The 1,146,583-nt window shown below is 45.0% G+C and overlaps 18 protein-coding genes, 6 long non-coding RNA genes and 2 pseudogenes across 73 annotated transcripts in view; 12 read left to right on the top strand and 14 right to left on the bottom strand.

The window, feature by feature from the left end:
- Positions 1–7,969: 7,969 nt before the first annotated feature.
- On the bottom strand, positions 7,970–21,753 carry GRK1 (G protein-coupled receptor kinase 1). Its single transcript, XM_036456440.2, has 7 exons — positions 20,483–21,753; positions 18,385–18,512; positions 14,962–15,119; positions 13,985–14,068; positions 11,567–11,691; positions 9,757–9,958; positions 7,970–8,522 (listed from the first exon to the last, which is right to left on the bottom strand). The coding sequence occupies exons 1-7, from the start codon at positions 21,179–21,181 to the stop codon at positions 8,224–8,226; spliced, it is 1,695 nt and encodes a 564-aa protein (XP_036312333.1). The 5' UTR covers positions 21,182–21,753; the 3' UTR covers positions 7,970–8,223.
- An 8,014-nt stretch (positions 21,754–29,767) lies between these two features.
- On the top strand, positions 29,768–37,480 carry ATP4B (ATPase H+/K+ transporting subunit beta). Its single transcript, XM_036457133.2, has 7 exons — positions 29,768–29,930; positions 30,439–30,567; positions 33,329–33,442; positions 33,542–33,741; positions 34,858–34,914; positions 36,685–36,783; positions 37,319–37,480. The coding sequence occupies exons 1-7, from the start codon at positions 29,819–29,821 to the stop codon at positions 37,478–37,480; spliced, it is 873 nt and encodes a 290-aa protein (XP_036313026.1). The 5' UTR covers positions 29,768–29,818.
- A 1,733-nt stretch (positions 37,481–39,213) lies between these two features.
- On the bottom strand, positions 39,214–85,150 carry TFDP1 (transcription factor Dp-1). 5 transcript variants are annotated; one of them, XM_036456442.2, is made up of 12 exons: positions 85,097–85,150; positions 83,945–84,019; positions 62,174–62,240; positions 54,301–54,410; positions 50,223–50,344; positions 48,652–48,817; positions 48,114–48,257; positions 47,324–47,392; positions 45,076–45,227; positions 44,180–44,346; positions 43,436–43,514; positions 39,214–40,527 (listed from the first exon to the last, which is right to left on the bottom strand). In XM_036456442.2, exons 2-12 carry the CDS (start codon positions 83,954–83,956, stop codon positions 40,383–40,385), a joined length of 1,233 nt encoding a protein of 410 aa, XP_036312335.1. In that variant the 5' UTR covers positions 83,957–84,019; positions 85,097–85,150; the 3' UTR covers positions 39,214–40,382. The 5 variants fall into 5 exon arrangements, with proteins under 5 accessions (XP_036312335.1, XP_036312334.1, XP_036312336.1 ...); XM_036456441.2 differs by having other exon boundaries at positions 84,942–85,127; XM_036456443.2 differs by lacking the exon at positions 85,097–85,150 and adding an exon at positions 84,777–84,913.
- A 16,672-nt stretch (positions 85,151–101,822) lies between these two features.
- On the bottom strand, positions 101,823–143,734 carry TMCO3 (transmembrane and coiled-coil domains 3). Of its 9 annotated transcripts, none has more exons than XM_036455271.2 (13): positions 143,487–143,732; positions 135,516–136,039; positions 134,530–134,709; positions 132,357–132,548; positions 130,755–130,883; positions 127,502–127,594; positions 123,305–123,491; positions 121,119–121,239; positions 113,147–113,342; positions 106,820–106,970; positions 105,651–105,730; positions 104,557–104,706; positions 101,823–102,480 (listed from the first exon to the last, which is right to left on the bottom strand). In XM_036455271.2, exons 2-13 carry the CDS (start codon positions 135,957–135,959, stop codon positions 102,367–102,369), a joined length of 2,037 nt encoding a protein of 678 aa, XP_036311164.1. In that variant the 5' UTR covers positions 135,960–136,039; positions 143,487–143,732; the 3' UTR covers positions 101,823–102,366. The 9 variants fall into 9 exon arrangements, with proteins under 9 accessions (XP_036311164.1, XP_036311170.1, XP_036311168.1 ...); XM_036455277.2 differs by having other exon boundaries at positions 135,684–136,039; XM_036455275.2 differs by having other exon boundaries at positions 121,119–121,236; positions 143,487–143,731.
- Positions 143,735–143,902: 168 nt separating this feature from the next.
- DCUN1D2 (defective in cullin neddylation 1 domain containing 2) lies at positions 143,903–171,787 on the top strand. Its single transcript, XM_036455280.2, is given in 9 exon segments — positions 143,903–144,080; positions 144,082–144,135; positions 144,137–144,157; positions 150,845–151,061; positions 154,196–154,364; positions 159,091–159,221; positions 166,618–166,700; positions 168,716–168,812; positions 169,851–171,787. Coding segments are annotated over 9 exon segments (993 nt in total). The 5' UTR covers positions 143,903–143,939; the 3' UTR covers positions 169,931–171,787.
- A 1,672-nt stretch (positions 171,788–173,459) lies between these two features.
- On the top strand, positions 173,460–217,592 carry ADPRHL1 (ADP-ribosylhydrolase like 1). Of its 4 annotated transcripts, XM_045588810.1 has the most exons (8): positions 173,460–174,206; positions 179,826–179,990; positions 186,783–186,908; positions 193,034–193,174; positions 196,534–196,661; positions 197,375–197,507; positions 198,785–198,938; positions 212,779–217,592. In XM_045588810.1, exons 1-8 carry the CDS (start codon positions 173,993–173,995, stop codon positions 216,707–216,709), a joined length of 4,992 nt encoding a protein of 1,663 aa, XP_045444766.1. In that variant the 5' UTR covers positions 173,460–173,992; the 3' UTR covers positions 216,710–217,592. The 4 variants fall into 4 exon arrangements, with proteins under 4 accessions (XP_045444766.1, XP_045444768.1, XP_036311172.1 ...); XM_045588812.1 differs by lacking the exon at positions 198,785–198,938 and having other exon boundaries at positions 173,484–174,206; positions 212,779–212,974; XM_036455279.2 differs by lacking the exon at positions 212,779–217,592 and having other exon boundaries at positions 173,488–174,206; positions 198,785–199,812.
- Positions 217,593–219,353: 1,761 nt separating this feature from the next.
- On the top strand, positions 219,354–220,750 carry LOC118729825. Its single transcript, XR_004991277.2, has 2 exons — positions 219,354–219,976; positions 220,212–220,750. It is a non-coding gene; the product is annotated as an uncharacterized LOC118729825 (long non-coding RNA).
- A 23,805-nt stretch (positions 220,751–244,555) lies between these two features.
- Positions 244,556–277,785, top strand: GRTP1 (growth hormone regulated TBC protein 1). 2 transcript variants are annotated; one of them, XM_045588809.1, is made up of 8 exons: positions 244,556–244,724; positions 245,142–245,293; positions 252,840–252,998; positions 259,096–259,220; positions 262,655–262,751; positions 273,171–273,343; positions 273,418–273,602; positions 277,246–277,785. In XM_045588809.1, exons 1-8 carry the CDS (start codon positions 244,678–244,680, stop codon positions 277,433–277,435), a joined length of 1,128 nt encoding a protein of 375 aa, XP_045444765.1. In that variant the 5' UTR covers positions 244,556–244,677; the 3' UTR covers positions 277,436–277,785. The 2 variants fall into 2 exon arrangements, with proteins under 2 accessions (XP_045444765.1, XP_036313230.1); XM_036457337.2 differs by having other exon boundaries at positions 244,562–244,724; positions 273,418–273,603; positions 277,269–277,785.
- LOC118729826 lies at positions 264,875–268,785 on the bottom strand. The gene is made up of 3 exons (XR_004991278.2): positions 268,752–268,785; positions 268,571–268,707; positions 264,875–265,267 (listed from the first exon to the last, which is right to left on the bottom strand). It is a non-coding gene; the product is annotated as an uncharacterized LOC118729826 (long non-coding RNA).
- A 2,100-nt stretch (positions 277,786–279,885) lies between the features above and the next one.
- LAMP1 (lysosomal associated membrane protein 1) lies at positions 279,886–302,348 on the bottom strand. 2 transcript variants are annotated; one of them, XM_036457334.2, is made up of 9 exons: positions 302,096–302,348; positions 296,352–296,476; positions 294,313–294,529; positions 294,048–294,206; positions 285,744–286,042; positions 282,559–282,684; positions 281,609–281,675; positions 281,370–281,540; positions 279,886–280,843 (listed from the first exon to the last, which is right to left on the bottom strand). In XM_036457334.2, the coding sequence occupies exons 1-9, from the start codon at positions 302,145–302,147 to the stop codon at positions 280,704–280,706; spliced, it is 1,356 nt and encodes a 451-aa protein (XP_036313227.1). In that variant the 5' UTR covers positions 302,148–302,348; the 3' UTR covers positions 279,886–280,703. The 2 variants fall into 2 exon arrangements, with proteins under 2 accessions (XP_036313227.1, XP_036313228.1); XM_036457335.2 differs by having other exon boundaries at positions 296,352–296,473.
- Positions 302,349–318,428: 16,080 nt separating this feature from the next.
- On the bottom strand, positions 318,429–389,643 carry CUL4A (cullin 4A). Of its 7 annotated transcripts, none has more exons than XM_036457325.2 (20): positions 389,341–389,643; positions 388,208–388,323; positions 373,163–373,266; positions 370,398–370,467; positions 369,083–369,156; positions 365,721–365,883; positions 365,059–365,148; positions 363,124–363,206; positions 360,662–360,729; positions 357,712–357,830; positions 353,942–354,134; positions 349,808–349,912; positions 349,376–349,486; positions 349,184–349,269; positions 348,727–348,834; positions 340,702–340,815; positions 335,354–335,459; positions 334,990–335,162; positions 333,106–333,258; positions 330,161–331,255 (listed from the first exon to the last, which is right to left on the bottom strand). In XM_036457325.2, the coding sequence occupies exons 1-20, from the start codon at positions 389,495–389,497 to the stop codon at positions 331,160–331,162; spliced, it is 2,289 nt and encodes a 762-aa protein (XP_036313218.1). In that variant the 5' UTR covers positions 389,498–389,643; the 3' UTR covers positions 330,161–331,159. The 7 variants fall into 7 exon arrangements, 5 of the variants coding, with proteins under 5 accessions (XP_045444762.1, XP_045444763.1, XP_036313218.1 ...); XR_004991275.2 differs by lacking the exon at positions 330,161–331,255 and adding an exon at positions 334,522–334,667 and having other exon boundaries at positions 333,173–333,258; XM_036457328.2 differs by lacking the exon at positions 340,702–340,815.
- LOC118731007 lies at positions 380,297–380,386 on the top strand (annotated as a pseudogene).
- A 71-nt stretch (positions 389,644–389,714) lies between the features above and the next one.
- On the top strand, positions 389,715–415,666 carry PCID2 (PCI domain containing 2). Of its 5 annotated transcripts, XM_045588804.1 has the most exons (16): positions 389,715–390,146; positions 394,910–394,944; positions 397,023–397,112; positions 398,869–398,942; positions 400,022–400,087; positions 401,111–401,152; positions 402,449–402,503; positions 406,953–407,056; positions 409,637–409,712; positions 410,434–410,575; positions 411,967–412,067; positions 413,072–413,145; positions 413,295–413,420; positions 414,559–414,682; positions 415,214–415,327; positions 415,521–415,666. In XM_045588804.1, exons 1-15 carry the CDS (start codon positions 389,999–390,001, stop codon positions 415,301–415,303), a joined length of 1,347 nt encoding a protein of 448 aa, XP_045444760.1. In that variant the 5' UTR covers positions 389,715–389,998; the 3' UTR covers positions 415,304–415,327; positions 415,521–415,666. The 5 variants fall into 5 exon arrangements, with proteins under 5 accessions (XP_045444760.1, XP_036313223.1, XP_036313225.1 ...); XM_036457330.2 differs by having other exon boundaries at positions 389,728–390,146; positions 415,214–415,666; XM_036457332.2 differs by lacking the exon at positions 394,910–394,944 and having other exon boundaries at positions 389,959–390,146; positions 415,214–415,666.
- A 5,414-nt stretch (positions 415,667–421,080) lies between these two features.
- On the bottom strand, positions 421,081–429,845 carry PROZ (protein Z, vitamin K dependent plasma glycoprotein). The gene is made up of 8 exons (XM_036457245.2): positions 429,691–429,845; positions 429,166–429,329; positions 426,825–426,849; positions 426,123–426,236; positions 425,025–425,156; positions 423,988–424,073; positions 422,470–422,587; positions 421,081–421,649 (listed from the first exon to the last, which is right to left on the bottom strand). Exons 1-8 carry the CDS (start codon positions 429,749–429,751, stop codon positions 421,135–421,137), a joined length of 1,215 nt encoding a protein of 404 aa, XP_036313138.1. The 5' UTR covers positions 429,752–429,845; the 3' UTR covers positions 421,081–421,134.
- A 4,689-nt stretch (positions 429,846–434,534) lies between these two features.
- F10 (coagulation factor X) lies at positions 434,535–454,249 on the bottom strand. Its single transcript, XM_036457243.2, has 8 exons — positions 454,090–454,249; positions 451,148–451,308; positions 445,220–445,244; positions 443,967–444,080; positions 442,260–442,391; positions 439,877–440,178; positions 436,826–436,943; positions 434,535–435,242 (listed from the first exon to the last, which is right to left on the bottom strand). Exons 1-8 carry the CDS (start codon positions 454,157–454,159, stop codon positions 434,647–434,649), a joined length of 1,518 nt encoding a protein of 505 aa, XP_036313136.1. The 5' UTR covers positions 454,160–454,249; the 3' UTR covers positions 434,535–434,646.
- Positions 454,250–458,276: 4,027 nt separating this feature from the next.
- On the bottom strand, positions 458,277–469,819 carry F7 (coagulation factor VII). 3 transcript variants are annotated; one of them, XM_045588800.1, is made up of 8 exons: positions 469,686–469,819; positions 466,989–467,152; positions 465,565–465,586; positions 465,373–465,486; positions 463,458–463,619; positions 462,402–462,511; positions 459,649–459,772; positions 458,277–459,037 (listed from the first exon to the last, which is right to left on the bottom strand). In XM_045588800.1, exons 1-8 carry the CDS (start codon positions 469,765–469,767, stop codon positions 458,442–458,444), a joined length of 1,374 nt encoding a protein of 457 aa, XP_045444756.1. In that variant the 5' UTR covers positions 469,768–469,819; the 3' UTR covers positions 458,277–458,441. The 3 variants fall into 3 exon arrangements, with proteins under 3 accessions (XP_045444756.1, XP_045444757.1, XP_045444758.1); XM_045588801.1 differs by having other exon boundaries at positions 465,565–465,589; positions 466,992–467,152; XM_045588802.1 differs by having other exon boundaries at positions 463,458–463,598; positions 465,565–465,589; positions 466,992–467,152.
- A 2,463-nt stretch (positions 469,820–472,282) lies between these two features.
- MCF2L (MCF.2 cell line derived transforming sequence like) lies at positions 472,283–656,937 on the bottom strand. 11 transcript variants are annotated; one of them, XR_006742985.1, is made up of 33 exons: positions 591,890–592,039; positions 530,662–530,745; positions 529,143–529,257; positions 512,514–512,604; positions 504,693–504,812; positions 502,454–502,570; positions 501,743–501,892; positions 500,671–500,795; positions 498,811–498,925; positions 494,559–494,678; positions 494,106–494,297; positions 493,432–493,623; positions 492,665–492,824; positions 491,761–491,834; positions 491,440–491,516; positions 489,834–489,900; positions 488,500–488,615; positions 486,762–486,831; positions 485,430–485,522; positions 485,250–485,342; positions 484,238–484,363; positions 483,055–483,276; positions 482,745–482,837; positions 481,377–481,455; positions 481,132–481,198; positions 480,229–480,347; positions 479,825–479,917; positions 478,662–478,736; positions 475,054–475,175; positions 474,726–474,838; positions 474,185–474,288; positions 473,675–474,050; positions 472,283–473,635 (listed from the first exon to the last, which is right to left on the bottom strand). XR_006742985.1 is itself a non-coding variant. In XM_036457221.2 (33 exons), the coding sequence occupies exons 2-33, from the start codon at positions 648,316–648,318 to the stop codon at positions 473,965–473,967; spliced, it is 3,633 nt and encodes a 1,210-aa protein (XP_036313114.1). In that variant the 5' UTR covers positions 648,319–648,322; positions 656,833–656,937; the 3' UTR covers positions 472,283–473,964. The 11 variants fall into 11 exon arrangements, 10 of the variants coding, with proteins under 10 accessions (XP_036313114.1, XP_045444751.1, XP_036313117.2 ...); XM_036457221.2 differs by lacking the exon at positions 591,890–592,039 and adding exons at positions 648,156–648,322; positions 656,833–656,937 and having other exon boundaries at positions 472,283–474,050; XM_045588795.1 differs by having other exon boundaries at positions 472,283–473,888; positions 591,890–592,040.
- An 8,676-nt stretch (positions 656,938–665,613) lies between these two features.
- Positions 665,614–799,850, bottom strand: ATP11A (ATPase phospholipid transporting 11A). Of its 9 annotated transcripts, none has more exons than XM_036457236.2 (31): positions 799,475–799,850; positions 738,761–738,883; positions 729,922–730,011; positions 728,995–729,075; positions 725,260–725,367; positions 719,897–720,025; positions 716,934–717,037; positions 716,386–716,436; positions 711,676–711,740; positions 710,569–710,650; positions 709,112–709,262; positions 707,458–707,655; positions 705,646–705,819; positions 704,273–704,439; positions 702,478–702,549; positions 700,860–700,933; positions 696,875–696,978; positions 693,873–694,054; positions 692,524–692,775; positions 690,807–690,981; positions 688,622–688,724; positions 688,227–688,372; positions 687,625–687,684; positions 686,686–686,813; positions 685,636–685,771; positions 685,118–685,141; positions 679,515–679,580; positions 677,898–678,001; positions 674,453–674,618; positions 670,227–670,330; positions 668,613–668,753 (listed from the first exon to the last, which is right to left on the bottom strand). In XM_036457236.2, the coding sequence occupies exons 1-30, from the start codon at positions 799,511–799,513 to the stop codon at positions 670,238–670,240; spliced, it is 3,447 nt and encodes a 1,148-aa protein (XP_036313129.1). In that variant the 5' UTR covers positions 799,514–799,850; the 3' UTR covers positions 668,613–668,753; positions 670,227–670,237. The 9 variants fall into 9 exon arrangements, with proteins under 9 accessions (XP_036313125.1, XP_036313126.1, XP_036313127.1 ...); XM_036457239.2 differs by lacking the exon at positions 670,227–670,330 and adding an exon at positions 672,760–672,846 and having other exon boundaries at positions 668,622–668,753; XM_036457238.2 differs by lacking the exon at positions 668,613–668,753 and adding an exon at positions 669,700–670,147.
- LOC123653276 lies at positions 693,002–693,866 on the bottom strand. Its single transcript, XR_006742987.1, has 2 exons — positions 693,413–693,866; positions 693,002–693,159 (listed from the first exon to the last, which is right to left on the bottom strand). It is a non-coding gene; the product is annotated as an uncharacterized LOC123653276 (long non-coding RNA).
- LOC123653274 (translation initiation factor IF-2-like) lies at positions 799,582–801,245 on the top strand. Its single transcript, XM_045588799.1, has 2 exons — positions 799,582–800,300; positions 800,932–801,245. The coding sequence occupies exons 1-2, from the start codon at positions 799,582–799,584 to the stop codon at positions 800,960–800,962; spliced, it is 750 nt and encodes a 249-aa protein (XP_045444755.1). The 3' UTR covers positions 800,963–801,245.
- A 96-nt stretch (positions 801,246–801,341) lies between these two features.
- On the top strand, positions 801,342–802,781 carry LOC123653275. The gene is made up of 2 exons (XR_006742986.1): positions 801,342–801,755; positions 801,808–802,781. It is a non-coding gene; the product is annotated as an uncharacterized LOC123653275 (long non-coding RNA).
- Positions 802,782–838,771: 35,990 nt separating this feature from the next.
- LOC118729217 lies at positions 838,772–839,440 on the top strand (annotated as a pseudogene).
- A 34,867-nt stretch (positions 839,441–874,307) lies between these two features.
- TUBGCP3 (tubulin gamma complex associated protein 3) lies at positions 874,308–961,532 on the top strand. Of its 3 annotated transcripts, none has more exons than XM_036456104.2 (22): positions 874,308–874,601; positions 885,233–885,340; positions 890,111–890,178; positions 894,025–894,102; positions 894,975–895,144; positions 897,263–897,435; positions 899,530–899,648; positions 900,732–900,857; positions 904,678–904,746; positions 905,091–905,223; positions 906,575–906,741; positions 926,826–926,936; positions 927,516–927,624; positions 930,491–930,680; positions 932,977–933,112; positions 934,194–934,262; positions 938,529–938,664; positions 956,572–956,660; positions 956,790–956,921; positions 957,983–958,123; positions 958,584–958,700; positions 960,407–961,532. In XM_036456104.2, exons 1-22 carry the CDS (start codon positions 874,526–874,528, stop codon positions 960,563–960,565), a joined length of 2,676 nt encoding a protein of 891 aa, XP_036311997.1. In that variant the 5' UTR covers positions 874,308–874,525; the 3' UTR covers positions 960,566–961,532. The 3 variants fall into 3 exon arrangements, with proteins under 3 accessions (XP_036311997.1, XP_036311996.1, XP_036311998.1); XM_036456103.2 differs by having other exon boundaries at positions 894,975–895,189; XM_036456105.2 differs by lacking the exon at positions 934,194–934,262 and having other exon boundaries at positions 894,975–895,189.
- Positions 961,533–963,391: 1,859 nt separating this feature from the next.
- On the top strand, positions 963,392–964,909 carry LOC118729436. The gene is made up of 2 exons (XR_004991235.2): positions 963,392–963,648; positions 963,888–964,909. It is a non-coding gene; the product is annotated as an uncharacterized LOC118729436 (long non-coding RNA).
- A 20,161-nt stretch (positions 964,910–985,070) lies between these two features.
- LOC118730386 (sperm acrosome-associated protein 7) lies at positions 985,071–1,002,435 on the bottom strand. Its single transcript, XM_036458334.1, has 6 exons — positions 1,002,324–1,002,435; positions 995,946–996,047; positions 994,995–995,087; positions 990,955–991,002; positions 986,420–986,500; positions 985,071–985,183 (listed from the first exon to the last, which is right to left on the bottom strand). Exons 1-6 carry the CDS (start codon positions 1,002,433–1,002,435, stop codon positions 985,071–985,073), a joined length of 549 nt encoding a protein of 182 aa, XP_036314227.1.
- A 143,540-nt stretch (positions 1,002,436–1,145,975) lies between these two features.
- The window catches only part of LOC123653273, a 10,202-nt gene continuing 9,594 nt past the window's right edge, over positions 1,145,976–1,146,583 (bottom strand). The window contains exon 3 of the long non-coding RNA XR_006742984.1: positions 1,145,976–1,146,111. This is a non-coding gene — a long non-coding RNA (uncharacterized LOC123653273). The remainder of the gene's footprint in view (positions 1,146,112–1,146,583) is intronic.

The raw sequence follows: 1,146,583 nt of genomic DNA, 5'->3' as shown, positions 1-1,146,583 counted from the left end.
AGGTTCGATTCTGGCCAAGGGCATGTACTTTGGTTGCGGGCGCATCCCCAGTGGGGGGTGTGCAAGAGGCAGCTGATCTATGTTTCTAACTCTCTATCCCTCTCTTCCTCAGGGAGGGAGGGAGGGAGGGAGGGAGGGAGGGAGGGAGGGAGGAAGGAAGGAAGGAAGGAAGGAAGGAAGGAAGGAAGGAAGGAAGGAAGGAAGGAAGGAAGGAAGGAAGGAAGGAAGGAAGGAAGGAAGGAAGGAAGGAAGGAATCAGACCCTCCAGCTGGGACGCCAGGGTGCCAGGAGCCGGAGACAGACCCAGGGTGGAGCACACTTGTGGATTTCCGGCCTGTGTGCCCACCCCTGGGGCCAGGAGAAGTAAATTCAGAAGTGAGTGGTTGTCATGGAGACGCCCACTTGTCCGGATTGAATAACTGGTAACATTTTAAGATGAAGAAACTGAGGCTCCAGGTAAGTAGCCCAAGGCCACACAGCTGGTGAGCAGCAGAGCCCCGAGACCCAGGCAGGCCATCCCAGCTCACGCCCACCCCCCTGGGCACAGCCTGTTCCAGAAGCGAAAGGGGCTCCCAAAGGCTTACTGAAAATATGTTTTTAAAATGTGTGTATCGCCAGGAATGATATCCTTTTCCAACGAATACATTTGTCACAGAAAATCTCAGATGCAAACTTGAAGGAGCAAGGTTTTGAAAATGTGTTTTGGGCTAATGAGCCACAAATCTCACTCTAAAGGGCAGGTGTAAGTGCGCCCCAAAAGTTCAGTGGCCCCACCTCACCTACATCCCCTCATCCCCCAACAATCTCAGGATCATTCCCCTTTCACAGGTGAGGAAACGGAGGGTTCAGGGGGTTAACTGGTGTGACCAAGAGCAGATCCAGAATTACGACAAAGCCTGCGAGTTTAATTATCGGGAGGGACATCAGTTAGAATTTACTCCTTAGAACCCCTCCCTGCCCCACGTGTGTGAGGTGCGTTGCTGCCAGTTATACCAGTTGACAGCTGGTATCGCACACTGCCTCGGGCCGACACAGAGACTGAACTCTGCAAGGAGCAGTAGTCTGGGACCAGGTTATTTTTAAAATGTAATGTAATTTAGCTCTTACAAAGGCAATTATGAGAAGAGGAGGAAATCTGTCTTATACTAGTCTGAGGATAATCAGAGGAACTGAACAAATTATTATTGACATGAAGAAAACCTATTAACACAGTTATGATAAATGTCTGCTGTCCTCCCTAATACCAAACTCCTCCTGCTTAGAGTAAATGTTTAAAATACCCTACAGTGGCCAAAACCGGTTTGGCTCAGTGGATAGAGCATCGGCCTGTGGACTGAAAGGTCCCGGGTTCGATTCCAGTCAAGGGCATGTATCTTAGTTGCGGTCATATCCCCAGTAGGGGGTATGCAAGAGGCAGCTGATCGATGATTCTCTTTCATTGATGTTTCTAACTCTCCATCCTTCTCTCTTCCTCTCTGTAAAAAAAAAATCAATAAAATATATATATTTTTTAATAAAATAAAATACCCTACAGTGTCTGACCTTGGCTGCCCTTACATGAACACAGGTCCCACCAGCCCCAGAAACAACAGTCTCCTCAGAGGATCTCACCCGGAGGCACTTGTCCAATAGGAATGAGGGTGGGACCACCCTGTGCCTACTCTTGTGCACCTACTATGTCTCGCACTGTGATTGCCACTGTTCAAATGCTGCCTTCTTTAAGCCATGCAGTATTATACCCATTTCATGGGTGAAGAAACTGAGGCAAGGAGAACTTAAATAATTTTTCCAAAGTCAAGTAGCTGGTCAATGACAGAAACAAGATATAAAATAGGTCAGTATATTATAATTTCAAAGCATAATTATATCTTCCTAATGGGAAAGAATGTTTTAATATACCTGACTACAGACTTTTAGTTTAATTTTTAATTTATGCAATCAACATGTATTTACTGCATTTCCTCTATATGCAACATACTAAAAGAGCTGCAAAGATGAATCATACAGACATACCCTTTAAGAAATTCATAAATAAAAGTGAGAAATGGAGGAAACAATGTACTACCTGTATATATTGTATAAAAGGCTAATATGCTGTCTGTCTAGGTAATGATGTCACATAGCAATACCCAACTTCCTCTCCCTGGCAACTAGCCTCCTTGCAGTTTCTTCAGCCCAGGAGCATGGCTTGCTTTATAACCAGGTGGAAACATTTTGCACTGTAACCAAATGTCTGTGAAGTGTTTTCCAGTGCCTCATCTCATTTGATCTTCACATAAGTCCTGTAGTAGGTGGATAGGAGACTCAGTGGAATCCTACTTTCTTTTCATAGCCAGAAAATGAAGATTTAGAAAGCTTAGAAACTTGACCTGACTGAAACAAAGTAAGAAATGGTGGACCTTGAAAATGACTTTAGGTTTTCTCATTGTGCAAAATATAGCCAAACACTGCTGCAGTTAAATATTTCACACTTTGTTCTCCCTGCATGATCTACAATAATAATCTGCTTCATGTTGATATTTACTGCTGTATTGCTGACAATTACCTAAAAGAGAAGTTGGGGTGCTTCACTGGACTGGAAAAAGTTTAGCTAAATCAGAAAGCAGGTTTAATTAAGCAAGTTAATTAAACTTATATATATAAGTTGACTTGTGCATGCATGATACATACAAAGCTCTCACTGGCACCAATCACACGCATATGTTTCCATCTGTCATTGTCAATTGTGAATTTAGTTGACACTTCTATTATAGAGAAAGGGTGAATAGTGATAGTAAAATATTTCTTCTAATTAATTTTCTTTCAATGTGCATGAATTAACGCACCAGGCCACTAGCTATACTATAAAGCAGACAGTGATGATAGTATCTGTGAGTGCAATTACCTTATGAGAACACTACCAGCATCCCCCTGGGCATGGCCCTGCATGTGCAGAGACCAAAGGCCTTTCTGGTGACCAGCACAGTGATCCTCAACCTTGCCTCCCACTGGCTTGGTGCTCAGGACACTTCAACCAGAACCTCTGGAGGTGGGGAGCACTTGAGGTTCCTGAGTGGGTCCGTGATCAGCCAGGACTGGAAACCACTGTGTTCAGGACCGATAGGATGCTAAGGGAGAGAAGTGGAGGATAAGTGGTTCCAGGAAGAGGCGGTGTTTGTTTCAGACCTGGAGGATGGAGTTGGGGAGGGGCAGCGGTGGGTGGGGGGGTGGGAGACTCTGGAGCAAAGCTGAGTCAGAGAGGTGGAAAATCCCATTAAATCTCACAATTCTGGGCCATAGGTCTCCTTGCATCCTGCTCACACCTGGTGGTATACTTTTCCCCGATGAAGGCCAGCGTGACCTGCTAATGCCCCTGGAGACCCCTCCAGCATGGAAGAGCTGATAGGAGAGGCTAGTTCCAACCCAGACTAATCTTCCCGAATCCCAGGTCAGTTCATTGTCTTTGTGGGCCCTACACAATCATGTCAATGCGCACACACACACACACACATACACACACATTAGGTTGGCCCCAGTTCCAGCCTAGACAGTGCTATGTCACAGTGGCAGATGAAGGATAGGGTGGGGAAGGAGGTATATCCGGCCATTAGTCTTCACCAGTTGCCCCCTGTCTGCCCCTGAGCCCAGGCTGCTGTGGCCAGATGCCTCTGCATCCTCCCTGCCAGGTGAGAGGGTGGGGTCTGGGTGACCCTGTGCCCACCGCCCAGTCCTATTGCAGAAATGCTGGCCTGGAAGCAGGGCACTGACACTCTGGGCTCTGACTGACCACTCCCCTCCCCCTCTGTCACTGCCCTCAGGTGTCTGGGTTTAGGCTTTCTAGAAGCCACAGCTTCCTCCCTACAGCCATGAATGTCACAGGCTCCAGCTTGAAGTGGGGGCAGAAGTAGAAAAAAATTTAGAACTCAGGATGTTTTAAAAAAAAAAAAACAACAACAACATAGGATCAACTACCCAAGAAGGGGATACACACAGACCTTCTCAGTTGCCCCGGCCACTGCCGAGGCAGAAGCTGGCCAGGACAGCTGACAGAGAGCCAGGGAAGGGCCTTCCCACACAGTAAGAACGAAAAGCTTTGCCCCTTTTGGATAAAAGCAGGTGTGAGGGGTTGGTGGGCAGGGATGGCCGCAACACTTACTCAGTTCTATTATGAAAATAAGTTCACCGAGAGCAGGGACTTGTGCCCTTTGGTCCCATGCTTCAAACCCTGTCCAGCTCATGGCAGGCACTCAATAAAAGTACACCGAAGGAAGACTGAATACACCGGATTCCCAAACACCACTTAGCACCTGCTCCCTGTTAGGTCGGGCCACATCCTGGGCACCTCGGCCCTCTCCCACCTGCAGCCTCACCTCCTCAGCCCCACCGGCTGGAGAACTCGTTGGAAGAGCCATCACTTCCGTTCGACTGATGGGAAAACTTGTTTATTTGAGCAGAGAGGGGTCAATGGGTTCTCACAACAAGGACATGGGCTCTACCAAGAGAGGAATGAACCCCAAGGCCACCTTTGTCAGCCACAGGCATAGTTTGGTCCATCCGGTTTGTTCCAGAGCCACGGGCCACGTGGTCCCTGGGCAGGTTCGAGTCATCACGGGAGTGTGTGTGTGTACACAGCCCGACCCTGGGCTCTCAAGGGTTAGTGGACCGCAGAGAACAGAACACGACTCCTTCCTGTAACCAAATAGCCCCGAGAGGATGCTCATTATTCTGATGAATAATGCAGACAAGCAACGAGAGAAGCGACAGGTGGCTCCCGCTGGTCTGTCCGCGCAGATGAGGTGGGTGAGGCAGCAGAGACGAGACGGGAGATGTTCTCAGAGACGTACATTTTTTTAAATTAAAAACACTCTCGGGCTTTGCTAGAAGGCTTTGTAACCATGATCTCCAGGATCCAGATCGCTCTAATGAGCCCAAGCAGGAAGGTTTCACTGTCCAAGACATCTCATGTTGCAAGTCAGACCTCCCATGACTCCTCGGAGCAAGAGTGCCTTCCTGGTCTTGGATTTGCAATCACAGGCTTGCCCAGTGTCTCCTGTTTTAGCCCAACAACTGCCAAGGGCACGTCTCAGCAGCCCAGTGGTTGCCCTGTTGGAAGGAGAGAACCAGGCCCCCTGCAGACTCACCCCCCTTACCTACAGGCAGATTGAATACTGTGCCCAGGAGGGACAGATGCCCCAAGCTTCCCCGGAACCACAGAGATAGGACAGGAACCGGGACGATGAGTGCTCTCACCCAGCCCGGGGAGGGGAGAGAGGGAAGGTCTGAAGGCAGGCTACAGTGCTCCACACGTGTTTCCATAAAACCCCACCCCATGCATTCGCCCTTAATAACCTGTATCCCCTGGCCTAGCCCATTGGTCTCCCAAGTGAGAAGGTTGAACGTGAAAGAACATTTTTCTACTGTAACTGGGGGACTGAGGTTTGATTTTTATACAATCAAATCAAGCCCTCTTATCTTCATTTTAAATTGTTGGGCATTGCCTCAGTGTCTATCTTTTTCATTTTTCAATTTGATGTTTTCAAATTGAGTTTTTTTTCTCCTTCAAAATTGTTCTATCAGCTGGCACAATGCCTGCAATATGTGTTTTGCTTCCCATTGAGGCCCACTGTGTGTCTGAACCCTCACCAGAGGGGAGGACCCTGCTATGAGATAAAGGTGTGCCCAGCCTATCTTTTCTTTTTCTTTCTTTCTTTCTTTCTTTTTTTTTTTTTTATTGTTGACACTATTACAGATGCTCCCCAGTGCTTAGCCTTTCTAAGGCTCAGTCTGGCTGAGCTTATGTTAGGTAATTATATCTATAAAATTCATGTTAGGCAGAAGCATGGTCACCTCTGGGCAGGGGAGCAGCAGGGAGGGGGCACAGGGCTGGGAGGGGTGCCTGTAGGGTCCTGGTTCTTGCACCTCTGGGGTGTCTCTAGGTGTCAGTATCGTCATTGACTGGGCATCCAGAATTCGTTTTCTCTATGTGAAATTTTGTTTTAAACATGTGTATTTTTGTTTTTAAATATATTTGTATTGATTTCAGAGAGGAAGGGAGAGGGAGAGAGAGATAGAAACATCAATGATGAGAGAGAATTATTGATCAGCTGCCTCCTGCACGCCCCACTCTGAGGATTGAGCCAGCACCCAGGCATTGGGCCTGACTGGGAATCAAATCATGACCTCCTGGTTGACAGGTTGATGCTCAACCACTGAACCACACCGGCTGGGCTTAAAAGTTTTTTAAAAATAAAGTGACTTTTGATTGCCTATGTGTGAATACAAGGGGCCAACCTGAGCTTGTGGGGGTGGGGAACAGAAAAAGAACACACCCGAACAGACTCAGAGACACAGCTAAAGTCACAAATAAGTTGCTTTTTGTCATTATAACCCAACAGACCTGTGTTCAATGCAATAACTAACTACTTGTTCATAGGTTAAGTCACAGGCATGCCAGATTTAGCCAAAAATCAATGAACAATGTCTTAGTGTATGTCCTCTGCAATAATTTGAGACATACACTTAAAAAATGACTTGTTATTTGTCTGAAGTTCAAATGTAACCGGCTGTGTTTTATCTAACCATAAGATAAAGGCCGAAAGGTCCTTGCTGGTAAATCTAGTACAACAGCAGGATTCCCACCATCAGGCACCGTGGGCCCCAGACAGCAGGTGGGGATGGTGGCCAGAGGGGTCAAGGGTCAGCCCTCCACCCCCACCACTGAGGCTGCTTAAATCACCCTTCAGGGCCATGGGTACCTAGTTCAGAATAAATGTCTTCAGAAAAATCATAAATGGGTCTTTCTTGCACCAGAATGTAGTGAAGTGAAATTTATAGCCATTACCTTATCCGAATGTACTAGACCAGTCTCAGAAAGGGTACAGTGATTTGTCCTGCCAACAGCTCAGTGTCCCTCTGTCCCCGGATCCCCCATCTTGGGCCTGCCCAGGGAAATGTACCAGGTGGTCATTTCAGATCACAGACCAGAAAGTACTAGATGCATCCTATGACTCTACACACCACACCACAGCCAGGAGAGAAGGACGGTTCTGGTAGGGTTTATTTCACCAGTCTCAGGGTGCTGTAAAGTCTTCCTGTGCAGAAGGTAACTCTAAGGAACACACTTGAAATGCCTCTAGAGAACTAGAGATTCTAAACCTAGCAATCATCTGGACCACACACACCTGCATACGGCTTGAGTCATCTTTCCTACACAGGCTCTAGGCCAGTGGTTCTCAACCTTTCTAATGTCATGACCCTTTAATACAGTTCCTCATGTTGTGGTGGCCCCCAACCGTAAAATTATTTTCGTTGCTACTTCATAACTTGAATTGTAATGTAAATATTTTGTTTTCCAATGGTCTTAGGCTCTACAGCAGTGGTTCTCAACCTGTGGGTCGCAACAAACAGGTTGAGAACCGCTAGCAGGGTTTCCTTAGACCATCAGAAAACACAGATATTTACATTACGATTCATAACAGTAGCAAAATTGCAGGTATGAAGTAGCAACAAAAAAAATTATGATTGGGGGCCACCACATCATGAGGAACTGTATTAAAGGGTCGTGGCATTAGAAAGGTTTAGAACCACTGCTCTAGAGCAAAAAGGAGGTAGTTGGGTCCCAGTTTTGGCCAGCAACCCTCCAAAGCCATGGATTGTCAAGATCCACTCCTTTCCTGAGGGTCAGGGGTGCTGAGGGCATGACCCCAGGGTCCTGCCAGTGACCAGGTGGCAGGAGGAACAGGAGCTGGTGTGAAGGAGGACCAGTCCAGGCCTCTCTGACGGTGCCCCAAAGCCCAAGAGCTGTGGTTTGCCACCCTCTGGACCAACCAAGAGAGGGCCTCCACCAAGGATGGGGCTCTTGGAAGTTGCAGTTAAGGTGCCAGGAAACCCAAACTGAGAGTCCTCTCCTCTGAGCAGCCATCTGCCCAGCTGCTCAACACTGCCGCCAACATGCATGTCCATCCGTGAGCCTGGACAGCTCTGTATTCTCGCTGCACTCTGTCCAGGAGCCATGGTTGTATCTTTTTTTAGTGGAATGGGGCAAAAGAAGTGGGCTATTTACAAGCTAGAGCTCCTGACCCTGGGCCTGGAGTCTAGTGGCTCTGTGCCTCCTTCTCCTGCCCCTGCTGTGAGCAGCTCGGCCACACAGGCAGGAGCTGCCTGTCACCACACGAGGGCTCCACTGACTGACAAAGGTCTATTCAGCCCTGCCAGCTGTGGAGAGAGTTCCCTTTTCCTCCAGGTCTAGGAAACCAGGCACATTCCTGACTTGGAGGAGGGAGCAGCTTCCTCCACGGTGATCCCCTTCATGTCATTGGGCATCTGCCCGTCAGCACGCCACACATTCAGCTCCCCAAAGATGCCCGTCTCAATCATCTCCTCCTGCCAGGGGATGGAGCAGTTGCCGGTGGCAAATTCCTGGAAGAACTCTGTATCTGCTTTGTCAAAGAACACACCTTTGACTGTGGAAAAGGCCCCTACGTCCTGGATGTTCTTGGCATAGACAGTTCTGGAGTCTGGGATGAAGGGGGGCATCAGCATCCCTGTCGGAAGACGGAAAACACAGGTGTGAAATGGCTCAGGGAGCAGGGCCATGGTCTGGCTGCTGCCTCCCTGGAGGGGTGTCTGAGTTGCTAACAAATCAGCGCAACTGAGAGGGTCCTGGGTGTCCCCCACAGAGCCCCGACATGAAGGACAGTGTGTTCTTGCCTGGCATGGTCTCCTCCCCTCCTCACCGTAGACCCCCTACTGGTGCCCTCAAGCCAGCCTCCCCTGCAGGTCAGACACCTGGAACCCAACACGCTCAAAGATGAGTTTCTCATCCTTCCAAAGCCAGCTTTTCTCTCAAACCTGCTCAGGGGGCGATTCCCCAGTCACCAGACACAGAACTTTAGTCGCCCAGGACTGACCCTGCCTCCCTCTCACTTATCACCCGCTCCCTCCTTTCAGCTCATGGATGGGCTGCCAGACCATTGCAGTGACCTGAGGAGTAACTCTGGCTCAACTACTCCAGGTTCTAATCGCTCAAAGCTGCGTGTCCTCACCCCAGCTTCGGCTGGTCTGAACCGCTCTCCTGGTGAGCCCCCTTCAGATCAGCCAGGACTCACCTCTGTTCTGATCCTTTCCTGCAAAGGAATTTCTTGACTACTCACTGTTCTCGGGTTCCTGCCATCTAGTCACATGTTTACATTCTCTGGCTGTAAATTCTGGACATGTGATTGTGTCCTACACTTTTCCCTCACAGACACATGCACACAAGCACACACATACATACATACATACATGCACACATAGAGACACATACATGCACGCACACACACAAGAGCCTGCACATGACACCTGGTAACAAATGTTGGTTGAAGGAATGAATTTCTCCCAAACAGACAGATTGAGCTATCCTGCCTTGGTGTGGATCATGGGTTCTATGAAAGAACAGGGTATGAAAATGCAAAACAGCAGGCTTGGATCAAAGGCCAGCCAGTATATTCCCTAGATATTACATTCAACCTTTTCCATACTCCAGAAGGTGTCCTAAAAGGCCTAACCCATTAACACACAGTCCTGGGTGCATGGGGGATGAATAGAGTACTAGACGGTGGTAGTTTTCCTAGGGGGCTGGAGGGTAGCTATTGGAAAAGCATCAACCAGGTGTCCTTGCTCTGCTGACATTGAGCTAAGCCTAGATGATGACTATAGGATGGGTCAGGCAAGCAAGAGTCATCTAACAGGCCTACCCCCCTCTCCCCCAACCCAGATCCAAAGGTATGCCAACAGTACCAGCCTCGAGCTGTCTCCAATTAATGTCTTTAAAGAGGGGGTTAACTCGGAGCCCATCACAAGTCCCATCTCTAAACCCCAGGCGCTTCTCCGGGTCCTTCTCCAGCAGTGCCTCACAGAAGTCCTTGCTGGTCTGGCTGAACTTGTCAGTGTACTTGACCGCCTCTGAGAGGATCCTCTGCTTGAGCTCCTTGTTCTCCACCTGCATGGTGGAACACACATCATGTTAAACCCCTGCCAAGCCCACTAACATCGTCAGAGCTGGCCCCTCAGGCTCCAGGAGACTGGCCAGCCCCTGTTGGTGTCTGGGCAGGGCTAGCACTCCTCTCAGAAAGAGGCCGGCCCCTCCTTCACACCGAGGCAGAGGTGATGGGAATACCTAAGTGCATTCTCCTTCTCAGCATAGAATGGCTCAACATCCCCAGTGAAAGGAGTGGAACCCTAAAGGTACTGGTCAAAGTTGGGGTGCAGTACAGTTTAAGGAGTTCTGGTGGACATATTATATATAATCACTTATTAGCTATTCGAGAAAAAAAGAATGAGAAGGAACAATAAGTCAACTTCATAGAACTGGTAGAGAAGTCTTCTAACAATAGAAACATTTCATCTTGTTTTGAATCCGCTTTATCAAATATAAATACACATACCACAAAGCTCCATCTTCAGTGACGTGAGGGAAGGGTTTTGATCAACAGCTAGATACTTCACCACCATCACCCCAAAATTCCCCTGTGCCCTCTGCAGCCCACCTTCACCTTGACCTCAGGCAAACACAGACCCATTTCTTCTCACAATAGAATAGATATGCCTTTCCTAAAATTTTCTAGAAATGACACCATTTAATTAACAAGTTTGAGGCCCGTTCATGCTGTGTGTGTATTTAGGTTCCTTCCTTCATGTCACTATGGAGACAGGAACTGAAAGACATGCTTGATTCACTTTGGGCATCTCATAAAAGCCCATCACGTTTATTAACACACAGCAAATAGGGAGTGTGCTTGGGGCTGTGGGTCAGTGAGAGCTCTGAGATGGGAGCTGGGAGCTTCTATTGTGGCCCCACCATTGGTCTTACTCTGCTCTTCCAAGCTGTTGGAAGTCAGGAGAGAGAACTGGTGACTAGAGGTCAAGGTGGAGCTGCAGAGACACAGAGGGGCTGGTGTGTTAGTCATGGGAGCACTCTTTGCTCTTAGAAGATGGGGGACAGGATTGGGGCCTGGGACGGACACTCTAGGTCCAGGCAGAAGACAAGAATGGGCGTGACCTCCATACTAAATGAGGTGGGTGGGTACAGGTACCATGTCTAAAGACTGCCATTCACACCAGGCTCCCAGTGGTGCCTCCACATTCCCGGTTTATGGAGATGCATGGGGCAGAGGAGTGTGGGAGGCCAGGGATCAGTGCGCAGCATGGGATGTCCACTTTCCTCCAAGACATTAAAAAAAAAAACTGCTGTGCTATACCTGAAGCAGGTCATGTGGTTTCTTAGCATCATGGGAGGGGGGCTCTTAGTATTCATCTACAGGGAAGAGGACAAAGGCCATCAAAGGAACCAGGCCAGCTCCAGGGGAAGGGTGTGAGTGCTGCTCACAGGGGAAGGCTTGGGAAAGCTTAGGCACCTCTCATCCTGAGCTACGTGAGATGGAGTCACTGTGTCTCTTCTCTCCTGCCCATGAAGGACCTTCCATGAAAAGCATTATGCTCAAGATTTAAGCAGCTCCGCACCAGGTGAGCTGCAGCAACACCTCCTCCTATGACACCCACCCAACAAGGAGAGTCAACCCCAGGACAGCTGCAGAGGACCACCTCCTACCTTCTCTCCCCGGGCTCGGAAGGGTCCTCTGGCCGCAATCATCTCATACAGCGTCACCCCCAGGGCAAAGTAATCCACAGAAAAGTCGTACTCCTCACCCCGCAGAAGTTCTGGGGCCATGAAACCTGCCAGGCAAGAGCACAGTGTGGACTCAGAGACGCAGCTGCACAGAGCCAGTGGTGAGCACAGAGCTGATGCTCCCATGGGCGCCTGGTGACGTCTGTGGTGTGGCTGCCCTGTGCGCTGTGGGGTGCTGAGCAGCACCCCTGGATTCCATCCACTATTTAGCATGCCCTCCCCAGTTGTGACAACCAAAAATGTCTCCAGACATTGCCGAGTGTCTCCTAGGAGCAAATTGCCTCTGGTCGAAACCACTGCTCTATACACATGGTGTGAAGCTTCATCTCCCCTTAGATCCACCATGACAGTCAGAGCCATGGTTCTTGCCTCTCAGGCACCAGTGTGTGACCTCGGGAGCTATCTCTGTGTGTGGTTGTGAGGGTAGCAAAGGCAGGCACCTGAAATGGCATGTTCTTGGTTACGGGCACATCCCCAGTAGGGGGTGTGCAGGAGGCAGCTGATCAATGTTTCTCTTTCGTCGATGTTTCTAACTCTCTGTCCCGCTCCCTTCTTCTCTGTAAAAAATCAATAAAATACATATATTTTTTAATCAATAAAATATATTTTTAAAAATAAAAACAAATAAATAAATAAATAAATAAAAGGGAGATGTTCTTGGCAACACCAGCCAAGCCACTGTGATTGCAGAATCATTTCTTCCCAAAAAGGTTACAGGAGTCAAATTCCAAAGAACCTCCTGGTCCTGAAGACACCTTTATAAATTCCGCTTATCGAGGAGTTACATGATAATCCAGACTGCTCAGACTTTGTAAAAAAGATATGTTCAACCAATCACAACTTCTAGATTTAAAATGGGGTCCTAGAGACGGGCCAATCAGACCACAGGGATGCTGTCATCTCCTGTGAGAAATAACTCAGTGGCATCTCTAGTCTGTTCCACCCAACTCAGTCCCAAACGATGCATCCTTTTCAATCCTTGGGTTCTTACATGACGCCTGGGCAAAGAGCCAGCAAATACCTGTTGTATGAATGAATAAATAAGTTAATGAATAAATACTACTTAGTTACTAATTCCTCCACATATTGACTCATTCCCTGTTCCTGGCTGGAAACTCATTGAGGACAGAGATCATACCTTATAGCTCTTAGAGAGTATCCCACTGGCAGGCACAGCCCTCTTCATGGTCAATTGCAGAGGCTCAGAGGCTCAGAGGCTCTAGCCCTCAGTGGAGCCTAGGGTTCGTGCAGAGGGGCTGAAGAAGAAGGATCCAGAAGGCAGCCCCCTGTGGCTTTGCTGAAGGCCCCAGCCTTATAAGTTACCCTAACATCTACTGAGACCGGTTTGGCTCAATGGATAGAGCGTCGGCTTGGGGACTGAAGGGTCCCGGGTTCAATTCCGGTCAAGGGCATGTACCTTGGTTGCGGGCATATCCCCAGTAGGGGGTGTGCAAGAGGCAACTGATCAATGACTCTCTCGCATCGATGTTTCTAACTCTCTATCTCTCTCCCTTCCTCTCTGTACAAAATCAATAAAATATATTTTTTTAAAAAATAATAAGTTACCCTAACATCAGTATCTGCTGCCACCCTTCACCTGAGCCCAATTGCTCAGAGCCATGCTTGAATGCACTGGTTAGGGGAGCCACCCCCCTGGAAAGCTTCATCCCTTCTGTTCAAAGAACAGCTGTAGCTCCGTGGCCACAGCAAAGCCTATGGGGCCCTCTGGTGGCTGGCAGGGTCCTCTCACTCGGCACAAACAAGGTCAGGCTATATCCTGGAGGTCAAACTACTTCAAATCCTGGCTCTGGAGTTTTCTGGGCTTTCTCCTAACAATCTGAATCACCCTGGAATGCGTGAGTAGTGTTTCCACTCACTTGCTCATGCCAGGAATGGAATGTCATAGACTTGGGCTGAGGATCTAGAAATTCAAGAGTAGATCTTTCCCTCAATAAAGCCACAGATGAGGACAGACACTGTGGTGACAGGTACAAACACCAAAAAAAGCCCAAACCCCAAAGATTTGAAGGATTCTGTGACACAAACAAGAAAGCCATCAAAGGTGGAAGCTTTCAGTACAGAGGGCACAGCACATTAAAACCAATCATGGTTCTTCAGGCAGGAGGGCTCCTCCTTGCAGTGGGCCCCAGCTCCTGCTGCAGGGGTGCAGTCCCACTAGCCAGTCCTTCTGGTTTCACTCTTTGCTCTGGGGATGAGGGAGCCGCTGCCCTACAAACCCCCAGCCCTCACCGTGCCACCTACCCCAAGCCATGGGGACGCCAGGGGCTTCACCCCTTCTCTTGAGAGACACTGCTCCCATCCTTGCTCTCAGGCTCTTACCTGGGGTCCCTGCATAGCCCTTGGTCTTGGTCTGCCCTTCCTTCAGCTCTACGGCCAGCCCAAGGTCGGAGATTCGGATATTCCCTGGAAAGTAAACATGGGCTGAGGTCATGTGTGGCGCCACAGAACAAAGGCACCTGGTGTTCCTGGAGCCCACAGGAGCCAAGAGCCAGCCTCTGCACACATGCATACACGCGCACAAATGCTCATGCACATGTGCACACATAAATGTATCTGCAAACACACGTGCTCACACCTACTTACACATACACACACACTCATGAACAGGTGCAGACACGCACACATGCGCATTCACACACTCACATGCACACTCCAGGGGGGTGTCATGAAGCCTAAGCACCCAGGTGTCTTTGTCCCAGTTAAACCACAGAGGAATGGAAGGGTCCCATCAGCGCCTGCAACCTGAATTCGGAGCATAACCCACCCAAGTTCTGTTTCCTCCTCTGTCTTCTCTTCCAAGCTCTGTAGCAACAGCCTTTGGGAATGCCCATGCATTTGTGTGACTCGGTGACAGAAAGGGAGGTAAATCTAAAGGGATATACGCAAAGGAAGCCTAAATCTCTATGTTTCTTTTCTGGTAAGAATCCCAATTTGACAGAGAAGGCAGAAAGAAAAGAGTGACAGAGTGAGGATTGGGCCATAAAATCTTCACTATTTACCAAGAGTTCCACACACTATAGACACTCTGGCTTAGCTCCCTGTAACACTGGGTGCCGCATTAGGCACCAAATTTCATCCAAGTCCACCCAAAATCTCCATCTGGAGACAATGCCATTCGGTTGCAAAATAGCTAAAGGAACAGTCAACAACCTTAAGAAATGTCTTGGTGCCACTTAAAGCTCTGACGAGCATATGTCAAAACCAGCCCCTACCCCCTACAGATGATCCAATGGGCCACAGAGTCCAGCTGGCAAGGGGAGGCCAGGAGAGGAGGCCAGATGGGGCGGCTGCCTCACCTTCGTCATCCAGCAGCACGTTCTCAGGTTTGAGGTCTCGGTAGACGATGCCTCGCTGGTGCAGGTGCTCCAGGCCGCTGAGGATCTGGGCCGCGTAGAAGACGGCACGTGGCTGCTGGAAGCCAGGGTTCTCCTCGTCCACATTGTAGATGTGGTACCTGGAGGCAGACTATGCGGAGGCCTGTGCTTTTCTGGCACGGCCACAAGAGCGTGAAGATGGTTGGGGTGGAAGTAACATCTTGGGAAAACAGGGAGGGCCTCAGAACCCTATGCTGTGTCCGTAAAGCATCTGGTCATTTTGGAGCCTCAGTATTTAGCCTGAAGAGCCTGTGGCAACATTAGGGCCCCTGGCAGCTGGTGCCCACGCCCTCAAGATCTTTCCCACAGGTGTTATGGGGGAAATGAGGCAGCAAAGTTCAGTCCTCTCGCCTCCCAGCTCTGGCCTGCAGGGCCATTCTACTACCACCAAGCGAACAAGTAAGGGCAGAAGGGGGCATAGGAAGTCTGCATGAGCAGCCTGAGTTACCCAAATATAAGCAGTCAATACAGAGTCATGTAAGCCTGTCGGCTATTTCACCCAACCCGGACATGCAGACTCCTGGCTAGGCCTGCAGCAGGACCCTCTCCCAACCTCAATCCCCTGTAACTGTCCTTCCTCATGTTTTCCACTGCCTCACTTTGCACAGGGGCAAAATATAACAAATAAAAGGAAATAAATTACACTAGATAGCAACCAGGGAGAATAGAGGCAGATCAGGAAACATTAAATATATATATATATATATATATATATATATATATATATATATATATGGAGAGAGAGAGAGAGAGAGAGAGAGAGAGAGAGAGAGAGAGAGAGAAACCCTAAAATCAGCCTGAGAATGAGACAACTGGAATCCTAATATATAAAAACCCTGGGTCTGTTATATCCACAACAACTGGGAGGCTCAACCAACCAGAAGTCAGTCCCACAGTCAGTGATGGGTTGCCATGGTGACCCAGCACTGACTGCTATGGCTCCAAGTACAGTGACCCAGCACTGACTGCTGAGGGGGTTATGAATCAGGCCCGGAGACAGGCCTAAAGATAGAAGCAGCGTCTGATCCGTAGCCTCTGTGGCAGCTGTTGATCAGCACTTGCCTCTCTCTTTCTTTCCAGCCTGGTCAGCAGCAGCACCTCTATTTCTCTCCAGGCCTCTACCAGGGCTGCTAATCAGCCCTGCCTTTCTGATCAGACCCTGTTGATAGACCCAGAAATGCTGATTGGCATAGAAACCAACCAATTAGAAACAAATCTGGGTCAACTGTGAGGAGCCAATGACTGCCTAAGAGGTGGAGCTTTTGATGCTGACTAGCATAGAAACCTACCAATCAGAACCAAATTGGCCAGCAGAGGAGGGCAGTTAGAGGCGAGATTAGGCCTGCAGAGGAGGGCAGTTAGGGGTGATCAGGCAGGCAGAGGCAATTAGGCACAATAAGATCAGCAGAGAAGGGCAGTTGAGGGAGAGATCAGACTGGCAGAGGACAGTTGGGGCGATCAGGCCAGCAGGGGACAGCAGTTGGGGGTGAGATCAGGCCAGCAGGGGAGGGCAGTTGGGGGGGGACCAGGCCTGCAGAGGAGGGGAGTTGGGGTGATCAGGCCAGCAGAGGAGTGGTTAGGGGGAGATCAGCCAGCAGACAGAGGCAGTTAGGCAGGCAAGCAGTTAGGAGCTAGTGGTCCCAGATTATGAGAGGGATGTCCCAGATTGGAGAGGGTGCAGGCCAGGCTGAGGGACACCCCCCCCCTTCAAGAATTTCATGCACCAGTCTTCCAGTCTATAGATATAAAATCTTAAGGGTCCTTTACAACAGAATGACTAGAATGACTAGAATGACCAGTTGCTATGATGTACACTGATCACCAGGGGGCAGATGCTCAATGAAGGAGCTGCCCCCAGCCCGCATGCTCCAATCACCAAGCAGCAGTCCCTGATTGACCTGCCATGGTCAGTCTGCCAGCCAAACTCCTGGTCCTTCCCCCCAGCTGGCAGATCCCAATCGCCCTATTGGAGCTGGGCCCTAGGCTGGGACAGGGAACCAGGGTGGTGGCAGTGGATGCAGGCTGTAAGGGAAGGAAAAAGTGGGGATGCTGGGAAGCAGGACACCTGATTGGTCCTGACCACTGGCCAGGCTTAGGGACCCCACCTATGCACGAATTTCGTGCACTGGGCTTTTAGTATATTATAATGTTGTGTAGTATGGTACAGTGTAATGCAATGTACTAGAGTATAATATAATATAGTACAATCCAGTGCAGTATGGAATGGTATAATATAGTATAGTATAGTATAGTATAGTACAGTACAGTATAGAATAGTATATCGATAGTATAGTATATGGTATAGTATAATGTTGTAGAGTGCAGTGTAGTGTACTAAGGTGTAGTGTGGTGTAATATACAGTAGCATAATGTAGAATGTAGTACAGTACAGTATCATGATCATTTCTACCCTAAGTCATGTTATTTGTGCTTCCTAGGCCCCTCTGCTCCCCTTCTGTGTGACCTTACAGGAGTTACTTAGTCAAGGACTCAGAACCCTCATCAGGAAAATGGGGCCAACTAACTTACTTGGCAGAGTTCAGGGGAGATGAACCAAATGGGAGAATGCAAATAACAGCAACAGCCATGCCCCCTTGTGTGTAAGCAACTGTGACCCTCTTAGTGCCTCACACGCACCAGCCTCCTCTCCACAGCCTTTGAACACCGGTGTCATTGTTATACCCAATTCACAGACCAGCACACTGAAGCAAGAGCTGTCAGGTCGCCCAGCTAACAAGTGGGTCTTTCCCCCTCTGAGAGCCAGTGACCTGATTTCCCCTGGGAGCCCAGGACCGGGCCGTCGGATCCCTGGCAAATCAGGCACCGTGCATTGCTGCCACCCGGTTCTCTCTGCCGATGACAAGCAAAGCAATCGTTCCCAAAGTTGGCCACATCGTGTTTCCAGCTCTGCCGCCATCCCCAAAAGCGGGTCATTGATGAAGATCATCTCCATTTACCAGTCTTTTCCATACAAGGCCCTCAACTCCCCTGAGGTTCCCACTACCCCTTTACTCACCCGCCCCAACTAGCACTCAGCCCACAGTTCCCCGTGCTGCCCACCCTACTAACCACCTCCCATCCACACAAACCGGAGGACTAGAGCGCCGTAGCCCCACACCCTCACGAGGTTCCTGAATTTCACATGGGACTGAGGACACATCATTTTGAGTATCAGCAAGCGGAAGGCAGAAAAGAGTGGATTTTGATGGGGCATTTCCTCAGATGTCACCGCTGCCTTAGCAGTGAGAAGCGGCCTCATTGGCCCCAGAAGTCCCCTCCCTAAGCTGAGCCACTCCAGCCCTCCCAGCCCCCAGCTCCCACACGGGAGAGAGGAATCCTACTTACCTTAAGTCGCCTCCATTCATGATGGTCATCACCAGGCAGAGGTCAGTTTTGGTTTCAAACGCATAGGCCAGAGAGACTATGAACCTGCTGTGTACTTTCGACAGAATCTTCTTCTCTACCATAGCACCCTGAAAAGCAAGATGTCCAAAAAACAACCCGGGTTAGGCGGGAAAGTGGCGTCGCCATAAAAGACAAGGTTCTGCAAACCAGAAAGCACTCCGACAACATAGGCGCAGAGTTGCAGATACATTTTAAAAGTGTTTTTGCAAATTCAGATGTGCAAATGAGTCAGACAGAGCACTTTCCTGCAGCCTCCAGTAAGGGGCACTCCAGACAATGCATCTTAAACATGTCAGGTGGGGGGTCCAGCTCAGTCCCTGGCTGCCTATTCATTGCTGACTTTCCTTCCTGTCCTTTCTTTTATATATTTGTACTTTTTTTATTTCAGAGAGGAAGGAAGAGGGGGAGAGAGATAGAAACATCAATAATGAGAGAGAATCATGGATCAGCTGCCTCCTGCATGCCCCCAACTGGGGATTGAGCCTGCAGCCCAGGCATGTGCTCTGACCAGGAATCGAACCATGACCTCCTGGTTCACAAGTCGGCGTTCAACCACTGAGCCACGCCAGCCAGGCCCCGCCCTTTCTTACATCTAACCAGTCATCCTGCCAAACTCTCAGCGCCTTTCCTCCTGGCCAGACCTCTGGCAGCGGATAGTGAGGTCTCAGCCATCCTGCACCTCTGTTCATGTTCTACCTTTATTGGAAACCTCGTGGTGTCCATTGAACATGGTTTTTAAAGTTGTGTTTGGAATCCCTTTCGGAAGGAGGAGTGTGTGGTGTTGGGAGAGGCCCCTTTCTGTCCATGTGGCCTGAGAAGACCTTGGGTTGACTTCACTTCATGCTATGTTCAGGAGCGTCCTGACCGTGGGTGAGAAGAGCCTGTAGCGCTCTCATTGCTGGATTAAAATTACAGGCAGACAACCAAGAGGGAGGGATAACAGCTTCCCCACAAAGTCTCACCATCCAGGAACCCTGGGAGGGGTGCTCTGTGGAGGCTGCTGAGCACCCCGAGAAGCTGCATTCCCCCCACCCCTCATTGGACTGTGCAGCAGGAAAGAAACAACAAACCGTGCAGGACAGAGTGTGGGGCTGAGGGATGAGCTCCTAAGACCTAAGCAGCTTTCGCTGATCCTGCCCAAATGGGCTCTGACTCCAGCTGGAGAGAGCGGACCCCACTCAGAGCCTCCACTCCGTCCCCGTCCCTGGGACACTGCCCTCGGGGAGCAGCCTGCCCCCAGCGTCACAGGCAGGCTCGGCCTCACATAAAAGACAGCCCCCGGCCCTCTCCATTCCCCGTGCATGCGCCATCACAGCCAAAGCCGGGGCTTGGGAACGCTCCAGAGAGTCCGCATACAGACTGGAGGACAGTCCCAGACGGCCTCCCCAGCAGGGCCGCTGTGCTTGGTGGTGCTGGTGGAAACCAAGGGCAACAGGACGTGGCGCGTCACCCACACCAACAGATGCCACGACCGCTCTCCAAGATGGGACATCAGCCAAAACTGGTTTGGCTCAGTGGATAGAGCGTCAGCCTGCGGACTGAAAGGTCCCGGGTTTGGGGATTCCGGTCAAGGGCATGTACCTTGGTTGCGGGCACACCCCCAGTTGGGGATGTGCAAGAGGCAGCTGACCGATGTTTCTCTCTCATCGGTGTTTCTAACTCTCTCTCTCCCTTCCTCTCTGTACAAAATCAATAAAATATATTTTTTTTTTAAAAGGAGCAGCTGGACACACCGTGCCCCGGGCCGGAGACCGCAGGGGCCACACGCCGCCTCCTCTGCCACTCCCCTCCAGGCCGGGCGCACGGCCGCTGGCACCGGCCGCTGGCACGGCACAGCTGGGGCTGACTCAGGTCAAGGAGACGCAGGTGAACTAGAAACCGGCCATGGCTGCACGACGGGAGGGGTTCGGTGTCCAAACAGTAAGGTGAGCCAGCCGCCTGAGCCCCCGAGGGGCCTCCCAGCCCAGGGACCCCACCCCACCCGCCCATCTGCCAGACCCAAGAGGTGCCCTCCACCGTGCCTGGCCGCGCTGCCCACCTGGTACCCCTTCCTCTTCTTCAGCCTCTTCTTGTTCAGCCTCTTGCACGCGTACATCTTGCCCGTCGCCTTCATCTGGCAGGCCGACACCTCCCCGAAGCCCCCTTTCCCCAGCACCCGGAAGTCCAGGAACCAGTCCTCGCCCGTGGGCTGCGCCTCCAGCCACTTCCACTGCAGGAACCGCTGGAAGTGCAGGCTGCCCAGGAACTCCTGGAACGGGGCCTGGCTCAGGTGGGCCAGCGTGGCCTGCAGCAGGGGCTGGAAGAGCCCATCCCCGCTCGCCACCGGCCCCTCCCGGGCCTTGGCTGCCGTCCCCTCGTCCAGGAAGCCGCAGAAGAGCTTGGCCTGGGGGTCCAGGTACTCCGCCAGGATGGCCCGGGCCTTCTGCGGCCGCAGGTCACCGTCGATCGTGTCGTAATCCTCGATGTCCTTCCAGAGCTCCAGGGCCGGCACGTGCCTCCCGTCGGCCTTCAGGAACTGCTGGAAGAGCCGCTTGCCGATGGGCTGCTCCGAGCACACGCTCTGGAACCGCAGGTCCAGGCTGGCCCCGAGGGCCTGGCACTTGGAGAGCGGGGGCAGCTTGAGCTTGGCCCGGTACTTCTTGTCCCGGGAGGGCGGGCCGCTGCTCCCATCGAAGCTGCCCCGGGCGGTGATGAAGGCAGAGTTGGCCACCACCGTCTCCAAGGACCCGAAATCCATCCTGGCGGCGCCCACCTCCTGCCACTCAGGCGCCGGGGGCCATGAGCGAGGCCTTGGCGCCGATGCCCAGTGCGGGCCTGACCCGCTGCCCTTGGGCCTGTGCCCGGTCCCGGCTGCAGGGACAGGAGGTGTCCCGGTACAGGGATGACTGGGGGCCACACCAGGAGTCCCCGGGAGCCCAGCTGACACAGCTCAGGATAAATCCCAGCCCGGGGTTATGGGGGATGCTCTTGGGGTGGGGCAGCAAGCAGGTGCCAGAAAAAGACAATCCCCTAAGCCGCTCCCAGGAAGATTAGACGGCCAGCCGGCCGGGCTCCTTCCGCAGAAGCCAGCTGTCTTGGCAAACCCCAGGACACCCCAGAGATCCCGTCTTTCTAAGCCGCCTCTGCAGCCCTCTGGCCTCAGCAGCCAGGAGGCCGCCCATTGGTTTCCTTGCTGAGACAGGAGGCCGGACTCAAGGGAGAGGGGCCCCAGGAGAAACTTTAATGTAGGAGGATGCCTGGTTTCTTTCCCGGGCAGATTTTATTTCTATCTTAAAGAAAAATAGCCAGGGAGAAGAAAACCTGCTGAAGTGGGAATTGAGAGAGAGAGAAAGAGAGAGAGAGAGAGGGGAAAAAAACAAACAAAACCCACAGGGCACAGCATTCTGCGTATCCCCTGAGACCACTGGCCCTGAGGAACCGGCCAGTCTGAGAGCTGACTTGTCCTGTCCTGACCTGAGCCTGAGAGGGCGGTGCTCCCGTGTCACATTGTTGGCTCAGACATAGATACCCCGGCACTTGCTGAGAGGACAGCTCTATATCAGTTCCTTCCCCTCGCTTGGGGTTGCCTGCAAAACCAAAATGCCAAGAGGAGTATGGAGTTTCCTCAAAAAACTGAGAATGGAACTCCCACTCCTAGGAGTATATCCTAAGAAGCTATTGATAGAAACACCAATCAAAAAGGATATATGGCCGAAGCTGGTTTGGCTCAGTGGTAGAGTGTCGGTCTGCAGACTGAAAGGTCCCAGGTTCGATTCCGGTCAGGGGCATGTACGTTGGTTGCGGGCACATCCTCAGTACAGGGTGTGCAAGAGGCAGCTGGTCAATGTTTCTCTCTCATCAACGTTTCTAGCTCTCTATCTCTCTCCCTTCCTCTCTGTAAAAAAATCAATAAAATATATATTTTTTTAAAAAAAGGATATATGCACCCCTATGTTCATAGAAGCACAATATACAATAGCTAGGATTTGGAAACAGCCTAGGTGCCCGTCAGCAGATGATTGGATCAAAAAACTATTGTACATCTACACAATGGAATACTATGCTGCCATAAAAAAGAAGGGATTCTTATCATTTGCAGCAATCTGGATGGAATTGGAGAACATCATGCTGAGTGAAATAAGTCAGTCAATGAAAGAGAAACACCACATGACCTCACTCATTTATGGATAATAAAGAACATTATAAACTGATGAACCAAAAGATAGATACAGAGACAGTCAAATTTCAGGGGGGAGGGGAGGGAGATCTGGGGAGATAATAGATCAACAGAAGGACTTGTATACATGCATATAAGTACAACCAATGGACACAAAACTCTGGGGAGGGAGGGCATGTATGGGAGTGGGGGAGAGGGGATTGGCAAGCTATGTACACATATAATACCTTAATTTAAAAAAATGCCAAGAGGAGCTTTCAGGTGAGATTAGGACAAGGAAACAGAAGAGGTGTGCACGTGCACACACACACACACCTGCAAGCTACACCCAGTGCTGAGGCCCCACACAGGAGTGAGAGAGGCCAAGGACACACCTGGGGCTCAGCTGAGGGATACCTAGGACACACCTGGCATTCACCCAGGGCACATCTGGGGCACACCTGACAGGCACCTTGGGCACACCTGGGACACGTCTGGGGAGGCCAGGACCAACAAAAATGTTGGTTTCATAATGCTGCAGCCTTATCTGTCTATTCTACCACACAGTGGGTGCTCAGCAAATGTTTGGGAAAAAGTGTCAAGGAAGTGAGGAGGAGGCTGGTTGTAGTTTAAAGAGGAGAGGAAATGAAGGGTTTCAGAGACGAAGAAAGCCATAGCCAGGTGAGGTGGGGACCTGTGCATGATGGGAGAAGAGTGTCTGAGGGCAGTGAGATTCTGCCAGAGGGTGTGGGGCAGGCGGGACCCTCTGAGGCAGCTGGAGAGGTGGAAATGAGGACTCGATGGCTGTGCAGCCAGTCTTCCTGCCTCCCTGCCTCTCAACCAAGCGGGCTGTGGATCCAGCCCAGCCACTTATATTTTGTGAACCTTAGAACAATCTTTCTAACCTCGTCCTGACTACACCATCAGAGTCCAAATGGGACATGCATCCCCTGCCAGCGTTCCCCCTGTGTCTTGGGTCAGGGCTTCCACACGGCACCAAGCAAACTGCCTGGGTAACTTGTGAAATAAAGGTTCTGCCTCCACGGCTCCCACTGGTGCTACCACTGCCCATCAGGACCCACCATGAGAAGCCAGGCCCATCCAGCTAATCCAGAGCAACAATCTGGGGAAGGAGAAGCAGTGGTTAAACAAAGCTTAATGCTTCTCTTGAACTTGGCTCTCTAAGAGAGGTCCAGTATGTGGCATTTCCTGAACTGGTGTGATTCTGGAACCTCCCTCTTTATTTAAATTGCACTTCTTATTTGACAATAATTGTAGATTCATATGCAGTTAGAAGAAAGGATCAAGAGAGATCCCCTGATTGGATTAACAATTCTCAGGGGGGAAAGGTTCTGAAGGGTGCGGGAAGAGATTGGACAAAAATCTTACACCTATGGATGAAAATAGGGGTGGGGATAAGGGCATGAGGTGGAGTTGGGAATCAGGTGGAAGGGAGCTATGGGGGAGGAGGGAGGAAATAGGAACACCTATAATAATCTGAACAATAAAGATTTATTATTTTTTTTTACAGTGACATCACCACCGACCGGAGTAAAACCCCTGGATTGGGAGAAATTCGCTCTCTCTTCGGCCATGCTGCCGGCGTGAGTGGGACAGAGCCCATGCTAGCATGGAAAAAGCTCTTTTGTTTATTGCATCGGACTCGGCTCCCTGGTGGTCCTTGGGGATCACGAAGTCTGGGCGTAACACTTTCCTCTGAAGTTTGATGGTTTGATCCATGCTTCTTTGTCTCTGGATCTGTTTTGTTCATCAGTTTATGTTGTTCATTATATTCCACAAATGAGTGGGGGGGGGGGGGGGGGAGATGTATTACTTTTTTTTTTTTTTTTTTTTTTTGAGAGAGAGAGAGAGAGAGAGAGAGAGAGAGAGAGAGAGAGAGAGAGAGAGAGATCCCCTGAACCCTTCCCTCGGTTTCTCCCAACAGTAACGTCTCCCCACACCAAAGCACGAGATCACAGCCAGGATACTGACCCTGACACAGGCACCACAGAACACTTTGTCCCCACAAGGATCCCAATGTCGCCCATGTGTAGACACACACCCCCTCCTCCCCCCGCCCACACTCTCCTGAACCTCTGGCAACCACTCATCTGTTCTCCATCATTTCAAGAACGTTCCATAAATGGAATCATCTAGTACATAACCTTTGGGGGTTGGCTCTTTATACTCAGCATAATCCTCTGGAGATTCACCCAGTGTGTTGTGAGCACAGACAGTGTTATTGCTCAATTCTGTGGTGCCGATGGACCACCATTGGTCTGACCATTCACTTGTTAAAGGGCATCTGGGTTGTTTCAGTTTGGGGCTAACATGAATAAAGCAGCTCTAAGCATTCATGTACATATTTTTGTGTAAATTTCCCTTTCTTTGAGATTAATGCCCAAGAGTGCAGTTCTTGAGTTATATGGTAACTAATTGCATGTTTGGTTTTTCTAAGAAACAGGTAAACTTTCTTCAGATTGGCTGTACCATTTTACATTCCTACCAACTACATGAGTTATACAGCTTCTCAGCATCCTCCCCAGCTTTCGGTGTTGTCACTATTTTTTATTTTAGTTACTCTGATAGGCATGTAGTATTATTTCGTTGCGGTTTTAATTTGCGTTTCCCTCGTGGCCAGTAATATTGAACATCTTTCCATGTGTTTACTTGACATCTGTTTGGTGAGCTGTCTCTTCATGTCGTTTTACCATGTTCTAACCGAATTGTTTGCTTGTTTACTGTTGAGTTTTGAGTGTTGTTTACCTATCTTAGATCCTTTGTTGGACTTGCGGTTTTCAAATGCTTCTTTCCAATTTTTGCTTGTCTTTTCATTCATGTTACAAGGGCTTTCATAGAACAAAAGCTTTCTTTATGTCGTTGAGGTGCAATCTATTTTTCCTTTTCTGAATTGTGCTTTTGGTGTCAAGTCTAAGAACTCCTCATGTTTATTTTTCCATCTTCTCCCAAATTCAACCTTCCCATTCAAAAGGTTTTATACTTTTACTTTTAAATCCATGATCAATTTTAAGTTAATTCTTCTACAACATGTGAGACTTCGGTCAAGGTTCATTTTTTGCCAGTAGTTGTTCAATTGCTCCAGCTTCTCCTGTTGAAAAGGTTGTCTCTGCCTCATTGAATTGTTTGTGCAGCTCAAAAATCAGTTGGGCATATTAGTGTGGTTCTGTTTCTGGGCTTCCTAATCTGTTCCATTGGTCTCCGTGTCTATCCATCCACCAATACCTCACCATCTTGATTGCTGTGGCTATTTCTGTCTATATTTATGAAGAATATTGTTCTGTAACTTTATATTTTTGTGCGTGCTGTTTTTATCTGATTTTGGCATAAGAGTAATACATGTCTTATAAATCAATTGGGAAATGTTTCCTTCTCTTCTATTTTCTAGAAGACATGGTATATAACTTGTAATTCTTCATTAAATGTTTGGTAGAATTTTTCAGTGAATTGGTATGTTTTCAATTATGAAATCAAGTTCCTTGCTAGTTATATGGCTATTCAAATTATCTATTTTGAATTGAATTAGTTATGTGTATTGAAGACATGGTCCATTTCATCTAAGTTGTCGAGTTTATAATTGTAGAGTTGTATATAGTACTCCCTTATTATCTTTTTGAACTCTTCGGGGTCTGTAGTGATATCTCATTTCATTTCTGGTATTGGTTATTTATGTTTTCTCTCGTGCAATAGTGCTGTTGATTTTATTGGTCTTTTGAAAGATCCAGTTCTTTGTAGTTTTACTGATTTTCTCTTTTGTTTTTAATTTCACTGGTTTCTGCTCTTATCTTTTATTTCTTTCTCCTGTGTGTTTTCCTCCCTCTTTTTTTCTAGGTTTTTTAAGTGAAAACTTAAGTTTATTGATTTGAGACTTTTCCTCTTTTCTAATATATTAATTCATTGCTATAAATTTTCCTGTGAACACTGCTATTGCATTCATTCAGCCCCATGTATTTCTTGAAATTTCTCTCAAGGCTTCCTTTTTTACTCATATATTACTTAGAAGTATATTGTTTAGTTTTCACATTTGGAGAGTTTTCTGTTATCTTTCTGTTATTAATTTCTAGTTTGATTCCACTGAGATTGTAGAACACATTCTACATTATTTTATTTATTTTCAAATTTGTTAAACTTTGTTTTATGGCCTAGGATATGGTCTATCTTGGCAAATGTTCAATGAACACATAAAGAGAAAGTATATTCTGTTGTGATTGGGTGGATTATTCTACTAAGACCAACAACATTCTGATGGTTGATGATGTCATTGAGCTCTTCTATATCTGTGCTGATTTCCTATTCAGTTGTTCTGTCAATTGTTGCGAGAGGAATGTTGAAGTCTCTAACTAAAATTGTGGATTTGCGTATTTTTCCTTTCAATTCTATCAGTGTACACATTTTTTTAGCTCTCTTGTTTGGTGCATATACATTTAGGAATGCTGTATCTTCTTAGGGGAATGGACATTTATTATCATTCAATGTCTGTCTCTTGGTTTTGTGTATGTTTAATTTTGAGAAGTTTAATTATGATGCTTCTTGATGTAGATTTCAGAGGTCATGGTTATCTGTTCACTCAGCTTCTTGAATCTGTAAGTTTATGTCTTTTGCCAAATTTTAGGGAATTTTCAGTCATTGTTTGAGTAGTTTTCAGCCTTGCCCTCTTACTTCTCTCCTTCCAGAACTCTGATGACATTGATGTCAGATTTTTATTACAGTTCCCCCTATTCCTGAGGCTCTGTGCATTTTTGTTCAAGTTTACATTCTCCCCATTGTTCAAATCAGGTAGTTTCTACTGCATTTTCCTTCCATGTTTCTATTGGTTTTTCTTTCCTCTGCCCCCGCCCCCCCCTTCTGCTGTGGAACCCATTCTTTGAGCTTTTTATTTTGGTTAATGTATTTTTCCATCTAAAATTTTCACTTGTTTTATTCTTTCCTTAAACTTTTTATTTGCTCAGGCTTTCTATTTTTTTTCATTTGTTTCAAGCATGTTCATAATTGCCCCCTGAAGCTGTTTTATTATAGGTGCTTTAAAATCTGTCAGGTAATTCCAACATTTCTGTCACTTCGATATTGGCATTCAACGATTTTCTTATTTTAATTCATTCTAAAATCTTCCTGGTTCTTGGTTTGATTATCAATTGAAATGTGACGTTTTCCTATTAGTTACTCCTTCAGTGTTAGCTGGCTGTTTCTGTCTCTAGTCAATCGGTAGAAGGGAGTTGGGCTCCACCTCTTTACTGCCATGTGCGGGTAGATGGCTAGGCTTCCCACATGGGAATCTGGGGGTGTGCTCCCCACTTGGTCTGGAGCCCACTCGTTGGGACATCTGCCCTATACTTTCAGAGCATGCGATGGAAAAGCACCCTCTACCAGCGTCCCTCTCCCTTCCTGTCCTCCCTTTAGGCACGTATCCAGAAAAGGTCATTTTGATGTGTGTGCTATTCAGCACGTGCTTTCCTGTTTTGGAGAATTCAAAGACTAAGTGGGGAAGACTAGTTCAAAGAATTCTAAGAAAGTATTCATATTTTGCTCATTTCAAGAGCACCTCTATACTTCGCAGGCAAGGGCAGCATTTATTCCGTGCTGCACTCGGAGTCCCAGACCCCTCAGGTGTGGACAATTATAAAATTAGGAGTCCTAGCTAAAACAGTGCAATTCCTTCTGAATTTTAGGGTGCTCGTTCTTCTGACAAACTCTAAATCATCCCTGAGGAAACAAGCCAAATAATGGCTATCGGGTTTTCATTATTTTTCTTCCAAAAGAAATCTTCTAATTTGGCTACCTGGGTCCCTTAGAAGGAAAATTTACTTATTTTTTTCAAATATATTTTTATTGATTTCAGAGAGGAAGGAAGAGGGAGAGATAGAAACATCCATGATGAGAGAGAATAATGGATCGGCTTGCCTCCTACAAGCCCCCACTGGGGATCGAGCCCATAACCCAGGCATGTGCCCTTGACCCGAATTGAATCTGGGACCTTTCAGTTTGCAGAAGGGTGCTCTATCCACTGAGCCAAACCAGCTAGGGCAACAGGAAAATGTACATGTGACAGCAGATGAAATTCCAGATTTTTTAGTATAATAGCCCTTATTTTAACTGGATTTTAATGGAAATGCTTGTAGAAAAACCTTTGTGGCACCTGATTCTTGCCTGACATTGCCCTTTCAACCTAACTACAGAGATGATGCCCCAGTGAGTAGCTGGCATGGCTCCAGCTATGTATCTACCCACCAAGGTCTCTGGGCCAGTGGCTCTGGTCACAAATCAAGATTAATCTGGGAGGCTCTCAGTAGCTCAGGTCACCTGGCCGTTGGGTTCATACAGAAACATGGGGGTGAGACAAGCATCAGGAGTTTTCAAGGTGCTCCAGCGGACTCCAAAGTGCCACCCGGCAAAGTGTCTCCCACTCGGACATCACTGGGGTCCTGCAGCCTAGCTCCTAGGCCCTCTGGGTCCTCAATGGCTTAGAATCAGCATTTCAATTAGCTCCTGGGGTGTGGTTTGCATTCAGTTTTAAAAAATATCTCTAGATTGTATGGCTGTAAATTCCCCATGAACACACAAAGTCCTAAAAAACCCCAGTCCCCTCAACATAGCCTCAGGGGACATCATCCTCAGGCTAAAACGAGCATCAGGGGCAAAGGGAGGGGACGGGACCTGGGAGCCTGCTGAACCCTCTCCTCTGGAACAACACTTCTAGCCTCCGTCACACTCTGGCCTTTTCACAATGTCAGCACCTGAAGCCACTCATAGAGCCCCAGCGATTGCAATACGATGGCATGGGTCACCCACTGCCCATCATCTCAGACCTGAGAGTGTCCGAGCGGCCTGAGGGGCAGGTCCAGGCCTGTCTTGTGCTGACCTTACATCTTTCCTCCTGGAGGGAGGGAGAGAATGGGGCCCCAGCTGAACAAGTGGCTGTTCAGGGAAGTATTTCTCCTTAGTCATTATAACAAAGTTAAGGCCAAGGGCATCCCAGGAGGAGGGGGCGGCCCTGACGTGCCCGGGGGAGAGGTGGAGGGCACCTGATCTGATAGCAGGGAACTGCAGAGTGCAAGGAGCCACTGGTGTTTGGACAGCGAGGCCTGATAACGCCGCTGGGCGCTCTCCCTGGAGCCCGCCCCCGGGCACGGGCACCGCTGACCTCTGAAGGAGACTATAAAACCCGGGGAGGGCTTTCTCCTCTCAGTCTGCTCTGCAGGAGGGGGAGCCCCAGGAGCAGGGAGGATGGCGGCGCTGCACGAGAAGAAGTCGTGCAGCCAGAGGATGGAGGAGTTCCAGCGCTACTGCTGGAACCCGGACACGGGGCAGATGCTGGGCCGGACCCTGTCCCGCTGGGGTAAGTGTCTGGCCAGGCCGGGCAAGGAGGGGCAGCTCTGAGAGGAATGACAGAGGACCACACCAGCAGCAGCCCGGGGTGGGGGTCTAGGCTCCCGGGACCCAGGCCCTGCCCCAGCTTCTAGCCAGGCCTCACCTTCCTCACCAGGGGACCCCAGAGGCCCATTTCGGCTCTTCTGCCCCCTGGCAACCAGGCACCCACACGGTGGGAACATCTGAGGATTGACTGGCCCCCAAGTTTCAGGCTTAGATTTGAGAATAGCAGTTTGTAGATATTATTCCTAAACTTGACGCAGTTTTTAAAGAGACTTTGAAGTCAAGGGGTATGGGGTTTCTCTGAAGCGACGAGGATGTTCTAGAACTAGAGGTGACGCTTGCACAGCGTCACGTGTAGATGCACCGAACACCCCTGAGACGGTTTTCCCCCTAAGACGGTGGAAGTGGTGGGGTTCCCTGTGGGTCCGCGCGCGATGACGTGTCAGCGGCGCCTGCCCGGCCTCTGCCCACAGTGTGGATCAGCCTCTACTACGTGGCCTTCTACGTGGTGATGACCGGCCTCTTCGCCCTCTGCATCTACTCGCTGATGTGCACGCTCGACCCGTACACGCCCGACTACCAAGACCGGCTAAAGTCGCCAGGTAACGAGGGGGTGCGGGGGCGATGCCGGAGCCCGCACATCAGGACCCCACGCAGGTCCGGGCGATCGCAGTCCTGGAGGTGCTCAGTCAGAGCACTAACCCCCGGGGAACGAAGCCCCAGGGGCACCCAGCAGGGGCCTCTGTCCCTCCCATCCGCAGCCACAGGGCTTTGAGCGGTACACCTGGTGTGGGCAGCCCCTGGCTTCTTTTGATGAGGAGGAGGACTCCAGATTATAAAGTCTGACTTCGGATTTAGTTGTAATTATGAAAACAGAGGTTTTTGTGATCGCGTCTTTATACCACTTGCTTTGTATGGGTCTGCATGCACAGCAGGCATTACTGGGAGGAGATGCAAAACACGGCTCCTAGCGAGATCTGAATGAAGGGTTTGGGGAGGTTAAAAGGCTTTGTTTCCACTTTGAGTCTGGCAGTACTTTAATCCAGAAGAGCAATTCAATCCGGATCTCAGAGTCTTCTCCAAGTGCAGTCCGTCTACCGTCCTCTGGGGTGAATGTGGGCTGAGCCGCCCTCTCCTGACTCGGCACCACATGGGTCATTGGTGACAAGACTCAAGGGCCCCAGACAGTGAGGTGTCACCTCCACAGTCCTGGCGAAGGTGATTTGAACCAAGACTTCCAGCCCATTAACCAAAGGTGTTTAAAAAAAAAAAAAAAAAAAAAAAAAAAAAAAAAAAACATAAAGGAAAGGGAGGGAGGAGAAAGGATGAAGCATACAGTAACTCAGAATGTTCATCGCTCGCACATCCCTACACTTTCTAAAGAAGATAACACCCCAGGAACATCCAGCAGCAGCACACAGGAAAAGAAAATGCAAAAGTGTTTTTAAGAGACGCTGCCTCAGATGGTCTCCTGCTGGTGAGCTTAGCGGGTCCAGCCCTCCCGCTGGGATCTTCGGTGAATCTGTCCATAAATAACAACACCAAAGTGCTTTGTTGGGTGTCAAATTTTAGAATCAACCAAAAGATGAAGAATAGAGGTTTTCATTATCATTTCAGAGCAGAAAGTCCTATGTTACAAACTTGAGAACATAACCATAATATCATCTGTTCAAAACCCTGAGGCTGGAAGGCAGGAGCTGTGTCCCCTTGGTCACGGGGAGGACGGGTTTGGAACGGGCAACAGCTGCCAGTGAAGCTGATGAACACGTTACGTGAGAACCAAAGGGCACGTGAGAACCAGAGGGCACACTCAGAGGGGGGAGGGGAGAGCTTTCTTCTGTTTTAGACCCGTGGTCGGCAAACTGCGGCTCTTGAGCCACATGCGGCTCTTTGGCCCCTTGAGTGTGGCTCTTCCACAAAACATCACGACCTGGGCGAGTCTATTTTGAAGAAGTGGCGTGAGAAGAAGTATAATTTTTAAAAATTTGGCTCTCAAAAGAAACTTCAATTGTCGTACTGTTGATATTGGGCTCTGCTAACTAATGAGTTTGCTGACCACTGTTTTAGGCCTTTCTGAAGATTTTTATTTTACATCATGTATAGCTGTTACTTTCAGAACAGCCATAAACCAATAACAACCCTAGCTTACTTTTTTTTTTTAATCCTCACCCAAGGATTTTTTCCATTGATTTCTAGAGAGTGGAGGGAAGGGGGAGAAAGGGAGCAACACATCGATTGGCTGCCTCCCGCACAGGCCCTGCTGGGGCTGGGGAACCTGCCACCAACATACGTGCCCTTGACCGGGAATCAAACCCAAGACCCTTTAGTCCACAGGCCAACACTCTAACCACTGAGCAACCGGCCAGAGCTAACTTACTTATTTTAAAAGTCACCTGTACAATCAGGGAACTGGTTAAATAAGTCATAAAACACTCACACAACAAAGCATGATGTGGTATTTGTGAAAGAGAGGGGCAGCTGATCTGAAATGCCAGGGAAACGTGATTACAACTGGTGTCGGCAGAGGAAGAGAGGAGCGTGGCGTGTGGAAAACCGGCTCCCGTTTATGTGAAGAAACACGTGATATCTTTGTTTCCACAGAAACAAGAACGTTTCCTAAGGATGCACATTAGGCTTGAGATGGAGAAAACTAGGGACTGGCACTTCAACTTCCTGCAATTGTTCACTGTTATTTTTACAGTTAATGTTGTTAGAATGCATTCGTGTTTAATCAACACCAGTGGAGATCCTGCAAATATGCAAATACAACTTCAGTAAGAAACCCAGTCGAGCCCTAATGGGTTTGGCTCAGTGGATAGAGCGTCGGCCTGTGAACTGAAGGGTCCCGGGTTCGATTCCGGTCAAGGGCATGTACCTTGGTTGTGGGCACATCACCAGTAGGGGATGTGCAGGAGGCAGCTCATCGATGTTTCTCATCAATGTTTCTAACTATCTTTCTCCCTTCCTTTCTGTAAAAAAAAAAAAAAAAAAAAAAAAAAATCAATAAAATATATATATTTTTTTAAAGCCAGTTGGGCCTGGACGAGTTGTCACCTGCAACGAGTGTGGCCCCCTCAGTGGCACGGGTGCAGGCCTTCAGCAGCACCACACCCTGCACCCAGACAGGCTCATTCCTCCGCGCCGCTCCCAGGCTGGGGGGCAGGGTCCTCACTGAGCAGCTAGCGCAGAGGACACCTGACCATGAATGGCCGCCTGGCCTGGCTGCCCTTGAAGATCTGGGCCCTGTTGGTCCCGCTGTGTCCCACCCGAGACAGCTCTGCACACCACTCCCCAGCTCCGCAGCCACCAGCCTGGATGTGATGAACATTTGGGGAAACGGTAAGTGTCAGGCTCTCTTTGCAGGGGTGACTTTGAGGCCAGATGTCTACGGGGAGAAAGGCCTGGACATTTCCTACAATGTCTCTGACAGCAGGACCTGGACGAACCTGGTGCACACCCTCCACGACTTCCTGGAAGGTAAGGTTTAAAACGCTTCCTTCCCTAAGAAAATTTCTCTAACTGCCCCAGGGGGGCTGCACTGGAGAGACACACCGTCTGAGGCGTCTGTGCTGGCAGGCTACTCGCCAGCCGCCCAGGAGGACAACATCAACTGCACCTCAAACAAGGTGTTCATCCAAGAAAGCTTCGGGGCCCCAAACCACACCAAGTTCTCCTGCAAGTTCACCGCAGACATGCTGCAGAACTGCTCGGGCCTGCAGGACCCCAACTTCGGCTTTGAGGAAGGAAAGCCGTGTTTCATCATTAAGATGAACAGGGTGAGTACAAAAGGGTTGGAGGCCAGAGGTCCAGGATGAGGTCCAGGATTGCTCTGGGGTGGAGGGTCAGTGCTCAGCGCACAGAGCTCAACAGGGTTTGATCAGACGGCCCCAGCTGCCCCTTCCGTTTCTGCACCTTCATTCAGCACACGCTCGTTACATTGGTTCCTAAGCTGAGTATTTCTCTCCGATACAAGGAAAACAACCCATTCAAGCACAGCATCTACTTGGTGCTCTGTGGTGACAGACACCGAGCAGCAGAGCACAGGGCTCTTCAGGGTGGCCAGGTGCGCACATCGAGAAAGATGCAGGACCATGTACAGGCGCTGGGAGGGCACCTGGGAACCATCCAGAGCAGAGGCTTCTAACCTGAGCCAGGGACCAGACAAACCAAGGGCCAGGCGCCGAGGGAAGCAGACCGAGTGGAGCCAACTCGAGCAAACACAGGAGGGCACGGCCCACCTGGACGGGGAGTGTGCGGAGACCCAAGGAGGGGTAGGACCTGGCTGGGTGAGGGAGGGAGGGACACAGCTCCATGCTGCCAGCAGCTGAGGCCTGGGGCCAGGGATTCTGAGCATCTCCCTGGGCCCAGAGGAAGCCACCCATCTGCACAGTGCACGTGCCCCGGGTCCTAGTGGGGGTCTCTTCAAAGCTGCCTGGCAGGTGTGATGGCAGCTCACACTCATGTGCACACAGGGGCAGGTGTGGGGGGGAGAAGGCAGGTGCCACAGGAGGCCTGCGCACAAGTGGGCACCCAAAAGCCAGGCCTGCAGGAGCTGAGAAAGGCCCAGATGGGAGAAGCACAGATGGGCGGATGGGGAGCTTCCTCACAGGAGGATACTGTACCCGGATTCAGGGCAGCATGGAGGGTCTGGGAATGGCAGTGAAGGCTCAGTCCTCTGGTCCATGTCTGCCACCTGCCCGAGGCCAAGACTACAGCCTGGGGCAGGGCTTCTGGCTTTGAAGAAGTTGGTGACACCCGCTGGGGGTGATCAGAACAGGAACCACCCACCACCTCTAGCCCCTTCTCAGTGCCCTGGGGGAGCCCCGCTCAGGCGGGTCTCCCTGCGCCCAGCTCAGACGAGCATGAGGCCACATGGACACTTTCCCTTCCAGATCGTCAGGTTTCTCCCCAGCAACACAACGGCCCCCCGGGTGGACTGCGCCTTCCTGGTGAGTGTGGCCTCCGTGGCCATCCCGCTTTTGCTAGAAAACCCGTGGGAATAACTTAACTGGTTTTCCCTAGGAATATCTCAGTCGTCAGCCTAATAAACCGGACACGCAAATTGCACGAATCATTGTTTAAAGTAGTTTTATTACAGGGGATAAAAACCTAGTAAGAGAAAAACGTGTTATTGTTTTGATTCAAAAAGCACCTGGGACAGTATATTACTAACACACTTCAAAACGTTTGGTGGCAACTTGGAGAAACTAAAGCACTTCTACTACTTTTTTTTTTTTTTTTTTTTTTTGGCACTTCTATTGTTTTGTCCTTTTTTATTGGCTTATTTACAAAAACATGCCAGACTACTAGCAGCTATCGTTGTCAAGCGTATGTCTATTTGGTGTTCAGAGTTGGCATTAATTTATTCCAGGTTTTCTCAAAACTAGTTTTTATGTACAACACACACACACAAAAAAAACTAAATGTGGCCCTGGCCAGTGTACTCAGTGGTTAGAGCATTGGCTTGAGCACTGAAGGGCCCAGGGTTCACTTCCCAGTCAAAGAGCATATACCTGGGTTACAGATTCGATCCCCAGCCTCAGTTGGGACACGTGTGGGAGGCTACCAATTGATGTGTCTCACATCGATGTTTCCCTCTCTCTCTCTGCCCCATCCGTCCCTTCCACTCTAAGAATCAATGGTAAAAATATCCTCCAGCGAGGATTAACAAAACAAACAAAAAACCAAAGTCCTAAATTTGCCTTCACTGAACCTTTCCCAAAGCTTGTTTCCACCGCTGTGCCTGCAACCAAAGGCTCCTGCTCTGAGTATTTGGGAATTCAGCAGAAACACCACACCCCTCAAGCCTGTGATGTCTCCGTGAGGCTCGGGGTCATCTTGTTTTTCTTTTTTTTTTTTTTTTAGTTATTTCAACCACACCTGTGTAGGCTGACTTGAGTTTTTTTTTTTTTTAATATATATTTTTATTGATTTCAGAGAGGAAGGAAGTGGGAGAGATAGAAACATCAGTGCTCAGAGAGAATCACTGATTGGCTGCCTCCTACATGCCCCCTACTGGGGATCGAGCCCGCAACCCAGGCATGGGCCCTGACTGGGAATTGAACTGTGACCTCCTGGTTCAGAGGTCAACACTCAACCGCTGAGCCATGCCAGCTGGGCTGACTTGAGATTTTAATGAACACCAGGGTGGCCTTCCTCTGTTCTCTGAGAGGCTCAAGCTACCCATCAGGCAAATCACTCACTCTGAAAGCAGATCCTGGTCCCAGAAAGCCACGCAAACGCTTAGCCAGGGCTGGCAAACAGCCCCTACAGTCTCATCTGCTTGCATCCCATGTGCAGATAAACAAGCATTCTGGGCTCCATGCACCTTGGTTCTCCTACAAGAACTTAAAGTGGTAAACATACAATTTGATAAGTCACCAGGGGGTTCGCCACTAACAAATACACCCCCAAAGGGAGCCCAGTACTGATTATAGAGATTAGATCATTTATGCTTATTACACAACAAAGTGTTTATGTGGCCCCTTGCATAGTGCACACACACACACTCAGCATGCACATGCCACACATGATATGCAGACATACATGTGCATACACGTGCATATGCAGATGCTCAGAGGCATGCACGGACAAAGACGCACAGACATGGCACCTGCATGCACACATACAGACTGGCACTCAGACATGCTGACACACATACATGTGCACCCAGGCACCCAGATCCTGCCTTGCTCAGGCAGTGGCCTCTCCTCCTCCAGGACCAGCCCAAGGACATCCAGCCCCTGCAGGTGGAGTACTACCCGCCCAACGGCACCTTCAGTCTACACTACTTCCCTTACTACGGGAACAAGGCGCAGGTAAGTGCTTCACGCTCCGCCTACAACAGCTACTGGATCATCTCAAATTCAGCAACGATTGGCAAAAGGAAAGCCCTAAGTATCTTACCTATAAAAACGAAATAAGGCATTACTGAGCCCATCCTGACCGTTTACCACTCTCTGGCTGTTTCCCAGACGCACGTGCTCCTAACTACCTGAAAATACATTACGTATTCTCGCGTGAAATATAAATATTAAATCTAATGGTTTGTTTTCGACAGCCTCCAAGTCCTTTTAGACAACTGCATATCCATTTTAAAGCACCTCCTCTCAATCTCTAGCTTTTTCCTGGTGTTTACATTAATTTTCACCAAATCTAATTGGAAGTTGAATTGGTCACTGTTACGGTCTGTCCTCTCCAGAGCAAGTCTCGTCTCTGAGTGGGTAGGCAGTGACCCCGGAGAACTCCAGGGCCTGGGGCGGAGCCTATGTGGGCTCTCAGACAGAGAGCACGTGAGCACTCAGCCCAGGCTCCTGACTCTCGCCCCCCACACCCCCGATGCTTCCGTTTCAGCCACACTACAGCAACCCACTGGTGGCCGCAAAGCTCCTCAATGTCCCCGGGAACACAGAAGTGGTCATCGTGTGCAAGATCCTGGCAGAACACGTGACGTACGACAACCCCCACGACCCTTTCGAAGGGAAGGTGGAATTCAAGCTTAAAATTGAGAACTAAAGGACCCCGGAGGCCGGCCTTAACCTGCACAGTAGCTCGCAGACCTCCACCCTCCATGGGGCTGCCCGCCGTCTCCGCACCAATCCGGCCCTCAGGTGTCCCGAACGCCAAGACTAAGGCAGCTCTGAGACACCAGACAGGCACCTGTACGACAAGCACTTCACGTCAGAATCAACTATGTCTTACCAAGTCTTTATTATTTCTTAGATAGGATTTGTAGCTCCGATAAAAATGCTGGGTTACTGTGGTAATCCTAAGGCAGAAGCTATCTAACAAGACCCTAAGTAATTTATCTCTTTCTATACAGACATCACTTTGCTTACTATAACTTATTTTTTCTTTAAGTCAATGAACTACCACCCATGTTAATATAAAGACTATTGGTATGTTTAATATAAAACATGACATGATAATGTACATCCTGGATGCTTGCTTCAAAAAAATACAGTTTCTAAATTATAAAAATAAATATATTAAAAAGTCATTCTTACTCTATATAAAACAGTCATGTGTTTCCTGATAATGGGAAAGGGGGGTAATCAACTAAAAATATCAAACACCACTTTTTTTTTAAATCCACTTTTTGAAATTTCCATTTCAAGTCAGGGAAATCACAAAACCATGTTACAGAGGGACGGACGCCTGAGGGCAGGCACAGATTCAGGTCGTATGAACCAGAGGTAATTACAACCAGTTAACCTTCCCTTCACCGCACAAGTCCTTCCTCCAACACCTGGAACTCGCGTGAAGTCTGCAGCTCTAAGGCCTTTCGAAAAAGCTGAACTGGGAACATTCTGTGTGAATAAAGCTGCTCTCACCAAGCGCCGCCCACTTTCCACCCAAACCACAGCACGAGGCTGCGGCCCTCTTCCCACGGGAGTATCAGACACGTCGCCACAGACAGCTGCACCCAGGACCGGACAGGGAGACCTGTCAGGTGAAACCCAGTCACAAACACAGTGTTTGACGAGAGGATCAAAACCCTGTGAGTATTCTGGAAGGCCAACTGAGTCGTTATTTGTGGGGCAGCGCTACTACTGAAACATTAGCAAGTGTTCTTCACTGCTTACACGACCAGTGAAGACTTTCTGAGCCAAGCTGGCCGGAGTGGCCCGTGTGGTTGAGCATCGAACCATAAACCAGGAGGAGGTCTCTGTTAGATTCACGGTCAGGGCACATGCCCGGGTTGCAGGCCTGATCCCCAGTAGGAGTGTGAAAGAGGCAGCCGGCCAATAATTCTCTCTCATCGTTGATGTTTTTCTCTTTCCTCCTCTCTGAAATCAATAAAAACATATTAAAAAAAAAAAAAATGCTTGAGCCATCTCAGAAATGTCACATAAGAGGTTAGAGGTCAGGTCCCCTCAGATATGTCATGATAATGTAACATTGAAGGTCAGAGTCCGATCTCTTTTCTTACCTTACCATCTTCTTTTTTCTGAAAGTCACCCCGTAAAATACACCTCAACTGTGAGGATTCAGGAGAAAGGCAAGAAACACTCTCTCTCCCCACCACTTGCCGCAGGAGAGGGGCTGCTCTGGTCTGTGCCACGGTGGCATCTTTCTCGGGGCCACGCCATGCCTCCGAAAGCTGCAGGACAAGCTGAGGGGCCCGTGGTGGGGTCCCAGGCCCCTACTCCTGGGCCTGGCAACTTCTCCTCACTCCAGCGAAAAGCAAGACTAACATGATAAAATAACTTCTAAACAGTAATCCTGAATTAGAGAAACACAGCTTGTTTAAAATGCCCATGCGCGTTTTATTAATAAAAACTAACAGTGCCAAGTTAAACAAGTCAAACAATTAAAGTCTCTTTATATTCCATAAAATATTACAGAAAAGTTTATTTGTGTTTCAATAAAAAGACTATTGTTTTAGAACAGGCAGCTAACAGCAACTGTGCAGTTAATGGTTCTTTGTGGATAAATTTTAAAAGAAGCTACTGCCTGTCCTGAAATTCCTTTTTCTTTTTATAAAAAAAGAACTATTAAAAATGATTGACAAATTTTGAGTTAAAAAACTGTTAAAACATTCTCTATATTTAATTTCAACTTTGTAATAGATTACAGGAAGATGCTCATGAAACAAATACAACATTTGTTTCAGTACATGTCTTTAAATGACAGACTTATAAGTATGTAAACAACTATATAATAAAAAGTTTCCAAATGCTGCCTGTAAGAAATCAGGCAAATTTTACCATAAGCAAAAAACCATCCCAAGATTTCCAGAGTTCTCACAGCTGCACCAGCACGGCAGAAAACTACCAAACCAAACACACACAAACACAAATGAACAACTTCGAATGCCTGCTTCACCGTGGACAAAAAAAAGAAAAAGAAAAAAAAAGAAAGGGAAAGTATATGGAATCACACAGTCAATATAATTTAAGGGGAAATACGTAAAAATAGGCTTTGTGGTGCTCAATGCTGGAAAGCAGCTCCGCCATTTGCTTGGTTCTGCGGACGCCGCAGACGGTCACAAACGGGAGCTCGGCATGGAGCCGCACGCTCCGCCGGGGGGTGGCGCCCCGCACAGCACGCGGCAAGTAAGTGGCCTTCGGGGCGGCCTCGACGGGAGGATGGCATTTTTCGTTGATGTAGATGGAAGCACATCTTCTTCAGCAAACTCAGCAAGAATTGTTAAGGGGCAAAAAAGGAACTCCAAATTTAAAAAAAAAGAAAGAAAAAAAAAGAAAAATGAAAACACAAAATCCTACGAAAAGCCCTGCAGAAAACAGCCCTCGCTTGCTTATCAGAGGTGCTTGCTTATCAGAGGTGCACGTCAAATGCAATAGCTTACCAATATCTTCTTGGGAGGAAGCCAAAAAGAAACAGGAAAGCCCACATTAAGAAAAGTTTCTCTTTCCTAAACATGCTTTCCTGAAGCTGAACGTGAGCAGACGCATCAGTCTTCCTCGTCGTTTTCGTACTCCTCGTCGTCGTCCTCGTCCTCCCCGACGTAGGACACGGGAGTCTCCACCCGGGACCCGCTGTACTGAGACCCACTGGAGCTCGTGGCCAGCATCCCGTCCGCACCATTGGTCAGGTCACTGCAAGGACAGGAAACGACACAGGGCCGTCAGTGGCCCGTATCCGCCTTCCGCGCCAAAGACAGGCATGCATCTCAGGGAGGCTTGGGTAGTTTCAGTGCTACAAACGGAAGCAGCAAGTTTCACACATCCACGACACCGAGGCCCACACTGTTACTGGTTCCACCCCTTTCACACCCTCTCCCACCCAACCACGTCCACTTGAATATAACCAAGACGACAAGGGGAAATGGACAAGGCCACGATACTGCATCTTCCTCCCCCAACTATCGTTACATCAGAAACAGGGTCCCAAAGTGATAAACTGAAAAGCCATTAGATCCTCTTTCCAGTCCTTTGCCTTAGGAACTGCTTAATTTCCAGGAAGGATGGCACGGGACCCTCCAAAGCAAGGCTACCTGGACAGCAGCATGTGGCAGCATGTCCATTGTGTGTTGTGTACCTGTGATGGAAGGTGTGTTCATGTATATGCACGTATCTATGCATGCATGTGTAAATCACAGCCCTAGGCCCCATCCTCAGCTCCTCTGGTGTCCACAGAGAGCCCAGGGAGCTCAGCTAGGACAGGGAACTCTCATGCAGACACTCTCTCTGAAACCTATACTCCAGAAAGGTTCCGAGGACCTCCAGCCTTCTACAGTTTTGTGAAATGGCATTTGCTGCCCTAGCCGGTTTGGATAAGTGGATAGAACATTGGCCTGCCGACTGAAGGGTCCCAGGTTGGACTCTGGTCAAGGGCACATGCCCAGGTTGTGGGCTCGATCCCCAGTAGGGGGTGTGCAGGAGGCAACCGATCTCTCCCTCTCTCTCTCTTTCTCTCTCTCTCTCTCTCTCTCTCTCTCTCTCTCTCTCTCTCTCTCTCTCTCTGTCTCTCTCCCCTTCCTTTCTGAAATCAATAAAAATATATTTAAAATGGCATTTGCTGAAAGTCAGTGGAGCTGGCCCTGGGCCAGGACCTAGAGGGAGCAGCTGGGCTGCACAACCTTCCACATGGTCCTTGGTGAGGGGTAGAAGGGTCTGCATTATGCTCCTGGGAGCCTCAACCAGGAACATGTGAAAATCTGGTGTCACAGCTAAGGGGTGCGGGTATTGGCATTTGAAGCCAAAGATGCTACCAAACAGCCCCAAGGCACAGAGGGCACCCACAACAAAGAGCTGTCTGGCCCAAAATGTCAACAGTGCCACAAACTTTGCTTATTATGCTTTTATTATTATAGATATGTTAATACCTTTCACTGGTATTTATTAAGCTGTACAATAAAAACTATTAAACACTGCACCCTTTAACGAAGTAATTCCACATCTGGAAAATCCAGCCTAGCAAAACAAGTCAGGAGGGGTGGAAAATTGAGCCATAAAGCTGCTCATTGCAGCTTTTCTTTAACTGGAAACCACCTAAATATGCAACAACAGAAAGCAGATCAGTAAATTACCCTGCCTTCATAAAATAGTGTATTATGCTACCATTAACGCAGGCTTTTCTTCTGAAATGGCAATGGCTTTGTGGCCCTCGTAAAAAGTGACATGAGTCTCTGAAAAGTTCATCAATAAGATGAAATTTCATGAAGATGAAAAGTTTAGAAAACACCCAAATTCCACCTGGAAATAACCAATGTTTAGCATTTTACAGGCTGACCCCTACATACACACACAGCAGGGGAGTGAGAACCAAACACTGAGCTGCCCTCCGTCAAAACCGGACGCCCTGGGAAGGACTCTGCCTCCTCACAAAGCCTTCAGCAGATCCATGACTAGCCCATCGCCAGTCCCCACCTCCCGGCTGGCTGGCCTGCAGCGCCTGGAACCTTCCCCAGAGCTGACCCGGAGCCTCGCACCCTTGCCGCTTATGCCCGCCTCCCTCAGGGCCACCTGTGGCCTCGTCTGTGCCACCCAGAAACCCAGAGGGCCCTGTTCAAAGGCTGTGGAGCACTGCATCAAAGGCATGGCACGCTGCGGAATACTGGCTCAACCCCATTTCTGTTGAACCTCCAAGCTGCTAATTTATCATATATTTTAAGAAATTAAACATTTATGCCGAAGCCGGTTTGGCTCAGTGGTAGAGTGTCGTCGGTCTGCGGACTGAAAGGTCCCGGGTTCGATTCCGGCAAGGGCATGTACCTTGGTTGCGAGCACATCCCCAGTACGGGGTGTGCAAGAGGCAGCTGGTCGATGTTTTTCTCTCATCGACGTTTCTAGCTCTCTATCTCTCTCCCTTCTTCTCTGTAAAATATCAATAAAAAATATATTTTAAAAAAAAGAAATTAAACATTAGTACTTAGGATTAATATAAAGTAAGATGTATAATGTATCATCTTATATATACAACATCATTATATACAACATAAGAGTTAATAAACCCATCTTTATCTTTAAAATACTAAGAGAAATGCTTAGGATGACAATTCTCTGTGGATCTGCCAGTCAAAAGGATAAATACACACGGATTTAAATCACAAAGCTTCATTAACAGAAAAAATACAACAGTAGAAGGGTAAAGAGAAAAAAAGCCGAGAAGAAAATTATAAACGTACACTGAGACTTCAAGTGTGTTAAAACAGGGAAGAAATGACAGAGAAATACTGTCACTTAGGCTGCAGCAGTGGGGCTCAGGGGGTGTCTGCCCCCCACTACGCTGTGTGTGACTTTTTAGGATGAAGAAACCAGTGAGAAAGCTTCCTTCCACTCGTCGGAGAAGCTATGGATGTGTGACATGCCCTTGGGTGGGAGAGAGGCACTGACACTGCTTCCAGGGCTCAGGTCCCACTGTCTTCACAGCGAGCCCAATGCTGAACAGCTGAGGAATTGAGGTTGTTTATATGAAAGCCGGGGAGCTTCCCGTTGTCAGGTGACAAGGTGCCCCCGCCCCGCCCCCCGCCCACCGAACCTGCCCAGAAGTGCGGCCAGTCACCTGGCAGAGAGCCTTGTGCCGTTAGAGGTTGATACTGCTGACGCGAGGAATACACTGCCGAGGGGTCCCTGAGCCATTTCTGAAACGAGAGGGAAGACAGAGCAAACGTCATGAAGCAGAGACCACAAGAAACAGGTACTGATGCTGAAGCAAGAGGGCCTGGACACCTCTGACCTGCCCAGCCTTTCCTGCGCCGTGCCACCTGCGGGAAGCAGCCCCGCTCTCCCAGGGCGTGACCACGGGGCCAGTCCTCTGTAAGGAGGCTCGGAAGTCCTTACTTTCCGTGTAGTCACCAATGACGACAAAGCTATTCCACTGAAACTTCATGTCGTCATACAGCAGAAAGCAGGAACTGAGAGGGAAGACTGACATCTGCTTACTTTGCTGCAGTGACCAATCAATACCTCCAGAGACATGTCCACCCCTATTAGACAACTCAAAGAATTTCCATCTCTTCCTTTTTGGTGACCTACCTGGAAGGTGAAGTCATGGCTCATCACCTTTAATGATATAAGCTGCATGGCAAAATCCACAAAATGCCACTTGGGAATTCCCAGCGGGGAGGGGCCCGCCAGATGGCTGTCTTGCCGATCACGCCCATTCCTGCAGTCCCCAAGACCCTCTCACGCCCCCACTTGTCCTTGCTCCTGGTGCTGCACACCTGAGCCATCCTCAGTAGAATGAGGATGAGCCACTGTCCTCACTCAGGCCACTCGGCCACCACAGACACCAGGACCGACTGACCTGTCACGTAGGGTTCCAGTGCTTTCGGCACCAAGCTTCTTGCCATTTTCAGGTCTTCAGCAGAGCAGCTTCCGGACTCCAGCCCATAGGCCATCCCCATGCGCTTCAGCACTTCTATGTCGTCATGGATTTCAAACGTGTTGTCAAAATTGAATAGATACTCGAATCTGGAAAAGAAAGTCCCTGTTAGAAAAGTGCCAACTTCAAGACGGAGTTGAACCATTCTTGGTTCAGGGACTATGACCATTCCTCAGGTGCCCTTTCATCTGGCATCTTTTACAAAATCTGTCAACTAAGAAACAATGACCAGAGAGACTCAGGCAGCATAGCTAACCACCATCCACACTCTGCAAGCACATCCACAGCTCTGCCTGCCTGCCTGCCCCACAAGACCAGCAGTGAGCACCCTCTACTGGTTGTGCTGTGTCTGAACAGCTGTCCTAAAAACAATCCTATCAGCTGCGATTTGCTTTCCTTCTAAAAGAGAAATGCCTGCCCAGTCATGGTGGCTCAGTGTCTGAGCGTCGACCTAGGAACCACAAGGACACAGTTGTATTTTCGGTCAGGACACATGACCAGGTTGCAGGCTTGATCCCCAGCAGAACCATGCAGGAGGCAGCCAATCAATGATTCTCTCTGATCATTGAGGTTTCCGTCTCTCTCCCCCTCTCCCTTCCTCTCTGAAATCAATAAAAAATATGTATTTAAAAATAAGAGAGAGATACCTAATCAGGGAAAAGAGAAGCAAATTTCTAAATTAAAATGCTAAAAATATTATATTTAATAATAATATACTTATATAAATAAATTGACCAGCTGTTAACACCACTGACCGTGGCATTCTTTACTTCTGACCCCAGCTGAGACATGGGGCCAACAGACAACCTACTACCTACTTGTCATTAGAAATGCTGCAGTCGATGACGGTTTTCTTGCTGGTGTTCACAATGATGAAAGGCAAGTGGATGACAGAGTTGGGCGGAGGTGGCCGGTTAGCCTGCTGCTCTGCCTGGCGGTTTCTCTGCACCAGATTCTTGAAGGCAATTTGCTAAAAAAAAAAAAAAAAAAAAAAAAAAAAAGCAATAAACACATGATTCATATCAGTCACCACCAAACCTAACAGCTTCTCCCTAGGCATCCTCAAAAACCCTGCCTGGGCACCACAAGACAGCAAGAGGGTCTGGGCTCATCTCTGGAGATTACAGAAAACAACTGAGGGGCTGAAGGCCTCAGTGAGCTGCCCAGCAAAGAAATGCATCCTAAAAAACCAAATCCCCCGAGAACTGGACTGCTGAGACCCACACAAACACCATTTAGACAGAAATACCCTCGCAGAGAAAGATGAGGAGAAACACATCCATTCTGGAGGTTATGGTCCTCCTACCCCTGACTGGAAAGGGCTCTGCGAGTGCCCATGCCTGTCCCATCCACGCGTCACAGCCTTAGAAGGCAGACATTCAGTTGTGGATCTGTAACCTCCTGAGAAAGCAGAAAGGCTCGATGGACCTGCTGGTAAAGGGTGTCCCCTCTGGGGACATGGGTCCTCATTTGAGGCCTAAAGCCAGAAAGCCAGGGCCTCAGGCCCTGAAATGACGTTTACCTTCGATAATTTTCTTGCTGTTAATGTAAAGCCAGGAGGATTCCCTCCCCCACCAGCCAGCGTTCTGCAGAGTTGCCCAGCAATGGGACCAGGGGCTCCAGGCTTAGTGGGAGAGAGGCAGCGAATTGGATTTTTTTTTAAATAGCTATGATGTGCTATGGATGCAGAAAAAAGAAAACAATTCATTCTAGAGGGAGCAACTGAATGGAAGAACTTGGAAGTCCAGAGAGGCCACTGCCTGGAGCAACCTCCTGTCCCAGCAAAATCTGTGACCATTTATTTGCTCCTCCACTCCCCGAGTCCTCTCTGCCCCACATCCTTGGCTGTGACCACTTCTCCTGTCAAAGAACCCCCTCAGGTGGTCCCCTATATAGAGGGTTCTAGACACTTCTTTTAAGGGCAATGGAGTAACCCAGAGTACAGTAAGGCATTCCTGTGCTGAGCGTGCCTGGCCTGGCGAGACACATACCCTTTGCAGTGGACGTTAGGCTCGCTGGACGCTGGGGCAGATGTACCAAGCCCCACAGAGACCCCTCCTGGACTTTTCCCATGTTCTGAGATCTCCAATCTCAGCTGCTAGGCCTGCCCTCAGACCCGACCCCCATCCCCAAGGGTCTCACCACCACAGCTTCTAACACCCCTGACCCTCTGGTTTCTGGATACATGCTCCTTAGGCTCCACAGCGGCCTCCAACCTGACCACAGGGTCCATGGCTTTGCTGCCCTTGTGGTCCACAAATATCTCAATAAATTGCTGCTAAGCCATCCTTTCCTTTACTGACCAATTACCACTTCTGCTGGCTTCTGGCCCTCATGCCACAGGCAGCAACCCCAGCACTGCTGCCTTTCTCCCACTTAGACCCACTGCCTCAGTCTAAGGACCAGCCAGTCCCCTACACATGTGTTTGAGTATTTGCTTCTATCTCAGAACATGCATCCTTAGGACCCTACAGGGGCGAGGCTGATGCTCAGGGATATCTCTGTAGGCCCAGGAGATGCCAACACAGCTCACTGTCCGCCTGCAGGAAATGGACACATTGACACCTGTTCTCTGACCATCTTTGCTGACCTCTGACCAGTAAACTGCCAAGACCCACCTCAGGCTCACTCTGTATCTCACACCCCTGGTCTGGGGTCTGGTACTCAGAGCACACGTTACACACACCCCAGGGAATCTGTACATGCTCCCTTCCTGAGGGGCTATCACTCCTGCCATTTGGACACTCTGTGACAAGTGATGCACTCACTCAAGGCCACACTCACACATGCATGCATGCTCATACATGTGATCTTACATGCTTGCATACTCACAAGAATGCACACTTGCACACACTAACGCTCACACAATCTGTGGCCACTCACAGGCCCATGTTCATGAGCGTTCATATCAACGACACACTCACTGGATGAGCCCAGTGAGTATTTATGAAACTCACATCCAAAACCTCAAAGTAGAGATTTTATTCACCATGTAGGAATAGAATGAATTGCAAGTTACTAAAGACATTACAATTACCTTGCCTCCAAAGATAAGCCTTTCATTACCTGTAGAATAAGTTCTTGAAGTTGAGACTGTTTCTGTTTTATTCTTTCAAGTCTTCTTTGTCTCTCTACCTTCAAAAACAAACCACCAATACGAGAAGTCATCGCAATTGGTTTAATACAGCAGAGTTTAAAGCCCGTGTCAACACAATGTCACCCACGCAGGCTCTTCAAGAAAATGTTCGCCCTGAACCTAATGATGGAAAGCAGACCAATCTAGACCATGGCACATGAGACAAGAGAGAGGCAACTTTTTCTTCAATCCAAAATCTGCATGTTTTTCTCCTGTCTTCTCTCACTTTCTGCATATAGCTACAGTATATTTTTAAAATCTGGGCCCTGACAGGATAGCTCAGTTGGTTAAAGCGTTATCCCTATACACCAAGGTTTCAGGTTTGATCCCCAGTCAGGGCACATACAAAAATCAACCCATGAGTATGTAAGTAATTGCAACAACAAATTGGTGTTTTTATCTCTCTCTCAACTCAATATATAATTTTTTTAATTATTAAAAATCCCAAAAGTTAGGATTCATAACTGACCTACACTAGAGTCCACTGCCCTCACTTGTCTGACCACCGCCCCACCCTCAGTGAGGGTTTGCAGAGCCCAACACAGACGGGACAGCCCACCAACGTCAGAGACCCTGGGAAACTAGGAAAAACCTGTCCGCCTGGTCCAGGCCAGGCAGAGAGCATAAGACCCTTAGCAGCACCAGGGCTGCAAACAAAAACACCTGCTTTGGAGGCATGATTCTCCCCAGACACATGAACACAAAAGGTTAGCTGTGTACCTCTAAATTCTGACATTCCTGAGCTGAGTTGGTGGGCAGACCAATCCATTTGATTTCCTTCTTCTCCTTGGAGATGATGTTCATGGCCATCAGCACATTTAAGGCATCGTAGACTCGCCGTCTTATGTTCTTCTGATCATAAGCCTGGGGAAGGTGAAGCAGTTTTCCACCCGATCCAGGACAGCTCACAGATCAACGTTAAACGTTAGACCCTGAACTCAAGGAAGTGCACTGTCAATCTGCTGTGTGTCATACAAACCCACTGCAGCAGCCGGCACCACTCCTAACCCCTCCTCACTGAGCCAGCCGGGCCAGGCCAGAGGGCATTTCTGCTGGGGGAGGTCGCCCGGCAGGCAGAGCCAGAACCACACACAAAATCACTGAGGGATAACGGGGCATCATATCTGCAAATGGGCCAGAAAAAACTCCTCTGTACTGTTCTCGGACCTCTCTGTACGTCTGAAGTTGTCTCCAATAACAACACAGTGGGCCTTCCAGTAACTCCTGGCCTCCCCATACCCACACCACACGTACTTACGGATTCGTTTGGTAAGATGTGATTATCGGCGGCACTGAACTCTGCGACCAGCTCGTCGGCCACCTCGTTGTAGGACGTGGTTCCCTTCCTCTGCACTTTCTCACAGACCTTCATGGAGAAGTGCCTCAGGCCCTTACCGTTCTTCTCTCCTTTCCTGTTGCGTTTCCTTCAAAAATACAAAGGAGAAGTGATGCCCTTAGCATTCTTAGAGGCAGCCTTGAATTAAGACACGTTTACCTAAAAGGGTTAACAACCTACACAAGGGCCCGAGTCCTGCAGGTGCTGCAGTTCATGCCACAGACCAAGGGGAACCTGGCCCCGTCTCCAGAGAGTACCCTTGGCACCACCAATGGGTGTCCAATGTTTCCCTTCTTCAGAGGCCAGACCTCACGTCTCAGGGAAAACGGGGCAGACACCCATAAGGATGGGACCCAGTATATATCTGATGGGTATCAATACACTAAACATTGCTTCTTAAAACAATGTCGATCAACATCAGGGATTATGAAAATTTTACTGCAAATTTAGGACTTTTTAGGGAAAATTTAAGCTAACAGACAAGGGGAATGCTGAAGTGTGCTTCAGATTAGGAGTGAACCCAAATGTCTGAACTCTAAGTCACCACATCAAGGAAAATGGTGGTTCTGAGTTTCTAACTGGATGAATTTGGGGACTGATGATTTTTGCTTGAGAACCAAAACGGATATGATTTTATAGCTTTGTCTCTGTTAGTTTTTAAAGAAAGTTGCAAAGTTGACCTTCTAATAAAACTGTTCTCAAATTGGTCTGCTTTAGTGGAAGAAAGGATCAAAGTGACGGTGTGGTGGGGCTGTCCGATGGACGAGCGCCATGAAAAGGCAGTTCCATGTGGCGGCAGCGGGTGAAGCTGCTGTGAGCCCACCACTTTACGCATCATTCCCTGAAAGCTACTTTCCAGTGTAGACAACGGCAAGTGTCAGGGTTACCACTGTGCTGAAAGGTCAGCTCCCTCCTCTTCTTCCCCCCAAAGCTGACCACACCTTATAGTGCAGCAAAGCCATCACCCCAAAACTACAGGGGAGCAGCTCTCCCGCCCATCACAGTATAACCGTCATCCCAAAACTACTGGGGGCAGCTCTCCCGCCCATCACAGTATAACCGTCACCCCGAAACTACTGGGGGCATCTCTCCCGCCCTCCACATTATAACCATCACCCCGAAACTACTGGGGCAGCTCTCCCACCCTCCACATTATAACCATCACCCCGAAACTACTGGGGGCAGCTCTCCCGCCCATCACAGTATAACCGTCACCCCAAAACTACTGGGGGCAGCTCTCCCGCCCTCCACAACATAACCATCACCCCGAAACTACAGGGGGGGCAGCTCTTCTGCTCTTTACAGTATAACCATCACCCCAAAACTACAGGGGAGCGGCTCTCCCGCAGCCTGACCTTCTTTACGAGGAAACGCGTGCCTTGACTACACATCCCTTTTGGGCACACATTGGACATTTAAAATCCTCTGGCATGACGGTCAGCCCCTACGGCCACAGAGAGCTAAGGGTTTACAATTCTAGGCAATGTGCTCACCCGGCAGACCAAGGTGAGGGGTCTGAAGGCTGGTTCTGTGAGACAAAGTGAGTGTTAGGGGTGTGTGGGCTTCCTACCACGATAGTGTTTGGCGCTGCAGGTCTCTGAGGCGTACCAATTACCTACAGTCAAAAGAGACAATTCAGAACACAATCAGAAATCTCCCACATATGACGCTGCCATTTTATCATTTCTCATTACCTACAGCCGCTGCAGAATGGCAATGACCACAGATATCAGAAAGAACAATGACAATGTGAGTAACCCAACAGACGACCCTTTGAACGACGACGATATGGCCACACTATTCTGAACGTGTCTTTATTCCCCTTCGTCAACCTCAGGCATCTTCTCCAGTTACACAACAGCAGCAGGAAACGTCAGGCAGCACAAACAAGCCAGCAGACAGCGTGCACCTCCGGGCAGGTGCATTTAACCGCGGGGTGTAAATCACATACCCCAGGTACAGGATTCTGGGAGGACTCAGCACATTTCTATTATTCCTTTTGTCCTCTTTTACTTCCCTTTTAATGATATAGATGAGGATAAAAATCTATTCTTCAGAGGCACTAAAAGGAGGCCAAAACCCAGAAAACAGCTCTCAGAAGAAAAGGAACACAGGGCGACTCTGGTGCCCCGTTAGCTTGTTCATCCCAATGGTAGTTTTCTGGGGGGATCCCAGGCACCCCAAAGAGCACTGGGCAGGGGAAAGGGAAATGATCAGCATTGGGAACAAAGGCAAGGGGTCTCAATGCCCACAGAATAGCCTGAGACAAGCCCTTGTCTTGGGGTGCCCAGGCCGACATGCCCCTCATCGGCTGTCTGAGCACCCAATACCCATCTCTTCACCAAAAGAAGGGAAACCTTGCTTTATCTTTTAACAAGCACTTAGAACGTTGGTCCTTTCAATTAATATTCAAATATTAACATGGGGAACATACAGACATTGTATAGCCAAGTAAAATTCCAACTTTTCTGGCAAATACTGTACAAACTCATTTATAATATGTGGAATCTAAAAGAATAAACAAACAAACAAACAAAAAAGCACACTCAAGCTCAGAGGTGGAGGCTGGGGGAAGAGGGATGGGCAAAATGAGTGGAAGGGGTCACAAGGTACAAACTTCCAGCTATAAAATAAAAGTCACGGGGTAATGCACAGCACAGTTAATAATGCTGCATTGCATATCTGAACGATGCTAACAGATCTTGAAAGCTCTCATTACAAGAAAAAAATTTACAAATGACGACCAATATATACTTATTATGGTGATCATTTCATAGTTTATATAAATATCAATTCGTTATGTTGTACCCCTGAAACTAATATACTGTTGTAAGCCAATTATAGCTCAATAAGTGAAATCTAATTTCAATTTCTTCAAAGATACTGTTGTCTGACTCTCTCTAAACTGATAAACGAGCCCGGAAATCATTGAGAAACACTTTCTGAGTTACTACTCCAAAGCAAAGTGCCTCAGCGACCTGGTGTCATTAAACTTGTTAACCTCAGGCACCGAATGCTAGCACAGCCTCACCCCAGGGCAGAGGGTGCGCTGTGGCCTTAGGGACTTGCTGTGGCTGCCGCCTGGCTATTTTAAGCTGGACGCTCCTTCTAGTCCCCTTCTTAGCGGGATAAGTGTGTTACCTGCAGTGGCCCCGGGACAGCTGACCCGGCACTTTGTAAATTATCCATAAGCCCAGGTCACCTGTCAATGTTAATGATCCACAAAACATGGAGAGAAAAACAGCTCAGGTGAGTGTCACTCTTTTAATTCACATTTCCAATGATGAGCGCTTCATCACAGTGTTTTTTCAAACTGTAGATCACCCTCACTCAAAAGCCACAGAGTCAAATAAATCAGTGAATTTTCTGAAAAATTAAACAGGATAGAGAAGATAACAAATCTCCCCCGAGAGGAGGAATGCCTTGTGACACTTTTGTTTCTGTTAAATAGGTACGTGCATTTACCATTTATGGGCACTGGGTCCCGGTGAGAATGCACACCTGCTAAGGCTCGTGGCCCAGTTTGGGAAACATGGAGACCTGTCACTCACAGCACTTACCCAGCACATTTTCCTGGACCCAGCTGATTACATTCTCGGGAGAGTAGATTTAGGGTGCCAGCACACTCCATGTGGGCGGGCCTCACGTGCTGCAGCTCTGCTCAGAAGAGGGCTACCTAACTTCAGGGTCAGTGCCCCACCGGACACTCGGGCTGAGCCCAGAGACCAATGCCCTCCCTACTGTCCTCTCCCTACCCTGCATCTCTTCCTCAGACCAATTAGTCTGCAATGAGAACAGAAAGCCAGAAGGCCAGGCACACAGCAAGGGCTCGATAGCTGCTCACTGTGAGAGGCAAGCAAGGAGGGCCCCTCACACACACTGGCATCGCCCACTTCCTCATGGAGGAGTGCAGGGCAGCAGCACCTGCAGGTTTCCTCTCTTTGCTTTTTTATTTTCACTGTTTTACATGTAGATTTTGCCCTATGGGGAACACCTCCACCTGGGCTGTGAGCTGAACACCCAGACCACCGGTTAGGGGTTGTGGAAAGACCTAACAAGCCTCAGGGTACATTTTCACTCCCATGAAGTTCAACGAAGTCTCACCTCTCATGTCAGAATCAGCCAGTCCTCTTTGTTTTTAATTCCTTGGTACATATAAAGTTTTGAGAGACATTTGCAATGCGTAGGCTTTCACAGTCCTGGGATTTTGCAAAGGATAAATGACTACTACTAGCTCCACCCAAAATAGCTTGATTCAAATCAGTGAGTTAACTTTTGGACTGACAAAGTTTACGGTGCACCAACAGAAAATCTCTCCGTATGTTTCTTCCCAACTATTTACACTTAATAAAAATCAGACTGTTGCCCTGGCTGGTCTGGCTCTCAGTGAACAGAGCGTTGGCCTGTGGACTGAAGGGTCCCAGGTTCGATTCTAGTCAAGTACACATTTCTGGGTTGCGGGCTCAATCCCTAGTAGGCAGCATGTAGGAGGCAGCAGATCAATGATTTTCTCTCATAATTGATGTTTCTATCTCTCTCCCTCTCCCTCTCTAAAACCAATAAAAATATATATATATTTTAAAAATAGAACTGTTCCTATAATTAATGAGGTACTCCCAGCTAAATTCTGCTATAATACACAGTATTTTAAAATTTTAATTAAAACATAAATTGGAATATTAGCTTATATCAAAAAGATATTTACTGAAAAACTATGATGTGCCAAATGTGGTCTACATACTATTTGTTTTGGAAAAAAAAAAGAATCAGAGCCATTTTGCTAAGCAAACGTGGCCAAATTTTATTGAGGGACTAAGTGACAGTCATCCCCCATAGGGAAATGGGGGCCTGGGATGTGAACAAGCTCGGGTGGGTGGTAACACCCTTCTCTTCTCATGGGGGCGCATGGCCCAGGAGTAGGAATGACTTCAGCCTAACCAGAGTCACGGCGGGAAGAGGGGGGAACCGTTTGCTTGGAGAGGAGCAGAGTGGGCAACATGGGGTGGGGGGCCCACACAGTTCTGGGAGAGCAGATCCACCTCTGGCCCCTCCCGTAGAACTGGCAGGGGCGAGGACACACCTGTCACACAGTAGCACCCTGATAGCCTGAATTGACCTAACCCCACATGACCTGAACACGGACACCACCCTCGTTTCCCTGGCAGGTAACATCCGCCCCAAGGAGCGCCAGAGCCAAGGTGCAGCCAGCCCCCATACAGCTCCATGCCGCTCTGCCTGAGCTCTCCGTGGCACACCTAAGAAACCTGCAGGGCAGACGCAGGACCCGCAGGGAGCACGTAGTGACAGGAGAAGCTGCCTGGCCTGGGCTGAGTCCCACCGTCCGCGCACGCGCACAGAGGGGAAGGCCAGCCAGGAGCAGAGCACAGAAGCAGGGGAGACCACCTACGCTCTAACCACAGGCTCCTGCGATCTCTGAGGGAGGCGACCGTGCCAGCACTGCGAGCATTCAACAGGAAGCTGCGAAAGCAAACCTCACACTCCAAACTCCAAGCGGGAACCTAAGGATCACTGTCCCGAACCCACAAGCCCACCCTACCTGGGGCCCCTTACCACTTGCTGTGTAATGTTGACATTGGATGACTGTCCGAACGTTTTTGGCAAGAGCTGCTTCCCAAGCGTGTTTACTGTGGAGGGGTGAACAGCTACTAAGGACACAACACCTGCAACGCAAGGAAGTGAGAGGTGAGTTCTTTGCTGAATTGAGGCTAATGGTGAGTTTCAGGTCCATGATGCTTCTAATTAGAAAGTCCTTCCCCACTTTTACCATTTTAGATCTATGGACAATAACATACACCTTTACCAGGCTTAATTATCAATTTAAGGAGGCTGTATGGACACAATGGCTTGCTCGCCCTACAATGAGCCCCTCTCTGGGGCCGGGACTCCAGTGCCCACAGGCTTTATCACCAACTTGCCCCAAATCCGTTAGCCCATCCACAGAATGTTCTGGTGGGACTACAGGCTGTAGAGATAACAGCTCTTAAAAAGGCTCTAATTCTACGACAATCACAGAACAGAACACGCTCGGTGAGAGCTAAGCTGACTTCCGGGCCTTTACCACAGAGAAGAGGAGAAGCTCCTGTTCTGGTCATGCCTCGAGACCCTTCTGGTTTCCCTAACACAGAGCAGTCGGGAGCCACCTATCCTCTCGGGGTTTGAAGTGGTGGTTTTGCAACCAGGCCTCACACAGGGATCAACATGACATTTTCCTTCATTTCCACCCAGGTCAGCATCATGACGACCTCCAAATAACTAGTGAGGCATCCATCGTCTTCGATGTAGCCTGGCCTAAAGCTTCACTGAGAACAGACCTCTTCAAAATTTAATAACCAATGAATTTTGCTGCTACTAGAAACACATTAATTTCTTTTTAATAACTGAAACTGACCAGGTGGCTAACATGAATATCTAACCAACAGAAACATATTTACCTATCTGCTTTGAATTTTTTATTTTCCTCTGCAGGGTGGGGCAAAAGTAGGTCTACAGTTGTGAGTACACGAAACACAGAGTTTGCTCCTGTATTATTATTAAGTACTAGAGGCCCAGTGCACGGATTCCTGCATCGGTGGGGTCCCTAGCACTGATGCACAATTGGAGCCGGGGAGGAATCACAGGAGGGCTTCAGGGCGTGTCCAGCCTGTCTCACCCAGTCCCAATGGGGCCTACCGGTTGGAGCATCTGCCCCTGGTGGTTAGTGCATGTCATAGCTACCAAACAGTTGAAACCGTGGAACAGTCACTTAGACTTTTTTATATATAGACTAGAGATCCAATGCACAAAAATTTGTATACTGGAGGTGGTCCCTCAGTCCAGCCTGCCCCCTTTCACAGTCTGGGAGACCTCAAGGGGTGTCCTATTGCTGACTTAGGCCTGCTCCTCTGCAGGAGGCAACCGGGCCGATCAAGGGAAGGCACCGCCCCCTCACCCCACTGCTGCTGCCACTGCCAGCCACTGCAGCTGCTGCCCCTCCTCAGCCCTTGCAACCACTGCAGCTTTGTCTGGAAGACGCCCAGTCTATCCAGTCTAATTAGCATATGCTTTTATTAGTATAGATTACATTATTTTCCATTCAAACAACTGTATGGAATTTTTAACAAAAGCAAACATTTTGACTATTGATTTAGATACGTAAAAATATTTCAAAAGACAAAAATAGTTATTCTATTTTACACTGAGATTTAAAATACAGACAATTAAATATATTACTTTTCAGATTCACACATAAAGATTAATAACGAATAAGTTTCTGAAATACTAAACTGATTCATTGAAAAAGGTAACATTAGTTTTGTTTTAATATGCAAGTGATGATCTAATTTTTAGTGATTTGAAGAAAGAAAAGAGACTGCAATCACTGCCAACACCAGCAGCTCAGGCAGTGCTTATCACATCACTGTTTTAAAGCTTAACTTTGTACATCAAACTTACGGAAGTCAACACATCAATAGGCAGGACCAGGCAGTCACCTTCTAGTGCTAGACCTGGTCCAGCCACATCTGCCACCCACTTACACGGCACAACACACACCACCCCAGAACCATGGTTACTGTAGGGAAACGAGGAGTACTCTGGGGGGTTCAGGACAATGGCAGAGCTTCGAGGCAGGCTTGATCCCCATTGTGGGGTGTGCAGGAGGCAGCTGATCAATGATTCTCTCTCATCATTGATGTTTCTCTCTTTCTCTCTCCTTCTCCTGGCCTCTCTGAAATCAATAAAAATATATATTTTTTAAAAAGAAAATACATGGTCTGATTGCTATAACCATTAAAAGAAAAAGAACTCTAAAAATACTATATAAGCATATTTTTGTAATTAGTAATCATATTCTATTATTATATACTGTATAGGTTTTTAAGATAAATTATGAAAGCATATGGTTTAGTGTTTTCTTGGGAATAATTTTAACCAAACATCTTTAAGTTTTGGAATCTAATGTTTTAAGAGTTATTACTTTGCCCACCATGCTACAAATATTAACATGACTAGACCGTGGCGACCCTGTATGCCGTACCTTCACTGCCTGGCCCTGGATCAGCCACAAAAGCCTTCTTCTCAGCTCTCGAGCACCGAGGAGGAGCATCCTTCCTGGGCGATCCCCGCAGCCACACCTGACCCACGCAGACATGCTGCTCACCAGCCAGCCAGGAAAAGCAGGGAGAAATGGCTCTGCAGGGGCCCCTCCGTGGATCCAAGCTGAGGTGTGCCACGGCCCAAGGGCTGCGCTCTGGCTGCATCAGCTGGGTCAGCCCAGAACCCGCATCCCAGGTGACTGCCATGCCGCCTCACTGTGTAGCAGCCCTTCTGCTCCCTGGACAGCACTTAACTGAAAAACGGTCATCACCTCATGCCCAGGAGCAAGGCTTACAGGGCAGGATGTCACTACCGTGCTGTAAATGTCCTTTGGGTTACAACTCAGGACAGGAGGCGAGAACAGGCCGATGCCTCTGTCCCACGTTCCCCGGAAGGCAGCCGTCTGAGGGGCTAACCAAAAGTTCCGCCACTCCCTCCCACAACAGGGCTCCCCTCCCAACCACTACAGAGACCAGTTTGAACTTACCCACCGTGTACGAGTGTGTGCAAGTGTGTGTGTGCGTATGCATGCATTTGGGAGGGTACAGTTAACACATCTCAAGAATTACAAAATAACACTCAGGTTTCAGCCACACATCACTGGCAAATTTTCATTTTCCTACCTCAGAACCCCAAAGCTGGAAAACAGTACTGAAGCAGGGAAAATGACATTCGTCCCAGGAGAATGCCTGCTCACCAGTTAGACAAGGACAACGATACAGGAAGCAGTGTTCCAGGTTAAAGCAAGAGCACATGGAGATGGGCCCTACCTCCGGGGAGCTGAAGACAGGGACCTACACATGTCTAGCCTAAGGGGCCTTAGAGCTCTTCAGGAAAAAGACAGGTTTATGTCACGAATCAATCAATAGGCATTAGAGCTCCCCACTAATAAGGGGGCAGGTAACAAAAGGTAGCATTAGAAACTGACAGAATAGCCCAGCTCCCACAAACTGAAGTCACACACAGCACAAAGGGGATCACCACACAAGCACTGTGTGCTTGGACAATGGGTGCAGAAAAGTGTTCCCAAAATAGTAAGTTTGCACTTTCACAAACATTTACCCATCTAACTGTACTCTCAGGCACAGCTGGGGTTTTTCTTAGTGAGCACATATTATCTGGATAATAAATAAATTTTCAGTTTGAAAAGGCGAGAAGCGTGATGAAGTGCAAACAGAGATCCAGAGTACAGGAAAAAGGGCACACTTGAGCTGTGGTCCAAGGTCAGGTCTGTGCAGGGGAAGGGAAGGGCAGGGCGCAGCCTGGCAGGAAGGGTTGTGTGGGCACCTGGGTGGTGGGGGCAGGCTGCCTATGCACCACCACTGTTTGGCTGGAAGAAAAGATCCAAGCAAGAACCATGAGAAACAAAGTGAGACGATCAGCCGAGCTTGGAACTCATCCAGGTCGAGGTGCAGGGTAGGGGCAGGGCCTCGGGTGACAGGCACAGCACCCTCCACAGACTCCTTCCAAAAGCGTGAGGCCACAGGCACATGAAGTCGAAAACACTGACGACATCACACATTAGTGAGGATGCGGAGCAACTGGAAACAAAACAATGCAGCCATATATACGTTTGCTGTTTGACCCAGTTTCCACTCCTAAGCGTCTGCCCAAATCACAAAGACAAATGTGCGAGCAAAGACTCCCAGTGTTACAGCCGTGAGCAAACAATCGGAAGCAACCCAGGTGGCTGCCACAACTAAAACTGCACACAGAACTGACTGTCTAAACCTCTGCACCGGGACCCTTGTCTTCAGGGCCTGTGGAGGCAAAGGCTGTGAGGTCGGTGCGTTTTTCTGTGGGAAGTAAAGTTTTGAGTCTGGCAGGGTGTAATGGTCAACTTTATGTGTTAGTTTGCCACGGCACTTACTAGTCCCCAGTTATCCAATCGAACACCAGCCTAGGGGCTGTCTGGAAGCTCTTTGTGGAAGTGGTGAGATCAACAAACGGAGACTTTAAGTAAACAATCTAACCAGCCGAGAGCCTTGAGAGCAAAACCTGAGGTTTCCCTGAGAAGGAGTTCTGCCTTGAGACTGCAGCCCCAGCTCCTGCCTGCTTCCAGGCTGCAGGCCTGCCTTGCCCATTTCAAACTGCCAGGCCCACAGCACACAGGCTGATGATTCCTTGAAACAAACCTCCTTCATATACAGGACATGTTTTCCACCAAGTCTGCCTCTCGAGAGAACTCTGGCTGGCACAGGGGTCTGGAAACACAGCAGCTCTAAGAAAAGGAGTGATCCAGGAGCAGGGCGGGCAGGGAGGCCGAGACTGGGAGTGGTGTGAGAATGAGAACCTCAATGGGGCAGGAGTGGCAGGGCCCAGAGCAGGGGCACAGTAGAATCCAGGTGCAAGGAAGTGAGCCAAAGCCAGAACTCCAATAGGAGCAGACGAGGAGGGAACTGGATGCTGGGTCTGGCCTCATCTGAGGATGTTCTTAGCCGAGGGCAGCGAGGTTCCCAGGAAGTGGCGGTAATCAGGCGCTGGCCTGCTCCTGAATTCCCGGTGGGTGGGTGGGTGGGCGTGAGAACAATGGTGAACTAGTCCCACAGTACAAGGTGCAGGGCAGGAGGCGAGGCCAGTCCCTGCCTCTGGATGCCCCAGCCTCTCCTCTCTCCTGGCTGGGCCACAGCCTTCTCCTCAGGACCATCCCATCCTTATTACCAAAACCTGCACAGTGAGAACCAGCCCCTGCTCCTTCACAATCACTCAGAGAGACTGGTTCTCCAGGACATGCTGCTGACCACTCCCCTGGGCTCTGGGCCTTGCTCACTGTGACCCCACGCCTTTGCCAACTGCCCCCTGGGAAGAGCCCATAGTGACCACTGAATCAAATGACACCCCAATGTGTTGCTCACTGGGGTCTTCAAGCTCAAAATAAAATACTAATAAATAACCCAAAGTGAACAGTCCAAGTTAGTACAACACTGCTTAAAACCATCCTTAAGCTCATGAACCAGAAGCAAAAGGCATTACGCTGCTGCTATTACGTATAATGAATTTTTCACTCACGCAATCTATGAATGCCAGAAATTAGCCTTCACAACGTATCAAGATTAAAAAAAGTGTGCCAACACTGTCAGTGCACAAGGGTGACGGCCAGACGGCCTGGTCCTACTCTCTCCACATCTAAGCACCACTGACCAGAACAGCATGAACAGACAAATAGCTCTGTTGTTAAAACTGATCTCTGGAAGGAGCAGGAGAAACATGGCGGCTCGCGGAGAGTTGCAGAGCAGGGCTGTGGAGACGCCACCATGTGCCTTCTCACTAACGCCCTGCTGTGAGGTAGAAGAGACAGGGGCCTTGGGAGAAAGAAGGAACCTGGCCTCCTGGAGGCTGCACTGGTCCCAGGACTGACTCTGGACTCCACCACCCACGGGGCAACCAGACGAGACTGGTCAGGAGGAGGAGCGAGGCCTGGGCATGCGGTCAGGGGACTCCCAATGTCCGAGCAGCATCGTCAAGGCGAGTGGGATGAGTGAGGCCGAAAACATGAGCTGAAGAACACACAGGGTAAGATGAGGGGGCTGCAAAGAAGCTAGACCATGCCCAAGGGAGACATGTAGTATTTTCAATGTTGCAGGGAGCCAACAGCAACATATTTTAGCAGAGTCAAGAAACCATTATTTTTCCAATCCTTCCAATTCAATTCCTTGGCTCACAATTAAGCTCAATAGGAAAGGAAAAGGAGACAGCCAATGATTGGTCATAAGTAAGCTTACTTGGAGAGAAATTCAAAATAAACACCAGAATGAAAGGCTTCCATCATTTCCAAGGGAGCAAAGTTTGTGGATCCCCCCTCCCCCCATTATTATTCCTACTCATCACTTTAATAGAAAATGCCTCAAATTTCTAAAAAAATTTAAATGTTCAATTACGTACACTGAATTTTTCACTCACGCAATCTATGAATGCCAGAAATTAGCCTTCACAACGTATCAAGATAAAAAAAAGTGTGCCAACACTGAATCCCTCCGTGTGCTCTCCATCCTCAGACAGAGGAGAAAAGAGTGCAGGGCACGCCCATGGCATTCCACCAGTGAAACCAGGAGAGCAGGCATGAGCCGAGGCCTGGAGTAAGAGATCAGTGAAGCCCTGGACAGAGTGCAGGCCAAGGGCATGGGCACCAGCATAAAGCCGTGTGCACGAGCCTCCATGGGCATCTGAAGGTTAAGTCCCGATGCAACCGAGGGGGCAGACTTGCTCAGTGACACAGGGACCTAGCTTTCCGGGAGAGGGAAATGAATGGGGCAGGAGATGGCTGGGTTCCTGTCCAGTGCTCCCCAATAATGGATGGACAGACGTGAAGGGGCTGGGACACAGCAGGAAGACCGAATGAGGGCCCCGCACCAGTTTCAAGGCTATAGTAGGCATCAAAAGATCACTTATTAGGCAGGGCCTCATTGTTAGAGTAAAAAGATAATCTTAGGTATGACAGTCATTAGAAAAAGCAGAAAGAAGTAATCCGCAAACAGAACCTAAGCCCTAACACTGCACAAGGCCTCTGGGCCCAGCCTGGCTGACCCAGACAGTGGACTTGACAGCTGGAGCCACACACCTGGACTCCATTCACCCCTGCAAGCAAAACCTCCTTAAGACAAACCAGGCTCTCCCTCGGGTCTGCTCTGAGCAATAGTATAATGAGCTGCACCAAAATGGGCTTGCTCGAACTTGATATCAAAGCTCCACACCAACGCAGCTTTACAATCAGCCAAGCATCACACATCAGCGCTTCAAAGGCACATATCTTTGACGTGGATCCAGTAATTCCACGGCTACGACTTTACCTGAGGAAGCACCCAGCATGTTCTCAGAGGGAAACTGCAAATTGAGGGGCCGCTGGGAAGGCGTGGCTTTAACCGATCCTCCCTGAATTCTAGTGATGGAGAGCAACCCTGAACCCCAGAGAACGAACGAGGATACATGGACGTGAATTCTTGCTCACACTCTGAAGTGTGCCCCGCACCGTGAGCCCTCAGATTGGAGCTTCTGTCCGTCTGCTTCAGGGCTGGCCGCAGAGCAAAGGCCTGGAGAGCACACCCCCAGTCCAGGCCCTGAGGTGGACAGAACACAGGTGTCCTGTATTTTCTTCCTTACACTTTTCCACATTTCCTAAATTTTTGCCAATGGTATGCGACTTACAAACCAAAATAAACTCAGCCACTGATGTGTGTGTGCAGGGTGTGTGTGTGTCTGAATGACTTCTGAATGCTACTCCTCCCAGTCCATGCCGGGGGCTCCAAGGTGGGTTTCCACAGCTGACAAGGGCTTTCATGTAGAGAAATTCACAAATACAGCAAACTTCACACATTTATCAACAAACTCACATTTCCAGAGTAGGAGCCCTTACCTTTTCCAGGACTAAGGTTCTGGTCTATGAAGACCTTTAGTTCCCCGTTGGCTTCAATTAGACCGGCCTGAGAAAACAACAACAGTCATAATAAATACAACAGCTACTAGAGCGACAAGGCTGGTTTTTAACACACCATCCCTGTCAGAGGGTGGTATAAGTAGCATCAACACAATACAGTGTATACATGGTATGTTGTGGAACTGTGCACCTGAAACCTGTATAATTTTATTAACACAATAAATTCAAAGAAAAGGGAGGGGGGGAAAAGAAGGCAAAATGGTCACCACTATGCAAAGAACTGCAGAAAGCCCTGGAGGGAAACACCCATGTCCACAAGTGGCTGCCTTAGCCCATGAGTTACTTACTTAATTAGCAAAAGAAGGTCATTTGAAGATTTTACTCTTTAAAGCTTAGCCCTTGGGACAGTAATGAAGTGATGTTTTTATTATTAAATGGCACATGTATTTTAAGTGGTAATGTCTAAGGCTGGCAAAGGCGTATTGCAGGTGGACGTGAACGTTCATTTGACTATCTTGAAAGCAACCTGGTGATTCGGCCTGAGAACTGAACAAGGGCCTTCGAGTTGGTCAGAGCCTCAAAATGAAACAAAACAAAAAAATGAAAAGTGCTTCTTTTCATGACCTGGGTAGTCACTGAATGTACTTTTGAAGCAAACCTTAACAGCTGCATGTAGCTTTGGTTCTTTTGTTTTTTCTATGAGGGAACATTTATTAAAGCTGGGGACAGTGAAACAAGGACGGGCCTAGCATAGAAGCAGCAACAGGGGAGCCTAGGCTGCGCTGCCTTAGCTCTCTGGGAAGTCAGAGAAAGGAGGGCAAAATCAGAGGACTAGGCTGGGACAAGCTGCTGCTGCCCATTGATCCCCTGTTTACAAGTCTTGTGGGGTCCCTTAGAGTTTAGGAGATGCATGCCTTGGGGGGAGGGGGGTTGGCGTGGTGGTCGCGCTCCCCAGAGGGAATGTGTGGATTGAAATGTCTTTATGTAATATGACTGACTGCAAAGTGTCAAAGACAAATAGTTATGACCAAAATAATTTATTTAGGTTTCCTGATCTTAGACAAACACAACACTTTACAAGTCCTTTCTGGAAGGAGCAAGAACCTTGGGAATATATGAACTACAGTGGCATCTGGTCAGCCAGGTAGCAGGTTGCTAGAACAAAGCAGAATTGTTTCCAACAACTGAGCAGTTAAAGATATTACAGCGAGAGAGTGAAATAAGCCAATCAATGAAAGAGAAACACCACATGACCTCACTCATTTGTGGATAATAAAGAGCATTATAAACTGATGAACCAAAAGATAGATATAGAGACAGTAAAGCAACAAGCAGATTGTCAAATTACAGCGGGGAGGGGAGGAGGATCTGGGGGAGATAATAGATCAACCGAAGGACTTGTATACATGCATATAAGTACAACCGATGGACATAAAACTATGGGGAGGGAGGGGCTATGGGGGAGGGAGGGAGGGGGGCAAAAAAAAATCATTAAAATATGTAAAAAAAAATAAATAAATAAATTAAAAAAAAAAAAAAAAAAAAAAAAAAAAAAGATATTACAGCGAGAAATACCAGAACAGGACAGGTCCACATATGACTAGCTTCCACATACGACTAACCTAAACCAGTTCCAATACAGTTTCATCCTACTCTTAAATGCCAAGAGATACAGCACAAGAGATTTTCCCAAATAACACCTGAAACCAAGCCTCTCCCCACCCCCTCACCCCAGCCACCAAGAGACTCCTTCTGATTTGCTCTTTATGAAGGTGACACAAATTATTTGTGGACTTGAAGACCAACCCCAACCAGACACACACTCTGCTTGCTCCAGGCCGTGTGTGGGAACAGACAGCATCCTCAGACAGTTGTGTGTCCACCCATCCGAAGGTGCACAGCTCCTCCGGGACTTCTCTCTTTGAGAACAACAACAACTGGTGCAGGGGAGACCTTGTAGCACTCACATCGCTGGGCCAAGCCCCGCCTCCACCCTTTAAGCACACTATACTAGACTCACTTACGACATTGTGGAATTCAGGAAAAAAGTTGATCTCTCGCAAACCCACACAAACTAACTCAGGACCAGCGTCATCACCCAAAACCTACCCAGAATCACAGCTTCAGCCTTCATAATGGTGCTTCTCTAAAACACCACCCCCTTCGTGGAGTATAAACTCCAAAGGAAAACTGAAAACCTAACCAAGACCTCACTGGTGAAGTGTGATAGGAATCAAGTAAGTATAATAGGGAATTAGTCATCTTTCCTGAAAGGAAAAAAAAAAAAAAAAAAAAAACCTCCCTATTGATTTGATTCATGTGTGGTCAAATTTAAGACAACCCACTGAGCCGAAACCAGTTTGGCTCAGTGGACAGAGTGTTGGTCTGCGGACTGAAGGGTCCTGGGTTCGATTCCGGTCAAGAGCATGTTTTTTGGTTGCAGCACATCACCAGTAGGGGGGTGTGCAAGAGGCAGCTGGTCGATGTTTCTCTCTCATCGACATTTCTAGCTCTCTATCCCTCTCCCTTCCTCTCTGTGGAAAATCAATAAAATATATTAAAAAAAAAAAAAAAGACAACCCACTGAGTCCGATACCTGGCCTGTCACCTGCAGAGAGGACTGCCCACTCCCCTGCTCTGCTTCATTCCCAGGACACCCTCTCACCGGTCCCCCTGCCTGGGTGATTCTGAGGTCCAAGCCTCCACTGTCACTACCTGCAGACCAGGGACAGCAGCACCAGCCATACCTCAACCCAGAGCGTCTACAAGAATCACAGCATGACATGCAAACCTTTAAAAACCCACACACAGGTGACCAATCATCCTGGTCTTCCCGGACCAAGCAAGTTCTGAGGGCTCCTGGGGTGCTGGTCTGCCGGTGCTCAAAGCAGGAAGGGCCCAGGCCAGCTGCAAAGTTGTCTCTGTGGATAGAAATGCCTTCAAAAACCTGCCCACTGGTGACAGTGCTGGTGTAAGCAAGGTTTATGAGATCCTGTGGCAAACCCGCCGTGGACTCAGAGTCGCCACTCTCCTTGGTATGGAGCCCGCATGCCTGGACCGCACCCCGACCTGCTCAGTGTCCCCTCTCAGCACCCCAGGACTCTAGGGCATTAGGCGTGTGGGCAGGGAACGAGGCCTGACCTGTTTCATCTCCACTCTTTCTTCTGACAGTAGGACAGTCCAAGGCCATGCAATATGCCACACCATTGGGAACACCATGACCAGCATGAGCACATACTGAAATGAATCCTATGACAGCCCTCCTTGGGACTTTCCAACATGAAGTCACTCCGACAGGTTTACAGTTAGTGCTAAACTTCAATCACACAACCACAGACGCTGAATTAACAAAAATATTAGTTACCCATTAGTTTTCTTCCTTACACTTTGTAGCCCAGAGCTATGACCTGCATGTACTTGATTATAAGCATCATAACAGGTTGTCTTTTGGTGTGTGTTTTTTTAAGGCATTACTGAAATTGTAATTAATTTTAAGATAAGTGCATTGGACTTATTTTCCTACAAAATCCTTATACTTAAGATGCCGCCCTGGCCAGTGTTTCTAAGGGGTTAGAGTAGGGGTGTCGAACTCAATCAGAGAAGGGGCCAAAATCTAAAATCCAGCCTAAATCGCGGGCCGAATGGTTTACTGAACAGTCATAAACTGTCATTGTGATGGAAACGCAGCGGAGTGCAGTGATGACAGCGCGGTGCGGGCCACATTGCAAGGCCTGGCGGGACGGATTTGGCCCGCGGACCTTGTGTTTGACACATGTGGGTTAGAGCACTGGTCCATGCAACTAAGGGTCAAAGGTTCAATTCCTGGTCAAGGGCATATACCTGAGTTGCAGGTTCAATCCCCAGTCCCAGATAGGGTGAATGTGAGAGGCAACCAAGAGATGTGTCTCTGTCAAACTGCTAAATATATTAACATACAAACCAACAGCAAAGGTACTCTTTTGCCATAACTGTAGTTTTTCTTAGTTTCTATAATTAGCCTATTTATTATACTCATATTTAATGAAAATAAAAGTTGATTTCCTTATATTAGCTAATATTTACAGTAGCAATAACAAAGATTTTAAAAATAGTGGCAATAACAGTAAAACGTATTACCAAGACATAATGCTGCTAGAAAGAGCTGAACCAATTAAAAATGAAAACTAAAAAATTGAATACGATTATTTTAGTTAATTTAGAACCTTACTTGTGCTTCCATGTTCCAGGCTTTAGAAATGCAAACCAATCTAACCTGGGACAGCCCAAACAAGGGTGCTGATGACCACACCGCTTAACAAGTGGCCCAGGTGAGGACAGCCCTAACCCACAGGCCAACTCCCCACCACCAGCCACACTCTGAATCCCCTCACTGGTCTCCTCCTTCCTGTCCTCCCTCTTTCTAAAACACGCTCAGCCTGACTGTCTCTCATCACCCTAGGACAGTGGTCGGCAAACCTCGGCTCTTGAGCTACATGCGGCTCTTTAGTCCCTTGAGTGTTCTAATGCCACTTCTTCAAAATAGATTCACCCAGGCTGAAAACGGACTTCTGCTCATGGGCCACGGAGTTTCTATTGCACTGTACAGATGCGCCCACACGTGGTATTTTGTGGAAGAGCCACACTCAAGAGGCCAAAGAACCACATGTGGCTCACAAGCCGTGGTTTGCCGACCACCGCCCTAGGATAACATACAAAGTCTTCAGCAAGACAGAGACCCCGAGACCAGGGACCGCCTGCCCGCCCACACCCCTTTAGAAGGCTGCCAGAGAGATAAAGTCTCACTACCAGACAGCAAGGCACAGCTCAGGGCGAGGAGGTGGAGGGAGATGGTCTGAGCTGGTTGCTTACTTTACCTGGAAAGGGAGAGGGCAGGGACAGTCAGCTGCTGGTGAGAGACCAGCAGGGCTGGACGCTGCCCAGGAGAACCAAGTGCCCTCTTGGCATCCTCAGTTCTCACCGCCCTCCTCCAGGTGCAGCCCCCATGCTTCCTACTACTTCCTGACTCTATGCACTTCTTAATTTACTATGCAGGCTACTAATTAGTTACTCCTGCCACTATACTAGAAGACCTCTAAGAGCAGATGTTTGTATGGAAAGAAAGCCCTACAGTAGGGGTGTCGAACTCAATCAGAGAAGGGGCCAAAATCTAAAATCCAGCCTAAATCGCGGGCCGAATGGTTTACTGAACTGTCATAAACTGTCATTGTGATGGAAACGCAGCGGAGTGCAGTGATGACAGCATGGTGCGGGCCACATTGCAAGGCCTGGCGGGACGGATTTGGCCCGAGGGCCTTGTGTTTGACACATGTGCCCTACAGCAAAGACCCCAAAGCTCAGACTGAAGGGGTCAAACAGCCCAGAGGAGAGGCTGGCCCTCGAAGGGCCTCACAGGCAGCATTTTGGGCCTGAGGGCAGTGGTTCCCACCTTTTTATGGCCATGCCCCACCTAAGCACCTCTAAAATCCTGAGCTCCTCCTCCCAATTATTCAAAAAGTGAATTCATATTCATGTGGAGGAAGCCTAAAAGGCCATTAACCTGGTCTACACAAGCTTCCAAAGAACACGGCATCCGTGATAGAGAAAAATAAAAGAACGAAAGGACAGCTGAAATACTGAGGAAGAAAATCACTAAGAAATTGTTATAAAAAATAATAGTAATATGAAGGGATATGAAAATACAGCAAATAAAGTTTAAAAACATATAATAAAGAATGGAAATGCATAAATGTCACTATATATTTATATACCGTATACGAGGCCCCTAGAACCCTAAGGAATGCAAAAAAGTCACTGTTAATAACTCATTCTCGAATTGCCCCCCTTAAAAATCAAACAGCCCCCCCTGTGGGGCATGTGCCCCACGCTGGGAACCACTGGCCTAGGGTCATCTGGTGGCTGAATCTGCAAAGGCCAGGTTAGATCTCAAAGACCAAGACTTCTGGCTTACTGGCTTCTCTCTCTTTCCCTTTGTCAGAGAGAGCGAGAGACAGAGAGACAAGGGGGGGGGGGCGCTGTCTCTTGTCTCTCCCTGGCTCACTCAGTCCCCTAGATAATGGTAACTTGCCCCATGGAGGGGCCAACGTGCCCAGAAACAGAGTGAACCCCAGCCAAGAACCTTCAAGGGACGGAATCCTACAACAACCAGGCAAGTGAGTGACGTAGTCACCACCCCACCCCCAACACTCAGGGTACACCACCTTTGGGTGTTGAGCTGGGGGCCCAGTGCAGCTAGAGCCAGACTCCTGACCCACAGAAACCGCAGGGTAACAATGTCGAAGCTCAAGGTTGCCACATGTTGGGTAACTGTTACAGAACCGACAAAGGAGAGTGGTAAGGTGCTGGAGACCACGCAGCTATCTCTCCTGAGCTGTTCATGTGCTGGCCTGTTTCCCATGTCAGCCACCTGCTGTGTGCTTGTCTTTGCTACGGAAAGAACATCATAGTGAGATTACAAAACAATGAGATATGAAGCACTATGCAAAAAAAAAAAAAATTGAGTTAGAGCCCAGCTGGTGTGGCTCAGTGGTTGAGTATCGACACATGGACCAAAAGGTTGCCGGCTCCATTCTAGGTCAGGGCACGTGCACGAGTTTGCCAGCTTGATACCCAGTAGGGGGTGTGCAGGAGGCAGCCGATGGATGTTTCTCTCTCATTGATGTTTCTATCTCTCTAATCTCACACCCTTCCTCTCTCTCTAAAAATCAATAAAAACATCTTTTAAAAAACTAAGAAGCATGGTTCATCACATAAAAAATAGATTCCAAGTAAATAAAAGAATAAAGTGGGAAAAATAAAGCTAGGATCTGGCAAATAGCCAACAGGAGCTTAAGATCAAGGTTCTTGCTGAAAATAATACAAAATAAATTAATATAAATATATTTAAATCTGTGTGGCAAGATCAGAGCACTCCTAGGACAGGGAAGGGGGGGCACAGGGAAGCGAAAAATCAATGCCTCTAGCCAGCACCACCACCTGGAAGACACCATTATGAGAGTCCACCACACAAGGATATTTACCACAGTTCTGCTTACCATAAAGGCAAGCTGCAGGAAACAACCTAAATGCCCACCGGTAGGTTCAAATAAATGAGGGCACATCCAAAACAAAATGCCATGTTAGATCTTGATGCATGTGAGATCTTGATAAATGGAGAAATGCAAACACTAGCTATCTGGCAATGCTAATGAATTACTGTTTGTCTTGAGTATGTGTAAGCGCTTTTATCTTTAAGAGATACATACTAGAATATTTAATGAAATGGCATCAAGTTTGTCCTTGGCTTCACAATCACCTGGCTGGGGTGGAGAAGCATGGACGGACAAGAGAGGGCTGTGAAATGAGGTGGTAACAGGGATGCAGAGGTCACCACCAGTTCGTTTGTTTTTTTAATTATCCATTTATGCTTACCCACATGAAAAAGCCTAGGACAACTTGTGGAACAAAATAGCAGGAAACAGAATGTGAGTTCATTTATGTGAATTTTGTATAGTATATGTGTATGTTTAAACACACACACACACATCTAAGGTGTTAGTCCCCAAAATCATCACCAAAAGGTAATAAAAGTAGCCCTGGACTATGATTTTTCTGATACAATTTGAATTTCTAAATAAACCCTATAGGTGCTCGAATAATGACATCTGACTCAACATCATTTTGTTATAACATTGGCGAGATGCCATAAAAACGTTAACTCTTGTGTATATCAACTGGCCTTTGGTAAAACTGGTTTCATTATACGTCCATTTCACTTAAAAGTTGCAGAACCTCTTGGCAACATTAAGTGAGGACTTGGTGTATTTTTGTAATTAAAGCATAAAACTATTGTCATCTTCTAACAAAAGATACAGTCGCAAGGATAACAAAATCTGAGGATGATGAGGGAGATGAGGATGGAGGCAGAAAGCCATGGACCAGAGTTCAGGACCCCACGGAGCATCCATGGAAAAGTAACCAAGGTGACAGCGAGAGACAATGGAGCAGAGCGCATGACCACAGAGCTGGCCCTGAGGCACAGGCCTGCAGAGTCAGCTGGGGAGCAGAAAAGCAACCAAGTGGAGAAAAAATGACCAGCAAGTGCCAATCCTTCCCTCACAAGAAACCCGTGTCCATCAGTAAAGGGAAGGGGAAGAGGTAGGAGTTAAATTGACCAACTCCAGCAGACTCTGAGGAAAGAAAAAGGAACAGGTGTGGTAGATGGGGTGGGGAGGGGGGCAGAGAGGGTGGATTTGCTTTTGGCGCCAGGAACAGGGGTTGAAACTGCCAGCTTTTCTGAAATTCAAGTGAGACCCTGAGTTCTCTGCCAGGGGCCGTGACATCAGCAATTAACACGTTACAATTTTTCTTCCTCTCCATGATAAGCAAAATTGGGACTCAAATGAACAGCGTAGGTTAAATCCCGTTGTTACTTTTTCTTTTCGTTGGATTCGGAGTTCTCCAGTCTCTTCCGGCTCTGAAGTGCTAAGATTCTTCAGTTCCTCTGCAGTAGCGCCTCCATCGGCCTCCTGCCTCCGCCACCACAGCCCACCTCTTCAGAGTGAAATATAAATTAGCATTTCCATCCCACTCCTGCCGGCCAAGCTGGACCTGAAGGTCAGTCAAATGCTGAATCGCTTAAACTATTATCTTCCACTCCACTCCAAAATGCACAGCGCAGGAACTGCCGCCTGCTCAAGCCAAGCTGTGCCGTTCTATTTCTCACTGAATTCAGTATCTCACTCCCCAATTACAATCCTTCCTAGAAAGAAGCAGACTGAGCCACAGCATCTGCTCTTCTAATCCATAATCCGCCTCCGTCAGTCATCTTAACTCTTGCTTTTCGGCCAGAAAAATATTAAACTTATTCTAGAACAGGCCCAAATGTAAACCTGCCTGGAAGAACACATAACGGGGTTGCAGAACCACTTTTTCACTATTTGTTTATGTCCTGCTTTCTGATGTTTGTGGCAGATTTGCACTCGGTTGCTCTGGAAAGCACCTGGGTTGCGTTCTCTCGCCTGCTGCGTGGTAGAGACTGTTCAGCAGGACCTGATGGGGACACACAACAGCGGGCTAGGATCTGATTTGTCAGGAAGTTGCACCCTATTATTTCTTGGGTGTTTTTTTTATGACGACGTCTGAACCAATGAGCCGCTGCACTGAGTGCTTCTCTTAAACAAAGCCTGTACTGTGTTTAACTGCCCCAGGCCCGCCCTCCTCCTAGCCTCAGTCCCTAAAGGGGAAGCCATGGGTGTCAGAGGTGCTGCCAATCCAACCCTATTCCCCAGGGTGAGTCCCCGCTGCCCACCACCCACAGGATTCCTCTACCCCAGCCACAGCAGCTGCAGGTGGGATGGGCAGAGAAGTCTGCCTACAGAAAGACTGCAGCAGAGGCAGGGAGCAGAGCCAAAACAGGCCACGTGGCCCCAGCACTCAGTGAACCAGTGTCCTCTTCGTGGCCTGTGGGTTCCCGGACCCCACCTCTGATGGCCTGCCTACTTCACTCACGAGTTCAGGTCCTAACAAGGAGCCGAACCCCTCGATCGCACTAGGAGTGAGGTCTACCCCCAGAGCTCTGATTAGACCAACTACGCATGGCCAAGAAGCAGGTGTCAGAGGCCCAGGCCTGTGACGACCTCCAAATTTCCTCAAAGCCTCACGATTTATTCTTCAGAGTCCACCTGAGAGCTGCCGGGGCCAGGCCGCGCAGTGGTGCGTTTGGTCCTTTAATCTTTGCTTCCCTGAGAGAAGGGTACGCCTGTTACCTCATTTTATAGACGAGTCGCCAAGCCCGGGAGAAGAGTCTGCCTGAGGTCACACCACCGGAAACTGCAGAGCTGGAACTCAGAACCAGGCAGCGTAGGTCCACGCGCAACCACTGCCGTGGTCCTCAAGCAGAAATAGTTTCCAGGAGGACACCCACGACCCTGCAGCTCCCCATGCACTCGGCACGGAGGCCCGGGGTGTCCCCTGAGAGTAACACAGCAGGCGGCAGAGACCTTTTCTGCTCATCTAACATACTGAATTTATCAGCTAATTTTAAAAGTAACAAGCCACTAATCTGACTCCTCCACTGGAAAATCTAAATTGCAGCATGCTTTTTTCCTTTTACAACAAACCTAACTCTCTTTTTAACAAAAACCAAGTCACCCAAGGCTAGGAGTTTGAACAGGGACCAGTGGTCCTCCACAACTCCCACGGAGACCCCAGAAGCCTGCAAGGTGTGAGGCTGCACGGGGTCCGGGTAGGTAGATGGCAAGAACAGCACACCGCCACCACCGGCCCTTTCCCTTCCCAGGGGGAGGCAGGGTTTCCAGGACCAGGGCCCACACCTGCCCATTGCTCACTCCGACAAAGGCCTGTGAGGTGGGCGGAAAGGGCCACCATCACTGCAGGAGAGGTCGGGCCTACAGTCACCACAGAAACCCACCTCCACACCAACCGGCTCTTATCCTTTCCACCCCAAAGTCGGACTTGGTCGTGCAGCTCCCAGAGGAGCCTCTTTACAGTTTGTCAGGAAAAAGAAGGGGTTACATGCGTGGGAGGAAGGCGTCTCTACAGTCCCCACTTCCGGCCTGGAAATGCTCTGCAACACCTAAGTGTACAGACAGGATTTCTCCAGAGTTACAAAACCCCATGAGAGTGTTTCATTTTGTGACTTCCCTCCTACTCAAGCTGTGTGCGTGCGTGCGTGTGTGTGTGTGTGTGTGTGTGTGTGTGTATGTGTGTGAGTGTGTGTTGGGGGAGGGGCACCTAGCTCATGGCATCATAAAAGGAGAATGAAACACCCAAATATTCCATAGCCATCTTAACTCACAGGCTACACATTTGGATAATAGTAAGGCAAACCTTTATCTTTTATGCTGCACATCATTTCAAACAAGGTATCTAAATTTAAAAAACAACAGGTTTTCAAAAGAACTGCTAAAGTTATAATAACCTCAAAAAATAAATAATGTCTTTATCTGGGTTAATCTAAAAGCTCACCAGGTCAAAGACAAGTGTGGCTTTATAACTGACCCTCAAGCTCAGCTATGAGACAAAGTTAGAGGTTGAACATACATCTCTCCCTCCTCATCCTTCTTCCCTTCTCTGCAAAACAGGATTTGGGGCCTATCAATATAGGTGGCGTAAGATATTTTCACTCAAACCCTGATTTTTCTGAAAAGCAAAAGAAACAACAGAAAAATAAGACCCATACTAGGTACTCCAAATCATTAATACTTTTAAACAAAGGAAGTAAGATATTATGCAACAGCCAAAAAGATCTGATGTGCTATACTTGTACTGTGCTGTAATCATTTACCCAAGAAGATACAAGAATGCACAGGACTACTGTGAACTCGGGCCTCAGAATCTTGATAATTACACTGAATAATGATAAACAAATATATACTAATCACTCAAGTGAAGAAAAAAATATTAAAATTACCCCTAAATACTATCTGTATTTAATGTTAAAATCCAAGGTTTACACTGAGGTGATTTTATACTTATGACTCTCACTATAAGACAAAAGCAAACTAATGTAAACATTTTGCCGTGAAATGAAGATGAAAACTTTAATACCCTTAATGTATAAAAAGTGGATGCAAATCAACATGAAATAAACCTGAATAAAGAAAATGAGCAGAGTGTATGTTCATCCATTCACAGTGAAACACTGTTTTAAAAGGAAAACATTCAACTTCTAAATAAAAAAAAATGCAAGCTAAAACAAAATGCCATTTAATATTTCACCTATCCAATGAAGCAAATTTGTGGGTTTTTTTAATTATCATCTTATCAAATTCAATGTTGAAAAGAGAAGGTTAAAATGGGATTCACCTACAATCTGATGGAAGTAAAAACTGGTACAGTAATTTTGGAAAGTAATCTGATAGTCTCTCAAAGATACAGTGCATGTATGTGTTGCATCACACATGTCCTCACACACCCACATCCATCCATGCACACTCGTGCCTATCCAGGCACGGCCATAAACATCCACACAGAATTATACTCCCAATAATTTATCCTAAGATATCATCATGGATCTGGGCAAATGTGAAATTTAACTGGAAAACACTGACATCCCCAACACTGGGAACTGAGGAACTGAGGTACATCAGCATGGAGTAAGGTTTGTCAAACAACTTGATATTCTCCACTCTCTTATAAGAAGCTGATGGCTTTCAGGACTCTCAGGTAACCCACACACCTGTGCTCCAGAAAGTTCAGCAGCGTGCTATCCAACAGTCAGGTGTGCTCATTTCTAAAAGTCCCTTTATGCCCCTTGTACGTTATTAAAAGCCTGGGGCAAACAAGTAAGTGTTGGTCAGAATGTGGAGAAAAGGGAACCCTTGTGCAGACTGGCACAGCCACTGTGGAAAGCAGTATGAAGTTACCACAAAAAAAATTAAAAATGGAGCCCAGCCGGTGTTGCTAGTGATTGAGCGTCGGCCTATGAACCAGGAGGTGACGGTTGAATTCCAAGTCAGGGCACATGGATTGTAGCCTCAATCCCCAGTAGAGGGCATGTAACAGGCAGCCAATCAATGATTCTCATCATAGATGTTTCTCTCTCCCTTCCTCTCTGAAACCAATAAAAATATTTATTTTTAATTAAAAGTGGAGCTGTCTATGCCCCAGTAATTCCACTTCTGGGAATATATCCAAAGAAACCCAAAACACTAATTCGAAAGAATATATGCACCCTATGTTCACTGCAGCATTATTTACAATAGCTAAGATTTGGAAGCAGCCCGTGTCTATCAGTAGGTGAGAGGATAACAGCTGTGGTCCATTTACACAATGGAATACTTCTCAGCCATAAAAAAGGAAATCTTGCCCTTTGCGATGTTATATAAGGGGACACCGGGGTGCAGGGTTCATGGATGAACCTGGAGAAATTTATGCTAATGAAATGAGCCAGTCAGAGAAAGCTAACACCATATGATTTCACTCATGTGTGTAATCTAAAGAATAAAATGATCTAAAAAGCAAAACAGAGCAGACTTATAGAGAACAGGCTAGACTGACAGCTCTAGGCAGAGGGGGGCAGGAGGTGGGGCTTGGTGGGGGGACTGAGCAAAAAAGAGAAAAAAATTCATGGACACAGACAACAGTGTGGTGATTGCTGAAGGGATAGGGGTAGGAGGAAATGGAGGAGGATAAAGGGGGAATCAATGGTGATGAACAGAGACTTGACTTTGAGTGGTGAACTCAGTACAGTATACAGATGTGTTGTGGAACTGTGCACCTGAAACCTGTGTAATTTCATTAACCAGCATAACGCCAATAAATCCAGGAAAAGGGGGGGAAAAAGTCTGGGGAAAATGTCAAATAATCTAAAAGGTTGTTCAGTGTCTTTATATCTTTTATGTTCTCCATCCATTTTACAGAGATCAGAACTGGATAGTATGAGTACGGTTTATGTAAGAGACTCAGCAAGAATGGACCCATCACTTAGAAAGGACTTTCACTCTAGACCAGTGGTTCTAACCTTTCTAATGCCACGACCCTTTCATACAGTTCCTCATGTTGTGGTGACCCCCAACCATAAATTATTTTTGTTGCTATAATTTTGCTAGTTATGACTCGTAATGTAAAATATCTGTGTTTACGTAATGTAAATATCTGTGTTTTCCAATGGTCTTAGGCGACCCTGCTAGCGGTTCTCAACCTGTGGGTCGCGCGGCATTAGAAAGCTTGAGAACCACTGCTCTACAGGCAAAAGAGTGGGGAGGGAGTGAATACACATTTGTTTGAATTTAAAATGTGTAAAGGCATGCATCATTTTTATCATTTCCCATTTTAACTCACTTTTTCAAGAACTGACCATCTATAATTTCCCCAACATGTCAAATCAACGTACAGCTGCTAAAAATAACGCGGTTAAAAAAAAGTGACTGACTTGGAGAAATACGATAGATTAAAGAGAAAAGGAAGAATAAATAGAACATACAGTACATTTACATCTTTGTAAAACATGCCTTTATTTTATATGACTAAATAAAAACCCAACAGGAACATTACTACAAAATACCAACAATTCATCTCAGATACTGGCTGGTGATATTTTTTTCTTCTTTTTACTTTCCCGAAACTCTCTAAGTTTTATACAATTAACATTACTTTTATAAACAGAAGAAATATTACTTGAACTGTTTCAGTACCTCAAACTCTTTACTCATGGAAATTCTGCTAAATGTGCATTCCAATGATTGTGACAGAAAAGCTTGCTGGTGTGACAGGACTGCCATTCATTAAAAACAAAACTCACGGTTTATGCTGAGCTGCCCCACAGAACAACCTGGGAATGACGAGTTTCTCTGCAGAATGAACCATGGAGGCGGCTAGCACACCCGTCACCTGTCACCTGGGAGGTGGAGCACAGGACAGAGCTGAGCTGGGGGTGGGAGGGAGGGGGGCTGTGGAGACAGTCGGGCTCTGGAAACTGTCTGGTTTTCTGACTTACAGGCCATTACCTTCTTGGTTCTTTGCCTAGCAGAGATCTTCACCGGCTCCTTGTCTTAGACCTTTGGGATGTGACGTTATGTAAGGGACACCAGGGTGCACAGTTCAAGCGTGTGTGTTAAAAGATGCTGCATTTTAGAACCTGAGGATGCAGAGCGGTTTCATTCATCCCATCCAACAAGCATTCCCTTCAAAACTGGGTCGTGCGAAAACCGATTTTGATGAACAGGGTCCTAAGTTCAAACAAGAGACCCTGACAAGAAGAGGTAAACACAACTCTTCATTCTGGAGGTTCCACGTCACCTGTGGTAGATCTGAACAGCACCCACAAACTGCAACTGAAAGCCAGCCAGCCTCCAAATACAAGTCCTCACGCAGAGTTGAGTCTGCAGGAGTAGCGGACAGTCAGCAGGGATTTACAGACGGCCGACTCCCTTCCAGGCCAGGTGCCATGCAGACACAGCAGCCATATTATTTGTGGCCGATCCCCTAATAATGGTAATCATTTCAGTTAGGAGGTGCCTGAGGGCCAGTCCCTCCTGCGGTTCAGCCAAGGCCAACACCCCACATCCCAGATGACATGCATTCCAGAGATCTGGTGCCCTCAGCAAGGATCCGAAGGGTCATGACAGGTGCAGGCCGTGTGCCATCTCTGACCCATCCCTGGCCGCTCTTCCCTAGAAATCCAGCCCCTCCTAAACAGTATGAAAATGCAGGCAAGAGAAGCCAGGGGTCAATGACAAATGAGAGTTTTCTAATTGTTCTAACTGAAAAATAATATAATGTATTAAGTACCGAGAGAGAAGGGCTCTTTGAAAAGGCGATTATGTGAGGAAAACATCATCTAAGAGTTACAGTGCAAGTCAGGCTATGCATCAATAACACAGGCAAGTTTCCCAATTGTTTCACAACCAACTGTGAAGATAATTTTTTTACACAGCAGAAGGACAAAGCTAAACAAAAAAAGCTGATTATATGAGGGGGAAAAGATATCCCTTTTATTTTTTGAGTTTTATACCAGGTGTGTGCATAATACCTCTTTTAAAGCAAGATGTTTCAGGGCGACACTTTTAATTAAGCTCTATCTTTCTGCTGTTTAATACCATCTCAGAGTTCTCCATTTTCATTCCACGTAAAAAAAAAAAAAAAATTAACTCTGAAACATGAAAACCCTGTTGCAAAAACAAGCATACCATCGTGGATTTCTCCTCCATTTAAACCTGAGTGACCCCCTTCTTCATCTCAAATGTGAAGTTGTTGCTTTACGAGGGCAAGCAGAAGAAAAGGCGGTACTAGATGACTGAAGTAGTGTCCGTTCCCAGAACTCACTGCATCAAAGACTGGCGGAAACAGCAGGTTATTGCCATGCCAGGTTTATTTCTTCAGCCCTGAATTTCATCACCGAGGTCTAGGTCTGTAAAACGACACTCAGGACATGTATTTTTAGATGAGCTCATTAGTCTCCTATTGGTATTAAACCAGGCCTCATTATAGCATCCCTCTAAAGCTTAGATAGGATGCCTTTTTCTCTGGTCTCCAGCTCTCAATAATACAATTTAGGGATTTTTTTATTTTATTTTTTCCAAAACATAAGAGGACTCACAGGGCAGCTTTTAAAACGGTGGCCCATCACTCTAGCTGGTTTGGCTCAGTGGATAGGGTCGGCCTGTGGACTCAAGGGTCCCGGGTTTGATTCTGGTCAAGGGCACATGCCCAGGTTACGAGCTCCATCCCCAGTAGGGAGTGTGCAAGAGGCAGACAATCAATGATTCTCTCTCATCATTGATGTTTCTATCTCTCTCTACCTCTCCCTTCTTCTCTGAAACCAATAAAAATATATTTTAAAAAAACCTGAGGCCCATGGACTAAAAACCTACATGGAGCTGCCCCAGTACTGCCCCCACCCCAAGATCAGGCTGGCATTTCGGTTGTCTTCCTCCCTCAGGAGGGCCTTTGGCCAAGTGCTCAGGGGTAGTGGCCTGGGGTCTGGGTCAGGACTCACTGGGCACATTAGGCTGTCGCTCTGCTCTCACACCTGCAATGTGGAGGGGCGGGCCCCGGAATACCCACCACAGTCTGAACCTGCCACTCAACATCTCTTGGCAAAAGCACCCTTATAATTTAAAAAAATCAACTACCTAGCTCTCTGCTCTTTACAAACCTTCATGATACTGGACAAAGATGCGAATGCAATCTTTCCAGTAGGGATGGAGGTGACACTGTTCCTTCTCCTCCTCCTTCCCGGGGCCGTGAGGAACTTCTGAAACTGGAAGCTGGGGACACAGGCTCTGCCTGTGACCTTGAGAAAGTACTTGAACCACACTCCCTCACTCACTGCCCCTTCTAGCTCCAGTTCTAAAAGAACTATTGCTGCTATGCAGGTCCTTTATCTTGTAACTAGTTTTCCAAATACTGACAGCATCAAACTGCTCATGGGGACCTACCGATTGGAAAAAGATGGTGGGGAAGGGGGGCAGCCCAGGCAACACACGAACAGTCATGTCAGATGCCTTCCACTTTCTACTTCACACAACTGCAGCCTTTAATACGAAGATCTAACAATTATAATATTTATATTTCCTTTAAAGTTTACTGTTACCTTAGACGCTTTCCTCAGTGTTGAAAATGTAATTGCATTCTTTTTTTTTTAATATATATTTTTTATTGATTTCTTACAGAGAGGGAGAGAGATAGAGTTAGAAACATCGATGAGAGAGAAACATCAATCAGCTGCCTCCTGCACACCCCCCACTGCGGCTGCACCCGCAACCAAGGTACATGCCCTTAACTGGAATCGAACCTGGGACTTTTCAGTCCACAGGCTAACACTCTATCCACTGAGCCAAACCGGTTTCTGCTGTAATGCATTCTTAACAAGGCAAACATTGCCAATCATGACCTGTGCTCATGGGAACTGTGGTTGGCACAAAATAAAATTCACAGACATCTAATTTCATAAATCAATACACAATAAACTACATTTTTCACCTATCAGGGCGACAAGACCCCATGATGGAGAGAACAGGCCCATGGCTTCAGGAAAATAGGTCCACACAGTTCCAGTTACTGGAAAGCATGCTGCCATGTCCTTTGACCTGCCATGATTCTCTCTACAGGAACTGAGAAAAAACATCCAAGATGTACATCTAAGGATAGTCCCTGAGCTTCAGGTGTGAGAACAAGAGACAGCCTGCATGTGGCCAGTGAGTCCCAAAACACACACACACACACACCACACACACACGGCCACGGGATCCTGTGATGGCAATGGTGGAAGACCCCAGAGAAGTTTAATGACCAATCAGTATTCTTTTCTAGGCTGCACTAACCCCCACCAGGATGTTGGCAAATACAAGGAGAAGTGGCCCTCAGGTGTCTCAAGACTTGGGAAGGGACCACTGTCACTGTGTAGGCCAGTCCCCTCAGCAAGGAAATTCTTGCCCCAAATACCAATAGCAACCAATCTCTCTCTTACATTAAATTTCTGGGGTGCACTTTTGCGCAGGGCCAGACCTACCCCCAAAATTGTTGCTAGTGGTCAATTTTGAGTGCCCACGCTTGGGGCCTTCATAACTTCCACAAAGTGTTTCCTCCTCTGCTGCCTCCTCCTCCACACCGCGTAGGAATAGTGAATCTGTACTTTACCATAGGAATTCTCCACTTCAAGCATATAACTTAATTCAAGTAAGCATATGTTGAAGGCAAGAGTGAAGGCTCTGGTAACCCGGGGCCTGCTCTCAGCTTTGCTTCTCAGGCCAGGCGGCTGCGACTGGCAGGAGTGGGCGTCTCGGGTCCTCGAGCAGCCTGGGCGTCCACCCTCTCGCCACACCTCCCCAGGCACCATCTCTCACCTCTGTGTGACCAGAGCAAAACCAGAGAAGCAGGACAGACGGATTCACCATGAGGACGCCTAGCGGCAGCCCACTCATTCCTGCCATTTTAAACACACATCCTAGCACACCTCCCGCGGAAGAGACACACTTCTGAAATGAAATGTTAACCACTGATCACCAAGGAATCAGACTCATTTTCCTATATTTCTGGGAAATGTGGGGTTTTTCTAAACCACATGTGTCAAACACAAGGCCCGCGGGCCAAATCCGTCCCGCCAGGCCTTGCAATGTGGCCCTCACCGCGCTGTCATCACTGCACTCCGCTGCGTTTCCATCACAGTGACAGTTTATGACTGTTCAGTAAACCATTCGGCCCGCGATTTAGGCTGGATTTTAGATTTTGGCCCCTTCTCTGATTGAGTTCGACACCCCTATTCTAAACAAAGGAATTACAGTGTTTTGTCTAAATATCTTTTTAAAGAACACACAAATATTTGTGTTCTTGAAACAGAAGACATAAGGTTTACAGTTGGTGCTAGAGTACAATAGGGGAGCCCCACTTCCATGCTCTTCCCAACCCCCCCCCCACCACACACACACACACACACCACCTTAGCTCTCTTCCTCATCCTCTGATTTCAGTGAAAAGGGCACTGCTTTCCTGAGAGGCCCCCAACACCGGGCCCCGCCACTCTGCTGTATCCCACAACCGACAAGCTTCGTGAGCAGCTCGCTGTTGGACACGAGCACTCAACAAACGGCAGCACTGGGTGCGTGAACAGAGGAGCGCAGGTTACCATCGCTTCAGGTGTTTCCACCTCTATCCCCCCCAGCCCAGCACTGAGGCAGACGGACATGCACAGGAACCAGGGCGCCAGGCTCCCGTAGAAGTCTCATCGGAGGTGCGTCTACAACACGACAGGTGAAAAGCTCCAAGTCTTTCCAGAAGACCAGTTGGCACCAGGCCCCTTAGACCAAAGACACTGCTCGGCAGGTTAACCTGCAACAGTCATCGTGCCCAGACAACCCCCCATGCTGCCCCCTGACCTGCTGCCCCTCTGCAGGTCCTGCCAGCCCAGCCCACTTCCTCTCCCCCTCAAAGGTGGCTCCTGTCCGGCCCATGCCCACCACTCCTTCCCATCCAGTCAATGAGCTCACTCCTGCCCAGCCATTTCCCTGGCTACATCCCTAAAGCCTGCCGGTCGCCCTGGACCTCCACTGGACATAGGAAGCTGCCACACCATTGTTTCCTCATCCTGCTCACCAAATTCTGACAGGCTGACCCCTCAAGAGTCTCCTAAGTTTGTCCTCCTCTGTGACCCCCAAAACCTAACTCCAGCCCCCTCTAGTCTCCCTGGACCCCAACAGCCTCCCATGGAGCCCCCAGAGTTCTGCAAACCTGGGGTCCTAGCCACCCCCTTCATCCCAAAAGGCTCGGCTCTCACCTGGGATTCTGGGCTTTGATCTTATACCTAAGAGAAACTGCAACACCGCTGCTTAATTAAGTGAACTACTTCTCCTTTCCCCTGCAACACGGTTGCCAAAGTCATCTTTCCAAACTCAAATGCCACGCGCCTATTTAAAAAAGTAAGGTTAACTAGAGAAAAGGCCTAAGAAAAGTAAACGCCCTTACCTGACCACAGTCTCCATTTCCAGCGTGGTCCACCAGCCCCGGTGGAACCTGGCTGCAGCCACTCCTGGCATCACCCAGCTCTCGGGACAAGAAGGCCACTTCCCCTCTGTTTCTCCCCCACGCTGTTTCTCCAGCTGAACTACACACCCCATTATCACCATCACGGAGCCCACGGTCAAACAGCTCCAAGGCAACCACCCCGCAGCCCAGCCATTAGGCAGCCCTCCGCCGCCGCACTTCCCAAGGGCTGCTTCTCCAACAGCGAGTGAAAGTCAGGAAAGGCTGCTGATGAGCCTTTCTCCCTGCACCCAGAGGCCAACAAGGCAGCAAAGACAGCCCCTCAGACAAGGAGTCTCCCCTCTCCTCTGGTCTTTAACTTAAAAAAAGCACAGGTAAAAATGGGTTCCCTGAAACACACAAGCCCAGAACTGCACGCACTCCTACAGAGGCACGGGGGTCCAGCAGTACCTTCTTAAAGATGCCTCCTTAACCTGCTCCTGGGCACATACTAACCTAGCCTGCCTCTCTGGGGAATACGTTGACAAATGCAATTAGAGATGATAAAAATCAAGCTAACGTGATACACGGATTACGACTTCAACTTGAAACATTAGCACAGTGTTTCCCAAAGTGTGGTGCCCGTACCCCCAGGGTACGGGAAGAGTTTGGTGGGGGTATGCATTGCACCGGAGTTTGGTGGGGATATGCACTGCACCGTGCTTAGCTGCGCCTAATTCTATGTTCTCATGAGTACGAGAGGTACTCAGCGTTATGGAAATTATAGAAGGGGTACACACATGTCAAAAGTTTGGGAAACACTGCATTAGCGCACAGGATGCAATTGTGTGTTCATACACGCTCTCCGCCAAATCAAACCCAGTGCTGGAAGACAGGAGCCCAACGTGAGAGCATGCCCAGCAGTCGGTGAGAGCAGGGGGCGCTCTCCATCGGACTTCTCAGAGACCATGGAAACCTCTGAAATGATGAAAAGGCATAATGCCTATGATTGGTCCCACAGATATGGACACATTTACTTCCTCTAGCTGTGTTTCAAGTGGATGTAGAGTACCTGAGCTGTATTTCCACCTCTGTGCAATAAATAAGTAAATAAACAAACAGCCTCTTCTCCCTAACGTGTACAGGACAATGCATTCTAAGAAACACTAACGGATAGAACTAGGGTTTCAGTGACTTTAGCTGACTATATTACAAAGTATAGTAAAAACTACCTAACCAATGAAACAGACTATGTGTTTAGACCTAAAGCCTATTTCTTGGAAGAAGTTTAAAAAAAACCCATTCAATACATTCTATTGTTTCAGGACAAACACAAAGCAAATTTTCTACATTTCATTCATCACCAAAATCCATTTTTTTCTGAGGAAAAAATGTGGCCAAAACAAGGTGAGTTTTAAATGGCAGAAAGAACTTTGTTGATAAAAGCTGAATTAACTTCCTGCCCTCTGCACAAAGCAGGTGCACAGGGGCATTCTGCACACGACCAGCCCTCACTGAATTCAGGGTGGTCTTCAACAAAGACATTCAAAATTCTGAGTTAACGCAGTCTGAAAAGATGAAGGAAAAGTCAGATGATATCATTTCAGCCTCACGCAACATCTGTCGTTGGTGCCAAGACTGCAAAACCCAGGTGTAGAAGCAAATCACGCATACCTCTGTAAAAGCTATTAAGAGTTATTTCATCTTTTTCACTTTTATCCTGTATTACGTGCTTTAAGTCTGGTAATAAACAGCCCTGCAGTTTGCGTTGTCATTCTTAAATAAAGTGGGAAAACCACAAAGAAAGGAGGCAAATATCTGTGTATGTAAAAACCAAGCAAATATACTCACATCTTTTGCCATGTTACCAGATCCGTGAAATCAATGCTATCAATGTTCACCCTCCAGAGAAGAAAGATGATTTTTCTGGTAAGAAAGAAAAAACAGAAATGCGTAAGCATGAGAAAAGAAGTTAATAAAATATCAACATTTTCCCCAGTGCCATCACCAACCATCCTGATTGCCTCTGCAGGTAACAGGCACTTTCCTTTCTAAACCCACACTCCATCCTCCAAGGGCAGCTGGGAAAGAAAGAAAAAAAAAAAAACAACAACCCACATCTGAGATTTTGAAAAGTCATCTAAATGAACGAAAATGCAGCCAACACCAAGATGCCCGGCCCCGCTCCCTGCAGACCCCCGTCCTCCTCGACGCCCACACAAAGGCTCCGGCGCGGCACCCGGTCGGGCCTGGGACACAGCCTGCGCCCGCGCACCCAGGGCGCAGCGGGGGACCCCTTGCCAAACGCCTGGAAGCAGCCCCTCTGGCCCTGCGCAAAAGCGCACCCCGGGAGCGCCCGGGCCCCGCCGGCTCGATCCCCTCGCCCGCTCGGCCGGCCGGTAACTCTGACAGGTGGGCTTCCGGGGTCCGGCCTCCGGCCTGTCACTAGGCCGCGGCCGCCTCGCCGCGAGCGTCTCCCGCGCGCGCCGGAACCGGCAGTCGAACAGGCCAAGTCGGGGTCAGCGCCGCCCCCACGCGCCCCGGACCCCCAGACCTTGTGCGCCGGGCCGACCCCAACCCCCGCCGGGTGCAGACGCCGGCGCTGCTGCTCCGCCAGAAGGCCACCTGCAGGCCCCGCCGGGGGGGACCCGGGACCCCCCCCCCGACCCCACAGCCGGGTCACCTGGGAACCCCCGACGGTGGCGCCCAGAACTGGGGGGGCAGGAGGCGGGAGAACCCGGAGAGGCGCGCACACGCGGCGGGGAAGGGGGACGGGAACCTGTAGGCGCCCCGCGTGTTCGCGCCCCTCCCGGGACCCCGGCCCGCTCCGGCCCCCTGCCCGCCGCACCTGGCTGACGGTCAGCGCGCGGACACGCGGGGGCAGACGCGAGGGCGCGGGAACGGACACGCGGGCGCGGACACGCGGACACGGACACGCGGGCGGTCCCGGCGCGCACTCCGGCCCGGGGTCCTGCCCTGCAAGGCGCCGGGCGCGGGGCTCACCCTGCCGAGCGGGCGTCGGGCGGCGTGACGTGCGCGGCGCGGTGACGTGGGCGTCGGCCCGGCTCCGGCAGCGCGCCTGCGCGCGTTTTCGCGCCTTCGGCGCCCTCCTCCTCCTCCTCCTCCCGCCGGGAGGCCCGCGCTTGGCTCGGAGGGGGGGGGATGGGCTGCGCGTGCGCGTCTGTGTGCGCGCGCGCGGGGCGGAGATGGAGACCCAGGGACTGGCGCCGGGATGCGCGGTTGCGCGCGCGCGCGGGGGTGAGGAGCCAGTGGGGTGTGCACGTGTGCGCACACGGAGGACAGGGGCCGGGGATGTGTGCACCTGTGCGCACATGGAGGACGGGGGCCCAGGTCGCGTGTGCATTTGTGCGCACACGGGGCAGCGTGTGTGTACACTTGTGCGCACATGGGAAACGGATGAGAGTGGATGCACACGTAGGAAAGGAGCCACGGATGTGTGCACCTATGAGTATGCACACATGGATGAGAGCGGGAGGATGTCTGTGTGTGCGCATGTGTAAGTGCACAGAGAGGAAAGGGGCCAGCTGTGTGTGTCCCTGTGCACGTGGGTATACTTGCTAAAGTGTGTGCACATGGGAAGAAAAAGGTTTGATTTTTTAGCCAGGGGAGTTTATGTGCACACATGGAGGAGGGGGCCGGTGTTCCCACCTGTAGGTGTGCGCACTTGGGGGAGGAAGGGAGACTGGGTGTGTGGACACGTGCAGGTTGGGTGCACGCAGGAGTGTATGTGTACTTGAGAAAGGCAAGCGGGCTGGGATGTGCCCATGGGCATGTTTGGTTGAGTTCCGTGTATGTGCACGAGAAGAAGAGGAGGGCGCACGTGAGTTCAGATGCTAGGAGGAGGCCGGGAGTGTGCGCACGCAGCTTGTAAGGCCCTGCCCACCTGGCGCTCTCCTCTCCCGGTCTAGCCCTCAACCTCTACACCCACGCACCGCTTCCGCGCAGATTACCCGCGTCCTCCTGGAGAAGAGTGCTGGGAAGGGAAACCAAGCAGCCAGTTTGCTCCTTAACTTTTTGGAGGGGCTGGTGACCTAGAAGAAGGTGGGTGGGTCCTGGGAATCCAAAGTTCAGGGCTGTATCAGGGGTGCTGTGCTGAAAGTTCAGGCTCAATGAACGTTTCAGAGGACAAGCACAGAGCAAAGGCCTCTGCGCAGTATGGGCAACACGTTGCTGCATTACACCCCACCTACCCCCGTTTCACAATTTAACCATTTTATGCTGATCACACCCACTCCTGCTTCTCTTATGCACCATTTAAATTGTTAACGTCTAAATTAGTATTGGTTTCTTGAAGACAGCAAAAATCTTCACGTTCTTCCTGCTGAACAACGTACAATGGACACTTAGCGAAACATGGGTGGTGGCATGATATGGGGTGAATAAAAAGCTCACAGAGGGCTGTCTGGCCAGCGTGGCTCAGTGATTAAGCATGAACCTATGAACCAGGAAATCTCCGTTCAATTTCCAGTGAGGGCACATGCCCAGGTTTCGAGACTCAATCCCCAGTGTCGTGTACGAGGAGGCAGCCAATCAATGGTTCTCTCTCATCATTGATGTTTCTATCTCTCTTCCTTCATCTCTGAAATCAATAAAAGTATTTAATAAAGAAGAAAAGCTTACAGAGGGGGAAAGTCCTACACATCCTAACTCCTTATTTCTCTGCTGGTGAAATATATGCAGCTCTTCACCTATTAGCAGGTCCGATGACCCCCATGATATCTGAACCTATATTCCTTCGTTTTGTTCCTCAAGTAGTCATATCTTCCTAGATCCATTTTCTTTCATGGGAATTCCTTGTTGTTGTTTTTTTTACTTTATTTGAATATTCTCCCCCAGATAACAGCCAGAAGACCTCCTCTAAGCCCTTGGACCTAAATGCACAGGATAGCAAGCTGGGGCTCAGAGTTAGGAAGAAATGGAGGATCAGAGTACAGAATCTTAAACCTCTCCCTACAGTTTCAAGATTCCAGTATCTTGACAATGTTTACACTGGGTAACTACCTCGAATATTTTTTTTTAATCTGCACAAAAATCACCATAGTGAAATATTCTGAACTCTAAAGAGCTATTGAGAGGCAGAGAGGGAGAGAGAGAGAGCACGCTATTGCAACAATGGAAACTCACTGAGACTGATTTGCTTGGGAAAAGCGTTAAAAAAAAAAATTGTTCCTTTTTGGCCTCTCAATAGTAAAATATCCCGCAATGTCCAGTTTTTGTGTTAAAAGGTAACAGTTCCCTCTAAATTATTTGATTGAAGATTCGAATATTTTAGACACTGCCTTGTCTTGAAATCTCTAGACTAGATTGTGGAAATGCAATTTCTTGATGAGTAATAGTCCCATAACTCCAAGTATTTATCTTTCCATCTCCAATCTATATCTGTGGGGAGGTTATACCCAGAGCATGACTTAGTGATGCTTTCGTTTGGGTATTGACTTGATCCACTTCCTCGTAGTTAGCATTCAGCCCATATTATTGTCCAGGATACCATGTGAAAATGATTCTGTTCCTGGTTTTATCAAAAGAAAGTGATCAGTCCTTCCCAGGAAAAGTCTTCAGATCCCAAGAGCTCTCCCTCTTTGTGTGTCAGTTGTGTTCAGCCTCAGAGCCCATCCAGATTCTTATCCCCAGCCCCTTAAACTGTCCTTTAAAGAAAGAATGAAAATGTTCTAATTCCTTGGGAATTTTTATTCTAAATCTGTTCGTTAAATGTCCAATTTGTCTTTGGTTCCCTCCTGAACGCTGGTCTCTTCTCCAGCCATTTTCTGTTTTCCACCTTCTAGGGTCACCACAGCCATGGTGTCATTAGAGGTGGGAGGACAGGGAGGGCAACTAGGGCTCATGGAACTTACCAGAGGGGAGGAATGTTCCTGGATATAGACAAGTGTCATTTTCTCTGTCTTTGGTGAACTATAAACAAAGGCATCTTTAGAAAGCTTTGTGTGTGTCATAAAATATAAGCAAATCTGTACTTGCTTAACCTCAAAAGATAAAGCCCCTGCCGAGACCGGTTTGGCTCAGTGGATAGAGCGTCGGCCTGCGGACTGAGAGGTCCCGGGTTCAATTCTGGTCAAGGGCATGTACCCTGGTTGCGGGCACATCCCCAGTAGGGGGTGTGCCAGAGGTGGCTGATTGATGTTTCTCTCCCATGGATGTTTCTGACTCTATCTGTCTCTCCCCCTTCCTCTCAGTAAAAAATCAATTAAAAAAATATATTTAAAAAAAAAAAAAGAAAAAAAAGATAAAGCCCCTGGTCCTCTCTCCAGAAAGACCACGGCTTCTAAGCCCCATCTACAGAGAAATTCTGCAGCCCCGACCCCACCACCTAGACCAGGAAGACATCTTTATTTCTCTCTTACTTTCCCTTTCATCATGAGTCCTTTTGAAAATTTCCTGTCAAATCCAAAGTCCTCTTGGAAGACTGTCTAGCCCTTGACCCTCTTGCATTATTATGCTTTTAATATCATGTGTTAAAGACTTGCACAATCATTTACAAGCTTCACCTAGTCCTTTGGAAAGCACCACTTGGATCTAACAAATTGTAGATCACTCAAAATACTCTAAATTTCTTTTACAAGTCTTGTCTGCTACTTAGAGACACACACACACACACACACACACACATATATATATATATATATTACTGATTTTTTTTTTCAGAGAGGAGAGGGATTGAGAGTTAGAAATATCAATAAGAGAGAAACATCTATCAGCTGCCTCCTGCACGCCCCCTACTGGGAATGTGCCCTAAACCAAGGTACATGCCCTTGACTGGAATCGAACCTGGGACCTTTCAGTGAAGGCCAACGCTCTATCCACTGAGCCAAACCGGTTAGGGCTACTTAGACACTTCTTATTTGCTTTTTATCTGAAATGTTCTCTGGATTTTGCAAAGAAATCCCTTTCATTCCTTTGCCATTTAACTCCGCAGTTCTAAGGTGTTCCTTCTATGTGATTTCACATTGTTGTGGCTAAAATGACATCAAGATGGTTTTCTATGGAATCCTACAACATAAGGTTGAAAGATCCCTGTTTTCCTTATATCATTTCCTTCCTCAGTTGAATCCATTGGCCATCAGCCCGGAGTAAAAGCAGGACCAGGAGCCTATTGCCCAAGGATAAGAAGTGACTTGATCTACAACCTACTGCCTTTGGTCACTTCTCTGCTACCTGTCCACTCATTTACAGATTCAGAAGAACTTAGAGCTCACCTCAAGCTGAAATGAAAGAAAGTCAGATGATCTTGGATAAGTAAATACCTCTCTGAGGCTCAAATTCCTTTAGTAGCTTTTTTTTGGTTTTGTTTTGAGAAACAAGTAGATAAAACTGTTCTTTGATTCAAAGATAAAGCACAATTTCAAAAGCTAAAAGAATTTATCTTTCCTGAATTCCTTACCTGGGAAACATTTTTGAGCTCCAACTATGCGCCAGATAGTAGTCTGAGGGCTGATATTGTGCAGATTAATAAGATAGAGATTGCTCAGAGTCAAACAAGGGAGACAGTTGGACATACAAATGACATAAGGAGACAAGACTCTATTCATAACCTGGAATGGGAACTGTGGTAGCATAGGACCGGGAACAACTATTTTCCCCTGCAGGCAGAGAAACATTTCTCTCAGCCCTGAAGACTGGAAGAACAAGGTGCTGGTCAGTTCCAGTCAGGACCCTCTGCCAGACTTGGCAGATGGCCACCTTCTCTTTGTACCCTCATGTGGTGGAGAGAGCAAGTTAGCTCTCTGGCCTCTGATACAGGCACTAATCCCACTCACAGGGCTCCATCCTCATGGCCTAACCTCCAAAGACTACCTGTATGTGAAGAAAAACAAATGTCACTTTATTCTAAGGTCTCAGCCAGTGCCCCTGTAACCAGAGAAAAACAGAAGTTGAACATGTGTACCTCATGTATACATGGGGAATATCCAGGGAAAAGGGAGTAACTCTCAGGGGTTTAAGCTAGGCTTAAAAATCATTTTCAGACCTAACTGGTTTGGGTCAGTAGATAGAGCATCAGCCTTCGGACTCAAGGATTCCCAGGTTCGATTTCTGTCAAGGCCATGTACCTTGGTTGCGGGGGACATCCCCAGGAGGGGGATTTGCAGGAGGCAGTTGGTCGATGTTTCTCTCTCATCAATGTTTCTAATTCTCTATCCCTCCCCCTTTCTCTCTGTAAAAAAATTAATATAAAAATGTGTTTTAAAAAATCATCTTCAGCTAATAAGAAAGATGATGGGGAGGTGACCTGGAAGGGTAGGTAAACTAGAGTAAGTTTTTTTTTTTTTTTTAATATATTTTATTGATTTTTTTACAGAGAGGAAGGGAGAGAGATACAGAGTAGAGTTAGAAATATCGATGAGAGAGTCATTGATCAGCTGCCTCTTGCACACCCCCTACTGGGGATGTTCCTGCAACCAAGGTACATGCCCTTGACTGGAATTGAACCTGGGACCTTTCAGTCAGCAGGCTGATGCTCTATCCACTGAGCCAAACCGGTTTCGGCTAGAGTAAGTTTTGTTATGCAGATTTAAAGTCCCAGCCTTTTCCATTGATAAAAATTCTTTGGTTTAGTCATCTACCTCCTGATAAGGAGAGAGAGACACCTTGGCAAATGGAGATTTCCTTTAATAATTATAAATTTCATTTACAAAAGGGTAATTTAAACTCTGTTTTTAGAGTTTCTCCTGCCTCTCAAAATAATCCCATGCCAAAGAGGCACTGTTCTGGGGTGGCATATTCTGCTCTCCTTCATGCCACATTGGGAATTAGATTTTAACTTGTGAATTTTGAGGGGCTGCAAGCATTCAGACCATAATAGTCCCATTGGCTTACCCGGGAGCCACACCTGGCTCTAAGGCAAGGGTGGGGAACGCCCAGCCTGCAGGCCATATGTGGCCTGCAAAATCATTTGGTCTGGCGCTGCCAAGCCATCTGGGGTGAGTTAATAAATGTTTGGCCAAGCTGAAAACAGTTTGGCTCAGTGGACAGAGTGTCGGCCTGCGGACTGAAAGGTCCCAGGTTCGATTCCCGTCAAGGGCACACCCCCAGTAGGGGGTGTGCAAGAGGCAGATGATTGATGATTCTCTCTCATCAATGTTTCTGGCTCTCTGTCCCTCTCTGTGTGAAAAATCAATAAAATAAAATAAAATAAAATAAAATAAAATAAAATAAAATAAAATAAAATAATAAAATAAAAAAAAATAAATGTCTGGCCAAATATAGCAGGCTAATTTTTAAGTTGATAAATTTGTATGGCTTGCAAACGATGTTATAAATATCCAAATGTCCCTTGGCAGGAAAAAAAAGGTTCCCTACCCCTGCTTTAAGAGATGCTAGAAATGTACATTTCCTGGTGCTACAGCTACTTAAGCATTTAAAGGTCTACAAAAGAAAGGGGCAGAGAGCACCTATTGGAAGACATTTTCCAAATGACAAGGAGATAGTTCCGTTTCAGAGGAACAGGTCCCATGGCAGTAGGGAGAAGAGATCAGAGAGAGATACGATCTGAGACAGGACATTAGTTGGAAGGTGAGGAGTCAGGAAGCCTGTTGACCCTGGCCAGCACAAACTGGGAAGGGCACTCAGGATCAGGGGTTGGCTGAGGTCTGGGCTCAGAAGCAACGCCAGCAAGGGCTGTGGAAGCTATGCTCACCAACGACGAGAGCTGGCTGGGGCAGCGGTACTAAAGCACAAACAGTGCCTAGATGCAGGAATGGCTCTCAAATGGGCCTGACTGGAGTTACTATTCCAGAGTCTAAGTCATGTCAGGGAGGCTTGGAATGGGTGAGATCCTTCTTATTCTCTAACTTCTGGGTCTTTCAGGGCAGGGGTGGCATCTGCCCCAAACCAATATTTAATGAGGGCAGATTCCCTAAATATAAGGAGTTTGCTTCGGATACCAATGTTATCATGTAAATCAGTGAGTTATATATACAAGATGCTTTAACAACCCAAATTAATTAGGAGTCTTTATTACGCCAGAGGGAGATGTCTCCCAAATTTCTGAGCAAAAAACATGGAGGAAGCTTCCCCTATTTATACCTTTCCAGCCCTTTGTCTGCAAATTTTACAAAGAGCTCTGTGTTATTTTTTCAGGCAGCTTGTGACCTTGAGCATAAACACCTGGCATGCGGATATGGGAGTATTATCAGTATCAGCCCCTTAGATGGCTAGCCTGCAAGGTCAGACAGCTAAGTTTATGTTCTCTATTAGTCAAGCTAAAAAGCAAAGTGATTTTTCAGAATAAGGGACCGTCTAAAAATAACAAGAGTTGACTTACAGAACAAGGGACACTCTAGGAAAATAGCAGAGAATGTCCAACAGCAGTTTCAAACAGCAGTTTGCAAAGGAGGGATTATTATCCTTCACCAACAGCCTCCAAAAGGCAAGCTTTTATTATAGAGAGCTTTACTCAGAGACCTGAGGATCTGTAACATATGGTGGTAGGGAAGAGCAGGGGTCATACCCAAGAGCCCAAATCTGCAGGAGTTGGAATGGATGGTCCTGAGCTGGGACAAGGAAGAGTCGGGTGTGGGCAGGCTGAGCAGCTGGGGCAAAGAGTGTGGGACAGGGGTAGTTTGGGAAAAGCATTTCTGACCATTGGGTTCCAGGCTGAAGAGGAATATGAAAGTGAGACATCAATAAACTGTTCAAAGTGCAAGAGTGATGCTTGTACAAGCTCAGGGTTAAGATGTGGCGTTGGCAGCCTATAGAAGCTGGGCTGCTCTGGGAGTGAGAGTCACAAGGAGAGAGCACAGAGAGGGGGAAAGGTGAAGACTGAAGACAGAACTCCACAGCTCAGTGCTAACTTTGTTCTGAGAGGAAGACAGAGACCCCCAGGAAAGAACGCTGGGCTTTTATTTCGGTTGCTGCCCCATCCCATCCATTCCCTGTACGGCTCTGTCCTTCCCTCTACCCTGTCCCTGACCTCTGCATCCCTCTCCCACGCTGTCCATTTGGATTCAGCCAATCAGAGTCATCAGGAAGAGGAAGAGGCCCTTGAGGTATATTACCCTCTTCCTACCTGACCACACTGGGCAATGTTTGCATCCCTCTCTATCTGCTGCTCCTGTCAGGGGAACCCCCTCTTCCAAAACTCTAGCTCTCCTCAGGTCAGTAAGCTGTGCTTCCTGCCCGGGCTCCCCGGACTTGATGTGAGCAAAAGGCTGCCTGGCGATGCTCCTCAGCTCGTACAGGAGTCATCAACCCTGCTGACATCTCTAGCCTAATGCTCCCACCCACCTCTATTCACAGAACCTCTGTTCTCCACTCCTGCCAGGGCCATGTCTGATTCAAACTCTAAACGTAAAAAGTGGTCGCTAATGACATGGATCAATTGATTTACAGAACCAAGAAAGGGTATGTTTCCAAAAAGAGGGAGTGATCAACAGTGTCAAAGGTTAAGGTATGGAGACATGCTGTGCGCCCGCATGCACGCGCGCGCAGAGGTCGCAGCCGGAGAGGAGGAGAGTGCTGGGTGCTGCCTGGCGTTCCCTAGCAGGAAGGAAATAGAACCCCCAGCCTGGGCTGAACCCCCGAACCGGCAGTGCTGAGCCCCAGTTATGGGCCAGACCCTGGGGACCCAGGCTCTGGCAGGGGGAGACGGGGCTGTGAGGCGGAATCCCAGGGGAGCAGCGAAAAGCAGGGCCCCCGGAGTGGCGTGCACATTGCGCGCAGAGGACTGAATGTTGACTCTGATACTGGATTACCCTAGCCAGAAGAAACAAAGCCTCCGGCGGCGCTGAGCCTCAGTCCGGACTGCTCTGAACCCCAGCTCTAGGCCAATCCCTGGGGACCCAAGCTCAAGCAGAGGGAGACGGGGCTGTGAGGTGGAGTCCTGGGAGAGCGGCGAAAGGCCAAGCCCCCCGAAGTCGCGCACATTGCCTGCAAGGGAAGGAATGTTGACTCTGATGCGGGATTGCCCTGGAGGGAAGGAAACAGGAGCCCCGGCCATGTTGGGCCCCAGCTTCAACTGCTCTGAACCCCAGTCCTAGGCCAGACCCTGGGACCCAGGCTCAGGCAGGGGGAGACGGGGCTGTGAGGCGGAATCCCAGGGGAGCGGCGAAAAGCGGAGCCCCCAGAGTCGCGCACACTGCGCACAGAGGACAGTCTGTTGACTCTGATCCTAGACTCCCCTAGCGGGAAGGAGAAAAAAAAGCTCCAGACTGGAGGAACGCGACAAGGAGCAGGAGCCCCTGCCAGACACCGGCCAGCCAGGCACCAGCAAGGAGCCGGGCAACGGGGCCCCCGGGAAGGGTGGGGTGCCCCTGAGCCCTCGACCGCTGAGCGCGGGCAACGGAGCTAAGGCCGGGGGCTGCTTCCTGGGCGGTGCCGACTCCGGCAACAGGCTGAAGCAGCGCAGGAGCCCGCGGAGAACAAAGGGGTGCCACAGGCCAACCTGCTGAGCTCCCAGGACAAGGAGGAAGAAACCAAAGAAGTTCTCAATGTGAAGAAATCAAGTGAGAGCAAACGATAGTAAAATTACTTAAGAAAGAATACAAAGAAGATCTTGAAAAAATCAAAGACTAAGTCAGAACTCAACTCACCAGCCAACATTGCAACATAAATGCATTTCTTTTTAAAATGACAGAATGTTGGAACAGCGGCGGCCAGGCCTAGAGTGGCCAGGCACAAGGCAGTGGCAGCCGGGCCCGGAGCAGCAGAGGCCAGGCCCCAGAGCAGCAGCAGCCAGAACCAGAGCATCAACAGCCAGCACTGGAGCAGCCAGACCTGGGGCAGTGGCAGCCAGGCCTGAGGCAGAGGCAGCCAAGCCCAGGGTGGCCAGTCCAGGAACACCCAGACCCGGAGTGGCCGGGCCCGGAGAAGCCGGGCCCAGAGCAGCCAGGTTGGGAGCAGCCAGGCCCAGAACAGCAGTAGCCAAGCCCGGAGCATCCAGGCCGGGAGCGGCCAGACTCGGAGAGGCCGGGCCTGGGGCAGCCGGGCCCAGAGCAGCCGGGTTGGGTGCGGCCAGGCCCGGAGCAGCAGCTGCCAGGCTGGGAGCGGCCAGGCTCGGAGCAGCCGGGTCTGGTGCGGCCAGGCCCGGAGCAGCGGCTGCCAGGCTGGGAGCGGCCAGGCCCGGAGCAGCCGGGTCTGGTGTGGCCAGGCCCGGAGCAGCAGCTGCCAAGTCCAGAGCAACTAGGTCGGGAGCGGCAGTTACCAGACCCGGAGCAGCTGGTTGTGGAACAAACCAGAGCAACAGAGGCCTGGCCCGGAGCAGCCAGGCCCGGAACAGCTCGATCCTCGCCTGCCCCTGCCCCACGGCTGCCTCTCAGACATGGCTGGAAACTTTTGTGGGAACTTGAGGGTCTGCTGAATCAAGTGATGAAGGCTTAGATCTGGATGTGTTGAGTTAGTATAGTGCTGGGGTATTGATCTGTGAGTGCCTTGGGTGGGGCCTGGATGAGGCTGGTTGACCTATTTGGAAATGTCTTTTGTGTGAAATGTATCATTGGGCATGTGGAGGTATTATTGATATGAGAAAATGCTAAGTAACTGATTTACTATCTGAAAAGGGATTTACTATCGGGGAAAGGGAGGGAGGAAGAGACTGAACATAAAATGTGCACCAATGGTTGAGGACAATGGGGAATGGGGAGGGGGCGGAGGGTGGGGTGGGAACCTGGTGGAGGGGGGAAGAAATGAGGAACCTTTGTAATAATATGAACAATAAAGATTGATTTAAAAAATAAATAAATAAATAAATAAATAAATAAAAAGAAAAAAGAGTAGCTTTACAGTTGTAAATGTAATGAAAACCCAAAATGATTTTTCCATACAAGCAACTGTAAACCTATTTTTGCCCTACCTTGTATATTAATCTTGCTAAGATATCCTGAAAACTTGCTATTATTATTAGTCTCAGAGGGTTTTATTTGGCAGTTCTGTTGGATTTTCTTCATGCATAATCATGTAATCTGCAAACAATGATACTTTTATTTCCTTCTTATCAATTTAGTACCCGTTTTTAAAAATATATTTTATTGATTTTTCACAGAGAGGAAGGGAGAAATAGAGAGAGTCAGAAACATCGATGAGAGAGAAACATCAATCAGTTGCCTCCTGTACATCCCCCACCGAAGATTTGCCCGCAATCAAGGTACATGCCTCTGATGGGAATTGAACCCCAGACCCTTGAGTCCACAGGCCGACATTCTATCCACTGAGCCAAACCGGTGTCCTTTTTAAAAATTTAAATTCTTTATTATTGAAAGTATTACGTATGTCCTCTTTTCCCCCATTGACCTCTCCCGTGTCATTCTCCCCCTCCCCCAGCACATGTCCCGCCCCCCCTCCTGTTTGTGTTTTTGGTTATGCTAATATGCATGCTTTATTTCCTTTTTTTTTTTCTTTTTTTTTTTTTTGTCTTATTACATTAGCTTTGACTTCCAGCATAATGATGAAAAGGTTGAAAAGGAGTGGTGAGAGAGGACATTTTTGCCTTGTGGCTGATCCTAACAAGAAAGCTATGAGTTTCTCATCATTAGGTACAATGTTTGCTATATATTTTTGTAGTTGTTCTTTATTAAGTTGAGCAAATTCTCTTCTGTCACTAGTTTGCTGAGTTTTTTTTAAAATCATGAACAAGTGTTGAATTTTAGAAAATGCTTTTTTCTGTGTCTATTGAAATGCTACTGTGATTTTTCTTCTGTAAAAGTTGTAGCTTTTAATACAATTTCTTCCTCGAATGTTTGGTAGAATTCACCGGTGAACCAATATGAGCCTCGTGCTTTCTGTTATACGAAGTTATTTATTATTGATTCTGTTTTACATATAGGCTTACTAGGAATACCTATTCCTTCTGAGTGAGCTTTGGCAGATTGCATCTGTTATGTCACACCCAGTTTATGGGCAGTGATGCTCTCAGTTAGAAATGGGAGGCACACCCTTGAGGCCATATGACTCATAATAAGCCCACAGGAACATTTTTCTCACCGGGGCCAATATTGAGGCTGAACTGACCCTTGTGTCTTATTATGGTCACAGGATACAGTTCAGCAATAATCATTAGGAAATTTTGAGAAACAAGAGTTCTTACAATCCCTGGAATGTACATGGCATATGCAAGATCCACACAGCAAGGTCACAGGTAGAGAGCATGAATCTGGGGCTCTTTCCTAGGTTCCCAGGGTGGGGTGTGAGCCCAGGGGTCAGAGGCAACCCCCATGCTGTTTGGTGGGGCAACAGGGGTACACCGTATGAACTGTGAGCAATGACAGTGCAGAAGTATCTTGACATTTGTGCTGTCGGCCAAGGGCTGGACGTCAGAGTGATATCCAAGGAGTTCTAGGGAGCAGGATGTCCCAAGTCCGAGGTATCAGAGCAGCCACCCATTTGCAGAACCCGTTCACTCTGTCTCTCCCCTTGAGCCCCTTCACCTGCCTGCTTCTGGAATACCTGCCACTGCTTGTCTTCTTCTTCTTCTTTTTTTTTTAATTAAAAAAAATATATATTATTATTGATTTTTTTTACAGAGATGAAGGGAGAGGGATAGAAACCTAGAAACATCAGTGAGAGAGAAACATGGACCAGCTGCCTCTTGCATACCCACTACTGGGGATGTGCCCACAACCAAGGTGCATGCCCTTGACCGGAATCGAACCTGCGACCTTTCAGTCCACAGACCGACGCTCTATCCACTGAGCCAAACCGGTTCGGGCACTGCTTGTCTTCTTGAAGAGCCATCTGCACCTGCCTGGTGGGGTCTGCCCTCATGGTGCTCACACCTGGCTTCACACACATCCCTGCTGGTGGGCCTGAGTCTGTCTCATCTTCTTCACCTCTCCTGGATTCTGACACACCTCAATTGGTGTTTTAAAATATTTTTTATTGATTTTTTTTTTTTTTTCCCAGAGAGAGGGGCTGCCTCCTGCACGCCCCTTACCAAGGATGGAGCTACAACTTAGGCATGTGTCCCAACAGGGAATCAAACCGGCAATCTTTCGGTGCACTGAGGACACCCAACCTGGCCACACCAGCCAAGGCTGGACTGTTTTCAATGCAGGAAATGTGTCCGAAGCAGAGGTAGCTGTCACCTCCATGCTCTGTCTCTGGAGAACTCTCACCGCCAGGGGATGTGTCCCACCGCACTGCTGCTGTCTTCACTGTCACACTACGGATTAGCACTCAGAGGAAGACTCGGCTCAAGGGGCCCCTTCAGGCCCTCTGCTCTGTTCACTTCTCTCACCTGCTGCCCTGACACAGCAGAGCTGCACCCCTGCAGTGCCATGGCTCTTCTCAGGCCATGTGTTGTCGGCAACGCCCTTCCCACTGACTTCCACACTGACCTCTGACCACTGCAAGTCCAGCCCATAGGCCTCTCCCAGGAGGCCTTGAAGACCACAGTCAGCATTTAACGCCTCCTGCCTGCTCCCTGGCTCTCCCGGTCTACCCGGTTTTGGCTTCTGAGCAGGTCCCTTTTGCTCCATTCATCTATGAGTCTGCTACACCAGATCACGGGTTCCTAGAGGCAGTAACTCTCCTCTTCGCTTCTACACACCCCTCCCCTGTTTTGTGCATAAGCAACGATGCGTTAACGTTTGATTTTATATCTGCTCCTTAAATAAATCAGGCAAGCCGAAGCCGGTTTGGCTCAGTGGATAGAGCGTCAGTCTGCAGACTGAAAGGTCCCAGGTTCGATTCCGGTCAAGGGCATGTACCTTGGTTGCGGGCAGTTCCCCAGTAGGGAGTGTGCAAGAGGCAGCTGATTGATGATTCTCTCTCATCTATGTTTCTAACTCTCTAACCCTCTTTCTTCCTCTCTGTAAAAAAAATTAATAAAATAAATTTTTTAAAAATAAAAAAAAAATAAATCAGGCAAGTTTCTTTCCTGACCTCCCATGAAAGATTTGCTCTAATAGCTGCTACTCCCACCTTAATCTTCTACTGTTAAGTAGGTAGCTACCTGGTATTTGACATTCTCCTCTTTGATTCCTTTAGGCCTGAGTAAAGTTCCATAACACGTGGAGTGCGATGCTCCAAGCTGTGTGAACCGGGGGAGCTGACTTGCTGCGAGCCTGCTCTCCGCACCCTCAGCATAGCTTTAGACACCACAGGAGGGGATGGCCCTGCCGTCAGAAGTGTAGGAGATGGAATTCTGACCCATGAGACAAGGAACACCACAGGTGGATGCTGACAGGTTGCAGCACGTGTGACAAGTGTGGGGACTTGCCACAGGAGAGCTGGAGCATGCAGTGGTTGTGGAGGTTTCAGGTTAGCGCTCCAGGTAACCTGATGACCTGACGACCCAGATGAAGGGCTTGGGGGACATCTGACAAAGGCACTCGCGGTCAGCTAATACTGCTCAGTTTTTGTTGGTATTAAGGCTGATACACCCTTCTCCCATCTGTCTTTAGAATTCCCAGGGCTGGAAGTTCAATTCTCCAAGCATGTCAGTCTCATAGGAATGGAATCAAACCTCTAGACACGATTTTAAATTCAAGATGATGATGTCACCACCGAGCTGGTCAGCAAGCACACGTTTCCTTTGGCAGACATATCTACAATAGGATTCACTCTACACACTTGTCACACACACACACACACACACACACACACACACACACAGGAAATGCTAGAGAAGCCAGGCCTGTGGAGGGTTGGGGAGGGCAGGGGATGGTTCGGTTTGGTTCAATGTTGGTACCTGAGAGGCAGGTGGTCTGCAGCTCCCAGGTGCAGGGGTTTGAAGGGATGGAGACGAATTCCCTGAGCCTTCTGCAAGTCTGGACGAAAAGGGGAGTCAGGATGGGACTGAGAGAGGGCTTTGTGAGTTCAGTATGGGGTAGACTGAAGCAAATTTATAGATGCAGAAGACACAGCTGTGCAGGTGAAGACAGGTGAGTAAAAGGTAAAGAATCCAAGTCCTGGGCTGGCAGAGGGTGGGCCCAGGTAGGTATTGAGGAAGGAGGGTGGGCCCTGGTGGGAGTGAAGGTAGAGCTGTCCATGGCTTCATGGTGACCTGATGACTTAGGACTCTCCAAGGAGCATTCTCCACAGGCAGAGTCTTCTAAAGGCATTCCCTCTTGTCATTACGTGTATATCTTTATTTATTTACTAGAGGCCCAGTGCATGAAATTTGTGCAAGGGGGGGGGGGGTGCCCCTCAGTGCAGCCTGCACCCTCTCCAATCTGGGACACCTTGAGGGATGTCCAACTGCCTGTTTAGTCCTGGGATCAGAACACCATAAATCTTTTATGGGAGGTCAGGACAGATACTTGCCTCAACAGGCAGTCAGACATCCCTCTCACAATCCTGGACTGTTGGCTCTCAACTGCTTGCTTGCCTGCCTGCCAGCCTGATCACCCCCTAACCACTCTCTTGCCAGCCTGTTCCCCTGCTGGCCTGGTTGCCCCTAACTGCCTTCCCCTGCCAGCCTGGTTTCCCTTAACTGCCCTCCCCTGCCAGCTTAGTTACTTCCAACTGCCCTCCCCTGCAGGTCTGGTCCCCCCCAAACTGCCCTCCCCTGCAGGCCTGGTCCCCCCAACTGTCCTCTCCTATAGACCTGATCGCCCCCAATTGCCCTCCCTTCCTGCCCAACTGTCCTCCCCTGCTGCCCATCTTGTGTCCACATGGGAGCAGCCATCTTGTGTGTTGGAGTGATGGTCAATTTGCATACCACTCTTTTATTAGATATATTTTTAGTATATTTTTATTTATTTCAGAGAGGAAGGAAGAGGGATATAGAAACATCAGTGATGAGAGGATCATGATCAGTTGTTTCCTGCACTCCCCACACAGGAGATCGAGCCACAACCAGGGCATGTGCCCTGACTGGGAATTGAACTGTGACCTCCTGGTTTATAGGTCACCATTCAACCACAGCCATGCTGGCCGAGCAGTGTGCATCTTTATTTACTTCATTTTCAGAGTGATGTGAACTCTATTCTTTGTTGAAAACTTGATGTAAGCACATCAAATGGGTTTCATTCAGTTCAACAAAAAATGAACTTCTGGCTCTGTTGGGGTGCTGGCGATACAAAACAAAAGGTATCTCAGAAGCCGTCAGCGTGTTCCAGCTTGCTGGATGGAATAAGGTAGTGTTACAGATGGGATAGGAAGGCCTCAGCATCATCACATGAGGGCCAAGCCAGGATGCCTAGCACACTGCTGTGTATACACCCGATGACTCAAAGGGAATGGGCAGGACCATCTGTATAATTTAGAAATGAATATGACCAATGCTATTTTCTAAAAATAAACACGTTTGTATCATTTCTCCATGGACTTACTTCAGACTAGATGCAATTTATTTCATTTTAAAGTGTTTTAATTTATATTACTGCAATCCATAATTTATATCTGCAATACATAATTCCACCTAACATTCTGTCCAAGTATTTTGGTCAAATATTTAGGCTCTTAAAGCCAATATTTATAGGGAAACTGTAGTTTAATGTAACCCCTAGGAAAATCTTTATAAGGATCAGTTTGTCATCCATGTGGTTTTCTAAAATGGGGCACATAATCACCAAAATACACTTTTAAAATTGAAAGTTAAAACTTAGGTTTTGCAAATAGCACTACATTAATTTGGCCTCTTGAAGAGTAGTGTGGTAATATTCAAATCACAATAACAACAAATTGATAAAGATTAGTAAAACACAAAAATCTTATTAAAATAATTTTCAATAAGTTTCAATTAGTTATATTTTGATCATAAAGGATCTTTATTAAAGAATCCCCAAACCAAATATTTTAAAAGAATTATATAACCTAATAAAAACTGACATGAAAGTGTTTTATTTAAAATTGTTATAATAAAAAAACAAACACATTTCATTTTAGAAAACATAGGCTTTAAGGATTAAAAGCAACTTTTCAAACACATTGCCAGAATTAAAACGTCACATCACAGAAATGTTTTAATAACAAATACTGACCAACAGATTACAACACCGAAGTTGTACAATAAATAAAAAAGCTTTCTAATTTTTTTTTTTACCAAGGTATTATGAACTGATAAAATAACAATAGAAAGTTAACATTAATTTCCGAAAAAAAGGCACATCCAGGCAAAATAGTCAAGGCGACTTATAAAATGCAGCGTAATGTTTATATTGTGCATGATCAATTGAACGCAATAAATTACTCTGGAAGATTCTAAAATATGGCAGCAATAGATTGGAAAGCTGGGCAAATAAGACACCCCACTCCTTAGTAGCATATTTTGCTCCCCAAAGTGCAGTCACAGAACTGTCTAAGTATCAGGCTTCCCTGCACACAGGCTTCGCTTTGCAAAGCTGCTGATCGTCTTGATGCCCTCAGAGACTTGAACGCCGGTCTGGTCGTGGCGCGCACTTTGTGATTGCAGCTCTCCACAGCACCGGGGCCAGCAAGAGGCTGAGCGTGGTCACGCTCAGGATCAGGAGGTACACCTGCAACAGGTAAAGCTGAGCGTCATCTCAGGATTAAGAGGTGCACCCGTGCTGAAACCGGTTTGGTTCAGTGGATAGAGTGTCGGTCTGCGGACTGAAGGGTCCCAGGTTCGATTCCAGTCAGGGGCATGTACATTGGTTGTGGGCACATCCCTGGTGTGGGGTGTGCAGGAGGCAGCTGGTCGATGTCTCTCTCTCATTGATGTTTCTAGCTCTCTATCTCTCTCCTCTCCCTTCCTCTCTGTAAAAAAATCAATAAAATATATTTTTTTAAAAAAAGAGGTGCACCCGTAACAGGTAAGTCTATGTCCAACTCAAACCACAGGTACACTCTCAGGTACACCCCTATACAGACACAGGTGCCTCGACATTTGGATGTGAGGCGGACAGTGGTCGGCAAACTGCGGCTCACGAGCCACATGCAGCTTTCGAGCCACGGTTTGCCACTCTGCTGACTGACTTGGCCTACCCCTGACCTAGACTCTCGATTCCAATAATTACAGGCTGTTATTATTCCTTGTGATGAAGTCCCTGAGCATCAGTGGAAACTAGTCCGGGCGATGTATCACTGGTGCACACCCTGGAGTCTGTGCAATCGTAGTCACCAGTTGCCACCTGGGCTCACTAGGCCGCCAGACTGGCCCCTTGGGCAGCACTCAGAGTGAGGGTACAGCCTCAGGGCAGCTCTCAGATGGAGCTCAGCATAGATTCCATTTTCCTGCAATTGTTTGGAGTGCGATTTACTTTCCTCACACGTGTGGACATAAGGAGGCAACCACTTAATTTTGAATCCTTACCAGCATTTCATGTGAACCAATTAGAACTTTTATATTCATCCAGTCCACATTTATTAGGGAGCAGGTGTGCAGGTCCAAACACCCACAGTGTCACTTGGCTGGGTGGACTTGACCGACACCATCACAACTCAGAGAGGGACGCTGTCAGGAGAGGCAGTCAGGAGTCCCCCTTTGCCCTGAGGAGGGGAATGAGAGCAGGGCAAACCCCCTCAGGCCCAGAATTTCAACTGTGCTGACACAGACATCAAAAGGGGCAAAGAGTGACACCTAGATTGCAGAAGAGGGCTATAGAATAAAAAATGATTATAAATAGAAGTTACTATTAGGAACTTATGTGTCTGCAAATTCATGACTTAAAAACATCCTGAAGTTAACTGTTTCTACCTATTTATTGAAGAGAACAAAAACAGCTGATTTTCACAGTCTACATGGTATGCAGTTTTCCAGCCCAGCACACATGTGATTTCTTAGTGAGCTAGCAGTTCAAAAGCAGGGAATTCAAATTCCTATACTATTACCCAACATTTTATACATTCAACAACAACAAAACTCCCTTTGATCTCCATCTTGTTTTCACTGAAACAGTAATGCTCTACTTTTAGTTATGAAATGCTTTCTTTTTTCTTTTTTTTAAATATATTTTATTGATTTTTTTACAGAGAGGAAGGGAGAGAGATAGTTAGAAATGTCGATGAGAGAGAAACATCGACCAGCTGCCTCTTGCACATCCCCTACTAGGGATGTGCCCGCAACCAACGTACATGCCCTTGACCGGAATCAAACCTGGGACCTTTCAGTCCGCTGAGCCAAACCGGTTTCGGCTATGAAATGCTTTCTATAGTTACAGCATCAATTTGCCCTTAGCTCACTCAGGGCTAATACTCAACTCAGTTATCTGGGCCTGGAAGCATATTCAGGTTTTAAACATTAAACTTTTAACACAGGGAAGCACAGAGTGCAGCGTATTTACCCATGGGATTGGGAGTCCTTTTTTCATTTTAGAGCCACACCACACCACCCATCACAAAAAAAAACCCAAAATCTCCTTCTTATCAAATGTAGTGACAATCATGGATCATCAAATAATACTTATCTACTTCTAGTTCACAGCCAGTTAAAAAAAGGACAAATGATAGAGGTGGAAAATGCAGAGGGAAAATACGTGCAAACTCACCTGCGCACACACGATGCTCACACATCAGCAAGAGGGGAGTCTAACCGGACACTGACGAAGCACCTGCCTGATCGGAACACTTACAGGAAGTGGGTGGAGACTCACCTCCCGAGAAATGATGCCGGCTCTGCGCGCTCTGCTCCCCAGGACAAAGGAGAACTCGCTGACTTGGGCCAGCCCCGCGGCCACGATCCACTTGATGTACTGGCTGGTTTTCGGCAAGAGGAGAGACAAGACCAGAGCTGCCAGAACAAACTGCGAGAGGGCCCGTGTTATTGCTTCATCAGAGCCCTGGCGGCAAGCCTCCAGGACATGGAGGACACAAATGCCGGGGCAGCCCTCGGATAACACACAGAGGCACTTCCATGCTGAAGGCACCAAATAAGCACAAAATGTCTGAAATAAAACCACACAGAACACCAAGGCCAAATCCAGGGCTTGGGTTCATTTGCAGAAAACAAAACCTCCCCAGCCCCCAGAACTAAATGAACAGCATTAGATGTTATACAGCGTTCCAATGGAAATTTTATTTTTAATAAAAGAGAATGTATTTCTCTCATGTAAGCAATCTCCAGAGGGGTAAGCAGCCTGGAGCCAATAGGGCAGCTAGACAATCATCGGGGATTCTGGCTCCTTCCAGTGGAAATATTTTAAGTCAATTTCTATAACCCAGAAAGCCAGATAGCTACAGAGCAGGTCAGGACATTAAGAGTTAATAGAGGCAACGATTTGTAGTCTTGGAGGACAGACACAGGAGAGTGGTGAAATAATTCTTGTGACCAGGAAGATGTATATCTGCAGGCATCACAAGAGCAGGTTCTATGGTTCTTCAGACTCATTTAAGATTAAAGTCAAATTCTAGTGCAAGGACTTCTCTGGAAGAGAGCTATTTCTCCCATTCCAGCTTTCTAACTCAGAGTTTTAAACATACTCAGTTCTGAACAAACAAAGGAAGACAAACCCAAACCACCTGTATCCTAACCCAGACCTGTCCCCAGGCGGTGGGGTAGCAGGAGGGGGAGGAGGGGCGTCTCACTGACGTTGTTCCAGGTAAGTGGCCCTGCTGGGGGCTCACAGACTCGGCATCCATCGCTGTGGGCAGGCACTCAGGCCCAGGAGGAAGTATGTGTGCTGTGTGACAGGCAAACCCCAAGACAACCAGAATTTTACCAATCACCAATGACTGAGAGGCTCCGTACCTTCATGATCACCACTGCCAACGTGAGGACCATCAGGATGGTGAGCTCGTACACCACGAAAGTGGGAAACACGTGGAGGCCTGTGAGGAAGAAGACGGGCACGGGATCACACAGCCGGTCTCCGAACAAATTCACACCAGTTTCTCACTGATAAACCTATTCACTCTCAAACTCCTCAGATATGTTTCAGTAGAAGGAAGAATTCTTGTAAGCACCGTCCTGTTGTGCTGTCTGTTTAAGCGCTCTTCAAGCATTTGCCGTGGATGGCTCCTGGGCCCCCACAGAGTCCCTCACCGGCCCGATCACTAGTGGGGTGCTCAGCACAGGCCAGATGGCAGAGGCCTTTGCTCTGAGGGTGGAGGCTGCTCACGCCCCTGACTTCTGCCGTGAGCAGGGCCCTGTGCGGAGAGGAACGCTGACACCAAACAACTGGAACCAGTGCTTAGTGACATGAACAAAGCAGAGTGAGCTGAAGCCCATGTTACAATGTCTTTGCCACACAGAACTGTGACAGGAGAGCTAGCAAGTTATGCTACAATTTTTCCACTCAAAGCCACTCATTCTTGCAACAAATACCAAGTACATACCTGGAATAGCACAAAAGTAAACAGTACAGGCTCTGGGCTAAAATCCCGGATCTACCACTAACCAACTGTAGGTGCCGGTATGCCTCTTAACCTCTCTCTGCTTCAGCTTCCTCGAGTGTAGTTGTGGATTTGGGCAGTGAGTGAACACAGCATGACAGGTAAAGCAGGTGCCCATGTTTATAAACAATTGTTCTCACGGTCACTGTGAACATACACCAGGTCACAGATATGAAAGTGAGCAAGGGTCCAGAGCTGCAGGGTGCTAGGTAACACTGATATGTGACACCTGCCTCAGGGCACCTTCAAATTGGGATTCTTGATTATTAAGAGCCATGCTTTGTAACATAACCATTGTACATATTTTTGCTTTGGTTATTCACACTCAATACATATTCACCTCTTTGGAGTGATGGATTGTGGGACTCCCCTACTGTGACAGGGCACAGGCCAGGCTGTTCTCCGCCCCCCACCCCCCCAAATTTCATGCACTGGGCCACTAGTAAATATATAGAGATTATAGAGGTAATCTGCAAGTGTTTAACAAACACAATTTAAACATTCTGATGTAAAGCAGAAAATTACCTATGGATGCAAAGAAAATGATAGCCAGGAAGTCGCGAATCGGCTCGATGTAAGACACAATCTCCTCGGTGACCATGTGGCCTTGGGAAGAGATGAGCGCTCCGGCCAGAAAGCAGCCCAGCTCCATGGAGACATCCAGCAGCTCTGTGACCTGGGGAAGAGGGAAAGACCACGTCACACACACAGTGCCACCAGTTACCACCGGCTTCTACCAAAGTAGGATTCACACCCAAAGACAGCCTACACCCAAAGACAGCCTTGTTAGGTCTAGCAGAACCATCACAATAAAGCTGTGAAAATCAAATCTCGCTGTACATCTGTGAGATCCCCAGTGGTGCCTCTGTGGGGATGACCCAGAGAGACGACATGAGAAAGCTAACATGAGTTGAATTAACCATACAGGGAGAAAAAATTAATTTAAAACATTTAAAACAATTCACGTAGATAGCTGTGAAATTTTTGAATTAGAGTATTTTCCAAATTTTATTAAATATTTGTGATACATTTTCTTTACCTTGAATCAAGGAAGAGCTTTACTCTGGCTTAAAAAAAATGTATTATAGCCCTAGCCAGTTTGGCTCAGTGGATAGAGCATTGGTCCTCGAACTGAAGGGTCCCAGGTTCAATTCCAGTCAAGGGCACGAACCTTGCTCACAGGCTTGATCCCTGGCCCTGGTCGATGTCTCTCAAAGCAATGTCTCTCTCTTTCCTTCCTACTCTCTAAAAATCAATGGAGGATTAACAGCACAAAAGTATTATTGTCCTGGCCAACGTGGCTCATTTGGTTGGGGCATCATCTCACGCACCAGAAGGTTGGGGTTGGATTCCCAGCCAGGGTACATACCTAGGTTGCAGGTTTGATTCCTGGGTCCATATAGGAGACTACTGATCAATGTGTCTCTCTCATATCGATGTTTCTTTTCTCTTCCTCTCTCTCATTTTTTTCTTCTCTCAATTCAATAAAAAAATTTAGAAAAATGTGTTGTATAAAAAACTATTCCCATCGCCAACTTAAACTGCTTAGAGAAAGCAGACATAGCTAATATACAATTATCTGGAGATGGCAGGAAACCAGAGGGAAGCACCAGCGAATCTAGACATGAGTAGATTCAATGCCACATTCAGACAGAATAGTTATGGATCCTTAGGCTTCTACCTGTATAGTTCTGTTAAATGAACAGTTTCAGACTTCTTTGTGTGACATCACTGATGCAAAACAACTAGCAAGATGCCTTTTTAATTTGAGACAGTAAAACTATAGGCAATAGCAGCATCAGCCACAAAAGGAAAAAATGAACTTTGGAAGAAATACCATTTACAATAACATCAAAACTCATCAAACACCTTGGAATAAATAAAAGAAGTGCACAACTACCGCACCAAACACTCAGATGTCACTGAGAAATGCAGATGAGGGCCTCGGTAAACAGAGGGTGTGTGCCACACTCAAGAGGGAAAAGGTCACTTTCCCTCAGCTGGCCTATGGGCTCACTGGAATCACAACAAAACCTCTCGTGTGTGCAAAGTGACAAGTTGAATCTAAAAACGTACATGGACACTGGAAAGACCACAAATACAGGGTGAAAATAAAGTAGGTTTACAGTTGTGAGTATGAAAAATAGTTTATTCTTGCATTATTAATCATGATATTATTTTCCATACGAACAACTGTAAACCTCCTTTTGCCCACCCTGCAGAGCCAAGACAACCCTGATGGAGAAGGAAGCTGGGGCTACACTGCCAGCGGTAAGGGCAGGCATGCTGGCCCAGGGCGCAGAGTGCCGGTCAGAAACACACACACACAAGCACTCACACAGCCTCTTGGGTTTTGACAAGGTGACCCTGCACAACGTGGGGGCGGGGTCTTTCAGCACACAGTGTGGGGAAAAGCACGTGAAAAAACCAATTCCACTTCCTTCTATCACGTGTTACTCTCACCTCCAGATGTGACAGGTCTAAACAAGATAAGTAAAGCAGTAACACTTCTAGAGGACAAAGGGAGTATCTTTGTGATCCAGGGGTAGGAAAAGGTCTTTTTTAAAAAATCCTCACCCAAGGATATTTTCCCCATTCACTTTTAATATATTTTTTATTTATTTTTTAACAGAGAGAAAGGGAGAGAGATAGAGAGCTAGAAATGTCGATGAGAGAGAAACATTGACCAGCTGCCTCCTGCACACCCCCCACCAGGGATGTGCCCACAACCAAGGTACACGCCCTTGACCGGAATCGAACCTGGGACCCTTCAGTCCACAGACCGACGCTCTACCACTGAGCCAAACCGGCTTCAGCCCCATTCACTTTTAGAGAGCGGAAAGGAGGAAGAAGGAGAGAGGGAGAAAAGGAGGGAGGAAAAGAGGGAGAAGAGGGGAGGGGATGGATTGAGAAACATTGACGTGAGAGACACACATGGATTGGTTACCTCTCACACAAGCCCCAACTGGGGCTGGGGATTGACCTTGCAGCCGAGGTTATGTGCCCTTGACCTGGGATCGAACCTGAAACCCACAGGTCTAACCACTGAGGTAAACTGGCCATGGCTAGGCAAAGGTCTTTTGCATAGAATATAAAAATTGCTAACCGTAAAAAAAAAATGGATAACTTGATTTCATTAAAATTAAGAACTGTTTTTCATCAAAAAGGCCATTTAGCAAGTGAAAAGGAAAGTCACAAACAGGGAAACAGTAGGAAAAATATATCTGACATAGAATATTATTCATTATAAAATGGAACAAAGTACTAAAACATGCTATAGCATGGATGAACCTTTGAAACATGCAAAGTAAAATAAGCCAGATAGAAAAGACCACATATTATATGATCCCGTTTATATAAGATGTCCAGAAGAGGCAAATCGAACGAAAAGAAAGTAAATAAATGGTTACTAGGGGGTGGGGAACAGACAGAATTGTGAGGTAAGGGGTTTCTTTGGGGTGATAGAAATTTGTTCTGAAATTGGATAGTGGTGATGGTTGCACAGTGTTGTGAATATGCTAAAAACCACTGAACTGTACACTTTAAACCAGTAAATAAAAAAATTTGTCAAAATTTTGGCAGGACATATAAGAAACTCCTACAAATGAGTAAGAAAATAACCAACCCAATAGAGAAATAACCTTAAGACTCTACTAGGCGCATCCCCAAGGAGGATGTCCATCTGGCTAATATGCATTTGGTAATGAGAATCAAAACCCTGATGAGATACTACCATCTAGAAGAATGGTTAAAATTGCAAAGACTGCCAAGACTGGTTTGGCTCAATGGATAGAGCGTCGGCTTGGGGACTGAAGGGACCCGGGTTCGATTCCGGTCAAGGGCATGTACCTTGGTTGCGGGCATATCCCCAGTAGGGGGTGTGCAAGAGGCAGCTGATCGATGACTCTTTCTCATCGATGTTTCTAACTCTCTATCTCTCTCCCTTCCTCTCTGTACAAAATCAATAAAATATATTAAAAAAAAAAATTGCAAAGACTAACAGAAAACACAAGTGTTGGTGAGGATACTAAGAAACTGAACCCTAACACAACTCTGGTAAGGGTATAAACCAGTATAACTACTTGGGGAAAACTAGCATGGAAAATTACTAAAGATAAACACATGTATACTCTACAACCCAGCGACTCCACTCCTAGACATATATTCATCAGAAGTGAAATCACATGTCCAACAAAGAACACATATGAGAATATACAGCAGCTTTATTCATAAACAGCCCTAAATGGAAACAAACCATACTAGCTAACAACAGAAAGGATGAACTGTGAAATATATGATGGAATATCATGCAGCAGTAAATGAGGAGTCTCACAGAGAATAAATACCTAATATGCAAAATATTCAACACCATGCCTGGCAACTATAGCAGTTGCTCAGTAATTATAGTCAAATGAAGAAAACAAAACAAACACTAAGAACCAATGGCTGAGGAAACAGTAAGGAAGTCATCCAGGTAAGACAAATGTGCTGGATGCTATTTTCAAAGAGAAAAATATTCTGGAATGGATAAACCAATGTAAAAAAAATTTCACAAGTCATATACTTGAGCAGCTTTCAGCAGAAGTAAATCATAGTCTTCTCACAAGATTACGAAATACTAGCAGGCAAATTATATATAAGAAAGTAATTTTTGCTAATTTCCTCTTTAAAATTAAACTTTTTATTTTGAGATAATCATAGATTTCAAGTGCAGTTTCCCTAATGGCAATATCTTAACAAATCATAGCACTAGGTCACAGCCAGGATACTGATGAGACACAGTGAAGAGAGGTAGAACGTTCTGTCCCCATGAGGATCAATCCCACCCACACTCCTTCCTTAATACCTGGCAACCAGCAATCTTCCCTCCGTTCTGAAATTTTGTCGTCATAAATCTCACACAAATGGAATCATACATTATGCAACCTTTGGGGTTGGCTTTTCTCATCCAACACAATTCTCTGGTAAATCATGTACCAATAGTTTTAAAACCGGGTAGTCTTCCTTGATGTGGATGGACCATAGTGACCATAGCTGGTTGAAACATTCACCTGCTGAAGGACACCTGGGCAGTTGCTGTAAACATCAGCATGTACATTTCTGTGTGAACCTAGTCTTTATTTCTCTGGGATACAGGCCAAGGAGAGTAAATGCTGGTAGTCTAGTGATGCCATTAGTACTTAAGCCACTTAGGAGGGGTCTCCCAGCATTTCCCCCATTCTCATGTGATGCTTGTCCTTTAAATAAAAAGAAGGCTGCCTCCAAAACAAACCTTTTGTTTAAAAAAATATATATATATATATATATATTTTTTTTTTTTAAAATAAATATATTTTATTGATTTTGTACAGAGAGGAAGGGAGAGAGATAGTTAGAAACATCAATGAGAGAGAGTCATTGATCAGCTGCCTCTTGCACACCCCCTACTGGGGATATGCCCGCAACCAAGGTACATGCCCTTGACAGGAATCGAACCCGGGGCCCTTCAGTCCCCAAGCCGACGCTCTATCCATTGAGCCAAACCGGTCCCGGCTAAAAAATATATATTTTATTGATTTTTTTTAACAGGGAGGAAAGGAGAGAGATAGTTAGAAATATCAATCAGCTGCCTCCTGCACATCTCCTACTGGGTGTGCAGGAAGCAGCTGTCTGGAATTATAGTCTTCATTTGACTATAATTACTGAGCATGTACCACAACCAAGGTACATGCCCCTGACCAGAATCAAACTTGGGACCCTTCAGTCTACAGGCCAACGTTCTATCCACTGAGCCAAACTGGGCAGGGCATAAGCCTTTTATTTATAACCTTTCCCATTTATGGCAAAAGAAGTTCTGTTGACTACCTTGTCATTATGGAACAGAACTAAAATTTGTTTTTAAATTGTTAATCTTTTTTTCAGGTACAAAGCTGTTTAAAAGGGCACGAGTGGGGGGGGGGATAAGAGGGGTAGTGGGGGAATAAGGACATATATGTAACACATTAATCAATAAAGAAATTAAAATTTTGAAAAAAGAAACCCTAGAAAAATAGTTTAAGACAAAGTAAGGTATTTGACACTGGTGGCTTTTCATTCTCACAGGTTTGCTTTTTGTTATTTCTCATTTGAAGATACTGTTTATATTGATTTTTTTTTGAGAGAGTGGAAGGGATGAAGAGAAAGAGAGAGAAAGAGAGTGAGAGAGAGAGACAGAGAGACAGAGAGGAAGAGAGAGAGAGAGGAAGAGAGAGATCGGTTGCTTCCTGAACGCACCCTATGGGGCACGGGCTGGTGCTCTAACAGACCAACCAGGGCTAGATGTGTGTGTGTGTGTGTGTGTTTGGCAGAGCAGTGTTTCCCAAACTTTTGACATATGTGTACCCCTTCTATAATTTTCGTAACACTGAGTACCCCTCGTACTTATGAGAACGCAGAATTAGGCGCAGCTAAGCACGGTGCAGTGCATATCCCCACCAAACTCCGGTGCAACGTGTACCCCCACCAAACTCTTCCCATACCCCTGGGGGCACGTGGACCACACTTTGGGAAACACTGGCGTACAGGATGATGCTCCAAGTAACTGAGCCACCCGGCTTGAGTTAGATTTGTTTTTTAATGCAGCACTCCACAAATACTTTTTTTTTTTTTTTTTTTAGCAAAATGCTTAAGATATGAGTTAAAACAGTTAAATAGGTTTAACTCATATTAATATTGATGTGTAGCATGATAACTGTGTATAAAATAAAAAAAATACTAATAAGTGTTTAAATATTTTAACTATTATTAAAATAAAAAGAAACTGATCACAAGCTTTCAGTGACCAGATTATATAAGTCAAATTATCGATACATAAATAACAAATATGAGAATTACCGTTAACATTAAAAAGATGAAAGCCGAGATTCCTAAGATAAGGATTTCTTTGTTCCCTTTGCTTTCCATATGTAGCTTTCGATAATATGGTCCTATAAGGTAAGTCTTTATAACAAGACATAACAGAAAAACAGCAGCCAGCGAAAAAAGAATCTGACCAATCAAAAGCAGTATTCGTAGTATTTCCATGACAATGCTAGGAAAGGAAAAAAAAGAGACAAGTTATTTCACCTCTAAACATATTTTTCTAAAACCCAATAAAATGATCTTCCACTATTTTCTAGCATGTGGTAAAATAAAGGACCCAAATCACATACATTTTTATTTCCAAATATTAAGATAAAATCAATCAATCATATTAATCTCAGCCATTTTTATTTGAATCAATAATGAAGCTCGATTACTTTGCAATCAATTCTTTGAAGCAAATGCATTTTATAGGGTGTAATGATTCTTAACTGACAGCTTGTATATCTCAGCGATAGATAATAAAATTCCTTCTCAGAAAATAACCCCCATTTGAAATTCTTTATAAGGCCATAGTCACCCTGTAATATTACACTGCAGGCTCACATGAGAAGTGTAACTAAAGAATTCCAGTGACTTTCAGCAAAATATTCTCTTATCCCAAGTCAGAATTCTGAATTTTATGTCTATTACTTAGTCATAAAGAAAAGGATTCTGTCCTAAGCTCACAAAAAGGCACTACTGTATATAGGATGTCCCCAAAAATGTCTGCACACTTTGAATAATTATAAAGTTAGTATTTACTAACATTCATTTTCAAAATTTAATGTGATCTATAGAAGTGAATAATTTTTTTTGTCAACACCTGTTTTCAAACTGATGACTCTTTATGTTTCAGGCACTGCTGATAATGTGAAACAATGGAATCACAAGCATTAAGAATACTTAAGTTTGGTATTTGTGTGCCCTCAATTCATCAACTGTTGCCATTTTTTTTTCTTTTGCCATAAACTTTATTTTATGTATCCCCATAAAAATGTCTTGTGGATAAATTTTCTTTGTTCAAAGCTTAGTCTGGCTTTATCTATTATTTCAAATCAGACCTGGAAAGGAGTGAAAATTAAGTGAGTTATCAGCTGTTAAAGTGTATATCCTTTTTTGGGACAGTCTGTGTCCCAAAAAAACGTATACACACTTTGAATAATTATAAAGGCAGTGTTTGTATTTCAACTGCATTTTCAAACTTCCAATAGCATTTTAAAATTAATTTCCTTTGTTCATTTCCTTTGTTTTTCAGCTTAGTATGGCTGAAAAGAAAGAAATATCCACTAAGTTATCAGCTGTCAACATGTGTATATATGTGTTGGGACACCTTGAATTTCTAGCATTTACAATAATAGACATATTTTGGTTTTTTAATTTTTTATTTTTATTTATTGATTTCAGAGAGGGGAAGAGAGATAGAAGAAGAGAGAAACATAAATTAGTTGTTCCAGTTATTTATGCATTCCATTGGTTGATTCTTGTATGTGCCCTGACCCAGGGATGGAACCCAACACCCAACATCTTTTTTTTTATATATATATAATGTATTTTATTGATTTTTTTTTTTAATAGAGAGGAAGGGAGAGGAATACAGAGTTAGAAATATCGATGGGAGAGAAACATTGATCAGCTGCCTCCTGCACACCTCCCACTGGGGATGTGCCTACAACCAACGTACATACATGCCCTTGACCAGAATCGAACTGGGGACCCTTCAGTCCGCAGGCCGACGTTCTATCCACTGAGCCAAACCGGTTAGGGCAGAACCCAACATCTTGACATATCAGGACAACAGCTAACCCACTGAGCTAGGGCTACATATTTTCTGAAACTTGGCCCTCCACCATATTTAGGAAACCATTCAGTCCAAATTTCCGGTTTAGAATGTCTCAATGGAAGAATACAAATTTTATTTTGGTAGTTCCTCCCGCCCCCCTTATTTGTGGCTTCCTTTTATTGGTTTCAGTTACCCACTGTCACCCATGGTCTGAAAATATTATATGGAAAATTCCAAAAACAACAATATAATTCATAAGGTTTATGTGCACTGTTCTGAATAGCATAATGAAATCCCTCACCATCCTGCTCTGTCCCGCATGGTATATGAATCATCTTTATCCAGTGTCTCCACACAGTATACATTACTTGCCTGTTAGTCTCTTAGTAGCTTTCTTGGTGATGAGATCAACTGTTGGGGTATTATAGCCAATGTAACCCTTATTTTACTTAATTATGATCACAAAGTGCAAGAGTAGTGATGCTGGCAATTCAGATATGCCAAACAGTAGCTGTAAAATACTCCCTTTAAGTAAAAAGATATGTATGCATAAAAAAATATATAGTATACATAGGGTTCAACACTATCTGTGCTTTCTGGTATCCACTGAGGGTCTTGACTCGTATCCCACAGATAAGCAGGGACTATTGTACTATGAGAGAATTCATTATAGCAGTCAGGCTTAAAATAGCAGCACGGGACACAAATCTCAAGTTGCACATGATTACTTAGGGGAATCGGAACAGAGCTGGGATGGCAGCAAAGAAGCAAAGTCACTGTGAATGACTCCACGTCTTTGAAGTAGGGGAGCCAGTGTGAGAAGCCAGGGTTTGCAGCCCGGGCAGGAATAGAAATGTGCTCTCTGTGACAGTCTACCTCAAATTCCTGACCAGCCTTCCACGTTACATCAATGATAATATCCCTGCAAAACTGTGATGATACCTTCCTAACTTATCTCGTTCATGCTTCAGAGGCCTAAACAGCATGCTGGGAACATCAATCAGAGGTCCAAAGCTCCTGTGACATTCAGATGAGCCCAGACTCCTTCACCCAGCGGTACCTTCCACTCTCCCTCACCTGCAAAATAGCTTACGCTGGCCTTTGCTGCTGCTGCTGCTTCTTCTTCTTCTTCTTCTTTTTTTTTTTTTTCAATGTCTGTATAGCCAAAGTTATTGCACCAATTGTTACTTTATCAAGACATCACATGTGGTATGACCTTTTTTGGGGAAGTCATTATTATTATTATCTTATTGGTTTCAGAGAAAAAAGGAGAGGGAAAGAGAGATAGAAACATAAGTGATGAGAGAGAATCATTGATTAGCTGTCTCCTGCATGTCCCCCACTGGGAATCTAGCCTGTAACCTGGCATGTGCCCTTGACCAGAATCAAACCTGGGACCCTTCAGTCTGAGGCTGACACTATCCAATGAGGAAACAGCCACGGCCGGCCTTTGCTTCTTGACAAGCCATACTCTCCACAGCTGTGGGACCAGTGCACCCTACTCCACCCCAGGTTCTCCTCGCTGACTGGCTCAGCTGTGTCTTTCAGAGTTCAGCCTCAAAGTCAACTGCTCAGATGCCTGGCCAATCTGAAGTGGTCATCGTTGTTTGCGGACTCATCACCCCATTATAATTCTTTGCATAGCACTTACCTATACTAGTCATTTTCTTGTTGACTATTCACTTATTCATCATTCATTCAGTATCTTCCCCAGACATCATGGCAACTCCCTAAGAGCGGCCATCCTCCCCTGTGCATGGCATGTTACAAGTGTTCTAATCTCAGTCCAGTTTATTTAGCTGATAAAGAGATTGCAGCCACTTTAGAGATTACAGCTACAGCCAGACAAGCACTGTCACCATCCCTATCTTATTGACAAGAAAGTGGAGGCAAAGGCCAAGCCATCACTCCAGGTCATGTGCCAGGTGTCTGGCACCAGGGCCTGTGCTCTTAGTTGCTGCACAGGCTCTGCAATCACCATGTCCAGAGCCTGCATCCAGATCTACCTCCAAACTGTCCAGTAAATGCATGATGGTGCGGATAAAATAGTCAAACAGCTCAGAAAGGTACTATTCTGCATCTTCATTTCTCTGTTTATCAGGTTTTGGCAAAGTTTCTATGCACAAGCCTCACTCTTTTCAAAGTTGAGTCAGCATTCCATCACGTGTCTATGTCATCATTTTCTCAGCCAGGCTCCTGAGCTGCTCTAGGTTCTTGATGTGCTGAATGATGAGCTTCTGGGAGCATATTCATGTGCAACAGTCTGCACTTGACAAACACTGCCAAATGGGCTGACAGGAAGGCTGCTCCAGTTTCCACCCCCAACCAAGACCCAAGTGTGCCATTCTGCAATCCTGCGCATCATCCCACTTCTAAAAGTTTGCAATCTGACAGGTATAAGAGCCATTCCTTTTCCATTGTATGAAGGGAACAGCTTCTATTTACTCATTTCTACATTAGCTGCTTATATTACCTATTTTTCAAATTGGATTATTAAAAAATTCATTAATTTGTAGGAGATTTTGATGAAATAAGGAACTTAACACCCTGTCTTTAATATGTGTACAAACATATTTTTCCCATTTGTCTTTGGCCCACTTACCAAATGAGTATATGTACATAAGCGTGTGTGTATATGTGCACATATGTGTGTGGGTGTTTACATGTATATGTGTGTCTTTAAACAACTTCAATGCAGTAATACTAATCACTTTTCTTGTCCTTTATGGCTTCTAGAATTTGTGTTCTTATTGAAGCAGAAAGGTCCTCCCATCTTCAATATTATAAATTTATCCATACTTTTTTCTAGAACTTCCATGGTTTTGCAAGATTTTAATTCTAATAGGTCAAATCACTTTATTTTTAAAAAGTATTCTTTATCATAGTCTCTGTGCTCTGCTCACTACCCATTAAATATTTGGGGTATAGAAGTTAATTCTTCCCTTTAGGGTGGCTCAGTTGCTTAGAATACTGTCCAATACACAAAAGGTAGGATGTTCAGTTCCCAGACAGGGCACAGACCTAGGTTTCGGGTTCAATACTGTTTGGGCATATATAGGAGGCAAATGATCAATGTTCCTTTCTCACATTGATGTTTCTCTCTCCTCCCCTCTCTCTAAAAATCAATGAACATTTCCTTGGATAAGGATTTACAAAAGATTAATTCTGAATAAAGCCTCCTAAAGAGGCAAAGTTTATATTAACATTAAAACTGACTTTATTTAAATTTTTTACTGTAAATTTTCTCTGGTTATCAAAATTGGAAAAGAGGTTTGTCCCAAATTATATAAGAATGTATGTATAGTAAACAATAAAAGCACCATACTCTATTACTCTACTCATTAATACCTTGTTATATATTTGTAATTCATATATATATATATATATATATATATATATATACACACACACACACACACACACACACACACACATACATATATATATATTTATGGTCTCTTCATGAAGTTTTCTTTATGTAGTTTAAATAATATTGCATATAATTTTAATAGTTTTGAGATATAATTCTCATTCCATACAATTTACCAATTTAAAGTGTACAATTCAATGGTTTCCTAGTATATTCACAAAGTTGTGCAACCACCACCACAATCAATTTTAGAATATATTTCCACCTAAAAAAGAAACCCACTAACTTCCCATTCCTTCTTCCTCTGGCTTGGCAACACCTCATCATCTCCTTTCTGTCCCTATGGATTTACCTATTCTGGATGCTTCATAAAGATTGAATCCTACAATATATGGCCTTTTGCCACTGGCTTCTTTCCCTTAGCATAATGTCTTCAAGCGAAAATGACCTCAATAAATGATCTTTAATAGTTACATATTCCAGCGACTGTTCTAACTGCTTTATGGGATCTTCTCCTGCAGCCCTCACACGGTGCAAGGGATAGGTCCTATTTCCATATTGTCCCATTTTATAGGTGAGAAAAGCTGAAGCCCAGAGAGGTTTGGTAAGTTTCTAAAGCTGGCAAGTGGCTGAGCTAGAACTCTAGGGAGGTCTTGCTCCAGGACATGAGGCTTGACCTCTGGAAATCTCAGTTAAAAGGCATTCATTTTTAACATAGCTGAGTTATCTGAGAGCAGAAAAGAGATCTTAATCATTCTGGGATTCCTGAAACTTACTGTAATATCTGGCAAAGGTAAATACTAAAAAACACAAAATAATTCTAAACAACCCATGTGCAATTAGGTAGGTTTGTCAGTTTGGGTGAAACCTAGCAGGCAATAAACACACATATACAATATCACATCATACTTCAATGGGGGACTGCTTGTTTTAAAAAGTATGATGAATAGGATCTAGATACTCATACTAAATGTCCAGGATACAACTGAAAATCATTTATCACCACAACAATTTAAAAAACTACACCACAACTTGAATGAGAAAAGATAATAAAGATTCCAACATAGAGATGAATCACTGTTAGAAATATCTGACAAAGAATTTAAAGCAGCTATCATACCTATACTAGGCATTTTCTTGAAATAAATGAAAAAAAGAAAATCTCAGAAAAGAAATAGAAGTTAGAAAAAGAAAAGCCAAATGTTAGATAAGCTAAATAGTAGAATGGAGATGATAGAGGATAGAATCAGTGAACTTGAGGACAAATCAAAAGAATTTACTCAGTCGGAACAAAAAATAAATAAACTGGGGTTGAAAAGGAAAAGTCTCAGAGGACTGTGGGACAAAAACAAACAAACAAATCACTGGAGTCCCAGAAGGAGGAAAGCAAATGGAACTAAAAAATTACGTGAGGAAATAATGGCTGAAATTCCTAAATTAGGCAAGACACATAAATCTACAGATTCAAGCAGCTTAGTGAACACCAAATATGATAAATCCAAAAAGAGTTATGGACTGAATATTTGTGTCCCTCCAAATTCATATGTTGAACCCCATTGTGACAGTACTTGGAGGTGGGCCTTTGGGAAGTGATTAGGTTTAGGTGAAGTCATACAGATTAGTACAGAAGAAATAAAGTAAATGAGAAAGATTTTAGCATTTCAAAGTCGTTCTAATAGAAATTTCAAAGTCTACTAATTTTTTACCAATAGTATCATTACTGTAAGAGGTAAAAAAATGTATCCTCTGGAAATATTTAAAGCACAATATTTATATGCATATAGTATATTTGCTTAAACAAATTCAAGTTTATAATCCTAACCCACATGCAACGTACCTTTAAATTGTACAGGGCACCCTATATTTTGCAAGTGTATTTATTTTCTGGCAGGTATTCTTATAATATACTAGAGGCCCGATGCACGAAATTTGTGCATGGGTAAAGTCCATAGGCCTGGCCAGCGATCAAGCCCAATCTGTGGGGTGACTGGTGGCGCCCCCCTCTGGCACCCACCTTGGCTGGCCTAGCACTGCCCCCTCCTCAGTCACTTCCTAGTGCCAGTCACCTCCTTACTGGCTGGGCGATCGGGGGTCAGCACTGGCTCCACCCCTGAATCACTCCATCACCGTTGCCTGTCACCTCCCTCTGTGGGGTGACCAGCAGGGCAATTGGGGGGGGCCCTGATGGCACCTGCCTTGGCTGGTCTGGGGGTAGCTCCTTCATTGAGCATCTGCACATCATAGCAACTGATCATTCCATTGGTCCTTCTGCTGTTTGGTTGATTTGCATATTAGGCTTTTATTATATAGCATTATATGTGCAATCCAACCTACAACTTTTTGAGTAAATTTATTTTTCCCATTTGGCTTTCCCAACCAAAATGAACCTAAGCAAGTACAGTTTGGGTTCTGGTATTATTTTATTAGAAGACTAGGAAGAAGGATCAGGGAAAATGGTAATGAAGATGACAATGACAATGATAATCACTAATGATAGTGTGGACACACATACACACACACCACTATGTTCCAGGCATTTTATATTTTAATTCTTTTAATCCTAACTATTCCATGAAGTAAGTACTGATATTATCCTCACGTTCTATATGAAAAACCTAAGGAAGAGTGAGGTTAAATAACTTGCCCAATCAATGTCCATACATAGAGCTAAGGGTTTGAGTCTAGTTATTCCTGAGCCTGTGCTATACAAGCTCCGAACATATCTCTGGAAAATGTATCAAATAACATTTTTATAAACAAATGATATGAAACCAGAAAAACAAACCATGAAATAAAATAATATAAAAATGTACCTAGAGTATGTACTGGCTCCTGCTTGGATAAGAGTTGGCATGACAGCTATGAATAACCCCAGCTGTACATCCTGCATCACCAGCATTCCAAGCAACACAGCACTATAGTCAAGGTCACCTGTTTACGAAAACAAAACATGAAAAGCAAATCTTTCCAGTATTTTATATTGTCCCAAATCAAAATAAAGTCATCATGCATATTTCCAGAATAATTAAAATAATTTTGATCCTTTAAATGAGAATACAAACTTCAAAATTTCTTTGAGAACAAACACTGTAACATTTTTAAGATTAAAAAATTTTGTAAATAAAATCTCCCAAATATTTCCATGTTACTGCTTAATTATAAAATTACAGAAAAATGACATTATGACAAGATGGCATGGCAAATAATATGATAGGCCTGGATAATCATACCAATTTCACTGTGACCCAGAAACACATGCAGCAGCAGTCTCCACCTCTGATCTTTATTTCTTCCCTAAGCTATTCAAGAGAGACCTGGCCCCATCCTTTTCTGGTCACATGTGCTGAGCAGAGCCTGGTGGCATGGGTCACTTTCCTTTAAACTCACCATCACCACCACACTGAAGATCCCTTCCCTTTGAGAATAATGCAGATTTGGTATAGAAATACTGACTCATGTGGACGGAATAGAAAAGGAGTAACCAGCACTGGCTTAAGGGACTATACAACTTCTCTGGAGAGAAAATGATGCAGCTTTGAGGAATGCAATTCTTCACATAGGCCTCAAAACGTCTCCATTTTCAACCAACAGCTCTTAGCTTTGGAACTTTCTATGTTTTCTTAAAAAAAAAAAAAAAAAAAAGATTAAAAAAAATGGTGTTTTTTCATTTGTGGTTGAATGTTTCAAACATGATTATTTCAAAGACTTTATTAGATTTTTCCACAAATAAAGAGAATTCATATTCTGATAATTGAGTTTGTTAATTGTCTTTTCTAGCCAGTGATGTCTTCATAGGTACTGGTATTATAGTATACTAGAAGCCCGGGGCATGAAAAAGTTTAACTGCACGACAGTGCCACCAAACCACACCTCAGAACGTTCATTCCTAAGTGTCCTACCAGGTCTGACTTCACTATACACAACAATGATTTTGAGATGCGAGCTATCATACACACAGATGATACTAACACCAAAGTATAAGAGGTGAAAGTACCTTTAATTACCAAAGTACCTCATATATTTTATAGAAGAAGGTATCAAACGTACATCAATTCCCAACACTTGCCAGAATCAAAGCAACGTACAATACATCAATCACATTGTTTTTTAGGTTGCATGTAACACCAGTAGTGTAGTCAATAAGCACAGTGAATTAGAATTCTGGAGCTGGGGGATTTCAGGTTGGGTGCAGCACACTAACCCTTTAACTCACCAATTTCACAGTATATTGTTCAATGTAGATTCCTCTCTCTTAAAATGCTCCTCAAACTATTCTCAATTTGTGAGCATATAAAAAGACATTTTTCTTTTCTTTTCTTTCTTTCTTTTTTTTTCTTGAAAGAATAGGAACTGTTTTATTTTATTTTATTTTATTGATTTATGTCCCATTTTTATTTTATTTTATTGATTATGGTCTCACATAATTGTCCTTATTCCACATTCCCATCCCAAACCCCTTCCTAGATATGCCCCCCCTCCCAACCCTCGTTGTCCATGGCCACTGGCTAGGCCCTTATGTATGCACACAAGTCCTTTGGTTGATCTCTTCCCCTTACCCCCATCCTCCCTTACTTTCCCTCTGAGGTTTGAGAGTCTGATCGCTGTTTTTCTTTCTCTGGTTTATGTTGTTCATTATTTCCTCTAGATGTGTGAGATCATGTGATCCATGAAATACCCTTGTAAGAACCTAAATTGAGACAAGCCATAATGGTTATGCTGAGAGGCAAATGAATCGGTCTGTAGTGAGTTCCTTTCTGGGCCAACAGTTCTTTTGAGTCCCAATTTCAATGCCAAATAGTTCCTTAAAAGACATTTTTCTTAATCAAATGGAGGATTGGAGAAGCTGAAATTACAGGGACAATAATTCCTAAGGGAATGTCCATAACTATTAGGAAAACCCCAAGGAGAGAATACGAGTTGTAATTTTTTTCTAACAGACCTTCGGAGTGAATTAAATATGTACTGCTTCAACACATATTTAAAAGAGATCATCACCTACCTTCTTTTTCACCCCGGGCACTGCCCACGAGGAATCTGGATACTAAGGGTGTGCTTGATAAAGACAAACAAGTAGAAATGAAAACGCTCTGAGTGGGTCTGATCTGTAAAAGGTGTCCCCATAGTAAGCCAAATGCAATCATTAATAGTGTCATATAACATGGTCCTTGTAAGGATATCTTCCATACCTTAAAGAGAACACATTTATTTATACATTTTAGTGACGATAGACCATCTCTTGACTAGCATTATGCCGAGCATGTGCATACATACTGTCCAGTAATGGGGCAGGCCTGAAATTCTGCAGTAGATACTTCAGCACAAATCCAACATAGTAATGTTAACACAACAGAGACAGTAAACACTAACTTAAGGCTTCCCCAGGTCTAGAAATTGTTATAGGAACTAAACAAACATGTCTCTGTGTATATACATATGTGCGTGCATATAATTTAATCCTCAGGACACATCTCAGAGGTAGATATCATTGTCTCTCCTATTTCTAGATGAAAACACCAGACCACAGAGGTTAGGTCATTTGACTGGGTCCCATGGAAGACAATGTGAGGACATAAATTCAGGCAGCATATAATCAAACACAAATTGATTAGACACCTCGGTATGCATAACATAATAGAAAATATGAAAGAAATCAAGTTTGATTCTAACCCTTTGGGATTTTCAATCTAGTTGAAGAGACAACATAATAAAAATTGTCTGACATTTATACAAATGTGAATATTACATATTAACAAAAGAAATTAACCCAAAACTCATCCTAGTCTACGTTAAAGGACTTGTTTTGTTCTCCTCACAGCACCCTCCCAATTAAAACTGATTCCCTCACCCAGGCCCTCTGCTCAAAAAACTCATGGATGCCCAGAAGAACGGGCAGGCCGAGACTGGTTTGGCTCAGTGGACAGAGCGTCGGCCTGCGGACTGAAGGGTCCCAAGTTCAATTCCGGTCAAGGGCATGTACACTGGTTGCGGCCACATCCCCAGTAGGGAGTGTGAAGGAGGCAGCTGATCAACTTTTCTCTCTCATCGATGTTTCTAACTCTCTATCCCTCTCTCTTCCTCTCTATAAAAAAATCAATTAAAAAAAAAAAAAAAAAAAAAAACGGGCAGGAGAGGCATGGCTCAGCACAGCTCTGGAACAGTGAAGTTAAAGGCAAACGCTGAGGCCCCACCAGCTGGCCAACCTCGTCTGTGTCTCAACACATCTACTCCCCTTTGGGTGCCCTAGAGCAGTGTTTTTCAACCTTTTTTGGGCAAAGGCACACTTGTTTCATGAAAAAAATCACGAGGCACACCACCATTAGAAAATGTTAAAAAATTTAACTCTGTGCCTATATTGACTATATATAAAGTAATTCTCTTGAATAGGAATCAAATAAACACAAAGAAAGTATTTTATAATTACTTTATTATGAAATATTAAGTAAACAAAATAGTGAAAAATTATAAAATTCTTGTCTTGTCTGCACCTACGGCACACCCAGGCAACATCTCTAGTGTGCCACGGAACAGCGGTTGAAAAACGCTGCCCTAGAGCATGTGAGATTTCCCTTCCCCTGCTCTGGTTCGTGGTCAAAGCAATACTTCTTGCAAAACCAACGACATTTTCTTTGATTTCCTGCTGTGGCCAAACAAGCAGAAGCCAACGCTGGCCCTCATCACAGCCATGACCGGCTGCCAGTCTGCTGGTCCATCTGCTCAGGAAACCAATTACAGGAGCCTCCCAACTCCATAAAGTCCCAACTGGAGGAGACCAAAAGAGGAAACTGAACTGAATGCTCACTGGATTGAGTGCTCAGCCCTCCATGCAGAGCCACATCTATCTCCTACTGTGTGATCTTGGTCCCCCAGGCCCCACTCTCTCCTCCAGAAAGGCACAAGTTACCCTCACAATGGCTGTTCCTCAAAAGTTCATATTTCATGTTCTTGACTTTTTTATATTTGGCAGCGATGTTATCATAAAACAAATCTCTTCCAAATCATTCTTCCTCTTCATGTATATTACAGCTAAGGAGCAATGAAGGACCAGAGCAGTCCCACACAGCCAGCTGCAGCAACTAAGGAGGCTGAGTATGTTGGATTGTAGGGTTCACAGGTATTAGGTAGCCCCTTCTGTACGTAGTGTTAGCCCTCAGTTAGAGTATTCCTGCCCACACAGGACACCTGGAGTTCAGGCTTGAACCTGTCGCTAACTGGCTGTACACCTCAAATAGGTAATAATCTCTCTTCTTTAGTTTCCACATCTGTAGAGAAAAGTGAGACGAAATAATTTCTGAGGTCCAGAGCGAACCTTTGACTTTATTGTCCGGTGTCTTGCTACACCTTGGTCTAAGTTGGGATCTATTTAGCCTGAGGAACAAGGTATGAAGGGAACGACAGAAAATACCCAAGGGAACATCCTTCAGGAACTTCCTGTCCGACATGGCACCCTGCCCTCACAGAAATGCAGGCCCTCAGGCTGCCCACATCTGTAGCTCTAGGTCAGCAAGAGCCCCAGGCCACTCCTCGGACATCAGAGTCTAAGAGCACTAACAAGAACCCTCTCAGCCAAGACCCTGCTCCCTGTGCTTCGGGACCACACACCCAGATGCACACATCAGCCTAAACTGCCCTCTCCAGTTCTTCTTCCTCTTTCTTTTCCCAAGACTTCTGTTCACAACTCACCAAAGGACAGGGATCATGTTGACTGTATACAATGCCTTACACTCAGAAGCTACCAAAGGTCTGGAACATCACACCCAAGAAGTGTTTGTTGAGAGAACAAATAAGAAATAAAGGAGAAGAAAATACAACTCTTGCCGCCATTATTTTATAATCTATTTAAAGATGAAAGCTGGTGAACTATCTATACTAATAAAAGGGTAATATGCTTATTAGACCAGGAGACCTTCCAGACAAAGCCATGGTGGCAGGGCTGAGGCAGAGGTGGTTAGGGGTGATTAGGCCAAGAGGGGAGGGCAGTTGGGGGCGATCAGGCTGACGGGGGTGGAGGGGCAGTTAGGGGAGAGCAGGCTGGCAAGAGGGGGCAGTTGGGGATGAGAAGGCCGGCAGGCAGAGTGGTTAGGGGCAATCAGGCAGATAAGCAGTTAGGAGCCAGCGGTCCCAGATTGCGAGAGGGATGTCCGACTGCCCATTTAGGCCCAATTCCACAGGCAGTGGGCCTAAACCAGCAGTTGGACATCCCCTGAAGGTTCCGAGATTGGAGAGGGTGCAGGCCGGGCTGAGGGACCTCCCCATGCATGAATTTTGTGCACCGGGCCACTAGTTATGATATAAAGTAAGAGAACAGTTTAAGTGAAGTTAGAAGAATGAAGTAAGGCAATGGATGATGACTTACTAATAAATTATTCAACCAATGGTACCAGTGGGTAGAACAAAAAGACAATAGCTTTCCTCAGCAACAAGGAATAAGTCATTTTCAGACTTCCATGTTTTTGAATAGTTTCTAGTCAGACCTTTAAGAGATTTCACCGAAGATCTCAGAGGGCCCTTCCAGCAATTATTATTTAGAAAACCCTATTCAGTAATTTTCTACCATTACAGGAACACCTGGGCAATCAACTCACACAGCAGAAGCACTATCAATTGAGAACGACTACACTAGTCACTTCAGATGCTCTAACATTTTGCCAGTTACTTATATCTGAGAAATAAAAAAAAAAAATGTGTTAATTAATAATGTAGTTGATTAAGAAGATATCAATCTTCTGCAATCCGAGCCCAGGGGCCTAGAAAGGGATAGGATGCCTTCCTGGGGAATGTCAGGTTTCAGGGGTAGCACACGGGGGACTTGGGGACTGGTAAGTGAGGATCCATGTCAGAGCTGAAGGGACATTACAGACCCCAGCTCATAAGACACAAGAACACTGCCCAAAGTCACATGCTCAGTTGCTAGATATTAGCGGGGAGGATAGATGTAGAGGTGGAATACAGAGGATATTTAGGACAGTGCAACTGTTCTGTGTGATACCAGAATCAGAAAATGGACAAATGGAGTTTTTAATAGAAAAAAATGAGGCCAAAGAAAACAAGGTGAAAGAATAACAGGATGAACTAAGGAGACACATGGGAAAAGAGGTCAGCAAAATGATAGCTAAGTCATGAACAAATGTTAATAGTAAATAAACAAAACCATATTATGTTAAATTGGGGGCAATAACATGGATTGATAAATCCTTACCTTTCTCAGCTTTTCTGGGGAAAATTCTAAGCCAACAAGAAAAAGAGTGAAAAACACACCAAATTCTCCTAATGTCTCCACTTGCACAATAGACTAAAAAACAAGAAAATTTTCAAAACATGGAATTTAATATATTTAACACATTAAGTATATTTACCAGAACATCTTATACTAACATAGGGACTATGCCCAAATAAATATATTTTTAAAACAAGTAATTCTTTGAATTTCCTCTATCTGAGATAACCTGGACTTCCAGATTATATTGGGGGTTTTTTCTTTTTTTCTTAATTACCTGGAGGAATTGTTTTATTTTTAAGAACTAGCTCATGAATTCACCTGTTTTAAAGTTCATTAACTGGTAATCTGTTATCTTCATTAGTTCCTTTCTTTAGCTTTTTCTGGGGGATGGGGAGACATTAAACCTGAGTTTCAGGATGAAGTAATTTAGAGTGGTTCACTCTCATTTGGGTTTCAGCATGACTAAGTGTATGAATTTTTTCCTGAGTACCACATTTGGTCACATCCCACAGGTTTTTAAAAATATATATATTTTAGTGATTTTTTACAGAGAGGAAGGGAGAGAGATAGAGAATTAGAAACATCAATCAACTGCTTCTTGCACACCCTGCACTGGGGATGTGCCCGCAATCAAGGTACATGGTCTTGACTGGAATCGAACCTGGGACCCTTCAGTCCACAGGCCGATGCTCTATCCACTGAGCCAAACCAGTTTCAGCACATCCCACAGGTTTTAATATACAGTGTTCTTAGGTTCTATATTTGTTTTGGTCCTTCATTTGCTATTTATTTTTAATATTATTACACTATAGTAGATAATGTTTATATTACTATATTTGGTACTATTTGTATTATGTATTTACATTTGAGATTTTCATTGTTCCATTTTTTTAAATGTTCCCTGAACATCTTATAATAAAGTACAGGCTCTCAAGTATCTGTATGCTGTCCTGATCCCAGTACACTTACTCAATCAGCTATAACATTATGAATCCTGCCCTCTTTATTGGCATCTCTCCTCCTTTCAATTTTTATTTCTTAGTTGTTTTTTCTTTATTGATTAAGGTATTACATATGTGTCCTTATCCCCACATTGTCCTCCCCAACCCCCCACTCATGCCCTCATCCCCATGGTGTCTGTGTCCATTGGTTAGGTTTATATGCATGCATACAAGTCGTTTGGTTGATCTCTCCCCCTTACCTCCACCCTCCCCTACCTTCTCTCTGAGGTTCGACTGTCTGATCGATGCTTCCCTGTCTCTGGTTCTGTTTTTGTTCATCAGTTTATGTTGTTCATTGTATTCCACAAATGAGTGAGATTATGTGATATTTATTTTTCTCTGACTGGCTTATTTTGCTTAGCATAATGCTTTCCAGTTCCATCCATGCTATTGCAAAGGGTATTATTATTTTTTTACAGCAGCATATTATTTTGTTGTATAGATGTACCCGTTTTTTAACCCTATCACCTGCTGATGGCCACTTAGGCTGTTTCCAAATCTTAGCTATGGTAAATTGTGCTGCTATGAACATAAAGGTATATATATATCCTTTTTTATTGATGTTTCTAGTTTCTTGGGATATATTCCTATTAGTGGGATCAAATGGGCATTCCACTTTTAGTCTTTTGAGGAAATTCCATACTGTTCTCCACAGTGGCTACACCAGTCTGCATTCCCATCAGCAGTGCACGAGGGTTCCTTTTCCTCCGCATCCTCGCCAGCACTTTATTTTGACTTAATCTTTATTGTACTCTCCTCCATATTATCTGCAGACCTATATCTTTTAATAGGAAAGTTTATTCTATTTACATTTATTGTTAAAACAGATACTTTTCTTACTTCTTTCATGTCTTCTGATTTTTATGTTTCCTGACTGCTATTTTTAATTTTTTTATTTTCTTCCCTTTTAAAAATTAGGCTGTAACCTACAACTTCAAAGTAACATACTTAAACCTGTACTTCTCAACTTAATAAATGAAAGCTTATCAACTTCCTCCTAGGAAAAGATACCTATTTTAGTAATTATACTTTCTCTTACCCACCTTCCATTTTTGACTCGTGTGCTCTTGCATTTTTATCTTGGACTACTGTAATTACATTATTTTTCCATGGTATAGCTGATTTATTAAGAATTATAATAACCCTAGCCAGCTTGGCTCAGTGGATAGAGAGTCAGCCTGCAGACTGAAGGATCCCAGGTTCGACTCCAGCCAAGGGCACATGCCTGGGTTTCAGGCTCAATGCCCAGTGAAGAGGGGGACGGGGTGGTGCAGGAGGCAGCCGATAAATGATTCTCTCTCATTGATGTTTCTATCTCTCTCTCCTTCTCCCTTCCTCTCTGAAATCAATAAAAATATATTAAAATAAGTAAATAAGTAAAAATAATTAGTCTGGTGTGATTTCTTTGCACCCTCTTCTGCTGTTTTCCAGTCTTGAGTAAATCACAGAGCTCCTTTTGACCCGATACACATGTTAATCAGCAGCGAGGAACTGAGGCTGCAAGTGGAGCATTCCACAACTCTCCCCCATTTGCCTACTCCTATTCTGTCCAACTGGGAAGCATCAGTGAGGTCTGCAAATTCTGTTGCCTATTTTTCACTGTCCTATATTGTTCCTTCTGTGTGGGCTCATAGCACCTATCCTTGGTGCACTCTTTCCATTTTGTCCAAATTGTGCGTATTTAAGTGAGAAATTTTGAAACCCCCAAAATGCTGGGAACCTCCTTACTATAAAAAATGCTGTCAATGTAAGATGATGCTCACTTCAATTTGTTCAGCAAACAGCCTCTAGCAAAAGCAACTTCAGTGCCTCACTCTCTTGGGGTTCTCACAATACCTTACATTTATGATTAATAATTCCTCACTACTTTATCAGTTTTCAATGTACTAAGAATTTTAAAAAATACATTTAATCTTACATTTTTAGTTGCTTTTAATCTCTGAATAATCTAGTCCATCAACTACTAGAAATAGAATCTTTAGAACTAATATAATTTAAAGACATGATCAGGGTTATTTTCGCTAGTCAATTCACCCTTTCCTTAACGAACAAAATTATTTTCTTATGGTATAGAGCTTTCTTATGAAACTTTAAAGGGCATCTTCTTTACTATGATTTGTAAGAAATTGTTATCTTCATTAATTCAAGTTTAAAACTTTTTATGAATGTTTTCATGGATGTTTCTTTTGGACTGTTAAACAAACACTGCAATGGTTAAATTGTGTTCTTACCTTAATACTATTTAGTCCTGAAGGTCCCAGAAGAACACCACAAATAATATAGCCAAACATTGTAGGCAATCCTATTGTTGTGCATAGCCAGCCACAGGGTAAAGACAACATTCCTATGGTAACAATGTCCTAATGCAAGAATAAACAAGAAATACAAAAATTTAAGATAATAGTTGGCAAGAAAGGCTGGTTAATGGAGAAAGTAGGCTGGGATAGTATCATGATTTCACTGAGTGAGAATAAAGGACAGATGATGAAACTAAGGGAAGAAATTTTTTTCTACTACAGTGTACTACGAGAAGTTGAAAACATGCAGAATCTATTCTCGGAATAGACGACATTAACTCCTAATGGTTTAACAATTATAGCAAAATTTGTCTGTTTTGCCTAAATCCTGTAATAGTATTCTAAGAATTCGGAGCACTAGCGCTCTATTTAGTTTTCTCATCTGGGAAATCTTCAGAGCTGGTGTCCTAGTTTAACTACTTACCTTCTCCATTGGTTTTCCCACCACATAAAGTCAATATAACCATCACAGTCGTAAATGTGATGTTATTATGTCAATTAACATAAACTGACTTAGGCAAGAATCATCAGTCGGTGCTACAACTACTGGTGAAAGTTTGACAAGGAGCAGAATAGTTATAGTCTCAAAATATTTCCCCAGAAATTATGTATTACCTTCAAGAGTAACTTATAGTGGAGACCGCACCCATTTAGAGGACACTAATGTGTTCATTTTGCAGACTCAGCCTTCCCAGCTGCTATTCCAGCCACAACCAAAGAAAGCAATACATCTGCTGAATTTTATCTAATGATTCAAGTCTGTTTATATAGGGGTCTGCCCCTCACAGTAGCCCCGATCTTCCTCTCAGCCTGTCTGTGTTGACACCATCTCTAAGAGTAGGTAATTTGCCTGGGTTTCTTTTCCTGTGTCGGGGAGCTCTGCTCGAGACCTGACAGTTCCCTGCCAGCCTTCCCTGAGCAGGCTGAACCATGTCACTCATACCTATTCCCTATTTCTGTCCAAACCCAAACAGTGATCTTGAACCATGATATCATCAACTTCAAGCCTTTACATAATTCTATATTCTCGAATGGTTTCCCTAGAGTTCAGAGGTCTGTACCTAACTCAGTCTGGAATGCCAGTCACGGGTAGGGGAGACAGTTCTCACACTGCAACCCCACTCCCAGTCCAAAGAAAGCCATATGCGATTATTAGCCAAAACTCTGCTTCATAAGAATGTTCTATTTTAGTGAATATCGGTTTTAGATAGCTGAAGCTTTAATCCCATTATATAATTCAAAAAGTCTTCCAAACTCTCCAAAACAGAATTAATTTTCATTTTAAACATTTACAATAAAATACTTCATTCTTTTGGGGGCAGATAAAAAGTTAAAAGTAAATGTTTTAAATCACAGAAAATGTAGGGAATTCTAGTAGGCTCTCTCTACTAGGAAGAAGACTGCATACACTAATATAATGCTCAGAAAATAGAGCTCGATCTTATTTGACATATATACCAGGAGCTGGGAGGGGAGTTGTGGAAATTAAGCCCAGCACACAATTTTGAGAGGAGGGCAAGCAGACAGACAGACTACCTTTATGAAGTGGTGATCGGCACGTGGGATTGTTGAATCTCTGGGCTTGGTCAAAATATACTGGTTGTTCTGGGAGTCAATCAGCATGCTAAGACCTAAGTCATCCTCCACTTCCTGTTTTGTGCGATTTTGCTTGGAGTTGGCCTCTTCTTCCTCCACCCTCAGCACTGCCTCAAAATTGACCCCTTTGACCTGTAAGATTAACCAATATTATGTAATAAAAATCAATAAAGTGTTTTCAAGTTCAATATCTAGAGAATAAATTCTACACAGAAGAATAATAGTTATGTTTTTAGTATTTTGTCAAGTGTGAAGATCAATAAATGTTCATTAGCATTAACTTGAAAATTTTCAATTACAAAAAGTGATTTTAAGGATGGAAGTGTTTAAGATTTCTATTACTTCTAAATATCTACTTTACCGAATTCTGCAGGTGACATTGTGATGTGTAAAAATACAGGGGTAGGCAAAAGTAGGTTTACAGTTGTGAGTACATGAGTTTATTCTTGTATTATCATAATCATAGCCTGCATGACTTTTGCCATATGAACTGTAGACCTACTTTTGCCTGTTCCATAAGTCTTCATCCCCTTTCTTGGCTTATAGCTCCGCAAACACATATAATTCTCTCAGTGATAATGAGTGATGGAAACATCTCTTGTTATAGTTGTGTCCTTGGTTCCTAAAATAGCTCCCGAGCAAGGTGAAAGAAGTATCTAATTATTAAGCACAAGCCCTAGCAACCTTACACGAGTTTATATTTGTGAGGTGCTATTTGGAAAGCCCTTAGGTAACCACAGGACTGGGCTGGTCATCCGAGGAACTGAGCATACGATGAGAGGGTTGACCTTTCAGCCCTATCCAGACCTCCAAGAGGGGAGAGGGTCTGGAGACTGAATTAATCACAAACTTATATAATGAAACGTCCATGAAAATCCTTCAAGAACGAGGTTCAGAGGGCAGGAGAACGCTATACTCTTTCCTCACACCTTGTCCCATGAACCTCTTCTGTCTGGCTCTTCCTGAGTTGTATCCTTTAACTGGCAATCTATATAGTAAGTAAACTGCTTTCCTGAGTTCTGTGAGCTGCTCTAGCAAAGTATGGAACTCATGGAGAAGGGCTGTGGGATCCTCCAAGGTGGCTTGGGCTTGGTGTCTTACATTGAGGAGACAGTCTTGGACTGAGCCCTTATCTGTGGAGTTTATACTAAACCCAGGTAGAGTCAGAACTTGAGAACTGTTTGGTGGGGGAAAAACCCCGATGCCCTTGGAATACAGAAGTGTTTAGGGAGCAGTGATTAGAGGGAACGAGTGTTTTACTTTCAAGGGCATATTCTTTCAAAATTTGATAGCCCTTAAAATGCTTATGAGTTCTCCTCCATCCCATTCCTTTCACTCAATTTTCATTCTGCCACCTTTTTCCTCTGATCTTGTTCTAATTTGTTAGGTTTTTATGTGTACTTTTTTTTTTTTAATTACCTAACCCATTTCTGAGTCCATTCCAAGACTCACAATTTTCTTTCTTTTTTTTTAAAATATATTTTATTGATTTTGTACAGAGAGGAAGGGAGAGAGATAGAGAGTTAGAAACATAGAGGAGAGAGAGTCATCGATCAGCTGCCTATTGCACATCCCCTACTGGGGATATGTCAGCAACCAAGGTACATGCCCTTGACCGGAATCAAACCCGCGACCCTTCCGTCCCCAAGCCGACGCTCTATCCATTGAGCCAAACGGTCTCGGCAAGACTCACAATTTTCAACACTAATCTCATTTATTCTCCCAAAGAATCCTGAACATGTAACAGTGAGCAGTCTAAAATCTTGCTTTTGATATGGAGATCATTTCCTATAAGGAGTTTATTGCTCCCGTGGCCAATCAACATTGAAACCAAACTATCCAGAGCAAGCCTCCTTGAAACCAGTCCCAATCCTCCTGAGAGCACAACTGGGAAACAAAGATGAGCCATTGAGGGGGGACTGACAAAACATGAGGAAATAAAGGATAACTAGTATACCTCTGCAGCACCAAGCCAAATTATTTTTATATTTTAGTTTTCTTTGTTTTCAACCTACACTAAACATATACATGCAAACCATTTCAACAACACATCTTTCAGGAAGTAGCTCAGTCTCAGCAGGCAAAGAAGAACATTTTCTGGAATGTTACTTACTGATTTATTGTCATCAAAAGCATGTTCTTCTATTTCCTCCTCTAAACGATCAGCTGCCTTTCTTACATCTTCAAGAATTTCATCAAGCATGGATAAACTTTTGTTTTGATGTTGCATATTTTTAAGGGCTTCAACTTGATGTTTTTCTGCTGCCAGAAGTTCCACATATTCTGTCTCTTCCTATTCATTTGTAAGAAACAAAAATGGGGTTTATTAAAAAATAAACCAGAAATTCACTTCGATGTAGGTACCTGATCCAACCACACCAACACACTCTATCCAATATTCCTGCTCATAAATGTATAATTCTAGCTCCTGTCAATTAGGGAAAGTCAAGGACCACAATCATATATATTCAGTCCATCACTGAAGGGAACACTGTTATGTGGCATTTGACTGTATTTTTACCCAAAATGCCAAACTTTGGTAAAGAAAGTTTAATAAACCTGTATCTTCTCTACTTTTTAAGCTATGTAATAATACTATAGCCTTTCTATGAAGATGAAATTATATTTTACATATTTTAAGTTTGGCTTAAATGATGGCTATAAGAAATTACATAATAAATATCATATCTGTTACAGTAATGGTATCTTCTCATTTTGAAAGTATCCTTTTAAAATCCTTAAAGAAAGCCAACCTTCACACAGAAAGGAATTCTTGTTAGAAACTCAAAATGTTGACTGCAGTTACAAATACATTTATTTCCACATCAGTTTATGGGATAACTTGAGTAAGTATTTTAATAACCCAAGTATTTCACAATATTAAAAAAGCATGAGAATGACTCCTTCTAGAAGTGATGAAATGTAACTACGCTAAGACATTATGCAAAAGGGATTTTCTCTGGGTGTGATTATCATGAACAGGTGCCCCTAACAGACGACCCCCACTGAAGCTTCAGCCCACTCTGCATTTCCCCTTCCCCTCTACTTCCCAGCTCAGAGTGTGAATGGCTCTTTGGGTAAATGAGTGAGATGGCTAACCTTTATGGCAGCCTCTCTCAAGGCCTCCAGGCGCTGCCGGCTGCTCTCTTTCATGTTCACCACGTCTTTGTAATCTCCCTGCAGGGCTCTTTGGAGCCCATAGATGGCCTGAAAGACGGAATTTTCACTTTCATTCAGCTCTTTTTGAAAGATTTCAAATGTGTGCACCTGGAACAGCTTCTCTTCGTCAGACAGGCCCGCGTCTTTCTCCACCGCTCTGATTGCGTTTTTCAGCTTGTTGAGAACCACGGTCTTCTGGCGAAGAAGCCCGGAGAGCTTTCTGCAGCTGTCTAGGAGCCACTGCTTCCTCTGCGTGGTGGCTGCCCCTTTGCCGCGGTGTAACTTGATGGCGTGTTTCGCTACCCCTTCATGTTCCGCAGCATTTGCTATCAAATGAAGCAATGGGAGCAACATCCAGAAGTAATTTTTTTCCAATACCTTCATGATCCGATTTTAGACGACAGGGCAAGGCAGGCCAAAGATTTCTGCTAAGCTGAGCTTGCATTTTAGATACACATTTTCAGCTGGGGGGAAAAAAAAGATTTATTACCACATCTAGTTGAATGATGATTCATCATTACTGAAATCAGAGTTAAAGTATTAAATAATTATAGCCAGAAAACTATCACTGTTCTGAAAAAAAGTTATTTTTTCCTATATTAATATTAACATCTGAACTATTTATTGCACTGAGGTTAAGTTCAAATACTGAATGCTAAAAGGTATGTGCCTTGCCGAAACCAGTTTGGCACAGTGGATAGAGCGTCGACCTGCGGACTGAGGGGTCCCAGGTTCGATTCCAGTCAGGGGCATGTGCATTGGTTGCGGGTACATCCCCAGTGGGGGGTGTGCAGAAGGCGGCTGGTAGATGATTCTCTCTCATTGATGTTTCTAGCTGTCTGTCCCTCTCCCTTCCTCTCTGTGAAAAATCAATAAAAATGTATTTTTAAAAAATAAAATAAAAGGTATGTGCCTGGTAAGAACTGAGACTAGAGATTATGTCTGAATTTAAAGAAAATGTTTTTAAAGAAAAAAACTCGGCCTCATATATCTACTAAGTCTACCAAGCGCAAAAGACAAAACCACTTCTATATAAAAGGCTTCACGTACCAAAGGCCAGACACTTTACAAGTCAGTGAACCACCTGGAAGAAGCATGCTCCAGATCATTCCAGACGTGATATGTTTTGAGGTTCTATTAGCTTGCTTTGCCATATCGTTTGCTTTCCAAAATCAGCTGGAACTTTTGCTAAATTTTCAAAGTCAGTCTATTAAGTGCTAGTGAAATAACAAGGATAGACAATAAAATCTCCAAATATAATCACATCTGGGTCTCCGGGGCTTTATAAAACATTGAAACATTTCCAATCATCCAAATTCAAGCTCCTTCCCCTTAGGAAGGCCTCCAGCAATGAGTATGGTTTTATCTGGCAACTGAAGCACAGACAGGGCCCTGGACACGACAAGGTGAAGGTTTCAGTGCAGGCAGCAGAGGGCGCTGCAGCTGTGGTGTCCAGATTACAGGGCAGGAAAGCTTTATCAAGGAGCCCGAGGCAGCTGTGGCAGCTGCGTCACTAAGAAAAAAATGACCTCAGAGGTCGTAGAATAGACTAAAGGAGGAAGGAGTAACAAATGCAAGAAAGGCCAGTAAGATACACCCTAAAAACTACCCACTTCACCTGGCAACTAGGAGCTCACTGGACACAAGAGCATAGGCCAAAAAAGAAAACAAAACACAACTTTACACAGGAAATAAAACATTCATATACACCATCTAATCATTCTTAATAGTAGCATCCAGTGGATTATCATGCCAAGAATTCTTACTCAACTGTAAAATAAACCAGTATTTCCCCTACCTAGGGATCTGTTTACTAAAATGTTTCTTCATACTTTTTTAAAAAAGTATATATTTTATTAATTTTTTTATAGAGAGGAAGGGAGAGAAATAGAGAGCTAGAAACGTCGATGAGAGAGAGACATCGACCAGCTGCCTCTTGCACACCCCCTACCGGGGATGTGCCCGCAACCAATGTACATGCCCTTGACCGGAATCGAACCTGGGACCTTTCAGTCTGCAGACCGATGCTCTACCACTGAGCCAAACCGGTTTTGGCTGTTTCTTCATACTTTAATTTCTCTGATAATCCTAACGCTAATCAATTTAATGTGGTTTCTCAGGCAAAGCAGATTAAATGCAGCAAATATAAAAGTATGGAATTTCTACAGCTAGAATTCTGACCAAACCCGGAAATGATAGCCAATAGAGAGTGAAGACAAAATCAGCTTAGGAAAAAAAAACACAAGAACTCAGCAAAGACTAGCAGCCTAGGTGACCTGGTGAGAGACGAACTGTTCTATGCACTTCAGCAGATCCTAAAAATACCACCCGTGGAGGCTAGCAGAGCCACCAACGTTCAGAATGACAATGAAAAGTCACCAAAAAAAGGACTATATTCTGGTTAAAAAGTCAGGAGATTATTCAATTTCAATACATTTTTAGATGCTTCAGCTCTTAATGTTACAAGAATTCACTTACCTAGAACAGTTCACTTCTTAAGAAGATAAGTGACAACTTACTGTTTGTTACAGTTTTAATACTCTAAGTAAATGTTCCCACCTTAAAAATAAATAAACGATTAACCAATCACAGTAATACCTACAATACAGTTGATCTGTTAGTTTAATGACTCATTTAATTGCTAAGCTTCTATTGTCCAAAGGGAGAGCAAGAATTGAATCGTTACTTCAGAAGTGTACACTTTAGTATATTTCAGAACCAAGACAGAAATGTCAGATGCTTCATTAATGCCCCCCATCTCCCCACCGAAGTGATTTTTATGGATTTCAAACTTCAGAAAAATAACCCGCTGCACAGTTTGTGTGTGAATGAATATCCCTTTTTCAATTCCCAGTTCCTTCTTTCAACAAGTCCCTGGAATTAAATAACTATTCCTCTACACCATGATACCAGAGGGAGCAATTAATTTTTATGAGAAATGTTTGAGAATTTTAGTTGTAATCAAACTAATATTTCCACTGAACCAAGCTTAAATTATCTACATAAAACTGAAATTTTTTTTAGACCCTTAAAATATGAATCACTCCTTTTTTCATAAACTCATTTTCCCTTAAAACTTGGCTACCAAATCCTATGGACTACTAAATTGTAACATGTTTATTCCTGAGTGAATAGTAAACATTTTTAGCTCCAGTGTTATTTTGTTATTATATTTCATTACTAAAAAGACACGTTTGGGATTTGTTATGTTTTTATAACAAACTAGTGGCCAGGTGCATGAAATTTGTGCATGGGGATGGGTGTGAAAGTGTCCTTCAGCCCAGCCTGTACCCTTTCCAATCTGGGACCCCTCAGGGGGGCATCCCTCTGGAAATCCAAGACTGCTGGTTCCTAACTACTCACCTGCCTGTCTGCCTGATGGCCTCTAACCACTCTGCCTGCTGGCCTTCTCATCCCCAAATGCCCTCCCCCACACCAGCCTGATCACCCCCAACTGCCCTCCCCTCTTAGCCTGATCACCCTTAATTGCCTCTGCCTCGGCCCTATCACCATGGCTTTGTCCAGAAGATCTCCCAGTCTAATTAACATATTACCCTTTTATTAGTATAGATTCTTCAAGTTTCTATATCTTGGAACTACTGATACATACAACCTGGGACAGATCTCAAGCCTGTCACACACACTGCATGATTCCATTTACACAACATTTTTTTTTTTTTTTTTTAAATATATTTTATTGATTTTTTTACAGAGAGGAAGGGAGAGAGATAGAAAGCTAGAAACATCGATGAGAGAGAAACATCGATCAGCTGCCTCTTGCACACTCCCTACCGGGGATGTGCCCGCAACCAAGGTACATGCCCTTGACTGGAATCGAACCCGGGACCTCTCAGTCTCCAGACCGAAGCTCTTCCACTGAGCCAAACTGGTTTCGGCTACACAACATTCTTGAATGACAACCTGTAGAGCTGGAGAACAGATTGTGGTTGTCAGGGAAGGGTGAGAAAATGGTGTGACTATAATAAGGTAGCAGGAGGGACCTGTGGGACAGAAATGTTCTGTATCTTGACAGTGGTGTGGCCACACAAATCTACGCATGTGATAGAATTATACAAATCGTGATGCACAAACACACACACACATGCATAAGATACTGGTGCAATTTGAATAAGGGGGTGGATTATATCAGTGCAATTTCCTGCTTCTGCTAGCTTTGTAAGGAGCTACCATTGGGGAAAACTGGGCAAAAGGTCTACAGGATTTCTCTACGTTATTTTTTACAACTACATGTGAATCTACAATCACCTCAGAAGAGTTTTAAGAATCCTATATAAATGTTTATTTCCCCCCCCCTCTAAATCTTTATTACATGTAATGACCACCTTTCACATTGCAGAGCAAGAAACCAAGCCCATGACACTTTTCTTATCTTTAAAAAGCTAGAAAATGCCCTAAAACAGAGCCAGAGTCATTATTTTCAGGATGACTCAGCTACAGTAAAACCCTAGGTTGCTTTTCACTCAGAGCAATAGAAAAATCAATACTTTGAGCACAACCTCTCCCCCAAAGTTTTCTATTTGAAAAAGTTTCTATTCTAACATTAATTAAAATATATCTCCCCACCCAGCCTGAGTGGCTCAGTTGGTTGAGCATCCATCCTCCTGTGCACTGAAGGGTTGATGGTTCAATTCCTGGTCAGAGCATATATTTGGATTGTGGGTTTGATCCCCAGTTAGGAAGAGTACGGAAGGCAACCGATCAATGTTTCTCTCTCTTCCTTTTTTAAGCATGTCCTCAGGTTAGGATTAAAATAAATAAACACACACACACACACACACACACACACACACACATTTCCCTAACTTACCCAATTTCTAACGAGTTTTGCTTGTTTTTCTACGTGTAGAACAGGTATCTCAAAACTTTTAAATTGATAAGGTTATTTGGTTAAGAAGAAAAATATTTGTAATAAATGTCTAAAGTTATTCAATAAGCCTGCTCAAAAGAACTTCTGATACTTTTAATTCATTGTCATTTTACATTAAAATCCCATTGCTCTTATTCTACAGAAAATTTTTAGCTATTCAGAAATGTCACATACCGTTTATTGGATAAAAAGCTGAAAAGCAAAGCATAATAATGTAATCTCAGATTAGGCTTTTTCAGAACAAAGTCACTAAAGGTAAAGATTTCTCCCACACACCTCTAACCGTGAGCCCCATCTCGACTACAGAGTATGTGAGGGAACTTTCTTCTTCCACATCTGCTGCTCGGGCCCCCAGAGCCCAGAGCCCTAGGGTATGGAGTCCCTTTAGGGACAGGGGAGGCCAGCAGAGGGGAGCAGAAGCAGTTAGTCTTTTTTCAATTCTTTATAATGGGCTAAAACTTGAAAACCTTGTAGCTCTGCTGCCCAGCCTCTGGCTCCTGTGCAGTCACAAGACCCTCCTTCACTTCTCTTCATTGGAACCTTCCAGACCACTCAGATTTCCCAGATCAACTGCTGAAAAAGAGTCTAATTTAGCTGAAACCGGTTTGGCTCAATGGATAGAGCGTCAGCCTGTCCTAACGCCCCCAGTGGGGGATGCAAGAGGCAGCTGGTCAATGTTTCTCTCTCATCGATGTTTCTAACTCTCTATCCCTCTCCCTTCCTCTCTGAAAAAATCAATAAAATATATTAAAAAAAAAAAAAAAGAGTCTGACTTACTCACTGCACAGCACTGTCTGCCTGGCACAGGCCACCTGCAGCCCACAGTTCACAGGACAGCCCAAGCGGGGATGCTAGCCTCACCCACTCAGCTGAACCTGGCCCCAGGGGTGGGGTGCACTGACCTGGTGCTTGGGTTATGTGCAGAAAATTCTGGAGCAAGCACTGTGGGTGTGGCAAGAACAGGGGGTCCAGTACCAGTTATTTAGCTTCCACTGAATATGAAGAATATTTTTATTTCATGGTTTAAAACACATGTGTCAAACACAAGGCCCTCGGGCCAAATCCGTCCCGCCAGGCCTTGCAATGTGGCCCGCACCACGCTGTCATCACTGCACTCCGCTGCGTTTCCATCACAATGACAGTTTATGACTGTTCAGTAAACCATTCGGCCCGAGATTTAGGCTGGATTTTAGATTTTGGCCCCTTCTCTGATTGAGTTCGACACCCCTAGTTTAAAATCAGAATTTCCTCATGATACCACTAACACTTCCAGGTTCAGCAAAAAAACCCAAAAAAACAAAAACAACAACAACAACAAAAAGAAACAGGAACTGAATAGGTAACAAAGGAGGAGCTTGTGGAAAGATCTAGGGAAGACACTCCCCCACACAATCTTCCACAATCTAATTTATAGAGGATTTAACTTTAAAAGCTTATTTTAAAATTTAACAAATTGTCCGAAACCGGTTTGGCTCAGTGGATAGAGCGTCAGCCTGCAGACTGAAAGGTCCCGGGTTCGATTCCGGTCAAGGGCACGTGCCTTGGTTGCGGGTACATCCCCAGTGGGGGGTGTGCAAGAGGCAGCTGGTCGGTGTTTCTCTCTCATCGATGTTTCTAACTCTCTATCCCTCTCAATTCCTCTCTGTGTAAAATCAATAAAATATATTAAAAAATATATATAAAAATAAAATTGAACAAATTGAAGGATGTAAAGTGTATTTATTAAAAAAAAAATAAAGCACCTTAAATAAATAAATAAATAAATAAATAAATAAAAAGTTAAAATAAATAAATAAATAAAGCACTTATCCTGAAAATACAATCTATGGTTATTCATATTGCATTAATAAAAGAACTGGAAAATTAGTTAAGAAAGGGAGAAAGAAAATTCTTAAGGACATTAAAAATCTTTAAGGTGTTTAATTGTTAATTAAACTCTACAAAAATGAAACAGTCCATGGAGTAATCCAATCACTGAGACACTACCTTTTAAAAAAATCAATATTGCAGGAGAAATTTGGAACCCGTAAGATGCTCTGATCCAAAGAATAACCAGAAGAAAAAGAAAAAAAAAGCATAACTATGAAAAGGCTGGGCTATCGTATACCTAGGTCATCATACGATCTAACATCACGTGAACTTCAGAGCGTGTTCCAAAGGGGCGGCGTTTAGAATAGTCATCACGTTAACTCAGGTGCTATCAGGTGAGATGCAAAAAGCATTGAGACCCAGGGCCTGCGAGGGAGGTTGGAGGTCAGCGACCTGCGTCTGCTCTTCCTTTAGAGCCGGGAAAGCGGACGAGGGGGCAGAAGAAGGGAACTGCAGGAGTCCTGGGGAAGGGGGAAGGGACCCATACCACCACCCCTGCACCCCCCTTCCCCCGCTTTCCGGCGCGGGGAGATGCGCTGGGCGCTGAATCCCAGCCCTCGCTGAGTCCCCCCCCCCCCCCACGGCGGGTCCCCCCGTCTTTCCTGGGTGATGGCCCAGAACAGCCAGTTGGCAGGAGGCGTTCGGTCTTCCGTGTGACCCTGCTAGTAGACCCGCTACAGCAACAGGAACCCGATACCCAAGTTAGGATGCAGCCGGCTGAGGGTCTGCAAGCCCACCGGCCCTGGACCTGCTGCCTCGGGCGGCTCCCCCCGCTTTACGCATCAAGACTGCACTTCGCGCCTCGGCCCCATCGCACCCCCGGAACGCAATCCCGGGTCCATCGCCGGGGCCCCGGTCTGCCCGGGCGGCTGTGAGGAAGGCTGGACGAGCCTCCTCTCTCTCCGCAGGCCCCCGCGCAGGAGGCGGAATGAAGAGCGGGGCGCTGGGGGCAGAAAGGCCCTCGTCCGAGGGACCCTCGGAGAGGAGAGGAGAAGAGGGAGAGGAGAGGAGAGGAGGGGAGACCCGCCCCGAGGGGAGCCCTGGGAAGGGAAGACTCCCGGGAGGAGAGACCCAGGGAGGGAGCCCTGAGGGCCCGAACTTCGGGCGGGACCGGAGGCTCCGAGCCTCTCGCCCGAGCCCCATGCGGCGCTCACCTGGATGCTCCGGACGCCGCACATCCTGGGACCGGCTCTCCGGCGCCGGGTGGCGAAGGGTGGTCAGCGACGCGGCTTCCCCGCATCCCTTCGCAGGCGGCGGGGCCGCCTCTGGTGCAGGGACAGGGACCGGGACCGGGTCCGGTCACGGGGACACCCCGAGCCGCCCGATCCCCTCTCACGATCGCCGTCTCCACAGACACGGTCAAGAGGGAGTAGCTGCCCCTTTAAGGGGGTGGGCACCCGTGTCGGCTCCCGGGCGGCGCGGTGCTCGCTGGGATTTGTAGGAAGGATCGGGATCCGGGTACCTTGGGCCTCTGGGTGGCGCAGTGCACGTCGGAAGGGCGGGCCTGAGGACTGTCGGCACCGGGCGCACTAGCACTAAGGAGTCGGAGTTTGGGGCGGAGCGGGCGGGCTGAAGGGGCGAGGCCGGGCCGGACGGCTCCCGGGCGGATGGTGCACGCCGGGAGTTGTAGTTCGGTCCGCGGGACCTGTCACCGCCTCCCCTGTGCGCCTCCCCTGCGCCCCTCCCCGGGCGGGTGTCCAGGGAGCCCGGGAAGAGGAAGGAGCGGCTGGGGCTGGGGCGGAGCGGGAGGGAGGCGGCGGCCGCGGCTCCAGCGCAGACGGCGGGGCCGGCGAGCAGCGGGGAGCGGGGAGCGCCGGGGAGAATGGTAAGTGGCCCGCGGCGTCGCTTTCTCCCCGGCCCCTCCGCACTCCCGGGGCGGGGAGCGGGAGGACGGGATGGGAGAGGGGAGGATCCGGGGTCGGAGGGCCCGGGAGCGCCGGGCTCGAAGGTCACCGGAGCGGCGGGTCGCGGTGCGCCCTCCTGCGCCCTGGGCGCCGCTGGAGCTGGAGGGGCGCGCAGGTGGGAACCGCGGGACCTGGGACGAGACGTGCGCGGTGACCTCGGTGCAGGGATGGGGTTTGATGGGATGGAGGCACCGGGCAAGAGTGGGGGCTCGGACCGGTGCTTCCCCCGAAGCACCAGCAGCCGGGTGACCGAGGAGGGGCGACCTTTCGTGCCTACGCAGCATCCTCTCGGAGGTGAAACGGACAAGACGGAGCCGTTCAGCGTTGCCAGTAATTAATTTGTGGCTGGAGCGTGGAGTTCAGGGTCGACCATGGCGGGGCCTCTCTTGGACGCTGAGTGTAGAGTTTAGGAGATAACGGGAGCCCTAGGAGATTTTTAAAGAAGTGGGGTCGTGTATGATTTGATCATGTTCGTATTTTATTAAAAATAAAAATAAAAAAAAAGCCTTTGGCAAAGAGGATAGGTTGGATCGGTGGTGGTCAGGACTGCGGGGAGACAAGTTAGGAAGTTGTAATAATTTAGAGCAGAAAGAAGTGAGGACTTGAGCCAAAGATTGTCTGTAGGAATAAGGGGGAGGAGAAAAAAGAAGGGGGTGGGGTGGGGGTGGGGAGACTTTTAGGGAACTATTCAGAAAGGGAGAATAAAGGAAACGAAGGACTCAGCAGTTTCTGGCCTTGGGCATCTGAGCAGCTGGTGATATCATTGACCAAAACAGAGAATGTAGAGGGAAGAACTGACTCGTGTGGGAAGACACTATAGTAACGAGGGGAAATAAGAAAGGTCAGACACTATGTTCGTTGGAAATATAGATCTGGAGCTCAGAAAAGACGTTTCAGGAAATGTCCGATTACTTGGGAATGTAGTGGGAACCATGGCAATCGATGGGCTTCATCAGTCATTCAGTAAAAGTCAGTGATTTATGTTTGCGAGGAAGGTGGTGTGCAAAATGTTGGGGATTGGAGGGTGAGCAAGCCAGACATGGGTTTGGTATTCTGACCCACGTCTGGCTAGCAGGGGAGCTGAGCACTAAGCATGCAACTATTTATTACAGTTGGGATAAGTGGTAGGGAGTGGCACAGGTTCCAGGAACCCTTGTGGTGGGGTGGGTGAGTGGTGTCCATTGGCCAGAGTGTGAGCCGAGCTCTCGGATATGAGTGGGCTGCGAGGCACAGCCAGGGGCGTGCGGTCCTCCGGGTGGAAAGAACAGAATAGGTGGTAGGAGATCTGCCCGGCTTCAGCACAAAGAGCCAGGGAAAGGGGATCCAGCAGGAAGCGTGTAAAGGGGACGGGAACCAGATTATGCCGTCTTCCAGGGCACAGGAAGAAAGTGTTAGTCGTGGTCCTAAGGGGACTGGGAGGCCAGTGAGAAGGTTTCAAGCAGGAGAGAACTAGTCCCGGAGGAATGTGCAGTGGGAAGAGTGGAGGCTGAGACAGACCCTCCCGTTGGGAAGATGGGCCAAGAAGGAGGTGAAGACGGTCATGTCAGAAGCAGGAAGTCTGGAGAGAGTGGTCATAGAAACCAAGGGGGGGGGGGTGGTCAGCAGTGCAGCCAGGAGGCACTTGAGGACTTAGGCAGGATGTGCCCCCCTCCCCCGCAGGCAGAGACCACTCTCCCCAGCTCTTAAGGGGAACGAAGGCTTAACTTACAGAAGAGGACTGTGCAACCACTGCCCAGGCTGGAGATCCAAGAGTGTGCAAGGACACACTTGAGTTTACCACCACCCCCAGCCTGAAACAGAGTCTATTTCCCCCCCCATATATTTTATTGATTTTGTACAGAGAGGAAGGGAGAGAGATAGAGAGTTAGAAACATCGATGAGAGAGAGTCATCGATCAGCTGCCTCTTGCACACCCCCTACTGGGGATATGCCCACAACTAAGGAACATGTCCTTGACCGGAATCGAACCCGGGACCTGTTTCAGTCCCCAAGCCGACGCTCTATCCATTGAGCCAAACCGGTTTCGGCATGAAACAGAGTCTAAGTGACCAAGTTTATATAATTAATTTGATCATTATGGTTGCCCTGACAGCCCTTAGTAAGTGGACCCTAAGAGAAAATTTGTTGTATTAAGTGGAAGGGCATTCATTGTAAGAATCACTTTTTTTTTTCTTCATTTTATGTGTGGTTAAAAGTCTTATGTAAATGATTTTTTTTTTACAAGGTCCCAGCTAAAATATTTGAGACTTTTTCCATAGGTTAGAGATTTTATTTGACGTTTCTGCTGGATTATCCAAGTTTTCATTTCAAGAATTTTGTACATTTAATATTCTAAAACAATTGAACATAGAAAATGTCCCCCCCCCCCCCTTAAAAGCTACCATTAGTTTAATTCTCTTGAAAGGATAAGCTCTGGTCCTGCCAGTTTATGGACTTTTGTTAGTTTTACATGGATTTAGTTCTGTTCAAATAGACCAGAGTTTTCTTCTTTCCCCTATAATGAATTCGTTTATGAGGCTTTTTCCTCTAGACAGCTTTATGCCAGTTCCCTTTTTTACAAATTGCAACTTGCAGTTTGCAAATTTAGCATACAATCTTTAGACTTAGCTTAATGATTTTTGTTTTTAATTGCTATTATTTTGTGAAGAAACTTGTAATGGGTAACATCAAATTGTTGCAACTTTAATGACAGTTCCCTTCCTTTTCATTCTAACCAGAGACTTATGGGCTATTCTTAGACCCATGGCTACTGATGTTCATTAATAACTAGTATCTTTATACCACTTAGAGGTACAAGGTTGTAGGATCTGTCTTATGACATAGCAGTCACTTGGAATAAATGGAAGAGGGATCTATTTATTTCTCCTAACTGCAGGTCTACCCATTTTGTGACTTCACATAGTAACATTTCAGACCATTTTGTGGGCCTGGGTTCATATACTCCTGCATCTCTCTTCCAGGGTTTTCAGAAAGCATTCTCCTTTACACGTTGATATAATTTTTTGTTGCATATTAGGAAAGGCTTCAAGAGCTGATTATCAAATAAAGTGCCTTGAGATCAGGCATCATCATATCTTTCAGCTGTCTGTCAACATTTACTTGGTATGGATCTACCAATTATATAAACTGGTTAAATAATTAAGTTACCTGACAGTATGTTGCTCTGTTGATTAATCTAGAAGGTTCCAAGGGTACTACTCTGAATTTTCTTTTGAAGTGGAATCTATATTACATAAAATTAACTATTAAAAAGTACAGAGTTTTAGTTGCATTTAGTACTGTTTAGTACATTCACAGTGTTCTACTACCACCAGCTCTGTATATTTCCAAGCATTTTTATCACCCCCGAGAAAACCTCACATTTATTAACACTCACTCTCCGTTCCCCTCACTCCAGCTCCTAGCAATCACCAGTCTGCTCCATTCAGTCTCTATGGACTTGTCTCTTCTGGATATTTCATAAAAATGGAATTATTCAGTATATGAACTTTTGTGATTGACTTCTTTCACTCAGCATATTTTCAAGGTTCATATACATCATAGCATCAATACTTTATTTCTTTTTATGACTATGCTTCATGGTGTGTATATACTGAAGTTTGTTTTACAACCATGACAAAGTTTTTAAATCTAGCATTGATGGCAATTTTCATAATAAATATATCATGGTTATTTTTAATGGTGTGCCATTTTAAGATTGAACATCTGTTTCTATCTTAAGCTTTCTGAGGTAATGCTTGGCTTTGCCCACCCTCCCTGGGGGAGACTATCATAAAAAGATGCTAGCTTTATTTTTATCAGCTTACTATCAGAACGTATGGGATCTGCCCTAATTTAGATAAATTTGATCTTACCAGAGAATATACCTGCAACTCTTTTTTCTAGTTCTTTCCAAAGGCTCAATTTCAGGAAATAATGTGTAGAATATATATTCCATGTATAAACCCTAGGATATAGATCAAGATTGTAAACTACAGACCACAAGCTAGTTGCCTGTTTTTGTAAATATATATTTTTTAATCTTCACCGGAGGATGTATTTATATTGATGAGAGAGAGAGAGAGAGAGAGAGAGAGAGAGAGAGAGAGAGAGAGAGAGGGAGAGAAAGAACATCTATTGGAATCCAACCCACAACCTTTTGGTGTAGGGAATGATGCTTCAACCAACCGAGCCATCTGGCCTTGGCTGTAAATAAAGTTGTATTGGTACACAGCATGTGCACTTATTTGCATGTTGTATAAGGCTGCTTTCATTGCAATGGAAAAGTTAAGTAGCTGCAATAGAGACAAATCAGCTCCTGATCTTGCTCATCAGTTCTTTTTTTTTTTTTAAGTGCATTTATCTTCATTTTAAAAAATTGATTTCAAAGAGAGGAAAGGAGAGGGAGAGAAGGAAACATCAATGATTAGAAAGAATTATTCATCAGCTGCCTCCTGCATACCCCCTACTGGGGATTGAGTCTGAAACCCAGGCATGTGCTCTGACCAGGAATCAAACCATGACCTCCTGGTTCATGAATTGACACTCAACCACTGAATTACACTAGCCGGGCATCAGTTCTTAATCGAAGTTCCACCATCCCCTATCCTCTGAGGAACCAATAGATGGGCTTAAGTGTTCTATGAAAACCCTGAAATTACATGCAAAACTGCATGCACATGTGTGCACCACATGTACCACATATGTTTTCCTGGAGGAAGTTCTGTGACTTTCATCAGATTCCAAATGGGACCCAACACCCAAAATGACCAACATTGTTCCTAGTAGCCAACTTGTTTATTTTCTGTGTTACCATAGATCAGTTCTCAAATGTTTTAGTCCCATGTCCCCTATACGCTTTAAAAAATTATGGGGACCCCAAAGAGCTTTTGTTTAATGGGGGTTGTATGTGCCATATTAAAAATGGAAATGGAAAGTTTAAAAACATTTATATTCTTAATAATAATAACAATAACAATAAAACCATTATGTATTTGCATTGCATTACCTTTTTGCGAATTATCTTTAATGTCCAGCTTAATAAAAGATAGGTTCTCAAGGGTTCTGCACTCACTCTGTTGTGGTATCACAAGCTATGCAGCCTCGGGAAGCATTAGTGTACACCACTGGGAGTGAGAAGGCCGGAGAGTGGCTTGGAATCGTTATGAAGATGGTTGTGTTGTCATGGATCCTGGGGGTCCTCAGACCACAAGTGGGGAGCAGTGTACTGGACTGCATTGTCTGTGCTCCTGCTGAATTACATGCACTGTGCTCCCTCGGCTTCCGCACGCACAGAGGGTGCCTTAAGAAAAGCTCTGGAAGCCTGCCCTGCTGCTTGCGGTTGGCATTTTGTGAGGAGTCGGCCTGGTACGAAGGGGACACTGCTCACTGCCCTTTCGTGAGCAGCCGCAGGGTTTCAGTGACAGGAGGAGCTGTGTCTCTTCTGGGCCCCCGGTAGGTTTTTCAATCTTATAAAAACAGGTTTTCCAACCAGTCCTCTTTTATTCCCTGCTTTGGCAACCAGGAAGCTTGGAGCTTAATTTCCAGCTCTTGCATAGGGTGTGCATGTCTGTATCGTGTCCTTGGCTTTCTTAGTTTCCTTTTTCCCTCCTATCAGTTTCTTCATCTGTAGCTTGTTTTCCATTTACATGTTTTTGTACGTTATATTCTATTTTGTGTTTCTGTAAACAGTCTCATCTTTTTTAAAACAAGATTGAGTTTAAATTCTCAAGTAAAAATTTCCCCCTTATGAGTAAAGTATTACCATGTAGTAGGTTGAGTCCATTTTGATTTACAGAAATTAGAGTATCATTTTTATTTCTAGTGTCATTTTCATCAAGTTACCTTAGATAAATGGAAACTTTACCATCCTATATCTGGAAGTATTAAGATGTTATTTTGTTTCATTATATACTATATATAGTACAGTTACTTGGCAGTTTTGCTGTTTACTGCCTCACAGCCTCTGCCCTATTTTTCTATTTTATTTCTGTCTCACGTACACAGACATTCTTGCTATTAGTATCACATCCATTTAACTGTAACAAGCTTTTTGTGCCTGCTTTTGGAACTTTCGTAAATTTTTTTCACACTATGCTTAATTGTGTGTGAATGTGTTGATTAATGTGGTTCTGCCGATTTTAAACTGGGAAAAACTTTTTAAAAGATGTTTTCAAACTGGGAAGTCCTCCTCCATCCATCAGAGCCTGAAATTAATTGCCAAAGAGAACAGTTGGGTGGCAATGACATGATCAGGCCTCCTGTGTTATTAAGAGGAATTTACTGAGACTTAGGGGGAAAAATAAGGTGCTTCATGCAAATTGAAGTGGGTAGAGATCAAAATGTGTTTTGTATAAGATACTGATTCTCATAATGTTTTGAAGATTAGACTTTGCCTATCTGCTGCTATATAGATGCTGTCGTTTCAATTTTCAGAAGACTGTGCAGTCTTTTTAACTGATGAAGAACAAGCCTTTGTCTTCCTGTAATTCTGAAGTGAAGTTGAGTCACCCAACAAGAAAAACAAAACAAAACTAAGTCCAGTTAAACTATAGGCCTTAGGAATAGAATGCTGAAACAAACCTCTGGATTGGCTTCATGGGCTTTCCTGCTTCTTTTGCACCCCAAAGCATAAGCTTAAGTCATCTCAGAAGGACAAGGTCCGCCAGTTTATGGCATTTACTCAGGCTGGCGAAAGAACTGCCATCTACTGCTTAACACAGAATGAGTGGAAACTAGACGTGGCCACCGACAACTTCTTCCAGAACCCAGACTCGTTCCACAAGGAATCCATGAAAAACACGGTGGACAAAAAGAAGCTGGAGCAGCTGTATAACAGGTACAAAGGTAAGGGGTGACGGTGACCACAGGGCGGACAGCAAAGAGCTCGCCTCCATCCTAGGGAACAGACGAATGTTGTTTGTTGAATTTCTGATACTGTGTTCAAAAGACCTTCATGATGCTGTTGATACTCAGCTGCAAAATCCAGTTTAAAGGGAACTGTGACTGTTCAGCGATGTAGATCATGGGTGGGATGAGAAGAGAGGAGTCTAAAGACTGATTGGCAGTCAGCTCTCCCTGCTGGGATCACTAGTGGCAGGGGAGCCATCAATGGTATAGTGTCGTGACCAGGTGACTACACCTGTGAATAGAGTGTCTTTCCCCAAGCAGACCATCCAGGCTGAATATTGGTAGTGGAAAGTTGTCTAAAAACAGTACCAAAAATGCCTTGCCAGGCATGGCTCAGTGGTTGAGCATTGACCTATGAACCAGAAGGTCATAGTCTGATCCCAGTCAGGGGACATGCCCGGGTTGTGGACTCGATCCCCAGTGGGGGGTGTATAGGAGGCAGCCAATGAATGATTCTCTCTCATCATGGATGTTTCTATCTCTTTTCTCTTCCCTTCCTCTTTGAAATAAATTAAAATACATATGAAAATAAACAAACAGTACCAAATCATAAAAATAGTTCTGAGGTGTCAGGAAAAGTCATCCATCTCTTAACACAGTTAGCAGTGTTGAAACACTGAAACAACTTCCGTTATTGCATGAGCTTTGGGGAAAGCTCTTACTAAAGAAACCTGTTGGAACTTGGGAACAGTTGTTATTTTTATTGAAAGCAACACCACAAATGGAGCTTTCCATATCAAAATACAGCCATACTGCTCTCTGGCTGGTTCGGTTCAGTGGTCAGAGAGCAGGCCCACACCAAAGGGCCCCAGATTCCATTCCATTCAAGGGCACATACTTCAGTTGTGGGCTCAATCCCTGGCCCCAGTTGGGGCGCATGCTGGAGGCAACCAATTGATGTCTCTTTCAATTTCTCTAAAAATCAATGGGGAAAAAATCCTTGAATGACGATTAACAACAACAACAACAAAAATATAGTCAGTCTGCACAAATAAGTCTGCATTAAAAGAAAAAAAGTCTGCATGTTGAGTGTATACAGATTGAAATCACTCGGCAGGCTTTTAGATTCGTATGAAATGTCACATCTCTGCTGCGATGGGAGAGGCAGCGAGATTCAAGAGTTTACTATGTTGTTTTTTCCCTAGGAGTTTCTAAGGCAAATCCTTTTATTTCCCAAATGTAAAACAAAATAAAACAAAACAAAACAAAACAAAAAACCCCACTAATTTAAGCAAGTATTAACTCAAACAGTATAACTCCTGTGGTTTTAAATTCTTGTTTATTATTTTCATGTTTTACTTTTGATAATACTGTGTGTATATTTTAATCTGTCTAGACGTGAAGAATGGACTGAGAATTGCATTTTTTTTAAAATCTTGGTTCAGAAACATATTCTATGGCTAAAAGAAGATTTGTACTTGTAGTTCTTGAAAAAATGAACATTATTTTTAATTAAGCTTTAGTATGCTTTAAATTTTTTGGCTGTTAATTGTTGAGCTAATTTCGTAAATCAGATGCTATGCATATTTTTAAAATTATTCAAATATGTGCAGCTGCCTTTGAAAAAAATACAGTTATGTAAGTGAAAATTGTCATTTTTCTTTAGTTTAAACTTCATCCCTTCATTTAATATTATTCACATAATTTTAGTTATTTAAAGTAGATATATGATATAATCATTTGGGGTTCTAAAAATAAATATACAGTGTTGTTCAAGGACAAATATAATGTTGGTTATTGCATTAATATATACAATGAATAAGTGCTTCTAAAGTTACTTTAAAATATTCAATATTATTGAATATGACATTTATTAAGATTGCTTATTAGGTGAGAGCATTGTAGACCAGTTTTTCTATTATCCTAAAAATCTATAGTGTTAGGAGCATAGAAATGAAAGAAAGACAAGTGAGAATGTTTTAAAGAACCCTTATCCTGTAAACCCACAACAGCAGTTATTCTGTCACTAATACTTTTGAAATAGTATTACAAGAATAGAGGTGGGTGGAAGGATATTTGTGGTTTCATTCATTTAATCATGCTTTTCGTTTATATATTTAACATGTAATACATAATACTTAAGTGACCAAAATTAAACCTTGTATGACAAAAGTTTATCATTTAAAAAAAAATCTTTATTTAAGTAAAGGAGCTACAAGTTCTGTTTTCACCTTCTAAACCTGGGCGGGGAATGTCCAGACCAAGATCATTTGGTCTGGCCCTGCCAAGGCATTAGGGGTGAGTTAAGGAAATGTTTGACCAAATAGAGCAGGCTAATTTTTAAGTTGATGATTTTGTATGACCCATAAACGATATAAATAAAAAAATGACCCTTGGTAGAAAAAAGGTTCCCTATCCCTGTTCTAACGAACAGAATTAACACATATATTATGATAATATATTATGATATACACAGTCTGTCTGAAATTACTAGATCTAGTTTGATGAGATCTTGCTGGGATTCTTCTTTTAAGAGATTTTACTTTTTGAATTTCTGGTAATTTTTGTTTTTATTCCAAGCTAAGTTTCTTAATTTTATTTATAAACCAGAAATGAAACGTGGGGGAAACCTGAATTTCCAAGCTGTTAAATCTGGATGCATAAACTAAATGATTTTGAAAATAGGTATTGTATAGTAGCATTAGAACTATAGCAAATGAAATCACTTTTAAAAGAAAAGCAGCAATCTTGAGGTGAGGTTGTGATAAAAACTTAAAATATTATGAATAACAATGCAGTATTTTGTAACAATTTGCTGTTGGGCGAACTAAAATTTTATAAACTTAAATTTTATTTTATTTTAAGGAAATTACATTTTTTGTTAATGATGAAATCTTCTCAAAGTCATTTCAATGATTTTTTTTTTTCACTAAAGCCCAGAAACTTAGACTTTAAAAATAGGAGTATTTGCTAGATAAATCATTATTTGTTGCTATCTTTCTCATAGAAAATTACAGTCTGCTGATGTATTTGAAACAAGCTTTCTAAGAACTATGTAGTAGATGTATAATTCTAAATTTCAGTAATACTTTCCAAAATAGTATAACTTTTTTCCTTAATTTTAACCATAGACCCACAAGATGAAAATAAAATTGGAATTGATGGGATTCAACAGTTTTGTGATGATTTAAGCCTAGATCCTGCCAGTATCAGCGTTTTGGTTATAGCATGGAAATTCAGGGCAGCAACTCAATGTGAATTTAGCAAAAAGGAATTTGTAGATGGCATGACCGAGCTTGGGTAAGTAAATTGGTCTCAGTTTAAATTTTTCATAAAGGAAAATACTTTCAACATTAATTCTTTTTCAGTCGGTAAACAATAATTTCATATTAATTTATTTTATTGGTATACCTTATAAAATTCTTATGCAGCTACCCTATATGAAGCCTTTGGTGTCCCTTTAAATTCCAATTTAAGTTTTATTTAATAATCTTTTCTCAGATTAATCCCTTTTGTAACTTATTTTTCTACTTTTTAATTTTCCCCCCCAGTTTTAAATTGACAGTAAGCATCGGAGTGTTTTTGTTTGTTTTCAGCTCTTCAGCTTATTTCATAATACTGTGTACTAAATGTATAGTTTAGTGTGTTGCTATATTAAACACTAATAAAATGTCATTTTTATTTTTGCTTGTAGTATTTCTCTGTTCCACCTACAAGGTTGGGATTAAAGCTTCATTAATAGCTTAAGATGTTTCTCACTTGTCAGATAAATCCAAGAAGTAAATGAAAGCACATAACAAATGTCTTTTAATCATTAAACTTATTGAACTATTTCAGGAGGCCATGTAAAAGCCAACTTGCTTGACTTGCTGATGTTCTGATATTTCAGTGTTGACAATTTAAACTAGCTTTTTTTTTTTTTTTAGCTGCTCAAGGAGCTTGAAAGCCTAAAGTAAACATGTTCTTAAGGCATGTGCTTCAGCATTCCAGTGCAGATGGGGGAATAGAGCATTTGCGTTTTTCCCGTTAAACTGATGAAACTGTAATGTTTGTCAGCCTTATCTGTTTAAATGATAAGCTATACAAGACTTTGATTTGTGGTGTTATCTTACCACATTTCTGGTGGTTTTGTAAAACCAAAAAACAAAAGAGAACATTGGTGCAATAGTGTATTTCTTCATGTTCTTTGCACTAGGAAAGCCTAGATGAATTACTAGTACTTTTAGAATGGAAAACAACCTATTAAAGAAGTATTCCATGAGCATACTATACAATATCTGATCTGTTAAAAATTTCCCCAAAATGAGCCGGAGCCGGTTTGGCTCAGTGGATGGAGCGCCGGCCCGCGGACTGAAGGGTCCCGGGTTCGATTCCGGTCAAGGGCATGTGCCTTGGTTGCGGGCACATCCCCGGTAGGGGGTGTGCAGGAGGCAGCTGGTCGATGATTCTCTCTCATCGATGTTTCTAACTCTCTGTCCCTCTCTCTTCCTCTCTGTAAAAAATCAATAAAATATATTTTAAAAAAAAAAAATTTCCCCAAAATGAGAGATTTGGAAATGAGTGCTTCTTATAGAAACACTTACTGGCATTTCTAAGACAGTGTCTAAAAATGTATTGTACAAGTAAATGTTTTAAATTCTTGCCTGTTATCTTGTTAAGTGTCATAACTTTTAAAACATACTTTAAAGATTTGAGTGTGAATCTTTGCAAAATGTGTTAGATATTTCATGCCCTCTTATAAGGAGCATACACTGTAATTTAAGATTACCAGTTAATGATTGTTAATGGTACTGCTCTCCTCATTTCACAGGGAAGTTAAAGTTGAAAGCATTTTGTAAATATTAAAGTGTTATGTACCAAGCAAAAATATCATTCATGTGTTCAAAAGTGTATTATAAAGACAATCTCAATGCTTTTGCCAGTAGGGATGCAGAAACTGTTGGCTTCCAGTCTAAATATTATAGCACTAAGCTTTAAAATATACTTTGGCTTTTGTGTCTGCTCTGTTTTGTTTTTTCCCCACACTTTTTCCTGGTTGTTAACTGTTGTCTGTGGCTAGAGTACCTGCCTTTAACAGTTCATCTTACATACTTTCATTGGGGGCTTGAGGATTCTTGAGTAGGCTGAGTAAACCTTATGAAGTACCTTGACATCTTTGTAAAAACAAAAAAATCGTCTATGTTGCTCCATTTCTGGGTTCTCTGTTGTATTCCATGGTCTGTTTGTCCTTCACCCAACACCACACAGTTTTGATTTACCTCAAGCTTGAGTTTAACCAGACTACAGGACACAAGGTCAGCAAACAAAAATTGGTATTTCAAAACAATGAATGTAATAATGAAACAAAATAAAACAAATTTTTAAAAATATCATTTCCAGTAGCATCAAAAATACAAAACACCTAGGATAAATCTAATTTATTTATTTAATAAATCTAATTTAACTCACTCAGAGATAGGAAACCTGAATAAATGAAGAAATATACCTCATTTATAGGTTGTAACACTTTTTGTTTGATCCCTAAATTTATCTATACATTTAATATGATCTCTAATAAATAGGAGGTTTATGTGTGTGTAATTTGACAAGTAGATTTCAAATATATATGAATATGCATGGTCGAGATTAGCTAACAATTCTTCAAGAAAAAAAAAGAACAAAGTGAGAAGGTTTGCTCTATCAGCTAGTCAGGACTTCAAACTATAGTAAGACTGTATTGAGTACCAGAATAGATAAATATACCAGTGGAACAGAATGGAGGGCCCAGAAACAAATCCATGTATACAGGTACATTTGATTATGGCAAAGGCAGCACTTTAGGTCGTGGGATAATTGGCATATGGGGGAAAAAAAAATTCATCTGATTCCCTACCTCACACCACACATAAAATGTAATGGAATGTTATATGACAATGGAAATGAACCAACAATCCAAGTGGATTGTAGATCTCCATTTGAAAGGCTAAAGGCAGAAGCCTCTAGAAAATAATGTAGGAGAACAGCTTTATGATTATTCAGTTGGGAAAGTTTTAAAATATCACCAAGTAAACACTATAAAGAAAATGGATAGAGTGTACTATACTAAAAATAACAGCTGATCAAGACACACCATCAAGGCAGTAGACAGGCATCCCATACTCTGAAGTACTTTGAAAATACTTAAAAACCTATAAAACAATAAGGAAAGGATAACCTAATTGAAAATGGGCAACAGACTTGAACAGGCACTTCACAAAAGAGAATTTCCAAATGACCAGTGAAAATACAAGTATGTCCTCAATCTCATTCATTGGGGAAGTACAATTAAAACCGCAATGAAATAGAACCTCCCAACCCACTCTTTAGAGTGGCGAAAATAAGACAGTCACAAATACTAGTGAGAATGTGAGGCAACAGGAACTCTAGTGTACTACTGGTGGAGTGTGAAATGGGGTGATCACGTTGGAAAATTGCTTGACGTTACTTATTAAACTGAACGTGCACAGACCCTGTGAACCCAGCTGTTGTACTCTTGGGTGTGTCTAACATAACACATGTATATCTGAGCCAGGACACATGTACAGAACATTTTAAGCAACATTCTTTGTAACCAGAAAACTAGAAGCAACCAAAATATTTATCATCAGTAGAATATATAAATTATAAAATAGGAATTTAAGCCAAAACCGGTTTGGCTCAGTGAATAGAGCGTTGGTCTGCGGACTGAAAGGTCCCAGGTTTGATTCCAGTCAAGGGCATGTACATTGGTTGCATGCACATCCCCGGTAGGGGTGTGCAGGAGGCAGCTGGTCGATGTTTCTCTCTCAGCAATGCTTCTAGCTCTCTATCCCTTTCCCTTCCTCTCTGTAAAAAATCAATTAAAAATATTAAAATAAAATAGGAATTTAATGGAATGCTATATGACAATGGAAATGAACCAGCCTCAGCCACACTGTCAGTACAAATGAGCCTTACAAACATAATGTTGGCACAGAAAGCCTGAGACAGAATAATACTTACCGTGAGGTCCCATTTAAAAGGTTCAGACGCAGGAATAACTAACACACTGTCAAGGATGCTTGTTGGAGTGATGGGGGCCTAAAGAAGAGCGAGGAAGTGGCCACGTGGAGGAAAGGGGTTGAAATGGGGAAGGACACACAGCCACGCCCCAGGTGCTGCTGCCTGCTGGTTCTTGACTGGCTGTGGGCAGGGCTGGGGGCTGTCATGGACTTGCTGGTCTGGATAGTTCCCGCCCCTCCAGGACTTGCTCAGTTGTCTTTCCTCAGCCCTGCTCTGCTCGGGTGTGTGGGTAAATGAAGTGTTGCTTTTGTTCTCTTCCTTGCTGTGCAATCAAGATAAAAAGGACAAACTGTATGGTTTGCTATTCTAGCTTCCTCTTTACATGCTTTTTAATATCTTAACTGTTATTGACTTTGGAAGGCAAATTCAATTTTAAAACAATAGAGTTGTGTTTCGTTATACTGGGATGTTTTAAATCTAATCCACTGTAGTGCAGAAACCCCGTGATGCAGTAGCTAAAGTGCCACAGGTTTATTTTCCTTCTGTAGGGAACAGTATGGTGCTGGCAGTGTAACTCAGTTCCACGACATCACTGAGGAAGTGGGAGGTGTCACTCTGTCATCTCCGGGCATTGGCCTCTGTGATTGAAGCTGCAGAGTTAAAACGTGTTCCTATTTCAGTTCACACACAGGAGAGCAAGCAGTTTTGTATTTTTCTTTTAATGACAGCTTTAAGACATTATTCACATGCTGTACAATTCACCCATTGACTAGTTTTGGTGTATTCAAAGAACTGTGTGCAATCATCACCATAATCAGTTTTAGAACATTTCAAGGCTTTTTAAAAGGCTTTTTAGCTGGAGAAAGAGGCCCATGAGAATTCCACCTACCCACCCCGCTTTGACTCAAGCCTCAGGCTGCACCACATCACAGTGAAGCTAAGAATTGCTGAGGATTGGGGAGACTGGTCTCCTCCCCTTGACAAAGCACCCTCTTTTTTCCCCCTTCTCCCCCCCCTCTCATCACAGGTGTGACAGCACAGAAAAGCTGAAAACTCTTCTACCAAGACTGGAGCAGGAGCTTAAGGACACTGTGAAGTTTAAGGATTTCTATCAGTTTACTTTTACCTTTGCTAAGAACCCTGGGCAAAAAGGCTTAGGTGAGTATAAAATCCAAATGTGTAAAAAGCCACAACTTGAGACTAAGTGAACCTGATCAACAAGATGTCAGTCCCGCCTGCTGTAATGTTATTATCCCTCTTTGCGTCTTCCGCCCTTTCCATTGATTTGCTCCATGTGCAGGTAGACCGGTTTGTAGTACCATACACTCGAATACCTCAACCAATATTACTCTCAAATTCTGGGTTTGAATTTTAAAATGTGAATGAATTTTCAAATGCTCTATGTTCTCTCATATTGATATCTAGTTGACTAATGAGTTAGAGAGGTCAGTAGTTAATGTCAGCAATGGGCACGTTTGTACTGGCCAGGTGTGTGATCCCGCCTATGGCGTTGCTAAGATTGCCAGGTGACATTAGTCTTGTCCTGGTTTGGAGATTTAAACTAACTTACTTGAAACCGATTCTGATGTGCATTGGATTGCTTTAGTACAGGCCCACCTCATTTTATTATACTTCACAGACACTGTGTTTTTAGTAACATCGAGGCAGGACCCTTCACCAGCAAAGTGATTATGACTCTCTGGGGGCTCAGATGTTGATTAGCATTTTGTAGCAATAAAGTATTTTTAAGCTAAGGTATGTACATTGTTTTGTGGGAGCATACTGCTATTGCACACTTAATAGACTGTAGTGTATTGTAAACGTAAATTTTATGTGCACTGAAAAACCAAACAACTTGTGTTACTCACTTTATTGTGATATTGGCTTTATCGCGGTGGTCTGGAACCGAACCTGCAACACCGTTCAGAGGTGTATGATTTTGTTATAACTTGTGTTATTACCGTGTATGGTGCATTCGGAAATGTGTTAACTTAAAATTTTAATTTTTTGTTTATTTGAAGATTTTATTCTGCTTATTTTCTTTCTTTTTTTTTCCCTTTTCTTTTTTTTGTTAATTCTTACCTGAGGATATGTTTCCCATTGATTTTTAGAAAGAGTGGAAGTGAGGGGGAGAGATTGAGAGAGAGAAACATTGATGTGACAGAGACACGCATAAATTGATTGTTTCTAGTTTGTGCTCAACAGAGGCCAGGGATAGAACCTGAAACCAAGGTATGTGCCTTGACCGGAATCAAACCCAGGACTCTTCAAGGGCCGAATCCAACTGAGCCAAACCGGCCAGGGCTATTCTGCTTATTTGAATTTGTTTGGCCCCTAAGTACTATATAGTTTATTTTTCTCTTTTCTCTTTATAAAAATAAATCTATATTGACCTACATTTTGTGCCTATTATAACAAACTTACTTATGTCTCATTCATTAAAATCTCTTATAAGTTTGGAAGGGAAAATTATATAGAGATTAAGCTGGTATATTGGAAAGTACATTTTTAAGAAAAGTTTTTATAAATAAAAGCATTATTATCAGACTAGTAGTGCTGCGCATGAATTTGTGCACCAGTAGCTCACCCGTAGTTCACTGCTGCCTTCCAGTAGTTCTCCACCTGCTGCCCAGCCCTCTTATAGCTCCCGCTGCTCCCCTCCCCCCATAGCTTGCTGCCCCCTCCTATAGCTCTCCCGCGCCTGCTTGTAGCTCGCTGCCCCACCCTCCGGCTAATCCGTGATCCGGTCATTAGGCTTCATGGTGTAACAACCATTTGCATATTACATCTTTATTATATAGGATGACGAAAATTAGGTAGAAAACCAGAAAGGGACTTGAAAATTCATAGAAAAATCAATTGTAAGCATTTGGTCTCAGGTCCTGATTTTCACTCATGAATGTTTGCAGGTGTGTGTAGTAGACATTCTTACCCTCAGTCTGACATTCTTTCCTTCCTTCTATCAACAGATCCAGGGCAGGTGCAGATTTAGGCAGCAAGCACTTCTGTGTTAGATGAGGAAGATGGACAGGAATGGGGCACTAAGAACTGTTCCTCAGTAGAAAGGGGCACTGAGGACTGTGCTCAGCAGGAAGGGGCACTGAGGACTGTGCTCAGCAGGAAGGAGCACTGAGGACTGTGCTCAGAGCAGGAAGGGGCACTGAGGACTGTGCTCAGAGCAGGAAGGGGCACTGAGGACTGTGCCTTAGCAGGAAGGGGCACTGAGGACTGTGCCTCAGCAGGAAGGGGCACTGAGGACTGTGCTCAGAGCAGGAAGGGGCACTGAGGACTGTGCTCAGAGCAGGAAGGGGCACTGAGGACTGTGCTCAGAGCAGGAAGGGGCACCGAGGACTGTGCTCAGCAGGAAAGTGCACTGAGGACTGTGCTCAGAGCAGGAAGGGGCACTGAGGACTGTGCTCAGAGCAGGAAGGGGCACTGAGGACTGTGCTCAGCAGGAAGGAGCACTGAGGACTGTGCTCAGAGCAGGAAGGGGCACCGAGGACTGTGCTCAGAGCAGGAAGGGGCACTGAGGACTGTGCTCAGAGCAGGAAGGGGCACTGAGGACTGTGCCTCAGCAGGAAGGGGCACTGAGGACTGTGCCTCAGCAGGAAGGGGCACTGAGGACTGTGCTCAGCAGGAAGGGGCACTGAGGACTGTGCTCAGCAGAAAGGGGCACTGAGGACTGTGCTCAGAGCAGGAAGGGGCACTGAGGACTGTGCTCAGAGCAGGAAGGGGCACTGAGGACTGTGCCTCAGCAGGAAGGAGCACTGAGGACTGTGCTCAGCAGGAAGGGGCACTGAGGACTGTGCCTCAGCAGGAAGGGGCACTGAGGACTGTGCCTCAGCAGGAAGGGGCACTGAGGACTGTGCTCAGAGCAGGAAGGGGCACTGAGGACTGTGCCTCAGCAGGAAGGGGCACTGAGGACTGTGCTCAGAGCAGGAAGGGGCACTGAGGACTGTGCTCAGAGCAGGAAGGGGCACTGAGGACTGTGCCTCAGCAGGAAGGAGCACTGAGGACTGTGCTCAGCAGGAAGTGGCACTGAGGACTGTGCTCAGAGCAGGAAGGGGCACAAGACCGTGCTCCACTCTGCACTATCACAACTGGAAGCTTTTGAAAGTCTAATTTAATCAGGGCCTACTACTAATGCCTCATAGTCTTGCCTCCTTGCGGTCCTTCTGGAAGCGTTAGGAAAGCTCTTCTCCAGGTGTACCCCTGTGAGCCACAGAGATCGCAGGGGCTCGTCAGGGCCCGGGCCCACAGTGGCCCCTTAGCTCAGTCAGCTGGCCCAGGCCGGCCTCTGTGAGGGGTGAGGACAGACAAGTCCAGCTTCTGCTTCTCCTGATGCTCAACCGTCAACCTGGTTCCGCCGTGGACTCTTTTCCATTCAGTCTGTGCACTTGGTTATGAAACCACATCCTCACTGATGTCAGGCCAAACTGGAAATCGATAATTTTCTTCCCAAACAAATGTGTCAAAACCCTCTCTTCCTGTGAGATCCCACAATGTGCCTCTTCCTGCTGTATTTCCATTCTACCTGCATCTTGCATTTGATATTATTTGGTTTCAATTTACTTGTTTTATACTATGCATATATATTGTATGAGCATATTACAATTCTAAATCTCCTAAAATGTCCACAGTTCTGTTTTAGCATAAATGACTTCACCTCAAATTTTAAAAGCCACAGACATTGCCAAAGAGCACAGTGATTTCCTCATGCAGTGTTCCCTCATCTGCTTATACCAGGGCTGGAGCCATTTAAAAATGATGTGCTGCTCATTCCCTCCTGGGTGTGGACAGAAGGTTTCTTGCTCTCTCAGAAAGCTGCTGCAGCGTGTGCTGACTGAGGAGGGCATGTTACCTGGTTTGTGTGCAGTCCTGACTGAGGGCATGTCACCTGGTGTGTGTGCAGTCCTGACTGAGGGCATGTCACCTGGTGTGTGTGCAGTCCTGACTGAGGGCATGTCACCTGGTGTGTGTGCAGTCCTGACTGAGGGCATGTCACCTGGTGTGTGTGCAGTGCTGACTGAGGACATGTAACATAGTGTGCAGTCCTGACTGAGGGCATGTCACCTGGTGTGTGTGCAGTGCTGACTGAGGACATGTAACATAGTGTGCAGTCCTGAGGACATGTCACCTGGTGTGTGTGCAGTCCTGACTGAGGGCATGTCACATGGTGTGTGTGCAGTGCTGACTGAGGACATGTAACATAGTGTGCAGTCCTGAGGACATGTCACATGGTGTGTGTGCAGCAGTCCTAACTGAGAACATGGGGAAAATAGCCTCCCTCCCACGTGAGGATTTAAAAATAATAATTCACTAGAGAATTAGAACAGTTACTGATTTTGTTTCTTTGCTCTATGAGGCTAATTAAGAGAATATGCCCCTAGCCGGTTTGGCTCAGTGGACCAAACGATCCCAGGTTCAGTTCCAGTCAAGGGCATGTAACCTTGGTTGCAGGCTCCTCCCCAGCCTGAGCTCTGATCAGGGCGTGTGCAGGAGGCACCCAATCAATGTGTTTCTTTCAAATTATTATTTCTCTCTGTCTTTCCCTTTCCCACTCTCTAAAAATCAGTGGAAAAATATCCTCTGTTGAGGATTAAAAAAGAGAGAGAGAGTATGAAATTGTATTAAGGAAAATAATAGCCTCTTCAGGAAATAATTTAATTATTTGAACATTTCAAATACATTAGAGTCTCTGTTTTAGAAGATTTTGAAGAATTTTTAAAAAAAGAAATAAAGCAAGACAAATACTTTTATGACTACACAACCTAAACAGAACAATTTAATTTATGATTTCCAAATTATATTATATGGTCTGTCCTAACAGATTCAGTATAAATTAAAGAGATTGATACAGGTGTTCCTGTAGTTCCTAGAAAAAGCATGGATGTTAGTGGAAAAGGGTAATAAAAAGGGATTTATCCTTCATTTCCTTCATGTTTGTGTGTCTGATTATGAGTATTGTTTTATTTTTTTAATTTCTTTATTGATTAAGGTATTACATATTTGTCCTCATCCCCCCATTACCTTCCCAAACCCCTCTTATTCCCCCAGCCCCCTGTTGTGCTGGTTAGGCTTGTATGCATGCATACAAGTCCTTTGGTTGATCTCTTACCCTTACCCGCACCCTCCCCTACCTTCCCTTTGAGGTTTGACAGTCTGATCAATGCTTCCCTGTCTCTGGATCTGTTTTTGTTCATCAGTTTATGTTGTTGATTATTTCAAGTATTGTTTTATATATGATTATTCTTTAGCCTATACTTAACTGATAGTCAACATAATAAAGAAGATAATTAAAGCTACTTGATTCTTAGTTTTAATGTAAGAAGCTTAGCATAGTTTATACTGTCTAGAGTCTGGAATTAGTTGGCTTTGGGAAATTGATTTTTTAAAGGAATAGTCCCATGGTTAGCTAATTTTTATATCTGCTCAAAGATTTTTTTTTTCTTTTTTCTTTTTGAGAGAAGGGTAATTTTTATTATCTAATTCTAAATGGAGCATCACAAACATAGATTTAAAATAGTAACACCTTCATCTAAACATTTTCTTACTCAGGAGATGAGACTTTTCAGAGATTATTGGAAAGAATCTAGGTACTATAAAAATTATTTTGATAGCCACTGGAGTAGTTGTTGTTCATGATTTCAGCTCTCGAGTTTTAGCATTTTGAGTTTGTTGTTATCTTGTAAATAGCTAGATAATATTAAACATTTTTACATAGGCAGTACTAAATATTGAAAATGCCTACGTTTACTTTTGGTTGTGTCGTTTACAAACATACAAACCAGGAACTTTATAAGGGATTTCTGGGACCAAACTCATCCAGAGTAACTAGATTAAATGTCTGCCATAAAATTATTTTTCTTTCCTTCCCAGGTTTACCTCCATTTCTCAGTGTGAGACTTTTCATCATTAAGATGAGTTGAGTATAGATTTCAATTAACGTTCTTCCTAAGTGATAAGGATGTAGACTTAGCTGGACAAGACTAACCATCTTAGCATTATACTGCGGGCCCCATAGGTAAGGTTCAGCGAGCCTTTCCATGCTATTGATTCACTGACATTTTCTGACCATTTATTTCTTTCTGATTAAGACTCCAGGATATTTAAGACTGAGAAAGTCTATCATGGACTTCAAACACATAGGAAATATGGGCATGTTATTTCAGGTTGATGGCCGTTCATACACCTCTTTTTAATAATGAGCTATCCTGGAAATCTCAGGTTAGAGCTGTAACTTTAATAATTTTTGTCCAAGTGGGACCAAACAAGATTTAAAAGAAAATCTTTTAGTATTTTGCATTTAAAATGTTACCTTAAATATTTATTCACCTGCTCTTCACATTAGTTTTATCTGACATACATGTAAATATATAATTAGGAAATTATTACATTATAATTCTTCTTTTACTATCTAAAAGTGGTGAGCACTATTCAACATGATTAAAAGTTATCAATTTTTAAGAAGTAAACTTCTTGGCCTCTTTTTGTACTTTCTATGTCAAGCAAATAAAAAGTAAAGATATTAAACTTCTGGTGAGCAGAGAATTAATCTCAATATTCAAAAAACTATGAATTAGGGGTAACATAACACAGTCCTAAAAGCCAGCATTCATATTACATTAAGGTGTCATCTTAAGATTGAGCTCTACAACATAGTATTGCATAGAAGTGGTGAAATGATCACTACTTTCCAATCAAGGGTAAATGAGGTCATTGACTTTGATTAATAACCTTCTAGATTTTTAACTCTATCATACTTACATCAGTGAAAGTGCTTTCCCTAAACCTCTTATTTATCTTAACTATGTCTTAAGGAATTCAAAGTCCTTACAAAGCTTGTATGATTTACTTTGGAATCAGATTCTGTTTTAATTTTTATAGTAGCAAGGCAAGTCAGTTTGAAAAACACTGTCACTTTATTTCTAAAATTGTTTAACTTGTAGTTCATCACTTAGAAAGCACATTGATCTACTTAAAAAAAACACCACCACCATATGCATTAATAGTATCCAGCTTAGCTCAGGTTTAAATGAAGCCCGATGCATATGAAAATGAGAGTCTCCAAAAATTATTGATTAGGGGATAATTATTTACATGTTCAAATAACATAAAATACAGATCCTTTTTTGAAGATATTTGTCTAGAGTTATAAAATTAGATTATAAATTAGATTGACCATAATTTTAAGAACATTTCTGGCCCAGCTGGCATGGCTCAGTGGTTGATCATTGACCTATGAACCAGGAGATCAAGGTTCAATTCCCAGTCAGGGAGCATGCCTGAGTTGAGGGCTCAATCCCTAGTAGGGGCATGCATTCTTATCATTGATGTTTATATCTCTCTCTCCCTCTCCCTTCCTCTCTGATATCAATAAAAAAATATGTACATATTTTTTTTAAAAGAATACTTCTATAAGGATTACACCTCATATTATTCTTGGGTAAGACTACTCTTTTATTTGAATATCAATGTGCTAAGAAGTTATTGTTTTTGTGCAATAGAAAAAGAAATTGGGATTTACTAACTGCTCTTTCTCTCTTCTTGCTAGATTTAGAAATGGCTGTGGCATATTGGAATTTAGTATTATCTGGAAGGTTTAAGTTTTTAGATCTTTGGAACACCTTTTTATTGGTAAGTGCCCTCCTGCTTCTTGCCATGTGAGCCAGTGTGAAGCGGGTCAGCAGGTTGTGTGGCTGTGCATTTTATCTCACCTAAGTATTACACGTGGGCATTGAGGTAAATCAAAGCCCTATGCTAAGATCACCAGGTAGCTGACAGGCTGCCGCATAGTTTAGCCACCTGTGGAGTGTGGCAGCCCCTGAGTTTCAGGCAGGGCTGCTCCAATGCTGATTGCGAAAGTGACTCCTCGGCTGGGGTTTCAGATGCGGGATTGTATCGTCCAGTGGAACCCTGCCACTGTGTGTGGGTTCGTAGTCTGATGCCATTTTAAGATGTATTTTAGGATGCCTAGAAGAGAAGGAGGGCATAGCTGGCCCCTTTAGGAGAGAGTCTATCTATGCTGGAGACAGACATTCCAGTCACGTGGGCCTTCTTAGTGAGGGCTCCTTTCAGTGAGAAACAAGGGAAGTGGGGGTCACTCTGGGCTGTTTGGAGTGTTTGGAGTACAAGGACACTCCAGACTCCAAATCAGACAATGTGTTACCAGATGTGGCCAGCTCTCCCTTGTCAGCTCCATCGGTGATGTGAGAGGAACCTTGACCTGGCTGAGGACACATCCCTCTCCTGAGAACAGTTGAATTTTAAGACCCTCCTTGAAGTAGCATGATGATGCCTACATTCAACTTAACAAGAGGTCACATTTTCTCATTTTGTGGCCAGTAACCTCAGTTGCAGACATTCCCCTGAGAATCTGCACCCATATTTAAAATAAAATAAAATAACTTTTTATATGTTTTTATTGATTTCAGAGAGGAAGGGGGAAAGAGAGAGAAACATCAGCGATGAGAGAGAATCTTTGATCAGCTGCCTTCTGCATACCCCACACTGGGGATCGAGCCCGCAGTCCAGGCATGTGCCCTGACCAGGAACCAAACCATGACCATAGGTCATGCCGGCCACCTCCTCTCACATCTTTTTAACAGCAACACTGGGAACAGCCAAGTGTCCATAAGCAGGAGAGGGGGCAAAAACTGAGTGTAAATGCATAGAATACAACTGAAGAGAATGAAAACGAATCAATCTAGATTTATATGCAATAGGCTGGATACATTTCAAACAGTGTTGGTGAAACAAAAACAAGTTGCAGAAGACTACATAGGATTTGGTAGTAGTTACATAAATGTTTTAAAATGTAAGACAGCCCTAGTTGGTTTGGCTAAGTGGAAAGAGCATCAGCCTGCAGACCGAATGGTCCCGGGTTTGATTCCAGTCAAGGGCACATGCCCGGGTTGTAGGCTCAATCCCCACTAGGGGGCGTGCAGGAGGCAGCCGATCAATGATTCTCATAATTGATGTTTCTCTCCCTCTCCCTTCCTCTCAAATCAATAAAAATATATTATAAAAAAAAAAAAAGTAAAACAAGCATCCAAGTTGTTATGAATACATGTGCATGTACTATATGTACAAAGACAGGCATGAGAATGATAAATGTTAACCAGGGGATGAGTACCTCTGTAAGAAGAAAGCAGGATGAAAGAAGTGCTGGAGTTTCAGGTTTGCCCCTGCAGCTGGCTGGTGAGCCATAGAACATGGTGCTATATTCCTCTCCATATCTGTGGTAGATCTGGAATATAGAATGACGAAGATACTTATAGAAAATTGTCCCGATACACTGCAAAACCTATCTAGTGTATAGAAATTTAATGTATCAAAATACAACTTTCCAATTGCCCTGCATTGTTTCTGAATTGGTCCTGGGTGAGACAAAGAGATTAAAAATGCTACCCTTGTATTTGACTGTAACAGGAGCTTATAATCTTTGTATTTTACATGTTTTGTTTTTAAATAAGTTTACTTTCTATATTTGAGCATCGGTATTATGTAACTCTTAACATTTATCTATTTTTAACTTTTAACAGTTTTCTTATGATGCTTATTCCTCATCCAATTATGCACTGAGATCACTGGTGCATCTGAGAGTTATGGCTCTGTCTTAAGTCTGGTGGTTTTCTTCTCTTCTGTATTAGGAACATCACAAAAGGTCAATCCCAAGGGACACTTGGAACCTGCTTCTGGATTTTGGGAATATGATTGCAGATGACATGTCTAACTATGACGAAGAAGGTACAAGAAGTTGTAGTTGTGCTTTGGGTGATCACCACAAATGCTGATATGTATGTTAAGTTCTCCTGCCCTAGAGCACAGGACGGCGATGGTGACACAGACGCTGGGGTCAGACAAATCAGAGAATAGAGAACAGTGATGGTGTCATAGACATTGGGGTCAGATGAACCTGAGAATAGAGGACAGTGATGATGACACAGACACTGGGGTCAGATAGATCCAGTTGACTCCTGGCTTTACCCCATTGCTGAAATGGAGGTGGTGATGAAAATAATAGTATCCACTTCATTGTATCTTGTAAATCACACACAAGAAAAATAGGGTTTATTTAATCAAGAAGACAGTTCTCTAAAGCATTTAAAATATGGGCATGCAGAGAGCCCCTGGCAGAACCGTAGAACCAGACAGGTGTTTGGAAAAAGCTGTTCCAAGATGTAATCCCATTTGGTGCCTCATGTCTTTAGGCTGGTTAAGCTAATTTGATGAGTCCAGCTTACATTTACCTACATGAACATAACCACACACTTAGTAGCCCCTGCCCCCAACTGGCCCTGGTGCCACTGTTGTCAGCGAGGGCCATGCCTACACGAGCACACCAGGAACTGCCGGCCCAGGTCCGGCTAGAGCAGACGAAGTGGATAACTTCAGCAGTTAAGTGAAGCACAAGCTGTGGAAATTAAAAATCATTTGAGTTTTTTTAACTATAAGTGTTAGATTATGAAAACAGTGCTTTGAATAAAAAATACTGCTTTAGCCGAAGCTGGTTTGGCTCAGTGGATAGAGCGTCGGTTTGCGGACTGAAAGGTCCCTGGTTCGATTCCCGTCAAGGGCATGTACGTTGGTTGCAGGCACATCCCCAGTAGGGGGTGTGCAAGAGGCAGCTGGTCGATGTTTCTCTCTCATTGACGTTTCTAGCTCTCTATCTCTCTCCCTTCCTCTCTGTAAAAAATCAATAAAATATATTTTTTAAAAAAAATTTTTTTTTAAATACTGCTCTAAAATGTACATTTAAAAATATATATTTTTGCTTGTTTTTAGGAGCATGGCCTGTTCTTATAGATGACTTCGTAGAATATGCACGGCCCGTAGTCACAGGTGGCAAACACAGCCCTTTCTAGGCAGAAAATGAACATGGATTAGGATTGTAAAAGGCATTGCCACCGACAAGGAGACATTTTGGTCCGTTTCTGTGCACACGTGTCACTGATTTCAGAAGCCACGGAACTGGAATGACCATCTCACTCTGCCTGAAGGACACGGTGGCGGAGCTTGGACACCGTGGGAGACACTCAGAAGAGAGCTGCTGAGGAATGTCCGCAGAGGGGTCGCATAGCTGTTGCTTTAGGAGATTTCTGCATGATTTTTATATTTATGAACAAAGCACTAGAGCCTGCTAGCAGGACTGCAGAGCATGCCGATAATTCATGATTTCAGGTGAACACCAGCAGTTACCACAGTCCGCTGAATTATATTGTAATTACACTTAAAAAAAGGATTTGTGTCCTTGGTAGGATATTGTATTTTTATAAAGTCAAAGCTAACGTGTGTGCCCAGAAGGAAATGATCTTGTGGAATCTAACATTTTTTTTAAACTTGGTGCCAGGAATTCAAGATTTATATTTTTTGAATTATCGAATATCTAGATTTACCAGATCTATTTTTTTTTTAATTTTCTCTAGATGTTCATCTGAAAATCATTTTATAGTTTTTAATAGCTATTAGTTTCCAAAGCGATGGCACATGTATGCGATAATTCCAGGAAAGTTTTATTTTAAACAGCTTGCAAGTCAGCAGGTCTATTTTACTTCCAATAATGTCATTTGAACTTCCTACGAAGTTTCGTAAAGTATGTTTTCTTAAAGAAATGTATTTTATTACACTTAAAAAGACATTTTTCCATGAAGAATATTTCTTTTATGAGTGAAGAATTATAGATTTAAAAATCAAGTGAGTCTGTTCCTTTCACATACCTGCAATCTCCATAATGTCCTCTCCAGCCCTTCGTATAGTTGTACACATTTGGAAACTAACATACACATTGTCACAAAAAAAAAACCCAAGAACCAAACCAGAAACCTTCATCTCATTGGTGAGCTGCAGTCTTGTCTTCGCCTCACATTGCCCTCCGATTTTTCTGGTGTTTGTGTTGTCAAAGAGGACCGTCCGTGGCACAGGGATAGATGGGCGTTTTGTCTGCAGTTCTGAAAAATCACTGAGTGGATCCTACCTCCTACTTGAGAAGATCTTCCACCAGAGTGTGCCTGCTGCCCGGCCCGCAACCTGGTTTAGGAGAAAGTGAATTGGGGTTATTTCAGGACAGGAAATTCACTCAGATTTCCTGTGAACAGAAGGTGTGCCCAAAATGTGTCATTTTGATTTGACTTCCAAAAGTGTGGTTCACTGTGTTTTAGGAAGTGCCCATGTGCAACACAAGGTTTACTCTATGTGAACTATTTATACTTTTGCATAGAAGTCTTTCAAAGAGGGCAGCAGGCAGTGGAGGATTGGAAAAGGGGCTGAATCCTGGAGACCACAGGCTAAGCTGGGGTCACCCACCCATGATTAGGTGCAGGGCCCAGGTAAGTCACTCCATCTCTCTCCGGCTGCCACTTCCATGTCTGTAAAAGAAAAAGCAAGGCCAGCTCTATCTGTAAGTCTGTGATTCTCAGAGAGCATCTATTTTATATAATGAAAGCTAGCTTTAATAAAAACTTCAACAACATATAAAGCATCCTTCAGGCTTCATGCATTCTTGACATGTTAAGTGTTCTGCTCAGAGACTTATTCTTAAGATTTAAAGTTACATGAGGAAAAAATGTTCTATGGTCTCAGTAGCTATCAAAACATTAGTAATCGGACTGAGGGTCTTCAAAAGATGGTGGGTTTCTTTTTCTCCTATGATATACATTTAAGTCATGCATGCCATGAAAGTGCTGAGAACTTTGGAAACATTAAAAATAAATTATTTTCTCTGGTGTGGTCTACGTTTAATTCTACCCTCGGTTGTTCCAGTACTCACCACTAGATGTCAGCCTCTTGATCAGTCATGGGGTGGCTACCTACAGGAAAGCCACCTCCATAGCCCAGTGACAGGGACATTCCCAACTGTGCCGAGCCTGCCACCCTAGTTAAATGGTCGTGTCCCAACATTGGCAGCTGCAGTCATTTAGATTTTCTTAAGTGTCACATAGTGGCACTTAATATGATTTTCATGTGAACAATTACAGATCTCATACATAACCCAGAATACACTGAAATGCAAGCTATAGATATATTGAAAAGACACAAATTAACCAAATATAATAGGTTTAATTAGCACTATATATTATTAGTGCCTTCCTACAGTGTCTGCCAAGAATTTTTGGAATAGATGTTGCTTTTTTTTTGTCCTGGTGGCATGATACATGGATACATGCCGTTGTGTTACTTTCACTCAGTTTAAGTGTAATATGCTTTAGAGGCACAGCCGATTTTTTTGTTTTGTTTTGTTTTGTTTTGTTTTGTTAGTTGCTCCATCCATACAGTTGGGGCTCAGTAAATGTTGCACAAACAAATCAGTGAACTCATCTCACCTCTTCCTATTTGCTGACATAGGCCACATAGTATGGAGTTCCTTCTAGCAGCTGTGATAAAGGTTTTCATGGCCTCAGAACTGGCAAATGAATCTCACCCCAGGCTAGACCTCTGCCCTCAACAATAAATGTTCCTGCCAATGGTGCTGGTCTACCTGCAGTGGGAGTTGTCTAAAACAGGACTGCTGTCGTCTGTCTGGTCCTGGTGGATAAGAAATCTGCATACCCAGAAACCTAGGGCCATCTGTTCCGGCTTCTAAAGGACTGTTTGCTTCAGGATCTCTCAGAACTGTGGTAGCTGGAATCATGTTCTAGAACCTCATTTTTTAACATGGGCTGTTACCGTGCTATGTGTTCATTTAAGTGCATCCTGGAATCCTCTTATTGTTGGAAGAAATTCCATTTTTAGCAGGTGTGTTTCTGAGGTCCAGGTATGAAACCCTCCCTCTTCTGATATGATGTGCCCAGGTCCTAGGGACGGTCCCAGAGGGGCGGTCACTCTCGAGGGCCTGGGACAGTGAAATGACTGCTTTCCTAACGTCTTGTTTCAAATTAAGAGTCCTGGTTTAGACATCCCATCTACCTCCCCCCCTCTACCACTCTCCCCTCCCCCGGCCTCTTCATATCTTTGAACGTTCTTGAGAATGGACAGAGTGTTTAAGTACCCGCTGCTGATGGCACCATCACAGATGCCATGGCGAGGCTCTGCTCTGTGCCCACATGCATTGCCATCTGAAGCCTGGTGATTTGGAGCCTTTTGTTGAACATTGAATTGTGAGAACACTTTGTGATCTTTCCCACTGGATGGAGCCGGGTGTGCTTTGTCCTATACACTTTGCATTTTCTCAGTGTCCTATCAGAAACTCGTTTTATAATCCAAAAAGTTTCCCCCAAAAAAATGGGATCGTGATGGATGAATCTCACCATTATGCTAAGTCAAAGAAACCAGACACACAAGGCTGCATAATGCGTAACTCTATTTAAAATTCTGGAAAAGGCAAAACTATAGAGACAGAAAGCAGGAAAGTGGATGCCTGGGGATGGGATGCGGGGGAACAGAGGGGGGCAACTGGGACTTGGGGGTAACAGAAGTGTCCTAAAGCTGGTCTGTGGTGTGATGCACAGCAGTGTCCCTTTATATGAGCTCATCAGGCTGTGCCTGGGACATGAGAGTGAATTTCCTGGTGTGTCAATTACACTTTCAAGCATTTAGAAATGAGTGCATTTCTTCAAGGATGGAAGACTCACTGCTGGAAAGTCACTGCCTGTGAGAGAGCGCCTGGAGGTGCTCTGGATGCTGCCTAGATGCTCTAGGTAAGCCGGCAGGCTCCTCTGTTAAAGGGCTAGTGTCTGTCCAGACACTGAAGGAAGCTGACACTTCCACGTGGCTCTTCAGCAGGCGCTGTGAGCTGCGGGGACCAGAGAGGTTTTCTCATTGGTGCCACCTGCAGACAGGAAAGCAGCGCGTGGCCATTTGAGGAGGCTCCTGACAGTGACACAATGGCCAGAAGGGAGGTCAGGGGGGTGGACTGAGGGCCGCCCCCGCCGCGAAGCCACAGAGGCTGGACGTGCTCAGCAGCTGGTGGGCGGGCAGAGGAGCCACTCGCAATGGAGAAGTTTCAGGCTGCGATGCTGCTGGGGAGTGTCGGGGACGCTCTGGGCTACAGAAACGCCCGCAAGGAGAACAGTGCCACTGGCGCAAAGATCCAGGAGGACCTGCAGAAACTCGGGGGCCTGGACCACCTGGTGCTCTCCCCGGAGAAGTGGCCTGTGAGTGACAACACCATCATGCACCTGGCGACGGCCAGGGCACTCACCACAGGTAAGGCTCGGCACTGGCCCCGGCCCCTGCCCCTCAGCGTGTCCGCTGGACCTGAGCTCTTGTGATAAGCACTGGAGCTTTGAAGGCGAAGTGGCCTTTCAGCCGTGGTGTCACCCAATGCCGCTGCTAAAAGTGGCAATTTAATATACACCCGTGTCCCTCTGCAAACCGGGCGTGCCACGGATCCTGTTTCTGGTGCAGTCTTTTGGATGACAATATGATTTTTCCTCTGCTTATCTACAGAGTCGGGGTCTCAGACAATGGCTTTCTATTTGCAAAGTGTTTACTAAGCAGAGCTCTCTGTCTCCAGAATTCAATTCAATTCCATCTGGCTTTAGGGCTTTCCTGGTGAGGGCTCAACTTTTCTTTGAGCAGATAGTAAGCTTTCTTCTGAATTTATTTCAAAAGAATATAAGGTAATACGCCAGTGTTGAAATTTGGACAAATGAAGGTAATATTGTTTGGGGGTTAGTTCTGAATTCCACTAAACTAGGGTTAAAACACCAGCTACCAAAATAGGATTTAGCTTGGCTCGTTGCTTATATATACGGTAAGTATGTCCCTAAGGATATGCTATAAAACTGGTTGAATTTGGGGGAATGTGGAAACAAAGTTTAGTGAAATATTCTTTAAACAACAGGTTGATTTTAGGATCAACAAGTTTTTATATGAATTTCAGATAAGTTTCAGGTGTATAAACGCGTAGCACAATTTTTCTACATGTGATTTGCTCTTTAAAGCCCTGTGTTGTTAGTATGTCGCCGCAAACTTAAAACCTCAGAGCGACTGTTGAGTCAATGAAATCTCAGTTATGAGCTCACCTCACCATTCCCTGGGTCTGCTGTGAGCACGCTCGATTTAGTGTTGTGGTCATTGGACAAGAATGCCATCTACTCTGTGACCGGTTCCTAAATAGCTAGGGGCCGAGAGAAAGCACCGCTGATAAGATAAAGTGTCACCGCGTGTTGAAAACGGGGAAGTGTCTTTCTGAGTCTACGCAGCTGTGGCATCCAAATGGTGCCTGCCTTCTGTTTTCAGAAAGATCCCAGGGGCTTGGTGTGTAACAGTACTCAGTAGCATTCCAGCAACCCAGCGCAACAATGCCCACCCCCGGGCACCTGTTGGAGAGCATGGCTTTCCAAACAAAAGCCTGGCTTGTTTCAGGCGCACGCAGCTGGTCCTTACGCTTAAACTTTGCTTCCTTCATTTGTGTCTGACGGATGCTGTGTGCACACAGTCCATATGTCCTCTCGTGTTTGCCCTCATCTCCATGAGCCCTTCAGTAAGTTTTTGTGAATGGCAGAATCCACAGTGTGTCTCTGTCCTGTGGGGTACCCCTGGGACGGTACCTGGGACGGTACCTGGGACAGGTCAGGGCACCTCTGACCGTAACCTGCTCTCTGAGGTTAAATGGGGTCAAGTCCTGTTGGCAGAAATAGGACCTGACTTACCCTGCACGTGAAATGTATGCAATTAAGAGGGTTGTGAATGTTTGGGACATTGCTTTTAAGGAGGAAGGTGAGTTCACGCTACGTGATCACAGCCAGCGGCCGTGGGAAGTGGGGAGTTGCTGTACATGGCAGCACCCTCTGGCTCGAGAAGTCTGCTGCCTGGAATTGTTCTCCTTCAAAAACCCAAACAAGCATTTTTTTCCCCCAGTTGAAATCCATGTTGAAATTTCATTTACATTTAGTTTTCAAACAGCTCATTTAAAAAACATATTTTTAGCTGAAACCAGTTTGGCTCAGTGGATAGAGCATCGGCCTGCGGACTGAAGGGTCCCCGGTTCAATTCGGGTCAAGGGCATGTACTTTGGTTGCGGGCACATCCCCAGTGGGGGGGTGTGAGAGGCGGCTGATGGATGATTCTCTCTCATCGAAGGAGCAGGAGAGAGAAACATCAATGATGAGAGAGAATCATCAATTGGCTGCTTCCTGCACGTCCCACACGGGGTATATGCCCTGACCGGGAATTGAAGCATGACCTCCTGGTTCATAGGTCGACGCTCACCACTGAGCACACTGGCTGGGCTATTTTCACAGTTTTACAGATGAGGGAACCAATACACAGACAGGTTAAGTAGCCGACACAATGCTACATAGCCCAGTGAGCGTCAGGTCAGGGATTGGAACCCAAGCAACCTGGCTCCAATGCCTAACTTCTCGGTGAAGCTCTGTCCTGACCACCTGAGGCTACCGGACATGCAAATATTTCAAGGATCCCAGTGAACAGTGGTTTTCCAGCATGTTTTCCGAAGACAGGCAGACGTTCACAAAGTGGAACTACATCTTGGCAGACTTACGTTTCGCTAACAAGTGCCTTAAGCCCATAAGCCTTGTAGCCATGTGGTCTGATGAGCCACTGCTGTGCTGGAGCGTGAACGGGATGAGAAAGGTCAGGTGCAGCCTGTGCGATGTCCTGCTTTTGGGTGTGTCTCTAAAAGGGGCAGTGTTGAATTTAAAGCAAATACTGACCAGATATAGGACGTAGCTAATCCTCCACAAGGTAGGTAGGCAACCCAGGATACACAGCTGATGAGCAACGAGCTGCTCCCTTGTGGCCTCACCCAAGGATGGAGGCTCCCCTTGAGCAGCTCTGGAGCATGACACTCCTGGTTCTCTATCACTCACTGGTCAGAAACCCGCTTCCCCTCTCTGAGCTTACTTCTGGAGGTAATACCTTCGTCATAGGTTATGTGAGGATTAAATGGGTCAGCTTAGGTTATATGGGAAGGTGACTCATGGCAATTAATTACTGTCGGTATTTTTACAATGTGTCTAAGGGTCAGCAGCTCCAACGGTCGTGGCCAAGCCAAGTAGCCCTGTCACTGTTGGTGCAGGGAGAATGGGGGAGGGGGGGTGGGCGTCATTTGCCCACTGGGGACGGCAGCAAGTAAGTGCCACCTGTGGGTCTATGACCACCAGGGAAATATGGGGCCTGCACCAAGGAAGAGCAGATGAGGCCTGTCCAGACTCAGCTCCGGATTTCTCTTCCTCCACCAATGTCTCCCCAAGTACAACATGTTGAAAAGTTGTCATTTTTCTTTCCAAGGAACCTGGTATTTGGTATTGTGACTTGTCTTTATGGTGAGATCAGTTACGGATGATGCTATAAGCTGGTTTGTCTTTTAGGAGACTGGGTGGGTAAGAGAGAGAAGAAATGAGTTGAGGATCCATGTTTTCAAAAAGTAGAGGAACTCAGGCAGGGCGTCTGAGGCTCTGCAGCTTTGGGGAAAAAATCTGTTTCTACTTTAAGTTCTAGCCTGAAACCAGCACACGGCTTTTACTTGCCGTTTTGTTTTTAGGGATTATTTTTCCTTAAAAAGGTATGCGATTCCAGAATAAAAAAGAATTATTTGGGAGAACTCTGGAAGGGCCAGGCTTATTAACGCTGGACCTGAGTTAATCCAGAATTGAGTTAATTACGAATGGCTGTCTGTAACTGATAGTGCTGGCTCCAGGGCCTGGACCGATCCCAGTGGCTCACACCTCCAGCCAGGGGTTAATTTTATTCTAGCGGCGTTGTGACCAGCAGAACTCAGTCCTCCCCAGCCAAGGTCTGGCCGCATCCCCTCTGTTCCCTACTCAAGACTGAGTCAATGCCAAGTATCAGAGCTGTGGGCTGGGCCTCCTGGGCCTCCCCTTGCTGTTAAGAGATTGGAGAATGGCAACAAAGGACTCAGAGCCACTCTTTCCCCAGGTCCCACCCCCAACGGGTCACAACTCTAGGAATCGGGGTACCATCTGCCATGGCCACTGCCAGGCCTGAGGCTTTGTCCTGGACCAGGGAGGATTTTGTTTTGCCAAGAGCACTTCTGATATTGCTCGCCCTCTGGGCTGGGCCCTGGCTCTGAGGTGGCCTGATGAGGATCTGGTTGGACCCCGGGAAATGGCCATGGGTTTTCATGTCCTTATTTAGTCTCTCTCCCCCTCCCCCACCAGCCACCAGAGATGGGAAATCCACCCCCACAGACAGGCGGGGCAGTAGCTGGCTCCTGATATCAGCCCACATGCTGTTGTAGCACAGGCGAATTTGTGGAGGCTGTAAGAGACACATGGGCACGGGCACCCCATACCTGCCTGCCACACCTGGCATTGCAACCCATCCACTGACCCCCAGGGCCTGCTCTCCCACGTGACCAACCCTCCGTGCTGTGGGTTAATGTAGTGGCGGAAATGCTCAGGCTTTGCAATCGAAACCCATTTACCAGCCCTGGCCTTGGGCAAGTCACATCACCTCCCAGCACCTTATCTGGAAGAAGAACAGTGTGACCCACGCATATCAAACTCAAAGGCCAAATAAACAAGATTTAAGCTTATGTGGGCTCCAAAGAAACTAAAGCTTCAATTTTCACAGAAACCGTAGGTTTATTTCAATAGAGAAATGCTGAATACAAACAGCTGAAATAAGTGAGTTATCATTAACATAAAATAATAGAACATTTTAATAAAAATTAATTTTTTTTCTTGGACATTAACTTACCAGACACTGAATAAACTGCACAAATTAATAAGCGTAACACAAATAAGCCTATTTTTCTTGTTTTCCAAAAGCGAAATATTTCCTGTTGCGCACACCAAACAAGTCAGTACAAGACTAATGAGGTGGCAATCGACTACTGAAATGTTCGCTGCTAGTACCCCTGTTTCCCCGAAAATAAGACAGTGTCTTATATTAATTTTTTTTCTCCCAAAGTTGCGCTAGGTCTTATTTTCAGGGGATATCTTATCTTTCCATGCGCTAGGTCTTATTTTCCGAGGATGTCTTATTTTCGGGGAAACACGGTATTAGTGGATAGAAATGGTGCGCCTGTGCATAAGACACATAAGGGAAACGAATGCAACCAGATTATAGTAATCAGTCATTATCACATGTTGTAGTTTGTTACTAATAATTATGTATAACAGAAAATTGTAAAAATTAATACAAAATTAATCACAGATTTTCTATTTAAACGTTTCCTACATACTGTTATATTGGCTGGGCTGCATGCGGCCTGTAGACCTCGAGTTTGACATGCTTGGTGTGAAGTAGGAGTCTAACAGGGTCCTGGAGGACAGTATGGGGACATCGAAGGTGACCTGCGGAACAGACAGCAGGCGATCTGTGTGTGCTGGCCCCTCTGTCCTCCTACCCTGTGATCTTCCAGGGTCTGAGGCCACACTGGTTCCCAGAACGCCTTCACGCAGCGGGGTGCAGTTTGGGACAGTGCCTGGGGAGCACTGGCTGCTTCATGGGTGTGAGAAGAAGGGAACTGAAGATGGGAGAGACTCGCTCCCGGTGTGTTCAACGTGGGTCCTACAAACCCCAAGGAACCGGCAGATGTCGGTCTAGCTTTTCCTCATGTGAGTTGTTAGCATATGGGCATCTTGGTTTTTTCTAGGGTCCTGTGTGTAACTGGAATAATAAGCACAACCACAAACTAGGATGTCTGAATTCTGGTGAACTCTAAAGCGAATTATTTGTCTGGGTAGCCCGGACAGTGTGAGATGGGTCACTAAAATCTCCCTCCTCTTCCACCGACTGACTGCCCTTCTATTGTCACTGCTATGTGGGGGTTTACCCGGCAGATGTGTCTCCCACTCACTCTGACTCCCCCGCTTCCCCTTCCTCCCCCAGACTACTGGTGCCTGGATGACCTGTACCGGGAGATGGTAAAGCACTACGTGGAAGTGCTCGAGAAGCTTCCAGAACATCGAGCAGACCCCGCTACCCTTGACGGCTGCTCGGCGCTGAAGCCGGATAACTACCTCCTGGCCTGGCACACGCCTTTCAACGAGAAGGGTGAGGGAAGGCTTGCTTCTGCCTCTAAAGCCTCGAGCTAGAGAACCACCCCAGGCACTGCCATCTGTCTTCCTTCTAGCTGGTCGCCCGGCAGCTTTGTGCGGGTGGAGAGGGATTTGCCAGGATTTGCAGGGCAGCGTGCCGCCTGGGGAGCCAGCTTGCAGCATGGGCGTCTATTTAGAGGACGCCAGCTTCCCCGGCAGTTTTGTCATCCATCCCTGGTTTATTTTAAGAAATATTTGCCACTGGTTTCTCGTTAAGTTTGTAAAAAAAAATTTTTTCTTGCTAAAACATCAAGGAAAGCATACACCACCTGCAGAAATGTCTGACTTCATGAAGATGTCACATGTTTATGGGTGATGTATTTAGGTAGCCACAATCTGCCTCGAGGGTCTCAGCTCCTGGGGTTCTGGACCTGGCCTTCTGGGTTTATATTGAAGGTGGGACCTGGGTTTATACAGAAGGTAGGATGCAATCCTTTACCTTAAAGGATGGCATCCAATCAAATAAAGCCAATTAAAAAGAGAAAAATCAATACATTAAACTTGATGAAACCTCACAGCATTGGACTTATCCGACAAGGATATAAAAAGTTAGGTAGACACTAGGAGGTATAATAAAAGACCTAAATTACACTTCTAGAGAAAAACACTGCAATGTCTGAATTTAAAAACACATTGGTCGAGATGAACAGTTTAGACATTTCAGAGGAAACGATTAGTGAGTTTGAGGAAACTATCCAAATTGGGACAGGCAGAGAAAAAAGAACCTGAAAATAAGAAAAGGACACTTAGTGAGCCATGGCACAACTTAAGCAACCGAACACACCTGAAACTGGAATCCTTTGCAGAGAGAAGGGGAACAAATGAAAAAGATTTGGAAAAACAGTGACCAAATATTTTCAAATTTAATGAAACTGTAAACTCATAGATCCAAGAAACTCAATAAACTCCAAGCAAATACAAAGAGATACGAAGAAAACCACAACCAGGCATATCGTGGTCAAACTGCTCAAAACTGATGAACAAGAGAAAGACGCACATCCTATATACTAGTGTATAGTCAAGGTGAGGACAACAGCAGCAACATAAGAGAGGAGATAATCAAGCAGCATCGTTAAGGTGTGAAAAGAAACAACTTCAACCTAGAATCCTATACCCAGAAAAACTATCTTTCAGAACCAAGCCCTACTGGCCTTTTCCAGGTAAATAAAAGCTGAAGAAATCATCACTACCAGTCACACTGCCAGAATGCTAATGAAGTCACTCAAGCAAAAGAGAACAAAAAACAGTATGGAAATAGGGATCCACACAAAGGCATGGGACTGATGGAAACATTCACCACATGGGTAAATACTTACGATTACTTAACTTGTTATTTCAATTAATTTAAAAGAGAATGGACGTTAACAAGTAATAACAAGGTACTCAAGGTTTATAAATTATGTATAAGCAAACACATGGCCCAACAGCACAAAGGCAGGGAGGAAAGAGATGGAGGTGTGCAGCCTAAGGTTCTTATAGAAGGCGTGAAGTGGTACCAAATCACACGAAGGCAGACTGTTCTAGGTTAAAAATCTAAAACAGCAGTCACCAATCTTTTGGACCTCACAGACCACCAGTGGTCTATGGACCACCGGTTGGCAACTGCTGATCTAGACTATGAGCCCAAAGCAACCACCAAAAGAACAAAATAGTTATAACTAGTGAGCCAACACAAGAGGTGAAATGGAACCATTTTAACAGTATTTGCTGGGGAAGCAGAAATCGCGAGGCCCCTGCCATTCCTTGGCTTGCCCAGTCAGTACCCTTGACCAGGAGACCAGCTGTAGAGCTGTCAGTCAACTCAAATTCTTTTCCTTAATAAGAGAAGTCTTTCTTGTTTGGGCTCACAGGGAATGGCCTGTATTGCTTAGGAGTGAGCATCATATGGCACTCAACCAGCCCCACCAGTACATCTGCCCTGTGGGGAGAGAATGAGGTTTCACCTGCAGAGTGAGGGTGCATGCGGTCCACTGCCCTGCTTTGGCTTCAGGAGGAACCCCCAGTCTGGGAGACACAGCGTGCTACAATTCGGGTCTTGCTGCGTGTCTTCTCCTTTCTGTTCCAACCTAGGCCCATGTGTTGAGTCCTCTTTGGTGACTCTGAACCCATTGACGGCACAGTAGGAGTAGGTCTATAGGCTTTTCCTTGTAGTGGTGACACTGTCTTTACCATCCTCCACACAGTGGTAATCTTTAACTGGGATTGGTAGGGGAATCGTCATAATATTCTTTTTTTTTCTTCTTTTTTAAAAAAATATATTTTATTGATTTTGTACAGAGAGGAAGGGAGAGAGACAGAGAGTTAGAAACATCGATGAGAGAGAGTCATCGATCAGCTGCCTCTTGCACACCTCCACTGGGGATATGCCCGCAACCAAGGTACATGCCCTTGACCATCCCCAAGCCGACGCTCTATCCATTGAGCCAAACCGGTCTCGGCGGAATCATCATAATATTCAATACAAACAAAAAAAAATGCAGAAAAAGAGATAACTTTTCTCTCTTTTCAATATTTCAATATTCAATACAAAAAAATGCAGAAAAAGAGAGAAAAGGGGTACAAATAATAGATGGGGAAAGTTGAAAATAAATAACAAGATGATAGACTTAAACCTAACCATACCACTAATCACATCAAATATAAGTGTTCTTAAGACCCCAAATAAAAGGCAGAGATTCAGAGGGGATAAAGAAGTAAGTCCCAACTCTATTATGCTTATAAAATAATGCACTTTAAATGTAAAGACACACATAGTATAGATGGAAAAAGATATACCATGTAACATTATTTAAAGGAAAGCTGGAGTGATTCTATTAATAATGCATAAAGTAAGTTTTGTAGCAAAGAATATTGTGTGTGGGAGTGGATTTCATCATGACAAATGCATCCATTCATCAGGAAGATGTAACCAACATAAATGCTTATGTACCTAATAACAAACCTTCAAAGTATACAAAGCAAAAAACTAAGAACTGCAGGGAGAAATAGATAAAGCCACAATTATAGGCAGAGATTTTAATGTTAAGGTTTTAAATCAGTGACTTCCATTTTCACCTTAAGGAACTAAAAAAAGAAGAGCAAATTAAACCCAAAGAAAACAGAAGAAAGGAGACAATGAAGATGGGTGAAAATCCATGACCTAGAAAACATAGAAAAACAACAGAGAAACTCCACATAAGCTGATTCTTTTAAGATAAAAAATTGATAATCCTCTAGGCAGATGATCAGGCAAAAACAAAAAGACACAAATGACCAATATCAACAATGAAAAAAGTGACATCACTACAGTTTCTACAGAAATTAAAAGGGGGAAAAAGGAGTTCTCTTCAGATCATATAAAGCTTTCACCATTCACTAAAAGGGGAACAAGGAAATATTATGAAGATTTTTATGCTGGTAAATTTAACAAACTAGATGAAAGGGACACATTCACTTAAAGAGACAAACTACCAAAGGGGACTTGAGAGTAAATAACCACCTAAATTATATTATATCTGTGAAAAACATTACAAAGAAAGCTCCAGATCCACATTCCTCACTGAGGAGTTCTACCAAGCTGCTAAAAAGGAAGTAATACCATGTACACAACTCTTCGAGGAAACTGAAGAAGACAGATACTTCCAAAACTCATTCTTCTGCTCCTCAGAAGAGTCTGTTAAAAGAATGAAAGGCTTCTATATTATACCTGTTTCTGAGATAAAATGAAAAGAAATGCAGTTCTAAACTAAACCTGAAAATGGAGAACCAGCAAATACCCAGCTGCATACAACTTTAATAAATGTGTCTAACTCTATGTTGTGTTCACCTGGAAACATGAATAAAATAAAATTAAGGTTAACAAATGTTTTTATTAATATTTGCAAATTTACAACACAATCTGTTTTAGCTGGATCCATTTTAAGTAATCATTATAAGTACTATATCTTCTTACAACAGCAAATATTGTATAATAAAAGCCTAATATGCAAAAAAAATTTTTTTTTAATGAAAAGCTGCCCAACTGATGTGGCTCAGTGGTTGAGCTTTAACTATGAACCAGGAGGTCATGGTTCAACCCTATCAGGGCACACACCTGGATTGCAGACTCTGTCCCCAGCAGGGGACATGCAGGAGGCAGCTGATCAATGATTCTTTCTCATCGTTGATACCTCTCTCTCTCTCTCTCTCTCTCTCTTCCTTTTCTCTCTGAAATCAATAAAAAAATTTTTTTTAAAGAATGAGAAGGCAAGCCACATATTGGGAAGAAATATTTGCAAAGCATATATCTAACAAAAGATTTCAATCTAGAGTGTATAAAGAAGTCTTTAAAATATCGGGTCTAGTAATAATTAATGTCGTTTTAAAACATTCGTTTAAAATCTTGCTTGGCGTTGACTTGTATTGACATAACCTTCAAACACGTGGTATCTACAGAACGTGTGAAGTGCAATTAACAAGTTTTGCTTGAAAAAGTTTGTGTTTGGTTTGGTTTTTGTTGCAAAACTAGGGCTAAGAAGATGGCGGATGAAGAGCATATTCGGCACTGCATGCTTTACGAGTTCCAATTAGGAAGAAAAGCAAGTGAGGCTGCAAAAAACATCTGTAGTGCTCTTGGTCAAGATGCAGTTAGCGCCAGAAAATGCCAGCGTTGGTTTGAGAAATTTCGTGAGGGAAATTTTTCGTTAGATGACAAGAGTGGTCGAGGCCGTGCGTCCAATTTTGATCAAGAAGCTCTTCAAGCTCTTTTGGTGCAAAATCCTCAAATTACCCAACAAGAGCTTGCGACAACTTTAAATTGTTCACAAAAAACAATTTCCAATCAATTGCGTGCACTTGACAAAGTCCAAAAGTTTGGAAAATGGGTTCCTCATGAGTTGACCGACAACCACCGTAATCAAAGAGTCACAATTTGCAGTTCTCTCCTCTCTCGTCAAAACCGTTTGCTGTTTTTAGAGCAAATTGTTACTGGAGATGAACAATGGGTGCTGTATGTTAATTTGAAAAGGCGGCCTCAATGGTTGGACAAAAATGAGGCTCCGCAGCCCACGCCAAAACCTGACTTGCATGCGAAAAAAGTGATGTTGTGTGTTTGGTGGAATTTTAAAGGAATTCTTCATTATGAACTTTTACCATCTAACCAAACCATTACAAGTGCAGTGTATAGTGCCCAATTGGAAAGGTTAGTCCAAGCTTTAAGAGAAAAAGAACCCGCGCTGATTAATCGGAAGGGCATAATTCTTCACCACAATAACGCACGACTGCACACTGCAAGAATCACTGCTGAAAAACTGCGCCAGTTGGAATGGGAAGTTCTCCCTCAACCTGCATATTCTCCTGATATTGCCCCTTCCGATTACCATTTGTTTCGTTCTTTGCAAAACTTTCTTCTTGGAAAAAAATTTAATAATGAAGAATGCCTCAAAAATGCATTGACCGAATTTTTTGCTTCAAAATCACAAGAATTTTACAACAGAGGGATTAAAATGCTTCCTGAGCATTGGGCACAAGTAGTAGAAAACAACGGCAACTATATTGTTGATTAAATTTTGTTGTATTGTTTAAATAAATTCGACTTTAAAAAGTATTAGAAAACGACATTAATTATTACTAGACCTAATAACAAGAAAGCAAGCAATACAGTACAAACATGGGAGAACTATTTACATGAACACTTCACCAAAGAGGAGATATGGATGGCAAATAAGTGGGTGAAAACACGCTCAACATCCTTAGCCATTACAAAAATGCAAATTCAAACCACAATGAGAAACTACTGCATACCTAAGAGAATGGCTGAGGTTAAAGGTTGACCATAGCAAATGTGGTCAAAGACGTGGAGGAGCTGCTGATGGGATGTAGAATGGGACATCCACTTTGGAAACCTGTTTGTCAGTTTCTAAAAAGTTACATATTCATCTACCATGTGAGCAACATGCTTCACTCGGAGGTAAAGCATATGTCCACATGAAGATCTGGTTATGAATATTCATAGCATCTTATCTGTAATAGCCTCAAACTGGGAACAATCCAAATGTTCATCCACAGGTAATGGATAGATCAGTTGTGGTACATCCATACTGCGGAGTTCTACTCAGTAACAAAAGGGAGCCAGCTATTAATATACATCAGTGGTATATCTCAAAGTAGTTACGCTGAGTGAAAAAAGTCAGGAAAAAAGAGTACACTCTGTATGATCCTGTTTATATAAATTTCTAGAAAATAAAAACTAATTTGTAGTGCCAGATCAGTGGTTGATGGGCATGGCAGGAGGTACAGGGAAAACTTTTGGGGGTGATGGATAAGTTCATTTTTTTAAGGAGCTGGTTTCATGGGTATATGATATGTCAAAAACCATCAACTTGCATACTCCAAATACATGCAGTTGGTTATGTGTCCATTATAACCCATGAAGTTGTTTTTGAAAAGAGGGAATATATGTAATTGAAAGCACACTGTGTACACAATTCTGTCTTCTGCATTGTCCCCAGTAGAAGCACAGTATGAGCACTTTTCCCCATGCCATCAAAAATTCTGTTTTTAATGACTAAATAACATTCCAACACATGGATGCTTTGCAATTTATTCAATCTCTTCTTTGTCAGGCTTTTGGATGATGTGTTTATTTTTCACTCATCCAAATGACACTATCATAAACATGTCATTACATCAATTTTTATGCATTTTTTGAGATTATTTATGAAAACCAGATTGCCTGAAGTGGAATTATTGGAGCAAACGTCTACAATGAGGTATTTCGTGGTCCATGCAGGTTCTGGGTTTGGAGCTGCCACCAAAGCGATGTGCATCGGCATGCGGTACTGGAAGCCCGAGCGGCTGGAGACCCTGATTGAAGTCAGCATCGAGTGCGGCAGGATGACGCACAACCACCCCACAGGTAACACTGGCGTCAGGGCAGGTGCCTGCTGTGTCCTTCTCAGTCCAGCAGTGGACGAGGCAGGAACCTTAGGTGGTGCCATCCACTACTTGGTTTGCTATTTGTTGGCAGACTTGGGTTTTTACATCTTCAGTTCTGCTGAAATTCTGTTTTCAACGTAAAAGAGCTGACACCTGAGATCTGGGTTGGAGTCCTGAGAGCTATTGTTTATGTTCTGCTGTCAGGACAGAAGCCAGCCCAGTCAGCAGGCGTCCTTCGCTGCCACGACCTGCCCCTCCGGGTCCAAGGCCCACTGGACCGAATCACTTAATGTCAGCTGGACCGAGTCACTTAATGACCTGTGCCTGTTTCCTCACCTGCAACAGGAATGATTGTGGGGCTAGGAGGTTTTACTATTCTACTCACTTCATCCTCCACACATGCTCATGGCATGGTGTGCACAGTGGGGCCAGCTGTGTGCTGGGATCCCCCACCACCTGTCCATCACACAGAGGGAGGGCAGGTGGGGCAGCCCCGGAGCCTGACTGTGTGATGTGATTAGAAAGCAATCAGCTTGCGGAAACTGGTTTGGCTCAGTGGATAGAGTGTTGGTCTGTGGACTGAAGGGTCCCGAGTTCGATTCCGGCCAAGGGCATGTACATTGGTTGCGGGCACATCCCTGGTGGAGGGTGTGCAGGAGGCAGCTGGTCGATGTTTCTCTCTCATTGACGTTTCTAGCTTTCTATCCCTCTCCCTTCCTCTCTGTAAAAAGTCAATAAAATATATTTTATAAAAAGAAAGAAAGAAAGCAATCAGCTCCTGGTGAAGAAGAAGGAAGAGGAGGAGGAGGAGGAGGAGGAGGAGGAGGAGGAGGGGAAGAAGAAGAATGGCTTGAAACTCTTGTATGCCCCAGACGCACCCCACAGAAGTCCTGAGGCTGCCAGCTGCTCTCCGGTGACTGTAGTCCTTTTGCAAGGTCACCTTGAAGGGCTATTCCGTGTCTTTCTGGAAAGTACTCTTTCGTGGGTGTGACTGCAGTGGGCGATGTGACCCCTGCTGAGTGGATGTGGCAAAACATGCCAATGCGTTCACCAAAGGCAGTGACAGGCTAAGCCGTAACGTCTACAGATAAGTTTCTTAGACCTTTAAAGTTTACACGGAAAGGCCTATCATTCAGCCAGTTGGCAACATCTGGGATGATTGAAAAGGAGTTAACGCTGGGCATCTGGTAACTAAGTTAAGTAAGTTAAACGTTAAAAAACCTTCACACGTGAAAATGTTGAGCATGTGGAAACAATATGCTGAGTACAAGAATCTGGGTTGACACCCTATTCCCCTTAGAAGGGGAAAGTGGGAGGCTGGAGGATGGCTGTGGGGCCAGGTGGGGGGCCAGCTGCCCGGGGAAGCCACTCTGCAGACAGGTCCCCCCTGGTGGCCGCACCGCGCAGGCCTAGCCCCCCAGGGGTAGGATGTCAGCACAGACTCGGTGCTCAGGGCATTCCAGATCGGGTGGAGGTGAGGGCAGGAGGGGTGGGGTGCCCACCTGGTGTCTGCACCCCCTCTGTTTAAGGGGTCAACCCACCAGTCCCTCCCAAACTGGTTTGAGGACCCTAGGGCTGCAGGCAGGATCTGGGGGACTAGTGACCGGTGGGGGCCCCGGGCTCAGCAGGCCCCTGGAGCTGCAGGGGAGCGCTGAGGGTGCTGTGCCCTGGTGAGAAATGCTGTGATTGAACCCTGGGTTTGAGAACTAGGGAATGAGAGAGGCTGCCACGGAGGTTGGGTGGCATCGGAGACTTGGACCAGGCAGCACTGGGGGGCAGAGCCACGTCTCACAGAGCGAATGCAGGGAGTCAGCCGGTTTGCAGCGCCTGAAACAATTTCTTTTCCAGATAAAACAAAATCTGCCAGGGGAGGCAGGTGGCGGAAGCCAGGCACAGGAAAAATAAAGATACTTTGTAATCTAAGCCACAGATGGGGAGGGGAGGGGAGAGTGTTTGCCACACAAGGCCTTCACCCCAATGTAGCGGGACTCCGCCAAGGTTACCTCTGGACTCCCCTCTGGTGGCCGCACTGCGCAGGCGGGCCATCCAGGGGTAGGATGTCAGCACAGACTCTGTGCTCAGGGCATTCCAGGAGATGGGAGGGACCGCGGGACAAAGAGCAGACACCCAGAGGCACTGGTGCAATGACAGGACCCCTGTCCGCTGGGGATGGAGGAAGGTGGGGGAAAGGTGAAGCCCATCAGAGCAAATGAGGGGCCGTTAACCAAGAGGTCACAGGTAAAGGAGATACAGGCTGTGGGCAGCCCAGGGTTCCATTTTTAGCTCTGCCCTTTCACTGCTGTGTGCCCTCGAGGAAGTTGCTCGCCTTCTCTGTGCTGCAGTAGCCTCCTCACCTGTACAAAGGGCTGCAGCTGCTTCTCACAGGTGTGTGGGGTGATTGTGTATGTACCCCGCTTGTGTGTTCCACTCTCTAGTCAGCACCCCACCTCAGCACCCTCCCCTCCCCCAGCCTTCCAGGGACTGCACAGGCCCCTCTGGACCTCATGCATGGACTCTGGACAAGCCACTGCTCTCCTGTCTCCTCAATCCCAGCTGTCACAGTCCCAGGAGGAAAGAGATGGCACACTCAAACGATTTTCGGGAAGGACTTTGGCAAAGGGACTGTTGACAGGTGTGAGAGCAGGGCAGACAGCCAACCAGGGAGGTTGGCACCCCTGAAACAGAGACCCATCTCAGGTCTCCAGGGAATGGGGTCACATGAATTCACAAGCATAGACAAGTGGACAAGTGGGTGGGGTCACATGATCGACCAGAAGTGGTCACATGGACAAGGGGACAGGGCTGCATGATCAGCCAGAAGTGGGCACATGAACAAGGGGTTGGGGCCACGTGATCATGCAAGAATGGGCATGTGAACAAGGTGGTGGGGACGTGCGTGGGAGAAATCACGTGAGGATACAGGAGGGGCCACGTGAAGACGAAGGGATGCAGCCAGGAGCCTCCAGAAGCTGAAGAGGTAGGAAGGACGCTCCCCTGGACCCTCCCTCCAAGGCAGCTCAGCCCCAGACACCCTGGTTTCAGATTCTGGCCCCAGAACGGGGAAAGCACATGTTCCTGTTGGTTTAGGCCAGTCTGTAGTCATGGGAGCAGCAGCCCCAGAAAGTAGACCCCTCCTTGTGGGGCTTTAACCAGTTCTGGGGACAGCAGAGCCCTGTGCTCTGGCAAGGGAAACCCCTTAGACCTTTCTCTGTAGGCCTCACAGAGAGGTTCATCCCTGTGTCTGTGCTCGGCCCTGCCTCCCTCCTCTAAGGACTCCTCGGCAGTGACAATGCAGTGGGCACAGCAGGCAGGCTGCTTGGTGGGAAGTGCAGGCTACATGGCTCAGGGACTCCTCGCTGCCCTGCTGAGCCCCCAGCTGCAGGATGAGACAGGGTCCTCCCCAGCCCTGTCCTTCCCTCCCTGGCCTTCCCCCTAATGAGTCCAGCCTGGGCCTCTGCTTCTTGGAGCACCTGGGTTGACAGAAGCCAGCATCTGGGTTGTCCTGCACATATTCTAGATGCCAAAACTGAGGCCACTATCCCCAGTCCATGCCTCCCCAACTCATGCCTGCTCACAGGTGGCTCCCCCAGCTGCCAGGAGCAGGTTCCTCCCCAGGCAGCCGGGAGCAAAGGAGGCCAAGGAGGCAGAGGGTCCAGGTGTGGGTTCTGGGCCCCCAACCTCACCCAGCAGATTTCCTGGACCTGGGCTCCCTCACCCTCCCACAGTTGCCAGACCAGGCAGACTGTTTTCTGCCTCCCTGCCTTCGCACATGCAGTTCCCTCCACTGGGATGCCCTACCTCATCCTTCAAATCCCAGCTCGGCTTTCACTCGGCTTCCCTGAGTCGCCTGGGGCTCCCCCTGCATCCTGCACCCACCCCAGTCCCAGCCGCTTTCTGGATGATGCTCTCACGGGGCGGTGAGGTCTTGGGATGCTAGCTTTGCCTTTGTACCCCAGCTCCTGGCACAGACAGGTGCTCAGTAAATCCGGAAGGAAGGGAGGGAGGGAGGGAAGGGAGCAAAGAAACACCTCTCACAGGATTGGAGGGGATCTGGACCGTGAGCGCCTGGCTCGGGGCTGGGCACGGAGCAAAGCCCACTCCCTTCCTGCCGCCTCCGCTCAAGCCTGGGCTCCAGCACCTTCTGCCTCATCCGATTTGGGGCCGGCTCAGGGGCAGTCTCTACACCCACAGGCCTGTGTCTGTTGCCCATTTGGAAGCACGGTAATTACATCAGGATGCAGACGTGCACTTGGCTTCCTAAGGAGCTAGTGTGTTTGGGAGAAAGGCCTCCTCCACTCTCAGAAATCCCGGGACTGTGCAAACTTCAAGGGCCCGAGGGCTGACCTTGAGCAGGAGTTTTCCCACTGAATACTTTCAGGAAACAAAGCTTACCTGACAGCCGTTATGTAAAACAGATGGAAACTAAGCTGCTTGGGTGAAGTGGTGGGTATTGGAGGCACCTGGGAGCCGGGACCAGAGTCCCCTTTTCCTTGTAGCTCTGGTCGGGGAGATGGGGGTTGGGATTGGTCCTGGTGGTGGGTGGGGCAGCCAGGAGAGGGGAGAGCCCTGGGCAGAGTGAGTGGCTGATATTTACTAACTGGTACAGAAGGGCTCAATATTTTCAGAACTGCGTGTTCATGTGGCTGGGCCAACGAACTCATCTTTCACAGCAAGAAGTCAGTCTACACACAAAAAGGGAAATATGTCCTTGGGAAAAATCATAATGACTTCAACCTCTAATGTTCTCAGTTTCTTTCTTTTAATCTTGAAGGGACATTTTAGGGGAAACATTTCTTGTCTAGAGGAAATATTTATATTAATTCAATAATTCTATCAATTTCTCTTTCTTTTTCTTTTGTGAAATTCAAGTAAAATTAAATTTAAAATTGTATCCAAAAAAAGAATCTGGGTTGAGAATTTAAACACCTAAAACATTGGCTAATATGTTACCCAATCTTATTAAAGAAATGTTGTTTTCCATGTTTAATAACGAATTCATTTATGTATTTCTAGAATGATGACTGAAAATGTTTTAAAGGGTTGATTGTACTCAATTAACACTTAAATGTGCTTTCTCCTTCTCAATTAAGTCCACTCTCCTTTACAATTTTTTTGTGTTAATCCATACCAGAGGACATTTTTTTCATTGATTTTTTGTTTGTTTGTTTTTTAGAGAGAGTAGAAGAGAAGGGGAGAGACAGATAGAGAGAAGATCTTTGATGTGAGAAACATCAATTGGTTGCCTTCTGCACTCACCCCAGGCCCTGACTGGGGCAGGGATCAAGCCTGCAACCAAAGTACATGCCTGAATCAAACCCGGGACTCTTTAGTCCTTGAGCCAATGCTCTAACATGTAGCCTAACCAGCTGGGGCTCCTTTTCAATTTTTGAACCACCTTTGACAGCAAGTGTCAGAATTTCTGTTACAGTGTGCATTATCCCAGATGGAAGCTGAAACACTCCATGAGAAAAGGGGGAGAGATGGCAGGACAGTAATTGAACCCTGGGTTTGAGGATGAGATGCTTATCCCCTGCCCTTGAAACGATCCCTAACTGATGCCTCGAGGAGTCGCCAAAGAGCCACCAAGAGTGTCTCAGCAAGATGGCAGTGCCCTGCCCTGGCTGGTTTGGCTCAGTGGACAGAGTGCCGACCTGCAGGCTGAAAGAGTCCCAGGTTCAATTCCAGTCAAGGGCACATGCCTGGGTTGTGGGCTCGATCCTCAGCGGGGGGCGTGCAGGAGGCAGCCGATCGGTGATTCTCTCTTATCATTGATGTTTCTGTGTGTGTGTGTGTCTCTCTCCCTTCCTCTCTGAAATCAATAAGAAAAACAAAAAGATGGCTGTGCCCTTCCTCTGATGGGCACAGTCTTGGTGTGGCCATCACTACAAGCTGGCAAGCACTCGTTTGTGATTAGAATCATCTGCCCCACAAGCCCTTGAAGGATGGGTACTGTGCCTTTTTGTGCTGAGAGGAAACAAAAGGTCATAAAGGTCCAAATGCATGAAGCCACTGCCCATGATCCTACCTCTGTTAGCACACACCCAGCATCCCAGAGCAGGGGCGTGGCTCCGGTGCCATTGTTGTCCTCTCCCCTCCGCCCTGCAGGCTTCCTAGGAGCCCTGTGCACAGCCCTATTCGCATCTTATGCCATACAAGGCAAGCCGCTGGAGCAGTGGGGGAGAGACATGATGAAGACGGTCCCACTGGCTGAAGAATACTGTAAGAAGACCATCCGGCACCTGGCAGGTGAGCCTGGCCTCCTTTCCTGCCGCTGATAAAAAAGGAGGCAGAGTTTGGTCTCAACTCACACTCAGTGCGAATTTGCGCAGACCTGGCTCCCAAAGAGGTCAAGGTCCATTTGCCCCACATGAAACCAAGAGCATCCTGTAGAGTCCATGTGAGCAGGCGGGTCCCACAAAGAAGTCCACGGAGATCCACATAGGTACCAGGAAGAATGGGGTGCATACCGCAGATCCTTGAAGTCTGTGTTTCAATGACATTTTGTTAAATCACCGATGAGGAACTTGAGTCTTGTTGATACCAATTAGCCTACAGTAAAATTGGTTTCCTTAATACATCATTTCTCTTAAAGTCACAGAACCCATTGAAGATGTTAAGTGAGAACTTACTGTACTTAGATTTACTTTTCCAAACTATCCTTAAGTAGCCCATGTCTCAGAGGGGAATGAGAGATGCTCCAAGGACCTAATGGACAGCTGTGCCTAACCCAGGGGACTTAAAGTCTCTCACATGAAAGCCAGACAGAGGTCTGTGCCCGCTGATGACATTCAGTCCCAGGAAGCTCCATCTGTCCCAGTTGACTCATTACATGCTTCACTCTTTTTTGGCCACGAGGACGGTCAACCCAGCCAAACGCAGCCAGCCCAGCGAAGGTCCTCGGGGATCACGGTGCTGCTGGGTTTTGGCCTCTGAGCTCCTCTCAGCTTGCTTTCCTTTCCCCATGGGCCCATGGGATCGGAGGGAGAGCGGGCACAGGACCAGGCAGCCCATGGCTTTCCCCTCGGGCGGCAGACCCACAGAGGGTCACGGGCTGCATGAGGAACACAGACAGCTTCCTGTGGCCTTTGACAGTCTAAAATTGTGGGGGAGAACTTCTAAAGTATCCAATGTGTCCTGGAGGGGAGGGAGATGAAAGGTGTGAATGTAGGAGCAGGGTGGTTGGTTTTTTCAGAAAAGCCTGAGGCTGATGTCCTGAAACACAAAACCAACACATCACTTTACTGCCACCCTCCAAGCCCCAGGAACTATATTCCAGAAGGCCAAGGCGGGAGCTTTACAACAACTTTTGCACTTATTCCTGCCTGGACCCAATGCCGGGAAACACTTCTCCACAAGGTCCCTGTTCCAGTGAGAAATAGGAAGCCTCCATGTTCACAGCAGTCAACGCATCCCTAGGCAGTCATCCTCTATAAGCTTAATTATAGAACACAGGAGGCAACCCCACGCTGTTTATTTTCATCTGGTCTAAGTCATTGTTATCCCTGGTTTCTCTCCCGCCCTGGGGAGATTGGTCTGTGGTCACTGGGTTAGTCATCCCTCCCCCCCCTCCACCGCCCCCTCAAGAAGGTTCACCTTAAACCATCTGAAAGAGGTAAATAACTTGAGCATATTAACCTACACAGTCACTGCATTATTCACATTATATTCATCTATAGATTTCCCCAGACTCTAGTATCAAATGGTCTTCCCCACTGTTTTCTGAAGAGTAAATAGTCAAAGATGTTCCATGAACAGAAACAAGAGGAGTCATTGGTCAGATAATTTTGAGACTTTATTCTTTCTGTTTAACTTTAAATTTGTTTAACTCGGAGTTTTATGAACCTCTATGGCAGAACCCTTTTTCGATTTTATTTTTTTATCTGTCAATCACAGTTAACAGTCAGTATTAGTTTATTTTAGTTTCCGGTGTATCAGCATAGTGGTTAGCTTCCCCCCATAAGTCTAGTACCCACCTGGCCCCATACATAATTATGACAATATTATTGACCATATTCCCTATGTTGTCCTTTACATCCTCATGACTATTTTGTAAGGACTCCTTTATACTTTTTTTCCCCTCCATTCTTCTTAATCCCTTTTTAACAAAATACCTCAAATCATCTAGAAAAATAATGTTCTATAGAGCAGCCCCAGAAAATATTCTGCTAAGTCTAGGACAACATCCATTGGCAGCAAGGACAGCTAGCAAGTAAGTTCCATGCTTTTGTGTTTGAAGATCTACTTCCAAAGGTGACTGGCCATTTGCTTGGGAAGGAGGCTCTGTCTGATCTTGCACCCACACCAGCATGAGCTCTCTGTTAGAAATACAAATAGTCTCTGTGGGGCTAATGGGATTTGTGGATTCTGGTCCTCGTCCTGTTGCTTCTGTCTTTCACTTTTAATCTTATTTCACTGAAATAGACCTTAAATGGGCCTCACCTTTAGTTTTGTAAAACAGAATGTCATCTGGAATGTCATTCCATGACCCACCCCAGGCACCTCCTGCTGTCCCATGGTTAGAAGGGCAGAGGAACACTGCTTTCCTCTGCAGCCCCTGACCACCTAGCCCCTTTCTGGTCAGCCCTCTATTCCCCAGCTTCCCAACCAGAAGCAGACATGGCAGAATCTGTGTTTCCTCTTGAGTCGGTTGATTCCCTCGGGCCTCACTGACCACTTCACCACTCCACTCAGTTGGCATCCTGGGCGTACCACAGAGCTGTGGTTCTGCCTGCTCTCAAGGAGGACAAGGTCAAGTGTGTTAATCCAGCACACTTTGTGGGGGAACGGCGAAGCCCTCATGACTTCCTAGGAGCTCTGAGACTCAGAGAGCCATCTCCTCTCTGCTACCAGCAAGTGTAGCTGCTGCTCCAGCTCATTTCTGATCAACGTCCTCTTCACCAGATGACCTCAGAAAACTTGCTTCACCCCCTCTGGGGTTTAGATGTCGAGCTGGCGGTCATTAAGATAGTAAAACATCCTCTCTCCCTACCTTGTAGGCGGTGTTGAATTAATAAAAATACCCAGGTTCAGAATTTTCAAAGAACCACTTAGAAATATTGCCGTCGCTGTCTAGTTTCAGAAGAGAGTTAAGCAATTCTTTGAATAGCCTTTGTTCCCCATCACCATCTCCCTTGCTTTTGTTTCAGAATAGTTACAAATAGAAGCATGTTGGAATGTCTAGAGCACATGTGTCAAACACAAGGCCCGGCGGGCCAAATTCGTCCCGCCAGGCCTTGCAATGTGGCCCGCACCACTCTGTCATCACTGCACTCCGCTGCGTTTCCATCACAATGACAGTTTATGACTGTTCAGTAAACCATTCGGCCCGCGATTTAGGCCGGATTTTAGATTTTGGCCCCTTCTCTGATTGAGTTTGACACCCCTAGTCTAGAGCCATCGCGAAGGCCAGATGCCAGGTCTCTTCCCGTCCCCTTGTCCCCACCTGGGATAAAGGGCATTGCCCTGTGTCTTCTGTTCCCTCCGGCTCACTGCCCACAAGGTCCTGAGCCCAGCCCCTCTGCTCCGGGCCCCATTCACCCCCGCACCCCGGCCCCCACACCCGGCTGATGGCCATGGCACCCTGACACTCTGTTCTCTGCGTTTAGAGTACCAGGAGCACTGGTTTTACTTTGAAGCTAAATGGCAGTTTTACTTGGAGGAGAGAAAGCTCAGTGAAGACAGCGGCGGTAAAGCCGCCTTCCCTGACCGTTACGACGCAGAGGAGAGGGACAAGGTAAGCCTTGCTGTGTCAGAGATGGGGACCGGGAGCTTCCGGGGTCCCACTGCCCACAGGGGTCCACCTGCACCTGGGCTGTTATTGTAAAGTGACCAGATGTCCCGCTTTTGGTGGGACAGTCCCGATTTTTAACAATTAGTCCCACATCCTGCGGCGTTTTTTAAAAGTCCCGATTTTTAAAATGTCGCGGGACACGAGACAAATGGTTAAAAATCGGGGCTGTCCCGCCAAAAGCGGGATGTCTGGTCACCTTATGTTATTGCCATCTTAGTCCCAAGCAGTACGGACGGGCTGAGGAGACAGGTCCCTGTGGGAGGGATCGTGGAAGATCCTATTGTCCCTTTGCCCTCCTCAAACCCAATGTCACCACAAGCGGCTTCCTGAATGTGGTGTCATAACTCCTGTCACAGCACCCTCCGCCCCTTTGCCCGGCTCTATTTCTCCTCGTGGGCCTTGGGGCTGCCTGACACGCTGTTGTGCTTGTTTATCTGCGAATGTCCATCTCAGAATGGCTGCCGTGTAAGAGCCATGAGGAGTGAGCCTTCCCTGCTCGCTGCCCCTCCCCAGCCCCGGGCAGCGCCTGGCACACGGTGGTACTCCCTCAATGCTCAGTGGGTACACGAACAGCCCACTGGACGGACCCAGGGAGCTCAGGTTCTGACACGGTTCTGCTTTGGGCTCATGCCTCTGACCCCCGGCTCTCTCCTCAGACCTACAAGAAATGGAGCTCAGAAGGCCGAGGCGGGCGGCGGGGCCACGATGCCCCCATGATTGCCTACGACGCTCTCTTAGGAGCTGGGAACAACTGGACGGAGCTCTGCCACCGTGCCATGTTTCACGGAGGTGAGATTTCCTTCTTCGGTGGCCTCGGACTTCCAGGAGGCCAGCACCCATCCCTCTCCCTGTGCATTCTGTCAGGATGTCTGAGGTTTCAGGCGTGAGGGTGCCCCAGACCGTGGGTTCTTCTCTGGGCAGGGCGCTGGGTCCGGCAAACTCGTGCACAGACATCACAGACGGCAGGCAGGTTGCCGCGCTGCCTTGGGTGGCCCTGTGGGTCTGAGCTTAGAGAGACGTAGGGTTCAGGTCGCTGGGGTGCAGGGTCCTGTCCCTCGTGGCTGCTGGTCGAAGAGCATGCAGATTCCACTGGTGCTGGCCGGGCAGCATGCTGACCTCTGCAATCACCATCGTCTTGTCCCTCACCTCTGCAGGCTCTGCAGTCACAGAGAAGTTGCACTTTAGAATCAGGCAGTCCTGGGCTCGAAGGCAGTTCCAGGCCGGTCTCTCTGTGAGGTCAGAGGATTAAACCCAACCTATAGGGCTGTAAGGCAGCTGCGTACACGGTGCCAGGAGTTCCCCCCTGTGCCACTGAGCAGCAGTGATGGTTGCTGCAGTACTGGGAGCCTTGCCTCACTCCCTGGTGCCATTTTCTCCTGTGGGTGTAAAGAGGGTACCTGTGTACATTGCCTCCGGGAGGGCACGGATTCTGTCACTATGAGAGTGGCTGTTGTCAGGCAGAGGGCTGCTCCTGGTACTGAGATGATTGAGAAGTTTGTACTTCCCGGAGGCCAACAGGGCGCTTCTTCGAGAGCCTGGAGGCTCCCACTGGGGGAGGAGGAGCCCAAGAGAGAGTGATGGGAGCCAAGGGCAGCAGGGTGGCCATGAACGTGGGAGAAGGGGACTTTCCAAGGGGCACAGTGACCCACACAACCCAGCACCCCTAGCTGAGAGCAGGGGGGAGGGCACACAGGAGTCTTCGTGAGGGAGCCCACGTAGACTCTGGCCACCTGCAGAGCCTGGAGGGGAGGACTTCCTGGGCGCCCAGCACCCATGACAACGAAGGCATTTGCACACATTGTGCGTTGTCAGGGTGTTTGGAGAGGGACAGAGGGGGAACACCTACCCCCTTAACTGAGCAAAAGCCACCCAGGGCCCAGGGTTCTTCACGAGGGCGGGAGAGGAGACTGAGAAACCCCTGGTGCTGTCTGCTATAGAGCCATCAGCCCAGTAGCATCTCTGAGACAGGTCCTTGCCAAGAGGCCCTGGTTAGCATCAAGTTCTCCGTGGTGTGCCCCTTCCCACTCTGCCCTCGGGATCCCTGAGGACCTGTGTTTCCGTTCCAGGTGAGAGTGGGGCCACGGGGACCATCGCGGGCTGCCTGTTCGGACTACTCCACGGCCTGGGCGCCGTGCCCGTAGGCCTGCACCAGGAGCTGGAGCACAGGGCGGAGCTGCTGCGCCTGGGCGAGGCGCTCCACCGCCTGTCCACGGAGGAGAAGTAAAGCCATCTCCCCTGCCGGGGGCCCTCCCAGCCCCGGGTCCCCGGGGAGCCCACACGCAGCTCCCTCCACTCTCCGCGCGCTGAGAGCCCATGCCCAGTGGACCATGCTTATAAAATACACTATTTGTCCTACAAGAGTATTTTCCTATCCTGGCCCAAACCCAGTGCCTGCTGGAGGTCACACTGCACCTGCTACCCTCAAACCTCCACGTACAGTGGTCACAAATAGCCTCTTGGACAACTGGTGTATTTTATTCTGTTGCACAGCTAATGCTATTGGCTCACTCACTTACACTAACTACAACGGCTCTGCTCAGAAGGGCCTCCTCCACCTGCAGAACCTTCCACCACCGTCTGCATCGAGCCCTTACACATGCTTTCAGCTACTGCCCACTGCTCCCCTGCCCCAGCCGTCCCTCACCGGCGCCTGCTGCGTTTGCATTTCCCCATCAGCACAGTCAGTATGGGTGCCTTCGGGCTGCAGCCAAAAAGCACTGCGTTTAACCCGCCAGCCCACGTTTTTAATCACACTAGATCGTAAAGCCAACCTTTTGGGACAACTAAGTGAGGCAACCAGGCAACCACATTCTCACGCCGGCACCCGCATCCCTCTCCTCCGGGCCTGCAGCTGCCACCCGCGCGTGGGTGAGGCCCACGCTGCAGAGAGGGCCTGTGGCCAGCTCCCCCGGACTTGCTGAAGGAAACAGAGCTGCTCCCTGTGGCCCGTGTTTCTCTCTCTCTCTCTCTCTCTCTCTGAGAATCTTGAAAAAGGAGATAACCTGCTCTTGTTAAAAATAACCTTGGACGCTATCTTTTCCAAGTGGCATCTGGTGTGAATAAAACAGCAGTTGGTGACTGATGTTTAACATGGCGCTTTGGCGGCTTAGCTGGGGCTCTGTCTTGTGGACGGTGACATCTTTTCATTGAACGTTTGCCTCCGAGCACAGCAGAGCCCTCGGGATCCCGGTATTCAGGGATGCTTGCTCGCAGACACTCAGAGGACACTCAGACGTGTAGGTTTCCTGAGGCCACCTGGTCTCCCCCAGGCACCCTGCCTCCCCTCCGGGGCACCCTGGTGTCCTGGGCTGTGGAACAGGAGAGGATAGTTTTCGATAGAATACATCTCTTTCCATTTCTTAGGAAAGAGTGAAGGCCTCCCTCGATGTTGGTGAAAGAGCCTGTGGGCCATTGTCTACCAAGCATATTGCACGGAAGTGTTTTTCACATCAGGTTTCTGAATAACTGAACTAACTTCTGCTGCTACTGATGCTTTTCAGTCAAAAGAGGCAGAAAGGCAGATAGAGTGGGTGAAGGGTTCTCCCATCACTCCAGGGTCAAGCCGGGGTGAGCGGGTGTGCAGAAATTAACTGAGAGTTATCTTCCAGGAAGAGAAACCCAATTAAGGTAAGTTGACACTTTTCCTAGAGGTACATAACTCAGCTGCTTACTGTGTATAAAGGGATATCTGGTTTTAACAGCTTACCTTAAAAGTGGCCCTTTCGACTCTGCTGTGCAACAGAGAAGGTTGAGTGCAAATGGTTTAGGAGGAAGTCACTCGGTCTCCACCTTATTGACAATCAGGAGATTTCAAACCACCCTTAAGAATTAGGGAGTGGCCGTGGCCAGTTTGTTCAGTGATTAGAGCGTTGGCTCGTGGACTGAAGGGTTGTGGGCTTGATTCCTGTCAAGGGCATGTACCACAGTGGTGGGTTCACTCTCTGTCCCTGGTGGGGGCCCATAGGAAAGGCAGCCAGTTGATGTGTCTCTTCCACATCAATGTTTTTCTCTCTCTTCCTCTCCCCTCCCTCGTCCCTCCTTTTCACTCTGAAAATTAATGGGAAAAATATCCCCGGGTGATGACTTTTAGGAAATATAAGAATCAGGGCATGAGTCTATTGATATTTTCAGATTAATTATAAATTAAAACGTATAAGGAAAAAAGTATAAGCATCACAAATGGGTGAAACGGCTTCCCCATTTCATTTTCCTATTACAGGAAAATGCAAAAGTTGAGAAATAAAACAAAACTACCAAAAGTAATAAATACTGCACCTCCTTGAGTTTTTAGAAATTTAACATTTGTTTATTGCATTTTTATGATGAAAGTGGTACACAGGCACAGCTTCAGAAACTCAAATGTCATTAATGGCACATATAGAAAGTAGGATTCTTCCAAACCTCAGCCCGACTCCATCACCAGGCCCCAGAGAAAGCCGCAGGTGATGATGCCTTCCAGAAATCTCCTCTACACAGACAATCGGAGGTTTGTGTGTGTTGCACACACACACACACACACACACACACACACACATGATTACTTTCCACAAGTAAGATTATAGTATTCATAGTGGTTTCCTTTGGATTTGTTCACTTACTGGGTTTTTAAGTATTTTTCAGTATCTATCTATCTATCTATATCTATATCTATATCTATATCTATCTATCTATCTATCTATCTATCTATCTATATATATATATATATATATATATACATGCATGTTGCTTTTTATTCCATTTATTATACATAAGGACCATAATGACCCCTATTGATGTGCAAAAGAGAAGTGGTTGTTTTCATTTTCCAAGGGGCATTTTAAAACACTGCTCATATGTTTACTTCAAAATGTTGATTCCCCATCTCCTCTGGAAAAGAAATTAAATGTAACCAATAGCACAGTAATTTCTTAATTCCAGAATGCATTTTTTTTGCATTTAATACTTCTAAAATTGAGAGGCAGTGTATATTTTACTGTGCCTGAGCATTTAATTGGCAGAGTTTATTTTTTCCCCCCTGAGATTTACAAAGTAACAGCCCTCTGACAATCCATAGCATGTTAGATCCAAGAAGGCTAATGTTAAACACCACATGAAATCACAGCCTGAGAACATAAGATGAGGGGGTATTACCTCTATTCCCAGGTGACAAGTAAGGATGACTCAATGGCAGATGTGTGTCCTGAGATGTGACTGACCACACCGTGTTTTCCTCCTACCCCTACAGCCCACACCCCCTTATTCATGGCCCTATGGCTGACACAGCACAGGGAGGTGAGGTCTGAGCCGGGGACTCTGGGTGGACAAGGGCCGTGGCTGGGAAATGGCCATCAGGAAGGGTTTGCCCTCTGGCGGCACGAGTCCCATGGGCAGGCACACGGCTCCTGTGGCTCCAGTGTTGGAGCAGGCTCCCTGCACTGCTCACAAGTTTTCCGACTTCAGGCTGGTTTTGATGAATTCATGCCCCCAAACTCTTTGGTTTGGGGTTTATATTCCACGGGGTTGGAGCCGGCAGTGAACGGAGAGTGGAAATTTAAATCCAGCCTGTCTGACAACCCAACTCCTACCTCTCAATCTCCGCCTGGCCACCCTAATTCAGCGAGACTTGACCACAGTCCTGAGCCCCCAGGGAGACCCTCAGTGAGTTATGAAACCCCAGCACGCCTAGCAGACAGAACTGGAAAAATCGATCAGATGTCAACTGATGGAACTGCCCAAATTACTGTTCCCTCCAAACATCTGGGTTTGACACACTTCATCCCAAAGCTCCTTCAAGTGGGGATAACTTTTAAGTAACAGTGCAGGCACTGTGACCACTTGAGTAAAGAATCCTTCCCATGTTGACTAATTTTCAGTTTTCAAGTAGAAATAAAGGGTAAGCTCCCACAGAATATTATGGGGGAAATCAACACGGGAAGAAAAATGTCGGCCTTGAGCCTCCCAGTGGGTTCCGGGTGCCCCAGCACTGAACGAGATGGCAAGCCCGAAAATGGGAGCTTGCACACGTGCAGCAGCTCTGGCACCAAGTACTTGACCCCACTTCATCTGCATGGGCACAACTGTAACGGTGCCCAAGCTGCAGGCAAAAAGGTGGGCTCACAGCCCATCACACAGCCCAAGGGCAGCATTTCGGCCTCAACAACCACCCTCATCCAACCACCACCCTCATTTCACCTCACTACCACCCTCATCACCATGGGGACATACCACAGGAGGGTGACTTCTGAGCCCGAAGCTCCCTGGTGTAGACAGCCTCATGTCCCTCACTCCTGAGAAAACCCAGAGTCCTCCCCGGCGCCGGGCCTATGGCGTCAGTGTGTTGCCGGTCCCCAGGGTCACCGCGGACCAGGGCTTATCTGTGCTCTCAGGCCCCTGGAATGCACTTGTCTCCCAAGGCTTTGCTTTCTCCTGTCCATCCTAATTGTTTGTTTTTAAGTACTTCAGACACACAGAAGTTACCAAAATAACTCCAAGAACTCCCATGTTCCCTTCACCCAGCTTCACCAACTGTTAACACTGAGCTACATTTGCCTTATCACTTTATTTCCCTCTCACTAAACACACAGATACACATAGACACACATACAAACACACACACACACACACACACGCAGGTACACACTTACACACACAAAGAGGTGTATCATACAGAAACACACACAAAGGTATATACTTACACAAAGACACACAAATAGAAGTGTACACACACAGACACACACAGAGGTATACACTCACACAGATACACAAAAAGAGTTGTATATACACATACACACACAGATACATACACTGACACAAACAGAGATATACACACACCACACACACACACACACACACACACACACACACACACAGCAGTAGTTGTAAGTATGAGAGGAGTGTTTTAAGAATGCTTGCTCACTTATTAAATCTCAGGGCCTGGAAAAGTATTCAAGACTCAGGGGCCTCAGTCAGCTGGGTTGGACAGGCACCCCTCTGTCCACCACAACCAAGGCCATGCCTGTGAGGTTCAGGTGCATGGCCATGGGGTACCCCAGCCCAGAAGGCCACCCACCAATCTAGCCAGATTTATTTCAAGGAAAACGCAGAGGTTCAGTTCTCTGACTGGTTCATTGGCACAGTTTCACCTGTGAGCTCCGTAGTCGCTAACAAAAAATAGGGAATGATCAACAGATATTGGTTATGGTGCTTTATTAGAAAAATAGTTACTGTTAAAATGAGCTTACAAATTATGATTTGGCCTTACGAGCACACCACTGTAATAGCCACATGGGCTGGCTTTCATCCACCCATCCCAGGCTGCTATCTGGTCCCTGATGAATGATGTGGGTGCCCCAAAATAGGGATCTCCTTCACCCTCCCCCACTCTGATTCAATAACTTTGTTGGGTCCAGACATCCATACTGTCACCCCACGGTTTGGGGTTGGTGGCTGGCACAGCTGGGCCACTGGAAAAGGCTCCACTAGCAGGGGCATCTGAACTAGATTGTGAAGGATGAATAGGAGCTCGTCGGGCATGCTGCTCTTCCAGGCCAGAAGGCTCAGCACTGGCAAAGTCTGGCAATGGGAAAGAGCACAGGCTGGTCAGGTCACAGACGCTCAGGAGGCTGGCAGGCACTCTCGGAACAGAGTGAGGCAGGGGAGGGAGCCCGGAAGAAGGTCCGAGGAGGGTGAGAGGTATCTGCTGCTACTTGAAGCTTCAGGCACACCTGGCAGTGACCTGTGGAGTGAACCAAAGCCTCCAAACAAGGCCCTTCCACAGGCGTTTGCTGAGTGCCTGCGCTGGCCAGGCCTTGCTGACAGCCCCGGAGGAAAGTGGGGAACAAAATGAGTTCCTGCCCACGTGGTGCCCACAGGGGAGCAGACAAAAACATGCATGGTGTATTTGTAATCAGAGAGTTAAAAATGCTCCAGGGATAGTTATGCCGGGGATGTGCCGGAGAGCACTGTGGGTTGTGTGCCCAGAGTGACCTTGGGAGGGGATGTAAGACCCGAGGGCAGACTGCACTAAGCAGAGAGAATAGTTTGGGCAAAGGCCCTGGGGTAAGAATGAGCTGGGAACATTCAAAGGCCAGTGCGGCTGGAGCGTAGTACAAGGTGAGGTCAAAGGGCCAGATGCCTGAGCTCCTGGGCCTGAAGAGCAGGTAGGGCGTCCCTGCAGGGAACGCGGAGCCCAGCTCAGTAATGACTTATGGAAAGAGGTCATGCCGTGCCCTTTCTCTTGTCACAGTCCCAGGATGCCGTCCTGCATCTGACATTCTTCAGATGGTTCATGGGCGAGGCCACCTTGGCAAGGCGGGGCTCACCTAAAAAAGAACTTTATGGTCCTGGTGATGCTCCTATTCCTCGGCCTATAAATCTTAGAAAAGCATCCTGACCTTCTCCGGGAGAGAAGATGCTTCTTAGCTGATCATGACAGCATGTCAGAATGTTTTGAAACTCTACTCGTGGGCTGGTAGAGAAAGCCAGTTGTGATATATACCCGGGGCTCTCCTAGGCAGCTAGGAGCATCTCTGAGACATGGAGTTTTGGGGGGCTGTTCGCTTAGTGGGATGCTGACCAATGTCTTGATAACACAATCAACCTCATAACTGTCTCACAAATGTACGTGTGATGTAGAAGCCCTGAGCTGGCTGGAACAGTGAACTGGCGTGGGATAAGATTTGTCCAGATAAGTCTGGCACCATAAGGACATACGGCAAGTCCAACCGGGTACATGTCATTGTCATCATGCACTGCTGTCCTTCACGGATGCTCAGCATCAAAACCATGGCGTGGAGCCCAAGGAAGCTGGGGTCTGGTCACTGAGATGTGCCACAGGCGGACTAGAGAGGAATGGATAAAACCAGCATCGAGCTTCACGTACTCCCGATTCGCCTCAAAGACAGGAGGCCAACAGGAGTGTGCCATCAGCTGCATTCTTCATCTTTCTATTTGGGCCATGGGACTCAGAACCTGCTGGCAAGGTACACGAATGAGCTCAGACACGGCTGACCCTCGGGGCCGTTATTCAGACATCTGAATGTCCCCGAAGGACGCTGTCAGTGTAACTATTTCAGTTATCTGAATGACTCAACCTGCGAAGCCATAAAGATGATTGAAATGACCAAGTGAGCAAATGACTCCAAGCTGGGAGTCCGCCCGGCAACGTGACTCGGGAGGCCCGGAAGCTTGGTCCCACCCGGCACCAGGCCAGGCTGCTTCTGGGCCCCTCCTGGAAACTGAGTCCTAGACCCAGAGGCTCCGCCGTGGTGTATGGACAGCCGACACTGGTGCAGAATTCTCTGTCGCTGCTGCTGTAACCCTTCCCCATTTGGCTGGGCTCCGCACGTCACAGTCAGCGTGGGAGGCTCGTTGTCAGAAGGGAATGACGATGAGCAGGAGGCCCTCAGCATATTGCTTAGTCACAGGTGTGTTATTCAGTCCATAAAAGCCTACGGAGGACCCTGCATGTGTCAGGCACTGAGCTACGTGTCTCACTCTGTGTGAAGACTCTCATGTAATGTAGCGGAGATAGATGTTAGGTAATTAGGCCAACAATTCGGTATGACTGTGAGAGGGCTGCCAAAGAAACGCTCTCGAGCCTGGCCTGCATGGCTCAGTGGAGCATCGACCCACGAAGCCAGTCCGATTCCCGGTCAGGGCATGCATATGCCTGGCTGCGATCCCCAGTAGGGAACGTGTGGGAGGCAGCTGATCAGTGATTCTCTCTCATCACGGACACTTCTATCTCTCTTTCCCTCTCCCTTCCTCTCGCTGAATTCAATTTAAAAACACACACATATTTTTTGCCCTAGCTGGTTTTGCTCAGTGGTTAGAGTGTAGGCTTGGGGATTGAAGGGTCACGGGTTCAATTCCTATCAAAGGCATGAACCTCAGTTGCAGGCCCAATCTTTGGTAGGGGCCGGTGCGGAAGGTAACCAATTGATGTTCTCTCTGTGTGTCTCTCTCCCTCCCTTCCACTCTCTCTAAAAGTCAATGGGAAAAAACATATCCTTGGGTGAGGATTAACAAAACAAAGCAAAACAAGAGGGGTCCGGGAGGACCTCCTTGAACGGTGGCACTTATGCCAAGACCTGAGCAAGATGAGGACGGTGGAGCTGAGTCTCAGGAAGAAAGAGGAATACTTAGGCAGGGCTGAGCAGCTCAGGCCCAAGAAATGGGAGGAACTGGCACAAAATGAGACTTGGGTCCTGCAGGCCTCGCTGGCAGTTCTCATTCAGTTCTAAAGTCAGAGGCAGCCACTGTCTAGCAGGGGTCTTCAAACTACGGCCCGCGGGCCACATGCGGCCCGCAGAGGAGTCTGATCCGGCCCGCCAGGTTTTTTGGGCAGTGAGCGCAGCCGAGGTGTTACAGTAGGAATTAGTAGTTCATATAGTCCAGCCCTCCAGCTCTCTGAGGGACCATGATCTGGCCCCCACTTTAAAAAGTTTGAGGACGCCTGGACTCTAGAGGCATCCTTTACTGGTGTGATCCAGAGAAAACAGCAGGCGGGAGCGGAGCCAGAGCAAATAGAGGTTTCTGTGTTGTCGGCAAGGGTGGCAGAGACGATTCCTCCATCCTCAGGCCATAGGACTGCAGAGCTCAGCCACGTGTGGGTGTGGGAGCCAAGGATGACTGGTGTTTCTGGGGGCAGCAGGAGCCCTTTGCCAAGGCAGGAAAAACAGGAGGAGGGATTGGGGTGCAGGGAGGTCAGTTCAGCCACGTGTAATGTGCCTGTGAGGCCCCAGATGTCCACCAGGCGCTGAGACCTGGGCAGTACCCAGGGGTGATCCCCATGATGTTCCACGAAGCTGGACACCCGCCTCATCCCAGTTCTGCACTCCATCAGCCCCGTGAACTCCAGCAAGCCGCTGACCATCTCCAGCTTTGAGTTCCCAGATGCAGAAGGGGTGACAACCATCCCTAAGAGACAGCGGGATACAGGGAGGCCTCCAGTGTGAGGAGCAGGAGCGCTCACCAGCAGGCACTGGAAAAGCACAGGGAGTTAGTGGCAGAGCATCATGGTGAGTTCCACTGAGCCAACCCAGAGATGCCCACGGCCCATGTGCCTCTGGGAAAGAAGAAATGCCACCAACCAATCAAGCTACCCACCAGGCCATGATGCCACCGGTCACTACGTTCATTCGTTTCAGAGATGTGAGACATGACAACTCTCAGATCGAGGATGGAGCACCTGCATTGAGCAGGGCTTTCCCCTGCCCCAGCACTCGGCCACAGGGAGCAGCTTCCCCCGATCCCCCTTCCCTATGGCTCCTGGGCCAGGTCTTCTCAGGCTGCCTTTGTGAGATTGGCAGAGATGCATTGAGGACTGTGGAGGAAGCCCCTGAAACGCTTTGGTCTGGACCACTGAGTCCCTGGTGTTGGCTGCTGTTCTCAGGTTAAAGGAGGTCTCAGGGAACTTGGTGCGGCCCTTGGAGAGCTAATCCTATGGGAGAGAGGCCGTCCCGGCCGACCACCCAAGAATTCAGGGCAAGTGAGCAATGTGGCAATGATGCCGGGGCCACAGACAGACAAGGTGTGATGCCAGCCTTCTCAGACACAGCAGGAGGTACCAACGGCTGAAACAGCACAGAACTGGGCTGCTCCTCTGTCTTCCCTGATCCCTGACGCTGGTCCAGGACCTTTTGTGGCCTGGGGGAAGGAGGGGGGTCTTTTCAGTTTCGAGGATACAGCCAGGCACCATCCTGGGTGGGCTAGCCCCTCCTGCCAGTTCTCAGTGAGCATCAGGCCTCTCAACCTCGTTGGTGCTGGTGGGCGGCCGTGTCCCTGGGATTTCTGTGCAGTGGTTACTCCCAGGCCGTGCTGGCTCGCACCGCAGCGTGGATTAAGACTGGGTTCAGATATTGTTCTGTTTTAGGAGCCTAATCCACTGCTTTCATTCTCCAAATCCCCAGTTGTCTGAGGTTAAGAAAGATCTCAGTCTAATCCGGGGGTTCTCAAACTGGGGTTCCCTGGACAGCTGCATCGGCCACTCAGGGAACTTGTTTGAAATGCAAGTTCTTGGCCCTTCAAAGACAGACTGAGTCAGAATTGTGGTGGGGCCGCCCAGCGCTCTGGGTTTTAAGGAGTCTTCTCAGGGCTCTGATGTTTTTGAGGGTCTGAGACATCAGGCACGTTCTGTGTGAACTCACTGCATGGAGGTGAATTTGAGGTGGCCAGGGAGACTACGGAGGCAGAACTCCAAGGTTATGTTTGCCTTGAAATTCTCTGTACTGAAATCCATCCCCCGGCATTGGGTGATCCATGGGCTCACCCAGTGGGTGGGGTCAGATCGCCCGGGAGGACTCATCCTTGTCCGTGAGGTGGGCCATCGAAGGGGAGGGCTGCTGGTGATCAGGACAGTTTTTTTAAAAGGATGTTTGTGTGTGGCTTCTAAAAATAGAACTCTCTATTTTTGGAAAAAATGCATAGAAGGACAAAAAGGAAAACGTGTTAGTGTACTTCCTTTTCATCTGCTTTCCGTGGCTGTGTGTCTGCGCAATTTTTTAACAACACAGTTGGGCCAAAGTCCACATACAGCTTTGCAGCTTGCACTTCTAACTAGCTTTACACCACAAGCACTTTCCTGCACCAGATTATTTTCCTGTAACTATACACGTCATTTAAGCTGCCTGGTGTTAAGACATGTTGGGTATTTCCAATTATTTTTGTATTCTAAAGAGCTGTGAAGACTTTCCCACACACTACGTAATCTCCACTCTACATCCTGATCATGTCCGTGGAGTCCTGGTGAGGGACTTAATCCTATGGGGACGGTGTCACGGCTATAATTCCGGGTGCAACTTGACAAAATACTGTTTGAAGAGGCTGAAGGTGGTTCTCCCCACCAGGAAGGACACTCTGGGTAGTTGGCAGGTGCACCCCTGGATGCCAGACCTCAAGAAAAGCCGCTCAGCCTGGATGCTGAGAAACCTGGTCATAGATCATTAAAGTGAGAGATAGGCACAGACCCAGAAAGAGAATATAAATTCTTTATGCTTACTTTCCCTCCCATATATTCAAGTTATGATATTGTCCATTATAAACACATTAAATACCTTTCACATGCAAAGTCATTTTCAAAATGTCAACTAGCCAAAGCTGCTGGGAGTACATTAGGTCAGAAATGATCGCTCTTGAGGAAGAAACCAAGATGGCGGCATAGGGTAGACACCCGAATGCAGCCTACCACAACAAATTTGAATTTAGAACTGAAAAACAGGGGAGGCATTGCCCTGAAGCGCCAGACAGCTGGCTGAGAGGAGGCTCTGCCATCTGGGAAGGAGAGAGAAGGCACGCTGAACCTCAGGAACTGTGAAGGTACGGAGAACTGTGTGTGCGAAAAGGCGCTGGCTTAATCCCGGTGCGTAGAGGAAGGGCCGGACCGAGATTGCTGCTGGCTTACTCCCTGCACGCAGAGAGGGCGGGCTGGGCTGAGTTCGCTACTGGCTTACTCCTGGCGCGGAGAGGGCGAACAGCTAACGTGGCTGGCTTTCTTGTCCGAGAGGAAAACAGAATCAGCCTATTGCTCTGATAAACGGCCCCAGACCGGGAGAGGCCAGACTGTCAGGCAATGGGCAGAGATCTCTTGGAGGTGTGTGAAGCCAGAGGCCATTACTGCGGGACTTGGGGAGGAGCCGAAGGGAAAACAAAGTTTGTCTGCACCAACCCGAGACTCCGCCCTACCTGTGGCTGAGCACAGAAGCTCTCCCAGAGGCTGGCTTTCTCTAAGGAGGGACTTGCAGGAATCCAAAGCTTGTCTGCGCCTTTACCAAAGAGGTGCATGCGTGCACACGCACCTGCAACCAATCTTCCAAAACTCTCCACGAACAGGACTTTTCTAAGGTGAGACTGACAAGGAACCAAAGATTGTCTGCGCCACCCCAAGACCCCGCCCTATTCAAGCAGAGTACGGAAACCCTCCTAGCTGAGACACTGCTGATCCTCACAGCCAATTGGCTTGGAGATCAACGCTTCCCAGTGATACCAACAATAAGCAAGGCTTAACAACAAGACTGCACACACAGCCCACAAAGGGCTACACCAAGACTGTCCACCGCAGGTAACTGGGAAGGCTGTGCTACTGGGCTCTATCAGAACACCTAGCACACAAAGCTATTCCATCAAATCAGGGAAACAACTAAAATGCAGACAAGAAGAAGGACACAAAGGAAGGAGATGGAGGAAAAGAAAAGATTGGACATTGAGTTCAAAACTACAGTTATAAGGTTATTCAACAATATCCTAAAAAAGGCCGATAAAATAAATGAGACCTATAAGGATATGAAAAGGGAGCAACTAGAAATAATAAGGGATCAACAAGAAATGAAGAAAACATTGTCTGAAATAAAAAATATTATATAAAGTCCTAAAAACAGACTGGAAGATCGCAAGAATCAAGACAAAGATTTAGAACACAAAGAGCCAGAGGACACTCCTCTGCAGAAGGGAGAAGATAAGAGAATCCAGAAAGTTGAAGATAGTGTAAGAAACCTCTGGGACAATTTCAAGCAAACCAACATCAGAATTATGGGGATTCCAGAAGAGAGAGAGCAAGATACCGAAAGAGTACTAGAAGAAATAGTGACAGAAAACTTCCCCCACCTGGGGAAAGAAATAGACTTACAAGTCCAGGAAGCCCGCAGAACCCCAAACAAAAGGAATCCAAGGAGGACCACACCAAGACATATCATAATTAAAATTCCAAGAGCAAAAGACAAAGAGAGAATATTAAAAGCAGCAAGAGAAAAGCAGGTAGTGACCTATAAAGGAGCACCCATAAGATTGTCAGCTGATTTCTCAACAGAAACCATACAGGCCAGACGGGAATGGCAAGAAATATTCAAGGTGATGAATAGCAAGAACCTACAGCCAAAAATAATCTATCCAACAAAGCTATCACTCAGAATCAAAGGACAGATAAAGAGCTTCACAAATAAAAAAAAGCTAAAAGAGTTCATCACCACCAAACCAGAATTATATGAATTGCTGAAGGAGGTTATTTAGGAAGAGGAAGAAGATAAAGATAAAAATTATGATCAACAAATACGTAGCTATCAACAAGTGAATCTAAAAACCAAGGGAATTTAAAAATCTGATGAACAATATTAACTGGTGAATATAATAGAATCAGAGGTATGAAAGGGGAGAAGACACGATTCTCAGGGAAAAGGGGAGTGGGGGTGCGGGAAGAGACTGAACAAAAACTGTGCACCTATGGATGAGGACAATGGGGGATGGGGAAAGGACAGAGGGTGGGGTGGGAACCTGGTGAAGGGGAGCAATTGAGGGGGGGAAGAGGATCACATTTGTAATAATCTGAACAATAAAGATTTATTAAAAATAAAATAAAAAATAAAATTAAAATCCATGCTGTCTAAAAAAAAAATAATAAAAAGAAAGAAAGAAATGATCGCTCTTTCACAGAAAAGGGAACAGCAACCCAGGGAGACCCTGACATCTCTGAGCTGTGGGCAGAGATGCACTAGAATACAAGCCTCTTGCCTCCCACTCTTCCATTATTTCCCCTGGGACCCCTGGGGATTTAAAATGGGGTTGTGGTCCAGCTGGTGTGGCTCAGCCATTGAGTGTCAACCTATGAACCAGGAGGTCATGGTTTGATTCCCAGTCAGGGCTCAATCCCCAGTATGGGGTGTGCAAGAGGCAGCCAATCAATAATTCTCTCTCATCATTGGTTTTTCTATATCTCTCTCCCTCTCCCTTCCTCTCTAAAATCAATAAAAATATATTTTTAAAAATTTTTTTAAAATATATTTTATTGATTTTCCACAGAGAGGAAGGAGGAGGGATAGAGAGCTAGAAACGTCGATGAGAGAGAAACATCGACCAGCTGCCTCTTGCACAACCCATACTGGGGATGTGCCTGCAACCAATGTACATGCCCTTGACCGGAATCGAACAGAATCGAACCTGGCACCTTTCAGTCCGCAGACCAACACTCTATCCACTGAGCCAAACTGGTTTTGGCTTAAAATTTTTTTTAATAAAAAAGAAATGTTCTATGGAGTCACCTTGGAAAAAAATGATAATATCTGTGATGATTGTGTGTGTGTTTCCCCTGCAGCCCCAAGAGTGCCAAGATCTGCAGCAGTAACATACCTGTGGATGCCCAAGCCCTGAAGAAGAAGCTCAGCAAGGCGACCTGCAACCCCGCGGTCTGTGCCATCCTCAGAAGCCTGCTGCTCTACGTCACCTGCCGTGGGGACGGGCCCCAGGCACTGCCTCCCGCCAAGAGGGCAGAGCGCGGAGACAGCCAGGGGGGCCGGAAGCCGGAACCCCAAGACGCCAACCGGCGGCCCACGCGTTTCCAGCTCCTGCAGGCCAAGTTCATGGGCCCTGGCCGGGAGCCCTGGCTCAACAAGACCCGGGAGGTGGGCAGGCTGATCATCAAGGACAAGCAAGGCCCCGGCAGGAGCGTGGTGGCCGCCACCATCAACAAGCTCCTGGAGAAGACCAGGGAGGGGGCCGGCAGTTCCGCGAGGGGCCAGGAGCCCCTCTGCGGCGGCGATAAGCCCCGGTGGGGCCTGCCCGCCGGGAGGAACACCGTGAAAAACATCCTGAAGAAGTTCCTGGCCGCGGAGGAGAAGGAGGCGGAGGAGAAGAGGCTCCGTGAGCAGCCTCCCGCGCAGCAGCCCAGAGCCGCCCGGGGCCTCCTGCCCAAGATCGTGGGCAGAAAGGGCTCGGTCCTGGCCAAGCTGCGGGAGAGGTTCGAGCAGAGCGGGGGCCTCTGCTCGGAGGCCGGCGTGCTGCCGCTCCGCACGGAGGAGCGGAAGAAGAAGAACCTCCAGAGGAAGAAGATGCACCGGCTGGAGGCCCGCGTGCTCTGCACGGCCACCGTGGCCAGTTCCTGCCTCCGGATGCCCCCCACCCGCTTCCTGGCCTGCTCGGCCGAGCCCGTGCCAGCCTTCAGCATCGCCGCCGTGGTCTGCGGCCCCCGGAGCTGGCTGTCCCACTGCGCCAAGATCAGACACTCGGAGCTGAGGCGCATGCCCCCAAAGGACACCGGCAGGCCCCCCGATGCGGGGGAGAGGGTGCCTGATGGGAACCAAACACCAGCAGAGGAACTGCTGGCTGGGAGGTCCCCACAGGCCTTGGCAGGGCAAGCCATGGCTGCCAGCGTGCAAGCAGCCGCCCTGAGGGCAGGGCCTGAGAGCCTCCCTGAGCCTGTCCCCTCGCCCGCCTCCCCGAGCCGGGAAGCCCCTCCTGGCCTGGAACCCAAGCTCTCCTGGCTCACACCAGCCAGCCCAGGGCACGCCAGCGTGTCAGGAGGTGATAGGACGGAGGGCCCCCCAGCAGGAATCACCTCAGATGACACCCAGGGGGCAGAGGGGCCCAGGGCAGGCCCCCGCCCTGCGCCCCCAGCGGAGATGGCCGAGGAGGCCCCGCAGGTGGACCTCATGGTTTGCAGCTCAGAGGACGAACTGACGGAAAGAGTCATTTCAGACTCAGAGCAAGACCCTCTCTTCGCCGTCCAGGAGACTTTTCCGGAACAGCCAGCCCCAGGGCAGATCCCGCCGCTCAGCGTGCCGACCGCCCAGGCTGCCTGGCGCACCCAGCGGGCCTGCGAGCCTCCGCAGATCACCGTGCGGCTCCCGGTGGTCCACGAGATGCCGCTGCCTCCCGCGGCGCTGCAGGCGGCAGCGGGTCAGGCAGGCCCACCTTCTCCGGTGCCGGGAGGGGAGGGCGAGGTTGGACAGGCACCCGCGCTCCTTCCCACCACGACAGGGAGGAAAAGCCCCGAGGTGGCCCCGGTGGGAGCCAGCCAGCCTGCGGGGACACGCGGGGGACTCAGCACCCTTTCTTGGCGGGACTCCTGGGCAGACCTGGCTCTCCCACCCCTAAGGGGTGCTGCCGGCACTGACGGGGACACCCCAGAGGCAGCTCCAACGCTGAAACCTCCGACGAGTCCTGCCGGAGGAAAGGAAGACTGTGGGAGTTCAAACCAACTCAAGGACCACACGTGTATTTCAGGACAGGAAGTTCCTGAGCTCAGGAACGAGAAGCATCCGCTGCCGGAATCAGGGGAAATGCCAGTCCCTGACGAGGGCAACCCAGCCCATCCCTCCACAGCTCCGGGGAATCGTCCAAGGGGGAACGGCCGCTCTGCCCTGTGTGGTCAGCAAGTGCCACCTCCCCATGAGGGAGACTCGACGGATGCCCCAACTCTGCTGGCGGCACCGGCCGAGGGCTGGGCCAGGTCTGAGCAGATGACCACCGTGGGTCAGAACGTCCTGCGTGAGCAGGCAGAACACAGGGGGCCACCACTGACTGAGTCCACTCAGCCGCTGCTGATGGCCGACAGGGGCGCCAGCCAGGACGTTGGTGAGAACAGGCCAACCTCCTTACATGAAGGCCCCACACCAAGAACCAAAGCCCCCGGGCGAGGGGCAGCCACAGGGGTCACCGAGAGTCACACAGCGCCAGCACCAGGGAACACCGTGGACCCCGAAATCAGGTCTCCTGAACCGAGGAGCCCTGAGCACAAGAGAGAATCTGGCTCCTCACCAACAGGTCACAGTCTTGTAGCAGAGGATCGCGGTCATGCCCCCAACAGCCACCTCTGCTTGGCACCAGGAGGGCCCTGGAAGGTGCCCATCGGCAGAGCCGCAGAGGGCCACGGCTGCAGAGACTCAGGGCAGCGCCTGCCCGAGACCTCGGAATCACTGACCGCGCTCCCACAGACGGCTGCGAGCCCCCCATTCACGCCTGACGAACCTGGCTTGGGGGTTTCAAAGGAATGGGCAGCCAACAAAGGGAATGCCCCGGCAGGAAGCGGAAACACTGCGGCTGCTCAAGCAGGTCCTCGGGGGAATAACACGAAGTCTGCGGTTCCACCCTCGCATCGCCCCGCACCGCAGGGAGGTGGCGTAGAGGGGCCTCCGCGCCACGGTTTGGACGGGCCTCCGGCGCCTTCTGAGGGGCAGCGGGCCGGGGATGAGGAGCACGTCGTGTCTGAAAAACGGCTTCCTCTGGCTGCTGGGGTTTCCCCTCCGCTCCCCTCAGTGCCACCGACAGGAGCAGAAGCGGGGCCCCAGACGTGTCCCAGCCTCCAGGCACACCTGCCGCCTGCATCCCGCACACAAGCTGGTGTCCTGCTGGACAGAGAGGTCAGAGAGGGGCCAGGGTCGCAGGCAGGCCTGGGGGGTGGAGAGGAGGGAGTCTCAGGGCCTGTGGGGCCGAAGGGTCCTGGTCAGAAGGGAGTTGTTCCTTTGGACCCAGGGAAAATCAAGGTTGGAGAGAGGACAGGGCCACAGGCAGGCCTGGGGGGTGGGGAGGAGGGGGTGTCAGCGCCTGTGGGGCTGAAGGGTCCTGGTCAGAAGGGAGTCCCTCCTCCAAACCAGAAGACTCCCGTGTGTGGCTCTGAAGAGGCGCAGACACAGCCCCAGGACGACGTGGTGGGCAGTGACAGGGCGACCCCTGATGTGGAGACCCCTTGCCGACACATTGAGAAAGGTCCAGATCGCCCCCCAGGGCACTGGGTGCAGGCCGTCGAGGACCCCTCAGGGCAACACGGTGTCCACACTGAGGAGCGGCAGGGGCGCCCGGCACAGGCCCAGGCCGGCAGGATGGCACCCCACCACTCGGTGCAGCCCACAGGCAACTCATTGGCTGTGGTGCCTGCACCTACCACAGGTGCACGTGGGCAGTCCCCGAGGCCAGCCCCCACGGGTGGCCAGGGGCCACCTGGAGTGCCACAGGAGGCGGGAGAACACCGTCTGCAGGCGGCCCAGAGCCAGACACCTACCCGACCCGAGCCAGTGCAAGGCTCTGCTGCAGTGCCCACGCCCAAGGCTGGGGGCGGCCAGACGCCCGGCGCCCCAGCCCAGGAGGGGCCCCCAGAAGTCTCCTGGGCAGGAAGGAGCGCACTGGACCGCGAGCATCAGAGGAGGTTTGCAAAGTACAAAGCCCAAAGCTTCGGTGACCAGAGGTCCTTTGACTTGTCCTTTAGAGCCAAAGTTATCAAGGCCAACGACACGTTCGAACTTCCAAAGTGAAGTGCGCCCCCTACCCCCACGCCCATAGGGACCACTGGCACGTCTGAGGCCTCCGTTTCCGCTCCTCCCTCAGGCTTCCCAAGGAGCTTTGAACGGCCCCCTGGAGAGTGGTTTCCTTTCACTCTCACAGTAACCGGCCCCACAGCTACAGACGTGTTGCCTGCACGTGCTGTCCTGCTCCGTGTTCTCAGTGAACGTGAGCTTCCGGGAGCTGTGCACAGCGAGGACGAGGGAAGTGCCTGGCACACCTGGCCTCTGTGCCCTGTGGGTCTGTTTCCTCATGTCACTTGAGGCATCTCTACTTGGAGTTCGTCCAAGCACACACTTCTACCTTTCCACAGAGCCGTGCTGCTTTTGGCACTTTAAGGTTTGGTGCTGGACTTGGCGTGTGTCTGTCCTAGCTGCTCTCACTGGGGGGCTCCGCCAGCTTCGGCCTTTGGGGGCACCGTCTCCTTGCAGGTCATCGGCAGGCCTGGATGTGGAGGGCCTCAGACACAGCCAGTGTGTGTGACGACGTGGGCAGGAGAGTCGCACACAGAGCGCCTTGAACGAGGGGCCGTGACTCCAACGCAGACACCTGTCCTGACACATTCTGGGATGAGGGCTAAGAGCTTTGGTTTGTCTCAGCTTCTCCCCGAGGGAAGCTGATCTATCTTTACCTTCTTGATGACGGTCGGGAAGGTGGAGTGAGGACACCGGGATCCAGGCTCTGGCACATCCTGTTCCTGCCCCTGGGCTCTGCTGGGCCGGAGCAGAACCAATCCTGGGAAATACTCGAGTCAAATTACAGAGGAAGATGAGGATGCAGAGTGGTCAGAAGATCGTTTTCAGCACCGAGCTTCCAGGTGCACGAGTCCAAGGAAGCTTTTGTTTAGAAACCTCTGTGATGTCACACCATCTCTATCTTTCAGTCAACACAGCAGCCTCCTGGGGTCCCAGATTGGAGAGGTGCAGGCGGGGCTGAGGGAGACACACACACACACACACACACACACACACACACACACGGTGCACAAATTTGGTGCACCGGGCCTCGAAACAATATAAGGACTGAAATAAAAATCACCCATAAAATCACGTTACCTTAAGAGGATTTTTGGAACTACCTTGGACTGTTTTTTCTCCCGACTTTTCCCTCGGCTATTTTTTCTAGAACACAGATGCACGAGGAGCCACATCGTGTGTCCAGTTTTAAGACTGAATGTTACAGGGAATGCACTCTCAGGGGCCGCAGAGTGTCTCTGAAACCTAACGCGTGTGTGTCTCAGGTTCTGTGGACACACGTGGGCCCCGGGTTTTCGGCAGAAGCTGACGCTGTGAGTCCTCCCTGCCCAGCACACTCTTGTGGATGCTATTCTCTTGCAGAAGATGGATTTCTGTGTTTTAAAGACTTCTTGATGTTTGCTGCCTTTGCCGCTGAGCGATTTTCTAGACTTTTCTTCCTGGAGAAGCTTCCTTGATGTGTGCTACAACCTCCTTTTATTTTCTGACTTGAATGTTCATTTACAGGAGGGTTTTCTATTTTATTTTGTTGTTGTTGTCGTCGTCAATCCTCACCTGAGGATATTTTTTCCATTGATTTTTAAAGAGATTAGAAATGAGGGAAGGATAAAGGGAAGGAGGGAGGAGGGACAGAGAGAGAGAGAGAGAGAGGAAAGAGAGAGAGAGAGAGAAGACATCAATTGGTTGCCTCCCCCATGCACCCAGACTGGGACTGGGGACTGAACCTGCAACCCAGTATGTGCCCTTGACCGGAAAGTGAACCTGAGACCCTTCAGTGGGCGGACGGATGCTCTAACCACTGAGCACACTGGCCAGGGCAAGAAGGGTTTTTTTTTAATTTAAGCTTTGGTTGGGTGCTTGGGAAGAGCTGGGTTTGTCAGTTTTCACCCTGTCCATGGTGAGGTCCAGGTCGCTATGACATCTCCTCTCAGGACGGGTCAGCCAGATGTGACGGATGTGCATGGTGGCCAAAGCAGCACTGAGCTCAGTGAGGCTAAGCAGGAAGTGTGAGGTCCGTGCACACAGCTCATTTCCTGGCAGCCTCTTCTCTCTAATCAGGCAATTAATTTAAAATCAGGCTGATTAGAGGCTCCCTGGGAGCTGATGGCGGACTAGGGTGCTGGTCCCCCTCTGCCACCCCTCAGAGGGCTGCTTGGGTTGCTCCTATGTACAGCAGGGCCAGTGCCCTGAGTTTAACCAGGAGGGGGCGGTGCCCCGGGTTTAACCAGAAGGGGATGTGCCTGGTTTGCTAGCCGTTAGCAGCAGGAGGCGGTGTGCGAGACAGTTACCTACATGGGTGGCGCAGCCCCGTGTCTAGTGTCTAGGCATCTGGATGAGGATCCCAACCTCTGTGTTGGGGAGCCTTGGGGAGACTGCCTTTTACTTCCACTTGGCATTGAGGGCTGGCCATGCACCTCCATCTCTGGTGCCATTCCACCTCCACTGGGCCGTTGGGTGCCCATTGTCTCAAAGAGCACAGGCTGCCGAGACCCAAGGTGTCCCCACCCGAGGAAGGCTGCATTTAGACCTGGGTTCAGCTTCTTGGAGCTGCAAATCCAAGAGGCTCATGAGACAAATAAATGCTCAGGGTCCCCGCAGAGCCTCACCGATGCTGGGGCTTTTTTCCAGTCCCATGGCCCACGCCTGCTCACACCCAGCCAGGGGCGTCTCCGCTAGAGCGGGGAAGGTGACTTCCGCCAACACACCTGGTGGGGCACCATCTTATTTATTTCCTTTCTTTACTTGTCCTTTGTTCCACAAAGGATTTAAAGCAGTGTTTGGCAAAGAACTTGATGACTGACAGAGGAGATAAAAATATTTTATTTACTGGGTGTTCCCTTTTTAAAATAAGAAGCAGTGGAGTTTTGACGCTATTTTTAAATAGCCAGAAAGCCCATTGGAGAATGGACTGAGCGGTGTCGTTTTAAGTGGTGGGGGGAAAAAACGATCAGAATCTCCTCCTGGGCTGCGGCTCCTCAGAAGTCGTACACCGAGTTCCTCTGGACAGCTGGCAGGCCCTGGGCGAGGCCCTGATCCGGCCAGCGGGAGGGGCCTGGTCTGCTTTCACCAAATACGGTTGCAGGTTAAGGCTGCCCTCCGTGCCACTGCTGGAGGCACTACGTGGGAAAGAACCAAGAGTGGTTTTTTCATCAGGACTTCCTGGTGGTCCGTGCGCATTCACAATGCACATGAAGTACGAGTTTACAGTGCAGACGTGACGGCCGTTTCGGCCAAAGAAAGACCCGGGAGGCCTCCTGGGTTGAAGTGATTATTATTTTTTTTAATATATTTTATTGATTTTTTTACAGAGAGGAGGAGAGAGGGATAAAGAGCTAGAAACATCGATGAGAAAGAATCATCGACCAGCTGCCTCTTGCACCTCCGCTACTGGGGATGTGCCCGAAAACAATGTACATGCTCTTTACCGGAATCGAACCCGGGACCTTTCAGTCTGCAGGCCGATGCTCTATCCACTGAGCCACACCGGTCTCGGCTGAAGTGATTATTGCAGAAGGGTGAAGGGCATCTTAAATGAAACCCACAGGACACATCTGTGAACTTTTCAGCTCACCCACTTGATTTTGCACATCTGAGCAGCTTGTCAACTGACACCTCACTTCAGATTTTACAGCTTCTTCTGCTGTTTACAGACTCCTGTGTGAGCCACGCCTGTGGTGTGTGCCTGCAGGGGAGGGGTGGCACCCAGAGGAGACTCCCATGATGAAGAATCAGAGTATTTTAGACGCTCCATCCGAAATGTCACTGTTTAGAATTTTACGAATTCGGCACCACTTCCTTATTTTTTATTTTTTATTTTTAAACAAGGGCATCTTTGCCATTTGAGTTACAATCGTTTCATTATTGAATTATGGATTAACCCGCAGCTCAACATCGTTCTTTGTTTTATTCTCTTTTTATACAAATTCTAAAATGGATTCATTAGAAGAAGAAAAAAAATACCAAATATAGTTTGTTGTATTCTCTTTTGAATTTTTACTAACTTTTATCCAGCTGGAAATAATATCAATAAAAGAAAATGAAGTACATCTCCCATTCCAGAGGTCTTTCTTGCCTCGTTGAGGAACTGCCTGAAGGAGGAGGGATTTCATGTCAGAAAGCAGCTGGGGGGCCAGGGGCGAGCCCTGGAGCGCTGACCACAGTGTGGGGAGATTTGGTCAGCAAAGGGAGGCCCCAGACTTAAGAGAAGAATCTCTGTGGGCAAGTTAAGTAAAAACAAGCAGGACTCCCAGGACACCCCTGCAGCCAGGAGAGAATAAACAAGCCTGCTCCCCAGGCCAGGCCAAGTGGAAGCGGAGCTCAGGTGCCAGCCAAGCCGCCCCGCCCCGCCCCGGGGAGATGGCCGGAACAGACTCCACAGAGAGGATCATGGGAGGCCAGGGGTCAGGGGACAGTAATTCGAGCTCCACTTCCCTCCAGGACCTTCAGAAAAACTGCTGTGCCCTGAGCGGGGCCTGGGAGTTCATCCATGGTGGGGAGCACGAAGGCTGTCCAACCTGGTCAGGGGGTTCCCATAACCCCCGCCTCGGGGTGAGCCTGTGCCGCTGCCCTCCCCAGGGCAAGTTGGCCCGAGGGGTTACTGAGTGCTGCTCTGGAAGAGGGTTTGGGAAGACCAAGGTCCTGAAATGTTCCTTAGCATCAGGAGCTACCTGAGATGAGATCACCCAGTCCCCTCTCCTCCTGCTGGGGACGGATTTTGGATAAGGACCAGCAACGGGCCCACGGCTAATTCATTTCTCTGAGGACAGAGAACTGATTCGGCTGGGGTCCGTAGCCCCTGGCTGGTGGGCAGGATTCAGTCCAAGGTCAGGAAGGTACTGGACACTCAATTTGTGAATCTTCTTAAACCTGTGGAAGTTCTGGGAACCTTCCCTAAAAGAACAAAGGGACCTACAAGAAAACTGCTTTGATACTCAAGGCATTTCTGTTGTTTTTTCCACTCAAATAATTCTCCCATTCTCTGAGACACCAGCTGGGTGTTCTACTATTCGATTCAATTCTGACACCATCTGCCCGAGGTGGGTGCTCAGCCCCAATTGCAGCCCCAGGTTTCCACATGTCTGTCCAACCTGGTTTGATCATTTGCTGTAGCAGCTCCCAGAACTCAGAGAATTGCTATTAGCAGTTTAGTGTAAAGGGTATTATAAAGTTCCAAATGAACAGGCGGATGGAGGTCCATAGAGCCTGGTGGGGCAGGCAGGGGGAGAAGATGGGGCCTGTGGTGCAGGAGCTTCTGTCCCGGTGGAGTTGGGGTGTGCCACCCTCCACACATGACTATTCAGCCCAGAAGTTCTCCAAACCCATGGCTCAGTGGATAGAGCATTGGCCTGCGGACTCAAGGGTCCCAGGTTCGATTCTGGTCGATGGCATGTACCTTGGTTGTAGGCACATCCCCAGTAGGGAGTGTGAAGGAGGCAGCTGATAGACTTTTCCCTCTCATCGATGTTTCTAACTTTCTATCCATCTCCCTTCCTCTCTGTAAAAAAAAAAACAAAACCAAAAAACAGAATGGGGGCTTAGGGTATTTGGCAAGTGCTAATTGGTGGTTCAGAGCTCAGGAATGTCTGGCCGCAGGTGAGGTTTACGTCTGTCCATCAACTGAAGGAAGGGAGGATCTATCAACAACAAAATATATATATATTTTAAAGTTCTCCAAACCCAGTCGTTTAAAGTTTTTATGAAGGTCCCATTAGGTAGGCATGATTGATTAAATCATTGGCCATTGGTGATGAATTTAATTTCCAGTGCCCTGTCCCCCTGCCTTTCCCCAGAGCTAGTGTGGGGCTAAAAGTTCAAACCCTCTAATCACGTAGTCAGTCTCCCAGGCAACCAGCCTCCCTCCTCCCAGGGTAACCTGGTTGGCATAAACTCAAGTAGGGTTGAAAGGGGTTATTATGAATAACAAAAGATGCCCTCCTCACCCCAACACTCATGAAATACCCAAGGTTTTAGGAGCTCTGAGCCAGGAACTGGGGACAAAGACCAAATGCCTATTTCTCATTAATTATGTTGGGGAGGAAAAATTATCCTCTACTTTTCAAGGTTCTTCTGGCTGGACCAATAATCAAATTAACATGAGACAGGTTAGCAGGAAAACACATTAAAGTTTAATAACGTGCATGCCTCCTGTATCCACGGGAGACACCCTGGGAAATTGGCGTTAGCAATCACCTTAAACACCACCTTCAGCCACAGACAAAAGACGTTGACGGTGCAGATTCTGTTACCGTTGGTGACCAGGAAAAATATAATATACAAGGTAAGCTGGTTATGCAGATTGAAAAGTCCAAGCCTTCTCCTTTGATAGTGAAGTTAGGCCTGGTTCACCCTTACAGACGGAGGTTTCCCTGACAAATGTAACTGTCCTTTACAAAGCATCCCTTCTTCTTGGTTTTCGCAGCTTCTCCCTCATCTGCTCTTTTTTTTTTTTTTAATTAACCATCCTAAAATAATCAATATCTCAAAGAGGCATATTTTGGGGTAGCAAACTCTGCTCCCCTTCAGTCACAATACTACAGGGCCACAGGTTAGTGTTGTCCTGATGTACAGAGAGGGAACTACCTTATTATTTTTCTACATTTCCCAGTCCCCCTCAGGCAAATCCTGGCTCCTTTGCACAGGTCAAACCCCCCAGTGGCTCACAGGCCTTCTTACACTCCCACCCACGAACCTTTGGCTACTTCATACCACTTGCTGCCTCTCCTTCTGCTGACATTTGCTGGAGCGGATTCGGCTCCAATAGCAGGGCCACAGCAACACCCAATAGAACACACATGCAGACAGGGCCTAAATCAGGATAGGCTGCTGGGCCTAAGCACGCAAGGATGGAATAGGACACTGGGCTGGCAAACCGGCAAACCTTCTCCCCCATCTTCCCCCGCCCTGCCCCATTTTTTTTTTTTTTTTTTCAAGGAAACATTAACACTCATTACTTTGGAGAATGCGCTGAGACAGGCATTTCTAATGGGTCCCAAATTGGTGCCGCCCTTTGTAAAGCGATATGGTAATCAGTATCCGGAGCCTCTGGAGAGTGTGGATCCTTAGCCCAGTAACTCTGCCTTTTTAGGGATCTCATTAAAGACGCTTTTTTTTTTTTCCTTTTCCATAGAAATGTAAGATATTATTCAAAACAGAGACAAGCATGACCTAAATGTCTTCCCCCCATAGAGATGGATTAAATGAATTATTGCATAATCTACTTAGTAAGATATATGCAGTCACCTAAAATCATGCTTAAAAATCATTTTGGGAAATGGATAATAGTTTACCATTTAATGTTTTTAAAAATATTTTTATTGATTTCAGAGAAAGGGAGAGGGAGATGAATAATGAGAATTATTAATTGGCTGTCTCCTGCACGCCCCCTACTGGGGATTGAGCCTGCAACTGGGGCATGTGCCTTGACCAGAATCAAACCCAGGACCCTTCAGTTCCCAGAACAACACTCTATTGAGCCAAACCGGGTAGGGCTGTGTGTGTGTGTGTGTATGTGTGTATACATATATATATATATATATATACATACATATGTGTGTGTGTATATATATATATATATATATATATATATATTTAAAATTCAATACAAAAACAGTAGATCTACACATGTAAACTACATGTAAAGGTGTTGTAGGCGGCGGGAATGTCACCAGGTGTCTGACTTGTGGGGTCACACCAAACCTGGCTTCAGCAACCTTGGTGCTTAGGTTCTGGCTAGGAAATAATTCAGAGCTAAGACCCAGACTATAAGAGAACATTTATTTGGTAAATCACAGAAGTAGAAGACGTAATGAGCTTAGGAAACAAGTTATGAAGGCAAAGGAGTGGGAAGCTAAGGGTAACGGTCTGGTGGGGGGGAAGGGAAAGGCACTGTGCTCCGGGAGGGGGAGCTCACTGGGTCCTCGGTACTTAAGGCTCTCAGGGCGGAGATTTTAGGGAAGGTCCCAGGGGAAGATCTTAAAAGAATAGTCAGCAGTTTTCCAGGTGTGTCTTTTCAGGGTTGTGGTCTCCATTGATTGATTGGCCGGCACCAGGGTCATTATTTAATGCAGTTGGTCCTGAAAGTCAGCCTTGGCTTAGCTTATCTGGTTTTATTGCTTTTCTGGGCCTGGAGCTGAAATATAATACAACTGAAGCCTAGATATTATCTCTAGGGTGGAAAGGTCAGGGGGTCTAAGCCTTAGGACCCGAGATAGGAAGCTAGGGGAGGAAAAGTCACCCTGGGGACGAGGTCCCACCCTACAATTGTCCTTTTCCGCCCAGGTGACCTCTGTACCTGGCTCACCGTCCTTTCTCTGTTTATGTGTGTCTAACTGCCTATCAAAAGGAGAAGAAAACAAAACAAAAAAATTAATAAACAGAAAAGCAGATATTGGATATTGTGGGTGGTGAATCTACTGGTACTTTCTTTCTCTTGTCTTTGTATTTGTCACTGTTTTCCAAGTTAATTTAAATGTAGGGAGACATTTTATGACCAGAAATTTAGTCCCTTTGTTTTCAAGTGTCCCGGGACCCAGGTTAGCGCTGCATGCGTAACCCAGCGCCTCTGTTACAGCTGTGTGACTTTGCCCAAGTCAGCGGACTTCCAGATCTTGGCTTCCCCGCTTCTTCGTTGGGGTAGTAACCAGTCCTGCCCGTCAGGTTCCGGATGGTCATGTGGTCACTGGGTCCAGGGCTTGTCAAGTGGGGTCTGTGATAGCATGAAGGCACCTTAGACAGAAGGTGGGTCCAGCTGGACTTTCTAGCCCTGTCCTGGCCCACACTCCTGAGGTGGGGTGTCCTGTGCCTTCACCCATGCTCCGTGCCCACTCTTCCAGGGGACGCATGGGGGCAGTTCAGGGACAGGACTAATGGCGGTCATCGCCCACAGGCCCTTCAGCCAGGACCTCCTTCCTCAGAAACCCTAGTTCTGGAAATGACAGAGCCACAGCGGGCTCCATGGCCACCAGAGGGCACTGTGGGCTCCTGTGAGCCCAGTCCTGAGATCTGGAGCCGATGGGGTTTTCCAGACCCAGGCTAGAAAGGAGTGAGTGCATGGGGGTCGGAGCACATGAGCCCGACACCGCTTGGGTGACCCCTGCTTTCAGCGGTGTACCCCGAGAGGGCCCGTTCACGTGGCTCGGCACGGGCACACGCGTTCCTACAGCCCTTCCTGGACCCGCACCCTGCCTGCACGAGGGGTCCAGCCTCGGGGGCTTTCTCCTTCCCTTGGGATTCCAGGAAGGTGCAGTGGCTGTGGGACCAGGATGGAGCCCTGTAGCCAGCTGCTGGCTTTGAGCCCTGTCTTGCCACAGACGGGCTACTTGGCCGCGGGGAAAGTTCCTTGTGTCTGCATAAGTGTGTCCATGTGGGGGGTGTATCTGAGTTGGGGGGTGGGGGGGGAGACTCTTATGGGTTCATGCTCCTCAGCTCCTCAGCTTCCTTTCCACTGAGATAGGAATTGTAGCCTCTGCCCTGTGGGGCTGTGTGAGCACCAGGCTCCGTGCATTCAGCTCTGGGCACTGCCTGGCACAGCGTGGCTGTTACCGTTATCACAGCAGAGTGGGGGCCTCCGTGGCTCTGACCAGGCGTGGTCACTCGGGAGGTGCCCGTCCAGGCTCAGCACTTCCTCCCTGTGGAGGACGGGCGCACCTGGCACTGGCCTGGCACACCTGAGCTGACCCGTGGGCCCCTCTGTGGGACACCCTCCTGCCTCTGCCCTGTGGCTCCTGACCCTGGCAGGTGTCGGTTACAGGGAGTTTGCTATGGGAGCAGGACCGTAACCTTACCTCCTTTGTCCTGCCCTCCTGTCTGTGAGACGGTCACAGGGGCCAGATGACTCAGTCAGCATCCCCGAGGCTCAGAGATAAACAGGGTCACATGGCAGGAGGCATCGCCGAGGTCAGGGACACACAGGACTGGTGGCGCCCTCCCAGCAGGAGTCAGTCGCTGCTGCTCCTCTGGGTGAGCGAATGCAGGCGTGTGCCATCGGTGCTCTCCGCTGAGGACACACTCACAAATCCTACCCCTCGTGTTACCTCCTGTGACGCCAGCTCTTAGGTTCTCCCACTCTCTCTCCAGGAAACCTTAGCACCGTGGGCCTTCACTTCCCCTGAATCCTGTCAGCTCTCTCTAACCTAGGAGCCAGTTAATGTTTCTTCTCCACCCCTTTTCTGAGAAAAACACGCCCTTTCGGAGGGCAATCCACTCTACGTCTCAAGCTTCTGACTAGGAAAATTCAATAGGTTTATGCTGATATGCTATTTTTATTTATTTATTTTAAAAAATATTTTTATTGATTTTAGAGAAGAGAGAGGGAGAGAGAGAGAGAGAGACAGAAACATCAATGATGAGTGAGAATCATTGGTTGACTGCCTCCTGCACGTCCCACTCTGGAGATCAAGCCCACAACCGGGCATGTGCCCTGACCAGGAATCAAACCGTGATCTCCTGGTTCATAGGTTGATGCTCAGCCACTGAGCCACACCGACCGGGCCTGATATTCTCTTTCTGGATATGCTTTTCTTTTCCATGGCTTTGGCAAATGGAGGTTAAACTGGTCTGTTTTGGCATGCTCTGGTGGAGCCCTTTCCTTCCGACTTTCTCCAAAATTGAAGACTGACCTCTCAGAGATGTAGGACCGTCACCATTTCCTTCTCTACAAAGTGATTTCTTCTCACTGTGCCCTGACCCACCCAGCCAGAGACGTGTCCAGTAGGCTCAAAGAGGAAAATAGAATCAACCGAAATTAAGTCTGTAGAAAGGTTCTGTGGGCTACAAAACTATTTGAAACCACCCTGCACCACAGTGTAGATGGATCTTGAGGACCTAATGTTAAGATAAGTAAGCCAGCCGAAGCCAGTTTGGCTCAGTGGTAGAGCACCAGTCTGCGGACTGAAAGGTCCCAGGTTCAATTCCGGTCAGGGGCATGTATCGATACTTTGGTTGCGGGCACATCCCCGGTAGGGGGTGTGCAAGAGGCAGCTGGTCGGTGTTTCTCTCTCATCGACATTTCTAGCTCTCTGTCTCTCTCCCTTCCTCTCTGTAAAAAATCAATAGAATATATATATATATAAAAAAAAAAAAAGATAAGTAAGCCAGCCCTAGCTCAGTGGATAGAGCATTGCCCTGTGGACTGAAGGGTCCTGGGTTCGATTCCAGTCAAAGGTTGCGAGTTTGATTCCCAGGGTGGGCGTGCAGGAGGCAGCTGATCAATGATTCTCTCTCATCCTGGGTATTTCAATCTCTTTTTCCCTCTCCTTTCCTCTTTCTGAAATTAATAAAAATATGTTGTTGTTTTTTTAAAAAAAGATAAATAAGCCAGACACAAAGGGATAAATACTGTGTCCCGCTCATGATGTCTCTGGAGTAGTAAAATTTGCAGAGACAGCTGAAACCGGTTTGGCTCAGCGGTAGAGCGTCAGTCTGCGGACTGAAAAGTCCCAGGTTCGATTCCGGTCAAGTGCATGTACATTGGTTGCGGGCACATCCCCGGTAGGGGGTGTACAGGAGGCAGCTGGTTGATGTTTCTCTCTCTTTGATGTTTCTGGCTCTCTCTTTCCCTTCCTCTCTGTAAAAAATCAATAAAATATATATATATATTTTTTTAAATTGCAGAGACAGAAAGTAGAGTGGTAAGTGTCATAAGCTGGAAGAGGGGGCGATGGGAGTTGTTTGGTGGGTGCGGAGTTTTAGTTTGGGAAGAGGAGAGAGTTTTGGAAATGCACGGCGGTGATGGTGTCCCAGCAATGCACATATGCTTAATGGCACTGAACTGTGCACTTAAACATGGTCGCAGCGGTCTATGGTATGTTATGTTAAGTGTAATTTACCACAATTTCGCAGTGGGGGAGTGGTCACTACGTGGGCCTGGCAGGAGGGGGTGCATCCAGGTTGGAGGGCTGGAGGGATGGCCCCTGACAGAAGAGGGGGAGCGGAGGCCACCAGCAGGTCCCTTTCCTGGCTGGCTGTGCTTGGGAACAGCTGGGTGCCCCCATGTGTTAAGATGCAGCCCAGCCTGGAGGTGGTTGTTGAGAAATGTCAACAAGTCTCTAAAAATAAACATCCTCCTGAACTTCAGCCACTCTAGACTGTTTGTTCAATTTTTTTCTTCTTCCAAGCAGTGCCTCCAAGCAAATCCTGGGAAAATAAGCACATTTACTTTTTAATTGATTTGGTTTCTTTGGGTCGTTGTGAACCATTTGCTTGACTGTTTACTTAAGGAATGGGAAGTGTACAAAATTAGCTTTATACTCCTTTTTTTCCCAGGCTGTTCGCCACGGTTTCAATTTATGTGAATCCTCGAAGGAATCTGAGAAAATCGTTAGGATGTTTTGTAGAAAACTTTAAAAACATGAAAAGCAAGCTCCTCACTTTGTCTGGTTGAACTTTTTTTTTTTTTTTAATATATTTTATTGATTTTGTACAGAGAGGAAGGGAGAGAGATAGAGAGCTAGAAACATCGATGAGAGAGAGAGTCATCGACCAGCTGCCTCTTGCACACCCCCTACTGGGGATGTGCCCGCAACCAAGGTACATGCCCTTGACCGGGATCGAACCCGGGACCTTTCAGTCCCCAAGCTGACGCTCTATCCATTGAGCTAAACCGGTCTCGGCTGGTTGAACTTTTTATGACACCTTTGTTCCCAAGATTATGGAGATGATTTTATTTCATTTTTCTAAAAAAAAGAAAAGAAAAGAAAAAAAAGCTCAAAGGGGAAAAAAGATATACCTGACTGTTAATGAAGCTGAAGCTCATGAAAATCAAACACCAGCTGCAGAAAAGCTGGTAAATACGAGGCTAACAGTATCCCACCTCTTACCGTGAGACATACACTCATCTTTGGGTTACATGGAATTGGCAGAGGTGGAACCTTTAGTGAGAAATCGCCACCAAATACTAATTACTCTTGATATAAAAGCAATAGTGGATCCAGCCAGTGTGGCTCAGTGGTTGAGCATCGACCCATGAACCAAGAGGTCACCAGTTCGATTTTGATTCCTGTTAGGGCTCATGCCTGACCCTCCAGTGGGAGGTGGAGTGGGGGTGTGTGTGCAGGAGGCAGCCAATCAATGATGTTTCTCTTTCACCAATGTTCCTATCTCTATCTCTCTCCCTTCCTCTCTCTCTAAAAAAATCAATAAAAACATACTTAAAAAAAAAAAAACATAGTGAAAGATGGAAACTATAATGATTACACACATGGCACCAATACAGTCAAGCCCTGTGCTGACCCGTTTTTAACTTTGATTAACGGCGACATTATAGGATGCATTCAGAGATGCCCACATCCAGGCAAAATGTCATAAAATTTAGGACATATCGTCTTTTATGGAGTGGAGCAAGTGAATTCTTCCAGGACAGCGGCCCTTGCTCCTGGTTGCAGGCTTTCCCGGGAGCTTGGCTGTGGTCTAAGCTGTTTTGAACACTGTGGGGGTGATGGGGTCTCTGCACCCAGGACTCATGCTTCTTTCCACAGTGTGACGTCTTTGCTGGAAGCAGCCTGTCAGCCAGGCCACCTCTCCTAGCCCCCTTGGCTTCCCGGTCCTGTAACAAATGCTCCCAAGTAGGACATGAGAGAAGTCATACATGTCACAGCTGCAACGGCATGGACCGGAAGTGGGTGTGCACTCTCTCCATGCACTACCCCACACCTCGGGACAGTGGAGCCTGCAGATGGAAGGCTGCCCAGCAGACACTCCCTCTGTGAGCAAGACACAGACATCTATCTGCTCAAGGTGTGAAAACACATCAAAGGGAGTTTGTTCCGGAAGCTGGATTCTAAGGGATATAAGTGGATTTCTGATCACCAGTACTGTATTTGTTGATGACCCATTCACGGCAACCAAAGAACCGTGGCTGATTTAGAGGGACTGATCTGCTGGATGGTGAAGTTTTCTTTAAAAGGAAGTTCTTGTGCTGAGGCTCCAGAGAAAGCTACCAGGCCCTGAAATACACACACTTGAGTAATCAACTCTGTCAAGAGAAATCCACTGGCCAACTTGGTGCAGAACACTGAGAATGCATTCCCTCTCTCTTTCTCTCTCTCTCTCTCTCTCTCTCTCTCTCTCTCTCTCTCTCTCTCTCTCTCTCTCTCTCATAACTAATTGTTCCAGCACAGTCTTTCTTTCTATCAGTCAAGTTTTCATATATTCTTGGGTTTGTTTCTGGAATCTCTATTTGGCTCCATGGATGTTCTGAATTGAATAGAATCCCCCAACAATCCATATCTACCCCTAACTTCATATTGTGGCCTTTTTTGGAAATAGAGTCTTTGCATATTTAATTAGTTCATATGAAAAAATGCTGGATTAGGGTGGTCCCTAAATCCAAGGACCGGTGTCCTTATAAGAAGAGCCATTTAAAGGGAAGAAGTCTGTGGGGGCCACAGAGGGAGAGGTTGGAGTGATGTATCCACAAGCCAAGGAATTCCAGAAGCAGGAAGAGGCAGGAGGACCTTCCCCTACAGGTTTCAGAAGGAGCACGGCCCTGCCAACACCTTGATGTTGGACATTTTTTCACAGTAGCTTCCAGAACTGTGAAAAAATGGATTTATGTTGTCTAAGCCACCAAGTCTGTGGTTATTTGGTTAGGACAGTCACAGGGAACACATCCGTTTGGTCAGTCTGTCTATCCTAGTGAAAATGCCACACTGCCTGAATTACTATATGTAATTACTACAAGTCTGGATATCCGATTGGGATGCTCTCTTTCACTTGTCTCTTCTTCAGTATTATGCCAGTTCTGTGTAGCCCTTTATTCTGCATAGATGCAGGCCTATGGATAAAGCACCGCAGTTCATATTTTCATATTTTAAAAAATGGAGGTAAAATGTATATGCAGTGAATTGCACAGATCTCAAGTGCACAATCTAATGAGTTTTGACACACATAACACATCGAGGTCAGGCATTTTCCTTGGCCCAGAAAGTTCCCTTTGACATCGCTTCCAACCCTCTTAGCAGCTGCTGTTCCAATTCAATCACTACAGGTTAGACTCATTATTCTTGAACATCATACAAATGAATTATACTCTATATACTCCTTTGGGTCGGGCTCTTTTACTCAGCATGGTATCGTTAATTTTGAATTTTATTTGGGTACATTGAGTGGAATTCATCCAACAACATTTATTCTTGGTCTTAGAGGTGGTAGGAAGGATGGGCTTTGGTTACTGAGTGAATGTGGGTTGAGGACTCAAGAGAGGCTCTGACATTATGTGAAATGAGGGCCCATTAGAAAGAGTGTATGTGTGGGTGCACATGTCCCAGCCCACAGGTTGAGAACCACTAGCAGAGTCGCCTAAGACCATCGGAAAACACAGATATTTACATTATGATTCATTAATTACAAAATTACAGTTATTGTGGGATCCCTTATCACGTCCCACGTGGTTCGGTGTTCCTGTTCAGGGTTCCGTGTTCTGGAGAAGGCCACACTCAAATGAAAAGAGTTAATTTGGGAAAATGGGGGGCCAGGCGGGAGTCCACCTCTAGGGGGAGGACTACCATTGCTCTGGCTTTCCTATCCCTTTTATTGAGGCTATGGGAAGCACCCACATCCTTTAGGCAGGAAATTCCAGTAATAGACAATCGGCAAGAATTTACATATGATTAACAGGTGAAAGTTGCTTCAGCCACCAATGTCTCAGCTAAACAATGAGTTAATAGCTCCAACCATTCAGAGCGGTTAAGGTTGGCCAGCCTTCCGGATTCCCTTTTCACATTTACCTACTAGTGATAATATTTCCGGCAAGTTATGAAGTAGCAGCGAAAATAATTTTATGATTGGGAGTCACCACACCATGAGGAACTGTATTGAAAGGTCAAGGCATTAGGAAGGTTGAGGACCACTGGGACTCTAGGCAGAGGCCTCACTCTCCGGGATGGGGGCAGTGCATGGGAATCACCGTAGAGAAATTTTAACCAATCCCAAGCCTGCACCTCAGCCTAACGAAAGTAACAACCAAATCACCTCCTAGGCCAGAAAACCTCTCCACCAAGGTAGGCGAGAAAGAAACGGTTGTGTTATTGAATGAGCAAGAAGCCTGAATATGGTGCTCATTACAGGCAGCCCAACAGGAGATGGTGAAGACAGAAAGAATCCCACCCTTTTGTGATGTGAGGCCCACACCACCCACAGTGTAATTGTCGGTTGTCTTTTTCCAAAGGAGAAATGAAACTCCTGCCTTTTGACCAGAGGAAGTTGCATTGTGCAGACAAGCTCCTGGGCTAAGGTTCTCCAGACAGGGGCCCCTCTTCCACATTCACAGTTCAAAAACAGGGCTGCATACCCAAGAAAGACACCCTGAGACGCAAGCCTATCTGAAGGCCGCCCCGGGTTTCAGAAGGTTTTACCTGCATCTCAAAGACGGAGGGAGCATGCATGGTGATGAGTTTTCTAAAGAAAATGTTGAGAAGGAGGTGGGAGTTATCGCTCCGTTTTTTGAAACTAGGGACACTTTTATATTTTTAAATATCTTTTTATTGATTTCAGAGAGGAGAGGAAAGGGAGATATATAGATAGAAACATCCATGATGAGAGAATCATTGATCCCCACACTGGGGGTGGAGCCGGCAACCCAGGCATGTGCCCTGACCAGGGATCAAACTGTGACCTCCTGGTTCATCGGTTAACACTCAACCACTGAGCCACACTGGGCATTAGGGACATTTTTTAAATTAAAATTATTGTTTAGGTTTGCATTTACCTTGACAGTAATCACAATGGCCTTGTATCGATTTGTTTGGCTGACTGATCACACACAGAAATCCCTCAGAAGTTTGTGCTCTTAGGTTTGAAGAATAAGATTTTGACATGACGCTAATTCCAAATTCAAATACTTATTTTAAAATTCATATTCTGATGATTGGGTTCCTAGTCTAGATGTTTGATAATTACCATATTTTCCGGCATATAAGATGACTTTTGAAATGTAAAAAAGCCTGCTCAGATTGGCCAGAGTCAGAGAGGCATTCTATTAAAAAAAGAACTGGTGTTGCCTCGGAAGTGGGGGATAGTCTTATACAGCGAATATAGGCCTAAACCTATGTTTTAACTGTAAAATTAGGGGGGGGTCGTCTTATACCCCGGAAAATGCGGTAGCTCTGTGTATTCAAAGCATTCCCCACTGGCCTTAAAGGGCCCTGCACCTCACTGCTTCCTAACCTAGTAAGTCCCAATACCTCTTCACCTGAAACCCCGGGATAAGTACCAGAGTGAGACCTCCTCTGCATCCGAGGCAAAGGGTGCTGCCAGCTTTTCTAGAGTGACGGAGAGGCAGGTCGGTGCTCAGATTGCTAGAAAACGTCAAAATAAAAAAGCTGAGAAACAAAGGACATCGTTGTGTTTCCCAACAAATGACCTCTTAAGGAAAAACTCTCAAGGAAAAAAGATCTGACCTCTTATTTAAAGAAATCTGGGTCACCATGTCCCACATGCCTTCAGGAAAGGATTGCCAGCTGAGATACAGAATGCCAGTCAAATTGGAAGCGCAGGCGCACATGAATACTTTGCTGGTATAAGTATGTCCCATACTGGGTGCCCTGTATGTGTATTTTTATTTACTAAATCTGTCAGCCCTCTTTTAGAAGGAAGTGAAGTGGGTTTCTCCGGGTGTGTAACTTTCATGTCATGAATCTGGAACATTTTTTTAAAACATATTTTTTAAAATACGTATTTTTATTGATTTCAGAGAGGAAAGGAGAAGGAGAGAGAGATAGAAACATCAATGATGAGAGAGAATCATTGATCAGCTGCCTCTTACATGCCCCCTACTGGGGATTGAGCCCCCCGTCTCGGGCCTGCGCTATTGACCAGAATCGAACCCAGGACCCTTCAGTCTTCAGGTCTACGTTCTATCCACTGAGCCAAACCAACTAGGGCTGGAACTTTTTTTTTTTTTTTTTTTTTTTTTTTTTTTGCCTTAATTGCCAAAGTTAAGAGCATCATTCTTTTTCAACAGTAGAAATATTTTTCAATGTGACTGCATTTGGAGATAGGGCCTTTCAAGGGGTGATCAAGCTAAAATGAGGTCATTAGGGCAGGTCCTAATCCCATATGACTGGTAGGTGAGTAGGACAGACATGCACAGAAGAAAGACCATATGAGGACACAGGGAGAGGCTGCTGTCTGCAAGCCGAGGAGCGAGGCCTCAGGAGAAACCAACCCTGTCAATGCCCTGACTTCAGGTTTCTGGTCTCCAGGACTGTGAGAAAGTAAACCCCAGTTGTTCAAGCACCCCAGGCTGTGGCACTTTGTTAGGGTGGCCTGAGCTGAATAATACAAAACGAAAACTTGGGGGTTCAATATGAAAGGAAGAAGAGGAGAAAAGATGGTGGAGACCAACACAGTGTCCGCAGAGTGACACCTGTTGTCCTTCTGCCTTTCCTGAGGACTTGTCTGTCAGGGGCGCAGGTTGAGGTAGAAGCCTACTTCCCAGGTCTCTGCAGGGCAGGCTGCCACCGGCCATTAAGGCTTGACAAGCAACACTTCCTGGGTGAGGCCTCCGTGACCTGCACGGAGGGAAGTGCCTGCTCCCTCTCATAAATTATAGTGTCTTGTACAAAATAAACTTTATTAGGGTGGTTCCATAATGTCATGCACCACAATATATATTTTTTTTAATGTTCGTTTTAGCCCTAGCCAGTTTGGCTCAGTGGACAGTGTCAGCCCATGGACTGAAGGATTCCAGGTTTGATTCTGGTCAAGGGCACATATTGTTGATTGCAGGCTTGATCCCCTTGCAGGAGGCAATCAATTGATGTGTCTCTCTCACATCGATGTTTCTCTCTGTGTGTGTCTCTTACCCTCCCTTTCATGCTCTCTAAAAATCAATGGAAAAGTATTCTTGGGTGATGACTAACAAACAAATGTTCATTTTACCTTATAAAAATAAACCTTACTTATGAGTAACACTCATAAAATTGCCTCGGGAACCTAAGTATAAGCTTCCTATAATGCTCAGAACCTACAAAATACCTCACATTAGAATCTGTATCGAAAGAACAAGGGAACCAAAACAAACTGTAAGAGTCTGGTTTATTAACTATACTCAAAATCCATCTCCTTGCTTTTTAATCATGCCTCTTATTTGCACAGCTCTCCCTAGCTGTAAACTACTGGGGCATAGCAGAGAGCAAGAAGACTTTGGACCTGCCATCTCCCTAAACCTGTTTTTCTTCTTTAAAGGTCTTCAGGGAAGACTCTAAGGTGATTTCCTGCAGGGCACGTGGGGCATGTGGGGCCTTCAGAGCCAGGAATCTTCTCTGAGATAAAAATGCACCTGGGCAAAAACACATGCGAAACACCTGAGTTCGGGAGGATGTGTAACAGGAACAACAAAATGCCAAGCATCCACTGAGCATGTTCCATGCACCAGACATCGCTAAGTTCCTTATGTGCACGAAGTGACATGACCCAGGGGCCGCACACACAGTAGCGATGAGCTGAGACTTGAACTTGCAGTCTCCGGGGCACCAATTTTTACTCACTGCTGTCTCAAAGAGGACGGCTCTCCCAAAGACAAGGGCTCACGTGGGGTGACCCTGTGGCCTGGTGTTTCTGGGACAGCTCTGGTTGTTGCCTGGCATCCCAGCACAATTCTTTCACCCAGTTGTCTTAGCCTGGACCTCACCTAGAGAGTAAGGAGAAGGGCAGGAGGGACAGAAGGGAAATTGGTCCTCCAAGCTCCCAGGTGAAGATGTGGGCATTTGGGTGTCATTGGAAACCTCATAGTCTCCCTACTTTGGTCATTTTTATGTCCTCCACCCCAGTTCTCAATCCTTTACTCATAACTTCTACATGTGTTTCTGTTTGCTTTCTGGGAAGAGCAGGAGCAGGTGGGGGAGGGCCTGTGGAGGAGGAAGCCAGTTTTCTCTACCCTCGAGATTCTTTGGACTAATAATTAAATAGGCATGAGACAGGTTAACAAGAGAGAATGACCCAATTTAATTACAATCATGCGTGTGGGAATCCCACATACAGGAGGAGTTCAAAGGCAGGAAGAGAAGATGAGGCATAAGTGACATTCTGAGCTAAGGGTGGGATAATATTCCCTGAGGCTTTATATGGGAAGAAGGATATTGGCAGGACGATAAGAAGAGTAGATACTCAGTAATTAGCTGTTTGCCCTGCCCTTTAGATAGGCCATATAAAGTTACTTCTGGGGATAATGTTCTAGGGCCTAAGGTTCAGGGGGTTAGCCCAGGATCGGCAAACGGCGGCTCGGGAGCCACATGCAGCTCTTTGGCCCCTTGAGTGTGGCTCTTCCACAAAATACCACGGCCTGGGTGAGTCTATTTTGAAGAAGTGGTATTAGGAGAAGTTTAAGTTTTAAAAATGTGGCTCTCAAAAGAAATTTCAATTGTTGTACTGTTGATATTTGACTCTGTTGACTAGTGAGTTTGCCGACCACTGTTCTAGGCAGTTAGAGGAATTGAGCAGAGTGAGGATGATGGGCCAGGGACAGAAAATCACCAAGGCAGGTGCCCAGCAAGGGGAAAAACTGGGAAAACAAGGACCTCACCCAGGCTAATCTTTCCTCTCCCAGCATATTTACAGTCATGGTTACATAGTTTAGACCACATGACCTTTCCTCCCTAAAGATAACATCTAGGCCTCAGTTGTATTTCAACTCCAGGCCCAGAAAACCAGCAAAACCAGACTAGTGATGCCATGGCTGCCTCAGGGCCAGCTGCATTGACTAATGACCCTGTGGCCTGGCTCCAATTAATCAGGGAGAGCAGGAACCTGAAAGAGCTGATGTAGGCCAGCATCCAGCCTTATAGTTTATTAAGAACCATCCCTGAAACCTCCCCTAAGAGTCTCACCTGCAAGAGAGAGATAAATACGCTCAGGATGAAGGACCCAGAGTAAGCTCTCTCCTAGGGGAGCAGCCCACACCATTCCCTTCCCTCCTTCCTCCCTCTAAGGGACTGCAGGAGACTTGCAACCAGGGGAGCAATGGGCAGTGGCAGCTGATCCTGGGCTAACCCTCTAATCCTGTCTCCGAGACCCCCTTCCCAGTGAGCCAAAGCAGCCCAGTTGAGGCTCTCCTATTGCTTCTTCTATGCCCTTCCTTGTTTCACTGTCCTGAGTGTGTTTTTGCTTCAGCCAATAAATTATTACTTGCTTGGCTGTACTTTGTCTGTCGATGAAAATCTTTCCTTCAAGAAGACAAGAACTGAAGCCTCGTCATCTCACCTGTAACAACTCTTTTTAAAATTTTTTTTAAATTAATTGATTGATTGGTTTGAGAGAGAGAGAGAAAGAGAAAGAGGTTGCTTTGTTCTTCCACTTATTTATGCATTCATTAGCTGCTTCTTGTTTGTGCTACCTGGCCAGGGCTGATCATAACTTTATTATGGAAAAAGCCCCTAATTTAAATCTTTGAGAGGAGATGTAAAAGTTTCTCATGATCCTGTGGGGTCTCAATTGCCTTCAGCTCAAAACAATTCATCTACCAAAACAGTGCATCTTGAAGAGGCCAGTTCTGAACCCATTCAGACCTTCTGGGTGGAGGCGTCTATTTGTGCACATTAATCCCCAGAGTCAAACTAGGCCTATAAGGCTGGATGCTGGCCTACCCCAGACCAGGGAGCTGAGGTGTACAGCCAGCTGGATGGGGGCCAAAGTCAAGTCTGGGCCTCAAGGCAAGAGGATCAGTTCCAAAGACCTCTAGCTCTCTGCTGTCCCCTTCCCCCAGAAGGAGAGGGCATCCCTTCTTTACTGTTTAAATATATTATTATGGAAATTTTCAAATAGACACAAAGAGCCCTTCAGGTACTTACTACCCATCTTCAACAATTTTGCCTCTCCCCTCCCCCCTTTTTTTTTCTTCTACCCTCTTTCTTTTTTCCTCCTTGCTGGAATGTAGTTAAATTCAATTCTAGACTTCATATCATTTCATCCATAAGTACTCTTTTTTGTCAAATAAAAACAAATCTGGACTTAATACCTTATTTAAAAAAAAAAAAAAAAAAAAAAAAGGATGATTGCAAGTGTGTGGGGCACTTGTGGGGCACTATAGCCATAGTAAGAACTCTGACCATTAGGTTTAGAACCTTCTGAAGAGCTAGGCCTAAGAGGTGTGTGTGAATATATATATATATATATATATATATATATATATATATATATATATATATATATATATATGTAAACCAGGTGAGAAAGAGCCAGGTGTGGAGACTGAGCTGAGACAGAAGACGGAGCAGGCTCCCTGCAGCCACCTGTTCTCAGGAGGGGTCTCTCCTGGCGCGGGTGAGGGTAGTAGGGGAGAAGGGAAGTTAATCAGTGGGATTGTCAGTCCAGCTCAGCACCAATGAGGCAGAGAAGGCAGTGCAGAGGGGTTGTTTTTGGCTTGTCCTAGATCAGGGGTGGGGGAATGCCCAGCCCAAGAGTTGTATAAGGCCCTCTAAATCATTTGGTCTAGCCCTGCCAAGGCATTAGGGATGAGTTTGTTTCAGAAAACAGAAGGAAAACAAAGCAATACTTAGAGAGATGGAGTTACATTTATTACTCGTGAGTCCAGAGGAAAATGTCTCTCAAATTCTGGACCCCAACATGCAGGAATTTTCCCTATTTATATGTTTTTACACTCTTTGTCTCCCAAATATGGGGTGTTTCTGTCCCCTTTTGCAAGTTCTTAAAGAGCCCGTATGTGATGGGCCTTGAGACCTCAACCAGAGGCCTGGCCTGGTGCCAGCACTGATAACCTTGCCTGGGGAAGGTTTAATGGCCTCTCTGAAGTGGGAGTAGTCTTAGCAAGCAAGAATTTACAGAAGCCAAATAGCAGGGTTAAAATTTCAAACAGAAGTTTTTATATAAGATGGATGCTTCAAGTTAATTAAATATAGCTGACTACTTTTTATGTTGATAATTTTCTATGACCCACGAATGATGCTATAAATACTCAAATGGCCCTTGGCAGAAAAAAGGTTCCCTACCCCTGTCCTAGATGAACAGGGAACACCCCTAGTCCCATCTAAGTCACATGGGACAGGGGGTTCTCTCTGGAGAGCCATTTTCCAGAACACAAAGTGAGATGCTGTGTTTTAACCTTTACTGTTTTCCAAGGCTACAGGGCCTGGAAAGTTCAACTATTGGTTTCCATTAAAATACGCACAGACATACAAACATATGATCAAATAAAGGCTTAACAATATTACCTCAACATCATTAACACACTTGATATCATTAACAGTTCATTAATCTCATCTACTATCCAGTCCATATCAAATTCCCTCCCAGTAGCCAGCAACACCTTTACTTTTGTTTTTTTGGCACATGTTGCAGCTGGTTGTCCCCTCTCATAAGCCTCCTTTCATCTATAACGGTCTCCCCATTTGCTGAACAGCAGGTCACACTGTTGTATAGCCCAGTGGTTGGCAAACTGAGGCTCTTGAGCCACATGCGGCTCTTTGGCCCCTTGAGTTTTTAGCAAAGGCCTGCTGAGGAGGACCCTAATTAAATTAATAACAATGTACCTACCTATATAGTTTAAGTTTAAAACATTTAGCTCTCAAAAGCAATTTCAGTCGTTGTACTGTTGATATTTGGCTCTGTTGACAAATGAGTTTGCCGACCACTGGTATAGACTATGGCTCATGGACCAGATGTGGGGGCCTGTGAGAAATGCAGAGTCTCAGATTACCCCACCCCTGTCCTGCCCTGCCCCGCTGAATCAGGACCCACAGCTTGCTGAGTCCCCAGGTGAGTGTCTGAGCAGCACAGCTGTAATTTGGGTAAGACACCCTTCCCTGACACCTGGGACTCCAGCAACCCCACGGCATATGCCAAAGCTCTGTTTATTGGCTTTGGGTCTAAGGACATGACAAGGAGACCCAGCATGGCGCTGGGCACCCTCTGCCTCACATTGGGAGGCACTCAGTGTCCAGTGGGCTACTGCAGTGATCTGCAATGGGCCGGCAAGTTCAGACGTCACCTTTGTCCCTCCATCACTGGCAGGTCTATAGCCCCTCGATGTCCATTAGGCTTGGAGGGAGGGGTACTCTAGCAGCTCTTATAACCACATAATGAGAACAGGAATTCCTGCAGGAAGTCGGACATCCGTTGGGGGGTGACAGCAGACTGGGCTGCAAGTGGTCCTCGAGGCCCCCAGCCCCGCTCAGTGCAGCCTCTCCGGAGGAGCTGGATCCCCTGTGCAGCATTCTCATACACCGGACTGACCCGCCCCCCTGGTGTCCAGAAGGTTTAGTGCTGCAAAGCGGGTTCCCCACACAGCTTTACCAGGGGCACCAGGAAGGGGTGCTCTGGGGAAACCAGGCGCTGGCTGCCTCTGCACAGGCTGCACGCTCCCTCCTGAGGGTGTGTGTACAGTTTGATTTCCTTACTCCAGCGTGATCTATCCATCACAGACCATCACAGCTGCCCGCTTGGAGAAAAGGGAGGCAGCCAGGAAGGTGCCCAGGACACTTGGAGCACTGGGCATGGGGAGGTAGTGGAGGTGCACTGAGGACACGGGGAGCTTGGGGAGATGTGTAAGGGGAATTAGGGCACGTCGGTGGGGTTCCAGCAGCCCCCAGACCTCCCGGAGGCCCTTCTAGCTTCTTCGCCCTCTGGCTGCTGACTGTCCTTGCCTGCCCTGGGCCCTGCCTGGTCCTTTCTATCTCTCCTCCCACTCTTCCTGGAGGGCAGCCCCACTCCTATCTGACTTATTCACAACAGAGAAAGTTCACACTCCGGTTTTATCTGGCTCTAAAATACTCTTGATCTGGGGCACTGCCATCACACTCAAGTTTAAGGCATGTGCCCCGTGGTCTGTGTTTCCTGTGGGAGCACTGGAGCTGCAGGACCAAGGTTGCCCTTCAATGCGGCTGTGAAGAAGTGGGGAGGAGGGGGGTGAGGCTGGAACCCTGATACCCATCCGGAGAAAGGCAGGAGTTTACAGAAAAGAGGAGCCTTGAGGAAGTCAGAAGTATTCGCCAGGACTGCCAGGCGGGATGGAAGTAGCGGAGCTGTGCCCGCAGGGCTGGAAGCTCAATGGTTTGGGGGCATAGGATGCTGAGTGCAAGAGAAGTGTCCGATGTACTCACAGAAACCGCGACAGGAAGTAAGAAATGGGGTTTGGGCTCCATAGGGGAAAGATGTTCAGTCAATCCCATGGACCCGTAGCAGAATGACAGGAAGGGAACAGGGCAAACACTGTAGGGTGGGGAACAGGGGGAGGTCGCTGTGTGCCTGTTCTGTTTTTGCTTTTTTTTTTTTTTAATATATTTTGTTGATTTTTTTTTTTATAGAGAGGAAGAGAGAGGGATAGAGAATTAGAAACATCGATGAGAGAGAATAATGGATCAGCTGCGGCTTGCACACCCCCTACTGGGGATGTGCCCACAACCAAGGTACATGCCCTTGAACAGAATCGAACCTGGGACCTTTCAGTCTGCAGGCCGACGCTCTTTCCACTGAGCCAAACCGGTTTCGGCTCTGTTCTGTTTTGTAAGACCCAACAAAGGTAAAGTAGTGTGGGCCGAGGGGATCCCCCCTCATGATTGTGTAAGGATAAGTCACCCTATCTGTTGTACTTGGGCATGGGGAAGAAAGGACCATTGTTGGACATGTGCCAAGGAGGTCAGAGCGCGGATAAGAGGTCTTGGAAGGAAGCGATACTTTGTCTTTCAAAAGCGAAACGCTGTGAATGGAGCTGAAAGCCTGGAGAATTTTCCCAGAACCAGCACACTGGGAGGGTTGGCAGAACTGGCATTTGGGGTTATGCTTACTCAAGCACTGACTTTCCTATAGTCTTGCAGGATTTGGGGAGGCTTAACAATGGATAGACTGATGTCCCCAATTTAGAGGCATATGTTGTGTTCCACAGATTACTTCCCAGGCTCCTGTTCAGCCCTCGAACAGAACAGCCCCCAACAACCAGAGTAAAATTCCCAGCCTGGTTCACAGAAGCCCTGGCAGTGGAAAGCTGGGGATGTTATTTCTACCGCACATGGCAGTGGCTTATGGGTACTTTTCTGCAGAAAGAGCATGTGGAGTTCTAGAAAGACTTTTCCTCAAAGGTGGGCTGGCCATGGTGAAGGGGGTTCCTTGGGCACAGGAAGGTGGTCAGGGAACATTTGCAGAGAAGCTGTCTTCCCGATCTGCCTGATTGCTTACTGTTCTGAGACCACTATTAAAAAAAAAAAAAAAAAAAAAAAAATATATATATATATATATATATATATATATATATATATATATATATATATATATATTTCCCCCATTGATTTTTTACAGAGAGGAAGGAAGAAGGATAGAGAGCCAGAAACATCGATCAGCTGCCTCCTGCACACCCCCAACAGGGAATGTTTCCACAACCAAGGTACATGCCCTTGACCGGAATCGAACCTGGGACCCTTCAGTCCTCAGGCCGATGCTCTATCCACTGAGCCAAACCGGTTTCAGCTTGAGACCACTATTTTTTTTAAAAAGGACTTTGGGGATGTGGAGTACTAAGGCTACAAAGGTACCTTAAATCTCAAAGCATTTTAAATTTCCTTTTATCTCACCACATTTCCGATGCAAAATTCAAAACACACGGTTCAGGCAAATTTTCCGGGGCCTCCAGCTGGGGAAAGCAGTGCAGGCCTAGTTTGCCTGCCATAATGCTGCAACCTCAGTGCTACTGTGAGCCGGACCAGCAGGGATGCAATTCAGAAGCAGGGCAGCCCTGGATCTCCAGCCAGGAGCGGCTGATCCACTGTTTTTGTTTGGTGGTGCTTTCCTTCAGCAGTGAAAGGCAAATGAAGCTGCGTGATCAGATTGCTGTTCGTTTTGGGAGAGTCCTGGGAGTTGACTCATGCTCCCAAGATTCTGGACACAGCATCAGGGAGGCCTGGGGAGTGGTGCAGACGCCTGAGCTGTTCACTCCCAGTCACCCCAGATGGCAATCCCGCAGGGCGCGGCCCAGCCCTCCAACTGCTGGGCTGTAACCGCCAAGGCCAGTCCGTTCTGACACCTCATCTCCTGGCATTTTCCTGGGCCCAGCTCGCTGCAGCTGGGCTTGGGTGGAGAAGGGAGGCAGGAAGGAACAGGGCAGGTTCTCAGGTCTGAGCTGTAGGTGGTGGAGATCAAATTAAAAAAAGAAAGAAAGAAAAAAGACTTGCTTTTTCTGCATAAAGCAAATAAAAAAGGTCTCCCAAGTCAGAACTCTGGCCTTTGGAACTGCTGGGCACTGAGGCTTGAAGGGATCTCGGAAGAATCCAACCTGAATGATCTTCTCCAGCCTTGACTCGACCCCCCCCCCCCCCCCCCCTCGTTCCCCATTCCGTAGCCTGAGGCTCGCGCCTGCCCCCATCCCGCCCTGCACCGCCCCCATCCCGCCCAGCACCACCCGCATCTTGCCCGCCAGGTCGCCCCCTATCTCGCTCCTCCGGTCTCCTCATCCGGTTCCTGCACCCCCACCCCGATCACCGGTTTACCCCCGCCCACTCCCATTTCCACCCCATCCCCTCCAGCACCCGGTCCCGGTTCCCTGGCTCCCAGGCCTCCTCCCTGAGGCCGGGAGGGAGTCGTGGGCAGGGCCACCCCCTCCCACGCTCCTGGCACCAGTGGCCTCGGACTACGTTGCGCCCTCCGCCCTCCGCAGGGGCCGCGGGAGCAGGTGCAACCCCGGCGCCGCCCTCTCCGCGCGCTCTGAGGCCCCACCCGCCCCTCCGCTCCCTTTTCCCGGGCCCCCGCCTCATTCCCACGCCGCTCACCGTCCCCCGTCACCCCCGCACTATCTCTCCCCCGCTTTGCAGCACCACCCTCCCCTCCCCTCCTCCCCCTCCTCTGGCCCCGCCCCCTGCACCGCCTCTCCCCTCCCCCACCCTGCACCGCCCCCCGCCGCCGGCCCCCCTCACCGCCCCCTGCGCCCGCGGCGGCGGCAGCGCTCCGATCGCCCCGAGCCCCGGGAGGCGGACCGGGCACCCCCACCCGCCGCGGCCTGGCGGCTCCGGGCGGCCGCCAGCCTCCTCCGCATGGAGCCCTCGGAGCGCGAGCGGGCGGCGCGGGAGCGGGTCCCCAGGTGGGCGCGCAGGGCCGGGGTGCCCCCCGCCCAGCCCGGGGGTGCGAGGGTGGCGGTGCGGGGTTTGGAGGTGCTGGAATGGGACGTGGCGGGATATGGGGGTGCGGGGAGTGGGACGGGACGGCGGCGGGGGAGCTGGCCCTGGCGCGTCCCTCGGCAGGAGCGTCTTCTTGCTTCTCTCCGCCGGAGACCCCTTTCTGCACCGGGAGGGGGGGAATGGGGGGGGTCCGGGGCGCGCCCCCCTCCCCCCGCGGGTCGGTCACGGCGCCTGACTGCCCGCCCTCCACGCCAGGGCCCGCGGGCGGGGGTGGGACCCCGGGACCGGACCCTGGGCAGGGCCCGGCGCCCTGTGCCACCGGTCCCACGTGCGTGGGGAGCTTGATTCAGGGCTCCACGGTGTTTCTTTTTGTACTGCAGGATTGACCCGTACGGGTTTGAAAGGCCCGAAGATTTTGATTATGCAGCTTATGAGGAATTCTTTTCCACCTACCTGGTGATCCTCACTAAAAGAGCGATCAAATGGTCCAAACTTCTAAAGGGAAGCGGCAGTGTCCAGAAAAGTATGAGAGGTGAGTTTGGAACTTGGTCCACACACACTCCACAAACAGGTCACTGGCTGATAGATGCTCCGGGGGGAAGAGGGGTTCGCGATTCCTTAGACACCTCTACTCCAGGGAGGCCGGCTGCCTGGAGTCTGGCGTCTTTCCCGGGGATCCAGAGATTGGGAAGTGGCAAGGCAGGTGTGTGCCCCACGGAGGCTTCACGTGGAGGTTCAAAGCTTTGAATTCAGCTAGAAGTTGCACTTTTAAGGTACAGGGTGTTCTTTCTTTCTTTCCAGAAGAAAATTGGCTTTCTGCTTCTCAAAATGAGATTGGCCAGGGCTCTCCACTTGTCCATGCTTGTGACCAAGCCCTCCCTGCCTGCCTTCCTGGACCTCTCCTCAGCTGTGCTGCCCCAGCCCCTTCCCTTCCTCTCTCTAGTCCGGGGCCTCCTCCCTGAGTCCTCCTCTCTGTTCCTCCTGCGCACCCCTGGCTAGCACCTGCCTCTCCTCAGGGTCGTCCCCAGCCCCTCCCATCTTTTTCAGGCGCTGCCCTGAATGCCACCTCCATGAAACCTTCCAGAGCTCCCGTCTGGAATGGCACTCCCTCATCACACCACGCATACCACTTTTCACCCCTTTCCTGCTCCTTTTGTCCTCGCCGTCTAATGCAGTGCAGATCTTAGTTATCTTATTATTTGTTTCCCTTGCTGGACTCAAAGATCCCTCTCTGCTGGCAGGGATTGGTCAGGGTAATTGCTTCAGTGTTTTAATGAATGAATGAATGAATGAGTGAATGAATGAATGACGTGTTTAGGTGGTAACTGCTGGGCAGGTGGAAGGGTATTGGTGGGAGTGTGCCCCTTGGTAGGAGTTACAAGAAGTCAGATAAATGGTGCACAGAGGTGTGTCGGGGTTTCCTGAAATAGGACATTGATGACAATTAAGGCTGAGGACAGAGGTCAGAGGCAAGGGACTTGTGACTAGAGTATTAGGGGTACACTTAGCAAGGGCCAGAGATGGAGCCAGGGGACCCTGCATGTAGCCACACAGCACCTGAACCTGGCAGACAGAAGCCAACTGTAAAAGGAATTATGAGCAAGGGGATGGAGCGATCAATTTTTGCTTTTAAAGCAGTTAGTGCATCTGCCCAAAGTGGGCCCAGCACCCAGTAGGTGCCTGGAATATATTTGTGGAGTTGACAGAGGGCTGGGTGTAGCAGGTGGGTCTGGGAACTTGTCCCGTAGGGTAGGGGTAGGGGTAGGGACCTTGTCCCTACACCTGGGACAGCCCTCCCTCCTCCAGGCTATTACTGATGGGGGTGCTTAGTGAAAACTCAGGTAGCTCAGCCAGAATGGCTCATTTTTATTTATTTATTATTTTATTTATTTATTTATGTATTTATTTATTTATGTATTTATTTATTTGCATCATCCTGTGCTCTAAAAGGCTGCTGGTTTGATTTCTAGTCATACCTGAGTTTCGGGTTCAATCTCTGGTTGGGGCACATATGGAAGGCAACCAATTTCTTTTTCCTTTTTTTTCTTTTTTTCAATGGTTTTTTGTTTGTTTTTTTTGTTAACAGCTCTCTAGAAACATTGTGGGAAATAAATGAGCCACAGGGAGGCTGCTGTTAGCTCACTGGGCATTCAGAGAAAATGTCTTGAGTGCAGATTCAGGGGGGTAGCCCAGGATGAGCTGCCACTGCTCATTGCTATTCTGGTTACAGGTCCAATCTTAGGAGAGAACTGCTGGTGTGGGTCAGTAGTTTACTGTTAACCCATGATCCTGCAGGCCAGTGATCGAATCCTGGTCAGGATACATGTTCAGGTAGATTAAACTTAAAAGTGTGTTCACAAGTGCTGTCCTATCTTCTAGTGTGTTCTTCTTCTGAGCAATGTTAAGAAAAGTTAAAATCCTGCCTCAGAAAATGTCCCTGCTTTTTTACACAACCATCTATGGCCCCAGCTTTATCAGAGTGAAAGTAAAACTCCTCATGCAAAACCACAGCTCATCTTTTTGTTGCCTTTACACCCAAAACAGGCCTGGGTTTTTCAATCCTCCCTGCTCAGTCCCACCATCACCTCCTTACAAGGTGGCTCTGCTGCCTTTTACCCTCTTCCCCATCACCCATGTGTCACCAGGAGGGACTCACCATCCTGAGCGCGGGGACCTGGGCGGCAGGACCTGAGAGGCCTGCTCCCCAGGCTGGAGGGTTCACGAGGGTTAGGCTGCAGGGAGGCTGTGAGCAGAGAGGAACCGGGAGGCACGGAGATGCCAATCTCGGGCTGTTGGGGCTCCAGGCGCCTCAGACACACCCTGCACAGCAAGAGCGTTGGGTCCTAGGCCTCCTCCACCTCCTTCTTCTCACGACCAGTGTGCTGAAGCTGTGAGTCCCTGAAGAACCTGGAGTTCAAAATGGAAGGCAACCGATTTCTGTTTCTCTGTCACATCCATGGTTCTCTCCCTCTCTCCCTCCCTCCGCTCTCTAAGCATGTTCTCAGGTGAGGATTAAAACAACAACAACAACAACTCAGGGAAACTATCATTTCATAAAACTAGCTGGAAGGGACCTTAAAGTTGGTCCTTAGCTGCTTTACAGAAAGCTAATAATCTCCAAGGTGCCATGTACCATCCTACATGAAACATGTCATCCCTGCATGGGCCCTGTGTGTTAATGTGTTTCCAGCAGCACATCTGCCTTTGATTTTTTTAAAAAATTGCTCAACTGAGGATATTTTTCCCATTGGTTTTTAGAGAGAATGGAAGGAGAGCGAGAGCGAGCGAGAACGAGAGGGAGATCAATGTGAGAGGCACATCCATTGGTTTGTCTCTCGAATGCGCCCTAGGAAACACACCTGCGACCCCCGTACATGCCCTTAACCCCTGACTGGGAATCAAACCCCCAACCTTTCGGTGAGAAGGCTGACACTCTTCCACTGAGCTACACTGGCCAGGACTGCCTTTAATTTTTCCTTTTGATTTATTTTTAAAAGTTGAATAGTCTTTTTGTTTTAAAAAGTTACCTACAAGTATTCAAAAATAGACAATTTACGTGCATGATCAATTGTCTTCACCATACTAAAAGATGAAAAGTGATACTAAGCTTCTCTCCTGCCCCAGGCTCCGGTCTCCAGTAAAAGTGACTGATCATGGTGACTGTCCTTTCGTCTCCTCCAGGAGCAGGATGTGTACACACAGGAGGGTGTGCGTGCACACATGTGTATAAATGCAGCAGCCACACCCATGGGGCTGCAGTTTGCTTTTATTACAGGAGAAAGCTTCCTGTCCAACATGGTTAACTCTGGGCTACTAAGCCAGAGGCCAGTTAAAGCAGAGAATCACAGCAAGCTGATGTTTGTCACCAGATTCTGTCCTATCATCTCCTGTCCTTCGAATAGGGTGGGTCCACTAATTTAAATTTTGTATCACACTCTCAATTCATTGTCTCTATTTTCCAGTATTGGGGTTTTTTTTGGTTGTTGTGTGGTGCGTGTTTTTTCCACGTAGAGCAGGAATTGAAGCGACCTGAATACAGACTCCTCCCAGATACTGATTCTTTTCCCCATCCTACAGTTATCTTAAACTGGATTCAAAGATTCACTTTTGCTTTTGCTTTGGGTACCTGTCTCTTTCAACTCTTTCTAAAAATTTAGCTTGGTTTTTACTGAAATAATTCTTGCTTGCTTGCTCTAATATTTCTAAGATCAGTAAAAGTGTGTGATTATGGTGACAAGTGCCTTTACAGAAAGCTAGCAGGCTTGGATAACAGGTTTAGGTACAAATATGTTTGATTCCTGATGAGCCCTCAGCCGAGGGGATGGGATTCAGTGTCAAGGTGAACGGGAGAGCCTAGTGGCCTGATGTGGTTTCAGGGAATGCACAGATTAGTTCAGCGAGAGCGCGAGGTGTGGCCTCACACGGGTCTGTGATCCAGGATGTTGCCACTGGAGCTTGGTGCAGTTTCCGGGTGTGACAAGGAAGCAGTGAGAGCATGGGCTGTCAGGCATAAACACAGCTGGACAAGTTATTCCAGAATTGGGAACCCAGTGTTCTCCTGCCACGCATCCTAGGCTGACTGCCGTGTCGTCAGGTACGTGACGTCTCAAGGAAGAGATGACATGGAAGGGATGTTGGTCCTGCAGTGACCAAGAACCTCGGTCTTGGAGCCTCATCCTTGAATATCAGCTAGCACACCTTGAAATCTCCCTTTGATCCTGTGTTTGTTTGTTTGTTTTCCATCTTATCTTGCCTTTGTTGTTGTTCTATATATTTTTGTCTCTTCAGGGGAGGATTTTCATCTGTATTGCCTATCTTAAAATCTTCAGTGACACAAGTATCTATAAATCTTGACATTCAGCCTATGTTCAGATAACTTAGGCTGCTTGATTATGCTACTTGTGGATATGATGAATATTTTTCTTTTTCTTTGCCTACAGCAAATATCCACTAGGGCCCTTAAAACAGCTTACTCTTCCTCCCACAACCTTGAAGACCGAGCTCAACAAGCTTAGCCCTGTCTCGACCTAGCTCCTATCCTTACTCCCATTCACGTCCCATTTTGATGTGAAGGGACTCCACAAGCCGAAAAGCCTCCTGGCCACTGGCTTCTTCTGGATCTTCTTCCCAGTGGCTTAGAAAATCGGCACCATATAAATTAGAAATAAATTACAAAGGCACATTTTCAAAGACAAATACCCAAAACTGGAGATTTGCTTAACTTTGTTGGGGCAGACAATTGGACGTTCATTCTCTGGGGTCTGGCTTCTTCTTTTCCCTACTGTTTTTCCTTTATATTTTATTCTCCTGCAACTGTGCACGCTGACCTGTGGGAGAGCCCTGCCCTTGGGAAAGGGTTTCTGAAGGCAAGGAAACTATTTTCATTCTTTCCTGAAGACACATTGTAAGTTCAGATAGCAAACATCAAAAAGTAGCAAAGACATGTGTTCTCCAACTTGAGCTCTGACTGTATTTCAGGTACGAGGCTGAGTGCTTGACTTATATTTTATAGATGAGAAAGCTGAGACCTGCTCAAGGTTTGAGGCTAGCAAGTCACAGGAGAGCCAGTGTGTAACTCCATAGAGAAGGGGTTAGCCATTTTGTACTTGCCCTTTCTAAATTGCTTTTCTTTTTTTGCTATTTAAATCTTTATTGTTGAAAGTATTACACATGTCGTCTCCCCCCATTGCCCCTTCTTAAATTACTTTTTAGAATTTGTAGTGAAATTCACTCTTATTGGTACACTAAGCACCTGTTGAAGGAATATTCCTGCAAGACTTCTGGCAGGCTTCCCTCCTGCCATCGCCACCTCTCCTGCCTGCCCCATCCGCCACTACCGCCATTGTCTCTGCAGCTGCTGCACACCTCACCCTGCCCTGCCCTGCCCTGCCCTGCCCTGCGTATGCTGCCAGTGCTTTCCCTCCAGCAGCTGCAGTCGCCTTGCTTTCCACTTTCCCTCCCTCTTCCTTCTATGCTGTCTTCAGCCTTCACTCCTCCCTCCCTCCATGTATGCAGATTAACCACCATCCTTGTTGGGTTAATTTGCATACTCACTCTGATTGGCTGGTGGGTGTGGCTTGTGTGGTGGAGTGATGGTTAATTTGCGTATTACTCTATTATTAGGTTAGATAGTTCTATGAATTTAGACAAACCTATAGAGTCACATAACCTCACCACAGGCAAGAGTCAAAGTAGTCCATCACCTTCAGAATTGTCTTTTGCTGCCTGTTTGTGGGCAGTCCCCGCCCCCACCTCAGGACAACCACTGATCTCTTCAGCCATCAGGAAATGCGCTATAAGTGGGATCATGCACCTTGTGGCCTTTTGAATCTAGCTTCTTTCAGTTAACATAATGTGTTTGAGCCGAAACCGGTTTGGCTCGGTGAATAGAGCATCGGCCTGCAGACTGAAGGGTCCCAGGTTCGATTCCGGTCAAGGGCATGTGCCTTGGTTACTGGCATATCCCCGGTGGGGATTGTGCAAGAGGCAGCTGATCGATGTTTCTCTCTCATCGATGTTTCTAACTCTATCCCTCTCTCTTCCTCTCTGTAAAAAATCAATTTATAAATATTCACTTACAGTGTTTTGCATGAAATTAAACTTTCATTTCTCTTGGGGGAAATACCTAGTCATATGGTAACGGTATGTTTAATTCATAAGAAATTTCAAACTGTCTCTTCAAAGTGGCTGTACAATTTTGCTTTCCTACCATCAATGGATGAGATTTCCTACTGTGTCACATTCTTGCCAGCACTTAATATTTTGGGATTTTTTTTTATTTTGGACATTTATTGTAGGAAAGACTATTCTGTATCTGCATTGAAGTGCCTTTGCAACTTTGTCAAAAAGCAATTGGTTCTATTTATGTGGGTCTGTTTCTAATTTTGTTCTTTTCTTCTTAAAAACAATATATTGTTATTGATTTTGGAGAGGAAGGGAGAGGGAGAGAGAGGTAGAAACAGCAATGATGAGAGGGAATCATTGATTGGCTGCCTCCTGCATGCCCCCACTGGAGATCAAGCTTGCAACACAGGCCTGTGCCCTGACCAGGAATCTAACTGTGACCTCCTGGTTCATTGTTTGATGCTCAACCATTGAGTCACATCGGCTGGGCAGTGAATATTGATTATTGAAGTCACTCATGTTTTTTGGCTTATTTTCCTATATGTTTCTACAGTCATTAGAAAACTACGGATTACCTTTTCACATATTCGTTTTCAATAAAAAAAATATTCCTCCCAAATGCTGTAGTTCTCAATTTAGAGAGATTAGCTGCAAAACAAGGCAAGGGCATCTGCAGCCGCAGCCCGCCGCTCCCAGCCAGGTGCTGCGCACAAATTCACTGCTCCAGACCTGCTGTCTCCTGTTTTCAGTTTGTCCTCTCACTGGTCTCTGCCTCCAGAGGACTTTCTGGAACACCTGTGTGACCTCGGTCCCTACTCCTGCACCATCACCTCCAGGGGAGGACAGTGCATCTGAGCCTGGTGCACGAGGGCCTCAGGGTCTGTCCCAGCCCACAGCTGACCCTCCAGCCCGCGAGGCTCTGCTTGTAGCTCCCAGGACCAGCACAGAGTCTCTTCCTATCTCATGTCCCTTCACTTGGTGTGGCTTCTGTCCCTTCAGTTTTCCTGACATTTCCTCCCCGCTGCAGTGCCTGGGTCGCAGTGACTATGTCTGGTCCACGTTGCTGAGCAGGGGGTCGAGGCTGGGCCTGTGGCTAACCCGTCTCTACATCTTTGGAGTCTGGCACAGTGTGTGTGGCAGGAGGTGAGGGAGGACCAGTGGATGGACTTTGAAGCCCCTGTCTGGACAGTGAAGAAGAAGTATATGGGGTTATCGCAGCCTCCCACTTGGTTGGGCTCAGTTTGGGAGAGAGCAGGAACCTAGAATGACTGTATGTACCAGTTTCAGGGGTGATGTATGGAGTTTTGCATCTTTTTCATGTTTGATTGAAGGAGACAGCTGGTGAGCTAAAGGCACTGAAATGAGTGCCATTTGCTCAAAGGGCCCTCTAGGGGGTTCTGACCTTGGGCCACGTCTGTCTGTCCTTCTAACACGGTCCCTCCTCTCGGTTTCAGTGAAGCGCTATATCCGGAAAGGGGTTCCCCTCGAGCACAGGGCCCGCGTCTGGATGGGGGTGAGCGGAGCCCAGGCCCAGATGGAGAGGAACCCTGGCTACTACCACCAGCTTCTGCAGGGAGAGAGGAACAACACCCTGGAGGAGGCCATCAGGACAGGTGAGCATGGCCTCCCTCCGGGGGACCTGGCGCCCAGGCAGGAGGAGGAGGCGGGGCGGGAACCATCCCCAAACTGCGTTTGTACTCAGTCTTTGAAGTCGTGATGTTGACAAAGAAACAAACATGGTTAAAGATGCACCAACTGATTCCAGTTTGAAATTTTATTTTTCTTAAAGGAAAATCAAAACTTAAGTGTTCATGAGGAAAAAACAACGTCTTTTTATATATGATTTCAGAGAGGAAGGGAGAGGGGAAGAGAGAGAGATAGAAAAGCATCAATGATGAGAGAGAATCATTATTGATGGGCTGCCTCCTGCTTTCCCCACACTGGGGATTGAGCCCAAAACCTGGGCATATGCCCTGACCGGGAATTGAACCGCGACCTCCTGGTTCATAGGCTGACACTCAATCACTGAGCCACACTGGCCGGGTGAGAACAATGTCTTTAATTTATTCAGCAAATATTTGAGCACCCACCTAGCTAGTGAGGAAAATGACCATGGAAAGACCAGGCTTCTTCCATGAAGAAGCCCTCCAGGGGAATGAGAAGGGCACTGAGCAAGCAGTCATAATACAGTCGGTAACGCAGTAAGGGATTTGTGCCTGCCGCACATAGGACTTACAGCTACACCTGTATCTTAAAGCCACACACCAGAGTTTTCTTTCTTTGTGTCAAACTCTTAAGACTTGTCTAAGGACGCTGGTATCTTGGGCCTCTGATCTCTTTTTTTTCCTTCCACTTTCCTCATAGTTCCATAGGCTCTCTGGACAAAGTTCTCAAAAACAAAGTTTAACCTACATTGAACAATTGCACTTTAAGGAAAAACATCTGCAATTCTGATTTTAACAGTTTTGGGGAAATAAATATGTAAATAAATAAATAAATATATAAATATTTTTTTAAATGAACAAATAGTTCATTTAAAAAATTCAATTGCTTTCCATGCTGGGAGGTTATCACACTGACTTGTGATGGCGAGAGAGTGGTGTGTCCCCAACATAAGGAATGGGGTCCTTCAGTCCTTAGGGTCTCATCTGCGCAGGGTTGGAACCAGTGGGGAGAGCTGGGGGTGCTGAACCCTCTGGCTGCATCCTGATTGCACAGCAAACTGGGGTCAAAGGACTCAGAACAGAAGCGGTTGCTGGCTTTGCAGGCACAGCCTGGGATATCACTCAGCAGGGCCAGAAATGCTGAGTCAGGTTGGGAGGTCCAAGGCAGGCTGAGCATAGTAAACAAAATGAAATGTTGCTATTTGCTTGACAAATGAATTTAGAGGCTCTATATTGTGCCGGTATTTTTGGATAGATTTTTTTTTTATTGTGGTAAAATATACATAATATAAAATTTACCATTTTATCTTCCCAAACTGAAACTCTGTTCCCATTAAACACTAACTTCCTGTTCCCCTAGTCCCTGGTACCCACCATTCTACTTTCTGTCTCTAGGAATTTGGTGACTCTTAAGTGTAACCAAACAATCCATGGGTCTAGGCTGCCTGTCACTACTTGAGCTGGTTAAGCAGAGACAGGGTTGAGTCATAGATGAGCGTTTATTCCAAAAATGCCCACCGTACGGGAGAGCAGCAAAAATCTGCTCTGCACCCCACCGTAAGCCAGCTGTTTATATTGAGCGGGACAAAGATTACATGGTGATGTAAGAAAAAGTGTATGCCAGCTGGGCAGTTTTCATGTAATGAAGGGCTGGAGATTTGCAAAGGCCTGCAGGTATGCAAAGGCTGGGGGTCTTCAAAGGGCTGGCGGCTCTGGTTTCTGCAACAAGGTCGTTCATCTTTCCATGATAATAGGCAGCTCCCGGATGGGGAGGATGGGCCATGGGCCGCATTTCCTGGTGAGCTCCCAGTCAGGTTAGAATGCGCCTTCTTTCTCCCTCTCTCTCTCTCTCTCTCTCTCTCTCTCTCTCTCTCTCTCTCTCTCTCTCTTTTTTTTAAGCCACAGATGCAGTTGTTTCTTTATTTTTTTAAAATATATTTTATTGATTTTTTACAGAAAGGAAAAGAGAGAGGGATGCAGGCGTCCTCAAACTTTTTAAAGTGGGGGCCAGATCACGGTCCCTCAGAGAGCTGGAGGGCCGGACTATATGAACTACTAATTCCTACTGTAACACCTCGGCTGCGCTCACTGCCCAAAATACCTGGCGGGCCGGATCAGACTCCTCTGCGGGCCGCATGTGGCCCGCGGGCCCTAGTTTGAAGACCCCTGGATAGAGAGTCAGAAACATCGATGAGAAAGAATCATTGGTCAGCTGCCTCTTGCACCCCTCTCCCCCCTCACTAGGGATGTGCCTGCAACCAAGATACATGCCCTTGACCTACATGCCCTTGACCAGAATCGAACCCAGGACCCTTTAGTCCGCAGGCCTATGCTCTATCCACTGAGCCAAACCAGTATCGGCAAGAATGTGCTTTCCTTAAACAGAACAAACAATCACAGTTAACAGAGCATGGTTAATATTTCTCACAATTATAGCTGGTTCCTACTATTCTATTTCTGACCCTATCGTAAGTACCTTTTATAAGTGGAATCATTCAGTATTTGTCTTTTTGTAACTGACTTATTTCACTGAGCATAATGTCCTCAAGGTTCACCCAGGTTATAGCATGTGTAGAATTTCCTTCCTTTCATTGTATGTATAGACAGTTTTGTTTAAAATTCATCCATTTGATGGACAGTAAGGCTGTTTCCATCTCTTGGCTATTGTGAATAATGTTGCTGTGAACATGGATGGGCAAATATCTCTTCGAAACCTTACTTTCAGTTATTTTGGGTTTATTTCCAGAAGTGGAATTGCTGGATCACATGGTAATTCTGTGTCTTTTTTTTTTTTTTTTTTTTTTTTTTTTTTTTTTTAGCAATTTGCACAAATAGTTTTATAGGATTAGTAGAGTGGATGTTTCATCCCATGTAAGCATAGTCTGAATGTCCTTGTTCACATTCACTTCTACAATTGAAGGTAGCATTTTCCGTAGAAAGATTTAAAACCAGCCGAAACTGGTTTGGCTCAGCGGTAGAGCGTCAGTCTGCGGACTAAAAGGTCCCAGGTTCGATTCCAGTAAAGGGCACGTACATTGGTTGCGGGCACATCCCCGGTAGGGGGTGTGCAAGAGGCAGCTGGTTGATGTTTCTCTCTCATCGATGTTTCTAGCTCTCTATCTCTCTCCCTTCCTCTCTGTAAAAAAATCAATAAAATATATTTTTAAAAAAAGATTTAAAACCATATGAAAAAATTTCTCATAACAAAAAAATATTACCAAAAAAAAAAAAAAAAAAAAAGAGCACAACTGGTCATTGTAGTCTGAATTAGTAAAAAATGAAAACAAGAGCACTCATTTTCTCCTGACCAGTTGCAGTTTTTGGAATGCTTAGAATTCCAGAAAAAAATAATTTTGTGGAAATTAAAAAAAAAAATCGGAATGATTCAAGCCACTCAGAGACACAAACAATCAAATGAAAGGAATTTTAGTTAATGACAGCGTATCAATTACTTCATTAATTGTAACAAAAAATGTATCGTGCTCATAAAAAATAAAATTAAATTCATCAAGTAAAAGTTTTTAAAAAAATGTATTCATGGCTAATAAAACAGAGAAACCCTATGTCTCCCTTCTTGGGGATGACATTACTCAGTCCTGAATCATTGCAAAGCTCTTTCTCACTGTCCCTGTAATACGACATGTCAGTCCTTCAGGTTGTCAGATGTGAAAGGCATAGGCCGAGGCAAGGATGGAGAATGAGACAGACTTATGGGGGGCATTTAAAAAAGCAAAACAATTTTTTTTATAGAAAACAATAAAAAATAATGTGCTTTGGGACACTAAGCTTGTTGTTCAGCCCAGATCTAGTTTTTTATAAGCAAAGACAGGCCTGGGAGCCAGAGGATCATTGTTGCAGCTTTTCACAGAGGTTTGTGGACATCATGCTAAAATAGAGGTTGGGCCCTAGCCAGTTTGGCTCAGTGGATAGAGCATTGGCCTGCAGACTGAAGGGTCCCGGGTACGATTCTTGTCAAGGGCACATGCCCAGGTTGTGAGCTCAGTCTCCAGTAGGGGGCATGTAGGAGGCAGCTGATCAAGGATTCTCTCTCATCATTGATATATTTATCTTTCCTTCTCCCTTCCTCACTGAAATGAATAAAAATTAAAAATTATAAAAAATAAAATAAGTAGCCCCAGCTGACATGGCTCAGTGGTTGAGTGTTGACCTGTGAACCAGGAAGTCACGGTTTGATTCCGGGTCAGGTCGCATGCCTGGATTGTGGGCTTCGTCCCCAGTGTGGGATGTGCAAGAGACAGCCAATCAATGATTCTCTATCATTGATGTTTCTCTCTCTCTCTCTGTCTCCCTTCCTCTCTGAAATCAATGGACATATGTTTAATAAATAAATAAATAAATAAATAAATGAATAAAATAAGTAAAATAGAGGTTGGGTTTCCTGAGGTATAGAGGGGAGACACCGTGCATGCTTATCTTAGATCATGACAGAGGAAGCTAATGGTTATGGGGGTTCCAGAGTAAGATCTAGGAGGGGTATGTGATTTGTTTTGGTTATCATACATAGCACAGTAGCAAACACCATGAATCTAAGTGTGGTCAGTAGAATCAGAAAAGATGCAAAAGTTCACGTTGATGTCCTCTATGCCAGTGGTTCTCAACCTTTCTAATGCCGCGACCCTTTAATATGGTTCCTCATGTTGTGGTGACCCTCAACCATAAAATGATTTTTGTTGCTACTTCATAACTGTAATTTTGCTAACGTAAATATCTGTGTTTTCCGATGGTCTTAGGCTCTATGCTCTTGCACCTGTCTACAGCATTAACTTATAAAACTCAGCTTTCAAAAGTTAGGCATCTGCCCTGGCTCAGTTGTTTGGGCATCATCCGTGCACTGAAAGGTTGGGTGCGTGGAAGAGGCAGTTGATGAATGTTTGATTGATGTCTTGCTCTCTGCTCTCACATTGATGTTTTTCTCTCTCTTTCCCTCTCTCTCTAAAACTCAATTAAAAAATCTAAAAAAAAAGTCAGGCATTGTCTTAGTGACCTCGTCCAGCACCCTTGTCCCTGCACTGGGCCCTGGTGCTCTGGTGTGGCCTGGCAGGCCAGGTGGGAGGGCCGGGCGGAGGAAGTCTGATGAGCAGGAAGAGGCTGGCCAGGAAGCCTTCTTGCAGACAAAGGTTGACAACCCGGGCATGTGCCCTTGACCAGGAATTGAGCCGCGACCTCCTGGTTCATAGGTCCACATTCAATCACTGAGACACACCAACCAGACTTACAGTTCTTAGTTTTTAGTTTTGTCTGTTTATCTCTGAAAAGGAATTTTGGTATGTTCTGCTTCTTTATGTTTTCAGTCTTCAGAACTGGGGAAAATTTTTAGAGTTTTGTGTTAGATGTCCATCTGTCACGTGTTCTAGAGACAAGTATCCCCTTAGCTGAGAGGGGGCAGCGGGAGGACAGGTTTGCAGGGTGAAGAAAAGTGAGGGAACATCCAGGCCCTGCGGGGGCTGGCCTCCCCCAGATAAGCCCACTCTGCTGTCACTGATTTTTAAAAATATATATATTTTATTGATTTTTTACAGAGAGGAAGGGAGAGAGATAGAGAGCTAGAAACGTTGATGAAAGAGTAACATCGATCAGCTGCCTCTTGCACACCCCCTACTAGGGATGTGCCCGCAACCAAGGTACATGCCCCTGACCGGAATTGAGCCCGGGACCTTTCAGTCCGCAGACCAAACTTTACCACTGAGCCAAACCGGCTTCAGCTACTGTCACTGATTTTGAAAGAACTGCTCTTGGGGCCCAGTGTGCCCCCCTGGGTGTGGCTGGAGTGGGACGGGGGTCCTGGGAGTGCCATCCTCTTCCATCCCGATTCCAGTCTCCCAGGACCTTGACTGTAAAGGCTGCAGGTGCTCATTGCCCATACAGGGTACCCAGGCCCTACCAGGGTGACTCAAATGCATAGCCAGGGATGACACCACTCCTTAAACCTGAGACGGAGCCCCGCACTTCACCAGGCGGGGTTTGGCACCTCACCGACGGTTCAGTTCCCACCTCCTGGATAATCGTGTCATTGATTTCTCCGCAGATATGAACAGGACCTTCCCGGACAACGTGAAGTTCCGCAGGAGCGCGGATCCCTGCTTACAGAAGACCCTGTACAACGTGCTCTTGGCCTATGGGCACCACAACCAAGGTGTGGGGTACTGCCAGGTAAGCCCCAAGAAGGCGGAAAGGATCGGCACCCCACAGACGTACAGCAGCGATACTCTCGGGTCTCTGTGAAGTATTCTTTGTCAGTCTAGTTCAAAATTCCCTTAGTCGGCCCTAACCGGTTTGGCTCAGTGGATAGAGCGTCGGCCTGTGGACTCAAGGGTCCCAGGTTCGATTCCGGTCAAGGGCATGTACCTTGGCTGCGAGCACATCCCCGGTGGGGGGTGTGCAAGAGGCAGCTGGTCAAATGTTTCTCTCTCATCGATGTCTCTAACTCTCTATCCCTCTCTCTTCCTCTCTGTAAAAAATCGATAAAATATATATTTAAAAAAAAAAACACACAACAAAAAAACTCCCAAAGTCATAGCACCTGCACAAGCGGTGACTTCAAACATTTCCCAGTTACCAAAGCAGTGAGACCCCTGAGTAATGATTTCTTTCGGTGTCAGACGGCCGTGAGAGGGGGTGAAGGTGGAAAGTTGGGAAGCAGCTAGGAAGTAACTTAAGGGAACACAGGGCTGTGTTTTCTAGAACTGAAGGGGACAAACAGCGCCTTATTGCCTCAGAGTGCAGTGTGCGTGTGCGTGTGCGTGTGCGTGTGCGTGTGTGCGCGCGCGTGTGTGTTGGAGGGTGGGGGTGAGGGGTGTTCCTTTGACATTATTTTTGGAGGTCAGTCTTCCCTGAAATTAAAGGTAACAGCGCTGAAACCGGTTTGGCTCAGTGGTAGAGCGTTGGTCTGCGGACTGAAAGGTCCCAAGTTCGATTCTGGTCAAGGGCATGTACATTGGTTCCGGGCACGTCCCCAGTAGGGGGTGTGCAGGAGGCAGCTGGTCGATGTTTCTCTCTCATCGACGTTTCTAGCTCTCTATCCCTCTCCCTTCCTCTCTGTAAAAAAAATCAATAAAATATAAATTAAAAAAAAGAAAGAAAAGAAAAGGTAACAACAGCATGCCTCATCGCCTGCCACTTTGCCATCTTGTTTTGGATTTGCTGCATGAAGCACACGTGAGGTGGGAAAGAAACTTCTTGTTTCTTCCTGAGCAGTTCTGGCTGGAGTGCATCCGAGCGACCCTCTCGTTCACAGCAGGGATAGCAAGAAGCCCTGCATGCGGAGCAGCTGCGGCGGTGCCCTCTGTGGCTGCTGCATGTGATTCGAGGCCACTCTGCCTTTGAGATGGGCTGGTTCTGTCCCTGAGCTTGCTGAAGGCCTGTGAGGCCTGCGCTGCCATTGGCAGGAGCTGCCCACTTCCTGTTACCGGGAATGCTGCTTGTTGCCATGGCTACAAGCAGAAGCCCAGGGCTGTCACGGAAAGAGTGTGGCTCTCCCTGCCTCTAAGGTTGCATGCTTCTCATGCTCCTAGAGCCTGAGGCTCATCTGTAGGCTTCTTGAGAGGAAGTGAGTAAGCCCATCGTTTTTATATATATATATATTTCAGAGAGGAAGGGAGAGGAAGAGAGATAAAAACATCAATGATGAGAGAGAATCAGTCATTGGCTGCCACCTGCATGGCCCTCACCAGGGATAGAGCCCAAAACCCAGACATGTGCCCCAAACGGGAATCGAACTTTGACCTCCTGTATCATAGGTCGACACTCAACCACTGAGCCACGTCGGCCAGGCCAAACCCATCTTGATGGGACATATACATCTAACAGTCACGGCCCAGGGCTCCAGAGCGGGTCATACAGGCCATTTGGGTCCTTCCTAAGGTTTGAACAAATGGCTTGTGCAGAGGGGGGTTGCTTTGCAATTTGCATTCCCACATGGTCAGCATGTGGCGCGGCTCTGGGCTCAAAGGGGAAATGGGAGAAGGAGTGAGGCAGATCCTTTTCAAAAGAGGCATCATAGTTACTCCTCATATTCACCTGAATAATTCATCGTTGTGTGTTCATACTGCCCTGCTGCCTGGAGGCAGTGCCTTCCAGTAGATGGAGCTGGGATGGGCCCATTCTTCCAGACAGAATTCCTGCCATCCTCAGCGTTTATTACTATCATTACTTGTTCTGAAACAAGGACTCCACCTGCCTTTTGGAGAAGGGAAGCAGGAGGCTGAGAAATTGTCCTGAGAGTATTGTAGGTACAGTTCTTGTGAATTTTTTAAATGGCTTTAAAAAATAAGCCACACAATTTTAAGTATTAGCATGATGTCAAAACTTTATTGGCTTTTAGCCGAAACTGATTTGGCTCAGTGGATAGAGTGTCGGTCTGCAGACTGAAAGGTCCCAGGTTCGATTCTGGTCAAGGGTATGTACATTGGTTGTGAGCACATCCCCAGTTGGGGGTGTGCAGGAAGCAGCTGGTCAATGTTTCTCTCTCATCGATGTTTCTAACTCTCTGTCCCTCTCCCTTCCTCTCTGTAAAAAAAAAATCAATAAAATATATTTTTTAAAAACCCACTTTATTGGCTTTTCAAATATATGTTGTCTTTGGAATATATATGTACACACACATATAGATATGCATACACATACACACATACATATAGATACACACATGCATGTTGTATTAGCTTCCTGGGGCTGCCATGACAATGTACTGTAAGCTGAGAGGAGTGAACAACAGGAATCATCTCTCTGTTCTGGAGTTCGAAGTCTGAGATTGAAGTGTATGGATGGCTGGTCCCAGGCTTCCCCCAGCTGCTGGTCTCAGGCAATCCTTGGCTTTTAAGCACCTCACCCAGTCTCTGCCTTCTTGCTCACATGGTGTTCTCCCAGCCTGGTGTCTCCGTGTCCATATTTATCTTGTTGGTTGACAAAAGTTGGCTTTCCCCCTTATTATTAGAGAAATGCATACTTATTTTAGAAAATACAGGCAAGCCAAAGAGAAAATAGGAATTCTGAAAGCACGTCACCCAAAGATGACATTAACTCAATGTTGCTAAGCGCCCACCACCCTTGGTCTTCCCCCATCTAGCTGCTTCTCTCAGATAAGAGAGTCACATACACAAGTGTTTCAGCAACATCTGCCCTTTGGCCATGAATTTCCCCAAACAGCCTCAGTCACAAGAATCTCTTTCAACATTCCTGTGTGTCAGACTATGTTCCTTATGGACTTTATGAAATATGGCTATTGGGGTAGTGTTCCCTCTGATATAGTGTTTCATGCTATTAGATTAATTTTTTTTTTTTTAGAAATCAATTTTAAGTTGCCTTCATAAGGTTGAAGAATTTTCTATTTCAGTTTTTTAAAGCAGTATTCAGAAGAATTTATTTTAATCATTTTCTTTTTCGTCCTTTTCTTGTAGACTAAATGCACCAGATGTCAGGTCCTTAGTATCTCCAAAGTTGCACTAAAAGGTCACTCTAAAATTATGCAAGTTTTAGGGAAAATCAAGGGAAATGGGAAGTTAGTAGTTAGCAGCCCAACGATTACAGAATCTTATGATGTTTTCAAGCTCAATGTGGATTTCTGTTTCTCATTTTTCTAATTTCAGGGAATGAATTTTATAGCGGGATACCTGATTCTTATCACAAAGAACGAAGAAGAATCCTTTTGGCTATTAGATGCTCTTGTTGGAAGAATACTACCTGGTATGTTGAAAATCCATTCTGCGTGCCTTTCACTGTCTTGTTTCTGGTGTTATCGAAATGATTCAGCTGGCAAGTCAAGATTTAATGAAAATATAACCGAGTTGTTTGGGGGTTGAGGTTTAAAATACTTTGGCAGTGAAGTTAGAGAGAAGAAATACGTTTTAGACGATTGGCTGCAGCTAGAGCAGCTGGTCATCTCTGCATCTCAGAGCTTGAATCTGGCTGAGACCGTGTGCTTGGCTCATCTGTTCCTTAGTCTGTACTGTTTGTGTTGAGACTCGTTTGGCCATGGCATGTCTTATTGATCAACAAGTCTGCGAGAAGTTCACTTGGTTACATGCATATATTTGTTACTGAGTTTGTGAACCAATGTAAGAGTGAAATAATTGTCAGCTGCTATTATTACTGTTATTAAGGTGAGAATCAGTCTTGTCATACCTTTCCACCTTTCTATTAATTAATAAGTATTGTTTTAATTACTAAATCATTTATTTATTGATAGTCACCCTCTGATTTTGGTAATGCCCCGGGTTGACTGTGAGTTGCAGAGTAGGATCACTTTGGAAAGAGACATGGCCAGAGCCATCCTGGTGGGATAGGGCTTGGTGGTGGGCATTGGTCACAGTGAGCCCCACGTTTGTCCTGAAAGACTAGCATAGTTGCAAAGCCCTCACGACTGGAAGGTTACAGGCTTCTCACAGTAGTGAGCCCTGGGTCTGTCTTGTTTTCTGTCTGCCTCTGAGTTCCCTTCCTGCTCCTCCCTTCCCTCATGCATGCCTCCCTGAGTCAGGCCAGACCCACCCAGGACAGCGTCCAGGGACTTCCCTGCAGAGTTGGCTCCCATGTCTCCATGTTGAAGACAATGAGCGTGGTGTGCGCACAGCACATTTCAGGTTCCGTGCCAAACTGTGCCTGCATTCTCTTTTAATCCTCAGAGCAGCTACCCCACATTGACCCAATGATTAAACCCATTTTAAAGAGGAGTGAGGACACTTAAGGCCTAGATCCCACAGCTGTCTGCAGCAGAGGCTGGGTTCAAATCCACGGCTATGTGACTCTAAGACCTTGCATGTACCTCATGGCAGAGTGAACCGGGATGGCACCGTTAAAAAAAAAAAAAAGGGGGAGGATCTGGGAAGATAGAGGGCAATGGGGCCCTCCTCATGCTCTGGAGCTGCCATTAACAAGGGCTTGGGCTCGGGCATGCAGAGGCCAGGCTGGATGAAGCTGCCCACGAGGAGAGGGAAGGTGCAGAGGTCCTGAGCGTGAGAAAAGAGCCAGAAGGGGAGAGGACTCCTTTAGTCCCAGCCTTGACGTGAAGGCCTGAACTGCAGTGGTGGGGACATGAGGAAGAGGGAGCCAAGACTTTCCAAATGAAATATCGACAGAGCGTTGTAACATATACATCGTTTGCTTTTGTTATGTCCTAAGACTGAATTACAAGGAATATTTATATCCAGGATCAATTCGGTTCTGGGGGTGTGGGAAACATCAGTGAACAAACCAGAAAAAGCCCTGCCCGGAGGAATTCCCATTGTAATAAGAGGTCAAACAAGGAGCAACAGCAACCACAATTCAACCCATAATAAATAGGTAAAATATGTGGTGTTGATATTCATACACGCAGACCTAGGGAGGAGCCCCAAGACTGAACATGTACCTCAACAAGTGGAGGACAGGGAAAGACCAAAGCAAGAGGCTTGCAATTGATAGAGTGTATTAAATGTAAGGGAAAGTCAAACTTACATGTGAGGCATATCTTCTGCAGCTGCAAGACAAAATGGACCCTTGTGCCACTTGGCAGGTGCCCCAGAATTATATAGAGTAAAAGGGGGAATAGTGATGGGTACGTCAGTGCTGCCAGGTACGGGAAATTAATTTACATGCTTGACCAGGTCAGGACAATAACCTGTTCCAGGGACTAGCACGTGGCAGGAGGCAAGGGAGGGGTACTGATATTTATATCAGAATGAACATCAATTACGATCAGAGAGCCTCTAAAGGGGATTTGCATAAAGGATCCTCCATTCTAGCCTGGGTCCAGCTCAAGGGACAGAGAGCAGTCATTTCTTGGAACAGTCTCTCCTTTATAGTTAATAAACAAAATTTAACTGAGTACATTTGATGATCTAATTGGCTTTATTAAATGATTCATGCATCAAGCAGCAATTCATCTAATAAGCAGAGATGCTACGAGGGGTTATACAAGATAGAAGGCTTTTAGAGAAAGGAGGGCAGGACGAAGTCAGCAAAAGAAAATCGAAAGTTCATTAAAGGAAAGTAAGAGTTCAGGTAATGATGGCTTCTCATTGGTTAAGCTGTGATGTTTCCGTTATCTGGGCTTGTTGCTGGGCAGGGGGAGAATCTGATGGAGTATGAAAGTAGTCACGTGTTGTGGTCTGTCATTGACTTTCTTCCTGTTGAGGTCTGCAGGTGAGGTCTTCCTTTTTGGGGTAGTTGACCTCAGTGGTAAGGTGTGATAGCTCCTTCCCAACTCCAATTATAGTAGAGGTTTCCTTTAATTTTTGCAACAGAATATTAGCAGGTAATAAAGGCTGACTTAGAAAAACATAAGGGCAAGACTCCAGATTGCTCCTAAAGTGGCAGTGTCATTACAGAGACTTATTTTTAAGTCCATGAAATGTCATTTCCTATCCTTGTTAGGTTCAGTCAGACTAAACTGCAGTGCCATCAAAAACAAAAGAAAATATAAAAATAAAAACATTAGGACTGTGAGAGAAAAAAGGCATTATTCTTGCCATTGCAGAACTCTCCAAATGGCAAAGAGGCAGCTGCATGTCATGTTATCTGAATTCTTATTACACAAACTAGGTCATTTTAATGCCACAGTTATCCTGCTTTCACTTGTTTCTTTTTTAATTATAGAAAAAAAATGCAGATATATTCTCTTTAAAAAGTTCAAAAATATGGTAGTTATTATAAGATAAAAAGTCACAGTCTTCCTTCACTAACACCCATTTCTCGCCTACGCAGAGAAAATTGTTATGGTGTTATTATCAACTTGGTATATGTATTGCCAGAGTTCTTTCTATGTGTTTATATATAATGAAAGAGTGAAAATTAAAAACATAACAAACAACCAATAGAAAAGATGAACTGAGACAAAAGCTGGTTCTTTAGGAAAACTGATAAAATAGATAAACCTTTGGCAAGATTGGTAAAGAAAATAATGGATAAGGTATTTAGAAATGAAAAACCTGCTGTAATTTGAAAATCTATTAGTTTTACTACAAATAAATGAAGACACAGATACTTTTGAGGAAAAGACAGTTTAACGAAGTTGAATTGAGAGAAAATAGAGCATCTGAATGGGCATATGAACAGACATACAAAAATCTCTTCACGTACATAAAATCTCATCAAACTGAAGGAACAGATGATTCTTATATGTTTTCTAACTCCTGTAGAAAATAGAAAATGATAACTACTCATCAATTTATGCTATAAAGCTGGTACAACCTTGTTGTCATGCAGATGAATCTCACTGATGTGCAGTTATACAAATCCTAATTTAAGTAATAATAAGTTAGCAACTTGAATCCAGGGATGGTGATGGAGTATTATTTTTTATCTAAAGAGAGTTTATCCCAGGAATTCAAGGATGGCTTAATTATATGGAAGACTCAAGAGCAAAGCCAAGCTAATAAAGGCTTGAAAGAAGAATATGGGAGGTGGAGGAGTGGGGAGAGAAGAATATTGGAGATATATTATAATGTTACTAGAAGCCCGGTGCACAAAATTCATGCATGGGGGGAAGGGAGGTGTCCCTTAGCCCAGCCTGCACCCTCTCCAATGTAGGATCCTTCTCACAATTCAGAACTGCTGGTTCCCAACAGTTCACCTGCCTGCCTGCCTGATTGCCCCTAACCACTTCTGCCTGCCAGCCTGATTACCCCCTAACCACTTCCCTGCTAGCCTGATTGATGCCTAATTGCTCCCCTGCTGGCCTGATTGCCCCAAACTGCCCTCCCCTGCTGATCTGGTCTCCCCTAACTGTCTGCCCTGTATGCCTGGTCACCCCCAACTGCCCTCCCCTGATGGCCTGGTCACCCCTAACTGCCCTCTTTTGCCAGCCTGGTCACCCCTAACTGCCCTCTTCTGCTGGCCTGGTTGCCCCAAACTGTCCTCCCCTGCTGGCCATCTTGTCATGGCCATCTTGTGTCCACATTGGGGTGGCCATCTTTGACCACATGGGAGAAGCCATCTTGTGTGTTGGAGTGATGGTCAATTTGCATATTAGGCTTTTATTATATAAGATAATAATTAAATTGTGTGATATAAGCATATTGATATATACATAGAAAAGGGGCCAGAAGTCAACTGGTCTACTGATCTATTAATCTATTAGAATCTATGTGAGATGTATCAATTAATGGGGAAAAGAAAGACTATTTGAAATATCATTTGGTGACAGTTGACTATGGGGAAGAAGACAAAATTAGATCCTTATTTCTATTTCAGATGGATTCAGACTTGTGTGAAAAAGCAGATAGGCACTTTACAAAATAGGAAACCTGAATGGTCAACAAAGTTATGAAGAGATGGCCAAGTTCTCCTGTGAGCAAGGAAATGCAGATTTAAACAGCACTGACGTAGGATGTCAAAGCCAGCATAGCCACCCGATGGCCACCACTTCTAGGCAAGTGACATCCCAGTTTCAGAGCAGTTGAATTGGGGTAAAAGCCAGTGTTAGAACCAAAGACAACATTGTGTTATGGACTTCTCACAGGGGACTGGGAGGCAGAGTACAAAGTCACAGGACTCGTGGTCTTGTGCACGCCGTGGTGGCCTCCTGCCCTGTTGCCGGAGCTTTCCTCAGGCACTACCACCTCTAGGAGTTGTACAAAAGTTAAGTCACTCATATAAGGTTTACTTAAAGGACTTCCCTTTTACACTTAAATGCCTCTTATGGTCCCAAAGCAACAAAGCAGTAGCAAACAATGCATGCTAAACTTGGTCTCCATACATCCACACCCAGAATGCAGTCTCACGCAGACCTCCTGGGACCTCAAGCGGCCTTTTTGGGAACCTTGGTGGTTCTTCTGATTAGGCACCACTCACACCAAGGCATCCAGTGAAGGGGTGCAAAAGAAGAAGCAGATTCACTTTGTTTTTTTTTGTTTTTTTTTTCTTTTAAAATATATTTTATTGATTTTTTTGCATAGAGGGAGAGGGATAGAGAGCTAGAAACATCAATGAGAGAGAAACATCGATCAGCTGCCTCCTGCACACTCCCCACTGGGGATGTGCCCACAACCAATGTATATGCCCTTGACCGGATTCGAACATGGGACCTCTTAGTCCCCAGACCAACGCTCTATCCACTGAGCCAAACCAGCCTCGGTGAAGCAGATTCACTTTGTGGATAGAGAGGATTTCTCCTGAGCCTTGCAGAGAAGCGAGACCAGAACCAGGCTCTGAGCCCCTAGTGCTAATCCTACTTTAAGAAGTCAAGGGGGAAAAAAAAAAAAAAAAAAAAAAAAAAAGAAGTCAAGGGGGTAATTGCATCCAGTAATGAATCAGCGCAATAATAAACTAATAATATATTAGCATCCTAAAGAGCTGGTCAAACCTGTTTTCCTTCGAGACACAGAGAAACAAGTTGTTAATTGCTCCTCACAGAATAACTCAGCTCGAGCTAGAAGGTGTGGCCGAGATGAGGACTGATAAAGCACATTCTGGGGGCAGTGAGGCCCACCGCCCCTGAGCGGAAGGTGGAGCGGGCTGAGGAACACTGGGCTCTCTTCGTCTCAGCTGCCCTTGAGGATGTGTTTCATGTGTTCTCTTGACTAACGTACCCATAGGGTCTCCTCCCTAGTGTTCCATACCCTGTGCTCTGCCCCTGTGGGACCCGGGTGTGCTTTTTCACAGGCAGACAGTCATCCCCGGGCTGAAGAGCATCCATTTGAAAATTAGACTTCACGGGATTCTACCACTTTCTACCCCCCCCTCCTTTTTTTTTTTTTTTTTTTTTTTAACCAATTCTACCACTTTCTCCCCTTCACCTTTTTTTTTTTTTTTTTTTTTTTAAAAGATATTTTTATTGATTTCAGAGAGGAAGGGAGGGAGAGGGAGATAGAAACCTCACTGATAGAGAATCATTGATCGGCTGCCTCCCACAACATTTGCCCTTGACTGGAATCGAACCTGGGACTCTTTAAGTCCACAGGCCAATGCTCTATCCATTGAACCAAACCAGCCAGGGCCCAGCCCTACCACTTTCTATTCATGTAGCAATAACCACGAGCATGTTTTAAAGCTGTACACCCCATCCCTACAGCAGCTCTCACACCCCAGACAGCACCCCAGCCACCCACACCCCAGACAGCACCCACATCCCAGACAGCACCCCAGCCCCGGCCCTGCCCCCGCAGCACCACGTAGTCTTCCAGTGTTCAGACACAGCCACTATGTTGTCTGCAGAGGTGAGTGTCCCCGGGAGAAGCATAACGAGGGGCCCCAGACAGGCGTGGCCAGGTCAGGGCCTACCTGGGATTTCTCTGTTCCTGTGCAGGGTGGAATGTGGCCTGTCAGGTGCTCCTCGGCTCAGACAGGTAGGGTTATGCTGCAGGCAGGATGTACAGGGAACTGGTTTGTCTCGCTTGCAACATTCAAGGGCAGAATGCATTGAGGAGGGAAAATAGGTACGGAAGGTTTCAGGGATCTCCCCTGGTGCCCAGCTCAGGCCTGCGGTGTGTGACTTTGACATCTATTTTTGGAAGCCACCGTAAGCGTCTCTGTAACCAAGAAGAAGGTCGTGCTGTGCTCACAGCTTAAATGTCCTTCTGGGCAAATCCTCTTATCACTGCTGCGCCTGAACCTGGCTCCCTCTGAGGTGTCCCTCGTATCACTGGGTTGGCACTATGGAACGGAGCATAGAGAAACTCTGCTTCTTTCTTCCTACAGGGAGCAGAAGATTGCTTAATTAAAAAGGAGAAAGAGCCAAAACCGGTTTGGCTCAGTGGATAGAGTGTCGGCCTGCGGACTGAGGGGTCCCAGGTTCAATTCGGTCGAAGGCATATAACGTGGTTGCAGGCACATCCCCGATGGGGGTGTGCAGGCGGCAGCTGATTGATGTTTCTCTCTCATCAATGTTTCTAACTCTATCTCTCTCCCTTCCTCTCTGTAAAAAATCAATAAAATACATTTTAAGCCAAAGCCGGTTTGGCTCAATGGATAGAGCATCGGCTTGGAGACTGAAGGGTCCCGGGTTCTATTCCGGTCAAGGGCATGTACCTTGGTTGTGGGCATATCCCCAGTAGGGGGTGTGCAAGAGGCAGCTGATCGATGACTCTCTCTCATTGGTGTTTCTAACTCTCTATCTCTGTCCTTTCCTCTCTGTAAAAAATCAATATTTTAAAAAAAATACATTTAAAAAACAACAAAACAAAAAACAAAAAAACAAAAAAAAGGAGAGAGTAAATGGCTCCAAGTTTCCAAATAAATTCATGAAAGGGAAGAATTTTTTTAAATCCCTGGTGTCTTATAACCAAGTTGGCTTCTATTAAATTATTTTCAGCGCACTTTAGTATTAAACATACTTTATTGTAGCCTACACTTTGAAAATTAGCAATGTGAATGTGATACTGTGTCAATATTTATAATGATTATTTTAATCAAAACATTTAGTTTGCCATGGTGAGAGACTAGGGATGCACAAGGCAGCATGCTGAATGTGTCTATTCTATCGCATAGATTACCTGCTACATTTTAAAAAAATATATATTTTATTGATATTTTACAGAGAGGGAGGGAGAGAGACAGAGAGCTAGAAATGTCGATGAGAAAGAAACATCCACCAGCTGCCTCTTGCACATCCCCCACCGGGGATGTGCTCGCAACCAAGGTACATGCCCTTGACCAGAATCGAACCCGGGACCTTTCAGTCCGCAGACCGACGCTCTACCACTGAGCCAAACCAGTTTCGGCCCTGCTACATTTTTATAGCAGAAATTAAGTGTTAAAATTATTATAATACGTCACATTAACATATTAAAAATAACAAGGTATTTTTTTTGCAAGGCAAATGTCCGATTAAAAGATGGGCATGCTTTGGCAGTGTTGGTCTTTCTGTCTGCCGAGCGAGTGGTCACGAGCTGTAGGGACCACTGGCTGCCCACTGGTGCCCAAGGCCCTGATGGGAGAAGCAGAGCGACCATGAGATTGCCTTAGCAGGTCCTGCTTTCCATGTTCCGACAGCATGAGGTCCCCAAGCTACTAAACTAGCATAAAAGAAAATTTTCCAAATTAAGTCGTCGGCCCTCTTTGGGAATGAACAAGAACAATTTTAGACTTAATCTTGTCTCTGCCTTCCTGTGTTTAGAGTGGTGGGGATATTTGGCTCCTTAGAATATCTAGTAAATAGAATGAAGTAAGTGTCCTCCGCCCTCAAGTTGGAGAAAGCATGTAGGACTCCTTGAGACTTCAGCGAAGAGAGCTTTCACCAGCAGCTCGATGTGTAGACATTCCCCTGCACACATGAGCACATGCGTGTGGGTTGACAGAGTGTGAACGCCCATCAGCCAGGAGCCGGTGAAGTGGGTTATGGCACCTCACTATGTACATGAGGATACAGAAAGGTGCTGGGGAAGATTGCAAAGGAAGGTATGACAGGATCCTCTTTGCGAGATATGTCCGTGTGTAACATGGCATTACAAGATTGGAGGAGGCCCCTCAGGTGGCTTAGTGATAAGTGGTTACCTAGGGGACGACTTTGACTTTTCACCAGCTAGTCTCCTGTAGTGTTCAACCTTATCAGAGGCATGTATCATCTTCATAACGAAAAAACACCCGTAAAGAAGGAAGAGTGTGCTCAGAGGACCCCAGGCTCGGGGGGCATTGGCACGGTGCTGGAGGAGCCATCATAGGTGGGGCAGCCACTGTCCTTGAAATCCCAGGGCCACCCCATCAAGGGCACACGTTTCACCAACCAGCTGTAGGATTAGAAATGGCCAAATATTTTTAAATAATGTTTTATGGCACTAATTTGTGTGCCGAAACCCTCCACTCTGGGGAGGTGGTGGGTGCAGAGGGACGATGTAGAGAGACCAGCGGCTTTGAGCCCCACCTTACTCTGTGTAGGTGGCACGATGGCACCACGTGGGCACTGGGGCCAGGTTCGCTTGTGCCTGCTCCCTCATCCTCCATGGCCAGGCCGTGGACCACCTCGACCCTGAAGCTTCTCTAGCTCCCTGGAAGGAGCTTGCTGCAGGCAGTGCTGTCCCTGCAGCTCGGGTGGCCCTGTGCCTGCTCCTCCTGCTCCCCAAGCCTCCTTTAGCTCCGGTGAGCAGAGCCACTGAGGTAGGGTGGCATGTCCATGGCTGCCTAGCTCTCCTTCAGTTTACATGACAGGAAAAGGCAGCTGTCACCTGCAGATTTTTAAAGTTTTACTTTTTGTTATGTTAAAATATACATAAAATGATATTTATAATCTTTATCATTTTAAAAAGATAGTTTATATTGATTTTTGGGAGATAGGGAGAGAGAGAGAAACATCAATGTGAGAGTGAAACATCCATCGGCTGCCTCCTGCACCCCCCTACCAGGATAGAGCCACAACCCAGCCATGTGCCCTGACCAGGAGATGAACTATCAACCTTTTGGTGCATGGGACTACGCCTAACTAACTGAGCCACATCGGCCAGGGCAACAATCTTTACCATTTTTAAGTAAACAGGTCAGTGGCATCAAGCGCATTCACATTGTTGTGTAACCATCACTGCCATCCCTCTCCAGAATTTTCTCATCTTCCCCAACGGAAACCCTGTCCCCATTAAATATCAGCTCCCCTCTTCCAGCCCCTGGCATTCACCCTTCTACTTCCTGTCTCTGATTTTGGCGGCTCTAGGCACCACAGATAAGTGGAATCCTGCAGTATTTGTTCACTTGTGGCTGGCTCTTTTCACTTAGCACGATGTCCTCAAGCTTCATCCTGTTGCTGGATGCGTCAGTTTCCCTCCTTTTAAAGGCTGAATCCTACTCTGTTACGTGTGCAGACCACATTATCCATCTAATCATCCATAGGCAGATGCTTGGTTATGTACTTTTTTGGCTGTTGTGAATAATCCTGCTATGAACATGGGTGTGTAAACACACTCCTGCTTTCTGCCAGCAGATTTTAACTGATGCCCAGCAGGGCCTCACTGTCCAGAGCCCCCGGGAACCCGGGGTAGCCTTGCTTTGGGAATCACTCTCAGGAGTCCCTTTACCTACACGGCATGGCATCTCTCCCTGGTCCTCCCTCCACCTTTGCCCTCCTCTCCTCTGGAAAGGATCCTACGGGGATAGACCTGTTTTCTGTCCCTGGCTGAGAGGGAACGAGGGACGAGGCTGTCAGGGGCTGTGGTTGTGGAACAAGTGATACACGTTTTGGGGTTTTTCTCTTCATCCCCATGGCAGATTACTACAGCCCTGAGATGCTGGGCCTGAAGACGGACCAGGAGGTCCTGGGGGAGCTGGTGAGGACCAAGCTGCCAGCGGTGGCGGCCCTCATGGACGGGCACGGCGTCCTGTGGACTCTGGTCGTGTCACGTTGGTTCATCTGCCTGTTTGTGGACATCCTGCCCGTGGAGGTGAGCATGTCGCAAGCCTCGCTGGGCCCAGGGCCGGCTCCGATCAGCGTGCAGTGATTTCTGTTTCTCTGCAGACGGTGCTTCGAATCTGGGATTGTTTGTTCAACGAAGGCTCCAAGATTATCTTCCGGGTGGCTCTGACCCTGATTAAGCAACACCAGGCTTTTATTTTGGAAGCCACCAGTTTCGCAGACATCTGTGAAAAGTTCAAGGAGATCACCAAAGGGAGTTTTGTGACTGAATGCCACACCTTTATGCAGGTGAGTGGGTGGGCGTGCTCAGCTGGTGCTCTGCTCTGCGGTTCCCGTTGCCTGGAATGGGTGTCCCGGCTTTGCACGTCTGTCTGGCAAGGCATCTATCTCTGTGTTTCCTTTGGATCTCTGCCTCCACTCGTCCCTTCACCCTCCATCTCAAGCAAACCCTGAGGAGGGACTCCAGCCCCTCCAGGCCCTCTTTTCCTGGAGCCTTGTGCCGGAGGCAGGTGGGTGGGGCTGCCTGCCTGGAGTCCAGCAGCTGCTGCCCCTCCTCCAGTGCATCAGCCATGGAGTGGCTTGCCCCAAGGTGGGCAGGGTCCAATGCTTACAGGACCCGTTGTAGGGCCAGTTCAAGTTCCCTGGGAAGCATCAAGGTGTGAGTACACAACTCATCTAATCTGAACTTTTAGTTTCTCCGGGTCTGGGGTCCTGGAAGGTGGCAGAGTTCCTGGAGGACTGGAACCCCTCCCAAGCCTGCCGCCTGTGTACCTGATCTCAAGTCACTCCTGATGGCCCTCCTGGTCCTAGTGGGGCTGCAGGCTCCGTAGATGACTCATACCTGGTGAATGAAAGAAGTGGAAGCTGCATTGACAGGCCTTCTGAGGAGGCCTGGGAGCTGGGGCAGGCCTAGGCTGGTAAGGGGATTTTGGGTAGGCTACTGCAGTGGTTGGTAAACTCATTAGTCAACAGAGCCAAATATCGACAGTACAACGATTGAAATTGCTTTTGAGAGCCAAATTTTTTAAACTTAAGCTTCTTCTAACACCACTTCTTCAAAATAGACTCGCCCAGGCTGTCGTATTTTGTGGAAGAGCCACACTTAAGGGGCCAAAGAGCCGCATGTGGCTCGGGAGCCGCAGTTTGCTGACCACGGGGCTAGGGAGAAGAAGGCGCGAGCCAGGAGCAGAGCCCAGAGCTGGAATGGCACTGGAGGGAGGTGAGGAGTGCTATTGGAGCAGCCTTGCTCCACGGCACCTGGCTCACCTGGCTTTTCACCTTTCCATTTGAAATAATTACAAATTCAAAGAAGGAAGCAGAGGACATGAAGGCTGCATCCACGGGGTGCGCTGTTCAGATGCCTCAGAAAGCCAGGTAGCAAACACCTTGCTGGGGCTGTTTTGCCTGGGAGCCACCAAGGGACTATCTTAGAAAACATCTAGGGCTCTGAAACAGGGATGAACATCTTGAACTTTCTCCACGCCACTCTGGAGGTGTGCTGGACAGCTGCTGAGAGCGAGAAAACCTGCAGAGGCTAAAGCTGGGGTGGGGTTCTGCTTCCACCTGGCCTACAAGACAGCTTCCCACTTTGCTGCTGTGGTGGGGACTAGTGGTCATGAGGTCACATGCATCCTCTAAATGGCAGGCGGGTGGGCACGTGCGCTGACATTATAGCTGGTACCAAGCCCTGCTCACCTGTCAGCACCTCAGTGAAGAGATGAGGATGCTGGATAAGAAATGTCAGACAGAAAGCTGTACTGATTCCTTCGGAGGCTTGTCAGGTAGAGCTGGAGCCCATCACCTAAGTCAAAACTTGGAATAACTCTTGGCGAGGATGTTATAGAGGAATTCAAGCAGCAGATGGCAGGATCCTGCTTTCTTAGGCCTCATGTGAGTCTGTGATTGTAGGTCGAGGAGTTGGTAGGAGCCGGACACTGAACTTGGACATAATCATAGCTTGCGCTCTCTGTATGACTGCTGGCAGGTTTCAGGGTTCTGTTTAGACTAAAGATGCTCATTTATCACAGGAAGAGATAATAGGTCCTGCATCCTAAGGATATGTAGGGCATTTTTTTTGTTTTCATGAGATACAATTCCCATACAATAAAATTCACCCTTTGAACATGAACAATTCAAAGATATAATTCCACTATCTAGTTTGAGAACATTTTCATCACCCTCCAAAGGAACCCCATAACCCCTACCCTCCCTCACCCCACCCCACCACCAAACCCTGGGCAACCACCAGCCTGTGTTCTGTTTCTAAGGATTTGCTTCATATAAGGAGAATCATATAATGTGTGCCCTTTTGTATTGGCTTCTTGCATTCAGCACAATGCTTTCAAGGCTGCTTGGCTCTGGTATTTATGTCAGCGTCCAGCAGAGCGCCTTGCACACAGTAAGTGCTAGCATTTATAAAGTGCAAAGGGCAGTGAAGCGACTGCTCTGCCCACAAGCCAGCTGCAGGTGAGCAGCTGGGACCTTGGTGGGACCTTGCCTGTGTTGCTGCTCAAAGGCACTCCTGGGCCCTGTGAGCTTGGTGAGCTCGAGGGAAGCACAGAGGGTCACGAAGACACTGGGTTTTGCCAGTCTCCCACATTGAAATAAAAATGTCATGCATCAGTGCACAGGCTAGATGTAGCCATCCAAGGGAAGTTGGCAGGGAAAGAGCCCTAGAATGGGTGAGTCTCATTTGCTCAGTGATTTCTACAAAACTGTATACATGTCTCCGTATTAAGAGCACATCAGCACAGCAATTGCAGTTCCTAAGTCACGTGTCTCTGAAATCCTAAACAAGAACCTCTGGCATGCCCTGGAGAATAGAAACTGATCTCACACTGGAGCTCAGTGTGACATTCATGGGCAGAGGACAGCTGAACGTCCTGGCACCTCTCGGTGGATGTGACTTACTTCCCCTTCTCAGGAACGTGGACAGTTGACACGCACACCCTCTACCCTGTCCTTAGGTGCTGTGTGTTAGGAAACTACAGAAGAATTTCAGAAATGCAGTTTCTTCTAATAAAATCTTTTTAATGACTAGCCTTTACACCTGGCCTGATTTACAACCGTGAATTTCTCAGCAGTAACTGCACAAATAATTAGATTACTCATAAATGATGCAATGGCGCCGAAACCGGTTTGGCTCAGTGGATAGAGCGTCAGCCTGCGGACGGAAAGGTCCCAGGTTCGATTCCGGTCGGGAGCATGTACCTTGGTTGCGGGCACATCCCCTGTAGGGGGTGTGCAAGAGGCAGCTGATCGATGATTCTCTCCCATCGATGTTTCTAGCTTTCTGTCCCTATCTCTTCCTCTCTGTGAAAAATCAATAAATTAAAAAAAAAAAAAAAAGATGCAATGGCACATCCACCAGCTCAAAGTGTTTGTTCTCATGCCCGTCCTAACGCCCGGCCTCTGGAGTCACGCGGCTATGGCCACCCGCCCGCTGCTCTCTGCTCTGCCTCCCTCCTCATGGTGAGGCAGTTTCGTTACTAGAAATGAGTCTGAGTCTCTTCCTGCTTCCACTTCTCAAATCTGGTTTCTTATGCTTTGTCTGTTTATGAATGGTTTGACTGGCTTCAGAGCTACTAAGGGTACAACAGTTAAAAGGTCTAAACAATACATAAAACTCAGGCAACAGAAGCAAAAATACACACATCAAACTTAAAACCTTCTGCACAGGCAAGGAAATAAACAGCAGAGTGACAAAAATAAAAAAATATATATATATATATATATATATATATATACACACACACACACACACACAAACCATGTATTTGATAAGGGTTAGTATCTAGAATTTATAACTAACTACCCGGGGCTGAAGGCTGTCTTCCCTCGGTGGGTGTGGTCTTACGTCTGTCCATCTGCCACAGCCTAGCCTAGCACAGGAGGTGGCTAAGGTGAAAACCTACCTTTGGTTTGCTTTTTAACCATTTCCGTTCCTCTTCCAGAAAATATTTTCAGAACCTGGCAGCTTGTCCATGACCACCATCACCAGGCTTCGAGAGAGCTGCAGGGCCAAGCTGCTGGCGCAGGGGTGACCTGGACACGAATCCTCTGCCCTGACCTCGAGGTTTCATTCCCAGAGTTGACCAATTTGTACTGCTTTCCTTTTTAGTGCTGTAAATACTCGATGTCTCTACATTTTAGCCGTGAATTTTTTAAAAGAGCAGTTTAAAATCATGCCATTCTGTCACTGATGAGCTATGAAGTCAAATTCCTGAAGATATATTTTTACCTGAGACAATATATAAAATGTGAGGTGTGCGTTTGTATTTAATAAAGTTATGTCAACACCTATGAGTTTTGAGATGAGCCTGCCAGCCGACTGAAAGTTAAAACCAAAACAGTAAACTGTCATGTGACTGATGCCAATTAAATATTTTATTCCTTTCTGTGGCAGAACATTTACCTTCCTGTGAGGTTTGTAAAATGTACCAAGGGATCATTCTTTAGAAAGGTCATTTTTTTTAAAAAGGATTTTTTAAAATTTGATTTTTAGGTTTTCAGAGAGAAGAGGGAAACATTGATGAGAGAGTGAAACATCTATCGGTTGCCTCCTGCACACCCCCTACTAGGGATTGAGCCCGAAACTAAGGCATGTGCCCTGACCACGCATCAAATCGGCAATTTTTTGATGCTCCAGAAAATGCCCAACCAACAGCCTCACTGGCCAGGACTAAAAAGGTAATTTAATTTTTTTTTTTTAAATTGTCATGTCACGTAAAGAATGAGTATGATCGGAGCCCATGAGTGCTTGATGCAGCACCTTTTCCTGGACCCCTTCCTCTCGGGTCTTAAGGACACAAACCTCCCACCCAGACCCTTGACCCCACCCTGAGCCCTGATGGTGGTGCTGCCTGAGAAATCTCACTGCCTGGGTAGACTGAACTCTGCATGGGGCAGGCAGGGGCAGACAGGGACACAGGGACAGGATGGGACAGGGCAGGGGCAAGGGTAGACAGGTGGAGACAAGTGGGGTCCCATGGGAGCAGGCAGATGGGAGACATGTGGGGAACTCAGAAGCAGTTGGCCTGCATCCCTAGCACCTGCCCATCTGAGGAGGCCCACGCTTGCCTGCTCTACTCAGCAGTGTGACCTGAAAACACATGATTTCTCAAAAGTCCTCCCACTTAATAACCCATCCTCATCCCACATCTATACTGCGATTGTGGGGAGTTTTACCCCCAAAGGGAGGCACAGGTAAGGGACCTGGGTGATGGCAGCCTCACCCGATAGCAGCACCCGGGCTACCCTCCTCTCCAGCCTGGGCCATCACAGAAATGCCTCCCTTCTCCACAGCTACTGATGAAGCTGGGCCTAGACCAGAACGGCATGCTGATGTCCCAATGCACCTTAGACGCTGAGCTTGGTGAGCCCTCCAATAAACAGCCAAGCATGCAGGTCACTGGCATGGGGTTGGCACAGCTGCCCGGAGTGGCCTCAGAGCTCCTAGTCCTGATACTTCGCCAGCTGTGTGATCCCTATCCTTTTGGTCCTAGGAACTGACACCCCCACCATGGGCAGGATGATGTCAAATTTCTGAAGGTATATTTTTGGGGCTGTACCTGATGAACCAGCGGTGGGGCTTTCCCTGAAAGGAACCCAATGATGGAGGTTCCCCTTCTTGAAATGTAGGCAGCTGCGCCTATAGGGCTGTCTGGGATCTTGGAAATCGTTGCCCCTCCAGACACACACTAACTACTTCTACTGTTCTCTAAATCCTAAAACACCTGCTAAGCCCCGACCCTCAGCCAACTGCTGGTTTCTCAGTTCTGCATCAGGCATAATGTGTCCGTACTGTTCAGACAGGGGAAATGAAAATCCAAGAACCTTATGGTGCACTACGGCTTGAGGTCATGCCGCTGCCTGCAGGCTCTGCACCTCATCCCCAGGCGGCTTTCAGATTGTCTAACTGCAATCCTGTTGCATCTTGGTATTTGTCACATGGCCCAAAACTGCTATGCTTGGTTTGAAAAGGACTGCTACCAAGTTAAGGACCGCCAATGGCTACCTCAGCTATATAAAAGCAAGTTTCCTTCTGCCCATGTGGACAGCAGATTCTGGGGTGCAGGTGGTCAGGGATACTGCAGTTCAGGGTCACCCAGCAGGCAGACTGCCCTCAGCCTGAGCCAACCAAGGCCCATAGATCCTTAGAGGGCACCAATCTTTGCTTAAAAGTTAAGATTAAATAAAACTTGAGTCTTGAGCGCCTGCTCTGAAAACCACACACAGCTGTCAGGGCCTGCGGCAGGACCAGAGCCGCACGTCCCAAACAGTGCATGCAGCAATGCAGCGAGGGAACTCACATTCATTCTTCCCCTCCCCATTCTCATGGAGTGGGTAGGACAGCGCTATGGCTGCATTGTCACAACTGAAGACCGACATTTAGGCTCATGTTCTCAAATTGCCACCAGCAGACTGGCTACACATCGGCTCTCCTAGAAGCAGGGTGGCTTGGGCAGATTCCTCACTTGCAGTTGTAACTGGCACCATACCACCCCTGCTTACACACTGCTTTCCACCATTCATCCCGAGAGCTGACAAAAGCACAAGGTCCAGACACGGAAAGAAAGAGACATTTTATTAGCATTGTTACAGCAATGCATTAAATGAAGGGATCCTCAGTGCACAGCCCACCCGAGCTGCAAGCGGATAAATCAGAGTGAAACCGATTATTGTACACAAGTGCAGACACAGGATCACCCTGAACCTCAAACAGAAGATTGAAAATCACTTTACAAAAAAAAAAAAAAAAAAAAAAAGTAAAAATAACACCCATTTTTCTATTTAAAAAAATGCCATCTCTTGAATTCAGAGCATGGAAAGACCAATCGCTTTAACGCTTGCTGTGCAGCCTGTGGGGGCCAGGCCTGTCTTGGCTTCTAAAGCTTAACTTAAGCATTCCAGAGTTTCCTCCCTTGAAGTACTTCTGTTTTAAAATTTTCTTTCTCTACTAATTTATTAACTGTGTCAGTCTAACAGTTAGCCAGCCTTCATCAGTTGTAAGTGTTAAGAACAGAGAACCTCCCTTTGTAAGGCTTATATCTGAGTCAAGAATGAAGAGAAACTAAACAACAGAACCTTAAAAAGTCAAATGATAGTGGAGCCAGTGCCCATTTAGAAAAGCACTCTTACCCTCCCCCCTTAAAGTTCTACTTTGGTAAATATTAACCAGTTAGCAAAATATTTAACCCCATTAGCAAAATTAACACCGTCATTGCAATAGTTACTCTTTGTGCATAGTAAATGTTGCAAGATGAACTTCACATTGGATAAAGCAGATCTGAAAATCAGTTTGCAATAAAGTGTGCCTTCCTCAATATCAACCTAAGCTCAGGGAAATGAACAGAGGGCCCTGCAGCTTCTGCTGGTCTGCGGCTGGGCTAAATCGTCTGGTAGCCAGCGTGGCTCCTCTTCCTGCCGATGAGGTAGGCGATGAGGACGATGAGGACCAGTCCTGCCAGGGCCCCGCCCACGGCGATGGGGATCAGCATGTTATTCTCATCCAGCTGACATTCTTCCACTGAGGAGACAAACGGGAGCACGCCATGTGCACGCGGGTTGTCACCATGTGGACCCCACAGAGGCCTCTCCCTCCTTTCAACCTCTGCCCGCCGCCACACCCAGCAGGGAGGATCACACCAGGGAGGGGGCTCCAATCCCAATTAATTACCACTTGGAGAAGCTCCTACAGAGGCAGGGCATTCGCGTGGCTAGGAAATGATGGTCAGTGTGCAGTCCTAGGCGCTTGGGCCCTTCTGAACACTGAACTCACCGAACAGATAGCATTTTACTATCCCAATTTAATAGAGGGAAGAGCCACACTTGTTAAAAGAACTGCCTTTGCTCAAATAGTCACACGCTCACAACTGAGACATGCAGACGTGCTGGGCAAGCAAGCTAACACAGGAAGGGGAATTTGCTCTAAAACTTAGGCTAGGAAAGGGAACCTGCACTCCCAACCCTCCTTGCAACACAGAAGCTAAACAGAACCGAAGCCTGCCGAAGCCCACTCAAGAGTCTGAAACGCTGCCTTCAATGCTACTTACCAGACCCGAACTTGTCGCCTTCTACCTGGAAAGCCTGGACCCACACTTTGAAAAGGTTGACAGAAAAGGCATCTGTGACCCAAATGTGCTCCTCGGCGTTGCACTTGTAGGAATTCCCCATAGTGGCCTGGAGTGCTCTCAGCGAGTTATTGGAGGCCTTGAAGGTGGGCTCTGCAAAGGCAGGTGAGAATTAGTGCTCTGAGACACCGGGATGGGCAGGGGAATTGTGGGGATCTTACCTTTGGCGTCAGGAAGAGTCATGCTCAACTGGATTTCTTTCAGGAAAAAACGGCTAGAACTTGAATTCTTAAAGAGAAGATAAAAAAAAGAGAGAGAGAAGATAATCCTTAACCAGTCAACAGATTCACATATTTGTTGTAAAGTTTGGTGATGAATTTGATCTCTCATATTTCTAAGCTTTAGAATGAAACTGAAGAGTATCATGTCTATAAAAGGCATCATATAAATATCAAGAACACAAATTGTGATTTCCTTCAAGATCTTGTTTACATAATCAGATTTTATGCTAAAAGGACTGAGGAAGCCTTATTCTAAAAAGGTAAACACTGCCCCCTGCCCCCCAAAGGTTTACTGAGCTTTAGGGAAGTTATACTTTATTATGGGAAACCCAACTGTTAAACAGTTCACCAGCACAGTGCATTGTAAGTATTCATACGTTGTACTTCTTATTCTTCCCATGTTAACTCTGTGTATGATTCTTTCCAGGCAGGTATAAAGAAAAGAGGTACAGAATACAGAGCTGCTGCTTCTCGATAAAGGGGTGAGGGAGGCATCTGAGTATCTGCCCTGAAGTCGCCCCTTCCCTGTCTGCAGCCAGTGCTAACAGTGGCAACTGGGCACACAGCAGGCACTCTCTAATGCCTGATGAATAAATGAATGAAGGTCCACTTGTAAACAAGAAAGGGGAAGAGGGAGCTAAGGGACCAAAAAGACTGAAAAAGGGAAGGCAGAGAAGACTCCTCCTTCCCAAGGCAGAGCTCTGGGTTTCAGGACCTGTGTTGTTTCATTCTGGTTTACACAGGGTGTGCTCAGCTTAGGGACTGTGGCCACGAGACACCAAGTGAGTGAGCAAAAAGAGTAGGACAGAAACCACAGCGAGATGCGTGCTAAGATGCCAGGCAGGTCTGGCACTGAAGCCCCCCTGAGGGAAATGAACATGGACACTCACCATTCCAAACTGGAAGGCAAGGAAAGTGCTGTTCTCACTCTGGAGCTCCAGGGTCACCAGCTGGGTAGTGCAGCTCCCACCGGCTTTGGTGTTATTTGGGTTAATGTTGAATACTCTGGTCATAGTCTACGGAAGAAAAACAAACAAGTTACCATTCCATCTCCCACCCTGGGTTCCCTATTGTTGAAAAACAAAAGCAATCCTAAAAAACTAACCTCAAGGTCACTTTCTCTTTAACCAAAACTGTAAGAAAAATATTAAAAGTTTTTTAGTGTTTAAAAAACACTAGTGAAGATTTCTGGCACAACAATTTTTAGTGCTACTTCTGGTTGCTACTTTCAAAATGGCCCATACCCAGAGGAAAGGTGTAGTAGGTCCTAGTGCCTTTCTCACCGTCTCCCAGCGGTCACACACTTCACCTTCATCACAAGCAAGTTATCTGACACAGCCCCACAGAGTTTGTCATTAGGGAGAAATATTATTTCAAAGGAAAAGCATAAAAATAACATTTAAGGGGAGAATCCAAGATGGCAGCATGAGTAACACCTAACTGCAACTTCACACAACAATTTCAATAAAATACAACTAAAATACAAAATGTACATTACCCAGAACTACAGGAAAGTCGACTGACTGGAAATTCTACAACAAGGAAGAAAGAGAAAACCAGAAGGAAAATCAGAGGAGCTGTAAAAGCCTAAAGTACGGAGACATGTTGCGCGCGTGGAGAGGATGGAGCTGGAGAGGAGGGAGAGGCTGAGTGCCTGGCTGGCATTCCCTAGCAGGAATGAGATAAAAGTTCTGGAGTGCTGAACCCCAGATCCGACAGTGCTGAACCCCAGTTCTGGGCCAGACCCTGAGGACTCAAGCTCATAAAGAAGGAGCCTGGGCTGTTAGGCGGAATCTCAGGGGAACGGCATAAGGCAGTGCCCCTGGAGGCGCGCACATTGCGCACAAAGGACAGACTGTTGGCTCTGCTGCCAGATTGCCCTATCGGGAAGGAGACAGAGGCTCCGGACTGCTGAGCCCCAGTTCTGACTGCACTGAACCCCAGTTCTGGGCCAGACCCTCGGGACCCGGGTTCATACAGAGGGAGCCTGGGCTGTAGGGCGGAGACCCGGGGGAGCGACGAAAGGAGGTCCCAGAGGCGCGCACCACTGGATTGCCCTGGCGAGGAGGAGACGGAGGCTCCAAACTGCTCTGAACCCCACTTCCAACCCCACTTCCAAGTGCACTGAACTCCAGTTCTAGACTCATTGGGGGAGAGCCTAGACTGTTTGGTAGCAGGCGAAACTCAAGAGCACCTTTCTCTCAGAGGTGCTTGCAACGAGTACTGAAGGACCCTGAGGACTGAGACTCAGGAGCCTCATAGGGAAACTCCACCCTATCTAAGCTAAACACAGAGACTTTTAAGGCTACCAACTCAGGGAAGCTGCGAAAATGCCGAGACAAGGAAACAGATCACAAACGAAAGAAATGGAGGACAAAAAGCGACTGGATATAGAGTTCAAAATCACACTTATAAGGGTTTTCAAGAATTTCCTAGAAAAGGTCGATAAGACCTATGAGGATATGAAAAGGGATCAGCTAGAAATAATAAGGGATCAACAAGAAATAATAAGGGATCAACAAGAAATAATACATTCTCTGAAATAAAAAATATTATACAGAGTCCTAAAAACAGAATGGAAGATTGCAAGAATCAAGTCAAAGATTTTGAACATAAAGAGCCAGAAGATACTCCTCCGCAGAAGCAAGAAGGCAAGAGAATCCAGAAAGTTGAAGATAATGTAAGAAACCTCTGGGACAACTTCAAGCAAACCAACATCAGAATTATGGGGGTCCCAGAAGATGAGAGGGAGCAAGATACCAAAAACATACTGAAAGAAATAGTGACAGAAAACTTCCCCCACCTGGTGAAAGAATTAGACTTACAAGTCCAGGAAGCGCACAGAACCCCAAACAAAAGGAATCCAAAGAAGTCCACTCTAAGACACATTATAATTAAAATTCCAAGAGCAAAAGACAAAAAGAGAATATTAAAAGCAGCAAGAGCAAAGCAGGTAGTTACCTATAAAGGAGCACCTATACCATTGTCAGCTGATTTCGCAACAGAAACCATTCAGGCCAGACAGGAATGGCAAGAAATATTCAAGGTGATGAATAGTAAGAACCTACAGCCAAAAATATTAATAATCTACCCAGCAAAGCTATCACTCAGAATCAAAGGCCAGATAAAGAGCTTCACTAATAAAAAAAAAGCTAAAGGAGTTCATCACCGCCAAACCAGAATTATATGAATTGCTGAAGGGGGTTCTTTCGAAAGAGAAAGAAAATAAAGATAAAAATTATGAACAACAAATACATCTAAAAACCAAGGGAATTAGCCGAAACCGGTTTGGCTCAATGGATAGAGCGTCAGCTTGGGGACTGAAGGGACCCGGGTTCGATTCCGGTTTAGGGGCATATACCTTGGTTGCGGGCATATCCCCAGTAGGGGGTGTGCAGGAGGCAGCTGATCAGTGACTCTCTCTCATCGATGTTTCTAGCTCTCTATCTCTCTCCCTTCCTCTCTGTATAAAATCTATAAAATATATTTTTTAAAAAAAAGGGAATTAAAAAACCTGATGAACAATATTAATTTGAATATAATAGAATCAGAGGTATGGAAGGGGAGTGGACTGATGACTCTCAGGGAAAAGAGGAGTGGGGGGTGCGGGAAGAGACTGAACATAAACTCTGCACCTATGGATGAGGACAATGGGGGGTGGGGAAAGGGCAGAGGGTGGGGTAGGAACCTGGTGGAGGGGAAAAAAAAATGAGGAACTTTTGTAATAATATGAACAATAAAGGTTTATTAAAAAAAACAACAACATTTAAATGTCTGAATGGTAAAAATTATACAAAATTTAATATTTTCTCAGAGGTCAACAAACTTGTTCTATAGAGGCCAAACATCGCACGGTTTATGCTTTGTCTCTGCCACCATGACTTGATTCTGCTGTTTCAGAGGAAAGCTGCCATACTATGACATGAGTGTGCCTGGCTGTGGCCAATAAGCTAAGAATAGATATATGCACACTGACTTTTATTCCCTGATTTATATTCTGAACGGCCATGCACACACACTGAATTCCCACACGGCAGCGCACAGAGAGAAAGGGGCTCCTCGAGGCTCAGCCTACCTTGTCGTCCTTCTTCTTGTAGGTGACATTCAGCTGCAGCCCCATGTTGGCAAGCAGGCAAGTTCCGTTGGTGCCACTCACGTTGTACTTGTGCACTGAGGGGTTCTCAGGCACTGGGGATGGTGAAGGGTGGGGAGGGGTTGGCGAAGGGTGGGGAGGGGAAGGGTGGGGAGGAGTAGGGTGAGGAGGAGATGATGAGGGGTGGGCAGATGTTGGTGAAGGGTGGGGAGGGGTTGACGAAGGGTGGGCAGATGTTGGTGTCACTGTTGGGGAAGGTTTATCTTGCATACAGCGAGTTTCTGGAAAAACAAGGAGGGATTAATCATACTGTTCACAGGAAGGAATTCTGATTCCTTAAAAACAAGAGCCACAGGAACCCTGAGCTCCAGCTCCCTGAGCTCCTTGTAAACCCCAGCTGACTTTCTCAAATAGCCCCACCCCTCAGAACAGGAGTAAATTATGCAGGCAGGCAGGCACTGTTGTCCCACACAGCAAGCTGAGGGGGGCGGCAGTGTCCAGTTCACCTGTCTCCACTCCTGCCACTGCGTGACGGTTCTAAGTGGACACTTCCATTTCAGCCTCGGGGCAGCCCCATGCTTACAGATCTATCCTCTTCTCCCTGACAAACCTTCCCTTCCTACTGTGTGGTCAAGTTAAAAACCATAACTCTCTCACATGCCAGTGGGACAGCCAGACACACACCACCTGAAATAGCTCTCTGAGCTATCATTGCATGATGCTGGAAACAGGCCCAGAACAGCAGAAGAGTGGCCTGGACCTCACAAGCTCAGGAGGGACAGAGAGACACCAGACACACAACCCTAATGCCATCAGCACAAGTCCATGGGAGAGCAGAGGAGGCCCTTGGAAGGACAGGTGGCAGGTGGCCCTACAGGATGAGACTAGAGCTGAGACTCAGTGCACAGGGTCGGTCAGCTGCTGTGGGTTTTTACTTGGGGCAGGGTGGTGAGGGCTGCAGCAGGCACTCTCATGTAGGCAGAAGGCCCAGTAAGTGTGAGAGCAAAAATCCCAAAAGAGAGAACAATCCAGGACCTGAGGGAGGATGGAGTACAGACAGGCCATAGCAAAGGGACCTGGTGACCAGGAGAAGTCAGATTTGTGGGAGAGGTGTCTGTGGGGAGGCCACATTGTTCCCCCAGAGGAGATGTTAAGGAGTTTGAATGGGATTTTGTTGCTCAGAAATGACCCACCATGATTGTTTACAACAAAATTTATAATAAAAATCAAAGCAAATGGAACCCACAGTGGAATAGCTCAAAATTTCCTACAGGGACAGGAAAGAGGTGCTTCCTCTGAAGATTTCAGATTACTTAACATTTTATAACACTGCAGCACTTCTAGGATACCACAATTAGATTCTTTCTCTTACCACTTTGTTTCTGTGGACTACCAACAAGTTGAATATAATATTTATACAATTTTCATCCAAGTCTGACTTCTCACAGTTTTGCTAGGCTGAGCCAAGGAAGCTGGTTCAGACATCCTGGTAGGGAGCCAGTCAGTAGTTTGTGTAACCTTACCCACCACCTGTTTTCACTTACTCTAAATTAAAATGAAACTTCAATGTAACTCTTTCAGTTGCCAATTCTGCCTCCATATCCCATCTACTGAGGGGAGGAGAGAGAGGATACTTCACTCCACAAAACTGTAACACAGGGAAAATTCGACATACTTTCTGGAAAGTTCAGTTCACCCAGTATCCCTTCAATCCCTTCCCACAATGTAATCTTAGAGAGTAAAATGCCTTTCTAGACAGAATCCCTAGTCAGAAAAATGCAGAACGTAAGAAATCTGTTAGGATAAAATGCCCTCTTCCTTCTGAGTTATACATGCAAAGTCCACTCTCTAACCAATACCAAAGCCCTTCCTGCAGAAGCCACAAGGGAGATAATCCTATCCTACATAATAAAACACTAACATGCAAATTGACCGAACAGACAAAACAACTGGTCGTCATGATGCACCATTGGGGGAATGCTCAACACAGGAGCTGCCCCCTGGTGGTCAGTGCGCCCACAGGGGGAGTGCTGCTCAGCCAGGCCGGGTTCACGGTGGGCGAGCATGGCGGTGGGAGCCTCTCCCGCCTCTGTGGCAGCGCTAAGGAGCAGCAAGCCGAGTGGCAAGGAGCAGCAAGCAGGTGGGCGGTAAGGAGCGAGGGGTCCTGAACTGTGAGAGGGCACAGACCGGGCTCAGGGGAACTCCCCTCCAACCCCCACCTCCCCATGCACAAATTTCTTGCCCCAAATTTCATAGACCTATATAATAAAAGCTTAATATGCAAATTGACCGAACAGTGGAAATACTGGTCACTATGATGTGCAATGACCACCAGGGAGGCAGAACCTCCACTCAGGAGCTGCCCACAGACCGCAGGCCCAAAGGCAGCCAATGCAGGTACCAGCAGGGAGCCCCCAATTCCCCCACCAGTTGCCCTGCAGAGGGAGGCAACTGGTGGCAGTGGGGTGCAGGACTCATGAGTAGGTAGTGCCAGGCTGGCCAAGGCAGGTACCAGCGGGGACCCCCCTCATCACCCGATTGCCAGTCAGGCCTAGGGATCCTAGTGTGCATGAATTCCATGCACCGCGCCTCTAGTCACAAACAGAATGCACTGAGTATATTTATTGCCACCTGTGGGAAGGCCTCTGGAAAGACTAGGGCAGTGGTCGACAAACTGCGGCTCACGAGCCTCATGTGGTTCTCGAGCCATGGTTTTCTGCTCTGTTGACTAATGAGTTTGCTAACCACTGGATAGGGCTTAATCACAAGGAACAACAGCAGCCTGTAATTACTGGAATTGAGAGTCTAGGTCAGTGGTCGGCAAACTCAGTCAACAGAGCGGCAAACCATGGCTTGCAAACTACATGTGGCTCATGAACCGCAGTTTGCAGACCATTGAAATAGGGCAGTGTTTCCCAAAGTGTGGTACGCGTACCCCCAGGGGTACGGGAAGAGTTTGGTGGGGATATGCACTGCACCATGCTTAGCTGTGCCTAATTCTATATTCTCATGAGTACGAGGGGTACTAAGCATTACGAAAATTATAGAAGGGGTACACATATGTCAAAAGTTTGGGAAACACTGGACTAGGGGATCCAGAAGTTGCTACTGGGTCACCATTACTTTTTCCCACAAAGAAAACAATGGGAGAGGAGTGTGCAGGGCTGTGCAGATGCCTGCATGGGACTCACCCCAAATCCATTAACCCAGAGTGGGCTTGGGCCCAGAAATCCAATTTTGATTAACACAGTGAGACTCATTCACCTGCCTTTCTCCAGACAGAGCATTCCAGAATGATAAACATCTACCCTACTTTTGCAGACCTTCAGGAAAGAAGATACCTGATTTTCTTCAGAACTTATCCTCATCAACAAAACTGACTGGAAAGTCAGAGCAGCCTTGGCTTCTTATTTCCTTTTAAAATAAAATCTCTAAATAGGCGAGTTTTTGTTTTGTTTTGTTTAGGTAAAAATGATACATATGTAAAGGCAAAATGAACAAGGACTTTCTGTTAAAGGCGATTACTACACTACTGTTAAGTACAACCTCAGAAGCCCACTCTAATGACCTGAACATGCAATTTATCTAATAAAAATTTTACCGTGATACACCAAAACTGTAGGTTCAATCCCTGGACAGGACACATACAAGAACCAACAAATAAATGTATACATGGGTTAAACAACTAATTGATATTTCTCTCTCTCTCTCTCTCTCTCTCTCTCTCTCTCTAAAAGTCAATAAATAAATAAAAAACAACAAAAATACAAACTTTACCCAGGCTTTTATAACCAAAAATTTAATGACTGCAAACTTGTTAACCTAACAACTTATTAAGGATCCATGAGTAGAACAGAGTAGGGGATATAAAAATATGCATAACATATTTAGCATGGGATCTGTTCCTTGAAACAGGGAATTTAGTTGACATCACCCTGGCCAGTTTGGCTTAGTGGATAGTGTCAGCCGGAGGACTGAAGGGTCCCAGGTTCAATTCCAGTCAAGGTCATACACCTTGGTTACAGGCTCCATCCCTGGCCCTGGTTGGGGTGCACGCAGGAGGCAACCAATTGATGTGTCTCTCTCACATTTATGTTTCCTTCCGTCTCTCTCCCTCCCCTTCCATTCTCTCAAAAAAATCAATAGAAAAATATCCTCGGGTGAGGATTAACAAAACAAAACCAAGTACCTAAGAATCAAAGGAGTGAAACTGGCACAAAAGGAGATAAAAAAAATGAGAAATGGCTCAATTCTAATAAAAACCAAATATTTTTAAGCAATTCATGGTGTTATGGTAGTATTGAGGTTAGCTATGACAAATCTACTTTTAGGGAAAATGATGGTCTCTTTAATAAAACAAAATAACATTAATAGTAACCATTGTCCAAAACACCCAGTAAGACAGTGAGAATAGACAAAAAGCAGTGGAATGACATGCTGGCTTGCTAGGTTCCCAAAGATCAGAATCTGAGTTAGGGTCAAAATAAGTTGGATAACCTCACATGTTTAGCAGTTGAGTTTGTGGTTTTTTTTTAAAAATATATTTTATTGATTTTTTACAGTGAGGAAGAGAGGTAAAGAGTTAGAAACATCGATGAGAGAGAAATATTGATCAGCTGCCTCCTACACTCCTCCTACTGGAGATGTGCTTGCAACCAAGGTACATGCCCTTGACCAGAATCGAACCGGTAACCTTTCAGTCCACAGGCCAACGCTCTATCCACTGAGCCAAACCAGTTAGGGAGCAGTTGAACTTTAAAAACAATTCAGGTTGCATTGGCTGGTTTTGCTCAGTGGATAGAGCGTTGGCCTGTGGACAGAAGGGTCCAGGATTTGATTCCAGTATAGAAGGCAACCAATTGATGAATTTCTCTCACACCGATATTTCTCTGTTTTTGTCCCTCTCCCTTAAAAAAAAAAAAAAAAAAAAAAAAAAAAAAAAATCAATGGAAAAATATCCTCAGGTGAAGACTAAAAAATGCAGATCTACTTCTTTAGGTATATATAAAATGTCTAATAACCATGTTGTACACCTGAAATTAGTATAACATTCCACATCAACTAATTGAAAAGTAAATCTCAGATCATGTTATCAATTACTATTTTATACAGTATAGATAGACCCTTCCTTAAGGAGCATAAGTCCATAGTTGAGATCCAGAGGCTTCAACTTCTCCCCACCCAGCACCTCCATCCTGAACAGCTGCCTACCTATCCGAGGACCCAGGCCACTGGAGGACCAAATCCCATAAAACAGTGAGTCAAGCAAGAAGTCACGGTTGTGTGAGAGGTGATGTAGGAGCAGCTCTTGACTTCCCCAGCCTTCCTGGCCAATGGTAAGAGAAGGAAACTTCAATTTCTACAGGATACTCTTGTAATTTTAGGATGCTTCTAACCCTCCTCAGCCCAGTAGATTTACTAAGGGAATGCTCTAGTCTAGTGTCTTTGAAAAAGAAGTAAGATTTCCTTCCATTGGCACAGGTGGCTTTAACAAAACTCAATCAAGCTTTGTTAATTAAAAGGGGACCACCACGAAACACGGGGCGGTGGGTACGATGTCTTAGACCCGTCCCACAGTGGGTGAGCTCAATGACCAAACTTCTTACCACCAACTTGAAGGAACATGGTGGGTGGCACCCATGAGCTCCAAATAACCAAGACTCTCAGGTTGGAAAGCCAAAACCCTAAAGCCCCAGGTGACCCCATGTAGGACAGGGGCATACCTCTGGGGAAAGGGCTATTGGCTGGGGTTCAGATGTCAGGATAGCCTCACATCTGTATCTTTTCCACTTGGAATCACATGCATATGTCCTCCATTGGAAAAGTAATTAAAATGTAGGATGTTGGCAGGGGAGACAATGTGCATTTGTGGGAATGGGGGATATGAGAGAAATCTCTGTACTTTCCAATTTTATTTTGAACTTAAAACTGCTCTAAAAAATAGTCTATTAAAAATAAAAAACGAAGTAATTAATTAACTCCCAAACAAAATTAGTCTCTCTACTGTCACATCTGTTTTTAGACTAGAAACCGTAGTTCTGTTACAGGGCTCCACTGCCCGTGCGAACCCCAGTGGCGTGACACTTCACTTTCAAAGCACCATACTGGGGAGCTCGCTAGGGGAGGCCTGGTCATCTCTGTGTTCAGAAGCCTTTGAAGCAAAAGAAAACAAGTTGGAAAGTAAGAAGCTGTATCTATGGCCACTTTGAGGTCCAATTATAGTGAGGTCCCTGCACTGAACCAGTAAGCCAGAGATGCTATTATTTCCTAAGACCTTCTGACAGTATTTCCTTTTTCCTTTTTCTGTTCTTGAGACCTGAGCCAGAAAACTGATGCAACCCAGGTAGTTAGGAGATTTATCATGGTGAACACAAATAACTTGAAGTATTTAGCTTGTTGATCTAACCGCCCCAGCTTAGCTCAAGTCACCTTTCACCTGCCTGAGGAGGTGGACCTTAGAGTATACACACACCTGGACCTACTGCCTTCAAAAAACACGCCAGCACAAGAAGAAAAGTCCTCGCACTCCATCACCCGTTCCTTGGGAAGCAGCGTGCTCACCCAGCCTGCCAAGCCCCGTTTGAGAAGAGGCTGCTTGGTGGGAAGGTCAGCCCATTTCCTTCAGAATCTCCTGCTGCTCCAGCTCACACAGACCTCCACTGGTAAGCCCTGCACACAGCTACTAGTTATACTTTCCCAGTTACACTTGGTTTCTTTTAGTCCCAGCCCTGTTACTAACACTCTTCCCATTAGGTCAGGGGTCAGCTAATTTTCTCTGTAAGGGGCCAGATACTAAACATTTTACTTATTTATTTACTTATTAACATTTTTAAGTTAAATTATCTGTGTACATATTTTAACCTTGCCCCTTTCCCTCCCATACATACCCTCCCTCCCCAGAGTTTTGTGTCCATTGGTTGTACTTATATGCATGTATACAAGTCCTTCAGTTGATCTATTCAGATACTAAACATGTTAGACTCTATGGCTGTCGAGTGTCTATTCCAACTCAACTCTGCCACCATTAACATGAAAGCAGCCACAGAAATAGGTGTGGATGATCATGGCTGTGTTCCAACAACACTTTAGTTATGGGCACTGAAACCTGAACTGCAAAGAATTGTCACATGTCATGAAATATTCTTTTCATTTTTTTAAACCTTAAATTTTAAGCATAAAAACCATTCTTAGCGTATTGGCTATACAGAAACCAGAGGCAGGCTGGACCAGGCCTGCAGCCCAGTTTGGCAGCCCTGCTAAGAGTAGCCCTGTCTTTGAGGGCTGTAACAAGCTGCACAAAAGGGCCGACTGGTTCATCCTGCTAATTAGCTCTGGTGACGGTGCAAATTAGCCACTCTCCAACAGTCACTCCGAGCCTTCAAGCAAGACCACTAGGGAACAATGCAAATCAAAGGCCCAGCAGGTCTAAAGCGTAGGAGGAGGTTGGGAAGATATATGATGATGGAAGACCAGACTTGGGGGTGGAAAACACACAATACAATATGTAGATGATATATTATAGCATTGTACACTGGAAACCTACATAACCTGATTAACCATGTTACCCCAATAAATTCAAAAAGGTTAGGATGAGAAGCTGTTCTTAACACACCCTCTATCTAGCAGGCAGAGACAACTTCCCCAAGGCAACCAACTCCTTATCCCCTCACTCCTTAGAAAAATAACACTAATCTGTTAAGTTGATTAGTGGAATTTGGGGGAGAGAATTTTCTTAAGTCTAAGTAAAATGATAGCCCTAAATCTTACTCTGTGCCAGGCACTGAGAGACCCACTTTGCATCAATTTCTTTTTAAATCCTAACAACCATCTAACACAAGTTATTTTCCTTATTTTACAAGTGACGGAAATGAGAGGTTGACTACCTTAGCCAAGACCATGGAGCTAGGTTGGCAGGTAGCTCGTGGGGTATGAGTGTGTATGTCATGATCCCCTCAGAAAGGCACTCAGAGTCCTTTCACCATCTGCCCCTAAGGTCTGCCTGAGGTCCCCGGACTCCATTAGCTCTAACAAGGGGACACCCAGAGAGGCTTTCAACTCTTTGCCCTTTTATCCCTTTTTGATCAATTTTGTCCTAATCTAAAGAGGTCATCTCTAAAGAGAAAAAAGGTCTGGTGGACAGCTCTTCTAAGACAGAAGCTGCCTGCTCTGTCCCCAGCTACACAGATGCTCATCCATATCTAATTCTCTCGGGCACCAGAATACAAAGCCGCTTCTGCATTCAGTGAAGTCAGATTAATGACATCAGGGCCAAGGGCAGTGTCTTACCTTCCTTGCTGAAGCTATCAGTTGAAAGGTATGCCTGGATAGTGGCATCAATGAACGTGACAGTTACATTATTCATGTGGATCTGGTTGCTGCTCACACATCTGTATTTTTTATTTATGTCTGCCATGATGTCAGTTATGGATTCTGCAGTCTTGGGTCCTATATTAGAAAGGAATAAAATTTTAATTGCTTAGTTAAAAGTAATTTTAGACACTACCCCAAACCAATCTTCTTCACTTCATAATCGGTCAATTTTTGTTCTTACCCTGGGAGCTTGCATTAGGAAAAATATGTGTGTCTGACAAGTTATAAACAAAACGCATCATCTGGACACTGTAACGTGTAGCATTTCTTGCGAAACTGAGGGTCAGTATATGTCCATTTCCAAAAGCAATCATGAGACTGGGGTTAGAAGCATTCCCTTTACCGCAGGAGCTGCTATTTAATACTTCTGCATTAGGTGGCAGGGTGAAGGTCGAATTCTAGAACAAACACAATGTCATCAGAACCCAATTAGAATGTACATTATTAAAGGAATTCAGAAACACTAAATAAAGATATTTTGTAAGTATGACATAAACTCAGTTCCTCAGTTCCATCTCAGAAGACACTGCTGAGGTATTTTTAATATAAACAAAAAAACACAAAGGAAATCAACATTACATTTCAGTAAGAAAAACAATTCAAGCCCAGCTGGTGTGGCTCAGTTGGTTGGAGCATCATCCCACGTACCAAAAGGCTGCCGGTTCCATTCCCAGTCCGAGAATAATATACCTTGGTTGCAGATTTGATTTCTGGTGGGAGTATGAGGATGTTTCTCTCACATCAATGTTTCTTTCTCTCTCTCCCCCCGCCCTTCCTCTCTCTCTGAAGATCAATAAAACCATACTCTTGTGTGAGGATTAATAAAATAAAGTAATTCAAGTGTTTGAAAAGGTGACTTAAATTTTCATATAATTACAAAATCTTCATTAATATAATTTTAACTTGCAACAGAACAGAATTAAAACTAAAATTATCTTAGTAAACTCAAATAATTCACATTGGGTTTCAAGATAAAATGTGTATTTTTATTTGAAAAAGGCTATTACTACTTGTTTGCCATAGAAATGTTTAAAGAATATGTCTGTTAAACAAAGAAAAGGTGTTTACACAGAATTGCTTGAATTTATTATTATATGCAAAACAAACAACTAGAAAAGAACCTACTGTCCATCAAAATGAACTGGGCTGACTAAAACAAAAGAATTATGGTTAAGCTGTATATAAATTCTGTCCTAAAAAAAGACAGAACTACACAAGGTGATGAAGACATGCTTTGCGAAATAGTGAGGCACATGACTGCATATGGATGATCCCATTTGTGTAATAAGTAATATGTAACAAGACAATATTTTAAAAATCCAAACACAAAATATAGTGAATAGAAATGAAAATAAAAGGTGCTTGGCCAAGTCTTTAGAATTCGAGACTTTTCTACAGAACAAAACCTTCCCAGTTTTCTTCTGTTTTGACAGAGACCACATTTGTCTCTAGACCAGTACAAATGAATTAATGAGGCTGAGCAGCTGGCACAAAGTCCAGAGTGCGCTAAAGAAACTGCTGATCTCCCAGCAATCCTGGGCCCCGCCATTGCCCTTTGAGTGGTGGTAAAAAGATATGACGCTATTGAAATGGAGATAAAGAAAAATAGGAATTGAAAACAAAATTTGAATTAAGGATATATTTAAAAGAGTACATGGTAAATAAAATAAGTGAAATATCATTAATAGGTAACTGACTAAGAAGAAATACAAATGCTGTTTATTTGTTAGAAATGCAAAAGCCTATCCTGTAGAAGTACAGAGTTGTTTTAACAAAAAAACTAAAAACATTTATCAAATTAGCACAATACTTATGGCACTGCACATTAACTGTTTATATACAATTGTGGAGTGTGATAGTTTATAAAGAATAAATTCAACAGATATACTTAACAGTGGGATGGTTTAACACATAAGGTTGATTAACATAATGAAGTATTACAAAAGATAATTACAAAGAAAACTGAAAAAATGCTATACTAAAATAGTGAAAGCAGAGCACAAAATGGTTTGTATATTTTGATTGCAACTTCAGTATACAATACAGCATAGGCTACTGAGGAGCTGAGAAGGAACTATGCACACATTAAGATAACTATGTTAAGGAGGGATTTTTCAAACATTTACTTGAAATTTTTTAATAATCTCTCTTTCGTGTCCACACACACACACACACACACACACACACACACACGCACGTACACAATGGGCTGTTTCCTACCTTAGAGCCACTCTGGGTATCATAGTTGGTCACGAACTCAGCAGAGAAGTTGGCCATTATACAAGCTGTCCCGTTGCCATCCTTCACCTCTAAGAACACTGCTGATGTACCGTACACAAGGCCTGCTAACTCCAGGAGAGACAAAAATTACCAAAAATCTTTAAGAAAATATCTGGGGTATTTCTATTGTCTTCAACTGCAATAGATTTTATCAGAATACTTTCCAGGAAGTCACATGTTAACTTCTGGGTCACCACGGGGCATAAGTGCTCTACACTGGTTCCTCAGGAAATTCCATGGGGTCATGGAGGCACAATTCAACCTAAATACTGACCTTCTACAGAAATCCATGGAAGATCTGATGGTATCTTCAACTATGGAATTAGACCGCTATTTAAGGTTAGATATGTTTTTACCTCCCATGGACTGGTGTTGTGGAAGAAAAGTCATGGTCTCAAAAATCTAAGATTTTTGCCCAATTTCAGAAAGGTTCTCAAAAAACAGTAATTAAAGAGAACCTGGACTTGGCTGTGTGATCTTAGAACTTCAGTCAATCTGTCTAGGTAGGGCTTCCATATGTCAGGGGCATGGGACAGAGTGAAAATCTCATGGATCTTTATAGCTTGAGAGTGATCGCTGCTAAATATACCTCTTTAAGTAAGGTCTCAGAGCCAGTGCCACCTCTGGCTTCTTCATATCCCACCACCCTGATCAAGCCGTTTAGTAGCAAATGTAATATGATCAGTATGGTTCAGAAGTAGGTAATTTTACAAGTGGTACATTTTAGTACATGTTCTTTCATAGACGGGTAAAAATTGGTTTAAAACCAAAGAGCTGTCAGCCATCGCAGGGTACAATAACATTCAGGAGTGGTGTGCTCCTCCCTTCCCTCCTCCCTGTCTCTGCTGCTACAAGCTCCTACATGCCCTTTACCAAGCAAGCATTTCCACACCTGGCTCTGATCACTCTAAGGGCAAAATATGACTTGCACGTTCTGAAGCAGCATACTCAGAATTAACTTTTTATTCTAAATCCCTTGTCCCTGGCGAAATAAATGTCTCCAATGAAACCAATTCATTTTATCCTTGAGATTTTCACAAAATAAAATCTTTAGAGCCAACAAGTCAAGGCTAAAGTAAAGAGTATAGCCAGAAACCTCACATATCTCCCCATAAGCCTCTGGTAAAGAAAATACCAAAATCTATGTGCATAAAGAAGAGTTGCACCCTAGCCGGTTTGGCTCAGTGGATAGAGCATCAGCCTGCAGACTCAAGGGTCCCAGGTTCGATTCCAGTCAAGGACATGTACCTTGCTTGCGGGCACATCCCCAGTGAGGAGTGTGCAGGAGGCAGCTGATCGATGTTTCACTCTCATCGATGTTTCTAACTCTCTATCCCTCTCCCTTCCTCTATGTAAAAAAAATCAATAATATATATATGTATATAATATATATATATATTTTTTAAAGAAGAGTTGCTACACCAAAATGAAGCAAACTATGGTAAACAGGAAAACCTGTGGACATTTTTGTTTTGTTTTGCAAAATTTTAACCCACCTCTGGAATACTCAGGCAAGATTACCCTAAAAGCATTTTCAATAAATTGAACATTTTACTTAAAACACTTAGAGAAAATTATTCCATAACTTGTTTCTGACACAATCAAGATTTTTAAAACACGGGCTTTCTGAGAGGATGGGTAAAGCATTCCAGAGGGAAAAGCAAAGCTGGCAGGTAGAAGCAAAAGTGTGTGTTAGCGCATGGCGCTTTACCTGGGCCACTGCATGCCTGAAACACCCTCACCCAGCCCTGGTCCCCTGGCTGGAGAGTCTGTCACATTCGATCACGTGTGTCATGGGCACAGCAAGTCACTGTCTCCCATGGGAGCACACGTAGGTCAGTTCTCATCAAGCTGACCTTTGATAAAACAGTTCCTGAATCATTAAAAAACAAAAACAAAACAAAACAAAAAAAACTTTCTACTGACTCAAAGCACTTCATTTGTAAACATTTCACATTAAGTACCTTTCAATCATATAACTTTCTCATTTAGTAAACATGATGAGGGGCTGATCTTTCAAAGAAACCAAATTATTACTAAAACAATATAAGCTTTAGCAGCACTTGATGCCCACATTCATTCTGGAGAGGCCCAGAAATGTTCAATGATTAAAATAAGAAATTTACCCTAGAAGCCAATTTTGATCCTGAGAAAAATGTCTACAAAAGGATTAGAACATAATATTCGAAGAGATTATTATGTATGTAATGATCATAGTTTATTTTTTTAAAAGAATTCTGTAACAGTGGCAGTTGGTGAAGGAAAAAAAAAGACCCTTCTCAAGCCAGTTAAAATGTTTGCAGCAATTTGAGGGGTAGGGAAAAAGTCAGCATCCTGGCCTATTGGCAACTGCTAATCTCTAGCAGTACTTCACTCAGATGAGAACCCGATCATTTCTCTAGGGGTTACATAAAGGAGGAACTTTGTCCTATTCCTTTAAAACATTCCTAATTGTTGCCCTAACCCGTTTGGTTCAGTGGATAGAGCGTCAGCCTGTGGACTCAAGGGTCCCAGGTTCGATTCTGGTCAAGGGCACATACCCAGTAGGGAGTGTGCAAGAGGCAGCTGATCAATGTTTCTCTCTCATGGATGTTTCTAATTCTCTATCCCTCTCTCTTCCTCTCTGTAAAAAATCAATAAAATATATTTTTAAAAAATCATTCCTACTTGTAGAAATTCCAATTTTTAAAACAAATGCAGCTATGGGAAACATGCCTGCTTGAGAGTAAGAGAGATCATCATTCTATGATAGACTCCCCTACTACTGTATGACTTTGGGCCAGGTGCCTTTGGTTTAGGTACCTGCAAATGGAAAGTAGAGTGCTGACCCAACAGGGCCATTAGAGCATCAAATTGAGCCAAAAACATTCAGAGTGTTCAATACAAGGTATCAGCACTGATTATATTAGCTATTATTTTTTATTCAATGCTATACAGACTTCATCTATCAAGTTCATCACTGAACACAAAATGTCAATTATTTAATAAGCATTTGTAATGCACTTGCTACATGCCAATTATAGCTCCAAGCACATCACTGATAAATTATCACGACAATCTTAATTGGTAGACATATTATGACTCTCCTGTACAGATGTAGAGACTAAGGCAAAGAGATTTTAACTAATGTGTGCAAGGTCACACAGCTAGTGAGTGGTACAGAGCCAGGTCTGCTGACTCAGAGCATGTCCACCCATGCTAGTGTGAGCTGGCTGCAGGGTAAGTGCCATGGCTGAACCATACTTTCTCTCCAGCACTCATTGAGCAAGCAAATATGCTTTAAATTATGAAACACTCACTTTTGAAATGAACCACAACCTCTAAAGGCAGGGCATGAGTATGTAGATTTCTAAAATGCTGACTTATGCATGTTTGGTTAGAAACCATTACTGTAAAACTGAGCAGTTACTATGTGTGAGGCATGAGCTGGGCTGTAAGATGGGGAAAGGAAATACAAGAGCAAAAATAATCACAACTCAGCTGAATCAATGTTCTAGTAAAAGAACATGCTGTAGCATGTAGTCAAGTTCTGTGGACACCAACAGAGCGAATACTAATACTGCCTGGAATGGGACTGCAATTTTGTAAACAGTATGTAAATTCAAACTTATGAACCAAAACATTTCCATCTCAAATCTCAAAGAATTTGGTTGTAAACTTGAGACAATTGACAAAACTCCCACAAGCAAGTGTAAGATTAATTAGCATAAAACCCAATACTTCTTATCAGCAGTCGCTAACCCTTCAAACCTTATGGACCATCAGTTAGGCCAAGGACTACCGCCTGGGGACTGCTGTAGTGACAGTTTTTCATTTGGAAAGTGAAAGGAAGCCACCTAGTTGACATCACGGTTTGAAGAGTTACACTCATTTATACTACGACACAAAAGAAGATGCAAGTAGTTTCTACTCATTAATGTAGGAGGGATTAGTAATTTAGAAGCTTGTTCTATTTTTAGAAAATATGCTTTTTAGTGAAATTGTGTATTAAAATAAACATTTTTTTAAATAGACCTAAGCAGAGGGAGAAAAAAAAAAAAAAGACCTAAATCCAAGTTAAAGGACCTTTTAAAAAAGATAGATTTTAGTTGAATTTAAAACTGAAAAGATACGATGCAATGGGCATTAAGAAGTTAATCGCACACACAATATTCCAAGTAATTGCCATGTAGAGGGTTATGAACTTTCTTCATTTTTAAGATGAGCTTTTAAACCATGAAACAAAATATTCAAGTCCTAATGCTTGTGAGCTCTTCCAATAAATCACAATGCAGCCGTTCTGACATGACAAAACTTATTCCAGCAACTCCTCTTGTAACACCTGCCAGTGAAGGGCAAGGCTACGGGTTTACTGCTGGAATAAGGTCATCCCTTGTGGCTCGCCACGCAGCTCAAAAAACGAATTTTACATAACAGGCAACACAAAAAACGGCAAACCGAAATTTACTCAATCACAATAAACAGAATTTTAGAGTAAGATGAAAGAAGAGATATTGGAAGAATTTATGGGCAGGAGGAGATGTGTATCTGTATCTACTTAACTCACGTGAACTCCTATCGTATTTCAGATCCTACCACTTAGATAAACCTTCCCGCATTATTTGGGAGTGAGTAAGAGTGCCATAGACAGATGGCCTCTAAACAGACTTAAAAATCAAACCACGCACTGATTACCGTTTAACAAAACAGCACAGATTCCTCTTTCTTATTAGGCCAGACAAATGAAAATAAAATCTCTCAAGAAAATGCTGAGCACCCACTGACTGCTTCTTTGAACTATGCAGAGTGGTGGAGAGCCAGACGCTTCCCAACGTGTTGAGTCCCGCATTTTGACTCACAGGAAGCCGCACGTAGAACAGTGGCAGCAGCTCTTTACAAGGATCCACCAGACAGGAGCACTGCCACTGAGAAGCGGAGGCCTGCTCCTACCTCTCATGGTGCCCCCTATGAGTTCTCCTGAACTCCTAAAGTCATTCCAGCACAAACTTAAATTCGCGGTAACATGTAACGCACGGCAGGCCATGCTGAAAAACAGGCAAAGGTCCCTTTAAACAGGCCAAGGACGAATTCTAAAAGGCCGGGGTCCCCACGCCGCCGTATTCTCTTCTGGTTTAAGACCAGCGTTGGAAGCCGCACCAGGTGGATCGCCCGCCGGCAGCACCGAGGGACCGCGCAGGTCCCGGCGTCTCGGGGCGCAGAGCCAACCCCGGCACCTCTGAGGCCGAACTTGCCCGTGTAAGTTAGAGAAACAAAGCACACCTTCCAGAAACCACCAAGTCACCCAACTCGGAATACACTTAACACACCAGAAAGCGAGTGGAGTGACCCCAGGGCGGAACAGGCCCTCGGCTCAGAACCTCCCTCGCCCACCTCTCCGCCAACTGGATCCGACTCCCCAGGCGGCGACCTGCGGGCTCCAGCCAGACCGTTCCCACATGAGGACCTCGCAAGTGTGCGGGGGGAGGGGGGGACACGACTCGCAGGCCCGCCCATCGCCCGGGCCCAGCCCGCAGCCCCCGGACTTTGTAGCCCCCGGGACTCCGTGTAATTCTCCTCCCCCCGGCCCCCGCGAAGACGCCCTCCCCGCAGGCCTCCCGCGCTCCCGAGCCCCACCGCGCAGCCCCCAGACCTCTGTAGTCCGCCCTCCCCGCGGCCCCCCGCTCCTGGCCTGACCCCTCTCTCACCGAGTAACAGCAGGAGCAGCGGCTGCCGCCGGGCGCCACCGGGGGCCGCCATGGGCACCAGGGCCGCCGGATCGGGAGCCCCGAGGGGTCGGTGGTTGGGCCGCCGGAGGATGAGCGCTGGGGAAAGCGCTGGGGGCCGGCGTGAGAGCGGACGATCCTTCGGTCTAGAGGCCCAGCAGCTGCGGTGCTCGCGGCAGAAAAAAAGAGACCCTGGCGGCCGGCTGCGCCCCGTCACGTGAAGCGTCGCCTCACCCACGCCGTCACGTGACCTCACAGATCTCGCGAGAGCGAGCGGTTGCCAGCGGCCATGCTCGTTCCAGTGCGGGGTCCTCCCCGCGCCCAGCGCTCGCTTCCCATTTGACCCCGGAACCGGGTGCGTGAGACCGCTAGGCAGGTGATCCTGGTGCCACGTGACTCGGCCCGGCTCCAAGGTTCCCTGGCCTAGTTCTTCGGGGCCGGAGGCGGAGAGTGGGCGGTGGCTCGGGGTGGAAGAGGCGGTCCCCGGGTCCCGGGAAGCCTGCAGGTGAGGGAGCCGGGGGCGGGGCTGTGAGGCCTGCGTCGGGGCGGAAGGGGTTGGAGGTGGGGCCCCTTAGGAACCAGCTGGGCGGCCGCCGGAGGTTAAGATGAGTTTGAACCCTGCCGAAACCGGTTTGGCCCAGTGGATACTAGAGCATCGGCCTGCGGAAAGGTCCTCGGTTCGATTCCGATCAAGGGCATCTACCTTGGTTGCGGGCACATCCCCAGTAGGGGGTGTGCAGGAGGCAGCTGATCGATGTTTCTCTCTCATCCATATTTCTCTCTGGAAAAAAAAAATCAATAAAATATATATTTTTAAAAAAAGAGATGAGTTTGAGCCCAGAGCCGTGCTGAGGGCCGGGCGCGGTGGAGGCATACTCCTCGTAATCTAGTGGCTGTTATGGGTCATCCTCGATGGTTGGGAGAGGACTAGTCCCACCGAGAGGAGTGAGGATTTCCACAGGAACCATTTTTTGGGGGGATTAGGTAGTTGTTCGGGAAATCCTGACACTGTTAACTTTGGGACTCCTCTACCCCTGCTATTCTCACGGAGGATGGAAGGAAGGGTTATGAAGGAGGTGAGATGTTTGAACACGTTTTTTGAATATTACAATTCATATTTGAAATCAAAACTATTATTTTTTTAAACACTAAGTGCAGAATTTAAAGCTGAACAAAAATGGTACTTGGAGGAGAGTCAGAGGTTTCGGTGATCCCCATCTGAAGATGTATTGGATTGGGGGTGGCATTTATCAAAAAACTTAAACATTAGTCCACTCCATATAATGCATACATTCCACAGAAAAGGAAACCGCAGTCTCTGTTTCTAGAACCTTCCTAAAGCACCTCTCTCCCGCCCCTCACTTTTCCCCCCTATTGCCTGAGGGAGGTTACCGCCCTTGGTTTGCCTGTCCCCTGTTCTCTTTCTCTTTCTCTTTCCTTTTCCTGCCCCCAGCGCCCTGGCGACAGTCACACTCAACCTCCTCTGATTCCAGCCTTTGCTGCCTTGCCCCTCGACCTGACCCTGTCATCTACGGACTGTTTTTGTTTTTGTTTGTTTTTAGTTCTTTTTTAAAAAAATATATTTTATTGAGTTTTTACAGAGAGGAGGAGAGAGGATTAGAGAGCTAGAAAGACAGATGAGAGAGAAACCTCGACCAGCTGCCTCTTGCATGCCCCCTCCTGGGGATGTGCCCGCAACCAACGTACATGCTCTTGACCAGAATCAAACCTGGGACCTTCCAGTCCGCAGACGAACGCTCTACCACTGAGCCAAACCGGTTTCGGCTGTTTTTAGTTCTTACATTTATTTGCTTTTTATAGATTTTTGTCAGTTTTCCTTTCCTCCCGCTTTTAACATAGAATCAGGTGGAAAAAGTCATGAAGCTGAGTATTAGGTCTAGTAATAATTAATGTCGTTTTCTAATACTTTTTAAAATCGAATTTATTTAAACAATACAACAAAATTTAATCAACAATATAGTTGCCGTTGTTTTCTACTACTTGCGCCCAACGCTCAGGAAGCATTTTAATCCCTCTGTTGTAAAATTCTTGTGATTTTGATGCAAAAAATTCGGTCAATGCATTTTTGAGGCATTCTTCATTATTAAATTTTTTTCCAAGAAGAAAGTTTTGCAAAGAACGGAACAAATGGTAATCGGAAGGGGCAATATCAGGAGAATATGCAGGTTGAGGGAGAACTTCCCATTCCAACTGGCGCAGTTTTTCAGCAGTGATTCTTGCAGTATGCGGTCGTGCGTTATCGTGGTGAAGAATTATGCCCTTCCGATTAATCAGCGCGGGTTCTTTTTCTCTTAAAGCTTGGGCTAACCTTTCCAATTGGGCACTATACACTGCACTTGTAATGGTTTGGTTAGATGGTAAAAGTTCATAGTGAAGAATTCCTTTAAAATTCCACCAAACACACATCACTTTTTTCGCATGCAAGTCAGGTTTTGGCGTGGGCTGCGGAGCCTCATTTTTGTCCAACCATTGAGGCCGCCTTTTCAAATTAACATACAGCACCCGTTGTTCATCTCCGGTAACAATTTGCTCTAAAAACGGCAAACGGTTTTGACGAGAGAGGAGAGAACTGCAAATTGTGACTCTTTGATTATGGTTGTTGTCGGTCAACTCATGAGGAACCCATTTTCCAAACTTTTGGACTTTGCCAAGTGCACGCAATTGATTGGAAATTGTTTTTTTGTGAACAATTTAAAGTTGTCGCAAGCTCTTGTTGGGTAATTTGAGGATTTTGCACCAAAAGAGCTTGAAGAGCTTCTTGATCAAAATTGGACACACGGCCTCGACCACTCGTCATCTAACGAAAAATTTCCCTCGCGGAATTTCTCAAACCAACGCTGGCATTTTCTGGCGCTAACTGCATCTTGACCAAGAGCACTACAGATGTTTTTTGCAGCCTCACTTGCTTTTCTTCCTAATTGGAACTCGTAAAGCATGCAGTGTTGAATATGCTCTTCATCCGTCATCTTCTTAGCCCTAGTTTTGCAACAAAAACCAAACCAAACACAAACTTTTTCAAGCAAAACTTGTTAATTGCACTTCACACGTTCTGTAGATACCACGTGTTTGAAGGTTATTCAATACAAGTCAACGGCAAGCAAGATTTTAAACGAATGTTTAAAAACGACATTAATTATTACTAGACCCGATAGTACAAGTAAAGTGGGAGCAGATGGGCTCTGAGAGAAAGCAAAGACTTGTTGGCTTTTGTTTAATTGTTTGGGGCAGAAATCTGCTCTTAACTAAAGAGTAGATTTGGTGATACCTAGTTTATGATTTCAAGGATCTTTCTGGGTTTTTTGTTTGTTGTTGTTCCAGATGGGGCAATTGTTTAAACAGCAGAATTTTGCTTAGGTGAAGTGCTATCATTGTAGGAAAGAGAAAATATTCAGTTTAGGGTCTGTTTCTACTTTCACTGTAAAGTAGTTTATGAACAATAATTTGTTAGCAATGTAAATATGTGAAAATGTTATTTGAGCCTGGGTTGTCTCTAAAAGTAAACTTAAATTGACATAAATTGGAGAAATTCTAAAATATTTTCATTTTCTTCTGATAATGAGAAGCTACCAAATAGCCCTAGCTGGTTTGGCTCAGTGGGTAGAGTGTCGGCCTGCGGATTGAGGGGTCTTAGATTCCATTACCGGTCAAGGGCACATGCCCTGGTTGCAGACTGGATCCTGAGTAGGGGGTAATGCAGGAGGCAGCTGATCAATGATTCTCTCTCATCATTGATTTCTCTCTTTCCCTCTTCCTCTCTGAAAGCAATTAAAAGTTAAAAAACAAAACAAAAAACCTACCAAATAATCTTGAGTGTAGAAACAAACAAACAAAAAAACCCTCTGAATTGTCATTTCCACCTGAAGCTCCTTCCTATGTTGGGAGAATTACTTCCTTTGTGAATAAGGGTAGTAGACAGGGCTCCTGGTAGAAACTGAAAAACAAACAAACAAACAAAACACAACAACAATAAAAAACAAAAACAAACAGATGATCACTTTTCCAGCCTTCCTAGCAGCTTAGGTCTGAACTTGGCCAGAGTTCAGGGTGTTAGACTAAATCAGGAATCAGGTGGTTGCAAAGAAGCTAAATGCCTGAGAATCTGGTGTTTGATGGTGATAGCAGCTGCAGCCTTAGCAAAATGGAATTTCTGGAGACAGCGGTGAAGTGCTGGATCTCCCTGGGTTTGTAGTGTGTGTTTTGCTGTGGTGCTCCTGCTCTCATATCTGCTGTTTCCCTGGTACTGTTCTGCATCCTTTTTGGAAATTCTGTGAACTACTCAAAGTCTTTGCAGCAAGTTATTCTTCTGCTTAGATCAGTTAGTTCCCATTTCTATTGTGTACAACTTAAGAGTCTTTGCCCAGGACATGCTTTGTGTACAGTCTTCTCTTTTAATATTATAACCTCATAAAAGACTAAAAGTAATGTATAGCTGCAATAGGACAGAGTATAAATAACAGAAAGTCAAAGACTGAAAATGAAAGCAAACATTATATGTTGCAACATTTTTTTATAGAGTATGATAAAATATGGTGGATTTTTTATTGCTTGTTTGGTTTTGTTGTCTTGAATCCTTGATATCGGCTGGGATCTAATCTATTTCTGATTGAAGGGAAGACATGGAAAAGCAAACCCAATGAATGACTCCATGTCTTCTGACTTCTTCCAGGGGAGTAGGGAGCTTTTTTTTTTTTTTAATAAAGCAATGAGAGCAGTATGCAATACAGAGATTTGCTTCAGAGTTGCTTAGCAGAGTTGAGGAGTTGACATTGCTTTGATAATAATGAACAGTATCAACACAATTAAAGACAGGGGCCTTTTTGTATCTGAAATAACTAAAGCTTCAAAGCTGGGAATGCATATTTCCCTGAAGGCTTGTGCCACTAGGAGAGTCTGGTAACTTATAAATGGGCTCAGTATCTGAATTAGATAAATGGTTGATAGGAAGTAAAATTGAGATAAGCAGGCTAAGCAAGCAGTCTGAGCTTTTATCCTCCCTTTTGCTCCAAGTCACAATTTTTCTTGAGAATTGGTGAGTGAAAATAGTAATTTTGAATAGAGATGTAATTTTTAGTTTTCTATTTTTTAAATACATTTTTTTTATTAATTACAAAGAGAAGGGATAGGAAAAGAGATAGAAACCATCCTATCTAATAAAATAGTAATATGTAAATTAACCAGTCAGGTTGCTGAGTAGAGCTAGGGATTAAGAAATTGAAGAAAGAAAGAGACCAAGAGGCAGAAGTAGATTCATTAAGCTTGGGTTCTAGGTGGACGCCATCCTCTCTGATGGAGAGGCAACAAGCGGCCAGAGCCACACAGCAGGTTTATTTTATAGGGTCAAAGGAGCTTATTTGCATTCTTAACTAGGCTCTAGCATTACTGGATTTACATATCTAGACCCGCCCCTGCTGACACCTGGACAACGGTAAGTAAAGGAGTCTTTACTTTTGGATGACTTGCTGCTTTCCCATATGCCTTTACTTTTGGATTCATGTGCCTTCTCAGGTGGCCCTCTACAATGCACCAAACCTCTATCCTACGTATCTAATAAAAGAGTAATATATATATTCACAATATATGTGTGTGTGTGTGTGTGCATATATATATATATATATATATATATATATATATACACACACACATATATTGTGAAAAAAAGCAATGAATTCTGTTGACTATTGTGGTTTATTCTCCCCTCCAAACTTGTTTTGCTTTGGATTCTTGCTTGAATATTATAAAACAAACCTCAGACATCATATTTTTCATGTACTTTTTTATATGACAATGCCATTATCTCATTTAATATAAAACCAAAACCTAATAATTCATTTGTAGTTAGTTTCTAGTCTATGTTCACATTTCTCCACTTGTTTCAAAAATATATTTTTATAGCTCGTTTGCTCAAATCAGATCCAATCTGGTCTGTATATTGCCTTTGATGGTAAGTCTCAAGTCCCCCCTCCTATTTTGCATATCACTTATTTGTTGGGGAAACTGGATCACTTTTCCTATAGGATATCCCAAAGTTTGGACTGACCTGATTGATTTCTTGAATAGTCATCTTTTTCTTTACTCCAGTAAACTGGATGCTTTTGATCAAGAGGCTTAAGTAGATCAGGGTCATTTTCCCCTGGAAACATGCTTCATAAGTAGCACTAGACTCTCACCACTCAATGTTAAGGGTTGAAAGCGACAACCAGTGGTGCTGGGCTGCCTGTCACTGCTTGAGCCAGTTAAGCGGAGATAGGATGGAGTCATATATGAGCATTTATTCCAATAATGCTGGCAGTACGGGAGAGCAGCAGGTCATCTAAAACATCTGCTCTACCCTTCCCCATACACCAAAAATTATGGGGCGAAGGACAAAGATTACATGGGAAAGTAGGAATTACAGGCATGGGAAAGAGGCAAGTATAAAGGTTACAGGTTATAGGTAGGCTGGGGGTGTTGCAAAAGGTGGGTGCCTCTGGGGCCAGATTGTTTTAGCAATAAGGTTGTTAATCTCTCTGAGATGATAGGCATTCTCAGAAAAGGAGAATGGACTGCATTCCATGTTAACGCCCATGTCCCAGGGCATACAGCTCTGAACTGGGTTAGACTGTGCTTTCTCTAGTCAGAACAGAGCAATCAGGGTTAACAGAGCATGATTAATATTTCTTATAATCCTAGGTATTCCCCAGTGTTTTATTTCTGCCCCTAACATCGTAGGACTGCAGCACTGTATTGGTTTTGCCTGGGGGCTTATTAGAAATGTACTCTCAAGCCCTACCATGGGCCTGAATCAAAACTTGCTTTCAACGAGCTCCTTGGGGTCTTTACAGGTGCATTCAAGGCTCTGCTGTGAATTTCTTTTCTTTCTTTCTTTTTCTTTTCTTTTTTTTTCTTCTTTTTCCTGTGAATTTTTGACTGCATTGCATCCGGAAGCATTTATTACCTGGTTGGCACACTTTAGAGAAGTTGTCAGCTGGCCCCATCTGTTACTGAGGAAGGATAAAGACAGGATAAATGCCTGATTTTGATTCTTTTATTTATCTGTTTTAGTGGTGCCTAAGCAACTTCCAAAAGTGAAGTACAACTTAGGAGTAGTGGTCGGCAGACCCAAATATCAACAGTACAACAACTGACATTTCTTTTGAGAGCCAAATTTTTAAAACTTCTTCTAACACCACTTCTTCAAGATAGACTCGCCCAGGCTGTGGTATTTTGTGGAAGAGCCACACTCAAGGGGCCAAAGAGCCGCATGTGGCTTGTGAGCCACAGTTTGCCGACCACGGACCTAGAGTGAACTCTAATGTAAACTGTAGACTGAGTAATGATGTATCTGGGTAGGTTCATCAAGTGCAACAAATATTCCACTCTGGTGGGAGTATTTGGTAGTGGGGTTGGCTGTGCGTGTATAGAGTAGAGGGTATAGGAAATTCTGCACTTTCCTCTCAATTTTGCTAAAACTGCTCTAAAATATAGTTTATTTTTAAAAAAGTGAACCATAACATTTAGAAAATTTGTTTGTTTTTAAAATATATTTTTATTGATTTCAGAGAGGAAGGGAGAAAGAAGAAGAGAAACATCAATAATGAAAATCATTGATCAGCTGCCTCCTGCATGCCCCCTACTGGGGATCGAACCAGCAACACAGGCATATGCCCTTGACCAGAATGGAACCTGGTATCCTTCAGTCTGCAGGCTGACATTCTATCCACTTAGACAAACCAGCTAGGGTTTGAAAATTTATTTTAAAAGTATTACCATTGCCGGAACCGGTTTGGCTCAGTGGATAGAGCGTCGGCCTGCGGACTGAAAGGTCCAGTGTTCGATTCTGATCAAGGGCATGTACCTTGGTTGCGGGCACATCCCCGGGGGTGGGAGAGGGGGGTGTGTGTGCAAGAGGCAGCTGATTGATGACTCTCTCTCATCGATGTTTTTAACTCTCTATCCCTCTCTCTTCCTCTCTGTGAAAAATCAATAAAATATATATTTTTTAAAAAAGTATTACCATGAATTCTTTTTTAAAAATCTTTACCTGAGGATATTTTTTTCATCAGTTTTTAGAGAGAGTGGGAGTGAGGGAGGGACACATTGATTGGTTGCTTCATGGTTGCATCCCAACCAGCATCAGGGGAAACCTGCTACCCAGGTACGTGCCCTTGATTGGGAATTGAACCCTTGACCCTTACATAGGTCCACAAGCCAATTCTCTAACTACTGAGAACCGTGGATTTTTATATGATCGATATGTTTGAAATCTTTTGTGCTTATTATCATTTTGAAGTGAAAATCCTGTTGTCTTTACTAATGCAGTTTTTCTAGGTATATATACTTTGCGATACTTCTCTCTATGTGGGCTGTCCCCTGTTACATTTCTACCAACAGTGCATGCACCAAAGTACCTACCTCTTCTCCCACAGCCTGAAAAAAGTGTTGTCACACTTTTAGATTGTGGCCAATCAGATAGGTAAGAAATTATACTCCTGTAGTTTTAATTTGCATTTCCTTTATGAGAGAAGCTGAACTCCCTTTTATTTTATTTCATTTCAGACAGGAAGGGAGAGGGAGAGAGAGATAGTAACATCGATGAGAGAGAATCATTGATTGGCTGCCTCCTACATGCCCCACACTGGGAATTGAGCCCACAACTTGGGCATATGCCCAGACCGAGAATTGAACCATGACCTCCTGGTTCATAGGTTGACGCTCAACCACTGTGACACGCCGGCCGGCCTACCATTACTTTTTAAACAAATAACCTGCATTTTGTGCCCATTTTTCTATTGGGTTATAGAGATATTTGTGAAATAAGTCACATTTTTAAAGTTAGTTTGTCGTTTTAAAAATTAATTTGTCATTTGACACTTTACTTGGCTTATGTTACTGTTTTGCAAAAGGTTCTCTTGTTGTTGTTTGAACATGGTTGAATTTATCACTCTTTCCTGATAGCTTTGGATTTTGAGATAGGACAGTCCTTCCTAGTCACAGGTTATGAAAAATACATCTTTTTTTTTTCCTGTCAGCACATGCATAAATTCATTTTTTTACATTAACCGTATCTGTGATTCATTATGATAGATCCTCCCTCCCCCCAACTGGTGGTCGGATTATGACCTAACCTGCAGCCCGGAAATACTTGAGTGACTAACCATGTACCTAATATGGGCTATACATTAAACCACCAATCAACACCTGCCAAATACCCTAAGCCAGTGGTTCTCAAGCTGTCTAATGTCGCAACCTTTTAATACAGTTCCTAATGTCGTGGTGACCCCCAACCATAAGATTATTCTCGTTGCTACTTCATAATTGTAATTTTGCTACCATTATGAATCGTAATGTAAATATCTTTGTTTTCCAATGGTCTTAGGCGACCCTGCTAGCGGTTCTCAACCACTGCTAAGTCCTTGTCCCTAAGTACTTGAGTGACTATGTACATTATATAGATCATACATTAAACCACCAATCAGAGCATGCGAGTACACTAAGCTACCATTCCTTCCCATTCCTCCCCTCAAAAGGAGTGCTCACCTCTGCTCGGGTTGCTGTTCTCCCATTTTGAGACAAGTCTTTTTCCCCTAATAAAGCCTGTAATCCTGGTTTTTGGCTCCTGATTGGTCTCTCACATTATCCTAATGAGGAGTGTGAAGAATGTAGATTCCCCAAGCAAGTGTAGCTCAGTTATTGAGCATCAATCTATGAACTGGGAGGTCAAAGTTTGACTCCTGGTCAGGACACATGTCTGGGTTGCAGGCTCCATCCCCAGTGTGGGGAGTGCAGGAGGAAGTTGACCAATGATTCTCTCTCATCGATGTTTCTTTTCTTTTCTTTTTTTTAAAAATATATTTTATTGATTTTTCTTACAGAAAGGAAGGGAGAGAGATAGAGAGCTAGAAACATCGGTGAGAAACATCGATCAGCTGCCTCTTGCACAACCCCTACTGAGGATGTGCCCGCAACCAATGTACATGCCCTTGACCAGAATCGAACCTGGGTCCTTTCAGTCCGCAGACCCACGCTCTACCGCTGAGCCAAACCGGTTTCAGTTCTCATTGATATTTCTATCTCTCCCTCTTCCTTCCTCTCTCAAATCAATACTATATATATGTGTGTATATATATGTGTGTGTGTGTGTGTGTGTGTGTGTGTGTATAATTTTTTTAAGTGTGGATTGTGTTTTATCTTTTTCTATATAGTACTCCAATTATCCTAATACCATTTATTAAAAAGCTCACCTTTTCTCACTGATTTGAGATTCTATTGTATCATATACTAAATTTGAGACAAACTTGATTTTTTATTCTGTTTTAGTGCCATACTTTTATTTTTTTTAAGGGATTTTTTTAATCCTCACCAGTGGGTATGTTTATTGCTTTTAGGAAGAGGAAGAGATAGAAACGTTGAGGTGAGAGTAACATTGATTAGTTGCCTCTCTTATGCGCCTCTACTGGGGACCAAACCCACAAGCTTGATATGTGCCCTAACTGGGAATCGAACCCACAACCCTTTGGTGAGGATGATGCTCCAACCAAGCCACAGTGGCCAGGGCTCCAGTGTCACACTTTTAAACTTATAGATGTTTTATTTGTAGGTCCAGCTCCCTCATTTTTCTCTTTCCTAAACTCTTTTTTGGAATCAGTACTTCTCACATTTGGCTTCCCCTCTTCCTACCATCTATTTCCCCCAGCATTTTTATCTTCTAAAGAATCCTGTCTTCTTATGATGTGGCTGAAGTAGAACAGCTTCAGTTTTGTCATTTATTTTATTTTTTATTATTTTTTAAAATATATTTTATTGATTTTACCCAGAGAGGAATTGAGAGGGAGAGAGAGTTGCCTCCCACACCCCCCACACTGGGGATGTGCCCGCAACCAAGGCACATGCCCTTGACCGGAATCGAACCTGGGACCTTTCAGTCCGCAGGCCAATGCTCTACCACTGAGCCAAACCGGTCCCGGCAGTTTTGTCATTTTTGCCTTTAGTGATATTTTAGGCTTAATTTGCTCTACAACCCACTTGCTTGCCTTTCTCAAGGTCAAGGGCTGTGGTCAGCAAACTAATTAGTCAACAGAGCCAAATATCAACAGTACAACAATTGAAATTTCTTTTGAGAGCCAATTTTTTAAAACTTAAACTTCTTCTAACGCCACTTCTTCAAAATAGACTCGTCCAAGCTGTGGTATTTTTTGGAAGAACCACACTCAAGGGGCCAAAGACCCGCAGTTTGATGACCACTGGTCTAGGGTATCCATAGAGCTCTGCTCTAACACCAGATAAAATGTAGTTTGTGACAAAGATAAATAATAGATCGCATGACCATACTGAAAGATATGGGAGAGAAGGGATCTGCACTTAGTAACTTTGTGTTTCGCCTGGGTACCCTGCGGCCAAAGACAGCTGTCCTCTAGTGGGTAAATTTATTTTCATGGAGGTGTGGGTTAGCAGTTCATAACTATGTCTACCAGTGTTGATCAAATAAGTAGATATTCTGCAGGTAATGATAATATGCAGATTTCTCACTGCAGAAAGAAGTTAAAGGGAAAGGTGTAAATTAGGGGTGTCGAACTTAATCAGAGAAGGGGCCAAAATCTAAAATCCAGCCTAAATCGCGGGCCGAATGGTTTACTGAACAGTCATAAACTATCATTGTGATGGAAACGCAGCGGAGTGCAGTGATGACAGTGCGGTGTGGGCCACATTGCAAGGCCTGGCGGGACGGATTTGGCCCGAGGGCCTTGTGTTTGACACATGTGGTGTAAATGAATCCTTGATACTGGAACTGGTGTGTATTAGATAATAGATAGATAGATGATAGATAGATAGATAGATAGATAGATAGATAGATAGATAGATAGATGGATGCCTGGGTACAGAAATAAATAGAATTGTGGGTACCCAGGTTAGACACACACTTGACTCCTAATTGGCCACTGAGAGGGTCAAGCAGCAGCAATGATCCAGATCATGGGTTCTAAATATTGCTCTCTAATAAAAGGAACTGGTTCCTTGGATTACTGTTAATTCCAAGGCTGGGCTGGAAAATACAAGGTGAGCCTGGAGCTTTTTGTAGAGCCAGAAAGTAAGGACAGGCTAAGAAAACAAGGATGAGCTTGTCACAGGTACATACACAGGAGGTAACCTGAGAATGCTCCCAATGGCCAAGATCTATTAATGATACAAAGGGCAAGTAAATCATGGCTGGTAAGTGTTAGGCTAGTTAGTGTTAATGAATAACATGTCAGAAAATAGTAACCTTTCAAGTGAAATTTATACTAACAAGCGGGAAAAGGAAGCAAGACTCTCATCATACAATTAAGTAGTATAAATTGCCAGTTATAAAAATAGTGATGAGGATGTAAAGTACAGCATGGGAAATATAGTCAGTATATGTGGTGTCAGATGGATACTAGACTTATCAGATAATCACTTCTTAAGGTATCTAAATGTCTAATCACTATGTTATACACCTTGAAACTAATAATATTATGTGTCAACTGTAATTGAAAACTGAAGTAAGAGCAGGTTGGGAGAAGTCAATGGGATAAAAGGGAGACATGTAATACCTTCAACACTAAAGACTTAAAAAAATAATACCACTGAGAACATCTTTTATACACGTCTTGTGTACATCTCTGATAATTCCTTGAAATACTTAAACCATGGTCACCTTCCTGTTAGAAGGTTATGAAAGAGGATCCCTCTCAAAAAAGAACCAAAACTTATACTTTCTTATAATTAGTAGATTAAGTTACAAATCTTCTGCAGCATGAGAAATTCTGCAATTTTAATTGTGCTCATGTTTCCAATTACTTATCTAGTTGTTGTCTGTGAATCCTGAGGGATGAGGTGGTATGAACTAGCTTATGCTTGTTTAAGAAATGAAATGTAGTTAACCAGAGCCATTGTAGAAGACATAAAATGAGAACTGAAATCAACATGAAGCCACTTCAACATTTGTAACTCATGATTATAACTCAGAGGGGACGGAGAGGGTTTCACAATGGTTCTATGATGCCCGTGCAACACAGAATTTAGCAATAGGTGGGTGTATCAAAACCTTGTTGAAATTATGGCTGAGAAGACTGAAACAAAAAATCTTCAGAGAAGTACTTATATTCAGACAAAGATGATATTAATATTTGTTATTATGGTTACATGGTAGCTTTAATCATCAGTTAATCTGGCCATTGTCTGTTATTAAAAAAAAAAAAAAAGGAGAAAAGTTTAGGACCAAGATAGAAACATTAAGAAAGACCACAGTCACCATGATTACAACTAAGATAAAAAGCCTGGAAAAGGAGCCAGTGTTATCTTGCCTTTTAGTTTCTCCAGGTAAAGCCAGGTAAAAGTGCCCCGTTCATTTTCTTTTCTTCTTGTAACATTTACCTTTCCTTTTTTTTCCTTTTTCTTTTTTATTGCACACCCCCATCAACATTAGCTCCACATCCTTGTCAACACTTGATATTATCATTCTTTTCCATTTTAAAAATTATGATAGCTGAGTAATGCTATCTCATTGTGATTGCCTTTCCTGATGACTGAGAGGTTGAAGATCTTTTTATGTGCCTAATAACTGTTCCCACACCTTTTTCAGGTATTCAGACTTTGTCCTGTTTTTAAAAATGGCTTATTGGGAGAGAACCATGATGGCAGCGTAAGTAAACGCCAGTACTTGCCACCTCCCATAACCACTTCAAAATTAAAACTAAAATACAGAACAACCATTATTTGGAACTGTCTGAAAGCTGGCTGAATGGAAGTCCTACAACTAGAGAAGTAAAGAAGAAAGCGCACTGAGACTAGTGGGAGGGGAGGAGGCACACAACGGGCTGGACTGGTACCCACATGGGCCATTATTTTTAATCCAGAGGGAGATTGTCCCTGCAAAGTCCTCGGTGAGGAGCAGGGGGTCCCAGCCTCACACCAGATGCCCCACCCAGGGTCCGAGAGCTTGGAAGAGAAGTCCTCATAATTTTGGGCTGTAAAAACCAGTGGGGAACATAGAAACATGGAACAGACCGACAAATCTCAGAGGGAAGGGGGGCAGTTGGGGTGGGAAGAGATCAACCAAAAGATCTTTTATGCATTCTTTTAGACAAAGATAATAGGGTGGTGAAGGCCTGGGGTGGGAACTGGGTGCTGGAGGTCAATGGAGAAAAAAAGAGAGATATCTGTAATACTCTTAACAATAAAGATTTTAAAATATATATAAAAAAATGGCTTGTTGGTTTTCTTAATTGAATTGTGTCTTTTTAATATTTTCTGGGTACAAATACTTTAATATATGGTAAATATTTTTTTTCCCATTAAGCTTGTCTTTTTTATTTTTTAGTATTTTTCAAAAAGCAAGCTCTACATTTAATGAAAATCCAATTTATCAATATTCTTTCATCATTGATGTTTCTATCTCTCCCTCTCCTTTATGAAATCAATAAAAATATATTTTTCAAAAAAAATCTTTGCATCCCAACATCATAAAGATGTTTTTCTCCTATGTTTTCTTCTAGAAGATATATGGTTTTAACATCTACAGTTAGGCCTATGATCAGATTTAATGGTGTCAGATAAGAATCAATGTTCACCCTCTCCCCCCTTTCCCAAATATGATAGCTGTTTGATGAAAAAACTTTTTTTAAAAAAACCCCTTACAGTACCTTGGCATATTAGTTGAAAATAACTTGGCTGTATATAGGAAGATAAAATTTTATACTCCCTATTCCATTCACTGAATCTCTGTCTCTCATTTCACCAATATTACAGTTTATTTTTTTAAAATAAATCTTTATTGTTCATATTATTACAAATGTTCCTCTTTTTTCCCCCCTCCATTGCTCTCCTCCACCAGGTTCCCACTCCACCCTCTGCCCTTTCCCTACCCCCCATTGTCCTCATCCATAGGTGCACAGTTTATGTTCAGTCTCTTCCCACATCCCCCTCTCCCCTTTTCCCCAAGAATCATCAGTTCACTCCCCTTCCATACCTCTGATTCTATTATATTCAACAGTTAATATTGTTCATCAGTTTTTTTTTTTAATTTCCTTGGTTTTTAGATTCACTTGTTAATAGTTACGTATTTGTTGTTCATAATTTTTATCTTTATTTACTTTCTCTTCTGAAAGAACCCCCTTCAGCAATTCATATAATTCATATAAGGTACGTGTGTCTCCGTACCTTAGGCTTTTACAGCTCCTCTGCTCTTCCTTCTGGTTTTCTCCTTGCTTCTCATTGTAGAATTTCCAGTCATTCGACTTTCCTGTAGTTCCGGGTAATGTCCATTTTATATTTTAGTTTTATTTTATTGAAATTGTTGTGTGTGGCTGCGGCTAGGTGTTTACTTGTGCAGCCATCTTGGATTCTCTCAATATTAGTTTATTAATTGCTATAGCTTTATAACAAGTCCTGAAATGAGGTTAAGTTCTCCAACTATTCTTTTAAAAATTGCTTTGATTCCTTAAATTTCCATATGTATATCCATATAGAACAACTTTTAATTTTTCTATAAAGGAAAAAACCTGCTGGAATTTCAGTGAGCATTGGATTGAATGTATATATCAATTTGAAGAAAACTAACATCTTAGCAATATTGAATCTTCCAGTGACATTTATAGTTCTTCATTTATTTTAGTTATCTTTTTTTTTCAGTAATGCACTGTAGTTTTCAGTGTGTATGGTTTTTTTATAGTTTGTAATTTATCTCTAGGCATTTCACACATTTCTAGATAATATTGTTAATGGAATGATGCTCTTAAATTTCATTTTCCAATTTTTGTTTCTAGAAATACAGTTGATCTTTGTTTAGTGATGGCACATCCTGTGACCATACTAAACTGGCTTATTAGTTCTAGTGGAATTTTTATAGATGTCTTGATATTTTCTACCTCTGTGATCATGTCATGTGTGAATAAAGATTATATCTCTTTTTTTAAAAATATATTTTATTGATTTTTTACAGAGAGGAAGGGAGAGAGATAGAGAGCTAGAAACGTCGATGAGAAACATCAACCAGTTGCCTCTTGCACACCCCCTAGCGGGGATGTGCCAGCAACCAATGTACATGCCCTTGACCGGAATCGAACCTGGGACCTTTCAGTCCGCAGACCGATGCTCTACCACTGAGCCAAACTGGCTTCGGCAAGATTATATCTCTTTTATCTGTATGCCTTCTATTTCTTTTTCCTGTTGTATTTCAGTGGCTAAGACCGCTAATACAATAGTGAATAAAGTAGACATCCTTGCCTTATCTCAACCTTAGGGGGAAAACTTCATTTTGTTACCTTTAAGCATAATGTTAGCTTAAGTCTTTTGTAAATGGCCTTTTTTCAGGTTAAGGAAGTTCCCTTCTATTCCTAGTTTGCTGAGAATTTTGAATCAACATTGAGAATTGAATTTTACCAAATGCCGTGCTTCTATTGAGATGATTTTTATTTTTTCTTTATGTCTTTTCTTCTCAGATTTTTCAAATGTTAAACCAAACATTAAACTTCACTTGGTTTTGATATATTATTTGATTTTATATACTGTTGTACTTAAAATGCTAATATTTGGTTAAGGGCATTGGTCTGTAATTTAAAAGATTTAATCTTAGAAGAAGGTACTGAGGGAAAGATAGTTTAAATTCTTTTTGTAAAATATTTTTTTTATTGATTTCATAGAGGAAGGGAGAGGGAGAGAGAATCATTGATTGGCTGCCTCCTGCATGCTCCATGCTGGGGATCGACCCTTCAACCCCATTATGTTCCCTGACTGGGAATCTAACCATGCCCTCCTAGTTCCTAGGTCAGTGCTCAACCACTGAGCCATACCAGCTGGGCTGGTAGTGGAAACTCTTAAAAATATTTTCAGCTTTTGCCCTAGCCAGTTTGGCTCAGTGGATAGAGTGTCGGCCTGCGGACTGAGGGGTCCCGGGTTCGATTCCCGTCAAGGGTATTTACCTGGGTTGCGGATACATTCCCAGTGGAAGGTGTGCAGGAGGCAGCTGATAGATGTTTTTCTCTCATCGATGCTTCTCTTTCCTCTCTGTAAAAAAAAAAATCAATAAAGTATATTTATTGATTTGGCTCGGTGGATAGAGCATCGGCCTGCATACTGAAAGGTCCCAGGTTTGATTCCTGTGAAGGGTACAGGCACATCCCCAGTAAGGGGTGTGAAGGAGGCAGCTGATCAATGTTTCTCATTTATGTTTATAACTATCTTTCTCCCTTCATCTCTGCAAAAAATCAATAAAATATATTTTAAAAAATTAAAATTCTCATCTTTTTATCCTGTTATACATACTTCACTTATCTACATCTATGCCTTTACATAATGACCTTTTGTCTTAGCAAAGAACACACAAATGCACACACAAACAAATGCACATATACAAATATGCATGCACACAAACACGCTACATACGCACACACACTGATAGACATACAAACATACACAAATACCCTTAACAGCACACATAACACCCACCGTCTTTGAATCCACTCTAGTCTATTTTTGTAGAAACTTGACCCTTTTCCCCTACCTTCAAATTCCTCCTTTTCCTGTATATCTCCCCCCACCTTCTCTCTTTATTAGCTTCTTTCTCTCAGTCTGTATACTTGCTCATTTCATCATCCACAAGAAACTTTCCTGTCTCTGCCTCTGATTCAAGCTACCATAAACTGTACCCCATCAAACCTGTTCCTACCCTGCACTCAAACTGTAATGCCCCTAGTTGCCACAAGACAGGACACTTTTCAATTCTCATTACATTTTATTATTTCTTCGTTAAAACTCGCTTCTTCCTGCCCTACCTAGTTTGGCTCAGTACATAGTGTGTCGGCCTGCAGACTGAAGAGGGTTGAATTGCGGTCAGGAGCACATGCCTGGGTTGTGGGTTCAATCCCGAGGAAGGGAGAGGAAAAGGTAGATAGAAACATCAATGAGAGAATCATTCATTGGCTGCCTCCTGCATGTCGTCCTCCTCTTTTAATTAATAACAACAACAAAACCCTCCCTTCTTAATTTCGATTTCACCTATAAAGAAGAATGTGTAACAGTGATTATATGTGGCCACCCCTATTCTAGACATAAGGGAAGAGCAAAAGAGTTAGTGCTCTCAGAGTTTCAAAATGGTGTAGTCATTAAAAAGTGTGCTGTTGAAATTGAGTAATCAGAAAACAAATGCTAATCTGATACAGAGGCCACCGCCAGAAACACAAACCAGAAACAAAAATAAAACTGTTGGTTTTCATTATAAGATCATCTGCCCTATTTGCTTAACAAAAATTCCTCTTAAAGAAAGTGAGAGCAAAAAAGTTTAGGAAGAAGGGAACATTTTCCAGAACAGAAGGAGGTCAGAAGTCTTCTGAGGAAGAGGTTTGCTGAGTCCTGGCAAGACAAGTAAAAATAGGCTCAGATCTAGATAAGTTCTTGTGAAATAGAAAAACACAGAAATAGATTTCTAAAGTTTTGTGAAGAAGAAAAACAGGTTAGTTACAAAATGGTGTCAGGCTGTAAGCTGTAAATTAGATGATGTAGCAATGCCTTCAAAGTTCTGAGGAAATTATTTTGAACCTAGACTTTGATAAACAGCCAAACAATTAAGTATAAATGCAAAGTATCCCAGAAAGTTTGTCTCCCAACATTCTCTCTGAGAAAAACAAGTCAGGAACATAAGTAAAAGGGAGACTGGGGATCTGAGGAGTGGACCTAAACAGGGATGGAAAGAAAGGAAAATCCAGGACCAGAGCTATGCAAACGAACTGAATTGAAAACAATACTGTATCAGAGTTCTGAGGAAAATGTCTTAAGAAATCGGATTCGACACATATGTAATACCTTAATCAATAAATTAAAAAAATGGATTCATGCAAATCTTACATAATAAACAGTAATGTGCAAATTGACACTAAAGGCGGAACAACCGGTTGCTATGATGTGCACTGACCACCAGGAGGCAGATTCTCAATGCAGGAGCTGCCCCTTGGTGGTCAAGTGTGCTTCCATAGGGGGAGCGCTGCTGAGCCAGAGCTAGCTCATGCCTGGCCAGTGCAGCAGGCTCCCAGAAGGATGTCTGACTGCCAACTTAGGCCTGATCCCAGGATGCCCTCAGCGGATGTCCAACTTCATGCACCAGACCTCTAGTCAATGAGAAAGTTTTTCCCAGTGATAAGACAGAGCATACATTTCATTTGTCAACTCCAGGGAAAACAAAAAGCTGGACAGAAATACCATAGTTTAAATATAAAGTAAGCTAACATGAGCTTTGAGCATTTGATGGAAAATATATTTGTCTCTGATGTCTTTTGAGTTGCACCGGTTTGGCATTACATTTCACACTCTGGGTTAGGCACACTCCTTGCTTCTGAAGTGAATTATGCTTTAAATGCTATTTCAATTTCCAAGTTTTAGGTAAAACAAATAGACCAAATGGCAGAACAACTGAACAATTGGTTGCTATGACATGCTGACCACCAGGGGGCATGTGTGGAACATGGCAGGCATTGGCTGCAGTGGCATGGTGGAGCAGGTAAGCAGGGGCGCCAGACCAAGGTGGGGCACTGGTTGCTGTCATTGGAGTAAGCCTCTGGTGGTTACTGAAAATTTGTTGCCCCCACACACTGCCGGTCCCACCTGACACTCACACCTGCAGCCAGCACCGGAGCTACCACTTGCACCTGCTGCCAGTGCCTAGCTCTGGTCCCGATTACTCAGTGCTGTCTGTGGGTGCGAGTGGAGGCTGCCAGTCCTGATCGCCTTGAGGGCTTCTCCACCTCTCCCTGCTCCTGAGGGACGACTGGGGTGCTGGACTCGCTCCCACCCACTGCTGGCGCTGGCTCCAATCACTGTGTGCTGTCAGTGGGGCTATTTTTATACAAATATGGGTGTAGGAGCAGCAGCAGGAGTGGCAGTGGCAGGATCGGGGGCTGTGGTAGAAGGGGCTGGGCAGGGGCACAGAGGATGGGCCAAGACCCACCCCTGTGCCCACCACAGCCTCATGGCCCACAGTTGCTTTCAAGGTGCACGAATTTGTGCACTGGGCCCCTAGTTATTTATATATATATATATAAATGCAAAAGTAATCTGACAAGGGCTGTCAGAAATTGGGAGAAAGAAAAGGGAGGAAATCATGGGGAAAATATGGGCCCTTATTTCCTCATTTTCATAGTAAATATTGTTAAAAAACAGTAAATTCCTGGATCAAGAAAACAGAGGATTCAATATATTATTTACAATAAAGGTAAATATAAAAGAACTCAAAATGATACAATTTGGGTTGGTAGATTCCTCATCTTTTATTGTAGGGACTAGAGGCCTGGTGCATGAAATCCATGCACCAGAGGGGGAAGGGAGTGGTCCCTCAGTCCAACCTGCACCCTCTTGCAATCCAGGACCCCTCGACTATCTGATCACCCCTAACTGCCTCTGCCTGCCTGCCTGATGCCCCTAACTGCTCGCCTCCCTGCCTGATTGCCCTTAACCACTTGGCTGCCTGATCACCCCTAGCTGCTTGCCTGTCTGATCGCCCCTCATCACCTCTGCCTTAGCCCCTGCACCAAAACCTGGATGGCTTCACCCAGGACCCCAGGTGGCACTGCCTGGGCCCCAGTTTTGTTAGGAAGGACTTCTGGAAGGCATCTGGTTTATCCAGTCTAATTAGCATATTACCCTTTTATTAGTATAGATTAGGGGTGTCGAACTCAATCAGAGAAGGGGCCAAAATCTAAAATCCAGCCTAAATCGCGGGCCGAATGGTTTACTGAACAGTCATAAACTGTCATTGTGATGGAAACGCAGCGGAGTGCAGTGATGACAGCGCGGTGCGGGCCACATTGCAAGGCCTGGTGGGACGGATTTGGCCCGCGGGCCTTGTGTTTGACACATGTGGTATAGATTATTAATATAGATAGGATGCTATAGAATATGGTAGGTGGAGCCATTTTGCTTTTCTTAACAATTTGATTATCTTACATTGTTTTGACCCAAATTTAAAAAGTACAGAAGGGTCTACAATTGAGTTTCCCTCTGTTAATGTAAAAACATTCAAACCTGTAAAGAATTTTTGTGCATTTATTTGAGCCAAACTGTCAATTGCTGGGAAGCAGAATCTAAAGGGATTGGGATAATGCTCCAGAGAATGGTGTTTTTTCCCCCACCTATTTTTATACAATGTAATCAAAGGAGGGGATATAGGTGGGTTACATGAAATTCATTGTTGATAGAGAGGCAGGAGAAAGCAAAGCAGGGAAACCCCTGGGATTGGATAAAAAGTAAAATGATAAGACACATACTTAGGTGGGTGCAGGATAGTTAACAGTCAATAATTAACATACGATCTAATAAAAGAGTGATATGCAAATTAACCATCACTGTGCTACACCAAGCCACACCCCTCAACCAATCAGGAGCTATTATGCAAATTAACCCCAACCAAGATGGCTGTGACCACTGAGAGAGCAGGAGGGAGGCTTGAGTTTCTCTGGTGATGGAGGAAGCTAAGCATTCCACCTGCCCTTGCTGGCCTAGGCCTCCACTAAAGGCTACAAAGTTTCAATTATAGAAGATAAATCCCAACAGAAATGGCTGCCATCATGGAGCAAGCAGGAGGCTTGGCTTTGCTCAAAGCTACAAAGTTTCAATTGTAGAAGATAAGTAAATCCTAGATACCAGGGCCTCCACTTGGGTCACCAGGGGGTGTGGCCGGCCTGCAAACCACCACAGGCCCTTTGCCCAGGCTGCCCCACACCCCAAGGGAACCTCCACCCTGATCTGGGACACCCTTCAGGGCAAGCCAGCCGCCCCCACCTGTGTACCAGGCACCTATCCTAATAAAAGAGTAATATGCAGATTGACCATCACTCCAACACATAATATGGCTGCCCCCATGTGGACACAAGATGGCCAGCAGGGGAGGGCAGTTGGGAGGGACCAGGCCTGCAAGGGATGGCAGTTGGGGGTGATCAAGCCTGCAGGGAAGGGCAATTAGGGGGACCCAGGCCTGCAGGGGAGAGAAGTTAGGGGTGACCAGGCCTTAAGGGGAGGGCAGTTAGGGGCAAACAGGCTGGCAGGGGAGCAGTTAGGCATCAATCAGGCTGGCAGGGGAGTGGTTAGGGCACATGTGTCAAACACAAGGCCCGCGGGCCAAATCCGTCCCACCAGGCCTTGCAATGTGGCCCGCACCGCGCTGTCATCACTGCACTCCGCTGCGTTTCCATCACAATGACAGTTTATGACTGTTCAGTAAACCATTCGGCCCGCGATTTAGGCTGGATTTTAGATTTTGGCCCCTTCTCTGATTGAGTTCGACACCCCTAGGTTAGGGGATGATCAGGCTGGCAGGCAGAAGCAGGGGCAACTAGGAAGGCAGGCAGGTGAGCAATTGGGAGCCAGCAGTCCTGGGTTGTGAGAGGGATGTCAAACTGCCCGTTTAGGCCCAATCCCAACAGGTCAGACATCCCTCGAGGCATCCCAGATAGGAGAGGGTCAGGCTGGGCTGAGGAACCCCCCCCCCCCTCGCCTTGTATGAATTTCAGCCTTTAGTGATGGTAATAACAATGAAGGAATGTGTGGCATCTGTTCTGACGCCCAGGGCATTTGGTTCTGCCCTGAGGGGTCCAGAAAAAGGTAAGTTACAAGTTACCCAGACATTTCAAGGATACTGGTATGTTATCATAGGTGCAAAAAGAGTGATAGGCTCAGTTAAGGGAAAGGTTGACCTTGTCAGTGAAGATACCAGCCTAGGACATAACTATCCACCATATTTTAAAGTTTAATTTTGGACCATCCTTTGTGGTTACTTTAGGTCTAAGTTTGCAAGACCACCACGCAGGCCTTCCCCGAGCTGGTCAGGTTAGCAGCTGGTCACGTTAGCATGAAGCCCCTTTCGCCCTCTTCTTACCTGTTCCTAGCCGTCCAGAACTCCATTTTAGAGGGGCAGCTGTCATTATATCCTGTCATTCATATGCATGTGTGTATATGTATATATACACACACTAATAGTAGTAGCACTGTAGCACTACTATTTTGTTCTACGGTATACTGCTGAAAGACAAAATTTGAGTGAATTTTAAAGATTGCTTTATCAATGATTCATGAATTGGGCAGGATTCCATCTATGAGAAAGGAGCTCCGAGGAGCTGTACAAAATGAGACTGACAGGCAGAAGAGAATGGGTTGAGGCAGTTTAAACTAGCAAAAAGCAGATTGTCGCAAGGTCCCAAGCAGATGACCTCACTAGATGACTGGTTTAAGATTCCATTTCCAGGAGAAGCCAAAATTAATTAAATTAGGTATTAAATCTAATTTTGGTGACCTGAAGCTTAGCATAAATGATTACATTTTGTGCTTCCTTTTTTTCTTTTTTCTTTTTTTTTACAGAGAGGAAGGGAGAGAGATAGAGAGCTAGAAACGTCGATGAGAGAGAAACATCGACCAGCTGCCTCTTGCATACCCCTAACCGGGGATGTGCCCGCAACCAAAGTACATGCCCCTGACCGGAATCGAACCCGGGACCTTTCAGTCCGTAGACCGATGCTCTACCACTGAGCCAAACCAGTTTCGGCGCTTGTTTCTTTTTTAACAGTACTTTTCTCACATCACAATATATCTAGACATTTGCTCTCTGTCAGTGTCTAGATCTCATTTTGGTTAAAGCATCAGGAACACAGATAGCATCATGCATGGAAGACATCACTATCAGGCCTGCCCATGGACTGTTGGGAATTTTAAAATAAAAGCTGTTATAGTACTAGAAATCAATCCACACGCGTGGCAGTATTTCATAGGATAATTGTCTAGCAATGGAACTTGAGATCCTCCCTTTCCCCAACTGGTGGGAGGAGCATGACGTAACCTGCAGCCTGGAAATACCTGAGTACCTAACCAGGCATCTTGTCTGGACATGTATATTGACTAACCAATCAGCACCTGCCAAATGCCCTAAGCCCTTGTCCCTAAGTACCTGAGTGACTAAGAACCTTATGTGAATCATATATTAAGCCAACAATCAGCATGTGCAGAGTACCCTAAGCCCCTTTCCTTCCCATTTCTCCCCTCGAAAGGAGTGCTCACCTCTGCACGGGTTTAGAGGCAGCCCAACAGGATTTTCCCCTAATAAAGCCTGTAATCCTGGTTTTCGGCTCCCGACTGGTCTTTCAGAATTTGTGGGATCAAAGGAATGAACATTTCCCAATTTATTTATTTTTATTTATTTATTTTTTTTTACAGAGAGGAAGGGAGAGGGATAGTTAGAAACATCAATGAGAAAGAAACACTAATCAGCTGCCTCCTGTACACCCCCCACTGGGGATGTGCCTGCAACTGAAGTACATGCCCTTGACCAGAATTGAACCTGGGACCTTTCAGTTTGCAGGCTGATGCTCTATCCACCGAGCCAAACCGGTTAGGGCAGCATTTTCTAATTTAAAATATACTTGAACCCTGACTGGTTTCTAACACACACACACACACACACACACACACACACACACTCTCTCTCTCTCTCTCTCTCTTCCTCTCTGTAAAAAAAAAATAAAAATAAAAATTCAATATATATTTATAAAGAATATATACTTGTAAGTTATCTGAGATCCCATCTCCCTACCAACTGAGAGTCACTTCCTGAGAGCCTATTAGGTCTGACCCCACTATACACTCTGCTAACCTTCGAGAAGGAACACAACACTCTGTCTGCCCCTGTATCACAGTTCCCCCTCTTCCAACCACAGCCCTTTCTGCTGGCCTCTCTGAAAGCCCAATCGCTCATTCGCTCATAAAACCCCCACCTTCTACATGTTTGATAGGTGGCACTGTTTCCCCAGAGTTCTCAAGGGCCACGTAGGGCCCAGGCTTGCTCCTTGGAAGGAGAAGAGCCTGTTCAGGAATCAGTTGCAGGTGGGGGAGCTGTGCCTATCTTGTTTCTCATTTCAAACTAATCAGTTATTCTCCCCCGAGGAGTGAGTGGAAAGGGCGGAGCGACCAGAGATGTTGGCCAGCACACTTCCTGCCACAGGATTGAATGCAGCAACATCCCCCTCCTACCAGCTCCTACAGAAACCTGTCCCGAGGACCCTGCTTTCCCTGGAGCCCAGCACATGGTAGCCATCTCATCTGCCTGTCCCATCTACCTGGGCCTGGAGGTGAGGTAGGGGCTTTCTATTCATGCCATCTTCAAGCACAAACAAGGGGCATCACTTTCCCTCCACATTGCTGTCACTGCCAAGCACTTGGGCAACGCCTATCCCTCGCTGGCAGTTCTCTACGCTGCTTTATCATCACTCTTGACCCAACTTTAGTCTCACTTCAGCCTCCTCTCTTCCCAGATTCTGTAATTATGATACCAAGCTCCTTCCAAACCCAATTCTTCAGTCCTACAGTGAACACAGACCTGTTAATCCTACCGTTTCCCCATTCCAAGGTTCAGCCCTCATCCCCACCACTGCCCTCAGCACCTCACCCCATCAAACAGATCTGGCTTTGGCCTTTACCTTCTCCCACTCTCGCCTACCCCCCTCCCCTGCTGCATCCAAGCAGGGAAGGGGTGATGAGGGGCCTCCCCTGTCCTGTGCTCCCTGCTGGGTCATAGCTTTTCAGTTACTTCAGTTGCCTCTCTCCAGGATGACACCCACATACTGGCCAAGTTGCCGAACAAGCTTTTCTCAAAATGATCCCCTTGGGTTCCACTTTTCCTCCGTTTCATTTCTTTCTTGAAATCACAGCCCATTACTCACCGTTTCTCTCTCCTGATCCCATTCTTTGAAAAACTAATCAAGAACACAGTCATATTTCTCTGACAGGTTGTTGTTCCAGGCTTTAAAATTTCCCATGTAGACTTTCAGAATGTTATCATTAAAAAAAAAAAATCTTAATTTGTGATTAGACTTTTTTCCATTCTGAGAAAAAAGGATCTTCTCTTAAATTTATGGTTTCATTTTCTAACACTTAAATCTTTGACTACTTGGGACTTAGTATATTATCGATAGTATAAAAATGAGTATAATCTAACTTTACTTTTCTCAAGTTGATATACCAGATTTTGCCAGCATTATTTGTTGAAACGTTTCCTTTCCCTGACATGCCTCTTGATGTCACACACATTCTCAAGTATTTGGTTCATTTATGGATTCTGTTTGGTTCCAGAGATCCATTTATATGCCAGCAGTATGGTGTTTTAATTATATCATGTTATAGGTTTGAAAACAATATTTGACTATTTTTGCCTATTTGCTTTTCTGTTTTAACTTTAGGATCACCGTGTCTATTTGTGTTTTAAAATAAGGGACATCTGACATCTTAAAATACTACACAAATATAGAAATAAATATTAATAATGCTTTTCAGCCCGATTGGTATGGCTGTGTTTGAACTTTGACCTATGACCCAGGAGACTGGTTCAATTCCTGGTCAGGACACATGCTCGGACCGTTGGCTTGATCCCCAGTGTGTGTGTGTGGGCGGGGGGAGAGAGGGGGAAGAGGAGAAAGTGCAAAAGGCAGCTGATCAATGATTCTCTCTCATCACATTTTTTTAAAGTATATTTTATTGATTTTTTTACAGAGAGGAAGAGAGAGGGAGAGTTAGAAACATCAATGAGAGAGAATCATTGATCAGCTGCCTCTTGCACACCCCCTACCAGGGATATGCCCACAACCAATGTACATGCTCTTGACTGGAATCGAACCTGGGACCTGCCAAACCGGTTTCGGCATCACTGACATTTCTCTCTCTCCCTTCCTCTCTGAAATCAATAAAAATATATTGAAAAAATAAAATTCATATAGCATATTTTCCCATTACTAGGTATTATCATTTTTGTTGTTATTGAAAAAATGGTCTTCCATTATATTTTGACTTTTCTGTTAATTTTGTGTTTAATTAAAAACTTAGTGAATTTCTTTTTTTTGAGTCATAGATTTTCAGTTACTTCTTATATTTTTCAGAGAATCATTTATCTGTAAATAATTTCACTTTCTCCTTTCCAATTTTCTAGTTTTTTTTCCTCATTTAAGTGCCTTTTCTTTTTCTATAATTTTCTCTACACTATTTTACTACATTAACATTTAACTATAGCAAAATTTTATTAAAAAAAATTTTTTTTTTTTAAACTGGTTAACTTTTTTTTTTGTTTAAATATATTTATTGATTTTGTAGAGAGAGGAAGGGAGAGAGATAGCAAGTTAGAAACATCGATGAGAGAGTCATCGATCAGCTGCCTCTTGCACACCCCCTACTGGGGATGTGCCCGCAACCAAGGTACATGCCCTTGACCGGAATTGAACCCGGGACCCTTCAGTCCCCAAGCCGACGCTCTATCCACTGAGCCAAACCGGATTCGGCTCTATAGCAAAATTTTAAATGACACTGATGACTGAATGGACAGAAACAAGCAATAAGAGGTACAGTATGTTGCTCACTGTGAAGCCAGACCAGTCTGCTGGTGTTTTGCTGAGCAGCTTGTGAAAGCGGATAGGACAGAATCATTACCTGAGAGGGTGATGGGCATGTGCCCGCTTCTGGTTCTGTCTGTTGTATTAGTAATGAATTTTAAGTTGCTAAAGATTTATGAGGAATGCCATATGCATACCACAAAGTTTTATTAATATAATTTTAAGGCCAATTTAACTAATTTTATTCAGAGTAAGTCTACATTAAATTACAATATTAATGTTCTAGAGACAGTGAAATTAAAATATAAGTAGAAATCTATTCGGTGTTTTATAGACCATATATCATAGAACTCAAATGAAAATTTACAAATATAGAAATGATGATAGAGGATTTTCACATGGAAACCCATAAGATGTCATATTTTAAACACGCATGTTTCAAAAAGGCAGAATCTTTGAAAAATTTAGCACAAAACCAAATTATATAAACTTGTTATCCAGAAAATATTGCTTTAAACACTTTACCATGATCAAAATTCCTTTGGTAGTTTTTAATCAAAATGAAACATGCTATTATGTAAAATATAAAGTAGTTTTAAATGTTATCTAAAAGCATCTGTTATAGTTACCATACTAACATAATCTGCTATTCAACCTCACTATACATACACAACATGAAACCAGGTGCCAATGAAATCCTTTTAATCTTTTGACAAAATAACCTCTGCTTCACAATAAAGACTTTAAGTCTCCTATAAAACATTTTACAGTGGTTATGGCACAGAGAATGACGACTGTCCCTGTGCGTGACTGTAAGAACAAAACCAAACTTTATTATACCATTCATACAAATACTGCAATTAAAAAAAAATCAAACAGCAGTTACCCCAATGCAAAGTACAGGGACTGCTAGACTCAATCTTAGAATGGTAAACACAAACACACTACCCCCCCAAAACCTTAAACAGAAAATTCACAAATAATTCAGTGGAAATAAAGACGCTGATGGGTTCATTGCTCCAAACACATCAGACCCGATGTCCTCTTGGCACATCAGAGATCTCATTGAGAAACCTCATTATAGAAAAATCAGTCATTAAAGTTTAAAACTTTTTGACAATAAATGAAAAATAGATGCCAGTATTTAGATTGCATAATTAATAAGCCAGTTTTTAACACTGACTTTCTTAATGTTCACCAATTAAGGGTTCTTGTTTTAATCTAAGTGTTCATGAACTAAAATAGCTTATCTTCAGGAATACCTAAGTAATCTCTGTAGCTAAAGAATGCAGCATTGAGGGTCTTTTTATTGTGCATTCATGATCACACACACACAAACAACCAAACTTTCAGTTTTTTTTGCCACAACAACACCACCTTACAAAGGAACCTCACTTAACCAGTATCTTCTTGTCCAATCCCAATGTCATTCTGAACAGAGCAATGGAAACAACTTAAATGCCTAAAAGAACAAGAGGAAGAACTGGAGGGTGAAAAGATACATATGCCATTTGCAAATCCTTAAGCCTGGTGAAGGGTTATCCAAGAATCATCTCCTTTCCTTCGAATCCGAAGTGTCTGTGCTGGCTCAATCCCAGAAAGCCCTGGAAACAGCACAGAGGTGGTGCACTGTTTTGGAGATACATTCCAGTGTCTCACTGAAAGAAAACAGCTGGCCGATGCATCAGGCCACGTAATGGTACTGATTTGGATTGTCTTTATCTCTCTCCATATAGTCTCTGTCTATGAGAGATTCAATTCTCTTTTTCAAATCTCCAGGCTAAAAAAGGAAAAGAACAAACACACAATTTCAGTGGAATTAAATTTACAAACAAAGGGGAATATAACACCATGCACAAAATATGTGATTATAATTATGCTTATTTTACACAATTATATATACATATTTATTATTTGTAAGTATAAAATGGACTAAAACTTCCTACTTCAAAGACAATGTTAACATTATTTCTCAATCAAAGTGCTCCATGTGAATTTATTGTCAGAGCAGGACTTCCTATGGGAAATATGAAACTTGTGAAATGTAAATACATTAATTCTGATCACTAATGAGTATATGTACATGGCAGATCCTATTAGGTAATACATTCTGTTTATTTGAAAGGGAAATCTGATGTCTCAAGGCACTTTCATCTGTTAAGGATATTTCTCCCTAAGAACTAATATATACTATATATGCTATTAATACATTTATAAAGTACAATCACAAATTCTGAGTATTCCTTTGCTCAAAGTAACCATGACATGTCAGCCCAGGAAGAGCGCCCTCTGGCTCTGCTGTTAGGAAGCGATTATGCTGACCATTATGAGCAAGTTTTTTACCTGTGTATTCTTTCTTCCAAACATTGTAACTTTCTAGTTAGTGATAGATCATACATTTTACAATATGTGGCTAAAATCCAATTACCTATCAAAGTAGAACAAGGCGTTATGGCTGGATGCACACCTTACTTGCTATTTAGTCTTTTAATTGCTGGGTCTCTCATCTGCAGAGGGGAAATCAACACTCTTTCTGGCTCGTGGTAGGGAGGAATGTCGTGAGGCAGTTCCACGACTGTGCAGAGCACTGTGCAGCACACATTGCCTCTACAGATATTTGCTGAGGCAGGATGGCATTCTCACCCGCCATTTCAGTGACAAGACTCAACTCCCTTGGTGAGAAAAAAGGGCCAGCTAATCTTTTATCAAACTGGACAACACAAACTCAGGGTACTTCCACCTCAAGAGCACATGTGGCAGGCTTAGTCACTGAAAGGCCAGGTGTCATGAGAGTCCCATATCTCCTAGGTGAATTTATTTATTTATTTATTTATTTATTTATTTATTTTTCTAGGTGGATTTATTCATGCGTTAAAGCTCTTCATAATGCTCCCCTCACTTATCCTGTATTCCACATACAGCAGGACAGGTCTCAGTTCTGGAAATACCCACAGACTGAAAGGTTTTAGGGTAGACTTTTTACTCAATAGCAATGAAGACGTATTACTGAGGTAAAGAATGCTTTGTAGTTTGCAAAATGCTTATTAAATTAGTTAGCATGATCTCCTTAAAATCCTGTGATATAACTTGAATTGTTTTAACTGATGATAATAAATGTCCATTTCTATGTAGTACCTTCTCCCTTCTAGAGTGGGAATTTTAGATATCTATCACTTCTATAACGGTAATGAAGAACATTTGAGATCAAGTTCCTACTATCATCATTTGCCAGGTTTTCTAGACTTAGTATATACACAAAGGTAGATTTCTGAAGCAAATTATCACTTATAATGTAGAACAAATGATATGATTCTGAAGGTAATGAGAATCGAACATGCTTCTGGCACAATACTACAGTTTTGTTTTGTTTTAAATTTAAATATATATTTTATTGATTTTTTTTATAGAGAGGAAGAGAGAGGGATAAAGAATTAGAAACAACGATGAGAGAGAGTCACCGATCAGCTGCCTCTTGCGCACCCCCTACTGGGGATGTGCCCGCAACCAAGGTACATGCCCTTTGACCGGAATCGAACCTGGGACCCTTCAGTCCACAGGCCAACAATCTATCCACTAAGCCAAACCAGTCTCGGCAATACTACAGTTTTAATTAAGCCAATATACATTTACCTTTACTGGAAATTTCAGCTGATTATACAATTCAGACACTAGAAGATTATGACCAAGAGTCTTTCTCATTTTCATTATTCTGACGATAGCAGCATCAATCTGATACTGTCTGTCCTGAAACACTCTCTCAGTGGTGCTGACTTGTTCTTCAACCTGCACAAAAAAAGACAAAAGTGAAGTGTAAAGATGCATTTTAGTATTAATTATGTCATACTGTTGACTTTGACTAGAAACTTTTGATGCCAAGAAAGGCCAAACTTTAAATGAATCCTGTTCTGCTATGCATTATATTCTAATAAAACCTAGCTTCCAAGGAGTACAACTTCAGTACCAAATATTGAAAAATAATTTTAAAAGTAATAGAAAAGCTGTAAATACCCTATATAATCCTAGATTAAATCCAGGAGCATAGTAATGAAAAAACAAAGCATACTAGCCATCAGAATTTATTCCAGAAATGTAAACTTTTCTTAGCATTGGGAAATCATCACAATAATTTCAAGGTTATAGATTATAATCACCTTGATAAGGCATGACAAAATTGAAAATCTATTCTTGATTTAAAACAAACTTGAATATATAAGGAGTAATGAGAAAAAATAAAAGAACTTGAACAGATAAAGAGCTTTTATCAGAAGCAAATAGTAAACACTGCAACTTGTTAAAAAAAAAAAAAAAAAAAAAAAGCCAACCACAGTTGCTTAGTGGTTGAGCATCAACCTGTGAACAGGGAAGTCATGGTTTGATTCCAGGTCAGGGCACATGCCCAGTTTGTGGGCTTGATCCCCAATAAGGGGCATGCAGGAAATATATATATATATATGAAAACAACATAATAGAGGCCTGCAGATGAAAATGGGGTGGAGGACAGGCAGGTCTGTGTATGTCAAACATCTTAAAAAAACAAAAACAAAACCCTTAAAAAAAGAATGTCTGTTTCCCCATATATACCAGCCCTGGATATGACAAACTTTTAAACATTTCCCAAAGTGATAGATTAAAAATGGAATGTTACTTTAATTTCACAAAAATTATCGGTGAAAATGAATATGTTTTATGTATTTATTGTTTTTTTTTTAATTCCTTTTGTGTAGTCTAAACATATTTTCTGTAGGCTACTTTGAACACCTCTATGTAAGTGAAGCAATCACTGTCTTCTGCTGGAGGTGGAGAAAGTATTTGATCAATGATAGCTGTCCTTGTGTTGTCTGAATTGACCTCACTCCTTCAAAAGGCCTCTCTTCAAGTCACTAACATGTACAAGGGGGCCAGCTGGACACCCTGTTATATAAATGGGGTGCCAGGGGTGGGCCTGCCCGCCTGGCCTGTATGTTTGATAACAGCCCAGGGGTGCAAGGGCTTCTGCATTAGGAAGGGCCTGAGGGCAGTGGGCCAGAACCTGCTCTGGACACGAACCTTGAGAATCTGATCAAAGCTACAGATGCTCCACCTGTACACAGATCACAGATACAATGTCAGTGGGTCCTTGACACCCACAACTCTTACCACTTCCACCCCAGGACCCTGGCTGAGGCCGAGGCTGAGAGAATGGCTGAAATGTGCTGTGCAAAAATAAAAAGACAAGTCACTGGGTTTTGGAAATGACATGCTCTCTCCACTAACAGAATTTGATATAGGAAGCTCTGATTTATCACACCACTTTTGTGAATAACTGTTAAATGCATTTCTTTTCTGATTTTCATTCTTATGGTGAATATAAAGTTAGCAAAAGCTACATTAAAATGAGTACTCTTATAAACACTGTATTCAAATTAGATACTTTAGAAATATGCTTCAGAACTCTTACAATCAAGAAATTATAAAAACTAGTGATTGCTTGGTGAACATCCTCCCTATAAGTAAAGAGAGAAAGTTTATACATACGGTTTCCTTCATCTGAATTTGATTGATCTTTATTCGAAATAACTTGTGCTTGAAATCTCCATTAAAAATGAATTTGTCTCCATCTTCTACCTCCTTTCCTTTGGGACTTTTAATCAGAACTCGTGCTTTGCCACAGGCCAGTGACTGTAACGTTCTCCGCAATTCACTGTCCTCTGGTTGAGGAGAAAAATGCAGGCACAGATTAGCATTAAAATGAATAATTACACTCAACAAAAATGAAAGAAACCATACTTTCAAGTGTGACAAGCAGAGACACGCAGAGACACAGTCTACATCTTCTTTTAAATGAGTGTTTAAAAACAAGGCACTCAAAAACCACACATTCATGAAGAGTGTTTCATACCTATCCCAGTGGCCATTTTAATGTCTTCAAAGCTGAATCCATCCCCTTCATTGAACATGAGAAGCACCAGAGTCTGGAAGAGGGATACCTGGAACTCTTTCTTTCCCTTAAAGAAAACAAACATATCATGCATGAAGCTATGTTAGCACAATCTTGAAAAACTTTAAGAAGCTCCTTTTTGCTCTCAAACTTTTGGGAAGAGGGTATAAGAAATTACTAATTAGCTACCAAAAAAAAAATTATGTTACTAATTATACAAGAATAAAATGACCTGGTATTAGGTATTACACTTAAAAATTCTTCTCTTGAAATATTTTTAAAGCAGTAAAAAAGGTCTTTTGTATTGACCAAGGTGCTTATCATTATTTGAAGTCAGATGCTGCTGACACAAATCTAACAGCACCCTTGGTTCCCATTTTAGCTTGCCGAGGTCCTCTTAATGGTTAGGAATGCCACTGGAATGAGTGGACAGAGTATGAAGGCCCAGTGACAAAACCTGTATGGACCGGGAAGCTAGCAAAAGATCTAGCTAACATCACTGTTAAAGAATGAGTAATGAAATAAGCACATAAATGATCATAAACTATTGGCCAGTTTCCCTTTATATGTGCTTGTGATGTACATGACTAATGTAACTCAGTTTTGGACCTCATTTAATTTCCCACCTCTATTCTTTTAAAATATATTTTTATTGATTTCAGAGAAGAAGGGAGAGGGAAAGAGATAGAAACATCAATGATGAGAGAAATCACTGATCAGTTGTCTCCTGCATATCCCATACTAGAGATGGAGCCCAAAGCTGGTCATGTGCCCTGACTGGGAATTGAACCATGACCTTATTTCATAGGGTGACGCTCAACCACTGAGCTATGCTGGCTGGGCCCTACCTCTATTTAAAAAGTCCTCACCACAGAGGCTTTCCATACATATATTAGTTCTGTGTAGACAACAGAGCATGCTGTGAGTGATTCATTCTCAAGCCTCGCTATGAAAGGGAAAAATCGCAGTCTGGCGGACATTCAGTTCTGAAGCTGGCAGTGAGGGGATCATATCTTAATTTTTATAATACCTTAAAGACTAATAGGTGTGGCTTTATGTGTCTAACCTTGCATAACAACACAATGTAACATAAATGCATAATCGTATATAATAAAAGCCTTATAAGCTAAGTGTCCAGTTGTTGATTCAACCAATCAAAGCATAATCCTATCTAATAAAAGAGTAATATGCAAATTGACCATCACTCTAACACACAAGATGGCTGCCCCCATGTGGATACAAGATGGCTGCCACAGATGGCTAGCAGGGGAGGGCAGATGAGAGGGACCAGGCCTGCAAGGGAGGGCAATTGGGGGCAATCAAGCCTGCAGGGGAGAGCAGTTGGGGGTGACCAGGCCAGCAGAGGAAGGATGTTGGGGATGACCAGGCTTGCAGGGAAGGGCAGTTGGCGGGGGGGGGGGGGACGACACGACCCAGGCTTGCAGGGAAGAGCAGTTGGGGGGAGGGGCAGGCCTGCAGGGGAGGGCAGTTAGGGGTGACCAGGCCAGTAGGCGAGGGCAGTTGGGGGCAAACAGGCTGGTAGGGGAGTGGTTAAGAGATCGTGATCAGGCTGGGAGGCAGAAACGCTTAGGGGAAATCAGGAAGGCAGGCAGGCAGGCAGGCAGGCAAGCAGTTGGGAGCCAGCAGTCTTGGATTGTGAGAGGGATGTCCCAGATTGGAGAAGGTGCAGGCTGGGCTGAGGGACACCCCTCCCTCCCTCTCCCATGCAGGAATTTTGTGCACCAGGCCTCTAGTATGCTAATAATATGCTACGGCAGCTCAACTGCACGCTATGATGTGCACTGACCACCAGGGGGTGGTGTAGAACAAAGGAAGGCCCCTCCCTGGGGAAGGGAGGCCCTGGCTGGAAGCCGGAAGGCCCTGATAGGCCCTGATCGCAGCCAGATTAGGGACCCTATCCTGTGTGAATTTCATGCACCAGACCTCTAGTTATAAATAATGTTGCAATGAATAAAGGGGTACATACATTCTTCAGAATTAGTGTTTCAGGTTTCTTTGGATTATATTCCTGAAATGGAATTGCTAGGTCATAAGATAGTTCCATTTTTAATTTTTTTCATAGAGGCTGTACCAATCTGCATTTCCACCAACAGTGTACAATGGTTCCTTTTTCTCCACATCCTCACCAACACTATTTGTTGTGTTACTGAAGAAAGCCATTCTGACAGGTGTGAGGTGATATCTCATTGTGATTTTAATTTGCATCTTTTCACATGTATATCCTCTTCTGAGAAGTATCTATTTTAGGTACTTGGCCCATTTATTAATTTCATTGTTTGTTTTGGTGTTGTTTTATAAAATCTTCATAAATTTTGGATATTAACTCCTTATCAGATGTATTGGTGAATACGTTCTCCAACGCAGTTGGTTGTCTTTTTAGTTTGCTGTGCAGACATTTTAGTTTGTTGTAGTCCTATTTATTATTTTTTTCTTTGGTTTCCCTTGCCCAAAGATATGTATCTATCTAATAAAAGAGTAACATGCTAATTGACTGTACCTTTGCAATGCCCACCAGCCAATCAGGAGTATGCAAATTAACTTACCAAAGATGGCAAGTTAATTTGCATACACAGGCACTGAGCAGCCTGGGGTGGGATGCTTGTGTCATCGCTATGGTGACGGCACAGGCTTTCCACACCACCCCAGCTACTCCAGGCCTCTGGGCAACATGGGAAGGCAGAAAGGCGGCTCCAGGCCGGAGGGAAGGCGGTACGAGCAGCCAGGGAAATGAAGGCCCATTCTTACACAAATCTTCGTGCATTGGGCTTCTAGTGTGTGTGTGTGTGTGTGTGTGTGTGTGTGTGTGTGTGTGTGCGCGCGCGCGCGTGCGCGCGTATGTGTGTATGTACAATATTGCTACGAGAATTGTCACAGATTTTATTGCCTATGTTTCCTTCTAGGATTTTTATGATTTCCAGTCTTACATTTAAGTCTTTAATCCCTTTTGAGTTTATTTTTGTATATGGTGTTCTAAGGTGACTTAGTTTCACTTTTTTGCAGGTATCCAATTTTCCCAACATCATTTGTTGAACAGGCTGCCTTTATTCCATTGTATGTTCTTGCCTTCTTTGTCAAACATAAGTAATCATAAAGGCATGGGTTTATTTCTGGGTTCTATATTCTGTTCCATTGATCTATATATATATGTCTGTTTTTATGACAGTTACATGGTTTTAATTACTATGGCCTTGTAGTATAGTTAACAGGTAGCATGATTCCTCCAACTTTGTTCTTTCTCAAGACTTCTGTAGCTATTCTGGGTCTTTTGTGGTTCCATATAAATATTTTGGAATGTTTGTTCTAGTTCTGTGAAATACTCTGCTTGTATCTTGATAGGAATTGCATTGAATCTATAGATCACCTGCCATTTATACTTTTAAAAAAATAAAATCCCCATATAAGTGGACCCAAACAGTTCAAACTATAGTTGCTCAAGGATCAACTGTATAATTTATGATAGTGTATTATAATAGTCAGCAAAATAAAAATCTTGTTTGTTTTTGCTTAGTGTACATAAGCTTATTTATAAAATTGAAGTTAAATTTGAATATGTTTTGTGACATGCTTCTTTCATTTATCAATACATTGCATGCATTTCCCCTTTTAAATGATCACTTTTAACAATAGCACTGCAGCCTTGCTGGTGTGGCTCAGTGGTTGAGCATCAACCTTTGAACCAGGAGGGCATGGTTCGATTCCTGTTCAGGGCACATGCCTGGGTTGTGGGCTCGTTCCCCAGAGTGGGGCCTATAGGAGGCAGCCAATCAATGATTTTCTTTTATCACTGATATTTTTATCTTTCTCTGAAATCAAGAAAAATGTTTTAAAAAACCATTAAAAAATAGCACTGCAACAGATATTTTTATTCATTAACCTGAGAAAAGGTCTTAAGATAAATTCCCAGACTTGAAGCTAAGGCAACAAAGCATGTGATTTGAGAAGTTTTGAGATACACATTGTCAAACCACCCTTCATAAAGTTCATGTTATCCCACCAACAGTGGGCAAGAGTTGCTGTTTCTTTTAATTTTAGCCTTTATCAATTTCATAATCAAAAGTGGCACTTTAATTTGCAACTCTTTGGTTGGCAGAGAAGTGGAACACATTTTCATGAATATTGATTTTTTAGTCTTGCTTTTATGAGTTGCCTCTCCACATCCTTTGCTCATTTTTCAATTAGGTAAATGTTTTTTTTATTCCTGTTGACCTTTTTTTTTTTTTAATATACTTTATTGATTTTTTTACAGAGAGAAAGAGAGAGGGAGAGAGAATTAGAAACATCGATCAGCTGCCTCTTGCACACCACTATTGGCGTTGTGCCCGCAACCAAGGTATATGCCCTTGACCGGAATCGAACCTGGGACCTTTTAGTCCGCAGGCCGATGCTCTATCCACTGAGCCAAACCCGTTTTGGCTCCTGTTGACTTCTTCTTCTTCTTCTTTTTTTTTTTTTTTTTAACATACGTAAGTCAGTTGTATTTCTACAACACTAAAACAAATACTCCAAGGAATAAATGAAGAAACTATCTTATTTACAACACCATCAAAAAGAATAAAATGCACATGTATGAGTTAACCAAGGAAGTGAAAGGTCTCCACATGGAAAATTACAAAATATTGATAAAATAAATTAAATAAAACAAGACTAGATATGATTGCCTCCAGAGAGAGTGCACATCCAGAGGACTAAATGCATCTCAACCAACATATCAATATTTTGAGGTGGCAATGAGGAGAATGGATATCTAGAAAAGAATACTAAGGAGAAAATATTGAGGTAGTGAGTCATTTGTGGATCTGAAATTAATTTGTTGTTTCCATATAATGCTTTAATATAAAAAGGTAAGTGATAGTTTAAATTGTTTACTTCAAATGATTACTTATAAGTGATGTCAGAGGAATGGCAGCATGAGAAATACCCTTGGTCTCTCTCCTTGAAGTTTCAAGAATTTGAACAGTTATAATAAAAAAAAAGAGATTTCCTGCTAAACTCACAAACACATCTGAGAGATCCTCACATTGAAATATCTATCAGTGGGCAAATGGGAGGAAACTGGATTGGTGAGGAGAGAGAAGTGTTGAGATGATCCATATACCAAGGCCTAGAGCCTTGGACTTCTTATTGATTTGGATATTAATCCTTCAACTGTTCCAATTTTATTGACCTACAAGAGCCAAAGTTGAATTATACTGAATATTTTCCTTTCCTTGCTACCAAAGTTCAATTACAATTTTAAAAATTGTTAACATACTTACAAAAATAAAAAGTAGATTTAACAAAGAACTTACTTCCTTAAACTCTGCTTTTAAAACAGCATGTCCCAATGTAGTCTGCCACTGAAGTTTTCGACCACTGTGCTTTCCGAGATAAAATGTCTTAAATACTTCCTGAAGTTTAATCATCTGTCAAGCAAAGGAAAACAATTTAACTATGCTAAACACCATTAATAATTCAATTTACAATTTTTCACAGCTAAATAAAAAGATCAATTCTGTTCTGACAGTTATTTTTCTGGATTCTATTACCTGTGAAAAATGTTTACCACCTAGGTACAGGGGTCTTCAAACTGCGGCCCGCAGGCCACATGCGGCCCGCAGAGGAGTCTGATCCGGCCCGCCAGGTTTTTTGGGCAGTGAGCGCAGCCGAGGTGTTACAGTAGGAATTAGTAGTTCATATAGTCCGGTCCTCTAGCTCTCTGAGGGACCGTGATCTGGCCCCCACTTTAAAAAGTTTGAGGATGCCTGACTAGAACATAGGGGTTTTCCCTCACACAATGAGATAATACTTGGAACTAGTTTTATGTACAAACAGGTTGTATTTTATTTTTTTAAATATATTTTATTGACTTTCCACGGAGAAGAAGAGAGAGGGATAGAGAGCTAGAAACATTGATGAGAGAGAAACATTGATCAGCTGCCTCCTGCACATCCCCCACTGGGGATGTGCACGCAACCAAGGTACATGCCCTTGACCGGAATCAAACCTGGGACCTTTCAGTCCAGTAGGCTGACACTCTATTCACTGAGCCAAACCAGTTTTGGCAAACAAACAGGTTGTTCTTTATACCCCCTACACTCCATACCCAGGCTTCCGTGGATGATAGCATATGAAATGAAGACAACAGTGGCCATCCTCAGAGACACTGTCTAAGGCCACAGTGGCCATCCTCAGAGACACTGTTTAAGTCCCAGGTGTATCTTATCAGGCCTTAGCTCAAGGCCTTAGCTCTTGACTCTTAATTACTCTTAGGGCCTTGGGATGCCTCATCTCTGAACCACGATCCATGGTAACGGCAAGACCTGGGCATCAAGCTGCTGTGAGGGGTAAAACACTAAGGCAGTGTAAGCACAGGAAACAAGACAAGCTAGTCATTATTTTCATGGAAGGTTTTTTACATTTTGCAAACTGTCAGCCAATATTGTTATTGCTGATATCTCATTTTAAGCCACGAGCTCCCCTCTTCCAGGTGTCCCCTCCTTTCCCACTTTTGTACCTGTTCCTGTTTATGGACAGACTGCCTTATTCCTCTGATAGTGTTTCTTTAGAATGTTTATGTGCATTACATCTGTTCCTCTAACTTCCTTTTGCTCATTATTTTCTTTAGTTCCTTTCACATGTGCTTTACTCTGCACTCAGGTAACCAGTGATCTGCCAAAACTAATGGCTCTCCTCAGGCTTCATCTTGTGAGATGATCCATTCTCAACAGCTTCCCATGAAGCAGGCTCCTGCTTCCTCCTAGTGTCTACGACACTCACTGCTTGGACTTCCTGCCTCTAGGTCTACACTTTCTGAGTCTTCTTTGGTTTGTCTTTCCACCCACTCCACACATGCTGGGATATCCATGGCCGCCTCCTTCCCCCCAATTTTGTACCATTTCCATGTTCTTCGTAATAGTAACATTCTTCTGTGGCTTGCTAAGACCCCTTTCCTCTGAAACTTCTGACCTCACTGGCCTCTCCTATGCCTCCCACCCTTGATGCTCTGTAGCCCCATTTTCCATTTCACTGAGCACAGGGTCTCAGCCTCTCTCACATCTCTTCTACCAGATCTGGGAAGCCACTTTCCTAATAATACCGACTCATTTTTCAGAACTGCTTCCTCAGAGAAGCCTTCTCCAACCACTCTCAGCTCTGATAGTTATTGCAATTTGTGAATAGCTCCTCTGGACAGAGAGCTAAGAAGGGCAGAACCAGGTCTGAAATCTTTACTGCTGTACACTCTGTATAAAATACTTGTGAGTGCCTCTGTGCTTCTGTCAAAGTGGTGTCCTCTGTTAGAAATGCCTACCTGTGTCATATCTATTTGGCAAACTCCTCTGCATGCTTCTAACTCAACTCTACAATCATACCCCATTACCCAACTTCAACATCAAATCTCAGGCATGGAATAATTTCATTTCTAAGTATTTAGTGTATATTAATTTTTAACTATCGGGTCTACTAATAATTAAGGTCATTTTTAAACATTCGTTTAAAATCTTGCTTGGCGTTGACTTGTATTGACATAACCTTCAAACACGTGGTATCTACAGAACGTGTGAAGTGCAATTAACAAGTTTTGCTTGAAAAAGTTTGTGTTTGGTTTGGTTTTTGTTGCAAAACTAGGGCTAAGAAGATGGCGGATGAAGAGCATATTCGGCACTGCATGCTTTACGAGTTCCAATTAGGAAGAAAAGCAAGTGAGGCTGCAAAAAACATCTGTAGTGCTCTTGGTCAAGATGCAGTTAGCGCCAGAAAATGCCAGCGTTGGTTTGAGAAATTTCGCGAGGAAAATTTTTCATTAGATGACAAGAGTGGTCGAGGCCGTGTGTCCAATTTTGATCAAGAAGCTCTTCAAGCCGAGACCGGTTTGGCTCAATGGATAGAGCGTCGGCTTGGGGACTGAAGGGACCCGGGTTCGATTCCGGTCAGGGGCATGTACCTTGGCTGCGGGCATATCCCCAGAAGGGGGTGTGCAAGAGGCAGCTGATTGATGACTCTCTCTCATCGATGTTTCTATCTATCTATCTCTCTCTCTTCCTCTCTGTACAAAATCAATAAAATATATTAAAAAAAAAGAAGAAAAAAAGAAGCTCTTCAAGCTCTTTTGGTGCAAAATCCTCAAATTACCCAACAAGAGCTTGCGACAACTTTAAATTGTTCACAAGAAACAATTTCCAATCAATTGCGTGCACTTGGCAAAGTTCAAAAGTTTGGAAAATGGGTTCCTCATGAGTTGACCGACAACAACCGTAATCAAAGAGTCACAATTTGCAGTTCGCTCCTCTCTCGTCAAAACAGTTTGCCGTTTTTAGAGCAAATTGTTACTGGAGATGAAGAATGGGTGCTGTATGTTAATTTGAAAAGGCGGCCTCAATGGTTGGACAAAAATGAGGCTCCGCAGCCCACGCCAAAACCTGACTTACATGCGAAAAAAGTGGTGTTGTGTGTTTGGTGGAATTTTAAAGGAATTCTTCATTATGAACTTTTACCATCTAACCAAACCATTACAAGTGCAGTGTATAGTGCCCAATTGGAAAGATTAGCCCAAGCTTTAAGAGAAAAAGAACCCGCGCTGATTAATCGGAAGGGCGTAATTCTTCACCACGATAACGCACGACCGCATACTGCAAGAATCACTGCTGAAAAACTGCGCCAGTTGGAATGGGAAGTTCTCCCTCAACCTGCATATTCTCCTGTTATTGCCCCTTCCGATTACCATTTGTTTCGTTCTTTGCAAAACTTTCTTCTTGGAAAAAAATTTAATAATGAAGAATGCCTCAAAAATGCATTGACCGAATTTTTTGCATCAAAATCACAAGAATTTTACAACAGAGGGATTAAAATGCTTCCTGAGCATTGGGTGCAAGTAGTAGAAAACAACGGCAACTATATTGTTGATTAAATTTGGTGTATTGTTTAAATAAATTCGATTTAAAAAAAGTACTAGAAAACGACATTAATTATTACTAGACCTAATATTTTAGTGTATATCTAAAAGGACTCTTTTCAGAAAACATATCTACTAAATCAAACCATATGACCTAAAAATTAAGTCAATAATGTGATAAAAATCAATGCATACCTTTCCTAAAAATTATTTCCTTGATATTAATTCCTAATGTGTTAATGATAATCATAATCATAATATGCCACTAACATTGGGTGTTTACTATGTGCTAGTTTACAACTGCAGGCTCAAAATGGATCAAAGACCTAAATGTAAGAGCAAAAACTATAAAACTCTTAGAAGAAAACATAGAAGTAAAACTTTCATCATCTTGGATTTGGCAATAGTTTTTTTAATTTTTATTTATTTATTTATTTATTTTTACATATTTTATTGATTTTTTTTTGCCCCCCTCCCTCCCAGTAGTTTTTTTTTTAGATATGATACCAAAAGTACTAGAAACAATAGAAATAACAGATTAACTGGACTATAAAAATTAAAGACTTTTGTGCAAAGGACATTATCAAGAAAGTAATAAGACACATCATAGAATGGGAGAAGATATTTGCAAATCACATACCTGATAAGGGTCTTATATAGAATATATAAAGAACGCTTACAGCCCTAGCTGGTTTGGCTCAGTGCATAGATAATTAATTAGCCTGTGGATTGAAGGGTCCCAGGTTTGATTCTGGTCAAGGACACATGCCTGTATTGTGGGCACAATCCCCAGTAGGGGGGTTGCAGGAGGCAGCCAATCAGTGATTCTCTCTCATCATTGATGTTTCTTTCTCTCCCTCTCCCTTTCCTCTCTGAAATCGATAAAAATGCATTTAAAAAAACAAAACAACAGTTCAACAATAAAAAGACAGACAACACAATTTAAAAATGGGCAAAGGGTTTAAATAGACTTCTTCAAAGAAGATCTACAAATGGCCAATAAGTACATGAAAAGATGCTCAATATTAGTTCTTAGGAAAAAGCTAACCAAATCAAAATGGGATATCACACTAAAATGGCTATAATCAAAGAACTGAAAATAACAAACACTGAAGATGTGGAGAAATGAGAACCCTTGTGTGTTGCTGATGGCAATGTAAAATGATGCAGCTACTGTGGAAAACTAGTAAACAGAATTATTGCATGACACAGAAATTCCTACTTCTAGGGATATATGTAAAGAACTGACAACATCTATTCAAACAAAAATTACACATAGCAGCATTATTCAAATTGCTGAAAGTGGAAATAACCCAAGTGTCCAATAACAGATGAATGGATAAACAAAGTGTGGTATATCCAAACAATGGAAAATTATTCAGCCTTAAAAAGGAATGAAGCAGTGACACATACTACAACATAGCTTAACCTTGAAAATACAGTTAAAGAAGTCAGACATAAAAGACCACATATTATATAATTTAATTTATATGAAATGTCCAGTATAGGCCAATCCATAGACAGAGAAAAGATTAGTGGTTGCCAGGGGCTGGGGCAGTGTGTGTATGGTAGGGGTCGAATGGGAATGACTGATTAATGGGTCCAGTATCTATTTGGGATGATGAAAAAGTTCTGAACTAGACAGAGGCGATGGATGTACAATTTAATGCCACTGAACTGTACACTTTAAAATGACAAGTTGCTCAGCTGACATGGCTCAGTGGTTAAGTGTCGACCCATGAACCAAGAGGTTACGGTTCCATTTCCGGTCAGGGCACATGCCCAAGTTGTGGGATTGATCCCCAGTTAGGGCCATACAGGAGGCAGCCAATCAACAATTCTCTCTCATCATTGATGTTTCAATTCTCCTTCTCCTTTACTATCTGAAATCAATAAAAATATATTAAAAATAAAATAAAATGGTAAGTTATATATTACCACAATTTAAAAAATACAGTATGGTAAGCCTCAAACACCTTTTGCCAGAAAATTAAAAAGTACTCAAATATGCAGGGGTGTTTTAAAAGGACAAGAAGGCAGCTGAAAAGTGCTCCCACCAGCCAAATAGGGGACAATTTTGGCATCAAATAAGTAAGAAAGATTCCATGAATTCATACTCATAATGACAGGAAAAAAAAATCACTGTTCATCAAGGTAAAAATGGATTCAGGCAGGAATCAAGCCGGTGAGAGTCTGATGGGAAATAAGAGGTTTACATAGTCTTAAAATATCTCCCCATAATTTATTAATAATCACCAAAGGAAAATACCAGCAGTAGAGTGGAGAAACCAGGTAACACCTTAACTAAATGATTATATGGGCGCAAAAGAATTGTGTGTGCCTCTGGACATAATACTGAGAGGAAATGACACGTCCATGTGGGATTCTCATTAAATATGCATGAACTGAATCTAATCAGACAAAGATAATATAAGAAAATTGGCCTGCATTTTAAAAACATGTCACTTTTGCTGGAATAAATCTTACCCTGAGTACAACTGTAAAAAAAATCACCAAATATAAAACAAGCAAACACATGTAGTGTCATGAAAGAAAAAAAAAAAAGGTTGTGTAGCTGTTACAGATGAAAGGACATGACTAAATGAAAATGTGGTGTCCTGGACTGGATCTGATTCCAAGATAAAAATGCTAAAAGATATAGTTGGGACAACTGATAAAAACAGAACTGGCTGTGTATTGATGAAAGTATTAATTACTTCATTGTTAACTAGCTGAATTTGACAACATTCTCTGGTTGTTTATGGGAAAACCCCACTAAAGTATTAAGGGTAAAGGCCCTGTCCAAGTAGCTCAGTTAATTAGAGCAGCCTTTGCCAACCAGTGGTCTGAGGACCACTGGTGGTACATGAGGTCTGAAAGATTGGTGACCGCTGGGTTAGAGTATTGTTCCCATTTGCCAAGGCCACAGGTTCGATCCTGGTCAGGGCACATACAAGGATCAATCGATGAGAATGCATAAATAATTGGAACTATAAATTGATCTCTCCTCACAAAAAAATAAAAATACATCAATAAAGTATTAAGGATAAAATGAATCTATTCTCAAATGGACCAGGAGAAAAATGGCACATATATGGAGAGGAACAGAATGATGAAGCATATAGAACAATGATTAAAAAAAAAAAAAAAGTGAGTGAAGGGTACAGGAAATTCTTTAAACTATTCTTGATAATTTCCTCTAAGTCTGAAATATTTAAAAATAAAATAAGTGAATAAACATGCAGTGCTATGAGAGAGGCACGCCCAGGGAGGAGTCTGGGGTGAAGTGGGGTGCAGACTTAAGGGAGTGCTTTCTGGTGAAGGTGACAGTAGAGATAAGTTCTAACAAACTTCATGTGCTGGGGATGGTTAAGGGTGTGGACGTTTTCTGGAGAAGGAGGTTCCATTTAGAGGGCTATACATGGAGGCCTGAGAGGATGAGAAGTGGGTGGGTTTGGGGCCTACGACTAATTTAGAATAGAGCGAGCATGACATCCACGTGGGGAGCTGGGCCATAGAGAGGCTTCACATCTCAGAAAAACTGATTAAGGTGCAATCCTCATTTCCCAAGGATAAAGAGATTCAGGGAGGGAGGGAGAAGGGTAATGAGAGAAATCTATGTACATTCAAGTGGACACACACGCTGGAGGCTGAGAGCCGATGTGGGCTGAGTTCAATGAAAAGGTGTGGAATGAGAAGGCAGCTGAAGGACGATTCTGGGCAATGTTAGCATTTAGGATATGGGTGGAAACAAAAAAAGAAGAAAACAAAAAAGGCAAATGCCCAGTTTGTTCAGAAACAAAATCAAGAAAAGATAATGTCTCAGAAATGGGAAAAGCAGCTTTAAGTGGGACTATTTCCGACCCAGGCAGCCAGCTGCCATGAGTCTGTACTTTCTTTCTCCCTTTCTGGAAGCCCCCTCAGCTGGAAGGCCTTCATCCCTGCTCATCTTTAATTCTCAGATACCACACTGGAACCAGCCTTTTCCTGGTACTGTAATTGATGATGCTCCTACTGTTTCCACCACTGGATTTTAAGTTCCTGAGCCCCAAATTCTCCCTCATATCTACATATCCTCAGAGTACCCAAAGTTGTGGCTGACATATAAATAAGCCCTCAGTACTATTCACAAGACTTCTCTCCCTCTCCCTTTCCCTTCCTCTCTGAAGTAAATAATATATTAAAAAAATAAAACAATAAAACAAGTGCTTGCGTATCAACTTCTTGATGGCTAGCCAATGGACATGGGTGAACTGTGGACAGGGACAAAAGCAACCACTTAGGTTTCTGCTTAAGTGTATGATTTTAAAAAAACTCGCACTAAATAATTCTTGAAAACTAACATGTCTGTGCATGGTATGGGTGAAACAAAGAAAGCATTTATAATGTTTTGGAAGTACTAATATATTTAAAACAAAGAATGCATAGTCTTTAAAACACTTACTTCTGGAGTTAAATGTACTTCCATAGGTGTGTATGTTGGCCAGTATCCCATAGTAAGTATATTTACTGTTAGATCTATGGAGCCCGGGTCACTCTGATTCTGCATATACTAAAAGCAAAGGAAATGGAGACAAAATAATTTTAGAATATCATAAAAAATATAAAAAGGCAAATGGTATGATCTTCATAATATTTTTTCTTTTTTAATTATGTCACCAATATAAGACAGCATTAAACTCATTTAAATCAAATTTTCATTAAACATATTTAGGGGTTACTTTTCTTTTTCACTTTGAACTTAGGTTATTTGAATACATGAGACATTAATAGTATAATATTTAAGGATGAGAATTTTACCTAATTTATGTAAGTATTTACATATTTTACATAACCATTTCACATACTTCAAAGTGGGACACTTTTAAAAAACCTGTTTTACTTGAAAAAACAGAACTTGCCTGCTTGAAATGAACCATGATGTCTTTGGAGAGCTCCATGTCCTTGAACATGCCTTCCAGTTTGCTGGTGAAAGCAGCACCACACTCTGGGACACAAGGGGAGAATGGGTGAAAAACACCAGGAGCAACATGTTGTTAGTGCAATACATTCCCAGCCCAGAGGTAGGACAGAACCCGAGTCCACATGCTTACCATGCTTTAGTTTTGACAACATAGATTTTTCAGCATCTACGGAGGCACTTTTTCCGACAAGGAGTCTTTTTGCCAAATCTTTTTTATAAAATGCTTCAAAGACATCTTTACCTATTTATAACCAAATGAAAATAACATTAGACAATTAATATGCAAATATTCACTTTAACTGCTAAAAAACCCTCAGAAATGTTCATTCTGATGAAAGCCAGCTCTAAATTTCACTGTATCCTTATGTTTAATTTCCACAAAGAAAATATTTATTTAATCAATGGGCAGCCATCATTCTAGTTCCTGTATTAATATGAAAGTGGAAATGTTTTAGTCAATTTTTCTCAAGAAAAGATAGGGCCCAAATAAGTATATATACATTTTTTATTATGTAGCATTTTCTATATAGCCAATGTTAATAAGAACAAGAGTATTTCTCACCATGAATAAACCTGAATATTATCATGATTTTGTCAAGGATCCTCTCCAGCTCTTCATCTGTTGCTTCTTTATTACCTGCTCTCAATTTTGAATCAACATGTTTTGCTGTAAAATTAAAGAGTTCAAATTATTAGGAAAATAATTGTTATATAGTATATTTTCTAAATAGAAAAAAAAATTAATTTCTACAAGTCAAAATTGGACATTTTCCAAAGTGATATTATTATAGTATGACATACAGGCAAATATCTTGATATATGCCCTTTCAAATCATGTGAGAATAAATACATTAATTACATGCTTCAGTTACAGGACACATTATTGTTTCAGGAACTGGGATGTCCCATCTTTAAGATGTGGTATAAGAAATTTGGATAAGACTCTTAAAGGAATTTTTTTCAGGGCTTCATGTGATTATATCCATGGTTACAATGTCTTATCCCTGAATGCAGGGATTCGAGCAATTCTACTCTAAGTTCCTGTTTGACACAAATCAACCATGACCTGGAAGGAAGGGAAAACCCAAGACTTTCATAAGCCCAGGGCCCAAGTTATCTTTAGAGAAAAATAACCCATAAAGTGGCACAAAAGCCAATTTAAATTATCTTATGAATTTCTGTTGTTGATTTAATTCGTATTTTCTTTATAATTTTTATTATGAAATATTCTGAAAATATACAAAAACAGCCAAAGCAACCTTGAGGAAGAACAATAAAGGAAGATGTATCATGCTCCCTGGTTTCAAAATGTACTACAAATTTAGAGTAATCAAAAACAATATGGTATTGGAACAGAAACACATACACAGGACAATGAACAGAACTGAGAGCAGAGAAACTCACACATATACAGACAATTTATGACAAAGGAGCCATGAATATACAATATTGGAGAAAGGACAGAATCGTCATTACATGGTGTTGGGAAAAATGGACAACCACATGTAGACTTGCTACCTTACAACATACTGACAATTTGAAATGGATCACAGATTATACTATAAAAGAAAGAGCACAAAGTATAATATATATGTAAAACTGACTAAATGAAAAATAAAAATTTACTTTTTAAACACACTTTTAAGGAATTAAAACACAAGCTACAAACTGGGAAAAATGTTTGCCAATGATATGTCTGATAAAAAGAGAACTCATATACAAAGTGTGCATTAGTATAAAAAAAACAAAACTCAAAACCTGTTTCATCTCAAAATATGTTCAAGATCCCATTTTATCCTATTTTAACACTACTCAGAGAATGCAAAGATACTGACTAATAGTATCTGTTAAATATTATCTGGAGATTGATAAAGGTATAATACAGAGGCATTACATACAACAAACCTCAATCCAATTTCTGAGCAGAAATTATAAGTAATCAAGTCAGAGATTCAAGGTTTATTTCTATAAACTATAGTTCTGGGGCTGTTAGTACAGGAAATGCAAACTAGGCTAAATTTTTATTGACTCTTTTTTCTTTTTCTAACTTATCTTCATTATTGTCAGTATAATAGATGTCCCCTTCCCCCATCTACCCACTCCGCCCTCTCCAGCTCTCTCCCCAGCCCTTCATAGTAGTACTATTGTCTGTCCATGGGTTATGCATATAAGTTCTTTGGTTAATTTCCTGCTAACCCCCCTTTCCCTCTGAAATACTCCAGTATGCTCCATGCTTCTATGTCTCTGGATCTATTTTGTTCATCAGTTTATTAAGTTCATTAGATTCCACATACATGTGGTATTTGTCTTTCTTTGACTGGCTTATTTCAACTTAGCATATTACTCTCCAGGTCCCTCCATGCTGTCTCAAAGAATAAGAGATCTTTCTTTCTTTCTATAGCTGCATATATTCCATTGTGTAATGTACCACAGCTTTTTTAAACACTCATCTACTGATGGGCACTTGGAATGTTTCCAGATCTTAGCTATTGTAAATAATGCTGCTATGAACATAGGATTGCAGAATATTCTTTCTGATTGGATTCAGGCTTCTTAGGATATATTCATAGAAGTGGAATTACTGGGTCAAATGGCAGTTCCACTTTTAATTTTCGGAGGGAACTCTACACTGTTTTCCATAGTGGTTGTACCAGTCTAATTCCCACTAACAGTGGACTACAGTTTCTTTTTCCTCCACATCCTTGCCAGCATTTATTAGTTGTTGATTTATTAATAGTAGCCATTCTGGCAGGTAAAAAAGGTGGCACTTCATTGTTGTTCTCATTTGCATTTCACTTATAATTAGGGAGGCTGAGCATTTTTTTCTATGTCACTTGGACATTTGTATGTCCTCTTTGGAGAGTATCTATTCAGGTCCTCTCTCCAGTATTTCAAAAAATATATATTTTTATTGATTTCAGAGGGGAAGGAAGAGGGAGAGAAAGAGAGAAACATCAACGATGAGAGAGAATCATTGATTGGCTGCCTCCTGCACACCTCTTACTGGGGATCGAGCCCACAACCTGACTGGAATCAAACCTGGTACTCTTCAGCCCGTAGACAATGCTCTATCCACTGAGCCAAACCAGCTAGGTTTTTAATTGGGTTGTTTAACTTCTTGATATTGTACATAGAAAACCCTAAAGATTCCACCAAAAAAATTACTAAATTTAATAAACGAATTCTACAATGTAGCAGGATACAAAATTACGATCTAGAAATCAATGGCACTTTTATACACCAGTGATGATCTGGTGTATAAAGAAAGATATAAAGAAAAAAAAAAAATCCATTTTTTTTTCCCACAAAAAAGTTAAGATACTTAGGAATAAACTTAACCAAGGAGGTAAAATACCTATACTCAGAAAACTACAGGATGTTGAAAAAATGAGACAGAAGATATAAACAAGTGGAAAAATATATCATGTTCATGGGTTGGTAAAATTAACCATCATTAAAATGTACATACTACCTAAAGCAATCTATAGATTCAATTCAGTGTCTGTTAAAATACCAATGGCAAATTTCACAGATCTAGATTAAATACTCCAAAAATTCATACGGAACCAAAAAGACCCAAAATAGCTGCAGCAATCTTGAGAAAGAAGTAATAAGTTGGAGGGAATCACAACACTGAATATCAAATTATACTACAAAGTCACAGTACTCAAAACAGCTTGGTACTGACACAAGAACAGGTGTGTAGATCAATGGAAGAGAACAAAGACCCCGGAAATTGACCCAAGCTATTATGCTCAGTTAATATGTGACAAAGGAGGCAAGATTATACAATAAAGACAATTATTTTCAATTAATGGTGCTGGGAAAATTGGACATGCAAAAAAAATGAAACTAGATCACTATCATACATCAAAATGGATTAAAGACTTAAATGTAAGTGTGAAGCCATAAAAATTCTAGGAAAAAACATAGGCAGCAAAATATCAGACATCTCACATAGCAGAATTTTCAGATACATCCTTAGGGCAAGTGAACAAAGGGAAAAAAAAAATCAACAAATGGAACTATATCAAACTAAAAAGTTTCTGCACAGCAAAAGAAACCAGCATCAAAATGAAAAAGAAACCTACTGTATGGGAGAACATATTTGTCAATAATACATCTGATAAGGGATTAATTTCCAAAATATAAAAAGTACTCATACAACTCAATAAAAGGAGACAAACAACCCAATTAAAAAATGGGCAGAGGACCTTTTTCTTTGTAAAGACAAACCTCATTTTTTTTTACAGAATTACTACTACATTCACCCTATGGAAATGTCATGTACTTGTATACATACACATATGTATGTGTATATACAAAAAAATATGTAACACACATGTATATATGGTTTTTTGAAAATGTGTCCCCTAATAAGGTGTGATACAAACTCTTCCCCTAGCATGAGGAGTTAAAAAAAAAAAATTTTTTTTTTAAAATCCATCATCTGGGATTTTAAAGAGGGAGAGAACATCAATTTGAGAGAAACATCAACTGGTTGCTTCTTGTAGTGAACTCACAACCTGGATATGTGCCTTAACTGGGTATCGAACCTGCCACTCTTCAGTGGATGATGCTCCAACTAAGCCACACTAGCAAGGGCAGGAGCTTGAATATTCCGAGAAAAAATTTTGCTTGAGTTATGCCTTACTTTCGCATATTAAAAAAAAAATATAGAAACATGTTTCTCTACCGATCAGTTCTGCGGGCTTATTTGGCCTCTTGTTGATAAACGTTTCAAAGGATTCCTTCATCAAGTTGATGAACTTCTCATTCCTCTGAAAGCATACTTCTATCACATGGTCCACTCTGTCCTTAAAATCCAGCAGGTCCTGCACCATATCTTTATCTTTTTCAGGATTGATAACAATCGTTGTCCCAAAAGTCTACAAAAACAAACACACACCAAGTCATCAACAGGTTTATGATAACCACATATTATTTTCTGCTGCTATCAAACAATCATGATGGTGGAAAAATTTCATAAATTCAGCCTGCATTCTAAAAATTAAGTGATACTGTAATTCCCCCCTTATCTTTAGAGGACACGTTCCAAGATCCAAGTAGATATCTGAAATCATAAAGAGCACCAAACCATATATAAATATTGTGCACTTGTGTGTTTGTGTATGCGTGCGCACACACACGCACACACACACACACACTTTTTTCCTATACCTCCTACTACTCTTACACTTTGGGCCATTCTTAAGTAAAATAAGGGTTACCTAAACACCAAGCACTGTGTACTAAGTTACCAATGGGTGGATATGCTGAACAAAGGGATGACTCATATCCCAAAAGGAACAGGTTGAGATTTCACCATGCTACTTAGAATGGCTCACAATTTAATACTTATGAATTGCTTATTTCTGAAATTTTCCATTTAATGTTTTTGGAATACAAGTGACTGACTACAGGTAACTGAAACCACAAAGAGTGTTACAATTCTGCTTCCGAAAGGATTTATAAATCCCTGCAACATTTTCTATTGTTTTTTTTTTTGAAGAACTTTTTATATATGACTTCCTCAAATATATATTATCAATAATTACCATCAATACACCCATTTGGACTTCTTGGCTAGTTTTTTTCTCCTTCACTTCTAACTATAAACAGCATGGTTTTTAGCCTGTATTTTTAATTCAAAATGCTATATTAAAATTAACATTACTAAAATTCTATGTGTGACAATAATAGCTGTTTGAGGATATAAACTACCAGTTTGAAGATGTGTTGGATACAATTAATCAATGTAATATATATTTTTGAAAAACTGGTCTTGCCCGGACATAGTGGCTCAGTGGGTTAAGTGTCATCCTGTGTACCAAAAGGTTGCTGGGTGGATTCCTGATCAGGGCACATATGAGAGTCGTGCTTTAGATCCCCAGTTAGGGCACATAGAAAAAGTAACCGATTGATGTCTGTCTGTCTCTCTCTCTCAACATGTCCTTGGCTGAGGATTAAGAAAAAAAGGAAAAAATAAATGGTCTTAAGTATATATTTGCACATCATTTATGCAGGTCGAGGCAGACTTTTGGCAAAAAGGTAGAAATACATTAGCATAAATACTTTCTAGAACGGAACACTATGACCACAAGGGGTTGGGGGACTTATATTTCACTCTACCCCAATGTACACACACTGCCAGGATCAGCTTTATTTTAGTAACGACACACTGTGCTGAATTAACTTCCTATTTTGTCCTTATCATTAATGAACACTCAGGAACAATGGTCACATCACTGATTTTTTACTACCCAAACTAAAATTTGCAAAGGTTTCCTGAGGACTACATGTAGGCAAAATCCTAAATCCCCATTAACCTTTCCTTAACATAAAGTTCCATTGCCAATCCAGCTTAAGTCAGTCATGAGTTTTAGCTCAATTATCATTGTATAGAGTTTTGAGGTGATGGTGCACATGTTTGTACAAGCTTTTAACATACTATCTAATAAAAGAGTAATATGCAAATTGACCATAACTCCACTATACCACAAGCCACACCCACCATCTGATCAGGAGCGAGTATACAAATTAACCTAACCAAGATGGCTGTGGGAGGGAGGCATGGGTTTCCCCTGCAATGGAGGAAGCCAAGCTTTCCGCTTGTCCTGTCCTGCCTTGGCCTTCACTTAAGGCCACAAAGTTTCAATTATAGCAGATACATAAATCCCAACAAAAATAACTGGAGCCATGGAGCAAGCAGGAGGCTTGTATATAAAGTTTCAATTACAGAAGAGAAATGAATCCCAGATACCAGGGCCTCTGCTTGGGTTGCCGGGGGGCATGGCCAGCCTGCAAACTAACACAGGCCCCTCCCCCAGGCCACCCCACACCCCATGGGAACCCCCACCCTGATCCGGGACACCCTTCAGGGAAAAACAGATGCCCCCCCCCACCCCCCCATGTACCAGGCTTCTATCCTATCTAATGAAAGAGTAGTATGCAAATTGACCATCACTCCAACACACAAGATCAGGATAGCTCTCCCCCTATGGCTGCCGTATGTGAATACAAGATGACCAGCAGGGGAGGGCAGTTGGGAGGGACCAGGCTTACAAGGGAGGGCAGTTGTGGGCAATTAGGCCAGCAGGGGAGGGCAGTTGGGAGGGACCAGGCCTGCAAGGGAGTGCAGTTAGGGGTGACCAGGCTGGCAGGTGAGTGCAGTTAGGGGCAAACACTCTGGCAGGGGACCAGTTAGGCATCAATCAGGCTGGCAGGGAGTGGTTAGGGGGTGATCAGGCTGGCAGGCAGAAGTGGATAGGGGCAATCAGGAAGGCAGGCAGGCAGGAGAGCAATTGGGAGCCAGCAGTCCTGGATTGTGAGAGGGCAGTCGGAAATCCCTCGAGGGGTCTCAGATTGGAGAGGGTGCAGGCTGGGCTGAGGGACATCCCCCTAATACCCCTTGCATGAATTTCATGCACCAGGCCTCTAGTGTAAAATAATAAGTAACTCCAGGCCTGATATTTCAAAAAGCAGCATGAAAACCTTATCTTTTTATCTCATTGAAATTTTCCTTGTGATAAGAGATTCTCATGCAGTAGAAACAGGACAGTCTATTTTCCTCGATGATAACATCTGGCAAAACAATGGGAAAGTATCACAACCAGGATGCTAGTATTGATACAATTTACCCATCTTATCCAGATTGTCCCATTTTTAACTGAAACTAACTTTTGTGTGGATTTAATTTTTTAGACTTTATCATCTGTGCACATCTGTGTAACCTTTACCATGGTCAAGATACCACAAGGAATCCTTCTGTTGTCTTTTTTATAACCATACATGTACATAAACACATACTACAGAAACATGAAAGAATTGTTTTAATAATAAACCCTGGATTGCTAGGAAATAAAGTAGCACATACATCAACCTATCAAAATATGTAATAGTTCTTACTGTGCAAAGATACGTTTAAAAAGCAGATTCACAAAAAATGACTACTATAGAATTAAACTCATGTACTTATGCTGATGACAAATAGTTAAATAGCCTTTCAAGTCATGTTTATACCAAGATGGTGTTTATCACTGTTAGTGTTATCTTAAGTTTGCACTGCCCTAGTCAGAGTGGCTCTGTGGTTGAGTGTCAGAGCACATGTGATTCTCAGTCAGGGCACATGTTCAGGTTGCAGGCTAGATCCCTGGAAGAGAGGAGAGTGTACAGGAGAGGCAGCCAATTGATGATATTTCTCTCATTGATATGTCTATCTCTCTAGCCCTCTTCCTTCCTCTCTTTCTAAAAACCAATAAAAAGATATTTTTAAAAAAAATTTGCACAAGTGATCTGGAAAGAAATGGAAGACTACTATTTAGCTGATCACCTGTTATGAAAAAACAACGGTACCTCCAAATAGTCTAGATCACTTTGCCAGGGTATTGTAGTATCCTCAAGACAGGCCACCCACCCCTTGTACAAAGCACAGTCAGTATTTCTATCAAGACAAACCCCACACACCTTGATGTACTCGCTCCAGTGCTGCAGCAGGATCTGCTGCCCGCCCTTTACTCGGCTAAACAGCTGGTACATCTGAGTGAGGTCAGGCACTCTGTTCTCATCAAGTAAGTGATCAAGTCCTGAGATCACACAGTAAATGTTAGCATATCACATCAGTAAGTCAATGCGAATAACACTTAAACTAGTATACATCACAAAAAAATTAACATATAATATAAAAATTTAGGGAATATTGCTTATTTCTACACAGGCAAGTTGTTCTAGTGCAGTATCTGATAAACCCTTTTAAGTGAATCTCATTTTTCTGACCATGCTGGGAGATGTGTTCTTTATTTCTTCATGTCACTAAAGCAGGGGTAGGGAACTTTTTTTCTGCCAAGGGCCATTTGGATATTTATAACATCATTCACAGCCCATACAAAATTATCAACTTAAAAATTAGCCCGTTATATTTGGTCAAACATTTAATTAACTCGCCCATAAAGCCTTGGGAGGTGGGGAGGCAGACCAAAGAATTTCTCAGACCTTACAGGACCTGTGGGCCAGGTGCTCCCCACTCTTACACTAAAGCCTTTTTAATTCACTAAAGTAGCAATAATCTGAAAAATGATCACACCAACTATTTGACCTGGGAGGTTCATGATTTCAAGTTCCTTCTGATTTAATCCATCATCAGTCCAAAAGTATATTATCAAAGAATACGCTATCAAATGTAATCTTTTAGATAGTTAATTTTATCCATATATATAATACACTGTGAGAGAAAAACCATTTATTGTTGATTAAACATAGCATTTTAAAAGTTCCTCTTTCCTCCGAACCTGGTTTGGCTCAATGGATAGAGCGACTGAAGGGTCCTGGGTTCGATTCCGGTCAAGGGCATGTACCTTGGTTGCAGGCATATCTCCAGTAGGAGGTGTGCAAGAGGCAGCTGATCGATGACCGTCTCTCATGGATGTTTCTAACTCTCTCTCTCTCTCTCCCTTCCTCTCTGTACAAAATCAATAAAATATATTAAAAAAATAAATAAATAAAATAAAAGTTCCTCTTTCCTGCTTTAGGTATTTAGATTTTTATGAAGATTTTTCTAAAATCACACCATCAACAGAACTTTCACAGATTTCCTAAATATCTGCTTTATGATAACAACAGAGAGGCAGCTAAGTTAGAGAAGCAGCGAGCTAGTCATGTTACTTCACAAAGTCTCAGATTCTTCTATAAATGGGCACAATGCCCACCCACTGAAGGTGGTTTACAGATGCACATGATGCACCGTAGGTTAAAATTACAGATCCTTAGTAAGGGCTCCAATATTTGTTATTTCTCTAAATTACATTTTGGTTTGCTAATGCTAAATAAATTTATACCTTTACTGAAACACTAAATAATGTCTTCAAGAATTAAAAAGTTACAGCTATTTTTTCAATGCCTCTAAATTTAGATTTAGCTCTTATATATATATATATAATTCATTTTCTTGAAACAATGTATGCAAACTTCTACTATTTACTTGAATCCCTTTTTTTCTTATAAAATGACTTATTTTTTTTTTTTTTTTTTTTTAATATATTTTATTGATTTTTGTACAGAGAGGAAGGGAGAGAGACAGAGAGTTAGAAACATCGATGAGAGAGAGTCATCGATCAGTTGCCTCTTGCACACCCCCTACCGGGGATATGCCAGCAACCAAGGTACATGCCCTTGACCAGAATCGAACCCGGGTCCCTTCAGTCCCCAAGCCGACGCTCTATCCATTGAGCTAAACCGGTCCCGGCTAAAATGACTTATTAAACAACACACACCTAGTATGAATTCTGAATGCATTTGTTTTACGTAGACTATTACGTTGAGGATCATTCATGAGCAAGTATACCAGCTTTATAGTTTTCAGTGAGGTTTAAGTAGAAAGACATCCAGGCTGGCACTGCCTCTCAACTTAGGAGCTGTGACTTGAGTTATCATATTTAAGTTGTTGTTAGCCTCAGTTTTCTTACTTGTAAAATGGGGGTAATGATTTCACCGGTTGTTCAAGGACCAGAAGATATATACATGAAGGACTATCAATTCAGTTTAATGGTCAACAATGCAATTCTCTCTTCTTTTGGCATTATATTGTGTTTTCACTTGGAAGTTCCACTTTGACTATCTGGCAAAGTAGAATCCAAACCAGAATATATTTGTGTGCTTATTTAGGGCTTCCCCTAAGTTAAACTTTAAGGTTTTCAATACCTTGAAACACTCTAGTTCCAAAATGACTTTCAAATGGTAACATTAAATACTTAAGAGCTATAAAAAGTAACAATAAGTACCAGAGTGTTACAAATAGTCTCTTTGTTGCTGCAAAGCATCAACATTTGACTTACCCTTTAACAAAGCTTTAGGATCACAAGGGGAATGTAAAATAAACAATATAATGTGTTCTACTTTGTTTGCTTATTTTTCCAGGATATCAGGGTAGAATAGTGTACTCTGGCTTATGCTGACCACACACCTGGCAGTTTATCTGACACTCAGCTGCTTGAAGGGCATGGGAAGAAGTCCATGAAAATCTAACAGCCTGTTCAGTGGTGTACATCTACACCTGCATCAGTGTTCTGAGCATCACCCGTATGTCAGTGTGCAATACAGTGGCACATGGACTATGAGCACTGCACAAGGACCCAGTTGTAAACTATCTGTTGTCTAGAGGAATCTCTAGGAAGCTTTCAGCCTGGACAGTATTTAATTTGACTTCAGCATAAGCTGTATGTAGTTCTACCATATGCCTTTCAATATTTTTCTTAACTAATTTTCTCAAGGGCTAATATATTCATTATTTTTAATGATTTTTAGAGACTGTCTTATAATAAATAACAAATGTCCTTACATTGCTGCTTATGTCTCACTTACTATCTTAATGCATTAAGGACTATCATTCAGTTTAATTGATACAAGAGTTAGGAAAATTTACCTTTCTGCAGAATTGCTGTTAAATGTTCTCCTAATAGCTGTTTCTCCACACAAGCAATCAGTGGTTTTCTATAAAAGGCAAAAAGAGAATGTGTCAGAAATAAAGTTAAAGGAGATACTTTGGATAACTGCAAGACTGGGAGTTTACAGTTTACACAGATACTCTATGGAGCCAATCAGAAACCAAAGGGTCACAGAACAAGCATTCTGCTCACACGTGGACAGTCACCACTGCTATTAATGCAGAGTCTGAAATATTTCTGAAAACAATTTACCTAAGAACATAAATAGACCAATAGATGCTGGGACACCAGCAGATAGGCAAGCATGCTATTCCTTACAATAAAAGCAAGCCCCACAGTTGGCTGGCAATTGGTACACATGCTGTAGTCATTTTTTGAATTTAAATTTTGCCTTCTATTATGCACATTACTTCTTGGATTGCTGCTGTATGCCCTCTTCTTCCACCCCAATTACTTCTCTTGGTTGCATAAAACCCTGTCATTTACTGTTACAGCTATGCCTTTCTGTCACCGCTTTTGTTTCCCTTTTTCCATAACCATTTATCAAAACCCAACTTAAGGAAGCACTTTCATGATGACCAAGTTGCATGTCACACAGACGAGAATATTTGAAAATCTGGAAATTCAGCAAGTGTGACTGCCATAATCATAGGGACACAAACAATCATTCATCTTGGGTTCATTATCTATAGTTCATTAAAAAAAAAGAAAAAGATCAGAGTATTTGTTTTATTCTGAGCTTATTAATTATGGCCATCTTCCCAAACCTTAATTTTATAAGGAACTTTTCAATGTATCATCTTAATTAAACTCATAGAATCCTAGAAAAAAGGCCCAGCAGACATTCTGGCCACCATCCCACAGATGAGAAAACAAGAGTTCAGAGATGGTGTGACCTGCCCAGGGAGTGGTGAAGCTGAGAGTTGAGTTCAGGGGGTCATTCGTCAGCACTTTTTCCAGTCTGCCTCCAGGAAAAGGAATAGTGACCCACGTGAGGGGAGGTAGAGGGCAGAGAGTAAATATGCCATAAAATCCATCCATTTAATGTGTACAATTCAACCGTTGTTAATATATTTACAGAATCATGTAACTGTCACTATGATCTAATTTTAGAACATTACCATCATCCTAAAAGAAACTTCACACCCATCAGCACTTCCATTCTCTCCATCTACTCTCCCTGTCTCCTAGTCAGAGGTAGACAGTAATTTCTACAGATTTTCCTATCCTGATCCTTTCCTATAAATGAGACCGCACAACATGACTTGTCTGGCTTCTTTCATTTCCCAAAATATTTTTATGGTTCATCCATGTTGTAGCATGTGTCAGTACTCCCATTATTTTAAAAAAATATATATTTTATTGATTTTGTACAGAGAGGAAGGGAGAGAGATAAGAGTCAGAAACATCCATGAGAGAGAGTCATCGATCAGCTGCCTCTTGCACACCCCCTACTGGGGATATGCCCGCAACCAAGGTACATGCCCTTGACCGGAATCGAACCTGGAACCTTTCAGTCCCCAAGCCGACACTCTATCCATTGAGCCAAACCAGTACCGGCCCATTATTTTTTTTTAATGCTGAATAATATTCCATTGTTTGTTTACACATTCATCAGTTAACAATGTGTTGTTTCTACTTTTTTACTATTATAAATAATGCTGGGCCAACTGGTGTGGCTCAGTGGTTGAATCAGGAAGTCACAGTTCAATTCCTGGTCAGGGGCAAATGCCTAGGTTTCGGGCTCGATCCCCAGTAGGGGGTGTGCAGGAGGCAGCTGATAAGTGATTCTCATCATTAATGTTTCTATCTTTCCCTCCCTCTCTGCAATCAATAAAAACATATTAAAAACAAAACAATAACAACAACAAAAATGCTGCTGCATGGACATTTGTATACAAGTTTTGCATGGATGCATGTTTTCATTTCTTTATATATTTAGAACTGGTGTATTGGAGAAACATATGATAACTGTTTAACATTTGAGAAAATACCAAATTGTTTTCCACAGTGACTGCCCCATTTTACATTCCTACCAATTATGCATGAGGGTTCTAATTTCTCCACACCTTCACCAATGCTTTTGACTGCTTGCCTTTTCATATTACAGACATCTTGGTAGGTACTAAGTGGTATTGCATTGTGATACAAAGATATAGTAGTAAATGGTATCTTTGTAGACTCATTCAGTACTGAGAGTATTTTTGCTCTTAGCACATTTTATATTATTTGTGATTACTCAGCACTTGTAAGATAAATTAAGTGTTTTGTTTATGTAGTGTCAGATCTTGCCAGTAGGTCAAGTCAATGAAGGATAAAAGTCTCGTTGAGTATCTTGCTACAAAGCTTAATAATAAGCAGGTCTATTATTAAAAAACCAGCCAGAAAAAGGTTTCACCTAGATCGAACTGCAAAAACTAAATAAATGAATAGTACTTACTGTGTACTGTGGTCTAAATACGTGATTACTCGGTCTCCTTCTTCCTCTAAACGTTTACTTACATGGTTAAGATATTCTGGAACCTTCCAAACAAAATATTTAAACACATCATTAACAAAAAGATTCTTGATTTTACCCAAGAAACTGAAATATTGTTTTCCTTAAAATTTTTATTTAAAAGCAGAATATTTCAAGCCAAATATGAACACAGATTAACGGGGGTGGGGTGGTAAAGTGGGAAGTGTATGCAGGGTGGCTGAGATATGTTGGGAGCCATCAGAGTTGAGACAAGCAACTCCGTCTTAAGGAAGTAGAATTAAGTTCCTTCTAGCAGAAGTTATGCGGTGCCCTGAAGGTTTGGCCAGAAGATAAGATTAACCTGCCGCTTAGCATCTTTGCAACTTCCCCTTCCTCCCCCATAGCTAGCCCAGCCTTGGAATGTTACATCTTGGAATGTTAAGCTGCCCTGGCAGTTAGCCAATCCTGTGTTGCCGGATACCTTACCACCTTGTCACTCAGTGCCTAAACCAATTATACACTGCCAAAGACCCCACTGCATAGGCAACCCTGCCCCGCTTTGTTCCTGCTGCATATATACTGCCATTTCAAAAAATAAAGTTCGAGGCTTGATCAGAACTTTGTCTTGCCTCCATTTCTTCGCGTCTCCTGTCCTCTATCATTCCCTTCTAGGTGCCTCCTCGGCCCCTCGTTGATCTCCCGCTGGTCAGGACAGAGATACACAGAAGTTTCCTTAAACATAATGGTGGAGATGAAACTTAACCTCTAGAAGCAGGGCTAAGGCAGCACTGCATTGCTGTGCCCTATTTACAGTGCAGTCCTGTGGTCGATGCCACAGGGCCCTGCATCACCGAGGGGCTGATGTCATATGTACCCTGATCATTGAGGCCCCATGAACAGGTAAGCAGAAGCACCTGGGTCAGAGGTTATAGAGCCTAATGGCACCCCCTGGCCCACACACAAAGGATGTCAGCAAAAACTATTCAACAGACTGGTCATCATATGGGGACACCAAACAGCAGATGATCTCAAAATGTACACCATTTCCAGGGACTTAGGGTATCCCTGCTGTCATATGATAGCACAAGAAAGGCCCCACAACACAGGTCTGTGGGGTTTTGATCTAGTGGCAGCAGCCAAGTCTGGAATTTGACGCGAAACTCCCTCTTAAAAACTAGGATGAAGAAACCAATGGTATTTCATCCTGCACAATAACAAATAACATTTGGGTGGATGGTCCCCAGGGGCTTCCGTCTGTGCTATAACACCTGCAAACTGGCTGTCAAGTTTTTAGGTTCATATAACTATGTTTTTCATATGTTTTTTTGGGTAATTTTTTCATGTGGTTCACATAGATAAAATTATTTCATGTATGAGATTTTATATTTAAAATTTACCTCTGGCTTCAACTTGAGTTCCTTTATATACTTCCTTCAGAAGCTATCTTACTGGCGTCTTTTTTTTGGGGGGGGGAGGAAGGGGGGAGAAGGGCAAAAATGTTTCTACAGGAAAGAAATTAAATCCTTACTATAATAAGAACAAAGCTCATTACTGAGATTTCAGCTAAATTTCAAAAATTTTTCAATAGCCGAAACCAGTTTGGCTCAGTGGATAGAGCGTCAGCCTGCGGACTGAAAGGTCCCAGGTTTGATTCCGGTCAAGGGCATGTACCTGGATTGTGGGCACATCCCCGGTAGGGGGTGTGCAGGAGGCAGCTGATCGATGTTTCTCTCTCATCGATGTTTCTAACTATGTTCCTCTCCCTTCCTCTCTGTAAAAAATCAATAAAATTAAAAAAAAAATGTTTCCTCCAATAAAATGTTCGCATGTGTGAAAAGACAAATATTTAGAAATTACACTTAGATGCACATCTATAAAAATGAAATAAGGCAATTCAGAAACATTCTGTTATCTCACCTCTCTTTCTTGCATTAACCTTTGGCCTTCTGCAGCATATAAACAATTAGTTTCTTCCAAAAATTTCAGTTCAAATGAATCTTTATATACCTAAGAAATAAGCAGAGTTATTGACCAATTACAGTAAACAAAACTACCCTCTGAAGTGTTGATGTACCCCAAATATTGAGGGATCAAGGCTGCAGTGACCTGTACTAATTCCTTCACTGAAACCTCTCAGGCCAGGCCAGCTGCCTCCTATGTAGCTGACCTCAGAGGCATAGCTGACTTCTGCTTAGCTGACCTTGGGTCAGCTGATTCCTGGCTAGCTGACCTCTACTCAGCTGACAGGGGCAGCCTAGACACTTTTACTGCTCTACTTTGGAGTGCCAAGATGCTCTTGTCCTTTAGGGAATATTGGGTCTGTGTTGTAAGGGATATTTCCTGTTGTGGCTCTTGGTGTGGTGTTACCTGAGTCAGTCTCCTTTTAGTGGTTAAAAAAAAAAAAAAAAAAAAAAAAAGCTTCCATATTTTCAACAAATACTTCTATGATTTCATTTTTTGCAAAGATTTCACCTTTGATATGTCCATTTATTTTGGTTCAAATAGTTAGGCAGGGATCCAATTTTTTTCTTATACACTATGTAAAGTTACTGGTAAATTTAGAACAATAAGGTATTTACCTGAAGATCAGAAAGCATACTCAGCAGACTTCTCAATAAGCTTCGGTCAACAGCTTCACCATTTCTTTCTTGTTCAATCAACAGCAGAATTCCATCAATAGTTTTACTCTGAACCATTTTATCACTAATAATATGGTTTCTAAATAGTTCTAATCCCATATCCCTGAACAAACAATAAAAAAGTAAACTATATTTTAGTTTCACTTTATAGAAATTTTAGGTGAAGCTCTAGCTACATTATATCATCCCAAGTCTGTTCATTTGCTAATTCTCTAAATCCAGGTGTCAAGAATTTTTAATTTTCATTTTGGGCCAGTCTAATTGTGCCTTGTATTTCCTTCTTTATCAAGGCTGTTATGTTTTCTGGAAAGGGTCAAGCAACTGTTAAATGAGGAATGTTGAGGCATTAGTAGGTCAGGGATGTCATTGCAAGTATCTTGGAAGACCTGCTATCCTCATTCCGCAATTCACACCATTCTTCCTAGGCATGATGCTCAAGGCTTTAGGAACCTACCCTGCTCCACTGCCCTCATCAACCCCTCCATGTCCTTCCCTTTTCCATCTCTGTTCCCTCATTCAACTGTTCCTCCCTGGAACCTGGTTCTCTCCTTTATTTGGCCCTTTCAATGGGAGAGCTGGTATTAAAATATGACTTTAAGAGTCCATCATACTTCTTCAGCTCGTGACCTGAGGAATTTAGCTGTCAGCTACTATCCATGTGATAACAAACAGACTCTATGCTTTGCCAAAACACCTCCCCAAATCCCCAGGCGCCAAATACAGAGGGAGCCAAAGTTCAGATCCCTAAGCCGAGTCAGGTCTCCTGAATGGGCAGCTCAGTGGTGGTAGTGGTAGTACTAATGGTATGTGGTGGTAGTGGTGGTGATGGTGCTGAGAAGTGAGTAGTGAGCAGTGGTGGTGATGGTGTGGCAGCAGCAGTACTAATGGTGAGTGGTAACAGTGACAAGCACTACATATGCTGGTGGGCATGGTTCTGGGGAGCCCTGTTTGTGTTGGAGAACCTTCTCCTCCTTCAGTGTGCTCTATAATCACAGTGGCCCTCTCTTGTTCCCTGGAGGAGCTGCAGATTAGTCTTCCGTGAATTTCAAAGACAGAGCAGTAAAGCCCAGTGGGCAGCATGTGGGCTCAAGCCAGTCACATGGGCTTGAATCTGCCCTCCCCTACCCCCATGCTTGCTGTGACTCTGAGGCAAGGAACTTAACCTCTCTGTGCCTGTCCTTCCTTAACACTAAATGGAGACCACGTGAATTGTTGTACATCTGTGAAACAATTCACATCGGACCAGACAGGTACCCAGTGCATAGGAAGTTATCTGTCTGCTAGAATCTCTTCCTAAAATCTAAATCTCAGGCTTCAGAAGCAGCCCATTAACACTTTCTCATCAGCTTCATCACCCCGATTCTCACACACTGAATATTCTGGAAATGTTGTTGTCCTGTCATCAGAGTGGATTTCTCTTCTCTACTGCCTCTTTCTATCTTAGCTATCTAACCACTCCTGCTCATTCTGCAGAGACTGGGCCAAGGCTTGCTGCTTCTCTCGTCTTTCCCTATGAGTTTCTCCCACATTTTCACTGTGATTCTTGTACTATACTATCATCCTCAGTTTTTCTGCCTGCTGCAGTGGACTGAGTGTGGTATGGTACACTTTATACTATAAGCAACATTTATAGCCTATGTTATAAACTACATTTATATAATAAATTAAGAGTTCAGGCTAGGAAACCTGACAACCCAGGTATAGTAAGTTATTTGAACTCTGCCTTAGTTTCTCCACATATAACATGGAGACAATAAGAGTCATTCTTTACAGAGCTGTTCTCAGGATTAAATCCTTGAATTAGCAGACATTGAAGCACTTAGAACAGGGCTTTGTATAGAGTAGAAGCTATGCAATTTGCTGTTATCAGTTTTACCATCCTTATCATTTCTTAGAATAAAGGCTATCTTTCTGTGCAGTGTCTGCCTTACTGTGGCATGCGTGGATATCTAGCACGAGAAGTGTAGGAGTCAGAGGAACAAAGGGGGAAAGTGGTACTAAGGAAGAGGAGAATTTCAATACAGTGTCCAAAGCTACACAGATCTCAGGTCATATAAAAGAAAGAAGGAAAAAAGGTGGGACTATGGGATCTGATAACCAGGAGATCATTGATGTCTAAGGCAACAGTAGTTTCCACATGGTGAAAGAAGAAACCACACAGTTTAGGGTGAAAAGATGGTGAGAAGTTGGAAAAGAAAGCAATTTTTTTTAAAAAAAAGAACTCATGTTTAAAGGTAATGAGAAAGTACATCACTTCTCAATGGGAGAATGAACTTCTGCACCAACAAAGAAGAACTCAAGGATGGGATTAATGGCAGGCTTTTGTTCATGTCAGTTAGGGCTTCTTGGAGGCAACTCTGGTTAGATTTACGGCAGGTGAACACAGAGGTGAAATGCATTAGCAAAAGCTGTGGAAGTTAGTAACTAGGGACAATATTTACCATTTGAAATATGATGTGTGATGAACAGACTTAAATGACAGACCTCAATATCCTGAATAAAACTAGGCCCCTGTGCCCTTGGATAGTTGGTGGGATAGAGGTTTTGGTGTGTGAATGTGTGGTGGGGGGGAGGGGGAGAGAGTCTCAGGGCTGATAACCTCGCCTGCAGTTGTAGACTTTCTCACGGTTTCACCAGACCACTGGAGAGAGCCACGCCAACTCAAACTCCAGCCATCAAAGAGAGTAACTGAGTCCCTCTCCCTCACAGCAGAGGTGAGCTGTATGTGATCATTGGCTCCAGAGATCATGAAGTCCGCAGCCATTACAGAAATGTGGCATCACACAGCTTCCGTGCTTGCCTGGTGCCTCTGCTGGGACATTCAGTGCAAGCTGGGGGACGTGCTAGAATTTGCTCCCCTAACTCAGCCTGCCCCATCTTCACCCTGTCACTCTCACTGGTGATGGAGACACTCTAGGCTAGGGGTGTCGAACTCAATCAGAGAAGGGGCCAAAATCTAAAATCCAGCCTAAATCACGGGCCAAATGGTTTACTGAACAGTCATAAACTGACAATGTTAACCAGAAATGTGAATTTAAAATGAGTGGAACAATCTTTTCCTTAACAGTGCTGTTAACCAACTCACATGCTATCAAGGATTTGGCCCGCGGGCCTTGTGTTTGACACATGTGCTCTAGGCTAACATTTACCTGGGCCCAGGTGTGCGCACTAGTGATCTGGGCTGACATAAAGGACCAAAGACAGATGACTACATACGCCATCAAATTAACCAGCAGAAGACAAGTCAAATGGGTGGTTTCAGTCACAGCAGCAGATACAACTCTACTGACTAGAACACTCACCAGATGGAAGGAAGCATGGAATTCTGAAGTACATAAGTGCGATCCAAAAACAGGAAAATACTTCGGATCATGATCTAGAAATCAGAAAAGAACTTATTTACATATTTTGCTAACAAAATATTCAAAATTAGGCCATTTGTACTATCATTGTGCTAGGTACCTTAAATCTAATAACTTTCTTGATGAAAGATGTTTTCCACCAAGACCCTTATTATTTATTTTACCCATCTATGCTTTTTTTTCATCTTCTTTATCCAGAAATTCTGATTGCAGGGATTTAAAGCATTTAGCCTAAAGTATACCTTTGAAATTTGGTTATTTCCTAACTTATGTGATAAATCTCATTATATTGAGGAGATGCTTTAAGCTTTCTAAACAATTAGTTCTTGTTACATTCTTGGCCAGTGTATGTATTGGACTGTACTCTGCAGAGTGAGGAGGACGTAGCTGCTCCCTTTGCCATGCTAGCATACATACTGTAACCCTGTAATTCTCCCATCACGGAACTTACCAGACTATCGTAGAGGTTCACTTACACACGTAAGCAAAACCTTTCCAACAGACTTTTATCTATTTCTACCATCTACCAGGTGCCTGGCCCAGAACAGACACACATTCATTATCCCCTACTTACTTCATTTAGGAAACAAAAGATTTCAACCTTTTGTTTGAAAAGATAGTTTGACACTATCTTTTCTCTCACATAATAAACAATTTGGTCACACTAAAAACTCATATACATACAATCAAATCAGAATGAATACATCTAACAAAGTCTAAGATTTTGGATGTTTAGTTACAGTAAAGTTTTGAAATTCAGGCTTATTGATTATAAATTGGGATTAAGGAAAAATTTTTCGACCCATTCAGGAATTATGAGTACTGTGACCTATCATCTGTCAGATCGGGTTGAAGGCCCAGTTAGCAGCCAGCCCCGTTCTGGAAGAGTAGAGTTCACCTTCTCTGATTTTCTCTCCTCTGTTATCCAACAAGCTGGAGAGCAGCATTTGACTCCAAAGAGAATCTTGAACAGAACTTTCCTATCTCAGTTCACATTCTGGCCCATCTACCTTAGATAGGTGAGGGGAGATGGATGAGACTGTGCTTTGATAAAAAAAGAAACAACAACAACAACAAAAAAGATAGCTGGATTAAAAGAGGACACCTACTCCCAGATACTAAAATCTCTGTAACTAAGCCAGAGGCAGACAAAGACAAAAGAGGAAGCGAGATCTGACATAAAAAGCAGTAGTTGATGAAGTTTCAGGATAGTGCACCATATATAAAACTAGAATAGAAAAATCAATATGCTTACCATTTGTCTGCAGTGATCTTGCCAGCATGTGTTAATCTTCTTTAAAAACAAAACACTATCTAGTGAGTCTGTGCAGACCTGCTAAGGAGAACTTTAGATATCTTGGGTAATTTATTGCAATTTTAACTTCAGCTCTCTTCACCACAGAATACTACATACATATCAGTTAATAAATAGAATACTAAAAGAGCAAAATTTCAAAAACCATACATGCAGTTTTTCTCCTTTCCACATCTCATAACTTAGCTGTAATTATTCCTGACTGTACTCCCCCTTCATTTTTCATTTTTCACTGCCCCTTCTTTCCAGTTTCCCTTCCTGCTGGTAGCACTTTATTGGCCGATTACTCTCCGAGCCCTGCCAGCTGAAACTAACCACCAGGTCAGAGGCTTCCGGGGCCTGGGTGACAGAACCAAAAGCCCCACCCCACAAAGGGCAGAACCTAACCTACTCTTGTACCTGAGCTCCTGGAGACACTGTCCAGTGGGGAGGAAGCAGGTCTATTAATAGCACTGAAGGATTGGCAGCTGCAGGGAAATTGCTGAGGTTTAACTTAAACCTCTTGTCTCAATGAAAACTGACAAGTCACATTCACACACCAAAGTAGGTACACTCTCAGCTTGACTCTTGGAATATGTTTTTAAAGAAACACTCAAAATGCTGTTCATAGAGGGGAGGTGTGGAACCTGAATGCTGGTCCCTAGAGCAAATCATGGCTAAGTGCCTTCACAAGGTTTTGCAAAATCCAAGAGTCATAAATGTTTGCAAAATGCTTGGTGGTTTACAAAGCACTTTTAAAAAATATATATATTTTATTGAGTTTTTTACAGAGAGGAAGGGAGAGGGATAGTTAGAAACATCAGTCAGCTGCCTCTTGTACAACCCTTACTGGGTATGTGCCCGCAACCAAGGTACATGTCCTTGACCAGAATCGAACCTGAGACCCTTGAGTCCACAGGTCGATGCTCTATCCACTGAGCCAATCTGGTTAGGGCTACAAAGCACTTTTCATACTTGTGCTCATTTAATATGCATACAGATGAACAAAAACAACTTGAAGTGGAAGGACACAGGTTTCCTGGGCATCTGTCCAGCCCTACCACTTCTCAGCTCTATGACACAGGACAAATGATGAAGTTCCCTAGGCCTTAGTGCCTCTATGTGGAGAACACACTCCTGAGAGTTATTGTGAGGTTACACATAAAATTCTTAGAATGTAGTGAGGACAAAAAACACACCAGCTAGGGTGTGACATGTAAAATCAGATAATCGTTGGAAGTCTTCAGCGTGGAAGGTCTGACAGTGGGAGGGGTAGCCGGCAGAGGATAGGACACAGCTAGGACTTTAGGAAGGGGACAGGTGATCTGGAGAGAAGTGGATGGACTGAGGGGTATATCTGAATCCTTGTCACATCAGTAAGGATAGCTGACCACAACCACAGTGGTCCTGGACAAACATCTTAATTTCTCTTGAGGCTTTGCCAATACATTAAAAATAGTCATAGCAAAGACCTAATATTTCAATGGTTAACAAGTCATTCTGGAAGAACTCTGTTATAATTGCTCAAAATGAACAGCCTGAAAAACACACACAAAAACCCACAAAGAATCAGTCACAAGCACATTTAGACAAGTACTACCATGGCAGCGACACAGCAGCTCTGGCACTCAGTGCTGGAAAGGAGGCACTTGCCCTGTGGTTGACACTCTGGCAGGTCTCCAGAGGCTGTCAGTCACAGTCTGCAAGGCTGCACAGGGATAAACCCACACCAGCCAATCTGACACCACTGGTTGGCTCAGGTGCTGTAACTAAGCAAGGCACAGTTCCACCTGGTTCAGGGTTTAGTTAGAATAGAAAAGTCACTGACCCATTTAGAAGGGAGAACTACAAATATTATCCTAAACTGAGACATCTCACTATGGACCTAGACTTCATTATCATGACTAATAAAGAGCCCCAATACCAGACAACAGAACTGCTGCAACTGCCAAGGGAAATTTCAATGAGCTCTAAACGCTTGTTTCTCAATGGAAGAGAAAAAAATTCTTTCAGCTAGGGAAACACCTAGAAATAAGTACACTCCAATTATCTAATTTCACAAATGAAGAAACAGAGGCCCAGAAAATTAGTCACAAGTAGATTGTCTTCAATTATAAGTCCACTTTCTGAGATATGTGGGTGACTGCAGTAATGGAAGGGAGCTGAGGAACTAGAAGGAAGCCAGATAATAAGGGATTATCTACAACATGCTAAGGAGCTCAGAGTTACCGTGGCTGTCGTACAGTCACAGATGGCAAAATTAGTGGCAAAATTCTACACTGCCTCTGCCTATAACTTCCTCCCCCTGATTGTGAGTGGGGTGTGAATACAATGGGTTATATCATATAAAACTCTATCTTACCTGACCAGAAAGGCAGACTTTTCTGATCAACCAGAAGCAGCAAATAACCATATTTTCAGAGAGGTGACCTCGTGACAAGAAACCAAGGGTGGCCTCGGGGAATGAGAGGGAGTTCGGATCTGTAACTGAGTGAATTCTGCCAACACCTGAATGAGTCTGGAAGAGGAGCTGACCAGCAGACACCTTGATTTCAGCTTGAGACCCTGAGCAGGAAACCCATTGAGCTAAGCCACAACTCTTGAGTATACTTCATGAGCTGGCAAATGGGTGTTGGTTTACCATTATTTCTTTATACTATTAATAAATGTTCAGTTTCAAAATATTTAAGTAACGAATAGAAACTTCATGAGACAACAAAGGATATTCTCTAAACTGAAGAATTTGTGCTTGGACATGATCTTCACAGACCTGGCGGAGCTGCTTGTAAAGCGTTGGAGAAACTTTATGAGAACAGAGGTTTTCAACAGCCTAAAAACAAAAGGAATAAATGAATTACTCACTATGAATAACAAATGAGTTCTTTTTAAAAAACCACCTTATTTGAATGTATAGCTATAATCATAACAGAAGCACTTACATATTTATATGTAATCATTTACATGAACTCCCTCCCCCATACTTATGTAATCTACAAATAAACTATTATTTTTAGGGCAATTACTGTTGGAACACTTGAACCCAGTACGAGTTTGATAAAAAAGATACTTCCCAATAGTTAATATTAAACACAGATTCAATAGCAAGCCTATGACAGTCCCATGATATATAGGATCCCAGCTGGTGTGCCTGTATCCTATTTGAGCATCTCACAATACTCCATTTCCCTCCCTACTAAAATGGTCTCTAAGCCTGCTGCATACCAGTCACCCAGGAGCTTTAAGACAAGTTTGATCCCTATAGCCTCGTTTCTAGATGTTTTAATTCATTAGTCTGAGGCTGGAGCCACAGAAATGTGTGAGTTTACTGTGATGATAATATGAAATGAGAGTATGAAATCACTGTTCCAGACTCTCAGTGAGCACCTTCCAAACAGGTGAGAGAACAATAATCCTTTCACTTTTACTAGATCAATGATCCTATATAACAAAAGGCTAATATGCAAATAGAAAAAACGGTGAAACAACTGATTGCTATGATGTGCGCTGACCACTAGGGGGGCGTGCGTGGAACATGGTAGGTGTGGGCACCAGACAGTACAGCACAGAACATGGTGGATATTGGCTGCGGCAGGATAGTGGTGGAGTAGGAGAGCAGGGGTGCCAGATCAAGGCAGGGCACAGGTCACCATCACATGGGCAAGCCACTGGTGGTTACTCAAAATTCTTTGCTCCCGTGTGTGCTGCAGTCCCACAGATACTTGCACCTGCTGTGGGTTCTGATTGCCTCCGAGGGCTTCTCCACCTCCCCCTGCTCCTAAGGGGCAATCAGAGCAGCAACTGCTGCTCACACCTGCCTCTGGTGCTGGCTCCAATCGTTCTGCACCATCAGTGGATGTGAGTGGGGTCGGCAAACAGGGGAAAGAGGGCTGTGGTGGGAGGGGCTGGGCACGGGCACAGAGGATAAGCTGAGACCTGCCCCTGTGTCCACCACAGCCCTTTGTCCCACAGTTCCTTTCAAGGTGCACAAATTCCTACACTGGGCCCCTAGTTCTGTTTATAATGAGCTGAAGGAAAACAATTCCCAAGTGCCTGGGTGACAAAGATCAGATTGAATTGTTTCCTTTTATTTTTTTGCAGATGAGGTTTGCAATTTATCTAAGTTTGTCTTAAATTAATGAGGAAACAAGTTTTTGAGGTAGAAATGGATTTTCTTAAAATACTATTACCCACATCAAAGAAATGTTTGTACATTCTTATTAGTTGTAATAAGAATTAACTTTCAACTCTCATGTACAAAAACAACATCTCATACAATCCAAATATGCAAAACTATTAATAGAACTGTAGTTTTTCTGACTAGTTTTGAAGCATTTTAAAAAATATGAGGAGGGGGGAGAAACCAAGATTGTGGCATAGATAAAACCTGTATTTGCTCCCTCTCATAACCACATCAAAACTACAACTACAATAAAAGACAAAACAAATTATCATCCAAAACCACGGGAAAGATGGCTGAGTGAAAGTTCTACAACTAGAAGGAAAGAGAAAAGAGCATTGAGACTGGTAGATGCGGAGGTACAGAGGTGTGTGCAACGAGCTGGCAACTGGGTGTGCTGTTGTTTTTTTTTCAATTGGGAGGGAGAAACTATCTCCTGATTGCTCTGAACTCCAGTTCCAGATGAGACTCTGGGGACCCAGACTCATATGAGGAGAAACTGGACTGTCTGGCACCAGGCTGGAATGCAAGGGTGGCTCACAGCAATCATTGATCCTGCATGGGGGTGCAGGACTTGGAGACACGGGGATCTCCCTGGTTCAGGGCTGACTGGCAGCCATTGCTGTTTGCTCGGCCCTGATGATTCCCTGAGACCCCGCCTCACCCAATTTACAACTTCACCCAAGCTGTGTGCAGTAGCTTTTGCATATGAATGGCCTGCCCTTTTGCAACCTAACAAAGTGCAGCTGGATCAGAGAGCTCAAAGGCTTCCAAAAGAAGGCCCAAGGTTCAGCAGCAGCAGCCTGCTGTGCTTCACAGCTGGGCATCTGGACACTTTCAAACCCTAAAGAGGAGAAATCTGCAGACCTCACTGTAGCTCCTGCTGGGTGGCCTCAGGCAATGGCTGACTTTGCACCTCCTTGGAGATCCAAGAGCCAGTGTACCCAGTGGTCAGTGTGAGACCATACCAGATTACAACTCTTCAGATCCATAAGTGAAACACTGAAGGGGCAGACTCAGTGAGCACCACAGCTCCACTGAAGCAAGTCCTGCCCTATAAGGCTGTCTCCAGCACAGCAGTTCTTCCATTGTAGACACAGCTGGCCCTCAGAGCCAATTGGCCTGGAGGTCAATTCCTCCCAGTAATACCAACAGCAATCAAGGCTTAACTACAACGAGACTGTGCACACAGCCCACAAAGGGGTACATCAGGAGTGTCAACCTCAGGTGATTGGGAAGGCTGAGCCACTGGGCCTTATAGGACACCTAGCACACAAGGCCAGTCTATAACTCAGGAAAGCAGTCAAAATGTGGAGTCAAAGAAACATGTCACAAATAGAAGAAACGGAGGAAAGCAAACTACACACACACACACACACACACACACACACAGAGGAACATTATTCAACCTTGGAAAAAGAATGAAATCTTGCCATTTGCAACAACATGGCTGGATCTAGAGGGTATTATGCTAGGTGAAATAAGTCAGAGAAAGACACATATTGTATCATTTCACTCATATATGGAATCTAAAAAGAATAAACAAATGAAGAAACAAAATAGGCTCACAGATAAGAGAAACTGATAGCTGCTGTGGGTGGTGGGGAATGGGCGAAAAGGTAAAGGGGATTAAGAGGTACAAACGTATAAGTCACAGGGATGTACAGCAAAGCATAGAGAATATAGTCAATAATCCTATATAATTAAGAGGCAATATGCAAATTGACCAACATTCCAACACACAAGATGGCCACCCCATGTGGTCAAAGATAGCCACCCCCATGTGGACACAAGATGGCAACCAGGGAACGGCAGTTGGGAGGGACCAGGCTGGCAAGGGAGGGCAGTTGGGGAGGAACAGGTCTGCAGGGGAGGGCAATTAGGGCAATTAAGTCAGCAGGTGAGGGCAGTTAGCCGTTACCAGGCTGGCAAGGGAGGGCAGTTAGGGGTGACTGGGCCAGCAGAGGAGGGCAGTTAGGGGTGATCTGGCTAGCAGGGGACGGGCATTTAGGGGCAATTAGGCCAGCAGGGGAGGGCAGTTAGGGGTTACTGGACCAGCAGGGAAGGGCAGTTGGGGGCGAACAGGCCTACTGGGGAGGACTGTTAGGGGTGACCAGGCCAGCAGAGGAGGGCAGTTAAGGGCAATTGGGCCAGCAGGGGAGCAATTAGGCATTGATCAGGCTAGCAGGGGAGTAGTTAGGGGGGATCAGGCTGCCAGGCAGAAGTGGTTAGGGGCAATCAGGCAGGTGAGTGGTTGGAAGTCAGCAGTCCTGGATTGTGAGAGGAGTCCCAAATTGGAGAGGGTGCAGGCTGGGGTGAGGGGGCCCCTGCCCCTGTCCTGTGCACAAATTTTGTGCACCAGGCCTCTAGTGTCAAATAATTTTTTATGGTGACACATGATTATGAGACTTATTGGGGTGATCACTTTGTAAGATATATTCCAGAATTAAATGTTTTAAAAAAAGGACGAGGAAAACAATTTATTATCTTTACTCACTACAAGATGTAATGTATGTGGGAGGGGCAGGGGGAAAGTATACACTTGAACAGGTTGTATGAGCCAAAAGAAAGACTATTAGAACAAGAATATCTTAGCATCTAGTTAAGCCAGATTCAGTGTTCTGGGAAAATTCATTTAAATTATCTACACATAATTTTCTAGCTGTTTGCAACTACATTCTTTTTTTTTTTTTTTTTTTTTTTTAAATATATTTTATTGATTTTTTGCAGAGGAAGGGAGAGAGACAGAGAGCTCGAAATGTCGATGAGAGGGAAACATCAACCAGCTGCCTCCTGCACACCCCCCCACCGGGGATGGGCCCGCAACCAATGTACGTGCCCTTGACCGGAATCGAACCCGGCACCTTTCAGTCCGCAGACCTACGCTCTACCACTGAGCCAAACCGGCTGTGGCTGCAACTACATTCTTATTTGAATGTTACATAAATATTGTGGATTTTGGTTAAAAGTTTATACTATATTCTAAGTCTTTTTCCAAGTATATTAACTTAGCAGCACTAATGAAGCCTTTCATAAGTTTATAAATCTCATTACACATTTTACTTATGAAATAGAAATAATAGGTTTAAGAGATATATTTAAATTAATTTCTCTCTTATTTGGATTTGACTCTCAATAACAAGATATAACACTAAAAAACAAACAAAAAACCCAGGAAAATCTCATGACAAAGGTTGTTGCTACAGTAGTTAATCATTAGAGAATTCCACAATCATAATTACTACAAAGTAGGTTTTTAACTATTATACACAATGAAAATCTATTTGCTTTGGTAAAAATTGGGATAAGCTTAGTGGTACATGTCCTTCACAGAACATCTTACTAGATCCATTTTCTGAATGCTATAATTCCTGTATCAGGAGTCAATATCCTCAAAACAATCCTTTCCCAATTGTGACAAGTTGTCATTGTTTAATTTTAAAATCAACTCTTTCTTATCCGAGTCTTATTTGGCACATACTATTTAACATGAAGCACCTGAGATTTATTTTATTTTAAAATTGAGAATCTGTAGACCTTGTAAAACAACTAGCCAAACCCTGAGGTGACCCAGGTTTGCTGTGGGTGCCGTCATTTCTACATGTCTTTTGCTGAGTCACCGCTAGTGTCTTCACGTTACAGGCACCTCATTACCTTAGAGGACAGAGGGCAGCCCTGCTCCCTACCCACACTGGCAGGGATTGTGGCAAACTTTTCTGTAGTTACAAGGAACAGCACAACCCAAGAATCCCCCCTCCCCAAAACAAGTTTTGGAGATTTAGTCATGTTCTGAGGTTTAGAGGCTTTCTGAGGTGTACAGAGTACTGAATCTGACCTGTATTGTGTGCTTCATATTTGGGTGTTGTTGCTGTTCACATTTTTAGAGCCATCATAGAAAATGAATTTAATCCAATAACCGGAGTTAGGGAAGCAGTAGCACTTGGGTTCTACCTGTATTACGATAAAGATGTTTTTCTTGTATCCACTTAGCCAAGTGGGAAAACTGTGCTTGTCTGAATTTTCACATCACAGCTGCTCTCTAATCAGGTCTGTCATGCCACTGTGCCCGAGATGGTTGACTGTATTAGGACAGACCAGTGTATTAGAGCAAAACAGACAAGCACATCAACATCAACCGATTGTCTATTTGTAGTGTCAAACCCTAACTCCCAAGTGCACTCATTACTGCTAAAACAAAATTCTCCTCAAGTGTGGAATACCAAAACAGGAAATTAAAGTGAGCTTTGGGGTAAAAAGAACTTGAAATTAGGGTGTAAAGAGGATTAAGAGGTACAAACCTCTTAATTCTGGAAGATTATTCTATGTTAAGATTTTTAGGGCTATCAAGCTGAGACAAGAGAGAAACAGGAGTGAAACATATCACATAAAGAGTAAGAAATTATAAAGAGAAAAAGCAGGTAAGTACTAAGAGTTATTTATGAAGAGCCAGGGGAAAAATTAAAAACAACATTTGTCCCTGGGAAAACCACACCCCCGCTCGTTTATCATAATGAAAGATATACTGACTGAGGCACAAGGCAAAACTCTCACTCTTCACTTCACAGTTAAGAGGCCAGCACAGTGTTCTTAGTAATGAAAGCAATAAGATGAATAATTTCCTCCACAGCAATGGTTCCTTGTTAAGAAATAAACAGTTGTGGACCCCATCTTGCCACACAAGAAGAAGTGTTAAAGGGCTCTACCCCTCCAGCTTCCTACCTCTAAGAAATGAATTGATGTAAAAACTAAATTAGGACTAAAATCTGAGTGAGGGGATAAATTTCCAGAGGGAAGTTTCATAGAATGAGAGCTTTGAAAAAAAAAAAAAAACAAACCAGGGACAGTCTCTTGGCTATATTTACCAACACTGACTGTACAGTAGATTCTCAGTTCCAAATGTTAAAAGTAAATTATCTAATACAATAACTAATTTTTTTTTGTGAGTGATGAAAGTTGTTGAATTATGAATTCCTTTCTATTAGGCCTGATATATTGAGTCTGAATGTTTTTTGCTCTGTTTCCCTGACACCCTCCAGATTAAATGATTTTCCTTATGTATTATATTGATTTTCAACCTGTTACTTTCTCAAATTGTTCATCAAAGTGTCTATTTGTCAACCATTTTCTAGGCTGGGTCTTTTCACTTTTTCTAATCAATTTTAGCAATCCTATTAATACACTGAATACCTAACTCTACTTCATTATCCTTTATTAACTTATTAACAGGTAGGAGAATTTCGTAGAGATATTATCCTGTGACTCAAGATAAATAGCATAGCTTTTCCATACCTGCCAGTCCTCTGTAGGTTTTTGTGCATCAAAACTAGTCTGAAATCATGCTCGCTTCAGCAGCACATACACTGAATAGCCAGATTATTATGATATCTGAACACATAATAATTTGGCCACTCAGTGCAAATTCTATATCATAAAAGGCTAATATGCAAATTGTCCCCTTGACCAGGAGTTTGACCAGCAGGCAGGCCGGCCAACCGCCCACATCCCTCCCCATCCCCCCTCCACCCCCCACCAGGCTGGCTGGACCCCACCCATGCATAAATTCATGCACTGGCCTCTAACACACACACACACACACACACACACACACTCTCTCTCTCTCTCTCTCTCTCTCTCTCTCTCTGAGTAGCCAGATTATTATGCTTTCAGAGATCATAATATGGCCACTCAGTGCATACTAAAATTGGAACAACATAGGTTAGCATGGCCCCTGTGCAAGGATGACACGCAAATTCATGAAGTGTTCCATATTAAAACAAACAAACTAGTCTGAAATCAAAACATATGTGTTGATTCCCCTGAAACCTTCTTTAAAATGTAATCTTCAGTTTTCTGTTGTCTCATTAAGCCAACAAGTAGGGCTAAACGATACAGACAGCCCTGGCCGGTTTGGCTCAGTGGATAAAGCATTGGCCTGCAGATGGAAGGGTCCCGGGTTCAATTCCAGTCATGGGCACATTGAGTTGTGGGCTCGATCCCAGTAGGGGGCATGCAGAAGGCAGCTGATCAATGATTTGCTCTCATTATTGATATTTCTCTCTCTCCCTCTCCCCTCCTCTCTGAAACCAATTTAAAAAAAAAAGGAAAAGGAAAACATAGATAAAACACACAAATATACTTTCTTCAGCAAGCAGTGATTACAAATTTAACCTCAAATCTTCCACGACAGACAAGGTCTCCACATTCAAAATATTCTCCTCCTCTATTATAGGAGGAAAATTACTATGGTTGTTGTGTGTGTTTAAAACTTTTTCATCAGCATACTTTGAATCTCCTTTTTTATCAGACAAGAATAAAATAATGTCAGGACCGGTTTGGCTCAGTGGATAGAGCGTCGACCTGCGGACTGAAGAGTCCCGAGTTCGATTCTGGTCAAGGGCATGTACCTTGGTGGCAGGCACATCCCAGCGGGGGTGTGTGTGTGTGTGTGTGTGTGCAAGAGGCAGCTGGTTGATGTTTCTCTCTCATCGACGTTTCTAACTCCCTGTCTCTCTCAATTCCTCTCTGTGTAAAATCAATAATATATATATATGAATAAAATAACAAACAATGGGCAGGTTCAATAGATACACTGTAATTATTTCTCCTAGGAAGGCCTCTTAAAGTGTCTGCATGAGGTAGAAGATGCTCTGACAGGCAGATAAGAGACCTCGACGGGGAGATACTAGACCTCACTTTGAGGAAACTGTTCAACATCAAAACATAAGAGGTTCTGCATCAAATCATCCTGAAAACTTCCTTAAAAAAACAAAAATAAAACTTCAGTGAGAATTGTTACTTTCACATAAGAAGAAGAGTTTTTGACAAAATATATACCACACCAACTCAGCAAAAACTTGACTTTATTTTTAAACACCAGGGCAGATGCATTGTCTACTTTATCAGAGATCAGAATAATGCAAGTGGCCAATAATTTCACAATGACGTCACTTACTATTTCTAACCCATTTGCTTCCCGAAGATCTGAGCATCTCACTATAGAAATAGTACTACTCTGTGAGTGATTAGGAGCCTTCCTATGCACATGCCAGTCCATAAGGTGATCAACTGATCCCCACATGGGCCCTCCTGAGATATTCCCTGGAATGTGATGTCATTTTGGGGTAAGCATCCTCAGTCCTGAGGACCACAAGTCACACACATGGACACTCAAGGCATCTAGAAACACTATTTACAATATTATCTATGGTGACTATTATGAGCCAAATCGCTGGGTAAAAGGTATGGCAAAGTCCTTCTACTAGGAAAGTGAAACCAGACAAATCTCCAGGAAAGGAAGAATAATAAGCCCTAGCTCTAAGGTATAATATTTTATTAAATTAAAAACGTCAGAGAGTTTAGGCACTGGTGAGATTCTTACTTCTAATAAAGATGAAGTAAAGAAACTAGACTAGCTCGGTCAGTGTGGTTTGGTGATAAAACACTGACCTATGAAGGTTTGATTCCAGGTCAGGGCACATACTCAAGTTGCGGGCTTGATCCCCAGCAGGGGGTGTGTAGGAGGCAGAGGATCAATGATCCTCATCATTGATGTTTCTATCTCTTTCTCCCCCTCCCTTTCTCTGTGAAATCAAGAAAAAAAGTTTCTTAAAGAAAGAAACCAGACTAACCCTTCCGCTTGAAATAACCAACCAACCAACCAAAAAAACAACATACCACCAACCCACAAAATATACAAAACAGCATTTTTCAAAGAGCAATGCACGTTTGGCTATGAAAGACAGTGAACTCTCGAAGATGGGAAACAAACCCCCAACTTCTCTCTGGCTTCCTGCATCTAGAGTTTTCCAGGCTGCAGAGCAGGTGCCCTGAGCTGAGGATGGAGTCAGCAAGACGAAGCCCAGAAGGGAGAAATGCAGCCAGAGTGGAGCTTGGATATGTGCGAAGAGACCTCAAGGGTACCCTTAAGAAGAGTATTCAGTAGAGCACTTACCAGCACAAACGTGAGGAAAAGAACTGAGGCCAGGGAAAGAACCATCAAAAAGTTTAGACAATAGTGTTTGGTGCTCACACAGGGCCTGGAATGGCACCTTCCCATTAGCCAGACTAGAAAACCATAGGACACAGGGTATTTTCAGGAAGGTTTTGCCTCAGTAGCAGGGACAGTTAGCCCTAGACAAAATACTGCTCTAGTCTTACCTAACAAATCTTAAAAGCAAGACTTTAAAAGATCAAACAGTTTCTGATAATTTCACTATGTCTGGAACAAAGCTCAAAAATATTTAAAAGAAAACAAAAATACCACATGAGTCAAAAGTCACAATACCAGATACCCAATCAAAGATGATCAGACATGCAAAGAAGGAAAATACAACCCTTATAGGGGAGAAATTCAATCTGTCAAAAGCAACCAGAATTGACAGAGATGAGGGAATTGCAGGCCAGAACTATAAAACAGATATTATAATTATATTCCATATGTTCAAAAGTTAAATAGAGCCAAAAATGGTTTGGCTCAGTGGATAGAGCATCAGCCTGTGGATTCAAGGGTCCCAGGTTCGATTGCGGTCAAGGGCATGTACCTTGGTTGCGGCACATCCCCAGTAGGGGGTGTGCAAGAGGCAGCTGATCGATGTTTCTCTCTCATCGATGTTTCTAACTCTCTATCCCTCTCTCTTTCTCTCTGTGAAAAAATCAATAAAAAATATATTAAAAAAAAGTAGAGACAGAAAAGTACAATAACAATTCAAATTGAACATCTAAAGAGGAAAATATTGTAACTCATGAGTTAAAAATTATACCAAATGGTATTAATAGCAGATTAGATACTGCAGAAGCTTAATGAACTTGAAGAAATGGATAAACTAAGTAGTTCTATTATCTACTGAAGAAATTTGTAGTTTAAAATCTTTCCACAAAGAAAGCCAAGATGGCTTCTTTGGGAAATTCTCTACAATAGTACTTAAGGAAGAAGTAACTCCAGTTCTATAAAATTCTAGAAAATGAAAAGGAGGGACCATTTCCAACATATTTACGAGGTCAGCATTACTCTGATATCAAAACCAAAGACATTCAAATAGAAAACACACCAATATCCTTTGGTATCACAGATGCAAAAATTAACAAAATGTTAGCAATTAAATCCAACAATACATACAATGATAATACCTTGTGACCAAGTAGGATTTGTATTTCTACATACTAGCAAGAACCAGAAATTGAAATCATGCCACCATTTATAACACATTAATACATAAAATAAGGAATCAATTTCACGTAAGATATACAAGACCTATACACTGCAACTAGAAATCATTGCTGAAATTAAGGAAGACCTAAATAGAGAGCTGTCCTTTGTGGCCAACTGACAGATTCTGCACTGTCAAGACATCAGAATCAATTCTTCCCATACGTATCTATAAATTGACATATCGCCAATCAAAATTCTAGTAGGCTTTATGTTAGAAATTGATGAACAGATTCTAAAATTCATATAGAAATATAAAAGACCTGGAATAACCAAAACAATTTTGAAAAAGGATAAATTTGGAGGGCCAACCTCCTAATTTTGAGACTCATTATACCCAAGCATATATGAACAATGATTTTTAAAAATATATATTTTATTGATTTTTTACAGAGAGGAAGGGAGAGGGATAGAGAATTAGAAACATCAATGAGAAAGAAACATAGATCAGCTGCCTCCTGTACACCTCCTACTGGGGATGTGCCCGCAACCAAGGTACATGCCCTTGACCAGAATCGAACGTGGGACCTTTCAGTCTGCAGGCTGATGCTCTATCCACTGAGCCAAACCGTTAAGGCTGGACAATGATTTTTTACAAAGGCGCAAAGAAAATTCAATGGAGAAAAGGACAGACTCTTTAATAGCATGGGTGGGGGACTTTTTTTCTGCCAAGGGATATTTGGATATTTATAACATCATTTTCAGGCCATACAAAATTATTAACTTAAAAATTAGCTTGCTATATTTGGGCAAATATTTAATTAATTTACCCCTAATGCCTGGGGAGGGCCAGACCAAATGATTTTGTGGGCCTTATATGGCCCTCGGGCTGGACGTTCCCCACCCCTGAACAGGGAAGACATTTAATTTAGATTTATACCTCACAACACATACAAAAATTCACCCAAAACAGATTATAGACCTAAATGTAAAACCTAAATCCCTAAAATGTCTAGAAGGAAATGCAAGATAAAATCTTTATGATCTTAGATTAGGCAAAGTTCCTAAGATAGATACTAAAAACACAATCCATAAAAGACTAAACCAATACATACACTTATTCAAAAATTTAAAACTTGTTTTCTGAAAGACATAATTGAGAAAATCAAAGGAAAAGTTGTGTGTGTATGTGTGGGGAGGGGGGCAGAGGAAGGGTAGTGAATTGTAATGGGGGTCAAATATATGGTGACAGAAGGATATTTGACTTTGAGTGGTAAACATACAATGCAATACACAGATGATGTATTACAGACTTGTACAAAAAAAAGAAGCTGCAGACTGGGCGAAAATATCATTTGCAATGCAAATATCGGGTCTAGTAATAATTAATGTCGTTTTTAACATTCGTTTAAAATCTTGCTTGGCGTTGACTTGTATTGACATAACCTTCAAACACGTGGTATCTACAGAACGTGTGAAGTGCAATTAACAAGTTTTGCTTGAAAAAGTTTGTGTTTGGTTTGGTTTTTGTTGCAAAACTAGGGCTAAGAAGATGGCGGATGAAGAGCATATTTGGCACTGCATGCTTTACGAGTTCCAATTAGGAAGAAAAGCAAGTGAGGCTGCAAAAAACATCTGTAGTGCTCTTGGTCAAGATGCAGTTAGCGCCAGAAAATGCCAGCGCTGGTTTGAGAAATTTCGCGAGGGAAATTTTTCGTTAGATGACAACAGTGGTCGAGGCCGTGTGTCCAATTTTGATCAAGAAGCTCTTCAAGCTCTTTTGGTGCAAAATCCTCAAATTACCCAACAAGAGCTTGCGACAACTTTAAATTGTTCACAAAAAACAATTTCCAATCAATTGCGTGCACTTGGCAAAGTCCAAAAGTTTGGAAAATGGGTTCCTCATGAGTTGACCGACAACAACCGTAATTAAAGAGTCACAATTTGCAGTTCGCTCCTCTCTCGTCAAAACCGTTTGCCGTTTTTAGAGCAAATTGTTACCGGAGATGAATACAACGGGTGCTGTATGTTATTTTGAAAAGGCGGCCTAAATGGTTGGACAAAAATGAGGCTCCGCAGCCCACGCCCAAACCTGACATGCATGCGAAAAAAGTGATGTTGTGTGTTTGGTGGAATTTTAAAGGAATTCTTCATTATGAACTTTTACCATCTAACCAAACCATTACAAGTGCAGTGTATAGTGCCCAATTGGAAAGATTAGCCCAAGCTTTAAGAGAAAAAGAACCCGCGCTGATTAATCGGAAGGGCGTAATTCTTCACCACGATAACGCACGACCGCACACTGTAAGAATCACTGCTGAAAAACTACGCCAGTTGGAATGGGAAGTTCTCCCTCAACCTGCATATTCTCCTGATATTGCCCCTTCAGATTACCATTTGTTTCGTTCTTTGCAAAACTTTCTTCTTGGAAAAAAATTTAATAATGAAGAATGCCTCAAAAATGCATTGACCGAATTTTTTGCATCAAAATCACAAGAATTTTACAACAGAGGGATTAAAATGCTTCCTGAGCGTTGGGCACAAGTAGTAGAAAACAACGGCAACTATATTGTTGATTAAATTTTGTTGTATTGTTTAAATAAATTCGATTTAAAAAAAGTATTAGAAAACGACATTAATTATTACTAGACCTAATATCTAGTATAGGACTTTTACCCAGAATACATAATAAACTCAAACAGAACATATAACAAACTCATACAAAATAAGCAACCTATAATACATGAGCAAAAGATTTGAACACAAACTTTATTTAAAGAAAGTATATAGAATGGGAATGGGCACCTAAAAAGATATTTAGTATCATTAGGGAAATACAAATTTAAATCACAATGAAATTCTACTACATTCCCACTGGAATAGATAAAAATGAAGACAGATAATACCAAATATTGGCAAGGATGTGGAACAACTTGAACTTTCATACACTGCTCACAAATATACAAAATGGTGTAGACATTTTGAAAAGTAGGAAATATCTTATAAAGTTAAATATACGCTTCCCACATTACTCTGAGAACCTACTTATAGATATTTACCCAAGGAGATGAGAATATATGTTCACACAACAACTTATCCATTAATGTTCACAACAGCTTTATTCATGATAACTAAAAATTGGAAACCCAAATGAGCATTAGCTGGAGAAAGGGTAATCTTTGTGGTATCCCTACCATGCAGCAACAAAGTAACAATTTACTGCCACAGTATCTATGAAGCTCATAGCATTATCCTAAGTGAAAGAAGCCAGGCATCAAGATTGCAAAATTTATGGTTCCATTTAGATGAGATTCTAAAAATGGGAAAATATACCAACAGAAAGCAAATCAGTGAATGCCAAGAATTGGAAATCAGGGGAGAGGACTGAATGCAAAGGGGCCTCAGGAAACTTTTTGGAGGTACAGAAATAGTCTATCTTGTGATTGTGGTGGTGGTTATACAATTGTATATATTTGTTAACACTCATTGAAGTACATGGTATATGAAAGTATACATTAAAAAAGTTAACTAAAACCTATAATAATCTCACACAAACAAGACAAAGAAGAGACACGACCATCAAACTGTCAAGAGTAATCTTCTTTGGGTGGCAGGAACATGGGTAGTTTTAATTTTTTCTTGGCACTTTTTTTGTGGTTTTCATATTTTTTTTTTATCAGTTGTGTAAACAAAAACTTTTAAAATTCATGCCTCTTAACAGGAATTGTGCTATCATATCGCTACCCAAAATGTAGATGTTAGACTACTTAACAAATGTTATTCTTTAAAAATAAGATACAGTATCAGGAAAACCAGCCTACTTGTAAATAGAATATCCAAATAGTAAAATTACTTTTGACCATTTTTCTTATGTTAGAAATGGAACAGCATTACTTTAAAATGCAACAAAATTTGCATGTTTTAATATCAGCAAGTAATCACAAAATACGATGAAGTAGGAGAAAAACCTATCAACAAGTGAAGCTATAATAAGTGTTCTATATAACAAAATTATAACATTAATTTGCTGCATATTTGGAAAACATACAGTCACATAGCTCTTAGAAACACATCACTCTCCTGTAAAGGAATATCTTTAAATATCTTTCTAGGAGCTTAAGCCTGAAAAGGAAATAAATGTCTCACAACCACCAAAAAATGCGAACACTCATTGATTTGGGGCATGTTGTCATAGGATTTCTACTGTTCTTGTTGGAGGTATATATTGCATTTCTATTATTTCCTTCACTGTTGACTCAGAAACACGCAACATAAATCTGTATCACATTTCACTGGAGTTGGGTAACTGTGTTTGTTTAGACAACTATAAAAACCAGGTAAGTGAAAGACAGGATGCTGGCATCATCATGGTTTACAGTTCTCCTCAACTAAGAAAATTCCATGAGGACCCTAACGGGCTCAACTTTGTTGTCATTGGTGGAGCCTTACCTGGTAGAGCTCTTCCAGGTTGTATCTGATGGAGGTACTGCCTTGAATGGCTTTCACTGCCTCATGAAGCTTCTGCCAGGTGTCCTGAGTGTAGTTATCAGGCAATTTCGGTCTGTCTGTAAACCCAGATAGTCAGTGGTGAATGAAACCCATGCAAACAGTCATACATCTTTCAAAAAAACGGCCTACAAAAAGGTACTTTAAGAAACAGAAATTAGCTCTTTTCTCATACAAAGTATTGTATTTATAAATGTGTTGCATTATAAGACTACGCAACCACAGTACATTCGTTTCGCTAAATACACTTCCTATAAAAACTTAGGATAAATGCACAGGAAATACAAGGTGGGCAAAGTAGGTTTCCAGTTGTGAGTATGCAAACAAACAATTTATTCTTGTATTACTAATTATTAGTTATTTCATTTATTTGTATTGTGTTATTTGTGAACCTACTTTTGCCCATCCCTGTATACAAGTCTCCCTTTTACTTAAGCTGACTTTATAAATGTACAAACGTGTAATAGTTAAACTCTATACAACACGTAACGTGAAGACTGAGCTTATCATTTACGCTACCTGCACCGAAGATGCTTACTTTGATAGAAACGGTGCTAGAGCCGGCGGAAAGTGGAGGAAGTAATAACAATTACATCACGAGGAGCTTCCGTGCTTGCTCCTCAGTCCCGCTCCGCCATGCGAACCCAGAGGAGAGCTGAATATTTGGCCTCATTTATTCCAGTTGGAAAGCTGCTGCCCGTCAGCTCGGCGCACAGCCCTCCCCGCAGGGCCGACCGGCCGGCGGTTGGGGAGGCCCCGGCCCGCGCCCTCGCCGGGAGGACCGGGACCTCCACCCGCGCCGAGGGCCCCGGGCCCGACCCAAAGGCCGCCGCCCGGGGAGACTCCCCAACAGCTGGGGGAGTCCGGCGAGAACACTCCCTCCCCCCCCGCCGCTGCCACGGGCGCCTGAGGCCACTTGGCCCAACGCCTCCAGCTCCCGGAGCCGCCTCCCCCCATCCACCCCCGCTCCCGCTCCATCTCGGCCCCCAGAATTCCTCCCCGTGGCCGCCCGCCACCCCCCCAACTCCCTCCCGACTCACAAGGCTCCCCCTCCTTAGGCCGCTCCGGGCACCCACCTCGGAAATTCTTGATCACAAGTTTCTTGGAGCCGCCGCCGCCGCCCCCTGGCTTAGAGGAGACGGCGGCCGCGGCGAGGGACGCCGGCTTGGTGAGGCCATTGGTGTGCCCCACGAGCGCCGAGAAGTTGCCCTTCCTGGGGGTCTCGTCGGCCATGGCTGCGGCCGGGAAGCAGTGGGCGCCCCGCCCCGTCCGGCCGCCTTCTCCGCCTCCTCCCGGAGCCCCGCGGCGGGGCCTCCCTCCTCCGTTCCGAGCCTTCAGCGACTCCCGGCCTCGTCAGCGCCGCCCCGGCCCGGCCCAACCGCCGCTCGGCCTCCCTCCGCCAGGCCCGGCCCCGCTCCGCTCCCGCCCCGACCGCGACCTGGCCACCGATCCGAGGCTCGCGAGCGCGGCCAGTCCGTGTCCGCCGGGGTCCGTGTGGAACTTGCAACAGTCAAGGAGGGGGGGGGGGCAGCGGAGCAAAAGCCCTATCAGGCCCGGGGTCCCGGCACGCCCTGGGCTGGTCGGAGCACCCAGGGGGCGCAGACCAGGCGTCCCCGTCGAGGGGTAGTTGTTGGGGGACTTGCAGCGGAGAGAGCCCCAGCCTTCCTCAGCCCGGGCACATCGCCACACCGGCCCCGGGCTCGCGCTCCCACAGACACGTCCTCCGGAACCAACATGCGGGGGAAGTTGGGTCTGGGGAACAGAGCTGGGGACGGACCGGGCCGGAAGTGGCGCGCGGCCTGGCGCGCATGCTCCGTCGTCTGGTTCCGGCGGGGTGGGAGCCCCGATGGCGCACATCACTATCAATCAGTACCTGCAGCAGGTAACGCTATTCCGCGGCGGCGGCGCGAGGTCTGCAGGATCTTCATCTCTTTCCTTTGGCTTGCCGGGCTTTGGGATCGGTGGGTGGGTGGGCAGCCGGCTTGTGTCTGGCTGGGGTCTGGGATGGACACTTCCCGTCCGGCTGAGTCTCTTCGCGGGCACTTGGCCACCAAATGGGAAGCAAGGACGATGGAAGCCAGACGCACCCTTGTAATTCTTGGTGACCCAGGGATTCGCCGATGGTCGCTGCTCTCAGTTTAGGGATGTCCGTGTGTATGGAGGAGGGGTCCCTAGTCCTGAGGGATGCTGAAGGGCCCGTTAGCCACGCGAAGGAGGTGGGGTTCAGCCCTTAATGTAGTCAGTGAAGAAGGCCTGACCCAAAAGCCTGACTTAGAGGTTTTGTTTTCGGATAGAGATGGTGGTGGAAGCAGGAGATGGAGAAAGCAAGGAGTTCCGACTGCGAGCCTCTAGTCATAGCTACCGTTCAGTACACTGTGTGTGTTAGCATTTGGCGTATATATATATATATATATATACACACACACACACATACATATATACATATATATATACATATATATATATATATATATATATATATATATTCTTCGGGAAATGTCTCTCAAAGGGGGTTTGACCATACAGCAGCCAGTATACGGCAGTAGTATATTTCGAACAGGTACGTATGCATTCAAAGCTTGCATTCTTTCCACTACACTAATTCGCAGAACTAGTACCGTGATAATAAGGATATGGAAAAAGAGAAAATGGTGTTGTGTTTTTTTTTGTTTGTTTTTTTAAGTATCCGAAGGGAACATTACCAAGACTTGCTAATAATGTGTAGTTAAGGGAATGATAGGAGTCAAGAATAATTCCCAAGCTTCTACCTTAAGCAACAGACGAGCAGAACAGATTTGTAGGGAAAAATAAATTTTGTTAAATTGAAAGCTTCTATAGATACTAGGTGAAGATATTTAGTTGGCTATAGAGGTGATTAGGATCATTAGTTGCTTAATTGAGAAAATTGATTATAACAGGAATCATGAAAAAAACAGATACATGCTTTTATTTTAACTTAAAACACACAAAAATACATTCATTTGCTAGTCTTTTCATTGAGGCCTAAGACCTTTTCTAAAGAATAAGTGTACTGTGGCCTTCTCTTTTCAGACTTAAAGATTTTCAAATATCAGTTTGTTTGTTTAAACTTGTTTTTGTTGATTTCAGAGAGTGGAAGGGAGAGAGAGAGAATCATCCATCAGCTGTCTCCTGCATGCCCACTACTGGGGATTGAGCTGGCAACCCAACCATGACCCAGAAACCAACCATGACCTCCTGGTTCATGGGTGGATATTCAACCACTGAGCTATTCCAGCTGGGCAATATCAGTTTATTTAAGTTGAGCAAGGACTTAGACACTGAAAAACGAATATGAATGTGTTTGGTTTTTTTCATCTTTTACATTCTCTTGTCCACACTTAGTTCTGTTTCTTTCTTTTTTTCTTTTTCTGTTCTGGGTGCCTTGAATGGTGTCTGACTCATGTGGATGCTCAGTACAGTTTGTCAACTGGATAAATGGAGGCAGATAGAAGGGGGTGAATCTGGTCTTTAGGCTGGATGGTAAAACAGTGATTTGCCAGTGCTCAGACCTACTCATTCTAGCGAGGAGTAAAGGTAGGATTCGTGCTGGTCTTCCTGACTCTAAGTTTCATATTCTGTTTCACCAAACTACCTCTCCGTCCTGTCCATACATTATCAGAGGAGCACTCTGAGAATCTCCTTTAATTGTCTATCCGTGGTGGGCAAACTGCAGCTCATGAGTCACCTGCGGCTCTTTAGCCCCTTGAGTGTGGCTCTTCCACAAAATACCACGGCCTGGGCAAGTCTATTTTGAAGAAGTTTAGGTTTAAAAAATTTGGCTCTGAAAAGAAATTTCAATTGTACTGTTGATATTTGGCTTTGTTGACTAATGAGTTTGCCGACCACTTGTCTATCTTATTTGATTAAACAGTTTGGGGTGATGAGAAGAATGATTAGTGCTTGTTGAATGTTTATTATAAGAACCAGGCACTGTTGTATAATATATAATAACGCATTATTACTGTTTTTGTAGGAGGTAGGTCATTTCAAGCCCCATTTTACCAAGGAGGTTAACAGCTTTCCAAAGTCCTTGGCAAGTAAGGGGCACTTTAAAACCAGGAGTTCCAGCTCCAGAGTTCATGCTCTTAACATAAAGCTCACTGTCTTTGTTGTTCGAAGTTTCAGACATTTGTCCTGTCCTTGTCAGAACCTGGCTGTTTCCTAGTTTCTGAAGTATATTGTTTCTTGAATCTCAGTATCCTTTTCAACTTGGATAATTTCCGTTCCTTATTTGACATTCACAACATCCTCAGCCAGTGGACAAATGGTATATCTCATTTACCACGTTTTCTGTGACCACTTCTTTATAGCTGTTGGGCCCGGGTTTGTTTTTACCCTCCTCATAAGCTAATGAGTTTCCTGTTTCATGGATGCTGGCAGAACACATGCGATTCCTGAGTTAGAGACCACTGACCTTATTACTCAGCATAGCAAGCAGAATGGCATTAGCATGATGGTATTGGTCCCCCTGGTATTATTCTTTTAGTGTCTTTTATCCATTTTGCAAAATCTTATTTTAAATGGCAAGTAACTTTAAAAAAAAATTAGAGAGAGAGATGTGAGTGAAAAAAATCAATTGTTTGCCTCCTTCACGTGCTCTGACAGGGGTCGAACCCACAAACTAGGTATGTGCCACGACCAGGAACCATACTTGCCATTTTTTGGTGTACAGGGTGACACTCCAGTCAACTGAGCTATGCTGGCCTGAGCACAAGTTACTTTTTAAAAGCTGTTTACATTTAAAATATTCATTTTCCTCCAACTTTTCTGTAAATTTTCAGACCTACAGATAACTTGAAAGAAGTAGAATGAAGACATATAACACCCCTCCCCTGGCCCACCCACCATGTTTATTCTGGGCATGTGTACTCCCCAGACAATTTGAAAAAGTGGATGACACTATGGTCCTTTACTGTGCCTAGTACCAAGGCTGTTCCACTGTATAACTGCAGTGACTATTGCACTCAAGAAATTTAACATCAGTGCTAATGTCAGTATTTTTCTAATATAGAATCTGTAGTTTAATTTTCCATGTTCCCTAAACTCTTTAGAACTTTTTAAAACCCAGGATTCAGACAGATCATATATGCCATTTGGTTTGTTTGCGCTTTAGTCCTTTCATCTAAAAGGGTCCTCTTGCCATTTTGGGGGGTAGGGGGTGAGGGAGCTTTAATGACATTTAACCTTTTTTGAAATGTCCGGGCCAGTTGACTTGTAGATGTCTCACAGTCTGCCTTTGACTGTCCCTTATGATTAGATTCAGGTTAAATTTGATAGTGTGAGTTTCCCATAGCCTCACCTCAGGAGGCACACATTGGTGATTCGCTTTACGTCCATCAGATCACTCCAGTGTTGAGGTACCTTTTCCCTTGTTATTAATTTGGAAGCTGTTGGATGGACTAGGACAGTGGTTAGCAAACTCATTAGTCAACAGAGCCAAATATCAACAGTACAACGATTGAAATTTCTTTTGAAAGCCAAATTTTTTAAAATTCTTCTAATGCCACTTCTAGAAAATAGACTCGCCCAGGCCGTGGTATTTTGTGGAAGAGCCACACTCAAAGGGCCAAAGAGCTACAAGTGGCTCTCGAGCCACAGTTTGCTGACCTTGGGACTAGGAGAATCTAAGAACATTCTGTTCCTCAAGACTTACAAAATGGTTTTAGATTTCATTCGTGGGCATTTTCCAAGTCAGTTATTACATTAATGTTTGCCAAGTGATGACTTTCTATCATTCTTTTACATTTGTTAGTATTTCATCTGTTAAAAAAAAACAACTTTTCCCTTTACCCTTCTTTTTAAAAGTATCATTATGCATTATTTTTAAGGGCACTTTATAATCCACTACCAATACCAATATTAAGAGTATTATTGTTATTGAAGTTAAAATTGTCTCATATGTAGACACTGGGAGCCCCTTCAAACTGATTTCTGTGGCTTTTTGATATGTCTTCATTCTTCTTTGAGCCCTGCTTTGCGTTCTGGCACAGTAATATCTATTCCACTCTCACTTAGTTCTTTCCCTGTTCCAGCACTGGTTCAGCTATTTCTCCAGGGACTTCTGGTTCCTTTTAGTGGAGAATGGAATTTAGAAAACTAGTCTGAGTGCTAGGTGTCTTTTTGCTACTGGGAGTCATTACTTCTAGGCCTTTTAAGGGAACAGAGCTAGTAAATTGATTTTTTAGGAACTATGAGTTCCCAGAGTAGTTGATTCCCCCATGGACCAGCTTGGAACCTGGAGTTCTCGAGGTGATCAGCAGCAGCCAAGAAAGAGAACTTACTCCTAAAAGTGCCCAGGGCTAGAGAGCTTCATCTGGTGAGCTCTGCAGTCTCTGGGTCAGGCCCACAGAGTGCTGCTAAACAGGCTTGCCAGGAGTCCAGCTGGGAGGTGTTTAAATTAAAAGGCCAAAGCTTCTGGGACATAACACATTAACTGACTAAAGCAAGTGACAGGGTTGCCTATGACCTCAGTTGCCACTGAGGGACAGATCAGTTTGTTACTCTGTTTACTCCTCCCCCCTCCCCCAATCCATCCATCCATCCATATAGAATCTGTATTTTGTGATTACTCAGAATACATCAACAAGTAATCCTACACAAACATCTTTTGTTCCTTATTGTAAGGTAAATCCTTAGAAGTGGAATTGCTGGCTCAAAATGTAAGTGCCTATGTAGTTTTGTTGAATAGTCAAGTGGCAAATTCTTCATTAGATAAGGTGGTGTAGATGTTTCCAGTCAATGGTCTGAGTGGTACAACAGATGAGGAATTGGGTCCCTTTGGTGTCCTGGTGGCTTTTGCCTCCATTTTTTTCTGGCTGCGGGTGCCTGGGCATAGGACTAATGGGTGGGGGAGTAAGTATGTGTTCTCTTTAGTAGGTATACCAATCAGTGTCCCAAAGTGGATGCCACTTCACCCTCCCCAGCAATGTGTGAGAGTTTTAGTTGCTTTATATTCTTGGAATATTTACTATTGTCAGCCTTTTCCATTTTAACTATTTTGTGGTGTATATGAGTGTCTTGTTGCATTTTACTGGTGGGCCAGATGTGAGCACTTTCTTGGGTATGTACCATTTGGATATTCTCTTTATGATGTCCATTGTGTGGGCATAAATTTATATATTTAATTTTATTGTAGATAAATTATCCTATATAATAAAAGCATAATATGAAAATTGACCTAATGGCTGAATGACTGGTTGGAGGGGGGCGGAGATGGCAAGCAGGTGGTGCCAGGCCAGCCAAGGCATGTGCCAGAGGGAAGAGAGAGGGGACGGTGAAGGGGAGGAGAGGGGCAGCAGCAACCAGTGGTGGGAATGTTTGGGGTGGGGCCAGTCACTTGCTGTTCCCAGATTGGCCCGCCAGGGTTGCCTCCTGCAGAGGGAGACCACCAGTGGCAGTGACACAGTGGGGGGGCAGGGCTGGCCACTGGCCACCTGTGCCGTTGCAATTGGCCTGCTGGTTACCTTCCACAGAGGGAGGCCAGACTGCGGCTTAGTGAGCCTAAGCCACCAGTTGGACATCCCATGAGGGATCCCGGGCTTTGAGAGGGCGCAGGCTGGGCTGAGGAGACCCCTTACCTGAATGCACAAATTTTTGTACACTAGGCCTCTAGTTTATATAAAAGCCCAACGACTGAATGGCAGAATGACCAGTCGACCAATCGCTATGACATGCACTGACCATCAGGGGGTAGACAGTTAATGCAGGAGCTGCCCTCTGGTGGTCTGTGCACTTCCATAATGGGAGTGCCACTCAGTGACTGGGATGAGCAGTGGGAGCTGCTGTCAGAGGGTGGGTCCACAGCTGCTCAGCTGACCTCGATGAGCCGCGCTCCCATGGGCTGATCCCCCCAGGCCACGCCCCCACCAGTGCACATATCCATGCATTGAGCCTCTAGTACTAATATATATCTGCAGCTTTAGGCTTTGCTTTCTCCTCACTTATATAGTTGGGATTTTTATGTCATTTTTTGTGTGAATATAATCTAAAAATATCATTTGCTTTTCTAATTATAAATGCTATAACAGTCTTCCAGTATAGAAATATATAAAATAAAAGTCTCCTTAGCCCTCACCCCACTGGCTAAGGGGTCAACTGCTGTGGCATGGGATCCTGCATTTCTTCTTGTGCTTACATGTCATACATACCTTTTCTTTTTCTCCCAGATCAAATTATGCAGTTTTCCTGTGGCTAACTTTTTTCTTTTTTCTTTTGCTTAACAGTAAGCATATTGGGAACACTTTCCCATGTTATTACATGTCAATTTATTTCATCTTTTTTTACAGCACACAGTTACCTGTTTTATGACTCTGACACCATTCATTTAGCCATTGTCAGTGCAATTTTTATATTTAGGTTGAGTAGAAGCCTTTGAATTTTGGAAATATGTGGTTTATAAGCTCTTTTTCCCCATAAGCTATGAAAGTGAATTTTCAAATGTCTGCTGGTATGACTGAGTAAAACTAGAATAATTCACCTTCATTAATATTCAGATAATAAACTGGCTTATTCTTTATCATGGTTTTTAATAGTAAGTCACCTGTTTATTTGCCTTTGGACGATCTTATTTTGAAAGGTAGTTATTGTTTGCTGGCTAAAGAGAATACTTGTCATATTTTGATTATTCTTGCTCCTTTCAAAATAGGGAAAATGAATTTTAGTGATATACAATGTGTTGTTTAGGTTCTATTAGAATATTCTATTTTCTACTTGGCTTTTCTCTTCTCAAATGCTTCAGGTCTATGAAGCAATCGACACCAGAGATGGGGAATCCTGTGCAGAGCTGGTGTCTTTTAAGCATCCTCATGTTGCCAACCCCCGGCTTCAGGTAGGTGAAAGGACTAAGCTCAGAGAGAGGGATACAGTACCTAGCTTCCTAAGACAGGTTTAGAATTTGAGCTTATCTAATGAGCTTGATAATTATATTTGGCTCCTTATAGGTTGCACCTCTGACCATATAAACAGTTCTTGGGCAGCCGACCAATAATTCTCTTCCTCCTACTCCCTTCTATAAACTCAAAAAAATATTTAGAAAACAAAACAAAACAGCTCTATCCAGTTTGACTCAGTGGCTAGAATGTTGGCTTGCAGACCAGAGGGTCCCTGGTTTGATTCTGGTCAAGGCCACATACATTGGTTGCTCTTCCCTTTCCTGGGCTCTGGTCAGGGCTTGTGCAGGAAGCAACCAATCAATGTGTTTCAATCTTCCATTCTCTCCCCACTCCCCCCCCCAAAAAAAAAATCAATGGAAAAATACCCTTAGGTGAGATTAACAAAAAACAACAACAACACAACCACAAAAAACCACACACACAAAACGAACAAACAAAACAACAACAACCCACAGTTCCTGGATTAGAAGTAGGCTTTTAAAAAAATAATAAAGTTTCCTAGGTGGTTCTAATATGCAGAACACATTGAACCATTGCTCTAAATAGAAATTAATGCCAGAGACTTGATAAGATTCAGGTTCACATCTGTGACACACATGTCTGTTTGTCCATTTATAATCTAAGGCTGATTTCTTCAATATAGAATTACCATTAACCTTACATCTGATGGTTCCATTCACTGGTGGCCATTGTCCGAATCAGTTGTTTCATTAGATATTGTAGAATGGTGATTTTTCTGATGTCATTTTTCACTTCCACATTTACATATGTATTGCATCAGTATAAGAGTAGACTCATTGATTCCTTTTTTAAAAAATTCAATGTGCTTTATAATCCATTGTAATGCTTATATTATCTAAAATTTGGCCATTGAGCGGAAAGAGAAGTAAAGGTCAACTAAATAGACCAGTACAGAGAGAGGGTGGTGCTATCACCAGGAAGCTGAGGAGTGATTCCTAACATGTCTTCTTCTCTAACTCATTAGACCTTATTTATGTAAGGTATTATATACTTTATTAAATATTAAGCACATAGTAGCTGCTTATTAAATATTTCTTGACTAACTGGCAAGAAATATTAAGGTATGTATGAAACATTAAGATATGTATATAAGTGCCTAGACTGTTTCCTAGCCTGTGGTAGACAAAACATTGTATTAATCTAGTGCAGTGGTTCTCAAACTTTCTAATGCCTCGACCCTTTAATATAGTTCCTCATGTGGTGGCGACCCCTAACCATAAAATTATTTTCATTGCTACGTCATAACTGTAATTTTGATACTGTTAATGAATCATAATGTAAATATCTGTGTTTTCCGATGGTCTTAGGCAACCCTGCTAGTGGTTCTCAACTTGTGGGTTGTGACCCACAAGGTTGAGAACCGCTGCTGTAAAGCCTAAGACCATCGGAAAACACGAGGAACTATACTAAACCACAACATGAGGAACTGTATGAAAGGGTCACAGCATTAGAAAGGTTGAGAATCACTGATCTAGTACTCTATCCATAGCTCATGCTTGATTAATGTTTATTGAAACAGTGAACTTTTTATTTAGAAGTACTAAAGTATAAAGTATTACTGTTAACTGTAAAGTCTATATTCTTTTGAAATAGGTTTGATTAAATCTATACACATTGTGTTCTTTCCATGCTTTTTAATTTTTTTGCCATTTTTCTTATTATTTTATTTAGTTGGCCTCTCCAGAAGAGAAGTGTCAACAAGTTTTGGAACCCCCTTATGATGAAATGTTTGCAGCTCATTTAAGGTAAGTAAAACAAGCAGATCTTGGAGTTGCTAAATTGACTAGGGATTTTATTTAACATCATCTAATGCTTGAAGCAGTGAATAATTACTTTGAAAAGTAGACAAGTATGTTTGCAATTTCACTTTAGTAAAGCCTGTGAAAATTTTTGAACTTTAAAAAACTAAAATTTTAGTAAACTTTTTTTTTTAAATTTCAAGGATCATGTATATTTTCAAAAGTTAAAATTATATTGCAATATGTATATTTATGTGTCTGTTGTATATCACAAAAAACAACAGCAACACTTGATACTCATTATATTGGCTGTATAGTGATCTTTTGTTTAGTATGGTATAGAGCCCACATTTGACTATTTTTTCAGGGAAATATGCCTGGCTTTTAATCTCTTTGCCTAACTGGGAAAGAAACTGCAGCTGAGCAAAGCAAATAAAATATTACTTTTTATTTACATTTAATTTAATTTATGTTTATCTCTAAACCATCATTTTAGGCAAAGTTTTATGTTCTTAAAGTATGTGGTGTTTGATTGCCTCCCTGCCTGCAATTCTTCCAGTGTTTCAGAGCAGGCTGGGGTTGGGATGTGGGTGGGGTGGGAGGAAAAGTAGGGTAGCCCTGTGAGATCTTTGGAAAAGTCGGGGTGCCACTGGGTTCTTTGTAGTGTAAGCAGTTTGCCATGAGATTCCAGATTTGTTGATGAACTGACTAATAATTCCTCTGACCAGCTGGGCATCTAGTTAGAGGGTCATCACTTATTAAAGTGTCATACTCTATATCCGTGCATGTTACTAATAAAACCTGCTGGCAGCTAGGTTCTCCTTCTGGGACTTGAAAGAATAGTCTCAAAACTTAATATGGGATTTTATCACATGCCAACCCATTTTACTTCAAATAGTTATTTGTGTGTTTCTTCAACTTATGTAGTCTGCCAAGCAGAAGGTCCATCTTTCACTAGAGGATCAGTTGAGAACTGGGTGTTTGTGATAAAAGATGTGTGGTGTACATAGTTTACTTCTAGGATTTCATCCTGTGAATGCCCTGTCTGCTGCCTCAGTCCTCAGGCTCCAATGTTTCTTTTCCAGGTGCACGTATGCAGTGGGGAACCATGACTTCATAGAGGCGTACAAATGCCAGACTGTCATCGTCCAATATCTTTTGTCATCTGTTAATTATTCAGTTTATAACATGCAGTGGATTATTTGAGGTTTAAGATTTTGAGACCTTGGGCTAATTTTATTTATCCCTTTAATTAGAAAAGGAATTAAAACTTTTTGGAAGAGAAACTCATATTTACCTATTTCACTTGGTACTTAAATTTAGCGTAGGTCTTAAACCTATCATCTAGTTAAGTTAAAAGGATTTGGTTATGATTAAGGATTTTATTTAATTCTGTTATGAAGAAGAATTAAATGTGGTTATAGGGACTGGTTCCATTCTCTTAGTGGAATATCAGAAAATATATATATGCCTAAGTGACTGTTAGGACCAGATGATCAGACGACTGGTCGGTAGCTATGAAACGCACTGACCACCACGGGGCAGATGCTCAATGTAGGAGCTACCCCCTGGTGGTCAGTGCAATCCCATAGCCACCCTCTTGCAGTCCTGATTGGCCCTGATCACCAGCCAGTCTGAGGGACCCCCACCCGTGCACAAATTTGTATACCAAGCCTCTGGTTACATATAACTTAGCGTCATCTAGGCTCAGAGTAACCAAATAAAGTGTTTGTGATTGCCAATTTAAAAAAATCTTGTGCCCTGGCTGCTGTGGCTCAATTGATTGAGGGATATCAATTGCACTGTTAGGTCACTAGTTCGATTCCCATTTAGGGTACATGCCCAGGTTGCAGGCTCGATCCCCAATAGGGGGCATGCAGGAGGCAGCTGATCCATGTTTCTCTCTTGCATGGATGTTTCTTTCAAGTCAATTTTTAAAAAATTCTTATGAAAATAGTCTTTTTCTTTGGAGAAAGTATGTATGAAATATATTTAGTACTTACACCTTATGATACTCAGATATTTGTAAGTGGGTTTATACATTTTTTTCTTAAGAACTTACTGTTATGAGTTCACATAGCAGTAAGCTATCCCCCTGAAAGTTTAGAATTCTCCTTATTTATTCTTATTTGTAGCATTATTTAAATTTTATATGTCATACCTTAATATATTACATCATTCCTGCGGGCGTTTCAGGCCCACAAAGAAGAAAACTGGTAAGTATGAACAAAAATAACTAGAAATTAGCCTTTTTTTTTTTTTTCAGAAGCTTTAAAAAATGTAATCTAGTTAAATATGAATTATGTTTTCTATGTAAACATTTAATATGTATTGATGTAATGTCAACATGGATAATGGAATATTAATAGTCATTGTAAACTTAAATAGCAGATCAGCCAGATTATTTGCATATATAAAAATGTTTATATAAAAATGAAGTATTATTTTATTTCAACCCTTGCATGCCCCCAAATATTTATTAAATACAATTTTTCCCCTTCAATTGTTATTTTTGGTCTTAAACTTGGACAAAAGAGATAGAGCACTATAAGTTCATTTGGGGTGTTATAATATATAATAATTGGGTTATTTTAAATTGTTTGACAAACTAATTCTTAATTTTATGATTTATTAACAAACTGTAGGCAAACACTGAAGTTTTGTTTATATTGAAAAAAAAGGGCAAAAACAAAACCTCATGCCCCTTTTTAAAGTGAAGGCTTATTGACCCGTGAAAGGAAGACCAATACTGTCAGCTAGATTTAAAAAAAATTGTTTTATGACATTTTGTCTATTGCATAGACATGTAGACCAATGGAACAGAACAGGGAACGCAGATTGTTTCAGCTTTTTTTTTTTTTTTTAGGTTAAAATATATTTTATTGATTTTTTACAGAGAGGAAGAGAGAGGGATAGAGAGTTAGAAACATCGATGAGAGAGAAATATCCATCAGCTGCCTCTTGCACACCCGCTACTGGGGAACCAAGGTACATGCTCTTGACTGGAATCGAACCTGGGACCTTTCAGTCCGCAGGCCGATGCTCTGTCCACTGAGCCAAACCAGTTTCGGCTGTTTCAGCTTCTTATTTCTCACCACTCTGCCCACACTTCAAAACATTCTACTCAAGCTGGACTTAAAGCAGTTCCTTCCAATACTTTCCCACCTAGTAATTATTTCTTATAGCAGTGTACTATTCCATTGTGTAAGATAATTTGAATAATTGTGGGGAGTAGAGAAGGATGATGTCCTGGGAACAATGAGGAAGTCCCCCTCAGTTCTAAGCCTCTGAGGAGGGCCTGGGGTAGTAGGCGTAGAGAGCTTCAGTGTCTGGCTTCTGTGTTGATCAGGAAGTCCAAAGGATGCATGCTGTCCTAATGGATGAGGAAGGGTTATTGGAGGGATGCTAACTCCTGTTCTGGATAATAGCCTGGTGTGTAGATGGCAGTCCCTGGTAATGGGCACCCTGACCTCATAGCCTCTTCAAACACCCGTATTTTTTTGCTCCTGTAGGGCTCTGCCTGTCATGTATGCAGTAGCTCTTGACCTTCGAGTATTTGCCAATAATGTAAGTTCAATTTTATCACTATTGTTTTACAACCCAGACCTGATATCTGTCTATTGCTTACTTTCATGTCATTCTTTTCAGGAGTTTTGAGGCATGAGTGGGGGTTGGTATAGAGAACAAAATGTCTCACAGGGATGTCTCAATTTTTCTTTTTGGGTTGATGTGAACAGATTTAAATAAACATCGGTTTTCACACTGTAGCTATAGAGGGAGCTGTTTCTGTATTTGGCTAGTCATTTATGACATGCAAGATTTTTTTTTTTTTAAAGGGGATGGAGCAGTAATAGATGGGCAATTCTGCCTTCTCTTATTCTGTTAAGATGTGGCCTGTTGCCAAAACCGGTTTGGCTCAGTGGATAGAGCATCGGCCTGCGGACTGAAGGGTCCCAGGTTTGATTCCGGTCAAGGGCATGTTCCTTGGTTGCGGGCACATCTCCAGTAGGGGGTGTGCAGGAGGCAACTGATCAATGATTCTGTCTCATCGATGTTTCTAACTCTCTATCCCTCTTCCTCTCTGTAAAAAAATCAATGAAATATATTAAAAAAAGAAAGAAAAAAGAAAAAGATGTGGCCTGTCCCCTGACTTAAAGAATTCCAACTTAATGTAGGTTGAAGCAATACCTAAGGGTTTCTCTGGTATGAGGAGGTAAAGATTCTGAATTTTATGGCTTTGCTTTCCCCTTGGGGATCAGCATCAGCCAGTTTTGGAGCAGCATTTCTCAACTTTTTGGTCCTAAAACCCCTTTACAGTTTTAAAAATTATTAATGACTCTCACTAGATAAGATGGAATAGGCATATTTTTCCTATTTCTCCTGCTGGGAATTTTAAAGCCAACATGACTCTGAGAGGTGGAGAGAAATAGGGGACAGGAACCTGCAGAGCAGTGAGCAGTGAGTTTCCTGCATTTCTGTTTTGCCTCCTCTCTGACCAGCCTGGGTCCCAGAGAAACCTGAACTCCGGGAATATCAACCAGCAGAGATGAAGAAGCCCCAAGGAGAGCAGGACGGGGCAAGGCAGCTCATCAAGACAGACCTCTTTGACAATTCCTGCTGCATTCCAGATAAAGTCTGTAGGGCCCCGTCCCCTGGGGAGCCAGACCCCCATCCCACCCAGTGCCATAGAGGTGGAGCCCCCATTTATTCACTAGCATGGCATCAGCAGAGGTCTTCCTGAAACAAGATAAATAAGATCCACAGCCTTGTATGATAACAGTATCCCACATGTCCAGGGTATAATTGAAAATCACTTATACCATGAATCAGGAAAATCTTAACCTTTTGAGATATTGCATGTGGAGAGACAATCAACAAACACCAGAGATGACACTGTTGAAATTCCCTGATAAAGATTTTATACCAGGCATCATAAGAAGGCCTAATAAAGGAGCATTTACGAACATACTTGAAACAAATGAAAATGTAGACAGTCTAGCATAGGGGTGTCGAACTCAATCAGAGAAGGGGCCAAAATCTAAAATCCAGCCTAAATCGCGGGCCGCATGGTTTACTGAACAGTCATAAACTGTCATTGTGATGGAAACGCAGCGGAGTGCAGTGATGACAGCGCGGTGTGGGCCACATTGCAAGGCCTGGCGGGACGGATTTGGCCCGCGGGCCTTGTGTTTGACACATGTGGTCTAGCAAATAAAAGATGTAAAGAAGAACCAAATGTAAATATTAGAATTGAAATTATAGTGTTACTACTAGAGGCCTGGTGCATGAAATTCATGCACGGGGGCCGGGAGGGGAGTGTCCCTCAGCCCAATCTGCACCCTCTCCAATATGGGACCTCTCAAGGGATGTCTTACTGCCATTTAAATGGGAAGTAAGACATCCCTCTCACAATCCAGGACTGCTGGCTCCCAACCACTTGCCTTCCTGCCTGCCTGATTGCCCCTAACTGCTTCTGCCTGCCAGTCTGGTCACCATCTAACCACTCTTCTGCCAGCCTGATCACCCCCTAACTGCTCCTCTCTGGCATGAGTGCCCCTAACTGTCCTCCTCTCCTGGCCTGGTCACCCATAACTGCCCTCCCTTGCCAGCCTATTCGCCCCCAACTGCCCTCCCTGCTGGCCTGGCAACCCCCAACTGCCCTCCCTTGCTGGCCTGGTCCCTCCCAACTGTCCCCCTCCCCTGCAGGTCTGCTTCCCCCCCACCCCACCCCCAACTGTTCTTCCCTGCAGGAATCTGATCCCCAGATTCTAGATTGGACTTTTTTTTCTTTAAAATGTCATTTCAAAACTGGTCCCTTCCAACTGCCTTCCCCTGCCAGCCATCTTGTGGCCATCTGTTTCCATTTAAGGGGCACATGGGGGCAGCCATCTTTGACCACATGGGGGTGGCCATCTTATGTGTTGGAGTGATGGTCAATTTACATATTACTCTTTTATTAGATTAGATAGGATATGTGTTATATGTATGCATATTCACTGTATTAGAAATTTTAACTGAGAAATTTTACTATTCATTTAAAGAAATAAAATGATAGGGCAGGTGCATATCTATAGTGATCTAATGGGGAAAAAAGGACATGTAGTACTTTCAACAATAAAGATGAAAAATTAAAGTAATAATAAAACTTTTACATGGTAACATAATTAACTTTTAAACAAAAAAATAACTATTTTTAGAATGAATAAAAAGTACTAAGAAGAATGGTATTCTTTTGCAGTTTAAACTTTAATGTCTAGTATAACAGAAGCCACCCAGATTCTCATTTCCGCTTCTGTGTTTACTCTGTTGCAATATGTTGTTTTGGTTGAATATATGAAGACAGTCTGGCCTCACATAAAAGTAAATGGAGCAGGGAGGAGTATTTTAGTAGTCTTTTTAGATAATTGTAGGTACTCTTCTTTAAGCTGTATCAAAACTCTAAAAGCTACTTTTTACAGGCTAGTTACAGTGTGGGTTCTGAAGCTTAGCAGTGAACTTTTTCCACTGTTACATCAGAATCCACTGGTGAGTCATGCACTTTGAATGGATCTTTTACCCTTGCATGGTTTTGTAACGTACATTGAACATTTGGAAACTTTTAGTTGAGTTATGAGATGCTCCCACTATTGATACATTTCATTATATAAAAAAACAAAACCAGAAAAACTACATTTGTTAATATCTACAGTGACCTCATCAGAAGACTCTAGAAGTAATGGAAAGCTGCCAAATTCATGGTGGTCCATACAAGCTTTCCAAAATTCTTATTTTTCCCTTGAAAGCACAAATATTGTCATTGGTAACAAATACTGTCAGTTGTTTCTTGGAAGTAACAGGCTTCTTTCATTCACTTTCAAGCACATCTTAATTACACTGCTTGTCTGTCAGTTCCATGGAGCAGCTGGCAATTTCAACAGTGCCTAAGTGCTTTCCTTAAAACGGTGGTTCTCAACCTTTCTAATGCCAGGACCTTTTAATACAGTTCCTCACGTTGTGGTGACCCCCAACCATAAAATTATTTTCGTCACATCCCTCAAGTTGAGAACCACTAGCAGGGTCGCCTAAGACCTTCGGAAAACACAGATATTTACATTACGATTCTTAACAGTGGCAAAATTACAGTTATGAAGTAGCAACAAAAAATTTTATGGTTGGGGGTCACCACAACATGAGGAACTGTATTAAAGGGTCGAGGCATTGGAAAGGTTGAGAACCACTGCCTTAAAACAACCATCATACTTTGGTGTGGGACAGACATACTTTGAATGTATTTCCCATTTCATCACAAATAACATTAAAAATGTATGTGTTCAAGGACCAAGACTTAATGATACTGCATCATTAAGGACATTTTAAAGTGAAATTAGCTTTGTTGATTGACTGATGGATAGATTGTAGATGCATGATGCTCCAGTGGTTTCACCTACTATTGTTTTTGCACCATCAGTGAAAACTACACACATCAATACAATAAGAAGAAATAATAATTTAATTTAGTATTATCATGAAAGTAGTTTAACTATATGAGTTATCTACAGGCATCTTGAAGGCCCTCAGGAATTCATAGATGACATATTGAGAACCTGTGATAGGGAGTGTATGAGTGGGAGAAAACTGATTCTTTTTTAACGAAGACTATCCTGAAAACAAGGAAGAGGTCAAACGTGGTAACGACTTTGATATTTATTGAAAGTGCGTGTTTCAAGGGTTTTTAATAGCTGTGTGTAAGAGATGGGAAAGTCAGTAATGAGGGAACAAAAGGCTTCTTAGCAGTGCATGGCTACATGCAATGGCTTAAAAACTTGGTTGACTTAGCTTGAATTGGTTGAAAGGAGATTTGATTTGTGGAAGAGGTGGTCTAATTTATAATTTCTAGATGATTTCGTCAGAATCTTTTGGGACTTTGACTCTTAGTTGTAACTTTTTTTTTTCTTTTTCTTCTAACTGCACTGTGATTTTATTTTTTAGTTAAGGAATCTAGCAGAAATAAAAAGTAAATGTTTTATATTCTGTTAGGCAGATCAGCAGTTGGTTAAGAAAGGAAAAAGCAAAGTTGGGGACATGTTGGAAAAAGCAGCTGAGTTGTTGATGAGCTGTTTCCGGGTCTGTGCCAGTGACACGTGAGTAAGGTTTTGGAGACAGATATTATCAGTCTCCTATCATAATGCATTGCCCCTTCCCTGCCTTTTATCTGTTGTTGACATTGATTTTACTTCTACATATGTGTAACCCCACAGTCATTTTATTTTTTACTTTTAACAGTTAATTGTTTAGTAAAGAAGTAAGAAAAAAGAAAAATAGTCTTTTATGCTTACTCACATATTTGCCATTTGAGCTCTTTAATCCTTCCTATAGATCTGAGTTTCTATCTGGTACCATTTCTCTTTACTCTGAGACTTTGATTTAGCAGTTTGCTTTTAGTGTTGATCTGCTGACAATGAATTTTCTAAGCTTTCTTTTTTCTGAAATTTTTTATTCTATCTTCATTTTTGAAGGATCCTTTTGCTAGGTGGAGTATTTTAGATTGGACTTTTTTTTCTTTAAGACTTTAAAATGTCATTTCATCAGCATTTCTATGTTTCTGATGAAAAGTCAGTTGTTATTGTTGTTTGTTGGTATGTAGTGACTCTTTCCTTTGCCTTTTTTTCTCTTTATTTCTTTCTGACTTTCAGTAGTTTGACCCTAATGTACCCAGGTTGTTGTTGTTTTTTAATCCTTACTCATTGATATGTTTTTATTGATTTTTAGAAATGGAGGGTTAGAGATTGAGAGAGAAACATCAATCAGCTGACTCCCATTTATACCCCAATCGGGGATTGAACCCATAGCCTTTTGGTGTGTGGGACTAAACTCCAATCAACTGAGCCACCTGGCCAGGCTACCTATGTATTTTCCTATTTTTCTTGTTTATGGTTCATTGGGCATCTTGGATTTTAAGTTGATGTTTTATACTAGATTTTTCTAAATTTTTTTTTTATGTTCTTCAACTACTTTTGCTTTCTCTCATTCTTTCTCTTTTCTTTCTGGGGCTCCAGTTACATGTACATTATACTACATGATATTATTCCACAGGGCATTGATGTACTGTATGTTTTTCTCTTATTTTGGGTAATTTATATTGACCTGGCCTAAAGTTGACTGTTCTTTTTAGCCACTATCTATCTATTTATTTAAAAGTATCTTTTTATTGTTCTCAAAGAGGAAGGGAGAGGGAGAGAGAGGTAGAAACATCAATGATTTGTTTGAGAGAGTCAATGTTTGGCTGCCTCCAGCACGCCTCCTATTGGGGATTGAGCCCACAACCCCGGCATGTGCCCCTGACCAGAATCGAACCCAGTACCCTTCAGTCCATAGGCCCACATTCTATCTATTGAGCCAAACCAGCTAGGGCCACTATTTAAGTTTTGCTTCTAGACTTTCCATCTGATTCTATTTTAGAGTTTCCATTTTTCTCCTGAAACTCCATCTCTTCACCCATTATAAAGCTATGTTTAATTGAGTTTTAGGATATTTTAAAGCAAAGAAAGGAAAAGCTTTCCATGTGTAAATAAACAAAATCTCTTTTCCCCAGAATAGTGTTTCAGTTTCTCATTTCTCACCAACTCTGCCCCCACCAGCCCCACCTCAAAACATCCCACTGAAGCTGACTTACAGCAGTTCCTCTCAGTACTTCCCCACTGAAGCTCTCCACACGCGCCATTCCTTTGCCTGGCGTGTCTTCCCAGCGTCTCATCTGGTTGTCTGCTATGTCACAGCTTTCAGCCTCTCTAATGCCCCCCATCACCGAACATCTCCTTTCATAACGTTTCATGACAGACGGTACATGGTGTTCACTACACTCACCAAAAATAATTATGTGGATGATGTTTGTTTGATTTCAAAGTCGTGAGGGCATGTATGCGGTTTTCACAGGGTGTCTCTCACACCGAGGTAGCCCTCAGGAAATACTGATTACATGGATACTTGGACTTCTGTTTGATTATGTGTTTCTGCAGAGCAGTGATCTTCATGACCTTGGTTGGTTTGGCAATGGTTTTCTTAGCTGTGAAACCAAAAGCACAAGCACCTGAAGGAAAAACAGATAAATTGGTCTTCATCATAATAAAAAAGTTTTGTGCTTCAAAGGACACTACCAAAAAAATGAAAAACCATAAAATGCTTTATAACTATTAGCTTTTACATACTATTGCTGCAAATTAAGCAGGTTGTGTGTGTGTGTGTGTGTGTGTGTGTGTGTGTTTCATATATTTTATTGATTTTTTATAGAGAGGAAGAGAGGGACAGAGAGTTAGAAATATCAATGAGAGAGAGTCATCGATCAGCTGCCTCTTGCACCCCCACCTCCCCAGGGGTGGGGGGAGATGTGCCCGCAACCAAGATACATGCCCCCGACTGGATTCGAACCCGGGACCTTTCAGTCTGCAGGCCGACGCTCTATCCACTGAGCCAAACCGGTTTCGGCCAAACTAGGCGGTTTTTAGGTGCTGCAGCAGAGGGAGGGTATTACCTAATATTTAATTGGGGTTAGAATTCCTGGTTGGGACTCTTCAGTCTTACCTATTAGATAAGACATCTTCTTTCAAATGTTTTATTTGTAAGACTTTATCTCAACATATCAGTTTGTTTAGACAGTTTATTTTGTGATTTATAAATATAATTCTTATTTCCTATGTAACTGGATAAAAATTTTCCCCCCATAGTCGTGCTGGTATAGAGGATTCTAAGAAGTGGGGGATGCTGTTTCTGGTGAATCAGTTATTCAAGATTTACTTTAAGGTACGCTTCTGTTTGAATGGTGTATAAATTTCTTTCTCCTGTCTTCCCAGATACTATTTCTATTAATTATCAGCTAGCTCCCCTGGCATTGCTTGGGAAATGGTCATCACCTAGCCCTATTTGTAATCCTCAGAGCTAACATTTGTTGAGTGCCTGCTAAGAGCAAGGCACTATTGTAAGAAGTGTCTTATTTAAACATCAGCCCTACGAGGTAAGCTTTTAGCTCCAGGGGTAACTAAGGTGCCCCCATGTTAAGCGGTGTGTGCCGGTGTGCTGAGCTGGGCTTTCAGTGAGGAGTTTCACTCCAGAGCCTTCTGCCAGCTGTCCTAGTGATTAACTACAGAACATGTGGGCCTGTGAATGGGCAAAGAAATCATTCTTTGGTACGTGAAGTTGTCCAGGTGGAGAGCAGTTAGTTATGTCACACACCAGCGGCTGGCCCCTGGCCCCTGAGGGAGCAAGGGGGGGGGGGGTTCATTCGGAGGGAACATCTGCCCTGGAAGCACCTCTACCTGATGCTCTTCTTAGGGCTTTCTCAAGTGGATGTAATCTGTGTCATATGGCTTCTCTTTTGATTTTAGAATTATATGATCAATTTTGATGATGGGAATGGTTTTTATAATTCCCACTTTAAGGGTACACATGCTTAGTAAAGTAGAAGTCTAAGTTGGTCCTGCCTTTTTAAAAAATAATATTTTTAGTGGATTGTAATTTGTTGTAGATCAACAAACTCCATTTGTGTAAACCTCTCATCAGAGCCATCGACAGCTCAAACCTGAAAGATGATTATAGCACAGCACAGAGAGTAACATACAGGTACTATGTTGGACGAAAGGCCATGTTCGATAGTGACTTTAAGCAAGGTATGTTGTTAATTCTTTTTTTTTTTTTTTTTTTTTTTTTTTTTTTTTTTTTTTTTTTTTTTTTTTTAGCATTTTAAATCCATTGCATTCTGAACAACTCTGTGATGTACACAATTGCAATTTATTATTATTTAAGTGGAATGTAGCTATAAACCAAGTTCAAGTTATTTTTTTGTTTGTTTATTTTTGACACTAAAATTGGTTAAATAAAAGGGAAATTGTATTTGATGTTTTTTAATCCATGCTGGGTCTCTGAAATACATGCAGACTCCATTATTCTTGGCATTTGATAAAAATAATTGTTTTCTCCCTTTGCCTGTGCTGATCATACTGGCACAGGTCATGGAGACTGGGGCAGCAGGTAGCACAGCTGCTAGCTTGCTGCTTAGAAATCCCACCTGGAATGCCTGGTGAGCAGTGGGAATGTGTCCTTGTTCTGGTGTCTTTAGTGTTTGTGGCCATAGGCGATGGTGTCATTACCACATCAGAATGGCACTTTCGTGAAATTACATTTTTGTGCAATTTATATCATTAACTTTCTCAAGAACATGATGCCAGTTTTTTAATATATATATATATATTTTTTTTTAATTGATTTTTTACAGAGAGGAAGGAGATAGAGAGCTAGAATCGTCGATGAGAGAGAAACATCGACCAGCCGCCTCCTGCACATCCCCTTCCGCGGATGTGCCCACAACCAATGTGCATGCCCTTGACCGGAATCGAACCTGGGACTCTTCAGTCCGCAGACCACTGAGCCAAACCGGCTTCGGCTGATGCCAGTTTTTTTTCTTTTTAAACTTTTTGATTAGCTGGCATGAGGTGGTTCTTTATAACTTCTTTTATGTACTCAGACTAGACTTTTTAACTCACCTCTCCCAACAGCTATTTGCATGTGAAACAACATAACATCAGGCAATATAAGATATATAAAATCACTTTCTCTCCCCATGTCTTATAGCCCTGGATTCTCTGATAACATAATAGCTCTTTCATCTTATTTTTTATTCCATAGGCATATATAGACTAATTTCAAATTTTCTTTCACAAAAAAATTTTCATAGATATAGAGCTTTTGAAAATGAGTTTTCCTTGATTATTCCTCATCACTGCTTTTTTTCTTAAATTATGAAGCATAAGAAGAAAAGCTTTTAAATTATATTCAAATCTATTAAGGCATTGATAATTCTTTGCTACATGAAGGTTCGAGTGTTTTTAATATCCAACAGCAAGAAATGATTTATTAGTATTAATGGTAGACATTTATAGTTTCTGAAAACTTTAGAATCTTTGTGTAAGGATAAATGGCAGGATAAAGAGCAGAGACGGAACTTGAATAGCTTAGTATTTTAAAAGATGCTCTGGTCTGATATTTGCCGATGTCTCTGCAGCTGAGGAGTACCTGTCCTTTGCCTTTGAGCACTGTCACCGTTTAAGTCAGAAGAACAAAAGGATGATTTTGATATATTTACTTCCAGTAAAAATGCTATTGGTGAGTTATTCAGTTCTTATAGAGCCCTTTGCTTTCAAGAGGTTTATAGACTTTTAAAATTACCCAGATGGTATGTAGTTGATCACAACCTGAGCTGCATATGAGCCCAGCCCAAAATAGAGGAAGATAGCTTTGTGTGTAGCCTAAACTATGTATCTTCATCATTGGCACTTCCTCATCCTTCTTTAAAGGCTTTCTTTGTATTTCCTTCCTATTTAAAGTATTTAATTAAAAAATTGAACGTAATATAGGACAAATAAAATAAGTTCATATTATTTATATTCCCCCTAAAAAAATCTACATTAATAGAAATGGATTAGCCAAGAACGAAAAATGTCATTCTAGCCTAATGTCATTCTAGTAGGTGTTTCATTTGATCACCAAAAGTTATTTTACTTAACAGTGACAAATAACTAATATGTTATAGGCTAGCAAAACATTCTCAAAGTGATAGACCTTTCTGTCTTCCCATTTAATATTTCCTAAAAATTTACCAAAGCAATGCACACATTTGGTCAAATTTTTTTAGTTCAGGATAACTTGTAATGGCAAAGGTACAATGTTGTATATACCCCTTTTTATTTCTAACTATTCTTCACAGAGGCAAAGAGGGTAATTTTTTTTAGCTTTCTTCTTCCAGAGATTGTGTCTGTATTTCTAAATCTGAATTTAAAAATTTCTTCAGTTATCACTTCACTCATGATATTAAGGACAAGAGACATGGGAAGGTCAAGATCAAGGTTATATGTAACTAAATGACACAACTATATGAAGGTTTTATGATTTCTAGACCAGTTTCCCCCCTAGCATACTTGATGTTTTTAATTCTTATTCAGCTACTTAAGAAGAAATTCTAAGAAGTACAAGTTTGTAAGTTTTTAAAACTTAGTTCCCGATAAGAATTGTATCAAAAACAATTCTGTTTAAAAAAACAAACAACAAAAAAACAAATTCTGTTAAAAATGAAAGGGCTCTTATTCTGGAAAATTAACTCTTCGTCTTAGGGTCATATGCCAACCATTGAGCTTTTGAAAAAGTATCATCTCATGCAGTTTGCTGAAGTAACCAAAGCTGTAAGGTAGAGTATTTTATTTTTTTCCATTTGGGATTTTTTAAAATACAAAATTAATAAAAATTTCACACATGTTCAGCCAATTGCTTTTGTGTGCTCTCATCCTGGGGTTTTGTTTTGTGACCATGCTTGCTTATCTTTCCCCCGTCACCCAGTGAAGGCAATCTCCTCCTATTGAACGAGGCTCTAGCGAAGCATGAGACCTTCTTTATTCGCTGTGGCATCTTCCTTATCCTTGAAAAGCTGAAGATCATCACCTACAGGAATCTTTTTAAGAAAGTGTAAGCATAGTATTTTTCTAATAAGTTTAAACTTTGTGTATGAGTTGCCAGGTTAAGAAAATTTACAATAACAGGTGCTGTGTCTTTTGAGATAGAGATGTCAGTCTGTATAATCAAGGTCCCATCACTTTTCCTTTAAATGTGCAGAATGAAGTGAAAATTCCGTGGCCAGCCCACTGCCTCTAGGTATTGGTGCCGCACAGTGAGTGAGCAAAGGCTCACTTCTGGGAGGGATAACTTGGGATATGTATAAGAGAACTTTGCAATAGATATTTTATTTTTATTTATTTATTTTTGTATATTTTATTGATTTTTTAAAAATATGTATTTTATTGATTTTTCACAGAGAGAAAGAGAGAGGGATAGAGAGTTAGAAACATTGATGAGAGAGAATCATCGATCAGCTGCTTCCTGCACACACCCTACTGGGGATGTGCCCGCAACCAAGGTATTATACATGCCCTTGACCGGAATCGAACCCGGGACCTTCCAGTCCACAAGCCGACGCTCTATCCACTGAGCCAAACCGGTTTCGGTATGCAATAGATATTTTAGAACTCCAGCCCTAAGAATAAAATATTTCACGTTTTATCAGAGTATGTGGGACAGAGTTATTCATTTTCTTTATTCATAATTAACTAAACCTCTTCCTGCCACTCCTGTCTGTCAGAAAGTTGAATTCTTCTGCAGTTGTTTGTTTTCATCCATGTAACACTGGAAGTTGATTCTTCTTCAAGGCCTGATCCCAACAGGATCTCAGTTAATGAAACGTCAAACAAAGGCAGATTTTTTATAGCTGTAGGTAGTACATAAAAAATGGCAATGACCATATTTCATCGAATCCATTTTAAGATTTCAGAGATAGAAAATGCCTGCATCTTAGATTCCATGAAATATTCAGTAAATATAAAAAATTATACTTGTACTAGTGGCTTTTTTAAATTGAGAAGACAAAATTATATTTAATAGTTCTTATTTTTAGAGTGTACTTAATAGATGGAAGATGATTTTTATTCGTTTTGAACAGTGTTTAGTAGAAAATGTGTTTTCTACTGACTCAGTCAGTGCTCCTTTTCTTACTTTTGAAGTACTTGCATCCTGTTGGTAACTGGTGTGAATCTCTGTTTCCCTCTTTTAGGTACTTGTTACTCAAAACACACCAGTTATCTCTGGATGCTTTTCTAGTTGCTTTGAAATTCATGCAAGTGGAAGACGTGGACATCGATGAAGTCCAGTGTATTCTGGCCAACCTGATATACATGGTGCGTGAGCTCCTTGGTTCAGGTTAGGACTTGGTCTAGATCAGCGGTCGCCAACTTTCCGGAACTCATGGACCACCAGTGGTCTGTGGACCACAGGTTGGCAACTGCTGCTCCAAAGGTTTCCTTAAACCAGCTGTCACCAACCTTTCGGTCCTCATGACTTCCAGTGGTCCACGGATCACTGGTTGGTGACCACTGGTCTAGAATGTGAAGCTTTGATGCACTGTCAGACCCTTTAAAAAGTTATTATCAGACCCTTTTCCTTTGTGAAGGTATTTTCTGATAGAATTAATTGTATCCCAGGAAATGCCATGGTAATCAAAGGGCTTTTTACTAGAGGGTGCGGGTGGGTGGATATATTGTAATATATATTTCTATATTCTCTACATATGACTTTATTCATTGTTCTCCCAGTGACTTGAATTGCACTATGATTGGCGAAGAATGCTTATGCCACAAGGATAAGTAATTAACTCAACATCAGTGATGTGACTCAGGAAGGTAAACTAACCCTCTGTTTTTCTCCTACAGGGTCACATCAAAGGCTATATATCACATCAGCATCAGAAGCTAGTTGTTAGCAAGCAAAATCCATTTCCTCCACTGTCTACAGTGTGCTGAATGTATAAACAGCCCTGGGAAGAAGTATGTTCCTTTGGTGTTTATCGTACTGATGAAAGCAGTCCTTTGCTATGATGTTACTTTCTGCAGCTGGAATCGCTTTGGGGCTCTTCTCTCAGGGATGTTGAGACTGAGTTCCCTGCTTCCACAACCACCTTGACATTTCCTCATCTCTCGTTACTGTAGACCTCATGGAGACTTGGAATTTCTTTTTCAGATGTCGCTGACCCTCTCTTGTCTCTGGAGTGTTGGTGAAACTTCTGTCAATGAGGCTCTTCTCCAAGGCAGCTACAGTTTACTTTTCCTAAGAGTTATGCACAAATGCATATATAATTTTTCTATAAAAAAGACATTCTGAATTTATACAAGTGAAATAGTTTTTTATTATATCTTCTGGGAAATGAAATTTTGCAAAGATTTTAAAATTCACTCTTTCACCCCCACTGTCCTTACCATTAGTCTGCGTTAAATTAGCATATTTATTTTTGCCAAGGTCCTTTCAGAGAAGTGTGCCAGTGCACCTACAGATTGGCAAAAAAAAAAAATAAATAATAATAATAATTCTCGGGTTAAATATATATCAGAAATGAAGGAGATACATAGTGTGTTTAAGACCTACCTGTAAGACTTAAAAATCTGAATTGTGTATACATTTCCTATATTTCACTCAGAAAACTTTAAATCAACATACATTTATTTTTATTTTTTATTGTTTAAAATATTATGTGTCTCCTTTCACCACCCCCCCTCCCCCCATTAACCCTCTTGGCCACTCCTGCCCTCGAAGGCAAGCCCCCACCGCCCCAGTGTCTGTGTCCATTGGTCATGCTGATATGCATGCATACAAATCCTTTGGTTGATTTCTAACCCCCCTCCCCTACCTTCTCCCTGAGGTTGGACAGTCTGCTCAGTACCACCTTGTCTCTGGATCCAATTTATGTTGATCATTATATTCCACACTAGAGGCCTGGTGCACAAAATCCGTGCCCAGATAGGGTCCCCCTGGCTGGCAATCAGGGCCAGTCGGGGTCTTCTTTCCGGGCTGCCAGATGCTGGCTGGGCCTTCCTTAGTTCCATGCCACCCCCTGGTGGTTAGCACATGTCACTGAGGGCCATTGAACTCCTGGTCTCCCAGTCGAATTCACAAGGGGACAATTTGCATATTAGCCTTTTATATATATGTATTGATATGAATGAGGTCATGTGATATTTATCTTTCTCTGACTGGCTTATTTTGCTTAGCATAATGCTCTCCAGTTTCATACATGCTGTTGCAAATGGTAAAAGTTCCTTCTTTTTTATAGCAGTGTAGTAGTCCATGGTGTAGATGTACAACAGTTTTTTAATCCACTCATCTGCTGATAGGCACTTAGGCTGTTTCCAAATCTTGGCTACTATAAATTGTGCTGCTATGAACAGAGGGGTGTATATATCTTTTCTTATTGGTGTTTCTGATTTCTTGGGATGTATTCCTAGAAGTGGGATTACTGGGTCACGTGAGAGTTTCATTTTTAACTTTTTGAGGACACTCAATACTCTTTTCCACAGTGGCTGCACCAGTCTACATTCCCACCAGCAGTGCACAACAGTTCCCTTTTCACCACATTCTCCCTAGCCCTTATTGATTGTTGATTTTTTGATGATAGCCATTCTGACAGGTGTGAGATGGTACCTCATTGTTGTTTTGATTTGCATCTCTTGGATGATTAGTGACTTTGATCCCGTTTTCATGTTTCTCAGCCTTCTATATGTCCTCTTTCAAAAAGTATCTAGGTCCAATGCCCATTTTTTTATTGGATTTTTTTATCTTCCTTTTGTTAAGTTATATGAGTTCCCTGTAAATTTTGGAGATTAAACCCTTATCAGAAATTGCATTAGCAAATATGTTATCCCATGCAGTGGGCTTTCTTATTGTTTTGTTGATGGTTTTTGTTTCTTTTTTGTTGGTTTGTTTTTTGCTGTGCAGAAGCTTTTTATTTTGATGTAGTCCCATTTGTTTATTTTCTCCTTAGTTTCCATTGCCCTAGGGGCTGTATTGGTAAATATAATGCTACAACATATGTCTGATACTTTGCTACCTATGGAGTCTTCTAAGATTTTTATGGTTGCCTGTCTTACATTTAATTCCTTTAACCATTTTGAGTTTGTTTTTGTGTATGGGGTAAGTTGGTAATCTAGTTTCATTTTTTTGCATGTATCTGACCAATTTCCCAGCACCATTTATTGAAGAGACTGTCTTGACTCCATTGTATGCTCTTGCCTCCTTTGTCAAATATTAATTTAGCATAATGGCTTGGATCTATTTCTGGATTCTAGATTCTGTTCCTTTGGTCCATATGTCTGTTTTTATGCCAGTACCAGGCAGGTTTGAGAATCATGGCTTTGTAATATAGCTTGAACTATCTGGTATTTTTATCCCTCCAACTTTGGTGGTCTTTCTCAGGATTGCTGGGGCTTTTTTTATTCCAGATGAATTTTTGAAGAGTTTGTTCAAGGTCTTTTCTATGAATTGATATTTTAATGCGGATTGCATTAAATCTAGTTGCTTTGGATAGTATGGATATTTTAATGATATTGACTCTTATCAACCCGTGAACATAGTATGTTCTTCCATTTATGTCTTCCTCTATCTCTTTTCAATGTCCTATAGTTTTCCAAGTACAGGTCTTTTATGTCCTTAGTTAAGTTTATTCCTAGATATCTTAATTTTTTTGGTGCAATGGTAAATGGGATTGTTTTTTTAGTTTCTCTTTCTTTGAATTTATAGTTGGTCTATAAAAAAGCCATAGATTTCTGGGTATTGATTTTGTATCCTCCTGCATTGCCAAATTCATTTATTAAGTCTAGTAGTGTTTTTGATGGAGTCTTCAGAGTTTTCTATATACATTATCATTCATCTGCAAATAAGGACAGTTTTACTTCTTATTTTCCAATTTGGATGCCTTTTATTTCTTCTTTTTGTCTGATCACTATGGCTAACACTTCCAGTACAAACAGGGGTGATGAAAGTGAGCATCCCTGTCTTGTTCCTGTTCTTAGGGGTAATGAATTTAGTTTTTGGCCATTGAATACGATGTTGGCTGTAAGTTTGTCATGTAAGGCTTTTATGATATTGACTTATGATCCTGCTATTCCCACTTTGCTGAGAGTTTTTATCAAGAAAGGATGTTGGATTTTGTCAAATGCTTTTTTTGCATCGATTGGTATGATTATGTGATTTTTGTCTCAGTTTGTTTATGTGATATATCTCGTTTATTGATTTTGGCTATTGTACCATCCTTGCATCCCGGAATAAATTCCACTTGGTCATGGTGTGTGATCTTTCTAATGTAATGCTGGATCTGATTTGCTAGAATTTTGTTGAGGATTTTAGCATATATATTCATCAAGGATATTGGCCTGTAGTTCGTTCTCTCTCTCTCTCTCTCTCTCTCTCTCTCTCTCTCTCTCTCTTTTTTTTTTTTTTTTTTTGTGGTGTCTTTATCTGGTTTTGGGATTAGGGAGAGTGTGCCTTCCTCGTGAATTTTTTGGAATAGTCTGAGGAGGATAGGTTTTAGTTTTCTTTGAATGCTTGGTAGAACTCCCCTATACAGCAGCCCAGACTAGGGCTGGAAGATTTTTGATTACTGCTTCAATTTCTTCGGTAGTTATCTGCCTAGTAAGATTTTTTTATTCTTCCTGATTGAGTTTTGGAAGCTTGTATTTTTCTAAAAATATGTCCATTTTGTCTAGGTTGTTCAGTGTATTGGAATAGAGTTGTTCATAGTAATTTTTCCTAATCCTTTGTATTTCTGTGGGGTTGGTTGTTACTTCACCTCTTTTATTTTGATTTTGTTTATTTGGGTCCTCTCTCTTTGCTTCTTGGTGAGCCTGGCTAGAGGTTCATCAATCTTGTTTATCCTCTCAAAGAACCAGCTAATGGTTTTATTGATCTTTTGTATTTTTTTTTTGGTCTTAATGTCATTTATTTCTTTTCTGATCTTTATTATTTCCTTCCTTTTCTGGGCTTTTTAAAAATATATGTATTTTTTTATTTTTTACAGAAAGGAAGGGAGAAGGATAGAAAGTTAGAAACATCAATGAGAGAGAACCATTGATCAGCTGCCTCCTGCACACCCCTTACTGGGGATGTGCCTGCAACCAAGGTACATGTCCTTGACCGGAATTGAACCTGGGACCCTTCAGTCTCCAGGCCAAAGCTCTGTCCAGTGAGCCAAACTGGCTAGGGCACTCTGGGCGTTTCTTGTTGCTCTCTAATTCTTTGAGTTTTAGGGTTAGATAATTTATTATTATTATTATTATTATTTTTTTTTTTTTAGGTAGGCCTGTAGAGCTATGAACTTCCCTTTCAAGACTACTTTCACCGTGTCCCTTAGATTTTAGATTTTTGTGTTTTCATTGTTGTTTGTTGCTAGGATGCTTTATATTTCTTCTTTGATCTTTTTGGTAACCCAATCATTGTTTAATAGTATGCTATTTAGCCTCCAAGTGTTTGATTTTTTTCATTGTTTTTATTGTCATTGATTTCTCAACTCACATTTTTAATTCCTTAAAAATATCCTCTCTGCTCTTCAACAACTCTGTATAATGAGCCCTCAGCAGCCCACTGTCACCCTGCATGTGCGTCTGGAGTTAGAGCTGCTCTCTCCACCGCTGGTCTGCAGAGCAGTTAGCCTCAGAAGCTCTTTCATTTCACTCAAAGAAATGGGCCTGGAAATCAGATGTACTTAGTGGAGGAGCAGTTTTGCTACTCCCTTAACTTATAAAAGAGTTAAGAGATTAATTTAAAAGTACACATGATTTCTATCTATTGCTCTCACTTTTCATTTTGGCACAAACGTGGACCCCCTGTGGAGTTCTGGTCTGCAAAAAAGCACGGTTTGTGACTGTACTTGAGTTCTGTCTTTCCAGTGATGCTAATAGATAATCACTGTGATTGAACACTGTTCACTCAGCTTTGGTTGGAAGATGCTTTTATTGTTTCATTTAGAGCCCAGGAGAGAGGCACAAAGGGGTTACATAACTGAGAGTCCGCCAGCTGGTTCAGAAGCAGAGTGGAGAGGCTGAGCACGGCCCTCATCCAGCAGCCCCCTGGAACCCGTCCGGAGGTTTCCCTCCACAGGAAGTGCCTTTCTGAGCACGTGGCCCTATTTGAAGGCCCCATGTGGTCCGTCTTCTTCTAACCTCTCATGCTTCCTGATTCTTTCTCTAAAACCATAAACTATTCTTCTGTGATATTTTCTCCTGTGCTGACTCTTCTAGTGTCTTCTTCCAACACTGAGCAACCCTTTCACTCACACGGGCAATTGGCAAACCTGGCACAACTATGAGGTCCCTCTGGTCTCCCATTCTCTTAAAATCTCTTTAGATGAAAGGTCCCAAGCAAAAGACTTTTCACAGTACTCAGTAATGAGCTCCTGAGCCAGCAATTTTCAACCTTTTTCATCTCATGGCACACACAAACTAAATAAAATTCTGCAGTACACCAAAAAATATATGTTTTGCCAGTCTGATAAAAATAATTTTGATTCATTCACACTGGACGGCTATTGTTACATTGGCTGTTGACATTTTTTTTATTTGATAGTCTAAAGGAAAAGAGGTCCTTGGCCCTGACCAAAATAGTCAGGTATTGCATGTTTTAAAAATTCTCGCAGCTTACCAGTTGAAAATCACTGTCATAAGCCGTTACTGATGGTTTGTAGACCCAGTGGGTTGTCCTGAGGCAGTCACGACCGTTTTTGCTGTGAAATTTTAATTTAAGCCCATGCTTGCAGTTAAGGTGTGTAATCCCACCGCATCTCTTATTCTTGAGGCTTAGCTGGGTTTAGTCACTTCATAATTTGTCTAAGCCAGAGCGAGTATCTCAAAACCTTGATGAGAAGAAACTCCTGTCCGTACTGTTCTGTGGGCACCGAGCTCAGAATCCCTGTCAGGAACCAGGTGCCTTTGTGTTTTCTGGCGACCACGCTCCCTTCCGCCCACTGCACCCCTCCGGCTGCCTCTCCCCTCTCGCAGTACGTCCTCGTCGTGACCGTCACATTCAGGGCTCTGCCGCACTCCTCGCTGTCCATGTGTGTGACGGGCAGCTGCATCGGCACATTGCCCAGCTCGGAGCCATTGGATGTCCAGCCAACGAGGAGGCCCGGTGTCCCCGGAATGAGGATGCGCTCCGCAAAGTCCTGCTCGGGCACACAGACGGGGAGCCCCATGTCGGGGCACAGGATGGGCAGCTCCAGCTCCAAGAGCGAAATGTCATTGTCCCCCGTCTCCTCCTCGTACATCATGTGCACGTGGACGCGCTTCACCTCCATCGTCAGCGGGTCCTCGCTCGTTCTAGGGAAATCTGAAATAATGGACAATCACTGGCTTTTGTAACGTAAAGTCTGGTTTTCAGGTTACAATAATATGAAACTAACTTCTCAGTGAACCCTGTGACAAGGCAGAGGCTGGGCACGGTAAAACATGCCGCGGCTATCTGTGCTGATCTTTCTTCATCTATAGGATGAAGTATTCCAACTAATTCCTCCTCATACTCCGCCTCCAAAAAGTCAAAAGGAGTTATTTTGGTGAAGTGGTAAATAAACTAGGGGAACTTCTTCAAGCTAATCAAAACTGGGCCGTTCAGAAGTGGTTTTTCAGGTTGACATTTTGTTGACTGAAAAATACTCAAAGATGAGGAGTGAAATATGATAAGGATCTTTAGAATCAGAGAGCACTTTCCCAGATGATCACTGACCCTCTGCGACCTCCCTACAGGACAGAAGTTACTGCCCATTTTTTCACTGATGAGTCACAGACAAGTTAGGTGGTGAGCTCCACATCACAGCTGTGGCCTTGGGTGACAGGGGAGTCTGAACCCAGATCTGACCTTTAGTCAAGTATCTGTCATATAACACACCCTCTCCATTTCAGTATCAAATTATGTTCTTATCAGCCGTGACTGCCTCAGTCTGAATATTAGTATTTGTCTGCTTGCTATGCCTCGACACTCCACTAGGTTTATACATATGCTTACTCACTTTATAAGTAGCTCAGACATATTGAAGTTAAATTCGGTTCTATATTGCATTAAAAACAAAATTCTAGTTTTTAAATTTTCATTCTACATAGGATACTGTTTATTTCCAGCATGGTCTTATAAAAATGAGTGCTAGAATACTTACTTGTTTTCACACTGATATTTCTGTGTAACAGTGAACATTTTGCTGTTGTCAGCACAAAATTTTCCTGTACTATAACACCACCACAGAAGTCATTTCCTTCGGAATCTATTAGTTTTACCTTAAAAAACAAACAAAAGAAAAACAAGACAGACAATTAGCAGGATTAGGGGCAATATAGTATGCTGGTTAAGAATATGGGCTCCAACCCTAGCCAATTTGGCTCTTTGGCTAGAGTAGGGGTGTCGAACTCAATCAGAGAAGGGGCCAAAATCTAAAATCCAGCCTAAATCGTGGGCCGAATGGTTTACTGAACAGTCATAAACTGTCATTGTGATGGAAACGCAGCGGAGTGCAGTGATGACAGCGCGGTGCGGGCCACATTGCAAGGCCTGGCGGGACGGATTTGGCCCGCGGGCCTTGTGTTTGACACATGTGGGCTAGAGCATTGGCCTATAGACTCAAGGGTCTTGGGTTCAATTCTGGTCAAGGACACATGCCCTGGTTGTGGGCTCAATCCTCAGTCGGGAGCATGCAAGAGGTAGACGAGCAATGATTCTCTCTTATCACTGATGTTTCTAATTCTCCCTCTCAGAAATCAAAAATATGTTTAAAAAGAAACAAAGAATATAGGCCCCAAAGACATAGTATTTAGACAGTTTAGAGTACTGGTAAATAAAATTCATTATCCAAATTCATTTGATCTGCTTTACTTTCATTAGTGTGACTAGGAAATTTCAGTTATATATGCAGCTTACATTATATTTCTATTGACAGGGCTGTCCTAAAGGGTGTACTTCAGGGCCTACCTGGTGTAACTCAGTGGTTAGAGTGTTGGCCCATGGACTGAAGAGTCCCAGGTTCAATTCCTGGTCAAGGACATGAACCTGGGTTGCAGGCCAGATCCTGTTTGGGGTGTTGCAGAAGGCAACCAATTGATGTGTCTCTCACATTGATGTTTCTCTTTTCCCCCCTCTCCCCTCCTCCCTTCCACTATCTCTAAAAATCAATGGAAAAATATCCTCTGGTGAAGATTAACAACAACAACAACAAAAAACACACACAAAAAGGCGTACATTTAAAAAAAAAGGTGTACAAACAAAAGGAGATGAACTGCATTAGAAGCAAGAAAAATGGCAAGCATATGTAAATTAAAATCCACATTGGTGGAATAGCCATAGTAATAAAAGTAATGCTTATTTTATGGAATTAATAAAACAAGAAAAGAATGAAATGCTGGTTAAAATACCTATGGTCTGAGAGCAATGACATTGGGCCAGGATGGCTACAAATAAAACTTTTTATTTGATGAAAGAATGAAGACCCCTGAAGTTGTGAATTCGGCATTAGAAAGTGCTCTGAAGTAGGACTTTGAGATAAGTTAATGGTTCACTTAAATCACAAATGCCTCTTTCCCTTAGTCATTATATTTCCGTTTGGTTGCCAAAGACCATGGAAATGACAAGTAGGATGAAACCTGTAACTAAAAATGAAAACATGTTTACGAAATGTTTCTGTTACCTGCCACGGGAAAATCTGAGGATTCCGCCTGCTCCTCTGTGTTGCCTTGATGCCCTCGGAATTCAGGATTCCACACGCACACTTGTCTTCGTTCATGGTGACAACATAAGAAAGATCAGTGCCTTCCAAGTCAAACATCGATCGGTTTTATCTAATCAAATGGTGTTCACTACTTGAATGTGGCTTCTCCATGCCCATTATTTTGAGACTAGAGGCCCAGTGCATGAAATTCATGACTCGGGGGGTCCCTCAGGAGCAGGCTTAAGCCGTCAGTCGGACATCCTTAGCACTGCTGCGGAGGTGGGAGAGGCTCCTGCCACTGCAGCTGCTCTTGCTAGCCATGAGCTGGGCTTCTGGCTGAGCGATACTCCTCCTGTGGGAGTGCACTGACCACCAGGGGGCAGCTCCTGTGTTGGCGTCATAGTGACCAGTCATTCTGTCACTCGGTCAATTTGCATATTAGCCTTTTATTATATAGGATGGTCTTTGGTTGATTGCCTCCCACCCACCCACCCACCCATGATCTGGGCTGCAGAGGGACATGGAGGTTGGCCAGCCGGGGAGGGATCCAGGTCCTGTCCAGCTTGTCTTGCTCTGTCCCAATCTACTGGACCCCAGCAGCAAGCTAACCTAGCAGTTGGAATGTCTGCTCCCTGGTGGTCAGTGCGCATTATAGCGAGCAGCTCAGTGGCCTTAGCATATTATTAGCATATTATGCTTTGATTGGTTGAATGGATGACTGGATGACCGGACTTAGCATATTAGGCTTTTATTATATAGGATAACTCATGGGGCCACAGGTGAAGTTAAATCACCTGCTCTCCGTGTTTGCAGGTTAGCTAAGATACTCCTAGGACCCAGGCAAGCTTCAGCATGGAGGTAGGGAGGGCTGGTTGCATCATAGTGACTCTTCATCTCATGGAAAAGAGGTGGTTTTTCAAACGTTATTGTAGGAGGAGTGGGGGTGTGTATGGGAGCCAACAGGATAGGAAAGGGAGAGACCACCTTTTCTCACTTCTCACTGGTTGAGAACTCACCATGTGGGATGCATGATTTGTAGTCTTGGCCCAGTTTGTACCCCTGTGCACAGCTGCAAATGTAGGAGTCCTGTCCGGGGTGGCAGAAGTGTTGACACCCATCCGTCCTCAATGCGTGACATTCATTTTTAGCTGAAAGGAAATAAAGGGGAGACCAGAAGTGCTAACATGGGAATAGTCGTTTTTAAATTTCTGTGAGTCTTGGGGCTCTGGCTTTTCAGTCCAAATGTTCGCATTATTTTCAGATGTTTGGTTCCCCATAGGAGCACTTCCCACACTTCCCATGTCTTCAGGAATGTGCATGGAGAACTCAAAGGCTCAGTGAGTGACAAGCCTTGTATCTGTCCTCAGAAAATGTAACTTGGTCATGGATATATGTATACATACTGCAAGGTACCTGCCCATTTTCCCAACTTTCACTTCCTGCTACAGGTGGGGATGTGAAATGGGAGGGATCTAGTGGGATCCCATGTGGGTGGTTGAGCAGCTGGGATGAGGATCAGAATCTTGCTTTGGCATGTGTTAGGTTTGGTATGTCTGTGAAACTACATGGGGCTCTCAAGGTGGCAGTTAGAGGAAGAAGATGAACTTCAGAGGAGAGATCTGGGCTGGGAATAATATTTTTCCCCAGAGAACTGACTCTGTATTGACCAGAGGCATTGAAAAACATTAAGTGAATTTATTTTCATATCTGATAATTATTGATAGGAAATTAATTTCTCCCCATTCCCACAAGAAATATTAGTTCATGAAGCTGTAAATCTCACACCCATGCCTACCTCTGGGCCAGCCTGTGTGTGACTCCCCCTTACAGAGGGGCCCTCCAGATCCCATCACCCTGCTTGGGGTGGGTCAGGTTCCAGGGATTCTGGAGAGTAGATTGTAAATGGGTTAGGCAAGGCTGGGTTTGGGGGGACCAGGAGAGGACTCTAAGCCGTGGGAACTGTAGGGAGACGTGTTTGGAAGGCAGGAGGGCCATTCACAGGATTATTTCCAGTGGAGAACTGGGTCAGAACTAGGTTCCCACAGGCACCCTTTGCTCACTCCTGGGAGCCCATCTCTGTACGGTTGGGGTGGATCCAGGGGCTGGGGACTCACCAAAGGCACAGTCCTTGCCCTCGTAGCCCTCGGAGCAAGTGCAGGTGTAGCTGCGGATGTTGTTCTGACAGGACCCATTGTTGAGGCAGGGCTGGGAGACACATGGGGTGCCACCTGCCAAGAGGGATGTGAGAACGTTGTGCAGGTGGAATCATCCAGTTCTCCTGATGCCCCCTGGCCCTGCTGCCCAGGATGCCAGGAGGCTGGATTAGGCTGCCAGGAGCTCTCTTGTGTCCCCTGGGGTCCCACCAGCCACGTGTGCCCACGATGTTTGTCTAAGTTCCCCTCCTTCACCTCCTTTCTTTGCTGAGTGACTATGGTGACCAGTGGCTGTCGCTGGCTGCCCCAGCTCTTCTAATTCCCCTCGCCCATCCCTGTGGCCCTCAGTCACCGAGGTCTTCTGGGAGCTCCTCCTAAAGGGGCACCCAGCATCCCCAAGCCTGCGGTGAGCTGTCACTTTCCTCAACTTCACCAGGTTCTGACCCTTCAGCAAGAGGCCCCAGGAGCCTGTGAGGCCCCAGGAATGAGAGGAGCAGTTCAGGATGGGGACCCTCTGGCTTCTCCCCAACCCCCAGGACCTTGGGAACTTTCCCACCCTTCTCCTCAGGGAGTGTCCAGGTACCTAAGTTTGAAATGTGGAATGCCTTACCTCATCTTAAGGAAAAAGAAGAAATAACCCTTGCAAGAGTTGAGGCTACTTACCCATATAACGTTTCCAAAACTCATCCTGTAAAGTTAAAATATAAAAGGGTTGCAAATAGATGATTTTTAAAAATATTTTCTCTCATCAATTGGCTTAAAGATAACACATGTTGATTTTATCCACTTAATAGAAAAATTCTGGTTGAAACAGAGAATGCAAAATTATCTATTTAATGTTTTATCTAATATACATGGAACGTATCCTATTTCATGTGTACTTACTGTAACCTATTTAAGGAAGGAGAAATAATAGTCTGTGATGTGGTACAAACACCATGACCATGGCCTCCCAAGGTCACCTCCTCCTCCAGGGGCATCGTTTTCATTCATGTTCTAGTCTACAGAATGCATGATGTAGATACAAAAACTAACACCACTTTTTTTTTTTTTTTTTTTTTATAAACCAATGAAACAACCACCAAAAGTAGGTATGTGTATGTGTAAGGTTAATTTGGGTGGGGGTATCTAAAATTAGGATAATTACTCAGAATTAAAGCCTAGAATGTAAACAAGTGGTAGCCATCTCCCAATCATACTTGGACTTGTAACAATCTGAATGATGTCAAATTAAGAGGACAATTTTCTGGATGGACCTAGAGGGTATTTTGCTAAGTGATAAGCTAGACAGAGAAAGACAAATACCATATGTCTTTTGAATAAAAGACATATTCACTTATGTGTGGAATCTAAAGAACAAGATGAATGAACAAAGAAAACAGAAACAGACTCATAGATGCAGAGAACGGACTGACAGTTGCCAGGTGGGAGAGGGGAGAGGGGGATGCAAGAAAAAGGTGAAATAAATAACAAGTACAAATGGATAACACTGGCTGAGTGGTTCAGTTGGTTGGAGTGTCATCCTATACATCAAAAGGTTGAGGGTTCGATCCCCAGTTGAGGTGTGAGAAGGAGGCAACCAATCAATATTTCTCTCTCACTTCTCTCTCTTTCTCTCTCAATCCCTTCCTCTCTCTCTCAAACCAATAAAAACATATCCTTGAATGAGAAATTTTTAAAAATGTACAAATGGGTAGTTTCAGAGTAGTCATGAGGATGTAAATTACAGCATAGGGAATATAGTCAATAATAATAACATTGTAATAATTTTGTAGGGTGTTAGATGGGTACTAGATTTATTGGAGGAACACTCCCTAAATTATATGTGTCTAACCATTAGGCTGTTAATCTGAAACTAATATAAAGTAATAGTGAATGTCAACTGTAATTGAAAATAAGAAAACCCCACAATTTTGCTCTTACCAAGAAGTTTTAATTTATCCCAGTTTTAGAAAAGATGGTCTATTTCAGAAGCGTTCTCTCATATATAAAATTAGGGTATCTAAAATTAGGATAATTACTAGGAACGGAAGCCTAGAATGTAAACAAGTGGTTGCCATCTCCCAATCATTCTTGGACTTGTAACAACCTGAATGATGTAAAATTAAGGGGACATAGATAAGCATGCAAGAAACAATGATTTTAGCCGAAACCGGTTTGGCTCAATGGATAGAGCGTTGGCTTGGGGACTGAAGGGTCCCGGGTTCGATTCCGGTCAAGGGCAAGTACGTTGGTTGTGGGCATATCCCCAGTAGGGGGTGTGCAAGAGGCAGCTGATCGATGACTCTCTCTCATCGATGTTTCTAACTCTCTATCTCTCTCCCTTCCTCTCTGTACAAAATCAATAAAATATTTAAAAAAAAAAAAAACAATGATTTTAAAAATATACTAGGGAAACAGGTCGATATTTTATTCAGAATAACTTTAAATATTGCTACTGTTATATGTAAAACTAGGAGATCTTTATTAAATATTTTACATATATCTGTCAGATTTGACTTCTTTATCTTCTGATAAGTTTATGAATAAGCAAGAATTGTTTGCTTATATTATTTAGAGTATCAGTTTTAACCCAAATGATAGATTATGAGAGATATTTTTACTATATAGGCACTCTAGAGAGGCTTTTTGTTCCTTAAAAATCTGTTGATATATTGAAGCAACTAGGTCTCTATTAAAAATATCAAATTCTGTCAGCGTCATGACAAGCTGACTGTTTGTGATGAGTAAGTTAATCAATGTGCTAATGTGTTTAGTTAGAAGAAGGAGTTTAAGGGTTAGAACTGAGTTAGTACCGGTATCCGGGTCCCCTACATACTAGATGGGAAAATTATTTCATTTCTCTGTCTCTGTTTCCTCCTCCGTAACATTAGGATTAAGTCAGCCTCACAGGTAAGTAAACAGGTTATTAACTTAGCTTCGCCTTTTTGAGAAAGTATGCCCTCCCAGGCAACAGAAATTGGAATAATCAGAAAGTGTGTGAGTTCACGGTGGGGGTACATACAGCGGCCTCGTCATCTTCAAATACTTCTCTTGCTTCTTCATAGACACAGATTTCTTCATAACATTCTTTTTCCAAATGTCCCTCAAAGATCTCTTCCAGAAGATAGGAGCCAGCCCGCTTCCATCTTACCAGAACTTCATTTGCTTTTGAGGCAGAAAGAAATACTGCGGAGCAAGAGGAGAAGGGAGGTGCCGTCAGCATTGATGGGCTTCCCCGAGGATTGCGATGCCCGCTGCCTGGGAGTCAGAGTACATGGCGCTGCCACAGCTGAAGGCCTGCTGCCCCCTCTCCTGTCCCCATCAGACGGGCTCCCACTTCCTGATTCTCTCTGGCATCTCTTCTGAGGATCCCCAGGGGCCCCATCACTTCCAACTCATTGGTCATGAATTATAATAAGATCAGGAAGCTCTTCTGGGAGCTGAGTGCAGACCCGCTGGCCACCCAGGGGCTCCTCTGCCCCAGGAAAAGCCCCCTGACCAAGCCCACACTGTCCAGGAGGCACACAGTTAGGAGGGCGACACCCACCTGCGGGCTCGGCAATGTGGAGGCCCAGGAGGAGCAGGAGCAGCCGGACGCAGCCCGCCATTCTGACCGCAGCCCAGGGACAGGTCTGCAAACACAGGGGCCAAAGTCCGCCCGCCCGGCCGGGCCACTCACAGCGCAGGAAGGCTGCTCGCCTCAACGACCACCAGCCCTGAAACGTAGGGGACAGAAGCAGAAAACGGGGAAAGGAGTGTCTTCCGCTATGAGGACATTTTGCCTGGAATTTTATTGGACTCATTCAATATTTTTTTAAAATTTTTATTAATTTCTTTATTGATTAAGGTATCATATATTTGTCCTCAACCCTCCATTCCATTCCCGCCCCCCCCCCGCCCCCCCACTCATGCCCCCACCTCCCTATTGTCCTTGATCACTTGTTAGGCTCATATGTGTGCACATAAGTCCTTTGGTTGATCTCTCCCTTTTATCCCCATCCTCCCTCTGAGGTCCAACAGTCTGACCCATGGCTCCTTATCTCTGGGTCTGTTCTTGTCCATCAGTCTATGTTGTTCACCATTTCCCCTAGATGAGTGAGATCATGTCCTACTGGAAATATAAGAATAAAAAATGAGACAAGTAATAATCGTTATGCTGAAAGGCATATGAATCAGTCTGCATTGAGCTTCTTTCTGGGCCACCAGTTCTTTTGAGACCCAATTTCCATGTCAAACAGTTCCTTATGTGTACATGTCAGCAATGGTATTTCCGTTCTGGATGGTGGCAAATGGTGGTGATGCAGGTCCAACGCTCTCTGGTTTCATTCAACGTTTTAAATGCATGCTTCCATTTTGTATTTTCCTGTTCAAGGCAGAGGGAGGTGTGGAGGGTGTGAGGCAGAGAAAGGAAAAGCCAAAGCCAAGGGGGCCTTGGTGAGGAATTTAGGCGCCAGAGCTGGATGGACTTGTTGGGGGCAAAGCCAGGAGGTCCTGTCCAAGGAGATGGGGTGATGGTGGCCCTGGGAAAAGCCAGGGCCATCGTTGCACACGTGTCCTGGGCCTGGGCCTGGAGCCCACGTCCTAGTGTGGGGGAGGGGGAGAGAGGGAGGGAGAAATAGGGTCACGTTTCTACCAGGAAGAGAAGAGCAGGTCAGCGGGTACAGAGCCACATGGGAGCTATTGCAGACAAGCCAGCCACAGAGGCTCCCTTTGGGAGAGGAATCGGAACACCGGGAGCCTCGTGTGTGTGTGTGTGTGTGTGTGTGTGTGTGTGTGTGTGTGTGTGACTGAGAGAGACACTCCAGGGCCTGAGGTAGGGCTGCTGCTGCCTGGAGCCCAGCAAGGAGGCCGGAGGGGGAGGGCGCCCACAGGAGGGCAGCAGAGGACTGGTGGGTGGGCCGGGGTCAGCAGCCTCTCTGCAAAGGGCTAGAGTCCACCATAGCAGGAGGCCAGCCCAGCCAGGGCTCCCGGGACACAGAGTGCCACATGGAAGAGTGGACCCGGGGCCGTTTGGTAAGAGCCACGTGTGCCTTTGAACCGAGAATCACCCCGCCCCGTGGGGCCATGTAATACTCCGTGGAGAGGGGCGCTCACACCCACCCTCTACTGTTTCCTGTCACACGCTCACCAAGTGGGTCAGCACAGGGAGGGACCCCAGCGGAGGCTCACTCTGTCTGTCCCCCTAACTCTCTGTCTGTCTCTGTATCTGTCTTACCTCTCTCTCCGTCCCTCCTCTCCCCGGCACCCCCATATACAGGGGAACCTTTCTGTGAAGGGGGCATCGGTTGAGGAACTCCTTTGGCCGTCCTTCTCTCTCCCTGCAGCCTGTTCCTGTCCTCCCAAGTCTCAATTACTGCAGTCCCCCCTCCTGTTTGGGCTTTAGATGCTGGCATTTTTGGAGTGTCCAGGCCCTCGCCAGCTGGACTTGCCCGACTGACCCCCTCACAGTGACTCGGGGCGAGCCCTGCAGCAGAGACGTGTGTGTGTTTGTGTGTGTGTGTGTGTGTGTGTGTTTGTGTGTGTGTGTGTGTGTGTGTGTCCTTCCCACTGTGCTGTGGGGCACGCCTGATGTCGGACACACCTGGCTATATGCCCAGCAGATCTCGCTGTTATAAAGCTACCCTGTCCTGCCTGCAATTATACAGTCACTTCTGGGGTGGTGCTCTGAGACCAAGCATCTTCCTTCTCAGCAATTTGTCCGCCAGGGTTTTGGGGTCCTGAGGGCTTGCTTGAGCAGTGATTCCCGTGGTAGCCGTAGCAGCAGGGACCTGCTGAAATGGAAATTGAGACCCTCCATGCTAATGGGGATGGAGAACAGCCACCCCCCTCCACCCCCTTTCCCCCCCCTACACACTCCCCTCCCCCTCATCCCGCTGGAAGGCCTCAGCCCCACAGACTCCCCAGGGATCCAGCAGGCCCTGCCAGTGGGCAGGAACCTGTGTTCTTGAGAACCTTCCACTGGCTTGGAAGCTGCAGTGTTGTACCCCCTCCTTTATCCTTCCCGCGCCCCCCGCTCCCCCCCATGCAGCTGGCTTACACTCTCCCCTTGCCTCCTAACTCATGCTCAGCTGGGCCTCCTTGTCCCTTCAAACCTCCCATCACCGCCCAGAACCCCCTCCCTGGTTCTGGCGGAGCAGTCCCCGGTCGTCACCGTCACTGTTCTACCCTCAGGAACTGGCATGTGTGTGGGGTGTGGCAGGGCCTGGGGAGAAGTGGTTTTGTTCGAGTGCTGCAGCCTCTCCCATTCTCAGGAGGAAAACAGCAGATTTTCACTCTGTCCCCGCTCTGGGCCCTCAGCCTCGGCTTCCTGCTGGTCTCTGTGTGCCGGGCCTCACCCCCGACGCCAGCAGCCCCTTAGGTAACCTCCCTGGGGGAGCTCGGGGGGCAGCAGGTAAGGGGTGTCCCTCCCACACGCGCCGTGGCCCGTGTGCGGGTAACCGCGTCCGTGAGTGGCTTCATGTGTTCCGTTTTCCAGTGAGGACAGTGGTGCTCAGAGACAGAGTTAGGTTGTTCCAGGGCAAACAGCAGTTGCCCCACCTGGGAGCCCTACACCAAGACCCTCCCTATGGCAGCCAAGGGCACCACTCCCCCTTTCCTCTAGCACCTCACTGTCCTGAATCCCGTTTCTGGATGGGAAGATAAGCAGACCTGTGGGCTCCTCCTGCCCTTCTCTCTGCTGTGCCTCAGTTTCCCTTCCTCTCTGATACATACATGAACTCTAGTGCCAATAATAATGGCCAACCGTGAGAGATCAAGTAGTAACAGCAAAGGCAGGCTTTATTTTGTGAATTTCCCTGGAGTTCCCTCTGGACCCCAAAGGACCTTTGATCTCCAGAAACAGGAACCGAGGTCTGGGGTGAGCTTCAGGACAGAGACTGGTTGGCTGCATGGAAAACCCTCCACCTGACCACGCGGTGGTCTCCTGCCATCGGAGGCCTTGTCTCCAGGAGGCGCCTGACGAGCCCTCTGGGCGGAGGCTCCCTCTGAGCCACCTTTGCTCGGCTTTTCCTGCCCTCAGACGGTTTCTGGGAAACGGCAGGCTTGTCCACATTGATGTTCCTGGGCTTGCAAGGTCTCCTGTTTACCATAAACCCTAACCTTGCAGTATCTCCTGTTTACACACACACACACACACACACACACAAAGCTACTGACATTCTGGGGAGTTTTTGAACGTTTGCTCAGCAAAGTTACGCAAAACGCAAACTCCAGAGGGACATCTGGAACACACTGGTCTGGTCTACAGTGACCTTTTTCCGTTTTCTAAAAGCATGTTTGACTTTCATTACCCTCTGCGCGGAGGGCCAGGGCTTGGATGGGAAAGGTCTTGGCATTTAGACATGACACGACCAACACGCATTGCACACGTGGTGGTCACCCACAGACTCTGACTCAGGTGCTCTGGGCTGAGGCCTGCATGAAGGACTGCAGAGGCCCCTGGTCTGGGGGCAGTTAGTGCCTAGTGAACACGTAAGCTGCTCAGGCGACTACACCAAGGTGTACCCAAGCGTGGGCAATTCTTAAAGGGTCCCAGGTGTTCCTTTCTCTCTCTCTAATAACCCATAAAAACAAACATCCTCAGGTGAGGATTAAAAACACACACAACGCCGAAACCGGTTTGGCTCAGTGGATAGAGCATCGGCCTGCGCACTGAAGGGTCTCAGGTTCGATTCTGGTCAAGGGCATGTACCTTGGTTGCGGGCACATCCCCAGTGGGGGGTGTGCAGGAGGCAGCTGGTTGATGTTTCTCTCTCATTGATGTTTCTAACTCTCTATCCCTCTCCCTTCCTCTGTAAAAAATCAATAAAATATATATTTTTAAAAGCACACACACGGTGAGCACCCCAGGTGATTCTAGCATGAAGCCAGAGAGAAGAACCAGTGGTGGAGTCAATATTAAAATGCCCCCCAATGAGCAGCTCTCTGGGCCTTCGCTTCCCAGGGAGTCTGCCTTTCACAGGAGGCCCCTGGGGGACCCACTCCCACCCCCGTCTCTGTCCCGGGTGAACCTCAGGCCTGGAGGGCGATGCCGGACCTGATGGAGAACCCCACCCCGACCCCAGGGTGCGGCCACCCTTCCTGGGCCTTGTCTCTGCGCCCAGAACCTTGGTCCTTTATACTCAAGGGTTCTGTGTGAGGGCAGCTTAGGACAATCAGAAACAGAAAAACGTGCTATGACTAGAAAGGGCCCCCCACAATTTTGGGGGGAAGAGCCATCTGGGGAGTGTGAACCCCTGTTCTATAAAGTGTGACATTTCCAGGAGGAATCTTCCAACCAGGCAAGGGGAAGGCGGGACCTAGTGTTCCAAAGGACAATTTCATTTCCCACTTCCCTCGAGCAAGGGCAAGGCCAGGCTCAGGAACCGACACAATCACCGCAGAGAGGAAACGTATTCCAGGATTCAGCCTGTTCAGAGTGGCACGTGTTAAGACACAAGGAGACACCAATGGCTGCGCCAAGGATGTTGCTGAGGGGTGGCGGGGGGGGGGGGGGGGGGGAGGATCAATCTAATGACATGGGCGTGGCAGTGACCCCTAGCTCACCCTGGGGCCTGGCCTTGGCTTTCATGGACCTCTCGATCCACTTGAGGAAGTTGGTGACTTTGGTGTAGACCCCGAACTTTCCCTTCCGCGCACATCCTTCTCCCCAACTGATGATGCCCGTGACAAAGTAGGTGTCCTTGAACTGGGTGACATGGGGCCCCCCGCTGTCCCCCTGACAGGCGTCCTCGAGCTTGGAGTCGTAGCCGGCGCAGAACATGTTTGAGGTGATGCTGAAGCCGGTGGACAGCTTGCACGTGTTCCGGTCCACGTAGGGCACCTCCAGCATCTTGAGTGTGACGGACGTCCGGCCCTTCTCGTGGATGCGCCCGAAGCCGCTCACGATGCCCGACTTCTGCGTCATGAGCGTGGACTCGGCCCAGTCCTTCTCCGGCAGGCAGGCCGGGGCCACGTTCATGCGGAAGCTGATGGGCGTCTTCAGCTTGAGGACGGCGATGTCACAGTTGTAGGTCTTCTGGTCAAACTTGTTGTGCTTTATGATCATCTCCACCTCGTGCACCATCTCGTTGCCGTCTTCAATCTCTGTGTTCCTATCGCCTGGGAAACGGGGAGAGCACGGCCGTGTTAGCTCAGCCTGGGCCACGCGTTCTTGGGTGGGTTACTTTTTAAAGTAGCTATTATTATTATTGTTATTTTTTAAATATATTTTATTATTGGTTTTTTACAGAGAGGAAGGGAGAAGGATAGAAAGCTAGAAACATCAATGAGAGAGAAACACTGACCAGCTGCCTTCTGCACATGCCCTACTGGGGATGTGCCTGCAGCCAATGTACATGCCCTTAACTGGAATCGAACCTGGGACCTTCCAGTCTGCAGACTGATGCTCTATCCACTGAGCCAAACCAGATTTGGCTTTTTTTTTTTTTTTTCTAATAATAAAAAAAAGGTATATAGCCACTAGAAAATATGAAAAATAGAAGGAATCATAAAGAGGCGAATTAAAATGACCTTCAATTTTACTACCTAGGGGCAATCATTAGTCACATTTTCCTATGTATGTTCAGTACTTCAGGGACTTCCAGTTTGTGTACACATACTTCCCGAGGTTGTGCTGTGTGCCAGGGCACCAGGGAGGTGAAGGCCTCAGGTTCTAGACCCACGCTGTCTAGAGGGCCACCCCCAGCCACAGGGGCATCTGGGCACTCGAAATGTGGCTGGTCTGAACGGAAACGTGCTATGAGCATCAAATTTCAGACTTAGAGTGAAGATAATACTCAAAATAGCTCGTAAATACTTCTACAATGGATTACATATCGAAATATGCCGGACACGTTGAGTTAAATAAGATATATTACTAAAATTAATTTCCCCTGTAAAATTTTAAAAGGCATAATGGAAAAGTTAATGTAACTAGAACACTAAAATGACATGTGGCTCACATTTGTGGCTTTCATCAGACAGCTCTAGACAGAGTCTGGTAGAGAAGGACAGACATAACGAAATAATCCCACAGACAAACATGTAAGAAGCAGAGGGACTCAGTGGCAGATCGTGGAAGGGGCTCTAGAGGCTTTCCCAGAGGAAAGGTCGCTGAGAAGAGACCCATCGCTTGGGGCATGGACACCAAGAGCCTCAGGGAGAACCATGAGGGCGGAGAACTGGGCTAGTTAGGGCAACGGAGACCTGTCAGCTTAGAAAGACTGACTAGACCTGCCCAGCCTCCTCATTTTCGTCCTACCTCCACTCTTCTCCTCATCTTCACTCTCCTCCTCCTTCTTGTCTTCCTCTTTCCTCTCTGCTCCCTTCTTTTTCTCATCTTTCTTCCTCTCCTCTTCTTCCTCCTACTCCTTCTTTTTCTTCTCCTCTTCTATGCTCTCTTCCCTTCTCCCTCTTCCTTCTTCTCTCCCTACTTCTCTTCCTCCTTCTCCTTATAGCTCTCCTCTCCCTCCTCCTTCTTCTCCCCCTCCTTTTTTCCCCCCTCCTCCTTATTGCCCTTCTTCCTCCCTCCTCCTTCTGCTTCTTATGCCACTTCTCTTCCTCATCTGTGAAACTCCCCTCACCAGCCTGGATTCCAGCAATTTTATCTAGTGTTTCCAATAAATTTGATCAGTTCTAATGGACTCTGAAAATAAGGCAGTGACAGTGGGCCCTGCAGGGGTGAGGGGTGTGGTGCCACTTACCTACCCTCACCTTGAAATGCTTGGCTTGGTGAAGACAATGAGCGGCAGTGAGGACATAGAACTCATTCAGGATGGTGCCTCCACAGAAGCCTTCATTGTTCTCCTTGATGAGCAGAGCCTGCAATGAGAACACCAGGGCCAAACAGGTTGAACTTGACTTTCTGAGAAGAGAATTTTGGAACCTGTAATTCAAGCCTTCCTCTTCATTGCTTCTGCCTGGTTCAGGGCATCTCCCTCCTAAAGCTGGTGTACCCACCTGAGTCTCCCCCCCTACTCTTGCCCCCCCCCCCTCACCCCCACCCCCACCCCACTGCCCTTTCCAAGGAGAGAGCTGAGGCATCTTCAGTCTGGAACACAAGGCCCGAACCAACACACCCACAGTGTTCACCTGACCACTCTGGTTATGGCTCAACATGGCCAGCCCTGCAGACCTGAGTTTGCATCACCACACCTATCCCACTGGTGGTTCAGTCCTACACCCTGGCACACTCTCTCTCCAAGAGGTGGCTCATGGTTGACCCCAGCACACCTTCCCATCTCCTCCCAACCCACCACTCCCTCATTCCACAGCACGGGTGTGGGCAGCATCTCATGCCTTCTGGCCTTTGTTGTACCCACCAGCCAATGGACCCACTTATTCATTTACTCTGCAGACATTTGCTGGGGCCCCACACTAAGTGGCCAGTGCTAGCCACTGAGTAGGGTTGTGTCACAATTTACCTGCCTTTCCCCCCACTTGGTCTATAAACTCACTCTGACAATGACTAGTCTTTTATTTCTTCTGGTTCTATCACAGCAGTCTCTAGTTATGCACAGATAAACATTTGTCACTGCGTTAAAGATCTTTATTGTCTATGTGGCTATTAAGCATATGCCCAAGACCAGGCAGAAGCCAGTCTGTGGACAAATGCTTGCCTACACTGGTGTGACTTGTGGCTTAGAAGAGATCCACTATTCAAGCCAATCTCCCATAGCCCATGAAAGGCCATAGTCAAGGTTCATTTCTGTGGAATCCATGTGGCTACTTCTGTAAGGGGTTTTCACCCTGATCTTGGAATTGGGAGTGAGGAGTATTCCACCTGGGAGTGAGCATTGACGGGGCAAGTGAAAATCACCACATAAAATTCTCCTATTTTTCTTTCCTCCCAAAGAACCGAGCTTGCAAATCCAGAGACGGAGCATCCTTTAAGCCAATAACTTCATCATAGGAATTCTACATCCTTTAAGCAACAGTTATTGGCTGGGGATATGTGTGGGTTAATGAAACAAATAACATCAAGTTCTAAAAGAATTCTTGAAGATGTTCCTGACTGGTATGTAGTACAGATGCTCCTTGACTTATGATGGGGTCACATCCCAATAAACCCATTGTAAGTTGAAAATATCATAAATAAAAAAATGCATTGAATACACCTAACCTACTAAATATCATAGCTTAGCCTAGCCCACCTTAAAGGTGCTCAGAATACAATAGCCAAAGACACTATAAACTATTGGTTGTTTACCCTCTTGATCACCCGGCTGGGCTCACTGCCAGCATCAGGAGAGAGGATCATACTGCACATCAAGAGCCCGGGAAAAATCAATGTGTATCACTTTTTTAACATTGTAAAACTGAAAAGTTGTAAGTTGAACCTTCATAAATCAGGGGCCTTCTGTAACATTTCTTTGCCTTTTTTGTTTGTTTGTTTGTTTGTTTAACTTATCAACTCTTAATAGGACTTGGATGATGAGTGAGGGAGAGTCAGTCTTTCTAAGACTTGGACACCATCTGTTTTTCTTAAAGTTGGAGATGAGGAATCAGGAGAGCAAGAATCAGGAAGCCCTACAGACGCATCGAGGAACCGGCTGGTGAGGATCCTTCTGCCCAGTGCCCTTCCCTGTCCTCTCTGCCCTTGGAGTCCCATCTAAAAGCACTCACAGGGCTGACACCTCCACCCGCTGGGAGCTTGTCCTAGTCTTCCCAATGGAACTTTGTTCTATACTCACTGGCCTTCATCACATCACCTTGAATTGTGGTCATTGGGTGATGACCAGGCCTAGATGTCCACATGTCAGAGGATCAGCTCTGATGATCTCAGTCTATGCACACAGCCCCCAACTCCATGCCTGACATGGGAGTTCTCCATAAACACAAGGGGGGGGGGGAGGGTGTGAATGATGACTAGATGTTGCAACGTCCTGCACTGGCTCTTGATAATTCAGACAAATGCATAGCTGTCATGTAGCTTGCAGGAGAGGGTGAGCTGAGGTAATTGGCAGCTCTGGGATTTTGCTTGTAGGAGAAGCCATTTTGAATTTGAACACTAAAAATGTATTAAGTCCAAGTTAGGATCACCAGATAAAATAGAGGACATCCAGTAAAAATTGAATCAAATGAATAACAAATAATTTTTGGTATAATAGTATGTCCTAAGTAATATCTAGTATATACTTACATTAAAATTTTTCATTGTTTATCTGAAATTTTTAAGTGGAAGGCTTGTGTTTTTTGCTAAATCTGCCACCTTATTCCAAATGAACAACGGAATGATTCCCCCCCCCACCCCCCCCCCCCCCGCCCCCCGGCCCTTTGGTAACAAATGGATGTATTTTTCTCTAAGGTACTCTCTGCTTCATTAGAATGTAGGTGCTTGAATAAAATTTTTTTTTTTTTCCAAATTAGAAATGAAACAAGGAGAGTAAATCTTTCTGCCTCCAGTCAAACAGACGAGCAAGCAGAGACCTCACCCACAATCAGGGGAGCTGCCCTTTACCTGCTCATCCAAGGCCTGAGCTGGCACCCCATCTCTCCTGCTACTGTAGGAGAGTTTTTAGGGCTCAAATCCCGAGCATGGGATAGGAATGGGCAGCAGGGGTGGAGGGCGTAGGCAAGGGCCCAGTTTCTTCTCATCTCAGGCTCCTTCAGCACGGGAGCTCAAAGCCTGCGGAGGGCCCACATGTGTGTGTGGACAGTACGAGCCCGGCCTCGGCCTCCATGGCTGTGCCTGCCGTGCCCAGCCAGAATGGGTGGCCCATCCACTTTGCTCACCGAACGTGCTCAGCACTTACCTGCCAGGGACACTCGCCTTCTTTGCAGTCCCTCCCTCCCACTATCCTGACAAGGGAGTTCGCCACCTCTGTAGAGTTCGGCTCTCTTTTATTCAAGCCCAGCAGGTCCACAGGGTTCTTGGTGGGATCCAGGTCTCCACCGACAGGGTTCGTGGTGGGATCCAGGTCTCCACCGAAAGGGTCTGTGGTGGGATCGAGGTCTCCACCGTCTTCAGAGGGATCCTCGGCGCTGTGGGCGGCCTGGGACGCCGACCTCCTCCTTCTACTCGGTGCCAGAGTGAGTTTCCCACAGGGATAAGGCTCTGGAAGAAAAACCAATGGCCTGGGCCTTCAGCAAAGGGAAACGCTCCCTGCACCGCACACACACAGTTCGTTAGCAGCAGGAGGCATTGGGAGGCCAGAGAGAGGGAGGGTCCGACCCCCAAGGTTATGGGTCGGGTCAGAGGGCCTGGAGAACTGCAGTTGGGGAAGAGTGAAGCATGTGTTTGATAACTGGGAAGGATGTGAGGAACTTTTGGGGTGCGGAGTGCTGTGCGTCTTGATCTCGGTTGCATCACAAGGTGGACGTGACTGTCAGGATGCAGGGAAGAGGCTGACAGTGGACAGAGGACGCAGGAGGGGCAGACAGGCGATGAAGCTAGGGGAGGAGTTAATGGTGGAACCCAGGTAGGCACACAGGGGTGCTCACTGTCAAACCCTGTCAACCTTGCTGTGTGTTTGAACATTTTCTAATGAAATATTGTTGTTGTTTTTAATTGTTCTGGGAAAAAGGGACAACATATGCAAACAACCTGAGGCATAAGAAAGAGCACTACACAACACGGCTTTGCATGATAATGTCTAACAGGGATGACTATCTTTAAAGTCACCAAGCGCAGGGGAGATGTCAGCAAATACCAGAAAGCTTTCTTTCTCTATTGTTACCAACTGAGGAACTGAGGCAGAGAGAGGGCCAAAGCCGGACAGAGAAAGGGAGAGATATAGAGGTCCAGCGGAAAGCAGACGGCTGCTCTCTGCTGCCTCGGGTTTGCCTGAGATCAGATAAGCAGAACTTAATTCTTTTCCGTGTTTGCGAGGGCTCCAGCAGGACCGAAGGACTTGTACTGCGTTAGCTGGAGATAAAGCATTCAGTGATGATATTTGTAATCACTGTCCTTTGGAATACTGAATTAGGAAGTAGTTTACCTGATTTTCCCTCCCACCCCCAATATCACACTTCATTAAATTGATTTGTAATTATTCCTGGAATTAAAACAAAATTTGCGTGCATATAACAATCTATACTCTATTGTTGAACCAGCATAAGTTTAAAAATCTCATTACCAATGGAGATGTAAATGATACTGTCTTTTACTTGTTGGGAGAGTTGGTGTTACCTAATTGCAGTCATTCTGGAATGTTCCTGTCTTGTGGGGCGGGCCTGGGACTTTGCATTTGTACGCCCTCACCCCCTTTACCCCCCTCGCCCCAGCTGATGCTGCAGCTGTCAGTCAGTCAGGGGACCAGGCTTTCAAAGACAAGTTGGTGGACGGTGAGACTGAAAGTACCTCTGGCTCCAGGTTGGCCCTGCAGCACAGAAGGACCCTACTGTGTGTGAGACCCCCAGGGTCTGGCCCACACTCAGCCCCTTAACAGGCCATGCCCTCCTGAGCTTCTAGGTCAGACTCATCGCATCCAGCTTTTATAAAAAAAAAAATAAAAAAAATAAATGTGATTAACATAGAGGCCCACACAACCTAAATTGGTCCTTTTTTGTTGCTAATCCTCACCCGAGGATATTTTTCCATTGATTTTAGGGAGAGTGGAAGAGAGAGGGAAAGACAGAAATATCGATGTGAGAGAAACACATGGATTGGTTGCCTCCTGCATGAGCCCCAACCAGGGCCCAGGCTGGGGAGAAGCCTGAAACTGAGGTGTGTGCCCTTGACCGGAATCAAACCTGGGACCTTCTGGTCTACATGCTGAGGTTCTATCCACTGAGCCAAACCAGCTGGGGCCTAAATTAGTTCTCGAGGGGCCTCGGCTCCTATAGTCAGGCCTGGGCTGCTCTCACCTGCCTGAACTCTCATCTTGGTTCATTGTAACTCCCAGTCTTCCAAGCCTCCTGCCCTGCCCAGGGGTACAAACTACGCCTCCACACACTCATTACATAGGTAGGGTTTGCTACGAATCAGACACTGTGCAAAGTGCCCTCCATGCATGACTCCCTTAATGTGCACGCTCACTAAGCAGTTAGGAAATGTCGCCGGCCCCACTTTTCAGGCAGCTCATGGAAACAGGGATTTGTCTCCACATCTACGGCCCAACCCGGCTGCTCCAGCTGTCCTGCACGGGCCTCTCTGACTCGGGGAGCCCCGGTGGGGTGGCCCCATGCCCCTCCTACCTGTGGAGATGCAGGACTTGCCGTTGTCGTCCAGGATGTACCCGCTGGCACAGGAACACACCACGGAGTTCTGCTCCTCCCTGCAGAACTGGTCGCAGTCCCCGTTGTCCAGGCTGCAGAATTTTCGCGTGGCTGTAGGAGACGCGTGTTGGTTCTCAGGACAGGCTGGGGAAACTGAGGCTGCAGCTGGCTGGGAGGAAGGACAGCAGCCCCAGGGAGACGTGCCCCCCTCCCCCCATGAGCCCTATAGCAGCTACCTGGCTAGAACAAAAGGCCAGAGCCACATGGCCGACGCATGTCGGCTGGTGCAAACAGGATAGGCTGCCCGGAGGAGCCGGTTGGGTGAGAGGCCCATACCTGCATGTGTGCCCAGACTTCCAGGAAGTCCTTAAATAATCTGAACGTGGCTGGTGGGGGCCCTGGAGGCTGGGAGGGTCTTTAAGTTCAACATTAAAAAGGCACATGGGTCCTGACCAGCTTGGAAGGGCTGCCTGCAGGAGGGTGGGTTCCGGGACAGGCGCTCAAGAGGAGCCTGGCGGAGTGGGAGACCCACCCACTCTGAGGCTAGAGGAGTCCCTGTGCAATGAGGGCCTCAGAGACTGGGGTCTGGGCCCCAGTGCGGTGGGAAGAAGAAACGAAACAGGCATTGCACATCCTGGAGTCAAGCTGGCCCTTCTGTCACTTGTGTGATTGGAGCAAGTTATTGAAACCCATGGGCCTCGGTTTCCTCACTTGTAAAGTGGTGGAGGCCATGCCACCTCACAGGGTAACCTCTCAGGTCACCTGACGCTCTTGGCACAGTGCCCGTGTGGAGCCGTGCCTCCCTGCACCTCAGACCAGCAGCTCTGCCTGAGCCAGAATCACCACCTGCCTCCCGTGTGCCCTGAACATCAACCTCCAAACTCACATCAGCGATGCCACCCTGGCCATTTACACTCCGCATTTGGGTTTTGATGAAAAAGGTAACTGTAGTGCCAAAACCAACATTCACGAAACTTTAGAAAACATTCACAATGGCCCTGGGGTCAGAGCCAAAAGGTGTGCAAGAGCGGCAGCTCTGGATTGGGGTGAAATGATGCCTAAAAGGTATTCCCGTCAGAGAAAATTCCAAAGTAAACTAATTCAAGAGCACATCCTAAAGATTATAAATTAATTCAAAAGAAATGCAAACCTTTCTCTTTAGGGAAAACCGGTTTAATATCAAAACTAATTTTTATTTGAAAATTAAGAAAACTCTTGGTGACTTTTCCATGTAGGATTAATTAAATGTTTCAAATGTTTATAATTGGACCATCCCAAACAGTGGCATTTGCACTAGTAAATGTGAGGTGTGGTGATTTAGAGTCATTGCCCAGGACCACAAGGAATATAAGTAATAACAATGAGGGATGCATTCTACTCCAAGGAGAAAGTCAATTCTCGTGTCTATGTTAGTGGGCCACATGCTTCATGAATGTTCCACAGCCTCTCTCAGAGGAACAGAGGTGACTGTGTGTTTCACTGTCCTCCGATCCTCTGAGTGGGTTGTAGGATCTTTAATTTTTGTTGTGTTTTCTGTTACTACACTGGCCCTTCATAATGGAGCACAGACTCGACATCAGAAGTGACATGAGATTGTTCCCTTGGACATTTTGACTTTCCCCTCTTCCCCACATTTGATTCTTCAGGTAACTCGGACTTGAAAGCCTGCCAAGAAGAATAACTCACGTAATTCACAGTTTCTGCCTTCGTATCCTTCCATACAAGTGCACATGTATTCCCCGAGGCCGTCCTTGCAACTGCCCTGATTCAGGCAGGGACTGCTCTCACACTGGTCACCATCTGCAAAGAAAGGGTTTGGAGACCGGAGCTTACAGGCAATTTCCGTCACCATGGACATGACTTTGCTGTGTTGATCTTGGCACACGTTTTTTTCAGATAACTCGAATGAACATGCACTTCTTCCTGTTTCTCGGTAAGCAATTTCTCCTAGCTAAACTTCACGTTATCCTCACCTTTTGTGGCTCTTGTACATAATGCTCTTATTTTTTTTAAATATATTTTATTGATTTTTTTACAGAGAGGAAAGGAGAGGGATAGAGTTAGAAACATCGATGAGAGAGAATCATCGATCAGCTGCCTCTTGCACACCCCCTACTGGGGATGTGCCCGCAACCCAGGTACATGCCCTTGATGGGAATCAAACCCGGGACCTTTCAGTCTGCAGGCTGATGCTCTATCCACTGAGCCAAACTAGATTCGGCACATGATGCTCTTATCTTACGGGTTCATTGGCTGAGCTTTCCAGTTTTTGCTGAAATGTTTGACAGCATTTTTGCATTAGAGTGAGGAGCTCTGGGATGGCAACTAGGTGGGACCATCTGGAAGGGTGGAGGGCATGTGGTTGTCTGACACTGGACAAGAGAGATTTAGGGTTCTTTCTGGGGGTAAAATGAGAAATCAGAGACAACTGCCCAGCACCAACACGGGCCTCCACATTTCTCGGTCCATTTGCACAATCTTAATGTAGAGATAAGTCCAATAGTCATTTTAAGAAATTTGAATGGTGTTGCTAGAATGAAAATGTTGGTCAGGATTAATGCCACTTCAAGTGGTATAAGGGTTGACTCAACATGGTTACCTTATTGTAGGACCCAGTCTTTCAGGCTTTATTATTATTATTTTTTCCTAATAGACATGGATTTTTAAAATTATCACTAAATTTGGTATTCTCAAGTGAGAATATACTGATTGAAATCTATATTTAAGTGGCAAAATTAGGATTAACGTAAAGTTACAATAAAAACTATTTTACAATAACTGTTTGAAAAGGCTCAGAGGGTACAAGTTAAATACGTAGAATTTAAACAGGAACAAAAAGGCAATTCAGGAAGCATTTTCAAAGTTCAAACACAGTTTCTCCCAGTTTAAATATCCTACTGAACCCCTCTCATTTAAGATTAAAACAGAAGACATCTCACCTTTGTATTTATTCCAGAATTCATTCTAAAAGAGAAAAAATATTTTAAAGTACATTAGGGAGAGCACAGACATTTTACACCTATAACAAATTCTAAGCTAGTAATTCAACTTGAATAGGATACTGTTCCAAACAGAGGTCGTTTCCTGAAACAAATTGCTCTAGAACTATTTAATCTAAATGGGAAAGTTTCTTAGATCTTCTGTATCTAAAAAGATGCAGATGATGGTTTCAATCACTGTAGAAAGTGGCTATAGGGTTAAGCCTTGGACTGACCTGTTGGCAAAACCACAAACAAGTCCCAGCTTAGATGGCACAGCCCTCTTAGCATAATTAAGCTTGACCTTATGATGCTCCCTAGATCCTTCCTGGGTAGCTAATGGGCTGTGGGAGGTACAGCAAGTGCTGCCAAAACAAGTGAAACTCACAAGAACATTGTAACTATGGTGACCACTTCCTTGTTTTTCTTCAACTATAAAACAAAGGCTCAGCTTGCCCTCTGGATCTCTCTGTGGCCTTAGCCAAGCCAGGAGATTCACCGAGCCCCAGTTTATTCTCTTTGTCTTTTCTTTAATCCTTCGCTGCCTCCACCCCCCACTTCCCGCCGCCCCCAAGTTCACCGAACCCTTGATTGGGCTGGCCCAGCACAAATCGCCATCTCTGTTGAATATTGAAAGTGTATTTTCAAGTTAATTGCCAAGAAATAGATTGTACCAAAAGTGCTTTGCTCTGTTTGATACTCCAATGAATGGTTTTTAGTTGAAATATTTGGGTTGAAGGTCCAATAAAGAAATGAATTATTGGTTAATAATCATGATAATTTAGAAAATGATAATTGGTAATTAATTCAAATCAGGGCATCAAGAGCCTACATTAACTAAAAAATGTCCATAGATTAAATTTATCTTCACTGTCTATAGTAGGTTAAGTAGTGTCTCCCAATGATCTAAATTCAGGTATAAACTCACAATGTGACCTTAATTGGAAATAAGTCTGTGCAGATGTAATTGAGGTATCAATTGAGGTGAGATCATATTGGATTAGGGTGGACCCTAAATCCATGGGAGGTCCTTATGAGAGACGGAAGAGGACACAAACACACAGAGAGAAGGCCGTGAGAAGATGGAAGCAGAGACTGGAGTGATGCATCTACAAGCCAAGGAATGCCAAGGATTGTTGGCAGCCCCCATGAGCTAGGAGAGAGGCCTGGAACTGATTCTCCCTCAGATCTCCCAGAAGGAACACACCCTGGTGACACCTTAATGTCAAACTATGGTTTCCAGAACTGAGAGAAAAAGCATTTGAAGATACCCAGTTTGTGGTTTTATTTTGCTTATTTTTTAAAATTTTATTTATTTATTTATTTATTTATTTATTTATTTATTTATTTATTTAGTGTCTCAAGGTGGGAGCTTAGAATGTCAACTCTAGACCTTTCTTCTTTCCCAATAAAAACCTTTAATGCTGCAAGTTCCCCTAGAAGCACTATTATATTCGTTTTTGTTCAGCTGAAAATATTTTCTAATTTCCTTTGAAACTTTCTCTTTGACCCATAAATTATTTAGAAGTGTGCTGTTTAATTTCCAAATACTCAGAAATTTTCATGTTATTGATTTTTGGTTAATTTCATCATGGTCAGAGAACATTTTGTATGTTTTTAATCTTTAACATTTGTTAAGATGTGTCTTAGGACACAGGATACGGCCTATCTTATAGAACGTTCCATGGATGTTTGGCAAGAAAGTGTGTTCTGTTGTTGTTGGGAATCCTACAACTGTCACTTAGATTCAGGTCGAGTGATGTCTGGAGAACTGCAGGGGATACAAATGATAAACTCACAATTCTGTGGTATTTTGAATTTTAGTTTTCTTCAAGGACTGCTGCTGTTTACTTCTCAGGGTCCTCAAAGAGCTGCTCCATGCAGTCTACCCAGGTTTTGTCATTATATTCAGTGGGAGACAAGGTAGAATGTGTTTTCTCCATGTTACTTGGAACCAGACTTGTTAACCTTTGATCCAGTAATCCTCTCTGGAGCAGCTGCTCTTCTTAGAAGATAATCCAGAAGAAATATGCATGTGCATGTTTTCATAATAGTAATCTAAAAAGAATTTATATGCCCAAAACATGAAGGAAGTAAATGTGTTGATACAATAAAATATAATGTAGCCCTTTAAGATTGTAAGTATGGTAGCCATATACAGAAGTAAAGAAGAGTGTTTGGGAAATGATGCTGAGAAAAAAGTAGTACCTAAACTTGGATTGGGATTACAAATATGTTCATTAATATTCTGTCTATTTCATACACAAAACTATGTGTATGTGAATTAAAAGAGCATTTAAAAATGAAAATAGTTCTTGAAATTATGAATAACTTAAAAATAGACAAATCATTTATTTGGTAAGGTGTAAAAATGAATTCTCAGTTCCTCTTTTCTCTTCTGGTGACTGAAATGAACACTGGCTGTCAAATGGATAGAAACATACACGAATCCCTTGCAGACCTTGATCTTTTGCAGAAATACAAAGATGCCTGAGTCACACGATTGACAATGACTATTTTCCAGACAGAAGTGCCAAGTGTGTTTTCCAATGAATTAGTGGTTGCTACAATCCCCTTCCTATCTTCAGGTTTTAAGGAAGGAAACACAAGTGTTTCTTTAATGTTAGTGAAGACTGTGAGAAACATGGTGATGAAATACAGTTGCTACCCAAGCTCCAGCCAGCTGTGGTCATTCCATGGCAGTACAGAGCTTTTCATCATCTATGAACAGTCTCCTCCTCAAAAGTGCCTTTGATCTGTTCTTCTTTAGCCTCCTTCCTTCCTCTCCCTTCCTTTGAATTTTTTAAGAGTATACTTGAGGCAAAACTGATGATAGTTGCCAGGAAGCACGGTCTCAAATGCTTCTGTTTTGGTCTTTAAAAAACTGCTTGCTGCTGCATGGAACTGTTTAAATCATTGTAGGTACTGCATACTTCCTTCTTCTTGACAAATAGCTCCAAGTGCTCAGTGAGACCCAGAGTGGTCCATTTGGCTAAACATCTCATTATCTGTGGGTGATCACCGATGAATATGGGGTTGCTGCCACTCACTTTCAGGAACTCTCTGACAAGATTATCAAAGAGTCTGGCTGTAGTCTGAGGTAAAGGACATGCAGTAGCTTTTGCCACATAGGTATTAAGAATCTTTTTAGTTTCTTCGGTTCTGAAGAAGGGTTGTTTCTGGCAGGTTGGTTCTTCCCAGAGCGTTCTCACGTTCTTTTACCATGCTGACTCCCTGTGAGGATGGGGTGAAGTCAGTCTGATGGGTTTGGCCTTCTGGGCCATTGGATGGTGGATGTGATCTTGTCTGATATAATCTTCACCACCCCTGATATAATGTCACATGGTTTCATGAGATCATAATAATCTGTAGAGGCCATGTAAGATTCACAGGTGGTGAAATAAAGTCAAATCATCTGGAACTGGCATTCAGTTTCACAAACCGGGACAATGTTACTGATCACCAGCATCTTATGGCAGAGTTCTGGAGCAATTCTTATATGTAAGTTCATGTCCAGCTTATTTTACTAGGTGATGAAAAACTTGATCACATCTCCACTTGAGATGGCATTCATCCTAGGAATTTCAATGTCTAGGAATCACAACTTATCAAAATCTTCTTGTATGTGTGATGCTACTACTGTGGATGATAAATTTCTTCTTTACAAAGTCATTCAGGTTCAAGCCCAAGTATCTTTAATGATGTGTTTCTTTGTCTTTGAGGCCAAAGTGAGGATTAGGTGACATATATGAGCAAGGAGACAATAGTGTGATTTTGTAGAGAATGACACTGCAAATACTTCTTCGTTTTTCCAGGATTCTTCCGAACTCCAATTATGTCTCCCCGAGGCAGTCTATTATCAATATAAATAAATTCTTCTGATTTAAAATTCCTTGAATTGGCCACGACTTGCAACTTCACCTGTACTTGAAGGCACAGAAGATGAACCTCCCCCAGCACTTCTGGCATAGATCTACCTGCCCCTTAAGGTGGTGTTGGCCAGGTGGTCTGCAGGTGCAGCAGGCGAGCGGGTCTACATGGAGCCTGTGTCGTGCGGGTCTCCTCAGCACTCAGCATGTAGTGGGAGCTCAAAGCGGTCCTGTAGTGTGGATGGGGGTCCTGTAGTGTGGATGGGGGTCCTGCAGTGTGGACGAGGGGCGGAGGGGGTCCTGCAGTGTGGATGGGGGTCCTGCAGTGTGGATGGCGGTCCACTGTCAGTGGTGTGGTGGTGGCGGCAGCAGCTGGGCCTACCTGTCTCTCTTAGAGCTGCTGCTCGGCCTCCTTTTCTGCTACCTTCTCTTTAGCTTTCAAGTGTCTTCAGTTCATTCTTGCCCAGATTCACTTGCTGCCGTCCACTGCCACCTCACGTCCTCATGGTGGCCATGTTTCCCCAGGGCCCTACCCAAGGTGGATGAGGCTCATTAGAGACTTTTAGGGAAGCCTTTACTGTCGTGTGTCTGTGTGCCATAGCTCTGAAAGCTGCAACTCAGGTGTAGACGTCAAATATGGCTGTGGCCATGGATTTGGGCAAAAGCCCAATGGCTCTCGTGTGTGTGTGTGTGTGTGTGTATGTGTGTGTGTGTGTGTCTGTGGCCAGGCCCAGAGAGGTGTTGGCCAAGGGGATGAATAATCCTATCTAATAAAGAGGGAATATGCTAATTGACCATCACTCCATCACAAAGATGGCTGCACGCACAACTGAGGCCAAGTTCCCATAAGGAGCCTTAACGAGCAATCAGCAAGGACCTGAGGCTACACCCTCCCCTGCCGCTGTGGGGCTTGACAGGGGACCTCAAAGTGCATCCCCAAGGTGTGCTTCCCGTCCTGGTGCTGGGCTAGAAGACCTCAGGCTGCTCCTCCCACCCCAGTGCCAGGGCCAGGGGACCTCAGGCCACGCCGCCTACCCAGTGGGGCTTGATAGGGCACCTCAAGGAGCACTCCCAGTGCTGGGTCAGGGGAACTCAGGCCACACTCTCACCCAGCGGGGCTTGACAGCAGACCTGAGGCTATGCCCCCTCGCCTGGCAGGGCTTGATGGGGGACCTCAGGCCACACACACACACCCCCCCCCCCCCTCACCAAGCAGGCTTGACAGGGGATCTCAGACTGTGTACCTCATCTGTCGGGGCTTGATGGAGGACCTCAAGGTACACCTCTACCCCGATCTGGACTGGGGAACCTCAGACCATGCCCCCCATCCTGGCATTGGGCCAGGGGACCTGAGACTACACCCCTTGTCCAGCACTGGCTGCATCTGGATCTAGCCCAATGGGGGATTGGTGGCCGGGTCTGGATCTCACACGATTTTGAGGTGCATGTGGGCGGGCGGGGACTTGACTCTGGGTCCCATGGTGAGCCCCAGACTCTGACAGGAGGAAGGTTTTCATATATATTTTACTAATTTTCTTTCATCTCTGACACTTCTATTATTGAGAAAGGGCAAATAGCAATATTAAATTATTTCCTCTAATTAATCCCCCTTTTAATGTGCATAAATTTCGTGCACTGGATCACTAGTTTTTAAATAAACTTGTTATGTTTTAGAATAGATTTAACAATACTTTCAGAAGTTCTCATAACTCTTATAACCAATTTTGGGCCATACCTTTTTCTCAGTTTCCTACCCACAAACAAGGAGATACGTGGTGGGCGAGGAAACAGGAACGAAAGCCTTGTAAGTGGTGGAGGAGACAGGCTCCCCACCTCCCACCCCAGAAAGCCTCTCCCGAGCTGTTCTCTGTGGCGGAGGCCCCAGCACAGAAAGGCGTGGAGTGAAGGCCCAGTGTGGGCGGCTCTGACAGCCTTCCTAGACAGGTAACCAGGGCCAGACAGCATCTCCGTTCGGGCCCAGCACCCTCCACAACTGGTCTCCCTGTCTCACCAGCCTTACCGTCTTCTCCGTGTCCTCAAAGACTTCTCGGGCCTCTTCGTAGGAGCAAGTCTCTTCCCAACACTCTCTTTCAAGGTTTCCTTTCTTCATCTCTTCAAATAATGAATTTGCCCTCCTGACCCTGTCTAGGATGCCGTTGGCTTGTTCCCGGTTGATGAACACTGGAAGAGAGAAGCACACAAGTGCTTTATCAAATTACCGGCTCTCCCCACACCTTTAGCATCAGGTCACCTCCTGTAAAAGGCTGAGAACTCCTTCCTCAGGCACCAGGCAGCTGGGGAAGAAACGCCCATCTCCCTCATGCCTCCTCCTTGAGTTACATCCAGTACTTATTCTAGACCCCACACACCCTTTTCTGGAGAAGTAGACCCATCCCATCCAATCCACCTCCCACCCTCCCTGCACATTCACATCCAGCCTTAGGGTGGTCAACACAAACCCCCTTTCCTGAACTCTCCCTTCCAGAGTGGTTCCAGGCCACATCACCTCCCTCCCCACTGACCGGCTACTCCACTCTGTGCTTTGGCTCAGGCTGTGTCCCTCCCCTCTCCTATTCACCCTGTACCTCACTCACCCTTCAAGGGCTCAGGTCAGAGGTAAGTGGGGAGTTGTGATCTGTTTTGATCACAATCTACAATTAAAGGTATGATTTATATCAAGTCCCAGGACTCCTAAACATGAATTAAAACAGAAGTTTTGCCCTATCTGGTTTGGCTCAGTGGATAGAGCATCAGACTGTGGACCAAAGGGTCCTGAGTTCGATTCCGGTCGGGAGCATGTGCTTGGTTGCAGGCTCCTCCCCAGCCTAGGCCCTGGTCGGGGTGCGTGAGAAAGGCAATCATTCGATGTGTTTCTCTCACATTGATATTTTTTCTCTCTTCCACTCTCTCTAAAAACTGATGAAAAAATATCCTCAGGTGATTATTAAAACACACACACAAAAACAAACAAACAAACAAACAAACAAAAACAAACAAAAAACCTCACCAAAATGGAACAACCTCAGAAGTTTCAACCTGGCTGGTGTGGCTCAGTTGGTTGGAGCATCGTCTAGGACACCAGAAGGTGGCAGTTTAAATTCCCAGTCAGGGCACATACTCAGGTTGTGCGTCAGTCCCTAGTAGGGACACGTATGGAAAGCAATTGATGTTTCTCTCTCACATCAATGTTTCTCTCTCTCTCTCTCTCTCTCTCTCTCTCTCTCTCTCTCTCTCTCTCTCATTTCCTTCCTTTCTGTCTCAAATCCACAAAAACATATTCTCAGGTGAGAATTACAAAGAAAAACAACAACAGAAAAACAAAACAGAAGTTTCAAGAAATAGTATTCACTATAACTTTCTACAAAATAATGCTTATTACAAAATTTTCTACTTGATTCTGTTAATTTTCATTAAAAGGAAAACCCCACTAAATTGATTTCACGACTCACAAATGAGGCATGACCTGCCAGTTAAAGTGTCTTGGGTCAGAGAACCTCTGAGTCCTTTCTGTGGTCTCTGTCTGCAGCCAACTTGTCCCCATGCTCTGCCTGCCTGAGTCTTCTCTCTCTCTTACTCACCACTTCCTTTGTTCTTTTCATTGAGATACAGGAGGCCCTCAGATTCTTTTCCTCGCCCTCTTCATTCCTCCCCCCCACCCCCACCCCGCTGAAGTGTTTAGAGCTTCACCGTAATACTCCCCATGTTGGTATTTCTAGTCCCAACTTTCACCCTAGCTCTATGCTTTCAACTCTCTCATCCTGGTGGGTATCTCGGAACTCCAAACTCCCCATGTCCAAGACTAAGACACACACCTAGGACTACAGAATCTAGAAGGCTTGAGTTTCCAATACATCTTGCTCATCTACTACTTAATATTGGCAAATGCAAATGACAAGACCTATACTTACTTCTTAGAGTTGTTTTAAAGAGTGTATACAATTCCTACTGTCCAGTGTGGTACACATTAGGTGCTCAGTAAAGGTTAACTTCATTCCTACCTCAAATTACGTTCCCTTCCACATTTCTCATTTCTTTTCATGACATCAGTGTTACCCCAGTAGCATCCGCCCCAAACTTGCTATTGTTTCTGGGCCCCTCCCCCACTAGTTCAACTATCTGCTTCAATACCAAGTGCTTACTTTGAAATAAAACCCACACACCAGTTTCTCCCCTCTCATTCCCATCCATGGGTTTCTTCTCTGTTCTGCTTTTCTCTTTATTTTCTGACTTTTTACCGCTTTCTCATCTACACACCTGGGTCCCCTCTGTTGCTCCTCAGTGCTCCCGTCCTTGCACTTGACCCAGGATGCAGACAAACCTCAGGGATGATGCCACCTCTGATCTCTCTTCTGACTTTGCTCTGCTTCTCTCCTTTCTGAGCCCTTTCTGTTCGGACGGGCCCCGGGGCCCTGAAACCCCCATCTGTCCAGCCTTGGGCAGCCCCTTCCTCTGGCTGAGCCAGCCTGAGGATGCCAACACAGCTTCTCTCTCATCCTCTTCGCTGCCATGGAAGGTCTTCTCTGCCTGGGTCCGATCCCTTCCCTCCTCTCCCGCAGCTCATGTTGGCAGAGGAAAGCGGCTTATCTCTGTCTCTGCCTGCCACCTCTCCTTCCTCTTTCTCTCTTTCTTCACCTCCCCCCTCCATTGTCTGCCTGTCTTTCTCCCTCTCTGTCTGTCTCTGTCTGTTTCTGTCTATGTCTCTCTCCCTCTTCCTCTGTCCATGTGTTTCTATCTGCTTTATGACCTCTGACCTGCTGTCTGACTTTCCTCTCACAGGGAGGCACACCTGGCCCTAAGCTACCTTGGCTGAGACCACCAAGCCCAGCTGCCCCAGGTCAGCCTTTGACAGGGGCAGGCACCCGCTATCTACACTATGGAGGTTCAAGGGAATCACCCCAGCTCCCCACCCTCTCTCTTCCTCCAGGAGGCCACCACTGTAGCCTGGGGTTGAGGGGTGCTTACCAGTTCCCCCGGGCGACAGAAGGCTGGCCAGGGAGGCACTGAGCAGGAGCATGCACGGCAGGCCGGCCATGGTGTGGCCTGGGACAGCGTCGCGGTCGCACTGTGATAGGCCTCCAGGGCAAGGTTCACTCACCCCGGCTCCAGGGTGGAGGATTGTCCTTCTGCTTATCACAGCCTTCTGATTGGAGCCTGGGCTGGCTGTGGATGAGGGACAGGGGCAGGCAAGGAATGGGGGCAGGTGACCATGCTCGGGGCATGCCACCTGGCCTGGGCAGCCCTGGGGAAGTCCCGTTGGAACCTCCTCAGTAACTGTATCCAGGGGCCTGCTTCGGGCATAGGAACTTTTTGTTCTGAGAAAGTAAAAATGGGACTTTATAGTTTTCAGACATTTATGTGTGGCTCTCATATCATCCTTACAATCATGATAGAAGCTAAGTATCATTTCCCTCATCTTTTCTCCAGAACAGAACACGGAGGCTTAGGGAGAAGTGATACGTGTGGGATTTGAACCCAGGACTTTCCCCCTCAGTGTCCTGGTTTTCTCTGGGTCTGACCTGGTCCTGCTCACAGGCCTCCTCTCCAGGTGCTGTCAGGTGGGGCCCCACAGACTTGTACCTTCCTACCCAAATTCAGGGGTTCGGGGAGGCAGAGCTTGTCTTGTGACCCTTCCATACCACATGATTCCTTTTGCACAGGCCCCGTCACAGACTTCTGGGAGGATACCCCTGCCTGGCGTGCCCCGAATGATCTGTTGACCGACCACAGGACAAGTAGGCTTAAGGTCAAGAGGGCTGTGCCAGGAGGGGCTCCTTGGCGTGCCTCTCAGCTCCCTGGCTCAGCCATGGAGGCACACGGCCTCACACACTCTGCTGGGGGCCAGGCTGGGGGGCAGGGAGACTGAGCCCTGGGTCAGAAGCCTCACAGTGTAGCTCATTTCTCACTTCGGTGTAGCTCACTACAGGCCACTGGGGGAGCTCAGAGGGTAGTATGGTGCCTGAGTGCCAGGATCAGTGGCTGATTCATCATCCAGCCCCTCCCTGGGGCTCCCACTCCCCACTCCCCTCACTTGGGGCCAAGGAAGTATGGAAGGCACTGTCTCCAGGGAATATGGGAGTCTCGGTATCTCGTTTCTTAGCTTTCATCAGGGCTGTGTCTCTGTAACAAATGCCCGGTGTCAGGGAAGTGCGAATCACCTCAGGTCAGCAGAAGCAGCCGCCATCTTGGCAGCCAGGCTGGGGAGGGAAGGCCAGGGGTGAACCTGAGGGAGGGTGAGGGGTGAGGATGAAGGATTAAAGAAGACAGACAAGAGAATAAAGCTGGGGCTAGGTGGGACACTGCTCTCTGATGGAGAGATAGTGCCACAGCCTGAGTCTTTATTTTAGAGCCAGATTCCACAAGGCAAAGAAAGGGGCAGTCAAGATGTTTACAATGTTCTCACGGGTTTTGAATCTACTCAATTACATGCACCTGCTTTGTTTTGGCAGCACTTGCTGCACCTCCTGCAACCTATATCACTTAGCCACCTTGGGACCACAGGTTCGGACCATAAGGTCAAGCTTACAACTATAGCTTTTAGCTATAATTGTGCTGGGAGGGCTTTGCCCTCCAAGCTGGGACTTGCACGTGGCTTTGCCACCAGAGGACCATGTCCTCTCATTAGTCCAAGGCTTCAACCTGTACAAACACTGTAGCCGCTCTCCACACTAGGTAGTGGGTGCACACCAGGTACAGGCTTCATTTCCGGTGCAGAAACCTCTCTGGGACACCAAGTGTGGGGACATAGCTTGAGCTCCTAGGCTGACCAGAGTCTCTGCAGCCAGATTCCAGGCTCTGAAGGAGGAGCCCTGGGAAATGACTGGCAAGGCGAGTGCTGGGCTGAGAAAGACCTAAACAGAGACAGAAAAGGACCACACTCTGTTCCACAGTGGTCCCATTCACAACACATTCCCACATGGTGACCCGTTACCCATGGCCTGTGGTCATGTGGATATATATAAGTCCTATCATTTGTCTTGTTTGAAGTCTCCAGCACCTTGTTAAGGGTGTCTGGCGCCAAGAAGATGCTCAATAAACACCAACAGATGGGGTGAACCAGTTCAGTCCTGAAATGTGCCTGCTCTGTATGCTGAGGTGGTCACTGCTACATGCAGAGCCTGGTCTGCAGGGACAACCTGCAGCTGGTGCCTTGGGACTGTCTCACCTGGACAAATTGTGCTGCGATGCTGTTTCTGGATAAATTCAGCATGGGGGGGAGGGGGAGGCTGGATCTGTATGAGTCCTCTTGTCCCCAGCACCTGATGGGCAGGAAATGATTAAGTGCCACTCAAAAAAAGATGGAGGTGATCCATAATGGTTAGTTTATCTGCACATCAAGTGTTAGCTTTCAAGGGTTGTCCTGACGTCACTTGGCATCCATGCTTCCAGCACCTCTGTGAGAGGGAGGCATGGGTGAATGGGGAAACTAAGGCAGATCCAGTGAACTTCTAGGAGCCTGTTTAACTTCAAGTAGGTCTGGGGGGCTCCTGGCCTGACCACTCCCCCCCACCCCCCCCCCCCCTTGGCTTCTCAGGAAGAGGATCCAGAGAGCTTTCATTTCCAGGAAGATACAAGACACTCACTGGTCTGAGGGCCTCTGAAGGTCTCTTGCATTTTGGTTGCAGAATTTCCCCTAACTTTCTGTTGCTAGGACAGTTGAGCTTGGGGACATTGGGATGTTTGCAAATCAGCTTTATTGTCCAGGACGACATGATTGAGCTCTCCCAGGTGCCTCATTCCACGTGCACTGGTGTCACCCTCATGGCAAGCAGGAGGTGTGCCCCCATTTCAGAGATGTGGAAAGAAGGCACAGGAGGGTCAGAAATGGCTTGGCCAAGAGTTACAGGCAGAGCCAAACGGACTCCAGACCGGCCCTAAGTCTGGTCTCTTAAAGTGCACTGCGGGTCAGATGGTCTCTTTGGTCTGACAGTCTCCGTCTCAACTGAGCAGCCATGGATCATTCCTAAAGGAATGGGTATGTCCCAATAAAACTTTATTTACAAAAGCAGATGGCTTGGACTCAGCCTTAGCTGTGGCTTGTGAACCCCGGTCTACTGAAAACTACTGTTCAGTAGAGCCAGTCCTGGCACCCTCACTCACGCATGTTAACTATTAGTGTCCCAGGCAGGGGACAGGCCAGTCGCTATCCCCCAGTCATGACTTGAAGGAGCGGTGCACCCACTGGGCTCATTCCACCCACCTTTGTCAAGTTCAAGGGGGGCCCACTTGAAATTGGGTGTTTGTCTTATTCTTCCCTACTCGTGACCTGTGTGGCCCTGGATGTAGTGTGCCCATAATCACCGGAGGCACTTGATAAAAATGTACCTCAGCAGGTCCCATCCCCCTCGGATCCCACTGGCCTGGGCAGGACGTGGGAGTGTGCACTTTGTGGAGCGGCCCTGATGGTTCTCAGGCAGGTGTTCGCAGGGACAGTCTTTGAGGACCGCCATCAACTATGGCCTTGGTGGGAAGCAAACACCCAGTTGTATAGGATTTTGGCAACCACAGCCTCTCCAAAATCCACAGAGAGGCGGTTTAAAAAAACCAGCCTCCACATACAAGGTCCATTTCTGGGATGTTACCCACAGCTTGGTGGTACACACCAGGGTCTCAGTGAAATGAACATAGACAACCCACGAATGGCAGGGAAGAGTCAGTGGTTTGTTGCTCGTGGGGAGAACAGGTGGCAAACAGTATGTGGAGCCTTTTAAGTAGCCTGTGCCATAGGAAAAGATACATTTGCAGGACAAATCTGGAAGGGTATCCACGGAGCGAATGGATGATGCTTCCAATTTATTGGACACTGAGAAGAAATACTTGTATACTGGAGGAAACAGTGAAAGCGGAAAGACAGAGAAAGTAGCACTTGTCACTGAGTGAACCACGCACCCCTCTGCCGGGTCTGCAGTGAGACAGAGCAGAGATTCGCTGATGAGTGCAGGTTACGGTGCCCCGTCCGCCACAGCAGAGCTTCCTTCCCCACTGCCCCGCGTCTCTCATCTTTCTAATCACTCAGTCTGTCTCTGGGAATCTCTCAGTCCCTCTCTCCATCTCCTTAGAATCTCTCCCCTTCCTTCCTCTCTCCCCACTTCTCAGTCTCTCTCTCTCTCTCTCTCTCTCTCTCTCTCTCTCTCTCTCTCTCATTCTCTCTCTCTCATTCTCTCTCTCTTTTCTTCTCTGTCCCTCTCTCTGAGTCTCTCTGTTTCTCTCCTCCCTCTCCTTCTCCCCACCCCAATAAGGGCAGAAGGATTTACAGGATTTGAAGCCAGGACAACCGAAGCCACAGCAGCGTTATTCCCAGGGCTGACCCTGAGGGACTAGGGGAGCGGGGCTCGGAGAAAGCCTTCTGAGTGTGTATCTGCGCTCATGAGCCTGTGGAGCCACTCTGTGTACTGGGAGACCCTGGTATACACCCCGAATTGGCCCTCGGCTGCACACTCCACACCCCAGCTGACAACGCCCGTCAGATACCACGTGCCCTGGAATTTGGTGGCGTGGGGCCCCCCGCTGTCCCCGTAGCAGGCGTCCTTGCTCCCGTCGAGGTAGCCAGCACAGAACATGTTCTCCGTGACCTCCAGGGCGTTCGCCCTCCTCTTCGACTGCTCCAGGCAGTCCTGGGTCATCAGCCGGGGCACGTCAATGGTCATGAGCTCCAGGGCCGTGGCGCCCCTGTACAGGAGCTGGCCCCAGCCGCTCACGGTGGAGAAGCGGATGAAGGCCAGCGTCCTCTCGGAGAAGGCCTTCTCAGGCAGACAGAGGGGCACCACGTAGTCCGTGAAGGCCACCGGCCTGCTCAGGCGGACCAGGGCGATGTCGTGGTTCGTCTTGCGTTTGATGTACTTGTTAGGGGTGATGATCTGAACGACTTGCCTTTCCTGCTCACTGCCGTCCTCCTCACTCAGGTCGTGGTCACCTGTGGGGAGACCAGCACCCCTTATACCCCTCCTCCTGCAGCCCGAGGGAAGGAAGGACCCTTTGGGGGCAGGAGGGGCCCTGCGTCCAACCCCGAGCTGGTCTGGGTGGCCTCCCTTGGGCTCCATGCAAAACGTGAATTGGGGGCGAATCTGGAATCTGGGGTGCTGGAGGCATGAGGAAGGGTGCTGGGCCAGGCAGCTGTGGGTAGGTGGTGAGGGCTGCCTGATTCCCCTATTCCAGACAGGGCCTGGCCCTCCCTGGGGGGTCTCAGTATCCCATAATTCTACCAAGCAGAGCCTCTCCCCTCATGGTGGCCCCTAGAGCCCTGGGTGGCTGCATCCCCCTCAGGGCTCTTGGCTCAAGCAAGACAGGTGGGTACAGCACCCCCCACCCCCATGTCTTTATTTGGGGTGAAAAAAGGCTGAGGGGGATGGTGGCCACAGTGACTCCTTGTGGGCCTCGGGGTGTGTCCAGATGTTGTCCGCTTCTCTTCTTAGAGAAGTTCATCTGGTTATGGAAGTTGGAGGATTGATGCCCCGAATCTTAGCCCCAAGTTGTTTTCACTCAAGAACCGGCCGCCCGTCAGAAGGAGATGAAAACAAAACCTACCCACGACCGCCGTCAGGTTCTCCAGGCTCTTGACGCTGTCGAAACAGTGGGCTGCAGAGACCACCCAGGTGGTGTCAATCAGGGTGCCCCCACACAGCAGCTTCTTGTCCAGCATCAGCGCAGTCTGTCGAGGGCACAACAGATGTTGGACGGTCACCTTATGGTCCTTGGGATGCTCTTCCTGGAGACCCACTTCCCCTGCCCCCTCCGGGATGGGCTGTGTTTATAGGAGGGTTTGTCTGTAGAGCAACATTTCTGAAACCCTGGGAAGCCCCCTCAGAGCCCTTTCTGGGCAAAGCTGTTCTAGTTTCTGTCCAGCAGGCTGCTCCCCATCCAGCTGAGGGAAGGGAGAGCTCACAGACCCCGCCCTGGCAATGGGGATGCTGGTGCGGGACCCCTCTGGGCGCCACCCCGTCCTGTCATCCAAGCTTGACCTGCCTGCTGACTGGCAAAGACCAGGCCAACTGCTGTGCTCCCAGAGGACGTGCCAGGGGGAAGCACCGAGCACAGTTGTAGGCACACAGTAGGTGCTTCAATACATGTTTTCTGTCCTCTTTTTCTTCCTAAAAGCACAGAGGGTGCTGAGCGTGTCCTCGAATGGATCCTGGGTGGAGACATTTTCCCTACAGGATTCTCCCACGATGGGTGGGAAAGGAGTCCGAGTTTGGGCCTGCGGACCGTGAGGAATTACAAGGCCAGAGGAGGCCCCGCTGAGGGTGAGGCGGATCTTCCTGAGCAGGGTCCTGGTCTGTTTTTTCTCTGTATCTGTGGTTTTGTCACCGTGGTATTGAGAAGTCGGATCAACCATGGAGGAAAGAGACTGGAAATGGGGCCTGACAGTCTGAAGCTTAAAGTCCCGACTTGTGGAGAGCAGGACAAAGGGTGCAGGGGAGGAGCCTGTCTCCTCCAAACTGGCAACTTTTGGGCCCCTCAGACAAAGAAACACAGTAAGATGGTCCCACAATGGATGAAAAGAGCGACCTTCAAGCTTTGAGCTCAGGACGGGCACCCTACGGTTGCAGACCCCTGAGCATCTAACCCTGCCCTGACTGATGGCGAATCTGTGGCTGCAGCTGGGGTGGTGGTCACAAAGTGGATCTGGGTCTCCCAGGCCCAGTTCTCACTCTGACGTGAGAAAGTTGCTGCTCTTACTGAGCCTCAGTTTCCTCACCTGCACTGGGTGAGAGTTGCACCTACCTCTCAGGTGGGATTGGGGGGGGTTGAACAGTATTGAGAAGCCAGGTCTTGGTGGTGTTCGGCACAGGGAGCGTGTGGTGGGAAGCAGTGCCTGCTGCAGCCACCCCAGCAAGTCCCTCTAAGGGCTCCCCACTGTGAATTCACAGAGATCCACACCTGCCAGCTCTGTCTCTATCTCTGAGCAGCTTTGACACCCAATTCCAGGGACCCTGCTGAACACTTCAGTCCTACTTGGATGTGCCCAACTCAGATCATTCCAAATTATTGAACCACAAAAAAACAAAACAAAACAGGGTTCTGCAAAGCCCAGGAGCGGAAGCCCCACCAGGGCCCCAGCTGCTGTGGGAGATGGGATGGAGCAGGGGCGGCCAGGTGGGTGCAACTTCTGAGGCTGGTCTGGAAGGGCCAGGTTTCTGGGAAATGAGAGGATTGGAGCTTCCCTGAGCCCGAAGTCAGGCCGAGAACGACTGGCGCTTCTCCAATTTCCTTTACAAGGTTCTCATTCATTTACTTTTATTTCTAAAAATTCGTGGCTGTTGAACACGGGGATCCCAGAATGAAAGGGTGAAGAGGAGCCACTGAAATGCAGGTGCTGGCCCAGGAGGCCTTTGGCCTGAGACTCTGCATTTCCAACTGGGACCAGGCTCAGAGGCAGCCTTGCTCAGAGAGGGCCTGGAGGGGCCACAGCCCCCAGACCTGACCACATGTGGGCGGGTGGGGGGTGGAGGTGGATGGGTAGCCTCTAGGCCTGGGGGAGGACTTTGTTATAGATAAAAGATCGTACTGTATGATCTCATGTGTGTGAAGTCTAAGAAAACTAAACAAATAGATAAACAAAACAAAACAGAAACAAAACCATAGATAGAGAGAAAAAGCTGATGGTTGCCAAAGAGGAGGGGCTGGAGGGATGGTAATTAAAATATATAAAATAAAATTAAAAAAAAACAACCACCCACAATATCTGACATACCAAAAAGACAATTTTAGCTTCCAGAGGCAGATAGTAGGTGCAGCTTGGAAGGTGAGAGAGCTGGGCTCAAATCCTGCCTTTGCCATTTATTAGTTGGAGGGCCTCAGTTTCCTCAGATGTAAAAGGGGAGTGAGGCCAAAACCGGTTTGGCTCAGTGGATAGAGCGTCACTCTGCAGACTGAAAGGTCCCAGGTTTGATTCTGGTCAAGGGCATGTACCTTGATTGTGGGCACGTCCCCAGTAGGGGGTGTGCAAGAGGCAGCTGATGGATGTTTCTCTCTCATCGATGTTTCTAACTCTCTATCCCTCTCCCTTTCTATCTGTAAAAAAAAAAAAAATCAATAAAATATATTTTTAATAAAGGTGGGGGAGTGAGGCTAGCAGCCCGTGATGAAGCCCTGAGAGGCGTCAGCTGACAGAGGTGCGGCCGGGAGCACTGATATCTGAGATGAATGGAGGCTGTGGTCAGCACAGGGTGTGGAATGAAGAGGAACCCCCCTGAAGCACTGCCATGAGCAGGGAACTGGGGTGTGATCCCTGAGGCTGACCTGTCCGCTTTCCCTGTGAGGGCCCCAGGGTCACTTACCTGCCAGGGACACTCCCCTCTGGGACACACGTTGCCACCCACAATTCGGCCTTGCCGTTGGCTGTCATTTCTCTTTTCCAGGACAGGTATCTTTCCACAGGGATATTCAACTGTATAAAACAAAAGTCAGCAAGATGTGGGGTTTACGAGGGAGGAACGTGCTGGTGAGAAGAGGGCTCTGCAGGCAGTCGCTCCGCCTCTGGCTCCTGCCTGGGGCTGTGGGAAGCTTCTGGGTGCAGGGAGGCCTTTTGTGGGAGCTGCTGGGTGAGAAGGGGCAGGGGCTGGTTTTACAGGAACAGAGGGCCCTCCTTCTTGAACTTGAGTTCTGCTAATTTTTTTTTTGTGTGTGTATGTGGGGGTGGGGGTTGGGGGAGATGAGTGCTCCTTGAATTTCCTAAAAGATGAATGCTATTTTGTCTTAAGGCCACCCAGCTTCTCCAACAACTGGGCTGCTATGTTGACCTCACCCTTAGTGCTTGGTCTACCTCAATAAAGTCCTTGGGCCAGAAAAGAATGTGTTTAGAGGTGGCAGCTGAATTGCAGGCTGCTTTGGCCATGCTGAGGACATGGACCTCCGAAGAGACACAGGGCTTGGGGTGCCTCAGCCTTTGGAATTGCAGTCCCATTAGTGTGAGGTTGGCTTGAAGAAATTTCCCACTTTCCTACAAGTGCTTTCCTTTAAAAAGAATGTGGAATCTAGAATTGTGCTGTGTAGTCACTCGTCACCGTTGGGTGTGGCAGCGTAGATTCCTGCCAGAGGGACTGGAAGCGGGGTGGGGGTGAAGGGGGTGGCTTTGCTCTGCTCTTGTGGACCCACCTGAGGTGGGCAGGGCGTCCAAAGCCAATTAGGGAGTGGCTCTCAGGGTTCTGTCCTGCCCCCTGTTGCCTTGGCCTGCCCTTGGGTCAGGGGAGCCACCTCCACCCTCATTCTCCTCCCTGCCTCCGCAACAATCAGCAGGCAGGTAGTAGATGTTGACTTAACGGTAGGCCACACCTTCTCATCTGAAAGTGGAACAGCACACAACCCTTGGAGCGGATCCCCTGAGAGCCTGTTACCTGTGGGTGTGCAGGACACCTCGTCACTCTGGAGTGCGTACCCCTCGTGACACCGGCAGGAGCGCTTGGCCTCCACGTGGTTGCTGCAGTACTGGTCACAGCCTCCATTGTCATTCTCACAGACCAGCAGGCTGTCCTTGTCTGAATACAGAAGGAGACAGCCCGCGAGGGGCCCCTGCTGGTCAGGGAAAGCCAGCCCTGGTTGCCACCCCGCCTTGGGCCAGGGGCAGCGTTCTGCACGAAGGTGGAGCTCAGCTGCCAACTACAAAGACTGGGCCTGGCACTACCCAACTCTGCAGATTGACCCAGAGGGGTGGGGCCTGGTGTTTGGGTGCTCGCCCATGTCTGAGCCGCCTGACTAGTGGGGACACAGAACTAGCATGTGGTGGTCTCCACGTTATTGCCCCTCCCAGCAGCTGGCGGGAAAAGTAAAAGTCACCTGAGGACAGGACAAGGGCCAAACTAAGTCAGAGACCTGCCAGGACAAGGTCAGAGAAATGAGATGGCTCTACAGCTAGGCCCTGATGCCCAGGGACCACTGGTCCCAAGAGGCAGACAAGAGGAATGTTGACCTGACTCTGAAGAACCGCAGGAAACAGTTGTCTTGCTGTGCAAATGCAGGACTCCCAAGGGGAAAGTTGGTCCTGGAAGCGAATTCCCACCAGGGCTGCTGAGCACCGAAGGCCAGGCAGACACTAAGGCTCTCTGGACCCATGTAACCGGCAGCAAGCCTCTTTCCTTCACTCTCTCTGGGCTCTGTTCTGCTTAGAGCAGATGTTGGCTGTGGCCCGGAAGGGATCAGAATGTTCACACCCCAAAAGAAGCCTGGCCTTTTACCTCATCCCCCAGGTGGTGCGCTCTCCACCCTGATTCAGTTGGACACTTCATTTAATCTGCCTGAAAAGCGTGTTCTTGCCCTGGGTCCCTCGACTCACATGGGATGGTCTAACAATGTTATTCACACGGGGCTTTGGGCCACAGGATCTCAGCTCAACCTCTGGAGGGGCTGGAGACAGAGGTCGGCCATTCGGGTGGTCAGCCATGTCTAAGTGACTGAGCTCAGTAAAATCTCTGGACACTGAGGCTTCCTGGGTTGGTGATGCTCTGTACGTCTTGTCACCCTCAGCCTCGGAGAATGAAAGACTGTCCCTATAATTGCCCGGGGAAAGGACAACTGGAAGTTTACACCTGGTCCCTTTGCTGATTTTAGTCTGCATATTTTTGCTATAATAAACTGTAACTGTGAATATATAAGTTTTAAGTGAGTTTTCTGGGTCCTTCCAAGCAGATTATTGAACTTGAGAATGGTCTGGGAGACCACTGAACTTTGCAATACTTTAATATATGAAAGGTGAAAAAAAAAAAATTTCAGCCGAAACTGGTTTGGCTCAGTGAATAGAACATCGGCCTGCTGACTGAAAGGTCCCAGGTTCGATTCCGGTCAAGGGCATGTACCTTGGTTGCGGGCATATCCCTAGTAGGGAGTGTGTAAGAGGCAGCTGATTGATGATTCTCTCTCATCGATGTTTCTAACTCTCTATCCCTCTCTCTTCCTCTCTGTAAAAAATTAATAAAAAATATATATATTTTAAATCTCATACCTTTGTAACAGCAAGTAGGGAAGGTCAGGTCCCATCTTCCTTGGTTGGCAGGATATATGGAAGCTGGGCAGTGATGTAGTGAATCTCACCTGTGCCCTTTCCAGATGTATCAGAATTTCCCAGTGCTGGGAGCCCAAGGGTTTATATTTCCCAGAAAGGGGGCCATCAAACTTAAGAATTGGCACCTGAGAACTCCAAAGCCAAGGCTCTCAGGTTGACAGAAGCCTTCAGAGTCACCTACACCAATGTCCCACCCGAGCTGAGGGCCTGCCCATGCTCACCAGCCTCCCCCTGGGAGCTAAGGGACTTCTCACTTGTCTCACAGTTCCGGCCCTCGAAGCCTTCAGGGCAGAAGCAGATGTAGGACTGGAGCTGGTCCTCACAGGAGCCTCCATTCTGGCATGGACTTGAGGCACATTGGTCCCCATCTGTGGAGTGAGTCTGTGTTAGTATGTTGAGGAGAAGAGCTTTAGGGTGGGACATACATGGGCCATTGACCTACTCACCGTTGTAAGAAGTCCAGAACTGTGTCTGAGGAAACAAAGAGGAAGCTTCATGAGACATATGTTCTCCAGAAGCAAACATTTATGGAATCCGTGCAAGGAGCTGATGAACTGGGCGGGTAAGGGTGGGCTGGGGCTTCTGCCTGGGGGGGCCCTTTGTCATGGGCTCTGGAAGCCAGGCTCTCCTCTGGAGATGAGGTGGGATCATCTGAAGGGAAAGATTCTACCCCACCCTAGATGATGAAGGTCACCAGAGGTCACAAATTTCCTCTCCAAGTCAAAATATCCGAGTTTCAACCCCAACTAGCCCCAGCTCTGCAATGTTCGAGTTGTGAACCTGGCCCAACACACATATGCACTCTGAGCCTCTATTTCCTTCCTCTGATGATCCACACACAGGGGCTGACCTGGGGAGAAGGCAGGTAATGGGTATAAAGGCATTCTAGGAACTGCTAAGGGCCCCATCAACAACACCGACGTCCTGAGGAATCTTTCGGCCAACTGAATTTTAGCTCTCAGGGTTGCTATGAGAGTAAAACAAGATGAAAACTATTGCAACTGCTTTGAAAAACGAACTGGTTCACAGCCACAACGTAAGACGATTTCCAGCCTGCACAGAAAGGGTCATGTCAGCCTCTGTCTCAAACAGCCTGGCTTCCTGGTGGGTGTGAGGTGCCCTGTGAGTGTGAACTGGATGCCTCTGAGTAGAGGTAAAGCACCTTGTGATTGTCAGGTGAGGTGTGTGTCCTGTGAGGGAAAGGCACGTCCTGTGAGTGTGAGGTGTGGTCTTAGCTCATCAGACCCGGACCCTCACGCCTACGGAAGTGTTTCAAAGAGATGTGATGTATTTTAAATACACGCCTTTAGAAAACGAAAACAGAAATGAAGAGCACTCCATCGCATGGACCAAGGGCAGGGGGAAAGCCGTGGTGTGTCCTCACACAAGTTTCTCTGAAGAGGTGCTCACGGGCGGCGTGGCAGGAGAGGCTTGCCCAGGCCACCGTCTCAGACGTCTGCTCTGTCAGCAGCATCGCTGAGCAGCAGGGGCAGCCCCAGGGGACCAGACAGACAAGGGACACACAGCAGGTGTGCTTTTCAAACCATATTTTTGGATACAACTTTGAGGATGCATGGTGTGGCGGAGAGGAGGATGTCCTTGGACACACCAGGGAGGTATGGAGCACTGCAGGAGCTGTGACTGAAGAAAGTGAAGTCATTCTTAGGAGGAAAAGTGACCCAGACATGGAGGGGCTGTGCATGCTGGAGCTGCCTGTGTGTTCCCCTGTGTGTTCACCTGGGCATGTGGCACTCTCAGTCACAGACTGAAGAGAGTTGTTCTCCAAAACATGGAGTAACCCCTGCCTGAAGCAGTACTTGGCTCACATATCTACCTGGTGGTGCAGAGGGCGCCCCCAAGAGGGGGAACTCACCAGCCTCTCTGTGTTCCTGAAGATCTCCCTGGCCTCCTCATAGGAACACTGCTCCTCCTTGCACTCTCTCTCCAGGGAGCCCGGCCTCAGCTCCTCCAGGAACGAGTTGGCACGCCTTTGCCTGTGCAGCACGCTTTGGGCTTCCTCCTGGGTGATGAAGACTGAAAAGTGGGAGCTCCGTGAAACATTGACAACCAGCCGTGCCAAGATGGCCCAGAAACATCCACGCTGGTCTCCTCCCACTCAGTAACCGGAGTCAAAGGATTCCTGTGTCCAGGCCTGGCTGAATTTTAAACAGGAGTGCTTTTTCATGGCTGGCTGGTGACAAATTTTATCTACGAGGATGAGGCAATATGTTTATTAGATTATAATTTAACACACTTGTGCCTTCTGACCTGGTCCTCTCACTTCTAGGAATGTATCCTAAGGCCATACTCAGAGGCATGCACGAAAACCTAGCCACAGGAGAGCTATGGCTACCCTGTTTCCCCGAAAATAAGACAGTGTCTTATATTAATTTTTGCTCCCAAAGATGCGCTAGGTCTTATTTTCAGGGGATGTCTTATTTTTCCATGAAGAAGAATACAGTACACATTTATTGTTAAATGAAAATAAAGGAAATTTATTTCTTGTATATGGTATGGTAGTACGGTAGTTGTCAACACAAACCAGACAAACTGTGAATCCTACAGTATCAAGAATTTACTCATTTATTCAATGACAATCATGTCATCATCTTCTGGAACATCATCATAACAATCCAATTCCTGAATTTCCTGGTGAATTTCTTGTGACTCCATTTCTTTCATAATCAGTGGACCAAATCTCTCATGTTTAGCCTAGTTGGGTGCTTATTTTCGGGGGGATGCCTTATATTTCACTCAGAAGGAAACCTGTAAGTAGGTCTTATTTTCAGAGGATGTCTTATTTTCGGGGAAACACGGTAGTCATCAGCTGAAACAACCAGATGATGGCATCCCATGCCGCCAGGAAGTAGAATGCTTAAGGAGATGTGGTATTAAGTGAAAAAGAAGATAATAAAACAATACCTACTGTATAATTTTTACAAGTAAAAATTTACATATGAAGAAATATCATTTATTGAAAGGATGTACATAAATTAACCTTGGGGATCCACAGCTATTCTGTTCCAAAATGTATATGATCAACACGTGTAACTTCTGTAACAAAAATTTGCTGTGTCCTGGCACCTAGAGCATTTCATCAAGAGCTGCTGCATGGATGCGTTGGCGGATCCTATGGGGGAGGAAGGTCCTACGGGGCCACAGGGGCGGGTCAGGGGGTGACTGGTGAAGAGGGGCAGGGCGTCTCTTGTCTCCATTGAAAGCCCACTGGTCCTGTTTGCTGCACGCTGGGCCTGTCCTCCTAGCTCCTCTGGAACTCAGGTGACATCCCAATGTGGTCCAATCTCTCCTCACAACTAACTCATCAAAACCCTTTTTCTGCTTTGCCACCACCAACTCTCTCTCCCTTCAGGATCACACACGTGAAGGAAAATCCCTCACCTTCCACTAAGAGTCCCAGAGGTGAGATGAACCAAGACCCGCTTTGGAGAGGCCAAGGCTTCCAAAGAAGTGGGAAGGTTATAGAATGTGGGAACAGGGGAGAAGAGGAAGTGCCCACCAGGCTGAGAGAGACCACATCTTCTTTAAAAGTAGCATTTCACCTGTCTGTATTCCTAGGGAATCTACCAGGTTTGGAAGAATTTGAGGGTAAATCAAAGAACAAAGACTCCTGGGATGAGTTAACCAGGGCTGAATTATCCCCATGGAGGGGAGCAACTGGACACCAAAAAGCTCTCAGAGAACCGGAGTCCAGTCTGACAAAGGAATACATGGCTGCTGTAGAGAATTTGGGAAAGACAAACTAGCACCAGGGAGATGAATGCTACCCACCACCTGTCACTATTTTCCTGACCTAAGAAAGGACATGGGCAGCCCCGAATTTTGCTGGAGCATGACACGGTCTCGTTTGGGCACCGGCGGTCACCAGGGCTGGCGACCACTGCTGGGATCCCCGGCTAGCTTCCCACTGTGAGATCTGACTGGGGATTTGAAGAGCGACAGGGACCAGGTTTTAGAGGACAGTGTAGGTGCCTTGTTTCCACCAGGGCCGCCACTCAGTTCTGTGAAGTCATAACGAGGACAGAGCATAGTGTGTCCCCGTGTCTCCCCATCTTCCAACTCAGGCCTCTCAACACCCTTGAGGGTCAGGAGGGTGGCCACAGTCACAGCCCTGGTGGAGGAGCAGTGTAACCCGGCATCCCCACGCCGGCCCTGGCGTTTGCCAATGGAAAGCCCAGGAAATCAGAGTAAGAGGGAAGCACCCTCCTCCCCCACAATCCCCCAAATTATGTGCTCCTGTCTCACTGCACATCCGGAGTTGTGCCACCGGGGACCAGCAAAGCACCACAGGTTCCTAAAAATCTCTGAAAAATAATTCTGCCCAAGCCTGTGCCATCGACAGCATTCTTTCCGCCAACAGCCAGCAAGCACCTGGGAGCTGTTTGCTGTCTGGGAGGAGGGCAGATCACGCAGAGCCAGCGAATGCTCCTGTGAGCAGGAATGCCCCTGTAAACAGGCGAGGTTTGGGAGGCTGGGCTGCCAACAGCTGGGCTGCCCTCACAAGGTCCATAGCGAAACCTCCATCCACCCTCTCCAGCACCCAACATACCTGCAGCCTGAGACCCCTGCAGACCCAGCAGAAGGCAGAGGAGGGCCAGCCCATGGGACTGGGTAGACGTGGCAATGTCCATGGTGTCCCTCCCTGTCTGTTGACATTCTGGTGGGGGAGGCGAGCAAAGTTCTCAAATGGCCCAGAGGGAGGGGGGAGGGAGACCTGGCTTCCCAAGCCCTCGGCGCCTCGGTGCCAAAGGCCTGCTGGAGGGGGGATCAGGAACAGAAGGACGGGGCCTGAGCCCAGGACGCCAGGTCCAGGAATCCGGGCCCAGGGAGCAGGGCTGAGTCTTTGAAGCAGATGTGTGTTCTTTGAAATGTGGGTGTTTGGATATGCATCTGGCACAAGCATCTCCAGGGCAGTTTAGGATTTCGAAGCCCATAGGATCTATCACTGCAGCTGGGAAAACCGATTTAAACTGCAGTGAAAAACCACAGCCCGCAGTAATCACACTAGTAAAAGGAGAGCATGTTTTGAGTGTAAATGTTAATGTTTTTAAGAGAGCCACAGAGGAGACGGATGGACTCTCCTCATCTCGGAGGCTTGGTTTCTTTTCTTTTTCTTTTTTTAATATATATTTTATTGATTTTTTTTACAGAGAAGAAGAGAGAGGGATAGAGAATTAAAAACATTGATGAGAGAGAGAGACATTGATCAGCTGCCTCTTGCACACCTCCCACTGGGGATGTGCCCGAAATCAAGGTATATGCCTTTGACCAGAATCCTTGCAGTCCGCAGGCCGATGCTCTATCCACTGAGCCAAACCGGTTTTGGCGGAGGCTTGGTTTCTTAGGGGAGCTAGAGAGTCCGGTGGAGAAGCCCCCAGAAAGGGGCATTTGCCCCTATTTGGGCCCCCAACTCTGTTTCAGCTACAGATGGCATCCTTCTGCCCCTGGCATCCAGGTCTTGTCCCTCCCTTTCCTTCTGGTCCCCGGGCACAGCTAGGGCAACTAACTTCTGTGGAAGTCATAGCCTTTCTGTGCATGAGTAGAGACTGGGGACACCAGCACTGCTTATTTCTGGCCGGGTCCCAGCCCTACTCGCCAACAGGAAGAATTAGTCCTTAGAGGTGATGTTTTATTGATCACCTATGACATTTAAAACAAACAAACACGTTTTTATTGATTTCAAAGAGAAAGGGAGAAGGAGAGAGAGATATTGTAGAAACGTCAATGACGAGAATCATTGGCTACAAACTGGCTGCCTCCTGCACTCCTTCCTCCCCCCACCATTGGAAATTGAGTCCACAACCCAGGCATGTGCCCTTGACCAGAATCGAACCTGGGACCCTTCAGTCTGTAGGCCAACGCTCTATTCACTGAGCCAAACCAGCTAGGATGGTTCTCTCATTTTAAAGCCTTTATTTGTTGTGAAGTTTTTCAGTTTTTATTTTTTTATTTTTTATCATTTGCTGTATTTTATTATTTTTCAAGGAACAAGGTTTTTATTTTACTGATTTGTTTTAATTTTTATTATTTTTCTTCTCTGAATTGTACTAATTCCTCCTTTATACTACCTTTGAGTTATATTGGTATTACTTTTAGCTTCTTTAAATGGTAAACTCAATAATTTTGTCGTGTAAAAAAATTAAATGCAACTGGGCTATCAATGCCACTCTAAGCTATGCTTTAGCTGCACTGATGAGCACTCATATGCATAATTCTGTAGTCCTATAGATATCAGAATTTCCAATGACATTTCTTTGCTAACCTTTAAAATTGTCTTTTCATTGTTTTGTAAAATTTTGTGTGTATTTCATGTGTGTTGGAAAAATAATACATATTTTTTTATACTTTTAGGGACAAATGGACATTAATACCTGTGAGAGATAATTACATTTTCACCCTTGACTGCTGATGTTTGCCCTCCATATTTTGAGCATAATTGTTATATGCTTACCGAGTCCTAAATTGCATTTCATGTGTTATCAACATTGCTATCCCAGCCTCCTTTTGGTTATAGTTTGTCTGCTACGTCTTTTTTCTCTCTTTGATTTTCAACCTTTGCCTAACTTTGTTTTATGGTCTCTCTTAGCAGTTGTTATATCCAATTTGATACCCTTTCACAGGTCAGTGTAGCATCGTCACATTTGTTGCGACTGAGAGATATTTGGACTGATTCCTTCCATCATCTTTTGCGTTCCTGTTCATCATGATTTTCCTTTTCTGTACCCTATTCTTTTTCTACCGGATCAACAACCCTTCTTTCCTCTCTAACTTTCTGGTTCAAAAGATATCAAACGTATTCTTGTTCTGGGATGGTCATCTTACATGGCTTTTGTTACCTTTACATTGTTGATATACACAATAAGCTTGATGTTATTCTATCTTCACCACTTCTCTGACAAAGTGTATGGAACATGCTCCCGGCCTGCCCCGTTTCTGTTTGAACACGTGCTTGCCAACCTGTGAAAGATGAGAAAACCAGCCCTGCAGCGCTGGGCACGCAGCCTGAGGGCTTCTGCGCCTTGACAGACGAAGGCAGACAGCAAGAGTGGCTGATGTTTATTCAAACTCCATCCATATAATAAAGAACCCAGGTGTTCAAATGTCATTTACATCAGCAGAATGAAACACAAAACAGTGGCTAAGACATGAGGTTTTTAAAGTGCCTTTATGAGGAAAGCAATCACAAAAAAATGGTGGGCAGTCCCAGGCTGAGATGGCAGGAACGGTGTCCGGACAATCAATATATTAATTAAATTATGAGACACATCATTTATTTTTTCCTGTCAGATAATTTATACACCAGAAGAAAAGCTGCCAGGTCTTGCACATTGACTGTTTTATTACCACACTCCGGGCGGCCTGGCTGGTGGAGGCCTTGCCGATGGCGGTGGGGAGGAAGCCCGTGGGCCTCGCTGTGGCAGGGCTGTAAAGTGACAATGTCCAGCAGCATGGAGACTATAAATACATCCCTTACATTGGATACATATGTACACACATCAACATATATACACACATATAAAAATACCTGCCCCGGCCGGAGGCAGAGAGTGTTTCCAAAGAACAGAATTTGTTTCTGAAACACACACACACAAAAGGTGAAACAGAAGAGCTTTCTTTCCAGTTCTGCATTGATTGGAGTAAAATAAGCTCTGCACCTCTGCATTTCTATACTTGGGGTGGTTTTATACAGTGCACGCAGGGCGATTTTACTCCGAGTGCAGGTGGAGGAGGTTGGAAAGAGGCAGAGGAGAGTGGAGCTCAGGTTTGCACTAAGCTGCGTATGACATCGTTGGTTCAGATGATAGATACCCTGCAAAAATGCATCTTTATTTATTCTTTAAAAACAATTTAAAAATCCTAATTCAGTGAAGCTTGTTAAAAAAAAAAATTAAGAGTCCCCACTTTTTTTTTTTTTTTTTTTTTGTAGAAAAGAAGGTTAATATTTTAAATGATGGTTTAAATTTCCTTCCGAAAAGGAACTACACAGGTAAAGCCATCTCCTTGGTTTCTAACTGCTTTCGTGTGTAGAAATGCTGCCTGATTTTTTTTTTTTATCAAGGGACGTATTTCCGTTCACCTGTCACCAGGTGGCCTTCGGAGACTGCAGTCAATTTCCACGAGAGAGTCCCCCCCCCCCCCCAAACCATTCGGCGGCATGAACAACGTGCTGCAATGTAAACCCCAGTAACAAAAAAATAGTTTTGTATCAAATGCAGTATCAAATTGTCATCTCATGTAAACACAGTGATTCTTGGTAAAGATTAGAGGCCAAAGTGCCACGAAGAAATGGTCGAGGCATTCGTCCCTGCTTTAAAAAAAAAATCTGTAAAAGACAAAAGAGTCTCCCGCACCCCCCTCCCACCCTCTCTCTCTCCAAGCTGTTGGGTCAGTGAATCAGTGACGTCTTTTGGAGGCAGTCCCATAGCGTGCACGTCCCTGTGAGAGCACCAGACCAGGAGTGTCAGAAACCAAAGCAGAGTGGTTGGGACCGGCTCCTCCCTGGCTGCCTGGCGGAGGCCGGAGTGGGGGGCCCTCCACCCCAGACTTTCCCATTTTCCGAGGAAGCTGGGTGTCTGTGCCCTGGGAGGGGATCCCGGCATGGAGGCTGGAGGCAGACTCTTCCTGAACCTCTCCTCTGCGTGTCCCCGCGTCCCGCACTGTGAGGCTCTGTGGGCAGCGGGCGGCTCCTCGTTCGGGTCTTGTCAGGGTCCTCCTGGTCCAGGGCGTCTTAGAGCACCGGCCCCTCACCAAACTAGGCAAGCCCAAGCAAAGGAAAACTTAGAGGTTCGCCGCAGGCTGGCCTCCTGCAACGGGGGGCCCGGCGGGTGCTACCCCTGCAGGTCAGAGAGGGGGGCGCCGCAGCTCTCGCTGCAGCTGGAGGAGTTGCTCAGCGGAGCGGACCCTGCGCTGGACTCTGCGGGAAAACCAGGCGAGAAGGGCTTCGGCTCCGTCCGTGCACACGCCGGCCCCTCCTTCTTGGTGCACAGGCTCGAGGTGGTGGCACCCAGTGGGCTCAGGGCACAGCCAGCGTGGAACGGGGGGTCTTACCTGAGCTGCTCAAGCACTGTGCCGAGCTGGACTTGCCGAGGAGCGTGGACAGGCTGGTGGCAGGCACCCAGCCCTCCTTGCTGGAGGTCAGGTTCCTGACATACCTGCAAGGAGGGGCACGGGCCGGTCAGGGGCGCCAGCCTGCGTGCCCCGAGTGGCCCGAGGGGAAGCACATGGTGGGGCATCTTTTTTCTTCCTTTCTTCCTCCCTCCCTCCCTCCCTCCCTCCCTCCCTCCCCCCCCCTCTCTCTCTCTCTCTCTCTTTCCTTCCTTCCTTCCTTCCTTCCTTCCTTTCTTTTTTTTTTTTTTTTTTAATATATTCTATTGATTTTTCACAGAGAGGAAGGGAGAAGGTTAGAGAGCTAGAAACACCGATGAGAGCGATACATCAACCAGCTGCCTCCTACACCCCACCCACCAGGGATGGTGCCTGCAACCAAGGTACATGCCCTTGACCAGAATCGAACCCGGGACCCCTCAGTCTACAGGCCGATGATCTATCCACTGGGCCAAACCGGTTTTGGCATGGTGGGGCATCTTACCAAAGGCCCTCCTCGCCCTCCTCGACCACCTCCACCACGTCGCCACTCCTCACAGCAAGCGCGCTGGGGCTCCCCTTCTCGTCGTCCGCCACCACGGTGTACTTCCCGGGAGCCTGGGGAGGAAGGCATGCAAAACCCTCTGCTTCTGCTCCGGGTGCTGAACACCAGCCCCAGAGGCCATCCAGTGACAGGGAGCCCTGGCACCTGAGCATCCCTCCCAGTGGCCATGGGAGCTGCCGACCACCACGCTTCTGGGGCTCCCGGGACCAGCAGCACCAGGCTGACCTCCCTGAGGGGGGTACGGGGCGGGGGGGGGGGGGGAGTTTACCAGCTTCCTGGGGCCCACTCCGCCTTCTTCCTCTGCATCTGAGGAATTGATCGGCTCTTCCGCGCTCGACCAGCCGTCATTGTCCTCAGGGGCCTCCAAGGGGTGAGATGTTTTGCTCCAACCTGAGAGAGAGACAGGCTCCGGTGAGGGTTGCCCGCAATGACAAGCCTGCCTGAAGATGATCTACAGAAATCCCGGCAACCTCCAAAATGTGCCACCGGTGTGGAGCGTGTGCCCCTTTCCCAGGAGCGTATAAAGACTGCTGCCGACTCCCGAAATGCCTGCCATGCTTGCTTGCTCAACTGTGCCAATGGTCCAGGGAGGCGGGGCTCAGAGCACCTGCTTCACTGCCAGGCCAATCAGGGGAGAGAATAAGCTCTTACCCAGCAGGCCCTGTGGCTTCCCAGAGGAAGGCAGAGCACTCCCTACTTGGCCTCTGGCCTGCTGGGGCCCCGCCCCAGGGGAGCACAGGGACCCTGGAAGACCATCAGCTAGACCGATGCCACCCATCTGGGTTGGAGCAAACATATGGAAGGGAAGGTATTTTCAAGGAATCTTTGTACCACTCAATGCCCACCAGCCTGGGTCAGGAACCCCACACAAACGGTGAGGTTCCTGACAGCGCCCTGTGTCAGACACACTCCTAAGCCCCCGACGTGTGAGGGAAGAGGGTTGTGATCCTCATGGGACTGACCCTGTCAGGTGTCTGAGCTTTGCAGGCCACGGAGGCAAAGCCAGGATCCCAACCCAGGCCTTCAGGCTGCAGAGCCAGCCCGCATGCTCTCCGCCACCTCCACTGGCCAGGAAACAAGGGGAAGAGAGCTTTCTTCTGGACTTTATAAATGACATCTCTTCCTTCGTCAGCACCTCTACTGCCATGTGTCCCCCACGAGAAGCAACTGCACGTCCCATTTGGGGAGGGGAGAATGCAGAAGTAAGTTCATTCTGGGGAGACCGGAGGTGATAAATTCTTGATTCTGAATAAATGGGGTAAGTGCCAGCAGTAAAGTACCAAGCGGAAGCCACACCCCTCTGGTATCTTGGACAGGAAGAAGCGGATCTGGGAAATAAGCAGCCTGCTAGTCAGATCTGGGCTTAAGCACACCCTGTTCCAAGTTACCTTTACGGTGGCTGGAAGCATGCTTTTCCCTGAGAAGGAGAGGGCGCTGGGTGTGAACCAGCCACAGCCAGACAAGTGCAAAACGCATGCTCCCCTTTATGAAGTCAGGGCTGCAGAGGGGCAAGCTGTCTAAGGGGCGGCCAGTTCCCAGGGCTGAGAAGGTTTAAGCTTGGCAATGAAAACTTCGTGCTAAACAGGCAACGAATACCGTCTTTGCTTTCCTCTCAAAGGGATCTGGGACCCAGAGTTCCCCATCAGCTACAGAATAGTGCATCTCAGGGAGAAAGCACATATCTGCCAGTGTCCTCAGAGCCCAAGAAACCAGCAAGTGCCAGCAGCCCCGAGCTCCTCTGAAACCACCCTCCACAGCAGGAGCTGAGAGTCTCTGAGCTTTGCCTGCCTGAGGCCGGGTGCTGGGGTGAAGGGAGGTGTGCTGAGCACGGCCCTGCTCCTGTCACTACCGGGCTTGTGTCTGTTCAGGAATTGGGGCCTGGGAGTCCCCAGCTACAAACCACCCGACCTGCCTGCTGGAGGCACGTCTGGAGTTGTCACCCAGCGTGGGAAGCTAAGGAGAGCACTGGGCAGGGCACACTGAGAGGATCTCAGTGCCCGGTGGCCTGGCTGCAAACAACTTCCTCCCTCCTGTCCGCCCACGAAAGATAGGGTGGGGTTTCTGGCAAAACAGAAGCAGAAGTCTGAGGACAGTGAGGACAGGGAGATGAAGAATGTCCTGTGGACAGAGAAGGCAGTGCCGCCTGGCCAGCTGGCCTTGGGTCCACCTTCGCATTAGAGAGCAGCCTGGTTGTTTGTCTTATGAGCAACTCAGCCCCCTGGTGCCTGCAGATAAAAGGTTTTCTAGGCACCCAGCAGCACGCAGGCCTGTGGCCTCTCCTCTCTCGCCCCAGGAGCCTCTGAGGAACGTCTTTAACAGGATCCAGGAGCGTCCCTGCCTGCAAACAGTGTGACCAGGGCGTTGCCAGAAAGCGTGAGACCCCACTTATGCCCCAGGCCCCAAGTGTAAGACAAGCACATGTGGTCAGGTGTCAGTGTAACGACCGCAGATCGGGACGGCATCCCTCTCCGATCTTCCCAGGATGCTGGGGATTTTGCAGGTGGACCTTTGGGCCACGGTAACCGTGAATCCGGTCACGTCTACTTCCTGTAAAAACAGTCCTAGGTATTGATAGTGAGGAAAACAATGGCCGATGAAGCTTCCCAGGAAGTGAGCACTTAAGCATTTGCGAGAGAGCCAGTGGGGAGGGCCAGAGTTCATCGAGCTCATTGTCACCTGCTGTGCACGGAAGTGGTCAATGGTGAGGAAGAGGAGGAGGGGCACTGGCTGCTGAGCCCCAGGTGCCGTGCTCAGGACTCCCACACACACCTACTGTGGCCCTGCAAGGTGGCTTTGTCTTCATTTTACAGATGAGGAGAGGAGCTTGCAGAGGTGGCAGAATCTGGCTAAAAAGCAGTAAAAGCAGCACTGGAGCTGCACGGGGCTGAGCTCAAGACCACACTCACTCCTGCCTCACGCTAGCCGTCTACACAACCTGAGACCACCGCGGGGAAGACTCAGGTGTCTCCAGATCTTAGGTAGAAAATATATAAGGGATGAAAACAGTCCCTCCCAGGAGATTCCCAATGGAAAGGTCTCTTCTCCTGAGCAGCTGGGGCAAGCTTGGTGCACCCAGTGGGAGAGGGGCCTGGCCTCTGGGCTGTCATGCCCGGGGGCAGCAGGAGGGCTGCAGCCTGGGTCCTCAGGGTGCAGAGTGTGGTTTGAGGCCAGAGTGGGCCTTGGGTGACCTCCGGGTGGGGTGCTCTCTGGCAGTAAGTATGGGCATTCTAGCTCCGCCACTACTCCCCGGGAGGGAACCTTCACAATTGCTTGCAAAACTCAGGAAGATTCGCAAAGTGAAATCCTCTTTGAAAACTTGAAACCCTCAAACTGGGTGGCAGGGGTGGGGGTGTGGGTGTGGGGGCTTTACCCATGGAATATGAGGGTGAAAAGGGAGAAGGCCCAATTTCCAACACAGAATTTGACCCCGTCTGTCAGTATGATTGGCCATCTTCCCTTGAAATGAGAGTTCTAATGGGATCCCATGGCTTCTACATTCTGAGTTTCCACCATGAAGCACTGGGACACACTGGTAAAGTAGGGGTGGCTGGTGCTGCAGGGGCCTGTGGACAGGGATGCCTTGCAGCTTATAAAGCTACTGAGTAATAAAGCCCAACCCAAACGCCAGCCAGGAGTCAGTAGCCTGTCGATTTTGGGCAGGCCTAGTGTGAAGAATTCAACCCAGAAGCGTGACATCATCACAGTACCACCGGCCAGAGCATCATGCTTTTGAACAAAACAAAGAGTTTGCTTCTGGCTAGTGGACACCTATTTCGTTTTGCATTCCAGGTGACGTGCAATGGCAAGACAGACAGCGTCCCTAGCCGGACGGGAAAATGGAAGGCAGGCTACATCCAGAAGGTTGAGCCACTCTACCTCGTAACCCAAAAGGCGTTGGATCACTCTTAACTTCGTGTCGCTTAGCTTTTTTGTCAGGACTGGTAGGAGAAGCTGCAGAAGGAGGAAGAGGCAAAAATATAACAGAGAGGAGAGAGAGAGAGAGAGAGAGAGAGTGAGGAATTTGCATGCAGAGCACCGAGGAGGTCACGAGAGACACTGAATCCATGCTGGGATGAGACATGAACAGCGAATGGCCTAATTTTCACTGATTCAAAAACCACGCTGGCTGAGGGATCCCACAGTTACAGGGAGACCCTGAGGGAAATGAGAGATGAGATGGGCGAGCCATGGACTCTAGCCATCGCTATCATCCTTTTAGGGGGGCCTCTCTAGATTTATTTTCTGAGCTCCAGGTACATTTTCTGGGCTTTGCATATTCTTTCTACTCTAGAAAAGTGCTAGGATTTGTCTTTTCTTTTTTTAAGGTTGAGGCCAACTTAAAAATATTTTATAAATTGGGGGGGAAAAAAAACCCTCTAATTTTTTAGACCAGCGTCTGGGCCAATGAAAAGAAAACTAGACAACACTGGCTTTTAGTGTCTACTGGGAAGTCCTGTAAGAGTATGCCCGGAACTTTGGGGCTTGCTTCTGAGCTATCCTGGTGTATCCCCCTCCCATAGAGTTCACCGTCAAGGAGCTCTCTGAGGTGGTGGAGTTTTTAGAGATCTCCTTCAAGGGATCCTTGACCTGCCCCGGGCGCTAGCAAAGGCCCCCTGAAGGCAGCCGACAGCACCACTTCGGCATTTTGGCACAGACAGTAACCTCAGCCAGAAAGGTGAATGCCACAGGGACCCACACGAAGAAGGAAGAAAGGAAGAGGGAGGGTGCCTTGGGAGGGGTTGGGCCAAAAAAGCAAATGACAAGTTGTCGGTGAGCAAGCCCTCCTTGGGAAAGTTCACGTCCACCTTTTCCAAGAAAAGGCCCCCCAGAGAGCACGGGGCTGCGTGGGCCAGACACACCAGTATGGGCGGGAAAGTGACTCGGTGGGAAAATGCTCCCGAGTGGCTGCGCTGGGGATGAGGCAGGCAGATGTCCTTCCCGAGAACGTCCTCACGAATGGTCACCACACGATGGATGGGAGGCATGCCACCGTGGCCAGGGACATGCCCAGGAAGCGGTTTCCGGAGGGTGCCTTTTACCTTTCTGACCTTTGAGGTTAGCAAAGCCCTGCAGCGTAAAGCGCTTCTTGGCAAGCGCAGAGCTTTCTGAGGTAGAGCTAGTGACTGTGTCATCTACAAAGGAAGAGAGAGGGATGGTGCAGAGTGTGCCCACCGCCCAGGGGGCCCTGGGGAGGGCATGTTTCCGGTCAGGTTGGGGCTCACCTCTGGGGCTGGGTTTGCCGGACTGGGGCGCACACTGACCATGAGGAAGAGGGGCTCCTCTGGGAGGTTCCAGTGCTCTTTGCAGGGTGGGTGGGGACCCCTGAACTCCTTACAAATGCTTCTTGGGCCCATAGGTGGCCGTGTGTCCCTGATACGCCCTCTAGTGGACCCCTGCGTTGCAGCTCGCAGGACGCCCAGGCTGGGGCGCCCCAGACACCCACCTTTGCCCTTTTCGGGGGGCTTTGGCAATGCCGTCGAGCTCACGTATCCTTCCAGGCTCAGGGGGTCAGTTTTTCTTTCCTCCAACTTTTTGACGTTTCTTGCATTCCCTTTCGTAGGACTAAGGACGTCAGAGACATTGGGAAAGAAATTGTCAGTTGCCTGGTTAGTTTTTCAAAACTCTCCCTGAGGATTGGAGGTGTCCGGACATCCCTAAGTTCCCATCCAGCCTTTAAAGTACGTGTGCCACCACTGCAGAGGGGCCAGGCGTTTCTAGATAAAGCCCAAATGGAACGAGAGGGGGACAGAACCACCTTCCTAGCATTGAGCTGAAGGTGGTTTTGTCTTTTTTTTTTTTTTTTTTGAGTATGTGTGTGTCTTTTTCTTTTAAAACCATTGTTCTGTGGATTATTCATTTAGACCATCTCCTGCCCCATACCTGCTTAGAGTTGGCTTATATAACAGACAAGAACAATATGTTAAAAAATAAGAGAGTGAATAAAATGTCAAAGGAAAAATGAGGGCTTTCAGAAAGGGTGCGACAAAGCCAGCATGAAGGCTGGTGTCCGAAATATGCTGACGTCTGCGAGTTGTGGCTCTGAGCCGCCAGCCCTGGCTGGGTCTGAGGGGCCACTGTCTGGAAAAGGCTGGTGATGCACTGTTACCTGGAACAGCCACGTCATGGGCTTCCCACCCTGTGGGATAACCACAGACAGAAAGTGACAAGAGGGCCGTCAGGGCCTGGCCTTGACTGGGAGTGGGGCCAGAGGCACACAGCTTTGCAGCTGACCCACTGGGACTAGCCCACCGGCCTGTGACTCCAGGGGGGCCCTGGGCCAATGCAAAGTAACCCCATAACCAAGAGAGTCAGGTGACAAGGGCCAAGTCAAGTCTGTGCCCCTCACCTCGTGTTGGACGATGCAGGCAGAGGCAGGCTCTGGGACTGCTCCAGCGCCCTGTGCTGGCTGGCTTCTGTGGGGAGAAAACAGACAAACCACCTCGCATGGCGGGAGAACCTGACCCGGGCACCTTTCTTTCTAAATGCCGTGAGACCTCAGACAGCTACGCATTCTGAGCTCGCTTGGAACAGCTCTAAAAAATGTCCCTGGAGCAAAAGGGAGGAGAACAGAATGGCCGGAGACATTCTTACCTCGACACGCCTGCAGCTGGCTGGTCAGCACCTTGCGAATCTCGTTCACCCACGCCGCTTTGATCTCAGGAGTTGGTGCCTACACCCCCAAAAGAAATGCCGGGAGGTAAGGTCTGCTGCTCCTGAAGCGCGCGCGCGCGCGCACACACACACACACACACACACACACACTTCGGTCTTTTACTCTTGAAACTTCTGAGGATGCTCTTAGATAATGAGAGCATTGCACGTGAGGAAGGAGAAGGGAGGGAACGGTGGCGCGGCCCCTGACTTCGGGACTTCACCCCAGTTTAGGGTATGATCCGATAAGGCAAAGGGCACAGCCCCTGAAGGCTGACTCAGTGGGGAAGCTCTGCAGCGTAAAGACTTTGGGAAATGGCTCTGACAAGGGAAGCCGGAGTCTGAAATCTCACAAGTATACTCTGAACTTCCAGGGGAGGGAGACCACAACGAGCATGAACTGTGGCTCAACACAGTGGGGGACCTGGGGGTAGTGCCAGGTGGGCAGCTGTGGAAAGACAGAGCGGTGGCCCACACCCTCACTTTAGCTCTCTAGGGCCCCCGGGTCTGGCTGCACTGGTGTGTGGGTTCTTGGGGTTTAGACAACTAAGCCCTGTGCAATACGGGGTTGCCACAGGGCCCTGGGCCCAAGCCATCACGGGCGGGGTGGGTGGGGTCAGAATTCTGAAGGCAAGTAGGAGGGGCACATCCTGTGCTGGCTGACCCCCTCCTGGGGCACCCGGGTTCTGGTGTGGGCTCCCGAATGCGCCAGGAGAACCCGGACCTGCATGTAAGTACGGCAAGGCTGGCTGTGCTCCCTGCATGTCCAGGCACACCTGTGCCAGAGCTATGGCAGCCTCAGCTCCTTCTTCTGGAAGGACACCTCCGACCCCTTGACCTGCAGTGTGCCCCTGCACCGTGCCGGGATTCAGCGCAGGTTAAAGTCGGCCCAGGCTGCAGAAACCGGTTTGGCTCAGTGGATAGAGCGTCGGCCTGCGGACTGAAAGGTCCCAGGTTCGATTCCGGTGAAGGGCATGTACATTGGTTGGGAGCACATCCCCGGTAGGGATGTGCAGGAGGAAGCTGATCAATGTTCCTCTCTCATCAATGTTTCTAACTCTCTATCCCTCTCCCTTTCTCTCTGTAAAAAATCAATAAAAATATCTTATTAAAAAAAAAAAAAAAAAAAAAAGACAATCCAGGCAGCGTCTCCAGATGAACAATGGTGCTCCGGGCTGCTCCAGGAACTAAAACATCATGGAGGATTCTGGACACCAGCTCTCCCTGGAAGCCTTTCATTGGCAATCCTCATGAGACCCGAGGAGCCCCTAACGCCGGGCCGGAGAGAGGAAGATCCCCATTTCCTACCTGTATGATGTAAACTTCCTCCCTGGCGTTGTACCAGATCTCAAACTTCTTCACGTCACCTTTCACGTTCTCCGTTATGCCGACCGCTGTCATCTGAGAGCACAACACAGGAGACGGTCGTTAGTTTTGAGACGGGGGCTGAGGATGCCAGAGATCCCGCGCGCGCCCGCATCCAAAGATAAGAGACGCGCGCGCCAGAAGGTGGACGTCACGGCCGCGGCTCAGTTACGGCCTGGAGCGGGCCCCCGATCCTTCCGCAGAGGGCCGGCGCCGGGGAGGTCTGCGGCTGCTGGGAACGGGCCTCACTCACGTTTAAGGACTGCTTGTAGCTGTAGGACGGGGCCTTCTCGTACCCTTCCCCGTTCTCCTCCCGCTTCTTGCAGAAGAGCACGGCCTTCTCGTGCAGGAACAGGTGCCGCTGCATGGGCTTGAACCTGGCCAGGTCCTTCACCTTGGCGTGGCCCTTCTTGTGGTCCGTCCAGACGCTGAAGGAGCCCTGCATCAGCAGCTTCCCCAGGTCACTCAGGTTCCCCTGGGACGAGGGGCAACACCAGGAGCATTTAAAACCCAGAAACAAACGTGGGGGAAGTGGGAGGGGGCCTTTAAAAGCCTGTTGCTGGGTGGAAGGAAGAAGCCCATCTAGGGAGGCTGCATTCCAACTGTATCACATTCAGAAAAAGGCAGAACTATGGAGACAGTAAACAGATGAGCTTTGTGGGGGGAGGACGGAGGGGTGAACAGGCAGAGCACAGGGGATGGGTATGGCAGTGAGACTGGTCCATAAGGTGACTTCCAGGGTGGACACGTGTCATTATCCATGTGTGCAAACCCACAGTGAGCAAAACCAAGAGTGAACCCTGATGTACAGGATGGGCCCTGGGTGTCCGTGATGTGTCCCTGTGGGTCCACTGATTGTAACAAATGCCCCACGCTGGTAGGGATCTTGATAACAAGGGAGGCTGTGTGTAGGGGAACAGGGGGCACATGGAAAATCTCTGCACCTTCCTCTCAATTTGGCTGTGAACCTAAAACTGCTCTAAAAACAGTCTATGAATGAAAAGAAACCAAGAATGGGTGCTGAAGAGACTGACAGGAAGCTAAACACTTTCATAGGCTGGTCTGATATGGGCATACAGAGGAGAAAGTCGAGATGTACCTTGAACACTGCACATTATCAGCCCAGAAAACAGATTCATACATGTTCCCCGAGTGATGCTGACCCCAGAAAAAGACCAGGAATGAAGAGGTTTTCAGAGATGTACCTTTAAGGGTGAACACTTCCTGATTTTCTTGACACGTTGTTGAGCCCCCATGCAGACCCTCCCCAGAGCCCTGAGTCACACCGGGTGATATCCATGATCATCAAAGGGCACAGCTCTGCACTAGCTGTGGGCCGGCCTTAGCCGCTGCCTGGCAGATCCCCCACCAAACAGGCTCACTAGCACCTCCAAGCAGGAGGGGGAGAAGGCAGGGGCAGCCTCAGCGGTACTTACGTCATAGCCTGTGATGGCGATGAGGTGCATGGAGTCATTCACGGCCTTGAGGATGCCCAGGATGGAGCTCAGCGCCTCCTGCAGGTCCTCGGCCCCCTCACAGCTCTTGCTGTATTTCAACATTTCCTGGCGGGTGGGGGTAGGGAGAAGTGTTCACACACCCATCTGGACACTGTCCCCTGCCACTCCCTTGAAAGCTGCTGAAACCCCAGTGCTGTCCTGAGAGTAGCCCCTAGGTGGCCCTGAACATGCACCCTGGGGACACATGAGGTGGCTCCCTGCTCAGTCGGCAGTGGCGAGGATAGACCATGTGTGTGGACACTCATACTTTCCCTGGACATAGGCCTGGCCTGAGGACCACTGGCCTAGGAACAGCTCAGGAAGCTGCCCTTCCACCTCCCTGAAGCCCCCGTACCCCAGCCCACCACAGCCTGGATGGATGCTGCAAATTGGGGGTGTCCCCTGAGCCTCCGGGCAAGTGCAGGCCCCTTGCAATTCCCCAGGGCCAGCACCCTCTGATCCCAACAAACACAGACTGAGATCCCTGTCTCATGTGTCCCACTTCTAAACTAGCTACTCCTTCCTTTCACATTTGACCCCCCGAACAAACATCTCATTGTTAGGCGCATGCTCTTCATGCTCACTCATTGGTTCCCTCTGGCCTGCGGTGCCACCTTTGGGCCCACAGAGATAACTGACTGAGCTATGGGGGCACAGCCCAGTGTCAGTGTGGAGACTCCGTATGGTGGGGCTTGCCCACCTGTCCACCTTGCTGTCCCTGCCCTCGCCCTAACAATGGCCAGCGCACAGTAGGCGCTCCACAAAGGTCTGTGAAGAGCCAGGCCCCTGCAGAGATGGGAGGAAGGTGGCTTAGAGACCACAGTGTTCAGAGATGGAGAGGCAGCCACAGCTGCCTGGTATGCGGCTGGGAGGGGAAAGGGGCAGTGAGGTGGCCATGCTGGGAGGAGGATTTCAGGGGGCGCCCAGCCAGGCGTGGGCCTCACTGTCTCACCTTGAGGAGCAGCTGGTATTTGGTGATCCTCTGGACCGGCTTCAGCAGGTAGGAGTCCAGGCTCAGCTTGTGGTCCAGCTTCTTCTGGCATTCCTACAACCACCACATCTGGGCTTTAGACAGCTTGGACGATTCTTTGCTTGAGAGTCAGCTAGCAAAGGGGAGCGCCCTGAAACGTACCTGGAAGAACGGGCAGTCGGAGCACTGCCTCCACAGGCTCTCGGAGCGGGGCTTGTTCTGACAGTACTTCTCGTAGATCTGGAACTCCTCCATCTGGGCCCGGGACAGACAGTGTCAGCGTGGCTCAGAGGCGCCAGTCTGGCCTCTTCCTGGAACCCACTTCGCCCCTCCATCTCAGATGCCACGTCCCTCATGGAGGGACAGTCAGGTAACAGCCCCACTAGAAGTTCACGTCTCAGGGCTCAATTAGTCCCAAAACCCCTTTTATACAGGTTCAATCAAGATAAGGAAATGGCTTTTGCCGTAGGAGTAACAGTCTAAGAATAAACACAGGACTAACACTGACTTTCTAAAGTGGTGCTCAAACTTGCATGCACATCAGTATCGGGGGCAGGCTTGTGAAAACAGACCACTGCCCCCACCGAGGTTCTGGGGTGGGACTGAGGACCCCCATTTATAACAAGGTCCCAGGAGAGTGTGATGCTGCCGCCAGGTGACCCGCTTTGAGAACCACTGACCTACAGCATGATGGCCCCGCCCCACTTCTCAAATAGCACCGAGAAGCATTACAGCCAGGCTGAGTCAGAATTGCTCCTCCTTTCCCTTCCAACTGCCTCTTCTATCCATTCATTGTGGCAGCCTCAGCCTCCAGCTCATTTTGTGGAAGTGGCTTAGTTTCACTGTTGTTGGTAAGCTGCATTTCCCTATCGCTAAGCCAGCAGTCTTTGGAGGTCAACAGAAGAGGGTCACGTGGGACTGTGTGGAGAAGGCAGCCAACCCCCCTATCAGGCATCCTTTCCTGCTCCCAAAGCTTCTGCTCAACCCCCTTTCCCTCCACAGGTGATACCCCTGATGCACACTGTAGCTGATCTTCCCACCCTGGAAGGAGGCAGACATCGACTCACTACTTCAAAGAGAAGAAAAACAAGGCTCAGAAAACGTGGAGGGCTTGTTCAATGTCAGCTGGTCAGCGAGGGAGTCTTAACCAGGACCAGGACCAGAGCGAACACAGCAAACGCCAGCATGAGAAGGGCTCAGATCCATCTAACACCCTCAGAACGGAGATGCTTGACCATTTGGGCATCTCTCAAAGCTGGTGTTTTACAGTTTTTCTCTTGTTCAAACTAGCTCATGGGTTTTCGGAAAAAAAAAAACCCACATTCTTTCAGCCCTGCCCAGAAAGGGCACATCGTCTCAGCCCAACTGGACACTTTGATACTCTGTGATTTCCGTTGGGGACTGTAATAGAATTTTAAGTTATTTTTTTAAGTATTAGTAATTTTAGGAAGTAAGGCACGGGAAAGTATACATTTAAAAAAAAACCACACATACCCTTTCTAGAAAACACCTTCCAACCAGCTCTGGACAGTCTATGTAGTTTTCTAGCTCCCTCAGGAATATTCTAGACAAAGAAAGTTTGCATTAGGTCGTACGATCAACAACCTGAACAGGATGGCATCTGTAACAAATGAATAGCTGTCGTTTTCCAAACGACTTTCCTTCCTAACTCTGGGCAGTCTGGGAGGTTGTGTGTGGAAGAATACAGTCTGGTTTCAGGGACCAGCAGCCCACTCCTGTCGCTCTCCGAGTTCTGAGGATATCAGACTTTCGGATTTAAACAGACACGGCCCCCATGAATCCCTGTGGCTTTTGGTACTGCCGCTCACACAGAACTTAGGAGGCTTATTTTATCATCACAGACATGGGGCGAAGAGGCTGTGAGCAGACAGACAGACAGAGCATCTGGAGGTTCTGGAAGCACAGCCCTCATGGGCCGGGAGCTCTGTTGGGTTTCTGCAGATGGAAGGGGGTCTCGGTCAGCTCCCCGAGACCTTCCCCAAGGCAGCTTTGTTCCTGAGCCATGTGCCGAGTTTTCATATGTTTCGGACTTACACTAAGGAGACCAGACGTCCCACTTTTGAACAATTTTTCCCATGTTCCGCAGCGTTTTAAAAAAGTCCCGATTTTTTCTTTCCAGAAACTGGGACTTTTTAAAAATGCCGCAGGATGTGGGACAAATGGCTAAAAAGCGGGACTGTCCCGCCAAAAGCAGGACATCTGGTCACCTTAACTTACACCTGCCTATGGGGGTAAATCCTCCAGGAAGGGGAGCTCCTGGGGCCTCTTCACTACACTAGTCCTGCAGCCAGGGTCCCGGAGCCCCCGCGCCGGCCAGAGCCACTGGGATGCCGATGGTCTGGGCCACTCACTCCGTTTTATTCCCAAGGGACGGCTCGGAGTGGGGCTCAGCTCTGACTTGCTGCCTCCTTTTTCAGTGGGCAGGAGAGAAATGCTAGCCATCGAGGGGCAAAGCAGGTGGTGAGAAAGAAGTCCCCAGTGCTCCCTGGAATCCGTAGGAGGTGGGGTCCCATCCCGTGATGGCTGGGCTTCCTGGCCCCCGACAGCACTGAGAGGGGTCGGCTCACAGCTGGCCCTTTCTCAGGACACACAGACATCGCCATCACCTGCCCGTCTCTCTCCGCACTTGCGCTGCCCGCTCACTTCCTTTCCCGGGAGCTCCTGCAAATCTGGAGCAGGCGTCCGGGCCGGGCGAAGCAGGCCAGGGAGGACCATCCACGCTTTCCCCAAAGCTCTGAGAGGCCGCAAATGGCTCTCACAGGGATAACGGGCAGGGAGGAACTTACTACCCTTTCCAAGAACGGGTTTGGGAGTAAACTGTCCTTGCTAAGTGGGATGGCCTTCGGTGCTGCCCCAATATGCCCCATGCACACACTTGGGTGGGGTGGGGTGGGGTGGGGTGGGGTGGCTTCTGCTGGTCCCAAGGGACAGGGAGAGGCAGGAGAGGCGGCTGCTCAGGCAGTCATGCTGGCAAAGCGCCAAGGCACCTTCTCACTTCATGTGCAACCGCCTGCCCCGGCTCAGAGAATTAGCCCTGGGCACGTCCCCCCAGGCTGCTGCTTGGTCCGAGGCCCCTCTGTGAGTTTGGCCCTGCCGAGAGGGGAGGAAGGGACATTCTCCACCGGCAGAGCACGGCCAGGCCGTCTGGTTTTCAGCTCCCCGCAGGCGGCTACGTCGGGGGCCAGACGGGTGGTCAGAGGAGGGGTCCCACCTGTTGTGAAAGTGGTATATTTCCTCCATGTTCCCGAATAAAACGTCCTTCTTGTTTTGAAGGCCTGCTGAGATGAGATGCGTCATCAACGGGTTGTCCATCTCGGCCGCGTAGCCCTGTGGGCGGGGGGAGGGTCAGCAGGGAAATCCCGGACCACAGCCGACAGGACATGTTAACAGCAGCCCAATCAGCACGGAGCCCCGTCTCCGCGGGACTGCCTGGCGGGGCTGGCGACTCTGTCTCTGGCCTTAAAAAGCAAATCCACCTCCTGTTTATTTACCCTCTCACCATTTCTAAGATGAAAGTACTACAAAATATAAATGAATTATAAAAAGCATCAATTTTGGAGGGCAAGGAAGGGGAGGTTTCAACCTTCTTCTCCCTTTTAGTCTTTTCAGAATCCAGGTTAGCCCAGCCAGGTGTGGCTCAGCAGTTGAGTGTTGACCAGGAACCAAGAGGTCACCGGTTTGATTCCCAGTCAAGGTGTATGCTGGCTCAATCCCCAGTAGGGGGTGAGATTGATGGTTCTCTCTCATCGTTGATGTTTCTATCTTTCTATCTCTCTATCTCTCTCTGAAATCAATAAAAATAGATTTAAAAAATCCAGATATAACTTCTATGAAGAAGACAAATCTTATGTGTACCCTTGATAAATTATTTATATGTCTGCACCCCTGTAACCGCAGCTCAAATCAAGATGCAGACATCCTAGCTCTCAGAAGCCCCTCTGCCCTTCCCAGGCAACAGCCTCAGCCTGCGGCCTGCACTGGGGATGTCTCCCCTGAGACCGGCTCTGCTTGGCTGGATTCCTCTACAGCAGTGGTCGGCAAACTGCAGCTCTCGAGCCACATGCAGCTCTTTGGCCCCTTGAGTTTTTAGCAAAGGCCAGCTTAGGAGGACCCTAATTAACTTAATAACAATGTACCTACCTATATAGTTTAAGTTTAAAAATTTGGCTCTCTAAAGAAATTTCAATCGTTGTTCCATTGATATTTGGCTCTGTTGACTAATGAGTTTGCCGACCACTGGTCCATAGGAATGGCATCCACTCTTGTCTGATTTCTCCCGCTCCTCATTGGGCTCCTGGGATCGTGCGAGGTTCTATGCAGCAGCAGCTCTTTTTCTGGCTGTGAATACTGTCCTGTGCACACCCACCTAAACCTGCTTGCCCTTCATCCCGCGGCCAGAGATCTGAGTGGCTCTCACTTTGGGGCTCCCGTGAGTCAAGCTGCCACGAGCCTTCTTCCACTTGCTTTTTGGTGGACAGGAGGCCCCACAGGGTGGGGAAGCCTGGCCCATGGCCCCCTCCCGGCCGCCCCCAGGGGCAGGCTCACCTCCAGGACACAGAGCAGCTCCTCCACGTAGACCCGCTCCGTGTCAAGCAGTTCGTTCATCACGTGCCTGTGAACGGGGCGCTGGGACTTACTATCTGGGAGCAGATTCCCACCTGCCTCCCTGCTGTGGGGCCACCTGCACAAGACGGGCTCCGATGCCTCCAGCCTCCCTCTCTTCCAGGCCACGCCTCTGAGCCGCCCCAGCCCTGCAGATTTGGCCCTGATTCTCTCTGCGGCCACCCTCATTCTCCCCTGCAAGAGCCCCTCTTTGTGCACATACTCCTCTCTCCTAGCCTGGGGGTCAGCTGAGCACCAACTCAGGGCATCACTGTAGCCAGTCCCAGGTACATCCCTATCCTCTTGCACGTGGTGAGGTACCGCGATGGTGTGTGGAACTATGTGCCTGTCATGTTATAGAGTCCCAGGAGGGGCAGGGGTTTGCAAACCAGCTGCCCAGGTGTCTTCTTAGGGACAAAGCCCACCTTCTAACCGCCTACGACCAAGCATCCCATTCTGGGTGCTTCTGGGTTGGGACCATTGAGCATGACCAGGTCTAAAACAACTGTCAGTGCTTAACAAGGCTTTAGGGTTCAGTTCAAGGAGTCGGTGCCCCTGAATGGGGTGAAGTGGGGGAGGGGTAGACAGGGGCCTCAGGCCTCCTCACCACCACAAGCTGGAGGGGGGCGCTCCTGCCGGGGGCACACAGCAGTGTGGGCAGGAGGCGAGGATGTCCTTGGCGGAGAACCGAGCGGGATGCGGAAGGCCAGGCAGCAGGTTGGGGAGGGAGGGGACAGCATTCTGAGTAGTGATCTCAGAGTGGGTGGACGCAGGAAGGTGGCGTGAAGGTACCTTTGTGGAAAGGTGAGCAGCCCAGCTAGGCCGGAGGGTAGGGTTCTTTGGGGAAAGTGACTGCCAGTCCTGGAAGGACTTTGGAAGTGCCTTCCTTGTCAGGTCCAGAGTTCGGACCTCGTCAGAGCTCTGTGCGGGGACAGATGCAATCCCCGAGTGGAATGTGCAGGCGGCCACAGCAGGTGCCATGGAAACAGCCTAGATGTGTGGCTTAAGAGCCGGGCTGAAAAGCGTGTGAGCAAAGCAGGAGGGGAGAGACGAAGAAAGGGAAGTGACACCAGCTCAGGGAGCCAGGATGGCCAAAGGCTCCTGGGAGGGACCACGTCCATCGAGGGACAGACAGGAGGCAGGCTCCAGGGGCAGCTATGTGGCTGACCTTGCACAGGGGACCCAGGGTCTGGGTGCCTGAATCACACGTGTCTTCTCCCCTGGACTTGAAGAAGGGAGAGCACAACCCATTCAAATCGTCCCAGTCCCGCCTGGGGGCCCAGGGCCCAGGGTGGCGATTCTAAGGAAAACCTACTTTTCTCTTAGTTTCAGACGCAGACATGCCACACGGACGCGCATGCATGTGTGTGGACCCCGTGAGGCCAGCTGGGCTCCCACTTGTGGCTTGGGGCAGAGGCTGGCATTTCTCACCAACTTTGGTTCGTTTGGGTTCAGACTGTCCTAGCCAAAGGCTGAGACCTGGGTGGGTCGGGCTTGTCGCATCTGCCCCAGAGCCGCTCAGCAGTGCCCAGAAAGGCAGCCCACCCACCTCCGCAAGATGGCCAGGCTTTCCTCCTCGTCCCCCGTGGAGCTGCTCCGGCCCTGCCGGCTCTCGCTCATTTCACTCTGGAGAGAGAAGAGCACGCAGGGCGTCGAGATTCCAAACACAAGAAGATGCCGCTTCATGTCCTGACTCCGAGGCTCCGGAGTCCAGGCTCATTTCCCATCTGGGAACAGATCTGAAACCTGAGATCCCGCCAGACGAGGAGAGGCGGGTGGGAGAGGGCCAGGGAGGACCGGGCTGGTGCCTGCCAGGAGGGGGGGTGACCAGGAGGCAGTGCAGGGTGAGTGCCAGGGCTGGGGGCCTCACCTTGGCCCTCCTGTAGGGCCCTCTCCGGAGCGCGTTGCCCTCAGAGCTGTTGTTCTCAGAACCTCTCCGGACACCTGGTTTGGGAAGAAGAGGAGAAACGTGGGTGTCTGGATTTATTTATTTATTTATTTTTTTTTACTTTCAGAGGAAAAAAGCAAGCAGTCCAGAGAAGGGTGAGGAAAGCGCGGCAGAACGAAGGAGAGGAAAGGGGATCAGGAGACAAGGTGGGGGTGGGGACTCAGGGGTTGGCCCACAGGGGTCGGCCCACTGGTTAGTTCACCTCCCTAGAGGGGCTCCCAGCCAACAGGGGACCAGGTGACAATGGAAGAACTTATTGGCCAGGATACTTCTGTCCAGGAAGCCTCCAAATGGGCCAGAGAATGGTGTCCTCCGGAGCCCACATACTGGGGGCCGGAACCAGCTCTCCAGGGCTCTCACCAGCTTAGGACACTTGCCAAAGCCTGAAGAAGCCAGCAGGAGCTCCCAGGTGCTGTGAGAGAGCGTGTTTGGGGGCAAGGAAGGGGTGAGAAGGCGACTTCAGGACATGGCACTGCTGGGGGTGCCGGGGTGGCTGACGTGGCTGAGGCATCAACACAGCGTAGGGAGGCTTTGGGGCTGAGGTGGGAGCCATGTGCAGGGGAAACTATTTTAGCAACAGCACTGAGGACAGGGCAGTTGGGGAGAGGCTAGAGTTTGGGGAGATAGGCCTGTGACAGTGGATAGTCCAGTTCTCAGGGCCTCATCCTCTTTACCACAACCCGGCAGCTCTGCCGTGCTTAGCAAGGAAGCAGCACAGAGAGTAGACAAAGAAGTGGGCCAAGTGCCAATAAAACTTTATTTATAAAGTAAACCATGGAACAGAAGCAAAGCATTCCCAGAAGGAGCGAGGCACGCTGGCATGTACCTGGGGAGGGGCAGGGCGACTTGGTGAGCGCCTCTGGCCGGGGGGCCACGGGCTGCACGGGCCTTGTCTGCTTGGCCGCCAGCTTCTTCAGGCTCGCCTGCCTCCGGTGGAACATCTCCTCCATGCTCTCCTGCTTCTGGAAGACCTTCTGCACGTGTTCCTGGCGTGACAGGGTAAGACAGGCTAGTTACCGAGATGCTTTGTAAGCGTCGGCATCTGCAACTTACAAACAGAACAACCGTGTGTAGACTTGGCCTCAACACGACCTCCGGTCAAAATGCTCGCGACGCAGGGCCCATTGCCAAGGCAGCAACCCTGCCCTGGCCCTGCTGGCTGTGGACCCCACTATGGAGTGAGGGACCAGCAGCCCACTCGGGGCATCTGAAGGCTGCCTATGTGAGGGCAGTAGACTTGTGGGTTGCCCCAGGGGTGGGCTGAGTACAGCTGGCAGAGAGAGAAGAGGAGTCCTATTTCAGTGCAATATTGAGAGGAGCATGCAGGAAGCAGGGCCCAGGGAAACGGCTACTTCATCAAGAACATGTCCTTTGGAAGGGGAGATGCCACAGGAGGAAGGATCACCACCTTTTGAGGGAGATAATTTCTGCAGAAGGAAAGTTCAGCTAGGTGGCTCCTCCCCACCCCAACTCAATATCTCTCTCAAATGCCTACAGTCTCTACTAATTCATTAAACGAGTCTTTTGAACATAGAGTAACGCCCCACCATTCAGGACAGGGGAGCTGCAGGAGAAAAGCCTGAACCGGCATACCATCAGGTCTTGGGTGAGGATGGGTTCGTAGTCCTGGTAAATTTTATTGAGCTCCTGGATCTTATTTTCTGCACCGGTCTCCAAGAACTTCTCAATTTCCTGGAGGGCTGCCTCCGCACCATCCTGGGATTGGCACTTGTCCACAGGCTGCGAGGCCAGCAAGTAGATCCCCTCATCGCACCATTTCATGGACTGGACACGGGAAGCGTGGCAGAGGGAGAGAGTGGCATTGTTAGCAGCTGTGTCTGGGCTCTCCGTTCGCGGTCCACTGACCGCTATGTTTTGGGGAATGTTTGCAGACTATACCATCCCAGCTCCTGCTGCTATAGTCCAAAGGACTCCCTGTAGGGATTGCAGCACTCTAAAAAGTTGAGCAAATCACCTGAGACCAGACTCATTTACACGCACACACCCAGAGAGAGAGGGAGGCAAAGTGCAGTGAGTTAGCTAGATGGTAAGTTTCTGGGCCTTTTAAAGAAATCATTAGTTGTTTTGCAAGTGAATTCTAGAAAACAGACAACTGTGTCAGGATACGACCCCCTAGAAAGGCAACTGGACACAGGAGGGCATGGGCCAGCTTCTAATCAAGACTGTGGTGCATCCTACGTGGAGGGAGCTGCCCACGTGGGGCCGAGAGCAGGTTCGCCGTCAGGGGTGTGGGGTTGGGGTCCTACCGCCTCCAGGAGGCCGTGCAGCTCCAGGGACTTGTGGAGGAGACCCTTCCTCTGTGCGACCTCGGCAGCAAGCTGGTCGCAGAGGTGCTGGAGCTCGTGGCACTTGGGGCGGATGGAGTCCACGGCGTAGTGCTTGTTGTCGATGAGCTGCTCCCCGTCCAGGGACAGGGCCCGGGCCCGCTCCACAGCCGCCTGCAGAGAACCGTCCCAGAAACACAGCTCAGCTTATGTCCAGTATAAGCAGCAGGGCGCTCTTTCCTCCCAGGGATCTGAGCGGGTAGGGGTGAGGGTGGGGTGGGGGTAGAATGTGGGGTTGGGGGTTGGGGGTGGGTGGGCCAGGCGGCTGCCCTCCACCGGCCGGCACCACCATTTCCTGTGCCTTTCTCAGAGGCTCTGGTGACACCGTGAGAAGCGCGTCTTCAGCCTGTTCCTGACCCACGTCCCAGTGCTTACGCTGGACTTCTCCTCGAAGCTGGCAAGGTCCTTCAGGAGGTGCTCCACGTGTGCCAGGCTGTTGCCCACGTCCGTGAAGGTCGCTATTTTCTGAGCCGACACGTCTAAGGCGGCCTTGACCTGAAACAGAGAAGGGGCGAGAGACCCAGGCCCAAGTCAGAACAACCACGACTGAAGGGAAAGGACATGAAGATGTGACCGAAACCGGGGATGAAGGGAGGAGGGAAAACCAAGATCTCCGCCAAGGAAAAGAGAACTAGAGGGGACCTTCCTCAATTTCATAAAAAGCATCTACAAAAATTCTACAGGCAGTTGAAACTGGTTTGGCTCAGTGGATAGAGCGTCGGCCTGCGGACTGAAAGGTCCCAGGTTCGATTCCGGTCAAGGGCATGTACTTTGGTTGCGGGCATATCCCCAGTAGGGGGTGTGCAAGAGGTAGCTGATCGATGTTTCTCTCTCATTGATGTTTCTAACTCACTATCCCTCTCCCTTCCTCTCTGTGAAAAATCAATAAAATATATTTTTTAAAAATTTCTACATTATACCCATGATGCTGGTGAAAGCAATGCTTTCCCCCTAAGATTGGGAATAAGACAAAGAGGTCCATTCTCACAGCTGTTTGAAGTGCCAGTGCAATAAAGCAAGAAAAATTAAAAATATAAACAAACAAACAAAAGGCATACAGATGGGAAAGGAAGAGCTCCAGCTTCCTTGTTTGCACGTGACCTGATCACCTATGTAAAAATCCCAGCAAGGACAAAACAATGCCTAAAGTGAGTGTGTTCAGCAAAGTTTCAGAAGACAAGATAAACATACACAAATCAATTGTATTTCTCTATATATTAATGAATACACAGACTCGACAACTAAAAATACAATACATTTGTAATGGCTTTAAAAAATAAACGATGTAACTATAAATCAAACAAAACATGTACTGCCAGGCATGCTGAAAGGTACACAACACTGATTAAAAAAAAAAAAAATCTAAGAAAATCTAAAAAAATAGTGAGACATATTATGTCCTTGAGTAAAACAATCAACATGTTTAAGATGTTGATTCTCCCTCAAATGGAAGTTTAACACAATTCCTATCAAAACCCTAGGACATTTTTTATAGATAAAGACAAGATTATTTTAAATTTACAAGGAAAAGCAAAGGAACTAAAATAGCTAAACACTTTTGAAAAAGAAGAATAAAATGGGCAGATTCACCCACCTAGATTTCTAATTTTATTACAATAGTACAGTAATCAAAACTATGTACTGACAGAGGGGCAGAATATAGACCCAGAAATAGACCCAAGCAAATATGCCCAACTAATTTTGACAAAAGTGGAAAGACAATCCAATGGAGAAAAGACAACTTTTTCAACAATGTTATGGGAGCAACTGGACAGCCAGAGATTTAAAAATGAACTTTGACCTAATTCTCATACCTCATACAAAAAGTAACTTGAAAAGGATCATGGACCTACATGTAAGATTATAATCTTTTAGGAAAAATAGTTTAGAGGAATATATTTGGGATCTAGGATTTAGGGTTGACACCAAAAGTACAGTCCTTCACAGGAAAAATTGATAAATTGGACTTCATCAAAATAAAAAACTTTGCTCTGTGAAAAATCCTGCTAAGAGGATACAAAAATAAGTGATGAGCTGGAAGAAAATAATTTCATACTGCATGTCTGACAAAGGACTAGTATCTAAAGTAGGGACAGATTGCTCAAAACGCAACAGTAAACACAAAATGGGAAACAGAAATAGAGACTTTTCACTGAAGAGGATATACTGATGACATTAGCACATGGGAAGATGGTCAAGGTAATCAGCCATTAGGCAACTGCAAACCAGAACCACACTGAGATATCACTACACAGCTATCAAAATAGGTACAGACAATTAAAAATAATATCACCAAAATTCTGGTGAGGATGTGGAGAAACTGAGGTAGGCTCTCAGACAACCAAAATGGAACAGCCACCTGGGAACAATTTGGCATTTTCTTAAAAAACTAAACATGCAACCATCATATGACCCAGCAATTGCACTCCTCAGCATTTATCTCAGAGATGTGCCAACTTATGGTGACACAAAGATCTGCACATGATCGTACAGCAAAAAGGAACAATGTTCTGTTATTACACAGAACAGCTGGCTACATCTCCAGAGAATCATGCTGTGTGAAAAGAGCCAGTCCCAAAAGGTTATGTGTTGTATAATCCATCCCATTTATAGAACATTTTTCATGACAACAATGGGCATGGAGATGAGTATTTGCCAGGGGTTCAGGAGGGGGTAGAAGTGGGAGAGGGGTGGGCGTGTCTATAAAAGGGTAACATGGGCATCGTTGTGAATGATCTGTGTATAGTCTGTGTCAGGATCAGTATCCTGGCTGTGATCCTGTGCTTTAGTTTGGGAAGATGCCACCAGTTAGTGAAATTGGGTGAAAGGTACATGGCATCTCCTTGATTTTATTTCTGAAAACAGCACTTGAAGCTACAATTATCCTATCTAATAAAGAGGGAATATGCTAATTGATCATCACACCCTCACAAAGATGGTGGTGCCCACAGCCAATAAGGCGGGAATATGCTAATTGACTGTCACACCCTCAAAGATGGCAGTGCCCACAGCCACAAGATGGCGGCACCCAGTCCCTTCAATCCCACTGAGGTGGCAGGTGCATGGCATGGCCAGGCGCATCCTCAGGCCAGTCTGGCCACTTCACACAGCTGCCTCCAGAGTCCTCAGTCCTCTCAGACCCCCTACCACCCAGAACTGGCCTGAGGCACAGGCAAACCTCAGATGGCAGCTGCCAAGCTGACACCCAAGGCATTAACAAACCTTGGGTGGTGGCTGCCCAGCCGCCCAGGGCCTCTCCAGGCTCCGGTAACCAGGGTCAGCTGAGGCTTGCACTGCCAGCAGTGGCAACAGCAGAGGTGTGATGGGGGAGTCCCCTTTCCCTGATTGCCGGATCACCTCCCGCCCCTGAGGGCTCCCATACTGTGAGAGGGGGCAGGCTGGGCTGAGAGACACCCCCTTAGAACCATAAACTAGAACCACATTGAGATATCATTACACAGCTATCAAAATAGGTTCAGATAAGTAGAAATAACACCACTCCACATGCTGGTGAGGATGTGGAGAAACTGAGGGAGGCTCTCAGACAACCAAAATGGAACAGCCACCTGGGAACACTTTGGCATTTTCTTAAAAAAAAACTATCTCAACCTTGTAAAAAATCAAAATTCATGCACTGGACCTCTCGTCTTCAAATAAAACGTTTGGTTGTCTGAGAGCCTCCCTCGGTCCCCACAGAAACAAGGAAGGAATGACCTTCTCTAGGGGTGCTGTTCACCCTGGCCGGCGTGACTTCTCCGGTCTGAGGCAGTGACACTGCCTCACCTTGCTGTCCTGAGTTCGAGCACTGTCCACCTGCACAGTGCTCAGGGAAGACTGCTGGACTAGGTCCCGCCTCTTCCAGAACGTGATGCTCATGATCCTTTGGGGAGGACTAAAACGGGAGGATGGTCCCCATAGAACTGTCACCAGTCCTCCCCATCTGCATGTAGACATGGCCTCACAGCAGCTTGGTCACCGGACTTGATGTGGCTACCTATTTCCTGTGTATTTACGATCCCTCCTAGGCCAGAGGTTTCCTGAGGACAGGAAAGATGCTGCCCTGGGCCTACACTGCTGCTGATGGCTGCACAGTTTTATATTTCTTCATTGCTACAGGACCAGACCACAGGGAAGTGTATATGTATTCTGCACAAATAAATGATTAACAGGCTTCCAACGAGTTGGCCATCGCTAACAATCGAACACAGTGATGGCGCATCCCTTCTATGATATCCCTGTCACGCTGAATCCACGGTGTATGCCCAAGGCCCCTGCCAGGCACACAGTGGGTACATGTTGGAGAAAAGAACATACAAATGACCATAAAGGGAGAATGAAATTTGCTTGGCTAATGAACACATAATTCGGAAGTATTATGCCAATGAGCATATTTGCACAACCTTTGCATGTAATGATTTACTCATCCATCCCATATCTCAAGGTTTACTCCAACTGGATCTTGTGGCTCCATGTGGATAACAGAGACTATTCTCTATTCTGCATCGAACCACAGTCCCCTGGGTACTCAGCTCTGAGCATCCAGGTGGTCCAGGCCACTTCCTGGCTTCCTGCAGCCAGAACATCAGGGGCCCACTCACCGGTCCTCTCCAGGCTCCGGGCCACTCACCTCTCGGAAATCCTGCTCAAAATGCCGGAGCTGCAGACACTGCTCGAGTTTTTGCTGATGCTTCGCCCAAAACTCATCAAAGGCCGCCTCGGTTTCATTCAGCTGGGCCAGGAGCCTAGAAAGAGGAAGGCACGTGTGCTGTGTTGGGAGTAACCATGGGGGAAGGGAGAATTGCCCCCTGCAATGTGAAGCAGGGGTGGGGGTGGGGCTCAGCCTCAAGCGGCCTTCTTAACACCCTCGCCTCCTCTTAGCCTGGGCACTGAAGCGCAGGCTTGGAAGGTAGGGGCTTCTTTAGGGCCCACTGACTTGAGAGGGAGGGCAGCTGGCTGAGCTGAGTTTGTGTTGATTTTTTACAAGGTCGAGATGGTAAAGGTTTGGGGTCATTCTTTATTACTTTGATTCAGGGGTTAAGAAAACAGAAAGCTGCCGAAACCGGTTTAGCTCAGTGGATCCCATAGGGGTGTCGAACTCAATCAGAGAAGGGGCCAAAATCTAAAATCCAGCCTAAATCGAGGGCTGAATGGTTTACTGAACAGTCATAAACTGTCATTGTGATGGAAACGCAGCGGAGTGCAGTGATGACAGCGCGGTGCGGGCCACATTGCAAGGCCTGGCGGGACGGATTTGGCCCGCGGGCCTTGTGTTTGACACATGTGGATCATAGAGTATCGACCTGTGGACTGAAAGGTCCCAGGTTCGATTCTGGTCAAGGGCATGTACCTTGGTTATGGGCACATCCCCAGTAGGGGGTGTGCAGGAGGCAGCTGATTGATGTTTCTCACTCTCTATCCCTCTCTCTTTCTCTCTGTAAAAAATCAATAAAATATATTAAAAAGAAAGAAAGAAAGAAAGAAAGAAAGAAAGAAAGAAAGAAAGAAAGAAACAGTAAGCTGCCACAATGCAGGTGTGAGTGAAGAACTGCTGCCAGCATGCACTGTCGTCACTCCCAAAGCTGAGAGCCCCTGTGCTCCAGACTCTGCTGGGCAAATGCGAGCTAATTTGCTCCCATACCCACCCCGTCAGGCATGCTTAGGCTGGCCCCATTGCATAGATGAGGAAACTGAGTCTGGGGGGATTAGCAGGGTGCTCCAGCCTCCTCTGTTGGTGATCCTGAGTCCCAGGGCCCGCTCTGCGTCCCGGGCACCGAACACCTGCTCGGTGTATGCACTTCGGCGACGAGGAGGGAACTCGGGTTAAGAGCTGGAGACATCGGCCAGGTCCAGGCCTGGGTTTGTCCAGCTGCTCTGCACCTGTCCCCAACCTGTCCCCCAAACAAGGAGATGGGGCCTCGTTGCTGGCCTGGCTTTCGGAGCGAAGAGCACAGAACGGGAGGAGGGAATGGTGTGCGAACAGGGCAGAGCAGCTACTATTGTAGCAGTGAGCCGTGCGGACTCTCTACCCCGTGTTTTGTCATGCAGCTGGAAACCAAGGGGGGCAAGGAGAAATCACCCCTTTTCCCATGGAGGAGGAGATGCTTCTAAAGCGGGGGCTGGAGCTGAGAGGTCTGAGGCTACTTCCCTTCCTGGGAACAAACAGAGCCTCAGGTGCGAAACACGACAGGAAAGCAACTGAGCGCAGATCGCCAAGCCTGATGGCTCCTGTCACCATGGCTGTCCCTTACATGGCCCTCCACGCGTATGAAAGAGGGCAACTGCGCTCAGACATCTCCTCCCCAGAAAAGCTGCTGTCTTTGGGGTTCGGAAGAAAGGCATTTCAGTGGGAAGGACTCTGAGGTGCCCTTGCTCCCCCTTGGGACAAGGCAGCGCGGGTGGGGCCCCTGTTCCTGTCTGTCTGTCTGTCCCTCTGGCCTCAGCCCGCAGAGGCCGTGCGCCCGAAAGACCCTGCAGCCCGAGGCCTCACCTCTGCACGGTGGTCTGGTTGTCCAGCTGGTCCTGGTTCAGGCTCTGCTCCGGGCTCTTGGCCAGAGGCTCCCGGATGCTGTCCAGGATGCTCTGCCCCTCATCCAGCGCCAGCCTCATGTCCTCCTGCGGGAAGAGCACGGCACCTCGCACCCCAGGCCCACCCACTCCCTGGGACTCTGACCGGGTGGGAGAGAGCGGTGGGCTTTGCGGGGCATCGTCCCCACGGAGGAGTGGGCACGGTGGGCACGGCACCGGCCACAGCGAGAAGTCTTCCCACCCTCTGCGCTGACTGCCCGCTTGCTCGAGGGGGAAGCAGGCAGGTGTCGGGGAGACTCCTCCTGCTGCAACCAGGGCAGAGCTAGGGTTACGGGTCACACAGGGGCAGCAGGATAAAGTAGGGGAGTAACAGGACACCAGACCTCTAGGTGCCTGCTTCTGCAGCCATCCCCGCTGCCAGGAGAGAGAGGGAGTGAGGGCTTCTCTTGGCGTGGGTGGGGACATCCCTGAGGGCAGCACCAGCGGGTCATGGTCACCGCTGACGCACAGCCTGCGAGGTGCAGGTCGGGGCAGGCAGGGGTGTGACAGACTCAGGGAGCCCCTCTCCCTCAGAGCATTTATCCAGGAACTATCTGCAAGTATGTGAGTACGGTGGCTACTTTATGGAGTTCAGCCTCTCCGGGTCAGCCCACCGCTTCTCCGCCTGCCGGCTAGGGGGCCCCAAGGCCAGGATTCCTGCCTTGGTTTACTAAAAAGCAACAGAAACACCTCGATGGAGGGCCCAGGAGGCGCTGGGTCAGAGCGAGGCCACCTCCCATGCCTTGCCTCAGTCAGAGCTCCCTGGCCAGCCACCAGGTGTCTGCCCTGACAGCACCGGTGTCCGCTGCTTTCCAAAAGGAGCACATTTCAGTCCTCCTCACAGTGGCTACCCAGCTCATGAGCATCAAAAGGCATCTCAGAAAACCCTTAGGTTCTGTCTTACCTCATCCCGACATCGGCTTTCTACTCCACTATCTCACACGCGGACAGAGAGCCCCTGTCTCCCTGCTTCCCCCCACAGAAACCACACAAACCTTCGCCTTGTCTTTCTTCTCCGTGTGTGCACAGAGCACCGAGCTCGTCGACTGGACGTCGTTGGGCAGCTCCGTTTCAGCCAGCTCGGTCCCGAAGGACTGCAGCATCTGGGCCGTCTGCTTAACCATGAGGGCGAAACTTTCGATGGCCTTGGGAAGAGGGAGAACAGCATCACAAAGCGTTGCACACAGCGCACCCGCCTGCTGCCTGCAGAGCGCCCCCCGAGGACCGGCCGGGACATCTTCAGAGGGGACGGGGCCCCCCAGCAAGCCTGGTCTGCGTAGAGCAAACACCTTCCCGCCGGTTTCTCAGCCTCGCAGCCTCTTCAGACACATACCAGACACTCTTTACAGAGGCTTTCCTCGGCGAGAGTCATTCTAGGCTCGGGGTCTCTCTCCTTGTCGAGAGAGACGTGAGTGCCGCCGCCGCGATCGACAACAATCTGGGGTTTTTCTCTTTTCTTTTCAGTCTCTGAGCCCAGAGAAAGCCACTCCCGAACTTATTAGTCATGTTATTTCTTTGGATGACTAAGGTCCACTGAGACCATCTCCTCATTCTTGGGGAGAAAACTTGGGTTTTTCACATGAACGTGTCTTTGGAAAAGGCAGCCTCGACATGCAAAAGCAATTCTAAGCGTTTCACCGGGGATTATTGCGAGCCACAGCCCCGAAGCCCGCATCCACCGGAGAGGGAGTGCTGGGGAGACTCACCGTGCGGTGACACAACCACCTGGTGTGGCAGTAATCCAGGGTCCCGCCCAGGTCCTCGGTCAACTGGGACTTGTCGATGTAACCGTGTAATTCTGGTACTGAGCTCAGCATTATGACCTAGGGGAGAGAGGAAACCGCCTCCAGACACAGAACGCCCAGCAGACAGAGTCAGGGAATGTTTCCTTGCAGGTGGCCGTGTTGACCGAAGTCACTGGCTTTGGGCCTGGGTTTCAACCCCAGCTCTACCCCTCACTGACTGATTCACTTGAGGCTAGTCGCTCATTTCCCCTGTGTCTCAGCTTCCTCATCCATGAAATGGGTACAGGAGGACTCATCCCATCAGAGGACAGCCACGGGAGGGTGCAAAACCCTTGAGCTAGCTGGGCTTGGGATGGACATTAGGCACATTGAAAGTGTTGAAGCCCCTCCGGGCAGTTGAGCTCAGCGTGGTAACTGAATGGTAACCAGACAGTGCTTGGACTCTAAAGAAAATATTTTTGTCTTCATTTCTGCTGAAATACTGTGAGGTCATTGCAGGTCCAGACACAGTTCGGCGCCCTATACCTGCATGAGTGCCTTAATGGGGGAGTGAGAGGGAGAAGCACACAGTTGTGGTGAGCAAGCAAGCTCTTCCTCATGGGACACTTGTTTTATTGATTTAATGTGTTTTTTCTTGTCCTTTCTGAGGTCATTCTGCCCACAAGTTCTGGATGAAAATATAGCCTTTGCTTTGTAAACTGTCACACAGATACTACAAAATAGGTCTGGAGCAGTTTAGCCCAAATGTTATTTGAAGCCACCTCATGTATTATTAAATTAGTATTAGTTTAGAGCAGGGGTTCTCCCCCGGGCGATTCTGTCCTTCAGGGGACACTTGACAACGTCTGGAGACGTTTCTGATTGTCACAACGTTGGGGGTAGGGAGAGTGGTGCTGGCCTTTGGTGGGTGGAGGGTACCGGTAATACGATCATGCACAGGTCAGCCCCACCACAGAGAACAATCCTGCCCAAACCTCAAACCTCACCAGTGCCAATGTTGAGGTCTTTGGATTTAAGCATGATCTTTTTTTTTTTTTTTTTTTTTTTTTTTTTTTAAATTTTAATCTTCACCCAAGGATATTCCCATTGATTTTTAGACAGAGTGGAAGGGAGGTGGGGAGACAGAGAGAAAAACATTGATATGAGAGAAACTCATCAATTGATTGCCTCCCTCATGCGACGAGCGTGCAACTGAGGTATATGCCCTTGACTAGAATCGAACCTGGGACCCTTCAGTCTACAGGTGGACACTCTATCCACTGAGCCAAACTGGCTAGGGCGCATGATCTTAATTTTATAAAGTAGGCTAAAATGTCCACTTAAAATAGAAAGCAGTTCTCAGCAGAGATGACTCAATTTTCTCTCTGTCCCTCTAATAAAACTATATGCAGCCAAATAACCCCGATTCATGACCAGCATGACCAAAGTCTAGTTGCTCGGGCAATCTAGGAATTTAAGCCACCTTCCTTTATGATTTCTATCTCTCAATTAACATCCTGAATATGCTTCATATTTATCTAACCACACAGAGAAAGCACAGGGACTCACTGTTTTTTGTTTAAACATTTTCTATTCGGCACTGAGTTTAGCTCACAGCACCGAAACAGTGACATGGACACATTTTCAATAATAGCATTTAACAATAGCATGCAGATGATGCTTTCTGTAATTATAAAGAATGGTCTGAAATGAGTCAGTGAATGGGAGATGTCAGCGATAATTTTTGTGAAACCCGTTTTTGGCAACTTACTAATTTGGTTGCTGTGAGCTGGAGTGAGGAGATGAGGTAGGGATTGGCCTGCAGGGCCAAGGCCTAGCGCCCTCACCCTCTGCAGGCATAAGGGATGCTTGCACCCACTTCCCCGGGCCCCCTCTTATCCCCTGGGCTCCCTTGTTCTTCAGCTTGACTTGCTATAAGAATGTTCTAGACTCATGGCTCTGACGAAATGCCTGTCCTTTGACCCATCCAAGGCCATGCTTTGCACAGTCACCCCAGAGTGGCAGAGTGGCAGGTGGAAATGAAGGATCATACTGCTCCTGGTTGCATAAGAGGAAGTACAATTTCCAACTGAGTCGTTTGGGGCTTTATTTATGCTCACAGCACTGAGGTTAGCGCCTTGAGAATTTCGATTACCACACATGGGCCAAGAATGCAATTACGTTTAGTTCTGCCTACGGAGCTAAAGCCGGGCGTGCTTACCGGAACCTTCATCTTAAAGTCATCTCTGTTGAATTTGAAAGCGAGGTCAGAGAGAGTCCTTTGGAAAAATCCTGTTGGTCGCAGAACAAGGACGAGCTGGAGGTTTGCCGGGAAGGATGCCTGCAGGGGAACAGAGGGGCCATGGCGTCAGTGGTGGACAGCTGTAGCTGACGTAGGGTTCCCACACACCTGCAGCTAACCGCACAGGCTGGATGGGGAAGACCTGGCCCAGGTGTTTTCAACACGTCAACGTAGTACTGAGATAACAAAGGTTATAGACACTGGACTGCATCAGAGGCATCCCCACCTCTTAAGAGAAAAGGGGAAAAGTCACACTGCTTTCTGTTACTTACACACACACACACACACACACTGCTTTCTGTTACTTCTAAACACACACACACACACACCCTGAAGAAAAGATAAAAATAAGCGTGCACACACACACTTAGATACAATTATGTGGATGTGTCCTGCCACCCACTTCCTGGCAATGTCCAAAGCTTGTCACCCTTGTTACAGACCGAATTGTGTCCTCTGAAGTCCAGATGTTGAAGACCAAGCCCCAATGCCCCAGAATGTGATCCTATTTGGACATGGGGTCTTTACAGAGGCAGCTAAGCTAAAACAAGATATCGGCATGGGCCTCCGACCCAAGGACGCTTGAAAATGGGAAATTTGGACACAAGACCCACCGGGAGAAAGAACACCATGTGAAGATGAAGGCAGAGATGGGTGATGGGTCTATGAGCCGGGGGTCACCAAAGAAGCTGGGGGAGGGCGTAGAATACTTTCTCCCTCATGGCCACAGAGGAAACCAGCCCTGCCTTGATCTTGAACTTCCGGCCTCCAGATTGTGAGGTAATAAAGTTCTGTTGTTGAAACCATCCAGTCTGGGAACTTTGTTTTGACAGCCCCAGGGAATTATACTTGTCAAAAAGAAATGAAGCCATATAGACACACACACAGACACACACACAGACACAACCTAAAGGAAATGTAAAAATAAGCGTGTGCACACACACTCTCAGATACAATTATGTGGATGTGTTCAGTTACCAGTTTTGCTTACAAAGTACTCAACTTTGGGGGAAGTTACTGTGCCTCAGTTTCCCCATCCTTGAAGCAGAGTGCCTCCCTCACTGCACTCTTGAGGGGTAAGTGACCACACACACACACACACACACACACACACACACACGCAGAGTTCAGCCCAGGGCTCACATGAAGCGCTCCAAAAATGTGGCGCTGACAGATATATAGTAAAAGGCTATTCTAGATGCCAGATTGCTTCCAGATGCTGGAGTCCAGGGAGACCCCGTTACTAAAACAAGAAATTCTGAAGCAAGTGAGTTCGGTGTCTGGATAACCAGGCTTCAGGCACCTAAAATAGAATACACGAACAGAATGACATGGCCCCAAGGCCTGAAACAGATATCTTGGCTAAAAGGTCATTCCTGGCCCACCATGCTCATCTAAGAAGACCTTAAGTCAGGGACCTGTGGGTGGCTCATCGGCACACCAGAACCCATGACACCTATGGATATTCCCGAGTTATGCCATCCAGGATTAAACTGTCACCCACTTCCTGGCGATGTCCACGCTGTGCCTGCCACCCAGCCACTCCTTGAGCTTCCACCTGAAGGTCCTCAGTGCCCGCCGGGCACCTCCATTGCCATCTGGGAACCTTGAGGGCAGAGCTAAGACTCCAGTGATCGCGGCTCTGGGTTGGGTGTGAAGCAGATACCCTTCCTGCCTGCAGCCCTGAGACACCCCCCCCCCCCAAGTTCCCCAACGTGTCTGCGTACCCGTCATGGCCCCGGGGGACGGGGACCATGTGTCCTTGGTCGCTAGCACCCTAGCAGGTGCTCGCTTTGTGTTTGCAGCCCTGTGGGTCAAGAGGGGAGCTGTCACGAGGTGCCAACTGCCCAGGTGATGGAGATGGCGGGCACAGCCACCCACGTTCACAGCGGGACCCGCAGCTCAGGAGGGGCCTATGAATAAGCACCCCAGCGAGCAGTGATCTTTCTCCATTTGCCGCCCTTCTGACTCCCGCCGATGTTCCCTAAGTTCGACTCCTTGGAGCGGAAAAAGACATTCACAGAGAACAGCGTGGAGAGCCGGCAGCCCAAGGGCAGATTCTGGGCCATTTACCAACAGGAGGACCCTGGGAACATGTCACCATCGTTGGTGAAATTGGCCACCACTCTTTCAGGAAGACGACCTTACGGAAGTCTCATTTAGAGGTGACGGCGAGTCATGCTTTTCTAAATTTCAATGTTGTTTGTGCCACCCTCACTCACACCTCCGGGACTAGTTTGAATGCACAGGACAATACTGTGCCCTTGACCTTCGGCGATTTCCTGTAGATGACCTCAGCTCAGGAGGCGAGGAAAGCCGGTGGCAGTGGGAGCCGCTCGCTCCACCCTGGGAGGAGACACTGATCTTGCTGAGCCTGTGGCTGGAGGTGACTGTCTACGTCAGTGGTTCTCAACATTTCTAATGCCGTGACCCTTTAATACAGTTGCTCATGTTGAATCGTAATGTAAATATCTGTGTTTCCCGATGGTCTTAGGCGACCCTGCTAGCGGTTCTCCACCTGTGGGTCGTGACCCACAGAATGAGAACCGCTGCTATAGAGCCTAAGACCATCGGGAAACACAGATATTTACATTACGATTCATTAACAGTAGCAAAATTACAGTTATGAAGTAGCAACAAAAATAATTTTATGATTGGGAGTCACCACAACATGAGGAACTGTATTAAAGGGTCAAGGCATTAGAAAGATTGAGAACCACTGGTCTACGTGAAAACTAGTTCATTCTCCCCCTTTTCTCTGCTCCAGTGTTCCCATTTCTTTAAGTTGCTGAATCTTCACATTGAAGAGAGTAGTTGTAAGATCCTAGCCAAGTGAGGAGGCTTAATGACACACACACAAACAATATTTTGAATATAAACAACGGTAAATTAAATTTCCTCTGGGTTGGAGCCAACCATGTGTAGGAAAAGCCATCTGAGAGAAACTAAAACTTTATTTTAAAAATAAAGGTAACTGCGTGGAGGATTTGGAATGAAGGCTATAACATAACATCTTTTTGCAACTTACTCATGAACCAAGCAGTCATCAAATGATGGTACTAGGTTTCTGTGTCATAGGAAAGCAATATTGTTTACTTTCAGGAGCTGACCTTGATTGACATAGGAACACAGAGAAAGTGATGACTCTACATGTGCAATCTGGGGATCGATGAAGAGGAGTCAACTGGCTTCTGAATGAATATTCTTAGAGTCTTACTAAACGAAGAGGCAATGCAACTAGAGCCAAGAGATGAAGTTCCGCGGAACCCTGGTGCTTTGGGGAACACTATTTGAAATCCTCCCCAAGTTCAAGTTACCGCCTTAACTTGAGCCCAAAGCCAGTTCTCCAGCCTGACGCTAGATGTTTCATTTCAAGCGGAGCTGCTGAAGCCTGACCAATGACATCTGTCTCATAGTAGCCAAACAACAAACACAAGTTTGTGTAATAAATATGAACTTGGAAGCTCGGACCGCAGTGTTAGGAGATGAAAAACGCAGAGTCTGAATCAGAGAAGCTGCCTGTGAGCAGAAACCTCCGGCCACCGGGGCTGTTGCTGGGGAGATCTAGATGCAAGCCTGCCGGTGGGGGCATCTAAGACCGGCCCCCAGTGAGTATGGTTGAGAGGGTCATAAACATCGTTAAGGAAAAGACATTTTAATGAAAAAATGAGTAGGAAGGGGATAATCACTGAATGAAGGACAGTCATTCCAACCAATACCGTAAACATGGGGACACCTGGGCTGCCTGCTCTCCTTCTGGGACCAGCAGTACCTCTGCCCATGCCCTCCCCTTCTCCGGACATCACCACCTGTGCTTAGACCTCTGGGAACTGGCACGCAGTAGGCATTTAGTAACATTGTTTAATATAATATTATTTTGCCATATACACTGAATTTGCCATATACACTGTATTTACTGAATGACCTAAAAATCCTGGGTCCCTCAGACACTGTGCACACGCGGATGCCATCAGCTTTACAGGCAAAACCCCGAGTTCTCCCCACGCAGAGTAAAACGACCTTGACTGCAAATTCCTTCAGTGGCATGCTCTGTTGGCTAATGAATCTGCCGACCACTGCGTAAGGCATTACCCTTACCCAGAAGTTTTGACTTCAGGTTAAAGACATTAGTACATTATTAAATTTTTTTTTTAATTTAAAAAGTGTTTTTCCCTAAGGCAGTGGTTGGCAACCGCGGTTCGAGAGCTGCATGTGGCTTGAGAGCCGCAGTTTGCCGACCACTGCTCTAGGACATAGATTTAGCTTGAATCAGGCTAGCTCTAAACTTAAATATGTATTCTCTATTACATCCCTCCCCCATGCTAACACACACACACACACACACACACACACACACGCACGCACGCGCACACACATACACACACACACACACACACACACACACTCTCTCTCTCTCTTCGCACACATACGTAGTAGGAGTGGGTTAAACTTGAAGTGGAATCCTAGAAGATATACACTGGTATTTTATCAAAGAGGCATCTATCCCAGGACAGTCCGAACTTTGAACCAACTGTTAGACAAAGAGCAGTGTTTGAATTCTCAGCTTCGAGTCTTGTTTCTGCCTGTGTCCACCGGTAGAGACCATGATCTGTGCCAGGTCAGAACACTCACGGTCCCCAATGCCCCCGAGAGCCGATGAAGGCTGTGCTTTGGATGGAGGCACAGCAAGTCTGATTTTAGGAACACTAGACATTGGCTCCTCCGACGCCCCAATCTTCTCTTCCAAGCCAAGCTGCAGGCATCCAAAAAAGGAAAACCCACACCCCAAACTAAGGAAAGCTCTGCTCGGAGACAGTACGCATGGTGACAAAAAATAGCCCTGAACACCGTGGTGTTATGTAAGGACTGAGCCTCAACCAGGGTCCAGACACACTTGGAGAGGAGTAGAGCCGCTGCCGCTGGCGACTGGCTTTTGTGGCGCCTGCAGCTGGCCGGGTGCCCCGGTGGAAGGATGCACGCTGGAGCCGGCCACGTGCCGATTCCTCCCGTGGACGTTGGCCTGGCGGGTGCTGAGTGGTTGTTTTCCCAGAGTCCCCTTGGATAAGAGCACAGGCTGGCTGCAGGTGACAGCGTGAGTGCTAGCTAGGGCCTGCCCAGCTGCCCTGCCTGGGGACAGCCAGCCGTGCAATTCTGTCTCTCCCCTCCTGGTCCACCACAGAGCAGTGGCGGAGATCAGACCAACACTGTGGCTCAGTGGTGGACACTTATTCGAGGGTGTTTTCAGGGCCTGGCTCGTAGTGTCCTGCCCACCCCTATGGCCTGTGCTTTCTCAGGCACCCCCTATATATTTTTCTGGCGTCTCTGGGCATAACTCTGACCACAATGTCTGTCAGCTGTCTGCACCCGGCTTGGGTATATATTTCTTGCTCGTTCCCCCCTCATATCCTCAACACCTTCATGTTCCAGGCACAGTGCAGGGTTTTCACAAATGTGTTCAATACATTAATAGAATTTTTGGCATTAATAATCAGTAATTTTGTATAACAAGAAGCATCAGAGTGCAGAGAATCTCTGACAAATCTGCTAGAAAAATGCTGACTTCTGGGATTTCCAAACCAGTATTGGGGAACTCTGTGACTTACAGGGGGAAAAAAAGATAGGAAAGAAAAGCTAATAAATATATCTTTATTTTGTAAGAATCAGTGCAACCCTAAAAACTCAAACACCAACTTCTTAGCTGTGATTTCCACAAAACAAAGTTTTCAAGATGAGTCAGCTTGCTTCAGCGATTAATCTGATTATAAACTTCACGATGAATAAAACTTGGTTTGAGCTTGGCTGTGACAGCTCGCACAGCTGGCCCAGACCACACTGCTGAATTGTAGGGTGATCTCCCTTCCCCCCAACTTATCTGTTTTGTTTTAAAAGCAACCCTGCATTTGGGAAGCTTCCTGCTTCTAACCAGGAACAACTGATTAACTAGAGAGATATTTATGGCGAACCTGCCTCACATGGGGCCTGGGCTGGGTGCCCAGCCAGTCAAGGACGGACAGGGCTTGCCCTTGGCCTTAAGGAAGCTGCGATATGCAAACATAGAATGACCTCGAACTTCCATCAAGTAGAGAAAAGGCAGGAGACTCCTAGGGCAGTGCTGCTCTGCTGGGAGCTGGGCAAGGGGGTGTGGAAGGATGCAAAGCCACCTGGAGCTCGGGGTGAGGGCGTTCCAGGGAGATGTCCGTGTATTTTTGGGGGTGCTGTAGGATTTTAATAGTTTATGTATTCCATGAGATGAAAAGGGTTGAAAATCGCTGATGTAACACATTGACTTCTTTTGAAACACTCTGAAGGGTTTTGGTCAGTTTCAGATAAACAAGGTCATAGATAGTGTGTGCCAGGTGGGGCCTGGGCAGGAGACAACTGAGGCGGTGCAGGGAGATGCTTTATGTGAAAGTTAGGCAACCAGATTCTTTCCAAAAATGGGGACTTTTTTAAAACGCCACGGGACGCGGGACAAATTATTAAAAATCGGGACTGTCCTGCCAAAAGCGGGATGTCTGGTCACCTAATCCGAAAGACAAAGGTGGGATCCACCAGCAAAAGACAGGCTTGCCCCAAAACATGTAAACGGTAGGAGCCAGAGCAGACACCGAGCCTTTCACGATCGCTGAGATGAAATAATGAGGCAGAATGTAAAGAAGGAGTCCATTCTTCCCCTCCACTCAGAACCCCAGCACAGCAGCCTCTCTGAGGCCAAGAACCAAAGATGGCTGAACACAAGGCCCAGAATAAGAGGGTAGGAGAAGGTCACTCCTTTCGGGGGTTAGGTTTTTAAGAAACACTTGGGAGCCGCGGAGCCATCACTGCCGAGGGAGACCCGGCCAAGTGGCTCCGGGTCACCCTGCTTGCCAGCAATTGCTTTTCGGTCCTCTGGGGGCAGGAGGAGAGCGTGGGTGGAACCCAGCGTGGTGAGAAGTGCTCCACGGGCGGGTGGAGATCGTGAGCCGGGGGTGGGAGCTACTGGCAAAAATAAGATATAGGGCTCCCTGCTGACTTAACGCTTCCCTCCTAAGCAATCACTGCAAGCAAAACACAGCCACAGTCTCAGACCAGCTGCTCTGCCCCGGAGGATGGCCTGCAGTCTGCAAAAACAGCTCCACAGACGTGAAGATAAATTCCTTGGCAACAGGGGGTTACCACATGCAGGATGGGCTCCCGAGAAAGACACAGGCATCTGAGCCAGTCGTAAAACCGTGGACTAACAGTGCATTTGGAAAGGAGAGGGGCGCCTAGAAGAACCCATTCAATACAGTTTAAAACTTCTAGCCTGAAGATGGATTCTCTGTAGCACACTCAGTGCCCTGTTACCCAGGACTTTGGATTAAAAGAATGAATGCACAATAAAGTCCCAGGCAACTCTCACACTCAATGGTCAGAAATAAGCCAGCTGGAATTGCTTTCTAATGAAAACAGGCCCCTAAAGAGTTAACCCATTTGAGAAGACACACAGGCACGCGTTTGCATGTACACACACACACACACACACACACACACACACACACGCCTTAGCAACTGGAGGAAGCTAAGGGGGTGGGGCTCCGGGCCTCAGGCCACCCGGGTGGTGCCCTGAGCTGGCTGTACGCCGTGGTGCTGCACCACGGAGTGACAGCCAGAACCCGCACTGCCACTCAGGCAGGCGGGTCACTAGAAGAGAAACGCTGCTGCCCCCAAGCCCTGGAGAAGAGCAGGAGGGACCTCACAGAGCCGGGCGCGGACACTTACTGCTATTCGCAGGACTGACGCCTTCACGGAGGTCCATTTGTCCTGCCTCCGGTCTATGACCAGGATGAATCCGATGCCAGCATCTTGCAAGCTGAAACGAGGGGGGGGGAAATATCTGCGATTAATGTGCGCAGCCGGAAGACGGGGCTTTCGCGTAACCTTTAAGAAAACCTTATGCTAAGAGGCTTCCTCCTATGATCCTTGTGCCACATCTGCACTGTAAGGTAAAACGCATGCCAAGGAGGTGTCGGAGCGGACTGCAGCATTTTCATGAACCTCATCCAGGCAATTTCCAGGACCTGCTCTTCTCTAAAGACGCACCAATATTTTCTGTGTTTTGTTTACTTCCCAACCGAACAACAACCATCTCACAAGGCAGAGATCCAGGCAGCACCCATCCTTTCCTGCAGCTCATTCAGTTTTCGTTCCACAGGGGGCGCCGGGTCATTTTCTTTGCTGGGTTGACCAGCTGGCTGAATCCTCCAGGACACATTGTTTTAAGATCCACATGTTACACAAGTCCTACCATCTGAGATCCTCGTGCTCGCCCACGCTAGAAAACTGCTCCTGCTGGCATTGCTGCAGCTGTGGGAGAGAAGCCCCCAGGCATCGGAAGGCTCACGAGCATCCGATGGACACGGGAGAGGAGGCAGGGCTCCTTGCAACAGCAGCATCTGTGGCAGAGATGGCCCCGAGCTGCGGTGGAGTGATACCCTCCGTCCTGACTTAGCTCAGCACCGGAGCCTGAGTCACAGCGTGGAAATCAGGAGGCCCTCCTCCTCCGCCGGTGCATCCCACACCCGAGCCAATTGTGCAACGCCAGCAGCTGCCACTGCCAGCCAATCCACGCGGGAGCGAGAGGAGGGCAGGCGAGGCACCGAGGGGAATCGCTAACTTCCAAGTCTCCGAACCTAAGGGAGCCACTTGTGGGTTGGCATGCAAGTCAGAATGACATGCAACGAACAGAAATTCTGCGGTCCGAGAAAGCCTGCTGTAAACGCCATGGAAAAAAGCCAGAGCTGTCTTATCCCAAGTCCTCCCTGACCCTCAGATGGAAAGACAGCGACAGTGACCCAGAAGGCACACCAGGGTGGGTGTGGGCTGTGGGTTCTGTGCTCTTATCCACCCTGGAGGATGAGGGGCTCCGGGTATAGGGTCAACACCAGCAGAGGCCTCGGTGAGTGTGCAAGGCCTCACACGCTTTCATTCAGGACAGCCTGCTCGGCGTTGCTATTAGAGCTCACAGGTGCACACGGAGAAGGCAGGGATTGTGTTGCACAGCTGTACACACAACGCCTGAGCTGCCTTCGTTCTTACAGAAGCAAAGTTTTCTGGTTTTGTTTTGTTTTGTGTATCACTCAAGTCTGTGCCAGGAACCTGGACTCACAGCGATCTTGCTCCCCACTGCACCCCAAAAGCAAGGGCTCAACGCCGGTGGCCGGCCGACTTGCCTGGCTCAGGCTGGGCTGCTAAGCTAGGAAGCTGAGACGGAACAGAAACCCCAGTCCCTGTGCCCAGATCCTCCTTCTGGGTGGAGGGATCTTTTTGTTCTTCCGGGCTGCAACTGGCCAGCCACCGCACTGCAAGCTTGTCAGGACAGTCTTTCTCTAATCCTCCCAACAGCCCCCTGAGGCCGCTGAGAGAGGAGACACAGACACCGAGGGGTTAAGTTGCCCCAAATCACACAGCCAGTGAGCACAGACGGAGAGAACCCCATGTTCTGGCTGGGAGTCAGGGCTCTCAGCTGCCTGCATGCTGCCTCCCAGGCCAAGCACACTCCTCCCTCCCCTCCCACCCTTGGGCTTCCCCCTAATGCCAGGCCAGGCGGGGCCTCCTCTCCAGGGGTCCCTGCATCACTCCCAGTTGCCGGGGGACATGCGGAGGGGGTCTGACCTCAGAAGCAGATGGCGAAGATGCCCACACACCAGAACCCAGCTCAGGGCCAAGAAAACTCTCTCCCACGCCCCCCTCGTCTCGCCTCTTACCCTATTTTGGGAGCAGTGACTCAGGGGTGCCTAGACTTAACACACATAAGGCAGCTTATGTAAGATGGAGAGACCCTCCAAGTCTCCCAGGCGCCCCCCACGTGGCTGCAGCCGCCGAGCACGGCCGTGTGAGATGCCCACGCCCAGGAGCCCAGGCTCAGCAGCCTGCACGGTTCCATCCTTCCACCCACCAGCCCGCTAAGGAGGGTCTGGACCTGCCCACATGCGTGAGGGGCCTGGAGCCCAGAAAGCCCTGCGATGCCCCCTCTCTGCTCCCAAATATGTGATCTCATACACCCAGGAGATGGGGTGCCTCATGCTTGCAGAAGCTGCCTCCGAGGGGGACCCCGGTGTGCCGGGCCAGGGGCTGACGGCTGAAGGCGGCGGCAGGGGAGCAAACGGGGGGCAAGCGTTCAGCGTCTGGCAGCCACACCGAGTGTCTCAGCACACACATGATGGCCTCCAACCTGGAAGCACTTGGATCAGAGGGCCGCCCTGGCCAGCTGCCCCGCAGCTGAGGGAGGCCGATGAGCTCACTTCTGACCTAAATAATCAAAAGAGGCACGAAGCTGGAGTACACCGTTTCTGGGGTTCACCCATTCCCTGGTGTCTTCTCTAATGCCCCAGGGCTCACGGGCATGGGTGCCCATGCGCCTGCTAACTCTGCCCGGGTGACCCTCGGAGGCCACAGACTGGGCACACAGGCCCGTCAGCTGTGGGTCCCACCTCCCCTCGCTGGGCAGGAGCAGGGAACTGCATGAGAACAGCCCGGATGCGAGGCCTGGGCCGCTCCCTGCCGGGGAGTGAGGTCTGTGGTCAGCCGGCATCACATCTGTCTAGCTCTTGGCTGAGCTGCATCTCGGTCCCCAGGCCGGCTGGGAGCGAGCGTGTGGGACTTGCTCCCTCCCCCTCCTCTGGTTTAAACCCAATTTATCACGGAGCAGGGATGGGCGGGGACACAAAGAGAAACCGGGGTGACAGAGCAGGAAAGGCATTCGCAGAGAGAAGGGCCGCGGTGAGGAGAGCGGAGGGGCGGAGGGGGCGTGGTGACACAGGCCTGCTTCTCCAGCCACAACGTGCACCCACGCCTCCTGGAGAGTCTGTCAAAGCGCCCGTTCAGACTCAGGAGGCCAACGTGGGGCCCCCCTTCGTGCATATCAAACATGCCCCCCCGTGTTGCTGATGCTGCCGGTCCAAAGACCTCACCAGGATCGGCGAGGCCCAGGACAAGCCCTAAGGACTTCTGAGTGGGGAGATGCAGTGTCTGAGTTTCTGCCCAGGGACAGCCCGAGGGGAGGCTGGGACACTGGGGGGGCTGCTACACCCCTGGGCCTTGGGCAGGGCCAGGAAAGAAGGGTAGGACGGAGGGAGCAACCGCCAACACGACGAGGAGGTATTCAGGGGGAGTGAAGTGGGGGCCGCCCCAAGGATGCAACAGAGAGGGCAATGCAGAGGTTTGGGGGCATCGTGCCCTGCTGGAGGGCAGGGAGTGAGCCGTCAGGGGTTCCATGAAAGCGGGGAGGTGCTGCCATGGGTGACAGGCCAGTGATGTTTCTGGAGGAGAGGCCATTGGGAAGAAGTCCCGAGGGACCGGCAGGCCACTGCCCTCTCCAGGCCGAGGTAACTGGGGTGAGGGAGGGGATACACCTTCTCCAGAACAGCAGGCCGGGCATTCATCTTCTCGCGAGCACATGGCTGATACCAGCTGGGTCTGGACTGTGAACCATCCCCCGAGAGGGCGCAATAGGTGCCCTGTGTGTCTTTCCCTTTGCAGGAGGCAGGGCTTTCAGGAGACGAAGCCAGGAGGGCCGTCACCTGGGAGCAGCCTGTCTGCCAAGCCTGGCCATATGCACAGCTTCCAGCATCCTGTGTCCTAGTTATAGAAATAAACCAATGCACCAGCCAAGCGCAGACATAGGTAGAAGCCTGAGGGGGAAGTTGGGCTGCAGAATTGTAAGATGTGTTCGGACCAACGGCGCCCTCCTGTGGTTGGAAGTGCGTTCCGCAGGTGCCCCAGGCAGGGAATGTGGGGGGGGCAGGCCTACTTGAACCAGCTAGAATGTGGTGACCATGACTTCTGGGGAGCCCATCACGCTCCCCAGCCCCGGACACCGTAGCGGTCCGGCATGTGTGTACGGGAGGCCCACCTGCCCAGGCGTCCCAAGCCGTCTGAACGGCTCAGAGCCGAAGGATCGACCTCTCCACGCCCTCATCTAGTGCTCAAATGTGCTCTTCTGGTCTCCTGTAAACCAGGCTGACAGCTCAGCCTTTTTCTTTAATCCTTTTTGCAGTTTATTTATTTATTTTTTTTATTGATTTCAGAGAGGAAGGAAGAGATAGAAACATCAATGATAAGAGACAATCATTGACTGGCTGCCTCCTGCACACCCCACACTGGGAATCGAGCCCGAAACCTGGGCAAATGCTCTTGGCTAGAATCGAACCCGGGACCCTTTAATCCCCAGGCTGATGCTCTTTCCACTGAGCCGAACCAACCAGGGCCTGACAGCACGGTCTTGAGACAATGCTTTGGGACAAATCCCTTAATGCTGGACATTCATCTCCTCGCGAGCACGTGGCTGACACCTGCTGGGTGTGGACGTTTAACCATCACTCGAGAGGGCACCATAGGCTGAGGGCCTCACAAAATAGTCACTCGCTGTGCCCTGTGTGCTTCTCAAGTCTCTCTGTGAGAGGTCCCCACCCCACTCCATCCTCAGCCCTATCCTCATTCCCACCCCCACCCCATCCTCATCCCCATCCCCATCCTCCCATCTCCATCCCCCCATCTCCATCCCCATCCTCCCCATCTCCATCTCTATCCCCATCCCCATCCTCATCCCCATCCCCATCCCCACCCCCACCCCATTCTCATCCCCATCCCCATCCCCATCCCATCCCATCCTCATCCCCATCCCATCCTCATCCCCACCCCATCCCCATCTCCATCCCCATCCCATCCCATCCTCATCCCCACCCCATCCCATCCTCATCCCCACCCCATCCTCATCCCCATCCCCATCCCCATCCCATCCCATCCTCATCCCCACCCCATCCCATCCTCATCTTCACCCCATCCTCATCCCCATCCTCATCCCCATCCCCATCCCATTAGCCTCACCCCAGCCTCCCATCCCTACCCCTCTGGCCTTACCCCCATCCCCCTCACCCCACCCCCCCTCACCCCTCGCCCACCCCCGTTGCTGAGGCTGGAGGCTGCGTAGAGAGCAGCACACCCAGTTGTTTTGAGTTAGCTGAGGCGGGCTTGGAGAGCTTCACAGCCACGGCACTCCCGGGTGGAGCAGAGGCTGCTCAGGAAGAGAGGCCGTAGTAACCCCGTTACAGAGACCAGGGCTCCCCTTTCTCTTAGCATTAGGAATTCATGATCCCAGGTCTGGAGAGACCTTAGATATGATTATCCACCCCCCAGAGAGGGCCTGGCCCTGGGCTCTGTAGCAGGTTTGGTGTACGCTGGACAAGACCCTCATCACACCACGCTGCCTCTGCCTTCCCGAGTGTCTGGAAGAGCGGGTGGTGCCATCAGATCTCTGGTCGCCAAGATCACCCCCAGGGCTGCTCTGAGCGCTGCATCCGCTGACCCTGACCACAACCCCCACGGGGGCCACACCCTCTCTGTCTCCCGCGGTACCTGCCCAGGCACACACTCATGTGCCCGAGTGAACGAACGAACGCGGGACAGAGAGGGAGCCTCAGCCCTCCTCCCCAGAGAGGACCAGAGCCCCAGGGCGCCTCTGCTTCGTCTCTGCCCACCCCCGAGAAGGAGCATGCTACCAGGGAACGGCTCCCTTTCCAGATCCCCCACCCCGCTCCTCAACGGTGCTGTCCCTGGGCCCCCGGTCCGGTGCCGAGCGCCCCGGAGTCTGGGCCTCCTCTGCAGACGTCAGCCTGAGTGCATCCCCTCGGCCCCACAGCCCAAGCAGCACCCAAAGTCCTCCTGCCAGCCGGCCGGCGTTCCCATCAGCAGCAAAGCAAGCCCCTTCATCGTGTTTCGCTGTCTTTTAAAGGAGTTATTATTATTATTATTATTATTGCCACGGAGAGACTGAGTGTACAGACCAACAACGGCCAGGCCAGCCTGTAAAGATATAACTCTGGCCGACGCCCTGCAGCAAGCGGCCCAGAGCACCAGCCCTCGGTCCCAGCGCCCAGCCCAGGCAGCCAGGCTGACTCCAGAAGTCACCCTGGCAGGAAGTTGGCTGCTATCTGCAGCAATAATCCCAGAAACCAAACAACCACCAGGGGGCACCTGGCCCTCAGGGTCTGGGCGCTTCAGTGACTGCGATTCCCCACCTCAGCCCCTGCTTCCAGCTCAGGATCAACCAGAGAAAGCCCAATGCACTCTCCCAACCGCCCTGCACAGGGGGTCTGCTGGGGTGTGTGTGTGTGTGTGTGTGGAAGCTGCTCCCTAGGGCGGGACCCCAGCACTGAGCCAGGTCCCTGTCCTGGAACAATATTCCCTGGGATGTAAACACCAACAGGTCATAGCAAGCCAGGCTGGCGTCAACACAGGCTGGTGCTGTGGGGAGGGAGACAGCGGCGTCAGGTTTAAAGGGGCAGAGCCAGGCCGAGGGCATTACTGAGTGCATCCACGGCTCCAGCCGGTCCTCGTTCCCACCCACGCCCCGCTCAGGGCGCACAGCTCGAAGCCGGAGGACGGAGGAGCGGCCCTTCCCCGTGTGAAAGGACCACGCGGCCCTGAAGGCGTGTTCTTGGAGCCACTGCTCACAAGGCGAGCTCGGCCTGGCGCCGGGACGGGAGGAGACAGGGCCGGTGCTGGGGGTGGCATCAGGCCAGGGCATGCTCTTGCAGGAGGCGGTCACGGGCTGGCATCGGCCCAGACCGTCCCTGGCAGGTGTTGGCATGGGAGTCAGGTGGAGCTAACTCATCCGTGGCTGGGCCCCACGGTCCCACTGGAAAGAAGGGCCAGCCTCCCCTTCAGGGGCCTGGGCAGGACGTCAGGGCCCTGCCTGAGCCGGAGGGTCCTGAGGCTGGGCCAGCCCAGAGGGGCCAGGGGATGGGCAGGCCGGGCGGGTGGTTGGATGGAAGTGGAGCCAAGAGGGACAGCTTGGGAAGAGGGACAGCTTTGGGGGTGGGGGGGGACAGGGGCACTGCAGCTGGGAGGGGCTACACACAGACGTATGTGCAGGACACATGGGTCCTGGCTTTAGGCAGGGCTCGCTCTCTCCTTCCTGGGCCCCTGACTCTATCTGTTTGCTTCTCTCTCTCTCTGTCAATTTAAAAAATATATATTTTATTGGTTTTTTACAGAGAGGAAGGGAGAGGGATAGAGTTAGAAACATCGATGAGAGAGAACCATCGATTGGCTGCCTCCTGCACACCCCCCACTGGGGATGTGCCCGCAACCCAGGTACATGCCCTTGACCAGAATCGAACTGGGACCTTTCAGTCCGAGGGCGGATGTCTACGCACTGAGCCAAGTCAGTTAGGGCTCTCTCTCTTTTTCATCCCATATTTAGACACTGGCCCACAGAAGTTAGGCCAGTTAGCAAATGTTAAAAAGGCTTTATTTCCTTGTTTTCCTTTTGTAAGCCAGAGGCGATGACCACTTTTCTCTCCGCCCATGGGGTTCACCTGCCCAAGTTCACACCCCGGGACCTTGCGTGTGTTCCCCAGGCATTCAACACTGAGCCTTTCTTTGCTGGCTGTTCCTTCTCTCTTCTTACAACTCAGAAGCTTAACCTGTTATAAGACCCTGGTGCACCGTGTTTATCTTAATCCTGGTCAGCTTTTCATCCCAGAATGGCAAAGCAGCAGGAACAACATCACACGCTTTTGAAAGTCTCTCCCCCACTCGGCAACGTGCTTGTTCTCAAAGTCGGCACGCGGTCCCCGTGAGGGCCGGCGGGTCAGCCGCGCGCAGGGCATGTCCCGCCGGCGAGCAGGTACCAGCCACGGAGCCCTGCCCTCGGAGCAGGGGCACCGCCTCTCTTCTTCGCACCCCAAAAGGAGCAGTCCGCTCACAGGGGTGGGGAGGGCCGGCCCGCGGGCCAGAGGAGACCTGCACAATCATTTGGTCTGGCCTTGCCAAGGCATTCGGGGTGCGTTCATTAAATGTTTGACCAAATAATAGCAGGCTAAGTTTTAAGTTGATAATTTTGTATGGCCCACGAATGATGTTATTAATAGCCAAATGGCCTTTGGGGAAAAAAAAAAAAAAAAAAGTCCCCCATCCCTGAAAACCCACAGTTATTTCTCTAAAGAGCAAGAAGACTTGCATGTTTATGTTCTTTCTATAAAGTGGGGTGTGTGTTGTTGTTGTTTTTTTTTCATGTCCACACATATACATTTTTGGACAAAAATGAACAAAAGAAAACCCAAACTAGGATACCAAGGGAATCACTATGAACGTGTTTGGAATTGGTGAGAACCACTATTTTTCAGAGACAGGTTTCTAATGTAGCTCAAAAGCAGCCAGCAACAGACGAACGAAATGAACAAAAGTGGCACCGTCCACACCGTGGGGTATTATTTGCCTTAAACGGAAGGAAATTCTGACACATGCTACAACAGGGATGGGCCTGTAAGACACCCTCACTGACATCAGGCAGACACAGAAAGACGAACGCTGCACGATTCCACTCCTGCAAGGTCCCCGGAGCCACCCGATCCACGGAGACGGAAAGCCGGTGGCAGGGGCCGGGGCGGGGCGGGGCGGGGAGGGGCCCGTGTGCAACAGGGACAGCCTCAGTTTGGGGAGATGAGAACGTCTGGAGATCAGTCGCACAACAATAAGGATACACTTCACTAACTACATACTTAGAACTGGTTAAGTTGAATATCGTGAGTATCTTACCAGATTTTTTTAAAAATGCTATAAAAAAAACTAACGACCACATACATTCTTTAAGTACATATTAAAAAATTAGTCCTGGTGAGTGTGGATGTGGGTAGAGCGATGGCTCACATAGCAAAGGGTTTGATTCTGGGTCAAAGGCACACACCTGTGTTGCAGGTTCGATTCCCAGCTCCAGTCGATGTGTCTCTCTTACCTCTCTCTATCTCCCCCCCCCCCCCCCCCCCCGCCACTCCCTTCTTCTCTCTCTAAAAATCATACCCTTGCCGAGACCGGTTTGGCTCAATGGATAGAGCGTCGGCTTGGGGACTGAAGGGTCCCGGGTTCGATTCCGGTCAAGGGCATGTACCTTGGTTGCGGGCATATCCCCAGTAGGGGGTGTGCAAGAGGCAGCTGATCGATGACTCTCTCTCATCAATGTTTCTAACTCTCTATCTCTCCCTTCCTCTCTGTACAAAATCAATAAAATATATTAAAAAATAAATAAAAAAATAAAAATAAAAATCATACCCTCAGGGGAGGATTAACAAAAAAAGCAATGAAAGGGTGCACGTTTGGCCGGTTCTTGGTGAGAGTGGAGTGAGCTGCTCCCCGGGGGGCATAAAGGCACGACCCTGGGGAGTCAGACCCAGGCTGTTACCTGCGTTAGGTTTGTCCTGCAGCCCAGCCGTCCGCCTGGCCCGCTCCTGTGCCCGAGCATGGGCCCTGGCCCAGGCACCTCCTCCTCCTCCGTCCGGACTCTCGGCTGCTCACCTGGCCACTCAGAGCTTATCTGGCGTCTCCCTCTGCCTGGATCCGCCTCAGGTGTCTCCTCCCCACCGGGAGCGGAAACTCGAGCTGCGCAGGCAGGCGACCTGTGTGGCTTCCCGGTGACCTGTGCCTCCCCTCCTGCACCACCCCAGCCCCACGGGGCGGATGAGCTGGCAGGCGCAGCCCAGGCGGGGACCCCCCACCTGCCCACACTTCCACGAGGTGCTTCACCATATACACTTAGAAGTGGTTAAGGCGGGATGTTGTATGTTATGAATTCTTCCCTGCACAGCAAAATGTCACTATTGTGCAGTAAGGCAAGGGCTGTGGTGTCTCCTCCGGGGCAGGGGGCCGGGGAACACGCTCCTGGCCTTTTCTCCCTAACGGAACCCCACCCTTCCCAGCCCGCCGGCTCTGGCAGATGGAGACGCTCAGGATGGCCGCCTCTGGCCGCAAGGGAGTTGCAACATGGCTGGCCTTCGCCAGGGACTGCACTGTTACAGGAATTAATTTTCGTTTGTAAATAGATAGCCAGGCATGGCCAGGGGCCGTCATGCTGGCCGGCAGTGCCAGAGAAGGATCACTGCAACAAGGGAGATGCCTCGAGGAGAGGAGCAGCCTCTGGCCCTCCCCCGGGGAGAACGAGAGACGCAGAGACAGGACCCCTTGGAGCGCAGGCGGTCACTGAGCCCCAGAGCTGCAGCCCCTGTGGAACCACGGGCTGAGCAGTCACTTGTGCAAATGGCGAGACTGACCCTTTACTACTGATTACATGGCTGGGGGCGTGGGGTGGAGAGCGGCAGGGAGAGAGATCATGGAGCCAGAGCATCTGAGAATTATTACACACTAGAGGCCCGGTGCATGAAGTTCATGCATGGGCGGGGGGTCCCCTCAGCCTAGCCTGCACACTCCCCAATCTGGGACCTCTCAGGGGATGTCCGACTGCTGGTTTAGGCCCCATCTGGACAGCCAGACATCCCTCTCACAATCTGGGACCATTGGCTCCTAACTGCTCACTTGCCTGTCTGCCTGCTCACCCCTAACTGCCTCCCATGCTACTGGCCTGGTTGCCCCTCATTGCTCTCCCCCTCCCCCCCCTGCCAGCCTGGTTGTCCCCAATTGCCCCCCTGCTGGCCTGACTGCCCCCCACCGGCCTGGTAACCCCAACTGCCTCCTCTGCTGGCCTGGTCACCCCACGCAGCCTGCTGTTCAGTCGTTTGGTTGTCCCTCACTAACCCCCCTGCCAGCCTTGTCGCCCCATGTAGCCTGCTTTTTGGTCATTACTGTATGATTTGCATATATCTCTATTATTAGTATGGATAGGGTCCCTTTCAAGGTGCCCTATATAGCCAGCTAGGAGAGAAACCAGGCTGTTCACCTCAGCAGGACTCTGGAGGGAGCCAGTGGGCAGGGGAGGGGTGTGTGCCAAGGGAATCCCTGTGGACAGGGCAGACCCCTGTGCTTGGTCCATCTGCACCAGGGGCACTGTGGCCCCTGGAAGGATGATGCTACGGGTGCTGTGTAGAGGGTGCCCCGGATACACTGTGGACTAGGAGGAGGGCTGTGATGATTTTACCCAAACCTGACTCTGTGGGGGAAATGAGCAGGCAGTGAGGGGAGACTCTCACTGTTTCACACGTAAATTTTTAATTGTTTAGGATGCACTCACACACACATACTTTTCTATCTTGACATTTTAAAATCAACTGAAAATCCAGCTGGAAATCACTGTGGCAGCGAGAAGTAAGGTGCCTGTGAGGGCTGGGGACCTCTGGTCTGAGGCTCCCCTAGCCCAAAGGGCATGCACCTCTGGGAACAGGCACCCGGGCAGCCAGCAACCTGGAGAGGAATCTGCGTGGTCCTGGGTTAGCCCTAGACTCACACACTAGGAGGTTGGAACCCTTGACCGGGCATCGGGACTACATTTACATTCTTGTTTCATTCCATAAGCATCTGTTTCTCTCTTCCATAGGAACTGGGCCTGTAGGTGCGTGTGGTGTGCCTGTGTTTGTGTGTGGTGCATGCCCGCCTACGTGCGGGTACACCCGAGTGTGATGCCTCTTATCAGATGAACAGGGCCCATCGCCGAACGCCAGCTGGGAGATGGAATCTCTGGCTCCGGAGCAGCTGGGTGACTGAGCCAGGCCCACGGAAAGCCAACGTCATTGCCAGCTCTAATTAACTGTAAGAGCCCCTGACTGGCATTTTAATTGGGCCGAGGAGAGACTGCAGCAGTGGAGGGAGGTGATCCTCTTAATATTACCTTCCAAACCCGGGACAGTGGGTGACGGAGCGCCCGGGCCCCACGGGGGCTCCTGCAGGGCATGCAAGTCCAGGGCTGTGGCACCGGTTTTGTTTTGTTTTTTTCAAAGAAAAGCCAGAAATCCCAGACATCTCCTCAGTGTTGGCCACCCTATGCATGTGTGACTAACATACATGTGTATGTATGTGTGTGTATGCGCTGTATGCATGCATGTGTGTGCATGCATACAGTGTGTGTGCACGTGCGTGTGTGTGCACAAACACCTTAGTGAGAAACCTGGAATGACTCCGTTCACAGGGAGGGACAGGATCAGACTGAGTTTGAAACGTGACTTGCCACAGTGAAGGGTAAGGAGGTGGCCTGGGTGGGGGTGGGGGGTATTTGGAGGTAGGGAGGTCCTGGTTCTAGAACTGCAGTGGGACATGTGTGGGGGGGGACTGAGAGGCATCCATGCCCCCTGCGAGGCTCTGTGACCCCCCATGACGTGCTTACTGCTGGACTCAGAAGCGCACAAGGACACGTGCCGAGTGTGAAGGAGGCCGAAGGGCAGCTGCTCTTTCTGTTTCTGCTGGGTGATCGCCAGCAGCACAAACATGCCTCTAGTTCTCTCACCGGCTCCCGGCCCGTTTCTCTGCTCCTCTGGGCAGCAAAACCCTGGAAGGATTGTCTGCACCCACTGGCTCGAATCCTTGCCTCCCATTTTTGTTGAATGTATTCTAATAAGCATTTTACTCCATACCCTTCACCAAAGCTGTTCCTGGACACCCTCGGGGCTCCCAGAGGCCTGCAGGCTTTGAGACTCGCACTGACCCCTCATTCTCATCCTGCGTCACCCACCAGTAATGGGCTGTCACAGTGGGAATCCTGAGAGAGAAGGGGATCTTAAGTAGTTGCAGGCGCAGCACGTCCACCGATCAAGCACCCTTTCCACCTGTGTCGAGCCCCCCACAGCCCGACAGGATCTATTGTAGGTGGGCCTTCCCTGCTAGAGACCCCAGCTGGAATACCTACCCCCTGTCCACCACCTCAGTTCTGGAGCCCTCCCCATCCAAAAGCCCACAACTCCCAAGTCCACACCCAGCTGGGACCTCACCCCAGAGTTCCAGACTCACCTCCCGGCACCCAGAGGTACCAGCCCTCAACCCGAGAGGCCCCCTGGACATGCAAGTGACCTCAAACCCAGCACGGCCCTCCCACATGCTTCTTCTGTTCTTAGGTAACTGCTGCCCCCAGGCCATCAGTTAGGCCATATCGAATTCCTCTCTTCCCCCCTCCCCTCCTGAGGGCCCTTGTGATGACTGTACCCCATGAGTCTATAAGTCACCCTTTCATGGGGGCTCCCCTCTCACTGCCCCTCCTGGGTCCTCGCCTCCTTTCTCTCTCATTCTTCCTTTTTATACTCTAATCCCTGCACACATTTTAGTTAGTGTACTGAGAATGTGAGCAGCAGGATTCTGTCTATTTTGGCTCACTGTTAGGTCCACGTTGGCCAGCACACAACAGACATGGGGGAGCCAATTAGAGCACCCCCTGTGCCTTTCTCTGTCGTGCGACTGTCTGTAGGGAGGTCACAGGCCCGCTGTCCGGGGTTGGACATGTGGTTCACTGTCCCCTGTCCTCTTGAGTCCCTGGGGATGCCCCCACCCAGGCCTGGCAGATGAGGGCAAACAACCCCATTAGGATTTGCAAGGGTGGCAGGCATCTGAGTGGTGAGACTCAGCCCTCGAGCCAAGGTGAGAGTTCGCAGGGACATCCCCACAGCGTGGTCACCACGTTGGCTGGACGCCAGCTGATACACTTGCCGACAAATCATAAAGTCCCCCCACATCCCTTTTACTGAGTCGTGTTTCAAAGGACAATCAGTTACATCTGATAGAGCTGGCCGAAGCCAGCCCGTTTCAGTGTCACAGTTCACGATGATCAGTAACTATTCATCAGGTGGAATGGCTAACGCTGGGGCTCCTGCCGTTTGCATTAGTGACAGAAGAAGAGCTAAAATCAGTATATTTCCTGGGAGGATACACTGAACGCCCGGTGAACAACGGGAGGAGGTAGTGTCTCTTAGACTCAGAGCAGTCTGCAGGTGATGGGTCCCTTTCATGTGCATTGACATTTAAAAGCGCACGCCTGGCTCTAACTTGCCCTCTTTCTACCCAGAGGCCCTGCTGGCCCAGCAGCCACTTGGAGTAACTCCCGTGCCGATGACTTGCCTGTGTGAGGAGTTGTCCCTTCTTTCTAGAAGCGCCTGCCCAGCTCCTAACTCCAATGGGTTTAGGACGGACACTGGAGGGGACTGACTGCAATGCTGGCTGTGTCCATCAGGTGGCAGCACACCCTTCCTCCTGTAAACGGGGAGGCTATGGTGGGGAGATGATTTCCCCCAAATGCTCACAGGAGAAGGAAGGGATTGCCCCACACATGGGTGCTCAACAGGGTGCATCCTGGGGCCACTTTGAATGTCTCTGGACACCTCTCTCCGTTGTCTACAACCTTCCCTGGCACCAAGCTGGTCCCTCATCCTGAAGACAGGAATGCTGGGACTCTTGCATACCTACAGACACGGATTTTTAACGGACACACTCCCTAGAAATGCAGCTGCCGTGTGACCTGTGGGAGGCTGCTCTTTCTCCTTCTTTAGCGCTTCACCGGAAATTATTCCCTCTTCCACAGATGACATCCTCAGTCTCACCCCCTCGAGGTGCTGGGCCTGACATAGCACCCTGGGGCCGATGGACTCAGTGCACACGGTACGGGCGCCCTCCTGACCTTCACGAGTCCCATGCAGCCTGCCACACACGGGTCACCTGGTTTCTGTTCCCGGTCGGGCGGTCCTTCCTGCTAGGTTGGGCGCTGCACTGTCTTCCTGGTTAGTAGGAGTTTTATTTCTGGATGAAAAGGGTGCCCTGGGTCTGACAGGCTCAGATCCACTATGCCAGCCTTTGGGCTTTTCATCAACCTCAACAGGGGAGAAATGTGAATAAAACACAGCACACACGGAAGCCCAGAGCACACCCTTTCCCCTGGACACGGAGCCTCGGAATTCCGCAGGTCCTATCCAGCTACAGTCCCGCCAACGGGAAGCAGGTCTCTGAACAACGAACTCTATGGTTTTCTAAAGTGGAAATGAGCGGAAGGAGGTTCAATAAAGGGGAGGGGACGTGCCAGCGTATAGCTCCAAGGTGTGAGGACCAAGAATGGCTTTGCCCCCGAGGAGTGACGCCATATACTGAGCTCTGCGGAGCTCCCCCCTCTGCCGGGTTCTGGAGAGAGGCCTGGGCCCGAGGGGCCGAGAGGAGGGAGAGATGAGGGCCATGGCCTCTCCTGGAGGTACCACTGCCCCCACCCCTGGGAGATGGTCCCTGCAGGGGAGACTCCAGAAGCTGGGGCAGAAGCCCACACTCTGGGAGACCAGCGAGACTGTCCCCCTCCAGTGCCCCCCCCCCCTTTCCTTTCAAATCAGTAGAACATGGTCTTCCCTGAAGCCACTGCCAGGCACATCGTTTTAGGCTCAAACGGCTGCCCCTCTCCCCTTGGTGGTCTGTCCCTGCGAGTCCCCAGGGCCAGCGGGTCACGTGGCATTTAAGCATCCTGCTGCTGGGCGTGGGGCGCGGGAGCATCGTCCCCGGTCCCCACCCCAAGGGGACCCCTGCCTCACAGCATCCGGGGCGTCTGAACCTTCCAGGCGTGATCTTACTTTAGGACCTCATTCTCTGAGGTCCAGAGGCCTCGTGTACAGAATGGGCAAGACAACTGCCTTCTTGCCTCTGCAGTGTCGAGGGTCAAGGTAGTGACCCTTGGAGATGCTTTGCGGTGTGGTAGTCCTACTTTCAGCCCCCTGGAGGGGGAAGAGCTGGCCAGCGGGCCTCCTGCCTCAGCTCGGCCACCTGCAGCCTGGCACACTGCAGCGGGTATGGCAGAGGGTGACTACAGACCCCACGCCGCCGAGCCAGGGAGCGCCCTGCCCGCTTTCTTCCTGCCGCGGGTCACTCACCACCCACGTCTGCCCAGAGCCTCCCCCAGCTTTCCCGGCCGCCCGCCCTTCCTCCACCACCTGCCAGGCTGCTGGAACAGCCTACACATCGCCCATCGCCCCGCACTGGTGGTGGTGATGGGTCGCTACGGACGGGTGGGGTTTGCAGGTAACGCGTCAGTTGATCAGACTCGCTGCTTTGGTCTGTTTTCTGGACTAGACTCCTTCACCGAGCTCACATCACCCAGATTCGAAAACGTGTGCTTGCGGGCAGCGAGGCATGAAGGAGTGCATCCCGGCGCCTGCGACGCTGAGCTTCCGATACACAAGGTCTCCCCACCCTACCACGCCCGCATGCATGTAAAAGGAGGAAGAAAGGTCTCGTGCAAGGCTGCTCACTGCATCCTGACAGAAGCAGGGCTCCCGAGTCAGAGTGTGCCGTGACCTCCTCACACCTCTGGGGGCCAGGTCTGGGCCCAGAGTCTCACGGCCTCCTCGTCCGTGCCCGCGGCGTCCCTCCCCAGAAAGGAAGACCCGTCCCCGGCATCGTCTCACTCGTCTAATGAAGTGACCGGACACCGACTGAGAGGGAGGAAAGGCCCCTGGGCGCAGCCGGACCCAGGAGGTGCAGGCTGCAACCAGATGCCTCCCACAGGTGAGGGGAGGGATGCCAGTCGGGGAGCCGGAACAGCTGGATTCTGATCAGGCATCTCTCACGGCTCAGTCGGATAACTCTGGGCCGGCTCCTAAACTCCCCTCCGCCACAGTCTGCTTGTCTGACAAAGGCCTGGGGGCTTGGGGAGGGGGGCGGTGTAGCGACACGCACCTGGGGATGCTGGTGAGATAGGTCATGACATTCTGGAACTCCTTGTCGGGCACTTCGCTGAAGGCCGGGTAGTCCGGGAAGGTGATGACGGGGCTGCCGTCCTGCCCCCGCCCACCTGGGGAGACAGCAAAAGCGTCGGTGCCACATCAGCAGCAGGATACGGCTGGTCTCTCACAAGCATGGGATATTTCACTTAACACTGAGAGCATCGCCCGGCCGGTGTGGCTCAGTGGCTCAGCGCCCACCTAGGAACCAGGAGGTCAGGATTTGATTTCCAGTCAGGGCACATGCCCAGGTTGCAGGCTCCATCTCTAGTGTGGGGCGTGCAGGAGGCAGTCGATCAATGATTCTCTCTCATCATTGATGTTTCTCTCTCTCTTTCTCTCTCTCCCTCTCCCTTCCTCTCTGAAATCAATAAAAATATATTTAAAATATTGAGAGCGTGTTCTTCAATTACATATATCTTAAATCCTCACCTGAGGATGTGGTTTTACTAATTTTTAGAGAGAGGAGAAGGGAGAAAGAGAGAAAGAGAAGCATCAACGGCAGGAAAACTGATGGCTTGCCTCCCCTACATGCCCCAACTGGAAATTGGGCCCCACAACCTTCTGGTGTACAGGATGAGGTGTACAGCAAATTGAACCACCCAGTCAGGGCCAACATCATATTCTTTATTATGAAATGAATTCATGCATATTGAAGGAACATATTTGGAGTGTACAAAAAAAATGAGCTGAATCAAAAAAATCAGCTAATATTTTGCCGCTATGGGCAGCCACCATAGCATTGGGCACATTTATTTCCAAACCTTTGTGGGTGCATCTTTCTACATAATTGAATGTAAAGCTGGTGTCCCGCTGCTTTCCTAACATGGTGAACGATAGTTTTCTGTGCTTTATAAATGTCGTGGTTGTTATTTTAAATGCTGCACAACATTCCAATCAGGCTGCGTCCTGACGACCCTCGTACACTTACTTCACCTGCGGCAGGAAAGTTCTGGGTTCCAGGGGACTTCAGCCAGCAGCGCTTGGGGCTGCATCCCTCTGAGGACCCAGCGGGCCTGCAGCCGGCTCTTCCCCTGGCTGTGCCGACTAGCCCGGACCACCCTCTTCACAGGCACTGCCACAGCCTCGCCTGGGCCCTTGGTTACCCTGCAGGCAGGCTGCACCCAGTGGCCTGTCCCCAGCTCCCACCATGTGGAATAGGTCCAACGAGGTCAGTGGTCGGCAAACTCATTAGGCAACAGAGCCAAATGTCAACAGTACAATGATTGAAATAGCTTTGGAGGGAGAGTCACATTTTTTAAACTTAAACTTCTCCTAACACCACTTCTTCAACATAGACTCGCCCAGGCTGTGGTATTTTGTGAAAGAGCCACAGTCAAGGGGCCAAAGAGCTGCATGTGGCTCGCGAGCCGCAGTTTGCCGACCACTAGGTCACAGAGAACCAGAACCGAGGCTGATGCCAACCCCCTGGCCCGCAGACGCCAGCTCTGTGCTCCCTGGCGGCCGGCACTCACCGGACAGGTACGCGAAGCGCTTCTTCAGCTGGTCCTGGATGTCGGCGGCGCAGAGTGGGGTGATGTCCTGGTGCATGATTTCATCTGCGGGGAGAGCGGACAGACGGACACACCTGTCACTCGGTGGAAACACAGCCTCACGGGCTCCCAGTCTGGGCCAGCCCCCCCACAGCCTCGCACATCCACAGACCACCGAGGGGTTGGTGGTCACATGCTTGGAAAAAAACAAAAGTCCAGTTTCCAATACGCAGAAAGCTTCGTTTCTCTGAGCTCCGAAAGCGATGTGCCGAGTGATTCATCAATATATAAAATGTGGTGTGTGTCAGAGGCACGGAGAAAGGCAGGTCGAGAGGAGGGCCGGCGGGCGGGGAGGGGGCGCGGAGAGGGACGACATGCAGGCAGAAGGAGAGACACCGGGGAGGGGGAAAGGGCTGGGAGCGGGAGGGCTGACTCCCACGGCCAGTCGTCAATGAGCAGCCCTGAACACAGACACGCTTTGTTCCGGGAATCTATCTCCACCCATGTTCTGGAAGTGATCCAGGCAACCCCTGGGGCCCTTACCTGCTGCCTATGCAAGGACGTGCTAATCAAAGAGGAAACCTGGCCCCTGTAGTTGTGGGCTCGCAGCCTGCAAACACGCACACGTGTGTGGGGCCTCACCGCCGGCCTGACAATGACCCTGAGGAGGGTGCTGAGCCACGGCCCCCAGCCCGGTTGCTGAGAGGAAAAACAGCTCAGCAGGCTGCAGGCTGCGAGTTCTAGATCCGGGGATTGGGAGTACGCTGGCAGCACCGCCAGCCACACCCTGGTGCCATCCACCGGGAGCAAAACGGTTTCGCAAGACTCTAGGGGAAAACCTGGGGACGGACGGAAGGTGTGAGGTCACTGCCCGGTGGGTGATGCTGGGGTGTCGCGGGCGGACTGACGTGCTGGGCGCGCACTGCGTCTTCTGCGTTTCTCAGTCCACGCCAGGCCAGCTAGCGTGTGTGTATGGCCAATGTCTCATGTCATAGACCCCCCCGCTTCCAGCCAGGTCTGCAGACCTGAGCATTAACACCCTTTGCTCAAGAGGCTCAGGACCCATGACGATACCTTGCAAATGGCCCACGAGGTCAATTCTTCTACACACAGTGTGACACCCGGGCCACAAACAGCCTGGAAATATGGGCCCTGCAGATCTTTTACCCTGAGAATTCCAGGGGAGGAAGCAACATGCTATCTGCACAGATCAGCCTTAGATCCTGTTCTTCTGGTCTTGCAAACCAGCAAGTGGAAACAGGCGACACGCACGAAAGCAGAGGCGGGCCCCAGAGATCCTGGCTGCGTACTTTGTGGAACCGCCAAACGCCACCCGGGCTGGCCCCCCCACTGCCCGTGCGGAGGAGGAAGGGATGGGGGAGAGGGCGACGGGGCCTGCGAGGGCCCCGTGGAGGGAGCGGCGGCCCTCGGGTCAGGAAAGGAACAACGGTGAACTCAAAGCGTCGGGCGCTGCGCTGGGCTTCCCCTGGATGGCCTGGTGGCACAGATGGCACTTCCCAGCATGCACTTCGCAATGTCTCAGCAATGGTTTTCTTCTGAGCAGTGGGTCTCAACCTTTCCAATGCCACCGCCCTTTCACACAGTTCCTCATGTCCTGGTGACCCCAACCGCAAAATTATTTTCGTGGCTACTTCATATCTGTAATTTTGTTACCATTATGAATCGTAATGTAAACATCTGTGTTTTCCGATGGTCTTAGGCGACCCTGCTAGTGGTTCTCAACCTGTGGGTCGCGGCATTAGAAAGGTTGAGAACCACTGCTTTTGAGGGAGGAAAAACAGGGATGAAAATCGTTGCTCCGAGAGCTTGGACTATCTATCTTTAACTCCAGATGAGGTGGCTGAGGACTGTCTACGCCTCATGTATTTGGCACGAGTTATGTGCGATGCCTGCGGCAGCCAGAAGTCTAGGTTTTGCATTGCTGTTTTCTTCTCCCCACCGGAAGGAATAATCACACTGTCACATCTGGAACGTGTGCTCCTTTTCCTCACATTCCACCTCTGCAGCCCCGGGAGGACCACGCCACTGGGAACTAAGCCCGGAGCCGTCCCGGGGGCCGCGGGAAATAGTGCGGACACGGAGCTGGCCAGTCCTGTACCGAGCGTGGACCCAGCATCAGCGACAAGCATCCTAGTGACCTTGCCCTGGATCCTGGAATCTCCCGCCAGCACTCAACTTCCAGGCTTCCCTAGCTCACGAAGAGAGAAGACGGTGGATGTCAGGGCCTCAGACAGTGAACATTTCTACAGTCACTCTTATTTTATTTTATTTTATTTTATTTTATTTTATTTTATTTTATTTTATTTTTTACAGAGAGGAAGAGAGAGGGACAGAAAGCTAGAAACATCGATGAGAGAGAAACATCAGTGAGCTGCCTCCTGCACACCCTTTACTGGGGATGAGCCCGCAACCAAGGTATATGCCCTTGACCGGAATCAAACCTGGGACCTTTCATTCTGCAGGCCGACACTCTATCCACTGAGTTAAACTGGTTTCAGCTCTATAATCACTCTTAATTGGATTCTAAAGGCTTGAGGTAGCCCTTGCTCTCGGCAGCAAACTCTCCCGTTCCGAAGCTCCCTGTGAACGCCATGGGCTGTCCGTTCTCTGCCCGGCTCACCCTGATGGCAGACGGCTCTCCCAGGTGCCGGAGACAGAGCTGGTATTACTGACCTTCTGTACCTTTGGTGACAGCGACTATCTTAGTGGCTGGACCCGTGTTCACGTGGATTTGACCTTCTTCTTCTTCAGGCGATGCCCACCCTCACATTCTTAGATTTTCTGAAAGCGTCTAAGGCCCCTCTAGCCTCAGGGCCTTTGCACAAGCTTTCCTCTTTATTATGCTTTTTTCCTCTCTGTTCACCTAAGCTCAATGGCAGCCTAAGATGTCACTCTTCAGGGAGCTTCCTGGTTGGGCCGGGGCCTCACAGCATCCCATCAGCACCCACGATGCCCACAGCTCACGGTGGCCCTACCTCCAGGGCCCAGCTCACTGGCTCCCATGGAAGGAGCTCAAAGAACAATGTGTGGAGCAGAGGCCGCCAGCGGAGGAGGAGAGATGGCTTCCCAGGGCATCCCTTGGACTCTAACCCGGCAAAGTCCTCTCTGGCTGGCACATAGGCTGGTTCCAGAATTTCTGGTGGGTGGCAGCTGCATGGGGCACAGAGGCTCAGACTGCCGCCTGCCTCGAGGCGTTCTCCCGCCGCCTAGCTGTGGCACCCAACCCTTGTGAGCTTCCTGGGGCAGAACTGACTCTACTGTTGCACCCCGTATCCGATGCCCCCTTTTAGGTTTGAAAAATGGGGCTGAGCCAAAACCAGTTTGGCTCAGTGAATAGAGTTTCAGCCTGTGGACTGAAGGGTCCCAGGTTCGATTCCGGTCAGAGGCACGTACCTTGGTTGCGGGCCCATCCCCAGTGGTGGGTGTGCAGGAAGCAGCTGATCGATGATTCTCTCTCATTGATGTTTCTAACTCTCTATCCCTCTCTCTTCCTCTCTGTAAAAAAAATCAATATAATACATTTTTTTTAAAATGGGGCTGCTGTGTGGAAACCGCACAAGGCAGGGATGGGGCACACAGAGGGAAGATCTCCAAAGCATCCACCTGTGAATGGCCACTGGCCGCCCCTCAGAACGCTGAGAGCAATGAGGAATGTTTCCCGCCAGGATAAGGCCCAGGCTCCGGATGGAGCTTGTCCTACGGAGCTGCTGGGACAATGGGCTCTGGACAACGGGTCACATCTCCCCCTTCCTGCAGCGTTGTTCTCACCCCAGGACAGGGCGATTCTGCCCTCCGTGCTGACCGTGCCTGTTCAAGGCTCTTGTCCGATGTGTTTGGTTTTGTGCAGGAGTTGTGCCGTGGCCACTGGTTCAGAAGGACACGGAGGTGCTTGATGGTGAGAAAAGTGAGCCTTCGCCCCTGCGTGCCTCCTTCACTGTGTGTGCACATACCCAGCTGCTCCGAGGTCAGATGTCTGGGACAGGAAGTGGGGTCACCCTGCCCGCCAGTTCAATCAAAGGGTCAGGCAGGGCCCAGCTCTGCTACAGAACATCTCTGTGAGAGCACAATGCCTCACACACAGCGCCCGGCTTCCAGCATTCCTGTCTCGGTGTAAGCGGAGACTCCCAGCAATTAGCCCATCACAGAGTCACTGGTGAGGAGAGAGGTTCAAAAGGGCCTTGAGTCAGGGTGGGATAAGACGGTGCTTCTCTTCCGACCCCCGACAGGGTTGTCAGGACGGTGGAGGGAGGGGGGCGGGGATGGGGGGGGAGCCTGGGTCTGGGAGCCCACTGAGGAAGGCTGCCCTGCCTGGGCCATGGCGGGGGACCAACAGCCCGCTTAGCCCTCCAGTGGGAATGATCCCTGACTCACGAGGTCTTACCTGGCCTGGGACCCAGCTCAGCTCTAGAGGAGGACAAAGAGGGAGACACCTCAGCTGCTGGACTGTATTCCCACAGAACTGTTCCCTGAATCCTGCCTGGGTTGGGCAGCAATCTCAGAGTTTCGGCCTTGGATCTCTTCGTCCGAACACAATGAGGCTGCGGCGGCAAACTTCCTCTTGCAAATCGACTCAAGCCTTTGCTTTACTGTAGGACAAGTTTGTCACGGAGGTGGGCAGCACCTCACCCGTGCCCGGCCACTCCAAGGGGCATTCTGAGCCTGGGCTCCGCTCACCGGCGGCCTCCGGAGGTGGCGAGCGGGCACACGGTGACGGGGCTGGAGCAGAGGTAGAACTCACAGGGCCTGGAAAATCCACCGAACAGGTGGCACATGTCCCAGCGCAAGTGAGCCCCAGTGCTGACAGGAGCCCCAAATGCTAGTTCAAAGGCTGGTCCCCGCTGTTTCCTGCTGACCTCGGACCTCGCTCCCAGGGTCGCAGGAGCCCTAGCAAGGCTCATGGAGCAAAGGGGCCGGCAGCTGGTGAGAGGCCTGGGCCGCCAAGTCTCTTATGTGCTAATTCCCTTCTCTGTATCTGGCTTTTGCTTATTTTTACTCAAAATAAAACAGTGATCTCTTTCCAAAGTCCAGGGTGGAGAGTCAAGTGCAGCTATTTCCCCAGCTCCCCGGGGTGGGATTCCTATTTCACCAAGCCCACGCCAGGAATCTCCGAGCCGAGAGCAAAGCGCGTGCGGACAGAACAAGGGAGGCCGCGGGCTCCGGCCACGCCCCGTGTGGGGCCCGCGTCCAGGGTGGGATGCATGCCTCCTCCGCCAGCTGTTGAGTCCTTGTGGTCCGGACAGGAGCGGCATCTCCGATTCTATTTATAATCTGTGTGGAGGGTTCTGTGATCTAGCCACTCGAGATGTTTGAGGCTTACACTCCGTGGGCAGCTGAACGCTCATTCATGGCACCTCCCAAGTTATTACTGAATTAGGCATACATATTTCACATCTTGTGCAAAGCATTGTTAACTCACTCAAACGCTCTCCCTGATTTCCTGATCTCAGAAAACAAGTCCTTACAAAACCCTATATGATAAAACCCTAATATGCAAATCAACCAAAGGGCAGAACAATCGGCAGGACAACCAGTTGCTATGACTTGCACTGAACACCAGGGGGCAGACGCACAGCATAGGAACTGCCCCCTGGTGGTCAGTGCACTCCCATGGGGGGAGTGCAGCTCAGCCAGAAGCTGGGCTCACGGCTGGTGAGCACAGTGGTGGGAACCTCTCCTGCCTCCACTGCAGGAGGGAGGTAAGGAAGGAGGGGTCCCGAACTGCGAGAGGGTGCAGGCTGGGCTGAGGGACGCCCCTCTCCAGTGCACAGATTTCATGCACCAGGCCTCTAGTTTAAAATAAAAGACCCCATAAGAAAAGGTGCTTGACTGAAATTGTTATCAAGAAAAAGCACCTCCCCCCACCAAGCAGTGTTGGTTCACCTGCACCTGGTGGAGGACATCAGCAAACCAGACGAGCTCAAGCTGGAGCCACCCCCCTCTCCTGTGAGGGTTCTGGGGGCCCGTGACCACGCAGAACTGGCTGGATGGGACCCAGTGTGCACTATCCGTGTAGCTAAAGCTGTGCACCCTGGAGGCCCCGTGAAACTCCTTACAGTGTAGTCTCCAGAACTGCCTCTTCCCAAGCTGTATGCCCATGCGCCCAACATGTCTGTAGCTCACACCTGCACAGGAATCAGCTGGCAGCCTCACTAAGCACACACGCAGAATAGCCCGTAAGCTTCTCTTGAGTGCATTAGGTGTTCTCTATCCCATCCCGCCCCGTGCTGGCTCCAGCAAGCCTCAGCATCCTCCCCAACACAGGCCCTGGCAGCCTGCCTAAGCACACGAAGCTGCCACGCAGGCCAAGGCCACAATCCGCCGGGCTATCCTAACCGGCATGGAGCCTTTTCCCAGGGGCCCCAGCTCCCACTCCTGGGGCTTCCGGGGCCGAACTCCCAGAAGATGGTTTGACTGCATGTTCCGAGAAGCCCTCTTCCAGGTCAGGGAGAGAAGGGCTCCGCAGTCAAACACGCGTGGGAAGCACCACAGACAAATATTCCTTTGTGGAAACTTCAAGAAACTTAGCTGGCCGCAGATTTGGGGGGAGAGGGTAATAGCTCCTAACTACTGCAGAATTAACGTTGAAAAGGATGAACTTGGGGAAGTGCTACTCTAGGTAGCTTATTAAAGCAGAGGAAAAACTCTTAAATGAGATTCAAACACAAGCACTCACTAAGCCAACAGCACAGATGAAGTAAAAACAAGCCCCCCCAGCCCCACCAAGGTCTTCAATCAGTCAAGGAAGCAAGTATGCCTTGGACATCTACACCATGACCAGCTGGCATAATGGGAAGTACAGGAGAAATGCAAGAATTTCCTATTCTGATAGGCTGTCTGGAGCAACTATTGTACATTGCATTTTTATTGGCTCACATAGAAATTCTTGAATCATAACAGAAATAGCAGTCGAGTACAACTATGGCTAAAATACCTTTTATGTATTCATGCATTTAATTGTCACAACAAACCAAGAGATGGAAGAGCATTATACCGTTTTTTTTGGATGAGCAAACTAAGGCACAGAGAGGTTGAGAGGCTTGCCTGAAACCACACAGCAGTGATGGGGCCAGGAGGGGGGAGGAGGATCTAGATGCAGCAGCTTAAAGATGGGAGGGGCAAGGGTGTCAGCCAGTCTGAGGGAGCATCACGGTGGGTGTCTCTTAGGAAATGGGGTTTCGGAAATAGAGATGCTAAGAGGGGACATTTCTAATATGGGGCAGGGGGGGGGGGAGGGGCTTGGCGTGACAGACAGCCATGGAGAAAGTGCAATGTAACAGAAACAAGCTGAGAGTCAGGTCCTCACTGTGACATTTGATTTCCTAAGTTCCTTACCCTTGCATTAATGATTAAAGAGATACTTAGCAACTAGCAGAGGCATTTTACATAATCCTATCATAATTTTGTATCAATTCTTTAAAGCCCAAGTAGATTTCTTCTTTAAAAAATCATTTAAAAAATTTTCAGTTATAGTTGACATACGTTATTGTATTAGTTTCAGGAGTTACACCCCAGTGACTAAACATTCCATAACTTACTAGGCGATCATCCAAACAGGTCTGACACCATTGATAGTTATTACAATACTAGAGGCCCAGGGCACAAATTCATGCACTACTGGGGTCCCTCAGCCTGGCCTGTGGAATCAGGCCAAAACTGCCTCTTTGACATCTGCAAAGGGGTCCCACATTGCAAATGGGTACAGGCCAGGCTGAGGGACCCCCCGGTACATGATCGGGGCCGGGGAGGGATGCGAGAGGCTGGCCAGATAGAGAGGGACCACAGGAGGACTCCAGGGCATGTCTGGCCCTTTAGCTCAGTCCCAAACACCCAGAACCCAGCAGCAAGCTACCAGTCGGAGCGTCTGCCCACTGGTGGTCAGTGAATGTCATAGTGAGAGGTTGAGAGGCTTTAGCATATCATTAGCATATTATGCTTTTATTGGTTGAACGAAAGACCAGACAACTGGACATTTAGCATACTAGGCTTTTATTAATAGGGTTATGGACTATGTACCCTGTACTTTACATCCATGACTATTCTGTAACAACCAACCTGTTCTGCTTAAACTCTTTACTTTACCGTTTTCAACTGCCCCCAAGCCCCTCCCATCTGGCAACTGTCAACATGTTCTCTGCGTCCATGGATCTGCTCTGTTCTACTTATTCGTTTTGTTTTTTAAACTCAGTTGTTGGTAGTTAATATATTTATTGCCATTCAAGATCTTAAGCCGGCTCTCCCTGCTGCGGGCAGAGAGGAGAATGCTGTCAGCGATGGGGATTGCCTTTGCCACTGCTGCTGCAGCTCAGGCCGGGGCTCCCCAGAGTGTCAACTGTGTCTTTAAACCTGAACATTGACTGCACACTGTCCCCAGGGCCACAGAAGCAAGCTGTCCTCAGAACTGCTCTCGCCTCTGTGTAACCTTCTGAGTTGCTTCAATGAGGGACTGGAGCCCAAAGGCTGCATTTTCCTTTGCTGAAGTCACCTCTTATCCACAGGGATCCTTGGTTTCCCAGGAAGTGGGCCAGAGCTCTGAAGGCAGTTGGGGCTGTGTGACCTTGGGCATGTTACTTAACCTCTCTGAGCTGCTCTTCATTTGTAAAGTTGGGATGATCATGGCATCCAGCTCCCAGGGTGGCTTGTATACTCGGTGAGTACCTCCAGCACGGTGTCTGGCGTGTGGTGGGTATTAATTGTTACTAACACCTGGGCATGGACAGTCTGCGCTGTGCCTTGGCCAGCATACGTCACCCCTGCAGTTTGATTTGGGTTTGGTTTTTAATCCATTTCAGCCCTAGCTAGTTTGGCTCAGTGGATAGAGCATTGACCCTTGGACAAAGGATCCTGGGTTCAATTCTTGGTTAAGGGCACATACCTTGGTTGCAGGCTTGATCTCCAGCCCTGCTCAGGAAGTGTGCAAGAGGCAACCAATGCACGTATTTCTCTCACATCAATATTTCTCTCTCTGTCTCTGTCTCTCCCCCTCCCTTCTACTCTCTCTAAAAATCAATGGCGATGATTAACACAAAATCTATCTATCTATCTATCTATCTATCTAAGCATAATATGCACAGTGTCCCCTTGGGAATTCAACTGACCAGGAATTCAATTGCTCACTATGACGTGCACTGACCACCAGGGGGCAGCGCACAACAAAGAAAGGCCCTGGCCAGTAGCCAAGCAGCTGTTAGGGACCCTACACGTGCATGAATTTTGTGCACTGGGCCTCTAGTCCTATATAATAAAAGGGTTATATGCTAATCAACCTAATGTGAAATAACTGGTCTCTATGACCACCAGGGGGCAGACACCCAATGCAGGATCTGCCCCCAGCCTGCAGGCCCCAATCACTCGATGGTGAATGGGGAACTGGGGTTGTGTGGCAGTGAGGATGGGGCTGGCTGCGGGCAGCTGGGGAAGAAGGTTCTGATCGCAGGCCAGGCCTAGGGACCATACCTATGCACAAATTTTGTGCACTGGGCCTCTAGTAAATAAGAACCTTAAAAAAAGGAGAAAGAAATTGCCATTTCAGTCAATGGCTCCTTCAGGGCTCCACAAGGAGATGCCACTTTCATAATACTGCTAAGAGTTTTGGCTTTCCCTTGTCCCTACCAGAGCGTGGGTCTTTCTAGCAATCGCATACCATGGTTCCAACCAGCTGCAGGAAAGCAGTCATGAACCTTATCTCAGAGATCAGGAACATGTGCAAAATTCAAAACAATGGCACTGCTTTCACGCTTTTTATTTTGTTCTGGATAATACAGTTATTTTTTCATTTAAAATGTTACTTGTGCTACCATATTGGCTTTATCGTTGTTATTTTTTAAATTTAGTTTGGTATTTTAAAATTTGTTTTAATTTCTAATACGGTAAATAACCTAACACAAAGCTTTCTACAATCCTGAGCAGAGAATTCACAGTGGAAAGGGGCCGAGGCCAAAATGCCCAAGAACCACGTCTGGAGGCAGCACGGGGCTGGAGGACTCCTCACAGGAGGACCGGGCTAAGGAGGCAGGTCCTTCCAGAGTTTGGAGACCTCAGCAGTCCCTCTCCTCTTTCAGCTCCCGGTCTCTCTCTCCTGCAGGCTGAACGCACGCTGGCTCTGGGTCCTGCTGCCTCTGGCCACAGCTCCCCTGGGGACTCAGCTCTCCCCACGCCACCACAGGGCTGGGCTGCCCACAGAGGAATCATCCAACCAGGGGACTTCGGGATCGGCACCTGCTTGAGGCAGTGGGCACCAGGCTGCACCGGCAGGTGCTGTGCACGGCCCAGGGCATTCACTGCTCCAGGGTCTCTGAGCAGACATGTGGGTGAGATCCAGCCTGGCCCTGGCAGGGAGCATTCCACAGTACAGACCCGCAGGCTCTTGCATACCGGGGCTCAAGGAGGACAGCTCAGTCCTGGGCAGACGTGCAGGCCTCTCTCTGTCTCTCTCTCCCCCTCCTCCCCTGGAACTCTAGTTCTCAGGCCTCAACCTCCGAATGTTAGTCTTGTTCTGATGGCCACTGAGTGGGCTCACACTGACCGGGCACCTGTCCTGCCGGACGGGGACACATCAGTTGCCACATCCCAGAATAGCTGGCTATCCGATGGGCAGCGGTCCAGAGACCTGTCCTGTGGGAGGGGCAGAAAGAGACCCAAATACAACAGGGTTTCATGCGGCCATGTTCTCAGCGTGGTCCGGATCATGAAGGACAGGGGACTGGGCTGGGGCTTGGGGCTGAGCTGCTGAGGGGTCCCTGCTCCCTCCCACCTGTTCTGGGCAGTGGTCGAGGGTGTCCAGAGGCACCCAGCGGGTGCTCCGTCTCCTGTGCTCAGTGTGGTTTCAGCTCTGCCTCTCTGCTCAGGAACCTGCTCGGGGGGCTGTTTGAGAGCAAAGCTCTGCATTCGGAGCGGAGGGAGCTGGCGCCTGCGAAGAATTGGAGTCGGGGACACAGCTGTCACACTCTGGAATGGAACTGAGGCTGGATATAGGACGAGCGTGGCCATGTTCTCGTGACCCTCTTGCTCCTGTCTCTCCTTGGCAGCTTCGTTTCTATGTCCTGGGTGGCAAGGCCCCTCCCTCAATCCCTGGATCAGGCATGGGGGCGTGCCTCCATGCAGCTGCGGGAAGCACTCCCCGGAGCTCACTCCACAGGCTAAGGACCCTGAAGGGTGAGGTTTCAGCAAGGGGGAAGGCTGAGGTCAGGCATCCTACACAGCAGCTCAGGCCATGCAGCAGGGAGCACAGGACTCGACCCTCGCCAGCTGGGTAACCGAGGCGTGCGGACAGCTTTGCATGGCGCTTCTGGCTGCAATCGCTGGGCACCCAGGCGGGTGGGGGGCCCCAGCAGTCAGGACAGGGCAGGCTGGGGAGGCAGGTAGGATGCGGCTGGGTGGGCGAGGCTTCAGGGCCCAGGAGCTGCCGTGTCCAACGGGAGAGATGGCGAGAGAGCTGTGTGGCCTGTTGTTTCTACTAAACCACCCCATTTATTAAGCTCCTCCCTGCGTGGCCTTCATGAATGTATGTAGCCTTCAGCTGGGCCAGTCCTTCCGGAGTTCACAGTTTCTGTCTTGTTTTAAAGGCCCACAAAGGCGACCAGAGAAATGGGTGCAGACAAGGACCCACACGGGGATGTGAAATGCAGGCCTGTCTCGCACTTGGCACCCGCCCTGTGCAGATGGCCGTGGAGCAGCTTCGGCACGTGGACGCCAGCCCAGCCAGGCAGCACGCGCATCTGTGAGTGTGGTCCTGCCACGCCCTGGCCACAGCACATCTGTGAGCGTGGTCCTGCCACGTCCTGGCCACAGCACATCTGTGAGCGTGGTCCTGCCACGCCCTGGCCACAGCCTCCGGAGCTGCGCCGGCCTGCTCAGGGCTGCAGCATCTCATCCCGGGGGCTCCTGAGCCACGGAGAGGAGGGGGCTGAGCTGCGGTGCAGAGGGGAGGAGGCACCCCTGGCAGCCGGCCCTCCACGATGCCGTCTCACTTACTCGGTTCTTCACTCCTCCATTCTTCGATGCCGTGCCCCCCTGGCTCTCAGAGTGGGGGCCCTGGGCTGTGGGCTCCATGGCCAGGCCCACCCCCGGGCTCCAGACAGGCACCGTGTCTGGGCTGAGGGACTTCACTCAGACCAAGGACCTCGGGCCCTGCAGAGAACCGAGAAGGAACCCTCTAGCCATAGGTGAGGGCTTTCTCTGCACCCACCCCGATGTGGTGTCCCTGAAGAAGATGCCGCCACCCAACCCCCCGGCCTTTCAGAAACCTGTGTGGCCGGCCCGCTCGGTTCCCAGCCACCCCTCGCTGCTCTGAGACCTCGTAGCAGCTCCTGCTTGTCCCACCCACAGGCCTCTCCCATTTCCAAGGGGGAAGCCAAGATGGAAGGCAGCATGGCACCTCATGGGAACGTCTCAGTTTGAAATTCCCAGGCCAAGAGAGTCGTTTCTGCTTAACGCTGCAGGAGACCACATCACTTCCACGGCTGTGGGGCACAGTGTGCATCCATGTGGGCTTAACAACCAAAGGGATCGGCCTGAGAACATTTCAAAAGTTTGTTCTCCGAGCGCCTGGGGAGCAGGGCAGGAGGGGGTCCTCATCTGCGGGTGGGAGCTGCTCCCCACAAATGCCACATGCGTGGTCAAAGAGCAGCAAGCCGGGAGGCTGGGCGGCCTGAATGTCCACCCTGCTGCCAACGGGAGACATAAGGGAGCCTTGAAAGAAAGGGTTAAAGGGCAGCTCCTGGGTGCGCTATGGAAAAGCACATCTTCAGACTTTCCTTTGGTAGCAGTGGATCAAAAGCCGGATGGTGGCATGACTCACACCAGACCTACTTTTGGGTGCAAATATCAGGGGAGATGGAGTTGATCATAAAACTAAGTGCACAGTTTGCTTTTAGAGGCATCTCACCAATCATGTCCCAAAGCATCACAGCAAAGCCCCAGCTAACTCGAGCTCCGAGGCACAGCCCCTGGCGGAGAGGCAGGGGCTGGTCCCGGCCTGCACGACGGTCATGCCTGTGACTGACGGTCATGCCTATGACTATAGCAGACGCAGGGCCTCACCCGGCTCCCCTGAGGGGCCTCTCTGCAGAAGCGGCCGGTGACCAGACCTGCAGGACCAGGGGAGGGGCGGGGTGTGCGAGGGCGTGGAGGGCCCGGACACGGGGGCTTCGTGGGCACATCGGGGTTTGAATTTATTATTTGCTACTATGTGTGGGCCATGTTCAGTGCCCTGGCAGGCTGGGATGGGCGAGGGTGATTCATGGAGATCTGCCAGGCGTCTGCCAAGCCAGCAGGAAGCCAGCGGAGGGGGGCCCAGGTACTGTGGAGGGAGAACCGGCGCGAATGAGGCCGGGAGGGCGCACACTCAGCCGGTGCTCCCCAAGCTCGTGCGTTGACTGGAGGGTCTCTGCTAGAAGGCTCAGCAACAGATGCCTGTGGACCTTTCCCTACTGACAACGTTTCTCTTCGGGAACATGCTGCCCGGTATTTCACGGAAATCAGCTCATGTGGCCCTGACAAGCCCACAGATGTGACATCATCACCCCTTTCTGGCTGAGGTCCCATTCTGCGGGGGCAGAGGGCTGGCTCGGCCGGCGGGTGGAAAAGAGCCATTGCAGACCCAGCATGCCCCATACCCCTCCTACCTGCCCCTCCTGCCCCCTCCCCTATTTCTCCCCCCCCCCCCCCCCACCGCCTACCCCCACCCCCCACCCTCCAAGGGGACCCACAGAGCCTGGTGAGCTCCTGGAAACAGAGCTGGGAAGTGGCCCTGGGAGAGGGTGCTGGTGCACGAACCAGCCTCGGAACGCCACCCAGTGGGACGGCTGTTCCTCTCCCAGCCCCAGGAGTCACTTCTCACACTGCTCATCCAATGGGCTAACCCAGTGGTCGGCAAACTCACTAGTCCACAGAGCCAAATATCAACAGCACAACGACTGAAATTCCTTTGGAGAGCCACATTATTTAAACTTAAACTCCTTCTAATGCCACTTCTTCAACCCAGACTCTCCCAGGCCGTGGTATTTTGTGGAAGAGCCACACTCAGGGAGCCAAAGAGCCGCATGTGGCTCGAGAGCCGCAGTTTGCCGACCACGGTCCTAAGGAAATAGGTCTTAATTCCAAATCCTTCTCCTGGCCTGAGGAAATCTGGCTAATCAGCGAAGCTGCGGCTTAAATACGCTCTCCCACGGACTCAAGTCCCTGAAGAGGAGAGCGGTTCAGTGGACGGTGTGGCTCCTCCTCTGAGCACCTCCCCTCGGGCCCAGTTAGGCAGAACCTGCCACTGGGCTGTTTGTTTGTGTTTGATCCGCACTGGGCGGAGCCTTCCCGCACACGGCACACCTCCGCACACCTCCGTGCCTGCAGTGCAGCCAGCGGGATGGAAAAGAGCCCTCCGCAGGGGTCTGGGCAGGGCCAGGGTAAGAAAGCCACCAGGAGATTCCAGGCTCCCGGAGATGACAGGGAACGGGGCTGCCCACTGTGGTCAGTCCCAAGGGCTCCTTGGGGCTCACACAGCCTGATCTCTCCACAAAGAGGGAGCCCTAAGCAGCCACTCTGAAGACAAACGGCCTCGGCCTCAGAGAGGCCCTGAGCAGAGAGGAGGAGGACGGAGGGAGGAGAAAGCAGAGAAGAACCCTAGCTTCTTCCTAAGTGTGCCCCACAACCACCAGCTCAAGCACAGCCTTCACCGTTAATCCAGTGTCTCATTTCCTCTCCCAAAGCTCCTACTTCTGTGTTTCAGGGAAAGCAGATGATGTCAGCCCTGAGCAGGTTCTGGGCTGAGCTTCCGGCCATGCTGGGCCCCCAACAGCATGGTGTACCAGCCAGCTGCGGGGCCCCTTCAGGAGCCTGGCCAAAGTCCCCAAACACCTGGCCCCCCAGAGTCCCACAGTGTTATGGTCTGAGGTAGGGGTGTCGAACTCAATCAGAGAAGGGGCCAAAATCTAAAATCCAGCCTAAATCGCGGGCCGAATGGTTTACTGAACAGTCATAAACTGTCATTGTGATGGAAACGCAGCGGAGTGCAGTGATGACAGCGCGATGCGGGCCACATTGCAAGGCCTGGCGGGACGGATTTGGCCCGCGGGCCTTGTGTTTGACACATGTGGTCTGAGGTGTCAGCATTTTTGCTTCCTTTGAAGTAGCAGGTATGGCTTAGCATCTCACACACGCACTACATATGCACACACTACGTATAAATACCACACATACCATCTACAGAGACACATCACACAGACAAAAACACCATACAACCCTCTCCCCGCATAGCAATACCAACTACACAGACACACCACACACACAGGCAAAAACAAGACACACACCTGCCACAGGAGCTCACTGCTGTATAGAAATGAAGGAGGTTTTTCTGATGGCTTTTTTTTCTTTTCGTACTCATTCTAAAACAATCACGTGTCAACATACAAACAAAAACAAAACCCTCTAAGATCAGGGAAATCAATGCAAACAATTTCTATACACGTCATTCCTTCCTGGCTCCAAGGGGCAGGAGGCACGCTGGGGCAGGGGCTCACGTGTCCTTCCGTGCAGAGCTGCTCACAGAACACAGCGCGCAGGGGAAGACGGAGGTTCCTACCACCAAGCTCCTTCCGGACACTCCAGAAGGTCTCCAAAATTCTCCCCTGATCTGCAGGTGTGCCTACTTAGTCCCACTTTCTAAGCACTAAGAATTCTGTAAGTCAAAAACACAAGCAAGCGGTTGCAGAAACCTTCCTCACAACATCCCCATCCGACAAAAGCAATGACACCCGGTGTGGAGAGCATCAGGCTGCCCGGGGGCAGGGGACCACGGGAGGGCACGCTCATCTCATCGTAAGCCTCCCCCAGGTGGCCCCATGACAGAGGGGCACAGAGCACAGCGGGGGCAAAGGGACTTCATGGACGCTGTACCGCAGGGAGCCTGACCTTGGAGCCCCTGCCCTGCTCAGGGACACACAGGAGACAGGGAGAGACTTGCAGCATTTGAGTGACAATGAGAGAGAAAGAAAGAGAGAGGGGGGGGGGGGGAGGAGAGAAGAGGGGTGGCAGAGAGGTGGACTGGAGAGTGAGCTGGCGGCTCAGGGTTTGGTCATGCACATCTGTCAACCTCATTGATTTCATGACTGACAAGACAGGAGACATCTGAGGCTGGAAAGAGATCGTGGTTCAAACTGGCCATCCTCCTCGGCTCAGGTTCTCGATGGCCTTGGACACGGAGAATAAGACTGCGGTCTCCCTCACATTGCTTTTACCTAAGATCATTCGTGTGCTCCGGGCCCAGCTCCTGACCAGCCAGGGGCCACACTTCCCCTCTGGCTCCCTCCCCACCCAACCCGGACAGAAGTGACTGGAGAAGAGGCACGTGACCTTGTTTGTAAATAGCAGGCGCTCAGGAAGACCAGTAGCCAGTTACACAACCCTCCGCAGAGCTAATACCTCTGGCAGTTCCATTGAAAGAAAGATTTACTGTTGCATGCACCAACAAGTCTGTTTCTTCATAAATCTAGCAAATGCTTTTTTTTTTCTTTTTTCTTTTTTTTTTTTAAGAAAACAGCAAATGATTTCTGGAGACTGGGGAGAAGGCCCTCCAACCCTTCATTGCACCAAGCTCCCTCGGGACATTTATTCAAAAGCACAACTTATCTTTAAAAAAAATAACGTATGTGTGAGAAGAATCACTAAGAATTTTACAATGCAAAGTTGTAAGAACTAAAACTAGTATTTAGCTAGGAAAACAAATGACCTACAGCCACCAGGGAGGACTCCCCACAATCAAGTGCCTGCGGTTATGGGATGGCAAGGCCTCTGATCTGTGAGATTTCTAAAATTCCAGACAATAATGAGAAAGCATTCTTTTCAGGGGTCCTTCCAGCATGGTCACTCTGATACTGACTTCAAATACGAAAACATTCCCCTTTTCGTTATACACACACACTGTTTATGTCCTGGGCTTAAAAACGAGTGACTCTTGTGTCCTGGGCTCTTCAGTGTGGCCACCTGAGGGGGTGGAATGCCCTGAATCTTATCTGTTGGGGAAATCCATGCCCTCAGTGGATACTCACACACTGTCTCTGCGTCATAAAACTCGATGCTTTATCGTTACTGTTGCCCCGCCGATGTCGAAGGCTGAACCAGTTCATTAAAATTTACAAAATCTCTATTTTAGGAACTACTCATCGGTCCTTGGCCGAAGCATCTGCTATGACCAATCACTTCAGAACGAGCACCGATCCATCCTCAGAAGCTCAGCCAGGAAACCCCCGTCAGCCCCTCTCCAGGGTCTTTGTTCTCAGTCTGCAGGAGGCCTGAGTCGGAAGTGCCTACCCTCCAGTGGAGTTGGGAGCAGGGATGGCAAATGAAGCCCACGTAGACCCCCCCCCAGGACAGGCCCCTCACTGTCCACCCGCCTGACTGGTCCTGACTCCTGCCACCTGCACAGCCCTTGATGGGAGTGCACTGTGCGCAGGAGCCGGGGCAGCTCTGCCCAGAGTCACTGCCAGCGACCAGTTCTTGCACCCACAGGCTCTGGTCCCCCTTGCTGGGCCCACAGCACATCTGTAGGAAAGCTGGAACAAAGGAGCCCCCCAGAGTCCGTTCCAGCTCCCAGGGTGAGTGTGGCGACTGTGCACCTTTACTCCGCGGGCAGAGAACCCCGTGCAGGGAGGGGGGCCAGGTGGCCACAGCCCCAAACCAGGGCGATGCCAGACGTCCCCACCCCGTGGAGCAGGACTCCCATTTCTACCCCAGCCTGGATCCCTCTAAAGAGGCCGGGCAGAGCCTGGCTCCTCTCTGAAGCTGGCCTATTGGGTGATGGGCTAAGCCATCCCCAGAAGGTCCCCCGGAACCCCTCTCCCTGCACACCCTCCATTCACAGCCAAAGCGCCAAAGCGCAGGCTTGACGCACCTGTGCTGGTCTTCAGGAGCAGCCACAGCCCGGAGATGTCCTGGGACAGCAGAGAGATGAGACTTAAGGTCATGCTGTCGCCCGCCAGCGCGCCGGCGGCGGCGTCAGGAGGCGGCGACCTGCCTGCAGGAACGCCCGTCCCGGGCGCACAAAGGAAGGCTGCGAGGCTCCATCTTTGGGCTCCGCCGCCGCCCGCCGCGGGGACGCGGACCCCCCGGTGCTCTCTCTGCAGGGCCGCCTGCCCGCCGGCTTCCCCGGGGCCTCGGGTTGGCTCTCCCCGTCCCCTCCCCGAAGCAGGAGCCCTCGGCGGCGGCCGCTAATGCTGCCTGCGGACAGTTAACTGTTGAGACTCCGGCGGCTCCTGCAGCAGTAGCAGCGGCGGCCCTTTGTGCCGCCCGTCCGGACCCTCCCTGCCGGAGCCCCGCGCTCAGCCGCTGTCAGTCCCCTCAGCGCCGTGGGGCTGCCGCTCAGGGGCAGGGTCCGGACCTCCTGGCCCCGGGATGCCTCCCCGGGATGGAGACAGGCTGCAGAGCCGCGCGTTGGGGCGGCTGCGTGATGCTGCTCTTCCCGGTCTGTCCATCTGCGCTCCCTGGAGAGCGGGGTGCGAGCCGCATGCTCCTGAGTGCCAGAGGGTCCTCGGCGGCAGCTGAGTGCAGAGCGCCCCCCAGGGGCTGAGAACGTGGAAGACGGAATAAAGGGGATGCCCCATAGACGGGGATCCCCGGGGAGCTCGTTAAAGTGCAGGCTGCCTGGAGGAGGGTGGCACTGAGATGCTAAGGAGCTCCCAGGTGATGGGAGGCAGCTGCTTTGCAGGCAAGATTGTGAGCAGGAAGAACGGGGGTGAGGGGAGGGGAGGCTGGGTAGAAAAGGGACCCGGCACTTGAATCCAGTGCTGGAGCCGACACACCTGGAGAGGACAGTCCTGTAAACTCACTGAGCAGATGTCCACAGCCTTTGCAGGCTCTGTTTCTGCACCTGCCACTGGCCTATGATGTTGCTGACACACTTGCCTCTGCCTGGGCGCTGGCAGAGAACTCAAGTGGAGGCCACCAAGTCCCGCAGGCTCACACTATTGGGGGCACCTGTCACTGCAGCAGCAGCAGCAGCTGCTGACATCCACCCTGATCCATACCTCCTCTCTTCGTTCCTGTCACGATCTGGTTCTGAACCTGGGCTTGCAGGATACTTCGCAACTTTTTCTTCCTCACGGTCCCTCCTCCACCTGCCACGGGAGGAGTGTTCTGTGAGCACAACCCTCACAGCACGTTTCCAGGGCCTGGGCACCTCGAGACATCCAAGGAGGATCAGGGCACGAGCTCCTAGGGTGGCGGGCAAGGCCCTTTACAGCCCAGCTCCTCCTGCGGCCAGACTTCTCCACTCTCATTGCCTACCCCGGGGGGGGGGGGGCCCTCCCAGCTCACAGCATCAGCAGGCCCCTGCCCTGCTGAGCACAGCCTGCTCCTGAGGCCTGCTCGGGGGTGGCTGGGGTCTGACCTCCTGCAGAGGCCACGACAGCCCAAGTCCAGCTCTACACTCCCACCCGGAGCCCCTGGTGAGCCCCTGCCCCATTGCACTGGGCAGAACTCCAGGTGCCAAAGACACCTGGGCTTTTAGCTCAGTGGGAGATGCACTGCGAATGGGTGAGGGACAGCCAGGGAAGAGGACCGTCCTGGGGAAGATGCTGTCGGACCTGAAACTCTGTTTACGAGAAGTGACGCTGTTTTTGAGCAGGCGCATGGAGGTGCCGCGTGGCAGAGGAGGGCCTACAATGACATCCACCTAGCCACACCCCAATTTATCCCCCATGCTCCCCACGCTGTCCCAGCAGAGTCTCGGCCTCGTGTCTCCTGGCCCCCCGCAGATGCCCGGGTGACACTAAGCAGCAGGATGTGTTAGCGGGAAGGCAATGGCGGCCACGCTGCTCACTGCTGCTTAGACCAGTGGCGTCTGCATCCACGCTGGGGAGGCCAGCTGCTCTGGGGCCACCACGCTGCTCCTCTGTGGGGGAAGCTCCCCTGTGCCCTTCGTCTGGGAGGAGCTGCCAATGTCTGACTTGGTGCTCTCGATGAGCTGCTGTGGTGGACAGTCCCAGGAGCGCATCGGGGCTGGGCCAGCGAGGGGAGCACACGCCTGGGAAAGACCAGGATGCAGGCAGGCTGCAGAGCTCTAGGCTCTAGACCACATGTGTCAAACACAAGGCCCGCGGGCCAAATCCGTCCCTCCAGGCCTTGCAATGTGGCCCGCACCGCGCTGTCATCACTGCACTCTGCTGCGTTTCCATCACAATGACAGTTTATGACTGTTCAGTAAAACCATTCGGCCCGCGATTTAGGCTGGATTTTAGATTTTGGCCCCTTCTCTGATTGAGTTCGACACCCCTACTCTAGACCCACTGCCCTGCCCGTCCGTGCCTTCTCTCATCCATTCTAGAACAGCTCCCTCGGGGAGCTCCTGGCTGCTGGTGACTCTCCCAACCCAAAGACTTCCTTAGCTGGAAAGAAATAATAGATGCTGTACTTGACTATAAATACAGCTTGTTTATTTATTTGAGGAAATACAGCATTACTGGTCAAAATCTGCGGTGTGCAGAACACACTATGGGCACCATCAGACTTTGAAGACACACAGCGTGTCAAGGACGGCTTTCGCAGTCGGCCCGGCCCAGAAACCTGCAGCCTGAAGTGTGTGGGCTCCCCGGGGCCTGGCCGCAGCCCCAGATGCTGCGCAGCGGAGCCCCAATGTTTACAAAAGCCTGGCATTCATCCGTCCTCGTCCAGAGATGCAGGAAAAGCCAACCAGGGCATCAAACCATCCCCTCGTGAGCAAAGCGGTGTCCCCTCGTGGGCAAAGCGGTGTCCCCTCGAACCTCAGAAAACTCTGTGTGCCTTTACAAGAGGCTCTGCGCCCTGAATTATGCAGAGCAGAACAAAGTGCTGCGTGCTCTCGGGTCATTTTCTGCTCGGTGACTAACTGGGAGGAGCCATCCTGGATTACAGGCTGCGCCCTTATTTGCTGAGGCCTTTCCGCACCACCTGGCCTTGTTTCGTTGCCATGGCTACCAGGTGAGGCCGGTCTCCCTGCTCAGCAGTCAGCTCAGCAAAGCCTCTGAAAGAAGGGAAAGCTGGACACAGCGGTCACTGAGTCCTCGCCACGCCCACGGGCCCAGCTGGCTACTGTCCTCCTCTCATGTCTACCTCCTGTGTCCTCACCATCCTTCTCCTGCTTCCTGCTCCCCATCTTCCTCCTGTGCCCTTCAGAGTTCTCCTCAGCACCCTCCTCCCATGTCCACTCCCACGGCCCCTCACTCAGTGTTCTTACTGAGCTTCTTTGGCTCGGAAATCATCACAGCCTCCATCCTACTCCCTGGCTGCTTCCCTTTAGCGGTTCTGTCCTCAGTTTTCACGTCCTGCAGGCCCCATCCATTCAGCTCTCCTAAGTCAAATGAACCGTCCCTGCCCCCAAAGTCAACCCACTGCTGTAGGATGCAAAGCAGACTTCTTGGGGTGCCATGCAGGCGTGCGGGAGCTGAGGGGTGTGGCTGTCCTCCCGCTGGCCTTGGTCACCAGCCTTGACTCCTCACTTCCACAGCGAGCTCCAGCTGTGGAACATGGCAGTGCCCCCAAGTGAGGTGTAGGGGTGCCTCTCTATCCTGGGGCCTCCACACAGAAAGGCTGGGGAAGGGGGGGAGGCAGTGGGTCCCTCAGCGTGTCTCAGCACATGAAAGCACCTCAGTTCTGTGCACCTGAGGAGGTGAATCTGTGGACTATAGTGTCCAGTTTACACTAACGCTCAGCAAAGAACCAAGTGGCCTAAGAGAAGACAAGTTGGACTCATACCCAAGCACAGATGAACAAAGATGACGGGTGGCCCAGTAAAATCTGGTAAGACAGGGCCCCAGACAACGAAAACCCTCCAGGTCAGTGTGTTTAATCGTGAGAAAGGAACCCCATCTTCCACTAGGCTGAGAGCATCTTCCCATGTCGGTAATTTCAGGTGTTCCATTTATAAAGGCTCCCATGCACAAAAGGAACTTTCTCAACAAAACAATCTAACTGAATAGTTATGTGAGTTTTGAACCCAGTAACCATACATCCATTAAAGAATAAAAATTTAACACTTCCTACTTAGTTTGTAAGAACAACAGATTAGTATTAAGAAAGACAGACATTTCCTTGACATCAAGAAAAAGGGAGACTTGTCAGCTGAATTTCAACACCGTCTGCATAATTGCTGAAGGAAACCAAGGATCAAGATAGAGAGCCCAGCCTACTGCCCACGCTCCCGTTTCAGCAGCGATGGCTATGAAAACAATTCCATTAGAAGCGAAACAGGCTGGTGTGGGATCTGGCTTTGTTTCATTATGGCAGGTGTGGGAACACTAGGAAGCCTACTGAGTCCTATGACTCTCACAGAAAACATTTTTTTTTTTTTTTTTGGTAATAAGAGCAAAACATGTTTTTTCATACTATTAATAAAATTAAAAAGCATTAATATCTAACCTCTCATCACTGAAACATCTTGGGTCTTTGTGTGAATAGCTGACCCTGAACAACATGGATTTGAACTGTGAAGGTCCACTTATATTATATGTGGGTTTTTTTCCAGTAAGTACATGCAATATTGCAAAAGTATTTCCTGTTCCTTGTGATTTTCTTAATAACATCTTCTTTTCTCTAGTTCATGTGATTATAAGAATACAATATATACTATATAACATACAAAACATGCATTAACTTTTGTCCTTTGTAAGGCTTCTGGTCAACAGTAGGCTAATAGTACTTAAGTTTTGGGGGAATCAAAAAGTTAGATGTGGATTCTTGACTGCCTGGGAGGTTGGCACTCCCAATCCGGAGTCTTTCAAGGATCAAGTGTGTGTCATGGTTAGCAGATCATGGTTAGCAGAACAGTCCTTCATGTCATTTACATGTCGTCACACATGGGCGGGTTAGACACATGGGAAGCACAGGCCCGGGCTTAGAGACCACCACGCATGCTCCTGCTCTCTCAGACCTGCCTCTCCTCTCTGTGCCCTGTGCCTGGTTAGGGCCAGCCCACCATTAGGGCACCACAGTGGTTCCTGACCCCAAGGCTGGGCCTGACCAACCCATCTTCCTAAGGGGGCCCTCATGCTTTGATTCCTTTCCTTGAAGAGGATGTGGGAACAGAAGCCAGTTCAATCTACCAGCGGTCTTTGTGGCCTGAGTGTCATCCCCTCTGCTATGCGCAGACATGGTCCCTGTCCCTTACCGTCCTCACTGGCCCCAGGTCCCACTCCTGGCTCAGGGTACTGGCCTGCCCACGTGCCCCATGCAGCTCTCTCCAGATTTCTTAGTCTGTCTCCTGAGGTTTTCTGTTGGTTTTATTTTAGGTCCGAAGCCTGGGCTGCACCTTCTATAATGGCAGGCGGGGTGGTCTGCTCCCACGGCTCCTCACAGGCTGGTCCTCAGCCCCTGATGATGGGCTCTCGACTCACAGAGGGTCTCCCACCAAAGGCAGCACCGCTCTTCCCCCTCCCCACACCCCAGACAGCTCACACCCTCATGGCCCCAGTCCACAGCAAGCACAGCCAGGTGCCATCTCCTTTCCCCCTGGGGCTCCCGGGCTGTTTTCCCTTCTGCCCGAATGTCCAGACCAAGCATGGCCTGGCGCGCTGTGCACACACGCACCTGGGCGTCATGGGCTTCCTGTGACACTGAGGTCACAGACTGCTGCATGGCGCTCCATCAGACCTTAGTCTGTGGAGTTCACGTGGCCAAAGGTGCTGGGAAGGTCTGACCGCCAGTTTGGGAGGGGCTGGTTTCTGTCCGGTTTCCACATCGCCTAGCATTATGGGCAGCCCATAAGGAACAGGTGTCCCAGTCAAATTATCCAAAAGCAAGTCGTGACCACCCACCCTCCCTGCAAGCACAGAGTGTGGAGAGTCTCAGTCACGGTTCCAGAGAACACCCCCCACCCCCTCTGCTTTCTTGCAGGCTTCCCTTCTATCTAACTTCAAACCAATTCTGGCAGCCTGATCAGCTTGGTTAATAAGTCACCATAGCCCAGCCGGTGTGGCACAGTGGTTGAACATCAACCTATGAACCAAGAGGTTCACGGTTTGATTCCAGGTCAGGGGTTTCAGGCTCAATCCCCAGTGGGGGCGTGCAGGAGGCAGCCAATCAATGATTCTCTCTCTTCATGGATGTTTCTCTCTCCCTCTTCCTTCTTCTCTGAAATCAATTTAAATACACACACACACACACACACACACACACACGTAAAAGTCACCATAGTCCGGCCAGTGTGGCTCAGCAGATGAGCGTTGAACCAGGAACCAGGAGGTCATGGTTCAATTCCAGGTCAGGGCACAATGCCCAGGTTTTGGGCACAATCACCAGTAGGGGACGTGCAGCAGGCATCTGATCACTATTTCTCTCTCATCAGTGTTTTTTCTCTCTCTACCCCTCTCCTTTCCTCTCTCTCTAAAAAATCAATAAAACCACATATTAAAAAAGTCACCATCACCTCCCAGTCAGCGCAAACCTGACCTCCTCCACAGGCTCCAGAGGCATCCTTCTCCTAGGCCCCGTCCCTGGCCCCGTCTCCTCACCCTTATCCCTGCGCCACGCTGCCCCGTTTCCCAAGCTCCTCAGTTTTGTGTTTCCTTGTACCTTTGAGTCCTGTTTACCAGTTACTTAATGTGCGTTCCCTTCTCAACCGCAGCAGTGACGAATGCTTTAGTTATACTGACTCTCTGTTGAGTCCCCAGGTTTCCTTTTGCTGGTGTTGTACACGGCACCTGATAAATGTGCGTGGAAGTCAGAGTGCGGGTGTCCACGAAGGTTTTACTCATGGAGGTACAGGAAGCGGAGCATGGAGAGACCCAGAGCCAGGGCAGGCCCAGCGGCAGCCGGTGGGTACCTGACAACTTGGGTGGAACTCTACACCGAGGGCCCAGGATCCCTCCGGTGGGTCTCAGAGCAGAAGTGCCACCTGCAGGGGCTGTGAGCAGGGCCAGGGCACGTGCACACACACACACACACACACACACACCTAGTCTCCATGAGCCAAACAGGAAGACTCTCTTTGTCTCACTGGAAAAACAGACACCGGAGCCCCAGACACCAGCTCTCAACAATGAGCTTCTCTCTCCTTCCGGGCGGGGCCGGCACCTGAGTCCTTATCAGACCCATCAATCCCTGCCTCCCAGGAAGCGGGAACAACTGCTCTATTTTTCCACAGGAGCTCTGACCTGGGTGGAAAGGGCCTGGGCAGGGAGCCGCATTCTCCTCCTCCTAGGTCAATAGCGCGTGTCACAAGCCCAGCCATTCCAGGTGGGTGCTGTGGGATAGAGACACACTGCGGAGAGCAAACACAGCTGGAGCCGCAGGTTAAACAAAATGCCACCGTAGCCGGATTCAGGAGGGCGTGGAGACAGGACGTGTGCTGCTCTGGGTTGGACTGTGGTGATCTCGGTCTCAAGACCCACCAAGGCTCTCGACGGGAATTCTCGATTCTAAATCCTGCCACTGGGCTGGGTCTCGGTGGCCTCCGTGGACAGTGGTAGGACAAGGTGACCTCACACTCCAGGGCTCACAGTGACTGCTCCATCCACGCCATGGTGGGACCCTGGCCACAGGCACAGAGGAAGGCAGCCCTAAGGCTGGACCCCTGCAGGGACCCCCGGCCCACATCTGGGATGTGGAGGTGGAGACCAGCCGCATCTGGGGTGCCAGGTGTGTCTGCAGGTCTGAGCAGGAGTTTCGTGGGGGTGGTGGGAGAGGGAGGTGCGGCTCAGAGGCCAAGCAGCCCTGTGCTTACAGGTAGGAGGGAGTTACTGGTGTCAGCGCTCGAGAGAGTTAAGAGGGCAGGCACCGGATCTCAGCACTGGGAGCCCGCACCCAAAGGCCCACTGGATCCAGGTCTAAGAAAGATGGTCCTGAGACACCAGGACAACAGACAGAGGGGACACATGTGGCCACAGGAAAGCCCCTTAGGAGGGATGGCATGCACTTGTTTAAAGCTGCTTTCCAAAATAAGTTCTCTATCACGGAAACATGGGAAAGGGCAGTACAAAGGGTGTCTGGTCCGCTCACAGCTCTGCTGTCTGGACACACAGAGCCAGGTGGGGCGGGGCTGGGATTATCAGCGATGACCCCGGGCTGCCTGCATTGCAGATGCTTGAAAAAACTTCCTTTCTGTTTTTAAAACTCTCCAAAGTAAACGTGTTTTATTTTTAAATTTGACCTTTGCACTACAGAACATAACTAAAAGGTTTGAGAGGCTTGGGTCAAACCTGAGGCTCTAAAAGAGCCTGGGAAAGGAGGAGGGAGTTATGACCCAGGAGAGGAGCAGGAGATTTCAGAGAGAAGACAGGAACTGGGATCTGGTGAAGATCCGAGGGGGGGGGGGGAGGAGGAGAAGGGAGGGCAGACAGTGTGGCTCAGTGGTTGAGCAGCAGCCCATGAACCAAGAGGTCACTGGTTCAATTCCTGTCAGGGCACATGCCCAGGTTTGGGGGTTGATCCCAAGTAGGGTGTATGCAGGAGGCAGCCAATCAATGATTCTCTCTCATCATCATTGTTTCTATCTCTTTCTCCCTACCCTCTATCTTTAAAAAAATCAATAAAAACATATTAAGAAAAAAAAAAAAATGACCCGGCAGCCCTATGGGGACAGGACGGAAGCCTGTGCGTGTGCCCGGGCTTGGTATCTGGGATGCACTCAGGGGAATGTCCTGGTATTGCCTATTCATGTGAGGCGTGCCCGGAATTGAAGGGGCTGTGGCCAGGACCGCCTGCTGCCTCAGAATTCACCAGCCCTGAACTCCCAACACCAGCACACGGAGGATTCTCTGCTGTTCTCCATCCTTCTCAGCTGACACGGAGAAGGCACCCCCCCCCCTCTCTGGGCCCCACCTCCCTTCCCTCCCTGCCATCCTTGCAGGTAGTGAATGGGGAGCTTCCTTCTGCAGGTGAACAGGCCAGGAGCTAAGCTGAGGTGCCCGAGCCAGCCAGCTGTGGGGTCAAATTCTACATCCCCCACCCCAACTGTCTCCAGCTCTCCCCTTTAGGGTCACCAGGCAGAGGATGGCTGTAGCCCCAAAGTGGCCGAGAGGGAACAAAGTGAAAAGACCCGGAAGACAGAATCTTAGACCAATCAGGTGATGGGCTCGGAAATACACAACAGCGATCATTGCAATGCTGGCGGCTCCTGAGCCCTGGCTGCAGAGGGCTCTGTCCTAAGCATCCCATGGCATTTTCCTTTAAGGACACCCTCAACAGGCAGTGACATTTATAGCATAGGCTGGAGCCGAGAGCTGAGTGCCTGGGTTGAGTCCCAGCTCTGTACCCATCTAGTACTCAGCTCTGTGCCTCAGTGAGCTTGGCCGCAAAGTGGGAGGATGGCAGACACTCACAGGATTGTTACAAGGACAATATAAACCTGGGCATGGGGTGCAGGGCTTGGAACTCACTCGAGTCACCAAATGAAGTGATGTCGTGGTGAGGATGGGAGGAGCAGACACAGATGAGTTCCATATACCTCAGAAAAGGTGAGGCCAGGAAAGGCGTTCGAGAGTGGTGTGTGTGTGTGTGTGTGTGTGTGTGTGGAGGTGGGGGGTAATTCCTGAAAAATGACCCTGGGCAAGCACCTGGGAATCCAGCAGCCCTACAAGGACAGTGTCAGCATTCCCAGATGATAAGACTGAGCCTCCTATCTCAGCTCACAGAGAGGATAGGGCTGAACCAGGATCTGTACCAGCCAGATGGCTCCAGGGCATCCTCTATGGCACACCTGAATCCACACCAGCTGACGTGGGTTGCACGGTGCCTGCCTGGCCACCTGCAGCCTCCCTGGGCAACACGCAGGAGGATCAGACTTCAGGCCCCTGGTGGAGGCGATCGCAAGGAGAGGATGGGCACCTCAGAGAACAGAGAACTTTTGTGTGGACAGCATGACTTTCTCCTGGGATGACGGGTGTTGCAGTGGGTCTCACCGCAGGACTTGACAAGCAGGGCCGTGGAGCCCATTGGTTATTGAGCGGGGCCTTTACCCAGGTCCCTGAACAGTGGAATGACTCAAGAGGGATCACCGAAGGCCAATGCAATGTCTTAAAATATTTTTTAAAGTGTTTCCTCGGCTCCTAAGATGTTTTTACAAGTGCAGCTTACAGGCTCACACCGAGAACCCCCCCTCAGGCCTCCAAGGCAAGTCCCAGTGCCTTCCTGCGCTGTGCCACCCTGCTCCTGCCCCAGAAACCCCTCCAATTCAGACATGCACTCAGTTCTCAGTGTCCACACCCAGCATGCTCGTGTGCCTCTTCATTTACCAGGGAAAAGGAGGTGGTGGAGAAATGGGTGTGCCCTCCAGGAACAGGGTGCAGAATTCTGAGGACATGTCTCAAAGCCCAGACTGGGAACAGGCTTTTCTCCTGCACCCCATTGCAGGCCACCCTGGGATCCAGACAGATCCCTGGCTTCAAAGTGTTCTCCTCTAGACTCTCCAGAGTCCCTGTAGTTCATTCCATTCTGGGTGAGGGTTCTTGGTCTGCCCTAACCCCATCCCCATCCTCATCCCCAAGTTGATATTTCCTCTTTCTCTGTCTGCCTTGCTCTCCTCCAGACAACCTAGGTTTCTTCATAGTCCAGATTCAACCCTTTAACGACCATCCCAGTGTTTTTTGCCCAGACTGTTGTGGTAACCAGGCCAGCTTATTTGTCCTGGGGAGTTGAAGCTTACTTCCTGCTCTGTGGTCAATGAACATGGCAGAGAAATAGCAGGTAAGTACACTGACTGGGAATCTCCCCACGCCCAAGCTCCAGCACACTGGGCCATCAGCGGGCCTCTCACACTCCGTTCCGGGCGTGGACGGCCCCACGGGGCCCTGGCTAAGGAGTGGCTCTACGCCCAGGACTGGAAGGATTTTGAGGGACCTCCACATCCAGAACATCCAGGAAAGGTTTCTCCAAGTCGGTCAATCATCTTGGAAAAAGGTCTTCTTTCACTCCAGACATTTTCTAAGGCTCAACTTTTGCTTTCAGGTAAATTTGAGACACAGACCTGCCAGAAGTGCAGGTAGAGAGGCAGCTCAGCGCAGGGCTGGCCATCAAGTCAGAGGTTCCCAATGGTTCCCGCAGCAGGTGATCAACAGAGTGAAAGCAAGCCACAGAGCAGGAGCTTCGGAACCATCTGTCTGTTGTCCTAAAAATCAAGCTTTTACTTAGAGGTGACTGTGGACTCACATGTGGTTGTGGAAAACGGTGGAGAGAAATCCTGAAACCTAACTTCTCCAATGGTGGCATCCTCCAGTGATGCTCCAGTGTGGCAGCGAGACACAGACATGTCCTTTTACGGCCAGCCCCTCATCTCTCCAACCCCACCACCTCCTTTTTCTGTTCAGTGAAGTGATGTTTATTTTGTAGTGAGATTTTATGTGTCGTTTTATGCCAAAGGGAGAATGATTAATCAGGTAAGCTATTGGTCTTGCCAGCATGTTCCCCTGTCCTAACTCACCTTCCGTCAAGGAAGGCAGATGCTCAGCCGAACAAACACATCTTTTGGATTGAAGCAATCTCCCATGTATTTGTAATGTCCTTCATGAGTCCGATCTTTTACCCGTTCGGCCCTACATTCCAGCTCTCACAGACATTGCCAGTTCTAAAATGGGCTCCTTTACCCCATCTCCGTCCCTGACATCTGTCTCCATCAATGGCACCACCGCCTACCCCCCCAAACCCCAAGCCAGAGGCCTTGGAACCATCCTGCAGACTCTCCCTAGAAAACATCACTAGTTCTGTTCACCCCTTATGGCTCTCCAGTCGCTCACCACCTGCCCCCTCTCTGCTACCATTGCTGTGCGGAACTTCACTGTCTGTGAGCTGGGCTGTCCCAGAGGCTCTCAGTGACTGCTTTCCCATCTCTAGTCTCTCCCCACTGTCTCCACATTGCCTTACTGAAGCAGAAGCTTCATTTTATGCCTCTGCTTAAAGCCTTGGGCCTCTGGTTAAAAGTCAAGTTCCCAGACAGAAATCCCCATCTGCCCATCTGGGTGCTGCCCCTGCCACCCGGAGCCATTCCCGTGTTCGTATCAAAAAACACATGTTTCTTGACCTGGAATGTCCCATCCCGTTGTCTCTGGGCCACCTTTCCCACCACAGATCACAAGCCTCTCCAGGACCAGGAGCCGCCTGACCCTCATCTTTACAGGGACCTGCGCTGGAGCATGATGCTAGGCACATGTGGGTAAAGACAGAGCCAAGTCAGCCACGTGAGCATTTTTTTTGGCTTTGCCCGGAGCCTGAACCCTGTGCAGACAACGTGCAATAAATACCAGTTGTTGACAGAAAGCATTTTCTTTTATCTTGTTCGGAGCTCAAATATAACTTAGAACTCACAGTTTTTTAAAATCAGAATGTAAGTGAACTTCTCAGTGTTTTAGAGGTTACGCGCTGATTTACAGTGACTACAGAAGTCCTGATGCCATTTAAAAATAATTGACGAAGAGAGTGGCTGTGAAATGTTAAGAAGCAGGGTAAATTAAGTAAGTGCCATGTACCCCCTTTCAAAAAAAAAAAAAAAAATCCCAAACCAGAACATTCTGTATCAGTTTCATAAAGAAGGGGATCTAGTGAGAAGTTGTCTTCCACATCACTATTCAGCTGGCTCGGCCAACTCGTTCAACACTCGCCTTCTTGGGAGTTGTGCTGATTTCCAAAATCTACTCTCCAGGGACAAAGACTCCATCATGTATGGAGGCCAAGAGAGCTGCTGGAGTGTGTCCCAAGGCCTTGGCGGCTCCATCAGACAGAAACTGATGGCCTGTGTGTCTGCCATCCTCGGGCAGACAACGTAGGGTGCACTCACACTTGGCCTATAACACACAGCAACTCAGGTCAGGCATATTCCTGAGTACACACTGGTTTCTATTAATAAAAAGTAATACTTTTTTTTTTAAAGGAATTATTTGAAATACAATGAGAAGATTACTAAGGAATGTAAGGAACTTTTAACAAGAAATGGTCCTCTGACCTGGAATCCCACACACAGGCTGAGCACTGATGAGTGGGCATGTGGTCGAGACCAAAACAATCCAAATCCTAACCTAAAATGAGTTATTTCTGGTAACGTCAGGCATGAGGAGGTCTCCTGACTCTGGAATTCACAGTATCCTTTACGGGCCACGGAGGGCAGCCAGCTGCACGTCCATCCTGGTCTCACCCAGCTGAAAGACGAGGCGTAAAAAGCAAATGTCTAAGAAATGTTCTAAAATGCAGATTTCAATTGCATTCTAAGCTGTCCCATTTAGCATGAGTTTTTCACCTAACACATTTACAAAATCTGAGGGATTTTTGGAATGCTTCTGATAAAATTTCCAATGTGCTAATGAAGTCATGCTTTAAAAACATCTGCTTTACTCCACGGAATGAGTCATGCAACTAGAAAATGTATTGGAAATGTGTTTGTGTCATTCAGGAAAATACCCACCGTAATAGGGGAATTAGGTTACACAGCACGTGGGACAAAATACACCGAAGAGAAAGGCAGGCTGGCCAACTTCCTCAGAGACACTTTTAAGGAAGTTCCAGGTGAATGCCTGGGCTCCCTTCTAGGATTAGTTCAGACTGAGCTTTTTGGAGTGAGCACACCTTCAACTCAAGGCCCTGACAAAAGCAGCACTCTCCTCCCTAAGAACCCCCTCCCCCACAACTAGGGGAAGTGGACTCAGGTGCCAGAGCTTGTCTGCTGGCAGGTGGTGCCAAGGGTACCTTCTCAGGGCAGGAAGAAGCAGGTTTCAAAGCCCTGTTCCATGTCAGGCAGCTCTTCTTATTGATCTCTCTCCCCCAAAGTTGATTAATATCCCTGGCAGGTTCTCCTATCCAATTGTGATCTATCCAAACTGTTCATAAAGAACATGGGTTGGGAGAACCAAGATGGAGGCATAGGTAAACACCTGCACTTGCTACCTCTCACAACCACATCAAAACTATAACTAAAAGACAAAACATTGATCATCCAAAACCACGGGAAAGCTAGGTGAGTGAAAGTTTTACAACTAGAAGGAAAGAAAAAAGTGCATTGAGACTGGTAGGAGGTGCAGAGGTGCAGAAGAATGGAGGCACGTGCAAAACAGACTGGCAACTGGGTGCGCTGTTGTTTTATCAATCCGGAGAGAGATACAAGCTCCCAATTTCTCTGAACTCCACTTCTGGGTGAGACTCTGGGGGCCCAGACTCATACGGGGAAAAACTGGACTGTCTGGCATCGGGCTGTAATGTGAGGGCAGATTTCTCTCAGAGGTGCTCACAGTGATCATTGTTCCTGTGTGGGGGCGAGGGACATGGAGACATGGGGACCTCCCTGGTGCAGTGCTGACTGGCAGCCATTGCTGTTTGCTCTGTCCTGGTGGTTCCCTGAGACCCTGCCCCACCCAATTTACAACCCCACCTAAGCTGTGCACAGTGGCTTTTGCCTATGAATGGCCTATCCTTTCACAGCATAAAACCTAACAAATTGTAGCTGGATCAAAGAGCTCCAAAGCTTCCAAAAGAAGGCCCAACGTCTGGCAGCAGCAACCTGCCTTGCTTCGCAGCTGGGCCTCATCTAGGCTCTTCCAAATCCCAAACAAAAAGCAGAAATCTTCAGACCTTGCTATTGCTCCTGCTGGGTAGCCTCAGGCAGTGGCTGACTTTGCACCTCTTTGGAGATCCAAGAGCCAGTGTACCCAGTGGTCAGTATGAGGCCACACTAGATTATAACTCTTCAGATCCATAAGTGACACAATCAAGGGGCAGACTCAATGAGCACTGAAGCAAGTCCTGTCCCCATAGGCTGTCTCAAACACAGTAGTTCTTCCATGTAGACACAGGCTGGTTCTTACAGCTAATTGGCCTAAAGGTCAATTCCTCCCAGTGACACCAAGAGCAATCAAGGCTTAACTACAACAGGATTGTGCACCCAGCTCACAAAGGGATGCACCAAGAGCATCCACCTCACGTGATTGGGGAGGCTGAGCCACTGGGCCCTTATAGGACACTTACCATCAAGGCCACTCTATTAACACAGGGAAGCAGCCAAAATGTGGAGACAAAGAAACATGTCACAAATGAAAGAAATTGAGGAAAGCAAACTACTGGATATAGAGTTCAAAACCACAGTTATAGGGTTATTCAAGAATCTTCTAGAAATCTCCGAGGAACTTAGTGAGACCTTCAAGGATCTTAGTGAGAAGTCCCTCCCTCACCCCCCCCCCCAAAAAAAAAAGAAAGAAAGAAAAAAGAAAAGGACCAGTCAGAAATTAAGCATACACTGACTGAAAATAAAGACTGATATACAGAAATTCAACAGCAGACTACAGGATCCCAAGAATCAAGTCATAGATTTGAAATATGAGGAAGCAAAAAACACCCAACCAGAAGAGCAAAAAAAAAAAAAAGTATTAAAAAATATGAAGATAGTATAAGGAGCCTCTGGGACAGGGGTCCTCAAACTTTTTAAAGTGGGGGCAGATCACGATCCCTCAGAGAGCTGGAGGGCCGGACTATATGAACTACTAATTCCTACTGTAACACCTCGGCTGCGCTCACTGCCCAAAAAACCTGGCGGGCCGGATCAGACTCCTCTGCGGGCCGCATGTGGCCCTCGGGCCGTAGTTTGAAGATGCCTGCTCTGGGACAACTTCAAGCATACTAACATCCAAATTATGGGGGGGGGGGGGGGGAGAAGAAGAAAGAGAGCAAGATATTGAAAACCTATTTGAAGAAATAATGACAGAAAAATTCCCCTGCATGGTGAAAGAAATAGACTTACAAGTCCAAGAAGTGCAGAGAACCCCAAACAAAAGGAATCCAAAGAGGACCACACCAAGACACATCATAATTAAAGTGCCAAGGGCAAAAGACAAAGAGAGAATCTTAAAAGCATCAAGAGAAAAACAGTTAGTTACCTACAAGGGAGTACCCACACCACTGTTAGCTGATCTCTCAACAGAAACGATGCAGACCAGAAGGGAGTGGCAAGAAATATTCAAATTAATGAATATCAAGAACTTATAACCAAGATTACTCTACCCAGCAAAGATATCATTCAGAACTGAAGGTCAGATAAAGAGCTTCACAGTCAAGAAAAAGCTAAAGGAGTTCATCACCACCAAACCAGTATTATTAATATATGAAATGCTGAAGGGTATTCTTTGAGAAGAGGAAGAAGAAGAAAAACGTAAAGATAAAAATGTCGAACAAGAAAGTGACATCAAATATATTGAATATATCTATCAACACGTGCATCTAAAAATCAAGTGAATAAAAATATGATGAAAAGAATAAACTGGTGAATATAATAAAATCAGGGGCAAAGAAAGGGAGTGGACTGACAATTTTCAGGGAAAAGGGGTTATGGGGAGTGCGGGAAGAGATTGGACAAAAAATCTTACACCTATGGACAAAGACAGTGAGGGGGTGGGGGTTAAGGGCATGGGGTGGGTGGGAACCAGGTTGAGGGGAGCTATGGGGTGAAAAAAGAGGAACAACTGTAATAATCTGAACAATAAAGATTTATTAAAAAAAAAAAAAAAAAAGAACATAGGTTGATATAGCTTTCCCTACAACAATGAGCACGGGCTTGGCACACGGTAGCACTCAGCCCCTGCTTCTCAATGAATGAATGAATGAATAAAGAGTTGAATGAAGAAAAGCATTTCTTGGGTCCTTGACATTTTTGTTAATTCATTTGCTCTTAGCTTACTACAGAAAAGTTTATTTTCCTGAAAGTTTGTTCTGTAGAAGTTATGGAGAGAGTACTCTGATCACTTCATTTGGCCAATCTTTGAAAATAAACGTTTACTCACAAGGGTGGACATATTTCACACTGATGTTGAATAAAATTGCAAGCGGGCAATTATTAAACTCATTGCTTCCTGCCCCGTCTAGTCCGGAGGTATGTTCTTTTATATTTCTCAAGGCTCCATCTGTAGGATGCATGTTTGTGCTGGATCTATTTAACACACTCTTTGCTTTCTATGTGTGTGTGTTTGTTTTTTTTAAATGTATTTTTATGGATTTCAGAGGTGAAGGGAGAGGGAAAGTGAGAGAGAGAAACATAAATGAAAAGAGAGAATCACTGATGGGCTGCCTCCTGCATGCCCCCAACTGGGGATCAAGCCCGAAGCTCGGGCATGTGCCCTTGACCAGAATCGAACCTGGGACCCTTCAGTCTGCAGTACGATGCTCTCACCACTGCGCCAAACCAACTAAGACTACTTTCTGTTCTTGAAAACCATTCTTTTTCTAGAGATGTAGAGAACGCTGTCCCCCTGACCCCAACTTTTCTGTGATGCTGTAGGATTTAGAACAAAACTTCCACAACAGGTTTTTACAGCAGTGTGGCCCACACATTTTACATTCCTAGCGGCCTTCCAACATAAGACAGTGACAACGTAGGGCTTTGCTATTCATGCTGCTTTCAGGATGGGTAGGGTTTCCTACAAAGTGGAACCATGATAAGACTGATACATTAAGATAAAAATATGACTGAATGACGAACCCCTTTGCATCTCATACAGAGCCTATGAGTTAAGAAAGGACCCCAAACGTTGAACTTTATCTCCTGCTCAATGTATAATATCCTTTAAGGGTCACCACGAAGCCAGCTGCCATCAGTGTGTGTCGGACACCCACACGCAGAGCCGCCCAGCAGGGAGGACTCACCGAACCTGCTAGAGGCACTAGAGGAAAGGTCCCAGTGCCCACTCCAAGACAGCAGAGGTGAACATGTGGCGTTCACCGCTGCTTTTCTTTCCTGTTCTTCATATGCTTTTTTATAATGGCAGAGCTGCATGCCAGAGGTACAAAACAACCTTTCTTGCTTGCCATAGAGTAGTGGAAAAAAATGTGGTAGATAAAGAGCATAAAAAATATTATGTGCCCTAGCCAGAAGCAACCATACCCACATAGCAAATAACATGTGCTATGAGATGTTATTCATATTTCCTATGAATCATAACACACTGGGCAGTGCCAATAGTGCCAGTAAACAGCCCCGGAGTACCCACTGGACCTGCAGACACCGTGCACACCTCCCTGAAAGGAAGCTTCCCATCCCCAGTTCATTTCCCTGAAGCTTGCTTCTAGACACAGACTCTTAATTCAAAATGTAAGCCTAGGCCCAGCCCTGCTTATCTTCCCTTAGCACACTGCACACGGCCAGCAGCAGGCTTCCACTGCTTGCAGAAAGGACTCACCTGTGGGCGTACCCTCTCCCCTGGGCACCTCTCCGAGACCGGCTGTGGACGGCAATAACCACACAGCGCTGCTGGGGGCGCTCCTTACACCGTGTCAGACGTCACGTGTTCACAACACACGCACCAGAATCTGTATTCTTAACATGACTTCTACGGCATTGCATTCAACACCCAGTTCTAACAGCATTTGTATTTAAGCAATACTCTGACCTCGGGATCCGAGGCCCCTACCTGCTGTCCACGCAGACGCTCCCAGCCCGCCTCACCCGGCCTCCTGCTCGCCAGGCCTCTTCTCGTCCACACACGGCAGCTAAAGCTTACTGAGCTTCGGGACTCGATCCTCGAGGTTCCCGAAGGCTGCTTTCACTTCCCCTGTTTTGCCACTCTGACTCAATTTTAATTTACCAGCCGAGTATTTTTAGCCAAACAGGGAGAACGGGGCACCCGGCGGGCGCCTCCTGGTCTCGTGGCTCACAGTCTCGTTGGATTTCATTATCACGTGAACAGCAGTTCTGGGGAAATCAGGAGGGGAATTTGGGTATGAAGTGGGGGAAAAAAGAGAAAAAAAAGACTGAGAATCAAAACAGAAACTCTATTGCCCATTCATAGCTTCGTGCTGTGGGCTTGGGAGGCCCCTGGGCTGTGTCCTGGGTGGCCCCTGCTCCCACCGAGGGCCTGCTCCTGACTCTGACACCTTAAGTGCCTAAGGGCGCTGTGGCCTGGGTCCCGAGTCACACCGACACGCCTTTCTTGCTCTGAGATGTGAGGACAGGGGGCGAGAGAAGGAAGAACCTCTGAAGAGCAGCCCTCAGGCGTATTTTCTTGGTAAAACCTGACCTGAGACATTAGCTAGAGGTGCATTCTACCATTCCTGGGGTCCCCCGGCGTCGCTGAGAGGACAGGTGTGGGAGATGCAGGACCGAGGTCGGGGTGCGGGTGTTTGCTGGGCTCTCATTTCTGATGTGGGCAAAGCTTCCCCAGGACCAGGGTGGAAGCGAGGGGCTCCGCGGGGCCTGGGGCTGAAATGACCAAGAACCGAGGCCGGCCCTGGGCAGTGGCCGGGCATCCAGAGAGCCTCTCCTCCAACAGTCCTCCTGGGGGGCTGGTGGGAGCCGGCACCTATGCTCTGATTTCCCAAATTCCCATCCCCACTCATGCGGTTCCTCCCAAAACACTTTAGTGCAAAGGATGCATCCCGGGGATCACTGAAATGGACCATGGTCACAGCCCCCCGAGACCTTGCCAGCTGGTCTCTGTTTCACATGCAGCTTTCAAAGTCTCAGGCTTCTCCTCGGGGAGGTGTGCTCAGCACCGAGGGCTCACTGTGCCGGGATAGAGTGTGGAGACCAGCCCGGCTCTGGGAAGAGGGAGGGCGGTACCTCTCCAATGGGCTACCTTTAGCCGCCGGCCAGGGCCGGACCAGCGTGATTCACTTCACACTCCTTCCACTCCTTCATGGCGTTCTCTCAAGTATTTAAGCTATTGTGTCCACCTGTGGACTCAGCCCAGCCACGGACTTCAGAAGCCTCCCCAGGAGCCTCAATTCCCCGAAGGGAAAAGCACATTCCTGATTTACAAAAAGATAAACCGAGGCAGCCACGCATCTCCTGGGCAGTCAGGTTTCTGCTCCGGCCACACACGATGAGGCCAAATCCACTTCCGCCTTCGAGATTCTTCCCCCAGGCTGCCTTCTCTGCCAGCCCAGCCATCCTGACCCTACCTCTCAGCCTTTGGGGGAGGGGGGTGGCGGGGAGGGGGGTATTATCGGGTGGATTCCCTGGCCAACCCACCACCTTCCTTGCACCCGCCCCAGATCCTACCAAACCTAAGCTGCACTCGAAAGTCGCCTGTCAGCTTCCCTGTCGCCCGCTTCCCCATCGCTGTGGGTCCCTCCTGAAAGCCTCCGGGACAAGCCATGCTAACTCTGACGCCACTGCCTGACCCTCCCGTCTGTACAATGGTGACAACTGAGATCAGACGGTGACGCCAAGCTTTGTAAATGGCAGAGCTCGAAGTCTGATGATGAGAACTCAGAACCGGGGGCCACGTACAATGCAGAGGAATCATTCAAGGCCTCCTCCTGCCTTCCCTGCAGCTGTGTCTCCCCCAGCAGGACCAGATCCCAGGCACTGGGACATCCAAGCTGAGTTCTCACCACAGAGAGCTAGGGAGTCAGCCAACTCAGGAGCAATGTGTATGCAACCACATTCCAGGGGACCTTCTCAGTGTCAAGGTTGAATGAAGGCACCCCCTTCCCCGACAGGAGACTGCTCCGCCTGGGCCTGGCCCTGGGCTTTGCAGGGAAGATTTGGTGGAATCCGCAGCTTCCTGGAGAGCGGACAATGGACACAGCTTTGTCGTGGAACTGTACTTCACAGAGCAAATAAGTCACCAGGCGCGTGCCACTCTGTCCAGGAATAATCAATAGCTCGGAGCCACCGGCTTCTGTTCTGTTTTGCTTTTTACACGCGCACCTTGGTGTGTCAAGCGCCCCTGGAATGAGGTCTGCTGCAGCCCCGAGGGGCTTGCTGCTGGCTGAGCTCTTCCCTCTCGAATTCCGACCAGCGGTGGAGCTTACACTTGCTAACAAGGGGAGCTGATCTGCTTTTGGGTAGCTGATGAGAGGATTTAAAGTTACCCAATGATAATGTCGGGTGAAAGGAGGCTCGTTTGCTCATAATCCCAATTCCCTGGGCTCTCCCAGGCTCCCAGGGGACAGGCTGCACGTCACTCAGGACAGACAGCACCCTCCCTTCACCAACACAAGAAATCCACAAGAACCATCTCCACAGTGCACAGCGCGAGTAACTCCTGCGCTAAAACCCTGGCCGCGCAGCCGGCAGCCCTGGCGGCTCCCAGGACGCCTTGGCAGGTGGATGACGCCAAAGGGGCAGTGGGTGGTGGGACCCCAGGACTCACCCTCAGCCGCAGAGAGCAGCCAGGAGCACCACTCGGAAAACATGTAGTAGCGCCTCATCTCAGACACGGAGATGTGGGTAACGTGTCTGTCTTCCATGGCTGAGCAGCACACGCGGGCGATCCTGCAGCCCTCCTGCGGTTACCCATTAGCCATCTCCCTCTGAACTTTGCTCCCTAAAATGCACCTGAGGGACCAGCTGGCTTCTTACTTTCGCTTTTACCCATGAACCGGAGACGAAGCATTAAGAGGTGATTAATCTCCCGCAGGCCAGCCTCTGCCACTCCTCCCTGTGCATTTACACACGACTCCCAGCCCGCTGGCCAGGTGCGGGGTGACTGAAAGGAAAAGGAGCCTCTGGGTCCGCCTTGGCCTCCGTTCAAGGCGCAAGGGACACCTCTGCTGGCATGACTTCCCTGCTTCCCTGAAGCAGGCAATGGGAAAGGTCAAATACAGCCATGTGCCACACCTTCCGAAAGAGAAGCGTATTTGCTAAATGTGTTACATCCAACAAGACTGCCCAAAAGGACCCCGCGTCACTACCTTCTTCCATATGATAAAATCCAGTTCTCCGGACACTACTCATTTGCTGGAGCAAGCAGAGGTAGAGCCTATATTTATTTAAAGGCAGGTGAGCAAAGCAGAGGCACAGTGTTCTAACGCTCCTCTCTTCTCAGCTTTCCTTTCAAAGTCTGTGCGTCTCTAATAAATCTGTGGTGTAGAGCAGGCGCCCCCACCTGGACACCCTCTTTTAGAGTCCTGAGATATTCCGTTGCCTCCTTCCCGTCACAGCTGGCCCTACGGGGCCCACTAGATGGCCTGGGCTCCCTGGGGATGGTAGGACATATCTTCTCTCACTCCATGCTCACAGATCAAGGCTATGGACAGAGTCCACAGACCCCAACCAGCAGGTGACCAGTGATATGCTTCATGACACGCTACAGTCTAAGCTGCTTAGACAGCGGAGCTTGGGGAGCTGAGGGTTTGAGCCTGCAGCTCCAGGGCTCCCCAAAAAGCAGAAATACCAACCCTCCCACCCCAACTCTGAGTCCTCCTGGGGCCTGCGCCAATTAGGCCTGGGTCGTTGGGGTAGGAGGCCAGAAGCAGTGACATCCACCAAGTTACCTGACATTTTTTTTTAAATTATAACAGAATAATAATAATAACCAGATTTCTTCAAACCATAAAACTTCTCCTTACAACAAAGTTGACTGGAGTCCCTCAGGAAATAGCTCAACACAAGTATTTCTTCTCTGAAGAAGCACACTTTAAACAACACAGCACGCTATCCTCCCGTCTTTTCCGGCCTCACCAGCTCACCGGGAAATTCCAAAAAGCCAAAGAGAACAACAACAGTGAGGATACGTGCCTTCCCTGTGCTTTCTGTAGCTCCTGAAAAGATGAAAGCCAGGTTTGCGAGCAGAAACTCACTTTTATGAGTGAGACCCAATGGATCCAGTGGCCAAGTATCAACATGGTATTTCCTCCGATGGTCACTTAAAGCTACTGACAAGAAACCCGGGGCTCCTCCACAGGCACCCTCACCTCCGTGCTGGCCTCAGCACAGACATGGGCCTCTGGCTCCCAAGGTCACGGGGAATGCCAGCCTCACATCTGGCTGGCTTCTGCACTAAGGTCCAAGGTGGCACAGACGGCAGCTTGTCTTGTTGTGAGAGACAGGGTAACCCCGCTTTCAGCAGTCAGCTGTCCCCAAACAGGCAGAGGAACCTAAGCAAAAATGCCAGAGCCATATGGTTGTCTTCGCTTACTTTGGAAAGGTCCTCACGGAACCATTTTAGGCGCACTGATTTTCAGAGAAAAGAAATATTCCAAAGGGATAGCCCATTGAGGGTCCCAATGTTTCCAATGTGCACATCTGAGATACTGGTTTCCTTCAGAATTCCTTCCAGAAGTTTTTTTGTGTTTTGTTTTGTGTGTGTGTGTGTGTTTTTTGCATGTGAGCTTGAATCCAAACATGCTCCCTTTTTGCATTAGCTACCAGGAAGCTCAAAGAGAAATGTTGTGCTCTCTTGCAGTGACCAACTCACCCAGTTGTCTCAAATATGTCTATTTGCTTCTTTTAATTCATTCTGGTTTTGTTTAAAAGGGCCCCTGCCCACCTGAAACATGTTTCTAAAAAGAGAATCTTTCAGTTCTACATAAAACGATCGGTCCTCCTGGCTTGTTGAAACGAATGTTCTAGGACAGAAGAGCACAGAGTGAATGCCCCTCCCTAGGCATTCCAGTGCCCACTCCAGGTAGTGTTCTATTTCTGAAAGTAGGACGGATCAGAGGTACATTCAAGAGATTATCTCAACTCCCACTTAATTAATTGGTATCACATTGTTTCTGGTTATCAAAGAAAACTACAGTCTTGTAACTATCCTTTCTCCCAGGCCTTCTACTTAGAGCATGAAATATAACTGTTGAGTTAACCGGAAGATACTTCATTCAATGCTCAACCCAAGGAAGAGAGCTGCAGAGCCTGGGGAGGTCTGGCCACAGGGCCCTACCGGCCAGCCCGACCCAGACACACGTGTATGCATGGGTTTTCGAGGAAGGAACTGCAGGCAGGAAAGAGTGCCCACCCGGGCTGCTCCTATGGGAGAAGGAAAATGTAAGCAGTGGGTATCTGAGAGCTGGGTCTCCACTCCTGCTGGTCTCGGGGTTTAGCTGTGAAATGCCAGACTGCACAGGTGCAGAGAAGCTGGGCAGTCCGAGGAGGCCAAAGGAAGGACAGTGCAGGGAGGGGGGACTGAGCAGTGCAGGGAGCCAGGAGGGCTGCACGGAGCCAGGCTGACCCAGGCCTCACGTCACAGAGCACTTAACTGGCCGTCCTGCACATGGTCCTGATGACTGACAGGCAGAGCCACAGCATACAGGTGTCTAACGAGGGCTACTAAGGAAAAGAGAAGCCACTCAAGTCAGATGGCACCCTCCCTGTTCCTTCCCTCCGCATAGGCTCAGCGGTGACCCAGCACCAAGGGCTCCCCTTTCAACAGCAAGCGGATGCCTCGGGGAGGGGGAGCATTTCAGGGAAGGGACACCTGAGGGGGGCTTCATTTCGGAGAGAGGCTGCTGGGGGGCCCATATTCCCCAGCGGAACATCCATGGAGCAGTAGATACACTTGCCCAGGCCACAAGGCAGGCGGGATGGGGGCAGGCTTGGACCTTTCCATGGCCCCCCCCCTCTGTATCTCCCGGCATCAGGGTGACAATCAGCCCTTTCACAGGCAGGGGGCCTCAGTGCCACCCTAACAGAGCCACAGCACAGAACCACCAGGGCCAGGGCGGGTCTGGTCAGATGACTCAGGGACCACCACCCCACCCCCGAACCCAACCTGTGTCCAGTCCTCCAGGCAGCGGGCTTGGGGGCACTTCTGGAGAGACAGAAGCGAAGCCTTCTCCTCCCTGTATGTGCTGGGCTGGGCCAGGGGCCACACAGACACCCTTTGTAACCCCTCCCCCCACCCTCACTCTCTCACTCTGTGAGGCAGAAGTCCGTGGCCTGAATCATTGGTTCTGATGCCACTGAGCTCAGAATCACCCCCGAGAAGTGGAAGCAGCCAGGCTTTCAGTGTGTGGGCTCCGTTCCTCCCAACCACCCCCCCACACACACCACTAAAGGGAAACTGAGGGAGGCTCTCCTGCCCATGGCTGAGGCCACCCCCAGGTCCACCAGTGTGGCCACCAGCCACCCCAGGGCCAAGCCCTGCTCAGGGGCTGCTGCTGGTCGAGACTCTGACAACCAAGGCCAGGGAAGGTCGCACACAGGTTCACTGGTTCCGCACAGGGTCTCTCACCCTCTCCCCGATGCTAACTGGCTCCCCCAAACGGGAGAGAGGCATGGGGTCCCCACACCCCAGAAAGGCGTGTTGCTGACTCTGACCTATTTCTGATGCCTTGCATGTCATATCAGGGCATCTGTCCAGGGAACAGATGCCACCGCGACACCCTACCCATGCCCCACCACAGGCTGGGGTCACGGAACCAGCGTGCCCACAAGGGGTTTTCAAGTTCCGGAAGAAGGAAGGGGTGCTCCTGGAAGTGGGGACCGGAAATGTGTGACAAGGCTCTTTTCTCCAACTCCGTCTCTTTGAGTGTCCCTGCTCCTTTGAAGTCAATCTGTAAAAAGCATCCTTTTAAGACCCGTGAGAATTTCCATTTTGCTGTCTGGCTGAGCAAATCCCCGAAGTCCCCGTGCCTTCCTCTCATAAAAGCAGCGCCGCTCAGAGGCAGCCTGCCCCTGGCAGGGACCGCCTGCCGACTCTGGTGTCTGGCTGCAGAGGACGGAGCCGGGATGCCGGGGCAGGACGGGAGGGCTCTGCTCCATCCTCCCACCTGCAGGGCCCCCTCGAGGCAGAAAGGGCACAGCATGCAAGCCTCACGTGCCCAGTGTGCTCAGCTTACCAAATGCCTCCCTTTTGTGTCTACCCCATGATCGTCCCGCCAGAGCAGAGACAGGCGAGTCCCGCTTCCTCAGAGCCGGAACACTTAAAATAAGTCAAATGAAACTCGACCTGAAGTCTGGCTTCCGCGAAGACTGCTCAACACGTCACTTCTAACCTTTTTTAAAAAGCATTGCACACATTTTTCCTCCAAAGAAATGGGCAAGGAAAAAGACAGGGACGTGCCTGCCTGCTAAGGGGACACTGGGAGCCTGTGCCTGTGCACCCCGGGTGGTGCCACCCCTTCCCGCCTCACCGGGTTTTGGGCGCCTCGAGGTCCCCCGGCGCCTCCGGGTCAGCAGCCAGAATCGACGTTGGGGGCCCCCAGGGGCTCCCTGTGACGCTTGCCTCTCGGCCATCACTGGGTCTCTCCACCAGGGACAAGCAGCAGCAGCAGCGGAGGCTTTGAGTCCTCAGGATAGGCTCCCACGAGGTCCAGACGCAGCCCCCGTGCCAGAGTGAGGTGGTTTCCACCAGCCTGCAGGCACCGGCGACGTGGGCCAGGGCACCCGGTGCAGCTCTGCACGCTGGGCCGGGCGGGCGCACCACCTCTAGTGACCAGAGCGTCACGTCAAGTCTGTCCCCCTCGTCTCCAAGTCCAGGCCTCCCTCTGGAACAACTGCCTGCACGGACAGTCCACTCTGGGCAGCTCAGAACCTGCCCTCCCTCGCCCCGGGCCTGCCCCCTGCCACCTGCAGAGACAGGGATGCCGGCCTGCCCTAAGCCACACCGTGCAGGACAGGCAGTGGCGGGAGGAGATGCCTGCGGTGTCAGAGAGAGACTCCCGCAGAGTGGAGGCCAGGCCGCACCCAGCCGCTCTCTGGGAGAGTCCTGGGCGTTTCCTTCCTCAGAAAGGGGGCTTGTGTGTGCTGGCTGGAGCTCCGAATGGTAAGGAGCTGCTCCGACGGCCCATGCCAAAAACACCTTCCAAGTTCAGGAAGTCTCAAGTTCAAACAAACAACTGTACAACTAACTACAAGGCGGGAGGAGGAAGGGAGGGGAAGCAGCCCCAGGCTCTCTTGAAATAAACTGGAAGTTCCGCCGTCTGTTGCTCCCGGCCGGCCCGTTGTCCAGCTTGGGAAAAAGGAAATAACGCCGTTTGGCTTGGCAGGCCGACACTTTCCACAGGGAGATGCTGAACCTGCCCCAAGCCCAGCGTGGCTGCAGAGCCTGGGGTCCGGGCAACTCCCCCAGGGCGGGGGTGGGGTGAAGGACTGCCCAGTGACCGCGGGGGATGCTCCTCTGGCCCCAGAGCTGCTGCCCCCTGCTCTGTGCCAGCTGCCCGTGGGGCAGACCTTGGTGTTGCAGATCCTTGCCTCCAACCTGACAGGCAGCAAATGTCAGTGCCACTTAAAATGCAACACTCAGGCTCCAAGGGCTTACGCGTGCTCACTGCATGCGGAAGGCTGCAGAATGAGTGACGGAGGTGAGCGCTGAGCTCTGTCTGCAAAGACCAGGCTATCCCCCGTGCACCCTGCGCCCTTGTGTGAGCTAATGTGATTAGAGCAGGCAATTCCGGTGGACAGCAAGATAAGCGCCTTTATTTAATTTTAGTCTTTCAGGGTGCACCCTCCTCCAAGACACGTTCATAGGCTGATGAGTCCTTCCCGCTGGAGACTGTGAAGCCGAGGGGACCATCCTGGTCCGGGGAACGTGCGCTTCCTCAGCCCCTAAGAGGGGCGGCTTTCCACAGGCAGGATTTCTGCCCAGCGCTCTCCCCGCTCTCCCGGGTGGCCTGGAGATTTGCACCTCTGAGCACTCAAGGTGTCAAGAGAGGGAGACAGGGCAGGCGGAGCCGGTGCTGGCTGCTCTAACCCCCCTGCCGCCACCCTCCATGCCCAGCTGGTACCTGTGGGTGTGGCTAGCTGGCCTCTGGAAGGAAGCTAGCTCGCTGTGCGGCCTCCTTAAGACGACACAAGAGGTAACCCGTGCACAGAACCTGGACAGTCACAGGCCACACGTCCTTCACCCAGAAGCAAAGGAAAAGCTTGACCGAGATGCAGAGCGTTAGCCACGGGGGCCGTCCAGCACTCGGGTTTCCATGTCTGCCCCTGCTCACCGGCTTCCAGGCAGAGGCCCCTCCCAACACACAATCAGGAGGAAACAGATGGCGCGTTTGATGTGGCATGTCCAGGACGCAGGTCCTCTTCCCGTGACCAGGGGTCCTTCCATCGGGTTCAGGACACAGGACCCCAGGGAAAGACTCAGGGAAACGTGGCCGCTACGGGCTCCCAGGAGCAGCCTGCCACAAGCCAGTGGCCAGCGGCAGCGAGCATCTGCCACGCGTCGCTTCTGAGGTCCGCACCGGATTCCTCTCTGTGGATCTTTCTCTCCCCGCCCCTCCCCCCATAAGTGCTAAGATGTGCAGAGAAAACTGACAATTTGGAACGTCGGGACCATTCCCTGAGCGGCCAGTAAGTCAGAACACACACACGTGCACATGCGGACAGTTTGTGATTCAATGTGTTCTTTCCATCCGGTGGATGTGGGTTAATCCCATCCCCCCTAAGCATCTAAATGTGTTTTAAAGATGTTACTAATTGCACCCTTTACCAAAAGTCAACGCTGGATCTCAGCCCCACTCACAATCTGTCAGTTTCCTTGTCTTGGACCTTCGCAGCCACTGGGTTGGGCAAACATCTTGAAAACTCCACAGGATTTTCCCAGCAGCCAGTGGGCATGTCCTCCCCCAAACTCCTTCCTAGCTCTCCAGGGGGGGAAAAAAATACAAAACACACCTGAGATCCAATTCTCCCTCGCATGGCCCTGGCCTTCCCTGGGTGGGCTCGGCGAGGCCAGGGGAAGCGGAAGGAACCAGACCACTTGAGAAGTGGACTGACTTGTAGTTTACACCGCAAGAGTATATTTTACACAATGGGGCCTCCAGCGATTGTTAAGTTTCACATCAATAAATGGCATGATTTTTGGCAGTAAAAGCGTCTTCAGTTAATCATGTCAGGAGAGCAGGGAGTTGCTTAGTGCAGTCTCCAACCAGAGGAGATGCTGGGTAATTGAAAATTCAATTCTTCCGGGGCTGGCGCAGGCAGGGAAGCCACTGCCTGCTGAAGGGTTTCATTGAGGACTCAGTTCCAAAAATTGTTTTCTCTCTTTTTAAAAGACCGGGTGCAGAAAACCATACATGGCGCTTGCATTCAGGGAATTTGCACGATGTTGGCAGGTGCAAACACTGCACACCAGCACCCAAGCGTGGAGTCCCCGGCCCCGCCAGGCACGTCTCCCTCCCACAGACAAGTGTCGTTTCGACTTCTCCTCACTTTATCCTTTTTCTGGGTTTTTCGCTGGACCTGGTGCCTGGCACCGCTGCATGGCTGTGGGTGGACGGATAAATCGTTCTCCTTGCCCTGAATAATCTTTCCTAAATCTGGTAATCCCTGAGGCCCACGGGCAGCGACACACCTGGCAAAACCCCCTCCTGATCAGTGCCCAGTACCAGCCCGCTCACCTGGCACTGCTCTCGGTCACAACCTCGCAGCCCTACTTGACGGCATTTCCTGAGGGAGCCACACTGCTAGTCACTACTACATTGTTCCGTTTTAATAGGGGGCTTCGAGTTGGGCTACTTCTTGTCATTTTTAATGACAACATCTTCCCTCTAACAAAGACAGAAAATCCTGAAAGCTGGGCAAGCAAGACACTGCATTTCTCTAAAACTCTGAGGCCTCTGTAACCTGGGAATAAAACCATTGTTGGAGAAACCAAAGTTTCTTTTTAGGAGTAAAATAATGATTAAATGATATGTTTAATTTTCTAAAACCAAGTTCCACCACAATTGACCAATCATGACAAACTCTAGAGATATGCCCACCCAAGTCATGTGCATTTAAACTCTATTAGAACTCTGTGTCTGTTAGGACACAGATAACAGATGACATGGTGACTGAAGTCCTTTCTAAGCTGTGTTTGAAAAAAAAATATTTCGAAGACATAGATTGGGATGTGGCTGGGCCAAATCTTAAATGAAAGAATAAACATGCAGTGCATCAAAATGCTCATTTCTACTTTCCACGTGAGGCTCTCTCACTCCTCACCTCAAGCAATGGTTTGTGTCTAGATTGTTCCTGGTGAGGCTTCTAGACCCAGGCAGACCCTCACTGTCAGGTTCCACCAGGTGGGCACATCAGCACAGAGCAGACTCTCTCTAAGTGTCTGGTGAGGATGAACAAACGTGTGTTTATGAGTGAGCAATCCTGCCAGTGCTAAAGAATGGCTTTCAGGAAATAGTAACATTATTTTTTAGCCCTTGCAGAATTGATGGAGTCATAAAATTATAAAACTGATAAATCATGGAGACCTGACATCTAGGTACATTCAACAATTTCCTGTAGTTTGTGATCATTTAAGTATCAAATGACATAGTCTCCCTTCTTAAGGGTTCAGAAATCAAAACACTTGAAATATTTTTTTATCTTTAAAGACATATCATCCTTATAAAAGTGAAGTCATATTTGGGACAGTTCACCGTCCCTAAAATCTTGCCCAGAATGTCATAGATGAAACTTAACACCAGTTCTTTCCTATGGTAAGTGCCACAGCCATGGTGTGACCATAAAAATAAGAAACTGGTCTTTATGCTTTGGGATTAGAGTCCTTTATTTAATAATGAAATAAAGCTAAATACTAGAATATCTGCTGAAACCCTAATTTAGATAAACATAAACCACATAATTCTAAAGTTTAGAAAGAGCATCTACTCTTTTGTACTGTCCAACTTACATTTTTAAATTTTCTTGAAGGTCTCCTCCCAAAAGTTTATTTCCCCTCAGTATTTGTACCTTTGGGGACTTAAGCTGGGACAGATGTTCCTCTGAGGGGAAAAAGGAAGCATCCGACTTTGAAGCTCCTTCCTAATAAGCTGTGTGCTGAGGCCTGGATCCAGGCTGTGCTCTGTGTTAACAGCACTTTGGAGAATCCCATCTGTGTGGCATAGCCCCTGACATGTCCCTTCCTCTCCAAGCCACAGCCTCTCAGATGCTTCCATTTCCTTCTCACTTGCCTGGAAAATCTCCACATGTCTCATTACTGGGATTGTTCATCAGAAAACATACTTGATAATATGTAATAACTAAATGCCCGATGCACAAAGATTCATGCAAGAATGGGCCTTCCTTCCTCTGGCTGCCGGCACCGCCTTTGCTCTCGCCCAGAGCCGCCTTTCGGCATTCCCACGCTGCCCTGAGGCCCCAAGCGGCTGGAGTGGTGCAGAATGCCTGCTTTCTGCCCCAGGCCTCTCAGTGCCTGTGTATGCAAATTAATCCACCATCTTTGTTGGGTTAATTTGCATACTCACTCCTGATTGGGTGGTGGGTATCACAAAGGTATGGTCAGTTTGCATCTTTCTCTTTTATTAGTGTAGGTCAGTGTTTCCCAAAGTGTGGTATGCGTACCCCCAGGGATACGGGAAGAGTTTGGCGGGGGTATGGGTTGCACCGGAGTTTGGTGGGGATATGCACTGCACCGTGCTTAGCTGCGCCTAATTCTACATTCTCATGAGTACAAGGGGTACTCAGCATTACAAAAATTATAGAAGGGGTACACATATGTCAAAAGTTTGGGAAACACTGGTATAGATAATAGTGGCAGCCACATGTTCTGAGCGCATGAGCCAGGCACTCACTAAGCACACTCATATGTGACAATGGCATCGAGAAGTATTTGCTGAGACTTTCCTGCCCACAGGCAGCTCTCAACTTTTCATGTGAATTTAACTCTCTTGTTCTTTACAGCAACCTGACAAGCTGCTCTCATGGATCCACTTTACAGATGGGGAAACTGAGGTACCTCATGTGGACAGATGACAGAGCCAGGATTTGAACACAAGGTTATGGCTCCAGACAGTGTTTTCACTTTCTAACACTCACACGGACTCTCTGCAGTAGTGCTATTCTTCTTATTATTATTCCACAAGGCAGAAAACCTCATTCCACATTTTATCCAAATAAGACTATAGGAGCCTTGCCTATATTTTAATTTCAGCACTTAACTGGAATTAGAATTTAGGCAAATAGACTTTTGTATGTGCAAGTTGACAACTGCAATAGCTTGTTTTGAAAGATGTAACACACATTTCTTTCTCTAAAACCAGAGGTATAAAATGAATGTGACCAGATAAATTCTTAGTTGATCAGAAATACAGAAGTGTGAAAATACTGTTTATTATAGTACAAATCCAACTGCAAGTATTAACACTGTCTACTTGCACAGAGATGACAAATCTGGCAAAGAGGTGAGTTTAGACAGAAAGAGCTTCCAACCTTGGCAATGCCTGTGTATGTAACAGAAGAAAATGTACAGATACTCCACAGGCAGCCTCCATGTTCAGATTAAGCTGCAGAAGACAGCATTTGGTTAAATTGTGAATCCATGGACCGTAAGAGACTTAAAATTATTTTCTTCTAGGGAAAATGTAGTTACCTATTTCACAAGTAGCTGAGGATCAGAAAGCTTTTCATTGCGATATTTATTCATTGTTATTAGTTATGACAAAAGAAGGGTTTCTCAGATTATGTTTTTTATATTTACTAGTCCCTAAAAGTCTGATTCTAGGGAGAATTATGTAACTGAGCTGATGCAGATGACCGCAGCAAAGGTTCTCTCACCAGGAACACTTGCCAAAGGAGCTGCTAGGAAGACATGAGTTCATAAAGACTGGAGCAAACGGGCCACCCTGAGTGGCCTTTTACAGTCAGCACCGCGTGGTCCCAGGATGATGCTCACAGAGTCTGGAATGTGGTCGGTGTCTCATGGAGCTCAAGGGTAGTAGGGAGAACAACGCAGATCTGCCGAGCGATTAACAGACAGTGCAAACAGCACATGATGAAATTCTACATGGGGCTGCGTGGAAATAAGGTCAGCAAGGCCAGGAGAGCTGACTGTCCAGGAATTGCTTCTGGGAGGAGGGAGGCGGAGCCTTGAGCAAAGATGTGGGAAGACCCTGACAATGTGATTATCATCTGGAGACACTGGCGAAGGAGGGCAACCCATAGCAAGCATCATGTTGAGTGTACGGATATGGTTCCACCAACACAAGACCCACTTAAGTCAAAACAGTTTACATTTGTTCGTTTTGCTTAAATAAAGCGATAATTAGCAAGCAAACACAGATGCATGAATGTAACTGATTTCTACAAATTAAGACTGCTCGCTTCAAGATGCTTGCAGCATGTTGTGTTTGAAATTGCCTTCAAGGTCTCCCTTAAGCAGCAGATCCTCGATAACATCACTTAGTACAACATAGTTTGCTTATAATGTTGATGAGATAGCGTAGGAAGTTAACTCTAATTTATAGTCATAAAAAAGCTTATGGTAAAATTGGTTTCATTTCTTTTAAAGTCACAGAACCTACCGAGAACATTAAGTGGGGACTTAACTGTACTATAAAGCAGGGGTGGGGAATGTCCAGCCCATGGGCCATATAAGGCCCTCGAAATAATTTGGTCTGGCCCTGCCAAGGCATTAGGGGTGAGTTAATTAAAGGTTTGACCAAATATAGCAGGCTAATTTTTAAGTTGATAATTTTGTATGGCCCGTGAGGGATGTTACAAAAATCCAATGGCCCTTTGCAGAAAAAAGGTTCCCCACCCCTGCTGTAAAGTATACATATTGTCTTTTTTTAAAAAATAAATATATATATTTTTTTATTTCAAAGAGGAAGAGAAAGGGAGAGAGAGAGAGAGAAACATCCATGGTGAGAGGGAATCATTGATTGGCTGCCTCCTGGGGATCAAGCCCACAACTCAACATATGGCCTAACTGGGACTCAAACCGTGACCTCCTGGTTCATAGGTGGATGCTCAACTGAGCCACACCAGCTGGGCCTACATATTGTCTTTTGAACACTCCTCTTCAACCACCAAGAGTCGTTACTATTCAAACAGCCAATACTCACTGTGTGTGTGTGTGTGTGTGTGTGTGTGTGTGTGTGTGTGTCTGTATGTGTGGTGTGTAATCATGTCCATTGAACATGAAAATCTCAGAGACCTTTACAAAGTATTTGAGCAGGTCTAGCAATTTTAAAAGCCGCTGAATCTGAGAGCTGCCAAGGCCATTACAGGTCCCCAGCTAGGCTCCAGAGTCAAGGGACCAGCACTTACAATCTGTCTTGACAGCCAGTTCAACAGCCAGCACTCTGTGTTTGGAGTCCTTTGGAAAAATATTTCCTTTTAGTCAAAATGTGTTTCCTGTAATTTCTACTCACTGATTCACTGCTCTTAACTCTTCTACTTGGAGGCCAAGAGAACACCTCCGTTCCTCTTTCTGCTGGACAGTGGCTGGCATGCTGGACGGGCATGTACGTGTTTCTGGCAGGTCTTCTGTTTTCCAACAATAGTTAAAGAGAATATTTCAACATATGCTTTAAAAATGAGAAGACAATGGAGTCACCCTGAGAACTGCCATTCTCCCATTGGATGGCTGATTGTTCAGCTGACTATTTGTAGCATTCTGTCTGTATTAGTTAGCGAGTCCCATACTACTGCTGTGTGACAAGCTGTACACCAGTGCAGTAAGACATAAATTATAAGTATTCTTCTCCTGTTCAAAACTCTGTGTCAGTGGCTCTGCTCCACATGCCTCCTTTGGAGCCAGGCTGGAGAAGCCACGACTGCCCTGGGTATGTTTCACGAGGGATCACTGGGGAAGAGGAAGGGCCAGCTCACTGTGCAAACACATGGGAGCACCAGATATGCCAAGGCAGTCAGATGACCAAGTTCAAGTCAAAGGGGGACGCATGCTCTGCCCATAGTGGAAGGGGAGAGTGAATGCTTGCTAAAAAGGAACCCAAAGAATCTCAATGGTCACTCTCCCTCCTCTTTGTTCATGGAGGACAACACAGGATGTAAGGAAAGCCTTTCTCAAAATCCCAGACACCAAAATATGAAGTGCCTTTGACTTTCACCCTCTCATAAAAGTTACTTTATTAAGAATTTACTATATCTTGCTGCTGGCTGAAGATGATCACTTTCCTTATGGACTCATAATGTTTTTCCATCATTTGTGAAGGGAAAATTGGTAGTTTTTGTTTGTTTGTTTTTTAATATATTTTATTGATTTTTCACAGAGAGGAAGGGAGAGATATAGAGAGCTAGAAACGTCGATGAGAGAGAAACATCGACCAGCTGCCTACTGGGAATGTGCCCGCAACCAAGGTACATGCCCTTGACCAGAATCGAACCTGGGACCTTTCAGTCCGCAGACCGATGCTCTACCACTGAGTCAAACTGGTTTCGGCTAAAATTGGTAGTTTCTTACTAACACACTTTCTTTTTGAAAATCAGGAAAGTGTTCACAAATATTTCACCTTTAGATGTTTCACCTACTTGCCACAATTTCTCAGTTCAGGTCAACATTTGCTTTCTACACTTTGATAATCTAACACACATGGAGCACATTTAAGTGCCAGGCCTGGGGACATGAAGTCAAACAGGGCATCGTGAACTCATGGATGTGGAAAAGGAACCACCAAGCAGATTAGAGTTCCAAAATGGCAGAAGAATGAGGGACGGGTTCTGAGCCTTGTCCCGAAGCAGAAAGAGAGAGCAGCCGAGGGTCGTGCTGGGAGTGTTTGTCAGCAAGCAAAGGGACAGGCGAACCCCAGGAGAAGGCAAAGGACTGCTGATCAGGGTGCCCCTGACAGGGAAGCACCCACGGCGGGGCTGGGTCCCCTCCAGGAACTACCTATGGGCTTGGACGGAGAAATCTTGCCATTTTTAAAGGAACCACCAAGCAGACAGTAAGGTGGGGACAGCACTGCAGCCAGGAGTGTGGGAACAGGAGCACACGAATAACAAAGCCATGCGGGCCACAGTGGGAGGCCTCACCGGAGTGGTCCTGGGCTGGTTCCTGAGGCAGGACCCAGGATTAACTGAAAGGTGAGCACAGACAGAGGTGGCACAGGCACAAAGTGCCCTCCTTGTTTCTCATTGGGGCCCACTGAAGAGCCACAGTGCCCGGCTTTTATCTTCCCACCCACCTGGGCTCTGGCACCCTCCCAAAATGTGTGTGGGCCTCACTTGGCGCACCACGCACCTGGCTGGGCCAGGCCTGAGAATCTGCATGTATAGCAAGCTTCCAGGTGATGCCTGGTCTAGCACCACACCATGAGGACCCTGCATTTTAGATGGGGGAAACCAGTAACATCTCCAATGGGCAATTCTAAATACGAATAAGTTACTAATTTCATCCACAAACGTCTCTTAGAATCTCCAAAGCCCATTCCAGAATCTCTGCTAACAAGAACCCTAAAAAATTTCCTACGTAAGCTATTTGTTTCTTTTAAAAAATAGTTCCCACCTATCGAGTCAGAAGTTAAATTACACATCACAAAATATTCAACCATCCCTCATCAATGTCAATCTCACTCATCTGTAAGATTATCTTCATAAGGGACTCAACATTTTTATTTTTTTTTAATGGATTTGAGCCTGGCTGGTGTGGTAGAGTGGTTGAGCATTGACCCATGAACCTGGAGGTCACAGTTGGATTCCTGGTCAGGGCACATGCCTGGGTTGTGGGTTCTATCCTCAGAAGGGGGGGGGGGGATGCCTTCTGGCAGCTGATTCATGTTTTTCTCTCCTCGTTTATATTTCTCTCTCATTTTCCCTCTCCCTTCCTCTCTCTGAAATCAATAAAAACATATTTTTAAAAAATGGATTTGGGGGAAAAACTAGTCTTAAGAATCCCATCACTGAGGCAGAAGACAGCAGGCAGGGGTGGGTATTAATGCCCCCGATGGAGACCATGCTGGGTGGAGTTTGATGCTGCCGGATGCTGAGGTCCCTGCATTTAAAGCCCCTGAACGTTCCCGTGTAGAAATGTGCACATCAACGCCCCCTGCTAAATCAGCCTCGAAGGAATCCTTTCCTCTGACAGGAGCAAACGGGCAGCGTCAGGTGGTCTCTACCTCTGAGGATGTGCTGGGAACCTTCATATCCCTGAAAGCTCATTCATGGTACTCTGGTCCTTCAGCCCCCATCCTGCTGCCTACACTAAGCACGTCTCAGCCAGACACCATCTTCCCAGGACGGGTTTGTGGTCAGAGAGCAGTGAGAAGCCTGCGTGGTTCAGGTAATGGTGGGTGGGCACCACAGCCCTCTTCTTTTCCTCTCATTGCCCACGTCCAGCTCGGTCAGCCCCGCCTTCAAAACATGCCAAGACCCCGCTGTCTGCACCACCTGCCCCCTGCAAACCTGCTACCCTGGCCCCAGTGGCCGTCTAGCTTCTCCTGGACCGGAACCGGGGGTGGCTTTCCTTTCACCTGGCTCCCTCTGTCTTTTCAATTAGCAGCTAGACAAGCCTTTGAAAACCAGGATGTGATCCTATCGCCATTCCGCAATTCTGCTTAAATATCTCAAAGGCCGCCGATTCCCCTCAGAATCTGAGCTGAGGTTGGAGCTGTTCACAAGCAATCGGGCAGTCTGGGAATGAACTGAGCCCCTCCAAATTCCAGACATCCAAGTCCCAATCCCCAGGACCTCACAATACGACTGTATTTGAAGACAGGGCCCTTGAGGACGTGCTTCAGGTAAAATGAGATCATTAGGGGGCCCTCATCCAAGGGGACGGGTGTTCTGATGGGAGGAGATTGGGATGCAGACATGCAGGGAGGGGTGGACATGTGAGCACACAGGAGGAAGACGGCCATCTACACGCCAAGAAAGGAGGCCTTGGGAGAAGCCGCCCAGCTGACACCTTGACCCTGAACTTCCTGCCTCCAGAACTGTGAGAAATAAAGCCCTGTTGTTGAAACCGCCCAGTCCCTGGTGCCTCTGTTATAGCAGCCGGGAGTGATGAGTGCACCAGCATGACCCCTCTGCTCTCACTCCAGCTCCTCACTGGCCACCCCAGCCCCCATGCTGTCCCAACCTCACCCAACAAGGACTTCCCGACTCCGTAATGCAAGCACGGGTAGCCACATTGGGCACAGAAGAATCTTCCAAAAGCTTGTACAAAGTTTACACAAAAAAAGTTCTTAGGTTGTGTTTTGGAATTTCTGGGTTCACTATTTATTCTCATGTCTTAACCAAGCCAGACCCCTCACAGGACTGACTGGGGTTTGGGGAGGCGGAGGGGGCAGGGGAACTGGGTTCCTCACAAGGCTGTAGGACTTGGGCTGGTACAGAGCAAATGGGCATGGTTAGCCCCAGTGATGCCAACCACAAGTCGTGGCATCAGTAGGGGGGGCACCGAGAGAGCAGGTGAGCATCATCAGGGACCCTGAAGGCAGACGAGTCACAACAAGCCCTGCCAATAGGGAAAGAAAGGAAGCCAGGCACCAGAGCCCGTGTACATGTGTGGGGGTCCTCTGCCAGGAGCGAGACACAATCCCATAGGAGACCAGAGACGACCAGAGAGCAGAGCTCTCCGGGGGCCAGAAACGGGGGGTGGATGACACAGGCAGAGGAGGGCATGTCCTTGGCCGAAGCCAGGCTGTCCTAGTTGGGGGACCAAGAGACCCCAGGGGCGCCGAAACCAGTTTGGCTCAGTGGAAAGAGCATCAGTCTGCGGACTGAAAGGTCCCAGGTTCGATTCCGGTCAAGGGCATGTACGTTGGTTGCGGGCACATCCCCAGTGGGAGGTGTGCAGGAGGCAGCTGATCAATGATTCTCTCTCATTGACGTTTCTAGCTCTCTATCCCTCTCCCTTCCTCTCTGTGGAAAATCAACAAAATATATTTTTTTAAAAAGAGAGAGAGACCCCAGGGGCTTCCATTAGGACAGTAACAATGAATAGCTGCAGCACCGAACAGTTTCTTCAGGAAAACTCGGGAAGCAAAGATTCGGATCCCTTATGCAGGGCGCTGGCTCCACCAATCAAAGACAAGAATGTGGCCTCATTCTCTCCCACCGAGCACTGTCTACACATGTGGGCTTGTTGTTCTATGTCCTTCCCCTTTCTGTCCAACAGCATCTATGTGTACTCCGAAGAAGTGCCCAGGTCAGGTCTGTCACAAAAGCTACTGCCACTGTCTGACATCAGAGTTCCCTGGAGATCTCAGCAACAGAACTCGCTGAAAGAGTCCCGCTTCTCCCGGCATCTGCATTTGGATGTGGCAAACAGAGAACACCACTGCGGGATGCTTGGGTGCTTTATGAGGGCCACACCTGCAGGATGGACACTCATTACTCGAACGTTGCTGCGATTATACCGTGTTTCCCCGAAAATAAGACATTCTCCGAAAATAAGACCTAGCGCATAGAAAGATAAGACATCCCCTGAAAATAAGACCTAGCGCATCTTTGAGAGCAAAAATTAATATAAGACACTGTCTTATTTTCGGGGAAACAGGGTAGTACCGGAGGGGACAACATCCCCATCCTTCCAGTGTCTGAGCCAGCAGCTGAGGTATCAGTTGAAAGTAAGCTTCCTGGTGGTGGTACACTGAGTGTAGAAGATGAGAAGATGGGACAGAACGAGGGGAAGTTGGGGGGGGGGGGGTAGAGAGAGGAAGATGTTTGGGCCAGAGAGTATGAGTATCATGGCTGAACTCCAACCAGAGGAGTGAGGCAGACTCATCAGCACCCCTCGCTTCAACACTCATGTTCTGATGCAAACTAAGGGTTTCTTCCTTCAATATGTAAGAGCTAAAAGTTGTTAGTCCTGCCGAAACCGGTTTGGCTCAGTGGATAGAGCATTGGACTGAGGACTGAAAGGTCCCAGGTTCAATTCCGCTCTAAGAGCATGTACATTGGTTGTGGGCACATCCCCAGTAGGGCGTGTGCAGGAGGCAACTGGTTGATGTCTCTCTCTCAATGGTATTTCTAACTCTCTATCTCTCTCCCTTTCTCTCTATAAAATATATATATATACACACACACACATATATATATACATATGTGTGTGTGTATATGTATGTGTGTGTATATGTATGTATATATATATATATAAAGTTGTTAGTCCTCAGGGAAGGGGTGGGGGGGATTACAAATTCAGTATATGATATAGTTTCTATTTTTAGTCTCATATGCAGCTTCATCCATTTATCCACCCATCCATCCACCCATCCATCCACCCCCATTCATCCATAATAAGAATTAATATTTTGCTCAAGGTTAATTAATGGAGAAGGCGGCACTAGATTTAAAGACTTTTACTGCAATGGTTTTACAACTGTAGTTCCTGGGCTAGTACCATCAGCATCACCTGAGAACTTAAAAATGCGAGTTCTCAGGCCCTGCCCCAGAATTCCTGAGTCAGAAACTCTGGAAGTAGGGCTCAGGATTTTCTCCCGATGACTCAGGTGGTCTAGTTCGAGGATGACTGCTCCGCATTCGGAAAATGCCTGAATCAACTAGATCCATTAGCATTTCTCCCTCAAAGATTTATCTCTTGTTCACCAATTACTGTCAATATGAAGAGAAAACCCAAATAATGCAAGTGCTAGAAAAGGAGCCCTACCCCATGGAAGGGAGGTTTTGTCACTGGTTAACGCTCAGGTTCAAGAGCATATGCGATTTAAATTCTCAAGGTCAGGAAAGAGACAAGATTCACCGACCAGATGTACAACGTGCATGCAGGCTAACCTAGATAACGTATGTCCTTGCCAAGTGGGAGCAACACAGACATCTGAAGTGAAAATAAGGCAGCAAGCAGCATGTCTGGCCCAGTGGACAAAGATAAAATGCCTGTCGGTTCAGGGTAGAGCCATGAAAGGTTCGACTCTGTGCAGGTGAAATTGCCACAAAGCTCCGTGCAAGGTGACTGAACCCAAGCCCTCCCCTCAAACCCTGTCCTAAGTGGGCCAGCCCCCTGCCCTGAATCTCTGCACCAACATGCAGACCCACGTCCTGGCACCATCAGCCCACCCCTGCCGCTGATGCCAAATCACCCTGGAGGTGGAACAACTCTCCGGCCTCCGGGGAAAAGCCATTCTGCTACAGAGGGAGTGCCTGGGATGTAGACCTAAGTTGGTGAGGTTTACGTAGACCTACATCCCTACGCCATGTACGGTGGATGGCACTGGGTCAATACAGTACGGACAACAGCCCTCCAGCTCACCTCATGCCTCACAGCTTCCGTCCAGGGCTGCCTCACATGGAGAATGGGTGCAATGAAGGAAGAGGCAGTGTTCTTGGGAGAAAAGCAGGGGTCTGGATGCAGGGGTCCTCTTGTCTAGCAAAATATTACTGGCTATTCATAAAGCTGGGCCTTGGGGGTATAGCTCAGTGGTAGAGCATTTGACTGCATAAAGCTGGGCCTCTGCAGACCTGGCTTTAAGAGTCTTGGTGAAGCTGAAACCAGTTTGGCTCAGTGGATAGAATGTTAGCCTGTGGACTGAAGGGTCCCAGGTTCGATTCCGGTCAAGGGCATGTACCTTGGTTGCGGGCACATCCCCAGTAGGGGGTATGCAAGAGGTAGCTGATTGATGACTCTCTCTCATCGATGTTTCTAACTCTCTATCCCTCTCCCTTCCTCTCTGTAAAAAATCAATAATATATATATATTTTTAAAAAGTCTTGGTGAAATCTGTAGTTGCTGGCGGCACAGATGTGTCAAAGGACACGCAATCTGGAATGTCTGCTTAGAAAGAGCCCATGGCCAAGTGAAGGACCTGGCCCGCAACGCACATGAGGTGAGTGGCCAGTGTCATTCCTGCTTTTCAGACATAGACTCTTAGCAATTCAAGATGCACATGCGTCTCTCAGAGCTCAAGGAAAAACCTCCCTGCCTGTGCGCTAGGGGATGACATCACTCTTGGAACAGTTCCCACTCTGTAATGCCGGCCAGTGCGGAGGGTGTGAGGAGCTGGCCCACCCCTCCGGGGCCGGTGGGAGCACTCCCACCGCCAGGCTGCGGTCCCCCGCGCCCTTCACCAAGCCACACGCCAAACCCCGCACCCAGCAAAAGGCGGCTAGTGTTTCAGAAAAAGGGAGCCCGCTGCCTTTCTAAGAATAAGGGCCAGATGGCATAAAAATGTCTTTATTTCCTGTTGACCCACCTACAATCAGCTCAGGAGCTGTAATCACAAAAATCGCCACGGAACACTGAATGTCACACACCATGATGCTTCTGCTGACTTAAGCATTGCTTTGCTCTCAAAAGCCATTGGAGTGTATTCCACTTATGAGGGCGCGAGGGGGAGAAAGAGAGAGGGAAAGAAAGAATACCACACCTCCACCACATAACTGACAAAATCTCATCTCTCAGCAAAGTCTTATTTCGACAACAAGGTAATGATAATATAACGTAACATATGACAACACCCGGTAGAAATGTGGCAACTCACTTTTCACCATCCCGGATTCTTTCCTCTTCGTTTCAAGGAGAACTAGTGAATGCCGAGAGTCCTCCTCCGGCACAGGGAAACTCAGACGTGACTGATTGAAAGCCAACAGCAAGAGCGGGCCCGCTCAGGTGTTTCTTATATCTAAGCGAATCCATTTTTACTTGCTTAGAGGCTTATTTTAAAGTAACCTTTTAATGAACACAGAATGTGAACGTCCAGCAAGGCTATACTTCCACCCTTGACCCACACGATGTTCAAACAATTGTCTTAGGTGAAACGACATTGGGTGGAGAAAAGAACCACCTGATCAATCCGGATCATTCCTCCTCCAAAGGAGCCGGCATCTCCACCATCCGTCCCCACACCGGGCTCGAAAAGCCCTCGGCTCAAATTATTCTCCATCCACGAATACCTGGGCTTTCTCCACGGCTATGGTTCACATGCAACTGACATGCAGGTGGGATGAGAAGATTGCAGACAACCGCCCCACACGCAAACCTGGCATCTCCTAAAAAGCCTGTGGCACCCATCGGCAATTATTGTAACGATCCTGGCAGAATAAAATCATGCTGACGGTCCATGGAAACCTATCCACCTGCCAGATCAATGCCCATCCTACCTGCTCTTTCCTGTTATTACTGCTAAAGGGGGGAAGGGAGGAGAAATGAAGGCTGTTACATACAAAAATGAGACGCATGTCCCTACGATTCAACACAGGATTGCCAAGCTTTAAGAACACAGAATGCAAGGCCAGCAGCTCCTCCTACCCGTGTGCTTGGAAACCGCATTTAATCTCTGCACCATGTCTTCCAAAGCCATCTCTTCATGCCTCAGCCAAAACCTCATCCTCCGGCAGAACAAAACGGTCCTCCGCAGCTGCTCTCCTCTGCACCAGAAGGTGCTTCATGGGTGGGGTAGCCCGGGTGGGGAGGGGGCGCGGCGGCGAGGCTGGGGAGGGAGTGGGGGTGGGGGGGCACGGCAGAGCCTCCCTTCCCTCGATTGGTCCCCAGCCCCGCCAAGGGGCGCGCCCTGCGCCAGGGTGGGGGCTGCTCAGCGGAAGCGGAAGCGCGCCCGCCCCGCCAGTCCCCGCAGCCACCGGGGAGCTCCGCGTGCACCCGCGCGGTGGTCACCTGGAAGCCCGGCGCATGCACGCCCGCGGCCACCTGGAAGCCTCGAGTGTGCACACCCCAGTTCACCTGGGAGCCCCCAATATGCACCCCAAGGTCACCAGGGACCCCTGCGGCAGCACCCACCCCAGTAACCTGGGACCCTGGTGTGTGCTCCCACGGATCACCTGACACTCCCGAGAGTGCACCGCGCGGGGATCGGGGATCTCGGCCCGCAGCTCGCTCGCTCGCGCTTTCTCTCACTCAGAGGCGCCCCCCGCCCCCGCTGCCCAGCCAGGGCGCTCTGTCCCCTTCCCCCACCGGAGAGGAAGGAGGGAGTGTGGGAGCGGGAGTGGCCGCTAGCCTGCCCGCCCGCTCCCCTTTACCTCCGGCAGTCCCTGGGCAGGTGCAGAGGCCGCAGCAGCCCAGCGCGTCCTCCCTGCGCCGCCGCATGCTGCCCGGGCAGCGCCAGGTCAGTGGGTGCTGGGGTCCTCGGAGGGTCCTCACTCGGGTGGCCGGGTGGCCCGGCTGCTCCCGCTGCGGCGCCGCCTGCCCAAGGACGCGGGCGGGGAGCGAAGTGCGCTGCAGGCCCTCCGAGCTCACCATGTTTGGCAAGAAGCCATGCGTGCATTCTACACCTCAGTGCCCGCGGACGAGAGTCATGTGTGCAAGGCCAGGGCTGCCACATCCCAAGGACATGCAAGAAGAACACAAGTGTGCACACTGGTGGGCCCTGCGTGGGGCCTCGCCCTCCCTGGGGCCTTGCCATCATTTTTGTGGTTGGCATTACAGGTAGCACACTCTTCCTTACGGCAGTATTGACAGTATTTCGGGAAGAAGTGCCAATTCCCATGAATGGTTTAGGAGATGCAAGCAAGGAGTGGCAGAGATTCAAACTGCAGCTCATGTCCATACAATGGGTGTGCCAACACCTCAGTGGGGTGACTGCCGGGCACCGAGAGGTGGACTGAGGGGTAAAAAGATGAAGGTGACACAGCATTTGCCCTCAGAGAGCTCTTGAGTCGGAGGTCAAGGAAAATGTGCAAACAAATCATCGCAGCATGAAGTGAAGGTGTAATAACCACCAGGGAAGGTGTGGAGCAAAACTAAAAAAAAAAAAAAAAAAAAAATTGCTTTTTGAAAAATACATCAAAACGTATTGAATAGCCCGGCCCATGATGTTGCTCAGTGGTTGAGCGTTGACCCAGGCAGCAAGAGGTACGATTCCCATTCAGAGCTCATGCCTGGGTTGCAGGCTCAATTCCCGGTGGGGAGCATGCAGGAGGCAGCCAACTGATGTTTCTCTCTCAGTGATGTTTCTCTCTCTCTCTCTCTCTCTCTCTCTCTCTCCCTCTCTCCCTAAAAATCAATTAAAATACATATTTTTTAAAAATACACCATTGCATAGCAGCATTTTTTTTATGGTTCAAGATAGTGTCCAATGAGGGGAGGGGTCTCTGGAAAGGTATCATCGCAGGGCAGACAGGGAACCTTTTCCTTGTGGACAAATGTCCTGGTCTGACCTTCACTGAAGCTAAAGCAGCTTTGCTATGGCCACTTGAGCCTGACATCATTCATCCCCTTCCCCTTCACAGCTACCTGCATCTGACTTCAGGAAGGCAAGTCACCCGACAGAGTCCTAAAGTGCAGGCCCTTTCCTCCCCAAATGTGTGGCATCCACCTTCCCATCCCTCCTGAGGCAGCACCACCCACACTTGTCCTTGGCACCTCACTTATTCTTAGCCAAAACTAGCCCCCAGGCCACATTCCCTCAGGCCTCCGCAGACACACCTGCCAGGACACCCCCCTTTGCCTGGTCCTCTTCCAGCACAGAGTGTACTCAATGGTGCTCATTGGAATTGGCCAGAGGCTTGTTAACCCAGATGACCAGCGTTGTGACCCAGTGTTGGGAGGTTTCTCACTGGACCCCAGGTGATGGGGACACTGCTGAGCCACACTTTGAGAACCGCTCCCTGTGAGAGTCTATCCCACCTTTAAACCAAAGCAAAGCGAAGCAAAGGCAAGACCTTCTGCCCACTCTGCTCGCACGCTCAGCTTCTTTCCCGGGCCCTGAGGCACCACTGGCTTCAGGGTTGGGTCTGCCGCCATCTGTGATGGTTGCTCCTATGTGTCAGCTTGGCCAGGCCTCTGTGCCCAGATGTTTAACCAAACACTACTCTGGCTGTTCCTTTGAGGGCGTTTTGTAGATCTGATTAACAACTAACTCAGTAGACGGTGAGTCAAGCAAGTCAGCCTTCCTAATGTGGGTGGGCCTCGTCTCATCAGTGGAAGATCCCAAGAGAAAAAAACTGGCCTTCCCAGAGGAAGAGTGCGTTCTGCCTCTACATTTGCTTCAGACTTGAGCTCAACATGGGCGCTCCCCTGAGGGTCTCCAGCATGCAGCCTGCCCGTAGATTTTAGACTTACCAGCCCCCACGATTGTGTGAGCCAGTCACTTAAAATAAATCTCCTACCGAAGCCGGTTTGGCTCAGTGGATAGAGTGTCAGCCTGCGGACTGAAAGGTCCCGGGTTCCATTCCGGTCAAGGGCATGCACATTGGTTACGGGCACATCCCCAGTAGGGGGTGTGCAAGAGGCAGCTGATCGATGATTCTCTGTCATCGATGTTTCTCTCTATCCTTCTCTTCCTCTCAGTAAAAAAATCAATAAAATATATTTTAAAATAATAAATAAATAAATATCCTTCCCTCCCTCCCTTCTCTCTCTCTCTCTCTCAACCTCTCTCTCTCTCTCTCTGTCTCTCTCAACCTCCATCAAAACATTACTCTCTTCTTAAACTATAACACAAATGGTACTTTCTATAAAAACCATTTACTATTTGCTAAGAGCATAACAATGATAAAATACTATCCAGTGTTTATTGAGTACTACTAAGTTCCAGGGCACCTCCTAAACTCACCTGGTGTGAACCGGTGTAATGTTCACCAGGATCTCGCAGACGGGCACAGTTTTTACCCGGCTGTAGTAAAAGGCACGGCGAGAAGTGCAGTGAGTTGCCCCAGGCCGCACAGCTGGTAAGTGGCAGAGGCTGGATTCACACTCAGGAGGGTACAAAGACAGACCCAGAGTGCAAGTGCTGCTCAGGGAAATGTCCTATCTCAATTGGAATGTTATCCCCAATGTCTCTCGCAGCTGGACAGGGACCGTTAGGGGAGGTCCCAGAACCAACACAGCACGAAGGATCTTAGCCCAGCCGAAACCGGTTTGGCTCAGTGGTAGAGCATCGGTCTGCGGACTGAAAGGTCCCAGGTTCGATTCCGGTCAAGGGCATGTACATTGGTTGCGGGCACATCCCCAGTAGGGGATGTGCAGGAGGCAGCTGGTCGGTGTTTCTCTCTCATCGACGTTTCTAGCTCTCTGTCTCTCTCCCTTCCTCTCTTTAAAAAAATCAATAAGAAATAAATATATATATATATTCATTTTTTTTTTTAAAGAAGAATCTTAGCCCAAGTGTCCCAGGGGTGCAGGCCCGCTCGCCACACTGCATCGCCCCCTCCCAGAAAGGAGAAGCAGGGCGAGCCCGTTGTTCACCCTCTGTGTGAAGCCAGACGGCGCCCAGGTGGGAAGGTGGACCGTAATGTTATACCTGGAAACCGAGCACATCCTCTTAGCAACTGTTCCGGAAAGCTAGCCATGAAAGGGAGGTGAGAAACCAGGAGCCCTGAGGAGCCCGCCCTGGCCCAACAGGTGGGCGATGTCCGGGGGAGGGAAAGGAGGGGGAAGGTGGAGACCTGGCACTGTGAGGTAACAGGAGACGGAGCAGCCGGGCCTAGGTGCAGCTGGATGCGGGCCATGGGAAGCGAGGATGCACGTATTTCCTGCACTGCCTTATCCCACATCAAGGGAGTGGGGGCGGGCAGCAAGGAAAAGGGGGGGACTTGGAAATGGGCCTGTGGAGACATTTGCAACCATTGACAGCACAGCCTCACTCCTGAGCTGGGGTATGGAGGAAGCCTAACCTCTGGCAAGAGGCGTCTTGGAGCTTGGGGAATGTCGAGCTGCACCTGGTCTCCGGAAAACGCCCTAGGACAGTGGTCGGCAAACTCATGAGTCCACAGAGCCAAATATCAACAGCACAACGATTGAAATTTCTTTGGAGAGCCGCATTTTTTTTTAACTTAAACTTCTAAAGCCACTTCTTCAAAATAGACTCGCCCAGGCCGTGGTATTTTGTGGAAGAGCCACACTCAAGGGGCCAAAGAGCCGCATATGGCTCGGGAGCCGCAGTTTGCTGACCGTGGCCCTAGGAGCTGGGAGCCAGGCCCCGTGCTGGTTCCAGGGTACAGGGTCTATCAAGGCAGGTGGGCTCCCTGCCCTCATGGGGTTTTCACTCCAAATGGGGGTTGGCCACTAACAAGGATACACGTGCCTGGTGGCAGATGGTGGACAAGCTGGTGAAGGTGTGTCAGTTGCACGATTTCCTCCTGAACTAAGGGGATGCTGTATGACATAGAGGTGCACAGCCCCCGCCAGCAAGGAGCTCTGGCACATGCACACCAGTATCCATAGGCACCCAGGCTTGCAACAGTGCTGCTTACAACTGGGAAGAAGGAGGCAGGGAGGAGAGGAGGAGGAGGGAAGGAGAAAGGAAGAGGAGGAGGGGAAGAAGCAAAGAAGAAGGGAGAGGAGGGGTGAAGGAAGGAAGAGGGGAGTAAAGGGTGAAATTTAGGTGGGGAGAGGAGGACTGAGGATAGCTCAAGCCCATCAACAGTGGGCTGGGTAAATAAGGTGAGTTGTGGTCACACAATGGGAAACCATGCAGCAGTAGAAACAGGTGGTTTATATCAGTTGAGCTATGACAGTGAGTTGCAAAGAATACATGAAGTATAACTCTGTTTGTACCTAATTCGGAGACAGGCCACACTAAGCTATGTACAATAGTGTTAGGGACACATGGCATTGGTCCTTCAGGTCTGAGGGGAGGGGCTGGGGGCTGCAGAGACAGGGTGACCTTCCTGAACAGGCACAGGATGCGGGGAAACTAGCCATGTTACACCATTTTATGTAATGAAGGGAGCTCCTCCTGAGAAGCAGCAGGGGGTCTGGGCCAGGAGTCTTCGTCCTTAGTCCCTGAGGATGGGACTTCACAGTGGGCAGGGCCTGGAGAGAGGTGAGGAGCGAGGAAGAGGAGAAGATGGACAGGGACTTAGGCCAGCGTTTTTCAACCGCTGTTCCGCGGCACACTAGTGTGCCGCGAGATGTTGCCTGGTGTGCCGTAGGTGCAGACAAGATAAGAATTTTATAATTTTTCACTATTTTGTTTACTTAATATTTCATAATAAAGTAATTATAAAATACTTTCTTTGTGTTTATTTGATTCCTATTCAAGAGAATTACTTTATATATAGTCAATATAGGCACAGAGTTAAATTTTTTAACATTTTCTAATGGTGGTGTGCCTCGTGATTTTTTTTCATGAAACAAGTGTGCCTTTGCCCAAAAAAGGTTGAAAAACACTGACTTAGGCTCTCTCAACATGCGGGTTGGGGGAGGTGGGCCGCTCAGGAAGAGACAGACACTGGAGATGCTATGGTCTTGCCACTAGCCAAACCCGGGCACCTCACCTCGCTCTCTGACAACCTTGTTCTCTCCCCACCCCCACCCCCGCCCGCTCTCGCCGGGCCCAGCAGCACCCCCACCCAGCACCCAGGACGACCTCCTCCACCCCTGCCTGAGACCCCCACTAGCAACCTTTCCTCTAACCCAGGGCCAAAGATGAGGACAGAACACTCAGCACAAAAGGCAGGATTCACCCAGAACACGAGAGAGGGGCTGACTGGGCCTAGTCCACCACACAGTGTAAAAAGGACGGGGTTGTGCTCAGCGCCGCTAATCAGCAGGGAAACTCAAATCAAAACCACAAGGAGCCGAAACCGGTTTAGCTCAGTGGATAGAGCATCAGCCTGGGGACTGAAAGGTCCCAGGTATGATTCCGGTCAAGGGCATGTACCTTGGTTGCGGGCACATCCCCAGTAGGGAGTGTGCAAGAGGCAGCTGATCAATGTTTCTCTCTCATTGATGTTTCTTACACTCTATCCTTCTCTCTTCCTCTCTGTAAAAAATCAATAAAATATATATATTTAATAAAAAACCACAAGGAGATGCCCCCTCACACCTGTTCGGATGGTTGTCATCAAGAAAACAAGGGGTAACAAGTGTTGGTGAGGGTGTGGAGAGACCGGAATCCATGCATACTGCTGGTGGGGATGTAAATCAGTGCAGCCAGTATGGAAAACAGTATGGAGGTTCCTCAAAAAAATTAAAATGAGAACTACCATGTGATCCAGCAATTCCACTTCTGGGTCTGTTATCCGAAGGCAACAAAGGAGATGTGTGCACCCACATGTTCACAGCAGCAGCATTCGTGATAGCCAAGATAGGGAAACAACCTAACCGTCCTTCAAGGGATGAAGGAATAAAGAAGACATGGTGCGTATATACAATGGATAATTATTCAGCCATAAAAAAAGGAGGAAATCCTGCCATTTGTAACAGCATGGATGAGCCTGGAGGGCATGACATTGAGGGGGCGGGACAGACATAGCAAGACAAATACTGCATGGTTTCACTTATATGTGGAATCTAAAAAAGAAAAGCTGAGTTCATAGAAACAGAGAAGAATAGAATAGTGGTTGCCAGGGGGCGGGAGGAGGGTCAAAGGGTACAAACTTCCAGTTATAAAATGAATGAGATCTGAGGCTCCAATGTACCACAGGGCGAGGACAATAAATAATATGGTAATTGTGTCCTTGAAAGTTACGAAGAGTGGACCTTAAGCATTTTCACTGAACACACACACACACACACACACACACACACACACACACAGAGTTATGGATGTGTCAATTACCTTGACCTGGGTAATCATTTCGCAGTGTATATCAAATCATCATACTGGACAGTTAAAATGTATACACTTAGATTTGTTTATTATTCCCTCAATAAAGTTTTGTAAAAAACGTGAGTGAGATGGCATGTGGATAAGCGTTCTCCTGGATTCAGCCTTGGGACCAGCCATTTCCTCTCCACTTGGGCATTGTGACGGGATTCCTGAGCCTGCCCCACTCTCCTTGTGTGTTTGTTTAAAGCATTTCGCATTATGGAGAGCAACAGCCCCCAGAAGAGGCATTCACCGTCCCGTCTGGTCTGCCGGCCACAGTGTGGTACTATTTGGATTTGTTCCTCAGTGGAAACAGAACAGGAGCAAAGGTCAAGATGCAGGGAAGGCAAACCACCTCGGATGCAGTCCTCAGTGTGTGTCCTGCAGGACAAAGCAAGGGAGGGCATTCAGAGTCCCTTCCTGGGGTGTGTGTTCTCGGGGAAAGGAGAGACGGGACGCTTGGATTTCTGTCTTTTTTCACCACTTTTCCGGTAAGAATGTCTGGAATCTACATTAACACAAACTCTAAAGGGACCATCAGTAGATAAGGTTAGTTCGTTGGAAGAAGTCCTTTTGCTGAGAAAAATCTGATCGGATGGCTGACTTGGAGTAACGTTCTCCTATACACGTGATCATTGCATTTTGATGGCTACAACAAGGAGATTAAGATTACATGTATTTTTGTCTGAGTACAGGAATCATCGTGTTCACTTTAGAAAATATGGAAAATAAACCCTAATAGCATCATGCAGAGATTTTTTTTATCCTGATGTACTTTTATACAAATTGTAATAATATATTGTTTATAACAAATTTTTCACTCTAACTTTTTTCATGCTGCTACTCTTCTACATGATTTTAATAGCTGTGTAAATACTCCCTTGTGTGTATTTTAAAATTTAATCAGATTTTTAAAAGCAATTCTTGATTATCATAATGATAAAAAAAGAGAGAAAACAACCACAGGCATAATGTTTTTTTCTCATGTCTGATTATATCTCTGTTAAATTCTTGAAGTAGAATTATAGAGCAAAGGGCATAGCTTTTTATAAAAATCTGTTTTTATTGATTTTAGAGATAAAGGTAGGAAAAGGGATAGAGATAGAAACCTCCATGAGAGAGAAACATCAGTCAGCTGCCTCTTGCATGCTCCCTACTGGAGATGAAGCCTGTAACCCTGGTATGTGCTCTGACCAGGAATCAAATAGGTAACCTCTTGGTTCATGGGTCAATGCTCAACCATTGACCCACACCAGCTGGGCTTTTCCTTAAATATGTGTTTTGTTTTATTTTTAATTTTAGAGGAAGGGAGAGAGAGAGAGAGATGCGTGAGGGCCAGCCCACAACTTGGGCATGTGCCCTGATTGGGAATCAAACCAGCAACCTCCTGGTGCAGGGGATGATGCTCAATCAACTGAGTCACATGGACCAGGGCAATGGCATAGCCTTTTTTAAAGCTTCTAAAATATGTACCTAATTTTTACATGTGTAGACATGTGCTCACATGCATCCTCATCAGGCAAACACACTAAGGGCTGAGCTCAGCTGCTCTCCTTGGAGGGGCCCGGATGGGCTCACTTGGCCCACAGGGGGCAAGACCAGTGCTGCTAAGAGCTTGTATGGGTTCTCTCTCCTAAAATTAAATACAAAATTAGAAACTTACCAAAAAATTCAAAACTTACTAGCGAACACTGCCTAGAGTGAGATCCAAGATGCTCACACCAGCCCCAAGGTGGCACAAACCACATCTCGAAGCCCCAGACAAGCTGGGTCACTGAAACACCTGTGGCCCCATGGTAACCTCCCCAGAAGCTTAGCAGATGGAGAGGAGCAGGTGCAGGACTGCTGTGCCTGGAGCTGTCTGCCCCGCTCCCCTCGCCCCTCGCTGGAGCTTCACAGCACTGAGGTCACACCTGTCAGGCCACATGCCTCCTCCTCGAAAGGCACACTTGTTGGGGCCAAATCCCAGCTCTGGTTGTGGAGGCCTGAGCAGCCCGCCTTCCCTTCACGTTGGTTTTGTTTAAACAAAATGCCAGGTGCAAAATTCCCAGGCCAGGCCGCAGGCCACGCCGCCCAGTGCCCACGGTGTCCTTGGGCGAAGCAGGGACGATGGTGGAACGGCTGGGGATTGAGGAGGGAGGGTGCAGCGGTGTCCAGGGGCTGCCGTGACGAGGCACCACACACTGGGCAGCTTCAAACAACAAGAGGCTATTCTCTCGGGGTTCTGGAGGCTGGAAGTCCAAACTCAAGGTGTCAGCAGGGCACACACTCCCTGAATCCTGCAGGGGAAGCCCTTCCATGCCTTTTCCAGCTTCCGGTGGAGGCAGGCAGTCCTTGACTTGTGGCTGCATCTCCCAGTCACGTGGCCATCTTGTCCCTGTGCGTCTCTCTGTTCCCTTCTTGGAAAGATAGGCCAGTGTGACCTCACCTTAGCTAATTGCTTCTACAATAATCCTGTTTCCAAATAAGGTCATAATCTTAGGCACTAGGGTTAGGGCTTCAACGTATCTTTTTAGGGGACACAATTCAACCCCTAACAGTGTCTAAAGAGCTAAAAAATAAAATAAAATAAAATAAAATAAAATAAAATAAAATAAAATAAAATAAAATAAAATAAAATAATAAAATAATAAATAAAAAGGTTATCTAAGGACAAACGGAGAGACTGGGACCATTCATAAGGACAGGTGGGCTGGTGATGGTAGGTACATCGGTGGTGAGTGCTCCCCTCACCAACCACCCTTCCATTCTGCTGGGCAGCCATTGTAGTCTCCACACAACTGGCCATTCCTTCCTCCCCGCTCTAATTGAACCCTTGAGGGAATATGAAATTCTGAGGTGGCTGATGAGTTTTAAAAAATAATCCAAGCCCTAATCAGTTTGGCTCAGTGGAGAGAGCACCGGCCTGCAGACTGAGAGGTTAGATTCTGGTCGGGGGCATGTACCTTGGTTTCGGGCACATCCCCGGTAACAGGTGTGTAGGAGGCAGCTGATCGATGTGACTTTTATCAATTTTTCTAACTCTCTATCCCTCTCCCTTCCTCTCTGTAAAAAGTCAATAAAATATATATTTTTTTAAAATAAAAAACAATCCAAGAACCCTCACCTCCGGCTCCCCTGGTGGGTATGACACTCGGCCAGACATCAAAGCCCTGGCCGTGGGAAAGCTGAGAACTCTGCAGGAGGAGCAGAAGGCCTCCACTGTGGAACCTCACGCTCCCCGGGGTGTGCCTGGGACGACAGAACTGCATGTGGACACGTGAAAACCCACACGGCGATCTGCTGATGAGAGATGCTAGGAGGTGAAGGGCACGTTCAAAGCGGATGCTTGTGTCCCAGGCATAGGCTGGTGTTTAGATGCTAAGGGGAGGGGGTGCAGCGAGAGATCGGGCACCTGGCTGGGGTTCCTGAACTCTGGGCCCTATAGGCTTTTGGAGACGAATTCTTACGCACTTCGGGATGAGATGGGTGAGGACATATGTAGAATAAACTGAATCTTAGACCTAATGTGCTTGTCCTGTGTCAAGTGACACATTCCCTCCCTGCAGACGGGAAAATTAATGTCCTCGGTGCTAAATTACTGTTGGAAACATCCAGCCCACCCAGGCTAATTAGGTTGCTTGTTCATTTCCCAGCCTCTTCTCTCCAGGCGTGTTTTGACACCTTCCCCTGGTTCAGGCCCCGAGCGATGGTGGCAGGGAAAGCAAGCTGGGTTTCAGACACAGTGGTGCCTTTTGCACAGTCCTCCAGAGCTTCTGATGCCCAGCTCGGGGGATCCTGCAGGGCTGGCCCTGAGCACTGCAAGCTCTACCCCAACCTGTTCCATCTCAGTCCCTGACCGTGACCGCTGCTGAAGACCCTAACAACCGCCAGAACTGGTCACCATTTCTGGGTTCCTACAGGCACCTCCTCCTGCCGGGACCATACATCCCCAGAGCCCTAGCCTCGGGACAGGCCCGCACAGCGGGTTCCTCCCTCTCCTCCCCCTGCCAACAGCTTTCAGCTATTCAGAGCAGGGGATGCACCTCAGAGGTGGGCAGGAAAGGAGTGCAGGCCCAGGCACGGGCTAGGTCAGTGGTCGGCAAACTCATTAGTCAACAGAGCCAAATACCCACAGTACAATGATTGAAATTTCTTTTGAGAGACAAATTTTTTAAACTTAAGCTTCTTCTAATGCCACTTCTTCAAAATAGACTCGCCCAAGCCGTGGTATTTTGTAGAAGAGCCACACTCACGGGGCCAAAGAGCCGCATGTGGCTCTCGAGCTGCAGGTTGCCGACCACACGGCTAGGTACTAATGTAAGTAATGGCATGGCAGGTGGGATTCCTCCTGTTGACCCAGAATTTCAGCTAAGAGACAAAGACGAAGACAAAGAGGCCGAAATTCTGAATTCAGAAAACAGGTATGTGGGAGCAGCTGCCTGGTGGGGGACTGCCCGGAGACTGCCCAACCCAGAGAGAGGGGCAGTGCTGAGGCAGAAAGATGACTCCTTTCTCCCATCCTCCCTGCAGGGAGGAAAGCTCTCCTCCCTAGCCTAGGGAGGGGGCCTAAGCAGGCACGGTGACTAAGGTTAACAATACTGCATTGTATCCTTACTTCAAAGCCGCTAATGGGATCTTAAATGTTCTCACCACAAAAAAAGAAATGGTAATGATGGGGCATGATCAAGGTGGTACCTGGCCTTATGAGTAATCATTTCTTACACACTCAGATCCAATCATCACGCTGCACACCCCAAACTCACCCATTATATGTCAATTATATCTCAGTACAGCTGAGGGGGAAAGAGTGCTCATGAGAGATGGCAAAAAAGGGACAGCCACCCAAACAGGGTTAAGAGTTCTTCATGGGCCCTGGCTGCTTTGGCTCGGTGGACAGATTGTCGTTCTGCAGACTGAAAGGTCCCAGGTTCGATTCCCGTCAAGGGCACATGCCCGGGTTGCAGTTTCAATCCCCATTAGGGAATGTGCAGGAGTCAGCCAATCAATGATTGATTCTCTCTCATCATTGATGTTTCTTTTTCTTTTCTTTTTTTAATATATTTTATTGATTTTTTACAGAGAGGAAGGGAGAGGGATGGAGAGTTAGAAACATCGATGAGAGAGAAACATCAATCAGCTGCCTCCTGCACACCTCCTACTGGGGATGTGCCTGCAACCAAGGTACATGCCCCCAACCAGAATCAAACCTGGGACCTTTCAGTCTGCAGGCCAACGCTCTATTCACTGAGCCAAACCAGTTTCGGCTCATCATTGATGTTTCTATCTTTCTTTCCCTCTCCTTTCCTCTCTGAAATCAACATATATATATATATGTTTTTGTTTTTGTTTTTTTTAAAGAAGAGTTCTTCATGGCTGAGGTTTGGGAAGAAGGTTGTCAGGCATGGAGGCACCAGGGGAAGGTAACCACCACCGGCAACAGCCAGAAGCGAGGCCTCCAAGTGGGGCCTGGCACCCACCACACGTGGGTCCCGTCCAGGGCAATGAAGACAGGGCCCAGGGAGACGCCAGGCAGGTCAGCCACACGAGTGTGTGCGTGCGTGCACATGTGCAGGCATCTTCCGTCCCTGCCCCAATGTGGGAGCCGCTGGGGGGAGGGTGGGTGAGTGAAGAGCGGTCCTCACCCCCATCCCAAGCCTCTGGTGCCCCTTCGGGGTGAGGGAGGGTGGAGGAGGAAGAGGTCCAGAGGGAAGTTTTGAAGTGAACAGGGCTGAGCCTTAGAAACTAAGCTGCAGCCATTTGAATGACCGAAAATAATAGACAAGTATGGGATCAGAATAACATATCAACAAGAACTCCTCTGTTAGGGCAACAAAAGGGGCTCGTGGGGGCAGGGCCACATCCGCCAGAAGCCGGAGAGAGTTCAGGGACTGAAGCTGGCAGCGGCCTGATCTCCCCTGGCATGTCCCAGAGGAGGGGCCGGAGGCTCAGGTTCATCAGATAACCAGGGATAAAGGCCCTGCTTCCCCAAGCTGTGCTCTCTTCGGAGCCCGTGACAGGCTTTGAAAGGCCGATCCTGAGCTCAGCAGAGAGCTCAGTCCCTTAGAGGTGAGGAGCAGACGTGCCAATGGCATCATCTTGTAAAAATTCACCGTGAATTCGAAGAGGAAATGCAAAATCAGTGTGTTTCCCATTAGTCACAGCACCGAGCGAGGCAGGGACACAGCTCCTGTCATTTATGGGGGTTGTTTACAGAAACTTCACAAAGGTCACCCGGCAGGCCACCATGACCTCTAACCGATTGGGACAAGGGCTCGCGACATAGGAGTGACCTTCCAGAAGGACTCTGGTGAGAAATGAAAAGCCCCAAGCTCCGAGTGCTGCCCTTGGCCACAGTGGGCAAGTGGAAGGGGAAGCCCCTACCTGGTCGCATTCTGCTGGGACCATGAAAATGAGAGCTGGAAGGATTGGGCCTTGGGGTGGGGCGTGGTCTCGGTGTGGGCGGGGCCTGTGGTGGGCGGGGCCTTGCTAGGCCTGGGACATTAACCTGTCTGCTCACAGCGACCCAGAGCACTGGCTTCCTCAGGTTCCAAGCTTATCCAAACATGCCACCAGGCTGCAGATCTGCCACCTTAAGCAGGTCATTTGGGGGTGTCAGGCCTGTGAGCCTCCTCATGGAGCAGGCCAGCTTCCACTCGGAAAGATTTCACAGCGGAAACATGCTCCTGCAGGCCTAAAGCAGTAAATGCACACAAGGTCTAAAGCGACCTCTTCACAGTTTCCTATTAGTGCTGGTTACAGTCTGATCAGGCGCTATCACAAAATGTCAGGACTGGTGGCTTGGAAACAGGTGTGTTTCTCTCAGCTCTGCAGGCTGGAAGTCAGAGAGCCAGGCACGCATGGTCAGGCTCAGGAGAGAATCCCCTTTCTAGGGCCTTCTCCCCACACCTCACATGGTGGTGGGGTCTCTTGTCCCACTCAGGAGGCCCCACTCTCGTGCCCTAGTCACCTCGCCAGAGCCCCACCTCCTAACACCATCCAGTCAGGCATGAGGATGTCAACGTAGGAATTTGGGGCGACACACACTCAGACCATAGCAGTGCCTGCACTATTTTATTTTATTTTATTTTATTTTATTTTATTTTATTTTATTTTATATTTTATTGAGTTTTTATAGAGAGGAAGGGAGAGGGATAGAAAGCTAGAAACATCGATGAGAGAAAAACATCGATCAGCTGCCTCCTGCACACCCCCCACTGGGGATGTGCCTGCAACCAAGGTACATGCCTTGACGGGAATCAAACCTGGGACCTTTCAGTCTGCAGGTCGACGCTCTATCCACTGAGCCAAACCGGTTTCGGCTATTTTATTTTAATGACAATAAAACAGTAACATACAATTACTTTGTTTTTCTTGATTTTTGATTTTAAGCCATACATATGTCCAGTGAGTGTCCAACAGACTAGACCTTCAGAAGGTCCTTTAACCAGCTCTGCCACTTCTCTCACCCGGGCAGACCTGAGAGCAGGGCAGCATCCAGCACAACCAAAGCCCCTGGCAGCAATGCTGAGAGCCCCGGGCATTCTGTTAGGGCCGTGGTCAGCAAACTGTGGCTCGAGAGCCACATGTGGCTCTTTGGTCCCTTGAGTGTGGCTCTTTCACAAAATACCACGGCCTGAGAAAGTCTATCTTGAAGAAGTGGTGTTAGAAAAAGTTTAAGTTTAAAAAATGTGGCTCTCCAAAGAAATTTCAATCGTTGCACTGTTGATATTTGGCTCTATTGGCTAATGAATTTGCTGACAACTGTGTTAGGGGTAGGAGGAGGGGAAGCAAAGGGAAATGGAAGACGCCTGGATGTTTCTGACTGCATGTCCAAGCAGCCCTGTCACTGTCACCAAAAAACCAGCCAGCTCCTCAGGAGTCCCCCCTGAGCAGTGGCCATAGTTTGGACCAAGACGCCTATGAATGACCGAGACGGCCATTGGGGTGGCCTGAGTGAACGGCCCCCAAGGAGGTCCACAGCCTCATCCTCAGAACCTGTGGATATGTCACCTCATGTGGACAAAGGGACCATGAAGACATGATGAACTGGGGACCTCGAGATGGGGAGATCATCCTGGCGGGAGGCTCAGGGGCAAAGAGTGGATGTGACGATGGAAACAGAGGTTGGAGTGATTTGGGGCCAGGAGCCAAGGAATATGGGTGTTTCTAGAAGCTGGGAAAAGGGCAGGAAATAGTCTCTCCACCGGAGCCTCCAGAGGAACCTTGGTCTTGGATGTCTGACTCCTGAACTATGAGAAAAAAAGCGTGCATTGTTTAAGCTACTGTTTGTGGTTATTTGTGACAGCAGCAGCAGTTAAGTGATGGAACCATGGACACCAAAACCTTGAGGCCCCTCCTACCCTCTGGGAGAAGAAGCTGACTGCCCACCCCAAATCCAAAGTCCCCATGAAGTGACCTTGAGGACAGGGCAGGTGACAGGGACAGGCCCCTCTGGACAGGGTGAGCACAGGCACCTCTCACAAACCCTCCAGCGTCAGGAGGAAGAGCCCTTCTCTGTGACGACATGTGAGTCTGCTGCCTGTAGAGATAAATAGTCTCAACATTTAAATTAGTCATCTCCCACCATGGAAATATGTGTGATTATTCAGAAAACCTAGTGAGTGTGTCCATTCCTAATATATATTTTTAATCCTTGCCCTTCGAAATGTTTTTGTTGATTTTGAGAGAGAGAGAGAGAGAGGGAAACATCAATCAGTTGCCTCCCATACGTGCCCCAACTGGGGATGGAACCCACAACCTTTCAGTGTACGGGACGACACCCCAACCCACTGAGCCACCCAGCCAGGACCCATTCCTGATATTTTAAACCTGATTTTATGGTCTCGGCAGGGCGCGAGGGTCATGAATGACACAGTGTCCCGTGTGCTCGTGAACGACACAGATGCCTGGCTGCAGCAGCTCCATGCCACGGTGCATGTGTGAGGTTGTGTGAGGTAAAGGTATTATTCACCTTTTAGATTTTGACGTCCCTCTTACTTGTCCACTGATATCTGCCAGTGTCTGCGCTAGGAGAAGGAAGTATTCACTCTCTTCGTGAGAGAGCAGCAGCACAAAGAAGACAAACAAACCAAAACACTGGAGAATGCCTTTAGCAGCTGAGGTGCAGGAAAACAGGACAGCTTCCTCCTTCGGCTATTGTTCTGGGAGCTGCCCTCAGAAGGCCCAGCGCTCCCCCAGGATGACTCAGCTACCTCCGGCAGGAGCAAGGATGCTCTGTTCTCAAGGAGGAAGCGCCCCACCCTGGAGAGAGAACCCTCGACCCAAATGCGGTGTCTGTGCCAGGGGGCAAGGCCATATTGTGCCACATGCTGCTCTTAGAAGAGGACGCTCTTATGTCTTACCAGGGTCCGAGAAATTCTCCACAAGAGACCCAGATGGCAGGGTACTTATATCAAATAACCGCCACACCAACTGCTCAGGGCCCAGAGGGGAGACACGGCAATGCTGCATGCCATCAAAGGGAGCACGGGGGGGGGGGGGGGGGGGGGGGGAGATGTGGGGAGATCATTCCAGCACAATCGCTTAAATTCTTTCTAAATTAGACAGAAAAAAGGCATTGAGTTCAACATTAAACTGGGCTTTCTTTCTTTTTTTCCTTTTTTTAAAAATTAATGTATTATATGTGTACATATCTTACCATTGCCCCCCCCCACTCCCATACATGCTCTCACCCTCCAATGTTTTGCACCCGTTGGTTACTTATATGCATGCATATTAAGTCCTTCGGTTGATCTCTTATCTCCTCCACTTCTCCCTAACCTTCCCGCTGTATAAACTGGACTTTCATTGTATAAAATATTTATTAAAAATATATTTTATTGATTTTGTACAGAGAGGAAGGGAGAGAGATAGAGTTAGAAACATCGATGAGAGAGAGTCATTGATCAGCTGCCTCTTGCACACACCCTACTGGGAATATGCCCGCAACCAAGGTATATGACCTTGACCGGAATCGAACCCGGAATCTTTAAGTCCCCAAGCCGACGCTCTATCCATTGAGCCAAACCGGTTTTGACCATTGTATAAAATTTTTTAAGTTAACATGTATTAATAATGCCACCACCAGATGTTTCAGACCCTTGATCTCCACGGTTCTTTACATACAACATGGACCTAAAAGCTCTCTGCAATTTGGAGACTTCATCGCTGGGCTGCTACTGACTCATGAATACCAGCATTAGCCCCGTCTCTGAAAACTCTGCGTCCTCTGAGAAGAAGAGCACCCGGGGCTCCTGGAAAATGCTTCCGCGCTGCCGGCTGTCCTGTGAGGACACCTGTAATAACACGGCGGCCCGTCTGTGGGAACAGGGTGCCCGCGCAGGGATCTTCCCTGTGTGAGGTCCGGTAAGAACCCTCCAGGCTCACACTCACAGATTACCACCATTAATCCTTTGCTCTTTGTTTTCCTTATTTATAGGTCAGCCTATCAATAAGGCTTCAAACACAGCATCACAAAGCCGCCCATCCATAGACTGAAAAAAGGAAGAGGCAGGAGTCATCACCGCTCGGCACCAACGTGAGAAAACACAGGCATGCTGCTCAAATGTGCACCAGTGACGGCCCGGCCCGTGACAAGAGCCTCTGGCCGGCAGGACAGAGGATCCGGCTTCCTGGGAGCTAATAAACCCATGGGATGCTATGTACATGCATACAAAATTGGATAGTCTTGCAGTCACCCAATATTTAAGGGAAACCTCATGCACGGTGTGTCCCGATTTGATGGAGATAAGCTTTTGGTCAGATATACAAAAGAGCAAGAGGTTTCAGGCACAGTGTGGGCTGGCTTTCCAGGAGACCTGGTCCAAAAGCCAGGCCTAGGACACACCTGGACCCAGATTTCACCTCCGTGGCTCCTGTCAACCCAACAGCAGTAGATGCCAGCCAACAAGTAAGCTGTGTGACATGCAGTGCTTGGTCAGGCTACCCCCCTCAAACCCCCACCCTCCCATCCCCAAGCAAACGCAGGATCCCAAAGACAGAGAGGGAGCTGCATGCTGCCCTGAGGACAATGGCCTGTCCAGACCCCACTCATTGACATCACCTGGGCCAAGTGCATGTAAACCACGTGATCTGATTTCACGGTGACTATGCTAAACGTAGCAGGTGTTCTATTACATAACTGACCTCTCCCAGAAAAGGTGGCTTCAGAATGCCATTACAACTTCATTCTACAAAACAGTATTTTCATGTGTCTTTTCCCGGCCATATCTCTTGATATTTGACTCTCAAAATATGGTCCATTGTATAAAACAAGCATGGGCTGAAAATACTATAGTTTTCAAAGGCAAACTACTCAAAAGCTAACTGGAGCTTGGACTTCTAATATTCTCCTTATATTATCTGAACACGAGGTCAGGTTTTCAATACAGAACTGTTCCTTCTCAGATCAGAGCAGTGAATTCCCTTGCGTGGGGTGGCCATGTGGGTGCTGGGCCCGTGCCACTGGCTCTCAGCTCGTATTTGGCTATTTGGGTTCCTTGGTAATCATGCCTCCTGGGAAGTAGGGAAAATAAATCAATGCACTGTGGCAACTGCACTTTCTTTCTACATTTCGAATACTTTCCAAGAAACCAAATGAAACTAGGGAAAAGCATACCATTGGCATTAAAGGATCCAGCATCAGTCCCTCTGGGACTCAATGCAACATCTCAACTCAATTCTGGCAACCTGAGTTGATTTTATTCTCCATAGTTTCTGGGGATTTCCTGGATATATACTATATAATAAAAGGGTAATATGGAAATTGACCCTAACGGGGGACCTACCAGCAATGATGGGTCACTATGACACACACTGACCACCAAGGGGCAGACACGTAACGCAGGAGCTGCCCCTTGCTGGTCAGCGTGCTCCCACAAGGGAAGCTCCACTCAGCCAGGGGAGGGTTGCGAACACAGCAGCGGTGGCAGGAGCCTCTCCCACTTCCTCAGCAGCACTAAGGGTGTCTGACTGATGGTGTAGGCCCACCTTGGGGAGCAGGCCTAAGCCATCAGTTGGACAACCCCTGAGGGCTCTCAGGCTGCCAGAGGGACATCTGACTGCCAGCTTAGGCCCAATCCCCCAGGGAGCAGGCCTAAGCTGGCAGATGGACATCCCCTGAGGGGCCTTGCTGAGGAACCCCCCTGAGCAAATGAATTTCCATGCACCGGGCCTCTAGTGTATATATTGAAGGCCCACACAATCAGGATGTGTGCACATGGACCCGCCCCACAGTGAGCCATTGATCCTGGTCCTTCCAGATGACATTCACATCCAGAATGTTGAATGTTTGAAGTGCTCTTTGTGGTGAAAGAAATGCCTATTCCGGAAACTTTGCCTTATAGTGTGGTTCAAAGTTTGCGTTTGAGTCAACCACCTGGGTTCAAATCCCAGCTCAGCAACTTACTGGATGGGTGACCTTGAAGAAGTTACTTAATCTTTCTCTGCTTCAGTTTCCTCATCTGTAAAATGGGGTTCATAAAGTACCTACATCATTGGGTTGTTCTGAGGATTAAATATGTACAAATGATTATAACAATGTGTATGGTAAGCATTCAATGAATATTAGCCAATGTTATAATATGATGTTCAGAGAATTAGCCCATGAAAGCCAGAATGGACCACAGAAAGAATCCAAACCCGGTCAGATCTATGACCACGTTCCCTGTGTTTCAGAGTTTGTTCATGATTTCCCATGGTGATCTGCAGGGGCTCGGAGCTCCCTCCCACTCCTGACCCATGAAACACAGACTGAGACTTGAGGTTTGCCGTTCATGCTTTGCTGCAGATTTAATTTCCGGCACTTACTTGGGCCTCCACTTCTGTGGCTCAAATCCTGGCGATGTCACTCTTCATTTGTCCCTGAATTCTGAGGTCTGAGGGTGCACGCCCCTGAGCCACGCCCCTGTCCCAGCAGGCAGGTGTGACAGAGGAGCTCTAAGTATCCCTGGATTGTTTCTCTCCTCCCAGAGAAAGCCAGCGAATATGAGCACCTGCTGTTGGCGAGGCAGAGTACCCAACCCTGTGTAGAGCACACAAACACAGCAGAAGCCCGGGGCGTGGTTCTCCTGATGCCCCGCCTCGTAAACCAGTGAATCTGGGAGCCCAGAGCCACTGGAGGGGGTCACCTGAGAGAGTGTGCCAAGAGGGAGAGGCTAGTCCGAGAGAGTGGTTGTTTAGAAGGGACCATTTGGGCAAGAAATATTCAAGGTGATGAATAGTAAGAATCTTCAGCCAAAGATAATCTATCCAGCAAAGCTATCACTCAGAATCGAAGGCCAGATAAAGAGCTTCACTAATAAAAAAAAGCTAAAGGAGTTCATTACCACCAAACCAAAATTATATGAATTGCTGAAGGGGGTTCTTTCAGAAGAGAAAGTAAATAAAGATAAAAATTATGAACAACAAATACGTAACTATCAACAAGTGAATCTAAAAACCAAGGAAATTAAAAAAAAAATCTGATGAACAATATTAACTGTTGAATATAATAGAATCAGAGGTATGGAAAGGGAGTGAACTGATGATTCTTGGGGAAAAGCAAAGAGGGGGATGTGGGAAGAGACTGAACATAAACTGTGCACCTATGGATGAGGACAATGGGGAGTGGGGAAAGGGCAGAGGGTGGGGTGGGAACCTGGTGGAAGAGAGCAATGGTGGTGGTGGGGGGAAGGAACATTTGTAATAATATGAACAATAAAAACTTATTTAAAAAAAAAAAAAAAAAAGAAGGGACCATTTGGTCCTACATCCTCACCTGACTAAGTTATCAGGATAACCAAATATGGAAGAGAGATTAAAAAGTAAAAGGGGTCCCACTAACATCTTTTAAAGTTTTTATTTCATTATTTTCTTTTTAAAAATAGCTTTATTGAAGTATAGTTAATATACAAAGAAATGCACATATTTAATGTGTACAAGTTGATTAGTCAGGACCTACAGGAACACCAGAAAACCTTGTCCACAGTCTATATATATATTATTGATTTTTTTACAGAGAGGAAGGGAGAGGGATAGAGAGCTAGAAATGTTGATGAGAGAGAAACATCAACCAGCTGCCTCTTGCACACCTCCCGCTGGGGATGTGCCCGCAACCCAGGCACATGTCCCAGACCAGAATCGAACCTGAGACCCCTCAGTCCGCAGGCCAACAATCTATTCACTGAGCCAAACCAGTCAGGGCCCTTGCCAAACCAGTCTTAATGGACATGTCCCTCACCTGCCAAAGTTCCCTCTGTCACCCCCTTGTATAGTAAGAACATGAGTGAGCTCTACCCTCCTAGCACAGGGTTAAGGGCACAGAACCGTGGTGCTGACTGAGGGCACTCTGCTGCCCACTGACCTCTAGGAATTGCTCATCTCGTGTAACCAAACTTCACAGCCTCTCCCGGCAGCCTCTGCAACCACCATCCTACTCTCTGCTTCTGTAAGTTTGACTCTTAAATATCTCTTATAAGTGGAATCATACGGTATTTGTCCCTTTTTGCCTGATTTATTTTACTTAGTAGAGTGTCCTCCAGGGCCACTTGTGCTGTCCCAAATGGCAGGATTTCATTCTTTATAAAGGCTGGATGTCTGAGTGAGATGTTGAGAGCACTGGCACCTGCATAGAATGTAGATGGTGGGGGTGCCAAGGGACCTCCTTCGGGGTTTTAGGGAAGGGCCACCTTCCCATCCCTGGAAGATGTAGGATGGAACAGGGAGGAGGGACACTGAGAATAGTGATGACCCAGAGCCCATGCCCCGCTCAGAAGGAGCTGTGAGGGGATGAGGGAAGGAAGGAGCAGGGATTCAGCAATGACAGGTGGGCAGAGCTGGAGAGTTTCTTTCTCTTGCTGCCACTATGCTTGAGGCCTGGAAAAACTGGTGTCACGGGAAAATAAAAGATGGCTCTGGCTCAAGGTGCTTACAATCTCATTGGGTGACAAGACAAACTCAGAAGTTCAACAATGAAAGCAAACTTAACACTTCACTTATACTTAGAAATGTCATGTGACTACACAGGACTGTAAAATAAAGTGTGTTTGGAGATCCTCAGAAAAGAGGGCTCAGAGCAGACCCAGCCAGCCTCCTCCATTCTGCCCTGCCTTTGTCTGCTCCTGTCCCAGCCCCACCGGTCTGGGTGAGCTCCCAGATTTCCGGCTGGAAGGCTGAGAAACAGGGATCATGGCAGTCCCTCGTGTGGGGGCCTGGATGGGCCAAAAGAGGAATATGCTCCGAGAGTCTGGACCTCCCTCCCTCCAGGGACCACAGGTAAGGCGGTAGGGGGATCCCTCCCATCCCCACCTTCAGCCATTGAACTTTGTGTCTCTGCAGAAGAAAGCCCCTGCGAAGCAGAGAGAACATGGACCCCTTCTGTGAGCGCCCACTCCACCTATGCGGTTGGTGGCTCAGAACATATCTATTAGTGTGAATACCGCCTCTCAGTCAGTGAGCCTCGTCCCTGTGGCTGCTGATGGCTGACCCTCCTTGCCTTCACCTTGAAGTGAGCTTCACACATTCCTACAGGAAATCAGCTGCAGATGCACCTTCCAGTTCACCAGAAACACGTCCAACGCTGACCCAACCCAAAATACAGCTCCCAGCAAAGGGGGGCATTGCATTTATTATACCTCCTGCAATGAGCAGAGAAGGTTCCGCTGTCACCAAAGGGGGTGCACCCAGAGCACCAGCCACAGGACAAGCTCACTGCTGAGAAGCAGTCCCTCACCCAGGGAGTACCTCTACTCACACTTGCCCCTCCTAAGTAGGCACCAACTGCTCTTTGTAAAAACAGCATGTATTTCAAAAACGGGCATGGAAGTGCCATCTGCCTTGTTAACTTTCACACGGAGTGCTCTGTGCCCCATGCTCTCTCTGGCCAGCGGACCAGACATTGAGGTGGAGAGGAAACTGGTAACAATGGAGCCACCGATGGGAGTGATAACGTGGTCTGCAGCACAGTGTCGTCCCAGATCTGACGCAGGTTGCTGTTTATAGTCCTGCTCCGTGTGAATTCCGCCCAAAACAGTAAACACTGGAGAACACGCCAATTTATAATTAGGAAGTTGGTTTATTATTTTGTTTAGAAAATTGAAAAATTTAAATTCAGTCTCAGTCTCATTTTCAGATTCTCCTCACCAAAAGGCCCCACCAACAACTCGCAAAATATCAAAAGGGTCAGAAGGATGAAGGCACTATCATGGAGGGTCTGAAAAACGTGGGTTTCCATTGAGCCAAGAGGAGCAGGAGCTGGTATGTGGGAGCCTTGAGCCTTTTGAAGCAAATTCAGCTTCCTCCCTCTCCTCCTGAAGAGGGATGTGGTTAGCAGGAAAAACAGACACTAGGGAACCCTGTGTGTGTGTGCTGCCCAGGTAGTAGGAGAAGGCAGGCTGTCTGTGGGTCTTGAACTCCAACTGAGACTCCAAAGGCAGGAGGAAGTGATGTTCAGGGCCTGGCACTTTACCTGGGAACCAGTCTGTTGCCTTCTACCTCCCTTCACCTGGTGCTGAATATTTAAACACATCTGATTTAATTTTAGAAATGTCATTTATTCAAGACTTAACTTAGAGGCAATATTTTCCAAGGCTCAACGCCAAGGTCACTGAAATTGAGTTAACCTACCTTGACATCTATTTAAACTTTTAGAGCTGGACCTATAAATCTGTAGCCAATATTCATTTAATTCGGCCAAGGTCATAGCTATCTCAAAGGAAAGCCCCTTTTCTCTCTTTTTCCCACACAAATATGATTCTACAAATTGATAAAAACACTTCTAATGCAACCCAGCTGTGTGAACTTAGCTGCAGGGCTATTCCATGATCGATTTCCTATTGAATGAGATGTGGCAGTTTGTGTTTTTGAAGAAAGTGGTCCAATTTCTGTAAGTTGTCAAGTAGACGTATAGGATTGTTCTGTCTGTACCCTTTCTTACCTTTCACTGGCTGCAGAGTTTGTAGTGGTATTTCCTGTTTCACTGCTGATATTGGTGATTGTGACTTCTTTATATATTTTTTTTAAGTCTTGTTAGAGATTTGTCAATTTTATTGATCTTTTCAAAGAACCAGATTGCTGCGTCATTAATTTTGTCTACTGTTTTTCTGTGTTCAATTTCATTAATTTTGGTTCTTGTTATTTTCTTCCTTCTGTTTTTGCCTTGAGTTTATTTTGTTCCTCTTTCTCTAAGTCCCTGAGGTGGGAGCCGAGATTGTTGACTTGAGAATTTTTTCCTATTCCCCAACATATGCATCTGGTCCTGTAAATTTCTTTATCAGTGCGGCTTCAGCTATGTCTGATAAATTCTGATATGTTGCATTTTCATTTTCATTCAATATATTTAAAACATTTCCCTTGAAACTTCCACTTTAGACAAAGGATTATTGAGAGGTGTGGTATTTATTTTCCAAACATTTATCAATTTCTCATTATCTTTCTGTGCTTGATTTTTAGTTTACTTCCATTGTAATGAGAGAACACACTGTGTATGTTTTTAATTCTTTAAATCCGTTGAGGTTTGTTTTATGGGCTAGACATGGTCCCTCTTAGGAGGACCATGAGCTCCTGAAAAGAACATATATTACGCTATTTTAGGGTGGAACATTTTATGAATATTGACTAGATCTTGTTGGTTAATGGTGTTGAGTTTTTCTAATTTTTTTATGATTTTCTGCCCACTTCTATTTCTGCTTTCAGTTCTTATTAGTTTTTGATTCACATATTTCACAGTTCTAGTTCTGTTGTTTGGTATATATATATTTAGGATTGCTATGCTTTCTTGCTTAATTGTCCATTTATCACTATGGTGAATTTTCTTTGCTTAACCATTTTTTTTTTTCCTTTTGGTATTCCAAAGTTTCTCCTTTGATCTTTTTTTATTGGTTCATTTAGAGAATTTCCTTTAGTTACTCTTTTAGAATAAATCTACTGTCAATAATTTTTCTAAGTTTTCTTTCATCTGAGAATGTCTTTTTTTTTTTTTTTTTCTTCCCATCTGAGAATGTCTTGATATCTTCTTCATTCCTGAAGAATATTTCCACTGGATATAAGATTCTGGATTGACTGTTTTCTTTCAGCACCTGGAAAAATGTGCCTCTTCCTTGTGATGTCCATCTTCTATCAACGGAATTGTTTTTCCCTTGTAGCTAAGGTATTAGCTCATTCTCACTCTGCTCAATGTTTTTTCTTTGTCTTCAGTTTTTAGGAGTCTGTCTAAGATACGTTTTGGTGTAGTTTTGAGGGGATTTATTCTAATTGGGGTTCTATCAGCTTTTTATATATTTGTCCATTAACAATGTGTCTTTTATACCCAAATTGGGCCATTTTCAAGCCATTATTTCTTTGAGTTCTTTTCAGCCCCTTTATCCTCTCTCCTTTTGTGATTACAATGATCTAAATGTGGGTTTTTTTGTTGGAGTGCAACAGGATCCTGAGGCTCTGCTTAATTTCTTTTCATTCTATTTTCTCTCTGTTGTTCATATTGAACAACAATTTGTTTTATCTTCAAGTTTACTGATTCTTTCTTCCACCTCTCCTGTCTGCTGTTGAGATTGTTGATTGGGGTTTTTGTTTCTTTCTTTCTTTTAGTTCAGTTACTGTATTTTTCATTTCCAAAATTTCTATTTCATTCTCTATACCTTCTGTCCTTTGCAGAGACTTCATTTTTTTTTTTTTTAAATGTTTGCAATTGCTCAATGAAGTGTTTGGTGGCTGCTTTAACATTTGTGTCAGATGATTCTGTCACGTCTGTCATCTTGGTGTGGACATCTACCTATTACCTTTTTAAAAATTCAATTTGAGATTTGCCTTGTTCCTGATATGACAATTATGCAACTTTGGATCTTACTAAATCTTGTAATTTAGTTGGATTCCTCTGGGTGCTACAACAGGGAGGGGAAATAAGGGCCCCACCTCTTTAATGCCAGGTGGTGGTAGAATTCCAGGTTTCCTCCAGTTACATCTGAGCCAAGGCCAGGGGAAATCTCCTTATTAACCACTGGGCAGGGGTGAAAGACCTGTTTCTCCACCAGGCCTACACTGATGCCCCATGTCTAGGACAGCTCAGGGTACTTTACTGAGATGGGGGTGGCCTCGTTACCCCTGGGCGGTGGTGAAAATCCTGACCCCACTAGAACCATTGGTGGGAATGGGGTAGTACACCAGGCTCCCCGTGCGACCTCCACCACCAAGTGTGTCAGGGGTGAGGAACTCAGTACCACCCAGTGGGAATGAAAGTCAGGCTTCTGACTTGGCTTTCTCTGCACCACCTTGTGGGGTGTAAGGAGACCTCATGCAGCCTCCTAAGGCTGGAAGTCTAGACCTCCCACTCATCTTTGGGGCCTGGGTGGGGTGAAGTCACAGTGCTCCTGTGGTGTATGGCTGGGATAGATATCGCCTAGAAGTTTTCTGTCTGGCTACTCGGCCCCCTCCCCTGGTCCTTTGGCAGAGAGAGCAGATTTTGGTTTGGAGGTGGTTTTTGTTTTTGTTTTTTTCTATGCCTGATGGTGTCCCCAGGTGGCCAGCTTCTCTAGCATCCAGTCTGGATGTATTGAGACAGAAAAATATCTCAGGGACCCCCCCACCCTAGCCCTGCCTCTCCCCCCCCACCTCGTCCCCCCGCCCCACCCCCATTGTCCTTGGCTGGTTGGTTTCTTCTCTCCACCTTTCAGAGTCTTTGTACGTCTTTTCATATATAAAGTTCAGGGCTTCTCATTTTACTTAGTAGGAAGATCAGGAGAAAGTATATCCACTCTCTCTTCCAGAAAGTGGTCTTTCTTGGGTTAATTTTTAATGTTATGTCATGGCACAAGCATCCTCCTAAGCTGCTCTTCTGACTAGATGAGCTCTAAATATACACCTCACTCTGGCTCTGGCTGAATTCATTCAAAAAGAATTCCCGAGACAACAAAGGATGTTGCTGTTTCAGTTTCACAGATAAGAAGGAACCTTGACCTTGAGGAAAACTCTAGCCCATTTTCATAGCAAAATCTCAGGGGTTTTGAACAACTCTAACCTCCTCTGAGCCCTGTGGATTAAAAGAGCCAGTTTTCATTCTTGTTTCTATTTTAATTTCAAAGTGTTTTCTATAGTAGATCACGCACATTGACATAGGTTTCAACAAAATAAAGCGATATGTTGGCTTACCAAGACATCTAGATAGTAATTATGCTTATGTGGGTCACAGTGACATCCATTTTATTTATTTTGAAATTAAAATTATAACTTTTAATCAGAAAGAGAAGAAAAAATGATCTGTAGTGATATCTACTGGAGGATCTTGGTTAGTTTTCCTTGGAATACTCTGGATAGGTAACCAAATGATGCCTACATGGATTTTGACCTTTCAAATGAAAAGCTGATCTAGCAAAAGAGTGAATAAATTTTAACATGAGTCTTGCAGAGCTCTAGAATGTCAACAAATACAAATGAAAAGAGTTTTAAATTTCAAAGAAATCCCAAAGACAGGGCTCAGCCACTGATGGGGAGCTCAGGTTTTTCATAGTAAACAGCCAGGGATTTCCAGTCTGACTGAAGCCACAGAGAAGCCACAGACTAGTCCTAAATGACACCTAAAGAGTAAAATCTGAAGAGTGAAATCCGTGGCAAATATCCATGCCTCAATGAGCCAAGGTCTCAGAAACTCACACATGTATGCTTCATTTTTGTGAGTCTGAGAGGGATGTTAGTACCAGCCCAGCCACTGATTTTAACAGCCTCCCTTACTGAGTGTATAAAATGTGGCAGACACGAAGTGATGGGGAAAGAGCTATGGAAGTCGCTGCCTCGGCATTTTACAGTATGACAACCCTGCTCACACCCGAAGTCGGGACATTTAGATAGAATCTGAGCTTAGGATTCCCACCTCAAGTTCCCACCTTGCTTTTCCCAGGGCACTATTTATTTATTTATTTAAAATCTATTTTATTGATTTTTTTATAGGGAGGCAGGGAGAGGGTTAGAGAGTCAGAAACATGGACGAGAGAGAAACATCGATCAGCAGTCTCCTGCACACACCCTACTGGGGATGTGTCCAAAACCAAGCTACATGCCCTTGACTGGAATTGAACCTGGGACCCTTGAGTCTGCAGGCGGACAATCTATCCACCGAGCCAAACTGATCAGGGTCCGGGGCACCTTTTAAAATAACCACTTAAGAGTTGAATCTTCAAAAAGTTAGTGACCTCGGCCCCAGCTGCCTCCTACCCTGCTCTCTGTCTCCTAATTTCTTGTGACCTGGGATATGGAATAGAGGGCCGCCCTTCTTCCTTCTGTTCATTGCATCCCATTCTGAAACCTGTGAGTAATAAATCTTGTGGCTGTTTCCTTCGTCTGAGTATATGGAAACGGAGCCCTCAATCAAAATGATCCCTGAGTTTTCACTTCCTCAGAGAGGTCAGATGCTGAGGGGCCTACTTTATGCCTCCTCATTCAGCAACTCATAATTTGCATATTCCTTTTTATTGTTGTTATCCTCACCCAAGCATATTTTTTGCACTGATTTTTTTTTTCTTTCTTTCTTTTTTTTAGAGGGAGTGGGAGAGAGGGACATTGATGTGAGAGAGAGAGACCTCCCGCATGTGCCATGACCTGGGCCAGGGATCAACCCTCTAGCCCAGGTATGTGCCCTTGAACAGGAATTGAACCCATGATCCTTTAGTACGAGGGCATTGAGAACGCCGGCCAGGGCTCTGTATATTCTTAATTTAATATACCAGCTACTGGCCCCTCAACATACATGCTCTATCCCAGTGGTCGTCAAACTCATTAGTCAACAGAGTACAACCATTGAAATTTCTTTTGAGAGCCAAATTTTTTAAACTTAAACTTCTTCTAACACCACTTCTTCAAAACAGACTCGCCCAGGCCGTGGTATTTTGTGAAAGAGTCACACTCAAGGGGCCAAAGAGCCGCATGTGGCTCGAGAGCCGCAGTTTGCCAACCACTGCAGTCTATCCCATTGAATCAGGACACAGAACACTCGCACTGCAAGACACCATGGGCATCTTACAGGTGAGGTTTTAACTCCTTATGCTCATCGGGAACTGCCCTCACACTCACCCCGGTTCTTGCTGCTCAACAAGGCGGGCAGTGACCTCAAGATCAAAAAGGTGAGTCAGAAGGTGACAAAGCAGTGCCATCGCCACAAACCCACCACCACCGCTTTCAACAAAGCTCATGGGGAAAGGTCCCAAAAGACAGTGGCACAGAATGACTTGTTTGTATAACTGGTGCTTAAAAAATAAGAGACTTTAATTTTCGGAGCAGTTTTAGATTTATAGAAAAGTGGACCACAGAGTTCTCCTATATCCTCCCTCCACACACAGTTTCTCTGATTATTACCAAACTGCTTAAGTGTCCCCAAGCCCCTGGGCCACCTGCCCTCGCTGCTCCCCCACCCTCCTCCCACTGTAGGATCTGCCCTGCCTGGGACCCGCACTCCGGGGCAACTCAGGGCACCACCCCCGCCAGGACCTATCACCACCCCCTCCAGGGCCCGAGTCCCATGCCACACACACACCATCTTCCCCGAGTGCGTTTTACAGTCCAGATGGCAATGGCTGCTCTGTGTGCACAGGCCTTGCATGGCTTTTCCTCGGATCCACTTGAGAGGGAGCGGCTCCAGGCAGCCTGAAGAGCTGGCAGTGCCCACCCAGCCGCGTGCCTCATAGGCCTTAGAGAAGACGCAGACAGTGGCCCAATCCATAGTTCCACTGGTGTTGTTGGGTAAGTCCATCTTTTTGCATAAATCCTTCCTCTTTGTGGTTTTCTTTCTCTCCTCTCCAAGATGGTGCTGGGGTTGGGGGGGGGAGGGTTTAGGGGGAGGAGAGAGGGTCTTTGTGCTGCGCCCTCGGCTCTGAGGAGTCTGCACTGTCTCAGGTGGATCAGAGGCCTCTGTGGCTTCAGCCCCTCACAGGCCCCGCTCTGAATGCTGGCTCCACTCAGTCCCCGGTGGCCGCATCCTTTAAATCCCCACATGAGGCCCCTCCCCTAAGCGCCCCTCAGAGGCTTCGGGAAACTTCCAGAAGGTGCACTCAGGCTGTCTCACTGCCTAGGCCACTCTAAATAGTTCAAGGTGGGGGGGAGGGGTGTTCCCTGGTCCCCTGAGATGTGGTCCACCTCAAAGGACGCAAGCAGGGATCCTACCGGGCATGCTGAGTGAGGAAACTCCGCCTCCTGTCTCTATCTCACCATCAGTTCCTGATCTCCGCCCCCCCCATCCCCACTCCTCACCCCCACCCAGTCCCATGTTCCCACAGGGGCGTCCTCCCACTCCCAGGGCCCTCTGCAAACTGCACCTAGAGAAGTAGAAGACGCACCTTGGGGTACACGGGTCTGCAGGCACACAGGACTCTGGAAATAAGCAGCGCTCCCCTTCAACTTCTCCACTACCAGAACCTCCTTTGAGAAACTCCGAGTTTCAGTCTATTGCTCACACCCGCACCTTTACTTAGACCCAGGGACACACAGGCACTCCTGTGCAGGGAAACCCGAACGCCATCACCAGGGGCTCGGCAAGTGTCCTGGGCAGATGAGTACATTCAGCTACCGTGGCTTCTCACCCAGAGCAATCCTGACACCTAGAGGACAGCCGTGGTGGTCACAGTGGGGGGCTGCCGGCCTCTATGGGAGCTGGACACTGTGAGACACCCCGCAGTGCACACAGCGCCCACAGCAACAGGCAGCCCACCCAGATGCCCATCGTGCAGAGATGAGACCCAAGCTGCGAGCAAAGGGGCACCCAGGGGCCTGGGACGTGTATCCAGAGCTCACTGAGCACTCCTACACAAACAGTCACAAGACAGCTGCCCCCACTACAAAATGGACAGAACACCTGGACAGACACATCTTTAAAGAAAACACAAAGTGGCCAGTAAACACATGAACATATGCTCAATGCCATTAGTCATCCGGGGAATGCAAACCAAAGCCACAATGAGACACAACTCAACAGGACTGCCCGGGTGAGAATGATGGACGACGGCAAGTGCCAGAGAGGATGCGGGGAAACTGGAACCCACACACCGCTGGTGGGATGTGAACGGGGGCAGCCGCTGTGGAAAACTGTGGGCGCTCCTCCAACAGTTACACCCAGAATTACCACGTGACCCAGCAAGTCCACTCCTAGGCACTGACCCAAGAGAAATGACAGCATACTCCCACACATACGCGCGCATATAGATTCCTCATAGTGTTACTCATAGTCGCAAACAAGTGGAAACAACCCAAATGTCCATCAACCGATACATGGATAACAGCGGACGATCCAAACAGTAGAATATTAACCAGCCATAGAAAGGGAGGAAGCATTGGCTTTTGCTACCTGAATGAGCCGTGGGACATTGTGCTAAGGGGAAAAGCCGGACACAAAGAGCTGCATCTGATATGATTCTAATTACATGCAATGTCCAGAACATCCAGACAAAACCACAGAGACAGAACATAGATTAGCGGTTGTCAGGGACTGGGGGTCGGTGGAAATGGGGGGAGTGACTGCTAATGGGTATAGGTTTTTTAAAAAAATATATATTTTATTGATTTTTTTTACAGAGAGGAAGGGAAGGGATAGAGAGTTAGAAGCATCGATGAAAGAGAAACATCGATCAGCTGCCTCCTACACACCCCCTACTGGGGATGTGCCTGCAACCAAGGTACATGCCCTTGACTGAAATCGAACCCGGGACCTTTCAGTCCACAGGCCGACACTCTATCCACTGAGCCAAACTGGTTTTGGCGGGTATGGTTTTTTTTTCAGGGTGATGAAAATGTTCCAAAATTAGATAGTGGTGATGGTTGCCCAACTCTGTGAATAGACTAAAAGCCAATTGTACAGCTAAAAAGGATGAAATTTTATGGTATGTGAATTATGCCTAAAAAAGGCTCTTATTAGAAATCAAGTGAATGGCAAACCAGACAATCTATACCACACACACTCACACTCACATTTACCCACCCATGCAGACACGCGCGCGCGTACACACACACACACACACTTCACACACACCAGCCCCTCCTGGAAAACACACCAAGCTCTCTCACAAGTCACTTTCACTGCTTTGCCTGCCACAATCCAGAAGGTGACTGAGAAATGCATGAGGATGCTGTGCTAACTGAGGAGGGGACTAATTCCTAAGCTGACTTCACTGTGCCCTTATATTTCTATATAAGCCTCGATCACAAAGCCAGTTGCTGGATATCTCTCAGGCCTGTATGAGTACTTTGTTTCCTTGTACCTTCTAAAATGTATTTTCCTAAAATTTCCACATCATTTTGACATATCCTATCCTTTACATACTTCAATCCTGAGCCACTGTGCAGTTCAGACTTTGCCTGCTCAGCAGCACCACCTGCTGGCACACGGGGGCCCTGCAGGGGGTGGTCTCAATAGAAAAGGCCCCTGTCCACAGCCGGTGAAACTGAGGAAATTTTAAGCTGTCCACAACAGGGCACATAACTACCTCAAGAACTGTCACGCTCTGCACCGCTCTGAACACTACTGTAGGTAAAAACTTGGTTGCATGTGTCTCACACGACTGTATACATAGCCAAACAGCATTTTTGACCCCATTATTAACATACTCTAATTTTCTTATAACAAATTATTGTGTAAATCAAAATGAAAGTGTACCTTGGTTCTTAAGACCTTCACCCAGAGCATTTGCGCTATTTCAGAAAGCACCATAAGTGCTGTTTGTGGGTCCAGTCACCCACATTCACACCTGTGCGGCCTGCACCTGTGTGTCATTCATGGTATTCCACATGGTCACCAATATCCACACCTGCCCGGCCTGCACCTGTGTGTCATTCACAGTGTTCCACACGGTCACCACCATTTAGCCACACCTGCCTGGCCTGCACCTGTGTGTCATTCACAGTGTTCCACACGGTCACCAATGTTCACACCTGCCCGGCCTGCACCTGTGTGTCATTCACAGTGTCCCACATGGTCACCACCATCCACACCTGCCCGGCCTGCACCTGTGTGTCATTCACAGTATTCCACATGGTCACCACCATCCACACCTGCCCGGCCTGCACCTGTGTGTCATTCACAGTGTTCCACACGGTCACCAACATCCACACCTGCCTGGCCTGCACCTGTGTGTCATTCACAGTGTTCCACACGGTCACCAATGTTCACATCTGCCCAGCCTGCACCTGTGTGTCATTCACAGTATTCCACATGGTCACCAGCATCCACACCTGCCCGGCCTGCACCTGTGTGTCATTCACAGTGTTCCACACGGTCACTAACATCCACACCTGCCCGGCCTGCACCTGTGTGTCATTCACACTGTTCCACACGGTCACCAATGTTCACACCTGCCCGGCCTGCACCTGTGTGTCATTCACAGTATTCCACATGGTCACCAGCATCCACACCTGCCCGGCCTGCACCTGTGTGTCATTCACAGTGTTCCACACGGTCACTAACATCCACACCTGCCCGGCCTGCACCTGTGTGTCATTCACACTGTTCCACACGGTCACCAATGTTCACACCTGCCCGGCCTGCACCTCTGTGTCATTCACAGTGTTCCACATGGTCACCAATGTTCACACCTGCCCGGCCTGTACCTGTGTGTCATTCACAGTGTTCCACACGGTCACATGCCCAGCCTGCACCTGTGTGTCATTCATGGTATTCCACATGATCACCAACATCAAGACCTGCCCAGCCTGCACCTGTGTGTCATTCACAGTGTTCCACACAGTCACCAGCATCCACACCTGCCCAGCCTGCACCTGTGTGTCATTCACAGTGTTCCACACGGTCACCAGCATCCACACCTGCCCGGCCTGCACCTGTGAGTCCCTCCCAGTGCTCCACACGTACCTCAGGACTTCAGTTTCCCTTCTGGAGAGCCTGCCAAGCACTTACAGACACAAATACGTTTCATCATAAGTTGCTTTCTTTTCTTTCTATCAGTAATACAGATGAGGCATCCTGTTTCTGTTAGCTTGCGTTTGGGTGGGCATACGGCCTGTGAATTCCATTTCCGAGGACGGAAGGAGACATCGCTCCCAGGTCTGTTGGAAGAAGGGTGCTGGGTTTGATGCTGTGCCCTTGGCCAGAGAGGCCCCTTTTCAATTCTCCCCTTTTCCTGGCTTTGAGGCCACACTGGGGTTGTACTTTTCAACTACTTCTCCCATCTGTGGAGCTTCCCAGAGGCCCAATCATGTCTTTCGGCTGTGCTACTGCTTCTTCCTAACACTTCTCCTGGCAGGGCAGCTAGAGGCCGCTCGCCCATGTGGATGGCAGCGTGAGAATGTGAGAAGCCCACAGGAAGCAAGCAGGCCCTGGGGCAGTCAGCCTGCTTAGCGAGCAGCCTGTTCTGCCCTGTCGGGGTTTCTGAAGGACTGAGCTTGCCTGCAAGAAACCTGGGGCCATGGCAGCCTTATTTCTATCATCTAACCAGGACTCAGGAGGCAGCCGGGAACTGGCGTGGCAGATCAGCCTCCTCTCAGGACTCGCTTCTGTCTAGCTTCCTTCTCTCTCAGCTATCTCAGCCTGTTGCTTTGATACTCAGAGATGCAAGGTAGCTGCTGTCCTTCCACGATCATATCTTAATCCACACAGAGGGGACAAGAAGAAGGGGGAAGCCCCAAAGCCCCTCCCCATGGGATCATCTGCATGAAGCTCTGCCTACAGAGCTGTCGCACAGCCAGCTGGGAAGGTGAGTGGGAAGGCTGAGCAGTGCTAACAGGTGTGTCATCCTCACTAACAGAAAAAAAAAAAAAAAAAAAAAAAAATTCCAGGCCGAAACCAGTTTGGCTCAATGGATAGAGCATCGGCTTGTGGACTCAAGGGTCCCGGGTTCGATTCCGGTCAAGGGCATGTACCTTGGTTGCGGGCACATCCCCAGTAGGGGGTGTGCAAGAGGCAGCTGATCAATGTTTCTAATTCTCTATCCCTCTCTCTTCCTCTCTGTAAAAAAACAATAAAATATATATATTTTTTAAAAATTCCAGATTCTGCTAGAAGGAAAGGGGGGTGAATATGAGCGGGAAATTGCAGTTAGGTCTCCCCCACCTCTTCCCTCTGTCCCGGCACACACGGAGGGGGCTGGCATATTTCACGGGTACCGGGTTAAGTGCCATGGCAAGGGCACAGCTGTGGCTCTGCCCTTCTCTTTTCCAGTTAAAAATAAAACATTTGTGTCTTTAAACACCATATTTAAAACAAGTAAATATATATATATATATTTGCCTAACTGAATAATAACAACAGTCCACAGGAGATTCCCGCTTTTTGCCATCCACTTCGTTAACTGTCCAAGGGCTGGCCTCTGCCCAGTGGGAAACAACTAACAACTAGACCACGGAGCTTGCGCGTGGTTCCCGCTGCCTTTGGTCTTCCGACTCCATTCATTTCCAAAGGGGCCAGTCAGCACCGTCTCCACCCCATCACTGAGGTCATGTCACGTCCACACTGAGTCAGCGTCTCCTGTCACCGCCTGCCTTCCCTCCCGGGACCCCCTGACCGCCTAATCTTGTACACGTTAAAGCAGTAGTTGTGGCAAACCCGGCTCTCGAGCCACTTGTGGCTCTTTGGCCCTTGAGTGTGGCTCTTCAACAAAATACCACGTGTGGGCGCTCACGTACAGTGCGATTGAAACTTCGTGGCCCATGTGCAGAAGTCAGTTTTCTCAAGAGAAATTTCAATCGTTGTACTGTTGATATTGGCTCTGTTGACTAATGAGTTTGCTGACCACTGCGTTAAAGCATCCCTCTCTGTGCTCTGAAGTGCTATGTGTTTTGACAGATACACATTGCTGTGTGTCTACTGTTACAACATACACAGCATGGTTTCACGTCCTTGCAATCCTCGGTGCTCATTTCTCTTTAGCACTGAATGGAAGCCCTGTCTGGTGCACCAGTCTATTTGCCCACCCCCCTGCTGAAGGGCATCTTGCTTGCTTCCAGCTTTCGGTGGTTAATAAAGCTGCCAGAAACGCCCCAGGGCAGGTTTCTGTGTAAACACCAAGGAGAGTGATGGTTGAAGCCTACGGCAAAAGTGTGCTTTGTTTTATGAGAAACTGCCCAACCGTCTTTGGAAGTGGCCACACCATTTGTATTCCCGCCATTTCCACTCGTGCCCAGGGCACGAGGCCCTGCTGTTCGGCCTCCGCACGTTTCAATGTCCAGCGGGAATGACAAATGTCATGACGTGGGGTCACCTGAGAAAGGAAGCATCCACACAAAAGGAGGAAAACCAACACGTTACCGGCTACTGGCTTAGAGGACCTGGCAGTGACCGTGCCAGGCCCCTTCTCCGCCTCAGGCCCAGGCCCCGAGGCATCCCCAGGCTCCTTGTCCCCAGGTGAGAAGCTGAAGCTTGGAGGAGCCAGGCAGGTGCTCAGCAGGCCTTGGTGGTAATCACAACAGGCCTCACGTGCTTGTCTACTGCCCACTCTACGTGTCAGCTGAGAGAAACCCTGCCTGCTTCACAGACTTCACCAGGGAACTTGAAGGGTTAACCCAGAAATGAGTTTCAAATCAACTCCCCATTGTTTTTCCCAGAGTGGCTTTGCTAATGCATTGTAGAGAAGGCGGAAATGGCAGGCTCACATCCCCGATGAAAGATAAATGGCTTTCTCCAGTTTCCTGGCCTCCAACAAGATCAGGCTGCTGACCACATCCGACAGCACGCTTCAAGTTCAGCTCCCGCTGGGACAGATGCTGCGGTGACACAGGGGTGGGTCCTTCACACAACTTCATGTGCAGGGCCACCACCGCTCCAGAATCAGCATCCAGCTTACACCGAGACCCGGCTGCCATTCACGGGAAAAGCAAAATGAACCGACAGGACTCCATTTGGAGGCAAGAAAAATGGATATGGGAAGACAAGCTGTGGGCTGGATTCCCGGTGGGGGAGGGGAGAGGGCGTGCAGGAGGCAGCCAATCAATGTTTTGCTCTCACATCCATGTGTCTCTATCTCTTCCTCTCTTTTTCTCTCTCCCCAAAAATCAATAAATACGGTATATTTAAAAACAGAGAAAGACTCCACTCTACCCACTCTCCTGGTGGGATGCACCGTGGACACACATCGCAGAGGAAAGACAGACATGGGTCTACAGCTGCGGTGCAGGAAGCTGGGCAGGGTACTGGGGCCGGGTCCTTCCTGGCACTAATATTCTGAGCGTCCGTCCCAGCAAAGGCTGGTTAGAGGCTCCCGGTTCTGTGCCCACAGGTGCCAATCTCAGACAGCCACCTCACTGAGCAGAAAGCCAGGAGGGAGGGTGTCCTTTGGGTGCCCAGAAAAGCCACTCAACACAGAAGCCCTCCTGAGAGAGGGTGCCACACACATGTCCATTTCCATTAAGGGTCAGAGTCAGGAAGCTTCTCAGAGACTCTTTTTTAACACGTGGCCTTTTTCCAGTGCCAAGGCCACGCCCATGGCACTGTGGCTCTGAGTCCTACCCATGTCCGTACAACTGGCAAGCGGAACAGTTTCGTGCTGCCTGCTCTAGCGATGAAAAGACCTAAAACTGCCAGCACTCCTACAAACAGAACCCCAGGAGCAGATGGTCGTCACGATTTTTGTAAGGAGGAAAAAGCACCGTGTTTATCTGAAAGATCCGGAAATCGTTCCCTTACATTCAGGTCATGTGAACTTCACAAGCCACGTGAACTTCTGGCAAGGCTAGCCAGAAACAACCTCTGTGACTCTCGCCAAGGATGGAATTAGCCACATTCACACACTGGATTAACCCTGACTGGGAAGGCCCACAGCCGCTGCAGCACGCAGTTAACCGAGGAAGGTAGAGAGGAGGGAGATCTCTACCTTGCAAGTCACATTATGGAAAGATTTTCTGTTAAACGATAGAAATGTCAAGCTTATACAAAAACAGTGAGAACAGTGTAATGACTGCGCATTCACATCTGTGCCCAGCTAGCCTTGCTTCCAATGCGCCCTCCCCTGCAACTGCTGCCCCCACAAACCACCAGCCAGCCACATGTAAATCATTCGGTGCATAGCTCTAAAAGGCAGTGGCATTTTATAATTATAAAATATGAACACAATACACTCAGTGACGCCATGGCCACGACACAGTTAATAGTCCTTCAGGATTAAATGGCTAGCCAGCGTTCCATTGCCTTTTCTGTTTGCTAAATCCAGTTGGTTTGCTTACATTGGAGCCCTCACACAGCCGGCGCATACACTGCAGTTGGCCGCTCTGTCTCCCAGGTCTCTCTTGATTTACAGGTTCCCTTTCCAATTCCTTTTCCTTTGCAATTTTGTTGTTGTTGAAGGAACCAGGTCGCTGGTCAAGTAAACCCTCCCACAGTCTGGAGTTTGCCCATGCTGCGCCGTTAGTGGTGTTTATGGTGCTTCCTGTGTCCCTCAGTCCCCGGTACCTCCTATAAATTGTCAGTTAGACCAGAGGCTCCTGCAGATCCAGTTCAGCATTTTATTTATTTATGTACCCCCTTGGAAGAGCACCTCAAACTCTCCCTCTGGGTCATCTCTGTCCACTTCCCTTCCCATCCCCCTATATCTGCTTTGAGGTGAATACCTGCTTACCTATAGGGCCATGGCCAGCAAACTTCGGCTCACGAGCCACATGTGGCTCTTTGGCCCCTTGAGTGTGGCTCTTCCACAAAATACCACGGCCTGGGCGAGTCTATTTTGAAGAAGGGGCGTTAGAAGAAGTTTAAGTTTAAAAAATGTGGCTCTCAAAAGAAATTTCAATCGTTGTACTGTTGATATTTCGCTCTCTTGACTAAGGAGTTTGCTGACCACTGCTATAGGGCAATCCAGTCCCGTTTCTGCCCGTTTTTTGTAGTTGTCTGAGCAGAGGGTCACCACACACGGCACTGTGCCCCTCAGACTGGATGGGTCTCTACTTCTCCACCTCCTGAACTCTGTCCACCCTCCAAAGCCCAACGGAGCCTCTGGAGGCCGAGGCACCCACCCCCACAGGAGGTGGCTCCATGGTTAACAACTGTCTGTACTCATGGGACATCCATCACACCCAGCCTGTTCCTGACATCTCTGTCTGCAGGCCCCTGGCTCTATTCTTCAACCTGGTTGGAGTTTTGGTCATTTTATTTAACCACACAGCTCAGCCCAAGAGACACATAAGTGCCATGAGTGTCAGGTCACTGACCACACACGTGTGTGCCGGCAGCAACACGCTCACGTCACTTTTCACAGCTGCTTGCCAGGGGAAAGCTGTCTCCTGCAGTTTGAAAGAAGACGTTATATTTTCGTTAGATGGCCACAGAACTGGATTCTAAAGACTCTGTTCCCTCTTCCTACTTCCCAGCACACACATCTGTGTGCTTCCCTATGCAGATTGGGGAGGTATGCAGACCCCTTTTCCTTAAATACCTAACTTTGCAGCTATTGTGATACTCTTCCTGTGTCTAGCTTCAGGAAACAGCGAAAGTCCAAACTGCACAAGGTGGGAAACCTTAGCACAGTAACTTCAGACACTTGGAAAAGAGGGCATTTCATTATGAGCCATAAAAGTACTTGGTGTGTCTCTTTAAGAAGAGCAGGAAAGAAAAGGATTCAACATGCATAATTCAGCCAAGCCTTGATATTTGAAGGAGAAATTATACAGAGAAGTCATGCGGGTTGTTGGGTTTTTCGAAGCATGGAGAAATGTAATATTGCATCTCAAATACATTTCATGGTCTGCTTAACTTAATAAATAAAAAATTGCATTTCTGAGTTACAGATGGTGTCGATAAAATGAAGGCACACGTGAATACCGTTACCAAGAGTGTAACTAGAAAAGTTGTCTATCTCAGTATTGAGATCAAATTTTCAAATAGCTAAAATGAGACTACAAATACAGACTTATAGGAAAAACAAACACATACATGATACTATAATCAAAGTTTGCATAGGTTATATGCTTTCTATTCTTTAAAAGTATTTCAAAGTTTTTTGGTGTTTTTTTGTCGGTTTGTTACAACACAAAACAGTGGTTCTTAATGTTTTTGGTACGAAAATGTCATTTTAATATAAAAATTGCAAACTCTTACCAGATAGTCACTTTTAAAATATATGATTTAGAAAATGCCTCAAAACTAAATGCTATTTTGTACAATTCATGTCTTCTAGATGAATTTGAATGAATGCAATTGTCTCTGGAACACTGAGAGAGAGAAACAAAATCCGACAGGAGGCACTGAGTCTACAAGGAGGCCCACGCCAAGATCTGAACAGCCTCTCATATCACCGGAGGCCGAGGAAGCAGGGAAGCAGCTGAGTCCTCACAGCTGGCATGGAGATGCCCCCAGAGCAAAACAGAGAAGGAAAAATCATCTCGGCGTGGAAGAAAGTAAGTTTCCAAAGAGCTACTCCTTCCAAAAGCACTAGATCCAGCTGGTTTCCAAGGGGTGTTCTACCAAAGCTTCATAGAATGGGTCATTCCAAAATACGATACTCACAGTATAGAAAAAGGACACATTTCAAGTTCTTTCAACGAAGAGAACAAAACATTGATACCAAAATCTGACAAACACTGCACAGAAGAAAAACTCAGACAATCCTATTTACAAGTACCAAAGTAAAAATTCTTCAATAAACAGTATCAGATATTTCCAGTTCTTATGTGTGGGCTGCACTTAGCAACCTGGTTCCAAACAATACAAGTTGGGAAGGGGTGAGGGGAATCACCATACTGTAGAGGAACCAAACAAACATGACCTCAGCTCAGTGATCAAGGTCAATGTCCACAGTGATGAGTTATGGTGACAGCATGCTCCCCTGACATGATGTGATGAGAGGGGCACTTTACCTCTGTTCTTCCTCCCCAAAACTCATGACTCCATTATAGCCAAGAGAAAATCATCAGACGAATCCCAGTAGAAGCTCAGTCTACAAAACACCTGCAATCCTCCTCAAAAATGGGAGATTATATTTTTCTAGGAATTTGTCCATTTCATCAACATTGTCCAGCTTGTTGGCATATAATTGCTCACAGTATTTTCTTACAATCCGTTATAGTTCTGTGGTATAGTTCACCACTTTCATTTCTGATTTTATTTATTTGGGTCCTCTTTGTTTCTTGATGAGTCTGGCTAGAAGTTATTAATCTTATTTATATTGGTTTCATTGACCTTTTGTTTTTTTTGTTTGTTTGTTGTTTAGTCTCTGTCATTTATTTCTGCTTTTTTGATTTTTTTTGTCTGGAAGATCTATCCAGTGAAGTCAGTGGGGTGTTAAAGCCCCTACCATGACTGTCTTTTTTTTTTCCCCTCATCAAAATCTCAAAGAAATTTTTATTTATTTATTTTTATTTTATTTTTTAATTATTGGTTAGGTATCACATAATTGTCCTCATCCCCCCATTCCCATCCCAAACCCCTCCCCATGTATGCCTCACCCCCCTGTCGTCCATGGCCACTGTTTAGGTTTATGCATGCACACAAGTCCTTTGGTTGATCTCTCTCCCTTACCCCCACCTTCCCCTACCTACCTCTGAGGCTTGAGAGTCTGATCACTGCTTCACTGTCTCTGGGTCTGTTTTTGTTCATCAGTTTATGTTGTTCATTATTTCCGCTAAATGTGTGAGATCATGTGATCCAAGAAATACCCTTGTAAGAACCTAAACTGCGACAAGCCATAATGGTTATGCTGAGAGGCAAATGAATCCGTCTGTAGTGAGTTCCTTTCTGGGCCAATAGTTCTTTTGAGTCCCAATTTCAATGCGGTAATTTCAAATAGTTCCTTATCTATGACTGTCTTAATGTCGATCTCTCCCTTAAAGTTCTTCAGAAATATATACATATTTGGGCACTCCTATATTGGGTACGTATATGTTTACCAGGGTTATATCCTCTTGTTGGATCAACCCCTTTAATATTATGTAGTGACCTTTGTCTCTTGTAATGGCCTTCATTTTGAAGTCTATTTTGTCAGATATGAGTATTGCTAACTCAGCTTCCCCGGTCCCCACCCCACCCCACCCCCATTTGCATGGAAAGATTTTTTTCCATCTTTTCACTCTCATCCTGTGAGTTTTTTGTTCTGAGGTGGATCTCCTATTGACAGCATATATTTGGGTCGTGTTTTCTTAACTATTCCCTTACACTATGTCTTTTGATCAGAGCATTTAATCCATTTACATTTAGGGTTATTATTGATAGATACTTATTTACTGCCATTTTAATTCTTTATGCCTATGTTTCTCTCTCTATTATTATTATTATTATTACTATTATTATTATTATTACAGAAGTCTCTTTAAAATTTCTTGCAATGATGGTTTAGCCTTTTTTTGTTGTTTTTGTCTGAGAAGCTCTTAATTTCACCATCTATTTGGAATCATTGCCTTGCTGGATATAGTAATCTTGGCTTCAGATACTTGCTTTTCATTACCTTGAATACTTCATTTCCAATTGGTCATTTTTCATAGTTTCTATATCTTTTCTCATGCTGTTCCTTATAATCATTACTCTGAACTCTATAACTGATAATTTTTTTTTTTTTATTTCCACTTCATTTAGTTCTTATTCTGGAGAATTCTTTTGTTCTTTCATTTGGGATTTGTTTTTTGTCTCCCCATTTTGGCTGCCTGTTAGGGTTTGTCCTGTGGATTAGATAGGTCTGCGACAGCTCTCTGTCTTTTTGGAGGGCCTTTGGTGGTCAGATGCTGTTTGTGATTGGCACTGAGTACCCTGTTTGGGGCTATCAGAAATCCACAGCTTGTGGCTCTCTCTGCTGGGTGCCTTTGGAAAGGACCAAGATGTGCATCCAGGCCTGCTTTTCCTAGGCCAGAGGCAGATCAGGCAAAGACTTAAAAGCATCCAGGGATTTGCCTCTGCCTGTATGCTGATAGTTATTTTCAGTCTCTTAATGAGCCTCAAGCTGCAGATCACAGCAAGGCATAAACTCCACAGGGTGGGGAGAGAGGCTTTCCATCAGGATGAAACAATTGCTTCCCTGCTGCCCTCCCACCCCAAGGCAAAAGCTGCCTGGATAGTAAAGGTCCTGCCGGAGGAAAATGTCCTCCGCAGTGTGGGGGAATGACTCAGCACAGGAAACCTGGCAGCTCTCACCCCAGAGCCCCAACCCTGGGTTCTCCTCACACAGCTCTAGTCCACTCTGCCTTCCCTCTGCCAGAGCCCAAGGTGAGTTGCTGCACATGAAATTTTGTGTGTTTGCCCTTTAGCAAAGTACCTGCATTTCCAGCCGTCACTTCCTGGCACACAGTAACTCCACTGCTTTCCACAACCAGGATACATGGGCACCTTTTTCATTTCTGGTGCACTGGGCTGGGGAGTCCAGCTTAGTGATTAGACTCCAGGGCTGTCAGTGGGAATGCCCCACAGCTGAAATATCCTTTCAGAACGCCAGCTGCTGTCTGTGGGAGCCTGGCCAGCCCTCTCATGCCTCTGCACTTCCTACTAGTGTCCATGTGCTCTCCACTTTATGTCCTTGGTTATATGTGTTCTCTCCAGCTAGTCTTCAATTGATTACTCAGGATGTTTTTTCTATATTTTATTTGTAATTCAATTTTGGTCCCGGGAGAGTGTCAGTGTAGCTTCCATTTAATCTGTTGCTATTTTGGGAAGTCTCTCTGCTACTATTTAATATTGTCCTGGAAATACTGGACAATGCAGATAGACAAGGGAAAGAAATCAGAAGTATAAAGAAACACATGGAAGAAATAAAATGATAATTATTTTCAGATTTGCTTGTGCAATTATATAATTAGATGGTATGAACTTTGGTTCATATAAAAATTAAAATTTTCATGAATGGCCAGGAAAACTCTACTAAGAGCAATAAAGTCATGTTATCAGGTATCAGAATTATAACATGCCATAAAGCCTCAATAATTAGTGTGGTATCAGAGAATGAAAGGCAAATAGACCAATGATACAGAACAGAAACTCCAGAAATTGACCCAAATGCATATGGAAATGTAACATATTTTCATGGTGGTATCTCCAATCTGTGGAATAAAGATAGAAATTTAAAAAAGGCAAACAAAATCTTAAATAACTTAAACAAATGAGAAGATGCTCAATCTCACCTGTATGATAAATGCAGTAAGCTCCAGCTGAGATGGCTGTTCTCAATTCTCAGACTGACAAACACAAAAAGTAGAAACTGGCTCCCATGAGGAATTTCTACAGATAGTCATTCATGACTCCTTGTGGGTGAAAAATGGAAACCACGGAGTGGGGCACAATAGTAACTTTGAGTGAAACTGTCCAAAAGCACTTGCCCCTGACAGCATCTGAGAATCTGAAATCCAAAATATACATGAAATACATAGATACATACATACATACATACACACACACACAAATGTCACTAACTGCAGCACTGTATACAGTAACAAAAAAATTGAAAAGAACCCAAGCACCCACCAATGGCTGTTGAATTATGGTATAACCACACAGAGGCTTATTGTGTGACTAAATAAAGATTAAAGACATTTTCTCTTTACTGACATGGAATTATCTTCAAGATATATCAAATGGAGGTAAAAGATACAGATCGGTATTTGCAGTATGCTACTTCTTGCAGAAAACAAGAGGAAACCAAGACTATATCAGTGTATCTTTGTATTTGTGTAAAGACCCCGGGAGGTACATGGGTTCTTGAGGAAGTGATTGCCTGCGAGGTGAAGAATGGACACGTGTTGATGGAATCAGAGCAAGAATCCTCAAGGTGTCCCTCTCATATTACAGACACTCCTCAACTTACAAGGGGGTCATCCTATATAATAAAACCCTAATATGCAAATCGACCGAACCGTGGATGACTGGACGCCATGACACGCACTAACCACCAGGGGTAGATGCTCGATGCAGAAGCTGCCCCCTGGTGGTCAGTGTGCTCCTACAGGAGGAGTGCTGCTCAGCCAGAAGCCAGGCTCACTGCTGGCAAGCACCACAGCAGTGGCGGGAGCCTCTCCTGCCTCACAGCAGCGCTAAGAACCCCTTAGGGTAGGGGTGTCGAACTCAATCAGAGAAGGGGCCAAAATCTAAAATCCAGCCTAAATCGTGGGCCAAATGGTTTACTGAACAGTCATAAACTGTTATTGTGATGGAAACGCAGCGGAGTGCAGTGATGACAGCGAGGTGCGGGCCACATTGCAAGGCCTGGCGGGACGGATTTGGCCCACGGGCCTTGTGTTTGACACATGTGCCTTAGGGGATATCCAGTTGTCAGCTTAGGCCTGCTTCCCTACAGACATCCACCAGGGGTCCCCGGCTGTGAGAGGGCACAGGCCAGTCTCAGAGGCCCCCTTTCCCAGTGTACGAATGCTGTGCACTGGGCCTCTAGTATCCTCATAAACCCATCATAAGCTGAAAATACGGTAAATTGAAAGTACATTTAATACACCTGACCTTCCAAATATCCTAGCTTAGCCTAGCCAACCTTAATCATGCTTACAAATTAGCCTACATCTGAGCCATTTGAGTCTCATTTCAAGATTAATTGCCTTTCTCTTCTTCTCACCAGTAGCAAGAGGCACAAGCATATGGGCTTTTTGTAGACATGATGGGACACAGAAACACAATATCCAAACACGCTGGCAACACAACACACTAGAGTATTGGTTGTTTCCCTCGTGACCATTGGGCTGAATGGGACCCAAGGCTCCCTGCCCAGCATCACGAGAGAAATCATACACATTGCTGGCCCAGGAAAAGATCAAAATTCAAAGTACAGTTTCTACTGAGCATGTATCGCATTGAAATACCATAAGCCAAACCACTGTAAGTCTGGGACCATTAGTATTTTGACTTTGAACCGTAAAGATGTTTACTATTTATTACAAAGCAAAACACAGAAAAAAAGGAAAGTGGAAATAGGGGGGGGGGGGGGGGGGGGCAGAGAGAACCCAGTCTGGCTTTCAGGGAGAAGAGATGCAATGGTGAAACTGAGGTTTTGACTTGGTATAACTACTACTAAATGGGGAGTCTTGAAGGTCTCTCTCAGCAACCAGAAAATAATATAACCCAATGTTCCATATGTAGGGCAATGGAAAAATAAGTGCAGAATTCAGAAAAGAGGAGATCTGAGACCTGGAGAGTATATGCTAAGTGAAATAAGCCAGTCAGAGAAAGACAAGTATCACATGATCTCACTCATATGTGTAACCTAATGAACAAAATAAACCGATGAGCAAAAAAGATGCAGAAGCCTTGAAGCATGCAACAGACTGACCTATTTCAGAGGAAGGGGAGGGTGGGAGAGTGTGTGTGGGGGAATTAACCAATGAACATGTAGGCATAGCCCATGGACAGACAATAGTTCAGGGAAGGCCTGGGGAGGGGAAAGGAGTGGGAGCAGGGTAGAAGGGGTCAATGAAGGGGGGAGGTAAGGGGGACATTTGTAATATTTTCAACAATAAAGATAAATTTAAAAAACACAAAAAAGAAACAAAAAATGTTATAAAATTCCTACACAGTGTATGAAACTGAATACAAAATTACAATACACTGCAATGCGCTGTTGCTAGCAGCCTGTCTTCCCAAACCCAGGATTCCAAAAGTGCCTTACGAAACCATTCTCACTTGAACGAACAAAGATTATGTTTGTCCCCTGGAACAAAGGAGCCAGCCACATTCCAGAAAGGTCAGTGTTAAGGTAATCTCAGGTGATCTCTGCAATTGAGAAGCTGTAAACCTCTGAGAATCTCTCGGTGGCTTTTTTGCTTTGTCAGGTGAGTTGAGCCATAATGCTCTGTTTTGGGTTTTACTTGCACACATGCACTCACTCACAGACACACAAACACAGATACACACACACACACACACACACACACACACACACACACATCTTCTCCTGTGGTCACCAACAATTACAGCATTAAGGGCCCCATAGCAGGGAGGCTGCCTCTCCCCATGGGATCCATAGCCACCTCTCCGGAGACCCTTTAAGAGCTCAGGTGGGACAGACTCCAGGACCAGCTTTTCCAGACTCTCTGGGGCCCTAGGGAAGGCCTCAACTTCCAGAGGCAACGTGTGCTGCTAACCCAGAAAGACAGGATCCCAGGGAAACTCCAGGTGAGCGTGCTGACCTTCGGCCTAGTCTCTCACTGGGCTGAGGAAGTGGGATCTGCAGGGAGAGACACTGGGCTTGCAGATAGACCTGAGGCGGTCATTGTTGGCAGTGCCTTTAGGTACGCGGGCCCTCAGGTGACAGTGGCCACTAGGCAATTCCATTCCTGCAGTTAAAACCCAGAGGCCCGATATCTCTGACAGACAACCCTGCTAGATAAAAGTGATCCGCTTAAAAGAAAGTGTGTGAATGAAAACATGTGCAGAATAAAAACATTTGTACAAAAATGAGAGCTATAAATATACATGCTTATATTTAAAAAAAAACACACACAATAGAAGTATATACATCAACAATGAAAAAAGGAAAAATAGATTTCTTATGGAGGAAGGTTAAAACAAGAAGGAAGACCCAGGGACAGACCCTAGACATCTCTGAACCTTACTTGGCTTTGGAAATAGGCAGTTACCCTATACAGTTACAAAACAAAGTGGGAATTTAAGCAATCACTGAAAAAATAAAAATAAAACAAAGGAACTCATTCATCGGGTCGGTGGCATCGCCACACAGAGAGGATTTCAAGACACAGTAATCCGACTAAATCTCCCACGTTCCTACAGGTCAAAAGTCTAAATCCCACCTTCCTTGAGAAAAAGGTTATTGTGACCTTGAGTATTGTGTTCTGACACTATTGGATGTGTACGTAGGAAATAGCAAATGAGCAATTATATTGCTGTAATTGGTAAAAAGGGATTTGGGTCATGGGAACAGGAAGATACAGATCCAAGATCTAAGTGGTCCTAAAATTGAATTGCAAGTATCAGAACTAATTCATATAGCCGGCACCGGTTTGGCTCAGTGGTAGAGCGTCGGTCTGCGGACTGAAAGGTCCCGGGTTCGATTCCGGTCAAGGGCATGTACGTTGGTTGCGGGCACATCCCCAGTGGGGGGGGTGCAAGAGGCAGCTGGTCGATGATTCTCTCTCATTGATGTTTCTAACTCTCTATCCCTCTCTCTTCCTCTCTGTGAAAAGTCAATAAAAATATATTTTAAAAAAAGAACTAATTCATATAGATGTTTCTCTTTTCTAGATGATCTGTGAAGTGTAACTTGCTACCTAAGTGTGCAATTGATGGGTTTTGACAAATGTATACACTTGTGCACCCACTGTACTCCAGAAATAGAATATATGCATCACCCAAAAATTCCCCTCCTCCCCTCTGCAGTCAATCCCCACACCTGCCTTTGACCCTCAAAACCCTAACCTGCTTCCTGTCGCTATAGGATTAGCTTTCCCTTTTCTACAGCTTCCTGTACACGAATGGTGACTTCTTTCACTCACAATGCTTCTGAGTTTCATCTGGGTTGTTGCATGAATGAACAGCCTGTTAGCTTTTATTGCTGAATAGTATTTTGTAGTATGAACTCACAGATATATTTTAAGTTAAAACGTATCAGATATCCCAGGCCTGTCCACTGAAAAGGCTTAGAAGCAATGACCAACCCAGTGGCAATGGGTATTCTGGGTGCCTAGCTTGTATACTCTTCTTTTTAATTAAAGTACAGTTGGCATAAGTATTAGTTCCATATTAGTTTCAAGTGTACTTCTCAGAGTTCGGAGATTGGTCCAGATTTCCTGAATCACATTGAGTGGAGACAAAAGCCAGCCATAAAGAAGTTTCCAAGGCCCCCAAAAAGGACAATTTGACCAATAAAATAGCTGTGATGGATTTTAAAAATGTAAAATATTAAAATCATTGAGTTCACAATGATATATATTTTTTAAATAATAAGTTTACTGATCTTTGAGAGGGAGAGAGAGAGATGGAGAGAGAGGGAAAGGAGAGAGAGGAATGACATCAGGTTGATGTCCAACCTATTGAGCCACTCTGTCCAAGGCCAAAATATCTTTTTAAAACCCTAACCAATACCCTTAGGAAGTTGCTAAGAAACAAACACACTATTCTAGAAACTGTTCAATAAGAAGGAAAGAATCAAGCATTTATACTGACTCTCCGAACTTAAATAAATGAAAAGGGGATGATTGAATGAGAACATCTGCAACTCTGGAGAATTAATAGACCTATGTAATAGGCCAACGGCTGCCAACTTCCCCAAAAGACAGACAAGCAAACAGTCACATACTTCTCGGTTGGAAGGGTGCCACCATGACATCATCTTAAAAATAAACAAAGATCCAGGAGCTGGTTCAGGTTCTCATGAACTACCAGTTTATAAGAGGTACAAGGACAAAGGCCCATGCACGTGCTGCTCTGAGGTACAACAGCACAGTCTAGACTAGCGGTTCTCACCCTTTCTAATGCCGCGACCCTTTAATACAGTTCCTCATGTTGTGGTGACCCCCAACCATAAAATTATTTTTGTTGCTACTTCATAACTGTAATTTTGCTACTGTTAATGAATTGTAATGTAAATATCTGTGTTTTCCGATGGTCTTAGGCTCTACAACTGTTCATATAGGTGTCTATAGGTACTTTAATTAAAAAGAATAATATACAAACTAGGCACCCGAAATACCCATTGCCACTGGGTTGGACAGACCTGGGATATCTTATACGTTTTAACTTAAAATATAGTTCATATAGGTCGCAACCCATAGATTGAGAACCGCTAGCAGGGTGGCCAAAGACCATCAGAAAACACAGATATTTACATTACGATTCATAACAGTAGCAAAATTAGTTATGAAGTAGCAACGAAAATAATTTTGTTTGGGGTCACCACAACATGAGGAACTGTATTAAAGGGTTGCAGCATTAGAAAGGTTGATAACCACTGGCTAGACACTCCACACAGCCAAGGACACGCTCATCTCAGCCACTGAATTACAAGGAGGGTAACCAGCTGTGTGGCATGACTAGCTCCATGGCCACATGGCTCTGGGTGATGTGGTAGAAATGACTGTGGAAGGGTAGCATATGCCACTTTGGTGTACGGATTGTTTTGAGGTGAAGGCAACTGAAAAGAAGCAGATACAAGATCTTTTTCCCAGCCGCTCCCCCAGGCCTGCCCTTCCCCTTGTGACTGGGAAGAAGCATGTGGCTGCCTTTGTTCCTTTATTCATATCGAGCCCTTTCCCCAAGAACCACCAACAGAGTTCCAGGAAAATTCTCCAGAGACATTTTTCCTTCAGAATTGCGGGGTGAGCACCCCCCTTTGGTATGAGCACGGTTGGGGGCAGACCCAGTGAGACAGCAAGGATGGGGACAGCTCCTGAGAATCGGCACCTGTATGAGCAGCCAGCAGGGGTGGGTGAGGGGGGTCTCCCATGAGGATGGGAGACCATTCCTCATACCTATATGGTACAATCTCATATCTTGCTTCCAGAAATGTGTACTCTCAGAGAGATAATAAGATTTCCCAAGCAGAAAAACAGAAGAAAACAAATTATAAATGTGTAATAATAAGTGTGTACATTTTGGTACATATTTATATTTTTTAAAATATTTTTTTTATTGATTTCAAAGAGGAAGGGAGAGGGAGAGAGAAACATCAATGATAAGAGAGAATCATTGATTGGCTGCCTCTTACATGCCTCCTACTAAGGATTGAGCCCACAACCCAGGCATGTGCCCTTGACCGGAATCCAACCCGGGACCTTACAGTCTACAGGCTGATGCTCTATCCACTGAGCCAAACCAGCTAAGGCTTGGTGCATATCTATACAAATAAAAGGGTAATATGCTAATTAGACTGGATGTCTTCCAGACATCCTTTTGGACAAAGCCACAGTGGCAGGGGCTGAGGCAGAGGCAGTTAGGGTTGATCAGGCTGGCAGGGAAGCAGTTAGGGGGCGACCATGTCAGCAGGCAGGCAGGTGAGTGATTAGGAGCCAGTGATTCTAGATTGAGGGGGGATATCCGACTGCCGGTTTAGGGTCCCAGATTGGAGAGGGTGCAGGCCAGGCTGAGGGACACAACCCCTCTACCCCTGTTCTGTGCACATATTTCATGCACTGGGCCCCTAGTTTTTTATCTTTTCTCAAAATGATACATATCTTGTATTTACAAAATTGCTATCATAGTGTATGGTTTTATAATTGGCTGATTCATTTCTTAGAATATAAGGCATGGGAGAATGAGCATTCTACCTGCTAAATAATTTCCACCAAATCCCTAATATGGTGATTTTGCTTTTCCCTAAATATTCATTGTCATAAATAATGACCACGATAAACATCTTTGTTCATGAATCTTTGCAACAGTTTTAAAAATTAATTCCTTAGTTTAAATTTCTACAAGTGAAAATTGCTGATTAAAAACAAAATATTTGAAGTTTTTATCCATACCTTCAACTTGTTTTCCAGTATTGCTATAAGGATTGACATTCTTACCAGCAGTGGGTTTTAACTTTTTGTCCATAAAAATGGAAAAAAGGAGTGCTCCTTGTTAAATTTGCATTTCTCATTCCTCTTTATTTATAGTGCAGTGTTTCCTATCTTTACGGTGGTGTGTCATCTCTGCAGGCCTCAGAGTGAGCTTTCTGCTAAGGCATTCATCCTGTTGATTTTGCTGTGTAAGAGATTTGCATATATGAAGGCCGTATCTTTGGTCATGTGGCCATTTTTTTCTAGTTTTTCACTGATGGTTAATCTTCATTGAGATTGCTATGTACAGTTTTTTGTTTGTTTTTTTAAAATATATGTTTTTATTGGTTTTAGAGAGAGAAAGGGAAAGTATAGAAAGAAAGAAACATAGATGAAAGAGAAACATCAATTGGCTGCCTTTCTACATGCCCCCTATTGAGGATCAAGCCCGCAACTTGGGCATGTGCCCTGACCAGGAATCAACTATCACCTCCTGGTTCGTGTGCAAGCACTCAACCACTGAGCCACACCAGCCAGGCTCTAACACACAGTTTTAATGTTCAGGTTGTAAACTCTCTTCTCTTTCTCCATTTCCCTCAGGTCCTTTAGTAGAATGCATCTCCTTCTCTAACAGATCACTTCCAACAATCTAGCACTACTTGCCGCTCAGTTTGGCCAATCCATCCACTGCCCATCCTACGGGCTAGTGTAGTGCCTCCCAAATATTTCCATGGTGTGTACATGAAACATCTGTACAGGAATCAGTGAGTGGCCAGGGCTATCTCAGACCTCCACAGGAGGCCGAGGGGATCAAGGCTTCAGTCTACCCGAATCCACGTTGGGCACAGCCCACTGCTGTGGACCCCGGGGAAGGAGATAGACCCAGTCCTCCCACTGCTCAGTGGCTCTAGAAACACAGGAACTCAGACTGCCAGAGAGGAAAACAGTAAGAACCCTGCTGGAGCCCAGGCACAACCCCAGGACAGAGACTGTGAACAGCAATCACAGGAGGGCTGCTCCAAGAGCAGGAGATATTTCTGTGGATCTTGGATAAATGGGCAGGGTTTTAACAGGAAGTGAACAAGGCAAGAGGGAGGAAGGATTTCTCTGCAGTGAGAGTTGTTCAAACAAATCAAACATCTCCCCAGGTGACCCACTCAGCACAGCTGGGAGGAGGTGGAGGTGTCTTGCTGACGCAGCATGTTCTCCACTGATTCCTACTGACAAATGCACTTTCTCTGGAGGAGACCTTGGCGCCTTGCTGACCTTGATCATACAGCACACATTATAAAACACACAGTTCGATAGAAAACCCACCACCTTTCTGATAAAACACACACAACACCACCGCCCCTCCTGGGCATGCCGCAGAAGTCGTGCTGGCTGCCAGGGATGGGGGTGAGAAGATTTGGGGCTCTCGTAGCTGATCTGCTTTCCAGGCACCTTCAGTTTGTGTGAAGAATGTCCCCTCCACCAGCTCAGAATCATTATTCCCACTTCTAGGTAATACGTGGCATCCATTCAAGTCAATCAATTCCACTTAGAAGACTCCATCTCGGAGATCTTGGAGGCCAGGGGACTCCCTGGAATCTCCAAAGGCCATGCAGAGACTGTCAGGGGATTGATCCACTCCTAGCCCTTCCTCCCTCTGGCCACCACCACACCTCACCCTGGCCCTTTAAGACCCATTAGGAGAAGTATTCATGCTTCTAGCATCAACTAGTAACACTGCAGTCATATGTAAATGCATGTGCAGTGAACACATATACTAAAGAATGAGAACTCCTGCTAGCTTCCCGAATAATATAAAAAGGTCCAAGCGAAGAAGACAAAAGGATCAGGGAAAGTTAAAAAGGAGTTAATTATTTATAGCAACACTGAAAGCTCCATTTCCACAAACAACACGTTCGTCTTTTTGAGAATGCCCCGCTTGGGACTCATAAAACCACAAAGATAAGACCAACCGAGCCCAGCCTCTCAGTGGGCACTTCCCAGGACGGCTTTGCAAGATTAGACGGCGTACGAGGGAAAAACAATGACTCTCTCGGGAAAATGACATGAGCTTTGGAAGACGAGGCACCAGGAAACCGCAGCGTCTGTTACACTGCACAACGTGGCCCCTGAAAAGGCCACAATCATCGCGATCCGTTCATTCTTCATTAAGCGGTGATTACAGTCCACGCCAGGAAGACTGGAGATCATCAGAGAACCAATTTCCTTCCAAGCATCCGTTTCCTGTGGTCATTTTCTCCTTTCCCAAAATACGTTTTCAGTCCAAGCTCCTTCCGCAGCCCCTCTGTGAGGCTCTCCCATAATGTGATGCTGTCGCCTCACAGTTTTCAAGTCCCTCTTTCTGACCCCCGACCTGGCCCCGCTTTCTCCAGGTGGACACGCCCAGACCTCCAGCCCCTCCCATAATCCTTACAATCTCCCATCACAAATGCATGAAGGCAATTTGTTTAGCCACATGAAGTTACCAATATTCAAAGGTTTTTGGCTTGCACGGAGGCAACCTCATGATTCAGCCTAATGTTTCAGATGGTCTTTATTTACTTTAAGTCCAAGTCAGGGACTGCATTTTAATTATGGTGTCTCTCCCCCCTCCCACACACACACACAAACCCGTGCCCAGTACTTGTTTAAGACACTCAAAAAATTGTTTTTTTGGGGGGAGGGTTGACATCATTAATCAATGAGAATATACAAAACTTTTAAAAGAGTAGACATGCATGACAATGGCATTCTAAAAACAGGAGCGCTCACCCGTGCCACCTGGCAGGCCGACACAGCCCCTGGCACTGTTCTGCCCCTTTACCTCTGCTGGGCAAGGGAACTGCTCATCATGATAAGTATACCTTCTGGGTCTCTCACACTCCAGTCTTACGGTGAACAAAATGTCCCCAGACAAAGGCTTCCTTGCCTGACTCGTAGCTCATTTGGTGAGACATCTCAACTGGAGCAACAGGAAGGCTGCATGGGACTGTGGGTACCACGGACATCGAGTCACCTACCCCTGTTCCAGGGGCGATGTGGGCGTGTGTGGGGCAGAGGCAGACTGGAGCAGACCATCGTTCACTCCCGCTAAGGCAAGAACGGCAGTGGCTGCTCACACAGATCTGGAGTCTGTGTACGAGAGCACTGTATGGGATCCGGAGAGCTAGAAATCTGGAGAGCCAGTCAAGCTCTAAAACTCCCCTTGCTAAAAGGTACTGTGTATACGTGCCCATGTGTGTGCACACAAGCCCATGTGTGCATAGGAGCACGTGTGTGTCGCTCTATGCGGATTCTGCAGGTGAGAGAAGAAAGAAGAAATCACCGGACGGCGATGTTACTGGGAGCAGAGACACGTTCTGAGACGTAGCTCTGACCACCACTGTCGGGCACACCTTGCACTCACAGGACCCTGCCAGCAGCCCCCCGGCACGGTGCAGGTGTTGTCCCTGTTCGTGATGGCGAGGAGGTTCCGGTCCTCGCTCACGCCCGTGGGGCTGGCGAGTGACAAAGTGACACTGGAACTGGAACCTGGCGCTCTGCTCTGAGTCGTGTTGCTCATCACCACACAGGCACCTCGCGCTGCTCAGCTGGGGAGACTCAGTTACACGAGGAAACCATTCAGGCAGTCAGGGCGGTGATAGAGGGCCTCCATTTCCACCAGGTCACCCCTTCCCCCCCCCCCCCCCCCGAGCCCCAAACCCGATACACAGCAAGGTCACTGAGGCCTGGGAAGCCGGCCACTGCTGGGCTCTGAGTGGTGACGGGCAGTTAATGTGCAGCCATGCTGAGTGCTGAGAGACCAGCTCCCCTTCCAGCCATAAAAGCCAACGATAAGTGGGATCTGGACCCTCTCTCCTCTCGCCGAGGGGGGAGCGTGCCTCCTTTCTAAGTCCTTTTCACAGAGCAGAAGCCGCAGGCTTAGGGCAGCATCCTCCCAGCCGCCTCTCCTCCCTTCGCTCTCCCAATGTTAATTGAAAAGACCGTCTCACCACCCACTTTATTCCTCACGTGGGTACGTGTCAGAGAACCGCAACTGCCCCTGGGCAGTAAGTAAGAAAGCTTGTCAGAAGGATGGGGCGCTCCCATCACAGGAAGACAAACAACGTTTTAGGTTTCAGCCTCTCCTCTGCGAACCATCACTGACCAGGAAAGTGACAAAAATCAAGTTTTAAACCTGAAAAACTAAACACAGATGCTGGTGGGGCGACCACACTGGAATTCAACATCCCAGCCAGCCCCGTCCGAACAGCCAACCGTGTTTACAAGTGCGAGGGTCCATCAGCCGAATCGTGGCTCAGAACCACCAGGTCCGGGGACATTTACAAGTTACCCCACAGGAGCACACAGGAGAAGGCCAAACATCCAGAGACGGCAGGGCTGTGCCCCTTAGCCATGCACACCTGTAACAGGATGGAAACTCCGGACACAGCCCTGAGCAGGTGGCCGGGGACAGCCCCACAGTCTTAGCTGTCCCCGACAAGCCAAACAGTGTGGGCTGATTATGGCGAATGCCAGCCTAGGGCAAGGCTGAGAAAGCTCCGAATTTAGAGCACAGGAAGTGTTATCAGCGTGACTGAGTGGTTGAGCAATGACCTATGAACCAGGACGTCACTATTTGATTCCTGATCAGGGCTCAATCCCCAGTAGGGGGGCGTGCTGGAGGCAGCCCATCAGTGATTCTCTCTCATCATTGACGTTTCTATCTCTCTCTCTTCCTTCCTTTCTGAAATCAATAAAAATGTATATATTTTTTAAGTGCCCAGATGAGCCTCTAACTGCTGGCTCAGATTCGCACCTTCCCCTTCAGTAGTCGGTGACAGTGTTGCCTTGTCTAGTGAGAATGGTACTTGTAGAATTAATTTGGGGAGAAATGGCAACTCATAATAAAATACAGGCAACACTGAAAACGGGGAGCCAGCACTTCCTTCCACTAAGGAATGCACGGGAGCTCTCAGGTTAGCCAGAAACCAGGAGAAAGCATCCCCAGGCAGGATGAAGGGGTCAGACTGAGCTCTGAGGAGTGGGTCCTCTCCCCAGGGCGTGTGCTCCTCATTCTGTCTTTAGGGCGTGAGTCACTGATTTGGTGACTGGCAAGAGCTTCCGCACCCTCTCAATACGACAGCACAACAAATTTAGACAAAAGCTCTTGTGTTTTCTAAAAGCAAAGGCTGGAAATAGTTCCCTTCAGGTGCACAGTGTTTTGTTTAAAACCTAAAGAGACATTTCTCATGATCTCTCACCGGAGCCAACCTCATTTAAAATGTTCATTGAAATGAGCATCAGAAAGGCAAAGGAACAAACATCCTGAGATGTCCTCACCCAGGTGTCAGTTGGCCAGCCTCCAGCAAAGCCGTGTGTCAACTGTCCTCCCAGATCCAAAACCCATCCGCCTCCTACAAAGGCCAGAAGAGCTAAGAACAAGGCTTTTGGGTCCGATTAGTAGCAAGAGCTTCCGGATCAAAACAAAGTTTAAAACCGCCCTCTACCTGTAGCTGTCGCCTCTAGTTGATCTTGAACAAGCCTGATGACGTCAGATACATCAATCTGATGGTCACTTTCTTCCGTTTGGGCCCCATTGGATCCTCTCGGGGAAGAACAATCCTTGCTTCCCGTTTTCTTGCACAGGATAAATCTCCAACAGTCAAACATGGGGCTGTGGGGCGGAAAACAGATTTTAAAAGGAAAACGAGGTCACGCTGCCAATACACACCCGAGTTTTTGTTTGTTTCTTTGTTTCTTTGTTTTAACAAAGCCCAAATAATTAGATGCAGCCTTTAGCAGACTTTATTCTGAAATGGATATAGTATCCTTAAAATTAAATTCATTCTTGTCTGGCCAGTCTGGCTCAGTGGTGGGGTGCTGACCCATGCACCAGTAAGTCACTGGTTCAATTCCCAGTAGTGGGGTGTGCAGAAGGCAGCCCACCAATGTTTCTCTCTCATATTGATGTTTCTCTCTCTCTCTCTCTCTCTCGCTCTCGCTCTCGCTCTCGCTCTCTCTCTCCCCCTTTCCATTTCTCTCTCTCTCTAAAATCAATAAAAACATATTTCTAAAAAATTAAATTCATTCTTCTCCGGTGAATACCTAACAACGTTCAGTTAACCAAGCAACCTTCTTTTATAATATTGAAGTGAAATAAAGGGTTGCATAAACAAAAATTTACTTCTGATGTTTAAGAGAAAGCAAAACCTAGATTTTTTTTTTCCCCCTTGACATTTAGGCTCTTGTTTCAAGGATACAAAAACCCCTGGTTCTCCTGGTTTCAATGTCACAGTCTATTTCACTGAACTGGCAAACTATCAAAACCATGCCGAAGGCTTATTCAGATTACTTAAGAACGTTTTCAATCCTCTAAGTAAAGAATGTCCTCAGAGTTCCAGAACAAACAGTAAAATCTTATTCCTCCGGTGAAAACTTGGCAGAGAAGCATAAATCAGGTTGTTTCAGAAGCAATCTTGAATTTAAAGAGACAACTAGTAACTGTATCTCAAAACAGAAGCCATCTGAAATCCTTTACTGGGCAAACTACTCACCTTTATTAGGTAATTACTAACTACCCTTCTTCAGACGTGGTGTTTTGGAATATTTACGGTTTGTTACCATTTCCTCCTGTTGGCTTCACACTGGCAGGGTCCCCATTTTAATAATAAAGGCGTAAATAATTGGACTTGAATAGATTTAACGTGGGGCTCCACAATCTCACCTTTCCATTTTCCTGCTTTACATTCTGCATTATCCATTTCAGGTTTACTTAGGTCCCTGCCTCACGGACCCCGAGGGAGCCCTTACTGCCCCGTCAGGAGAATGCTGGGAGATTAGAGGCTGTGGCCCATGGCCGCCGTTCTGCCTCAGTCAGTGGAGAGTTCCCTGCTGTCCCGGACAGGCCCCCGGGCGCTCCGTCCATCAAGGTTCCCCCTGATCCCCAGCCACAGGATGGCCCTCGTGCTCAGCGAGGCTCGAAGGTCTGGCCACCCTCTGGCCACATAGGAAGCTTCATAAGCTCCCCCAATGCCGGCTGGCCCTGGCGGGGGAGGGGGAGAGGGGGGCGCGGGAGGGGTTCCAATATGCTGCTTATGTGACAACTGCGGCAGAGTCTGTGATTCCAGACTAAGGAGCCACCACAAGACCCGGTGTGGTGGGGGGAGGAGAGGAAGGCACACAGTTCCGATCCCAAACACTTTGGGGTGTCACCAATTCCACACCTGTCCCTAACAAGGAGATATCACATTTCTCCCACCCCCTCCTCTTCCTGATAGACATTCATTGGAAAACACAGTTCCCCTGGCTTCACTGCCGGTCCTGTAAGATTCGCCCTTCCCTTTATTCCTATTAATGCTGTTGTCAGTCAATAACTTGTTCATTACCCATCGTGCGTGATCCTTGTCCAGGAATGTCTTCCAGATTCATATAACCTTATTCCTCAAACTTCTTTGCACACCACCACCACCAGGAACCTTCACGGTGAACATGAGAGAAGATGAGCCATATTCCTCTCTCCTCTGGCAGGGCCTCGCGCCTCTTCATTTGTCACTTGGCCTTGGTCCTTGCTTCATCTTTCACAGAAGATCACACCAGACCTGGCGCTCCAGGAAGGGCACAGACTGCCACGCGCAGCCAAACCTGGGTCTAAAGACTTCCCATTGCTTAAATCTAGTTTTGACATTAAAAAAGAGGAAGAGGCCCTAACTGGTTTGGCTCAGTGGATAGAGTGTCGGCCTGTAGACTGAAGGGACCCGGGTTCGATTCTGGTCAAGGGCACACACCCGGGTTGCGGGCTTGATCCCCAGAAGGGGCGTGCAGGTAGCAGCCAATTGATCATTCTCTCTCATCATTGATGTTTCTAGCTTTTTCTCCCTCTTTCTTCCTCTCTGAAATCAATAAAAATATATGTTTCTAAAAAGAGTTCTCTGACTTAAAACAACAGAAAACACTGATTTGTCCTCTTTTCTTCTAGAGTCTGTTGGGAGAGTTTCAAACCCCAGCAGGCTGATGGTGATCTTAAACCTGCAGAAGGACCAAGAAAAGGCTCTTCTGTGCCGACGGGCCGGGATCTCCCCCGGGTCCCGAGAGAGCATCCATAATCAGCCCTTCCAGCAACCCAAGAAAGGTTCCGGCGGTTTCTGCCCTCTATTCGGCAAGATTTTACAAGTATCAGTGCTCACTCAGGCTCCAGATAGGACTGAGAAGATCCGAGGTTTGGTTTTAATTTAGTTTGTTCTGAAAAACAGAACAAATGCGCCCTTCACCTGAAGTGCTGGGGAGGCCATCCACCCCTGGGAAAGGACAAGGTCCAGGGCGGCCGCCCCTCCCCTCCCCAGCAGGGCAGCCCGGGCACCTGAGACAGCTGGGTTTTGCTGAGGACAACTGGAGCCCGGGGAGGGTGGGGCTTCTGCCCAAGACTCCCGTCTCCCGCTAGAATTTTTATTTTCCAGCTGTTTTGGACAACAGTATTCCCAAGAACCAAGAATGTCATGCTCAACATAACCCTGAAACTCACAGGCACAGTGGGTTTTCCAGGGCTCTTATAACCCTGGGAGCACAGAGCACATGTCTAGTTGTCAGACCAACCTCGTCTGTCATTAATATCTGTTCACTTTAGCCAAAACCGGTTTGGTTCAGTGGATAGAGCATCGGCCTATGGACTGAAAGGTCCCAGGTTTGATTCCAGTCAAGGGCATGTACCTTGGTTGTGGGCACATCCCCAGTGGTGGGTGTGTAAGAGGCAGCTGATCGATGTTTCTCTCTCATTGATGTCTCTAACTCTCTATCCCTCTTCCTGCCTCTCTGTAAAAAATCAATAATATATATTTAAAATATATATATATATATGTTCACTTTAACAATGTCAAGACCGGCATAACCACAGAACAGCAAATTATGGTGATGCCCTTTGGGTGTTCTATTTCCGACGGAAAAACAGCCATGCTAAGCAGCTAGGACTGAGGTGGGAGGACAGTAGGCCCAGGGCTGGGCTCTGTCTCTCTCTAGAGCTTAGGTGTTTCCCACAGAGCACAGGTGAGAACTCAGTCACTGGATAGCCGGGACCTGGCCAAGCACAGTGGGAGATCCAAGTCACTGCCTGGATCTTCTATCTGCCCTGCCGGCATTCTAGCATCCCTGTGAGGTCCGCCTGGGTGCTCAGGGCACAGTCATCAGGGTACCCCCCACCCTCAAGGAGTTCGAGTCCTGGGAGAGCCTGTCTGTACCTGGACGATAGTCCCGTGCGAACAAACGGGCCGCCATCCCGGCTCAGTGGTGCTCATGCTCACGGTGCAGTCATGGGGCCCTCAGGAGAGTTTGATGAAGGGAGAACTGGGGGCCATTCCACCAGGGCCCATACTCGCACTATCAGGGAGCAATTGCAGTGTGAAAATCAGACTCTGTCTGCTCCAGCTGCTTCTTAATTGAAGCAGGAACACGAGAAAAATGCACTTCAAATAGAAATATCTGAACCGGCTGCATTGGTGGCACTCTTAACAAATGCATTCTCAGTTATGAGTCGCCCATATTAAAAAGGTAGCCTTGCCCTAACCAGTTTGGCTCAGTGGAGGGAGCGTTGGCCTGCAGACTCAAGGGTCCCAAGTTCGATTCCAGTCAAGGGCATGTACCTTGGTTGACGACACATCCCCAGTAGGGTGTGTGCTGATCGATGTTTCTGTCTATCCCTCTCCCTTCCTCTCTGTAAAAATAAATTATATATATATATATATATATATATATATATATATATATATATATATATATTTTTTTTTTTAATGTAGTCTTACCATTCACAAAAAAGGAAGAGCTGAAGGGGGGGGGGGGGAAGCAGTGTCCAGATGTGAGGGGTCCAGCTGCTTTCCCTGCACCTCCTTATCTGTCATCTCCCCCTCCCCACTGCTCCATCTCCTCCATGCATCTCCATCTTCACCCCCACCCTCTCTCTGCACCCCTCATTCAGTTTCTACCCGGCACGCCCCTTCTGTGTGGGCAAGAGCAGGGCCTTTCCCACAGGAGTCAGCCCAGGCCTGCATTCTTTCTCCAACCTTCATTCTGAATAAGAAGCAGACAAGGGAGAAGGGAGACACTGCGAAGGTGTTAAATGCTTGCCCGCTGGTACTCTCGTTGGCATCCACATCGCCACTTTCTGATTACATTTGTTCAGGGTTTTATCTTTGTTTCAATTCAGTACAGGGGAACCTCGTTTCTCAAACGTCTTCCATCTCGAGCAACTCGCTTCTCAACCTGACAGCCCTTTCATGCTGATACCTGTATGACGCGTCATGCATCTCTCAGGTGGCAAACAAGGAGAGAACATGAGTCTGTTTACCACTGTTAAAATCTTGGGGTACTCTGCTATGAATATGTTCGTGTGTGTTTTTGCTTTTGTGGCTGCTTATAAGTATTGTAACATATTCATTTTTATTATACATTTACTTTTTTGTTAAATTTTTGTTTGTATTTCATGTCTTTTTGTTTTTAAAGTGTTTATAGATTCAATAGTACAAGAGACACATACTGTATATAAGAAAGGTTGCAACAGGGAATCATTTGGGGTTCTGGGAGAGATTAATTCAATTTACATGATTTCTAATGGGAATAAATGGCTCTGTTTTCCAACAGCCTTCCGGAACAAATTAAGTTTGGGAGATGAGGCTCCACTGTCATTTGAATAATACTCACCACTTTCTCATTGGGCCGAATGGCCCCTACTGTGAGTTACGGCCAGCACACACTTCACCTGCCAACCCCAAGGCTGCCTGCCAGGTGCAGCCTCTTCAGATGGACACTTGGTGGGTCCATGCCCCCTCCAGCTGGTAGGGACTGGTTGTTTGGGCCCCAAAGATACTGGGAGGTCCTGGGGAGGGCTTGAGTTTCCTGTGAATTCTGGAGCTGACTAAGGGCTGCCATGATGTTTGATGAGTCAGAGTCAGGATAGGCCCCTGACCACAACGTCAAGCTGTCCAGCCCTCCGGATGTCCGAGAGCTACAGGGTGACCATGGAGTGTCTGGCAACCTTTCATGGGCTGCAGTTCTGAAAGTTTCAGTGGAGGAAGCCAGGAGGCAGCATGGTTGTGTGGCTGTCCCAAGGGGGAAGGCTACAGACAGGCTATGCCAGCTCAAAGCCCGAGACGACACCGCAAGCACCAGGGTGGTCCTCAAGGGGCGCTGTCCTCCAGATGGTGCTGTCCTCGAGGGGGTGCTGTCCTCGAGGGGGTGCTGTGTGGGCCTCTTCCAGCCCCCCTCAACAACGGCACAGCCAAACTCCGCCAGTTCCTGCAGCCTCCTCTGTAATGCAGGCACTCAGCCCAAAGCAGTTCTTGCTGCAGGTGTTTTGGGGAAGACACCCCACCCCATCCTCTACGCTAGGGGTGTCGAACTCAATCAGAGAAGGGGCCAAAATCTAAAATCCAGCCTAAATCGCGGGCCGAATGGTTTACTGAACAGTCATAAACTATCATTGTGATGGAAACGCAGCGGAGTGCAGTGATGACAGCGCGGGGCGGGCCACATTGCAAGGCCTGGCGGGACGGATTTGGCCCACGGGCCTTGTGTTTGACACATGTGCTCTACGCCCTCTTCCAGGGAGAAAGTCACTGCCATCGCCAGGCCTGCTTCAGATGTGGGCTCCGGGCCCACCTCGGCCAGGAGGGTGTGGGGGCCCGGGGCCCGCATTCTAACAGGCAGCCTGTGAGACTGCCTCTCCCCCCTGACGATCACTCTGAAAACAAACCCGCGTGTCCCCTGTGCTCAGCCCGGGGTCTCCCTGCTCTTGGGAGCTGACACTAAGGGTGAGATGGAGTGAACTTAAGAAAAGAAAGCTTGACACAGAACATCACGTTTCTCACACGATGGTTACTATCACACTTCTAACTCCTCCTTCACCAGGAGCCTCTTACAATCGCACCACATCAACGGAAGTGGGGGCCAGATGCTGTCAATCGGAAACATTCTTGAGGATACTACAGACTCCTCTGCTTCAATTTCAGCCCCCCGCGTGTCCCCCGACCCCGCGTACAAGAGTCACTAAATAACCCAGTGGCAGAGACCTCTCCTTTTGAACTGGCTGTAATCTCCCTGCGAGTCACCAAGATGCTGCCTTTCCCCCGTAAATGTCCAGACCTTATTGAAAGTCTCCAACCTCCGAAAAGGAGCGTGTTGACTAGAAAGCTGATCTTGGCCCACCTGGTTATGACATGAATGCAATGAAGCGGGGAAGGGGGGAGGGGTTCGCGCAGAGATGTTCTCCCTGCACGGTGCCCTGCAGACCCAGCACCTGTGTAAGATAGGTTACTGTCCCCCTCCTCACTTGTTTTTTAAAAATACATTTTATTGATTTTTTTACAGATAGGAAGGGGGACGGATAGAGAGTTAGAAACAGTGATGAAAGAGAAACATCGATCAGCTGCCTCCTGCACACACCCTACCAGGGATATGCCCACAATCAAAGTATATGCCCTTGACAAGAATCGAACCCGGGACCCTTCAGTCCACTGATGCTTTATCCACTGATGCTTTAGCCCCAAACCGGTTAGGGCTCCTCACTGTTCTTACAGGTCTCTTGTATGAAAACCTTGCCTCTACCACTCTTAAATAACACAAAGAGAGTTGTAACTAAGCCTCAAGGGCCCCAACCCCCTTCTCCCCCCCACCCCCCCCCCCTCGCTGCAGTTCCCTACAGCAGCCTTTCACACCCATCACTTGCTTTCAAACTCTGTGAGGCAGCCAGGGGAGGCGTCCCCCCCATTTCACATAGAACAAAACTGAGGTTCGCAGAGGCATAGGTTTGCCATCCCTGCCCCTGCAGGTCCCTGCCCCAGACTGAGAAGTCGGGACTCGGGAGGGTGCTGCAGGGCCCAAAGTCTGAGCAGCTGAAAATCGAAGGGGATCCTAAAATAGAGCCTAAAACCCTCCCTTCCTATGGGTCCCGTTTCACCAACTCATCCTCCTCTCCACCCACGGGGGCTGCAGGACAGGACTGTCCCGTCCCCAGAGGTGTGAGGGGAGGGCGGTGGGCCCTCCAGCCGCAGCTGATCCGAAGAGGCTGGAGCAGAACTCAGAACTCAAGAAATTTCTGTCTGAAAACTCAGGTCTCAAAACCAGCTTTGGGCCAGTCAGCCCATCGAGTTGCATTTTAGAAGACCCTCCAGTGTGAGTGCTCCACAAAGACACCCCCCCCACACACCCTGACACACACACTTACCAGCCTAGTGGGGTCTCCTGCCTGCACAGGAGTGGGCTCAGGCACTCACTCCACCACCAGCAGCGGCCACGGGGGATGAACTTCTATTTCTGTGGCTCAGCCCTGCCACTTGGTGGCCAGCATCCTGGGGCCTCCCACGGCCATCCCCTGCACATCCTGCCTGTGAGCTCGCGGTCACCTTACCGCCTTCCTTGGCCAGGGCTCACAGGCCCTCTGTCCGCCAGGGGCAGTGCCAGGCCACCTGTCACCCTGGCAGGGGTGTTTCCAGTAAAGTTAAGACTGCAGTTGCTCTAGAAAAAAGCCTCCTCCAGGTTCCTCCCACCCCCACCCTCCACCCGGGATCCCATTTAAGTGTGTAGTGCTACCCAGGAGCCAATCCCGTAGCAACAAATGTGACGTTAAAAACATGTGGTTAAAAACATGTGGGCAGAACAGCCTGGGAGCTGAATGAGAAAATTACATTCTCTTCTTTACACTGCAGGAAGAGACATTCTCCTCTTTAAACTTCTCCTTTCCTTACTCCTATGAAAGGCAAAGCAGCTAGACTTCGGGACCAGGTCCTTTCCACTCCTGAGCTGCGGACCCACCGGCCCAGAGGAGCGCTGGCCAGGCCACACCCGTCCCCACCGCCCCGTCCCCACACCCGTCCCCCAAAAGCATGCCCAGCGGGCAGGGGAGCTTGCGGGGCGGCTCTAGGAGGTGTGAGGGGACCTCAGACGGAGAGGGCCCCTTTGGGTGACAGCTGCCGCGACCATGGAGAGGGTATCTGCGAAGCGGAGCCCGTGCCCAGGGCGCCCCGGCTCCCAGCTCCCAGGCAGGGCTCCCGGGGCTCCCAGAGGCCAGACGCCTGGAGGCGGCGGGGGTTCAGGGGGGAATAGCCCGAGTCCGCCCTAACAGACCAATTTCCTTCGCCTCCGGACGCCCTGTCCGCCCCCCTCCTCCGGCCCCTCTCCACGCGCCCCCCGCCCCGCCCCGCACACCTTGCCGGGCCTGGGCGGTCCTCCCCGCCGTCCTGCGTCCTCCGTCCCGAGCGCACAGGTGCCCGCGCGCCGACACCGGCTCCCGGCGCCGCCGGGGGGGGGGGGGGGGGGAGGCGACAGGGGGAGGAAAAGGGGAGGAGAGGGGGAGGGGGAGGGGAAAGGGGCAGAGGAGAGAATGGGAGAGGGGCCGGAGGGAGAAGGCGGGAGGGGGGGAGGGGAAGGGGCAGGAAGGGTAGGGCCTTGGGGGGGGGGACGCTGAGAGGTGGGCGCCGGGAGGAGGCAGAGGGGAGGAGGGGGAGGAGGAAAGGGAGGAGTCGGGGGAGGGAGGCCGGCAGCAGAGGCTGGGAGACCAGGGGACCGGGAGGAGGGGAGAGAGAGGGAGAAGGGGGTAAAGTTTGGGAAGAGGGGACTGACGGCGGAGGAAGGAGGGGGAGGGAGACGGGAGTGCGAGGCCGGGGAGGGGCGGAGTGAAGGGCAGGTGGGGCGGAGTCCGGGAGGGGGGACGGGGTCAGGAGGAGTTGAGTCTAGGGAGCCAGGGACAGAGTCAGAGGGGGAGGGGAGACCCCCACGGGTTAGCCAGGAACAAGAGGGCAGGGGTCCTGCCTCTGCGCCTGGGGTCACGTCGACCCCGGATCAGACCGCACGACCGGAGGGCGGAGGCTGGACTTGGGGTCTGCTCGGGGCCCCACCCCACGTCCCGGGCTCACCTGCACAACGGGGTCCCACCCGCTCCCTCGGTGGGCCGGGTCGGGCTCGGGCAGAAGGAAGAGGCTGTGAGTCCTCTCTGAAGCCGGGTGCGCGGGCCCCCAGTGACCGCAGTGCTCCCGGGGTGGGGGTGGGGGGGCCGCGCTGCGGGCCGTCCTGGGGGAGGAGGCTGTGTCCGCCCCTAGCAAGTGGCCACCACACGCAGGTGAAACGCCAGGAAACCTGGGCTCCGCGACCTGTGGGGACTGTGGCTACCCGAGGGCACTGGGCTGGCAGGGGCTCTGTGCACCCCTCGACATTGATTCAAAAGCGCCGCCCCGAGAAAGGCGCGCAGGGGCCGCGGAACCAGTGCTGGGTTCCTCTCCCTGGAACACGTTTTAAGAAAAGGAGAAAAGACCGCGCCTTTCCATTCTAGTCTGCCTGGGCTCCCGGGAAACAGAGGATCTAGATTAGAACTAAACTTAAATTAAAAAAAAAAAAAAGTGGCATAGAAAGACTAAAACATCCTAAATTTGTGTCTATACAGAAACTGTAATCGGGACTTTAACATGTCTGTAGTGGGTGAAAGTGGGCAGCCCGTGTGAATCAAATAAACACGGAGTTCAGCCCAGAGAGGAAAACAAATGCGAACCCAAAAGACGACTCCGCGGGCAGGAAGCCCCAGGAGAGGAGTCACCGGCCCAGAGCCCCGCACAGGGATGCCCACCCTGAGCTGGAGGGGCGGGTGCTTGGGCCCTGAAGACCCAGGTGGGACCTGACGGGGTGGACCCTGCCCCGGTGGGGACCTGCGGAGCACAGCACCACCTGGGGACTTGTGGAGAATCGGGGTGCTCCTGGCCTGGGCGTGCACACTGGGGGCCAAGGTCTCCCTGCCTCCCATGCTGTCTCCAGGCACCACACTCCCTGCGAGGTGTTGAGGCAGGGTTGGTGCGAGCTCCTGAGTATAGGGCTTCCTGAATGAACAGAGCCAGCAGGGTGGGCAAGCTGTGCCGGAGAAGGTCTGGGGCGCTTTGAGGGGGACAGGAAATTAAATGGAAGGGGAACTCCCTTACCCAATAGCTTTGAACCCAGGAAACAGGAGGGGCTCATTACTAGAAACGCCCCAAAAACCTGTGAGAAAAAGGTCATAGTGGGCCTTCGTGTGTTTCTTACCTGTTTTTTTTTTTTTAAGCCCAACTCCTCATTTCCCATGAAAGCATCAAAGGCCTTCTGGTAATGAGATTCTCTCTGACAGGCTGTATTAAATATCATTTAATTGAGCGATAAAAGTCCAAGAGGAGGCAGCCCCTGGGGCTCCCCTGGGAGGAGCACTGAGCAGGATGTGCGAGCAGAGGGCTCCACTGGTGCAGAAAATGAGGGAAATGGCCAGTGACCGAGCCCAGACCCCGGCAGGAGGCTGCCTGTAGGCTGCAGGCTCAGATCCCACAGCAGCACAGCCTAGACCCCCACCTGCCACAATGGGGGGCTTCCCACGCAGGATCCTGAATACTCATCTCCGTTCTGCACCCCACGAGCTGGCGTGGGACTGGTAGGCAGCTCCCTGGCACCAACACACCAACAGACCCAGCCGCCTGTCTTACCTCCTCCGTGAACACTTACTACTTAGGGACGCGGCCACGGTGAAAACACAGAGGACAAACCCCAAGGATTCTGTGCTGTTCAAAAAAAAAAAAAAAAATCTTAGGACGAATTCTAAAGATGAGGTCATTCAAGAGGAAATGAATTCCCTCAAGAACAAAAGCCCAGCCCAGCTTATCACTGTCCCGAGCGGTGCCCTGCTGATGTCTGGCTTGTTGTGGTCAGATGAGTCCTTTGTGACTGGCTCTCTGTGGTTTTCACAGTCAGTCACCAGAGCCCCAGTGAGGCACACAGGAATTACCATCAGAAAGGGGCTCTAGAAAGGGTGGCGGAGGAGCAGAAGCCTAAGGGGTAATTCACTCGGGGGTATCATGTGCTTGTGGTGAGGAGACCAGCCGTCATCCCGTGTTCAGAGCACACAGTCCGTGTCTTGGCACACGCACGTCCTGAGCTCCGTCTGGAGAGGTGGGACTTTCCAGTTCACCTGCTGCGTGTCCCACAGCAATCGCAGAGGCCTGGAGCGATCACATGACACTGAGCAGCCTCGGGAAGGCTGTGAGAATGGGCATCTGTAGTCTGCTGTGTTTGGAACTCCACTGGGTCACTGTGCCCAGCAAGCAATTGAGAAAGATTCACCTGCCTTCCAGATCTCCCCCAATTTCTCTGACTCGGTGTTTGAAACGTTCCCATTTGAGATTAAACTCTTTATGTAAAGCATTGCTCTCGAAGTAAGTCTAGAGCAAAATAAATAATAACACCTTAGCTAGTAAACAGTGTTCTCCATCTGAGATGAAGGAAAAAAGGTGACAGGACACCCTTTCTCCTTCCCTCCCTTCCTTCCTTCCTTCCTTCTGAAAACACGGGGCACCCTCAGTGTGTTTTGGAATCTGCCCCTCACCCCCTCCCACGCTGGGTCCAGATGGAGAGGGAACAAGCTGGGACGTTGCTGGGAGAACTGAGGGGTCATCGTTGGGGGGTTGGGGCTGGCTACCTACCCCATCCCCAAGGCTTCAGAGAACTAGTCTGGAAAGGGAAGGGAAGACAGAAAACATTATCTTCTCTGGTCCCCTAAATCAGCAGCAACCCTGCCTTGACCCTGGCAGCCATCCTCCCCTCCATCCCCGCACCCTCTTCCTCCTGAAGGCAGGCAGGCAGAGGTCTGGTTTAATTGCTGCTCTGCTGATCATGGCCTCTCCCAGCTGGTGCCTAGGCTCCACAAGGGGGGACTTCTACAATCTAGTTCTGAACGCATATAGCCCCCAAAGTGCTGGCTCGGCAGGGCAGGTGGGGTGGGGCCCAGAGCCCTCCAGGCATGGGCTTTGTTCAGGCAGCAACGTGGTTCCTGGCCCGGAACTAGACACTGGACATTCACAAAGCATAGTCTGCAGTTCCATGGAGTCACCTCCCAGAACCAAGCTGGGCTGTGAACACAGGCCAGGCAGGGGAAGAAGACAAGACAGGGCCCTGAGTGGTGGGGGCCCCTGGGCTGTCCCAGTGGAGCAGGAGACAAACCTGATTTGGGTGGGCTGAGGAGAGAGTGACAGGCAACATCTAGACACCTTTGGAAGGTTGTATAAACGGGGAGATGAGAAACGTGTCAGCAGCCGATGGGAGGCTACGGTGTCTGATGGGCTCTCTGATGCTGACGGGACAACAAGCAGATAGGGAGACGCTGGTGCCAGTGGAGAGAGGGGGGCATTGCTCACCTGCCACGCGTCACCTCTGGCAGGAGGAAGGCTGGTTTCTGAGGAAATCGTGCAGGCGGGAGATGGGTTACATCCTAATTTCTAGCCTTCATTTCAGGAGCACTCTTCTTCCCCACTCAGGTTCTGCCTGTCAACCAGGTGCCCTCCCAGGCTCAGTGGCCCAAGGAGGACCAGAGGAAAGGCATGGTTGGTAAGCCTTCGGTACAGCTCTGCGTGGAGATGTGAGCTCAGGTATAGTTGAGCGGTGCCCTACTTAAATACCCACCCACTGTCCCCTACTGTTCTCTGCATGCACACTCTGTGTGCACAGCCTCTGTGCTCACCTGACTGTTCTATGGCCAGACTAAATGTCTTGTTGTTTTCCCCAAACTATTATGGCTTGAATTGTGTCCTTCCCCCACAAAAGGTATGTTGAGATCCTAACCTCCAATGTCTCACAATGTGCCCTTACAGAGGCAATTAGGATAAACTGAGGTCATTGGGATGGGTAACTAAGCCAATATACAGGTGTCCTCATAAAAATGGGAAATTTGGCCACAGACATGAGCAGGAGGAATGCCAAGTGGAGGTGAAGGCAGAGATGACTGATGGGTCTGCAAGCCAAGGGTCACCGAAGATCACCAGCTTCCCCAGAGGCTGGGGAACAGCGTGCACCAGATTCTCCCTCACGGCTCAGAAGGAACCAACTTGTTCGACACCTGCTCTGAGACTTCTGCCTCCAGGACTGAGACAATCCATTCCTATTGTTCAAGCCACCCAGGCCATGGTGCTTTGTTCCAGTCCCCCCAGAGAAGGAATACAGAGAGCCACAGGTAGCTTGTTTTATGTTGCTCTTCCATTGAGTGCTGTAGAAGACACAGTTAGGTGTCCAAGAAGGCTGGCCATTTCTGTGCTGCCTGATTCTTCTTTCATACAAACTGTCCCAACTGTCCTAAGACAACCTCCAAAGGCTGACAATAAGAGTGAGGTCTCAGTTTTCGTATGTGAATGTCACTGGTCAAGATTTTAACCTCCATTTGCCTCTTATCACATACATTTTCTTTTTTTACTTAACTAGTTTATAAAGACTAGTTTATAATCATCCATAAATGAATCAAAGAGTTTATAAAGACTAGTTTATAATCATCCATAAATGAATCAAAGCTAATTAAAGCATGTTTATTTTGATATTTAATTCATATTTTGAGACTTTATAATGGATCTTCTAAAAATTCTGAAGGTATAAAAACTATCTGAAATTCTCAAGAGGACATTTCTTCTCAGTTTACTTAAACCCTCTCCCTTTCTTTCAATCTTGTTGAAACCAAATAAATAAGACCCTACACAGTTTGTCTCAGCAGATACAGCATCGGCCCTCGGACTAAAGGGTTCCAGGTTCGATTCCGGTCAAGGGCACCCATATTTCGGTTGCAGACTAATCCCTTGAGGGAGGCAACCAATCGATTTCTCTCACATCAATGTTTTTTGCTCTGTCTCTTCCCTTCCACTCTCTCTAAAAAAACAATGGAAAAATATCCTTGCGTGAGGATTAACAATAATAAAAATTAAAAGTACAAAGAAAAATGAGTAAGAGCACTGAGAAGTATATATTTTTTCTCTAATTATGATTTTGTGTAACTTTAAAGGATCATATATACCCTTAATAAGTAACACATCCAGGAATCCATATTTTCATTAAAGTTTTAACAAATACATTAGGACAGTCCGTCAACAGGCTCAAGGTACAAGGCATGGCCTTCTGTGGCTCTCAAGATATTTCCTGTATCTTGCTGATGGGTCAACAGAGCAAACAAAATGATGTAAGGACGGAGACAGGGTGCCTTGAATAATCTGCTGTGGGCAATGAGTGTACATTTATCTGGACATCAAACATCAAGTGTTTATTCAAGGTTCACCTCCTTCAGTCATGACCCATGACCCCTAATTGTGGGGTTGGATGTCTTTAATATGAAATTCTTCATCTGATTCATAGATGAGTTTCTCAGATTTCTGTAGGGCTTCTATTAGACTTAAGACTCATACATGTATGTCAATGATGAGTTAGCAATCTGCTATCTGATTGGACGTTTCTTAGTGATTCTAATAGTTCCCTGGACAATAAAAATGAACTTAGGTGGGCATTTTCCCTGAGGAAATTAATAGGACTCTTAAAATTTTAATGGTGTCCTCTGGCACAAGGAAGGAATTGAGAAACTAAGTGTTCCAAGATTTCTCCTTGAAAGAGAAGCTTAATAATGTATGGGTGTTGATCAAGCTGGGACTGACCTAGAGAAATAAATGGTTGTGCATTCCCCGTGGATACAGGTGGATGGCATTGGCTGTTTATACCTGCCAAGCCTCATACCAATGTGCAATCTCCTGGCTCATCCCAGCTGCCAGGTTAATTCGGTCACACATTCCAGTCACCTGAGGCAGGTGTGAACCGCGGGCACTCACCAGCAGCCAGCAGCACTGGGAGCCTGGATTCCCCTGTGGCATTTACTTCCTGCTGCAGCCCTGGCATTTTGTAGCCTTCTGTGTTTGGCTACTGGGGTTTGGTCTGGGACAGTGAAGGTCACCCATTCCGTGTGTTTCTCCGTGCTTGCTGGCATTCCAGGGCTGGCAGGGGGAAAGTTCCAAGTTTATATCTATATTTTTATTGATTTCAGAGAGGGAGGAGATAGAAACATCAATGGTGAGAATCATTGGCTGCCTCCTGCACGCCCCCTACTGGGGATCAAGCCCACAACCTGGGCGTGTGCCCTTGACTGGAATCGAACCCAGGACCCTTCAGTCTGTAGGCCCGACACTCTTTCCACTGAGCCAAATCAGGTAGGGCAAGTTCTAAATTTAGAATTGTACATGGCAGAGCCTGAGGCCTGATAGTCCCTCCCCAGGGTCTGAGGTATTGACACCTCAGCTGAGCAATAAGCCTTCAAAAGGACAGTGCTAGCTCAAGTCCAAAGCTGTTTCTGGGGGTCCTCAACTGACTCCACCCTTTTCACTCATGCATGTCAGAACCCCAGGGACTGAGACCTGCCAGCAGGCTTTGGGAGGGATGGCAGCGGCCAGTGGGTGGGGAGGCAGATGGTCAGAAGATGCAGGGCTGGGGAAGATGAGGATTGGGGGCTAAATCACAGGCCCCACCTGGGGCGTTCCTGGGTGTTCAGAGCAGTGCCTAGGATCTAACCCGGTGGGCAGTTGTGAGCGCACAGAACTAGATCTCCATCATAGCGGAACTGGGTGCAAACAGCATAGCCCAGGAGACCCATGTAGGGCTGGGGGCCTAGGGTTTGGCCGAGAGGAAAGGAAGAGGAACCTAATGGAAAGGGGAAGCTTAGACCTCAGGAATGTGGCTGAAGGCATGGATCTTGGGTATGACAATCAGGGAGGGGGGGTGTGTGGATGGGCAGAGCATTAAGAAACCCCAATACTCTGTTTCCTGTTCTGTGAGGCCCTTCAACCACATCTGGGCACTATGGTCTTAGTGAGTGCAGGGCAACTCTGGGCCAGCAGGGGCAAAAGGGAGGTAGAAACCACTCCACTCCATACATGTTCAGGAAAGCTGTTTCCACAGTCTGTTGTCCACTTGATCTGGCAACAAAAACCCTCACTTGGAGAGTGTTTTTCTCCGTAGCTTCTGTTTGCAGACATTTAAATCCAACTTCTCAGATGATTTTAATTTATAAAGAAACTAAATCAAACATTTTTTCTTCTTTATTGCAAGCAGATTCAAGTCTCCTGCTTAGATAATCTGCAGAAAAGTCCAATATAAGTAATAACTCATACTTTATCTACAGAAATAAAAGTTAAAAACAGCATACAAAATAAACTGTACAGAAATGTAAGATTTGGTTTAATTTATAATTTAATGGTTCAAAGCAGGTTAATGAATTACTATCAATTAAACATGACTGTCTGGAGGCTGACATTATCTTAAACGCACCTACTATAGTCAATAATTTAAAAATAAATTCCAGTATTTATGATGATGACAACTACAGATTCCATTCCTGCTAAATACATTTTTGAAGGTTCTCTTTTATTACATTACATAATCGATGGACATTATAAATGGCAATGCAGACATACATTATAATTTTAAGTCACAGACAATATATGCATATTAAAATTCTGTGTATTTTGATAAGGTAAAAAATAAAGCTATATAAACTGATCTTTATATATTTTTTTCTGCAAAAGTAGAATCACACTTTAATAATACTTCCAACATGTCTTCATTAAAACTTTGTTGATAGACAATATCAGAATGATTCTCATTCTCATTTACCTACCCTCTACTTAAAAAAAAAAATGAAGTAACCAACAGAAAATGTTCCTGTTTTTAAAGTTACAAATGGAAAACTTCCAAAAGAAATGAAGAACGCAAGAAACTTCATACCACGGTGTTATATTGAGCTATCAAATAAATAATATTAATTTAAAGGTAAAGTAGAAGTGGTTGCTTTACGTTTTTACTAGTCAGTGCAAATCAGGTGAACCTAGTGGTTTAAAGAAAAAGGCCAGAAAACTCCCTTTAGGTTGCACTGAACATTTGGTGATGCCCAGCAATTGAAGAATAGTGGGCACGGCAGGGCTGAGACACTTTTGTAGTTAAAGTTGCACGATCTCACCAGGCCAGACTGCAGTTCTATAAACCCGTTATTGCAGAAGCTGGTTGCTTTCAGCCTCCTTCCCTCGTCCTGGCTGCACCACCAGGTGTCCCCTGGTCTGTGTTCACCCTATCGGGTCAAATGCACAGGAGGGGGTGGATTTGGGTTCTGATAGGAATGCCAAGGGAAGGACGCTTTTCTCCTAGCTGCCCCATGGCAGAGGGTCAGCCTGTGATCCTGTGAAGATGCTGCAGCTGGGAGGGTCCAGGTGCCACTTTCTGCCACTTGTCCCAAGGGCGAAGCATAGGAGGGGGGTGTCAGTGGGGAGGGGAGAGGTTGGACTTCCTGAAAAGGAGCTTGGGCCACACAGCAGCTCCGCTCACACCCAGGGGCTGCCCTGCAAAGCACTTGGCATGGAGGCCCAAGAAGCCTTGTCTTTTGGGGGCTCCTCACGTGATCCCCTTAGGAAGGAGGCAGGATGCTTGGGGCCTGGGGAACATGTATGTGTGTGTGTTGTGTGTGTGTGCATGAGAACTGGCACATGTGTACATGTGTGGCTGTGAGTGGATGTGACGCTGAGAGTGAGAGAAGGTGACATGGTCGGGACCACTCGTGCTTATAGGATGTTGGGCTGGAATGCGGGTTAGGAACCAGATATTCTGACCAACGTGGGAAATTATGAGTTAATGATCTACTAACATAGGCAGTCACGAGTAAGAGTTTCAAAACTAAGAAAAAAAATGCTTAACGTTACTTGCTTTAAAGTTAAAGGCAAGTAAAGACTAACTTCTGTGAGGTGAAAAGAAATCACATTAATATCTGAATATCAGAGACATATCTGAAATGTCATTTCAGCAGGGTTCTTCTCTTCCTCCCTTTGCTTCTGTCCCTTCATTTCCCACACACGTTTTTAAGAAACATCATGGAGCATGTACATACAGGCTTAGTAACTTTCATATGCGACTTCAGCTATCCGAGGTAAATGGTAACCGTCTCAACACAGGTGAAAGAAGATACCGAACCATCAAGTAAGAAGCTTCTGTGTTAAGGCGGAAAGATGGAAAATAAAAACAAAACCAAAAGCAGATGAAGTTTGCAGTGAACTGTGAAGAATAAGCATTGCAAAACATTATACTCTGAATATGCCTTTCAACTGATCACTGCCACCAGAAACACCAAAAAATGGACAGGTGTAGAGAATAAAATCAAACCTGAAAATTCACATTCATCAGATCTCGAGACATTCAGCCAAAACTCGTGCCAGAATTTAAAGTGGCCAAAATGTCACCAACTTAAAAAATAAAAAGCTTTAAAAACATACTTTAAAAATTAGATATGGTATGTTAACAAATAAATGAATAAGAGATAGAAATAGCTATGAAAATACTTCAGTGCAAAGGCAATTTTAAGATTCCTAAAAAAATACATTACAAAGAATTTGTTAACTAAACATACAGAGAATCTGTCCCCCCTACAGGTATGACTTATACCCATATTAGGTTCTTAAAAACGGCTGTAAAAATGTGCACACCATTGTTTGCAGGGCCTGGTGTGGACCAGAACAGCCAGGGGCTGCTACCACACACAGAACATGGGGAGTGACAGGAAGACAGGATGGACGGGTGGGTGTGGCGAGGAGGACTCCCGGATGGACAGGGCGCCAGACTTTCGTGACCTAGTCTTTGGTATGGTGTTTACACTTCCCCTCAATTTATCCCAACTACTCTGCGTTCACTGTTCTTACTGTGAATTTATTCCCTACATCAACTAAATATTTTAGGTGAGACATGATACAATCAAATTGTGGAATTTGAACTTCCAAAACTATGTAACATCCAGCATCTCGGAAGCAGACTCGGGGGTTCACTTACCAGCGCCCCCCAATTCCGCAGCGTGAGATCGGCCGGCGGACCAGGTCCTTGAGGCCAGCGGACCAGGTTAGTTTCCGGGTGACACTTTTCTAAAAAGGCATCAGTTTTAACATTTAAAGTTTGAATCTCACCCTGAAATGTCTTCCTTATGGACCATTAAGGCTATTTTATGTCAAGTAGGCTATTCCTAGACATAGAAATACCAGTGCAGGAAAGTGACAGAACTTGAACTCAGCAGCCTCCTGCTGGTCTACCCGCTGGACGCACGCACAGCAAGGCAGAGGCCGAACAGAAAGCTCAGAGTGAGCTTTGGTCAGAGCTACCGGGGAGGTGGCAGCTTCGAGTGGCGATATTGCTTTTCAGTACTCATGTGCCGTCTTGGGGGCGGCCCCGTGGGCCTGTATAGATTTTGGAAGAACACCGCCCCTAAGAGGCCACCTCTCCAGGAGGGCGCTGAGAGAGACCACCCCCTCCCCCCGAGCCCCCATGAAATATACACTTCCCAACAAGAGTAAACGGACACGTTTCACCCTTGGAAGCAAAGGTGAGTATCTCAAAACTTGTACTGGGAAGGCTTACATGGCCAGCATTGCCCATTCCTCCTACGTGAATCCTCTTTCCCCCTCCCAGGGAACGGGAAAGGAAGAGACACGGAAACACAGAGTCCAAAACACACAGGGGTCACACCTCCCTCGGAGAAACAAACTCTGAAGCAGACACGGCCCCAAGAATCAGCTTCAGTACGTGGAGGGCTCTGAACAGAAGCAACAGCACGGGGGGCGACTCCGACAGGAAATGGATGCGCGCTTACTCGTGTCTGTGCCACAAGCGGAGGTACCGGAGGGCTCCGGAGAAGGAAGCGGCGGCCCAACCATGGGTTCCGCAGGGCAGAGTCACGTCTGTGCTTTCAGGGCGGCTGTGGGGGGACTGCTTCCCGCCTGAAGCTGGACGGCCCATCTCCACGCAGACATCCTCCTCGGGTGATGCGTGTGGCGGAGATGACGGGGCGCAGGCAGACCCTGGCCTGGGACGGATGTAGCAGGCCCTGTACCAGCCCAGTGCACGCCTTCCTGTTAGCAGCCCAACTCAATACCCGAGGCCGCCAGGCCTGTGAGAAATGACAACCCGGACTGCCAGCCTCCGCACTCCCGATGGGTCCTGGCGCCCCCTCTTCCTCCTTTGGGGGCGGAGGACAAGTACATGCGCGCACGGCGCACACTCGCGTGCGGTTCTTAAAGGCTTGAACTGGTGATCTGTTCGCCACCTGCCTCCCCGGAGACCCCGTGGCAGCAGGGTGTCCCGCTGGGAAGGCGACAGGCGTCTGAGTTACAGACCACGGGAGGGAGGGCCGAGCACTCCTTGCTCTCCGGGCACGGTAACGTCACCGGCCAGAAGGCTGAGGTGTGGGGGCTGTGCAGAGAGACAAAACGGCTGACTTCAGAGTGGTCCTGACCCTGGGTGTGCATGCTCTGTCGGAAAACGGAGAAGACAGAGTCAGGCCCCTTCGCAAGAATCCCACCACGATGATCTGAAGCAAACCCTGCCGTGGTTCTGGTCGGGGTCTCCCACTGCAGGACACCGGCCAGCCGGTATCCATCCTCGGTGTGAACCTCGGTCTGGCTACGAACTCCCCTTGCTGTCCTGTCCCATCGTTGGGTAAAGACAATGCTGATAAAGGCCCCAGGGACTAGGTCTGATTCCTTTAATGGAAGAGTGCCATGCCAACCCTCAGGGTCCACGTCATCCTGACCGGCTGGCTCGCCGGCTCCAGCAGACGCTTATCTCTAGTCACACAAAGTGACTCGTCCTAGGCACCTTTGCACTGGGAAGGCAGGCAAGGAGTGAGGGGCAGCTAGAGAGGAGACATCTATTTTTTAAAAATATATTCTTATTGCCAAAACCGGTTTGGCTCAGTGGTAGAGCGTCGGTCTGCGGACTGAAAGGTCCCAGGTTCGATTCCCGGTCAGGGCACATGCCTAGGTTGCGGGCACATCCCCAGTGGGGGTTGTGCAAGAGGCAGCTGGTCGATGTTTCTCTCTCATCGACGTTTCTAGCTCTCTATCTCTCTCCCTTCCTCTCTGTAAAAAAATCAATAAAAAATATATTTTTTTAAAAAATATATATATATTCTTATTGATTTCAGATAGGGAGAGGGAGAGATAGAAACATCAATGATGAGAATCATCAATCGGCTGCCTCCTGCACACCCCACACTGGGGATTAAACCTGCAACCTAGGCATGTGCCCTGACCGGGAATCGACCTGGGACTTTCTGGTTCACAGATCAATGTTCAACCACTGAGTGCCGGCCGGGCGAGGAGAAATCTATTTTAAAGGAAAGAGCACTCCAAGTGTGCCTGCTTTGGGGCAGAGAAGAGGGTCTGTCAAATCCGAGGACTCTAGCCCCTTGTTTTTGGGGCCCAGACACAACACCAGGCTTCGGCTGACGGACAGCAGTGCATCCGTACCAGACCCGCCTGGGCTAATGTTCAACACTCCTTTTTTTACTTCCAAAGAGGGCCTTTCCTGACGGACCTGTGAAAGGAAGCCGTTTCCACCACCGAGGACGAGGAATGAGATTGTTCTGGCACACCAAGCACGGAGCACACCACGCGGGGACCTCACGCAAGTGCACGTGGAACCATGTTCACCACGGCATGTGTATGTGCATGTAGGAGATGTATGCACATCCACAGGTGTATACACAACACTCAACCATATGTAGTCCAGCCACTCTCAGGCAGGCCACTTACCTGGGACAGAAATTCATGTGTGTGTGTGTGTGTGTGTGTAACAATGATTTCCTTTTTGTGTTTGTTTTTAAATGAATCTTTGTTATCAAAAACGGCACAGCACAGCAAAACTTTGGAGGAAAAACAGACGGTTGGAAAGGTCACAGCACACCCCGGGGGCCTGCCAGGCAGCATGGTGGACGCCGTTACCTATCCGTGGGCTAATCGCGCCGCGGCCCCGGCAAGACGTCCTTCAGCAGCGGCCTGTCCGGACTCAGCGCGGCATCGACCGCTGTTTTGAGTTTCGAGCTCCTCTGCAAGGCGAGGAAAGACACTGAGATGGCTGCCATGTGGGGAACCAGGAGAGCTCACCGGGCCGGCTGAGGGCAAAATCCAGCCGTGCATCTGGGTGGGGGCCAGTGCCCATGAGGGTGCCCGCTAGGCCCCTCTGTGTGAAGAGGGCACGTCGGATTCACGTGAAAGTCGGTGCAAAACCCGGGGCAGGATGGGCACGGGCTCTCAGTGTGGGCGTTCCCGGGGGCTCCGCTGGGGGGAAGAGGAGGTCTCCCTAGCAGGAGGGAGCTGGTGCAGAGAGGACGGGCCACGCGGGAGAGCAGGGTCTCAGCTGAAGGGCCTCCTGCCGGGCCTGCTTCCAACCCGGCAAAGGCCAGCCTCTGTCGTGAGCACAGGAAATGCTTCCAGAACCCTAAAGCCAAAGATCCTGCCACACTCAGATGAAGGCTCCTCAAGTGCCATTTACTAGACAGCTGTCCCCGACCCTCCCAAAGATAGCCCTGAGGGGAGAAACTGTGTGCCTGCCCATCCTTGTCCTTCTGCCAGTCTTCTTGTCTGCCCCAGTCCTTCTGTCCTCCCATCTCTCCTTTTCCTTCTGATCCTTGGCCCTGTCTCTGGTCAAACAGGAGAGCCCTGCCCACAGCTAGGATCCTGAAAGCTAAAGATCAGCAGGGCTGGAATATGAACACTAAGACCTTCTTGTCCAATCATCTTATTTTCTCAGTAATAGCAAGAAGATTTTAAGAAGTGAAGAACCACAGGTCTGAATTGTAGAATGTCTTCTGGGGAGGAGGGGAATGAGCTAAACAGGAGGTAGAGTTGTTGCCCTTTGAATTATATATAATTAAATTATATATAAAAAGATAGGTAGTTATAGATACATATATATATGTATGCACACACATATATACATGAAACCTGGTGACTGTGATGTTTTACTTTTTAATAGAACAGGTTAGAAGAAAAAAAAATCCATCCATTTGAAGTACTATATGTTGCATATAAGAGCTAGCCTAATGTTTATTCCTCCAAAGTTTTGCAACAATCGGGGTGGTTTTACAGCAACACCAGCTTTCACCTCGTGCGTGCCAGAAGCGTGCTGGCTGCAGGGACTCTGTGTGAAGGTGTGGGTGTGGGGACACTGTGGTCACACCCCGTGTGGCTAGACACCACGGAGCACTCAGAGACGGCCTGCTCAGAGCAGCCAGAGGCTGGCCTCTGTAAAGGAGCAGAAGCGAACCCACTCTCACTAAGCGGCATCGAGAGAGCGCTCACGTTCAGCCCAGAGTTGGCACAACTGGATCGATCCCATCAGCGCCCCTGGGACTGATGGAAGTGTTCCCAATAACTCCACTCTGAGTCTTTTCAGACATGTACACAGCGGCGTGAAGCTAGGTAATTAATTGTAATTCAGATCAGAAAACTTTGATTGCCATAACCACTCGAACTAAAAAAAAAAAAAAAAAAAATGTAGCATCTTGCTAGTTAAAAAAAAAGGGTTTAAAATGTATAGAAGAGCAGCTGTTACTTAAAGAAAAAAGGAGCCTTTCCTTGCTTTAGGTGTTTTCCTATTAAACATTTTCCTAAGCTGCATTCATAAACCATGAATACCAAATGTGTTTTCAAAGTATCGTTACTTTGGGGGAACACATAAATGTGGGCTTCCAGCTGGGACACAGACACCTATCTCTAGATAATGTGCTGTCCCTCAAATCTTGGCTCTGATAAAAAGACTTTGATCCAAGGCGACTGCCACAGAGAAATGCTGTGCAACTGGCTCTCCCTGGCTGAGAAATAGGCTACTACAACTGTTTAAAGCAAACTAGAAGGCTTTTCCTAGAAACACTCCGACTAAAACAAAATTTTTAAAAATGAATTTGGTAGAACTTTTGACTCAAAACACACTTCTCCTGGCTTTGTCCACTGCCCAGAGGGCTGGTCCGAGCACACTGCCCTGGGGAGGCCTCAGCTTCCCTGTCTGCAGAATGGACTTAAGAGGTGAATGGGAGCAAGGAGGTCTTGCTGCCCATCCTCTCGGGGCTGCGGAGAGGAGGAGGGCACTGAGGAAACTGCTCACGCAGGGGCTTGCGTGACTTAGAAACTGCCACACCCACACCTTCACATGCAGGAACCACGAATTTAAGGCAGTACAGCCCGTTGCGCTCGGCTGGGCCTGAGTGAAGACGCAGCTGATCCCTGCCGGTGGGATAGAATACTTCCAATGGACGCTGAGAGAGAAACGCTGGTTAGTGAATTGACAGAAATCACAGTCCACATGGCCTTCCCACATCCGGGTACACGTTAGCCCTGGATTTCCTGGCACGGTGGTGGTCATCACAGACACAGGAGCCGGGAACACCCGTGTGCTCGGCAGCTCTCCCAATAAGAGTCAGCCCTCTGTTGTCCTGTGACTGTAAACTCAAACATGCAAAAAGACAGAAAGCATCACCTTGTTCCGTCAGAAACTCAGGCTGCTGGAAGTCTGAGAAAGCATAAAGATGGTGGACTGCTCGACAGAAAGGCACTGGTTCTTAGTCTGACAGTCCCGGGAGGTTCAGGAGGGGCCACGCACATCGTTAGGTAAGGCGGCAGTGTTATTTAGGCAGAGTCAGAAGACGGGAGGGTACGAGGAAAGGAAGAGAGAAACGAGAACAACGGTGAGTCTGATTAAATGACAACAAAGTTCCTCGTACACCAGGGCGGCGTGCTAAGCGACCCGACAGTGCGGCCACGTTCCTCGCAGCTCTAGCCCCCTGTCCGGGGACGCTCACTTGCTAGAAGGCCGTGCGGACCTCATTCCCGCTGTATTTCTCCTCCTTGCCAGCAAAGCCCTAAAAACATCCCTGTCCTATGTCACTTGTTTAAAGATGAAAACTTGAAAGAATTCAACAATTCGTAGGGCAGTTAGACGTGCATACTCTCGCCGATCTCCTGAGTTTGTGTCAGCACCGACTTTACAAACATGGCAGGCACACACAGGAGGGGAGCGCTAGGAACTGGTGCCACTGGCTTCCACATTTTACATCAACACCAGAGTTCTGAGAAAGCTCACCAATCCAGACCCCATTCCATTGCCGGGATCAGATGGGGTGGGGGAAAGGCAGTGCCAGGCCACGTCCCCTGCACCCCAGGGAGGGCTGCCTGTCACCCATCCCAAACCTGGGCCAACAGCACGTGGAGATCCAGCTCTCTGGAGCGCCTCACCACTGCTCCCGGAACCTGCGACATGCCCTCTTCTGCCTCATGCCCGCCCTCCTTCACCTGCACAACCACCTGTGCTCTACGAGGAAGACATGCGGCCCGCAGGAACAGCCTCAGCTGTGGCTGCCGCCCTCTCACCAGGGCCCTTCCTTCTCCTTAGGGAGGCTCTGCACCTCCATGGGCAAATCACAGGGGTGAGGGGGTGGGGGACATGCCCTCCCTGAGATTGCAGGGGTGAGGGGGTGGGGGAACGTGCCCTCCTGAGATTGCAGGGGAGGGATTAGGGGTTGTGCCCTCCCGAGATTGCAGGGGTGAGGGGGTGGGGGATATGACCTGAGATTGCAGGGGTGAGATGAGGATGTGCCCTCCCTGAGATTGCAGGGTGAGGGGATGGGGGATGTGCCTTCCCTGAAAGCTCCTGGAAGGGCCAGCGTGGTTTTGGAAAGCTCTGAGTGACACCTTCTGTGTCCTACGCCAGTTTGGACATACTGCATATCTCACTTCTTACCTGAATCCAGAATTCAGCTTGTTGGCCCTAATTTGGGAATGTGGAAACTAAGTAGCCCGACTAACTATCAGAATTTCCCAGTGTAAATGCTAACATTTTGGGCCACATTCACCATCCCTAAAAATAATGCAATTTTATCTTTAAAATAATGATTGATTTAAACAAACTTTTTTAGACTTAATGAAATAATTGATCTTCTGTATTGGCTTAATCTTTTTCTTATTTCAGCTGACTAGATGCTTAGGTCTAAACGTTGGTCATCTTGAATTTTACCTAAGTTAATGTTTAAAATCACCTATCATGAAATTTATCATAATACTTGTCCTGATGACATTTTCAACCCAAACCTTTCATGCTATCCTGGGTAAGGACCATGTCCTGCTCTGAATCTGGGAGCCGCGGCGCCCATGCCCCTGCGGGAGCCGCCGGGTACCTGGACTCTCTCGGTGGCGCTGGGCCACAGATGCCTGCACAGGACTTTCTTGAGGACATCGGGAAGGAGGCTGATCGTGATGAGCAGGATGATGGCCAGCCAGGCAGGGCCGCTGGATAACATCTGTATGAACACGTAGTACATCCTTTGATAATTGAGGAATGGCCTGGAGCATGGAGGGAAAGAAGAAAAACAACAGGATGGCAGGTCAGAAATCATCAGGAGAAACACTGAAAACCCACTCTGTTTCCTCCGCCGGCACAAAGAACCCATTCATCTGGCAGCTTTTACTCCTGGCAGCAACGGTCATTGGGCAAGCCACGGAACCTGCCTGCTTCGAATTAAGCATAGCCCTAATGGGATGGAGAACTTCCCCTATAATGCTGGGGTATTCTGAATGGGAAAAGGAGGAGAGGATTGTGTGAAGTCATCCCAAAGGGAAAATAAGTCCCCAAAGTTCAGTTTCAGAACAACAACAACAAAAAAGATTTTAAAAGATTAAAATAGGTAATCTTTTTGGTATCTCAGAATCACAATGGCTATTAACATGAAAATTTACAAAGGTCTGTTCATCAGAGTTCTAGTTCACTGTGCCATAAAATTCTTAGAAACTGTCTATAAGAATACAGAGCAAATCTATAACTCAAAGGAAATATCTATATTGGGCTCCATAAAAGAAGTTGAAAAGGATGCAGCAATTGATATAATGCTGAACTTGAGTTATAGTTTCATGATCCCTAAACCCTGAGACCCAGGAGCCAGTCAGAGAAGTTTCCAGAATGAAATATTTCTCTTCCATACCTGCAGCTTTAATAGCTTTGGAAAGTTCACTAGAATTTCAGGGATTTTTCTTTCTTTTTTAAGCTTGGCCCAGAGTTGTTAGAAACCCATTCAAAACTTGTCTAACATTTCTGTATTTCCAGATCGCAAAGAACATGTAGTGCATGGCTTTGGTCACAAGAGGGCAGTAATGTAATGAAAGGTTGGGTGGATATCCGCAACTGCCAACATGGGGACAAGGTTGGTCACAGAGGCTTTCTCTACATTCAGGGGCTGCCCGTGTTTCTCAGGAGCTATGCTCCATATTGAAGTTGCAAAGTGGAGAGGAGCCAGCCAGGCCTAATAGAAGGAGGCACTTCCTCCCAGGTCACTTACCTTCCCCTAGTCCCAGGCCTGCTCAGGAAATGCTCTGCTTTATGGGGAAGGCAGAAATGTACACAGGAGAGTGATAAGACAATATGGTACCTGTCGTGACGGGAGAATGAATAAATGCTTAGGGGACCAGGTAGAACCGTCTGTGAGGTGATTCGAGGAAAGCACTGAAGAGGAGAAGGAACCACAGGGCTCTGAAGGATGAATAAGAACTCAAGAGGTAGCTAACTGGAAAGGGCATTTTTGGTGGTAGGAAGAGCATGGGCGAAGGGGTGCTTGTGACAGCACCAGAACACATGTCAAGTGCAGCCACTTCTTGCCCTCATCAAAACTGACCAAGCCAACGTTGCTTCTTGAATGCTTTGCTGCAATAATATTTAAACCACATGTCCTGTCTGCTTTCAGTCACACGCTGGTTTTCAACACGGTGGTCTTTCTAAAATAGCAATCAGACCCTGCCATTCCCTCTGTTTAAAATCTTCGATGCTGTTCCACTGTTGTCAGATTGGGGCTGTGGTACTACCTGTCCTATAGGTGCAGTGCGGCCTGCTCCTACCTACTTTTTCAGCTGGACCAAGGCTCCTCTCCAGTCACAGTGCACTTGCCATGGCCCTGCCACAGTGCTTTTGCACATGCATCTCTCTTCCTGAGGAGGAGGGATCTGTCTGGAGTCAGGCCGCCTCGACCCAGTGGCGCTGCTCTCTCTGTCCATCTTATCACTTACAGTGTATAGAGAATGTAGTTGGGAGGAAGACGGAATGAGGCATGCGCTGTCCAATACTTAGTCCATGCCTCATTCTAGAGGCATCATCATAACAGCTCTCACTTATTAAATGCTTTCATTATACAATAGAAAGCATTTAATAAGTGAGAGCTGTTATGATGATGGTGATTTTCTCCCAGGTTCCAGTTTAAATAACAATTTTATCTGAGAAAACTTCTCTGACCTCAGTGTGAAATAGCATCCACTTTGTTCGTCACTTGTCAAAACCCCGATAAGTTATTATCCAGCATGTTGCCAACACTGAAAATGTGGGGTTTAAGAGGTAGTGACCATGCCTACCTAATCCCTGCCATGGCACAGTGCCTTACACACAGCAGGCAGGCATTCAACAAATACTTGTACACAGGAATGAGGTTAGATGAAAAATGTGTTTTGAGACCCTGATGAAAGATACTACAGGACTACAAAGGTAATAATCTTATCTAATAAAAGAGTAATATGCAAATTGACCATACCTCTGCTACACCCACCAGCCAATCAGAGCTAGTATGCAAATTAACCCCCCCAACCAAAATGGCTATAGCTACAGAGAGCAGGAGGGAGGCTTGGGTTTCCCAAGCAATGGAAGAAGCCAAGATTTCCACCTGCCCTTGCTGGCCTAAGCCTCCACTCAAGGCTACAAAGTTTCAATTATAGAAGGTAAACAAATCCAAACAGAAATGGTGGCAGCCACGGAGTGGGCTGGAGGCTTGGCTCCGCTCCACGCTACAAAGTTTCAATTGTAGAAGGTAAATAAATTCCAGATACCAGGGCCTCCGCTTGGGTCACTGGTGTGTGTGTGTGTGTGTGTGTGTGTGTGTGTTGCTGGCCTGCAAACCACCACAGGCCCCTCACTCAGGCAGCCCCACATTCCAAGGGAACCCCCAGTCCAAGGGGGTATAGCTCAGGGGTAGAGCATTTGACTGCAGACCAAGGTAACCCCCACCCTGATCCGGGACACCCTTCAGGGCAAACCAGCTGGCCCCCACCCATGCACCAGGCCTCTATCCTATCTAATAAAAGAGTAATATGCAGATTGACCACTCCAACACACAAGATGGCTGCCCCCATGTGGTCAAAGATCCTGCCCCCATGTAGACACAAGATGGACACCACAAGATGGCCAGCAGGGGAGGGCAGTTGGGAGGGACCAGGCCTGCAAGGGAGGGCAGTTGGGGTGATCATCCTTGCAGGGGAGAGCAGTTAGGGGTGACCAGGCCGGCAGAGGAGCGAAGTTGGGGGCAAACATGCAGGCAGTGGAGCAGTTAGACATCCATCAGGCTGGCATGGGAGTGGTTAGCGGGTGATCAGGCTGGCAGGCAGAAGTGGTTAGGGGCAATCAGGAAGGCAGGCAGGTGAGCAGTTGGAAGCCAGCAGTCCTGGATTGTGAGAGGGATATCCAACTGTCCTCGAGGGTTCCCAGATTGGAGAAGGTGCAGGCTGGGCTGAGGTCACCACTACCCCTTTACCCCCCTGCACAAATTTTGTGCACTGGGCCTCTAGTGATTACATAATACTTATAATTCTTACCAGACAATTCCTCCCCAGAGGAGGGAAAAGACAACGTAGAATAGCAGCGACCCCCAGATGACAAAGTGGTTTATCCAAGTCCAGTAGTGTGTATCTAATGCCAGCTGAAAGAAAAAAGTGATTAACAGTGATATTATCCACATGCCATGTGAGCCATGGCAAGGAAGGAAAGCCAGAAAATAATGAGACCAACCAAGACCTTAATTTTAGCCACAATGTCTGTATGAAACTGATCAAAGAAAACAACACTTATTCTTCCAATGAAGATACAGAATGTGTGACATCACGTCCTTGTAATCACAGCATTTCTAGTAACTCTTACTCGGATCCAGGGGAAACACACTGGGCAGTGTCTCTCCAACAGCAGGGACTCAGGGGCGATTGCTTAAGGTATTGGCTATATTACTATTAAGAAAATTACTTTTCGACTTTCTTTGTATCACTTTTTAAAACTCAGATTGATAGGTGTGGGGACTTTCATAATAATGTCCCATATAGAATTTGACTCTTTTTTTTTCTCCAGGTAGTATAACTTAGATGCATATGTTTATTTATTTATTTTTAAATCAATCTTTATTATTCATATTATTACAAAGGTTCCTCATTTCTTCCCCCCTCCACCAGGTTCCCACCCCACCCTCTGCCCTTTCCCCACTCCCCATTGTCCTCATCCATAGGTGCACAGTTTATGTTCAGTCTCTTCCCGCATCCACCACTCCCCTTTTCCCCGAGAATTGTCAGTCCACTCCCCTCCTGAGAATTTGACTCTTAAAAGAGCTAGGCTGTGGCCGGTTTGGCTCAGTGGATAGAGCATCAGCCTGTGGATTAAAAGGTCCCAGGTTCCATTTCAGTCAAGGGAACATGCCTGGGTTGCAGGCTTGATCCCCAGTGGGGGGCATGTGGGGAGGCAGCCCATCGATGATTATCTCTCATCATTGATGTTTCTATCTCTCTCTCTCCCTTTCTCTTCCTCTATGAAATAAAAAATACTTAATATACTAAAAAATAAAAATAAAAAACCAAAATAGCTGGATTTTCCATAATATTGTACATTGATTTCAGTTAGGGTGCATTTTTTTTTTTTTTATTATGCTGGGGGCAGATGGGCTTGCCAATGAAAATAATTCTAATCTGAATCCTTTTACAAAGAAAAGGCTCATTGAGGGATGGGTGGGAAAGGTGAAAGGGATTGAGAAGTACAAATTGCCAGTTATAAAAATAGTCTCGGGCTGTAAAGGACAGCATAGGGACTACAGGCAATAATATTGTAATAACTCTGTATGCTATGAGATGGGTATTAGACTTATGGAGGTGATCACTTCATAAGGTACATAAATGTCTAATCACTATGCTTACTCCTGAAACTAATATGATACTGTATGTCCACTGTAATTAATACATAAGTTAATAAAAAAAAATCTGCCTTCTATATCACTCTGGAGGTCTGCATATTGGGTCGCAGGGTGAGCTGAGTCTGCGCCTCACTTGTTTGAATGGTGGTAAGAAGCCCCTGACTGGGCTGCGTGCTCGTGTGGACTATAACTTGGAATGGATTTGTAGTTAAAAGGTGGGGTTAACTGTGGCCAGAAGAACCAGCACCAATGCGAGAGGATTTACCTTTAGTGTGACGGTAAACACCATCACAGTGAACACCAGCGTCCCAAAGGTCCAGTTTCCGAATATCTGTGGGGACAGAGTCCAAGCAGTCTCTTGTTATTATGCATTTTCCCCCTTTCACATCCAAAACGAAAGTGTTTAGAGGATACATCTCATTACTGCCCTGCGCCAACACTTCACACCCCCAAGACACAGGGACTAGGTCTTGTTACTACAAAGTGAAAGGAGATGGCAGTGAACACCCGACCCTGGGCACTCAGCCCCCAGCTCCTCAGTGCCGAGAGGGATGTGACCAAGAGGTGGAAACAGCCCTTCCTACACAGACAGTCCTGTCACTCTGATACTGGCTTCCTCTGTGTTGTCAACACGCATCAGTCCTAACATCACAATCTGGGAGCAAGAAAACCACCGAAGAGCTGGTATTACATACGCACAATGCTAACTCAGGTTTTTCTATTTCGAGTTTCATGTCGAAGCGACATTTACCTGATTACCCAGTTCTACGCCTTCTGTACGTTCAAGAATAAACTCAGTAGAGTTTCTGTCTATTCTCTTTTGGACTCTAGTCCGACACCTGCCTGCTTTGCAAGAAAAGCAAGTGCTGGAACATGTTGCTAATAAGCAGAGAAAGAAAACAATCTCGTCACGTATGTGTGACACGTGGATGGGATTTCCTCGGGAAAATGGCAGGAAAAGGAGAAACAGGGCAGACAAGACAGAGCTGCGGGAAGGCCCCCTGCAGCCAATCCGATGGCCAGAACCACAGACATGTCAACAGTCCCTCAGAAGAGGCCACTGAGAGGCGAGAGCAGAGAGCAGGGCTCCAGGCACCCGAGGTCCCGGGCAGGGCGCCAGGGATGGTGTGGGATGGAAGCACTCACAGGGCACATCATGAAAACAACACATTCCCACCTACAGGCAAAGATACAAGCAAAATAAAACGCCTACTGCTTGAGACTTCTTTCCCTTATGGGGGACAATTCTATGAGTAAGTTTCTGCTCCTGTCCTCCTTTAACAGAATGTAAAGCTTTATTTCACAATGAATTTAAAAAACTGGAATACAAAACTATCAACCTACACGTGACTTGACTCAGGTGAATGTGTAGGCTACTCATCTTGTGAGACATCTAGTGAGGTAAGAACTACTGGTAGAATTCCAGAAGAAAAACTAACGTGTTAGGACTTGTTGAAGTTAGGACTTCAGCACTCAGAGCTACACTCACCAGTGGCTCTCAGCGGGGAGGGGAGCGGGAATTCTGTCTCCAGGGGACACTTGTAGTGTTGGAAGATATTTTTGGTTGTCACCATGGAGGGATTGGGGGGCGGAGGGGAGGGGTGCTACAGGCATCTAGCAGGCAGAGGCCAGGGGTCTGCTAATTGTACCGGGCAACCCACAGCCAAGAGCTCTCTGGCCCCAAGTGGCAATAATGGTCAGGCTGGGAAACACTCAAAAATAAATGTTCTCCCTTCAATGCTTAACTTCCGAGACAGGAAAATTTTATAACTCCGAGTCTGGCTGCAGTCTGGCAGAGGACTACAAAAATGCTTGGCCAGCTGGGTGTTGGAGGGCAAACTGGCTCTGTTTTGTTTTCACTGAAGGCTGATGCTGTTAGCCAAAGTGAGGGGTGAACCTGCCGTACGGAGAGGGACACCGTGGGCGGGACCTGACAGTAAGGCCGCCACCCTGCCCTGCACTCCACTTCCTCACACCCTGCCCACTTGTTTGCCACCCCTTCTGGGTAGAAACTCATTTTAAAAAGTGTTCAATACTAGCCAATTGTGGAAATGGTGTCTGCACAGAGAGTGACAGGATATCTCCAACAGCATCACAAATCAGGGACAAGCTTTGAGCCACTCAAGTGACTTCTTTATTTCTCTCTCTCCAGAGGTAAGGGGGTACTTCTCTAGGGCACTGCCAGGTTTTCTTGTATTTGTGGATTATGGTAAACCTGGGATCACAAATTAGGCATGCCGATGCCTACTCCAGTAAAACACATGGGCCTTAGCTGTCATGTTTATAAGTGAACAGCAACAAAGCGCAACTACCTTGAACCCAGAACTGAAACTTTGGTTAGAACCCTGGGCAATGCCGGGATCTGCTCCACCCTCACCTATGCTCCCTCGCTATTTCTGGCCCTTTGGGATAGACCAGTGGTCAGCAGGCTCACGAGCTGTGGTTTGCCATTCTGTTGACTAATGAGTTTGCCGACCACTGGGATAGACAATCATGGTAATATCTCTATAAATTCCTCTGAATTTTCTTATTTAAGGGAGCCCTTCGGCTAACTGCTAACAGTCAATGTATTATTAAAATTGTTTGCCATTATGTCTATGGATTTTGTGGTGGGAGGTGGCATGGTTCACTGGGATACCAATCCCATTTCTCAAAGAACTGCCAGAGGGACCATCTTTTTTCCAAGCTTCATTAGCTCCCATGGCCCCCATGAGTCTGATTTCCTAACTGTTATCTCCATTGAGAATGTCACTAATTTCATAGCCTCATTCAGATGATAATGAGAATTTTGTAGAATGTCCCTGAAGCCTGCCCCCCACCAGATCTACATTTAATCCCTTCTCACACGTCTTCCTCTCTCTTCTGAAGATGGGTATTTTGCAGGAAATGTTCCTGCTTTTAAAGCCCTAGGATCCAGACCAATTTAATTTTTATGCATAAAAATATCCCACAACAAACCTGACTTGCATTTTTCCCCCCCCCAAGATCACAGCCACAAGAAACACCTACTACATTTCCTTCCTGCACAGATTCCGGATTGCTACCAAGACTGCTGGCATCATTTGTCCTTGTTCCAATGGCTGGCGACGGTTCAAATTGCAGTTACTTGGATGCTTACTGACTCATATTATACCACGCTCTAAACTTCCAAGTGTTCGCCTAGGAATTCCCTGCCGTTCAACAATAATAATCATTGCCTTAGCATTCGCATTTGAGAAGTAATTATGGCTCATGACGTCTATGCTGAAAATGCCCCTAAGTGAATTTCCCTTTTTAAAAAGTTCTCCATGATTCAGTGTTCTCTCAATACTACATGTGTGCTATACACATTCCTATAAAATTATTTAGGTCTTTAAAAAAGTGGTCCTCCTCTACTGATAATAAAACAGGGCATCTAGTAATACCACCAAGAAGATGCATCCTCGTTTGTCAGGACACACCGTCAGAAAAGCAATGAGCATTATCACCTCCACGCTGCCCTGCCACCTTAGAACCAAGGGCATTGCCATCAGTCACCTGAGACTACCGTGCTTACTGGCATTTTGCAGGTTTACTTGAATTACTACAGAACTAGCCCATGTCTCTACTTTTAGTTCTGCAAGTGATCTAACACTCTTCTCCCCCAAACAAACAAGAATTTAAGCATCAACAATGCAGAATGAGAAAGGCTCTCTCTGGCGGTGTGTGTATGTAAGGGGTGAGGGGGGGGGGGATAGGGGGTAGGGAGGATGTAGTAGGGAAAGAAGGTGTCTAGAGCTACAACAGCAGACATGCAAGCTTGGCCTTGCACTTGACCTGGAGTGTCCTTGGGCTATGACAATCTCTTAGAGCTCTTATCCTCCTAGAGACCCGGGGTAAGTGTCCACACTAGGTCCTTTACACCCTTGTCACTCATAATTAGGGATGCTATGAGTATTATTCGACTTGCTGTTACACTCTAGGTCCTTAGATTATTCAACTTCTATAGAGCATTAGTGAATTGGAACTAATTTCGCCTCTAAAATGCATAACATTAGACAAACACCTCACATTAAATACCTTATTTAGCACCAACTGCCCCATGTACTGCTTCCTAATATCACCATACAGCTCAGAGCTTTACATATGACAGGATGTGCGTTATGTGTGTTCAATCTTTGTCGTGACAGGCCACTGAGCAGAGGACTCTCACAACTCTTGGCAAGTCACCCACTAGGCATTTCTTAGTGGGAGTAGTACAGGTCAACTTGTGTTTTCTTTACCCTGATGTCCCTTTCTGTCATTGTTTCAAATTCAAATTAATAGTTCTGTCCAATAATGGCTTAGCAAAGACATGCAAGTGGTAATCATGGGAGATATAAAAGTGTTGCAGAAAAGCATCATTCTAGAAGTTGAGACAGTATTTAGGATCAGGACATCCTTACGGAAACAGGAATAGATAAGTCAAGAATTGGTAGAAATCCCTGGATCACATGCAAGGCCTCAAAACACCACCACATACACTGACCCACAGCAGCATGAGGAGCGGCTGGTGGAATTTTGGTTGGAGACCTATCAGGGCTACTGGAACTTGAGCAGGAGGAGAAGATGCTGCTTAGACATCACCTTGGCAAGGTCTCTCTATGGTCTGTACTCCAAAGCTCCAGCACTCCCTACAGGTTCTTCAGACACACCTATAATTTTACTGTGTGTAACACTGAGATTAAACAATTAAGCAGCAGCATGGACTACAACAAATACTATAACTTTGTACCAAATATCCTGGGTTTGAGTTCTAATTACCTGACTTTGTACAAATTCTTTAATCTGTCTCAAGTGTAGTTTCCTCAACTACGAATGTGTCCATGGGCTATGGCAGTTGAGAGAGGATAAGATTTGTGAAAGTGAACTGCAAATAAAGTGCCTGATGAATGGCACTGACTTCCGTATCGGCTGGCTACCACAGTCCTGGAATTTCAGTCCTCAGGACACAGAAGCTTAGTCCCTTTTAAGATATATGCGAGATGCTTACTTAAAGCGTAACCCATAAGGACAATATTATAAAAGAAACATAAAGAACAATAAGAAAGCTCTATTTAATGACATTTATGACCTGCTAGCATCCAGAAATTATCCAATTAAAATAAACTACGACAAAGAACAAATTCCAGAAAGATACAAAGTTTGTAGAAGAGTGAAAGAATTTTAAAAATTCTCAAGATCAATGTAGTAAAAACTGGTTTGTGTTATAATGAAAGATAACTGCGCCTTTTAGTAATGAGAAATGAGAAACAAACAAATGGGTAAACAAATTCCATGAGACCTGTAGCAAGACCTTTGGGTTTCAAGCCAACTGTTCTAAGAGATGAGCCACACAGGAGGACAACATAGGGAGAGGTGCTCTGTCAGACAGGAAATGAAGCAAACGTCTGTTCACAAGCTAGCCTTACTTACATCAACAACAGTGTTTATTTTTACGGCAAGGTAAATACGTAATATTCGGGTAGGGCACAATTCCTGACATGTGCTCCATGTCTTTCGCAATTGTCCCAGGTAGCATGGGTTTGCCACATTCAAAGCAGTGTCCCCAACAGGCCCCGCATGCCTGCATATGTTGCCTCTTAGTTAAGGTAAAGGGAAGCTCAAACAAGTCCATCTGAAAACCGTCACTGACTCAGTGGCAATCCTGACACAGAAATCCAGAGATAAACACCAAGTACAAGTGATCAGATGTACACAGACTTCTCTAATACAACTTTTGTCTACAGGAAGGAAAGGGGAACAGCAGCTAGTAGTGTTTCTACTGACAAAGCACACGGAAGAAGTCACAATTTGAAAATATTTTCGAGAAATATTTTATCTAGAATGCACTCCAAAAACATATAGAGGACACACCCACAATTGTCTTACCATGTGTGTGTTGGTAGTCATTATCTGAGAGTGGGAAGGAAAGCAAGTCGCAAAAAGAAAAAAAATCAAGATACAAATAAAACAAACCCTAGAAATTATGCAACAAACAGAGAGCTGATGTCTATTAGAAACTATTAATCTACTCATGGCAAAGGAAACAGACACTTAAGTGCACGTGAAAAAATGTGTTAAGTACAAAATAAAAAGTAATTCCCATATTAAATAAGCCATGCTTGGTGGATCTAACTGAACCACTAGATAAATAACTGATGGTGAAATATAAGTAACAGAAACAAAAGTCTGAAAACCCTCGGGAAGCGGATTCCCACAGTCAGCTGAGCTACGCAAAGCAGTGCATTTACTGACATACTATGTCCTGTAAGCGATTTGGTAGCTAGATACCCAAATATCAGGAGACCCCACAGGCTGGGCTGAATGACTGCACTGACCACAGACTGAACACCAATCAAGGGTTATTCCCAGGCAGCCAAGCCAACAAGGCCCAGTTTGGTACTAACCTGTCCATTGCTGGACACAGTTGCATTTTCAAACATGAAGTAAGCACCAAAGAAAAATACCAGAGCGTCAAATACTCCTAAGAATGTCCAGTAAATGAACGCTCGCCAGCGGAGTAGAGCGTTCTTGGAGATATCTCTGTGGAAGGAAAACAGTGAGAACATAGTGGCTACATTCCATTAAAATGGGCCTCAGTATGGGAGTGGGGTGAGGGTGGGGGAGCAATGGTAAGATATGTACACATATAATACCTTAATAATAAAAAATAAATAAAATGTGTCCACTAGGGGCCTCTAAGTCACTGGAGAAGGAAAACATCTGACAAAAATCACAACCAGGGCACTGGCATGGGCACTATCCACCCATCCTACTTGGGGGTCCCAGTTTTACAGGCTCTCTCTGTATTCTTTCTTACAACTACATGTGAATCTAAAATTTTCTGAAATACAGTAAGTTTAATTTAAAAAGCCATAAAAAAAAACCACCAGTAACACATTGACATATGCCAGACATCCTGAAGTGCTGTCCTGAAATAGCAAACATAACTTCCTTGTTATTAAAACATACTTTTTAAAAGCAGAAAAGCACACACCAAAATCAGATCTGTTAACTTTCCCCATCCTCACTCAACAAAGCAGAGCATATGTGGTTTTTAAATAATAATAATTCAGGTCATAGATGCACTGGGGTTTTAAGGGGATAGACATCCTTATCCCCAGTCCTTTCATATTTATAAAAAAATTAAAAATAAAAATAATATAATAATTAAAAAAAGGTATGGTAAAGAAAACCCAATATGGCAAAATACTAACTGGCTTAATACATACATTTCAAATGCAACATAAATCTTCTATCTATTAGTAAATTTGAAGTTTAATCAGTCAAATTACATTGATTCTTGCTTCAGGACTCTGGTAAAAGCAAGTGCATCAGCTGATACTGCATATTCCTGGTTTTAAAATAGTTCAACCAGGCATTTATTTGGAGGCACCGCCCTCTGGCTGCCTCGTTATTCTCCAAGCTCTAAAGCAAGAGTGCCTGAGGCCCCGTACCTGTAGAGGGTAGGGTCCCTCTTGAGTGTCTCCATGCTGATGTGCTGCTCCATCAGGCTGTACAAGAGAATCGGAAGGGAAGTGAAACTGATGTTGTACAGTGTCAGGTAGGCGGTGTCGTACAGCGTCTGCAGGAAGGAGAACAGCCACTGAAAACAGCACCCGTGCACCTTGTTCAACTTCTTCGATTGTTTGGTTAAACATATATTTTCAATTTGCAAAGAGTTAACACGAGCATTCTGAAATATAGACAGAGCCTTCTTTCTACAGATTTAGAAGGGCCAGGACAATGTTCAAAGCTTCATGATGTCAATTAGTCAAAATTAAAATCATGGCTGAGAGAAGGCCCGACGATGACCCACCCCATTTTGGCCACTGCAAACTTGCAACAACAAAAAAAGTTGCATAAAAGCTTGCTATTTGGATCGCCATCTTCAAGCTTCAATTTCCCCCAGTGCCAGACCCTTTGGATCAAAGCAGGTGGCCACAGCCCATCTGAGCAGGACGGCAGATCAAGTGAGCGAGGGAAAGGCAGTGCCCTGACGGTCTCTTCTCCCGTCAGATGGCACGCACATCTCTGCCTGGCACTTGAAAGTGTTAGAAGCCAATGAATTGTGAGACACCAAGAAAGAATCTCAGATTTAGATTCAATCTGTTCAGAAAGCCCAACACAACAAGCTCTCCCGGGCTTGGGGTAGGCAAGTTCTGGGCACATCCCTCACTGGGCCCACGGGAGAGCCTGCAGTCAGCAGACGTGGGACTCTCCACGCCACTCCTCCTCTCCGCCCGCTGATGGGCTGCTGAGGGCACTTAGGCCTCCCTCCCTCCCCATCCTAGCCTGCATGCCTCTGCTGTCTCCTCTCCCCTCACTGCAGCCACCCCCAGGTGGGAGGGAGATAAGGCTCAAGGCAGTTTCTGACTTAAGACATTAGGACTCACCTGCTGTGAAAACCCACAGAAGAACTGGTATAAAAACTGAGGGAAAATGAAGCAGACATTCTGAAAGACAAGTCACATGCCTGTTAGTCAAAGGGAACACTGCAAGAAGCATCTAACCCTCTCAGAGGTTGTCCACGTGACACCACTTTATCTGGGGAGTGACCCAAACTGTCCTACGCTCTCATATGAGCCGGCAATGGCTTCAAATTTTTTTTTCTCTTTTTCAGTAGCACCTACAGTGCATAGGTGACAATGTTCTGGAAACTCTGAGAACAGATAAGGTAAAAGCAAATTTGTTGAAGAGATAGAAGGGAGCAATGTAGGTGTCAGTGTAAACAGGAAAGAATTAAATTGCATAATGAATGAGGAATTAGTTTAAGGAATTATAAAAGAATGCCCCTTTCTCATTCATGGTATCTTCTTATTGATTCCACATGAAATTGTGTGAGTGGGAGAGAAGGGCTAGAATCAGCCCCTTCCTTGCTGACAATTACTTCCGTTTTTACATAAATCACCCCATAAGGCACCTGTCTAATGTGTCATTCCATCGCATGTAGTATATTTCACGGAGACAGTGATAGGAGCAAGGAAGTACTTCCTACCTTATAAAAGAAGTATTGCACAAGCTCAGATATCCTAATGTAATAAAAATGCCCATGAACAAGCAGCATCTTCTTTAAATGCTTAAATTTAGGTATTGCATAGTCACTGTTCCTTGCAGCCTGACGACCTTCCTTTCCAATGACGCCTATAAGAAGGGAATAAATACACGCTTTCTCAACAACATGCAAGTAAAAATGGGAATAAGAAAATAAGGTTAAATACAACTGTGGCTGTGAGATTTCTCAGCCATGAACGTACTAAATCTCAGACGCTGCCCTAAATGTGTCATCTGAAGCCTATGATCTTGCCTTTTGCTGTATCCCCTTTTTGTTTAGCTGAAGTGATAAATCTCAGTCACCAAAATATGCAGGAAGTTAAAAAACAAGAGGCTTACCTATGCCCACATGGGCCTCCAGGATCATGCTGACATCATTTGCGCCATCACCGATGGCTAATGTAATAGGGTGCTCTTTTGAAAATTTGATTAATTTAACAATCTGGAAAAGAAATACAGAACTGATCTTCTCTGTTTTACTCTTGATAAGGTTATCATTAACTAAGTATAAATAAGAAAGATATGTTAGGTAAGAAAAACGAAAAAATTATTTACTTAAGGAGGGGTGGGGGACTTCTTTTCTGCCAAGGGCCATTTGGATATTATTTATAACATCATTTGTGGATCATACAAAATTATCAACTTAATAATTAGCCTGCTATATTTGGTCAAGCATCTAATTAACTCACCCCAATGGCTTGGCGGGGCCAGACCAAATGATTTCGTGGGCCTTATACTACCCATAGGCCAGATGTTCCCTGCCCCTGGTTTAAAGTAAGTGTACTACATTCGATCTACTTTATCATATATGATATACTTCATATTGAAAGAAAAAATAAAGCAAAAGTAGATAAGGTTTGATTACAAATGAGATATGTAGGAAGTGGCTCGCTAACAAAATGAAGATAGACATAAAATAGATTAAGTAGCCGAGACCGGTTTGGCTCAATGGATAGAGCGTCAGCTTGGGGACTGAAGGGACCCAGGTTCGATTCCGGTCAAGGGCATGTACCTTGGTTGCGGGTAGGGGGTGTGCAAGAGGCAGCTGATCGATGACTCTCTCTCATCGATGTTTCTGGCTTTCTATCTCTCTCCCTTCCTCTCTGTACAAAATCAATAAAATACATTAAAAAAAAATAGATTAAGTAGTTTTCAGTTACAGCTACACTCACATACAATATTTAAACAAAAGGGAAAGTATATGTAAATATAAAAAGAAAAATCTCAATGTTGTATTTTATTAGAAAATATTACTATTTGCTATCAAGCATCTACTTTTTAAAATAAGAAATTCTTATGCTATTTTAATTTTCAAACTTGTCATTGTGTAAAAACAAACCAATGCAATTAATAATTTCCAAATGTTTTAGGCAATTTCTTTATAATATATCAATTTTCCATTCATGTGTCTAAATGATGGTTTGAGATACAGAAGTAAGAAGATTAGGGGGGAAATGTGTAGATTGCCTTCTTGTTTCAAGATGATAGACTGAAACAAAAATTAATCTGTAAAACAGTTTGTTAGACTCAGTTCAGAACTGCGTTTATGTATAGTCCATATAAGGCTGACATAAGAGGGGTAGGGAATAAAACCGTTTTTTATCTTAGATAGAATGCATATGAGTTTTTGAGACTCAGCTTGTCCTCACAAAGAATTACCCAGGGAGGTCCAGTCCTATATTCTTAGTAACACCGCCCCTTAACAGATTGGTGAAGTGCACGTGCAAGGACGCTAAACATGACCTCTTTGCACGTGGTTTTCAGGGCTTTACCTTAACCCACTGGGCTAGTCTGAGCGGTAACAGTTTTCTTTCTGTTCACAAGAAATTGGTCTAATGTATCTAAAATGTGGTTTAACAAAATTGGAACTGTTGTAGTCCTATATCAGAAAGAGATCTATGATCTATGTTCACCTATGTATGCCTTAATGCTTTAAAGAGTATTTAAAAACAAACAAACAAAAAAAACACATGAGGTGCGTGTTTCCACAAGAATATGTTGCAGTGGGTAGAACGTGAGTTTGGAATCCGACAAACGGGAAACTAAATTCTGGCTGTAATTTTCCAAATGCCTCCTTTTCGAGAAAACCCTGGTTTTCTGCACCTCAGGTACTTCCTTTGTAAAAGTAGGTTAACATCGGCCATCTATCAGGGTTGCTCTGAAGGTGGAACGGGTTCGTGGGACTGGCTCAATAATGCTAAGGCCACACCGTCTGCCTTCAGTGAGCATTTCTATCAATGACCACACTTTTGTGGCACGGTTTTATTTTATGAGACAAGTCAGACAGAGACATGGCCCTTAGAAAAGGGTCATCCATCTGATTCAGTGACCTTGTACTAATCACAATAGGCAAAACAAGACTCGTGTTTTAAATTTCTATCACATTTACTTCTATGTAAAAACAGTGGCACTTTGCTAGATTTCAAAAAAATAAATCATCAGTGGTTATGACAACTAATGAATGGCTTTCAGTATTTAAATACCCATCAACCACTAGCTAGTGATAAGGGACAGGGGCACGGACCTGGGCCTTCTGCAGAGGGGCCATCCGGCAGCACAGCACGGCGCTGCAGTTGCGGCAGATTTCAAGGAACCGTTCTCGGTAGTTGCTGGAGCTGCCATCCTCTCGGGGTTTCATTATTAAAGACAGTGCAGCGCCATCAATAATTAAACCGTAGTCTTGCATATCTGTGGAAAGTCTGTTAATGACACAAATCAGAGAGGTTACTCAATAACTAAGTTTATAGAACTCAGAAGACTACGTAACTTTCTGGAATATCTAGAGATGCTACAAATCCACGATCAAGGGATTAGGAGACTAGTACAGTCACTTGATGTTGTCAATAGATTCTGTGACTTTAAGCAAAACAATGTATAAGGAAACCGATTTTACCATAGGCCAACGTACTCAAGAGTTAAGTTCCCATGGTGTCTCTTCAGTGTTATATCAAAACAGCATTGAACGAAATGATGTTTTTCAAGGACCTGCTATACAGTAACTCTACCACCTTATCCTCGGAGAACACTTTCCAAGAGCCCCCAGGGGTTGCAGGTAGAACTGACCTATATACACTATGTTTTTCCAGATGCATACATATTTCTGATGAAGTTTAATTTATAAATAAGACGCAGTAAGAGACCAACCATAATTAATAATAAAATATAACAATTATAATAATATACTATAATAAAAGTTATCTGAACAGGGTCATTCTCTCTTGTGGATATAATGGACAGAGGGATGATTCACATTCCAGCTGGGGCAGAGCAGGACAGCTTAAGATTTCACCATGCTACTCAGAACAGTGCACAGTGAAAACCTGAGAATTATTTCTGGTGTTTTCCATTAATACTTACTGACCATGACCTCAGGTAACTGAAACTGGGGAAATAGCTCTGTACTACTCATGAAGAATTTAAAATTTGCATTTGATTAGAGAGCTGCTTTTGCTTTACCTATTAATGACAACCTAAAATGATTCAAATAAAGTCTATTCTTAGATCATGCAAGTAACACCAGCAAGGACAACATTTTTAAAACGTATCAGAATAAATTCTGAGTATTCTTCGAAAAAAACAACTCTGGAGCATATATAGTTTTATCTTAACAGACAGGCAACCATGTATTATTAATATTTCCTTCCCTGGTCTGGCAAATGCTCTGAGGAATCCAAAGTACTGCCTGTTCTCCCCACCCCCTACCCCAAGTGTCTTAGAAATGAGAACGCAGCCGGTGTGGCTCAGTAGTTGAGGGATAACCCATAAACTAAGAGGTCATGGTTAGATTCCCAGTCAGGGCACATGCCCGGGTTTCAGAGTCCATCCCAAGTAGGGGGCATGCAGGAGGCAACCGATCAATGATTCTCATCATTGATGTTTCTCTTGCTCTCTACCTCTCCCTTCTTCTCTCTGAAATCAATAAAAATATATTTGTTTTAAAAAGACACATGAAAATGATCATATTCATAATATTTTATAAATCAATCAAGTCTTTTTGTATCCTTTAACCAGCAGTGTCAAAGTACACACACACACACACACACACACACACACACACACACACCCTCTCTTATGCACACCCTCTGTGTACAAAGACACGTTACAGTTGCTAAAAAGAAATACCTCTGCTTTTGTTTCAGGTGGTCCCTCTAACCACGCTGATGCTGGTACTGATGGGAAGGCAGAACCACGTTCCCAGCAAGGGTGTTGAGGCTCTCCCCTTGCAAACGGAGGTCACCTACCCTGAGAGGTTGTCCCTGGTTAAGCTGCCATTCTGGCGCAGGACCGTTTTACTCAGCTCGAACAGGACATCATGTAAACTTTGCTCCTCGATTTTCTTGGTGGTGAGTTCAAGCAGCTGTGTGTTCCTCCTGAAGAGTTTGCAGGCGTAGCAGGTGGCTGCTGCCGTCTCCATCTTGTCCCCGGTGAGCACCCAGACTTTGATGCCGGCCTTCTGCAGAGCTTCTATGGTGTCAGCAGCTTTCTCCTGGAGCCTAGAACCCAAAAAACGAAACAACAAACACCAGGGCTGACAAAGGCAAATCAAAACAAACCATTTCAGGAACTTGTGACCTATTAAAATATTTTAATAGGCCTTCAGAATTAAAAAGCTCCGTAGTGCCCTGGCTGGTTTGGCTCAGTGGATAGAGCAACGGCCTGTGAACTGAAGGCCTTTATGGGAAATAAAAACTCAGTAAACTTATGAAACTTCTACACCTCCTTTTACATTGGAGTATTTTTTCTTTTCCATTTTCATTCTGTTCTCAGCGGGCCCTTGGCCATTTCTTAGTGCATTAATAAGCCTTAAGTTTAACTTTTAGCTCTTGTTTCAGACTTGTCACAGATTAGAGGCTCTTTATTTAGAAGCATTTGAAAACCTGTCATGCCGAAACCGGTTTGGCTCAGTGGATAGAGTGTCGGCCTGCGGACTGAAAGGTCCCGGGTTCGATTCCGGTCAAGGGCATGTACCTTGGTTGCTGGCACATCCCCAACAGGGGGTGTGCAAGAGGCAGCTAATTGGTGATTCTCTCTCATTGAAGTTTCTAACTCTCTATCTCTCTCCCTTCCTCTCTGTAAAAAAAATCAATAAAATATATTTTAAAAAAAAAAGAAAAGAAAAAAAAAGAAAACCTGTCATCAGTAATTTTACCAGTTCTTATATTATTTGCAATATTCCACTTGATTACATTGAGCATGTAATCAAGTGTATTTGATTACATCTGTATTTGGAAAGAACTAGTAACAAATTTAGACACGTTATTGATTCAATTCTAAAGAATAAATTTAAAAAATAACCCTGTAAGATATCTTGACTATGCAGAACATAATTCAAAAAATGCTGACTATTTCTGGTTTCTTCTGGGAAAGTGTGAATTCAGGAATCTTATTCATGGAAAGTAAAACATCACCTAGTCATGAGTTGCCTGTGATAGCACCTCCCCCGATCCTCGCCCCTCCACCCCCACATGCAGTCAGACAGCCTGTCTCTTCTGACCTGTGAACATGTGCCTTCCGTGCGGCTGACACTTTCCTCTGAAGCACCCGTGTGGCACCATGCTTTATTTCTGGAGATGGCACAGTGTTTACTTACCGATCCTCAACAGCGGTAGCACCAAGCAGAATAAGATCTTTCTCTATGTGTTCATAGGCTTCTGCTAATTTCTTATCTCGATCTTGAAGGGCCATCTTGCAAGTATCTAGCAATTTACGAATGCCTTCATATTCTTCTGCGCTGAGCCTTTTGTATGCAACGCACAGAGTCCGAAGTCCCTCCTGTGGGAGACAATGCATTTCATGTGAATTCCAGGGTCACTGTGCCAAAACATTATGTTTCAATAGCTTTCTCAATATTTCCTTTCTTTAATTTGAATTACTAACCAAAGAATTCTGAAATAACCAACCCTTAAATGGGTTGACCATTTACAACTGCGTTAATTCACATCTATATCAAATATAATCATTACAAATTACGGAAAAAATTCAAACTAAAAAGCATGGGAATAAATAATAAAACCAGGGCCATCCAAAGATAAGACTTTGTTCTTTTATTTTGAAAAACTAGAGGCCTGGTGCATGAAATTCATGCTAGGGTTCGGGGGAGATCCCCCAGCCTGGCCTGCACCCTCTTCAATTTGGGATTCCTCTCACAATCTGGAACCACTGGCTCCTAACTGCTCACCTGCCTGCCTGCCTGAAGCCCCTAACTGCTCCCCTGCTGGCCCTAACTGCTCTCCCCTGCCAGCCTGATCCCTCAACTGCTTATCTGTGCTTCCCTCCTGGCTGACCCCTGTCTATCTGTTCTCCCTTCCTGGACTGATCCCCCTAACTGCCTATCTGCTCTCCTTTCCTCTCTGCACCTTTGTCCTTCGGACCCCAGCACAGGCTTGCCGAGAGCTCTCCACCATGGCCTCGCCCCAGTCTTGATTAGTCATTACATGACAGCATCCTGGCCAATTTGCATATTCCTCTATTATTAGTATAGATGAAGAGATAAACTTTTTTTAGGGTATTAACTTGCAATTCTATGGTGAATACCAAGTGATATTTCTAAAGTAAACATTTTTTTACATGGGAGTTTGTAATTCCATTTGATCTTATGTAGCGCTTGCCGAAGGAAGCGGCTAGGCTATGTATCAAACCCATTGGGTCCACAGGAGAGTGAAATAGGAATTTAGGAATAACAAACTCTGCTGTGATCATAATTCTGGGCATCACCACACACAGAACGAACACATCACCCAGCCAGCGGGGCACATGTAAGTTGGGCTCTCAGAGCTGCGAGGCCACACACAGAACACTGGATTCCTTCAATGTGCTAGTGTGGGGCTTTCACAGCAGGAATGTGCCTGTCTCTTCCTCTCCGCCTGGCAGGATGGCTACAGGGAGTTGGTCTTCTGCCCCTCCCAGAAAACATTAGCGGATTCCCAGGAGCTGAGAGAAGGCTCATGGTATAATTTGAAAGAAGTGAGTGTGTGCCCCTGTGCACTGTGGGTACACAGAATGCCTGATGAAAAGTTTAATGTCAGACAGCCAAGTTATTAGAGTTGAGACAAAAGTTTAAAACCAGTTATAAGGGAAAGGGACCACCTGGTTAAGAAATGGGCCCCAGAGGGAAAAGTCCTGTACCCTTCTCTGTAGGAGGCCTTAAGGCAGGAGACATAATGCCATAATGGTACGCTGTGGGAACCCTGAGATTTAAAGTCTGGGTTTCCCTGATGCCCAGGCAGCACTGTTTGGATAGAAGACACTGAATTCCATTTTGGTCCCATGAACTTCCTTTCGTTCAGATATGACTTGCATCTGAAGGAGTGGAGGGGTGCATGGGAGAACCCGGGGGGCAGAGAACATCCTCTCCCGTCCTGGACACAGACCTCAGGGTTTAGCAACAAGCACCCCGTCCAGAGCCTATCCTACTGGCTTGTGTGGCTATCAGTGTGGCCAGCGTCACACAGCCATCTGGCCACTGTGGGAAAAGGCCTCGCTGTCATTTCAGATATGGTTTTGAAGTGACTTGCAGATGGGCTGCCCCCTCAGGAGTAATCTCGCACACCCTGTATTAAAGCTCATCATCTGTAAGTGGACATCCTGCTTATGTACATGTAAGTGCTTTAAAGAAGTCCTTCATCGTCTATTCCAAAAGACTCACCTCAGTGGGTAGGAGAAATTTGTGCCATTTTATTTTCATGATCCTGAACACAAAAGGTTCCATCATCTTAGACCTGCAGCTTATTTACTGATTTCTGCTGGTTCTGTGGCAGCTGCTTTGTTGGACCAGTAGGTGTTACTAGGCGCTTTATACGAAGTGGAAGCCAAAGGGTTTGCACTTGGCAGCCACATTTAACAGAGTTTACCACTGCAGCAGCAGCTGCAGGTGTGCATGGTCTCAGCGGAAGAAGGATGCTTCTCGGACAATATACACATTTAATGCCATAATATTTATAGTCAAGCAGGGGGAGTGTGTCTATGAAGAGCCACGCATCGTTGGCTCACAGTCTGATGTGGAGGGGAGGAGGGTGGCCCTCTGTCAGAGATGCACAGCTTTTCCCACACCCACAGCAGTCCTTGGAGAGAGGGACCTGGAGCCTGTGGTGCGCGTGGGGGATAAAGGGTCAGGGGGAGCTCGGAAGCTCAGAGTTGCCGACAAACGGAACAATATTGCTGAATTTATAGGACAGACTATGCTTCAGAATGAGAGGTGGGAAGAAGACCAAACAGGTGAAGACACATGAAAGCCTAAGAGCCTTTGGAAAAGGAATCATTAGAAATTGTTCAGCATAAAGATCTACTTTCTCCAATATAATCACCGCAATGTGCTTAGAATGTGGACCCCACAATCATCTACCAATCAACCCAGCCCCCACCTCAAAATAAAAGGAGATATGCAACAGGTTCCTGAGTCCACCTGCTGGGGGTGGTACCCAGGTCGAACACCACCAGTGTAGAAATCAATGGGGGATTTTCCAGGTTGTGCACACGTGGTCTCTTCTGACTTTAAGTGCGTCCCTTAAAGCCATGTGGCATCCTCTGTTAGGAGTCTTTCCTTCCTGACCCAGGAGAACCGTGGGACCCGTGCCCCGGAGCCTCCCATCTCACCACAGCATTGCGCTCCACTCTGGCTCGGATCTGATCCACTTTGCCTTCGATGACTCGGGGAAATATTGAAGAATCTGCTCCTTTGCAGAAGAGAAAAATTTCTTCTAGAAAATGAGAATAAAAAGATGTCTGATTTAATCACAATTTGGGAAAGACTAAGTTAGTGATCATATTATGCTACTAAGAGATAAAAACAGGGATACCAGTGCTGAGACTGTGGTAAAGGAGATTTCGTTCGTTCAGTTACCATGAAAAGTCAGGAAAAAAATTACATCTACAGGTCACCCCAGAGCCTCATCTTATCCTTACAATCCCAGAAACCTCCTAGGAAAGCCACAAACAAGGAAAGCCAGTGGCTCCGGCGTGTCCTGCCTTCTGTCACTCTGCCTTCTCTCGGGTTAGGATGTGAGTGAGCAATGAAATGACCCTGGGACGAGGAGGGGTAAGGAAATGAAGGGTGTGGCTGACCCAGAGGTGGGGATAACAATTTGTGAAATGCTAGGAGGTAAACATCAAATCCCAGGGGAACGCAATGCACTTTGACGTAGAACATGGCGTCTGAGTCACCATCAACCAGAGTTACAAGAAATATGTGTTTTATCGTTGTGGCCCCACCTTTCAAATAATGTCCCAATTACGGCGCACATATTTGTAATGTAGATGCATGCTTCTTGTCCCTCAAGATAAAACGATTTTCTCTTCCAGAGAAGTAGAGACCCCACCTGTGCACAAATTTGTGTACTGGGCCTCTAGTTAAAAATACAGCACAATTTTTGCTCATACAAGTCTTGAAATTAAGCCAAGGGTAATGTCACGCTTTGGCCAGAAAGAATGTTGTCTGGTGATGTCTGTGTTGCCAGCACATGACCTGAACTGTGGCTGAGCAGAGGCTGGGACAGACCTGGGAGCATGGCCAGCCACATGGAGCAGGAATCCACCAGAGCAGGAAGTCCCATCCCTAGAAGATGCCAATGTGACCGCCCAGGTCTGTGACCTGGGATTCTTAGTCACATACCCACCACCTGAAGTCAGAATCCATTCCCGTCTGCCAGACAATTTCTAGCCAATGTTCCTATGTCATCAGATACAGTTTGGAACAAGAACTGAAGTCCAGATGACATAATGATACATCCTTAAACAACAATACATTTCTTTTTCTAGGAAAATCATGGGTGACTCATAATAATGGCTTGTAAAAGGCTTAAATTCTTTACTGTCTCAATGTGTCGATTCCTCTATGCCACTTTGGACATGGGACAAGTTTGGTCTTAAGATCTGGGTGAGGAGAGACTTGGATACAAAAATATCCACAATATAAAGCAAAATATAATCTTCAAAGGCAAGAGCAGACACTATTTGGCACCAGCTTAAGATCTTCTTTTCTAAGTTTGTAAGCAAGCAGGCAGCTACTAACCCAGAGCGCTGCACACACAGGTGATAAGATAAAGCAGCACACAAGTGAGGTGACCCTAACTTGCAGCAGCTCACACAGGTGACCTGATGCTACGCTACAGAAGAGCATGCTGTGGGACTGAGCTCAGCTCTGACGGCTGTAGCTCACTTCTCAGTGGAGAGCTCTCAGCAAGAAATTCAAGTTGTTAACTGGCTGTCTGGCCTATAGTCTCCAGTCTCCCCTAATGGAGTCAAGGGTCCATTAAGTTGTAAAACCAGTGCAATCAGTGTCATCTCCGGGGATGTTACTACTTAGAGAACAACTTGTTGAATTAAATATTCAAACTTCTCTTTTAATGAATTGATGCAGGGGCCAGGTCAGATGGCATGAGAAGTCTAGCTTCTAAGCCCACAGTTCCTCAAAGATGCCTTCGGAAATATGTAGATATCTCCTGGAAGAGATATTCTAATAACGTGAATGCCTTGGGCATACATTCTTAATGTGACATTGCCCCTTTTCAAGTGATGCCCTTTTTGATGGTAAAAGGAAGTTAAGGAAGATTCTGGGGCACATCCCGTGGGTACCAGCACTGTGACCAAGCAGTCCAGGAGAATGCATAAGTGGGGCAGGAGACGGTTTGTGGATAACGGATGCATTGCTTCCTGAAACTGTGATCATTACTGCAGGCTCAGGGCTGCTGCATGATCAGCTCCTAGACTTCACATTTGTAAGGGGGAAAATATCAAGACAGAAAGATTTCCACAATGCAATGCCTTTCTTTTGGAAAAATTTGAACAGCTTAAACTCACAGGAGAGTCCTTCATTTGTGCACAGTGAAATAACCTTCTACAGTTGGGCAAGTGTTAGCACATCCACCTGAACTGTTTTAAAGACCATGGAATGTATGCTTCCCATGTCCTGCTGAACTTACTGGTAAAATCTCTGATTCCATGTGTATGAGCAGTGTTCCTATTATAAACTATTTTATGTCCCATGATATTTAGGGCAAGTCTCACTGGTGGAGCCCACTCTTATTCATATAGGATAAGCTGGTTCAGAGGAGGGAAGCATGTGGATAAAAGGCCCAGCTTTAGTCCGGCTGGCATAGCTCAGTGTTTGAGCATCAACCGATGAACCAGGAGGCCATGGTTAGATTCCTAGTCAGGGCACATGCCCGGGTTGCAGGCTCAATTCCTAGCAGAAGTGTGGAGGCAGCTGATCAATGATTCTTATCATTGATGTTTCTATTTCTCTCTCCCTCTTCCTCTCTGAAATCAATAAAATTATATTAGGGGAGGGGGGAAGGAGAGAGAAGAGAGAGATACAGCCAGCTCAGCTCCCAAGGCAGCCGGGGCACTGCCACCAGGCTCAGCATTCAGCACATAGAACTCTACTCTTTTGAAAAATAACACACAGGGCAAGGATATGCCTTTAGTAACCTCCATGGTCTTAGTGGAGAAAACAAGGTATTACTGGTTCTATCAGAAAAAAGTCAGAATGGCTGTTTAATGAAAGGTACTTTGTGTATTTACTCCCCATTGAAATGAAATTCTCTCCACATGAGTGTTAGATAAGGACCGACATAAAATTCCCCAGCATGCCCTCAGATCACTATTTTAGGCTGAGTCTGTTTAGTTCCAGGGTAGTGACTGCGTTTGGTTGCTCACCAGGCAACTTTGCAAAGAGATAAACATAGCCTGGTATTGCCTAGTTTTAAGAAACCAAATAGAACAAGATCCCACATCACTTGATAAAATGAATTTTGAAGGTGCATTCGTAAATTGAACTTAGCAGTATTTATTGAGCAGTCACTGGTAGTGTTGTGGTGAATATTACTGCTGAGAAAAGCATAGGCTCTGCATTTAGGATGCTTGTAGTCCAGCCAGGTCAGAAGGCAGACAGCTCATCTGACTGAGGCAACCAGCACAGGCTTCCTACCAGGTGGCTGTTGAGCTGTCCTTGGAACAGAACCAATGAGCCAGAGGGCTTCTAAGGGTAGAAGTTCCTACCAGGTGAAGAACTTCAGGTAGAAAAGCCCACACTAGGTAGACAGCCTCCCGGTGAGAAGGTCCATTCTGAGCACTTTCTGAGGCTGCTGGGAATGAAAGCTAGGAAGGCAGCTCAGGGCTTCCATGAAAAAACCCTGGGAAGGTGTGGCGGCCTGACACCGAACAGGAGCCACCAGGCCCAGCCAGGACAGTGAGCGCTCCAGGGCCCTAAGAAGACCGACACGGTGGCAGGATGATAGAAAGGCAGAGACTGCGATGATGGAGATCTTGGAAAGCAGGTGCTGTGTGAGAGGACTGAGAGGAGGAGGAGGAAGAGACACTTTGGAGAGAGGCTCTGCAGGCCCTGTAGTCAGCCTAAGGTGCCTGGGAGAGACACAGGAACACAAGCAGCTGAGGCACGAGTCACCTGCAGTGGGTGTGAGGGGCTGTGCGACCTACAGTTGTTTCATCTATGTGTTTGTTTGTTTGTTTGTTTTAAAAAAAAGAATAGTTAAATCTTTAAAGCTCCTGAAGAATGTGAGCATCAGGAAAAACCCCCAGCACAATGTATAATTTAAGACATCAAAGAAAAAGAAATTCCTACCTGTACCAGATTTTACAATTACACTCATTCTCCTTCTTACAGAGTCAAAACTCAAAACTTCCAGCAATTCAAACCTGAAAAATAGATGAAAAATTGTCTTTAGTGCCCATCTGGCTCTGTAGGTCCTAAAATCTGGGTATTTATCAGGCTTTCCACAGAGGAATGTCTGGGGCAGGCCTCTCCCCACCACGCCCAGGCCTTTGAAAACATCACCTCCATCCATGCCCCGCCACATCTCTGCCTGGGGGAGCACAGCTGACAGCAGCCGGGGCGGGGGGGGGGGGGGGGGGGGGGAGGGAATGGGAGAGAATTTGGAGGTAGGGCAGTTTTCTCCAGACACACTGGAATGTCTGGATTCGTGTGACTGCTGATCTGGCTCCACTACTGTCACCAGTGCCCTTTGGGGACAGAGGGTGGCTAGGGCCAGGCACTTATCTCCTCACCACTATGATCCTGGCCTTGTACATCCTCCCACCCCCAGCCTGCATTACAGATGCTCATGGAGTTTGTGCATCAAAAAAACTATCTATCTTTTGCACTGATTCACCTTCCTAAATTCTGTTGAGTGCAGATCCATAGGTTGTATAAGAGCTTTTTTTTTTTTTAAATTAATTTATTGATTAAGGTATCACATATTTGTCCTCAACCCCCCATTCTAATCCCCCTTCCACTCATGCCCCCACCCCTCTATTGTACTTGACCACTGGTTAGGCTCATATGTGTGCACTTAAGTCCTTTGGTTGATCTCTCCTTTTTATCCCCGCCCTCCCTTTGAGGTCCAACAGTCTGACCCTTGAGAATAAACCAGTGTCCTTTCAATTGATAAAAGTCATCAGAAGACTTCTGTCTGAAGTTTGAAATGTTGAAAATAGCTGAGCCACCTCTGACATTACCTCTGAAAACTCCTTAGGGTCTAGACTCCAGCTAGGGCTCAGAAGTGACAGTGAAACTTCTGTGATGTCATCCCCGCTCACAAGCTGAGGAAGGGGTTCAGAACTGGCCTCCCCAAGAGGTGGCACTTTGGCAGGTGGGTGGATTATTTTGAGCTGAAGAAAATCTAGATGTTGCAGAGAAACTTTTATCTCGCCCTTAAATAAATTAAATTAGGGGCCTTGCCCATAATAAGAGCTATCAGCAGCCCTGACCAGGTGGCTCAGTCGGTTGAAGTGTTGTCCCATACACCAAAAGGTTGCATGTTCGAATATGAGTCAGGGCATATACAGGTGCAAACAGGAGGCAACCAATCAATGTTTTTCTCACACACTGATTTCTCTCTCTCTCTCTCAAAATCAATGAAAACAAGGATTAAAAAAAAAAATAAGAGCTATCACCAGAGATAACATTTTTTTGAATCTATTTCTATGGAAAGGTAAACATCTAGTTACTGAATCCTTGCTCTTCTTATCATCCTGCGAATGAGCTCCCCTCTGAAGTCCCAGGGCAGGGCTGGGGAACCTTTTTTCTGCCAAGGTTATTTATAACCTCATTCTCGGGCCATCCAACACTATCAGCTTAAAAATTAACCCGCTATATTTGGTCAAACATTTAATTGACTCACACCTAGTGCTTTGGAAAACAATTCTGCATTACCTCACAATATAATGTACACTATTCTTACCTTTCAATGTGATCATCCCTGTTTAATATCTCCATGTAGTTATCCCTTAGCCGCAGGTATGTAAAACCAAGTCTGTAAAGGAGAAGGCCAACCCAGTGGTTAATTTGAAATTTTGATATTCCTTTTTCAATAAAATATTTCTGTTTTACATTCTGGCAAAGCTTTCTTTTCGAAAAAGAAATACTCCTGGTAAAACAGAGGAAGTAAACTGAATTATAAACTTAGGAAATTATAATTCTGAACTTATTCACCACCTCACAAAAATTCTCCAAGGACCAAGTGAATTTCTGACTTACTCTCCTAAGCACTACAGGGGTGAGGTCCATTTTACTGGTAGGCATTAACAGGTTTCAGAAAGACAGCAGGTGTGTGGAGTGGTCCCTGTCTATACCGACCCAGATTTACTCACTGATCAGTGGGGTTGTTCAGCAGAGGTTACACGTCAGGATTAGAAGGACCCTGAGAGACTGTCATCCTCCAGACCAACTCTCACTTAACTGATGAGGACACTAGCTCTACAGCAGGCTGCCAGTCAACAACATCTGCAGAGCCCTTAATCTAACACCCTCCTTCTCTATGTAGAGCCATGGGCTGTTAGGCACAGGCCTGGAGTGGGGGCAGGAAGAGGGCGTGGCTTCCGGACTCCAGGAGCTTACAGCTGTGGGAGGTGAAAGGTATCAACCTAAGGACAGCATGGAGCCATAATTTTAGGAAGGCACCATTGGACCTTGGGACCCTACGCAGGCAGGAGCTGGGGAAGGGGGGGTGAGAGGGAGGAGGCAACTGAAGGAATGACTTCTTGGAAGGTGAGTCTAGAACGACAGGCAGTAGCAGCCTGTCCTCACTTCTGATATCAATGACTGAGTGTGGCTTAATTTCTGAACACACATTTTCCGAGAGAAATCTAGCTTTGAGAAGTCTCCTATACATACGTATGGATTTATACACTTAATTGACACGATTTACATACTTACATCACTATTCAAACTGCAGGGGAAACATACATTAGTTTAGTCAACAATAAAAACACTTTTAATTAGAGGAGAGGTGTTCAAACACCCACTTATCAATGGCAGCAAAGAGGGGAGATTAGTACCGTTTGTGTTAAATTTGAATTGTAAGCTGTGATCTTTAGGACATTTCCCTTGACTTGAAATTATGCCAGATATCTGGAATATCTGAAGTACTTTTCCAAGTATTTGCTTAAGTGTTGTATGTCATGAGGCAGCAAACACTCCCAATAAAATGATACTGAAGGAGGGTGCAAGAAGCACACAGACTTAATACAATAGGATACAGAGATAAGGGAAGCTGCCGGTAAAGAGAACCCCAGCACCCCAGCTTAATCCCTCTTCCTGTTGTGTGACTTTGGGAAAGTTGCTTAACATCTCTGGGCATCAGTTCTTTAGGACGGATGAGGAAGACTTTTCATGAGGGTGCCTAAGGTTGCTTGCATCATTAAAAGCCTGTGTTTAATTGGAAAGGCCTCTAACCTTCTTACTGAAGAAGCGAGGAGGAAAAGCTACCCATGTAAGACAGTGACAAACACTGGCAGCTGTGACCAAGATGCTTCTCACACTGACGGCAGGTGGTGGAGGTTCTGGGGACACTGAGCACAAAGGCAGTACCTGCTCAGCTCAGCCCTCAGGAAGCCTCCCAGGCACAGGGGCCTGACTCAGGACAGGCCCAGTGTGAGTCCAGGAGGAGTACATGATTGGGGTGGAAAAGAACTCCAGGACCGGCTCAGCACACCCTTCACAGCTGCGACCAGACTCGCGTGCAGCCAGAGACGTACCTCTGGACACCCTCCACTAAGGCCACCTCGTCGGGCGAGGACGATATGTACACACAGGATTTCGCCGAGTCTGGTGACTTCCTGGAGCTGTCCACGTCGTCAAAGTCATCCTTCACCTGGATGGTGTGGCACAGGCAGAGGGCCCGGAAAAACAGCTCTTCACGCTCCTATAGAAACGCAGGACAGAAAAGCACACACCTATGGCATATCGGCTTAAAGGAGGAGGAAGCCAAACAGAAGACAATAATAAGGCAGGACATGCAACTCCTAAGGGTTAGGGAAAATTAGTTTTGCCTCTGGTGGTCAGAAGGTAGAGTGTAACTGTGGCTTTTGTTCATTCTTGAGCACTTCTGTGGGAGCTTCGATCAAGACCAATGGGCCATGAAGACGGAAAGGAAATGTAGTGAGAGGAAGCGACAGGTTCAAGGTCATAAGAGAACACGGCCGGGCGGAGCCTTGGGCAGTGGAGGCTGCACTGCAGGGCATCTAGGAACCTGGGTTCCCTGGGGTTCTGAGATGCCACAGTGGCTGACGGGGGACAAGGAGGGCTGGACCTGCATCACATGTGCTAGGCAGGGGAGTTCCAGCAGATGGCCGGAGGGTGCCATGCCTGTGGAGCACCTCATGAAATCCATAGACCTGTCCTCTCCTCTCCTCTCCGACTGGGTGAAATCACTTGAAGCACATGTGTTTGTGTGTGTGTGTGTTGGGGGTGGAGGTTCGCTTGGTCACAACAGGCAGTCACAGCCCAGCCCATTAAGGCAGCCATCCTTGGTGTCTTAGGGGACACCACACAGGACTCTGCGGTCACCAAGCATTCTGGAATGGTCTCCTGGCTGACCACTGCTAAGGGTCATGGCTGCCTCCTAGAAATGATGAGATCTGAAGCCACCGCATTTGGTGTATGTGTGTGTGAGTGCATTGTGTGTATGGCCTATATCTGTGTGCACACATATGAAGATATGTGCACGGGGTATATCTACATGTTCATGGTCTGTAAGTACATCATGTGTGAGTGTGGGGCAAGGGCTCTGTGTGCATGTCTATGTGCACATATGTGCATGTGAGCTCACATGTATGTGCATGTGGGTTTGGGTGCGAGTGTGAGCACGTGTATAGTATAAGCACATGTGGTATGCAGGTCATTCTGACACAGCTGACCGTTTTCCTGCTTGTCCACATTTTTAAAGCTGTTCCTAATATGGCGTGACTGGTCAGGTTAACTGGTGGGAAATGTGGCACCTTACCATTCTTCTCACTCAAGTTGCAGGAAGATTCATGTCCTTCCTGGATCCCAGAAGCAGAGGGGATACCAGGCTACTTTCTGACCTGAGACCACGTGACAGTGTTGGTCCCAAAGGGCAAACACCTACCCTCCCACAGACCCCTGGGGAGGAGTCGATCATGTCGATGCCGGTGGCGCCAGGGAGGACCTGCCCGTTGCAGATGGCGTGCGGCACGTAGACGTGGCCCTCGATGCAGCACTCCTTGAACTCCATGTTGTTCTCGGTGAGAGTGCCCGTCTTGTCTGTGAAGATGTACTCCACCTGCGGACACAAGGCCTGGCTGGGGTGCTGGCTCGGGTCCACACGCCCCTCTCCGAGGAGAGAAGGAGCAGCAGGCTGTCTCAGACCCCCGGCAGCTGTGATTCCTGACATCAGTGTTTTACCCCAAACCTACCCCTTCACCAGGTACCTACCTGACTTCTTTCAACGCGAGCATACACACTAACAGTGAATATTTCACCACGCTCCCTCCCCTACAACAAGCCTCTCCACCGACCTCTGGAGCGCCTGTGTCAGAGAGTCGTTCTTAGCCTTGCTCTGAGGCAGAATGATTTGCTGCACTGAACATAACTCTCCGTTTATCTTCTTACAGAAAAAAAATTTCTTTCTTCCAGGAATTTCTCTGGAGTGTACAATATATACCATTTACTACTGCCAAGGGAATGAACTCCATGGAGGTGATGATATTCTAATACTGAGCCACCAGCTTACAATTAGCACATTGCTGACTGGGACAGTACTCCACGAGGGGTGGACAGTGTCTCAGAGGAATGATTTTAAGGTCAAAGTCATGAACAAGCAAAATATCATCGTTTAGTAACAAGTATCCTTGCCCCGAGGAGGTGAAGCAATATACAGCTATCAGCGTCTAACCATCTATTTTCAGACCAGTGTTTGGGAAGGAAGTGGATTTCAGCTACTAGTTGAAAATAGCTGTTTACAAAAAAAAAAAAAAAAAAAAAAAAAAAACCTACTCAAAATTTCTTCCTGTAACAAAAAATAATAGCAGCATTTATCAAATGCTCTTTCATGCAAAAGGTTAGACTGGGGTAGCGGGAAGGCTCCCACTGAAGGCCAGAGGACCAAGGCGAGGTCAGGGGCACAGGCCTCTCCCCAGTATGGGCTCCGCGCCCCCCCCACCCGCCATCCAGGTGATCCCGGATGACCATGACTCCTGCCCGGAGCAGTTCCATTAGACACTGTGGTGGGTGCCTCATCTCTGTTATCTCGTTCAAACCCCACTGCACTCTGGCAAGGCAGGTGCCTTTATTACGCCCATTTTATAGATCGAGAAGCTTGGTGTGCAGCTCAGTGTGCACAGCGCTCATGCCACCTGCCCCAGGCCATGAAGTCATCAATGTGGAGCAGGATTTCTATGTGGGGATTTTGAACCCTGCAATACATCCAGCTACTGAAACTCGCCAGGGTCCCACTTTGCTCGTCTTTAAAATGAGGATAACGGGCTCAGTGTCATAACCGAAGGAAATCATGGATGAAAGCCAAGTGCAATGCCTATGAAATAGGTACTCAATCCACATTAGCTCACCTTTACCCCTTCACTTTGGTTCACAGTATGAGCACCATTTAGGTCACAGATGAGCGTATCTCAACCAGTTAATGTAATTAATTTTGCATAATTATAAATATTTTTTAAAAAGCAGTAACAACTGTCATACAAATAAAGTTTAAAAAAAAAAAAACCTAACAATTTTGTTGTTGTCTTTCCCTAGTTACAGGTTCTATCTCTCTACACTAATTAAAATGGAAAAGTTGCCATCTGGCCATCTGGATGATTTTGCCTGCGTGACAGGAATCATTCAGAATCAAGACACCTGGGAACATAAAATGGAGGGACTTGGTCGTCACAAGATCAGGAAAGACATTTCAGAAGACACTGACCTGTCCTAACTCTTCGTTTAAATCCGAGGTGTTGACCACAGGCCTTTCGCCCAAGTCCTCGTCAAACATCTCTTCGTCCCAGGTGATGAAATAGGAGCCGAGGAACTTCTGCATCTCCACGGTGACGTACATGGACACGGGGATGATGTAGTTGAACAGAACCATGAAGGCCAGGAAGTCCGTGAACGCCCTGAGAAACTGAGAGAACATCACGTGATTGCCCACGGACTCACACCAACACCACAACAATGTAAGGCTTAGGCACAGACCACCCAAGGGCAGACTTTAAATGCAAGGATTTCAAATCCAAAGATAAGGCTCATCAGGGGCTGCAGTGGCCAGTGGATGACTTGCCTGTCACTTAATTTTAGTGCTGCGATGGCCCCAGGCCAGCCAGGCCTCTGGCCGTGGAAGGGTGAAGGATTAAGTCACCAGTTAGACGGTCACTTTGCCAGGAGACAGAAGGCCTCCCAGCTGAGAGCCAGTAGGAAGCTTTACATTGTGTGTATCCCACATTTCCTTTGAGACTCTGACAAATGACCAACTGACTCTGTAATAACTCACAGATGCCAAAAACATCAGTTCGATACAAAGGTTTTTCTATATAGTCTGTTCTTACCACTAAGACATTTAGTTTTAATGGGAGGCCCAATTAAACACAGGAAAGAAGTGGGGACCCTAGTCTGGATTTGCATAAATCCTAGTCTAGACTCAGTGGGCCCTGGTCTGGATTTGTTCCAGACCTACTCTGCATGCAGTGGTCCCTGGCCTGGATTTGTTTCAGACATGCTCTGTACTGAGTGGGCCCTAGTTGGAGTTTACACCCAGTTCTGGCCTGCACTGAGTAGACACTGCCTGGATTTGTACAACTCCACTCTGTACTGATGGACACTGTTATAGAGTTGCACATGGCTCAGATCTGGACTCACTGGGCCCAACCAGAAAACTATTCTGTTTTAAGTAGAAGAGGTTCGATCAAATTATTTTAATATACTGGTTTGGGGCAAAATACTTTTGATAAACATTTTTCATTTGAAAAATGAAAGTAATTCTTATCATAGTTTCCATATAATTGTCTCTTTTTTGTCCACATACATACCATAAGTAAATACCATTTACCTCACAATCATTAATGAGCATTCACTGAGCATACTCTAAGTCAGCAGTTCTTAACCTGTGGGTCGTGAACCCTTTGGGGTCTAACGACTCTTTCACAGGGGTTGCCTAAGACATCCTGCATATCATTACATTACGATTCATAACAGTAGCAAAATTATAGTTATGAAGTAGCAATGAAAATAATTTTATGGTTGGGGGTCACCACAACATATTAAAGGTCATGGTATTAGGAAGGTTGAGAACCACTGTTCTAAGTATAAACATTGCTCTGGGTTCTGGAAACATCCAGATGATTTTAAAGTGTATCCATATGAATTTACTATTGGGAACTAATATCTTTCCAGACTTGCATATTCAAATCCAAAGAATGCAAAAGCAACCAGTATCTACAGCTAGAGAGGCAACCGATGGTTTCCATATCAATGCATGTACTTATTATAAAGAATGGATCAGCCACAACTTGATCATGTTAACACATTTTCATAACAGCAGCCCACAGGGAATCGATTACTGAAAAGGAAATCAGTGTCCATACCAGGTTCCTCTGTCTTTCTGCTTCGGTTCTCTGATTATACCACGGCTCATCTCGGGATGGTTCACTCTGCCACACGTATTTCAGGACAGTATTTATCAGCGCTTTGCTGATGAGAATGCAGAGGTACACTATGAGGAACACATTCATTGATCTAAAACAGAAGACAGTAATATTTACTTAGTTACTGCTCCATGAAGAATTGAGAGTTGTACACCTGTGGGTCGAGATGAACACGTTGTGACAAAACAGATTAGGAATAAATGGCACAGCAATGAGTGCCATTCAAAGACCCTTCTTCTCCCAATCCACTGACAGTGAAAATAACGTAAGCTCATTTCTGAGTCTCCTCTGTGGTTACTGACATGTGATACTAGACACCACAAGGGAAACAGCTCAGTTAAGGAAAGTTCTGTTAACAGGAGAGAAATTCCACACAACCGCATTGTTGACACAGGTTTCTGTATGGTCTAGGTCTCTATCATTTAAAGAACATCCAGAAACAAATTTCTTCTACCTTTAAGCATCAACCAATGAGTTTCAAATTTAGAGCTGACCACCAGGAAGGGAGGAGAGACAGAGGGAAGTCCACACTAAAAGAAATGCCCTCAGCATAAGAATAACACTCAGTCTGTAGCCAAGGTCTTAGCAGACCTCATGAAGAAGGGGTGATTTTCCAAAATCTATTTCTGAAACTTATTTGTCAATGTAGACATCTGGAAACAAAGCGTTCTTGCTTAAGAGCCAAGTCTGCATTTTGGTATTTGATGAAGCCAGAGATAGACTGGGACCTGGGATCACATTTCAAGACTGGCGTTCTGAGAGTGGGCAAAAGACACCCCGTCAGTCAGTCTTCCCCTCCCAAATCCGAAAACAGCACACATTTCTCTGTTAAAAAATTTGTAACCACTCAGTGGCCCACTTCAAGTCAAGGATACACTTTAACAAGAGGCAAAGACAGGGAAAATCTGGGCCACATTTTCTTACATATGCAACTCTCTCCTTGACGTATTTTTACAGAGATTTTATGGTTTAATAAAAAGAAGAAAGACTCTGTTCTCCCCGCTAATGCTTTGCTCAGGAAAACAGGTTGTTTCAATACCCCAAATTAAAAATGACCCAACTCTGACTTTTACATGAAATGAGGGGAGAAACTGTTGAGCAACTGCAAATGACTTCAAACTGGGACTTTTGGGGTGTCCGGGGTGTCCACATGAGGGAGCCTGCAGAAGTGGGCTAAAGGTGTGTGGCTATTTACACACACACACACACACACACACACACACACACACACACACCAGATAAGACAGTCGATCTAAGTGTTCAGCTCTACTGCCTATCTAGACACCATGAAGGAATTGCTAGTCAGGCCAAGAGAAAAGTGTTTTCATATCTACTGTGGTTTGGCCTCGTAAGTCACAGATTTTAACCCACTTCACATGATGGGGACTGAACCTTACTTTTCTACAGCGGACCGTTTCTGGGATTTTGATTGATAATTTAGTGCCATCTTGGTTTCCATGCCCGTATAAATAGCAACACCTGTAAAGCAGAGAACAAATGTCAGAACAGTAACACAAATGTATTGAATACTTGTCTTTACATAGTAAGTTACATACAGCTATGGTGACAATGGAACTTAGAGTAAAAGGAATTATATTCTTTATTTCACTGGGCAGGCTAGCTGTTCATAAACAGAGTCACACAATAGGGTTCTTTAGACTGAAGAAATACTTAAAAAAAAAATATTTCCTGCACAGAGAACAATCTGTATCTTTTATAATAAAGTTCAGATATTAATCAATTTGGGTTTCCCCACAAAAGGGTACAGCAATTTTAATTAAAAATTTATTTTAATTAAAACATAAGCAACAACCCACACAGAAATGGGAGATACTAGTAAAGAAATAAAGCCACTTAAAAAAAATGTTACAAAATATGCTGTGTGGATTCTTTCATGGATTAACTTTGTTTCTGAGTCAAAAATCTGTAGACACTTAATATATAAGCAATATTCTCAGATGTCATTGCTTTATGGATTGTGGTTATACCTCAATACATCAATACTGCTTTTCTTAGTGATGCAGAATTATTGCTGCCATCAAGTCTACAGTACTTCAAAGTACAGAAGATGCTTTCATGGTACCACTATTGTAATTACTTAACATACCCTTAATTTTAGAGGCTATCCTATATAATAAAAGGGTAATATGCAAATCAACAGAATGGCAGAACAACTGGTCACTGTGATACATGACCACCAGGGGGCAGACGCTTGACACAGGAGCTGCCCCTTGGTAGTCAGTGTACTCCCACAGGGGGAGCACCGCTCAGCCACAGCTGGGCTGACACCTGGCATGCACAGTGGCCTGCCTCTGTGGCAGCACTAAGGATGTCCGACTGCAGCTTAGGCCTGGGGAGAGGGCCTAAGCTGTCAGCCAGACATCTCCGAGGGCTCCCAAACTGCAAAAGGGCAAGACTGGCCTGAGGGACCCCCTCCCCCCCAGTGCATGAATGTAATGCACTGAGCCTCTAGTTAATAATAATTCACTAATTAAAACATTTACCGAAGATCTTCTCAGTGTTCTTTAGTGTGGCTCCTCTAAGAAGCACATTTTCCGATCCTAATGATCTGTAAAGACAAGAATGACCAGAAAGAAGCAGGGCAATGGAGAAATCAATGTGAGAGGCATGCTACATGGTAAAAATCAACTCACTTGTCTAACAGACTTCATTTTAAGACAGTGGTTCTCAAGCTTTCTAATGCTGCAACCCTTTAATACAGTTCCTCATGCTGTGGTGACCCCCGACCATAAAATTATTTTCGTGGCTACTTCATAACTGTAAGGTAAACAATGTAAATATCTGTAATGAATCGTAATATAAGTATCTGTGTTTTCTGATGGTCTTAGGCTCTACAGCAGCGGTCCTCATCCTGTGGGTCGCGACCCACAGGTGGAGAACTGCCAACAGGGTCGCCTAAGACCATCGGAAAACACAAATATTTACATTACGACTCATTCACAGTAACAAAGTGACAGTTATGAAGTACCCACAAAAATAATTTTGTGGTTGGGGGTCACCACACATGAGGACCTGTATTAAAGGGTCGCGGCATTAGAAAGCTTGAGAACCGCTGACACTGGTTTGGCTCAGTGGCAGAGCATCGGTCTATGGACTGAAAGGCCCCGGGTTCGATTCCGGCCAGGGGCATGTACCTTGGTTGCGGGCACATCCCCGGTAGGGGGTGTGCAAGAGGCAGTTGGTCGATGTTTCTCTCTCATGGACGTTTCTAGCTCTCTATCTCTCTCCCTTCCTCTCTAAAAAAAAAAAATCAATAAAATATGTAAAAAAAAGAAAGCTTGAGAACCATTGTTGTTAAGAGGAAGTTGTTTGAATGTACATTTGCTTATATTTAGATTACGAAAGTCTATGTGGGGCAGCGTGTGTGACCCTGGCCTGCTGGAAGTTAAACACCGGCTCCGCGGGAAGAATTTTGCGGAGCTCTAGCTCTGCGGGCGCCCGCTCTCCTGGTGCAGCACATGTCGGCATGCTCCCAGACCGACCGACCGAGCCGGGTCTGAACATCTTAACAACATTCTATGAGCGATCGCTTTGTGAGGGTGGTGGGCTGACAAGTGGGGTCCCTGCACCAGTGCCATCAGCGGCATCGGACAACTTGTCTGAAGAGTCACCTCGACAGACTGAATCAGAAACCTGCTCCTAACAGGTATCAGGTTTCAGGACCACTGGACGGGAAGACCCCTACATGTTCTGGAAAAGCGAAAGGGTGGTGCCTCTGAGTCATGTGGCGTCAAGCCGTTCCTGTCACGTCCTGTGTCTATCACTCAGTGTGTTTCATGGAATACAATCACCCTTTAAAGGTGAGGGCTGGTGCCCATCAGTAAATGAATGGATTAAAAAGCTGTGGGACATTTATACTATGGAGAACTATGCAGCTGTAAAAAAGTGGGATCCCTTAGCCTTTGGAACAGCATGGATGGGTCTGGAAAATATTATGCTAAGTGAAATAAGCCAATGTGAGGAAGATAAATATCACATGATCTCACTTATTTGTAGAATCTAATGGAAAAAATGAACTGACCAACAAAATAAGACCTGAAGCATGGAGGTATGGAGCAGACTGACTTCGATGTAGGGTTGGGGGAACAAGAAGAGATAAGCCAAATAATTTAAATATTTATAGGCATAGCCCATGGTCAGAGGCAATAGGGTAGTGAAGACCTGGGGAGAGGTGGGAAGGGCTGGGAGGAGACAGGGGGGAAATGGGATATGTCTGTAATACTATCAACAAAAAATATATTAAAAGTAAATAAATAAAGGTGAAGGCTGAAATACTCTGTGTTTCTTATAAACACAGGCAGTCAAGTCCACAGAGACTGTCTAAATGAATCTGGAACAATCCATGCATTTTCTACTTTGAGGAGAAACAGGCAACAACCAAGGAATTTAAAAAGCACGCAGTAAGACAAGCCCTAAGCACTCAACACTCAGCAGGGAGTGGCCCACAACACCTCTGCCTCCTGGAGGTACAGTTCCCCTCACTGATGGAGTAATAATTTCTTCTCCTTTCCCAAGAGGAAAAGGGAAACGTGAAGCAGAATCCAACTTTACACAGTTTGCTATTGTCAGCATTCTCACCGTTTTCTTTGGGAGGGAAAGAGTTGAAAGCATTTGCTGGAATTTCTTTTTACTCCACCAGGGTCTTTTATTTCCTTTAGCCATGGAATGTGGAGAACCTGCTAAATGCTATACACCTCAAATGTGTGCAGTGTATTTAGCTGATACCGGTCAGGACTGTGTCCAGCTTAAGATGAGAAAGAGGGGGCTGCTGAGAAAGAAGACCTGGCTGGGACACAGTTGACCAGGCGAGTCTGCCCAGGGCTGCCTGAGGTGAGGGCCTCAGTCCTCGCCCCTCGGCCTGGTAGCCACATCGAGAGCCTCCAATGCCACATTCCTGCTGCCACCTGGCTATGTTAGAAGCACTGTTGGCCTCTGTGAGCTACACGAACAATAATTCACGTTGAGCGTGCTCATGAAAACAAATGGCCCCTTTAAAAAGTGGCTCTGGGAAGTCTAAAAATAATTTACTTTAAAAAGTACTTTGCTTCCAGTTTGGACAGGAGGATGAAGAAATATTACCCTGAGTGGATTAAGGATTTAGATAAATAATTCATAACTGTCCACACCACAAACTTATAAACATCTTTAAGTACCTAAATATTAACCGTCTGCGGAATAGTACAAATGCATAAAAAGCTAAACGAGAGTTGCTATCAAAACACAAAATGTATTACTAATTATCTTCCCAAGATGTTTGGCATTAAACTTTGTCTAAACAGAAACCATGAAAAGTCTGCCAGTGTTTACTTTGTCGGATTCAGCGATATGAATAAATCATAATCTATTACTTGTTCAAACAGTAATTGTTACAAGACACAGAAATACAGGTCATTTTTCCAAACTAGGAATTAGCTGTAGATTAATATCTATTTAGGAAAGATCATGGCAATGCCTCCATAAATTCTGAAAACTGCCCTAACCAGAGCAGTCGCCTGGGAAGAGAGTCTGCCTGTGGACTTAGGGGTCCCAGGTTCAATTCCGGTCTGGGAGCACAGGCCTGAGTTGCAGGCTCAATAACCAGTGTGGGGGTTGCAGGAGGCAGCCAATCAATGATTCTCACTCATCATTGATGATTCTCTCTCTCTTTCTTTTCCCATTCCTCTCTGAGATCAATAAAAAAATATATATTTTTAAATTTGAAAACTACCAGCTGATAAATAATGATGAAAACAAGCTAAGAAGTGCACAAATTGTTTCCTTTAAACAAATAGTTTTAGGACCTTCAAGGAGATAAGCCCCAACGAATTCTATTAATATTTCAGTAACTTATTATTTTGCGACAATTTCCCATTGAGTTTATTTCTACTTATGAGCAACTTTAAAAAAAAAAAATACACAAAGTACTATCAAGATATTGGCAACTTGGAGATTGCTTAAATCAGGGGGTGGGGAGGATAATTTCTCTAAAAGGTGAGATTTATAAAAAAGGTCAACTCTTCAACTTACTTAAATCAATTTCTTAAACTGTAGATCTCGAATACCTTGGCACCAACGAACTGCCAGGATCTTGAAACAATATCCAGATAAAACATCCGGGGAAGCAGACACAGCACAGACCCAGAGAGATGTGGGCTGGATGATAACATCACACTGGTCCTGACCACAGGCGGTTGGGCACACCCACCTGTGACCTACACAGGCCTCAGCAATGCCGGGCCAACGGGTGGATGTGAGCCTGAGACAGGCCCTTGTGAGGCACATCCTCTTAAGTGCAAATGAAATCCAGAGCCAAAACCATACCCCAGTAATGATTATGGGCAGATCATACATTCCAATAAAGGGCCTCCAAGCCAGAAATCTTTCAACTTCACAGCTGATGACATGTTTGTCTATGTATTCTGAAAAGGATTTTTTATTTTATTTTATTGATTTCAGAGAGGAGAGGGGGAAAGAGAGATAGAAACATTAATGATGAGAAAGAATCATTGATTGGCTACTGCCTGCATGTCCCACACTGGGGATCGAGCTGTGACCTCTTGGTTGATAGGTTGACGACAATCAACCACTAAGCCATGCTGGCCGGGCTGAAAAGGAATTTCTTTTTTAAAAATAGTTTTTAAATCCTCATCTGAGGATATTTTTCTATTGATTTTTAGAGAAGAGTGGAAGAGAGAGGGAAAGACAGAGAGAAACAGTGATGTGAGAGAAACACAATGATTGGTTACTATCTCCAGCAGGAGCCCCGACCAGGGCCCGGGCCAGGGAAGAGCTTGCAACTGTAGTTCACACCCTTGACCGGAATAAAACCCAGGATCCTCAGGTCTGCAGCCCACGCTGAGCCAAACTGGCTAGGGCTGAAAGGGAATTTCTACCATGGGAAACCACACCCTCTCCTTTGTCTGGGAACTGTTACATGGGCTCCTGGCCCTCCCGTGCTGTGAGACCCTCAGCACAGCCCTGTGAGAGGCCATTCCCTAGGAGCGTCGTTCTTTTTTCACACGGACAGCTGTATGCTCAAGAGAAATCAGAAAACACTAGAACCTAGACTTCTGGAGAAGCCTAATTCTACTTTCAAAACCCAATAGAACAACAACACTAAAAAACTCTTATTAGTAAAAAGAAATGCACTTATAATTTAAAAGTAAAGAGAAGAAAAGTCTCCAAAATTGTTTAAAAGAAGCACATCGCCTCACCTCACCACGGGGTCATTCTGATCATTGTAAACATTTATGCGGCCCACAAACCTGGCAATAGAAAAGTCCGGTTAGTGGCACAGCAGCAACACGGGGGCGGGGGACCCCAGGAGGGAAGAGGCAGACCGGAAGTGCCCTGGCTTAAGGAATGTGCGCCCACGACCTGGGATTCTTTACCAAAAAGCACATCTGTGTGTAGCTAAACGATTCTACCTTCCTCCCCTTAGTTTACTTTCTGTTCTTATTAACCCATGACTTAAATGATTTTCCTTAAAATCACTTCCTCAACGTAGAAAAAAATATTTTTTTTTCTGCAACAAATTTAGTTTCATTAGGCCATTTCTAATGTTTGTATAAGTATTAATAGCTATAGATTTAAATGTTGTCAGACTCTGGAAATATATAAGTAACCTATTTTTAACTCAGTCTTAACTTTCAAGCAGTGACTGACATTCTCTTTCCAGATCCCCAGGTCCCTGGACTATTTCGGATGGAGAGCAAGAACATTTAGGGGAGAAAGAGATAGTCATGGGGAGCAAAGATCTTACTTGTAGAGGTCGGGCTGGGGCTGCTCGCACTCAATGGTAGCATGGAGGGCATCTATTTCTTCTTCTGTTTGAAATCCCTTTGTGTCTTGAACTGCATAATGTGTCTACAGGTTGACAAGAAATGTGAATTCACAACAAAATGAACAACACAAACCTAGCAGCCAATGCCTCCAATCCCAGGGCAGCAGTGATGTCCAATTTTTTGTGCATATAAATAAGACCGATGACAAAGCCTGGCTAGCATATGAGAAAAGTATAATATAGAGTTTGGCCCTAGCCAGCTTGGCTCAGTGGATAGAGCATCAGCCTGCAGACTAAAGGGTCCCAGGTTCGATTCCGGCCAAGGGCACATGCCTGGGTTGCTGGCTCTAATCCCCAGTAGAGAGGCAGCCAATCAATGATTTTCTCTCATCATTAATGTTTCTCTCTCTCTCTCTCTCCTTCTTCCTTCCTCTCTGAAATCAATAAAGAAATATATATTTTTTAAAAGAGTTTGAAAACATTAAAAGTTATAGATTTATATATTACTGCTATTTTTCTTATACCTATTAGGTGCCAGAAAGTTCTTCCATTCTTACCCAGTTTCCTCAACCTAAAACTATGCATAGCAGTACTGAGAATTCTTCTTCAAAATAGGACACCTCGATTTATCTGTCATGGTGGTGACTATCAATTAGGAAAAAAATTTAAGAGCTAAAATATTCTTTTGTTTATATAACATCCTATTGATTATAGCAGGACTGGGGAACCTTTTTTATGCCAAGGGCCATTTGAATATTTATAACAACATCCACTTAATATAAATTTATGTTGTTATGGAAAAGCTCCTAGATTTACTGCATTTCGAATCCTGCCTGGGGCTGTCTAGGCAGGGCAAGACCAAATTATTTCACGAGCCTCAAGTGGTCCACGGGAGACGCTCCCCACCCCTAGTTTACAGAGAGCTGTCATCAGCATCAGGAACTGCCCGCGTCTGACACAGGAGAATGTATAGCTACTCCTCGAACCTTCTTGTTCATCAGAATATCCGCGGGGGGCTTGTAAGGCACTGACTCCAGGACCCTACTGGGGGTCATGTTAGAAATGCAATTCTCAGGCCCCATCCCAGAGTTTCTGATGCCATGGGTCGGGAGTGGGGCCCGAGGCCTGCCTTTCTAACATGATCCTCCGTGATGCCTAAGCTGCTGGGCTGGGACCCCATTTGGAGACCATGGGCCAGATGGTGTTAGTAAGCATGGACAGACAGGTGGGCTCGCCTGGCAGGAGAGAGGAAAGCGACTCTCGTGCATGAGGGCCTGGTGAAGGAGACACACCACTACGTCTCCTCTTATCTGTCTCTCTCTAACGATCAAGTGTTAGACACATAAAATGTTCAATAAACCAAAACAAACAGGAGATATGATCACGGCAACTGCAGCAGCATTTGTAACATTTCAGGGAATTTATTGTGTATTCTACACTTTGGGAAATTTTCTAGTTATGTCTCACAGGAGCCCCTAGAAGACAGGTTTGTCCCTATTTGATGGATGTGGAAGCTCCAGAGAGGCCAGATGTCTGCCACGGTCATGAGGAATGAATGTGACCAGTGCAGGAGTCCCACTCCCCACTGTGCTTTTAAGCAAAGGGCTCAGATCTATCCAGCCCCCAAGCCAAAACCAAAGCATAGAAATGACGCCGGAGGGCACTCATCCGAGATGTTGAGCACACCATGCCGAAGGTCAAAGTGAAATGTGGACTCTTATATCTGCGGTTCTAGACTGCTATGAAATTTTACCTGAGAAGAGCGATACCCCTGGAGGCTTGAGCATCTGCTCACAGCAATGCTGAGGCCTCTGTGAGCAGCCACATCCCTCCTGGGAGAGTGGTGGAGAGGCAGCCCACGGCCCACAGTGAGAGCGTGGATGGCTCGTTTGTTTTGTTTATTTATTACTCAGTGTATTCATCCAGCACTTTGTTATTAGAGAGGAGGACACAAGGAGAGTTAGAGATGTTTCCTGTCAGAAAGGACCGGTTCATAAACTCCTCGCGCTCCAGAGCCCAGTGGCAGGCTACAATGAACACCCGAGACCCAACCCAGGGATTTCCATTCCCAGAATCACTGTTGCTCACAATGGCTTGTGCCAGAATGTCAACTCCGTTGGGATGTGCTACATAGAAGATGTGAAAATAAATGCCAAAAAAATCCCACAGGACTTTGTACAATGATACTATGAATTATCCATAAAAGATTAGCATATCTTTTACGGTTTTGCAAAAAAAAAAAAAAAAAAATTCTCTTTCTCATCCTAGAAATTGCCTATATTCATATGTATTGTTTAAGCATTGTGTTAAAGTTGCAATTTTGTGACCTAATGCCTTGATTCCATTGAGATATACTCAATCGTATAAACTCCTCGGAAGCTTTCAGATTTTTTAAATAATGAAAACCTTAAAATTAATAGTGATATGTCCTATTCTCTGTTGATTGTTAATTAAAATTTGTACCATCAGCTACCAGTACAGAATTCCACACTGAATGTAAGAAATTAATTATAACTTCAGATATTATTAAAATATTTTAACAAAAAGACACCCATTGAAGCAACAGTGAGTGTGGCAAAACTCTAGACTTGTGTGTGACTTTTCACCTAATTCCAGGGTCGTAAAGACACTAATTCTGACTGGTGAAATGAAAACTTTCAAATTTCAGCAATCGATTCATTGGTACCTCTGCTAAAGGACACAGCTACATAATGAAGTTATTTCTGTTAACTCAATGGTTGGTTGTTACGAATATCAAAGGTGGAAAGAAAAAAAGTAGAAAATAGAAAGAAACAAAAATAAAAAAACCATTTGGCCAGCACATGTCCCTGGGTCTCCACTGAAAGTTGGATTTCCAAACATGATGTGGTTTCAAGCCCCACACGCATAGCCAGGGAAGAAGGGGGAGGCCCGCACAGGGTCTCCAACAAAAGGCTCCTTACTTTGTGACTCGACTCTCCATCTAAGCTGGTGGTTGTCACGTGGCAGGTCCCGTCTGCACGGCTGCTGGAGAGGAAGATCAAGTCACAGGGGAAGGACTCATCCTCCTTGACCAAGACGATGTCCCCAACCTGAGGGCAGACAGACAGACAGTGCCATCAAATGAACCCTGCCTCTGTGCAGCAAGATTGTCTTTTTGCTTAATGGGCCAGTCAATACTCACCGATACCATTATGGTGTTTGTTTACCAGAGGATATATGGATGCTAATGTGACTCTAGAGAAAGATCATTTCCCAGGCATTTTGCCCAAACTGAGGACAGACCAGGTGAGGTTTCACTGTACCAATTTTAGATCTGGGAAGCATCAAAGTGCATTACAACGGAATATTTTGCAATGGAAACACAAACATCCATAACAGGATTATCCTCGATTCAGCCTAAAAGGATGAGTTCTAGTGTTTCCTTAACGTGTCCAAGTGGGAATTATCCTTGGAGGAAGGTGCTGACTTAAAACGAAGTGTCCCATAAACCAGGTAGGAGGGTTCTAAAGGCTGGCTGAACAACAGAACCAAGACACTGTCCAGATCACTCAAGCAGGACTAAGAAGTGGCAATCACCTTAAAAAACTAGAGCAAAAAAGAGCCACAGAATGTCTGTCATACGGATTTTTAAATTAGATGAAACATCCCACTTTTTATGTATTACCAATCAAGACATCTAAATGACCTCCCAGAAAAGCCCCTTTCCTTCAGACTTTGTGTCTGCAAGGTAAATGACCATTAAAATCAGGGCGATTAGTCAGAGGGTTCAAATCCTTCCAAACGCTTGGATGCTGCTGCCACTGTGGGTGTTTCCAGAATCAGGACATCAGTGTGCCTCTGCCTACACTGTAAGTACAGTTCCCTCTCACACTCCATTACTCCCCCAACTGAGTGTCTGGGAACTTCACTTTGGAGGGTTATTCCTCAAATAGACCTTTGTGTTTAGTGAAATTCTGTAGAAAATCCCAGCAAAGATTTTTGTAGACACAGATGGGCTTATGCTAAAAGTGACGTGGAAAGGTATAGGCCTAGAATAACTACAACAATCAATCCTGATCAAGAAGAATGAAGGGGGACGAAGGGGAGTCACTTGGCCGATGTGAAGGCTTTCTATGCAGCTGGAGTAGCAGGATGTGCCCGTCCTGGCAGAGGACTGGCACAAAGAGCAATGAAACAGGACGGAGGACAGTGAAACTGAGCCACACAAATAGCTTCCGACTAACTTCGACGAAAGTACAAAAACAATTCAATGGAGAAGGAACAGCCTTTCTGTCAAATGATAGAACATTTGGGCAATCATAAACAAACAAACAAACAAAAAACAGGAAACTTTGCTCTAAACCTCATATTTTATGTGAAAATTAATTCCAAATGGAGCATGAACTTAAATGTAAAACATGAAACTGTTAGAAAAAAAGTGCAGAACATCTGTGGGCTCCAAGTTAGAAAAAGAGCTCTTAATAGTTTTTAAATAATATATTTTTATTGATTTTTAGAAAGAGAGGAAGGGAGAGAGACAAGAGAGAGAGAAACATCAGTGAGAGACAAACATCATCTATCAGCTGCCTCCTGCACGCCCCCTACTAGGGATGGAGCAGGCAACCCAGGCATGTGCCCTGACTGGGAATCGAAACAGCAACCTCTTGGTTCTTGAGTTGATGCTCAACCACTGAGCAACACAAACCAGACAAGAACTTTTAATCTTGACCCTAAAAGCATGATCCAGCCGGGACCGGTTTGGCTCAATGGATAGAGCGTCGGCTTGGGGACTGAAGGGTCCCGGGTTCAATTCCGGTCAAGGGCATGTACCTTGGTTGCGGGCATATCCCCAGTAGGGGGTGTGCAAGAGGCAGCTGATTGATGACTCTCTCTCATCGATGTTTCTAACTCTCTATCTCTCTCCCTTCCTCTCTGTATAAAATCAATATTAAAAAAAAAAAAAAAAAGCATGATCCATAAAAGGAAAAGGAAAAAAAAAAATTGGACTTCCTCAAAATTTTAAAATTTTGTTTTATGACTGCACCATTAAGGGATTTCTGACAATGGACTAATATTTAAAATATACAAACTTTCAAAATTCATCGGTAAAAACCCTCAAATAATCCAACTAGAAAATAAAAGACATAAAGAGTTGTTGTTTTTTTCCCACAGAAGAGGATACACAGATGGCCAATAAGCACATGGAAAGACACTCAACATGGTTAAAAGCCATTAGGGAGATGCAAATTTAAACCTTACTGAGATATCAGAATGACTAAACTAAAAAAATAGTGCCAACACCAAATGCTGGTAAGAATGTGGAGAAACTGGATCTCTCACACATTGCTAACAGGAATGGAAAACTGTCCAGTACTCTGGAAAATTTTTGGCAATTCCTCTTAAAACTAAATATGGATTTGTTCTGTGACCCAACAATTCAACTCTTGAGCTGTTATGCCAGAGAAATGGAAACTTTATTCATACCAAAACCTGCATACAAGTATTCATAGCAGTTTTATTCCTAATAGCCCCAAACTGGAAAAGATGTACATGTCCTTCAACGTTGAATGTAGGCAAAATCTGGTCTACCCCACACCATGGTCTCATCAATAAAAGGAAGGAGCTACCGATACAAATAACGGGGCTGAGATCAAGGGAATTAGGCTGAGTGAAAAAGGCCAGTCCCAAAAGGTTTCTGACTATGCGATTCCATTTATGTAATGACATTCTTGAAATTATAGAGATGGACAAATTAAAGGCTCCTTTTCTAACAGCCTGGCGCAGCCTCTGAGGACCTGAGCCATTATGGCCTAAGAAAGATGATGCCTAGAGTCACAAAGGACACCCTATTGTTCTTCCTGGTCTCACAGTCGATTGAGAATCCTCTGGCTTGCACAGGCCGGACACAGAGCAGACATTTCTCATAGGAGATCAATGCACTAAAAATTCAATTTTCTGCTGGTGGACACTGCTTAGGTATTTTTTTTAAAATATATTTTATTGATTTTGTACAGAGAGGAAAGGAGAGAGATAGAGAGTTAGAAACATCGATGAGAGAGAGTCATCGATCAGCTGCCTCTTGCACACCCCCTACTGGGGATATGCCTGCAACCAAGGTACATGCCCTTGACTGGAATTGAACCCGGGACCTTTTGGTATCCAAGCCGATGCTCAATCCATTGAGCCAAACCGATTTCGGCTGCTTAGGTATGTTTAAAGAAAGAGATGTTTACTAAAAGTTACAAACTGCCAGTTATAAAAGTTGTCACAGGGATCTAAAGTAAACCATAGGGAATATCTATATATAAAAAGGACTAATATGCTAAGTGTCCCTGTGGACCCCATGTCAATGACATGTGAACAGGCCTCCCACTGTGTTCTTGTATTCTGGACTCGGCCTTTTTCCAAACACCATGACCCCCAAGCTGACTGGCTATCCCTCTTCAGGGCTGTGCCTGGAAGTGGAGGCCCACTTTCCTGTCACTCCGCATGAGAGCTGGCAATGATCCTTTTCTGCAACTTCCTGAGAACCCACCACGACTTCTGACCAGGAAAGCAGCCCAGAGAGCCAATGGAGCTGCAGGCAAGGAGGAAAGGTGGGTGGAGGAGAGGCCTGGTCAGGGCGACAAGGACATGAGAAGGTCACAGGAGGAGGACAGCTGGGCTTCACCCCTAGGTTCACAGCTAAAGATGGCAGGACAAACTGTAAAAGTTATACTTATTGTTTGTACACATTTGGTGCTCTACATAGATAATATAGGTTTGAATGCAATCCACTTCATTCAAACGCACATTTAAAGATAAAAAATTACATGTTACATTAATAATTCATTTGAGAAAAAATTAAAATGAAACTTTCAGTGAGATTTCAGACTCGATCTCCATAATTTCTCACTAATGAACATCATATGAAATTTAGGATGTTCTAAAACAGGTTTTCTAAAAATGTTTAAAGCTTTCCTTGTCTTGACTGGTTAGTAAGTATGATCCAGCGATTTTCAACTGGTGAGCTGCAAGAATTTTGAAAGCATGCAATACCTATTTTATTTCGTCAGGGGCATTGACCTCTCCCCCCTTAGGTTGTCAAATAAAAAACGACAACAGCCAACACAACAATAGCCATCTGGTGAGAATGAATAAAAATTACACCTCTATATTTTTGTCAGATCAGCAAAAATTATATTTTTGGTGGCCACAGAATTTTAGTCATTAGCTTATATGTGCCATGAGATGAAAAAGGTTAAAAATCACTGGCATCTATAATAATAAAAGGGTAATTTGCTAATTAGACTGGACATCTTCTGGATGTCATTCTGGACGTCCTTCCTGACAAAGCCAGGGCCAGAGGGCAGCCAGTCTGGGTCCCGGATGCCTGCCAGCGGCCGGAGGAAGGAAGTCTGGGTGCTGGGTGCCAGAGGGAAGCTGCTGCCAGCAGCCAGGGGGAAGGAAGGCCTAATCTTGCAAACATTTTCGTGCATTAGGACTCTAGTAATCTACAAACTTCAAATAGCCCTGTTGGGTCTACTGACAGTGGGAGAGGCTATTGGGGGTTGGGGATGGAGGACAAGGTGTATGGGAAATTTCTATACCTTCTGCTCAATTTTGCTGTGAACCAAGTAAAGTTCATGTTAATAAGAATTTGCCTTGTTCTAAAACAGATTTTCTAAAAGTGCTTCGAGTTTTCCTTGTCTTGACTGGTTAGTGAATATGATCCTGTTTTAAAAGTTGTTATTAAACTTTAAAAATAAATAAGCAAGTAAATAAATAAATAAGTAAAAGTAGTGATAGGAGTTTGCCTGAACTATTAGGGGAAGAGGTTGGGCGTATCCTATATAATAAAAGCCTAATTTTTAAGTGTCTGGTCATCCAGTTGGCCTTCAACCAATCAAAGTGTAACATACTAATGATATGCTAAGGAGACTCAACTGCTTGCTATGATGTGCACTGACCACCAGGGGGCAGACACTCCAACCTGTAGGTAAGCTTGCTGCTGGGGTCCAGCTGATCAGGATTGAGCAAGATTGAGCAAGACCAGCTGGACATGCCCTGGAGCCCTCCCACATTCCCCCACTGGCTGGCCAATCTCCCGCGTCTCTTCCAGGCCCTGATCATGCACTGGTGGGGTCCCTCGGCCTGGCCTGCACCCTCTCACAATCCGGGACTTCTCAAGGGATGTCGGAGAGCTGGTTTTGGCCCGATCCTGCAGGCCAGGCCAAGGGACCCCACTGGTATACCAATTTGTGCACTGGACCTCTAGTACCTAATTAAAAAAATGTTACACGGTTGTTGTTGTTTTAAATTGTTATTGGCTTTACACCAGTTTAGGGTGTCAGTTATTACTTACTCTCAGCTTTCGGCTCTGCTTCCGAACCAGCTTACCATGCTGGATGAAATGAACAGGGCACTGGTTCATGGCGTTATCTGCTTTATGGCGAAGCCAGTCTTCATAGCCCTGAAAAGAGAAAAAATTCCATGACAAGTGAAACATGGAGGATCCCTCAGCTCTGGGCCAATCCTTCTGGACTTTGTTGTGATGGGCCATGACATCGAGTACAGTACAGCCAGCCTTGGCCCATTGCACAAGCCAGGTGGCCTGGAGCCCTGGGGCCCTTGAGCTCCCAGCTGTGTCTATGAGAAGGACAAATGTGGCCGCAGAACCACTAGAGTCACCTTTTATTTTCCGTGACCTCACGTCCAAAGCCCACCCATTGGCAAGTCCTGGCATTCTTCCCTCAAATGTATCCTAAATCTTCCACTTCTTCATGTCCTCTGGCCACCATGCTGTCAAGGTCCCAGCCTTCCTTGGACCCTAGAAGGAGGGCCCCCCCCCCAAATTGAACAGGGAAAAGACTAGTCCTGTCACTGCTGGGAGCCCCAACTCTACACCATCTAATGGGGCTTTCCCAAACTTTCTCCCCCATCTAGACATGTGTGGAATGGCCATTCTCAAGTCGCCTGTGGTGACACACCAGATGGCTCAAGCCAGGGCTATGGTTTGGGGACCCTGAGAGGCCAGGGCCAGCTCCTGGCCTGAGGTCTGGGGCAGGGTCTTCTGGTTTCCCTTTTACTGCACTTGCCTGGTTCCTAGTCAAATTGTATGTATCAGAGAGGCCCCTGCCACTGACACTGTGATGCTCTACAGTGCACATGTGGGCTTATGTGTATACATGCATGTGCATGTGTTTGTGTACAGGTGCACATACACATGGCTTCTTGGTGTCTGCCTCCCTCACTGGAATGTCTCTTGTTCAACAATATCATCTCTAGGGCCTATAAAAAGACTCGCTACATGGAAGACACTCAATTAATACCTGTAGAATAAGTGAATATGTATAATACACAAAATTAGAAAAGAAAAATATTTTTAACCATATGCCTGGATCATATTTCACCCAGTGTTTATGGGTCTTCTGCCTGATTTGCTATTCTCCACTCTGCCACTCAGTGCAGGAGAATGCATTTTTTTAAACAAAATCAAGACATAAATAAAAGAATAAAAAATGACTACCCTAAATCAGTTTTTAGCATTTATATTGCACAAGTTTTATGCAGTTTGTGGACAAAAATAAGAAATACATACATAAATCACTCCTCCAAAATAAGAAACTATAAATGTCCTATTTCTATCACTCTATAAAAATTATTAATACAGCCGAAACCGGTTTGGCTCAGTGGGTAGAGCGTCAGCCTGCGGACTGAAAGGTCCCGGGTTCGATCACGGTCAAGGGCATGTATGTTGGTTGCGGGCACATCCCCAGTAGGGGGTGTGCAAGAGGCAGCTGATCGATGATTCTCTCTCATCGATGTTTCTAGCTCTCTATCCCTCTCTATTCCTCTCTGTAAAAAAATCAATAAAATATATATATATTTTAAAAACTATTAATATATAAATTATTACTACATAAATATAATTATATATAAATACCAGAGGCCCAAAGCATAAAATTCGTTCCAGAGGCTCGGCCCTCACAGCCCTGGCTTCATCCAGAAGGTCGTCTGGCTGTCCGGTCTAATTAGTATATTATGCTTTTATTATTATAGATAATTCTAGCCTATGGGGGTATAGTTTTTCAAAATTAGAATCACACTGCACTTACTACTCTACTTTGTACCCTCAATATATCATGGGCATTTTCCCATGGCAATTTGAATTATAGTTATACATATAATTCTGATAAACATCTTTACAATTGTGTTGCTATGCATAACCGTTATATATTCTTAGTATAGAATCCTAAAAAGTAACGTCTGAGTCAAAAGATAAATAAGACTTTTAGGCTTTTAATATGAACTGAACAAAAGTCCTCAAGAAACTTGGCACTAATTATACTAGTATTTCTAACACCTGAACTTAAATATTGTACCTTGAAGAGGATAAGTCAGCATACTCATGCACATATGCATTTTATTGATCGTAACAAACACTGGAAGCTACAATACCAGCTATTACTGTCAACTCAGACACCAGCTCAAGCATTGGATTCTCATAACTAACAACTCTGATAAAATTCTTTTTCTTAAATAGGTACAATTTCAAATTCTTTCCCATTTTAAATTCTTTCCCCAGCAGAAGAAAACAATCCTTTCCAACCAAGAGTTTGAGGTTTTCTGGATTGATTAACATGCTTTCTGAGTTAGGTTTCACTGAATGTGGAAAGTGTGTTTAAGGATGATGAATTACTTCTTCTCTGTACTATTTCCCAGTACAGAAAGGGAAACCAGACACCCAAAGAGTTGTCTACATCTCCGATGTGGCTACACATCTGTACCCATATGCTGTCATGTGGTGGAAATTCTCTGGAATTAGATGGTGGTGCTGCTTGCCACTGGTTAAATGGACAGTTGAAATAACTGAGATGCATTCTTTTTACTCTTAGTCACTGGCTTTATTCATCAGGACCAGAAAGAACAATTCGATCCACACTGAGTGAGTCAGGAGTTAGCATGCTCTAGTATAAAGCCACACCCCAGACCCTCTGTAGAGACCAGATCCTTGCAGTTAAGACCATCAAGAACACAGCCAGGTTGAGCAACTCATCTAAAATCAGACACCATCCCTGGCTGATTCAGTGTTAAACTATAGTTTCTTCCTAAACTCACAGGGCACCAAATTAACATCTAAGTTATAGAATCTCTCTCCTACTCAAGCATCAACCTGAAACAGTTATAATAAAAAATACATTTTAAGCCCTGACTGGTTTGGCTCAGTGGATAGAGCATTGGCCTGTAGACTGAAAGGTCCCAGGTTCAATTCCAGTCAAGGCCATGTACCTTGGTTGAGGGTACATTCCTAGTAGGTGGTGTGCAGGAGGCAGATGATTGATGTTTCTCTCTCATTGATGATTCTAACTCTCTATCCTTTTTCCTTCCTCTCTGTAGAAAATCAATTATATATATATATAAAATTATTATTATTTATTTTATTTTATTTTATTTTATTTTATTTTAAAGTTTATCACTTTAGCCGAAACAGGTTTGGCTCACTGAAAGGTCCCAGGTTCAATTCTGATCAAGGGCATATACCTTGGTTGTTGGCACATCCCCAGTGGGAGGGTGTGCAAGAGGCAGCTGATCAATGATTCTCTCTCATCAATGTTTCTAACTCTCTATCCCACTCTCTTCCTCTCTGTAAAAAAATCAATAATATATATATATATTAAAAATAAATAAATAAAATAAAAAGCTTATCACTTTAAAAAAACAACAACACATTTTTAAAATATAGTTAAGCTTTTCTAGCTAAATTAAACCATATTACTTTGGGTAAGAGGTGACATCATGGGACCGGTTTGGCTCAATGGATAGAGCGTCGGCTTGGGGACTGAAGGGTCCCAGGTTCGATTCCGGTCAAGGGCATGTACCTTGGTTGCGGGCATATCCCCAGTAGGGGGTGTGCAAGAGGCAGCTGATCGATGACACTCTCTCATTGATGTTTCTAACTATCTCTCTCCCTTCCTCTCTGTACAAAATCAATAAAATATATATTTTTTTAAATCAATAAAATATATTAAAAAAAAAAAAAGAGGTGACATCATACAACAAAGATAACTACCTTCTCCCTCTGCCTGTGAAGTCTTACCTGCTTGATAGCTGTGACAGTGATGACAAAGAACAGTGGCAATCCACTCGTTATTGGACTTGTGGGTGTATCAATAATCAACTGCAATTAAAAGAGAATTGTAGAGCCCTTGTCAGAAACACGCATCAGAGTGACTAAACAGACTGGCTGGCCCTATCACACGGCCACCCGACATTTGCTTTTACTTACTTTAAATTGCTTTACTGTTACCTGATTCCTCCCACCACTAGAGCTAAATTAGATAAGCAAATCATCCTATTTTACTATAAAACTGAAGACAGTTCTTTTTAACTAAGGGAAATGCTCAAGAAAACCATGTGAGCGGTGGCAAAGACACAGTCTGATACCAGTGTACATGTTATGTTAATTTACTACTCTGCTTCTGGTGCCACCCTTTAACTACGTTATTTGGATAACTTAATGTGGGGGAAAGTTTAAAAGTCCTTCAATTGTATTTTGTATAATGGAGACAAACTGGATTGTTGTTCTTAAAACACATCTGATGGATTCGTTTCCTAATTCATAGCTCATTGTGTTTTTCACACTTCTTTCTCTCCACCTCCTCCCACCCCCCCAATCCACTTCTCTCTTTAATGTTTTCTTCAGACAATCTATGTATACTTAGAAGAGGGTAAGTGTCATAATGCTTAACTGGGCTGGTGAATTTCTCCTTAAGAGTAGAAAGCACCTGATCTCCCCTCCAGTGCTCGACAGTGGCCAGAACCAATGCAAATACAGAATGCCCATGTATTTTTTAGCACCTAGGTCCCTGAACCAATACACTTGACCTTGAAGAAAATAAAGGAAGAGACTGTAGATAAGTGGCACCACTTCGTGCTCCTTAATAGCAAACCACACTTAAACACCCGGGAATAAAAGATCACTCATTTAGATTTAAGGTGGTAGAGAAATGGTCACTGGCCTTACCTGGACCAGAAATATGATAAGAAAATAAAAGTTGGCGATTCTTCTGAATTGTTCAAACAAGTTCTTGGGTATGAAGTTCCAAAATGTGTACTGTACAAAAGAAAAACAAAAAGTTGTCATTTTGGTCACCTTTTACTTTTTGTTTTATTTACTTTACTACATGGTAAGTAGCACTGGATCTCACTGTACAAAATGGTTAGTTTTATCTTTTTATTTTTATATATTTTAAAATATATATTTTATTGATTTTTTTATAGAGAGGAAGGAAGCCAGAAACACCGATGAGAAACATCGACCAGCTGCCTCCTGCACACCCCCCACCGGGGATGTGCCCGCAACCAATGTACATGCCCTTGACCAGAATCAAACCTGGGACCCCTCAGTCCGCAGACTGACGCTCCATCCACTGAGCCAAACCAATTTCGGCTATCTTGTTATTTTTATAATATCTTTCTATTGCTTCAGAGAAGGAGGGAGAGGGAGAGAGAGAGAGATAGAAACATCAATGATGAGAGAGAGAGAGAGAGAGAGAGAGAGAGAGAGAGAGAGAGAGAGGTACTGCACACCCCCAACTGGGGATCAAGCCCACAACCCAGGCATGTGCCCTTGACTAGGAATTGAACTGTGACCTCCTGGTTCACAGGTCAACGCTCAACCACTGAGCCACACCAGCCTGGCCAAATGGTTAGTTTATATACAAAACCCATAATTCAAAATTTAGTGCGATTGCAGACATTTTTTTTCAATTTGCTGACCACAAAAACAAACTGCTGGCAGAGAATGTATTCTCCAAAGGCAGGATGAATGAGTTCCCTTCTTCATTATTCAGGGTAATGCAAAGTACCTTAACAATAGTTTTATTATTAAAATGTCTTTTGTAAAACATAAACCTATGATTGTTAGCGTACATGTTTAGCATTTTTCCTTGATGGTATTTTCTTCATAAGCTTTTTCTGTGTGTGACATTGTGACTAGATGGTAAAAGAAAGCTAAAACAGAAGAAGCAAAAGTTAAGTGGTCCTGACCCAGTTTGGAGACAGCTCCTACCCAGAGGGCCGTCTCTGTCAGCACCACACACAACAGCCCTTCCTCTTGATTCAGAGGGAATGGAGAAGCAAGCAGGGAGAATGGTTCTGGGTGCCACTTCCTCTCCAAACCTTGCAATTTTGCTTCAGGAGTAGAGTTTCCCTAACTTTTGTGCTGAAAACAACCATGTCCCAGATGTCCTTAATTTACAGTGAGCATCGAGCATGGAAATGGTTTTTAAAATTCCATTTGTCAAGCTTTTGCCTTTAATGAGGACAGGATAATGAGTGAGAAAGGGCTCTGCCCAATCAGCATGGTGACCCTTGCCCTCTGTCTGCATAATGAACAGAACCTACACGAGCTCCAGCTGGGCATTGCAGACCCAGACATCAGGGACCAAGCCCTCCTACCAAATCCTCCTTTGGTGTTAGAATCTCAAACACAAGTTCCTGAAAACTGAATGGCCCTAAACTATCCAACATATTCTGAATTGGGTTTTTACATCTATTTCACCTATTTCTATATCTACAGTTTAAAGTAGGGGTGTCGAACTCAATCAGAGAAGGGGCCAAAATCTAAAATCCAGCCTAAATCGCGGGCCGAATGGTTTACTGAACAGTCATAAACTGTCATTGTGATGGAAACGCAGCGGAGTGCAGTGATGACAGCGTGGTGCGGGCCACATTGCAAGGCCTGGCGGGACGAATTTGGCCCGCAGGCCTTGTGTTTGACACATGTGGCTTAGAGAATATACAATGAATTTCCATTTTCTATTTTAATTTATAATCACAAGTTCATAATGAAGTTCATTAATGAATAAGAAAACATAGGAGTGGTTCCCCCATCCCAATGGGCATATTTTCAGTTCCCTTCTCAGAATGGCCCCAATAAATTACTCCAAGAGGGTTTCTGGAGGTTTAGAAAAGAAATTAATTTTCTAGGTCCCAAACCCTCCCTTCCCTATCCTTCATGTATCGTTTCATACCAGTCTTTTATGGGATATGAATGGGAATATCTTCTCTTAGTAATTTGTCTTTTAATTCTCTTAACAGGAGAAAACTTTAATTTTAATTAAGTCCATCTTATCAATTTTACCTTTCAAGGTTAATGTTATTGGTGTTGTATCAAAAAACTTATTGTCACCGAAACTGGTTTGGCTCGGTGGATAGAGCGTCGGATTGCGGACTGAAAGGTCCCGGGTTCGATTCCGGTCAAGGGCATGTACCTTAGTTGCGGGCACAGCCCCAGTTGGGGGTGTGCAAGAGGCAGCTGGTCAATGTTTTTTTCTCATCGACGTTTCTAACTCTCTATCCCTCTCAATTCCTCTCTGTGTAAAATCAATAAAATATATTTAAAAAACAAACAAAAACAAATTTATTGCCAAACTCAAGGCCACCTAGATTTTCTTCTATGCTATCACCTAGGACATTTATAGTTGTGTGTTTTAGGGTTATCGTCAATCTACTTAGAGTAAATTTTGTGAAAATGTTGGATCAATATCTAGATTTTCTTTTTCTTTTTTTGTACGTGGAAGTCCATTTGTTCCAGCACCATTTGTGTAAAAGAGTTTTCTTTCTCCATTGCATTGACCTTGCTCCTTTGTCCAAAAATCAACTGACTAGCCGAGACCAGTTTGGCTCAGTGGATAGAGCGTCAGCTTGAGGACTGAAGGGTCCCGGGTTCGATTCCGGTCAAGGGCATGTACCTTGGTTGCAGGCATATCCCCAGTAGGGGGTATGTAAGAGGCAGCTGATCGATGACTCTCTCTCATCGATGTTTCTAACTCTCTATCTCTCTCCCTTCCTCTCTGTACAAAAATCAATAAAATATGTTTTTTAAAAAAAATCAACTGACTATATTTATGTGGATTGATGCCTGGGTTCTCTATTCTCTTTCACTGATCTATTTGTCTATTCTTTTACCAATATCACCTGTCTTTATTACTGTAACTTTATAGAAAGTATGAAGTTGGGTAGTATCAGTCTTCCAACTATGTTCTTCTCCTTCAATAGTGTTGGCTATTTTCAGTCTTTCATTATAAACTTAAAATCAATTTGCTATTATTTACAAAATAACTTGATGGAATTTTGGTAAGAATTGTGTTGAATCTATAGATTAAGTTAGGAAAAACTTATTATCTTAAAAACATTGAGTCTTCCTATTCATAAACATGGAATATCTTTCCATTTATTTAAATCTTCTTTGATTTCTTTCATCAACGTTTTATAATTTTTCTCATATAGATCTTGTATATATTTTGTAGGATTTATACTTAAGAATGTATTATTTTCCTTTTGGTGCTAATGTAAATGATATTGTGTTTTTAATTTTAACTTCTGGTCTGCGAGGTAACCTGCACAAATTTGGAATTTAAAATCAGTTAAAAGGCTCAGGCAGTGTGACTCAGTGGTTGAGGGTTGACCTATGAACTAGGAGGTCCTGGCTTCATTCCCAGTTGGGGCACATGTATAGGTTTCAGGTCCCTTCCCCAGTGGTGGGTGTGCAGGAGGCAACCAATCAATGACTCTTTCTCTCATCATTGATGTTTCTATCTTTCTTTCCCTCTCTATTCCTCTCTGAAACCAATAAAAAAAAATACATATTTTTAAAAATAATAATAAAGTAAAATCAGTTAAATGGTTTCTTTATTCTAATCAGGCATAGAAGGCCCATGCTATAGCTTTGATATTAAGTTTTGTAATTCCCGCATTTCATAGAATAAATTACTATAAGTTATTACTTTGATTATATGTTAATATGGTCAAAAGAAGATTATTATTTCCTGATGAAGTTTAAGAAAATTGAAAACCAACCAAGATAATTTAAACAATCATGACTGCACTAACAGTAACTTATGGATAAAATAAAATAAGCATACAATTACATATATAAGAGCTGGAAAAGTGATAATAGTGGGCCAACTATACAATTTTCATCTTTGTTAAATGGTAATCATCTAAATATTTGCTTAGACATACGGGCCACAATAGAATGTAATGCTTTGTGTACTACAAAGAATAATAAAACACTAATCTATATTCAGCTACCAAGTTCTCCCTCCTGTTGTATACAGTCTGTACAAGTCCTCCCTCCTGTTGTTTATAGTCAGTACTTAATGGCAGAAACCCCCGGATTGAGCCATAGGCATTGAATAAAAAGGGCCTTTTCTTGCTATGAGAAAACTGAGAAGTCTGAGTCTACCAGAGATCCTCACTTTACTTTAATAAAGATATTTTGGGAAATGTTGAATTATACAAGACAATTACTATTCCCGGCATTTATTTCACATCACAAAAAACTACATTCAAAGAGTCTTTACATTTGTTCTGTGTGTCATTAGCCTGGAAATGAGAATGCCTCATGAGCATCTGAGCTCAGTTTTGTCCATTCTCGCTCGCGCTTGCGCACTCTCACTCTCTCTCTCTCTCTCTCAATTCTTTGTTGCTGAAAGTATTACATGTGTCTTTTTCCCCCATTGACCTCTCCCCACCTGATCCCGCCTTCCAGCACCTGCCCTCACCTCCCTACTGTCTGTGTCCATTGGTTATGCTTATGTGCTTTTATACAAGTCCTTTGGTTGATCTCTTACTGTCCAATCTCTTCTGCTCTATGCATAAGTACCGCTGGTTGTGGCTTGCTCACTGAGTATGGCTCATGACAAAGAAGAGAACGGTCTCACTTGGTCTGCCTTTAGACTTGTGGTGAAAGAACACTAAGAAAAAAGCTGCAGGCGCTATTCTTCTTTGCCAGCTGCCAGAAAGTAAAATGAGAGCACCTGGAAACGGCCCCCAAGTCTCGGCTATTCTGTACCTGACAGTGGATCTGGCACCACAGGTGAGCACGGGACAGATCTAAAAACCCAAAAGAGGCCAGTCACTGGTCTTCTATGAGAGACAATCAACTCACATGGACTTAAGGTTTCTCTTTCATTTATGACTAGGAGAGGGGAGTGTAGAAAATTATGCCCCAATTCTGGATTGCTCAGTTAGAAAGTGAGTGAGCATCATGATGGTAGTGCCCTCCAGAGGGAGTGCTGGGCTCAGGGTCAGGTGCGTGGCTTAAGGACTGGCTCATCCGCTTTGCTCTGAAGCTTGGTGCTTCAGGAATAGGCTGGCTTTAATAAGGAAGAGTTGCTTCACAGGGTTGTTTTAGATCTTACATGACATGATAAACTTGGAAGTCATTAAGAACACTGCCCATATCTAATTGACAGAGGTAATTTTCCCTTGCTAATAATCAAGAGTTATTTAGCGCGTGTTGAAGGTATGGAGTGATAGTACTGCCTGAGCCTATTACTTAATTATGCAGCATCTTAAGGCAGAGCTGGAAACCACATGAATTTTGTGCCCAAAAGTACAGTTTTGTGAAATTGATAAAGCAGTGCTCCATCATTCTCTCAAGTCCACGACCTGCTGCCCGGCGAGCTCAGGCAGGCCCTGGGTGGGGACTCTGGGTGTGATCAGAAAGGAAGGAAGGGGGTCATGCTAAGGAGCAATTTCTTAGTTTTCCTTCTTCGATCAAGACACTTGTCTGGTGCGCCTCCCCCAAAAAGGAAATGGAAGTCAAATCAATCACTGATTACCAATGACCATGCTTCTATGCCACAGGCCAGAAGTTTAACATAATTAGATTGGCCTTTTCATCCCCTAGCATAAATATGCCCATGATAAATGAGACTTCCTGAGCAAAGGCTTCTGAGTCCTGGAGAAGTCTTAGCTAGCAATCTTTTTTTTTTTTTTTTTTTTTTTTTTTTAAGTAGAAATAAAGGTTTTCTTCCCAAGAAAACACAGATACATTACCACAAACATATTTTCCAAACCTGCTTGTAAACTTATATTTTGCAAATCAAATTGTAGTTCTGATATATCCTACGCTGTTTTCAAATTAAACAATCTCGTGCTCTGGATTTCTACCCCAGTGGATCTAAATCAATGCCACTGTCCACACAGCTACCGGATTACAGTCTAAGTCCTCGTCTTTCTGAGGTCCTCTTCCGCGCCGAAATTGATTGGCAACAGAGGTGATGTGCTGTTGCACATAACTTTCCCTTTAATTAATATACCTTCATCCACTGAGAGAAAGCCATGAATCCTGCTTTTTGAGGAATGCAGATCATTCTCTGCACACACATGAACTGGAGAGAACAGTTCCCCGTCCACTCTGAGCCGAGATGAAAGTGGATGAGTACTTTACCCAACACTCAACTCCTCTTCTGTGGGGACTTAGCCTGACCCGCCTCCTGAAAGGATGTTGACTTAATTCTATTAGTTCCTACTCTAGGGTTTGCTGGTATGAAGGAGTTTTCCCGAGCACAAAACAGTTTCAAAAAGGCCCCCAGCAACCTGCAAGTCCTTATCCAACCCAATATCCAGCACAGGGATTCCTTTGTCAGCAACCCGGCAGGCTTTGGGGGCTCCCATGCATGTAGGGCAGCTGGGGCCAGCCAGGTACCATGCAAGGAGAGAACAGATAGACCAGGCAAAGGAAAGGGTGGTGAGCTTCAGAGTGAGGAGGGAAGACAAAACATCGAAAAATTATTGCTGGCTATCGGCTGCGGGAATATCATATTTGAAAGAAAAATAGGAAAATAATAAATTGGTTCTGAAACTTGAATCAAAGGGGATAGGCTTTAGAAATCACTGCTTTCAGTTTTCTTCCCCAAAACACTGACAGGGGCTTTCAACCCCCAACCACATTCTGCCAACTGCATCAAGAAGACCCTCTGATGCCTGCAGTCATTGAGGTGCTTTGGGTTTCAGAAAGTTCCTCCACAAAGCCTTATATAGAACTTCCCACATTTCCTGGAGGACCTGGGGCTGAAAGGGTCGAGGCCAAGCTTTGTCCCTGGAGGGAGAAAGCAGCTGCACAGGGATTGTAGCAGCAGCTGAAGTGCTTTGACAAACATTTTACCCAGACCAGACACTGTGCAGCGTGGGCCGGTCACCCCATCACCTGATCCCCAGCTCCTGTCCTCACAAGTTCACACATGGCACAACATTTTAATATTTTTCAGTGCACTGTCCCATTTCCTCATGCATTTGTGCTGCAAAGGAGTAGATTTTTAAGAAATGTTTATAACAGAGATAAGCTCATAAATAACAGAGAATAAATTGATGGTTGCTAGATGTGAGAGAGTTGGGGGTGCTAAAGGGATTAAGGTAAAGAGATTAAGAAGTACAAATTGCCAACAGTAAAAATAGTCACAGGGCCCTAGCTGGTTTGGCTCAGTGAATAGAGCATCCGCCTGTGGACTGAAGCATCCCAGGGTTGATTCCTGTCAAGGACACATGCCTGGGCTGCAGGCTCCATCCCCAATAGAGGGAATCCAGGAGGCAGCCGATCAATGATTCTTTCTCATCAGTGATCTTCTATCTTTCTCTCTCTCCTCCTCCCTTCTCTGAAGTCAATAAAAATATATTTTAAATAAATAATTAAATAAAATATAGTCACAAGGATGTAAAGTACAGCTTAAGGAATATAGTCAATAATATTGTAATAACTATGCATGGTGTCAGATGAAATACTCCTTAAATTATATAAATGTCTAATCATTATGCTGTACAACTAAAACTAAGATATTACTGAGTGTCAATTGCAATCGAAAAATTTAAAAACCTTTTTTTTAAAAGAAATGTTTTTGAGACTTTTTTTCTTTTTTGGCCACACTAGTGGGTTGGCAGGGTACATATGTGCATAAAAATCATCTTTAGTGATCGCTACTTGAGACTACGTTAAATTTATAAATGTCACTGCTGGACAGAGGCGTTTTGGATGTGGAGTTTCCTTCATTTTATTTCTCCTTTCATAGATCAAATCTGGGTATCTGCATACTCCATTTATTTGGTTGAGATTTTGTTTACGAGCAATTACCCACATTGTGTTTCTGGAGACTGAAGTTGCTACTATTATATATTGCAGTTTTAAAATAAAATAATTCCATTAAAAAAAACTGCCTTGAAAAATAATGTTTTTCTGTTTGCAAGTGTTCTTAACATTCTTTGATAGCTCATAGAAGAATGAAGTCGTTGGACCACACAGATCTATACACCTGGCCACTTACATGTGAATTCAGTCAGTCTATCCCAGATCTATACAGCTAATGAACCCAAGAATGTGTATATGCCTTCATGGACATATGTGTGTAGCCACTTCAAAGGAAATTTCTCCATAATCCTGAAAACTATCATTTACTTTTTTTGTCAAAAGCCAACTACAAAATTCTCCATCCTATTCTCAAGACCCATTCACCAGGCTGCGCTCTCCCTATGTAAAATACGCCTCTGCAGTCCCACCCTAATCAACAAAAACAAGGCACTTTGTTCACATGATGACATTCTAATCACTTTTCTTCTTCTTTGCATTTATTGCACCTAGTTGACAGACTCCGACATGGATTTGGTGTTTTTGTTTACAAGGTGGTTGCACACACAGCCTTTCACTGGAGACATCTAACATCGTCTCTATTCACAGATGCAGAAACTTCAGCCTGGGGTAGTCTGTTATGGGCACATGGCCAGAGGGCAAATAAATAAGTGGCAGTAGTAGCGACTGAACGTCCTAGACTTCCAATGTGACACTACACCCATGATATAATTAAGAGAAATAGAGAAAATGTGCTGTTACATCTTGGCAAGTCTGAACGGTGTTTTGGGGACGAGCAGAGGGATAGCGAGTTCACAAGACCCGTGAAAATCGCAATCACAGCCCTCCGTCGGGAGTGGAAAGCAGCTGTAAAGGCAGTTCTAGGGTAGCTAACTGCTGTCAGGAAATCCCAGTGCTCGCCAAAGGAAGTTAATAAAGACAGGGAGGTTACCTTGGCGGAGACTATTCTGTTATCTGGGTACCTCTGCGGAATGTAGGCGTCAGCACCTGGGGGGGGCTCCTTGTGTCCCACGTATATGGTCCGGTTGTCGACCCAGTTCTCTTCTCCAGCACACTGTGGGAAAGGGAGTGGCGTTAGTACAAGTACCTCAGACGGCGGGTAGGAAAGTTCTTCCCTGGAGTGTTGTCCATAGGAACTTACAGCCTCCTGCAGGGCCACGGGGAAGGGCTGAGCCCCACCTGCCATTGCCAGAGATTGCCACCCCCACCTCAATCTTTCTCGGGCTAACTGCTCCGATCCCTGTCCAATTCTTCGAGGAAACAGCCTGAGTGGGCGCAACTGCACTCCCAGTGAGAGCCTAGGGAGAGCCTTGAAAAGGCTGGTTTCCGGTGGAAATGACATGGGGTGGGTTCGTATAAAAAAAACAAACAAACCAGAGCACAACAGCAAAATCTTAAGGCTTCCAAAAGAGAAAAGACAATGATGGGCAGAAATTTGGGGAAAGGTCCTTAATGAAAAAAAGTAAAATCTCGAAGATGGAATAGAAGAATTATTCAACCATTTCCAGAGTCTCTATCAATAAGGCTTTCCTGGAAAGAGAGGAGACTGAGGTCTGACTCATCTTTGTATTACTCAGAGTGCTGTGCGCACGGGGATTAAGTAAATATCTTCTGAATAGAAGGATCCTTTAAAAACACCCAACCAGACCGTAGCTATCATGAGCACTTAAGTGCGTAATAACAACACTATAGTGACTGACTAGAGGCTAAAATGCAGCCTCTTATATACTTCCCAGTACAGGGCCCTGGCCCTCCCCAGACTAGCACCCCAGAAGACGGTCCGTCTGAGTCCCCTTCCTGCTCAGACTAGCAGCCAAAGCATGTGCCCCCCAGCCCTCCTTCTGACTAGCACCCCAGCAAGGGTCCTGGCATCACATCCCAATTCCTCTAAAGCAGTGTTTCCCAAAGTGTGGTACGCGTACCCCCAGGGGCACGAGAAGAGTTTGGTGGGGGTACGCGTTGCACCGGAGTTTGGTGGGGATGTGTACTGCTCCATGCTTAGCTGCGCCTAATTCTACGTTCTCATAAGTATGAGGGGTACTCAGCGTTATAAAAATTATAGAAGGGGTACACATGTGTCAAAAGTTTGGGAAACACTGCAAAGGAACTCTGAAGAGATCAGCCTCCCTGGGGTATGATGTACAGTGCTGGGAAGGAGAGGGACACCGTTCTAATTGCAGGGACACCGTTCTAATTGCAGAGAGCGTCAGTGTGATGGTCATCGGAGTCAAAGGCTTGGTTGTTGCTAAGACACTCAAGAGACTCGGGCAAGTTTCTGAGCTTGAACTTCCTCCTCCGTAAGGGCATGACAGCACTTTCTTCAGCGTTGTCGGGAATGAACTGGGTCAACAAAACACAAGGCCAAGCTCCAAGAGGGGCACAGGTTCCTTCTGCTCTAAACCTCTGGGTCCACCCTTTGCGGCTTCAGGGAACCCTCACTTTCCAAAGCCAAAAAGAGAGGAGTAACAAGAAACCCAGCATTTCTATTGTTTAAGGGTATTATAAGTCTTGCATTTCCCTACCCCCACCCACCCCACCTTTTTTTTTTTTTTTTTTTTTTGCTTATACTATCATCACCTTTGCCCATCTATCAACTTCTTGGGAATAAGACTTTTCATGTGTCCCCTCTCTCCCGCTCCCCCCACCTGTGGAGCACAGCATGCTTGCACCTTCTCTTAGCAAATTCCACCCACATTTCGTTTCATGAGGGCCCAGCTTTGTGGGACAGTTTATGTGACTAAAGAGAAATCGCCTCTGTGACTCCACCCGTGTTTCAGAGATTAAGCAGGGACGCAGGAAACGGCACAAGATCCCTGAACAGAACCGACCCAGGAGCTGCCGCCGGCCTCCCTGGGCAGAAGCTTGGCCTGTGGCTCCCTCCAAGGAGCCGACTGCTCCGTAGGATCAAGGGGCTGCTAAGGGCCCAGCATGCGGGAGCCCTCCCTCCTCAGGCCCTCCGTCTCCCTGCAGCCTCCCTATTTTGGGTGAGGCCACCCATGAGGGATGTTTACTTTAAAAACTTGCCTAAAAGCTTCATAAATAAATCTCTGGCTAGAAAAGTTAAGAAAATTAAAAAAAAAAAAAAAAGTCTCTGATTTCCCTTTCTTTCTCAGGGCATGGCCAAAGACGTGCTTTTTTTACTCCCGTGGATTCAAGAGGTGACACACTGAATATATAACAAATGAGCCAGAAAAGGAAAGGCATACAAACATAAATTTTAATACAAAAATAGAAAACCTTTCTTCTAAACTTCAAAGACAGCTGTTGGCTCTCAGCCCTAGTACTGACTCTGGAAGCCCAAGTCCTCCCGGGGTCACACCGCGGTGCCTGGGGTGGAGCTGATGCTTCCCGGCACTCTGGCCGGGGTCACACCACGGTGCCCGGGGTGGAGCTGGTGCTTCCCGGCACTCTGGCCGGGGACAGAGCACACCGTCTCCTGGGAGGCTAAGTCAGAATGTATTTATTAAGGCGAACGCATGTTCTCAACCCTGTCAAGTAGATCCTTATCGTTTTTAATGTAACTATTTAACATCTTAAACATAACTCAACAGTGCGGTGCCGTTTCAACAAATACAGGTCAGAACACCGTTCCTGCCCGGAGGATGAGATGGGAAAATGAACCCAACACCAAACATGCAGGAGGACTGGCCTAGATCTGAACAATGGAAGTCATTTGGGAATGGACCGCATATTAGCTAAATGAAAGCTAACCCCTGTACAGCAACGCTGCCTTTACACAGTTTCCTGGGGATGGAACAACCAGTTCCTTTAAGTTCCCTGCTTCTACGAACTGGTTTCCCCTCGTGGACTGAAAGGTCAGTGAAGCTACGCTTCCTCCCTGACGTGGCTCAGTCAGCACCGCGGAGCCCAAGGCGGGACACACAGGAACTACATGCGCTGAAGAAATAAAGTGACCGGTGATCTTACACAGGGCACTGACAGGCAGGGGACATTTCTGTGTTCAGATTAAGGCCCCGGCGAGCTCTGCACGTTGTTCTCTGCACAAATGTCCAATTCTAAGGCCAAAACTAAATGTTCAAAGGCTGAAGAGAATACAGCAAAGAGGGCACTCCTGGAGAATGGCTGGTTTCATCACCATTGTAATCACTCCCTCTGGGTCACATGTGTGTCCTGCTGCTGCTGGGCTGTGAGACTATGGAGGAGTGACTCCACATTTCTATGCTCGGCAGTAACATGAGGGATTAGGTCAGCTAAAAGACTAGGTCAGCTCTAAGTTCTAAGATTCTGGTTCTCTGTACACTTGGCAGTGAAAACACTCAGTCCCTATGATGCAATTCCTAACCTAGCCAGTCTTGAGCCAACAACCACCAGTTACACTGTTCACTGTTAAACTGTGGTACAGACAAAAAGGAAGTTATGCCACATGGTCTCTAAGAACAAAGATGTGGGTTATAATAAATTCTCCCAAGGACAGCAAAGCGGAGACACTGGCCTCTCTTTCTAGGTATTTATTCAGATAGAATGTGTGATAAAGCCCAATACAGTCCACATGACTTCTCCCCTCAGAACCCTGAGACGTTGGTCAGCGAGGCAAGGCTGGAACCAAGCACAAAGCAGGTTTTCTTGGCTGGTAGGCTTCTAACGATTCACTACCACCAGGTGCCCTGACTGCATATGAAGACACCTGCCATGCCCCCTGGAAGGCTGGCCTCAAGTTCCAATCAAACATACAAATCTAAACTGGGAGGATGGGGCTGAGCACTCTGTTGCTTCTAAGAGGCAAAATTACCCACCCACAGGCCCTGAGCTGTTTCCAGAGGGTAGTGGAGGAGGGGTTCCCTCTGAATTTTGGGAATCACCAAACCAACAGCTGAGAGGCCACTATTACCTGGAGAGTCTGCAAACCACCAGACTGAACACAGTCAGAAGAGAAAAGACAAGAAAAATCCAAGGAATCTTTTTTCTCTTATTATTTTTATAAAATTAAATTGTCAAATACAGAAACAAGGGATAAAGCACCAAAAGCAAGCAAACAAAAACAAACAAAAAAACCACACAAACCCAAAACCAACAGCAAGGCTTATTGGGGAAAAATGTTCCATCAGAGAGACTGGCAGAGAGAGTGGTGGCCAGGTGGGTGCCCTGTCTCAAAGAAGTTCCAGGAAGAGTGAGAGTTTGAGAGAAGAATCACAAATAATGATGCCTCTTCCAGCAGCGAGTAACTTATGTTAACACAACAAACCCTCCTTCCTCTACTTCTGATCTTGATGAAGTGATGAACCCTGAAAAGGTTAAAATTACGGAAGGATCTAATGTCCAGTGAGTTCAGGTCACTAAAATGAAAACTGGATAAGCTGCATTTAACAGAGCACATAGATGGGCAACATAATTTGTGGGTTAAGAAATACACATCAAAACCACAAGGAGACACAACTCCTTACCCACCAGGATGGCTAAAATAAAAAAATGAAGAGAGTTGGTCAATAACACAAGTTGGGGAAGATGTGGATAAACTGGAACCCTCACATATTGCTGGTGGGAATAGAAAATGGTGCAAGCTGCTTTGGGAAACAGTTTGGTGGTTCCTCAAAAAGTTAAGCAAAGAGTTACCATATGACCCAGCCATTCTACTCCAAGGTATACACCCTGCCCCCAAATGAAAACACACGTCCACATAAAACCATGTATGTGAATGTTTACAGCAGTACTATTCATTATGGCCCAAAGGTGGGAACAACCGTAATGTCGTCTATCAACTGAAGAATAGACAGACAAGGAATGTTATATCCACACAATGGAGCATTATTCACCCATAAAAAGGATTCATGCTATAACATGGAGGAACCTTGCAAGCATCTGTAAGTGAAAAAAGCCAGACACAAAAAGCTACATGTTGTATGAATCTATTCACATGAAATGTCCGGTACAGGTAAATCCAGAGACAGCGTTTGCCAAAAGCTGAGCAAGTGACTACTGATAAAAGTTCTTTGGTGGCAATAGCCTGTTCTGGATTGGAGGTCGGTGGTGGCTGCACAACTCTGTAAATATATTCCAATTGAGACCAAAAAAAAAATCATATACTTTAAAAGTGTGAACTTCATAGTATGAGAGTTATACCTCAATAAAAACACTGCAATTTTTTTTTAATTAAATCTTTGTTGTTGGAAGTATTACATATATCCCTCCTCCTTTCCCCACATTGAGCAAGTGTTTTTGCTTATATGAAAGGCATATGTAGTTTGCCTGCATGTGGGATAATTATTTTTTGTGCTAGGGACATAATGGGATAATATGGGATAATGTTTACAGCAAACATCATAGAACTCACTTGTACAGCTATCATTAGGTAATTCCGCTTGCTTTTGGTTCAGTTATTCTAGAGCAGTGGTTGGCAAACTCATTAGTCAACAGAGCCAAATATCAACAGTACATCGATTGAAATTTCTTTTGAGAGCCCAATTTTTTTAACTTAAACTTCTTCTACCGAGCCACACTAAAGGATCCAAAGAGCTGCATGTGGCTCTCAAGCTGTAGTTTGCCGACCTTGGTTCTAGAGCTTTTCCCCTGTACTTAGAGGGAGAAGGGGTTCTGAAGTGTCTGAACAGCTGCTTCCCCTTTTCAGTCTTTTGCTAAATTCTAGGAACTTAAGCATAAAGCTCTTCCTAAAATCTTTCAGGAAGTAAAAAAAATTTACCGGGGACATAATCAGATAGAATCTCATGCAAAAGACCTCTTGGTATTATGCTCTCGTTCTTTTTCTTGTCTATTAACCCAAGAGCAAATGACAAATTACCTTAAGGAAAAAGAGGAGGACGTGCCATTAGCTAAGTCAGTGGCTTTCTGTCTAACTCTGAAAACAGCAGGCTGTGACGGGGTCCTATTAACCTTTCTCACCTTGTTTAACCAAACAGGACAGAGTCCACAGGAACTTCGGAAGCTGGACCATCTCACTTTGCAGAATGGCCCCATTAACCAGAGGCACGACTAGGCTGATATGAGCTTCTGGGTGAACTCCTCATCCATGTTACCACCTGCTCACCTGTCTGTTAGCAATGTACACTTTTGCCAAAGGTGTGTGTTTGGGGCGCAGGATGTTAGGTAATGCTCACTGGTTTCATTTCTATGATACACACAAAAGACAGAGTGACAAAGGACGGAAGAATGGGGCACAGTGAGCCTTACAGGCAAAAGGTCTGAGACCGGACTGCCTTTGGTCTGGGCCAGGAGAGAGCCTCCTGGGAGGACTTATCTGGGGCTGGAGGAGAAAGGCTGGCTGGAGGGGCTGGTGAGGTAATGCACAAGGGCAGGGTGGCTGGAAGGCCCCGTGAAGAGAAGGCGTGGTTCATGCCACAAGGCGGGGCACCTCCCTTCTCCTCCCAGTGTGCCCTCAGGCACCATACAGGGCACCCACACAGCTGCCTCCCAGAGCGGGGAGGATGGCGGCAATTCCATAAAACAGGGCATGGAGAAAATGTCCCCATAAATCATGCTGACATAGCTATTCAAATATCCTTCTCAGCTTCTTCCCTTAATTCTTTTCTCCTGAAGATATTTTTGACAATTGGGGTTGATCCAGGGCTGACTGAAAAGCAGTTTCTGACAGGTGGGGCGTGTGTGTTGGTGGCTGAGGAAACATTCTAAGCCCCTGGGAAGCATTACCTGTGGGGGAATGTTTTCTAAAACATCCGTGCCCCTCTCTGTTCAAGTGACACTTAGGCTCGAAAGGCTCCAGTGTGTGCTCAAGTGTTCCGTTAAATATTCATTCCTGCTCCCGGAACCTCGGAGTCCAGGGCCCAGAAATGCTCACCCTCCAAGTCACTTGACTGATTTCCTCTCTTTAAATAGACTTCAATATAACCTCCCACTTGACAGAGAGTAATACTAAGCCAAGAACCACCCACTAAGGAGGCCTGGTTCATTAACAGGAAAGTGTCATGCAGGGTCAATTAGCAAAATGGCTTAAACCATTTTGAAAATGACGTGGCGATACTGGCCTAGGCCACTAGGTGACCTAACCCACAACTAATAATAAAGTCCTGAGAGGAGAGACAGTAATTCTGAGGGACAGGCAAAGCTGAGGCACTAAGGACTTGGCTGTAATTAAGTGCTTAATCCAGGTGGATAAAAGGAAGGGACTAAACTCTGTTCTGTGCTTTTACATAAATCATCCCTTTGTCCAGTGTATCTATGGTGGATCCGCTCCCTGCCCGGTACTCAGTTAGTAGCAGCCTCTGTATTAGACTGCGTACTGTGGTTATCACAGTGCTGTGTTCAACTGAGCCCTTTTCACTTCCTGGGGGAATCACAAAACATTCTGCCAAGATGCCAACTAGGGGTCAAGACCCATATCCCTGGGGACCACACAGGTGGTTCCATGGTGAAGTCGGTCTCCTACAAAAATACTAGAAAATCATATTTCTAATAAGGGATCTGTACCTAGGATACAGAAGAGACTCTCACGGCTTAATAATAAAAAAGACAATAAAGATTTAAATTGATACTTCTCCAAAATCCACATCAACAGTCATCAGGGAAATAAATGCAAGTCAAACCCTGGCCACGGGAGAGAAGCCAGACACTAAGATGCGGACACTGTGTGAATTCATGACACGAAATGTCCAGAACAGGCAAATCCACACAGAGAAGTTAGATTTGCAGCTGCCAAGGGCTGGTTAGCGGAGTGACTGCTAACGAGTGCTGGGTTTCTTTGGGGGGTGATAAAAATGTCTTATAACTAAATGATGGTGATGATCCTATAATTTGGTAAGTGCACGAAAATCCATTGAATTGTACTCTTTAAACAAGAGAATTTTATGACATATAAATTATCTCCTATTCAAGTGGCTGGTTGGCTCTTTCCTTGCAAATTCTGGGGTTCCAAGCATTGCCACATCTGTTTCCAAGTCCATCCAGCCCTCACCTCTGGCACCCAACTTCATTGAAGCTGCTCCTACCTTCCCGTATCTCTCACAGCAGCGAAGGATGGCCTTTACCAGAATGCAGGATTCTCTCCATTTTAGGGGAAATGAACACTTTTAGGTTTGGTTTTTAATACAGAGCATTTCCTGATGAATAAAAATGAGTTGAAAGCATTTCCAAAGGAGTATGCCTAATAGGGGATAAACTTGAAAATTTTACACCCAGAACACAAATGGGATAAACACAGCTGAGAGCAAGCATTACATCCTCACACTCTGGGTATAAACCAAGGAAAATAACTCACTCCTAAGGACTCATGGTGGCTACCAATTATTTTGGATGCAATGCCATGTTCCTCCCTGAATGGCAAAGCCAAACCATCAAGAGAAGAGAGAGGGATTTCATGCACTCTAGTCCTCCCCACTCCCTCCCCCACCCTCACTCCAGGAAGGACAGGATTTTTCTGAAATTAGAATTCAACCAGAAAACGGCTGACTTACCAAAGGGAAACAAGTTTCAGCAATCATGGCTTTACCAATTTTTTCATTGGGGTATGGCTGCCTGAGTACTGAAGTCAGAAAGCACACAAGGACAAAAGAGATTGTTAAAAATATGCTGCAAATCCATTTCAGCCAGTGTCAGCCACCTAATGGGAGTTTTGAATTTCAGCTGAAACAAACAAAACCTATTAGCTGAATTACATTGTGGGACCAGGAGCGGAACACAAGCATGTCATCTAGCCTCAAATTACTAGATCAATTTTTATAGAGGTGGTTCTTCCACAACAACCACTTTCAAATTTACAGAGATCCAATGACAAAGCAATTCCTCGTTCTGGTATCTGTTTATAGCTTTAAAGGGCAACATTTCTTGTTCGATGGTGTAAGTAGACAACATAGGTGTTTCTAAAAATAGGTATTTCTCCGGCTCCCTTTTCCCAGGCAGCGCCAGCACTCTTGTGATGAAGACAATGATGACATTGGCTCCTTTTGTCCTCCGGCCCACATCCACACATGTCTCTGTGTGGGCAGAGTTTTTCACTCTTGCTGCCCTGGGCCTCACTCAGGTATAATGAGATACTACAAAGGGGAACCTATCTATTGATGAGATCAAAGCTGTCTGCCAGGGATCCCCAGCCTTTCTGAGGGCCAGGAAGCAGGGTCTGGACCTCAAGGCTTCAAGGCCACCCTTGGTGAGGCAGACACCCAGGTCAGGGCCCCTCCCCACCCCCCACACTACACCTGCGACCCTGGCTTCTCGACCCGGGCTTCTCGTTGCACCCTCACCATTTTCACTGTTATCAATGCTAACAGCCGGTTTTTCCTCCCCAGAAAACCTGGGGTATTTACAAGTCTCTCGGTGTCATTTTTCTGCCACAAACACATTTTTTTAACACAATATCATTTGGATCACAAAAGCACAAGTGATGGTCCACTTCATTTGGAAACAATGACCGTCTGGAAAATGTTAAACATCAGCTAACCTAAACTATAATTTACTGGGTCTGGAACTGAAATCAAAATATAAATTGGACTCAAGAAACCTTAGAGATTGAAGCTGCTCCGATGGGTAGTAAGCACTGAAAGCAGACTCCCCAGTCCTTGTGAAATGCAATAGGAGCAAAACCCACACTGATGTCATCCAACTCAGCCTATGTCTTTGACAGAAATACATTTCCAGACAAGGTTGCATGTGAATAAGCTGCCATCTTTACTGCAACTTTAAACCCAAAAAGGCAGGAAAGTGGCCAAATGGACTGGGTTTTCCATCCAGGTTTCCCACTGTGGCTCTGAGCCACCTCCTTATCATGCTCTTCATCGTTGCATTTTCAGCTATGGAGACATCACCACCTTTGCACGGGTTATCCGGAGGGCTCAGAAGCCTCCCCACAGGGAAGGCAGCTTCCTGTTAAGCTGCAGGTAAATTACCTCCCACCACCTATTGTGTGTGCACCACAGAGGCTCAGCGCCACCAGAACACCGGGGCAGGATAGGACTCGCTGTGTGCTGGCTCTGGGTCTGGGCAGGGCCAGCGGGGGAGAAGAGGAGCAGGGAAGTGTCCCTGCCTACAAGGAGGACCCACAGAGTCTAGCTCAGGAAAAAGATGCACTCGTGTAGGGCGTGTTCCCAAGTCAGAACTCAGGGAGCCAGGGCCTGATAGCAAGCATCGACAACTGAAATGGAAGCTGACATTAACAAGTAAGCTAGCCCTCCCGTATATGGCTCAGCAGTTGAGCTTCGACCTACCAACCAGGAGGTCACAGTTCAATTCCTGGTTGGGGCGCATGCCCAGGTTGTGGGCTCAATCCCAAGTGCGGGAGGCAGCCAATAGATGATTCTCTCATCATTGATGTTCCTATCCTTCTCTCCCTCTCCCTTCCTCTCTGAAATCAATAAAAATATATTTATACACACTCACATGTTTTTTAAAGTGAGTGACCCAGTGGTAAAACAAGATAATCCTAAGAGAGGAGACGAGATTTACAAGTGTTGGGAGGCCTCCAGGAAGAACCAAACATTGAGGAATTAGAATGTGAGGCCGGCTCCCCTGCCCCTAGCCACAGAGGAAAGCCCTGCATGGAGGCCACGGTGCCTAACTCCAGACCTTCACCAAGGATAAGGCCACTGCTGCCCAGCCCTGCTGGCACTTGCCCCAAAGAGAAAAGGACAGGGACTCATGAGTCACTGATGAAAGAATTACTATCCTTCTGTGAGCCAGAGGCCAAGGGCTCCCATGGCCCACAGCACAACACTCTCCAGTGCTCTCTGAGAGCTTCTGAAAGGGAGATGGAGGTGGGAGGCCCCGCAGTTCTAATGCTGGGGTCAGCAGCAGCGTGCTAGTGTCAGAGGTACAGGGACAGAGACCAGGTTCTGAGGAGGACAGGGGAGAGAAGTGGGCAGACTCCTGGGGTTCTGTCCAATTCCTACACCTGCTTCCAACTGGCTAACCTGCCCCTACAGCTCTCATTAGCACAGAAATAAATCATGGTGTGTCCCCAGCTATGCAATGCAAATTCAGTAGCTTCTCAGTAGTAAAATATGGGTTAAGATCCAGAACACCAACAAGCCAAAGAAATTAGCTAAAGTACATGGGTCAGCAGAAAACACTGCAGTTAGGATGGTGGATTAAAATCAATTAGCAGGAAAGCCCTAGCCGGTGTGGCTCAGTTGGTTGGAGCATCATCCCATGCATGACAAGGTCATGGTTCAATTCCTGGTCAGAGCACATACCTATCATGTTTCTCCGAAAATAAAACATCCTCTGAAAATAAGACCTACTTACAGGTTTCCTTCTGAGTGAAATATAAGGCATCCCCCCAAAAATAAGCCCCCCTCCCCCCAGGCTAAACATGAGAGATTTGGTCCACTGATTCTGAAAGAAATGGAGTCACAAGAAATTCACCAGGAAATTCAGGAATTAGATTGTTATGATGATGATCCAGAAAATGATGACATGATTGTCATTGAATAAATGAGTAAATTCTTGATACTGTAGGATTCACAGTTTGTCTGGTTTGCATTGACAACTACCGTACTACCGTACCATATACAGGTAATAAATTTCCTTTATTTTCATTTAACAATAAATGTGTACCGTATTCTTCTCCATGGAAAAATAAGACATCCCCTGAAAATAAGGCCTAGCGCATCTTTGGGAGCAAAAATTAATATAAGACACTGTCTTATTTTCGGGGAAACAGGGTAGCTTGCAGGTTTGATCCCTAGTTGGGATGCATAAGGGAGGCAACAGATAGATGTACTAGTATCTCTCTCATACCAACGTTTTTTGTCTCTCTCTCCCTTCCTCCTGCCCTCTTTCCCCCTCCCTTCCTCCCTCTGAAAAATCAATTCTTAAAAGAATCAATTAGCAGGAGAGATGCTCCAATAATCAAATATCCAACTCCCTATATAGAAAAACAAAAAACTGTCACCCAGGAGGCTGGCAGGAAAGCCATGTAATTTCTATATTTATCACCCACCACTGAGTCTCTTTTTCTAGAGATGAATTAACCAGTAAACTACACAAACGACATATCCAATTCACAAACGAGAACATGTTGTTATACATATAGGCTTTTAACAGCTGAAATTATAAACTTTCAACTGCCTTGTAGGCATCTTTTCTAAAACTGAATATATATCTAATGAAGGCAACTGCAGGACTGAGTCAGGAATTACGGCACACTGTTTAGTGAAAATACTGACAAATTGGATAACAACATACACAGAACAGCCTCAGCGATTGTGGTTCAGCTGGCTGGCTACGGTCTAGAAATAAGCTGCCCGAAATCGACATCAATCTCAGGAACAGAAGCCTCTATGTAGGGAAGATCACTGCATTGGAGCCTGAGGCTGAGGTCAACCCCTTGTCACCAAACCCCACAGAGGGACGTGCCTTGGGACAAGGAAGGTGACCGGCCAAAGACCATCAGCAAGACCTTCGGCCTGAGGCTGGGCTGGGTGACAGAAACCAGAGGTGAGAGCCACCTGGCCACTCTGTTGTCTAAAGGTGGCTCCACTGCAGGCCATCCAGGACCATGGCCAGAGTGAGGAGGAGGACGGGATGAGGGTGCAGGGTAAGGCAGAGAGGAAGAGTTCCAAAAAGCAGACCTGGGCCTGGAAACCCTTTAGAAGAAAGAACTGAGACTCGAAACACAGCCGTGAGGGGAGGGGGCGGCCGGAAACCAGGTAAGCCACCCAGAGCCCAGTGAGCAGAAGGTCGGGGCAAAGTTACAGCGAAATTCTGGCTGAGTTTGCTGTCATTTTTGTTAACATAATAAAACAGCCAGTGAAACATCTCTAGCCTGCAAAGCCCATGGATTTCTAACAGATGGTATGACAAAGCACAAGTGCACTGTACTCAATCATACGATCTCGTCATACCTTCCACCCCCCAGGTAAGTGCTTCTGCATGGGAGACGGGCAGGGTCAGTGTGTCAGTGTCAGCAACTGTCCACAGCACCTCTGCAGAAGTGAGAATTAACACACCACTTCATGGACAGGTGGCAGGTGATCAAACAAAAGCAAACACTGCACAGAGAAATGAAGCGGAATTCATTCTGCTCATCGTTACTCAGGGGTGAGCTGATCTTTCTGAGGATTCTGGGGAGGCAGCTGTCCAGCCTTCCACCAGCAAAAGATGAAAAGCAGGCAAAGCACATTCAATGAATGGCTCCTGTGTCTCAGGTCGGATAGACCCCACAAGCCGAGACAAAGATGTGATGATGACTGTCCTGGAGGCAGCGGCTGGGCCCGCACTGTCTTCCTGAAAGACCATGGAGGCACACACAGGCAGGCGGCCTGTTCATGGCTGGCAGCCGAGGGACACCAGCAGCAGGAAAACGGTTATTGCAGCCAGGGATCCAGGAGACGGAGAAGCAGCATCCTCACAATTGGCTCCCACAGCAAAAGCATCTGGGGGTGAGGATGAGGGGCCCAGACTACAGTCTGGAGGCCTTGATGGGCAGGCTCCCGGCCGCTGGTCCCAGGATGACTGCTGGGGAGCTGGCCCCACTCCCAGACTCTGGTCCTTAGGAAAAGTGAGCCTGGGATGTGGGGGCATGAGTGTCTGCTGCCTTATCTGCTGGAAGAGGCTGCCGCTGGGCTCGGGAGCCATGGGTCCAAGGCAGGCTTCCAGCCCGCAGGACGAGAATGTGTAAAAATGTGTGAAAGTCAAGGGAAACGGGAAGCCACACAGAGACCCTCCACACCATTGGCTCTATTCCCTGGGCCACAGGGCCTTGGACCTATGTGGAGGGGGGCAGGAGAAGCTGTGCACTTTGGAGCTAGCTTCCTACCCAAGGTCAGGGGAATAAGCCAGGCTGCCCTCTCCTGCCTTCTCCATCCCTGGGCTGAATGACATGAAGGTTGAAGTGAAACGCCTCTCTCTACTGATTGACGCCAACTCTGACCCACAGCCGCAGCTCTGGGGCTGCAACCCGGACAAATATCTCAGAGAAAAATACCCAGCCCTGGGTGGGCTGCTCCTCCAGGGTCAGCCAAAGCATATAAACACAGAAAAGAAAAGGCATGGTGAGGAGCACTGTGCTCCTAGGACCTTCGATGCACTAAAAAATCACTAAATAAAACTTTGTGGTTCCATGTGAAGTGGAGCTAGGTTCCGGGTTCAGATATCGACAATGAGCCCATTTCCATTGTCTGAGCTCATCTCCACTGCAGCATGTACAACATCCCTCCCTGCCTGCTTCTGCATTGCCGACAGGCCACCAGCCACGGTAACTACCCAAATGCCTCCCCCCCCCGAAAACCCCTAACTCCCGAGGCAGGGAGGTCCTGCCTCCATTGAGGACAAATGCAGTGGCAGGTGGCACCTAGTTCTCTCTCCCCAAATAATAGATGAATAGAAGTAAGAAGAAAAGCACGTGTGTCCTCACATGTGGCTACCAAAGTGGGGACTCCGCAAGGATGGGGTACTGCCACCTCCTTTCTAACGCCCAGCTTGCAAGCAGCTCCTACTGGTGGAGATGGGGACTGTGCAATCTGTCACACGGCAGTTAGGAACCCACCCTACTTGGTGCCCTGGGAGACTATGGCTGGAATGTGAGTCAGTGAGTCAGGATGCAATGCTGAAGTGGAAAAACCCAGGGCAGGAAATGATAAGAGTTGTGAGGACATGGGCAAACATACTGTGAAAATCCCCTGGTCCTTACGACCTTGAGGATGTTACTCATCCCAGAAAGAGAAGAAAAAGGCAAGGAAAGCAAGCTTTAAGCAAAGTGAGGGGTAGGAACTGTGTGCAGCTCTGGGTAAGGCATGCTTACGTCTGAGACTAAATCACAGATCAGGTTCCTTTTAGTTTGCAAATTCTATTATATCGTGAGCATTTGTCAGCAAGCACTTTTTGCTTCTGATGTTCTGAGTTGTGTGACCCTGAATCAAATAATCCCATGGCATGTACCATTTGAGCATAAACGGGTGTGAAGGTCACCAAGTTACGGTGATGAAAGCTTCCGGACAAGGGCACAGAAATGAAGTCACACTCACCATTTCTGGATACTCTGCTTATGTTACACACCCCAAAAGGGACCATCTGTGGCTTTCTCTTATCTTCAAGTAACAAAATTACTGAACAACATGCTGGAAGGTTTGTTTGGTCACAATCCACTTTGAACCGTTAAGAGGCTGAAGAACAGCCTCTCAATCCATTTTCCTGAATCCAGTGCAGAGCAGTTTTATGGACCATCATATAATTTGCTCTGATGAAGACCTGGCCGTTTACTACATTCTATTTAACTGATAGCGGCCTTTCACGTCACAACTCATAATCTCAGAAATAGCCCGTCAGCGTTAGCAGCAGCAAGAGAAAAATTCCAAGGTGGAGGGTGCAGTGATCCCCACTGCCGCTGGGATTTTATAAGTGCCAAAGTAGACAGTCACGGGAAGAGGTTCGAGGGTTCTGTGGTAATGAAGAAAAGGACCCAAGAGCATGTGGTAAGCGCTCCTGTCCCTGCCGTTCAACATTGCCAGATATTAACATTTTATGATGTCTGGGACTAACACATCACAGATAAAGTCTCCAATTTTCCCTCTTCAGGCCTCTTTCATTTATTGGCTAATTTAGTTAAACCATGAGCCATGAGCTTCCAGTCACTTATCCAATGCTCTGTGGGCTTTCTTTTCCCCACAGACTCACAGAAGTTTGCTACAGGTGATGGGCACTGATAATTGCAGCAAAGTATTGCACATACCTCCTCAGAGTCAGACACTTCTCTTTTTTTAATTTTCAGAGTCTTATCACATGGATGTTTTTACGTTGTCATGCAAATTTACCAATCTTTCTGTAAACACTTCTTATATCTTGATATTTTTAAAGGAAGTATTATCTGACTTCGGCTCTTAGGTGATAGAAATTTGACAGCTGATTGTTCCAATGAGGGAAGACCCCTGAAGGAGGGAAGGAACAATAAAGTCCCAACAAGACAAGTGACTTGCCTAAAGCAGCATGTGGAGAGCAAACCCCAGGGGTCTGATTCCCTTTCCTTCCGGTCCCTCTAACCTAGAGGATCAGGTGTGCTTTCCCTGCTGGTCAGGACCTGGAGCACTGAAATAAGATTCCAGGAAGTCAAGCTGTGAATAAATAAATGATTAGGGGAGAATAAGAAAACTTTCATAAGTGTTCATTTTCATGATCTTGATTAGATTAAAACTCCTTGATAACGGGGATCATATTTAATGTTGGTTTCTAACGTCTCTCAAGGGTCAGAAATTCAAACACCTGCAGGACCAGTTGGGTGCTACGTGAGGGAAGTGGGGGTGGGGGGGGTGTCCTAGGGCCAGCTGCCATTCAAGGGACAGCTAAATGTGGAGATGCAGGAATACAGGCTCCTGCTCAGCAAACAGTGGTTCTCAATCGCCATTTGTGTGATGAATGGAAGCACAGAATCTCCCGCTGAGCAACCTTTTTGACATTACCCTCATGAGTTCTAGATAATTTGAAAAAAAATAAGGGACTTTGTTCCCACCTTCTGAACTGCATACATGGAAGAGAATGAGAGATGAAAAGGCTTGTGCTCTGATCACAAAACCTCTAATGGATTCTGGCTTGGGGATGGATGATCTACTGCTCTTCAACACAGTGAAGGCCTTGTATCTCTCCTCCTCTAAAACCCCGAGCTGCAGCTGTCACGAGGCAAATTGACAGAAGGCTTACTGCAGTTCTTACCGAGCTGACGATGACAAGAATTAGTACTGCATATCGATTGAACAAGGTTTTGTTTTCCGTTGTACACATTTGTTTTAAATGAAAAGCAACCCACATAAAAAATGCATTAGCTTGTTCCAAGTAGGTTACGATAGTTCTCTAAGAGAATAACTTACACAAAGTGGTTTATTTTTTTTTTCAAATGACACGCCATTAATTAAGAATTTGCCAGTTCAGAACCGATGTCACTGTGTCTGCTTGGCAAAACAGGAACAAAATGAAGTTGCTCCGTAAAATAAATAAATATTTAGAGGAATAAAAAAGGATCCAAAACTCCTTTCAATCTTGGAAGATCTTGATCTCAGCAAACAAAAGATAAAAAAATGCCCATCTCTGACTTTTACATCAATAAAGCAAATAAATTGGCTGAGCCATTCATGATGACAGAGATGTTTTATCAGTGTACAAGTTCAATGAACTGTTAACATAAACTGAGAGGTCGTAGGCTGGCTCGAACCCTATGTTACACAAATCAGGTAACTATGTCCACATGTCTGCACAGAAGGAGCACACAGGTCGCAGTGTAAATCTGGTCTAGATATTACATTACTGGAAAGTGGCTGTTTAAAAAAAAAAATACACATAGAGAGTGGGCTTAAGTCCCAACAGAGCACAGACTTTTGCACTTTTTATATGAAGTTGCCATTACTCAGTTGCCCTTGCTCATTCTGTAGAAACTTCTTTACCTAGGGGTCCAAAATGTAATCATATATCTTATATAAAACTCCGTGCCCTCCATACAATTATACCTATCAATCTATAATAATAAAAGCGTAATATACAAATGAACTGAATGGCTGAACAGTGGAACAACCATCCGGATGACCTCCTAGACAACCTTCTGGACGCACCAGGGGCTGTGAGGGCCGAGGTAGCTGGGCTGTGGAGGCCTATTCTTGCATAAATTTTGTACATCAGGCCTCTAGTATTTTTTTAAAGTAGGTATAATGTAGCTACATTAAAATTCAAATTTCAAACATCTGAATATATTTTTGCTATCAGCTAAGTATAGGTCTCTTGAGATTTTTATCAAAAGTAAATACACTGACAATGAGATAACTATTAACATCACTCATAAATTACCATATGAGCCAGCAAATCTACTCCTTGATATATACCCAGCAGAACTGAAGCATAAGGCACATAAACTGTACATAAATATTCATAGCCACATTGTTTATACTAGTCAGAAAGTGGAAGTCTCCCAAGTGTCCACCCACTGATGAATACATCAGGTGTGGAGTATCCACACAATAGAGGATTCTTCAGCCATAAAAAGGAATGAAGCACTGACATATGAACCTTGAAGACACGCTAAGTGAAAGAAGCCAGACACAAAAGACCATATATATGATTCTGTTTATATAAAACTAGTAGCCCATCGCACAATATCGTGCGCAGTAGGCAGCCTGCCGCTTCCATAGGAGCCAGCGAGAACCGCAGAGCACCCCCAGAGCCTGTGACTTCTACAGGAAGAGGAAGCGAGCCACTAGCGCCCACGGGAGCCAGGAGGGACCTGTGTCAATTTTACAGGAGGCGGGAGGGAGCTGCACTGCTCCCTGTCTGCTCTGGCTCCAGGGGGCCGGTCTACACCGGGGCACAGTGGCTCGCCAGTCCCCCGTCTCTGTCTCCATCTTGGATCCGGGCCTCACCTGCCCGTGCAACCTCCTCCTGTCAGGTTGTGACCCATTACAGAGTCCCGGCCTAATTTGCATATTTCCTCTTTATAGATAGATATAGATATAGATGTAGACGTAGACATAGACGTAGACGTAGACGTAGATGTAGATGTAGATATAGATATAGATATAGATATAGATGTCTACAATAGGCACCTCTAAAGAAACAGGCAGCAGATCGGTAGTTTGCCAGGGGCTGAAGGAAAGGGGGATGAAGAGTGGTTGCTAATGGTTGCAGGGTTTCTTTTGGGGGAGATAAAATGTTCTAAAACTAGAAAGTAGTGACATTTGCACAATTCTGTGAATATCCTAAAAAGCATTGAGTTGTACACCTTAAAAGAGTGAACTGTTTTATCTCAATAAAGCTGTTGTTTATATATATATGAAAAAAGAAGAAGTGGGTGTACTACCAATTCTGGAATGGGAATGAAAACCCATTCTTGTTTTTTGCAGTCTATCCAAATTTAAAATATGTGTAAACTTCCTTTTGGATTTGATAGAACTGCTGAGCATTTGGGCACAAAAAAGGATGCTAACATAGCACTCTTAGCTATGTGCCTGGTGACTGAGACAGTGATCCAGCATCAGTTCCCAGGACACCTGTTCCGAAAGCCACCCTCATCTTCATTTTCCGTCTGGATTGAATCTCTCGTTACAACATCCATCATCTGCTTCTGCCCCCATTACTTAACAACCCTCTCATCTTTCCTACAAGATCTTAACTCTTTGAGGCAGGATCTGGGTCTAATTTTTTCTGGAACAAATCCTCAGCTCCATCTTAGGACCTTAAACATGATAAGAAGGAGACAAACGGTATGAAAGTATAAATGGCATGTTGCCATTTTTATAAGAGAAGAATTTGGTACTATGTTGTGTGAAAGGAAGAAATTTTCCTCTACCTTTCAAGATTCTTTCGGCTGGTCTAATTAAAATAACATGAGACAGATTAACAAGAGAAAATAACCCTATTTCATTACATAGGAACACATGGGAAGGAACCCCCCCCCCCATACATGAGAGAGTCAGAGACACCACATATACAAGGGGTTCAGAGAGAGAAAGGGGAAATGAGGTATATGTGACATTCTGAGCTAAAGATCACCTTAAGGCTTCAGAGAAGAGAAAAGTCATTGCATGATAATACGAAGAGCAGATATTCAGTAATTAGTAGTTTGCCTGGCAACACAGGTCAAAAAGTTATTTTTGCCCAGTTGGTGTGGCTCAATATTTGAGCGTTGATCTATGAGCCTGGGGTTGATTCCTGGTCAGGGCACATTCCTGGGTAGCAAGCTCAACCCCTCGTAGGAGGTGTGCAGGAAGTAGACGATCAATGGTTGTCTTTCATCACTGATGTTTCTTTCTGTCACTCCCTCTCCCTTCCTCTCTAAAATCAATTAAAGCTAATATATATATATATATATGTTATTTCTTGTGAATTTTTTATTATGGACAAAGACAATAATACAAAATTTTCTAGGTGATTAGTGGGAGGCAGATGTTTCTCTTTACCCTGCAAGGTTTCCATTGCCTTTAGCTCAAAATAATCCACATACCACAGAGGTACATCATTGGGTGACTTGCTCTGAAACCCTTACAGTATTTACTCAAGGAAGTGACAAAACACAAGTATTATTAAGTGTTTTGTACTGAGTAAATGAATTTGTCCAATGATTTTGTTTTGCATTTTAGCTGATAACTCTGGTGCCTTAGCTAAGGGATTAACCACAACTGAAAATGTGAAGGAAAAAAAGGACAAGGAGGAAGAGAAGGAAAGGAGAGAAAAAAGAAGAGAAGTACTTCATGAGAACGTCTTGGGTTATAAGTGAAAGAAATGCCTTCCTTGAAATTTTATTCCAGCGTCAACTACCAAACTGAACATTCTGAAGTCCATTATTGCACATGAGTCAGTTTGATGAAGAACATGCACCTAGCATGAGATGTTTCGAGATAGCATTTGTGCTCTACAAGTATAGTTTTTAGTGGTTCTTTGATTTCACATAAGAGGAGCTAGTACAACTGATCTCAGAAATCTGAAAACGTGTATTGATCAATTCATTTTATGTCAAATATCTGTAGGAAGCAAAGACTAAAATTTAGTTGAAATCTTAGCAGTATGTGTCCATGTATGACCAGCTCTAATGAGAGTTTTAATGAGTATCATGGAACTGGCTCTGGAAACACACAGCACTGCTGTGCTGAGGAGGTTTACCAGCCAGCTCTCTGAGAAAACCACCAGTGTCCAGCTGGTTTCTAGCTACCCTGACCAAGGCTGTTGTTAGAGATGTATAGCGGCCGACATTATATCACATTTCTACTAAAAACATGCGATAGACAGTCCCAGGGCACTTAGAGCACAGAACATAGTGAAACATACGAAGTAAAATGTTGTGAGTGTTTACTACTTCTGCCCCCCTCCCTCTCCTTCTCTTTGCTAATCCTCATCTGGGTATATGTTTTCCATTGCTTTTGTAGACATGGTGAAAGGGAAGAGGAAAAGAGGAGAAGTGGGAGAGAGAACAGAAGAGAGGGAGATCGACTGGTTGCCTCCCACTCACACCATGACCTGGGGTGGGGAGAAAACCGCAACCCAGGTACCTGCCATTGACCGGGAATCGAACTCTGGACCCTTCAGTATATATGGCCTGATGCAACACCAGCCAAGGTAACTACTACCTCTCTTGTTAATATACTTTATTTAAATGTAAGTTTGTATAATTTATGTTGTAATAATGGCTCCTAAGACTCCTGAACACAAGTTAGTGCAGGCCAGCCCCAGCACACAGTGGGCTATTTCAGTGTGGGGGTTTCAAAGAAGTTTATGTTGCTCTGAACAATGCTTCCACAAGGGGAAATCATTCCTGGGACATTGTTATTGACAACTGTCAACTTATGTGACAATACATAGGCTTTATCCCTGGAAGGTAGAATGTGCAGCTTACACATTTTTAATCCCTGTACTTTAAAAAAAAAAAAAAAAAAAAAAGTCACAGGGCGCTCTCCCTCCAGGGAGCACACAGGTGCCATTCCCTTGCCCCTCTCCTACCCCCATGGGCACATATCTCCTAACCCCTAAGGGATCTCATGAGACTTGAAACCAGGGGAGTAATGGGCAGCAGCAGCTCATCCCTGAGTGGAAGCAGCCCAGCCTAGACTCTCCTGTTGCTTCTTCTATGTCCTTCCTTGTTTCACTGCCCTAAGTATGTTTTTTGCTGCAGTCAATACATTCTTGTTTGCTTTTCTACAGAGAGAGAGAGAGAGAGAGAGAGAGAGAGAGAGAGAGAGAAGCACCACACAGTACAGATGAATTGAATAAGCAAGGATGTCTGGCACATGGTGGATGCCCAATAATTATTTTCTGAGCGAATAAATACATGCACACTGCCTTAACACGAATTAATGCTTTAACTTTGGACAATCACCCCATGGTGGAAATAAAATATTTGAGAAAGTTTGGGGGTCTTGACAGTAGGTATTAACTCTAAATTGACATGAGGTATATATATATTCACAAAGTAGCATTAACATCCTATCTATATAATAAAAGGCTAATACGCAAATTGTCATCTCGGGAGCTTGACCAGGAGTTCCATCATTTGCTATGATGTGTGCTGATTACCAAAGAGCAGCACAGAACATGGCAGATGACCAGCAGCAACGGTGGGGTGCTAAGGGAGCAAGGGAAGGAGGAGGCGGGGAACCTGATTGGCCCTGATTGTCGGCCTGGCCTAGGGAACCCTACCCAGGCTGGAATTTCATGCACCGGGCCTCTAGTTAATAATAATCACACCAGACATTTACAAAATGCTTTATAGTTTGCAGCTCATTTATATGCACATCTAAACCTTATGATAACCCTGAAAGATACTATCTCGCTTGCTGACAAGGAAACTGAGAAAACAGTCTGGGAAGATAAGTCAATGACCTTTGTTACCATAAGCTAACCATAAAACTCTGTGGCCCTAAGGAATGTTCCAGTCACCCACCAAGACATATGTTGAAAATAGCAGGGTGTCTGCTATAGAATCCATAGCAGCCACATATGTGGACCACACACCCATTTTTAGTCCAGCTTTAAAACTCAGAACAAAATCTATTGAGGATAAAACAATATCAACAGCTGCCATTTAAATGTCTAGCAGGCAGCCAGAAACTTTAAATTCCTTTGCAACAATCCTGAAGGGCAGGTTCTTCTTGTTCTTATTACAAACAAGAATCCAAAGTCAGAGCAGACATGCAAATATTGCACAGGCCATTTGGAATTGCTTAAGTTAGATGGCAGGAACATATATGTTGATTATACTGTCTGTATTTTAACTTTTTAGTATAGACATTTTCAAACATATACAAAAAACTTTTGCAGGGTACAGATTGAACGAGATGGGTCATAAATTAATTGTTGTCAAAACTGGATTAGACTGGGTTCATTATGCTATTATTTCTATACTAGAGACCCGATGCATGAAATTTGTGCAAGAAGCTCAGCCCCAGCTGCCTCAGTCAGTCCTTGCAGCCCTGGCTGGCCCTCACAGTCCTGGCTTCATCCGGAAGGTCATTTGGATGGTCATTCTGCTGTCTGGTCTAATTAGCATATTAGATCTTCATTATATAGGGTTTGGTTTTCTTCACATCAATATTTTTATCTGTATTTTAATTGCTGTATGATATTCTATTGTATTTCACAATTTAAAAAAATTTTTAACTGATTTTTAGGGAGAGGGAAAGAGAAACATCATCGATGTAAGAGCAATATCAATCGGCTGTCTCCTGCACACCCCCCACCAGGGACCAATCCCGAAACTTGGGCATGTGCCCTGACCAGGAATCAAACCAGCAACCTTTCAGGGCACAGCAAAACGATGCCCAACCAACTGAACCACACTGGTGAGGACCATTAACTTTAATTCAAAAACAGTAAAGAAACACATCAAAAATGACTTCAAAATCTAAGATATTTTTCTACTAAAAGCATAATGTTTAATCGGGCATTATCACTGTCAATCCTAGAGACATTTTGGCCAGGATAACTCTGTCCTGTGCATTGTGGATATTAGTAGTCTGGGCCTCTGCCCACTAGATGCCAGGAGCATCCCCCAACTCTGACAACCCAAAACACCAAATGTCTGTTCAGTGGCAACTCTTCTCCCATTGAGAACGGCTGTGTTAAATATATGAATATTAGAAAACTCTTAGATGATGGACCATGTAATCTACATGTTCACATGGTAATATACTCCTAAAACTCCATTTATTTTTCAAAATTTGGTTCAAAAATTTCAGCCATACAAATACTGTAAATTAGTCATTCTTCATAAAGTATTTCTACCTCCAGACCCACATGTGATTACTGAAAGTTCCATTTGCTGAGTATAGTTCTCTTTATTTCTATATTACCGTAATAATCCAGCTTCCAAGTAAGGAATTTGCTAACTGATATTTAATACTACTCAACAACTATTTACTGTACCAATCTGTTATGTTTTAAGTACTATCTGACTTCAAGGTCAGCTCATTCTCAACCACAAAAGTCATAGTCCTTCTCCAAACAAGTGTCTTCAAAGTGAGTTAATTTTGTTGATGGTGTTAAATTACAAGCTGCATTCCCCAGACTATTAGTGGCCCATGACTATCATGACTGCCATAGGAATTCAAGATAGACCTGATGTTCTTATCTTCTTATTTTCTACCTCTTGTGATAAAACTTTGGGTGAAAAACGTAAAGACTATAAGGTTCTCCCTCCTCCCAACTGGTGGAACATTCCTTAGGGCCACAGAGTTATGACATTACTGGCATCTGTCACAGAGACATTTCCAAGACATTGAGCCATCAATCAGCGCGTGCCAAAGTGTCCTGGAGCCCACCCCTTCCTGTTCTGCCCTGGGTCTAACCCTCTCCTGATCCTCCCCTTAAAAAGACCCCCAGACCAGCCACGTGCTGCTGATCCTCCATGTCCAGGTGGCAGCCCGGCGGGGTCCATCCCCCCTCCCAACTCCTTCAATTCTGATTTCTCTACCTCCGTAATGAGTCCCGTTCATTATTGGGGAATAAACTTTACTTTAAAACTCCTTGGTGGTCAGTTTCCTGCGCCTCAAACCTTACAAAGACAACATCTTTTTAGCTTATCTTGTGAGCAGGACCTCTAGATCATCTAGCACGGGTAAATAATACGAGGTTTCTCAATCTTCCTAAATCCAGAGGAAGGGGTCCCCGGGGAACCCTTAGGCAGGCAGCTGCCAGAAACCCGGAGGAAGCAAGCCTCCCAGTGGAGGAGGCATCAGATGTTCCTGGAAATTCTTGATGTTACGCTGGTGACTACATTTCTCTTTAGCAATTTTAGGACAAAGAGAACATACTGCAGTTATCTGTGATGAAAAGTAAATTGTTGGCATTCTACTGTTATTCCAGACTACTAAACTATATTATGGCATTTTGTTTGGTAGAGAGAGATGTGTATGGTAAAAACCAACAAAAAAATTATCCCTTCACTACACAGACCCGCCCCTGAGATGCAGAGAAGGACCCTAAACCCTGTCAGCCATACCACAAAAGCAGCATTCCTTTGAAAGGAGCCACACCTTGTCTACATCATTAGACACAAGGTTCAAAGTGAAATGCCCTTGGGAAGATAACATCAATTTCCTAGGATATTTATGACTGTGGAGATACCACGGAGGTCATAAAGATTATCACTGGACCACATAAATACTTTTAAAGTAATATTTACATATAATAATATTTATGATAAACATATATCGTGCAGTATTTGATACTGTGTATATAGGCATATACATACCATCTTATATATTATATAAGCACATATACATACATGTTTAAATACACACACATAATACACCCTAATGTCAAAAGAAATTAAAAACTGGGCCAATATTTGCAACATGGCTATTAGTCAAAAGGGTAATTTCCTCAATACATATAGAAAGGGTTCTCATAAATCAAGAGGAAAAAAATGAACAGTCCAATAGTCAAGTGGTAAGGCATATTAACAGGATATTTGCAACAGCCTTAGTGATTAAAATCTAGCTTCAGTATTTTCTCCAAGCCAAGTTTGTTTTTCTTTTTTCTTTTTAACTTATGTATACCTTTTGTGCCCACTTTTATCTATAGGGTTTATCATATTTTCTTAAGAAGTAGGAACACTTTTCATGAAAATTTTATTAAGCCTTTGACCAACATTGGGTATATTTCATGAGAACACTGTTAATTCAAGAAATACTTATTCAGTGATAAAAGACTTTTAAAATAAATGTTATTAAAAATGCTATAGAAGCCTGGCCAGCAGCATGGCTCAGGGGCTAAGAAATTGATCTATGAACCAAGGCATCGTGGTTCGATTCCCAGTCAGGGCACATGCCTGGGTTGCAGGCTCGATCCCCAGTGTGGGACGTTTAGGAGGCAGCAGATCAATGTTTCTCATCATTGTTTCTCTCTCTCTCTCTCTCTCTCTCTCTCTCTCTCTCTCTCTCTCTCTCTCTCCCTCCCTCCCTCCCTCCCTCCCTCCCTCCCTCCCTCCCTCCCTCTCTCTCCCCTTTCCTCTCTAAAATCAATAAAAATATAATTTTTAAAAATGCTTCTGAAGGTGAGGATGTTATATAATATAATCAGAAAGGACCCACAGGAGCTGAAAAGTATTAGTGACAATCTATTAAGCTGGATATTTGTGTTATTATTATCCTTAAACATATGTAGCATTACATATACTCTTTTGTATGCATGATATATTTCATAATATTTACAATCTCTTCCTCCAAAAATGCTAAAAAAGTGAAATAAAAGCTCGCTCACCCTTCCTTCCTTCCTTCCTTCCTTCCTTCCTTCCTTCCTTCCTTCCTTCCTTCCTTCCTTCCTTCCTTCCTCCTTCCTTTTTCAAAACAGTGTGGCATTGCAAATAGAAGCCTCAGGCCAGGGTGACAAATTCCAGCTTGCTCTTAACTTTGGGCTTACAGGGGCTGGGCCACACAGCAGCAGCATTCTCCTACCCAAACTCACCCACTTACCAGGGCATTGTACAAATATCACCACTCTGCATTCTGTGCTGTGGAAAAGGTTGGAAAGCACTGCAACAGGGAACAGTAATGGCTGTCCTTAACAAATTTAAGATGTTAAAAAGACATCAGCATGACTTTGAGGCTCTTCTAGCAATGAGAGCTGACCACACACTGGAAGTTTTATGGTACAAATGCTGAAGATAATGACCTATGAGCAGCATTTTCTGCCCGATAAAATGGTTGTAAATATCTTTTACATTATCTCTGTAGCTGGCTGGCTAACAACACAATTGCTTATTCAGATTACAAAAATAAGCATAAATTCCCATAATTTTAAAATTATACTTATACTGATGATTACTTCTCAGAAGAAATATGCTGACTACATGCTCATCAAAATTAAAAGGTAATAAAGACCCATCTTGGTTTGCGAGTCCTGTAATAGCTTCTAGCCTCTGCCTATAAATGTTTTATATATTCATCCCATCCTTTCGATTTTGTCTTATCCTTTCTTTTTGCACACAGTCCTACATAATTTTTTTATTTGCAATAGGCTATAGCAGCGCTGTGAAATGTGCACATCATGCACTCTCTAAGAAAAGCATTGTTCCTTTGAAACCCGGCCAAGAAAACTATTTTGCCCTTGCCATATCTTGGCATAATTGGCCCACATTCTGAGTGGAGTAAATCCTTGCCAATCAATGGCAGGGCGTTCCAGGAGGCTGCATCAGCGACTGCCAGTCTGAGGACAGACTGCACAAAGGCTTCTCTGCCATCATCTCCCTTCGTGTCTACTTTCCTGTGGGCCCCTAACCGGGGACTAGAGATCAAAAGTCCCTTCCCTTGCCCGGCCAGCATGGCTCAGTGGTTGAGGTTACTATTGGATTCCTGATCAGGGCACTTGCCAGGTTGCTGACTTGATCCCCTGTGGAAGGCGTGCAGAAGGTAGCCAATCAACGATTCTCTCTCATCATTGATGTTTCTATCTCACTCTCCCTCTCCCTTCCTATCTGAAATCAATTATAAACACACACACACACTAGTATATACACTGAGTGGCCAGATTATTATGATCTCTGAACGCATAATAATCTGGCCACTTAGTGTATAGCCTATATAATAAAAGGTTAATTACGCAAATTGTCCCCTCGACCAGCAAGCAGGCAAGCCAACTGCCCATGTCTCCTCCCCCTGGCCAGGCTGGCAAGACTCCAGCCATGCATGAATTCATGCACCGGGCCTCTAATATATATTACATATTATTTATTATGTATTACATTTTTTCCCCCCCAAGGGTCCTTGCCCTTGCTCTCCGACCAGTCTCCCTCCAGGATTTCCTTACTCTCAAGCTTTAAGTATCACTGGTTAAGTGAACCACTCCCAAATCCACACCCTGGCCCTGACTCTGACCTGAGCACTTGTTTGCTAGACATCTCACTGTCAGGACACACATCAGTGATCCTATCTCCTATAATCAATCCATCCAGAGATATTCTCCCACCCGTCTTCACCCTTCTGAACACTTTGATGTTTCTTATTACTCATAACCAAAACCTAAGATCAGATCTATTACTTATGTGCTTATTTTACATCTAGATCAATGGTTTTCAACCCTGGCAGCATATCAGTAGCACTTAGGAAGCTTTGGAAAACCAATACCAATATAACTTATTTTCGGGGAAACATGGTATGTCTTTTGTCCTTCCATCAGCCTAACCACAATCTGCTCACTGGGTTAAACCTGCCTCTTTACTACATGATAAACTACCAAAGTTATCGTTTTAAATCATGCTCATGTCACTTGGTTTGAAACACTGCCAATGTAGGGTGACTTTTTCAGACATAATTTTACTGATTTTTAAAGAATTTTAATGTAGACTCCACCTCAGGGTAAAGCTGATTCTAGATGCTGAAATTCACCTTACAGAGACTGAGCAGCAATTGGACATGTCCCTGGGAAGGTGCGGTTAGAGCTCTACGCATGCTTGGAAAAGAACAGCGTGGTCTTTGTGTTGCCTGTGATCACAGCTTGCAGGATTTAGGTGTACAATGGTTCCTGAGGCTTCCTTTAACAGTTTTCTAACTGCAGTGGAGTAGATGGGGGATATCCCACGCTGCACTATATTCAGCAGGAAGACGACTAAGTTGGCCGGGTGGAAAAGTGTGGAGAAATGCATATCCTGGCAAAAGCAAAATATCCTCGCCTGGGGAGATGAGAGGTGACAGCAGTTCAGCGAATGTCACAGTGTGGCTTGTTACTGGATGTTATTTTAATTCCAAAAACTCCTCTCCTTTGGATTCTCCAAGAAAATGAACTATTACCTAACAAAAATGTCTAAGTTTAAATAAAGTCCAATATCCAATAAAAATAAAGTTAAATATAAACCACACACTTTATAGGAAATTTCTGAATGACAGTTTGTTGTTGTTTTTTAACTTAAGCAGTGCACACTTTCCAGTGTTTCCTATGATACGTGTCGTGGAGAAAACTAGCCTTCCAAAGATGACATCTTTTCCACATCTGGAATAGGCCTGAAAACCTTGGCAGGCATCAGGGCCTTCCGCCGACTGGCCAAATCCTCAACCTGGTGGAGCCCAGTAGGCATGCCAGATGGCTTACCAGGGCTTCCTTCCCCGCCCAAGGCCTTCCCAGCAGAGCTCCAGCCTCGAGGGCGGAGATTCAGTGCCTGCTAGGGGGACCCAGCCTGGTCCAGGACAAAACCAGCACCCTGCACACCAGTGGGCTGGCTTCAAAGCGATTCCTGCCTTTCTCACTCCAGCAGGTGTGCTCGGTATTCCTGGCATACACCCTCCTCCTCACCATGAAACCTCCCCCCAGGACAAAACCGGGCCTTCTGCTCAGCGAGCCTTCTCCTCCCCCATCACCCATGAAGACACCCTACCAACATCTGTAGGAGATGGGTGATGGCCACCTCTTCTTCCTCCCTTCTCTGTTCTGCTCATGTTCAATCACCCCTTGGTGGATACACAATGCAAATGCCACAAGTTTGTTCAACGTTCAGTGAGCAGAGGACTAAATGCCTTTCTGAGTTGCAAATACTTTCAGTTACAAACTGACCATGTGATTGCAGCTATTGCCTCCAAGGCAGGCGCTTTGGGAAGCCGATCCTGGGAAGCCATGTGAGGTCTGGAGGGCTCGGACAGCAGTGAGGTTCCAGGAAGTGGAAACGGTGGACTGTGGGTACCTCTGAAGTTCACGCAACAGCTTCAGATGGCCAACCTTAGGCCACTTAGAAAGTTCTGCAAGATGCTACTAGAAGCAGTATTTCCTGGCACCTCAGTGAACTGGTTATGGGGAGCATACTCAAGTCCGCCAATCGCTGTAGAGTCAGTACAACACGAGGAACTGCTGCAGGCTGACCCCGCTGAAATTCTCAACACCAATCATGGTGATCTTTTAGAATTAGATCTTTTACAGGTTGGTTCATTTCACTCCTTTTCTCATGTTCTCCACGGTTTCCCATCCACTTAGACTAAGAGTGAAAGATGTGCTGAGGCCGGTCAGTCACAGCTCCAGCCACTCCACACTCCTCACTCACTGCTCACACCTCAAGGTCTTTGCTGGGCCGTTCCTCACCTGGACCACCTCGGCTCATACACTCCAGGGTCTTTATCCCACATTAGTTCATCAAGGCCAGCCCTCCCATTTTGTTTAAAACTGCAACCCTGCCTACTTTTCCCCAGCACCAGTCCCCATTGGAGGTTTTCCCATAATACTCATCTCCATTTGACCTATTTTATATTTTCATGGACATTTCATTGAAAAATCACTTACATTCAAAGAGCGCCCATCCCACACGTGCAGCCCAGCCTTCAGCCCAGTACCCAGACCCAGATCAAGAAACAGAACGATTCCCTCCTGCTATTCCTAGCCACTCTTGCCAGAAGGATTGGTATGGGGACCTCCGTGCCTCGTTTGAACTTCATGTAAATAGAATCAGCTGATGTGTACTCTTTCTGTCCTGTTTCTCTGGCTTAATCTGGTCTATGAGTCATGTGTGCTGTTCATGTTATTCCATGCATACTACACCATTGTATGAACACACCATGAATTATGTTGTGGGTTCTTCTCCTACTGTTGACAAATGTGTGGGATGTTTTCAGCTGCATATATTTAATTTGACAGGATATTGCCAAATAGTTGTCTGAAGTGGTTCTTAGTTTATACTCCCACAAGCTATAGCCATATATTATATATATATATATATGAGTTCTGGCAGCTCCACATACTTGCCTATTGCCTATTATGTAATTTTAATAATTGATTTGTTTACTGTCAGTCTCTCCCTCTAGAATGCATACTCTATTAGGTGTACAGCGTTAGGGCACAGATTTTCAAAACAAATTTGTCAAGCTATACTGATAGGAAACCTGCACACTGAAATGTATTATAAACATTATTTTAACATGCTAGAAACTATTCCAATTCTAATTTAATTTGTGTTGCCAGGTTAATGCACTTTTTCTTAGCAAGTCAGAATAGAACTATTTTTATTGTTTGTAACTTCACACTGATTTTTGTTTTCTTTTTTAATTCCAATAAGCTGTACTTCAAATCCTTCTTGGGACAATGGAAGACTAGAACTCCTAATTAGCAGTTCCTTTTCTTTCATCAGCCTGACCCTCCTAGTTGAATGGCACTGTTATTTACTTACACTATTTCAAACAAATTGAAGCAAAGCTAAAAATAACACTCAACTGTTGGAGTTCCTATCTCAGGAGAAAGCCTGGCTATCCTATAAAACGTGTTTTCCTATAAAATTTGCCAGGACCAGTTTGGCTCAGTGGATAAAGCGTCGGCCTGGGGACTGGGAGGTCCCGGGTTCGATTCCGGTCAGGGGCATGTACCTTGGTTGCAGGCGCATCCCCGGTGGGGAGTGTGCAGGAGGCGGTTGATCGATGATTCTCTCTCATCAATGTTTCTAACTCTCTATCCCTCTCTCTTCCTCTCTGTGAAAAATCAATAAAATATGTATTTTTTTTAAAATTAGCTACTACTTTTTATGTTCTTACTATAGGTCAGACACTATTTAACAGTTTTACATATATTTTCTCATTTAATCATTTTAAGATTCCCATGAAGAAGGCATTATTAAAAACCCCCACTTTACAGAGAAGACAACTAAATAAACTTGCCAAAGATCAAACATTTGCTAAGTGATACAGTCAAATTCAAACCCAGGGTAGCTGGATAGGACTCCAAATCTCACCCTCCATCCACACAGCTCTCATAACCAGCATCATAGCCATGGTCCACGTGTAAGCAACTCTGCAACGCAAGGTGTGGTGCACCTGCTCTGATTATGCTTCCATCAGAGTACAAGGGCAAACATACAAGTGAATGGATGCATGTGGGCAAGTCATGCTTCACCTGCACTGCAGCCAATTTAGCCACTATTTAAGATTTGGGTACACTGTTAGAATGTCTTATCAGATCTAGAGGAACATTTCCCCTTTTTTTATGTTAACTTCCAGAAAACGAAGTTAACTTCCTAACGTTAGCTAGGTTCTGCTAACATTTCCTTTTGATGACCTGCCTTACGTTGCACTTTACTACATAAGCTACTTCAACTCCTTCCTGGAAGCAGGAAGATTAGACCATCTCATGAGCAGTTCTCTTCTTCAGTCTGACCTCCCAGCCAAGCAGGATCAGTGGCTCACACCATTTCTGCTATATTATATTCTGGAAACGAAGGACTATTTAAAATAATGCTCAACAATTGGGGTTACCAGCTCAGGAGGAAGCCCATGCTACCCCACATGCAGCCATGGGGCAGAGTGCACCAAGCACCGGATATAGGAAAGTTCTTATTGTGTCAAAAAAAACAAACAAAAAACAAAGTGTCCTAGACAGAGAGACAAATCCATATTATTATTCACTTTGGGAACAGAAGTATAAAAAGGAAATTATGCAGAGGAGAAGCATTAAAGAATTGGGTCACATTGGTTACTAATATTTACCATACTAGTAAATTCACTTTTGACCCAAAACAGATGGGGTTTGGCTGGCCCCTCATTTGATGGTTACTGATTAGGCAGCTGAAACTTCACCTCTGCCCAGACTCACTTTTTTTAGTTTGCAGATTAGAAATCAAGACAAGACTTGTCACTTTCATCTTAAACTTCTTTCTGGTTACTAAAAATTCCTTGAAGGCAAACCTATTTCAGTCCAGTCTGGATTTGTATAATATATAACTTGGGCTTTCTAAAGTAGGCAATTGATTATGAGCTATGAAAACCTCAGAAGGCTGGATGAGAGGTAGGCTGTGCGATTCTAGCTGGGAAACAGCTCACTGTGTTCAGTAAATGTGCTGTACTGTCATGGTAAGAGTTTGAAATTTAGCTTCTATCTTTGCCAAGATGGCATTTCTCCTTCATTCCTACTTTATGTTTTATTTAAGAGAGAACACATAAGGAACACAACAATCCTCCCATGAGAAAGTACTGCTGAAAAACCCACTTCCCTCACAAAAGCAACCAAATTTAGAAAAGTCCCCGGTAACGCCAGCACATGCTACTCAGTCAGCTCTGATTTTGAACCTTCAGGAGCTCTTGGTCCTACTAATCCCTCAACATTTGACATATCACCTTTTTTCCCCCCTAAGAACTCTGTTCTTTGGGTCATGAGATGAAACCCCAATGGTGTCTGGTATGGGATAAAAGCCTGAAGTGAGGGCTGGTTTGTGAGTAGCTACTTACCCTAATGAAAGTCTGTGCAAACAAACCAAAAACTATTTAACTTCTACTTTTTAAACTTTTACAGAAATTCCCCTCCAAACATGTTCAAGCTTCCCTCTTAAAGGATTATTCACAAATATATGATCTGACCCACAACCCTGCCTATAAACCCCCCAGTGGGAACCTGCCTCTGTAATCCCACCCACCCTAAACCTGCATGGGGGCTCCAATGTCTTCATGGGTCTAACTGTCTGAAAAACGATTATGCAGTCCACCTCTACTACTTCACTTCTTACTACAGACTATGATGCAGGAAGAGTGAATGTGTGCCTCTCTTGAGGAGAACATCATCAACATCATACTTAAACTGTTGGGCCAGTATCAAAATTACAACACCTCATGTCCCCTGCTCTGACTATGCTTCCATCACAGTACAAGTGAATGTCTTATCAGATCTAGAGGGACATTCTTTCGGTGAGAATGAACCATTATGTATCAGAAATTTGCCATCCTCATTTTCCCTTATCAGCACAGTTCCTCCCACCGGCTTCAGTAGATATCCCAGATCTAATCCAGTAAAGCAGTTTCCCAAACTTTTGACATATGTGTACCCCTTCTATAATTTTCGTAACGCTGAGTACCCGTCGTACTCATGAGAACGTAGAATTAGGCGCAGCGAGGCACGGTGCAGTGCATATCCCCACCAAACTCCAGTGCAACGCGTACCCCCACCAAACTCTTCCCGAACCACACTTTGGGAAACACTGCAGTAAAGGAATCCCAAGACCTCAGGAGGGAGGTGCCCAAGGAGCTGCTAATGCAGAGATCCAGCAGACCGGCCATTTTACTCTGCATGTCTTCCAGCTCTTCAGCTTGGGGTGGCAGCCCAAGGACGTCCCCACATTCCACTGCCTATGTTCACAGCCACTGAGGTTTCCCACAGGTTTTCTTATTTCCCACAAAGCAACACTCCTGTCCTCCTCAGTCATCAGGAACCCACACTGAACACAGACACAGAAAAGGACCGACGAGACGACTGTATCCCACTCCCCAAATCTATAACTAAGAATTAGCCTTTTAATTTGCTTAAGTATAATCACTGGCCAATGGAGAAGCATGTTTGTTATATTTAAAGTATTTGCTAAAACATACTTAGATAATTTCCCCCCCAATAGGCTTCAACTCAGGTTCATTTCCTATTAAAATAGCAGTTCCCAAGACTTCCCAAAATCGTCATTTCCCAGGTTTTCCTTGCGACCTTTTTAAGAGGTGAGCCAGCCTCACAATTTCCTTAAACCTCCTGTGAGGAGGGCAGCCTACTGGCCCCATGGTGGCCCGACTACATCAGCTAAAGATAGCAGGATAACTAAGAATAGCTTGATGCTGTGGCAATCCCTCTGACGCTTTTTCACTCGCAAACACTGTACTCTCCAAAGCTGGTATTGCAGAGGCAAAAAGACGCATGTGCTACTTCAGTAAACCCCCGAAGGCTGCAGGGAGGAAAACGTAACGCTGAGTAACAATGAGTCCAGAAAGGTAGCATCAATAACGGAGTGGCATGCCACAGAAAGTCGTGCTCAATCAGACACTGGAGGATTATTCGAATCCTGGACCGTCCTGGATGCTATCCTATCAACGAAGTCTTCCAATCTTGAGACTTAATCACTCAGGGATTTTAGATGCCAGGACTCTCTCCTGGATTTTGAGAAGGAACTCCTTGCTTTAAACCCATTAAATAAAGCACCCCAAAAGCTGCCAGTGTGAAAACCTGCTTCAGCCAAACCTCCCCATCACTCTAAATAGGTGTGCCCACGCACCCCTCCCTCCACATCTGGGGGAGGCTCGGGCAGAACCTGGTGCACAGGTGGCTTCCTGGGAGGGAGAGGCTGGGTGGCTGGGGGAAAGAGGCAAGAGGGAGACTTTCACTGTATGTGCTCTTTCACGTTTGAGTTTTGAGCGAAGTGTATGTATTATCCATCCAATAACTCCAACCAATCAGTAAGAATATCAAGTTAAAGATGGAGAAAATGAACACCAGGGGTAAAGAATAAGTAATATTTTTAAAGCTACATCAATACTGATGCTGTGACACAGGTGTCAAGCAAGGGGGTGGGAGGGAGGGCAATCACCAAGTTCACAGGCCAGCAGCCACACCCTTCAGTGACATTTGGAAAGACCCTTTGGATGTGGGCTGACTGCCAGAGGGACCAATTTGTAATGAGAGAGTGGTAACTTAGAGACCCATCCCCCTGACCTACAGTGAGGGGTCAGGTGCTGAAGGTTAAATCAATTTCCAATGGCCCATGAGTTAACCAACTGTGACCAGGTAACAGAGCCTCCATTAAAAACCCGAAAGAGGGGGGTGGGGGATTGGAATGGGGGGGTTGAGGACAAATATGTGATACCTTAATCAATAAAGAAATAAAAAATAAAAACAGCAGTAGGGAGATCTGGGGGAGATAATAGATCAACCAAAGGTTTTGTATACATGCATGTAAGTACAACCAATGGACATAAAATTCTGGGGAGGGAGGGTATGCATGGAGGAGGGGGGGGCAATGTTAAAATATGTACACAGATAATAATTTAATAAAAAAGTGTAAAAAAATAAAAAAATAAAAATAAAAAAAAATTAAAAAAAAACAGCAGGAAGGAGGGGGAATGGAAGAATGTAGCCTTGAGAGTAGCTTATCTTGTCTTGCAGTTTGAACAGAGGGACTGTTTGAATCAGAGGAGCTAACAATCTTGGGGGTTAATTACCAGGTGTTTCTCATAAATTGTGCAAGGCCACAGCAAAGAAAAAGAAAAACCTTTTTCCCGTCCTTACAACTTCTTTTACTGTGACTTTCATTTCTCAGAGAGCCCAGCAGCCCTGCCTAGGCTCTCTCCTATTGCTTCTTCCATCCTAGGCTCTTTCTTGTTTCACTGTATGTTTCAATAATAAACACTTTTAAAATCAAAAAATTAAAAAAAAAAAAAAAAAAAAAAAAAAAAAAAAACGAAGGAAGGGGGTTCAGAGTTTCCAAGTTGATGAACACGTGGAAATTTGGGGGTAGTGGTGCCTTGGAGGGCGTGTGGCAACTCCTCACCCTTTCCCCATACCCTACCCTATGCATCTCTCCCACCTATTCCATTGGCTGTTCCTGATGTCCACAGAATGCAAATGAATCAGGAAGCTTTGGTTAGAAATAAGTAAGGGTTTTTACTCAAGGGTCTTAGGACTTGCAAAATGGAAAAACAACTAGGCAATATCCTGAGTGTTTCAAAAAAGAAAGAAAAGATAAGAGAGTTCTTACAGGAAAAATTACATTATTTAAAAAGATTCAATCATGCATTCTTTGCTTCTAGATCACATGTGTCAAACACAAGGCCCACGGGCCAAATCCGTCCCGCCAGGCTTTGCAATGTGGCCCGCACCTCGCTGTCATCACTGCACTCCGCTGCGTTTCCATCACAATGACAGTTTATGACTGTTCAGTAAACCATTCGGCCCGCAATTTAGGCTGGATTTTAGATTTTGGCCCCTTCTCTGATTGAGTTCGACACCCCTATGCTTCTAGATTGAGCTGAGATGATAACCTTCCAGATGTCTGGTGATCTGGGTCATGGATGTCAGGTGGGCTAGGTATGTGAAAATTCTTTCCTAAGTCCTTCAGAGGTAATGAGGTTGTATGTAGGATATATACATATATCTCCAGGCATAACTGGAGAGTTCAAAAGTTTACGTTACCAGGCTAGCTAACGCAAGAGTAAACTCATTTCCTCACGCCTCAGCCTACTTAATTTTAGGAACTTAACAGCTTGACTATAATGACTCCATTTTCATTTCTGCACTCTTTCCTCACAAAATTTGTATACTTTTATAATGAACTGGTAATCTAGTAAGTAAACTGTTTTTCCTGAATTCTGTGAGCTCCTATAACAAACTCATCAAACCCAAGATCAAGTCGTAAGAACTTCAGATTCATGGCCAGCAGGTAGTCAGAAGCCCAGATGGCCCAACTTGGACTTTTTCAATTGGCATCTGCAGTAGTGTTGATGGGGGACTGAGCCCTTAGCCTGTGGAATAAACCTGAAGATAGTGTAGACAGTGTCAGCTTGAGTTGGATTCCTCGTCACCCTGCTGGTGTCGAAGAATTACGTGAGTGTGTGGGGAACATTACGCACACACCCAGTGGATTTGGATCCAGAACCTACTTTACCTTATGTCTATGCTGTTGCATCACCGCATTCTAATTTTATGCAGAGAGGAAAAACAACCTGTACTTGGTCTTTAGGGTTACTAAACCAATTGAGCACTTGATATATTATTCTATGAGGTACGTAGGTAAACGGAGGCAAGTATAAATGCAAATGGTCCGCTCAGGCTGCTGCATGAGGTCGATGTGAAGGGCAGTAAGAAATACAAATGGAAAGGTAGACGGCAGTGAAATGGAGAGCCTTGATGCTTACTATCAGCCAGAGGTGGCTGGTCGGCTCAGGCCGGGGATGCAGGAGAGGCTGGAAGGAGAGAAATAAGAAACAGCCTTCAACATGGACCTCATCCCCTCCCCCTGGAAGCCTCCTCTCGCCCACTCCTGTGTTCCTAAAGCATCTGGACCTGCCTTGACCACTGAAGGCCACATGTATTGGAATCACGGAGGAACCGGTCTGCCTCAGCCTGCAGGTACCTGGCTGCCATCCCAGCCATCCCCAATGGGTCAGCTCCCTGGGAAGGGGGGGCTCCAAGACTTCTGCAAAGGTCTCTGGGTTGAGGCAAGAATGAGGTTCAAATTATTTACAAGGAACAGCACAGTCACTGCTTAGTAGAAAGGGGCAGGGCCAAAGACGATGCCACAAGCCAGGGCAGAAGCAGCAGGTGCGGGCTTTGAGAAGGGCAGTGTGAAATACAGGAGATCATGGTGGCATAAAATAAGGGAAACAGCAACACCTTGATATTCTGGCCCTGGCAGAATATAGCTGACTTTGTCCCAGTTCCTGAAACGGGCTTCAAAAGCCTTAGGAATTTTCTGTGTGATGGGAGTGTCCTTTGTCATTCATAATAAACCCCTTTGACCACACCTCCTTAGGTGACTCAGGAAGGTCCTTGGATAGTTTCAAGGGAGGGGCTGACCACAAGTAGGTTACAGACTGGAATTCTTCCCCACCCGTCTGAGGAGGGCAGAGGGTGAGATAGCTCAACCACGTGGCCAATGGCATGCTAAGACCCACTTGAGAAGTGTGGGGAGCTTCCAGGTAGATGAGTGGCCACATCAAGTGCTGGGAGGGGGACAGCCTGACCCGCCCTCAGGGAAAGGGCAGTAATTCTGTACTTCTCCCAGACACCCCCATGCATCGCCTCCATTTGGCTGGTGTCCTTTATAAAACAAAACTGCAATTGTAAAGGGGGGGGGGGTGTCAATGATAAAATATGTACACAGATAATAATTTAATTTAAAAAAAACAAACTGCAATTGTAAGGATTGCACTTTCCATTTTGTAAATTATCAAACCTGAAAGGGTTGCTGGGAATCCTGGATTCATAGCTGGTCAGTCAGAACACAGGTGGAACCAAAACTTCTGGCTGGTGTCTGCACTGGGGCAGTCTTGTGGGGTGGCTCTGCTTGCCTCAACTCCAGTATTGTGTCAGCACAGAGTTGAACTGCATGACACCTGGTCCACCAGCGAGGACACCAGATGCGTGACTCTGGAGGTGCAGCCAATTCTCTTAGCCCACTTTCCTCATTTAAAATTTTTAACCATCCCATGTAGGCCATATGACAGGCTTTTCACAATATTAAATGATACATCCCCACAAAATGTTCAGACAGCATATGAGAGGTGATTCCTTTGGAATCAAAGCTACTGGGCAGCCTCCAAGTGGTGGACTGCCAGAGGCACCTGGTTCCCCATGGCCCTGGAAGGCACTGCTGGCTGGAGAGGAAACGCGGTGTAAGTCTGTGTGAGTTAACCCAGATGTCAGCCAACTGGATCTTCTCCGAAACTCTAGACTTCTGGGTCAAACTGTCCCAGGGCGTTTGAATTAAAATGACTCAAATTATGATCCTATATATGGCAGGATGTCAGCCCGGCCCCTCATCACCTCTCAGGGTCTGAGGGGCAGGCACTGCACCTCTCCCAGCTGCCCCCACATTCTGGATCACCCTCACTCCTTGCCTCTAACTGTTGACTCCTTCTTTTGCTCACATTAATAGAAATTTGGAAATCAGCATTTTTACCATCGCTCATAAGGCAACACAAATTTGGGGGATCTGGAGATGAGGTAGGCCCAAGGTGGACCTGAGAGTGTTACCATGTTATGTTGTCCTTCAGCTCTAACTGACCATGGGACTCACCTCTGTCCACTCACCTCCAGTCCACTCTGCCATCTTGTTAGCCCCTACACTCATCTCCCTAAAACCCCCATTCTCAGGTCGCACCTACCATCTTTGGCTTCAAGTCCAAAATTATGGAAAACTTTTAAACAGTGGCAGTCACAGTGGAATGCCAGCATGGTTTCCAGCCTTGATCTCCACTTAAATGCTTTACTCCCCACTCACTCCAATGTGTCCAAACACACATGTGCTAAGACTTCTGTCCTCCATCCACAAGGCCGTCTCTGTCCAATCTTTCTTTCTGCTTGTTTTCCCTCACAGTGATTTTAAAAGTATTTTAAGTTGTTCTGGGGAGAACCTCTCTATTGATTCAAAAACAAAAATAACCGTTGCCTCCTCTCCGCGAACCCCGCCGGGGCCTTCGGGCCGCGGACTGGGACGCGGGGGTGGATGGCAGCGGACGCGGACCCTTTCCCAGGGGGGTCGAGGGTCGGAAAAAAATAAATAAATAAATAAATAAATAAATAAATAAATAAAAAACACAAAAATAATAAAATCCCATAATCCCTAGAGATAATCACTGGCTAACATTTTGTGTGTATTTTCCAGATTTTTTTCTATGTATATATTTACATGAAAAGACATTCATTTGTAAAATGGGATCATGTTATATGTTCAGCTTGCATTATGCTTTTTTTTAATCCAACATAATATGCACTTCTTTTTACATCAATAAATTTAAATCTATACCACCTTTCTAAAGGTTTCTCCTTGTATGAATTTTTAGCAATCTACTTAATCAGTCCCCTATTGATAGAGATTTGAATTGCTTTCTTGAAGAACACTTTAATATGATCATCTTTGTGCATTTGGGCTATGATTTCTTGAGGTTTATTGCTTAAAATGAAATGTAAATATATACTTTGCATCAAGAATACACTGTTTGATTAAATTAATTGGATTATTCCCACAGCTGGCATGTTAATTTAGATTTTAATAGTGTTTCAAAACAAAGTAATAAACAGGAAAATTATATAAGGAAACAATAAAAGGTAGTCTATTTATTTCTATTGCCTCTCTGAAAGCTGATACACCTGAAGCAGATGGTCATAAAATTACCTAGCTGTGCATAAAAAGGAGACTCAGGCCTGCACCTGTGGGCCCCTCCCACCAACTGCCAAGACTGCACTTAGATGCACATAGATACAGTTCAAATAGGCATAGGCTGTAGACACAATGTCTTCTCCTATGTTAAAACCAATGTCCAAGTTTTAAGCCTCCTTCATCCCTTAATAGTCAATTCTAATACGCCAGCCTTTAATCTACCCGCCTCATGATTGCTGAGGGCTAACTCACCTCTTCGGAGGACAGTCATAAGAACCTAAACAGAGGGGCACCTGGCCACAATCCAGAAGTGCTGACTCAACATCTCCCTGTTCCCCAAAGCCCACCACACACAACTTGAGATAAGCCCCCCAACTAAAGGCAGTGGTAGGGGTTCTGAACAGGCCTCTCAAAATATACCACTTTGGCAGGTGGATTATTCTGAGCTGACTTTTATCTCTCAAAGAATGCAAGTAGGGGCCTTGCTCGTAGTAAGAGTTAACACCAGAAATAACTTTATATGCAGAATGTTATAAACTTGTTAACTGGAAATATCCATTTCTGGCTGGCTAACAAATGCATAGGTGAGGGCCTGGAGCCGCTAAAATGTTTATCTTACTTTTTACAGAGGATGGAGAAAAGTCACAAGATATGGGGAAGAGGGAAACATACTTCCACAGAGGATAGAGGAAATGTTGCAAGATAAGGGGGAGAGAAAGAGAAGAGCACCATGTGAGCTTTGACCTTTGAAACTGATACTATGCAGCAGTGTGAACAATGAGGAAAGCACAGGGGTCCAAAATTAAGGAAAGGTCCAATTAGAAAGGGTCATGAAGAGACAAAGAGCTACAGCCTTTGTAATCAAGGGGACAAAGACTCAGCAGAATTAAGATTTTTACATTTTTCCCCCGTTAGAGAGAGTGGATTTTTCCTATTTGGGGACCCCTCCCCAGTGTGCACCCCTTTAGGAAACCTGCCACAGGGAGAATTTGTATACGCTTCCAATAAACTTCCATGTTTTTATTAAAGAAGCCTTTTAGCCTACAAATTTATTGTTCAATACTTCTTATGAAGTATGGTAGCAACCATACTTGGGTAAAAAATTGCTGTTTAATATTTTAACCTTGCTGTTTTGTGTTCTGTACTCATTTAAAAGTGATTTTGATTTTCTGAACTTATGTATGCTACCCGAATACTCCAGTGATGATGGTTTGAATACCCATTGATTGTGATCTCACTGGTCATCGAAATATATTCTTCTGGGACCCAGGATAGATAACTGAGTTTCGGTTGACTCAGTGGTTCCTGAATCAGAAGAGCACAAATTATCCTAAATTGTCTCAGTAGCTACAGATAGTGCATTCCTGTTGACTCAGTGATCCCAGAAACTGGACAGCACAATTACTCTAAATCGCCCCAGTTGTCCCAATGTGTTTCTGTTGATTCAGTGATTCGTAGATACTTAGATAACTACCTTGCCCAGTTTCACTCTGTAAAATGCTTTTCTCGAGAAACAGATTCCTCATTCCAGACCCAAAGATGTAATCGGTAACTTTGTGATATTCTGCCAATATAAGCCAGAGTGGCAAACTGTTCGGGGCTGCAAGGTCTGGAGTGCTTTTGCTCCCTTGTATGCTGCTGGCTTTTAATAAATGACTCCATATTCAACTTTTTTTTTTTTTGAGGCATCCTTTGTAAAATGGGGGTTACACTACAACAGTTATATCATAGAAGCATACAACATAAGCATGGGATGTGGGGCTAGAAAAGCAACTTTCCCAAATAAGCAGCCAGGCCTCTTCTACCCTCCACCTCCCACCTCTGCTCTTTCCGCCCTGACACCCTGGCCCTGGTGTCTTAGAGCTGGGGGAGGGGGAAGTGTTGGGGCTCCTCCGAGGGGCTGTCTCAATCACACCCATCGACACGGAAAAACCACCACAGCATGTTCTTTGGACGAGATGAGAATGCTCCCAGTCAAGTGTCTGTGGCTCATGAGGGACCTGAACCCAGTAGATTCTCCCCAATGAATGGGAGGTGAGGGCTGGAAAAGGCAGGGGAGACCGGGCATAGCATGGAGGAATAAGAGCCCTCGAGGGGAGAGTAAGTCCGAGAAGAGCCAGAGAACACGGCTGGAAGAATGAGATGTAATTAAAACCACATCTCATTTTACTCCTCCTCTGTCCTACACCAGCCAGCCTGGCTATCACTCTTCATCAGCATTCCTGGCTTTCTTTTTCCTCAATTGAGTATATCCAAACTGATATCCGGTTTCATTTCATCCTTATCAACAGTTACCTGTCAGCAAAAGATCAAATGGCCAGAATGTGATCTTCCCACAGCTGAATGGAGAGTGAAATTTCCACCCTGCATGAAACAATGGGAGCCTTAGAAGCACAATATTAAACAAGAATTAAAAACCCACTGAGATCTTCTTCTAAACACAGGCATAATGACACTTAAAGAAGACTACAAAATTGTCCTTTAGGCAGTGCACAATTTTTTACTTGAGCATGCTCAATAAATAATATAAATCCTTACATCCACAAGAACCATGAAATTTTAAAAAACCAATTCACAAATATTTGTACAGCTTGGTGAACTCAGTGTTATACAGTCCCACACAGACTATTAAAACACGAACTTATTGCTATTAAAAGTACACTGAAATTCCACAAAGCTTGTTTTGAACTTTCAAGGCTCTGCTCACATTAACCAAAGATGCCTCATTCATGAAATCAGCCAGATGCCAACTCTGGGCCTGTTTACATGCCGAGTTCCAAGGTTACCACTGGAAAACCCACTCACTCTGACAGTGTTACAACAGCAAAGGCACAACCAACAGGGGTGCGTGTTTAACCCCAAGCCCCAGACAAGACTCGATAAGAAACAGCTCTTTGTTATTCTGTCCAACAGACATAAGAAAAGGCGGAAGTGAACACCATCTGGTCAGAACTGGTCCTCGGCCTGACTTATTTCACTCCAGCCACAGAGCTACATGTTGGAAATAGGTTTTTAGCCTCAGCTGGTGCACTAGGCTGGCCCAGAAAAGGGGGTCGAGGAAAAAAAAAAGGGGGGGGGTGTCCAAGGAAAAGAGAAGTGGGGACCTGTGACCACCAGTTAATCAACAGCAGCATTCCCAGCAATAAAAATAGGGCCTCTGTTCTGGACTGTCCATGGGTATTCCTCTCTTTCTACCCACTTTTTACTGGCCGAATGACAGAACCTAGCTGAGCTTCCTAAAGGCGGTTTGTGTGGTGGTGACACAATGAAGGGAAAAGGACCTGCCCTGGAGATAGGCCGGCCTCTGCCTCCCCATAGCCCGTGTGTGGCCTTGCACTAGTGGCCCGCACATTCGGGGCCTCCCTCTTACCATCCGTAAAAGTCTAAATGATGCCACCTAGACAAGAGGACTTCTGGAAGCCAGCCTTCACACCCGGATCCCCTGGGAAGCTAAAAACCTGAGGCATTTCGTGCATTTCTGGAGGGTGGGAGAGCACAGGCTTAATGAGGCTGCTATTTACCTGTGGGGACACTGCACTGATAACTCTTGGGGAGCTACTGACTAAATTCTATGTGAATGTGGGTGAAAAGACTCACTCTGAATCTGAGCAGCTCAGGGGAGGCTTTACAAACTCAGAGACAGGAAGTAACCACATAGGATGGTCAAAACATAAAACTCCCGCCTAAAAGTGAGGCAGGAAGGATGGACATGTCCTAGGTCTGTAGCTTCCTTGACAAAAGTCAACCTTACCTCAGTTAAGCCTGCCCATTGTCTTTTCGCATCTAAGATGATATACCCTTGGAATGTTTAAGTAATCCCCTTTTTCTGGATCCCTCAGGATACATCTCCCTCAAAACCCATCATTATTACCTTATTCCCCCCAAATAGCATCTCTACCAGTATGTGCAGTAAATGTGAATTAACTATCCTATTACTAACAATGTAAAAGAAGTATTTGTCTCTCTGTTTTACTCTATATCCAATCCAGAGATTTCTCCACTTTGCTTTGTCCCGCCTCCCTAATCTATCACCAATGGATTTCATGTAACCTCCTTATCTTCCTTTGACTGTAATGCATAAAATAAGCTATAAAACAGCCATTCTCCGGAGCATTTTATCAACCCATTGAGACTTTGCTTCCCAGCAATTGTCATCAGTTTGGCTCAAATAAACTCATAAATATTCTCTAAAGGTTGGACATTTCTTACATCAACAGGAAGCAGAAACCAACTACAGTGGAGCGAGCAGCACTGAGCATGGGGAAAGGATGGAGAAAGCATCTGGAAGCCAACGTGGAGAAGCCTGTGACAGCTCTTGCTTTGGTTTTTAAAATGACCAGTAAAATGTCTTTGCAATTCACACACTGGGCCATCATTGCTAGAGTCAGATGTCCAAGCTCTGTCTGTCCAGCGCTCCGCTCCCCAGACACGACTGGAATGGGAAGCCTCATATTCAGAAAGTCAACGAGGGCTTGCTTCTCCCTCCCACCCGCGCCTCATCGGCAGGCTCCAGAACGGAGTCAGCCAGGGAGGCTCCTTCAGGTTCTATTTAGAAAGCAAAGATCGGAGGGGACACACGCAGCCTCCCTCTCAGCCCGGTTTCACACAGTGGGCAGTCTCCCAGTTCCTGGAGCTGCCACTCTCTAGTAAATCCAAGTCTGGAATTCCAAAAAGCCACAACTTCCAGCAGCTTCAAAAGTGAAAGTGAAACCTAGGATCCCTGAACCTGGACCCTCTGTCATTTATGAGCAAGCTTAGGAGGGTTCCCCTTTTTCCTTTTTTCTTTTTGTCTTATCGGGTGGGGTGGGGAATTTGATGTAAGTTAGTTTTTTCTCTCTGGGATTTCAGTTTGAACAGTAACTAACTTAGGACAATTTTCTCCTTGACTACTACACTTCAAGTCACTTTTTTAAACCACAAAATGTTACCGTGATTACTAAATTCCAAATTACAACAGAATAGGAAAGGAAAGTGCCTCTGGATTAAGAAAGGATGTCAAGAACCCCAGGTCCAACACCTGCGGCCAACCTGCCCTCCTCACCCTGGGCAGTGGCGTCCTGAGAAATGCCCTCTTGTGTGAGGACCAGCTGGAGGGGAGATGGGAGGAGATCTGGTACCTGCTGCAGGCCAGCGAGGACTGGGTCACATAAACCTGGCCCTCAGTTCTCACCTGCTATGGGCCTGGGGCAGAGCGCTCAGCCTGGCCTGCAGCCTGGCAGGACCAGGACTGGGGCACCTGGAGGGAAAACGGGCAGTTCTCGAAAAATCAACGGCACAACTTATGAAATCAAAGAATTCAGTTTAAGAGCAAAAAGAATCACATATCCCTTTTACCGTAGAAATTACAGAAAATTGCTTCTCATAAAACCAACAATCTTACAGAAAAACATTTTCAAATGAAATTTTAAATAATCTATTTGCCATTAATTTTATAGGTAGTAAAGGAATTAATTGAAAATGGGAAAACTGCCGAAACCGGTTTGGCTCAGTGGTAGAGCATCGGTCTGCGGACTGAAAGGTCCCAGGTTCAATTCCAGTCAGGGGCATGTACGTTGGTTGCGGCCACATCCCCAGTAGGGGGTGTGCAAGAGGCAGCTGGTCAATGTTTCTCTCTCATTGACGTTTCTAGCTCTCTATCTTCTCTCTCCCTTCCTCTCTGTAAAAATCAATAAAATATATTTTTTTAAAAAAATGGGAAAACTTATTCAAACCAAACCAGTCAGTTGGCAGAATGAAGTTTTTGGAAGCACTTTCAAATAAAATGCTTTAATTCCTCATAAATGCACTTAGCCAATACAACTTTATAACATCATACACAAACTTAACAGGATGACTATATTACTGAATGTACTGCCAACTAAACATGTTTTAAGGTATTCTGTCTCTTATTAAAGAATTAATTATTCTAAAACAAATGTCAGATTTTCTTCTCTGGAACAATAATCATGGCTCTTATTTGCTCTCAGATAAACACATATTAATCAAAACAAAGTTCAAATGAATCCTCAATTTCAAATATTTAACTTACAATAAAACTTACTACCACCAATTATGTAAAAAGATAAAATCCCTCCTACCTGGTTACATTTTCCATTAAAAGTTAATGAGTGCTTAGATTTCAGTAAGTCTTCGGATGACCTGATTATGATCTTTTTCATTGATTTTTTTAAAAAAGTTTCCAAAAAAGCACAATATACAATATCAAATGTGGAATAAGCTACTTAAAACCGCCCATAAATCAGTTTCTGTTTTGGGATAATAGAAAAGTTCTGCAAATAAATAGTGGTGATAGTAGGATAACAAAATGAATGTACTTTAAAAGCCTGAATTGTACACTGCTTTAAAAATGGTTAAAACGGTAAATTTCACAATATATGTTTACTGCAATAAAAAAATAATGTCCACAAACCAACTTATTATAAGTCATTCAATAAGTCAACCTTTATACTGTTATAAATCATCCTAATTTATTAAGTAACATTTTTATTTGTCCACATAATTTTAAAACTTTTTTTAAAAAAACAACAACACATATAACATATGCCGTATTTTAAGGAATTAAACTTGAGGGGCGGCCATGTGCTATTAAATAAGATATAACTCATCAGCCACCTCTCTGTTCACATTCTCCAGGCCCTGCATCCTCCTCCATCAGGCTGCTCAGTGGGTCCAGCCTTCAAGCTTCCTGTGCCTGCAACCCCCCACCACCTGGCCCCTAGTCCCCTAGGGACCTGGCTCCTGTCACATTCCAATGGGAGCCAGCCCTCGCCTTCTCTACCACCCCAACATGTCTCCTGATCCTTCTTTCCATCTTATTTTTGTCCCCATCACTTCTATTACCCAGCATGCTATGTGCTTACTTATTTTCTACCTCCAAAATGCAGTCTCCAGAAGATCCAGGATGTTTGCGCATCCCCAGTGCAAATAGTAGGTGCTCAATAAGTATTTGATGAACATCTTGTACTAAGTACATAAAATATTTTCCCTTACAAGAATCTTACCCCTACTCATATTTTTCAGTGCTATGTGGCTGCCTATTCTATTCTCATTTTACATCAGAGAAATGGTAAGATGAGTTAAGGAACATTAGATGTGAGGACTCTCGCCATTATGATGATCATTCCAGCTTTCTCTGTATGCGTGTTGCTTTCAAATTTATATGAAAGTTGAGTATTACAGGGAAAAATGCATTATGTACCTCATGGTTATATAACAGTTTAATGGTTTATCTATATCCGAATCAAAACAACTACTTTCAAACACTTTCTAAAAAAGAAAAGGAAATTTAAATTATTCCACATGTATAGCCTTTATCTGTGACTTTTCAGATATTTTATCAGGTACTTTATCTAAAAGTGACATATAAATGTAGGTCTGGTTTACCCTAAAATGGCCTATGTGCCACACCAATGATTTGTCCTGGGTTTTATCGCCATACTTGTGTTTTAGTGAGCAACTGCTGAAACCTCCTTGAAAAATTACACAAAAATCTAGATGCCATTCTAATGGCAAAACTTCATTGTCCCTAATCCTTTGCAGAAAATAGGTTGGAGGAAATCCTCTTTTCTCTGAGTCAGGGAGTTTATGTAATGCCCAGGAAATGGCAGCCTCCTTTCCAGACAGCCATGAGATCTGTGCAGAGAGAAAGGAGAAGCAGGCCAGCTGCCCCTGTGCCTGGAGCCGGTGTGAGGGACGGGGACACCAGCACACCTATCTCAGACTCACTTTTCCCAAACTACTAACTTGAGATATTCAGTAAGTGCATCCCTCCTCCACTTCAGAACTTCATTTTGCAGACAGTCAAGGAGGACCATGCTGCGAGGTGGAAGCACTCCACTGTGGCTTTAAATAGTGTCACGATTATTTATGGTTTCTATTTAAGGCTGGAACCACTCAGCCTTGCACTTGTAGGCAAAATGAGTGAAAAGTATCTAGAACTCTTTCGACAATCATCAAAGGCCATATTCCTAACCAAAAGTTGACAATGCTTTCATAAAATTTTATATAATTTTCTATATAAGCTTATAACAGCATGAGCAAATATTTCATGAAAGATAATAAGGCTGTGATTTTAAAACAAAACAAACAAAAACAGAGACAGACAGTTGATTTGAAAACTTACAGACTGCCATGAAAACACATGAAGTTAACTGAAGTATGGGTTAACATAGCATGAGCGCTAACAGCATGTTTTGGTCCCCACTACTACAGATAATCGCAGAAATTGATCACATGTCCCTATTACTTAACTAATATTTCAAGTTCAACTTTCAATTATCACTTTTCAATTCTGCCAAAGGTAAAATGTCATCCTGTACAGAGGCAGGTCAACAGAACAGAAAGTCCCTAAAATGCAATTCCATTTACTGGAAGAATTGGAAAGTTGCCCAGCAGCCTCCATGTAATAAGGAAATGTGTCCAAACTAGTTATGTGGCATATATCGTGACATCTGTCCTGTCAACAGCCAGACGCTGTGGATTTGGATTGTAATACAAAACCCCAAACAACATACCAGATAGCCTTTTAAAATACCAGCCACCATTCTCCTACCAACCTCACAGCGGAGCAAAGATGAATCAAAAGATACAAATGCATACAATCTTAGTAGATATGATCAAATCATAGAAGTTGTGATCTATTATATTTAATAACTGTCCAATCGCCTAAATTAAAAAAAAAAAACATTCCCACTAATGTTTCTCTAGTTTTACTTTTCTAGATTTCGTGGAACATCTGTTTCTGTAATCGTTTGATAAAACAGTAAACAAGTAATGTGCTTTTTCAAACTTTCCTCTTCAATATTCCCCACCTATTTCAATATTTACAATCTAATCAGTGCCTACTTTTAATAGTATACTGCTATGGACTGAATTTTGTTCCCTCTAAATTCTTATATTGAAGTCCTAATCTCCAATGTAACTGAATTTAGAGATAGGAATTTTAGGATGTAATTAAGGTTAAATAAAGTTATTATCTATCTATCTATCTCTCTTTCTCCCTCCTCCCTCCTTCTCTCCCTCTCCTTCTCTGCATACATGCACCTAGAAGCAGATGTTGATAATGAACCCTAATTTCTCTGAATTTCACATCTGAAGACTCCAAAGTAGACGTTCATTCTTTAGTTTACTATTATACTAGCCTCCACATCCTCCTGAATAATCTACACTACAGCAACGCACAGATAGACTGCTCCCCCTCAGCAGTTTCCCGAAATCTAAGCTCATAAAGGGAAAAGCAGGTCCATGCAAGTCCACCTGGGGATAAATTCACCAACAAACTAAAAGAGGTGGAGAAATTTTAATGAAGTGATCTCCCTAGTGAACTGTGAGTGAAAAAAGGACACTCTTAATTAGTATACTACGACAACAACATCAGCTGGGGCTGAAGTAGGCAAACTACACACACATCTGATCATCCTTAGCTGCAGATAAACCTTTTTACACGTACACCCAAATGTACAGGACGCCAGTTAGTTAGACAAAGGGGCCACCTGTGTCTGCTACGCAGAGGTCAGTGTTCTTGGACAGAATAGACACAGCACTCCTTCACAGGGTTGCTGTGAAGATCAAGTGAGAGATTCTGGCTGAAATTCTTGGGGGGGGGGGACCCAGCAATGCAGACATAGATGAAGAACAGCTCCCTTCTCTCTGAAAGGGCACCAGGCCGCCCCAGGCTGAATGAGGGAGGTGCCTGCATGCACAGTAACCGGGGTGTCTTTCACAGCAGTCCTTTACTCTGCTCCCTTTTGGGGGGCAGGAAGAGAGGGGACAAGTAGGACAAGGATGGAGATGCCGTATTTCCCAGGCTACACATTCTCCCACCTCTGTTGAACTCTTAATTTACTGGTCTTTGGTCAAGGATTCTTTTTTGCAAGGAACAAACCTTCTCTTGAAATTCTCTTGTCTTGTAAACCAGGAAAAACGATCTTACTTTCATCCCCTTTCTGAGCCAGAGACAATTTCCTTTGTCACATGAGATATACAAGAAACTGACAGTGCTTTCCTGAGTTATTTTTACAGCCTTTTACAATGCACAAATTATTTTCACGTCCGTGAGTTCATTTGGTCCTCATGACCCAGAGAAGCAGAGACAACAAATGCCATTAGTGTCATTTTACAGTTGCCTCTGGGGGTGAAGTGAATTGCCAGGCGCAGAGCAGGATCAGAGACAGGGCTGCCATCCAAAAGGCTGCTGGCACCCCGATCTAGAAGATCACTGCTGGCATGAATCTCAAGTAAGGTTCTGGTTAACTTTGGTCTCTACCAATTACATAATCCATGAGACAGGCGCTGCCGCAACAGAGCAGAAGGAAAGTGAATGGAAGTTAAAAAAACAAAAACAAAACAAAAAAAAAACCTTCTTGCCAGTGGCAGCCTATTTCTGTAAATTCTTTTTTAAATGCAAAAAAAAAAAAAACACAGACTACAAATTTCTCAATGGACCGCCAACCCTGAGTGCAGCCAGCTAATGGAAATTTTGATACCAAATAATGCATGGCCTACTGCTGTCTCCCTGAAAAAAGTGACTTCTTCTATTTCCTCAATTGTAAACTTTTTAATGTGCCTCCCAAGAACTGCTCTGATTCTGAATTCCCATAAAAAATAAAATTAAAACCACAGGCAAATGGGAAACATTTTGCTGACAGAAAACAGGAGAGGTCGGAAGTGTCTACATAAATACATTCAGAGTAGGAATTTAAATATATATATATCCACCTAGATTAGCTTTAATCCTTAGAGAATGACTAACCCATTTAATTTATATATGATTTAAAAAAAACAAAAAAAAAAAAAAACACTGACAGAAAAAGCAATTGCAAATAAGTATAAATATGTTACTAACATTCCTTTTGGGGAACATAGAGAAATAGATTGTTTTTACTCACAGAAAATGAGTTTCTCCCCACTCCACTTAAAAAGGTGGGAAAACTACTTAAAGGATAGGTTTGAAGAGGAGACTAATGATTAACTTGCCCACAGCGCTCACATGTTTGGGTCTGGCCTGCGCCCAGGTTACAAAAGTAACAGCTGATAGAGGAAACCTAAAATCCTCTCTTTGGGTTCTCGGTCTAACGTTTTGGTTTTTTCCCTATCCGGGCGTGCCAGCACGAGTAAGCCAACTACCCTCCTGCAGATACTGCTAAAGGGCTTCCTACCCGGGACATACACCAAAGGAAACAGAAACTTCCTGGGCTCTGGGCAACCACAGTCATGCACAGTCTAAAACAAAGAGAGCACATCAGGGGACGGAAGCAGGTAAAGCACATGAAGCAACTTGTAAGACAATGTGAACAGTTGGCGTTTGAGCTCAAGTGTCCACGAAACCGGAAGAGCCAGCATGCTTCCTGGGGGAGGGGGGGGGCGTGGCACCAGCCACTCAGGGGCAGTGACCAGGAAGCCACGGGGCAGTGCTGAGCTCTGAGCCTGGCTGCTCGCTCCAGCAGCTGTGGTCGTGGGGAAGCCACACGGGGAGGCACTGCCACATTACATCAAAAGTGGGGAAATTTAAGGAGACACATCCACAGTTAAATGTCGACAAGAATTTCAAATGGTTCTAAAGCCACTGAATGGGCAACATATTCAAAGGGCCAGTGTCCTGTCTGTGTTCTCCGACAAGGGTTCTTAGCTTTCACGAGGGCAGGCACTCCTCTGGGAAGCTGACAAAAATTGGGAAACCCCTGCCCAGAAACCAAAAAGCATATATGCAGCCGAAACCGGTTTGGCTCAGTGCACAGATGCCATAGTGTCGGCCTGTGGACTGAAAGGTCCCCGGTTCGATTCCGGTCAAGGGCGTGTACATTGGTTGCGGGCACATCCCCAGTAGAGGGTGTGCAGGAGGCAGCTGGTGGATGTTTCTCTCTCATCGATATTTCTAAATATTTTTTTAAAAGCATATATGCAGAAAGTCTTGCACACTGTTTCAAGGGAGGGAGGCTGGATCCCATCGGGGACCGGTTAAGGGCACTTGTTCTTGGCCGGACTCCAGAGGAGGGGTGCTGCTGCTGGTTTCTCCTTCTCAGGCCCCAGGGTCTAAGGAATGAGGGCAAGAGAAGAGGAAACAAATCCTAAGGTCCCGCATTATGAGAGGGTCAGCCCATAATCCACCGTGAGAGCCCGAGCCAGGCAAGGTGACATACTGCACATGAACCTAACCAAGTCAGGTTGGCCCATGGGAGGTGCAGGGGCTATGAGCGGCGACCTTGGGGACTTAATCCCCTCCAATTTACTTTTTATTACATGAGAGGCCTTCCCAGTTTTCATTTCCACACATTTATAACTCTATGAAATATACTAAGGAAAAAGAATCCAAAGGTTTGAAGTGACAGTTAAACATGATGATAAAACCTGTCCTTGGAAGAACCATACAGTTTCCTTCAGAAGTGCCCAAGGGCAACTTCTTCCACATCCTTATTAAGGATACAGATAAGAAAGGTAATCACTCATTCAGCAGCTGCTGGCAGGGTGCTGACCACACCCAGCACTAGGATTGTTGAAGCTGAGATTCCGAAAGCAATGTGGGCTCCACAAACATAAAGGTATTTGGGCTGAAAACGGTTTGGCTCAGTGGATAGAGCATCAGCCTGCGGATTCAAGGAACTCAGGTTCGATTCCGGTCAAGGGCATGTACCTTGGTTGTGGGCACATCCTCAGCAGGAGGCAGCTGATCGATGATTCTCTCTCATCGATGTTTCTAACTCTCTATATCTCTCCCTTCCTCTCTGTAAAAAATCAATAAAATATATTAAAAAAAAAAAAAAAAAGAAAGAAAGAAAGAAAGGAAAAAAAGAAGGTATTTGGGGTGTCCTCCAAGGCAGACATATTGATGGAAAAGGGTCAGGGGTGACCTGCTAAGGGCCATCTACAATTAGGAGAGGACGAGGGGCTGCTGATGCTACTTTATACTCCAAGGCCTTTCTCGCTGCCTGGGACACACACTCGACCCTTCAGGCTGCTGCTTGGTAAGGCCTGCAAATCCCCCACTCCACTCTAGGGTTTCCGGCACACTCCCAACATTTATTCATGTGACGGTTCCTGCCTGCCAGGCCCCAATCCAAAGGTAAGTGCCATAGTGGCAAGGATTTCGTGTCTTCTTCCTGTGTGGCTCACTGATTTACCAAAGGTACTCACTAAATGTATGCTGCAAGTACATCCAGTGTTTCTGAGGTTCCAACATGAGGGCAGAAAGGTGACCGCTGGAGGGAGCCAGATGGGAGGTGATGAAGATGGTGAAGAGAGTGCCTACCTTTAGCTGTCTAGGTCAAATATATAGCGGCAGGAGGAAATTTGACTTTGGGTGATAAACACACAATGCAATATACAGGTGACTTATTATGTAGAATTGTACACTTGAAACCTACATAATTTTATTAACTGTAGGTTAGTAAACTTAGTTTAAAAAAAATTTTTTTTAAATGGAGGAAACATTTTAACCATCTAAAACAAGAAAGCAGCCCAGCCAGCATGGCCCAGTGGTTGAGTGTCGACCTATGAACCAGGAGGTCATGGTTCAATTCCTGGTCATTAGCATATGCCCAGGTTGTGGACTCAACCCCCAGTGTGGGTTGTGCAGGAGGCAGCTGATCAATGTTTCTCTCTCATCACTGATGTTCCTACTCTCTCTCCCTCTCCCTTCCTCTCTGAAATCAATAAAAATATATTTTAAAATAAATAGGGCAAGAAAATAATTTAGCTGTGAAAGAGACAAAGTGGGGATAATATCAGGAGGGGAAAGTAGGGTCAAGAAAGTTTATTTTTTTTTAAAAAGGATGGTTGAAGGTATGATTACATATTACAGGGAGGGCTGTGGGGGTACCCAAAGCAAAGCTACAGGACAGGCCTTTATCAGAACGAGGTCCTGGCCCCACACCAGGAGGGAAGCAAGAGCTAAGGAAGAGCTGGTCAGGTGAGTGGGAGAAGGAGCCTCCTGTCTGATTTAGGCAGTTTCTTTTTTGAACAAGAAACCTCACAGGTACCATTTTGGTGATTGAAATACAAGGCAAGGTCGCCCATTCTCCACATGAAGAAGGGGTTTAGAGGTCTGAGAGAGCAGGTGAGAATCGCAGGATTGCTGAGCAGCATTAAATCCACATTTCAAACAAGATGTCCCTTGCCTGCGCACCTACCCATGCAAACACTGCACCCCGCTCAATCCTCCAAGCTACCCTTCAGGGAGCCCCAATAATCACCTCCACTTCAAGATGAAACCAAGCATGAAGACATCAGTCAGCCTGCCCATGTTGGTTTCACAATCTGAGGCCAGGCAAGGTCTGAACCCAAATTTGGTAGGCTTTGATGCTGATCTTTGACCTCTACAATCTATTTTGTTTTTCTCAGATACCAGTATCCAAGTGAAAGCAAAAACAACCCCTGTCCAATCCTGTTGAATTTCTAGTGCTGTAAAAATTGCTTTTCATTGATTTTCACTGCACATAAATAGCATTTTTGTCTGCATTTAACTTAGTTTAAAAAAAAAAAGTATTTATAAGTCTGGGACTTGGGGATCTAACCATCTCATATTAACCCATTGGAACAGATGGTCCCAGCACATCTGCAAGCAGAGAACTTCCTGTATAATTAAACAGATATGTTCGTCAGTGGAGTCAATGCAGTTTTCTCATCCCTAGAAATTTAACGGACTATAGCAAAACCCAATAATATACATTCCTTTTCTCCCGTGTTATTAAATTTACCCTCTGGCTTGAAATAAAAGCACCTCAAATCCCTTGTTCCTAATAAGCAGGCATTAAAAAGAGTTTGGAAGGAACAATAGAAAAAAAATAACTTAATAAGCCACAATGTTGACATTATACATCTAGGAAGATGCTTTAAAATGTCCAGTTAAAACACAAGTCCTGAATACAGGGATTGGGCTTGGTAAACCGGTGTGTAAACACTTTACAGGGCCATACTACACAGCCTTGCTTTGTACTGCCAGAGCCAGACCAACCATTAGTCACGGATAATACGCCTAACGGTCACCTATTTCAAACCCCTGAAGCCTTGGTGGTGAAAGTGGCTCAACCTAGCGATCCGATCCGGTGGTGTGGGCTCCAGGAGCTGAACAACAGGAAGGCCCCCGTTTCAACATGTGCAGCTGTATTAGGAAAGACAACTCCAAAATGATGCAGCCTTTTAAGTTTTTAAAACAAAGTGGTATAACTGAGTCAAGCAAATAAGTCTGCCTTTTTGAACAAGAAACCTCACAGGTACCATTTGGTGATTTTAAAAAAAAATAAACAAAAGTAGACACATGTGCATGTATACGGTGGTTGAACTTCGTAGCAGCACAATTTACAATAGCTAAGATTTGGAAATGTCCGTCAGCAGATGAGTGGATTAGAAAACTGTGGTACATCTATACAATGGAACACTGTGCCGCTATAAAAAAGAAACTTTTACCATTTGCAACAGCATGGATGGACCTGGAGAGCATTATGCTACTCGAAATAAGCCAGTTGGAGAAAGATAAAGATCGCATGATCTCACTCAGAGGTAGGATATAATGATCACCATAAACTGATGAACAAAAATAGATCCAGAGACAAATGGCAGGGGAGATGGGGGGCAGGGTGTTTACAGATGAACCAAAGGACTTGCATGCATGCATAATAGCATAAACAATGGACACAGACACTGGAGTGAGGGGGGCTTGTCCTCAGGGGTGGGAAGGTTGGGGGTCAATATGGGAAAAAGAAGGCACATATAAAACTTTAGACAATAAAAAAATAAATAAAAGTGTTTGGACTTTTTAGAAGGTTTTAAGCACTCTAGCACAGCCATGCTTCTCCAGGAACTAATAATGTTTATTTTTTCCCTTATAAAGAAAATCCTTATGTAACAAACTACTTCAAAACCAAATATCTACTGGAAGCAAGGAAAACCTGCTTTTCTTAAGCTTGCTATCTTAAAATCTTAAAACGTAAGAAATATCCGCTGAAACCGGTTTGGCTCAGTGGTAGAGCATCGGTCTGTGGACTGAAAGGTCCCAGGTTCGATTCCGGTCAAGGGCATGTACGTTGGTTGCAGGTACATCCCCGGTAAGGGGTGTGCAAGAGGCAGCTGGTCAGTGTTTCTCTCTCATCGACATTTCTAGCTCTCTATCTCTATCCCTTCCTCTCTGTAAAAGGATCAATAAAATATATATTTTTAAATAAATAAAAATAAAAATAAAAGCATTAAAAAAAAACACGTAAGAAATATCCTAGAGTATGTTTTATAAGTCACAGCTACTGTACACAGCCTATCTGCTATAATCTTGTTCTGCTGATTTGTTCCTTGTAAATATTAAAATGACCCCCCCCCCAAAAAAGAAGAAATATCCTAGGAAAAAAACATTATAAAATGGAAATTACCGTGTTTCCCCGAAAACAAGACATCCTCCGAAAATAAGACCTAGCGCATAGAAAGATAAGACATCCCCTGAGAATAAGACCTAGCGCAACTTTGGGAGAAAAAATTAATATAAGACAGTCTTATTTTCGGGGAAACAGGGTAGCAGAAACTTTGACAAGCAGCAAAACAAAACCAGTAAGCAGTATCCAGGCCGAAGAACTGAAAACAAATTACAGAGACACAACTAAAGAAAGCTCTTGGCCTACAGAACTTTAAAGTCAAATCTCCTAAAGGTGGAGCACGGATGAGAGGGAGGAAAGGAAGCGTCCTGCCAGTGAGGTGGTCCAGGCCTGGAAGGCTCACCCATAAAGAAATGTTATGGCCAGACGTGGCCTGTAGACTTTTTGTTTGGCCTGCCGTATTTTAGCACACCCTTGCTGTAAAGTTTGCCACATCTTATCTGAGGCCTACACACTGCTCAACAGCAGGGTGCCCAGCTTACCTCTTCACCGCATCCCGGGCCCCTGCTAACTGACCAACAGAAGTGCTTGCTCTCTCCTTGCCCACCGTCCCAAAATTATGTTAACAGCATCATCAACAACATTATGTTAACAGCGAGTAGTGATAAACTCACTGAGCACTTCCCCGGAGCCAGGCACTCTTTTTAGCTCTAGGCCTGTAATGAATTCACTTAATCCCCAAAATAACCCTATTAATCCGGTGCTTCTATTATTCTCCAGTAAGAAAACTGAGGCAGAGAAGAAGAAATAACCTGCCCAAGATTATACTGTAACTATGCCTACAGAATCTATAGGCAACTCTGTTTTCTTTCAGAATTTAAACTATATACCTGAATCCAAGTTTTCTACCTCACATCTACAAAAAGGAGATAACATTAGTTTTCTATCCATTTGGTTAAAAATTTCTTTAACAAACAGATCAGTCCTAGCCAGCTGGCTCAGCGGATAAAGTGTCGGCCCTCCAACTGAAGGGTCACGGGTTCAATTCTGGTCAAGGGCACATATCTCGGTTGCAGACTCAAACCCCGGCCCTGATGAGGGCGCATTCAGGAGGCAACCAATAGATGTTTCTCTCTCCCTTCCAATCTCTCTAAAAATCAATGGAGCCGAAACCGGTTTGGTTCAGTGGATAGAGCGTTGGCTTGCGGACTGAAGGGTCCCAGGTTCAATTCTGGCCAAGGGTATGTACCTTGGTTGCAGGCACATCCCCAATAGGGGGTGTGCAAGAGGCAGCTGATCGATGTTTCTCTCTCATTGATGTTTCTAACTCTGTCCCTCTCTCTTCTTCTCTGTAAAAAATCAATAAAAATATATTTTAAAATTTCAATGGAAAAAATATCCTCGGGTGAGGATTAACACACACGCGCACACATACACACACACACACACACACACACATCAAACTACTTCATGATACATAAGCACTGTTCTATTTATAAATACAAAACATCTCTAAATGGCTTATATCCCTCCAGACATTCAAACAAACAGTAATATATGCTTTGCAACCTGCTGCTGTATATACAGCCAATCCTGGAAGAGAATTCTCTCATTTACTTGCCTATTCTCTCTCTTTGGGATTAACCAGGAATAAAATACCTACAGCAATGTTTTCTAATGACGTCTTTATCATTTGGCAACCCTCCTGCATCAGAAGCAGCTGAGAAGTTTTCTTTCTCCTAGAAATTCTGACTATGTGATCACTACCAGAGAAGAGGATTTAAGCCACAACTGCAGGAAATTTGAAAGTCAACCCCAGACTTTTCCCTCCTCTAGCAAAAGGAAATATAATGTGGTCCTACACATCTTTGGAAAGATAACTAAATTATAACAGATCATGACTGTTTCTGGGAAAGGTCAAATTAGTTTAATAGCATGGACATGAGCTTAACAGCATAGAAAGGAATGACTTTGTATGTGAATGGTTTAGTACCCAAATGACCAGACTGAGAAAAAAAAGTCCAGAAAAATAGACATAATAACAGTATCCCATAGCTTGCAGTCCAGGGACATTACCAATAATGCATATGCTGGGAAAGTCCATTAAAAAATATTTACCACTTGGATTTGAGAGAAAAAAATTTTTCCTATGTCTAACAACAGAGCAAAAGGGAATTTTAAAATGTAAATTACATTGACATTTCTATAGACTGATATAACAAAAAACAGCTGAAGGCCTGGAGGAAGTAAGAGAGTAAAAGATACACAAAAATTGGACATAATGTCCGCCCCAGTCTCAGGATGGAGTCGTCAGGAGGTGGGGAGGTCAGACAGGGGAAAGATGTCCCATCCACCCTTCACCTCTCATGGAGACGAAACGGCGCTTTACTTCTCACAACTCAACCCTTCTTTTTACTGCAAAATGTACGAGTTGGAAGAGGGTTAAAGTTAATGCGAAAAATAGTTTGAGTACATTTTCCCTTTGAGGAAAACCGAGGCAGTTTGAAAATAACTGGCGAGGGACCCACACCTCCTGGGTAATACAGCTGAGAAAAGAAGGTAACCTGGCCAAGAAAGATTTCTCTTATAAATCTGGTTACCTATGGTCACTATTACTGGTTTTTCTAAAACATATTCCTGTAAACACACACACACACACACACACACACACACACACACACACACACAAAGGTGGCACCTGATGTTTACTACTCACATTACAGTATGGACTTTGGGAAATAACATGAGTCTTTCATCAGCTAAGCTAGAATCGAGAGAGAGAGAGAGAGAGAGAGAGAGAGAGAGAGAGAGAGAGAGAGAGAGAGAGAGAGAGAGAGAGAGAGAGAGAGAGATTCTCTCCACTTAAGGTAACTCTGACTTCCGAAAGGAAAGAACTACGAAAGGGGCACACAAGTTTCCTAGACTTCTGAGTCTTCTGGATAGTGACTAGATTCAGGAGACAAAAACACTGATTTGGCGTTCCCCTTGGATGAAAAGAAACAAAGAAACTTTCCCCTTGTGCCAGGATCTCCTTCTCAAAGAAAGCTCATACCTATGAAAGACTGCCTATGGTAATTCCAATGGGGGGGGGGCACACAAAAGTCTTATGAAGTTCCCATCATAAAGCCCTCTCTGGCCCCACACCTCCGAGCGCCGGCCTTCCCAAACCTGTGACCCACCTCGGCCAGGGGCCAGCAGCCGTCGGGGAACAACGAGCCGTAGGCGAACGACAGCGTCCGGGAAACAACCCGGCGGAGTGTGTTCTCTCCCTCGGCACACCCACCCCTTTTTGCCATCCAGCGCCAGCGATCGCTGCCACACGCAGTGGGCCCTCGGTTGCGATGGTAAAACAAAACTAACCTCCCCCCCTCCCGGCCTGCCCCCCTGACCCCAACACCCGGTCGCCAAGGAACGTGGGTTCCAGGGGACTTCAGAACGCCCGGGGCCTCGGAGCTGATTGGTTACAGGGAAGATTCCAAACTTCACTTCGGAATCCCCCCAGTGGAGTGGGCAAACCAGCAAAAATCACCGCCTTTTCCTGTGCAAGGGTAAACCCCTCCGGATCTCCTAATCCGCCAGGAGAGAAGTGACAGGCGGAGGCCGGACCTGCTCATCCCTCCGGCCCGGGGCCCGGAGCGGAGCCGCAGGAGGAAGGTCCGCGCGGACAGCCCCATCCCGGCGCGGGCTCCGGGGAGGGGCGCGCCGGTGCACCGGGAGGAGCAGGTGGGGGCCGGGAGGGTTGCACCCGTCGGAAGCACCGGGAGGGTGCAAACTCCGCGCGTAGGTCCTCCCCGCGTCCTGCTCGCCCCCCCGGGAGACGGCCAAGTCGCCAGGGACCCCGGGGCTGGTGTCCGCAGCGGGATCGGGGGGCGCTAGGGGCGGCGGCGGCGTCGGTGTCCCCAGGTCCCGTTCCCGCCCGGCTCCCGGTCCCCCCGAGGGCAGCAGCACTCACGTATCTCTGCACGAGCGTCCGCACGAGGCTGCAGTCCATGGCTCCTCCAGCCGCGCCCGCCGCCCGCCGCCCGCGCTCAGCGCCCCGGCACCTGGCTCAGCGCGCCCATGGGCCCCCGGCCCGAGCGTGGCCGGCCGCGCGCGCCCGCCCCGGTCACAGCCGGGACGCGCCGCCGGGCGGTGCGGGGGGCGGCCGCGGCCCCGCAGCGCTCATGCCCCGCCCGGCCCGCGGCGGCCGGCGCGGCGGGGGCTGCTGTGGCTGCGGTGGCTTCGCGCCCGGGGCTGGGGGCGGCGGGGCTCCGGCCGGGAGCGCGGAAACCCCGGGCGGATCCTGCTGCTGCTGTGGTGCTCCCAGCTCTGCTCGGGGATCTGCTGGGATCTGCTCTCTCCTCCACGCTCCTCCCGGGTCCTCCGCGCGCCGCCCCGCGCACCCTCAGCCCAGCCTCCGGCCGCCGGTCCGGCGCTCACGTCACGGGCGCGTGTGAGCATGCGCCCCGCGGCCCGGCCCCCGCCCGCCCCGCGCCCGGCCCTTCCTTACTCCCTCCCCGCCCCCGGCAGGTTCCCGGCCCCCGGAGCGAGGGCGGAGAGAGGAGCCGGGAGCTGAGGGCGGAGGCCCACAAGTGGGGGCGACTCCCTGTTGCTTCCGCCTCCGGGGCGGGTTCGGGGAGCTCGGCCGTGGAGGCGGGCGGCGGGCGCTGGGTGCCCCGCGGAAGCCCGCGCCTCCCCGTCCCTCTGCCTCGGCCGGAGTACCCGGGCCCCTGTCGCACTCCGACCCGAAACTTTAATCTTTCTGCTGAAGGCCTGTCGGTGGGAGAGAGGTGGCGAAGGTACCCCAGGGGGGCCCGCGGGGGAGGGGAGACGGGTGGGGACAGGCTAACCCGGATCCGGGTCGCGCGCCCTTGGGAGTCCAGCACCCACGCGGGGCCCCTCCTGCTGCTCCGGTGAGACTGGGCGGGAGTGCGGCTCAGGTGTCTGCCCAGGGCAGTACTGGGTCTCCCACCTAGGATCCGTGATTCTTTCTAAAACACGACCGGATCCCTGGCCCTGGCCTCCTGCCCCAAATCTCCAGACCCTTATAATCCGGTAGCGTAGGGGGGATTGGAGCCAGCCTTAGAACCTGTTACACCAGCCGCCGCCGGCCCCCGCGGGCAGCCCTCTCCCGGTCTGGCCGGTCCAGCTTCCGCATCTGCCCCAGGCTCTGCTTGAGCAGTTCCACCAGGAGGCCCAGCCCGGACCTGGGTAAAAACTCCAGGCTTGCCCTGCCTCCAAGTGCGGGGGGCACACATTTGGTGCTGGCAGTTCTGAACCAGACCTGAGAACTGTCCCATAGCACCATGATTTCAATTCTAGGGAACGTCTCTGTTTTCCCAACAGTGAAACAAACTCTCTCTTCAACTACACAGTCAGCCTTGAATTAATGGATGTACTTTGTTTACAATCTCCCTTCCCCTCTCACAGGTCATCAAGAGGCATTAACAAACATCTTTAGCCACCTGTAGGGAGCAGGACTCCTCACCCGGGCAGGAATGCAATTGAATGTGAATGTTGTCCTGCCTGGCTGCGGAAGAGAAGCAGTATTGGGCACTTTTTGAGTTAGTCACGGATGACTAGGGATGAGTATTAATGAATGGTAATAAAGTATCTGGATTCTGAAACTACTTCAATAAAATGTTTCAATTTTTGGTCATTGATTAACTCATTGATTCTCCACTCATTAACCAAATCTATTCTCTGCCTTCTCTGTCCTGCTCTGTGCCCCAAAGGCCTATAGGCATTATAGGCCGCCCGCCTCCAGGGCCGAACTCCCCGAACCCGCCCCGGAGGCGGAAGCAACAGGGAGTCGCCCCCACCTGTGGGCCTCCGCCCTCAGCCAAAAGGGGTGCCAGCTACAGACTGGAGCCCACGGAGAGAGGCTGGGGTATTTCTTCCCTCCTCTCTGTCTGACCGCACCCTGGCCTGGCAGATCTGCCTGCCTCTGAGAGGACAATTCTTATTGGGCTTCCTTTTCCATTGTATCTTGTCAAGCTCCAGGAACTACTGTTCTCTGCCCCATGCCTCTTAAGCCTGGGGAAGTGAGGTCTGCCTCCCATTGTTGCTGGTCCCTGGGTAACAGCATCCTCTGATGGCTGTTGAACCAGGACTGCACTGCAGCAAATGGTCCCTTCATCACATTCTCTTCCAAATTTCCTCCCAAGAATGCCTTCTGCTTCCTGTCAGGACCCCAACTGCTAGTTTGGGGTTTTGAGTAGCTATCTACTTGAAAACGGACATTTGGAGTGTGTGTGTGGGGGGGGGGGGGGGGGGGCGGGGAGGGGAGCCCTGCCGGGGAGGCAGAGATGTGTGTGGAAGAACAGAACCGGAGACCACTTAAGGCGGCTGGGTAAAGGCGGCCTGTCTTTCAAGAGTGTCTGTTTCATTCCATGATTAATGTTAATTTCGTGTTGTAGTAGACACCATGGTTACCAGTGCAGCAACCATGCCCTTTTTTCTTGCTGGCAGAAACACACCTTGGTCCAGGTGTCGGCCTTCTACATGGCTAGGGTAAACTGTTTCATGTGGAGCTAATCTTGGTAACTCCACTTTTCCTGTAATTAGTTTAAAACAAGTTTAAGCTAATGAATCCTGATGTTGGGAAAAGTTTCCTCACTCTTAAAAAAAAGGCATATAAAGAAGAAATATTCCTTGATGCCTGCTGGATGTTGTCTGTCTGGATGTGATGTCTGGCTTTTTGCAGCCTCTTACATCCCTGACCGGAGGTAACCTGAGGAACCCTGGGGATGACAGTGGAAAATGGGAAGACTATGGGTCCTTAATGAAACGATTGAACCATTAACCAATCCTGCTGTGGCCCTAATAAGGGATTTCATATCATGAAAATAATAGATATCCTTATTGAGTTGGATTTTTTGGTTACTAGAGGCTAACAGCATTTAAACTTGAAGCCTATTTAAACAAACCAGAGAAGATTCCATATAAGTAACAGAAGACCCAACTCGCTCTTGAGAATCATTTGTTTTTTTTAATTTAATAAATCTTTATTGCTCAAATTATTACAATTGTTTCTCCTCCCCTCCCATAGCTTCCTTCCACCCTGTTCCCACCCCACCCTCTGCCCTTACCTCCCTCCAGTTGTCCTCATCCATACATGTACGATTTTAATCAGTCTCTTCCTGCACCACCCATACTCCTTTCCCCCTGAAAATTATCAATCCACTCCCTCTCTTTGCCATTGGAGAATCATTTATTTCTGTATAATAAGCCATCACACACTGGGGAGCTTAAATAACATGAGGTACTATTTCTCAGGACTCTGGTTTGGTGACATGGTTCTTCTACTCCATCTGGTGTTGGTTCAGATGGCTTCAGTCATATGTCAGCATTTGAGCTGGGGAGCTGGGAGCAGGTTGGCTGCTCTCTCTTCCCATGGTTTCTCATTGTTTATATATATATATATATATATATATATATATATATATATATATTTTTTTTTTTTATTTATTTTATTTATTTTTTTTTTTCCAGAGAGGAAGGGAGAGAGATAGAGAGCTAGAAAGGTCGATGAGAGAGAAACATCGACCAGCTGCCTCCTGCACACCCGCTACCGGGAATGTGCCCGCAACCAAGGTACATGCCCCTGACTGGAATCGAACCTGGGACCTTTCAGTCTGCAGACCGACGCTCTACCGCTGAGCCAAACCGGTTTCTGCGGTATCTCATTGTTTAGTGGTCTGGCCTGAGCTGCTTTCCATGGCAGCTGGGTCCCAAGAGGGTCAAAGAAGACAAGATACCACTGCTGAAAACCTGAGCTGGGAACATCACTTCTGTCATATTCTGTTGGGGAAAGTAAGTTCCAAAGACAGCCCAGATTCAAGGGAAAGGCAGAATAGATTTCACTTCTTGGTAGAGGAGGACCTCGTACATAAAGGGATAAAGAATTTGTCAGGGGCCACCTTTATGGATAATCTACCATAGACAGACTTATACAATAATGGATTGTGTTGGTGCAAGGTTGGAATATATGGGCAATATCACAGTAAGTTCAAAGTGCAATGGCTGGCTGCCAGAGACTCCAGGGTCTACGAGTTTCTTCACATACATCTAAAGAGAAAGAGAATTTCCTCTCCAATTAAAACAGCTAAGTCTTGTGCCAATTCCTGGCTACTCAGTCACTAGGCTGTGGGAATGCCGTCAGGTGATTGCCTTACGCCTGTGTTGAGTGAAAATCCCTGGCTAGTAAATATCCCAGGGGAATGGAATAATCTTAGTCAGCTTTGGGTCCTCGGAACCTATCCCTGACCCACAGTATGGCTGCTTCACCATTTGGTCTGATGTGATACATCAGGAGAAAGAGGCAATAGATAGGCTGCAAACCTCAAAACTGAAATGAAACTGAGGGTCTACAGCTGGATGCTCAGGCCACATCCACACCCACATCTGTGCACAGACTCATAAACACCTGCTCACCACTCCTCCCCTTCACCCCAGAGGGGACTAGGATGGAAATCAGAAATCTTGGATTCATCAACTTCTAAGTGAAAATAAAGGAGGGTCAAAAAGCAAGGTCTTATTGGAAGGGCGGTTCAAACAATTATCAAATGGTCATGGGGTAGGGGGATCTTTGTTACTGGGCCATCAAATAACAAATCTGAAGGAAAAACTGCTGATTGAAAACAAAGCAGGAAAGTGTGGGTTATTAACATGTTTTATTTTCAGGTAGGCGGCTTGACCTCTTCAGATGAGAATCCTTGGTGGAGCCTTCTGTATACCTTTTGTTCGTCACTGTTACCACAGGTTCAGAGTTATGTCAGAGCTATCTTCCCATGATTGGTTCTAGAATTCTTTAATGGCTGAAACTGTTTCTGTACCTCACACAGGCTACCCTCTCAACTCCTTTATCCCTTTTGACTGGAATCTTCTACCCCACTCCTTGTTTGTCTCACAAAATCCTACTCATCTTTGACATTCACACTTGAATGTCACTTTCCTACACATCTTCCTCAGTTCCTTCTCAGTTATAACTAGTTAACTCCCTCCCTTAGCACAGTTAATGACACCACTTTAGTGGCACTTATTTATCCCCCTGGACCCCACCTGCCAACCTAGACACTTTTTATTCAATTGGTCTAGAGTGGATTCAAACATCAACTTTTTTTGCAAAGCTCCCAGATGCAAATTTTGAGATCCACGAATCTAAATGTCTGTCTTCCTGCCTGAGTGTGAACTTGTTGAGGATGACTTCAATTATTGATTGCTTTTTACTCCCCAGGGCGTAGCACAGTCCCTTGAACACATAATAGGTACTGAATAAATGGTGAAAAGATTAAATGTACCTAAACTGCTATTTCACCTACTAAGCTTTATTATGATAGAATAAAGGGAAGGCACAAAGTTTTAGCACGTGCAAGACAAAAGTGTACAGAGAAGTCTATCCAGAATGGATGCCTGTAACCCTGCAGGAATGCTGTGGGGAGCGAGGTCTTGGGTAAGAAATGTCACTGAGGCCATCTTACTCCACCATGCTCTACCAGTCCATTTTTCCTGGAATGTGTTGATGAAACATTGCCTCCCACTCCTGGGAGGAGCTTTTGGCAGTGCCACTGAGTTGGTTACCCTTGCAAGTTTAGATTAACTTGGTCATTACGCAGGTATGAAAAATTGAGTATGTTCACATTTCATTACCCTTTTTTTTTTTTTTTTCATGATCCTTCTTAATCCAAAATATGTGAATAGCACGAGTGGCAATCACAAAGAATTAGAATCATTTTCCAGGTAGTGTTGGTATGATTTCTACCATGAAAATGATCACCAAATCCCGTGATTCCAGGTCATCCATAGGTTTGGCTGTCAGGGGATCTCATACCTGTCCCCTTTAACATCCATTCTGAGAGGCCATGCATTCTTTGATTCTGTGTCTTTGAGACGTTTTTCTCCTCTGTCAGTCCACTATGGCTTCGGTACATGTCAGGAGTGAGTCCAGGATGATCAGTCTCCAGGCCCTTTCCTTCCACAGTTAGGTGTTCATTGCACAGAGGGGGCCAAATGTACACCTCACAATGGGTAATCATGCAAAGGGATTGCTTTCCCAAAATGAACCTAATTAGGATTAATTTTGCTTCTCAGTTTCTTATTTTCTCCTAGCTTTTTCAGTGAGAATACATGAAAGGGAAATATGCCATATGCCAAGAATTTGTTTCTCTTTCCTTATTTATTTTTCACACCCTCTTTCCTGCTTTTCTTTTTTTTTTTCCTCTAAAAAGATCAGTTATGTTCATTCAAGTTTTCTTTCAGGGATAAAAATAAAAACCTAAGTTCTGAAGTGCTTAAAATTACCAATGAAGTCACTAAAGCAATTTGCTGCTCTCATTTATTCCAACAAAAACTTTAAAATATTGTTCCTCCAAAGTAAATAAAGTCACAGTGAAGTATGGTAGCAACCATACTTGGGTAAAAATTGCTGTTTAATATTTTAACCTTGCTGTTTTAGGTTCTGTACTCCTTTAAAGGTTATTTTGATTTTCTGAACTTATGTATGAGTGAATAATCCATTGATGGCGGTTTGAATATTCCATTGATTGTGATCTCACTGGTCATTGAAGCACATTCCTGGGACCCAAGACAGTTCAATTATCCTAAATTGCCTTAGTAGCTACAGATAGTGAATTCCTGTTGACTCAGTGATCCCAGAATCTGGACAGCACAATTATTCTAAATTGTCCCGGTTTTCCCAGATAATGTGTTTCTGTTGATTCAGTGATTCATAAATACTTTAGATAACTAACTTGCTCAGTTTCACTCTGTAAAACCTCGAAACAGGTTCCTCATTCCAGACCAAAAAATGTAATCAATACTTTTGTGAAATTCTGCCAATATATAGCCAGGCGTGGCAAGCTGTTCGGGACTGCGAGGTCTGGAGTGCTTTTGCTTCTGGCCTTTAATAAATAACTCCATAATTCGACTTTTTTGAGGCATCCTTTGTAAGATGGAGGTTACACTACAACAATAGGATAACCGAATTAAGAATTAGGCAATAATTAGAAATTTAGCATTGTTTCAGGTAATTTGCACCTTTGCTTCCATGGATCACTTCGATGTTACATAATATCACTTTACTGCATATTCTATTTATGAACTCTTTTTAAAAATATTTTTTAATTGATTTCAGAGAAGAAGGGAGAGGGAGGGAGCTAGAAATATCAATGATGAGAGAGAATCACTGATTGGCTGCCTCCTGCTTGCCCCACACTGGGGATCAAGCCCACAACTAGGGCATGTGCCCTGACTGGGAATCGAACCAGCAACCTCCTGGCTCATAGGTCGATGCTCAACCATTGAGCCATACCAACCAGGCATAAACTCTTTTTAGAAAACTAGGAAAATGCTTTCTCTTGTCTCTTTGTTTTTATAATCAAAGACAAAATGGTTTCCCTTAAAATATCACTTATCATAATTTCTAAGAATATTTTATCAGTTTTAACTAGAAATGAACAAGACTCTAATCAAAAAGGCAAAAGAACGTTAACAAATTTAATGATTTTGATGACATTCTGCTGAGTGAAATAAACTGGACAGAAAAGGACAAATGCTGTGTGATTCCACTGAGATGAGGTCTCTACAAAAGTCACGTTCGCAGAGGCAGAAGAACAGTAGTTTCTTGAGGGTGGGGGTGGAGGTGGGAAGTTAGTGTTTAGTGGATGCCACTGCCACAGCCATGGGTGAACCTGAGAGGGGACAGTGAAGGATGGAGAAGACAAACAAGAGAATAAAGCTGGGGCAAGATGGAATGCTGCTTCTCTGATGGAGAGACAGCACCACAGCTTGCGAGCCAAGTCTTTATTTTATTTAAGGCAAAGTAAGGGGGTGCTTAAGATGTTAACAATGTTCTCAAGGGTTTTGAATCTACTCAATTACATGCACCCAATAAAGCTTTGTTTATTTGCTGCACCTCCCGCAGCCTATACCACTTAGCCACTTGGGATCACTGGTTTGGACCATAAAGTCAAGCTTACAACTATAGGCTATAATTGAGCTGTGAGGGCTTTGCCCTCCAAGCTAGGATGTGCACATGGCTTTGCCACGAGAGGACCGTGCCCTCTCATTAGTCCGAGGCTTGAACCTGTCCCAACACTGTAGCCACTCTCCTCAGGACTGAATTCTGACTACAACCAGTGAGCTTGGGAGGCAGCTCTGAGCCTCAGAGGACACCAAAGCCCCAACCGCCACCTTGATTTCAGCCTCATGAGACACTGAGCAGAGGACTCTGCTAACCATACTCAGTCTCCTGTCCCATGGTAACTATGCGATGGTTTGTTATTTTTAGCACCTAAGTTTGTGATAATATGTTATGCAGCAATGGGAAACTAATACAGGTATCCCGTGGAACTCAGTATGGCCTTTTCTCATAGCACTTTCCCTACTAATGTATAATTATTTGATTAGGTGCCTCTCCCTCATACTGCTTTTGTGAATTCTCCAGTAAAGGCCATAACATTCATTTTTTTGCACATGGACAATAATCGCAGAGTAAATTTGAAGCACAAAAAAGAACCTGCTTGGACATATCGCTTGATATCTTCCATGCCCTCCTAGCTCATTCTGACTATAGTGCCTTTCTTCTGCCTGCCAGCACTCCTCCTTAGTGAGCCTGCTCTACGGCATGTTTGGGGCCATGCAGTATTTACAATAAGCAGCCCACCTGCTTCCTATTAGCCCTAGCCTCCTCTTGAGGCATCCCATCATGTGTGGTCTTGGATGAAGGGTAGTTCCCAGCAATCCTTTGGGTAGGAGGTGGTTCTCTACTTCACTCCCTCTATAGCACCTGGTGGGGGTGGGGTGACTTACAGTGGATGGAACATATGGGATCTCTGACCACAGGAGATCAGTGAGAGGGACTTTCCCTCTCTGCTCCCTGATACGGCCAGAAGGTGGTGTTTGACTGTCACTTGTGACTTTTATCCTTGAACTAACAACCCAAAGGCAAAGAGGATGTTTGCAGATGGAATCCCTCACAGCAGAAGCACCCAGCCTAGGCCAACTGGTGAAGTGACTACCCTGTTCCCAGACAGCCTGGTGATTTTCTGAGTTTGTTTTCTAAGCCTGACTTCATAGGCTCCCCCAATTCTGTGAGCTCTGTATCCTTCCATTGAGTTACTCTTGTCCTATAAGATCATGTGATTCCTACCAACAGCCCTGGTGGAGTCATCTTCCTCGTTCTATCAGCTATCATTGAGCATTTCTCCATGAAACGTCTACAGCTGTCATACTGTCAATGGTAACTCTGAAGCCAGACTATTGGCTCAAATCCTGGGTCTGCTACTTAACTAACTTCCAGACCTTGGAAGGCTGCACACGGTAGTTACATAAGGCAGTACACATGACACACAGTTTTTGTGAACATGGCTAGATATGGAGTGGCAGGTTCTAGGAATCTTGATAAGAGGGAGCTGGAAAATGACCGTAGCCCCCTTTTTCCCTTTCTTCATCCTGTTGCCTGAATTGTGAGGTGCAGGTACCTGGAGATGGGAAAGGGGTAACCATAAGGAATCTGGGACCCAAAGTCCTCCAGTGCTGGGCTGCCTACCTCTGGACACTGTTTAAATAAGAGAGAATGATAAATTCTTATCTGACTGAGGCTGCTAATAAGTTGAGTGTGTGCCTCATCTGAACCTCATCTTAATACTGTGGCCAATGAATTCATTGTCATCTGTACCTGACATGCAACTTAGACGGCATGAAATGGGTTATAATCCCAGTGTCTCTCCCTGTCGTCTGACGTATTTGAGGTACAAACAAACCCTAATGCATTATTAACACATTGGCAGGCCACATAAAACACAGATAACTAGATATCTATGAATTACTTGCATTAATCATGAAGTGAATTTTATCTTCTGGTACTTTCTCATATAATGATAGTCTGAGGGTGGTTTACTTTTACCGGTAAATCTACCTACTGATATGCCATAAATGAAGTGAAATTTCAGTGTGGATTCCTGAGACAGAATTTTTAAACTTTTAAACTCAAACAAGTTTAATAAAACAAACATAACAAGTAAAAATAAATTCTAAGATTCTGTTATGGTAAATGTCTCAATAAGCTTCTTTTTGTAAGGACCAACTTTAATAAATACATACAAAAATAAATACAACTGATATAAAAAAAAGAACTGGTAGTTGTAGTTCAATGGGATTCTACTTTGATAAAGACATGAAATGACAAGAAAGATGAATCTGATAAAGCATAGTGAATAAAGATGATAAGCAGATGGGTCATAAGCCAGAGAAATTAATTTAAATATCTAAATATGATGTGTACTTTATGAAGATACTGAGAAGCATTTGACAAATGTAAACTTTCAATTTTTCATATTATAAGGTCTAAGATACTGGTTGGCCAGGAGTTGATAAGTAACAACATGAATGAATTTATCTATCAGTTCATCCATTCTTACATTTACTCATTTAACCACTCCTTGATGTGGCACCTGTGTGCCAGACACTGTAGTAGGGTTTGAAGGGTGGCATCAGGTAAAGACAGATACAGACCTGTGCTCATCAAGTCTGTATCCATTGGGGGAGATAACAGCAATGACCTCATCCTTAAAAAAATACAGTCAAAACCTCGGTGAAAGGCTCTGAAGGAAGGTGACACACTCTCCCACAAGTCAATCCAGCCTGGAAGAGGCCAGGAAGCTGTCCCTGAAGAGACTGACATATAAGCTAAGCTCCTAAAGCATTAATTCACTTTCATAAAGTGAAGAGAGGGAGAAAAAAAAAAAAAAAAAGGAAAGATGGTTTCATATTTTCTGAGACAGGACTCCTTCAATCTCTTCCTTTCTCTTATCAAGATCTTCTCTTTCCTTTGTCTCTGTATCTCTATTCTGTGCAATTTGAATTCCGCTTTCAGTACCTCTTCCCCAGAGCAGAGCTTGGCCCTGCAAAGGGGCTTTGCACAGTTCACAGGGTGCAGACCTGCTCCTTAGATTTTGCTGTGTTTGCACTGAAGCCACCTGGAAGTTGGAATCTGCAGACCTTCCCCCACCCCACCCTGCTCTGCCCCATTTGGGCTTCTGTTGTGTTGGTTTTGCTGTGCCTTTTAATGAGGACCCACAGCCACTTCAAGTGTCCCATCCGGTGTCCCATTGCCTTCCCTCTATGATTTTAAACACAGATAATGATACCACGTTGGTTTTCTAGTTGTTGGTGATTTATTCTTACTTGTAAAAATATGTTATCATTTGTTTTTGTTGTGGATGTTGTCTGTGGGTTTGGGGGCTAAACATAAAATAAGGCGCTGTAAGAAATGCCTAGCATGTGGAATACACTTCAAAAATATAATTTCACTGTAATGCTTAATGTTAAAATGCTACAGTTTTAACATTGCACGATTAAATTCTCTACTCAGTTACAAGTTAAAGTAATTGTAAGGTATGTTTGAATAAGTTGAAAAGATGTATACATACAAATTAAGTTTAAAATTTAAAAACAGTAATAAGCCGAAGCCGGTTTGGCTCAGTGGTAGAGCATGGGTCTGCGGACTGAAAGGTCCCAGGTTCGATTCCAGTCAGGAGCATGTACATTGGTTGTGGGCACATCCCCAGGAGGGGGCGTGCAAGAGGCAGCTGGTCGATGTTTCTCTCTCATCAATGTTTCTAGCTCTCTCTCCCTCTCTCCTCCTCTCTGTAAAAAATCAATAAAATATATTTTTTAAAAACAGTAATAAAATTAGGGAAATGCAAAAATACTAAAGATTACAAATATTACTAGCTAGCACATGGACGTTTTTCTGGTATAATCTGAGACCATATTAAATACATCTATCTGATTAGCTCTAGAGTAAAAAAAAGTAGTAATCAAATTGTTATTTCTATTTTATTTTATTTTATTGACTTTAGAGAGGTAGGGAGAGGGGGCAGGAGGCTGGAAAGAGAGAGAGAGAGAAAAGCATGGATGTGAAAGAGAAACAGCGAATCAGTTGCCTCCAGTATGTGGCCCAACCAGAGATGGAACTTGCAACCCAGATATGTACCCTGACCTTGAATTGAACCTACGACCTTCTGATGTGCAGGACAATGTTCCAAACTGAGCCACACCAGCCAGGACAGAAATCAAATTTTTTTAAATGGTGCTATAAATATTTAACTTGGATAAATTATCCATTAGTTTTTAAATGATAAAAGTAAATCGATTACATTTGTATTATATTACATAAGCTAGTGATTGTTTTTCTCCAGCAAGTTTTGTTTATATTGACTACCTGACTGGCTACGATAAATTGTTCCAGTAGTTTTTTGAGGAACTCACAATCACATTTAAAAAAAAATAATAATAATAATTAAAAAAAAAATATATATATATATATATATATATATATATATATATATATATTGATTTTTTTACAGAGAGGAAGGGGGAGAGATAGAGAGCTAGAAACGTCGATGAGAGAGAAACACCGACCAGCTGCCTCCTGCACACCCCCCACCGGGGATGTGCCCGCAACCAACATACATGCACCTGACCGGAATCGAACCTGGGACCCTTCAGTCCGCAGACCGACGCTCCACCACTGAGCCAAACCGGTTTCGGCTCACAATCACATTTTAATCTTCATTATGATGGTATTGATAAAACCTGATTTTGAATGTCTTATAACCATTAAGCTTCAAAAATAAACATACCGCCAGGACTGGTTTGGCTCAATGGGTAGAGCGTCCGCTTGGGGACTGAAGGGCCCCGGGTTTGATTCCGGTCAAGGGCATGTACCTTGGTTGCGGGAATATCCCCAGTAGAGGGTGTGCAAGAGGCAGCTGATCGATGACTCTCTCTCATTGATGTTTCTAACTATCTCTCTCCCTTCCTCTCTGTACAAAAATAAATAAAATATATTAAAAAAAATAAAAATAAACATACCTGTGATATTAATACTGTTTCAAAGTTTGGTTGAGAAAATCATAACAAATAGGTATACCAGTACAGTAATAGGTAAACTCATACACAAGGCAATGAGAACTCTTAATTGTAATAAAAGTAAGAAATGCTAATTTTTCTTGGTCAGTTTTCTTGAAGTAAGGAGAAAACTTTTATGGTCTCATTATAATAATATCTGGGTTTGTTCTAAGAAGGTAAATTAGGCTCCTATATAGCATATTCTGTTTTTAAAATATCATTCCATACATTAAACAGAAACCAAATGAGGTCATTATTTGTTCCCAACTGAGGCAGGTTCTGTCCCCCAGGGGACCTTTGGCAATACATGGAGACTTTTTTATTCTTATGACTGGGGGAGGGGTATTGCTGGCCTCTAGGGGATCCTGCCAAACATCTTAAAATGCACAGAATAACCCCACAATAAAAAATTGTCTTTTCCCAAATATCAATCGCATTGAGGTTGAGAAATCTTGTCTTACAGTCTTCTCTTAGGTATGAATGGACTCATAGACCTGAATCAGAAGTCAGAATGGTTTCCTTTTCTGTAGTATGCCCATTTTAGATGTCAAACAGTAGCCTCAGTCAAAATTATGGTCAAGGAAGCATGTGTAGCATCACCAAGATTTATGGACACGGATGACCACCACCACTGAGATTTTATCATGTTTAAGTCTAGACTTATGTTGAACCAATTTTAAAGAAACCAAAAGGGGTTAAATTTTTTAAAAAAGTTATTTTGTTTCACTGTTGTCATCCCACTGGCAAAGAAGAAGAAGGAAGAGGAGGAGGAGGAGGAGGAGGAGGAGGAGGAGGAGGAGGAGGAGGAGAAGGAGAGGAGAAAGAAGAGAAAGGAGAAGAGAAAGAAGAAGAAGAAGAAGAAGAAGAAGAGAAGAAGGAAGACGAGAAGAGAGCGAGGAAGGAGAGGAGGAGGAGGATGAGGAGAGACGAGGAGGAGCGGGGTGGAGGGGAGGGGGCAAGGACGGAAGGAGGACGGAAGGAAGGACGAAGGAAGAACAAGGAGAAGGAAGGAAGGACGAGAAAGGAAGCACAGAACAGAAAAAAAAAAAGAAAAGACGCAAGAAAGAACGAAAGAAACAAGAAGACGAACTCACAAGAACAGAGAAACCTCCGCGAAAAGACACGAATGAGTTAAGTTTTGCTTGAGAATCCTTGGCAAAATGCTATATGGAGGCCCCAAAATGCTATATGAAGGGTCCCGGGTTTGATTCTGGTCAAGGGCACATGCCTGAGTTGCGGGCTAGATCCCTAGTAGGGGGTGTGCAGGAGGCAGCCAATTAGTGATTCTCTCTCATCATTGATATTTCTCTCTCTCTCTCCCTCTCCCTTCCCCTCTGAAATAAATAAAAAATACTTTTAAAAAAATGCTATTGGAGCACATTTGGACCCATATAAAAGAACTGTCTTAACAGGCATATCAGAGCCAATGGAATAGGCTGCTTGGCAGGTCTTGAGGTGTTTCCACCAGAAACGTCCAGATATAGACTGGACAACTGTGCAGGTGTGTGCAGAAGGCATGCTGATTTAGGAGAATTGACCATAGGATCTTCATGGCTTCTTCCAACTTTGATATTCTTGATTTTAAACTTGACTTAGGATAACCATCAAGGCTGCTTAGGGAAATGGACCTCGTTATAGGCCTCTGAAAATAGCAATGAACATTTGTGGTGGTGGTGGGGGTCTTCAACCGTTTTTGAAAACACTACCTCAGACTTCATTTCATGTGATAAATTAACACTGTTGATGTTCCAGCTATATCCCTACCAAAAATAAACTGTGGACGAGGATGCTTAGAAGATAAAAGCCATGAATAGCAGAGGTGGAGATGAGATAATGGCAGGTATGTGCAGGGCAGGTATAAAAAGGAGCAGAGGCCGATGATTTGCCATTTTGCAGCTTAAGCGTCTATCTTTCCTACAAGCTTGTTTATTTGGAAATATATATTTTTTTAAAATTGAAGCATACATGAACTGATCAAAGTATATAATAACAACTTCATTGCCCTACTATGCTGAGCAATAAATAACAAAGAAAACTTTATTGACTAAAATTCTTCTTTAGAAAGTTTAAAAGAATATATTTTCAGAAGAAATGCTTGATTATGCTGCTAAAGGGAGTATGCCAAAGAAACCAAGGTCCTCTGTATGAGAAAGAAAGGACTAAATGTGCTCCTAAGAGACACACCGGCCACTCCACTCAGCGTGGAACATTATTCATCTCTGCTCTGAGGGACAGTTTGGGGGCAGTACAGAATGTGGGACAAGACAGGGAGCCCTTTTTTTTTTTTTTTTTTAATCCAATGAAGCATTTTAAGCAATGATTTTCCATCAATAGCAGGAAGAGAGGAACTTTCACTGAGCTTGAGAAAAGCAAGTGTTGCCACTTGAATCTTCAACATACACAGTCACCCATATCCCATTCCTCGGATATGGGTGAGATCTGTAGTTCTCAAAAGTTCCCAGCTGCCGCTCCTGCTGCTGCTGGCACTTTGAAGAGCAAATCCCAAATTATTTCTTAGGGGGAGGTGAGGTAGACAGATTTCTTTCCATGGCACTTTTTGGTAACCCACTGATTTTTTCCTACAATCGTTTGTTTAGTTGAAGAGAAAAAAGTGATGTAGACAAAGTGGCTCTGTTGTTGGATGTGATTTTTAAAGATGGTGAAATTTAATATATATATATTTATTGATTTTTTACAGAGAGGAAGAGAGAGGGATAGAGAGTTAGAAACATCGATGAGAGAGAATCATCGATCAGCTGCCTCCTGCACACCCCTTACCGGGAATGTGCCCGCAACCAAGGCACATGCCCTTGACCGGAATCGAACCTGGGACCTTTCAGTCCACAGGCTGATACTATATCCACTGAGCCAAACCGGTTGCGGCAAAGATGGTGAAATTTAAGAAATCAACTCAAATACACATTTATTTTTCCTTTTGGTGGGTGACTGTGATCACACAGAATCTCCTCCCTCTTCCTTTCCCTCACCCCCACGTGGGCCTGTCCAGGGTCCATTCAGAGAACATGACCAAACAGATAAAGGTCATTAACAACAATTTCAGACTTTACTGGTGCTTCCTGGGAAATGTCAGAAGGGATCCATCTCATAGTCTGTCACTTTTCACAATTCCCTCCCTTTGTGTCTCACTGCTAATTATGCCTCCATTGGGCTCTCTCCAGACGACGTAGGAACTCCCCATGAAAAGACACACACCTGCCCTTGTCCCACCTGGGTTTTCTTTCACCCTCAGTGGTAAATCTTCTCAACAGGTGCAGTGGTGCCTCCCAGGTGTGTTTTAGAACAATATATGTGGCATTTTGGTTGTTACAGTACTTGATATGGGCCAGCAGTGCTGCATGTCATTGAGGTGTCTTTAATGTCACCCTGGGTGCTCATACAGGTGAAAAGCCTCTCTCTTATCTGAGTCTAGAATTTAATTCACTTACATATAAGCAATTGGTGCATGGTTTTAACAAACTATATACTTGTTTTTAAAATTCTTGTGTCCACACCTACCATTGCTTTGCCATTTTTCTCTATTTCTTGCACAGTATTGCTTCTGAATTCCGTTAAAAAATAAATAAATAAAAAACATCAAGCCTGGCCGGTGTTGCTCAATGGTTGGGCATCACCCCACAAACCAGGAGGTCACAGTTCAATTCTCAGTCAGGGCACATGCCCAGGTTTTGGGTTCAGTCCCCAATAGTGGGTATGCAGGAGGCAGCTGATCAACGTTTCTCTCTCATCATTGATGTTTCTATCTCTCTCTCCCTCTCCCTCTTTCAGAAATCAATAAAAACATATTTTAGAAAATCAAGACAAATGCATTAAAGTAAGTGTGTAACTAGCCATGTTTTTTACTATGGTCATAATTAGGAATTTCATACTTAAATATGTATTATTTTATTATAAATCACTCTTGTTTTTTATTTATATTTTCTTTGAATAGTGATTTGGGCACTCTATAGATTTTATTAAAAATTATGTTGTGAGATTAGGTCATATCATATGTGAATTTCATTTCCGGGTAGTGAAGGTGGCATTGGAGACATGTGGGCATCCCCACCTTCTCCTGTTCCTCTGCTGACCATGCAGCCTGCGTGAGAAGGCCCAGGATGGGGCAGGGAGTCCCTCTGTGAGGTTAGAAAAGAGAGAGAGAGATTTTATAAGCACAACTCAACATTTTTTCCCTTTATCCTTGGCACACATGATATGACAAAATATCAATACAACTCATACCATGTTCTCATTTGTTTCCCCCTAAAAAATGTATTGCCACAAACTAGTGAATCTGGTCCCAATACCTTCATGTTTATGTTATGTGCTAGGGGAATATATATGTTTATACACATAATATCTATCTATCTATCTATCTATCTATCTATCTATCTATCTATAAAAAGGCTAACTGACTAACTGTACATATGTCCAACTGTGTGACCAACCGACTGGCTAGTACATATGATGTGCACTAGTAATTTAAAAATAAATATTACTTGGCATGTGTGATACATATAAAGCTCTCACCAGCACCAATCACACATGTGTCTTTTGATCTGTCATTGTCGATCGTGAATTTGGTTGTTTTTATTGTATTTGGTGGGAAAGTTCTCCTTCTCAGAGGGGATTTTTTATAATGTTTCAGTGTTGTGCCACATGCTATCGGCCATAGAACAAATGAGTTTAAAGTAGTGTAGTGTTTGGGGATGTTTCAGACCGTTGTTTCTTAAAACAAATATGAGATCAGAGGATTCTCCTTATAGCGAATGGCTAGTAAAATTTGGAGATGGAAAACTTGATGGCAGTTTTCATTTAGGAATGGATATTATTGAAACCCCCCAGAAATGATTTGTAACAGATCTATTATTGAAGCTACCTTTGGAAATAGATAATATTAAAAATATATCTACACATGCAATTCTTTGTCCTAAAAATGAGCATGTTCATAAATTAAATGAAGATATTTTGGATATACTCTATGGAGATTTTCACATCTATTTGAGTGATGAGTCCATCGATTCAACAAATAATGCTGAAAAGGGAACTTTTCCCATTAAATTTCTTAATAGTCTTAAGGAATGCCATGCCACAAATTAAAATTGAAAGTAGGTGCAATCATCATGCTACTGAGAAATCTTAATAGTAATTGGGGTCTTTGTAATGGTACTAGGTTTATTATCAAAAGATTGCGACCTAACATAATCAAAGCTGAAGTGTTAATAGGATCTGAGGAAGGAGAGGTTGTTCTTATTCCAAGAATTGATTTGCCCATGTCTGACACTGGCCTCCCATTTAAATTCATTTGAAGACAGTTTCCTTGATGCCAGCATTTGTGATGACCATTAATAAATCACAAGGACAAACTCTAGACAGAGTAGGAATATTCCTACCTGAACCCGTTTTTGCACATCGTCAGTTATATGTTGCTTTCTCTGGAGTTTGAAGAGCATTGAAGAGTTTGAAGAGTTAAAGTTGTAAATACTTCTTCACAAGGGAAATTAGTCAAGCACTCTTAATGTGGTGTACAGGGAGATATTAGAATAAGTTTAATCAATTTATCAGTCATTGTTTTTATATCATGTTTTTGGTGTTTTTATATCATGTCTTTTTTATTGTTATATCATGCTGTTAGTGTTTATTTATTAATCAATTTATGTATTATCTTCATATGCATTTACTAATTTTCTTTCATCTCTACACTTCTATTATAGAGAAAGGGCAAATAGCGATATTAAAATATTTCTTCTAATTGATTTCCTTTCAAATATATTTTATTGATTTTTCACAGAGAGGAAGAGAGAGAGATAGAGAGAAACATCGATGAGAGAGAATCATCTATCAGCTGCCTCTTGCCCACCCCCTACTGGGGATGTGCCCGCAACCAAGGTACATGCCCTTGACCGGAATCGAACCTGGGACCTTTCAGTCCACAGGCCGACGCTCCATCCACTGAGCCAAACAAGTTTCGGCTAATTGATTTCCTTTCAATGTGCACAAATTCATGCACTGGACCACTAGTATAATACAAAGCTATCTATATATGAATATCCCTCCCTCCTTCCCTCCTTACTTTCCTCCCTTCCTCTCTTCCTTTCTTTCTTTTTTTCTTTCTTCTCCATATGGCTGCAAGCAGCAAATTTCCACTTTATTTTCTGCAATTGACTTCAAGTAATTTCCGTTAAGCTCCTGAAGAAAAACCATTAATTGAGGGAAGAAAAAGCCTTTTAACTTTATACTTTCAAAGTGAAGTCAAGAAAAAAACCCAAAACTAAAGAACTAAACACAGTGGCATTTGCAAATGTAACTTCTGAAGTTGGTTGCCAGTGTTGTAAATTATTTAACATGTGGAATGAAACCTCACACAGAAGCTGGGGAGCTCCTATCATGTGGGCACTGATAAGTCAATAGTGAAGTTTTGTCAGTGTTCGAGCCCGGCTAATGCACATTCCAAGAAGCACTTACTGCTATAAATACCGCTGCCACCCCTCCCCCCCCATAGTGGTAAGAATCTTGGCAGACAGGTAGGTGGTGACTGGAAGTTAACAGCCCCCCTACCCCCTACCCCCTATCAGAGGAATGGTCCAACAGTGCATTTGGGGGAGATACCTGAAGTTGGCAACTTTGTCTTTAAGTCAGTTGGGGTTAGCTCAGCGCGACGTGGTATAATTCTAGATTAGAAGCACAGGGATTGGAACACTGGACCCTGCCTTCCCTGGACTTTCCTGGTTTAGCATGGCAAAGTCATCCTCTGAGCAATCCCCCAGTTTCTGGTAAGTGGCGACAATAGTCACACTGTTCCTCTAAGTCAGTGTTTCCAAAGTGTGGTCCGTGTACCCCCAGAGGTACGGGAAGAGTTTGGTGGGGGTACGCTTTGCACCTGAGTTTGGTGGGGATATGCACTGCACCATGCTTAGATGCGCCTAATTCTACATTCTCATGAGTATGAGGGGTACTCAGCGTTATGAAAATTATAGAAGGGGTACACATACGTCAAAAGTTTGGGAAACACTGCAGACTAAGTCATTAGCAGGCAGTCCCCCTTTAAACATAGAAGTAGGCCTGTCCCCTGCCCCCTTTTCTCCACCCTACTGCAGTGTTCCATCAAGGTCATGTCTCTCTCCTTTGTTGGGTGCTAGTGAGGACCTGGAGTCTCAGTCCCAGGACGGGATTTTGGAAGCAGGAGAGTAGGGTGCTGTTGGAGGTGTGAAGATTGTGGGGTGGAGGGGGAACAAGGACTGGTGAGGTAGGAGGGGAGTTGGCATGGAGACTGAGCACATGCTCCTGTCCCTATAAAAATGTCCCTGGTCCACAGAACCCATGGCATTTCCTCTTCTGTAATTAAGAGCACTGTATACTGCAAGGCCCTGAGGGTTTCTTCAATGGTTAAATAAAATAATATGTAGAAAGTGCTTATCATAATGTTGGACAGCTTATAAATGCTCCCCTAAAACATAACAGCTTTTTTTTTCTTCTTTTTTTTTTAATCTGATCCCAGAAAAGGCCTCAGCAGCCTGCACACCCAAGCCCACTCCTCAGTCAGGTTTCGCCTCAAGTGAAATGCATTTGCTACTCCTGACCTTGACAAAAACATTTGCATTTGAAGTGAACTGGCTGGGAGATACAGCCCCTTATCTGTGAGGACCAACATATTTCAGATTTGTGATTAAGCCCCACTTCTTTTTTTAATCACAGGAGGTCTTGTCTTCGGCATCTGAAAGCCCTCCTACCTGATTCTGGCTGGGAGGGGAGGGGTTGGGGAGGGTCCATAGCAAACATATGGTCAGGACTTCTTAGGGAACATTTTCTCTTGCAAGGAATTCCACAAATTCAGGGAAGAAGAAAGCACAGAGCTGTCTCTTCTCCAGGTCCTGCAGTGGGTCCTGTGTTTACTACAATACAATATTTATTGATCAACACCAAAGCGCAGCTCTCCCAGCAGCTGGCCTTATCTCAGGAACTGAGGTAGAGCTGGTGTTGAAAGAAGCAGAAAGTATAAGTCTATAAATTCAACTCCAAAAATAAAGTGTACAACTTTTCTCTAAATGAATCAACCAATACAGCAATTCACAAATACAGTGCTGCCCTATATAGGAAAACACAGAAAGTATTTCCCCAGACATCGAGTTGAAATATGGTAGCAATCATACTTGGGTAAAAACTGCTGTTTGAATTTTAACCTTGCTTTCTGACTTCGACCTTCGATTACTTGCTTAAACAATAGGGTAGTTACAGGAGATTGACTCCCACTGACTCAGTAGCTTCAGGAACTACTAGAAACTATAGATAACCTTTAGAGATTAACCTCTGAGTTCTGCTTTTGTATTATGGGCAAGATAGGGCCACATTCCAATGTTCCCAGCCTTTAGAATTTAGAATAAAGGGAAGTTCCTGTGGTTTGAAGCTTTAAAAGGGATTTCCTACACCCGGATCAGTGCGGGTCTTGTGGACCCTACCTGTCTGTGGTGCTCCTGTGGCCATCCTGGCCAGTTTTTCAATAAACCCTTGCCTGCTTTTTTAATCAATCTTCAGCCTCTGGTGGTCTTATTTTGAACCCAGGGTTTGACCCCACAAAAGAGTCTTGGTCTTTCTAAGAATAATGTACTATAACTAGTGTAGAAAACCTCTTTGATTCCAGGGGAAAATGTTTGAAATAAATCATGGATGTTTTTCCTGAAGTTGAAACAATACAAGAATGCTACCCTATATTTTCAAGAGTAATAACAATCCTTATGTTGACACAATGATTAATTCTTTTGTGCTAATTTTTTCTTATTAAGTTCTTTCATATGAATAAATTCAACCCTGCAAGCCTGGGCGGAGCAGGCTCTCTATATTATGTATTGAGGTCCACACATCCAGTGCCAGAGACTGGCAGTCTGACCTTCCTATGCTCCATTGTGACTTGATAATGCCATGATGGAGAGTGGCTTCTGGCGGAAGCATGAACAGAAACCTGCTGGAACCTGTCCTTCTTGTGGCCAAGGAGAGGCCAGTCAGATAACAGCTGTTTGAGAGATCTGAAAGTTTTGCATCCTCTACTAAATTGCCAAAGTGCTTTGACTAATTCACTTAAAATCTTGAGTTTTGCCATGTCAACATAAGAATATTGATTATGTTGAGGAATGTCTAAAGTGATAGATTAGAAAACTCAGAGGGAAGGTGGGGGAGGGTGGGAAAGACAGGGCAAGAGATCAACCAAAGGACTTGTATGCAAGCATATAAAATAACCAATGGACACAGACAATGTGGGGGTGAGGGCCTGTGGTGGTAGTAGTGGGGGGGGGGGGTGTGAGCTGGGAGAGGCCAATGGGGGGAAAAGGAGACATATGTAATACTTTCAACAGTAAAGAATTTTTTTTTTAAAAGAAAAAATTTACCTGAGTGAAATAAGCCAGTCAGAGAAAGACAAGTATCACATGATCTCACTTATATGTGAAATCTAATGAACAAATTAAACTGATGAACAAAGTAGATCCAGAGTCATGGAAGCATGCAACAGACTGATAAATCTCACAGGGAAGGGGAGGCGGGTGGGAAGAGATTAACCAAAGACCTTATATACATATATGCATAACCCATGGACACAGACAATAGTGCAGTGAAGGCCTGGGGAGGGTGGAGGGGGCAGTAGGGGGAATAAAGGGGACATCTGTAATACTTTCAACAATAAAGATAAATTACAAAAAAAATTATATGTCTGAAAATCAAGTACTGTAGCTTCCATATGAAAAGAAAGAGAGAGAGAGAGAGAGAGAGAGAGAGAGAGAGAGAGAGAGAGAAACATTTATCTGACATGTGTGAAGGGTTTACTAATGGGACCTGAGAATAGAATTTTGTTTCATGCACAGGGACAGATAATACGTCTCTGAAAACTATTCTAGTCAAGAGCATATTGAGATCACGTCAAGTCTCAGCCATTCCACAAATAATGCTGCCTTTACAATGAAAAGGGGATAAATATGGAATCAGACTTTTCCACTCTACTAGCAGTCTTCTATTTTCACAAATGGAGTTATTTCACTTTTCCTATCAAAATTCAAGTGGAAAACCATTCAGTTGCATTTGGTCACTATCTATAAAACATCTTATTCAGTGTGGCTATGTTCTTTATATTAATGAAAAATGACTTTTTTCAATCTTGAAAAACTTTAAGGCTCAGATAGCATGCATTCTTGAGCTGGTTTGTTGGATCGATCCACAACCCTGGACACATCCCTCGGTGGATGGAACAACGTGCTGGAGCCCCCGGAGGGGCCTCAGTTCTGGCGTAGCAGAGGCAGTTTATTTTTAGACACTTTGGAGCTCTTTTCCCCCTTCCTCTTATAAAAATAGTGTACATTTCACCAAGACTGAGAAAATCATTAAAGAGCAAGGCAATAGGAAGCAACAAAAGCAATTTATCCTGTCATATAAAAGGAACATTAACATAAAAAATAATTTGTTACTATTTTAAATTCGGGAATATGTAGAGCTCTGAGCTGAGTCTTCTCTATCCTAAAGGCCCAGGAGAGCCAAGGAGAACAGAGTGGAGAGCGCACTGTCAGGGTGATATTTTATAGTCACTATAGGTTTGATAATACCACCAACTAACTGTTCACTTAATCTGAATATACCACTGTTCTCTTGCTGATCCAAGGGCAGCCTAAGATACAAAAGGGCCTGGCAAGTTCAAGGCATGGCCTAGGAGTCCTGAGAGATTTTGACTCCTCCAAGAGACTTCCCTGCAGAGTGATCTGCAAACCCACTCTCACAGCATCCGCAAGGTCATCCCATGGCCACGTCCCCACTTTGCCAGCTACCCCAAGAAACAGCATGAAGGCTCTGCCCTGATTTCCTCCACGTGCGATTTCTGAATGCCTGTCACGTGCTCAGTACTGTTCTTGGAACCTCCTGAGAACAAGGTAGGCGCTACTCTCATGAGACTCATGCTCAGCATCTCTTGTTTTGGACCAAGGTCAAGACAGATGCCTGGGAAAGAAAGCTGATGGGAACTCCTTTCAGAAATCCTACCTGAAGAACGCTGTATTTGTAGTCAGGTTCCTCTATTCCTCATGCTCTCCATTACCGAGGTGGGAGAGTGTTAAGGAGTGTGACAAGACCATTTTACTGTGGATTGCCAGGGCCCTTCGCTTGGCTATTGGTAAAGACAAGAAGGGAATCCAGGTCTCCCCTTCCTGTTGAGGCGCTCTTTCCACAGAGTCTCACTCCATCCTCTGCAGCCAAGTTCTGCATCTACACGAGAGGGGCTGTGTGTCATGTATTCTGAGGAGGCCAGAGAGTAGTATTTTTGGAATTGCATGTCCTGAAACTCAATCTCAGGTAAGAAAGGGTACAGAAGGTACGAGATTCTTTCCCCCAAATAGGAGATCCTCAGATTGTTTTGAAAGACTTGGATAGATTTAGAATCTTTTCATGTTTGAAGGAATCTGTGGGCCTCCTATTCTCCTCTCTCCTCATGTTCTCTCTGGGTAAGACTGGCTCACTCTCTGGCTTCATTTGTCATCTAAAGCCTATGGGGGAATCCCACAAGTCAACTGGCTCAGACCTCCCTTATACGGGCCGAGCCAGGATAAACAGAAATACCTCTGGACACCTCTGCTCGGACAGCTCAGCCTGAACTTCAACTCTGAGAACTCCAACTCCATCTTCCCCACAACGTGCTCTTTATCCACACCCTCATTTTGATAACTGGGACTGGAAAGCAGTAAACTTTGGTGGGGTTATTTTCATGGAAGAGATATTGAAAAATATTTATTAACTACTTTTTTCATTGTAAGACACATTCATGTTTTTTTTTTAATTAAAAATAATACAGAAGTGTATAAAGTGCAAATTGAAAGCTCCTTCCTCTCCCAAACACCTAATTCTGCTCCCAGGAAGTGTGTGTGTGTGTGTGTGTGTGTGTGTGTGTGTGTGTGTTCTTTTAATCTCTATAATACGTATTATATTCTAATGCTTGCTTTTTCCCTTCATAAAACATCTTAGGTAACTTTCTGTGTCCACATGTTTAGATCTACATTATTCTTTTCTAAATAGCTATATTGAGTTTTATTCTCTAGCCCCATCATATTTATTTATCCAATTTCCTAGTGATAGATGTTCATATTGTACTCATTTCTGTTATTACAAAAAATTCCAGAGTGAACCCTTGTTCATGTGTATGACCATTTGTCTGATGATGAAGCCTTAAGTGGAATCTCCAAGACTGTGCATTGTAAATTTAATTCATATTGTCAGATTTCTTCCCCCAAAATTGTGCCACTTTATACTCTCACTAGCAGCATGTGAGAGTACCCTAGTTTCTCATCAGACCCTCTCAAATGCTGGGGGGCTCATTAATAGGTGTGAAATACTATTTAATCATTGTTTTAGTTGATTCTTCTCTAAATTCATTGTGAATTTGATCAGTTGGGCCATTTTACTTCCTTCTTTCTGAACTGCTTATTCAGACAGTTTTGCTGTTGTGCTTTTTCTCTGTAAAACTTACTTGCATAAGAAAATTAGGCTTTTGTCATATGTGTTGCAGATATTTTCACAGTTTGACCCTTTATGCATTCTTTTTTTTTTCTTTATTGCTTAAAAATGCTAAGTTTCTGTAATCAAATTTATCAGTCTTTTTCCTTTTGACTTTTGGGTTTTCTGCCATTCTTGAAAATGCCTTCCCCAGTTCAAAATGATGTGCCTTTGTTTTCTTCTAATGGTTCTATTTTAAAAATTCTCTTCACCTTGTACTCATGTGGCTATATGGAATGACAGAGAGTTACAGAGCCCCCTTCCTCACCACAGCCGGTGATGTCCCAGGACCATTTAGTGAACTGCCCAGATCATTCTTCATTGATCTGAAATAGCACTTCTCTCATACACTAAATGCACCTAGGTTTATTTTTGGATTCTATTTTCTAATGATCTGTCTGCCTACACCCACACCAATTTTAGGTCGTTTTAAGTCTTGTGGCTTGCTTCTTGTTTTGATAACTCCGCTTGATTGCAGAGCTCTCCTGACAGACTGCTGTATAATCACTGTCACTGGCTCCTGCAGGTTATAAAGTGGTTTGTGTCTCCGTGCAGATTTTTATCAGAATTGCACTAACAGTTGCTTAGGTAGTACAGTGGCCTAGGTTGTTAAAAGGATAAGTCAGAGAAGGGACGGGATATACAATCTGTCCAGAATGATAAGATGAGCACATTCAGGTCCTTGGTTTTGCAAACCCCAGGCATGCAGTTCATAATAACCTTAGAGCAAGCATGTCAAACTCAAAGGCTAACACGGGACAAATAAACGAGGCATGCGGCCCACCAGCCCAGAGTTTGACATGCTTGCCTTAGAGGACAACCCCTCAGGGGTATGTGGCCAGTGGGATAAAAAGCCCCGGAGGTAGACCAGCAGCCCCTTCCTCTGCCTTCTCCTTACACACAGGCTTCAGTCTGTCCAGTTGCACAGCCAGCCGTAGTGGGGGCCAGGCTAATCTGGACTTCATGGCTCAGGCCATAGGGTTACTCAAAAACTGCATTAATTGGCCATGTGGAGCCTTTTATTTCCTAGGTTAATTTCCCTTTCATCCCCAGGTTAATAGAGCTGAAGTACTTGCTTAATATGTCTTGTAAGTAGCCTGTATAAAACAAAAAGCAAGGCAAATTGCAGTTTTCTTTGACCCAAATCTCTTCAACAAAGAATTCTAGGGCTGAGACTGAAGCATATCATATTGTCCACAAACTAGGTTGTTCTCACTCTGTACCTCCAAGAAGAGAATTACTTCAGCTATGTCCAAACAGCTCTGTAAAATCATAAAACACCTTTTTTGGCTAACAGTTAATATGTGCTACCAAAAGATAATGTTAACTCCAAACATTAAAATACTTTTTGTTATAACATAGTTTAATAAATCAATGTGGAGTCAAAGGTAAAATGTCATATGCTCTCTTCCAAGAAGCATGTTCCTTATCTTTTTAAAAAAAATATATATATTTTATTGATTTTTTTACAGAGAGAAAGGGAGAAGGATAGAGAGTTAGAAACATCAATCAGAGAGAAACATCAATCAGCTGCCTACTGCACACCCCCCACTGGGGATGTGCCTGTAACCAAGGTACATGCCCTTGACCAGAATCGAACCTGGGACCCCTTCCGTCCATGGGCCAACGCTCTATCTACTGAGCCAAACCGTTAAGGGCGCATGTTCCTTATCTTATAAGTTGAGTATAATCAGGAAGTCAGCCTGTACCATATTTCTCAACATCAACAAGCCAGGCACTCTTTAAATAGATAGCTCAGCATCACCTTCCTAGTGACTTAACAAACTCTACTAGCAAGTTGATTTTGTTGAACTTTATTTCCTGAACTTTACATTTTTAAATGATGGGTGCTTTTCTTATTCCCCAAATATAAACTTTTGTATTGTGTATATTTTAGGGGGGAAAAAACATTTTTATTGAGTTATAATTCACATACCATAGAATTCACTCATTGGAAATGTACACTTCAATGGTTTTAATATATTCACAGAATTGTGCAGCCATTAAGACAAAGTTTAGAACATTTTCATCACCCTCATTTGAAATCCCCTACCCATGAGCGATCACTCTCCTCTACCCCATCCCCGCCCCAGACCTAGGAAACTACAAATTTACTTTCTGTCTATATGGGTTTAATGATTCTAGATATTTTATATAAATGGAATTATATATTATGTGGTCTTTTGTGACTTTTTTTTCTATGAACATTTAAAAAAAATTTATTTTGAGATTATTATTATCATATATTCACATGCATTTGTAAAAAATAATACAAAAGAACCTCTATGTCATCCTCCCAGTTTCTTCCAGTGGAACATCTTGCATAACTTTAGTACAATATTGCAGCCAGGGAACTGACATTAAAAAATCAATAAAATATATTTTAAAAAAGAATCCTGACTATTTCTTACCAAATAGTTGTAACAGAGCCTGTGGGGAACACTGAGCCCCTGATGTCAGGCAGGGATCAAGGACAGGGGACATGTTGTACACAGCAAACCAATGACATTGAGTGAAGTTCTTCATAAATGATGACTTCTTTTTTTTCTGGATACATCAAGAGGAATTTGTCTTGGTCAGTTTTTCTTTAAGAGCTTGTAATATTTTGTTGTCACTGTGGATCTCAAGTGCTTGAATGATTTGGAGTTTTTCCTTTTCTTTTTATGTCATTAAATCTACTTTTTCATTTTCTAAGTGAAACTTGATAAGCATCTTAGATAGTATGATACATTATTCATGAAGAGCTGGTTGAAGTGAGAAAATTTAAGTTAGACATCTTCTTTAGCAATTCTACTTGTATTACAAACTGTGTGGTTTAAGTGTTGATGATCTATGCTCATGAATAAGACATGCCTATCAGGAAGGTATTCTGCAACAGTTCTCATATTCATTTTTGCTCTTCTGACTCTCCTTTCATAATAGCTGTGCTTTTCTTGTATACCATATAGCACCCAAGATTTCAGTAGGACAGTCAAGTTTTACAATTGAAGAGGCTGCATTATAATCAACTTCAAAGGCTGATTCATAAAATTGGAGGTCATTTAAAGTTTTGAATGGCAAAATTTTGACCGTTCTTCTAAATGCTTTCAAGGCTTTATCTGCTTGACAAGTGTTAACATTGGGATTTGCAAGAGTGCAGTATAGTGAGTTACACTGAGTCCTAGAAAGTTCATAAGCACTTTATGACTTACGTTTCAGGGCCTCACAGTAGTTGGAGCACTTCCTATATAATCCTATCTAATAAAAGAGTAATATGCAAATTGACCATACCTTTGCTATGCCCAAACCACACCCACCACCCAATCAGGACGAGTAAACAAATTAACCCAACCAAGATGGCGGTTAATTTGCATATCAAGACCACGTAGAAAGAAGCCAAGCCCTGCAGAAGGGAGCGAAGCTGCGGAGAAGCAAGCAAGAAGCAGCAGGGCAGGGGAGAAGGAAGAGAAGCAGGCGGGGCAGGGGAGAAGGAAGAGAAGCAGATGGGGCAGGGGAGAAGGAAGGGAAGCAGGCTGGGTGGGGGGAGAGCGCAGCAGAAGGCCCTATTGCAGGAATCTTCCTGTAACAGGCTACTAGTAAAAGCATAATATGCTAAGTATCAGATCAATAAGTCGACTGCTCAACCAGTTGCTGTGATGTGCACTAACCACCAGGGAGCAGACGTTCCAACCTATGGGTTAGCTTGCTGCTGGGGTCCAGCCTTGCCTTGAAGCCCTCCCGTGGTTCCTTTCTGGCTGGCCAGCCCCCATTGGGCCAGATTGGGACTGGGTGAGAAGGTCTTGATGGGGCCCCAATCGCCGGCCAGGCGGAGGGACCCCACTCATGCACTAATTTGTGCACCTGGCCTCTAGTTTTAATAATAAGACTCAGCTTCCAATCCAATCTGCCACCTCCCAGATTCAAAGGGAGCTCTATCACTGTCTTGCTGGGTTTCTACTTTACTTGCTTCCTTCAAGAGAATCATATTCCTTGTAATGCTCCTAAGGTCTGTGTAGTCATTCTCAGATGCTCCACATGCTGGCCAAAAGTACTTTGGGGAGTTATTGTTATAATTGTCTTTAGTTCTACCTTGAATTGTTCTTTGAATTTTAAAGCTTTTGAAGAAACACCTTCTGATTTATTTGCAGGCCTAAGGCTCTGGTTTTCCCCAGAGTCTGTCAGGGTTAGCAAAACAGAGCAGCATTCTTTTGCTTGGTCTTCTCCACTACTGAGCTCTAAACCAGCTATCTCTTGCAACCCGCATCCCCAAACAAACAAGAAAAATGACTGCAAAAATGTAGGAAATCCACTGTCCAACATGTGACTTAGGAGAAATAATAGCAGAGTCAGGAAAAGGGGAAAAGACTGACTCCATGTAGAGAACAGATAGCCGGCCATGAACTTTCAGAGCAAAGTGTTAGAATCCTTAGTTTGAAAATCAAGGCACTGCATGGAAACTGAATGAGGCAATGCTCCACCACCTGTTCAGCTGTCTCTTTACTGATCCTGGCCCACCATAGGAATTCCATCTTTTCCCAAATATCTTCAACCAGATGACCCGGAGCATGAGGGACTTGTGCGAGTGTGAATCCTCAGTTGGTTGCACGGCACTGTTGGGGAAAACATGGCCTTTGCATGTCTCAGTATAAATAATCTTTCCCCCATGTCAGACCCTGGCTGCTCCAGACCTAGTTAGAACTAAAGGTTACCAATTGTCACAGGACGCAGCTAGTTAAATTTTAGTTAAAGATAAGGGAGACAGACATCTAATTTAAACTGGATTAACTATAAAGGGTCAGCTTCACAGACCTCCAGGGGGCAGCACATCCTCTATCCAATGGATGCTAATCCCCAAGTAGGCAGGAAAGATGGCTTTCCAATCTCCCCATGGAACAACTGTCCTGTTCCCGTAGATTAACAGGGAAAGAGGACAGATAAATAGTGAGGGGGTGGCCCTTTTACTATGAGGCATGCACAGTAGGAGCAAAAAATGATACCATAAAGGAGAGGGGAAATCCTGGGGAAAAGATCAGATAGGATAAAATTATGAAACCCCAAAGATCCAAGAAAGGGATTGGGATAGTTTGGGGGGGAGGGGGAGAAAAATACCTGCTCTTCCCCAAGCCTAAGGAAATACAATCAAAGCTTAACGAAACCCCAGGTCTTACATGCTGCGCTCTCTCTCCCTTCAGCAGCCACATGGGCTGAAGTGCATGCAGCATGTATTGCAGGCCAGAAGGGAACAGATTAAGCTATGCTGTTGGAGCCTCAGGTGTTGGGCTAATGGCACAGCAGCTCTGGGTCCTGGCCCTCCTCCTGGGTTTGGAGAGGACAAGTGCTGGCCTGTGGCCCCAGAGGCTGGACTTCTTCAGAGCTGAGCCACCTGGCTATGAATGAGACTTTTCCTGAGCCCTTCCTTTGTTTTCGCTTCAATAAATCTTGCCACGATACCTCAAATCCTCCTACGCATCCCTGACAATGCGTTATGTATCCCTGAAATACATTTTCTGTGAAACCATAGAAAAGTCCTATTTTGCCCTACTGGTTTGGCTCAGTGGATAGAGTATCTGCCTATCGACTGAAGGGTCCCAGGTTCGATTCCAGTCAAGGGCATATGCCTGGGCTGTGGGCTCAACCCCTAGTATGGGGAGTGTATGAGGCACCGATCAATGATTTTCTCATCATTGATGTTTCTCTCTCTTTCTCTTCCTCTCCCTTTCTCTCTGAAACCAACTTATATATTTTTTAAAAGTCCTATCTCTTCAGGCAACACAACCCTTCTTCTTGTAGATAAGGAAACTGAGGCCCTGGAAGTGTACATGGCTCATATAAGGGCACGAGGCAAGATCATGGGAAGACCCTTGGCAGTCTAGAAAGTTTGACCTAATAATATTATGCAGAAAACCCTCTCTTGGCAATAGAATTCAACCTCGGACAATTTTGCTTGCTTGCTTGTTGTCTGTCAGTTGAAATATTTCTGTAATCTTGCCCTGCGATGGAGTTTGGGGGCTGAGACCACCGAAGGACAGTCCTGAAGCACAACAGATAGTAACAAGGTTTCGGTGGGACTTTGTTTGGCCTGTATGGGGCACAGAAAATGAGCACAGAGGTAGATTATTTACAATCACGGAGAGAGAAGTAGGAACTTCAGACAGACTTGGTCGGAATGAACAAAAGGAAGGAGGAATTTAGGGAGAGAACACAATTGCCTCAAAGTAATTATGTTAGATTTCTGCTGCATGATGAGTAATATAAATTCTTTCCCCATTAAATCGTCTGTAAAAAAATGTTTCTCTTAAATGAGTATGATGTTGAGTCTGTTGATAGGGGAGGGGCAGTGCAAATGGCTGGGTATAGATGGCCTCGAGGTGGGGACAGGATGAAAACAGGGCAAGCTTTGTTTAACTGCCTGGGCTGCAGGGAGAATACAGCCCCACCAACATTTCTCGTTTTCCTGGTGAGGCTCATGAGGGACCCAGAAGAGGAATAATGGCCAGGAGTTGTTCAATAGAGTTGGAAGGGCCCATGAAGGTGAAGACCCAGCCTACCACCTCCCAGAGGGGAATAAGCATTTCCAGAACATTATAGATTATAGTGGAGGCTGGCTACACAGAGGTCACCATAGGGACCTCTGGAAGTAATGTAACAAAACGTAGAAATTTTGGATGGAAAAGGGGTTTCTGCCTGGCTGGTATGGCTCAGTGGTAGAGTGTTTACCTATGAACCAGAAAGTCATGGTTTGATCCCCTGTCAGGGCACATGCCCGGGTTTTGGTCTCCATCTCCAGCAAGGGGCTGGTTCAGAAGGCAGCAGATCAATGATTCTCTTATCACTGATGTTTCTATCTCTCTCCCTCTCCCTTCCTTTCTGAAATTAATAAAAAAATATATGTATATGTTTTAACAAAGGGGGTTCTATGGAAAGTAACCTCACAAGTTGATCTGATCACAAATTCCTTTCAGGACGGGTCATGGTGAGCAGCCCATTACTTTTTAGTAAAAGATTTATCTTTGCCTTAAGTAAGCCTTGTTGGTTGTGCTTGGTTAGCACACTTTTGAAATACCAGAAGTAATTAACTAGGTTAACACACCTTTGAAATACCAGAAGTAATTCTCCTCAAAGCAGGTATTGGAAACTCACAAGGGAACACGTAGTCTTGTTAACAATCCTGTGATCTGATTGCTGATTTGCTATCTCCCTCCTGCACGTACTCTTCCTTATGGTCCCTCTGAATTTCAAAAGCACGAAGAAGCTGCAAAAGTGTTCTCTTCCATAGTGTTTGAGCTCTTGCTTCCAGGCATATGTTGTCAATGTGGCTCAGATTAACTCATAAAAATTCCCTACAAACTTCCCAGGATTAGAGGAGGATAAACATCTTTCCTTCCTGGTTACCTGGGCTGTGAAACAGAAGGGGCAGTGACTACATACGGGCACTGGGGGGGTGTTAGAAATGGTCTAAAATTGGGGGTTATGCTTGTACAACTGTAAATTTGGCAAAACTGATTGAATCATATCCTTAGAAAGGGTGAATTTTATGGTATATGAGTTATACCTCAATAACACTGTTTAAAAATAATAACAAAAACTTTTCTCTATAGGCTTGGATATTTCTTATGTCGATAGAATTCAGAAGTTTTGTGGCCAAATGAATGCTTCTCCAATTTTAGACCAGGCAATGCGCAGACAATGAAGTACAGTCCAGCGTACCTACACCTTGTGTTATCCTTCAGTTACAGATGATGGAACTCCCACTACGACACTGAGCATCCGGTAATCTCAGAAGAGCATCAACTGACACAGGCCAATACACCGTGGCGCTGACTCATCGCGAAGGCCCAGTGGTGAGGGGCACCTCTCGGTGCTTCGTGGGTCCAGGTTGTGTGTCCCGGACCCCCAGTGCTTGAGGAAGTACTGGCCTGTCGAGTGGTGCTAGAGAAATATTTATGGAAGAATTAAAATAGGAAGTGTTGATTTTCTTGGTGTCCTGGCCTAATGAATACTGTATTTGATATTTTTACTTGCACAAACTCTACAGTCCCAGGTAACACAGGGAAGCCAAATTGGAATAAACATGCTGCTTAAATCCTGAAACTCACAAATTTAGAGAATCAGATCGAGACCAGCCAGCAGAGTGCCTGTTAGCCTTTTTCCTTGCCTGACTCCTTTGTTCCTTTAAGGTCCTAAAGGTCGTCTCCACTCAGCATTGCCCCTCAGTTTATCAGCCTCCATCCCTGTTACCCTTTCCCATGCTATTGGGTTAAGTCCAAGTCATCTGAGATAAGCATGGAGTCCAGTACTGTCAGCTCTACCCAGGCTGCAGGACCCAGCGACTTTATGAAAAAGTCAAATCCACAGCCAGATGTCTGCTCCTTTCCCTTCTAAAGCGAAGAGCTGGCCATAAGGCCTCTAGAGCTACTGTGAGACCTGACAACTGAAGCAGGAAAACGAGACTAATCCTTCTCTTGTCCTTTTGATGGAATGAGGAAGTACACCTTCTCTTTGTTGTCTATGTTGAGGAAACTGAACAAAACACACAAACAACAAAGGAATAATCCAAAACTCTTCCTGTTGGCAAATCCTTTCCACAAGGTCATTTACACCAATTTAGCTGTTAAATCTGTAACTCGATCAGGCCTGTTAAGAATTAGGTAAGAACCTGAAACAGAACCTACCTCAGCCACATTCCGAAGCTCAGCACCCATGGCCAACCAGGGATGTGCACTGTTTTGCTTTTTCCTTGGGTTTGTGTACAAATTCTCAGTGAGATGTTTGGGTTGGAGGTGTGACACAGGTCATGTTGAGAGGGTTAACTTGAAATGCAGGCAGATAGGGCAGGGAACATAGGCAGAGGCAGACATGGCAGTTTGAGCAAGACTAATCACAAACCAAATGAGCAGAAATAATAAAATGTTTTTGGACACAGGGCAGAAGGCATGGTAAACTGAGGGAGGGCCTGCAACAATAGGTGTACGTACATGTAGAAACAGAAAAAGTTCCAGTCCATTGCTGGGCAAGAACAAGGAGGCAATCAATCAGATGATGAGACAGAGCAGACTTGTAGCAAATGTGTACCCCTGGACTACAAGGCTTAAGGGGGGCAGCCCATTATTGGGCCCTTCCTCCTGGTGAGGGGAATCTGAATCTACTTATAATAAATTTTTCACGTTTTTGCTTAAACTAGAGCCTCGGTGCATGAAATTTGTGCACTGGGGTATCCCTCAGCCCAGCCTACACCCTCTCCAATCCTTCTCACAATCTAGGACTACTGGCTCCCAACCACTCACCTGCCTGCCAACCTGAGCACACCCTAACCATCCTCCTGCCAGCCTGATTAACACCTAACTGCTCTCCTGCCAGCCCAATTGCCCCCAACTGCCCTCCCCTGCTGGCCCAGTTACCCCTAACTGCCCTCCCCTGCCAGCTATGTCACCTCCAACTGCCCTCCCCTGCTGGTCTGGTTGCCCCTAACTGTTCTCCCCTGCTAGCTGGGTCACCCCCAACTGCCCTCTCCTGCAGGCCTGATTGCCCCCAACTGCCCTCCCCTGCTAGCCTGGTTGTCCCTAACTTCTCTCCCCTGCAGGCATGGTCCTCCCAAACTGCCCTCCCCTGCAGGCCTGGTCTTTCCCCCCCATCCCCCCCAACTGCCTTCCCCTGCAGGCCTAGTCACCCCTAACTGCCCTCTCCTGCTGTTCTGATCATTCACAACTGCCCTCTCCTGCCAGCCATCTTGTGACCACATGGGGGTGGCCATCTTGTGTGAGGGCATGGTGGTTAATTTGCATATTACCTCTTTATTATATAGGATCTTTTGGTTCACAGAGCTCATTCTTTTGGCATTGTGAGACATGACCATGGGAAAAACTGTCAGCTCACCATTTCAGTGACCAGTATCTCCAAAGCAGTAGAAACATGGAAAGGAGGCAAGTGCTTCTGATTTTTGCCCTCGTGGGGAGCACTGAACTAGCATTTTTTTTAGCATCAGGACTGCAATGGTCTTCTTGCCCAGGGACAATGCCCAGGACTAACCAGGTTGGAGCAAAGCCACAAAAGTCAACCATAACCAAACATTCACGAATACCCATTTAGGTGTTCATTTGGTTCTTACGATGCTTGAACAGACTCTGTATTACACTATTGCTAGAACAATCCTGGGATATTCCTTCACCCTGTAGAGGGGAAGAACACATTTGTCCTTTTTTTGCCCTAAGAAGAGATGAGCTCGGGAGCTCCAGGTGGTTAGCATGAAGTAGGGACAAAGGGATCCGTTCTCTTTGTTTCCCCCCACGCTAACACTCTGCTTAGAATTTGACACACCTGATGAGGAGTTTGGAGCGGCAGCCCCTTTCTCAATTGTTAGCGTTGCTGAGGGATAAACAGAAGGGCATTCAAAAACAGAGGTGAGTGAATTAATTATTAAACAGCCTAGCACAATCAATACAATATTGCTGGTGTGTTTCCTTGCAGATATTTCTGGAGTTTGCTTCAATATTTAATTTCACCCCAAACTGTAGGTCATTAGAAAATGGGTATTTCAGGTTACCACAAGACACAGCTTGCATTATGTGGTCGCACCACAGAAGGACTAAAATTCTGGATGCGGATTTTGGGTCCGGTAACTATCATTTTAAAGACCTTCTCTTCAAGGAAAGGTTAAAAGACGCTTTCACATGCTTTTCTCATTTCCGCCTTTAAAAAATATATACAATTTGGCTTATTACTTCATTTGTAAATTCTTCCTTAATTAAAGAACTTTCAAAGAACCTGGTGTGATAGAGCCTTTGTTAAAGATTGTAAGAGTCGAAACCGGTTTGGCTCAGTGGATAGAGCATCGGCCTGTGGACTGGGGGTCCCGGGTTCGATTCTGGTCAAGGGCATGTATCTTGGTTGCGGACACATCCCCAGTGAGGGGTGTGCAGAAAGCAGCTGGTCGATGTTTCTCTCTCATTGATATTTCTAACTCTCTATTTTTCTCCCTTCCTCTCTGTAAAAAGTTAATAAAAATAGATTAAAAAATATAAAAGATTGTAAGAAATAGAGTCATTGACATCGAAGTGCCCAGTCATGTGTTTCTTGTTATTGGTCTGCAAACAATGAGACCAAAGGGGAAGAAAAAAATGTGTGTGATTTTGGTGTAATGGATGATGTGTCACTCTCACCATTTGATATTTTTTTCCTTCTGCTCTGAGTCATTATCCTGATTTTAGAAAGGGCAGCCTTTACTAGTCATCAACACCTCCTGTAGTAGCTTCCTGTGGCTGCCGGAACAAAGTACCATAAACATGGCTGCTAAACAGCAGAAAGTTACTGTTTCACAGTCCAGAGCCCAGAAAAGATCTAGGTATCAGCAGGGCCCTGCTCCCTCCAACAGCTATGAGGTGGGTCTTTCTGGGTCTCTTCCAGCTTCTGTTGTTTGCTACCAATCCTTATAAAGACATCACTCCAATCTCTGCCTCCATTGTCATATGGCCTCCTTCCCTCCCTTTGTGTGTGTGTGTGTATCCAAATTTCCCTCATCTTATGAGAACACTGGTAATACTGGATTAGGTGTGACCAGTATTAGCTGTGACCTCATCTTAACTTGATTACATCTGCAAAGATCCCCAAAAGATCACATTCTTTCTTTCTTTAAAAAAAAAAAATATATATATTTATTGATTTTTTACAGAGAGGAAGGGAGAGGAGAGAGAGAGAGCTAGAAACATTGATGAGAGAGAAACATCGACCAGCTGCCTCCTGCACACCCCACACCAGGGATGTGCCCGCAACCAATGTACATGCCCTTGAACGGAATCGAACCTGGAACCTTTCAGTCCGCAGACCAATGCTCTATCCACTGAGTCAAACCAGTTTCGGCAAAAGATCACATTCTTACAGGTTCTGACTGGACATGACTTTTGGGGGACACTATCCAACCCTGTGCACCTACCACTGTCCTCCCAGTGTGGCAGCCAGAGGGCAGTGATGATATTCGTGAGGCAGGACCTGTGGTCAAGGCTGTAGAGACTGCTCAGGGAGGAAAAGGACTGCTGGAGTGTTCTCTGAGGTGTGGCTCTGGGGCCTATGGGATGGGAAACAATGACAGGGGGGCAGGAGCTCAGAAAGGAAATGTCATCAATTTATTTCTGCTTTGGACAGTGCTTTCCAACCAGCTCACAAGCTCTCCGTATCTCAACGCTGCCCACTACGCCGACCGAACCAGAGGAGGACTGGTGAGCGAGTGCCTGGTGGATTCGAGAGGTCTGCCGCCATTGTCCGGGAGCAGGGTAGGCAGGAATCACCACGGGGAGGCTTCTCCAAGCTCCACACTGGTATTTAACTTTGTGCTTGATGTTCATAGCTATGCCTTTTAGATTGCACAACCTAAATGGGATTACTTTTTACTAATTTTAAATAAGATTGCTCCTTTAAAAATATATTTTTATTGATTTCAGAGAGGGAGAGCGAGGGAGAGAGAGAGAGTGAGAGTAACGTCAATGATGAGAGAATCATTGATGGGCTGCCTCTTGCACACCCCCACTTGGGGATGGAGCCCACAACCCAGGCAGTGCCCTTGACTGGAATTGAACCTAGAACCCTTTAGTCCACAAGCCAAGGCTCTATCCACTGAGTATAACTGGCTAGGATTAAGATTGCTTATCATTATTATTATTATTTTAACTTCTTTATTGATTAAGGTGTTACATATGTGTCCTTATTCTCCCTCCCCCCTTATTTTTAAATGAAGAATGTGTTTGCATTTTAGCTTTATGCAAGACTTCAATGTGTTAATGGAAAGCAAATTCCAAAAATGTACAAAGTAATGTTCAAATCATTTACTAAGTTGCCTTGTGAATGCTATAATTTCTGTTTCTAGTTGTGAAACAGAATACATTAAGGTGGCAGCAAGGTACTTTTTATAAAATCCAATTAATTTCAAGAGTAAATTACTTTTAGCAGTAATGGAGAGACCATGTGGAAAAGATCTAACTTAGCAAATGATTGACTGGTCACTTAGAGTCTAATGATTTCAGTTCACATGAATTGCTGTTCCTTTCTAGTTGTTCTGAGGTTTTAGAGGTTGCATAGAAGAAACAAACTTTTCTCTACCCTGCTAGGTTCTTTCAGCTCATCGATAACTTAAATAGACATGAGACAGACTAACAAGAGAAAATGACTGAATTTAATTACATAAATATGTATGGAAATCTCTGAGCGTCAGACACCCCACACACATGAGTGATTCAAAGACAGAAAGTTAAAAATGATGCATAAATGACATTTTGAGCTAAGCATCACCTTAGGGCTTCACAAGGGAGGAAGGTTAGTCACACGTTGAGAAGAACAGATGTTAAGTAATTAGAAGCTTTCCCTGCCCTCCAGATAAGTCCTAGAATGTTATTTCTAGTGATAACTGTTTTTATGGCCCATAATTAAAATTCTTTGAAGGAGACGTAAAAGTATCTTGTGAACCTGCAGGGTCTTGATGCGTTCAGCTAAAAGTAATTCACATGCCAGAGAGGACACCTTGGGGAGACCAGTTCTAAACCTCCTCAGCGTCAAAAAGCAACAAGAAAGCAAAATCGTTATTTCAAATAAACCACAAACAACAACAACAACAAAAATATCTCTTCTACAAAAGGTAGAAGTGTTATGGGAATACTAGAGGCCCAGTGCACAAAACTCATGCATGGGTAAAGTCCTTAGTTGCTGACAGCTGCCAACTAGGGCCTCCCTTCATTCCATACCGCCCCCTGGTGGTCATTGCACATCATAGTGAGGGATCAAACTCCCAGTCGGTTTAACTCCTGAGGGGACACTTTGCATATTAGGCGTTAATATATATAGATTCTTTTCAACTTGAAAGATTGGTGATACCCTGTGGAGGCTCGCACCCTTCTCGTTGCAGCTCCCAGTGGCCCTGAGGGTGCACAGCCCATCCAGGAAGCCCCCAGAGTCAAAGGTGGAGCAGCAGCAATGGAGTCCAAAGAGGAACGAGCAGTAAAAAATCTCAACATGGAAAATGCCCAACAGGAAAACGGAGGAGGGGGACCAGGCCCCTGGGCAGAATGAGGAGGACTCATGCACTTTGGGAGGAGGCGAAGCCCAGAAGCCTGGAGGAAATGTCAGGCTGGGGTGGGCGAAGTGACTTGTCCCTAATTTTCAAGGGCCCATATCTAACAAGCGTGTTGATCACAATGCAATGAGAGATAATGTAGAAAAGATCGCAAAGCAGCAGATGGAAATCAGGAGAAAGACTAAGAAGCAGCAAATGAGGCATGCTATATGCTTCCAAACTCCTGGGCCTGATAATCATTATGACTTTTGCTTTATGCCTTGAATCCTAAGGTTTCCACTGAAGCTAATAATTTGGCCTCTGCTCCCAAAGCTAGTTGTTTTGTGATTTACTTTTCTGTAAACCTTTTGACGTTTCCTCTTACTAGTTTCTAATAGAATAATGTTTTGTTTTTGTGTAAAACTCTGTCCAGCAAGGCAATTTCACTCAGTTTTTGGAAAAAATATTCTTTTCATTATGTGAAATTAATAAAGCAACTTATAAAAAATGAACATAAAATTGGCATTGAGCTTATTAACACGATAGTGATTCCTCTGAATTGGCAGCTGGTTCACAAACATAGCATGAAAGAGTGAAGAGTGTTAATATGCCTCTAAATTGCAGTGAAATAAACTTTTTTGTGGGATAATGGAGGTCACACTTGTTTTAACAATATATCTCAAAAAATTGAAGGGATAACTTGAGTTTAACTTTTATTAATAAGTAAATTTATTAATAAACCATGTTTCTATTGACCCACTATTTACCATTAAATTTTTTTTATTTATTGGTTGATTTGTTTATATATTCTGTTGCTTTCCATATATGCCAGCTAGGGCTAGAACCCACAACCCAGGGGCTATGACCAGGAATCAAACCTGAGACCTTCAGGTGCACAGGATGATGTTCAACTAACTGAGCCACTCTAGCTGGGCCCATATGCCATTTTTAATCTTACTTAAATTTCCTACTGAAGAGAAAGGAGGAAAAACTTCAAATATTAACAAATAAAATATGCCCTTATATCCAACTCTAGAAATGAAATTGAACAGTTTCCTAGTTTACAGGAAATACACAATATAGAGCAAAGAGTAATAGGAAGGAACAATCGGATAAATGTAGAATATAGGGTATGCTACACAAAAACTGGCCTCATCTCTCCAAAAAGCCAGTATTAGGTAACTAATGAAGAGAGAAAGTTTTGGGACTGTTCTAGATTGAAAGAGACATAACAACAAAATATAGCCATGACCAATTTGGCTCAGTGGATAGACGGTTGGCTTGCAGACTAAAGGGTCCCAGGTTTGATTCCAGTCAAGGGCATCTACCTTGGTTTTGGGCATGTCCCCAAGTGCAGGGTGTGCAGAAGGCAGAGGATCGACGTTTCTCCCTCACTGATGTTTCTAACCCTCTAACCTTCCTCCCAGAAAAAAAAAAAATCAATAAAATATGTTTAAAAATATACAATGCATGAATCTTGACTGGGTTCTCTAGTAAAAGGCACTGGGCTTTATTTTAGATGATATTAAGGAATTATGTTTGTGGCAAGAGTATTGTATGCTGGAGAATAGCCTTACTTTTCAGAGGCACATGCTGAGATGGTTTATGGTGAATTGCCATCATATCTATACAAAATAGATCAGAAAAAAGGATTATACAATTAGTTAAGTCAAGGCAATAGGTGTTTTATTTATGCTTCCACTAAGTTTGGAACAATTTGTGGAGAAAAAATGTGGCAAAGAACGATGCAAGTAGATGACTTGATCGTGAGACAAAGCCTTCTGTGTTCTTGGTCTGAATGTTTTCACTAAGCATCCATGCCTTTTTCAGTTGTTCCGTCAGCAGGCACGAGAGTGGTTAGCTATGTGGCAGCCTAGGGCTGAGGGCAAGCAGCGATGCCCCTAACATCCAGTGACACAGCGATGCCCCTACCGTTCAGTAACTTGGGCACACTGGGACAATTTCTTGTGTAAGTTTTCTCCTTAGTCTTGCATCCTGTTTATGAAATGGCATCCAGACAATTGTTCTTTCTGGGGAAAGGTTGGTTTGGAGACCATTGCTTTGGAACAGTGAATCCTGCAGTGTCTCAATTTTCCAATAACAATAGGTAACAATTACTTGGTGCCTGGCCCTAAGTACTTTATGCACATTAACTTCACAACAACATTAGCTATACCAGTAGGTCCACGTACATAAAGAGACATTGACCCACCTAAGACCACTCAGCTAAAATGTGGCAGAATGATGCTGCTGAGGAATTGCACTGATGACTGCAGTTTATTTTGAAATATTGGATACATAAATAGCAAGAGGGACTGGTGAACAGAGAACTGAATAGATCAGTGGTCAGCAAACTGCGGCTCGTGAGCCACATGCGGCGCTTTGGCCCCTTGAGTGTGACTCTTCCACAAAATACCACGGCCTGGGCGAGTCTATTTTGAAGAAGTGGCATTAGAAGAAGGTTAAGTTTGAAAAAATGTGCCTCTCAAAAGAAATTTCAGTCGTTGTACTGTTGATATTTGGCTCTGTTGACTAATGAGTTTGACAACCACTGGACTAGATGAACAGATGTGGATAAAATGAATCTAGGTGATGGGTACAGGGGTATTCACTAAACAATTCATTCAGCTCCTCTGTGTTTAAAGTTTGTCATCACAAAAGGTTGGGGGAAATATTTAAAAGTGGCAGCACTGAGGTTCAAACCAAGACAGCTTTGCTCCAGAGCTCTTGGCCCCCACGTACCACTGCCTCTCCAGCAGGAAGAATTAGACCCCAGAAGCTTAAGGGATTTGACCCAAGTCTTTTTTTTTTTTTTAATATATTTTTTATTGATTTTACACAGAGAGGAATTGAGAGGGATAGAGAGTTAGAAATGTCAATGAGAGAGATACATCGACCAGCTGCATCCTGCACACCCCGCACTGGGGATGTGCCCGCAACCAAGGTACGTGCCCTTGACCGGAATCGAATCCGGGACCTTTCAGTCCGCAGGCCGATGCTCACTGAGCCAAACCGGTTTCGGCCGACCCAAGTCTTGTTGCAAACATGTGAAAGGACTTTAAACTGAAGACGTTATCTGGTCAACCCCTTTCCTGTTAGATGAGCTCAGGGAGGGGATGATCTGCTCCAAGTGTAGAAAAGGATTAGGGTCTTATCCCCGACTTTCCACTGCTCATTCCCTATTCCAATTTGCCCAGTCTCCTCATCAGAGCACTGTGATGTGTGATCTCTGTTTATCATCTATGTGTTTTGGTCACAAAACAGGCCTTCTTACCAATAATTGGCAACTAACTACAGTGTTGTCTCTCCTCTCGATGCCTCATAGACTGTCAGTTTCCAGCTCCCACAGTAGAGTGCTGTCCTTCACCTTCAGTTGTGCCATGTGCTCTCTTGGAGTTCTCAGTTCATTGAGCTGCACAGGAAATTTGTGCCCCTGAGTTTAAACTTCTTCTGGTTTCACTCCTCTTTTTAACACCTTGGATTCATAGAGCACTTTCTTTTGATGAGGTCAGGCACTTCACAGACATGATCAAACGAATCTTCCCGGACTGGTAGGTGACCAGCATTGTTCACCAGAGGCCACAGATGAGAAACAACAGCCTTGAAGAACTCAGATGATTTGTATGTGATTGCTGGGTAGATGGAAAAATAAAGAGAGAGACATGGTTGTCACACTTGAAATAGAATCTTTATTGTTTGATTCCTCCTCTAGGGGCCTGGGAAATGGGTACCAACCAGCATTTTGTATAAGGGAGTTATGTTGAAGAATAGAATTGTAGCTCTGGCTGGTTTGACTCAGTGGATAGAGCGTCGGCCTATGGACTGAAAGGTCCCAGGTTCAATTTTGGTCAAGGGCATGTACCTAGGCTGCAGGCACATCCCCACTGGCAGGTGTGCAGGAGGCAGCTGATTTATGTTTCTAACTCTCTATCCCTCTCCCTTCCACTCTGTAGAAAATCAATAAAAATTTTAGAAAAGAATAGAATTGTAGCATTTCAATGCTAGAAAGGACCATGGCGACCAGCTGCTGCAGTCTCCTCATTTTACTGATGGGTAAGATTAGGAAAGTTGGGGGACCTGCCCAGGATCACAAAGCTTATTAATGGCAAATCCTCCAGCAAAGCTCTTTGAATTCCACTTCTCAGTGATTAATACTTTATTTCCTTTTAAGTAGCATTAAGTCACACACACAATTCCTTGCTCTAGGCTCACACAAGCCCTCCTCAGCTCAGGGTAATTAGATCCTTCAAGGAAATTAACTTAGAAGATTTACTTCAAGCCTAGAGACCTAGAAAAGTTTGTAAATTTGAATCCCTTTTCCTAGTATGTTAGCACAGACAGCACACATGCTGGGAGAAGAAATGAGGTGTGCTGTAGGGTCCCGCCTGAATGATCAGATCTGGACAAAGGCATCCACATGCAGAGTACAATTAGGGGCTCACTCAACCTTGGGCTTCATTCATTCAGCAGAAGGTGATTATATCCTGGGCACAGTGACTCTCAACCTTGTCTACACCTGGAATTACCCGGGGAGCGTTGACCAATCCCCATGCCAGGGTCCAGCCAGGCCACATGCAGCAGAATCTTAGGGGTGGGAGCAAGCATCATTATTCTTTACATGTTGCCAAGCACATTCTGCTGATCCTTACAAGTGGAGAACTACAGCCTTAGGACCTCACTCAGGGCTGGGTGTAATATAGGGGCTCCTTGAATCAGTGCTTAATTAAATTGGACAGATGCTTCTACCCCAAACCACAGGACAAAGACCCAAAAAGGTCTTATCAAACTGGCTTGTTATCTGGCAGCTTAGAGAAAACATCAATCAAGCGCCCCCTTCCCCCTCACCCCCCAAGCGATGGACTCAAGACTTGGCAGTCGAGTCCTGGCCAGGTTTGTCTGGGAAACTCCCCAGGTGAAACTACAGCCCCAGAAAAGAAACGAAGACTCAGATGCTCATTTGCTGTCTGCTCAGTATCAGCCTTAGCATCATCACAGGAATACAGTGCCCGTCAGGGGACACGTTCCCCTCACGTTCGCTGGGTTTTCTGTTCACTGCTGCTGAACGCATTCGGTCGGACACAGCAGCTTTTTTCTTGGCGTTTCATCACGCTCTTAAAATAAAAAAGGGAAACCCAGTTCTTCTAATTCTGGGTTGGCAACTTAGTTAATTTGCATCCCTAATTGCTAAGCTTTGAGCACCGGCTTGAGGCTTGACAGAGACAGCTAGCAGAGTGTCGCAGAATAGAAACCAATGCCTGCTGGTGAATGAGACAGAAAAAGCACCAGTTTGAAAGGACGGGTAATTTCAATGCTGAATGAAGGAAAACACAGGATCCTGTCTTTGAAAGAGGCGTTGATTTTTTTTTTTTTTTTCAACAGAAAAAAGTAAGGGCAGAGTGTAATTTGGAATCTGCCACAAGTGAGTAATCAGTATCAGCTAAGTCAAATCTAATTTAAACATGTGATTTCTTAAAAGAGTTTTTAGGGTGTTTTTTTTTGTTTGTTTTTTTAAAGTCACTCATGTTCTATTATTGTGCTTCCAGGGCTTTTCACTTTTCCTTAGAAGATGCCCAAATTCTGAAATAACGAGTTAGCCAGAGTTCAGCTAGCCCGAATAACTGAAATAGCACCTAAAAACGGGTTTGGGGTGTTTTCATCCAGTGCACTTCCTTCGGTTCTGTCAGCACTGTTCCCGTAAGCCCAGGGGCAGGCATAGGAATTCTGCTGATCTTTGTCAGTGACTGCAGGACACAGAGAACACAGGGCAGTAGTAAGGAGCAGTCCAGCCCCTCCTCTCTCTCGGGGACCCTTGGCTCTCAGGACATTGTCCAGCACTGCCTTCTCTGGGTATGGGGTAGGGTTTTGGAAGACCCTGGCATCCTCCCCTTTCTTCCTGCCCATCTGACCTTTCAGGGCAGAAAAGGAAGGCAATGCAGAGGCCATTCAGGGCGTGAGATGTGCCCCTTCTGCCTGCAGGCATGTGCCCAGCTGCTTACACAACAGAAAGAATTTGTAGGAATTTAAGGAAAAGGAGAGACTCAGATGAGGGCTGCTGGTGCCCCTGGACTTTGCTGGAAAGAGCGGGCCAGCCCCTCAGCCTACATGCACCTCACCCCAAACCTCTGTGGCTTTGTGAATGCTGCTCCCCCCTCCCCGCTAGACAATAGGGCCAATACCATAGATTCTCTCTTGTTGTCATTAAAACAATAAGGCAGCGAAAGTCTGGGGGGATGGTCCAGAGTAGAGGAGATTAGATGAGAAAATCAAAAGCAACATATGACCCTAGAATAAATAGATCCCCTGCCAGAAGAAAAAGTGGTCTGAAAGACTTTATTGGGTCAGTGATAACATTGGAATGCAGACAGTAGATTAGATAAAAATATTGTGTTAAATGTACTGAACTTGATAGCTGCACTTGGTTATGTTAGAGAATATCCTTGATGTAGGCAACTTATTTTCAAATAGTTTAGCAGGAAGATCTCTCTCTCTCTCTCTCTCTCTCTCTCTCTCTCTCTCTCTCTCTCTCTCTCTTCTCTCTCTCTTAGTTCCTAGCACTCTCTGAAGCAAATGGGCATTTGTTAACAATAGCTAAATAAAGAATGTATGGATATTCTTTGTACTATTTTTGTAAATCTGCTATAACTTTTCCAAATGAAAAGTTTAAGATCTCTGGGCTGACTTTAAGAAACCTCCCTGTTTTCTGGTCTGTAATGATTCCTTAGTCTTTTTTTGTCTTTCATGACCTCAGCAATTTTGAGGAATGCTGGTCATGCACTTAGAAGAATGTCCTGGAGAGGACACGTGGTGGCCTCTCAGGCACCAGGGCCTTTAGCGTGATTAAGCTGCGTCACCACATCAGGAATCTTCCTTATCTCACCTCTAGGGCACAGCCATGGATCCATATGGAAAAGATAGCAATTCTCACAGTAAACATTAAGCTTGTCCTCCCACACCACAGACCCCCACCCTCAACTGATGTCATTGTAGACCCTCCAACAACAAAAGCCAGTGAAGGATGCTCACCAGCTTTCTCACACCAGAGGTGGGACGTGATCAAAACTGATACCCTCCAGCACAAAGCTCTCCATTAGCTGCAAAGCCCTGGAAAGTATTTTGGAACATTGTCCACATTATCTAAGAGCAATTCTCATTCTAAGTGAATGAAATGTAGATCCATTCCTCCATTTGTACAATCGGTCCAGATGAGTCTTCTCGGATTAATCAGTACTAATACCTGATTCCTAAGGCAGGAAAACTAAGGTTAAAAAACTGAAGTCAAAGCTCTGACCTGTGTGGCCCAGTTGGTTGAAGCGTCGCCCTGTACACAGAAAGGTTCGATCCCCAGTCAGGGCACATACCTAGGCTGAAGGTTCGATCTTGGGTCTAGGGCACCTACAAGAGGCAACTGATTACTGTTTCTCTCTCATACTGATGTTTCTCTTTCTCTCTCTCCTTGCCCCCACTCTTTCTCTACCTTCCTCTCTTTCTAATGAATGAATGGATGAATGAATGAGTGAATGAAGGGAAACATATGCTTGGGTGAGGATTAAAAAATTAATAAACTGAAGTCAGGAATGCAGGTGGGTAAACATCTTATTTCCCACCTATTGTTTTTCTGTGCATGGTATTGGGCTATTATGCTCTAAACAATTGTTATGCATCATCTAAGTTGCTTGTTTTTTTAAAGCCAAAGGCAAGTTTCCTGAAACCCAGCACTTCATGTACAACTATTTCCTGCTTCCTCCCTTCTAGCTTCCACTGTTTCCAATTACCTTCCTCCTTCCTTCTCAACACAAGAAAAGTGGTATTGGTTGTATACTTTTAAGTTATTGCTTTATAATTTTTCATCCAAAATTCCATATGCAGTCTCTTAATGGCTTTATCTTTTAGGTAACAACACCCCCATATATTGTCTTTGCAGTTCTAAGAAAGTAGGAGGGAAAAACTTGATTTGAATTCCTCATGATAAAGGTTCCATAAAACATTTAGAAACATGCCTTCAAATGCAGATTGATTAAAAAAAAAAAATCCTTTTATCTTAAATTTTTGCCAAGAACTTTAATGCCCAGAAATTCATAATATGAAAGCAGTTTTCTTATGAATAAGTTGGTTATCAAAAGTTAGTTTAAGGAATAATTCCATGTAACCTTTTATCTTTACCAGAGGCACAGTGGTGTTTCCCTGTAATACCTTATTTCTCCCACGAAATGATATCTATCACATACATCAACACTAGCTTAATTATAAAGTTTTGCTGTTTCTGGAAGAGATTTTAAAGACAGAGATCCCTGGCTTTGTGCAGGTAACAAAATGCTCCTGGCTTAGAGAGGAAAAGGAGGCTCAATGAGAGAAGAGACACGGTGAGCCCTGTGAGAAATCGGGCATTCCCTGGACGCAGCAGGTGCGCAATGCTGCCGAGCCTTCTCCCTAGCAGACACCTTGGGCAAGAAGACGAATTGGTGGTGTCAGCGCCTTGGGTGCACAACATCTTCTCTGTGGCTGTAAATAGGTTTGTTTCTTTTTTCTGAACACTCATCTGTCAAATAAATGTGGCAAACAGCAGATTAAGAGTATCATTCCTTTTTTTTTTTTTTTAATTTATTGTCTTTGCTCTTCTCTAGTTTGTTGGAAGGGCTCCTTTGGCCATAAAACAGGTGACACACTTAAATCAACAAATAATAAGAAATTACTATTCTTATTGTATTGCAACTTCTGATATTATATCCTCTGTACAACTTATTTTAGAAATAAGTTCTCTCCATACTCCTCTCTATTTGCAGCAACTAGAGATCTTAATTCTTCATGAAACTCATAAAACTTCTATCCCGTCATAAAAGGAATTTTCTCTTCTACGCATTCACTTATTCATTCCATAATTACTGTCTAACCCACTCCAGACACTGTACAGGTCTAGGTACAGGTCTGCCCTTCCTTATGAGGTGTGAAGGGGTAGAGAGCTACAAAAACATCTGTTTCAAAAAGCTGGGAAGCCGGGCCAGCATGGCTTAGTGGTTGAGCATCGACTTATGAATCACAGTTCAATTCCAGGTCAGGGCACATGCCTGGGTTGTGGACTGGACCCTCAGTAGGAGATGTGTAGGAGGTAGCGATCAATGATTCTTTCTCATCATTGATGTTTCTATCCCCCTCTTCCTCTCCTTCTCCCTCACCCTTCCTCTCTGAAATCAATAAAAATATATATATGTAACACACACACACACACACACACACACACACACACACACACACACACACAAAACAAAAAACACACACCAAAAAGAAAAACCCCACCAGGAAGCCATAATGATCCTTTTGGAGCACTGGGGAAACTGAGACAAAGAAACTATTTCCCAGGGTTGAGGGCAGAGATGCAATTTAAGCCCTGATTGAGTTAATTCTCCATCCTCCACTCCATTCTCCCTGTGAGTTCACGCACTTGCAGCTATTATTTTACACAAATCATGGGAAAATGACGTTTGGGTAATAAATAGTGCAGTCCTTTGCCATAGTCCTTTAGTGTTCTTGGCACCTCACGTCAGCGTGGGCGGAGTGGAGGATCTGTAGTTGGATATATTAGCCTGCCAAGCTCTTTCCTGTTGGCCTCACAAGTCCTCAACTTTTCATGTTCCAGAAATATAATACTATTAGTTTATGCTAAATTAATAAACTACCACTCTAACCCAGAGCTAGAGCAGACTTGTAGGCTAGAATCTATATGCTAATTTTAGGGGAAGCTATGCCTGGGACCCAGAGCAAGGATGTTTGGAGCCCTCTAGCCAGGAGTGTGGGTGGACTGGAAGCTTTCCCTGGGTGCTTCTTACTTGTCCTGGTTAGCCTAGTTCAGTGGTCAGCAAACTCATTAGTCAACAGAGCCAAATATCAACAGTACAACAATTGAAATTTCTTTTGAGAGCAGAAAACCAACTTCTGCGCATGGGCCACGAAATTTAATTGCACTGTATGTGGGCACCCACACGTGGTATTTTGTGGAAGAGCGACAATCAAAGGGCCAAAGAGCCGCATGTGGTTCTCGGGCAGCAGTTTGCCGACCACTGGCCTAGTTTATTTTCCTTTACTTATGTAGGTTTTATTTAATTTTTTTAGTCTAAAGAGCCAGGATTGTCACATAAAATAAGGCAGCCTTTTACTTCGATTGTGCTGAATATATTGTACATTGGGTAATTTTCTAGCATTTGTATTACAGGTAAAACCCCAAAGCTGTCCCTTCCCTTCCTCCCAAGCTACTAGAATATGTAATATTGCGCAGGATATATAAACTCAAAAGCAGACACCTCTTCCTGGGAATGTCAGGGAAGAGCCATGCATGACCTGATTTGTTCTGGCTCACGGATTCATCTTACTGGACCTCAGATCAGGATCCAGAGAAGAGAGAACAAGACAAGGGGTAGGGCCCAGCTGCTGTTGGTTTAGCATTGACCATGAACCAAGAGGTCACTGGTTTGATTCCAGATTGGGTTTGATCCTCAGCGGGAGGCATGCAGGAGGTAGCCGATTGATGTTTCTCTCTCATGGGGGTTTCTATCTCTCTATCCCTCTCCCTTCCTCTCTCTCTTTAAAATCAATAAAAATGTGTTTTTAAAAAAGACGAGGACTAGGAAAAATCATTTTAGTTTTAGGTCTGGCCTTAGGGGACAGGTGAATTCCAACCTCTGGCTGAATTTGAAGGAACTAGGGCTGAGGTTGGAAGTGAACTAGACCTGATCCAGAGGTTGTGGGGCCAGAAGCCATATTGGAAAGAAAGCATCCTTGAGGGAAGATGAGGGGCTCAACAGTAAGACTGAGGGGCTTCCCACCAAACTCCCTGCTTCTCCCTCCTCCCAACCTTACAGCAAGCCCAGAGCCCTCACTGGCAGCTGTATCCCTGACAGAGATCCGGACATGCACTGGTTCTTCCCAAACCTGGCACCATGTCTGCCTGGCAGCCACCCTGCGCTGGCCCCATACTTCAGCATCTGTAACTAGGTTCCTATTCGTTGCCCATATGTCAATGACATTAGGGATGGGTGCTACCTGCCCTTCTGAAATAAGTGACCTACATCCCTCATCAGGAATCAAGCTGAAGTAGAATATGCAAAGGCTCCCCTCATCTCAGACTGGCAACATGTGTCTAGTCCTTCAGCCCATCCACGCTAGAGACTTCTGCTGCTATTATCCCAGTGATATTGGGGAAGGATGTGGGTTACTTGGCTGAAAACCACAAAGACAGCTGCAGATGGAGCATGCTTTTATAGCTAGGGAGGAAGAAATAGCATATGCTGTTGTCATTGTAATCAGAGGTTGACTTGAGCTGCCAGAGTATAAGAAATGTACATTCTCAAAGTTCAGCCATTTCTATGCTTTTCTATTTTCTTTGTTGCTGTTGTGTTTCAATTTCTTAGCAAAGCTTTCCTCAATATCCCAACTGTGTCTCTGGAAATTCAAGTGGACAGGAAAGTTGTTCAGCCCCTGGCCACTGAAACTGGAGAGGACACTGGCTGTGGACAATGTGGCTGGAAAATGGGGACCAGTGGATAAACTGGACCAGAGAAGTAATAAGGACACTCAATAGAGGATATGGATGATGCCAGAGATCTCAAAACCTTGCCCATTTAGGTGTCTTCCTTATCTATGAAGCTGGTTTTATTTGCAAAGCTATGTTTACTACCCCCAACTCCACCAGTCTGAAATTGTCTGCTCACCAGCATTCTCCTCCCTGGCTGTGTCCAGATGGCCCTGATGTCCTGCTCGCCCTACTCACCAGGACATTCTCCTGCCACCTGCCTCCTCTCATGCCTATTCAAACAGTCTCTCGTCCTTCTTGCTAAATGCTTCCTCAGCTCCCCTTCTATCTTTTAAGGAAGATTAATCTAATTTTGGGCTGTCCTCAGAATAGCCTGATCCATTTCCCACTTATGATTCTGTCATTCTCAAGGGTCTCTGCCAGGACATTGTCATAACTAGTTTCACTTAACAGTTTCACAAATTGTCTGGATGAAAGACCGCGCAGTGACACCTACCTCAGGGATTCCAGGAGGAGGCAAGTTGATGAGGTTTGACTTTCTAAGTTGTGTTCTCACCTTGCTGATGGAGTGAGCAAGTGTGTCCTAAAGCAGTCAGGCCTAGGTTCAAACCTCAACCAGCCACTATGACATACTAGAGTTCCAGTGCATGAAAATTCATGTACTGGAGTGGGAGTTCCTCAGCCCAGCCTGCCGCTTCTCACAGTCCAGGGACGGGAGGCGACCCAGCGATCAGGGGAAGGTGATGCCCCCTCACACTTCTGCTGCTGCCACTGCTGGCAGTGCAAACCTTCACCGGCCCTGGTTACCCAAGCCTCCGGCGGCCCTGGGCAGCTGGGCAGCCACCATCAGAGGACTGGGGGACTCCGAAGGCAGGCCTGCCATTCCAGCAGACTAAGGGGACTGGGCGCCACCATTTTGTGGCTGCAGATGGGGCAGTAAATTAACATATTCCCCTATTATTGGTTGTGTTGTGGGTGTGATGGCATGAGGATCAATTAGCATGTTCCCTCTTTATTAGATAGGCAGGCCCCTTACCAAGCTGAGATATAATATTTTTCATGCATAAGTGGGAAATCAGATCTCTACCTTGTCGATAATGTGAGGATTAGAAATAATACATGTTAAGCATCCAGCAAAGCCTGCAGAACACAGCAGGCATATGTTCTCATATGATGAATATGATAGGGGTGATAGAATATGAGAGTAAATGATAGAGGTATTGAGCTGTGTATTGTTGAAAATAAATAATGTAGAGATAAATAACAGGTGGTGTTCACTTTAGCCCTTTTGCCAGTAGAATGTTATTTAAATATTTTTATTTCTGTGAATCTTTTCATTATTTTATTTTATTTTATTTTATTTTATTTTATTTTATTTTATTTTTGGTTAATCCTCACCTGAGGATATTTTACATTGATTTTCCAGGGAGGGTGGAAGAGAGAGGGAAAGACAGAGAGAAACATTGATGTGAGAAAAACACATTGATTGGTTGCCTCCTGCATGCATCCTGACCAGGGCCTGGGCTGGGGAAGAGCCTGCAAAGTACCCTTGACTGGAATTGAACCCAGAACCCTTTGGTCCACAGGCCAATGCTCAATCCACTGAGCAAAATCGATTAGGGTGCTTCTCATAATTTTATATCTTATGTTCCTAATAAGATTGTGCATTCTTTGAAGAATAATAACAGGCATGGAGTGCCTACACTGTGGTAGATACTAAACACTTTACATGCATTATTTATTTAAATTTATGTCTCAGAATAGCCTCATTGGGTAAGAACTATGATTATCCCCGTTTTGAAGATTAGGTAAAGGGGGCAGATTCCTCTGTCTGTATAGTTTGTCCTTCCTATCTGTTTTCTCTTGAAGGTTCCTAATACTTGTCATTATATCCTCAGGCATCAACTTTTCTGGGGAGTATTCTTTGAACTAGCCAAACTAGTTATACTTTCTTCTTAGCAGAGCTACTGGAACCCTATGCACACGTGGTATACCTCTGCCTCCAGATTCTCCCAGTTCCCTCAGCCCCCCAGACATCCAGCGCTGGTCCGAGGCACAGGTAAGCTTCAGATGGCAGCTGCCCAGTAGGTGTGTGTCATCTTGCCTAATTCATGACCTTCAGGACAGACACTGGAGTTTACTTCTCTTTTGATTTCTAACATCAGCACAATGTCTGACATAGCCTTTTGAATGAATGTATGGATGACCTAGGGGGTCTAGCAATGGAAGTGAAAGAAAAGGATGGGTTTGTAAGGAACTCAGAAGGAAGAATGGATAAATCTGCAGACAAGAAGAGAGTAAGGAGGAGTCAAACTCAAATATTTTAGGTTGTGCTAAGAAGGACAAAGGTACAAATGCAGGAAGGCAGACGGGAGAGATGACGAGGCTCATTTGCAGACAGGTGGATTTTGAGGTTAAGAGAGGCATTCAAGTGAAGTATTCTGGCCCAGACAGATGAAATCAAAACCCAATGTACTGCTGTGGTCAACAAAAATGTCAACAAAATATTGCTGTGCATCATCAAGAAGGATGTTGGGAACAGAGCAGAAAATATACTACCAATTTCTGCACCTGGAAATCTATATATATATATTTTTTGGTTGTCAAAATGGATAAATACTTAATAAAGCTAGGAAAAATGCAAGAAAGCTACTAATATTCTCAAGCATACAGAGAAAATAGTTTTACTTTCTAGTTTGAAAATAAGCAAAAGAAAAATGTAATGATTAATAAGCTAAGCAAATTTTTGATTACCTGATTTCAAAATAGGAAGGGCAGAGAACATACATACAACCTGTAAATAGTTAAATTCAATATGAATTAATATAATAAAAACATACATATATGTACTCTCACAGAGAACTCACATTATGCCATGACTCTTTGGAGTACCTTCACATCCATCATACAATTAAGTACTCATAATCTCCCTATGGCACCAGCATTATTGTCTAAATATTACCCATGGGTAGACTGAATCCTAGTGAAATTAAGTTGCATTAATCATCTAATTAATAGCAGGCAGAATTTTTAAAACAAAATAAGTACTAATACATTTAGCAATAAAAAATTAAAATTTGTTAGCACCAAGAGATAGATTAGAACCAACATTTCAAACATATATATAACACATTATATATAATACAATATAACTTAATCTATTTTATGCTGCTGTTTCTCAAGCTGGAAAAATATATCGATCTCACAGTTTCAACAAAGTATTTTTAAGTTATGCTAGCACTTAAATGTGTACAAGTGTGAAATCATGTATGAACTCATATTTATAGCAAAGAAAATAAGACAAATCAATGAAATTCTAATTAACAACATTTTTTCATAATAGATGAGTTGTTTTGGTTTATGCAAAATACAAATTAATTTGCCTATTTTGTGCTTCAGTAGCCCAACTATTTCTTTTGATTGTGAGCATAGTACATGATCAGTTGAGTCTTCATGATTATATTTTCTTTCCCCCAACAAATTCATTTTACCAGGATTCATTTAGATGAGCCAAACTATACATATATAATAAAAGCCTGAAGGACCAGTTGACCAGGCGTTATGACGCCCATTGACCATCAGGGGGCAGACGCTCAATGTAGGCGCTGCCTCCTAGTGGGTAGTTTTCTCCCACAGTGGGTGCGCTGCTCAACTGACTGACGGGTGCCAGAAACTGGGCTTATAGCTGACAAGTACAGCTGAGGCAGTGGAATCCTCTCCTGCCTCTGCAGCAGCACTATCGGGTGGTGGCAGCAGGCACAGGAGCATGGTGCCCAGCTCAGGCATGGGCTCCTCCAAGCTGCCTGCCCCTTTGCACACTACTACATCCCTCAAGGGTTCTGGATTGAAAGAGGGCACAGGCCAGCCTGAGGGACCCCACTTGTGCACGAATTTGTGCACCAGGTCTCTAGTCATTTAATAATTACCATGGAAACATTGTATCTCTAGGATGCTATCTGCAGAGTACTGGTCATAACCACAATCAAGTGTATAGATCGGGCAGGGCTCTGGCAATGCTCATTCAGATAATTCTCAATATGGTGAATGTTTTCAGATTAAGATGGAAAATATGTACAGCATCATGTAATAGAACGCTTGGATCTTAAATATAGAGCACGACCTCTCTTATTTTATCTATCTATCTATCTATCTATCTATCTATCTATCTATCTATCTATCATCTATCTTCCACTGCCTTACCTGTGCTTGCCAGCCATAAGCCCATATTAAAAAAGGATTTAGAAACTTTCTTAGGAATGGATCTATAATTCCAAGAAAGATACATAATTTCTAAGGCATGAGGCATTGAATACCACTGTGGACCTGGACCTAACCTGCCTGATTTGACCTCTCTAGCTGTCTGACTTTGGGCCCTCAATTAATTTCCTATGTTACAGTTACCTCATCTTTAAAATAGGGATAAAAATAGTTCTTACCTCCCAGAATTGTTGTGAGGATTAAATAAGTTAATATTTATAAAGCATTTAGAATGGTGCTTAATACATAAAGACATGCCTAGATAATATGACTATCTATCCTCTAAAATATAAGAATCTATATTTTTTTTACTTTTTAGTAATAAAGAATACAGAATAATTGATGCAAATTTATTTCTTAATATAACTCTCATAAAATATGGAATGACAGAGAGATCCATGTTCATTTTATTGCCATATAAGTCAATTAATTGCAGATATTTTATAAAGCAACCAGTCTAATAACCATAAACCCTGAAGTTTTAGGAAAATCAGGGGCTGACAATGTAGATGTGTCCAGAAGGACAATCCCAGCATTCAGCTTAAAATGATCGTGTCCACAGGTTGCTAACCACCATCAAAAGGAATTTTTGGAAGAATAATGATAGAAACTATTAGAATTTGTTATAACCCTGTGACACCAAAATTTATAGTTGAGGACTCAGTTCATGGAGATAAGACCAGACAACTAGAAAATAGTGGATTTGGACTTGAAACAACCACAAGTCTGGCTCCAAGCCCCTTGCTCATTCATTACTATGCTGTCTCGAGACCAAGGATGGCAGAGAAAGACTGTGGGAGTGGTTCGGGGGAACCACTCTAGTCTCCTGTTGCCAAGGCCAGCTCTCGTTGCTGGGGTAGCTTTAGAGAGAACAAGGGGAAATGAGAGCTCTCAGCAAATCCTCCCGTGGCTCAGCACCATGCTGGATTTCTCGTGATGCTTAAGTTCACTCAGTTATTACTTACTGGCTGACTATTTAGTTCGCAGTTTCACATCTGAGTAGGGATGCATAGAGACTTTGCAACAAGGACAGTTTGCCATAAGTTTGTCATAGTGGTAAAGACAACTATTGTGTTGGGGGATGAACCATCGTGTTGGGGGTTGAGCTACCTCTGTCCTGTCTTGAGATGGTCTTTTGCACTTCTTGTGAGAAAGGGCCTCTCTCTGGAATATTTCCAGTGAGGAAATTCAGGCCCCGGGATACTTGTATTTGGAGAAGGCAACAAACGGGCAACTGAGTGAAGTCCTCAAAGCTGCATTTTCACTTGGGGTGGTGGTGAAGTATCCCAGATCCAATGGCATAAATTCTCCGTTTCGCAGCCCCGAGCTTGAGCAGGTAGAGTCTGAGGGTGTCATGTTTGTCTAGCACGTTGTGGTTTGAGTTCCCATGGGACCTCTCCAGCACTTGGCCAGGCTGAGTCTTCTATTCATTGCTTCTCCTCTAACCTTTTCCCCACTTTAGGAAGGGCCATGGAAGATCCTGCAGGAAGGTTGCAGGCACCCCAAGTCTTTCTGTTTCTGTCTGAATCTCCAGGCCTGAGAGGAGCACATATTTGAAGCAGGAGTGGTGTGCATACATTCAGCTCCTGGGACTTTCCAACGAAGATAGACGAAGTGGTTGGAATCTAGCCAATCGAAGTCAACTCCAGTCGCTGGGCTTGGTAAAGCCACCTTACACAGAGGGTAGGAGTGAGCAGCTCTGCACCCTGACTTAGCAAAGGACACGAGGAAATAAACACATGGATTCAGGTTAGAGTTGGAGAGAAGTTTCCTGGCAGAAACGCTTCTTCAAGAGAGGCTCGATGGACCCAGGTCGAAAGAAGGAGATGTGCCAATAAGAATTGATTGCTGGGCAAGGAAGTGGAATCACCTTTTCTGAAGGACTGTAAAGATAGAAATAATTTTCCACCTGTCTAGGATGGGTTAAATGGGTCCTTCTGAAGGGAAGAAAATGGATCAGAGTTACTGTCAAGGTCCTTCCTAGCCCTAGTGACTCTGCAGTTTCTCCACCATTTGAAATAAGGAAAGTTCAACTCTGAATGCATTTTGGAAAACTGAAAAGTCCAGATGGGCTTTGCCTGGTCTTATAGGTGATCTGTTTGCATATGAGGTGGGAAGTAATTCATATTATAGAAAACACTCTGATTTTGGTCTCCTATCAACAGCAGCTTCTAAGTACAATGAGTACAGCAAAATGCCTTAGGTCATCCAAAAAGGCATTAAAGATAAATGTAGCATGATCAGGGTGGCTCAGTCGGTTTCTCCTTTCCTTTTACTCTCTCTAAAAATCAATGGAAAAACTATCCTGGGGGGAGGATTAAAAAGAAAAAGAAAAAAAACAAACAAACCCAAAACAAGAAGATTTAAATGGCTTAAATGAATTGGGGGTCAAGTTACAAAGTTCCACGAAGGAACATGGGATATTGAAACAGCTGATGTCAGCAGTGAGAGCAATCACACTACCCACAATGCATGCTTATACCACTATCTTTCAAGCAGGGAGCTCTGGGCTGGTGGATCTTGGGTCACTGAAATGATGCCTTAAGAGGCCTCGCAGGTGGAGGCTGCCATCATCTCCAAGGAAACTGCATGCAGTTAAAGCAGGTTAAAGACCTTGTCAGTTCAAAGAAATAACTGTTTTCAAGTTATTGGTTTTATGCCAAACAAATGAATGTCACACATCATTTATGTTATTTCACAAGGCCAAAATTAGGGGCAAAAGTTATCTTTTCTTAGCCACGTAAAGTGCTTAAGTACACTTTGGTCGTTCCTGTAAATATTTATGATTCACAAATGGTCTTTCCCCTAAGTGCCTTTTGAATCGTATTTAATCAGCATTTATTTATTTATTCATAGCAAACACTTATTGAATGGCAATATATCGATATTGGGATATAGGTATTAATAAAATGTGGCCTCTGCCCTCCAGGAGTTCAGAGTCAAACGGATAAATCACGGGATGACTGGTGAGGGCTGTGTCCAGAGGGTGCTCTCAGTATCTGGCCCTCATCCCAGCCCTGACCTTTCCTGGGCACCTGAGACATCTTCCAGAGGTTGATGAAAGAAGGAACTAATGAAGGAGACAAAAACAATGATCAACTGGTTTTACAGAATCCGGGAAGAATGGTGTTCCTGACACCACAAAAAGTGAGTAGTCTAATGCTGGGGAGAACTCAAATGGAATGAGGCTCTGATCTTGGCAAAACTAGGACATCATGGGTGACCTGGCAGATGCCGCAGAGTGGCTGTCTATAAGGATGAGAACAGGATGGAGTTGGGAAAGTATCTATCTCACATGTGGGCATCATCTACTTGCCTGCAAGGTTTGTCTGTTGAAATTAGTGCTATTGAGGCACAAAAATAGGTAGATAGGGGAGGACCACAGGAAGGGAAAGTAAAATCCAACTAGGTAGAGTTACTAAGAGACCCCAACTGGGTGGGGAAGGAAGGGCCTGTGTGAGAGACATGAGTTTTACAATGTATGAATGTTAGTAAGGTAGGCAGCTTGTAGGTAACCAATCACAAGACAGTGAGGCTTAAGACCGATCCCAAGAATGTTATTAAGGCAGAATTCTTTGACAAGACCAATCATGGACTAGGGAGACTGTCTCCATCCCCTAAATTAAAAAGTGCTTGCTTCCTCTCACCCTCTCAGACTCCTAGGGCGGGCTGAGTGCACAGAGGATACCTGACATTCTTGTTGCAGGGAAGCACATCCTCCGCAGGCACATGGACTGTTAGACTGTAATTAGCTTGGATGCTAAACTACCCTGGGCACTGGTAAATGGTGCTTCCCATCACCCACGTGGCTTATGGCCTTGTGGGATCTACACATAGACTAATAGAGTTTAATTTGCATGAGTGCTCTCCATAAACTTTACTCCCATTAATTGTTTTTGTCTTCACTCTTTATTTTTGAGAGATAAGAATTTGGACTCAAACACCCACTACAACTCCACTATTCAGCATCTTAGCACTGACAAAACTATGTTGCGTTTGTTGTACTGTATACTCGTCACAAACCCATGGAGTAGACAGGATAGGTATTTTATCCACACTTTCCATGGAAGGGAATCATCATTTTATTTTTTATTTTATTTATTATTATTATTTTAAAAAATATATTTTATTGATTAGGAACACTGGTAGTTTCTTTTAGTGGGCTTTGGGTCACTGAAATGATGACTTAAAAGCAAACATATCTGAGTGGTATGTTTGCTTTTTCTTTAAAATATATATATATTTTATTGATTTTTTACAGAGAGGAAGAGAGAGGGATAGAGAGTTAGAAACATCAATGAGAGAGAATCATCGATCAGCTGTCTCTTGCACACCCCCTACTGGGGATGTGCCCACAACCAAGGTACATTCCCCTGACTAGAATCAAACCTGGAACTTTTCAGTCCGTATGCCTGTGCTCTCTCCACTGAGCTAAACTGGTTTTGGCCATTTGGGGAGATTTAAAAAAAACACCGATCCTGAGCCCAACCCCAGAGATCCTGATGGTATTTTGAAAGAATTCTTCCCGCAAGTTGTGCAGCCAGGATTGAGACCCATAGCTAAAGGTGTCAGCCTAGTACATTTTCAGGGACTGTTGTGAGGATAATTTATGTAAAGTTCCTGGCACTTAGTAGGCACACAATAAATCTTGGTTTCCTCTCCATCTTTGTTACTACCTTCCTTCTACATAATTTACAATAAATATATGACAATGGCTCTCCCCTCCCTGCCCAGCCGCCTGCCACATATTCTGCAAGCCTTGCAAAAAATGTGTCCTTGCTTTCAAAACTGTGACCTATGAGATCACTGCAAAAGAAAACCATTTTTTAACTATCATTTTCTTTATTTTGCCAAAATTGCACTTTTGAGTCTATTGTTGGCAGGGACCGCAGCATCATTTTTAAGCATTATCATCGCATAGTCGACGCTGGCATTGTGGAAACCTGACATCAAACACTCTATCCTGCTTTGATATTGATTTGATATCAGAAGACCATTTTCTCTTCATCTTAACCAGATGCTAAAAGGAACTTGAGGTAGATAAGAAGGACATTTCCTGAGGAAGATATTGCTCATTTAACTTATAATAAAAGTCAACTTTTTCCTTTCACTTGAAACATCTTGTTGCATTTTTATAGTTAGAAAGGAACATATAACTATGTGTTAAGAGGCAGAAGGATTCTAAGTAATAAAGATAAGTCTAAAGGACACATTTACCTATTTAATTTATTTGTATCCTTCATTTCTCCAGTTTTACTGAGATATAGTTGATAAATGACGTTGTGTAAGTAGAAGGTGTACAATGTGATGATTTGATATGTAGGTGTATAGTGAAGTAATGACCCCCCAAGGCTTATAATTAACACATCCATCACCGTACACAGTCACTATTTTTTGTGTATATGTATTAGGGCAAGAACATTTGCCATCTTTGCGTTTTTATTATGGTTGCTTTAAAAATCTTACCAGACAATTTTACTATCTGATTTGCTGTAGTGTTTATGCAAATTGTGCTTTTCCTGCTTCTTGTTATGACAGGTGATTTCTCTTTGTATTCTGTACATCTTAGATATTATATTAGATTTTTGCTTTATTCAAGTATCTTATTTTATACCTTTTATTATTGATTTCAGAGAGAAACGAAGTGGGGGGGGGAGAGAGAGAGAGAAACATCAATGATGAGAGTGAATCATCGATTGGCTGCCTCCTGCACGCCCACACTAAGATCGAGCCTGCAACCTGGGTATGTGCCCTGACTGGGAATCGAACCATGTCCTCCTAGTTCATAGGTTGACGCTCAACCACTGAGCCATGCTGGCAGGCAAGCCTCCTATCCTATCAGGAAGTCATTTTTGGTTATGCTTAGTGTATAAGGCGTGGTTCACACTTACCTTTGAGAGCTGTAATTACAATGACAGTTTATTGTTCAGGGCCCCTTCAATGCTATGCTGGCCAACTTCATATTTCGCCAAGGTTCCAAATTTTACTAAGCATGTACAGCATTTACTTTCTACTTAGAAAAGTGAACCCTCGATATGGACATATATTTTATACCCCAGGTGAACACCAAAATAATGACTAGGATTCCTGGTTGGGAGGAGAAGGAGCAGGTGAGCAGTTCTGGGATCAGAGGAGAAGCAGCAGTCAGACTTAATCCCAGGTAGCAGTCGTTTGCTGGCACGAGGTCTCTTGGTGCCTATGAGTTAAGATGTGTCCGTCTCAAAGATACTCTCCAGCATCTCAAAGTGTTAGCCCAGTGGCCAAATGTGGATCCAAATTTAGGACTTCAGACTCTGAAGCTGGAATGCTCTCTTTCAGAAAGTAAGATATAAAACAATATGGTCTGAATTCATTAACCAATTAGTTAACTTTACTCATTGAAAACATGGTTGCAGAAGTTTTCCCTCCTATATGTGATCTTATTTATGACTCATCTATTTCAAGTGGATGGTGATACTTTAGAGACAGGTAGATAAACCTCTGTGCTTAAGGAATCAACGAATCTCTACAGACCAGGCCTCTGATCATTGGTTACTACTATTGAAATAATTTTACATGTTCAGGTCTTTTGCTACTTTTCAAATGATCTTTGATTAATTTTTAGGACATGAAATAATTCAATATTCATATGTGTGGAATGCTGAATTAGGTTTCATTTTTAAATAGATTCAGTGTGATAAAATTAATCTCTTTGTTGGTCTTTCTAATGTAATGTTGAAAAAATTCAAATATTGACATCTACAAATAGACCTTCCGTAACCTCTGTTATAAATATGACTTTCTTCCTCCCTTCTTTCCTCCCTCCCTTCCTTCCTCCCTCCCTCCCTTCCTTCCTCCCTTCCTCCCTTCCTCCCTCCCTCCCTCCCTCTCTTCTTTCTTTTTTTCTTTCTTTTTTTTTTAAATATATATTTTATTGATTTTGTACAGAGAGAAAGGGAGAGAGATAGAGAGTTAGAAACATCGATGAGAGAGAGTCATTGATCAGCTGCCTCTTGCACAGCCCCTACTGGAGATATGCCCACAACCAAGGTACATGCCCTTGACCGGAATCGAACCCGGGTCCCTTCAGTCCCCAAGCTGACACTCTATCCATTGAGCCAAAAACGGTTTCGGGTTTCTTCCGTTCGGTTTAGTGATTTGCGGCTTTGCTGTGCTGTCCGTGCGTGCTTTCTTTCTGTCGGTTGCTTCTGTCGGTCTTTCTCTTTCTTTCTTTCTTTCTTTCTTTCTTTTCTTTCTTTCTTCCTTCCTTCTTCCTTTCCCTTCCTTCCTTCCTTCCTCCTTCCTTTCTCCTTCCCTTCCTTCCTTCCTCCTTTCTTCTTTCTTTCTTTTCTTTCTTTCTTTCTTTCTTTCTTTCTTTCTTTCTTTCTTTCTTTCTTTCTTTCTATGATTTTCAAATACTTCACAGGTACTTAAAAAACAACAACTTGTAAGGTAAAAAATGTTCATTTTATCTAATGATGAGAAAACTGAAATTTGAACTAATAACATCTAGTAGCAAGATTTGAACCGAAGGCTTTCTGAAGAACTTGGCAATATGCTTGGCTACCTCTCACTTTTTCTTACTGATGGCAGAGTAGAACAGTCTTGCAAGCATTCTGAAAAGGAGATGGACTATTCCAACAATAGCAAAGATTTAGGACTAGTATAGGAGAGACTTATTTGAAGAATTATGAAAATTGTGTTATTAACATAATGCTTATTAGATTTATTCTCTAAGCCAATTGATCTGATTAAGCTGCAATTCCAGCGTCTCAAGGCAGCAATTCAGATCCTTTGGCCAGCAGAGGGCAGCACTAGGCTGGCTTATGGAGGATGGTCCCAAGCAGGACCAACATCATCATCCTGACCTGACTCTACTAAACATCTGGTGAAGCTCATCTCAGGCCCCTGAGGGGCATTGGTGGTCTGGCTCTATAAGTCATGAAGGGTGTAGTGGGCACAAGAATAGAAGAACCTGCCTTTCTTCTTCTCCAGGCTTTCTCTCTGGTCCTCTGCATGTTTACAGAATGGAGAAAAAGTTGGGACAATTCTGAGCCAAATACACAGTTTCTCAAGTAGCTCATTCCATGTAGTGATCCTGTCAGCAATGGATAGTGCAGTTTTTTTTCTGCATCAAACACATTAATTGCTGTCTTCAAAAGTATTTCTGATTGTATGTCTTGCAGCAAAAATTATAACTGCTTCCCTGGAAGCTAGATGAAATTTCAAAAAAAAATCTTAAATTTTTATGCAACATGCCAGTAACTTTTGGGAAGAAAACAGTGCTCACCAAGGAGAAAAAAATGCTGTGCTGTTAAAAAAAACAAAACAAAAAAAACCCACCACATAAAGAAATAGCAACTTTGTGACATGGTAGAAGTCAATTGGTAAAGATTTTTTAATATACAATTTTATATTGAGTTTTTATCTCTTCATTTTAATATTATTAAAATAAGAAGTACCAATATATTTACATACCATTATTATTTAAATAGAGATTTTTAAAATTAAATTTCAATTGGTAACATTTTCGATAAAGACATAGAGTGATTGCTCCAAATTCATGCCTTTACAAGTGGAATTTTGGAAACAAAGCTTAAGCAGTGACTTTTTTTGCATGGAAATCTCTTAGAGGATCCTAGGGAGACATGTTAATCTGAATAGAAAAGTTAGTTTAACAATTAAAATAAGAAGGTTGGAGGGTAAATTTGGAACAGAGTAAGCAAACAAAATTATCATCAAGCAAGCAAAACCAATTTCTTTCCTTTCTTCCCGCCTCTTTGGTCTTCTTTCCTTACTCCTTTCCTACCTGCTTTGCTTTCCTGAACATATTACTTAAAAACAAACAAACATATATATATATATATATATATATATATATATATATATATATATATAATTGATTTTTTACAGAGAGGAAGAGAGAGGGATAGAGAGTTAGAAACATCGATGAGAGAGAATCATTGATCAGATGCTTCCTGCACACCCCCTCCTGGGGATGTGCCCACAACCAAGGTACATGCCCTTGACCGGAATCAAACCCGGGACCCTCCAGTCCGCAGGCCGACGCTCTATCCACTGAGCCAAACCGGTTTCGACTGAACATATTACTTTTTTATTTTATTTTTATTTTTATTGATTTTTTTACAGAGAGGAAGAGAGAGGGATAGAGAGTTAGAAACATTGATGAGAGAGAATCATTGATCAGATGCCTCCTGCACACCCCCTCCTGGGGATGTGCCCACAACCAAGGTACATGCCCTTGACCAGAATCGAACCCGGGACCCTTCAGTTCGCAGGCCGATGCTCTATCCACTGTGTAAAACCGGTTCCGGCTGAACATATTACTTTTGACCCCACTAGAACCACCTTGTGCACCATTGCTGTTTTACCTCAATCGTGCTAGCTCTTCTATCCCCTCCACCCCTTCTGTTAAGAGGCAGAAGGACTTTTGACTGGACTCTATAAACCAAAGATGAAAAAGTTGAGCACCATACATTTGTGAATGTTACTAACATTTTGGATTGTTATGTTGAACTCTTAGTAGCTTCTGAGCTTAGAACAAAATAAAGATAATTCCTAATTAAATAAAATGATCAGGAAAGAACAAAGACTAGCCCCAGTCTGAGGTGAGGTAAATTCTGAAACAACCTGCACCTAAACACAAGGACAGCCTTGGAAACTGCAAAGATGTAGCACGGCTGTTACCTTGGAGTGAAAATCTGTGACTGCTGATGGAGGAGCCCGACGTGTAACAAAATTTTTAAAAAATATATTTCATTGACTTTTTACAGAGAGGAAGGGGGAGAGATAGAGAGCTAGAAACATCGATGAGAGAGAAACATCGACCAGCTGCCTCCTGCACATCCCCTACTAGGGATGTGCCTGAAGCCAAGGTATGTGCCCTTGACCGGAATCAAACCAGGGGCCCTTTAGTCTGCAGGCTGATGCTCTATCCACTGAGCCAAACCGGTTTTGGCTGTAACAAAATTAATAAAATACTAGCTTTGCTTTTCTGACCGGAGGCAGGCTGGGAGAAAGTAAATGATTCGCCTTTGTAAGTAGCAGGGCCACCCTATCTTTGGTTTCAGTGTTCTGCCTGTCCTTTAAATCTGTTGCTTTGAAACTGCAAATTGAGTTTGCACACACTAGACTTTAGAATGCAGACCTTCCCTTGGGGATATCTACACGGTAATTTTATTTTATTTACGTTGTATATTGGCTGTTAATTTAGTAAGGGGTTGTCTAAGGGTGTAATTAGTGTAAGTTAAAGACTGAATGTGTGAAACACAGGACAGAGGAGTTTGGTTTTGATTCTGTGCTTCATTTGCTATAGACTTGCCTTTTTATTCCAGCTGTATCTTTAAAAATACATTAGACTGATTTTATGGAGAATGAACCAACAGTAGTGGTCATGCATGATAGGGCCCTAGTCCGTTCAGTTGTTCTGTGAGGCACAGCAAATAGAAAAATGTGACAAAGGACAAATGTTGTTCTCTACTCTGCAGAGGTGCACTGGATTCTGCGCTGCCAAGGTAATTTATAATAGATAATTATAGAAACACAGGAGCCGTCCAGTCACTCATGTGCTTCAAATCAATCACTGAGCACAAAGCTCCATGTGCGGCGGGGAAGGGGGCGTGAAGAGCCTCATTCAATGCCTGTGAGGACTCAGCTCACCGCGAGGACTCCTGGAAGTTTGCAGCTGAAGGTTTTGTGGGCAAAAGAGGCTCCCTATCTCCTTCACATTATTAACTTGGTGAAGCATTTGCTCAAGCAAAAGGGCAATAAGCACTCTAATCATCCGTGAAACTAATTAACTTCTTTCCACCCCACCAAATGTCTTATCAGATTTTTCCTTTGTAGCTTTATTCCAAATTCCTCAGGACTCAAGGGCTCGAGAGTGGTTATCAAAAAACGTATTAAGCAATCAAAAGTGTCTTTGAAGGAGAGGTGCCTTTGCAACCTCTGAAAAGCTCCAGTTTCAGACGCTTGCACCATGGATTTGAACCCTGGGTCATCCCCCAGCTCTCATCTTGCACGGGCTGTTTATAACGTTAGCTTGTAGTTTCCGCTTCTGTAAAACGGGGTGAACAGAAGTGACCTTGTGAAGTTGTTACGAAGAAGAGGGATGTTAAGTATACTGTGTTTGGCCCAAAGAGCAGCTAGCACGATCGATAGAAACCAGCAACGGTGCACGAGGCGGTTCTAGTGGCCAAACAGAAGTGTGTGGCCCGCGAGGGCATCCCTGCGGATTTGGCCCGGAGAGGCCTGGGAGTCAGGAACTGGACCGAGGTGGTCTGGGTCCCAGAATTTTAGAAGGCTTATTTGGCACATTATTCAATGGAAATCCAACAATGTTACGGGCAAGTCCGGTCCAGTGAGTGCTTTAACAGGTCTATAGGCTCTGAAAGGAGAAGACCCCCTAAGCCCACTGCATTTGCCTGGGGATGATGAGGTGAGGGTGGAGGGGACAGAGGAGCTAATCAGGAGGGTCTGCCCAACTGTAACCTCAGTGTGACTTTTAATGTGTTGTCCTGCCCTTAATCTTGAGGTAGGTTTAATCTTCCACACAAGTTAGAACCTGGCCCTTGCCGACCTCAGAGCCCTACATGCTCAAAGCATGCAACAGCCTTCGCCATCTGCTCTCAGCTCATTTCCTTCTCACCACAGTTCTTTTTAGACAGAGAATTCATCTCTCCCTACGCCAGCCCCAGACAACAACATAATACAAACATTCAACCAGTTTATGAGTGAACTGTGAAGATGAAGTTCACAGTAAGTGAACTATTAAATGAGGGAAATATGAGAAGTGACAAGATAAGAGAAGGATTAAAATATTAGCCATAAAATTCTGTGCCCAAACAAAGATATTTCATTACCATTATGAAAAGCCATTTGTATTCTTTTTTTTAATATAATGTTTTTAAATGAATTAAAATACTTTTAGAATCAAAGAGGCAACGTTGCTCTAGCTGGTTTGGCTCCGTGGATAGAGCATTGGCCTGCGGACTGAAGCGTCCCAGATTTGATTCTGGTCAAGGGCATGTGCCCAGGTTGTGGGCTCAATCCTCAGTAGATAATGTGCAGGAGGCAGCCAATCAACAATTCTCTCTTATCATTGATGTTTCTATCTCCCTCTCCCTCTCCTTCCTCTCTGAAATCAATAAAAATATATATTAAAAATAAATAAAGAGTCAATGTTTCAGTTGGACACCATACTAAAAAGCGTAATATGTTTCAAACATTCTAAGTATATAATTCTAAGTAACAAAAACGATACAGGCAAAAGCAATTATAGAAAAGAGGGGGGTAGTGGCTTTCCTTTGTTAATGTAAAGAGATAGGTAGAAGCAATATTTAACCCCAGTGATATTTAGAGGAAAGCCTTGTCCAAAGTTAATCTTTGAAAATCAATTTCAATTTTAAAAAAGAAGAAACACTACATACTCAAAACAAGATAACAGAAAGGACAGTGGTTCAAAAGACTTTTTGACTTCAAAGTAATTTATTCATCTACTTACGATGTTAAATGACATTTTTTTGAAATATATGACTTTCCAAAGCCTAACTGAAGTTTCTTTCTGTTGATATTATATCAGAACAATAAATCATTATGATCTTGAAAAAGAAAAGTTAATCTTAATGTATATAATATTTGTAATTTGAAAGTTTGTCCACTAGTTTTAGTCAATCAATCGGAACATCTTATATTATAAAAGCGCTAGAGGCCTGGTGCATGAAATTTGTGCATGGGGGTAAGGGAGTTGTCCCTCAGCCCAGCCTGTACCCTCTCCAATCTGGGACTACTAGAGATGTCTGACTGCCTGTTTAGGCCCGATCCCACTGGAGACAGGCCTAAATGGGCAGTCGGATATCCCTCTCACAATCCAGGACTGCTGGCTCCCAACTGCTCACCTGCCTTCCTTCCTGATTGCCTGATCACTCCCTAACCACTCTCATGCCAGCCTGATTGATGTCTAACTGCTCCCCTGCCAGCCCATTTGCCCCCAACTTCCCTCCTCTGCCAGCCTGGTCACCCTTAACTGCCCTTTCTTGCAGAGTTGATCGCCTTCAACTGCCCTCCCTTGCGGGCCTGGTCCTCTCAACTGCCCTCCCTTGCAGGCCTGGTGTCTCCCAACTGCCCTCCCCTACTTGCCTGGTCACCCACACCTGCCCTCCCTTGCAGGCCTGGTCCCTCCAACTGCCCTCCCCTGCTGGCCATCTTGTGGTGACCATCTTGTGTCCACATGGGGGCAGGATCTTTGACCACATGGGGGCAGCTTTTGTGTGTTGGAGTGATGGTCAATCTGCATATTACTCTTTTATTATTAGGTCTAGTAATAATTAATGTCGTATTCTAATACTTTTTAAATCGAATTTATTTAAACAATACAACAAAATTTAATCAACAATATAGTTGCCGTTGTTTTCTACTACTTGTGCCCAACGCTCAGGAAGCATTTTAATCCCTCTGTTGTAAAATTCTTGTGATTTTGATGCAAAAAATTTGGTCAATGCATTTTTGAGGCATTCTTCATTATTAAATTTTTTCCAAGAAGAAAGTTTTGCAAAGAACGAAACAAATGGTAATCGGAAGGGGCAATATCAGGAGAATATGCAGGTTGAGGGAGAACATCCCATTCCAACTGGCGCAGTTTTTCAGCAGTGATTCTTGCAGTCTGTGGTCGTGCGTTATCGTGGTGAAGAATTACGCCCGTCCGATTAATCAGCGCGGGTTCTTTTTCTCTTAAAGCTTGGGCTAACCTTTCCAATTGGGCACTATACACTGCACTTGTAATGGTTTGGTTAGATGGTAAAAGTTCATAATGAAGAATTCCTTTAAAATTCCACCAAACACACAACATCACTTTTTTCGCATGCAAGTCAGGTTTTGGCGTGGGCTGCGGAGCCTCATTTTTGTCCAACCATTGAGGCCGCCTTTTCAAATTAACATACAGCACCCATTCTTCATCTCCGGTAACAATTTGCTCTAAAAACGGCAAACGGTTTTGACGAGAGAGGAGCGAACTGCAAATTGTGACTCTTTGATTATGGTTGTTGTCGGTCAACTCATGAGGAACCCATTTTCCAAACTTTTGGACTTTGCCAAGTGCACGCAATTGATTGGAAATTGTTTTTTGTGAACAATTTAAAGTTGTCGCAAGCTCTTGTTGGGTAATTTGAGGATTTTGCACCAAAAGAGCTTGAAGAGCTTCTTGATCAAAATTGGACACACGGCCTCGACCACTCTTGTCATCTAACAAAAAATTTCCCTCACGAAATTTCTCAAACCAACGCTGGCATTTTCTGGCACTAACTGCATCTTGACCAAGAGCACTACAGATGTTTTTTGCAGCCTCACTTGCTTTTCTTCCTAATTGGAACTCGTAAAGCATGCAGAGCCGAATATGCTCTTCATCCGCCATCTTCTTAGCCCTAGTTTTGCAACAAAAACCAAACCAAACACAAACTTTTTCAAGCAAAACTTGTTAATTGCATTTCACACGTTCTGTAGATACCACGTGTTTGAAGGTTATGTCAATACAAGTCAACGCCAAGCAAGATTTTAAACAAATGTTTAAAAACGACATTAATTATTACTAGACCCGTAGATAGGATAGAGGCCTGGTGCATGGGTGGGGGCCAGCTGGTTTGCTCTGAAGGGTGACCCAGATCAGGGTGGGGGTTTCCTTGGGGCGTGGGGCAGCCTGAGCAAGGGGCCTGTGGTAGTTTGTAGGCTGGCCATGCCCCCCAGTGACCCAAGCAGAAGCTCTGGTATCTGGGATATATTTACTTTTAAAATTTTTTTATTTTTAAGAAATTTCTTTATTGACTAAGGTATCACATATTTGTCCTCAACCCCCAATTCCAATCTCCCCCCTCCCCCACTCATAACTCCATCCCCTTATTTTCCTTGACCACTAGTTAGGCTCATATGTATGTACACAAGACCTTTGGTTGATCTCTCCCTACTTTCTTTTCTTTTTTTCCCCCTAAATATATTTTATTGATTTTTTACAGAGAGGAAGAGAGGAGGATAGTTAGAAACATCAATGAGAGAGAATCATCGATCAGCTGCCTCTTGTACACACCCTATTGGAGATGTGCCCGCAACCAAGGTACATGCCCTTGATCAGAATTGAACCTGAGATCCTTGAGTCCGCAGGCTGACGCTCTTTCCACTGAGCCAAACTGGTTTTGGCCCTCCCTATTTCTACAATTGAAACTTTGTAGCTTGTAGCAGAGCCACGCCTCCTGCTTGCTCTGTGGTGGCAGCTGTTTCTGTTTGGATTTATTTACCTTCTATAATTGAAACTTTGTAGCTTTGAGTGGAGGCTTAGGCCATCAAGGGCAGGCAGAAAGCTGGGCTTCCTCCATTGCCGGGGAAATGCCTCCATCCTGCTCTCTGTGGCTGTAGCCATCTTGGTTGAATTTATTTGCATACTTGCTCTGATTGGCTTGTGGGTGTGGCTTGTGGAGCAGAGTGATGTTTAATTTGCATATTACTCTTTTATTGGGTAAGATAATATGCAAATTGACCAGGTGGCAGAACAACCAGTTGCTATGCCATGCACTGACCACCAGGGGGCAGGTGCTTAATGCAGGAGCTTCCCCCTGGTGCTCAGTGTGCTTCCATAGGGAGAGTGCTGCTCAGCCAAAGCCAGGCTCACAGCTGACAAGCACAGCAGCAGCAGCAGGGAGCAGGCCTAAGCCATCAGTCAGACATCCCCTGAGGTCTCCCACACTGTGAGAGGATGCAGGCCAGGCTGAGGAATGCTCCCTTTCCCACTGCCCCCTGAAATTTGAGTACATAAATCTCATTTTAGTTTTAGTCAATCAATCAGGACATTTTTACAGTAACTGAGTTGGGTACTGATAAACTCCCATGTCTTCTGAAGGCTGAGGCTTGGAACTAGCTTTCCCACTACGTCTTAAAAGGCCCCCTTTAAAGTGCCATCTGACATCACTGAGTTCCAGCAGGATGCCTCATGAGGGGTAGTCCTGTTTGTAAGATTGTGCATTCTCCTCTCACCCTGGAAAGTGAGAAGTAGACATTTTTCCCCCCACTCAGCTCACTTAGTTGTTGAAAGGTGATTTTTTTTCTGTTATAGTTTAGGTCATCTAGAGCACACAAGTCAAACACAAGGCCCGCGGGCCAAATCCGGCCCGCCAGGCCTTGCAATGTGGCCCGCACCGCGCTGTCATCACTGCACTCCACTGCATTCCATCACAATGACGCGCAGTGACATAGGAGGCTTGTGATCTCGCCGGCCGCCTCGCTGGCCGCTGTACTTGCTATCTATTACGCATGCGCATAGATAACAAGTCACGCGAGATTCAGGAGGCGTGACCTATAGTCCGGCATCCGATGTGGTTGTGCGGGTGGCAGAGCAGAGGAGAGAGTGAGTGTGCGGGCATAAAAAATACACAGCAGAAGCTGCCAGTTCCTGGCATAAAGTGCAGGCATAAAAATCGCAACAGAATCTGCTATCTGTACCCAGCCAGGCATTTATTGACTGACTTTTTTTTTCTCCACTCCATCTGCCAAATCAAGCTATCCCTGTGCAGTTTTCAACTTTTTCCTTCTAACGCAGATTTCCAATAAACTATATCTTTTACTGCCAATATTGATCCCAAAATGTCCAAGAAAAGAAAAGTTGACAGTGAAGGCAGACAATTTAATGACAAATGGGAAAATGAATACATGTTTGTACTTAGAGAGGGCAAACCAGTGTGTATATTGTGTTATGAGACAGTGTCGGTGATGAAAGAGTACAATATACATCGTCATTTTGACACCAAACATAATGTTAAGTATGGCAAATATACTTTGGAAGAAAAGCATAAAATTGTTAAAGAACTAAAAGGCAAACTACAATCACAGCAGCAAATGTTTACAAAGGCTACAGGGAAAAATGATGCTGCAGTGAAAGCAAGCTTTATAGTGGCTGAAGAAATTGCCCGTACTTCAAGGTGTTTTTCAGAGGATGCCTTTTTGAAGCAATGCATGCTAAAAGTGTGTGAGCAAGTATGCCCAGACCAGATACAGAGTTTTCAAAATGTCAGTTTGTCAAGAAACACCATTGCAGATAGAGTTCAAGAACTCTCAGGAAATCTATCATCACAGCTGGCCAAACAGGCATGCAGTTATCTCGCTTTTTCACTTGCTATCGATGAAAGCACAGACAACACTGATACAGCGCAGCTGTCCATCTTTATACGTGCTACGAAGACCGACCTCTCTGTCACTGAGGAACTTTTGGATGTAGCTGCCATGCATGGGACGACGACTGGTAGAGATATATTTGAGGCTGTGGAGAAATCTATAAATAATTTTAAATTACCCTGGGAAAAGTTGGTGGGGCTAACTACTGATGGTGCACCTTCAATGTGCGGAGAAAAGAAAGGCTTGGTTGGACTAATGAAGGAAAGAATGCAAAAAAGTCACTGCCACACACCCTTGATTACTTATCATTGCATTATCCACCAAGAGGCTATGTGTGGAAAAGTTCTGGACATAAATGACATAATGACCACAGTCATTAAAACTATTAACTTTATACGGGCACGTGGCCTGAATCATCGCCAGTTCCAGCAGTTTTTACAGGAGGTGGGTGCAGAGCATGGAGACGTGCCATACCACACAGAAGTAAGATGGCTGAGCAAGAGCGCAGTCCTCAAAAGATTTTTTGAGCTCAGAGAACAAATTGCTCTTTTCCTGGAAAGTAAAGGAAAGCCCTTGCCTGAACTGTCGGATCCCGCCTGGCTATGTGATTTTGCTATGATGTGTGACATATGCGAGCATCTCGCCCAACTGAATCTGAAGCTGCAGGGACGCAAACAAGTCATCACGAAGATGTCTGACGTGATCACAGCATTCCAGCGTAAACTTCTTGCCCACTTTCCCGTTTGTTTGAGTATCTCAACCACTATTTCTGGTACTTTTCCTTGAAGTCGGCTGGCTACCAAAGTTAGCCGTTTACTAAGTGAATTTGAGCGGCGCTTCTCTGACTTTAGAACACAGCACTCAGGCTTTGACATTTTTGCCAATCCTTTTACAGTTGATGTCAACAATGTGCCCCATCACCTTCAGATGGAGATAATTGAGCTTCAGTCTGACAGTGGCCTGAAATCAAGGTTTCAGGATGTTGAAATTGAGGGCTTCTACCCTCTACTGCCCCCTGACTCAATGCCAGAGCTCCGACTTCATGCTGCCCGTATTCTCTCCATGTTCGGGAGCACCTATCTTTGTGAACAGATGTTTTCAATAATGAATCTGAACAAAAACAAGCACAGATCACGCATTACCGATGACAACCTCCATGCTGTTTTGCGGGTTGCTACAGCCCAAGAAATAAAACCGAACATTGACTCATTGATCCGGGGAAAACGGTGTCAGACATCTAGCCAAAAAACAAAACAATGAGCATTTTAGGTACATTCCAATATTACTCTTTTGCTTGATACCAATATTACTGTTTTGCTTGATAGCATGTGAGTTGGTTAACAGCACTGTTAAGGAAAAGATTGTTCCACTCATTTTAAATTCACATTTCTGGTTAACATTGTCAGTTTATGACTGTTCAGTAAACCATTCGGCCCTCGATTTAGGCTGGATTTTCGATTTTGGCCCCTTCTCTGATTGAGTTCGACACCCCTGAAGAGATATAAGTTCTTTTTATCTTAATCCCCAAATCCCTGGAAAGAAATTTATTGTAGGTTGGTCCAAGGTGGGATAATCTACAGTAGCTTCCAGGATCCCACACCTTGATCAGTTGATGTGTGTATTGCATCATTTGTTCCTGAATTGGGCAGTTCTCAGTACCTGTGGGTTTTCCCGTACTCACTTTTGTCTTTAAAATGACTTGCAATTGCCTGTTTATCCTTTTCATTGGGCCTTTCTCTTCTCTTCATCTGACTGCCTCTAATGACTATAGGTACCTGGGATTAGGAAAGTGAGAAAAGGGGGTAGGAGATGGTGAGAAACCACACACTGCTCTGTGAAAAGCTGGATAATGAAGCAGGGTAATGTCAGCGCCCAACAAATATTAAAATTATAAGATCCTGTATATCTTTAAACAGACTTCTTATCTTACACCAAAAGTGTGACGCCAAACAATTACTTTTTTTTTTTTTTTTTTTTTTTTAAATTATGCATTATTGACGAAACCGGTTTGGCTCAGTGGATAGAGCATCAGTCTGTGGACTGAAAGGTCCCAGGTTCGATTCCAGTCAAGGGCATGTACATTGGTTGCGGGCACATCCCCGGTGGGGGGTGTGCAGGAGGCAGCTGGTCGATGATTCTCTCTCATACTGTAGATGTTTCTGGCTATCTATCCCTTTCCTTTCCTCTCTGTTAAAAAAAAATATATTAAAAAAAGAAAAAAAGAAATAACTTGTTAAAAAATTATGCACTATAAAAGCTCTTCTGGGCACCAACCAATTTCACAGCAAGTCAGTGACTGCAATTTGGGGCCTGAGAAACATGTGCAGGGAGCAGCTGGGGCCGTTGGTGCCGGAACTTTGCGGGCCAGACGGCGGTGGTCGGAGGAACCTTTAGGCCAGCGCACCGGAGGCCCCGCGCGCCCGGAAGAAGTGGGGCATTGTGGGAAGCGTCCGCAGTTTCGGCGGGTTCCGTTAAAATGGCGCCCTTGTCGCCGGCGGTTCCCGCGGGGCCTTAGGTTTTTGGGGGACACCTGGAGCCTGCGGGCACGTGGCGGGCACAGGCTGCGGGGCACGGCGGGGCCTCCTGGGCGCGCCGGCCTCGAGGCTGGCGGGCTCGGGCCGGCGACTCCGCGGGGCCCCCGCGGGCGGTCTCCGGCGAGGATGGCGACCCCCGACCAGAAGTCGCCGAACGTGTTGCTGCAGAACCTGTGCTGCCGGATTCTGGGCAAGAGCGAAGGTAGCGGGGCTGGGACCGGGCGGCTCGGGGTCCGAGGCGGGTCCTGGAGGCCGCTCCCTGCGAGTGCAGCTCGGCGGCATCCGAGGGGCTGGCGGGGCCATGGCAGGGCGGCCCCGGGCTCCGCAGGCCGGCGGTAGCGGGGCCGCGAGGGGCGCGGCCGGCCGGTGGGTGCTGCTGCCTCCCGGCAGAGGGTGGGGAGAGCCGGGGTCCGGGGTCCCCCGGGGCAAAGGGGAGGCGGGCAAGGCCTGGCGTGGGCTGAGTCACCGCTTCCCCCGCGCTCTGATTCCGAGGGTGAAGCCTGGGCAGACGTCAGCTCGCGAACCGCGTCCTCCTCCTCCCAGTCCCGGGCCGGGGCCGGGCGCTCCCGCGGTTATTTGGGGGGAGCGCGACGGGCTGGTCCAGCCACGCGTCTGTGACCATGGCGGGGATGTCAGGTGGGGGTGGCGGCCACGGCAGGTTCCCCTTCCCTTAGGCAAGTGTAGCAGATAGGAGTGTGATGCCCAGTGGGTGCTTACGACCTTTACCTGCCATGTTTTCCTATAAAGGGCTGAGGGTTGCATTTAATATAAAGCTGTTTGTGGAGAATTCCTGCAGCGAACGAATACTGCTACCCAAACCCAGTTCTGTTCAATGTGTAAAGCCATTCTGCGGTTGTGGTACTGTAAAAAAAGGAAAAAAAGAAAAAGAAAAAAGGGCACTGTATGTCGTTTCATGATAATTTTTTTTTTCTTTTTTTTTGGCGGGAGGGCGGGAGTGGGCATGCACTGTGAAGGAATTTTCTGGGTGATCGTAGCAACTGGGTTACTTATTCCTTAAGCACCATAACATGGAAAAGGAAATCGTGCAGTGTTTGCGAGACGATTTTAAGCAAAATTACGTTTAAAATAGTGGGGCAGTATTTTGACCTGTGATTAATTCTTTATTTTTCAATGACGTTATAATTTGTAATATGTTGCCTTTTTAATACTATGAAATTGGGGCATAATAGACACTTGTTTCATGATTTATGACAGTGAACATATGTTCATGATTTATGACATACTTTATTTGATGTTCTGTGATAATGTTATGGGTAAAAGATGACTTTTTTTTGGTCAGCCTATTAAATGGCACTGACTTCACATATATCTTGCTACTTTATGTAAAGTTTCACTCTGTCAAGAAATCTTTGGGCATCCCACCCCCAGGTGAGGCAGAGCTAAACAGACAAGTCTTTTCATCTTGCACGCAAGTGGAGACCTGAGAAAGTAGGCAAATGTATAATGTTAAGCAGTGATAAGTGCTGTGATAAAACTAGAGCAAAGGGATGTTGAGGGAAAGCCTCTGAGTAGATATTTAAACACAGATCTGAATGCAGTGAGGGTGGGCCCTGTGAACATCTGGGGAGGGTTCTGGGTAGAGGGTGCAGTGGCCATGTGATGGGTGTGAATGTGTGGTGTGGTCTTCTGTGTGTCCTCTGAGTTACCTAATTATGGAAGAACCGAAAAGCTAAGATTGTTGGTTATGACTCACTCACTTTAACACCAGTGTTTGCATTATACCAGCGGATCTTAAATTGTTCTCCAAAGATAAACCACACATTCCCGATGTCACAGCTGGACTTAGGAGGCACTCATGAGGTAGCATGATGTTTCTGAATTTTAAAAGAAGTTAAATTTGGGACTTCTTTTGGTTGATTTAGTTTCTTCTCTTCAAGGAGGTTGAAACACTTATCTTTAGCAGAGTGCTGCATCTCTATTTAGAATTGTGTCTTAAGAATAGATAGGCTTTCTAGGATATTCTGAAGGGATCCTCTCTGAATAAAATATAAAATCCATTTAGCCGAAACCGGTTTGGCTCAGTGGACAGAGCGTCGGCCTGCGGACTGAGGGGTCCCGGGTTCGATTCCAAGTCAAGGGCATGTACAATACATTGGTTGCGGGGCACATCCCCAGTAGGCGGTGTGCAGAAGGCAGCTGGTCAACGTTTCTCTCTCATCGATGTTTCTAACTCTCTGTCCCTCTCTCTTCCTCTCTGTAAAAAATCAATAAAATATATTTTAAAAAATATATAAAATCCATTCAAGATGATGCTCTGGACAGCTAGGGTTGTCAATCATTATATTTATAATTCCAAATACTGCTATTAATAAAGAATTTACAATATTTAATAGCTTGCCTTGTCCTATTTTAATTTGTCCTACCTTAGCAAAGGAGCAATATTAATTGCTGACTTTATAATTATGATATGAATTATTTTATTTTCAGTAGTTGTATTTTTTTCTGGTAACTAAATAGAATATTTGATTAATTTCTTCATTTTAAAAAATTTCTTCATTTTTAAATGACGTTACAATTTGTCTTATGCTTTTGTAATATATTGCTTTTTTAATACTATGAAATTGGTGCATAATAGACACTTGTTACTTTTAATGTGAATTTTATGAGTCAAATTTTTTTATAGATAATTAAAACTTTTTTTTTGTAGTTGGTTTCAAGAGATTCAGAAACAAAGCACCTACCTTAAATAGTACCTGATATTTTTATAAAGTTGTATAACCATTATTTTCTGCCTTTTCCAGCTTATAACAGCTGTCACTTTGAAACACATTTTTGCCAACCAGTGACAGGAAAATTCTCTCTCCACATCCTTGCCCCTTCCCCAGAGCACATTTTACTCATTATATCTTTGGAAACAATTTGCTTGATGTTACAGTGTTTCAACTCTGTCAGAGGCAATATTCCTTTTCATACTTTGTAATTCTCATTCTAGCTGCGAGAAAAAAGGAGAAATAAAGGAATTATTAGTATTTCAACATAAATGGCCTCTCTGGTATTTGTCACACAGTGTATCCTTGAATTCACTGGTCCAGTTCTTAAAGAAATATTTTCAGAGGCTTGGCAGGAGTATTACCTGCTTCCCTTTCCAGGCTCCTAATGATCACCCACCCCTCACACATTCCAAGAGCAGGTTGGAGGTAAAACTATTTCCTATATAATACATTCATTTGCTACTTTGTGGTCAAAACATTTAATACTTTAATTTTTAGTTTGGATTAAGCCAGATCATCAAAGAACTCCTCATTTGGAACTCTTGTTGAAAAGACTTTGGCTTTTATGGTTTGGATTTCAGAATCCAATGGCATTGGCCTCCTTTGAGGAACAATGCACCAAGTAGCTCTGTGAATCTTAATATTGTGTCCTTTTCACTGGTTTCTTTCGCTTTTCACAAGGCAGCCTCTAAGTCTCTTAAAATTCACTTCCTTAGAGAGGCCTCCCCAACCAACCTATTTCATGAAGTCTTCCCTGTAATTTGCCACCATGGTGTCCTGCTTATTTCCTCAGTAGCTCTTATCACAATCTAATTACCTTCTGTATTTTTTTGCCTCCTCTCCTCCCCCACCCCCTCTTTTTGATGTTCTCATTAAGGCTGCCTTGTTGACCACTATTTCTCTTCTATTCTTGGGGCCTGTGATGTTTGGCATATAGTAGGTGCTTAGAAATTACTCATTGAATTACATATTGAGTTTAGTTATACTTAAAAGCTGAATGATATTTTGGTAGTATTAAACTAGAAATTTGTAGTGGACATTGTTTGATATTTCACATTTTAATCTCTGATGGTAGGTTCACTAAACAAAGAACAATTGCCTCTGTTAATTTTTTTAATAGTCTGGATTTTGTGTGTCTACTTTTGAAACATAGGATAGGTAAATTTGATTTAAGAAATAGCAGGTGGATTTTTCATATATTTTATAATCAGTAGGAAAGAGAGACCGGAAATTTGGTTGGCAGGTAGGTAGGGAAATTGAAATGTGGCTGAAGAGGTAGACATGAAATAATATGCATACCAAAGGTGTAGAGGAAATGTAGAGACCAAGGAAAAGGAGAGAATTTCTGTTCTTGAGGAGTTTTGAATTTTTGGTAAAAGAAAATTAATAGGTTTATGAAACTTTGGGAATGAAGATTTTTAAAAATTTTATACTAGAGGCCCTGTGCATGAATTCGTGCACCACTGGGGTCCCATGGTCTCACCTGTGGGATCAGGCTGAAACCAGCTCTCTGACATCCCCCGAGGGGTTCCGGATTGCTAGAAGGCACAGGCCAGGCTGAGGGACCCCACCAGTGCATGAAGGGGGCTGGGGAGGGGCAAAGGGAGGAGTCCAGGGCATGTCTGGCCTGTCTTGCTCACTCCCAATGGGCCGGACCCCAGCAGCAAGCTAACCTACCGGTTGGAGCGTCTGTCCCCTGGTGGTCAATGTACATCATAGTGATTGGTCAACTGGTTCACTGTCTCCCCCTGGTGGTCAGTGCATGTCATAGTGAGCAGTTGAATGGCCCTAGCATATCATTAGCATATTATGCTTTGATTGGCTGAACAGCTGACCAGATGATTGGACACTAGCATATTAGGCTTTAATTATATAGAATAGGATACTTGAGTATGTTGTTAATGAACTATACTTTTTTGTAGAACTCAGGGTCATGTTTTTAGCTACAATAATTATACTAGCAGCCCTTTTAAATGAGCCATTTTCAATGACATTTTTAATATTTATAAAATTAATGTATACTCAGTGTAGAAGCATATACTCAGTGTGGAAAGTATAAGAAAGAAAATAAAAACTACTCCTAATCCTGTGACTCCACAAAAGCATTTTAGATTATTTCTTTTTGCTACCCCACATGTATGCATTCACCAAGAACATATTAGACAGTCTGTTGATACAGTGGTGTTTAAGAAAGATTCTGTGTGTATGTGTGCCTTCTTGTGTGTGATTGTGTCTGCTGGAGCTAGGAAGGCATTTTGAGAAGGTAACATTTAAGTAGAGAACCAAATAAAGCCATGGAATAAATCCTGGGAAGATGTAGAAGGGTGTGCCAAGGTTCTGAGCTGGAAGTGAGTGTGGTGTGCTCAAGAAATGACAAGACTACAAAGTGTGGCATGGCTGGGAGAGGCAGGAGATGATATTGGTGAAGTAGCAAGGGGCCAGATTATGTAGGCCAATGATGTCAAACTCACATATTTTTTCAGCCCAGCCGATATAATGGTATATAAGAAACATTTATTTTTATTTAAAAAATTTATTGATTTTTTACAGAGACGAAGGGAGAGGGATAGAGAGGTAAAAACATCGATGAGAAACATCGATCAACTGCCTCCTGCACACCTCCTACTGAGGATGTGCCCGCAACCAAGGTACACGCTTTTGACCGGAATCGAACCTGGGACCTTTCAATCCACAGGCCAATGCTCTCTCCACTGAGCCAAACCAGTTAGGGCTGTAAGAAACATTTTAATAAAAATATTATGACTTAATTTTTACAGTATCCTGTTACCATTTCTCTCCACTAATACTAGCAGCGAATATTTCAGCAGCCACTTGCTACCTCATTAGTCTTGTACTGACTTGTTTGGTGTGCACAACAGGAAATATTTTGCTTTTGGAGAACAAGAAAAATAGGTTTATTTGTGTTACGCTTATTAATTTGTGCAGTTATTCAGTGTCTGGTAAGTTAATGTTCAAGAAAAATACTAATTTTTATTAAAATGTTATTTTATGTTAACAATTATTTATTTCAGCTCTTTGTATTCAGCATGTCTCTATCAAAATAAACCTTTTCTATGAAAATTGAAGCTTTTGCTTTTTTTTTTTTTTGTGGCCCACATGAACGTAAACCTTGTTTATTTGGTCCATGTTAGCCTTTGAGTTTGACACATTTGATGTAGGCTGTCCTCAGGAGTTTGGATTGTATATAAGTGAAGGGAGGGTTTGAGTAGAAGGATGATAGTATTGACTAATTATGTCTTTAAAAGATTACTCTATTAGGTGGATAATTTACTCTAAGGGGATAAATGTAGAAGCAGGATGATCAACTACCCGTATTTTTCGGACCATAAGACGCACTTTTTTCCCCCCAGAAGTGGGGGGAAAAAGTCCCTGCGTCTTATGGTCCAAATATAGCCTACACATATACTTAAAAAAAAAAAAGTTTTTTTACTTGCCCGGCTCTGTGTGGTCTCTGTGTGCTTGCCCGGTTCTAAAATGGTTCTAAATGCTGCTGTTTACTTTACAGGGTTAATTACATGTGTTTATGACTGTGATGTTGGGTTTTAATGCACATAAAATATTTTAGGACACTATTTGTTTCAGAATCTTTTTTTCTTCATTTCCCTTCTCTAAGAACTGGTGCTTCTTATGGTCCGGAGCGTCTTATGGTCTGAAAAATACGGTACTTAGGAGACTTACTGCAGATGGATAGTAGTTATGGAATGATCATATTTGGGATATACTTTTAGAAGTGAAGTCAAGAAGATTACTGATATGAATAATTGTTTAAAAGTGTGAAAATGTCTTTATTTTCTTTCTCTCCCTAATCTACATACTCTTGAACTATCAATCAGACATATAAATTTTGGTTTGACGTTGTTTTCTTCTGTCCACTCTGAAGGTATTCCTTCATTATTGATGAAAAGTCTGATGTTAATCGATTCTTACTTCTTTGCAGTTATATCTGGCAGCTTTTAGGATTTTCTTTTTATTTTTTATATTATGCAATTTTGCTATATATTAATTTTACTATTATGTTATGAAATTTTGTCTAAGTTTGGGATTTAAAAGTTTATTTGGATTAATAATACTTGGTGATCCATCAATTTGAGGACTGTCTATGGAAATTTTTGTTATGAATTCTTCATGAATTCTAACTGTTGTCTTTTGTTGTTTGATTTACCAACTTGCATTTAATTTCCTTTTAGTAACCTCATTCTGTTATCAGCCTATTTTTAACTTTGTATTAGTTTTTTAAAAACTTTACCATTATTTCCTCTGTACTGCAACTTTGCTTCTGGCAGCCATTTTCTGTTCTGTCCCTGTCTGTATTTTGCTTTTTTCAGATTACCATGGAAATGCAGTCATATAGTATGCAATCTTTTGAGATTGGTTTTTTTTTCTTCTTTTTTTTTTCACTTAGCCTATTTGAGATTCATTCATGGTGTTGTGTGTATCAGTGGTTCATTCTTTTACATTGCAGAGTGGTGTTTCATTGTATGAATGTATTAGAGTTTATTTATTCATTCAACCATTGAAGGACATTTAGGTTGCTTCCAGCTTTTGGCAGTTGTGAATAATACTGCTATAAACATATGTACAGCTTTGTATGTCACCATAAGTTTTTATTTCTAAATACCTACAAGTGTCAGGTCCTATAGTCTGTGTATGTTTTACTTTGAAAGAAACTGCCAAACTGTTTCAGAGTGGGCATGGCTGGTGGGTGTAGTGGAGTGATGGTTAATTTGCATATTACTCTTTTATTAGATAGGATGTGTGTATTATAGGATGAGGTTCTTTTTTTGAGTTTACCAAAGAAAGCATTTTTGTTTTTTAACATTTTATAGACTTTACCTTTTAGACTAAAGGTTTTTAAATTGGAGCTTTAAAAATATTGATACCATGGCTCCATTCCAGACCAATAAAATCATGATTTGTGAAAAATGGGTTTTAGAACCAGTATATTTTTAATGAACTTTTAATTTTAAAATTTCAGATTTACAGAAAAATTGCAACAATAATAAAAAGCTCCATATAACCCACAACCTTTTCCCCATTATAAGCATCTTACATTAGTATGGTATAATTATAATAATAATGATATATTTATATTAACTTTATACTTATATTTCTTCAGTATTACATAATGTTCTTTTATTATCCTAGGGTTCCACCCAGGGTGTTATATTACCTTTAGCTTTCATGTCTCATTGGGCTCCTGTGGCTCTGACAGTTTCTCAGACATTAACAATTTTTTTTTTTATGACCTTGACAGTTTTGAAGATCGAAAGTTAAGTATTTTGTATAATGTCTCAATTGGGATTTGTCTGATGTTTTTCTCGTGATTAGACTGGGTTTATGTGTGTTTGGGAGGAAGATTGTATTGTATCCAGAATACACACTATCAAGGTGGCTCATTGCCATGGATCTTGATCACTTGAGTGAGGTGGTGTTTGTCAGGTTACTCTACAGAGAGTGCGGCACTCTCTCCTCCCCCCATCCCCCTTTTTAAAAAAAAATATATTTTATTGATTTTTCACAGAGAGGAAGGGAGAGGGATAGAGAGCCAGAAACATAGATGAGAGAGACACATAGACCAGCTGCCATCTGCACACCCCCCATCGGGGATGTGCCCACAACCAATGCACATGCCCTTGACTGGAATCGAACCTGGGACTTTTCAGTCCGCAGACCGATGCTCTATCCACTGAGCCAAACGTATTTCGGCTCTCTCCCCTTTTAATACTCTACTCTTGGGAAGGAAGCTACTGTGCAGCCAATAATTAAGGAGGGGGGTGTTAATGTTTTGTACATCTCCATGAGGGGCTAGTATGTACAAAACTTTTTTAGCCTTTATTTTTTAAATTTATGTGGTATCAGTGGTAATATTCCTCTTTCATTTGTAAGTTTGTTTCTTATTTTTCTTGGTTACCAATTTATGTTTCTCAATTCTATTTTTTTTTTGTTTCACTGATTTTTTTTCCATGTTTTGTTTTAAATGTTATTAATTTTTGCTATTTTTATTATTTTCTGATGCTTACTTTAAATTTAATTTGCTTTTCTTTTTCTAGACTTTATTATATAAGCTTATATTATTGATTTGAGACCCATCTTTCATTTTAATAAAAGCATTGTACATTATAAAGTTTCTTCTAAACACTGCTTTAGCTGTATCCCACACATTTTAATTGTTATATTTTCATCCACTTCATACTATTTTCCAATTTCCCTTGAGATTTTCTCTGGCCAATGTTTTAAGTAGTAGTAGATTAACTGACTTTAAAATATTTGAGGATTTTTTAGATAACATTCTGTTACAGATTTTTAAGTTAATTCCATTATTGATAGAGAACATATTTTGGGTAATTTCAGTTATTCTACATTTAATATGGCTTATTTTGTGACACCACTCTCCCCCAAATGTAGTTTGCCTTGAGGAGTGTCCCATGTGCATATGAAGAGAATGACCTTGACCTTTGTTGATGGATGGAGTTTTCTGTAACAGATATAGTTGGGTGGTATTGTTGAAGTCTATGTGCTGGCTCACTTTCCCATCACTTATTTTTCTGACTGCCAGGAACAACACTTCTCGCAGTGGAGTCTGTGGGCTGAGGTTTTAGTTTTGTTACTGGTTTTTGTTTGGTGTAGGATTTGGGAGCACACTGCAGGGCGGTTTAGTGGGAAGCTGGAACTGGGTGTAGGAATTTTCACTCCCAGTGTGGAGGTGGGGAGGGAGCTGGATCTTTAATGTTCAGTCCTCTACTTGTACTTCATATTTATTCTTTGTTCTCTTGGTGTTCCATCCAGACCCTGTTTGGTTTGCTTGGGTAGGGCAGTCAACAGTGTGGAATGGGGTAGAGGATTTAGGAGTCAGTTTTCTACCCAGACTTTTAGCCAGTCCTCCTATCCTATTTCATCTATATCTTCTGAGGTACGGAGTTCCCTTTCTGGAGCCTCCCTGGGCTTCTTTGTTTCTTGGCCTTTGTCTTTCCTATCCCCCTTACCCCAACAGGCATGGAGCTGAATCAGTTCACTGTCCTGCTGAGTCAGTTCCCATCAACCTATTTGCTTTCCAGCTTCTCACATTTTGTTGACTTCTCTTTTGTGTTGTTTCTGCCTTGTTTTCTTTGTCCTTATTGATTTAAGACTTAAGTAACACAGACTTTGGCCTTGGCTTGTGTCACTCGTTGGAGCATTGTCCTATGCATGTGAAAGGTTTCTGGTTCTATTTGTGGATTAGGGCACATTCCTAGGTTTTGGGTTCAGTCCCTGGTAGGGGTGCATATTGTGACTTTTCCTGTTCCTTTTAAAAAAATGATTATCAGTACAATTTGTTTTTTATCTCTTAGAATTTTTTCAAGTTATCTGGCCTTCTGTCTCCCTTTCTTATTTTATAGAACTGTTATTTAGTTTATTTATGTTATGCCCAGACTTGTGATTCCCAAGGACACCAGGGGGCTGAGTCCAATGCGATAAACAAAAGAGCCTCTTCCATGCTAGCATGGGCTCTGTCCCACTCACGCCGGCAGCATGGCCGAAGAGAGCGAATTTCGCCAAGTCCTGGAGTTTTACTCCGGTGGTGATATCACTTCTTTGGCTGACCCTGATTGGGCTAGGGTTCAGTTAATGGAGGATAACTCCGCCCTGCCCCACAGTGGAGTCAGGAGTTTTATCCTCGCCCCGCCCTGCCCTCTCAATTTATTCATTTTGTCTTGATTTTTAAAAGCTTTTCCACCCTCTCATTTTAAAATCTTGGGAAGGTGGAAGGTAAGTACATGTACCTAGTCCACAGTCTTGAATTGGAAGTTTCAGGCGATCAAAGCGATTGGCATGCAACAGACCAAAGAATTTCTGAGGGAAGGGGGTGGGAAGGTTAACCAAAGAATTTATATGCATTATGCATAGCCATGGACAGACAGTAGTGCAGTGAAGACCTGGAGAGGGGTAGGGAGTGGGGTGGAGGGGATTGGATCCATGCGGGATAAAAAGGATACATCTGTAATACTTTCAACAACAAAGATAAATTTTTAAAAATTAAAAAACCTTCAAGACAAAAAAAAGGTGATGGTCAATAATTTGCATTCTTTTATTTACCTTTCAGCTGATGTAGCGCAACAGTTCCAGTATGCTGTGCGAGTTATTGGCAGCAACTTTGCCCCAACTGTTGAAAGAGATGAATTTCTAGTTGCTGAAAAAATAAAGAAAGAACGTATGTATTCTTTCTAAATGTTTCACGTGTTGGATTTATAAACTTGTCAAACTTTAACATACACACACACACACACACACATACACACACACACGGTGGGGCAAAAGTGGGTTTATATTGTAGTTGTTGGTATGGAAAATAATACATTAATAAAAAATAATACAAAAATAAACTCATAACTGTTAATCTACTTTGTGCCACCCCCCCCATATGTAGTTCCTAAGGCACTATTATCTATTTATCCGAATGTTTATATATATATATATATAAATATGTGTATATATATATATATATATATATATACACACACACACACACATATATGCATATGTGTGTGTGTGTATATATATATTATGTATGCTAAAAATAAAGACAATTCAATTCTGTCTTTTGTTAGAACATAGTGCAAGAGGATTGTTTAAATACTATTATAACGACATAATTTGGTTTAAGAGTGAGAGGAGATAAAAGGATTTAATATAACTTCTGCTATCTTATGATTTGCAGTATTTAATGTAATGCACCTTTTGACCAGATAACATAGAACAGTATCTTGGCAATAAACAACTCTTAGTGAGTCAAATATTGCTTCTATTAATTGTCAACATTCAAATTTATAGTACTTTAGGATTTATTATGTGAACATTTTAATTCTGAGGTGCTACTGAAAGCTTTCTTGAACATTTGTTACCTTAGAGAAAAAAGCTTTCCATTGTATTAGCACTTGGTTACTAATGCATTCTTTATAAGGTGGGGCTCTGCTCTCTCTCTGTACCATGGAGTATCTAAAGGAGGAAACTTTGAGCATTGGGACCCATTATTGAGAATTGCTCTTGTCCGGGCTGAAGAGTTGTTTTTCTCTGGTAGCCAGTTCCCCACTCCTCAGTTTTCTGGGCAGTCTGAGTCCAGCTCCAGTTGCTTGAAAAGCAGCTAGTATTTTGAAAGTCGGTGGTTTTCCTACTGTTGCCTTGCTGTTAAGCTGCCCAAATGAAATGGGCTTTGGCCTTATTTCTAAGTTTGTTGGCAAACAGGTACTGACATCTTCTAGGAGGCCTGTTTTTGGCATAGTTTCCCACCTTCCCTGTTGCATTATTAACTGTATTTGGCCAGTGATCTGTGTGGCTGCCCTTTTTCAGAACTGTAACTGAGCTGGATGGTGAGGTAGCAGGTGGTAGAGTTTAGGCTGGGGCATGTGAGTAATTGGATCTGGCCATGTTTAGAGGTTGATGAGCAATTCAAGTCTGAAATGATGATTCTGCTAATTGAGTCACTTAGTGTGTATGTCTTATTTAAGGTAGAGGGGTACAAATGCAGAGTTTATCCTGCTATTAACTTAAAAGAACTTTTTTTCCTCTCTTATAAAGCTGAGATATAAGAACACTGTATTCTTTTTTTAAACCCTGATGATTATTACATTATAGATTATTTTTACATATTAGATTATTTTATAATTTATTTTATTTGTTTAAAAAATATATTTTATTGATTTTTTTACAGAGAGGAAGGGAAAGGGATACAGAGAAACAGCAATGAGAGAGAAACATCAATTAGCTGCTTCCTGCACTCCCCCTACTGGGGATGTGCCCACAACCAAGGTGCATATTCTTGACTGGAATTGAACCTGGGACCCTTCAGTTTACAGGCCGACGCTCTATCCACTGAGCCAAACCAGTTAGGGCAGGTTATTTTGTATTTTAGATTATTAGTTATAACTCCATCTATTTATTGGATACTATATTAACAGACCAATCCCTTTACAAATTTACATTCCAGGCTTCCTGGTGAGCATACTACACATATGTGTAGTACCTAAAAAAAGTTTGAAATTCAGAGTTAGAGAACTGGCAGCTACCTTGTTGCAGTGAATATGGCAAGGAAGTGTTGGAATTTCCTTTTTTTAAGAAGAAAACACTAACCATGTACGGTCTTTTTATTTTGTATCTTCTGTGTTTTTGAAATAAGACTTGCTGTATATTGCCACAGTTTGCCTCTCTGCCCATTCCCACCAAGTGTCCACAGCTTCTGTTAGGTACCCCTGCCATTATCCTCCCAGAGTCCCCAGCACTGATGTAGCCCAGCTATAGTTCATAGAGTGATATTGATGACCCTCTAGTGCACATGTGTCAAACACAAGGACCGTGGGCCAAATCCGTCCCACCAGGCCTTGCAATGTGGCCCGCACCGCACTGTCATCACTGCACTCCGCTGTGTTTCCATCACAATGACAGTTTATGACTGTTCAGTAAACCATTCGGCCCGCGATTTAGGCTGGATTTTAGATTTTGGCCCCTTCTCTGATTGAGTTCGACACCCCTACTCTAGTGTAATGGCATCATTGATTTATCATTTTTCAATAATTCTTACACATAGTTTTTATAGTTTAACGTTTTTGAAATTGGATTAGTTTTTAAAAAATATGTTTTTATTGATTTTAGAGAGAGGAAGGGAAAGAGAGAGATAGAAACATTGTTGAGAGAGAAACATCGATTGGCCGCCTCCTGCACAACCCTTGCTCTGGGGATAGAGCCTTGACTGGGAATCCAACTGGTGAACTCTGGGTGCATGGGTCAACACTCAACCACTGGGCTACACCAGACAGACTGAAATTTGGTTAGTTTTTTATAGATTAGTTGAGTTATAGTAGTGCTGTTTTCTGAAATAATACAAAAAAGTTAAATTTTCTGCTGGGACCGGTTTGGCTCAGTGGATAGAGTGTCTGACTTCCTTCCGGACAGTTAGTGGGCGACCAGTCCAGCAGGGAACCCTTAGGGGTTGACTGGGCCAGCAGGGGAGTAGTTTGGGAGGGACCAGGTCAGCAGGGGGGCAGTTAGGTGGGGACCAGGCTGGCAGGGGAACAGTTAGGGGTGGTCAGGCATGCAGATAGAGTGGTTAGGGGCAATTAGGCCTGCAGGCAAGCAGTTAGGAACCAGAGGTCCCAGATTGCAAGGGGATGTCCTGGATTGGAGAGAGTGCAGGCTGGGCTGAGGGACACTGCCTCCTCTCCTGCACAAATTTCATGCACTGGGCCTCTAGTCTATATAATAAAAGCCTAAGCGACCAGAACGACTGGTTGCTATGATGGGTACTGACCACCAGAGGGCAGATACTCAACACAAGAGCTGCCCCCTGGTGCTCACTGCGCTCCATAGGGGGAGCGCTGTTCAGCCTGAAGCCAGGCTCATGGCTGGTGAGTGAGCTGAGCGGATAGGAGCAGCAAGCAGGCAGGCGGTAAGGAGTGAGCATCCCCTGAGGGGTCCTGGATTGTGAGAGGGTACAAGCCGGCTAAGAGTCACCACCCACTCCTAGGGCACGAATTTCGTGCATGCACCGGGCCTCTAGGATGTTTGATATTGAAACAAATTGCAAAACTCATTACGTGTGATAAAATTTAATACCTATTAGTTTCTTAATTTTTCACATTGGTGAGTGGAGTACATTCTAATTCAAGATGTGTTTTGCTATGTTTAGCAATCTATTAGATGAAACTTTTCTTCTTGGTAAATATTCTGTGTTCATTTTTATTTGTATTGGTTTTATTGTCCTGTGACTAATTTTATATCAGGCATTAGTGTCAGTCTCATTCTATAGAAAGAATATTACTTAATTTTATGGTAGTGTTTATTTGGAGTATTTTTTATGTAAGCTTTAAAAGATAGTAAAGTATATTAAATTTTAATTGCATTAGTTTTGTTAAATGCATTCTGTAAGAATACATTTTAAAGATAGTCTTACCTTTCGGCATAGGAAGACTTGAAAGTGCAGATGATGTAACCTCTGGTATGTGGTTCATATAATCAGTACATGATACCAGCACCATTTCCTAGCTAATACATATGAGAAAGTGTTGAATGTAAAGTCAGTCATTGTTTGTAAAAATTAATTTGAGCATTCAAAGCCCAGTGAGTTTAGCTGATGAAATTTTAAGAAAACAGTCCTACTAAATTGGAATAAATAAGCACAAAGGTTACTTGGAGAAGCTCTAAGCTAGCTTTAAAAAATGGTGCCTTTTCTCGTGGGTGTAACGGTTTCTTAGAGAGGCCTTTGTGCATAGATGGTGCATGCAGTATTATAGATGTGGGTAAGTGGGGTCTCCTCCCTCAGGGATCCAAATTCTTTGTATAGTCTTCATGGAACGGAGCAGAGCGTGGACTACTCATTTGTAATCGGGGCTTTCAGAAAATTTGTAAGTCTAGTGGCAAGCATCTGAAACGCTTACTAATAGAATGAATTAGTGGGTGAAAATTAGCTAGTAAGCGGTTTTGATTTTTATTTTGAAACACTAATTGGCTATTTTGCCGTATATGTTAACAAAAATGCTTTAACTCAGACTATTATGAACAGTATATTTTTTTGTTACTACTCTTTGAATTTAGGGTTCCAAAAATATTTTCACTTCACATCCCTCCCTTCCAGATAGCAATTATTAACTATTGTAGTTAAACTGATGATAAAAAAAACCTACATTGTACTGTTTATTAATATTTGTAGATAGAAATTAAAAGATCTCATCATTTCTTTACTTGAGCTAATTTTTACATAAACTATTTGATTACAGCCTAAAGTTGTCTATATTTTTCAAATGTCAGAGAGATTACATGAATTGACCAAATTCACAGAGCTGAAATTGTCACTCATTGTCTAGTTTTTTAATTCTTAAGCTCAGGATTCTTTTCAGACTCGAGTTGTCTTTTACGAAAGGTGAAATAGTATCGTAAAAATGAATTTTTCTGTATGTGATTAATATGCTTACTTTCTTTTCTAACTTTACAGTTATTCGACAAAGAAGAGAAGCAGATGCTGCACTATTTTCAGAACTTCACCGAAAACTTCATTCACAGGTATTCACAAGTATTCTGAAAGCCATTCCAGTACTGGTGAGGCTGTGAGAGTGATCTGCAAACATCTGAACATTTTTCTATGATATGATTAAACTTTTCTGTATTGAGTGATGGATTTTAATTGTGGATGGAGTTTGCTTTTTAAAAGGTTTTTAATATTAGAAGTAAGTTTTAGCTGGATTTAGTGATATATATCTTATAGAGATGAAAAAAACTACATTGGGAAAGTAATCAGACTTACATACACAATAAGTATGTTTTACAGAACCTTAAATCTGTTACTAGAAGGAAGCACATTGGTATAGTAGCAAAAGCTTATCTTGTTGATAAACTTCATTGTTTATCAGATTCTACTTTGTACTGGTACAGTGAATAATTTAAAAATTAATTTAGAACATTTTGTGATTGAATGTTGATACTTGCACACAGTGGTTTTTCTAACCTATTTTTATAAAAGACTGCCAGCCCATACACCAATAAATTGAATAATTGATTTTTGTGATCCTAGTTCATCTAGCTGTCTCTTCTCTTTATAGGAAGAAAGTTAAATCCAGAGAAGTTTAATACTTTGCTTAACAAATTTTACAGCAATAAAAATCACTGAATTGAACCTAAGGCTGCTTGTAATTAACTCACTGATTTTCAGGTCTTTTTGTTTATTTGTAAAAATAAGTTTTATTTTTTATTTTTTTTGCTGATCCCTTTGATTCTTTAATTCAACTTGATTTACCTAGATTCACTGTTTTAATTATGCTTTTTCATCTTTGATAATATTTACTTCGCTGGTAATAGTTCTTACCTCCTTCACCACCTCTTGTTTCCCTGTCCCTGTGCAGTTGCATCTCAGTGTGCAATCCCTCTATCAAATGCTTTTCAGCAGACTGATCCTGACTATTGAATTACCTATTCTTCTATGTTAAAAAAAAAAGTTGACACCATCTTTAAATATGTTGCTTACTAATTTTTTGTGCACAGTTTTCGGTTTTGTTTTGGTACTTTCTCCACTCTCCACCTCGTACACATCTTTGTTTTTCTAAAACAGCTGAGGATCTAACCTAGGATGGTTGCTGCACAGGTAGAATGTCTGCTGTGTTCTTGATGCCTACAGGGCATTTTTAGTAGGCATTCCTTAGGAAATACAGGAGTTTGCAGCTCAGCATCCTGGGAATTGAAAGGATCATACTTTAAAGACTTCATACCTCTAGGAGTCCATGCTCATCTACCCACAATAAACCTGCTTCTCTTTCCATGTTCTCCCTGTTGATGAATGGTAACACCATTCATCGATTGCCAAAGTCTAGAAATCTGCATGTTATTTTGACTCTACCTCTCTCCCCAAATTTGATCTGTTACCAAGTTTTAAAAAAAATATATATATATTTTGTTGATTTATAACAGAGAGGAAGGGAGAGAGAGAGAGAGCCAGAAATATAGATGAGAGAGACATCGACCAGCTGCCATCTGCATACCCCCCACTGGGGATGTGCCCGCAACCAATGTACATGCCCTTGACTGGAATCGAACCTGGGACCTTTCAGTTTGCAGACCGACGCTCTACCACTGAGCCAAACTGGCTTCGGCCCCAAGTTTTATTGATTGTTTCTCTTAGTATGCCTCTTATGTGTTCCTCTGGAGTCAGGCAGACCTGGGTTTGAATCCTGGCCTAAAGCTTTGTGGTTAAGTTATTTAACTTACACCTCTGCTTCATTTATTTATGGAATGAAGAGAATAAAGCTGTGTCTCAGTGTGGTTGTAATGATTATGGGATATGATGTCTGTAAGGACTTGTCCCAGCAGGCCTCCTTTAAATGACAGCTGCTGATGACTAACTGCCCTCTAACTCTTAGAAGGAAACGGGATTGATAGAGAGTAGCTCTTTGGAGATAAACAGACAACGTTTGGCTCCTTGGTCTTGTTCCTTAAGGGAGTTATTTAGCCCCAGAAGCTCAGCTTATGGGGTTAGTCACAGTAACCTTAGCAGATAGTCAGAGAATCACAGCTCAGCCTCTGGTCATTTCCACCCCCCAGATAACTGCCATTTACTAACGAGGGCTTCTGTGTTTTGCTTTATCTTTCCTCTAGTCCATTCTCCGCGGAATTGTCAGTAAGTGGATCCATTCCTTTTCATGGAATTCTTCAAGGCTGCCTATTGTCTTCACCTTAAAAATCCAAATTTCTTGGTACAGCCTACAAGGCACCCTTTGATCTGGTCCTTCATTAATTTTCAGTTTCTGTTCTTATGTCTGGCTTCAGCGAAATTTCTTTCTTTCAGTTCCTTGAAGGAAGCCATGCCTATCCCCCTTTTCTGCTTTTGCATCATCCACTTTTTAAAATTTTTATTAAATATATTTTTGTTGATTTAAGAGAGGAAGGGAGAGGGAGAGAGAGAGAAACATCAATGATGAGAGAGAATCGTTGATGTGGCTCCCTTCTTCATGTTCCCTACTGGGATCAAGCCCGCATGTGCCCTTGACCAGAATTGAACCTGGGACTCTTCAGTCCACAGGCCAATTTGCTCTATCCACTGAGTCATTTTGGCTAGGGCTGCATCACCCATCTTTCTAAGAGACTCACCTTTCCTCTGGGACTCCTTTCCTGAGCCCGGAGCACTTGAATGATCCTCCTGTGTCTGAAATTATATTTATCATACTGAAATAATTTGCCCATTTGTCTACTTACCACTGGACTGAGCCTCTTTCTTCCTGTGCTGTCTCAGCTGGATACTTTGTTGTTTTCTGCAAAGTCCTGTGTAAATCAATTTTTCAGATTAGGGAATAATTTAAATACCCAGGATGAGCTTATTCTTTAGAGAAACTTTCAAAGAACATTTTATATAATGAAGAACTTGTATAATGTAAGTAACCATCCCATAATTTGTTTTGTAAATAAATATATTGTTATATTCTAGCCTGTGCATACAAAAGGTAAGGCTATGTGAATAAAGTAGAATGCTCATGAAATTTGGATGAAACGTATTGAGGGTGGGCTGCTGTTAATGGTTGTGAATCAGGGCAGAGGGATAGGTAGTGGGAAATTAACGAAATCTGTTGAAAAACCTTACATAGAAACCTAGGAGTTAGTAATCCTGACATCTGAGATCTTGAGTTTGGTTATGTGTGATGCTGAGACTTATATCTTGCACTTTTGAATTTTTTTCAGTTTACTATTTTTAAAATCCTTGCCCCAGGATATGTTTATTGATTTTAGAGAGGAAGGGGGAGAGAGAAAAAAAGAGAAAGCATTGATGTGAGAGAGAAACATTCATCGGTTGCCTCCCATATGCATCACAAATGGAGATTGGATCTGCAATCTAGGAATATGCTCTGATTGGGAATTGAGCCTGCATCTTTTCCATGTTCAGGACGATTCTTCAACCAACTGAGCCACACCAGCCAGGGCTAAAATAATTTTTTATAATACTCTATTTTGTGGCCTAAATGGGACATTGATAGGGGTAGGAGTAACACGAATTTTATGTATGATGACATTTTTCTTATAATCACTATATTTGGAAAGTTGGTTATTACAAGAATTATTTCAAAGGGAAAATATTGTTATTTAGGAATAGGGTAATTTAAAAAACATGTTCTTATTAGGGACTTTGGAGTTAGTTTTCAGGGGATTAAAGATTCCAAAGAAACTACCTCTTGAGGACATTATCTCTAGCCTTCTGATGGATAGTGCTATTTGCAGTGCTTGGAAAATAAACAAATTTAGATTTGACGTTACTGAGTGAATTTTAAAATGTAATTCTATTTTGGAAATAAGGATAATTTAGAAGAGATAAGGATAAAACTGGGGAGTAAGTAGTACAACATTGTCCTTTTAATGTTTTTTTCTAAACAGGGAGTTTTGAAAAATAAATGGTCAATTCTCTACCTCCTGCTAAGCCTTAGTGAAGATCCACGCAGGCAGCCAAACAAGGTGAGAAGCTATATTTTGCCAGGTCGATACCTTTGTAAAGGACACTTTCCATCTTTTGTTGGGACAGCTATGCCAAATTTTTATAGAAATTGGGCTAAGAAAATAGTATGCATAAAACAAGCCGGTCTTGTTTTTTGGGCAGTCATGGAAATGCTAAGAGATTCCCCCTCTTTTTTTTTTTTTTTTTTTTAAAGGACAATTTTAATAATTGTTCTGTGTTTTCTTAAAATGTTTTTCAAGATTGTTATTCAAATATAACAATGTTCAATTAAATAGAGCATAAACTAGCAGTTTTCAAATTTTTACTGTATGAAATTATTAATATTAGCATAGCTGCATAATTTTTGAGTTAGGTGACCTTTTATAAATTTTTTTGTGTTTTTAGATATCATTATGAACGTTAATTAGTAATACCAGTGAAAACTTTGTTGTTTTTTGACTTGTGCAGTGTTTGAAAAAGCAAATTGGCTACTCCATGTGCCAGTATGTTTGTTATAATAAAATGCTCTACTACAGAAATTCGAGTGCTTAAAAGTTGAAGAGTGTGGGTGAAAGAGTCATATTTATATCTAAAGTCTTATTCTGAATGTGCGTTCTTTCATCATATAAGATTGCCAAACTAGTAATTAGAGTTCTAGTTTGCATGGATTCTGAATAAAGTGTTTAGTTCTCACATCACCTAGGAGTTTTATTGTTCAGAAAACTTCTAAAACTGTATCAGTTCTGGCATATTTGAAACGTATAACAACTAATTTATTGTCTGATAAGTGCAAAATTCAGTTACAGAAATAGATCTAAAATCTAAACACACATTATCTTTGTTGAATTGGGAAAAGTCTTCATATACTTAATACATTTTAATTTATTTTCAGGTTTCTAGCTATGCCACATTATTTGCCCAAGCATTACCAAGAGATGCTCACTCAACTCCCTACTACTATGCCCGGCCTCAGACTCTCCCATTGAACTACCAGGATCGCAGCACCCAGTCAGCACAGAGCTCTGGCAGTATGGGAAGCAGTGGCATCAGCAGTATCAGCATGTATGCCCTAAATGGCCCGACACCTACACCACAATCTGTTCCAGGGTAAATCAATTCTACATGATTGATTCCTGAAATAGTAGAAATAGGAAAGTCCTCAGACTTTTAATCAGGCATTTTGTGGTCACTGAAACTACCTTTAGAAGCTTGAACTAGTATGTGTCAGGAATGTTGTAGGCACTGTGTCTAATATGTTTGGTCTTTGGATTTTACTCTCCCTAAATACTCAGTTTCAGATGGGAATTCTTTCCACTTCTAATCTTAGTTGACTATAGATTTTTGGCTAACTCAAGCTATTAATGCAAATGCATATTAGTAAAGGACCTAGTTTTACAAGCATGATGTGCAGAGCCTTCCACTTTGAGGTAACTGATTGACATTTCTCTTGCTACATTTTCATATTTATCTCTCAGTGAATGTTGTCCCCTTAATTAATGCATGCGATTCTCTTCATTGAATTATTTTGAATAAATTAAAATAAAGCTGTCTCCTCACATGCAAGATCTTCAAACTAAAAATTATGGCATCTTAAAGTACAAGTGAATTAAGATGAGAAACTATGGAACACATAATACTTTGTAAATTAACCTGCTGCCACATCTAATTACATTTTTCAGAAATATAGAATTTATGTTTGAGAATACAGCTGATACCAGTGTATTAATGGATAGAACTTTGGTTGTTTATTTTTACAAACACATTTCAATGCATGGTTCATTCCTGAAAATCATATTAAAGTGGACTATTATAAAATCCCAGAAGAATAGTGACCAAGGATTCACCATCAAATGATGTTTTCCACATGAGCATAATATAATTATAAATTATTGTTGACTTAATAAAATTATGTTCAAGTTATTATAAAGTAGAATGTACCATACAGATGGATTATAAATAAGAGTCTAGAGTTCTAGAAAGACTTACATTCTATAAGTTTAATCTCAAACTTTTATTCTGACTAAAGGAGTAGACACTTTCTCATTTTTACCTTAGAATTTGAAATAATTATTGTCATTATATGGAAAACGACTTTGTAGAGAACTTTGAACTGAAGTGGTTTTTTGGAATTTTTCTCTTAAATTTAGAACTGTATTCAAAGACATAGTTTTGGTATTTTTCCCATTGAAAAATGTAAGAGCTGTTTCTGGTTTTTGATTACCTCTCTTACTCCATCAGTGGATTATAGATGGACCTACCAGTAATAAATCAGAGCTCTGCCACTTGGAAGAAGCAGTGGCGTTGTTGAAATTTTTATTTTTGTATTTTTACTCTAAGGAGGTGATAAATTTGTTACAGTTTTCAAAACGTATTTTATTGGAAATCAGCTGTCATATTCTTAAATCTTCAAAGAGCATCTTTGACATCATCTCCCAATTATTCAAAGTTAACTTTTAGACCTTGAATGTGCTTTTTCCTTAGATTTTATTTGTACATTTAAAAAAATAATTATAAATTAAGTTTTTCTTTTCCTATTGAGCACCATGAAGGCTGGGAGACAAGTAAGGTCAGGGAAGTGAGACATAATCTAGATTTTTTCACTCCTGTACTCAATAAATGTTGAGTGAATGAAATGGTGTTAATATTGAAGTTAAGTCCAGCCTGTGTGGCTCAGTAGTTGAATATCAACCTATGAACCAGGAGGTTATTGGTTGATTCCTGGTCAGGACACATTATAGGTTGTGGGCTGGATCTCCAGTGTGAGGTGTGTAGGAGGTAGCTGATAAATGATTCTCTCATCACTGATGTTTCTATCTCTCTCCCTCTCCTTTCCTCTCTGAAATCAATAAAAATGTTTTTTTTTAAATACCGATGTTAACATTAGTAATGCATTTCAAAGTAGTTTTACATGATAGTGTATGTTATATGTTTGTAAAGAAAAGTCAGATTTTGTTTTTTTATGGTGGGAAATACGTGTGAAGGTGGCAGTAAGAGCTTGGAGAGTTTGGACTGAGTTTGGACTGATCATTGTTATATTTGGATATGATTACGTCATTCACCTGTCTCAGATTTATAAGATTATATAATTCACTGTAGTTAAATAAGAACGATTTCTGGAAGTGTTTTTGTCTCTTCATTGCGTGGTATTTGAAGATATAAAATGCTCTTTTCTTTTTTTAGACAGTCTCATCAAGCTACAGGGGTAGGAGACTGTCTTCGACAGCAGTTGGGGTCGCGCCTAGCATGGGCTTTAACTGGAAACCAGCCTTCGTTACAAACCACTACCTCAAAAGGTATACCCAACACTGTTTCTCGCACTGTGACAAGGCCAAGGAGAGATTGGGATGCAGGTGGTGAGTAAGGATATATTTTAATGGAGCTTTTTTTTTTTTTTTTTTAACATTTAGAATTTATGCTTCACTTGTTTTAAAATACTGATCATAACTTTTGAGTGGTTTCTTGTTCTCATGATGAAATTCAGAATTATAAATATTGTCTGTGATGCCTTGGTAAGTTTGGTTTTGTCACCCCATGTTACCCTACCTTGTATTCACCAGCGCCATCCACTTTTTGGGTCATTGTCATAGTGGTGTTTTTTTTTTGTTTTTGTTTTTTCTTTTCCGTCTGGACCTCTCTTCCCTTTCTTGTCACAGTCCCCCTCTCTTTTTATTCTGATTTTCTTCCTGAGAAAGTGTATCCAGGCTGGAGTAGGCCCCCTAGTAAAAGTGACCATCTTCCACCATAAGTCTAGGTTCCATGAAGGAGGGACATTTCTGTCTTGTTCACTGTGCAAGTAACTAGCATAGTGCCTAGAATGTTGAAGAAACTAGTTGAATATGTATTTGGTGGGTTAATTGAATGCCTCATTGATTTTTAAAGTTCTGTTAGATTCCAAAGAAAGCTTGAATTTCTTACTTGAGAAAACTATAAATAGCGATATTTGGAACATTGTTATCCTAAAAAATAGAAGAATGGGTTTTATTGTTGGTTCATAATCTACTGATTTTGAAATTACTCTAGCTATTTTCTGTCCTTGTGTAGGATGGGAGCTGTGCCTTTTAGACTTGTGAGGACATTCATACACAGCTTGGCCTGTCCCCATGTAGCTGCACTTACCAGCCTCTAGCTGTCCTGTGACGTGACAGGTGTGTGCTCTTGGGTACAGAAGCTAGTGCCTAGATGGAGTCAGAGTGCCTTTCTCTGCTTCTTTCTTTTTGTTTGCTATGACTCCTGATCCCTAACCAGTGCCTTCAAATCTGTGCTCTATACAAAGTTAAGAAATAAAAGGACTTAAAAATGTACTTGATTAATCCAAAAGAGCAGGAGAAATACAAAGGAAGAAAACTGGGGGATAAATAAAAAACACTTGAATTAAGGTACATTTAATGCAAGCTTATTGGCAAGCACACATTAAATTTATGAGGATAGATACTTTGTTCAAAATATTTAAAAGAAAAAAGAAACATTTTAAATATAAGGACACAAATAGGTTGCAAGTAAAGGGATGAAAAGAATACCTCTTTTAATCACTAACCCTGAGAAAGATGGGTGGCTATACTAGTATTATTAAAGTCGATAGAGGCATGCGTGTTAGAAAGGACAGAAGGACATTTCATAACAAAGAATCAGTTGTTTGGGAAGAAATAACACTCCGAAATATATATATTCACCTACTGACAGAGCTTCAGATGCACAAAGAACAACAGAAAGAATTGCAAGGAAAACAGACAAATCCATAATTACAGTTGGAAAATTCAACTTTTCTCTCAGTAATTGATGGAAAAAGTAGATAAATATGGTCAATAATGATAGGTAAGGGTTGAGCAATAATGCTAGCAAATTGATCAATTGATGTTTATAGAATATTTTCCCCATGACTGAAATACAAACTTGTTCTGACTGTGCTTTCTGGGTTCTGAGAGTGCTGATCTCTGACTCTGTACTCTGATTAAGTTTCTCCTATCACTGATATAGTGGATATCAGGGCATTACTTTTGGGTAACACTTAAATTCTGACTTAGCTTTTGTTCCAAGGTTTCTGGAAATTATAAATAACTTTTCTGCAGTATTGGGAATAGATCAACATTTGTACACTTGCTGTATAGTAACTAGCCAGTATTTCCAAACACCATCTATGAAATAATTATTCATCCTTTTGTGATTGATTTGTGCTGCTCTTTGATTATATTGTATATTAAGTTTCCACATACTGCATTGTCTTCTAAAAGACTTCCGTATGAGGGCTTTTGTGATCTCCATATTTTTTTCAGAAAATTATTGTTTCTAATAACTTCATGCTTTCTTTTCCATTTTAAGCTTGTTTACTTAGTTTTAAATTTTGGTCCTGAATGTAAATATATAATCTGGAACTATTTGTGTCATAAAATTCATTTCATCTTAAAAATGTGTTCTTCAGTAAGTGTGTTCTTATAAAAACCATTTTGCAGGTACTTCGGATGTTACTGAGGCAGCCCTTGTCAGAGACATTTTATACGTATTCCAGGGCATAGATGGCAAAATCATCAAGCTGAACAACACTGAGAATTGTTACAAAGCAGAGGGAAAGGTACAGTAACTAAAACCCCTTCTAAAATATTTTTAAAAAAGGAAAATGTTATTAAGACCACATAGGAACTATTAATTTAAGAGGTGTTATTGGGGTAATGAGGGCTGGACTTACAGAACTGTGTGTACCGCTCTAGCCGGTTTGGATCAGTGGATAGAGCATCGGCCCCTAGACCAAAAGTTCCTGGGTTTGATTCTGGTCAAAGGCACCTACCTTGGTTGCAGGTTCCTCCCCTCCAGGTCCTTGTTGGGGCACGTGCAGAGGCAACCAATTGACGTTTCTCTCATATTGATCTTTCTTTCTGTCTTTCCTTCTCTCTCCCATTTTCCCTAAAAATCAAAGGAAAAATATCCTTGAGTCAGAATTAACAACAAAACAAACAAACAAACAAACAACAAAACCCAAAATTGTATGTATCTATCAAGTTGCACTATTAAATTCTTTATATTTCCCTGTGCAGTTTGTGACTTGTGTAGTCTTCTTATAAGGCCCTTTGTCAGCCTTTCCTATCCTTTTGCACCCTTTTTCCTTGCATTTCTTCCTTTCCCTGTTTTCACTGATGCAGTTCCCAAAACTTAGCTGATTTCTGTATCCCGTGATGGTGATGTCAGAGATACCTGAGGGACAGGATATGGCTTGGCATCTTTGCTGCTGGATATTGGCTTCCAGAAAAGGTGCCTCGGCTTGCTTTCCTTTCACATTCTAGATTCTGCCCTTTCCACAGCCCCTTCTTGTTGATGGTGTGTTCTTCTTGACTCTCAGCTATTTAACAAGGTGACTGACATCACAGACCGTCCCTGGCATGCTAGAGGACCCTGACCAGTTACTCCTTGGGGTGATGCTACTTGAGCTTAACATTTACTAAGAGGTGTTATACTTCTCTGCCTGTTTTACTCTATGCCATCTCTACTTGATGCTTTTGTTTTTCAGAATCACATTGATTTCACTTTAATGATGGTATATTAGTTATTTTTAAATTAAATATGCCAAATCCCAAGAATTACATTAAAAGTACAAATGGTTGAGAAAAATAATAAATAAAATTTTATTGTTAATTTTTAACTCTTGATATTTACTTTTTAGGCAAACCTGAATAAATCTTTGAGGGATACGACATCCAGACTTGCTGAGCTGGGATGGTTACACAATAAAATCAGGAAGTACACGGACCAGAGGAGTCTAGACCGTTCATTTGGACTTGTAGGTCAGGTATGTTCATTATTACTAGAACATTTTTGATGTCATTCACTTTGGGAAATGCTTAATCCACTTAAAATTTTATGAAAATAACTAGAGGCCCGGTGCATGAAATTCGTGCATGAGGGTGTGTGTCCCTCAGCCCAGCCTACACCCTCTCACAATCTAGGAATGCTGGCTCCCAACTGCTTGCCTGCCTGCCTTCCTGATTGTGCTTAACTGCTTCTGCCTGCCAGCCTGATCACCCCCTAACCACTCCTCTGCTAGCCTGATTGATGTCTAACTGTTCCTCTGCCAGCCTGATTGCCCCTAACTGCCTTCCCCTACAGGCCTGATCCCCCGCAACTGCCCTCCATCTTGTAGTGGCCATCTTGTGTTCACATGGGGGCAGCCATCTTTGACCACATGGGGGTGGCCATCTTGTGTGTTGGAGTGATGGTCAATTTGCATATTACTCTTTTATTAGACAGGATTCTTTTTTTAAAAAAAATATATTTTATTGATTTTTTTACAGAGAGGAAGAGAGAGGGATAGTTAGAAACATCGATGAGAAAGAATCATCGATCAGCTGCCTCATGCACACCCCTACCAGGGATGTGCCCATAACCAAGGTACATGCCCTTGACCGGAATTGAACCTGGGACCTTCCAGTCCCCAGGCTGACGCTCTATCCCACATGTGTCAAACACAAGGCCCGCGGGCCAAATCCGTCCCGCCAGGCCTTGCAATGTGGCCCGCACCACGCTGTCATCACTGCACTCCACTGTGTTTCCATCACAATGACAGTTATGACTGTTCAGTAAACCATTCGGCCCGCGGTTTAGGCTGGATTTTAGATTTTGGCCCCTTCTCTGATTGAGTTCGACACCCCTACTCTATCCACTGAGCCAAACCGGTTTCGGCTAGATAGGCTTCTTACGAGGGTTCTTTTTAAGTAAAGGAGCTTTGGTAATGTCTACTGTATCAGTCGTGAACCATTCAAGAAAATAGAAAGCACAGTTGGTATTGACAAAGATAATCAAATATAGCACATTGTTTACATAGCTATTGGAAGACTACAAAAGCAAAAGAATATAAACAGTTAAAACAGAGGTAAAATGGGAGCAGAGAGGTGTTAGGGTTATCAGAATACAGTATGTCGGAAGAGGGGCTCCCAGCGGACACAGCTCTCTGAGTAGGGCCCTGTTGGCACACAGGCCTGTGAACTGAGACACTCCCGGTTGCTGTTTGTGCCCCAGGCAACACAGTGCGACTGGATTTGGGAATGCTCCAGAAGCTAGAGATGGAAACAAGCTGCTGCTGCTGCTGCTGACCTGAATGGTCACAGCTGGGGCAGTGTCTAACTGGTCCTCTACATCCTAACAGGAGGCAGCCAACTCCCTTAATAGTTAAACAGCATAGGATTTTGCCCTCAAATTGATTCTTGAGTAGTAGTAATTATTTCTAATGAAGTCTTCAAAAAATTACCGAGGGGGAGAGAGAGAGAGCCAACGTAAACTGCAATACAGCACAGCACAACACAGCAATGTGCCTGATGATTAGAAATGTGGTTTGAAGTGAGATTGCTCAGGGGTCTTGATGACTTCACCTTTTAATAGTTATGCCATCTGGCACAAGTTACCTCCTATTGGCCTTAATTTTTGTGTATGTAGAAGGAGGTGATAATAATATGTAAAGTGATGAAAATCTCCAAGGTGGTTAGCATTAGGAGACAGTGCCTAGAAAGCTGTTTTCCTGAGCCTACCACTGCTTGCTGTTAATACCATTCACCAGGGTAGAGAATTGGCTAGATGAGGCAGGGACCCTTTCCTCTCATTGTAATGCAGATAGGAAGTAGCAAGGCCTTTGGGACTCCACCTGAAGGTTTTAATGATAAATGGAATTTGCAAGCCAGTTGAGCTCATTGGCCATCCCTCCCAGCTGCATGCTTTGATTTCTGTGAGTTGTTGCATCTTTTTCAAAAGGGACCATTTTATCATGTCTTTGTATCATTCTCTCATGAATGCAAATTCCACTGATATATATCCTAGTTAATTTATTAGATATGAAGTAAAACAAACCCCAAATAAATACAGGAAAGTTAAATAAATTATTACATAGATGTTTTTTAAGAAAATTGCTAATTACTATAGTAGTATTATATAGTATTTTATATTGCTGGATTTAAAAGTCTTTTCTCTCATATTTACTTCTAATAACAGTTCTAAAATTAGCAAGGCAAATGTAATTGTTCCCATTTTGCAGATATACAATAAAAGTTGAATTTCAGAAAGTTTAATTGATTTGTTCATGTTGTCTTGACTAGTAGAGATATAATAGATATGGTGTCAGAATATAACATGTAATTTCTACCCTGTAGTTCTTTGCATTTCACTCTCATTTTTTGCTTTTTAAAATCATTGCTCTGTACTATCTAGGTACTGAAGAAGTAGTGGTTTAGCTTATTAGAAGAATCATTGAGTGCTCTTGTTGGAGTGGTCATTTGTTGCAGTTAGCATGGGTAGTACTAATTTGTGCCTGTTGATCCAGAGTAATTATTATTAGTCCCCTTTTACTCTCAGAAGTGTCCTGGCTTTAGACATACTAAATAGAACAAATTTTATTTTTAAAGGAAGATATTATTTCCTAAGTATAAATGTTATTTTTGCTCTATAATAAACCAAGATGAGAACAACTTAAGTTAAATAAAAAACTTTTATGTTGAATACACAGGGTTCTGAAATGCTCAGGTTGTAATTCTGTTATTTTGGTGGAAGAGTACTTATAGGCTGACTTGTATACTCCTCTGTATATTTATGTTCTACATGGTGAATTATGATTTATTTCTACTAATCGGCAGTTTGGTTTTTTACTTTTATGTGTTTGTGGACAAGTCTTTCTTTCTTAGACACTGGAATGGGGTTTTTGAAAAAAGTGAGGTTATGCCTAAAAAGATGCCATATTGTTTTATCTGTGAATATTACTTAGCTAACTATTGAGGTTTTCCTTTGAGTCTGCAAAATTTGTATATAAAATTTCATAAAATTTTTATAGTTTATAAGGAAGGAAATGTTTATATTAGATAAAAATCCACAAAAAAATAATGGTAAAAATAAACTTAATAGGTGACTGATTATGTATTGCCTTAAAATAAGCAAAAAAGCGTAGAGAGTGATTCTTAGAGAAAACAGGTTTTATCCTTTGCAAGTTCTGTTCTAGGCTGTCTCAGAAACCAAAGCTTCCCAATGAGTATCCTTGGATTTACATCCCAGAGTTCATTCCAGAAAGTTCTTGTCATAGGGCTCTGTGAGGGTCCTTCTTACAGCTTCTGATTTGAAACCCTTTTAGCATTTAAGATTGAAGAGATAAAAAAACATTTTTAATAATATGGATGAGAAAAATGAGCAGTGCAAATAAAAAAATACTGGGTGAGAATTGGCATAAAGTTGGCAATGAAAAAATTTTCTAAGAGCATTAAAAAATTACATTTTAATGCTATAAATTTAGAAGGGGCATAATTTAAAAATAAAGAATCATTGTCTAAGTGAATATACTTTTAGGTTGATGAAAAACATACTTTGTTTTTTTCATTTCTTCATTTCTCTTCTGATAAGTCCATGCTAAGGGACAACACTTCCTTACCATTATTCAGTTTTTAAGTACACTCTATATTGTGGTGGTTAAACCTGCCAGAAGACCATTGGTAGAATGAGAATATTAATATAAGGCATACAGAACACCTGAACTTTCTTTTGAAGCATTGTGCTTGTGCAGTTCAAATGAGTTGATGTATAATGACTGTGTTGTGTATAAAGACTGTCTGCTTTAATTATACTTACCCCTTTCTGCACAGAGCTTTTGTGCTGCATTGCACCAAGAACTCAAAGAATACTACCGATTACTCTCAGTTTTACACTCCCAGGTAAATACCTTATTTTTACTTGAATTTCTTCACGATTTGAAATGTTACAAAATGGCAGCTACATAGAACTTTAAAGTTTTATGAGATAAAAATCTGTTTGTTAATACTGTTTGTAAGGTCTGGATATCTATAAAGTTTCATTGTTCCCTAGAGGCAGTTATTTGGGTCCTGTCTACCATTTAAACAAATCACTTGTAGTTTGAAGGAACAGTTCTTTCAGAGGGAAACTTTTGCTTCATTTTTATGACAATAATCCTCTCTCCATATTTACCTTACCTGGATTCAGAAATGGTTGACATATTTATTGACCTGTATTAACACATTATATCTTTATTGTTTTTTAGCTACAGTTAGAGGATGATCAGGGTGTGAATTTGGGCCTTGAAAGTAGCTTGACACTCCGTCGCCTCCTAGTTTGGACATACGATCCCAAGATAAGACTGAAGACTCTTGCAGCCCTGGTGGACCATTGCCAAGGTTGTTTTGCATCTGATCAACCTGATTCATTTCAAAGCAGGATTTAGGGAATGTCATCTGGGTTTATTTTTGTGCCTGTTCTTTTGTCTCCATATTATAGCTGTTTATCTATATTCCCCTTTTAGTTGACTCTTAATGAGAAGACTTTTCTAGAGTTTCATTCCTCCTGAGATTATGGTCATGTGTTTAGCTATTATGTTACAAGTTTCCATGTTTGCATGTCTGGCTTAATTTTCTTCTGTACTCTTGGTTTGTATTTCTAGTTGCCTTCTGAACCTCTTTTCTTATTGTTCGTATTGCCTTCTGAGCCCTTTTTCTTATTGTTTGTACTACCATGACCATAAGATGTGAGATGCCAGTCATCTGCTCATAGTTGGCTCAGTGTTTGATGCTGTTCTCCTATTAGATGATTCATAAAGACTGACTTCAGTATGTCTAAATCCAAGTTCATCATACCATCTGTGCCCTGCCTCCTCCACCTTTATAGTCCTCCCAGTCCCCTCACCCCCTATTTGTTTCAATATTCAGTTAGCCACTGTAATTCTGATACCTCTAACTCCTTATTAGGTCTCAAATCACTGCCTCTTCATAGGTCTAAAATCAGTGTCCTCAAACTGGATTCTGTTTGAATCCTGCTCTCTGTCCAGTCTCTGAGCTATTGTAATAACCTGCTCACTGACTCTGTCTCACTCACCTCCAGTTTTGTGCATGCAGGAATCATCTTATTAAAATCAGATCACCTTAGTCCTTCTCTTAAAATCTTTTAGCAGTCTAATAAATTCCTGAATTCTTAACATAAGTTCTTCATGTGCTTATATTTTTGGACTTCATTTTTGCCACTCTCAATTCATTATACCACTATGCCCCCGGGATACAGGAGACTGTAATCTCATTGTGGTGTAGTTTTTAGGAAGTTGAGATTAGCATATTATATCACAAGAGAAAAGGAAGAAAATAGAAAATATTAAAGTATAAGTACTGTTTTGTAAATGTATTTACATATATTGTGTACTGGATTGCAACATAAAGTGTGAATCTTAATTTGTTTCTCAGTCAAAAAAGTTGAAAAATCATGTTCTGAATCATATAACAAGTCAAGTTTTTACTACTAAAAACTCTGTAGGGATCATGGAGAGATGAGTGACTTGCTCTGACCCATGTAAAGCCAGAGGGAGACTCTTGCTCTCTCGGCTCCTGATCCATGACATGCTTATTGCTGCTTCTGTGTCCAAAGTGGTATCAAGAAAACAAATATACTTCATCTTCATTACTTGACCATTTTGGTTAGTGTAAAGATACTGGTTTCTACTGTGAGTCTAAATTTGGATGTTTTTCATGTGTTCCCTCTCAGGAAGGAAAGGAGGTGAGCTGGCCTCAGCTGTCCATGCTTACACGAAAACGGGAGATCCGTACATGAGGTCCCTGGTGCAACACATTCTCAGCTTAGTGTCTCATCCTGTCCTGAGCTTCCTGTACCGTTGGATATATGACGGGGAGCTCGAGGACACCTACCATGAAGTAAGGAATGCTACTCGATTGTCACACTTGGATTTACGAAGCATGAGCACCCTATTACTATTTTTCCCCTTGTGGTTACTGTTTTTCTTTCATGGTAATGCTACCACACTTTCTTCGAATGCCATACTGATTTTGTACAGTGCTTTGAAAGCCAATTATCTCATTTTTTGGCAGAATTGTATTTGGTTAATGGAAAATTGTTTTCCCATTTTTATTTATTTTTTTATTTTATTTTATTTTTTAAAATATATTTTATTGATTTTTACAGAGAGGAAGAGAGAAAGAGAGTTAGAAATATCCATGAGAGAGAGACATCAATTAGCTGCCTCTTGCACACCTCCTACTGGGGATGTGCCCGCAACCAAGGTACTTGCCCTTGACCGGAATTGAACCCGGGACCTTTCAGTCCGCAGGCCGATGCTCTATCCACTGAGCCAAACCGGTTTCGGCTGTTATCCCATTTTTAATAGTGGGAAACTCAGCAAGGTCAAATCACTTAGCCAAATTTACTAGCAATATCAAGTTTACGGCAAAGTTAGGACTAGATCTCCTAAGTCTTAGTCCAGTTTTCCTTGCAGAACAGTATTATATGTTCTGTTGCTTTGCACGATTATGTCGAACTAAACTATGATGTTAACTATTTTAATGAAACAAGTTACTTGTGTATGTACTCATAGTGCAGTTAGTTCTGCTATAGTGCAATATGTGTTCCTAAAACAACCGTGCTAAAATCACAGAGTAAAAAAACCATAGAACTTTTGACAAAAGATAGAATGAAGGGGGCATCACCCTAAAAAATCTTTATCAGTGATGGTAAATAAAAAAAGTATATAAGAACTTCATTAAAGTTGTAGCAGAGATTTAAACACATATTAAATTGTTAAGTAATAAGTAAATTCTAGAGTAAATGTGGCATTTACCTTGAAAAGGCCCTAATGTTGACTTGTGGACATGGGCCAAAGTAGGCTTGTCTGAAGTGGAACAGAAAGTTGTAGTTGCTGACACGCATGATGCTGGATTAAGGTAGCTGGTGGTTTGAGATGTGTCTCTGTGTGCAATTTGTGGATTCCTGTGTGGCTAGGTGGACGGATGAAATTGTACTTAAAGCAATCATGAGACACTCAAAGTTTCCTAATTATCAATTATATCATAATAAGTTTTAAAAATACGCACAATAGCAGAACAAACTGTATGTGCTATTGTTTTGTGGGTGCTTTTGGAACACATAAAAGGTGTTCTCTATGTGCATATGTATTGTGCAAGTCACTCAATATGTCTTATGGTTCCTTCCATGGCAGTATTATAGTTGTACTTTATTACTGCATGTCATTTCACTGTATGGACTTATATTTTATTTAGCAGCTCTCCTTTTGATGGAGATCGTGTTCTTTGTAGTTTTAAACCTTATGAATATTATTAAAATCAACCCCCTTACATGTGCCTCTCTTGCATATTTGTGAGTTCCTCTAAGGTAAGTATTAGGAGGTGGGATTGCCGAGTGTAGGGAATGCATACTTTAAATTTTGATTCTGCCGTTTGAGCTCTGGAGTGGCTCTACCAATTTTCCCAACAGTTACCAGTTTTCTGCTATGGCTCTTGTTTCTCCATCCTCAACAGCATTTCATATTACCTAACTTTAATGAAAGTGTTTTTTACCTAAAGTATGAGATGTGGCATCTCCAATGGTATTTATTTGCATTTTACTGGTTATTCGTGAGATTGATGAGCTTATTATATTAATTCATTATTTTTATTTCCTCTACTAATTGTTATATTGCCCAGTTTTCCTGTGAATTTATCTTTTTAGATTTGAGTCATGGGATAGTTCTATACATTTGTATAACTTGTATCTGTAGTAGTACCTTTTTCCTTTAATTATTTTTCTTTTTATTTTCACATTATTCAGACTGAAAGAAGAGTTGTTAGATAGTACAAAGAATAATAGTCTTGAACAAAACTCCCTGAATGTTAGTATTGCCACATTTTATCAAATAGTAAATTCCTATATACACCTGAATTGGCTTCTGGACTGTTTTTATATTGTTGGCTATTTGTCAGTATTATTTAAACAACTATAGTTTTATGGTTTTATATCTGATAGGAACAGTTTGTTCTTTTTATAGTTTTCCTGGCTGTTTTTGCACATTTCTACTTTGATATGAATTTAGAATCAGCTTGTCAATTCTGCCAAATTAAAAAATATATTTATAGAGATTACACATTGATTTATAAATTAATGAGAAATACTTCCATGCTTTCTGTGTTCTATTTGTTAAATGAGCTGTATTTTAAACTACTTTTCCGGCGTATAAGACGACCCCCTAATTTTACAGTTAAAACATAGGTTTAGGCCTGTATTCGCTGTATAAGACTCCCCACCACTTCAAAGAAAAGACTTACTTTGCCGTCTAGATCTGCAGGTAATTTTTGTGCAATTTTGGTCTTTTGCCCCCGATTTTCGGTTGACTTTTTTTCGTTTTAAAAGTCGTCTTATACACCGGAAAATACGGTATGAATTGAAAGCTTTGAAAGGTCTGATATATATGTTTTTATTTGACTAATGGTTACCTTTCACTTTTTCAGAACTTTCTTTAACCTATATTTTTCTTAATGATAACGTCAAGAATAAAAATCTGTTCCTACTTTTAAGTTAAGGAATTTGTTTTGCCTCATATTCTTTTCTGCCATGCAATTAATCCCTATAGCTTTTGCTATGTTATTGTATTATTTTCAAAACTTCATATTCAGTTTGTAAAAATTTCATATTCAATTTGCTCTTTTAAAGTTTTAGTTTATTTTACTTTGTTTTTAGATTTGTATCACTTATTTAAACTTATATGTTTTATGTTTAACTGGTATTATTCCTTACCATTAAGCTCAATTAGAATTTCTGTTACTGAGATCTACATACAGAGGAGTACACAAATCATAAGAGTAAAGCTTGATATCTTACTACAAAATGAGCTACCATCCATATCAGAATAGCATCCTAACAGCACCGTCATTGTATGTCCCCCCTTCCCACTGCCACCCACTCACTGCTCCTTCCTTATTCCTAAAGGTAAACACTTTCCTCACTTCTAATAGTTTTGTCTTATGTTAAATTTTACATAAGTGGAGTCAGATTTTTTTATATGCTAAAATACATTTTACATGCCATCTGTAGGAAAGCATTCTTTGCATTCATCATAGTTAAGTATGAATCTTGAAGTATAAATTTCTGAAAATTGCTATATAGTTGTTTATTTAATTAGAACTTTAAATCAGACAAATATTCAAGATTAAATGGAGATTTTAATTCTTGTGCAGTTCAGTTTTTATTACTTTTGTGATAAGGAAACTTTTAGGTAATGCTTTCACTTTGATAAGAGTGAAACATCATTTTTTATTAATTTGAGGTCTGTTATTCTGTAATTATAGGATGAGGTGAATTTTGGAAGCTATTTTTACAATGCATATTAAATCTCCTGACCATTATCACAATAAGTAAATTGATCTTAGTTTTAGGAATTTGTCATTTATGAGCTTAAGAGAATCTAAGTGATGTTATGGTTAAGAAAATGAAAAAAAAAAATCCTTTTTATATATAACTAGAGGGCCGTTGTGTGAAATTCATCCATGGGTAGGGTCCCTAGGCCTGGCCAGCAATCAGGGACTATCAGGGCCTTCCGGCTGCCAGCCGGGGCCTCCCTTTCCCAGTTGCTGACCACAGTCTGGGGCCTTTCTTCGTTTCTTGCCGCCCCACTGGTGGTGAGCACACATCATAGCAAGCGATCGAACTCCCAGTCTCCTGGTAGAACTTCTGAGGGGACACTTTGTATATTAGCCATTTATATATAGAGATTTGTATATGATGAGCTATGCTTACTATGTAAATTTGTGAGAAATAACCTGACCAACTTAAAAATCATAAAGGAAAAACTGTACCGAAAATAAGACAGTGTCTTATATTAATTTTTTCTCCCAAAGTTGCGCTAGGTCTTATTCTCAAAAGAGGTCTTATCTTTCCATGCACTAGGTCTTATTTTCAGAGGATGTCTTATTTTTGGGGAAACACAGTAGTTTCAGTTTTGAGGCTTATCTGTTTATCACCCATTAAAATTATACTTATATAATTAAAAAAAGTAATCTTTTCAGTCGGACTTCTAAAATTAAATTGTTAAAGGATGAAAAATTGTACCTTTTATTTAAAAACTATATTCTAATCCCTCCCTCATCCAATAATTAATATGTTACTTATAATATGAATTTGGGGTGCAATGAACTTTTTCAATAGCTGCTGATCAGTTAACTTGATGAACCTGGTTTTCCTCAAAGGTTGGCTTGGGAATTGTCTGAGATATATAGTGCTACCAATTAAAGCAAAAATTAAAGCCACAACTGGCTTATTATCTTTTTAAAGTTCAGTGCCTAATTTCTTTTTTTTTTTTTTTTCTTGAGAATAATTTAATTGTATTTTCTAGCAACCAGATTTTTAAAGTAGTCCTTAATTATATCACTAATTCATTAGAGACATCTGTGTTTTTAAAAGAGTTTTTAAAAGTACCACCGATTTTTTATTGATAGTCTGCCTTCTATGTTATTCAGCCTTATTTATTTATTTATTTATTTATTTATTTATTTATTTAATAGTAATTATGGGACTCAAGTTGATGGAAAATGTAGAGGATTGGACACAAACTTCCAAAATTGATTTTCTCCTGGATTTTTCTGTACTATGTATTTCTGAACATTGGTTTACTGAGATAAAATAGACTCTTTTTAAGACTAATATAGCTTAAATTTGATGTACTTTTTTTTTTTTTTTTAAAGAATTCTTGTTTCATAGAATATGTATAAGGCAAAGTTACAGGTTTTATTTATTTAAAGATAAAATACAAAATAAGTATTTATGACTGTTGAATACAATATTAGCATTAGTAGCTCAAATGATCATGTAACAAACTTATTTCAAAGCTTTCCTTATTGGTAAAGTTATTTATTTTTAGATGTTTTTATTTATAGACTTCTGGAAATGTTGGAAAAATTATAAAAAAACATTCCCAGGTATCCTTTCCTCAGATTACCTGAATGCTAATATTTTATTACAATAAATTTATCTTTTTTAAAGACTGTATTTAGTGGTATTCATACTTAGGGTCTGAGTTTAAATGGGACTTTTAGGAAATTAGAGATTTGTATATTTTTATTGATTTCAATGGGAAGGGAGAGGGAGAAAGGAGAGAGAAGCATCAATGATGACAGAGAATCATTGATCAGCTGCTTCCTGCACACCCTCTACTGGGGATTGAGCTCGCAACCTGGGCAATTGTCCTTGACTGGAATCGAACACGTGGGACCCCTGATTCCACAGGACGATGCTCTATCCAGTGAGCCAAACCTAAAGCTAGGGCTAAAGATTTGTAAATTTTTAATTTGCTAGTATTATACCTCAAATGTTACTGTTCACTAGTTTTGCTTGTAGGATTTTAAAAATTCATTGTAAGTGATAGAGCTAAAGTTAATCCTTCTTGACAATATATTTTATGTTCTTTGTGATGGGCTTGTATTGTTTAGTTCTGCTATGCCATTAGGCTTTACACTTAACAGTGTCTTGTTGTAATTCATCTGCTTTATTTCTGTGGGATAGAGCTTAAGAGCTCAGGTTCTGGAATCATATGACTTGGGTTTGACTTTCATCTTCAGTTTCTAATGGCTCTGTATTCTGAGTGAGTAATTTAGCTTCTCTTGGCTCTACTTTCTGCATTTTTCATATGTGCAGAATAGTAGTGCCTATTTCATGGGATTTTTTTTTTGTGTGTGTGTGTGTATTCAGTCAGGCAGATAGTATTCATGCAATGTGTTATCTGCTGATAATATAAGAAAAACATTGCATACAATTTGAATAGCCAGTTGCCCTAAGATGTCATTGATCTTTTATTTTCATTGTTCTCTGACTTGTTTTCTTTTTTAAAATATATTTTATTGATTTTTTACAGAGAGGAAGAGAGAGGGATAGAGAGTCAGAAACATCGATGAGAGAGAATCATCGATCAGCTGCCTCTTGCACATCCCTCACTGGGGATGTGCCCGCAACCAAGGTACATGCCCTTGACCGGAATCGAACCTGGGACCTTTTAGTCTGCAGTCCGACGCTCTATCCACTGAGCCAAACCAGTTTCGGCTTGTTTGTTTTCTGTTGAACCCTAAATTTATAAATATTCATTTAAGTCTCTTTAATTTATTTTGGGTTCTCTTTAATTTAATATGTTTACCATAATAATTTTGTGGTTTAGACAATTGCATTCTGTGTTTGATCCTTATGTAATTTAAAATTTGGGAATTTTTATTTATTTATTTTTAGTTTTTACATGGGTTAACTTTTTCTTAGTCTGCACAATGAGTATTAATTGGTTGTAAAATGAGTTTTCCTCAAGTATGATAGTTAACTTGAAACTGCTATACATGAACTTTATAACCATCAATTTAATAGTAATCTATTTAATATTTGCATAAAATTACTCCTTTCTAGAACAAAGAAAACACAAAATAGGAATAAGCAGATAGTAAAAAAGGAACCAAATAGGAATTTTAGAGTTGGAAAGTACAGTAACTGCAATGAAAAAAATTATTCATGGGTCTCAACAGCAGGATTCGTGGGATTCAAATAGAAAGAAGAAAATAAGCAATTTAAAATAAATCAATTAAGGCTGTCCAGTTTGTGGAACAGAAAAAAAGGGTAAGGAGATGAAAATAGTCTATCAGAACTCCTGTGGTACTGAAATTTGATGAAAAACATTAATCTATACATTCAGGGAGCTCAACAAATTCAAAGTAGGATAAACTAAAAAAAGATCCACAGTAAGACACAGTAAGGCAAACTAGAAAGACAAAAACAAAGAGAAAATCTTGAAAAACCTCATGAGAGGAAAACTCATCGTATAGAAAGGATCCTCTATTATATTTAACAGTTGATTTCTCATAGAATCCACAGAGGCTAGAAGGCAGTAGTATGATATATTCAAAATGCTGAGAGAAAAAGGCTGTTATTTAGGAATTTTGTAGTCTACAAAAACTGTCTTTCAAAAATGGTAACGGAGATATGAAGGTATTTCCAGATAAATAAAACCTGAGGAAATTTCTAGAAATTAGCTCTCAAAAGTGACTAATAAAGAAATAGAAATTGTGAATAGATCTATACAACAAGTAAAGAGATTGAACCAATAATCTTAAAAAAAAACAAAACTTCGCAATAAAGAAGAGCCCAGAATCAGGTGGCTTCTGCAGTGAATTCTACTCAGTATCTCAAGACCTAACATTAATCCTTCTCAAACTCTTCCACAAAATAGAAATGAAAGCCAGTAAAATACTAAGCATAAATATAACCAAGGAAGTATAAGATTTGTACACTGAAAACTACAAAACATCATTGAAAGAAATGAAAGAAGACCTAAATAAATGGGAAATTTTTTTACTTTATTGATTTAATGTAGTCTGTCAAAATTGCAATGGTCTTTATTACAGAAATGGAAAAGCTGATTCTCAAATTAGTATGGAAGGTCACAGAGCCCCAAATAGCCAACATACTCTTGAAAAAAAAACAAAACATAACAAAAGTTGAAGGATTCACACTTTCTGGTTTCAAACATATTAAAATGCAAACTAATCAAAACAATATGGTATTGGCATAACTATAGACTGGTAGATTGAATAGAATTGAGAGTCTAGAAATAAACTCATTCAGTTTTGTGGACTTGATTTTCAATAAATATCCAAGATCACTCAAGGGAGAAAGAATTGTCTTTTCAACAAATGGTGCTGGGACAACTGGATATCCATATTAAAAGAACAACTTAGGACCTCAGTTGCATTCCACATGTAAAAATTAACTCAAAATAGATCATACACTTAAAGCTGTAAAACTTTAAGAAGTAAATATACATATAAATCTTTGTGACTGGATTAGGCAATAGTTTTTAAAAAATATATCACCAAAAACATGAGCAACGATAGAAATTAATGTTTATCATGTTTAAAAACATATGTTCATCAAAGTACATGATAGAGAAAGTACAAAGAACCCACAGAATAGGAGGAAATATTTACAAATCTCATCTGGTGGGGCCTAGTATCCAGAATATTAAAGAACTATTATTACTTGACAACAAAAAGATAACCCAATTAAAAAATAAGCTAAGTACTTGCAGATATTTTTCCGAAGAAGATAAACAAGTGACCAGTAAACACAGGAAAAAATTCTGATCATTATTAGTCCTCAAGGAAATGTAAATCAAAACTACAGTTAGATAGCCCATTATACTCAACTGGGATGATATTAAAAATACAAAGCAAAACAATTGTCTGTTAGGATTTGGAACCCTCATACGTTGCTGGTGGGAATATAAAATGGTATAATCACTGAAGAAAACAGTTTTGCAGTTCTTCAAAAAGGTAAACAAATGAAAACTATATATATAAAAGTCTAAGCAATCGTTATGACCAACCAGTTGGTAGCTATGATGCACAATGACCACAAGGGGGCAGCAGTCCATCCTGGCTGGCCAACCTCCCACGGTCCTTACCGCTGGACTGGGTGAGATGGCCCCAATCGCTGGTCAGGCTGAGGGACCCCACTGTGCACAAGTTCATGCATTGGGCTTCTAGTATTCATATAAAAACTTATGCATGAATATTCACAGTATTATTTATGGTAGTCAGGAAGTAGAAACAGTACCAGTACTCATCAATTGATAAATGTGTATCTATACAGTGGAATATTATTCAGCCTCAAAAAGGAATGAAATTTCAACATGTTCTGCTACATGGATGAATCCTGAAAATATTAGGCTAAGTGAAATAGGCCAGGTCACATTGTATAATTTCATTGATAGGAAATGTGCAGAACTGGCAGATTTTTAGAGACAAAGTAGTTTTGTCAGAGTTGCAGTGGAAAGGGGTAGGGGAAATCACAGCTTAATGAATATGGAGTTTCTCTTTGGGTGGTGAAAATTTTCTGGAATTAGTGCTTATGGTTGCACAAGCAGATTGTGAATAATATTAACAACTATTGAATTACAGATGTTAAAATGACCTTTATATTATCTAAAGGGGCTCTAGCTCCATCTGGCTCCTAAGATTTAACTTTCTGGTTCATTTGCTTAGTCTTCTGCCTCATTGCCGGTTAAAGGAGTTCCTTGTTACCCACCACGCAGTATCTGTGCCTAAGTAGAGCTCAGAGGTTCTGAGTCTGCATGTCCCTTTGATCCACACTTGGGAGCCTTGTAAGGAGTTTAAGAATTTTCAAGTCTCCATGGTGTTTGTGATATGTGGCAATTCTTGACCTGGTATGCCCACCTTCTGATCTCCTTGCAGCACCAGCCAAACTTGAGTGGGACATCTGCAGAATTTGACCCAGAGATTGAGGATTACAAAAGGGAGAGGAATTCAGAGTGTCACCTTATTCCACAGCAGCAATCATTTATAGAAACTCTTGGGAGGTTTTCTGTGAGAAAAATAAAAGTCAATTAAGAATAGGAAACTGCATATTAGAGAAATCCTATAGTAAAGAACTTCTTTTGCCTAGTGTTTCTAAACTTAATATTAATTAGTAATATAGTAATGGATGTGTGTGTTTAAAAATATATATATTTTATTAATTTTTTATAGAGAGGAAGGGAGAGGGATAGAGAGCTAGAAACATCGATGAGAGAGAAACATCAACCAGCTGTCTCCTGCACACCCCCTACCGGGGATATGCCCACAAGCCAGTGCACATGCTATTGCCTGGAATCGAACCTGGGACCTTTCATTCCACAGACCGACGCTCTATCCACTGAGCCAAACCAGTTTTGGCTGGATGTGTGTTTTTTAAAATATATTTTTGTTGATTTCAGAGAGGAAGGGAGAGGGAGAGATAGAAACATCAATGATGAGAGAGAATCATTGACCGGCTGCCTCCTGCAGGCCCCCAAGTCTATTCTCTAGCTATTGAGCCAAAGCAGCTAGGGCTGGATGTGTGTTTTTATTAACATTCAATGAGAATGCTTAGTGGCTATTTTAAGGTCTGTGCAACAAATTAACATGCAATGGGGAAATACATTTTTTCTATTGGTGACAGAATCACAGGAACTGTGGCTTATTATTTGAAGGAACAGCCTAATTTCAGATAGAGGATAGTGCAAATAAGGTATAATAAACTTCCTAGTCACAGACCTCTCTGCATTCTGTGTTTGTGGACTACAAGTCCAGAAACCTTCAGTTAGAAAAAAACTTAAACGTCTCAAACTGGCCCTGACACCATGGAATGGAGCTAGTTTTTTTTTATTTTTTAATATGTATATATTTTTTTATTGATTTCAAAGAGAAAGGGAAAGGGAGAGATAGAAACATCCATGATGAGAGAGAATCACTAATCGGCCGCCTCCTGCACGGCCTCTGGGGATCATACCCTTGACTGGAATTGAATCTGGGATCCTTCAATCTGCAGGCCAACACTCTTATCTACTGAGCCAAACCAGCTAGTGAATGAAGCTAGTTTTCTGCAGAATTACCACAGGTGTGAGTGTCAGCATCCACCTCTAGGTTTCCTGCCTTGGAACTGGTGCCTGTCACATGTAGAGGATGGAACCATCTCTGCCCTCGTCTGTTTTTGTCGGGCTTCTTGGACCTTCTTTCTCTGTGGCCCAGCTGTGCATTCCTCAGTAACTTTCCTGCGTTAGGCTCTCTTAATATGGCTATTCTTGAGGTGTAAGTAGATTTGTTGCTGCTGTTCTGGGAAACTCTTTCAAATGCCAAGGTTACCTGTTTCCAAGAGAGGCTTTCTCTTTCCTTCCTGCTTCTGAGTGATTCTCAGTGTCTTGCCTTAACTACTTCCAGGTTTGGCTGATTTGCAACACTAGGATGAGTTTTTGCTCTTTTACCTGAAATAAAAACTTCCAGGTGGTCTGTGAGCATTGCTCTTTCTGGTTTGGCATTGTTAAAATTGGCTTCTCGGTTCACTAGTTAGGATTTTACTTTTAATTGTTAAAAAGATACGATTCCCTCGCCCAGTGGTACAGGGACTGGTGTCCAACTTTTATTTTTCTTGTATAAAATGCAAAGGCAGGCAAAAATAGAAGGCTTAAGAACTTACAGATATAATGAATGATTAGTGTAGGAAGTACTTTCAGCATTTGGGGAGAGGTTTCTATTATTTTTGGCTTTTTAAGGGTAACACTGTAGAAGAAAACCATTTTTTTGTTTTTGTTTTTTTGTTAGGCTTTTTATTAGCTAATCTAGGTTCTCTCCCTTGTAATATGAGTGAGGTAAATAAATATGCCAATATGTTCAAGGTAAAAACAAGATAGCTCAGTGTTAATTCTTTATTATTATTATTATTATTATTATTATTATTATTACTAGAGGCCCAGTGCACGAAATTTGTGCACAGGTAGAGTCGTAATCAGGGCTGACCTGTGGGGTGACCAGTGGGGTGATTAGGGACCCCCACTTGCACCTGCCTTGGCTGGTCTGGCTCCGCCTGCTCGCTGGCCCTGCCCCCTGCTGCCGCTGCCAGTCACCTTCCTCTGTGGGGTGACCGGTGCTGGTTAGGGCCTGCAGCCTGGGGGCAGCTCCTGCATTAAGCCATCTGCCCCCTAATGGTCAATGCACGTCATAGCAACCGGTCGTTCTGGTGGTCATTCTGATGTTCAGTTGATTTGCATATTAGGGTTTTATATAGATAGATTATTGCCTTTTGAATAAACTTGGTAGAGCTGTATAGGATAGAGGCCTCAACCAGGAGCAGGAAAAGAAGAGAAAAATTAAAAGTATGATCTTTTCCTTTCAAAATTTCCTTTGAAGATTTTCTATATTGCTTCAAATGTTTACTTAAATGCTCTAATCCCCATCCTTGAATTAGAAGGTCAGTGAAGTATAAATAATGTAATGACTGCTTTTGGGATTATCTAATCTCTGTGGATCCATTCGGCTTTCATTATTTTGTTCCTTTTATACTTTCACTGATAATTATTGAAATTTAAAGGTTTCCCATATACATATTTTATTGTTTTGGTCCTTTTGTGCTCCACCACCGAACTAGTATAATTGATCAGTTTACCTTGTCAATTTCCTTTTCACGCTTCCTCTGGCTCAGAGCCATTTTAGCTTCTCTAGGTGTGGATCTCTTGGTATTTGCCTGCAGGATTGACAGGTTGAAGTTGGGTCTTTGTGGTCTGTATTAATGGATCTGTTCTTAGAAACTAAGTTGCTTGCTAAGAAAATTACCCTCTTCACTTCTGTTTTTAGTAGGGAGGCCTTGGCATTTGTCCAACAGTTAATGAGAAATCATGGTACAATTATGTTTTATTTTTTCCCTCAGTTCTTTCTGTGGTTGACATAATGCTGAAAATTAAAGAACCTTGAGTGAAAAATGCATCAATAAAATAAAAGCATATTGCAATTATATTCTGACCTTGATTTTTCTTCTATAACTATATATTTTTCACAGGATTAATTAAATTCTAAGATGTACCTATTCCTCTCAATGTTTGCTACTAGATGTTTGCTAGTAGAGTAATTGCATGCTACTTTGCCCTCAGATAAAGTGATGCTTTCATAACTTCTAAAGAAGACAGAATTGTCTGAGGTTTTTATCTTTTAAATTAAATTTTTTTATTCATACTGATAAAAATCCTGTTGCACTCCAAATCTCAGGATAAATTGGTGTGTGGTCTGTAGAAACTAGCTCTTCTGTCTAACTGAATAACAGATAAATACACTTTATATCGATATGTAATTATCTGTTGAAAGGCAAGCTACAGAGTAGTCATAGCATGGTGATTGAGTAACCTTTTAGATTAGTACTCCTGCTGGGATTATAACATTTTTTTTAAGTATATGGATAATTTAAGTATGTTAAAGTGATGATAGTTCCATTATAGTAGTATTGTTTATCCTGCAAAAACATCATTATGTGTTTAAAATTAGAAAGAGGATATAAATTAAAAGATAAAGATCAATAAATACTTTAGTAATTTAAATTAGTACCTAATGATAAGAAATTTGAATTGAAAATAAATGTAGCGATCTCATTGTGGTCATAAAAATGTTGGCATTTATTCAAATGCCTCCTTATAATGGAGACAGTACAAAATTTATACCATCTAGCCCTAACTTACAAGGATCAAATATAAGACTTTGACATCATTAAAAATTTTGTTTCCTTAAGTATTTGCCCTTTGGTATTTGATTTGTGTTAATAGAAGAAACATCTTTTTTAGTTGGTTGCCCTGGGATATTGTAGTTACTAAAAAATTCCTACTGGTATCATATGTTTACTCGTTGGCTTGAATTACTCAATTTTTTGAACAATTTTTTCCTAATTTAAAAGTATTTGTGCAGTTACAAAATTTTTTGAGCATCTAAACAGTAGAAAATTAAAAATTATTAGTAATCTCATGATAAACAGATAACCTCTGTTAATATTTGTATATATTCATTTTTCTAGTTTTACTTATATATTCCTGTGTATATCATACCATGTATAGCATTTTGTAAACTTTTTTTTTTTAAATATATTTTATTGATTTTTTACAGAGAGGAAGGGAGAGAGATAGAGAGCTAGAAACGTCGATGAGAGAGAAACATCGACCAGCTGCCTCCTGCACACCCCCTACTGGGGATGTGTCCGCAAATTGGGTACATGCCCTTGACCGGAATCAAACCTGGGACCCTTCAGTCTGCAGACCAACGCTCTACCACTGAGCCAAACCGGTTTCGGCTGTAAACTTTTTTTTATAGGAATTAAATAATGGAATTAATTTAATGCCATTAAGTATTATTCTTTTATACCAAGTCTCCAAATGTAATCTCTGAAACTCCTGAGTAGTACATAGGATTATATGTTTTTGTGGATATATGCATTTTTCCTGGAAAAAAGATCTGTACTTGTTATCTAGTTCTCAGAAGTGTTTGTGATAGTTAAGGACTAACTTTAGTCCGGCTGGCATGGCTCAGTGGTTGAGCATTGACCTATGAACTAGGAGGTCAGGACACATGCCTAGGTTGCAGACTAGATCTCCAGTAGGGGGTGCACAGGAGGCAGCCGAGCAATCATTCTCACCATTGATGTTTCTATCTTTCTCTCCCTTCCTCTCTGAAATCAATAAAAATATATTTTAAAAAAGAACAAACTTTATTTTCAATGACTACAGAATAATGTTTTATAATTCATTATATATTTCCTTGCTTGTGCCCTGACCAAAAATATTTTATCCCAGTAATGCAAGGATAATATTTTATTCAGCATTTCATCTATGTTCGCTAATGAAACTGATCTATAGTTCCATTTTGGATATTTTATCAGATTTTGCTAGTGTGATATTGGATTCATAAACTGTAGCATTCTGTACATTTTTCTGTGATTTAGAATACTTAAAATAACATAAGAATGATAACTTAAAAAGTAGGCTCTAATTTGTTTTTATTATACTTCAGTTTTAAAAGTCTGGGTTTTAAATGCCTTAGCCATAATATCTAAACATATTGCTCTTTTTAGAGTTTTCCTTCTCCTTTTTCTTGGGTTAACTTTGGTTATTTAAATTTTGCAAGGAAACCATTAATTTTTTATTGCTATGAAAATAATAAAAATATTTTAAAAAATTATTTAAATCCACTTAGTACCTGTGGACACACATTCCTCGTCAGGTTTGTATGTTTACCTGTTTGTGATTTGGAATTTATTAAGTATCACCAAAAAGACACTTTGGGTATGTTACAACGTAAATAGATTTATAGTCCATTTGGGGATTCAAACCGCCATGTATAGCATAGCCAGTATTGAGCCTCAAACTATTCAGCTTCCAAATGAAACAACTGTCAGGTACTGAAGTTGTGGTCCAAATGCCATTTCTTCTTATTAGTAATAATTAATGTCGTTTTCTAATATCGATACTTTTTAAAATCGAATTTATTTAAACAATACAACAAAATTTAATCAACATTAAATTTTAGTTGCCGTGGTTTTCTACTACTTGTGCCCAACGCTCAGGAAGCATTTTAATCCCTCTGTTGTAAAATTCTTGTGATTTTGATGCAAAAAATTCGGTCAATGCATTTTCGAGGCATTCCTCATTATTAAATTTTTTTCCAAGAAGAAAGTTTTGCAAAGAACGAAACAAATGGTAATCGGAAGGGGCAATATCAGGAGAATATGCAGGTTGAGGGAGAACTTCCCATTCCAACTGGCGCAGTTTTTCAGCAGTGATTCTTGCAGTATGCGGTCATGCGTTATCGTGGTGAAGAATTACGCCCTTCCGATTAATCAGCGCGGGTTCTTTTTCTCTTAAAGCTTGGGCTAACCTTTCCAATTGGGCACTATACACTGCACTTGTAATGGTTTGGTTAGATGGTAAAAGTTCATAATGAAGAATTCCTTTAAAATTCCACCAAACACACAACATCACTTTTTTCGCATGCAAGTCAGGTTTTGGCGTGGGCTGCGGAGCCTCATTTTTGTCCAACCATTGAGGCTGCCTTTTCAAATTAACATACAGCACCCATTGTTCATCTCTGGTAACAATTTGCTCTAAAAACGGCAAACGGTTTTGACGAGAGAGGAGCGAACTGCAAATTGTGACTCTTTGATTATGGTTGTTGTCGGTCAACTCATGAGGAACCCATTTTCCAAACTTTTGGACTTTGCCAAGTGCACGCAATTGATTGGAAACTGTTTTTTGTGAACAATTTAAAGTTGTCGCAGGCTCTTGTTGGGTAATTTGAGGATTTTGCACCAAAAGAGCTTGAAGAGCTTCTTGATCAAAATTGGACACACGGCCTCGACCACTCTTGTCATTTAACAAAAAATTTCCCTCGCGAAATTTCTCAAACCAACGCTGGCATTTTCTGGCGCTAACTGCATCTTGACCAAGAGCACTACAGATGTTTTTTGCAGCCTCACTTGCTTTTCTTCCTAATTGGAACTCGTAAAGCATGCAGAGCCGAATATGCTCTTCATCCGCCATCTTCTTAGCCTAGTTTTGCAACAAAAACCAAACCAAACACAAACTTTTTCAAGCAAAACTTGTTAATTGCAGTTCACACGTTCTGTAGATACCACGTGTTTGAAAGTTATGTCAATACAAGTCAACGCCACACAAGATTTTAAACGAATGTTTAAAAACGACATTAATTATTACTAGATCCGATAAAAGGAACTAGAGCTCTTTGGGAAATTGACTGAATCTAGGTCTGGTGTAGAAACAAATAAGATAAGCCAAGAGCACCTTCTAAACCAGAAGCAAGGAAGACAACTCAGGTGAAGTCTGAAGAACTCAGGAACCAGCTTGAAGATGCTTCCATCATCCCAATCAGTATAATAACTAATGGGTTGAAACTCCAGATATATGTGAATTCACGTTCATGATGATAAAACAAAAAGCTAATTGGTCACCACTGGAGGATGGTAAATAAAAACATTATCAAATATCCCCTGTTGATTACTTGATATAGTCAAATTTTCCCCTTTTAATTTATTAATATAATTAGTTATAATGATGATTTCTGATGAGTCATCCCTAGCTCAGAGAAAAGGATGGTATATTAAGTAAAAGTTGCTGACCTGGCCATTAAAGATAAAATTCTGTCTAGAAGGAAACAGATCCCTTTAGATAAAGTTTGAAGGAAAGAAAGATCTAAATAATAAAAACACAATTGGAATACTAAAAGAAAATAGGGAGAACATTCTGTAATCTGGGAATAGGAAGATCTTTGGAAGTCAGGAAACTCAGAAGCTATAAAGGAAGACATTTACCTACATAACACAAAGTAGAACAAAACAAAAAATTGCAAATAATTAACTTGGAAAAATTAAATTTGTAATATTATTAGTAATAATTAATGTCGTTTTTAAACATTTGTTTAAAATCTTGTGTGGCGTTGACTTGTATTGACATAACCTTCAAACACGTGGTATCTACAGAACGTGTGAAGTGCAATTAACAAGTTTTGCTTGAAAAAGTTTGTGTTTGGTTTGGTTTTTGTTGCAAAACTAGGCTAAGAAGATGGCGGATGAAGAGCATATTCGGCACTGCATGCTTTACGAGTTCCAATTAGGAAGAAAAGCAAATGAGGCTGCAAAAAACATCTGTAGTGCTCTTGGTCAAGATGCAGTTAGCGCCAGAAAATGCCAGCGTTGGTTTGAGAAATTTCGCGAGGAAAATTTTTCGTTAGATGACAAGAGTGGTTGAGGCCATGTGTCCAATTTTGATCAAGAAGCTCTTCAAGCTCTTTTGGTGCAAAATCCTCAAATTACCCAACAAGAGCCTGCGACAACTTTAAATTGTTCACAAAAAACAGTTTCCAATCAATTGCGTGCACTTGGCAAAGTCCAAAAGTTTGGAAAATGGGTTCCTCATGAGTTGACCGACAACAACCATAATCAAAGAGTCACAATTTGCAGTTCGCTCCTCTCTCGTCAAAACCGTTTGCCGTTTTTAGAGCAAATTGTTACCGGAGATGAAAAATGGGTGCTGTATGTTAATTTGAAAAGGCAGCCTCAATGGTTGGACAAAAATGAGGCTCCGCAGCCCACGCCAAAACCTGACTTGCATGCGAAAAAAGTGATGTTGTGTGTTTGGTGGAATTTTAAAGGAATTCTTCATTATGAACTTTTATCATCTAACCAAACCATTACAAGTGCAGTGTATAGTGCCCAATTGGAAAGGTTAGCCCAAGCTTTAAGAGAAAAAGAACCCGCGCTGATTAATCGGAAGGGCGTAATTCTTCACCACGATAACACATGACCGCATACTGCAAGAATCACTGCTGAAAAACTGCGCCAGTTGGAATGGGAAGTTCTCCCTCAACCTGCATATTCTCCTGATATTGCCCCTTCCGATTACCATTTGTTTCGTTCTTTGCAAAACTTTCTTCTTGGAAAAAAATTTAATAATGAAGAATGCCTCAAAAATGCATTGACCGAATTTTTTGCATCAAAATCACAAGAATTTTACAACAGAGGGATTAAAATGCTTCCTGAGCGTTGGGCACAAGTAGTAGAAAACAACGGCAACTATATTGTTGATTAAATTTTGTTGTAATGTTTAAATAAATTCGATTTAAAAAAAAATATTAGAAAACGACATTAATTATTACTAGACCTAATACTTACTGATTCACCATCCTATATAATAAAAGGCTAATATGCAAATCAACCGAATGGTGGAACAACTGGTCACTATGATGTGCACTGACCACCAGGGGTGAGACGCTCCACCCAGGAGCTGCCTCCTGGTGATCAGTGCGATCTCAAAGTGGGAGTGCCACTCAGCCAGAAGCCCTAAGCTGGGCTCATGGCTGGTGAGCACAGTGGTGGCAGTGCTAAGCCATTAGTTGGACATCCCCCGGACTGTGAGATGGGAGCCCTTGCGGTGCAGGAATGTCATGCACAGGACATCTAATACCTAATGTAACAGTGTTGCTAAGGAGAGGACAATAGACAGGTCAAGGATCTAAAAAGAATTCACAGAGAAGAAAAGCAAATGGCAATCAGCATTGTGAAAATATTCCCAACTCCTTTTGTTGTCAGTAAAATTGCAGTATAAGCAACCATGATTTTGCTTAACTGATTGGCAAAATCTAAATGAGTAAGGATGCAGAATATCGAGTATCCTGCTGGTAGGAATATTAATAGACACAGCTATTTAGAAAGGAAATTGGCATCTATAAAAAATAAACATTTGATTCACCAGTTCTGTTATTAGAAATTGAGTTTGACCCTGACTGGTTTGGCTCAGTGGATAGAGCATTAGCCTGTGGGCTCGAGGGCCCCAGGTTCGATTCTCATCAAGGGCACATAACAAGTAGGGAGTGTGCAGGAGGCAGCTGATCAATGTTTCTCTCTCATTGATGTTTCTAACTCTATCCTTCTCCCTTCCTCTCTGTAACAAATCTATAAAATGTTTAAAAAAAATTGAGTTTTTAGAAATAAAAGCACAAGTCTACTAGGATATATGACTAAAAAATGAGACTGGCCTCACTGGAATAGCAAATGAACTGGAAACTATAGCAATTTAGTTTTCTCCTTCCCATTCCTTGTTTTTTTTTTTAATTTTATTATTTATTTATTTATTTTATTTTTTTCATGTCAATCTTTATTATTCATATTATTACAAAGGTTCCTCATTTCATTCCTTGTTTTTTTATGATGTCAACTTATCAGGCTGGTTTGTGGGGGAAGCAAATGTGAGAAGGGTAGTAGACTGGACAAGCTTCTCAGCATGCATGGTTCTTGGGCAGAGCTACAGGGGAAAGTCACTTCCTGTTGCGCCATTATGTACACTGGTGCTGGCCATTTCCCCATGTCATGGTCGGCCTGTAGCCGACAGGCTGAGCAGAGTATGTTAGCCTAGACCACATGTGTCAAACACAAGGCCTGCGGGCCAAATCCGTCCCGCCAGGCCTTGCAATGTGGCCCGCACCGCGCTGTCATCACTGCACTCTGCTGCGTTTCCATCACAATGACAGTTTATGACTGTTCAGTAAACCTTTCGGCCCGCGATTTAGGCTGGATTTTAGATTTTGGCCCCTTCTCTGATTGAGTTCGACACCCCTAGCCTAGACTCCAAGGCTCTGCAAGAGAGAGCCACAGAGGGCTGGCTCACTAGTAGAAGGAGACACAGCTGAGTAGATGAAAGTAACAGACGGGAAAACCCTGAAGCAGGCATGAATTGAATGTTCAAACAGCTATAGTAGTCAGTATGTCTTTACAAAGGTCTGAAGCAGATTCAGTAGTCCTCATATTTACTACTAGATCTTCCATGTTGCACAGTAGAGGCTGTAATTGATATTCATAATGAAAATCATGAGTCTTCAAGAAAGAGCTTAACTTGTTTTCGTTATACTTTGGTTTTAAAAGTCTGGGAAATATGTGATTACATTTGGGGAGATCTGTATATGTGATTACATTTAAAAAAATGCTTTTTAAAACAAATTTTAGTATATAAATGGTAAGTTTCCCTGAATCTGGACAACTTTGCTTTCTAGAATAACATTCTTTGATATTGTTGTTAGATAATATTTTGCCATGCATATTGCTTTTTAATGTTTTAATGCCTCTTTGTTTTTAGTTTTTTGTAGCATCAGATCCTACAGTTAAAACAGATCGACTGTGGCATGACAAGTATACTTTAAGGAAGTCGATGATTCCTTCATTTATTACGATGGATCAATCTAGGAAGGTAGGATTAGAAGAGGTTTTTGGGATTTTGATATTTTAATGCTATTTCTACCTGGATCATGAGACAAAATTATTCTTCAGTGAAAATTTTGTTGCATTTTAGGATTAGCATTCTTTAAAAATTTTTTTTTAATCTTTATTGTTGTAATCATTACAGATGTACTCTCCCTTTCTCCCCCTCATAGACCTTTTCCACCCAGAACCCCACTCCCCCCATGAATTCATCACTCTATTACATGGGTCCATAGATTATGCATACATGCATATAAGTTCTCTGGTTAATCTCCCCACTCACTCACCCCAGCCTCTCCTCAGAGATTCATCAGTCTGTTCCATGTTTCTATGTCTCTGGATCTATTTTGTTCGTTAGATTAGCATTAGCATTCTTGAAAGTATATATTAATTGGATACATCAACATAATATGTGTTAACGTCTTTTCAGTTTCTAGAATTCACTTCATACTATCCTACATGTTCTTGTTACTTAATTTTTAATCAGTAAATTGTTTCTTGTGAATATTTGTTATAGTTGGATTTTAATTTTATATAAAGGTGACTCTAGGATATTTTCCTTTTTTAGGTTCTTTTGATAGGAAAATCAATAAATTTCCTGCACCAGGTTTGTCATGACCAGACACCCACTACAAAGATGATAGCTGTGACCAAGTCTGCAGAATCACCCCAAGATGGTAGGATGATGGTGGTGGTTGTGGTGATGGTGGTGGGATTGTGATGATGGCGGTGGTGATGTTGGTGATAACGATAATATATATTGCTTGAAGTATTTTTTGTTTAACAGGACTAACACATTTTCCAAATTATTATCTAAAAATACCTTAATACACATATATTGTATATAAAATGTTTATTACTATTTAAATGTTGCTTCCCTTTTTATACATTTAAACAATAAGTGGTGGAATAGGTATAAACTGTTTTATTCTATTTTTTAATCCTCACCAGAGGGTATGCTTAGAGAGGGGAAGGTAGAGAGGGAAGAAAAGAGGGAGGGAGGGATGGAAAGATGGGAGGGGGGGAAAGAGAAGGAGGGAGGGAGGGAAGGGAAAAAACCACTGATTTGAGAAAGAAATATTGAGAAACACTCATCAGTTGCCTTTAACCAGGGATTGGTCCTACAACCCCGAAATGTGCCATGATCCACAGTTGAACCGGCACCCTTTTGGTGCACAGGACATTCAATCAACTGAGCCACTCTGGCCAGGCATGCATTACTTTTTTTATGTAGTGACTGTATGTCAAATCATATAAAGGAAAAAATGCTAGCCACACTTTGAAACTCAGAGGCTTGCCCAGAAATCAGAAAGGATTTACAAGTGTTTATTGTATTGAAAATGTTACATATCTTTCTGCCTACATTAAATGACTATGGTTATTCCTCATTCACTGCTGTTTTCTATTTTTTCCATTTGCTGCCTGCTTCAGCCTCAACAATTTCATGATATTTTGTGTCTTGGCTATATGTACTATTTAGATTGTCATCTTGGTTCATTCAAGTTTACTTTTCATCTGACATTGCGGTAGCTGTAGGGGAAATAATATGAATTCTCCAAAGCTGTGCCTTTCATTAGCTTATAGTCTAAATGTGTAATAGAGGCTGCTTGAACCTGAGTCTTGTTTTCTTGCCTTCTCCCTTAACAACATGAGCTTCAGCACCTGTTCCAGCTTCTCTACAAACTGCTGGACCCTGGGCTCCATGCAGTTGCTCAGCCACTGGGCCCAGCCAGCCAGCAGAGGGGTCAGCATCTATGCAGGTGCTGGGGACTTGAGCTTCCAGATCTCTGTGTCTCATTCCACCAGTGTGTGGGGCAATTGGGAGTCGTAGGGCCTGGCTGTGGGCATAGCTGGGGGTCTGGCAGCCATCAGGGGCATCCAGAGCAAGGAGGAGGTTATGAATGACGGCCTCCTGCCTGGAGAAGGTGAGAGGCTTGGAGGCTGATAGTCAGAGACTGCAGAGCAAAATCCAGGAACACCTTGAGGACGAGGGACCCAAGTCAGAGACTGGAGCATTATTTCAAGACCATGGGGGACCTGAGGGCTCAGATCTTTGCACATTCTGAGGACAAGGCTTGCATCTGGGTGACACCCTAGACAACAGCAACTCTATACCCTCAACCCAAAAGACCATCACCTACAGGATTGTGGATGGCAAAATGGTGTCTGAGGTCAATGACCCCAAAGTTTTTAGGCACTAAAGATAGCAGAAGTGGAGTACTCCTTGGGGGGGAAGCATAAGATGTGCCTGAAACATTCTATATAATAAAAGCCTATTAAAGTGTCTGGTTGTCCAGTCGTCCATTCAACCAATCAAAGTATAATATGCTAATGATATGCTAAGGCCACTCATTTAACCCCCTTAAACTCCCCCTCCCTTGAACCCCCTTCACACACACACACACACACACACACACACACACACACACGACTTTCACCACCCTATTATCTGTGTCCATGGCTTATGCATATATGCTTACAAGGTCTTTGGTTGATTGCCTCCCACCCACTCACCCTCCCCCGCCTTCCCTCCGAAGTTTTACATTCTGTTCCATGCTTCCTAATATAGGTTCTTCTTACCGGTCTATTATTTTGAAGAACAAATAAAAACAGTTCTAAAGTCCTCTGATATTTTCAAATTGATAACAGGTAGTGGGAAAAGACTTAACCTAGACTCTGCAGACCTTGCCTCTTTTTGTTTAACTTTGAAAAGTAGTGTTCTACCTTTTTTTAATCTTATATTGTTTCTTGACATTGGGATTATTTGCTAGCTCAAGTGTTATTATGGTTTTTATATAAAAGTGAGTATTTAGATATAAGTGGTTTTATGATGTAAATTAGCATTAAAAAGCATTGTTAATCTTTACCTATAATTTCTTTTTAATTTAAAACTGTGGAAATGATGGCTGTTTTGTTTGTTTTGCTGTTGTTTTTTTATATTACTGCTTACAGTTAGGCTTCTTTGTTGGTGACAGTCTCCTCTTATTACATGTACCTGGAAAATCTTCAGATCTTTCCTTAGAGTTTACTCTCTGATACTCTGATATGGCTGCACGACAACAGCACCTAACCTTTATATGATTTTCACAACCCATAAAGCTCATTACATGTGCCATTTTTTTTATTCTTCAAACTAGTTTTGAAATGTCTTATAGGCATGTGTAGGTGATTCAACTTTGACCTGCTCTATTCTCTTTGCACTTTTCAACAAAGTGAGATTTTTGAGTTAGTTACATTGTAGAAAGTAATTTGAAATTAAAAAAAAAAAAAATCTGTAAAGTGATGACTTGTGCTGTTAAGGGTCCTTCCGTAGGTCACAGTGCAGATGTCTGCGGTAAATCTAGCCAGACATCAGTATTTTCAGTTTCTTGAGCTCGGGACTCTTATTTTGCCTCCCTGACCATACACATGACCTGTTAGTGCCACCTATGCCATTTACAGGCATTGGCAATGAGATTTGTATGTGTGTGTGCCTTTAGATTTTCCTTTGTTAAAATACAAATTATGTATGTATGTGTACTTTTTTCCTTTTGTTCTCTACAGCTGCAGACTTATTCACAGATTTGGAAAATGCATTTCAGGGGAAAATCGACGCAGCTTATTTTGAGACTAGTAAATACCTATTGGATGTTCTCAATAGAAAGTATAGCTTGCTGGATCACATGCAGGCCATGAGGCGGTACTTACTTCTCGGTCAAGGAGACTTCATAAGGCACTTAATGGACTTGCTCAAGTATGAAAACCATTTTGATTTTCATAAATATACAGTAGATCTTGACATGATAAGAGTCTTATAATTTTTGTTTAAAGAATAAATGACATTAGAGGGAAATTTGTTGAATTTCTCTACAACATATGGTAAGATAAAATCGGGAAAAGGAAATTGTGACATTGTTGTGTTAAAGTATCTTTATTTTTGTTTGTTCTGTGCTTTGTTCTCCGGAGAAGCCTGTGCACTTCACAAACACTGTGGCCCTGGCAGTCTAGTGTACGAGGAGCACACACCATAGGCACAATTTGCTTAGCTTAACTTTGAAAGTAGTTGTAAAAAGAAATTGCATTTTAAGACTGAACTTTTTAGTTAAAATTGTTTCTTGTTCTAAAATAACTCAGAAAAACAACTATTAACTACTTCTGTTTTGTTACATTAATTAAATGTGCCCTTCCCCTCCATTCATCGAGACGCAGACAGCTCTGTACCAGAGCCCATCATGCTCCTGGTTCTAAGTAGACAATTAGACCCTCTGGATGCAAGCCCAGGCTCCCAGGCAGCACTGGTGAGAGTGAGCATGCGCGTGTGGGCCACAGCACGGGACTAGTGATTTTCCCAGGCATATAAGAATGGAAATTATTATTATTTTTTTTGTGTTCCCTTTAGGACACTTAAAAAAGTATGTTACTTTTCAATCATATCTGTGCTAATTAAGCAGTTGTTTCGGAGTCCCTTAAGGGGCTCGTTGGAATGGATCGTTGGACCCACTTAAAGAGTCTGGTTCTGTAGATCTGGGGAAGAGCCCAAGAATGTGCATTTCTAACAAGAGCCCAGCTGAGGGTGATGCTGCTATGTGAGAACTGTTATTTCAGTCCCATAAGCTCCTGTGGCCCCACCTCTTACTAGAAATAAGTCTAGTTAGGAAAAATAATTTAGATTTGGGGGCATATATGACAATAACTGACCTCATAATTATGGGTAATGTTGTATGATTGATTAACTCATGAAGAAGTTGATTATTACCTGCTAAACATAAACTCTGTGATTACATTTGCTCAAATAGCATGTCTGCACTGTAAGTAGAGAAGGGGTTGCTAGTTAGTTCAATACTGGTCACGAGGCCACTGCCTGTTGGAAGGGTGAGGGTGATGCATTTTTTAAGGGGAAATGTTCTTTAAATGCCAGAAGGCTAAAATGGGATTATGTGTGAGGATGTGCGGTGAGCAGACACATAGGTGTAGATGTTCAGGTTGACAAAAAGGTAAAGATTAGAAAGGGGTTTCTTACAGTTTAAAGTTAAAGCAACATTTAGAGGATGGCAGTAATACAGATCAGATCATTTAGCTGACTAACATATTAAAACTATAATATAATAGATTTCAATATTTAGAATGGGCGGGGAACATCTGGCCCGAGATATGTATAAGGCCTGCAAAATCATTTGGTCTAGCCCTGCCAAGGCATTAGGGAAGAGTTAATTAAATGCTTGACCAAATATAGCAGGCTAATTTTTAAGTTGATAATTTTGTGTGGCCCACGAATGATGTTAAGAATATCCAAATGGCCCTTGGCAGGAAAAAGGTTCCCCACCTTTGATTTAGAGCATCTCATTTTTTGTATTAAATAAAAAAATTATTTCTTCTCAATGGCATGTTTTAAGTCTAGTTTTAAAGGGGAATGCCATCAGTGTCTCACTTGCCTCAGATTTATTTGAGTGAAACTAAGGCCCCTTTTCACCTGTCCTGCCTGATCTTTTAGTGCTGTGAAGGCCTGCAGTGGGGAGGGTTTATATGCACACGTGGGGATGATTGGCTGCGTTCTTAACTTGGTCAGCTCTTGGTCACAGTTTCATATTTGGAAACTGAGATATTAGTACCCCTTCAGGAATGTTTGCTGATAATGCAGTAGTTGTTAGCCTTTAGAATCATGACACCCACCTCTATCTGATGGTTTTGATTTAATGAAGACCCTTTTTTTCATTGGACCCAGGTAGGAAATTACACTAGTTCATGCCACTATTGGCCAGCCTCTAGTTAGAAAACGTTATTTGTTAACATGGAGGACACTTTTAAATATTTTTCATTTAAGCTGAACAAAGATTATTATTTTTTTAATTATAAGGAAATACTTTATTTCCCCAAATACTTGGTGAAATCCTATTTACAATTAATTCTGGGAAGATTTTGTTACCATGTCATATTGGTTCCTTTTGTCTTTAGTTTTTACAACTTGAACTCCTTTTATAATTTTAAGTTTCTACACAGTTCACTAAGAATTCAAATAACATTTTCTTTTTCTTTTTAAAAAATCTGTTAAGACCAGAACTTGTCCGTCCAGCTACGACTTTGTATCAACACAATTTGACTGGAATTCTTGAAACTGCTGTCAGAGCCACCAACGCCCAGTTTGACAGTCCTGAGATCCTCAAAAGACTGGACGTGAGGCTGCTGGAGGTACTGTCGCTCCAGGTTCTGTACAATCTGCACAAAGCATTGAGCTCTCCCCGACCAGCACCTTTCCCCTGAAGTTTTTCATGTTGTCGAAGGCACGGCTAGTCTAGTGGGGAAGAGCCATGACTGAAAGACTGGGCCACCTGAGTTTGAATCCTTGCTATGTCGTCTGTTAAAAATCCTTGGCATCATTTTAGACAAGTCACTGCCTGTCTACACCACACTAGGTTTCAGTTCTCACCTTACAAAGGGCTCTTGGGCAGAGAACATGCAACACTTGGTGGCTGTCACGGATGCCCAGTAAATTGAGGTGCTGTTAATGGTAATATTGATAGGAGGCACAGAGATAAGGTAGAATGATAATAATATTTATCAAAAATAGATGTTTTTAGCCCAGCCTGCATGGCTCAGTGGTTGAGCATCAACCTATGAACCAGGAGGTCCTGGTTCAATTATTGGTCAGGGTACATGCTCAGGTTGCGGGCTCAATACCAGTAGGGGACGTCCAGGAGGCAGCCGATCAATGATTCCCATCATGGATGTTTCTATCTTTCTCCTTCTCTCTTCCTTTCTGAAATCATTAAAAATATACTTTAAAAAAGAAAGATGTTTTTAGTTTTAGTTTGATAGAAAATAACATTTCTTAGGGAAGTGAGTATCATAAACATCAGATACTGCTTGCTTAGCTATGATAAAGGACCGTTAGCAGGACCTGTTGGGTTTTTAAAAATATATTGATTTTTAAGGATTTGGAACATATACGGCAGTAGGTTTTTTCATAAAGGAATGGTGATGAATTTTAAATACTCTTATAATCATTTAAAAATATTCCATCCATTCCAAAAATATTTGTAGAGCACCTACTGTGCACCTGATTGTCTAAACGCTGAGGATCCAGGAGGTGACAAAGAAATGCAGTTCCCTGCTGTCATGTAGCTAACACTCAAAACTGTAGAGTAGTTTTTAAAAATTGGGTTTTATTTTATTGCCTCTACTTTGAGGATTTGACTAGTTCTATGGCATTAAGCTTAACACTGGTGATGGTAAGTTCTGGTGATGGTAAGTTGTTTGTTTTTGTTCTTAGGTGTCTCCAGGTGACACTGGGTGGGATGTCTTCAGCCTGGACTACCACGTTGATGGACCGATTGCAACTGTAAGATCATTCTGAATATTTTTATAATAGTCACAGCTATTTAGATTGCTAAGCATTTTGCTGTTTTAGAATTGGCTTTTTTCTGAAATACCTTCTAACTAAACTGATCATCTACAATCTACTCAAGAGATTGAATATTTAAGCCCAAATTGTGTGTGTTTTAAATAATCATTAATGAGTGCTGAAATGGTGTGTTATTTTAAGAATTCTTAAAAATATCAGTTGTTCTATCACAGGTTTCAGTAAGTATTTAATAAATGGGTATTCATTTTGTTCCATTATTCTTAGACTGTAGTAACTAATTTAGGATAACTTGAAAGGAACTCTAAAATGCGTTTTAGGGAAATTGTAGTTTTACTTAGATAAAATTTTATATTTAGTATTCATTTCAACTGATGAGGAAATAGCAGCACTATTGTTCATAGTGCTTTTACCATGCTTAAAGGAAAGTACTATTTCTTTTAACAGTTACCAGGTCATGAAAGATTGACAAGCAGAGTTGCCTTTTTTGGGCCTGCAATTTAAATATCCTTTCTTAAGTGCTCATTCTTTTTTTTCTTTTTTTTTAAATATATTTTATTGATTTTTCACAGAGAGGAAGGGAGAGGGATAGAGAGTTAGAAACATCGATGAGACATCCATCGATCAGCTGCCTCTTGCACACCCGCCACCGGGGATGTGCCTGCAACCAAGGCACATACCCTTGACCGGAATCGAACCTGGGACCTTTCAGTCTGCAGGCTGACGCTCTATCCACTGAGCCAAACCGGTCTCCGCTGAAGTGCTCATTCTTTCTTTATTCACACTGGCATGGAATCTCGTTGGCCAAGATACCTCTTTGAACTTACTTCAGCCATTTTTATGTCTGAAATATTGAGAAAGGACATTCATTTTTTTTTTTTTTTTAATTACTGGGAAAAGTATTCTGTTTAGAAGTAATATATTTTGGGTCTAAATTTCTCCTTAGTGGTTCTAGCAGAGTTCTGAGTCCATGGCTGTTCTGCCTCTCAAGGGATAAGCCACACATACTGCTAAAATACTTTCATCAAAGCTATCCCCTCTCTCTTTTTACTTCCAAGTTAACAGATTTGCCATTGGCAAATGGCTCTGTCCTGTCTACTGTGAATGGTAGCTACTGGTGCAGTTTTTTCTTTTTTACAAATAAGTTACTAATGTTTAAACTTTACCAGATCAAATCTACCAGATTTTAAATGTATAACTGCTCACAAATTTAATTTTTGGTCATATTCAAATTAGTTTTTATGTATTTATTTGTTATCAACCTCACACAACAATTTTTCTAGTTTATCAACAGATACATTTTTAAAAATGATACCTTTACCTAGCAAATGCTAATTTGGTCATTTTGAAAGTCAATCTTCATATTTTAAGAATTCAAACTTGTATTAGCAGAGTAAACAATAAGCTAAGTTACTAAAATATTTAAAAGATAAGTACCTTGATCATAAATCTCAAACTCCATATTTTAAAAACACTTATTTTTTTAGAGAGGCATGGAACAGGCCAAGGATAGGAATAAAATGTTTTCACCTTTGACTTACATCTTAAACAGTTTTAAATAATTTTAATATCCAAAACAGGATATTTTAACATTATTTAAATTAGAAATTTTCATATTATCTAATTTGTTAATGTTATATACATTACATATTTTTTCATAGTATAAAAGATACCATAGTAAAAATAGTTGTATCAATTACTTCACAAAATGTAAGTGCCTGAGTGATATATAAACTGAAAATGGTCTATAAAACCGAAATGGTTATTTCATGATATTGCAGCTCTTACTAGTGAGTATCAAAGTTCATACAAACCATGTGTATAATATCAATCGTGCAATATTTAAAAATTTTTTAGAGTTTTGAAAAAACTAGTAGAAAGAGTCAAAAAAATTTTATGTAATATTTATTTTAAGAAACAAATTAAGGATATATTCCATCTATGGCCAATACGTACCAACTCCAGTGGGTTGAATTGGGAAGGAGAAAAGAGTTTCATAATTGATTAGCAAGGTCTTCCAGAGACATCTTATGCAAAATGACCCCTGGAATGTCTAGTCTTTGCCATTCCAGTCTTAGGGTTAGTTTATGTCCTAGGTTAGTATATTTTCAGCTATACTTATAGTCATATTATTGTACAACTGCAGGTATTCAGACTAATATTAGAAATTGAAATAATTTTTAACCATCAGATTAAATTTTATGCAGTGGTATGCAGAAATTACAAGAAAGGTAAGAGAGGACAATTGCAATTGCATTTAAAAGTATACTTTTAGGGTCAAATTTTGAGAGAAAATAGGTTTTCTGCTTTTCCCTGTTAAATTTAATTTACCATATTATCTATTCCCTTTTTATTCTCATTAATTGAGATTGTCATTTTTGTACAGTTACTTTTAATAGGTACATATCTTATATTAGCTATATAATTATATCTTATATAACATATAATTTTAGCTTCTTATTAACTCTGAAAAGGGATGTGGAAAGATTATCTTTAACCTTTTTGATAATGGGCTGGATAAAATCCAGTTACTTCTGTCAATGGTCTCCTGGGTGTTAGATAAGGTATCAGAAGCGTATTTGTTTACTTTTATCTGAACTTTATTTTACAGATAGGTAATGAACTGAAAGAATATATACCTAGCAAAACCAAAATGTGAAGGATGTTTTCCCTGTGTAAATGCAGTGGAACATGAATTATTATTAAACAGAATTTTTGTAAATCAGGTCATGTTAAATGTGTTCGGGGAGTTTGGCACTTAAGGGAGCCCTTTAAAATATTGTATAGCAAGGAATCCTTTAATTTATTTGTAAAATTATTTAATTTAGTCACATTTTGTTTAAATAATTGCAAGAATATAAATAGTGTAAGCAGCACATCCAAATGGGTAAGCTCTAAAACATTCTTAGCTGGTATTGGAATCTCTCAAAGCAGCTCCTAATCACTCCTAGTTAGATATGTAATCATCAGTATTGAGCACCTACCAAATACTGGCATAGAAAGGCATACAGAAGAATGAACAGATAGTCCTTGTAACAAGTGAAAAGTGCCAAGAATATACAAAATAAGACAAGGTAAAACATTCTACAATTAAGTGCTAAAATTGTAAGAGTCAAGCAGTAAATGTTCTGGGTGTCTAAAGAGGGGAAATGGTGAGACCAAGGAAAGGTATGGCCTTTGTCCTTGAGACACAGGTGGAATTTGGGCAGAAGAGAATGATGGGTTCTAAGTCACAGGGCAGAAATGTGAGTCAAGGCCTAAGGGCGTGAACGAACAAAGCTGGGCGCAAGAGTGAGAAGCAGACCTAGGAGCAGAGCGTACACTCCTAAATGCCCAGCCTTGACCTGCTGCTGAGTGCCAGGCCTGCTCAGGCCAGTTACTTCCAGTAACCCATGTAAATGGGTTCTCTGTATAGCAGGTCACGTTAAATGTACTGGAGGCATTAGAAAGGGATGAAAATGTGCCCACGTTGGTGCTGCACACATATTTGTCAGCAAAGTGTTTGACTGAAATCTGCAGAAAACCCTGTTACCTTTATGCATGAGACATACTTACACTAGGAAATTAATTATGGTTTATCTGACATTCAAAATTAATAGGGTGTTCTGTGTTTTTATTTGCTACATCTGGCCACTATAGCAGGGAGGTCAGCATAGCAAACAGACCTGTCCCTATCCCTACCCACAGAGCTTATTCTCACTGGTTGTGAAACTACTGTCTTCAAAAGCAATAAGTACATGTGTTCAAATAACCTGGAGGCTCTTGAGATGAGAAGATTCTTCTTGGTCCTCCTTCCATGAGATTCACCACCCTCACCTATCCTTCAGGTGGGTGGGAGTAGAAAACACTGCTGTGCATTTGGACTTGCTATGAAGATTCCACATTTTAGGCGAGGGTTAGGCTAGGTTTAAAAATCTCACTAGACTATTTACTAGCTATGTGACCTTGCTTAGGTCTCTGTTTCCCCATCTGTAAAGTTGCCATAAAATAATGTACTGTCTATTATTGTGAGTTTACTTGGCATGCTGCTTAGCATGTAAACAATCAATGTCATTATATAATGATACTGTCTTAAAATGTACCATATTAGTTGCCTACATACTACTTAGCATCTATTAGAGTTGATTATGTGTTCTCTGCTCTGGCTTTTTTGTTAAAAAAGAAAAAATTATTGAAAAAAATCTGTACTGAAAGAATCCTTATGTCACAGAATACTATCAGCCTGTCTTCTGCTGTTGTTTTTAGGTGTTTACTCGAGAATGCATGAGCCACTATCTAAGAGTGTTTAACTTCCTTTGGCGGGCTAAGCGAATGGAATATATCCTCACTGACATACGGAAGGGGCATATGTGTAACGCGAAGCTCCTGAGAAATATGCCAGGTAAACCTATCAGAAGGTAGTAAGATGAACTGTGTGTCCCACCTGGTGCATGCATACCAGCAACTTCACCCTCTGTGTTGTGTCCAGCAGTTTAGCAAAAATAAAAGTTGTCTTAAAAGTAATTGAACTGAAAAGTGATTCATTATTGTGTTTTTGGATTGGGCTTTTGTGATAAGATTCATTTGTAATATTGCTCATCTTGACTTCAGTGCAAATAGGAAAACAACAACATTGAGTCAAGTTAGATTTTTTTAGACCATGAAATTTATTTTAGAATCCCATTTGTTTTTCACTGTAGTATACATATGTGTACTTTGATTTAAAAATAATTACTTTTAAGGAAAGAAAGTTGTTTTTTTAAAAAAAAAGTTTAATAAATTACTGGCTCTTTTAACACTCAGTGTTTTAATTAAGTCTATTTGTGTATTACCTTAATGTTTTGTTTTGGTTCATAAACCAGAAGATGGGCATATTTTATAATCTTATTTTGCAATTAAAAGCTATAGTAAAAATTCTCATCTCAGATAGTCAAAGTTTATTTTAATGTTATAAATATTGAATGATTTCAATTATGAATAATTTTGAAATCTTTAGATTGAATTTGATCAAAGCAGTTGAGAAAATATTTCAACAAGTATGTCTTTAAAGAAGAACTAAACTGTTATATTCTTAATCTTTCAGTTGGTGAAAGTAATTGTTTAAAAAAAGAAGCATTTGTTTGAAGGAAGGCAGATGTGACCTCTGCTTGCTTCCTAGGTGAAGGCTGGTCCTTGAGCAGCTCCAAAGCTTCAGGTTAATGGCACCCCAGAAGCCTGGGGTCTAGAGGGCACCTGTCCATGTGCTGACATATGGAATTGACAGTTTTTACTGAGTGTTTGTTTTTTCTCTGTTCCTAGCAGGTCTTTTTCAATGGATCATGATACTTATGCTCTTGGCCTAGCTTCCTCTGGACTCATTTTATAGAAAATTAATCATAGGGATCCTCTGAAATAGCTGAGAAGGAAGTGAGGGGAACATTTTCTTTTAAATGCTGTAATGGTTGTGCACAGTAAATACTGCCTTCAGCAGCCACTTTCTAGTAAGTGTGGAGTGACTGGCACGTGGGTGCTTCTTGAAAGGAGGCAGGAGGAGTAATCAGTTGAGAGAAACTTGCACTGTCTCCCAGCTCTGCATCTCAGGAGCCTCCCTCATGGTGTGTCACAGGATTACTCATGTATTCCCTGGGTGTGTAACACAGTTACTCAGTTTACCTGCACTGCTTCTTCTCTGCGTTCTTTTTATTTAAAATTTTTTTTTAATTTTATATAAATCTTTATTGTTCAGGTTATTACAAATTTTCCTCTCCCACCCCCAATTGCTTCCCTCCACAAGGTTCCCACCCTACCCTCTGCCATTTCCCAACCCCCCATTGTCCTCATCCATAGGGGCATAGTTTTTGTTCAGTCTCTTACCGCATCCCCCATTCCCCTTTTCCCTGAGAATCGTCAGTCCACTCCTCTACCATACCTCTGATTCTATTATATTCACCAGTTAATATTGTTCATCAGGTTTTTTAATTCCCTTGACTTTTAGTTTCACTTGTTGATAATTACGTATTTGTTGATCATAATTTTTATCTTTATCTTCTTCCTCTTCCTAAAAACCCCCTTCAGCAGTTCATATAATTCTGGTTTGGCGGTGATGAACTCCTTTAGCTTTTTTTATTTGTGAAGCTCTTTTTCTGGCCTTCTATTCTGAGTGATAGCTTTGCTGGGTAGAGTAATTTTGGCTGTAGGTTTTTGCTATCATCACCTTGAATATTTCTTGCAATTCCCGTCTGGCCTGCATGGTTTCTGTTGAGAAATCAGCTGAGAATCGTATGGGTGCTCCTTTATAGGTAACTACCTGCTTTTCTCTTGCTGCTTTTATTTTATTTTATTTTTTAAATTTATTTATTTATTTATTTATTTTTACATATTTTATTGATTTTTCCCCCTCCCTCCCTCCCACACATCCCCTCCCTCCCCAGAGCTTTATGTCCATTGGTTGTACTTATATGCATGTATACAAGTCCTTCAGTTGATCTATTATCGCCCCCAGATCCTCCTCCCCTCCCCGCTGAAATTTGACAATCTGCTTGTTACTTTACTGTCTCTGTATCTATCTTTTGGTTCATCAGTTTATAATGATCTTTATTATCCACAAATGAGTGAGGTCATGTGGTGTTTCTCTTTCATTGATTGGCTTATTTCACTCAGCATGATGTTCTCCAATTCCATCCAGGTTGCTGCAAATGATGAGAATTCCTTTTTTTTTTATGGCAGCATGGTATTCCATTGTGTAGATGTACCATAGTTTTTGGATCCAATCATCTGCTGACGGGCACCTAGGATGTTTCCAAATTCTGGCTATTGTAGATTGTGCTGCTATGAACATAGGGGTGCATATATCCTTTCTGATTGGTGTTTCTAGTTTCTTGGGATATATTCCTAGAAGTGGGATTACTGGGTCAAATGGGAGTTCCATTTTCAGTTTTTTGAGGAAACTCCACACTGTTCTCCACAGTGGTTGCACCAGTCTGCATTCCCACCAGCAGTGCACGAGGGTTCCTTTTTCTCCACAACCTCGCCAACACTTGTCGTTTGTTGATTTGTTGATGTTGGCCATTCTGACAGGTGTGAGATGGTACCGCATTGTTGTTTTGATTTGCATCTCTCGGATAATTAGTGTCTTTGAGCATGTTTTCATGTGCCTTTTGGCCTTCCTTCTGTCTTCTTTTGAAAATATTCTATTTATTATAGATCCATTGCCCATTTCTTAATTGGATCATTCACCTTCCTTTTATTTAGTTGTATCAGCTGTCTGTAGATGTTGGAGATTAAACCTTTATCAGTGGTGTTATTAGCAAATATGTTCTCCCACACCGTGGGCTTTCTTGTTGTTTTGTTGATGGTTTCTTTTGCTGTAAAAAAGCTTTTTATTTTGATGTAGTCCCATTTGTTTATTTTCTCTTTAGCTTCCATTGCCCTAGGGGCAGTATCAGTGAAGAAGTTCTTTTGGCATACATCTGAAATTTTGCTGCCTGTGGATGCTTCTAGTATTTTTATGGTTTCCCGTCTGATGTTTAAGTCCTGCATCCATTTTGAGTTTATTTTTGTGTATGGTGTAAGTTGGTGATCTAGTTTCATTCTTTTGCATGTGTCTGCCCAATTTTCCCAACACCATTTATTGAAGAAACTGTCTTGACTCCATTGTATATTCATGCCTCCTTTGTCAAATATTAATTGAGCATAGTGGTTTGGGTTGATGTCTGGGTTCTCAATTCTATTCCATTGATCTATATGTCTGTTCTTGTGCCAGTACCAGGCTGTTTTGAGAACAGTGGCTTTGTAATACAGTTTGAAGTCTGGTATTGAGATCCCTCCTACTTTACCCTTCTTTCTCAGGATTGCTGTGGCTATTCCAGGTCTTTTATTGTTCCAAATGAACTTTTGGAGAGTTCTTTCTAGGTCAGTGAAATATGCCGTTGGTATTTTAATGGGGAGTGCATTGAACCTATAGATTGCTTTAGGAAGTATGGACATTTTGATGATGTTGATTCTACCAATCCATGAACATGGTACGTTCTTCCATCTCCTTACATCTTCCTCTATCTCTTTTTTCAGTGTCGTGTAGTTTTCCGCATATAGGTCCTTTACTTCCTTAGTTAAATTTATTCCTAGGTATCATAATTTTTTTGGTGCGATGGTAAATGGAATTGCTTTTTTAGTCTCTGTTTCTGTAGTTTCACTGTTGGTGTATAGAAATGCCATGGATTTCTTGGCATTAATTTTGTATCCTGCTACATTGCCAAATTCATTTATTAACTCAATTAGTTTTTTAATGGAGTCTTTTGGGTTTTTTATGTACAATATCATGTCATCTGCAAATAAGGATAACTTTACTTCTTCTTTTTCCAATTTGGATGCCTTTTATTTCCTCCTCTTGTCTAATTGCAATGGCTAGTACTTCCAGTACTATGTCAAACAGGAGTGGCGAGAGTGGGCATCCCTGTCTTGTTCCTGTTCTTAGAGGGAATGGTTTTAGTTTTTGCCGATTGAGTATAATGTTGGCCGTGGGTTTATCATATATGGCTTTTATTATTTTGAGGTATGATCCTTGTACTCCCACCTTGTTAAGAGTTTTTATCAGGAAAGGGTATTGGATTTTATCAAATGCTTTTTCTGCATCAATTGATATGACTATATGATTTTTATCTTTCAATTTGTTTATGTGATGTATCACATTTACTGATTTGCGGATATTGTACCATCCTTGCATTCCTGGAATAAATCCTACTTGGTCATGTTGTACAATATGATCTTTGTGATGTTCTTCTGGAGTCGATTTGCTAGAATTTTGTTGAGGATTTTGGCATCTATGTTCATGAGGGATATTGGCCTGTAATTCTCTTTCATTGAGTTGTCTTTATCTGGTTTTGGTATTAGGGTGATGCTGGCTTCATAGAAGGAGTTTGGAAGTGTTTCTTCCTCTTGGATTTTTTTGAATAGTCTGAGGAGGATAGGTTTTAGTTCTTCCTTGAATGTTTGGTAAAACTCTCCTGTGAAGCCATCTGACCCTTGCCTTTTGTTTGCTGGAAGCTTTTTGATGACTGTTTCAATTTCTTCCCAAGACACTGGTCTATTGAGATTTTTAGATTCTTCCTGATTGAGTTTTGGAAGTTTGTATTTTTCTAGGAATATGTCCATTTCCTCCAGGTTATTCAGTTTGTTGGCATAGAGTTGTTCGTAGTATTTTGTAACAATCTGTTGTATTTCGGTGTGGTCTGTTGTTATTTCACCTCTTTCATTTCTGATTTTGTTTTTTTGGGTCCTCTCTCTTTGTTTCTTGGTTAGCCTGGCTAGAGGTCCATGTATCTTGTTTATTCTTTCAAAGAACCAGCTCTTGGTTTTGTTGATCTTATGTATTGTTTTTTTGGTCTCTATGTCATTTATCTGTGCTCTAAGTTTTGTTATTTCCTTCCTTCTGCTTACACTGGGCTTTTCTTGTTGCTCCTTTTCTAACTCTTTGAGTTGTAGAGTTAGATCATCTGTTACCCTTTTTTCAAGTTTTTTGCAATAGGCTTGTAAGGATATGAACTTCCCTCTCAAAACTGCTTTTGCTGTGTCCCATAGATTTTGGATTGTTGTGTTTTCATTGTCATTTGTTTCCAGGATGTTTTTAATTTCTTCCTTGATTTCTCTGGTAACCCAATCCTTGTTTAATAGCATGCTGTTTAGTCTCCATGTGTTTGATTTCTTTGGATTATTTTTATTGTAGTTAATTTCCAGTTTTATGTCATTATGGTCTGAGAAGATACTTGATATGATTTCTATCTTCTTGAATTTGAAGAGACTTTGCCTATGTCCCAAAATGTGGTCTATCTTTGAGAATGTCCCATGTGCACTTGAGAAGAATGTATATTCTGTGGCTTTGGGGTGCAGTGTTCTGAAGATGTCAATTAATTCCATCTGGTCTAGTGAGTCATTTAGGATTGATATTTCTTTGCTGATTTTTTGTTTAGATGATTTGTCGAAGGATGACAGTGGGGTATTAAAATCTCCTATTATGATTGTATTGCTATTAATCTCTCTCTTAATGTCCTCCAGCAGTTTTTTAATGTATTTGGTTGCTCCTGTATTGGGTGCATATATATTTACCAGGGTTATTTCTTCTTGTTGGATTGTTCCCTTTAGTATTATGAAGTGGCCTTCATTATCTCTTATTATGTCCTTCACTCTGAGATCTAATTTGTCAGATATAAGTATTGCTACCCCAGCTTTTTTTTTCATTTCCATTTGCCTGGAAAACTTTTTTCCATCCCTTCACCCTCAGTCTGTGTCCATCTCTTTTTCTGAGGTGGGTTTCTTGTAGACAACAGATGTATGGGTCTTGTTTTCTTATCCAATCTGTTACCCTATGTCTTTTGATTGGAGCATTTAATCCATTTACATTTAAGGTTATTATTGATAGGTACTCATTTGACGCCATTTTTATTCTATACCCGTGTTCCTTCTTCACTTCTTATTTCTTTATTTTTACAGTAGACCCTTTAGCATTTCTTGCATTGCTGGTTTGGTGGAGATAACTTCCTTCAGTCTTTTTTTGTCTGTGAAGCTCCTGATTTCCCCTTCAATCTTGATTGATAGCCTTGCTGGGTACAGTATTCTTGGATTCAGACCCTTACTTTGCATGACTTTGTATATTTCATCCCATTCCCTTCTGGCCTGATAAGTTTCTGTTGAGAAATCAGTTGCTAGTCTGATGGGGGTTCCTTTGTATGTAACTTTCTGTCTCTCTCTGGCTGCTTTTAAGATTCTTACTTTGTCGATGTTGTTTGCCAATTTAATTATAATGTGCCTGGGAGACTGTCTTCTGGGATTCATTTTGCTTGGGACTCTGAGAGCATCTTGGATTTGTGTGATTTTTTTCTTCTCTATTTCAGGAAAGTTTTCTGTCATTATTTCTTGAAATACTTTTTCCATGTCTACCTCAGTTTCCTTTCCTTCTGGAACCCCTATTATTCGAATATTATTTTGTTTTGTATTGTCCCAAAGCTCCCGTAAGCTCTCCTCCTGCTTTTTAATCTTTTTTTCTAGAAGTTGCTCTACTTGGGTATTTTTTTCCATCTTATCTTCTAGCTCACTGATGCGGTCCTCTGCTTCATCTAGTCTACTCTTGATGCTTTCTATTGAGTTCTTCATGGTAGCGATGTCATTTTTCATTTCTTCTTGGTTCTTCTTCAGTTCCTCATGGCTCTTCTTCAGTTCCTCATGGTTCTTCCTCATTTCTTCTTGGCTGTTGTCAAATTTCTCTTCCATTCTTTTTAGGCATCCTATGATCATTACTCTGAATTCTTGCTCTGGTAGGCTGCTTGCCTCTGACTCGTTTACTTCCTTTTCTGGTGATGCCTGCTTTTCTTTCACGTGTGGACTATGTTTTTGTCTCCCCATGGCCTCTCTTTTCAGGATGTCTGGTTATGTGGTGTTCCTTCTCCTTTTGTTGTGCTGTGTTAGTACAACAGCTGAGGAGGTAATGATGTTTTGGTAGGAATCTTTATAAAACTATGAGAATGCTGAACTGATCCTCGGTTGCAGGCTTGATCCCCAGTCCTGTTTGGGGCATGTGCAGGAGGCAACCAATGGATGTGATGTGTCTTTCTCAGGTTGATGTTTCTGTCTCTCTCAGTCTGTTCCACTCTCTCAACTCCTTTTAAACGCCTGTCACAAACCAGAAACTGGCACGTTTTGGTCAACGACGAGCTGCGCGGTCCACGGTGGTTCCATAGACTGTCCTGGAGCTGAGACGTTTCTTATCGCTAAGGCGTAGCCTCCGGCACGACGACTGGCCGCCAGAGTGCCTACATAGCTGCCGGCCTGACGTCGTAGAGAAGCCTCTCTTGCTGCTTTTAATATTCTCTCTTTGTCTTTTGCTCTTGGAATTTTAATTATGATTTGTTTTGGTGTGGTCCTCTTTGGATTCCTTTTGTTTGGGGCTCTGTGCGCTTCCTGGACTTGTAAGTCTATTTCTTTCCCCAGGTGGGGGAAGTTTTCTGTCACTATTTCTTCCAGTATTCTTTCGGTATCTTGCTCTCTGTCATCTTCTGGGACCCCCATAATTCTGATGTTGGTTCGTTTGAAATTGTCCCAGAGGTTTCTTATACTATCTTCACCTTTCTGGATTCTCTTATCTTCTTGCTTCTGTGGAGGAGTGTCCTCTGGTTCTTTGTGTTCCAAATCTTTGACTTGATTCTTGCGATCTTCCATTCTGTTTTTAGGACTCTGTATAATATTTTTTATTTCAGACAATGTATTCTTTATTTCTAGTTGATCCCTTTTCATATCCTCATAAGTCTCGTTTATTTTATCGGCCTTTTCTAGGAAATTCTTGAAAAACTTTATAAACGTGATTTTGAACTCTATATCCAGTCGCTTCTTTTCCTCCATTTCTTTTTGTTTGTGATCTGTTTCCTTGTCTCGGCATTTTCACAGCTTTCCTGAGTTGGTAGGGTGGCTTTGTGTGCTATGGTGTCCTATATGGTTCAGTTGGTCAGCCTCCCAGTTATCTGAGATGGACAGTCTTGGTGTAGCCCTTTGTGGGCTGTGTGTGCAGTCTTGTTGTTAAGCCTTGTTTGTTGTTGGTATCACTGGGAAGTGTTGATCTCCAAGCCAATTGGCTATGAGGATCAGAAGTGTCTCAGCTAAGAGGGTTTCTGTATTCCGCTTGGATGGGGCAGAGTCTCAGGATGGCACAGACAAGCTTGATGAATCCCGCAAAATTGGTTGCGGGCGTGTTCACCTCTTTGGTATAGGCGCAGACAAGCTTTGGAATCCTGTCTGTCTCTCCCTAGGAGAGTTCTATTCGCTGCGAATCTTGAAAGCTAGCCACTTTCGGAAGGCTTTCTGTGCTCCACTTGGATGGGGCGGAGTCTCGGGTGGTGCAGACAATATTTGATCAGCCCCTCCCTACAAGGGTCTGGTTTTTGAGTCCCGCAGTAATGGCCGCTGGCTTCACACACCTCCGAGAGATCTCTGCCCACTGCCTGACAGTCTGGCCTCTCCCTGTTTGTGGCCGTCTATCAGAGCAATAGGGTGGTTCTGTTTTCCTCCTGAACAAGAAAGCTAGCCACGCATTAGCTGTCCGCCCTCTCTGCGTTCAGGGAGTATTGGACTCTCTTTCACGGCCCGCGTAGAAAGAGTTCCAATTCAGGGTTCAGGTTCTGGAGAAGGGCCGCACTCAAATGAAAAGAGACTTGAAGAAATTCAATTTGGCGATTTGGGGGGCCAGGCGGTAGTCCAACTCTAGTGGGAGAACTATGACTGCTCTGGCCCTGCCATCCCCTTTTATTGAGGCTTAACAGCTGCTTCAACTTAACATAATCTCAACTAAAGGTTAAAGCAATTGAGGTTGTTGACCAGCCTTCCTGGCAACATCTCTTTCCCAGCTGAAACTGATTTGGTTTCCAGCAAGGGAGTAAGCCAGTAGCGAACTCGGCCCACCCTCTCCGCTCTCTGCAAGCAAGCCAGCAGCGAAGTCTGGCAGCCGCCTTTTCGCACCCACAGTTCTCCGCACCTTCACAGTTCCTGAGAGGTTCAGCGTGCCTTCTCTCTCCTTCCCAGATGGTAGAGCCTTCTGTCAGCCATTCGTCCAGCGCTTCAGGGTGATATTTCCCGGTTTTCCAGTTCTAAATTAAAATTTGTTGTGGTAGGCTGCATTCAGGTACTACCCTATGCCACCATCTTGGTTTCTCCTCTGCATTCTTTTTAATACTGTTGAGTAGAGCGGTTCTTAGCTGTCACTCCTCTGTGCCAGCATCTTTCTTTATTGTCTGATTTAGATCAATCCCATGTGAAGCAAATACTTTGTCATTGCATCACTCTTATCATTCAAAATAAGCATTATGTTTAGCCCTGGGAAATCTAAGCTCCTGTAACAATTTTAAATATTAACTAGTTCTGATACATTTTTCTGATTTGAATATCAGCTTAGCAACCTCTATATAAATTTGCTTTTCTCTTGTATTGAGTAACCAGCTATGAGTTTTGTTTTCTTTCAAAGATAGCTAATACATTTGATCATTTTTCTATGTATGGGAAAAATATATTTTATCTTTTATAAAATTAATAACTTTAATTTTATTTGATCCTACTACATAGAGTTTAGTTTCAGCTTCTTTCACTAATCTTTTTTCCTTAATAAAACTTCTAGCCTGGCCAGGGTGACTCAGTTTGGTTGAGCATTGTCCTGTGCACTAAAAGGTTGCTGGTTCAATTCCTGGTTAGGGCACACACCTGGGTTGTGGGTTTGATTTCCAATCGGGGAGTGTATGGAAGGCAACAGATCCATGTTTCTCTCATATGTGATGTTTCTCTCCCTTTTCCCCACCCCCCATCTTAACTCCCCCTCCTCCTATCTAAAAATCAGTAAAAACATATACTTGGGTGAAGATTAAGAAAAAAGCAACTTCTAAAATGTTTTTAATAGTATAATATTTTCTTTTTGGTTGAATGTATAGTCCTTTTATTTAAACCTTTTTCCTTCTAATATAAATAATGCCATTAGCTTTTTCTTTTTTTTGTTTTTGTTTTGTTATAAGTATGTATTTATAAGCCTCTGAATATTTCTTTAGAATAAATAAATTGGAAATGGAACTGTGGGATTAACAGTATGAATTTTAATTTCACTTTATGTCTGTTAATACTTAGTGTTTCTATTTTAACTTTATTGGTATGTATTGTCTGTTTGCATTCAGGAAAGTTATAACAATTTAATTTATTTTCCCATAAGCACAGCTCTCCCTGCTTGAAAGTTGTCTGCATAGCTATTTTTGTGGCTAACATTGGATTATTATATTCAAACAAATTATCACTTTGACAGGTGAAAATGGAAGTTCATTTTAGTTTTTAAAATGCCTTTAAAATTACTGATCATTGTAAACACTTCTCTTTCTCCTCCCCTACCCTTCTCATTCCCCTTCTCTTTCTCTTATCATTTGTGTTTCTTGAGGAAAATTGTGTGGTTTTTGTCCTTGTTTCTTTTGGGGTATAATGTTCTTACCTTTAGTTTATAAGGAAGTGTTTTAAAGTTGTTAGTGGCCAGGCAAGTTAATGCACAGAAATCAGCCAGGTAGTTAGGCTTGTTAATGCAGCATATTTAGGAATATCCTACCTACCATAAATCTGAGGCAAAAATATAAAAAGGTTCTATAAAGTGCTTCTGTAAACATCCTTTGGAATTCTACATGTTTGCACAGTGTGTGTACGTGGTTTGATCATATGTACCGTATCAGTAGTCATCACCCTAGGAATCATTTTAATAATGTTCATCAACATAAATGTGTTGGAGTAAGTAGTTAACCTACAAAATGTTGTGCTTAGGACAGGAGTTTTTGATAATGGTCTACCCAGATGTTTATACCCAGCTTATATAATAAAAGCCTAATATGCTAAGTGTCCGATTGTCTGGTGACTGTTCAACCAATCAAAGCGTAATATGCTAACAATATGCTAAAGCTGCTCAACCGCTATGACATGCACTGACCACCAGGGGACAGACTGGTAGGTTAGCTCCGACTGGTAGGTTAGCTTGCTGCTGGGATATGGGTGATCAGGACTGAGCGAGATGGGCTGGACATACCCTTGAGCCCTATTTCTCCGGCTGGCCAACCTCCCATGTCCCTCCCCAGCCGGCCCGATCAGAACTGGGCAAGTCAGGGCTAGACACACCTTGAAGTCCTCCCTGGTTTCTCCCTGGCCCGATCATGCATTGGTAGGTTCCCTTGGCCTGGCCTGCACCCTTTTATAGTCCAGAACCCCTTGGGAGGTCAGCCAGTTTCAGCCTGAACCCTCAGGCCACTCCCCTCAGGAGGGCACCAGATGCAGTGCTCACAGCTGGCGAATGCTGCTGCAGCAGTGTGAGCTTCTCCCAATCATTTGGGACTGATTGGGCATGAGCCCACTACAGGTGCAGTGGGGCTGGGAAGAACGGGAGAGGCAGGTAGGACCTGTAGGTGGCATTGGACTGCAGGTACCCATGCACAAATTCGTGTACCAGGTCTCTAGTTTTTATATATTTGCCATTCAACTGAACAAAATAAAATTGTTGATACTAAAATAGTTTAAAGATTTTTTTCCCCAGTGGTATGGAATTTTCTTTTTGGCTAGATTCAGTTAATCTAAAAAGTATCTTTATTAATGGTAACCAAACTTGTATTTCAAATAACAATTTACAAAATTAAATAGACAAATGTAGATAAGTGAGTTTATATCCTTTCTCAACCTATGATCCCTTTCCCAAAAGATTAGTATTAAAATAATCTCTTTTTGTGGTCCTTATTAGAAATAAAATTGCACATGGTAGGGACAAGAGAGAGGTGGTCAACTTATAGGTGATGTGTTGCCATGTGAGTGTTATGACATTTGGTTAGTTGACAGTTATTTTCCTTTCTTGGTAGTTAATATAATAATGACGTATTTTACCCTTGACAGTGTTCCAGACTGAGTGAAATAACTTAAAGATGAACGGACATTTTTCTGTTTAAAAATTTATTTTTGTCTCATTTTTGTATGCATGGATGAGCAAATAGTCCTGACTAATGATACATTCATAAGAAGTTCTCTCTGCTGTACATTAAGCGGAGTGCTTGGTTTGTCAGCACAGATGCTGAGCTGCATTGTCCGGCTCAGTCCCCACAACACCAGCATCAGGCTGTGATCTCAGACTGTGACCTCAGGCTGATTTTCTCATCTTCTGCCTCATTTTCCTCATTTGTGTAATGAGGATTAAATCTATGTGAAGTACTTAGGCCAGGGTTGCCTAGGGCGAGCACCCTGTGTTCAGTCATTGAAATGTGCTTGATTATACAGTGGACTGATGATGTCTGCAGGAGGACCTTAACCGGGATTAGAGATAGTGAACACAAGAGCTGTGGAGAATCCTGGGTCTTACCAAGTCCTTTGAATTCTTAGCCTTAAGAAATAAATCAGATTGGTAATTTAATGAAGTCACTTTTTAAAATATGGTAACATCAGTTATAAATATATTTTGAAGCAGATGATTATGAAATTGTGAAGAAAATGATTAGGGTATTTTAAAACAAGAAACATTTATAATTTTTTAACAACACTCAACTCTGTTTATGGTGCATCTCCCCATAAGCAGGTGCTTCTCACTGAAGATGCCAAAACCACATGGTTGAGTCCTTGAAGAGCCATTTCTGTTTTTAAATCAAAGTTGAAGTTCTTTCAACAACCTTTAGAGGGCAGTAAAGAATTACAAATGAATCTAATACCTTTTATTGATAAATAAACTAGAGAATGATCATTCTGGATTTTGATATATAAAACTGTCTACTGTTAAGTTAACCTAGTGGGAGATATAGTGTATTTATGTACTGTATTTATTGGACTCAGGGCATATGTTGCTTTGTTTTTGGGAGTCTTAGAATTAGTATTTCTTTGTGAGTCAACTATAAAAACACAAGTACTTATATTTTAACTTAGTTTTAAATGTATTTTCAAAATGCTGGGTAAAGAGATTCAAGGGGCGTTTCAGGTGTGAGTTGTTAAGTTAGGAATTAAGGGACCAAATTATACATTGTGAATTTAATCTTATGAATAGGGTTCAGAGTCAGTGAGAAATTTTGAAATACAGCATATATAGTGTTTGATTGATTACTCACATGGGGGAGGGAAAGAATTGTAGTGCTACAGGGATTTTAGATTTTTATTATGTGGACTATTTTATCAGATTTCTTTTCAACAGGCAGTATCCTGAGAGCAGCAGCCATAGTTCTACCTATTCTCAGAGGTTTTCTTTTAAGAGAGTGCCATCAAGATGCATTTTATACACAAGAAAAGATGATTTTTCAAGAAAGAAAACATATTGGTAGTATTTTAAGACTATAAAAGAAAAGAACACATTTTAACATTGTTGTTAAATTTGCTTTGGTCATGGAAACCTTTTGAAAAGGATATGAATTTAAATAGGTATCTATTTAAATAGAAGAATGCAGGCTATCTGCTTTAATTTTGAGGATCTAAGTCCCTCACTCAGTAAGTAACATTAAAGGCTTACTTTGTGCCCCTTTCCTTGATACCCAGTGACGGTATGACAAACACAAGGTACCTGTGGTCATATCCGTCACTTTCTAGGAGAAAGAATAACTAAAACATGGTAGTTGTATACTGACGTCAGTATACAGATTTATTGCCTTTTAGGGCCAGATGCACACTTAAACAAGAGCTTACAATACCCTGTGATAAGTTGTTTGACATGGAAAGACCAGATGCTGTAGGAATACAAAAAGACTGGCACACAAAAACTGGTTGCTGAAGAGTTTTGTTTGTTTAAAGGGCAGTTTTAAATGTTATGGGAAGATGGAAGTATCGGGTCTAGTAATAATTAATGTCGTTTTTAAACATTCGTTTAAAATCTTGCTTGGCGTTGACTTGTATTGACATAACCTTCAAACACGTGGTATCTACAGAATGTGTGAAGTGCAATTAACAAGTTTTGCTTGAAAAAGTTTGTGTTTGGTTTGGTTTTTGTTGCAAAACTAGGGCTAAGAAGATGGCGGATGAAGAGCATATTCGGCTCTGCATGCTTTACGAGTTCCAATTAGGAAGAAAAGCAAGTGAGGCTGCAAAAAACATCTGTAGTGCTCTTGGTCAAGATGCAGTTAGCGCCAGAAAATGCCAGCGTTGGTTTGAGAAATTTCGCGAGGGAAATTTTTCGTTAGATGACAAGAGTGGTCGAGGCCGTGTGTCCAATTTTGATCAAGAAGCTCTTCAAGCTCTTTTGGTGCAAAATCCTCAAATTACCCAACAAGAGCTTGCGACAACTTTAAATTGTTCACAAAAAACAATTTCCAATCAATTGCGTGCACTTGGCAAAGTCCAAAAGTTTGGAAAATGGGTTCCTCATGAGTTGACCGACAACAACCATAATCAAAGAGTCACAATTTGCAGTTCGCTCCTCTCTCGTCAAAACCGTTTGCCGTTTTTAGAGCAAATTGTTACCGGAGATGAACAATGGGTGCTGTATGTTAATTTGAAAAGGCGGCCTCAATGGTTGGACAAAAATGAGGCTCCGCAGCCCACGCCAAAACCTGACTTGCATGCGAAAAAAGTGATGTTGTGTGTTTGGTGGAATTTTAAAGGAATTCTTCATTATGAACTTTTATCATCTAACCAAACCATTACAAGTGCAGTGTATAGTGCCCAATTGGAAAGGTTAGCCCAAGCTTTAAGAGAAAAAGAACCCACGCTGATTAATCGGAAGGGCGTAATTCTTCACCACCATAACGCACGACCGCATACTGCAAGAATCACTGCTGAAAAACTGCGCCAGTTGGAATGGGAAGTTCTCCCTCAACCTGCATATTCTCCTGATATTGCCCCTTCTGATTACCATTTGTTTTGTTCTTTGCAAAACTTTCTTCTTGGAAAAAAATATAATAATGAAGAATGCCTCAAAAATGCATTGACCGAATTTTTTGCATCAAAATCACAAGAATTTTACAACAGAGGGATTAAAATGCTTCCTGAGCGTTGGGCACAAGTAGTAGAAAACAACGGCAACTATATTGTTGATTAAATTTTGTTGTATTGTTTAAATAAATTCGATTTAAAAAAGTATTAGAAAACGACATTAATTATTACTAGACCCAATATATAGGTTGATGAATCCTAGAGTGAAAGGAAGAGGGCATTTAGGGCACAGGTGGGGCTGGGTTAGCTTTGGAGCTGTGCTGCTGTAAGTGTGTGGGCTTCATGGCCAGAGGTGTGTGTGTGTGTGTGTGTGTGTGTGTGGGAAGGAGGGCGGAGTGGTTCCCACCTGGTGGCTGATTTTCCACATGACTAGGAGGGGAAGTGAAAAGAAGGAGGTGGATTAAAGCCTTCAGATACTGAAGGCTAAACAGCTTCTTTAGAGTAAGGGAAAATAATGGATTTCTCCACATCATCAAGGATTAGCTGAGATCGGATGTCATGAATTTTAGGTTGACACCAACATTAAATGGTGATTTTTTTTTTTTTTGGTAAATATTTTTGTTTTATGGACATTCAATTGCATTTTCATTTCCAAATGTGGGTGACCTTAAAAATTCTAGAAGATTAATCAGTAGTGGAGAAATTGTACACTCAAGTAAATCAGAGATTATCAACAGAATTAATGAGTTAATCACTACATGTCTACTTATCCAACTGTCTTAGTGCCAGAAAAAATATTTCTGGTTTGCAAAGGAGCTCAAAATTGAAATGTGAAAAATGTTAGCAAAAACGTACAACCTGCTACTAAAAACCAATGCATTAAATATCTAAGTACTGCAGGTTTGATTGTTGGTGTGACTCCAGTGAAAAAACTCCAGAGGAGACCCCAAGAAATACAGAGTAAAAGAAACAATAAAAACTTGAATTTTTCTGGGATTGAGCTCCTTTTATTATGCATAGAAAATTCATTTAGAACTAGATGGTGAAAAGTAACCACGAAAAAAAATACTTTATGCTTCTGTAGTAAATAAAAGATCCCTCAGAGATAGCTGTGAGAGCAGTCTAGTTAATATTTTCATAAGAAATCTACAAGAGTATATGAAGAAATTACAGCTTTGTCGGAGATGTTAAACTTTCTCTGGAAGGAAACTGTCAAGGCAGATAAGCATAAACTACAGTATTCACAAGGCTGCAAAACAAGTTGACTGTGTTTACTGTGAATATGTGGAAAGCAATGCATTTTAGGAAATATTTAAGGTGCACTAGAGGGTAGATTCAGAGACATTGGCTATCACAGTGAGACCTGAGTGTCATTGTGTTTGATTTATGAAGACATTACTCAATTTGTTTCCCTATGAAAAAGTCCACCAGAATTCTTTGATAAAATGAAGAGCATAAAAAAAAAAAAAACCTTCCATAAATGATACTAGATTTATATATCTAAAAAGAAATCACACCCTAGAATGGTCTTGCGGACCAGTATGTGTTATGAACACCTGCACGCATGTTTACATAGAACAGACAGTATTCCAGGTAAGGCTGCCGGCTCCAGGGGGAAGATCCAGTCTATCATCCCAGCTCAGGGTTAAAACCCAAAATAGAAAAGGTAGTCACCATAGAAATGGCAGTAAATGGTAGTTACTTCCCTGAGAAGCTTACTTAAACGGTAATATGGATGAATACCACTTAAAACAGCATTTTATTATGCTCTTTACACTGAAAAGTAATTTTGGTTAAATAGGCTATGAGTATTAGACTAGAAATCTTAGCCCCACTTGATAGTTTCAGTGAAAAATTAAGTACATTCTTCATTCTAGGCTTACAAATGAAATGTGAAACTTATACCCTATTTTTTAGAAGAATATTTGCCATATTCACAGAGTACGGATTCCTAATGGTGTGGAAGAGATCAGGTGTATTTGGAGCACATGATGATCTTTTGAGGTTGCTGTGCTGTTTCTTCATTGGCCAAACAGTACATGTTAGACCAAGCCAGCAGAATCCCCAGTGCCACTTAATTCTGGAGTTTTTCTATAAGTATATATTGTGACTGTTAGTTTTTTCATATTTACTTATATGTTTTACTTTCACATTACTGTCTGAAGAAAGGACAAGAATGATTTTTCAAATAACTGCATATAGCACCAAATTATTTATCCAGGTAGCTGATTAAAGGCATTTGGAGTTGTAACAAGAATATGCCAAGTCTGACCCCTATTTAAATCTCTATGTAGTCCATCCTCTGAGGGCCCCATCTCTGATTGAATCCTCATGTACAACAGTGTCCCATCATACTTGGGTAGTTTTTGAGCAAAAATTAAAAGTGCAGGTGGAGAACGGCTGCTCCGTGGTGGCCTTCAAGCCTTTTGATGGTTTTATAATCTCATAAAGAATAGAAGCAGAGTCGGCTCCCTCCAAGGTTCATGTTTCTCTCAGGTGACAAGGTCACATTTGGGTCCTTGAGGAAATGTCACTTTTGTCTCCAAATAGCTGGGGAATAGTAAATGTTTCATGCACAATAGGGAGGCTAATTGTAAAGAAGCCATAAAATTGAGCCTGCATTTATTCAAGATATTGCATTATTATAAGATAAAAATTTTTTATTCAATTTTCAAATACAATTTTGTTTTATGGCATACTTTATTAGCTCCTTATATTCTGTAAAATAATATAGTGCTACTTGAATAGATAGCTAAATCCTTTTTTTTTTTAGCTTGAATGGCACAGAAATTGATTATGAAAAGGTGGTTTCTTTTTTAACGGGTGGGGAGTTAAAACTAGTGATTTTTAAAAAATGTTTTTAAAAATTATATTGTAGATACACAGGAAGGAAAGCATGGGGTTGATTTTCAGTGCTTTTCCCTGTGGTGTCTAACATCAGTTCTCTTGACTCTTGCAGAGTTCTCTGGCGTGCTGCATCACTGTCACATTCTGGCATCTGAGATGGTCCATTTCATTCATCAGATGCAGTATTACATTACATTTGAGGTACATTTGAGTCATTGGTTGATTTTAGTTTAAATAAGTCATATCCTCTGGCTTTGCATGGTGTTATTTATGAAAGATACTATACTAGGAAGAACACAATCTTATCCTGAGTTTCATATCATTTCCTAGGTGCTTGAATGTTCTTGGGATGAACTTTGGAACAAAGTGCAGCAGGCCCAAGATTTGGACCACATCATCGCAGCCCACGAGGTGTTCTTGGATACCATCATCTCCCGGTGTCTGCTGGACACTGACTCCAGAGTAAGACTGATGTGTGGTTTAGAAACAAGAAACAGAAAAGATCATAGTCTCCTTTTTCTAGAGTTCCTGTCTAATGGAGAATTTTTGAAGTGGCCTGATGCCCACAGTAGTGATTAAGACAATCTTATTTTAGTTAAATGTTCATGGCGCATTGTTTGTAAATACAGTTGGAACAATAGTGCTGAAACAAGAATGCCCTCTAAAGTGAATATGAAGATGACAAAGAAAGTAATAATGTCCATTCTTTTCCTAGGTGTAATAATACCCCCTTGTAGTTGTTCAAAAGAGAAAAACTAATCATGAGTGATGGCTCTGATGTGTGGAGGGTTACTATCTGAACAAAGTAAACCCAGCAACTCATGTGAAAACAAAATAATCAGTAACCTGTCTGCAAGTCCAGAAGAATGGTCTGAGAAAATGCAGGGCCCTCCAGGCTCCATGCTCATTTTCTTGTTTTAAAATATATTTTTATTACTTTCAGATAGGAAGGGAGAGGGAGGGAGGGAGGGAGGGATAGAGGGAAAGAGAGAGGGAGAAAGAGAGAGAGAGAGAACAATGATGAGAGAATCGATTGGCTGCCTCCTGCATGCCTCACATTAGAGTTTGAGCCCGCAACCCAGGCATGTGCCCTGGCCGGGAATTGAAGTATGACCTTCTCATTCTTGGGTTGATGCTCAACCACTGAGCCACACTGTAGGATAGTCCAGCTCCTGACTGAACCACTTACTAGAAGTTTTGACACTTGGGGTAGCGCTTCAAGTTTGTAAGGTTTTTGTGAGGAATGGAGGTAATTTGAATAGAGAGCTTGGGGTATGTCATACTGGTGTTGTTATGGTGATACAGAATTACTATGGGGTTTTGCTAGGACCTGGTATAGTGTTGCTGCATAGTAGATGTTCAGTAAATGTTTGATAATGAATGAATGAACAACTAATGAGCATTTTGAGAATACGAGTTGGTATCTTGTTTTTTAGTATCTTATTACTAATTATCAATATTTTATTTGGAAAACTTAGAATGTTGGGTTGTATTCATAAAAAAAAAATATGTCATCTCTTTAGGCACTTTTAAACCAGCTTAGAGCCGTGTTTGATCAAATCATTGAACTTCAGAATACTCAGGATGCGATATACAGAGCTGCCCTGGAAGAGCTGCAGAGACGGTTACAGTTTGAAGAGAAAAAGAAGCAACGTGAAGCTGAGGTATGGTTTTGATGCTAGTGGATTTATCAGTTTAAATAATGAACTTACTGCCATTATATTTAATAAATACAACAAATAATTTTCATGCTAAAGTGTTCCTAAAACTGATCCTGTGCTCACATCCACATTTGGAGTCCCGAGAAAGAGCTGTTTTAAAGGGAGTGGTCACCATCACACCATCATGCTTTAAAAAAAAAGGTGACAGTTTCACAATAACCACAAATCTCTTGCATGTCATTTACTCATATGTATTGATGTATTTCCAAGGTACATATTTAATTGGGGGATAAAGTAAGGCAGAGAACAGTTTGGCATCAGAAAATTACCATAGAAGTTCTTAGTAGTATAGAGGGACGTAGAAAGCGCCCCCCACCCCAACTCCTGACATTTCTTCTCAGCCCTACATTGACAATTTCTTCCATCCAGATTTCAGTTTAATTTGGTACTTCTGACTCTTCAGGGCCAGTGGGGAGTGACAGCAGCAGAGGAAGAGGAGGAGAACAAGAGGATTAAAGAATTTCAAGAGTCTATACCAAAAATGTGTTCCCAGTTGCGAATATTGACGCATTTCTACCAGGTACATATTAGAGTAACAAAATCCTGTCCAAATCACATTGCTCATTTTCTATAATTGACTGTTGGCTGTCAAAATGATTAGAAGGGAATTACTCAATCAGTGTAGTGGTGAGTAGCACTCACCGTGGTTCCCAACGGTGGCTGTGACCTGTGGTGCAGCCAGGTCTGAGAAGCCCTGCTGGGGGTGGTTCTAGTGTTATCAGTGTTGGGGGCTGCAGGGGGTGGCTGCTCTGGGAAAACCAGCATGCATCTCTTCAGCACAGACCTGGAGAGAAGTGCACAGGGAGGTACATCAGGATCTTAAGTGCAAGGAGCTGCCAGGGAGCCAAGGGGCTGAGCTCAAGGAGAACAAGTGTGAAATTGCTGATGAGGGAAGTTGGTCCACAGAGGCCATATTTCTATTTTGTGGGTTTGGTTTCTGATTTCATCTGTTTCTCAGTGTGATTTTCATGTTGAAAATAACAGATGAAAAGATTTTCATGAAGAATTTTTCCATTTGGTTGCTAATAACTAATTAGAAAGGCAAATCAAACTTTTAAAAATTACGTTTTTGTGTGCTGTGATAGTCATGTGGTTCAAAACTTAAAATGAAGCATCACCACATTGTACCATAGGCTTCTAGTGTGCTTCCTTTGATCCTCATAGCTTTGAATTTTATATTTTTCTTGAGTCTATCTAAGGGGGAAGTGTCTCTTTTGCAAGTGCTCTTACTCTAACATTAACCTACTATTGTATTTTGTTGGAAACGTTTCATAAGTGGTAGTAATGACTGGTTTACGTTCATACAGACATATTTTTTATTTTATTTTTTAAATTTCTTTATTGATTAAGGTATTACATATGTGTCCTTATTCCCCTGTTGCCCCCACACTCCTCCACTCATGCCCTCACCACCCTATTGTCTGTGTCCATTGGTTAGGCTTATATGCATGCATACAAGCCCTTTGGTTGATCTCTCCTCATTACCCCCACCCTCCCTTACCTTCCCTCTGAGGTTTGATGGTCTGATCTATGCTTCTCTGTCTCTGGATCTGTTTTTGTTCATCAGTGTATGTTGTTCATTATATTCCATAAATGAGTGAGATCATGTGATATTTATCTTTTTCTGATGGGCTTATTTTACTTAGCATAATGCTCTCTAGTTCCATCCATGCTTGCCTGTGCCTTGGGCTGGCCCTGGGTGGTTGGGGCCTGAGGGTGGGTCCGGCTGCACTGCACGCCTGCCACCTCCCCAGCCCCGGCCGGGCTGAAAGGACTGGGCACCGCCATCTTGTGGCTATGGGCGCTGTCAGATTTTGCATGGCGTGACAGTCCATTTGCGTATTCCTTCTTTATTAGATAGTATGAAAGATGAAAAGTGTAATGCTAAGTTTTTAATGTAAAAAGAATAAGGTGTTTTAACATCAGTTACTTTGCTTTTTGATTGTTCTGGGAGAACTTGGGACAAAATGGAAAAATCTATTGGTTCTTTTAGATAAAATTTATTGGTTGCTAATTTGTAAAATGGACATCTCTTCCTAATGTGGGCTCCATTAGGTGGGTAAACTGCAAGGTTCTGGTGCAGATTCCATCTCTCAGTACACTTGCCATAGTTGTGTTTATGTTTGGAAGGAAAAAGTAACACCATGCGGGATTTCATTGCGGGGGCATGTTTTGTGTATAGTTCCTTTCTGAAATGAATATTTTGCTCTTTTTATTTCTCTTTAGGGGATTGTGCAACAGTTTTTGGTGTTGCTGATGACCAGTTCTGATGAAAGTCTGCGGTTTCTTAGCTTCAGGTTGGACTTTAATGAGCATTATAAGGCCAGAGAGCCAAGACTCCGCGTGTCCCTGGGCACCAGGGGGCGGCGCAGTTCCCACACCTGACTTCCTACCGGCTTAGGGAGCTGCAAATGCTATTAACTGCAGTATTTGACATTAACTTCCACATTTAGATTCTCAAGGCAACTGGCATGCTGCGGGCACCCACCATTCCTGCCCACAAATCCTTCAGTGTTTCAAAGGCATGGCGTCCGGTAGAATCAAAGTCATGTTTTTATTCATTGAAGTTGAAGATGTTTGTAATAGCACTAAATTAAATAGGCTGGTTTGCACTATTCACATTTATTTTTTAAAGTCTTCATATTTCAAAGATACCACACTTTGTTGAGGCTTCTTAAGCTCTTCATGATATAATTTATATTTATCACTTTTTTAAAAAGTCACAGTTTCTTTTAGAGAAAATTAGGGCAATGGATATTAATCAGTTAAGATGGTAATGTCATTGGTATTTTTTTTAACATCCTCTTTAGAGGCAATTTTTGTTAATATAATCAAATTAAATCTAAACAAAATGTCCCTACTAAGAAAATATAGAGCATTTTATTTTGTTTCTTAGTGTTGTAAAATATTAACCTCTGTAAGAACATTTATATCTTAATGCATTTACACATGTTTATTCTTTTTTCTTCAAAGTTTACATTTTTTATATTTAATTTACTCTTTCACATGACTGCTAAAATAGTGTAGAACAAATAAGAGTGATGTGCAACAAAAACATCGTTAAACCTAGATTTTTTTAAACCATTGGCTGAAGTGTAAATATGTATGACTAGAAGGTTAATGAAGTATTTTATTTTCAAAATTCTGATAAGCATTGGGAAGAAATTGACTTGAATAATGAAAGTTTCGTTTTTCCTTGCCTATTTTTTCATTGTAAATATTTATATACGTACTACTGACCAGATGTTGGAGGGAAATGTTTTTGTAAAAATGTCATATCAAGTCACATAAATCTGCCTTATTATGTTGCATAAGTGAAAACTTAGAAAATTAAAAGCAATTATCTTTCACACGTATATGGTTCTTTTTTGAGGAGTCTGTGGAGACACAGTTCACTTGCCAAGTTTTGGGGGTAGGGATTGACAGAATTAGAATTAATGTGCTTCAGTATATGAATTATTTCATCAGCAAAACTAATAAATTAGACAATGTGTTAGTTTCAATGTAGAGCCAAAGGGAATATTACCCACCCAGTATTCACATGATACAGGTGACCTTTCATATCTGTGAGTTCTGCATCTGCAGGTTCAACAAATCTGATCAAAAACATCTAAAATAAAAAAAAGTCATGCTGTTGCTGATGTGTAGTTAGGCCTCCAAGGTTGTGTTTGTTCTGAACATGTACAGACTTTTCTTGTCATTCCCTACACCAGTGTTTCCCAAACTTCTCTCATGATGAGAATCCACCTGGTGGAGTTGATAAAATACAGATTTCTGAATCCCAACTAAGAATTGCTAAACTAGAATTTTTGGGACATATAGGTAAAATTATATACTTAACTAGTGCTCTCTTAAAGAAGTTTGGGAAACACTGCCCTACACAATAAAGTATAAATTATTTACATAACATTTATGTTAGTTATTCTAAGTAATCTAGAGCTGATTTAAGGTGTTCAGAGGATGTGCAAATATTATTTGCAAATATTATGCCATTGTACATATGCAACTTAAGCTTCCTCGGATTTGGGTATGAGTGTGGGGTCTGGAACCAACCTCCCACAGATACTGGGGATGACTATACCCTTTTAATTATCTGATATCCACATCTGATTTCTGTGGAGTCCTGGCTATGCAGAAAGGAATCCATGGTAAAGATCAGAACTTCTGCCGAAACTGGTTTGGCTCAGTGGAGAGAACGTCAGCCTGCAGACTGAAGGGTCCCAGGTTCGATTCTGGTCAAGGGCATGTACACTGGTTGCAGGCACATCCCCGGTGGGGGGTGTGCAGGAGGCAGCTGATAGATGTTCCTCTCTCATCGAGGTTTCTAAAAATTCATAAAAATATATTAAAAAAAATAACTTTGTAGGGTATACACTTTATTTAGTTAAAAAACCCATAAAAGAAGAAACTTGAAGCAGCTTTATCTGTGGAAAGCTTCTCAGAAATGATTGTGTACTGCAATCTCCAAGAGAAATTGCCCAAAGTGTTTTGACTTTGGAGCTTGTATTTGAAATTTTTTTTCAGAGATTCTCAGTAGAAACTATTCTAGACAATTCTGTTTTGGGGAATAAAACTCGATCTGAATTTAGGGGCCATCAAGCAATTAGGCCAGATTTGTGGGTTATGAAGGAGCTTCTGAGAAGGGACATCCTGAGTGGAACCAGGACAGTCCTGGCAGGGCCAAGATGCAGGTCTCAATAAGATCAGAACTGTGGGTCTGGGAGACGGAGATGTGGACCACAGAGGTCAGGGCAGTCGAGGGATGGTGGTTACATGAGGCTTTGGAAGAACTCATTGCAGACTCACTGGATAAGTCACTAATGGACAGGCAGGCCTGTCACAGAGCAGGGTCCCATCAACCAGAATCAGCAAAAGGTTTGATGAGTGCGGGACACTGAGTGGTTGAAGGCATGGCCCTGGAAGGGTCACTTCATCCAAAGTATGGTAATCATTCTTACGTTTCAGAGTTGTAAAGATTTAGCACTAATGCATGCATAGAGTCTGGCTCATAATAACCCATTGTACGCCATCTAGACACAAGCGGCGGACCTTCCCCACCCGCCACACGTGTCTATTAAAAAAAAAAAATGTTTTCCCTAAGTGGCATCCTTAATTAACTTTAAAATCATGTTTGTTTGAGAATTTTCAGCTGTTGAAAATATTCAAGAACACCTGAATTGTGAGTAATATATTTATTTTTATAATATTCATTGCAAATCGATTTTTTAATTAAATTAAAAATATTGAATGGTTTCCATTTTGGACACGTGGCAGTTAACTGGATAAATGGTGCTCTTATGGTCTGGTAGAGAGAAGGCTCTTGTCCTGGGCAGCTCAGGTAAGCTTCAGCCTAGCTTTTCTGTCATGGAGGACGCCTCTTGCCCAGGAAGGTCAGTTACCGTGGCTGAAGGCACAGTTATCCTCAGAGTGGAAAGACTTGCTTCCCTGATGTCCTGCTGCGTTAATAGGTATGGCTAGCCGAAACCGGTTTGGCTCAGTGGTAGAGTGTCGGTCTGCGGACTAAAAGGTCCCAGGTTCGATTCCGGTCAAGGGCATGTACCTTGGTTGCGGGCACATCCCCAGTAGGGGGTGTGCAGGAGGCAGCTGATCGATGATTCTCTCTCATCGATGTTTCTAACTCTCTATCCCTCTTCCTCTCTATGAAAAATCAATAAAATATATTAAAAAAATATTAAAAAAAAAATAGGTATGGCTAAAGAGGGGAGTAGGCTTGCCTTTTCTCCTGAGTATCCGCACCAGGAGAATTCATGGCGTTGTGATTTCCCTAATCCTATGGAGAATGTGTCTCCAGACTTGAACATACGACAGAAGGGTACAACCAATTTGAAAATACCACTTATTAAAAAAAGAGCATTTTCATCAAATAGCCACAGTCACATTCCAACTGAATCAAGAGGCATAAAGTCTATGTTAAAGGTCAGGTGTTGCCAGAAACTGACCCACCTGTGGGTCGTGAGGGCAGCTGAAGCTGTGGACTGGGCTGTGGGCCACGGGCTGCTCGTGGCTGTAGCTACAAGTAGCAGTGACAAGACTCCTATCCCGGTCTTCCCAGAAGAGTGCTGTAGACCTGAGGGTGGCTGGCTGGCCAGGTGAGCAAGAGGAACAGATTTACGCGTCTAGGATTTAAGGAAGAGGCTAGGGCTAGAGAGACTCGTTTGGGAATCATCGGCATAAGCAGTATTTGAAGGCGTGGGAGTCAATAAGGTTGCCTGTGAAGATACTACAGAGACAAGGATTCAGAACCAGGTTTGAGGTTCTCCCAATATTTGGAGGCTGAGCAGGAGTGTTGGGGTGTCACAGTGACCATGGGAACACCGTTACAAGAAATCAATGGTCAACTCTTTAGATTGCTGAAAGCCTGAGTTCAATTATAAGAGAACTAATCATTGCATTTGGTGAGAAGATGATTTTGACAAGGAGCTATTTCATTGGAGTGCTAGTTGATCAGTTTTATTGTGTTTTTTTTTTTTTTAAGAAACAGCTTTGGGTTTCATGGATATTTTCTACATAATTAAATTTTGAATGTATTTAAGACATGTAGAGTTTAAAGATTAATTGTAAAGCCAGAAGCCATCCAATGTTCTACCTGCTAGTGTGAAATGTACATGTCCAGTAATCTGTAGCTCCCTTTTGACTCTTCCTGATTCTATTTCCTGCTCCCTCTATGCAGGTAAGTCACCTGGCTTTTGTGGTGTCACCCCCTTGCTTTAAAAGAAAAAAAAAAAAAATTATCACCTATGTATGCATCCTAACAATAGATTGTTAGTGAAATATTTATTTCAACATTTTATATGGGGATCCTATTGATACTTATAACTTAAGTGTCGTGTGAATAACTGATAGCTCCAGCTGTACCTGAAGTTCACTCATTGCTGTTACTACAGGCACACCTCCTTTATTGTGCTTTGCTTTATTGCATTCAGCGGATACTGCATTTTTCACAAATTGAAGGTAAAACCTTCACCAGCAAAAAAGATTATAACTTGCTGAAGGTTCAGATGCTAGTTAGCGGTTTTTAGCAAAGTATTTTTTAATTAAGGTATGTACATTGTTTTATTAGACATAAGACCATTGCACACTTAATAGACTACACAGTATAAAAAACCTTTACATTCAGTAGGAAATAAAAAAATTGTCACTCGCTTTATTACATTATTTTTAAATATATATATTTTATTGATTTTTACAGAGAAGAAGGGAGAGGGAGAGAGAGTTAGAAACATAGATGAGAGAGAAACATCAATCAACTGCCTCTTGCACACCCCTCACTGGAAATGTGCCCGCAACCAAGGTACATGCCCTTGACCGGAATCAAACCCTTGAGTCCACAGGCCGATATTCCCTCCACTGAGCCAAACTGGTCAGGGCACTTTATTATACTACCCTGTTTCCCCGAAAATAAGACAGACAATGTCTTATATTAATTTTTGTTCCCCAAGATGCGCTAGGTCTTATTTTCAGGGGATGTCTAATTTTTCCATGAAGAATACAGTACACATTTATTGTTAAATGAAAATAAAGGAAATTTATTACCTGTATAGTACGGTAGTTGTCAACACAAACCAGACAAACTGTGAATCCTACAGTATCAAGAATTTACTCATTTATTCAATGACAATCATATCATCATCATCTGGAACATCATTATAACAATCCAATTCCTAAATTTCCTGGTGAATTTCTTGTGAATCCATTTCTTTCTGAATCAGTGGATCAAATCTCTCATGTTTAGCCTGGGGGGTGGGGGGGAGAAGGGGCTTATTTGCGGGGGGATGCCTTATATTTCACCCAGAAGGAAACCTGTAAGTAGGTATTATTTTCGGAAGATGTCTTATTTTCGGGGTAACACGGGTATTTGCTTAATTGTGGTGGTCTGGAATAAACCTGCAATATCTCTGAGGTATACCTGTATCCCAATGTTTTGATTATACAATTTACTCAGCCATTCTATTGTTAATGGATGTTTGTATTATTTGCAATTTTCAGTTATCACAAACATTGCTGATGTGAACATTCTTGAATGTTTCTTTGGGCTTACATGCAAAAGTTTTTCTAGAGTAAATACCAGGAGTGGAATTGCTAAGTCATAGGATAACTTCAACTTTACTATGTAGTGCCGAACTACTTGACAAAATGTGCCAAATTTCATTCCTACCCCATGTTTTTGAAAGTTCTTGCTTAGTATCCTGGAACTCTTGGCATTGCCAAAGTTATGTCAGATCTGGCTGCTATATTATGGTATGTTGTGGCTTTAATTTATATTAAGTATTTATGAGGTTGGATATTTTACTGGTTATTTGAATATTCTCATTTTTTGGTTACAGGTTTCTAGTACTTTTTGAAGGGTTGTTTGCCATCTTATTATTGGTTTATAGGAGTTCTTTATATGTTTTATATGCTCATCTTTTGTCAGTTACAATATTGTACACCCTTGCAATTTCTGGCATGCTTTCTTTGTGTTGTCTTTTCTTATTTTAAACTTCAGCATAGAATCATCTATCAATCTTTATGATTTATAAAATGTTATGGTTAGCAAATGTGTTTTGTTTAAGAAATGCTTTTGTACTCTGAAATCATGGAAGATAGTGTCCTATATTTCATTCTAAAAACTTAATAGCTTTGTCTTTCATATTTTAATTTAGTTGGAATCAATTTTTACATATGGTATGAGGTAAGAGTCCGATTTCATTGATTTTTTTTATAAATGTATCTAGTTCCAAACACCAATAATTGAAAAGTCTAATTGAAATACTACCTCTGCCATAAAGCAAAAACCTATAGATGTTTTTTCCCCCCTCCATTGGTCAAAGTATTTCTCCTTGCATCAATATGAGAGTGTCTAAATTTCTCTAGTTTTATGATAGAGATTGGTACCTCTGAAGGAGCGTGTTTCAAACTTCTTGACTCTTCTTCAAGAATGCCCTGGCTATTTCTGACCTTTTTTATTTCATATAAATTTTAGAATCCAGTCTCCACACCGCCAAAATAATGGTATTTTGATGAGGGTTGTATTATATCTATAAGTCAATTTGGAGAGAGGTGGCATGTTTATAATATTGATTCTTCTAATCTATGAACATAGTATATATTTCTACATTTACTTAGGTTTTCTTAATGTCTTTTAGAATTTTATAAACTTCTGATAATGGGTTTGCACAACTTCTATTAGATTTGTTTCAAGGGGCTTCACTTTTAAAAATGCTATTAAAAGTGGTATTTTTATTTAAAATATAATTTTCTTCCTGCTACTGATACACAGAAATGTGATTAAGTTTTATAAATTGATTTTGTATTCTGACGTGTTGCTAAATTAGCCTAGCAATAGTCTATTAATTCTAGTAGTTTATCTGTAGGTTCACTGGATTTTCTATGTGCCTGTGTCTGGATCCCCCAAGAAACAAGCAGCACATGGAATTAAATATTATGTATCAGAGGGGATACCTGAGAGGGACAATGGGCAGGGATTTGGTGGAGCCTGGGAAAGCCAGCAGACTGTGATTCATGTCTCAGTCTAGTGAAGAAGGGTGGGAGGAAGGAGTGATTGGGTGGAATAGTCTCAGACTGCAGTGTAGTCTTAAGGGTGTATAGCACACATCAGGAAGTCCTGAGCCAGAGTCACCCATCAAAGGAGTCCTATGTGTCCTAGGATGGGTCTATACTAGTATCCTTTGCAACTTTCTGTTGTGGACTGGGAGAGGCCAGGGTAAGCACGGCCGTGGCATGAAGGCCACAGGTTTTAAATATATTTTTATTGATTTTGTACAGAGAGGAAGGGGGAGAGATAGAGAGTTAGAAACATCGATGAGAGAGAGTCATCGATCAGCTGCCTCTTGCATACCCCCTACTGGGGATATGCCCGCAACCAAGGTACATGCCCTTGACCGGAATCGAACCCGGGACCCTTCAGTCCCCAAGCCGACGCTCTTTCCATTGAGCCAAACTGGTCTCGGCAGCCACAGGTTTTAGATCTGACATTCCCACAGGTAAAGATCTGAGAGGCTCATTTTCAGGGTTCATGGATCTGTTCCCCCCACAAAGTTGGGGAGCCTCAAGCCTTATTTTCCCAAAGGAAATCTCAGAAGGTGGTGAATGGGGTGAGCCCCACCCAACACCATGTGCAAGGCTGTGACAGGTCACCTTTTCCCTCACCCACAGACCTACTTTGGCTGATGTGGGTGTCTTGCCTCGCCATGCAGCCCATTCCTTCATTCCTGGGGTGGAGGATCTGAATCTTTGTGGTCCTACCCCTTAGAGGTCAGGCCTGCTGCATTAAAATGGAGGTGCCTACGTGGGATCCCTCGGTCCTGTGCGGATGGGCTATCCCATTCCTCTGCCGGTGTGGTGACTCCTCACCTATGGTCCCTGGGCATAAGATGCACGAGCTCCCTGGCAGCAGCCATTCCCGTAGCCCTCTGCACCATGTACATTTGTGTCCTGCAGAGCAATGACTCTGAGAGGGGCTTCTCGGAGCCCCAAGCACGTATTCCCGGTGGGGTGTGTGGCTCAACCAGCGAGGCCACTTCCAACTGCAGAAGCTCCCCTGGAGGGCAGGCAGGCCCTGAACCCTTGCAGAGTCATCTCCCCGTCTGGGCCTCCAGCCATGCAGTCAGTGTCCAGGTCAGCCTGGCTGCACTGGTTTCAGTGGGCAAAGTAGAAACTTCCTACATGGCCAACAGCAAAGATGTTACTTAGTGAATTATTGTACAGTCACAAGACGGAGGATTGACATTAAAACCAAGCTGTGGCAGAATAAAGTGATATGTATAATTTAGAGACAACCTTAAATGGTTAAATAAAAAGACTTCAAAACAGGACTTATGCTAAAATGTATCTACATATATACCTTTTAATATATAGAAATGTAGATATTTACATATTCATTCACTTTATGGCTATGTGGACAGTTGGATTAGAAGATATGTCCCCAAATAATAGGGCTCTCTCTGATTACAGAGCTTATTGGGATTTTTGTTTTCTTCTTTGTATTTTTTGCACTGTATAAATTTAACATGACAAATCACCTTTCTAAATTAAATAAAACTAGAACTAATAAACAGGCTCAGAGGATGAGGACGAGATCAGTGGCGTACGTGGAGAGGCGATCAGGCTGGCGCTGAAGGAAGCCTCCAGTTGACAGGTGCTGGGAACCAGTGGTATGCTGGGATGTTTGTGCATTCATTTCAGGTTGTATTTTCTTAAGCTGTGCTGAAGAACAGGTCATATTTTTTTCATTTATTTGTGTTTTCAGTTTGTCATCTTCCCATTTTTCAAAAACATTACGAACTCTCTGCAAATTGTCCTCTGTAACGACACCAGTTTCAGGATATTTAAAGACATATCTGACCCGGCAGGTGTGTTACAGTGGTTGAGCATAGATCTATGAACCAGGAGGTCATGTCTCAATTCTCAGTCAGGGCACATGCCCACATTGCAGACTACATCCCCAGTGGGTGGTGCAGGAGGCAGCTGATTAATGATTTTCACCATTGGCATTTCTATCCCTCTCTCCCTCTCTGAAATTTTGTGTGTGTTTGTGTGTGTGTGTGTGTGTGTGTGTATAAAAGCCTAAGCAACTAGCTTGCTGGCTGACGAGCCAGTAGCTATGATACTCAATGACCACCAGGAGGCAGACTCTCAACACAGGAGCTGTCAAGCTGCAGTGACTTGGCAGCTGCGGTTCTCAGATGATACACCCTGAACCAGAGAGGAGGGAGCCCTATTCTGGGGTGCATCACCTGAGAACTGCTCTCTCACAATCCCGGACCTTTCAGCAGATGTTGGAGAGGCAGTTTTGGCCACATTCTTGCAGGCCAGGCCAAGGGGCCCCAACAATATATATACATATTCATAAAAAGATATATCTGAAGTCTGGGGAGATTGTTCTGTGAGCTTCTTCGCAAGTCAGTGAGGCCTGAACGTGGCCCATCTGGGCTATGACAGCTTCACTGGGAGCCTTGCACCCTAGCTCTGGGGTCTAAGAACCTGCTGGATCAATGGCCAGATAACTGCGGGCCTGAAGACCTCTAGGGTCACCTGGCAGGTGTGTCCCCTGAAACCTTTGCCTCGTGGTTTCCCAGCTTGCTTGCCTCATCCTTGTTTGGTTGTGGTGGCCTCTGGGGAGGAGGGACAGTTTTTATAATAGTCACAGCACCTGATGCTCACCAGGCACCTCCCACAGTTTACCTTTCCCTGCACAGCTGCCCAAAAAGGTGTTTCTGGGCCTATGTAATTTGAGGAGACCCAGGTTCAGGAGGAAAAGTGGCCTAGGTCACCTGCCCTGGCGAGAGCAGGCCACCAAAGCCTGGTTAGTCCTACACCAGCCATTAGAGGCCAGCCTCAACGGGGCAGTGACCTGCACGGACACCCAGTTGGAGACAACCAGGACCAAGATCCAGCCCAGCTCCCCCCACCATTCCGGCAGGCTGCCTGAAGGAGGTGTCAGGAAGGCACTACCACTCCAGCACACACCTTTGCTGGGGAAGGGGATGGGGTCCAGCACCCTGGGCCGCCCAGCCCAGCCTCTGCCCTGTTCAGAAGCACATCTCCAAGCTCAGTGAAGGGGGTGCGGGCTCTAGAAGGGGAGGAAGAAGAGCAGCGCGAATTACACATGTATCTCCACTCCAGAAATATTCCTCTGCTTTCCAGAAAATTGAGTCAAATGGTATGGAAATTTGGCTAAGTGATTACGGATATTGTTCTGCAGACATGTTGCCAGGTGTCTCTTCAAGAAGAGAAATAAATTTGTATTTCTCTACCTTTATTATGGGCTTCAGATTTTAATAAAAATGCTGCAAGGGAATATCGCATAGCAACTTGCCTGGGCAGATTAATGTTGCTGACAAAAGCTTCAGACTGTCTTGTCTCATGTGAGGTTTCATTGCTAATCTGACCCCGTCATCCTGAGGGACACTGAAGAGACCAATGGCTTGCATTTGTCCCCAGCGGGCGATGCAGGACCCAACAGAACACCTTGCTCCTCCTAGTCTGGAACTTGTATTATTGTTTTTTCTCTTTCTTTCTTTCTTTTTTTAGCTGATGCTTTATTTTTTATTTTTTATTTTATTTATTTATTTATTTGTTTTTATTAAATTATTATCTTTGTACATATACCATTGCCCACCCCCTCACATACAGAGTTTTGTGTCTACTTTATTTTTAATTTTTATTTATTTTGATTGATTTTGTACAGAGAGGAAGGGAGAGAGATAGAGAGTTAGAAACATCAATGAGAGAGAGTCATCGATCAGCTGCCTCTTGCACAACCCCTACTGGGGATATGCCTGCAACCAAGGTACATGCCCTTGACTGGAATCGAACCCGGGACCTTTCAGTCCCCAAGCTGATGCTCTATCCATTGAGCCAAACCAGTTTTGGCTGGAACTTGTATTATTTTTCAACTAAAAAAAACACACAACACAAAATGGAAGGCTCACTTTATAAGTATTTAAAATAAAGAGGGATACAGTCTGTGAGTTAGGACGCAAGTCATACACTGTCATGAGTTGTCCCAAGAGAAAAGACGTGTGTGGGGCAGGGAGCGTTCCATGACTCTTGGAGGGACAGTGGCCATTCTTTGATGTGCTTTCATTTAAAAAAAAATTTTTTTTAAACCCATGACAAATGGTATTTATTATTAGGATGAGCTTTCATTTTTTTGAATAGTTTTGCAAAGTATGGAAATTTAGGTTGATACTTTCATTATTAAACATTGTGTTTTCTCATCTTCTGTCCTTTATTTCAGCTAAGAAGTCAGTGGTTATTTTTATCTTTGTTCTTCTATGTATACTATGGGTGTTTTGTTTGTGTGTGTGTTTCTTTTGCGGGGGTGGGGGTGTTTTCAGATTTACTCTTTATCTCTGATTTTTAACAGTTTGATTGTTGTTCCTTGGAGGGTTTTTTTTTTTTTTTTTTTTTTTTTCTACTTTGGGTTTACAAGCTTCTTGGATTTGTGTTCTCTATTATTTTGTCATTATTTCTTCAGACATTTTTATTATGCTTCAATTTCTTTCCTCTTACTGGAATTCCAGTTACATTACATGTATGTTGAGCTTTTAATATTTAACCAGAAGTCTTAAAATCTCCATTCTCTTTCCCCATTCTATTTTTTTCCCTTACGCTTCTTCTTGGATAGTTTCTATTCACATGTCTTCAAGTTCACTGTTTGCTCTGTTGCTTCCAGTCTGCAAGTAAGCCCCGAAGGACGGTTCTTCTCTGATATCATATTTTTATTTCTAGCATTTCCATTTGGTTCTGTTCATGGATAATATCCTCCTGTTTTTCTAAACATAATTGTCATAGTTAAAGTTTCTCTCTGAAATTCCAGTATCCCATTCATTTTCATGTTTGGTTCTATGGACTGTTTTTTCTCTTGTTGGTGGGATAATATTCTTGCTTTTTTATGTGTCTTGTACATTTTTATTGACTTCCATAGTCATTTTTTCTGTATAAAAGAACATTATAAATTAAATGATAAATTTGTGAAGTTATGGATGTGTAATTTAACTAGATGGGGGAATTCTTTCACAATGCTTATATGTATCAAGTGATCACAATGTATGCTTTAAATATCATACTTTCGTTTGTCAATTATATCTCAATTAAGCTGAAAAAATAAAAATAATTGTAGAAACCGTAGTAAATGATATTCGCACCATGTACAGGGCCTTTTCCTCTCTCAGTCTGTGTTGTGTGGGTTGAGTCAACCTACTCTGTAATTGATTGAGCTGGATTTGGGCTTCATGGTTAATTTAGTTAGATTCAGTCCACAGAGGCTTATTATCTGAGGGCTGAGTCTGAGCTTTCCCCTTCATCAAAGTGGCTGTGGGGTTAATCTCAGTTCTGCTGCCTTATCCTCAGATTTTGTCTTGTTCCTGTACTTGCACCTTCATCTGCCCCTGCACCTGGGGGAGCTGCCGGTCTCTCCCCCGCACCCCACCCCGGTCCACCCCCATAGAAATGCCTCTTTGCTCCCTGCCCTCAGACCACAGCAGGCCCCACATGGCTGCACCTGGGGGCTGAGGATCCCTCAACTCTCCTGCCCTTAAAGAAGGAGCGGGAGTCCTCAGGTTGTTATTGCCTCTGCTGCTACGCTCAGCCTCAGCAGGCCATTGTTCCCCTGTCTGGGGGCAGCCTCTCAGCTTGCTGTGCTGTGCTTTCCTAATCTTCTTTTCATCAAAGATCGCTGGGACGGGGCTGCAGGTTCTCCTTGCGTCCTGGACGCACAGGTGCTATGGACTCTCATACCACCCCCTGCACAGCCTTTACAAGTTGTCTCCTTCCTTATTTTGCCCTCCACCGAGGGCAGCAGCGTGGCACCCCTTGCCTATGATTGTGTTGTTCTCACTTCCAGTGTGGGAGTAGCATTTCTGTGTGGCCTTCCGCAGCCTGATTGGAAGCAGAGGTGTCAATATAGTATTGTAATTTGTGAAATATTTACAAATTTCTCCTTACACTTTGTAAGGAGATGGGAAGTGACTCTGAAACTCTTTTTGTAACACACAGATTTGCCAGCTACCTCAGGGCCAAGCACTTAAAGAGATGCCAAGGTTTTATAAGAGTTAGGCATTCAGTTTTATAAAATGTGTGGATCTTCTCTGTGAGAAGAAATGGCCTTCAATAGTATGCTACTGAGCAGATCTTTTCAACAATATTAAGACAGCCCCTTGCAAGGTAAAAACCTTGCTAATAATTTTTAAATTTATTTTTTTATTCACTAATATTTTGACATTGAGTGAGGAAGCAGCTACCTTTCCAAAGGAATGTGTGTGAAAAAACATTTCAAAAATGAATGTTCAGAAATGTTATTTTATTATTATGCAGTATTGTTGCTAAGAATGATGTGTCATTTATTTTTTTAAAAAGAAGTTTGACTTTAAAACTTAACTTGGAAACATAGTTTTAAAATACTCCATGCAGCCTAGCTGGCATGGCTCAGTTGATGAGTGTCGATCTATGAGCCAGGAAGTCTGCCTTCCCCTCGCCCAGGTCCCCATCAACATCAGAGCAGCGCCATCTGGATGTGCTGCCTCAACTGAGCTTTCACAAATAACATTTTAAATCATCACTCCAGGAGCTAATATATATTTTTTAATAATCTGTAACTATTTTTATTAATTTCCTTTGAAGAAGGAAGGGAAACCCTGCCTTATTTCCAAGGAAGGATATAGCTCCTGCCTTGCCCAAGCTGATGTGTTATCAACCATGTCATTAGCTTGCCTGCTTTGTCTGCATGTCCTTGCTTAATATTTCATGTCACTCTGTGGCCTTTTGTGCCAGGATCCAGGCGGCTCTGAAATATCCATTCATTATGTCCCTGGAAACTCATTGTTGATGTTGTTACTACTCAGCAGTTTATAGATGTTGACATCGGAGACATTGGTTAAGTGACCTGCTTGTACCCAGCCACCTGGCCAAGAAGGGAGGTCAGCACCAAGCCGTGGGGTTGCTGGCTCCTACTCTTTCTTGCTCGCTGCCATGGGCTCATTATTTGGGGCCTCTGTGCTTGTCTTCGACGGCCATGAGCTGGATACTCTGGAAAACATGTTGACTCAGGAGGGCAAACATTGCATTGAGGGGCGAGGCTGGAAGAGAACTGGGTGGGTGCAGGGCTGGACCGGGAGCAGCCTCGTGGAGAGCTCTGGCCAAACCAGCTCATTGGTGAATCTGGCATCAGGAACAAATGACCAGGCTCTGGGCCACAACCTTGCTTGGTCAGTGCCAGGTCATCCTAACAGCTATTTTTTCTGTGACTTTTATGTTGAGGATTGTGGTGGGTGTGACGGTAGCCCCCCAAAAGATATATTTGCAGCAAATCCCTGGAGCCTGCCAGTATTAGCCTATTTGAAAAAAGGTCTCTGGAGATGTCATTAAGTTGAGGTCCTGAGATGGGAAGTTCATTCTGGATTATTAGGGTGCAGCCTGAATCTAGTAGTGTCCTCCTGACAGACCCACAGATGGAGGAGGTGGAGGCCATGTGAACACAGAGGCAGAAATTGTGGTGATGCAGCCACAAGCCAAGGAATGCCTGGGCCACCAGAAGCCGGAAGGGGCAGTAAGGATCATCTCCAAGAGCCTCCAGAGGGAGCGTACCCTGAGACACCTGGATTTCAAATTTCTGATCTCCAGAACAGTGACAGAGTAAATTCTTCCTTTGTGATCATTTATTATGGCAGCCCCAGGACCTTGACATGGATACACACAGTTCTTGTCCATTAAAGGACTGAGTGAATACTGAGAGACAGAAGAAACGGACTCTCCTGAATATCTTCTGTTTGTCTCTCCAGACATGCTGTCCACCCTTGTCCCCCAGCCCTGGCCCAGGAACACTAACCTCAATGAATCTATCACATTAACAGACTCCTGTACCTCCTGCTTCCTACCGAGTGTCTCCCTGTGATGGTTGTTCTTCCACCAAGGCCACATGTGGCTTCACTGGCATCTGGAGCCATCTGGGTCCTGCCCTGGGTCCCTGTCCCTCACTGAAGGGTGCTTCTCCATCCCTGTTGCTTTCCAAGCTGGCCTCTGCTGCCCCTGAAATCTCTCGGGTACCCACATTGGATTCCCACTTTCTATTTCCTGATGCAATCCTGACAGGTTCAACTATCTTGACCGCTCAAGATTCAATGGCACCTAGACTTTTGGACTTAATGTAATTCTAGACTCATTTGCATCTTCTTTTCTTCCTTTCTTTTATTTTAACCACTAGTGGCCCTGTGCACGGATTCGTGCACATTGAAAGGAAAATAATTAGAAGAAATATTTTAATACACAATGGTATTAAAGGCCCAATGCATGAAATTTGTGCATAGGTGGGGTCCCTAAGCCTGGCTGGCAATCAGGGCCTATCTGTAGGACAACCTATGGAGTGGTCGCCCCCTTCCCCCCCCAGCACCTGCCTGACTGGTCTGGTGCTGCCTGCTTGCCGATCCTGCCCCTACCTCCGCCTCCAGTCACCTTCTTCTGCTAGAGGCTACTGGTGGGGCAATTGGGGGCACCTCCTGCATTGAGCGTCTGCCCCTTGGTAGTCAGTGCACATCATCATAGTGACCAGTCATTCCACTGGTCATTCCACTGTTCAGTCAATTTGCATATTAGGCTTTTATTATATAGGATGACTTTAGGTGGTGAATAAAAACTGGCACAGCATTAACTGATGCATGAAATAAGAAGTCTTTGATTGACTTATCCTAATCCTGTGGGAAGGTTGGCATGAGCCGTGGCTGCCCGTTCACTCTGCCTGGCTTCCTTGGTGGTGTTGGAGCTCTCTGGTGATGAGGGTGGTCAGACAATTCTTCAGAACCACGTGAGGCTGCGAGCACCTGTAAAGATGCTAGCGGTGCAGAGCAACTTGCTTTGAAATTCTCCCTGTCTATTTTACTCTTTGAACTCTCCCTGCCTCAGAGGAGAGAGGGGCAGTCCTTGTACTGAAAGGACAGCAAAGCCGCTTCCCTAGTGGCATCTAAATCCCACAGTGCCCAAGCCGGAGGTGTTGGTGCGTGGGGAGTGGGCACTCCAGCCCTCATTGTACACGTCTGTTCATTTGTAGACCACCTGGGCACAGTGTCAAGTAGACTCCAGGTTCTGAGTGGTGTGAGGGGAGCTGCCCACATGCCTGTCCCCAAGAGTGCGTGTGCCCGAGGGTGGAGAGCAGGAAGAGCTGCATAGTTTCCAGTTGTGATTGCAGCACATGACTTCTGTGTCTTTTGGATTTGGTGGCTGCTCTACGCCTGAGCCCCCACACTGACCAATGAGAATAGCCATGTGAGGCATTAGCACCTCTGTTCTTTTCACAGAGCAGGTTGAGGCTTGGGGGTGGTCTAGGGTGGATAGGGCTATGAGGCTAGGGAGGCTCAGGGAAGTGGTGACCTGACAATAGATGCAGCCCCAATGGCCACATTCCTTCTGCTCCTTAAACTCCTAGCTGTACTTTCCCTTTCTTGTCTCCACATCAGTACACCCACCCAGCCATTCCACCAGAGGGCCGCCCATTGTTTCTTCCGTTGGCCAGTCTTCTCCAGAGGCTCCCATATGGGAACAGGGAGAAAAATGGGGCCTAGTCTTCTCTCTGGGCATCTGTGCCATTTTGAGGGGTGCATCAAGCATCTCTGGGGCTCTGTTGGAATAATTGAGCATCCTGTAGTCACTCTTGCATTCCAGACCTTGTGGATCTTTCTGCCTTAGGTGGCTATTCCCCACCTCCCTCCTTCAGTTTGGGTTGCCATATTATGACAGGTCCAGGGCAGGCGTGGTCTGATGACTGCTGGTCTTATTTTTATTTTCACTTCCTCCCGACCTGCACATGCTTTGCTTTCATCCAGGGTGAAATTTAAATAGGATGTTCTTGCTTATTTTTTTGTTAGTTTGTTTGTTTGTTTTTTAATATATTTTATTGATTTTACACAGAGAGGAATTGAGAGGGACAGAGAGTTAGAAACGTCGATGTGAGAGAAACATCGACCAGCTGCCTCTTGTACAGTCCTCTTCCCCCCCCCCCCCTCCCCGGGATGTGCCCACAACCAAGGTACATGCCCTTGATCAGAATCAAACCCGGGACCTTTCAGTCTGCAGGCCAACGCTCTATCCACCGAGCCAAATCGGTCCCGGCAGGATGTTCTTGCTTTTTAAATGCTAAACCCGAAGCCACACAAGCTGATTGGTAAATCAAACTTAGCAAATAAAACAACCATTCTCTTTTATTATTGTCTTTAGTCTTATTACTCATATCTCCCTTCATTAGTGGTTTTTATTGTCTTCTCTTCGGCTCAACAAAGACAACAAAATCTGCCCTGTTAATTTTGTAATTGAGGTCTATGCAAACATATTGCCATCGCCTTGGAAAAATGTTTACTCTCTTTCAGCTGAACATACACAGTACATTTTTAGTTGAATAAGATTCAACTGAAAGGCATAAATCAAGGGTTTAAAAATAGATTGAGAATCACAAACGCTTAGTGTGTCAGTATATTAGTCGAGTATTAAATGGCAGCAAAACACAGATCAGGCTGCCTGGCGTTGCTGATAGAACTCAATTTAACCTCCTTAATGTGTTCCTGTATTTCAGTCATTTCTCATAAAAACCTACAGAGAGGCTCCTGACGGGGAATCTGCATTGGGAGGGATAGAATAGCAAAGGAAATAAGATGGTAAAATAGTTACCCCTTTCTTGAAAAGCTGAAATCTGCTATTATTGTGTTGTTGTTTTTTCATACCTGTGAAAGGAAACAGAAAGTCTTATTTATGTAGTGAGGCTTCAGGCAGAGTTCAAGGATGGAACCTGTTGGACACATCTTGACCAGGACGATGAACCTGTCCATGGAAGCTAAGACACCTGAGGGGAGAGAAAAACAAACAAACAGATGGCTCCCCTAAAACACTGTGATGAGCTCATGCTTACTGAATTATTCCATATCTGGAGACAAGGTAGAAGTCAGTGAAGACAGGATTGGCTAAACATGACTCAGGGCAGTCATGACAATAGGAAGCTTGAAGGGACTTTGGGATGGGTGGCCTTTTCGAGTTACTAGCACAGAATTGCATTTGAGAAAGCCTACCACCTTTAATCAACACATCAACTGTACCTGTTGTTATAACTACAAATGTTCATTTTCAGAATTTCATTTTGCATACAAAGAAACTGAAGCACATAGACATTTAATAACTTAGCCCCCAAATCACAAAACTACCCAAAATTTAAATCCAGGTCTCTATCCTAGGCTTGTTGGGGGTATAAGGATGACTTAGACCTAGTCCCAGATGGGCAGGACTTCAATCTAATAGAATAGATGGCAAGTGTGTGCAATAATTGTAATAAGGAGGAGTGGATGATAACCCCCAAGTGACACAAAGTGAAATAGAGCTTCAGAGGAGTGAGGTTTACTAGGTGCAGGGGAGACTGGGTCAGACTGGGTTTGGAAGGATAGGACTGATGTGGCTGGGAAGAGGGGAGGACATGAGTAGTGGTGAGGGCACATGTGGGGTCTTTTTCAGAGTTCCTAATGCTCTGCCTTACGACTGTTCTATCTTGACTGACAGCAGCAGAGTCCAGAATCATGAATGATAATAGCTCTCATTTGCCAAGCATATTTTCTGTGCTTCAATCACATGCAAATGCTTTAAATTCATGGACTCTTCCAACTTTCCCAACAATCCTATTGCTTGCCCATTTTGCAGGTGAGGAGCACAGGGCTTAGGTGGGGAAATCACCTTGTGTATGGTCACTTGGATCCCAAGGGTTGGGGCAGGGTCTCACAGCCTAATCTATCTGACTCCAAATCCAGGGGCTTTGTCACTGCATAAAACCACTGCCAGTCTCCCTAGACCCCTCAGGGTGAGCTCTACCTGGTGTTTCTGCCACTCTGGTGCAACCTAGTGTCTTGGTGCCTGGAGGGCTGATTGTCCAGGACCGACACAGCCATGTATAAAGAGGTCTCCTCCTTGGCCCCACCCCCAGGGAGGAGGTCGCAGTGGTCTGAGCAGTCTCATTTTCCAGCGGAGGTGAGGGATTGCTGGGGGCGCAGGCTTTCAAGTGGAAGATGCATGTCTGGGATGAGCCTTTGACCACCATTATCCACTATGTGACCAAATCGGAAGGTAGCGGTGACACCTAATAACCTAGCCTAAATTTTCCCAAGGGCCAAGCATGGTGGTGGTTATTCTTGAATGAGCCATGGAGAGGTAGAGTTGGATGGTGCTGGAGGCTCTGGACCCAGGAGTCAAGCTTAGGCTCTGCCTCTGGCCCCATCCTTCCTCAGCCTATGTCTTTGCACCTCCAGACCCCAGTTGATCATGGGGGTGAGCCAGTGAGGCATGGGGCGGTTGATTTTACATGTCATCTCAGCCAGGCCATGGGCCCACATGCTTGGTCAAAAACTCGTTGGGATGTCACTGGAAAGAGATTTTCTCACCTGAGAGTAACACTTAGCTCAATGGGATATGAGTAAAGCAGGTCGCTCTCCATGATGTGGGTGGGCTGCAGCCTTTCATTGAACCCTTAAGGAAGACACCGAATGTCCTGCCTGGGATTCTACCTCCAGATGGGTTTCAGAACTGAATGTTTCACACTCTTCCTGGGTTTCATCAAACTCACCAGCCCCTCCATTGGGTGAGACAATTTCTTAAAAAAAATCTCTCTCTCTCTCTCTCTCTCTCTCTCTCTCTCTCTCTCTCTCACACACACACACACACACACACACACACACACACACACATCCTATTGGTTCTTTTTCTCTGGAGAATCCTGACTAAATCAGTTAATGAGAGTGTGATAGTGTGTGTCCCTCTCAGGGCTACAGAGAAGAATGGGTGATGGCAGGGGGCAATGACAGTGGGTGATGGCAGAAGGTGTTGGTAATAGCTGATGGGAGTGTGTGGGGGAAGTCTGTTGGATGGAATGTGCTAATCTAAATAAAAACCCTTTGGACAGGGCCTGGCACGCAGCTAGTTCTTGATGGTGGCCAGGGGAGGGTCACTTTTCTTGTTAATGAAGACTGTTACCAGTATTTTCTCAAACTTGTTTTTTTTTTTTTTTAATTTTTCACAGTGCCTACATTAATTCTTAGAATCACCCATGAGCTGTGTGCCATTATTTCCTATTTTTAGTTAAAACAAACAAACAAACAAACCAAAAAACCCAAACAAACAAACAAACCAAAACCAAACCTGGAATCAGCCCAGCTGGTTTGGCTCAACGGTTGAGTATAGACCCAGAAACCAAGAGGTCATGGTTTGATTCTGAGCTAAGGCACATACCCTGATTGCGGGCTTGATCTCCAATAGGGGGCATGCAAGAGGCAGCTGATCCATGATGTTCCTCGCTCATCAGTGTTTCTATTTCTCTATCCCTCTCTATTCCAACTCTCTCAAAAAATCAATAAAAACATATTTAAAAAAACAAACAAACAAACAAAAAAAAACAACCACCACTTGATATCAACCCTGGGGATGTGGTGTTGCTAAGGACATGGGGTGGGCCAGGCAGAGTTAGGTTCATCCAGCCGTTCCTCCTGGGCATGTCTGTCCACTGGCCCAACGTGGTGACAGGCTTCCCCGCCGGTACTGCCTGCCGGGCCTCTGCTGTGCGGGGCTGTCAGGCTGCCTTTATGAAGCTCTATTATCAGCGATTGAGCATCAGGCAGGTAAAGTGCGTTCTCAGTTGAAAAACATCATGTGGGATCTTTAGCTGAAAAACATTTTCTAACAAATATTTCTAAAGTCGATTTGGCCATTTAAAAAGTAATGTGTTTCTTCAAGAGTGTTTTGGGCTTGCCACTTTGAGCCTCTTAAAGGTTCAGATGAAAATTTCCCTTTTTCATATAAAACTATGCAGCCGTTTAGTCTGCCACAAGAAGCAAACCTTTTTCGGGTCTTAAAGGAATGATTACGGATAGAAAGGGTAATGCCGGCAAAAGCGCCCCTATGCACACGCAAAAAGGGTTCTAATGGAGGTCGCAGATGAGCTCTGAACTCCCACAGCAAATTGCAATCCCGGGCATCTCAGGGCCTCACTGGGAGCTGGGCTGTGCAAGCGGGGAGCCAGCGGCCACATTGGCCATTTACATTTGAATTATTTCACATTAAACACACTTTAAGATTCAGCTCTTCAGTCACACTAGCTACATTTTGAATGCTCCTGGGCCCCAAGCAGCTGGTGGTTCCTGCACTGGGTAGTGCCCACAGAGAGCATTTTCTTCACTGAGAAATTCTATTGGACGTGCTGCTAGGAGCAGGCCCGAGCTGTGTCCGTGGGCCAAACCTGGCTATCTGCCTGTTGTTTTTTTTTGAATAAAGTTTTATTGGGACACAGCCACACCCATTTGTATGGACTATCTGGCGGCTTTTGCACTACTGTTTCTGAGTTGAGTCACAGCAGAGACCATATGACCTGCAAAGCCTAAAGTATTTTCTGTCTGGCACTTTATAGAGAGTGATTGCTGGCTCTGCTCTAGACCACGGATTTGAGGTCAAGCTGGGCACATCTGTGAGGGTGGCATGATGGCCTGCCTTATGCTGGCCACATGGAGCTCATGAGCACTGGCCTCGCCTGTGCAACTGAGTGGACAGGTCCAAGACGTGCCAGGCAGGGACATGATGGTTTCTGTGCGTGGCAGTTCTAGCACATGCCACAGAAAGTGCTGAGTGGTAGGACACATGGCCTCATGTGTGCATGCACAGGTGTTCACATGCATGGTGTGTTCTGTGCACACATGTGACATGCATATGAATGTGTCTGCATGAGTGCACGTGTGTGCATGTTATGGGTATGCAGCCAGCCAGCTTGTAAGCAATGCTTCTGTGGGTGATGGCCCTGGGGCTGCCTGACACTATTTCCATTTCCAAGGCAGAACGAGAGAGAGAGGACCATACAGAGGACCCCTTCTCCCCTTTTTTTTAAATAAGGAAAAGGCCACCAGATTATTTTTCAGAGAGACTGTGGGAATAATAGGTGTGCTGGCTCACTCTCCTTCCCGCATCCTCGGGGAAAGAAGTGCTTTATTCCTGATCACACCAGGAGACATATTTCTCTCTGCAGGGCTGTTTCTAGAAAATGCAGTTCTCTGTGGCAGCACAATCTCTGGAAGAAGAGAAAGCTGACCCTTAGAATCAAAGTGATGACGATGGTGCCCAACACTGATAGCAAAGCCCTCCAGACCAGTGGACACATGCGGCGACACGCTGGGCGTGGGGCCAACACGGGCCCGCGAAGGGCTTGTGTTAGTCACTTGGAGGCTGGGCTGAAGAGAGAAGCTGCCAGGCCAGTGAGAGACTGGGTGGCCCATTGCTTTCAGTCCTCCTGCTTGCAGGAAAGCCTTCGTGAGGGGTACACCGAGGAGTTCACCAGCAGCAACTGGCAAGGCTCTGGTGTGGGAATTACACAAAAGCAGCATCTTTTGGAAAGATGAGTGGGATTCCTGGAGCGGTTGAGCTGCAGAGCATATGCTTTGGCGACTACATTAAAGGGATGTGCTGATGGGTATTCAGTTAAAATACGAGTGAAGACAGAGGCTCTAGAGTCAACTACATGTAAGCATATTATCTAGATTCTTTAAATGACTACTTCAACTACTTACTTTTTCTAGTTTTTATTTTTTTTTAATTTTTCATCTGGCGTTTTAAGTTTCTCAGTAGTATCACTACAGGTGAGAGGATGCTTTGGGTCCCTTGGCCTCAGAAGATGCAGGATTGAAATAAGTTCTTTTAAACACAACCTTTGGCCTGTGATGCTGACTTGTTGATGGAGGTAACTTCATTTGGAATTGAAGTGGAAAGCAGGGAGATTTGAATACATGACTGTCCACCAGCATTTCAGCTTATTTTACGATTTAGAACAAGCATGTCAAACTCGTGGCCTGCGGGCTGCATGCCTCGTTTATTTGGCCTGTGTTAGCCTTTGAGTTTGACATGCTTGTTTAGACTATAATAGGCAGCGACAGTGGCTCTCAACTTATGCAGGCACCAGAATGGCTTGGAGTAATGTCGCAGAGCAGGGTAATTTTGCTCCTAACAATTTCTCTGGAGTTGTGGATGCTACTCATCCAGGAACCTTATTTTGAGAGCCACCAATCTGAGAGACAGAGCTGCGAGCTACATCCGGACACCTGCAAAGAAGGCAGGGTTTTTCTGAAAACAAGGCAGAGCTTCTGCATTTGGAGCTGAGGAGGACATAGATAAGAACAAACCCAAGGGAAATGGGTTTGTGCATGGTAAGGAGTACTGCAACCCCATCAGGAAGAGCAGAGGTGGCTCAGAGGCATTTGCAGCCATTCTAGCACATCGGCGGGGAGTTACCCCTCAGTGTCTCACCGTCCATGGGTCCAACATTGCATGGTGCCAAGTAGGAGCCAAAACAGCAAGAGCAGTGATCAGCCATATCCTGAACTCCGTATAGCTAAAGGGCTGAGTGTTCATTTGATAGATTAATGTTTCTCTTTCATTGATGTTTCTGACTCTCCATCCTTCTCCCATCCTCTTTGTGAAAAATCAATTAAATATATATTTTTAAAAGCCGACACAAATAAAAAGAAATGCATACCTTTTAGCTTAATATTTAAGTAAATGAATTCTACTTGGGAATTCTATATAATAAAGAGGCAATATGCAAATTAAACTTCATGCCATAATGCTGTCACAAGATGGCAACATGCACATGCTAGCTGCTCTGCGCACCTGCCGCCACAGTTCCCGAGTCTAATGGAGGGGGGTGGGGCAGGGTATGCGGGAGGTCCAGCGGCTGCTCCACTCACCTGCTGCCAGGTTCCCTCAGCCCTGCCAGGTGGCAGGTCCCTGCTGCTGCTCCCCATGGCATCTACAGAGTTCCCTCAGCCCTCCCGGGATCGGGTCCCTGCTTCTGCTCCACTCGGCTTCCCAGACTTCCCTCAGCCCTGCTGCGGGACAGATCCCAGCTGCTGCTTCATGCAGCTTCCACCAGGCGACCAGGCTAGAAGGTAAGGGCAGTTGGGGGCGATCAGCTGGCAGGGGAGGGCAGTTGGGGATAATCAGGACAGCAAGGGAGCAGTTAGGGGATGACCAGCCTGGCAGGCAGAAGCGGTTAGGGACAATCAGGCAGGCAGGCAGGTGAGTGGTTAGGGGAGATCAGGCTAGCAGGCAAACATGGTTAGAGGCAATCAGGCAGGCAGGTGACGGTTAGAAGCCAGCAGTCCCGGATTGTGAGAGGGATATCCAACTGCCGGTGTACGCCCGATCCTGAGGGGTCCCAGATTAGAGAGGGTGCAGGCTTGGCTGAGGGACGAATTTTGTGCACTGGGCCTCTAGCACATGAATAAAAAAATTTTCCTTCTACCAAATGGTTAACCATACATACATATGTGTATACATATGTTCTTTATTCCTAAGAATGGGGTGGATGGATGTGTTCTCATTCAGTCAGGATTTCGTTCTTCACGGAGATCTCTCGGAGCTGATGGCCACGCTGACCACTCTCTGCTCTTTGAGCTTTGCTTGTCCTCTTCAATTTACTGGAAAGATTTCCTGTTTGGAGAAATGAGGTTTCCTTGATAAATTTGAGGTGTTCCACTCATTTCCATGAGATGCAGTTCAGAGCCTGTCATGGAGGTCCCCCAGCTGCAGACACTAAAGAAGCCTGAAACCAGCTTCAATCATTCCTGGGGCTGTGTGAACTGGAAGGAGATGGTGAGGAGGAGTCTGGATGGGGGAATGAGGCCAGTTAGGGGCAGTCTTAGGGTGTGTGGACAGATGTGTGGGATGTAGAATGTTGGACATAATGAATCCATCGATGTGACTACAAAGTCTAACTCAGAGATGCTGAGAGGACAGGAGGAGGACTGGCCTGGATAAAAGGCTCAGAGATGATCTGAAAGTTCCAGGGAGAGCATGGGGCCAAGAACAGAAGCCATGGGGAAGATGTGTGGACCAACTTCCCAGTTAGGAAGTCATATCAGAAAAGACAGTGGGGCCGAAACCGGTTTGGCTCAGGGGATAGAGTGTCAGCTTGCGGACTGAAAGGTCCCAGGTTTGATTCCCGTCAAGGGCATGTACCTTGGTTGCAGGCACATCCCCAGTAGGGGGTGTTCAAGAGGCAGCTGATCAATGATTCTGTCTCAACGATATTTCTAACTCTATCCCTCTCTCTTCCTCTCTGTAAAAAATAAATAAAATATATTTAAAAAGAAAGAAAGAAAGAAAGAAAGAAAGAAAGAAAGAAAGAAAGAAAAAAAGAAAGAAAGAAAGAAAGAAAAGAAAGAGAAAGAAAGAAAGAGAAAGAAAGAAAAGGCAGTGGGAAGGGCAGGAGATAAGAGACCCTCAGAGATATGAGATGCAGCCCCAGGTGGGAGGCTGCCTGCAGTGAGAGGCAGATGTGACCAGTGGTTTGGACCTTCTTGGGTCTGGTCACAAGGGACAGCAATAGCTGCAATGTGTATGCTTGACAGCAGCTTCCCCTGCCTCAGTTATTCCCTGAGAAAGAGGGACAGTCTCTTGCTCAGTTAGGTTTAGAAGGAGAGGAAATACCCACATGTGGCCCATGACTCCTCAAATCTGGACTTGTTGGACCAGGTGTCCCTGCATTGACACCCACCAGGCAACTCCTGAGGAGCTCAAGCTGATCTACCCAGGACTGTGTCACCTGCTCTTTCAGAGAGCTGTTCACAAGGCATGTGCATCTCTTGAGTAGATGTTTTTACTTCTCTTCATATTAAGTTAATAAACCCAGAACTGGGAATCCACTTATCTATTATTCCAGTTTACCTGAAAATTTTCCAATTTTTTGGAGGATTTTGTCCAGAACTGATATACTTTCATCAGGATCATTTTTTGAGTTCTTTTTGCCTGTGAGGGGGTGGGGGGAAATAAAATACAATGGTTAAGCTTTGGTAAATAAGTAAGGCATAATTCCAAAAGTCTTTTCTTTAAAACTTCTGAGGAGGCAGCATCCTGTTCACAGACTCGTGATGGTCGCATAGCCTCAGGTGAGGCCCTCAAAACATCCTTTCCTTCCACGAGCCCAGAACCAAGAATGTGTGGCTTGTGCTCAAGCCGAGGTGGAAACCTACACCTTCACACTTTCTACACTCAGGAGCACGAAACTACATTGTCACTCGGGTGCAGGAAGGGCCCTCTTGCCTGGTGGTGAAGACCAGTTCCTCCTCTGGAGCTAATGCTCCTGAGTGATGGGACCTGTCCTTGGACCTGGACACGGTTCACAAATGGGTAATTTCCCCGCCCTTCCTTCTGTCAAGCCCTTTCTACCAATAATTGTGTGGGACTGGTCCTGCTGCTAGGGAAGAGGAACAGTGTGGGGTTGCACAGGGCTGGGAGGGACTCTGCATGAGTATATTTCCCTGGCCCATTTCCTAGACCAAATTCTAAGCACCTGTGGGTGAGGACCTCAGAACTCAGCATGTTTTGCAAAACAGAGCAACACTGTCAAATTGTGTTGGAGTTGCTTGTAGAGTCATTTAAAATAAATAAATAAATCAAATAAACGGTTACGTTGAAAGTAACCTTTATCATACAGGCCAATGTTCTAACCAACTAAGCCACCAGGCCAGGGCTTGGTGGAATTCTATTATGGAATTTAGCCTTTTTTTTTTTTCTGTGTTAATGAGTCTGTTAATGCCACACATTTCCATAGAAACATCTTTGCCAATCCCAAGGTTGTGACACTTCATTCATTTATTCATTCACCCATTCATTCCTTCATTCATTCAATCAACAGGCACCTGCTCTCTATAAAATGCTGGGTGACACGGAGGACACAGCACTCCCCCCAGGAGGCCACAGTCTCCTGGGGGTGGCAGTGGACATGCACAGGGACTCTTGCAACCCAAGGTGGTAGGCGCCGATACCAAGCATGAATGTGCTGTTCTCTCAGGAAACCAAGGTCCCACCAGCTACACCTTACATCTTTCCCTTAATTTTTAGGAACACCAAGCTAAATTGGGAGCTGTCTTACCACATCCATTTAGCTTTTTCTTAAAATGAAAAGGTCTGACTCAGGCCGTAGGAGGAAATAACAGGAAGCAAAGCACTAATTGCAGATCAGGCTCCCAGGGATGCCTTTTGCTGAGGCTCAGGCTCTGTGTCTGTGAACCTTGCCCCTGTTGGGAGGGTTGGACTTCATGTTGCAGTTTGCTTTTCGTTAAAAGGGATAAGCCTGCAACCAGTGCCACTAGCTGTCCGTGGGTTATGTGGGCCAGTCTGCCGTCCCATTCCCCTCTGACGTCTAACTTGTTCTGGGGGATCATCTAGAGCTCTCCTGGCTCTGGTATCCTGTCATCCTAAGTGCATCCCAAATCCAAACTAGACTGTTGGGAGCAAAAAGAGAGGGAACCAATGCCTGACGAGGAAGTAGAAAACATTATATTAGTGCAATGAAAAATATCCTTGTACTAATATGAAAATGGTGGCCGTGGATATGAGAGAGAACTTTATGCCAACCCCTCACTGTGCAGACACTCTTAAACTTGGCCAGTCTATTTGGCCAGCATGCAGAAACACCTGTTTGAAATTATGGGAAAACCAGCACTCATGATATGTCAAATAAATTGCAATGAGGTATAAATTGCTTCACTGTTATTGTTTTACTCAGGAAATCCTTGGATTTACGCTCATAGTTAACAGGACATTTTTGGTTCACTATTGCTTCTTACATTTTACTTCTCCAGTCCTCCCATTTTAAATCCTTGATGAAATTTTAATTGACTCCTATCAATGTGTAACTCTCACATTTTCTACCAAATGTCAGTCACATTAGTAATGTAAATGGGTTTAACTTATTTATTTATTTTTTTTGGCAATTCTTTTTAGAGAACAAGATTCAAGAATAGTCTGTATACTTAAAGTGATGCTGAATGATTAAAGGCAGGGAGGGTGGGTGGATGGGAAGAGATCATCCAAAGAACTTGTATGCATATATGCATAACCCATGGACACAGACAATAGTGTGGTGAAGGCCTGGGGCCGGGGGTGGAGGGGTTGAGGTGGGCTAGAAGGGGTCAATGAGGAAAAAAGGGGACATACAAAATACTTTCAACAATAAAAATTTAAAAAAAATGAAAAACAGTAAAGAAATAGACAAAGATATGTTAGTAAATTGAAACAATAAGAAAGAAAATAGCAGTACTCCTTTTATCAGACAGTAAAATCAAGCCTAAAGCACTAACCATGACAAAGAAGTGTTCTTTTTAATACTAAAAGCTAGAGTTCACAATGAAAATATAACAATCATGAAAATCTATGCAGAAAATAGCACAAGAATCACACTTATAAAGCAAAAGCTGCGGAAAATGCAAGAATACATATACAGAAACATCTTTATAATAGGACACTTTTGTATGCTGTTCTCAATAAAAGATTAAGGTGATAAGTATAAGAAGACAGGACACTTAACTTAATCAATTAGATAGATATAATAAATATATACTAAGTACCCTTTATATCTCAATAGTAGAGAATACATCTTCTCAAATGCTCATGGAATATTCACATAATTGGTTATATATTAGGTAAAAAAAAAAGTAAGCCAATTTCAAAGTAGAGCTATTAAAAACAATATTCTCTGATCACAGTATAATAAAAGTAGAAATTATTAATAGAAACAAAGACAAAAGGCCCTAGGAAATTAGAAAACACATTTATTAGACAACTTTTGGGTAAAAGGGAAGTACAAACTAAACCTATAGAATTTCTGAAAAAAATAATGTTAATTAAAATACTATATATAAAAATCTATGGAATATGTTTAAAGGAGCAGAGCACCAAACACTTATTGGTAAAATAAAAAATTACTCAGCTCTAAAACCTAGAAAGAGGGCAACAAAGTGATCTGTAAGAGAGCATAAAGAAGGAAAAATTAATGATAAAGACAGAAATTAAAGAGGTACAGAATGGAAATGTAGTGGAGTTAATTTATTAAAACCCTGGATTTTAAAAATTTTTATAAACTAGAACAACTACTAGTTTAACTGATCATGGAGGAACAAAAGCATACATTTACAAAATAAGAAATAACAAGAGAGAAATAGCAATGGAAACAAATGGCATTTTAAAATTCACAAGACAATCTGAAGATCTCCATGCAAATACATTTGAAACATATAAGAAATAGATAATTTTCTAGGGAAATACATTGATTGCTAAAATTGACCCCATTTGATTAAGAAAGCTGAAATTAATCACTTAACCTAGGAAAAGATAGAAAACATTCTAAGTAAGTACCCCAGGGGAAAAATAACAGGATAAGATGGATTCACAGGGCATTTCTAACAAATCTGAAAAGACCAGATGGTTCCAGTGCTCTAGAAATTGTCTAAGAGAATCTAAAAGAGAGGAGAAACTTTTAATTCTATATTATAAAGCAGATATAACAGTGATACTTCAACCTGATAAAGATTGTACAACAAAACTATAGACTAATGTGACTTATGTATTTGGGTGCAGCAATGCTAAATAAAGTATTAACAAGCAGAATGCAATACCATTTTAAGAAAATAATCAACATGACCCAGCGGTGAAATGCAAGGTTGATTCAATATTAGAAAATCTTGATACATCATATTAATAGAGCTAAAAAAATGATTATCTCCAAAGATGATGACAAATACTTTGACAAAATGTCAAAGAATTTAGGGATACTTTCTTTACATAAAATTCTTGAAGCCAGAATTTTACTTATTAGGTAAACACTAGAGGCATTTCTGCCAAAATCATGAGCAAGGCAGTGATGCCCACTAACTACTACAGCTCAAAAGCTAAAGGTAATTAAAGGTGGATAAGTTTGACTACATGAAAATTTTTGCATGAAAAATTCAGAAACAGTTAAAAGACAACTAACAAAAGATATTTGTCACATATAGCTCAGACAAAGGTGTAGTATTTTAACATATAAAGAATTCAACATTGAGGATAAAAGACCAAAAAACCTAGTGGGAAAAGTAAACATAATAAACAGAACATTCACAAAAATTATATAAAAATGAACATGAACAAAATGAACAAACATGATATAAAAAGCCACTATATATATGTTAGTCAAACTCACTTATAATTATATCAATAGAATTTCAGATTAAAAGGACACTTAAATATTACTCTTCACTCATAAGTCTGCTGAAAGTTTAGTATAATAGTATGAGAACACACCATTGGGGAGGCTGGGGGGAAGACTTTCCCATCCTCTGTCCCTCCCACGTTCTATAGAGTGCAGGAAGGAGTGATCACCAGTTTGCATTTACTACTATTGAAAATCCTGTGCTCTCTGCTGGAAGAGAGATGTGACTCACCATGATCCACAGAACCACCGACTTGGTAACTATTATTACCACTGGATTCTTTGAAGGAAAACATGGGGGAAAAGGAGAGACATATTCTTGATTACACATTTATGAACATTTTGGTCCACACTTCATTTTAAAAGGTTAAAAAAAGGGGGAGGTGGACAGAGATTAACCAAATAATGTATATGCATATATGCATAGCCCATGGACACAGACAATAGTGCAGTGAAGGCCTGGGGAGGGGCAGGAGCAGGAAGGAGGACGTTAATGGGGAAAAAAGGAGGGACATCTGTAATACTTTCAACAACAAAGATAATTTAAAATAAATAAATAAATAATAAATAAATAAATGGTTAAGTTGAAAGTTAATATTGTTTTTTTATGATTTATTACAAAATGAGTTTTGTAAAGTGATATAAATATGGAATTAGGTACCCTATGACTATTAGTCATTCATTTTTTGACCCAGCTATTCCAATTCTAAGAATTTACCCTGGAGGTCATCTCCAACAATAAGAAAATACATATTTCTTATTTCTTTATTTGCATATGTTAATGCATCCCCCTATTGACACGGAGGGCTCACTGTCTTGCACATCTCCCCAGGAGCCCCTGTGTCCCAGAGGTGGAGGTAGGCCTTACATTTCACTCCCATCACTCCCTCCCACCCAGACCTCTTGGTGCTGAGAGGCTGGAGACTCCCCTGCACTTACTAGACTAACTTAATTAACTGTGTGCAAAATGCTTTGAGGCACCCCTTGGCAATGTGCTAGGAAGTGCAAAGCACTATTATGCAGTCACATTCCCTTGAATGAGCAGAGACATTCTGCTGAGAGTCCCTTGGAAGGGCCAAGATGAGTCAGTGCAGGCCACTGATTAGAATGCTGCTTGCATGTTCCTGGGAAATGATTAAGTGACAGGCAGATGGCATACCACAACCCAACATGGAGAAAACCAGCAGATTTGGCATTCCAAAGGACAACTCTGAAATGGCCTGAATGAACACTCTTAAACCTTATTGCCTAAGAATAGGAAATTTACAAATGCTGTTTCATGACTTTGGGAATTTACTTGTTGATTATACTAGTTTTTTGCTTTATTTATGGCTAGAGGTCCAGTGTATAAAATTCATGCACTCTGGGGGTGAGGTTGGTACCTCAGCCTGGACGAAACTATCAGTCAGACATCCTTAGCACTGCCGAGGAGGCAAGAGAGGCTCCTGCCACTGCTGCTGTGCTCGCCAGCGTTGAGCGTCTGCACCCTGGTGGTCAGTGTGCATCATAGCGGCTGGTCATTCTGCTGTTTGGTCTATTTGCATATTAGCTTTTTATTATATCGAATTTACTTGGAAGGTCATCTTTGGTCTCATTTATTCCCAATTCAGCAATTGTGCTACAGGCAGGGTACAGGTTGCTCAATTCTGACCTTAACTGATCTAATCTGATCTTTTCTTTGTTTAAAAGCCTATGCAGACTTCTGACTGCCTTTAGAATAGAGTCCAAACCACTCAGTATGGTCCATGGGTCATGACTTGCCCCTGCTCTCATTTAACTTCATCTCTCACTGGTCTTCTCTCTCAGTTCTGGCCTCTGCACCAGACTAGTTATTTTAGCACTGTTTGTCATCGCAGAAGATTAAAACACGTGAAAAGATCACACACTATGGTTCATATATACAGTGGTATACTCTGAGTGATTTCCAGTTTACAGTGCTAAATCCAGTGTAAATCCAGTTTACAGTGATTTCTAGATTTACAGTTTATATATATATACACACACATTGTGGTGTACTCCAGGTGATAATGATTTCCAGTTTACAGTGTTGTGAAGGATGTATACACCTCATGTAACAAAGTAGGGGTATATGAATATGCATATATCTCCTCATCTGTGCAAAAGGAAATACAGGAATGGTAGAACAGAATGAATGAGATAGGTTACCTATGGAATTGATTGGGTGATGGGCGAGTGGTAATTTTATATATACACTAGAGGCCCAGTGCACGAAATTTATGCATGGGTATGGTCCCTAGGCCTGACCTGTGATCAGGGCCATCTTCCCTGGCTGCCCATGGCCAACCCTGCCCTCCACTGCCACCCACCCTGGTTCCCTGTTCGCCATTGGGCAATCAAAACCTGATGGCAGGGGGAAGGAACCATGAGGTCGGCTGCCCCTGCCTGCTCATTGGCCCTGCCCCCTCAATGGGTTGCCCTCTGTGTGTGGGGCAACTGATGGGGCGGGAGTCTTGGCCTGGTGCACCCGTTCCCCTGTCACCTCCTTCAGGTCCCCATTTGCCATTGGGTGATGGGTGTTTGCCGGCCAGGGAAAGGGACCAAGAGGTGGTCAATGTGCTGCATAGTGGCTGGTCGAGTGGTTGTGCTAGTTGTTCTACTGGTAGGGTCAATTTTCACATTACCTTTTTATTATATAGGATACTTTTTTTCTATAATTATGACTTAAAAAACAATGGTAATGTTTCATATGTAGTCCAATATTAATTAACATTTAAAATCAACAGGATGTGGGAATCAAAAAGAGATGCAACAGTAACAAATGGCCCTGACTTTATCAGAAATGAGTAACACACAATGAACAGGCAAGGAAGGAAACTCTGGAAAACAGTATGTTACTATAGACTGTGAGACTAGAGACAAAAAACTACCCACAAGCATTGTTCTCCTATTGGTAAATCTGATTTTCCTGGGAGTGTGGGATAACAATCCTAGAGCTCTAGGATTAAGCAAATGGTTAAATATAGCCGAAACTGATTTGGCTCAGTGGATAGAGCGTCAGTCTGCGGACTGAAAGGTCCCAGGTTCGATTCCGGTCAAGGATGTGTACCTTGGTTGTGGGCACATCCCCAGTGGGGGGTGTGCAGGAGGCAGCTGATCGATGATTCTCTCTCATCGATGTTTCTAGCTCTCTATCCCTCTCCCTTCCTCTCTGTAAAAAAATCAATAAAACATATTTTTTAAAATGGTTAAATATATTGTAGAAAATGGAAGCCAGCAAATAATAATTTAATAATAATAATATAATAATAATAAAAAGAAAATGGAAGCCAGGTTTTTAACAAGGAAGGAACAGAAGGGACCCTGAGAGAACCCTGCACTGCTGGGGTGGGATCAGAGGTATCAAGTGGTTTCAGAAAAAGAAAGGAGGGACAGAGAGAGGCAGAGAATTCAATATGATGTATCTGTAAATGCATCTGTGTGGTCTGTGTGTGCATGCATCTGTGTATGCCTGTGTGTGTGCATATCTGTGTGTGCCTGTGTGTCTTGCATGCATCTCTGTGTGTTCATATATTTCCAGTTCCATCTGCTGGGAGCAATGTCATTCTACTGAATTGACTCAGCACCCAGTTCTTGGTTTTTTTTGTTTTTGTTTTTTTTTTCCAGTGCAGTTCTTCAATAAAAGAAACCAGATTCCAGGTCCGAGACAGGGACGATACAACAACAGGCCCTAGAACACCTCATGGTGCCAGAAAGTAGGGATATGCTCAGAAAGGATGGGGCATGTTAAAAGGACAGAGGAACAAAATGCAAGAGACACCCAAGGCAAACCTGGGATAATTTGGACAAGAAAACAATGACACTGGTTTTCGTTTTAGCAAATTGTCTGCCAGAGGGATGCATTTCTTCCACTTCTGGGGTGGGGGGGTGGAGGGGGAAGACCTAGTAGGGCACTTTCCATTCCCCTACCCCAGAGGAGGAGCAGTGACTTAACTGAAACTTAGGGAGGGGGTGGGCAGTGTGACAGTGCCTTCCTTGTCCTCTGGCATCCACCTGCCTGCAGGAACGACATTCCTGCCAGCTCCTCTGGGCCCTAGTTTTCTAGGGTCAGATCCTTGGACAAGGATGGGAGGTTGGAGGTCTCTGGGCCTTGACAGAGACGGAAAATGTGTCTGACTTGGTGAAATGGCCATGCTCTACAACCTGGCTTTTCACCCTCCCAAAAGGAGCCATCTCCACCTGCCTCTGTCGGGCCTTTCTGTGATCCCCACTAAGCTCTGAACTCAGGCAAGGGAGCTATCGGGTTGCATTTACCATTATTGAACCTTTGGTCCTCATTGTTAGGAGAGGAGTGTGCATTATTTGGTGGTTCAGCATAATCTTCCGCATTCTCATCAATGACGGTTTCTTTGAAGAAGAAGATGGAAAAAAAATGAAGAAATGTTTTCTTGATTACACACTTATAAACATTTTGGTCTATAATTTATTTTACAACATTAGGGTGGAAATGTGTGTTGGGAAGTTAATGTGTAACCAGAGAGTCAGGCATCATCTGAGTGCCTTGAACCCAGCAGTGTGGGTCTGGGCAGACGTTGGGTGAGCTAGTGCAAGGACTTAGAATTTATATCTGGATGCAAACTTTCAAGAAAATGCGGAACTTCCCTGCTGCTTTATGCATTTTCACACACTGCGTGTGGATTTCTGGTGCCTGGCTTTCTCCTTAGCAGGTGTCAACCAAATATTCTGTCTTGGTTCTCAGTGTGTGTGCTTCTTTGTTTTTTATGTTCATTTTGAACAACATGCAGCTGTATTTTTTGAAAAGTATGTTCTTTGATTTTATTCTCTACCAGCAGTTTGGCCTTGGGCACGTGCTTTTTCAGACCTTAGTCTGATCCCGTCATGGTCACTGCCCTGCTCTGTAAGAAGCTTAGGTGAGCATCACATGTGTTGGCTCATGGAAAGTTCCCATTTTCCCGTGCCCCCTGTTCCTGCAGTGGTGGAACCCCACTTGTGCACATGCACCCCAGAGACCACCTCAAGATGAAGGAAACTTGTCTCTGCCCGTCTGTCTTTGATCTCCCCAGTCTTGGGAAGGTTATGGAAATGGTTTGGGACAACCGCCTCTTTCACAACTCCATTTGCTTTTGCCCCAGAAGAAGCTGGCCTTACGAATGTGAACATGATGGGATTGTGCATTTAATACCAAAGGCCCTTAGGAATACTTGTGATTAGAGAGTTAAAAAAAAACAACCCACGTATACTTGCTTTTTCCCTTGAGCATTGCTGGTGATGATGTTGATGCTGTCTTGGTTGTTCCTGACCTGGATGATTTATTTGGATTCAATATCTCTTGGACTAGAATTTCATCTTGGGAAAAGCACACAAGACACGTTAAAGCCAGTGATGCAGAACCCAAACCCTTTTGCTCTACCAGGGGTCTTCAAACAACGGCCCGCGGGCCACATGCGGCCCGCAGAGGAGTCTGATCCGGCCCGCCAGGTTTTTTGGGCAGTGAGCGCAGCCGAGGTGTTACAGTAGGAATTAGTAGTTCATATAGTCCGGCCCTCCAGCTCTCTGAGGGACCGTGATCTGGCCCCCACTTTAAAAAGTTTGAGGACCCCTGCCTGTGAATGTAGTTACTGGCAACAGGAAGCCAGGGACTCCATGGACATGGGAGTTGGCTTCCTAAAGAACCTTGTCTGGGGTGGGGAGACCACTGTCTTTCTAAGTAATTTCTGAAAACCTGAAACCATCCAGATTCCTTGGACAATAGGCATTGACTCCCAAAGATACGAGGCTGGAAACCTGGCCCCGCGTGTAGTCATACTTCTTTCCGACCCTGCCGTCATTCTGTCTCCTCCAAGTCTTCCCCCAAGCTGTCCTCGTGTAGGCACGAACAGCATTCTTGATTTCTACATCAAGCGGCATTGTTTTCTCCTTTACATCCTTCTGACTCCTCCTAGGAGATTCCTAGTATAAGGTAAGAGTCCAGGGCTTTGTGCCAAGCAGAGCTGAACCACATTCTGGTTCTACTCTTATAGGAATGTGACCTTAGGCCTGTGCCTCTCCCATCTTCAGTTTTCTCTTCTGTAAAATGGGGTCTGTATTTCATTGGGCTATTTATGAGGTTCAAATAAAGCAGTGAATGTAGGAAATATGCTCCTGAACTGTGGTGGAGGCTAAATAAATAAATGGCAGGTGTAAGACCCCCTAATCTCTGCAACAGAATGGTCTCATATTTAACTTTACTCTGTTCAGTATGATGTTAGCAATGGTTATGGTGTCATAACAGTGGTCTTTATTATGTTGAGGTGTGTTGCCTCTATTTTCACTTTCCTGACATTTAAAAAAAATCATAAATGAATGCTGGATTTTATCAAATGCTTTTTCTGTATCTATTGATATGATCACATATTTTTATCCTTCATTTTATTTATGTAGTGTAGCATGTTGATTTGTGGATATTTAACTAACCTTGCATCTCTGGAATAAATGCCACTTGATCTTTTTTAAAAATATCTTTTTACTGATTTCAGAGAGGAAGAGAGAGGGAGAGAGAGATAGAAACATCAATGATGAGAGAGAATCATTGATGGGCTGTCTCCTGCATGGCCCATCCTGGGGATTGAGCCTGCAACCCAGGCATTTGCCGTGACCAGGAATTAAACCATCACCTCTTGGTTGATAGGTCAACGCTCAACCATTGAGCCACCAGTTTGGCTCCACTTGATCTTTTTAAAATATTGCTGAATTTGGTTTGCTAATATTTTGTTGAGGATTTTTGCATTGATATTCATCAGGGATATTGGCTTATAATTTTATTGTAATGTCTTTGTCTGGTTTTGAAATGAAAAAAGTAGTGGCCTCTTAAAGTGAGCTTGGGAGACCGCCCTCCTTGAGTTTTGAGGAATAGTTTGAGAAAGATAGATATTAATTCTTTGCTGGGTGTTTGCTCAAGTTCACCTGTGAGGCCTTCCAGTCCAGGACTTTAGTTTGTTGCGAGTTTTTTTTTATTTTAAATTATTAATTTGCTTTCATTGGTAGTAAATTGTCAGTTGAGATTTTCTGTTTTTTTCTTGTTTTAGTCTTGAAAGATCACATATTTCTAGGAATTTATCAATTTCTTCCAGATTGTCCAATTTGTTGGCATAAAATTGTTCATAGTATTTTCTTATAATCTTTTGAATTTCTCTAATGTCAGTTGTCACTTCTCTTTCATTTCTGATTTTATTCACTTGGATACTTTTTATTTCTTTCTGGTTAAAGGTTTATTAATTTAGTTTATTTTTTCAAAGAATCAGCTCTTGGTTTCATTGATCTTATATATTGTGGTTCCCTTTTAGAATCTATTTCATTTATTTTCATTCTGATCTTTAATTCTTTCCTTCTACTCACTTTGGGCTTTGTTTATTGTTTTTTTCCTAGTTCTTTCAGGTATAATCTTAATTTGCTTATTTAGGATTTTTCTTGTTGCCAAAATCGGTTTGGCTCAGTGGATAGAGCGTTGGCCTGCAGACTGAAAGGTCCCAGGTTCGATTCCAGTCAAGGGCATGAACCTTGGTTGCGAGAACATCTCCAGCAGGGTGTGTGCAAGAGGCAGCTAATTGATGTTTCTCTTTCATTGATGTTTCTAACCCTCTATCCCTCTCTCTTCCTCTCTGTAAAAAATCAATAAAATATATTTAAAAAAATTTTTTTTCGTTTCTTTAGATAGGCCTGTATTACCATGAATTTCCCTCTTAAAACTGCTTTTGCTATGTCCCATAGTTGTGTTTTTATTTTCATAAGGTATCTTGATTTCTTCCTTGATCTCATTGTTAACACATCCATTGTTTAGTATCATATTATTTCACCCCCATATTTTTTGTGTTTTATATTTTTTCTTATAATTAATTTCTAGTTTTATACCATTATGATAGAGAGTATGCTTGCTATGGTTTCAATCTTCTTAAATTAATTAAGACATGTCTTTTGTCTTATCCTGGAAAATTTTCATGTGCACTTGAAAAAAGAAAAAGAATATTCTATTGCTTTGGGGTGAAATGCCTTAAAAATATAAATTAAATTCATCTGGTCTAATTGTAATGTAAGGCTGCTGTTTCCTTGTTGATTTTCTGCCTGGAAGATCTATCCATTGATGTCAATGAGGGTGTTCTCTCCCCTAATGTCCATCAATATTTGCTTTATATATTTAGGTTTTCCTATGTTGAGTACATAAATGTTTACAAGGGTTATATTCTTTTGTTTTATTGATCTATTTATCCTTATGCAATGTATTTCTTTGTCTATTATTATAGCCTTTGTTTTAAAGTTTATTTTGTTTAAGTTTTGCTAACCCAGCTCATGAGTAGAGGTGGTCACCAGGGCACAAAGCTTTTTTTTTTTTTGTAGCCTGGGACCTCACCCTTAGAGTAACCTTTCCTCCCCTAGCATACAGCTGTTCATGTGGTTTGGTCTCAACCTTCCATATCCCTGGATGTGGTTTAGACCCCAGATCTTTTGCTCCTAGAGATAATATCTAGGCCTCAATTGTATTTCAGCTCCAGGCCCTGAAAAGCAGCAAAACCAGACAAGTGACGCCATGCTGACCTCAGGACCAGCTACATGAATAATGACCTCCTGCCTTGGCAGTGATCAATCAATCAGAGGAGACCCTGACCCTAAAGGGATATACCTGGAAAGCTGTAGAATATTCTATTGAAATCTTCCCCTGGAATCTCCCCTAAAATCTCCACCCTTAAAACCCTTAGAAGGGAGGTCCCAGTGTGTTCTCTCTGCTGAGAGCACCCCTAGCTTTCCCTTCTCCTTCCCTATTCTCCCATGCATGTTCCTTTACTTTCCTCACTTCTAAGCTCTAAGGATCCTTCCTTTGCCTCTATAACTTCTTTTCTAAGCTCATTTCTTTTACAAGTTACTACCTCTACCTCTGATTTTCTAAATAAACTAGAGGTCCGATGCACGAAATTCATGCAAGGGCCTTGGCCCTGGCCCCCACCTGCCACCTCTGCCTCAGCCCTGCTCACTGCGGCTTTGTCTGAAAGGAAGGACATCTGGAAGGATGCCTGATCTAATGAGCATATTACGCTTTTATTATTATAGACGTTCTCTTATAGTTTGAGTCTTGGCTTTGAACAACTTCCTAGCCAGAACTCAAGTACCAAGATGGTTGAACCCAGGTCCTGTCTGACCCCATGGGTCTAATACCTGATGCTCTTCCCACCACCACCAACAGTGGCAGGCTGATGAGAGAGGAGACAGCCCCCAAGGACTGGCGAGGCAGGGCCACCTTCCCCTTGCTGCAGCTCAGAGCATTTAAGTGGCGTCTGCAGACACTGAAGTTCCAACACTAAACCAATGACAAGGCTGATTTTCAAATGGGTTTAATGATGGACAATCTGCATACCAATTGACTCATCTGCGCACGGAGGGCCTAGAACAATACAGGAAAACGATGTAAAAAGGTCTGTGCTGCGATGACAATCGCTTCCCAGTGTGCTGACCTTCGGTAAATGAAGCAAACAAAAGTACAGTTCTCTTTGGAGAAGACATTAATGCGTCATTAAGAATGGGTACAGCTGCATCGTGCAAGCACTTTGTTAAAAATATTCTTTTCATTTTTGTGTCTGTCCCATAATTATAATGGAAGTATTGTGCAAGTCAGCCAGTAAGCGTATGCAGAAAAAATATTTATGTTTTGTAATATCTGCATGGTTTCTGAAGTGTATTGTCAAGGGTAGTTGCTGTATCGGATTTTGCTTGTTGTCACCTTTCAGTTTTAAACCGGCCCAGCACCCACGTTATCATGATAATTGGTTATTCTTTCTCCATATTTGCATGGTGCCCATCCTGGCCGTGGGGAAGGGCTCACTGCTGAGTTCTGCGGCCGAGATCCAGGTAATTTGGAGAAAACAAGGCTGTAACCTCCTCCCTCATAAGGCCCATGGCTTCTGCTCCCCTTCCTCTCCTTGTGGTGAGCCCCAACCGTGTGGCCAATGGCCACAGCGCCCACTGAGGCAGAAAGATCCCAGCAGCAAAGTAAGGACAACCAATGTTCTTTTGAGAAAACGATTTAGAAACTTCCCCTAATTGGTCTTTCAAGCGGGGGGGGGGGGGGGGGGCAGACCTTGGAGGGAACCTAAGGTTTTCAGTATCTGACAAGGAGACCAGATCTGGGGAGGGGAGAGGCTGGCTTAGGGCTGCAGCAGGAGCGTCCATTTAATCCCTGGGTGTGGAACTGGGAGCCAGAAAGGCATACATAGGACTGAACTGGCTGGAGGGATGACAACAGCCTGGAGTGACCACACATACCTCACCTGTTAGACCCTTCATCATCCCAGCACCTCAAAAGACACTGTTCTTGGTAAGTGCCTCAAAACGAAGTGTCCTTATGAAAAGAAAGCTGGAAATGTTAGCTTCTTTTATGACATAGTCAGGTCCCGGAGACCCCCTGCCTTTTCACCCAGACCAAGGCCAGGCTGGACTGCCCCCCAGGCCGGTGTGGGTGGGAGAGGGCATGCACCACTGGGCTCAGGGCCGGGATCCATGTGTCCTGCTTTCAGGAGAGCTACTCAGGATGACTCTTCAGTGTTGCTCACCCAACTTTGGGACCTGGGACTGGGGGATCCTCTCAGGCCTCTTTTCTTGAGGTCCCATCTTTGGTGACCTCTGTGGGAAGTGGAAGGGGGAGAAGGGAGTAGGTGGTCTGAATATGTAATTTCTTGGGCAGAAAAGGGGGTCATGGAAGTTTCCCCTTTCTGCTGCCTTCTGACCGCTCTACCATTGAGTCATATTCTCAGGAGGCCATCTCCCATCCACTGTCCCACTGTTCCATTTCTCTATACGTTAAGTGATCAGGACAAAAGGGTAAAAACTAAAGGGTGTGATTGGAACCAACCACCTGCAAAAAGACATTCTGAGAGCATGGAGAGATTTGAGTATGGGTCAGGTATGAGCCCATATTCAGTCCTTTATATAATCTTTTGTTATTCTTGTCAGTGTTTAAAGACATTGTAAATACGTAAAAGAAAAAGGCCCTTATCTTAGCAAGAAAACATTTTCATGAAATCTTAAGACATCTTGGACAGGCTAAAATATTACCAGTAACAACAAATGTGTGTGTGTGTGTATATGTGTAAAAAATAAGATGGCAAATTGTATATAATTGAAACTGGGTAATGGAGGTTATTTATACTATTTCTCTACTTTTGGGTAAGTTACAAAATTTCCATAATAGCCCAGCTGGCATGGCTCAGTGGTTGAGCATTAAATCAAGAGGTCACAGTTCGATTCCTGGCCTGGGTTATAAGCTTGATCCCCAGTGTGGGGTGTGCAGGAGACAAGCCAATCAATGATTCTCTCTAATCATTGATGTTCCTATCTCTCTCTCCCTCTTCCTGCTTCTCTGAAATAAAAAATATATATATATTTTAAACACACACACACACTTCCATAATAAAAACTTAGCATACATAATGTATGCTATGCTAATCTCCCATGGAGTTCCAGATTTTAAAAAGGGCTTCAACTTACTTCATTCCCCCAGGGATAAGTGGGAAATTTGGGGAGATGGGGAAGAAGGGACCTGTGGCAGAAAGCCACCACCTGCTTGATTCAGAACCCAGGGAGGACAGAACATGTTTGTACCTGCCACACGATCCACTGCGACTATCCCTGAAGACGTGTTAACCGGCTGCTCAGCTCTGTGACAGCAGTACAGCAGCAGGACAAAGAGGGTCGCTCCTCTATTCGCTGCCATGTTCCCTCAGCTGAAGGAGGAGGACCTCCTCCTGAAGGCCCCTCAGCTCCCCTCGCCTTAGTCTCCAGGATACTGTGGAATGTTTAGGAACCTGTGACATCACAGCAGAGAATGAGCCGGGTCTTGTCCTGTTGGTGGGGAGGGTTGTGCCCAGGGTCTTTGAGTGGGAAGGAGTGGGGAGTGTGGTTGAGGCCCCTAGGGTAATGAAGATCTCCTCTGCTTGTTTCAGTTGCCTGGTCTGGTGCCTTCCTCAGTTATGCAGACACAGGGGTCTGAAGAGGTAGGATATTAACCAGGACTCTTAAGTGCAAGTGACTCAACAAAACAAAGTCTGCTGAAGTGAAAAGAGTTGTATCAGGAGGATGGAGAGCTAACTGAGTTACAAGACAAATGCTGGAAGCATTAGTTCCAGGGTGACTTGAAGAGCAGTGGCTGATAACCTAGGCCTGAGGTTGGCAAACTTTGGCTCAAGAGCCACATGCGGCTCTTTGGCCCCTTGAGTGTGGCTCTTCCACAAAATACCATGCCCTGGGCGAGTCTATTTTGAAGAAATGGCATTAGAAAAAGTTTAAAAAATTTGATTCTCAAAAAAAAAATTTCAATTGTTGTACTGTTAATGTTTGGCTCTGTTGACCAATGAGTTTGCTGACCACTGCTGCCCTAGGCCTTTCCATTCTCTCCTCAGGCTACTCTCTTGCTGCGACCTACACGGCGAGGTTTAGGATCTGAAGGAAGGGCTGACACACAAATGAAAATGCAAAAATATGAATTATTAAGGGGTGGGGCCAGGTGGAGCCTCTTTCTTGAAGAGACACATCAAGTCCTGGCCTTGTCTGTTTTTTATTTATTTATTTATTACTAAAAATATATTTTATTGATTTTTTACAGAGAGGAAGGGAGAGAGACAGAGAGCTAGAAACGTCGATGTGAGAGAATCATGGATCAGCTGCCTCTTGCACACTCCCTACTGGGGATGTGCCCGCAACCAAGGTACATGCCCTTGACTGGAATCGAACCTGGGACCTTTCAGTCCACAGGTCGACACTGTCTATCCACTGAGCCAAACCAGTCCCGGCTGTTTTTTATTCAGTTTTAGATACACATCTTGCCCTCAGAGAAGCAGGGCAAACAAATAGCAGACAGATAGTCTCAAAGGTCAATAAACATCAGTAAGATCCAGTAAACATTTACTTGGAGGCTATCAGGTCAGGAGATTGCTTCGAGCTACTGCTACCTCAACACGAACAATCGGTGCCCAATGTAATCTCTGCTAATGCTCATCGGCCTTCCGCGTTCCCTGGTGCATGCTCATGACAGTGTTGGCATGCAGTGGCTTCCCATACTCTCTTCCTCCTTTTTCTCAGCATCAGCCCCAATCTCTCCCGGTAATAGACTTTAATCACAAGAAATGAACATGACTGCCTGTCCCTAGAGATTCTAGAGTTTTCTTCAAAAGCACAGTGAAAAATTCCCCAAGAAAGCATTATGGTTAGCTCACCTGGATCACACCCAACCCCAGCACCAATTTCTATGTCTGGGGCTCACAGAGGGGCAGCTGGTACTCAAGTCAAGGCTCTTCTGTGGGCAGGGATGAAATCTCAGGTGGACAGCCCTCAGATCACAGGGATGCACAAGAACAGCAGCATTCTCTAAAGCCAGATAAGGACCCTCAAGACAATGGACCCACCAGGGATCTTTTGGCTATTTATTTATTTATTTTATTGCTGATGTGGGGAACTACATTTAATAGATGTAGTAGAATCCAGTTTACCTCAGGGGGTGATCATGGAGCACAAAACAAATGTTTGCATGTCCATTTGGCATATTAAGCATGATGGGTTCCATGTCCCACTTGAGTTAATGGTGTGATGACATGCAGACCAGTGGCCTGCACTCTTGCTATTCAAGTGTGATCCTTGGACCAGCAGCTTTTTAGCTCTAGACAGTGAAAATACACCTGAACAATGGCACCATGAATCAAAGTAGAACTCGGGTCCCACTTCAATGACCACTCAGTAAATGAAACTACCATCCCCAGTAAGCAGTCCAGGTAGTGAACTTATATTCCTTGGTAACCAGTCCAGGAAGTGAAACTACTGTCTGTGGGGGAGGGAGAATTTTCCTCTACTCTTCTAGGGTCTTCCAACGGGTCTGAAAATTAAATATACATGAGATTGACAAAAGAAAAATAACCAAATTTAATTACATATGTACATACAGGAATCCTACATGTAAGAGAGTCAGAGACCCACATACTTAGAGGTTCAGGGACAGAAAGGTAAAGTGAGGTAGATATGATGTTCTAAGCTAAGTGCCGGGATGTTTTCCAGAATCTAGAAGGGATACGGAGAAGGGCTGTGTACAAATTAATAAGGAGACCAGACATGAAATATAAATTTGGAAGGGATTTTGGGGAGCAAGAGGAGACCTAGCTTCAGTAACCAAGTTCCCTGAATCTCTGGACCTCTAGATTTTTATAAACACAAATTGCCCTAAAACAAAGCAGACATACATATCAAAGATTAAGGTTTGGTATAGAGTAGGCATTGTGAGATTGGAGGAACTGCCTTTGGCTGTTCCAGTAGCAGGCAATAATATATGCAGATCTTTAGGTTGCTTTAGGGAGATGCTTTTGGCTATTCCAGCAGGCAATAACATGTATTCAGTCCATCAACCTTTTGAGGACTTCTTGCATTTTATTATGACATGCTAGAATTAGCCTCCAGCACTAAGGAGTGAGGTAAGTTACCTGAGGCTTCAGAGGGGAGGAGGGTAATTCATAGGATGATAAGAAGAGATGCCCAATAATTAGCTGTTTGCCCTGCCATTTATCTAGGTCATAAAAAGCTATTTCTAGTAATAACTCTAATTATGGGCAAGACCCCTTTTACATTCTTGAAGGGAGAGATAAAAAAAGTGTTTTCTTGAACATTCAATGTCTTGATTTCCTTCAGCTTAAAATAAACCCCATCTTTGTTTGTTTGTTTGTTTATTTATCTATCTCTCTATCTACAATATACAAAATAAATCTATTACCAGAGTATAAATACAAAATAACCATTTACATGCAATAAACATTAATATTTCAAGAAAAAAGGATCTTAAATACAATCATATTACCAAAACTGTACCAAGATAGTATAATATCACAAAAGTTTTAGGGAATATTAAAAATCTGCAAATAACAGGATTACTTCTATTATATTCTAAAATATTTTTTCCCTTTGGCTCTGTTTTTGTTCATCAGTTTATGTTCATTTGCCAAAAGCCAATCCAGTATGTCAGCAGGGCTGAAACATCTGGAAATGGCTGAGGGCATTTCCCCAAACCTGAAAAGGATGCATAAAATGATTGCTTGCTGCCAGACAGCTAAGGGCATCTTAATCTACATGTTATTGCCTCCTACTGGCCAAACACCTGAACAGCTGGAGGTAATTCTTTCAATCTGACAATGGATTCTTTATGCCCAACCCTATCCTTTGAAGTGTTTATCTACTTTGCCTTAGGACAATTTGTGTTAATAAAAAGCAAGGGGTCCTGAGACAAGGAAGAACTTAGTTCTTTTAGCTAAATCTTCTCTGACTCCCCCAAAATGCCTTTCAAAATTATGTTTCATCTCTGGACTCTTTAATTAATTTACACAGAGCCTTCTCCAGATTCCTAAACCCTTCTATAATAGATGCTGGATCAAGACTTCCAGCATTATTCATTATATCCCACAAATGAGTGAGATTATGTGATATTTATCTTTCACCAACTGGCTTATTTCACTTAGCATAATGCTCTCTAGGTCCATCCACACTGTTGCAATGATAAGAGTTCCTTATTTTTTACAGCAAGTAGTATTCCATTGTGCAGACATACCACAGTGTCATCTGCTGTGGGCACTCATCTGTTGATGAGCACTTAGGCTATATCCAAATCTTAACTATTGTAAATTGTGTGGACAAATGCCATGTTAATAGAGCATATCTTGGTGAACCTGTTCTGAACCTTTTCATATCCACAGTAATCAGTCCAGGAAATAAAACTAGCATATACAGAAACCATCTAGGAACTGAAAATTCTATCTATAGTATCTAGACCAAGAAGTACAACTATCTGCAGTAACCATCCAGGTAGTTAAACTACAAACCCCGAAACAATTGGCTCCAAATGGTCCAAACCTGTCCAATCACTGATAACTTTTCTAATTTTTACCTCCAATTTCAACTTAGGACTAACCACAGAAAGCTGGGGTGCAAGTGGAAGGGTATAGGAAGCAAAGATAGAGAGATTGACCCTGGGCAGATGTGTCTTAAATAGCCAGGTAAAACAGCATACATTTATTATCTTGCTTGTTCTTGAGTCCAAATTAAGTCTCATTAAGCCAAAATCATGGTGTGACAGTGTTGAGTGCCTTCAGGGGGTTCTATGGAATCTGTTTCCTTGCTCATCAGCTTCCAGAGCCCACCACATTCCTTAGACTCTAGTCCCCTCCTCTATCTTCAAAGTCTGTGCTGTCTCTGGTTCCTTCTCTTCTTTCTGCCTTCCTCAGCCATTTATATAGACCATTGTGATTACATTGGGCTCTGTTATGGTTAATTTTATGCATCAACTTGGCTAGGTCATTTCTGCCTAGACGTATGGTCAAATATTACCCCGTTTCCCCCAAAATAAGACAGTGTCTTATATTAAGTTTTGCTCCCAAAGATGCGCTAGGTCTTATTTTCAGGGAATGTCTTATTTTTCCATGAAGAAGAATAGGGTACACATTTATTGTTAAATGAAAATAAAGGAAATTTATTACCTGTATACGGTACGGTAGTATGGTAGTTGTCAACACAAACCAGACAAACTGTGAATCCTACAGTATCAAGAATTTACTCATTTATTCAATGACAATCATGTCATCATCTTCTGGAACATCATCATAATAATCCAATTTCTGAGTTTCCTGGTAAATTTCTTGTGACTCCATTTCTTTCAGAATCAGTGGACCAAATCTCTCATGTTTAGCAATAGCACTGTCTTTAAGTGAGTACTTCTTGTCAAGGTAGCCTGCTCGCACTGCATTTGCAATGCAACTGTCAGTGATTTTCTCCCATGAATTCTTCACCCAAGTCACAACTTCTTGCAGTTTAGGTTTCACAAAGTTTCCACGCTGATTTCTCTCCATTCTATTTTCAATGTAGTCATTAATTTCCATGAGCAAATTGTCTTTGAATGGCTTGTTTATTGCAATATCAAGAGTCTGGAGATAGGCCGTCATTCCTGCGGGAATCATTATCTGATCTATTTTTCTTTCGTGAAGAAATGTCTTCATATCTTTAGCACAGTGAGTGCTGGCTGCATCCCAGATTAGCAGACCTCTTTGGCTCCCTCGCATAACAAGCGGCAGCATTAAATCGACCTACTCCCTTATAGCTGCTTGTATGGCCAGGCTTTTTCAGTTTCAAGAATGAAAACACCCAAAACATGTTCAATCTTTTCCTTCTTGCCCTTAGAAATGATTAAAGGTGGGATTTTAGTGCCAGCCAGACGAATTGCCAAAATGCAGGAAACACATGCACTTTCATAAGCAGTGGAGGGAATGTACACTAAGGAGGCACCCCACTGTTTAATTGTTGTTTGAGATGATTGGCCCATAAACACTGCAGTTTTCATCCATAGCAATCATGTTGGAAAGACTGTATTTAGAGAAGTCAGCATCATCAATAAAGGACTTGAATGCAAGTGCTCGCTTAATAACTTGAGTATCTTCCAACCTAAACAATGTTATAGATCTTCTTAAAGACAGTTCACTTCAGTGAAGGAAATTATTCAGCCAGTGTGTGATGCTTTGAAGTCTTTGGGGGCTATGTCAAACTGTGGTGCCATTGCAAGGGCAAATTCTTGAATCTGAGCCCTATTCACAACCAAAGCCTTTGCTCTCCTATCAACAACCCATTCACAGATCAGATCTTCCAGCTCGGAAAGTAATGGTTGCCGACCTGATCCACACTTGCACTTTTTAGCATTTCCCTTGTCCACTTGTTCAATGTGGTTACCGTACTCTGCTCGCCATTTTCGAACCAATCGGATACTCAACATCTTCTCTTTGCAGAAAGCAGTAAGATTTTGGCCCCAAGAGTCTTCCACGATTCCTTTCTTGTACACCAGGGAGTAGTTTTTTCTTTTTGCGCTCATTTCTAGAGGTAAAAAAAAGGAATTGGGGTATCAAGGTGGGGGAAGGGGGAATCACTTAAAATGACACAGGGGGATCAGAGGGAGGAATCAAAATGGCACAGGAGAATCAAGGGGGATTACCATTTTGATTCTCCTGTGTCATTTTGATTGCCCCCCCTGATCCTCCTGGGTCATTTTAAGTGATCCCCTTACCCCCACCCCTGTGCCACTGAACACCTTCACCAGACATCCCCCCTACCCCTTTATCACACATTTACCCCCTGGGGCCTGCCTGGGGACTGTCACTGGGCTTGCTGGGGGCTGGATCTGGGCTGGATCTGGGCTAGAGCAGGGTCTGCCACTGACTGAGAACCTTCAGTCATCATGAGGGCGGCCACGAGCATCAGTTAGTGTCACCAGAGACAGACCAGCACTCAGCACCTTCGCTGCGTCCCGTCTGCTCTAATCCTCCTGTTCTTCTATACGCTCTGCGAAAGTCTCCTCCTCTCTCCCGCCCTGCGCTCACCGCTCATTCCGACCTCCGCTCTGCCTCCACACAGCAGTGAGTTACCGTAAATTAATTTTCATTCTGAGACAGAGCGTAAGGAGAGCCTTATTTTTGGAGGGATGTCTTATATTTCACTCAGAAGGAAACCTGTAAGTAGGTCTTATTTTTGGAGGATGTTTTATTTTCGGGGAAACATGGTACTTTGGATGTTTCTGTGAGAGTGTTTTTGATAAGATTTATGTTTAAATTGATAGACTTTGAGTAAAACAGATTATTCTCCATATTGTGAGAGGGCTTCATAATCACTTGAAGGCCTGACTTCTCCTGAGCAAGAGGGAATTCTGCCAGCAGATGGTCTTCAGACTTGAATTGCAACATTGGTTCTTCATTGGGTCTCCAACCTGCCAGCCTACCAGCCTACCCTATAGATTTTGGACTTGCCAGAATGCTTAATCAAGTGAGCCAATTCTTTCAAATAAATTATCTATCTATCTATCTATCTATCTATCTATCTATCTATCTATCTATCTACACCCCATGTGTCAAACACAAGGCCCGCGGGCCAAATCCGTCCCGCCAGGCCTTGCAATGTGGCCCGCACCGCGCTGTCATCACTGCACTCCGCTGCGTTTCCATCACAATGACAGTTTATGACTGTTCAGTAAACCATTCGGCCCACGATTTAGGCTGGATTTTAGATTTTGGCCCCTTCTCTGATTGAGTTCGACACCCCTAATCTACACACACACACACACACACACACACACACACACATATACTTGGCTCTGTTTCTCTGGAGAAACCTGGCTAATACAGGCATGAATAATCCAGAATAATCTTCCCATTTCAAATTCAGATAATTAGCAATCTTAATTCCATCTGCAACATTAGTTACCCTGTGCCATATATCTCAAAATATTCATAGGTTCTTAAGATTATAGACCTAAGGTCATGGACATTTTGGAGGTATCATTATTCTGCAGATAACAATGCCCTTTGTCCATTTACCAATTAGATATTTTTTTACTGTTGCATTTTGAGAGCTCTTTATATATTCTAAGTATAAATACTTTGTTAGATATGTGACTTGTAAAAAATTTATTCCATCCTGTAGCTTGTCTTTTCATCCTCTTTACAAGGTCTTTGGTAGAAAAACAATTGTTTTTATTTTTTATAATGTCCAATATATTGATTTTTCTAATGCATTATATTTTTGAAGTCATGTTTAACACTGCACCAATGCTTAGGTCTTAAAGATTTTTTCCTCTCTACTAAAAATTTATAATCTTACAGTTAAATCTATGATTGATTTTGATAAAGTGTGGGGTTTAATTCAGAGTTTATTTATTTATTTATTTTTGCTTTTATATTTACAATTGCTCTCACACTATTTTCTGAAATGTTTATTTTTCTTCCATTGAATTGCTTTTGCCTTTTTGTCAAAAATCAGTTGGCTGTAATTGTGTGGAGATAATTCTGGATTCTCAATTCTTTTTCTTCTGTTTCATTGATCTATGTGTTATACCTTCACCAATGTTATACTGTCCTGATTATTAAAGCTATATAAAAAAAACTGCTGGTACTTTGATGGGAATTGTGTCAAACCTGTATATCAATTTGGGGAGAATTGTTATATTATGTGTGCATGCACACACGTGAGTATTGATCACGTGATACTTGCTTCATTAGCACACTAATGTTGTCAATTACATTTGTGTGCATTTCTATTGTTTTACTCTTTTTCACTGATTCTTTTCTGTATTTATTCTGCCACTGAGTCCATTTTGTGAGTCTTAAAAATATTTCAGATACAGAATACTTTAGTTCTAAAATATCCATTTGCTTCGTCTTTATATTTTCTATTTATTTGCTGAAACTTTCTGTGTCTTTGTTGAGGCTTTATTTTTTTTCTCATTTGTTTCAAGCATGTTTGTTAATGCTTGTTGAAACTTTTTTATGATTACTGCTTAAAAATCCTTATCAGATAATTCTAACATCTGTGTTATTTTAATGTTGGCATCTGCTGATTGTCTTTTTTTTTTTTTTCATTTGCTATTTTCCTTGTTCTTGGTGTGATGGATGGTTTTCAATGGAAACCTGGGCACTGTATGTAATGAGATTCTGGATCTCTTTAGATTTGCCCTTCAGCAGGCTCCAATGTCACTCTGGTGCCATCATATTCCTGTCTAGGCTCCCCTGCTTATACTCTACCACTTCCAAAAAGGGTGGGTTGGAGGGAGTTGTTATAGTCCAGGGATGATACAACACAAGCCTAAGCTCCTCACTCAACTTCTGCTGGCAGGCTGGGACAGGACTTTATTGTTTCCTATGATGTTTGGCTGGAGAAGAGCTGTTACTGTGTACACATTGTCTGTTGGTCGCTGGCTCTTTGGCTGGTGAGAGCAGCCTTTTCTTATCTGGGTGTATGGGTATTTCCAGGTTGCTAGCTTCTCCAGCACCCTGTTCAAATTCATGAGGCAAACCAAGAACCCAGGGACTCCCTGCCATGCTATTCCTTGGGTCCTAGGGTCCTTTCTCCATTTGCCTTCTCTATACCTTCTGGAGACTTCTCACCTGTGTTTTGTATGTTATGGAGACTTCTGGAGACTTCTCACATGTGTTTTGTATGTTATGCCTAAGGCTTTTTGTTGTGCTTACCCAAAGGTATAGGGAAAAACACACCTGCTTCAATTTTGCTGAAGTACAAGTTCATGTATGGTCTCTTAGAAAACATTTGGAGGCACGTGTCTCGCTTGGGTAAGCATGCTGTGGTTAAGAGGTCAGCTGGAGTCACATACCAGCAGGCTGACTTCCTAGCTTAGCCACTTACTAGCTGTGGATTTACTCTCTGAGTGTTAGCTTCCGCATAATCCCACGAGAATAGCCAGCCTCAGGTGTCAGTTTGCTGGGCTGTGTCGAAACCCCTGGGGTCATTTTTATCTCCACCTGGCTGTGCCCTTGCCTGTCCACGGAGGTCCTCAGAGGTGTTTTGTCTTTGGGCCTCTGCTCTTTGCTGCTATGTCTTGGTTTCTGAAATGTTTAAGTCCAACAGAAGATTCTGTGCTGGCCGGATGCTGAGCAGGTACAATTGGCAGGATTTGGGGATCTGGTATGGAAGATTCTGAGGCACTTTTGGCCACAGAAGAAACTCGTGGGGTCACCAGCTCATGGTCCTTCAGTGAGCTCTGATAGTCTGGAAAGGCTGGGGTCTGGGGAAAAGAACCCAGAGGCCAGGGAGGGAGCTGCAGCAGATGCACATTTTTCAGGTTTCTGAGTCTATAAAGCAAATCTGCTTTGAGAAAACTTGAGAGATAAAGATGGAATGCTTTGACCCACTGGGAGGCCTTGGAATAGTAGGATGAGGTGACCAGATGCCCCAATTAAAGATTGTTTTTCAAAGCACGTTTGTAGTTGTTTTTGCTTATGAAAATACCCTGAGGACCCATAATTTGGCAATATACATATAATCAATTGTTTTCAAAAACAGAAGTGATGCTGGCTATTATAATGTAAACTGTTTTCTAAATGAAAGAATTAAAGGAACGTAATTGGAGAAGTATACAAACAGTGGTTAATATGCTGCTTCTTGCAAAAACATATTACAACTTATAATCTTCCTTTATGGTGTATGTTGTCAGTGTTTAATCAGGCGTGTGAATGTATTCAGGTGTTAAACCCGTTCTGTTAGCTGGGACGCTGCACTATTATCTACTGAGCTGTTTACGTTATATTGTTGTTGGCTCTCTGAGCTTCTCTTTCTCTTGCTCCTCTTTCTCTGGTCTCTGCAATCTGTATAATTGTCTTCTTACTTTTGTCTTCAGAAAGCTTTAAATAGAGGAACTGGGAACGATTAACTGTGGCAGATCACAAAGTTCTGGTGCTTTACAGATTAATTACAGAGACTTGCTATGCTGATGCTTTAAAAAGCAGAATGGGACCTGGGTCTAGCATGGAGGCCACTATGGGGCGGCCGCCAGTGGCCCTTTCTACTTATGCTTGGAAACACCACCCTTGACCTCAATGGGCTGTAATAACTCCACCTTCCTGAGATCCCTCTACTGGGAATTCCAAGGTCAGAAACAAAAGTGAAATGCTAAAGGGAAGTGCTGTCTCTTCTGAGAAAGCAACAGGAAAAGGTTTGCCTGAGTAAGGAAATCCAACAAAACATTCATTCATTCATTCATTCATTCATTCATTCATCTTCTTTGTCCTCTTATGGAGTGTGTTTTCTGGGAGGATCCTGCGTCAGTATTTCTCATTTACAGGAAATGAGAATGGTTGTACATTTCTACGTGCAATAAAACCCAATCTCTCTGCTACGGCTGGTCAATTTAGAGGCCCAACTGTGAGCTCTTCAAGCTGTTCACTGGGACCAATTTCATATTTTTGGGCACTATTTTATTTTATATCAGTCTCTCAAATTCAAATTAGGATTCCAATATTGCTTTAAGAAATAATTTTGGCAGAATGGAATATAAGAAACAAAATGCATTGCTGTGCTTTTGATGTAAGATGGAACCACCTTAAAATTCAAGGGAAAAAGTTGCCTGGATAGGATTAACTGGAAAATTAGGAGAAAAAATTGACCAGGGGTTTATATAAAATCGTGCTAGAAACATGTATCTATACCTAATCCTTGCAAAACATAATGTTATGGAGTAGGACCTCTGTTAGCTGTATTTAAATGGAGGTTTTCTTTCTTTCTCCTTCCCTTCCTTCCTTCCCTTCTTTTTTTTTTTTTTTTTTTTTGAGACCATCACAAATTGGAGGGAATAAATAGAGAAACAGGGCAAAGATACCTTAAAGACGCTTAGCAGCAATCCCTGACTAAAACATGTGCTTACGCCTAAATGCTGTTTTGCCAGTCGCTGCTGAAAGCAGATGATGGTTAAATACCTTGGCATTCTTCATGGATTGAATTCATAAATTCACAATTGTTAATCCTATTGGGACTATGGGTGACTAAGAATTAAAACAGGGAATCCTAAATGTCTAGGTCACATGACCATCTTTAAGATTCTAAAATCGTGGCACGAAATAGAACGAGTCTGCTCACACCCTTGGCGCTAACAGCTGTGTATACTGAATAGTATGAAAAGAATTTTTTCCCCTGATACTTGACCATTTAAATTACTCGTTGCTGTTATCAATAGCTGAACTTGTAAAGTTGTGGCGATGGAAATAAAGCCCAGAGAACCCTAAACGAACAGAGCAGAATCAGAGCATGCTATGGGTACCATTTCACCCAGAGTTCTGTTCCATAAAAAGGGGATAGTGTTGCCTCATGACAAAGAAGAGAAAATTGGTGCTATACCCCATAGTTAATGTGACAACATGCAGCTAATGAGCACTTAATGATCTCCAGTCTGCTCATTTTTGTCATCCATTTGAGAATGTCACTTGTTTTATACTTTAGCCCTATGGTGTAGGATTAGCTTCGTGCTAAAGTGAATTAATCAAGATTTTAAAAAATCTGAACAAAAGTGCTAGAAAATGTGTACAGATATGAAGAGACTGAACGTATATACACCTGTTCGGATAATGTGTAATTAGCTTAATAGAATTTTTGGTTGAATGTGTGAACTGGCAGTAAAATTTTACTTTTTTTTGTAAGACCTTTACCTTAACATGGAATATATTTTTTAACTTGAAGTCATCCTTGGAGAATTATTAAAATTCCTGGGAAATAAGTTGCTTCCCTTTGGGTACAAAATGAACATAAATTTGATATGGAATTAAGTAGTTCTATTTCAAAACCTACCAATCCAATCATGTATGTATTTATTATATAAAAGTATGTGTATATACACATATATGCACATACACACATACATATGCACACATGGACACACACACACACACACACACTTAAAAATTACCACTTTGTTTCCATTCTTTTGTGTTTTCCCAAAGAAGTTCTTCTAGGACTCAGAGATTCCAAAAAAGAGGTAAAATTTGTCAGTTAAAATTTTTTTTTCAAAGATCTTTCTGTCATTCTAATGCTCTACAGATAAGATCAACTTTGCAAAGAAGTTCGTTCTGATGGCTGTTATATTGCAATGAATGAGTGGAAAATATTTTTTCTCACTTGCTGATTTCCTGAAGAGGACACCCACAGCCTTGAAAGAATCCCTGAATCTACTGCTTCCTTTCACACTGAAATCACACATCCCCAGCACCCACTCACCAAAGTTTATGCTTCATTGCAAGTAAGAATCATGCAATGTACAGAATAAATAAAAGCCTATATACTTTGGAACTACCAGAAAGGGTGGAATTAAAATGTTTATCTTTTGACTTATAGAAGTTCAGAACAGAATAGTAGTTTTGCTATAGCCTTTACGGATTCCCAGTGACCACTACAGAAATTCAACAGGGAATTTGCAGTTCACAGAACCAACCATAGATGGCGACACAGTACGCAGCTCCTTAAACTCATAGAGGCACAACTAGACTTACTGGCTCAGGTGCCTGAATTTTTACCATTAGAGAGTTCTTCTTTGCTTAAAGTATATAGCATTGAGGGTACCATTTCAAAATTAAATACTTTTGGAAGGGATGGAAATAATTTACCAGCCATTGATACGGAAGAGCAACCTTAGAAAATGGCTTCCCAAGTGCAGTAACGAGTTGGCAAGTCTGAAGGCATAGGATTAGGGTGGAAGAGTAAAGATGGGTGGAGGTTCTTACGTGGTGTGATCTGCTGGAGGACAATCCAGAGCTCTTGGAGTGGTTGTCTTGTAGGGAGGAAAGGCTGGCTCCCTGAAGACACCTTCTACTCAATTCTAAATGTGACTGTAGGGCTTTCTTATATCCCCTCCTGTTTAACTGAGAATGTGGTGCATTTAAAATTCATATGAACGTGAAATTCTATGGTAATCTGAGTCAGGAAGCACGGAAAGGCTGCTGAGACTATTGCAAGTGCAGCCTCTCTTTCAATTTGAAAAGGAACACTTAGAATTTAGAATTTGCTAATTTTGTTATCCAGTAGCTCTTGGAGGTGGATGGGCAAGACTTATAATTCCATTTTAATAGATCTCATCATTACTGTCTGCTCCTAAAAATTCCTTCAGTGCATTAGTGTACCTGAAGCTGGAATGCAGAGTTGCTCTGGGGTCTCCAGGTGGCCCAGAGGTTCAATGCAAAGTTGTTTTGCACAAAGAGATCTGCAAAAATAACCCTGCCTTTTAGTTTTGATTTCCTTTCTATTGATTTACACTAGGAACATTTAATTCCAAATCTTGGAGATGGCTGACATGGTCATTCAATTGAGGCTTTGTAGTGAAGAGACCATTAAGAAAGCGGAGAGGGAAGACCATACAATTTCCACTAGGATGGGGAATCAGGGTTAATTTTATTCTGAGATCAAATTCGTGCCAAAAGCTTAGCAGGTCACAGGCCAATGCCATCACTGGAGTATAAAGGACCCGATGTTTGGAGCATGAGTGGAAAGATGCACCCTCTGAGTCTTTATTCATGCAGCACATGCACAGCTTGGGAAATGAAATTCTGAGGACAACAGGAAATGGAATTGGGCGACTGCTGCCTGAAACGCTGTGCTTACCTATTGCAAGTTGAACAACAACCGACTGTGCCATTGGTGTGTCGCTTCAAGTTTTTATTTGAAATAATTGAGTGCAAATTTTAAACCTAATCTTAAAAAAATATAGACACAATTTTGATAGACACAGATCTGACAATCGCACGATAACTGCTCTGCCTCCTCGGAAGTCATGACCTTTATGTGGAGAAAGCACTTCGTCGAGATAGACCTGTTGCACGGGCCATGCTTACAGGGTCTTTCTTTGCCAACCACCAATGGAAGTACTCTGTGGATAGCTTGGCCCCCAAAGAGAGGTAATCTTGACTTAGCATAATGATGTGAATATTGACATTATGAAAAATCTAGATTATCTTACAGGATTTAAAAAATATATATTTTATTGATTTTACACAGAGAGAAATTGAGAGGGATAGAGAGTTAGAAATGTCAATGAGAGAGAAACATCGACCAGCTGCCTCTTGCACCCCCCACTGGGGATATGCCCGCAACCAAGGTACATGCCCCTGACAGGAATCAAACCCCGGGACCTTTCAGTCCGCAGGCCGACGCTCTATCCACTGAGCCAAACCGGTTTCGGCTATCTTACAGGATTTTTTTTTTTTTTTTTTTTGGGGGGGTGATTTGAAAGTTTTCACTTTGGAGGGGGTGAAATCTCATGAAAGTTTGGTCTTTAATGTTTTCAAATGTATTTCTCTGCACTACAAATTTCACATTAGGATTCACTGTCAACGGTGAGGCTAGCTAAGGTATGTGTGCTCCTGGAGGACCCACTGGCCCATGCATATCAAAAGCTTCTGACCCCACTGGCTTTGGAGAAGCTTCAAGTGGCTGTGCTTGTTTTGGGATGGGAGGGCAGCCTCAAGTTCACCTGGGACCTGAGGCCAGGTGATCCCATCCTCAGAGGACCTGCCTTGCCTCCAGGCTAGTAAACACGCCTTGTTTGGGGAGTGGGCTCCCCTCTCAGACTGTATGTAGAAGAGATGGAGAAAGAGAAAGAAGGCAAAAAGCAGACCAGGACGCAAAGGAGCACTGTATGGGCAGGAGATAGAGGAGGTAGTGACCAAGGTTCCTTAGCTCAGCAGGCACCATTGAACTGGACTACCATAGGGGCAGAGTCCCAGTGGTGGTGGCAATGATAATATTTCCCCCATCACATTAACCTTGAATAATGCACCTGATCAGGTGCTTTGAAGTAAAAACACCTGCAGCTTCTTTGAAAGCCTACACATCAGGTCCCACAGCCACAGATGTGGTCCAGTGGCACCACCCCGCCTTCCCTTTCCTGCAGTCCTACCTCCTCCCACTCTGTACCCCCTCAGCTCCCTGACCCCCTTTCAACCACTCACTGCATCTATGTGAATGAGAGAGGCAGGGGGTGTGATGTTTAGGAGCCAGACAGCCAGGTTCAAATCCTCTGCAACCTCAGGCAAGGACCGGGGCTCCTTCTGCCTCAGTTATCCCATCTGTACAATGGGGTCACTGGTATCTATACCCCTGGTAGGTGGGCAGATTAGAAGAATGATAGCTCAAGTATTGTCACCAGGTAGCCATGCGGTGGGGGTCAGAGGTCAGGTCACTTCTCCAGACACTTCTCCAGACACATTCCAGCTCAGTGAGAAAATGCTGATTGAGCAAGGCCCCTCTGAGGCTTGGGAATGGTACTCCTTATTGGGTACCTCTTGGGTCAGGGTCTGTCTTTTTGATACTTTCCTCCTTTTCCCACACAATCCCCTGACCCTCACCTGACTCCAAGCTGGCTCTTTGACTAGGCTTCATTGAGCCACCCTGATGCGAGGCCGGGCTCTGTCAGGTCACCAGGTCAGGTGTTGGTGTCAAACCTTCTCCTGGCACAGCTCCCTGCTGCCCCTGAGGCAGGTCACTCTTTAAAAGGGTTTTAGAAGAGCTGGATGCCACCTGCCCTCCAGGATCTAATCTGTCTTTGGAGAGATGATGTGCTCTACTTGTGTTGCAGAGAAATGATCACCTCCGGAGAGTATTTCAAACGACTTTTTGATATTTGGTAATCTCTTCATTTTTAAAAAATTTAACTGAAAACATCTTTTCTCTCATACCCAATGAGAGAAAACATCTTTTCTCTCATACCCAATCTTGTCACTCTTTTTTACCCCCTCATTTTTATTCTATCTGTTGCCCACAGGTTTGACTTCTGAAAGTGTTTTAAGATTTTTTCTCTTCTGAAAACATGACCTGGAATCCACCTCATTGTACCATTAAGTTCTGATAGCGGAGCAAGATCCACCCAGCTCCTTGTGAAAGAGGGTGAGAGAGAGAAACTAGTAGTCTCCAAGGTGAAGTGTTCTCAAGAAGTGAGGCTACTAAGAATTTCCGAAATAATTTTTGCTATTGTTTGGCTGAAAACAAGGAGTGTGTGGGGGTTAAGCAACGAGATCGATGCCTTCTTTCAAAAAGCAAGCAGTCCGTACTGCACTGTCATCTCCAATGCCTGGCGGATGCCACAGTTCCAAGGACAAGAGCTACGAGGTTGGCTGCACTCTGAGGCCTCCAAGAGCTCCTTGCTCTGAGAATGCCGCAGCTTGTATTAAGTGTCAACATTCTTGCTATTGACTGCCCTAGTGTGCTCAGGTCAGGACGCAGAAACTCTGATGGCTTCATTAAGCCAGCAGCTCTTCAGTGTAGGCGTTAGCTGACTGTAGATGGCCTTCTTGCTTTATCCAAAGGGTTATTTATTTTTCATGGAAAGCATGTGTGTTTTCTGCCGAGAGAATAGAGAGCTGCCTTATTGAACACACCTATTAGCTAGTAATTTGAATGCATTACAAAGAAAGACTATGCCAACCCCATCGAAAACCAATACCATCATTTTTTATAACAAGCATGTCAGAACTCCCTTTTGCCTGGAATAAAAGTCATTGCTAATATGACTAACCCACACACGTGAAACACAGTATTGCAGTTAATTTTAATAAAGGAAAATAATCCTATATAATAAAAGGGTAAAATGCAAATAGATGGAACGGCCGAACAACCAATCAACGCATAATATAAATAGTAATGATATGCTAAGGTTCCTCAGTCACTTGCTATGACATGCACTGACCACCAGAGGGCAGATGCTCCGACTGGTAAGTTAGCTTGTTGCTGGGGTACAGCCAACCAGGACTGAGCGAGATGGGCGGTATATACCCTAGAGCCCTACTGTGGCCCCTCCCCAGCCCGATCATGCACCAGTGGGGTCCCTTAGCCTGGCCTGCGCCCTCTTGCAATCCAGGACCCCTTTTGGGGGATGTCAGAGAGCTGGTTTCAGCCTGATCCTGTAGGCCACATCCCTTGGGAGGGAACCAGATGCAGGACTCTTGGCTGGCGAGCACTGCTGCCACAGCACAAGCCTCTCCCAATTGGGACTGATTGGGTGAGAGCCCTCGGCAGGCACAGTGGGGCCGGAATGAGTGGGAGCACAGGTAGGAGGTGAAGGTGGCATTGGACTGTGGGTTTGGCCCAATCCCTGCAGGCCAATCAGAGGGACCCCATCCAAGCATGAATTTGTGTACCGGGCATCTAGTCTAAAAATAAGGTGTAATAAAAAGACATTAACTTATAATAGCATATATTTCAAAATGTAAATCCTTGGGCAAAAGGAAATGGACAAACCCTTGTATCTCCTTTAAATGAACCCATTTGAGTTTAAGAGAAATAGAGCAATACTAGTATTCAGCTGACAGTTGTTAACACTTTTGTTTGATATTTACATGACTAACGAATACATTTGTAATCACATACACACTTACACACAGAGAAAGCCCCAGGAATGTACATGGTACACAGACGCAATCTGCTGGTGTTTCAAGTGCATCAGCAATGGTGAGATTTTCCATCCGTGGCATGATTGTCCAAACTGGAGAACAACTCTTGATAAAGACCTGAATGAAATAAAGTACCCTCTCCCCTTGATTTACAAAGTCATTGCATTGCCGGAAAATCCAGTTGATGCTAAAACCATGCAACAAATACTTTGTGTTTGTAGAAAGAACCAGAGTTGGGTTTGTTGGATAACATCCCAATTTTCACCCACCAACTGATCTAAATGAAAATGTGCAGTGGGGCACTCAGAGGCCACAGCCTCGCCCTGGGAGGGGCTCAGACCTAGGAGCATGAAGCCCAGAGCTATCACCAGCTCAGCAGGCACTTCACATCCAAATTATTTCTCAAGGTTTGTGGACTTTTTTTTGAGCTCTAATGACCTCTCAAATGTTGCTCAAAGGCTCTGGAGAGACACTGAAGCAAAGTGGCCCTTGAGGAGCTGAGCAGTAGACTTCCTTCCTCTGCTCCTTGGGTACTCAGTGGCCAATTCCAGTGTAGAATAAGCATCTTCATCAGGAGGCCATAGGCCCCGAGGTTAAAACCCATCACTCTGAAGCCAGAGGCCCATCTTTCAAAGCCATGCTGGGCTTCTCTCAGTGCAGCTTGTCCGTAGCATCTCAGAGCCTCACAGCACCTACCTCCCAGGGCTGTGGGGATGAAAGGAGAGAATCTGAATAAAGTGCTTAGTGTGGTCCCAGTCCCTGGTAAGTGCTCAATGCATGTTCGTTACAATCCTGTTTATTTTCCCTCAGTTGTTGGCAACATTATCCAATATAAAAACCATCTCTAGCAAGAGCCTTTTAGCAAAAGCTCCTATTTTATTCAAATTGAACAAGAGTGCACAACATCTCTGCCACCTGGCAGGCACAGACCCTCTGAGACGAAGCTTTTACTGAGTTACATACCAGGGTAGAAATGCTTTCTGTCTTCTGTTGAAATGGAACTCCTCAAAACAGAGAGAAATATAGACATTGTTTTGTGAACCCCAAACTTCCATTCCAGACTCGGTTAAAGTTTTTATTTTTCTGTAGACATGAATGAGGAAAAGTAACCAATGTTGTTTCCTCAAATCTGATTGTGGATGCATCTCAAAGATGCTAGCATCTACTAGTATCTTCCCCTCCCTCTGTTCAAGGAGGGAAAGATACGGTACTAGTGGAGTCTGTTCCTCCACCTCCATGAAGCTGGGCTGGCCTGTGACTTTTTTCACCAAAAGAATAAGGTCTTGAGAAATATCCTACTCTCACCCGGCCTCTTGGAAATGCTTGTACAGAGTCTGTCTTCTGGTAAGGAAGCCCAAGCCAGCTACGTAGAGATGGAGGGAGGATAGGTGGAGAGAGAGAGAGACAGCCCAACCCTTACATACATTCCAGCCTGTGGACACCTCAAGTGTCAGCCACCATCTGATTAAACAATGAGAGGGATCCCCAGTCAAAACCCTCCAACTGACCCTTCAATCCCAGTACCTTGAAAGTAACAGTGTGCTGTTATTTTAAGCCATGACCTTTGAATGGTTGGTCATGTAGCACTAGATAGCTGAGTGTAAGGTTTGTGATGAAGGCTTGGCATAAACATGATGGCCAATGTCAGGAAATGCAGTGTTTGTGGAGGCTCATTTTTCTGAAGTGTGGAAGATGAACCCTGCTCACACCAGAAGAACTGTTAAAATCATTCACAACCACGCACAATGACTGCAACCATAGTCAACCATCAACACCCACTACAACCATTTACAATCACCCACAACCATTCACAACCATGTACAAGCACCTACAAGCAAACAAAACAAGCCAATGCCCCTCCCGGGTCTTGCGGCCACACTGGTGGGCTGAGAGGGTTCATGAAGTCTGGGCATCAGTGGTTTTGTTTGTCTCTGTCATCAGAACCACCGAACATCTACCCCTGTGTTCCTACAGGCACATCTGGCTGCGAAGAGCCGCAGAGTAGGCAGGAGCATGTACCATGAGGGTTCCAGAAGCAGAGTCCACTTTTCCCCACCTCTCAGTTCTGTCTCTCTGATTCACAAAGAGCCAGCAGATGGGCAGAGCTGAATTTTTCTGCATGTTACCAGTAATACGCCACGTGGCTACCTGCTCCTGAAAAGGCCAGGCACTATTTTTTTAAAAAAATATATTTTATTGATTTTTTTTTGCCCCCCTCCCTCCCTCCCATACATACCCTCCTTCCCCAGAGTTTTATGTCCATTGGTTGTACTTATATGCACGTACACAAGTCCTTCGGTTGATCTATTATCTCCCCCAAATCTTCCTCCCCTCCCCACTGTAATTTGACAGTCTGCCTGTTGCTTTACTGTCTCTAGGTTCATCAATTTATAATGTTCTTTATCATCCACAAATGAGTGAGGTCATGTGGTGTTTCTCTTTCATTGATTGGCTTATTTCACTCAGCATGATGTTCTCCAATTCCATCCAGGTTGCTGCAAATGATGAGAATTCCTTCTTTTTTATGGCAGCATAGTATTCCATTGTGTAGATGTACCATTGTTTTTGGATCCAATCATCTGCTGACGGGCACCTAGGCTGTTTCCAAATTCTGGCTATTGTAGATTGTGCTGCTATGAACATAGGGGTGCATATATCCTTTCTGATTGGTGTTTCTAGTTTCTTGGGATATATTCTTAGGAGTGGGATTACTGGGTCAAATGGGAGTTCCATTTTCAGTTTTTTGAGGAAACTCCACACTGTTCTCCACAGTGGTTGCACCAGTCTGCATTCCCACCAGCAGTGCACGAGGGTTCCTTTTTCTCCGCAACCTTGCCAACATTTGTCGTTTGTTGATTTGTTGATGTTGGCCATTCTGACAGGTGTGAGATGGTACCGCATTGTTGTTTTGATTTGCACCTCTTGGACAATTAGTGACTTTGAGTACGTTTTCATGTGCCTTTTGGGCCAGGCACTATTTTTGCCAGAAGGTTGAAATAAAGTATATTTACATTGCTTAAAAATTTAGGGTCCCTGTTAACAAGAGAATGGACATTTTGTAGTTCAGACTTTATTCCTTGTTTCTGCCTGAATGGCAGATAATAGGTACATAGATTGTATGCCCTGAATTACACTTTTTTTGGGGGGTAAATAATTCAGACTCTTTAATGATTACAGTTCATACATTACTGAGTGATAATATTATGACATTTTTCTCATAATATTATGAGAAATATCACCAGAGTAAAGGTGCAACTGAAATATGTAAAATACGATTATAATTGTTATTCATTTTTCCTTATTAGAGTAAATGATATGGTTCCGTTCAATAGAAATATTCTACGAACACCTTCTAGTAGAGCCAGAGGGAATAATATTGCAGGTCTGCTATGTAAAATCTGGAGGTATTGAATGTCTGGTTGGAATCTCGTGCCATTAGGTCTATGCAAAAAGGGATGGCTGCAAAAATGTTAACTCCACAATAAAAGAAAAATGAAATAAGTTTCCCTTTAACATCTATACTAAGAGATATCTGTGTTCTGTAAGAGAAAATACACCTATATAGGAGTAATTTATTTAAAAAATTCTTAGTTTTGTAACATTAGGAAGCAGAGCGGTAGCTGTTATACAATAATTATATCCACTGTGCTGTTTTGCATTACTCCATTTGAATAAGAACTAAAGAATGCTTTTTACTGTGTCAACACATTTTAAATAATGGCATATTACCTTTAATTTTCCCATTTGAATGTAAAGTTTTCCTTTGCTCAACACTGATTTGTCAGTTATTTCTCCATGCAACTTTTACTAAAATATACAGCAAATTCTGAAATAGCTTCAGAATCCCAGTTTAGCTGTCACTGATGTCATACCCCTGTCAGTAATGGCTGGGGAAATGCATAGGGGATTTCTTGGCACCTTATTTTTATTTATAAATTCCACTTCATTATTGCAATAAGACACCACAGGTAGTGCATTTGTATGGAATTACTGCCTCCGTTTCTGGTTAAAGTCTCTGAGCCTTTAGCCATAGAGTGCAGAATACCCCCCGATGTGTTCAATAATCACCCAGAAATGCACTGCATGCTGGGGCTATGGCTTCCAAAGATTTAGTGTGATCATTTTAGGGGGGAAAGGGGGCTATAACGATTATGTGTGTGAGGAAGAAACTCAGGAGAGAATTAACTGTGAAATAATGTAATTGCCTATAGGTCTTGAACTTTTGTTTTTAGTATGCAGAAACTTTTAAGGAGGTATTATTATATCTTGCTGCATACACCCTCTCAGGAGATACTAAACATCAACTTGGAAAATGCATTTTGGCGTGTTGCATTGGAGAGACCTCGGGCTAATTTCTTAAAAGGGTTAAGCTGGCATGTTCCATATTAAATTACCAATGTCATTCAATTCATTAGAAGAGTTTATGGAGTTACAATATGTCTGTAATTTATAGCCTGCTTACTGACAAAGCTTAATGCTAACATATGCCTAATTTGCCAAGGTTATCTCAAGTTCCATTCATCTCCCCTACTAACAATACGCCTCTGATTCCATGCTTCATGGATGAGGTACATGCGGTTTCATATTTAGCGCTATCAATCACAGGGAATTGCCTCCAGCTCCTCGCCTCAGTGTTCAAAGTGATTTCTCCGAAGCCCCTGATGAGTGATGAGAGGATGGCTCAGCCAGTGGAGGGCGTCCTGACCCAGCGTCCCCGACAGGAACCGGCCAGCTCAGAGTCCTGGTCTGCTCCGGCCCAGTGCTGCTGGCCTCCTCGGAGCCACCAAAGGTGGTTGGGAAGGGCAAGTGCCGTTCAGGTGGCACACGTGTGGCATAGCCTGGGTGTCCTGGCATCACCAAGCTGTTTCTCTCTGGTGGGGGATTGCACCCTGTCACAGGGTGTCTGTACACATTTCACAATTTGGATGAGAGAGGGGCTGGGGTAAATTCTCCTTCTGCAATAAAATTTCCAAATTTCCTTCTTTAGTCACATGCAACAGTCTCTGCTGGGGACACTAAGGCCCGAGTTCATTGCTGGGGCCTCCACCTAAAAGGCCCTGCTTCTGGATGCCGTGTTCTCCGTGGAGGAGCGATTTTGCCAAAATGTTTGCTAACCTTGTGGATTTCTTGGTGAGAAGTATCTATTCTTCAATATAAGAACCACATCATGAATATGGTTGTTTAGTTCTTGCTGTGGGGAAAGGATACCTTCAAAGTCAATACCCCAGATAGAAACGAGTCTGTGATGGAAGTTCGAGCCTGAGACGGGACCTTCAGCTCCTTCTGCGCCTGCACCTCGCACTCAGCAACAGGACCCCAGGCCAAGGGATGGTGACCCTGTGTTATCCAAATTCCGAATGTTTATCGTATCAACTCAGGCCTGTGAGTGATGTGGGAGCAACCCAACAAATAAGAAGAAATTTGTTCTAGAACGTTCCAGAATTACTGGGAAGACACTGACTTCATTTAATGGAAAATGTGACTTGGTAAGTATTTGTCACCTCTTGTGCAGGAGGCCAGCAATGGCAGTCATGAAAGATGAGCTTACAGGGTGCCCAAGCTCTCAAGTCCAAGGTCACTGCACACGGTAGCCTGGGATTGGGGCACAGATCCTAGACTTTCGGAGCCTTCCTTCCCAGGGAGCTCCCTTCCTTGTTCTTTTTCACAGCCCAATGCCTTTGGTCAGACTTTTATTTCTATATATATTTTTTCATTCGACACTTACTGTTGATAGTTTAAAAGACCGACGCCTGATGTGGTTGCCAGGGGCTGGGGAGGGGATGGGAGATGTGCAAGGAGTGCAGAGTTTTGGGTTTGCAGGATGAAACGTTCTAGAAATCTGATACCCAGCAGTGTGTGTAGTGCAGTGTACATGTCAAGACCATGAAGAGGGTACATTTTGTGGTGTGTGTGTGTGTGTGTGTGTGTGTGTGTGTGTTTACCACAATTGACAAAGCTTGGATTACCAACTCACAGGATTGTGATTGTGATGCCATTACAGTGACTCTCCAGAAAACACACAGGCCTGCGGATCCAGTGGACTGATGGGTAGGATGATTTGTCGTTAAATCCATGGTCCAGTCTGTCCCTGAGGAACTAGTGTCAAATCTCCCCCCAGAAAGGAAAAGCACACTTTTTGATGGCTTGGTAGAAAATTCCAAGTCAGGATGCGAGAGACGCACATCGGGGACAGCTGGGAAAGACTTTCACATGTCTTCTTAATCAGAAGTTGGAGGCATTTTATTTGCTCAAGGGCCAGAGGCATTTGATTTCTTCCCAGCATCTCTGACACGGGCAGGGAGGAGAACGGTGCCGAGATCCAGTCTGTGGGAAGAAGCTATTTTAGTTCTGGGTTATTACATGGCTAATTAGACAAGGTCACGGAGCTCCTTTTAGAGCCTGTCAAGAGAGGCATCAGTGGTCCTTTAACATCGGTTTATTATCTTTCAGGATCCGTAATGTGCGGCTGACCCACTGCAGCAGCTCGCTTACGTGGGGCACCCCTGAGCTTCTTTTCTGTACACGGTGGGTCTGAGCCCAGTACGGCCCTTCTTCTGGGGAAGCCAGTGGTATGGCTCCAGTTCAAACCTGGAGGCCTGAGAACCAGGGGCCAATGAGTTAAGTCCCAGTCTGAGTTAAAATGTCCAAGAACCAGGAGCACTGATGTCAGAGGACAGGAGAGCCAAACCTGGTTTGGCTCAGTGGATATAGCGTCATTCTGTGGACTGAAAGGTCCCAGGTTCGATTCTGGTCAAGGGCATGCACATTGGTTGCGGGCACATCCCCGGTAGGGGCTGTGCAAGAGGCAGCTGATCGATGATTCTCTCTCATGGATGTTTCTAGCTCTCTATCCATCTCCCTTCTCTCTGTGGAAAATCAATAAAATATATTTAAAATCAAACACCCCCCCCAAAAAAACAAAAACAAAAACAAACAAACAAACAGAGGGCAGGAGAAGATGGATGTCCCAGCTCAAGCAGGAGCACATTTTCCTCTCCCTGCCTTTGTGTTCTATTTGAGCCTTCAGCAGACTGGATGATGCCCACTGCATTGGTGAGGGCGATCTTCTTCACTCAGTCTACAGATTCAAAGGCCAACTTCTTCCAGAGACACCCTCAACGAAATAATGTTTAACACCAGCTCTGGCATCCCTTAGCCCAGTCAAGTTGACACGTAAAATGAACCACCTCAGGTGCAGATGTAGTTATTTATATGTATTTACCCCCTCCCCCCAGACATACTCACAGGGCTTGGTAACAGCAGAGACCCACTGGGCTGGGAGCTATTTGGCCAGCCAATAGAACGCCCACAACCGCAATTTACTGAACACATTTGAAGAGCAAGGCACTGTGTTATGTTCTTTGCATGTATTATTTCTAATTTCCACAATCATCCTGCAAAAAGATTTTATAAATGAGGATGACACCACGCTTCAGGGAGGTGAAGCAACTTGCCAGAGGTTCGTAGAGAAAGCCGGCTAGGAGACCAGGCGTCCCAGGCAGCTGTGCCGCGCGCCTCCAGGAGTTCCTCGACAGCTGTTCCCTGTGCGCAGCCGGCGCTGCTGGTGCTGCCTGACCACCGATGTGGCTGTTTCTCCATCCGGCTTGTCCCCCCTGTGAAGTGCAGGTGGGTGAGGTCCTCTCTGAGGCAAGCAGGTCTGAGGGGTCGGGTCCTTGAGTTTTGAGCATCTTAGGATACACGGCTGAGAACCTGGGGTCCTGGCCTCACCGGCTTTTTAATTTTTTTTAAATAATATATTTTTATTAATTTCAGAGAGGAAGGAAGATTTGAGAGAGAAAGAGAGAGAGAGAGAGAGACAGAGAGAAACATACATAATGAGAGAGAACATGTCTCGGCTGCCTCCTGCACACCCCTTACTGGGGATTGAGCCTGCAACCCAGGCATGTGCCCTTGACCAGGAATCGAACCTGGGACCCTTTAGTCCGCAGGCCAATGCTCTATCCACTGAGACACACTGGCCAGGGCTCATTGGCTTCTTACAGTGACCAGCAATTGGGGTAGAGAAAGGACTTGTGAGTTTAATGGTCCCAGACACTAAGGAGTTTAGAATTTAGCCTCTTGGCAGGGGTGTGTTCAATCGGGGAGACCCCATCAACCCCCCAGGTCAGTTGGGAGGGACCACCATGAAACCTGGTAGAGATTGGGCCTAGCCAGGGAGGAAGCCGTAGGATTAGAGAGAAATGGTTTAACAGATGGAAGGTAACATGGAAACCTAATCTGCACAACGTAAAAAGAAACCTTTGTAGGTAAGGGGATAAAGGAGGATAGAGGGGTAGATGGGGTCCTAAGGTGCCCACGCTACGTAACTGGAAGGATAGTGGTGCTATTTAGAAATCAGGAGGCCAGAGGACATGTGGTCTGGGATACACTGGGTAAGCTGTCCATGGAAAGGGCAATATCTTGGAGGGGTCGGCTAGAGGCTTGGGGATGAAGATTTCAGCCCCTAGCAGCCCTGCTATTTCTTTTTCTAGACACCCCTAATGGTTTGCATATGTGCGGTGTGGGAAGGAGGATGGGGTGTGGAAGATGACCTCTTCGGGTGGGAGCCTTTCTGACAGCTGACTTAAAAAAAAAAAAATGTTATTGTTTTTTTTACAGAGAGGAAAGGAGATGGAGAGAGAATTAGAAACATCGATGAGAGAGAAACATCAGCTGCCTCCTGTACACCCCCTATTGGGAATGTGCCCGCAACCAAGGTACATGCCCTTGACCGGAATCGAACTTTGGACCTTTGAGTCCACAGGCCGATGGCTCTATCCACTGAGCCAAACCAGCTAGAAGCAGACAGCTGACTCTTTTTTTTTTATTTTTTAAATATATTTTATTGATTTTGTACAAAGAGGAAAGGAGATAGAGAGTTAGAAACATGGATGAGAGAGAGTCATCAATCAGCTGCCTCTTGCACACCCCCCACTGGGGATATGCCCGCAACCAAGGTACATGCCCCTGACAGGAATCAAACCCCGGGACCTTTCAGTCGCCAAGCCGACGCTCTATCCACTGAGCCAAACCGGTTTCGGTGACAGCTGACTCTTAAGCCCTGACTTCAGGCCACATGTGAGGCTCCTTTTCATGGCATTGAGACCAAGCAAAAGGGAAACGCTTTTAGCTATGTGTTTTTCTCAGTGCACAAGGGCTCAAAGCCAGAGTTTCAGCATGTTCCCGACTGCCCACCTCAGAACCAAGGACAAGATTCCTTCTACAAACGGCCTGGGTGACGCTGCATGGCTTTCTCTGGGACCAGGTCATCCTTAAATGACAAAGAGGAGCGTGTGGTGTGCGTGTGAACTTGCTGAATGGGGCGAGGGAGCAATCTTTCAGAAGATGACATTAAGGATGAAGAGGCGGGGGCTTCAGAAGCCTGGCGCTGGGGGTGCTGACCCCCCGAAGCTTCTGGAAGTCCCCTGTTGGGAGCCAAAGTCAGTTCAGATCCCCGTCCCACTAGCAGACCACAGCCAGCCTCGTGTGTGAATGTCTCTGTGTGTGTGTGTGTGTGTGTGTGTGTGTGTGTGTGTGTGCACGTGCCCCTTCAACAACCCAGCACTTGAAAACACAGCATCCGTCTTCTGTGAATGATGGTTGAAAAGCCCAGCCTCCCAGCAAAACAGGCAGCACAACCTCTCTCACTTCGGCTCAAGGAGGGAGAAGATTCATTGAAAAGAAAAGAAGATAAAAAAAAAAAAAAAAAAAAAAATCCCCGTCCGCGCCTTTGACCAGGCGGCCCTCGGGGGACAAAAGGCCGCCTCTTGTTTCCCTCCCGGAGGAGGGTGAGGCCGGGATCGCGGGCTGGGAGGCCGGCTGCTGGGTGCAGGCTGCCAACTTTGCAGCGAGCACAGGCACAGGCGCTTCATTATTGGTGTTTCCCTGCTCGGGGCGTGCTCTCTGGCAGCCTCAGGCCGGCACCTGTGCGCTCAGACCTGGGGCCCGGACGTCCCCGCAGATGTCGCGGCTCTTTTGTTGATCTCCCATTAGCGGCGCTTAATAGGCAGGGGCCGGACAGCTTTGCTCAGCGCCCGGCGATGGACAGCAAACATTGTTCCCGGGGCGGGCAAAGGGTCAGGCTGCTTCTCCTGCCTCCGAAGCTGAGCCAGATAATTGCTGGTGATTAGCAATTTTAATTACCAGGTGCGAGGGGTCGGGACCCCCCTCCTGTAATTGGGTAGGTTGCGAACAATCGAACAATCGTGTAGATGGGACCAGGGACTGTAGTTTCCCCAATATGCTCCCGGTGTTTGAAAGTTAATTCAATCAGGGCAACTAAAAATCACCAGAGGCGGCCTGGCATCGAATGAGCCAGATCAGACAAGTTTTCGGTGAGACTTGAGCTTTCAGTGAATCTCGAACACGAGCGCTGTGCTGCGGCTGGAGGGGCAGTGAAGCTGCCCGTCTTTCCTGCCCCATCCGTTCTGTTGGAACTGGCTCACGGGAGGTGCTGACTTTTGGGGGGTCCTTAGGAACACCATGAGCAGGACACCAACGTCCTAGGGTTGACCCTACAGCCAAAGGGCCTTTTCCCTTATTCCCCCTGCTTGCCCTGTTAATGCCTAATGCAAGTGTTTGTTTGATGTTGATAAATGTCCCCCGATGCCTTTTTAAAAAATATATATATATATTTTATTGATTTTTTTTACAGAGAGGAAAAGAGAGGAATAAAGAGTTAGAAACATTGATGAGAGAGAAACATCGATCAGCTGCCTTCTGTACCCTTTCCCCTCCTCCACCTCCTCCCCATACACACACTGGGGATGTGCCTGCAACCTAGATACATGCTCCTGACTGGAATCGAACCTGGGACCCCTCAGCCCCAATGCCTTTCCTAGAGGCCTGGAAGCCTGTTCCTAACTTTCAGTCTCTACTGAAGATTTCCTGGGATCCTTGTGGCCCCGAATGCCACCTGCAGAGCACACCCCTCTCTCCCCGGGGACTCCAGGATTGAAGAGCAAGAGCGAGAACTTTCTTCACTCAGAATGTTGTTTTCTCATGGCGGGTGTGCCACCAGGGAATGGTTCAGCAGAAATGCTCAGGAGACAGAAATCAAGCAGCTAAGAACACACCCTTTACTCAGGCACCGAAGAGGGAAATCAGGAGAGAGGATGAGACACGCTTTGGCGGCACATTGAGAACAAAAACATTCACAATAACAGAGCCTTATCCCCTGGCCCTTTTTATCTTATCTCAGGAGGGAGGAGAGAGCACGGCCCCTCCCCCCTGCCCAGCTTGGTGGCGGTCTTGAGCCCCCATCAGCCGAGAAGTCCTCAGGGCTCCCACACCGATTCGCCCCAACGGGGAGGCAGAAGGCAGGTGGGCTGCAAGCCTGTAGCCCATGTCCTATTCCAGCCTCGGCTTTCTTGGCCCTGCTCTCAGCAGCTCTAATTAAAACTATTTTCCTTTTCGGCACACTTATTATGTTCCTTGGCCACAATACAGAACACTTGCTGCAAGTGCTAACAGGAGTAATTCATTAATGACGGTGGGACTGTAAGTGCCTGCTTCAGCTTCCCACAGAAGGCTTTGTGGTTCCCAGAAAGAAAAGACGGGCGCCCCAGCCTGTGTGGGAGGGGCCTCGGGGGTGGAGGGCAGGCTCTTGGAAAGCTGAGTGGCACAGGACAATGACCCAGGGAAGGTTTGGAGGCGGGGATGGGGGGGGCACCATGCAGCAAAGCTCATGGTACGTGTGGCAGGGTAGCTGGTCCCAGGTGGTCCGGGAGCAGCCTCAATGTTTTGTGTGTGCATGTAACAATGAAATGCCAAACGGTGTATGTATGACGTTGTGTGCGTGTGAAGCCTGTACACTATGTATCATATGTATGCATGCTATTTCATGTTATATATTTGCATCATATATGTTATGTTTGTGCTACCCAAGTCCATGCATGTTGCATGTATGTGTTGTGTGTGCATGTGTACGCATAGTTATTTTATGCGTACATTATGTATATTGCACATGCACATTGTGTTGTGTATATGGTTATATATTTTGTAATGTTAATATTTTTAATTTTTATATAATATATAAATATATTTTTATATATTTTGTTGCATTCACATATATTATGCACGGTATGTACACATGACATACTGTGAACACATGTTATTTACACATGTATATAATACACATCACACATGTATACTACGAATGTTATATTTGTACATTTATACATGGTACCTGGTCCTGTTATATATGTGTGTGAATCATGCATGTACATGATGTGTTATGGAAACATTATTTTATATATACATGCTACATATCGCGTGTGTATGTTGTCTTGTGTATATTAATAGTAATGTCTGTCTAGGTCCTAGCTCACAAGGAGGTGCTGACTTTTTAGGGAGTTATGGTCCTTCTGTGATATTCCTGAGGCTGAAGAGGTAATTGGAGGGTAAAGATTCCTGCTCAGCTGTGTAGGAAATGAAGCATTCATTCCTACTATGTGTCCCTTACCCCTTTAATCTGTGACTTAAAACACGCCTGCCCTAACATGGAATTCAGTTTGTGCATCTTTCCCCCGCCCTTCAGCAGCAGCGGTTTTCCTGGTGCCCCTCCCCCTGTTGGTGGTACATGGACCACCAGTTGTCTCCCACGCGGCTGTGTGAGCCACAGCCCCTTCCCTTTCCCCAGCGTCCTCCTGTGCCTGCGCACTGTTCATGTCCATGGCCCCCTTTCTCTACACAGAACCCACCCCCCACTCCAGCTCTGTTCCCTGCCTGCCTGGGCCCTTATTCAAAACAGCCTAAGATCTTGCAGCTCCTATGGGAGCTTGCATTTCTTTTCTTTCTTTCTTTTTTTCTTTCTTTTTTTTTTTTAATATATTTTATTGAGTTTTTACAGAGAGGAAGAGAGAGAGAGAGAGAGAGTTAGAAACATCAATGAGAGAGAAACATCGACCAGCTGTCTCCTTCACACCCTCTAACAGAGATATGCCCGCAACCAATATACATGCCTTGGCCGGAATCGAACCTGGGACCCTTCAGTCCGCAAACTGATGCTCTATCCACTGAGCCAAACCGGTTTTGGCAGGAGCTTGCATTTCAAAGAGAAGTTTTTAAAGAGAAAAACCTCTAAAAATCAGTGGATGCCTGGGGGAGCTGTGTGATCCTCTGGGTGGGAGGGACTGGGCATTGTAGGTGGGGCCTCCCTTCCACCCTGAAGTTACCTTATGGAACGCAAGCAGCTCTGCCTCTGAGCCAATGTTAGGGCTCCCGGACCCTGACCCGGGGCCACTCTGCAGGAGGCTTCTCCCACCAGGGGCCTCCCATTCACCCGAGTCAGGGCGCTGTGTGGCAGGGATGAGAAATCTCCAAAAAACAGCTCGTTAAAGTAAACCAAAAGTCTCTACATGTTGTATAAACACAGCCCACGCCATCTGCTGCTGTTTTGTATCTTTTCATAGACAGCAATATGGTGGAGAATTGTCTCTAAGGCTTCTATAAAGACCGGCTTTCCTGTCTTTGGAAAAACAAAACAAAACTGTCCATCCACATAAGGCGCATTTGTCTGTTTTGCCCAGCACAGTTGAGGTCTTGTGAGCAATTTCAACAGAAGCGACAGAAAGAACATCGCTCTAGAGAAGTTTGAACCCAGTTGGGAAGTAAAACATATGTGTCTGGATACATACATTGAGGGGAAATTGCCCAGGAGTGGTTCAGTGCCAGTATCAGGCAACATCTAGAAGGCTCTCTCAGATCAGAACTGACTGAGCCCACATTGAGGGGTGACAGTGAGCAAGTGTCAGAACCAGGAACTTTGCAGGGACTCAAGGCCTTGCCAGCAGATGTGAGAGAAGGACCAGGTGCAGGTCCCAGGGCGGGTGAGGGATGTTGGGAAGTAGGTTGGAGTTGGGGAGGGGCTTGGGGTCAAATGTGGGTGGGGAGGGGAGTGCAGGCACCGGCCTGGGAGCATGAGCATGTGTGGGTGGCTGCAGAGTGGAGGCAAGCAGAGTCCTCCTTCCCTCCTTCCCTCCTTCCCTCCTTCCCTCTTTTCCTCCTTTTCTCCTTCCCTCCTTCTTTCCCCCCACCCCCATCCCTCTGTCCCTGGTGGTTTGTGAGCAGGTGCTGCACAGATATGGGTTTCCAGCAGGCGAGGAGGCCCAGGGAGGCTCAGTTCAGGGACAGACAAAGCTAAGACAGGATTTGTGACAGATCCTGGAGCAGAAGGGAAGCCTGGGGCTGTGGCCCAAACACATAACACTGAACCTTCTGGGGGTTCAGGGTAGTCCCTTGATGAAAGCGGTGAGCATGGGGGACTGCAAGGTTCCTGAACCTGTTGGTCCCCTGACACGCAGCTGGAGGCCTGGGCTGTGTTGGCCCCTCACTTCTCTATATGGCCAGAATTTCCATTGGGGTGACCACCCTGCCTTCACGACGTCTAGTGGACTGCCACCTGGGCGATCGGGACAGTGATCATGTCTGAGGTCCAGGCTCTGTCCCAGGGCACAGCCGAGGGACTCGATGGTGTGGAGTCCTCTCCCCGTGGCTCACAGGTCAAGGCAGAGATGCTGCCCCTGACACATGTGCCACTGGCCTGGCACTGAGCACAAGCCCACACACCATGACTGCTTCTTCTTAGGAAATACTGTCATGACTCATTTGAAAATAGTGTCTTGCCGAAACCTGTTTGACTCAGTGGATAGAGCGTCGGTCTGTGGACTGAAAGGTCCCAGGTTCGATTCCAGTCAAGGGCATGTACCGTGGTTGTGGGCACGTCACCAGTAGGAGGTGTGCAAGAGGCAGCTGATCAATGATTCTCTCTCATCGATGTTTCTAACTATCTATCCCTCTTCCTTCCTCTCTGTAAAAAAATTAAAGAAAAAGGAAAGAAAATAGTGTCTTGATGTCCTAAATATAAAATCAAACACGTGTAACCTTCTCTCCTGACAGGGACTTTGGGTTTAGGGCCTTCTCTGCATGATGTCACTGGAGGTGTGATCCATCCTTGGGGTGGCCCTGCATGGCCCTGCTCACTGGGAGGCAAGATGAGTGGTGATAGGAGTGAACGCCTGTGTGTGTGTGTGTGTGTGTGTGTGTGTGTGTGTGTGTGTGAACACAGTACTTTTTTTGGTCTGAGTGTCAGCCAATGCTTACTTGAAGACTTGCTTGGTTGGCAACCCATAAAATGTTCTATTTTTTGGGGTCTGCTACTGACTCACTGTAGGAAACTTTGCATGTAGTGTACGTTTTAGAGATGGCATTCTCAAGAATAGTGTTTCCCAAAGTGTGGTACACATACCCTCAGGGGTACAGGAAGAGTCTGGTGGGGGTACGCATTGCACTGGAGTTTGGTGGGGATATGCACTGCACCGTGCTTAGCTGCGCCTAATTCTACATTCTCATGAGTACGAGGGGTACTCAGCATTACGAAAATTATAGAAGGGGTACACATATGTCAAAAGTTTGGGTAACACTGCTCTAGAAGCCAAAATAGACTTAAAATTTACATTCAAACTATATGTACCGGTATATTAAGTACATTCAGAAGTGTGCTTAACTTTAAATACCGTAAAGGATTGATTTAGTTGTGTATGATTGAAGTCTATTCTTATTTCGTTATAAAATTCTTTCTGGGAAAAGAAATCTTCAAAATGCCAGGGCCAACGCAGAGATCAGACATAAGGAAGAAGAAGGAATCGGGGAAAGAAGGGTGAAGGTGATGGAGATGAAGCAGGAGTGAGCTCCGCAGAGAGAAATGGCATCTTAGACAAAGGTCACCTGAAGCTGTTTAGGTGGTGTCTGTGCCCAGTTGCCTGTCCCTGCTCCAGATTGAAAGGTGGCCATAGTTTGTCCATTGGCCTCTGCCCTTAATGAATCCTGGGTTTTCTGTGGTGGAGACCTGGGCACTAGGAGGTGGTGCAGGGACATGTCCCCACGGGGCAGTTTATCCCCACGCTGAGAGGTAGGTTTCGGGGAGGACTTAAGCTTTAACTCTGCTTTTCACCACTTTTGTGGGTTGAAGTTTGACCCCTACTCTGTTGTTGGAGCACAAATCTGGGCTACTTTATTGATATTAGTTACCCGCTGTGCCTCCGAGCACCTACCGGCTTTCTTGCTGTGCTCTGAAAATGCAGGTATTGTGCATCTGAATTATAATCTTGCTGTGATAATACGCCTGTATTGATTCAACAAAATAAGTTGTCTATTTTGTTTTCACTTCAACATCTCTAAGGAGGAAAGACTGACAATCAGGAACATAAATATTTTGGGCTTCACATATCTTGTGGCATGAAGAAGACTAAAAAAAAAAATAAAAAAAAATAGTGTAATAATTGCAAAATAAAATTTTACCAGGACATGCAGTCTGTTTGAACAAGGAGGATGAACTTCTCACAAAAAGCATTTATTCCAGAACAGTGTTAAAATGCTACCATCGCCTAAGCACCCGAGAGGCAGAAAATAGCATTACATTAAAGGTACAACAATCCAAATATAAATATGTAGAGACTACTGCCTGGAGTCATGATTGTTTTTATGCTTTATAAAATTGTATAAAAGGTTGTATTTCCACTTTGCTTTATTCTAGAGATTTTCTTTGGGCTCCAAAGGGGTTTCTCTGATTTACCCGGTGTTATTACGAACAATACCCCCTAAGGGACTGAGGAAGATTCTAACGACAGATTTCTACATGAGTGTGATGTTTTCTGATGTGTTCAAGTTCCTCTTGAAAGGTAGGTTTGGGCTGGATTTTAGTGCCTAATTACAATTACGATATATAACCCAACATTTTGATAAAACAACCCCATTGATAGGGTTACTTTTCTTTTTAAAGAAAAATGAATATATTTGTAAACAAACAGGAAGAAGGTTTTCTTTGAAAGTAATATGACTAAGTTTTCTTAGCTGATATCACTTCTTTCTGCAATGAGGTCCCATCACTGGTGTAAAACATGTTTTTTTGAATCACAGATTTTCATGAATTCCATGATTTTTGGGTTGGAATTGCAGGTTTATTATTACCTTTTTATTTCTGATAATCATGGTCTATTGGCTTTTGCTTAGCAGAACTGAAAAAATGAGGAACATCAGGCCCCTGGGGTAGAATTTCAGGGGAAAGGTGTCGTGGAACTTTTGTTTTTAGCTCATGGCCAGCATTCACATTTCCTCATTTTGGCAACAGAACTCCAATATCCTTCTGGAAAGCCACCCCCTTTCACTGCCAGCTGCATGGTTCTCCAGGGTAAGCAGGAGGCCAGCAAAGCCCTGCACAGAGCCCTGGGGGCCACAGCTGACCCAGGAGGGGCCCAAGACTCCGGACTGCCCACGAGCCTTGCTGGGGTGCTATTGAAAACTACAAGAAAGCTTAATATCTTCACTTCAGTCTCACCGAAAATTTGCAAGAGGGGTACAAGTAAGGCCTAAAGAGCTTCACCTTAGACCAGTGGTCAGCAAACTGTGGCTCATGAGCCATATGCGACTCTTTGGCCCCTTGAGCATGGCTCTTCCACAAAATACCACGTGCGGGCACACACGTACAGTGTGATTGAAACTTCGTGACTCATGTGCAGAACTTGGTTTTCGGCTCTCAAAAGAAATTTCAATTGTTGTACTGTTGATACATGGCTCTGTTGACTAATGAGTTTGCTGACCACTGACCTAGACCATTGGGTTTCCCAAATGACCTTCTGCCATATTTGCTTGATCCTTCTCCCACTCACTCTCTCCATACGTGTGTTATGTGATATGCACATATGCACACACATCCATACTTTTTCCTAGATTATATAAGAGTAAGTGAGGCATTTTACTTTTCTGAGGACTGCTAATCTAGTGGGCTCTAATCCAGGAAATTCCGGTGATGATCCCCACCACGGCATGGGGCAGCGGGCATGAGAATGAAGCCAATGCAGATGAAAGCAGAGCAGGAGATAGCCACAGAGGCCGGCATTGTTTGAACACTTGGATCCAACCATGCTTACAGTTGGGCTTTGCGATTACACGAAGCCAGTGTATTACGGTTCTTTCTTAACCCACTTTGAACTGGATTACTTTTTTGCTCACATGTAAATTCCTACAGCCCAGGAATTGGGACTCTAGGGTACTGTCATCATGGACAGAGTTAGGGTGGCAAATTCAGGGATGATGTTGAATGCATGAATGACTTAAAAAGATATCCATTTCTATAAACTACTGCTGCTGCTGGGCCTCTCTGGGCAGACATGTCATACCTGTCATATGATTTCCAACATCCAGCTTGGAACAGAAAAGATACTCAATAAATCGTTGAGTCAACGTTTGTCTAGTGGGCAGGCAATTGAAATAGGTCCACCCCTGTCTAGGTTCTAGAATGGAAACTTTCACTGAAATAAATTCTAGGTGCCCCCCACCCAAGACTTTTGACCAAAACAGGATTTATTTTCTATATATTAATACATACAACCTGGCTACACCACTGTCATTTTCCTGGCGTCCTGGCTGGCTCACCTGACATAATGATCACGTCAGGAAGACCCTCACCTTCCACACTCAGTTTCATTCTCATAACTACAGCCTGGGTGCTGCCCACTGAGACAACCGAACTTTTTACAGTGCAGTCCCCACCTGAGGTCTGTCAACAGTCTCTACAAAAAATGGTGAGTTGGCTTTGGCAATCATCTCTTCATGGGAACATTGCCATAATGAATGGTGAAGATAATTCATCTGATGAAAGGAGTGACTCATAGTGCTTCTAGACCACATGTGTCAAACACAAGGCCCGCGGGCCAAATCCGTCCCGCCAGGCCTTGCAATGTGGCCCGCACCACGCTGTCATCACTGCACTCCGCTGCGTTTCCATCACAATGACAGTTTATGACTGTTCAGTAAACCATTCGGCCCGCGATTTAGGCTGGATTTTAGATTTTGGCCCCTTCTCTGATTGAGTTCGACACCCCTATTCTAGACATATCTGTCTTTTGTTGTATAATCTATATATATAAAAGCTTAAATGACTGTCCAACCGTCTGACTGTCTGACCAGTAGCTATGATGCACACTGACCACTGGGGGCAGATGCTCAATGCAGGAGCTGCCAAGCTACAATGACTTGGCAGCTGTGGTTCTTGGGTGATGCACCTGGAACCAGAGAGGAGGGAGCCGGATTCTGAGGTCCATCACCCGAAAACCACCCTCTTGCAATCAGGGGATGTCGGAGATGATCCCTGAAGGCCAGGCTGAGGGGACCCCACTGATGCACCAGGCCTCTAGCTTCTAAATAATTGCCCTTTTTCTTGTGTGAGGTAGCACTCTTACCATTGTTCATCCAAAATATGGACTATTTAAGAAAGGTAGAAGAGAAAAGAGAAAGAAAACCTCTCCAGCTCCAAAATGGAAAATACTATATCTCTTAAGGAAAGTTCAAAATGAAAGATCTGTAGACTATGTGGGCTTCTGTGATGGTAATTATCCTGTTCTTCCAGCATGAATAATTGCATTATTCCTCACCCCAATATCATTATCCCAAGAGATGGATGTGTATGTGCACAGGTATTATTGATATGAGAGAAATGAAGGAGAAATGCCAGAAGTCATGGAGAAACGGGCTTCCATTGGCCCTGAATTCTTAAGAGAGATTGACTTAGACCCAACCACTTTTTTTGCCCACATCGTATAAATTGAAAAACAGACCCAAACCCTATAGAGAATCTTACTGCAAAGATTTTTCTCAGCTACCATTCAGTGTGCTGACCCATTGCCCTCTGTTTCAGTAGCTCTGATGATAAGAAGGCCAGGCATCACCACAGACACCTTGCCTATTCTGGAAAATGGGGGTTTCCTGCATTTTCTGCCTGAGAGCAGGGTTCTTCCCCTTCTACACCCGAATAAAATGTGTCTTATGCTCATCCATCTTTGCTTTGATTGTGATTCCTGACTTTTCTTTGTAACAAAAGCCTACAACACAGTAGCTCTCAGGTACAGATAATACCTAACTTAATATTTTCAATGAATTAACATTTAAAACATAAACCAGTAGGGTTTTCTTGGGAGAGGGTAATTTTGAGGACAGTAGAGATAAAACAAACACATTTGTTGGGTCCAGTCAGTGGAGGGAATAAGCAGTATGAGCACTTTGGTTCAAGTACCATCTGTGTGTGTGATTGTGTGTGTATGCAGCCTAAGCCTTCAGTAAATGGAAAAAAGATGGGAAGGTGAGTTAAGAATAGTAGTAGGACAGCACCACCTCTCTCCTAACACGAACAAGATGCACATCTGTGAAAAGAAAAAGATTATTTGGGTCTACAAAAATAAAAACGACATAAAAAATATTAGGTCTAGTAATAATTAATGTCGTTTTCTAATACTTTTTAAAATCGAATTTATTTAAACAATACAACAAAATTTAATCAACAATATAGTTGCCGTTGTTTTCTACTACTTGTGCCCAACGCTCAGGAAGCATTTTAATCCCTCTGTTGTAAATTCTTGTGATTTTGATGCAAAAAATTCGGTCAATGCATTTTTGAGGCATGCTTCATTATTAAATTTTTTTCCAAGAAGAAAGTTTTGCAAAGAATGAAACAAATGGTAATCAGAAGGGGCAATATCAGGAAAATATGCAGGTTGAGGGAGAACTTCCCATTCCAACTGGCGCAGTTTTTCAGCAGTGATTCTTGCAGTATGCAGTCGTGCGTTATGGTGGTGAAGAATTACGCCCTTCCGATTAATCAGCGCGGGTTCTTTTTCTCTTAAAGCTTGGGCTAACCTTTCCAATTGGGCACTATACACTGCACTTGTAATGGTTTGGTTAGATGGTAAAAGTTCATAATGAAGAATTCCTTTAAAATTCCACCAAACACACAACATCACTTTTTTCACATGCAAGTCAGGTTTTGGCGTGGGCTGCAGAGCCTCATTTTTGTCCAACCATTGAGGCCGCCTTTTCAAATTAACATACAGCACCCATTCTTCATCTCCAGTAACAATTTGCTCTAAAAATGGCAAACGGTTTTGACGAGAGAGGAGCGAACTGCAAATTGTGACTCTTTGATTATGGTTGTTGTCGGTCAACTCATGAGGAACCCATTTTCCAAACTTTTGGACTTTGCCAAGTGCACGCAATTGATTGGAAATTGTTTTTTTGTGAACACTTTAAAGTTGTCGCAAGCTCTTGTTGGGTAATTTGAGGATTTTGCACCAAAAGAGCTTGAAGAGCTTCTTGATCAAAATTGGACACACGGCCTCGACCACTCTTGTCATCTAAAGAAAAATTTCCCTCACGAAATTTCTCAAACCAACGCTGGCATTTTCTGGCGCTAACTGCATCTTGACCAAGAGCACTACAGATGTTTTTTGCAGCCTCACTTGCTTTTCTTCCTAATTGGAACTCGTAAAGCATGCAGAGCCGAATATGCTCTTCATCCGCCATCTTCTTAGCCTTAGTTTTGCAACAAAAACCAAACCAAACATAAACTTTTTCAAGCAAAACTTGTTAATTGCATTTCACACGTTCTGTAGATATCACGTGTTTGAAAGTTATGTCAATACAAGTCAATGCCAAGCAAGATTTTAAATGAATGTTTAAAACGACATTAATTATTACTAGATCCGATATATGTACAATATAGGAACTTTCTAAAGACTGGCCTGGATTTGTTAAAGGAATAATAAAATTCCTTTAGATATTTCTTTTTGTTTCTTGAATTTTAATGAAAAGATTGGTTTCTAGTCATTATTTATGTATTGTCAAACTTTAACAAACAGCTGTAGTGATAATTGCTGAATTTCTACTCTATGTTTAGAGGAAACTGTCAATTCACAAACATGGAATTGTGCTATTATCTATGTCTAAGGCATTTTTCTGTAAATATACAGATTTAGTGTTGGTTTTCAATAAATACACAAAGATGCTAATTATCACTAGGACTATTTGTTACCATTCAAAAATACATAAAAAATAAATAAAAGAAATGCCATTTTTCCATTAGAAATTCAAAAATATTTGTGTCGAGGCAGCCTCTTACATAATATTTGGCAATTGCACTATCATTACACTGTATTAACTTCACCTTTTGTTTTCCAGTCCTTGGAAGCAGATTTTCTCACCCAGTCTTCCTTGGTTGTCTCTCTTCATTTTCTTGGGAGAACTCTTCTCTCTGCCCGAGGGGCTCTCTCTGGGGCTGCCCAAGTCTTGGTGAGTTATGGGGAGAAGGGTAAGTCCTATGAGAATCATGTGACTCTTGGATTTGAAGCTTCTAAGCTACTGCTATCTTTTCAATGTGTTCCTTTTATGCAAAAGTTCAACTCAAAGGAAAGGCTAATTCTGCAACAGACCTGTGAGCTGACCCTGAGAGCATGTGCTTGGGAAACAATCCCTGGTCAGTGCCAGGTGGAAGGCTGCTCAGTGCCTCTGGTTTCTGAGGTTGAGCTTAGAGAGGGCTAATTAAGTGTGAAGTAACTTTTGTGTGTGTGTGTGTGTGTGTGTGTGTGGTTTACATCTTTTCCTGGTCTCTGCCATGTTATCAAAGCTACTGAATGTGGGCTGTGTGTGTCATGGGCGCTTTGTATGTTGTCTCTGACACGTACATCATAGTTCATACAAAAAATAATTCAAGCCCTAGCCGGTGTTGCTCAGCAGATAGAGCATTGGCCTGTGGACTCAAGAGTCCCGGGTTGGATTCCGGTCAAGGGCATGTGCTTTGGATGCGGGCACAACCCCAATGAGGGGTGTGCAGGAGGAAGCTGATCAATGTTTCTCTGTCATCGATGTTTCTAGTTCTCTGTCCCTCTCCCTTCCTCTCTGTAAAAAATTAATAAACTATATTTTAAAAAAATAATTCAAAATGAACAGGAAGGCCTAAGCAGTTATGCTATGCTTTGCCCACCATTGTATGCTGTGTGTGTGTGTGTGTGTAGGAAACAGATAACTATCTTTTTTTTGAAGGTCTTCAGATCAAGAGGAGCTGTACTAAAGGTGGTATACTTAAGGAACTACACATAAGAACTGCCATCCATATCTGGACCTATTTTAGGTGATGACAATCTGGACTTTAGCTGAAACTTTAATGGGTTTTAGAAGAAAATGAATGAGTATATTTTGTAGAATGATGTGAATCAGTGGGAACCACAGGGGGACTGTAATGATCAGTTTCTAGGGTGGCCCTCATAACTCTCCCTTCCTCTCACTGATGCTTTCTGTCTTCCTCTTCAGTACTGCAAAGAGCTGGCCTGAAAACTTGATGGGTGAATGGATAAATAAACTGGTACATCAAACAATGTAACATTATTTAGTGCTGAACAGAAATGCACTATCAAGACATGAAAAGCATGGAAGAACCTTCAATGCATATTACTAAGTGAAAGAAAACAATCTGAAAAGGCTACAGACTATGTGATTCCAACTATACAACATTCTGAAAAGGTAAAGCTATGGAAAAAATAAAAAGATCAGTGGTTTTCAGGGCTTGAGTTGGGGGAATAAATAGAGCACAGGGGAGTTTGAGGTAGTGAAACTATTCTGTGTGCTACTCTAATGTCATTATACATTTGATCATTGATACATATCAGCTGATGTAAGAAGTATATGCAAGTTTTGAGCAGGAAACTTCCCCACTGTCATCACAGGGCAACATTAATAGATCCTGCAATGATTTCATCTTAATTTTGTCATTTATGTAGTCATCAAGGGAAAGCAGCGGAAGGACATTAAGAGTGTTAGGATGTGAATGCTGGTTTGACTGCAAGTTGTAGTCAAAGTGCTCATGCATCTGGACTTGTTCAGATGGCCCTTCTGTCCATTATTGCCTTTGTTTACAGGTGTGTCCTAACATTGTGCTGGACCCTATAGGTTCACAGAGGTCAGTAAAAGGGAATGACTCTTAGGAACCAGAGTTTTAGTCAATGCAAGATTACTCCATTTCCCTCGCTTATATGTTCTTAGCCCCATTCTTCATGCCTTGCACATAGTAGGTGCTCGATAGGTGCTAGTTAAAGGAATGGTCTGGGAGCTGAGGGGAGCTATACAAGGAGAGGTAAGCATTTCCTTTTGGGTCTTTTAGAAATAAAATATGGGGGAAATTTAGAAAAATCAGCATGCAGGTTTTCCGCTAAGGTAAAGCAAAAACCAGAAGATGCTCAAGGTCATAACTGTGTGGGTACAGGTAGGGTGCACTTACTCCTCCTTCATGGCAGACAGAGTAGGAGAGAGCAGGCTGAGGGCCAGGCAGGGGGAAGGATAGTTTGCCTTCTCCACTGCCCTTTGACCTGCCTTTCTGAGCATTTCCAAGGCAAGTGAATACAGATGACCTATTTGAGCCATTTCCTGTTAGGTCCATTTATTTTCTTCCTGGCCCCTAGATTATGCAACAAGATCCACTGGGAGCCTGGGAGGATGTCTCCCCACTGCCCACCTTGTCCCTTGATCTGGGATGAATGAAACATCAATTGTGGCTTTCAGCATTAACACAAACATCGCCTCCACAATGGGTACCGCTAGTTAAAGCCTCAATGATGTATTTCTCACCTGAACTCTAGCAATGGCAGTGAGCAGGGGCAGGTGTGAGGTTGTTTAGAATCCAGGTGGAAGAAAAGGGAAGAAAGCCATTGCCTTTCCATCTATTTTTAAGCAAGTGCCCATGATTTAGGACAATGTTGGCACTGCCTAGAGAAATACCCAGCCTTCTGGGAAGGGTGGTAAGAGATGGAAGGCAGTGGATGGACAGTAAGAGTGTTAGGATGTGAATGCTGACTTGCCGGGATATGATCAGCAGCATGATAACACGAATGCTCATTTTTGTTGCCGTAATTGACAGAGGAGAAAGGTAAGTATAAGCTGCTCCAGGCAGCCAGAGCTTGCTCTCCCCATTTAGCCAGAAAAATAATGCAACTACCGAGCTGGTTGGCCTGCGGACTTAAGTAGCTTCTGTAATCGGGGGCCACGCTGGCTTGCTAATCCTTGATCTTAGCTGGATGTGATCACAGCCCCATCCTGGGCTCACTAGGGATAGGCTTACTGCTAATTGGCAGGCGTCGGCGCACTGTGAGGGGCCCGGCAGAGGAGATAGTGTGAGACGGCAGCGGAGGATGGTCTGCCATTTCAACCTGCATAAACTGCTCACAGACCCTCTTGCCAGGGAAACATTGCTAATTTGATTGCTTGCTCTATTCAATGTAATGTACATTGTTACCACTTGTTATTAAGAACATTTGTAAAATTTATGAAATTATGGACACCCAAATTACAGACACCTAGCTCACATGGCTGGCTATTCATGGTTCTTTTCTCCAAGTCAGTGGTTTTCAGCCTTCAGCTCCTGAGGTGGATAGTTTGGGGCACTATCCCCAGTTCCTTCAGGGTGAGTTGCCAGGAGGTCACCTGTGGAGAGCCACTGCAGTGTCCTTCCCAGGAAGTGCTTTGGTTGCTGGGAGGAGGCCTGGAAGCTTGCACCAGGCTCCACCCATGTAACCTTCCCCTGCAGTGTCGGCCAGTCTTGCAGTCACATGAGTCATCCATGCCAGCACCTCCTCACTGCTACTTGGGAGCCATGGTGGGTATGAAATGACGCAGCAGTGAGGCCCTTGGCTATGGAAGCCTGGAAGACACATACAAGAGGTGTGGCGTGTCACTTTGGTTCAAGCAAATTGTTCCCTCCAGGAGCGGTGCGAGCTTAGTGTCCTCATCTGTATACAAGGAGTTCTCACCGGCTTGTGAAAATGAGTGATTATGTATATATGGTGTCCAGCACGTAAGGAGATTAAATAAATGTTAACTTCTTATCGTCATCATCACCATGTCATCTTCATCATCATTGTACGTTGACCTTTGACCAGAAAACACCGAGGGGCTCAAAGAAAAAGAGAATGCTGTGGAGCCTCCCAATTTCACCGGAAGCATTTCTGCTTTGCAGAACTGATGAGAGAGGGCAAAGCCTCTTAAGTAATTGATAGAGATGTGGTACTTCATGTGAACTTGGAGTAATTGCCGATGGAGAGGCCAAGAATTTTATGCAGATAGCAACAAGGTCCCTGACACAGGGAGGCAATATCCCTGCACAGACCAGCTTAAGACAAGATTAGTGTGGAGCACAGGAGGATCAAGAGGATCTGCATGGAGCAGATAAGAAATCTGGACCAGGCCAGAAAAGAGACAATTCCCCAGACGCCCTGTGAGAAACTGAGGATGGAACCGACTACCGGTCAGAATCTCACAGTGCAGTGCTTACAATTGTTGGCAAGCCACGAGGCTCCAGCCAACTGTAATGAAAAGTGGGCATGATTTTCAATGTGTGGAATTTGGGTTCTTCGTGGAAAACTCTAGAAAAGGAATTTGAACAGCATTTGATTTATTGCACCTGAGGGGTCATAGGTACTCCTAATTTTTCCTCTGCCTTTTTGTCCCCCTGCTCCTTTTGTAAGTGAAAAAATGTCCGTATTGTGGCTGATGAGTAAAAGATGCTAGTGGTACTTCTGTGTGGAGGAACAGGAACACCACAAGTTTGGAAATGCTTTTAGACTTTAAAAATGTGAATAGAGCCGAAACCGGTTTGGCTCAGTGGATAGAACGTCAGCCTGCGAACTTAAAGGTCCCAGGAACAATTCTGGTCAAGGGCATGTACCTTGGTTGCGGCACATCCCCAGTAGGGGGTGTGCAGGAGGCAGCTGATTCGTGTTTCTTTCTCATTGATGTTTCTAACTCTCTATCCCTCTCTCTTCCTCTCTGTGAAAAATCAATTATATATGTGAAAATGTGAATAGAATCAACAAACACTTTGGGGCCTATGAAAAAAATAACATCTTGTATGAAAATTACAGACCAACTTTGCTCATGTGGACAAGTGCTCCAATCCTAAACAAAAAGTAGCAAAGTGAACATAGCCACATATTAGATACAAGGGTCCATTCAGGTGGGGTTTCTTCAAGTTGGTTCAACATTAAAAAATTCTATTCATGTCATTTAACACCCTTACAGACGAAAAGAGAAAAACGCATCCGATCTTCTCAAAACTCTCAGGAAAGCATTTGATAAGAACGAGTATACTTCATAAAAATATCACTCAAAAATCTTGTTAAAATAGGAATGGAGAAAAATATCCTTCAATTGATAAATCTCTAAGACAACAGGGGGAAAAAAAGAAAAATCCCAAACTATAGCAAATTTCATTGTCAATAGTAAAACATTGGGCTTAGCATTGCATTAAGCTTTTTAACTGCATCATTGACAGAGCTGGCTATAAGTTTTACTGTTTGCTCAGTCTCACACCTCTCTAAATTTTATGTCAAGTTCTTCATTCTAATTCATTTTTCACTTGTATGGAGTGTCTCCTTGAGTAATTTTTATGGAATAAGTTTATTGTTTCTGAGTCCTCTTGAATAATTATATAATTTATAATCTTTTTTACCTTGGAACTATAAATATTGCTTTATTGCTATTTGCATTGTGTTGCAGCTCAAAAATCAAATATCAACCTGAATACCTTTCCTTTGCAGTAATTAATAAATTTATAAAATGTCTCCCTCATTTTTATTGCGGTTCTGATTTTTTTCTCTTTATCTTAGGAAATTAGCAACTTGATCAGGACATGCAGAGATACAGAGCTTATTGTGATCCCACTACTCCTTTTGTAAGTGGGGCCCTCTTTGATTCCTGAGCCCGGTGTGGGTGATTGTTGGTAACGTGGATGCAGTGGGCTTGCAGGTTGCCTGCACCCTCACATCTGCCTAGAAGAGTTTTGTGGCTTTGGGATTTGGCTGTTAAATAAGGCAGAAATATGGTTTCGCACGCACCCAATGGGTGGCTCAGCACTTGTCTCTACATTGCTCCTTCCTGTATCATCTCCTCAGCTCTTCCAGGCTCTGCATATAGGTGGGCCTTGTAGAGAAAGAGCCAGTTTTGATTTGGCCACGATGGCAACATTGCAGAAGAATTATTTATTGAGACTGCAGGAGGCAGTACCTATATTGTTCATCTTAGTATTTTCAAAGAAAATGTCAGAGTAAGAAACATTTACCCATATTGGCTGAGATGCTAGGGTAGAACAGTCATGCTTACAAAGAGCTTTTTAAATGATAGGTTTTAGTCTTAGTTGCTTTAGCTCCATGGATAGAGCATTGGCCTATCAAAGGGTTCCGGGTTCAATTCCAGTCAAGGGCATGTACCTCGTTTGTAGGCTCCTCTCTGGCCAGGCCCTGCTTGGAGCTCATGCAGGAGGCAACCAATCAATGTGTTTCTCTCACATTGATATTTCTCTCTGTTTTTTCTTCTCTCTTCCACTCTCCCTAAAAATCAATGGAAAAATATTCTCAGGCAAGGATTAACAAAAATTATAAAATAAAATAAAATATAAAACAAAATAAAATACATGCTATAAAATCAGCTCTTGGGAAATGCCTGGGCCATCGCAGCATCGAGGATGGCTGTCTCTGGGGCTGACTTGGGAAACTTCACAATACTCTATTAAGCAGCTTGTGCTTCCTGGCAAGTAGCTTGGATTGCCTGCAAAAGACTGTGAGGGCACCCTGATTCCTGAGGATGGGGCAGGGTCCAGGGATTCAGAAGAATTCTCCAATTCCCAATGCTCTAAAAACCTATCTTTGATCAAATAATTGAATCTGTAGCACCAAACTCGTCAGCAAAATGGGACAATACCATTATCCAATATCTCACTAGGGGCAAAACTCTTCCCTTTTTAATGGGAATTTAGAAAAGGGAGTGAATAAGCAAATGCATTTAAGTTGCATTCCTAAAAAGAAGCCTGATCCTTATCAAATTTACAAATATTTAAAGACAAAATGCTACTTAAAAATATATTTAGACTGTTTTTTAAGGGTTGGATTGAAGGGCAAGAATTTTTTTGAACCTGCTTAAATTAAATAGATATACTAGTACTTCCACTTAAAGATAATTGCTTAAAGTCCTTCCCAGGAATTGTGGGTAACAGAGTAGATGCAAAATATTATTTAAAGCTGAAAAAATGCTCCTAATGACAGACACGTACACATCTGTGCTATGGTCTTGCTTTTATAATTTTTCTTCAGTCACTGTATTCTTTGGCTTTAGGTGAGACTATAGTTGAAGATATTCTGAAATGTTGGATTTTGTGAAAACAAACTTAATTTTCAGCTCTATAAATATAGACATTCTTTCAGAATCTCCTTAACCTCCCATCTAAAAGAACCCCAAATCATTCTCCTGAGAATCTGAAGATATCAAAAAGCAATTTAAAAAGGCTTAATAAGATTGCTAACTTTTCCTATTTTATTACCTGTTATTAGGATAAAATAATACATTTAATAAGAAGAAAATGAGATGATCAGGGAAATTATTATATTCGGTATTTGAACTAAGCAAAAGTACCTCTTCCGGTATTCAAACATTTATGAGAAATAGTGGCATCATGTACGGGGCAAAGATTTGAGTAGGTCTTTAGGAAGGCCTTAAACTACAGAGGCTCACTTATTCTTTCAGAAAACTCAATGGAGTATATTATAAAGCACTTTATGATTTTCAGTCAGTTAGTTTTCTGCTGGTCAAGCAGCCTGAACCCTGTAATTTTTTCGTATTGAGCACCAGTGCTGTAGAAATAACTATTCATTGAATTGTTTCAAGACACTAAATGAGGAGACAGAAGGCCTGGGGGCAGGTCAGTGGGGGGAAAGGAGGCGCATATGTAATACTTTCAATGATAAAGATTTAATTTAAAAATTCCATCTTTAAGCAGGTGCATGCTTTTTGTTTGTTTTCTTTTTTTTAATTTTTTTATTAGCAGAAGGTCACGGGCTGTGGGAGCTGGGACCTCCCTTAAGAGAGGATTTAGAGTTTCAAAGAAATCAAGAAATGCACCAGATAGCTGATCCTAGAAGTTCTGGTTTGGAAAGTCTTTTTTATTTTTTTGTATATAATGTAGAAAGAAGAGATAATTTTTTAGGTTGACATTCTTTCTTTTTGGTTTTTGGGTCAATTTTGGGCAGTGCTGGGTGGGTAGGTAGAGATTGTAAGTGTAAAAACTTAGTGCCTTGGATATACTGTTAGAAATGGTCCAGCTTACTAATCAAGAGGACCATAGGACGTTGGGCCATCTCTTTGGACATCTAAAACTTCTAGAGACATGGTGTCAACGCTGGGGTAACTTTTCCAGGGCTAGGTGGTGTGCCCCATCTTGGGATCTGTTCTCAAACTGATCTATTCACTCCTATCTCTTTACAATGGGACATGCAGCCAGGTCTCTCTCTCTTTCTCTCTCTCTTTCTCTCTCTCTCTCTCTCTCTCTCTCTCTCTCTCTCTCTCTCTCTCTCTCTCTCTCTCTCTCTCTCTCTCTCTCTCCACACCCTACTAGGGATGGAGATTGGCTGCCTCCTGGACACCCTACAGGGGATGGAGTCCACAACCGGGGCATGTACCTTTGTCCTGATTCAAACTGGGACCCTTCAGTCCACAGGCCGACATTCAATCCATTGAGTCAAACCAGATAGGGCGAGGGCTGTGCTTCTTAGTGCTTCACCTACATAGCCTCTGCCCTTAGCCCACTGAATGCACCAAACAGTGTCGAGATAGTAAATCCCCAAAACCCGCTGAGGTTTATGGGGCTTACAGATGCTGAAACACTGTTTTCCATCCTCCTGACATCAGAGTAGCTCCTTTGGAACAATAACAAGGGACACCATCTTTCCTGGAAATTCTTCATTCTGCCCCTTTTAGACCTTGACCTAAGCTGAGCTTGCTGGAATGTGGTGTGTAGAGCTACGTAGTTTTAGTTTATACTATGTATTTGCACGCAGAAACGTGACACCTGAAATCGTATGTCAGTGCACAGGGAAAACGCCCCCAGTTTCTGCAGAGTGAGTCTGCTCTCCATTACCACGCAAAGTGCAGCTACCGTTAACATTGTGCAGCTGTCAGGGGACAAACCTTTTATCCCTTAGAATTGAGTAGGAATCTGAGACATCCGAGAAATGCAACAAAGGAGACCCTGAAGCCATTGAAGTCAGCACCGTCAGGGTAGCCCAGGGCCTTTAATGCACTAGCCGGCCAAAGAGCCTGTGGATCATGATTTCTCAGAGACTCATTCAGCATTGCCGATTTTTCTCTACAGATGTAGAACTTTTCAAGAGAGAGGTTTCCCCGGGCCTTGGCATAAACTTACCACAAGGTGTGGAGGAGAGATGCCCATCCTCCCGGGCTGGCTGGCATAGCACCACATGCAGAGAACGGTGCCCGGGGAAGCCATGGCCCTCAGGTTGTCACAGGCTGCATGTTGCATCCTGGACCCACTCCTCAAGCCACCCAACTGCTGTGTTAGGCTGCTGAGCAGGGCTAGGAAGACCGAGGCGGCACGCCTGTGCTGTGGGGGGTGGGGAGGAGTCCTTCAGGGAGCAGCTGGCAGGGCGGGTGAGGAAGTAAGGGTGAAATAGTAAAGAAATAATAAATAGCTCCATTTGTGGCCACATGTGCTGGGCAGTCTCTGAGGTGGATCTTCCACCCATACAGATGAGGAAAGTGAGGCCAGCAGTTGAGTGAACATGCCAAGGGCTGTGAGGATGTGATTCAGCTAGGATGTTGAAGCAGGTGAGAGACTCACAGTTCACCTGTGCTCTGCGGCTGGAGCCTCCTCCAGGGCCAGGAGAGCCCCTGTCAGCTAGGGGAAATGCATCTGGGGGCCACGTTTCTATGTATTGTGTACACATGTGTACATATGCGAGCATAGTGTGTCTGCATGTATGAGCACACGTGTGAATTTTTGTGCACTCTACATGTATATACATGTGTATTCTGAGTGAGCATGTGTGTATGCTGTGTGTGCATGTGCACACACTTGTGTGTACAGCGTAGTCTATGTATGTAAGTGCACTATGAGTGTATATGTATGCCTATACACATTGATGTTGGTGCTGTGTGTATGAGTGTGCTCACATGCATGTGTGACAGGGCGTATGCATGTATTGTGTACTGAATGCATGTGTGTGCATAAGTAACCAGTTCTGTGACTGTGGGGACAGCATGTAAGTGCCCCAGGTTGAGTGTCTTCAGGACTAATACGAGAAAGTTGAGGCACGTTATCTCTGAGCTATGCCACCAGGGCCCGTTGCCTCTGGGTCAGGTCTTGCCATTCCTCTGACCAGGCTCAGTTCTGCAGAGCGCTGCCCTCAGGGGGTGCTTCCCGGCTCCCTGCCCTCCATGTCTGGCTGGAAGAAGACTGAGGAGAGGAGGCAGGAAGCCTGGCCAGCATCTCTGCGTCCTGGACAGTGTTTCTGGCAGGGCTGTGCCTCCTCCGTGTTCAGCTCCCAGGCCAGTCTCCCTGGCCAGCCCCCCAAACCTGGTCAATCTGCCACTTACTCCAACTCCCCCTCTGGTTTCTGAGCTCTTCCTTCACCCGCATTATATTGTCTCTGTGTCGCATACTTCAGGTGGTTCTTCTTCCCTGCAAGATCCAACTGGTACACAGTCTCCTCGTCGGTTCCTCTCTTGAAAGACACGTGTCATTCAATAAAGCTCCTGTTACCAGACACAGCTGTGGATCAGAGTGTCCACGTGGGCACACACTCTGCTGAGGCACACTCTGGGGCACACCCATGCCTCGTGGGCCCCCGGGAGAGGGGCAATACAGGCCTCACAGATCCTGATGTCAGGACGCCTGTGGTAAACAGGTCTGGGGTCACAATAGCTGCCATTTCTTCCGACAGCTGGGAGAGTCCAGGTGTCCTTCTAGAGCGTTTGGCACAGTTTCTCACTTAATCCTCACAACAGCTCTTCGAGGAAGGCGAGGCTTCACTGCCAGCTTGTGGATGAGGAAAGAAAGCAGGTAAGAAAGTGCTCCGAGGTGGCAGGAGGGTGGGATGAGACCAGCCTGGGGGGTTCCTGCCCTGTGTTCCCCACACCCTGGTGGTGACCTGGGCAGATAGTCCTTCCAGGCATCAGCTGTGTTCCCATGCCCAGCCTTCCATGGTATCTTCCCCACATGCCCCCTCTCAACCACACCTCACCCCCTCCCAGAACCGCCTTCCTGGCTCACTGTTTTCCTTTCCCATAGGCCTCTGCGAGTCCGCTCTCTCAGCGTCCCACAGGAAGTTGCTCTGGGTCCTGAGTGCTCCCTTAGTGCATTTTCATATCCTTCCACTACAGCCCTCATGGCTTCACACTGTGATATTACAAAAGGCACACGTGTAGTGTACACATTCTATCTCCCCCACAAAGCAGTGAGCTCCTTGAGGCATTGAGGCCAAACCTGGAAATCAGGGTTGACCCAGAGCAGTCAGTATATAGGTGCTCAGTTAATGCTGGTGGCGAAATGTTTGAATGAATAATAAACGACCACTTGGTGGAGTCTTTCTTGCCCACAGATTTCCACATATAATTACTTATTCCTAAAATCTGGCTGGCATGATGTTTAGTATGACCATCAGCCCCGTTTTGCAGATAAAGAAATCAACAGGGCAAAAGCATGACTCAGATATGGGCCCCCGGAGATGTCCCCCCAAATGTAATGAGTCTGGATGTCCCTGAGACAGAGCCGGTGTTCAGACCACTGGTTCCACCACCGTCCCTCCCAGCCAGCAGCCTCCACTGCAATCAGCATTATTAGGCAGGAACAAAGGGCCCCATTATCCAGGATTGACATTTTGGGAACATGGACCAAAGCGACAAAAAGTAGTATTTCTTAAAACGAACATTAGCTGCCCCTGACAATCAGCCCGGTGGAACAGTCCAACAAGCAGTTAGCCGTGGTGTGCGGGGGCCCCCGGGATGAAAGATTACAGGGTTAGGGACGCTCAGCCAATCAAGGAATCTGATTGGCCGGGGAGTCCTAAGTGCTTTATAATTGTGTTTCAGAGGACTGTGGTTTAATACCAGCCAAGGTTCCCCATTTTAAACTGTGTCACACAATTTAAAAGGACTGCCTTATGTCCTCCTCTTCAACTCTCGCATTATGCAAATTGTTAAGACTGTTATCCGGGGAGTTTGCTTAGTTGCTGGCTGTTTTAAAATTCCATTTCTTAAAAAAAAAAGAGGGGAGGGAAAAAGAAAAGAAAACACCCCCCCCCCCTCCTCCTCTATAACATATCAGCAACCTCAGGATTGTAGAAAGGCAGAAGCACTAATAGAGGCACTCGATCTGGAACATTCCAATGGAATAGCACAGTGCAGCCCTCCAGAGAGACTATTTTCACCTGGCTGGTGGCCACTCCCTCACTCCCTGTTTTTATTTGTTTGTTTTATTTTATTTTAAAAGTTTTTTTTTTTCTAGAGAGAGAGGAAGGGAGAGAGAGAAACATCGTTGTGAGAGAGCAAAACATCAATTGGCTGCCTCCTGCATTCCCTTCAACTAGGGATTGAGCCTGCAACCCAGGAATGTGCTCTGACCAGGAATCGACCAGCAACTTTTCAGTGCACGGGATAATACCCAACAAATGGAGCCACCCTGGCCAGGGCAGCCCCTGTTTTTATTTTATTGCATTTACATAGGCTCTCAAAAAATTTGTATTTGTTGTTACACAGAAGCCCTGGGGACCATTCTGGACTTTTTCTCTGGAGGAGAGATTTGTAGCCAAGTCATTAAGAAATTTGGAGCAACCAACATGCAAAGAAGGAACAAGAAAAGGTTTTCTCATTCAGGCCAAGAACGCATCCTTCCAGGGGTCAAAGGAAACTTTGTGGTGACTCCCCCAGTTGAGGTGGGGATGACTTAGCAGCACCCCTGTGGCTGCTCTGCTGGGCAGGTGGGCCATTCCTGTTCACATCCACACTCCTGTCCCAACTCTCTTTGGAGGTGCCACCTCCCTCCACTCTTGATCCATGAGGTTCTCAAGAGGCAGACGCCCCCACACTTGGACAATGTCCTATGGGCAACTTTGGTTGGCCTGGTCAATGTCATGTGACCTAAAGGACCATTGAAGCCTGAACCAGAAGCCTTTGCAGCCAAGGGAAAGTTCACTAGAGAACAAAACCGAGAGTGAGAGAGGCGCTGCTGGAGAGTGAGGGAGTACCCCATGTCACTGGTGTGTCCAGACCAGAACCTCTCACATCTGAATGGATGTGAATCTTACATCATAGACCACAGGGTTGGGCTGCTATCACTCATAGCTCAAACTCTCCTAATTTTCCATGGCTCCATGGTCATCCTCATCGACAGGATTTCCCACCATCCCACAGTCATACTTCCTTACTCAAAGGTCTGATTTCATTCTTCCTCACTTGGCTGGCATTTCAAAAACAGATTTCCTAAATCTCGAGGGAAAGCAGAAGTGAAAGAAATACCACTAGCACCTGAAGAGTCTGTTCTGGGGGGAAAATAGACAACTAAAATGTGCAGATGATCCTGAACCTCCATCTGCTCTCTCTGTTCCCAGGCCCTGCCTCATGGGATATAAGGGAACACAGTCCATTTACTTCTAGTGCAGAGAAGATGCCACCAGGACCAAGGCTCAGAGCTAGATAGTAAAAAGAAACCCATGTCCTAGAGATAGACAAGGGGATGGGTGGGTTGCAGTGACTGGTGCGGCCAGTGGAGGTTGCAGCAGAGTTAGAAGTGGCATCCACAACTTTGTGCAGAACTTCTGTCTCTCCTCTGCCTCTGCCCACTCTGGGCCTGGTGCTCTGTTTTGTTTCTTTGCAGAGCAAGGCTCCTTGAGGGGAGCCCCATGATATGAGGAGTGAGGATCCTGTGTCGCCAGTGGGACCTGTGCTGTGGGCATGCTGTCTGCCAGTCTTCCACCTTACCTTGGTGAAGCAGAGCTCATATGCCTCCAAGGCCTCTTTCGTGCTGGATCATTCCCTTTGCAGTCTTCCTTTGAGATTTGTGTCCTGTAAACACTGAAGCAGCAAGAATTCATCTTTCATTTGTCTTCTGATGTTTAAAGTACTAGAGGCCTGGTGCACAAAATTTGTGCATGGGGGTAGGGGGGCATCCCCTCAGCCCAGCCTGCACCCACTCCAATCTGGACCCCTTGGGGGGTGTCCAACTGCCAGTTTAGGCCTGATCAGGGGATTGGGCCTAAACCGGCAGTCAGACATCCCTCTCACAATCCTGGGCCACCTAATTGCTTACCTGCCTGCCTGCCTGGTCACCTCCAACTGCCCCTCCTGCTGACCTGGTCACCCCATGCAGCCTGCTTGTTCAGTTGTTTGGTCATTCCTCAGTAACAACCCTGCTAGCCATCTTGTGAGGGCATGAGGGTCAATTTGCATATCACCTCTTATTATATAGGATGTGTTAGATCTGTTGATTGCTTCTGTGTTTTTATTCTAATGGCTGCTCCTGGCTTGGACTTTGTGGATCAAATGACACTGTGGGTGGGTGTGATCACAGGCCTGAATGGCATTAGGGTGGGGAGGGATTTGGAGTCTCCTGCTTCCCAAACTCACATGTATGTCATTGACCAGGCCAGTCAGAGTTGCCTACAGGACAAGGGGCCCCTGGCCATCTGTCTTGTCCTCCCTATGAAAGGGAAAAAGGGCTTGTGGAGAGGACCCTGTCCACCTGACCACAGAGAGCCTCACCAGCACAGGAAACAGGCAACACATACTGCTGCATTTGTTGGTTCCTAACAGAGGTTTTCTTCTTTTGAATTTCCACCTAATTCCAGTTTTTCTTCTTCTTTTATCCATAAGAAACAAACTTCTCTTACTGTTACTTTTGCTCTGGAGTGGTCTTAGGTTAATTTCCAGGGGAAGAAATTAATAATCTTTCAGGAGAAGGACAGCAGGAATGTGTCTTGAAAGCTTGGAGAGAAATTAACTTTTGGCCCTATCTATTTTGCTCTCTCACATTGTTGTTTCCCTGTGAAAATCAGTAAAAGGCAGGAGAAGGTGGTGGGCATGTCTTGCTACACAAGCTTCTCTGCATGAACCTACTCTGATCAGCCCACTTGGCAGGAGACCCGTTGGGAGAGGGGTGGGTCACACAGCTTTCATGGCATTCCTTGGGATGAAATTCTCACCTGATCAGTGGCGCTTTATTTTATTTTATTTTTTTAGAGAAAGAGGAAGGAAGAGGGAGAGAGGAAAAAACATTGAGTGAGAGAGAAACATCCTGCATGGCAAAATCAAGCCCGGAACACCCTGGCACATGTCCTGCCTGGGAATCAAACCTGCAACCTTTCAGTGCACAGGACGATGCCCAACCAACTGAGCCACACCAGCCAGGGCCCAGTGGCACTTTTTCGCTCTGCAACTTTAGTCATAAAGTGTCACTTCCTTGGACTATCTCGTCAACATTGCAGAACAGGAAATTGCTTTATTATTATGCTAAACTGGCACGTTGTTTGGATAGGAAGAATGGTTAATGAAAATGATTGCACTGTACCATGCAAAAGATAAAGTGCTAAAAATGCTGTTATAGTCAACAGCCTACATAATTTGTGCTGTTATTAGGGACAATTTGTGACGTTTTAGAAGTCGAGTGGGTCTAAATGTCAAATGTCAAATGGAGAAAACATTAGTTAAAACATCCAGGAGTAATGAATGATTTATAGAAGAAAGAAATCCAGAGAGATTTAAATATTTCTGTTTTAATTCACTATTTAAAAATGTACACAAGTTATACCCTACGCTTTGTACATATTTCCTCAAACCCTCATAGGTGCCTGCCGGCTATTTCTCCATATCTGTGTCAGAGGGAAGAAATGAGATTTTCTTCACAAAAATTATTTCCAGGAAAAGTGCATTCTATTCTTCCCTCTGGTCCCTTCGCCCTGACCTCCCATTTGTTTTGAGCAGAATAGTGTTTGAAGACTTTGGGGGATGTCACAGGTGAAAAGAAGGTCTCCAGCTAGACATATAAGACTTAAAAGTGTTGTTTGGTGAAAACATTAAGTAGAAGATGAGTGAGAAATACTTGAGAACTGATTATGACATCTTCATGATTTCAACAGAAATTCAAGCTATTGCATATGGGAAGGTGCCACCTTATTAACTTTTTTAAATTCAAAAGGTGGAGGGGGATTGGATGATTCATTCATTCATTGACTCATTGACTCAACAATGATCATCTAATATATGCTAAGCCCTAAGGATACAAAGATATGATCCCAATAAGATGTGATCCCAATCTTTTATGGTGACTTTAATGTTGCAATAATTTTTATAGTGCCCGAGGCCAAAAGAAATCCTGAAAAGTTCCACCTATTACCGGGTTTCCCTGAAAATTAGACATCCCCCGAAAATAAGACCTAGCGCAACTTTGGGAGAAAAAATTAATATAAGACACTGTCTTATTTTCGGGGAAGCAGGGTAAGTAGCAAGATCCAAACCAAGTGTTTCTGAAACTGAGGAAAAAATACTTTAATTTCATTTAAAAAATATATTTTATTGATTTTTTTACAGAGAGGAAGGAAGAGGGGTAGAGAGTTAGAAACATTGTTCAGCTGCCTCCTGCACACCCCCTACTGGGGATGTGCCTGAAACCAAGGTACATGCCCTTGACTGGAATCAAACCTAGGACCCTTCAGTCCGCAGGCCGACGCTCTATCCACTGAGTCAAACCAGCTAGGGCTAATTTCATTTTTAAATTACCAAAATTACTTACCAATGGTATGTGAGCATCTTTGGGGCCTGAACAACCTATAAAAACCTGGAATCAGATTGGATTTGCCCCATTCCCTTCTTTGATCTTTATTGACTTTGCACAGTACTTGCTTGTTACTATAGCAAATGCTGAAAGGCCAGTTTTGCAAATATCAAAATAAATGATATCATTAGAAGGAATGGAGTACCATCTGATATTGGAAAATTGTGCTGGTGGTTAGTTTGCAGTCTACAATAGATTCTGAGGATTGTTGCCTTTCCCTTGAAAATGTAATCTATCCCTGTGGGTTCCCCATGGCGCCCCTTGGTACCATGGCACACACTTTGGGAACCACAGGTCTAGACAATGCTAAAGAACATGTGGTCTTCAGATGCTTTGATTTCTCAAATTGCCTGTCAGTCTACAGTAAGTGCAGATTGAGAAAAAAACTTTAGTCATTCTGATTCAGGCTTGTATTTTGTGTTTGCTTTTAATTTTTTTCTAGTGATTTAATTTTTTATATAATGTTACAATGTTGAGGGCCTTCAATAGATTGGAGTTAAAAAACAAACAGATATCTCCCTATACACAGTTTAGGAAGCACTTTTCGGGGGCTCAGTCTAATGGGAAAGCTAGATACCAAAACAGAGACGTTTTTAAACGTGAAATTAAAAATTACGCAGCATTATTATTAAATTACCATAACTAAAAGGTAAACCCTTTAAGACCCAGTTAAAACTAATGCCAATTAGTTCTTTTTCTGGTCCTGGAATATTTATTTAACCATAGGATACTTTTGCAAATACGATAAAAAGTATTTTGTACCGTAAGATGAAGCATCAGTTTTATTGCACAAAATAAGGTAGTCCTATTTTGCTTTTGAATATCTAAATAGAAAACACTCCTTCCTCTGAGCCCCTTGCCTCCCCTTTCTCTCTTCCCCAATCACAGAAATACTCTGGGCAGAAAGTCAGCCCTAATCTTAAGAGCACTGAGATTCCGTGTTCCCATGCTTTAGTGCTAGAGTTTTATCCTTTGCTCACCCTATCCTTTAAAAAATCACTTGAGTAAGAAATCGCTATCATAATTATTTAATAAATATGTGTTGTTTGGAACATGGGAAAGAACTCTTGAATGAATTTTGGAGTGTACACGATGAATAAGGAAGACAAACACTGTCCAAGGTGCTGTGGTAGAATGATTCTCCAGTCCCTTCCCCCCACCTCCCCAAACACACACACACACACACACACACACACACACACACACACATTTGCTAATTAGAACATTATAACTAGAGTAACACTTATAAATTAGAAACGTTCACAGAATTCAGAGCCCAAAGGAATTACACAGAAGTGTAATTAATTTATCCTCCAGGTGTTTTGACTCACTTCTAATGTTGTCTCGAGTTGACTGGCGATGTGTGGTAGAGGCAGAGAAATGTTGAGTAAAGGCTAAATGCGTTGTACCGTTGAGTGGATTCTTATAAGGTAAATGTGCCTGAATTGTTCTAAAGCTGTTTTCTGAAAGTTAAGTGCTGTTGCGGGGAAGGGAGGAGAGAAAGCTGTGCCCTTTCCTGGCTCAGGGCGCAGTAGAGCCAGGGACCTCACTCTCAGAAGGGGGTGCTGTTAGCTCATGGCTCCTGCGAATCTGTGAAGACTCCTTGACATTTTAAGGGGAAAAAAAATATATTCTCCTTTGCTCTCTCTTCTCCTCTGGCTATTTTGTCTTTTTTGTCAGTTTGTAGATTTTGATCTTAAAAATAGGATGGACGATATGTGTAATGCCCAAGAACAGCGTCTGTCTTCTTGTCAATAGAGAGAGAGTTTCAACTTTTGAATTTTCCAAGACTCTGGGTTGGGAAAAGCTTTCCAAGATGCAGGCAAGCAAACAGAGCTGCCATCAAAAGCTCGAAGTCCATAGCAGTTTATAATCGTCACCATTTCTAAACCTTTCTGTTCCAAGAACATCCCAGCAATGTTCCAAATATGTGACCCATTAAAAAAGTTCCAAGTATAAGTTAAGTAAAATTGAATCCAGCTTTGGAGTACACTGACTTCATTTAAATTCTGATTTTGTGTCATTTGATATTTAGAAAGCTTTTTATCCCTATTTTATAAACCACTAAAAAACAGAGCTTTGAGTCTTACTGTCAATTAGAGGAATTAAGTGTGAGAGATCAAGTTCATTTCAAAACAGATTAAGGGATAGATTCTGAAGTTGGCACAATGAATTTTTTGCACACTAGATAACGTGGACTGTTTCTTTTTTAGATTGGTGATCTTGCTTGTGTGTCTTTAAATGAAGGCAAAAAAAGTTGGTACTACAACTCCATGATTTTAGAATTCTTCACACAGAGGATTCAAGTTACAGTTGTTCACATTTCAATTCTAAAATGAATACTTTTGCTTTTTTTTAGGTCAGAAGGTGATTAAATAAAGCTATCATCTATAATTTTTCATATGTTGATTAATCGCTAGGAGAATATTAATTCTCTGGGCCAAACATAGAATTGTTGTCAGTAAAGAACATAATTAGTTATTTACACTCCAAGAAGCAAATTGACCATAGAAGAAATGTACAAGTAGGTTTGTAAATCAGAGAAGTAGAAAGGAGAAAAACTGTAACTTACTAATCTGTCCACGGTAAGTCTGGGTGTGCCATCATTTATTTAGAATATTCTTATTGAGAGCTTCCCATGTGCCAATTCTTGACACTGTTTCTGTCTAACGAATATCTATCCATCAGGTGCAGTGTATTCAGGCACAAGCAGCTACATTTGTTTAGGGATTATTTGCATGTAGACCTTGGAACCCAGTATCAATGGCAACTTCTCTGTTGACTTTAATTCTTTTGTTATGAGAACTTATTCATCTACTAGAGGTCCAGTGCACGGAATATGTGCACGGGGGTGTGTGTCCCTCAGCCCAACTTGCACCTTTTCCAATCTGGGACCCCTATCACAATCCAGGACTGCTGGCTCCCAACTGCTCACCTGCCTGCTTTCCTGCTTGCCCCTAACTGCTTCTGCTTGCCAGCCTGATTACCCCTAACCACTCCCTGCCAGCCTGACTAATGCCTAACTGCTCCCCTGCCAGCCTGTTTGCCCATAGCTTTCTTTCTCTGTTGGCCTGGTCCCTCCCAACTGCCCTCTCCTACTGGCCACCTTGTGGTGGCCATCTTGTGTCATGGCCACCATATTTGGGGGCAGCCATATTTGACCACATGGAGGCAGCCATCTTGTGTGTTGGAGTGATGGTCAATTTGCATATTACTATTTTATTAGATAGTATTAGAGGCCTGCCGGGTACATGAATTCGTGCATGGGTGGGGTCTGGCCAGCCTGACCAGGAGGAGGGGACATGGGCAGTTGGCTGGCCTGCCTGCTGGTCAAACTCCTGGTTGAGGGGGCACTTTGCATATTGGCCTTTTATTATATAGGATTATTTTAAACAGGGCAGTTCAGGGGTCTGGTCCAGGAGGGGTATGGGTCAGCTCTGCTGGCTGTAGCAAGATACTTGGGGAGAAGATATAATAGAAACAGTATTTAAATCCAGAGGGTACCTCTAGGATTGTCTAACTCCTCATTTTACAAATGAAGTAGTTGAGGTTGATAGATCAATAAGTGACTCCCCAAGCCATATCACATCCTATAATCTGGTGCATATTTTTCTTTAGTGATTAAAACATGTAGAATATGTCTTACTGATCTTTATGTATGTATCTTGTAGTAGGGTTTTCCTCCCTGAAAACTGTTACTAACTTGATACAGAATCTTGTAATTCATGATGTCTGAAGATCTTAGGAGCCATGAGGTCCACATCTATTTTAGTCACCAAAGTGTATCCAGTGCCTAGCCAAATTCTAAATAAATGCAAAAATTGGGTAAAAAATACTAACAAACTTAATTTGTATGTGTTCAAATGACAATTAATCTTGACCATGTTGGGTAAAACTCAGAAATTCAAGGATGTTGTCACATCAGGAGAATATATGAATTTAATTCATCCCATTTACAGACTACAGAAGAATAAGTATGCAATTATTGCAATAGAGCAGGACAAGTAGTTGATAATCTTCAACATTTAGTAATGCTAATCTTTTTACTCACCTAGGAATAGAGGTTACTAAAAGGTTTCAGTAACTATTATTATTAACAGTAGATAATTTGAAAGTGTTATTTTTTAAATTAGAGATATGTAAAGATGCCAGGTATCAACAATTTTGTTAATGCTATACTTAAAGTCCTACTTAGTGTGTTAACCCAAGAAAAGAAATAAAAGATTTAGGGATCCACAAAAATTATAAAAATATCACTGTCAGAATTTGCAAACAATATGATTGTCCACATTAATTCAACTAACAGTAAGGAGAAATAAGCATTTGTTTTAGGCCACTGAGATTTAAGACCTATTTGTCTTATCCTGACTAGTCTAAATATTGGTATCAGAAGGAAGGGGCTATGATTAAAAAAAAATCATAAAATAATGGTCAATATAGGCTCAGCACTTGTAATACTCTAGTGGGGGTGTTGAGAGTTTACTGAAAGGGGTGGGGGTGGCTGGAGTGGCTCATTTGACTGAGCATCATCCTGTGCATTGAAAGGTTCCTGTATCAATTCCAGGTTAGGGCACATACCTGCGTGGTGGCTTTGGTCCCTGATTGGAGAATGTACAGAGCAACCAATCAATGTTTCCTACATTTGTGTTTCCTCTCTCCCTCTTCCAGAAGCAGAATTGGGACCTAATCAATAGATATTACTCACCCTAAGAGAAGGGATCCAGACAACACCTGCTTATTGATTGGTGATTTCCTTGTTCTGAATTGGAGTGTATACTGTGACGACCTTGTCCCTGTCCTATGATTGTAGACTAGATGCATGAGAAGCAGACCTCCTGCTTTTTTTTTTTTTTTTTTTTTTTTTTTTTTTTTTTTTAATTCCAAGTCTCTTGTCCAAGAGGAGCCTGATCTGGGCCTAAAAAAAAAAAAAAAAATTGGGCATTGCTCAAAGATCCTGGACTTTGAGCTGGACACAGACAGAAAACCACCTTGGGAAGTGGCTGTGTTCCGCGAATAGGAAGGAGATGTGCAAACATTTGGTGACCAGAAATGTGAATCATTACAGTGATTGTGCTATTCACCAACATATTTCCCACATCCACCTATGTCCATAGAATTGGCTATAGTCACATTCCTGGCTTTAGCCAATGAAATGCGAGTGTAAGTGACTCTTTCAGGTCAGTGGGAATCTGTTTTAAATTATTGACTGATTAGAAAATTTTCTGTTTTACAATTAGCTTTGGCACACCACCACCTAAATTTTTTTAGAGATTATTAGCCGATTTGAGGAGAATCTCAATCAAGTTTCTTTCCTGTAGGAGCTGTAAGATTTTAAGAGTCCTTGTCCTGTGAAGAACCCTAATTATTCCTTCAGTTGACTATTCTCACCACCCAGTCGGTCGTCACTGTCCTCCTTGCATTAGGAATTATTGTGATCCACACAGAAATATCTACTAACCGAAGTGATGGGAGTCCTGGATGCCTTGGCCAGCTCTCAGCAACCAGTGGTCATTCGGTCCCAGCGCCTGGCACAATGGAGGAGCAATTGAGTAAGAAGAGAAAGAAGGACGGGTTAATACAACTTTCTTTTGCAAATTGTACAAATACATGTGATCCTGTGAGTGCAGGCTGCCATCCCTTCCCAGCCTTGGATAAGGACGAACTCCTGCCTCCTTCTAAATATGTCCTGAGTGTCTGTGATGCTGAGGTCAGGGCCTTCTCTGAGCAGTGTGGCTACTTTCTTTTGTCTCAGCTCAGGACCTCCTATGACCTCAATCAGCTCACAGCAACACGTTTGGTCCACACATGTCCTACATGCAGAGCTGTGAGGAGCATGGTAGTTAACCAATGGAATGTGGAAGAGGTGATTTTCCTCTCCTGTGAACATGTCAAAAAACAGAGGACAAGAAACAGTTTTCAAAGTAAGATGTGATGGGCTCACCCTGGCCTGCGTGGCTCCGTTGGTTGAGTGCTGTTTCATGCACTGAGAGGTCACAGGTTAAATTTCTGGTCAGGGGAGGCAACCGCTCAATGTTTCTCTCTTCCCCTACCTCCCTCTCCCTAAAATAAATAAAATGCATTTTTTTTTTTTTTTTTAAAAATATGATGTGCTCTGTTCTATCTCTTGTCTGAGAACCTGACTGAACTTCCTGACGGATTGTCTCTGCTGAGGGCAGGTAAAGTGCCTTATTTTCCTTGCACACTGACTTTCAAGGTGAGGCCTAACAGTGGCTCTTCTGGAGAATGCAAAAACAGTTCTTACAGGAGTAACAACAAAAATGGGTGGAAACTCCAAACCTCTCACACATGGAAATAAACCTAGAAATAACTGCTTCATCAGCATGAGAAAGCTAGGTGAACCTAAGGCAAGTTTGTTACCCAGGTTCCTCACGAACACCACCCTGGACAAATCCAGTTTATTCAAGTATTCCCTGTAACTAAGCAAGGAAATAAGATTTTTGCTGGCGCCACACAAAATTGAAAAGCAACTAAAGGAAGCACCATTTGGACTCCGGTGACTTGTCGTGAGTGAAGTGTATCGACAGGATGTGGTCGGCTCTGCTCGGTCAGGCTTAGAGAACACAACTCTGCCCTCTGAAGTCCCGCCCTCTCTCTCTCTCTCTTTGTTCTGAGATGAGTGGGCTGCTGTCTTCACTGGGGTGAATTTCTGCCATTCCTATCAAACCCATCTAAGGCAAAGATGGGGAATGTGGGCCAGATAAGGCCCTTGAAATCATTTGGTCTGGTCCTGCCAAATCCCACAGGTGGGACTCAAAATTCAATAAATCTACCCTTTCCCCCCAAAAATAAGACAGTGTCTTATATTATTTTTTTCTTCCAAAGTTGCGCTAGGTCTTATTTTTAGGGGATGTCTTATCTTTCCATGCGCTAGGTCTTATTTTCGGAGGATGTCTTATTTTCAAGGAAACACGGTAGGAGCTTTTTTTCATAGTAACATACATTTATATTAAGTGGATTATATTAATCGAATGACATTACAAAGATCCAAATGGCCCTTGGCAGGAAAAGGGTGCCCCCATCCCTACTTGAAGGCCTGACAATGCCGGAACCCCCCTGGGGCTTGGCAGAAACTGGACTTTAGGTTCTCCCAGTCGTGGTAGTGGAGCCTACACAGCCTGTGAGAACTGGGAATTCACACCAGAGAAAACAGGGGCCTCACAGGCCGAGGATTTCAAATGACAGAATCACTGACCTGAAATGATTTGCCAGGCCCGGGCCTTCCCTAGCAGGCATGCTTGGGAGCCGGGTGAGCGGACGATGGAGAGAATCCACACGTGCTGCTGGTTCCCCACTGATTCGAGGTGGTTTCAATCAGAGCACAGGTGCAGCGCTGAGACTGACAGCTGCTCGGCCCTCACCCCTCTGCCTAATGACACTATCCTTCATCCAGGACTGAATGTGACTTGACATTAGGGAATCTGAAGCACCCACTGTAAAGAGAGAGAGAGAGAGAGAGAGAGAGAGAGAGAGAGAGAGAGAGAGAGGAGTGAGAGAGGGAGAAAGAAGAAGATGCAAAAAGTAATGATTCTTTAAATTAATTTCTCTGTGGACAAGGAAGCTTAGAATAAGGACATTTGCATCAAAAACCCTAATTCTAAGCATGAAACAATGATGAATATTGCAGTCATTGGAGAAAGAGGCATGCAAAAAATATCATGAACACTTCAGAGGACTATTTTCCTCCTATGAAGCTTATTCTTATAATATTACTGCATTTCAAAAAAAAATACAATTTTAGAAAAAAAAATGAACTATAGCTCTTTGCAATGATAGGCGACAGGTCAGAAAAGCATTTCAGAATAATTTTACACCTTTTAACCTTAAAAATACTTTGCTGACAATTGAGAGAGGGCCTTAAAAGAAGCGCTGATAGGCATTCTCACAGCGGGGTTGCCATGTCCCATCACTGCACCAGAGCTTCTGCATAATGCATCCTGTAATAAGGCGTGTGCAGCACATCACCGAGGCTGAAGTGCCGCTGGCAGAGAGAAAGTCTCGGCGAGAGCCGCTATTAGCCATGATCCTGGAAGTTTGTTGCATAAAACTCTTGGGAAGACAGGCAGGAAGTAAACTGTTTAAAATTTTTTATTTGAGCTGGGAAATCGCTACTTTGCCATAGGATTTTGTCTACGTTTAAATATACATTTAGTGTCCTCTCCCCGCCCCCCGCCCCCAGTTTTGCTCATGGTTGGACAGTCTTGTGAAAAGAAAACCCTACCCTGTTGAATGAATCGAATGGCCCTTTCCCTGGCTCTGTTGCTGACAGTGATCATTGTTAGGAAACTGTTGTAGTGATGACTGCCGATAATTACGAATGCGTGTACGATGGCGGAGCGTTCCACGTTCCCTCCATTGCAAGTCCTGTTCCGACCTGGAGGAGACTCAACAATGTCTCACGGTACCAGAAATGAAGAGCCATCCATCAGGGAAAGACACAGCCCTAAATCACTGCGTCTGCCTCCTGTGATAGGGACGGTCCTGAGCCAGGGAGAACTCAGCCTGGGGCTAGAGTGGAAAGCGAAGGACAACCAGGAGAGAGTGAATTTCTTGTGGTTTTCAACAAAAATATAATTAAAGCAAAAGAGAGAAAGAATAGGTGGAAAGAGACATGTTTCTAAGAAAGTTTTTCTTTTTCTGCTGAGAGACCCAATCAGCGATGTTTTAGTTGTCCTGGGATTTCACTAGAATGACCATGTTCTAGAGATGGGCTCTACTCCTTCCTTACACGAGGCCAATTGAATTGGAATGGAACTAACTTGAGGATTTGATTTGACTAGCTGCTAAGAGATGGTGCCCTTTACTGTTTTAGGGCTGCTCACAGAGGAGATAAGTAATTGGCCATCCCTGAGTCTTACCTGAATCATTCTTAGCAGGATGCAGAGCAGAGGGTCCATGGATGCCCTTTGCTTCCATTTTATTATTTTATTTCCTCAGTCCTTTTCCTTCTTCTACTTAACGTTTCCTTTCCAGTTTGGATGGCAATGTCTCTTTCACACAGAACACATTCCAAATGTCCTCCCCGGGGCCTCACATGCTCACTTTAGGGGCAGCCTGCCCTGGGGTGGGCTACGCTCTCTCTGCGCCTTTCTGGGAAAGACATTCTCCCATCCCAGTGTTTCCAAGGCATGGGAGGCACCCAAGGTGCTCATCACAGCCACTGGTTAGGCATATTCTCAAGAAGGAGCGGTTCGCTTTTCTTTGGCAACTATCTCAACTCACAAGGCTTTCTGTACATTGTGAACACAGAGGAATGAAACCCAGGGGTGGGAGATGGGGGGGGGGGGGATGCCACCGCTCAGTGGGGAGAAGCAGGGACCACAAAGATCGTCCCCTGTGGGGTGGGGATTGTGCTCGTAGCTGCTGGGAGAAGGGCTTAAGCCTCTGATGGTTTTGCTGCTAAGAGAGCATTGAGGAGGAGTAAGATCTGGTATTTTTACAAAATGATAATCAATCATTCTCCTTTATGTATGTTATAATTCAGTAAGTTTTTTTATGTGACATTTTACAGATTCAGGCAGGTTTTTTTTTTTTTTTTTATAATTTCTAAAATGACTTTATCTCACCAAAATATAGAGTTACATGATTGCATTTTAACAATCTCTAAAACCCAAATTCTATATGCTTGGGTGGAATGTAGAGATGTCTTTGGGATTGAGACGCAATGAACTAATGACTGGTACTACCGGTAGCAGTTTTTCACTATGTTAGGACTCTGTGACCACCCTCCCCCAAATAAAGGATGCTCCAACCAGCAAGACTATGGACAATAGCAACAGGCATGCAGATCGCATTCCACAACCACAGTGCCGGGCCATGCCTGCTCAGTTAAGAATAATTTGTCGGGAGAAACCAAGATGGCAGCATAGGGTAGACACCCGAATGCAACCTACCACAACAAATTTGAATTTAGAACTGGAAAACAGGGGAGGCATTGACCTGAAGCACCAGATGGCTAGCTGAGAGGAGGCTCTTCCATCTGGGAAGGCACGTTGAATCTCAGGAACTGCGAAGGTATGGAGAACTGTGCACACGAAAAGGTGCTGGCTTACTCCTGGCTAGCTTTCTTGTTCGAGAGGAAAACAGAATCACCCTATTGCTCTGATAGACAGCTCCAGTCAGGGAGAGATCAGACTGTCAGGCAGTGGGCAGAGATCTCTCGGAGATGTGTGAAGCCAGAGGCTATTACTGCAGGACTTGGGGAGGAGCAGAAGGGAAAACAAAGCTTGTCTGCACCACCCCGAGACTCCACCCATCCAAGCTGAACACAGAGGCTCTCCCAGAGGCTGGCTTTCTCTAAGGAGGGACTGGCCGGAATCCAAAGCTTGTCTGTGCCTTTACCAAAAAGGTGCGTGCGCCTGCAACCAATCTTCCGAAACTCACCGTGAACAGGACTTTTCTAAACTGACAGGGAACCAAAGATTGTCTGCGCCACCCTGAGACCCTGCCCCATCCAAGCAGAGTATAGAAGCCCTCCTAGCTGAGACACTGCTGATCCTCATAGCCAATTGGCTTGCAGATCAATGCTTCCCAGTGATATCAACAATAAGCAAGGCTTAACAACAAGACTGTACACACAGCCCACAAAGGGCTACACCAAGACTGTCCACTGCAGGTAAATGGGAAGGCTGTGCTCTCTACCAGAACACCTAGCACACAAAACTACTCCATCAAATGCAGACAAAAGGCAGGACACAAAGGAAGGAGATGGAGGAAAAGAAAAGATTGGACACTGAGTTCAAAACTACAGTTATAAGATTATTCAAGAATATTCTAAAAAAAAGGCCAATAAATTAAATGAGACCTATGAGGATATGAAAAGGGAGCAGCTAGAAATAATAAGGGATCAACTAGAAATGAAGAAAACATTGTCTGAAATAAAAAATATTACACAGAGTCCTAAAAACAGACTGGAAGATCGTAAGAATCAAGACAAAGATTTAGAACACAAAGAACCAGAGGACACTCCTCCACAGAAGCAAGAAGATAAGAGAATTCAGAAAGTTGAAGATAGTGTAAGAAACCTCTGGGACAATTTCAAATGAACCAACATCAGAATTATGGGGATCCCAGAAGAAGAGAGAGAGCAAGATACCGAAAGAATACTGGAAGGAATAATGACAGGAAACATCCCCAACCTAGAGAAAGAAATAGACATACAAGTCCAGGAAGCCGGCAAAACCCCAAACAAAAGGAATCCAAGGAAGACCACACCAAAACACATCATAATTAAAATTCCAAGAGCAAAAGACAAAGAGAGAATATTAAAAGCAGCAAGAGAAAAGCAGGTAGTTACCTATGAAGAAGCACCCATATGATTGTCAGCTGATTTCTCAACAGAAACAATGCAGGCCAGACGGGAATGGCAAAAAATATTCAAGGTGATTAATAGCAAGAACCTACAGCCAAAAATACTCTACTCAGAATCAAAGGCCAGATAAAGAGCTTCACAAATAAAAAAAAGCTAAAAGAGTTCATCACCACCAAACCAGAATTATATGAATTGCTGAAGTGGGTTATTTAGGAAGAGGAAGAAGATAAAGATAAAAATTATGAACAACAAATATGTAACTATCAACAAGTGAATCTAAAAACCAAGGAAATTAAAAAATTTGATGAACAATATTAATTGGTGAATACAATTGAATCAGAGGAATGAAAGAAGAGAGGACTGATGATTCTCAGGGAAAAGGGGAGTGGGGGTGCGAGAAGAGACTGAACAAAAACTGTGCACCTATGGGTGAGGACAATGGGAGATGGGGAAAGGACAGAAGTGAGGTGGGAACCTGGTGGAGGGGAGCAATTGAGGAGGGGGAGAGAAGGGGAACACATTTGTAATAATCTGAACAATAAAGATTTATTTAAAAAAAGAAAAAAGAATAATTTGTCCATTTCTCCCATCTTTTTAGGGAGCCCCAGATACACACACATGCACACACAGGTGCTCACAGCTGACACACAGAAACATCCCTGATAGAAAACTCTTTTAAGATCTATCGGAGGCTTAAATTTTACCTTTTCCTCGTGAAGCACAGAGGAGTGTGGTGAAATGCCAACTGCATCTTTTAGTTCTTTCCCCACTCATTCATTTTCTGAGAAATGAAAGTGATGCTTTGCTCTCAGTGCCTATTCTCCAGGGATTCCCAAAGACTGGAAAATACCAGTTTGCCCTCACAGTTTTCTTGTCTCATGAATGTGTCTCATGAATGATGTGCATCCCCCTACCCTCCCCCACACAGACATGTTATCAATGAGAACACAAGAGGAAAATAGTTTGTGACCAATCCTTTCTTCTTCTTGTTTGGTGTTGTTTGTTAATCCTCACCTGAGGATATTTTTTTCCATTGAATTTTTAGAGAGAGTGGAAGAGAGTAGGAAAGACAGAGTAACATTGATGTGAAAGAAACATATTAATCGGCTGTCTCCTGCAGGAGCCCCGACCAGGAACCAGGCCGGGAAGGAGCGTGCAACCAAGTACATGCCCTTGACCAGAATCGAACCTGGGACCTTTGGTCCACAGGTTGATGCTCTATCCACTGAGCCAAACTGGCTAGGGCATGACCAGTCCTTTCTTAAGACTAAATGCTGAGTAAGCGGCAAATGACCAGAGAAGGAATGAGAAAATCTTCCATTTATGACTTATTCTTCTGTTTGCTCTTCATTTCCAAGGTGACTTAGAAAAGTAACATCATCACTTTCTACCTCCCTTCTCACTATGCCCAAAAAAATAGCAGATAAGAGATTGGCAGGATGCTTTACTCAGTACAAAACTCAAGATTTGGGGGCATTCATAGATTTTGTGAATCAGTTTTATTTGGTAACAGCATATCATTTTGACAGAATCATTTGGCTGAACAATGAATTTCAGGAGGCAAAGAGTTAACAAAAGGATAATTAATCAATGACTAATTGCATTTCCTCACTATGGGTGATTTTCAATGATTTCTCTGTCTCTACTGCCTCTCTTTCCCCTTCCTCTTGCCCTGAAATGCATGGTGTATTGCCGGAGTTTGAACGTGGTGCTATCGTTTCTTTTTCGCACACTTTTGTATTTTTTCAAATATTGTGAAAGGGCACATATTACTTTTAGCTTCCTGTATTTTTAACTAAATAACAATAATAAAAAACGGGAATTTTCCCTAAGATCGTTTGTCTTTCATATCATTGTGGATCAGAACTTTCAATTGCTCCCATTATCTACACAATTAAGCATAAACTTCTTCACCTAGCATGTTGAATGCTGTGCAGTCTGATTCTAAGCTTCTTTTCCCAGTGTAATTTTTGCTACTCAGTGCCCTGAAAGGCATGTGCTTTCTTTTCTCTACATCTGGCTTGCATCACCCTTCCCCACCTGGAATTCCACCCTCTTCCCTCCCAACTATGTTGGCTGGGATGAATGCAAGACCCTGGAAGGTCTCTCTGGCCACGAGCTACTGCTGATGCCTCAGGCACTGAGCTCTCCATCTCTGAGCACAGTTCTCTCAGCTTCTGCATGTTCCTGCACCTTTAATCTCAGAAGGTCTGTGTCACGGTGTGGGAGAACATATTTGCAAATAACACCACTGATAAAGGTTTAATCTCCAACATCTACAGACAGCTGATACAACTAAATAAAAGGAAGGTGAATGATCCAATTAAGAAATGGGCAATGGACCTAAATAGAATATTTTCAAAAGAAGACAGAAGGAAGACCAAAAGGCACATGAAAATATGCTCAAAGTCACTAATTGTCCGAGAGGTGCAAATCAAAACAACAATGCGGTACCATCTCACACCTGTCAGAATGGCCAACATCAACAAATCAACAAAGGACAAGTGTTGGCGAGGTTGTGGAGAAAAAGGAACCTTCGTGCACTGCTGGTGGGAATGCAGACTGGTGCAACCACTGTGGAGAACAGTGTGGAATTTCTTCAAAAAACTGAAAATGGATCTCCCATTTGATCCAGTAATCCCACTCCTAAGAATATATCCCAAGAAACTAGAAACACCAATCAGAAAGGATATATGCACCCCTATATTCATAGCAGCACAATCTACAATAGCCAGAATTTGGAAACAGCCTAGGTGCCCGTCAGCAGATGATTGGATCCAAAAACAATGGTACATCTACACAATGGAATACTATGCTGCCATAAAAAAGAAGGAATTCTCATCATTTGCAGCAACCTGGATGGAATTGGAGAACATCATGCTGAGTGAAATAAGCCAATCAATGAAAGAGAAACACCACATGACCTCACTCATTTGTGGACAATAAAGATCATTATAAACTGATGAGCCAAAAGATAGATACAGAGACAGTAAAGCAACAAGCAGATTGTCAAATTTCAGCGGGGAGGGGAGGAGGATCTGGGGGAGATAATAGATCAACTGAAGGACTTGTATCCATGCATATAAGTACAACCAATGGACATAAAACTCTGGGGAGGGAGGGGATGTGTGGGAGGGAGGAAGGAGGGAAAATCAATAAAATATGTAAAAATAAATAAATGTTTAAAAAAATAAATAAAGTAGAAAGCTCTAAAAAAAAAAAAAAAAGAAAAAGAAAAGAAAAGAAGGTCTGTGTCAGCCCCGGGTAGACCTCCCACACTCAATTTTGAATGCCTGTGTTCCTTTCCTCACTCAGATGATTCAGGAAAGGCTCTCACCTTCATGCTTCCCATAGCAGCCTCCAGGAAAAATGCTTTTCTAACAGAGCAGGACATTAAAGTCCTCTTTGAAAGAAGCAACTCATCATGTTAGCTTCCACCTCAGGATCCAGCGACACACTCTGAAAGGAGCCTCTGCCCACAGCTCACAAGGCAAGTTCACGACATGGCCAAAGGTGGCAGGAAGCCAGAGGAAGAGAAACTCCATCTCCGCTGGTGGCGAGTGCCAGCTGCCTGGCCCAGCTCATGGTTTCCATTCTGACTCTTCTCTGCCATCAACCTGGGAAGTGCGTGACTTTACGTGTTGTTTGTCTGGCTTTGAGTCCTGAATTCAAGAGGCCTTCCCTCTTTCCGTAGTTGTACTAAAAAAAAATTTTTTTTGTGTGTAAATCAGATAGCTGAAGCAAGGATCCAGAATCGAACACAGCAGTCAGGTGAGTTGTTTCCGTGGTACCAGCTGCAGTGGGGAGTGGAGGTGAAAGTGCTCCTTCCCTTTCTAGAACATTGTAAAAGAAATAGCAAGAGGCCTAAACCAGTTTGGCTCAGTGGATAGAGCATAGGCCTGCAGACTGGAAGGTCCCACGTTCAATTCCAGTCAAGGGCATGTACGTTGGTTATGAGCACATCCCTGGTAGGGGGGTGTGTGCAGAAGGCAGCTGGCCGATGTGTCTAGCTCTCTACCTTTCTCCCTTCCTCTCTGTAAAAAATCAATAAAAGAAAAAAAAAAAAGAAATAGCAAGTGTCCCACAGGGGACTAGCTCTGCCTGAAACCTAGTATTTCCCCATTAACAGAAACAGGTACAGAGATAAAGAAAAGGCAAGCCCCTCTTCGAAGGCCCACACTGATGCCCAGAAAAGCCCAGTGCAGTCTCTGTCCTCTCTTTCTTCATCATCTACCTCTTCCCACCCTCCAGGTGTCTGTACCCAACCTGAGGAAGGCCAGCGCCACAACAGATGGGTAAACACATGCATATTCATTTCGGTGAAAGCCATTAATATTCAGGAAATAGAGTTCTCTACATCAGCTTCCTGAGGATGCCTGGGAATAAAGGGGCCCAGATCTCTGTTCTATACACATTTAATTTTGTCTTTCAACTCTTGCACCTGACTCAAATTAAATTACAACTCTGCCAATGTGTGAGTTTTCCTTGAACAGGACGTTAAACAGCGCGGCTGCTGATGGAGAGGGTTTGGGTGAAGTGATCGTGCCTTTGAGTCAGGTGGGAGGGGCTCAGGGCCTGACACGCTTGAGTGGAATCACAGGCGTGGACTCGGGGCTCTGCCTCATGCACTTGTGTGAGTGACCACGAGCCTTCGTGTCCTTGTCTGTGGGAACAGGAAGGGGAAGCGGGGCCCAGGCTGGTGATGGCAGCACAGGTCTGAGTCTCACTCGAGAGCCCAGCTTTCCCTTTGGGTCTCAGGAGTGTGCCTTCCTTCCCTGGAGCTCAAGAGGGAAATTTCACAGGAACAGCATGCATGGATTTCCGTTCTCAGCCTCTCATGTGTCTCCACGGAACCAAGGACGTGTTTGTGGCTGTCTTCTTCTCTCCTTCTTCTCCTTCTCCTTCTCCTTCTCCTCCTTCTCCTTCTCTTCCTCCTTCTCCTCCTCCTCCTCCTCCTCCTCCTCCTCCTCCTCCTCCTCCTCCTCCTCCTCCTCCTCCTCCTCCTTCTTCTTCTTCTTCTTCCCTTCTCCTCCTTCTCCTTCTCCTTGTCCTTCTCCTTCTCCTTCTCCTTCTCCTTCTCCTTCTCCTTCTTCTTCCTCTCCTCCTCCTCTTCTCCTCCTCCTCCTCCTCCTTCCTTCCTTCCTCCTCCCTTCCTCCTTCTCCTTCTCCTTCTCCTTCTCCTTCTCCTTCTCCTTCTCCTTCCTCTTCCCTTCTTCTCCTTCCCCTTCCCCTTCCCCTTCCCTTTCTTCTCCTTCTTCTTCCTCTCCTCCTCCTCTTCCTCCCCCCCCTCCCCCTTCTTCTAAAATATTTTTATTGATTTCAGAGAGGAAGGGAGAAGGAGAGAGAGACAGAAACATTAATGATGAGAGAGAATCATTGATTGGCTGTCTGGAGATCGAGCCCACAACCTAGGCATGTGCCTGACCTGAAATCGAACTGTGATCTTGGTTCATAGGTTGATGCTCAACTACTGAGCCACACTGGTTGGGCCGTGGCTGTCTTTTTATTAGAATGGAAGTACCATGAGCAGGACAGAGGCTTTACCCTCAATACAAAGACAAGAAGATAAACGAGGCGGGGAGCAGGGGGGCAGATTTTGCCTCAGATAGAAAGAGGACCTCACCCCTTGTCTGAGCAGGAGGGTGAGCCTAGCTGTCCCTTCATCCCCACAGCACGTCCCCTCTGTGACCTATGAGCTGGGCCCCTGCAGGGCTGGGCAGGTGTGGGCTGGTGAGGTGGGCGGAGCAAGGCGTGGCAGGGGTCGAGGGAGGAGAGGCAGCCCATGTTGGGGGGCCCATGTTGCCTGCACCTGGCGGGGAGCAGTGACTGACGCAGGGTAAGAACGCTTTGTGTCAAGACCTGATCACGTCATTCATTTGCAATCATATTCTAATCAATGCTATTTACACATATCACTCACTGCGATTGAGGAATGTGTCAGCACCTTCACGCTGTGCCGCCCGACGACGGGGGAGCTAATTATTGGTAGGAAAATGTCACCCTTTTCAAACAGCAGAATGAGAGCATCCCAGGTCCCCGGAACCAAGTCCATGGGTGTTTGTGTGAGAGAAAGAGGCTGATGCCTGGTATTGAGGACTGACTTCCACGTCAGGGCAAACGGAAGTCAAGGAACATTTATACACACACACACACACACACACACACACACACACACACACACACACACACACAATCATTTAAATGGTGCTTCTCTGTCTGAAGATGGCTGCTAAACCCTGACTTTCATAGCCAACCTCCCGCCTCCCTGTGCGCAGCCTGAGCAAAGATCACAGTCCAGAGTGTGGGCGCAGGTGGGCACCGGGGAGCAGTCACAGGGAAAGATGGCATGACCCATTACCGCCCCTCAAGGCTGGCTCTGAGAAGGAAACCGTTTCCTAAGTGTCGGACAGGTGTCAGATCAGGATCTCAGGTCTGACGCATCCTCAGGGACTCATCCCATTCACCTTCCCTTCCCTAAAGGAGAGTGGGGCCAAAACAGAGGGCCGGATGCGGAATTCCAGCTGCACGCCTTTCCCTTGCTCTGCGGTCCCCACGCTCTGATCAGCACAATGTAAAAAACAAGAGACTTGCCCTAATCAGTTTGGCTCAGTGGACAGAGCCTCAGACTGTGGACTGAAGGGTCTCAGGTCAAGGTCATGTACTTTGGTTGCGGGTACATCCCCAGTAGGGAGTGTGCAGGAGGCAGCTGATCGATGACTCTCTCTCATCAATGTTTCTAACTCTCTATCCCTCTCCTTTCCTCTCTGTAAAAAAATCAATAAAATACATTTTAAAAACAAACAAATAAAACAAAACAAAACAAACAAAAAAAAACAAGAGACTTTCAGAAAACATCACCTTGGCCCAGGAGAGAAGATAGCAGGCATGTGCCCAGGGAGGGACAGCACCGAGGAGGTGTCCCACCGGTATGTATTTATGGAAATGGAAGGAGAAGCGGGTGAAGGGGCAGACTGTGTTACTGGTCTTCTAAGTCAGTGTGTCAAGGACAGCCACCAGGCTCTTCTACGGGCTGTGAAAATGATTTTGGGGTCCACTGAATCTGTAGCTAACATAGTGACCTTTACTAATTTTTAATTGTAACGTTCATTCATTCCCCTCAAGCAGTCATTCATCCACTGTGTATAATAAACTCCACTCTTTGTGCAGGCTCAGTGCAGACTCCTGCCTCTGGACAGGATAGCTGCTAAGCACACCAGAGCCTGTTCCGTTCTCTGTACTACCGAGGTGTCATTTTTAATCTAGCAGATACACATCCAAGCACTGACCAGCATGCTCTGTTGGCGATGCTGCCTAGACAAAATGCTCACATATATTTGCTGGAGGAAAATGGTGTACCCACTATAGAGCAAATCAGGCATGTTCTAGGAAAATTACATACTAATTTCTAAGAATCTGTTTCAACAATACCTGGATTATTCATTGTAGCACGGTTGGTAATAGCAAAACTAAAACCCAAACCAAAAAACCCAAATTGGAAACAACCTAGATATCCACCAGTTGGGGGCTTTTTGAATAAGCTAACTATATTTGTTTACACATAGATGCAGAGAAAGACTATCCAGTGTCAAAATAACTGAGGAGTATGTATGGCCTGTTACCATTTACATAAGAAAGGGGAAGAGGTCATGCCAAAATTACTATACATGTGTAGATATATTTGTATTTGTTTTTATTAAAAATACAATGGGAGAATTCAACTGTAAAATAACATTTTATTTATTTATTTTTAATTTTATTATTTTTTAAAATATATTTTATTGATTTTGTATAGAGAGGAAGGGAGAGAGATAAGAGAGCTAGAAACATCGATGAGAGAGAGTCATTGATTAGCTGCCTCCTACGCACCCCCTACTAGGGATATGCCAGCAACCAAGGTACATGCCCTTGACCGGAATCGAACCCAGGTCCTTTCAGTTCCCAAGCCGATGCTCTATCCATTGAGCCAAACTAGTCTCAGCTAAAATAACATTTTTAAATGGTTACTTATGAGAGAGAAAATGGGTTGGGAGGTCAAAAATAGAAGTTAGACTTCTCTTAAGAATCCCTGCCCCTGCAGGCAGGTCTGGGAAGTGTAAGGAGGCGCTCAACATGTGTTCCTGCAAAGTCAAGGTCAGCGCCCACAGCAGCACCCCCTTGAATTCCGTGTCATTGGCACCTTGATTGCCAAGGCGTATAGATTTAGCTTTGGAACTATGTAAATATTATACATAATTATGAAGCAAAAGTAAGTTTAAATTTTAAACATTCCTAAAAACCAAAAGCAGTGACACAAATGAACATGATTGTATCAAGTTGGTAGCGTAACTACAAAGAATCTCCTCCAAGTGACTTTTAAAACCCAGTAATTTGACTGTGATATCTTTACAAGAATATATTCCAAAGACAAAAAGAACCTTAAATTGTGTTCTTTTTTTTTAAAAAAAATATATTTTATTGATTTTATACAGAGAGGAAGAGAGAGAGATAGTTAGAAACATTAATGAGAGAGAATCATCGATCAGCTGCCTCCTGCACACCCCCTACTGGGAATGTGCCTGCAACCAACGTACATGCCCTTGACCAGAATCGAGCCCGGGACCCTTCAGTCCCCAAGCCGACACTCTATTCACTGAGCCAAACTGGTTTCGGCTAAACTGTGTTCTTAAGGTTTTCTCTTAGAGATACAAACTACAATATTTATGGATGAACCTATATAATAAAAGGCTAATATGCAAATGACCGAATGGTGGAACGACCAGTCACTATGATATGCACTGAACACCAGGGGGCTGACACTAAATGCAGGAGCTGCCCCCTCGCAGTTAGTGTGTTCCCACAGGAGTGCCACTCAGCCAGAAGCAGGGCTCATGGCTGGTGAGCACAGCAGCAGTGGTGGGAGCCTCTTCCCCCTCATGGCAACGCTAAGGATGTCCAACTGACAGCTTAGGCCCACTAAGCCATCAGTCAGACATCCCCCAAGGCTCCTGGACTGCAAGAGGGCACAGGCCACGCTGAGGGGCCCCCTTCCCCAAATGCACAAATTTCGTGCACGGGGCCTCTAGTATTATATAATGTATAAGGTTGTTCTGACCAATCGAGAAATCATGAGCAGAAATAGGTAGGAATGTAGCTGGAACAAAGAGATTGTATTATAGATGATAATTATCAAAGTTGGGTGATGAGCAAACAGGGATTCTTGTACTTTTCTCTCTACTTTTGTTCATGTCTGAATTTTTTCCACGATAAAACATAAACTCGTTTTCTGAGCTACTAGCTGGCCAACACTGTGTTGGCCAAGGAGGAAAGGTTTTCCTTTTGATCAGCACTGCCCTTCCCAGGTGCTCACACGAATGCTTTTTGGCTGGTATCCATGCCCTCCAAGCTGTCCTCAGAAAGTCCTTTGTCAGCCCTGCTCCTGTGGCATCTTTGCTCCTTTGTGGGTCCATGCTCTGAGGTGGGCTCCCAAGGGCTGGCAGGCCCTGAGCTGCTCACACCACTTATCCATCACTGATGGTAGAGAACTGAGAGTGTCACTTTTTCTTCATCAAACAAGTAGCTAATCACACTAGAGAGATCCACTTGGGAGACCCTCACTGCTGTACAGAGGCAGCTGGGTGTGTCATCATCACCTACAGGACTGTAGAGTGGGCCTAGACACTGGCTTTGGTCTGGTCCTAACCTCGGTTACCTCCCAGTAGAAAGGACAGCCAGGCAGACCAACCAGGGCCAGCACTATGCCAGACCACCAGTCTATGTGGCTTGATCCCAGGAACTACCCTGTATGCCTGGATAGTCACGCAGGGTTCATGTCCAGGACCTGCCAGAGGACATGCATCTCCTTCTCTGACATTTCAAGTCACAGCTGATCTCTAGGAGAAACTCAGAGCTGCAACGAGTGGGGATGGAAATTCCTGCTGCCGGTGCCCAGTAAGGACTCTCTCGCACGTGCTGTTCCTTGGCCAGCTGACCCGTTCCAACCAGGCCCATTAGTCAGCAATTTTCATGGTTAAAACAAGAGAGAAGATACGCATGTCAGTGGGCTTCCCTCACACAGAATCTCCAATTCCAATCTACAGAAAGGAGAAAACCAGAAGGGAAGCCCAGCTCCAAGAACTTGCTTTCTGTGGTCAGCACTGCTCTGCAGGGTCACACCGAGTCTGTGAGCCTGAAATGTATCCAGAGCGACAGGCTCATGACTTAGAAATGGCATCTGCTCTGCTCATGTTATATTCTAAGAGGAGCTCAGAATAATCAGCACACGCTAGAGGAGAAAAAGAATAAACCAATTTTTATAATTTAAGGATAAGTCCAGTTGGAATTGCACGTTTTGTTACTATCAAAATCTATTAAAAGAAAATTCCAAGAGCTATAAGATAGGGAATGCAAAGCAATGAGCAATTGTCCAGCATCTCCTGGGCTCTCACTGCCGGCTTGGGCCAGGACTGAGGACCCGAGGGAGGGCTGGGCCTGCAGGAGCTGGGCTGTTACTTTTGGGAAGGATTTGCTTCCTGTGGTCGCCCTCACAAACTACCACCGACTTGGGGGTTTAAAGCAACAAAAATGCATTATTTTATAACTCTGGAGGGTTCGTTCTTTCTGAGGCTGTGAGGGAGAATCTGGCCCCCGCCTCTCTCCCAGCTCTGGTGTTGCTGGTGACCCTTGGCTGGTTATAGCCTCACTCTGCTCTCTGTCTCCATCATCACATGGGATTCTCCCCATGTGGGTCTGGGTACCAGTGACCCCTTTTTATTATAAGGGCACCAGTCTTATTGGGTTGGGGTCCACCTTACTCCAGTGTGACCCCCTCTTAACTAACTGCATCCGCAAATACTTTATTCCCAAATAAAGTCCCATTCTGAGGGACTTTGGGGTTAGGACTTGAACACACAAATTTTGCCAAGACAATTCAACCCACAAAAGGAGGTTGTGGGTAAAAACACCATGTGGCTGTGGTGAGAGAAACCAGGATGGGAATGAGACATCACAGTTTCTTTGAAAGAGTGCACACCAGACCAGAGTGGATGAACTGACAACTTCTGATTTCAACCCCTCTTTGTGGGGACACCACTGGGCCTAGGCTGTCCGTGGGCTCTGAACACACAGACACACATTCACAGCCAGAGTTGTTTCCGAGAGTTTGAACACTGCTTCCAATGTGATTCACTAACGGTTACAAATGAGTTCAACCACGCATTTCCTTGATGTATTTCAAAGTAATTTTGAACCCGTTTAAGATGGTCCCAAATTTAACCCCGCCCACTCTTGGTGAACTGAAGCCCAGAGACACAGAGAGAGCAAGGGGATTGAGGCGACTGTCTACACTCTTCAGGCCTGGCTCCGCCTGAAGTACCCAGGTGCTCCAGTCAACAGGGGGTTCAGTGAGTGGCTGGTGTCTGTCTCTCCTTTTCCTTTCCTTGCTGGGGGTGAACTCCCTCTCAGGGGGCACAGCCTCCTCGGTTTTTTCCGCACATCCATCCCTTCTGTCACTGTGACCACCCTGAGGGGAGGGGGGAGGAAGATGAGTAAAACTTAGAGACATTTCCAACATGGGGGGGGGGGGGGAAAGCCCTTAAAATCTTCAGTTCAGCCGAAACTGGTTTGGCTCAGTGGTAAGAGCGTCGATCTGCGGACTGAAGGGTCCCAGGTTCGATTCCTGTCAAGGGCATGTACGTTGATTGCGGGCACATCCCTGGTACGGGGTGTGCAAGATGCAGCTGGTCGATGTTTCTCTCTCATCGACATTTCTGGCTCTCTATCTCTTTCCCTTCCTCTCTGTAAAAAATCAATAAAATATATTAAAAAACCCAAAAACCTTCAGTTCAGAACAATTGAATTGAAAACATAAAAAACATGTCAGCAGCTCTTAAATTATGTTTTCTACTTAAATATGATGCTTCTGAAGATCTGGATGATGCCCCGAAGTCCTTCAGGGGCGACGCTGTGGAGAACTGTATTCCCATTTTATCAATGAAAAATCGCCATAAAGCTAGGTTAACAAGAGAACAAGGGCATTAATACATTTCACAGTATATTCCTCAGCACCCTTAATTGCCCTAAAGATTCTCACCTTATAGTCATTATTAGCCTAGAAGCAGAATCCTGGAGGCTTTCATTTATGTAAATTTCTGCCTCTTTTTTTTTTTTTTTTTTTTTTTTTCACAACCTGGCCTTCTGCATGACCAGCCTGTTCAATGGGGCCAGTCTTGAGGCTCAAGCTTTCAGTTGAACCACATAGAAATCATGTGTGTGTGTGTGTCCCAAGGCAGAAAGGTGTGTGGCATGTGGAACAGTGGGCACTTCCTTCGGGGCAGCTCCTCTTCCCCTTGGCATTGATGCTGGAAAGAAGAAAACACGCATTATTAATAGAAGACATCTGGGTTTTCAGACATGTATTGCTGGCCTTTGTTTTTTGTGCATTTTAAAACTTGTTTTTCTTTTTTTTCTTTTTAAAAAATATATTTTATTGATTTTTTACAAAGAGGAAGAGAGAGAGATAGAGAGCCAGAAACGTCGATGAGAGAGAAACATCGACCAGCCGCCTCCTGCACACCCCCAACCAGGGACACGCCCGCAACCAATGTACATGCCCCTGACCGGAATCGAACCCGGGACCTCTCAGTCCGGAGACCGAGGCTCTACCACTGAGCCAAACCGGCTTCGGCTAAAACTTGTTTTTCTGTGTGTGAATGATCGTTCTGAAAACTGGAATTCTAATAGACTCTGTTTAGAAAGATAGCCAATAAAACAAAAAAGCCTACACACATCTTTCCAGCGCCATTAGAAGGGTGTGTTTTTAGGGTCTCCATTTAGCATGTCCAGTCTTTTAAATAGTAAACCTCAAAACCTACTCCTGCATTAGAGATAGCATTGATAAAATAATGACAGTTGCAGCTTCTCCTGCATTTAAAATTCAATGTGGATGAATTCAACTCCTGGCACTTTTTTAAGAAAGAAAAATGTTAGTGACGTATTTGCAAAACCTTCCCAAAAAATGAGTTTTGTTAGAGAATAATATACCCCTGTCATTTATATTTTAAATTTTATAAAACCATGCAAAAACTTTTAAAGATTATTTTAAAGGTTCTCTGGGAAATCTGTAAGATAATTTATATTCTCCTTCATGAGACAAAGCTCACCCTCTTTTTCCTTTTGCAACAAATTGTATGCGATGGAACAAAACCTCAAATACTGTCGGTGTCGATGAAGAGTGTTGGAAAAGAACATAGACTATGGATCAGAATCCTATTTTTTGTTTTAAAATTATTTACACACAGACTTTTTATTAAAACCTTCCTTTTTTTTCTTTTTCTTTTTTCTTTTTTTTTCAAGTACAGAATAAAAGCATGGAAGAGGGGATCTGTCAGGCACGTCTTGCCCTACAGCAGACATCTGGGAGAAATCGCGTTGTCTTTTGTAACTCAATTTCTCTTTAAATTGTACCTGAAAGCAGACAAGCATTATGCTGTTTATTAGCAACACAAAGAGTCCTCCGCTGAAACAGAACTTGCCAGCGCTGAAGTACAGCGGCCCCTGGAAGTGAGCACTGTGCATTTTAAACCATTGGCGGTAAGGGAATGCATATTAATCCCCCATTACCCCTCACTCATGCACCAACGATGCGATTATCTCCCTGGAGAATCCTGGGCCAGGACTTGGGAACTTACAGTTAATTTTTTAAAATCCCTTTTGTTTTCAGGAGGGGAAAGGACATTTTGCTGTCAGAATATACAGTGTGGCCTTTTGTTGTCTTAAAGCTCTCCCCTAAATTATCCGAAGCTCCTATTAATTTATGAATGTGGCTTGTCATTGATATTGTTCTGTCTAGAGAAGTTTTTTTTTAATTAAAATTAATGCCCCAAATAAATAAACTCAAACACACAAGCTCGTTTATTTGGAGTGAAAATGTGCCCCGTGTTCTTAAAAAGTGGAAATTGGACGCAATGATTCATGCTGAGCTGCAGCTTCTGTTTTCTGAAAAATCAGTGTTAACAAATATTGTTTCCCTCCGGTTATTTCTGGAAACGCTTTATTCTAAGAACTTGATGAGCCTGTCTGCCTGGGCACTTCCTCCGCAGATGGCACAGGGCAAGCTGAAGGTGCTTGGGAGCCAGCTGAGCAGATCTGAGGCGCTGAGACAGTGAGGTCCCTTGCCGCCGAATGGTGAACCATCCTCCTTCAGAGATGCACTCTTTCAGGCCGGGCGGCTAGTTAGTTCACTCATGGCTTTGAATATTTTCTTGAAAAATGTTATTATAAATCAAATGAATGTGCTGAACACATTGGGACCCCAGCGGGAAGACCTGGCACATCACGGGCCTCAAACAACAGGTCCCTCTCAAGTAGCACTGAGCTTCACCCTGAAGTGATCGGCTTGGGTCTGTGCAGAGCTGCCCCGGAGAAAATTCGCCTTTCCCGCCAGAGTTCCAGCTCTAAGCAGCCCGTTCTCAAAGCAGGGTTCCCATGGCCACATCTCTCCACACACACAGGGAAATAAACATACTGATGCACGCAGGACAGGCACCCTGCCCTCGCTCCTGCTGACCGGAATCTGGAGCAGACCCTCTTGTTTCCATCTGTACGGCCCGAAGGAGGTAAGGAATGGAGCCTGGTGGACGTGTGCCCAGGATGATGTAAGAATATTTGCAGCAGGAGAATGTCAGCTCTCCTCCGGCCAGGGGCGGGGGCCTGCCACCCCTGTGCTCTCTCCCTCCTCCCCACATTCTTCTGGTCCGGTTCCCACAGACAGGGAGGGCGAGGGAGGTCAGAGTGGAGGAGACAAAGGAGACCCCCTGCTGTCCGGGCCTTCGCCGGGCTGTCAGCACCACTAATTCATGACTTCACCTTTCATCTCACAGATCCATTAGGGGTTAAAAAGAGACCCATTTTACAGCCGACAAGATTGAAGGGCACCGAGCGGAGGAGGGGGAAGGGAGGCAAAAAAAAAAACGCCCCTAAAATTTATATTATTCAAACCACCTGCTAAAAATAGAGCCTGGCAGGTTCTCTTTTTCTTCACCGGTTTCGTTTCTCCCCACATAATGGGATATGTATTTCAGCCACAGCATAATAAACAGGCAATTCATGGTCCCGGGGATATTTTCATATTGTGTGGGGAGAGAGCAGAGGAAGAGCTGGGGGACAGAGGAATGAATGCCAGGCAGAGCCGCTCGGCTTCTTTCAAAAGGAGGCGACACTCCAGCCGCTCGTCTGCAGGCCTTGTCATGTTTTGTGTTTCCACAGAGGCGCGTTACATTCAAGCAGAAACTAATAACTTTATGAAATTACTAATGTTGAGATAAAATATGCATTGGTGACATCAGACCCGTCAGCGTGAGTGTGTGTGTGTGTGTGTGTGTGTGTGTGTGTGCAATGTTGATGGAAGGAAGAATAGCATAATAGGAGAGAGACAGGTTACCTCTTTTAAAGAGATTCTATTTATAACAGGATTTTCCCCAGTGGCTCCTAATTTGTCTGCTCGGCAACCAGCAAATGAATTAATTTAACATACGTTTTAACTGATGATGGACATTATGTCTCCCCAAATAATTCAATCTAATTTCCTTTGAATCAATAGGGCCATCACCTTCTGTAGAAAGGACTTTCTTGAGTATTTTTAGGTAGTGTTTTAAAGGGTATTGGAGGAGTCTGTCTCTCAATAAAGTGACATTTGTAAAAGAAAGGGCATGTGTGTGTGTGTGTGTGTGTGTGTGTGTGTGTGTGTTGGGCTTGGGCTCAGGGTGTGTGTGTTTTTTGTGGTTTTTTTTTGTGGGGGGGGGGGGGGATACCATGTGTCTGGAGCTGCATCCTGGTGCCTTCCTGATCCCTCCTGACAGACCCCGTGCCTTTAGCAGATCCCTCCATGGTTGCCTGTGGTCACCTTCAGAGAGCATTCTCAAGACCTGACATCTCTATTTCTCACTAAAGGGCTCATTGATTATTGATTCAGGATTTGGTGTCTCTCTTCAAATGATTTTTCAAAGAGCAAGTTGCAGGGCCCAGACCTGTCAAAGCTCTACACCTGAGCCCCAGGTCTTCACAGGTGCAAATCCTTTCTTTTCTGCTCGCTCGCCTTTTAGGTATCTATCAGTTCTACAAAGGGGAACAAGTATGCTTTTTTTCTTGGCAGAAAGAACAGAACAAGGAGAGCCAGTGAGATCAATTCACGTGTTTTTTAAACTGGGCAACAATATCTTGCAAATATAAGCATCCTGTCCTGTCTCAATCTTCCCATCCCAGGAGTCTCTGCCACCAATTCCTTCTCTAATGGCTGGAACTCATCCCGTGTAACTTAAATATCTTCTGGAAGGCCCACAGCATTGAGAGACTGAATGATTATGGGCAGGGAGTGGGCACATAAAGATGCTCACTCAGAAGGAAAGTTAAGGAAGAGGCAGGAATGAGAGCTGCGTGGGACAAAAGCGCTGGGGTGAGTCTCACACAGGGAGCCCCAGGTCCAGGACAGGCAGGACAGGCGGGACTCACTCTTTCCTTTGTCCCGAAGTTGCCCTCCCTCCCGGGAGGCAGAGGCCAGGGACATGCACCTTCCCCAGGCTGCTCCCACCCCTTTGTAATCAATACAATCCTCACTGGTTGCTTAGAGAGGGATATGTTTAGGGGTGAGTGGCCAGGGCTTAGATTGGGAGCTGGCGAGGGAAGATCAAAGAGCTCCCCCTCTGCGGGCATTTCCCATGTTGAGTCAGCAGGGCTGGCATTGTGAGTACAGCCCTCCCTCCCCACGCTCCCTGCCTTTCCAAACCCTAAGGACCACAGAGGTCCAACTGACCACCGTGCTGAGGCCAGATGGTTTGAGGACGACCCTCAAGTCGCAGAAGGTCCCTGAGCCTGGGGGACAGTTCCTGATGGGGACTAGATGGGCAGATTGAGCCAGAACAACAGAGGGGCTGAGTGTCCTGCATGGCAGGGAGATGTCTCAGCCCCACTGCTGCAGCCTCCCCATCTGGGAACCCAGCTGAAGAGTGGAGGAGACGGCTGTCACACCGCACCACCAACTTACGGGGCAATGACCTAAAACGATTTTGTGCTAAACAGCAGCCCCCTGGATACTGAAGATGTGCACACCATAAATGTGTCTCTACTTCTGCCAAGAACATAGATCACTACGTTGACACTGGAAAAATGATTCATCTGTTTAACTTCTTTGAGAGCGTGAACTAGTTGAGTGTGCTGCCTCTCGCTCCAGCCCTGCTGAGGAGTGACAGAACTTCTTGGTACTCACCACCCTTTGAAGAAAATCTTTGTACCCAGTGCGCCCCTCCTCCGTTTTGTTTCTCAGATTCCTTTGCAATAGAGTCTGTGACCTATGAGTGGAGTATGTTCCCAGCAAGCACATTGATGTGCTAACCATCACATGTGCAAATCCTTTATTTTCTGGGATCGGGTCCTGGAGGGAAGGACTCAGGTTTTTGCAGGGGAAGAATTATGCCCTGAGATCCCAGGCTACGGGGCACACAGATGAGCATGGATCATTCCAGAAGTTCTCCAGGGAGGAAATATCTCATTTGCTCATGTCCCTCCTTTGGGCCATAAATCAGTCAACCACTTATTCAGGCTGGTTGGGTGGTGGACTGCCCAGAGCAGGCTCCCCACTCCCTTCTGTGAAACTCATCACAGAGGAAAGGGTCTTTCGCTCAGTGGTCAGAGCATAGTGTCAGCACCTGGAGGACTGAATTTGAAGGTCCCTGTTGTGTTTTCGTTAGCTGTGTGATCTTGGACAAGTGATTCTGATAAGGGGTTTTCCATTTTCTCATTTGTACAATGGGATACCCCCATCTCCATTTGATGGTTGAGAGGTAAGTAAATTAACTCATGGGAATCCTGAAGCAAAGGGCTTGGCCCATGGTATGGGCATGCAATTAACATTCATTTTCTTCTCCTTCACCCACCCTGGGAGAGCTTGGACAGGGACATCAGCTTGGCATGACAGGTATCAGATTCTTTCCAGGTTACAGAGAGGATAACAGAGGACACAGCATGAAGGCCTGCTAGTTGGAGATGGAGAGAAAACTGAATGAAAGGTTTCTGGCCAACGGTGACATCTAATAACTCTGCCCTAGCACCCATGACTAACAGGTGTCCCATTTAGCACTGCAGGTGAGCTACAGAACATTAATGATATCTCCTATTTGTGAGAGTTTAATGCCTTTGTTAAAACTTATCAACAATTTTGAGATATGGGCATGGTAGGCAAGTATCTCTGTCCCCACTTTACAAATGGGCAAACTGAGGCCAAAGGGACCATGACTTACTGTTAGGCCGCTGAAGGAGAAATGCACGAGGCCAGAATGGTGAGAGATTACAAATTTATTTGATCATCCGCACACCTGGTGGCTGAGCCTGGATGGCTCCAGCACCCAGTGAGGAGAGATAATGGAATGTAGTCACCGCAAGTGAAATGTGGTCTCAGCAAAGGGAATGTCCATAGTGAAATGACCTGAAAAGCCAATTCCCGGGGGAGGGGTATCAATTCAATTGCTGGATCACACCTAACCCTTACCACTAGTTAATCACAGACTAGAGCTACCTTTTTCTGCTGTACCACACCATGAATCATAATACCAGAGGCTTCCATCAACCATAAGGAAATACACATTTCTCCTAGAATGAAAAGTAGAACAATAAGTTTTTATTGAAGTATATTTAAAGTAAAATAAAGTTGAAATAACATTGAAGTAAAGATGAGTGCGAATCAATTCTTTTAATTGAAAGGCATTTAAAACACATTGGATTTGTATAGAACTTAAAAAAAAAAAACCCACTGTGATGAATCTCTCTTAAAGTGGAAATCTTTTTGACATGCGAATAGACATCTTTAATATCTATGAAGCATTTTATTTTTCCCCTCAAATATCACCTTTTCCTAAAACAGGTCACACCTTTGTAAATGGTCTAGAAGAGAAAGAATGGACAGTATGGCTCTCCTTCACTGATGAGCTTTTGCAATAATCTTATATAATAAAAGCCCAGTGACCATAATGTGTAATGACCAGAATGGCCAATTGACCAGTTGCTATGAGGTGCATTGACTACCTCTCAGTCCCTCCCCTCAGCCTGCAGGCTCTGATCACTGGATGGCCAAAAGGGAACCTCAGGGAAACCAGGGTGGCAGTGGGATGGGACTGGGGACTGGCAGGTGGGAGGAAGGGAGACTTCTTGGTCCCTACCCCTGGCCCGCAGGCTCTAATCACTGGAATGAGAATGAGGAACCACGGGGAACCGGGGTGATCAGCAGTGGGGTGGGACTGGGGGGTGGCAAATGAGCAGAAAATAGCCCTGATTACAGGCTAGACCTAGGGACCCTACCCACACATGATTTCGTGCACTGGGCCTCTAGTTACATATAAAATAAATCCTTTTTTTTTTTCTTCTTTTTTTTAAGTAAAAACTATTGTAGCAGCTTCTGAAATTATTCTACAATGACCTTTCTTGGTATTTCATAATGTCCTTGGATTGGCCCATAGGAGCAGTTGCTGGGTTGGCACAGTACAACTAAGGTCACAATGACTAGGATGAGGAAAGGAATGGGGACCGCTGAGGTGGAGAGGATGCTACAAGACCCAGAAACCTTCAGTGATAACACTTTAGATTCATCCATCATTGACTCTGAACTACATATAGGGCTATAGCAAGTTATTGGCACTTACTGAATATAAAGACAAAGTGTGGTACTTATTTTCCAGGTGACCTTTTACAATGGGAACTGAGAAAATCAGTAAATTTTTGATAACTCTTTTTTCTAAACTAGTTGGGAATTAATTTTGGTTTGATGCATTATTTGGGAATGTTCAGATATCTCTGTGTTACTTATTAGCCAAAATCTCTGTGACACACTCATTCTACAATAAAAGTACCATTGACAAACCGAGGGAAGGAAAGGAAGAATCATGCAAAATATTTTCTTCTTCTTTTTAAGTAGTTACATAATGTTAAGGTCCTGAAGTCTTTCTTGGAGTCTTCTAATCCAGCTCTTTCCTTTTAAGCAACACCCAACCATAGTACTTTGTTTTCTATCTTGATGGTACCTTTTTAGCTTAAAAGTGAGATTAATGGGGTCCTAGAATTTTGGAGGTAAAAAGGAACTTGAATCAAACACCTCACTTTTCAGATGGATAAACTGAGGACTAGAGAGGTAAATGACATCAATTTCAGAGCTACTGAATGGCAGAGAGAGGGTTAAATTAGGGTCCTCAGACTCTCAGATTCACAACCATGCTCTTCTCTCTTTGGAGAGTTTGTTCTGATGACCACTGCAACTCAGAGAGGATTTTATAACAACCAAGCAGTAATATCCACCACAATAATAAACACTGCAATAGCCCCAACTACAAACCTAGGAAGACATTTTAAACTTTAACCAATTGGTTCTCTTCATTTGACATGGTGCCTTGAACTACAGTATTCAAATAGAACGATACTATTTGAATGATAGATAGATAGATAGATAGATAGATAGATAGATAGATAGAATAGGTAGATAAGTATAGCTATAGGTGTATAACCTCCAGGAATAGCCCAGGGTTAGCCTGGTTTGGGTCCCCCTCCCTTGCTTCCTCCTAGCATGCTGAGGCCCCTTTCCCCCAGTGACCTTGGGAGCTATCTTGTTGGAAGGCCATTGGAGCAGCCCCGGCATCTGGTGGTGTGTGTGGGGTGGTGGTGGAGGGGTCTCTGGAAGCAGCCTATATGGGGAAGGGCTCTCACTATCTTTGTCATGGATTCTGGTGAGAGTTGGGCTACCTGGTCAACCTATAGACCACTTTTCCAGATCAGCTTCTGCCTAAATTCTTCATGGTATCTCCATCCAGGTCTTTATGGACAAGCAATGAAAACATTTAAATGCCATGTGTGTTTTTCTACTGAAGTGAGTATGCTAGGTTGAAGGTAGACCTCATCGTGGTACATGCGAGCCACTTGCATACTAAGATTTCTTTCTCAGAAAACCCTCACTTTAAAAAAGCCCCCCACCTCCGCCCTCTGTCTCTCGCCTTCACACAGGAGTATGCAAGCCACTCTGGGTGAATAATATGCCTGGAGATATTTGACATCACGCACATGATGCCCTGAATATGCCTGTAAGCAGAGGGTGGTGGGGCTGAGTGACATGAGGAAGGCAGGGAGCTGGTGAGTGGGGTTGTCTGAGGGCCTGGGACTGCTGAGATCTGGGCTCTAGATGCCATTCTGAGCAAACCAGCATTGCTTCATTTTCCATCCTTCTAATGGGTTAACCGGAAGACGACTGTTATTAGTGAGAAAGTGTAGCCTGGAGTTTGAAATGGAAAGTAATGAAACTCTTCTCCTTGTTAGGAATTTATTTTATTTTACCTGATTGTACTCTGAAGTCTCAAGCCAGGCAGTAACACAGTAAATTGTTCAGTTTATTGACATTTCCTTCATCACCACCCTGACAGGAAAAAGACTGCTTGATTCCCATTTGTTTCCCTTGCCAAAATAATAAAGACCATGATGAATGTTTGTATTAATAGGCACCTCCTACCTCCTTTTTGGGAAGAAAACAGAAAAAAAAAAAAAAAAAAGCAGGGGTGGAGGCAGCATTAATCACCTTCATAGTAAATGGGAAAAGGGTAGGAACAAAGATTCTGACAGTGATGTAAACTTAGGGTTCTAGGCAAGATGAAGAGGGAATGAAGGAGGGAGGGAGGAAGCAGGAGAAGTAGGGAAGGGAGAAGGGAGAGAAGTGGGAGGAAGGAAAGAAGGAAGGAAAGGAGGGAGAGGAAAGAATTTGGATAAAATTCACGTTGTGTGCCAGGTGATTTCCATGCAGTGAGGAGGACAGACTGATGGGCAGAGACTGTGGTAAAGTAGACATGAAGGAGGTCCATCATCATTTTGTTTCTAGAAAAGGATGGACCAGGCTGTGAAGAAGAGACAAGACCTGGAATAAATAGAAAAAAAAATATCAGAGAATTAGGATGGAGGAAAACACTTCTCTAAGAAAACTCCTACCACCACCTCCTCAAATCAAACTAAGAATAGTGGCTAAAAAGATTTATATTTTAATTAATCTGTGGTATTTTTCATGTTGCGATTGAAAACGTTTGTCTTTCTGTCTTTTGAATAATTTATTTTATTTTATTTTTAGGGGAGAGAAATGCTTTCTTTTGAATCTTCCAGCTCCTGAGAAGCTTTTTCAGAGTTGAGTCTTTGTCAGTCAGGATCATCTGCATGACAATTAATAGCAGGCTCCCCAGCTCTCCCCTCTGAGCAGGAAAGCACCACCTACAGCCCTATTTCCGGGACAGAAATGGAAGCAGAGAGCTGAGACCTCTTCCTGGTGCCTAAAAGCCCGGAGAAAAATCAGTGTCTGCACGTCACACCTCATCACAGGGTGCTGTGGGGGAGCCGTTCTGTAGGATTTTTAAAAAGCACATAACACACCCAATTCTACAGAAACCTGTTCTGATTCCTCCTGATTCCTGTTCAAGTGAGATAATACCCACTTAGGAAAGAATCTTGATGGAAAGCCAAGGACCCCCTGCTGGCTGCAAGAAGCCAGGATGTAGCTTCTCCCGTGTGCGGCCAGCCCCATTGCCTGCCAGTGCCCACAGGTGACACTGTGATAGTCACAGGGACTCCAGGGTGGCAAACGCCCAGGGCATGGAGGACACTAAACTCTGTTTCTTGAGCTATTTGTGTTAATCACACAGTTGAGGTATGTCTACTGAGGTGTGAAAACTCACTGAGCAATGCCAGAGAATGGAGAAGAAAAGTCATCCTCCTATTGTAAATCACTTTCTTCACCCCAAAAATACTTCCTATTGGAAAATAAGGTTGATTTAGGCTACAGCCAGCTGCTATATGGCATTGGAAAAGCAGTCTTTACTCTGTGCTTCACCAGCCCTCCTGGGTGGGGAGCCACCTCCAGGTGCGCGGGGACCTGCCTTCATCTGACTCCCACACATTCATGTGTTTCTGGAAGCCTCTCCCCAGGCCTCTCCCAGTGGTATAACAGTTACCTTCCCTTTCGGTTCAGTCTGGAACACTTCTCTGCCATGAAATCTCTCCCTACACTTGCTGACCAGACCTATTGGCATTTATTCCCCAGCCGAGCTCACCTCCACCTGTAAATGCTGGGCCTAATCATGTTATAGTAACAAAGCAGTTGCTGCTGCATGTTTAGTTTCCAAGTCCTGAACTGGACACTAGCTGCACAGGTGGCATAGTTGGGTGGCAAGAGTGTCAGGCTAGGAGTCCATAGTTTGGGGTTGAGGTCCCTACTCTGTCTCTGTTTGTTCGTTGGTGATTAACCTTTCTATGTCAGAGTCTCTGTTAGTTTATCTGCAAGACTAGGTAGGTTATGTCAGATCAGCTACCAGGAGTTATCACGAAATGATAGCTATGCTTATGGTTTAGACGTTTAAGACTATCTTCCTGGACTTCATTTCTGGTATTGTCATGGATTAGCTTTTTAGAAACACTAGTCCCAGCATGGCACACTTAAAATGCCAGATAAATTAGAAGAAAACAAGCTGTCTTCATGAATGACAGAGTTTGAGGGAAGTTAAGGCAATTCATCGGAGTCAGATACACAGTGAACAGGAGGGATCCACAGGCACTGGCACTGGTATTTGTCCATGGAAATCTGCCAGTCCCTGAGGGTCCTGGCCCAACTTTTATAGGCCCTCACACTCAAAGGAAGAGACAGAGCCTGAGCTGGGCAGGCTGGCCATGCCTACAGCCAGGACCACCGGGACAACACCCCTATCAGTGACTAAAAACCTCTGCCACAGAGGCTGACCATAAGGATGCATGACAGTCCCAGCCTCAGTTCCAGAGGAAATCTTCCCTGAGAATCCCTAACTATAAGCCCGTCCCCATGTGATTGAGACCCAAGTGTACACTAAATATGTGATTTGTTAAAAAAGATGATAATTTAAGGACATATACACATATATTGTATGTCTATAAGCATGTGTGTGCATATATATATACATGCCTATATGTATATATATATGCACACATACATATATTGTACACACACATGTCTATATATGTGCATACATTTATGTGTACTTATGCATATGTATGCACATATATGTGCAAATATATACATATGTGTCTATGCATGTACGTGTGCATATATGCATATATATACACACAATATATATATATTTGAAATTATAAACTCAACAGAAAGGTCAAGTAATAAATTTTATATAGCTGAAGAGAGGATCAGGAGCAGGAAGACAAAGTTGAAGAAGTTACTCAAAATGCAGTACTAAAAGAAAAAAAAGAAGATCTATCAGAGATATTGACATTAAGAATAAAGTGAGGCATTAAGAATCAAGTGAGGAAGATCAACATATATCTGATCAGAACTTCAGAACAGACACAGACTAAGAATTTCTCCAAAATGACAAAACATAGCCATCCATAAATCTAGGAAGTCTCCAAAATCCTAAACAGGATAATAAACAGAAATTTCTCCTACGTCAGACACATCACACATCACTGGTAAACTGTTATTAGTGGTGAATTCCCTGCTTCCAGAGTAAAACACTGAGCAGATATTTACTGGGCATTTAAAGAACTGTTTAGAGCTAATTTGGGCAGAAGACCAGAAGCTGCTGGCCCTGTACATACTCACTTGCTAACCTAACAGTTTAGAAATCAAACTCCGGGCCTGAAATTGCTGTTATCTGCAGTGGGGGGTGGGTTCTCTGGCCGGGCACATTGGCACATGGGGTCATTTATTTCCTGTGGACAAGAACCACGTCAGACAACAGACTCCCCAAGGTCTCTTCTCCAGGGAGCTGAATGGCCTAATTTGTGCCTCCAAGGTGGAGGACAGCACCCTTGTCCCAGGAACAATTAGATTAAGGCCCCTCAGGGTTGACTCCCAAATATACTGTGCCTCCTGGTGAGAGGGAGAGAAAAGCTGCTGCTGATCTTGAGTTCTCCTCTCTCCTCCCTGAATTCCCTTTTCTTTACTTTGTCCCCTATTTAGCCTCCCCTGATGAGTTTAGCAGCACCTAGAAGAGACGATGGGTGCTTTTTTCTGCCTTGCCACTATACAGAAAAGGAAGAAATGAAGCAGAAAACATAACTATTGGCCACTTTGGAAAAAATACATATGTCTGCTTGGACAAAAGGTGGACAAGACAACTGTAGCAATGTCTCCCAGAGGTGCGAGGTGGGGCCCTGTGCATTTTTAAAACTAGAAAGGGAATGTGGTTCATTTCTGACTGAATTAAGTTCTCCTTCATTTGTCCTTGACACTTTATGCTAATCCCAGGAAGCATAAAACAAAGCAACACTCTAAAACATTCAACAGCTCAAATACATCAGTCTGAGTTATTTATGAAGACCATTTCTTTTGAGTCTCTGGCTCTTGAAAGCTTTTTAAAAATACAAATCAATAATAAAACATCATTTAGACCTATCCATTCTAGTTATTTTTGCAGGTTAGTGTTCCATTCCATTCCAAAAAAGCATAAAGATATAAAGTTAACTCAGTGAGGAGTGCAAAAGGAGTCAGGGAAAGGCCGCAGGGCAAGTGCCAGGAGGTCACAATGGACCAGAGGGGACAGCATCTGAGAGGTCCCCGTGGCTCACTCACCCATCTGCTGTAGTCTTGGTTGCTTTCTTCAATTGGCCACACCAGTGTGCACCACAGTCCAAGAAGCCACCAGGAGTGAGAGGTGGTATAATGACACCTCCCAGTGGCCATGCAACAATCAGCCATTGAGAGTACACAAAACAAACCGATTTCCAGACGAAGAATATCGACAACAGACGAACTCAAGAAGGCAGCATAGTCATGCCATTTAGAAATATGGTGGGAAATTCTCTAAATACCTTCAAGTGTCTACTTTGTGGGGTAAGATCAGGCAGAAGATTTGTTTTTTTCAGAATAATCCTGTTGGTCCATTATTTTTAAAACTAGAGGCCCAGTGCATGAAATTCATGCACGGGGGTGGGGGGGGGGGAGATGTGTCCCTCAGCCTAGGCTTCACCCGTACAATCTAGGACTGCTGGCTCCCAACTGCTTGCCTGACTGATTGCCCCTAAACACTTCTGTATACTAGCCTGATCACCTCCTAACCACTCCCCTGCCAGCCTGATTGACACCTAACTGCTCCCCTGACAGCTCAATTGCCTCTAACTGCCCTCCCCTGCTGGCCTGATCACCCCTAACTGCCCTCCCCTGCCAGCCTGGTCGCCCTAACTTTCCTCCCCTGCAGGCTTGGTCACCCCCCTCAACTGCCCTCCCCTGCAGTCCTGGGTCCCCCCAACTGCTCTCTTCTGCCAGTCCAGTCACCCCTAATTGCCTTCCCCTGCTGGCCTGATTGTCCACAACTGCCCTCCCCTGACAAGCCATCTTGTGGTGACCATCTTGTGTCCACATGGGGGCGGCCATCTTGTGTGTTGGAGTGATGGTCAAATTGCATGTTATTCTTTTATTAGATAGGACTAGAGGCCAGAGGTACAATGCACAAAATTTGTGCAAGAGTAGGCCTTCCTTCCCCAGCTCTGGCACTGGCTTCCCTTTGGCACCTGGGACCTGGGCTTCCCTCACAGCCCCGGCTTCATCCGGTCTAATTAGCATACTATACTTTTATTAGTATAGATCATGTTTACTTATAACTTTAATAAAAACAAATTTAAATAAGCAAATGAGCTCTGTAAAAGGACCATGCCACTTGCCCAATTTTTTATAGCTTCTTTTCCAACATGGTTGGTCAATTTGTGCCAAAGCATTTAGTTACCATAGCATTCACTCTATACTAGGCCCTGATTCAGATGGGGTCAGGGTACAGTTATGAGCAAAAGTGCTCATAAAACTTAGCCTTGTGGTGCTCACAGTCTAGTTAGGAAGACAAACATTAGTTAAAAAATTAGGTAGAGAAATATGCAATTTAAGATGTTTGCAGATCACTGAAAGATGTCTCTCCTGGCCCTGACTGGGGTGAAAGAAAGCATCATCCACTACCTGCAAGTGCTATATACATGGCCAGGTCAGGGCAGGGATGAAAATAAAGTTCTATGTGACTCTAAAGATTATACTCTAAACCTTTAACCACAGCCAACCGCTAACAAAGATCTAACAATACAGCATTAAAATATCAGATCAAGGGAATAAAGTAGTGTTTTCATTCCAGAAGTAATACAGTGAGTGTTTATGACTATAGCCTCTACGACTCAAGATGTATGACCTTGGGCAAATGTCTTAGCTGCTCTGTGTCTCAATTTCTTTATCTATAAAACAGATATTTAAAAACCCTACCCTGTAGGATTTTCAAGAGAATTAAATGTACTCATGAATGTAAAGTGCCTTGAAAAGGATCTTCTAACAAAGATAAGCTATTGCTGTTATATTTTACAACGTAACCCATATAAATCACCTGGGCCAAGGACCTGGGTCCCTTGGAACTGACCTTGTATAAGAAGGACAAGGTATATTATCAGTTTGTGGTACTGCTATCTCAATATTCAGCAACTGCATTGTAAAGGAGATCAGGTTGAAAATCATGGCCAACCAACCCTGAGAGTCATTAATACCAGAGCAACTAACACAACTTCCTGTTACCCATGGTTGCCTCTCCATACATTACTGAAAGTATACAAATAACAGGCCTCCAGTGGAGCACCCTATGTCATGAAGCAGACACTCCAGGTTGGGCCTGCTCTCATTCGTCCACCATCACTCCACAGTCCTGATCTCAACCCCATTTGTCAACACTCAGTTGTCATCCTGGTTACTTTTCTCCTATTCTTCTCTCTGCTTCCATCCCTCCCTCCTCCTCCCCCCCCAAAAACAAAAACAAAAACAAAAAAAACCCTCCATATTTTGTCAAAGGAAGAACTAGTATAAGTAGATTGTAGGTATGGGACAGGGAATGTAAGAATAGCTCAATGCTGATAATATGTGAACAAACATCTTTACTCATCCCCAGGTCTTTTCCCTATGGATCGATCATCTTCATAGTATCCTAAGTCTGTGCTTTTAATTCTTGTGACTAGATTTTAAATTTATATGCAGAAATGACAATGATCAGTTATAAGGGATACTGATGTCAGAAAGCAGGAAGTTGTAGCCAAGGCAAGTTCATCATGTGGATTGTTCAGTCTTTTCTCTCGAAGCAGCTTTCCTTTGGCTATTGGCCCAGGAAGTTATTTATAACCCAATAAAAATTAAAAGGACTTATGGGAAGGATTTACTTACAGAGTGGATTGGCTCTGGTATTCAGTCCATTGCTAATGTTAATTCCTCCTCATTCTTAAAACTCTGAATATAGAGCTTTTCTCTCTACACAAAAATTAGTTGAGATAGGGTCCTTGTTTTTTATTCAGCACTGGCAACCCCAGCTGAAGCACAATGTCTAGAATATAGTAGGTGCCAGCAAACATTCATTCAGTGATAATGATATAAAAAGTAAAAAGAGCTGAAACCGGTTTGGCTCAATGGATAGAGCGTCGGCTTGGGGACTGAAGGGACCCGAGTTCGATTCCGGTCAAGGGCATGTACCTTGGTTACGGGCATATCCCCAGTAGGGGGTGTGCAAGAGGTAGCTGATCGATGACTCTCTCTCATCGATGTTTCTAACTCTCTCTCTCTCCCTTCCTCTCTGTACAAAATCAATAAAATATATTTAAATAAATAAGTAAACAATAAAAAGTAAAAAGAAACCTATAATAAATAGGTATGACTGTCATTGTCCCACATAAAGCAAGATTGTGCTTCAATATAAACAGAATACACTGAACTCACAGGCTTCTAGCAGAAGGAAAACTCTATAGAGTATTAGAGTTTCATGAGAGGGCCAATTGTCCTGGATTTTGTGAGGACGGCTCCTTCTCTATCAAATATCTTATCCTCAATTTTTTCTTTAGCTTTTACTTATTTTTCACTCATTCATACTATATTTTATATCCTAATGGATTCAGAATGCCTTATAAAGCACATCTAAAACAAGACTGAAAAATGTATACCAGTGAAAGGTAGGATGTGCTGCAACTTTAAGTCTCCGAGAAGTCAATGCCAAAACTAATGCTCATAACATAAAAAAACAGAGCAGTTGTTTCAGACCGTGCTTCCTGCCTTTTTCACACCATGATACACAAAACATGTGAATACTTGTATGTACGACACACTAAGGCTTGCAAATGAGGTTGCTGACAGCCATCGATAGCTCCACTCCCTTGGGAGTACTGCAGCTGTCCTCCACCAACCCCAGAAATGAGGGGACTCTGCAGTTCCGAACACCAGTGTCCCGTTCCTGGTGGCCCACAGGTTGGCTCGAGAAAAGAGTCCTTTCTGTGGTACCAATATTTACCAAAGTCTTGTGGCCACTGAGCGATCTAGATAAGCACGTCCACAAGCCAATCTCTGTAATGTTACAAAATAAGTTCATTATAGCTTCCTTCCCATAACATCCTTTAATGCAGAGGTCTTAGCATTGTGTTAGCTTCCTGGGAATGCTGTTACCGCAAGTTATCACAATCTGGGCAGATTAAAATAACAGAAATTTGTTCTCTCACAGTTCTGGTGGCCACAAGACTGAAATCAAGGTGTCAGCTGGGCCCTGCTCTCTCTCTGAAGGTTCTAGGGCAAGCTTCTTCCTGCCTCTTCCAGATCCTGGTAGCTGGAAGGCATTCCTTGGCTAATGTCTGCACCACACTGATCTCTATTTTTTTTTTTTTAAACACACCAATCATATTGAGTTAAGATCTACCCTAACAACCTCATCTTAACTTACATCTGCTATGACTATTTCTGAATAAGGTCACACTCACAGGTACCAGGATTAGGACTTCAACATCTTTTTGGGGGCCACAGGAGGCAACATTCAACCCACAACACAGACCAATGGGAAATGCAAAGGCAAAATTGGGAAACTGGTTCTGTGAAGCTCAGAATCAGGTGGTCAAGATCCAGAGGTCTCTAGTACAAGGCTTCCTCCATGAGCATCCTCATGCATAAAAACCATTAAGGGCCCCAGCTGAGAACTCGAGGGCATACTCACTGAGGTGCTGATATTCTCCATCCATGATTGTGGGAAGGCCAGTGAAGAGAAGAGAGGAAGGACATCCTTTTAGGAAAATCAGGCCTGGTCAAATATTCTACTCTGGGTCAGTTCCAGCTCAGTGACAAGTGGGCACTTGAGCTCCACACTTCTATGCCGTTGCCAATACTGTTCACAGAAATGCAGTAGGAATTTTACTATATTAGGATCAGAGCTATATCTCCCAAATAACTTTCCTCTCAGAAGAGACAACAGTCACAAAAACAGCAATACATTTCCTTTGTTAGATTATTTGTCTGGAAATTTAAAATCAGCCCATATGTTGCCTAGCTAACCTGCCTCACTTCCTTGCTTTCTTTCCTCCCACACAAATATAACGTGGTTTACGTGTGACATGCAGTACTTGGTTTGATACTGCATCCACTGGTGTTGATGTCTTGCCTTGTATACATCCTGCTCCTTGAGAACAGTTCCTTCCTAGAAAGTTGGATCCTCCTCAGTGATCAGTGTCCTGTTCTTAGAGGCATAGAGGCACGATGCTGTTGAATGAGGGGGATGCTAGATCTGAAAGTACTGGCCCATACACATCAGGAATCAGGCAATGTGGCTAACTCCATGTATTTAGAGTCCACATTATAAAGGTTTCCTGGAAGTTCCTATCTTATTTCTTTGACCCTCCAGATCCAGTTAATTTATTTTGCCAAGACACGAATAGGTTTTTAAACTGTTGGTCAATATGTGGATTTGGATCCACTTTACCTGAATTATTCAGGGCAGCTTTTATGATACTGTGGCAAGTAATAGAGCAGTATTGGCAATGGTAGAGAGTAATGCCCATTGACTATTTTTCTGGAGTCCTTTCCATCATATTCTCATCATTCCTTCCCATCATTTCTTCACCTCTAATATTTTCATCTTCTCTTGTCTTAAGCTTTTCAGTGTGTTTGTTTGGACACCCGTTTGATATTGTTACGCCCAGACTTCGTGATCCCCAAGGACCACCAGGGAGCCGAGTTCGATGCAATAAACAAGAGTCTTTTCCATGCTAGCGTGGACTCTGTCCCACTCACGCCGGCAGCATGGCGGAAGAGAGTGAATTTCGCCCAGCTCAGGGGTTTTACTCCGGTCGTGGTGATGTCACTGCCTTGGTTAACCCTGATTGGTTGGGTGAGGGCTAGGGTTCAGTTACAAAATGGAGGATAACTCCGCCCTGCCCCCACAGTGGAGTCAGGAGTTTGTCCCTGCCCCCCTCTGCCCTCTCAATATTCCTACTGGCTTGAATATCCCTTGAGGGTAGGGTGAGCCATGTATATATAGTTTATATAGCCAAGAGTAGGGTGAGCCATGTATGTATGTAGCCAAGAGTGCCTGGCTCAAAGACTCAAGGATTATGGAATTGTCTGGGGGGGGGAGGGGGGGGGGCGGGAAATTCCCCAAACTAGACCAAAACCAAACAGAAGAAAATGGTTCTTTAGTACACACACTGCCCAGCTTCGGCAGCCATGTTTGTAAGAACATCTTTTCTCCTCACGGAAGTCATAGACACAGCAATTAATAAATATTCTCCTGGTATGTTCCAAATCTGCAGCCCAAGACTCGACATGTCTTGTCTTCTTCAGTAAGAAAACTTTGGAGAGCCTCATAAAATCCCAACAGTATTAGATGTATCACCCCCTCCCCAAAGACAGAAATATATTTCCGTCTTAAAGAAAATGTATTCCTTGAAACATCCTATTGCTGCAATAGGAGGGTGAAATCCAGCTGTTACCATCCATTCTGAGCCCCTCTTTTCCTCTGAGTTGGTGGATGCATTTTGTGTAATTATCCTACTTGTTTTTCTGTTTTAACGATTTTCCCAGTAGCTCCTTGGATATTTTTTCTTGGTTAATTGCTTGCTTTGCATCTCACTTCGCCATGATTTCAGGGGGTGGTGTGCTCCCAAAAGGATCTGCTGGCACCACCCTTCACTTCAAGTCTGATCCTAATGTGATGAAGACACTGCTCAAGAGAGAAGAAAGGGACTCGATCTGGGCGGCCAGCTGATTGCTAGCTTTGCCTCTTTGAATGGGGAACAGTTAAGTTCTTGGCTGCTTCCTTTCCCCACCCCCACCCCCACTTCTACCCAGGACACAGTGTTCGCTACCATCCACTCAGGCTAAAATACCTCAGCCACCACTGACCTTGAATGAACCCTATGGAGAGGCAACGGAAATAAAGCAAAGAAGGCAAACACTAGGCAGCTTCTCGTGCTCTTATGTAACTCTATCAGCTATATCTGGAGCTCTTCGTTAGTCCAAATTGCAGATTTGCAGTGCACTTTTTGGGCTCCATGCCACCTTCTGCCCCATTCCTCTTGCCCTTCAGTTGCGTTGCTGGGTGAGCAGTTTCTTTGGCAGTCGGGGGTGAGGAGGCCGAGCACAGTCTGTCTGTGTGGTCCCCCTATTGTCCATCAGTCCGGGAAGTGATCCAACCTGCAACTTTAACCCCAGATGTCCAGCAAAGTTTAAAACATTGGCTGATTCATCAGTATGGCTGAGGACATAAACATTCCCTTTCCCCCCCCCCCCCCCCCATGGGCCTAATCAGGGCCGCAAACAAGAGGACTGCAGACTTGATGGCTTTCTGATTGATATTGACAAAATATATACCTTCTAAGGTCATGGTGGCAGGGGAACTAAAAAATTTGCCTCGCTCTTAAATAATGTAAAATTTAGCCTCTAACAATTCATGTCATGGCTTGAATTGTGTCCTACCCAAAAGGTATGTTGACGTCCTTCCTTTCTAGGACCTCAGATGTGACCTTCTTTGGAAATAAGGTCTTTGCAGAAGTAATTAGTTAAGATGAGGTAAGACTGGAATAGGGTGGGTCCCTAATCCAATAAGGCTGGTGTCCTCATAAAAAGAGGAAATTTGGACAGTGAGGCACATCCAGGGAGAATGCTATGGAGAAGAAAGTGGGGCGGAATGTCTACAAGTCAAGGAAAGACAAGGATCACCAGCAACAGTGGAAGCTGGAGGAAGGCCTGGAGCAAATTCACCCTCACGGCCTTGAAAGGACCAACCTGCCAACACCCTGACCTCAGCCTTCCAGGCTCCAGACTGTGAGACAACAAGTTTGTATTGTTTAAACTGCTCGTCTGTGATGCTTTGTTCGGGCAGCCACAGGAAGTGAATTCAAACAATATCTGGCTAATCAAACAGAATGAGACAGTAAATGTTTTCATTGTATTGGGGATAAAAATAGAATTATTATTCATTCATTTTTCTGCAAAAATACGCTCCTCTCATTAACCCAGGATTCTCTAATGAATCCCCTTCCCAATACCTCAGCCAGAAGTCTCAGTATCACTGTGGCTCCTTCCTCTCTCTCCTCCTATCCACACTCCACCGACTCAATTTCTATTTTGCTGGTCTCACAGGATTTTTTCAGGAAACCCCTGCCTCCCATCTCTCTCCACCCCCACCACTTTCCTACTCTGCAAAGTTGCCACCAGAGGACTGTCCTGGAACAAACTGGAACTCCGTAGGGCTTTTGGGACTCATCCTGCAGCTGGGGTCCTGCTCACCTTGCTTCCTGAACCCATCCCCCCCCCCCCCCCCCCCCCAGCTTATTTCCACCCCAGGCTGTGCTCAGGCGCCTTCAAAGGCTCCGTGTCTGCCCATACGGTCCCTTCAATGAACAGAAATGTTCTTCTCGCTCTGTCTGCCTGTTGACTTCCTAGCATCCTTCTGGTGCCCAGGTCAGATGCTACTCCTCCAGAAAGATTTCCTGGGCCTCCCCTGCCCAAGTCAGAAATGACTGCCCAGAGCCTGCCTCTCGGGTTAGCACTTTCCAGAAGGAAAGCAGCACATCTGATGAATTTCTGCCCTCAAGTCAAGGACCATGTTGTCCATGCTATAAAGATTTGTTCCCTGGTTGAATTGTTATTTATGATGAGTGAGCACAAAATGAACTCCAGCTGGTTTGTGAAGAGCAGCTCCGAGGAGCAAGGAGCCGCATTGTGTCTCTGTTCCCCGGCCCTGAAGTAGACCTGCTGCCCCACTTCCTCCCTGGCCCCCTTTCCTCCCTGACCTGTGAGCACGCTCTCACTTCTGACCATGGCATCCCACGTGGCCGGAAAGAATGCAGCGGTGCACCTGCAGAAAAAGCTTGACTCCTCCTGGCTGCTGCCGTCACTGCAGAGCAAGCCAAGTTCCTTGGAATTCTTTCTTTTTATTCTCAAAGGTCATCTGAGCATCTGGGTGCATATCCGGGCCTTTTCCTCCATTCCTTTACCTGCCATTGGAAAGAAAATAGGCATATGATTAGAGCTACACACAGCAGCTGCTGTCTGGCCTCCACCAGGAGGTTGGAATATTCTTATTAAGACTTGTGATAAAATTCTGATGAAGACAAACAATAACAAGGTTTGGCACAACTATCTTTTTAAAAAAATAATAAATCTTTATTGTTCAGATTATTACAAGTGTTCCTTCCCTTCCCCCCCATAGCTCCCCTCCACCTGATTCCCCACCCCACACCATGCCCTTACCCCCGCCACTGTCTTCATCCATAGGTGTAAGATTTTTGTCCAATCTCTTCCCGCACCCCTCACATCCCCTCCCCCCTGAGAATTATTAGTTCAATCCCTTTCTATGCACAACTATCTTGATAATTGGTAAGACATGTCCCTCATCCATTTCCTCTTTGTGCCTGACTTCCCACATCCTTGGGCACAAATTCATTTTACCAAATGGCAGAAGTGGCTGGAAAGACTCACCATTAAAAAAAAATAATAGAGAAATGAAAAAGAAGATAAATAAAAATAAAACTCACTGCTTCTTGAAGTTGGTTGGTGGAAAAATCTCAGGGCACATGATGTCAGATGCTCAAGGTTGTGATTGACAGAGATTTGCCCAAATTCTGTCAGACTGTGAGTGGGGGTTGTTGCCATTGGACCCAGGGTGCCCAGGAGTCCAGAGCAGACCTGAACAGAGGCTGAGGCAGAGACCCAGTGAAGTCGGCATTTCCACGTCTGTGAGAGGGGGCGATTGGAGTACCCCTCCAGTCAGGTGTTTGCCTAGTGCAACGGCATGTGCTTGGAAGCACTTGGCCCTGTACCGGCTGGATGCAGATGGCCATGGAACCTGTCTCATCATTCTCAGTTTGCCTGAGGTGTCGCTGGGGCCTGCTGGCTCCTTCCTTTCTGCAACTTTTCTACTTCTTAGCTTCTCCCTCGGCCAGCTTCTGGGGCTCACAGCTGGTGATGCAGATCCAGAGACGGCCTCTTCTCATCCTTCGAGCCCCCCTTCCTCCTTCTCACTGCCCTCATCCTCTGGGAATTTCACAGGAAGTTCCTGAGAGAAGGGAGGGATTTCATTAGCAAGACAGTTTTTCAAGGTGACCATTTCATGGGAAACTGTCCAGGCAGTGGGTCGACTGCTCCCGGTAGCCGCTGCAGCTAAAGTAAGGACCACATAGTAAGGAGCAGGGAAATTTCTCCAGGGGGAGGGGAGAGGGCCTGACAAAACATTGTGACTTTATTCAACTAAAGAAATTTAAATGCAGTCAACTAAATAAACAAATTGGGTGAATGCTATCCAAGTTAGTACCCTACTTTTATATTAATGCCTTGTATATTTTGGGGTAATAGAATTAAACTCCTATGCTGGTACAACTTTTCCAGCAAAAGTGATGAACAGAAAGGAAGGTACAAACCAAACAAACAAACAAAAAAGAAAAGCAAGAATGAATTTTTAATCAGATGGTTAGTGCTCATGGAGACGTAAAGAAACAGCTAATAAAAATGAATCAAATAGGAACTTTGTTTTATATAATGTTGTACTCCAAGGACCTGGCAAAGTCTCTAAAATCTGTCAGACACTCAATAAAATATTTGAATTAATTATTAATATAAGTAAATTCATTAGGTTAGAATAAGGGATATAAATGAACAGATGTACCTCTGACTTTTTGCTATTTACTGATAGCGGTCAAAGTTTCTCAGATATAAAAATACTGAGCCATTTTAATATTCTTAGGGGGTGGGGGTGGTGGGTGAAAAGAAAATGATATATATTACCCAGAGAGAAAGCACCGAGATTCAGAGGTACCATACTCAGCAAATGCTTTTTCCGTTTATGGATCTCTGAGCACTAATTTCAAATAATTATACAAACAGCTCCCTCTTCACCTGGCAACTAAAAGATATTTCTCTTCTCACTCAATGAACTTTCAATGAACTTTTCACATGTTAATTATGGAGTAGGATGCTCTTGTGTGTTTTCTAGATCCACAAGGTTTCGAAGAGGACCCTTGTTCTTGGGTGAATTTTTAAAATATCTTGTTTCATGTGTGGTTCTGTGATACAACGGCAAATCCAGATGTTGAAGGTAGAGTTACGCACAATGAAGGGCCAGAACCCCAAAGTGGCTGGATCCACTCAGAGCTACAGTTCCTCAGACCTGAATTCTCCAAGAAACTCTACATAAAGGAAGACAGCCTTGTTCACGTGACTTGCTTCTCCAAGACTTGGTGTCCTCATTTATAAAATGGGGTACCAACCATGCCAGCCTCGCAGGGCTGTTGGGACCATAAGATGAGATCTCTCATGTGAAGTCACAGCAGCATGCTGGGCACACTCAGGTCCTCAGTAAATGTTGGCTACCATTGCTCATTATCCCCACTGTAGGGCTTGCTTCCCAAGCAGATGCTTTAGATTCGCAGTAGTTCTCAACCTTTCTAATGTCCACAGGTTGAGAACCGCTAACAGGGTCACCTAAGACCATTGGAAAACACAGATATTTACATTAGGATTCATAACAGTAGCAAAATTACAGTTATGAAGTAGCAACGAAAATAATTTTACGATTGGGGGTACCACAACAAGAGGAACTGTATTAAAGGGTCACGGCATTAGAAAGGTTGAGAATCACAGCTTTAGAGAAAGAAAATCTATCTCTATGAATAAAAACAGAGTTAGACTTCAACCAGGCTTTTAGAAGGGCCCAAAGAGGGAGAAGCAGAGACCGAGGCAAAAGCCACCCTTGGAGAGGTGAGAGGTTTTCGTCCAATGTCTCAATCCCTCTGAGATGCCTGCACTTCCAGCAGATTTTATAGCCAATGCTCAGGTCTGACTATTTTATAGTCAATACTCATAATCCCTGAAGTCCTTTTTCCGTAGAATGAACTAGTGACACATAAAACCTAATTAAAGAGCAATTGATATATTTGTAGTTTTGATATTGTATTCGAACACTGGCCAGCCTGCATGCTGAATTGTTAGCTATAGTTTGCATTAGAGTTTTTCCCATTTGGGGGCATTTAACTGATTATTATAATCATCTTCTGTTGATATGCATGCCTGGCCCTTTGTGTCATGTGAATGTCACAAGGTAACATGAAGAAGTATCAGGGAAATCAGTGACAGGCCAAAGTGAACATGTTTTATTTTGAACATAAAGACAATTGTTGATACAATTGCATGTTTTGGCCCTGAAATCTGTTTTATCCTAAGAAAAATTTCTAGGCAAGAGTAGGGTGGAGGGGGTCAATGGGGGCAGGGAAGGGGGAGGGGGAAGAGGACATCTGTAATACTTTCAACAATAAAGATGATTTTTTTTTTTAAATTGTTGTTCCTGAGCACATTCTATAAATAACTGCTTTGGCCAGATGGAGATGCAGCTTTTCCCTCTTCTCGATGGCCATTCCATTGTGAAAATGTAGGTTTGTTTTCAGTTCCTTCATAGGGAGTCCTTTTCTTATCTCAGGGACCTATTTCAGCTATTTTTTTTTTTAAATGTGTGGCCATTTTTCAAAATAAAAACTATCATTCATTATACTGTGCTAAGTGCTACACAAGCATTATTTAGGATATTTCCTAGCTGGAATGAAAACACTATTGTTATTCCCATTTTACAGATAATAAAACTGGGTTAGTAAACACACAGAGGAGAAAAAAAATATTAGACTTTTAATGTAGTCTACATCTTAGTCTTGGTCATTTCTTCCTTTATTTTTTCTCACAACTCTTTCTAAACATTGAAGGAGGTTTTTGTAGGAATGAGCAAGAGAAAAGGGTGAATGGTCTCCCTATCTGGCCTGGGTTTAATTGGCTTGTGTTTTGATGTTGAAATCCATGGCTCATGTTTAGCACCTCAGTTCCCTTAATAAGTCAAAACTACACACTTCTGGTTCATTCTTACATGGTAGGCCACACTCAGTGACCAGGAGTGCTTCTGGGGCCATTTTAAATGAGTCTTTGTTCCCTGTGTCTTGAGGGGTGAGGGGACTTGCCTTTGCTCCCTATGTTTCCTGCCCTGCTGCTTTCTAAAGCTATCCTCCCACAATTTGAACTCGGGGGCTCTTGTTTTGCTTTGGTTAAAAATTATGCCCAGTCCTGGTGGGTGTGGCTCAGTTGGTTGGGCATTGTCCTGTGCATCAGAAGGTTGCTGGTTTGATGGTTCAATTCTCTGGCAGGGTACATGCCTATGTTTCAGGCTTAATCTCTGGTTGAGGGAAGAGGTGTGCTGATTATTGTTGTGCTCTCACTACAACATTTCTTTCTCTCTTTCCCACTCTCTTCTTCTCTAATAATATTAAAAAATAAAATAAAAAACAAAGATGCCCAGAGCCGTGCTCTGGCCGGCCAGTTGTACACTAAACAATAGAGTCTGAAAAAGCCAGCCCAGAACTTAGAAAAGCAAAAATTTAACAAAATGACACTTGTTTTAAAAGATTCATGTATCATCCCAAGACAACTTATCTCTCCCAGTTTGTGCTCACAGTCATGCATCAGTCAAATGTAATTTTTTTAAAATATATTTTTTATTGATTTTTTTTTTTTTTACAGAGAGGAAGGGAGAGGGATAGAGAGTCAGAAACATAGATGAGAGATAAACATTGATCAGCTGCCTCCTGCACACCTCCTACTGGGGATGTGTCCATAACCAAGGTACATGCCCTTGACCAGAATCAAACCTGAGACCTTTCAGTCTGCAGGCTGATGCTCTATCCACTGAGCCAAACCAGTTAGGGATAGATGTAATATTTGAAATAATTTCATAATAAAAGTATTTAGTACCTTAATAAGTCAAACCACACACTCTGGTCTATTCTTACATGGCAGGCTACTTTCTTCTTGGTACTACGTCATTGCACTTACATCATCCTGTATAAGTCTAAAACCTTTCCTGCTGGAAACTGATCATTGTCTCACTAATAGAAAGATGTGGACAAGAAACCCAGAAGGTTGGTCAACAACCTTAATTGCTCTGAAAGGTCAGAGCTAATCATTCACTATTTAGTTGAAACATTGTTAGCTGAAGCAGCCTCCATCTATTTGTCTTATGTAAATTTCTGTTATTGGAATTTCCTGCCTAAAGGCTATGGGTGTATTTCTTTTCACCATCTGGTGAAAGAAATAGACTTACACGTCCAGGAAGTACACAGAACTCCAAACAAAGGAATCCAAAGAGGACCACACCAAGACACATCATAATCAAAATGCCAAGAGCAAAAGACAAAGAGAGAATATTAAAAGCAGCAAGAGAAAAAGTTACCTACAAGGGAGCACCCATACGATTGTCAACTGATTTCTCAATAGAAACTATGTAGGCCAGATGGGAGTGGCAAGAAATATTAAAAGTGATGAATAGCAAGAACCTACAACCAAGATTACTCTATCCAGCAAAGCTATCATTCAGAATGGAAGGTCAGATAGAGAGCTTCACAGATAAGAAAAAGCTAAAGAAGTTAATCAACACCAAACCAGTATTATATGAAATGCTGAAAGGTATTCTTTAAGAGAGGAAGAAGAAGAAAAAGGTAAAGATAAAAATTATGAACAACAAATATATATCTATCAACAAGTGAATCTAAAAATCAAGTGAATAAAAAAGTCTGATGGACAGAATAAACTAGTGTATATAATAGAATCAGGGGCATAGAAAGTGAGTGGACTGACAATTCTAGGGGAGGGGAAAAGGGGTATGGGGGTGTGGGAAGAGCCTGGACAAAAATCGTACACCTATGGATGAGGACAGTGGGAAGTGGGGGTTAAGGGCAGAAGGTGGGGTGGGAACCGGGTGGAGGGGAGCTATGGGAAAAAAGAGGAACAATTGTAATAATCTGAACAATAACGATTTATTAAATTTAAAAAAACAGTGTGACAATTAGAAGCAGTGATGGGGAGAAATTTTAGAGGTAGGCTCCTAAAATTTAGCTGTGTGATCATTCCCATAATGGCAATCCAAATTGTCCTGCAGGAGCCAGTCTTTAAAGAGTTGGCCCATGAAGGCGCCCTCAGAACCCTTCATTGCAACCTTCAGCATGCCCCTCTACTCTACCGTCAGCAATACCTTTTCTAACAGGCATTATTCTGCTGATATGCTCTTGGAAGCAAAGATGTATGCCAAAATATTCCACCATGACAGATGGGGCCAAGATGGCAAGAGTTCAATAATGGGCATCAGGAAAGATTCACTAGTCCATCTCAGCCTTAAATCAGCAGTTGTGATTTAAGTTTAGCAAAATAACAATAAGGGGTGGGGTGGGGAAGAGGTGAAAAAGGAGCCAGGAGTATTCCCAGCATGGGCTGGGAAAAGTATGCAGGAGATGGGCTTCTAGTTCTAAATTTATTCCTGTTTCCATGACCTTGGGTACATGACTTAACCTCTCTGAGCCTTAGTTTTTTCATCTGTGAAAGATGAAGGGTTTGGAGTAGGTAAACTTAGTATTCTTAGCTCCAAATTTTCAAAAATTGAACTTTTAAATAGTACCGATAGTCCAACTCAGACCACAGCCAATGGATCGCTTACTTGAAGGTCTGATCTGAGATTCTAAAGAAACATAATCCTTTAACTTGAGAACATTGGTATTTCCTTATCCATCCCCTGTTCACTCGTCTTTTGTTGCAAAAAATTCAACATCTCATTTGCTCTAATTTTCTTTCTTTATATCCTTGTATCTGAGCATCCCCCAATCCATTCATGTTCCTTTCTAATTAGGAGTTCTTTCAAAGAAAGTTCTCTTTGACATTTGGTCTCTTGATTATTTTGTTTTACTTTTTTTTTTTTTTAATTTAAAAGAAGTTTTAGATTCAAATAAGAGTTAAACTTTTCTCCAAAAAAAAAAAAAAAAAGAAAGAAAGAAAGAAAGAAAAAGAAAAGCACCCTAAATGTATTGACACACAAAACTGAATATTTTAAAAATAATGTTTTTGTTATCCAAAGAATGGTTATTTTTAAAACAAAAACAAAAACAAATAAGGCGACTATTAGTATCAAGAGGAAATGCCTTATAGTATAAATGAAAAACTCTTCCAAATCCTTTTTTGGGGGAACAAAAACCATGAAAGTCTTAAGTTAGCAAATGAACATAGCGTCCAGTGATATTGTTTCCTAAATATGCCTGAAACCTGTCATAATCTGTTTTCCTGGAACAATAAAGAAGTGGTTCCAAGGCCCACATCGCTATCATTTTCCAGACAAAGGTTATCTGTGCATTATATTCAATATAGAATTTTCAAATTTTGAAACATTTTATTATTACAGTAATGGCTATTGCCGTTTCTAACAGACACCCTGTCAGAAGCTTAAAAAATGTGTGCCTCGGTTCATGCAAAAAAACACAAAGGTCAAAACTTTTAAAATGTCACTTCTTCTGCAGTTTTGCATAGAAAATACATTGGATCAGTGGGAGGGCTCCTTGCCCATAGAAACAGGCTGGAAGGGAAGAATGTAACCCTGCTGCTGAATTTCCACTTTCGCTGCAGCTGCGGGCTGAGCAGAAAGGCACTGTGGGAGCCTATTGTTACCCCAGCTGGGTAATAGTTTTCTTATTTTACAGTCAGCAACCAAGGGGGGTTAGGGTGTCTCCGTAAAGTGCCTGAAAAAAAAAATATAACTCCTGCAAATAGATCACTTTCTCCCTCCTCGGTGAGAAATGGGAATCTATAAATTGTGTACTTCATTCGGCCCTATGGGTGTAATTAAATGGCACAAACAAAAGCAACCTTCAGAAGGATGGGACTTTCAAATTCAACATAGTTACCTAACAAACCAGGCCTTCTGGGGAGCACAGTGGCTCCGTACCACGATTGTTTCCTCCATCTTCCATCAGCCAATTATTCTTTATTTTTTCACTTTCTTTGCAAGTCCCCTGCCACACAGTGGAAGGACGAAGGCGTGAAACCAAAATTTTAATTTCAAGTGTTTTCCGTGAGGCAGAATAGCAGGCATGTAAGTTCTACCCAAGCTCGCTGCTGTTGACTACACAGGTTGCTGAATTTGTGCAAATGATGGTTTAGTTGTGGAGTCCACCTTCATGGCTGAAGTTAGAGCAGTGCCTGGACTTCAGGCTTGTTTTGTTTTTAACTGGGAATGGTCCATTGAGTTTGTGTTACCATGGAAACTCGTTTTTTTAAAGGTGAAAAGTCACCGACCTCTTACTACTAGTATTTTCACTACAGGGATTAATATTCTAGCAACTTCGCAGGAAAGAGCATCCTGCATGCAGGTGAGGCTGTTTTTAGCGACGGCCCCACAGTGAACTATTGAATTTCCAGCCTCCCAGTCACAAGGGGACTACGTTTACACATCTCCTAAAGCCAAATGACCTTCGAACCTGATGTTTCAAAGATAAGGAGACTATTTTGTGCAAAGACGAAAAGGAAACTATGATGGGTCAGTCGGAACTACTTTGATTTTTTCCCCCCAGAGCAACCAAAAGTGTCAGCGTTCTCATTTCTTAGGAAGTTGTCATTACTGACATTTGAAATATTTACTTGATTATTGGATCTCTGGGAATCCAGCAAATACATATGTTTAAATAGAAACAAATAGGGAATAATCCTAGAGTGTGCCAACACATTAAAACCAGCTTTGTGACAGCCTGCAAATCCAGAAAGCTGAGGAGAAACTTGATGGATTTTTGTTTTGAAAGTACTAAATAAATGAGATCTGGTCTCTATTCTTTTCATTGGTTTGAGGAAAATGTAAGTTTCAGGCACTGTTCTTGGAAAGGAAGAGAAAGCCCCCTCTTTATGTGACTGAGTGTAAAAACAGCTCAGAGCACAGAGAGTGACGGGAGCATAGTAAATGCTCAATAAATACTTTTCCATTGGCCCTACTGGCTGCTTAGGAAAGTGTTAATTCATTTTGGCAAGACTGATAAATGAATCAACAAATATGTGTATATCAGACTGCATGTGCTATTCATTACTAGGGGTGGTTTTATGATCATGTGATGTTTCCATCTAAGAATGGGATTCTGGACATTTGAGCCCTTGGATATGAGCAAATAGCAGCTGCAAAAGGCCAAGGTAAGAGCCCAGCTGGGTTGGCTCATCAGTTGAGCATTGACCCAGAAACCAAGTGGTCACTGGTTTAATCCCCAGTCAGGGCACATGCCCAGGTTTTGGGCTTAATCCCAGGGCTCAATCTCTGGTGGCAGCTGATCAATGATGTCTCTCTCTCATCAATATTTTTATCCCTCTCATTTCCTCCCTTTCTAAAAATCAATACAGATATATATTTAAAGGTCAAGATGAGAGCAAATGAAGTTTTAATTTTTTGCTGTGTGAATGGGTAAGAACAAAATGCCAGAAATCACCAGGTCGGTGCAGGTGATGAAAGGCTTGGGGGCATGTCATGAGCCAGTGGGTCCTTCTGGCAGACGTTATCTCCAAGATGGACAGCTTTCACCAGAGACGCAGGATGTAAAGACGCTGAGACATGTGGAGAGCGCAGTGCCTGCAATTCTTCTCATCTCCTGGGATGACAGTGTGGATTAAGCCTAACATACTTCTCCATTAATCTTTGACCTAAATTTCCATACTCTGCTTGAGAACCTTTCTTTGAGGATGGTATGCAAAACAAGCCTAGACAGGGATAGCTAGGCAACCTGCTATGAGCTGGGCTCCAGAGCCAGGAGAGCAGGCTGCGTTCAGGCGTCAGCCGCTCAACCCTGGTGTCAGGGCAAAGGGGACCTGTTTTCTGCTTTGGGAAGCTGAGAGGAGGTGAGGCTATTTTCAGTGCCAATGGCAGCTTTTTGGAAAGAGCACATACCACATTGTGTTGGGATTTTTAGTTTTTGTTGTCTGTCTTTCCTTTTGGCCTATGACTAACTTCTCCATGGCAAGAATGAGTTCATTGAATTCTTTATCCTACCTCAGTTCAGAAATGTCTACTGAATGAATGATGAATGAATGAAATCACAACATTTTGCAACATTCTGGGGGCAAATGAAAGACCGAAGGAAAAAACCCCTAGAGAACTTTTTACTGTCCTACCTCACCACTTTTTGCCACTCCCCTCCCACCTATTCACGCTCCAGCAATTGCCAGTATAAAACACAAAGTCAAGATAAAACAAGTCTCCATTCTGAAGAGAAAACAAAACAAAACAAAAAAAAAACCAAACCATGATGTAAGAAAAAAAAGATTTTGAAGAAAAATAATGATCTATTTTGTCTTTTTATATGTTTCACTAAAGGAAATGTCTGCACTTCAATGATCCCTTTGGGACAGTATGGCCTGTTTTACTTAAAATGCCCTTGCTGAGATCCTGGCATTTTTCCTTAATATATTAACACCCTCAGAGGTGACTTCCGACAAATTGAGAAACTATTTTGGTATTTTAGGGAGACAGAGCATTTGGGGGATGGGCTAGGTAAAATTATCGGACATGGACTGTTTCAATTTTATCATTAGTGAAACAGGGATAAAAATACCTACTTTTCCTAGTCGATTGAGTCATGTGGGTGATAAATAAATAATGGTAGTGAATTCTTTGGAAAGATTCAAGTGAAAAGCAGAGTGGATTTTCAAAACAAATTTGAGTGTCAATCTTCTACCTGTGCCCAACTTGAAGAAAGGAGAAGATAAGTAAGAGAAGAAATACTGGGTGGCAATGAACTTTGAAGCTTTTACAGTTAATTCCAAATTAATGATAATAAAGATTAAAAATTTGTAATAAAGGAGGGTTATGGTTTTTTAAGAGAAAAAAGGCATGCTTCAAGGGAAAACCTAATAATATTCTTGCACTAAAAATGTTAAACTACCTTAGTAAAAATTAGGAGTTACAAAGAGGGAACAGACAAAAGATTACAATTATTCTATCTTAATTGCTTTGTGTGAAGGAAGAGTGAGGAAATAGAACAATTTGGTTTTGGTTTTCATCTTATAGTTGAAAATGTGAGTAGATAATCACTAGCTAAATAAAAAAGTACAGAAATGAAAACTTACCAGAAGGAAAAATTATAAAGAATATTAAGTAAATCAAACCATCCAAAATGAGGAAAACAAAAAGAAGATAGATAGGGTAAAGTATAACAAAGTAATGATCATAAAGAAAGACTCTGAAATAACATATCCATTATTACACTAAATGTGAATGAGATAAATTGCTCTATTAAAATCAGAGTCTGTCAAACTGAATTTTAATAAAAAAACTCAGCTATATGTTGTTTCAAATTTTTTTCTAACAAAATGAAAAGTTGAAAATAAAAGAACAAGCAAACATACATTAGCATATACAAACAGAAAGAAGTGATGATATTAGTAGCAGATGAGGCTGAAGCTCAGCAGTTGAGCTTTGACCCACAAACCAAGATCTCAGGTTCAATTCCTGGTAAAGACACATACCCAAGTTGCAGGCTTGATCCCCAGGAGGGGGGGTGCAGGAGGCAGGCAAAAGGTGATATTTCTGTCTTTTTACCCTTCTCCCTTCCTCTCTAGAAATCAATAAAAACATATTTAAAAAAAATAAAACCTCTGACCATCTAATTATCAAATAAAAGTTCCTATAATTTCTATCTCCTTTAAAAAAATATCAGATGATGAAGAATTTAGGACTAATGGCTCCAAAAGACAAAAGAAATCATTGTGTAGTAATAAAATCCACAATTTGTTAAGATAAGCCATTTACTTAAATGTGCCAAACAATGCAGTAACTATAGACAGACAACAACAAAATAAATGAAATAATAAAATAACATAACATTTTCCATTATAATGGAACTAAAACATCCCAAAATAAATTAACATGATTTATAAATGTTAATAAGAGCGTTTAAATGCCTTCAATGGCTAGTAAGTAATTAGAACTTTTAAAAATTCAAATCCCACTTGCATTCTTAATTTAGATCATAGCACTCAATATAAGAGCCAATAAATTTCAAGAATTATCTTGGGCTTGTCAGGTACTCAAAAAAGTCCCTAATATTAATTGGTGTCCAAAACAAGTAGGCAGCCCATTGTGTAAGTGATCAATTAGTTGGCTGACTTGTTCAATGTTTAAGATTTGGGGTGGTGCTTTGTAGAAACACTCTAATTACATGCCTTATGTGTACCTAAAACTTACAGAGTGGTTTTGCTTCTGTAGGAGAACTAGAACCATCTTGAACAATATTCCTAAATAAGTGCATTTTTTCCTTAAACATCACTGTACCTTGCTTTTTGCATAGACATGTTTGTAAGAAGCTTTATGTAAATCAAATCACACTTTCCAGTTGACTAGCCTAGCATTTCAGATTTGTTTTCTTTCTTGATTGATTTTCAATTGACAGTGGGGCTTACGTTTTAGCTTTAAGTTTCTCTTTCCTGAGTTGTTCTACTGAAGCATTAATAATCACTAAACAAGTGATTAGCTCCATTTAGAGACAACTGTTTAAAGGAAACCTTCAGTGAATCCTTCTGTAAAGTACCCTTTTGTTAAGTGAAGGCTCCTCTGTAATATTAATAGTAACCCATAATTTACCTGTTTGGAAAGTGTAGTGGATACCTCTCTTTTGTTCTGTAGTATCTGTAGCTCTCCTTTGGTAGCTATACCTTTGGTAGTGAAAGCGCTGTGAAATTACCCATTCTCAGTCCATGTGGTCCCAGCACAGGATCCCATTCCAAACTCCAAGGACGAGGATACAGCTCAGGCCCAACTAGTGAGAGCAATGCCTTCACCAACCTCAGTATCTCATTCATGATGGGCTCCTTGCTCAACTGCAGCCAATGAGATGCAATGAAATGTTTGATTATGGCTTCCAGAAGAGGGAAACTTGTTTGCCATTGGAGCCGAAACCCATGGAGATGTTGGAAGTGGCTCTATCTTGTTAAAGCTCAATGTGTTAGTTTCCTCGGGCTACTATAACAACTGGGTGGCTGCAGAGGGGAGGGGGGATAATCTTTCTCTCTTTTCTGCATCCATCTCCTTCTTGGAAAAGGAAACAGTCAGTTTCCTGAGAGGAGGAGCTGGGGATTAAGAAATTAAAGAAGAGACCAAGAGGCAGAAACAGATTCATCCAGCTGGGAGCCAGGTGGGCACCATTCTCTCTGATGGAGAGGCAGCGAGCACCGGAGCCACGCAGCAGGTTTATTTTATAGGCTCAAAGGAGCTTATTTGCATTCTTAACTAGGTCCTAACATTACTAGATTTACATATCTAGACCTGCCCCTGCTGACACCTGGACAAAGGTAAGTCAGAAACTGAATAACACCTTCCGCACCCCCCCCCCCCCTTGGGGGGTGTAACTGGGCCATAGACTTTGCCAGTGCCTTGGGCTCAACTGACAATTTAAAGGATGTCCATGTGCCTTCTCAGGCAGCCCTCTACAGGTGGCTGAACACAGAAACTGATTCTTTCACAGTTTGAGAGGCCAGAAATCTGCGATTAAGTTGTTAACAGTGCAATGCTCCTTCCAAAAGCACTAGGGGAGGATCCTTCCTACTTCTTCCAGTGTCTGGTGTTCGCCAGCAATTCCTAGAGATTCTGGCTTCCAGCTGCCACGCTGCAACTTCTCCCTGTTTGTGTCTCTCCCCTTTTCTTATGAAGACACTAGTCATCTTGGGTTTAAGTCACATCCCATGTGACCTCATCTTAATTAATTACATCTGCAATCACCTCATTTCCAAATAAGGATTCATTCTGAGTTACTTTGGCTTGTGACTTCAACGTATCTTTTCGGGAGACAGAACTGAACACAAGAAGTTCAAGATTTCACTGTGAGTAGTAGTATAACTGGACTTACCACTCAAGTTTCATGGTAGAATTTATTTCATTTGCTTTAATTTGTTTTGTTTTCTAGTCACCATGACCAAAAAGATCATTCTGAGTGTAGAATATTGGGCAGATTACTTCCAACTGCTCCATGCCAGACCGGTGTTCTCTGTGTTGTGACACGGGGTTGAGACCCCACCTCCCCTGAGGACACTGTTAGGTGAACTGGCGTTTGGCCTTACCCTACCTCCTTCTGGTTCTTAGCGAATGTGGATGTAACCATTGCCCAGAGGAGGAAATGACATTTGGAAATTGTTCTGAGGAATTTTAGAACCAGAAGCACTTATAGCAAAATGCTGGAGCTGAAGGACTTAACTTTTTGTTCTCTAAGAGCCATTGAGCCGGCCCTCGGAGACAAGATGGACAGGGCAGTGCCTGTGGGAGAGAGGCAGACTCTTGAGTTCTATTTCTGGCTTTCCATTACTTGATGCCTGACCTTGCAAAAGCTTCTTTTATTTATTTTTTAAAATCTCTGTAGCTGATTTCTGCATCTTTAAAGTGCAGGTGGTAATCATGAATATTTGTTTTCTGCAGGTTTGGTTTGGTAAACCTTTTCTCGGATAAAAAGTATTACGCAGCTGTGGAGTATTGTTCTTATTAGTAACCTCATTTTGGCATAAACTCACCCACTTCTCATACTCCCTATTAATATTCTACTTCAGAAAATATGCTGCAATAACAACCTGTATGATTTCCTCTTCTTCTCATTTTGAAACTGATCTATACACAAAATGATTAAATTGTCCTAAAGCCAGATGAATTTCTTTCCTCTTTCCATGTCAATTCTAAGCATGGCTATGTCCTCTATAAAGAAACATCAGTTTGATATCTCTTGGTTCAGCTCTTAATTGCCAGTTGTATTAGTCAGCTTGGGCCACTATAACAAAATACTGTACATGGGGATGACTTAAACAACAGAAATTTATTTCTTTTAAAAAATATATATATATATATATATACTTTATTGATTTTTTACAGAGAGGAAGGGAGAGGGATAGAGAGCTAGAAACATCGATGAGAGAGAAACATCGATCAGCTGCCTCCTGCACAACACCCACCAGAGATGTGCCCTCAACCAAGGTACATGCCCTTGTCCAGAATCAAGCCCAGGACCTTTCAGTCCACTGAGCCAAACCGGTTTCGGCAGAAATTTATTTCTTATAGTTCCAGAGGCTTGGAAATCAATCCATAGTCAAGTTTCTCGCTAATTTGGCTCCTGGTGAGAGCCCACTTTCTTGTTTGCAGATAGCTGTGCCCACACATAATAGGGAAAAAAAGGGAGGGGGGATCATGAATACTCCACCCTTATGATTTCATCTAACTCTAATTTACTGCCCAAGGGTCCCATCTCAAAACACTATCCCATTGGTAATTAGGGCTTCTAGATATGAGTTTGGATCAGCAGCGACAAAATTTGTCTATAGTCCCAGTGATCAAGTATTCACCCAGAGGATTATTTTGCTGATCTGCTCAAGATTCCCGATAGTCAGTACTGGTGGTTTGTTTCAGGTCTAATAAAAAACCCAGCTGATCTAGATATATCAAGCTAACTGGTTCACAATTTCCTATGACGTTGTCACCACCTATGCCTCCTTACAACTCCGGATTGATCCATGGTCAGAGTTGACCCCAGGACACCTCTGCGTGGGCATGAGTGAAGAGTTACAAGAGCTTTGTTGCAGGCACAGAGGGGACACTACTCTATATGAATCAAGAAATTGAAAGTCTCAGACTTACCTAGGTCCAGGTGGTAGGACTGAGTGAACAGCAGAGTCCTGAACCCTTTGGTATCCTGGCTGGGTGTAGAAAAGTCTGTGAGCCTCTAGCTCTGGACTCTCGTGCCTTGGAGGGCATCTCATTCTCCCTTATCTGCTGACACCCCCAAATGTGGTGTAAGTGTCCAGAAGACAGAGAGGGAAACCAAGAGCTATGTCTGCCCACCATCACCCTTCTCTCACTGATACCTTTTGCATAACCTCCTTTCAGGTTTGGGATAAAATGAAGGTGATTTTTAATCAAGTTCAAGATCATTCACAACATCCTGGAGCCTGGCCAGGACCCTCTGTGTTCTGTGATGAGCACAGAAAGCTCAGACCTGATGCCCAGTGGCACTTCCTGTACCATCCACATGATGCTCCCTGGAAGCATTCTAAGGGTTCGGGTTGGACACTGTCCTGACTTCAGATTTGGTAAAAATGAAAACCAAAGTTCCTCAGAAGCTCAGAGTTGCCTCAGAGTTGCCTTTTCAAGACACACACTTCCCACTTTTTCAATAAGTTGAAAATCCTCAGACATGTAGACACATACCCACACACTGGAACTCATTCAACATATAAAGGAGCAAAAAATCTAAGTGCCACATGTTGGTGGGTGTCAACTTTTATAGCCCTCCATTCACGCTTGTTCTTCCTAGGGAGTTTATCCACACCCTCATTTGTGAAGAAAGTTGTGGTCATTCTCTTCAAGCCTTTGTCTTTCAATTGGTAAAGTCTGACAGCATTTCGTTTTCAGAGTCAAAACTTTTTGGGCAAGATTGACCCATCTTTCGGGGCAAAATGACAGAGCTGCATCAAAACCACGCATCTCAGGAAATTGTTTTGCCTGATGAGTCACATCGCTAATAGACTTGTTTTTTCCAAAAAGTGCAATTAACAGTTCATCCAGCCTTTGTCAAACTCGCCTCTATTGTCTTTGAACAGAATGTGAAATACCCACAAGTGTTTGGTGCCATCATCTTCCAGATTGGGAAAGCAACCAAAACAGAGGGACTCTCCTCAGGCTCTCAGCGTAGGCCTTTGTGTTGATGAAAAGGTCACAAAACAACCCTAAAAAGGCTGGACACTGAGGGAGAGAGCCAGGAAGCCTGCTTACAAGTTCCTTCTCTAGCACCATGTTGACAATGATTGAAAAGTAAATTGCTTTTTAATAAATGTGGTAGTCTCGAGGGGACAGGGCTAAAGGGTTAAATTAATGCTCGAACCATTAAAACATTTGACTGCAGTGAGAAGCTTGCAGGCTGAACAGATGATTATTCCTGCAGGAGAAGTGGTTGAAAACTGAGCCTCACCCTGCCAGGTAATCAAGGGAAATCAGCATCCAGGAGGAGATGTGGCCGGGGAATGCCAGAATGGCTACCTGAGATTCTATTACTTGTCGTCTTTCAAGCATAATAATGAGATTATAGTAACCCTAACCTGGCAGAAATCTGGCTGTCTGTCAAGTTCATTGTGTCGAGTTTTACAACAACCCAGGTCTGGTTCCCCTGAACATGCAATGATTACACTGGGAAAAGGCCACAAAGAAATCCTGGTCAACCTTCAGGCTTGCTCGGATTTTGGCTTCTGACCAAGGCACGGTTGTTTAGTGCATGAAAAACTTGCTAATTTTTTTTCTCCATGTGATTAAAAAACTAATAATATTCTATTGCCACCAGCCTTTCCTTCCCACGTGTCACAAATTGTCTGCTAGTCGTGAAAGGGGGTGAGGATCCATGAGCCCCTGGCCCCAGCCACACCTGCACTCTCGGAGTTCACCTCTATCTCATCAGACAACCTTGAATTACCTTCTGTCCACCTTAACCCCACCTTCACAAAGAGGAAGTGAGGGGAAATTAGGGCCTGAAATAAAGAGGCAGGAACCTCCTTCATTTCTGAGGAAAATGATTTGCCTTTTAGGAAGCTGTCTTGTGTCTCAGTCAATGGAAGGCCAGCCAGGTCCCTGTGTGGATGGCCATTACACACTGTTGAAATGCTGTGGGTGGCCCCCTCCATAATAGTGACAGCTAATGCCTCCTGAGCACTCGCTGGGACCAGGTACTGTCCCAGTCCTCTTGCATATCCCATCTCACTCCGTCAATACCAGCCTCTCTGCTGGAGGTGCTACCATCTGTGTCATTTTCTAGGTGAGGCACAAGAAGTTAAATAATTTTCCTGAGTTCCCATAACCAGCAGAAGCAACATAATTCAATGCCAGAGTCTGCAGGGCTGGCTTCCTCCCTTTGCCACCAGCAGCCTTGAGTCACCTGAGAACTTTCGGTTCTGCTGGCCCAGCCAGGGCTCTGGTCAGTTCTCCCCTCCTTACATAGGGGCATAGACCTGTGAAAAGTGGCCCTTACAACACCAGCCCTGAGGCCAGCAGAACAGCCTGCCCCTTAATAGTATCCTATACATGGGCCTGTCACTACTAACAATGACAACAACTGTAATAGCCTGTTTTCTGTGCCTCTCATTTCTAGTAGGAGTTAGAGAACAAAGTGGTTCCTTCCTATCCTCATATAAGGGTCATAAGACAAATTATACATAGGGCATCATAATCATCGCAATAACCCAGTGTCAGAGAGCTCCCAGCCAAGGAGTGTTCCTTTACCTTCATCTAATTGGCTTCTAAGGGCAGGTCAGAGGTTAGTTGATCAGCGTTTTTTTACTCCCATTTTATGGAATCGTACTTACCCAGGTCAAATACTATGGATTAGATGCAGGGCTCTTTGCCAATCCTAAGGGACAGTAGAACCCTGAGAGGGCCTCTGTCATAGCTGGTCACAGTTCTATCCTCCGATGGCTGTCCCATGTGAAATGAGCCATGTGAACGGGGAAGAGGGGTGATCACTTCTGGATTCTTAGGCCCTGTCCAAACTCCCTGCTCCACCTGGAATGTACCCTCCACATCTACACCTGTCCATACCTTCTTCCATGGTCTTTTCTCAAATAATATCCTTCCCAAGGCTGAAGGGGGGTTGGGAGTATTGATGGAATGTCTAAGTGAAGATGGTGGGTTGCATCCAACACACTCAGGAGCACTGGAGGCCTTCTCCCCGCGCGCCTCCCCCCCTCCCCCCCATTTGAACATGGGACCAGAATGTGCTCAGGGAGGACAGGACTGGGATCATGCACTGGAGAGATGGGGAGCCACAGCCGGCAGGTATGCAGGCTGCTGCGTGCTTCTCACTGTCTCTCCTTCCTCTCCCTCCATCCACTCTGACTGACTCACATGTTTGCAGTCATCTGTCCAAAAGTAGCATCTACCAACAGTTCATGAGTCAGATGTGGAACCATCTGGGACCTCTCCGTGTAGAGAGCTAGGCTGCTCTGCTGTGCTTTTCCTTCAGGTGAACTCTGCTCACCGTGGGGTGAAATGTTTGCTCCCCTGACCACATGATTTTTGAAGTATAATGGAATCCTGTGCACTTAGCAAAGAAAGAAAAGTGGAGTTCATGAAATTCCATATAATTAACCTTTTGAAAAGGCTTTGGGAGACCTAAGATTATGACTCACCTCTTGTACATGCCATTTCGATTATTATAATCCTATGGACATATCTTGAAATAGAAATGCCTATGATACATCAGATTAAAGTATTTAATGACTTACCCAGTGCAGTTGAACATAGCATCTATGTCAAGAATCATGAAAAAATGAACTATTCAGATGGTGAAATAAACCTTAATATGGTGGATTTAATAACAGTTTCAGGATTTTGCTTGGTGACTGTTTTTCACTAAAAATTTACATGATAAATATTGGAGGAGCTCCAGATATAACAAGGAAACTATATCTGTATCCACAGGTATGTATGCATATAAATCCAAGTGCCAACATTATTGTATTGAAATATAATTTCTCACTATAAAGAACTAGAGTTCCTTGGAGGAAAAGCTGATCTGGGCCTGGAAAGATACAAGATGAGTGTGTGACATTTGGTCATACCATATGGAGCCAATTTAAGGAGGCTTCTAATAACTAAAGGTGCGAAAATGTGATCATCAAAGTATAATAACTGCAATGGATTTAAGCACAACACATGTTTAAATCCATGAGATTTTAATGAAACTTTAAAAATAAATAATTGGTACCACTAGAAGATGCTAATGAATAATTCATTGTTTTGAAAACTAGTAAACAAAGGGAGGGCATCAAATATTTATCCTGCCTATCCAATATAAACCACACAACTGGGCAACCAGATATAATATGGGAGGATTTTTCTCTTTATAGAAGTGTCCCAGCTTATGAATAGGGGAAGGAGACGTGACAGTTTGAATAGGACCATGTTCCAACCCTAAATGTATCCGCATGTCTCAACACGGCAGCAGCAACCAATAACATTAAAACAGGGATGCAACTGGGAAAACCCCCAAAGTGGGAAACCCTATAGATCAATGACTGTTTCCTGCAACAAACAAATTGTAAGAGAAGATGGAGGAGGAGAAGAAGGAGGAGGAGAAGGAGAATGGCAGTGAGACCTAACAATTGAAAAAGACTTAAGCATTTCAGCCAAACACAATGTAGGATCCCATATTTGGATCCTGGCTCAAGTAAAAAGGTTTTTTAAACAGAAAAAAAATTGTTTATGGCATACTTAATTTATATATATGAAATTGAGTGAGGCAATTGGAAAATTTAAATACTGACTAGATATTTCATCATATTAAGAACTACTGCTAGTTTTCCAGGAGTGACTATGTATGTAATCATCATTTAAAAAGAAATGATTCCTTATTTATTTTTATTGTTGGTACTATTACAGATGTCTCTCATTTCCCCCTCTTTGCCCACCCCCCCCCAGCTCCCAACCCTCAATGATTCCTTATTTTTAAAAGATCCACAGATGGGATGAATAGAATAAAATCTCTATGAATTGGCAATTGTTGGAATTGGCAATTATGGCTTCTTGAGGGTTCATCACACTACTCTCTCCACTTTTATACGTTTGACATATTTTAAAAGTCAAGCATATATACATATATGTATAGTCTCCAGTTCTTAGAAAATAAAATCATTACTATTGCTGAAAAACTAAAGCGTTTGTGTCCTACTTGCAGCGTTCCCGTGTGTACAAATACACACAGACACGTCAACATATATGTAACTATATACTCCCGCTAATGTCCTTGAGTGCATATATTCACATATAACTAGGCAGAGATTCTAAGTGTTTCCCCTGGTAAACAAGAGAATGCATTCTGGAGCTACTGATTAAGAACATGAGCTGTAAAATTATGCTGCAAAGTTTAGAAAACTTTCAGAGGTTACATTTTGACGAACCGAGAGATTGCCTTTAACAATGAGAGAGAGGCCCACAGAAATACCGCGTTTCATCTGGTGTGGGCCTTTATCTTATCTTGACAGATTATTGCTGGTTAAATTGTAGTGCTGACTTAAAGGCAGGACTCTTCAAGGGAGTCAGAAATTAAGGCTTCACCAAATGGTAATAAAGCTATTAAAAATGCAAACAGCAAACAGCTACACTGTACAGGTTAGACAGCTAATCCAAACTAGCAGTTTAAAAAGCAGAGCAATTACACTTTTATTTAAATGCAAGGAATATGAGCAAGAATAGAATGAGGAGCCTTGTTTAAATGCATTCTTTTGAATATTTATTAGAAATAATACATGTAGTTAAGCCACTTATCTGATTTCAGTGAATAAGTAAAATGCAAAAGATCAATTTTCATAATTATACCAAAGAAGTCTGTCTTTCATAAAAATCTCATTAATAACACCATTATTACTGGGGGAAAAAATCTCGGTATTATTATTGTTATTCTAATTATCAGCAAAATGCTACTGATAATGTTGTCATAAAATTCCCTTTTAGGATCCTATTAAGAGAGATAGACTAAGTAGTGGTTTAAGTTAAATCTAGACCCTAAGTGGCATTATAAAAATCGTCTTTGCGTATTTGGTTAAAATGCATTATGTGTATGATTACATAAATTACTATGAGTTTGGCAAACAGAACTTTATAAAGTGCACATATGTCTTGTGTATTGCATATCATCACTAAGAAGGGGCAGAGCTACACATCCACCCACAGGTCACCAGGTGCTCCAGACTGACAGTGCGATGAGGACATGCCCTGGGCCATGCCCCAGTCATTCCCTTGGCCATCTTGAAGGGAAATATTCTTGCTTATTCACCAAGATAGCCACTGCTTTCTATATATTTATTTATTTGTACTTTTCCTCCCTAATAACATTTTCCCTGTGCTTACTGAAGTTACTTTCCTGAGTGTGATAATCCATTGCAACTTCTGCCTGGATGTGGAAAAAATGACTTCCCTTCCCTGGGTCTCAGTTTCCATCTCAGAAACAATAGGCCCGGGTGAGAAGGGCCTCGATAACCATTTGGCCCTGATAGTTTGACTCAAAGTAAAACCTTGGGTTGTCTGAGTCTTTGGCAAATGTTGCTGCAATAAAACAAAACAAAAAGCATTTTGAGTCTTCTCTTTGTGTATTAACCTCTATTAGGGAAAAGAGGATTTGAAGCAAAATGAAGTATGCAGTTATTGTTGGGACTTTGTCTCTAGTAATAATAATAATAATAATAATAATAATAACAACAACAACAACAAAAACAATAATAAAGATTTGGCAAATTCAAGTGTCTTTGTTTAAGCAGCATGCTTTCTTGCTAACCCACTCAACCCAACAATGTGCCCTCAAATTCACAGAACTGCCTGTGGTATAGAAGTTACATTTCTCTTCTTGTGAGATCTACAGAGAAGTGAGCAGAATTTCTTTTACTCTGCATTTGAAAATGACACAGATGACTGAATAAACAAACAAAAATAAATAAATGCACTTGTTTTAATACCTGTTTGTGAGTATATCTGAATATCACTCTGCAGTTCTCAATAAAGACTTATGAATACTCAAAGCATTAAACTCAAAAAGCATTAAGCCTCATTTAGTGAATTAATGATAAAATAGCTCTTTGAATTGGGAGAAGTAATCATTTTTAAACAATGTAAATGAGTGGAAGAAGCCACAATAAAATAAAAGGCTTATTTTTACTTCCAGCTCAAAGCTGAAAACAAAGACTTTTGGAATATGAAGATCAAGGCCAACCTCAAGATTATTCCATAAAACAAACCAGAAGGGTTGTGCCCCTCAGCAAGTGCTCTCTCAGCTAACGGTTGCAAACTGCTGCTGGCTGCCTCCAACTCTCCTGGGGGAAGAGCTTCAGACCACCTACCAGATGGATACCAGGACCATTCTCAGGGCATAAGAAACCTCAGGATGCCGAAACCGGTTTGGCTCAGTGGATAGAGCATCAGTCTGCGGACTGAAAAGTCCCAGGTTCGATTCCGGTCAAGGGCATGTACCTTGGTTGCGGGCACATCCCCAGTAGGGGTGAGCAAGAGGCAGCTGATCGATGATTCTCTCTCATCGATGTTTCTAACTGTCTATCCTTCTCTCTTCCTCTCTGTAAAAAATCAATAAAATATAGTTTTTAAAAGAAAGAAAGAAAGAAAGAAAGAAACTTAAGGAGATGAAGCAAAGGATTCTCTTAAAATTTTATCATGGAGCTCAGCCTTCCATCCAAATAGCACCTCCCTTTACAGCATCACTAAAAATGGATCTGGCCTGAACACCTCCAAGACAGACTTGCTGAATTCGCACCATTGCTAGATGATTGGGGCAGAACATTCTATCCTAAACCATTGCATCTTAACTCTCACCTAGGGATACTAGCTCAGCCCTTTGGAGACATGAAAAGCCAATTTTTGAGGTTATGAGGGACGTCATAACCTCTGATGATGGTTATTATGATGCTCTAATAACTATTTCTCATGCTAAACTCCTCTAGTTGTATCTCCCATCTTTGATGTGATAATGGTCTGAATTCCCTTCACCCCCAATACTCATCAGCTCTTCCAAGATGAGCAGCTTGGACCAGCTAAAGGGAAGAAGAGTCTGATAATCCAGAAGGAAGAGAGAGGGCAGGGGATCCACAGCCCTGGGATGTTCCCTCCTGCTCTGGCTGATGGAAAGCAGGCAAAGCTATCAACCAAAGCAGGGCAGGTGGCCCAGCCAGGTGACACAGCCAGGCTGAACTTTGGATCCTAGGGTGCCCATGAAGGTTGCAAGATAGGAAGGCCATGGAGAGTTATTTCAGAAGCATCTCTCTGCAGCATGAAAAATAATTTGGAACCCCACCTGGCATAGTTCAGTGGTTGAGTGTTGACCTATGAACCAGGAGGTCACAGTTCAATTACTGGTCAGGGCATATGCCCAGGTTTGCGGGCTTGATTTCCCTTGTGGGGTGTGCAGGAGGCAACCGATCAATGATTCTCTCTCACCATTGATGTTTCTTTCTCTCTCTCCCTTTCCCTTCCACTCTGAAATCAATTTAAAAAAAGAAAAGATAATAATTTGTTATGAGCAAGTCTAGAGGCAGAAAATAGCGAGAAGACTGAGGCAGAGGGATGAAGAGATGTTGTCAAGCTTAAGAGATATTTAGAATAATGTGCTTAAACTATTTCTTTAAAACTTTAGCTCCCTTGTGGGTTAAATGGGCTTTAATAGGCCTATGTGAGAACCTAATTTCCATCTTTAACATTAGTTCCATGAAAACATGTTCTAAGTTCCTAATGACTAGTGTATCATTGAACTTGGGCTATAACCTTTCTGTAAACTGAACGCTGCTTGCATGGTCGCTCGGGCAGTACTCAGCGACGGGAGGGCGCAGCTTCCCAGTGGCTCTTGGCACGAGCTGGTCTCTCCTGGACCCCGTCCAAGAGCAGATCATGTCCTCAACTGGCCCAGAGCCTGTGGGGCAGCTCCCCAGCTGGGAACCTCAGGGCAGAGTTCAGGAAGGCTGCACAGGGGCCATTTGTGAAAAACCTGAGCTGGTTTCCATGACTCTCTTTTACCCAACAAAAAGAACAGGAAAGCTAATGCCTAGAGATGGTTAAAAAAAAAAAAAAAAAAAGCTTAAAAAGTAAGCCATAAAATCAATCCCGCTAGGAAGATAAGTCTTGGCTAGGAATGGCTGTTGTCCCATCTTAAGGAGGCACTTGGGGGTCCTGTCTGTGTGACTGAGACTGCCAACCCCACAGTGAAGGACTGATATTTCACCTACATTCCCAGCTTGTTCGTGGAATGATAGTTTTGTCAAATATAAAAAGATAAATTACTTAAAAAATGAAACAAAAATAACCAACGGAACATCAGCCATTTTTTTTTTTAAATTATGAGATTCAATAGACATAGCATTATGTTTTGATATTGTTACAAAAGTTTCTCAATCCTGACTATGCAAGTCTTCCCTTTTTGCAGACTTGCAGAGGTGCTGGTCAGTTTGTGGGTGACTCATGGGCTGGCTGGAGTCAGTGGGGGGCTGGATTCCTATCTGCCCATATAGGAACCCGTCCAACAACCTGATGAGGGCTACGGGGAAGAAGCCTTCGCTCTTGCTTCCTTTTTGACATGGCATCCTAGAATGGATGTGTGGTTATGGTCATTTCAGACGCCCCAAACCAAGGCTGTGGTGCTCCTTTTAAGGGAATACCTTGTTATTCCTGCAAAACAAAAAGCTACTAGGACGTTCAAGAAAAGGGGAGAAAAGGATTGTTTCTTAAACTGAAGAGTGGTCTGGGTGATGAAGTCTGGGCGTGAGCCTTCCCCCACCTTCCACCCCATAGATGGTTGGGATTTCATCAGTCATGGAGATGTCATCGTTGTTTTCACATCACACCAGTTCATTTCAACCCAATTTTTAAAAATTTTGGTGAGTCACCGAAGCCAGTTTGGCTCAGCGGTGGAGCGTCGGTCTGCGGACTGAAAGGTCCCAGGTTCAATTCTGGTCAAGGGCATGTACATTGGTTGCGGGCACATCCCCGGTAGGGAGTGTGCAGGAGGCAGCTGGTCGATGTTTCTCTCTCATCGATGTTTCTAGCTTTCTATCTCTCTCCCTTCCTCTCTGTAAAAAAAAATCAATAAAATATATTAAAAAAAAAATTTTTGGTGAGTCATTGGGTTCATCTATCCCTGATTAATTAGGCTTTGCATTGTTCCCTCTGTGTTTGTCCACAGATACCTACTAAGCCGTTCCTGCATCTCAGCAGCATCCTGAGGATAGGCTCATTGATGAAGTTATTAACAGATAGTAGGTTTCAAGAATCAAGAGTAATCTGTGGCATCATTTTGTTGATGTGGGGGACTACTGTACCCTGACCTCCGGGTCTGGTGACACCTTCACTCCTGGCTAAGGAAGTTCAGCTGATGTCACTCACAGTTTCACCATTCTCTTTTCTGCGTATCCTTCTTTGTGAAGGTATGTGCATAATCAATTGGCTTTTATTTTCAAAGAAAGAGCCTACTAAAAGAAAGGAACCCTCGTGAATGTCATTAAAGGGGAAGTGGTGTGTTCTCCCCAGCTACTGAATTGGCCCTGCCTGGCCAGGAGAAGCCTCGCGCTGTAAACAGTCTGGTGTGGCCATGGCAACAAGCAGTTTCACGTTTAACTTTTCAGTGTATGAAAGAGGTAATTACTTTCTTCTTTACGTTTGTGTAGTTTATAATAGTAATAATGTGGCCCTCACCTCCCAGGTCAGACAGCTCCTGGTGATTAATGAGCAGCTGGACATTTTCATTTATTTATTTTCCTCTTAAGGGCCTTTGAGTTCCCTCCAGGTTTTTAAACTCCTTCGGTCACTCACCACCGCCCTTCCCACACGCTCTTGGTTTCAAAGCAAAGGCAAACCTACCAAGCACCTCTTGCTGTGTGGCCCTGGGCTGGTCTGTTAGCAGCGCTGTTTTACTCCCACTTTGTGTGTGTATTCATGCGAATGGTCTGTGCAGAAGAATGCTTGGATACAGCAAGTAACATACTGGACAACAGATGTGATTGTACAGACATATTCTGTTCAATACTCCAGATTAAGGCATTGTAACTAAGGCATTGAGCCCAATTCTCTGTGTTTTACAAATAAAAATAGTGAAATCTTCCTGACACTTCATCCATTCATTCACATGTACGTGCAGGGGTTTAGCTTTATTTATAACACAAGAAATACTTATCAATCACCATCAGGCATGTGTATACTGGTTGATGTAGGATTACAGATGCATTTTCATCCTTAATCAGAAATGCATTGAACATTTGCTGTGTACGAACTCCTTTGCTAGACTTGGGCTGTGCACCTGATATGCTTGTAATCTGTTGAGACAGATGTACACGGTGAGTAATACCACAAAACAGCCTCACTAAGCATCAGGAAGGCACAGTCATCTTGAGAGTATCGAGATACGCTAGCATTGCTGCCATCTATAATACAACCACAGCATGGGCAGGAGAAGACAGTGATGCTCACCGAACATCTCACTGCACGGGACACATCCCCAGGTTCTGATTAAGCATTTAAGTTGTCAGGAGTGTTTTCCCACTCACAGGGCAAACCTCATGCTGTTCACAGAGACGATCTTTGGCACAGGTCCGAGGACGCTGAGATACAGGAGAGCGTCACAATTCTCTATTGTGTGGGGACATGAGGTTTAGTGTAGCTGGTAGTTTAGAAAATACATTTCTGCTGTGGCTTTTGGGATAAAAAGCTTCTTCGATGACCAGAACCTGTGTCTGAAAATGTTTCATGAACTGCCTTTCTTGGTGGGTTTGTGTAGCAATTGTTTAGTATTGGAGGACCTGAGATGAGAAGCTCCTGCCTGTGGTTGGTGCCTAGAGATGTTTAAGTCACTCAATATAATCCCTTCTCTGATTGTAATACTTCTGAGAATCCAATAGAGCACATGTGTCAAACACAAGGCCCGCGGGCCAAATCCGTCCCGCCAGGCCTTGCAATGTGGCCTGCACCGCGCTGTCATCACTGCACTCCGCTGCGTTTCCATCAGAATGACAGTTTATGACTGTTCAGTAAACCATTCGGCCCGCGATTTAGGCTGGATTTTAGATTTTGGCCTCTTCTCTGATTGAGTTCGACACCCCTACAATAGAGTTATGTATACCTGAAGGAAGAGCCAGATGATTACGACTATTGCTTTTAGCTCTTACCTTATTCAGTACGTATTGAGTACTGTGTGTACGCTTTTTAAATGGCAATCTTAAAATCTCTAAATGACAAACATCAGCCTTGTGGCCAGCTGCTTGGGCAGTGTGTGTGGATGGCATTCGTTCTGGAAGTCACGACTCATAACCTCTGTGTGAATATGTGGTCAACAACAGGGGAAAGGCCTGGTCTGAGTGGGACTGGCCGTGTGGGGAGCGCACTGCTTTGGCTCCTTCACTTAGCAAGTGTCATGACTCAAAGGAAGGCAGAAAGGAAAACCACTCTAACCTTCAGGTTTATTCCCAAACTGGTAGTGTTACTTCAGATCCAACTAAAACTGAGCCTTTACCGCCTGTATGGCAGGTGCTCTGAGGCTGTCACAGCCATCCTGCCAGCTCTCACTGTGTTGCTTTACCACTTGTCTCCAGTCATGCTCTTTGCTTGAGGTTCAGTGGGGTGAATCTTGATGTCTTTTCCCCTCCCTACAGTGATGACCACCAGGCTACTTCACCCCATGAAGTAGCTGCTCAATGTCTGTCTATCTGTGGTCCCACCTCCCTAAGCATTCGACAACCTTCGAGGGCTGAAGCGCCTACATATATATATGAAAACCAGTTTAACGAGCCCTGGTTGTCTCTCTCGGGCTCCTCCACCTCACAAGCAATAGTGTTTAGCTTATTCAATGGACACACCTTTTCAGGCACCTGTGAAATGCCAGGCATGGTGCCAGGCACTCATCCAATCCGACAGTGAGGGAGCCAGAGGCACCCTGTTCACAGGAGAGCTCAGACTGCAGTGGGGTCCCCAGGAGATGACACTAGGGAGTCCTGATAGAACTCCAAGGGTGTGTCCCCCACTAGGTGGCTTCTGCAGATGTGACATCTAAGCAGAATCCTAGTCATGGGAAGAGCATCCTGGGCCAAGGGAACAGCAAATGCAGAAACCCTGAGGGGGGCACAACTCTGCTTCCAGAGGGCCCATGTCTAAGCCAGAGGGAGCTGGGCTGACCAGGTGCAGGGCCCTGAAGACCGTGATCTGGAATTTGATCTCCTTCTGTTTGTGAAGGGAAGCCACAAAAGGGTTTCAAACAAGGCAGTCTTGTGATCTGAATGATCATCTTAAAGGTTTTCTCCCCTGCTCTATGGGGAACAGGCTGGCAGCGGGCAAGAGGGAGGAAGGAGACTGGTCCAGAGACTACTGTGTAGGCAGGTGAGATACAACAGCTATCTGGCTTAGAGTGGTGCGAATAAGTGAAGTGAAGCAGGGGGTTGTTGATATGTTTGGAGTGTGGTTCTGAGGGAACGGGAGGCATCATGTGCGACCCCCATATTCTGACCATAACAATGAGCGCATGGCCACACGTTGACTGAGTGGCGAGATTCAAGATGGCTTGGGGTTACTAGGCAGGTTGAGATTCTCAGCTCTCAAAGAAATAGTCTGCACTGGGCTTAACAATAAAAGAACATTGCGCTTGCTTTAACTTGGGGTGGTTTAAAAGACTCATCGCTACTTAGCAGGTCTCAGGTTCATTATCTTGGACATCGGATACCACTCTCCTGTAGAGATAACTGGCAGCAGTTAAAATTCAGTTTGTTACAGTGACTCCAAAACTAGTTTTCACTCCAATAACAACTTCACTGCGAATATAGACTTTGCAAATGCATGTTTAGGAAATCATGATTAGACTGGGGGTCATTGTAGTTTGAACAAGAATCACACCCCTCTCTCCTCCAATTCCTCTTCCTTCTGCCCTGGGGAATCACTGGGGGCTGAGGTTTCAGCAGTCACCTTTCAATCCTCCTTTGACACATTCAAAGGTGTCCTTGTAAATTCCTAGTAGCCCAAGTTTCGGGAACTGAATGAGCTTAGTTCCCTCTGACAGAACGAACCAAGTGTAAGAAATGGCTTTCACCTCAGCTGGAACTGTAGGTGAGCAATGTCACTGAAACATTATTTTAGCTAATACCATCCAGGAATTTATGGTGAATTTTTGTATTATTAGTGTGTCATTGGGATCACATCGGTCTTTTTATTTGGTTTCTGAACATTACTCACTTTTTTTTTTAATCTCTTATTTTGCATGTTTCCCACCCCAGCTTCTCCACATGTTGTTCCTGCCACGCCAACACTTCTCTGCATGTAATTTTCTATTGACTGGTAGCTGCCATTGACATAACATTGCACCCAAAAGCTTTATACCTACAGCTTGACACCCTGTTCCCTCCTCTAGATAAAAGAAGGAAATTTGTGAACTTTACATCTATTCAGAGCATTATTTCAATTTCTGAAGTCTGTTTTTAGGGTTGGGTAGCATGTTTTGTTATTTCAAAGAAAAAGGTAGCGAATAATTAAACAGAAAGAGCCTATATTAGGCAGTATTCTGGCAGAGCAATGGGGAAAATGAATAGATTTGGAGAAAAGGAAAAGAGGAGAGAGAAGAAAGGAGGTAAGTCAGGAAAAGCAGAGAAAAGAAGTAGAAACTGATGATGGAGGAAAGGTAGAAGCCCCAGCCCCCAGAGGCTGTTCAGTTACCCGGAGAGGTGACCAAGAACCAGAGAGTGTATCTCCTCTCCATCCAGCTTCCAGAGGAAACCCTGTGTCTGGCTCAGTGTAGACCATTAATTAAAGACAACATCCCCAGCAGCAATAAGAACATTTGCTGTTAAGACAACTGGAAAGAGAAGGAGTGAAAATGGATAGGAAAGATTCTGTGCTTGAAAGCTCTGTGCTCTGCCCTGGCACCCAGCTCTCTTCATCCAGGATCCCACTTGGGGGTCAGAAACCATTTCTTTGGTGTAAGCACAGTACACATGTACAAGGCAGCACACTCTGTTTTGCTGGAGAAATAGCCATACATATTGGAGCAGGGCTTCTCTTGATTACATTTGGGCTCTCCAGGGGCAAAGCCCCTTGCCTATACCCAGAAATGGCAAGAATTTGAACACCAGTTGACTCCTTTAACTGCCACCTTAGAACATATAGTCTTAGACTATGTTTTTTTCCTCACCCTCTTCCTCCTATGTAATGCTGCCTTCTGAGATAAAAAAATGTTTAGAGAAAAATACTCTTGATTTCAACACACCACACACACACACACACACACACACGCCTCACTAGAAAAGAGCTTGTATTTTGCAATCTGTACAAAAAAAAAAAAAGTAGTCATTCATTATATTAGTCATTTCTTTCTGCTATTTCCCAAAATAGCTACAAAATGAGTTTGGTACTTCTTAATTTAAATAACCAAAAGCCACAGTAATTATACTGTATTTCCATGTACCTTGATAAATTGAGCATGATCACAAAGCAGTTTTGAGGCCGTTTTCTCTTAAACAACTGTTTTCATGAAATCTAAAAACGACTATAATTAATCTTTGTATTAGGAAATTTCTGGAACATCCCTAAGTAATTGTCTCCAACACCACTTCTCTGAGAACAGAATGATGGTTCAGCTTCTAAACACAAACTAATCTCAGAGGAACTAATTCGACTTAACTCCCGGAGAAGCAAGATATCACACAAGAGTCTTGTGATCACTGGCTTCATTACATCACACATGTTTATCCTGTGAATACCCCAGCCCAGCCCACCCCACAGACTTTGTACAGCTAGAATTGTCCATAGCTGGATCTATGATCTTTCATCCAGAGAGCCAAATATCACATTTCCCTCGGTGCTATTTGCACCCAAATTTAGAGCTTTGTTGCCTAAGACTTTGAATTAGAGATGCTATAGCACTTGGCATCAGATTGTTCCACTACAGGCTAGGTGCTGACAAGTTTATATAAAGATCCACGTGCTTTGTATTAAAAGGCAAAGATCCATGTGCTTTGTATTAAAGTCAAAGTAAAGGTCTCACCTTTTGAAAGCATTGACACATCCTAAGACAACTTGCAATGTTTCCAAGTTCCCCTGGCAGTGCTCTCAGGTGTCATATAGCCCATGTGTTTGTGCACTACAGTCATCTTTATATTTAAAACATGAGCCGGCCGGTGGGGCTCAGTAGTTGAGCATTGACCATTAACCAAAAGGTCATGGTTCCAAGTCAGGGTACATGCCTTAGTTGCAGGCTCCATCTCCAGTATGGGGTGTGCAGGAGGCAGCAGATTAAAGATTCTTTCTCATTGATGTTTCTATCTCTCTCTTCCTCTCCCTTCTTTTCTCTGAAATCAATAAAAGCATATTTAAAACAAAACATGCCCAGAGCCTCCTGGAGGATTTGAACCACCCCATACAACCAGGATACCCACTTTACACTGTTCCCAGTTTTTACTTATTGCCAGTCCTCAACCAATCATAAAAGAACTAAAGGCCCGGTGCACAAAATTCATGCATGGGGGGTAAGGGAGGAGGAATGGTGTTCCTCAGCCCAGCCTGCACCCTCTCTAATCTGGGACCTTTTGGGGGATGTCCAACTCCCAGCAGTAGGATATCCATCTCACAATCTGGGACTGCTGGCTCCCAACCACTTGCCTGCCTGCCTGCCTGATCACCCCCTAACCACTCCCCTGCCAGCCTGATTGCCCCCAACTGCCCTCCCCTGCAGACCTGGTCCTCCCCCATTGGCCCTCCCCTGCTGGACTGATTGCCCACAACTACCCTCCCCTGCCAGCCATCTTGTGGTGGCCATCTTTTACCACATGGGGTGGCCATCTTATGTGAGGGCATGAGGGTCAATTTGATATTACCTCTTTATTATATAGGATGTCTTTTTTCCCCCTTACAGTTCCAACTGAGAAAAAATCTACAAGGGGCTGAGAGAGTCGCTATAATAAATGGCATGGGGCTGGAGGGGAGGGCAACTGTGTGCAGAGCTATGTCCGGGGGTGGAAGTGCGCTTGGGTCAGCAGGGTAAGGGATGGGGGTGGGGGGCGGGTTTTCAGAGATTTGGGGAGGGGCTTATTCTCAGCCCACTGAACATGCTGGCACTGCTCCCAAAGCCACAGAGAGCATTTGTTTTAATATCCAAATCGCCCGTTTTGAAACGTGTCTATGTGGATCTGTTTAACGTCCTGTCTCCCGTGTCATGGTGCATTTGATATATGAGGTGTTTTGATTTCATTTCTCATGTATTAGTCTTCATATTCAAATTCAGAATGTGTGATTGTAGCCAAGGAGTTCTGAGGAAGACTGGGGGGTAACACGGGGATAGTTTCTCACCTCCTGGAGGTGCTGTTATCTGGACTGGCACAGCCGGGCTCACTTCTGAGCTCACTCTGGGGCCAGGCCACATGGCTGGGTCGCTGCTGGTCACACAGCTGGTGCCTGCTCGTAGGAATGAGCATCCTGTCACTTCAGCCGTGTGCCCGCCTACTCCTGGGGTCTGCAGCAGAAGCCCCTGGCTGCTGAGCTCATTAGGGACCCTGAGGTTGTCCTGGCTTCCTGAGCAATCTCCTGAAAGGACAGCATTAGGGTCCCCCTCTGACAGCCCCCTGATTGGAGCTCGATGGCCCAGCAGGGCTCCGGGAGCGGGATGAAAACATGCCTGAGCCTCTCTGCAGCCCCAGGGGATACAGGTCCAGGACCTGAGTGGCAGGCACCAGCGCTGCCTTCGCTCAGAATAATTCCAAGGTGAGACCCGGCCACGTGAACACAGCTTTGAATCTAATCTCTCCTGAACTGATTGGCAATTATGCTGCCATGCGCGGTGCAATCAGATCTGAAATCATCTCCGCCCCAACTGTTGCTGGCACCAACGCCTCTCCTCCGGGCAGCCTGATGCAATCTCCCGCCATGCTCTAGAAGCCCGGACATTAAAACAGGCTACACACTCAGTCCAGCTTATTCCAAAGGCCCCTGGACTGGGCACGGTTGAAAAACAACCAGAGGTCTTTGAGCAAAGAGCTGACATGGACAGGAAGTGAGGCATCTGTAGGGAGAGGAAACAGCCCCACTGAGGCCAAAGTAGGAAGGAGATCACTGTGGCCAAAGTGGACTGACCAGAGGAGAGTGTTAATTAATGACATGAGGAGGAATGTGAGCCAGATTATAGGCCAGGCACACACAGAAAGAGGCAGCCTATTGTTTCAACCCTGAGGTTGGCCACTCAGCACCTATAATTATCTCTCTCCCTCTTATTCTCTCTCTCTCTCTCTCTCTCTCTCTCTCTCTCTCTCTCTCTCTCTCTCTCCTCTCTCTCTCTCTCTCTCTCTCTCTCCCGCCTCTCCAGCTCTCTCTCGTTCTCCATCTCCGCCTCTCTCTCTCTCTCTCTCTCTCTCTTCCCTCCTCCTCCTCCTCCTCTCCTCTTCTTCTTCTTCTTCTTCTTCTTCTTCTTCTTCTTCTTCTTCTTCATCTCTCTTTCTCCTCTTACTTGCTCTTTCTCTTCAGTTGCTCTCAAATTCTTGTTAAGAAGAACTCTCATGGACCAAGGAGCAAACCATTTACATCAACCCTAGCAGTGAGATATTCACACCCTAGCTACACATCCAAGATGTAGCAAATCTCACCCATCTTTCTTGCTCTAAATCATTCATGTGTCAAACACAAGGCCCGCGGGCCAAATCCGTCCCGCCAGGCCTTGCAATGTGGCCCGCACCGCGCTGTCATCGCCCAAAGAATCAGATCTACATTCATCACCTGCTATCAAGGCCCTCCACTGCTCCTTCTCCAGCATTATTGCCCTTCCTTTACATCTCAATGTCTTCTCCTCCAACCAACCCTGAGCATGCCCCACCCCAAGTGCATTGCAGACACCCCACCTCTTTCTGTTCCCTCTGCTGAGAAGTATGTTTCCACTCAGGCTCTCGAGGTGTGCTCCTTGTTTTAAGGCCCAAAGCAAATTCCATCTCCCTTGGGGAAGCTTTTCCTGAGGGCTCCAGACCCAAATTGCTCCTTTCCACACAGAATTATTAAAGCCTTCATTCCTGTAAATGTGTCCCTTTGTCACAGGCAGCTTGCATTTTCCTGGCAACATTCCTCTTTCATGCCTCTGCACTTTGTAAATGCTGTTCCCTGCCTACAGTTCCTTTCCCTTCCCTCTTTATCCAAGACTGAGATTTGTGGGTGCTGGCTGTGATCTCACTGGGCACACATGCCCATGACCTCATAGCGCCCCCACGGAATGGCCCACTACTGCATCGCCAAGCTGTGGGCTATTCAAACATTCCCTCTCTCTCTCCCCTACAGGGCTGAGAGCATGAATTATAACCAATATCTCTGTACTTTGTATCCTGCACTTTGTAGAGTACCAGGAATATAATAGATATTTATCTATTGAATTGAACTCTTACCCTCCCATCTTCTCTTTTCTTACCAAAAGGAATAGAAGTTACTACTGCAGCTTAACAGTGAAGGTATCTGTTAATTTTTTTTGCAAACCTGAAATAAAAGGCCAGGCTACAGACCCTCAGAAACATCCTTTCATGTAATGAGCTTTGAGAGTCCTTCCCTCCCTTTGTTCCATCTTTCCTCCTTGACAAAGAAGCACATGAATATACTTTTTTAAAAGCCACAAACTCTCGGCCCACTCAGATCAAAGAGGAAGGAGGTATTGGCTCACGAATGGGAGATTGGCTCACGAATGAAAAGGATGCTCCTCCATCACCACCTCTCAAAAAATGTACTCTCTGGGGCAGCGAGAAAGAGAACAGATTCATTTTCTTCCAGAGCAGACAGGGCTGCACTGCAGAGCTGAAGGGCATGGGGAGAGACGTGGGTGCTGCTCCTGCTCCTCAGACAAGATCCGGTGGTTGGAGTACATCAGGGTGTGGTTGGAAAGAGTCAGAAAGTCTTTGAAAGAGTCAAAACGTCTTTATATATGGTCATATATATATATATAAAGTGCCAAAGAACAGCAAACCCTTCAACCAAAAGTTGTACCTGTGCTATAAACAACAGGCATATTGTGAACCACTGCCCCAGACTCTAAGGTCAAATCATGAAGGGGCAATGGGAGTTTCTGAGACTCTAGTAAAGAGGGGTTGCTGACTTCTGTCTTCCCAGGTATGCCAGTGGCTCTTGCAAGCCTGCCCTAGAAGTACATAGCAGCAGCAGTGCCCTGGTGGCTGAAGCTGGCTAAAAAGATCTGGGGCCCTGGCTAGTGTGGCTCAGTGGGTTGAATGTCATCTCTCATATACCAAAAGGTTGCTGGTTCAATTCTTGGTCAGGGCAGACACCCAGGTTGGGGGTTCAATTCCCAGTCAGGAGGCAACCTATCTATGTTTCTCTCTCACATCAACGTTTCTCTCTCTCTCTCTCTCTCTCTCTCTCTCTCTCTCTCTCTCTCTCTCTCTCTCTCCTTCTCCTTTCCTCTCTCTCTAGAATCAATATATAAGGCCTTGGGGACCAGAACATGTCTGGGGGAAGGGGAGAACATCAGTTGGCCCCTGATGTTCACAGCAGACCTGAGAGCAGAGGTAGGTGACATTCACTCCCTCATTTTCACATGAAATTTAGTATTTTAAATTAAAAAAATTCTTTATTCCAGACCTCAAACTTCAATTTATTTAGCTTTTCTATTTCTGGTTTGGCAGCTATTTTTCCAGAGTTTCTATCTCTGCACTAGCAATATTTGAACTAGTACAATACATTGGTAGCCTCCCAAATGCACCCTGAGTAGGGCCAGGAATAGAACCTGCAAATGAGGTACATGCTTTTGACAGGAAATCAAACCTTAACCCTTCTGTTCTCAGGCCGATGCTCTAACCACTGAGAAACCAGCTAGGGCAGGACTATCCCAGTTATTGCCCTTCAGAAATATGTTGTAAATCTAGTAACTTTAAAATGGGATGGCATCCTCTAGTTGCTGAATTAGCCTTTATTTTTGAAATATATTTCATAACAGCCATTCTAGTAATTATTTCAAATTGCCAACTTATTAAATATCTTTTGTGATAATATCTACTAATAAAAGGGTAATACGCTAATTAGACCTGGAGAGCTTCCCGGAGACCTAATGGATGTTCTTCCGGAAAAGTCATAGTGGTGGGCTGAGGCAGAGGCTGTTAGAGGCTATCAGGCCAGGAGAGGAGGGCAGTTGGGGGTGATCAGGCTGGTGGGGGCGCCAGTTGGGGGTTATCAGGCTGGTCGGGTGAGGGCATTGGGATGAGCAGGTTGGAAGGGGGGTAGTTGGGGGTGATCAGGCCAGCAGGCAGAGTGGTTAAGGGGATCAGGCAGGCAAGTAAGTGGTTAGGAGCCAGCAGTCCCAGATTGTGAGAGGAATATCCGACTGCAGGTTTAGGCCCGATCTAGGCCAGCAGTCGGACAACTCCTGAGGGGGTCCCAGATTGGAGAGGGTGCAGGTCGGGCTAAGAGACACCCCCCCCCCCACCCCCTTGGACAAGCTTCGTTCACTGGGCCACTAGTAAGTAGATAACAATGGTAATGAAAAAACAATTCAGTGAACATTGATAAGAGATGATGATCAAAAGGATAGACAAATTGAACATTTACTTGCTCACCTGTGAAAAGGCGAGAGGCTAGCTAATGAAAGCAAACCAAATTATGCTGACTTCAGCAAATATATAAATGTCTCAAGTACCATCTTTTTGAACCCCTGATGTTTTGGTCCTGTTATAAGGAATTTCATCAGTATTAATAGCAGTTTTCAGGAAGAAAGAAACAATCATAAAGTTATATAGAAACCGTATATGGATAAGCAGGAAGGTGCCCTCAAATGATAGTATCCAAGCATTGGGCTGTTGGGAATCTATCCATCCTAGAATGCGTCAAACAGTCCAGACATTGTGCTCTGAATTTGATGCTATTTCAGCCATTCTCTGAAATGTATCTTGAGGAAAAGCAAAAAGACCCCCACCATCAATGGATGGATAAAGAAACTATAGTGACTGGCTTAGAATTCTAGAAACTTTAGAAACATCTGCTTTCCCATAAAGTGGTCTATCTTGCAAAAACATTTACAAATTTGCTTACAGACATATTAAAATCTAGATAAGATTCCTCATTTACCAGAGGGCTTCTTTGCTTTCTTATCTGTTTTTGAGAAATCTTGCAATAACACTTTTTTTTTGGTCTATAGTGCTTTTTCAATCAATGTAGCTGACACCAGATAATGTCACCACAAGGGAAATATCTCACTGGCCCAGTATGAACATTAACCTAATTTAGTTAATCTTAGATTATTTATCCAGAATATCTGGTCTGTGAATATTTGAAAGTGTGTGACCATTATAGTCTTTCAGGAAAAAAAAGAAAAAAAAGAAAAAAAAGAAAGAAAAACAGAAAGCCAATGAGTATCTCTCTAATTTTACAACATGATAAAGCCAATGAGGCTATATATTAAATATACCCAAGAATAACTTAACTGGGAACATGGCTGGCATGTAGCATTTACATACTGCTAGTCTGGGTGCTATGTGTTGGGTTTCCTCTTCTCTACGCCTTTTTACCATCTTTATTGTTATTGTTCTTTTGCTTCAAGATGATTATTGAAAAGTAAAAGAGCAGATTGACAGTAAGTGGCTAAATTCTTGCAGTGTTTTTTCCTTTAGTTATCTCAGTGAGCTGAATATGAGCCAACATGAGTCATCACAAAAGTAAATAACCTTGTTATGCTATTAAATATGCCATCCTGTTCACCCAAAGTGAGATTACTTGAGTTTCTAACGGTATACAAATGACTCTTCAGCAGGATATATGTTAATTTCTTTTTGTTGTTATTCCCTTGGAAACTCTTGTCCTGGGCAGACACGGAGCATCCCTTGGAAACTCTTAAAAAAACAGGTAGTTTGATTAAAGTATAAAATATTTATTATTATTTTTTTACTAATTGAGCAGAAGCTTCTCATGACAATGGTGATATTTTCTTTTTAAAAAAAAATATATTTTATTGATTTTTTACAGAGAGGAAGGGAGATAGAGAGACAGAAACGTCGATGAGAGAGAAACATCGACCAGCTGCCTCTTGCACACCCCCCACTGGGGATGCGCCCGCAACCAATGTACATGCCCTTGACCGGAATCAAACCCGGGACCCTTCAGTCCGCAGACCGACGCTCTACCACTGAGCCAAACCGGTTTCGACACAATGGTGATATTTTCTACATTACTACAAAGAATAAAACTTTTGAATTAGCTTACTCATAAAATCTTGATCATTCCTCTAATTCTACAATATTTTCTTTTCCCCTTAAATTTAGTAAAAAATTGAACCATAAATGAACATACTAGTAATGAACAACAGATTTTCCTTTATGACATAAATAATTTTTTAATTTTATCAAAAGTATGTCTGAGATACTCCCAATTTATTGGCAAAACAGACTCACCTCACATTTTTGCTGAATTTTTTCATTAATTATGTAAGCCTTCAACATACATATATAAAAATTCAAGGTATATATGTCAAATATATATGCATGCAGAATTTTCATGTTGTAAGCTATACTGAGTTTATTAAAAACAATATTCTTAGAGCAATCTTTCCTTTCTTGCTATCATCAAAAATGAAATATAAGTTTTATAATTTACTGCTAAAAATCTTATCTCTAAAATATTACTGTAGACTACTTTTAAATATATTTTTTAAACACAAAAAGGCTACAAATACATTTTATTGTAATCTTCTTGATCAAGATATGACTTCTTAGGTTTCTAAAATTATGAATCAATTATAGGGGGAAATATGGAAGAAATTCCATTCTTGCTTAGTAGAAAGCATTTTCACAGGACATAAATTCTTCCTTAAGCTTTTTGTTTTGTTTTGTTTAGAGTTGTAGTGATGGTGGTGAGCAATGTTGCTAACCTTGTAGGAGAAAAAAATAAAGCAGAAAATTACCAAAATGCTGACCTGAACTTTGAAAATAACAGGAAAGGGTTTGCTCCAGCCCTGGGTAGACATTACACAATAACCTGTAGTAATTTACATCTCATCATTATCCAACAGTTGTAGCAAGATTCTTCAAAAGTTACTTGAGAGTTCATTTAAGATTGCTGACTGAGATCACAATACAGTAATTAGATGAAATTAAAGTTAAAATGAAAAGAAAATGAATCAAGTAATAAAGTACAATGTGGGATGCCCTCCACCCACCACCATGCATTCTCAAGAAAGAAAGGAAGCTTTGATAATATAGTATGTTATAAAAGCAACTTTAACCCAGGCCGGGTCTGTATCCCCTCCTGCTAAAACACAAACTCAGCATTTTCTACATTTTTGCTTTTCCTCTTTCATTTCCTGGAGGATCCGTGGGCCACATAGTCACTTTAAATTCCCAATAGATGCAGTTTTAAAACACAAAAAGGAGCAAGTGAAATTCATTTCAAGAATCTATTTTATTGTAGCCAATATATCAAAACTGCAATCCTTTCAACCTGACATCAATATTTTAAAAATGATGAATCGGGTATTTTACATGCTTTCTTGCACATGGCATCTTTGAAATGTGGTGTGTGTTGTATACACTCATGCACACTTCTCCATTCTGACTGGCTGGACTGTAGATGCTCAGCAGCCCCACATGGCTAGTGGCTGCCACAGTGGATAACAGAAGTCTCAGTGGGCAGCCAAGGAAACTATCCTGGGAGAAAGTAGGAACCTGGAAGTGTTGGATTCAATGTGATAATTCCATCCACTGGCAAGCTCACTCTTTGAGAGCTCAGAAGATAAGGTTCGGAGATAAACTGCCCTTATCCTTCAATATCACTTTTTTGCTGTATTTGTTGAATTCCTGTAAGGATTTGTGCACACATCCCTGTGTGTACCTAACAGAGTATTCTTCCCAGCCTTTTGATTTCTCTTCCCATGAGGATGCTTATGCAGATGCTCATGCATAAGCCAACCCCAGTACTCAGTCAGCTAGTGAGTTCAGAACCCCAGAGGAGTGATTGTGTGAGTGTGTGTGTGTGTGTGTGTGTGTGTGATGTGTGAGAGTGAACTTGTGTGGCTCTGTGTGTGAGATCCCAGGAATTTTTATGTATGAGTGTATAGTGCCTGTGTTTTGTGGGTGTATGAGTGCATAAGAATGTGTGGCATGTGTGAGAATGAATGTGTGAGAAGAGAGAGAGGCAAGGGCAAGAGTGGACTCACCAGATCCTGTTATCCACCAGAGCCCTGGCCCAACCTGAGTGGGCCCCCTGAGCGACCTCTGCAAGGAAGGTCCACCTTGGCCATTAAGACTTTCCACAGCCACCAGCCCCACTCTCTTCAGTGCTTCAGCACATTTTGAAAACGCACAATGCAGTAGGCAGTGTCCATACCCTAGAGCAGTGTTTCCCAAACTTTTGACATATGTGTACCCCTTCTATAATTTTCATAGTGCTGAATAACCCTCGTCAAAAAAAAAAATGGATGTATTAGGCGCAGCTAAGCACGGTGCAGTGCATATCCCCACCGAACTCCGGTGCAACACGTACCCCCACCAAACTCTTCCTGTACCCTGGGGGTACGCGTACCACACTTTGGGAAACAGATGAACCAACCCGGCAAAACACCATCTCCCTGAAACTCACATCATCCTTCGCGCCTCCCCATAGTCAGGACCTCCAGAAAGCTCGCCTCTGCCTTCAGCCCCGCACCAGCCGTGGGTGGCTTTGCCTGAGCAGGAAGTGGGCAGGCAGAGCAAGGACACCTGGAGGGGCTCTGGGCCCAGGCCCAGCCTGGAGGGTAGTAGACACACAGACTTCCAAGAGCAACCACAGGGCATGACCTGTGACTCCCTGGAGCTTTGGGGTCCAAATTATACACATTTCCAGGGACTGTGCTAGTTCACTTCCTCCAAAGGTGTCCTATCTACAAAGAGCTTTCCCTCACCCCCAACTAAGCAAGACACAGCCAATGGGGCCTTTTATCCAAGGATGTCTCTGTTCTCCTGGATGTCTCTACAAAAACATTATTCGGTTGCACTCTTCTCCCAAATCCTACTCCAGTTTGTTGAGGGGCCTGCAGGCATCTTGAGAGGCAGGGGGCGGGGGAGGGAGGTCACGTGCCAGACTGGAAGGGGAGGACCCAGCCAGCCCTTTGCCGCCTTCAACCTCAATCTTTACTTTTTCATCTCCGGGCTAGAAATTGGCGTGGTGGCTTTCTCCGTGTTGACTACCTTTTCCTGGAAAAATGTTCCGGCCCACGGATGAGGTGGGGAGAGAACAGAGCACAGGGATCCTGTAAAAAAGCAGAGGAAGAACTCGTTAACTCAGATGGGTGGGCCTGGGGGACACACAAGATGGATAGGAAGGGAAAGCTGCCTACTCTGGAGCCCTGGGGCGCCCAGAAGACTGGAAATCAAAGCTCCTCCCGGCCTTGGGTGTCTCGGACCGGATGGGGCCACAGGGTCCAGTGTCCGCAGGTGCAGGTCCGCTGGAACCCAACACATTCCCCACCCGCACCCGGGCCCTTAGCACCCACCTCATGGGCCGCCCGCCGCCAGCGCCTAACAGATCCCTCCTGCTACTTGTTTCTAGAAGAAAAACAAAACAAACAACAACAACAACAAAAAAACAAAACAAAAAAAAAACGAGACCATCCTGGCAGCTGGGGGTGGGCGAGGCGATGGAGAGGGAGAAGATTCCTAATCTCAGCAATCGGGAGAACAATGACAGAATCACTGAGATGCAGGGCAAGGTGGGCACTCGAA

This window comes from Pipistrellus kuhlii, unplaced genomic scaffold (assembly GCF_014108245.1).
Source record: "Pipistrellus kuhlii isolate mPipKuh1 unplaced genomic scaffold, mPipKuh1.p scaffold_m20_p_3, whole genome shotgun sequence".
In the NCBI taxonomy this organism is placed as follows: Eukaryota; Metazoa; Chordata; class Mammalia; order Chiroptera; family Vespertilionidae; genus Pipistrellus; species Pipistrellus kuhlii.
Note: the sequence above shows the minus strand (reverse complement) of the source record. Positions and strands in the feature narration are given on the sequence as shown.

Excerpts from the sequence above, each read along its gene's own strand:
- F10 (XM_036457243.2), bottom strand. The coding sequence starts at position 454,159 with ATGGCCGGCCTGCCGTGCATGCTCCTGCTCAGTGCCTCCCTGGCCAGC. Across the intron at positions 440,179-442,259 it reads CAAGTCCTGCATCTCCACAG|AGCCTTATCCCTGTGGGAAA; the intron begins GTAGGAGGGGCA and ends TTTTTCTTCCAG. Across the intron at positions 436,944-439,876 it reads AAGGCGAGTGTCCCTGGCAG|GCTCTGCTCATCAAGGAGAA; the intron begins GTAAGTGCTGAG and ends TTCTCATTGCAG.
- ATP11A (XM_036457232.2), bottom strand. The coding sequence starts at position 799,513 with ATGGACTGCAGCCTCGTGCGGACGCTCGTGCAGAGATAC. Across the intron at positions 729,076-729,921 it reads TTATCATATTTCTGGTCCAG|TTGATTATTGATACACCCAC; the intron begins GTAAGGCCAGTG and ends TTTTAATTGCAG. Across the intron at positions 711,741-716,385 it reads CAGAATGACCCCGTGGTGAG|ATCATTAGGATCGGAAAATG; the intron begins GTGAGGCGATGT and ends TTGTCTTTACAG.
- TFDP1 (XM_036456442.2), bottom strand. Across the intron at positions 48,258-48,651 it reads ACATCTTACCAAACGAATCC|GCTTATGATCAGAAGAACAT; the intron begins GTAAGTACGTGT and ends CACCTTCCCCAG. Across the intron at positions 45,228-47,323 it reads TTCAAGAACTTATTCTACAG|CAAATTGCCTTCAAGAATCT; the intron begins GTAATGAAAGGC and ends TTTTTTTTTTAG.
- F7 (XM_045588800.1), bottom strand. The coding sequence starts at position 469,767 with ATGGACATTGCCACGTCTACCCAGTCCCATGGGCTGGCCCTCCTCTGC. Across the intron at positions 465,487-465,564 it reads GTTCTGGACTTCTTACAACG|ATGGGGACCAATGTGCCTCA; the intron begins GTGAGTAGGTCA and ends CTCACTCCACAG. Across the intron at positions 459,773-462,401 it reads GAGGGGAGTGTCCCTGGCAG|ACTGCGCTGATGCTGGACAA; the intron begins GTAAGTGACCCT and ends TGCCCTCGACAG.
- CUL4A (XM_036457325.2), bottom strand. The coding sequence starts at position 389,497 with ATGGCCGACGAGACCCCCAGGAAGGGCAACTTCTCGGCGCTCGTGGGG. Across the intron at positions 370,468-373,162 it reads CAAATTCTTCAGTTTAGAGA|AGACTCACTAGATAGTGTTT; the intron begins ATATCCTTTGTT and ends GCAGGTCTGCAC. Across the intron at positions 357,831-360,661 it reads AACAGCAATTCTGCAGAAAG|GACTTGATCACTTACTTGAT; the intron begins GTAAATTTTCCT and ends GTGTGATCTCAG.
- GRTP1 (XM_045588809.1), top strand. The coding sequence starts at position 244,678 with ATGGAGCCCTCGGAGCGCGAGCGGGCGGCGCGGGAGCGGGTCCCCAG. Across the intron at positions 252,999-259,095 it reads GGAGGAGGCCATCAGGACAG|ATATGAACAGGACCTTCCCG; the intron begins GTGAGCATGGCC and ends ATTTCTCCGCAG. Across the intron at positions 273,344-273,417 it reads TGGACATCCTGCCCGTGGAG|ACGGTGCTTCGAATCTGGGA; the intron begins GTGAGCATGTCG and ends GTTTCTCTGCAG.
- PCID2 (XM_045588804.1), top strand. The coding sequence starts at position 389,999 with ATGCGGGGGAAGTTGGGTCTGGGGAACAGAGCTGGGGACGGACCGGGC. Across the intron at positions 412,068-413,071 it reads TTCCAGTAAAAATGCTATTG|GGTCATATGCCAACCATTGA; the intron begins GTGAGTTATTCA and ends TCTTCGTCTTAG. Across the intron at positions 414,683-415,213 it reads TGGCCAACCTGATATACATG|GGTCACATCAAAGGCTATAT; the intron begins GTGCGTGAGCTC and ends TTTCTCCTACAG.
- MCF2L (XM_036457221.2), bottom strand. The coding sequence starts at position 648,318 with ATGTTTGACTGTTGGAGATTTATCCTGTGCAAGAAAACGGGAAGCAAG. Across the intron at positions 488,616-489,833 it reads AGCTGCTCTGTGTCCTGGAG|GGCTACGCGGCCGAGATGGA; the intron begins GTGAGCCTGCCC and ends CCCCGCCCACAG. Across the intron at positions 484,364-485,249 it reads AATACCAGCTGCTCCTCAAG|GAAATGTTGAAATACAGCAA; the intron begins GTGAGACAGTGA and ends CCCACCCGCCAG.
- LOC118730386 (XM_036458334.1), bottom strand. The coding sequence starts at position 1,002,435 with ATGGCAGCGAATAGAGGAGCGACCCTCTTTGTCCTGCTGCTGTACTGC. Across the intron at positions 995,088-995,945 it reads AGCAATGCTCAAGGGAAAAA|AAACCGTCATTGATGAGAAT; the intron begins GCAAGTATACGT and ends TCTTCTTCAAAG. Across the intron at positions 985,184-986,419 it reads AAAAATTGGAAAATTTTCAG|GAAATCTTTCCAGTAAATTG; the intron begins GTAAACTGGAAT and ends TTCTCCAAACAG.
- ATP4B (XM_036457133.2), top strand. The coding sequence starts at position 29,819 with ATGGCGGCGCTGCACGAGAAGAAGTCGTGCAGCCAGAGGATGGAGGAG. Across the intron at positions 30,568-33,328 it reads AGACCGGCTAAAGTCGCCAG|GGGTGACTTTGAGGCCAGAT; the intron begins GTAACGAGGGGG and ends CTCTCTTTGCAG. Across the intron at positions 34,915-36,684 it reads GGGTGGACTGCGCCTTCCTG|GACCAGCCCAAGGACATCCA; the intron begins GTGAGTGTGGCC and ends CTCCTCCTCCAG.
- LOC123653274 (XM_045588799.1), top strand. The coding sequence starts at position 799,582 with ATGGGCCCCCGGCCCGAGCGTGGCCGGCCGCGCGCGCCCGCCCCGGTC. Across the intron at positions 800,301-800,931 it reads GTGGGAGAGAGGTGGCGAAG|GTCATCAAGAGGCATTAACA; the intron begins GTACCCCAGGGG and ends CCCCTCTCACAG.
- TMCO3 (XM_036455271.2), bottom strand. The coding sequence starts at position 135,959 with ATGAAGGTATTGGAAAAAAATTACTTCTGGATGTTGCTCCCATTGCTT. Across the intron at positions 121,240-123,304 it reads TGCCCGGGGTGAAAAAGAAG|CAGGTGACCTTGACTATAGT; the intron begins GTAGGTGATGAT and ends TGTTTTCGTAAA. Across the intron at positions 104,707-105,650 it reads TGGCAGTGGTGATCATGAAG|TTTGTTCTGGCAGCTCTGGT; the intron begins GTACGGAGCCTC and ends GCCCTCTCGCAG.
- ADPRHL1 (XM_045588810.1), top strand. The coding sequence starts at position 173,993 with ATGGAGAAGTTTCAGGCTGCGATGCTGCTGGGGAGTGTCGGGGACGCT. Across the intron at positions 174,207-179,825 it reads GGCCAGGGCACTCACCACAG|ACTACTGGTGCCTGGATGAC; the intron begins GTAAGGCTCGGC and ends TTCCTCCCCCAG. Across the intron at positions 196,662-197,374 it reads ACGCAGAGGAGAGGGACAAG|ACCTACAAGAAATGGAGCTC; the intron begins GTAAGCCTTGCT and ends CTCTCTCCTCAG.
- GRK1 (XM_036456440.2), bottom strand. The coding sequence starts at position 21,181 with ATGGATTTCGGGTCCTTGGAGACGGTGGTGGCCAACTCTGCCTTCATC. Across the intron at positions 18,513-20,482 it reads AGAAGAGGAAGGGGTACCAG|GGTGCTATGGTAGAGAAGAA; the intron begins GTGGGCAGCGCG and ends CTTGCTTTTCAG. Across the intron at positions 8,523-9,756 it reads TTGGAGACAGCTCGAGGCTG|GGATGCTGATGCCCCCCTTC; the intron begins GTACTGTTGGCA and ends GTCTTCCGACAG.
- TUBGCP3 (XM_036456103.2), top strand. The coding sequence starts at position 874,526 with ATGGCGACCCCCGACCAGAAGTCGCCGAACGTGTTGCTGCAGAACCTG. Across the intron at positions 895,190-897,262 it reads ACACCACAATCTGTTCCAGG|ACAGTCTCATCAAGCTACAG; the intron begins GTAAATCAATTC and ends TTCTTTTTTTAG. Across the intron at positions 934,263-938,528 it reads TTGATGGACCGATTGCAACT|GTGTTTACTCGAGAATGCAT; the intron begins GTAAGATCATTC and ends TGTTGTTTTTAG.
- PROZ (XM_036457245.2), bottom strand. The coding sequence starts at position 429,751 with ATGGCGGGCTGCGTCCGGCTGCTCCTGCTCCTCCTGGGCCTCCACATT. Across the intron at positions 426,850-429,165 it reads TTGAAGATGACGAGGCCGCT|GATGAGTTTTGGAAACGTTA; the intron begins GTATGTACCCCC and ends TTAACTTTACAG. Across the intron at positions 424,074-425,024 it reads CAAATCATGCATCCCACATG|ACAAGTGTGCGTGTGGAATC; the intron begins GTGAGTTCTCAA and ends CCATGAACGAAG.
- LAMP1 (XM_036457334.2), bottom strand. The coding sequence starts at position 302,147 with ATGGCGGCCCCCGGTGGCGCCCGGCGGCAGCCGCTGCTCCTGCTGTTA. Across the intron at positions 296,477-302,095 it reads GCTGCTCCTGCTGTTACTCG|CAGGCCTTGTGTACGGTACA; the intron begins GTGAGAGAGGGG and ends TCCTGGAGTTAG. Across the intron at positions 281,676-282,558 it reads TTGCCTTCCAGTTTGGAATG|AATTCAAGTTCTAGCCGTTT; the intron begins GTGAGTGTCCAT and ends CTTCTCTTTAAG.